The following is a 1153433-nucleotide window of genomic DNA, read 5'->3' as shown; positions in this document are numbered from 1 at the left end:
ATGGGCATCCCCTGCCCTAAAGCTATTCGTTATTACATGCAATTAGTTGCTCACAGAAAGAGAGGGATCTCGGGGCCACTATTTACTTATTTTCATACCCCAGGATGGTCTTGAAATTTGCTACATGCCACAGAGCCTTGGAACCAGCCAGGCTAGAAATGTAAACAAACAAACAACCTTTTCTGGGTCTCAGACTTCCCACGGCCAAGCTTCAGCCCATTATGATTTTTATATATATATATATATATATATAAAGAACTGTTACATTATAAATTGCTTAAAAATGAGCTTTATGGTGAAAATGGTGACAGACTTTACTATGGCAGCAGCAGCAGGCGCCAGTCTAATTACAGTCTTCTCAAGACATAACTTATTACAGGCTCCGCAGCAGAGCCCGCGACTTTGTGTTTTAATTCAGAAACCTGGATTTTGTTTGTCATAATTGACTATTATGCTGCCCCCTTTTGCCAGGACGCTCTTGTAAAAAAGAAAAAAAGAAAAAAAGAAACTCTTGCCTTAAGTGGTCATTCCTGCTTAGACATTTTGAGCAAACTGAGCTTTTGGAGAGCCTCTCACAGCTAATTATCAGCTGTCCTTTTCACATATGTCATTTGCCCAACATTTCCCTCAGCTGAGGTTCATATTACTCTGCTAATATATGTAGCTAATAGATAATTTGATCTATTCCTTTTTCAGGGCATCACATGCTTTCGGAGGATATATGATCTATTCCTTTTTCAGGGCATTGCGTGCTTTCGGAGGATATATGATCTATTCCTTTTTCAGGGCATCGCACGCTTTCGGAGGATATATGACAGAGGCAAATGCATCACTGAGAAACAGGAAGCTGCTTTGTGGCAAATTTGCATATGTTCATTTGTATGTGTAGATGTAAATTAAGAAATAATAATTTAAATAGAAATACAATATAGCTCACCGTTGGGTGGGCGATGGTGACCAGGAAACCTGTGGAGAAGCCTAACCAGATTATATCTTACGTCTGCTGTCCAGCTGCTAACTGTTGGTGGGCAAAGTGGTCACAGTCCCTGCTTTCCCTCGTTGTGGCACTTTGTTTTTGAACTGGACTTGGGCCAAGCAACCCTTCTAATAGAGGGCATCTTACAATGTAAAGGACTGTCTCTCAGACAACCCTCCACTAGAGGACAATGCTCCATATTTTAAAAATGACACAGGGCCGCCCGATTGCATTCAATTTGAATAAAAATCACCAAATGCGTTTGGAGTCATATATAACAGGAATCATTGACAATATTGCATGGAATGCTGCCACCTTTTGGTTTTACAAATTATTTGCATGGGGCATAACTGCTGTATTTTGTGATTTCTGCAATGACTAATTTCAAGAGCACACACTTAACCATATCATTGATCCATTTCCATTGGACTTATGTTCACATAACTCCTATGTTCACATACAGAATACAGAGTTTGTTAAAATAGTATGTTCTCATTTCTACTCGGACAGGGTATATAGTCGATCTTTATCTACATCCTTCTCTTCTGTTGCACTAATATGTCTGTTCTCTCAGGAAAAGGATTTCTGCTTGCCAGATAACATGATCTCCTTTCTCCTCCCCCTGCATGCTGTTCTGGGGGAAAGCAGCTCTCCAAACCTCAGACCATTTAGCAGGGGCACACAGTGGAAGAAAGGGGGAGTTGTTGTGCTGGTTCCTGCCAGCACAACTCATGCTTACTGACGCCCTGCCCCATGCCCAACCAGTTCAACAGTGGCAGATACAATTACTTAAAGAAACATTCGATATGCAAAGGGGTCTTGAATAAGCTGATGATATTGCATAATAGGCAATAAGTTAATATACGTAATCATTTTTTTCAAGCCTCAACAGGCAAAATAAGCCCACTAGTAAACTTACTGTTAAAGGTACCAACTGATAGTACCCCTAGTCAAATACAGTGGTACCTCAGGTTAAGAACTTAATTCGTTCCGGAGGTCTGTTCTTAACCTGAAACTGTTCTTAACCTGAAGCACCACTTTAGCTAATGGGGCCTCCCACTGTCGCTGCGCCTCTGCTGCACAATTTCTGTTCTCATTCTGAAACAAAGTTCTTAACCCGAGGTAATATTTCTGGGTTAGTGGACTCTGTAACCTGAAGCATATGTAACCCTAGGTACCACTGTAGTGCTTCCAAGTATATATTCGGGTATATTTTAACTAGAGTCACATATCACTGAAACAACATTTTAAACAGAGCCCTTTTAAAGTTGAAGCTACAGGCAACCCCCTGCTTGCACAAGGGTTGTGCTCTGCGTTATCATGAGCATTGGTGGAGTGTGCATAAGCCCATCCCACTCCATTCTGCCCACTTCCAGAACAAAAAATGGCATGCACATCAGTGGTCACGCCAATCGAATGCATGAAAAACGGTTGGTACCTGCATTGTGCATCAGTCTGGCTCCTTGCGGCAGATGTGGATATGTAGCCAGATACTGTGGAAGGAAAAGTCCTACAGAAGGCGATAGTAACAAATTGCAACCATAACCATAAGGGCATTCTCTGTGGCAGCCCCTAAGCTGTGGAATTCCCTCCCCACAGAAGTGGGTCCGGCATCTTCACAACAGAGCTTTTGGTGAATGCTGAAGATGTTTCTCTTCACCCTGATCTTTGACTTTTGAGGCATGTGCTTTTCAGGACCCACCCTATTCCCGTGCCTGTAATTTCTTTTAATTGTTTCTAATTTACGGATTTTAAATTGTTATAACCCGTCTTAGGACCTCCCGGTGAAGGGCAGGAAACAACAACGACAAATGCAGGTTTGCCACAAAAATGTCCAGTACACTCAATGGGGAGCTTCAGATCTACTTAGCAGCATGTGAGTTATCAGAAACCAAAGTACTTTAATTCAGAACAGAAAATAAAAGTGTAGATGAACAGTTAATATTACTAGCAATTCAACAGCCTAATTACAGGGGGTTTTTCAGGCTTCTCCTAAGCTTGGACTCAGCAGTGACTCCTTCTAAAGTTAGATGCTTAGAACAGGCCTACGAAATATATGTATATAAGCTGAAACCCCTCCTTTTGGATGCTTTACCCAAGAGAAAAGACATGTTTAGGTGAGATTTGAAATGTGGAAGTGACTCACTCATTCAGACAGTTCCTGACAGATGATGCAATGTAAGTGAAAGACCACAACCAACCAAGGGGGAGATCTCCAGGAAGAGAAGAGAAGATTGGAAGAACAGAGAAAGCAAGCTGACGGAGGAAGTAAATATAAGGTCAAAAAGAGAGGGCGGAGTAAAACCCATGGAGATTTTTGCAAGCCAGGACTACAGTGAGGCAACTGTTTGGGAGACTGGCAGTGCAGAACTATAATGACACAAGGACTGTAGGTCTCGGCTTAATAAAGACTTATTGCAGGCTACCCACACAAAAACTGTTCCTCAAAGAATGCAGCGTCACTAAGCTAGTACCAGACTGCTTGCCTTAGAAACCCACACCCAGACCTTTAAAACTGGCCTAGGATTCACCAAGTCACCTGTATTTTTAGCATAGGGGAAATGCAGAATTGAAGGAAGCTATTATTTACTGCTGCTGGCATCTTTCCCTGTTCCACTGTATTATGGGTTTTAGTGTGAGATCCAATGAAGTACAAGCCAAAGTCCATTCATGCTTCCTTTTCTTCAGTCCTGCAGCTCCTGCAGCAACCCCTCAGTCCTGCAGCAACCCCTCTGGAGTAGATCTGGGGGAAGCACAGGAGGCTGGAGAGGAGAGGAACCAGAAGTCCAAAGGGCAAGTGAGAAAACCGACACTCATACCTCCCACAATCTTATCTGTGTTTTTAAACTAAAACAGAACCCTAAGGTCTGACATGAAAATGCAACAGGCATTTCTACCGGTCCTGCACAAACAGTGGTTGCAACGTTAGACTGAACCCATGTAATTTTAGGGAGAAATGTTTAGCAAATTGATCACAGCCGTCCGAGAAGGAATGTAATAATCCCTGTAACCATATGAAAAAGCTAATGCTAAGCCCCTAGACAACACTTTGCTGACGCAATGCAAAAGGCAAATGTCCACCACTGTGGACTTTAAGCTGTGTTTAGTTGGACTCTGCTTAAGTCTTCTGCCAGTTGTGCTTAAGCTATCTTCCTTTGTAACATTATTGCCCTTGATAAACAATGAAGAAACCAGGGAGGGAGCGTTGGAAGAGTAATTATATCAAGAGGCTGCAACAGTCAGTTTCAGCAACCAAGTGAAAATGGCTGATATGTCCTCCATGACATTTTGGGAAATCAACTAGATACATTAGGTTCCAGGGATGTGTTGTTTAACCTGCTCTCATGACCTCTAAAGCTCTCATGACCTTTGCCTTGACCAAGTAATCATCTTCCCACAGCAATGGCAAAAAAACCACACAAAATACCACCCAAATTAAGATTGCAAACATGCAAAACTTCAGGCTGAACCCATCAGTATATGTGGGATCATGGACCAAGGGGGGAAACTTCAGACTTGTCATGGAAGCTATGCAGCCTTGAGCTGTATCTGACAAGGCAAGTTCATGGATGGGTGAAAACAGCCAAACATAGCACACGAAACAATGTTATTTAGTCCCCAAATATATACGCAGTAAATTTGCATTACCATCGTTTTTAGAAGCTGCTCCCATGACAGCTTGACTATTTAGATAGAATGGCTTTAAAACACAACAGATGGCTACAATTACATGCTGGGAATTACACTTCTGGGTCTAGAATAACGGAACAAAGCACAATAAAATAAACACACTAATTCCAACTGGATTGCCCACGGTTTTTGAAAACGTATACACTGACATATACAATAAATCTTGTCACCAAGAGAGGCACGCTTCAAAAAATCTAGAGAGCCTGGAGTCATTGCATGGAAGGTGGCTGTGTGTCCCGCTTTGCATAGGACTTCTGTTTGCAGCAGCCCTCAATTTGAAGGGCTGACTAATCCAAGTCTGCTTTCAAAATAAAGAACAGTAAGGAGGCGGAATGGTGGGAGCAGTTGAAGTTGCCCATCAACAGTTAGCACCTGGAAAGGAAACTGAGCAGGCACACAGTGCTGGAATGCTTACTTGAAATCTGATAATGCCACTCAATTGCCTAGACAAAGGACAGGAAAGGGTATCAAAAATATCAAAAATAGGCTACGTTCTATATGTAAAATGTGCATGTGTTGCTCCACCCAGCCGCCAATGGCATGTGGCCCCTGTTAGGTTGGCCAGAAGGCAATGTGGCCCTTGGGATGAAAAAGATCCTGCACCCCGCACTACGACAAGAGTTGAGCTTAGGTGGGAGCCAGCCGCTTCCTCCTACTGAGTCATAATAGCTTTTCCTCCACTTGCTCAAGCGCGCTTTGGGGAAAGGAGATTAGTTTAGCTTTATTTAGCCAGCTAAATTGAGCTTTATTATTGGAAACAACTCTGAGCTTTTCAGTTCCCCCTAATAAAGTCAAAAGGCCGGCGGATGTTCTCACCTGAGACCACTGTAATGTTTTATTTGGATTAAATCTTCCGACTTGGCAGCTTTGTGCCGCCTCCATAGACACGATTCATTTTAGCTTTATATCCTCCCAGGTGGTTGATTACTTATTAGCAAGAGGACTTTCTCTCTCGTCGTAAATGTAGTTGTGAACTCGTTCCCAGCATTGTCATGAAATGCTAAGCAGGCAGGCAAGCAGGTTGTTCTAACTCCGTTTGTTTTGCTATCCAGTCCAGTCCGGTAAATACACTTGAATCATTAGATCAGATTTGATCAAGATGCCTTAATTTGTTGAGCGTCTTTAGTTCCTGGCTTCACTAAAGCAGAGAATAAAAGTGCAACTCTAACCATATCTCTTCAGAAGTTCCAGTGAGTTAAACTGAACTTAACCCTCATCTGCACAGTATAGCATCGTGCTTCTTTAAACAGCCATGGCTTCCCACAAATAACCCTGGGAAGTACAGTCTGGGTGCGGAGAGTTGTCTGGAGACTCCCTATTTCTCAGAGAGCTACAATTCCCAGAGTTCCCTGGGAAGAGGGGTTCGTAGAATCAGAGAGTTGGAAGGGACTCCAAGCGTCATCGAGTCCAGCTCCCTGCAATGCAGGAATCTCAACCAAAGCATCCATGACAAATGGCCATCCAACCTCTGCTTAGAAACCTCCAAGAAAGGAGAGTCCACACCTCCTGAGGGAGTCCATTCCTCTGTTAAACAGCTCTTACTGTCAGAAAGTTCTTCGTGTCAGAAAGGGTTCATTGTTAAATGAAGCCTTTCATTTAACAATGAAGCCTTTCATTTAACAATGAAAGTGGGTAACAGAAACCTATACTGCAGGGATGGGAAGCTTCGGCCCCTGGGGCCAAATGCAGCCCTCCAGGAGGGCTTTGTATCTGGCCCTCAGAAGCTTCCTGAGGCCACACCCCTCTCTGCCTCTGCATTGCAGCCGCCTCAGTTTTTTGCCTGGCTGGCATGTGTCCTTGAACCCTGCCTTTTTGCTGGATGGACAATCGAGAAGAGAGAGAGAGAATGAGTGTGTGTTTGTGTGTGTGTGTGTGTGTGTGTGTGTGTGTGTGTGTGCAGAAACTAGCCTACTGTGGAAGGCTAACATTTACATTCCTTTTGCCTCCATTTACTTTTGCCTCTGGTTCCAACCACAGCTGTCAACTTTTCCCTTTTCTTGCAAGGAATCCTATTCGGAATAAGGGAATTTCCCTTTAAAAAAGGGGGAAAGTTGACAGCTATGGCCCCAGCCTCCACAGAAGGTGGCCCAGAGGCGAATGCAGGCTTTCGCCTGAAAGAGGTTCCCTACTCCCGCCATGCAGTATAAACCTGGACGAATTGGTGCACCATCAGTTGACGCTGAAAGCTTAAGGAAGTCTGTGCCAGCTTTACTTTGGAGGTGAGGACATTTCAAAGAGTGGAAATTAGGAAATTCCTTTCTCCCCCACCTCTCTCTCTTCTGCCCTGGTTCACACGCTGGGGAGATTCTCTTTGGTATTGCAGAGAGCAAGAATAGCCACATCGTCCCGAGTCTGTTAGCATCATTGCCACATGGAGGGGAAATAGCACCTCCATGTCTGTGACATGATGTCTCAAGGCCACACTGGCAATTTGCCTCTTGGTTACATGGTAGAAAAATAACTCGCTGGGTTTTAATTTCCTCATCAGCCTCCAATAAGGCAATAGCACTTCAGAGGTTTTAAACCCTTGCCTCTGTGTTTCTAACCATTTGCTTTTAAGCATACTTGCTTCGCTATCACACACAAATGCAGGGCAGCATAATTTCTCACTTGCAACTCTCACATTTTAATGCTGTATTCTGCAAGGGGCATTTTAAAAAGTAATGCCAACATAGCGAGATGTCCCAATAATTAGTTGAGCTAAACAGGGCGGGGGGGGGGGTGTTGAGGGGCTGATTTGTTTTCCTGTTTCTATTTTGCTCTTGTGTAAAATGTATGTAAAATTCAATGTATGTAAGTCAATGATTCAAACACACACACACACACACACAGCACAAATGGCCTCATGAACTTGTCTGCAGTATTTGTGAGCAGAGTACGGTAATTGTGTGAACCGTGCCAATGAATTTATTGAGCAGGAGGAGAAATTATTTCAACAGGCTATCAGGACTGAAGCAGTGGCAGGAAGAAGAAGAAGAGTTTGGATTTGATATCCCGCTTTATCACTACCCAAAGGAGTCTCAAAGCGGCTAACATTCTCCTTTCCCTTCCTCCCCCACAACAAACACTCTGTGAGGTGAGTGGGGCTGAGAGACTTCAGAGAAGTGTGACTGCCCAAGATCACCCAGCAGCTGCATGCGGAGGCGCAGGGAAGCAAACCCTGTTCACCATATTACGAGTCTACCACTCTTAACCACTACACCACACTGGCTCATTTCCCCTTTGCCTAAGATTCTATGCCCACGACAAGTCACACACAGTGGTGCAATCCAGTCACCATTTGGCATCCTTCACAGCATCCTAGACCAGAGATGGGGGAGTCACGTTTCCTCATCACCTTCCAAGGGCTACAAGCACAGGTGGATTTAGGGCAGTGCAACTGATTCTGCTGTACTGGGCACTAAGCCTAGGCATCACAACAATGACATTTTGAATTCAGCAGAATGGAGGGTGAGACGTGGTGGGGAGCGAGCACCAAAGTTTGGCCTCACAGAGGGCACCGCTGAAACTTGAAAGACCAAAGTCCACCCCTGACATACGCCAGCGACGGTCAGAATAAAAAGTGGCCAGAGGAACCATTGCGACTTTCACTTTTGCACAGCGACTTTTACTTTTGCACAGAAAACCTCTTCTAGACAAGCAGGAGGGATGGTGGCTGTTCCATGACACTTTCCTGTCAGGGAAATGTGCTCAGGAAGAACACCAAGCAGGATGTTGTGGGTCTAGTGGAGGGTTTGCCTCAGGCTGCATTTTGACCTGAACTTTTGGACATATTGCCATTGGGTGGCAATGGTATATTGATCCGATTTATTTATTTTTAGCTGCTGTTTTTATTGTCATGATTTTGCTGTTTACCTTTTTTAAATCAGGGGTGGGTGTCCTGCTGGCTGGAGACGGTGCCAAGATTTATTTATGTGGCATTTCCTGCCCTCACCCTTAGTGCTGCTATTTTGCACTTTTGCTTCTGGCTACTAAACAAGATGTCCTCTAAGAGTCTAAGGGACTGAGGAACTGAAGCTTCCTCTCCCTGTGATGGAGGAGGTCATCCCTTGCTGGCCGTTGCCAGTCAACAGCTCCCCCTGCTGGTCCCATGAAGCAAAGGAGTTGAGCTGAGTGCCCAGACCTCATTCATATAGGATGGGTTGGGGTGGGGTGAGGAGTTAGCTTTTTTCCTCTTTGATGGCCAGTGTAACTGCTAAAGAGGCAAATGATGGGGCAGCTAGGCAAATCACAGCTAAAAACTGGGGAAAGAAATCTAGATTTGGATCACAAAACGATAACATGTAGAATGGTGCTCTAGCAGAAAAGCTGAGAAAAAGCCTTTAAGAGCTACAGAGTGATGAGCAAATTCTGATGATTTGAGTGCTTTATAGCATATGGATTTTTTATATATATAAAAAGAAACCTGGGCAAATCAAACCTCCAGTCACACATGGCAAGCTATGAACAGACATCTTGGCATAGTGCGACTGGAAGATAATGTATACATGTTTCCTGCCCATGCCCACCAATTGGCTCTGGGGGAAGATTGTTCTGTCCGGCCAACAGAAACATTCTGCTGACAGAACTACCACAATAGTACAACACTGAGTTCCTCCTGATATTGCAACATATGATACAGACTCTCCATATTCTAGACAAAGTTGGTCACGACTCAAGCCCCATCCATTCAGAATTACCTTCACTGGGCAACTGGTATGGGAAGTGGGATGAGGCTTGTTGGCATCACTGCTAATGATTCAGGATTGCCAACTGCATCAAAGTCTCTATGTATGTACAAGGGAACTGTACAGGGGTTGTTTATGCATGGAGTTTGGGGTGGGAGAAGCAGGCTCATGGGTGCCGGGGGAGGGGCCAATGGGTGCCACCTTGTACATACCCCATGCATTCAGGGAACAGGCGGACATAAGGCAGCTGTGCTCTTACTGAAATCAGTGGAGCAAGTTAGCCACTGCTGCTTTCATTCCATTCATCGTTTTGAATGGGACATAAACCCCCTGCTTTTGTGTTGAGGCAATCCATTCACTCTCCAAATATTACTGGACACAATAATTGTTGGACTGCAATTCCCTATTAGCCTCAGCCAGCATGACTAACAGTCAGGGATTATGGGAGTTGTAGTGCAGCATCATTTGAAAAACCGCAAACTCACCCCTGCCCTGCTGTACAGTAATGTGTTCCAAACCCTACGTTAAGGTCTGAAATTGCCATGCATGCATATTCTCAGCACCCGAATAAGACAGGATCATAAGGATAAACAGCTCACATAATGCTTGTTTAAGGGATTGAGATGGGAGTTAAGGCAGCCAGTTGCACTACGCTGTATTATTTATCATTCGTTTATAAGATTTATAGCAGCTCGCTTGTCCCCCCCCCCGTAAGCATTTTCTCCCTTGCTTAAACACTGTGCGTCTGTTGCCTATCTGCTGAGCTCTATCTAATCCCGAAGCGGAGACAAAGACCAGACCAGCACTTGAAACGAATGTTGCTGAGTGTCTGTCTTGCTGCTGCAACACACGTCACAGCTGCTGTTTCCTGGAGCAGTCAGGTTTCAAACAACCCCTTGAGGTTACTGTCAGGTGAGCATTCTGCACAGCTATCCTGAGAGATATCTGGTTACTATCTGCCTTTGAAAGCAGGCAGCTGAAATTGAAAGGGCTTAGATGGTAGTTTGGAGAAGGGTGGGGGGGCAGGTAGGTGGGCACTATTTGTGACAAAGGAGGAAAGCGAGAAAGACTATCTTATCAGGGAATATCAGCAATCTGAGTTTTTCTCCTCCAAACAGCAGGCTTCACCTCAAAGCACAGGGACCAGGCCTCATCAGGCCTGCTGTGTCATTCAAGATGTTTCTTTGCAGGTTTCTCTGAATGTTTTCAAACTGCTTTCAAACATTTTCATTTAAAGCAAAGATAAAAACAGCTCCATACAGTCAGAGAATCATCTCTGAACATTCCACGGCAACAAACACTAATACGTATTAACCTCCATCACTTGAAATTGTTGCCCACAGCTAAAAAGATTCGGCACACCCCGCCATTTTTACACCCGAAAAACAGGACGTGTCAGGAATTTCTCTCATGTATGGCAAGCCTAAACAAGATGGAAACACCTATCACTGGCTCTGGCTCCTCCTCCTCCTGCTGTTGTCCTCCTTTTCTTCTGCCCTACCATTCTCAATGTGCATCACCCACCATGGAAACTACATGCCGCAAGGAAGCATGGGGAATGGTTCCTCTAGTTATGAACTTAATTCATTCTGGAGATCCATTCTTAACCTGAAACTGTTCTTAACCTGAGGTACCACTTTAGCTAATGGGACCTCCTGCCGCCGCCGCACCACCACCACCGTGCGATTTCTGTTCTCATCCTGAGGTAAAGTTCTTAACCCAAGGTACTATTTCTGGGTTAGCGGAGTCAGTAACCTGAAGCGTCAGTAACCCGAGGTACCACTGTATTCAACAGGGAAGGTATTCTTCCTTTCAGGAGTAAAACAGAAGCGTTAAACCAAGTTTGAACACTAGAGGGCAGTGCTTTCTTTACAATACTGTATTTAGCAGAAGTCAGTTTCAGGGGTGAAAGAAATGTCTCACTTTGCACTAAACATGAGAGCCATTGGGCATTTTCATGGGCGCTGTTATTTATTTCTAGATAAACGATCTGCACAGCAGATGACTCCTGGTATGATTTTTCAGATAATGTGACTGGCGGAGTTACTGAAGGATAACACCAGTCGCCCCACCCCTGAGCTCCCATTTCCCAATCTGCCTTGTAGTTTATCTGCTAGCCATTGACCTAAGACCTGGAAGGTACCTGAAAGCCCAACCCTTTGCTGGTGCAGGAGGCCCACTCCTACCACCAGCCAACCTTTGCTTAGAAACCTTCAAAGTATAAGAACCCATCACCCACCAAGGTTGTCTGTACAAGGTTGCCTGCAATTAATCTGATTTGAACTGATTTTATAATGAAATTATTTTAGAATGTTGTATCATTTTTACTGTTGTTAGCCGCTCTGAGCCCAGCTTCGGCTGGGGAGGGCGGGATATAAATAAAAATTATTATTATTATTATTATTATTATTATTATTATTATTATTATTATTATTATACAAGGTTTGTACCATCAGAAAGTTCTTCCTAATATTCACTCAAATTTTTATGGTTTTCAATTTGAAGCCTTTGGTTCAAGTTCTGCCCTATGGGGCAAGAGAAAACAAATTTGCTCCAACAACAGCAGCCTTTGAAATGTCTGGAGATTGCTGTCGTATTGCCTCTTAATTGTCTCTTCTTTAGACTAAACATAGCCACCTCTTTTGTTCATAGTCTTAACACTTTTTCCAGCGTCCTTCCAGCCTCTTCGGTTTATCTGCACAACTCTCCTTGCCAGCCTCCCACATAGTCGACTGAATAAGAAAGATCCCACACTGCCTCTCTCAGCACTGCCAAGGGCTTTCCTTAGCAGCTACAGTTAAATTTCCATCCTTCTTGCCATTAACACCTCCAGTGTTTGTTCCGCCTTCCCACTTTGGTTTTGATCTTCAGCTTTTGACACCCCCTCCCAAAACAGCTCAGTCACCTAAGGACACAGGAACCGACTCATGAAAATCCACAAGAGGGAGATATAAGTTCTTCCAACTTCCTAAACATCTCTGTGTATCTGTTACCTGTCCCATTATTTATGAGAAGGGTGTCGATAATGACTGACATTTGCCTTTATTCAGCAGATAAGCAAAAGCACAAAAAAATATACTAAGATGCAAGGCTTGGTGATAAGTTTCATTATACAAAGCAATTTCCATTGTAAGTGGCCTTTGCTCGGATGATTAGCAGGGCAGCTCAGGTCTTTCGTTGGGGTTTTGTTGTTGATACTGATATTAATCTTTGTATTTCTTTTATATCTTATGACTTACGTGGAAATTTTTCAGTTTGGTTGTGTACTTTTCAATGTGTTTTGTTTCTTATGATTCCTGCATTGCAGGGGGTTGGACTAGATGACCGTTGGGGTCCCACCCAACTCGACTTCTGTTATGTCTGTAATTTTGTAAATGTAAATTATACGCAGCTTTGTAAACCGCCTTCACCATGGTTTTAACTATGAAAAGGCAGCATACAAATAAAATAATGATGGTGGTGGCAACAACAGTGGGATGGAGAATTTGTTTAAGGTTTTGCTGATATATATATTTTGGGGGGGGGTAACAAAAGCAAATTAACTTTAGAATTAGCTGAAATTTAATTCACTTAAACTTGGAATTAACTTTAAATACAGTTCAGCCCCAGTTCTGTTTGGGTGAATTAAACTCATCCAAACATTGGCATAAAGGGGAAGCTGAGGTCGAGAACATCTCCTGCACAAGGCCTCATTGAAACCAATACCAGTGGGGTGGGGGAAGAGGAATATGCCTAGCACACACCAACTTACAGCTCCAGTTCTTTCCCCCTGCCCCACCAGGTACTGTGCAGAGGTGAAAACACCATCTAGAACAAAGTGCTTTGTCAACCTTCTCTAGCAAGCTTCAGCACTGCCAATATTGTTGTTACACTCAGCGCGCATGGTGCTTTTGCAGAGCACAATAGGTTAGGTCTGTGCCCCATGGAGCTTACAGTTCAAAGGTGGGAAACAGCAGAGGAAGGGGAGGTGGGATATAGAGGTGTACTGAACCCCTGGCCTACCTGGTGACAAGCCAAGTCCCAGGTCCAGGATCGATCCATGTGTCCAAACTGAAGCATGGTCCCACAGAGATCCTACAGCATCCAAGCTGAGCTCCATCAACATTGGCAGTTGAGCTCTGCTTCCCTTTTGTACTTTGCCTGCTGATGGCAGCACCTGGGCTTGATGAGGCATATGACCCTCACCTGTTCCAAGCCTACTCCAGCTGAGGAATCACACCCCTCCTCCCAGAGCTAGCGAGCCCCACCTGGCCAGCTAGGGAGATGGGCTGTGGGCCTTTGTCTGCCTCAGTCTCCTAGAGTACCACTCCTGCTGCTCCCTGTGCCTCAGAGCCCACCATGTTTGTGGAGACAGGGGCCTCTCTGGCTCTGGTGACTGGTCCTGCTGCTCTGGGTCCTGATCGTCATCCTCTGTCACTCTGTGAGTACTTCCTACAACAGCCTCTCCGCATCCTCTGCTTGCCCTGGTGTGTCCCTGTCCCAGCTACACCCCTCGCCAGAATCCCCTTCCTCCTTCCCATTGTCCTGCCAGTTCATGACAACCAGGCAGCCTCCAAATTCCATGCAATGTAGCCTCCGTGGAATATTCCACAGAATTCTCTTGGATGGCTTCGCCCGTCTCCAATTTCATCTTGACATCTCCACTACTTCTGTGGTTTCTTTTCTTCCTAATTGTTCAAACATATTGATAAAAAGCTAGAAAGTTGCTCGAACGTATATTGTTCCAAGAACGTTAAATTCCAGGAATCAACTCCTATTCTGCCAAATTATTTGTGCAGTGTGTTGAATTGGAAAAAGGAAAAAAACCGTGCAGCTGAGGCAAAATTAAACAGCTTCTGTGTGCGGCTGATGTTGAAGGAGTCTGTCTTGAAACCTCCACACTTTAATAGAACTGCCACATGTCCTGGCTGCCCAAAGGCATCTTCTTGCTTGTTGCTAAGGCCCTTGCTTTTGGAAACTTACTTCTTCTGCCTAATGTTAAAACACGACACTGTGCTGTAAACAGGCAAAGCAAAATGGGAAACTCCTTTGCTAGGAGCCATTGTTATACCTTTAAGGCAGTGCTTTTTTCAGGGTACGCAGTAACTGCACATTTTTTGTTGTTGTTAAAAAGTGTGGCACTTGCTGTAACTACTTCATGGTGAGTACTGGCACCTATTTTTCTAGAAAAAAAACAAGCACTGCTTTAGGGTATATATTAAAGATATGCTTCAGCTTGGATATACAGGGCAAGCTTTTTAATTAGAACCAAGTATGCTGCCATACGGGTCATTCCAGAGAAAACTTGAGTTGGTTGAAATATTTTCATCTGCAGAATATTATTTTCTGTGAATTCTGTACTCTGACCTTTCAAAGGCTTTAAGCTGAGCATTTGCATGATGCAATAGGCAGTGATTTGGATGCCCTGTCAAATTCTTATTAGAACTGGAAAGGCAAAGTAATGCTATTAGGTGTTATTGTACAGGACTGTGGAGAGGAATACTGTAATTGAACAGAAAGCTCTGCATTTATCAGGCTCTTTTGACAATGCAGGGCAGCGGGGTGGGACAGGGTACAAGTTCCCGAGCATCCAAATGTTTTTTTAAAAAATGTTGCCTCTGTTGCTTCTACAAGCTGAGGTGTGTTTAGTACACAGTAGCATACTATGTGCTGAAACGAGTGCATAGGAAGCAAAGTCATTGTTGCCTTCCTTGCCTGATCTACTACATTGGTACCTAAGGTTACATACGCTTCAGGTTACACACTCCACTAACCCAGAAATAGTGCTTCAGGTTAAGAAGTTTGCTTCAGGATGAGAACAGAAATCGTGCTCTGGCGGTGCGGCGGCAGCAGGAGGCCCCATTAGCTAAAGTGGTGCTTCAGGTTAAGAACAGTTTCAGGTTAAGAACGGACCTCCGGAACGAATTAAGTACTTAACCTGAGGTACCACTGTACTTCCATTTAAGGCTCTCAAGCAAACCAAAGAGCTCTGAATCTGAATGGCTCTTCTTTGGACTGTAAAACTACTTGATATGTACCAAAATGGAAAGGATGTATAATTCATCAACGATGTTTTGAGGCATCCCTGAATGCAAACATGGAAATTACTGCTTGTTTCATTGACAGAGATGTTTAAGAAATCATGTGCAAGGTTTCTTGGCTTTCAGATGGGGACAGGACAAGGGACGTTTCCTAGCTAGGACATCAGTTCTCTGCTCTAGGGATGGGAGCCTATGGTCCTCCAGATCTTCTTGCTTTTCAACTAACATCATCCAGGCCAGTTTGGCCATTAGAGATGATAGAAGTTGGATTTTGTTGTTTAGTCGTTTAGTCGTGTCCGACTCTTCGTGACCCCATGGACCAGAGCACGCCTATCTTCCACTGCCTCCCGCACCTTGGTCAGACTCATGTTTGTCGCTTCAAGAACACTGTCCAGCCATCTCGTCCTCTGTCGTCCCCTTCTCCTTGTGCCTTCCATTTTTCCCAACATCTGGGTTTTTTCCAGGGAGTCTTCTCTTCTCATGAGGTGGCCAAAGTATTGGAGCCTCAGCTTCACGATCTGTCCTTCCAGTGAGCACTCATGGCTAATTTCCTTAAGAATGGATGCGTTTGATCTTCTTGCAGTCCATGGGACTCTCAAGAGTCTCCTCCAGCACCATAATTCAAAAGCATCAATTCTTCGGCGATCAGCCTTCTTTATGGTCCAGCTCTTCTGAAGTTTACTATACAGCGGAAAGGAGCAGCCAAGCATACTAGGACTCAATTTCTTGACTTTAAGAAAGCCGACTTCATAAAACTTAGGGAAGTGCTGGGTGAAATCCCATGGACAGTAATACTAAAAGGAAAGGGAGTTCATGATGGCTGGGAGTTTGTTAAGAGGGAGATAGTAAAAGCAAACTTCAGGCAATACCAATGAGACGGAAACATGGAAGGTGCCTAAAGAAGCCAGGGTGGCTATCTAAAGAACTTTTAACTGCTCCAGGTGGATCACGTTTGGTCAAAACTCTCCACTATGACCTGTCCATCTTGGGTGGCCCTGCACGGCATAGCTCATAGCTTCTCTGAGTTATCCAAGCCCCTTCGCCACGGCAAGGCAGTGATCCATGAAGGGGAGAAGTTGGATAGTGGTTCCCTATCCCTGTTGTAAACACTTGCCTGGGAGTAAATCCCAGTGAGCTCAGTGGTGCTTATTTCTGCTTAGGGTAGACATACATAGCATCGCAGTATAAATGTCAGTGGGCAGTTAAAGGGGCAATTGCTACTCTCACATTTGTGCAGCTGTCAGTTCCATTCAGGTTTCCTGACTATAGAAAATCTGCTCTTGCCACACGACTAGCCACGAATCGTGGCACAGAAGGAAGGTGCCATTGGATGAGATCTTCCACACATTCTATTACAGGTTTGGACCTGGTTTGGGGGTTGAATTGGCCTTGGTCACCCTGATGGAAGATCTTTATTGGGAAAAGTATAGGGGGAGTGCAACCCTGTTACTGTTGCTTGATCTCTCAGTGGTTATTTACCACATTCGTCCTCCCGTCAATAATGAGGGCAGCATTCGCAGGATGGTCTTATTACATGTTATCATTGTAACCACTGCCCTATGAGGTTATGTCAGCCTAGGAGATTATGAATTTCCTATTTAAAAATACTAACCATGCAGCTCTATGTGTGGCTATTGAGAAGTATACATTACAGTGGGACCTCGGGTTACATACGCTTCAGGTTACAGACTCCGCTAACCCAGAGATAGTACCTCGGGTTAAGAACTTTGCTTCAGGATGAGAACAGAAATCGTGCTCTGGTGGTGCGGCGGCAGCAGGAGGCCCCATTAGCTAAAGTGATGCTTCAGGTTAAGAACAGTTTCAGGTTAAAAACAGACCTCCAGAACGAGTTAAGTTCTTAACCCAAGGTACCACTGTATTGGATTCAATAGACTTACTCCCACTATCTTCTCAAAGTATTTATAGAAGAAGTGCCTCAGATGATGATCGCAAGGTCCAGGTTGGTTCATATGGGGAGAGGCAGTCCTTGAGGTATGGCGGTCCTGAGCTGTTTAAGGCTTTATAGGTCAAAACCATATAGGATGCATAACTGTTTACGTAGAGAACAAACCATGTAGCAGATTTCTCCTTATAATGCAGAACTGAAACTAAGCACACCCTGCCAAACAGGTAATTCAGCAGTCCCATGTATGGAAAGCCAGGAGGGGGCAATACACTACAATAGAGGACCCCTATAGTAGTCTCTGTGTGATTTAATTGACTTTCATTCATTTATGGGCTTTTCATTACACAGATCATAACCTTCTGCTGAAAAGCGGATTCACAATAATCCAAATACTTTCATTTAATTCCGAAACAGACTGTAACATTTACCATCAGCAGTAAACCTTTTGGCATCTCGCACTACTCAGAGATGCCAATGATTTCTTATTCCCCCTCCTGTTCCTTGTTTTGCACTAGGGTGGTATGAAAAGCAGTAAACTGGGAGGTTTGCAATAGGGTAATAAGAATGTCAACAACAATTAAAACGAAGCTTCTAGCCTTGACAGCTATAAAGAAAAACCTGGATAAAACATTAAGCCTCTGTAAACAATTAGATGTCATATAAAAAAGGGGTTGTGTAACTGAAAACATCCAGGTATGCATGGGAGAAAACTGTGGGTTTTATTAAGGGCCTTTGGGGCATATATAGTGTTTATCCTGATTGGCCAAGGATCAGAATAGCCAATGGCCTTTGACAGCCAGCCATTATTTGTGGCCACCATTTCCCAGCGTCCTCTGGCAAACACAGAAGACAATGGAATGAGGGAGGGGGCAGCCCCTCACTTCTCACTAGGCTTTGCATGCACACTGAAGTACCAAGATATTATTCTGCTTTGAATGTCTACAAAGCCCAGCCTGCTGAGAAGCTGATTCTTCCTCTCCGCCAAGTCCTCTGCCAGAAGATTCAGGAAAGTGATGGGAACTGTCTTTTCCACCTGACGTGAGGTAAAAGACCTAATCTGAGATGCCTTGAAATAATGTGTGAGGGACTTGGGGGAGGGTGTCCATAGGAGCATAGGAAGCTGCTTCACACTGGGTCAGGCCACTGATGCATCTAGCATTGCCCGCACTGATTGGCAGAAGCTCTCCAGGGTTTCAGGCAGAAGTCTCTCTCAGCTCCATCTGGAGATGCTGGAATTGAATTTTGGACCTTCAGCATGCAAGCAGATGCTCTACTGCTGATCTACAGCCCATCCCAGTGTGGTGCAGGCAGACAAGGGAAGGGTCAATGGCATTCACATGGTGTACTTGGACTTTCAAAACAGCGTTCAGCATGGTACTTCACTGAAGGCTCCTGTGCAAGCATAGCAGTCATGGAATAAGAGGCAAGGTCCTCATGTAGCCAGTAAAGAAACAGGAGGCAGGTGGAAGAATTAAATGAGCAGTTCTCCCGATGGAGGGAGGCTGAAAGAAGTGTCCGCCAAGGATCAGCCTTGGGGCCTGGGCTTTAAAACCTGTTCATAAATGACCTAGAGTTAGGGATGAACACATCCAATGTGTTCCAATCTTCAGTGAAGATCATGCCACTCTGCCTGGTTGCTAAGCAACACCTCCACCCATTCCTCTTCTGGCTTTAACACAATTAACCCTTAAATCGCACATAGAATGATCTCTGCTGTTGCACTTCCGTGTATGTTCTTAAATCTGAGCCTGGAATCCTGCATCCCAAATCTTAGTTTAGAGTGTAATCAGAATCCCCCAGAAGTTAATAGCTGGGTGTTCTGTACTGAGCTTGGATCCTAGAACAATAGGCAGGTAGGATCCTAGAAGGCAGCAACTTGATTGGTCTGCAGGAGCCGCCCAATCCAGCTCCAGGAGGAAGTGAATCAGCAACCTGATTGGCCTGCAGGAGTAGGCCAATCAGGCTCCAGGAGGGGAATTGAATCAGTCAATCATGCGGGACCCATTGTGTAAATAATGTATATACTCTATAGCCAGAGGTTTTTTTTTTGGGGGGGGGAACTCACTCACTCACTGATGACCATGAGCTGAAATCAACACTCAACTCTGAGTATATTTCACTGGGGGAGATTAGGATTTTAGGGTTGCCTTTCCATTGAGTTCAATCCCATCTTCCAGAGCTAGCAGTTCCTACGATGATGCCACCACTCTGTTTTTCCCCAGCCACAAGCTAGGGTCGCTTTGCCAGCTGTAGAATGTGAGTGACCTTAGGTCAAAAATCCCTTTGTTGCCATCTGTAATAAAGATGGGGATGCATGGTCCTCTGAACATTGTTGGATTCCAACTCCCATCAGACCCAGCTCCCATGGCCAATTGTCAGGAATTGTGGAAGCTGCAGTCCAACAAGATATGAAGAGACATAGGCTAACCACCCCAATCTATAACATGAAGATAAAACTAACCTTCCTTGGCGCGGTTGTTAAGAATTTCTGAATGAAAATCTTGTTTTAAGAATTTCAGACCGTTTGCATGTTTTTTTTAAAAAAAGAGGGCTATAGAATCACCGTATTGGAACGGACACCAAGGTCACCCTGGAATCTCAATGCAGTGGTACTTCGGGTTACATACGCTTCAGGTTACAGACTCCACTAACCCAGAAATAGTACCTCGGGTTAAGAACTTTGCTTCAGGATGAGAACAGAAATCGCGCGGCGGCAGTGAGAGGCCCCACAAGCTAAAGTGGTACCTCAGGTTAAGAACAGTTTCAGGTTAAGAACGGACCTCCAGAACGAATTAAGTACTTAACCTGAGGTACCACTGTATGCTGTTCCCCATCCAATTTGAAACCATACTGGACCCTGCTTAGCTTTGCAAATGTACTAGCAATTTTATTGCTGCAGCACTATATACCAAGGCTTTGTGTTGAAGTTAATAAACTTTATCTTCAAATCTTTGAATTATACGATTAGTCCAGAATGGATACGATTAGTCCAGATGGTGTTTGGAAGTGAAGTTAACAGTCTCTATATTGAAATAACTCCAATGTTCCTCCTGTAAAGATGTTTTGTGTTATTTATTCCTGCTGGAGTTATTGTTGCTCCCTGCTGAAAAAGAGTAAACAACGTTTTCTCCATGGAACACTTGGAAACTCCTGTGTTCCGCAAATTCACATCAAGTGTAAAATACTAGTATTATCCTCCAAGTTCTCCTTAAAAGTCTAAAAGAGAACATCTTTAAGCAATAAATCTATCCCCCCCCCCCCCGCTTCATTGTGGTCCATGAATATTTTCCATAGATGACTTTAGCAATGTCATAAATTGAAGACACTTCACATTTTATCTCTTAACAGTAAATGTGCTAACAGTTTGTCTAATTGCATTAGGCACATCAAAAACACAGGATGACATCTAGGCTATGATTGTTTCATTTTTATTACTTACTCATTTCAGAAGCACCAGCTAATCCTGGCCAGTGGCCGCTCCCCTGCCCCTGAAGCCAGCTGTGGTTTCCAAAATGGTGCAATGTGTAATTGAAATATATGATTTGGCGTAAGCAGTAAATTATTTGTTTTCTTGCCTTCCTGCCTTCCCCACCCCCTTCCCTGAAAACTCCTGCCATGCCATTGTATCCCATCAGAGATGTCGCAAATGGTAAAGCACTTTGCAAACCTAAAACTGTTACATAAATATTGCTCCTGTTTTGATAAATGTGAGATGAGAAATGTGAGAAAGCCAATAAACAGTATTGCATTAACCTTCAGAGGAAAGCTAGATAGACTCCTGTCTCACAACTTAAGAACCTCACACATGAAATTGTTTTTTCTTATGGGCACATTGAAACATCACCAGTTCCCAGAAAATAATTCCTGCCATCATAACAACTAGGCAAAATATATTTTAATTTGTCAACGCTTTATGCCTTACTGTCCCCAGGATCCCATAACTGATAATGATTTGTTGAAATGTTTGTTTAAAGCATTGTGCATGGAAGAACATTTTGTTACGCTTTCATAAACTGTAGCAGATCCAAATATTTCTCCTGGAAATTGAAGCCAAGTTTCTTCCAGTCCCGAAATTTCTTTACCTGACAAATTGGCAGTTCAGCTGATGTGCACTTTCTGCTACCAGCGAACATTTGCCGTCAATGTTTGAGATTTGGGAACTAATATTCTAGTAGATTTCAGGTGAGACTTAAAGGAATTTTGCAGCACATTCCATATATCTGGTGGAAGGAGAGGGGGCAATTTTTTAAACCCCTCCCATTTCTTCCCCATCTCCTTTGGAGGGTCCCCAACCCTTTGAAGTAGGTTGGGGAGATCACCTCACCAAAATATGCCTCCTTCACAGTTCCTTCTCTTAGCAGAGGGATGTCAGTTGAATACCATCCATTATCTATTTGTCTGAGCCTTAGTTCAAAAGAAGCCCATTGCAATTATTTTCTCTCTAGAGTGAAGTGTACATCTTGGGACCTGAAACGTTCAGAAAACAAGGTGCGCCATACTGGCAGAATTGATTGCCACCCACATACTGGCAATGAATGGCGAAGAAAGTTTAGCTAAACAAGAAAACTATAGGGAGGGATCTAGGTAAATGCAAGAGCAGACTTCCACTCACACAATAACACTTCCCCTTCCTTGCCTATCTGCTGAAACCTTCTGTGCCCCTCAGTTCTGCTTCAGAGTGTCTCCCAATCTGGAGAAGATTGGAGGTCCATGTGGTTGGCTGTAGGTAGGGAGAAGAATGGAAGGAGAAGGGGAGGACCACAAACCTGTACTGTACTGTAAGCAAAAGTCCATGCTGTTCACAGAGAGACCCATTTGGACGTTACCCTCTGCGTACAGGTATGCTGTATTGTAACCAAAAAAGGAATCATTTCCGTTGTCTGAAAAATGAGAAATAAAGTCCTGGTCTCCACACGCTGTAAGGCAGAGCACAAGAAATGAAACAATAACATAATGATGCGGTAGAAATACATGGCATCATTTCAGACTATAGGTGGTGGTGGGAAAACACCTAATGCTGATCTTTATTTTTGTTGAAAATGAACCTCTCCACCAGCTACAAAACTAGCACCGCAAGGAGTGTGATGGGCTAAAATCTCTCTCCATCTAAAGCTTTGTTTTACCTAGCAGAGAATTTTGGCTGGGAGTGAACATTTAAAAGTGGCACCTCTATCTGCAAGCTGACTTGGGACAACCCAATCTGCCATTTTAGAATGGTACGTTGCTTTGATCAGGCCCAAGACGAGCTCAGAGAAGTGAATTCTTGGCAAGATGGGTCCTGAGAATTTGCTCAACACCGAAGTCTCTTAGAAACTAGAATACTCTATTGAAGCATCCCTAGGGACAGCTCTTAAGAGGAAAACACACACAAACAAACATATATTGTATTGGCCCGAATATAAGCCACACCTTTAAAATTGGAGGAGGGGGAAGGAAAAAAAGAAAAAATATCCGAATATAAGCCACTCCATTCCTCACTGCTCCTGGCTGCATACTGGGTGGGGGAGGGGCTGCACTGCGTTGCCGGAGGCCTTTCCTTGCTCTCTCCCTTCCCGGCCTTGGTGGAGAGGCGGGCACCGCTTTGCCATGCTCCTAGCACTATTTGCCCCACACTCCTGGCTGCACTTTAACTTTTCACGGTCAGAATTTGGGGGGAAAGTGAGGCTTCTATTCAGACCAATACGGTATTTGAACATGTTTTCTTTCAAAGCACACAATTGTCAATGTCTTTTGAGGCTTTTTAAAGCTCATAACTATGTCACAACATTCAGAGAATTGCATAATTTGAATCCACCTACCAGGTGGGGCAGTTCAGGTCAGTGTGTATCATAATTCACAAAATAAAATCTCACAAGCATTCCTACATCAGCAATCATTACTGTAGTTTGTATGTCCTTGATCCTATTTTTAGATACAGTGGTACCACGGGTTAAGTACTTAATTCGTTCCGGAGGTCCGTTCTTAACCTGAAACTGTTCTTAACCTGAAGCACCACTTTAGCTAGTGGGGCCTCCTGCTGCCGCCACGCCGCCAGAGCACGATTTCTGTTCTCATCCTGAAGCAAAGTTCTTAACCTGAAGCACTATTTCTGGGTTAGCGGAGTCTGTAACCTGAAACATATGTAACCCGAGGTACCACTGTACGTTAGCTTAATATTTGGTTTCTAGTCTAAATAATATACTTATATTCATATTTTTGCAGTGGTTTGGTTCTATGTTTTATGGCTGGCTTTCACTCTTGCTACAGTCAGTGGCTTGTAGACTACATTAATTTGCTCTTGTGCAAGTTGCCCATAAAAGCTTATCATCATAAGGTTAATAGAGTCATTAAGCAGCATCAGTTTTGCTACAGTAAAGGATCAAGTAAGGTGATCTTTTTCAAAAAGCGAGAATGTGGAAATGTGAAAGCAGTCTGTTTCACATTTGATGTAAGTTTTGAGCATTTATCACCATGCCACTATACTTTTTATCATCTTCTCAATGATTGCCCTCTCCCATTTTCAGATAAATAAATGTGAAACTACTGGAAGGATGTATAAAAAGTCATAGTTGGCTTTTCTAAAAAAGCAAACACTACTTAGGAACTTTTTGTTTTTACTGCCAGTTTCCAACCAAGATATTAGATAGTGTTGCGCAGGGATCCTTCTGATTTCTTGCCCGATTGTCCAGACCCTGTTCCTAGATGCCAGTTATTTCCTAGCACTCAGTAGAGTTATTTTCCTTCAGCCTTTGCTATCTAAGGGGCCAAGTTCTTCAGGCCAAGTGAATGACTACTCTCTTCACAAATTAATACTTATGTGTTTATTTAAAATTTAGGAAAGCCCCAAAGCAAAACTGGTGCCACATTGCTACCGGTGGAAAAGATGGTGAAACCTACAAAGGGGTTTGTTGGTTTGGTTTGGTTTGGTTTGTTGTTGTTTTTGGTAGAATTAAGAGCATGTTCCTACTGTTGGAAAGGATTTGACTCAAATCTCCATGTCTGCAAATACCAATTCCAGATGGTATTTACCTCACAGGATTCCTATCCTCATTAAAATACAGTGGTACCTCGGGTTACATACGCTTCAGGTTACATACGTTTCAGGTTACAGACTCTGCTAACCCAGAAATAGTGCTTCAGGTTAATAACTTTGCTTCAGAATGAGAACAGAAATCGTGCTCCGGCGGTACGGCAGCAGCAGGAGGCCCCATTAGCTAAAGTGGTGCTTCAGGTTAAGAACAGTTTCAGGTTAAGAACAGACCTCCGGAATGAATTAAGTACTTCACCCGAGGTACCACTGTAATCCTCACAATACTTTGCTTTTTTTTCATACATTGGAACACTCTTATTCCGAGTCAGACCATTGGTCAGTATTGTCTACACTGGCTCAAGGATGCTTCAGATCTCTTAGAAAGTGGTATAACTGCCCTCTACTGGTAGAGGCAAAGGTCCCTTTGGTAAGACAACACATACAGAACTGAAGGTCTCCCAGGACAGCTTTGAGAAGCTTCCATGCTGTAGATGTCCTGTGAGATATTCCACTGGTGATGGTGGGCTTTGGGCTGTCGTCAACAAAGTTGTGGCATTAATGCAAGGACTTTTGTTTGCATGGCAGGGCTTTCTCTCCCCACCCATCCTCCATCCCAATTTTCCACTGAAATCTCTTCTGGGGTTTTTCATTTAATAATAATAATAATAATAATAATAATAATAATAATAATAATAATAATATATATTATTATTTATAACCTACCAATCTGGCTGAGTTTTCCCAGCCACTCTGGGTGGCTCCCAACAGAAGTAAAAGCACAATAAAACATCAGACATTAAAAACTTCCCTAAACAGGGCTGGCTTCAGATGTCTTCTAAAAGTCAGATACCCAGCCAGATGGGCAGGATGTAAGTAATAAATTGTTGTTGTTATTTATTTCCTTAATATCTTATGGGAGGGAATTCCACAGGGTGGGTGCCACTACTGAGAAGGCCCTCTGCCACAGCTCTCTGGAACAGATGGGGGTCAGGTGGCTTGCAAAGAGAGGACTGGGGAGGGGGGAGTTCCACTGTGCAAGTGGAAGACTTTGCTCAGACGGAATGACATCACTGGATACAACCTTTTTTTTTTTTTGCATCTGATATTTTATATATTTCTTATTGTGAGTTATGTTGGTCCTTACATTGCAACCCACCCTGTAAAAGGTAGGCTTATAAACTATAGAAAATAAAAAACCATGAGATATTCTCTGAAAAAGACCATCGGCGCACGCATGGAATGAATTCTCAAATCTGGCACTGAGAAACAGATTTCCAGGCTGAGCCACACTGAGCTGTCACTCAGCTTAAGCTCTGCCAGCATCATGTACACAAAGACGTATGTCTACAGGCTGCCAGTTAATCTCTGCATCAGAATCCTATTCCAGAACCTGTCCAAGGGCATACTGAAGACAAAACTCCCAGCTCCTTAGTATTATAATGTTCAAGCTTGACCTTAGTTCCTCCTCTACATAGTCCCTTGGGCAAAGAACGCAGCTCAGTGACAGACCATGTTTTGCCTACAGAAGGTCTCAGGTTCAATCCCCACCGTGAGCAGGGCTGGACTTCATATGTTCCAATTTTATTTTCAAGGGGAATAAATGTGCTTAAGTTCTACTTGAGAAGCATCTAGTGCTTGAAGGGGGGCAGGCAATATTTTTTTCCTGATTTCTCCCCCCCCCCCTTAAGTCCCCAGCACCACCTCCCATCTGAACCCTTTGGCTCAGATTTTTAGTGGACATAACAACCTATTGTGAAGTGGGGAATAGATATCAAAATTGCTTTCTTCCACTGTTTTGCAGGCAAGATTTCTCAATGAGACTTACTACCAAGTAAATGTGTAATGGATTGCACCTAAAACTGCTTAACTTTGGCTGCTGTGTGCTGTGATATGTAAAATAACCATAAGCTTTTGGTTACATCAGAAATCTTTGGTCCAAACATATGAATAAAAATTGAACCTTCATTCAAATCTTTACTTTTGCATAAAATTTATGTGGTTTAAGCTAAACGGCAAAAAGCACAATACTGTTTCTGAATTTATGGTTTTGCTGTGGTTGCCATTGGAATGTTCCTTTTGGAGTCCAGAAATGATGGACATAAATAGAACTTTTAGTTATTTGGTGTTTCTTTGTTTTGTACTGATCTTTTTAAAGGATGTTTTGCTTCAGAATATTAAAATCCAAGGCAATTACGGGTTGAAGCATTCCAGATAAATGCTTTGAAATTTAATGAAATAAATACTTTTTAGAAGTACAGAGGGAAAAATTATACATAAAGAGTGGTGTTCCACATTAATTATACTCAAGATCAGGCCAGTGAAATCAATCAACTTAAATTACTAGTTTGTTTATTTCATTGGGTCTACTACCCACAGTATGATTTACATTGATAATAGTCAAATAAATGTCAGCAAACGGACATCTCTTCTATTGAAATGTCACTGCTTCTAACTCAATACCACACTCCCTGAAGGCTTGCAATTACCCACCAAATACAGGAAAAACCAATTCCTCATGAACTCTACAGTGAGGAAAGCAAGCTTAATGACTGATATTGCTACGCAGAAGAGCTTTCTGCCAGGAAAGAAAACCCTACATTGCTAAGCAGTGGAAAGATCAGTCTGTGTAATTATTAGGACATTTGTAATTGTAATTAGTCCACAATTACAATTGTCAGTTCAACAGCCCATATTAAGTTGCAACTCAGACATTACGAAAGCCAAGAAATAGTTGGCATGTACAAAGCTAGCACAATTTGCAACGTTAACATTCCTTTGCATGTCTTTTTTGTTGTGGTTTGTATTGGCTCGTTGAGCGATTGGCTCGTATGGATTGCGTTTTACACAGCCTGAGTGATGTTTTTAGTGATCGTCATGGAATGCTGGTATCTGTGCAACAATATTATGCTACAACTGGCCTTACACATTGTGTTTTTGTGTAGTGAGGTTGATAGTATGGCAAGAAGAAGGATAGGCTTCATTATTCGTGGACTGATTGCTGCAAGTTTGCAATCATGCAGTTCTGTTTAATGGATATGCCCGTCTGCACACAAATAAGATCACCAAGACCAACCCATTTTTGTTATGATTAGCACACCTATATTAAAAATGGCAGGCTATTCAGAGGGGAAAGAGCAAGTTAGCTGCAAGGCCCCAATCTGGTATGTGCTCGTAAACTGGATCAGAGCCTGTATCAGTTTCCTCTCCAAAATCCCCCGACTGCTATTATTGGGAACAACTGACCACAATCTGTGCCACAGGGCTTTGTTTTGCTGCCATCTGCTGGATATCACATATGAAGGAGCACAAAGGATCTATGCCAAGTACCTTTTATACTCTGGTCAGAAAAAGAAAAACGCATCCAGACACTGACATTTGAAAATGTAGGATTTACATTTTAAGAAACAGAATTGAGAAAAGCATAATATCTGGACAGCTCCAGAGCTGGATTCAACTGGATTCTTCACTGCGTATTCTATAAATTTGCATTCGAAGTGGCAAACAATTACAATGAAAAATTAAAAAATAATTATGCATTTTTAACCAAACTAACTGCACCAATAACATTCTCAATCAGTATTAAATAGCACCTGTCAGAAACCCATTTAAAAATATTAATTGGACTGAATAATCGTACTTTCAGTGTTTGACAAATCTGTAATTACAGACTTGAAGCCCACAGACAAAATGGTCCCCTGGTTCTATGGAAACAGCTCCTTTGCAGCAATCAGTCTTCCATTGCCTGTGCAGCTTTTTCTTGCTCATAGCGTATTTCTACTCCTGTTTCTAGGCTATGTGCAGTTTATCTACAACTCCCCTTTCTCTTTGGTTCCTCTCTTCTTCAATTCCCCCCACCATCTGCCCATTTTCTTTAAAGGACTCTCCCCACTTCACACAACCTTTCTCTGTATTTCTGCAGACTTACTACCTGCTTTGTCAAGGGGGTCTGTGGGATTTTGGAGCAGCATTTTGTATATTGTGTCCCTCTAGTGTCGGGAGGTTTTCAAAGGTGGTCAAGAGCCTAGTGGCTGCTGATTTTACTGATGGATTGTTTAAGAAGGCATGTAGTTGATGATGTGTTAGCCAAGGTATTTGGGTGTCCCGTTTGTTGTGTGTTTCTTGTGTTGGTATGGGTTTGTTGTTTTTGTAGCAGTCTTTTAGACAGTGTAGACCAGCGGTCAGAAACCTAAGGTCCATGGGCCAGAAGCGGCCGGCAGAGGTCATTTGACCGGCCCACGAACCGCCCCCGAACAGACCTGCCCGCCCACATACTGCGCTAAAGCAGCTCAGCGTGGGGACTCGCTTCCGTGGCGCCGAAAATCGCATCTGAAAATCGGGGGGGTGCGCGATCCAGCCCACAGAGGGATCTCTGTGGGACCGATCTGACCCAGGCAAGATAAACCTTGGTGACCCCTGGTGTAGACCTTTGGTTTGCCAGGTTTTTATCTGGAGGTTTTGTGCTGCATGTTGGAATAGTGGGAGATAGGCCAGGGGGGTTAGTGGGGATGGGGATGGGATAGCCATAGCAATAATTTGCCTACTTTTCCCTTCCATGATTTAAGCATGGACTGTGTGAACCTGTTCAGTGTTGTGGGGATTTTCTTTAGTTTGTTCTAGAGAAATGGGTATGCTGTTGTGGGGATGTTCAGGTGGGTTGCGGGAGGTGTACAGATTGGAGTAAAATTCAGCAAATTCTGAGGTTATTTATTTTGGCAGAGAATGTTACGTTACGGTCTTTTTTTAGTGACGCAATGTATTCTTGTTTTGAGTTATTTTTTTCCTGCATCTGTTTGCTAATAGACTGGAGTTCTTCCCTCCATATTCGTAAAAGTGTTGTTTAGAGTATAGGATGTTAATCATTGTTCGAGAGAGTCAATTTCCCTTCTTTTTCGTTCTATGAGTTTAAGTAGGTTTTTGGCTCCTGTTTGTAGTTTGATGAGAGGGTTGTAATTTGTTGTTCTAATTTACCCATTTTTGAGGAGCTTTGTTTTTAAGGGATGCCCTCTCCTTTATGCAGGTTTGTCTGATTATGGCTTTCATTGTGTCCCGGGGGATGGGGTGAGTTATGTCACCCACATCATTGTCCATACAGTAGCTTTGAAGAGACTCTTTTTAGCTAGTTGGTTTGTGATTAGGATGGGGCTAAAGGACCATGATGGGGGTAATTTGTGCTTCCTCTCCTGAGGGTAGCGTCTACCGGGGCGTGGTCTGTGATTTTAATGTTACCAATGTTTGTTGTTTCTACCAGGGGGGATCAGGCCTTGTAAGCAGAATGCTGTCCAGTCTGGACATTGTTGCCTTTATCTTGTTGGTATGCAGTTGGGCGAATAATGTTCTGTAGAACATAATTCACGTGATTAATAAAAACTCAGCTCAACAAGTGAAAAAATTGCTTTTATTACCACAAAATCTTAAAAAAACTTTTTACCTTGAATGTCAAGCATATTACTTATGACAGAAAACAACAACAACAAAAGGCCAGTTATAAAGCTTTGCGTAGGTGCAATAAAAGACTTTTTGCATTAAAGCTTAAAATAGCGTCAACTATTGAAATTGTACAACTGAATTTATTAGGATGCAAGCAGTGCTTCTTGATTGTATCTTGTTTTACAAAATAAACACAGAAATGCCTTAATTAAAATGTACAAAGAAGCAGCATAAAGAACACTGTAGTTAGGTAGTAAGCATAAAGCACAGCTTGTAAACTTTTGTTCGACAACCGCAGTCCTATGGAGCATAGCAAAAAGACCCAGTTCTATAGTCAGCTGAAAAAAATTAAATATGGTTAAGCTTGGTTGTGCAACAGTATGATAAAAAAAATGTCCAGAATATAATTAGAAACCTTTTTTATGTTAAAAAATGCATTTTTAAGTTTTTAAAGGTGCCTCTAGAGGTTTCTTTACTTGTAGATGGAAATGTAAAATTGGATAGTCGCATGGTTGTTTTGAGGACAACATGGGGGTGTTGTTTTTTATATATATAAAAAGACTTGGATTCATACATTTTTCAAAAGAAAACCATTAACCAGAAAAATATGAAACATACACAAATGGATGAAATCGACAAACGAAATAAAAATCAGCCATGTGCCATTAAAATTCAGATGCTGCATATTTAGGCTGGATAAAAAATACTTCACAGTGGTATACAGCTGATCATGAAACATTGAGGACCCAATCCGGCTTCCAGCAGTGTTGCCAATGGACTTCAACAGTATCATTCAGTTAAAATTCACTCTCCAATCCAGATAAAGTTAGTCATGACTGATAGCAATGGGATTTAAATAAATGACAACTATGTGGTTTCATTGTTTTTAAATGTACAGTGATAACTAAGTTTAACTGGATCGGGGAGCATGTTATTTGATAGGCCCAATACATATTTAGATTCTTAAATTTAATATGGAATATTTTACCATATTACATTACACATCAGAGGTACTTTAGTTTATGGGAAAGAGGATTATTGCCAGTCATCTTCCTGAGACTTGAAAGATTGTTGAAGACAAGCACCAGGTCTAGTCTGCCACTAACACATCCCAAATTAATAGTTTGGTCCTTTTCTAAATGGATCTCTTCCTACAATTACACTAAAGCATAAAGACGGGTCACAGATGCCAGGTGGTCCAGTTTGTCCAGGATTTCCAGGATTTCCACGGTCTCCATCTTTACCTGGCTTCCCGGGTTCTCCACGATATCCTTCTTTACTTATCCCAGGTGGACCTTCAGGACCTTAACAATATATGAAATATATACACGGAGTGTGTTTAGTGCTGGTAAGGTATTACAATTTGTTAAAGATTTCTAGCATGATCCACCCTGCCTGATTAAGTATTTACTTTTTTAGGTTTAAAGGCGCTGACGTGAATAACACATGAAAGTGTCTTGGTTGCTGCAGTAAGAGAGGAGTCTGTGCCACCCAGGCAGCCCTAGTAGTGGCACAGGAGCATCTTCCAGAAAGCTGATGTCCGTCATCCCTGAGCAAAAAGAACTGGACCTCTGCTAAGGTGCAGCAGTGGACTTGATGTGCATCAATAAAGTGAGATGGAAGCCTGGTAAGACAATGTTTGTGAGCAGTTCCCAGATCAGATAAATAGACCAGCTGCCTGCCCTGGGTGGGGTTACACTGCTCCTTGAGGAGCAGATATGTAGCTTGGGAATGCTCCTGGTTTCCTCTTTGTCACCGGAGGCCCAGGTAGCTTCATTGTGCATTCTGCAAGCTTTGACCATTGTGGCAGCTCTGGTTGTTTCTGAATTGGGATAGTTTAGCTTTGGTGGTTGAGGCACTGTTTTTTTACTGGATTGCTGCAATGCAACCTTATGTGGAACTTTCCTCAAGGTTAGCCTGGGCACTGTACCTAGTACAGAATGCTGCAGGAAGAAGGGATTGCCCTGCTGACAGTACATAAAACCTGTGCTGAAAGAGCAGCACTGGTTGCCAACAAGCACTGCAGGGGTTTTGATGAGATGACCAACCCTTGGGGTCCCTTTCCAACTCTACAGTGCTATGCTTCTAGGTGGAGACCTGTCCAACTTGGGACACAGTCACCTCTGGAAGCACCTTAACTTGTTTACTCCAGCCTAGTCACTTTGATCCTCAGGATACCTTTCATAGTGCCATGTGCTTCTAAGGTTTGCCTTGTGCCCACTAAGACCAGGGCCTTTAATGTGGCAGCACCTGCCCCCTGGATTACCCTCCCAATGATAACCAGGAAGGCAGTTACGATACTGGTACTAAGGTGCCTACTTAAAATTCACCTGTCCACCCAGCTTTTCCCTGAGGAACAACCAACTATGTAGATGCATTAAGATGATCTACTGATTTGATTTTTAAATTCCAAGCCGCAGTACTGATGGCTGGTTCTGTGGAAAAGTCCCACTAAAGCCAACATAAGTGACTCTTTGAAAGGGTCAGCTAAGTAGTGCAATCTTAGAGCACGTTAACTCCAAAGCTTTCTGGCTTCTCCAAACAATACCTGGAGGTCCTGGAGGTCCTTGCATCCCAGGGACTCCAACTCCTTGGCTTCCTTTAGCTCCATTTTTTCCAGGTAGTCCTGTAAAGTGCCAGACATAATATGCATATTGTCAGTAGTTCCCAAAGTGTGCACTAAGACATACCAGTGTACTGAGAGTAAAAATGAATTCCCATAAGCTCAGAGTTCCTATTTTGGCATGGCTGAACACTATCACCCTGCCTCCATCTAATTAGGTTCTGAAGGGGAGGGGAGGAATTCTGCTGCTTTTCTGCATTGGGTGTGATTTGACCATTGAACCACTTTGCATGCAAACATGCATCAGAATTCTGCAGCCTCAGAGGAGGCTGTCCATAGGTCTGCCTGAGTCACTGTTCTGGTGTCACCTCTTGCCAATCAGAGATGTGCCAAAATCAGTAATTTCTGCAGTGATGGGCTTTTCTGAGTGCTGGTAAGTTTCACATTATAAAAATATCCTTTGTAAAAATCAAGTGTACCTCCAATTTTAATTCAGGAACAAAGTGTGTCAACATGTATCAGGAGTATATGGTACTATTTTTTTAAGGATAGAAAGGCAGAATTAGAGAGGCGACATATGATATAATTTTGCCCTAGGACTCATCCCAACTGGAAGCTCAATGGGTGACCCTGGGCTCACACTCAGTCGTAACCTGCCTCACAGTATTGTTGTGAGGATCAAATGAAGGAAACAGTTCTGAGAGAGCAGAATATAAACACAATAAATAAAATAACTATCATGATGAAAGAGGCTAAGATCATAAGTGGTGTGACAATATTTCACATGCATTGAAGACAGATGATCATCAGATAAAAATTCTGAAATGTGAAACAGACAAAATTGTATCCACACTGCACATTGTAATTACTGTTTATGTCTTCAGACCACATACTTCAATTAACGATTTGCTTAAAATGATCTAGTGGTTCATGGATATATTACATTTTAAAAACTGTAAAAGTAGAGAAGAAAGGCAACAATAATAACTGAAAAAGTACTCAGTTCATGTAATGACCATTGGAGAAGAAGGTTCAAGTTTTAAGAACACAATTAGCACATTGGTACATAACACTTTGAGAAAAATGACAGCTACTGAATAAGAACATTGTTACATAAAAATCTCAGTACTCTTGGGGAATATTTCATATAAAAGGTAAGTAGGCCTCTACTAGAATCTAATATAATATACAGGCTGTAACCCTACACCAGGCAGCCCCAAACTCGGCCCTCCAGATGTTTTGAGACTACAATTCCCATCATCCCTGACCACTGGTCCTGTTAGCTAGGGATGATGGAAGTTATAGTTCCAAAATATCTGGAGGGCCAAGTTTGGGGATGCCTGCCCTACACCCACTTGCTTCAGAGTAAGCCCCACTGCACTCTGGGGTTTAATTCTGAGTAGACATATGTAAAAATTTGTTCCTTGATAGGGTAGGGCTGTTTTAATGGTGTTGGGTTTTGTTTTTGGTTGTTCGTGGTTTGGTTTGGTTTGGTTTTACTGTTATTCTTGTAACTGAAGTCCAGAAGTTTATACAGTGGTGCCCCGCAAGACGAATGCCTCGCAAGACGAAAGGGTTTTTTGGTTTTTGCGTCGCTTCACTAGACGATTTTCCCTATGGGCTTGCTTCGCAAGAAGAAAGCCCATAGGGAAATCTCCGGGGACCTCTTTTAAATGCTGGCGGTGGGGAGCAAAGCCTCCCCCCCTCCGGCCTTCAGAAGAGGTCCAGGAAGGCCGGCGGGGGGCAAAAGTTTTTGCTCCCCACCGCCAGCATTTTAAAAGCGGTCCGGGATAGCAGGGAAGCGCTTCCCGCTATCCCGGATGGCTTTTGAAGGCAGACGGGGGGAAGCAAAAACTTTTGCCCCCCGCCGGCCTTCAGAAGAGGTCCAGGACCTCTTCTGAAGGCCGGCGGGGGACGAAAGTCTTTGCTCCCCCTGCCTGCCTTCCCGGGAGAGCGGAGAAACGCGCTGCCTTCAGAAGAGGTCCTGGACCTCTTCTGAAGGCCGGCGGGGGGCAAAAGTTTTTGCTCCCCCCCCCCCCCGTCTGCCTTCCCGGGAGCTTTAAAATCGCCCCGGGACAGTCCTCCGCTGTCCCGGGGCGATTTTAAAATGCTGGCGGGCGGCAGCGCTGCCGCCCGCCAGCATTTTAAGATCACCCGGGACAGCGGAGAAGTCTCCGCTGTCCCGGGAAGGCAGGCGGGGTGGAAGCAAAGACTTTCGCCCCCCGCCGGCCTTCAGAAGAGGTCGGGGGACAGACTGTCCCCGGACCTGGTCTGAAGGCGGTTTCCATAGGAACGCATTGATTGATTTTCAATGCATTCCTATGGGAAACCGTGCTTCGCAAGACGGAAAACTCGCAAGACGAAAAGACTTGCGGATCGAATTAACTTCGTCTTGCGAGGCACCACTGTAGTACCTCTTTAAACAGATTAAAAATATAGGTTCTGGCGGTTTTGCTTTCATCAAAAATATTTTCCACATAATTGCTCCCTCTTGGCTAAAGAGCTCTCATGGGGTAAGTGGCAAATTTCCCAGGCTTTCCAGCTTAAAACATATGCACCCAATTCCTCAAGTAGTTGGAATAAAAATTAACAGGGTGGGGGGGAGAATGAATCTGTCCCCAAATTTCCAATAGAACCCCCTCATCCAGCCTACCAAAGCATTTTTTCCTCTTCCTCCCCTGATCCCACCAAATTTGGTGGCAATAGCAACAAATAATTACATATAGATATATTTAAAACAGACACAACACTGGGGTATGTACAGTCCAGCACCCTGATGGGGATACAAATCACCACCTCCCCAGTCATCTTATTGATGTGATAAATAGAGGGGAGTGATACATCCCTCGTTCTCAGCTGATTAGCACAAAGGACTGGCTGCCTAGCTGGGTGTGCATGTGTTCAAGTAGGAGCGTGGGGTGTGGTCACACCTACATTCAGCCACACTCATTGCTGCCATCTGACCCTCAGAAGGAGTGCATGTGTTCCCTGAGCCAAAACAAGTTTAGCCACCAATGTCCTAGAAAAACTGTACATATGAAACTGTACAATTCAAATGAATACACACACAACAGCAGACAATGCCTAAAGCAATGTTACAGAAGCACTATTTCTTTATTTGATCAATTCGCCTGTCAATAGAATGGGCAAAAGCATGTGTTTAACGAACAAAGCCCAAGCTGTGACAGTTTAAAAGATAGTAGCACTTTCATTTCTCTTGATTTAGACCTTCCTCCTAGTATCCTAATGGATATGATAGGATTGAACCATGAAAGGAACAGGATTCAGAAATGTAAACTTTCATGCACTTCAAATTAAAGTGTTAATGTAATCCTCCTACTAATGGTAAGCAGAGCTATGTGCAACCATTTCACCACAATTTTTGATTCATGGAACATATTTTGGGGGAGGGGCAAATAATATAATCTACATTTTTTTTAGTAGTTGGTTAGGTGGAGGGTAAGATATTCCTTCACTAAAATAGAACCCCGTCTTTAGTAAAAGACTGTCTTAAAAAACAGACAATCAGAATGTTTAAAGCAGCAGCTCTGTAGAAACTTGCTGGTCCATTGTGCCTGATGTGAAGACAGTATGGTGAAGATTATAATTCAAAGGCCCTAAATCCCTCTGCAGGTAGCTTTCCAAATATGCATACTTATTTGAGTTTCAGCTCCACTGAGACAGCGAGATATACTTCCAAGCATAGGATCAAGCTATAGAATAGCAATCGTATTACAGACTTATTCCATGGTTAGTTCCATTGAAGTGTGGGCAATAACTAAAAATTCTCCTTCTGAAACCCTAGAGAGCCACTGCCCACCAGTGTAGACCACACTGAGTTAGATGAACTTAGTATAAGGCAGCTTCAATCCCTTTGAGTTTTTTAATAAGAGAAGAAGAGGAGCCAGATTGAGAATGGAGAGATAATGAAACCTGGAGGCTCTATGGATTGCCTGTGGCTAAGCATGTTGCCCTGGCTGACTGACAATGTGCAAGCTCAAGTTTTTCACACTCTCCAGTTCAATGCCTATTCAGTACAGATCTCTAGGCTGGAAAGAGAATTTTGTTTCAAGAGGCATACAGACAATTACCTTTTGGTCCACGCGATCCGTGACGCCCAGGAGCTCCTGTCAGGCCCGGAACACCATCATTTCCTGGCAAGCCAGGAAATCCTCGAGGACCTTCTTGGCCAGGTGGGCCTGGTGGACCAGGAGGCCCTGGGGAAGGGCCACGAGACTGGCAATGATCACAGTGTTGTAGCCTCCCATTCTGAAGTATTGTAGGCAACTGGGCTAAGGGGAATGCAGATAAAAATGCTTAGACCAAAGGGAGCATATCCTCACCATCAATACACAAAGTTAACCAAACACCAAACCAAATCAAATTGTCTGAAAATATTGCATCTTGGTCAAATTTAGATCTAGTTATGCCAAGTAATTAAAAAAGCTCCACTGATTATAGTGGGAGATTTATGCACATGCTCACCCCTTGAGATCAGTCAGATTTAAATTTCCTTAGTTGTGACTGTGTCATGCCCACCATGTATTCCCTCCCTTTAAACCTCTGCACACTGTAGAGCAGAGGTGGAGAACCTCCAGTTCACAGGCCAGATTTGGCCAACCTGGTCTCCCTACTTGGCCTGCAAGGCTCTTCCAGGCAAGCCACGCTCACCTGCCCTATCCCTGAAGTCATATATGATGAATGCAGGGCTTGAACAAAAGGGGATTTGCAGGAACTGCCAAACCCTGCTTCCCAAACCCTTGCTACCCCTACACTTGGCAGTTGCACGCAGGGCTTCCCAAACACTCATCAGCTGGTTTTCAGGCATCTGAGAATCCTTCTGCACAGGGCTGAGCAAGCCCTTTCAACTATCTCCCCTTAGCCTACAGATCAACTTTGATAGGTGTCAAGCACCTGTCAAGATTGGCCCGCAAGGGTGGTATGCAGGGAGATAAAGATCTGGCTCACTGGGCCAGAAAGGTTCTCCACCTGATTGTAGGAAATTTAGGCACATGTCCTAAAGCTCACACAGGTACATCCCAGCAAGGTGACTACAGTGCAGCACCGTGAATCAATAGGGGGACTCACTTCTCAGCACGTCTGCACAAACTTGCCGAATAAATTCTTCAGAAAAGCCTCTTCCCTAAATTGAACAGAGAAGCATTAAAAAGGTGACATGGGCTCGAATTTGAAAAGAAATTGGTCAGCATGAAAAAAGTCATCTCAGGCAGCATACATACAGGTTTTCCATCTGCCCCTGGAGTTCCTGGAGATCCCCTCTCTCCTTGTCCTCCTCTTGGGCCTGGTGGGCCAATCAAACCAGTAACTCCTGGTTCTCCCTTCTGCCCAGTAAAGCCACTCATGCCAGGATCTCCTTTCTCGCCTTTCTGAAATCAAAGGTAATAACTGCAATAGCCAACACCTGACAACTCACGGAGAGCTTGTTTTCATTTTTTTTATGAAAAATATGCATACTATAATATGCATGAACAAAAAAAAAAGAAAATATTTTTATTAGCAAGTTTCACTCTCTAATTGTGTATGCGGTAACATCTAAATCCCAATGAAACCATTTCATATACTAGTCCAGCCTTCCCGTAGCCTTGTTCCTTCTAGATGTTTTGGGCTACCATTGCCAACATTCCTGTCCAATGGGATATGAAGGGGGTGACTGACAGGAGTTGAGAGTCCAACAACAGCTGGAAGGCACCAGGTTGAGGAAGGGTACATTAAGTCAACGTTAAACATTCCTGAATGGTGCAAGAACAAGAAAATGGATTGTTTTCTCTACAATCCCTGTGGACTCTTTTCATGATGTGCCAATTAAAGTAACCACAGGAGACCACCTAGCCTTCATGGAAGCTGGGAAAGATTAAAACCCAGAGGCACAGGTGCTGTGAAAGGAAAACCACTGAGATAATTAATCGTGTCCAGGGGACATTACTAAATGAAGTTATGTTAATAAAGGGGGAATAATTAAAGCCACAAAACCTCATCAAAGTGAGTTGCCTGTGTTTAAGCTCATTGTTTTTCCACAGGCTCAAAATGTGCTTAACTTCTATGCTGGACTGTGACCTACAATGAGTTCTACAATTTTTAAAAATAAAGCCAAAGCCACTTCATTCACAATGGATTAGATTCTATAATCATTACAACATTCCCAACCTCTGTATTTTGTTTTGCTATGGCTTTTTATAGCTTTTATATTATTCAAATATATCTTATTAGCTGGGTATAATAACCCCATTTCAATTTTCTAGCCAAATGGAATAATGCAAAGCCACAGATGTGCCAGGAATAGGTTGGCAGACCTTATACAGACTTTTTGCTTATAAGACACCTGGTGGTTATTTGAAGAGCATCTTAGGAGACATTAAGAACATTTTTTAAAAAGCTCTGAGGAAGAGGTACTTGTACACAGTGGACTAATTTGCTTACAATGCTAAGTCATGGTTAACGTAAGCCAAGGTTTATTAACCAAAAACAAATAATCGTTTATGAGTGTGGTTTGTCATGGCTACTATACTAAACCACAGCAAAGCTGCTGGGCTAGGTTCAGATGTTCAAATTAATCTTTGGTCTTCAGCTAGTAGGTCGAGAACACTGCAGGGTCATAGTCTAATCTGAAGTGGGTGACAATAGCAGCACTACCACCATACAATTGTATGGTAAAAAAGAAGATATGGGTCCCCAGATGCAAATTTGGGTTAAAGGCGGTTCAGTAAACCACAGATAAGAGTAATGTGAGAACCAGGCCAGTGTAGCCCCTTACAGATTAGTTAGTTTAGCCTCCTTGGCACTGACTGTTTATCAAATGGATGTAAGCCATGCAAATGTATGTATACACAAGTGGTGCCTGCATTCAAAAAATGTTTTGGTATGTTCTTCCTTCTACAAGGAGTGCTTCTGTTCAGGGTTCCAGTCGGTCATTCCCTGAAAACAAGCAATTCTACTCTTCCAACCCCTCACATTCTCTGTTTCCCCATATATGCCACTGTTACTGAGCATGCTCGGGTCTTCATTAGACTCTTGTTTCTGTTTCTGGGTTTTTTTGTGTGCTTTTTTGGAAAAAAGCTTCCTTGTACTTTTGCAAGTTTTTCTGAACATGCCGATTCATCCCAAGTCTCCCACTTTGTTTGCAATCCTGTCAGCACTCACCATCTGTGTTTGCTATTAAAATGAGTGCTATTTATTTATGGAGGCAATTTATACCCTGACTGTCAGCGTTTTGGTCCCCTGTGCAGCATCCATAAATAACAAAGGGCAAAACAAATTTAACACAGTTTAAACCTTTCTGCAGAAACAAAAACCACAGTAATAATAACAGATTCTGTTATCTTTCTGGTACTGGCCAACAGTCTTTGTCCTATTTACTGTTCATTTGCCAGTGTGGAAAAGTCTTAGAACTACTGTATTTATATCCAAAAAGAAGAGTTTTTACTGTGAGGCTTGTGAATGAAAACTAACAGCTTGTAGAATTTGCCAAGAAGCTTGCTGAAAGTATATTTTTCAGAAGCGTTTATTTGGCTTTTAATAGCTAGCAACATCCTGTTTGTGACCTTTCTTAGCGACCCTTTACCATTTGGCCAAGACAAAAAGAGATGCATTTTTTTAAAATGCTAAAATTGTTACTGATTTGAAAACAAAACAAAACTGTGTGTTAAAAGATTCCTGCATATTTAAAAAGTTGCAAGAAAAAATATTGCCATAAAATCTGAAAATAAAACCATAACTTAATAATGCACAGGATATATTTATTTAAGAGCATACACAGCATCAGACTAAGTTTAAAGCCTACTATGACATTCCCTAGATGTCCGGTGCTGTCTCTCAGCCTAGCCTGCATTGCAAGGCTGCTGTGAACTTAAAAGAAAGGGGGAGGCAATTGCCACGAATGGCAGCTCCAGTCACGGAAGGTGTCTCCAGCTGATATTGGAAGAATCCCTTTCCAATCCCCAGCAGCACAAACCACCCATTCAAGAGGGTCCTCTGACTCTCAGTGGAGTATTTTCAGAGGCCAGGAAAGCTTTTGTGGGGAGCATAGGAAAAGGGAAATCAGCTTCCACCAGCCCCATTACATGCGCTTAACTCCAACCTTACAGAAAATAACGAACATGGACTTAACCACATAGAGTTCAATAGATCTACTCTGAGTATGACTTAGTTGGATATCACCATTAACGTTAGGTGCTGACTAACTTCCAGCTACAAGGATTGTTAGTAAAGTTGTTGAAATCTAGTATTTTTCACTTACTTTCTGCTATGTCTACAATGTCCCACTATCAGGAATGTGTTTCTCTACTTTTAAATGTGAACTTTCTGCAATCAATTGGAAGCCAGCATGCTTGGCACATAGCTGAACATTTTTTTCCTTTCCATTCTACCTGATGAATTCTATAAAATGTTAAAGCTTCCCTCGCCCTACACATCCTTAAGTTGATTAAAAAAAAAATTAAAAATCCCTTTTGTTTTGAACATATTTCTGAGGGCAGATTAAACAAATGCAAAACACAGAGCACATGTGAATTATGCCATCTGAAACAACCTTCAGATATATTATATTCACTTACACAGCATACAAATGATAAATTATCAAAAACTATTCAAAATCATCGTAAATAACAATCAAATAATAATACTGAAAAGTAGAGGTTGTGACCTGGCAACATATTTATTATTTACTGAAAGCATGTATCTTGCTTTTTTATTGGCTTTAAAAAAAAACAGCACTCAAAAGTATTTTTAACAACGAAATTAAAACCAACAGCCAGCACAAAATGTATGCTAAAATGAAGCAGTCAAAGAGACAGGGAGAGCAGATGTCGGGGCATATAAAACAGCAACACAAACACATACCTGTCCTTCAGCTCCAGTTAATCCTGTGTCGCCCTTTAGGAATCACAATTTCAGAAGATATTAATAAACGGATGCTGAGTTATTGCTATGTTGTTTCAAATCTACAAACATAAGGCTAAACTATATTTATTAAAAAATAAATATTGTATTAAAATGTCATATGCTAGAGAAATACCCTCCAAAACACAGCTTCATGCTAGCCAAGCATCTAGTGATATGTAATATTTATTGACGCTGTTATCTAAGGGCTCAAAACATTTTCCCCAAACTCACTCTGTAATTTTAAAGGAAGAGGAAAGAAGGGCAGCCTATTTCAGAGATATGTGCCCTGTTTGGCTCCAGATCTATTAGTATTACTCTGCTCAGAAGGTGCTTTTGCTAATGAGGCAATTTTTGTCAATTCTTTTCAAAAGGAAAAAAGTTTTACCTTCTGGCCTGCAGTACCTGATCTGCCACTTTCTCCCTTCTGACCCTTTAAAAAAGAGGCATTACAAAATAATTATTTTAATTATATGAAAAAAGTGTGTTGTTTGCATTTATTAACATGCCCCTTCCCCCAATACTTCAAAACAGCTGGCAATTGACAAGCCAAAATCATACAATACATCCACTATCTGTAGAAAACAACAACCAACACATCAGAAATGTAAAGGTGCTATCATCTCCAAGGAGATGTATCACCACCACAAAAAAGTCTCTTTCTTTTTTCCACAAACCTCACTGCCAAAGGTGGAAAGACTGGTAAAATACTCTCTGATACCATCAAGCAGATAGGCAGAGTAATCTTGGGGCAAACATCCTTCAGATGTCCGGGAACTAGGCTTTAGTGCTTTAGAGATGAAAACCAGTTGTTTGAATTGCAAACTGAAGATGTGTGTGGCTTTTTTTTCAGGGGGAACTCACAGGAACTCAGTTCCTGTACCTCTCAGGTGGGCTCCATTGCTATTATAAGAGAACAAGGGAGGTGTTCATGGTGAGTTCTGGCACCTCTTTTCCTAGAAAAATAGCTCAGTATATGACATATTTTGGTCTTGAAAGGCAGCACCACATACAAAACATTACATTGATCAAGAATTGGCATGTCCTTCAGTCAATCTTCTGTTATTTGACAATGGTCAAATATTCCATGAAGGTGAAGATAAATTGCCTGTTTTACCCAACTGCCTTTAGGAACTAAATTTTGTTTTGAGTAGTAGCGGCTTAATTTCTCCTTTAGAAATCAACCCAAACCTAGCTGGGTTATTAAAGTATTATGTCTCCGTCCATTTTTTAAGTTAAAAAATATTACTGTAATAAGATCGTAACTTTTCATTTTCAGATTGATATGGTTAATCCTTTAGATCAGGCTTTGGACTACTTATATCTAGGTTTATTCAAACACCATGACTGCACCGTGATGCTGAGGAAAATTCAGCATGCTTGATGTGATCTGTGGCAGGAGTACCAAACATGCTGGCCTCCAGATGTTGCTGAAGCACAACTCCCATCATCCCTCACTATTGGTCATTATAGCTGAGGAGCTGATGAGAGTTTGAATCCAAGAACATATGGAGGACACCACATTGGCTACTGCTTGGTCTGTGGGACATACCATTCTCTGACATTTTTTTAAGAGTAATTATTTTCATTTAAAAATACTAATGCCATATAGAGTGAACTATCTACAGCGAGCAGGCATTCCAAGTTATTTTAACTGTTGAAAAGTTTATACCTGGATGCCTCTTTCCCCAATGTTTCCTTTATCTCCCTGAAAATAAGAGAAAAAACAACTTCTATTGAAATGTAAGTTACAATGATTATGCACACAGGTGAAATAAAAGCAACACACAAGTATAATATATAAGTAATAATATATGTAACTACACTAGAGTCACAAAACATCAAACTGTCAGCCACAGAGGCTTTTTCCAACTACACAAGATCCCTGTGATAGAAAATGAGAACAGAAATCTTAATGTAAGTGTGTTTCTGTTTGTGGCAAGGCACTGTGCAATCTCATGCACATAATGGCCACTAGAAGTCTCACTAATCCAACTGTCCAAGAATGGACAACTTTCATCTAGAATCTCAGTCAGTAATTTCCCCTCTATCTGTTTCTTTGTAATAAAATAATAATCAATTGTGCTTCTCTTTGATCCTTGTCCTCTTAATGCACTGATTTGTATGGCTCAATATTTTTTTAAAACGTATGAATAAGACACAAAATGTCAGTAATATTGTTGATAGTAAAACACATGTATCATTTATAAAATTGGGGGGAAAGCATAATGCTGTCATCGTCCTCCCCCCCAAAAAAGTTATGTTTTCTAAATATGTCATTTAATTTTACTAGCTGTTATATAATAAAGAAAAACTTTTAATTTAATTGTCTGTGGTCTATTTCATTGTCTATTTCATTTCTTTAGCACAGATAAACTTAAATTAATTTGAATGAAAATCATTATTGTTTAGACAAGTCTACCCAGATGCTTAGAATGTTGAGGTAATTTTAATCTGTTTTAGTATTTTGTATCTTTTGAACTATGGTTGTAAATTTTCCTTGATTTTACTGCTTTACCTTTTGTAAACGGCTTTGAGGGTCGTCCCCCCACAATCAAGCAGTGTATAAATTTTATGAAATAAATCTATAATAAAATAAACTGTGAAAATTAACCCATTGGCATGTATCTCACAGTCTTTGATTATAAACCATATATAATCCAGTCCTTGATTTTTCTTGTATCTTCTTTTGAAAGAACTGACAGGAACTAAGGAAGTGTATTGCCAGCGAGTAAGAGGTATAGTTAGGATTGTGTCTATTTTTCATTAATACAAGTTAGCAGAACAAGCATGGAAACTGGCAACAGACTCAGAAATTGTGATCCTGAATGGGGGTGATTGTTATCTAGTTCTCATAGTTAATGGTAATTACCATGCATTACTCTTATCAGGGTGCTTGTAAAACATAAACCACTTAGCAGTTATTCCATATATCACAGTGTTTTAAACAGCAGCAGACATACCTTTAAACCCCATGTGCCAGGTATCCCGGGATAGCCTGGTTCACCTGAAGTACCTGGTCTCCCTTGTTCTCCCTGAATAATACAACAGCTCTATAAATCTGAGATTATATAATGAATGATTAAAGTATGCATTGCTTTAACCATCCTATATGTACCAAAGAAAAATCACCAATATTTTGCTTTGCTGTTAAGCTTTTCTTAAGCCACTGAAAATACTAATCTAAATTAAGAAAAACATTGAACTATTTTACAAAGACATTGAACTATTTTACATAATCCAGTTATGAGCAGCTCTGCCCATTGGTGAGCGAAGGAAGGGTTCTGTACCTCCTTCGTCTTCTTATTCTCCCCTACGTATTAACTCCAGCCTCCACATTTGGGATGTCTCAGCAAAGAGTGGTTTGGAAATACACATTTGTAAAGATAACTTGTTTTGCAATCTTTCTTTTTTTAAAAAACAACAACACAGACAACCATGTTGATTGACTGAAGAGGTGTTTATACATGTCAGAACAAAGGACTGTTAAGACATAGACCCAGTTCACACATAATGCTAACCCAAACCATGTATTGGCACAAGCAAGCAAATATGTGGGTTGCTGGAGAAAAGATCACAGCCACTTTGTTACTCCTCTGTTCCTGCTGCTACCATGCCGTTTGTGAGCTAAGCTATGGTTTGGCTTAATATTATGTCTGAACCAAGGCTCATGGATTGTCTCATTCCATGAGGTCAGGTTGAGATGTAATGCTAAACCAGGGGTCTGCAACCTTTAAGACAAAAAGAGCCTCTTGGACCGAAGAAAAAAAAACTGGGATCCGCAAAACCATTATGACATTTAAAACAGTGGGGAGTGTCAGGGCACACAATGTGCCTCCACAATGTGCCTCCTCCCCTCGCTAGTATCTGCCCCGGAGCCGCGGCAAAGGTGTAAAAGAGCCACATGCGGCTCCGGAGCCACGGGTTGCTGACCCCTGTGCTAAACCAAACAATGGCTGATCTCAACAGCAGCAGTCTGGAGGAAGAGCAAAACAGAGGTGATCTTTTCTCCAACAACCCACACATTTGTTTGTTTGGCTTACAGTTAAATGTGAAATGGACCAAGGCAGGAAACCATGGTTTCTGGCTTTGAGCACAAGCTACACCATACCGTGGGTTCCTGTGCTCTCCCCTCCTCCTCTTTCATGCCTGGAAGGATAAGCCACTGGATCACAATCATAGTGTAATCCATGGATCAAGTTCCCAACTACTACATGAAAGTTAGTTCATCAACTAATCTGGGCAGGCTTATATTGTGATTTAGACCAAGAATGTTAATTTTTCTATTAGTCACTAGTTGAGTTTTCGTACGGAACAACATTATATTGATGCTCTCAACACAAAGATGATATCATTACAAATTGAAACTTAGCCACATTTACCTTAATACCTGACACTCCTGATTTCCCTTGCGGCCCTTGTTCACCTTTGCCACCCTGTGAATATAATGATTTTGACAGGTTGATGAAGCAATCATTAAAGTCACTTGGGAAGAGAACCACCTACATAAACAGTTAACTTACAAGAAAAAAAATACCTGTCAAACTGTGGCTGAAACTAGGCAGAAATTTGAAGGTTTTGAATTCTGAACTGTAAGTAGTTCTACTTCCCCCACATATAATAAGGCTGAACAGTGACACAATTCATTTTAACATGGTTGTGGAGCTAGGTCCTTTTGGAAATCTCCAACAGCAAAAAATGTAGCAAAATGGTGAGAAATGAGTGGTTTGAATATGTGTGACTGAGTACATTTGTGTGTGAGAGAATGAAGAATGAATAGCCAAAGTTCACACATTAATTAATAAAAGGGGGCTCACATACAGTACTGTGAGAGTCAGCAAGCCCTATGCCATGACCCAAAGTCATGTGGTTTCCTAGTCCCACCCACTATCCAGTTCTGTGGGAGTTTGAGGCTCGCAAGGGATATAGGCAATGTCATGTTAAACTAGCCAACTAAATAGTAAATAGAACTGTTTTGTTTTAATTCTGGGGATTTCTCTTATGTGTTGGTAATTCATTATTTGTAGTCTTTTGTTTTAAAAAGTTATTAACTTTTCTTTTCAGAAAGAATAGGAAGGAGGGGGAAATAGAGGACAGAGAATATCAGGATCTTGAAGAGCTCAAAGAGCTACCTGGTGGCTGAAATATTCTCTTCCTCAGCAGGGAGCCAGACAAAATTGAAGCCTTATATAGGTCGACAAGACCTGGAATGTGGTAGAGGCTGTCTGTCTACCTGGAGGAACTGCCTATAGGTTAATGGGCCCTTGCCTCATTTTTCAGTCCTTGACACTATGAGGCTAGGGAGACAAAAGTACTACAGAGAATTTATCATCTGAGCAGAGGATGATGGCAGGGTTTTGTCTTCTGATCAGAAGGACCTCTAAAATGTACTTGGTGGTTCTTCCCCTGAGAAAACAGCCTGAATTTTGTTCTCATCAGAATCTTCCGCCATGTCATCATTCCTGGGTCATCATGGCCAGTAGTGGCTAGCAAGGTGGGGCTGCTCATCTGGCTTCCCAACACCGAGTGTCACTGCCAGTTAGGGAGACAAGCAACTGAGGTGATGGGGAGCTCAGAAGAATGTAAGCAAAGTGTTTAAGCCAATCTGTTTTTTTTTTTTATAAAAATTTTTATTAAGATTTTTTACAGATACATATTTAACAAACAGAATAGGTTTCATAACATCCTTTCATTCTATTGCGGACTCCCTCACGTCTCCCGCTTCCACTTTCATCATTAAAAACGAATTTTTCCAAGCAAATTATCATCTTGTTTATGCTCTTAAGTGCAATATTTAGGTTAAACTCAAATAAAAAATTATAATTTAATGGTAGACAGTTATTTCTACTCTGGCTTCCTTGTTAGGATTCAACCAAATTACAATACTTTTGTAAATAAATCTTAAATTTCTTCCAGTCTTCTTCAACCCTCTCCTCTCCCAGGTCGCGGATTCTGCCAGTCATCTCAGCCAGTTGCATATAGTCCATCAGCTGCATCTGCCATTCTTCCAGCGTGGGTAGATCTTGGGTTTTCCAGCTCTTAGCAATAAGTATCCTTGCCGCCGTTGTAGCGTACATAAAAAATGTTCTGTCCTTCTTTAACACGTTCTGGCCGACCATGCCCAGAAGGAAGGCCTCTGGTTTCTTGGTGAAGGTATACTTAAATACCTTTTTTAACTCATTGTATATCATTTCCCAAAAGGCCTTCACTTTAGGGCAGGTCCACCAGAGGTGAAAGAATGTTCCTTCATTTTCCTTACATTTCCAACATTTGTTATCAGACGAATGGTATATTTTAGCCAATTTCACTGGGGTCATGTACCATCTATATATCATTTTCATTACATTTTCCTTCAGAGCATTACATGCTGTGAAGTTCAGCCCGGTGGTCCATAACCTTTCCCAGTCCTCAAACATAATGTTGTGCCCAATATCCTGGGCCCACTTTATCATAGCCGATTTAACCAATTCGTCTTGTGTGTTCCATTTCAGCAGCAAGTTATACATTTTTGAAAGTACCTTGGTCTTAGGTTCTAGCAGTTCTGTCTCCAGTTTCGATTTCTCCACCTGGAATCCTAACTTTTTATCAATCTTAAACACTTCCTTAATCTGAGCATAGTGTAACCAGTCTCGCACTTTATCTTTCATTTTCTCTAAACTCTGCAGTTTCCAATTGTCTCCATCCCTTTCTAGTATTTCCCAATATTTTGGCCAATTGGCCTCCATATTGGGTCTTTTTCGGGCCTTAGCCTCCAAAGGTGACAGCCACCTCGGTGTTTTGTTTTCTAATGTTTAAGCCAATCTGTTGCCTCCCTGCCACCTCTTCTCGAGTGCTCTCAGTAACCGGCAGCAAAGCTCAGCACTGGGAAGCCAGGTGAGCAATGGTACGCCAACCATCCCACCAACTGCTACTGGTCATGGAAATGAACATAGATGCTGATTTGGGAAAACCACAGACGGCCCAGGAGCTGGTACCCTGATCAGACAAGCTTCCCTGTGCAGATTATGTCACCTGGGCTGTACATGATTAATATGTGGACATCAGGAGGCAGCACCAAGGAGTCATGTGACCTCAAGGGTATGGCTAGAAGTTAGGCCTCGCAACCCCTTTTTGTGCATGGAGCCCTTCATGCAATTAATGTGGGAAGGATTTTTCTATTGTTTCCACCGTAAGCTACAATAAAGTGTCCAAAGAAGCATTCGTTTCTCACATTAATTTACTGATGTCACCACGTTTTCCAGAACTTTGTTCCCAAATGCTTATACAGCATATAGAGCTCCTTATATGTTTTAATTCCCTCTCACTTTCTTAAAATTGATGTCTGCAAAAGCTAAAATCCCAAGGCATTAAACATTCAGCCTAGAGGCATACAGCATACCTTCGGCCCAGGCCCTCCAGGTAAACCCAATGATCCTTCAGGTCCAGGAAGACCCTAAGAAACAGAAATAAAAGTCTCCAGTAAATATCAGAGGGAGAGCCTGCCCAGTCAAATCTTAATAGATATGCAAGCTGTGTCTTGATCTTAAAATTTAGGGACAGAATTAAGCATATACTTCATAGAATCATAGAATTGTAGAGGCAGAATAGAGAGGTGCTTCCCTTGACTGGAACACTTGGCTTCTGTTGATGCAGCCTAGAACAGTGTTAGCTTTTTTAGCTGCTGCATCACACTGTTGACTCGTGTTAAGCTTCTGGTCCACTAAGACCCCTAGGTCTTTTCCACATGTACTACTAGTAAGCCAGGTGTCCCTCATCTTATATTTGTGCAGCTGGTTCTTTCTGCCTAAATGCAGGATCTAACATTTGTCTTTATTGTATTTCATTCTGTTAGTTTGGCCCCAGTTCTGCAATCTGTTAAGGTAATTTTGAATCTCGATTCTATCTTCTACCCCTCCCAGTTTGGTGTCATTTGCAAATTTGATGTACATCATCTCAATTCCTTCATTCAAGCTGTTTATAAAGACAATGAACAACAATGGGCCCAGGGCAGAACCCTGCAGCACCCTACTTGTCCCCTTTTTCCAGGATGATGAGGAACCATTAGTAAGCACACTCTGGGTTCGGTCAGTCAACCATCTACAAATCCACCTAACGGTTACCTCATACAGCTCACATTTTACCCACTTACTCGCAAGCATATCATGCGGGATTTTGTCAAAAGCCTCACAGAAATCAATATACACTACATCCACAGCATTCCCCTGATCCAGCAAGTTTGTAACTCTATCGGGGGGGGATGAGTTTCGTCTCACATGACTTGTTTTTGAGTAACACATGCTCACAGATTGTTCAATTTGTTCCAGAACCTTTCCTGGTATTAATGTCAAGCTGACTGGTCTGAAGTTACCTGGGTCTTCTCCCCTCCCCCCCTACTTTTTTTTGAAAAGATGGAGACAATATGTGCACACCTCCAGTCTGCAGGGACCTCTCAAAGATTATAGAAAGAGGCTCTGAGATTACATCTGCAAGCTCCTTTAGTATCTTTGGGTGCAGCTCATCAGTCCCTGGAGATATGAGTTTTGTTTAAAGTAGCTAGGTGTTCCTTTACCACCTCTTGCTATCTTGGGCTGCAGTTCCCTCCTTGCATCATTTATTCTGTTATCCCCAGGCTGGGCACTACTTTCCTTTTGGGTCAAGACAGTGGCTAAGTAGGTGTTGAGCACTTCTGCCTTCTATCACACAACTGAAGTACAAGGAATTGAAATAAGGATCTCCCTGTGAGTTTTGCAAGTTCATAAGAGGTAGCTCTCTATACTTTTTAAAGAGAAAGTTCTACTTTACTAAAAACCTTTTACTTGCAGAGTATGTGGAAACCTTACATATGAAATCTTAAGTGATGAAACAACAATTTAATAAATAAGATAAAATGTATTAAATTGTTGTTTCATCACTTAATAGATTTCATATGTAAGGCTTCCACTTGAGTAAAAACAAAATAATTTAGCCATCACTGCTTCCTTTTCCAATATTGTGGCAGATAAATCAATAAATTATTGAAACTGGCAACCATAATGAGGATAATTGTTACTTAATAATAATTTATTACTGAATTTCCCTAATGTATTACATATAAACTGTCAACAGGATTTCCATCTGTTCTTTTCTGGAACAAACTGTGTGACTAATAGAAGGAAAAACCAACTCTATATTTTGGTCAATTTTCCTTTGTGGCACTCACAATATTCAAATATTCCATGCATTGAGAGTACATCTATGTTTAAAAGGGAAATAGAGACAGAATAAAATGGGAATAAACTGGTAATTAAATGAAATGGTTCAGTAATTAAATTGGTAATAAAAATAGTAATGAATCCTCCAGGAAATGAATCCCACAAAATTATAGGAACCAGAATAGCTGTCAGTTAAGACATTAGGAAAATAGAAATTATATTGGAACAAAACAGCACAGGGCAGATCAAAGCTTTCAGACAGCAATTACTAACAATAAAAAAATAATATAAAACTTGTGGGATATTTAAGGTCCATGTTGCATGCTACCCCAATCTCCAAGCACTGTGAGATTCCAGGGATTGTTTCCAGCAGCTTACCCAGGGTTTGTGTTTCCTTTGGGAATAAGGCATGGCAGAGTGTCTCTATGATATTTGGCTTATTTATGCATTAATACAACCTGAGCCTGCGATGGAGGGGTTCACAGCATCTCCCACTGCCACAGCCTTGGATTCAAACAGACATCAAACATTGCTCTCTGACTTTACTGCCTTTCCACTGGCTCACATCACTGCTACTTTAAATTTTGCAGCTGACTTCATCTGTTGAGGAAAGGGCCCCCACGCATCTCCCTTCTTGCACCAAGCCCCTTAATCCCCCATCACCTCACCAGGAAGCTAGCTTGGCTATTTCCCAGAATTAGAAGTCTTGATTAGCTTTTAACCTTTGTTGGATCCAGAGATTAGAGGGGTCTGCCACCCTCCACCAACTCATAACAGCCTACATACATGACTTCAACGTTATTTACTACTGAAAACTGTTCCTATTTTTCTCCAGGAAAATAAAGGTTGACAGGCAAGTTGCTGCAACATGCATGGACAATGTTATATGGAAAGAGTTGCAGGATGAATGGATGGATGGATAAATTTGCAAGCCTTGGGTTGTTTCTCATAGCTTTCCACACTTGTGAGCAGAATTTAATTCCAATCCACGTGTGAACTAATTTTGTCATTCTGATGCAAAGTTCCTGTTTGTGCTCCAGAGCACACACAATAGCCTACACTCCATTTGGCTTCCTTATTGGCTTGGTGCAGAGTTAATGCTAGCAACCTGAGGAGATTAGGAGCATGCCACAAGCTCACAAGCTTGCTCTCCTGCCCCTCTTCTTTCATGAATTTTCTCCTCCTTACATCTACACCAGCTCCAACCCACAATTACCTTTTAAAACTAAAGGATATAAAGTAGACAGCATCCCCGGTGAGAGCTAGGAGCAGTGCAAATATAATGCATAACAATATACCGTATTTTTTGCTCTATAAGACTCACTTTTTCCCTCCTAAAAAGTAAGGGGAAATGTGTGTGCGTCTTATGGAGCGAATGCAGGCTGTGCAGCTATCCCAGAAGCCAGAACAGCAAGAAGGATTGCTGCTTTCACTGCGCAGCAATCCCTCTTGCTGTTCTGGCTTCTGAGATGCAGAATATATTTTTTCTTGTTTTCCTCCTCCAAAAACTAGGTGCGTCTTGTGGTCTGGTGCATCTTATAGAGCGAAAAATACGGTAACTCTAAGCAAAGAAGACTTGGAGTGATTTTCAAGCGGAAGAGAGAGCATATAAACACACACACAGCACGCTTCCCAGCTCCATCTGCTGACCAAGGCTGGGAGGTGGCCAGCAAGATGTCTGCGCCAGGCCACTGTCTCCAATACTCGCAACAGCAATCTCTTAGTGCCATATTATATATATCAAGGTTTCAGCTGATTAAGTCTCTCGTATGAGTAATTCAAACAGAAGTCATATTCACAAGTTGTAAAGCTGACTAAAGCTCCAGCTCCTCCAAAACCATCTCCACCAACAAAATGAAAGATGCACCACTTGCCATCAGTTCTGAACTATACTGATGAGGCCTAGCATCTGCTGAAAATTAATACCATCCACTCTGGAAAAGAGATCATTTGTGGAAGTTATTACCAGATCAGAACAGAGGCGCCTCGTAGTTATAAAAGAGCTTAATAAACTGGAAACAATCGCTTTCAAGTTCCCAAATAAATGGGTGACATTTGTCCTCTTGAAAGCTCACACGCAAGCCTTTCAAAGGATCTTTGGGATACCAGACAGCTTACCCTTTTTAGGGGAAGTTTACACACAATACTCACCGTAAATTTAATACAATTCAGAATGGTGTGCTTACAGTATTGACCTAAAGTTTCTAATTCTTGAGGCTTGATTTAGTGCAGTTATATTCAATGGACTGTAACACTTGACTTTTTTTTTTAACAAACTGAATATTGTTTGTATTTTCTGCAGTAATAATACGATCAACAAAGTCGATTTAATTATCAAGTCCATACTGTACATTTGTCCCTTTGCTTAATTCAGTCTTATGAACTTATTGATTCCATAATTCTATTTTTTAATTTAAAAAAAACTGTTAAAATACAATACCACAGACATACAGGTGTCCCTGGTGATCCTTTAGTTCCTTCATGTCCTGGTGGTCCAATTTCACCCTAAAATGCAAGAACAAATTTCAAATAAATTCAGTATTTGTAATATGAATTCCAAAGAATACCCCATTTTACATCTACACCAGTGACAACCCATGATTACCTTTTAAAACTAAAGGATATAAACTAGACTGCATCCCTGGTAAGAGCTAGAATTCAGACTGTTATATCAGCACAATCTCTCCTCCCCCCAACACCTTGCCTGCTGTTTCAGGGATCTCGCCCTCCCCATCCATTGACAGATGTCTTCCATCAGTGAAAGGGGCATCAGGGACCCCACCCAAAGAGTTTATGCAGTCACAGAATATATGTGTGTTTGTGTGCGTGTGTGTGTGTAAAAATTGCTGTATTATAATTTTATATCTTTATGAATACCTTTTCTCCCTTTATTCCTTGAACTCCAGGGATCCCAGGCATTCCCTTGAAAAGAAGTTGAAACATTTTGAAAGTTAATGAAGCAACATTATTTAAGGTTGTCACTTAGGGCTGCTTACACATTTACTGTGCAGGGTTCCCATAGATACGGGTATGGAAACAGGCAAGCACGTACCTTCCAACATGCATATGAGGCAACATGAGGTGCAAGATACATTTGTGTGTGTATGCACCCCAAAATTTGCTTAGTCCATCACAATTTTCAAGCAGAAAAATCACACTTGATCATAAACTTGTGCATCCTGACAACTTTGCACATTGCTCCTTATGATGAGAAGGCAGGTTACACACTCACTCAATGAATTGACAAGATTCTTGAACTGTGTACATACGAAGCAGCCCAGAATGATTGACAATGCATATAGAATATAGCATTTGAAATCTCTAATTTCCACATCACCAACTTCAGGTGTATTAATATTCTTGCCTGGACTTTACTTTGCTGAACAGTTTGTATCTTCTGCTTCTAATCTATCAAGTTGTACTACCCACTTTAAAATTGGTTCAGTCCTTTGGCATTAAATATCACTTCTATCAAATGCTATATTGGATTTTATTTTATGAAATGTTTTATCTCTGTGTATATGGCATTTTGTTTGTTTTCTTGGTTTCAGAAAGCCCACTACTAGTAAGCTCCTTGTTTTTCTGTATGAAACTTCCTTTTCATTTTTTGAAATACTGGCCTGGAGGAGAATATATTTTTTAAAAAAATAAATCTAAAAAACAGCTGGTTTATCTGTGGCTAGGTTAGTCATCTTTTACTTTTCTATTTGGAAAATTTCTGAGAAACAAGACAGTTATTCCTGTCTTGTTCCTGTGAGGATTTTCATTTTCATTCCCATTTCCCACCCCCACTGTAGCTGGGGGATGCGTTGTGACCCTTCCCTCCTACACCAAGGAACACTGGCAGGGGAATACTGAGAAAAGTACTCAGTGTCTCTACTACCTGATTATAATGCTTCTTTTTGGTTTGGCAATATTGCCCTGAACTATCTCCCCACACTCTATTTCTAGTGACTCATTCAAATGACCACCAAGACACATGGCAGCTACCATAATTTGGATCAGGCCACAAGTGAGCCGGTCACATGGCTTGTTTTATATCTCCTTGCAGACACAGATAAGTATGTGACCTGGTGTGTAACACTCTTTGCAACTGCCGCTAGGAAAATTAGAGCAAATTATATAGCCAAGGTAGCCACCAACTGTAAAGGAGATGAATTTATTTGACCCTATCTACATCAAGCTATATTCTAGCTTTATCACCAAACTCTGAATATAATTGTACATTGTATTAATTAACACTATTTTTTAATATATTAGCAGCCATGTGATAATTTTAGCCTATAAATTTTATTGTTTATTGTCTTAACCTGTATATTAAGGTACTTTTATAGCTCTGTTTAGAGTAGGTAACGTCTTGATAATATAAATGTTTTAAGTTTTCTGTATCAATCCAGTAGATTTTCTTTTAATTGTTGGATGATTCCATGTACATTGTGGCAGCCTTTGGCTATGTGCAATAAAACTGACTGACTGACAAGCGGAAGCTGCCATCATTAGCGCAAAGCCCTGTTGAAATGACAACACGCAAAACTGATCCTGCTTGTTGTGAACGTGTCACGTGACCTGCTTGCCAAGAATTGTCCTGTACTGGAAGGGATCTTGTGACCTGGACATAGCCTATCCCATTAGGTGGTAATTATAAAAACACTGAGGGAAATGGCTTTTCAAATGTCTGTAATTTTAAGTTACAGATAGGTAGCCGTGTTGGTCTGCTATAGTCAAAACAAAACAAATTTCCTTCCAGTAGCACCTTAAAGACCAACTAAGTTAGTTCTTGGTATGAGCTTTCGTGTGCATGAAGTGTGCATGCACACGAAAGCTCATACCAAGAACTAACTTAGTTGGTCTTTAAGGTGCTACTGGAAGGAAATTTGTTTTGTAATTTTAAGCACACTGAAGAGGGAGCAAGCCTCACCAACCTCAGCAGCAAGAAGCACTGTATTCAGAAGTTAGTAGCAAGACCTAACAGGATTGGAATGACGCTACTAGTGAGAGTTTTGACATTTGGCTATGGAACAACATGAGCAAAGACCTACACCGTCAACAGCACAACTTTTTTTTGGGGGGGGGGAGGTTCAAATATCTGTGTTGTTATATATTGGCAACATGGATAGAATGCTACAAGCATTGAGAATCGTTTCTAGAGCAAATTTGCAAAGCATTTCCCAGTTTCTATTGTGTTGACCCTCACAACCCTGTGAGGCAGGTCACTACTGTGTCTATTGTATGGATGGAAACTAAACCAGAGTGATTAACATACACATACCCTAGTGCTGAGTTGTGGACTTTTCAGCATGTCAAGCACAGTAATGTATACGAAGGTTCAATCTGGAATGGCAAACTGGTTCTTTGAACAGGCTATCCTTTCTGGACTGGACCCAAATGCAAAAGGCAGAGTTTGACCTAAGCAGCCCATCAGCAGAAGCCCTGTGCATGGACCTCTGGGTCCCGTCCCCCCCCCAAATTGGCTTTTTTGAGAGCACCCCCCAGAACATAGTGGGGGAAGGAGAGCTATCATTCCATCTGGCAAGCTAGAATGTTTGCACAGGTGTAACGAATGGAACAGTGCAACACTGAATTCCACCCGAAATGTTGCAGGCTAAATATAAACAAACAAACCAATTACTGCAGAGAGGTGCTGCAAAGCATTATATGAAACTATGAGTTCGAAATATAAATTGAAGCTGGGAACTCCAGCAATTCAAGAAATCTCGGCGTGGTGCAGAATTTCTTGATGTTGACTCTTCCAAATACAATAGCAACTGGGCTTCATGCCCATGAATTGAGCTAAGTAAGGTGAAAACACATTTTGTCTAGCTGCCTTTGCCAGGGAAAGAAAAGAAAACTAAAATGCACTTCAGACCAAAGTAAAAAATAAAAAGTAAAAAGTAAACAAAAATCAACAAAAGCCATGTGGCACATTAAAGGCTAACAAACTGTATTATGGAACAAGCTTTCATGGACTAGAGTCCACTTCATCAGTTGTAGGAACGTGGTGGTAATATTGGGGGGGGTGTATGGTAAGCAAACACAGAATCAATGCTACAGCAATTATTCTTACAGAGAGCATGACTGATACAGTACAAATAAACATGACCAACAACAGTACATCAACAGGCCCATCTGCATGTTATACTGAAGGGCCCAGGACTCTCCATTTCTCCCCCATTGTACATTTTTAATTTATATTTTTCTTCAACAAAATATATCCTGCCTTTCAGCCCTCCATAGGGCCCCAAAGCACCTCATAACCAAGTTTAAAAATGTAACACAATGTGAAAATAATAAACAGAAACAGACCTTTAAACCAAAAACAACTAAAAATAACTAACAGTAGCCGTGGATGAAAATCTTAAACCAACCCAAGGCTTGGCAAAAATGAAAAACAAGTTCTTAACATAATCGCAAAAAGCCAATCAGGACCTGCTGAGGTAAGGACAACAGTGGACAGTGGGGTGGAACTGTGCTGCCCATCTGACTGTCCTCTGGCTAATTCACTGCAGCATACCAGGCAGAGGGCAGAGGGCAGAGGCAATGGCAAGGCTGGCACAGTGCAAAACTGCCAATCAAGCCAACTCAGTGCTCCTGCCAGATGCAGCAGTGACTGTGCCAGAGGGAGGTCAGGAGAGCAGCACAGCTCCACCATGCCATCTGCTCCTGGGCAAGAAGATCCACAATCTGGGTTCCACAACCAAAAATTCTCTGTTCTGCATTTTAAGAGACCAGGTTTCTGGTGGCAAAGGAGCAGGCAGGGTCTTGGCAGGCTCATGAGGAAAAAGGAGTTCCTTCAAAAAAAGCTTGGACTCAAACCAGAGCATTAAATTTAAAAGCCAGTGCCATGAACTGAATTCACAAATTATCTGGTAGCCAGTGAAGACTGAACAAACCCAAGTGAGATGTTCTAAAAAATGAGGCCCAGGCAACACTTTGTAAATTAATCCATAAGTATTTTCTGGCTGATTCACCACTACATGGACAAAAAGAGCAACAACAGAGATTTTTCATTTTCTTAATTCAAGGTTTTTCATAGTTCCAACATTCTCCCAAAATTGATCCTGTAATCCATGAACACCACAACATGGTATTAAACGTGACTTACATTATTTTGATTTTAGGTGGGGTCATAGCCAATAGGCTTAAACCCAAGTGTTTTTCATTCATTCATTAGCTTTAGTTTTCTGAGGAATTATTGTAATTCTGATAGCTGGTTTTGGATAAATGCGGGGTCACCAGCAGCAACAGCAAAATAGTGAAATTAACCTTCAAAAAGTGAGGTAACACACACACCGCGAAACAAGTTGTCCTTTTTGAATCTTCTATGTAGCCCACTTAAGGAAGTATCCAAGTGGAGAAGTAAAGACATGAAGAGACTCACCAGGGACAATACCTCTGACCCCTCCATCCCACTTTCATAATTCCAGTTTGTGGAATGTTCCAAAATGTGTAGGAATCTTCCATGGATACAACCAGCTCCCCGCCTGCCTATAGTTACGTATCTTCCATGATTCAGTAACTAACAAAGATGCAAGGTGGAAGGGGGCAAAACCAATATGTTTGTTCCCACTGCCCTCCTCAATATCCCCATTTGGATAATGCGCAAAGAAGGCTGATGCTGTTGGTATAAACATTTGTATGAAGAACAAGTGATGGAAGAATCAGTCATCATCTGGATGGATTTTATTAACAGGCCAGACACATTTACTTTTTCCTTCAAAATTAAATTTCCTAGTTACACAATATCTCTTCCTTGATACACAGAAGGCTGGCAGGAGAATAACCAGACTATGGAACATTTGGCAAGATGATCAACAATGAAAGTTTCAAACATAGCATGAGCTCTCAAACTGTGGGGTGAGCCTTAAACGGGTTGTGAAAGACACTGAGAAAATGGGTAGAGAGATCCAGTGATGGACATGATCCTGCAACAGGGGGCTCTTCCCTCTTCCTACCCCGCCTCCCACCTAAAACTGTGTAGGTTAAATGAATAATCCCTATGTAGTATTGGATATTTGACTGGCCCATTATCAAATAATGAACCAGTATTTTTAAAGCATGAACATTACAAGAATAAAACAAGCAGAGATACTTCAACCACCAACAGTTTTTATACTGATGCTATTTTTTAAAAAAATCTAATTAGCAGCTACTGTGAAACGATGAAACCAAGTTTCGAAAAAATCAGAATGAATTACTAGAAATGTTAGGTAAATGTTTCTGTAAATACAAACAGTGTACTCAACAGCTGCTCTATTTGACTTTTATTGAGGAATATCCAGGTCAGCCTATAGTTACAACTGTTTATTTTAAAGAAGAACTTTAAACAGAAATAAAACTAGGGATAACAGTTATTTAAATAAATAGAAGTCAGATTCAAAACAGTATGGGTGGCCCTTGCGAGTGTGACCTTTCCAGTGGTGACTGTTTCTGTGCTTGTTTGTGGAGATGCCTGAGGTAAAAGCAAAGCCCCAGTAGAACCTTTGCCATGCTGCCATGCTTGGTATGGCACCACCAGCCACAGTTCCTGGACACAAACTAGTCTCACTCCTGCCCTTGCTAACTAATGACACCATAGAGATGCTTGTGAAAGCTAGTCCACCACCACCTACACATAGTATTCTTGGCTTCATTGAATTCTTAACAGTGGGTGGCCACAGCCAAATTATATTTGACAGGTCAACTGACTGGTGTGCCAACTCTACCCCTAGTAAAGGATCGTCATTTATCTATATTGTAGTTGTTGAAATTATTGGTACCTAATAATTTTAGGAGCAGGTCAGAAATGTCTTGTTCTGTTCCACTTCTAATATCAGTGTTTGATCAGTGTCCTAAATCCACAGATTTGTGCGTGCAGGTGGCACATGGGCCGCCTGTGGGAATTTGAGAAATAGCTCTATTGGAGGCCTGACAAAGGTTGCCTTAGAGAGGGGATTATCTCCTGAAGGGAGTTTCACATGGGCACAAGGCAAGGCATTCAGTCACTCGTTCTTGAACAATACACATCTGGCATTTGTTCTGAAGCCAATATGGCGCCCCTCCAGATGGTAGGAAACTACAACCACTGCCAACATTGGTTGTGGCAGATTGTAGTCCAACATCTGGAGGGCACCAACTTGACTATCTCTGATAAGGGCAAATAAGATGGCAAGAAGGCAGAATGAAGCAAGCCCTGGAAACGAGCAGAAGAAATGCTGCAGCCTACTATCACCTATGGGAATTAGGCTTTATCCTAAGTTTTTTTGGCAGAGCAGCCCCAGTTAGAGAGGTATCTGGATCAAGCCTCTCTGAATTCAGCCACTTTCCTATGACTCACCAATAAATGACACATCTGGAATATCTGGGTGAATCTCCGAAGCAAGCATAGTAAAGTTAATGATTAATATATGGAACATTGAGAAATGCCCTGCACAATTTAGAGGCTGCTAAAATAAAAGTAGTTTCCCATCAGCCTTGTTTTCCTATTCAAATACCACTTACCAGCAGCTGCAAAGGCTACTTAATGTCTGTTCAACCCCAGAAGGGCCTACAAAATTGGGATTTTCCTTTGCTTTCCGGGTATAGTTTACTCTCTTTCCTAACTTGCATTCATTTTAAGTGACAGGGCTGGCTTGGGCCCAAAGGAAGATGTTCAAGAAAGGCATTCAAAACCCCTTTTAAGAGTTTGCTTCACACTTAAACCATCCTGAGTTCTGGAATTGTTTTAGAAAGCCACTAAACGAATTCTTTACATGCAACACACAGATTCATAGCCCAAGTAAGTTAACAGCCAATGTACTGTATGCGGTTGATTGGAAAGGCAGACGTTACCTTAATTGTCAGGGTAATATTTCTGGGTGATCAAAAGATCAGGCCTATCTTTTAGGCCTTGCCACAAAACTTGTTAAATTCAATCCGTGTCATTAAAAAATACAAATTTTGCAAGGGTTGCATTAACTGAAATGATAAGGAATGCCTGTCTCTAATCAAACGCTAATACAAAACAGATTTTTCATGCAATTGTTAAACCACCAAGGGAAACAGGATCTTTGGAAGCACTACAAATGGGAAAAGTGCCACTCTCTGGGAGTGTTAGAATAAATTGTATGGAATAATTCATGATTCACTGGCTTAAGGGGAAAATAGCCATTGGGGAAGTCCTTTGTAGAATTAACCCTATTCAACAGGACACACATCTCCAATATATCTTTCTTTTCTCTGTACAGAAGTTTTCTGCAAGAGCAACAGGGATAAACACTACTTTTAAACAGAAACTCAAACGTGCCATTTTATGTATCTGATCTCTGTTCAAAACTTAAAGAGTCTTCGGAGAAAATAAATATCCTTAAAATCTTTCCTTGGCTAGTACTCAGACCACCATACCTGCTCTTGTTGTTAGCTATATCTTAACACCAATCCCTTCATCTGCTATCACTACTATTGATGACATGTCTAGTCTACTGCTCTTCAAACTTTCTTACTCAATTCTCTTCTGCATTGGAAGAATTAGCCATTAAAAAAACTTGGGCACAGTCCAACCAATGGCCCAGCAGTCTTAGCATTGTATCCAATGGAATTCCATTCGCACTTCTGGACTTCCTCTTCCTCTCCTACCCCCATGCCCTCCCTATAAGCCCCCCCCCCCAACATCTGCTTTAGATGATTGGGGGACACATCGGAGCAGATTCACAGAGAATGGATGGTGCAGAAGACAGGAGAGCCCCATTCATGAGTGGAACAAGACACTGGATTCAATTCTGAAGAGTTACCCTCAGGTAACATGCTTTTAATTCCACCATATGGCTTTAAATGTGGCTACCATTAGCCACACTGTGCTGTCTGCAATTATGAGCAGATTTGTGCATAGGAAAGAGAGGCATATAGTGTTTAGTGGAGGCTTCGTCCCTCTGTGCGTATGTGCATACACATACACACATTTGCAATTTAAACCCCACACAGGAGCAGGAGGACCACTGAGAAAACAAAGAGAAGCTAATGTAATGGGAAAGGCCAGAGAGAAGATTGAAGGAAGGATGCAGAAAAGGCAAGAGAAGGAGCAAGTGAAGTTAGGGTAGGCTTGAGGAAAAAGACAAAGGAGGCAGGAAGCTGAGACAAGACAGAAGTAGCTGGAAAGCATTCCAAAGAAACCATGCAGTGCTTTGGCTGAGTGGGCTTCTATTCCTCATTTATGGCTAGACTGCATCATTCTCAAACATCTTATACATGTGGAAACAACTAGGAACGTAAAAGAAAAGAGAAGAAAGTCAAGTAAAATTATGCAATGCCTGGCTAGATAAAACATTTGACTACAGTAAAATAATCACAAATAGAATTAGAAGTGCATTCAAAAAGGAAATTAAGTGAGAAGAAACCAGATTTTAAAAGAAGCCCACAGCATGCATTACGTATTTTTAAAATATAAAATTGTGTAAAAAAGTTATATTCTCTTTCATCTCCATTTGCTTCCTGAAAACCAGACACAGCACCTTTTCTTTCTCTTCCTTTCTTTCTCTCCCTATAAATTATTCCAGTGCATAGGAAGTTCAGAGCTACATATATGTTGTAAAACAAATTCCTTGCCAAAAGAATTACGAAATACATTCCTAGTGTAACAGAATAACTGAGCACAATCAATGAGATTAGGAGCTCCTAACTCTCTGTTGAATTCATAGCCATTAGGTTTGTCTGAAAAATGAAAACATTAATCATTCCAAATGATCACAGCTAAGATTGTTTAAGTATTTGTTGCAATCACCCTTTAAATTAAAAAAAAAAAAAAACGCTCATCAAGCTTATACTCTGGGTCTGGGCAAATATCAAGGAATTAGCTTCCCTAAAGGCTGCACTCATGGAGGAAAAAGGATTCACCATGTTGAGAGACCCAGTGCATGCTGGCTCCACCCGTGCATTCATGTGTAGAGCAGGAAGGTTTGAAAAGGGAATCTAGGTGCATTCAGCTGAATACATTTAGATATCCCTTCATGGTTTGGAACCCTGGGTGGTTGGGGGTAAAGCTGCTGTAACCAAAGAAGTTGGAGATTGGACTCTCTGTACAAGTCCATGCAAAAATGCATGAACAGGGTTTCAGTGAACATGCAAAAAGATACCCAGGTTGCTCCTCTACAGAACTCCTCCAAGGGGTATATCAATCCAAGAAAGCTACCATGGGATACAATTTTCTCAAGGAATTCACAGTAACTCAAGGTAGCGAAACATCACCCGCTACTTTTAAGCCATCTTTGTAGAGTAGCCCTACATTCTTGAGGACAGCTAGAATGATATAAGGATGGATGTCTCTTCTTTTTAACATCTGCCACCCTTTCTAAATAGAATTTACGAGGTTCCCGATCCAGAACAAGTGCTGCACCCATTCTGACTTCAGTTGAATGAGATGGCTAGACTCAATGACAAGCTGTAATCAGTCTTGTCTTAATAAGGTAATGTCTTTGGCTAACACTGAACAGCTGAAATTAATGAATATTTATTAGGAATTATGTGAGGGTTTGTGTTGTTTTAAAAAAAGCTCATCGATTCATGGGAAAACAAGAATTGAGTTATCAATGAACATACATGAAACTGAAATGGATCAGAAATAGATAACCTGTCCATTTCTAACCATATGCAAAGCATATTTCCCTAGAGAAACTCTCAGCAGATCAAGTGATTAATGGACTGAATGTATCATGGGATATCCCGTGGGCCTTAAAATTCCAAAGTCTGCCTCTGGATATATTTTGAGGTTTACTTGATTAAAAAATATACTGTGTGACCCACTCAAATGCATATCCTTGGTTGTTGGGCTTTACCATCATATTCCGGAACACTAATTTCTGTCCAGATCACACACATCACTGTTTCTCAGATTACTAAAATATTTAGTCTTTTACCATCAAGCATAATAATGAACAAATCACAGGCCCAGTTCAGACATAATGGAAAGCAATGGTTAGGTCCAGGCTTGTTCTCATTAACCACAGTTCAGTTTTAGATGTCACAGAGAACTGTGGAAATGAAAGCCTCTGGTCTCCGCCTTGCATGCATCCAAGAGGAGGAATGCACATTCATGTAGTGAGAAACCATAGTTTCCACTTACGAGAAATTGTATTCCAATGCATCTGTTATTTTGCAAGTTCAAATATAAGAAAGAAGATCTGAAAATCACATGGCAACTTACCTACCTGGTTATATTTTTGGATTTGTATTCTACCTTTTAACAGACTCAAAGGGACTAGTGGATAATAAAACACAGACCTAAATTTTAAGAAGGACTTAAACAATTTGCATCCAAATTTCACTGGCAGAAGAATAACATTGTTTGTTTATAGGGAATACAAACACTGATTTTCCTGGCACCAAACATGGCTGAAGTCAGCACAATGAACAAAAATGCAGACAGCGGTCCAGGCATGTTCCTCAAGCATCTCCTACTAGCAGAGATTTTGGACATGGAAAGGTATCATATGTTTCTACTGACCCAGTTTTTATCCTCACTGTACACTAGTTTCAGACCACTGTAACTACATAATAATTTCTCTGATGTTCATTCCCAAGAATAACTGTAAATCTAAGTGTTTGAAACAACCTAACATTTAAACACATATATCATTTTGAATTATAGGCGGAGTGGGCAATACAGTTAATTCAACTTTTTTGTTATATATTTAGTAGTCATTATCTAGGACACAGAGACTGCTGATCAGAAGAAGCAATTCCAGTTCTCTTGCTCATCCAATGTTTATGCATCCTAGTAACTATGAAGTCACTCACATTGGCAGAATCTTAATTTGAAGTGCAGCCTCAGAATTTATTTTTCCCCAAGTGCAGGTGCACTCTGGTTATGTATGTCAGCAAGTGAATTCAGAGAACCACTTTCTCTTATCACTAGGAATGGGGGGCGGATTCAATTCAGTTCACATTTAAAGCTGAATCTATTGAATTTGTACTTTCCAGAATAATATGAATTTGAATTTGAATAAATTTGAATATATTAGCGAAAATAATATAAAAAAAATGAATTGTATTAGGAGAAATTGCTTGCAAAAATACAAAACTGCATGAAAATGTGCTTGTTAAAATAAATTCACACAAAAATGCTGGTGGGGGGGTTAAAAAATATGTATTTTTGCAAATTGCTACCAAAATATGGAGAACTGAATTTAAGATTGCAAAAATGAGAAATGGAGAGAACCAAAAATGACAGATCCCTTCCATCTCTGCTCATCACACTGTGAGATCCTTACACTGAGGTCTACATAGAAATGCAATGCAAACCTCTGTTTATTTACTCAGAAGTAGGTCCCACTGTTCCCTGATTCTAAGCATGTATGTATGCCTGTGAGCCACTATTTTGAGGAGGTCTGGTTCATGGGTAAGCCTGATCTACTCATCAGTATAATAGAGCAAACTGGACTCAAACTTCCTTGACACCAGACCTCTAAAAACATATATTTCCAAGAAAAATGTTGAACCCCTGCAAAACTGTAACAAAATATCAGTGCAAAATATAACTAAAGTATAAAACATTGGGGTGGACTTACAGGCTCTCCCCGTCGTCCTTCTAGTCCTGCAGAACCTGGTTGTCCGGCTTCTCCCTTAATATTGATGACAAACAGTTAAAATTAGTTCAAAATATTAATTGGTTAAAACGTTTGCCTTTCGGTGCAGGGCTTTATTTCATAAAATGACATGCACTTTCTTCAGCCATTATAGAGGAAATGAGCAAAATCTGCTGGAAAAGTATTACATCACCATGAATAGCTATGACATTTCTTCCCACTGCCCCAAGCCATTGTTTTGGTTATCCTCCGGCACTCATCTGAGTTGCAGACATTGCACGAGATCCAAAGAGGTGTCTTCAGACTACTAGTCATATCTTAAAGCTCCTCCCTACTACAGCCTCTCATCCTCCCCACCCTGAAGAGCTGCTCCTGAATGTCAGAGAACCCTCTGGAAATGGCATCCAATGCAGTCCAAGTGGCTGCTTTACTCAAATTTCAGAAACACACATATGCAGACATGGTCCTTTAGATGTAAACCCTCATTATTTTTTGGAATTGTGACTGCACCAGTCACTATTTTTCTTTGAACAAGAGAACGAAGGAAGAAGGTTGCCTTGCTCGTACTTCGGCATATTTATTCAAATCTAAACAAACTGATTTGAAAGGCTGACTTGGCAGCCTTGGCAGTAAAACTAACTCTGGGCATAATGCTGCCAAACCTCTTCTTTTCAGGGAACCTGTTAAAAGCCTGGCTGTCTTTCTGTCTGCTAGCTGTGATGGTTCATTAGCTGTGATGGTTCATACTGCAGAGCCCTTAAGTCACTGATATCCATTGTAAGGGAGACTGGGGTACAGTGGTTAGGTTGTCGGACAAGGGCTGAGGAGACCCATGCTAAAATCCCCACTCAGCGACAAAGCTGAGAGTGGATCAGTCACCATCTCTCACACTAAACATAACTGACAGGGTTGTGAGGATAAAACTGAATTGTGGCTTGAATTTAAGGAAAAGTGTAGCCCCAGCTTGAATTACCAAGTGAGATCCTTCCTTTGCAACCACAGCTTGACTCACCTCTGAACAAGAAGGGATGGTGCAAATTAACAGTGACTCCCTGACAATTAAGAAACCAGGAGCCAGTCTCAGAAATGCTGTGATCTGCCCTCACCCATCCCCAAAGTAAATACACTCCTCCCCCTTAAACCATGGTTAAGCACTGTCAGTGCCAACATTAAGGCTGTACGGTTCCCTTTCACCCAGAATTCAAATCTGCAGTTTAAATTACATTGCAGGTACTACTGTGAGGGGAAATCCTAGCTAGCTTTAACCATGGTTAGCACTGGTGCTGAATGACTAATTGCTTAGCTGTGGTTAAGGACTGGATGTGTTCTTCCTTCTGCAAGAGGAAGGAGCTGCGGAATGGGAGTGCATGATCTCAATTGTGGTTCATAATTTGTTAACTATAGTTACCAAAGAGCCAGCATGATAAAAATAGAGCACTTGTTGTCATAAGAAGCATAGCAGTTATGGGGAAACTATAGGGAACATCTTGATTTAGCTATAGCTTTGAAACTCGGCAACCATGATTCAGAGATTTGCAAATCATGCCTGATGTGGATCTGTCTGCAGTAAGAAGGGTGAGGCTGGTTGAATCTATTTTTTTTTGCAGCATTTCTAGAATCAATGGAAAGAGACAGGGGAGAAAAACTCACCCATTTCACAAAGAAGGGTTGCATTTTGGATCATTCCACAGAAGAGGATCCCCATGTGTGTGACCACACAGAGGCCAAATTGTAGAAAGGATGGGTTTGGTGTGCAGCAAAGTATTTCTTACTGTTTCCAAGAATAAATCTGTTTCTGAATTTTTCTAAGAAAATAAGGAAGGCTCCAGCAGAAATCTCCAAAGATGCTTGTAAAAATCCTCTGATTTTGATTACAATAAAGCCCAAAGTAAAGTGGTGTTTTATGGAGAGCAGATGTTCAAAGGCAAGCTGACAACATTTTACTCCAGCAGAAATAAGAGACTACTGCTTTTATAGCTTAAAGAAAATGAGCAGCAAACTCTTCCTTTTCTGTATCTACCTGTTATCAAAGAGTGACTCGAGAATGTAATGCTTCTCAAACATAAAGACATACAGTTTTAAAAGAATGCACTGAGCCCACATCACCAGCAGGAAAAACCATTCAGATGACAATCCAATACATTCTCCCTATTCCCTCTATTTCTCATCTTCAGCTACTGAGTGCTGTTGGTTATGCAGCCAAACCAGCACCACCCATGAAGAAAAAGCATCCATGAGGACTGTACATGTGTTGAGTTTACAGGAACAGGGGTAACTACAAGAGCCTGTGCTGCAGCAACAAAGAAAGCTTTGGTACGGGGGCAGCACCAATGTCAGCATTTAAAAGGTAAATGAAATGCAAGTAACTGCATATGACTTCAGTCCTCCTCACATACATTTCATTATTATTAGTTATTAATTACCTTCCACAGAGGGACATGGGTGGCACTGTGCGTTAAACCACAGAGCCTAGGATTTGCCGATCAGAAGGTCGGTGGTTCGAATCCCCGTGACGGGGTGAGCTCCCGTTGCTCGGTTCCTGCTCCTGCCAACCTAGCAGTTCGAAAGCACGTCAAAGTGCAAATAGATAAATAGGTACCACTCCAGCGGGAAGGTAAACAAAGTTTCTGTGTGCTACTCTGGTTCGCCAGAAGCAGCTTAGTCATGCGGGACACATGACCCGGAAGCTGTATGCCGGCTCCCTCGACCAATAAAGTGAGATGAGCGCCGCAACCCCAGAATCGGTCACAACTGGACCTAAAGGTCAGGGGTCCCTTTACCTTTACCTTACCTTCCACATATATGTCTCAAGGCAATGTATGCAATATAAAAACAGCATAAAAATAGTTAAAAACAGCACAGATAATGTCTTCAATTGTTTCCAGGAAGTGCAAACAGAGGGTGTTTGCCATCGCCTGACCAGAAAGTTCAATAGTGAGTGCCTGTCATATCTTAACCAGAATGCTGTTCCACGAAACGGGGGCAGCCACCCTGAAAATTCTCCAAGTTACTATGCAGGGGCCTCTGATCTCTTTGGAACTAGCAGGGGAAGCTTTCCTGCAGAACACAGTGTCCTACTGTGTATTCAAGGGATGAGGCAGCCTCTCAAGTAACCTGGTCCTGAGTTGTATTGCTCTTTGGTTAGGCTGCAGCTTCAACAGGGTAACCACTGAAACACAGGCATGCACACACACCCTCAAATAAATACAAGCTCCCTTCCCTCCCCCACATACAACCTGTAGGATCATTCTACTTGCTTTCTCTCATGGGTGCAAGCTGTCTCAAGAGAACTAATGAGCTGGGCATGCAGGAGTTAACAGGACCCAGCAAGTTTCACAAATGTTTTGCATCTATCCCCTTCCCTAATATAACATCTGGCTACAGGCAATGAAACAACCAGGCTGCTTTATGCAAAAAACCATGCCTGCCTGCAATCAATTTCCTCCCCAACTCCAGGGAGGCTACTCCATTAAGGCTTTCCTTAGCAAGGGAGATCCCAGACAACCTCTCCTGGGACTAAGTAAATACTGTGCTTCCTTTCTTCTTTTCTTTTTTTTTGTGGTAGACATCTTTGCTAGCTCTTTGCATGGGGCATGTGTGCTAAATCTTTTCATCCTCTCCTCTGCCAATTGCCTTGGGGTTGCAGAAGTGAAGAGAAGGGGACTTTGGCCAAAAGACTAAACGCTGGGGGTAGCTGCTGGGGGTAGCTGCGTTGCTTCTATCCAAACCAGAACACCAGCAGAGGAAGAATATGAATGACTATAGGGAATGTGAATAGGAATGACTGCTTGAAAAGCAAATGCATTCCAGCACTGCCAAATTTACCTCCCTCCTCTGTCTTTCCCCACTAACTCCCCTTCCCTTATTTGCCTTGTCTTTTTAGTCTGTAAGCCTGTTTGACTGATGAGAGCTCTTTTGGGAGAAAATATGCACCTGAAAAATGGGATAAAAATCGTAATAAACAAATAATAAAACACAGGGAGCTCAAGCATAAGCTCATAGACTCTTAACGCAAGTTCATTCTCAGTACAAGATATTTGTCCTATTGCATTTAAATAGATTCAATATTTCAAATACCTTAAAACCTGGATTTCCAGGTAGGCCGTCTTTCCCGCTGCTCCCAGGATTTCCCTGTGACAATATAGTGAAGATGCTATTATTCACATTATGTAATGGGAGAGAACAGTCAAAAGGAAAAGGGAAAGCAACAACATGAAACTTACAGGCCTCCCAGGCATTCCAGGAAACCCTGCTGTACCCCTTTCTCCTTTTGCACCCTGTCAAAAGAATAAAAGAAGGCAATAAGCAAGGCAACTGTATTGTTTAAGCAAAGTAAGCCAGTGTGTCATCACGACCTGAGGCAATTCCAGAGTGATTAATCCATGACACAACATCCATACACATGCAGTGAGGGGAAGTCAGCTCATCAGTTCCTAGAATGACCCTGGCAGGATAGATTATTGTCCCATTGTTCATAAACCTGGAGCACTTACACTCTACAGCTGAATGGCATGTAGAGTGTGTTTGGTGTATAGAATATCTGGAGTGATTTTAGGCATGGCAGCCTTTCACTGGAGACTACAGAGCTCCTGCCAAGGCTGAGGTGGGAGTCACCAGGGAGAAAAGGTGAAAGGAACACATCATTGCACACTCTGCCCTCCATCACAAGAGAAAGGACCATCATCCTGCTAATTCCAGAGCAATCACAAAAATGAGAGATTTAAACATGCCACAAGTACTCCAGGCGTAGGACAGTAACAGAGAAGGAGGTTGTTTGAAAGGCACAGGGAGGTATTTTATCAACTTTTTGTGCTGGTACAAGAGTAAGCCCTAACACAAAAGAATTTCCAACCTCTTTCCCCATACACACCCCACACCTCCCTAAATCTGCTCTGGGTGGGTTGTGGGAAGAGATTTAGCAGGCACGTGAAACAAGGAGAGAGGGGAAAATCCTTGCACTGACAGGACTGTGGCATTACGACTACACTGAACACAACCACTGCAGGGGAAAGAAAGCCTCAGGCAACGTCTTCTAGACCAAGGTCTGGCCAAAATGGTGCCTTCCAAATCCTCCTGGACTCCTATTACCCCTAAATATTGGTGATGTTGGCTGAGGCTGATAGGAGTTTATTTCATTTCATTTCACAAAGTTTATACATTGTTTGATTGTAACAACAACAACCCCCGAAACCTCAAAGTGGCCCACAAAAAGGTACAAGAATAAAAGCAAGAAAAAATTACAACCATTCTTAAAAACATACAAAAGTTGAAATACTAAAGCAGATTAAAATTACCTCAACTTTCTAAGCATTTGGGTGGATGCCACATTTGCAACCATTGTTCTAAAGCAAAGACCAGGAGAGAACACAGCACAGCAGGGCACCAGGGTGAAGTCCTGCTAGCCATGAAGAGATGCAGCCAGAGCACTGGGGTAGGGGGACAGAACTTCCCTCTCCCTATGCAAAGCACAGAAGGAAGGAACATGTTGCGAAGATTGTGGGGCTAGTTGGGGTGGGGTTAAGGAGAGCTGGCAGGGCAGGTGGGAGGAAGGAATTTGGGAGCTAGTGACATTCAGCTCTCCTTTGGAAGCCTTCCTGAACCCCAAAGCTTGTATGCAATGCTGAGCTCAGGGAACTTTGCCTGCATCTCTACCAGCAATACAATTTTAAATATTAAATTTATACTTGCCTTTTTCCCATAAATTCCTGGTAGCCCTTGGTCTCCTTTAGGTCCCCTGTCACCCTGGATTAAAGAATGTGCATACAGAAATCATTTTGATTTAAGAAAACAACTTATATTGTTCAGGACAGGATGTCCCACATATTGGGAATCAGTGAGATAGGCAACAATTTAAGTGATTTGGATGTGGTTTGAATACACATTTGCTGTCCTGGAAACCAGCGCCTAAGACTGCAGCAAATATATGTTCAAGCCACCACCTTATAGAATGCAAGTCTGCCTTCACCACCTTGGAGTCAGAATGGCCACATGATGGGACGGTGCCACACAGCTGCCCTCTAAAATACCAACATCACTGCTGCTTGGTGGGATAAGGTCAGGGTGGCAGCTAGGTTAGAGCTGCTCAGGCATACCAGCAGAACCAATCTGGCATTGCTGCTGGTGCACTCAACACAGCCCCAACCTTGCTACAACCCTACTCTGTCCCTATACTGCCCCAGTAAACAGCAGCAATGCCTGGTACTGGGGAAGCAGCTCTGCACCTCAACCAAATAACTGAATGGCAGGGAGAAATGAAAACCCATGGTCTTTCACTGTATGAAAATCCATTGGTAACAATTTATAGCAAGTTCAATATAGAAAAGCTAAATTTCAAACAAATGCCTAAGCAAAATTTCAAACAATTGCATGTCATAGGTTATCAGAAGTATACTAAAGTACAAGGCTATCTGAGGAATATATAACAAAAGACAGGTTTTGAACTGACATTGGGCAACATATGTACATGTTACACTAAACCATGGTTCTGTGGACAAGCCCAAGCAAAACATCAAGCCCCTGCACTCCTCTTTTCTCTCTTCTTCCTGTGTGGCCAGGAAACCAACTTTGTTAGCCTCTACCTTCAGTTTCACAGGACATCAGTTTGTCATTATGTTCCAGCAAAGGGTCCTGGTTTCAAATGAAGTGTGGTTAGTTTAACAAGACCGCTTTGTAAACCATGGTTTGGAGCTGATGTGCTATAAAACTTACCAGAGTTCTTTTTAAAACAAAACCCCTGGTTCAAATCTAACATTAATCCAGTGAATCTAAATATCACTAAATCATCCTTCTGGTTACAAAGAAGGAAAAGAGGGGCAGGAGACTACAGTGTTGCTCATTCACATGACACTAAACTATAGATTAGCATTGCATGTGCTCACAGCCATAGTTTTTCATATGCCATCTATTATTATTTTCAATTTATTACCTTTTCTGCAACATAAGGTCCCAGAGCAGGTTAAAACTATTTAAATTACAGTATTTAAAAAATAGTTTAAAACATTCTAGATAAATTAAATGAGAATGCCAGTTTCCTTGGCCAGGGTGGGGTGTATACTAAAGAATTGTCTGCTTAGCACCGTGTCACGGCCCCTGTGATAGAAAAGAGTAGATAAAAGATGATCATCCTAAGTAGGTATAGCTGCCTGCCTACACTAATTGAAAATAAATGAAGCTAAAAGTTCTTGGATGAAGTAATTGCACCATTTACATTTTCATTGAACAAGCTACTAGGCACCATTTTTTGCTTTTCAACATCCCTTGATACTTTTTAACATCCTACCAATTTTTACAAGAAGCATTTGGTTTGAACCTTAGATGCTGGCATCCCATGCAATCCAGGGAAACCTGGAAGTCCACGTTCACCCTAGAAAAAGGAGGTAAAAGGAACCATGAGACAAGATAAGGAAAAGAGCAGAAGAACATAAGCCACCCAAAGGCACCACACCTTGAGCAAGAAGAGAAGAAGAAGAAGAAGAGTTTGGATTTGATATCCCGCCTTTCACTCCCCTTCAGGAGTCTCAAAGCGGCTAACATTCTCCTTTCCCTTCCTCCCCCACAACAAACACTCTGTGAGGTGAGAAGAGGACCTTTGCTCCATTGAATTCAGTGGGTAGAGAATTGCAGCCTGAATCTGGTAGCAACCAGAGATGTATGCAAATTCTCCTCTTAAAATCCTGTGCTCCATTTGTGGATATAGAAATTGAAGGGATCATTTCACTAAACTTCACTGAGGAAGAAGTTCTCCCAACAGTTGCTCCCACTCATTGGATTAAGGATATGAGGTTCAACTCAGGAAACCTGACTTCAAGTTTCAGTTCAGACATGAATTTTACAGGTGTTATTGAGCTAAATCATAATGGCAGCCTACCTCACATGGAATGAAGAATTTAAGCATCTGATTTAAAGGCTCATGGCACAGCTAGAAGCACTAATATTTAGGAAGGAGCCCAAACACTCATGGGTTCCCTCATTTGCCCCAAATGTTAGGAGACATTTCCAAGCATACCTCTTCACTATGCATGCTAAGTTCCCTTTAACATTATAGAGAATCATGTGATCATTGGGAGCTCTATGTGCACACTGAAGAGCTCACTGGAATTTGGTTCAGTCAATGATTTTTTACATACTTCTGTAGATGAACAAGAACTATATAAAAGGATGGTTAGAAGGATTCCATGTCATACAAAGTATGCTACATTTCCAGGAAAAAGACATGTCAGAAAGTTGAAGCATCTGAATTTTCCACACATGTAGAATTATGTTTATAAAAAAAAGAGCTGAAATCTAGCCAATAAAATCACACCCACTTTGGCATGAGCGCAGCTACACCCAGAAGCCTCACACACCAAGATCGTAACTTTTTAGTACGCCAAGCTTTTAGAAACATTGCTTACTAATTAAATGCATTCAAAAATACATCTAAGCATACAGATGTAATGAAAGTTCCATGTGTGATTGGCTGAATATCCTGTGAACCCATGGAAATTTGGAACATAGGAAAAAAACAAAGCAAATCAAGCAAGGGTGGAAGATGGAACTGATTTGAAAAGAAATGCAGAATAATTTTTTAGCAAACGCACAATTCTTCCAGAAGTATTATTATCTACACAAAGGCATATATGAATAGTCATGTAAGTAGTTATAATGTGGCAGCTGTAAGTTCATCTTTGGAACATTCTAAATATATAGTTCTTCATAAAGGTGTTGTGTTAATGTACAGAAACTACAGCTATCAAAACTTGGCTTACCTTTGCCCCATCTGACCCAGCTTCACCTTTCACACCTGGAAGGCCTCGAGGCCCCTAGTAAGGAACAATTACATATTACTAATGTTATTTATAGTTATAATTCATTTAACCTCTTTATAAGGACTTCACTTTAGAACTATGAAAAGATGCCGTGAACTTACTTGAATCCCTGGGGATCCTGGAATCCCTGGAGTCCCTGTTACTCCTTGGTAGCCCTAAGAAGAGAAACCCAAACATTACACCAAAATGTACTTTAAAAGCAATACTTCTGCAGTTCAGATGTAAAACCCGTTGCAACTGGATTAAGTGGTTAGGACTTGAGCGGGCCAAGCTTGCTGACAATACTAAAGCATTCAGTTGTTAAAATACAAAGAGATTGCAAAGAGCTTCAAAACAACCTCTCCAAATTTTGTGAATGGGTAGTAAAATGGCAAATGTAATGCAGTGCAAAACTATGATTTTTTTTGGGGGGGGGTCTGAATTTCACATCTACATTCATGGAGTCTGAACTGGAGGTGACAGATCTAGAACAAGACCTTGGGGTTGTTGTGGTAAATAGCTCAAGGAAGACGTCAAGCCAGTATGAGGCAGCAGCTGTGAAAAAGGTAAATTCCATGCTACGGATGATTAGGAAATAGAAAATAAAACTGCCAATATCACAATACCATACAAGTCTATTACATAACTGCATTTGGAATACTGTATAAAGTTCTGGTCCCCTCATCTCAAAGAGTTGCCCATCCCCACTGTAGAAACTGTGGCAACACTGGTGTAGAAGGCTGCCACAAATATCTCTTTGGTGACCAAACTTATTATTACCAATTATCTGTAGCAAATTTTCATTCGTATCTTAATTAGTATACAGAACATGCCACAATCCATACTTAATTCATCCTTGCAGCAGCTGTTTGTAATTGTATGTATATGGCATTATTGGTCTCATTTTTCCAGAGAAATAAGGAGCGTTAATGGATTTGCCAAAGGCATTTCAGTAGCTTCATGGTCACTGAATGTAGAAACCTGCAGTGCAAGCCTAACTATCTCTCCTCAAAAGCAAGTCCCATTGCAAAATGCCTGGTTTAAATCATTATTTCAACTGTTTAATTGATTGTATTTTATTTCTTGTAATGGCTTCAGCTACTCAAATAATCAATATTCAAGTCCCAATGAATTCAATATACTTACTCCTAAGTAAATGTGGGGTTAGAACTGCAGTCTTGATGTTTTTGCTACTGCTATCAGAACCTGTTTTGAAAATGGTTTGTTGTTCACTACTATCCTTTGGAAACTGATGAATATTGTCAAGAAACTAAGTTATAACAGGCCAGTGACAGAAATGTCCACATTCAACAAATAAGCAAACAAACAACAAACAACCACACAGAACAAGCATTAGACATAAGAGCTCCATTCACCATGTGGCCCAAAATGTCTGACAAGACAGAAAAGATCTAGCTAAAAAATGGCTGGTAATCCCTTTCAGTTTTCAACCTAAAGCAGAGGTGTGCAGGAGCCTGTGGCCACTCCTGATTTTGAATTCCAACTTCCATCAGTCCCAGCCAGCATGGTCAGTGTAAGGGATGATGGGTGTTATAGTCTGGTGACAACTGAAGAGCCACAGTTACCCACTCCTGGCCAAAATGAAGGGTCACTGCCACCACCTGTCCAAGCTTGACCTGTACAAGTAAAGATCACATGGTGCCACAGAGACCAGGTACTGGTTAATGCCTATAATTCTTGCAACAAAATGTAGGAAATCCGTACCCAGTACTAACTAATTTAATGAAGATGTAGAGGGCCATCATTCTCTGAATGAATTCCTTGCTTGTAAAATTTGTAGAAGGAATGCCTCCATAAGGCACTCAAGGAATTCTCTTTGGGCTATCTCAGACAGCATCTAAGTGGGATCCTAAAACACAGCCAATAGTGGTGTGCTAAGATGTACAGAAGACAATGAAGATAAGATGAGGGTTTATTTGTGGGTTTTTTAAGCCTTAAAATGGTGTTAATGTATCTGGCTTTTATACAAAGTACACAGTGTGAAAAAGATTCCTCTTTAGGTCCTTAACAGGGAGAGAAGCACAAAATTGCTGGACAGAAAGTCAGTAACAATATCCTGCAGCTCTTTGTTCAAGGAAATGCTGGCACCACCAAAAGAAAAAAAAGTACTTTATTAGGTGAGACATTTGATATTCTTTTAAGAAGGTCAGCAACAATGCTCCACGTGTAGAGTCTGCATCTGGATATCTCAGTAAAGCTAGCTCTGCCAGGTCAGTTTTAAGTTGCATAGCACTTAACTGGACACTATGAAGGAAGAATAAATATTATAATAAAATTCCAGAAAAGGATGCAATATGGGATGTTGGTGCACATCTCTTCCGGAGGACAAATTCTTCTCATTTCCCCCCTCTCAGTTTGGATACCTTATTTTCCAGTAGGCATGCCAATAATAATTTTCCCTGTGCTTCCTCCATATAAGAGCAGCAACAGAATATACTGGTTTTGTATTTTAAAAAAACAACAACACTGTCCTTTTTTTCCATTGACCATATCACACTTTCTGTCTGACATACTTAAGCAAGCTGTGGAACAGGAAACAGGTTTGCTACAGCAAGGAACCTAAGCAGGACCAATAAATAAATGAAACTCTTATTTATATTGAAACGCCTAACATATTTTTATGCTGATGGCACTATTCTGATAAATAAGGCATATTTGCTTATTTACAACATTTACACCCAACCTTTAAAGTATATGACTTTCAAGATAGCCTTAAATTTTAGATGAAAAGCTAATGTGTGTTGGAAATGTAAGGAAAAGGAAGGTACTTTTTACCACATGTGGTGGTCCTGTAGAAAAGTAAAAGACTTCTGGGAAATGATATATAATCAATTGAAAAAGATGTTTAAGATAACTTTCCCTAAAAAAACCAAAAACCTTTTTACTTGGACTAACAGGGGTTGGAAAAACTAGGGACCTAAAAAGGTTATTTATGTGACAACAGCCACAAGGATGTTGCTGGCCCTGAATTGGAAACAGGAGAAGATACCAACAAAAGAAGAATGGATAATTAAGATGATGGACTATGCCGAAATGGCAAAGATGACGGCAAAGATCAGAGATCAGCATGAGAAAAAGTTTGAGCAGCAATGGAAGAGATTTATAGATTATAAAATACCACTGTAAATACCGGTATATTAAAGCGTTAGCAGGTCTGATATAACATTTATGTAATCTAATAATTGGAAACTAAGATAAGAGGAGAAAACAAAGAATTTTGAGATAAAATGAGATGCAAGAAATTTTGTGGGAAAAGATTGGAAACCGGGGGGGGAGGGGGTCTACGTTGTTCATTTGTTTTTTGTTCTTGATTGGAAAAACATTGAATTTATGAACTCTTGTGATTATAACATTTGAAAATTAAATATTTTTTTAAAAAAAATAGATGAAAAGATAAGTACTTCCTATTTCTGCCATTTTTTTAAAAAATCACTTGAATTTCTACATTCAGTCACTGCAAAACCAATGGTCATAATCGTAATATAATTATGGACAATTCAGTGAAACATGGCAAATCAGATATATCAGGCAATTCCCTAATCAGATCTCCCGTGGGAGGTTTTTTAGGTGGTGGTGGGAGTTAGACTGGGACTTCATTGCTTAGTCCTACCCCCATTTCCAGTACCATTTCCTTGATTCAAACTGCACATAGTTAAGGTATGGTATTCACTTCCAAATAGTGGGTGACAGCAGCCAACTCAGATGACTTTAAACAGGGAAAAATCCACTAAGGCTAAGGCTATTAATGGCAACTGGTCGTGACGGCTATCTGCTGATTCCAGGGACAGGGACACCATGGCTCTGAACACCAGTTACTGGGGAACAACAGTGAAAAATGACCTGCTTTGAGGGCTTCCCAAAAACATATGGTTGACCACAATGGAAAATAAGCTGCTGGAATAGACAGGCTTTTGGTATGAGATCCAGCATATATTTTGCTTTTGCTTATATTCTTGGCTACTGACATGGGAAATCAATGTACACAAGAAAAGGAATGCACAGTTGAGTCCACGTGATGTCCTGAGTTCCACATTACCAAAATCTGAGTACAAGTACTATACATTTTCCCCTCCACACCAGTCTTCTCCACACAAAGTCTCACATTGGGAATTGCTGCTGATTACATCCATGGTTTGCCAGTCACATGTCTCTCTGAGCATACATTACCCATGGAAAGTTGGGTCTGCATGCATGAAAGGAAAATGACTCTAATTCAGTGGAATATTCCATCATATTTAAAGTTTTATGGGACATGGCCTGTATGCTTTTATTAGAACTTCTGTAAAGCCTCATCAGGAGAGGCATCTAACATCATACAGCTTAAGGGTAGGGGGATTTTTATTGCTACATTTTAGCCCTTTCATATAGACCTTTCTATTCTGGCTATGTGATCTACTCAGAGGAGTGATCTATGTTTTACAGCCCCAATTATTCAAAAAATAATAATACTTAAAAGTAAATTCCACTGAGTTCAGTGTGTGCTTGGGACTACAGCCTGCGAGTCATGACTCATGGGATCAGCGAGTTCATTGTGCCTAAGTTTGTTTAGGATTTCAGCCTACATGTAATGAATGACTCATAGAAAGGTCTTTCTTAAAAAAAAAAAAAGTTCAATGAAATCAGTTCACTGAAACCAGTTCACTGAAATCAGCCTAAACAAACTTAGGCACAATGAACTCGATGAACAGTGCAATCTTCTAACCATGTTTCCTCAAAGCACTGAGGTCAGTGGCACTTACACCCTAGTAAGTGAACATAATATTGCAGCCTGAAGTGTAACTGTATGGGCATGTGGCAATCCACTAAGCCTGGCAGCACAAGCCTATGCTTGTACCGCTCTATAAGCAGATGCCAATATCTTGTGCATGAACTTGCGCACAACCAGTGCTACTGGCTCTCTTTTTCTCTACCTATGCAGCAAACTTCTCTGTGCAATTACAAACTACCTGAACTTTATTTATATATTTTTCCTGACTGTAGGGATTTGATTTTAAAATTAGCAAAGAACAGGATTTGAAAGGCTGCACTTCAGATGTTGCTTGGCTCTTCCACCATTAAACCATTTGCTGATTGAGAAGAGGTTCTTAGAGTGCAGAATGTTGATCTGAACACGCAACACTAACTTTCCAGTTCCTTTCTTAATCTTCAAGGGAGCTAGTGCATTATGTTGTGTTAAATGTTCATATTTGAAACAAGAGATATAGCATTGTCCCGTATTTTGCAAAATGTGTCTGGAGACCAAGATGGTATTAGAACTGGGCCCCAAACATGTGTACCAAATTTCACTCCAATATGTGTGTGCTGCAAACAAATTGACAAAAGCAGAAATTTGTATATGGAAAGTTGGCTGGGAAAGAGTGAAATGAAGACTTCACTCTCCTCAGCCTATCATGATCAAACACAAGCTAAGAAATCTAGGTTTGAACTTGACTTCAAGTTCACCAGTTACTCCCAACTAAAACCAGGAAACTCAGTAGTGGTACTTGTACCAGTGGAGCTCAGAGGATAGCCCCAAAATGGGGTGTTTCAAAGGTGTGGAGGGGCTGAGCCAGTCCAGGATCCCAGCCAGCCTCACAGTCATCACAGGCCAGCACCAGGCTCAATCCAGACTCCATTGTTATGCCAACCAGCAGCTGGTGCAGTGATGAGCTTGATCATCCTTCCACCATCATCTTCTGCTGTGGCCACCATGAGCAGATGGGTTGTGGATGCAGTGGTGGTTCTGCAAAGCCCTGCAGTTGAGGAGGTAAGGATTGCACCTCAGTCATCACTAACTTTAGATAGATCAAGGCAATATTTGAGTGTTCTGACATTTCCATTGCTATTTCTTACTACCCTCACTTTCTATCATTTTCCCTAAAACTTTTCTACACTTGGGAAAACGACCAACTTGACATCTGAGGAAGATATATATAGATATATATATCTGGCACATTACAAGACTACAAAACTGATTTATTTTTCCTCCATGGTTCATTATGCTATTATTTATATCAGTACTGGGAATATATGTCACAAGCTAGAATCAAAAGCTACAGCAAAGATGTGGATTTCCTCTTTTAAAAATGTGGGCTGTCACCACTGATAGCAGAAGGCTGTCTTATCACGTCTGAGATACAGTATTAAATTATGGAAGTTTTTGTTAGCAGTATCTTTTCTCAGTTAGTGAGGAGGAAAAGAGACTGAATGGAAGTAGGTAGTTGCATACAGCAATGTATACATGAAGAAGCGGCTCCACCCCCATTGTTCTGCCCGGACACTGAGGTTCAGTGCCGAGAGCCTTCTGGCAGTTCCCTCGCGAGAAACCAAGTTACAGGGAACCAGGCAGAGGGTTTTCTCGGTAGTGGCACCCGCCCTGTGGAATGCCCTCCCACCAGATGTCAAAGAGAAAAACAACTACCAGACTTTTAGAAGACATCTGAAGGCAGCCCCTGTTTAGGGAAGCTTTTAATGTTTAATGGGTTATTGTATTTTAATATTCTGTTGGAAGCCGCCCAGAGTGGCTGGGGAAACCCAGCCAGATGGGCGGACTATAAATTATAAATAATAAATTATTATTATTATTATTATTATTATTATTATTATTATTATTATTATTATTATGATGTTTGATGATGATTAATCATACAAAACCTAAAATATAGCTTATATTTGCTTGATGAAGAACACAACAATCCTGAGAAGTACAAAAAACTTGGTAACACAATGAAAAGGGGAGTTTTACAAATCCAAACCTGCTGCAAGCAGCTTGTTTTGTTGTGGGAAAATAAATTTCCTTCCTGGTATAGTGGCCAGATAAATTCAATTGCAAAAGGAGAAGCCTACGTAAAATAGACAGGAAGTCTATTTGCATAAGTGCAATGAAATTGTTCATAATGTCCACACTTGGATGTCATGCTAATCCACATTTTAGTGCACTGAGCCGCAGGATTAGGTACTTACCTCTCCAGCACAACAAGAGATCACTGAAAACCAGATACAATGCATTGTGGAAAGAAGAAGAAGAAGAGTTTGGATTTGATATCCCGCCTTTCACTCCCCTTCAGAAGTCTCAAAGCGGCTAACATTCTCCTTTCCCTTCCTCCCCCACAACAAACACTCTGTGAGGTGAGTGGGGCTGAGAGACTTCAAAGAAGTGTGACTGGCCCAAGGTCACCCAGCAGCTGCAGGTGGAGGAGTGGAGACGCGAACCCGGTTCCCCAGATAACGAGTCCACCGCTCTTAACCACTACACCACACTGGCCTGGACAATGTTCTTCTTACAGTATATGGTACAGAGAAGACATCAAAATTGGCAACACCCAAGTTTCTCTAGAGAGTGCACTTCATGTACAGGGTATCACAACCAAAAAAGCTATGTTGCTGGTCACCACCTGCCTAACTCCTGAAGGCAAAGGAAACTCAAAGGATGGCCTCCATTCAACACACTATCTATCTCATGTGTTAGTCAGGAATATGTGGCTAGATGTTAGCTAGCTGGCACAGCTCCACTCATGTACAATAGAGGGCTCCAATGCTGTGTGTATGTGTGTGTGTGTGTGTGTGTGTGTGTGTGTGTGTGTGTGTGTGTTTCCAATTACCCTTGCTTGCGTGGTCATAATTATCAAGGGATTACTTGATAATTAACTACGAAAGGGATTGCTGCAAAGAGTAAGAAATAATTTGTGCTACATTAGAAGTTGCTTCTTCCTTTTGTTTTAGAGCATTTCAGCATTTTGATGAAATGGTAGACTTATAATTTATCTGAAGGGTTCAAAATGAACCCTTGAAATGAGTTCTTTAAATTGATCCCAGGTTCTGCAACTAGGAGTTCTCTTTGAACATGGCTACAGTATTGCTTATTGAAATTATTGGACTCTTCCCTAATATAATCTTCCAGTATGTGGAAAGAAGTGTATTTTTGGTAGTACTGCTCTTCATACTAGCATTGTGTCAGCATCCAAAGGGAACCACCACAATAATCTCAACCATCTGTTATACCTACGAACATGGCCAAAATGTAACTAAGCAACCAAAATAAGAAATTTGGACATTTCATAAAGTGCAACATGGAGTTCTCCAAGTAATTGGCAATGCTCCTCAGATTTACAGAGTTTCCAGCAAGGATTTGTTTAAGATTTTCCATACAGAGCTGATACAGAAAACCAAATATACAACCACCACCATCAAAAGACTCCTTACCAGAAATAGAACGTGAAATGCAAAAATAAAATAAAATAAAATAAATCACAGCCCTCATACATTCTGGGCAAGAACCAAATGCCTTAAGTGGCATTAACAATAATAAAGGCCACATTGCTTAACTTGGAGCTCATTTTCTTGAGATTTCTGGAAACCTTCTAAAGGCCCATAAGAATTAAAACCAAATTCTTTGAATTCATTATTACCAAAGTCAAAAGGAGATGAATGGTTTTGGGAAAAGACCCAAACTTCTGCTTCAACATTTTAATTTGCCCTTACTTTAATTGCCTGGTAGAGTAACTGAACTCATTTGAACCTTTTAAAGCCTGCCTTCTAACACTTTCACAGCACAGTACTATAAATGTCTATTCAGAAGTTATGTGCAGAGAAGCTTATTCCCAGGGTGAGTATGGGCACTGCAGACTCATTCGCAGTATTAATGATAACCATCCATCCACATTTTTGCAAGAACTAAAAGGAACAAGATATTACATTTCTTATTTCTTTTTGGGTGGGATACAGTTACATATTGTTTTACCCCAAGGAGGAAGCCATTAGACTAGCTAGTGAGCAATTAGCTGCATTTTTCTTCCTTCTATGCTTTCTTAACAAAAATCAGCCATGTGAACGAGGGCTCGCTACAGCTTGCTCTCATAATGCTGATGTGAAGATATCACATCAGAACTGAGCGAGCACAGCATCCAGAACTCATTTTTTTGTTTTTTAATGGCTGAAACTATTTTAAAGAAAAGACAAAACTAATCCTAACTTGCCATCATTTCAGTTTCTGAAACTTGGATTATATATCCTTGTTGACATTCTATGCCCCTTCCGCAATAACAGTTAACTATTTATGACGCCCGACTGTAAGATTAGAAATAGCTGCACAAAAAAACCCAGTAAATTATAAATTTAAAGGAAAGGGTAGCATTTACATATTACTTCTGTGGCTTTTTCAATAAAAGGTATGGATCTTCCCTGAATCTTCCTTGATTGGGAATTCCAACTGTCACCCCTTACTCGTGATCCTGATGCTAATAATGAGCATTTGCCACCCTTAATAATGTTCTGATACAATTCTAATGTCAGTTTTGCATTAAAATTACTATAGATGACTAAGTTTTTAGTACTCACAGGCTTACCATCTCGACCAGGTTCCCCAGGATAGCCATGATTCCCAGGTTGTCCAGGATCCCCCTAGGGAGAAAGCAAACATATTAGAACAGAACTGAGTAGGTTGCAGCAACTAAATGTTGCAGAATACCCCCACCTCTAACAGATGCTACTCAGAGTTTCAATCAACCTAAACAGGAGCCTTGTACAGGGCTCCTGAAATGAAGGAGGTGGTTTCAGATGCGGACAAAGGAATTGAAGTGGGTGCCCCCTCCCCCCCCCCAGCTCTTCTGAAACCTTCACACACTGCCCTATAAAGTGGTAAAGGGCTCGTGGTTCAGGGCTAGTTGTCAGCCCTGAAACTAAACTCTTTATTGCTTCCACAGATGGAAGGAGTGGGTGTTTCTCCTGGGAAAGTTATAGAAAATATATCTTTTCCACTCCTGAAATCTTCTGAAATAACATGGAGAAGAGGAGTTTAACATTATAGTACCTATCTCCCTAACCCTTCCAGGGTTTATATATAAATATGGGGGAGGTTTCTGGAGAGTGTGAAGGGAAATATGTCCATTTTCCTCTTCTCCCTTCTGAAACCCCCTCAAAAATAGTGCAGGGAGGAAAGGTTGTTTTGCCTCACTCTATTCTGACATAGTAAATTCTGACGCACAAATTTTCTGTGTTAAGCTCACAACCCATAGATCTGCACAGAAACTACAGCGGAATTGGTGTGGCCATCTTGCCTTCTCTGTGCATGTGTGTGTTTCCCCAAAAGGTTACCTCATCTAACATCAGCCACACATGCTTTTTCTGGAAAATGAAATAAACCTGTCATTCTAACCCATTCATTTGCCTGGTGCAGCTTAGGCAGGTATAACCCCTAACCAACCACTTCCTATCTCCCTCTGTTGTTCATTCATGGAGGGCCAAGCTAATGTTCATTGTAGTTAATGTTAATTGTGTGGATTAAATTCATCTGCACATTTTTTCAAACTATTAATTACCACTGCAGAGGGGCCCAGGCAGCAGAAAGACCACAGGATATGGGTAGGGGGAGTTTAACACATCCCATTATGGCCCCAACATAAATCACCCCTGAAGGTGCTATTTACATTGGTGCCAATGGAGACTTCCTTGGTAATGTAAATATAAACTGGGGGTGGGGTGGTGGAATTGATTGGGACAATGGCAAGCCTGAGCCTCCCTGAGGCTGACATTTACATTTGTAAACATTTGCACATTAACTGTACCCACATGACTAACACCATGTCTAATATTTCCCACAGGGGCCTTTCAGCCACAAGAGAAGTGATTTTCTGTCACCTGATCGCATGTTGCCAAGTTGGGGTAGTGGGTTGCAAGTGAATGCAACCATTTGCTGTTCATCCATATTCTGACACTTCAGGAAATTATACTTTTAAAGTCTTAAAAATATGGAGGAAAGCCCAGAAATATTTCATGTAACAGTTGGTCTTTATAATACAGTCCTTAATCTCTCAGCGCGATACATCCAAACTGGTTGTGGTTCTGTTTTCACAAGATATGCACTTCTGCTTCATATTTAAGATGTTACAGACTTTTATAACATGCATAACTACATAAACATGTTCTGAAGAGAAGATGTTCAAGTGGAGACTCAGGGAGTTGGCTGAGTTGAGATCATTGTCTTCTAGAGTATTTGAGAGTGTCAGAACATCCATTACAAGAGAACATTGGGTGAAAAACTGAAGATGGTGGGGTCTGCCAGGGGCCATGTCTTCAGCTACAACTGTGTGGTCCAAAACCTGGGCAAAGTTGCTTGGCCTTAATTTTGCAGCTGCATTAAGTCTTAGTACTATGCAGAAAACAAATAACGAGGTAATTGCTACATTCTAATCCAACATTATTATAATAACCCATTACATTTTAAAGCTATACTTAAGATCTCTGTCTAGCTGACGATGGCCCAAATGAAGCATGCCTCAGTTCATTTTACAGTGGTACCTCTGGTTATGTACTTAATTTGTTCCAGAGGTCCATTCTTAACCTGAAACTGTTCTTAACTTGAAGCACCACTTTAGCTAATGGGGCCTCCCGCTGCTGCCACGCAATTTCTGTTCTCATCCTGAAGCAAAGTTCTTAACCCAAGGTATTACTTCTGGGTTAGCGGAGTCTGTACCCTGAAGCGTATGTAACCTGAAGCGTATGTAACCCGAGGTACCACTGTATTCTCCCACCTCCACTCCTAATACACACTTATATTCCAGAAACTGTAACAAATTTTATTCTAGGGAAAGTCAACAAGCTGCCCCTCCAGATGTTGTAGAACTCCAGCTCCAACCAAGCTCAGCCAGCATGGCCAATGGTCAAGGGTACAAGCACTCTCACCAACTGAGCCCTAGCTAAGAGGAACTGATAGCAACAGTAACAGCTTCTTCTAAACAGCCATTCTCTTTCCCATTCTATTCTAACTTCTTTTTAACTTGACACTTATTGTTGTAATGATCTTATGTAAACAGATTTGTAAGGTCAACCTGAAAAGCAGTATATAAAACTGTAAACTAATAAATAATAAATAAATTTTTCGCTTTGGGCCTTTAAACTAGAAGAGTGCATATAAATAAGGCATTATCATCATAATTTGTGTTATGGCCACAGATTTAAACATAACAAAAGCACCTATACATTACGTAAAGCTCCACTCACTTTGGGGCCTGGTGATCCTTGTTTTCCTGGAGGGCATATACAAGGAGGTGGTGTAGATCCTACATCGCTTGGTCCATTCATGCACTACCAAAAACCAAAAACAATTTTCAACCGTGCACACCAAACCAACTTTATGCTTATTAACAACCTACTCCACAAAGTCCTTCACCCCTGAAATCCCTGCTGAAATCTACCATGTTGGCTTGACAGTGATTTCATGATACCAATGTATGATGAGGAAATCAGAGAGTGGCCCAGTTCACAGGTAATGCTAAGCTGAACTATTCCATAGTCTGAACAAGCAAATGTTCAGGCTCCCGGAGAGGGGAATGTGACTGCTTTTCTCCTCCCTCACCATTTTGCTGCTGGAATAGCATGCCATCTGAACCTGGGCTCGTGGTCTAGCTCTCTAAGTGCATATATTTTCTTAAATTTTAAGCATATTCCTTCTATGACAAAGCAGACTACATGAGAGCGATTCAACAATGTGAGAACTACCGGTAAATGCCACTACCCATGTAAAAAATAGTTTAATTCTGAATGAAAGCATATAATTTGCATGCCAAATTCAGTCCAAAATAATATAACACCCCCGCACAGAAAAAAGGTGAACATATTCTTCACTGAGCACCGAAGCTGAAAATTGAGAAAAAAATGTTTACAAAAATATCCTCACTATCCCAGACAAACAGCATGCTCTTACCTGGTGATATATTAACAAAGGAAATGGGGGGGGGGGTTGATACTAAATACTACCTTATATTCCATATGAATAGGCATGTTTTTGCCTACCTCTCCATTCTGGAATAAATAAATAAATAAAATCAGTTCAAGACTTTAGAAAGCCTGCAGAAATTGTTAAAATCAAAGCATATATAGTTGTAAAGGTAAAGGGACCCCTGATCGTTAGGTCCAGTCGCGGATGACTCTGGCATTGCAGCACTCATCTCGCTTTACTGGCTGAGGGAGCCGGGTCATGTGCATATAGCTTCCGGGTCATGTGGTCAGCATGACTAAGCATGACTAGGTTGGCAGGAGCTGGGACACAGCAAATGGGAGCTCACCCCGTTGAGGGGATTTGAACCACTGACCTTCTGATCGGCAAGCCCTAGGCTCTGTGGTTTAACCCACAGCGCCACCCACATCCCATATAGTTGTAGGTATGTGTAAATATGAACCTTTTAATTACACTATGTCACATGTTACCAGTGTCTCCCTGGCATAGAGAGACTTCTGTAACAACCTCTAATGGTAAACAACAATTTCTCCAAAACACATTTTGCAGAAAATTCTGTCCTGAAGGAACTTGAAGACTGACAGATAGCAGCGTTAAATAATAATAATAATCCTAGACAGATAACACAATTATAGCACAAGCGTTCTTTCTTTCTTTTTTTGGTTTTTTTCTTTTTATTTCTTTTTGAGAGAGAGAGAACTCTCTTAATAGAACTGTCCTCCCCACTATGATATGGTTTTGTTTGTTTTTTTATGAAAATGAAAAACAAGCTTTACCAAAAATAAATAAATCCTATCATACTCACAAATCCAGGGATCTCACAGGCTGTTTCTCGGTTATTTTGTTCTGGGTCACAGTAGATCCTTAGCTTTTGGACATCAAACTGTAACATGAAGATTATGAACTCATTAGATACCCATTTTTGATGCTTTTAATTAAAAATAACAGATTTCTGCAGAAATGGGGAGAACTGGATTTAAGAGTGGAAAAATGAGAAACAGATAGAACCGAAATTGACAGAACCCTCCATTCATTCTCATGAGCACTCCAAGCAAGTATCTTGAGCCTCAGGTGGTCCAAGGGGAAACAACTCATTCTGTCTTACTCATATTGATTTACAGCACTATTTTACAAGTTAGAAACCTATAAAGGTCTTTCATAATCAGAATAACATCCATAATCCCTTGGAACATCTTATATTCTAAAGTCCATTTCATAACAGCTAAGGAATTACTTGTAAAAGGGCAGGTTATGCTTATATTTGTGTAGCAGAATGCAAATGTGGGCAGAAAGTGCTGAAAGTTCCTTAAAAACAGTTCAGACTCACACATTGGTAGTTTATGCATTTACTTATTGTACACCAAGTCCTCTGTAATGACATTCAAGGTCAATGAATGCAAAAGGGAAACAGCTGCTTACAACTCTTATATTCCCCTTTTGCAAACAATTCACACTGGGTATTCTGTTCTTAAAAAAAATATTCAAGGCAAATACTGGTTTGGTCCTGACATCTCACTAAATAATGACCGCTCCCCGCATAAAACGGGGGGCGACCTTTGTGTGGACGCGCGCAGCCCCTGGATCTGGAGCGGCTCCATCAGGATAGGTTTGGCTTCGCCTTCCCTCAGGTGGGATACCTGGAGGTCTCCGCCTACCCCAGTCAGCTGTCCAATCCCAGCTGGGGGAAGCGTTGCCAAGGAGATCAGGCCAGGTAGGGGAGGGATTATCTGCCCACACAATAGAGGAAGGATCTTACCTGGGAATCCTCACTTGGCTCCAGAGTTTCTCCCACCCTACCCACCCTCAGTTAATGCATTATTTTGCAGGTTAACGTTTCTTCATAGGTTTTGCAGGTTAACTTTTCTTCACAGGTATGCGGGCGCTGCTACGTTAAGGTCGCTGTCAAAGGGCCGGAAAGGAATTTCCCTGCATTGGCAGGTTTCGCCTTTCCCGTAGCAAAACGTCACAACTTTGGCGGTATCAGGCCTTGGGCGGAATCCTTTTGTCCATCTTCCTCTTTGCAGTGGCAATACCAGGGTTCCCCGTTAAAGGGGTTTCTGAAGGGAGGCTTTGACCGTACGCCAAAAGGTCGTCATTGCTCTCCCCTGCGGTGGCGACGTAACAGGGGCAGCTATCTCTGCTTGAACATATGTTCTCCAGAGCCGGCCCATCCCCCCCCACACACACACTGGATAATCCTGATGCTCTCTAGGTCCCTGGCTGGGGACTGGGGAGGCAGAACGCCCAATGCCTGAGCCAAGGTCTACCCACATTTGAAATTTAATAAAGTTGTGGCCAATTTAATCCCATAGCACGTTGTCTTGAGTCATTATTCCACATGACAGGGGGACCGCTCGGGATCGGGGGACTCCACCTGTCCACGCAATGGTTTATGCTAACCATAGTTAAGAATCCACACCATGGTTTGAGCTACCAAACATACAACAGGCTTATTGTTTGTTGATGTCAATCTGCTTTTGTTTTCCATCTGTTCACCCTTATTCACTAAACTTAATTGAACTTGTTTCAAATAATCATGCTTAGGATCAGGCTTAAATCTAAACATTGGGTAGATGTAACTGCATTCCACAAATGTAGTATTCTGAGCATACATACCTGTACAGTCTCCTCTTTCCCAGAATATTTTCCAATTTGAGTTACTCCACTGATATAGATCCCTAAAACAGGACGCAATGGCTTTATTTCAGTTTCTTGGTCATCTATATACAACGTAACATCTGCTTCTGTTACTAAAAGACGGATTTGATGCCAGCCTTCATCAAACAATGTCTAGAAAAAAGTGAGAGAATTGTAAATATATACAGTATTCAACATTCATGTCCCTAAAGACATAAACTAATACAAGTTTCAAAACTTGCTACCACCAGTCTGAATAAAGGGCTCAACCACTAAGGTGCATTATCTACTATAACAACTTAAAGAAATGGGCTAATAATTATATCAGACTGGAAAAAACCCAAAATTCTTTTTGGATTTTCCCATTATTACATGTAGGTGAGTTATAACCATGCCAAGCTTCATCTGTCCAGCTTGTGCTTCTCTAGAAGATAGCTAGGCATAACATTGATCTCCATCTTCTTTATAGAGATTACGTATCTATTTTTGTATTTCTATCATACTTTCCTATACCAAAGGCATAGAAAGGGGTGTATCTTTGGCAATCACTCATAGCCGAGTAAGATTGTCTTCCATAAGCATGGTTTTAACAATGAGTCCGTAAGTGAATAACAAAATAGAATAACAAAATAGAAGAGCAACCTCTGTGTGTGTTTGCTTGTGTAATACACATGCACACACACACGCACACTTTGCAGATGGCATCTATAAATCGATCTATATATAAACACTAATTGCTTAATTTGGTTTGTGTGGGAAAGATAACGGCACAGCTAGTACTGCACCATTTCAGATTCCAGGTTTTCCCAAACAGTGCTACGATGGAATCACATTGTACAACATGAGCAGGGACGTGCCACCAAAAGGTGGTTTCTGGGTCTACTTCTTAAGTTTTCTAAAGGAACACGGGCCACATTTTATGTGGCATGCCGTTCAGACGTGACAAAGAGGAATGAACGTTTTGTCCTCAGAGATCCGTATTCAAGCACTAACTTCAAAAAATGAGAATCATCTCTGATGCTTTGTTATAACGAACAGTGAAACACTGGATCACTTCACGTTCAAAATCACAATATGGATAACAGATATATCAACACATGAGTGATGTCTTCTTTACCTTCACACGGGGTGCAGTAAAAGTAACAACCTGCGTATCATTTACTAGGCTTGTTGTAGTAAATGACAGCGTTCTGTCTTCTCCATTTACAGTAACAGCTATTTGTGGCCTTCCATCCAGGCTTAAAATCCTCCACAAATCCCATGTTTTTCTGACTTTAAACCTCTGAGTGGATACAAACACATATGATGGAGGAAGGCCTTCTGGAAAGACATTCCTAGAAAGCAATTTTTTAAAAAAATTAGCAGAACATAACTCTGAATTCCTAATTCTCAAACATTTATCTATTCCATTAAAAGGAAGTCTTATTTTAATTAAAAAGGATATAAACTTTAAAAAACCCAAAACTGTACCTTGTCAATTCTGACAAGTCAATACGCGAGGTTACTTCATAAGCTTTCGCACTGGTAGATAGAATCTGGATTCTCTTTTTCACCTTTTTCTTCACACCTAAACCTAGAAGTATATCAAATCCTTTTTCATCTCGTGATGCCACAGGAATTCTTGTTGGGCAAACTGATTCTGAAAAGCAACCAAAATACACACAATGTGTATTTGAAAGCATAAGGTGCAATTTTATACCATTAGGCTGGTGCACAAGTACTGTAATTAAATTATTTTGTTGTTTGAACTGAGAGTCCAGCTCAAAGCATCCTTTGGAAAACTTAATAAGAAGCTGACCATTGACTTTAGTGTGCTACGTAAATCTGAGATAATGAACCCATTTTCAACCTTCAAGGAAGCACCCCAGTGATGGGTGTGACACCAGTAGATGTAGACAGATACCACTCTCCATGCAAGGAAGATGTAGAATCACAGTTCAAGAGGACATTTCTAGCCAGCTAAAATCACAACAGAAGGGCACCCTGAGAGATCTGGTCTGGGAGGATGTGGCTTGGGTCGAGTCCTGTGGACCAGATAGAAGGGTGTGGAGGCTCATATTCAACCCTTCGACCTAAAGTTTCCCACCTCTGACATAAATGTGAACTATGGTTATTTGATCATATTTTTCCTATGTGAAATATCAGGACTTTTGGACTGTGATTGTCAGTGACCACCCCTGTATAGTTTTGATGCTCAAAAGCATTTTACGCTACTCTTAAGTTTTCATATATGCAGCCACACATGTGGGCAGCTACCTGCACCACAACTATCTGAGAGAAGTTCTGTGTGAGTGTGCAAGGGGCCACCAACATGGAGGGGTATCAAGATAGTGCAACAGTTTGTTTCAGCAGGAGGCCAATTTGTGCTGGTGTGATTAAGATCTGTGAGCCACACGTTGCCAAATGGAGAATTTATCTTCTTGCACTGGGAGGGTGCAAGCATTAAACAAGCTAATCCTACACAATGCTGCCATGTTGTCACATAAACTGGTCAGGTTAAAAGCAGAAAGCCACCTGCTTTAAAATTTAAATTAAGAGTGTGAAAGACATACTTTGCTGCTATGAAGGGACTGAGAAACACAACGTCATTAAATTTGAAATGCACCAAACCTTGCTTTAGCTTTATGAGCTGTGGTGAGCCTCAAGTCTATGCACTTCTTCCTCTGCTCGTAGAGGACACTAAAAACTTCCACTTTTGTTTTATAATAAACTGCAGTCTTATGTAATGTCCAAATTCAGGAATCTGTAGTTTAATCTTAATATGCTTCATTGACAAACTTGGATTCCTCAGTTTGTAGGTAATACCGTAAAAATTTCAGTCTGCTCTGCTTATACATGAAGGTGGAAAGGAGAATGGAGGGTAGTGTGCATAAATCCAAAGCTTGCCACAGCTCACTCTCATAACAGGAAACCATGGTTTGATACAATATAACTGAACTAGACCACTGTTTACACTTTCCCTTCTAGAGCTATTGGCAAGCCAAAAAATGGCAGACCTTGTGCCAGACACTACTAACTCCTCTCTGTTGCTCCTATCCTAAGGATCCATTCTAACCTTTTGTGCTGGTAGCCCTTCATTCTACAGGCCCTCCTAGTATAATAAAGATCAAAAGAAATCCACTGAAGCCCCATTCTGCAGACCCTACAAAAAAACAAGGGCCAGACCCAGTCAAGCAAACTACAAACTACATGCATTAAACAAGTTGCGTTTTGACTTCTTTGCATTCACCAAGACTGCTACAGACTGGAAATGAATTTCATTCTAAAAGAATGTGATATGAAAAAAAATTGTAGCTGGCTGAATGCTACTTAAAAAATAACCCAAAATACAATACTGGGCACTTAACGTACGATGTTAAAAAGGAATTTTAAAAAGTAGGAATGTACCAACTTTTCTTTGCACTGACACAGAATTTATGGGGAAAGCTCTGTTGTTAAGACTTTAGGGGATGGAGAAATGAAGATGTGGAACTAATGATGGATTTTGTGGCATGCTTTGCTAAGATGCAAACATTCAAAGCACTGCATAAAATGGGTCTTGTGTCAGATACAAAAATAGGCAACCCACTCTTTTGCTGTGAGTTGACCAGCCACCCATTTTCACAATCAATCCAGAATGGTAGTTGCTGTTCATACTGGAAGCCACTGGTGCCATGAGTGCAAGCAATCACATGAGAACTGGGAATGCATTCAGAACTGAGTTTTGGCATGCCCCTGTCAGGAAATACTAAACCCACCTACCCCTCACCCTAAATATCTGCATATATGCCATTATCAAACTCCTTCTCCTCATGGTAATGACAATTCAGCAGTCAGCAAGACCAACAATCATATCTCTGGAACTGGTTGGGGAAATGGATTTTTAATCTCAATTCCTGTTGAGAGACATTAATTTAAGAGCAGATAATCTGTTCCCAAATATGTCATTGTACAGTAATGTATTAGGCAATGACAATGGAATGCTTACAATTATACATGAAAGCAAACATCTACTTAAAACAGAAAGTAGAAATAATCATTATAAGGTATCTGATTAATAAAGACACCAGTACAGTTTATACACCGCAAACCATTTTTTTAACATCAGAACACAGCTGCAAGGTTTAGAATGTAGTTCTGCTATTACTTAAGAATCTTGATATTTTATTTTCATCTTAAAGGTAAAGGGTAAAGGGACCCCTGACCATTAGGTCCAGTCATGGCCGACTCTGGGGTTGTGGCGCTCATCTCGCTTTACTGGCCGAGGGAGCCGGCGTACAGCTTCCCGGTCATGTGGCCAGCATGACTAAGCCGCTTCTGGCGAACCAGACCAGCACACGGAAACGCTATTTACCTTCCCGCCGGAGCAGTACCTATTTATCTACTTGCACTTTGACATGCTTTCGAACTGCTAGGTGGGCAGGAGCAGGGACCGAGCAACGGGAGCTCACCCCATGGCGGGGATTCGAACCGCCGACCTTCTGATTGGCAAGTCCTAGGCTCTGTGGTTTAACCCACAGCGCCATCTTACTAAGTCCTTTAAAACAAATCTAGTTTTTACATTCAATCACAATGGAAGTAGCAAGTCACATGCAGATTAACAGAAGGCATACATGGGTTTGATGGTTGTTAGTTCCTGACCCATAAATAAAAGAAATATTATAAAATTGTTATTATTACTATTATCTTTATAATTATCATCATCATCATCATAGAACAACAAATGATTGCACCATCCATATTCATGGTTCTTTAAAAAGTGAAAGAAGCAAGAAATATGTGGAGAAGAAGCCCTGACCTAAAGAGTTGACACTGAGGCACAACTAGATACAAAGATGAGGAGGGACTTGATGAGATCTGCTGTAGCGTATGCTCCTAGGATAAGTGTAGCTAGGAAGTGGAATTCAGATCAGAGCTGGGGAAGGAAGCCACACTGTACATATCTATTTTGCCCCACAAGGCAAACAGCAGTTCTGGGAAAGTGTGACTCTGATCAGAAAACAGCAGATAAGGAAAAGGGTTAACCGAGGGGTAGGTAATGGTATGTCCTCTCCATTGGCCATGCTAGCTAGAGCTGGGAGTTGTAGTGTAGTTGGACTACATCTGGAGAGCATCACTTGGCTACCACTAGGTTAATCCCTTTCCACCACAGCCCAGTCCAAGCTGGGCCCTCTCTATGGCTCATTTCACCCTTTTAAAAGGCTCGGTTTACCCTTAAAAGAACAAACAAACGGTGTGTCCATCATGGATGAACAGCTGCCTTGACTCATCTTGTTCCTTTCTGGCAATGCTGGAGAGAATTGCAGTCATGGATTTATTTCTGTTAAGTGTGCAAAGTGCCAGCACCTTTAGGAACAGCACTGTTTCTGACTTGTTTAAAGGATTTTTAAAAATTACAATAAATATTCAGAGAACCTTCTGAAATCTTATGCATTGCAGTGGGTACATTACATGTCAAGGGTCTGGATCCAAAGGCGACTTTCAAGTCACAGAAGACTCTTTCCATGAATGGAATAGAACCTTTGGATCCTGCCCAGGATCTTCTCTTTTCAAAACATAGAAAGAGAGCAGACTTCAAGTGCTAGGGCTTAAATTTCATCTCACATCAAGCCTGAAACACAGCTATGTCATATAGTTTATTTTAAAATCCCAGAGGGCAGTCTCTGCATTGCCAGGGATAGCTGCAGCACATTATGTGGGGAATATTTTGAATGTCTCTGAAACAACCCCAAGTATCCTTTGCCAGCAAACCTTTGAAGCATAGGGAAAGAGCAAGAGGTGTGGGCATGAAAGGTTCTGAGGAACATTGCAAAAACAACTTTGTGGTAGAGCAGCTACACACAACCTCCCTGCAAAGAGAGAGTACGTGGAGGGAGAGAAAGATTTTTCAGTAGCACGACTGGATGAGAAACCCATGAGCCTTTGGGTGTTGTTGGACTCCAACTCTCATCAGCCCCAGCCTGCATGGCTTATAGTCAGGAATGATAGAAGCTGTGGTCCAACAACATCAGGAGAGGCACAGGTTCCTCATCCCTGATTCAGCCATTCCACTGGCAGAGTCAAAAAACAGTCAAGCCCTGCAGTTGCTTTCTGCTGATGCATGCTACTACAAAAGCATGGGAAGCTAGACTAAAACAAAACCATGGCAAGGTAAGTAGGCACACAACCCTACCACAAGCACAGGTAGATTCTGCTTAGGATGAGGAACATTGTGTTGTGTTGATGAGGGCTTGCTCCCATCTCAGCCTTTTCAGTTTCTGAATCAACGGAAGACCATAGTTTCTGACCATACCAGTGGTTTCAACACTCAGTCAAGTAACCAGTCCCTCTTGGGCCTCTCCACTCACAATGGCTGAGCCATATTATTTATTTAGTATTTTTATTTATTGAATTTATATACTGCCCTATAACCTGGAGGACTCAGGGCAGTTCACAGAACAATATCAAAATATAAAACCACAACAAATATAGTCAATATAAAATCAACCCAATAACCCCCCATAGTCATCAGTTCACCGCTAAGGCTGCTGCAAAGTCTTGGGAAAGGTCAGCCAGCAAAAGTTTCATATTCTTAACCACTAGTCTAGACTTGGGAATTGCCAGATGCGATGATTACAAAGTCTGCCTTGGCAGTGAGCTTCATTTCCTCACTTCTCATGCAAACGCGTTTCTCTTTCATACCAAACCTATGTGTCCTTCTGCTGTACACAATGGTTCCTTGTTCAGATCTACTGAGTGGCATTAATTAAATTATATCTGCCCTTTAATTTGTCAGAAATAAAACTAAACAAAAAAATTCAGATCCATAAACCAACTTCTTCTCTAAGACTAACAGAGTTCTTATTTTTAACAGACAGCTCGCAGACCATCAATAATCCTGTACAAAAAATGGGGCAGCAGGCACATCCATACATCTCCCACTGAGTGGAAGGATATACGTAAATCCTAGAAAAGGCCCATTTCTGAAACCCTGGAGAGCTCCTGGCAGTCAGTGGAGAGAAAGTAGGGGTAGGGAACTGGATCCAGCTGTTGGGTCAGTATATCACCCCCACCCCATCAATCACATGATGTCATAATGATGTCAGGTGACTCAGTTTTGCTCACACATGGGCAAAGGGCTCTATAGATGCCACCAAGCCACTAACTGATAGTGTCTGCAAACCTCCTTTCAGCCCAGTTGCATCTTTACCTGACAACAGCTATACAACTGGTGGGTGTGGCTTGGCTAAAATGGCCTCCTGAGTCAAATGGGGAGGTCTGGTGGCCTAATTACACCCAAGGGCCAGAGATGCCCCACCCCTGAGCTAGAGGGAGTGATGGCCTGCCTGATGGTGTGGCAGCTTCCTATACAACCAAGTACTAAAATAAGTGAGGCCAGCATACCACTACAGCACATCATACTCCTTAAAGGAAAAAGAGGTTAATGACTCTGCAGAAAGGCATCAATATTTACCTTCACAGAGTTTCTGCTTTATGACTTCTCTTATTCTGGATATTGCAATATAATCTTCAACATAGAACACATATGTTGACGAGGGCTTGTTGGCAATGGCTCTTAGTTCATCCTCTTCGGTTTCTGACCCAACTCCAATGGCAAACAGAGTGATCTTGTTTTTTCTTGCTTCAGCTGCCACTTCTTTGACGTCATCTTGTGACTTTCCATCGGTAAGTACCACTGCGATTTTTGTAAGGAACCTTGCGGATTTGGCAAATAGGTGATCGATTGCAAACTGAATGGCTTTCCCTGTTCTTGTATTTCCACCCAAGTACTGTATGTATTCCATTCCTCTGACAAGGTTTTCATTTGAATCATGAGACCCAAGTGGGATTTCAAGCACAGGATAATCACTGTACTGAACTACTCCAACTTGAATGAACTTTGGTCCAATGTCAAAGTTACTTGTAATATTGACAAGCCACCTTTTGACTATTTCAAAGTTTTCTGGGCCAACACTCCAGGAGCCATCCAATATGAACACTAGATCTGTTGGGGCAGTTCGACAACCTTAAAAATTGAGAGAGAGGAGAGAGAGAAAAAAACAGAAATCAAATTCAGTAATCTTTATTGAATGTAATCTCAGTGTTCTATCTTCAATGGTCAAAGGCCTGATATTTTTGCAAACATTTATGCCATGATTGGGTGGGATCAAAACAAAGGTAATTGAAGTTAGGTTCCACTTAAATCAGTGGGGGAAAGTTATACATGACTTAAGCTCCACTGATTTCAGTGGGTACTGAATTCAACTAATCAGCAGAGAAATCCTAAATAGGGCGAGCTGTCATAAATTACGTTGTCTTAAAATAAACTGGTGAACAGTGGTGTAGCATGGGTTGTCAGCACCCGGGGCAAGGCAAGTAATTTGCGCCCCCTAACCCGTGGATTTGCGCCCCCTAACCCGTGGATTTGCACCCCCTAACCCTAACCCTAACCCCCTGCACCCCCCACGCTACGCCACTGCTGGTGAAGTATGCTAGATCCAAACTCTGTTCATTTTTTTTTTTAATTTATTTTTTTAAATAATTTTTTATTGGTTTTAACAACATAAGGAGTTACAACATAACCAAAAAAAGACAAAGAAAAGACAATAGAAAAAACATACAAAGAAATATAAACGACTTCCCCAAACCTTCCCCTCGCTGCACCCTTATTTTTGAGATAACTTTTAGCAATCCTTCTTTCAATTTTACTAAAACAATTTTCTTTAAATTTTCCTGAATTAAAACTTTTAAAACTATAAATCTCTGATTTCATAACCCTGGACATCTTAACATTCCGAAATTTTGCAAAAGTTCTTAAGATAAACTTTAAATTTTTCCCAGTCCACTTCCACCGTCTCTCTCCTCTGGTCACGGATTCTGCCGGTCATCTCTGCTAGTCCCATGAATTCAATCACCTTGGTCTGCCATTCTTCCAGAGTAGGTAATTCTTGAGTCTTCCAATACTTTGCTAGAAGAATTCTTGCTGCCGTGGTTGCATACATAAAAAAGGTTCTATCTTTCTTTGGAATCGTTTGGTCGACCATGCCCAGAAGAAAGGCCTCCGGCTTCTTTACAAATGTCCACTTAAGGACTTTCTTAATTTCATTATAGATCATTTCCCAGTAGGCCTTAATTCTTGGGTAGGTCCACCAGAGATGATAGAATGTTCCTTCACATTCATTACATTTCCAGCACTTGCTATTGGGCAGGTGATATATCTTTGCAAGCTTGACTGGGGTCATGTACCACCTGTAGATCATTTTCATTATATTCTCTTTTAAGGCACTACATGCCGTGAATTTAATACCTGTGGTCCACAACCGTTCCCAGTCCGCAAACATAATATCATGTCCAATATCTTGTGCCCACTTAATCATTGCTGACTTTACTGTTTCATCTTGAGTGTTCCATTTCAGCAGCAAATTATACATTCTAGACAGATTCTTAGTATTGGGTTCCAATAACTCTGTTTCTAACTTTGACCTCTCCTTCTGAAATCCTAGTTTCCTGTCGATCCAAACTCTGTTCAGGAGCCCCAGGGAGGGGTAAACACCAGATAAACTAGCTCCAGCCCAGCAGAGAGAAAAGGAGTCAGCAAAACACAGGGACAGCTCAGCCAGCATTACTATGGGAACTGCAGCCACCTTTTTGGTGCACAGAGGAGAGTCCACAAGTGCTCTTAGCAGGTGTATACGGACTGCGATAATGCTCAAAGACAGCTCATAGGAAGCAGCTCAAAAGTGCAAGTGTAGGCAAGCAGATAAACAGGGGACAGAGTGCACGTGGCATCCCTATAGACACTCACTACAGCAGCCAGACAGCAGGCACTGCATGCCACGCGCCGGAAGGCATGCTCACCACACCGACTGCAGGAACAGCGCAACACAGCACAACCAGATAGACAAACACATGTGAAGCACACCCTGCACCCAACATCGCACCACTGACAATCAAACAGCCGCACAGGCTGCTGCCACCAGCCACACCCCCCTAAAGAATGGCACACGCAGGGAGATGCCAAAGGACAGTTCACTGAAAGCACCCTACGAGATGCTCAGGGCTAAAGACCAGAAATGGCAGGGAATACATGTACTCCACTCCTAAAGCCCCAGAAGACGCCCCTGAGGCAGCTGTAGTGTGGAAAACCCTGGGCAGAGGCAACAAATGCCTCCCCCACAGCCCCAATGCAGTTAACATGCACAGGATTGTGCTGCATTTCTCACCAAAATTAACAGGCCTTACGTATTTCATGACTACAAAAGGTTCAGCCAGATTTAAGGAAAACCAGCTTTCTTTGAGCTGGAGCCTGTGATTCCTGTTTGTGGTCTCATCACCTGAGTATTATGAGCTTTTCCGAAAGATGTGCATTGAGCTAATATTTTCCCATTTCCATCTAGTGATTTTCCAATGGATTTGGGCTCCAATTTTTTTTTTTGCAATGAGTTTGGCAGGGAATAGGAAAGAAACAGTAGCCTAAAAACGGATGATAGAGCCACCTGCAAGTTTCTGTGTCGATAGGTATTTTCTGCTTGCAAGCCATGCCTCAGGTGGTTGGATTTTGTGTGTGTGTGTGTTTTACTAGACCTTCGTTGTTTTTTAATTGTTGGTATATAATGAGTGCTGCAACCCCAGAGTCGGTCACGACTGGACCTAATGGTCAGGGGTCCCTTTACCTTTATATAATTTGTCAGATACATTTACAATTTTCTGATGTGGTATATATTGCTGGGCTATTACATTGAGAAACGAGAACTTTCAAACAGATGTGGTAGTCATTTGAGTGAGGACAAAACACAGCAGTACGCATTGCTTTTCCATCGTACATAGGGAGTGCTTTAAACCATTCAAAACTTTGCAGAGTGGTTTGTGGTTATCATAATGCACTGGAGAGAAACCACAAGCTCTCAGACATCATCCGTAAATGGTCACACCTAACCACATCTGGTTGTGTCTAACCGCACAGTATTTAACTAAATTCAAAAGTGCACCAGATTAACACACATCCTAAAAATATATTTCCTGTGCCTCCATTTGTTATTGTACCCACTACACTGATTACTTAGTTGATTGCTTCACCTGAATTAAGTCAAAAGACATGGCCAGTGAGTCAGACACTGGTACCTATGTGGGTTTTCTTGCTTTTCTTCTGTCCATGGAAAACATTCTTCACATGCAAAGAAATTTCCCATCTAGATTTTGAGGGTGTCTCAAGAGCTGCTGGACAGCAGCCAATGTGCAGCAGAGTGGACTACAACTCCTATCAACACTGGTCATTGACCATGCTGGCTGAAGCGAATGGAATATGTAGTCCAAAGTACCTGGATTTTGCTACCTATGCACTAAAGTCATATTTGGATGTCCTTCTTCACGAACATATTGTGTATAAGGTGAAGCAAGTGACAATGGGGGTGGGGCTTAATTAGTGGTAGCATCTTGCTTGTGAATGTTCTCCACAGGGAGACTTGCATAGTACCCATTCCGACATCTCATAGATGCTAAGCAAATACTTTTTAAAAAATTTTCAGACTTTTCCATTTTTGCAATGTTCTTATCTGCTATTCTTTTATTTTACTTTGGCCGTATACATCTAATTTTTTTTAAAAAACTTGTAAGCTACTTTGGAAATATTTACATTAAAGGGTGGTCTATAGATCTTTTTAAATCAATCAACCATTTGTCTGTCTGAGGTTTAAATCTTTTGAGCGACTGTAAAGAAAAAAAATCCTACAGGGAGCTACAGACCTATCCCTTGAAGATAACTAACTAGTGAACCTGAATTCCACAATTTTTATTGCTGGCTTCAACCAGTTATAATGTATAAAACAGAGCACAACTTAGCTTCAATGTACTGTTAAATAACCTCAAGCCTGCCACATCGCTTCCCCACAGCATCATTCAATATAATTTTCTCTGAGATGATTTAGAGTTCATTGAGGGTAGCTAAAATAAAAATAAAAAGGGCTGCATATTGCTCAGCAAAAAAAAACACACACACACAACAAAAAATACTTTAGCTCTGTCACAAAGCACACAAAGCCAAGGCCATCCAAGGTCAATTCCAGACCTCAAAACAGTACTACCTAAACACAAGGAGGACGTATAAGCATGCTTGGAGGATTTGAAGAAATACAAAAAATTATTTAGGGTGGGAAACAAAAGCGGGGGACCCAAAACAGTCCCATGAACAATGCTCATTTGCCACAGACTTCCGAGTGACATTTAAGGCAGAAAATAACTTACAGGGGAAGGAATAGATTATCGTGGAAAGGGAAACAGCTGATTGGCCAGAACACAAAACAGAAACACTGAGCACTGTAACATTTTTGTTGCAGATCCCATTTGTGATACATATATTTTAGAACACCTGCTTGGTGCACTTGATATTTACATTTTAGGTGTACGCTCTTTTTAAATAAAAGGTTAAATTACACATAGTAAAGGTAAAGGGACCCCTGACCATTAGGTCCAGTCGTGACCAACTCTGGGGTTGCGGTGCTCATCTCGCTTTATTGGCCGAGGGAGCCGGCGTACAGCTTCCGGATCTTGTGGCCAGCATGACTAAGCCGCCTCTGGCTAACCAGAGCAGCGCACGGAAACACCGTTTACCTTCCCGTTGGAGCAGTACCTATTTATCTACTTGCACTTTGATGTGCTTTCGAACTGCTAGGTTGGCAGGAGCAGGGACTAAGAAATGGGAGCTCACCCCGTTGCGGAGATTTGAACCACCGATCTTCTGATCAGCAAGTCCTAGGCTCTGTGGTTTAACCCACAGCGCCACCCGCGTCCCTTAAATTACACATAAAACAACATAAAGACTTGATTCAGGTGCCATAGTCCTGCCATGCGCCCAAATACTCTCTCCCCTTTCCTCCTCTCTTCACACACCCATAAGCTTTCCCGGCTTGTTGCAATTCAGTTTACCATGATGTCCAAACTAGGAAACTGTGGTGTAAATACTGTCCACAAACCACGTTTTCCAACATGAATTGCAACGTGGCTTGTTTGAAGCACACAAAGAAATTTCCTGGATCAGATGTTACTGCAAACTGTAGTTTTAAAACAAACAAACAGGAAGGTTTGATTTATCCAGGTATATGAGGGAAGGTGGACGGGAGAGGAAGGAGGGAGACTACATAGGCACATTGTGCATTCCCAGTCCAACAGACTGTGGTTTGTTGAACAGGGAAGATGATGTCTAAACTAGACCAAGTGTAAAAAGGACCCAAGATATAACAGTACAGCAGACCCAGGGAAAGACTGTAATATTGTTCTAGGGCCAGAGAAGCTAGGGAATTAATGTAAGGACTTATTTGCACTATACATTTTAAACTGCATCAAGCCACTTTGGTCCTCCCCCCCCCCCCGGGCAAAGAATCATATTGCCCACACAATAGCTACAATTTCCAGAGTGGTTTAACAATAAACTCCCTATTCCCTGGGAACTCTGAGAATTGTAGCTCTGTGAAAGGAATAGCACACTATGCTTCTCATGATTCTTTCAGCGAAGCCACAACTGTTTTAAGTAGTATGATACTGCTTTAAATATACAGTATAATGCAGATGGACCTTAAGTTTGTAAAAATCTCTGATCCAAGCTGTACAAAACCAACATTACCTTCCTGTGGAAAAAGTCTGAACTTGTGACTTTTGAACTGTCATGCTACGTAGCTTAAATATGGTACCTTAATATAGTCCCTAAAAGTACATTTATAAGGTATGCAAATCTATCTCCAAATATATTATCAAGCGTATTAAAATATTTTAAATGAAACATTACAATGAAAAATTGCTTACACATTATTTTAAGGAAAGAAGGAACCTCATGGAGGAGAGAAAATGGGGACCATTAGAGATGCCTCCACAATTTATTAAACAGCCATGGTTAGCAAATAAAGTTGATTCTTACTTGATCTTACATCACCGTCTTCAGCCGATATGTAATCACGCAGCAACAACATAAAAAATGCCTGAAGAAACTTTATGTTCTTTGCCATGTATACAGTATTTCCAGCACTTCAAATCCTAAAATAAACTGGGAAAAGAAAAGTTACCTTATTACAATGCATTAAAATACAGATGCAACATATCTGAAGTGCTTTGGCTTTCTATAGGGTCTAGCCTAACTAGTCCTACTGTGTGCATTTCATGACTTTAATGTCGTTGAGCAAAATGAACAGCGCTAAAACGTATAATACATTTCTGAGAGTTCAAAATTATTTATTTTAATTATTTCTAAGATTTATATACAGCCATTCATCATAAGATCTCAGGACAGTTCTCTGAATAAAATGTTGGATAAAAACAAGTAAATAAGTAAAACAAAACTGCAAAACAATAACGCTCCCCTCCCACAGGCACATTTAAAAGGATGCAGAATATTAACCAGCCAAAAACCTGGTTGAAGAGGAACATTTTAGCCTGGTGCCTAAAAGTTTGTAATGAAGAGTTTGGAGAGAGCATTCAACAAATGGGGAGCCACTCTAGAGAAGGCCCATTCTTGTGTTGCCAACCTCCAGACTTCATGTGAAGGAGGCACATGAAGGAGCTCAGACGTGGGGTCTGGGATGGCTTACCTGGGGAGAGGCAGTCCTTCAAACATTATAGTACTGAGCCATTTAAGGCTTTATAGGTCAAAACCAGCACTAAAGTGTACATCAGGGATGGGGCAGCTGGGCCCCTCCAGATGTTTTTGGTCACCAACACTCATCTGCTCCAGCCACCATAGCCAATGGTCAGGTGTGATGGGAGGTGCAAGTCAACAACCTCTGGAGGCCCACAGATTCACCATATCTGGCCCACATGGCTTCTCTGCCACTGGGGATATAAGAGTCAGAAATTCACTACAGTGGGTTCAGTCTACTAGAGCAGTGTTTCCCAACCGGTGTTCCGCGGCACACTAGTGTGCCGCGAGAGGTTGCCTGGTGTGCCGTGGGAGGGAGGCGGGCGAGTCGGGCGGCACACGCGGGGCGGCGAGCGAGCTCCCTCCCACATCCCATCGCCGGCTCTGCACCAGGCGGTAGAGCTCGGCGAAGTCGCCACGCTGGAAGGCCAGCAGCGCGCGCGCCTTGGCCAGGCTCTCGCCTGCCTGCGCCTCCAGGCACGGCGCCTCGGCATCAGGCGGCAGCGAGCCCAGGAAGCGGCCCAGCCGGCCGGGGTCGCCCGCCTGCAGCAGCGCCTCGCACACGCACGAGACCTGCTCCGCCGAGAAGCGCGGCGACTGCGGAGGATCGGGCGCGGCGGAGGCCAGCCCCGCGCTTGGAGAGGACGCAGCAGCTGTCGCCAAACCCGATCCTCCTCCTCCTGCTCCGCCGCCGTCCTCTGGCTCTCGGCCGGGAGGAGCCTGCGGCGACGGGGCGGGCGCATAGGCGCCGACACCATGGGGCCTGAGGGGGCCTGAGCCCCCTCAAAAATTTTATTGGGGGGGCTCTGCCCCCCAATAATTAAAAAAATTATCGCGCGCCTTGGCTCCCTCGTCGCGCGCCTTGGCTCCCGCGGCCGGCGAGGGGAGCCCGGGCCGCGCGCAGCAGCTGCCGCCGCCGCCGCCTCTCCTGGGGGCGCCGCCTCCCCGGGCGGGAACGCTGCGGGTGCGCGAGGGAGGAGGGCGGCCCCCGGGGGCTGGGAGAGCCGGGCTGCCGTGGCCGAGAGGGCTGCTCTGCCGGGCGCCGCTGACATAATTTAAGAAAATTATCGCGCGCCTTGGCTCCCTCGTCGCGCGCCTTGGCTCCCGCGGGCGGCGAGGGGAGCCTGGGCCGCGCGCGGCTGCTGCTGCCGCCGCCGTTTGTGGTCATGGCGGAGCTGCCGCCTAGGGAGGAGGGGAGAGGGGGCTGGCGGGGGGGGGCAGGCGGTGAAGGGGGCTTGGCTGCCCCTTGCAGGCTCAGGTGTGCACAGGTGGGTCCCTGGCCACCTGCATCTCTGTGTGTTGATCAACTGGAGGGGGGAAGGCAGGTAGAATTTGCAGCCTCTCAGGCCAGGAAGGGGGAAAGATTTGGGGTCTGGTGAATGTCTGGTGCGGTTCTTGTGACGCTCTGGCCATCCTGGGGTGTCCCCGGAGAAGAACTCAGAAAGGCCTGTGGGAAAGATCTGAGCCCTAAACTGGCTTTTCTGGTTCCTGGAGGGAGGCGAGAGCTGAGCTGCCGGTTCTTAGGAATGTCCTCCTCTCTCTCTCTCTCTCTCTCTCTCTCTCTCTGGCTCTTCCCGCCCAGGGCTTGTGGGCATCTGCTCTGAGAGGAAGATGGAGGTGACTTCACTTAAAGGTCATGGAATCATAGAGGTGGAAGGAACCCAAAGGTCATCCAGTCCAACCCCCAGCAATTCAGGACTCACAGCTAAAGCATCCCTGGCAGATGCCCCCCCCCCGACCTCTCCCTAAAAGCCCCTTCCCCTGTCTGACTGCTCTCACCACCAGAAAGGCCTTCCTAATGTTTTGTGGGAATCTCCTTTCTTGTTTCCTTATATTTTATTGAGAGTATTACAAGGAGTTAAATTGGCGGGGGGGGGGAGGGGGAATAAAAAGGTTACACGCACTAAAAATAAATAGAAGCAGAGTAAACGAGCAATAACAAAATAGCAATGGAATATAATTAAGCCTACAGAGCTATATATGCAAATGGATCTACTTATTCTTTCCCTTGAAGATACATTGATTCGTTTGTTACTGTGGTTTCGATCAATACTTTCCAAAGATCTTTACATTTGTCCATGCATGATCTTTGTCTGAAAGCTCATGGGTTGCAGGAGTTGTCATAGGAGGTTATATTTTTGACCTTCCAACTGTTATGGAAATTACAGGGGGGGCACATATTTAAAGTTGTTAAATGTTGCAAATATTATGCCTGAATGTACCCTTTCAACTTGACAGCTCAGGGAAGTTACCTAGATAAAATCCTGTAACACAATGTATCAGCCTTAATCATTTTGCAGATGTTAAGGGGGGGGGCAGAGCCTGCAGCCACCATCCCTTTCCAGTGGGGAGGGGGCAGAGGAAAGACAGGAAGCTTTTCCCTGCAGAGTTAGACCCCTTGGCTGCGTGGCCCTCGGGTCCCTTCAAACTCCTGGGCGTTTTGCTGGTGGGGGGCTGCGTGGGGGCCTGGGCGATGTCAGAAGAGGAAGCTTGCAGGCCTGGTTGTCTGTTGGGGGCAGCCGGGGGGCTCGGCGGGGCCCGCGGGGAAGGGGGCCATGTTCGCGGCGCGCGGGATCGCGGCCCCCCTCGCCCGCCTCCGGCCCGCTCCCCTCCCCCTGCGCGCTGCCCTAGCCGTGCGGGTCTCCTCCCCCTGCGCCGCCGTCCCCTTTCCACATCCTAGGAGCCGCGGTCCGCCTACCGCCCCCGGGCTGCGGCGCGGCTCCCAGCCCGGGCTGGCCTCCGCCTCCTGGGACGCGCGCCCACCCCCGCGGCCCCCCAAACTTCGGAGCAACTGAATGCTTTCCCATGTAGAACAACTCCCTGCAAATAAAAACCTAGCATATTTGGAAGAGGGATGCTAGCCTAACCATTACCTTCTATGCTGTTACTATTTTTTTTATTTTTTTTTACATAAGTAAAAAGTGACCTTTCCCCATCTGGCATGGTGGTGTGCCTCGAGATTTTTTTCATGAAACAAGTGTGCCTTTGCCCAAAAAAGGTTGGGAAACACTGTACTAGAGTATTGTGCTAGGGCTCCCCCACTGAGTCTTCAGCCCTGGCAAAGTCCCAAAGTATACCCAGATGGCACACTCAAGCTGCATGGAAGAGGGGATAAAACTGCTTGCAAGGAGCAGCATGCTTATGGCTCCTCGTCTTCCTCCTTAAAATAGAAACACTGCTCTATGATGAATTCCTACTGGGTTTTCCAGAAAGACGTAACAGTCCATACAGAGACTGCTGCGCAAGTGGCATGCCGGTGACCTGTTATGAAACTTCTCAAAGAGCTGCATAAAACCTGAGAACCTGCTTCAAAGATGCCAAGCTCTAGTCTAGCATTTGCAAGCATCCTCGGGGCTGCAAGTCTATGGAAACCAATAGCTATTTCCTTTGCAAAGAGCAGCCAGGGAAGTACAATGAAAAGAATGCCATTGATTTGCCATTAACATACATACAGCCATCCAGCAGATGGAAACCTCAACTTCAACAAGCCCTTGGCTTTACAAACGCCAGCACAACGGTTGCCAGGGTTTTATTAGAACAGTGAGCAAAATAAAGTTTTATAGAGCACAGGGAAGGAAAACAGAAGGTGCAAATACAGTAAACAATGGTTAAGGCTCTGCTCCAACTCTCCTCCTTAATGGAGGTACACTACGCCCCTACAAATGAGGGGGCCTTCTCTGTGCTGGCACCCCAGAGTGGCACAGCTAGCACCAGCATTACAAGATTTTCAGGTGAAGCTTTTCCTATTTGTGCAAACATTACAGATTGGGAATATGATTTTGGGAACTATATTTGATTCTGCTTTTAGCTGCCTGGGTTGTTGTTTTTGTCATGCATATATTTTGTTATGCTTATTTGTTGGTTTTAACATGTTGTGTGCATGAGTCTCATGTTTCTGTACACCTCTGTGAATTTAACAGGTATTATACAGAACAACATTCTAAATAAATAAAATGTGCCAAATTGGGGGGTGGGGGTTCAACTTGCATATTTGGGGCCAACTAAGATCCCTGGATGTACAGGCTTTGGCACTTGTGGTATGGTTTATTTAAAGTTTCCTGTTACATCCAAACTGGGAAAGTGTGATTTAATCTCAGTCTTGTGCTGATTCCATATCCTAGTTTGTAAGTCAATGTTTGCAAAGCAATCCAGCCCTTACACCCTGCTCAGCTCTGCCAGTCAAACTGGCTTCCAGCCAGCCATCAAACTTGAAAGTGAATAGGAGGCCCACTAGTCAGAATGGGCGCTCCAAGGGAGAGGGCAGGGCTTCACTGTCCTGGGATCTGCAGGATCTCAAGATGGTCTCAGCCATGGACAGTCAACATCAGGCTCTTTCCAGTCCCAATTGCTGTGCCAAACCGGAGCTGGAGCAAGAATCAGGGCCTTCAACCTGCTCCCACCACAGCACCACTAAGTTTAGATTGCATCCTTAACCCATTTTTGTTGTTGTTGTTGTTCAAATATAATTTAAACAAAGGAAAATAGAAGTGCTAAAGCTAATGTGTGAATAAAAGAGTGCTGGGACTTAGAGCAAGATTCTCAATAAGCCATGGTCATTGTTATTTGAACCAGGCCTTAGCGTGCAATTCCGCACAAACTTGCATTGTTTTACTCCCAGACTTTAATGAGATTTAAGCAGCCTAAACTTCATACAGGATTATAGCCTTAGCCAGTTTGGGCGTGCAAAGGGGACTGCATTTTGTTGTTTGTTTAACTTGCACATTTAGGCTCCAATCCTGCACACAGTCTCTGATAGCAAGCCAACATATATTTATTTTGGATTTTCACTAGTAGTGTTACATTTGTATACAATTATATGAAATCCATCATGGTCCAACTTTTAAAAAAACTTCTCTCTATGAACAACTTTTGGATATTTCACTGCTGACTTGGGACTCTATGAAGGGAATAGTAACAAAACCTACATGCAACGTTTATTTCCACTCAAACCAATTTCCTGCTATTTATGTAACAAGAGAGAGCTCTAAAGAAATTATACCTGTAACATTTTAAAACATGAGGCCAGAGAAGCTTGATCAGCATTTTGTTTCTTTACTTTAAAGCAGCTGACAGGACTGCTGCAGTTTTGAGTGGACGAGGGATACCATCCAATCTGACCCAAACCCATATCTGAGTTCACTCTCAACCCTATGAGCTGCTATTAGCAGACTGACTGAAGAAGAAGACAGGCTTGCTGGGGGTATTTATATTATTTTTCTCTGTTGGGGAAAACAGCACTGCAGGCATGTGGGTTAGAAAGGAAAAATAGCACAGAATAAGGAGTTAAAATGCCACTTACCCCAGGGCCTATGTTCCATTTAGAAAATTATGATACCAAAATTTATATACTCCTAAACTAAGGAGTCATTTAGACCACTCTTCCTTTACTTTCTTCTAAATCAGACTTTCTCAACCTGTGGGTCCCCAGATGTTGACGGACCACAACTCCCATCACCCCTAGCTAGCAAGGCTCTGGAATGATGGGAGTTGGAATCCGACAACATCTGGGGACCCACAGGTTGAGAACCGCTGTTCTAAATGTTCCCAACTGCAACAACCATCATCCCTGACTATCGGCCATGCTGGCTGTGGTTGAGGAGATTTGCAATTCATAATCCATGGTCAGCACCAGTTTGTGGGAGGCTGGTTTAGACCCATCTAAGGTTATAATCTGAAGCACAGCTAATACGATGAGTTCAATAGGACTGTTCCAAGTGAACTTGCTAATGATCGCACTGTAAGTGTGAATTGGGATTCAGTAAGGGCTGCAGCAGCACAGCAGCCTAACTCAGTAAAACCTATGACAACAGCATCATGATTATCAGAACACCAGTTTTGCTGATAGTTAAAATGGGGGGTGACAGCGGAGAGAGGACTGTTGAGGAAATCTGCTCTTGCATTTGTTCTTACAGCCATCATGCTTTGCCCTATGATTCTAAGACACCTCTCACACGAGAAACCTATTTAAAAATGAGCGTTCTAGATGAAGCATCTCCCAGAAGACAATACAGTGGTACCTCGAGTTACATACGTTTCAGGTTACAGACTCCACTAACCCAGAAATGGTACCTCGTTTTAAGAACTTTGTTCAGAATGAGAACAGAAATCGTGTGGCAGCAGCGCAGCAGCAGCAGCAGCGGGAGGCCCCATTAGCTAAAGTGGTGCTTCAGATTAAGAACAGTTTCAGGTTAAGAAAGGACCTCTGGAACGAATTAAGTACGTAACCAGAGGTAGCACTGTACAGGTAGTTCTTTCTAAAGGTAGTTCTTTCTAAAGTTAGGTTATCAGACAACCAGTCAAACTGAAGGAGTTTTAGATCTGGATAGGAAGGGACCACATCAAACATTTGCAGCAAGAAGTAATCAAGATAATACACTAAAGAAGATACTCACCAAACTAAAGACTGCTTTGTCAGGTCATGGAATTCATAATGATCCACCCAAGAGGGTCACCAAGAAAAAGGCTTAATATTAAATAACTTCTATCTTTGGGGCACTTGATCTTCTGAATGCTATCTGTGCATGCATAGCTCTCATGTAACATTCCAAACTGGATAAAACTTCTGGAGGAATGCCAGTCAATTTGCAAAACACTTGAGCATTATGACCTGGATAAATCCATAGACTGAACCAGCTGATTAAAATTTCAGCACCATCACTACACTAAATTGTCCTGACAGAAGCATAAACATTACAGCAAGAAGTTCCTCCAAGAATAGGACATCCAATCAATCACCCTCCTCCCAAATCCTGGTGCACATCTAAGTATCAGCAGAAGAAAACTATGTGGAGCTTGCAAGAACATTGAGGGTAAATCTGCCCTAACATACAAACGCCCCTGAAACAAAACAGAAACCACAGAAAACTTCCCCCAGTTATGAATAATGGAACTCAAAAGAGCCCACATCCATGAAACACGTAGTAAAACCAGAGTCTCTTCTTGGCTTCCACATGATGTCTAATTCACTCCTTCCAGCTTGAGCCTTTTGTATCCAACTGGTTCACGGGAGCTTTAAAAAGTATTGTACTTCAGTTCCTTAGTGTCCTTTTGCTAAATAATCTTCCCAAGTTTAATGCCGAAGCAGCATGATCTCAACCTTTTTCCAGTCTTCCAAAAACATGTTAAAGGTCATTTAGATTAGCCTGTGTCCCAAGAGAAACTTAACACTTTTCTCATGTTGCACTGTGACATGAAAAGCTCTCACAATCAGGCCATTACATTTGGCTTAAACACAAAAACCTAAAAATGACTGCAATAGAAAATGAAAGGAAGAAACAGACCTAGAATTATCTTATTTCTGATGTACTGCCTAGGACCTTCATACACAATGCCCAATCTTGCGCCACAGAGAGCTCACTTTGGTGCTGCTAAGACAGCAAAAACAACATGGGAGGCAGCAGTTACAAGTTACCAGTCTCTGCAGCCACAGCAGGCGCTGTGATTCTCTAGCGGTTTGACTTCACTCTCCGAGGCACACTCCATTGCCTCTTGAGATAGTCTGATGCCAACAACTTTGTTCACCTCATTGGACAATAAAAACCTATGCATATTTACAGCATAAGGAACACACACACACACTTACACAGAGCACTGTCTAATTTTGGCACCCAGCACATAGAGATACATCTATTTATGGTGATGTGCAAAAAGAAAAAGCAAGAAATCAAAATAGCAATGAGTGAACAAATACTGGAACAACAGAACTCATACCAGCACCCCTTCAATTAGTACCATAGTCATAGTGTTGCTTCAGGTTTGATACAGGAATACTGATAAGTCATAGTTTTGCATACATCTTCAGGGATAGCTGCATTCCATTGCATAAGACAAAGTGTATGGATGAGTTGGTAGTAACGTTTTGGATTGGTGGAACCATTCATTGATTTTTTTTTTTAAAAAAAAACCTCTTGGAGAGACAGAGCTGATTTTTGATATGATTCAGTCGAGGCCACTGAACACACAGACTCCTTGTCTACAACAGAGGAAGTTATTGTTGTGCACTAGTGTTTGAAGCAACACAGAAGGTCTGTCCTGCTAAACGCAGTTTGTTCTGGCAAGTGATCCCGCCTGCTAAAGTCGACCCATTTTAAGATTACATTGTGCTAGAATGAAATTAGTCATTAGTCATTAAGAGGGTGGAAAGGGGGCCGGGGGGGGGGGAATCTTAACCACAACATAGGAGATCCTTGACTTGATATGCTTGATTTACTGAAAAACATGTACGCTGTAGGGTGAATGAATTGCGTAACATGCCAGAATTGCAAGCTCAGGATGTTGGCTGTTAACAACCAGTTAAGTCAATGGTTTTCCCTGGAAACCATGATTTCATACAGCCTATGAAAAAGAGAACATAGATGTTATTTTTTTCTCTGTCAAGGAACGTGAGATTCCACAGCGCTCTTCCTTCATAAATTAATCTAACAAAAATAAAACATGGTAATCAATGAGAGGGAATGGGCACAGATTCAAGAGAGCTGAAAATACACTTTCTTCACACTGTGGGCATTGTTTTAAGCAAGAGGCATGCTTAGAAATGGCTGCCTTCAACACAAAAGCACACTAAAATTGAAGTGTATGCATTTTGTTTAGAGGAGGGAGAAGCAAAGCTCAATGGCAGAGTATATACTTTGCATGACAAAGGTACCAAGTTCAATCCCTGGAAGCTCCGGTTGAATATAAGCAGCATTGGAAAGACCCCAAACCTTAGGGATACATACTGGAAAGTTGGAAGTTGCCACAAAACAGAGAAAGGAGAAGCAGAACTAAGATGGGAGGCGCATGGCAGAAAGACAGCTGGAGAAAGGAACATGGGGCTAAAACTCAATCCTGAACATTTAAGGCCACATTTCCATATACCGGGTAGTACATTCCTGCCATCTGATAAGCATTAGGCCAGTATCCCTAGCTAGCAGGACCAGTGGTCAGGGATGATGGGAATTGTAGTCTCAAAACATCTGGAGGGCCGAGGTTGAGGAAGCCTGACATACTAGTATAGCTAGTATGGAGGGTTCAAAAGCTGTTGAGGGGTAAATTTGCAAGAAACAACCAACGAATAAGAGAAGCACCTGTCACCATTTCTCCCCAACAAGTGACCCTCTGCTTCAACTTTAGGGCTTTGAAGCCCCCTGTCTGAGTAGACCTAGTTAGCATTGTGCCTTCAAATGGCTTACTCACTAAAAGGGGCTGTCGCTACTTTCAGTCACACTGACGGAAGCTCTCAAGAACAAAGTAAAGCTTATTACATTGCATGTTGGGTAATCCGATAGTGGGTGGGCCCTGCATATGGGAACTGTGAGGCTCCCATTTAAAAGTTCTAGCTACTACTCCAGAGACCTAGAAGGGAGGAGTGCAGACGGGTGAGTGGCCGGCACATTAGAGCCAGGTGGCTGCATTACCCCATGGGTTTCATGCTGCCTTTGAGTCCCAGGGACAGCCTCAATGGATGCTCTCAGTCTGTGGAAAGAAGAGGCTGGCACAGCAGCAGTTCCTGCCTGCTGGCCCAATGCATACAGTTGGGGTCCTGAAGGTGAAGGCTGCTAGTGGACCACTTGCAGTGCCTGTGCCCTCAGCTGGCCCCTCCACGGCTCTGGGCCTGTACAGAGATGCAGTGACTCCTCATGTAAATCCCTAACTTTCTACAGTGTTAGAATGACAGCTTTGTGACTGCGAATACACAATGTTCTGGAAACCTGAGAGGAACAGAGAACACTTGTCATGCCAGAAATCTGACATTACTAAAGGTGGCAAGTGCATTTTCATACACATTTTTGGAGCTCATTTAAATTCTGCTGAGAGAGGAAAAAAATGGGTGGAGTTCCTTATTAAAACCGCAGGAGGCACATATATTACATTGGAATCTATGGTGCCAACTCGTACTAATTTATGTAAAAGACCAAAATATCTTGCAACTTTCAAACAGCTTTTCACTTTCCTTCAGTGCTAATTCTAGACACGATTCTCTGCAACTGCAGGAGGATGGATGGTGGCTAACAGATTGAGGTTGAATCCTGACAAGGAAGAAGTACTGTTTTTGGGGGGGACAGGAGGCGGGCTGGTGTGGAGGACTCCCTGGTCTTGAATGGGGTAACTGTGCTCCTGAAGGACCAGGTGCGCAGCCTGGGAGTCATTTTGGACTCACAGCTGTCCATGGAGGCACAGGTCAATTCTGTGTCCAGGGCAGCTGTTTACCAGCTCCATCTGGTACGCAGACTGAGACCCTACCTGCCTGCGGACTGCCTTGCCAGAGTGGTGCATGTTCTGGTTATCTCCCGCTTGGACTACTGCAATGCGCTCTACATGGGGCTATCTTTGAAGGTGACCCGGAAACTACAACTAATCCAGAACGCGGCAGCTAGACTGGTGACTGGGAGCGGCCACTGAGACCACATAACACCAGTCTTGAAAGACCTACATTGGCTCCCAGTACGTTTCCGAGCACAATTCAAAGTGTTGGTGCTGACCTTTAAAGCCCTAAACGGCCTCAGTCCAGTATATCTGAAGGAGCATCTCCACCCCCATCGTTCTACCCAGACACTGAGGTCCAGCACCGAGTGCCTTCTGGCAGTTCCCTCACTGCAAGAAGCCAAGTTACAGGGAACCAGGCAGAGGGCCTTCTCGGTATGGCGCCCTCCCTGTAGAACGCCCTCCCACCAGATGTCAAAGAGAACAAGAACTACCAGACTTTTAGAAAGCATCTGAAAGCAGCCCTGTTTAGGGAAGCTTTTAATGTTTGATGTATTACAGTATTCCTTTTTTTTTTTTTTTGAAAGCTGCCCAGAGTCGCTGGGGAAGCCCAGCCAGATGGGCAGGGTATAAATAATAAATTATTATTACTATTACTATTATTACTATTATTATTACTACTACTATTATGGCTTGGTCAACTTCCTGGGGAAAGCAACTTCAGCGTGAGTACATGGTCACTTCTACTGCCATCAAGTGCCCTACATCTGCAAGAAACTGATGGGTGAATGGTTTCAGATTATATAGTCAATGGCAATGTCTACATTTTCTTTGCTAAGACAAGGTAAATTTATGTTCAGTGGCTGCTTTCTGCAGGCCATTGAGGTTGCAGTCCTGGAAACAAGCCCATCCAAGAAAGTATGACTTGCATCTGAGTCTAACTGTAAGAGTACATCACAAAGCTCATTGTGTGTATCTCCATGGAACCTAAAACATCATTGCTATTTACGAATCGTAGTAGAGCGCCACAACTAAGAATATGAAAATGAATGGTAAATGTAGTTAGAATTTCATGACCAAAAAATGGCTGTTCTGTCTTGGAAAATAAGTTATAATAGGCCTATAAGAAGCCGGTGTTCTTCCAAATCTGTTTTTTAAGGAAGTCATGAGCAAAGGAAATACAAGTTAACATCAACTGCCAAATATGTGCAACATGACAGCAACATATGTGGATGCCTGGTATTAAGAAACTCTATTCTTATGCATCATTTGCTCTGCAATAGTTTTTATACTATTTGTGAACCAAATTGGAATGTTTCTTGTAAGATGTCCAAAACAAAAAAGACTTTTCATGAAGTCTTTGATCTTACGGTACTAAAGCTTTATAATTTGGTACTCTGCATGCAGCTACAGAAAATCATGCCTGGCCAGCTTTATATTATTACTTTTCCTTCTTTTGTCTTCTACGTTCACTAAGTGAAGCTAAACATTGCACCCAGTTCCATGATTTCCCTTTCCCCCTTCTTTGGGTTTTTTTTAAAGCACACAATGAAGCTGCTGGTGCATCAGATTTGAAGGTGGCCTAAGTGGTAGACCCTTTTCCTTCACATCATTTTCCAAATAAGAATCACTCCCCCCCCCACTTTCAGCTATTTCACCCCTACAAAGGAAAATATACCAGTTTATACAATCCAGATTTGTAGAGCTAGAAAATATTTAGAAGCAATTTAGCACATTCTCTCCCTTGTTCCATTAGCAGATTGCTTCCATCACAGGGCAAACATCATTGGATGCTACCCACAGAAATTCTAAAGAAAAAAAAATCACAACTTACTTTGTATTAACCAATATTATATTAACCAATATTTAATACCAACATAGTTTGCATTAACCAATAACTCAATAATAATAATAATAATAATAATAATAATAATAATAATAATTTATTATTTATAGCCCGCCCATCTGGCTGGGTTTCCCCAGCCACTCTGCTAGGGTTACCAGACATCCCCGGTTCCCGGGGACAGTCCCCAGATTTGCAAATCTGTCCCCAGAAAACGTGGCAGCGGTAGCCTCAGCAGCTCAGAGCCAGCCTGGTAGCACAGTTGGCTCTGGTTGGCTTCAGGAGCTGCTCGCTGCCTGCTGCCATGGCACCCGCCATTTTTCCTCTCCAGAAGTCCCTATATGATGTGTCTTGTGTGCAACACATCATATGGGGACTTCTGGAGAGGAAAAATGGCGGGCACCACGGCAGCGAGCAGGAGCCAGCCAGAGCCAACTGCGCTACCAGGCTGACTCTGGGCTGCTGACTGCCGCCGCCACTGCCGAAGGGGAACCGGGGATGTCCGGTGGTACAGATCTCCTTCCCCCTTTGTTTTGATTGATCAGGAGAGGCTTGGGAGTCGTGGGCGGGTGGCCGTTGCCCAGTTGTTTTTTTAAAAAAAACTATGCATTTTTGTTTCACAGGGTGCAAAAGAAGGGCTTTGTACCTTGCCTGGCAGAGAAACCACGTGCCTTCCGCCCCTCTTGGGCAACAGCCGCCCACCCGTGACTCCCGAGCCTCCCGTGATCTGTCAAAACAAAGGGGGAAGGGGACAGGAGATTGGGCAAGGATCGGGAGTCACGGGCGGGCAGCGCACCATTGCCCAGTTTTTTAAAAACTCTACGCGGCAACCACCAGGTTCCCTGTTGAAGTACTATTGCGGCCCACGTGGTATAAAAAGTTGGACCATCCTGTTCCATACTGTTAAGAGTTTTTGGAAATGTTGGCTGTGTGCCTAAACCCTGGATCCAGCGAGTGTTAAAATCTAAGCAAGGATTCAAATTCCTGGAATAGCCAGGCTAAGTGTGGGTTTTTAAGGTAACTAAGGGAGTGACTCTGCGCCAGAAGCCAAAAAACTCCAGGATGAAATATTCATCCATAGCCCACAATGAATTTTATTTCATAGAGGCATAGAATTGTAGAGTTGGAAGGGACCACAAGAGGCATCTAGTCCAACCCCCTGCATTGCAGGAATCACTTGCCCAGCAGAGATATTAAAAAAGGTAAAGGGACCCCTGACCATTAGGTAAAAGTCACAAACAACTCTGGCGTTGCGGCACTCATCTCACTTTACTGGCCGAGGGAGCCGGCATACAGCTTCCGGGTCATGTGGCCAGCATGACTGAGCCAGAGCAGTGCACGGAAATGCCATTTACCTTCCCGCCGGAGCGGTACCTATTTATCTACTTGCACTTTGATGTGCTTTCGAACTGCTAGGTTGGCAGGTTGTTTTACAGCATGAAAACTTTCAATAACTTTCTTGTTTTTAAACATCTTGCAATCCAAGATCTTAGGGCACAATTTTGAAACAAACCCATTAGGTCATCTTGCCCCGACCCTGCCAATACAATTTTCCTCTGAACGCTATAGCCGTAAGTGTCCTGCTCAGTCCAAATCTACATGTTACAAAACTGCATACAAGTTTGCCAGGATTCCATATACTTTTGCAAGGCAAGCAGCCAAGGGAACTCCTGAGCCAGGATTTTCCAGATGGTGCAGAAATATGCTGTTGACCCAGCAGAGTTATCCAGTGACCTTTTTTCATTCCATGGTTGAGTTTCAGTCATTTTTTACAACCATATTTGAGATCTAGGAACTAGGTTTAAAGTCTGGTAGCGGTCAGGGCAGGAAGCACCACTAGGGGATAGGCTACAACTCCCATCATCCTTGACAACTGGCCAAGCTGGGAAGAGCTGATGAAAGATGTAGTCCAAAACATCTGGAATGCACCAGATTGGCAAAGACTGGTGTATGTGATGGAGAGAAGAAACAAGTTCCTGGCTTTCTCCATGTCCATCAAATTTCACTATGTTCTTTTGATCTTTCTCTCTGCTGAAAATGTCAGCTCATCCTCTGCTTCAGTTCCTCCTCTTTGCCAGGATGCCTGGTTCCAACACAAACACACTGATAATCATCAGATGTACAACCTCCAGCACTCTACAACATAGGGGGTTTGGCTCAAGGTTTGAAGGGGCCCCCAACACAATGCATTCCATGGGCCCCTTCCTACATCATTAATGCCAACCTGGCTGCAAGCTTACCTGTCATATGTTTACAAATTGTCATTTAAGATTCTCACAATACACTGCAGTAATGTTTCATTAGGGACTCCAGGGCACCAGGGTAAATTTAAAATGATGGTTCATAGCTGCCTAGGGCAGAGATCAGCAGCACTAGCAGGCCCTGATGTATATCATTTTATACAGCTCTCCCAGTGTTGATGTCAGTTCTGGGAGAGTGATTCGTGCACAACTATAGGGGCTTTATAAATTGATACACGTGCATTTCCCCTGCATGCCATTATGACTCTTTTCTGAGGAATGGTGTCACCAGTGGTGCCAAACCTGTATAGCCTTATGAATGCTGGCATTTTTGAACTGCATAATAACCATCACCGCTGTATTTAAAGGTAAAGTAGATACCCAGTCACAACCCGTAAGGTAAAAGTAAAGGACCCTGGATGGTTAAGTCCAGTCAAAGATAACTATGGGGTGCAGCGCTCATCTCTCTTTTCAGGCCAGGGGAGCCAGCATTTGTCTACAGACAGCTTTCTGGGTCATGTAACCAGCATAAATAAACCGCTTCTGGTGTACGAAGGACCATGATGAGTGCCAGAGCACACGGAAACACCACTTAACTTCCTGCCGCAGCGGTACCTATTTATCTACTCGTGCTGGTGTGCTTTCGAACTGCTAGGTTGGCAGGAGCTGGGAAAGAACAACAGGAGCTCACCCTGTTGCACAGATTTGAACTGCCAACCTTCCAATCGGCAAGCCCAAGAGGCTCAATGGTTTAGACCACAGCACCACCTGCATCCCACAAAACTTGTAAGATTCAACATGTGACCATCCACAGACATGGTTTGAGGTTTCCGCATAGTCTGGGGACACCCTGAGAGACAGAAAGGCACACCCACACATGGAGTACTATGCACAAATCTGCTTGCCAACTGTAGACGTCATAAGAACTGGAAAGGGCACAGAAAAGGATAAGCAAAATTATCAGGGGGGGGAGCAGCTCCCTGTTTGTTCATTTGATTGATTATATTTATATCCCACCATTTCTCCAAGCGGCTCAAAGTTGTAGCATACATGGTTCTCTTCCTCCCAATTTCCCCTTACAACCAATCCGTGAAGCAGGTGTGGATCAGCCAATTTGGATGGCTTTAAAATGGGTTTCAACAAATTAACGCAGGTTAATTTGCCTCTGAATACTAGTGGATGGAGAATAAGGGTGGAACAGGTAGTTACCCTCGTGTCCTGATTTTGAGATCCCCAAAGCATCTGGTTGGCCACTGTGTGAAACAAGAAGCTGGACCAGATAGGCCTTTGGTCTGATCCACAAGGGCTCTTCTTGAAGATACTGTACCATTTTGCCTTGATAAGAGGAGAGAGAAGCAGCCCATTGATCTGCCCAGTGGCTCACCAAGGCAGTGCAGGAAGAAAATGTACCTGCCCTCAACTCCACACACACTTTTCAGATTGGTTGGAACTGGGAGCTGACTGTACAGCCTAGGACTCAGTCTGTTTTTACAGTTCCCCCTAGTCTAATGCTTCAGTGCTATATAGGACTGGATATAATAGTATGGGGGTGGGAATTGTTTAAAATACCCACAGCCGCACAAACACCACCCATTACCATGTTGTATCTGCAATGATCCTTCCACCACCATTGCTCCCTCAACCAATAATCATCTTCAGAAGAAAGCTACTCTCAGCTTGCTAGATTTACAATTTGCAAAGTACCTGAGAAAAACCCAAGCACTGTATCAAGGGACTACATTCTAGTTTAGAATACAGGAATAAATCAGCCATCCAGCCAAGACTGGTCTCCTTACCCCCATGAAAACAACTCTCCTTACATCGTTGGGATCAGAGGAACACAGAAGTCTTTTTTTGGTCTTCCAAAAGCCTGTTAGTCTATACATCAACCTAAGCAATGCAGCATTGCAGGGGAGGTCTCTTGAAATCCAAACCACATGGACACTGATTTGTGCGACAATCTATATAACCACAAATTGCACAGATCTGATAATTTGCCACCACAAATCATTTTTGACAGTCTACAGTGGGATGGCAAAATCCACAGGGCAAACATCCACCTGGCATGCTGCCACACACAAATGGCTTCCCACGTGAATCAGTTGCCATAAAGTTTGGATTTCAAACCTCAAGCAATCACTTATGTGGCTGCTTGTTTGTGTTAATCAGGCACTTGTGCCAATGAGCTGGGAAACTTTTTCATATTTTGGCAAACAAAATTCATATTAAGAACACACCATGATATATGGATTTCAGTAACTCATTGTGTTCCCACTGTGTTCACTGTTTGAAAATGAATACCATTGCCAAGAGTTCTTCAAGTTTCACACATATTGGTCAGCTCTGTTTAAACACTACCCTTCAACTTTGCCTCAGTATCCCCTCTGTTAGGAGATAAACAGGTGAACATTTAAGGCTTCAGTGATTTCCCCACATAATAGGCAAGATGTCAGCCTTGAAATACAGAAAGGTACTTTTCCCATCACCCTGTAGACTGCTATGCAGTCTGTAGACCCTGTAGACTGCTATGCTATGCAGTAACTATTTATATATCTCAGGTTTGAGCAAAGTTGCACTCATTCATCTTTAAAACAGCCTTTTGAGTAAAGTCCCTACGTTTTACAAACAAGAAGCAAGGGGCAGAGAGTGACTTCTCTACCCAGAAATCTTCGGCATTGGGTCGCCAGATGTTTGTTGGACTACGAGTCCCATCAACCCTGAACGCTGGATAGGATAGCGTGAGGTGATGGGAGTTGTAGTCCAACAACATTTGGGGACTCTTAAGGTTACTTGAGCAAAAGCCTTACTGAGCACAAGGGTCTTGGGAAACATGCACAAGAGCTGGTTGCACAGTGACTAGAACAAGGCTTGCCCGGGGGCGGGGGGGGGGTGCTGATGGCAGAGAATCCGTGGAAGCGCAAAGTGTTCCAAATTTCAGCTTTCACCGAACGCTCTTATTGCATTCCTGCGTTTTGTTAGTCTAAAGCACGCACCAGAGAGTTCAAAGAAACTCGTTATCACTGACATACCCACCCAAACACAGTTCCCGGTCTGAAAACACAGATACAGCAGAGGCTTCACTCGTTTGCGCAATTACAGTACTTAGGAATAAATGCCCCATCCAAAGGAAAAAAAGAACATAGGAAAGAAAGGAAACAAGATTCCAAGAGGAGGAAAATATGTGATGTTTGTCTTTTTCTGGAAAGGCAACAAACTTTGCTATTCTACTTCAGCAACATTCTCCTAGCATGCAGTTTGCAGTATTTACATTTAACTGATTAGGCAAATGAATAAAAAGGGCACCTTTAATTTCACAGCTTGCAAAAAACCCAGGCTGCAAGGGATCTCCTACCTGCTTTAGAGTGCACAGAATAGCGGCTGATGCAGCTGCGGACTGCAAAGAGTTTGCTGATAGATCCAAGCTGAGATAAGAATGATGTATTATGTGCACAAAGGCAAAAAGAAAGCAGTTCAAGTGGGAGCCTTCTCTTCCAAAATAAAAGGGGGGGGGGAGTCCAGATAACGTGTTTCTTTCTTTTTGCCCCTTGTGTATCCAACAGCTACAGCTTGCTGAGCCTCTCTGCAACTTCACACAGAAATTTTCTTGCTAGGCACTTCGCAGGAGGTGGGTGGGGGCGGAGCCTGGGAGATAAGGAGCCCTAGAGGGAGGGGGAGAGGGAGGAGGCTTTTCTCACATCTACGCTGCGCCTCCACGTGGAGAAACTGTAATATGAAGAAAGTAGCCGGGCAGGAGGGAGAAAAGGATGCGAGAGAATGTTGGTAAAACTGCGGACGGAGCACTTGTGAAGAATGCATTTCATGCAGATAAGTTGCTGGCTGGGTGGATAGGGCCATTGGCTTTATTAGTTATTCTGCAATGCTTCGCTAATTATTCCACAACATTGATGCTTTCCAGAGGGGCAGTATCGCAAAACAAGACCAAAAAACAACAACAGCGCGCGCGCACACACACACACACACACACAAAATCTGGGTTATGAAAAGTTACGGAATAACAGCAGGAAGTTGTAGGATATGCACTGATTGGAAATGAAGCAGTATGACCAACCCAAAACTTGCAGGTGCAAACAGCATTGAAAGTCGGATCATGTATGACCACCCTGATAACATAATGAGCAAACGTTAGCATGAATGCGCAGTAAAAAGGACATGACAGGAGGGGTCCCAAGTATGCCTGTACGCAGGTAAACTCATTAAGGAAGAGGTGAGAGATGGTGGAGATTCCATGCAGTTGGCCAGTTCATTGTCCAAACTAGCCCTTAGATGCTAGTTCCACTGATATAAGCTTGAAACTTCCACATAACTTTGCCCATGCCAATGCACTCAGCGATGGGGAACCTCTGGCCCTCTGTTGCTGGACTACAACTCCCATAAACCTTGGGCTGATGGGACTTAGGCAGATGTTATTGGAGGGCCTCCAGTTTAAATGAAGAATAAAAATCTGATTACAATACTTGTTAAACTGGTTTATTTGTCAGTGTTCAGGATTCGCCTCAGCAAGCCCAGTTGACATATCATATTTAATTATTTTACTTGGGTATGGAAATTGTATTTCTTCCTCTAAGTTAAAAGTTTTGTGGCTAGATGGAAAGTTTCTGGTGATTCAACAAATGCTTTTGGTTGATGGCCAAACGTATTTGGACAGAAAACTCTTGTGGAAGAAGCTGTAATGTAAAATTAAATTGCTATCATCTAAAAATAAAGCTGGGCGTCTGATTCAGATTTAAAACAGTACATAAAGGCTGCAATTCTATACATGCTTTCTAGGGAGCAGGTCTGCAATCCAAAGGCCCAGTCTGCTGTGCTAGGGCAAGGTGGTTGGACAGGACATTGTTTGCCCTACATCCAACCTAAAGCAGCTCTGGTGGCATCCGTTCCTAGAGTAATGCATTCCTCTAGCCTGGAACTCCCTATTCCACCCGTCAGATGGGCAGGCAAGCCAAAATGCCACCTTTGGAATTTCCAGTACTGATAGCCTGCAGGAAGACCTAAATGAAGGTGTTCACAAATGAGGTTCACAGCATTTATACCCCAAGAAGGTCCTACTTTTTTGAATGCCGCAGCCTAGGATTCAAGCCATTTTTCTAGAGAAGAGGGTTTGCCCATGTGTCCTAGAGAGGCCCCTTTCTGTGGCTGCAATCCTGCATACATTTAGGCTGCCTGTATCCCACCGACATCAGTAAAAGTTCAGCATCCAAACTGATTTGCATCCAAGGTCAGTGCAATGTGCATTAAGAGAAAACAAAGCATAAACACTGAGGCAAATTCCTTGCTGCATCAACTTTTTATGACGTAGGACAGATGCAAGCAAAAGCTAAGCTCCATTATTTCTCTATGAGCATTTATTACTCAAGACACATTATTCAATCCTAGGGATTTACTGGATAGTGTTCGAATTGGAAATCTGAGAGAGTACTTAGATCCAACTACAAGGATTGAATCATTGCCAACCAAATCATATCTCATGTGCTGGCTGATGTGCCAGGGGGAATTTTAGACTGCCAATATTTGCAAATTACATTTTAACAGTCAATTCTCTTTATATCTACTCAGAAAGAAGCCCCACTGAATTGAACAGTGCTGAGTCCCAAGTAAGAGTAAAATAAAGGATTGAAACACATATGTCAACATCTTAATGCCACATTAAGTTTTTGAAAATCAATTGATTTTGAGAAACATTAGGAATTCAGTGACTGGGGGTATCATTGTCCAGAATCTACAAAAATGCCATTAAGTTTGCAGAATGTAGAAGATTCATATAAAAAGAAATCATCTGGAAAATGGAAATTCCAGGTGTTTTAACCTTGGGGATATAAAAAGATGAGACATAGGTTCGCACACTGTATGACTCTAAAGTAAAATGGTTTTATAGGCACTTATATGGAAGATTTGATGCAGAGCTTGTAAAGATAGAGAAGGTGACTAACTGCTCACCTGCAAGAGGGGTGTTTAAAAAGGCAGGCAGGGAATTCAGTGGGGAAACTCAGTGTGAATAGTCAAAAGAGCTGCGGGGCCCCCATGAAGCTCAAGCTAAAAAGTTACCTTGCATGGCAGAACCACAAACCAAGCTCGGATTCACACATCACGACAAAACAACAACATGGGGCTTCTGGACATAGTCACTCAATACAACAGCAGCCAATCCCAGCTCTTAAATGAACACAGCTTTATGAACACAATTTTTTTCTGACACATTTGTCACAGTCACTTTACATTTTGTGCTCTTTAAAAAGGAGGGGGTGCATCTAAAAACATGGTGCATGAAAGAGTGGGAAGTTGTGGGGAAACAATCTGAAATAGTAGGAGAAGGGAAAGACTTACAGAATGGAAAGAAGGTTTGGGGAGGAGCATGGGTATGGAGATTCCTGAAGGATCACATTTGGCCCCTGAGCCTGAGGTTCCCCATCCCTGCTATAGTCCAAGGACAGAGTAAGTATCTTGCAAGAGAGAGCATATTCTCCCTGTAAATCTATGAACTACCATCACATATACCTGCCTTTACAAACAACGGAGCAATTGAATTTTCGGAAGAATTTGCAAATAGATGACCTAGTCGGTTTGTTATAATCAATTTCGGTAACACAAACACAGAGCAAGGCAAGGCTAAGAACCCAAGTTGGGTGCTAAATAATGACATGCATCCATTACTTGGGTTTCATAGAACCATCCACACAGAGGTTCTGCACTTTTGAAAGCTGCAATGCACAAACACAACAGTGATGGTAATGGGTTGGCCCAGTCCTGTATAAGCATCTTGGCTCTCCCAACCATTGCATTGCATACACAGCCAGGTATCAGCACTGCCCATGCCATCTACATAACTGTGTGTTTTGAAAGAATGAGTTTTTCCCCTGTATGCATTCTGGATTTCCAGTTTAGAACGACTGTACAGTGCTAAATCAATAGCCTGAAAGCTGCTGCACTGATGCTGCCTTGAGGACCACAGATAGTGTTAATGCATTATTCAGGATTCCCATAATTAAAAAAGACAATCCACACACACCATACCACATGAAATCATTAGGCCCCATTCCACTATGAAGGGCATCAGAGAGCTGGAACTTTGCCACATTTTTGTCTGTCTGTCCTATATTTCTTTGTCAAATTTCACTGTTGGAATGCAGGAGAGCTGAGAAGTTAGATCTGCAATATGATGGATGCAGCAGGATCTGGGAGCCAACATTTCAGGAGCAAACAACTAGAGAAGGCTACTTGAATCCTAGGATTACCAAAACAAAGTTTGGTAACCTCTGTCCAGCTCAGGAATGCATTTGCCCAGTCGCTGAGCCAGAGTTAAAAGACACTCAAAAATAAATGATAGCATATTGAATTTTTTGACCCAAAGAGCTGGTGGAACTAATAACTATAGGAGAGAGATAGCATGTCCATGGCTACACTTAAAGGACCACATTATGATATTAGCATTATAAAGTATAATTATTATGAAGTCTGTCAAATGGTTAATTCTGTGTAGGAACATATTCTGCTTTCCTATTGTTCTAATTGTTCATTGGAATATTCTTGCTGCTTAGTTAGCAGACGGTGCCTTCCTTTCTTTTTATTTCCCTTTTTTAAAAAAATAATTTTTATTAATTTTCTTTTCTCAAAACAAATATCCAGTATTATTGTTAAACATGCATTTTCCAATTTCCCCCCTCCCTGTTGACTTCCCTCAACTACCATTTCTGGTTTATTACATCAGATGATACATTTCTGCTGTTTATATACAATATTATGTTATCACATTGTTATACTTCTTGTTCTCTGTAAATAAAATTGTAAATGTTTATTTAAATCCTGCCAGCAAGACCATTTCTTTCTGTTGTTTCTGCAAATATATTGTAAAGAGTTCCCATTACTTTTCAAATTCACTATTGTCCTTTTCATGCAGTTTGTCCGTTAACTTTGCTAACTCTGCATAATTCATCAACTGTTCTTGCCATTGTGCTTTTGATGGAATCTTCCAATTTTGAGCTATTAAGATTCTTGCCGCTGTTGTAGCATACATGAATAATGTCCTTTTTTTCTTTCGACAACTCTTGTCCTAAAATACCTAAAGGTTTTTTTAGTTCATTGTAGATCATTTCCCAATTTTTTAAAATAATCTTACAACCCCACCACATATGATAAAATGTACCTTCCCCTTCTTTACACTTCCAACAATTCTTTTGTTCTGTTCTATACATTTTGCCACTTTCTTTTTATTTCCTAGGCCTTAAATATAGCAGTCCTGGTAGTTACTTGCCATAAAGAAACCACAAAATTGCCATAATTCTAGTGGGAAATGATTGCTGCTATTTGAATTTGGTTCTTTAATGTCTGTGGATCCACATGCTCCTTTTTATCCTGTTTAATTGAAACTGGACCTTTCATCACCACTGTTTGGACAGATGATGAGCAGTATTTGCCCCATTGTTCTGTCCTTCACTGATGGCATGGACACAAATCCCATTGGGAGAAAGTGGTGGCGAGGTCTTCTTTCACTTCTTGAAATAACAACATGGTTTCAACTGTCTTCACTTGCTGTATATGGAAAGAGGAGGGGGAAATAGCTGCAGAAACGTTTCTCACTGCAGAACTCTTTCCTAACGAAAAACTGGCTTTCCACACCAATTATTACTTGCAGCTTGTGTGCAATTACTGTAATAGTAAGAAACAATATCTAACCATGTGATCGTTTTTAAATCCAACAGGCTGTTCCACCTACCACTAGCCAAATGGCCTAAATCCAGAAAAGTTACAACTGTTCCCAGGCTCTCTCTTGTTTTATTTATCCATTTAAAGGCTTTTAAGGCCCTTTGGAACTTATTGTTTCCTTTGCCCTGAAGAGTATCCCCTTTCACTTTAGAGAAAATGGCTTTACTGCTAAAGAAACATTGAGAAGATTAGTCTAGTGGTCTGATCCTGTGACCTGCTGTGCTGGCAAATGCATCTGCTGGTTAGATGCAAGTGCAAGGAACAGAAATTAAAATAGAAGATCAAAATTTGTTCATGTATGCTACAGCTGCCGCGAGGACCCTTCTGGCCCAAAGATGGAAAGTACAAGATATACCAACTATTCAGGAGTGGCAGGCGAAGTTGACAGAATATGCAGAACTTGCCAAACTGTCAGGGAGGATCCGGGACCAGGGAGATCAAAGATACCAAAATAACTGGAGTAAATTTATTGAATATTTAAAGAAGAATTGTAAAGAGGTCAAGACACTAGCAGGATTGACATAATACCTCCAATGTATAATAGTACTAATATGAGAATGATGTGCGTGGTGGAAAGAGGATAAATATACCAGTTGTGGGGAGGGAGGGAGGGGGGTCGCGACTCGGCAGAGTCAAAGGGAATGTATGGTGCTATTACAATTTGTTGGAAAAGAATATGTAAGGAAAACAATAAAAATTCACTTAGAAGAAGAAAGAAAGATGCAAGTGCTTCTGCCTCTCTGGACTGCAGCGCCAGCACAATCTCACAACTTGTGGTGTTCTGCCGATGTCTTGCCATATTTCAAAAAGTGAAAATCTGGAGTTGAGCTTTCCCCCCCCCCTTCTCTCCAAAGTTTCTAAGCTATTTTTAATGAAAATCACCAAAATCTACACTACCGACATGGCTGCCATACGTCCAGATTTTCCCAGATGCTTCTTAGGGGGGCTGAATACCAGCAATGTCAGGAAAGTTCTGGATGTATGGCAACCCTACTTAGGTTGGGTTCACATCATCATCATCATAAATTATTTCATCTGACTGGGTTGCCCCAGGCACTATGGGCAGCTTCCAGCAAATTAAGACATCACACACAGTAAAACATCAAACATTTAAAACGTCTCTATAAAGGGCTGCCTTTAGATGCTCTGACCCTGCAGGACTTGATCTCCTTCCACAGACTGATCCTAAGGGTTTGCTAGCCCCTATTAGCATGCAACTCAACTCAATGCCTGTTTGTACAAACAGAAGAATCAAGTAGTGAATCTTTTCCTTGACAGCACCCAGCCAGGCTGCATGTTGAATTTGTATGGTTGAGTTTGGGGGGAAACCACCTTGTGTGCAGAAAAATAGCAGAAGGGGTTCAGGCTAGCCTTTCCCCTGACATTCCATTTTTCTATGTGCAGGGAGATATCCCTTCTGCTGTTAGGAAGAATATCCAAATATTCAGTCACCTAATCTTCTACCTCAATGTTTTCTGCCTAGGGGAAAACATTACCACTTGACCAGTTTGATTCTCCTGACCATATGAACTGGGCTTCAACTTGCTTAACAGTGCAATTCCAAACACACTTATCTTAATAAGTCCTACTGAACTCTGTGGAACTTAACTTTAGGCTATGTATATGTCACATGTCACATGCTTCAGGACCAATTTTGCATGTCCAGCTATGTGGCAAGCAATTTTTTGGTGGTCTTTGTCTGATTCAGTGATATTTCCATGATAAAAGGAGATTTCCACAATAAAATTATAACTGCACAAAATAAGCAGTTATAATGCGACTGGAGCTGAAAAGAGGGATAGTGCAGGAGGCCTCCCCTGCACTATACTGCTTTTTTATTTTAAAAAATAAATAAATAAATATGAAGAGACAATTTTGAAGAAGTATATGCCTTTGTTAAATTGATCAATCTTCCGGGGGGGGGGGGGGGAATTATTTGGGAACATTTCTGGTGGGAATAAATCAAAGCTATCCTGTCCATTAGCCCATGGCCCTATAAAGGCATGTGGAACAACTAGTTCCACATCTCAGGCAAACTTTTATGGAAACCTTGGCAGAGACCTGCAAATCTAAATAAAGGTCAGTTTCCTCTCTCAGATTGGATTGATCTCCCCAGTGAAACTGGGTTGGGTCTGGCCTCATTCAGATGCTTCCTCTTTAAACCGTGGTAAACAGAAAGGCTGAGCCAGGGAGAAAGCAGCACTTTATCTTTTCCCATTCTACTGCTGGATCAAATCTGCCACACAACCCAGAGGCTGTGGCATTTTTGGAAGCTGCACACTTAGATTGCACTGTGGGTACTAATTTAACCATATGCAGCACCTGTTTGCATCACATATGGACTTGAAGCGTTCTTCACTTAGTGCAAAAGTGTATGCATGTAGTGTATATGCTCATCTATAAACAAAAGGTAAAGGTAAAGAGACCCCTGACCATTAGGTCGAGTCGCAGACGACTCTGGGGTTGCGGCGCTCATCTTGCTTTATTGGCCGAGGGAGCCGGCGTACAGCATCTGGGTCATGTGGCCAGCATGACTAAGCCGCTTCTGGCGAACCAGAGCAGCACACAGAAACACCGTTTACCTTCCCGCCAGAGTGGTACCTATTTATCTACTTGTACTTTGACGTGCTTTCGAACTGCTAGGTTGGCAGGATCAGGGGCCGAGCAATGGGAGCTCACCCCGTCACGGGGATTCAAACTGCCAACCTTCTGATCAGCAAGTCCACAGCGCCATCCACCTTAAAAGCTTTTTTCCTCCCTTCCATGCAGCCTTCTCTCTTATCTCTGCCCTACCCACTTACGGCTAAAGCATTTGGGCATTGCAGGGGTGGAGAAATGACACTGTGGGAGAGAGCTCTGATAAAGGCTTGTAAAAATCACCAAATGATGTGATGAAATCAGATGAAGATAAATTCTCTCTCCTTCTCCCAGAGCTTTGGGTCTTCCAGCTAATTTGACTGGCAGTAGTTCCAGGGCAGACAAAATAAACAACTTTTACACACGATGCATAATTAACTTATGGTCACTGTTGGAGACAGGCGGCGGGACTAACTGGGCCCTTGGCTGGATCCAGCCCGCCTCTCCTTATTTGCTTATGTGTTGTTCTGCCAAGCAAAGAAACCTACGTTTTGATCCTGCTGCCTACAAAACTTGACATTTTCTCCAAATGTTTCCATTGAATATAATTAACATCTGGAGAAAATGACAACGTTTGGCAACATACACATTAAGTTTAAATTGTATTAAAATGTTAACTGTGGAAAGGGCATAGAGCTGGGGGCGGGGAGCACCACCCAGCAGGATTAGAACCCCCAGTCCGTAATGTTCCAAACCACTGTGCTACTGCTCCAGAAGAGAAAACTGCTGCTTTTAATTTAGCCCTATAATATTTTTCCCATAATGAAAACTTAAGCAAACAAAAGGGAAATTTATGCTTATCTCTTATATTTTATTTTGTTGCTAGGAAATGCAGTGCGGTGTAGTGATTAGAGTGCTGAAGCAGGACTGGGAAGATCCAGTTTCAAATCGCCACTCAGCCGCAAAGCCTACATGGTAGCCTTGAGTCAATCACCCATCTCTCAACTTATCCTATCCACACAGGGTTATGAGGTTTAAAAATGGAGGCAGGGTGGATCATCACATATCCCTCCATGAGCTCCTTGGAAGAAAAGGAGCATAAGAATCAGGTAAAGAGCGCTACTGTTTAGCACAGCCTTCTCCCAACCTGGTGTATGTCAGATGTTTTGGCCTATAACTAGAACCAGCTCTTGCAAAGCATGGCCAGTGGTCAAGGATTATGGGATCTGTAGCCAGCTTCAGTGTCAAATCTACACATTTTGCCCTAGGAGGCAAAGATCTGCACTTCTGCACCCTACCCTGCCGATGCCAAGAGCAGCTCTAGCAGGGGGAAATGTAAGCTTCTGTAGAAAGACCTGCTTCTTTGCCCACCCCAGGAAGAGGAAAGCCAATGGTGGCCTTTGTTGCCATCCCACCACCACTGGACCTCAGTTTCTCTCCTTTAGCTCTAAACAATTCAGAACAAAACAGCTGGGCTGGTAAAAACCTAAACCAGGCAGGAGCAAAAGGCATGAAGGTATTGGGCTACGGGAGATTTTTGCAACCCAGGTGCATGAAGAGGCCTGGTGCATGATGTCAACGTGTACATGCCTGGTGTGTGTGTGTAGGGGGCATAGATTAATGGTGGGAGCACAGTTGCTACTGAAGTTCTAGATTGTTTACACTTCTCCCTAATGAAAACAAAGGCACTTTCAAAATGTTATGAAACACCCTTCTTTATTACATCTCAAGGTTAAGTTCTGGTACTAAATGCAGGTTCAGGAGCTAAGCCTTAGTAAGCCTAGCACAACCTTAAGTTTGACAGAGACAGTACGGACTGGGGATAATTGCTGTCCCCCATCATGCCTGGATATAGGAAGGAAAAGGTTAATCCTTTTCCTGCTAGGAATTCAACTTTTCATTTAAGGCAACAACAACAGAAGCTTTTAAATGCTAATTGATTCACAATTAATCCAAGTGTGGGTAAGAATTCCAATAGGAATTCAGCCAAGTGAAACCACCTCTCAGAGTGCAAGGCCAGTGTGTTGGGAGGTGAGAAATAGCTGTGAAAATAAAGGGGAATTCTTTCCATCCCTAGTATTTTTTGCTCACATTAACTCCCTTGAGCTTGTTTGTTTGTTTCTTGGCCAGTCACTCCACCAACACATGTTGCTCCTTATATGTAACAAAGCCAGCGCTAGCCACCATTTTCCAAGATCAGCTCAAGATGTTCTAAGAAACTGGAAAGTATTATACACTTGCCCAAAGTGGCCTACTACCATTCTACATGTCACAAAAAACCCTCATTCAAAGATTGAACAGAGGAACCTTAATCATATTTTAAATCAAAGCAGAATGTCTGAACACCTGTGGGGTGTTCATCAGTCTTAAAATCTACCAATGGACACTTAAAAAAACAACAACAACCAATGGTCCCAACTGTGCATTGGCTCTTTGAACAAGAGATTAGAGGAGATACATCTAAACCATCATGATACATATTTTTTTTACAATGTTCATTGTAGCGAAAAGCAGATAGCTTCACACTGGGCTCTGCCCCAGCTGTCCTCTAGCAAGAATTAAGAATTTTGGAATGCTATTAATGGGGGGGGGGGAGGAATTCCAGGAGAAAAACATGGTCACTCCTTTGAGTCTTTTTTGTTTAATGCTGCAGTATAGCAGCACTCAAGCAAGGTGTTTAAATTCTGAAACGTTCAAATGAAGTGTAAACATTTCTTACAGAGAATTGGGGTCTGTGTTAGAACACTGATGCTTGCCTGCAGATAGGCAACTCTGAAATAAATAACTTAAGGAGATTGGAATTTTAAAATATACATTTCAGATTTGTTTTGTTTATTTTTTAACTACAGCTAGAGCACTAGAGAACTCCAGGCATAACATTTAAAAAACAAATAACACATTAAAAATAATCTAAAACGTAAGACTGAATTAAAGAAAACATGCAAGAGAAGGTCTCCCAAGGGCTGTAAAATACATCCTATCATCTTTTCTAAGGTTCACATGAGAGCTCCAATTTGCAAGGAGATGATCCAATATTGGGACACACACATACACACCCCTAACTGAGCAACTTCCACAGCCCTGGCGCTACCAAAGTCAGAGCTCCGACATCAATAGGGTCAAAGGAAGGGGGGTCAGAGTGGTTGCAGGGGTGTTGGAGGATCCAGTACCTTTACAATCACCCAAAATGCCCCCAATTGTGGGAGAAGTTGTACCAGCTCTAGACATGAATTTCTCCCTCCTATTTCCTTCTCATTACTCCCAACAAGGAGGAAAGAGTAATAATAATAATAAAACCTTCTGCCCTCACTTCTGTGCTGCCAGCAAATGTCCAGGAAGACTTTGGATTTCCTCCTGCCAAGCCTTCTGCAGGTAAAACAAGACCTACTTCGCTGAAAGAAAGACATGCTTGTTCCTTTGAGTGACTAAAATGTGCATGCTTTCAAAGGAAGAAAAAGAGTTGCATTTCTAGCGGCAGATGCCAACTTTCTGCTTTCTAGTAATTCTAAACAAACATCCATGGAGAAATTTAGGAGGAGATAATTCCATAAGTGGAAAAAGGGGAAGGAAGAGATTATGGGGAAGCCAAAAAGTGCCCCCAAACGCTTCCCCTTTTCAGTACAGCTCACCGATATTAGCAGAGCTAAACCACTGATACTTCTGCACTTTTTTTTTAATTTAAAGGTGGTTCTTTCTAGGTTATCAGACACCCAGTCAAACTTGGCTACCTACTGATACCACTACAGTGGTACCTTGGGTTAAGAACTTAATTAACTCAATTGGTTCTGGAGGTCCATTCTTAACCTGAAACTGTTCTTAACCTGAGGTACAACTTTAGTAAATGGGGCCTCCCACAGCCGTGCAATTTCTGTTCTCATCCTGAAGCAAAGTTCTTAATCTGAGGTACTATTTCTGGGTTAGTGGAGTCTGTATCCTGAAGCGTCTGTAACCCGAGGTACCACTGTATAGGTAAACAAAGCTGTTCAGAGTTAGGGTGTTTGAACAAGATAGCAAGGAGAAGGGGCTGCTGAATTTCAGAGGCTGTCTAAGTTGAGGTGCAATGCTGAGCACTGCCCTCTAAATCACTGTCTCAAATATCAGATTCCTAATCAGTAACATGCCATTGGGGGAAAGGCGGGGACGGGTAATGATTAAAGCTCAGTTTGAGTGTGCGTGCTTATTGTAGATTGAGAGAACTCCAGCTAGCACTACCCAACAACAGATTTCTGTGTTTTGATAAGTAATAACAAAAACATGTTTGGCCCATCTGATATTGGGTCACTAATTACACTAATTGATTATTTTAGAGCCTATTTGGTTGCATCTTCCCATAATACAAAATTCAACAGCAGCAATGAATAATGTGGGAATTGCAGTCAAGTGCCCATTTGGAAAAAGGAAAGAGGAATGGAGAATTAAAACTTTGCATGCCTATTGAATAGACAAACTTGCATAGTTTTAATAATAGCTTGATAAATGTTTGCACATGTTACACTAACTTACCACAGTATCAAGGGCTGTTAATTTCATAAGCTTTTCACAGATACATAAATGAAGGGGTTCTATTTTGGTGTGTCTCTGTGCTATGAAGGAGAAGGAATACTTAGAAAAACTCAGGGAAAATACTGCTACTGCTGCAGCATTTATAATCTTGTGCTGCCCCACAGTGGATAGGTTCATATGGAGAGCTGTATCTCAGTATCCTTTTCTTCCCATTTGAAAATTCTAGGATGGAATTAGCTAAGAATTCCTTGATGTTGTTACAGTACCCTGAAGAAAAGTGCTCTTCACAAAACATTTACATTATTTAACTGCTTTCACCTTGTTAGCTGACTTCTAGCTCCTTCCCTTGTATCTCACAATGATGGCCAGGGAATATGGCCATGCTGCTGGGATCTTCTACCAAGGCACACAGCTGGCCCTGAATGTCCACATGTGTTTGCATGGATGTCTGCTGTGGAAAAGCCTAAGCATGATTGTGCAGCGCCCAAACTGTATGAAAGCCCATGCACAAACCTCTGTTCATGGATAGGCTGCTTCTTCACTGCAGACATCCATGGCAGGGCCAGCTGTGTGAAAGGGGGTGGGGCCAGTAGTGCCTGCTTGCTCTGCTTTAATCACATGATGCCTCTGTCATACAATGAACACACCAAGCAGGCTTACACACTACCTGTGAAGTCAGGCTGATCCAGCATAAACATAAATATGAGCTGCCTCAGCAAATGCGTCAAGGACCTGAGGTCTTGCCAAGGTTATCAAACATAGTGTTGTCAAAACAAAAAAAAATTCCTTCCAGTAGCACCTTAAAGACCAACTAAGTTAGTTCTTGGTATGAGCTTTCGTGTGCATGCACACTTCTTCAGATACATACTGTGTATCTGAAGAAGTGTGCATGCACACAAAAGCTCATACCAAGAACTAACTTAGTTGGTCTTTAAGGTGCTACTGGAAGGAATTTTTTTTGTTTTGACTATGGCAGACCAACACGGCTACCTATCTGTAACTGGAACTATAGTGTTGTCAAGCATTGTCTAGCGAAAAAAATCAGTGAAGCCATATAATCACAAAGAGGTAATAAGTAGAGGGCTAATGAGGGCTAATCTGCCACACAACAAGATCAAAACGGCCTGTTTAACTCTAGTGCTCCTGGACTTTGTGGGGTGCGGTGGCGTAAGAGTGCCTTTCAGATGACAAAGGGATCAAGGTTCCCTGCACCTATCTGATCCGCTTTGTTTGTTTTATTCACTGTTTATGTATATAGTGCTTTACAGAGTAATACAGGAAAAGCAGGTTCCTGCCATGAGGAACTCGAAAATTTAGCATTCTGCAGAGGGAGAAACAACAGAGGAGAAAAGACAGACACAAGGGAACAAGAAAAATAAATGCAGCCATTCTTTGGACAGGAAAAGGTTAAGTGAAAAGACTGTGCCTAATATGCTTATATGGTGTCAAATACAAGTTAGTATTTTGAAACAATAGAGCTGTCAAAAATTATACCAACCTGTAGTTTTTCCACCTGTCAAGCTCTCTTATAAGACCTTGGATGGTTAAAAAAAAGTTGTTTGAAACTAAAGTATAATTCTTCTTACGCTTGCACTTTAACTGAACGTGTTCACTATAACTGCACGAGAAGCCTTAGTGACCACGTTGTCACGTGAAATCCCTTGTCATGGGTGAGACAGGGAGTGAGAGCCTTTTAATCATGTACAGATTTCCACAAGCTGTTGCAGGAAGCTAAATTACTTCCAAATTAAAGAGTGGCATGCAACTGTATTACAAGGATTTTCACATTAAAAGGAAACAGGGCACATTCTTCTTCTGTGAAAATCTCCAGCCTCTCCCCAACCATGCACATCAAAGGCAGCCATGAGACTAGCTCTTCCAAAGCTATAACAAATTTTTAGTCATCACTAGGAAAGAACTGAGTGAACAACCTGTTGTGCAGAAACCTGGAGTTCCTCTAGTTTCCAAGTACCTTCTTAAGTCTGGCCTAGAAAACATGGGACAAGCAGAAAACCGTTCAGACATTTGCTCTCTGGGCACAGGATAAGCGGAAGTGTGGACAAGACCTTTGTTCTGCTTAAGCCTTCCATTCTGAAGCCCAAACTAAAATGCATTCATTAAAGTTTTTTCACATAACTTAAATCCAGCATATCCAAGTAGCCCTATAAAGGTAAAGGGACCCCTGACCTTTAGGTCCAGTCGTGACCGACTCTGGGGTTGTGACGCTCATCTTGCTTTATTGGCCAAGGGAGCCGGCGTACAGCTTCCAGGTCATGGTGAACCAGAGCAGCGCACGGAAACGCCATTTACCTTCCCTCCGGAGTGGTACCTATTTATCTACTTGCACTTTGACGTGCTTTCGAACTGCTAGGTTGGCAGGAGCAGCGACTGAGCAATGGGAGCTCTCCCAATCACTGGGATTCGAACCGCCGACCTTCCAATTGGCAAGTCCTAGGCTCTGTGGTTTAACCCACAGCATCACCGGCATCCCTAAGTAGCCCTATATGGCCCTGTAAAAGGAAGTTTTGATTCTTAGTATACTTGCTACTTACCGTATTTTTTGCCCTATAGGACACACTTTTTCCCCTCCAAAAATGAAGGGGAAATGTGTGTGCGTCCTATGGGGTGAATGCAGGCTTTCGCTGAAGCCTGGAGAGCGAGAGGCATCGGTGCGCACCGACCCCTCTCGCTCTCCAGGCTTCAGGAAGCTATCCGCAAGCCTTGCGAGCCCGGGGGAGTTCCCGCGGGCTCGCAAGGCTTGCGGGCAGCAGCCTGCAGCCCGGAGCACGGGGCGCCCTCCGGAGAACGCCCCGTGCTTCGGGAAGGTGTCCGCAAGCTTCCCGCGCCTGGTGGGAGGTCTCGCCGGGCGCGCGAGGCTTGGGGCGGCAGTCTGCATCCCGAAGCATGGTGCGCCCTCCAGAGGACGCCCCATGCTTCGGGAAGGTGTCTGCAAGCCTCACACGCCTGGCAGGAGGTCCCGCCGGGCTCGCAAGGCTTGCAGACAGCAGCCTGTTCTGGGGGCTGGGGTCGGGGGAAGCTCGGGCTGGGGAAAAAAATTCTTTATTCCCCCCCCACCCAAAAAATTCTTTATTCCCCCCCCCACCCAAAAAAACCCTAGATGCGTCCTATGGGACGGTGCGAAAAATACGGTAATTGCTCATTTAAAAAATAGAATAAATGGTCAATATGGTTTTGTGCACTGCGCAAGGACTTCTGCCTGCAAAATGGTGCTTTTCCCTCTCTTCCCCACATTCTGTCCCTGCATCCCCAAAATTGGCAGGGGGGGTTGGAGAGAACTCCTAAGACAGCATAGAGGAGGAGGAGAGGTGGATCATTCCCTCTGTCAAGCTGAAATGCTTGCTCTGACAGAACAATCAGAAAAGTGATGTTGAATTCCTCCCACCCAAAATGTTTTATTGAATTTTTCTGTATCAACAACAATAGCCAGTTCAAACAAAGCACGCATGATACAATTATGGCCGTTGGCCATTCAAAATAAAATCGCTCCAATAAACACATTTTGCTATATTTCATTGGTTTCTGGTTGTCTCTTTATGCGACCTAGAACATTGCACTTAATAACAGTAAAATCCAGCTAACAATAAAAGTGCACTAAAAGAGCACAACATGGATTTAAAACAGCAGTAAAACCACAAGAGTCACCAAAAGACACCAAGAAGCCATGAAAAGCCTGGACAAATGAGATGTTTTTTACCTGGGACCTAAAAGCCAGCAGATTCAGTGCGAGATAAAGAAAAGGAAAGGGTTCAACAAATGAGGGACTGCTGAGATGGTTCCTTCTCTGATAGCCACCCACTTTGCCTAAGAAAATGAAGCACGCAGAGGCAGGCTTCCATGTGAACATTCCAGCAGATTGTTATGGGAGTAGGTGTCGTTCAGGTACTGTTCTACTTTACAGCTACCCAAATAAAACTGATTGGGAACCTGTGGCCCTCTAAATGTTGTTGGACTCCAACTCAAATGAGCCCCAGCCAACATGGCCAGCAGTCAGGGGTGTTTGGAGCTGTAGTGCAGTAAAATCAAGTCTTGAATGCCAGATCATGACAAATTTGATCAATCCCACCCATCTCAACGAATTGCTAGAAATGGCAAATACTTAGCTTATAGAAAGCATTTCAAAAATAACATTTTGCCAGTACAGTCAAACCTCGGTTGTCGAATGTAATCCATTCCGGAAGACTGTTCGACTTCCGAAACATTCGACAACCGAAAACTGAAAGTGGAAGCCCCAATACAACAGGGAAACTCAAAACGGAAGCCGCATAGCACATTTGGCTTCTGAAAATCATTCAAAACCCAGAGCAGTTACTTCCAGGTTTTCAGCGTTCGGGAACCGAACACACCCGGTCTGCAAAGTTTCTTTTGAAACTGCGAGCACAGAAAACAATCTTAACTACTGACATGATGTAGCAGAATAAATATTGAGTATTATTTTTTCATATCTGTGGAGCATTTGGAACAAAGAACATCTGTAAAAAGTGTCTCTCAGGGATGCATTGTACTTTGTTTGAAGGCAGTTTAAAATGACTTTGCATGGTTCTCTTCAAAGTTAAGAGATCTTGGAATTGCATAACAATGTTGGTAAACAGACATACACATCCCAATGCTGCACACTTCATTTCAATTAGGCTGCTGTGGGAGGCACTAGTGGATTCCATGACTGCTTATTAGGGCTGGGGTCAAGAATAAAATGCTTAGCAGATACTGCTTTTTGTTGTTGTGAATTATCTGTACAGTGCTCTCTCTCTCTCTCTCTCTCTCTCTCTCTCTCTCTCTCTCTCTCTCTCTCTCTCTTTCTTACACACATGCATCCATGTGATCTTGAGCACTACATGATCACTGTTGAGCACATACACATAGGTCTCCCAGCTGAAGATATCTGGGCTCAGCACATGTACATTGGCTGAAAAGACAGTTTTGTAATGTTGGGGACAGGGACAGGAGGAGCAGTCCCACTCCCCATCCTATCCATGCCCCATTTTCACATGAGTAATGTCTGAAGGAACCTAAAGTGTTTGAGTAGATCATGAGATGTGGCTTCTGGATGAGTTAAGGTAGAGACAGTTGATAATAGATATGCGTAAGACCCCAAGAAAGTGGTTTTGGAGGCAAGAAGGTGCAGAGGACTAGACAAAGGAATAGGGGTGATAGGAAAAGGGCTGTTCAAAATGTGCAGGGAGGGGAGGGAAATAGTACAAAGTGTTCTGCTTACAAATACTACTTTGTGAAGCTCACACGTTTAGCAACCACAACACCCTTTCCCCCTTACAATATCAGAAAGCTCACTGCATTCTTCTGAGTAAGCTTTATCTGGCTCATCATACATCCAGTTCAAGCTGTCATAAGCTCACCTGCTTTGGGCAGTTTCCCAGAAACGAGATGCATTTGGCTTATTTTCAGCAATTATGGTTTACTGTCCTTAATTCTAAGGGTGGAATTCAATGTTCAGGTAAATATTCTCCTTGTGCAATGAAACGTTCTCCCCCTCTCCTCCACCTGTGCATCCCTTAAATCTGTTATAGTATTACCCCAACCCTGCAGAGCATATCTGGGGGTGATAAGGGGTGCATGAGGGGAACAGAGAGAATAAATAATAAGCAAGTATCTCACTACATGCCTTTGAATCCAAGGAGAGGGAAAGCAGCACTGAATACAATGCAGGCTTTCTCCAACCCACCCCCTGCTGCTGATTGTCCAGTGGGCTCCAGATATTCCCAGAAAAATCTGAGAATAGACTGCAAACAATAGATGTTTGGAAAGTCCCCAAAGAAGCACAAAATAGTCAGTTGTTGTTTAGTCGTTTAGTTGTGTCCGACTCTTCGTGACCCCAGGGACCAGAGCACGCCAGGCACTCCTGTCTTCCACTGCCTCCCGCAGTTTGGTCAAACTCATGCTGGTAGCTTCAACAATACTGTCCAACCATCTCGTCCTCTGTTGTCCCCTTCTCCTTGTGCCCACAATCTTTACCAACATCAGGGTCTTTCCAGGGAGTCTTCTCTTCTCATGAGGTGGCCAGAGTACTGGAGCCTCAGCTTCACGATCTGTCCTTCCAGTGAGCACTCAGGGCTGATTTCCTTAAGAATGGATAGGTTTGATCTTCTTGCAGTCCATGGGACTCTCAAGAGTCTCCTTCAGCACCATAATTCAAAAGCATCAATTCTTCGGCGATCAGCCTTCTTTATGGTCCAGCTCTCACTTCCATACATCACTACTGGGAAAACCATAGCTTTAACTATATGGACCTTTGTCAGCAAGGTGATGTCTCTGCTTTTTAAGATGCTGTCTAGGTTTGTCATTGCTTTTCTCCCAAGAAGCAGGTGTCTTTTATGACTGCTGTCACCATCTGCAGTGATCATGGAGCCCCAGAAAGTAAAATCCCTCTCTGCCTCCTTTTCTTCCCCTTCTATTTGCCAGGAGGTGATGGCCATGATCTTAGTTTTTTTGATGTTGAGCTTCAGACCATATTTTGTGTTCTCTTTCACCCTCATTAAAAGGTTTTTTAATTCCTCCTCATTTTCTGCCATCAAGGTTGTGCCATCTGCATATCTGAGGTTGTTGCCATTTCTTCCAGCAATCTTAATTCTAGTTTGGGATTCATCCAGCCCAGCCTTTAATAATAATAATAATAATAATAATAATAATAATAATAATAATAATTTATTATTTATACCCCGCCCATCTGGCTGGGCCTCCCCAGCCACTCTGGGCGGCTTCCATAAAAACCAAAAATACAGTAAAATCACATGTTAAAAACTTCCCTGAACAGGGCTGCCTTAAGATGTCTTCTGAATGTCAGGTAGTTGTTTATTGCTTTGACATCTGCTGGAAGGGCGTTCCACAGGGTGGGTGCCACTACCGAGAAGGCCCTCTGCCTGGTTCCCTGTAGCTTTGCTTCTCGCAATGAGGGAACTGCCAGAAGGCCCTTGGCGCTGGACCTCAGCGTCCGGGCAGAATGATGGGGGTGGAGACGCTCCTTCAGGTATACTGGACCGAGGCCGTTTAGGGGTTTAAAGGTCAGCACCAACACTTTGAATTGTGCTCGGAAACATACTGGGAGCCAATGTAGGTCTTTCAAGACCGGTGTTATATGGTCTCGGCGGCCGCTCCCAGTCACCAGTCTAGCTGCCGCATTCTGGATTTTGCATGATGAATTCTGAATATAAGTTAAACAAGCAGGGAGACAATATACAGGCTTGTCGTACTCCTTCTCCAATTTTGAACCAATCAGTTGTTCCATATCCAGTTCTAACTGTAGCTTCAGTTCCCACAGTCAGTAGGGGGCCCTAATCAGTCCTCATGCTTACTCTATGCAAGCCAGACCTAAATATTTCTCATCAAGGTTTTTAGAGCTGTATTATCACCACAAGAGGGGGCTCCAATTCAGTAAGATAACGAGGGCTGAGACTGTTCTCTTTTAGCTACAGATTGTAGCATAAAGGATAGCTAACGAACAAGAAACACCCTCCTGAGAAAGATCACAGCATAAAACACTTAGGGAAATTAATAATGCAATAGGAATGGGCTCGTCTATGCCACATTTTACAAAGCATAAATAATATGTGGGTGGGATGGATTCCCAAAGATAGCAAGAGCTGCAGCTGTAAACCTATTAAGAAAACTGATTAAAAGAAAATCTATAAACTCTATCAAGGTGTGCTAGCCTTCCCAGATGGCTTTTCCCCCACCCCCAAGAGATGATTATATTAACAATTACTTGAACTCAAAAACCCTACTTAGCAAAATGTCAGATTCATCAATGGACCTTTCTCCAAGAGAAGAGTATCCATTTCAGTAAACACCGGCCTCTTCCTTCCCTGGAATTGGCACCAGTCTCATGACAATCAATAACTGCACATTATCTTCAGCAGTCACACTAAAAGCCTATTTGTGCCAAGAACTTCTGAAAATCTGGCCAATGTTGGTGAACTGCTATCAAGCAAGGAGGCATACAGAGCATCCAGGGTTTTCTTATGTTCTGGAAAACGAATGCTTATTTTGGCATCACTTTCAGAGTCATTAACTTACCACCAGTGCCATAGGTTGCGTGTGCGTCTGTGTGCTGACATCTTAAAGGTAATTATGATGGAACATTCTGAAGGAATACCACCTGAATAAATTCCATCTGGATGAAAGGAACTACAGTACAAATTCTTAAAATCGCCATTAGTTTAGTAAATGAGACTCAAGTTTGCTTTTGTTAAAAGTAAGGGGTCTTCAGGCAGTGGAGGACAGAGGTGCCTGGCGTTCTCTGGTCCATGGGGTCCCGAAGAGTCGGACATGACTAAACGACTAAACAACAACAACAAAGGGGTCTTCACAAATAGTGTACAGTCCATGTACCGGTGTAACCTGTGCATGCAATAGCTAAGCAGAAGGAAAAAAATCAACTTGTGTACACTCACAAAAAACCCACTTGCACAGTATATTTGTAGAGACTGCTTGTACCCGTCTTCACTGTGACATGTGAACATAATCAATAATCCATTCAAGTTATATCAATATACTTTATCAGAAATACTTTATCAATACATTCAAGTTATATCTGTATAATGTTTTGGTAACTTGGCTGTGTAAGTGGGAACATTTCTTTCCAGGTAGGGTACACATTAACCACTTTGGACCACTGGTTTGCCTCTGAAAGGCAGACTTTCTCTCAGGGTCACACATACACACACATGGTCTTTATTACTTTTTATTCATGTTTCATACTGCAAAGCGACATGTTATGGAAAGTACAGGGTTGCCTCCCAAACCAGCACCCCCTGTTGAGTTCTCCAAATCCCCTCTATAAATGTACTAATCCTGATTCTTATGTGAATCCTTTCTCCCTTCATCAGCAGCCTATTATGTAGAGCAAGTATGAAGAAACACACAGTGCAGTGAGGTCACAAGTTAATGGCAGTTAAGTATTACTGCTTTTTATGGGGGGCAGGATTTTGGCACAGGAATGCTAATTTCTGCAGCAACCCTGTAATTTTTCATGACATGTATGTCTCTGTACTGTGTACTATCTGGCCAGGGTTATATTTGCCAAGTCCAGTGAATATCAGTAAAGGTTTTCACACTCAACAGTTTGACATTCATTGGCTGGATAATGTATTATGTACGTGCTATCTGGAGTTGTTCACTATGGACCATATCAGAAACACAAAAAGCAATTACAGTGGTCCAATAATAGATGCAGGCATTAATATACATTCCCACACATATGTAGATCTTCAAAACATACCCACACTTTTAAAGCATACACGCCATCCATTTAAAGCCCATTACTTTCCCCAAAGAATTCTAGGAACTGTAGTTTAAGGCTCCAGAGAAATGTAGCTCTGTGGAGGTAAATTACAGTTCCTATGATTCTCTTGGGTGGGTGGGATGTGCTTTAAATGGAAGGTGTGTATGCAGTTGACGCAGGTGGCGCTGTGGATTAAACCACAGAGCCTAGGGCTTGCCGATCAGAAGGTCGGCAGTTTGAATCCCCACGATGGGGTGAGCTCCCGTTACTCGGTCCCTGCTCCTGCCAACCTAGCAGTTTGAAAGCATGTCAAAGTGCAAGTAGATAAATAGGTACCACTCCGGCGGGAAGATAAATGGTGTTTCCGTGCGCTGCTCTGGTTCGCCATGACCTGGAAGTTGTACGCCGGCTCCCTCGGCCAATAAAGCGAGATGAGCGCCGCAACCCCAGAGTCGGTCACGGGGTCAGGGGTCCCCTTTACCTTTTTATGCAGTTGAAACAAAATAAAAAATTAAAAAATTCTTTCCAGTAGCACACGAAAGCTCATACCTATTACAAACTTAGTTGGTCTCTAAGGTGCTACTGGAAGGATTTTTTTATTTTTTATTTTATTTCTACTACGGCAGACCAACACGGCTACCTTCCTTTAACTAGAACTATGCAGTCTAAGTTTTTCCTCATACACCATTCTCTCCAACCCCTCTATCCAATAACAGTACAATGGAGCAAGGGATAAACTCTCACCATGTTCCTTAGAAACCTCACACCTGATTTATACAGACCTTACTATTCTGCCATGCCACTAAAAACAAGTGTAGGACCAAATATATATGGTCTATGGGATGATGGCAAAAGGCTAGGCAGAAATACAAATCCCCTTAACCAGCAAAAGTATTTGGAATCTTAGCCAAAGAAAAACAGAAACCAGGGTTTGAGGGGGAAAGGAGATGGGGAGAGAGATCCCCCCCCCATTTTGTAGCTGCAAACCAGACCTGCCTATCTCCTGTCATAAATGAAGATGAGGACAAAAATCCTCATACTTGTGGTAGAATGCAGCCATGCAGTGAATGGGTTGATCCACAGAAGACTCCATTAATGAAGTTGCAAACTAATAGCCCCAGACAGACAGCGGACAAGCTTCTCATAGATGGACTAATTGTGAATTTTGTATTCATGCACACTAAAAGTCTACTGATAAATAATGGGTGTTTTGCATGAGTGAGACGGATCAGGCTCAATGATCATCAGATGGTGCAGATGGAAAACTTTAATTAACAGATGTGTGACCCTGTGGCTCTGTTGTAAGTTATCAGGACATTTATTGGACTGCAGTAAAGGGAACACACGTGTGCACAACATGGGCACCATTTATCATTCCCCCCTCTCCCAGTTCTAGTCTGCTTTCCCTTTTGCTCAAATAAAGCCACTTCAAGTCATAAGTGCAAGGAAAGACTGGTAATTTAAACAATGCTGTGAGCGAGGAAAGGCTGAGCACTAAGTCAAGATTACCATTCATTTGACAGTGAATCCCTGTTTTACAAAAAGGCCCTGAAACTGGTATAATTTTAAGAGTTGATAACACCCAACTTCAGATCCTCTAATATAGCACTTGTAAGGTTCCCAGCTTGTGTACAAGTTGTGCTGAGTCCTGAAGGAAGGGAGTGGATAAACCAAAACACAGCACCAAATTCTTGCTCACTTTTCTGGGCGGGTTTAATGCAGAACAGCATGTACTTCTTCCAGTGCATCTCTTCAAAGCCCATACTTTCTCCCTTGCAAAGCAGGGGGGTAGAGGGAATAGCTTTCAGTGGATAAGCAGTGGGGGGAAAGGAGAGTGCTTAATCGAGGGGTGGGGAACTCCTGGCTGTTCAGATATTGTTAGAATATAGCCCCTAGCACTCCTGACTATTGTCCTTGCTAGCTGGGGCCAATGCGATTTGGAATCCAACAAGATCTGAAGGGCAACAGGTTCCTTATCCCTCAGCCATTCCCTTCTGTCTCTTTCTGTCACTCCCAGAAGATTTTCCCCAGCCCCAGTTAACAGATTCAGGAGACAGGGAAAGAGAAAAATTACTAGCATGGGGGAATTAGGAGGGAGTGGTGGGTGTGGAAAGGTGGAAGGATTCCCTTCCCCATAGGAGTTAATTCCTATGGGCTCTACTCTCCCCATAAAATATTTGAGGGGGCCAAGGCCCCCGAAGTTGATGGGCATGCCCCCCAATATTTTATTCAAGTTGATACCCCCGCCCCTCCCATCTGCTGGTCTCTGCTGGGAACTGTTCCTACCTACCACCCTTTTTGCAAAGAAAAAGCAGCAGCTGGACTTTGAAGTTACACAGTAGAGACAGGATATGTAGTCCACCCTAAATGCCTCTCCACACAATGTTTCTTTAGGTGCACACTTAGGATGTTATATCTGTGCACCTAATAATGTAGAGTGTGAATACAGCAAGTTGTGTTGGAACTGACAGTGCTGAGCTAACTGGCAGGTTTACATGCACATAGAGCACTTATGAGTACACAGAACTCCAGACCAGAACACTCTGGACTTTTTAAGAAGGAATCTACGAAACTTAATTGAAGCCATACCATGCAGCCTTCAAACCTTGGACCAGATTCAACTAAATAGGTGCATTAGCGTAAGCTAGCGCCAGGACACCCACTACTGCAATGGGGCTTTCCCCACTCTCCTCAATTTGCTCCAGGCATCAGGAGAAACCTCCAGACCACCACATATGTGAGGAGGAAGGGGGCATCTTTCCATCAGGCAAGCCCTCCAGCTCTTGATTTTTTTTATATGGGTCAATGAGGACCAAGAACCTTAGTCTTCTGTTCTAAACCCAGTGAAATAAAATTCTGACTCATGACACTGACCTGTATTCAGGCCTAATGAATGAGATGTGTTTTGAGCACTGTAGAACTAAATGAAAGCTCCAGTTTTCTTTCACTTCCCCCACTATGCATCAGGACATCTCTCAGAAGCGAGTTGCTGCTCAAGAAGAACGCCAGCTGTTTTTAATTTTGGGAGCTCAGATGCAAACTGGATCCACAGCAAGAAGTCATCAAAGGACAGGTTAAAAAAATACTTGGAGCAGACAAAAGCTGGTTTGCAATTATTATGTTTCTCCAGTAGAGGATATCCACATACCTTCTTGAGACAATGAAGCACTGTAGAGACTCAGAGGAACAAGGACTGGAACTTCCATTGTTTAACACTGAAAAGATGCACCTAAAAGGAGATTCAATGCATAGTTAATAATACTGGTCGGTATTGATGCCATTAATCAACAACTGGACCCAAATTTCAGTTAGTTTGTGGACGCTCCTGGAAGACATGTTTCTCATCCTCACCCCTGCAAGTCACATGCAACTTCCAAAAAGAATCCTCTGAGAGGTTAAGAGGAGATGGGGCATGGTGGGCTGGTGGGACTTCCCCAAATCAGGCTGTGGTTCTAAAAATAACCCAGGAAGGTAGATTATTTCTTCTTGGAAGTCACATAGAGCCCTTCTCCAAACTGGATTACCACAGGGAGTGAGGGAATAGGTATTAAAACTATGTCACTGAGTTGGCATTCAGGGTGTTAGTCCAGCTCTGTAACATCTGCAAGATGAAGTGTGGCAAGCACTTGATTAATGAGGCTATCAAGAGGCCATGGCTGACATTCCGAGATTTCAAGTTACACACAAGCTCTCTCTTGGGACAGAGCAGTAAAAAGCGGCAGGGGGAATACTCACTTTGGAAACAAACAAAAATGAGTAATATATTCTTGTTCTCCACCACTATCCTGATCTTTGAGGATCCTTGTAAAGTCGGGGGGAGGGTAATTTTTGAAATCTATATAATTACTGCCTTACAATGGATACTAAAAATGTTCTGTTTCGTTATCATGCCAGGTAATGATACAGAAGTTGCTGGTCTTGTTTGGAACAAGGCTAGACTTGCACAATTACAGCATCACTGAAGCGTAAAACATGAAACTGATTAACTTGTGTGGTAGATTAACTAATAAATCAGAATTAAATTGTGTTTTCTGAAACACTTTTCTGGGTCAGTTGCATAGCTGTTTAGGGTGGAGTCTGCCATAAGTCACAATGAATTAGGGCAACACAGCAGCATCACAGGATTTCTACACTGGGGCCTTGAGCCAATATTGATATACCAGCATAAATTCTTATCAACAGTGACAATTGATGTATATTTAGTTTGATATTAATCTGTGCTTTTTTTAAAAAAAGTGTTCACTATTAAACATAATTTTCAATCAATGTCTGATCTAATTTGACTGAGAAAGTAGTTGCAGTCCAAAACTCCACAACAATGCAAGGCAATGCATGTTGGATTGTGTAGAGGCTAAAAACCTCATGCAATTAGGGGATTTGATGCAATAAGTCAACATTTGGGAGAAGCTATCCATTGTCATCCCCTTTGCATGTAGCAGTGTGATGTTCTGTTCAATATGGTGCTGTGGTCTAAACCACTGAACCTCTTGGGCTTGGCAATTGGAAGGTCGGCAGTTCAAATCACTGAATGGAGTGATCTCCCATTGCTGTGTTCCAGCTCCTGCCAACCTAGCAGTTCAAAAGCACACCACTGCATGTAGATAAGTAAGTACTGCTGTGGCAGGAAGATACACGGTGTTTCCGTGCGCTCTGGTTTCTGTCACTGTGTTCTGTTGTGCCAGAAGCGGTTTAGTCATGCTGGCCACATGACCCAGAAAGTTGTCTGTAGACAAACACCAGCTCCCTCAGCCTGAAAGCGAGATGAGCGCCGCACCCCCATAGTCACCTTTGACTGGGCTTAACCATCCAGGGATCCTTTACCTTTTACCTTTATTCCAGTCAACGAGCCATGCCCATTTCCAGAATACTCTATTCCATTTCCCCTTCTCCCCCTTAGTAGTCCATTCTCCTCCTCAATCAGGGATACAATATTTCACGGACTTATTTGAATGTGATTTTTTGTGGGGGTTTTTGCCACATTAGGTTCTGGTTTTCCTTTTTTTTAAATGTACTTCAGCATTGCAGGGAGTTGAACTAAATGAACTAAATGTTGCTGAATTTAAGATGACCCTCTAAAATCAAACATTGTATTAGAGCAGCACCTTTTTTCATGCTACCTTTTTTAGTAAATACTTGTACAATGCTGTGATATGAGTGTGTTTCTTTTATATTTCGTTGTGCAATTAAACTAATTAGTTGCTTAAAATCAAGACATCTAATCAGCCCAGTGTTATCATCCAGCACTCTGCAGGCTAGCATATATATAAATATGCTGACTGAGCTGGTTTTTGACTTGCTCTATTAAAAAAAGTCAGTAGGCAATTCTAAGTGAAACACGCTTCAATAGGTCATTCCACCTCCTACTGTTGCTGTCTTTGAAATTAATTAAGGATTAATCCTAGATCAATAGTTAACCTCACTGCAAAATTTTATAAGAAACATTGATTCTTTACACACATGTCAATAGAGCAATTTCTTAAAGAGGAGACATATTGCAGAGATTATAAATTTAAGAATATATCAGCAGTGAAAATACAAGATGCATAATGATTTAAATAAGTGTTCCATTTGGTCTTGTATTGAAGGATAATGTTTCAAGCAGCAATACTTTTGAAGGTAGCAAACATTTAAAACCAAAAAAAATAGGGGAGGGGGACCATACCCAGCAGAAGCAAAAGCAGAACTGGCCCAGTAGAAATATCAGAAACATTCAGGTGGGCTATCAGACCATGTCTGCATAGGCGCTGGGCATAAATTAGAGCCACAGCTGGCCTGAGGTAGTTCACTGTTCAGGCTCATTCAGAAAACTTTTTTGCTCTACGTGTGCTACAATTCAGCCCCAGTTGGAAGAAATGCTTCCCAAATAAAGTGTCTAGGAAGTCCTTGCTGAGAGCCATGCATTGCCAATATCCCTTCCCCATGAACTCTTTCTTCCATACAGATGTGACATCTTTGTTACAAGGATGGGCAAACAGGTAATTTAAAGAGCTTCTGATACAACCACTCACTTTAACAACACCAAAAATAAAATTAGTCACTCACTCTCTCTGACTTTGCTGTTTACCTCAGGCAAAGCCAAACAATTTCCGTGTGTCCAAGGGACTGGAACTCTGCATTCTTTGGTAGTTCTAGGGATACAAAAATCCATCTGTTTGCCTAGGTATATAGGTAAAACACAGCTATGGTGCAAGGCTGGACTTGGCCATGTTTCTCTGGCAATAGGCCCAAAAGCCTAAAGTCTGAGCTAACTGTCACAGGTAGACACATGTAGGTGTACAATGTTATTTAAATGATAATGCACCCCTGAAAAAGCCTGGTTGAATAATTGTTCAGAACCCCTGACCTACCTAGCAGCAAGTCAGTATGTCAAGTCCAACATCTGGGGGTCAAGCCACACAAGCAAAGTCCAAAGGCCAGGAGACAAAGTCCAGGGTCAATTCAAGTAATCAAGTCTGAAGTCCAGCAGTCAGAACACAGTCCAGAATCAAACCAAAAGCAGTCCTGTAGAGGTTCTAGCACATTCTTATCAAGTCAAGGTCCATCAATATGGGCAGTTGAGCTCTACTTTCCTTTTGGACTTTGCCTGCTGATGGCAGCACCTGGGCTTGATGAGGCATGTGACCCTCACCTGTTTCAAGCCTATTCCAGCTGAGGAATCACACCCCTCCACCCAGAGCTAGCGAGCCCCACCTGGCCAGCTAGGGAGATGGGCTGTGGGCCTTTGTCTGCCTCAGCCTCCTAGAACTCTTGCTACTCCCTATGCCTCAGAGTCCACCATGTTGGTAGAGACAGGGGCCCCTCTGGTGATGGGTCCTACTGCTCTGGTTCCTGTGCACTGACCTCCATCCCCTCGCCATCCTCCATGACCCTGTGAGTACTTCAACATCTTTATCAACGACTTGGATGATGGACTCAAGGGCATCCTGATCAAATTTGCAGATTATTCAACATCTTTATCAACGACTTGGATGATGGACTCAAGGGCATCCTGATCAAATTTGCAGATGACACCAAACTGGGAGGGGTGGCTAACACCCCAGAGGATAGGATCACACTTCAAAACGACCTTGACAGATTAGAGAACTGGGCCAAAATGAACAAGATGAATTTTAACAGGGAGAAATGTAAAGTATTGCACTTGGGGAAAAATAATGAGAGGCACAATTACAAGATGGGTGACACCTGGCTTGAGAGCAGTACATGTGAAAAGGATCTAGGAGTCTTGGTTGACCACAAACTTGACATGAGCCAACAGTGTGACACGGCAGCTAAAAAAGCCAATGCAATTCTGGGCTGCATCAATAGGAGTATAGCATCTAGATCAAGGGAAGTAATAGTGCCACTGTATTCTGCTCTGGTCAGACCTCACCTGGAGTACTGTGTCCAGTTCTGGTCACCACAGTTCAAGAAGGACACTGACAAACTGGAACGTGTCCAGAGGAGGGCAACCAAAATGGTCAAAGGCCTGGAAACAATGCCTTATGAGGAACGGCTAAGGGAGCTGGGCATGTTTAGCCTGGAGAAGAGGTTAAGGGGTGATATGATAGCCATGTTCAAATATATAAAAGGATGTCACATAGAGGAGGGAGAAAGGTTGTTTTCTGCTGCTCCAGAGAAGCGGACACGGAGCAATGGATCCAAACTACAAGAAAGAAGATTCCACCTAAACATTAGGAAGAACTTCCTGACAGTAAGAGCTGTTCAACAGTGGAATTTGCTGCCAAGGAGTGTGGTGGAGTCTACTTCTTTGGAGGTCTTTAAGCAGAGGCTTGACAACCATATGTCAGGAGTGCTCTGATGGTGTTTCCTGCTTAGCAGGGGGTTGGACTCGATGGCCCTTGTGGTCTCTTCCAACTCTATGATTCTATGACTTCCTGCTCCATCCTAACATTGTGCAAGCCTAGTAAATGAAACAATAGATGTGTAAATTAATATGAAGGATCCAAATTAATTGGTCTTATGCTAGCTAACTTGGAACTAAAGTGTGCTAGGGATGGAGAAGAAATTCAATTCAGTTCATATTTAAAGGTGAAGCAGCTTTATTTGTCCTTCCTGAAACCATATGCAAAATGAAACTTAGGCATTCTTCAAAATGTGCACTTCTCTGAATTATGCAATGCAGTTCTCCAGCAAAGTAATGTGTACAAAAAATGCATATATTAATGAAAATAACATACAAACATGCATCATGTAAGGCATAATTGCATATCAAAATGAAGATATTAGGAGAAATTTGTGTGAATTTGCAGATTAATTTTTATGATTGGGAAATGGTTTGACACTAGCAGTCAATGTTGAGCCCAAACTTGTGTGAAAATTTCAGTTTCATCCACAAAGTAAACCCCTGTTACAGCAAAGGGCTGTGAGTGAAAGAATGTTAGAAGTGATAAGCACTCACTAGGTCCAAGATAACGATCCCATGGTAGGAGGGAAGGCACTCCAGGCACAGTGCAACTTTTGTGCAGTTCCTCAGAGATAGCATCCTATGCTGTGTGAGATAAAATGTGCTCATTTTCACTGTTCTGAGTGTGTGTGTGTGTGTGTGTGTGTGTGTGTGTAATAGCAAGAGAATTGCAAATGGCAGCCACTGATAACTTGTGGAGACCCTCAGAGTAACTGATGATATGCTGCCTTGTGGGCAACTTTTAAAGACCCCCCCCCAGGTTTGGTTCTAAGCTCAAACTGTTAGACTCCCCTTTGGATTAAGGGTTTGCAGCTTTAATCACAAGTAGAAAACATCTGATCTCAATACCTGAAAAGATGAAGGCATCTCCCTTTCATCCATTGTTCAAAAGTTGAAAAGCCCCAGTAGTCCACCACATGTAAGAGTAGCTGCTGCCAGACATCCCTGGGAGCACTGTGATAAACAACTCTCTTTTATTCCATGCAACCCTGTTCAAAACAGTCCCATTCCACAACACGTCACTTTCTACCATTACTGCTTTATCAACCCCCTTTGTTTCATCAATCACCACCAGCCACTTTGACCCATAATCAATGAAAGGAGGCCTCTGTATTCCCAATGACACTTTGCCTTTCTTAAGCCCTTCATTACGAGCGAGTATCTTTGTCTAGAAAAATATAATGTCTTCTGAACGCCTCTGACCAAACATACCAACTTGATACGATCTCAGTCTTATTATTAAGAGTTATCTGCAGCTGAATCAGAGAAGAATGAAATGGAGAAGCTATGGTAAACAGAATAACGGCTTGGTCCAGAGATATGTACACTTGAAAACAATCTTAATACAACCAGTATTTCCTGCAGCCATTTGACGGCAATGCACATTTGAAGAGAATTATTTATGCTTGAGAGCTGACACTTGCAGGCTGGAGTGGCATCCTCTTTGCCTGGATGATTCAGAACTCTGCATAGCTTACACACATACCCACACAAAAGTAGAAACAGTTTGTTTTTTACACATACACAAAGGCATGTTTCTGCCGACATGGGAGAGGACAGAGCTGAGCTTGTGAAACAACTTTTCCATGTATGCACACTGTTAAAGAAAGTTGCCTGGACACCACAGGGTTTTTGTTTTGTTTTGTTTAAAAAAAGTCAGATGATTTTTTCCCCCCAGGATGCTTTTTAATAGTAGCCCATTAGAGGGCATCAAAGTATTACATATTTGCAGAAAGACTATATTGGGATAATGGGCAATGGATTCATTAATAGGGGTGTTATTGAACCCGAACCCATCTCATTAATTTATATTGGAATGTTAAGTGTGTGCTTAAATTTGTCCCACTGAAATTAATGGCATTGCAACATGTTTAAATGTAGCTGGCTTTCCCTTGAGTCCCAACTCCTTTGGAGGTGTCACAGAAAGAGAGTAGGAGGCATTCTAAGAATTTGTATTGGAGGGTCCCAGTGGGCTGCAGGTTGATGATTCCAGGTCTCAAGAGGTGTCTGATTCCCCAGGAGGGAACCACGCTTCTGGCAGGGGGTAAGGGTGAAGAGTTAGACCCCAGGGAAGGCTCAAGTGAGCTAGCAGAAGAGGGTCCCAGCACTCTCCTTCCAAATACGCCTTTTGTTTGCCTTTTGTGCTGCCTCCTGTCACTCACAAGCCTTCTCACTCTGGAGAGGTGGTTGAGAGTAACCCTGCCTCCATCTCCATGGAGATGCCAGCACCAGAGCAATCAAATTCAGCATAGCCCACCCACTCAAAAGGATGCCTTTTTTTGCCCAGTCTCAGGACTTCAGCTGCCCACCCTGGGCAGCCTTCCTTCCTTCAAAAGTAAACTGCAGAGTGGCGCTTGTTGGCTCAACGTCTGAGCTCGCACCTAGCCCTCCATTTAGTCTGTCATAAACCTGCTTACCCTTGTAAATTGTAGCTTGCCTTATCCACACATTAAAGCCTTTGGCAGAAATAGGGTTGTGAGTTCAAGTTCTCCATCAGACGGGGAGGGCCAGGACACAAACACAGTCAGATTGGAACAATTTATTCTGGTTTGTGGTGTTCCTAAACTGGTTGTAATGATAAAAGTAGAGATTTCCCCTTATAAACTGCAATGGTTTCTGTGCAAATAGTTCTGCAGTGAGACTTGTGGCATTCTTTATAAGTGACATCAATATTTCATTTGTGGCAGGGTATAGGAGCATCCAAATGCTAATTTTAAAAATGCTCTCTTGAGGAAATCTTGCTGCTCACTCAGCAGGGGTTTATATCCATTGCTGAGCAATCTTGCCGGCACAGCATGACTTTGATTCCTTATTCCTCAGATAAGGAGAAGAAAAGACTTGATCCTTGGTGCTGGGAGTTAGACAAGAGTGTTTGCCCCATGCTTCCTGGCAGCCTGAGACCTAAACGAAGAGAACAATGTCAGCTTCCCTCCTGAGGCAAATTGCAGCAAGGAGGGTAGTTTTCACTGGGACCAGAGCAGAGTGGAAAGGATCAAACTCTTCTCTGTGGCCCTGATCCTTCCCCCTAGCTGTTGAAAGAAAATACAACTGCCGAACTACATGTTCAGTATAAATGTGTGGTTTTGACTCTCATCCTTGGCTAACACCCCTCCCCTCAGGGTACATTTCCTTTGTGTTGTTTCAGCCTGGGCTCTAGAGGAGGATGTGTTTGGGATGTGTGCATGCACATTCATGCACATGGGCTCCCAGAGAACACATTTCCTCAGAGGTCATTATCCTCATCTATCAATGTTCTCTCCTCCCCCGCTGCCCATGAGATCTCACTTGTTCTTAAAGTGAGGGAAATGAGGTCCAACCAAAAGCTTGCCACATGTTTTATAGCCTTTTTTTTAAAAAAAAGACTCCTTGTCAAACATGTTTTTTCCCTACTGTCCAGGAAACAAGATTTCCAGCAGATTTCTGTGGGGACAGTAAAGCATAATGTAGTAGGAAATTATACAAAAGTAATGACATAAAGTAGTCAGGGAAGGTGGAAAATCGTTAGGCCGTGCTCCAGCTGGGCTGATCCCGCCCCTCCCCCCACCCAGGGCCAACTGTCATTAACTGCCCTGAAGGAAGGAACAGTGTGGCTGTTTTTTGAACTCCCAGTCCTTGGTGCATCTCTTGAGTTTTATAAACGTCATTAGCTGCCTTGAGGACTTCAGCTAGCTGTAAAGCGGAGTAAAAAATCTAAATAAATCGAATATGCATAAATAAAGGAAGTTTGCATTATTGCCCCCTGCCCTGCCTGTTCATTCTATGCACTGAAACTGTTTCTCATCACCAAATTCACCCTTGGCAACGCAGTGGGGAGACAGATGCTTGGTTCCCACCAATTTTTGGAAATGAAGCCCCCACTGCTCGACTGCGAATCGCCACTGAAAGAAACAGAGGAACTCCATGCAAATGTGAAAAGTTTCTGGGGAAGCAAAAGAACAGCAACCCACCTCAAAAAATAATGTGAAAACACCAAAGCACTTTTTTTTGGGGGGGGGGGAGTCACAAAGAGAAGAGACTCTTTGGTGTGAATTGTTTGTAAGGTTTTGCCAAGTAGTACTCATTCAATGGACTATGTGCTAGGAATATCATACTATAACAAAACATTCTAGAGGGTTCCTTCCAGCTTTACAATTCTACGATTCTATGTACCTTAACAGTGAGAACTATATGAATTGGTTCTCTCACATAGTAGGTGAGATTGAGTTGGGAGCTAAATGCTCCCCCCAAACAAAAAAATTTTTTGCCCTGATATACTGCTTTTCTATGGCCTGTTTTCAGATCATGCTAAGCCATGGTTTAGCCCGATGTACAAAAGCAGGAATATGCCTCTCCCTTCCTCCTCAGCTCTCCTCCTGCATGGTCATGAGGAAGATTTTGAAAGGATTTGGTTTTCCTTTTCCTTAATGTCAGCTTGCCATGTCATGGGCACCAGGTTTTGTGCTTAAGTGCTAACTGTGGTCTGTTTAAGCTAGTCAGATTCATTTGAAGTGGCTTTAAAAGCACAGGACGTAAAGATTTGGCAAATTAAAGCAGAGGTCCCTGTCAGCTATGCTGCCTGAGAGCCTTTTAAGTTGAGATGCCATGAGTTGCACCAAATACATTTGCCATACTCTACCAGGCTTCAGCTATTTCATCTTAAAAAGGTATGGGTCACAGCCTTCATAGTTAACAACTGTAGGTTTACTGGTGCACGCTAGAAACAGCCGACATACAGGAGAATGCCGCCTGGACAAAACCCAGCGTTCTAACGGAGAAGACCTCAATTGCCAAATATTTGTACGCCAGCTGCTATTTTAGTCTACGACCAAGTCAACAAAACCTCCAAATAGAACCCCAGAAATTGCAGGCAGGTCAAACTGCCCACAAATCTTCATCTCAAAAGCAGCTCCAGGCAGTAGGTTTTAAATCTAATTCTTTTCAGCATTAGGTGGAGCCTCTTCTGTTCTGAGATGCGCAGGGATGTGGGGGGAGATATTTCCCCTTGCCTTCTCACTACCATCAATAAAAAAGGCTCTAGATGAATAATCTTAGAGTAAACACCAACCAGCTTCTATATTCAGAGGGCAAGCAGCCTCTCTGCTTTGTGACTCGAACAACCCATTTCAGGGAATAACTACACCCGAGTAAAGGATTATGAAACTGTATAACAGCCTTTAGCTAAGAGTTTTTGCAAGACAGCATTGCAAGGAACACTCTTGTCCTTGTTGGCACAATATTGCAGTGGGATATATTTTCTTATTAAGCAGTGGAAGTCTCTTATGCACAGCTGCTCATCAATTCCCAGCATATTATTTTCAAAATACACTCTCAAAATATGAACAGCTCTATGGCCAGCAACTTTTCAATTAGCAATTATCTTGGGCTTGATATAGCATCAAACCCAGTTATCAGAGTCCTTTGCCAAAGCCTACAAACTCTTTTTTTTTTCCTTCCCTCTTCTGGCACAGCTATGCCTCAGGCTCTCACATGATTCATCTCGCATTTCCTCATATAAAGGCTGGATTTAATTTCAGCTAGGGGACTTGTCTATCAAACGAACACTTTACCTGAGAGGAAATACCATTGAACTCAATGAGACTTGGTTCCAGGTGGGCATACATAGGACTGGACAGTAAAATAAAGTGCAGGGAAAAAGGGCACTTTTAAGTTTCTTTTCTCCTTGAAATGGGCCACAATGACCTCACTGAACCAGGCCCAAAGGCAGAAAATTTGCTGTGAGGGGGCTTAAGCAGGGACCAGGGAGAATTTCAATTCAGTTTGCCAAAGGCAAACCTCCCAAAAATGCAAACCAAAATGCTATCATCCTTTCAGCCAAAAACAAAATCAGAATCAATAGTGGGCTCTCTTCAGCCAAAACTTCTGAGGAAATTTGAGGGATCATAAGGTACATCATTAAGACTATTAACTGATAGTTTATATAGTGTCAGCAACACATTTCGTTCTAGGGAGCCAATAGAAAACACACCAAGATCTGTTCTTAGACCACTGTTACCATTTGTTGTGCAACATAGCAGTCATGGTGTGTGTGTGTGTGTGTGTGTGTGTGTGTGTGTGTGTGTGTGTGTGTGACAAATCAACTGAAGAACACCAGAGTCTTTTGAGATTTGCCATTCCTTTATTGAATTTGTGTCAAAAGGGTATTTTACAAGGTGACCTGCAAATCAAGTCTGGCATATCTGGCAATATACCTGGCTGTAATGTCTCTTTTGGAAAGATCTTTATGACATATACTTTCCTCAGTGTGATCTTAGATATGATGAAACCCTGTAAATGTGTAATTGCTCTCTTGGAACTCAGAACACATATGAGATATTGTTTGGTTTATTGGTTACAAATGTAGTTCTTTTTATTTCTTGAAGATCTTTGAGAAGGACAAGATATTGTGAGAGAAGACAATAAAAGTGCTTTAAAACAGACAAGCTGTTAACATATCTTCATAGGTTTTCCTATTCACTCCTTGGCAATTCCATGGGGTGAGAATGTGCTTCTCTATCTTAAACCTGTAGGGGAAAAGTCACATGCAGAGCATGGAGGAAATACTTTTGTTCAATTTAGGCTACAAGTTTCAAAAAAGTAGTAAGCAATTGCTATATGCCAGCAACTGTTCTTCTAACTCCTTTTCACAACAAGCGGCTTACTCTCCAGGCAGACACTAATGAGATTTTTTTGTTAAAGTCTAGGAGGAGGGAGGGAAATATCATCACTAAAATTGGGCATGGCAGCTGAATGTTGGAGGTGCTAACAATAGCAAGTCTTGGATCTCTTGGAGATGAGGATGCCTGTGATTAGTAAAGAAATCCAGCCAATGGCTCATGTGATTTCTTCATTTTTCAAATGCCTTGACTAGAACCTTGTCAAAATAAAGGGTGGATTTGTGCTTATATGGCAAGGCTGATCCACAACGATACTATCACAGAGCTGTAAAGCAGAAAATCTTGTGGTTCCTGCCAAAGCATGAATCAGTTGCAAAATAATGGTTTGAGGTATGCTTCTTTTTTCCATTCTCTAATATTTCTTTGCAGAACAACCCAAACAATTGCTCATAATTAAGCTGATTGGAGAAGCAGACGCTGGAAGGAAATATTCTGCTGGCTCTGATCCCAATGCACTTCATTGTACTAGATGTAGCACCATTACATCAGTTTCTTCCATTGCACAAAGAAAAGGTCATATTCACAGGACAAAAAAAAATATACTACTCAAGCAGAAAAATGATCCTTGCCTTTTCATTCTCAAAGCTCTGTTGTATCCTGAATAATTTTCAACATGGAAGTGGGAACATAAACAGCACACACACAATGGCTTCAGCATCCCAAGAATTTCATTTCCCTTTTTTAAAAAATGAAGTTCCTATTCCTTATTACTGCAAAGATATATGTGAAAATGCATGGCAGTGACTGCTGTATTTAACCAGGCAATCTAGTATTTAGAGAGGCTACTGGGCAGCAGAAGTAGAATTGTGCAGTATAAGAGTATTCAGCATTCTTTTCAATGCAAAATCTGGATTAGTTGGATGGGCAATATTCAAAACACCAAATGTAGCTGCAGTCAGCAATTCTTTTGTATCTAGAAGAGCCCAAATAAGAATGTGCATCCATATTCAAATAGTGATGTTGTGTGTGGATTGTACTAGATTCCTTTCATCCCCATATGCACCCATAAGTGATTGTCTATGCATGGTCCCAAATCAGCTAAGGCAATACATGAGCAGGAGACTCCTGTACTGTGTGGCTATTCCTTTAGAGAGAAAGCATGCATGTTCCTTCTAATAAACCATCATTTAAGGCAGTGGCAAAACATTTGTAGAGCAGCTGACAGGCCAGTGGGAAAGTTAAAAGAAGGATGGTCCATACAGAATGCTTGCAACAAGCTGAATACATTTCAAAACAGTGCTTGACATTTGTAAGGTTTTCTTCCACATCTATTGAATAGGAATAGTGTAATTTTTTCCCATGGCAAAGCATCTATAAAGCTGCCAATGAAAATAAAAATTGGAACTGAAAGGAGCAGCAAATACTGTATTGTAGCTTTGCTTTGTTCACATTGAGTGAGGTTGCTCTGGAACACACAATGTGGAGGACCATGCTGAACTCAGGGGAAATTTGCCCTAAAATGCTGGTGAATGTTCATGAGGACTTGTTTTTAAAAAAAACATATTTCAAACTCATGAAGAATTATGGAAACCTAAAGACTGGAAAAATGAGAAATAGAGAAACCAAAATCCATGGATTCATCTGTCCCAAACTTATGTGCATCTCCTCAGATGCATGCATCACATTAAATGGGAACCAGATGAGTATCATTGGCTGCACAAGTAAATAATTCCTTCTCTGTGTTTATTTCCCTCATACTATCAATATTATCATACATGTGAAATCTATCTCCTCCTATGCTGTGCATGAGGTTCTGCAGGGGAGGTCCTACTTGTGATTCCACCAACAGGGGTGTGTGACAGTACATGAAAGAGCCTTCTTTGCAATGCTGCTCCATCCTTGGAATGACCTTGTGTGTGCCCATATCTTTGGGGCTCTAATTCACTTGCATTTGTATAGTGTTTTAATGATTATTTTAATTTTATATTTATATAATATTGATTTAGTGTCATTTGTTCTTGTTTTTACAATACAGTGGTACCTCGGGTTAAGTACTTAATTCGTTCCAGAGGTTCGTTCTTATCCTGAAACTGTTCTTAACCTGAAGCATCACTTTAGCTAATGGGGCCTCCTGCTGCCGCCGCACTGCTGGAGTACGATTTCTGTTCTCATCCTGAAGCAAAGTTCTTAATCCGAGGTACTATTTCTGGGTTAGCGGAGTCTGTAATCTAAAGTGTATGTAACCTGAAGAATATGTAACCTGAGGTACCTAAACCATAAGGTTAAGTGGCATAAGGTAAAGGTAAAGGGACCCCTGACGATGAGATCCAGTCATGGCCGACTCTGGGGTTGCGGTGCTCATCTCGCTTTATTGGCCAAGGGAGCTGGCGTACAGCTTCCGGGTCATGTGGCCAGCATGACTAAGCCGCTTCTGGAGAACCAGAGCAGTGCACAGAAACACAGTGTACCTTCCCGCCAGAGCGGTACCTATTTATCTACTTGCACTTTGATGAGCTTTCGAACTGCTAGGTTGGCAGGATAAGTGGGATAGAAATGCCATAAAAGCAAACATGTAAATGAACAAGCAAAAACGGCAACTCAAAAATATATTCTGTTCTAACGCTTAAATGTACATAGTGACTGATCTAAGGTAGAGTATACCAGCCATTTCATTGTACAAAGAAAGCTAGATTCCTGCACACCCTTTTCTTTCACCTTTTCTGGATGAATCTGGTGTCTAGCTCTCCTTTGTATCTAATACTGGAATTCTGACCAAGGCCCTGAAGTCCCCACTTCTGACTATTCTGCTTTTCACCTAATTCTCCAAAATGACTTTCCAGAACCTTTGTTATTATTATCCTTGGCTTATTTAACTCTATTTGTTTGTTCCAGAGCAAGCTTCTGATTTATATCTTTTCCCTTTGATGCACAAACTTCTCTTCATGTTTCTATAGATTACCCCACATTACATTTCAGATTTTCGGTTGCGGGCTGTGCCAAAATTTTTCCATCTTACCTTATATGGATGTGACTTTTCTCATCCTTGTGCTAAATGCTAGATTTCTGAATTAGAGGAGCAGAAGGCAGAGGGAGATATCTTCCTCTCTCTTTGTCTCTTTATGTCAGTGCTATGGAGACAGCTATAACATGTTCTTTGTCTGCATATTTTGTTGTCGTTGTTCTAATAAGTAGAAGAGAAAACAGGAGGTGCCATTAATTTAGCTACTCTAACTTGTTCCTTGTAACTCAAGGCTCAGAGAGGCCAATGTTTTCCTTGGCAGGGAAAAGCAAGATGTCAGATTGAGCATGACTGTCCTGAACAGAGGAATTCCATCATGGCAGACAACAAGAATCTTCTTTGCTGTAGTGTCAGCTGTTCCTCCCCTCATGTGTGGACTGGTTCACATGTTACACCAGGCCGGCAACATCCTGACTCATGAAACCAACCAGCCCATTGTACACATACAACAGTCCCACCATAGGCTCAATTAGTCTCTTGTTGTGGCTATTTGGCCCTAGGACTTTTGGGGTGCCACTTAAGATCTACCCATAAATTAAATCACTTTAAATATAAGCACTTTAAAATTATAAGCACTTTAGATCTTAGCACTTTTTGTTGTTGTTTGTTTATTGGCATCCCTTAACTGCAGTGTTCAACATTTTTTCCTCTCCTATTTGATTTTGTTTTTGTATTCTGTGCACTTAGTCCCCAATGGGTAGGTGTTCTGTATAGAACAGAAATGATGTTTTTGGTACAGAGGAAGACAGGTGCTGGTGGACAATTATTTCCATGGTGACAGGAAAAGGAAGGTGTTCCACTGGTGGGCAGAGTGTTGCAGAGAGTAGAAGGAGGGCGAGTTATATTTGAGCACTCCCAGCCTCTGGTTTCCCCATTGATAGTCAGAATTTAGTGGAGCCTGTCAGTCAGCGCTTTGGTCTGTTGGTCAATGGCAGGTTGGTGCAGAGTAAGTTAGAAATCACCCTCAATTTAGATGTGGCATTGGCATGCAAAACTGAGACTTGCGTAGAGGCACTGGAAGGCTCTGTTTACCCAGTTTTATCTTCCATGCACTCAGTGGGCATTATTGAAAGATGGAGATGTCTATAATTTTCCTGCTAAGGGTGGCAGCAGCAGCAGCGGGGGTGGGGAATCAGTTAATGAACAGGATCGCTATAATATAATAATAATAATTTATTATTTATACCCCATCCATCTGGCTGAGTTTCCCCAGCCACTCCAGCAGCTCCCAATCGAGTATTAAAAACAATACAGCATTAAATATTTAAAAATTCCCTAAACTTCCCTATGATATCCTGAGGTGAGTGCTGTAATCAGAGGGCCTAGGATTCTCTTGGAAAAAAGAATCTGGATGCATAATGATCTGAAGAGACTTACAATGTTTGGGTTTATTTCCAACTCCTATTCTAAACACCAGCTTGTCCTCCCAGCCTAGTATAAGACCTGGCATAGGCTTATCAGTGGCTAAACCAGGGGAATTCTGAAATATTGGCTGGGTCAGAACAATGAATCTGTCACCAACATCACAGGGAGTTGACATCTTGGGTGTGAAAGATACCTTAACCCCAGACCAAATACTGCAAAAATATAATGTGTCCACCCAACATGAACCAAGTGACTAATTCTAATCCTGTTCCACTGTCGAAATGCTAGCCAGGGTTCCTGAAAAACAATCATAAGCACTTTGCAACAGAATGCCTTGTGGGTTGGGGTAACTTACCTTTACACAAAATCCCTTAACTATGGGAAAACTGTCCAACTCCCTAAAGGTTAACCAAACAAAATTGAACATTGTGTCCAAACAAACGTGGCTAACAAAATGCCATCTGGTGCACTCCGGGGAATTATGGTTATGCAAATGACATTGTCAGCAGATGGTGTCTCCAGCTTTTTTCCCATAGGGAGAACCTAAAAGAAGCTTTCCCTCTGGGCCTCCGAAAGTCATGTCCTTTTATTCAGGCAACCCTGATGAGATTTATCACTTGTGCAACACAGCTTCTTTCTTCCACCATATATATTCCTGTGCATCATGAAATTTGGAAAGGAACCTCAGTCCATGCAGTCATTTCTGCTGAACTTTTTCCCGAGTTGATGAGCAAAACTTCATCTAAGCACTGCTCTTTTTCTAGCAGAGATTGGCCAAACCCAATAAAAACAAAACAAACTGTAAAAACCAAGGAGGAAATAAAAATGGACTTGAATGGGCTGCGTTTCTTTGGTGCTCAGTGTTCTGATGAGGGTTTTTTCTCCTTCGCTATCATCAGACTGCTGAACGCCAAGTATAAAACAAATTCATGTGCCAGCTATTTATAGCTCTGATGGGAAAAAGCAGAGTTCTGAATGTTTAGACTTTCAGCCAGACGCATGCTGAGGTTTCATGCTGAAAAACAGCATGTTGATAGACTATGGCATTGGCTACGTACACATTAGCAGTTTAAAACTCAGCACAGTTGTTTCTCTCTCACTGCATTTCAGGTTGCATTTTTACATTGCTGTACACACCAGGGAGGGAGCGGAATGTCTTCCCCTGATGAGCATTACCTGTTTGGTTTCTCCACATCTGCAACCCCTCCAAACCCTTGTTCAGTTAAGCTGTCGTCTGCACATGTGCTATCATTTGCACATGCACAACATGTGTCTCTAATGCACACAGCTCAGCTTTACTGCAGCTTACCTTTTCAAATCAGATGGAAGCTAGTTTGGGGGAAAGTGCAATGAACAGCAAGATATCTCAAGAAACTTCAGGATAGATATGGACTGTGGCTAATGTACGTGCTTGGCTTCAAATATCAGCACTGAGAGTGCCTTGGAGCCACAGTAAACGGTAATGTGTACACAGCTTATGTGTTAACTACAGTGGTACCTTGGTACTCAAATGGCTTGGCTCCCGAACAAATCGGCTCCCAAACACCACAAACCAGGAAGTAAATGTTCTGGTTTGCAAACGTTTTTCAGAAGCCGAATGTCCAATGCAGCTTCCATGGCTTCCAATTGAGTGCAGGAAGCTTCTACAGCCAATCGGCAGCCGCGTCTTGGTTTTTGAACCGTTTCAGGAGTCGAATGGACTCCTGGAACGGATTACGTTCGAGAACCAAGGTACCACTGTTCTTTGAAGTAGTTTAGTACAAAGAGTAAAAGGCTCTTTACATAAGCTTACAACAAACAAAAGTGAGGCCAATCCAAATGGCAACCAGCTATTCTCACACACAAAAATAATAATTAAAGGGCACGATGAGGGAATAGATTTCTGCAGTCATTTGGATTATCATGAAAGGAGGCTGAATTGGAGTGCCATGCTAAGCAATGTTAGAAACCGGGCGGGGGGGGGGGAGAGATCATTTAAATCAGAGATGGGAAACATCCAGCCCTTTGCCCCCAAGGTCACACTCCACCTTTCTTCCTGAGATTCACCAGGCATCACTCAATACACTGGACAGGCACTCATCACTGGAGTCAGAGCAGATCCATATGTACATGGCAGATTCACTTTATGGCACAGCTCAGATTTTAAAATAGGCCTTTCTGTGTTAGGCATTGGCAGGTTATGATATTCAACCAACCTTTGGATAGGGAGGATGAATTCAAATTATTTCATGCATTAAAAAGAAAAAAATACAATTGGCAGTTTCTCCCAACTTAAAAACACGTCACATGCACTTTTGAAATGACTGCCTAGCCAGCATCTATGTTGCCAGAGCTCCTGGAAGATCTGACTGGGTTACTGTACTCAGCAGGGCCAGCAGCCTGTTTATATCAGTGGTTCTTCTCCATGAATGCCTCCTTTGAACTAAGGGTATGTCTCATCAAGGAAAAAACTAGTATTCCAGACTTACTGGAGACCACAGAGGCTCTGCTGCGAATAGTTATATCCAACCCCCAGGTGACAGCATGCGAGACAGAAATCAGGTCCCCTTGCCATGTAATGTGGAGCTGCCCAGCTGTAAGCCCCCTTTTGGATGAAGTCCTGATATTAATTTAGAGCTACAATTCCCCATAGCAGTTTAACAATCCACACTTCTTCTATGGAAACTCTGTAAATTGTAGCTCTGTAAAGGGAACAGGGGGATCTCCCAGCACCCTTTATGAATGATAGCTCACAGAATTCTTTGGGGAAGCCAAGACTGTTTAAAGTGGGGTCAGAGTGCTTTAAACGTATCGTGTGAATATGTCTTGAGTACTAGAAACCTCTCTACAATTGGTTGAATTATGTTCCCCCTACTCAAAATTCACCATTGGGTCATGCATGCATGATGGATAGACAAATGCACGGTGCTTCAACAATGGAAGGAGCAGCCATCACCTTCCATACAAAACTGAGAACATTTGAGCACCTGCTATTGTGTTCTATGCATCACAACTGACAGTTTGGCATATTCATATTTCCAACAACTTATACAGTGGTACCTCGGGTTACAGACGCTTCAGGTTACAGACTATGCTAACCCATAAATTGTACCTCAGGTTAAGAACTTTGCTTCAGGATAAGAACAGAAATCGCACGGCGGCAGCGGGAGGCCCCATTAGCTAAAGTGGTATCTCAGGTTAAGAACAGTTTCAAGTTAAGAACGGACCTCCAGAACGAATTAAGTTCTTAACCTGAGGTACCACTGTATGATGAAAACACTTTAATCCATCTCCCTCATATCCTTCCCTATTTTAACTCCTTTTTTAAAAAAAATATTTTATTGAATTTTGACATAAATATATTTCACAGACGTACAAAAGACAAAATGAAAAAGAAAAAACAGAGAAAAGGATAAAAAGAGGGAAAAAAGGAAAAAAGAAAAACACGAAAAACATACAACTTTAAAAGACATTGATCGACTTCCCCTTATCTCGATTTCGGAAAATATTACCTTGTTTATCTATCTGCTGTGTATTTGCTGTGTATTTTAACTCCTTCTATAGATTGTGTTTTGCTCAAAAGCTGCAATAAACATTTAGTCTAAAGAAAGGGGTGGCTTTGGGGTCTCGACACGCAAACAGTTATTTAGTCTAAAGAAAATTTTTCCCATTAATATCACAATTTTTGGCTTGTGAGAAAGCTAGAGAGGGGAAGTACAATGTGATCTCCGCATTCCAAGATCACCTCAGTTTAGAAGTATGGGCTGCACAAGTGCTTCTCTTTGGTTTGAAGAGGCTTGATTAACGTATATTTATTTTTGCTTCTTCACTTGTCACTTCACTTCTTGCATTTACTCATGACAATACACAGAAGCCTCTGAAAATTCATATCTAAGGCTATTTCTGCCTCAGCCAGGATCAAAGATGGAATAAGAAAACCTGAACTCTTCTTAACGATTGTAAAAAAAAAAATGCTGACGTTTCAAAATGCCCTATTTGCCATTCATTTCTCAACATACAACCTGCAGCAGGATTTAGTGAAAATGGCCAGACGTAAGGATGAGGCATTACAAATGAAAATCAAATTTGGGACATTTCCACCATGAAAGGCATGAAAACAGAATCGTGTTTGTTATAGTCGTTTGCTGGAAGCGCAAAAAATCATCAAAGCATTTCTGAGGTAAACCGAGGCTGACTAGGAGGGCACCACATTCAGAGGCCTACAGTTTTCTGGTGATTTGCCAGGCCACACTCTGAAATAGTCAGGGATCATATTGGTGAAACTGCTTTGCATTTTCAGTCTTGGACTGTGTCAAATAAATATTAGAAGCAGAAATAATGTCCAGCATTGTAAAGGTCAAATTTAATGCTAGTTAGTTTCTTATCACTGCACTTCATTGTTTCTCTGTAAAATAAAGGCTCTCTCCGGTCAGGCATTCTTTTGACCGCCATGTTAGAATAAAGCAAACTATGTTGAAAAGATACAGTGTTAATGTAAGCACCTTAAATAAAGAGAACAGAATAATTTACCAGCTAGCACAATGAACGAATGACTGAGTGGTGCAGATGTAACTTCTTTTGACTTAAAGGCAGCCAGTAATTTCAGTTCTAATGCAGCTGCTCTTGAGGATTGGGTGGGACTTTTAAAAAGGCAAGCAGATCAATTGTGTGCTTCATTATAAACAACATACTGGCACGTAGAAAATCTCTGGATATGAAAGCACATTTTCACTGCAATGTGCAAAAGTGGGCTGCAAGTGTTTTTCATAATACAAGTTCCCTGATTTGCCTGGAATAACATGATCTCTATTACAGTAAATTGTAATGTGTTAAGTGGTTCAGATCTCCACATTAAATGGGAACAGTATACAAATATGATCAAACTGAGGTACTCCCCTCCCCTTTGTTGCATATCCTTGCCTGCAATATGAGCAAAGGTGACACCAGTATTTCACAGACCACTATATTGTAAAAAGAAACTGTATAGGCCCTGCCATGCATGCTTCAGTAAGAACTGAGTAAGGGACCTTGTAGACTATTTTATTGCGGGCTTATTCTGCAACATGGTCTTGGCACTGTAATAGAGCATTAGAGGTGAATTTATTCTGCTTTAGTTTGGTTCTGCAATGCTGCTCCAATGCTACCACATTATTACTGTCTGGAAGAGCTATAGCACGACAAAAAATAAACCAGAATATCTGTGGTAGAGAAAGTTACAGGATTTTAGCAGGAAGTTAAGGGATATACACTGATTGGAAATGGAAAGCATAACTGCCTCCAAACCCTTGCAGGTGCAAACAGTATCGAAAGTGGGACTGTGTATGACTGCTCTTATAACATAATGGCCACATATCACAATGAATGCACCACCATAAAATGTACTTCTGCAAGGGCCCCCGAAAACCAATCCATTGAACTAGTCAAACCCACAAGTTGTAGTCAAACTATGAATCCTTCAGAGGATTATTAGAATAAAGAATAATTAGTATCTCACAAATGAGCAGCTCTCATGCTTTGCCAGTACTGGAATTGTGGGCAGCTGCTCAGACTAACTTTGACAAGGAAAACAAAGCCATTTAAAGCTTACCAAGTTCATCAGTAGTTCAGGAACCACAAGTAACCATCTGTTTAGTGGCAAGTATGGCTTGTTATTTTGCTGCTAGGCAAAATCCAAATGGAGTATTAAATCTCTAATTTAAACACATATGCTCCAAAGAAGTAAAAGGCACACAAAAATAATGAGAATGTATCCAAAACCAAAAATAGGCATTTCTGCTGAGGAAAGCATTGTGTTCTGGTGTTAGAAGCAAATATTCCCAGAGGTATTAATTGTAATATAGAATGATCGCACCTAATTTTTACCACCTGGATACTCTCTGTGCCCTGCTGCAATATTGCTGGGAGTTCCTGGGACCAAGATGAAGAACTTGGATCCAGGAAGGCTGAGTTAAAGTCCCTCTGCCATAATGGTTGTGTGATCTTGAACAAATCAGCCTCACTCTCCCATGTATAAATGGGAAACAACAGCAAGAGCAACCTAACTTACAACCCAACTTTAAATCTAAATCTTTAAAGATTTTGAAAGCACTTTAAAAATAAAAGTACAGTGGTAATGCTTAGCAGCGGGAGTCCATAAGGCTTTGTCATTTCATGAGTGTAAGGGAAATATGTAATATAATAAAAGCAGAGGGGAAAGTGGGTCAACACTGAGGAGTAAAAGTATCTTTTTTAAACCTGTAATAAAAATAATCAAGAACTGTTTTTTACCCCTTCACAATATAAATCATCTGTGATCCTGTTTGACCTTGCATTCCTTGCAGTGGTTGTTGATCCAGCCTATGTGGTTAAATAAGCAAACACATACATTTTTATCTCTGATGTTTCCTCCAAGGAACCCAGGGTGGTGCACATGTTTCTCTGTTCCCCTATTTTATCACCACTACCTGGTAAGCTGGGCTGAGAGAAATGGATTGGCCCAAGATCTCCCAGTTAGCTTCATGGCTGAGTGGAGAATTGAACCTGGGACTTCCAGGTCCCAGTCTGACTCTAACTGCAACACTACACTGCAGTAGTACCTTGGTTCCCAAACGCCGAAAACCTGGAAGTGTTCTGGTTTCCAAACATTTTTCGGAAGCCGAACATCCAATGTGGTTGTCGGCTATTGTTTCTGGGGTGCCTGCACCCATCAGAAGCCGCGCCTTGGTTTTTGAACATTTTGGAAGTCAAATGGACTTCCAGAACGGATTAAGTTTGGCACTTTTGGTTTTGCTATTTATTTTGCATTTTTTGTTTTGGAGGGGTTTTTTTGTTAATTTGTTTTTGTGACTGTGTGGAACCCAGTTCTGCTACTGATTGATTGTGTGACTGTGGAAATGGATAAAAGCACCCTCCCCTTCCAAACAATGACTATCATCAGTGCAGGTAAGAAAAAAAAATTTAATTTTTATCATCTACAATACTGTCTTATTTATTTTATAGTACAGTACATTCATTATTGCTTTCATTTTATGGATCAGTGGTCTCGTTAGATAGTAAAATTCATGTTGAATTGCCGTTTGAGGGGTTGTTTTTAAAAGTCTGGAATGGATTAATCTGTTTTGCATTGCTTTCTATGGGAAAGCGCACCTTGGTTTTGGAACGCTTTGGTTTTGGAATGGACTTCTGGAATGGATTAAGTTTGAGAACCAAGGTACCACTGTATGGGATTGCTCTACTTGGGACCCACTCCTGCACCACTGGATGTGTGTGTGAAATGGGAGCTTAACTCTCACAGCTTTTCCCTCAAAAGCATGGAAACATACCATTTTTTAAAGACTGGAGATTTGTAGTCTCTTGAAGAGATACAATTACCAGAATTCCATGGAAGAAAGCCTTGACAATTGGTTTACGTTAAAATGTAGATGTTTCCTAGTGCATTATTTCTGCTTGCAAACGAAACCATGCTCTGCCTCAATTCATCTGACCTCTTCCTAGTCTTTCTCCACACTGATTCACTCAGTATTATTTTATTCACTGGTCAACAGTATGGAATTCTTGTTGAAGGCATGAATGGTGTATTGTGCCTTATGACGTGCAAAAATTGATATACTGAAGGAATCCAATGATTGCATGAAATGTGATGGAGAAATGGGAAAAAATAAGGGTTGTTCTGAAAGTAATGATCTGAATCTTTCAAATCATGTACGATGTAAAGTTGACACAGAACACACACCTCCATGGGATATAAGGAATACAGTAGCAACAAAGAGAAGGGACAAGCTTTATTTCATATTTTTTTTCCTTTTCTTTCTGCAAGCAAAACTGCTTTGATATAAAATGAGTCCAATGATGCAGTGCTATCATCCACTCAAGCAAAAGAAAACCTCACGCTGACGTGAATGCAGATTATACTGGCATTCTGATACAAGTGTAATAATTCTAGATTCCAGATGGTGTCTGGCCTTTAAAGCAATGGCACAGAAAATGCTGCAAAATATTGGAGTACTGAAGTACTGGCAAGTGCTCTTTAAGTAACTCTCTCTGTGAATTCTCTGTAGGATAATGTTTGATTAACTGCAGTATGAACTGTGTCTTCTGTTTCTTAGTATCCCTGCCACATGCCTCTTCGAGTCCACTGCATTAGTTCAAAATGCATAATGTTGACTGTTGTCTTTTTCATCTGTATTAAGACAAAGTTATGAGGTATCCTTTACTGTTAATCTAATAATGAAGTGACAGGCCTTGTTGACTTAGGACGCAAAGACAATTGTACATTCAGTAATTGCTTTTAGTGATCTCTCTACACATTACTGCAAACAACCGTTAGTTACATTGAAAAAAAACTTTCTCCTTTTCACATATGATATGGCATAAACGAAACAAAATTTGACAAAAATCATACACATAAAATAAACAAGACAAATACACAAATAAGGCCATCTGCAAAATTAAAAATCCAACTCTCGTAATATTTCACAATAATTTCTACAGAATATTTTACATCTTAAAAACTTAAATATTTAATGCACAGGAAAAAGGTGGTCTTGACAGAGCCAACCACACTATCTCTTGGAGGACTTGTCTAATTTGCTGGCCGGCGACTTTCTTTGCGGAGTTGGAATTTTGGAAGGTTTTCCAGATGCTGAGCGAGAATTGGGTCGGGGCGTTGGCCTAATTGGGGTATGAACAGTCTCCGATACATCCGAGCACACAGACTGAATTTCTGAAATGTCAAAATCCGATGCGTCACTGCCCCGGCGGCTGCTTGCTCTACTGCCAGCCTTGCTTCCTGCTCGACTTCCAGGTCTGCTTGGTGTTTTTCTGGTGTCTGCATGAGGAGGAGAAATGCACCCATTGCAATTAGAGTGAGCAGGGATAACGAAGGCTGATTTTATACTGGCATCATCAAGAGCTTCATGGTGCTCCATTATGAGCATCCAGAAGTCTACTCAAGCGGAGTGCTGCTCTTTCATTACAAACCAGACGATAAAACTGTGGCTACTAGTCATTGCAGCTTCTATCTAGTGGTTGGGTTTCACTGGTAAGGAGGCTGCTGCTACACTCACATCCTGATTGTGGGCTAACCATCCTGATTGGCCATCGTGAAAACATGATGCTAGACTGGATGGGCCTTTCGTCACATTCAGCAGGGATGTTCTGGATGCTACCCACTGGGCACATCAAGTATACCCTGTTTGAATCCTACATGGGTACATCAGAGCCCCTCTGTTATGTGCAGCTGGTGGATACGAGTCAGAGCAATCTACTGTTTTCAATGCTAATTATTTCCCCTTTAAAGTGCTTTGCATCACAAGTGGAACTTTTCACTCTAGCTCCTTCTGCTCTGGTATCATGAAACTCACAAGTTAGACATGATATAAATATGCAGTTCCAATTTTACATCCCAGCTTCAGTGGACCAGAATTTCATCAGGACCAAGGCCTTGATTCAAAGCAGGATGATCTACCACATTTCAGCCTCCCAAAGAAGCAGATCCCACTCAATGTGTGTACATGCAGTAGTCTACTTTTTACTCTTTGTATTAGGTACTAGCATCCCAGAGACATTTATTCCAAGCTCTCCAGTGCTCACCTGCAAAATGTGCCCTGACTCTTGTTGCTGCTGTTGAAATGAGGCTGCTGTCTTCTCCAGAATGGAAACCCTTTCCAGACAGATATCCTGGCAATCTAAGTTTACTCCCTTGTATTGGAGTCCCCTGTAGGACACAATGAAAACTGAATGAAACAAACCCATTATGTTCTGCAACAAACAAGAGCTGAATTTAGGACTCCATCCATATCACCTTCTTCGGAACATGCATGGCAAAGAAAAAGCTATTCCAAAAAGTGATGACATAGGAATATTTAGTTAATGAGTTGGAAAGGGAACCAAATGGTAATAATATCTAGTATGTAAAGCACTTTACCTGTCACTGTATCTCTTCCTTCCCTCCCTCAATGTTTCCCAGTTATCAATTTTTAGTTTATAAGCTTCTTGAGAGCAAGAACCTGGTTTTGCTTACATAACTTGGTAAGGTGCTTTGTACACTGATGACATTGTATAAATGAACATACAAACAAACAAAAAGAATGGCTTTTTATATTTACATGTCAAGATGTAATATACCTGCCAACTTAGGATCACACTTCATGTATCTGATGAAGTCAACTCTAAACTACAAAATCATGAGTTTACTCTACGACAAGACATTTTGCTATTTTTTCTGCAACAATGTGTAACGTGTCTATGTTTCTGAAAAATGCACCACTGTGTGACTAGACTGAAGGATCACTGTTTAGTCATCAAGGCAATATGGAATTATTTCTGACCAGGGAGGACTATTAAATTGCTGCGCTGACACTTCTTTGGTTTGCTAGTAATAGCTAAATGCAAATAGGAAGTTTACACTGAGGCTATGCTATTTGCTGAAGTATGGAGAAAAAGAAAGCATAATATTAGAAACTGTCAGCAATTCATATTCTGTATTGTGTTTTAAATCCTATGGATATTTAGGAGTAATAATTCTGTACATGTAATAAATGTATTTTATGGGAAGGATAGCTAAGGAGGTGTTTCGCTACCTAGTAAGCAAAGCCATACAAAAATCTCAGAAGTTAGTTGTAGAAAAAGCTGGAGGGAAAGTAGCAGAAGTGGTAGCCGCCACAAGCAAAAGCAGTGATAACACATTCTTCTCAGCACTAACCATTGATGTATTGCATACTCTAATATAATTTTGTATTATGCGAGAAGACAGCAGTATTATGTCAGCAGGAGACAGTCTACTGATTTAATCTTTGGCTCCTTAATCAACAGTAGACTCTTTCAATCTTTTATGTATTTCAGTTCTCAATATTCCCTTGTTCTAAACAAGCAAGGCTATCAACCATTTCCCTATGAGAACTGAGAAATTATAGCATGGGTTGTTTCCCCAGGGTTGGCACTTAAAGATACTTTGGATCCTAAATATTTTGGTGGCTGCCACCTACCCAGTGTTCCACAATCACCAGATAATTAATCTTAATGCACGTTTGTACCATGAGGGCACGAAGTGAGGCGTTATTGGCGGCTCCTTGAGATATATGGAGGACCAAGCCAGATGCACTGTAAGATATTTTTATTTTCACTCATTTTTAATGGCCAGGGTAAAGCAGATATGGGATATATGCAATGCAATCTCATCTTTTTATCTAGTTTCCTAAGCATAGTATTTATAGTTTCTATTTCTTGCTCTGAGCTGTTGGGATGGGATGGGCTAGAAATTAAACTCAGGCCATAGTTCAACATGGAATAGAAAGTGTTTTAGTTTATTGATTTTGGTGTGCTTAGCTCTGAGGCAGACTGAGGCCTAAGTAATAAATGGGGTCAAACACAGCCAGAACACCAATGGCATACTATTAGGTAAAATAATATTGGACTGACTTAATGTTAGTGCAGGAATCTGAAACTTCTTGCATTTCACATAACTTTTCATTAGGCAGAATGGTAATGCACCAGGATCTCCTATTTATCTAACTGCTTATCTAGAGCAAACTAGATGATTTCAGTTATAAATATCTTAGACTCCACATATAAAGAGCTGATTCCTAGTTTGACCATAGTTATATAGAATTTAAAGACATGCTCATCAAGACCCAAACAAACTCAAATGACTGATCAACTTATAGATTTAAAAAGAGAGAAAGTAAAATTGCTGCATAGAAGATTGAAAACAAACAGAGTGCATTAATATGTAAGGAAGGTACAGCATAGCTGGGCAAGGAACTGTAGTGAATGTTAGCTAAAAGGATAGTTTTAGTGAATGTTAGACTAGAATATCCATCCATTACTGTACCTCTGTGGATGACACTTGATATTCAGAGCACTCTGGAGGTTTACAAGGAGATGATGTTTTGCTGTTTATCAACCATGGTTTACCATAGTTGCGTGTTAAATGATGGGGTGTCTGTATGGAACAATGGCAAATCACAAGGGTGAAGAACAGGCGATGGAAAACAATGTCATGGAGAGGAATATTCAGATTATGAATACTGAATTTCACAGTAAAAGTCAAAAACAAAATGACACCAAAACAAAGCAGGAACAGTTGACAAGCATTCTATACGAAAGAGAATGTATGTGTGCTTTTTAAAATGCAATGGTGGGTTAATGGTTTTTTCATTGTTGTTGTTTTTTTCCACTTTTCTAATTAGCTTACATGTTTTTTCCCAGGCTTGCACGACCGCTGCAATTGTAAGGGAGGAAACAATAAAAAACTTTTGTTAGCTTTCTTTGAAAAATAAAATAACCAGAATCTCCCCTATTTGTTTTAGGGTAGCATTATGGTGAACTGTAGCAAGCTTGGCCTGATTTTATTAACTGCATTAAATTTCATCTGCACCACTCCAGTCATACCTTGGGTGTGCTGGCAGCAAGAGCTGATGTTGGAGTTCCTTGAGCAGGTGGATTTGACACAGACATGGATCTGTTGGGTGAAGCACCCCTTGAAGAAGGTCGTGATCTGCGTCCCCTTTGTCGGAAGGCAGCCATGCTTTGGCTAGCTCCGTCTGCCAAAATGAATTTCTCACGTAGCTCCATGTTCGTCCTCCCTTTAGCTAGAGGATGCGAAAGAGAGAAATTGAGAAGTCTGATTATTTCCCCAGCTGCCTGTCCATATCGCTGGCTTTGCTAGAGCTAAACAAACAGGCCAAACAATTCAAACACATTAGTGAGTAATGCATTTGTTTGAGACAAAAAAAGTTCATTTGCAGAATATGCGCATCTAACATTTTACGCTAGCGGAGATGAACTGCTGTCAACATAAATCAGCATGATAATGGAATGGCTCAACATGCTATTTGGTTACCAATGCACAGACTCAACCTGAAGACCCATTTGACTAATGCTACCACTGTTTGGATGATTCAGAAACAGATGCTGGCTACGATGAGTAAACATGGAGAGAAAAGCATAAAAACCATATTAGTTCTAAGCTATATAGTAATGCAGTTGGGCAACATGCAGTGACAAACAGAAACTCCCAAACTGTGAAGAAGTGATGGGATGCTGGGCACAGACAAACGCAGGTATAGAGGCAAAGGTGAGAACTTCCCACAAGGTTCAGATGCGTAAACAGGTTAGCATTTGGTTTTCTCTGTCTTAATGGCAATTGCTTTTGAAACACTCTTTCCGAGCATATCAAAGGAAATTTAGAAGCAAGCTCTCAAGCACCAGCCAGTGCAATAAGTGTTAAGGCTAAAAAATGTGAAACGTGAAGCGTTGTGTTAAATATATATTTGTATATATCAAAGCAGAGTGGGTAGGAAATGGAAAAGAACATTAAGAACAGGAGAGACAAAGAGAGGGGTTTGCCAACCTATAGTAGGCTGAGTGGTAATTGAAGAGTTTGATTCCGAACGTAACATTTTACTCCCATGATGATGAACTAGAAAAAATGACACAGGATATGGGTCATATTAAAAGAAAATTGTTAGCAGGAGAAGAAATCAATTACAGCAGTTGCATATGCAAGAAGATTCAAAGCTGCAGGCCAAGGACAGATCTTAAGTGATTAAAAGTTCTCGCTAAGTGTTCCTAAGCAAGGTCGTGGAGTTTTCTTCAGCAAAAGAAACCACTCTTGGTGTAAGCTCAGCTGCAGACAGTCCCAATGTCATCATGTAGGTAAAAAAAAGAAAGTAAGTAGTTTCTTTGCCATCTTCAAAAAGGGATGTTCTATCTTCATACTTCTTAAGGTTGCATGAAATGAGGACACAACATATCACACAGTGCTTTAATAGAATGAAACCTAGTCACCATTAAGACACCCAACAGGTTTGCATATGATTTAGTTTCCACATAAGAGCTAGTGTTTCCATGGCAAATTTGATGAAGAATGCAATCTTACGTTCCATCCTTTTGAGACAGGTTTATCTCTGAAATTATGTTGCCCTTTGAAAGGGATTTTGTGGGTGAAGTACCCCACAAATTGAAAACAAAAAAATTCAGACTCATATTCAGTAATACTGAAAATCACAAATGAACTATCCTTGCTGAAAACCTTTTCAGAAAAAAATAATCTCTCCATATTGATTCAATTTACACAGAACGCTGAACCATGGTTTATGTTAGTGATGAGCTGTAGTGAGCTCTGGACTTCTCCCCTGCCTTGTCCTCCTCTGGTGTGGCCGTGAGAAAGGATAAGAAGCTTCTGCTTCCACTTTAAGCAACTACAGTTTTGCATGATGTCCAAACCTAGATGTCCAAATTAACCTTAACTATGGTTTATTGAAACAAGTCATCTTCTTAAACTATGGTCTGAAGTTGGCTTGTTTAAATAAGTGGTTAAGATTAACCACATTTTGTCCAAATCCAGATGATAAAAAGCTGTGGTTAATTTAAAACAGAAGTTAATGCTTCTCGTGGTTGTGCGGGAGGAGGAAGGGAAAGGCATAAACTACAGTAGCAGCCATCACATCTTCCATATTTGTATACACTGGTGTTGAAGAACCCAATTCCTGTAACGGGAAGTTTGGTGATTATCAGCTGGAGATACCAGCTGTTGTTGTTTTTTAAAAGCAGCAACAATAAATATGTCAAATCAAGTACCGTTCACCTGACTTAGGTGGAACATGGGTGGATTGTAGGCATCTCACAATGTAGGAATAAAATAGCACATGTAATGTGTTATTATAGGAGTCAATTATATTCAGTCAGAATGCTACATTCCACTTTTGTCCTGTTAAGTTTCTTCAGAGTATGAAATGGGATGATGGAATCAGGTGGATCAATGTAGGCTGTGTAATTATCTCATTTATTCCTGTACAGCAGGAATGTAAAATGTGACTCAAGCATAACGTAATTAAAACAGAATTGAAGCAAGTTTTCCACCTGAGGCACAGTTCACTCTTTTTCTCAACACTACAGGTAACATCCAGTCATATGATCCTTTACTAAACAGAAAGAATTTTAAGTTGTAGTTTCAATTGTATCTGATAAAATGGTGGCTGGATAAGTAAGAATTAGGAAAAAGAAATATATAGCCCAAAGAAGCATGTATACCACCACAATGTTTACTTTTCAGGCTGAACTTGCAGCATTACGTATAGAATTCACAGTTTTAACTACAGAGAAAAATAATCTAATATATGCCCAATAATGTTTTCTGTAGCTACTTTTCATTTTTGAGAAATACAACACTACATTCACCACCCCATCTTAACATTCCTTTTGTACATTCACAACATAAAACTGGGTGATGCCCTTTATATTATTCCCTCTGGGATTAGCAAGTAGTTACTATTTTACTTACCATTTCCACTGAACTTCTGGAATTTTGCCCCCCAAAGTGATTGCTTCACTTCACCTCTTGGTGAGCCTAGCCCAACCAATCCCATGCCTACTGCATTCTATCAACACACACAGCAGGCAGACCTAGGACCCAGAAATGATTTCAACCAAACCCAGGCTACCCTCTTCTGTGAATCAGGTTTTAGGCTTATAAGGCTGTTAAGATGCTACAGTGAAATCTGCTTACAAATCTGGGCTCAATAGATTAGAATCCTTGGAAGATCTAGGCCACAAACCAGTGAGCCATTTTCCCCTTCAGCTGTTCACCATGAGCCAGGCTACATGTTACACTCACCATAAGAGTGGTCCCACCACAGTTTCTGCTCTTCCCCCCTCCCAACTCTGAGGGAAAATTAGCTAACAACAGAGAAAAGGGGAGATAACCAATGGACAGGAAAGGGAAACCAGCACTTCCTCCTTTCCTGTATGTGTGGTTTCTGTGTTCCTGACAGCTTTTCATTCTGTTGGTGTGAGAGAGCCAAAGAAATTCCTTGCAAGTCAAGCTCTCACATGGTGAATGCAATGCATAGCCAGAGTATACAGCAGCGCTTTCCAAACTTTTCATGTTGGTGAGACACTTTTTAAACATGCATCGTTTCGGGACAGTAATTCAGTTTTGCATCATTCCACGACACAGTAATTCGGTTTTACTAGCAAACCAGAGGTTAAACTAACCCCTTTCCAGCTCTGGGAGGAGCGTGGGGAGCGTTTGTGTGACACACCTACACACTGCAGCCAACACATTAACGTGTCGCGACAAAGAGTTTGGAAAGCTCTGGTCTACAGTATCTTCAGTAGGTAGTCCTTAAAAATAGCAAGATGTATATAAGTAGGGCATGTGAATCAGTGTTTAACTAAACCAGGGATTTATACAGTTTACATTTCATCCTTCTAACCTCTTCTACCCTAGTTAATCCATGACAGCAGTTGTATATACACTATTAATGGGTTTAATAGTCATATGTAAAGAAGTCTTCCTACATACCTCTGCAAGGATCATTTTTCACTAAGAACTCATCAAGTGCCATCCATCCGCCTCCAACTCGAACCATAACTGTGCTCCGCAGAATGCGGACAAGACGGAGTTGCTGGGAGTCACCAAACTGTGCAGGAAGACAGGAAATCAAGCTCAAGGTTTCCTACAAGTTCTAAACAGCACAGTGCGCTCCAAGCCAAGAGGGTTAAAATTAGCCACGCACAATAAGCTCCTAAATCATTAGTAGAAAAATCACCAAAGAGTTTTGCATTATGCATATGGTAAAGGTTGTTTTCAAGTTGAATGCAACTGCATTAACCCAAAAGGTAGCAATGAGATTGGTGGGGGAGGGGAGGGAGGCAGAGCACAAGGGTATAATGCTGCTAGGTTTGATTGCCCCTCCCCCCTTGATTCTTGAGAGCCACATGGATGTTTCTCAGATCTTTTCAAAGGAGAAAAATTAGTCATGTAATACAGGAAGCTATTGTATCATGGAATTGTACTGTCAATACTGAAACCTTCACTGATCTCTCCTTGAAAAAATGATAAGAATATTTCCACCGAAATATGGATTAGAACTCATTATGAGGACACTGATCTACAGAACAAATATTACAGTGATGACCACTGAATAAGTCAGAAAAAACAAACTTTTATTGTTATTTCAAAAAATAACAGCCTTCTGGAAAGCTGCCCCTTAGAATAGCCACTAAAGGGCTTTTCTAGGCAAGTGTTGTATCATGTAACAAATAGAGTTTTTGTGAGGGATCCAGTTATCTTTCTTCAGGGATGCCCTTCTTCAAGGGGTGCTATTTTTTTTAGCATTTTGTGACCATTCTCCCACACATTATGTGTATTTCTATAGCCAGTGTGAGAAGAAAGAAAAAATAAGCTGGATTAGGGCAATGGCCCATCTAGGCCATCCTGCTCTTACAGTGGCCAAACCAGGTGCTTGTGAGAAACCCACAAGCAGGATTCAAGTACAAGAGCACTCTCCCCTCCTGTGGTTTGCAGCAACTGGTTTTCATAATCATTAGTGCCTCCAACTGTGGAGGCAGGACACAGCCATCATGGCTAGCAGTCTTAAACAGCCCTCTCTCCATGAATTTGTCCAATCCTCTTTTAAATTAATTTAGGTTGATAAACTATTGCTGCCTCCTGTGGGAGTAAGTTCCACAGTTTATGAGCTGCATGAAGAAGTAACTTTCTTTTATCAGCCCTGAATCTTCCAACATTCAGCCTCATTGGATGGCCAAGGTTTTGAGTGTCATTAATTAGGTAGCTATTGAATCATTGGTGGCATGTCTCCACTTTTCTAGTAAATGTTTTTACTGTCTATTTTATTCTTTTAAGTTTCATTTTTATGAATGCTGGCTGAACTCCATTATACTACCCCAACACGCAACAATAACAGGCCAGCACCAGCAAGACTATCCTTTGAACTCAAAGTAATAATGCTGCAATTCTGTGAATACTTTATATTTATAAAAAAAACCTAAAGAAACAACAGCTTGAAGGCTGCAGACTCCCTCTCCCCAATGCTAGAGCTCACATCTCCTTCCAGAAGGATAGTCTCCCCAACTTTAATGATGTGGTAATTTTCAGTTGCAAATACGCAGCTTCACTAGCACAAGTATCAGTTTAGAGTTGGGGGGGGGGCCAAAAAAAACACCCTCACATGGTAGGGGCAGGAGCTCCAAGGATCTAAGGCAGTGGTGGCGAACCTTTTAGAGACTGAGTGCCCAAACTGCAACCCAAAACCCACTTATTTAGTGCCAACACGGCAATTTAATATGGGATAATAATGATTGTCTGCATGCACGCATACAAATAGATATAAATTAATTAATAAACCCAGCCAGATGGATGGGGTATTATTATTATTTGCTCTTTTTGTTACTGGCAACCCAGCAGCCGCAGCACTTGTGTGTGTTGCGAAGCAGGCCGTTAGGCAGAGCGCACTCAGGATACTTTCCCTGCATGTGGGTGTGTGGATGTGTATAGATGTCTGTCTGTTTCTCTCTCTCTCTGTGGCCCCTTTGGCGCTTCTCTCCCGAGCATCGGAGAACAAGAGAGAAGCAGAAAGGAAACAGAGAGACAGAGACAGACAGAGGATTCAGCGTGGGACTTGGGGAAACCCGCAGCTGGCAAGCGACTGACCCTTTCATCAGGGAAGCCGGAGTTGCTATGTTGGGTTGGGCTTTGGGTGGGCAGGAAGGAGAACTGAGGCTCATTGGCTTCACAGCGTGCAGGCAGCAAGGTCTCCTGTTGTGAGGTGTCTTCAAGGAGCAGCTCGCCTCCACCCCTTCACTTCTCTCAGCCCCTCTTCATAACACTCACTCCTTCTACACCTCGCCCACCCTCTCACTGGCTCTCCCTCTTCCCCACCCGGTCTGCGCTCTCCAGAACAGGAGAAAGAGCAACCTCCTTCTGAGTTCAAAAAAAGGAGGAGGGAAAGGCAGGGAAATCAGGCTTAGGCAAAAGCCAGGCAGAAGCATCCCGATGTGGCACATTGCAAAGCTGCCCCCTCTTCTGTGTGTTTTCCTTTGCAAAAGCGTGGCCCAGCGTAGCGCTCCCCTCCCTGGCATGGGAGGGCAGGCTCCTTCTACACCCCCACCCCGCTCTGCATCTTGGATCTTGAAAACAGCAGCACAGCCCGAGCCTGCTGTTTGTCCTCAAGGGTAAGAGACAGACCCTTCTGTTAATCGATGGCTAGCTGAGCTGTCGCTCCCCACCAAAATAAAAATCCAAACCCACACCATCACAACCCACTGTCTCCATGCTTCCTTGCCCAGCGCCCTGTCTGTCTTAAATTGCAGCGTTTTTTTGGGGGGGGGAGCTGGTTGGCCAGCACACAACTCTCCCCTCTCCCCACGCTACTGCGGGCAGCATGCACTCTAGGGAGCATTTCCTGCCTACATTGGCGGGGGGGGGGGGAGCTGCACATCTGCCAACCACCTTAGGGAGCGTTTCCCACCCGCAATGGCATGGGGGGAGCGGCTGTCCCTTTGCCAGCCCCCAGTAATGGCCCTGCATGCCATCTTGTGCGCATGCTATCAGAGAGGGTTTTGAGTGCCCACTCTGGCACGCGTGCCATAGGTTCGCCACCACTGGTCTAAGGAGAACAAGTGTGCAAAATTGTACTTCTGCTGTACTTTGTCAAAAGCAAAGTTTTAGGAAGTACATAAATGCTGGTCCTTCAATTTAGTGATCTGGAAATGCTGCAAAATCCCTTAGGTCTCTTATAGCCTGTCCACATGTTCTTATGCAAGTAGTTTGAAAGCATAGCTCCGCTCTTTGAATGTAACATGCATTCCAGACATACTTCCTTTTAACACATATTTCCTCTCTCCATATTGGTTTTATAACTGGTTTTGGTTTTAAAGCATTAATGTGCCAGTTATGCAGAAAGTACCTGAAAAGGGGTGCTCAAACAACATTCTTGCGCACACACCACACACCAAGTCTGAGGGCCCTTTAATATGTACAAGTAAACAATCACTTACTGAAATGTGAAATAAAGAAAGAAAAACAACTGATTCCCCTCCCAAATATTCTGTAGCCTTAGCAAAATTTGTTGGTGAACTAAAGGACTCATTACACTCTGTTGCTTCGTATATTAGTATACATGGTGAAAATCTCTGCACCATTATAGCATAATTTTCAGGCTCATTCAAGTGGCTTAAAGCCTACTTCTCCCAATCCATGAATGTAAACACATGTTTGCATTTAGGGCAACATGTTTAGCCTTAATCTGAGATATGAATGAGCCTTCTGGCAGAGCGCACAGACTCTTCCCTCTTTAAAATACTGCAATAAGCCAATAAGTCTTCAATTCACCATAATTTCCTGTTATGGTTAACAATGTTCAGAACAACCCAGGATCTTAAACCATGGTCTGAAGTTGGTTTAAGATTCTAGCTTGTTCTGAACACTGCAGCCATAGCTTCCCAGTTTGGATGTAGTGGGAAAGTATGTTTAATTGAAGGATTATTGCAGCATGCAGGGAAGAGAGGAGGGAAGAGCAATGTGAGGACAGGGTGTATGGGCAACAAGGCTCATGCATACTTTAGTTCAATAAGCTGCTATAGAATTATCTGACCCAGGCCAATAGGGAACTAAAATGTGGTATAAGGATGGCCGCCTGAGTTTCTCCTTCACTCTTTATATGCACATTTCAAATCTCCTTTCCATGACATTCGTGTCAAATCACTAATACATAAAGTGTCTCCAATAATTCCAGTGGAAGCCTTACACTACCATTGCAAAACACTATGAATCGTAGCTGATGTTGTCAGACTGTAACTGAGAGACCTGACTCAGCTGGCAGTAAGGATTCCATCAGCAGAATGAGGAGAGAAGCAGGTTTGGGATATTCCCCCCTTCCCCGCTGCAGACCCCCCCCCCCAGTCTCACTAAATCTGCCATGGAGGGTCCAACCCTGTGTAGCAGATTTAAAGGAGGGTTGGCTGCAGGGGGGAAGGGGGAAATATCCCAAACCTGCTTCTCTCCTCATTTACATTTCCCACTGTAATAGGAACGTGTTCTGCTCTTTTCTTTTCCTGCCATTGGGATTCACCCCAAACTGCTGCACAGCACACCTGCAGGCCTGACCATTGCAGCAAGTGGAGGAAGGGAAGGACAACAGGACCAGGGGAGAAAGGGCGGGACAAGCCATGGCTGCCTCACTTCTAACTGTACTGTGCAATCTGAAAAGTGCACTAGCAGACTGCAGGGTTACAACCTTTAAATCCCAACCAATGCAAAAGACCTCACTCTTCCATATTATCAATCCAACACATCCAAATATCTTGTCCACCTCCAACTAATCCTCCATTACAGGTAGGATCTCAGAGCCACTCTGTTGCCTGGAAGAAAAAAATAGTCACGAGGGATTCAGCACTTCTTAGCTCAGATTACTGTGATATGTAAGACCAGATTCTTCATGTGGGTACCTATGGGGAGTTCTTCCCAAAGATCACACTAGAAAAAAATGCCGGATTTCATCCTTGGAAAAAAGCTAAGGTAAGCACTACTTGTTTTACAGCCAAATCATGTAACTGAGTTTAATTTTTCATGTACCTTACTGAAACACAGCTTAAGCAAAGGGAGAAAGGCATGTTACTTTTGGGAACCAAACAAGAGGAAAGCATATAAAGTTAACAAATCGAAAATACATAAAGTAATTAGTGGCTGAAGATTTTCTTTCTTTCTTTTTTTTACTCACAAGATTTTATGCTGCATCAACTGTATTTTCTGATGGTCCTTTGGGGGTGGGGGGTGGGAATGCGTTCCATTGTATATGGCAGCTCCTGAATAAGTCTGGGGAGATTTCCTGGGAAATCTTGTTTTGGGAAACCCCATCTGTAACCATTATGATATTTTGGGGCGCTTACCATTCCCCCCTCCAGTTCTTCTTTCCCTGAGCCCATTTAGGTAATTAACTTCTACTACTGTTGTGCCAAATGATCCCTAATCTCAGGTGTCACTCTGCTGCGGTCAGGAGTAAGCAACCTGCCCCAGTCCCCCAACTCCCATTTGGGAGTGGAACATTTCTCTCCCCATTTTCCAGACGGCACAATGCTTCAACATTGCCACTTGCAGCTCCAGTGCTTCCTGTCTCATTCATTTAATGGTGCTGAGGCAAAGCCACACCCACCCTCCTGAAGAAAGCAGGAGAACAAACCCCCTTCACTACATCATCTAGGAAATCAAGAACATCGTATCATGCAAAATGGGAGTGGCTTTAGAATTGGGAGCAAAGTGGGCTAAACAAAGGGAAAAGTTAAGATTATATAATGTATTAGCATGGATGGCATGAGAAGGAAAATTTAGCTTATTGTACTCATGTCAGAGTAGGTGAAACTTTAAATCACAAATGGGATTTTTTTACACTGCATAATGTTGAGTAATCTCATTCTAAAAATCTATATAATCTTCCTTTACTATTAGGTTTCATAGGGAATAGATTCTAAGAAAGGAAGATACAGCGGAACCTCCGTTTTTGAACATAATCCGTTCCAGAAGACTGTTCGATGTCCGAAATGTTCGAAAACCGAACCCTCAATACAATAGGGAAACTCAAAATGGAAGCCGCTGTAGTACGTTCAGCTTCCGAAAATCGTTCGAAAACCGGAGCAGTTACTTCCAGGTTTTCGGCGTTCGGAAGCAGAAATGTATGACAACGGGGGCATTCAACAACCGAGGTTCCACTGTACTAACATCTAAGAAGCAAGAAGAATGATGGACTGCACACTAAACAAAACAGAAATAGGCAGTCTTTACCTGGGATGCAGTCTGCATGGTGCCCAATTTGCAGTGATGGTATTTATGGAAATGCAATTTCCCTATTCAATTTCTAATTGAATGTCCCTTTTTGTTTTTGGCAAAAGCTTTTAAAAGTGCAAGGTCCTGGATCATCTTACAGTGGAATGCAGCATGGAAATTTAAAGGATACTCCATATATGAATCACAGTAAAATCTTAACAGCAATTCCAGTGTGTAAACCACAGGAAGAATGCCCAAAGGCATTTGCACTAACAATTAATGCAGTCTATTATCTGGTTCCCTTAAAAGTAATCTCATTAATGAGGCAGCAGCAGGCAAAAAGGCAATTCCCAAAACAAGGAAACCAGTTAAGCACTTCCAGAGAGGCATCGTAGCTGACCAACAATGAATTAGCTTAGGGTGAAAGGGGAGGGGAGGACAAACCACTGCAAGCTGAAATGATTAAAAGAATATTAAGAACTCCATAACACATTCCACTGTTTATACCTGATTTCCCAGGAAGAACTGACAAGAGATGGAAAATGGGAGAAAGACATAATTAGTGCAACAGGAAATCCTCTAGAACACACTCTAACAGCACATACACATTCTAAATCTTCCAATTTAGTATGTAGCTTAGAGATGTGCTGATAACATCAGCTGTCTGGGCTGTTAATGCTGTCAGACCTGACTCCTATGACACCTATCTATTGCTTGCTGTATAATCTGATTTCCTTCCACCAAATTCTCCATGGAAAATGATATTGCTGAATTGAAATGAAAGAAGGGGGCGACAATTTGGTAGATCCCCCCTTGATATCTACTTGCTGGTTTTTCTGGCACATTTTCTATCTAGAGAAAGGAAAGCATGCTTCAATGAAATCAAAATCAAACAAAAAGAAAAGACAGGATGGTGATGACAGAGTACAACTTTATTCAAATATGTTTGGAAGGCTAATACACTCCCAACTGTTTGCTCTGTTGGAAAAATAATAATAATTCTAATTCAGAAGTTAATGAATGTTCCACTATAAAACCTTGAAAGCTGTAGGTATAACTTGGTGCACGCATGGAATATTTGTAACAGGCATTAAGCTCTATTACTTGGAAGTTTCATCAAAACCCAGGCTCCTTTGGAAAGTTATTTACAATTCCAATGCAAGAAAAGATTTATTGTGACTTCGGCGGTATAATAGTAGCTTTTCTTCTTCAATCACAAGCTAAAAGATCAGATGGGGTGATTAAAGAACAGCTGTGGTGCATGAGGTGGGGTCCTGCCACTGCGGGACCCTGTTGGCTGCAGTGGTGCTGCCGCTTGCTGGGATGCAATGGGGGGCCAGAGAAGAGATGAGGGCAGGAGACCACTGGGTTGACAGCAGTGGTGGCCACAGGGGCTCAATCATCTGCACCTACCACGACTACTCTGTTGCCACCTCACCCCAGAGAGCGATAGCACCTGTAACCAAGAGGGTGACGCAACAGCAGCATCTCACTTTATGCACTGTGGCTGGTGAAAAATGCAATAGGGTCCAAAATGATGATAATGATGATGATGGTGTTGTTTTTTAAAAAGAGAAAATACATCAAATTTCACACTATATTATTAATTTAGTTAAATTACTCCTTTGCAGAATAGGTGAGTCTAAATCCAACAGATAACATGACTGTTTTCTATACTTACTCTGTACTTGTTATCACCAATCTGCTCCACTTGGAATCGCTTTGCGCATTTACATTTTGCTACCTGCCTTGTCACCTGTCAAAACGACAATCAGAAGCAAATTATATTAATTGCCATTTATGGTAAATTGTGCAATCAGGTCAAGAAAACAATGGGACTACAGTGGTACCTCGGTTTACGAACTTAATCCGTTCCTGAAGTCCATTCTTAAACCAAATCTGTTCTTAAACTGAGGTGCGCTTTCCCTAATAAGGCCTCCCACTGCCAGTGCCCTTCCACTGTTCGGCTTCCGTTTGTAGACTGAGGTAAAGTTCACACACTACTTCTGGTTTTGCAGAGTTCGTAAACTGAATAGTTCATAAACAGGGCTGTTCGTAAACCGAGGTACCACTGTATAAGTTCAACATGCAATTCCAGAGAAAGATACTTTAAGAAAGAGGCTGAGGGGCGGGGAGGGGGAGGGGGGAAGGGAGAAGAGCACCTCATCTTCAATTTTGTCAGCATCTGTCAGAGGCTTGTATGCATCTTTGTTCGGATGAAGTGCTGCTACAAACTCATAGTAGTCAATATAGCCATCACCATCTCTGTCAAAGATATCCGCTACTGCACTCATTTCCAATCGACTAGTAGGAAATTCTGCAGATGAAAATAACAGTTCAAGTTAAAATGAACAACTCTTACCAATAACCTTTCGGGAAACTGATGACTTACTAGCATTCCAAAACTCTGAGGAATTAAATTTAATATGCAAATGATCGAACTTTGCTTCAAAACTTACTTGAAGAAAGAATCCCATCAATAAATTCCTGTCTGGTTATCTTTCCATCCTGATCTTTATCTATCCTCCTAAAGAAGTCCATGACTCGAGATTTCTTATGGTTCATCCAACGCATATACTTCTTCCGCCAAATATCAAAATCAAAGTTGGCAAATTCTTTCAGCTTGAGACAAAAGGAAAAATGGGAAAAAAAGAGGTGAACTGTCTTGTGAGATATACATATAATCATGATGCTAAAGTTCAGAGCAGATGTCAATGTGCAAACTGGAAGTCAACCTTAGGAGTCTTTCCCTTGCCCTCCCCAAAACCCCATTCCCCTTTTTTGAAACTAAAGTATGAAGGGGGCTTACAAATCTTTAATCATCACTATGATCACCATTCAAGTAACTCTAAACCATGGCAAACTCTAACAAGGAAAGTGGTGAATTTGTTCTGAAGGGAGTAGAGGGAAAGCAGAAGGAGCATACATCCCAATATTATGTCTACACAACACCAATGGCACTCCATGCTGATGTCTGCTTATGTGATATATCTCTGTCACAAAAAAGCAAGGGAGAAATTAACATAATTAATGTAAATTGCTTTAAATATAGTTAATGTAAATCACTTTGAATTACCTTTGTAATAAAAGTGAATAATAATAATAATGGTGCACAAGCAGGGCTTTCACATAATTGGGTGTTGGTACGCACTGACCAACACATAAGCTACTTCTGCCTGTCAAAGGAAGGGTATCTTCCTGGTCCTCCACCACATGAAGAGGAGTGGCCAATAAGACATGAACCAAGGCTTAGTTATAGCAAACACATTTGCTGTTTACTGACCTCCTCTAATCGGTCTAAAGCATCATTAAGTTTCCTTCTTCTTTCCAGAGCCAGAAGCCAGACTTGCTGCCATTTGCTGACCAAGAGGTTCACCCGTGGATTCTTGGTTTCAATCTGAGCCTGTGCACCAGAGGGATACATGCTTGGTGTTGGGGAACGCTTTCCTGTTAAAATACAGAAAAATGTACTGTACTTCTGCTTCTCAAGGCAGTGTAAACAAAAGGTAACCCAGCATACATGCCTGTTTCTATAGGAAGAAGGGAGAGGCCTAACATGCCTGTGATTCCAGGTGGCATCTAACAGAAAGGTAGGTTTGGCTTTAGGGCCACAGGTTCCTGACCCTGTAGACAATCCTGTCCACTTCATAAATTAGAAATAGTAAGTTAAATTCTGACAGCTTTTAAATAATCAGTTAATGACTAAAGGCAATGATATATGTGATACCACATATGTATATGTGAGATCATTACTTACTTCCTCCTCTTCCTTTATCCAGTACAGGAATATGAGAATGAATTGGACCAGATTCAGCTGCTTTCCTTTTATGCGTCTTAGTAACCTTATCCACATCAGGCTGTTTTCTAGTCATTTCCTCCATGAATGTCTGCAATTAAAGGGCGGTTGCTTTGGCTAACAATGCACAACAATATTTTGCAACATACCCTGTTTGGGGGTACAAAGGTTCTGATCCAGATGTCTGTGGGATCTCCCATGTATGCACAGAACTCCTACTTCACATGCTGATTTCTCTCATATCTAGATTAGCATCTACATTGGATACAGCATCTCCTTGCTAACACCTGAATGCCTACACAACTACCTTGTCTGCCATGAGCACATGAATGAGAACAATATGGGCTGTGGCTTTTTGAGCTACATGCTCAGATTAAAAGAAAGCACTTCCACCAACATCTAAGTGTTCCAAAGTGCATGTTTCTCCCACAATAAGGATATTGATCTCATGTCGCAAATAGTAATGACAAAGTTCTCCTAACTGGCTTACTGACAAGGAAAATACTCAACTTTGACTTTATGAAGGAACTATGTGGTCCCAGAACAATTCTAAGGCATATTGTAGAATGTAAAGTTGAAAACAAGCAATACAGTATTATCTTACAGTCCAGCTTATTTATTGTTTTCAATTTCTTTTTCTTTGCTGTCCTGTCTCTTTATTCTAAAGGAGAAATCAATTGCACGGTGAATTGGTGCACTGGTTTAGTGTGTCCAAGAACAGAGCAGTTTTCCTTAATATTGCCTTTCTTCACCTTTTACCAGAACAATGCTGTTCAATACAATAAAACAACATAAATAAAAACAGAAGGCTACGTGAACCAGAACCCTTGGCCAAAGCATTTTTTTTAATTGTTTATTTAAAAACCTCTGTTCCACCTGAACTTCCAAAATATGCATATGCACATAAGTACATTGAAGCTGACTAGTTTGATCATAATCATAGCAACGGCCCTCTTACCTGATGCTCAGCTATGAGTGCCTTAACATCATCAATCTCCTGGGGAATGACTTCCTTGTCTTTTTCACTAAGTGTTGTCTCTGCCCATTGCAACCAGGTCAATAATGCTTCCAACAGCTCTTGATTAGCGATAAGTGCAGCCAGGGCCCCTGCCAATCTCTGCTGATGTTGCTTTGCCCATGCTAACACCTTGAAAAGAAAAGTATGCATGATATTCACATTCACACAACCCAGGGCTTTGGGTGCTCCATTACTTTCACATGAACAAATCTGGCTGAATTATCAAAGGATTGCTGAGCAACCACATTAGTGAGCTCTGTGAGTAGAAGCTGAAACTCTTTGCACCCCATGAAGAGAAGTACAAAAAGAAAAGTCACTGCCTTTTTACTGTGATCCAAAGGTATCTAGCAGCACAGAAGTGTTGGAAAGCACTGCTGTGTTTAACGATTGGGTATTTAGTATGTGGTAACATTTTGAGAATTATCACACAATACTCCTTAATCCTTGGCAAATGGCCATAGTGGTTGGTGCTGATGGGAGTTGGAGTCCAACAATGTCTGTAGAACCACAGGTTCCCTATCCCTTTCTCAAAGCTTAACTTCTAATTCATTGTGGTTATCTTTGAACATGAACTGATCTGGGGAGTGTTTTACTTCTTCCTCAAGAGACATTTGCAAAGGAAGAGCCAAAACCAGCCTATTACACATGACAGCACGAGTATGTTAAACATTTTGCTCTCGACAGCTGGATCGTTTCCTCACAATATAAGTGCCTTGCTAATTGTCAGTTGTGTTCCAAGCTATCAAAGACTGATTATTATTACCAGAGAGAACCTGCTAGAGATAGACTGACCTCTTCAAACCTTGCTCTGATGATTGTTATCCAGTGCTTAATGGTAGTGATGGAGTCTGGGTGGCAGATAGCCAGGATGGCTTCTCCCATACCTGTGGCTTTCGTTAGCTCAGCCTTTTTTTCTTCCAGTTTTCTCATGAATTCCTAAGGCAAAAACAGTGATTTCAATTAGGTGCTGGCAGTGGTTCAAAGGTAAAATCCAAGTGATTTCAGACTTTGCTGGTTTAGCCAAAAAGAGCAGATGCCTACACTGAATCACTCGGCATCTGAATTGATCCAGTGGCAGGGAAGGAAAAAGAGAAGCAAAGCATGAGGAAAGTGATTCACTTATTAAGAATATTTTAAGATCCACTGTAGACTAAGGGCTAATTGAAGAGACAAAATGCATGCTGGAGTCTGCAATTCAATACTGCAATATTTATGCACACACACACACACACAACTTTGTGAGACAGCACTACTTAGATGTCATAGCAAGTTAATTACTTTTGGACATGTTTCAGGAAACCCAGAGGATTGATTATTTAATCAAACCACACTCTCTACTCAGAGCACCTCTGCTCAGTTGTATAACTGGGCCAGCATATATTTATGCAGACTTCTAGGGACCATTCACTGAATTCTTGGACTACAGGATGCTAACATGTCGACTGCAGAAGCAACCGACCTACTGAGCGATCTAAACCTCCTTTAGGCCAGACTGTGTGATCCTGGCTGAGACAGCCTCCTGCTGCCTGCTGAATCATCCCGGGACAGAGGGGATCCTGATGGAGGGAGTGGGCAGGGCTGTGCTGACTTGAGATTCACTGGATCCCAAGCCAGTTCCACTGCTATTGTGTGACATCATCAGGTCAGGACTGGACCCGAACATCCTTTACCCTCCACGCATCTTCCATTATCGTCACCCTGAGTAGCAGGACTTACGGATATGGCAGTGGCCTTGCTGCTCCACAAAGCCCCACATGTGGGAGGATGGCGCCCTGAACCAGGAAGAAATCAGGACCTATCTAACTGGGTTACGAACTACTGCCAACTTCCCTGCTGCACTTGCTTCCTGCTTCCTGTGGATAAGGAACAGGGGATGCAAGCGTCTGAGGCCCACTTTCACTGGGGTTCAGATAACAAAAGAACAGTCATCTTCTTGAGAATTTTGCTTTTTGTTTGAAATGCTCATCTCAAAGATGCCTGAGAATTCAGATCTCCCACAAATGCCCTTCTATTTGTAAGGTGACAAAACACAATACAGCCTTTACTGTGATGGTCCCTACCCCCAAAACTCCTCCACTGTGATAAGCAAAGTTATTATTTTCCCCTTTTAATCAGGTTTTGAGCCCTCCTGGATATTTTGGCTGCTGTGTTCTCTGCTGTTGTTTTAGACTATCTTCTATATTTTATTGTTTTTTTACTGTCCACATTGTAAGTTATAGGCCCTAAGTCATCCTATGCTGATATGGAAAATCAGAAAGTGAATTAAGGATATATAGCATTTTTACAAGAGAAAAGATTCATGAGACGTTTGAGTGGTGTAGGAGGTGGACTAGGGTAGAGAGAGCAAGAGCATAAATGTCTTTCCCTTCATACCTAGTTTAATGCATTTACCCACTGTGCCTATTGGCCCCAAAGCCCACAAGGAGAGGTAAAATCTGAATTATTTAGGAGACCTAACCTCTATTAAACCAAGTGCAATTTTTTTTAAAGGGTAATTGGTTGTGAAACTGAGCTTTTCAATATAAAATAAAGGGCTGAAATGCCTTCCTTGATAGACCGGCAGTCAAGTAACCCCACCAGAGTAGGGTAAGAATTTTAAAATGTTGCTACACAAAAAGATTCCTATTAGACATTTCCTTCACAAAAACAAAGGGGAAAGCAGCAGAACTAAAGTATGTGATATATTTAGGTTTAGATAAAAGTATGTTTGAAGATACTCCAAACTTCACATTGTGTTAAAATGCGTCTTCACTCACAACTTCTACAGCTTGTAAATTTTTAAAGCGTGGTTTACATTTTAGCTGCCGTTATTGTATGTTGTTATCCTGTGTTTACGTATTGCTTGCTTTGCCTAGAGAACTGTGCGTGTGAGGAAAGAGAGAGAGAGAAAGAGAGAAAGAGAGAAAGAGAGAGAGAGAGAGAGAGAGAGAGAGAGAGAGAGAGAGAGAGAGAGAATTTGCCTTTTCTTTGGTGAGAGAAAATCCAAAGAGAACCATCTGGAGCCTGTTCAGAGGGAATGACAGTAAACAAGATATTCTCTTCTTCATTACCAATATAGCGTCTGGCAGCCTTTCAATGATCTCATTGTATGGTAACAGATACATAAAGACTAGCCAGGAAAAAAATGGTGGAGCTGGAGGAGTAGCTGCACAAATGGCCTGACTCATAGCATAGACCATTACCAAAAGAAAAGAAAAGAGAAAAAAAGGTGGGAGGAGAGAAAGTGGGGTGGGAGTGGGGAATGACAATCCAACTGAAAGCTATAAAACTATGGGAAGAACTACATGTTACAAGAGACAAAAGCAGCAGCTACACATCTCCTCAAAAATACATAGTAAAACAGACCACATGACGTGATGATGTTGTTGCATTGCAAATTTCCCCACTCCACTTCATTTACCATAATCACAATCTTCCTTAGCATGCAGATCTGTCCTAGACTAGTCTAAACAAGTAATGATCTGCACCTTCTGCATGTCTTGCTCTTATCCACTATAAATGAACTGCCAGTGGTATGCTAGCCTGGTGGGTCATAAATTTTGCAGGCCTTGTTCAACAGAGGGGTATAATGGCTTCATTCTTACCACCTGACTTCTATGAAGGGCACTATAAATATTTAGCCAATTATCCACCTTCTTATGCTTTTGTCCTGAAGTCTTTCCTGCTAGCTTTTTTTTCTGGAAGAGAAGGCTCAACCCACTGGGAAAGTGGCCTACAAAGTATATATGTAAAGACTGGGAGTAATAGGAAGAGAATGAATTTGCTACTAGAATTCTGCTGAATCTGACTTCTTGCGATAGAGAGGATTGATGGCCTGGGACATGGTCTATGCCAGACTTCAAGGGGTAGGAGAGGTTCTACTGCAGTTTAATAACTGTGTTGCTATGAATATCAAGAATTTTATTATGGTTTGGGAAGGAAACATTTAAAGTAAGTATACTGATTTTAAGGTGCTTTAGCTGATTGAGTTATCAATCACCCATCAAAAGTTTTCCACGAGCCCTTATTTCTAGGAAAGAAACTAATTTTCATTGCCAGATACAAATAAGTCATAAATAGTTTTATTTTATTCCGACCTTTTCATAAATCTAGTCAAGAGCCAGCACTGTCTCAATTATCTCACTCACCCGATGCTGATCTATTAGAGTACGCAGAGACTCTTCATCATCTGGGAGATTGCCATGGAAACGAAGGGCCTGTTCAGCCTCAGCCAGCCATTCCAGAAGAACGTGCACAACTGAGTGGAATTCTTCCGCCTGTATAAATGAAAGTGGAAAAGAAAGTGGGGGCGGGGGGGGGGGAAGAATGCTGTAAAAGGGATCTGGACTGAAAGAGTACAATGTTGGATTCCTCCCATGAACAATGAACCTGTGCCCAGATTGGTGGAATCATTTATCATTCAGCAATGGAGGTACATTAACTTTCCATTAAGGAATCTGACATACAGCACTCTGATATCATGGCTGTAAAAATGTCACATGCTTTTAAAAAAGGATTTAATAAAGCCCATAGGCCTGTTTGTGCATGCTTTTAAATATATGATTGATAGCATATGTGAAAGTGGAATTCAGAACAACCTGCCTTCACTCTGACAAATTATCAGGTGGAGTCCTGCTAGTGAATGATGTTAATTACTTTGTGGAGTGGGGGGAGCTAACCGAGGCTGTATATAGAAGAGCCGAAAGCAGTATCACTATAGAGTTGTAGCTGCCAGTTACAGCCTTTGCATGTTCAGTGTGTGTGTGTGTGTGTGTGTGTCTTGCAATGGTCTTTGGTCAAAATGGTTTTTCAGATTTTGGTAGTGCTTTAAGAAGTGTCAGAAAAAGGCTGAGCCCCCAGCTTCAAGTGGTGCAACATGAGTTAGTGCAGTATCTGTGTGTGCACTTACTGCAGATACCTTAAGAACAATGCCCATAACCACATTACTCTCCCTCAGGAGTGTCTGGAGGAGTTTGGGAATTGTTCTGAAATTATTTTCCCGATATTTTTAGTATATGAAAGCAGCAAGGCTTCTGCACATGTAACATTAGCACCGGCCTATCTTTCTCCTCATGATTCAATAGCTTTTTAAAAGGTTTCCTGCAGGGCAGGCTATTTGCAATTCAGTCTAGTCAAGAGCACCACTCCATTGACATGGCCTGGTGAAATAGCTGCAATTAGCAATCAGGACTCCTGTTTCAACTTTAATGTCTTTTGCATAAGCTGCTTTGTGCTTATCTATCCATGGCTTCACCGTGGACTCCTTAACTTATGCAGAACCTGGTGGCACAGGCATGGCACAGATGAGGCCCTCCTTGTTTCGTCGCTTCCTATGCGGCAATGATACCCAATGAATGCATTCCCAACCCATGCATAGGCTGCATCTGATTGAAATAAGTGTAAGTGGTTCATTCTTCACCTGTTGGAGGGCTTGTTCCAGTCGTGTTTGCTTGGAGACGGACAATGCACACACCGTCTCCCACCGAGTGCCCAGCTCCTGCATTTGGACCTTAACCCAGGAGGAATCATCACGACTACCTTCTATCAGTTCACGAGCAGAGCGTTTCAGTGCCTGGACGCTGCCTGTCCTTTTCCCCAGTTCCTTCTGGAAGGCCTAAGAAAAGGAAATAAATGGTTCCTTCTATTATCTCCCCAGATAATAGAGTAACACAGCTATCACAACTATGGATAAAGTTCATTATTATAGACTTAATTTTTAAAGAAATTAAACTTAACTGAACATTATTTTGTTTTGTAATGTGAGTCCCGTAAATATTTTCATCCCCCTGTCTGGCTTTGTTTTATTCAATCCTTGCTACTCTGCCGTATCTGAATGTCCCCCTCACTTCTTACAAATCAGTAGTTCTACATATATTCCGAAAGAAACCATTAGGTCAACAATATCTTCCTTATGCAATGTGGGATCACGTGAACACTGCCAATTAAAAAAGAAGACAACATATTGAAAACCCCTGAAACTTTCACTAGGAATCTCTAGGCACACAAGGAACTGAAAACTAATGGAAGCTTTGATAACGTGGGGCTCCTTCGCTCTCCCTGCCTCTCTTATACTCCTACACTCTGCCACAGGGCTCCACATCTTCTGCAATATTTTGCTGAGACGGTTTCTGTTTGTCTCAGCAGTTCTATATGTGCAAAAGCATGTGCCCACAAATCTCTTGCTTCCTTTAAAAGACAAGGGGCAGCCCTTGCAGATGGTGGAACATGTGAGCAGCAGAGTCCCTGCACCTCTTATAAATGGATTGGACTAAAAAGCTAAGGCTGATAATGCTATTACCCACTGCTTCTGAGAAACTTTCAAGAGCGTTTTTAGTTCTAATAATCCGAATTAAAATCTGCATGAAGAAAAATGTAGCAGATCAACTTTAGCACTGAAGGCAAGTTTCAGATAAATCTTGTTCGTTGCGGTCAGCAAGCTCTTTTCCCTTTCCAGCCAGTTTTTATACCACAGGCCAAGGTTTTTAACCTATTGAACGGGCTCATCAATCTTTCTTAAAAGTTACAAATTGACCCAACAGGCATTTACTCAAAATGCTTTGAACAGCTTGATTCAAAATAATATGAAAATGACTGTAATTTTGTGGCCATTACTTTGTGATTATCTATTAAGTTCATCACTAAATCAATGTCTCCGTGCACAGGCTGATCTTCGGCCAGCTGCGGTTCCACTTTGTACAGCCAATCTATGAGAGCTTGAAGAGCATCAGTAAATTGCCCAGAAAACAGCAGCGCTTCTTCCAGTTTGTTTTGTCTGAAGTGGGAAAACAAGACAGACACAGTGAAAAAAATGGAGGGGGGGAGTGATTGCAGATCTACAGGCACCCTATGCCCACGCACTCAGCAATATGACTCTAACACCATAAATCTAGGTCTTTTAGGATTCATCCTACCTCCTGCAGCTTCCTTCATTTACAGCCTCTCCACAGTGACGACATTTCTGCTTCTATCTTGCCAACTACTAGTTCCTACTTCCTAGACCCCTCACCCTGCCTCCAATCAGTCGCTATTCCAGGGGCTACATGCTCTTCCAGTTTTACCACCACCCCTTCCTCTCTTCCAACTGGGCTGGCGGAGTTTTCAGAGGTAACAATAAACAAAACAAAATGTTCTGGCTTTACACACCTCTCTATCAAGACCAAGTGGAGGAGCCATATGAATATATTGTTCATATATTCAGGAGACAAGATTTGAGCTCAAACCTAGAACTAAAGGAATATACAACATAAAGAAAAGTGCGTAGGAGTTGGACCATGCACTTCCCATTTCACAGGACTCTTCTGAAATGGAGCTCTAAACCATCCCAGAGACTTTGGCTGAATATGAAATGGGTCTCCTCTGCCTCCAGCCACCCTTGGAAGAACAAACCAATACCTATTCTGCAGCTGGCTTATTCTGAGATTTTGGCTCCCATTTACTCTTCATCCAGTGCATTTCCAATGCTGGTTTGAGAAACAGTGTACACATGATGCTAGAGATAATCCACACCTATCCTTTATCTAGCCTGTCATTCCTTATTAAATGCTGCATTTCTGATGCCTTCTCCCCTTCCCAATCAGCTTAATCTTAAGCAAATAATGTGTACACAGTCTTAAACACTCTAAGGGATGGGGAAGTGGAGCCAAGAACCTACATCCTCTGCTCAAAGTGAGACTCTCATAATTTTATTCTGACCAGGGACATTCACTGAAGACCAGCTGGTGAAAGGAAAATGGGATGATAAGGAGACAGTGACCTAGCTACTGCTTTACAGAGCCTCTTTTAAGTAAGATGCAAAGCTTTTTTGTCTTACCTTTCTACAGATTTCCCACATACTGTATCCCATTTGTCTCTGAGTTCACTCAGCATATCATCCAGTTTCAGATTGTCATCAGCTAGGGAAGTTTTTTCTTTCAAAGCACGTCCACTTCTATTTGTGGTGTCATACACAGAATGTTTAGCTCCAAGAGCCTTCTGGAACTCCTGTTCAAAAAAGAGACTCAATATGAAGCACACAACACACATAATCTACACAACGTATTTTGTGCCGTTTGGAGACGAAGACCACACTCACACATCATGGTAATCCATAAAGCATGGCTTATAATGCATGGATGAATTATGCCCACTTCACTCTTCCCATCTCATGTGCAGAGGAAATGAATCAGCTACGATCCCTGGCTTAGCGTTACATCTGAACCAGGGATCGTGGTTTGTTTCTCTCCCAACAAACCACAATTTCTAGCAAAGCTCCGCTTTTGGCATAGCAGTCATGGCTTGTTGACAGTGAAATAAAGCATGATCCCAAAGCAAAGGATCAGGGTTTGAGTCTTCTGTGTATTAGTAGGGAGGAAATAAACAGCCCAGCTAGGCATGTTCATGGTCAATCATTATCTATGATTTATCAGATGTGTGAACAGGGCCAAACACAATGAATGAGATTTTCATACAAACTACATTTAGCAAGGAAATATCATGAAATGTCACCGGGATATTTAGATTCCAGAACCCGCTGGCATTTATTCCAGAATATACCTCGTGTCCCTGGGATCAATAAGACTATCAGTCAAATGACTTTAATTGAGCAATTAAAATAAGTTATGCAAGAGAAATGGTAGCAAGGCATTGGTGCTCAGCTTGAAGTGATAGTCCACAAGTTTGGACTGTCTTCACCAAATCACTAGCATTCAAATCATTGTAGAAGTCCATGTTAAATCATCTGAAACCCAATACCTTAGGTTTACTGACTTATGGACTAGAATAAAGAAGCTACACTGGAAAATATTATTCCATTCTTTACCATTAAAAAAGGAACATGACAAACCTTAGGTTAACTTGCATTCAGTACACTACTTAACAAAGTATTAAATGCTAAATACTACAGAGAGTGAGTGCCCCCCATGTAAACAATAAAATGCTTGATTATTTCTGTATTGCTATCTTCTCTGGAGTAGGGCTGTGCTAAGATTATCAAGATGTACATCTATCATGCTTTTGCAAGAAGGCACAAATAAGGAATCCGCCAAAGAAATGTTGGTCAGTAGAAACGCAAGACTCAATTTTGTGAATTCTTTGGTGGCTATATCATTTACACATATATTCTAGAATGAAACTCACAAGCAATTACAGTCATTGAATAAAAAAGATTTATCCTACCAATGTCACTTCTGTAAAGTAAATGGAGGTTGACTCGTAATGAGGTGCATATTAACCTAAAAATGGGGAGGGGGTAGCTGATGTGGTGACCTAAATATGATTTGAACCTCCAATAGCCCCAGCCAACATGACAAATGGTCAGGGATGATGGGTGTTGTAGTCCAGCAATTTTTTGAAGGATACCCCTGCCTTAAAATATATCAATATTCTTTAAAAAAAAATCCTTGAAAAAGGGATTAAGACAAACTACACGGCCCATTCTTTCTTCACTGACTTCTAAATATAACATGCAAAGAGCTTGGTGGTGGTTGGGGACTGATAAAAAGCCAATGAATACTCCTTCAAATCTTTGGCAATATGTAACAAATATGAGACAGCTCATTTTTAGAATCTTCATTTCTTGAAAACTCCCAAAGAACGAAGCCAAGTTATTCCATATATCAAATAGAGCCTAGTCTACAGTCTTTAGCCTTAGATACTAAAAGCATTAAAACCTTCAACAATGGCTCAATGGTTTACTTTATAAAAGGAAGATTGAAAACATACAGCAACCAAAGGCATGCAACATACAAATATTTGCTAAGAGGAGTAGCTAGGATTTTTTGAGGCTGTTTTATGACTGTCCATGTATCGGGGGAATGAGAGGTTAATAGAGGTGGACAAGTCAGTAAGTTTCCAGTGTGTGTCAGTTTACCAAATGTGCATTCATAAATCCATTCCACTCCTTTTCTGAATTAATCTGCATTTTTGAATTTAAAAACATGAAAATTTGAATTTCTTTTTTTAAAAAAAAAAATTCTAAAAATATTTTCCCACAAAAGACCCATTTCTAAACATACTAGTTGCCAGCTGAGTGTAAAAATCCAGTCCCAGAAGTAGACTGGTAGCCATTCTGAGCTCTTTTAAAACTCAAAATCCTTCCAGAATGCACATACTGATGGGATTATCATCTGATCAGGGGCGAGGTCTGTAGATCAGTGGTAAGACCCATCCTATGCATATAGAAGGTTCAGTTCCTGACACCTCCAGGTATAGAATATTCCTGTGTGAAATCTGTGTGAAATCACATCCAGTTTGGTATAAGGCAGCTTCTGGTGTTCAGAAAAGGCAATGGAAGTCATAATTAAGCAGAGCTGCTGGTTGATATGAATCTACTTGCGCGTTATCTTTTATTTATAGTAATGATCTTACCCATTCATCTAGTCAAGAAAAGTTTTAACACCCTGTACATCCATATAGAGTCTTTGACACTAGGACTCAGTAAACTGTGTATAATGAAGGGGAAAGTGCTGAAAGCTAATTCAAAGGCCTCAACAGTCAATTTTATTCACACACTGTTTGATTGTAATAAAACAAGGAATATTAAAAGTATCAATAAAAACAGCTAAAACAATAAATAAGAATTAAAGGTAAAAGGACCCCTGACCATTAGGTCTAGTCGTGGATGACTCTGGGGTTGCGGCGCTCATCTCGCTTTACTGGCCGAGGGAGCCGGCGTACAGCTTCTGGGTCATGTGGCCAGCATGACTAAGCCGTTTCTGGTGAACCAGAGCAGCGCATGGAAACACCGTTTACCTTCCCACCAGAGCAGTACCTATTTATCTACTTGCACTTTGACGTGCTTTTGAACTGCTAGGTTGGCAGGAGCAGGGACTGAGCAATGGGAGCTCACTCCGTCGCTGGGATTCGAACTGCCGACCCTCTGATCGGCAAGCCCTAGGCTCTGTGGTTTAACCCACAGCGCCACCGCGTCCCAATTAAGAATTAGAGATAGGTAAAAGCGGCTAAAACACACATCTACCTTTCTGGATAGGCTTGCCTAAACAAAAATGTTTTAAGGCAGGCTTCCTTAAACTCCAGATGTTTTGAGACTACAATTCCCATCATCCCTGGCCACTGGTCCTGCTAGCTAAGGATCATGGGAGTTGTAGGCCAAAAACATCTGGGAGGGCCGAGTTTGAGGAAGCCCGTTTTAAGGGATGGCAGAAAGAGTACAGTAAAGGTACCTGCCTGATGCAGACAGACAGGGAGTTTGAAAGTGTAGATGCTGCCACATGGAAACAATGGTTTCTTACAAAAGGATCAAACCTCCTAACAAGAAACACAGTGGAAGGCAAAACAACAACGACAAAAACTAGCAGTGGATGTGCAAAGCAAACAAAGCATTAAGAAAGAGTGTTTTGCTTTTTTAAGAGTAAGGTGCTAAAATTTGATTGACAACCAAGATATTGAGAGTGCTAGGCAGACCAAAGTAACAGTAATTCTTGAACTTCAGCATACAAGTAGTTTTGCGGAGCATATAATCCCTGTGCACAGCGTGTCCCTTTCCCTATATCCATTCAGAAGAGGCCCAGATTTTAAAGATTACTTTTCATCTGCATATCACCAGATTTATGTAAAGGCGCTTGACAGATGTGGACCCTTAACAGAAAAACTCTCTTTTTTCCTTCTGCAACGTTCATTTGTGTTGTTGACAGCCCCACTGCATCTAAAGCATTTCCAAGTGGTGGGGGGGGGGAATTGTTTCACTAAAGCGATTAAGGATTTGTCCATCAAACTGTACTTTGCTTATTTTGTTGAGATAAGCTGGCTTGTTTTTTGTTTTGTTTTTTTTAAAAAAAAATCTTACAAATGGTGATCCACACAATCTCTGAGCCCGTCTTGAGTGTAGTTAAACTCTAGCAGATCCTATTGTCCTATAACATTGCACACAGGAAAAAATAGCATAGTCCCCGTTATCTTGTTCCTATGATTCTTTACTATTGTGCTTTTCCTTTCCACATGTAGTTTCAGAAGATGGAATCCTGCAGAGAAACCTCCCAGCTTCTATTTATTTTACAAGCTGGAAAACTGCCAGTGTTTGAATTTGATGGTGGCAAACATTCCAACCTAGTGACCAATAAATCTCCCTCCTCCTACTAATTACACAGTGCTTGGTTCACTGGCTTTCCTGCCATCTGATTGGACAGCCTCTACATTCCATTACCAGTGACTCACCTTATGCTGGGCAAGCTGCATCTTAATTTTGTCTGGATCATTTGCAATTTCAAGCTCTGCATCCAGAGTCTTTTCTGAATCATCCAGCCATTCAGTAAGTTTGTTCCAGGCTTCATGGAACTGTAAGCAAGATTTTCAATTACATACATTGATAGGCATAGATTATGCATTCAAAACATTCAACGCACATTTAGCTTTGAAAAAATATTAAGGGTTGCATTCAGTTAGGTTTCACTCAGAGTGTATGCACTGAAATTAATGGGTCTAAGTCAGTCATGTCTACTAATTTAAATGGGGAGGGTGCAGGGTAGGCGAGGACGGGAAGCCAAGTTGCATTGGCAGAACTCAGGGTGCTGGCTTCCAGTGGTGCAACAACTTAGTTGAATCAGGCCCACAATATTAAAAGCCAGGCAATCCAGACTGGACTCACACAAATAAATGTTGGACCAAAGGACTATTTCCCTTTTAGAGTGATGCAAATTATTTGAAATTTCTCTGGGATTGCTCAGTCAGCAGAGTATAAGGTTTAAGCCCCATGCTGGGAAAATCCAAGACTCCCAACCTCTATTGACACAGTGACATATCTACTTGACCAGGAGTGGCCCTTTCTGGCCCGAGGGCCATTCTGAGGGTTGCTGAACCCTTCAAGGGCCACATACGCTCAGCACAAATGCAAATAACATGCTGCCACCCATGCACCCACCACATGTAGAAACATACACTATACATACACACAACATACCTAGAGGTCAATAGAACATGCATACTGTTTTTCTGCCAACATCAGTGCTGGACTAGGAAGAGGGGATCCTTTCCTCCTAGCCCAGGGCTGGAATGAGAACAAGAGGCCCCCAGTTACCCGGCCAATGTGCCTCTTCTCCTTTTGGCAAGGAAACATTGAAAGCAGGACCTGGAGCTCAGGAAACAGAAGGAAGTGCTTCTGTGTCTCTTGAGTTCAGTGTCCTACCTCTGGCATCACAGCAGAAGGAGAAGAGGCACCTTTGCTATTAAGTGGAGGAAGAGGTCCCAAATTTTCTGGGGGCAAGTAAGTTGCCTGACATAGCCTCATGGGTCCCATGTGATCCATGGGTTTGCCACTCTTTCCTTAGACATACTATCTTGTTGGGATGATTCACACATATGATAAAGTGTTGTTTTGAGGGTATTGCAATCATGCAGAGACAGTACTTCTTTATTTTTTATATGGGATGTTGTTTTGTTTAAAGATAGCCCACATGACAACTGCAGCCCACATGAAAAACTAACACACATAATCAAAAGTTTGAGTGAGTTGCCTGCCTCATGTAGCCATCTCTCTGTCCACCAAAATATGGGCTCTGATTTTCATCCACCTCCTCTACACATACATAAAACCCTGAAATGACATGATCCCTATACAGTCATATCCCTTTGATAATGAGCCTCAGCCTAAGTTGACACTACAAAAATGTTGAGAAGGCTAGAAGCACCCATGTAGAGAGGTTGCAATTTGTTTCAGAAAATGGTGGATTAATGAAGATGATTGTGAAAAATAAAATAAGGATGAACTTCCCATGCAAAACAGGAACACTACATCCATATACCACTCTGTTGCTTGGTTGGAAAGTAAAGATTCTACTTTCACTTTTGGTGTCTGGCCTGAAGAAACAGCCATTCTGGTTCCCACTACTTGCCAAACCTGTTGATCTAATATTCCAGTTTCCTTCAGATGACTTAAAGTCATCACACTGTTCATTTAAACATGGGTTTAGTTACAGCAAGGTTACGCTCAAATTGTTATGGAAGACTTGCCACATTACCTGCTTGGCACGCTTCCTTGCATCGTCTAAAGCTCTTCCTCTTTCCACTAAGCGCTGAACTACTTTTTCCCATCTACTCTGGACACTGATCAGCAGATTTTTAATGAGGACAACGTCCTGTTTCTGGCTGAAGTATTTCAAATGTGTTCCAGTTTTGTCCAGCTCAATAATCTGGTCACGGTGGGCATTCACTTCATTGGCAAAGACCTTGTGAAAGAAAGAAAAAAGATAGTATTTGAAAAGCTTCAGAGTCTTCTAGCATGCAGATATATACCTAAGAACTGATGGTGTTATGCACTGCTTTATTGGTCAGAGACACTATAAAATGTCACTTTAAAAAACTGTAAAACGTCTTTGGATTTTAATGGTGCTGGCTTGTTTTAAACATTAATACAAGCCAGCCAGCCTGTGGGTCCACGGAACGGGAAGAAGAAAGTTGCACATCTGTTTTTGTTTCTGTACATACCTTGTGTTCATCAATTTGAAATAAGACAGTATCCAAGATAAGACTTGGCCGAGAAGCTACTGTCAAGGTTTGCTCAGCTTGAGTAAGCCAGTTGATGAAGTCCTGCAGTGAGTTGTGGAACTCCATTGCCAAATTGAGAGCTTCTTCCAGTTTGATCTGTAAGAACACACCATAAATTAGCAGCAGTGGACAGTTTATACTAGAAACCATATAAACTTTATAGAGAAATAAACCAAATCATGTCTGAATGTAATTTGGAAAAAGGCCACTGTTGTCCTCTTGCCTACTCCCCCCCCCCCCCAGTTTAATACTGGTATGCTCTGAATATTTAAACGGCATACAAGGAAAGATATTTCTAAAAATATTTCAGCAGAAACTGACAAAACAGAGAACCTACAAGGACTGAGCAGGCAGAAGAGCATCCAATGCCCCATACAGATTTCTGCCACAGTGCTAAATGATGAGCCTTACAAGTATTCAGACAGTAATCCAGGAACATCGTTTCAGCTTTGATTCTGCTTGCATGAAAAGGGGATAATATGCGGTTGCATTGCATGAAGGATTAGGAAGATAAAGTTGGGAATTTGCACTGTGGAGACTATCCTTTTTTGCCGAATGCAGGTCTAATTCAGACAACTTTGGGGCTGGCAAGTCTTTGTGCAGAACAGAAGCTACCCCCCTCTCTTCCACCATATAGACTACTGCTGTTTCAGATGTTATGAGAGTAAGTCTTAAGCTCCTGTCCTCCCCACTATGGCACAGTCAGAAGGAGAAATTCAATAGGTTTCATTTTTATTTATTAACTATAGCCTTTCATAGCATCCAAACCCATGTGTTTAATCTTAACTATGGCTTGCCGAAATGAAGGGGGGGAAATCCATAGTTTAAGAAGCTGTCTTGTTTATGCAGTTTATGGTTCAGATGCAGTGCTAAACAGTGGTTTATCCAAAACAGAAGTGGAAGCTTTCGATCTTCCCCTTGGGGCTGCACTGGAGGAGAGGGGAGTGAACAAGGACTCAGCTAGATTGTATATGTGATATAACAGTGTCTACCAGATGGTGCTGTGGAGTCCCGTTTTTCTCTACCTGTTTCCCCTGTTTAAATTTACAACACATTTAACTGAAACACTTCTTTGATGTGTCTAGAGGCTAGTCTGAGGCTAGGTGTGACTTATCCCCCAATGCTAAACAATGGTTTAGTGATATAATGTGAACTGAGCCCCTTTCTCATACAGCTGAAGAATATAATGTGTTGGGTGTCAACATGGTTTGTCCACAATATCATATGTAACCGTACTGACTACCCAAAGGTTTTGCTGGCCCAGGCCATCTAATACAATTGAAACAATCCTTTAAATTTACATTATATGAGAATGCAAATACTCCTTTTTCCAAGAATGGCTTCATTTGTTTGTTTAATCATTTCTGTTTCTTATGAACACATTTGTATTTCAGCTGTTTCAAGATGTAATTTATAGTCTGGCTCAGAGTAAACTGTTTATCTATGTTTGGAGTATTTTTTTATTTTTATTTTTTTTACAAAAGAATGTCCACCCCATGGAAAACCATAGCTATGAGTAAGATGCTTATCCAGGAATATGAGGTCGCCTCCCAGAGGGCATGAGAGAAGCCTCATCACTTAAAACTTTTAAGAACTGCTATGTTCAAATGCCAGCAATAAAATTAAAGCATCAGTTCCAAGCTGACAGGATGATGGACTGGGTGGGTAGAAAGGATTTATTCATTCCTTAGGTCTGCGACCTATAGACTACAATAGGGGGTGTTTTCATTTACAAACATTGGTCTGCTGCCATGTAATTTATTGATCAGCTTTTCCAGATGAATCATGGTGTGTGACATCATTTACAGGTTTAATTGCATGGATCCCTAGCGCCTGCTAAAAGGAAAATTCTGTATTTGCAATATTCTAATATTAAGACACATTTCAGAGAATTTCCCCATGTTCGATATGCAACATACTTTTCTTTCACTCAGCTTTGTTTCCACCGATTCCCATTTCTCTTTAAGATTATTTATGTCCTGCTCAACATTTGTTTCAATAGTCTCTAGGCATCTTGCAAGCATCTGTAGGCCCTTTTGCATCAGACACTTGTATGTTTCTTCTTTAGCTTCAAAGGCAGCACAGAGTTCCTAAACAAAGAGGGAAAGTATTGCAAATCGTTAATGCATAAACATTTATTCGAAAATGTTACCCCCTTAAAAGTTTCACATATTACTTTAAACATGCTAGCTATATTTTGGGGAGTTAATGTGAGTTGAACAAAGGAGGTGCCACTGTGCATTTCCAAACCTGGGCAGTCTGCAGCCCACAACTTATTTCCAGGGGCATGGATATGCCACTTCTCCCTTCCCTCTCCAGGTTCAAAAGAGAGGCTAAAACAAGGGCTGTTCAGAACACAAGAAATAGCCCAGTAAAATCTGATTTACTACTTGTGTGTGTGACAGTCATAAGCTTTGGCCTGCACCCTTAAATTTCTGCGTGAAATGAACCATCTTACCAGGCCATGGTGATCAAAGCTGATCGAAAACAAAGGCATAACCACAGAAGATTGTGAAGCTGCTTACAGAAAAACCCATCAGCTACGCTTTGCACCTCCGTCAAATATGTACTTATCGTCTAAGTTAGCTTTTCTAAGAAATATACACCAAGGCTGGGGTGCAAAGAAAGGCAGTTTTGTGTGCCTTGTTTGCCTGGGGCTGGCTGTTCTATTTAAAAGCTGTTTCATTAAAAAAGGAAGTAGAAAAGCTCTCTCCCACACGTGAGTGCCATTTCTTTACATTCCAGATCTTGGTTGCAATGCTGCACATGCTTGCAGCACCACTGAATGATAACCTAAATCTGAACCTAGTTGCAGTTAAGAACTTAATCTTATATTCTAAGTAGAAGAGGGCAGGCAACTGTTAATGAGGTTTTGGCTCTGAACTACTTCATTCAGACACTGAAAAGAAGAATACCATTGTGCTGTCTGGAGTACAGTCTTTGCCTCTGTGTACTGGTAACATGAGTTGTATTGATGAGGCAGGAAATAATAAATGGAGAATGTTCTGCAATCATTGGCTAGCTTTTTAAAAAATGTTCTAACAAAAGCTAAGGAACAATAGAATAAGCTCTCAAATTTGAGACTGCAAGTAAATTCAAAAACAATCTGGTTTAAAGAAGAGGATATACAGAAAAGGAAAAAAGAAAAACTCAACTGTCTGAGCAGTTCTCAGCATTATTTTACAGGGAAGAAAAAGACTTTAAGGGTATTCTTGATGACTCTAGTACTCAGCTAAACTTTATAGCTGAGTAACAGAGTCATCAACGATACCCTTAAAGTCTTTTTCTTCCCCGTAAAATAATGCTGAGAACTGCTCAGACATACACATGTACTGCTCAATCAGTTTTGCTACTTAGTAAATTACAAAAAAAAAAAAAAAAAATAAGAGAGTGTTCTCATTAAACCTTACAGGCATTTCACTTTGCAAATGTTTCACTACAAACGGCCACAAAAGTTTAGCTTCCAAATTGGGACCATCTGCAATATTGAGATCCTTACCATATGGATATTAAGCTGTTCTCTTGCAGTCTCTGGTAAACCACCAACTGGTTTCGATGCCAAAAGCTGACGCTCCGTTTCTGTCAGCCATTGTTGCAGATCTTCAACTTCACCATGGAAACCTTGGGCCTAAGTGATACATCACCACAGCATTTCAGAACATATTTCAATAACCTAACATGCTACATCAGCTAAGGGGTTGTAAATGTTGAGCCTATGAAATCAGACTTAAGGGGAAAAAACTCTAAAAAGAAATGCTACTAAACCAGAGATATCCTCTGGAGTAAAAACTGCAAATTGTTGTCCGTATAATGAAACAGGGTAAAATGTGAAAGAAAGAAGAAAGGAAGGAAGGAAGGAAGGAAGGAAGGAAGGAAGGAAGGAAGGAAGGAAGGAAGGAAGGAAGGAAGGAAAGAAAGAAAGGCCCACAAACATTACATCAATTGTATGAAACTTTTATTGGAGATATATAGATGTGGGTGTTATATTTCAAATAATTCCAATTGGAAATGCATTTTTTAAAATCCATACAGTAAATATGACTGCAAATATTAATTACAGTACAGTTAGGCACAGACAGAGAAAAACTGCTGTGCAAATGGGTACTTAAGCACACAAACTCAGGCTCAGTGATAGTTATGATCTATAGCTTGATACTTCAAATTATTGCTAGTTCTCCAAGGGCACAATCCAGCCGAAATTATCCATTTCTGAGTCCTACAATTTCAATGACAGAAAGCTAACTAACTGGGTTCCCAATTCTCCTGTGGAAATCAGTAGGACTGTAAAAGAACCTAACATTGGCTGAAATGTGCTCAAATATATTAATTTGATGCAAGTTTATTTCCCTTTTGTTCAGTTTCTCATACACACCTGGATCAAAGCACTGTCCAGCTGCAGCTTCCTCTTTTCTGTTTTTTCCAAGACATTTTGCCATCGCTGATTCAGAAGTTCCAGCTTGCTTTGCAGATTGCTCGCTTCTTCAACAGCACTTGACTGAATAAGGTCATTTCCTGCTTTCTTAACTGTTTCCACAGTGGACTGGTGAGCCAAGACATCATTTTGCAGCACCTGCAGTTACAAACATGTCATGCCTCGCCGTATTTTAAAAACGCTAATTTCACTCAGTTGTACTAAAGTAGCAACATAATAATATCAGTAAAAAACTTTGCGGACAGTATTTAAGAATAGCACATACAGGATTCAGAGTCTGCCTAAGGGAATGGGACTATCATTAATAGTTTACAATTATCCCTGACCTAACAGCATTATCTTTACTACCAAAAAATCATTACATATTTTAGTGTGCTCTATTTATAAAAGAAGCTATGACCATTTTTCTTTACTATCATATTTTTCTTTACTATCATAACTGTTTATACTCTACTAATAGGAAAGTATTTCTTACAACATTACTGTAATGGTTGATACAAAGGGAATCCAGACATGATAGCATCCCATTAACTTAACTAGGAGGCATGGGCATTCACAAGAATTATTTTTTTGTGGGCATCTAGTCCAGCATCCTGTTTTCACAGTGGCCAACCAAATGCTTCTGGGAAATGCAAAAGCAGCACTTGAGCACAAGAACACTCCCAATCTCCTGGGCTTTCCAGCAACTGGTCTTCCGAAGCACTGATGACTCCAATTGTGCAGGCATATTGTTCATGGTTAGTAGCAATCGATAGGCCTCTTCTCCATGCATTTTTTTTCTAATCCGATTTTAAAGCCATCTTGGTTGGTAGCCAACAATGAAGGTGGGGGAGCAGCCTAATTTCTCTCCATGTAGTAGAATACTGTCCACATATTTCATCTCCTATTATGCTCCTCCTATTATCCTATTCATTATAGAAACCTGCTATTTAAAAAAATGAAAGCTCTGAGTTTGAGGATTATGGTTCAGTCAAGAGAGAGGTGCAATTGCCTGTCCCCATGGATAGCTCCTCCTATTTAGGACTTCTAAGGATGGCTAAGTGGCCAAAGCATGGGGAGTGCATCAAGGCTCAAAGTATATGGGTTCAGGGGTGTTATGTAACATTCTGCTAATTTCTTCATAAAGTTATGCCAAGCTATCCAAATCTTCCTATATGCCGAACCCTGTGAGAATGGACATTGCATCCCAGGGATGGCTGCCAAATCAAGAGAAACATTTTTAGGGAGTTTGAAGAAAATGGTATTTAAGTCAATGGGCAAATAAAGAAAATTTGCCATATGAAAATAACGGAAATGGATGTTTGTTGCAGAAATCATTAAGTGGATTGATCCTATGTGTAACATTCAGATTTGGGGTAAGAGAAATGAAATTATATCACCGTAATGGTCTTCATAGTGCAGGAAAGGGAAACTTACTGTGTATGATGTGATTTAGTGAAGTGAGAACTATGTTTGAATACACTCTCACTTCTGTGTTACAAGTCGAACATGGAAAAAGATTTATTATTCATTGTTTTAAATAAATGTCCATCAATTTGAAAAAGTCAAACTTCTATTACAGAAACAGGTGCCACTTTTTCTCCCCTCCACTCTTTTAGGACAATGGCAACTGCTTGCCAAGTTCCTGAATTTTTTGATGATCAAAGAGGAAGTACTCTCTAGCATGGAAGACTTAAATGAGCAGGAAGTACCTAAGAGTGAGTGTTTGCTGAACCCTTTCTGTACCTGCAATTCATTTATTAAGCCACGACAGGTATGTGATGCTTTGCCAAGAATACATTGTTGTTTTTACCAATGAGATGTTCTGAACCATCCATGACTGGGAAACGTAAAAAAGGGAGGAAACAGCAATATCTGTATGTTAGCAATTAAGTTTTGTAATACAAATTTATCTTTGGGCTTGCATCCTTTGAAATCATGATTTGGTGATGTCCGAAAATGCTCTTTGCAAATGTTGCCATAAAAAGGATCCAGATATATCTAAAACAGTGAATCTCAGAATTCTCAGTTACGTACATGATGTTTGGCCAGCTCAATTTCAATAGCCTTGGGGTCACCACCCACAGGTTTCTGTTCATTCAGCAGGTCCTCTGTATGGGTGAGCCATGCGAGCAACTCATCCAGGGCATGTTGGAACTGCCCCAAAGCCAACAAAGCACCTTCCAGCTTATGCTGTAAAAAAAGGGGGAATGGATGGAATTATTACTTTATGTTAAGGCCGCAAGCGACTTAAAATGTCCTTAGTTGCATCAAACCTCAAATGAATGATTGCAATAAGGCAAGAGTGGTCAGCAAGGAGGTGCGTCACCATGCACCTGGCCTCCTGGCAGTGGAGTCGCTGTCAACTATTGAGAGGTGAGGCAGCCAGCAGTTTGACACTGTGCAGGTTGAACAGCAGAGCCTATCTAGCACTCCCACCAACATGTCCACCCAACACTCAACCTCCCCACCACCTTGTCCTGCACCCTCTTGGTGAGCAGCAGTGACCCCACTCCCAGGATGCCAAAGGCAAAGCGCCGCCCCCTCCCCCTTGTCACCAACTGCTCCTGGAATAAGAGATGCCATCTAAATTTTGTGTAATGCGCTTGAAAGCAGCAACATTATCTGCAAACAATTCTAGGCAGATGGCACAAAGCTAAAGTTCTTTTGCAATTATTTATTTTTAGAAATCCATCCCAGGATGAGCTGTGATATAAAAGGCATCATTTTATCATCCAAGGAACTTGGATAGTTAGTCAAAGAGACAGAGTTGATCAACACCAACTACTGAGCTTCGTGTTTGGGTCAGAATTTGAAGATGGAGCTCCACCATCGAAACCCAACCATCTCTCCCCATGTACCTCATATGTCTGATGTAATATTGTGGTGTAGCAACTTACAATAAACCACTGACCCTAAACACACTGGAATATGTTCTCCTGCCATCTGCTTGGGGCAGGGACTAGCATATTTTTTTCTAATGCACTTTGGTGAACCCATAGAAATAAATAAAAATAACTATGGTGTACAGCTTCTAGCTTCATAGCTACAACAACAACAGCCTGATTTGCAGGAAACATCTGCTGCCCGGAAGCTTATTGGAAACTACTCCGTGTGGCAGCTGTCTCCTTGTGTCAAATTGCCTTGTAGTGGCTCAATTTGTGGATCGTAAGATTTTGACCATACTACCCTAAAATATAGCTCAATTTAAAGTTTGCATTGCATTTCCATAGCACTGCAGAAAATCCCCTAAGCTCAGGGTTTCCAAACTCCTTTCCCCCCCATGGCCACTAAAAAATGTTGATGGTCTTGGTGGGCCATTCCATGATTTTTCTGTCTGTTGTAGCAACTGTAATGTAACGTGCTAGATGCTTTATGATTTTAAGTGATATTTTTATTGCTGTAGAGGTGGAAGGGACCCTGAGGGTCATCTAGTCCAACCTCCTGCAAATCAGGAATCTCAGCTAAAGCATCCATGACAGATGGCCATCCAACCTCTGCTTAAAAACCTCCAAGGAAGGAGAGTCCACCACCTTCTGAGGGAGTCCGTTTCACTGTCGAAGAGCTCTTACTGTCAGAAAGTTATTTCCAGTGTATTGTATTTTGCTGTAGCACAATTTGCATTCCAATCAATTCAAATTGTACTACACTAAAAATACGATGCAATATGTTAACTGAAAATAATAAATAAAAAAACTGTTAAAAAGTAATATGAGTATTTGATGCCGACCTGCTATGGATTACCTGAATGGCCACAATTTTGAGAACTCCCTCCCTAGGTCACGTAATAAACTTTGACACACAAGTGAGTTTCCATGTAGAAACTGTTGCTATTGAAATTTCAGAGCACGAGTGTCAGAGAACATGCATTTCATGGCAACATAAGGCAGAATATTACCCTTTCAGTTTCCATTTACCTGGCGGCTAACAATTTTATCCTCCAGACTTTCCCACAACAGCTTAAGTTCAGACAAGGGGTCTTGTACGGTGTGCTTATCACTCTCCTCTGTCACCTTCTTCAACAACAGCTCTGCTTGGTGGTTCAGCCGTTCCATTTCAATCTGCTGCTGATAGGCTTCTTTCTTAAATTGCTGTGGAAACCAAGGAAGACAATAGTCAACAATGAATATCACCTAGAGAAGAGTGCTTAGTAGGATGCTCTGTCCTTATTTCAAAATTGCCAAATAGGTCACACCGGATATTTCTGCCCCTGGATTTCCAATAACCAAGGCATGTGTTTTCTCCAAATTAACACAGAAGGCACGCTTCACTCCTGCACCGGAAAAGAAAACGCATCCAGCATGCAAAAGCAGGAACTTTTAAAACAAATTTAAAAATCAGTTTGTGTGTGCGCGCACGTGAATGCAGTAGCAGCTGCTGCACCTGAGTGTTTGTTTCCTGTCTTCCCAATGCCATCCATTGCTGCTGCTTACCAAGAGGGACAGTAGCAGAGCCAAGGCAACAGGTGTGGGTACAGAAGTGGGAGCATCTGTACCCACACCTGCACCACGTTGAGCTCTTGTTGCATTCACCCTGCCCCTCTTGGTAAGCAGCATGGCATTGGAAAGAGAGGTGAGAAACATAGCTTGTTGGCTGTGACAATGCGCGCGTGCACGCACACACACACACACACACACACACAGATATTAATGTCAGCATTCATTGAGGGTTAGAATATAGCTTTACCTGTACAACAATATTTTGTGGCTCTCTCTTGTTCGTTGTTATATTTCCATGACTGTTGACCAAGTCTGCTCTGACATGGCTGTTGTTTTCTACATTTTTTAGCGGTGTTATTTCACGTTTTATTGGATTTATACTTTAAATTATTTTAATTGTTTGACACTCCTTTGATTATGGAGTAACTAAGCAATGTAATAAATAAATTAGCTGAATCCAGAAGAGTCTACCCCTTGTATTTTTACATGAGTCGCAGTTCTGGGCATGCCTTTTGTTAACATCTTTACATTTCTGAATTAGATGTGATTATAAATAAATATAGAGATGTGGAAGAACGGCACTTCAGCAACCAATCACCAATGTGAGAATATGCTCAAGGCTTTAGCGACATTAGTTTCCCCACCAACTGCATGACTTATGGGATTTCTGTTGCTAGAGGAATGTTGCTAGCCTTAGAGGAAATGGCAACAGCCATTCCAGGGGTCATATCCCAGTTTCCAAATGCACACAGCAGCATGGAGCTCAAGGCAGATGGCCATGTGGATATGTCCATAATACATCCTTATTCAAAATATCCCTACAGTGTTTGCAAAAGGCATGGAGGAAGGAAAACCACCCAACGGAGAATTTTTTTCATCTGATATTAATTTTGGTTGTGGAAAGGACAAACTCTATATCATGAGTTTTGAATGTCAGTGGTTGATGTTAACAAATGCTTTCTCTTTTGTCAAAAGGCATTTCTTCAGAGCTTTAAAAACATGCTTATTGAGAAGGCTGTTAAACCTGTTAAGTACAGGGACCCACAGACCAAGAGCAGCTATGCAAAACCAGATGAGCCAGGCACAGAAGAGGAAGGGAATCCTTTGCACACCCGAAGCTTGTTGAAGATCCAAGGAAGAAGGTTTCATCATTGACTTCTTTCAGCCCTCAGCACACTCTGCAAGTCATTGGGCGGCCAGCCAACACTCCCTGAAGCCTCCCTGATGTGACCCATTCACAAAATCCTATTCCTTATCCAGCCTAACATCTTTTACCAAAGATACACACTGATTCAATAAGAGAGAAGCTTCCCCTTCACCCCTGTTACTATATACCCCTGGGTCAAGGTGATGCATCACTATCACCACTCTGCCCTGTTTTGATAATCTCTTAATCCCTGCTTTCATTTTTAGAAGTAATTTCTTAACCCTAATTTTCAATCTTCAACCCCTGCTGAGAGACAGGGCTTAAATATTGGCGGTTAAATTTCCTGTTTAATTTCCCAACATATTCAAGCCCTGCTTTGCACATACAATAATAACAGGGCTGGAGTGGATTCATCCAGTCTAATCCTGTGCCCTAAAACAGGATATCCTATACCATCTCTGCTTCCTGTGCAAAGCACACAGCAGCATCCAGGTATTATGAAAAGAATGAGTCATATTTCCATTCCAAATATTGCTTTTAGAGTTGGCTGGGGATTTTGCTTTATAGTCCAGTGGGCTGCGGTGGAAATGAAGAGATCTATGAATGTTTAGGACTAATCCATGGTATGAAGAATGACAGGCTTTGCAGGAACTTGTGCACATTCTAAAAGGGAAGCTGGGTGTCATAAAAGTAATTGATGCAGTGATGGAAAAATAACCGCTCTTGAAAAAAATCCACAATTAACTCAGAGAGGAAACTGATGTCATATTACTTTCAGACTCAGAAAGGCTGTAGATTTTTAAACAACATGCCCATACGAAAATAATTTACTTTTTGTTACAGACTGAATGCAAAGCGATTTGGAACACTAACACTAACAGAAAGATGTACATTCATAAGAAGTTACTGTTTCATACCTTCATTTCTTCTGTCTGTTGTTTTACTGTTTCTAGGTCTGTTCCAACTGGTGACATCGCAGCTAATTTACTGCCAGCGATATCCACCCAGTCAAATATGGCCTGTAAACATATTGAATAAGAATAAGAAAATCAGGTAAAATAGTAGTCCAAGTAATGCTATAGCATAGCCTCATAGTAGGTGCAAGCAACATAATAATAATTGATCTGTGAATGCCAATAAGTACTGTATATTTGCTACTGAATAAAACTGTATTACAGGCAATAACTGTTTCATGCTTGTCTAATATGTGCATAACTGTGAACATGCGCATCACCACAACCTGGACATGACCTGAAAGGGGGGGGCAGAGGCATAAAGGGGCAGAGTGGGCTTATGCACACTCCACTGATGCGCACGGGGGGTCAGGAACATAACCCCCCCCCCAAAAAAAACAGTTGTTGCCTGTTCAAAGAATTTAGAATTTTCTTCTGGGTTTTTCAACTGTGACAACTTTTTGTGCACTTCTTTTCTGAATATAAGAGTTGCCAAATATTTTAATCCCCAGAAAACCTACAATTGGCACATCAATGGAGAATCTTGTGGCGTCTTATGAACCAACCAAATTATTGTCACGTATTTGTTGCAATCCTCTAATACCTACCTGCGAATAAGTTTCATTGGGTCATGCCTAGTATTGAACTTTAAAGTGCCACAAATCTCTTTGTTGGTTTTGAGGTAACAGATAGTGTGATCTGGCTGTCCTTCTGGAATGTATGAGTCAAATCATTTATTAAAATTCTCAAGATATCTGAAGGTCTTTAGAGGAAGCTCAGAGGGTGATATTCTCCCGGTGCCATATCTATGACTCAAGATGGGTAAAAATGCAGCAGAGGGAGCCAGATTTTCATAACATTCAAGGACATTGCATAACACTGGATAGCAAAGGCCACTTCACTCCCCATTAATGAGGTGTGAACTACTACCGGGGATCATACATCAGCTGTGCCTGAGCAGTTGTGTTCACACTTCACCTCCAACTTGGCAGCAGGTATTCCATTTAAGAGCATGCATACATGTGCATGTCAATATATCAAAGAGCACCTCTCCTACCCCAATAAAATCTAGGAACTAGCCTGCTTAGTTCCATTTGGTGGGAAAGATCCACATCTTTTTGGAGTACGCACTGCTTCTGCAAGTGTCTTCCAGACATAATGTCATACTGGAGACAATGCAGGATAAAGACTAAGAAACTGGTGGCTTTTAGGTTAGGAATTAAAGCCAAGAAAGCTGAAATATAGAAATAAGCATGTTGCTGGGACCCTCTGGTCTTTTTAAAAAACAAAAACCAGAGTCTAAAAAGTAATTGGGCATAAGGTTACGATGTTCTCCTGCCTCTTAACATTTTACCATGGTCCCACGTGCAATGCAGTTTCTAATGCAGAGATGGGGAACCCTTTTTCCAGACTGTAGTCCACAATAGTGAGCAAGCCCAGAGGCAAAAGTGGGTAAAGCAACTACAGTTTACCTTCATATAGCAGGCTTGATTCTACACACACTTACACACTCCACTCCATACTCTCATCCAGGTTACTAAGAGGCACTATCAGAGTTCAAGAACACAATCCAGCCAGGCAAAAACACTCAAAGTGGGTATAAAGTAAGGCTGACTGTGACCTGGGGGAAGGGGGTGCAGTTGAAGGTGGGTGTCCTGGGGTGAGTGCAAAAGGCCAGGCAGAGAGGGCTGGAGGGCTGCTTTGGTTTTCCCCGCCCAGGACTGAGGGTCCTCATCCTTGTTCCAACAGGTAGTTAGTTATTCTGTCTTTACAAGCAATGTATGTGATCCAAAGCAGTGAAACGGGAACCTCATTTACAATTTACAAATGATCCAAAGTTCTGCTGAGCAGATAAAATTTAGCAAGGCCAGTCATTAAATATGATAATTTTGGAATATGTGGGATGTTGCTCACTGAATAGAATCAAATCACCATCAGATGTTATGGATGGCAACATGAGAACAGGCCTTCTCTGCAGTGGCACCACGTCTGTGGAATGCTCTCCCCAGGGAGGTTCGCCTGGCGCCTTCATTATACACATTTTAGGTGCCAGACAGAAACGTTCCTTTTTAACCAGGCCTTTGGTTGATTTAATCCTATGCCCTTTTAAAATGTGGTTCTTTTTTTTGGGGGGGGGGTATTGGGTTGTTATTTTGATTATATATTTTGTGGTTTTATATTTTGATTTTGTTCTGTGAACTGCCCTGAGATCTATAGGTATGGGGCGGTTCATAAATTCTAACAACAACAACAAATCAATAGGAATATGTTCAGATTAAAACCTGGTTATAGGATCAGTTACAATCACATAGGTAAATGCTATAAAACTGACCTTCAAACCTTGTGATATGGAAAAGCTATCTTTATTGAAATAAGCAATTAGTAATCTTTCTAGAATTGAGCTGTTGATCAAAAAGCGACATGTAATGCTTATAATGTACAGTGGTGAGGGGAGGGGGAAAGAGATGTTAAAAATTGAGATAAACTACTTTTAACATTTCTGTTCTTAGCACTGTTTAACCAATTCTTTTTTTAAAAAATGTGCTTGAAAAATCATCAGCTAAGTTTAGCACTCCTATTACACACCCAGTGTACCTGAACTATAACCTGAACCTTATCAATAGATGGTTAGGAAGCTAGCAGCCATAAAATGTGAAGATATTCAATTATAGACATGCTTCTATTGGAGACAAATTTCATGTCAACTACCATGACATACCAGCAAATTAAAATGTATAGAATCTACCAAGTGAATCTTTTGTCCAAACTACAAAGGACCTTGCCAAAAAAAGCTTAGCCCCCCCCCCTTTGGTTTGAATGTCACCATCTCCCATTTTGTCTGAGCTAAATGTATCATCGTGACCAAACTCTTTCAGCGGAGGGTCTCTTGATCTACTGATGCATCCTCAATTTACTGGCATATAGGTCTTGAACAGATGCAATAAAAAGTCATGGTTTTTCATTATGTGAATGACCAGCAGCAAGTCTCAGGATCATGTGCTCCTCATCTCCTTTCCCCCACTTCAAACATGAAGTGGTAGAAATGTGAAGCTTCATTACTGGTTTGTAACAAACGATAGTTTCCTGTTCCATCAAAATCTGAGCACGTGAGGCATCTAAACCAGCATTTGATAATTTGCTCTAACCCGTTTGTATGGGACACGGGTGGCGCTGTGGGTAAAACCTCAGTGCCTAGGACTTGCCGATCGTATGGTCGGTGGTTCGAATCCCCACAGTGGGGTGAGCTCCCGTCTTTTGGTCCCAGCTCCTGCCCACCTAGCAGTTCAAAAGCACCCCTAAGTGCAAGTAGATAAATAGGTACCGCTTTATAGCGGGAAGGGAAACAGCGTTTCCGTGTGCTGCGCTGGTGCTGGCTCGCCAGAGCAACTTCGTCACGCTGGCCACGTGACCCGGAAGTGTCTCCGGACAGCGCTGGCCCCCGGCCTCTTAAGTGAGATGGGCGCACAACCCTAGAGTCAGACACGACTGGCCCGTACGGGCAGGGGTACCTTTACCTTTACCTTACCGTTTGTTACAAACCACAACTAAAGCTTTACATTTGTTCCTCCAATGCATAAAGGGGAGTGAAAGGGAAGAGGGGAAAACATGTGAGTTTGATGATTGCCCTGGTTTGTACAAGTAACAGCAAACCAAGATTTGTCTCTACATCTGAACTAGTCACAAGGAAAAATACCTATGCATAGGTCAGTATCGTGCCCCTATGATTTTCCTTCTACAGCAGCTCAGGGTGGAAAGAAAAAAAGGGGGGGGGTTAATTTTTAAAATGTCCCCTGTACTATGATTCTCTCTCTCACACACACACACATCTCCAATGTAGCACATTGTATGACCCATAACATGCATTTAACTTTGGATGGTTCATGCTCTAGTATACATATTTATTAATTGTTCATTTAGAAATTTAGCTGCCCCACCCTGTGTTTTAGGGGAGAGATGGAGAACCTGGGGCCCTCCAGGTGTTGCTGGGACTACAGTTTTCATAATCCTTGAGTGTTGGCTATGTGGGCTGGCACTGATGAGAACTGAAGTTCAACAACATCTGGAGGACCACAGGTTTCCCCAACCTCTTGTTTTAGGGGAATGCAACACTATTATAAAATCAGGATCAGTAAAACCAACAGAATATCCATTAACATCAAATTAAAATACCCAATTCCACCAAAAGCCAGCCCGAACAACCAGGTTGTCTTGTGCTGCCAGAAAGAAGAACATAGGCTTGCATTTTGCCTGAGAATTCTTCATCATACAAACTTGGTATAGTAATAGAAAAATTTGGGGTGCTGTTCCCAAGCAAATTCAAAAGCTGACGATCTAAGAACTTGCAGGAGGATGAAGATGAGGTCATAATAGTATACAACCATTAAGTGCTTTATAGGTTAAGTGAAAACCAACATTTTCAATTGTTCTGAACCAACAATTCAGAATCAAATCAGGGGCTGATTAAAAATGTTATCCTTAAAAAAGAAAAAAAAATATTAGATAATGCTTGTAAATTTTAAAGATTAAAATAACCTTACCTGCAATCCATCTTGATACTGAACAGCCGCTTGCATTGCTTCCTCAAGTTTGTCAACACGTTCTTTCCATGCTTTATTTAAAGCATCCCAAGCAGAATTTAGCTGCATTTTAAATGGAGATTCAGTTGATTAAAAACCTGGAAGGCAATGTCTATAACCTATATGTTAAAACTTAGGATTGAAATTAGATTAAAGTTTCTCTATCTGCAATATAAAAATTATGCAAGAGCTTCCCTAACATTATAATAAGAGCAAGGAACATCACTAAATCTAGGTGGATATGTCTCTGTCAAGGACCAGGATCCCCTCCACCCAAGTTTTTGGTGACTTATTACCCTACCATAGTTAAATATGTGGATGATTCCACATATCAGTGCAAGTTAAACTATGAGCTTCATAGGTTTATTTCAGTTCTGCAAAGTGCCTTGAAGGTTTCAAAATCAAACCAGAAGCCAGTGTGGTGAATTTTACTTTTGACTCCCCAAAGAACCCTGTTTGTTTGCCAAGTATTTAAATTAGGCACCATACATCAACTTAAAAAAAGAAACACCTTTCTATCCATTTCATATGGGCATAAAATGCCAAACAATTCCATGACTCATACCTCATCTATGCTCTTGTTGACTAATGGTTTGTCAGGTTCTCCACATGCTGCTATCAGTTCAGAGCCAAGGCTTACCACTACATCTAAGTCTTCTTGTAACCCATCTATCTCTTCTTTAATAGTCTAAAAGAGAAACAAAATGTTAAACTTTCCATATTATTAAATTTAATATTTAAGATTCATTCAGAGTGGCAAACATTATTTGCTATCCATGAGTATTTAACTAGCATAGCATAAGACCATGCTGACCTTAATTTTTTAAAAAATATATTGATATATAAGGAAGATGACAACATGAAGGAGGTAGTTTAAGAGCAGATTTTTCTTCACCCATTGGACAGAAGGTTGTTGTGGCAGGAGTTTAACAATTCCTCTGTACCCAGAACATTACAGGGACCGACATATCCACCTGCTTAGAAAAACAGCTTTCAAATTCAATAGGCTAACATTGTAGCCATACAGTATGGGAAAATGACACCATAATGCTAAGAAAATAAGGTGAATATTAGCCTCCTTTTAAACAAATTAGTAGGTCTTGCTTATGAATATTATCAAATAAAAGTGCAATGTCTCAATGTCACATGGTCTCAGGCTGGTATTATTTCCCTGTAATGAATGTTTATGACTTTTGTGAATAAAGGTTGGAAACCAGAGCTGTTTTAGGCATGTCCAATGGCAGTGAGATTATTTTATTCCCTCTCTTCCACTTTATCCCACACACATCCTACCACAGCAAATCACAAATGGCTTAGGAAAGTCCTCTCACTTCAACAGACAATACTGGGGAGGGGAGTGGCTATCAGAAACGTAACCAAAAGACCAAACTTGTGCAGTCATTTGAACACCAAGTTGGGAGGAAGATTGGCCTGGGTGAGAATGGATAGTCTTCTAAAGGTGATTAATGCATGAATTTTCCCCCACTCAGTGGGTGGAATTCAACATCACACTATGCCAATATTCCACCAGCAAAGGCATTTCTGCTTGTCAGATGCAACCATCTCCCTTTTCCTCCCTTTCCATGCTGTTCTGGGGGTTCCCCTGACCCTCCAGAGCAGATTTTTGGGAGGTGAAGGGGGAGAAGAGGGGTGAATCTCTATTGAGCGAGTAGAAGTTCTTGTGCTGGCTTCCATTAGCAAACTGGGTTAACTGAATCCGGCCCAATGCTTGAATCATCATTAGATGCCTTATAAGGACACAATAGTCATCAGAAAGAACGCTGAGTCCTGCTGGGTTGAGGCCAAAGGCTTATCTAGTCCAGCATCATGTTCTCACAGTGGTCAACCAGATACCCACAAGCAGGACCTGTGCACAACAGCACTTGTGAATCCCAGGAGCTGATATTCAGAGGCAAACTGCCTTTGACATTGGAGGTAGAACACAGCCATCACCTTTCATTATTACTTCAAATGCATTTTCCCCCATGCAAGTCTTTTCATTCAGCAATGCATAGACTCTGAAGAGAAAAAAGGGCATTACTGACTAGTGCAGGAAGGCAAAAAAATGCAGGCCATGATTACCTGTAGCTATGCATTTGTTACACACAGGGATTTTTGTTTCTTAAAGCAGCAAAATAAATCCACACAGATGGTGCTGGACTCTATATCTAGTCCTGTCCATATAGAATGGGTAATTAGGAGTTCCCACAGTGTGAATGAGCTGTGGAGAACCTTGCGCTGGAGACAGGAGGAGGTGGTTCAGTGTGGCTCATTCACATAGCTGGAAACAATGGTTTCCTGTTACATCTGAACCAGCCATGATGATTTGTAAAGGAATTTCCACTAAACATAGCATAACAATATAGTCCAAACTACTAACACGCTTATACATGATTGCTAAGAAATATATGGGAACAGGACAGTAGTCTAAGCCCAACAGTTACACTTCACCTACCTCTGCTGCTTCTTGCTGTTGCTTTACCACTGAAGGATCAATTCCAGCTCCTTCTAGTTCTCTGATAAAATCCTGTGTATCCTTAATAGTGGCTATGAGAGCCATGTGATCACACCAGAACTTCTCTGCTAATTCCATTGCATCAAGCAATTTGGCCTCCCTTTCTTCAGCCAGGGTATGGATGTCTTCCCACATAAAGACCATTTGATCCAACTTATCCTGAACCACTAGGAAGCAAAAGATACACGGGCAGGTATATAAAGTTCTGCTTGTGGAAACTTGTTCATGCATTTATTTTGAAATGTAAAATTCTGAAGTCTACCTTTAGCAGAGATGTCCTTATCAGCGCCTTCTGAACGGGCAATCATCTCCTCCCCACGCTGCTTGAGGGTTTCATAGACTGGCTGAAGTTTTTCAAGGTCGACAGACACATTCTTATTTTCACTGATCTGTTCTTTAATCTTCTCAACCTCAGCTGAGATGGAAGGCGGTTGCCTCAAACGTTCCACAATGCGTTCTAGGCTCTCAGTGGTCGAATCTATCTTGTCATGGAACTATGCAGACAAATGGGGAGGAGGGAGAGAAGACTGGGTGAGTGACAGATTATTAGCAACATTTAAAAGGAATTGGGTCAAACCAGAAAAAACCCAGTTATAGCTGAATGAACATGCTTAAAGCATCCTTAACTATTTTTGTGACTTTTTTTGTCTTTCTCAACAGATTTATGATCTTAGTTTAAGCAAAATTTATGCTTCCCAATCAAGGTGTCCAAATCATATCTGCTTGTTAGTGAACTAGGCAGCTTCACAGTACAGACCAATTGTTATCTGTCTCATCATCACCATGTATTAATACTATGTATTAACAGTTTCCTGAACATGGTTTTATAACACAGAGGGAATAACACATTTTTTCTTTCACCTATCCTTAGCCACAATGTGTTGTGTCATTTAAAAAATATCAGCAATTCACATCATTAATAAGTTTTATCTAATAAATATCTTACTGCATTGGTTAATTACTGTTAACATTATGTGGCAGTGATTTATAGACATGGTATGAACATAAGCATCTAGTTCCTAGGTAGGTAGGGTCAGAAAACTATAATGCAGCAGCATTATGTTGGAAAGTTGGAAGTTGCTTCATGCCAAGTCTGACCAAGAGTCAGTCACTGTCCCACCACCACTATTTTTGGCAAAGACACCAGGAGAAACCTTGGGCTGTCTTGACACCAATTAGCCTCTTTGACTGTGTGCATGCATGAACAAATCACTATTATGTAGGATACTGGCTTTATTATTCAGGGAAAAACAATTTTGTAATTCCCAAATAGGATAAGAATATTTCCATTTTTTTAATTATGCCTTTCCTTGGCATAATGGCACATGGGGAAGATTTGATTCACCAAAATACAATGCCCTTAATTCTTTAACAGATAGGAAGAGCAAATTTATGTGCAATGATGGGAGTATTCACATATTTGATGACGTAGTGTCTTGGCAAGTCCACTATGTACCTAAAGTCTATTGATTTAAGATAACAACATCCTGCAGATGGAATCTAATTGTTACCTGGGTAGACTGAGATATGGCTTCGTCCAATGTCTGAGCTCGCTTTTTGACATCTTCTTTAATTTGACTATAAAGGGCATCAGCTGCTACATACTTCTCTTGGATTGAAAAACCTTCTCGTGGGCTCAGTTCCAGAAGCTGAGGTCCGGTTTTATTCATCTTATCTATATGAGGCTTGTGTTCAGCAATCAACTCTCGCAGTTGCTATAGCAAAGCAAAACACTTATCAGTATCTATCCCTTACATCGCCACATTCCAGCTGTCTTTGCGTCCAACACGTTCAGCTGGCAAGGTGGTCTAAATAAACAATCCCATCTGCATGCTAAGACAAAGTATAACTCATACTGGATATATCCATTTAGCCTTATTGTTGTGTTTTCAGCTCTAAGCATATGACGTTTCCTTTATACTAGAAAAACAGCATTTTAGTCAACCAAGATATTTAAAAGAACAGAATCTGGGAAGCAAAACAATATAACTAGTCAAAAGTATTCAGCCAGTTGTCCGGCACTCTAAATGATTTATTAAGTAATGGCATTCCAGAAGATGCCAAATTGTTTAAATATGATTATAAATAGCTCTCTAGTGCTCTAGTGCTGTAACAAAAGCAAGCAAATCAAACCTCCAAGGTTACATCAAGGAATCATATTAAGATCATCCAATATTTTTGAGACTCAGAGAAAATGCTGTGCTTTAAAATGGAAGCAACACACTGTTGCAATTTGTTCAGCTCCTTTTAAAGCGTAACTTAACGGAACAAACTGTTATAGTTTTAAAGTTCACTTTAGAAGGTGCTTCTGGGTACTTTTTCTTTTGTTTGTCTCTAGTTTCTGTTGCATTCAGTGTGCCTTCACTACTACTCAATGAGGCTTTAGCTCATTTTTCTACCCAGAACACTCTCTATAATTAATCTCCAACCTTGCTAATATGAAGACAGCCATGTTTCTCGTTATTGCTGCACTCTGCCTAGTCAGGAACCTCTGTCTTTTGTTAAGGCTGGAGGCAGAACTGAGTAACTGCTGGACTTTTTGTTTCCAAAATTGGGGGTCAGCCATCACTTCTTTCCCCAAAATCCTGGGTACAGACTGAGTCTGTAGCACCTAGTCCAATCCAGCCTGCAATCTCTCTTAAAACTGAATCTAAATGCAGACGTAGTGGCCACAACCATTTTTGTTGTTTGTTGCTGTCCCCCACCCCCTTTTCCCTATCCTCTGCTTGGCATAACATCCTGACTAAGAGTTCTGGAGAACTCAAAAGAATGTGATACTTTGGCTGGTTCAAATTAAGGTGTTTCCCAACTTTGGATTTTTGATTTTTTTTTCCTTAGGGAACACCACAGCTTGCTTTGCATTCCAACTATTTTGGATACTGTTGAACATTTTCATTCCTTAAAAAAAATATGTAAATAATTTGTTCAGAGTTAGGCCACTAATTCACTAATCCACTTTTCACAATGATTGCTCTGCCTTGAGAATAATCTCAAACTTGTGGTTATATTAAAATAGAAAATTTTTATTTCATAAGAAAATGGATTTTGGGTTGTTGTTTTTAACAGAGAGTAAAAAAATATGTAAAATCTGATAAGTATTGGTTGGTTTGGTAAATGCGACATGCTAAAGAGAGGGCTGCACTTCTTTTGACCTTTGGAATTAACAGCATTTTGTAAGGCGACTTCAAACTTACCCGGTGCTCTTCTTGTTGTTGCTTTAGGGTTTCATATTCAAGAGCTGGTGCTGGAAGCTGTGATATTACTGTTTTTGTTTCCGTTAGCCACGGCCAAATCTCTTCATAAGTCTCCCAGAACTGACTGGCTAGAGACTGAGCTCTTTCTAGCTGCAGGTTCCTCTTAGAGTTCATTTGACAGAGTATATTATACTTCTGCAAGAGGTCTTCCAGCTTCTTCTATTAAAGAAATTACCAACAAACACCAGCATTTATATTTTGGTTGGAGACATTTACAAGATTACCACTGTGGCAGGTGACTATTCTTGATATAACGGGGTGGGCAATCTTTTAGTCCTTTAGGAGGCAAGTAGGCAGGTGCTTAGGGGAGGCATATCCACCAAGGAGTTCTGGATTCAGCATTCTGGGTCCAATTCTATGGAACTCCCCCCGGTTGATATCAGGCAGGCCCTCTTTCCTGTTGAATTTCGAGTGTCTACTGAAGGCCTTTTAAAAGGCATTTCAAGTAAGTTTTAAGAACATAAGATGAACCTGCTGGATCAGGCCAATGGTCCATCTAGTCCCCCATCCTGTTCTCACAATGACCTGTGGAAAACCAGCATGCAAGATTCAAGCACAAGAGCACTTTCCCCTCCTCTGGTTTCCAGCAACTGGTATTCAGAAGCATCGCTGCCTACAACTGTGCAGAGAATAGCCATTATGGCTAAAAGCCACTGATAGCTTTATCCTCTATGAATTTGTCTAATCCTCTTTTAAAGCCATGCAAGTTAGAGGCCTTCACTGCCTCCTGCAAGTTCCATAGTTTAACCACGCGCTGCATGATGCAGCCAACTTGAGGCAGCTTAAGCTTTCAAGGCACATTTCAGCCCCCCTTACATAATCTTAGTGGGCTCCAGCGACATGGCTTGGGAATCCCTTATGCATGCAGATTTTCAAAGTTATTGGTAAGCAAGTGCAAATCATGCTCCATTACCTTCATGGTTTGTTTGTCCTCTTCCGTGCATGTCTTCATAATCTCATCCCCAGATGCAACAAGCTCTTCTATTGTATCCTTGTGTTTCAAAATCTCCATGGTAAATGCCTAATTACATAATACAATACTCTGGTATTAGGAATATGAGGACATAGAGCAAAAGCCTGCACTATAATGGTTTGAAAATTAAATCATGGCAGAAAAAGTAATGGCCATTAATTATTGCATTACAGATGGAATCACATTTGTTCACCTTTTGAACTTGTAGCTGAGCAATGGTCTGGTCACGTTCAAGCCTAATGTCACCCAGAGACATCAATTTATTTTCTGTTTCCTCAACCCAGGCTAATTCAGTGTCGGCTGCTTGATCAAACTAAAGAAAACACAAAAAAATAAAATAGCAATTCATAAAAAAACCTCCAACTTGATGGGTAGAGGGTTTAAATGGAAAAGATATTTCAGAAAAGACATGTGATAAGACTGAGAGGTGGGGATCATAGCTCAGTGGTAAGACTGCACTGGTTACATTTACACAGCCTCAAGTTTATGAGAACCTGTTTATATTTTAGATATCAGAACCAGTAAAACCCTAAATTGCAAAGCTGCCTCTAGGTCAGTTCTAAAATGGTGGGTATTTTAAGCTGCAATTCTAAGGGAGTTGCACATAGCTAAGAAAGTGTGTTGCAACACCTTCGGGAGGGGATAGAGGATGAAGCGATCAAGGTGTCAATGGCAACAAGATAGTGCCTGTTAACTTTTCTGCTAGACCATAAGCTTTCCACAGTTTGTGCATTTAGACCTGGAAGAGGAGAAGTGGTCTCTTCACTTCAGAGATATGATGGAGGATGAGAGAAATCTGGGTATTTTTAAAGGGACAGGAAAGGCAAGGCAGAATAGTGCAACATGATTCAGTGGCATTTGTCAAACACATAGAGTCAGAAAGGTAAAGATTGTAAGCAGTGGGCCAAATATCTTTGAAAGGCAAGTGTGATGCCTCTGTGCAAAGCTCAAAAGTATACGAAATAAACACAGTGATCATTCACACATTATATGCAACGATATAATTTTCCTCCCTATGCTGTGATAATTTAAGGTAATAGGAGAAAAAAACTTGAAATTGAAACAAGTAGCTTCAAGCTTGCTGATAAATTTTTGTTCAGCAGCTGCTTGCTAAAGTTTCCCTTTGAAGTTATTTTGTTGAAGAATAATGACTTTCAGGTCAGCAGCACAGCATCCTGGAATCAGTGCTAGTGGTTAAGAGTGTGAGGCTAGGTGTCTCGTTGCTGTGATTGAATATAATGCAGCTTCTTATAATACCCACACAGTTTATTCTTATTTTAATAAATTCTAGGGCTCTCTGTGACACTGAGGAGTATATCAAAATCAGCTTATTTCAGAAGTGTTACAAAGAGGAAGCAGGAAATGTCAGAGCCACATTATACTTTATACTTCAACCGGAATTCTCTGTCAAAATTCTCACAAACATCAAAGGTAATATTAATACTTGCTTTTCTTTAAACATCTTTTGCTCTTGTCCATCTTTAAGATTATTTCCCTGCCTCAATAGAGAGATTATTTTTTAGTTAGGCTAGATCAATGGCATTAAAATCAATGGGCAGCAAAATAGGAATTGCTACTTGGTAGAAGTTGACAGTCCAGTTGTCCGACCGCAAATCATGAGTATCTATAGCATACACATATTTCCCCCCCCCCCCGAAAATCTTATCCGTTCAGAGACCACTAGTGGATTTCTTTCAAATGTCATTTTCCAAACATGCATGGGAAAATAGAGCAAGTTCGTGCCCACTGAGCTTCCCCCCACCATGACAATACTACTGGCGGTACCCTGACTTCCACACTCTGGGGGAAGGTTCTAAAGAAGGGAGAGCCTACACACAAAGCAGACTCCTCATTTCAGACCTTCCCCTTCAATATGCAGATGGCGCAGGGGAAGGCAAGCCAGGGTCTGTTATCCCACTAGGCACTGCTGTCATATGCAAATGTTCCATCCTCAACTTTGTTTCTTCCCCTGGGCTCACCAGACCAGTTCTCAACTGAACTTGAGAGCTTTGGAGAACTTTGAGAGCCTTCCCCATCCTGGTTCTTTCCAAATGCTTTGAAATACAGTTTCCATCACTGGCCATACTGACTGGGGCTGCTGCGATCTGGAGTCCAAATTATATTGAGGGCACCAAGTTAGAGAAGTCTACTGTAGCACAATCCCTGAATGGTCCAGTTTAAACAGACAAATAAATATACACAACAAGTTTCAATGTGAATCATGTTCCTAAAAGAAAGAGGTAGAGAAACTGATATGGTGGATAACTTTTATTGGACCCACTCATGATGGTGGGAGCACATGCGACCTTTAGAGGTCATCAGAATTCTTCATTATGTCTGATGCTTTCAACATATGCTGGTTGAACAAGAAATAATCCTATTAAGCTGCTTGAGAAAGTTGATAATTTACATGTTTGTGGTGACAGAGTCACTTCCAACTGAAGGTGAAATTTAATGGATAAGCTGTCATATCTTATTCTTTAATTATGAATCATGACTGAAAAGCAAATTACGTGGGCTGAGGTTTCTCCATGTTTTTCATGAGTAATTCTTTATCACACTGTTTAATCTATTTGAAACAAGCCACAAACATTTGCTGTCATCTCACATTTATAATCAGAGAAGGTACTTTTGGCCTGAACATTCTGTTTTGAAAGAGAGGCATATAAACTGAGTCATACTAAATTAAAGGGCCAACAAATTAGAAGCTCTAACAAAGAAAAAGAAAACCTTCGAACAAAACACTGATGTGTATATTAAGCCCATTTTAATGCTGCCCACAACTGCAAATAATGTTTATATTTCCTGCAAAACTGCATCCACTGGCTACTGTACACATCTTTACTTCAACCATTCATTTACACAAGCTGATATATGACCTACATAGCAGCATAAATAATAAGTTACAGGGTTTGAGTTTACAATTCTTTCTGTACTGAAATTCCCACTGAGATCACTGCATGATGCCACTCGTAATGCCTCTCAGTATGAGACTGATCTGTAATTTCTGTGTCAACTAGAAGACAGATGGCTACAACAATGACTGGATTTGCTTTGGTCTAGGACTCATGTCTGACAACTATGACCAAGCTCTTTTCAAGTTTGGCCCCAGTTCTTGCAAAGACGTAGCATGCATGTGCCAATAATATGAACAGCAGCCTTTTCTTTTGGTAGGGATTCCCAGATATACACCTGGATGTATTCCTAGAACAGATAAATATACATATTTTTTCCCCCTATCACACATAGACTGAAATGAGAATTAGGGACATTTTTACCTGCTGCGATCTGAAAATGGCAGCATCAATTTCTTCCACCTTCTGAGTTATAGTGTCGCTCACTAATCTGTACCGTTCGTTGTCTTCTGTGATCATTTTGTCTATCCCTTCCCTTGCTCTCCATGGCACCAGTTCAAGCAAAGCACTGCTGACTTCGTTAAGAGTGTCCAGTAAACTTTTATTATCTTTTGCTTCTTTTTGCAGTGCCTAAAAAGGAATATTTAAGGTAAACAAATTAAAAATAACGCATTGGCGCAGAAACAAAATCTGCATAGCTCAAAGGTTCCACCCAAGGGGCTTTTTTGGTTTTCTCCTTCTCCCATCTTCAGTTTTTTTTATTTAGTTTAAGAGTACATAGTTGAAATGCTACTGCTGCAAGCCAAAGCTATAAATATCGCTCTTTTCAACTTGGCTACCTTTGCTTTTGTTACAATCACGCTTGGGACCCCCTAACCTCTCACACTATCAATATAAATAAATAAACAAAGGACCTACCTACATGATGCTGACACAAACCTCTAAACTAATAAAAGGTGATAGTGCAAAAGAACAATACCCCATCTCTCTCTCTCCACCTCCCTCCCCTACTCTGAAATGCATTCTTGAAATATGATAATGCTTCTTGCTTAGCTGGTGAAGGGATGTGCATGAGGTGTAAATAAATGCAAAAATGTCCCAACTTCCGTGTAGCTTTACAAAGGGAAGTGTCCCGCTTGTTGCTCCACCCACTGGCATGTGGCCCCCGGAAGGCTGTCCACAAGCAAACACAGCATTTTACGCTCACCTTTTGTCTTTCTTGCGCTTGACTTAACTCTTCACCTTTGGGGACCTGCGCTTCATACGACTGTAATTCCACCTCAACTTTATCCAGCCAAGTGCAGAGTTTCTCATGAGCTGACTGCAGCTGACCAGAAAGCTGTAGAGCCTGTTCTAAAGTCTTGGACACATCAGAACTCAGCTTAGTTATGTCCTTGTACCTTGTTTTAATGCCTTCCAATTTATCTTGAATTATGACAACTTCATCACCTGCAATGCGAGAGGGGTATTTAACACACTAATCATCTAAAGCGACCAGGATGTTTTTAGTGTTTAAGTCCACAGGTGAAAACAGAACAAATATTTCATCCTGATCAAGCTAGTTTTTCTTCTAAGCATGGAAGCTTCGCTGTGCACATGCAACTTTAGCCCACCCCACCCCATCCCTGTCTTATTTTAGATTGGGCTCCACCAAATAAATCTAGGTCAAGCCTCAGCCAATCAGGATTCTCTAGATCAGGGATGAGGAACCTGTGGCCATCCAGATGTTGTTGGACTACAACTCCCATTTTCGCATGATTATTGGCCGGCTCTGATGGGAGATGGAGTCCAACAACATCTGGACTCCCTATCCCTGTTATATGCACTGGCTCACGCCAATTAAATCATCAGTACAAGCTGGGAGGCCTATTGATTTCTGAGTAGGTGACAGGCAGTATGGTAGGCAGAGCTCAGTATTCATGGCTCAGGGTGTTGCCTGCTCTGAAGTTCAGAATCAGTCTCTCTGAATATGGGAATAACGTGATAGCATTCCAAGCTAAGGAGCAGATGGATGGCCTTTCCTTCTAACACCGCATGGCAACTTTATTTGACTATATCTTTAAAACAACAACCAACTATGTCTTTTCTCCAATATACATGAAATTACACAAATATTGAGATTTTGTGGTATGTACAGTAATTAAATTTAATCAATTAAAATAAGGCAGGTAATGAATCAACTGAGAGCGCTAATTACAATTAAGAACATTTTCCTCTTTGAGTGGCTATGTCCATGCAACTGCTGTTATACAGAGAGTAAAAGTCAGAATTGAAACTGCAGTGTTCGTTATACTATATGTTTACCTTTCAGTGAACAATTCAGCTTCTAATTCTCTAATTCATCTCCTTCTCTCCTCCCTCCCTTCTTCCCAGCCCCAAACTATGTATATCTTGGAGAGTTCATGGAGTTAGAGACTGGAAAATTTAGAAGATGTTGGTCTACAAGCCAGAAATGCTGTGTGCAATTGGAATGCAACTTTCCCACAGTACTAGGTCCACTGTAGGGGAAGCAGCCTCTCTCACAGCAATAGGTAGACTAATTACTCAGTCCATTTTTTTAAAAAAACTCCTTTTTTTGCATTTACTACAACATTCTTCTATAAAGCTCTTTAAGCAGTCTATTTACTCCTTCCTTACATCTACTGGCTGAAATCCAAATGGACATGCATCATGATACCACACACTGCAAACTGCTTTAAAATGCTGAAGTGCTACTCAAAAATCATAAAATAAAGAACTATTCAAACTAAAATCAAATTCTTCCAGAACCATGCATATTCAAGTTACAGGTGAGTGATCACACTCTTGTTTGCTCCAAAAGGTGTCCAAACTTTTCAAGAGTTTCAACTGAATACTGTACTATAAAAAAGTCTCAAGCCGCTTTTAGTATTAAGCTCAAAAATTTACGAAGCTTCTTGGCCACCCTCCACTGTATTTCATTTACAAATCCCTGAACCCTAAGACTCCCCAAAATTTGGGGGTCTTGTCCCTAGCAGAACAACATTTCGTGATGAGACCTTTAATGCGAATAAGAGAAATAATTTCCAGAGGCAAAGAAATGATCTATATGCTATTTCCATAAAGGATAAGGCCTTCCCTCTCCCTGACAGAAACGACACATGGAAAGTTAGTTTCCTGTCAGACATTCTGGGATTTGTAGTCACTATTTTCAGCAGGAAAATATGCTCTGTCAAGGGCTGGTAGCATTTTTTCACTGTCTCTCCCTTTCCCAAATTGAAGTCTCTGTTCAATGGGACAACAACTCTTACCTTCGCTGCGGGATCACTAGCCATAGTCCTGAGCTCATTCAAAGAAACACTGGGTCAGTACCTGCAGTATTGCCCCGGGATTCTGAATACGCTCCACTCCAGAACAGTAGCAGCTAACCACTTGTGCTGGCTCATAACATCACCTTACCCCATGGCCTCTTGGCTGATCAAGGAAGCAATGGACTAAGAGAGGAGAATGGGAAGGAGCAGAGGCCAAGTCTATTGTTCCCCACAACAATATTAAAGCTGGATCCAGTGTGTGCTCAAAATTCACAGAGGGTGAAATCGAGAAGGCTATTTTACCATATATTCCCCAGCAGTAGAGTGAAATTTTCCAACTGTTCAAACATCTGTTAAGAAATTCTCTTCTGAGAAAATTCCTATCAGCCCTAAATTTTCCTAATAGCCCTGCACAGTAGACCAGTAGAATATTACAGCAGGAAGAATGAGGCTGAGTTAATGGTTTGCTTAATGTCACCTAGGAAGTTCATGGCTGTGGTTAAATTTGAACTGAGGACTCCCAGATCATGCTCTCAATCACTATGCTACACCAACTCTCATTACTGCTTTCTTACCTGGGAGTAAGCTCTGCTGAGCTCAGTCAGGCTTACCTCTGAGTGGACAGGTATAGTATTACATTGTGAAACTTTATTACACACTACAACCATAATTTTAAACTTATCCCATTACTTATGAACAAAAAGGTTTTTTTAAAAAAATGAGCTTTAAAAAGGTTCCAGTAGGAGTCAGTGAGCCCCCCAAAGTTTCTACTTTACTTGTCTTCGTTGTCATAAATCATTAATTTCCTCATGGCTTTCTCACCTGTTGTTTGTTTGAGAAGCTCCAAACCATTTTGTATAGCCTGATCAACATTTTGCTTTCTGAGCAGAATCTCTTCTTGGAGAGCCTAGGAAATTTTAGAATGCTTTTATCATCAGAGAAGTCATCATTTAAAATCTATAAAACTGTAAGTCTATAAGCAGCCACTTATTCTCTCAGAGTGAGAATTGGAGCTGGGTGTGGGGAGGATAAAGGCTTAAAAATAAATGAATAGGATACAGAATTAAACGACTATAACAATACAAAAAAAAATGAGAAGTAATATGAAATAGTGCTTAAAATGGTAAAATAAAATCAACAGAAAATAAATGGAAATACCAGCATTTCAGTTTGTTGTTTCACAAGCAAGTCAGTATTGTAGTCTTGGACTGCCAGTTTGCTCAGTTTCTCATGTACTTCATTCAGCCAATTCATCAATTCAACTTCATCCTCTCCAAAAATCTGAGCATTGCAATAGGCTTGCTGTAGAAGCTGAGCCCTACTGCCACTTTTCTCTCGAATCTCAGTGTATTGGGCTTCTGAAGAATCTAGTTTCTCCTGCACCATTTCCTTGTCTTCCTTGGAGCTCAATGCCTTTAAAGCCTGACCAATATTAATAGCTTGCTCCAAATTTTTGTTGCGAGTGGCGATCTCTTCCTCAAAGGCCTAAATGAAGTTTTCAAAGTAGTAAGAAAAAGAAAAGAAAAACAAGCAAACAAAAGAAACCATAAAACCAAATATGAAAACAACTCAAGAACAACCAAAAGAATATAACTTTGATGGTAAAAGAAGAATATAAACAAATTAATAAAAAAATGTGTTGGGGGGAATACTCCACTTTTGATTTACAAATCATAAAATAATTGCCGCAATGAAAGGCACATTAAGATCTTACTTTATGTTGAGAAATCTGCTGTTGTAGTTTGGAAGCCTGTGTTCCAATGGGTTCTGAATTTGAAAGCCTCTTTTCAGTGATGGTTAGCCACTCAACCAGTGGCTCTAAAGTTTCATGGAATTGCTGTGCTACAGCTGAGATACCTTCCAACTGACGATTCCTACAATATGTGAAAACAAAGCACATTTTGTGGGATGAGGGATGTATGAAATACTAAAAAGTTAAAACCAGCGCTTGGAAAGAACTACTTCAGTTTTATTATGTTCAATGAATTACTTTGAAAATCTCTGAACTACACCTAAAAGTAGTTCCCATAAATGGAAGATTATGGGAGAGATCCACTTTACTACAAGAACGGGTGATTATGTGATACTGATTTCCCCATACTATTTCACTGAAATTTCTAAAAATAAAACTTATAATATACTCAGAGATATTTTCTCATTTAGCTTCAAATGTGAATCTTACAGTTAACTGGATGAAAATGTTGCTACAGTTTCAAATTAGTTTCTAATGCTGTATCAAGGAGTACACCCTACTGCAGTGTTTCCCAACCTTTTTTGGGCAAAGGCACACTTGTTTCATGAAAAAAATCTTGAGGCACACCACCATTAGAAAATGTTTAAAAAATTAACTGTGTGCCTATATTGACTATATATAAAGTAACTCTCTTTAATAGGCATCAAATAAACACAAAGAAAGTATTTTATAATTACTTTATTATGAAATAGGACGCACCTACTTTTTTGGGGGGGGAAATAAAGGAAATTTTGTTTTCCTTTATTTCCCCCCCCCCCAAACCAGGTCGGGGAACAGTGGGATGGCGGTGCTGCGCCTCCCCGCTGTCCCCCGAGCTTGTGGGGCTGGCCCATGTCTGCCTGGCGCGAGGGGCGCTCTGCTTCAGGGCGCCCCGCGCGTCGGGCGGCAGGCTACAGTCCGCAGCATGGGGAACCCTCTGTTTCAGGGTGCCCCACGCGCCCCCCGGGTGCGCAAGGCTTGCCAACACGAGTGCGGAGCACGGGGCGTCCTCCGAAGGGCGCCCCGTGCTCCGCGCTGCCAGCTGCCGCCCGCAAGCCTTGCGCTCTCGGGGGGAGATCCCCCGGGTGCGCAAGGCTGGCCAACAGCAGCGCGGAGCACGGGGCGTCCTCCAAAGGGCGCCCCGTGCTCCCGGCTTCTGCCCACAAACCTTGCGCTCTCGGGGGGAGATCCCCCGGGTGCGCAAGGCTTGCCGACACCAGCGCGGAGCACGGGGCGTCCTCCGAAGGGCACCCCGTGCTCCGCGCTGCCAGCTGCCGCCCGCAAGCCTTGCGCTCTCGGGGGGAGATCCCCCGGGTGTGCAAGGCTTGTCGACACCAGCGCGGAGCACGGGGCGTCCTCCGAAGGGCGCCCCGTGCTCCGCGCTGCCAGCTGCCGCCCGCAAGCCTTGCGCTCTCGGGGGGAGATCCCCCGGGTGCGCAAGGCTGGCCAACAGCAGCGCGGAGCACGGGGCGTCCTCCAAAGGGCGCCCCGTGCTCCCGGCTTCTGCCCACAAACCTTGCGCTCTCGGGGGGAGATCCCCCGGGTGCGCAAGGCTTGCCGACACCAGCGCGGAGCACGGGGCGTCCTCCGAAGGGCACCCCGTGCTCCGCGCTGCCAGCTGCCGCCCGCAAGCCTTGCGCTCTCGGGGGGAGATCCCCCGGGTGTGCAAGGCTTGTCGACACCAGCGCGGAGCACGGGGCGTCCTCCGAAGGGCGCCCCGTGCTCCGCGCTGCCAGCTGCCGCCCGCAAGCCTTGCTCCCGCCGCCCGACTCGCCCGCCTCCCTCCCACGGCACACCAGGCAACGTCTCGCGGCACACTAGTGTGCCCCGGAACACCGGTTGGGAAACACTGCCCTACTGTACCCCTAAGTGAATGCAAACATTTCAGGTACCTTGTTTCTGCTTTATCAAGCAGTGCATCCCATCTGCTATCCAGGAGGCTCAGCTGTTTCAAGATCTTCTCTTTATCAGCGGGCTCTGCTGACTCTGCAATTTTCTCCCCTTCACGCTTGATTAGTTCAACAGTGGGTCTGCGGTCATCCAGCAATCTCTGGAGAAGCTGGAGACAAAATAATCAAAAATCAAATTGCCAGGAAATGACTGTTCACTACAAGGCTGTAAAAAGATTAAGAGGCAGATTCTTCAAGGTCTTGTTTACTGGCAAAAAGAGGCAGGCTTAAGGGAACAATTTTCTGAGATGGCAGGAAATTGTGAGGGTGCCTGCAGTCTTACAATGCAAGTGCCATAAATTGCATAAATAAGTAATTTCATTATGAGAGCGAGCAAACTGTGCCAATCTTAGCATCGGTTGTAAAGGTCTAGCATCCTTCCAAATGTTTTCATTCAGATTTCTTTTCAATGCTATCCTGGAAGCTCTGGAAGGGCTACAGATATATATGTCTTATATGAGGTATGATGTTGACACGTGCAGGAAGAGGGGGGAATCACAGTGGGACATTTTATAACACATGACAGTGCTGGGAACTTTTGGGGAAGCTTTTCCATTTTGGAAAAAGAAAAGATGGGAAATTTTCCACTTCACATAAGAACCCTCCCCATCTTTTCAATACCCTGGTGATGTTTGCAACTATCCACTGCAATCCAGAGAAATATCTGTTTGTTTATATAGTGCTCACCTTTCAAAACACTTGTGGCCGCATTCAATAAGATGAACACAATTCAGGGCTTAATGATGCGCCTAAGACCAAATTATTTTAATAGGGAATCAAACATGTTATAACATTCTCTGGATTCTGTCCCAAATTTTCAGTACAAACATATGATCATTTTGGAGATTATTATGTTGCGCGCAGCTGCAACTTTGGATACTCACTTTGGCCAGACAACCTGAGGACTTGATTCACTAAGCTTCATGCAGTGCTCTTCCCTGAGGGTTGCCTTCTATGTTTCAGCCAACCCCCCCCCCTTCTCTCTCCTACTGCCTTTTGTTAAGACTGCTCAGAGAGCACAACGTCTCTCTGATGCTGTGCATGCTGTGACCTGCTCTTCCCTTGCTCATACATTTATTTTGAACAGGAAAGTAATTATGGATCTGGTTACAGAGTTTGATGTGCTGTATTTACTCCACAACTGCCAATTCAATATTTAATATGAACCTTCTCTCCCCCCCCCCTTTTAAGTGAGGGTCTAACAATCCATCAGCAACCGTGTTACAAACAATTGTTGAACAATTTGAAGCAGGGGTGTTTGACATTATTAACTGAAGATACAGGCACACCAAGATGTTACCCTAAATCAAAACAGATTCTACAAAACTCTAGAGACGGAAGTCAGGAAGTAAGGGGTGGAGCAGAAGCTGACACCAGGCACAGATTTCATCCCTTGCTAACCCATATGTATAGGCAACTCGTATAAGTCCACACTGAATGGCCTATATGGGAAAAAGAGATTAGCTGAGAAGGGGTGGGGTGGAGGGTTGTCAAAATGATGAAGGAGGATTGAAGCCCTGACAAAATTTTGAACTTTATTTCAACTTAAGGGAGTAGCTCTACAATGTTCTTCCCCCTGCCCCTTTTCATAATATCAGTGATGTCTTTTCAAACATCAGATTGCTTTTGATCCTTGAAATAATTGTTTTTGATGTGCATCCAGTGAAATGTACATGTGCATGAAATGATGCCAAGAACCAGCACAGATATCCCAGAGTTTTCCTTGCAATATATACAGAAAACTGGTCCAATGAAATGATTGTTTGTGCTATACATGGCCTCTGTCCCTCCCAGTCTGCACCAGCTCCCTGCATTTCCCAAAGAAGTGAAGAAATCCACATTTCCCCGGACAAAGGATGCAATCAATGCCTGGATGGGAGGCTGCCTGGGAACGCCATTGAGTTCCATGGTGAAAGAAGAGCTGGATATAAATTTACATACCAACTATTTGTTATATTTCTTGGTCACTTTTCTCATTGAATGAACCAAAGCAATTTAGGGCTCATCCCACACTTCCGCTTGCCTAGCCACTTTCCCCCAGGAAAACCCGCTGTCTACCACTGAATCCGAGCCATACAAGTAAAAGGCAGGACTAACAGATCCTGTCCCACTAATATGCTACAGTCTGGATGCCTCTGTTAAAATGAGTGGAGAATTCCAAAATGAAAGTATCAAAGGGCAAATCTTTAAAGAGAATTTCACAGATTGGGTTGAGAAAATTTGCCCTTCCCCTGAAAAAAGCCAAACACATCCCCCACAGAAGCATCCATGACAACCATCCTAAGTGATGGGATGACAGAGACTATGGAAAGGTATTTTTTTCAGGTTCTTTTGCAACTGCACCTCTTATAGCGCACGTCTAATACACACTCAGCCACACTGTTATCCAGGCCGTCACATGTTATTACTGTTATTAATTACCCACTATTCATCCTAAGGCCCCGGGTGGGTTACAACATTAACACACAGCTTTAAAAACAGTTTAAAATACCCCACTGAGCAGGTGACAGAGAAAATATAATTAATCTAAAGATAGATAACTAACTTCCACTCACTTTCTGTTCCTGTATTTGGGCCTTCACAACTTTGAACTCAGCAGATGGAGGCTTCTGATTAGCCACAAGGTCTTCTGTGTCAATAAGCCAGCTAAGGATAGATTCGACAGCATCTTGAAACCTCCCACAGTGGAGCAGTGCCTCTTGCAACTGGGCTGCTCTTTGAGCAACCTAACAAACAAAACAAAACAAAACAAAACATTGTAAATATTATCCTCTTCCCACAATACCTCTTTCCATCTTTCCAGTCAATCAAACAACCCCTAGGGAAAATAAGAACAATTTAAGGCTAGCAACTCCTAAACTATGAAGCTCTTCACTGACTTGAGTGACATTCTGTGCACTTCGGCAAATAATTAAAATTGTCTTAATACAGGTATGAACAATACAACATTTTGTAGCAGTAGGTCATAGGTGAACAAAGTGTGAGGTAGACCTGTCTAGGGATAATCCCCAGGGAAGCCTAAGTACTTCATGTGCCTCTTGAATGCATGCATCTTTATTTGGACATAATATAATATAATATAATATAATATAATATAATATAATATAATATAATATAATATAATATAATATAATATAATATAATTTTAATTTATATCCCACCCATCTGGCTGGGTTTCCCCAGCCACTCTGGGCAGCTTCCAACGAAAGATTAAAAATACATTAAAACATCAGTTATTAAAAACTTCCCTAAACAGGGCTGAAGACAGTTGAGTAGGCATTTTGCTTCAATCAGCATGACACAGAAACACCATGAATTATGTTTTGCAATCCTCTATTTCCTTTAGGCTTTTGACTTTCTACAGGTTTCTTTCCATAGACATTAAAATGACAGGGTACCCATGTGACAAAGGGTAGTCTGCTTCTGTAGGAGCTCTACATAAGAACCAGAGCACACATGGAGTTCTGGACTGGGGATTTTGTGCATTTTATTATGCAGTCTACTACAATAATGTATAGTACTACTTTGTAGTGAAAATCAGTAATAAGAGCAAAACAAAAACAACAGCAAACTAAAAAGGTAAACAACAGTGCAAATACAACTAACATACCTTTTTGTTGAGAGTTTTCCATCTTGTGTTAACATCCTCAAGATCACGCTCAAGGTTATCAGTACTAGCATTTTTAGCAGCACTCTGAATAAGGCCTTGACCCAACCAATTTACCTCCTGTTGCTTAACCTGCAGTGGTTCAATCTTTTCCTTCTCGAATACCTTCAGATCAAAAGGAAAAGAAAGAAAAAAAGAAAGAAAGGCAAAGGCACATTTAGATTATTAAGTCTGGAACATGCTGAGCATAAGTAACGACCAGAGCAGATATCAGTAGTAAAATCACACAGCATGTCATGAACATAGTGTTGAAAGACAGTATTTAGCTACAGAGTGTACATATAAAATTAAATTATATACACATTAACCCAAACAGGAGTTAAGAAACTGCTATTACATAAAAAAACACGCACTGTATTTAAAAGGAAGAGACAAACATAGTGCCCCATACTGAATCTTCCTAATACAGATGCTCAAACAATATTTAAAGCAAAAGGTACACGTTGTGGACACCTATGTCAAACTAAAGAGGATGACATATTGTGGGTAGTAATTGTTCAGATATCTGTTCACAATAGCCCATTCTTCTTGGGGCTATGCAACTCTGTGCAAACAGTTATCCTTTGTGCATGGCCAGCAGACACAAATAGCCCATAAAAACGTAAGAGCCCTGATGGATCATGCCAAATGCCCATCTAGACCAACATCTTGTTCTCACAGTGGCCAACCAGATGCCTGTGGGAAGCTTGAAAGCAGGACTTGAGTGCAAAAAGGACTTGTGACTCTGGTGTACAGAAGCATACTTCCTCCAACAGAGAGCATAGCCATCATAGCTAGCAGCCTTTGACAGCTCTATCTTCGGTGAATTTGTCTAATTCTTTTTTGAAGCCAGTCACTGTAATGGTAACCACTACTTCTTTGTCAAAGTTAAAACTATTCACTGGGAGGAGCTGGAGTTGGACAGTGTGGCCGCTACAGACCAAGGGAGCATAGGCGCCGACTCCATGGGGCTTGAGGGGGCCCGAGCCCCCTCAAAAAATCGTTTGGGGGGGCTCGGCCCCCCCAATAATCTCCGGCGCCCCTCCAGCAGAGCGCCATCGCCGCCCCTCCCCCAGCCCAAAATGCACAGGGAGGGGCGGGCTGCATGCCTCCTGCCCTCCCTCCCGAGCAAAAGCTCCACCCAATTTCCTTTGGAGCTGATTAATAGGCGCAGCACGCTCTCCCCTATTCGCTCACGAGGAGGCGGCGCCACTTTATTTGCATATTCATGAGCTTATTTATTATTCATGAGCTTTCCCGGGCCCCCCCAATATTTTTTATAAGTCTGCGTCCCTGCAAGGGAGCAATGAGATGCTGGGCACATGCAGGAAGGGACCTGCCCCAGTCCTGAACAGTGGAGAAATGCAAGCGCTATCCAATGATTTGGGGACCACTATAGCATGGTGAGCCTGGACCTCAGGAATGGCCTGGGAGAATGAGCTGATCATGTGACTAAGGAACTACACCAGCATTCACCTTCTAGATAAGACTAGTAATGATCATATTGTTTTAGAAGATACTGAAAAACAGTGGGGACCATGTCCCTTTATTTCCCAGATGGTCTTCATTGGCAAGAAATTCAGGGACGCTTCACACAATGATATCCTAATGCAGGTTAACTCAACCCATCAACCTAAGTGATGTTCACTTGAGGACTTGCAATGGCTAGTGACAGAAAATATTCCACAGGCATCAAATGCTGTTGGTGGTATTATGAACCCAGGCTATACAAACTGTGGTCTTAAAGCTTCTTACCTTTGAAGTAGTCCCTCCCCCCCCCCAATCTTCTTTTTCTTTTTCTTCTTCTACTACTACAGACACTGTCCCTTGGCAGCAATTTCACTATAGTCAGCAAAATATTGTGAAGACATTGTATTGCAATACTGTACTGAGCTTTATTATTATAGCTTTACTAGCAAATATAGCTCACATCCTGAATATATATTTCAGCTGCCACTAGTAACATCATTCCCTGAATATAAACAATGTTATGGGGATACTACAAGTGTACCTCAGTATGGCTAAAGTTATTTCTCAGAACCTATGAAGCCTAGACTCTCAGGTAGCCCAGGACACCCAAATTCCTAGAACAGTCTGAAAATAAAGCATGTTTACAGTAGATGTACTTCAACATCAGTCCTAAGTATTTTTATGCTCACATAATTGAAAACAAAAATAATAAGAAGCCTCCCCAAGATAGGATACATAAATTGTACACCAAAATGGTCAAGCAAGATACTAATAGGAAAGCAGAAACTTGCTATGTACATAGTGTAAGAAACCCAGATTTTCTAGGACAGTCTGCAAACAGCACATTTTCACACCTAAGTTTACGTCATAACAGCAGCCAGCACTTCAACACACAGCAAGCACATTTGACACACAGGACAGTGTGTGACCCATCTCTCCTCAAGGCCTTGAATTCACACAAATAACCGGGAGAATGGGGTTTTGCAGAGGCAGCGAGGAAGTTAAGTCCGAACATGGACAGCTCACACACGTTTGAGACTACATGCAATAATCCTCAGACACGGTGGTGTGTTACATAGTAGCAACCAGGAACACACACACACACACACACACACACACATTCTCTCTCTCTCTCTCTCTCTCTCTCTCTCTCTCTCTCTCTCTCTCATAAGGCTGTTTTTGCTGCACTCAATAGCACTACCTATTTGCAGGACATTGTGGGATTTGTTAGGGGGGCCATTATAAAGCAGAGTTCTGAGGAACCAAGTAGTTGAAAACAGCAAACAGGTCTTACCTTTCCCACAAAAAAATATATAATATGGGCAAGTTCTCTTTACTTTAGAGAAATAAACAAGGGCTGGGATGCAAAAGCTAATTTACACATACCCAAGTGTTAGCTCAGTAGTATCTTTGGCAATCAAACAGGCAGGCACATGTACACACCCCAGTTCCATAAACTACTTTTGAAATTCCCCCCTCTTTCAAAAGAAGCTTCCTGTATTTGAGGTTGCTGTGTAAGAAACACAAGTCCTGCTCCAGTTTAGGCCCATGGAACTAGTAACGCAGTCCTTCAATCCAACTCTCTTCTATTTCAGATGTTCATATATTTTTAAGACAATTCCATAACAATCCAAACCTAGTTGTTCCCCTTGATTTGTTATTTAAATATACATACCCACTCACAAAAGTAGGACTTGAGGCTAGAGTTTGCCAGAACAGCTTAGCAACAAGTCCTAAAATAACTCAAGACACAACCAGATCAGAGTGACCAAAAACAAAAAGAACAAAATTAAATTAAAGACTTCACAAGCTCCCCATGCTTATTACAAAGCTGTTTTCTACTTCCTTACTTCATTCACCGCTCAGTAAATGTTACAAGATCTCTTGTAAAAAATCCCCTACAACTTTAGGACTACTTTTTGGCATGAAGATGCAAGGAAATAATTTCGGTACGTGCAACAAGCCTTTAATCTGTGTACTTTGGAAACCGCAGCAATCTGAGCATCGTTGTATATACCTTTATGATGAACAGTGCAATCCTATACGTGCCAGCTCAGAAGAAGCATGCCCATTGGGTTTAATGGGCCTTACTCCCATGAAAGTGTGTACAGTATATGGCTGCAGCTGAAATCTGGTTAAATCTGAATAGGGAAGGCCTATCTGCCCTTGAATGGCATTGCCTGCTTGAAACATAATTTGAGAGGAGGGGAGGAGGGGGTGCTGAACATCAATGCCTAGTGGACGCATTCCAAATAAAGGGTAACAGGCACCATCTGGGCAATAAATAGCCATGCAACCAAACAGCTGGAAGCAATCAACCCTGTCACAAACTGCCCTTAATCAATTTACTGAAGTGACCATCTCGCCAATTTCTGCCTTCTAATAACTTGTTGGGCAAATGATTCTAAAGGAACTCTTTGGGTAGATTAGCAAAATCTAAACATAAGCATTCATGATGCAATTACAGAAGAAAAATAATAAAAAATAACCCACCCTGCAGCATGAAAAGAATGCATTTAAGTTTGGAATTACCTTATAAGACAACATGCCATTGCAAACTGTATCCAAGGTTTGTTCTATTTGCATGCCTGTAGTCCAAAAGCTGAATTCAGCGCTGATTGGATTTGCTTTTTGACAGCATGTGGTATTATTAGCCTCTAAAGCCTGACAGGACAATTCTATTGCACTTGTATGGGCCATATTACTTTCCTCAGTTTCATGCAAAATCACATATTTTACTAAGTCCTTATCACTAGCATGTAAAGCTGCTGCATCATCATCATAAATATCTATATCCTGAGTTGAAATATCCAGGAGGTCCTTTTCAATCATCCTGTCTTGGGTGTCTAATGGCTCATTGGCTTCAGCGCTGTTCCTCACTTCCTCTTTGTCTAAAGTGAAATCATGTTCCCTCTCACCATCCTGGAGCCATTGGGGTAGTGCTAAGAGGTCTTCTTTCAAATATGTCAGTGGACTGCAATGTCCATCTCCTTCCCCTTGGTTGCCCTTATAGTTCCAGAAAGGTTCTTGCTCTATATGTAAAGCATTCTGCAATTTTACTCGACAGTGTCCACTGGTAGGGGCACTTCTGGAGGTAAGCAATGAAATTTGATGTTCACTACTAGAAATGGTAGGAGAAAATGATCCAAATTTACCTACAAACTGATTATCGTCTATGGAAGATATGCTCCTAAATTGAGTTTGTTCCCCTTCTAGCACATCTTGTTTTTCTTCTCTTTCTGCTGGAGGACTGCACAGACCAGAGTCGTCTTCTTCGGAAGTTAGAGAACTAGTCCCACATTTGACCTGGCCTGTTGCTGCTAAGTCGGACACATCAACAGTCCCAGCAAGTGAGCACTCACTTTTATTTCCATAGTCTGCAAAATTTGGTGGGACAAGCATCCTCCAGGATCTCCTATGTTCTTTCTTTTCTGTGTGATACTTTGCTTTGGGCAAGCCAGCTGTTCGAATGATGTCACTGTTCAGCTTAAGGGCATCAAAGATCATTTTTTCATCTAGCTTATTGGCTTCCCGTCCTCTGAGTTCAAAGACACTAGAGGAGGAGAGGGCACCATTGGAGCACAATGTACTAAGGTCCAGTGTTCTATGACTATACGGCAAAGTCCGATCTGAGAAATGCCTGGAAGAGAGGCTGCCTTTAGAACCTGAGTCAATCTGTTCATTCAGCCGCACTGTGTCATAGATTGACCTCTGGGGAACATAACAGTCCTCAATATTTATATCCTCTTCTTCTTCATCACCTTTTCCTACACAAGGAGGATTCTGGCGTAAACAGTCTGGCCTGCTCAGCGGCTTCCCCATTTCTGCAGGAATTAACAGGTCTAGCACTGCTGCTAGGCTATCTTATTGGAGACACGCAACACACATAAAGTAAAAATTAAAATAAAGTAATAGAAAAGCAGTTTTTAAAAAGTACAGTAAATGCAGAAAGATGCTTACATACTAAAACACAGGAAATAATTTATGAGGCGGTTAAGGTCGTAATCAGTGCATCTGTGTAAGTTTACCTGGCTGTGATTTAAAACATTTCTCCCCCTGCCCCTAAAATATAAAGTGCTTGAGCTTAAGGGGGTGGGGAGAGGGGAAACAAAAAAACCCCACACCTTTTAATATTTTAAAATACTAACTCAATGCACAAAGACACCAACAAAATGTACAAACCCCCAAACCCCAGGAAAATCTTTAAGTGGCTCAAAAGACTCAGAACTTCCCACATAGCATTCCATTTCAATTTTTAGGTCAAAATGTGTGTCTTAAATCTCCAGATTAAGTCTTCAAAATGAATCAGCATTATAGCAGGCAGCACGCTATATTCAGGAGGTGACAGATTAACTGTAATCCATTTAAATGGCTTGCAGAATTCCATCTCCTTTATAAATAAGCCATGTTGTGGACGCTTTTGAAGAAAAAGAAACCAGAAGAGCTGTGGACTGTGGAGACCAAGGCACAGAGAAAGGCTTCAGGAAAAACAAAGGTATATCCAGAGTTGTAATAATAATAATAATAAAAGAAGAAGCTTTCTCCCCCTTTTTTGGCAGCAGCTATAAATAACCTCGATTCAAAAGGCAGTTTATTCCTTGCTTCCTTAAAGCTTCTCTGTGTCGCGTTCAGAAGTTCCATGGGAAACACAACAGTTTTCTGAGGAGCCAGACCAATGAAATAATAATACAAAAAAGCAACGGAACAGAATGAGTAGAAAAAGAAACTTTCCCCCCAGTTTCACTCGCAGAACACATTCCTTGAAAGTTGTTGTCCTGTTTTAAGGCAACACAGCAGGAAACTACAGCGTTTCTTCCTCCACTCCGGCACAAAGGCACAACAGATTCACATTCTGTTTAAATTCAGCAGGCCTTTTTTTTTTTTTGGCATAAACGGTGGCTAAAAGAGCGTGGTCACTGTTTTCATCTCCGTCTTGAAGCGCAGCTGTAGCGAAGAAGGCATGAAAAAGAGCTCACAACAATAAACGCTCACATGTCCTGCCCAGCGCAGCTGATAAGCTTTCCGGCTCTCCCTGGTTTCTTATGGTCTGACAGGCATCCCTCCCAATAGTGAGCTTAAAAGAAACGCCCTTTGCTATTCTTTAGGCAACATCTGCTCCTATCGCATTCGTTCCCTGAGTATTATTCCAACCGAGCATTAGGAGGTGCCTGACCTCTTAGCTCTTCCCCCTTACGCTTCCTGCCCCACATGACTTTACTTAGCCATCTTTCACTTTTACTGTTTGTCTTGTCTCTGAACGAGGCTGAGCCTTTTCAGGGGGAGGTGCACAAAGGAGCAAGTTCCTGTCTGCAGCACTCCTGCATATCGGAGTCTGTGCTCTGTAATTCTGGAGGAAAAGAGGGTGGGTGGGTGGTGGCTCACAAGCAGAATGGAAAAACCGGTGCTAATTAGTTCAAAATGTCAAAAATTTACTACATGTTGCTTAACCAGGTAACCTGACACCATACAAATATGGACCAGACTACCCAGGACCCTTCTAAAACACTGACAAACTGCACTTATTCTGCTTCATAACAAAAATAATAATCCAGTACTTACAAATTATGCAGATTAACAGGAATCTGAATATAGTGGATGGTCACTTTTAATGGTATGTAGCATTATAAACTAAACTAACCAGCTGTATAATAAGAATTCAATCAAATTGAATTACTTTCCACCATCACCATAAATCAATTTTAATTAACAGCCAGATCTTACTTCTGAGCAAGCCCCATGAAAAATCTCCATAGGATTGCATCCTTTGCTCTATATTTGTAACACATGTACATTATATTCTATAATTAGGGATTTAGCCGGCAAATTGGTCTCTCTGAATGACTACAGAATGCATTCTTCATTCACAATCCAGTTAATCCAATGAAAAGGGATTTGCTTGATATTTTTTTACACTTCCTGGCTCTCAGACAACTGCAAATCCCAACATGCAAAGAAGTGCTGCAACTTTTCAAAAATCTCACCCAGTACAGTACTCCTAAAAACCACACTATATTGAGTTAATAGCATGACTAGTTTTACTTATTTGTTTCTGGATCTATTTAGATGGAAGGCATATTATATTTTTAATAAAATAAATAGCTAAAGCACTAAAAAGAGTAAAAATAATACAGAGCAAGGAGAGCAGCTCATTTCTAAAGGCTGGTGGATTGTTAATTTATTTGCCATATGTATACCAGCATATCTACATATAAAAATGCCCACGTTGTTAACAACAATCATGTCCCACTAAAAAGACAATGTTTCATACCACAAGCTGCAGTCACAACAAACCATACACAAAAACTACAGCAGAAAAAGTTCCCCTCCCTTGGGAAGGCAGCACTATAAGAAGGGATAGTCGCAGACAGGAATGAAGTTTCTGGCAGTCCATTGCCATACATATTCACTACTCCAAACTAAATCTTATTGTGTGCCACAAAGGATATTCCCAAATAAAGTGCAGCAAGTGTTTTCAAAACAGTGGCCCTGGATGGGGGGCAGGAGACACTATTTGGGCTCTGCTTCAAGCAGCAAAATGGGTCAGTACTGGAATGACAATCAATCTTAAGACCCTCCTTTGAAGGAAGTCTGTCACTCCCAACCCAGAATGTATTTATAGTCAGCTGAGCATGGATTTGTTGAACAGGCACTGTACATGTCCAAGGCAGCACCTGAACTGACACACGCAGCTACTCCTTCCATTTAAATGAATGGGGAAGACCATCTGTAAAGGAGCTCCATGTGAGCATTAGAATATACAGAGGGCTCTGGACAAAGGATAAGGTCTGTATGCAGACAGCCACCCCAAATGTATGTCGAGTTTTTTCTTTAATGTAGTGATAATAAATTATTATTCTTTTTTTCATTTTATATTTAAGCTGCAAAACAGATGCAAATATTGAAGTTGATGCAGCAAGAAAATATAATTTTACTTTTGAAGGCGCCTGTGAAAAGAAACCATGTACTTCAGGGAAGAGTTAACACATTGCACTGATTCAATCAACAAGGTAAGAGGCCACCATCTACGACACCGACCTAAACCAATTTAAATATTAGTTCAAGCTCATCAACTGGAATATTCATCCGGGCCCAGATCTCCTATGAAGCGCAATTAGAAGGCACCTCTTGACATATATCTGAACACTGGAAATATACTGAAACGACCCTTTCCGCATCTAGTAATGGTCTAAATGGGGGAGGGGATTTAATGAGCCATTCAGTGATAGAAACTGACATAAATCCATGTGCTTTAATAAATAAAAGAATAAATAAAGAGTGTGGCAGGTTTATGGCTGAAATATTTTGCAGACATTTCAAGGATTGTAATTACGTGGCAGAGATTGAACGCTGCTTCCCCACAACCCCACCCTAGCATGAAGTAGCTCATTAAAATGTTCAGCAAAATACAAACTAAACAAGGGCTTTTGTTTTTCAGGATCATCTTAGCTGGTTGGCTCTTTGTGAGGAAATGGGCATGGTGTAACCCAAGTAAAGCAAGTTCATCTGCTGAATTTTTCTTTTGCCCACGTTCATTCAATGCGTACTTTCTTTAAAGCACAAAGGTCTACAATAAAACTGAATGAAAGTGAGAGAATGAAAGAGAAACACCATGAAATACAATATGCCAGCTACTGTAAGTAACTGAAAATGGAAACACTGGAAGATTTGTTCTTGGGTAGGATTTCTGAATACAAAACAAAATCCTCTTTTCTCTATGTAAATACCGATAGATAAGATATAAGAACTACAAGCAGACAATCTTCTTCTCAGCTACCCAAAAGCAATACTTGTTAAAAGTGGACTGACTACTGTTAATTGTAAAAATATATGCCTATGGACCACCGTTCTTGTTAATGATTTCAAAGCAGAGTCACTAGTCGCAATTCCAATTTGCTATTCCCTTCCTCCAATGAGCTTGGGACTACCACTTGACCTTTATTACTTTACTATTACTTAGTGGTCTGCTTTGCACGTCATGTATATTTGTTTGTTTATTTCACAACATTTATATACCACTGATTATAATAAAACCTCAGAGCGGTTTACAAAAAGAATAAACCAGTAACAATAACAGTAAAAAAAATCACTAAAAACAAGTATTTATAACATTCAAAACAAGTAAAGACATCAATAAGCTAAAACTGGGTCCAGGCACTGTTCCAAGGCATGCGCAACTGCTCCTAATTCAGATGTTATGGCTGAGTGACACCAGCATACTTATGGTACCTGGCCACAAAACTTCTAATGGCAACTGCCAGTCAGGAAATTGTTGCTACCAATCTAAACTATACCAGGAAATGATCGGACCATGACAAAGCAGTGCACTTCCACACCCAACCTCAGTCCATCCCTCAGGTCATTTGGGGCAAAGACTACCATCAAATCTTAAATCCTTAAATCTTGAGCTCAGCCAATACAGTGGCAGCCTCTAATGGATATTGAAGTAGTCCAGAGACTACCTTGACTAGCTTGATCAAGCATGCTGCTGGGCAACAGGGTAGTTGATAGACCAGCAGCATCCCAGTCTGCTTCTTTGGCCAAGCACCAGGTACAGACCCTCTGATAGCGTGTCCCAGGAGATGGTGCATTTATGGACAACAGCAATACACATACCCTCAACCCCTCACTGGAGACTACTGCTAAAACAAGGAATGGAGACCAAAAAGCTAGGTCTCTGCCTCAAATGGTGGTCGTCCACAGGAAACACCTTGGTTACAGATCATGATTATGCTGGAGAGAGACATGCCACAAGCCCAAATTAAGATGACAGGCCAAGTCAAACCATGGCTTAGCTCAGTCTGGTGCAGCAGCAAAACAACTGTGGAGCAGCAAGATGACCATTATCTCCTCTCCAGGAGCTGCACACTTGCACTAAGACATGGTTTGTCTTAGTGTGGCGTGAAAACCATGTCACTGTCTGAAAGAAGCCCGCACTTTTGTGGTTGACTGTTGGCTTATTAATGGATAAAGTGGATAATGTGAACCACTTTTCATATTCTTATTTGTAAATGAAGCATGGTTTAAAACTCATTTAAATATATAAAAATAGATAATACAGATTATTAGGAATAATATAATTAATTAATTAATTAAACAAACGCCCTATACCCACAGGTCTCAGGGCGGTTCACAGGATAAAATCACAATATAAAAACACAAAATGCATAATCAAAATAAACACAAGAACCCCCCCCCCCCCAAATAATCAGAGAGGGGAAACAAAATTTAAAACACACAGTATTTGTAATAAAACATATAAAAATACCCATCAGGTATCGTCAAGGAGTGGATTAAAAGATCAATTTAGCTATCTTTCAAATCAAAACATTTTAGCCCTTGTTCGTTCCCCCCCCCCATTGTAACCATTCATAGAATGGTTCATAGAAATAATAATACAAAGCTGTCTTTCTTCTTTTTGCAAACATAGGTGCATATCTTCAAGAAATAGAGAGGTCCTTCTGAAAGGACCTTCAGAAGTGTGCTATTAAACCCATTCAAGTTGCCCTCACATAACCTGAATCGGATGCTAAAGACAAAGAAAGAGACTAATCTTTGTAGTCCAACAACAGGGATTTGTGAAGCTCTGTGTGCAACTGTTGCCAAAATGCATTGTTGCATGTGATGAACACATTCTGCCAAGCAAATTGGATCCAGACTTAGTCGTGCTTACGAGTAGATCCATTGAAATCAACAGGGCTTTAGAACTGATTTAAGTCCCGTTCGCTTCCAGTGGGTCTACTCTAAGCATGACTAAGTGAATACAACCCAAAGATGTTCTAGATAAAATGTACATGGAATGAACATGCTGAGTGTTTTCATAAATAAACAAATAAATCAGAGTGTCATGCTAGGCCATGGGAGAACAAGCTTCAAATCCCCACTTGGTCATGAAGCTCACTGGGTGACCTTGGGCTAGTCACCAATTCTCAGGCTAGCCTACAGGACTGTTGTGAGGGTAATGGAGAGGGGGGGAGCTTTATGCTGCCTTGATCTCTTTGGAGGCAAGGTGGGATATACAATGTAATAATAAATAAATAAATAAATATACAGTACCCCAATACAAGGGATGCGGGTGGCACTGTGGGTTAAACCACAGAGCCTAGGACTTGCCGATCAGAAGGTCGGCGGTTCGAATCCCCGTGACAGGGTGAGCTCCCATTGCTCGGTCCCTGCTCCTGCCAACTTAGTAGTTCGAAAGCACGTCAAAAATGCAAGTAGATAAATAGGTACCACTCCGGTGGGAAGGTAAACGGTGTTTCCGTGCACTGCTCTGGTTCGCCAGAAGCGGCTTAGTCATGCTGGCCACATGTCCCGGAAGCTGTACGCCAGCTCCCTCGGCCAATAAAGCGAGATGAGCGCCACAACCCCAGAGTCGGCCACAACTGGACCTAATGGTCAGGGGTCCCTTTACCTTTACTGTTATCCCAATACACACGCACGTATTGAAACACCAGTTCTCCAAGTCAGAAGTTCCCCAAACACAATCAGACACAGAAAGAGCTTGTTGCAGTCTAAACCCATAAAGTGCAGCGTTTACTTGCGACATTAAGAAAAAATTGTGAAAACTGTCAGAGAGAAAGAAGGCTTAACTTAATACAAACTGGATTTATTTTAATTAAATTTATAGTTTTATTTTTAAAAGAACATGTAAAAACACAAGCTCTAAGACAAGGGTCTTAGAGCTTGTGTTTTTACCTGTTCTTTTAAAAATAAAACTATGAATTTAATTAAAACACCATCTGAAAAATTATTAAGCACAATGGGTAGAGGGGAGAAAAGATTAGTTTCTAAACTGTACTCTACGTTGCTCAATGTAACTTATGGATCTATGCCACCCCTTAACAAGATATGGGAACTGGATATTGGCACACAAATTATTCCCAAGGACTGGAATAAAACCTGGGCATCATGACCCTAAAAATCTGTTTCTGGTTTCCTTAGGGAAAACTTTAAAATGTTACACAGATGGTGTTGCAAGCCTTTGCAAATGTCAAAAATATTTTATTCTATATCACCTGACTGTTAGAGGGTTTGCAATAAACTTGCCACATATTATTATTTATAGTGGGAATGTCAGTTGGTGCAAAATTTAATTTAATTTTGAGAGAAATGATAAATATCACTAAAGAAAATATTGTTTGTTGTCCAAAATTAATGTTACTGAATATTTTTGATGATACCAATGTAAATATATATTGTCAAAAGAACTAGTCTTATATATGATCTTGACAGAATGAATAGTAATTGCAACTCAAGAGAAAACAGCCCAAATCTTACACTTTTGATGTGATTTGGCATTGGTTTATGACATATACCGCGGCACCATAATTTTCAAGACAACCTTTGTCACATGCCTGGCAAATCTGTAACTATAGATGATCTGGTAAAGTTGAAAGTCTTTACTTTGTTATTTTAACTCATTCTACATTCCTATTTTATAGTTTTGTTTTTCATCTTTTATTTTTTGTCTCTTGTTCTAACTGTTCCATATACATTATAAAATGAAGTAAGAATTACAAACTTTACCCAAAGAGGTAACATAATTGTTCCAATTCTTACTGCAAATTACAAAAAGAAAGCCTGAACAGGCCAGTAGATTGCATAGACTACAGCTCCTCAGGGATATCATTGATCCCCTTTCAAGGATGTGGTGGAGAAAGACAGGGGAAATTCTCAAACGTCTGCTCATCCCATATTTATCTGGGGGATACCTTGCATTGTTATATGGCAAGGAAAGCCATAAAAGAAAAGAAAAGCCAGTAAAACAATACAGAAAAACAAATGGTAGTAGCACAACCACTATCATCACAGTAGCAGAGAGATCTGCTAAGAGCCATCAAAGGGTTTGCAAAAGAGCTCTTAAAGAGCTTGTGAAATGTACGCAATGGTGGGTCCAGACATGCATTCCTGGGGAGGGCAGTCCAGAGCACTGGTGCCGTAACTGATATTGCCCTGTTCATTGTTCTCACCCATTGCATATCTGCTGTTGGGGAGATGCAAAGCAAGACCTCTGACGTTGCTTGGTCACACTGAAGGAAATACATAGGAAAAAGCAATCCTTTAAGTACTTTTTATGACTTTCAAGTTTAAAAAACCCATCTTGGAAGCAAGTGTACCTTAAAAAGTGGTTTCTTCCACTGCCCACTGTTATATCTCTTCAGGTCCTATTGTTTGATAACCTGAAAGAGGGCTTTTTCATCAGGGGAGCTCTATCTTTGGCTCAGAAGGGCTCCTTCTGTTATTTTTTGTATGCCAGGTAAATGATGTCTCATTTGCTCAGGCCTTTATATGCCTTTATTCTACTGATTCTGGTGTTGAGCAGGCAAGAGGACCTAGTGTTGTGCTTCCCTTCTGTGCCATCTTAGGAAATGAAAGTTCATTATGGCATGGAAGTTAACACCTAGTGCCCAAGGCTGGGTTGTTGTTTTTTTGCTTTCAGCCACTGAGTTTATCTTAGGCACACTGGATATTAAAATAATTTCTGCCAGACAGCTTTCTTGGATGAGGGCCGGGGTTACAAGACAGAAACCAGAACTATGCTTCAGCAGAACAAATGCACAGCCAGTGGCCTGTTGCCCTTGCCTTAGCTCACTTCCACACTTCTTTGTTTTGCCCTGACTGATTGATCAGTACTTTTCTTGATCCTGGGAACCAGGTTTGGATGAAACCTCTTGACTGCATAATGCCTGGCATGATCCCAGGTCATGACTCTTGGGACAACCCCCAGGAATGAAAGCTAATCTCAGCCTTTTTGGACCTCGCCCAGGACTCTGCTTGACCTCACCTTCACTCTGTCACAGGAGGGCTGGCTCTTCATATGGTACGCATAGTAAATGAAATAAATATCTGCCGCTAATACATATATAAGCACCAGCTGTCAGAGAAGACAGTTGAATTGCAGCTTCTTCAGTTCCTCTCCCCATTGTCTTTTATTTGGAATTGTTTGATATAAACACACTACTCAGAGCAGGATCTATTTCTTCCTGCATGCCTGTGCAATGCCTCTGGGGCGTGGGATGCTGGAGGCTGTGTTCATTGTGCTTTGTCTTGCTCTCTGGGAAAGATTATGGCTATATTCTGAATGGGTGTGGAGGTGGGGAAAGTTCAGGGCTGCTCCTGCCCTCATTCTATCCCATCATTCAGCAATCTGTTCACTGAGAAGGCTCTCCTGCCACAGAAGCGCTGAGCTTCCTCAGCCGGGCAGTATAGTAACAATGGGAAGCAAAGGAAATATAAAGATTCTTAAAGAATCCCAACTTTTAAAGTAAATTGAACTGTGTTAGTTAAGCTCTAGGGCAGTGTTTCCCAAACTTGGGTCTCTAACTGTTGTTGGACTATAATTCCCATCATCTCTAGCTAGCAGGATTGGTGGTCAGGGATGATAGGAATTGTAGTTTAACAATAGCTGGAGATCCAAGTTTGGAAAGCCTTGCTCTAGAATAACAAAAGCTGCAGTTGACAACCCTTCTGCGTGCTTGAATGGAACCATGATTTAGTGTATTTGCACCCAGCCAGTTTTTAAATTACCATTAATCATGTCAGCTGTGGGAGAGGGGAGGAGAGGAGAACACAAGAAGCTCAGCTTTGCTGGAGATCTTCAAAGCAAAATGCAGGACATTTTGTTTTAAAACAACTTAAGAATGCTTCTCTAATAACTTTTGACCAAAGAGAAGACCATCTTCTCAGTTTCTAAATTGCTTCATGAGAACACTGAGCTGAGAACACTTCATACAACTTCAGACCACAACCCTCAAATTACTTGTAAATTCCAAGGACCCCCAAACCAAAGGAGCATGTGATATCACTTCCTGTTGGACAACTTAAGTCTTATTCATTACAAGGCAAATAAAAATGTTATGATGTAACTATTTTGCAGCAATTATGTTTATCCGTTGAAATTAGAGGAAGCATTTGAATTCATAAACAAACAAACAAAACTTGCTTATTAATAAAGCTTTAGATCTCAAGACGGGAATGCATTGGGTGGGATGTATGTTATGTTAGATCTCACTCGTCTTAAAATAGGCAAAAAGCACCCTCTGTTGGGAAACATGAAAAATGACTTTGAACGCAATTCTTAAGAAATTGACTGGCTTACAACACATGATCTATAAGCTGAAAAAGGAGGGCCAACCCAATCACTTTTCCTTGGGGGTCTAGACTACTAAGGAGCTCGCGTCACAATATTCTTACAGTTTTCATTTTACAATACAGAATTCTAAAAACTTAGAAAGGTCCTTCTTACCTTAAATACGTTCAGCTGCTGATTTATCGTCTCAATTTCCATTCCAACAGACCCCTGGGACTCTTCATGCTCTTCAACTTCCCCAAGCAGTTTAGAAAACCCCTTTAGTTTACTGTAGAACTCTTCAACGCGGCTAATAGTCCCTTCAATCTGTTCATCTCTGGCTTTTGCTCTATCTAGCAACTTGTTGCACTGCTTATTTAAAGCCTCCAAGTCCCTTTTTATACCTGCAAGATCTGGAGAAGCTTCAGCTTCATTTGCTAGCATCATTTTGCAGGTATTATTTGCATTTTCATTACTGGTTATGAGTTCCTCCAACTTTTTCAGGAAAGTTTTTATATCCTTTCGCTGTGACTGCAGTGTGACAAGATCCCTACCCACAGAATCCATGCTGTCCAATTCATCGTCGAACTCTGCAAACTGAGAAAACATCTCTCGGATGCTGTTTTGGAAATGGCCAATTCCCTGGAGTTTAGTCTCCAGGAATGAACATTTATCTTCAACCTGCTGACTGATGGTGCTGAATTCTTCTTCTAATGTTTCTGCCTGCAACAAGAGGTCAGAGACACCTGATGAATCTGAAGCATCTGCCACCAGTTCTTGGGCCAGCTTTTTTGTAAGGTCCACTTGAGCCTTCACGGCCTGGAGTGTTTTCTGCTGAGCCTGCATAATCGTCAAGTGTTTGTTACTGTAAGTCTGGGGTTTGAGAGAATCGTGTGTTTCCAGCTGTTCTCTGGCATTCTTCAGCTGCTCTTCAACGTCCTTTGATGACTCTTGAAACTCTTTCAGTCTCTGAGACATCTTTTCCAGACCATCTCTTTTAGCATGCAGTTGTTCTGTGACTATATCCATGTTCTGGATCAGCAGTGTCTTCTCCTCTTCAATAATGTCTTTGTCTGTCTGACAGGCACTGAGTAATGCCTCAGCTGCATTACTTAATAGCTCCACCAACCCTTGGTGTTTGTCTAGGTCCTTCTGCCAGCTCTTCACCTGAGCGATGGAATTCTCTAGCCGAGCAGGATCTATGCTCATTTCTATTTGAGAGATATTGCTTTGGCATTTCGCTATCCAGGGTTGTAGGTTTTCTACATGCTCTCTGTATCTAAGGGCTTTTTCCAAACAATCGTTTAATTTATCTTGCCTTTCTTTAACTTGCTTGTTCATTTCATCCCAGTTAACTCTGAGCAAGTTCAGCTGGGCCTGCAGCTCAGCCTTCTCTGCTCCCTGAGTCTTTTGGAGTAAACTTTCGCCTTCTGTGATGATTTTTTCATAAGAACCAGTCTGGTCAGACAAGGCAGCCTTGAACTCTTTCTGATCATCAATTAATGTCCACAGAGACTCCAGCTTGGTAGAGATGGGACAAGGCTGATTCTGTTCTTCCTTCTTTTTGTCCAACCAGGCCTGAAAGTCCTTAGACATTTGCTGGAACTGATGAGAACTAACGTAAGTTGACTGAAGTTGCTCAATGTGATTGCCTGCAGAAGACAAACAAACAAACAAACAAACAAACAGAAGTTCTTAAAATCCGTGTCTTTGAGTGGCTTCTAACTAAGATTTTGGTTGATGTTATTTCAATCAAGGAGAAACATTATGTTATAGGAAAATGCACCCTATTGCAATTTGAGATGTTTTATTAAACATTATTCTTCATTGGAGCTTGTTAGCTGATGACCACCAGCTTGGAAAATAATAGTATTGCGGCCTAAATTATAACCCCTTGATAATAATAATCATCCCTTGACAACAAGGGATTCTTGAGGGTGGGGAACTAATCAGGTAACCAGGATAGTATGATCACTAGTGCCACTATAAACATCACAAACATAAATGACATGCACTATGAACAGTAAAGCTTGAAGTAGTCCCTCAACAGTCATTGAGATAAAATGCTTCCAAAGATCACTGCCAGTCCTGTTGCAACTTTACAGAACTCCTGTTGGGACTCCCTTGTTGAGTCTGAAACACCCCCTACCCAAATTAAGGGCTCATCCATACTTGTCCTGTGCCTAGAAAGCACAGGTCCAAGCTAATTCAGTTTCCATGCCTGGAAAGCATGGATCCAAGCAGCTTTGCCCTGGTCACTTTCCCCTGGAAAACCCGCCCTTTAGTGCTAAACAGAACAAATGGCAATCAGGTTTTGCCATTTGTTCTGTTTCAGCACTAAACCGCCAATTTCTCCAGGGGAAAGCAGCAGGGCATATAGAAGGGTGGATGAACCCTAAGCCTGTCTGAAACTGTGGCACGGTCAAGAAAAAATACACAAAGGTTGGAGAAATATATGTACTTTCCCTACATAAACTTCACACAGAAGCATTAATTTACAATGTGTGAATCACTCACTGGTAAACACATATACAATCTACTGTCAATCACATGGCATTTGATATCTTAAAAAATTCTAATAACTGGCATAGTCTATAAATATGCAGCTATTCTCACCCACCCATTCATAGAATCTAGGCCCTCAATATCATCTCATCTCATTTGATGTGGTTTATTTATTGTTTATGACTTTTGTAATTATGTAAATCTTGTCATGCTGTAAGCCGCCTTGAGCATTGGTTTTTTAACTGTGGAAAGGTGGCATACAAATAAAAAATGATGATGACGATGATGATGAAGTTAACGAACCTGCTTTTTGTTCCATATCGTGAAAGGGTTTTAAGATGCCATCCAATTGCCTAGCTAGTTCAGCTTTCAAGTAATCTTCTGCTACCAGTGAGGACAATTCCTCGCACAGAGCTTGAGCAGCCTTTCTCTTTGGCATTTCCCGTTCAATTTCTTCTTTCACTTCTCTGGCCACTTCCAGTTGCCGTTTCACAGAATCAGGGTCTGTACTTATAGCCAGGCTGCTGTTGAGTTTATCATCCAAGACACTAAGCTTCTCAGAAAGGCTTTTCAGGCAGCTTTGATATTCTGTGCTTTTCACAATGGCTTGATCGATTCGGTTGCATCGGTCACTCAGCTGTCCGGTTAAGCCATCCCATTTCTGCGCCACAGCAGCCAGTTGCTGCTTCACCATTTCGTGAGAAGGTGGGTGTTCACCTGGTCTCTTCATTATCGCTTGTCCTGCTGTATTCAGCTGCTCATATTGGGGTTTTCGAGTGTCAAACTCATTGAGCAGAATCTGATGAGAGAAAGTAATTTCAGGAAAGTGTAAGGAAAAACAGATATCACAAACTGTACTAGCCGTTTACCTAGTGTAGCATCCTGGGCTGATGAGTATATGAAATAGCTCTTGGTCGTAAAAATAAAAGGCATTCTGCCAGTATCGCTTTAAGGTAGGTTAATATATTCATATTTATCCCTTACGTCTGGTTCAGACAACCTGCTGATCCAGTACTGCAACCCATGATGTGGAAGAGCAGGTGCACCCTGCGTCAACTCCACCATGCATATACTTTCACTAAGGATAAAGAGGCACCTTGGAAAACACCTGATTTGCATGACCTAGTCTCCTGCTTTGAGACACGTGTTAAATGAATCAACCTGAGCATTGACCCGTGTGGATGAAGCAGGCACCACAGATCAAATACTGTGGTTTTTATCTCATCGGACATCACTCACTCCTGATTTTGGAAGCCAGTGTGTGTGCTGAAGGGGGAAATTATACACTTACATGGGAGTATTTGGAAGGAAGGATCAGTGAGTGGGCAAGAGATTAAGCACCTCCTTCTGCACTTCCAAGTGTCATCACATACCATGCAACAGCATTAGGAGGGAAAGAAGACAGTGAGACCCCATATTTCTTTTCCAATATCTATACTGGTTGTGAATGTGGAATATTTTGTAATTCACGTGTGATTGATACTTGCTTATATATGCACAGGGTCATAGAAGAAAGGCGCTGCCATTCATTTTCCCTTGCTCAAAACTTTAACCTCTAGCTGCACTTCTCTCGCCACATAGAAGCCCTTTTTTGTCATTATTAACATTATTAGTTCCATATTTTTTTTTAGGAAACTGATTGTTGTTTGGTGCCTTCATATTTGTTTTCAGAACTACACTCCGCCAAAAAAAAAGGATAAACCACATTGGTCATGGGTCCACAATAGCAGTGTTTTCAATCCAGGAAGCACAAGCATCTTTCTACAAATAATATGCAATGAGACCAAATGCTCACCTGAACTTGCTGCTTCTGCGTGTTCAACATATTTGGGTCAATTGACAGTGGTCCAAGCACGCTGACCATTAATTCTTTTTCTACCAGCCACTGTTTTAACTGAGCCTCGGTTGCCTGGAACTGGGTCAGGTAATTTGATGACTCTTCCAGTTTTTTCTGTCTGTCAGCTGTTACCTGGCTGAGCTCCCTCCATTTGGAATCTGTGAAAAAATGAATGGAATATTTCGTAAAATTGCATGATAATTGTAGTAATTTTATATGAAATAGTCAAACAAATAAACAATGGCAGTGGTTTGCTGTGGACATGCAGATGGTTCCCGCTGCACTTCTCTACTAGAACAAGGGGGAGGAACAAACCATGATCCCTGGGCTTAGCTTTACATCCAACCTGGGGGTCTTGGTTTGGTTTGCTCACACAGGCAACAATCAAGAAACCAAGAACAAGCTTTGGCAAACGAAAAGCGGGGCTTGTTTTCAAATGCCAAGCTGGGGATTCTGATTTTGCAAGTGGGAGGAACAAACCACAAGCCCTGGCTTAGTATTATATAAAAACAAGGGACGGTGCGTTTGTTTCAGTCCAAACAAACCACAATGAAAAGCCAAGGTTTATGCTTGACTTCCGAACTGTGGTTTGTTTGAGTTAAGCAAACCAAGATCCCTGGTTTGGACGCAACGTTAAGCCATGGACGATAGTTTACAGTTCCCATGAGCTGTTTTATCCTGACATGTGGCTGTGGCCAGTGCCTTTTAAAATATAAGATCTGATAGGATAGACCAAACCTCATAAGCCAGTAGTCATGTATGAACAAAAGCATGTCCAGAAGAGGTTTCTAGTATGTCATGTGGATGAGGTGCAATCCTTCTCTCCAAAGCTCACAGACATTCAATCTGTGGTTTGTTTTGCCAAATGTTAGATCGTTGTCCTTCTCCTACACTGCAAAATAAAACTTGCCATACCTATTTTATCCAACATCTGTTTCCATTTCGGTGCCTCAGGAGAGTCTGGGTTCTTCTCCAATAGCTCTGTCACTCTATCCTTCAGTTCTTGCACTTTATTCTCATTCTGTTTCAATTCTGTTTCAAATAGCTATGAAGAATGAACATGTTAGGCTTGAGAATACATAAAAACCAAAGTGTTTGGCAGAAGCGGTGATTCATTGAGATGATCTCTTAATCTGTTTAGGCAGCTCTGATACATTTTATCACAGGTATGCAATCTGACTTCTGATCCTATGCCTGATAAGACGTTTTTTATGGTTATCCATAAGGCGTCAGTACAAAGTGCTAATATATGGTTGTACTGTTACATACATTATTAAACAGACCCTGTCCATTAATATGAACAGGAAGCTCACTTTAAAAATTAATTATGCTTAATTGATAGTTTTGAACAGAGGGGGAGACAGAAACTACCTTGTGTTGATCGACTTGCTCTTTAACAGCCTCACTGTCAATAAGAGTTGCTTCCCATTTGGCTGCAGCAGTGTCCATATTCTGTAACCATTCCATCATTGAATTTGATTCTCTTTGAATGTTTTGCATATTTGAAAGAGTGGATTCCAGTTCTGATCTTTTTTCCTTCAGTACAGCTCCCAAATCATCATAACTATGGCTTACAGTTGACATGTTGTGTTGGACAGTGGTCACTTCTGCAAGAGAGGTGGACATACATTTTTATTCTAGTCATGACAGCAAGAAAGGATGCAAATATTATACATTAAAAGTTTTTAATCCTTCCATGAAATAATAACTAGAATAATTGGTTACAGTCATTTCTTTCCTACAAAGTTGATACCCCAATATTAGTAGATTAAGAAAGAATGAACCAGTCACCAGGCTGATGACAGTGGATTTTTTTTTTTTGTACAGAAATATTGTATTGTATAAGGACTTCTGAAAGAAAATCTTGCATGAAGACAAGCATTATTTTGGTTTCTAATTTGAGGGTTTTGGAACACAGCTAGTTATCACCATCCTAATTTCAACATCTGATTTCTTAGGAAAACCGAGGTGTTCCAGAGCCTGTTATAGTACGATGTGTGCATGCTAATTTTTGATTAAAACAAACCTTAAAAACCATGCCTGTTAATTTAAAATATATACTTCCGCTGTTTTCTGTTAACACATGCAAAAGATTCAAGAATGAGGCTCAGGATGATAACAGCTAGGCAGGCCAAACACAATAATATAAGAGGATAGTCTGGGGCCTTTCTGAATTCCACCCCTATTTAGATGGTTCCAATGTTCTAACTCAAGGCCAAAGTAGAGGCAAAATGGGAGATACATGGAGTGTCTTCTGATTATATTTTCCCCTTGAGGGCAGCTGTGGAACTCCAAATTGGATTGGAATAGTTAGTGGGAAAGGGGGAATCTGTCCTTTTTCAATGAACATCACCCCCCCCGCCCCAGTTGCTTCCCCCCTCCCTTTACTTCAACTGTTCAAATGAATGGTGTGAGAGACTCCATGTATCTCCAATGTCACATCTACTTGGGCTCTCCAGTATAAGCAGCTTCTTATATTCATATGTTATCTTGGGTCACTTGATAGTCAAGTCACTTCTTAAAAACAGTGAACTCCACCTGCTAGAGATAACAACCTTGCTACTGTTGCTACTCATGATTACTTCTTAATGGATTAAAAAGCCAGGAAATAACTCCTTATCTTGTCTTGGCTCTCAATTAACCACAATCATTGGTTCACCCACTGAAACCAGACAGAAGTTGAATTAACCGGATGCATGCATATACATAGACATAGACATATACATATATATGTTGAAGTGTAGAAGACCCCAGCTAAATAGGGGGTCTTGACTGTTATTTAGAAAATTCTATTAAAATGGGACAAATTATAAACATCTTATGCTTGCTTATAAGATTTATGTATTTAAGTGAGCCATTATTAGTCACCTTTGTTTGTTAGGAATCCCTGGGTACCTGTAGCTGCTCCTTCACCATTTAATACTGTTCCGCTTACAGCTGAAAGAGAGATTAGAGATTTAGAGCAAGATTCAACTAATGAATTCAGTCAGCAGAAGCCCTGAGCAAGGACTTCCACTTGTACTATGCAGTCTCCCCTACACATGTTCCCCAACTGGCTCAGGGCAGGTCAAGAGTACCCCTGGAACAGCAAGCAGGGGAGAGGAGGGATCATTCCATCTGGCAAGCTTGCCCTGATGGAACAATCATCATAATGCAATGTTGGGTTCTTCCTTCGTTGTTCAGACACTATGGAAGTATTTGATCCCTTTCCAAACCAATTTAAGGGCCAAACTAGATATGGCATAGGCAGGTGAACAGCTCTCCCACTGCATTTTAGAAGAACAGCCTTGGAGATGTGTGTGTCTGACTGGAATCATGGTGCTACGAAGTAATGGTTTAACCCTTTCCCCAGTGCCATTTTCCCCATGAAAATCACCCCCATCGAAGCTGCTATTTGCTCCATGGGGGGTAATGTTCAGATACCATCACCCATAGTTAATGCTAACCAAATGTTTTGGTTCAGACAATACAATAAATTGTGGGGAAAGGGGAGCATGTGAGAACAAGGCTCACCTAGGCTCATTTATGTTATGGTAAATTATGGTTTAGTGTGACATGTGAATGCAGTCACAGCATGACTTGCCTAAAGCACCCAGTGAGTCAATGGATGAGCAGTGTGTTGAAGCCAATTCTTTCTTTTATTCTTATTTATAAAAATATTTGTATCCTGCATATTGAGAGAGAGAGATTTTCAACAATAATGTAAAACCAAGGTCTAAGACTATTATGTGCGTCACACTGGTCTTAGTGGTTTAAGAGTAGACTAGTTGTAAGTGGGATCTTCATAACAACCAAATTTTTAGGATATTTTTACAAAATCAGTCCCAAATCAGCTCAGCCCAAGTGCTGTCATAACTGTAAACACAAAGATACATGCTAATATCATCATGACATTATAACTTTGGCAGAAATACTTGTGTACAAAGCTTTCTGTGAGAAGCTGCCCTAAGCATAAAATAACACTGCTGCAGACTAACTATGAAAGGCACATGTATCCATTATTTGCAGCTTGGAATTTGGAGCCCGATCACTCTCTGATTGCAGATTGCTCGTACTAAACATTTTAAAGCAAAATATAATGCATATTTGTGCCCAGCATAACTGAATTGGTATATACAGAACTTGTTCTGAGCTGTTATCAGTACCTATGTCTAAAATCTTGAATGAAACATGCCTTAAGTCAGCAGCTCAAAATATTCCATGTAGTTGCAGTTCTGTGATTCCATGCATTGTGGAACAAAGACCCCAAAACATTTGCGGTACACTGATTTAGAACAGACAAAATGCAGAATGAGAGGGTTCCCAAAGTTAAATTTTGGTGTAAAACTTTGTTTTGTGTTTACAGATTTTCCACACTGTGAAATCAACTTCAGAAACCCTGCCCCCCTTTTAGCTGTTCCACAGGCAATTTCATGAGTACCCATTATTTATGAAGGGAATAAGAGCGCTAAGTAGAATCTACTGTATGTCTATGTAAGTAGAGAGCCTGAAGATGATTATTTAATGGAGTAGAATTAATGGTTGCCTTGGAGAAGGCCAAGCATTCACCCCTCACCACCAGCTGGAAAGTGAGTGTTAGCCTAATGGCAGCTGGGAAATGGTGAGAGCAAGTAAGTCAGCCAAGTAAGTGAGATGTTCACATACTAAGATATTGAGACTTTTCTATATTTCCCATGAGGGAAACATTTATCATTGGCACAAAACTCAGGGTACTTGCACTCACTCATAATGAAACCAATAAAGAAATGATTAACACATTTAGTAAGCAAATTCTGAACAGATATTTCACCCTTTTAAAATAACATTATTTCAAGTACACAAAGTTCTGTTGGTACGAATACTAAAAATTATTGTCTGCGGCTTAACAACTTGGGACCAGTATACTTAAAGATTTGCCCTACCCCAAATGTGCCTATTTGCTTACTTCACATTTACAAGTGCCACACAATGTTCATTTGACATTTGAAAGAAGTCATTCCTTTTGCACAGCAGCACCTGTCTTCTGAAACTCCCTGTCTGCTGGCATTAAGCAGGTTCCTTCACAGTACTGCTTTATATACCTACTGAAAACTTTTCTGTTGTAGCAAGGCTCTCCAGACACATGATTTGCTTTTTTATTTCTTTGAACAAGCAGCATATAAATTTTCTAAATTAGAGCAGTACTTGCTCTGAAGTTACTTGCCCTTTACTGCTGGATTCATTAGTCCATACTAAAAAATGGAAATTGCTCTGATTTAGGAGGATAAGCTACACTTCTTTTTGAAAAAGAGGATCTGATCTCCAAAGTGCACACAAACCGAGGTTTTCAGTCTACGCTGTTCCGATAACCCATACAGCTGGCAGGAAGTGGCACAACCTGCATGGGTCATATGGTACTCATGCTACCTGCATTTTCACAGGACACTGCCTGAACTCTGAACTGTGCATTGAGACCTGAGTCAGGAGCATGGAAAGCTAGCATCTGGGAACACTCCAAGAAGGGACTGGAGGCAAAATTTTAATCATAAGATGAAGAGGTTTGGAAATTCTCAGCCAGAGGAGCAAGTACAGTGGTTGCAGACTTCCGAACACACTGAGATGGTAGTAGAAGTTACAGCGTACAAAACAATTCATGCTCCTCCCCAAAGAAGAGGGAGATGTGTGGTGGCAGCAGGTGACTCTCTACAGAGGACAGAGGCAGCAGTGTGCCAAAAAATGGCTCATGGTTTCAGATGTCTCTATACAAATGCACAGAGTACGGAAACAAGCAAGAAAAACATGAGCTCTGAATACAGGATGGCAAATATTATCTAATAGGCATTACTGGAACCTGGTGGGATGAGACTAGAATGAGACTGGAATGAAGGAATTGAGGGGTATGACTCATTCAAAAGGAATAGATCAAACAGGAAGGGGGGAGAAATAACATTGCATGTAAAAGATGTGTACACTTGTGAAGAGATCCATGAGATTATATGGGTAAAAATGGTAGGAGAAGGAACTACAGTGACCTTGGACTGAAGACTTGGATGATGCCTTCCTAGAGCAGATTACCAAACATTCAAAAAGGAAAGATATAGTAGTCATGGGAGACTTCAACTACTCCAATATCTGTTGGAACTCAAACTCTGCCAAGAATTTAAGGTCCAACTAATCCCACAATTGGCTCTCTGGTAATTTCATTTCCCAAAAGGTAGAAGAATCAACAAGGGGGTCATATATATTGGACCTGGTCCTCACCAACAGGGAGGAACTGATCGACAAGGTTTCATGATACAAGGTTTCGACCTCCTGGTTTCATGATACAGAGGAGAAGGGAAAGCTGAGTGTAGTCAAGAGATGCACTCTGGACTTTAAGAAGCTCAATTCCTAAAAGTTTAAGGAGCTACTGGGAGAAATCCCATGGTCAGAAATACTCAAAAGCTAAGTGAGCCCCAGATAGATGGGAGTTTATTATAGGTGAAATATTAAAGGCCCAAATGCCAACAATTCCAACAAGAAAGAAAAGCAGGAGGTAGCTAAAGAAACTGGTGTGGCTGCATAAGGAGCTGATGGATTAGCTGAGATGTAGGAAGGGAATGTATTATAAATGGAAGAGAGGAGAAATCACAAAGGAAGGGTAGATACAAGTATCCAACCATTGCAAGGAGAAGGTCAGGCAGGCCAAAGCTCAGAATGAAGTCAGCTTTGCAAGAGAGGTTAAAAATAACTTTAAAAGCTTATTCAGCTATGTTCGAAGCAAGAAGAACAATCAAGTAATAGGGTCCTTGTGTGAAGAAGACAGAAAAATGCTATTAAGTGACAGAGAGAAGTATTTTTCTAAACTGAAATAGCTCAGTCGGTACAGCATGAAACGCTGAATCTCAGGGTCATGGGTTCAAGCTGTGTACCAATGGTTCAGGCTTTTCTTATACCACCTGTGACCTAATGTACCTTAAAATTCATGTCTATCAAGCAATCTGGCATAAAATTTCCCCAACCACACAGGATTGATCTAGGGAGCTAATAAAGACATCATATATGTGTGTGTGTGTGTGTGTGTATTCTGTGTTAGCTATTTAATTTCATTCACGTGTACTTTTAAATACGTAGAAATGTCCATTGAACATACCTGATTTTACTCCCCTTGACCTTACAGGGGAAGTCACAACACTAATTAGGTTGCATAATGCTGTTCCTCTGCTAATCATTTTCTGAATGTCAGGTGCCTTTGAACTCCATTCCTCCTCCAAATTCTAAGAAATGAACAAGATGTTATTTTCAACTACTGACTATATTTGTAAGTGTGTCAAAAAGCATTCCACTCTAGAGGGGCTGGACATGGCCAGAAATTATCTCATCATGTCACACATCCCACTTGCTCTATCATCAAACTGTGCCCTGCCATTTCTCATTTATGACCCAAAAACTGGAGTGAACATTTTTTAAAAAGTGAGATAGCAGAACTCTCAAATGAAATAGGGCTGGGAAGATGTACTGGTACCAAAATACTGCAAGTACTTTACTCATATTTAAACCATGCCCAGTTTCTTATTATAAAAATGAATCATATACAGCAATAGTTTGTGTTGAAACATAGCTAAAAATGGGACAAAAGGTGTCTGTCTCAGTCTAGCAATTAGTTGCAAGCCAAGTTCTCCACACTTGCAAGAATTTCCCTATTCACTGTGTGCAGCTGCACAACGTACATCCTTTTGCACACACAGAGGTGTCTTTTGCTTTGAAGTGAGCTGGTAAGTTCTTGCAAGTGCATCGTCTGTCCCTTGGAGCTGTGTCATTATGGTCAGTAGTCAACTAAGTCTTACTAGGTGTACACCCATTGAAATAACGGTCCTAACTTAGTCATTAATTTCCATGGATCTACACTGAGTAAAACCCAGTTGAATACCAATGAAAAGATCTACAGCGTTCCTACTTAATTCTTTGAAACCAAAAGGACACCATCAGTTGACAAATCAACTGACATACAAATCCAATTACAGTAGTACCTCGGGTTACTTACGCTTCAGGTTACAGACTCCACTAACCCAGAAATATTACCTTGGGTTAAGAACTTTGCTTCAGGATGAGAACAGAAATTTTGTAGCGGCGGCACAGCGGCAGCATTGGCTAAAGTGGTGCTTCAGCTTAAGAACAGTTTCAGGTTAAGAACAGACCTCCAGAACGAATTAAGTTCTTAACCTGAGGTACCACTGTAATGAAATTATTGTCAGAAATGATAAGAAGTCTCTCACCTTGGTGTTCTGCAAATGTTTGTTTAAATTCTCCACATTCAAAGAGGGCTGGGTAGCTGGGATTCTTTCCGTCATCTCATCTACCCATTTCTTCAAAGATTCTACATGAAGATTGAACTCATCCATCTGCTTCTGGCAAGAGGACACATCCTCTTCTCTGCACAATTGAAAACAAGGAAGGGATACGGGAGAGATAGTCTCCTTGTTCTCGGGATAATGTAGGCAAATCCTTCTTCTAGGTAAAACTATAATATGGGCTGTATTAACAACCAGTATGTATAGCCGGGACTGAAAGCACTCCTATTTATGCACAGAAGGGTTGCAAGTGTTCCTTTCAGACTACAGACCCTCATACCACATCTCACATTTCAAATGCTGCTCCAAAGTGAGTGTCTTGATGGACTAACAGGGGCTTGTCACAATGTACATGCAAACCATCACACCAGGCCCTTTAGATCTCAGCCCAACTAGTGGCATTTCCTTATATATTATTACTGTATTTTTACTGTTGTCTGGTTGGTGCACACAAGTTCCTGGAGATGAAATCCCAGCCATTTCACTCCTCCCTGTGCCATGCTGAGCTAAGCCATTATTTGCTTATCATGTCATTTAGAATTGGACTCATGATTTAGTTTTCTCCAGAAAACATGCCGCACCAAACTATGGCTCAGCTCAGCATTTCTAGTTCTTTTGCTGCTTGAACCATGCTGAGCCACATATTTGCTTATCATATTGTGCGGACTCCTAGAGAAGAGAACCCATACCCTTGTGCATCTATGCAAAGCTATGGTTTGGCTTAGCATGACGAGTGTTTCTTAATTCTGCAATATTGTTACAAGCCAGTAACTTTTCCTTCACTTTATGAAACTGCAAAACACACCACAACCGTCTTACAGGTCTGTGCATCACATTATTTGGAACTCTTACTTTTATAGTTGCAACATTTAATATTTGTAATTGGTAACCCTTTAGTTGGTTGGTTGGTTGGTTGGTTGACTGATGAACTGGCAAGATTACAAGTTCAAGGCATGCTTTGCTGAGCCTATTTTGATTCTGCTGTACACTATGGGGGGCATATTAAAGATTAACTTCTAGTATTGAGTGGGATATTTTATTTATCAAATTCTAAGTTACCTCAAAAAGGCACCTATAATGAAGTGTTTGAAATATGCACATGGAAATTATTGTAATTAGGTAAAAATAAATCAGTCACAAGACAGATAATCAGCAGGAATTATTTACTCATTGACAACCCTGATTATTTTCATCACCACCACCACCATCAGCACACTATTCTAAAATTTGATTATTGTACTCACTTTTCTCGTATAGTCTCTTCCATTTCCTTGAATTTCTTTGACAAGGCATTTACTTTTTCTAACACTAATGACCTGTCTCCAGGAAGAGCATGAGGAGAGAGTTCTTCAATGAGGTGTTGCAAATTTTCAAGATCTTTTTTCTGCTCCATCAGTTCAGTGTTGGTTTCCTTTAAAATGGACAAGAAAGTAATTGCTTCACACCTGAACACACTGCACGGTGTTCAAAATTTATTCCTTGGACTCAGCAGGTTCTCTTATAATTGTGGGTGGCATAGTTACGCCAGCCAGTGTACTGCTCAGTAAGGGGCAATGTAGGGCTCACAAAAGTAAAAATCTACAGTACCTGCACATATAAGGACATCTCAGTAACATCTTTTCCTGGGATGTCAGCCTCGCCAAGAGCCTGAGTTTTCTTGTCCAAGAATGACTGGAGTTTATCAGTGAGGCACTCAAACAGCTCCACTTTGGTCTTCAATCCCTCCAACTTTTCAAGTTTTTTCCTGTGTTTATTATTTGCTTCACAAAACCGCTGAGAAAGTTCGTTCATTTTAGCTTGTAAAGAGGACGCAGTGGATGGGTCTGTTGTTTCCATGAATTTGTTCAACTTTTCTTTCATGGCATTTAGGCTACTTTGCCGACCCACAATGTCTTGTTCTAGAGCCTGGGATAAATAGATAAGTCTGAGAAGACAGCCATAGTCATGGGTGCATCTCTATGTGAATGAAGTGACTGCAAGCTGATGTAAATAACTGCACTTCCTGTAGTCAGTTTCTAAAGCAATGGAATCCACAAACAAGAAGTAGCAATGAGGAGAACCCCAAAGATAAAGATGCGGAAGAAATTTGAAGTGCATTTAAAGGTGAGCATGAAAGAATATGTGAAGCAAAAGCACAGCTATCCTTTGCACGTCTCCAAATTTACCAATGCAGTTCTCAAACTAAAAAAATCTATACACAACTGTGTATATTAGCATGAAATATTTATAAAAATTCAATGAATGTAGCACACAAAACTGCATAACAGGCAAAAATTGTTGCAAAAATGTGTATATCGGGGGAAATTGCACACATCTATGTGTACATTTAGGAGAAAGGCACACAAAAATGCTAATGAATTGTTGTGATGACTTCTTTAAAAAAAAATGAACTGATGCAGAAATGTGGCAAACAAAACTTAAGACTGGAAAAAGAAGAAACTAAAAGAGACAGATTTGTTTATTGCTACTTTTAGAAAAGGTAGTCATTACTCAATAGCTGCAGACGTGGCGACCAATGGTTTTGTGCAGCCCCCTGTGCTGACCCTGGTAGTATATTTGGATTTGTGGCAGTCTGCACAGAGACTGGGACAGCTGACATGCACTTTCAGGTTGTCTGGCACACTAACATACAATATTAGCATGCATCTCACCCACAAATGCACTATGCGCACTAGAGAAAGTCACCGTCTAGATGCACTCTAATGAAACACTGTTTTAAGACTGAATTTTCTTCAGATACCTGAATGTATGAATGAAAACTTATTTTCAGTATCTTGATTTCCCCCGCCCCCACTTTGAGCTTTAAGTTCCTGGCATTAGTAGGAAAATTTGCTCTGCTAAAAACTAACTCACCATACTTTTACTAATGACATCCTGAATTACAGAAGAATTCAAAGGCACTTGACCTTGCTCCTCAAGACTCTTCTCAACACCATTCATCCAATCAAGCATTTCATCCAATCCATCCTGGACGCTTAATGAACGTGTCAGAGTGATCTGAAGTTTCTCATTCCGGTCATTCACTGCTTTGGATAAGTGATTATACTTATCCACAATAGTATCTGAAAGAAACAAGTAGATAAAGGATAGTTTATAAGTTCATAACCATTTTAGAATACAAGCAACTGCCTTTGGCAGAGTTATGCTAATAGTCCAGCTAAATAAGGGATGGGGAACCCATAGCCACCCAGATGTGGTTGGACAACAATTCCTATCACCCTGGTACCATTGGCCACGGGGGCTGAAATTGGAATCGAACAACATCTGGAGGGCCATAGGTTCACTACCCCAGGGCTATCACAACATAATTTACTGCAATTGGAAACAGCACTTTGGGGTCTCAGGCACAAGTGTTTGCCAATCCTGCTCCCTAACACCCTATGACTGGAGTCGATGGAATTGAACCTCAAATTTTGTAATACATCAAAGATAGCTCCTGTACCTTAAACAAGTTATTGGGGAAGAAGAGAAGTTAATCTGTAAAGTGTAGCTTGCCTTGGCACACTGCGGCAGGAGTTTGAAAAGCTGCACCTGACATTATTCTCTTATCTACGCAAGTGTCAATTTTACAAGAGCCTTAACACTGAAAGGTTAGCCAAAAATACCAGCAAAGCAATACTTTGCATGTAAAACACACATTCAAAGTATTGCTGGGTCGCTATTTTCGGCCAAGCTTCTTTCAACCATGCACAAGATAGAGAGTTGAAAACATAATCCCTTTGAAAACAGGCGGGAGAAATTTCCCCTAAGTTTTGGAGCAGGACAGGCAACTAGACAAAGTGGTGGGGGTGTCTCCCCCCCTCCCGGTTTCAACTTTTTTAAAATAATCCCTGTAGCTGCCTGTATCCCACAGTTCTGGAACACTCATGGGAAATAACACACTCTCTCTCCTCTTAAAGAACAGTCCCCACTCCCAAAAAAATTCTTCTAACTCACTTTCCCAATCCACACCTAAAGATTTGCCTAAGGAGTATTCTTAAGAATTTAGTATTTGCAAACAGCTAGCCAATATGACCAATAATTAGCTGTGACAAGGAGCATACCACATGATATAGGAAAGAGGCCAGTTAACACAAGCCGCACACAGTAGCGAACAATGCTTGGCTCTCAGAGTAGCCCCAGAAGGATGCAGAATTTTCTACTTGAGGTTCTCTCAAGTGAAACTGTACCTTAAAAATTCACAGCATAGGGGACCCATAGATAAAAGTTATTTTTTTCTGAGAGCGTACTATGGATTCTTCATCAGTACGCTGACTGGAGTCAGACATATTTGACTCTGAGAACAACAAAGGGTTGGAACACGTGATTCCCTTTTACAAGGGAGCTGGGAACATGTGATTCCTTCTATGCCTGAAGTGCATGCCCACAGAAGACGGCCTTGTAGATAAAACAGTTGGATAGAACAGTTAATCGATTCAGGTGGCTTGACACAGGTTTTAAAAAGACAAATTGCAAAATATCTAAAAGAAAGAGGTTATATAAAAAGCAAATGTCCCCAAAGACTGCTGAGGCCCGAAGTCAAAGGGCAATATTCTACAAAAGAAGGATTTCATCTGTTCTTCCTGCTGATTGATTTTAGGAACTGATATCACTGTCTCATAAAGGGGACAATTCTATCAGTTGCTCAGAACTAGCCTACATCTCCAAGCCAGGTAAATACAACCTGGCTTCTATTCTTTACAGCAGGAATGGGGAACCCTTTTCAGCCTGTGGGTAGCATTATTTTCTGGGCAAGTTTCCAGGGACAACATGCCAGTGGTGCGCTGTAACAGAGGCAAAAGCAAACAGAGTAATGAATGTAAATTTTGTCTTTGTACAATAGGCTAGTCTCTATACACACTCCCATACTCTTTTCTATCCTCAAGAAGGGTGCAAAGCGAAGAACGGGTGTAGCTGGTGAGGGGATCTGAAATGGGGGGGGGGGGTTTCCCCAGAAATTCTGTAGTGTCGGGTTTCCCGCTTTTTTTTGACACATTCTTTATTCATCAAATATCAAACACAAATAGCTAGAAAAGCAGCTAGAAAAATATCAGATGGAGCACTGAAAAACAAACCACCAAAAATTTAGCAGGTTAAGCAGTGCCAGGCATGAGTATGAAAAGAGGTATTGCAATATTTTAATACATTAACTTGTAACAGCAGGATGTTAAACAGATGGACTTCGCATACTTGACGGTTGGAACCAGGGAATTAAAGGCTTAAGTCTGCATAGCCAGCTTTCTCTTGCAGGCCTTTATACATATTCCAGTAATCTCATATGGCTGCTAGGGCAGAACAGTTATAATTTTAAAATAAACCTCAATCAGCTCAGATATCCTCTTCTCGAGACTCTTAGGATGTGTGTCTTTTTAACTCACTGAAACCACAAGATCACCCCTGAATCCAAAGTTTAGTTTAACCCGTCATTACCTCTGCACTTCTTGGTAACAGTTTTTCTGTTTCAGCATATTTGATTATTATTACAAGTAGAAATATCACTGAACTGTGTGTCATTTCCCCTAATTCTTTTCCGGCTTGAAACAGGGAAACAGATTCTGAACATGCACAGTTAATGCCAATGCTGGCCTTTGAATAATAGATAGTTGATGGCCTCTGATCTTAACTTTTTAGTGTGTGTGTGTGTATAGAGAGAGAGTAAACTAATTTGATTTTTAAAAAAATGGTATAATGGTAAATAAATATTTGTATAAAGAAATATAGATGTGATGAACTAGAAAGCGATACTACTCTTCTTAACTATAAATGTTTACATATGATTAGCACTAAGGTAGTTATGTTGAAACTTCTTTCAACAATGACAAGGTGACTTTTTGCCTTGGAGCAACAGGACACACTACCACCGGCACCAACACTATGACTTGTCACTAATGGATTTGGAAGGTTCTGCAAGTTTCAAAAGCCATTCGTCGTGTGGTCTGAGTTCTGACCAAAGTGCTTCATAAACGTCCTAGAACAGACATGGGGAACCCGTGGTCCTCCAAATGTTGCTGGACAACAATGCCCATCATCCCTGACCACTGGGTGGGACTGATGGGAGCTGGAATTCGATGGCACCTGGGGGGGGCAGGTACCCCAATGCTGCCCTAGGATCCCCTGAAGCTATTGAAGCTAAGCAGGTGGAAACCTGATCAGTGCCTCACAGGAAGGCTACTGGGAGTCTCACATAAGCAACTTCAACACATCTCCCCTCCACTCTTTTGCCCTTGAAAATGGCTCTCTCATCCCATTTGTAACATGCGACTGGAGCAGACCTGCATTTAGACACGGGCCTGTCACTGTCACGTATGGTTCAGCGCTGCATTATAGGGACATGACCCAGTCAAACCTGAGCACTACTAAGTCCTGCTGGTTTTCATGGGCTGAGAGCTAAACAACTGCTCCGCCTGATTCAGTGAATTATGCCCTTTGCCTTAAAAAATAATAAAGGTAAAAATAGCTGAGTTGTAGGAGGCCAGGAGGCAACCACCACTTAGTATCTTCTCCAGTCTACAAATATGAGCAATGGAAGAAGGAAATGGAGAAGACAGCTACTCATCTTACCCAGGGTATTCTGGATTTCATCTTTGTCTGGCAGTAATTCTCCCCTGGTGTCAAAAAGCACTTCGGCAGCTTTTTTCAGTTTCTCTACAGCAACCTGGTGACCGGACACCTGCCCTTGAAGCACCTGTAAAAATGTACAATTTTTCAATTCTACTGCTTGCTAACGTGTGTTTATGTACACACAGGCACACAATAACAGTAAGATAGGTTTGGTAGACACCATTAAACATCATACAGATGACAATACACATCTTGCTCTACTGGGCAGAATCCAGTCAGCTACTCGGGATGATAGAAAGCTGCACTAAATGAAACCATGAGCTGATCCAGAACAGGCACTTCTTATCTTGACTTGGGCAAGTGCAATTTGCAGCCCAAGATATTTTGCTTACTGCCCTTTTTTTGCATAGCTCCCATTTACTACAATGGGACTTACGCAATAACTATGCTTTTCATGCTATACATTAAAATTGCAACTTAGCTACCACTATGATAAGCATTTCATTTTTTTAAAAAAGGCTCTCCTAACCAACTGCCATAAACAGAGCTTTTCTGTCACATAAAAGCAGTTACCCATCCATGGGAAGAGAGTTTTGTTATTAAAAACGCAATCTGTGATGTCAGTCGGCCTTTGGGATGGGCAGTCAGTGGGAAGCTGCAGATGGAGAGCCCTCTCTGTTCTGCCTATAGCGCTACTTCTGCTTTATGTCACAAGAGATAACATTTGTCGGGAACCAGGAGGATTTGGAGGAAAGAACTCCAGATAAAGAGAATGTTTCATCTACCTTAATCCAGTTCTCTTTAAAAAAAAAAAAACTTCTTATGAAGTGTCCATATTGTTGTTGTTGTTTCCTCTCTCCACACAAATACAGTGGTACCTCTGGTTAAGAACTCAATCGGTTCTGGAGGTCCGTTCTTAACCTGAAACCATTCTTAACCTGAGGTACCACTTTAGCTAATGGGGCCTCCTGCTGCCGCCGCCGCACGATTTCTGTTCTCATCCTGCAGTAAAGTTCTTAACCTGAGGTACTACTTCTGGGTTAGCGGAGTCTGTAACCCAAAGTGTTTGTAATCCGAGGTACCACTATACTTGAATTTTGATTCACCCCCCCCCCCCGTTGCCAGTGTGATGCAGTGACTCCAGGTAGGAGTACTGGGCTTGGACCAAGGAGACTGAGGTCAAATCCCTTCTAAACTAGGACATATTTTTTTCTGTCAGAACGTTCTGGAACGCTGTTCCGGCACCTCTCAACTGGGCCCAGGAAGTGCGGAGAGAACCCGACCCACCTCAGCAAAGCCCCACTGCACCTCTAGCTCATTAGGAGACTCTCCCCAGAGCCCAAAAGGAGACATCCGCTTCATGCTCTGGAGAGGGTTTCCTGGTGAGCTGGAGGCACAGAGGCGCTTTGCTGAGTCTCTTTCCCCTGCCAGCTAACACGTGGGAAAGCCGCGCCTCAGCTGAGCAAGCCCCATTGCTCATGAGAGCCAGAGAGGTGGGGACGGGGACTCATTAAGCTGCTCAGCTGAGGCGAGGAAGACTCACCTCCAATAAGCATCCTCAACAAGCCTCTGGCTCATGAGGAGGCACCCCCCACAAGTCCAAAGAGATTCTTTGGGGCTCTGGGGTGGGCCTTCTGAGGGAGGTGTGTTCTGACAGCTTTTTGTCTAGAAAAAAAGCCCTGTGCTAAACTATGATATCCTCTAGGTTATATTAAGTCACTTGTTATCTCTCAATATAATCTACCTTGTAGGGGTGTGGTGAGGATAAAAAGGAGAAAAAACATATACACTGTCCTGATTCTACTTCTGGTTCTCTTAGACAGACACTGTTGGTCCCTGATGAGGCCACTTGCCCTTTCAATGTCCTTTCTGAATTTACTGGGTTTTGTTTTGTTGAGAGGGTTTTTTTGGGGGTGGGGTATTGCTTACACTTTTTGTCCGTTTTATTTGTGTGGTGGTTGGATCAGATCCAAGTGTGAGTGGTGGGTCCCGTCCCCCCCCCCGGCACCATGTGAGATGGATGTTTTGGCCCACAACTGTTCCTTAGCTTTCCAAATGTGCACCCAGGCTCAAAAAGGTTCGGGACCCCTGACATATAGCCACAATGTTCAATAAGCACTTGGGGTCCCATGAACAAGCCAAAAAGATAATGATCAAAAAAGTGTCATTGACAGGACACTTCCAGGTTTCCCTTGTAACAATCAGCATTATTTTTTTCTATATCTGACATGTTCAACTAATGTACCCCCTCTCCAAACACACATACACCAAAGGGGAACATGGCCTTCTTTTATTATATAAACTGCTTTTTCTTAAAATACAACAGCTCTGGATATTTTTTCACTTGGTTTACCTTGGTTTCTTCCAGTTGTCTCTGGAGATTTTTTGGATCTACAGCAACTGCCTCAGACAACTGTTTATTCACAGCTTCTTCAGAGGCCTGAAGTCCTGTCAGAAGCCCAGATGAGGTGTCCTCATAATTCTGGTATTTATCTACCAGATCTTTGAGGTTATTTCCAAGGATACTGCACTAGAAGTGCACAGAGAGAAAACGGTGTTCAAGAATGGAAATATATTTTAAAGCATTTGTATATAATATTACTAACTAAAAGCTTTAGGTGATTTGAAAACATCTTGTAACGGTAATTCAAATACTCTGCTTAGCTCGTACTACAAGATATTTATGCAGTGATAACAATGCCTTTTCATAGTGCTCCAGTAACGGCTGAACATGGAAAGCACACACAAGCCTGCTTTGTCTGACACCCTAAACCAAACCCTTTTCCTGCCGCACTGCATCAAGCAAAGCAAAGGTTTGGCTTAGAGTGTGTTGCGCGAATCAAGGCTTTTGTTTAAATTTCCCTCCTCACTAACTTCTGACATTCATGTGAAAGGTTTTTATTGCAACTGGCTCCATCTAGTGGTCAAATTTGAAAAGCCAGACAAGTAGGATTTGCAGACAAAATCATAACCTGGAAGTTTGTATATCCTGAGAAAACCTCAGTTTTAGAAGTTTGAGTTAAATGAACAAAATAAGTGGGAGCTACCTGACTTGTGGCAAGAGCTGAACCTGTGGCTACGTGGTAATCTTATGGCATCACCCAGATTTCTGATTACCACACCACCACAGAATGTCACCTGAGTGGCAAAGCTTTGATTTGTGCTTTGGGCACATAGTGAAGCAATCAGACTCCTGCCTTAGGGGTGTTCAGGCATTCACCTGAACATGTGGACTGTTAAAAGTGTGGACAAGGGTGCACACACAAGCCCCACTCCCCAATGTCCTCACATACATCACACTACTGCAGTCCCCAGCCTTCCACATTGCACAGAGGAAGTGTGCCAGGGGCTTCTACTTCTGCTCACTTGACCACGAAAAGACTCCTCCATGCAACTGAGGACACTGCTTTATCAGAGTTCAACTCTTTATAAGAGTTCTACTTGGATTCTAGTGAACATGAGTAGAAGTCACCTGCAGAATGCTTATTAGCACATCACAGGAAAGCTCAACAACTGAGGACATTGGGGATGGAGTGTGTGTTTGTGTGTCCCTGCTCCCACCCACTTTCTGTATTCATGTGTTCAGGCACTTAAAGATACTCTTTTTAACACACTAAAAGGGCTGTTTAAATGGCTACAGAGACCAAATTCGGTTCTAAGTTGTCTCAGAGTACACGTTTAAAAGCCTCGGAGTAAATGGTAAGAAAACAAATGGGATTCCCCGAGAAGATCAAATATTGTACAATACAGAAAAATAAATAGACTAGGGCAATTTAGTATTTCACATAACACCACCCCCACTATATATCATTAAATAAAGCCAGTACACTAACATTAAAGCTGCAATCCTAAGCAAACTTACTAGGGAGCAAGTTCCGTTAAACACAGCGAGACTTACCTCTGTAGAAACATGCAATGAATTGTGATGCAAGATTTAAACATGGTTTAGGGATGATGAGGAATACTTTCAAGCCTAATTAACATAACAGCAGTTATGCTCACAAACTACTGGTAATTGTGAGAACCCTGATTATATCCACGTTTTGAATGTGATTTTAGGATCATATCTGGTTCCACTGTAAATTGGTTTGGCAATGCTCCCAAGTGATGCACGGGAATGTCAGGCTAGGACAGGAGACAATCTGGCTGAAATCCCTGCTTAGCCATGAAGCTCAGTGGGTGACCCTGGGCCAGTCCCACTAACTTACAGCCTAACCTACTTTACAGCTTGTGAGAATAAACTGAGGTGGGGTGTGGCTGGAGACTATGCTTGCCACCCTGAGCTCATGGAGAAAGCGTAAGATAAAAATGGAGTAACAACGAAAAGTGGAAACAAGAGATTGTAGAAACTCACAAACTAAGAGTGAAAGGGAGAAACCTAAACCCTAATTCTGCTTCCCCAATTCAGTTATACATTTTGCATGATACAGCGAAAACATTAGATACAGAGAGATGCAGCACAGAAAGCACTGCTTTTAATTTCATGTAACAATTTGGTGAACTAAAAGGTTTATCTCATTGATACACATTCCACATGAATTCACACACAATTTACCTTAGAGTAGAGAGATTTGAAGCGACCAGTTGCACTATCCAGTTTATTCTGTACCTCAACGTAAGTTGAAGAAGTATCAATACCTTCCTTGTCATATTTGACACCTTCTCTTTTATTACACGATTTAGCAGCATCCAATACTCTCTGTCCAGAAATAGTGATGTACCGCAAGTCCCCTTTGTGAGAAATGACATCTTCCGAAAAACTCTTCTGCCTTTTCAGTTTGATGATAATCCCATTAAAGTCAGATGCACCTGTCTCCAGGTTATCAAGTTCTTGCTCTCCCTGCTGGAGCCAGCTTTCAAACTCGCCATAGTCCGCATCAAACTTCTCAAGCTCCTCCTGCAAAGAGCGGGTCAACTTCAGCTTCTGCTCCGACTCCGCTAAGGCAGTTTCATACTGCACCTTCAGTTCCTTCATATTCCTTTGAATCTTCTCCTTTTCCTCTGGAGAAAGATGGTGTCCTTGCTTCTCAAGCAGGGCTTGGGTTGACTGTGTAGCTATTATGACAGCTTGCTGCTGGGAAATAATTTTCTCATGCTGAGCCTGGGTGGGGAAGGCGGCAGGGAATCAAAACGTACATATATAATTAGCAATGTAATCTGTAATGTGTCCAATTCTTAGGAAATGTGCTTAATGATGGTTCAGAAACATTAAACAAATCAAAATGCTATGTGCTGCAGATGTACCAACCAACTATATTCCTACTTCCCAATCGCAAGAACAAATCACCAGCATTAAAATATCCCTATACACACACACATTAGGGGTAGTTCCATTTATGCACTGATGTGCCTGCATAGAGCTACCCATAACAGTGAGGCTTTTGAGAGAGACCTTGTGCTTAAAGGGAGCTGTGTGCGGCCACTGGCATTCCGATGGATGTAAGATGTGCTAAGGCTGGGCTGTTTGGGTGTGCTTCTCAATACTTCCCACTTTGGCCTGCCTTTATTTTCCACAGCTTTGAGCACTTTCAACACAGAAGCTAGAGATGAAAATGTTCTATTGGTTCATTAGATAAGAGCTAGGAAATAAATATGCTCTGAGGCTTGTAGTGCAGTGAGAGGTGGTGAAATCACCTCCCACGAAATCATTCTAGAGATTCCTTGCTATGAAAAGCAGAGATCTGGAGGTGGACCAGATTATGTCTCCTGGCTGCACTAGGCTTTTGCTTTGTACCTTTTCAAGGCCACCACAACAGCTGGCAATGCTGGCTCCACAGCACATGAGGTGGGTTTATATCAACCCTCATTTCTTTTCCAGGACAAGCGTGAATTGATAAAGCAATTAGTATTATACACGTGTAGTACCTTGGCTTTCTGATACTGCATGTTGAGATTATCTTCTGAGGGCTTCAGTTGTCCATCCACGTGAGTTTCATTCTGTTGTTCAATTTCCATCAAGTTGCCATTGACTTCATCGTCTTCTCCAGCCAACTCTTCCACCTCTCCTTCTTGGAAATGGTTGCCATTCTGTTTAATTGCTGGCTTGTCTTTCTTGCCCCCATGTTCAGCATCCTTGTCAACCTTTGACAACCAGTCCAGAAGGTTCTCTATTGTGCTTTTACTCTCCTCTAGCTGTTCTCTAGCTGCAACCTGCACAAGTAAAGTTCAAGCTCGAATCTTATGCAGTCATGAAAAGTTCAAATGCAGATATTTGTGATATTGCAAACAAGGGTATACTAACACATTTTTTTTGGGGGGGGGAGGGAATTAGTGGGACTTTTTCTCCTACTGCTCATGTGCAAACATCTGCAGAATGATGCAATGTCCCTGCACTTCTGTATGCTGAGGAAAAACTAAAATGAATTATTATTCCGTGGCATGGCTATTGTTTAAAGGCTCCTCTCTTGGGAGGAAAGACTCCTGGAACCATTTAATGTCTACAGGCCACATTCACATTAGTGAAAGTCTGCACAAGGATTTTAGCTAGTGCAATGGGACTTTCCTTCTCTGCACTCTGCCCCCCAAAAAAGAAAAAAAAAATGGCTAGGGGCAGCTGGGAGAACCCTCAGAACAGAATACAGGGGGAGACATCTGGCAAGCAGAACTGTTTATGCTGAAGCAACTATCTCCTGAGTGCTACACTGAATTCCTCCGTATGTTCCTTTCTTTTGGGAAGCGAATACTGACAATTCCAGATGCATTTGGTGAATGTCTGAAAATAGATAGATGCATTTCCCTACATTTAATACACCCAGTAAGATAAAATATAATATAATAATAATAATAATAATAATAATAATAATAATAATAATAATAATACTGACAATCAATTCCTTGAGTTTTCAGACATTCACAAACATTGTCAGACATTCAGACATTGTCTGGGATGGTCAGCATTCACATGCAAGGAAAAATAATAGCAATGAGCTATTTTAAAATAAATATTAAATGGTTGCCAAAGAACCTTTTCTGTTTCTTGCTTAATAGCTGTTGTCACGGCTTTATCCAGCTGTTTCCTGGACTCCTCTGCCTTCTGACTAAGCAACAAACACTTGGTCTTGGCTTCATTAAGCTTCTTTTCAAGAGCAGTCTTGTCTTCTTGTCGCAGCTTTTCTCCATTTTCTTTCAAAAACATCTCCGTATTTTTCACAATTTCTGCCAGCGCCTGTGTATTTGCTTGCATATCTTTCTGTAGCTCCTAGAAAAGGGGGGGGGATCAACAATAAAAAAATCAGAAGGAAGAGTTATCCATTTATTTTTCACTTCGAAAGCCCCTTTTCTAAGGTACACCCTGGATTTGCCTTCACATTTCATGAAAAGGGCAACAAGAGAGTAATGGTTGCTAAATTTCTACAAGCCTGAGATCGAGACCTCTGCTCTATACTGGAAAAGCGTGGAATTTCCTGAAACACAACTTCTTCCCTGATAATTAGAAGCTAACATGGTAGGGGCCAACCCTACCATGAGGCAATGTGAGGCAGTCGCATCAAGCAGCAGATGCAGGAGGTAGAGTTTTCATATCACACAATATCATTCCATTTGAGCCACTCAGGCATCCCCCTCTGTGGGAGGACAAGGTTGCATGTGCTACAGGGCCTGCCCTGTATCCCCAAGCTAGCTTGCTGACCTTAGGTATGGTGGAGATGTTAGGAAAACATTCTTTAAGAAACATATAAAAGTTCCTGGAAATTTTAAAGAGGGTTCCAGAATTTACTTTAGTGTGTAGGAGTGGCACTCTAGGCATGACTGGTGTCAGCTGGAGGTGCAAATAAAGGAAGTTGCAGACTGCAATTTCAGCCTGACAAAAGCAGACATACACACATGCTGTCAGCACGCAAGCTGACAACAAGGTTGGAAGTAAGACGATGTGTGCTGCTGATACTGTGAGTTTGGCTGTGTCGGGATTGTTAATTACTGGACTGAGATTATAACGTGCTGGAGAGATAAAGGAGGAATGTAAATAGCTTGTATATAATAGTAACAGAAATGCTTGTGCAACCAGTCAAGCAATAAAAAGCTCTTGACTGTGAATTTGAGTATGACTCCTGTTCTTGTCCTTTGCCTCCAGGGAAAACTCTGCTACAAACAGTAAGAAGTCGTTTTACCGAGGTGCCACTACACTAGCACAGTGCAAGTGTGTGAGCAGTAACCTCTAATAGGAGAATGCCATCTCACTGGAACAGTTGAAGTAAGATTCAACTGCTAATCTGGTTGGCATCTGTACATGGAATGGTGTGTGTGTGTGTGTGTGTGTGTGTGTGTGTTTATGTTTGCTATCTTGTCCTTTGCCTCCAGCAGCCAAGAATACTAGATGGCCCTGCCACCACTGCACAAGCCATCAACTTTAACTTTTTGGAATTATTCAGAAATAATTTTGTTTACTAACATCTTGCACTGCAAAAAGCTAATATACACAATTCTCTGCATTTTTTAGAAATCTAATGGGCCGGTCAAATTGACACATGCATTACAGCTAACTGCATGTGTCACGTGATCACAAGATGCCCTGGGAAGTCAAGGTAAACACACTCTGGCCTTTGCCACTGACCAGGGAACAAAGGGCTTCTGGAAGCCTTCATCTCCTGCCTTCCGCCACAGAAGGGACACCACCACAAGGGAAGTCCACCCTGACATTATGCAAAAGCCTGAAATGGGGCAGCTGTGGGGTGTTTGCTTCTTCCTCTCCCTGCAAGAAAGAACACTTGGCTCCAACTGCTTATTATCCAGGAACTTCAGGTCAGAAAGGAAGCAAACTCTGACTCCATCCAAGGGACATGAAGCTGACGGGTTGTGTAAGGAGTTGTTATTTCAATCACTTGCAAGCTTGCCGTGATGGTTGTTTAACTGAGAGGGCAAATAAATAAATAAATAAATAAATAAATAAATAAATAAATAAATAAATAAATCCAAATAAATAAGTAACTAACTAAATGAATCAACTGACTTAGCTCCTTGTATCTATTAAGCAGTGTACATTCGACTGAACCGTTTACTGGCATAAACAAAAAACTGCATGAATTGGAGCAATTGGAAGCCAAACGCAAAGAGCTACTTCTTTACAGAGGCTGAGAATATTGACTGGAACTACCTGTTTATGTTTTTTAAGTATTCTTTTTTTAATACCCCAAAACTGTTTCACATCCTTCCGCTCCAAAAAGGATTCACTTAAAGAAGTTAATAAAATGTATAGAAACAGACACAAAGGGTTTTTTAAAAAAAACAATCCATGAAGAATACCTGTTTTAAAGCCGCTGGCTGTATTTTGATAAATTTGGTGTCGATTTGTTTTTAAAGTTTGATTTTGTCAGTATGTTTTAATTAATGTTTTTTTGTGAGCCACTTAGGAGATTTTTGCTGATAAAGTGGTATAGAAATCTTGTTAAATAAATAAAAACGAATAAATAAAATTGTAGGGTTTTTGCAGTAACATTTTTTTGTTTTTTGGGTGATTTTAACTCATTTATACTGCTTTGGAATTGAAGAAATGAAGGGCGATATCTAACAATTTTGCATAAGCATACTAACAAACCTCTAAACTAGGGATGATTTTAGCTCTCCTCTTCTACCGCATTGCTGTTCAGTGGATTCATTTTACCCCACATTCTTGAGAGCCATTCCAAGATGTTTGTGCAGGCTACATAAGGGGCACTGCTGGAAGGGTACACAAGGGATATTGCTAGCACCTCATTGATGACCTACCAACTTTCACACTATAAACTCAACTGGACTTCGGGTGAGGTGCAAACAGCTAGTCCAAAATATATTTACAGGGCTTGCAAAATGCTCCCAAGCGCAATTTACTCAGAAATATTTACAAGTAACTCCAATGTGATTTGTAAGGATTGCAGCCTGGCTCTGCTGCTGCCAATTAGTCAAGCATTGTACCTCCTGTTTGATCTGGTATTGCTGCAACTCTGCCTTGGTATCTTCAATAGCAAGTGCTTCTTTGTGGCCGATCAGCTGGTTTTCCGTCTGTGTGAGAAGGTCGCATATATCCTGTAATTTTTCTGTGAAATCCTGGTGCTGGTCTGCCAAGTCCTAATTTAGAATAAGAAGAAACCTGAATAGAAATGCTCAGAGGCTCTCATAGAGGTTAATGTTCAAACAACCAAATTTCAAAGCTTTCACCAGACACTATTTCTGAGAGTATGCTGTAAACATGATAGCAGCTGCACACAGTTTAAAGAAGCTGAATATAGAAGGTATGAGATAAACCTCACAAATGCTGTAAGTAAAGAGACCAGGTTTTGGATGGAACCGCCCAGCAGAAGTCTGGCCATGCATTATGCGTGTGAAAATCCAAATCTCTGAATGGCTTGAAACCTGTAACAGACAGGTATTAATTCTGAAAAGGGGATGGCAAAACAAAGGTTAGTCGAAAACCATGTGTTAGATCAGTTGGTACATGTAATATTACCCGCATATAAAATGCTATTGTGTTTTAAGCAATACAGAAGCAGACATGCAATGGCACTCATTGTTCTTAACGGTACTTTCATCCCTATTAAGCATATTTTTTAAATCCTGCATTTCCTGGCCTGAAGACTCTCCCTTCTTCCTCAACTGATTAAAAAAGAAATTGTCCTTCAAAGTTAATCTTGTTTGGTGCTTGCAGACTAATAAAATCATAGAGTTTGGAAGGGACCACAAGGGACATCTAGTCTACCCCCTGCCCCTGCAGGAATCTCAACTAAAGTGCCCAGGACAGATAGCCAATCAACCTCTGTTTAAAAACCTCCAAGGAAGGAGAGTCCACAACCTCCCAAGGAGTTTGTTCCACTGTCAAACAGCTCTTGCTGTAGAACTCTGCTTCTTCTTTTTCCCTGTTAGCCCTACTGATGACAAATTCCCAATGCTCTTGAGTACATTACCTTCCATACACTAGAGGAGATGTGGGGAACCTTTGGCCCTCCAGATGTTGCTGGACTCCAGCAGTTTTAGTTCATCAATATCTGGAGGCCAAAGGTTCCCCACACCTGTGCTAGAGTGATCAGACCTCTTAGAAGGCCCTCAAGAGGAAGAACAAGCACCTGTGGCTATTTCACCTACAAAAGGGCAGCATGCAAGTCGCAGAGTGATTTCCCCAAATCACAGAGGCATCCATTGTTGCTTCCTGGGACAGGGAGCTGGTTAGATTCCTGAACTAGATGGCAAAGCATCCTTCTTCAACAGACACCCAAAGTCTAATGTGAAGTCCTAGGTCTGCTGCCTCAGCTTTATTAGTTTGTTTATGACTCAGCTTTAAAGTCAAAGTCAAATCATTACCCACTGTTGGGTAAAGCATTTTATCATTTCTATATATTGCTGTTGAAACAAAACTTGCTGTTGAAGGAAGCACACAACTGGTCCCTCAAACATTTATCATGTGGCTCTAGAATTCTGAAGGATAGGCACACCATATTCTTTTGCTTTCGATCTCAGCTAGAGTACAGTTTCTGCACTTCAACATTTTGTCACGTCTCCACTTGGGTTCAGTGTCATGCTAAGCACACAATCACACACAGAAGCAAACCTTCTGGTCAACAAGAACTTGTTCTGTCTGTAAGAGAGTTTCAAAATGGTTGACTTGGGATCTTATTGTCTCTTGCATTTCCTGGAAGCGCTTCTGTGTGGTATTCAAGAGCCTCAAGAGCTGCTTGCTCTGGTTTGGGGAAAGATCTTGAGCATGCTCAGAAATGAAGAACTGAATATCAAGTGCTGTGGATTCCAACTGCATTTTTGTACATTCAAACTCTTTCTCCAGGTCCTGCAAATTAAGTAATAAAAATAGTTAGCACAAAAAACCCTGCAACAGCTTTTCCCAACCTGATGCTCTCAAGATGTTTTGGCATGCAGCTTCCATAAGCCTCAGTCAGCATGGTTATTGGGCCAATAGGAATTGTTACAAATCATCTAGAGGCCACCAGATTGAGGAAGCCTGCCCTATCATTTGATAAAAGGTTAAGCTCACTCACTGATTTTTTTTAAATCATTCAGATATCTGATCTGGAATTCACTCTGTATCAGTTCATAATCCAGAATCTATTAAAGAATATTACTAGACGTTTAGGTTTGTTGAGCCTTCCTCAAATTCATTGACTCGCAACATCAGATCTACATAATGTTAAGTGTAATGTTGGGGAGGAGAGGGGGGAAACCCCATTGCATCAGCAGAAGTTGTTGTTCAAGTCTTCTGCTGACTCCACCCTTTATTTTTGAATCATTGCACTGAAGGGAATTACACTGAGGCTGTGTTTGCTACAGTCTTGGTGGACATATGTGCAAAATATGTGACTGATAATGAGTTAAATCATAAACTTACTGACAGCATTTTCTGATGTTGAGCCTAGCACCAACCTCAAGGAAGAATTATTTTCTACTATTGAGATTCAGAACTTCTGTAAGCATTCTGTTAAAACTATAGGAGTGTTACTTGCACAAAACCTGACTGCCTATCCGAACTAACAATGATCACCCAAACTATCACTACTTTTGAACATGTAGGTTATCAGTAACTAGTACTGAATCAGAGTGGACATCAGCTACAAAACATCATATCTAGAAGTTAACAGTCACTGACAGATTAGGCACCAAGTGATACATGCCTTGAGTAACTGAAACCTTTGCTTCACATCTTCTATATCACATGTATCCACTTTGAGATTATTCATTATTTCACTCTTCTCCTCAATCCAACCTGTAAACTCCTGCAGCTTGACTAGATGTTTCTGATGAAGCACTGAAAGTTTAGCCTGGAAAAGAAGTTCAAATAAGATATTTATCCGACAACAGACCTAAACCAAACTAAAATGAAAACCAAACCAAAAGATTTCAGTTAGATGACAGCGAAACAAAGCTACTGACATAATCGGTAAAATAAGGAGATATTTTTTCCACTATATACATGTGGCATATTTTAGATCTACAAGAACACTTTGCTGATGATACCATTTGCATACGCAAAGTCTATTTAATTCTGACACTTCAACAATGGGCAAAAGGTTTATATCACTTATCTAACAAAAAATCTTTAGGAGACAGCAAATTCTTTCCAATCCCAGTTACCATTTCACGATAATGGAACTCCTTTTCTTTCAAAACTCACTAAATAATGAGACTAAGAACAAACTCATGTACACATGCTTATCAATTTAGGTTGGTATTTTTGTAACGTGCTCTGAGACTATTTAGTGCAGGGTGGGTTATAAGTCTACTACTACCGCCGCCACCACCACAATCAATGGATACACAACTGAACATGAAAACATTAAAATGAATTGTTTGAGAAAGCTCTTGTCTGCGGTGCTGATCTATGATCACTGAATCACACATGCACATCATCATTTGATGTTCAAGTAATCAATGGATGCACAAGTTTTTGTATTCGCTGTGATTCAGAAGGAATGCATCTGCAATCCTACACACACTTTCCTACAAATAAGCCCCAATGAACACAGAGGCACGCACAGGATTGTGCTGCAAGTGATCATTCATTGTGAACAAACTTTTAGAGCATGGGTTCCAGCTAGCTAGTATCAGGCAATAAATTTGTCACCACGTATGCAAAACCATTTTACAATACTTATTTGAATTTTACACTTGGTTTTGTTTAAAATGGTTGAACTAAATCTAAGTTTGGAGTTGGATAGGTTAAAAATCTATAGAAGTAAAATAGATGTGGGCTATGAACCTACCATTTCAGAGTCTACTGCCAAGACTATTTGCTTTGCTCGATTTGAAGACATTTCGCAGACCCCAAAGAAATCCTTCTCCAAACATTCATAGCTTTCTTTTAGATCCACAAGCTGTGCTCTGGGAACATCCTTGTGCTGAAATTTTAGAAACTCTTCTGCTAACTTCATATCTTTTCGCAGAGTAACAGCAAAGCCAGCAAGCCCTGATTCAAATGACTACAAAAATAAATAAATACAGATGAGGTGCATTAAGGTCTTGCCTAAAATTAGTAGCACTGCGTGCAAGACAGAAGAAGAAACTTCTGCATTTTAGGGAGAAGTACCATTAGTCCTAGAGATGGCTGGGAGACCTGAAATCCCCACCCAGTCATGATGTTCATGGGCACTCAGCAAGTCACTAGCCACCTCACAGGGCTGATGCAAGAATAAAATGGGGTCACCCCACCTAAAATTGCCCTGGGAAGCTTGGGAAATGGCCACACAAATGAGATAAATTGACCCTAGAACCCAAGATACACATCTCTTTATTTTGCTATCTCTCATTCCCCACTCACCTGCCACACTGCTCATATCATTTTTTATACTATGGCAATAGCTCTTCCTCCAACCACTGCTGCACCACCCCTTTCCTTCATCTCAGCATCCATCTACCCAGGGATACCTTAACTTTAGATATTGTGGCCAGGCTCACCATGCTCTCTTCTCTCTTCCTCCTACAAATTAGCAGGAATGGACTACAAAATGCATGCACCATAGAGAGAGAATCACCCATGGAGAGAGTGTAATGTGTAGCCCAAGCCCGTAAATGGGATCGGTGGGGAAAGGACTCAAGAGTGTGCTGTTCCATTGTTTTGTATTAGATGACAAATGGGTGCACATTTCTGTGCCTTTGGGTGAGAGAAATGTGGGGTGATGATCACTGGCTAATGTTAAGTATATTTTTTATGATTTGTCAAATAGATTTAGCATATTTATGACAGATAATACATATTTAACTATACTCTTATTCTGATGACTTGTGTTTTGAGGGTCTTATGAGCTACTTTGAATATATTATTTTGCATGGAAAATCAGCATATAGAGACTTAGTACTAATGACATCTGACCTCACTATTTAACCTCGCTTTCTCTCTCTCTACAGATAAGAAGCTTACCTCTAACTGCTCAAGTTGTATTTTTAGGTCTTCCAGGTCATTGCTGATGGGCTGCAGGTCATCCAAGAGAAATTTCATATCTTGAACCACTGTCAAATGTCTCCTCATATTCTCTAAGTACCAAGAGCATTGCTGCTGAAAATATTATTGTCATTTTAGTGTAACTAGAACTTATCAACACAGTAGCAGGAAATCACTTTTAAAAACAAAAAGGACGATGTGTGGGGTTTTTTTTTTTTAAAAAAAAAAAGCCTGGAGATGCAATTTAAATGTTCATCTGTGATTCTACTATGATGTTAACCAGAGGACATTCAATTCCTTGCGATAGGTGATTCAGTGCATACTGGTAATATAGGTGCCATGTTTTGATTATGCTAACAAGCAAAAGCACCAAAATGAACTAAATAAATTTTTCATTTGTTTTACGTGTCTTTACTTAAGACAAAAATTGTAAGTTGCTACTCACCATGCTCTTTGAATCAGGTCTTGGTCCAGAGTCCTCTGTTTCCAAGGTTTCAGAGAAGCTTTTTGGTTGCTGGTATGGCTTCTCGGGCTGAGGGTATCCTTTCGAACCAAGAGCCTTACTGAATGCTTCAGTACTCTCTCCAGCAGTTTCTGCTTTTAATCCTGATGAACTTGTAGTTTCTCTTGAGATGGGAAAGGCATGGTCATGCTGAGAAGCGTTTTTCTGCTGCTCTCTTTCTGTCTGGGCCTTCATGTCCCTTGTCTCACGGGTGTTCTCATTTCTTTGACTGCAGCGGTCTTGTTTCAGTATATCGAGGAGGAGATCAGGACTTCTATTATCAAGCCAAATAGGTGGGTTAGAATTAGGTTCGTTTGCATGTATGCACAACGAAGCAGCCATTGAGGCACTTCTAGTATCCTCACTTCTATGTTGGACAGCAGATTTGGCAGGGTCCTCGTTTTCCCAGTGTGTGCTATCAACCATTTTAAGTAAATTTTGCATTAAAGCTTTTGTGCAAATATAACTTAAAGGTTCCTCTTCCTGCTTGCAGTAAACATCTTTTATATTTCCTTTAAGTATTTTTGTTAAGCTTTTAGGTAATATGGGAGGCACTTCAGGAAAAACAACTTCCTGATCATTGACTGGGGCAGAATTAGAAAGCATCACATCTTTTAGTGATTGCTGCATTTTTATCTGGATGCCATTTTGAGAGAAAGTAGGCTCATGGTCTAGAATGTCATCTTCAGTAGGCTTCCCCAAACTACTGTTTTGAGTGACCTCTGCTTCATGTGCTTTCTGCTCATAGCTATTCTGGCTATCATCTCTGGTGTCTAAAGTACTATAAGAAGATCCAATTACACATGTATCTTCTCCAGAAGCTGTTTCATCAACCTTGCTCCCTACTTTTCCAATAGCTTCAACACGCTCCATATTGTTGAAATCACATTTGTAGCTTTCATCATGATACACCTTGGAATGAGCACTAGCCTCTCTGCTAACTTTATCTCTTGTGGGTTCTGATACAACTGATGAAGGAAACAGCTGTTGTTTGGGGTGCAATTCTTTTAGGTGCTGTTTTCCCTCGCAGTTTCCACTTCCTGATACCACTAGCTCCTCTCTATTCTCTTCACTGTCTCTTTCACCTTCCTTTAGGTAAGATGAACCATTCTCTCTCATTGCTAAGATATCCTTGGCCATTATATCTTTCGCACTTTGTTTTAAATAAGTAGAGAGGTCAAACCCCTCTACATAGTGCACTGATTCATCTTTAGCAATGCCATTGGAGTCTGTAACCAATGTGGGCTTATTTGAAGTTTGAGCAATACTTATTTTTTCATCATATGAGGCAGTAATTTCATAACCATTTTTAATAACTGATGAATAAGGCTCCCTAAGGCTTCCACTTGATTCCTGGATATGATCTTCCTTCAGAATGCACACTCCATTTTTATTTTGTTTCAGCGCACCAATTTCTACTTGACTATGTGGCATACTGGTAGATGCTTGTTTTCCATTATCTACTTCTTGTCTTTTCTCACAATTCAAACATGGCATTGATATATCATCAAGAATTTTAGCTTCCCTGTGTTCAGCGTGTAAGTTTCTTTGAGAAGGTATATCAGACTTGGCACTAATATTTTCTGTTCCAATTGCGTCTTCTGATGTTGCACCATTGCTTATGCTTAATTGGGAGGTTTGACTGTTCTGTAATGCAAGGTTGTCTTGCATGAAAGGGTCAGAAGCCTGTTCTGTTTCTTGCTGGCTTCCCTCTTTACTTTTACATGGTAGGTCCTGAATGTTTTCTTTAACAACATCAGCTAAATTTTGATATTCATTAGCACTGTAGCTTTCAGGGCACTGTAAACCATTGTTTCCTGTTGCCTCTGAAAGTGCAGACACCTGGACCCCAATGTTTTTATCATGGCACTGAGAGTAATGCATTTCCAATACCTCTTCATCTTCATAATCTGTCTCATCATAAGTATCATAATCAAAATCCACATAATCATAACCTTCAAAATCATCCCCACTGTCACCATTATCGCTACTGCCATTATCATCACTATTGCCACTGCCATCATCATCACTGTCATCCATACATATGCTTTCATGTTCACTCTCAGAGTCATCTTCTTTCATTTTAATGCCCTTGTGCTCACCTCTTTGCATTTTAGCTTCATCCAACTTTTCCAGGGAGCTGTCAATCTCTTTACTTTCTTCCCTTTCTTTTTTCTGACCATTATCTTCTATATCTCTACTGCTTTCTGCCTTGTCTTCTAGAATTGTGCCTAGTAGCCTTGCATTGAATGCTGCCATATTTATAATTTCAAGTGTATCAGAGTCACTTGTTTCACTAAAGCACAGAATGCATTCTTCTTCCTTACTTAGGTTGCCCGTGGAAGATTTTGCTTTTTCTTGCAACTCGTCTGCTACTCCATTGATGGCTACTGCACTGTGGACGAGCTCTGGAGTAGCATCTTCTTTAACAACAGAGGAGTCACCTTTGTTTATTCTGTCTGAGCTACATACTGTACCATTGTTATGATCAATTTGCAGAGCATCACAGGTTTCACTGCGATCTTTATGTTGAGTTGGATCACAAGGATCTTCTGACTGAGTACTATGTTCTCTTTTATGCAACAGCTCAGATTGCTTGCTGTTATTGCCTTCCAGAACTAGCGAGCCACATTCAAATGTTGACTTGCTGTCATTCACAGGTGGTTCATCATGCTTCATACTAGCACTGACTTCCAGAGGTGATGTGGACTCACTATCAGTATTGATTTTAATGGATGACCCATCGAGAGTGTCAGTAGTGACTTTTACTGGGAGCCCAGCATTTGTATCAATGGAATCCTTGAGTGGACATCCAGCATGAGTAATAGCACCGTTTCTCTGAATTGGTCCAATATATTTATCTACAGTATGATATTCCAACAGTGCAATGCCATCAGAACTGGTATGGTCATCAAGCAAAGATACACTACATATATTAGCCTTATCTATGGGTTGTTCTCCATCACTGATATTCATCTGATTTTCTACAGGTTGCCCACTTTCAGTCTGTTCTTCCTGTAATAATCCATGGATCAAATTTACAGTGTCTTCCAGGAGGGAATCACCATTAGAAGTATTTTCTAGGACTGACATGCTATAGTTATTGGTGCAATCTTCCAGTAACTGACTGTCATGTGTATGCACTCTAGTTTCCAATGGTAATGCATCTTGTATGCTGGTGTAGTTTTCCAATAGACAGCCAGCAAATTTATTAGCATGGTCTTCCAATTGTGAATTGCCATAGCTATCTGTAATGTCTTCTCGTGGTGGCCTATCATTCATATGAAGACATGCACCATGCATTATAGAGTGGTCTTCTAATGGCAACTTGCCATTCCTATCATCAATGTTATGCAATATTGGGGTGACATTCGTTTCCGCTTGCAATACTCCACTCTCATTACAAGTCTCTAATTCTTTCTTAGTGCGTTCATTTAAACATTTTTGGTCAGGTTCTATACTAGTGTATAAACTATCCTGAAAGTCATCTTTTACCTCATCTTTCACATTGTTCTTCATTAGCATAATGCCTTCTTCAATCTGCAAAACCTGAGGCATGCATTTTTGCGGGCTGTTGTCCATGAGATGTGAAACGTTAGTGCTTGCTTGAGCTTTCTCATCTTTCTTAATAGCTGAAGAATAATTTGCATCCAAAACACTACTGAAGATGCCTGGGGAGTCGTTTTCACTCCCCTTAATGTTCTCCCCCTCTACTATGCAAATGTTATCTTCATTTACTATTGGAGGAAGGTGTCCTTGTGAACAGTTTGAAACAGATGTTTTCATTTCAGCATTTTCAGCGTTTGCTTGGTCAGTTAAATTTTCATACCCTTCCACTGGCATTTGTTCTGGAAGTTTCAGTAAACTTCCAAGTGCATTTTCTTTTTCAAGATTTTGACCTGGATTGATTTCCTTTCCAGATCTATTCGTGACACATTCTGACTGCTCTGAAGCACGAGCCACAATATGAAAACCATTTCTCCCTGAGACTATGTCATTCTGGTGATCTTTACAAAATGCCTCCCTCTTATTGCTGCTGGATATATTTTGAATACTTGTATCTTGTTCTGAAACATTGCTAGTGAGATCACTAAACATTGCCCCTTTGGGCTGTTGCTCAATATGTTGTGCTTTTGTGTTTAAACACAATTGCCCCTCAGTCTCATTTGTATTATTTTCAGAACGACTGCCACCCATTAACAGGCTGACTGTTTCATTTAAGTCACCACAATGCAACAAAAGCCTCTGACCGGTGTTCGCATCCATACAACTATTTATCATTAGGTAAGACATGAATAGCTTTTGAGTTTGTTCCGAGTGGCAAGGTATGGGCTCACTGGTGTCAGAAGTGTTTACATCCTTCCCATCAGCATGTTGGTTGGATGCCTGGAGTTCACAAGACGAGAGCCATCTTGCCGCTTTTTTCAAAGGCAACGGTATATCTTCCACATTAGGCATTTCATCAGGTAGGGTAACACTGTTCAAAATTGATGAAGCGTTGCTTTCTATGACTCCCTGCTGGGCTGCATCATCCAGGCTGATCACTTCACAAGTTTCTGGAATATAGAGTGCTGCGATTTTTTGCCGCCCCTTTAGAATTTTGCAGGCCTGCTCATTAGTGATCATGCCTTGATGCAAAGATGTAGATACAGGAAATATTTCCCCACTATGTGGCCAGATGAGTCCAATGAAGCCTCGTTGTGCCTGTAGTACCAGCAAAGCACTACTAGAAGAGATCAGGTTGCACTGCACAGCTTCATCTACAGACAAACGTTTTGATGAATTTGGACACAAGATCCCACCTGTCTGAAGCTGATGAGTCAAAATAGCACAAGCAGCATCCTGGTCAATAACCCCTTCTCTCATTGCTTCTTCAACAGTCATTCTGTGTCCTGTATCAGGATGAATTATGCCGCCAGAAAGCAGCTGGGCACCTAAGAGCCTGAACATGGTCTCCCTCTCTATGAGTCCTTCATGAGCTGCTCTCAGAATAGTTATCTTCCTTCCACATTTTAGTGTTATTTTGCCTCTTTCTTGAGGGGTCACAGGCAAGAGCCTCAAGCCTGTTTCTCTATGTACTACAGTTCTTTCAAGCAATTCCTCAAGGGTTATCTTCTCTGCAGTGTTGGGGTCAATAAGGTCTTTGCTCATGTCACGTCTTTCCAGGAGTTTAGTGTATAATGCTGCAGAGATCAGATTCTTCTGAAAAGCTCTGTGCAAAGTCAGCTGTTCTCCCGTGGCTGGTATCATTAGGTGTCCTCTGGAAAGCTGAATCTCAAGAATTTTAATAGCAAGAGGTTCTGAAATTAAACCCTGTTCCAAAGCAGCTACAACTGGGAGTGCTGCTGATTGCAGTTCTGAAATGACCATTTTAGCATTCTGTAAACCTTGTAGTTGCAATACAGCTTGGTCATCAACAAGTTCATGGGCTTTGGCTTCTTCAAGGTCAAAACTTCTTCCCAGGGCTGGTGAAATTATATCTGATAAAATGAGCTGGCTCTGAAGCAACTGAATTCCGGTGTCATAGTCAATAAGGCCTTTATAAATTGACTGCAAGACTGAAAACATATCTCCAGTTGTTTGATCAATAATGCCAGCTATAACTTTATCCTCCTAAAAGTGAGTATAAAAATATGAATTGTCAGCATTTTATGAATGGTAAATGATTAATACTTTGAATTTTAATATGATATATGTACAATATAAAGTCACTTACTTACCAGAGTTCCACCCAAACTGTGAATGTTAGCAGTTCAATGCAGAAGTGATGTCAGTGATTCAACAGCACACGGTGTGATAAAAGATTGAAACACAACATGCATCGGTACACCAAAAGCCTATGCTCTGCATACACCAAGAGGGTTAGTGGAAGATAAAATAGTAGATGATTGCATAGTGAGCAAAAAAGACACGTACCTGAAAGGCAAACTGTCATGCTATCTATGTGCTTTGTGAGAAGTTAGCATATATTGAGGAAACAGTATGTGGTACAAAAACACACATGCTATTCATGTTTACAGCATACAGCACTTTTACATAGACACCCAAACACATAAGGATCAAGTATTGTAGCTACTTAAATGCACTGCAACTGTGTTGTATTAAAAGTCATCCATTAGGAACAACATTTAAGAAGTATGTGCAGAATAGTCTTCCTTTGCATATACTCTCAGGCATTTTGTAATGCCTTCCAAAGGCAGTGTCAAATGTAATAGATCTTAAAGTATTATCTCATAGTTAATGTGACTATAAACTCCAAACGATGTACCCAGTTGAAATTTAATGGCATACTTCCTGAAATACTTATCAGAGAGCATATAGAAGAGTAGAGAGGCTATGGAACTTCCACGTGGTGTCATGTTTCTGAAGTACAGACGTTTGTCAGAATTCAAAGTATGGCTTTTAAAAAGAAGGGTTAAGTGATGTATGATTCTATGCTCTTAGTTCATGCAAGACACAAGGTATAAAAGCCTGTTCATATACAACTTTCCACTTGTCCATTTATAGACACTCAGCTATAATTCTAATTCCACAAACCGATCGAAAGCTGTCATTCATTTAGTTCTGATTTTGTTTGTGTGATACACACAATTCGGTGCAGGTTTTTGTTTTTAGTATTCATACAGAATTCCAAAACCATGCAATGGATCAGATTCAGAAAAGCATATATACTACAGCCAGCAACATAACTCAAACTGTTGACTACCTTTTCATCCACATTTTCATTATCTGCATCTTGTTCCTGCTGCAACTGCTTCAAATCTTCATTGGACAACAGTTTATAACCTTCTTGCAGGGACCTCACGTGGTTTTCCATTTCATTTTTCTCTTCATCTGTCATTCTTTTGGGAGGGGGAATAGAAGATGTGAATGGAAGTGCTAGCAATTTCTAAACATTAGTTGTTCTCTCAAGAAATAAACATACAGGGTGGAATTCAACATCATGCTATGAGGACATGTTCCAGCAGACCTGGAGACAAGGTTTGCTTTGTAAGCTGATAACTTGGCAGTGGTGGCGGGTCATATGGGCAGTTATTCCCAGGGATACACTGGTAACAAGCAGTGCAATTATTAGTACCACCATTAATTAATGCAAACTGCTTTAGTTCAATTAAGTAAGGTGCCATTTATAAGGTAGAAGGGGCAGTACCTACCCACACCCCATTGTTTCAGATTTCATATAAGAACTCCTGAAACTAGAGGATATCTGCTGCCTGCACACTGATTTTATATAAGAAATGGCTGAAACTCGTCCTCAACACAAATTCTGAAAGGGCACGACTAATTTTAAAGTGCAATAATCACAATGAACCTACTTATCACCATGTTTTGCTAAAAACGTCTGCGTTGTTTGCAAAGCTTCTGATATCTGTTCTTTCTTGGTTAACAATTCGTCAGAAGATATCTGAAAAAAGGAGGAAAATATGTTCACAACTCCATTCTAGAAATAAATTTAAAAAGGGGGCGGGGGTAAAGCAAAAAGGTGAGAAAGGAGTGAGCATTTCAGGAACATTATCAAGGGCATAATGGGTGGTATCCAGAGATGTATGAACAGTGTTCTGCTTGTGCAAGGAGACTTCCCCTTCCTCACCTTGCATGGTCCCCCAACCCTCTGAAACAGATTTTGTGGGTGCACAGGGAGTTGCAGGGGAGAGGGGGTGGCAAGACTATTCTTTTGTATACCACCCTTCATCCACAGATATCCGGGCAGTTCACAGTATGAAAATACAAGATAAAAACACAAAATAGCCTATTGTACGAAGGGAAGTCTTTTGAGCATGTGTGACAGCAGCATCAGGTACAACCCAATGTATCTTTAATAACAGCAATAGCCTATATTGCAAATCCATTTTTAGCCAACTTGTCCCTTATTAATGAGCCATAAATACATGCTTGGTTATGAAACACTAAGGTTGTGTTTATAGATTACTGGGAACACGAGAACCATAATTAATTTCAGGTATAAATACGGACACCCACTATTAAAAACATTTGTTAGGTGACCTTCTTCAAAACTTTTGTCTAAACTGTTCTGGTCTTTGCTTCCAACGAGATGTTGCTGCACTACAACTCCCATCAGCTCCAGTAGGAATGGCTAATGGCCAGGGATACTGGAGGTTGTATTTCAGGAACATATGGAGGACCAAATGCTCCCCACGTTGTTTTAGACAGTTTGTAAATAATCAACTACTAGATTAAGAACAGCCTTGATGTGTGAAGTCAAATACTCTGACATTACTCCCTCCCAGGATGTCTTGCAACCAAAGAGGTCTATGCAATTTCAAAGCTATCGTTTTCAGTATTTTAATAAGTTAAATCAACTACTTCACTTAACTTCCTTTGTGGATTTTGTGTGAATGGTATAGTTACCCAGGATACTGATCTTTTATTCTCAAGTATTTCCAAACCAGGAGTTCTCAAACAATATTAAATGCAACTCTCCATAAATCAAGGATAAAAGTTATAGATTGCCAACTCTAACCAGAGCTGAAAATGTGGATGAGCCTTATACACACACACACCTTTTCAACCATGAGGGTTCCCAATTCTTAAGTGTATCCCTGCTTTCTCTTATCCCATAGAACTGACAGAAGTGAATCTAATCAGATTAATTCTGGTCTAGTCTATTTCAGATTTCTTTTTTGAAAGTGCTACATGGGGTACATAGTATATGGATACAGGGCATGGAACCATGCTTTGATATACTAAACTAAAATGCATCACCTTGTTGTAATAGTTCCAAAATTGTTCTGAGTACCGGAAGAAGTCTTACTCATTGTGAGCACCACCCAATAATTGCTCACAGAAGTCACGTGAAAATGTTCTGCTGGTGCACACAATCTCTGCACCTTGGAGCTACTCTATACTACGATGGATACAGATAATCAAGATAGCCCCCTTACAAATGCTATTTAGCATACTGGGTAAGCCACAATTTACAGGAACTAGACAGAAAGAAAAAGATTGCCGTGTGATACAGGTGGCCCATTTTAACCTCATGGTGAAGAGGGAATGCAAACCCTGGGGTTTAAAACTGCTTCTTAGTCACTGTACGTTATGACGATGAGGCGGATTTCAGTAAGTGGCTTTTTTGTATCTATAAAAAACTGCAAGCAAGGGCTTTTCTAATGAAAATATAAAAGTGTTTCGTTATTTGGTGCTAATTTTCTCTGGAAATCATACAATTAAATGCACCAAAAGATACGTGTCAATTTACCAGGCAGTTTGTACTTGTCTGCAAGCTTTTTCTTTCACAAATTGCCAGGACAGGAAGCCCAATTCAGAATGGGACCGTGGTGAGATGGATGGGGGGGAGGAGCAGTATTTAACCTTTTGCCTCATGCTGGGACCATGATTTGGATCTCACCATGTGTCTGCAATTTGCAGAGTGGGGGAACATCTGTCCGTAACAATGGGAGATCTTTTCCTCCAATGCAAATTCCACATACTGGGGGTCCCCCAAGATCAGGAACATAGGAGGGGCAACAGGTTAAACTCCACCCACAGCCAGGGTTCCAGATCTAGATTGCCCACCGATTGTCCTGGCATTTTTTGGAAGCAGCAGCTTGCACTCAAGGACAAACTACGCTGAGTAATGTCATGTGTAGCATTTTCTCCATGTGTTTAATATGCATGTGGACACATGCATGTCCAGTTATATTAGGCACAAGTATGAAAGACTGAAGAGTTTCTCGGCATCATGCAATGGGACCAGTAAAATATTGTATCATTTAAGTTCTTCAAATTACTTGCTGGTACAGGACTGACTGCAGATTTCAAGGGTTTGGTTCGGAGGTTAACTCTTACACGCTTGGCAGATGTGAGATTTCAGGTTCTACTCAGCCTCCAATATCCCCCCCCACCTCTTATTTGAATACAGTGTAACATTTGGAAATGGGGTGTGTGTGTGTAGCGTAAAATATAATAAACTTAAATTGTGTGATTGATACTCCCTAATAAATTGGGGAAAGCAATGTGATTTGGGCCTATAATCATTGGGTTTTATGAGGTCCCTGGAGTTTCCAAGGTAGTGGTGGCCTTGAGAATGCCCCCTTGTGCCCATGAAGAATTTGATACACACCCTGTCTCACTGCCCCCTTCATCATGAGGTTCCCTCTTGAAACATCAATGGAGTTGAAGGAGGAAACAAGAAGAGTCATTCTCTTTCCCATTTCCTCTGTTAGTTCTACAGGTTCAATTCAGCACCTGGTTAGGTGGGAAATGGGGATGACTGAAAGGAAGAAAATGGGAGTGGCCAGTGGGAGAAAATGGGGAGGCTACAGGAGTCAGGAAGTGGGGGAAATGATCCTTTCCAAACTGTTTTTTTATTTTCTCCTACCTAACCACCATCAAATCACATGTCACATCTGTTGCCACTGTCTAAACCATGAAAATCATGGATCTGGTGCCAGCTTTGTGGCTGTTGACTGCAGGAGATCCCTGCAAAACCATAACTAAATCGTGTGCCACCTCTTCGTCTACTCTGATAGTTTTGCTGTGATCCTCTGTAAAAACTGTGAAAATATATGAAGAGCAGTGCTTTGGATCCAGATTTCTGTGATACTAGCAAACGCCAGATTTGTGATTTTTAATATAGCCTATTACTGTAAGCTTTAATCTGATAGGTTTTTGTGGGCAGCATCCCATGTAAACTCATGCAAATTCAGGAGGATTGTTTCTATTCTACCAGACAAGCTTTTACCTAGAACCCATGTAAAAGAACTTTGGGGGGGGTTAGCATGTGCTGACCTGGAAGAGATTAAAAAAACAAATGGATCATGCCCATAGTACACACTCTATGAATTCTGAATGGGCCTCAAAGGTTGACAACTCCTGTAACTTATAAAAAAATTACACCTCCATATTAACACCCAAAGGACTAGCCAGGAACACCTGGTGGGAAAGGAATGAAGGTATTATCATTTCCCGTCATAAGTAGGGAATATTATTGTCCAAACACTGTTTCTCCTTTTTGTCTTGAATGTAGTCTTTCAGGAAAAAACACCCATGTATTAGTTATGTAGTCTGGTGAATTTAAATAAAAACGCTAGTATGTAAATTATATTTGTTCTTAAGCACTTTAAAGTGAAGGTTGTATCCAATGCCAGCCCTACTCAGAGCAGACCCATTGATATCAATAGGCGTGACTAACTTAGGTCCAGGAAGTTCAATGGGTTTTCTTTGAGTAAAATATAAGCTGAATACAATGAAATGTTCTTGTGCCACATTTGGCACTTTAAAGATAAAACAACACTGTGTCATGCATCTGGTAGCATCTATTCTCAAGCAGTGTTTTAATACCTGTTTCTTAGGAGAATCTGCTTTTTCAGACTTTTCTCCTCCGCCTTTGCCGAGGCTCTTGGTGATGTTTGAAACCCATTTCAGTAAGTCCCCAGCTTTTTCGACGTGTTCTTTCTTCTCCTCTTCCACTGACTTCTGATGAACAATGTGCATTGCAAATATATATATATATATATTTAAAATTGTAGGTATATTAAGGTTACAGCCAACCCGAAAAACAGTTACACCGTCAAAAATTTTATTGTGGAAGATGCCAGATAATGAGCTTTATTTCTACTTTCTTTCTTTTTTATCCCCATTACCACAGTCATTCTTATGCATGCTTTTTTTAAAAAAAGGTAAACAATAATAAAAAAGTAATTGAAGTAATTAATTCAAAACATCTGAAAAAACTAAGATAGCCATTATGATACATATAAACACATTCATATACATAGATGATGGAACTCACATTACAGAAACCTCCCAGCCACCACTGCACAAGCCAAATCTAAGCAAGGGTTTGCCAGGAAAAACACTCTAAATCTCAGCCTTTGCATTAGATGTACACCCAGTTCTGGATTATTATGTTGTTGAAGAAGACAATGAAATTCAATAACATACTTCAATCCTGTGCAATTAACATAGCATCTTACATGTTTCTCCTGAGAAGGAAAATTACTAATTTTGTAGCCAACTTTATTGCCGATTTCAGGTTTAAGTTTAATATGGGTTTTTTTTTTAATGTAAAGAATCATGTAGTAGAAGGAAAACCAGAAAAATAATAATCATGTAACAGAAGTCTATCATTTTCTCTGAAATTTCCAGTGTCACTGAGAATCTTATCTCCATGTAACTTGGGCTGCAATACTATCCCCACTTAAGGACTACAACCCATTAAATTCAGCAGGACTTTCTTCTGAGTAGACATGGGGTGCACTGTGCTGTTACAAAGGCGTAACCGCCACCTAACACAGAGAGGCTTGCTTCCATGTAAACATGCCGTTAGAAGAATATCCAGTCTTTATGACAGAACCCACACCACAGTAAACTTTGCACCGGCAAACAAGTATCCTGTCAAATCTATTTATGATATTGCATATTAGGTTCTACACAAATATTCAAGTGCCATTGACTTCAATGGGAGGGTTTCCATACTTAGCTCCCTGTTTAACTTTGGCTGAATCAATGGAGATAGCGCAGTCAGTGGAGCATGAGACTCTTAACCTCAGGGTCATGGGTCTGAGCCCCACGTTGGGCAAAATATTCCTGCATTGCAGGGGGTTCGACTAGATGACACTTGTGGTCCCTTCCAACTCTAGATTTTTTTTAATTTTGCAGGATAGTATTGCATCATACACTGATATAAATGCAACAGAGCATATTGTTTCACTTCTGAAAATTTCCCAAGAGCAGCTGGAATAGCAAAAACAACAACAACTCTGCAACACATTGCTACCACAATGATCCCAGTTAGCAAGCTGCTACTACCATTTATACAACATAGAGGATCAATTCAGGGATAGTTTTAAGTACATTCAGGTCCTAATGATTTCAAGGAGAACTAAAGCATTAGCTTAAAGTTCCACCAAAATCAATGGGGCATAGAAGTGCTTAACTCTTATCAAATTGTGCATCATAATTACAAGCATGGAGCAACGTTAAATCTACTGTACGCTGAAAACTATACATAAGCAAACTCAAAATGCTTTGTTCTGCTTAGAAATCAGCCAGGAACCCTATTTCACAACCCAATTAAATCATAGGGAATCATTTCCATGAGCCAGATGGTTTAAATTACTGCAGGCCAATTTAATAACTTCCATTGTTAAATTAAGACTGTGAGGAAAAATACAGACTAGAAATTCCTGAGGAAATGAGCTCAGCTGCTTCTAGCAATCGTAGCCCTGTGTGGCAGTCAAAAACTGCATTATCAAGGGCTTCTTTATACGTCAATTTCTTCTTTGTCTTGGGACACGTAATACCTTTTAAGTAGAATTTGTCATTTTTCATCTTTGTAGCAGTGACGGCATCAATAATGCCCCTTTTAATAGCTTCTTCCATCGATAATCTGCAATGAGACTTGGGATCTATCAATCCACCAGTCAGATGTTGATACTCTAGGCAGCGAGTGCCCATTTCTTTCTCTAGGACATTTGTGTTCATTGCTTCAACGGCTGACAGAACACTCTTTGTTACAGGGTGAATAATCCCAGTAAAGACCAGTTCACACTGCTGGACGTGCTTAGCAGACGCCTCATCAATCAGCTCCCTTTGCAAGGCCTCTGCCACACTATATCTCTTCCCAGTAAAGGGATCAATTATACCTCCCGTACTTGCTTGTGCTTCAAGGCACCTCAGTGCCGTGGTTCTCTCCACTAGGTTTTTGCGAGCAGCTTTCAGAAGAGGCATTCTCTCATTTGTCTCGGGCAGCCAGACACCAGCAATGGGGCTGTTGACATCTGTGCGTGGTTTAGAATTGCTCAACAAAACATCCGCAAGCTCGCTGGCTGTGATTTGCCCTTCCTTGTATTGACTGACCAGCATTCTATCAACTTTGCCATCAGTTAATGCCTCGTCAATGTTGAACTGCATCCCAGTTTTTAGATCTGTCAGCACAAGGTAAGAATTTCCATGGTGATCAAAGCATGTAGATTCTTTCCACTGAAATTCTTGCCCTGACAGCTGGAGGTAGGTACTTTTGTCTATCAGGGACTTTTTATAAGCCTCGTAGGAGGTCATTTCTGCTCCAGTTGTAATATCTACCACAGATATTTTATGAATTTTTTCTGCAGACGGAGTGGTTATTTTTCTCTCCCCAACAGGGAGCAGGAAGCATTTGCTTCCGATATCAAGTAAACACAGCTTCAGCAAATCATTATAATACATGGCTTGCCTATTATTTGGATTCTGGAAGACTTTTTTATTACTGGAATGTTCATATATAAATTTCAGAACGGTGTTGTTCAGCAAGCCCAGTTGGACCGCAACTTCAGGACGCACACGGACACTTCTCACAGGATCAATAATACCTCCACTTGCTATCTGAGCTTCAATAAAACTTTTGCCTTTCTGCCTTTCAAGGATTCTGGTTTCAATTGCTTGATAAACAGACAGCTTTTTCCCAGAAAATAGATATCCTAAAACTGCCTTTTCTGCCTCGAGAAGCCTGCTTTTGTATTCATGATCTACAAGTCCCTTGGCAACTGAATCATCAACCGAGTATTTCTGACCTGCTGTGGGGTCAATGATAAAACCAGTGGCGGCCTGGGCTTCAAGCAGTGCTAACACAGATGCTTTTTCAATTATTCTCTGCTTAGCTGCAGAAGCAAATGAGACCTTCCCTTTACTAGATTCAATATACAACCCAGCTATTGCAGTAGGCTTAGTCAAAAAATTCTCAAGATTTTTTTGAACCTCAGCAATGGCCTTCTTTCCTGAATGAAGCTGTTCAGCTGTGCTCAGGTCTAGAAGTTTAACTTCAATCAACTGCTTGGCAGTTACATCATGCCGGAGACCTTGAAATTTGATATTATCATATTCAGAGGGGATCAGAGCAACCTCCTTGGCTTGCTTTTCCTCTAAGATGGCACTGATCTTTGATAAATCTTCATTTTGGAGATTCTGTAAATAGGAATTGTTTGACATAATGAAGGATACTGTACTTAGAAAATAGCATCAAGTTATTAATCTAGCCCATAAACAGGGAGAGGGGGAGAGATGCAGAATATGAACAGCAAACACTAAGAATCAGCAAACTTTATTAACCCTGGCAATATGGAATTTGGTTTGAGAAGGAAAGTGGGATGGAATGACAGCAAAGTGTAAAAAGAGAAACTATCTCTTAGCAATATCATCACCCTTCTAATTGCAAACTCAGGTGGTGAATGAAGGCAGGAAATCCCCAAGATTCACAGAAGCACTATATATTAAAACCTAAGGGGGCAAAACCAAACAAACACTCAAAGGAGACAATGCTCAGAGCATGCTCAGTAGCTATGGAATACAGAGTGCAGCTGGAAAAGAAAAACAAAACACAGCATGGGAAGAGTGGAATGGCCAGTTTGGAGGGAGCTGCTGAGAGAACCCTGAACAGGGTCACTCCTTTGGGCGAAATGAGAGACTGCACCTTTTTGGTCCAAGTACCACTTTAAAAAATCTAATGCGGATGTGAACAACTTGGATTTGTGAATTTCTTTCTTCATTCTAGGAAGCCAGGCCTGTTGTATGTGCAGTACAATACTTAAGAGAGATCTTGGACTTCTGTAGGCCACAAAAAAATCATTCGGCAGTTGGATGGGGAGCTTTTAAGGTTAGAAGTATACTTTTTGCCTCCACCTCATGTCTTGTTGAAATCATAGGGTGTGGGGACAACTGTGGGCAGAGAACGGTGTAAAGACACATCATTCTGCCTGCTCTTTTATCCGGCAAACACCATTTTGCAGAGAAGTGTGCTCTTCGGTATGTAGGGCCCCCTCTTTTAAACAAATGGGGAACCTTTTGGTGGGTGTTGGTGAGTGAAATTTTTGCTTCCACACATGCAAGCAACTTCTGCATCTGCACAAATGTCTTGGGGTTATAATGCGGATTGATGCGTGCCAGATGTAAGAAAGTGTTCGATATCAGATAAGATGAAAACATAGAAATAGAACAGAAAAGCAATGAAGATTACAGGAGAACAGAAAGTTGTAACAACAACACCCAAGCAATATCAAACGCCATCAAATGTGCCATGTACCTCCAATGGATGCAGGCGCTTCCCTAAGCCCACTTCATAACTCTCTTCAAGCCTGGAACTGAGGAGTTTGCCGTCTCTCAATTTATCTATTTCTGAAATTCTTGTGATAGGGTTGCTCTTATCAACCGTTATCTCAAACTCTGTGCTTGTCTGGGAAACATATTCGGCATAGGACTGTTGACTTATTCCATTTTCCAGTTGGTGGGTTACTCCGGACAACTGGAACGGCTTCTCTCGTTGCAATGAATCAGTGGCAACTGTTTGCAACTTCTGTGCAACCAGCGGTTCAGATTTGCAACTTGAGCCACTTAGGTGTCTCCTTCTTAATAAAGGAGATGTGGTCGTACAGAGGTTAATATGTTCAAAATCTCTTGGGGAGGTGTCTCCCAAGTAACTAAAGCCATTTCCCTTCCACCCAAAGTCTAACTGGATGTTCCTTTTGTTGATCTCATTCTGAAACCAACGCAGCTGATTGCCGTGATCTCTTTTCTGCAGGTCTATTTGGTGCTTCAAGTTCTCTACTGTCCGCCTCTGCATTTGTAACTCTTCTTCCATTTTGCGGTATTTCTGCACATACTCCATTTCTGCATGCTTGCCTTGCTGAAGCTGCTCACGGGATTTCTGAAGTCTGTCTTGCAGGTCTTCAATTTGAAGTTTATACATTCTAATGTTGTCTTGAGCCATGTGGTTTTCTTGCTGCAGGGTGATGCATTCCATCCTGATACCAGATATGTCATTTTCCGCTATGTTGTGAGTTTCCAAGAGTTTTTCAAATTTCTTCCTAAACTCTTCTGCAGAATGCTTGAACGCAATTGATTCTTCCTGAAGTAAAGCCACATTTTGGCGTGCCATTTGTTCCTCCAAGGTCTTCTGATGCAAGTCATCTTGCAGCTTCTTCATCTTGCTATTGAGCTCATGGATATGGGACTGCTGCTGCTGGACCTTCTGCTCGTTCATCTTCATTTCCATAGTGAATGTGCTCATCTGAGTACGTAGGTTTCTTATTTCCATCTCTGCATTCATGTTATAAGCATTGTCCCTGTCACATTTCTGCTTAAATTCACCGGCTAATTCTTTTGCTTTTATTAGCTCATCTTCTAATCTCTTGATGTGATCCAAGTGCTCCTGCTCAAGTATTATCTGTTTGTGCAGTTGTTCGTTTGTGATACGTAGTTGCTCTTTGAAACCTTCAGCCAGGGCTTTTAATTCATCATTTTTTCTGTCAATAATTTGTCTTTCAAGAATTATCTTCTCTGAATCAGTCCGGACTTCAGTCATCATTATTTTGGTCTCACTGTTCCATCTAGAAAGCTCCTCAACCTTCTGTTTTAACTTTTCCACTAAGTGATTGCTATCTGCTAAATCATCTTTCAGTCTTTGAATTTTCAGATGGTTTTCTTTTTCTTCTCTTGTCTTTTGAAGGAATTGTTCCTGCATTTTTTTTAACTGTTCTTGTAGGCTGGTTGCTTCCCCTCTGCTTGAAACAGTTCTCTGTTCAGCTGCCATTTTTTCTTGCTGAAGAGAAGTGATTTGGGAATGCAATTGCTGAATAGTAATTCCAGTGTTTGTGTGTGTCCTAGCCAACTCTTCCAGCTCCATCTTTAACAGTGCCTTCTCCTTCTGAAGTGACCTCAGCTCTTCTTGATACTTCATATTTATTTTCTTCAGATCCATGGCTTCTTGCATTACCTCTTCAGCTTTGCCTGTGGTTTTCTGCAGCTGCCTGTCAAGCTCCTTCAGCTGCTCCAAGTATCCTTGCTCTACCAGCTCTTTCTGATCCAGCTCTACTTTAAGGCACCTGAGAGAATTATTGGCATCATCCAGTTTTTCTTTTAGTAAGCGAGCCTTTTCTTCAGCAGACGCATTCTGCAGTTCAAGTTCACATAGTTCGTATTTTAGGTCTTTGATGGTTTTCTCGGACTTTTTGTTGGCAAATGTTAGCTCATCCACCAGTTGCTGGAATTCCTCTATGTTTTTCAGTTCTTGCTTTTCTCTGAAAAAGTCTGAACCTGTTGGCAACAGAGTTTCTTGTCCTATTATAGTAATTTGCCTTCTGACTTCGGTTATTTCCTTTTCTCTGCACTTGCTTTTCACTAGACTACCTTGAAACTCCATGTCTTGTTCCATTTCCTTAATGAGTTTCACAAGCTTCTCTTCTTCAGCAGTCTTCTTCCTCAGCTCCTCCATCAGTGCTTTCTTTTGCTGCTCTAAATCTTGAAGATTGGTGTCCTTCCTTCTTAACTTATCTTCAAGAGCATCTCTAGCCACAGCAGTTTCCTCTAGCTGCATTCTGAAAGCTCTGAACTTTTCCTCAACCATACTTCTCTGAGCCTCAGTCTTCAAAGCGAGCTGCTTCACACGCTCCAACTCCTGCTCTGCGTCTTCTTTCTCTTTAAGAGCATCCTCTAGTTCCATGCGATAGCGCTTTGCTTCTTGCTCAGCCTTGGCTTTCTGGAGAGAAATCTCCTCCATTTTGGTCTGCTGCTTCTTCATTTCTTTCTCTGCATCGGCCTTTGCTTTTGGAAGTTCTACTTCCAACTGGAACTTCTGTTTCCTCAACTCATCCAACATCTCCTCAAGCTCATTTATCCTCTCCATAAGTTTTCTGTTCTCACTCATTACTTCTTTTTGCTGCTGCTCCAGATCAGAATATTCACCACGTACTAATGCCTCCTTATTCTTCAGGATCTGCCAAAAAAAATAAGGCAACAAGAAACATTGAAATCCATTCTTTTAAAACATTAGGTAATGTTGTAATGTTAAAATGCACAGTTGCAAATACTTACAAACTTCAACTACAGCATGTCAGCAGCACAGACTGAGGGATTCCCACCACCACTGTCACCATCAGAAAGGGACCATTAGTTAGAGTAAAGAGAAAGCTGCATGAAGGAATCCACCAGCTGAAGTCCTCAAGAAGAATCCCTTTGCTTTCAGGATAAGAGTTGTTTCATAGGTTGAAGGTGATGCCCAGAACCTCACTTGCATGAGTCCTTGCTTAAAAGCTACAGAGCAACTTCTCAGCAAAACACACCATGCAAGAAAAAAGCACTTCCTCATTTGATGGTTAGTTGAATAAGAAGAGGAGGGTGTTTTAGTGTAAAACATGATACAATTAGCAAGAAACCACATTTAATTAGCCATGTCCTTCAACAATAGTTATTTAGGCTCTGAACATAATGCTCTTTCTTTTAACAAAAGGTTAGCACAACGTTACAGTATCATTAACTCACCAAGACATACTAATGCAAAGGCAGCTCTATTTCCTTCTGGATTGAATTTAATTCTTTCTAACTATTGCTGTTAAATGAGATTTTATTTTCCAGTAGATGTCCCATTACACCAATAAATGTGACATCTACTGGTATATAACACAAACCACAAGATACTTGGAAACGCCAATGCTAAAGATCATTAAAATGTAATAATTTAATTATCTCCCCGCCCACTAATCCTGATCAGCAAAACAAGTTGTCAGCTGGGAGGTTTTTGTAGCTGATCTTGCTATATAAATGAATAAAAGGAATGATTATGCAAATCAACAGCTTAGTAGTTTGTTTAAATATTGCAACTCCATTGAATCAATTTTAAATCAATTTTCGCACCACACAAAGACATTTAAGTTTCAAGTGATGATTGGGAATGATTTTGAAGTTGTATTTACTTCTATAATACTATTATATTCATTATGATTGCCTCTGATTTTCAATACAACTATGTACCTCTTTCTTTTTTATTTCTTCCTTTTGGCCTATGCTTTCTCTGCACATTCTCGATTCAAAAACTGGCTGTTCGTTTCCTGTGTTTCCATACTTTGCTCTCCTGACATCCTCTCTCAGTTTATGATTTTTGTCTTCTTCGAGTAGCTTTGAATGGTCATGTACATCTTTATGCAGCACTGACTCAGCTAGAAAAAATCCTTCCTTTTTTAAAAAAACATATCCACTTCCATCTCTACATTTTCTTTGTGAACACCAGCGAATAGAGTGGTCAAAGCACAGACAACATTCTGTGTCAAACTCTCAGCATTTGAAGATTGCAAGAAAGGGTATCTTCAAATTTTTCCTTTCTTGGTTCATGTCCAAATTACCCTTCCTCAAAATTATTTTGCTTTGGGAACTGGCCAGCACTACATCACTATTTATTTGAATAACATAACAATACTGAATTCATATTTTGGTTGATGTTGCTTTGCATCATTCCACAATTTAGTTTATACACTTTTAGACTATGCTGTATAACTGTGTTTTCTACTGTGTAAACCTTTGAAACAGCACAGAAACAAGTTGTGCTTCCTTGGCCTTCAACACTTATTTTCTTTGGAATTTGTACAGTCTTTCTTGTGGGGTAGCTGTTCTAAAATTGCTGCTATCTAGAGACATATTATGTAATGTATTTGTAGTATTCACCTGTCAGAAGGACACGTGTCTTAATTGTTGCTGCATTGTCTTACTGATTCCTTCCTTGGTTTTAAATTGCTTAGGGCAGTTTTGCAACAATGGCTAACAATTCACCTGTTTGAATATTCTCTTCCACCTTTATCAGTACACTGTGAGAATATTTTTCAAAGTCTTTATTCAGGTTCTCAGGGTGCAACCTTTCTGAAAGGCAAGTGGGTTGTTGAATTGGGCTGATTCCCATGGGATAATGCCCTGCCTTCAGACTTCTATTCTTTATTCTCATCACAGGCTCAGAATTAGTTTTCCCATGTACTCTTGCTCTCTCCTTCAGTGAAATAGACCATTTAAATTTCTCCTCCCTTTCATCAGCAACATGCACTGCCTCCACTGGCAGCTTTGTCTGCCTGCCATTTTTATTTGCAGACTGAATAGAAAACTCTTTTCTGAATTGGCCTTGTTCAATACTATACATCACAGGAACTATTGAGATATCTTTGCTTGCATGCAGATGCCTCCCTTTGCCATACTTCCCAACCCTGTCCATCCTGTCATCACTACTTAGACTACTATCAAATCCAGCTGCTAAGTTGAAAGCACGGCAGTGTGAGAGAGCTTATAAGCCAATAAATATAAAGGTATTTTACAAGTTTCTCAGTACCTTAGGGAAATTCTCTTATAGAACCAATATCCTGCAATAGAATTTTAGCAAACTAAAGTAGTAAAAATAGTAAGGACAATGAGAGCGGATAATTTCAGGTCAGTCTTGGTGTTCACTAGATATGTGATGTCAACCTTCATTTTATATCTAGAGAGTACGTAAGGAGTTCACATCATCTATCCTTATACTTAAAAAAAAATAGCTGTCTTAGTGGTTTTACCATCCCTTTGAAAGTTATCTGCTGACTTACCTCTTCCTCCTCCAGCCTTTTGAGAGAGTCACCAGCAAACTTTATATACTGAGTCATCAAGGTCACCAAAGCTGTGTAGCGTGTTCGTAAGTCCATAAACTGTAATGAAACAGAGGAACGGTACTGATTAATGCTGAAATGGAGTGTCTTAAATTTATTTACTTTTATATAGAACAAATAAGGTTACAAGATGATTTCTGAAATAAAAATGAACTGCGTCTTCCTAAATCATAATATACAAAACACATTAGAAAGATTACCCTGAGTCCAACAGATTCTTAGAAGAATCAGTGTAACAAACAGAGTGTTGAGAGGAGTTGACTTCTGTCTGCTTTGGGGGTAGCAGGTGTGGAGGTGCTCTTAAGAATGAAAGATGAAGGACCAAATTCATCATGGGATTAACCTCCTAACCCCTCACGCCTTAAATCATTTATTTTATGAATTATTGAATGCAATGAATCCCAACACATTTTTCTGTATGAAGCAGAGACATCATTCAATATGTTGTATTAGAAAAGGATGCTTCAGGGTCCCGAAACACATGAGGGTTACAGACATATACAGGAACATAATCTTTCATAAATCATTCTGTAACTCTTTGTATTCTGGCTATCATTCACAGAGTCTGTGATTATATTCAGTCTCGATTGCACTTAATCTCTATCTTGCTGATGGGTGAGCTTGCAAACTCTGGAACAAAGAAATGTCTCTTCGCAGCCAGGGATAGGTTCCAAACGTCAGTTTGTTGTACTTTTACTCTATGGTCACCAGTATCCACATTTTAATCTAGGTTCTTTAGATCCTTTAACTCTAAAGAACTCCCTACCTACACTGAACTTCTAAATTTTGGGGTTTTCGTTTACAAATCCTCATTAACTCTTTTGGACACATTAATCTACCTTATACCAAATCAGACCAACTGTTCCATCCAGTTTGGTACTATCTATGCTGATGTGTAAAAGCTCTCCAAGGTATCATCCACCAGATGTTCCTTGTCATGCAACCTGTGATTCCTCTTGCTAGAGATGCCAGTCGTTGAACCTGGAACCTTCTTCATGCAAATCATGTATTCTACCTCTGAGCAACCACCTCTCTTCAGAATCACGAGCACTGGCCACAGTCCATTCCACAACTGTACATTTGCACATTACACTGAAGTTGATGATATGGAAACTGGTGAAAGTGTACCCTGGAATAATGTGATAAACTAATCTATGTAACACTGGCAACTTCAGGTGACCACATCGTGCTCTCTGACTGGATATATTGTCCAAGTAGCTGTAGCTAGACTAGCCGCACCCAAAATGAAGCAGCAGGGTGTAACATGATCAATTACTAGCTTTGTATATTTATACTGCAAGTATTTCATGAACGTGGCTCAAAAGCTTTCGCAATGCAGAAGTGGAATGTGGGCCATTATAAAGCATTATATATTAAGGCACGTCCAACTACCTCTTGGATAATGAAATCAGAGGAGCTCTGCATTCTTCGGCGTTTCACTGGAGATTTTTGCTGGGAGTCAACCATGGCTCTGTATGTCATCGTTTGCAACTCATAGTCCTGCATAAAATAAATGGAAATAGGTAAACCTGTAAGCTACTTGTTCCATACTAGGAGTCCTTCAAGTGCTACATGAATTCATCTGAAGACTATGGGTGATATCCAATGGCGAATGGTCTGCTGACAGAAGGGAATCTGTCAGGAGAACTGGGAAGGAGGCAATTTTAGGCAATCCCTCTATAGCATACAATCTGGACAGTTCTAGATGCCCCTCAAGATCTGGACAGTTGGAAGGTGGGGAACACCTTCCAGAACAGATTTTGAGGGGGAGGGGATGCAAGGTATTGGAAGGGAAAGATTACCTCCTGTCAGCTGACAGTCACCAGAAGATATCCTGGATATTCTGTGACACTAGGGCAGTGAAGCTGGAGTGTAAAAGAAGACAATGCAGCTGCTGTGGAACTCACATTATAACTGGGCTGGGAAACAGCAACTTCCCTCAGCTCAACCGGTAGGTTTCATTGATAGTTTTCCATACAAAACCTGTCACTCTGGAAACAGAGGTAGAGATAGGAAGAATGCCTGCACACAGCTGAACAGGACCATTGGAGGTTTCTCTTGGCTTTTCTCTGTTGCTTTGGTGACAGGCAAAGCTGCCACTCAAGTGGGTAGGTTGGATTGTCTGATTACAGACCACACCCAGCAGCACAGGAGAGGGTGACACAGTGGGGTGGCACTGTTTGCCTGATCTCTGGTCCGTGATGCTGCTGCAGTTTAAGATAAAAAAGGTAAAGGACCCCATGATGGTTAAGTCCAATCAAAGGCGACTATGGGGTGCAGTGCTCATCTCACTTTCAGGCCGAGGGAGCCGGTGTTTGTCCACAGACAGCTTTTCCAGGTCATGTGGCTAGCATGACTAAACAGCTTCTGGCGCAATGGAACATTGTGATGGAAACCAGAGCGCACAGAAATGCCATTTACCTTCCCACCGCAGAGGTACCTATTTATCTACTTGCAGTGGCATGCTTTCGAACTGCTAGGTTGGCAGGAGCTGGAACAGAGCAATGGGAGCTCACCCTGTCACGGGGATTCAAACCACTGACCTTCTGATCGGCAAGCCCAAGAGGCTCAGTGGTTTAGACCACAGTGCCACTATGAGGTATAGGGGCAAGGTGAGACAGCAGCAAGGTCAGCATTTTGCAAATGCACTGGAAGGAGCACCGGATTGCCTATGCTAGAGTTCGGCTGAGAGCCACCACCCCAGCCCACTACGGCTGCCAGCACCCACTGATACAATGCAGCCTAACAATGTGGATTGGAGCAGCAGCTGTGGCAGTAACAGCAACATGTGAAGCAATGTTGTAAAGTGTATCTCTCAGAAGACACGGCAGCTTCCACATTTCCACACCCAGACTTCCAGGTGCAGGAATAGCAGCATCACTGTTGTCATTCTGGATGCTGAGCAATGCTCACATTTCCACAAAGAATTAAAAAATAATAATAACTGTGCAGAGAAGTTATAGCTTTACCTTTACTGCAGCTGAATACTGCTCTGAGTGCTTCTGGCATTCATCTAGCTTGTTTTGTTTCGTCTCTATTTCTGACACTAGCATCTGTAAAACAAACAAGAGAATTTTAGTATGTAACAGTATCAACCTATGCAACTTTCCCCATCCTAAAGGCTGGTGTTCTACTTGTTTTTAAAACATACTAGACTGAAAACGTGAAAGTTGTGTTTATGTATAAAAACTTAGCATGAAAGGCTGTTTCCCTGTGGTCCTCTTTATAAATTACCTTTGGCTCTACAAGAAAAATGGAAGGGGGGGACATTGCCCCTCAACCAACATATGCAGAAACACACTAGATTATTAATAATGTAAGATACAGAGGTATATCCAGTACGCTGCTTAAAAGGGGAAATTTCTTATTAGCTGAACTGAAACTGGCTGTCTTTAGCTTAGTTATTAATTCTTTACATCTAAACCCTAGAACAAAACCTGCATGTTATAAGTGGATATTTTTTATCAGCTCACTACAGAAAGGTGGCATATAAACAAATTAAATCAATCAATCAAGCTTTTACCTTTTGCTGGTTTAGCTGTTTGGCCAGAGCTTTACTGTTCTGAGGTGGATTTTCCTGGAATCTCTGCTGAGTTTCTTCGACTTGCTTGATCCAGTTATCCAGTGCACCATATGTATCCCTGTAGTACTTTAGGGATTTATTGATAGCTTCTAAGTCACGCAACCTGGTTGAGTGAAAAGCAAGCTGTTTCAGTGAGGAAGAACAAACTAGTAGCAATGACAATAAAGAACTAGCCATCATCACCACCAGCAACCTTACAATAACCTTGTATGGGCAAGTCAGTATTATTATTCCCCGCATAATAAAGATCTTTGGGGTGGGTGCTAAGTCTGAAACAGAACAGAGATTGCCTAAGGCTACACAGTAAGTTCAGGGCAAAGGTGAAATTAGAAATTCCTGGTTTGTAGCTCAGCGCTAGGCTAGGTAAAGGTAAAGGTACCCCTGCCCGTACGGGCCAGTCTTGACAGACTCTGGGGTTGTGCGCCCATCTCACTTAAGAGGCCAGGGGCCAGCGCTGTCCGGAGACACTTCCGGGTCACGTGGCCAGCGTGACATCGCTGCTCTGGCGAGCCAGAGCCGCACACGGAAACGCCGTTTACCTTCCCGCTGGTAAGCAGTCCCTATTTATCTACTTGCACCCGGAGGTGCTTTCGAACTGCTAGGTTGGCAGGCGCTGGGATGAACAGCGGGAGCGCACCCCGCCGCAGGGATTCGAACCGCTAGGCTACACCACTTCATAAACAGCTGGCTGTCAGAAGCCATCATTCGGTTAGAAGTCCTTTTCTCAGGATTTCTACTGCAAACCTTCAGAATGAAAGGCTTTGCCAATTTCATAAAAAAACCCTCTCTGGGTTCTTTTTAATTTCCATGCCTTTTTTGAGGAGCTCACAGTTATCAAGAAATGTATTAGTTCTGAGGAATACATGCCAAAGAACATACATTCCTGGGTTCATAAAGCTCCAGGCAACCTTCTATCTCTCTATCAAACATCCCTTCATCTTTATAGGAAGCCAGATGTCTCTCCCTGTGTTCCTTATTTCAAAGGGCTTTGTCTTTCTCTGTCTCTATCTACAAGTTCCTCATTTCAAATGCCAGGCATTGAAAAATAAGTGAATCCCCTGCCATGATAACCTCCAGATTCAGACAAGGATGCTTACATGTACCAGTGTATTTTAGACATAAAAAGCTACTCAGGGTGACCACTAGAGGGAAGTTATGTAGAATTCAGCAGCAGCTTCAAAAATAAAAGGAAAAAAACGGAGCAGTCACGTTCCATGTCCTGCAACAGTATTCCTCAGTTGCAAAACTTCAGGATTAGAATGTGGAGAAAAGACTCACTTTAGAATAAATTCCTAGTTCTTCATATGCTGACTAAATCCATGGTTGTTAGGGAAAAACAGGTACATAGTCTATTACAAAAGTCTTTACAGAAAAGGGCCTTGCAATCTACAGGAATAATAATAGAAATAATAAAAATAAGGAACTTTTTTCCCTGCAGTTTTCAAGTTTGAGGCAGAAAGAGAAGAAGGAAAGCGAAACATTATGTGGTAATTCCGATAACTACAATCCTAAAAACTGACCTGTGGTGCTGGAGGGGGTTAAGATTGAAGGGATTCCCCTGTCCACTGTTGTCTACCACTTGGGACACCCCCACAGAAAGCTGAAACTGTGGAAAGTGAGGCAGTGGAAATACTGTTGTTATCAGTGCTCCCAACAGCAGTACGCAGTGTAAGACACTGAAACAGAGCATTTTGAGAGCTGGGGCCAGGGACCTGCTCAGTCCCACCTCAGTCCATTTCCCCAGCCTGATACTGGTGCAGCAGGAAGAAGAAAAGGAAAAGGAAAAAGCAAACGCTCCTTCACCAACCTTCCAGCTTCCAACCCCCACCTCCATACCTCTCTATGGCCCCTCTTGTTCTGTGAGTAGCCATTAGTAAATAATGTGGGCAATAGTTAAAATGGCTAAGTTTTATACAGCTGAAGAAAAATTATACTGATAACTAGCCAGGTTTTATTTTTTTATTTTTATTTTATATATATATATATATATATATATGCTTTCGTAGATTTTCACGGGTACAGGAATGCAGGTTTTGGTGTCCTCGGGTGTCTTCCCGTGTAAAAGTTGGGGTGTCTAGGCGACGTTTCGACGAGGTCTCACTCGTCATCTTCAATATATATATATCTTTATATATATATATATATATATATATATATATATATATATATATATATAAATAAAAACAGGAGGGTGAACATTTGTAGGGAACAGTCTGTTTACAGTTACAAGCGGCAGTCGACACAAAATCTGTTACCTCTCCCGCTCAGAGTGCCTAAGTGTTGATGGTGAACTGCCAGCACAGCCAATTAAGCTGTCCGAGAGAGGCAGCATTTGCTTCATGTTTATTTCACAAGCAAGCAGGAGCATTCTCATTTGCCATAAATAAGAGTACCTTAAACTGTCAGGACAGAAGACTACCCACACAGTGCCGCCTATTGCGAACCCAGAACTCAGTGCTTCTAAGACAGGCATGCTTTCCTGAAGAAAGCAAGGATTGAACCAAGGGAATCACAGACGTGCAGTATGTATCTTGCAGAAGCCACAGTGTGGAAGTTGCTTCCCTGTGACTTCTTTCCACATTGCTGCAGTAACATGTGTGCAGGGTCATTGAGGGCGCCACATGAAGGTGACAGCCCTGGGTTTAGTTGGCCCTGCAGCTTCTCGCCCACCGGACAAATCTTTCCATCTCCTTCGCTCTTAGAAAAAAGCAGGGAGGTGGAGGCAAAGAATCCCAGTGCCAATACTAAAGACGCAGCAAAAGAAAGAAAAAATTAAGCCAGAGGGAAAGAAAGGGGAGGAGAGACTGTTGCCACTAACAGAAGCTGCAAAAAAAAAAAAAAAAAAGCAAGCCTTAGCAGGAGGTGCAGAGAAATGTGTTTACTGAAGGTTTTCTTCATATGCAATGTGTAAGTTTACTGTCAATACACTGGTAGCAGTTGGATGGATTTGTACAATGGTGGAATTCAGTGTAAAAAGGGAACACTTCCACACGCTTGGTGAATCAGCAGCTGGTTTCCCACATATTAAGTGGTGACTCTCCACAGGGAGACTGAAGAGGAGCCATGGCCACCACTGGGCCAGGCAAGGGGTAGGTGAAGGCAACAAGGAGCCCAAACAGTAAGATTTGTCCAGCTCCACACACTTCCCTAGGGACGGCCTTGCGTGTGCTTGAAGGAACCATATTCACTGCTCAGTGTTCCTTCATATATATGTTATAGGAGCTGTCTCAAGAAAGCAGCTCCCGCCCTCCTGTCAAAATGGGCATGACCAAACCAGAGAAGTTTTGTCTTCTTTATTTATTTCTCTCCTCAGTTATGCTGTGCATGATGCAAGGTTTCACTCTGAAGTTTCTGAAAAGAAAGTAGGAGTACTAACCTGTTCTCAATCTGAGAATGAACATTCTGCCATCTCTCAGTCAGCTGATCTGCTTTCTCTTTGTGCCAGTCGAAGTCGAGATCACGTTCCTTGTGTGTTTTAAACATCTGATCACTAATTGCTTTAGCTTTCTGGAGTTCGTCTTCTAGAGCATGGAATACTTCTCTTTTTACATCAACCTCTGATCTCCATTGCTGGTGCACAAAACATGTGACATCTCAATACGGATCATAATGCTGCTGTTTCAAATCAATATGCATCATTACTAACTAATGCATCATATTACTAACTAGTCATAGGGTATCCATGTGGGAAACAAACAAAGCACCCAAATTTTCAGTGAAATGCTATAAAAAATGGTTTTGTATTTGCACCATTACTGCTTCTGTAACTATAATGAAGAGGAATACTTTGCTAATTATAGGCATACCTAAGTTTATCTCTCATGTGGCTAATCTTCCCTGGTCTTCCACTTCTCAGCAGTTAAGGAAAATTAGCTGCATAAGAAGGAAGGGAAAAGGCTGCATTCTTTCCTGGTATAATTTGGCTGTGTTTTTCTTTTCTGAAGAACCATATGGGAAGGAAAGGGACCAGTGACTGCTTCAAGTTCCTCCATCTTTTGTTGCCTATAACAGGGATACAGAACCTCCAAATGTTGTTGGACTACAACACCCATCATCCCTGACCATTGGCCATGCTGGCTGAGGAGAGTTAGAGTCCAGCAACATCTGGAGGAGGACAGGTTCCTAATCCCTGCCCTATAGGGATGAGAGGAAAACCTCAGGATTCTAAACTTCTGGTCTTCTTTTCACAAGATGGTGTAATATGCAGCTCAGCTCTTAGCTAAGTGTTACTGGGAAATGATGTAATAATCAGCATTCATTCCTAATTCACAATATTTGACCAGTCAACTGGCTACATCTCAATGCCACTCATGTTACTTCGTTTCCATTCTTCTAAAGGCCAAACAGAAAGCAGGTGATTCAAGACAGATAAAATAAAGTACTTATTTCCACCGTACATTGTTAAACTATGGAATTTGCTCCTACAGGAAGCAATGAGGGCCACCCACTTGGATATAGGAAGTTTAGACAAATTCATGGAAGAGAGGGCTTTTGATGGCTATGCTCTGTCTCCAAGGTCTGAGACAGTAACACCTCTGAATACCAGTTTCTGAAAACCACAGGAGAGTGTGTGCTCTTGCGCTCAGTCCTGTTGCAAATTTCCCACAGGCATCTGGCTGGCCATTGAGAGAAGAGGATGCTAATGTTCTTACATTTGTATGACAGTACGGTATATATCAATCTCCTTTACTTCTTTATATCACTTAAAAGCACACCTATTTCTCATTATTATTTTTCTGTACATCATAAGAATACCTTCAACGTAGCCATAAGGTTCTCAATATTGCTCTTGTCAGCAGTTAATGGTTCTTCCTCACATAGTTTAGTCTCATAGAGTTTTACCAGTGCTTCGGCTCCTTGGGTGTTTTTCAGCACCAAATTTATAGTTTTTAACCTGAAACAAAAGGGATCACTTGTCATTCATAATTTCCAAATAGTTCTAAATAGTTCTTGTTTTAGTATATGATGACTATACGACTAAGATCATTCTTCTATTTGTTTGTTTAATTTTATTTCTGGCCTTTCAACTTTATAAACACTTTCAAGGTGGCCATATGAAATTCTGTATCTATTATTCAATTCCACAAAATATATTCAAAACTGTGAATATACTCAGCTTCCCCTCCAAGCACACACTACATCATCCTATCAAATGATGATGATGAAAAAGTGTTACAAAATGTGAATGACTTGATGGCTTACTTACTTTTCTATGTAAATGGAAGACATGGAGTAAACCTGATTCATATTTTGAATTACTAAGTTAAGCTCCGACCGCAGAGTAGGAACTGAGGGCGAACCAGCAGCTTGACTGAAAAAATCATCGCATTTGTCTGTGATTGTTTCCAAGTCCTCCTTGAGTCGATCCAGATCCTTCTTCAGTTTCTACAGAACCAAAGATGAAATGTTTTTCCCCCTATAGCAAGGAGCAGTTCTCAAACAATCATAATAAGCATCCTTAGGTCAAGAGTCACTAATACTATAGAAGATAATATGAGCAAAGGGTTATAGGACCCTTTGGAGCAGCGTGAGAGGCTACAGGGGAAAGAGGAAATCACAAAAAAAACTGCCCTGCCTTTGTACCCCTGTGGGGAACCTCCACTGAATCTCAGTTCCTTCTGAACATAGCTATCAACGTTTCCAAATAGGATTCCTTACAAGAAAAGGGAAAAGTTGACAGTTATGCTTTTGAAATTGAAATGAGCCCTTCCATTTTTCTAAATTACTTTTTATCGGGGTTTTGTGTTACAAAGCAAACAGATAAACAGTGAACGGTGCATCTACTGTCTCCACTTTCAATTCATTGTCTTTTTCACAGTTTGTTTACATTTGGTGAGAGACATTTTTGTCATAGACATCTTGCAGTTGGGGGAAAGGGAAGGTGGGGAGAGAGATGAGGATATCATTCTTTCGTTCTATTGCCTATTCTTAGTGTAGGATGGTTGTGTCCTTCCATTGTTTGTTTGCCCTTCCATTTGTTGAGGACTAGTGAAATATACTCAGAATCAAGACAACTAGCTAGGGTTCAGGCCAGTAGAAGCAAAACTAGTTAATCCGAGCTAGAACTCAAAAGTCGTAACCACTGCCACACAAAAACCAAAAGACTTCTTGGATAAGATCTTTGCTCACTTTTATCTTCAAAGAACCAGTAAAGCTTACCTGCTCGGTTTGGGAATTCCAAAATGAAGGCATTTGTAAACAGACTGCCCCAAAACCAACTGGTGGCTCAAATGTTTACTTCACTTTAATTAGCTCTACAAGTGAACATTACTCGTTTTAATTTGTAGATGCAGCCATGCAGATAATTGTAGCAGTCCCTTCTGAATAAGCTCTTTATGGGCTCATTATTACACGACTGTTACATTTCATGAGCTTTGGAGAGCCCACAGAGAAGCTCAGAAGACTCACCTCTTGTTCAGAGATCCGAAATACACTTTCATGTAAGTCATCTCTCTCCAGTGGGGTTCGAATCTGCCTAATCAAACGATCTTCACAATTCTCCAAACGAAGTCTCATGTTTCGAACTTCTGAGATGTATAGGTTGTAAATGGATTCTTCATGCTCCTCTGTTGGAAGGAAATGGAAGAATGCAAGTAAAACCAAGTATATTTAATGTTCTTCTGCCGCCACACAACAGATATTCTAAAGTCACAGTGCTATAACCTTGTCTGCAGTGCCTCTGCTTCATCTAAAGGAAATGTGCAATTAACTTTAATGGGAAGTGGTCAAGAGGAGAAAGGGATGTGCTAACAATGTAGGGAGAAGAGGAAGCATGTCTTCAAATTCTTGTTTCCATGGTTCTCCATCTCTCTTTTTTAAAAAGCTAATATGATTGCTACAACTATTAAAATATACAGAAACTGAAACTTACACCCCACTTATACTGAGACCTGCAGGTGTAGGGCAGTATATAAATTCAATAAATAAATAATATAAAAACCACCTTTCCATAAAATAATATACATTTTAAACAGACAGAATATTGCCCACTCTGTGGAGTTTCACCATTCAAATTGGTCAAAAGCCAGTAAAGAATGTTCTTTACCACAAAAAAAAAATCTATTTTAGTAACAGGTTTGAATGCATTTGAAAATTTTCAGATTGCTGTTACTTTAGACCCACAATTTCCCCAGCCAACCATATTTCAAAGGTACCTCTGTACATTTGCAATAACAAGCATAAACAAATCTAGCAAACTCCCCCCTCATTCCAACAGATTTTCTCCCCAAGGGGAAATGTGGAAGTTCACAAATTGGGGTCACCTTGAGCATCTTCTCAAGTGGAGAAATGCAAACATCATAACAGCAGGACACAAAATCAACTTCTTGCTTGCCATACATTATCATCATCATGTCTAAATATGGGCATCCCCCAAAAAACTAATATGCACATCACTTTAGTCATAGGTATTATCATCCCATTTGTGTATGCACAGTGATTAATTGGATTGTTTATGGTTTGTCCAGAGATGATTTCATAATAAGATGGTATTAAATCTATAGAAATGAATCCCTTATCATTTTCTCCAGATACACAGTCGAGCACAGTATATCTCTGCTCTGTACTTATATATTTACTTTAATCAGCTTTCATCTGTTATTGCATTCCTTTCTATATCAGCATCAGCCTGAATGCATAATATAATATATCTATTCAGCTTTATGGAAGCATATAAGGCTCAGTGATATCATATATTTTCAGAATGGAGATGGCATATTTACAACAGCAAGGAAGAACTTCAAAGACTTTTTTAAAGCAATACTCTTACTGTTTTTCCAAAGGATATAGGGTCCATTTATGACATACTTGCAGATTTATTTATTTTTTAAGGAGAGTAAGTAAACAAATGTAAGTGATGTGGTATGATACTCCTGGTATTTTATTTTGAGAGGAAAAATATGTTCCTTGTACATTTGTGTGTAACAGTAACAGATGTTCTTCCTCTTATTGTGCAACCTGCCAAAATAATTGTTCTATTTACTCACACAAATTATTACCAGCTCATTTTAGGAACCCAATTGAGATCTCAGATTGTGTGCCAGTAAAAGGCATATTACATTTTCAGCAAATATGCAGGGGCACAAGTTCTTTTATCTGCAATATAACATTTCAATATTTGAATCAGTTCTCTGTGTTATGAACAACAAAACAAACAGAAGGAGAATCATGGGAAGATCAGCTCTTCTTTTTTCTTCCCGTTTCATAAGTGATTTTCTCAGGAGCATCTGTGTTAATGACAGCTCACTGATTTCAAACAGACACAAAACAAGTATAGAGAGTTACAGTCAACTGACCTATACCATGTGGGATGCAGGACACAGAATATCACACTTCTTCTTCTGCTATTTGATAAAAGGTAAAGGTAAAGGTACCCCTGCCCGTACGGGCCAGTCTTGACAGACTCTGGGGTTGTGCGCCCATCTCACTTAAGAGGCCAGGGGCCAGCGCTGTCCGGAGACACTTCCGGGTCACGTGGCCAGTGTGACATTGCTGCTCTGGCGAGCCAGAGCCGCACACGGAAACGCCGTTTACCTTCCCGCTGGTAAGCGGTCCCTATTTATCTACTTGCACCTGGAGGTGCTTTCGAACTGCTAGGTTGGCAGGCGCTGGGACCGAGCAGCGGGAGCGCACCCCGCCGCAGGGATTCGAACCGCTGACCTTTCGATCGGCAAGTCCTAGGCGCTGAGGCTTTATCCCACAGCGCCACCTGCGTCCCGCTATTTGATAAGCAACATCTTAATGTCTGAACTGGCTCTGAGTGCTCACTGTTAGACCTATGTAATTGCTTATGTGCTGTGGGTTAAACCACAGAGCCTAGGACTTGCTGATCAGAAGGTCAGCGGTTCGAATCCCCGAGACGGGGTGAGCTCCCATTGTTCGGTCCCAGCTCTTGCCAACCTAGCAGTTCAAAAGCACGTCAAAGTGCAAGTAGATAAATAGGTACTGCTCTGGCAGAAAGGTAAACGGTGTTTCCGTGCGCTGCTCTGGTTTGTCATGCTGGCCACATGACCCGAAAGCTGTATGCCGGCTCCCTCAGCCAATAAAGCAAGATGAGCACCGCAACCCCAGAGTCAGTCACGACTGGACCTAATGGCCAGGGGTCCCATTACCTTTTTACTACATATGCATGCCAAAAGCATGCATGCCAAAGTGTATGTCTGATTTGACAACAGTGCAGCAGCAACTGTAAAAAAAATAACAAATACTCATGCAAGCTGCTCATTTTTTCCATTTGACACTGTAAAAAAGAATGGGCCTTTGGACTTTACCAACTCACGTCTTCCACTGATATCTATTTCCCTCTCTGCTTCTGAAATGAGCACCACTGTGAAAGAGCCACAGCAGTATAGTTCACATATGTAACATTGAAAGGGTAGTCAATACCATAAGCATCTTGTATGGGAGACTTCTGCACAGTTGATGTGCTATATTTACCTCTCTCTGCAGACTTAAGGAGCTCTTGGTAGTACTGCTTGCACACATTCACCTCCCTCTCCAGCTGAGCAATGTCAGCAACTGAAAAGGCTTTGGACTCCTGGCTGTCTTCAAGGAAGTCATCAAAGCGGGACTGCAAGTTGCTTAAAACCTGCTGGTGTTCACCTGGCAAGAGTGTCTTTATCTAGGAAATAATCAAGAGGGGTAATTAAAGTCTTTCTAATGTTGGGCGCCATTTTATAAACCACATACTTTGTCAGTTTCTTAAGGCAGTATTTTAATGTTCCAAAAAGGTAGTACACATGTTGCTCTGTGAGGGCAGCACATCGGAAGATGCCTGTAGAGGAACTGCTCTTTAGAAACTAGAAGAAAAGTCAATTGTGATGACTCATTTCAATGAAATGCATACAGCAACTTTCAAATACATACAAGTTAAAAACCCGTATAAATGTCCTGGACACTCCAATGAGACCGGACAACATGCGCTGGGTATTTACAGACACTGACATATGCACATTTTAAGTGCTTAGTATAAGAAATACCAATACAACACTGACATATTGTCAGCAATGATGCCCACTATGGAAAACATGGGGCTTCCCACAATCTTAGCCTATCATGATATAAAGGGAGGTTGTAGCTTCTGGATGCAACCAGCAGACTGTTGTTGCACAGAAATAACACAGGAATACAGTACATTACAGAACCAAATATTCAGGAACTGTGTGTGGCTATAGATAACTGCTTCCGAATCATGGAAAATTAGACTAGGTATGTTTTGTTATGAGTGCTGGAACAGGCACAGAACTTACCGAAGCAACATTACTGGCTCGAACAGTTTCAATTTCATTTGTCAGATAGTGCCAGGAGACCACACTCTTCATGTTTACATGTGATTCATGCCACAGGGCCAGGACATTCTGATATTGCTGTTCAATTCTGAAATGCACAAAGAGGGGGTGGGGAATGACCGAGTCTAAATTAATGATTTGTCAAGTGGCAGTCGAAAGGGTACATGTTATAAATTTCCTGTATGCTGTGCACAGAAGAGCTCCTGGAAGGCAAATAAGATCAATAAGGACTTCCATGTTGTGTGCACGCTATGCCAGCACTTACCTGTTTGCAGTGTCTATTGCTTCTTTGTTGGGTGGAGGAACAGTAAAACAGACGGAGGGAACCATGGCCTCATTACCGCTTGGACTAATCACTTTCCATTTTGCCCGATGGGAGTTGCTTGCCAGTACACATTCATCATCTCTGTAAATGGTTATCTGGTTTTCAACAGAAAGATCAGAAAATCTGAATCAGCGCAATATTCTTATATTGTTCTTCCAGCACACTCCCTTGAACATGTGCCACTAGGAAAGTGACAGGGGAGCAAAATTGGGGGCTGGGGGGTGGGCAGGGCCCAACAACTTAAGCCCCAATTGGGAAGGCAGGGACTTGTTTCGTTTGATTTGGAGGAGAATTCCAAGAACATGCCATTAACTGTCTTCATTAACTGCCCATAATTGATTTGAAGAAATCTAAGGTTCCAACCTCAATTTGTCTATAGTCACAGATGGCTTTTATTGGGATGGATGTTTTCAGTGGATTATCTGGATTCCTCGGCTTCAGCTGAACTATTGTCTTTGCTCTCCCCACAAGGCCAGCCACTGTGTTCTTGTACTGCAGGAGCTGTTCTTTCTCTTCCTAAAAGCCAATTTATAAAGAAAACAAGAGGAGGGGAAACATTAGAAGCAGCTGCAAATTAAATGTGTTCTTCTTTGAAACTTAAAATATATTTTCTGCTGTTTGTGGTATCGTACAAAGCATTGTTCACATAAACCAGAATGGTATCTATGGTGCTATTAGTACTCTCTAACCACCACTGTTTATTAGGTCAACAGCCCTAGACGGCGATGGTCCATTTGTGTAATTCACCACGAAATAGTTGGGGGCAGCCATTTATGTACCATTTTCAATAGTAAGGGCTATGAGGGGCAGAGCTTAATTCCTGTGCACTGCTTACCAATCACATTGAGAAACAGTGGTAAAAATTCATGTCCCTGACCTAAGATTCTGTTTGTGAAGAGGATTACATTTTTATTTTATGTAACTTCATGCTCTGCAAGCTGAAGATGTTCCCTGGCTGTTAGCCAGTGGCTAATAATAATAATAAAAAGAACAGGATAGTTTCTATATCTTGCCATGTCCTAATCAGTTTACTGGCTTGTGGCCACTGTGCAATCTGTTGACACTAAAAGCCAGTCTATAGGTTGTCCAAAAGCCCAAAATCAGTCAAGAGCTGCAATTACTGCTCTTCTTCAGTGGTGGAAACAGAAAGGTACAGAATACTGCCAAAAATGGTCATCAGGAATTATGAGAAACATCTCATCCATATATTTCACTGACATTGTTTAAGATAATGAGCTTCTTGAATTATTATTTTTGAAGCTAGAATTGTGAAAACAATGGTGATAAGATTAGTTCCCCTTAAGAAAGAACAATTTGTGATGAGACTTCCTTTACTTTTGGGTTCACTTTCTACCTTTAGTACTCTGCTAGCACAGCACAAATGGCTTTAGCTGAGTATGTATGGATGATACCTACCATCGACTCTTGGATCAGATCTTCCAGTTTATGAATACTGCTGGACCTATCACAGCTGTATTTTCGATGAACAGCATCTCTTAAATTCTTCAAGTAATCTATGGCCTCTTTGGCGTCATTGAAAAACTAGAATGAAAAAAAACACCTTTTGATTTAAGCAAGCTCTGTCCTCAAGCGAGTAGTCAGTACAGCAGTCTGAAGCCCAGGCTGATAATCCAAGAATGTGGTATACTTTATTAGATAAAGGAGACATAAGTTTCTAAAATCAATTAGAAAACTAAATGAGCCCGTTCACCCCAAGGTCTCCAGTACCAAAGGGGATAAAACCAAAAGTCCTCTCTACCCACTGGGCTGCAAAGTTAACAACTCTCTCTGCCTTCAAACGTGCTGCTTACAACAGTCTGCAATGCCTAGATACTTATGAAGTTAACTGGGTACCCTTTTAATGATCTGTATATGCATTACTTCTTTGCAGTTGGGAAAAATAATAATTCCTGTACAGGGACTTTCTTTCCAGCGCAACCTGGGTAAGTTTCTTCTTCCCCTTCCTGTCCCTCTCCCGCCACTCAGATGTTTTTCCTCATTGATGATTGTGGTGTGGTTTGTATTGATTGAATAGAGAATTCAGAACATGCAGCAAAATAATAATTGCTTCTAAAATCAAGTGGGAAAGGTTACTCAATTTCTTGGCCCATTTGAACCAGATGAAAATACTGGTGTGTGAAAAAGTAGCTTAATCCCTTTAGTTTACATCCACTCTGAAAAAATACGCAACAAAACTCATAATAAAAACAGAACAGCACTTTTTACAGACATCTGCAGCAGTAAAATGTGAAAATTCCTGTGAAATGTGAAAATTCTGGTTTAGATTTATTGCAGGGTCAATATACTATTATTTGGCATAAAAAAGCATTTAAAATCTTTTTCTTCTTGCTGCTGTTAAGAGTTAAATCTGTGGTTACTCTACAATAATACCCATGTGTTACGTACCTCAAAATATGCAGTGTTTTCTCTCAGATGCTGTTCAACACATTGGCAAAGCTGCAAAATCCAACTCCACTGTGTTTGCATTGCAGCTCGGTAGGCCTTAGGGATACAAGCAGAGGAAAGAAGTCATGTTTTGCTGTGCAACAGAAGCAATTCAATTGAAGAAGGGGAGAGATTTGAGGAATTGAAGCCCCTGCCCTGCCCAATTTTCCTACTCAAATGCCTTCAACTTGTTGTAACAGTAGGAAAAGAAATCACACCAGCCTCTGAAAATATCAAGTGCATTTCTCTACAAAAAGCAATAAAATTCTCTGAACAATTTACTTATTAGAATAACTGTCATTTATAACTTGAATTTCTTGAATGCATTATTTGCTCTATCCCTGCTATGGTAGAACAGTAATACTGTTGGCCAGCAGAGGCTGCTCTAAATACTGTAGATTTAGAATTCTCCTCAAGCATCTCCCATGGAAACCAGTGGGTGCCTTGTTCTCTGTTAGAAGACGAATTTCAACTCAATTTGCTAAATACCCTACAGATAGTGAAATTGATCTGTTCTATCATTATGGAAACAAGCCACAGTAAAGACTCAGACTCACATGCTTCCCCCCCCCCCTCTGCTGCACCTGCAATAAGATTTCTGAAAGCTTTCGCTTCTTTTTTTTGATTACTTGCAGCTTGTCGTTCCACCTGGAGCTAACCTTTCCTATGGCTTGTTTGAAACAAGTTGAGCACAAACCACGGAGTCATCAAGCTAGCTTATTTCATCAAACCATAGTTAAAAGTTAACTTCCGTCTAGGGCTCAGGCATCAGATTAAATTGTGGTTAATCAAAAGAGAAAGTTTCCAATCTCCTCACAGCTGCACCAGAGGTGGAAGAGGAAGTGTGTGGGTCCAAGATTTGTTCCAGCTAGTTCCTTCTCTAGATAAATGATGGTGCATTGTGATATCTGAATGCAGTCTGAATTAGTCTATAAATACAAACTTTTTAGGAGATACCAATAGGATATATCTCCTATACAGCCCGAACAGTACTGCTTAATAGCCTGGAAATATCATAGAGCTTATCTTCTTGCATAAAAGCCTTATTGCTTCAGAGCACAAACCCTGCATGACTATCTGCTTTGTACACAACCTAGTTTCCTAACTGACAATCGCATGATCACATTTGGAAGTCTGAAGGCACCTGTAGTAGTTAGCATGCATTTTAAAACCAAAACAGAAGCACTCATAAATTTCCAGGTGTTGTTTGGACGTTAGATGCATTTTGGACTAGAATCAAGTCACACATTGTAAGCACACGACATGATGCCAGTCTGAAATAAATTCAATGTCCAAACAATATCTGGAGTTTATGAGCAACAGCAAGTGCCTGAACTTCACACCTTAAATGGAAGCAATGTAATGAAACCTCTGCACGTAAGAAAGGCCCAGAAGTTCCCTGTCAAATGAAAACACAGAACCACTGCCCTGTCACAGGTTACAAAACTCAGCCGCACTGGAATATTGATGGGAACTGATGTAACATAGCTCTCAGTAAAGTGTCTAAGGCTGAGCGTCTGATGGACAAAAGCATTAACAACAGAAATCTGGGATGGGGCCAAGGAGGAGAATGATAGGAATGGAAAGAAATGGAGTATCTCGCAACAGGGTATGGTTGACTGGCTGGACATGGGAACTGGCAAGAATGTATGGCTGGCCAGCCCTTGGAACAGCAGTCCTCCACAAATGCTACATTTTGTTGTGGTTCCATTTATTTCATGTCATCGACATGTCATGTCAAAATTAAGTGTATGCTGTTGCACTTTAAAGATAGGCTTTTGTGAACTACAATACACTGCAACAAATGCACATCGGGATTGATGAATCTGTCTGTTTCAGTTTCTCTAAATTTATCATTTTTCCAGTATTATTATTACTATTAACGTTGCACAGTATACCACCCTTCAATATAAAAGCACAAAATACATTATCAAAAACAAGAGCAAAGCCAACCAACCAATAACCCCCTCCCCACTGTACAGTTGGGGCAGTGGGTTTATGACATGTCTATGTAGAGCCTGACTGAAATCAAAAAGTCTTATTTTACTGAACATTTTCTGGAAATGAAGCATGGGGACTACAGACTGCACCCAGAAAACAAGTCTATATTCTGTTTCAGCAGCCCATAAAAAGAGCCTTGAGAGCCTCTGTTTCTATTCCTAAGTTATGCTTAACAACCTACCTCAATAGTTAGCCTTGCAGGGTGGTTTTCAAATAGCAATTGTTCTGCTATTTCCTGAACAGATTTGATAATTTCTTCCTTCTGATCAAGTTCTCTCATCAGTTCCTTCCAAATAAAAAGACAATTAGCTTTAGAAGCCAGGAGCAAATAAAAAAAGAGAGGTCACATTCAATACTTATTTTTGACTATTTAAACAATGCTTACTGCATGGTAGTCCTTTTTCCGTGCTATATTTGTATTTCTTTCACTCCAGTCATATGCAACCTCCTCCTCTTCTTTCTCATTCAACCATATGAGTTCTCTGGTAGCTCGAGATACAAAATTGTGAAGGGTATCAAGGTGTCTTTCCTGATTTCTTGAGGTGTTCTTGAAAAAGATAGTAAAAGAAATCCATTTTTTTTACTTTAAACCTTTTGTCATCAAAATGGCATCCAAATAAAAGGCGGGACTGCCAATCAGCAATCTTACCAAGAGTTTTGCATATTGGCTCTCCAGTTTGTGCAATTTGTCTGCATAGCTGAGTTTAAGGGGAGCAGTCATCTGGATCTGTAAAGAACAAATTGGTTCAAATAATAATAATAATAATAATTATATATATATATATATATATATATATATATATATATATATATATATATATATATATATATATATATATATATATATATATATATATATATGAGAAGCACATTGCACACATGTGTATATGTGGGGTATATTCCTAATTTTTATATGCTGCTTAATATACAAAATCCCTGCACACTTAATATAACCACAACACTCCCCCCCCCCCCGAAAGCTGTACCTCACTGATTTTTGCTTCTTTAAGGCTTGACTCAAATTCTTCAATAGCTTTGTGGACATTCTTGTGATTTTCTAAATGGCTTTCAACACTTGGCAAATCCGAACCCCATTCAGCTCGATCAAGTTGCACCTTGAAAGCAGAAATTGAAAATTAAAGTCGAGCCCTCAAGCGGGTGAGAAAAATGATAAGGCACAGACTGAAAATTTTAAAAAAATGTACATGTAAAGATGTTACCTGCATTTCATCTACCCATCTGAGAAGATCCTGAACAAACTTCATGTTGACTTCCTCCTCTGTTAAATTCTGATCGATAAATGCCGATTTCATCAGAGGTTTTCGGATCTGCATCAATTTGAGTGTTTGCAGTGCACCAGTGTCAACTCCTGTTATGTAGCTTTGAATTAACCGTGGTGGGAAACCTGGGGTGTAAGCTGGGGTGATGGCTGGAGTCATTCTTGAAGAAAGACCCGATGATAAACCTGATGTTAGACTCGATGATGTCAAGGAGGGTGATAAGCCCTGGCTCAGTCCAGAGTTTAAGCTGGGGCTGAAGTTTGGTGCAAATCCTGAGTTTAAGCTTTGTGTTATTCCTGATATCATCATCTTGGTCTGTTCTGTAGTCAGTGTCCTCCCCTTGCTGTAGATTGAGGAGCACTCTGCTCTTAAGGCCATAAGGTCATCTCGCAGTTTTGCAACCCTGTTTCAAAAACCAGAAAAGAAGTGAAAAGATCTGGATATCGTCTCGGGATTTTCATGAATTCTCATCATTTCAAAAACAAAGAATAATGAAACTATCTTGTATTTTGTGTAAAATAAAAAAGGAGAGGGTTGTTATTAAGAGTTCAATCCACACATTCCGGTAAAACTTGATGATAAACTGATAGATATATTAGGAATTTTAAAGTGCAATGGAGCTAGATGGTAATGTGCCAAGTAATAGTGTGTGTCTGGGCATAATAAAGCCATCATAATGAAAAGTAGTGCCTCTGGGAAAGGCAGAGACAGGATCAAACTCATCCTCCTCTTTAAGAATAGAATGTAAAGATTAAAGTAATATACAGTACTGTTGTAACAACTGTAGCCTCAAACACAACTATTATAAGGTAAGAGAAAATTGAAGGGATCCATTTTGTCTCTGTGTGATGCTTCCCAAGCATCTCTTTAAACGTAGGCACAAAAAGAATATCTATTGTGAACTGGATTCTCTGTGGATCCTCCTCAATCAGTAGTGATTTCCACAATCAAGATGGAAAGTGTTTAGTCTATTACAGTAGCAAGACTCTCCCCAGAGAAGCTGTGGGGGTCAGGGCTGACCCAGGAGGTATTGGTGCTTGAGGCAAAAAAACCTCCAAACAAACAACCACCACCCCTCAACCTCCTCTGCCATGGGCATGCCATGCCCCCTCCTCTTCCTCCATGGACATGCCACGCTGCTGTCACACACCCCACTGCTGGGCATGCCCTATACTGCTGCCACTGTTGCCAAGTTAGGCCCTTTGCTCTAAGTGCACCCACTTCACAGCAACCTTAACAAACAGCAGCAGGAAAGACAGCCACTGCAGCAGCACGCACCAGCCGTAGGGGCGTGGCAGTGGTGGAGGCAGGGGCACAGCGCACTCCTCAGGCCCCAGATCTGCCACCTGATCTGCAACTGCCTCACCTCAGCTCATGGGCTGTATCTTTGGAGAATGCAGTTTCTACAATACATTTTTGCATGTGAATGTGGGAGCAGATGGACCAAAGAAGTGTGAAAACTTGCTCGATCACATTGAGCTCAATGGGACAAATTTAGAGAAAATTCAGCTTTGGAAAAGTTTTTCTGTGCATTAGCAAGAAGAAGAAGAAGAAGAAGAAGAGGAAGAGGAGGAGGAGGAGTTTGAATTTGATATCCTGCTTTATGACTACCCGAAGGAGTCTCAAAGCGGCTAACATTCTCCTTTCCCTTCCTCCCCCACAACAAACACTCTGTGAGGTGAGTGGGGCTGAGAGACTTCAGAGAAGTGTGACTGGCCCAAGGTCACCCAGCAGCTGCATGTGGAGGAGTGGGGAAGTGAACCCGGTTCACCAGATTACAAGTCTACCGCTCTTAACCACTACACCACTTTAAAGAGACAGATACTTAAATGCCTGGGTTTGACAATCATTTATGGGCATAGATATTACTGTGGGGTGTGGGGAGAACAACTGGCAATATTTCAAAGCATCAGCACTGTATAAATATAGCCAAGGATATAGGATATAGGAGATCATGCTAGTGCACTAAGAAGTTGCATACTATGGCTATATTGAAATGGGCTGATGTTCCATGACAACAAGGCTAGCCTCCACCTGGGCTTATGCACTCTCCCTTTTCTCTCTTCTTTCTAGCTTGGTCATGCATGGCAGACCAGAAGCTTCCACTTCCAGTTTTGGATTAACTGCAGTTTAGTGTGTAACCAAACTGTGGTTAATCTTAACTATGGTTAGTGGGAAAAATGTGTGGTTTGAAATTGGCTTGTTTCCACTAGCTGGATTTCAGCTTAGCCGCAGTTCAGGTTAGACAACATGGCAAGCTACGGTTAAGCTAAAATGAAAATAAAGCTTAGACATAAACTACAAGTCAGAGATGCTTGCAAAATCCAATAAGCCGTTTAGTCTAAGGATCCAGGTAGCCAAGCCACAATCTACAGAGGAAAAAGGTTTTGCCATATTGCCATGCCATTTAAGTTATCTAGTTCAGGACCATTTTAGTTACATCTGGGAGACTGAAATTTCTGGTGTATGTGGGCATCCTTTTACTTTTAGTGTGTTTCTGTTAAAATTGCAGATATTACCAGCTGCAGCCTTCATCATGCTTTTGCATAGCTACTGATAGGACATAAGATGAATGCACCTATTTCTTTCTTTTTACATGTTATTTAATTTATCAATAGCATAATAACATCATCTCATTAATTTTCAATTCTGAAAAGGAACCCCCCCAAAAAAAATAAACTAGTAAAAGAAAAGAAAAATATGTAACTCAGGTGAGGGTAGAGCTTGTTACAACTAAGTATTGTCATTTGTCTACACAGCTTACTCTGCATCAAAAAAAGAAAGAAAAGGGGCTTTCACAGGCTAGAGAATAAATTCTTAAGCATATATTCACATAAGCTCATACATAAATGCACAAACCTCTGGACCAGCTGATCTGCCTGATAATATTTTCCATCAATAAGAATCTGGGCATCCAAGACTTGTTGACGCAGCAGATTCTCACATTCAAGTAGATAACCTGCAATCTCAGCTTCATTCTGGAACTGCAGACCTGATTCTAATCGCTTTGCATCCTGTGTTAAAAATACAAATTGAATTTAATCATGCATTTAACTGGAGAAGAAACTTTATATAAAATACATGGCATATTTTGTACCATTATCATATTCTGAAAATTACAACAGTTACAATAGTTTACAATAGTTATCTTTATTCAGACATGCTTTACAATGTTTATCTGTGGATTAACGTACATGGTAACCCAAGGTGAAAGTCACATTATCACGGTGATGACCAACTAAATCATATTCCAAATAAACTCATTAAGATCAGCGGACTTAAGTTAGTCCATTGTTTCAATCGATCTAATCTGAGTCAGATACCTCCCAGATACTTGGGGTTTTTTTGGCTACCAATCCACATTTTTATATATCCATAAAACAGCATGCTTCATCCAGTGTGTGCAGCAAAATAAGGTGACAATGATATTTAGACAGCTAAACCAATGTTCATGTGTAAAAACCCATAATGTGCCACTTCCTTAACCCATTACGTGCACACTCTTTCTCTCTCTCTCTCTCTCTCTCTCTCTCTCTCTCTCTCTCTGTGTGTGTGTGTGTGTGTGAAGATTGTGACACTTAAAATATTAAACATTTTAGCTTTTGCTTTCATCAGTAACAACACTAGATTTCAAGTCAGTCATTGGAAACTAAGGTGATAGTCTTAAGAATGATGAGAATCGAGAGAGTTTACAGCAAAGTGAAAGACTTCAAGCGTCCCAGGATCAGACTTTTTTCTGTTGGAAAAATTCCCCATTCTGAGTGGTTTCAACTTACTACATTAAAATGCCTTCCACAAGGTTGATTAAGCTTTCTCTTTGTTATGGCTGAAGTGCTTTCAAAAATGTGATGAATATAGCAACTGCAGGGAGGGAGGGAAGTCAAGACTTGGCAGAGTCAAAGGGAATATATGGTGATAATAAGGATTGTTGGGGAAAGACTTGCAAAGTCTTGCAGGCGATATTCTTTTTACTGAACAGATTTGCCAGACAGTCTGTTTTTGCTGATGGCATTTGCCCTAAGATAACTACAGCTGATGCAATGGTTGGAGTCACAATAATGTAACAAAGGACTGATAGCATTTTGTAGGTTTGGAGGCTGGAGGAAAGCAGTGATAGGAGATTTGCTGGTGGCTTTTAAATGGTATTATAACTTGGCTATCGAGAGGTAGATGTCTTTAACTGCAAGGTGGTAGCTAGATAAAATTATATCATGACAGGGTTGTGGAGTTCCTTTTTAGTATCCTCAAGGGTCTAAGCCATAGGCAGTATTGTTAGGGACATAACCTTTGCACCCATTCTAGGAATTGTAAGTCATCCTCCACCACAACCACAAGCTTTATTAATGCCGCATGACATTTCCATGCAGACGACCACATTCTTACAAACTCATTAATATTTTTATTTTAAAAAACCATCCAATTCTTGGATACTATAAGGAACAGAAAACTCCTGGATTTATAGACTGACCCCTCTAAAACCTAGGACTTGGAGAATATTGCCTAAAAGCATACATGCACTTTTAATCATTTTCACAAACCTTGCTTGCAAAATTATAGCACCTGTCTTCTTCCTAAGAATTGTCTCCACCCTTAGTATTCGCAGGGTGGAAACAGATGTTATTCTCAAGTGAGGCTGTGAACATACATTCTCCACCCTAAAAACAAATCACCTTGGAACCCAACAAGTGTATGAATTTAAAACATTTAACATTCTTTAAGCCTGTCCACTTTGTCTGCCACTTATTAACATCAGCGTCCACCTCCATTTCACACGACTGATGAAATAAGTTGCATGCTTTTCTAGGATGTCCCAGTACAGTGGTACCTCGGGTTAAGTACTTAATTCGTTCCAGAGGTCCGTACTTAACCTGAAACTGTTCTTAACCTGAAGCACCACTTTAGCTAATGGGGCCTCCTGGTGCTCCCGTGCCACCGGAGCATGATTTCTGTTCTTATCCTGAAGCAAAGTTCTTAACCTGAAGCACTATTTCTGGGTTAGGTCTGTAACCTGAAGCGTATGTAACCCGAGGTACCACTGTATGTTCAAGCGCCTGCCAACCATCAAAGAGGTATTCTTCTCATCCTCACAACTCCAAGAGATGTTGTGGAAATTCCAATTATACAAACAGAAGACCTCAAGCCAACAGATGGTGATTTGGTACTGGTCACCTAGTAAGTACGTTTCTGTGCAAGGATATTAATCCAGATTTTACAACTCCAGGTCCACCCCTTTATCCAGTGGTCTATGCTGGGGCTTTTTTATACAGAAATTAGCTATCCAAATAGACTTACTGATTGCACAGCATTTCGAGCAAGCATTAGTTTGTCTTCGCAGCCCAGGCTGTCTCGCTGAATTCTGTTTGCAATCTGCTGCAGCATTTCTAACCTAAAAGAAGTCAGAAGTTAAGACAAATCACATGGGGCTGGTCATTAACATCTCGATTCTGCTACCAGATAAAAAGGCACCACATTCTGCAGAATAATACCAGCACTTACCTGGTTCCTTCCTTGGTACCATTGCCAAAGCTTATACAAGAATTAACAAGGGTAGGACCACAGTTAACAGACAAGAAGTTTTCATTGGAATCAATGCTGGTCCGGGTGCTAGTGCTGTTACTAAATACAGAGTCACTGCTGTGGTAGCCGTAACTGTTGGCATTCATTTTTTTACAGCCAGAAAGCTATCCCGCTGGTCATTTAAAAAGTTGAGAAGACAAAATGCCTGCAAAAACATACAGCTTCCAGGGACTAGATGGCTTTAAGGACAAAAACCAAGCTCTGCATCCTTAAATAGGTCTCAGCATGCATATTCAAAGCCCTGCAAGTAACATTCTCATTCCTCTTCAGAAGACTTCGCCTTCAGCTATATATGCCAATGTGGGCTTGGCTTCTGTAGCTTGAATTGCCTGTGCAAGTATGGACTAATCAGAATGATTAGGGTGTTCACTCGGAAAGAGGGATGCCAAATATCTTATGTAAGTCTCATCCAATTTCAACAAACTAAACGATTCGAGGAGTGGGGAGGGAACTCCCCTTCAACAGTTTCACAACCTTTAGTCTCCCTACACTTAGCATAGGTTTTTCAGTAGTTTCTCATCCAGGTCCATGCCCACTTTGCTTCAGAAATGTTGCTTCAGAAATACTGCTCCCAAAACATCCATTGGCCCCATATACAGCAGTCTAGACATTTGCTATAAACAGTATTAAAGCTTATGTTCTGGCTATGTCCCTCTTAAAACTATACATAGCCTTTGTTGGAAAGAACTAAAATTAAGTATGTGTGGTTTGTTCACTTTAAGTACATACAACATGCATTTATTTTTTTAAAATATCAGATCAAAATATTAAGATTAATCTTTATCTTTTAAACAGGAAAATTAGTGCCTGCCTTGCCATATTGATGCCACTTTGTTGAATTTAATGGAGATACTGTGGTTTAAAATGTGACAGTGAATCAATTATTTGGACTGCTTCATCACTATGGGCTGTGTGTGTGTGTAATTCAGAATGTTTGCCAAAGTTGGTATATGTATTTTACCTCCTCCTGGCAATCAGTAATCATGTTAATGTCAAAAATGAAATCCAATGGCATTCTTTAGCTTTCAGCTCACAGAAAATCTCAATTCTTATTCATGTTTCAAATGGTAAATGAGCAGCTGGGATCTTCCTCTGTTAACCCTCAAGGATGATGCCTGCACACTATCTTCTCTTACTCCTATTATTCAATCATTTCATGTTCTATAAAACCCCACCCATATCACGCCATTGCTGCTTGAAGCTATAAACAAGTTGAGCTTTTCCTTAAAAGACTGTGCTGGCTTGCTATTTGGCCCTTGCATGCTTGGCGGAAAAAAATCATACTGACTGCTGAATAGCATGTAAGTACACGTGTTAACTCCGGGTGCATGGTTGCCTGTGATCCATGTCTGCATTAAAGTATACTACAAACTTATTGCTATATGATCCTGTGACATGTCAGCTCCCTATCTATTGACTTCAGCACCACTTTTGTTAGGTCAAGAAGATTTGTGAAAGAGACCTAATATTTACCGGTATATAATGTGAAAACTATTGTGTTCCAGTCACAATGAAAGGGCTTTATCACAATGAAAAAACATTTGGAAAATGGGATCCCAAACTGCTTATATGAACAATGGGAAGCAATTGATCATTTGGGAAGCCCATTTTATATTGAAATTGACTTAGCAAGTATAGCCTACATGCACATCCTCCATCATTTATAAGACTAGATTTACTCTTAGGGACTGGCATTTTCTCCTCTCCCACACACTAAGGCAAATACAGTTCTCTTAATACACAGCCTCAACTTTCTTAAGTACAAGTCCTTCTTCCCTCCATCACCACTGAAACCTCTGTAAAGCAAGTAGAGGATGAAAGCTGCAACTGAGAAGAGATGGGAAGGGCTTAGTTCTTTCATTCCCATGCTGCTTTTACCCCTTGCACAGCAAATCCTCGTGAGCAAAGCCCTGCTTGTCTCCTACTACAAAACTTGCTTTACTTAAACTTCTACTATAGTTTAAATCAGGCATAGGCAAACTCAGCCCTCCAGCTGTTTTGGGACTACAACTCCCATCATCCCTAGCTAACAGGACCAGTGGTCAAGGATGATGGGAACTGTAGTCTCAAAAACATCTGTAGGGCCGAGTTTGCCTATACCTGGTTTAAATCCACAATTGTCATCTCAGTGTCTCTCCACAACCACTTTACTCAAACCTCTATGGTTGTTAGAATAGAGCGAGAAGGTTACTGAAAGGGAGGGAAAAGAACTTTCAACCTTCTCCCTCTTCCATTCCTCCATTGCCTCATGTGATAGATTAGATGATAGATGATAGATAGATAGATAGATAGATAGATAGATAGATAGATAGATGATAGAGATGATGATGATAGATAGATAGATAGATAGATAGATAGATAGATAGATAGGATGCGGAACCCTCAAATATTACAAGGTGCGATCTCACGGTCATGCATTTCACTCCTGCAACCACGTTATCCTTAACATGAAGTTCCAGATTTAATGTAGTAATTAAGAAATGCTTTTTATTTCCAGAAAACACACACATATATACAACACCCACCAGCTGAACTTAACATCCTCTAACTCAGCCTTTCTCAACTTTCGGTCCTCAGATGTTCTTGAACTACAACTACCATCATCCCTGAACACTGCTCATGATGGCTAGGAATGATGGGAGTTGTCGTCCAACAATGTCTAGAGACCTAAGGCTGAGAAAGGCTGCCTAACGAAACAAGTTAATTAATTTATTTAATTTCATAAACTGTATACACTGCTTGATTGTGAAAAGCCTCAAAACGGTTTACAAAAATATAAAACAAGAAAATCGAAACTCACACCCAAACTTTAAAACATACAAAATACTAAAACGGATTAAAATCCCCTCAACTTTCTAAGCATCTGGGTAAGCTTGTCTAAACAACCATGTTTTTAGCAGGCGCATGTTTTTAGCAGGCGCACCTGCTTGATCTCAATAGTTGACAGGATTGCTCTTATTAATCATCTTAAAGATACAGTAACATATATCATGATGGGTTGTGTGTGCAAAAGGGGCTGCTAAATAGGAGAGGAAGAGACACGGAAAGAGAGGTGGTCTGTGTGCAAGTAAGAGTTGAAAAAAGAATGGAGGAAAAAGAAGGTGAAGGTGAAAGTGGTGTGGGTATATGCAAAGGGGCTGCAGAACAGAAATTCAGAGAAGGCATGGCTATGTTGGGGGGGGGGGGAGAAAAAAGCAGAGTGAAGGTGAAAATGGGAATGCACAAGGGGCTGCTAAAAAAGAAGGGAGTAGGAGGCATCAGAATGGGGGCAAAGAGGTAAACAGGGGCATGAAAGAATCTGCAGAGCAGGAGAGGACAGTGGCTTCATAGTTGGCCGGAAGGTGGAAAGGGTGCTTAGAAGTAATGTGTGGGAAGAGGAAATGCAGGAGATTATCACGGGGGTACTTTGTGTGCAAGGGGGCTTGCACAAAAGGGTGAGAGGAGACATGGGCATGGGGGCAAAGGTGAAAACAGGAGTGCAAAGAGGGACTGCAGAACAGAAGAAAGAAGTGGCTTCAGAAATGGGGTTGGGAAGGTGAATAGTAAGCTTAGCAGCTGTGAGGATTGGGAAGTTAAGGTGGGGAGAAGTGGCAGGGGGGTTGGCAAGCAGAGCAAGCGGGGGTGCAGACCCTAGTAATAAAATTAAGCTTAGGTTTGGATGGATTTCTTATAATAAACGGTTGAGCCTATCAAATAAGATTCTAACTTGCCAATGTACCTAAAGTTGATTTTAAGTATTCTAATAAAAGTGCCCTTGTCTGTTTTGCAAAATACCGCACTGGCCATTTTCAAACGAGCAGGCAGAGAAGCAAGCTTGTAAAACAAAAATACCAACATACCTTTCAACTTCTGGTCGAAGTGTTTTTTCTCTTTCCAACATAGCAATAATTAGCTTCCCCCACTCTTTCTCTATGTCATTGGGGTGGTAACCTTGAGGAAGCTTGATACGCCCAAATTCTATCCAAACCTTCAAAACAAGGAATGATTACATAAAGCCAAGATAAAAAGAAACAAGACCAGCATTCGAAAATCCATTTAAAAAAAAATGGCTTACCTCCAGTAATTTATATAGGTGTTTGATTTTTGATTTCTCTATCTCCTTTGGTGGAATTTCTGTTTCTTTAAATTGTAAATATTGGTTATAAAGTGCCTAAAGAAAAACAAACAAGCATTGCTGTCATGTCAGAATTGTTGGTCTACTGAAGCTTTTGAAAATCTTTTCATGCCCATAAGCGTGAAACGAGTTTGTGTGGGTTTACTCACTATCCTAACCAAACCCCTTCTTAGATTTACAGTAGGAAGAGGAGAATTAAACTGTCAAGTGCCTAATTCAACCCTGACTTGGCATCCCCATGCCTTAAATTCAAATGTAATACTGACTATTCCGAGCACTGGCATTCATTGTTTCAATCCAGAAAACAGCAGTTGGCAAAGAATTCTGTTCAATTTCTTTCTTCAGAATGTGACTTGACAGTCCATACCCCAAACTTTGAGTTAGATGGGGCAATGGTTCACGCAGCCTCAGTTAAAATTTCATCCCAGTGCCTCCAAGCCAGGGGAATCCCCTGTGCTTCTCAATACTGACATGGAAGCTGTACAACTTTACTGTGTCTTCTTCCCAAATTTCTAGGAGCCCAAAGGCCACAATGTGTAACTAGCAAAGAAAGACCTGGTAAGCTTTTTACCTGCATGGGGTGATTGAGGGTCAAAATCTACAAGGTCAGAAGATAGCTGTATCGCTGACTACCCATTGTGTAAAAACTAAGTTTATGGCAAACTTTATTTGAGCTCCTCTGGGAGGAAGGGGGATATGTGCATTTAATTAATAAAACTAACATGACCAATAGAAGGCGTAGCCTTCTCTCTGACATGCTAGCTTCCCTTCAACAGAATGTTTTTATTCTGGGAAGCATTCAATTATGCAACTTGCACTACCACCCACACTCCCAGGAAAGCCCTACCAATGCTTTTCTTCTGAATTCATGGATTGTTTCCTGGCTATAAGTGAGGTTGGACTAAGAATCAGTGCTCTAGCTGGACAGGAGAGAGGCTGCATCTGAGGGAAAGAGCTGAGAATTTTTGAGCCCAATATTGTGTACTCCAGCAGTGGCACGCAAGGGAATATAAGTAGGCTGTTACTAATTTGTATAGGAGTTTGTAATCATGCTCTAAATAGGTAGGTGATCCCTCTAAAAGAATTAATACAGAATGCACTTTATTCTGTATCTTGGTAATGTAAACATTACCTTGAGTTCCACAGGATTGTTTGGAAACGCTCTGTCAGTCATCATCGTGGCATGGTGCCTGATCCACTGGATGAGGTAGTTCACCATATTCTGGTATTCAACCCACTTGACTTCAACATCCTAGCAAGTAAGTAGGAATAAAGTTCTATCAAAGCATTTTGTAGCACTGGAAGCCTACAGCAACAGATCTGACGGGCCGCTACGCCAACTCAGAATAGGATAGTGAGTCCTATAGCCATCTCTCTCTCTTGGCCCTTCGTGCTCCTACTGAGTTCCCTGGTCATAATGCTGCAGTGATGGAAGAAGCCCACAATTCAAAACTAGCGCAATCCACTTTCTATGCAACTCTTAGTATTCAGATTCTACATCAGCCATATGCTTCTTTAGCTCTTCGTCCCACAACCCCCAGTTCTTCATATCTCCCTTATCTGTATATCCATCTCCTTCCCATCGCTGCACTGAATACGATGTTTAGGCCCAGCCATAATTTCTCCTTTGCTTCTATTCATTTCATGCCCCTACCAACCATGTATTATGAGCTGGCACCTATGTTATGGGGTCAATAAACTGTGCTTTGGGTGTGTAGGTCTCATGTCTAAGAGATGGGACAACATGCTCGTTCTGGACAGAGTCACACTCCCTCTAAAGGAGAAAGTGAATAGGTACTCCTAGATAGATCTCTATCACTAGAAACACAAGTGTCCCATGTGACTAGGTGTGCCTTTTACCATAGAATGAAAAGGTCAGCTATTCCAACTCCTTGCGATACAGGAATCCGGCCCACAGCTGTCCCTGGGTAGGCTCAAACCACCAACCGGTGGTTTAACAGCTGGATACACTGACCCACTGCAACACCTTAGCTTTATCACATCAACCAGTTATGGCGGTTCCTAGCCTGGGATAGTTTGACCACTGTAGTCTATGTACTTGGTAACCTCAGGGCGCGATTGCAATGAAGTCTATGTAGGGCTTCCCTTGAGCCTGGTTTTGGAGCTCCAGCTGGTGCAGAATGTGGTGGTCAGATTTCTGATGGAGGCACATGACCGACAAAAGGTGACACAATTGTAAAATCAGCTGCAGACTACTCACATACTACCAAGCCAGATTCGAATGTCCAAATCCCAACAATCAGATAATATCCTCTTTTCTTTTCAATTGCCAGTGAAATTAACCCTTCTCCATGACAAGCTTGTTTTGTATGTTAACATAGTTTATAATTGCTAATATCTTGCTTACATGTGCACTGATGCCTTCACCACCTTCTGGTACTTTGGGAAATGCATCATAAAGTGATGACACATAAGTGATTACTGACTTCTCATCAGGCGAGGAGACATCAACATCTAAAAAAAAGACATGACACAGCTAATGTCTACCATACATACATTAGAGTGTTACAATTCCAATGCAGTCTGATGCTACGATCTACTAAGGATCCCATTCACTAACTCACCTTCGGGGTCCAGAAGTCTGGCAACACCAAGTTTTTCTGCTACAAAAAAAGCATGCTCTAAATTTGCAAGGTTGCTTTGAACAGCAACGGTATTCATGTCTATCAGGTCCGGCCTGCAAGACAAAAACAATCATTTAAGTTTGATTTTGGAAAATATTGTGGTAGGTAAGATCTTCATTAATTTCAATGGATGCATTTATGAAGGATATGACTCTTTCGTTGAGTTAGAAGAGGGGTTTTTCTTCCATACCTGGGATGCAACCCGTTTCAATATTCAGCTTAATAATAACATAAGAGAAGGCTGCTGGATCATGCCAATGACCCATCTAGTCCAGCAGCTTACTTCCACGAGGTCTGTATAACGCTGGACCAAAAGTTAAATTATTCCTTAGATCTTACATTATCTGGTCTTCACACAGTCTCTTTTTAACATTCACGATTAGAGGAACATCTCTTCTAGAGGTCCACATACTGTCTGCATCTCTCAATTTTGACAAGGTCCATTAATACCACCTCTCAATCAGTTATTCCATCAATAGCACTATAAGGCTTTAAATTCTTTAAAGGCTGGTGTCTGGCTAGACTGACTCAGCAAAGCCCATCCCCAGTGGTATAAGTAGCATAGCAGCAGCAGCCAGGAAATTAAGAAAAACCTAAGGATGTATAGTGTCTCCAGTGAGCACCTAGTAGACCCTGCAAAGCAGAAGTAGATGCAGTACTCTATCTGAATGAAAATGTGACCCATAATTCAATCATTACCTAAGAGATGGTGCATCAGTGTAGATGATATTATATACAATTACTTTTTAAGCGGCAAAATAAAGGAGTTGATGTTAAGAAAGAGAAGTGACCATAAAAAGAGGTAAGTAAACAGTGGAAATTTCAGGGAACAACAGGGGACAAAAGGACTTATTCATTTCCCTGCTGACAGAATTAATGAGATACGGTACAAATTCTAGGGACCATTGAAATCATTCACAGAGTAAACCTGAATTTATTTCGCTCCCCAATTTTGGGTTCACGTTTTGGCAAGTTTCCCTTTGTGTAGAAGACCTATTCCAATTCCTTAAAACAGAAGAGGGATTTTAAGCAAAAGATGCAACAAAAACTCAGGACTTTAATATCGATAAGCTATTCCCCATGACTTCAGTCTAAAGTTATTGTCTAAAGTGAAATTAATTCTTTCAACTGAAAAGGAAAAACAGTAACATTTTCTACAGATTTAATATGCACATAAAGAACTACAAAGAATTGTTAGAAGAGTGAACTTGAAAAGCACTAATATTTTATGTCACAGTAATGCAGAGGAAAGATTAAGGAGGATTTCACATCATAGCATATACTAAGTGAATTGGAAAAACAACAACATTTATAACTGAAAGCATATGTCTGCTGTTTTCATTTTGCTGATATCCACGACATTTCACACATGCCGATAGTAATGAAGCAAAACGTGAGATGAAAAACACAAAATGATGCCTGCTCAGCTGCTGACTTGTCAGGACAAGAAAGGGCAAGTTGTTATGCAAGCCTTGCCTGTTCATGGGAAAAGAAAAAACAACAAAACAGAAGCAACGATTATCTGGCTGAAAACGGGCAGCTAAGAAAGTTTTCATCCAAGAGGGGGCAAGATTGGATTTTCTTCACAACAAAATAATCCTATTAACTGCAAAGGTACCGTTAAGTACTTGTCACAGATTTCAAACTAATATTTCTTACTCATGGTGCAGCATTGCATGTATACCAGAGGTAACCACTCTCAGTAAAAGTTGGTTAAAGCAATTCTCAAAAATGCTTTCCCAACCAGCTTTTAACATAGTTCTTAAACAAGAGATTGAAACCAAGCTATCACTGGCACTATGTCTGCACCAAGCCTGAGTGACGTATGTGTATGTATATATATCCCCATATTCAACGTTTACAGAAAAATGCTACCTTGTGCAAATTCTAAAATCTTTCAAATTGTGACATCATGCATACAATAGGAATATTATACTCAACAGTGTGCCTCAAGGGATAAATGACCCAGCCTTTAGTCATAACACTGTGAGTCATTCTATGGCAGGGATTTCAGAGAAGCTGGGTATTTGCCACCGAAGGAAACACACAAATAACTCAGAAAGAGAGAGAATAATTCACTTGAAAAAATCCCAGCACTACATGCGCCACACCCAAAATAAACCGCTCACTTTCCAAATACATGATGTGTTTTCTTTCCTTTTTACTTCTGAAAAGGACCTTCTTCTGTCAGACCTCTAAACAATATGGAGATAATGTGTTAATTAATTTAATTATGATGGGCAGCACAGAAAACTCTTTCAGATATTCTGCGAGATTTTTTAGGCTGCTTTCCATAATCACCCTTGTTCTCCCCACTCCATAAAGCCACCCCTGACGTTTGGGGGGCCTTCCGTAGTGGAATCTAATGGAGCAGAAGGGGATGGAAATGAAACTGGCCAACAACATTTCAATGCACAGAAGTTTGTATGCATGAGCTATAGAAGATCCAGGGACAAAAACAGAGGATATAATGCAACTTTAAGACAGACACCAGAGAACAGAGCTGCACAAATCAGTGGTGCTGCCTAAATATATTTTGTTCTTACAAGATTTTGCTTAGAATGTGCTACAAAGGAGGGGGGAAAGGCTGTAAAAACTGCAACACATCTAAGAATAAAATAAAACCATGGTCTTGCGGCAGAACCAAGCTAGAGGTTGCTGTACAAAGGATGCACAAAATTTCTTATGCACATAAGCAAGCAAACTTAAGGCCCTGTTTCTATAAATATATAACATGTTCCTTCTGGTCTTGTGGTTAAGGAAGAGAAAAGCTTAACTCTTGTCTGGGATCGGAAAACATGCCTCAGCTGCTGTGCTACACCAAGCTAAAAGGAAAAGCAATGCAACTGCAAGTTCTTCTCCAGGAGTAACCTATTTTTGTACAGTTCCGGTAAACTGTGCTTTGACTTATTATGATGTGCAAACCACGCTAGGAAATTCTCATGTTTTTCATTCCCCCACCCTGAAGTGCAGCTTCTCCCAAACCTGGGTGCTACTTCTAAACTCCCTCAAATTTAATAAGCCATTTACAATAAAGCACTGTAAGAGGGAGTTGTTCAGAAAGAAAGGTACATGTTCTGTGCATATACAAACCCAAATTCACATAAAAAATAAGGGATAATTACAACAGATTAACTGCTGGATCACAAATCTAAGGACAAATTCACAGCAAACACAGGACAACCACAGCAGAAAAAAGCTGGGGATGTTTACAGAGTTTGACCATCACAGATTTGCTGGCATATAACCCCAGAATATTCTCAAGCATCCCAACCTGTTTAAATTAGGGTTGCGACTGGGTTTGCAAACCAGCTGGTATTTTATTGCTCTGACCATTATTTTCTACCAGGTAACCTGTACTAGCTGCTAGAAAAAACCATCAACCTCATAACCAGACAGTGATTCCACCCAGACAATGCCCTTTGGCTGTACACTTTACCTTACTGATTCCATTCTGTATCTACCTCAAAGCTAAACCTCTTCAGGTTCTGCCCTGGTTCCACCTGCTGCTATCAAACTATTTTTTGGTTAACAACCCTAGTTGTGCCTATGGGGTTATGGTATCTGGGCAGGGTGATTATGACCTCATCTCACACTTGGTGGATGCTTGGACGTGACAATCATCAGACCAAAAGGGGGGGATAATTCATACAACCATATAGAAATAATAACCAATACGTGGTACTGGCCACAAGCTTAGATGGTTTTTGAATGAGATGCTAGCCATGATGGCAATATGGAACTCCCAAGTTCTTAGGCAGTGGGCTACAGAAAACCAGTTGCTGGTGAGCAACAGAGGTTATTGTCTTCAAGCTATGCTCTGACCTTCCTAGGTGTGTTTTGTTGGCCACTGTAGGAAGCAGAATGGTGCTGCTATGTCTCCTCTTATCTTCTTATAACTTCCATTAAAGCAGAGCTTTCCAAACTGTGAGTCACGACATGTTATTGTGTTGGCTGTGGTGTGTAGGTGTGTCACGCAACGTGTGTCCATATATATTATAAGGGGTTAGTTTAGCCTCCGGTTTGCTAGTAAAACTGAATTACCATTTTGCAAAGTGATGCATGTCTAAAAAGTGCAACACCAACATGAAAAGTTTAGAAAGCTCTGAACTAAAGTTTCACCATCACAGATTTGCAGGCATATAGTCCAGAATATTCAGAAGCAGCACTTCAAAACAATGCACCCCACAAAGTATGTCTTAATTGCTTAAATGGAGGGTTTAAGGGGTATAACAAACCGCCTTAAAAGTAAAATTATGCTGCTGCAGGTCACTGTTAATTAATTCTTGAAAAGCGAGTAAACTCAAGATTGGATTTGGGGAACCTGTGGCCCTCTAGATGCTGTTGTATAATATTCCTGTAATCCTTGAACACTGGCCATGCTGGGGGGGGGGCGGCGGAGGGATTTGGGAGTACAACAACTGGATTGCCACATATTCCCCATACCTGCCCTAGATTCTGTCAGACTCAATCCAATCACTTGCTAGATTCACCCAGAAAATGCTCTACAACGTACCTTCGCGATTCCATCTTCTCTACCCCAAACCGCTAGACTTCTCTAGGTTATACTCTGCTCCACTTCCTGGCCCCACAGTATTTTTCAAACCAAATGTATACAACTCTAGTTGTAACCAGGGGATTATGATACCTGGTCAGGGTGATTATGATGACATAATAACCTTATCTAGACTTGGGCATGACTACCAAGCAGGCAAAAATAAAGGCCAATTCATACAGCCATATGAATTGGCCTCACATTTGCTTGCCAACAGCTAGATCCAAGGAATTGTACAATAAACACATGAGCAACAATGCATGACTGATGCTATTCAAAAGCTGCCTTTAAGCAGTAAATATGCACAAGCGTTTTCGGGACAGGCAATTAGCCAAAACAGTTTTAATCTCCCAAGAAGCAGGTTTAATGCTGTGCTTAGAATGCTGTGTGATTAATCTTTGACTGAAGAAAAACAAATGGTATAGTGATATTTGTTAGTCCACATAAAGGTAGGTCTCATATTCTGTGAGTATTACTATCTATCAGCAGAGGAGCCAGGGCTGGAAGTGTAAAATGAAGTGAACACCCAAGTATAATCTTGTTTGTTTTTTTAATTGCTGTAATTAGGTAATGCATGCACATATGAAAAATTCCTAGCCTCCATACTCATAAAGGATAATAATGGACAGGTGCGTGAGACAGCCATACATTTCTCTGCACGAGGGAATTGCTAAAAGCCATCATAGACCATGCCAGGACATGTGCTGCTCATTAAAAATAATGCACGTGACTGAAGAAGGAAAGATTTCTGATTTAGACAACGCCTGTCACACCTTCTCATTGAAGAGGCTTCACTTACAGAAACTGTTGTGATTCCATTAGACCATATTCAGTCTAAAACGAAATAAATTATGCAAAAGTCAGGTTGACATATTAAATGCTTTAGATGCAAGTTTAGCTCAATTTGGTGTGCACCTTTGCATTTTGACGTATTACCTCACTTCCACAACCCACCTTTAGCCTTATTAGTGACTATACCTCATTCATGAGGAAATAAGAGTGCATTTCAATTATTCAAAGCCAAGTGCATACATTTACTCAGTAACCCTTTAAACATTAACTGTAAGTTAGGCCTGCTTGATCATTGCCATAATGCAGACTGGGGTTGTGGGTGGAGCTGAGCAAACTTTGGCCTGCCTGAAGTCAGCTAGCCTACTGATAAACAAGAAGATCTGAACAGAATAAATTTCAGACCCTTCATTCACACTCTTAGCTATTATTTCACAGCAGTGGTGGCTTCTTCCTCCATCTAGCACAGGGGTCCCCAACCTGCGGCCCATGGACCGGAAGGGGCCCACGGAGACTGTTTAACCAGCCCACGAGCCGCCCCCAAACCGAGCCACCTGCTTGGTGAGTCCCCGCGCGCTGCGCTAAACCGGCGTGGCGCAGCACAGTGCCTCTCTTCCATGGCTCCGGAAATCGCTTCTGTACATGCCCAGATGCCGGAAATTGCGGCTGCGCAAGTCTGTGGCGCTTCTGCGCAGGTGCGATTTTCGGCATCTGGGCATGTGCAAAAGAGATTTCCAGTTCCACAGACGCACAGATGCAATTTCCGGCGTTGCGCTGCGCCAGCCCGACCCACGGAGGATCTCCGCAGGAGTGATCCGGCCTATGCCCGGTAAGCCTTGCTGACCCCTGATCTAGCAGAAGGACTTTCTCCTTCATATCTTCACATTCACTAAACACAACGGGAAAGATCCAGCTAATCCGTTCTCTAGAAAATATTTTTATGTACAGGATTCACCTAATGAGCCCCATCAACAGAAGCCCTGTGCAAGGACTTCCACTTGAACAATGGGGCTTTCCCCCTCCTCTCCCCCCAAATTGGCGGGGACGTGCGTGGTGGAGGCAGAATAATCCCTAGAAAAACACAGGGGGAGAGAAGAGAGGGGAATGTTCCATTTGGCAAGCTCAAATGCTTGCTCAGAGAGAATAACTGGAAGAGCGTGATAAAGAATTCCATCCATATAATCCATCCACGTTGCCTTGGAAGCAGAGTTGAATGGGAAGCACATTCCAGCCTCTACTACCTGCTTGGAAACTAAGGGCCACTGGGAGGCTGCATCCATAGCCTTGTAGAAATAACACTGCAGCAAGTGCAAGGCCAACCTGGCCCCATCCATCCAGCAGAGAAAGGAGCAGCTTCTCCCTCCCTGCCTGTTGCTCTGGGGCTGCAGAACCAAAGAAAGACTATGCTCTAAGGTAAAGGTAAAGGGACCCAACTCTGGGGTTGCGGTGCTCATCTCGCTTTATTGGCCAAGGGAGCCGGCGTACAGCTTCCAGGTCATGTGGCCAGCATGTGGTTCATGTGGTGAACCAGAGCAGTGCATGGAAATGCCGTTTGCCTTCCCGCCGGAGCGGTACCTATTTATCTACTTGCACTTTGACGTGCTTTCGAACTGCTAGGTTGGCAGGAGCTGGGACCGAGCAACAGGAGCTCACCCCGTCACAGGGATTCGAACTGCCGACCTTCTGATCGGCAAGTCCTAGGCTCTGTGGTTTAACCCATATCGCCACCCGCGTCCCATGCTCTAGCAAAGCTATATAGGCCAAAGGACTAAGGACTGATGCTACTGCTTATGCTCTCTCTCTCTCTGTATGTGTGTAAAGAAACAGTTTTGGCTTTGTTTTTGTATTATTACAACCTGCTGTTTGTACTGTAATTCACATTGAGAATCATTTGATTGATTGGCAGGGTATATTTACTCAGAGTAAGTAAATAAGTAATGAAAAATCTTATCAACAAAATCCTCTCAAAATTCTAACCCCCAGTTTAGATCTCTCACCAACTGTTCACACATACAGCAACATAAGGGATGGAAGATGGTGACAAAGTAAGTTTGCTTAAGATGGTAGTAAAGAAATCTCAGCACTCTTCAAATTCAAATTTTTGCCCTGATGGGCACAGTATTTTATTACTGTGAAGTTAAAAAACCACTTGGACAATTAGGCAATGACTGCCTTGAAAAGGAAATATAGCACAGCTTTCCCATGCTAAGAAAAGGGAGTCATGCAATCAAAGAGCTGAATGAACTTTTTTTTTTTTAAGTAACACTGGAACTGAAGGAATGTAACCACCAGGATTTATTCCTTCTAAGCCTTGTCCCCAGCTAGGGATGAATGAATAAATTAACATTTGTGGAGAAGTAAAATTAATTAATAACTTCCAACAGGTATTGGCAGAATAAAATGATGGATTTTTCGGAGCTGGCCAATCTGACCGGAAGAGACCGTGACCAGAAGGAGGAGGAGTACCAGGAAGAATGGACGAAATTTAAAGACTATTTAGTTAAATATGTTAAGTTAAATTAATTGGAGATGTTTACAAAAAACAGATAGGCTTAGGATTGAAATAGGTAATATGATGAATTAATATGTTTAATGCGGAATTTGAAAGAAAGAAAGATCTTAAGTGATTAAGTTAATTTTATAAGAATATTGGTTTTGGAAAACCGTTAGAATGATATCGACTGAAATTCAACTATTGAAAAAAACAACTTCCAACAGGTATCTGAGCTATACAGCTACTGCGCTTTAAGAAAAGGGGATGTCTCAAAATGTTCTCCATCTAAAGTGAAGTGGGCATCTTCCCAAAATTCCACAATGCAGCACCAGAAGGAAAGAGCTGCCACTTTGGCAAGGCAATGCACCCTAATCCCTCTTCAAAGTACTAAATGAACCTAGCTTAATAAGATCTGAAAGAATCAGAGGCATGGCACAGGCCACCCTAATATAATATTTTGCTTGTGCTTAAGCCTAAGAAACATTAGAATGAAACGGCCTGCACAATTATTAATAAAGTTGCAGACACCTTAGCATTCTGAAATGTGGCATGATCCAACAGATGTTAAACATGCGTAGCGACTGCTGGCTTATGCTCCATTTCTTTAAGTGTAAATATATAAAACGATTTAGTGCTAAGATCCACTATGGAAAAGTGTGCCTGTAGAGTAAATTAAAGACATTTGACTCAACCTGGAAGCTTAGTTCCCTTTCTCAGTCTGAAAATCCTTAGTCTTGAGGGCTCCATTGTAGCCAAGACATGCAGGGTCCTCATAAAACGTCTCTATTCAATAAAATGAGGCTTACCACATTCCTTCCTTCTCCCCCCTCTTAGTAGAGCTTTTATTTTCCCTTCAAAAGATAAGGCAATGGTAAGCTATTCTTTAGAAAATGGCAAGCAGAAACTAGAATTGCAAAAAAATAAAATAAAAAATCTTTTGTCTTCCTTTCAAACGTATCTCATAGCAATCCAAGGCTTGACACTTAGTAATGTTTTGTTTCTTTCTGATTTGTAGCTGGAGGCAGTCAACAAGTTGTGGCAGATGTTGGCATCACTGCTTCTCCTATCCTCAAGGAATGTACTCAAGTTAGATCCTGATCGCCCGCAACATGTTTGAACATCACTATGGTACAGCGTGTGCCAGCATTTGTCCTGCAGCCTAGCATGAAACAGAAGTTCCAAACCAAAGCTCCGCTGCGTATGACTGGTTTGCCTTGAAGGAGGGTTCAGACTTTTGAAAACTTTCCCCACCTAGAATTCTTTTCCTGTTCTTCTGCCATATTTGTAAACATCTGGCATTTCACATGGCTGTGTCTGCTGCATGAAATCATCTACAGGGCAAAATTTCTGCTTCTGCATGTGGCCTTTGGTTGGCTTCTCTTCCTGTTCTTTGTAGGGAGGGCTACTGTTCCACACCTCCCCATACCGCTAAAGCTTTTAAATAGCCCATTCAAGTCAAAGGAAGCCTTCCCAGCACTTTCAAAAGGCACTGAATTGGGCTCTTAACATTCCCTTTCTAATGTAATAGTAAACCTATCCTGGCATCTGTTCAGAGATGCAGCCAGTAAATATCTTTACCATTTATTTGCCCTTCTGGGTAATAATTCCCAACCTTTTCACTATCCTTCCTATAATGTTGTGCCAAGAACAGTACACAATAGTCCAGGTGTGCTCTTCACTAATGTCTCTGTTATAGGGACGATTTTCCTATGCACACCTCCTCCCCAAGTTTCTGTCCTCCTGGCTGCTACCAGATAATCCAATTTATTGGCATTCACCAGATTGTATGAAATGAGTGAGCAGTAAGAAAATAAAGTGGGGAAATGCATGTTGATTGAACAAGACAAAGGACCCTTTTATAATTACCGTATTTTTCGCACCATAGGGCGCACCGGACCATAGGGCGCACCCAGTTTTTTTGGGGGGAAATAAAGGGGAAAAAATTATTTCCCCCCCAGGTGCGGGGCTGGGGCGGGGGAAGCTAGAGCTTCCCCCGACCCCAGCCCTCAAACAGGCAGCTCTCCGCAAGCAGCGGGAGCGTTCCCGCTGCTTGCGGAGAGGTCCGCGAAGCCTGGACGCGCTGAGCTCAGCGCGCCCAGGCTTCGGCATGCAGGCACCTCTCCGCAAGCAGCGGGAACGCTCCCGCTGCTTGCGGAGAGGTCCGCGAAGCCTGGACGCGCTGAGCTCAGCGCGCCCAGGCTTCGGCATGCAGGCACCTCTCCGCAAGCAGCGGGAGCGCTCCCGCTGCTTGCGGAGAGGTCCGCGAAGCCTGGACGCGCTGAGCTCAGCGCGCCCAGGCTTCGGCATGCAGGCACCTCTCCGCAAGCAGCGGGAACGCTCCCGCTGCTTGCGGAGAGGTCCGCGAAGCCTGGACGCGCTGAGCTCAGCGCGCCCAGGCTTCGGCATGCAGGCACCTCTCCGCAAGCAGCGGGAACGCTCCCGCTGCTTGCGGAGAGGTCCGCGAAGCCTGGACGCGCTGAGCTCAGCGCGCCCAGGCTTCGGCATGCAGGCACCTCTCCGCAAGCAGCGGGAACGCTCCCGCTGCTTGCGGAGAGGTCCGCGAAGCGCGCTGAGCTCAGCGCGCCCAGGCTTCGGCATGCAGGCACCTCTCCGCAAGCAGCGGGAACGCTCCCGCTGCTTGCGGAGAGGTCCGCGAAGCCTGGACGCGCTGAGCTCAGCGCGCCCAGGCTTCGGCATGCAGGCACCTCTCCGCAAGCAGCGGGAGCCCAGCGCTGGGCTCCTGCTGCTTGCGGAGAGGTGTGCGAAGCCTGGAGAGCATGAGGGGTTGGTGCGCACCGACCCCTCTCACTCTCCAGGCTTCAGCGAAAGCCTGCATTCGCACCATAGGACGCACACACATTTCCCCTTCATTTTTGGAGGGGAAAAAGTGCGTCCTATGGTGCGAAAAATACGGTACATCTCACATATGCACCTTTGCAATGTACACAAAACATCTTGACCTCTGCTGCACAAGGACTCCTTAGTGCCCATGCACAATTTAAATGAAGTCTAAATATGCATTTGCTTGCGTTGTGCCCTCCCTAGCCTTGCCTCTCCCCATCTCTTCCCTCTCTCTGCTGGCTTATGTCTCTCACTGTGACCTTCTCACTCACCTTCTGATGTGTTTGCCCTGCCTTAATGTACGTTATAGGCATGGCTGTTTGAGATCCATGTGAATCCCCATCACAAGGCAACTGCTCAGTTACCTGGGGTGGTGAAATGAGCATGAGCTAACACAAGAGGGAGACAGCACTTAGAAAGCAAATACAGATTATTTATTCCTATGTGCAGTTAGTGGAAAGAAAGCAACAAAAAGCAAACATTCTCCCAGATCTTCTTAAGAAGCATATGTCATGAAGACCCCAAAAAGATATACAGAGAGCAGTTCTACTTCAGACACATGGAACAGGCAGACACAATTCTTGTTGTACAATGTTGTTGAAGAATTACATAATAAAGAGCCATTATTTTATTAGTCAATAATCCTTATAACACGTGAACAACAAAAAAACTCGTAGGTCTTTAAACAGCTGAGAAGCCTCTCCATCTTTGTCCTTTTCTCTCATTCTCACACTACTTTTTCGAATTCCTCTCCCAAAGCAAACCTCTCTGATTCACTGACTTGGAATGCTGCTGTCTATTACATGCAGCTTCCTCCCCAACACGCCAAAAAGGCTAAGTAATGCATTATACATGAAAACAAGGAGGGGCTGAAAGATCTGTCTCTGGCGCCTATTGTCTGGGAACCAGAGGCCTAACACATTTACACATGGATATTCTAGGGCTGCAAATTCTAACAGCACCACTGTGTCCCACTATCCCAGAGATAGATCTCAATGTCCCTAATTACTATGACACTTGTTCCAGTTGGCTGCCACATCTTGTAGCTCCTTTGAAGAAGGAAAACCAGCCAAGAATTACAGAACTCGGGGACTTGGAGTTCATCACATGTCACACAGGCTAAGACACCTCTCTCAGTCTCTCAAAGTATAGCTAGAGTTTACTGTACAATCACTCTCCCTGCTTCACTCCCTGGTTCTAACACAGGGATCAGCAATCTTTTTCAGCCATGGGCCGGTCCACTGTCCCTCAGACCATGTGGTGGGCCAGACTATATTTTGAAAAAAATAATGAACCAATTCCTATGCCCCACAAATAACCCAGAGATGCATTTTAAATAAAGGGACACATTCTACTCACGTAAAAACACGCTGCTTCCCGGACCATCCGTGGGCATGATTGATTGAGAAGGCATAAACATCCCCAAGCAACCTCAACTGTTTTCCTCGTGGTGACTTCCCATTGTTGGCAATCCAGCCCACGAGCCTTAGGTTGCCTACCCCTGTTCTAACACCATTTCTGATTGGCTGCTACATACCTCAAAAGACCTTGCAAGATCAGGACTGGAATACTAGTGTGCATAAACATCCCCAAGCAACCTCAACTGTTTTCCTCGTGGTGACTTCCCATTGTTGGCAACCCAGTTCCAACATTGCTGGGTCCAACATATATTTCATTTAATACTTATGTAACCCAAATGTAGCTCTTTTTCATAGTCTATACAGTGGTACCTCAGGTTAAGTATTTAATTCATTCTGGAGGTCCGTTCTTAACCTGAAACTGTTCTTAACCTGAAGCACCACTTTAGCTAATGGGGCCTCCTGCTGCTGCCACACCGCAGGAGCACAATTTCTGTTCTTACCCTGAAGCAAAGTTCTTAACCTGAAGCACTATTTCTGGGTTAGCGGAGTCTGTAACCTGAAGTGTATGTAACCTGAAGCATATGTAACCTGAGGTACCACTGTAGTTCAAATCCATCTATAATTAAGTGTCCTGTTTCTAGAGCAGCAGAGTATGGAAGTCTTGCAGTTCTCCAAACCACTATGTTCCACTGCCGTGTTTACAAGAGGCAGACAGGAAGTAACATAGGCATCTACACAAGCTGACACCTTTAACCTATCCTGCTCCTTCTACACATGATAGCAACATAAAGCACATACTCATTCAGTTCCTCATGCTGGGCAGGCTACCGGTATCTTAAAATTTCTCTCTTCTGGGAACATGATCTCTGTTAGATCCTGTCATCTGATGAGGAAACAGCAACTAAGTTCAGCGCTGCAAGGGAATGTTCTTTTCCCATAAGCTGTGTGTTATTCCTGTCTCTCTCATATATATAGAAAGAGAGAGCGCATCTAAGCAACCCAAATTCTGTGCTGAGAAAAACAAAATCTCTGATAAGAGAAAGCGTATTAGATAATTTCTCTTCATGACTGATTTTTCATTTCACATAATTTGCCTTGGCTTTGCTAGATCAGGAGCGGCAAGGAACTTTCCAGTGCACATATGACCCGTTGTACCCAACTATGGACCATACTCTCAGTCTGTTTTCTGGATTCCAAGTTTTCAGCAGATATTTAACAAGCATTTTCAAGCATATCTTCAAAGGGCAGAAAGTTTTTAAAAATAAAAACTGAGTTTTTTGAGAAATAAACTTCTGTGCCCAATTCCATATTATGTTGTTGCTTTCCTGCAGTCCCTACAGAAATGAAATCTTGTATCTATTCCCTGGCTATTGTAAAGCTACATGAGTGCTCTTTTTGACAGCAGTTTGGACAACTATATCAAGGCCCAGGAAGTCTGATTTCCCAGGCAGTCTGAGTCTCCAATGCTTAAGAAGCTGACCATCCCTGGTTTAGAAGGAACAGCATCATCCAATCAGCTGTGAAGCAAGCAGTCAAAAAACTGTAGGACTCCGAGACTTCCGGTCGGCGCCAGCGTTAATGGCGGTCCTTGCTTCGAGCTCCGAAGCAGGACTGCTCCGTGAGTTCGGGTCTGACCCGCTACGGCGAGCGGGGCACCCCTAAAATCACAGGCGCTGAAGCCTGTGAACAAGGAGATTCGGTGGGCACCTTTGCGCCCCCCGGTATCGCGAAAGAGCCTTTTTAAAGGCTCCGGAGCGGCATCGGGTGTGAGCGCGGTGCTGAGGATCGCAACCCAGCTCACGGAGCGAAGCCGCGTCGCCATTGACGGAGAGCGCCGATTCCTTCCTGAAACTACCGATTGGAAACAACACCCGTGAGTAAGAACAGCAAATAAAGGGAACGGGACTTTAAAATTTAAGAAGATTCGGCTGAAAACGGGAGAGGCAAAAATTAAGGAAGTCTGCCCCCCGGAACTGCATGATTGACTGAGCAACGAAAAGAGTAAGCTGTGCTTAAAGGGGACGTTTTTATGCTTTTTAACTCTGTTAAACCTGACATCGGAAGAGGACCTCCCCCCCCCAACGAGCAGGAGAGGGGGGGAAGAAATTTGACTTAATTTTATCTGCTTAAGAAAGGAGTTTTGAACGGGAAACCTTCCACTGCCGATACCTCTGGCCAGGCTGCCGGAGCAGTGAGCGCCTGAAGTGAGCTGTCAAACTTGACTGAGGATACAAAGTAAGATTTATCTGATATAAAATAACGGGACTTTAGTGGACAAAAACTGTAACATTTTAAATTGCAACAAAGTAGGGTTTTTACTTGGACTTTCGCTTTTGGAACTTTGTATGGCTATTTCTTTCCCTGTTTCTTTGTCTTCGCACTGGATACAATGTACTCCCTCTAGAGGCTTAAAAGAGAGACTGCTGCATTGAGATAGAAACAGTGGGATTTTCCAACTGCAACGACCTTGAGATATGAGCGGCCCACTGGATGAAATATCAACAAGATCCAAAGCAAAACAGGCTCAGGCTCAAAAGAAAAGAGGCTCCTTGACAGGAGCAACAGCAACACAGGAAAGAACAACAACGGTATCAATGGATTCCATGACACAGGCTCTACTCAGGATAAATGAATCTTTAGAATCACTTACTAGGCAAACTACAGAGAACTCCAAGAAACTGACTGAATTGACAACAAGATTGGATTTGAACACGACAATAATATCGACTAATACAGATTCTATAAACCGTCTAATTCAGGAAAGTACAGAGACGAGGAAAATAGCTGAAAGCGCGAGGACCACGGCCGAGGAAACCAAAGGGAAATTTGTTCCTATTGCAAAGAAGGTACATGAGCATGATGAAGCCCTGGCCCTCATGGAATTGGAGAGGAAAGGCAAGAATTTGAAATTGAGACTGGTACCTGAGGAGGAGGAGGACAAGCTCGGGGAATTTCTTACAGACAAGTTCCAAGAATTTTGGAGTGAAGAGTTGGGGGAAGAGGAAGAGGATTTTACAATAACTACAGCCTTCCAGATTGGCAGAAAGCAAGGTAAGAAGCCAAGGGATTGTTTAATAACTCTCAGATCCAAGGAAGAAAGAGATAAAATATTGAACCTACACTTCCAGAGGGCATTGGTTATCAAAAATTCCCAAATACAGATCTTCAAAGATATCCCTAGATACTTTTTGGAGGTGAGAACACAATTTAAAGACCTAGTCGACCTATTAAAACAAAACAACATTCAATTCAGGTGGGAATTCCCACAAGGGTTGTCCTTCAACTTCAAAGGGAAGAAAATCAAAATAAAAACAATTCAAGACAAAGAACACTTTTTGGAGAGAAACTTTGAGGACTTTCAGAAAGGAACTGTAGAGAGGGAAACACTGGATATTACAAACCTATCGTTTGGATTGAACCCAGCACCGACCGACGAGGAACAAGAACTTGGAGCAGTGGGTGGGAAAAATACCCAATAACAAAAATGTCCCTGCAACTTCTGAGTTGGAACTGTAATGGTCTAAACCATCCCCGAAAAAGAGATCAAGTTTTCCACATACTAAAGAAAGAACAGCTAGATATAATTTGCTTGCAAGAAACCCATATTGCCAGGATACACAGGAAACTTTTGATAAATAAGAGATTAGGACTGGAATTTGTTTCCTCAGACAAAGTCAAGAAAAGAGGGGTGGTGATTTATGCCAAGGAAAAATGGGAACCAAAAATGATCTTCAAAGATGATGAAGGAAGATACCTGGCAGTATAAATTCAAATTCAAGGAGAAAAGATCTTAATTGTTGGAGTTTATGCACCCAATGAGGGGAAGGCAGAGTTCTTCAAGAAGTTGCATGAGACCTTAATGGACTTTATGGACTTTAAAATTATAATGATGGGAGATTTCAACGGAGTTGTCTCCACAAACATGGACAAGGCACAAAGACAAGTAATATCTAAGGATGGGAGACTACCAAAGACCTTTTTCGAACTCACTGACACCATGGACTTGATCGACATCTGGAGAACTAGGAACCCTCTGGAAAGAGAGGGAACCTTTTTCTCGGAAGCAAAAATGACCTGGACTAGAATTGATCAAATTTGGATTTCTAGCAGTCTGGCACCTAGAGTGAAAAAAACAGAAATCTGCACAAAAACCTGCTCCGACCATAATGCAGTCAAGATGGAAATGAAATTAACAACGGCTGGAACCTTCAGATGGAGAATGAATGACACCCTATTTAGAGATGAAGAAATTTATCATAAGGCCCAAAAAATATTGAAGGATTACTTTGAGATAAATTTGAGAACGGAGGTGGAAAAAAGAATAGTATGGGACGCAAGTAAGGCCGTGATGCGTGGATTCCTAATTCAGCAAAATTCTATAAAAAGGAAGAAACAAAATGAGAGGAAGGAAAAGATTTTGAACCAGATAAAGGAAGGAGAAAAGAAACTGAGATCTAAGCCGAAGTCTCATGAGATCTTAAGAGAAATAAAGTACCATCAGACGCAATACATGGAATTGATGAATCAGGAAATAGAATGGAAGATAAAGCAAATGAGACAAAGGACATATGAATCGGCAGATAAATGCGGGAAACTGCTGTCATGGCAACTGAAAAAGAGGCAAAAGTTAAACACGGTGACATCCCTGGAAATAGATGGGAAAATTATCAACAAACCAAATGAAATAAGTAACTGTTTTCAAAGTTTCTTCAAAAAACTTTACGCACAAGGGCCTACAAATGAACAAGAAATAGAAGAATTCGTTAAAAAATATGGACTATCAAAGATTTCAGAACAAAATAAAAGGATTTTGAATGAAAAAATTACAGAACAAGAAATAGAGGGTGCCATCCAGAATACGAAATTGGGGAAATCACCAGGACCAGATGGCTTGACTGCAAAATACTACAAAGATCTTAAAGAATGGCTAATACAGCCATTGAAGGAAGTATGCAACCAGATATTAGAGGGGAAAAAGGCTCCCGAATCGTGGAAAGACGCATTTATCTCACTTATACCGAAGACAGAAACTGAGAAACATCAAGTTAAAAACTACCGCCCTATATCACTCTTGAATGTGGATTATAAAATTTTTGCAGACGTTTTAGCAAAAAGATTTAAGAGAGTTTTGATGGAGGAGATTCATAAGAACCAAACAGGCTTTCTCCCAGGGAGACATATGTCAGAAAATGTGAGGAACATTATAGACATTTTGGAGATGCTAGAGGTGGACATTAATAGGAAGGCAGTTTTGATCTTTGTGGACGCGGAGAAGGCCTTTGACAACATTTCTTGGAAATTTATGAAGAAGAATCTCCATGGGATGGGGGTAGGCCAAGGGTTTGAGAACGGTATAGGTGCAATATATTCTGAACAAAGAGCGAAACTAATTGTGAACAATGTGGTAATGGATGAAATACCAATAGAGAAAGGTACACGACAGGGATGCCCTATATCCCCTTTACTGTTTATATCGGTCCTGGAGGTTTTATTAAACATGATTAGGAAGGACCAGCTGGTAAAAGGAATACAGGTCGGATCCAAACAATATAAGTTAAGGGCATTTGCAGATGATTTAGTGCTAACTTTGCAACAGCCAGAAGCTAGTACCAAAAGAGTTTTAGAATTAATGGAGATATTCGGCCAGGTCGCAGGATTTAAATTGAACAAACAGAAAACAAAGGTGCTGGAAAAAAATCTAACAAAAGAGGAGAAAGATAGGTTTCAAAGTGAAACTGGGTTGGAAATAGAAAAAAAGGTTAAGTACCTGGGGGTAAATCTGACATCAAAAAATGTGAATTTATTTAAATGAAACTATGAAAAATGTTGGACAGAAGTTAAGAAAGATCTAGACATATGGTCTAGGCTGAAACTTTCCTTGTTAGGCCGAATTGCTGTTATCAAGATGAATGTATTGCCAAGAATGTTGTTTTTATTTCAGACGTTGCAGATTCTAGACAAAATGGACTGTTTCAAGAGGTGGCAGAAAGACATATCTAAATTTGTCTGGCAGGGCAAAAAGCCCAGAATAAAATTTAAGATCTTAACTGATGCAAAAGATAGAGGGGGCTTTGCCCTGCCAGACTTAAGACTTTATTATGAATCAGCAGCTTTTTGCTGGTTGAAGCAATGGCTACTTCTTGAAGACACAGACATTCTTGATCTGGAAGGATATGACAATAGTTTTGGTTGGCATGCATATCTGTGGTATGACAAGGTAAAGGTGTATAAAAGTTTTAAGAACCATATTGTCAGGAAAGCATTGTACAATGTTTGGAATAGATATAAGGATTTATTGGAAAGTAAAACCCCTAGGTGGTTGTCACCAATGGAAGCGAAAGCAGTGAAAAAAATTAACATGGACTCTAATTGGCCTAAGTATTGTGAAATTTTAGAATATGATGGCGAAAGACTGAAGCTACAAAGTTTTGAGAAGCTAAAGCATAAAGTTCGAGACTGGTTACACTACCGTCAGATAAATGAGATGTTTAAGCAGGACAGGAAACTTGGTTTTCAGAAGGAGAGGTCAAAGTTAGAAACAGAATTGTTAGAATCCAATACTAAAAACTTATCTAAAATGTATAATTTGCTGCTGAAATGGAATACACAGGATGAAACAGTGAAATCAGCTATGATTAAATAAGCACTCTTTACAAAATCTCAACAAGTGTGTGCTTACCTGTATTTATGAATGATGGCATTAAATAATTTCCCATCTCGCCAGCAGGTAGTGAAATTTTCACAACGAATACCAGCATAACCCTCAGTTGTCTGCTGTGTCCACAGGAGCAATCTCTCTTTAGCAGACATGTCCTCTGACTCTCCAGTAACATGGATGTCAGAAATCTGTATCAAAATAAAATAAAAACAGCCAAATTAAAATAGATTAAGATCACTATTAAGAATGTCATCAAATATCAGTAGCGCCTCAAACCCTCCCCCACCCCATCTCATTATGGTCCATCATTATTATGGGGTGGGGTGGGGGGTAGGGAGCTTAATCACAGCCCTGGCTCTTTTGGGCAAAGTCCCAAAGTGGCACGGATAACTTGGCATGAATCCCAGCTCCACTAATTCAAGCATGTCCCTGGGTGGCCTCTCCCATCACGAGTGCACGGAACCGAGTCTGACGCCTCCACACAGGAAGTACAGGACATTACAGAGTGGTGGGGGGGCACAATAAAATCCTTCTCCAAGGATCCTAAATTTAAAAGAGGGCAATGAAGAGAAACGAAACAGAGCATAATAGCAAACAATGGATGGCCAACGGAAGAAGATAACAAGGGACGCACTCAGCAAGTGATCCTGTATGAGGCAATGGGAATAGAAATAGTGACAACTTCATCAATAAGTAAAAAGGAAATGTCTGATCAAGCTAGGGAGCAATTTTCTTGAAGTCTTCTGTTTAAGAAACTAGAATCGGCCAGTGCCACCATCAAGGTTTTCACTGAACCTTCAGAGGGCAGCTGGGAAAATCCCATTAATTTCTAGATGGTTGGAACTCTGGAACCAGTGATACTCAGATACACAGCTGAGTGCAAATAATGCACATGGGGATTGCTTGTTTGAAAATGAAAGCACATCAAAGTATTTCTGTAAGTAGATGGCCAACAGGTTGGGGGGGTAGCATAAGCACCTTCTCTCTGATGCGTTGTCTTTACAAATGCATAGAAAATTTAAATTAGATGGCTGCTTGTTCATGAGAAATGCCTTCCCGCACTCCCTGCTTCCCCTCACAAATTGTATTTTGAAGTGCACAGTACACAGAAGAACTGTCAGGAACAGCACATTTGGACCTGGCTGTAGGTCTGGAAGCCAGTTTTTCACACTCCTAGCAAGGCCCCATTCAAAGGAAGACAGCTATGCAGACTGCAAGGCCTATGCTGGTCTCATGCCTGGCCCTCTCAGCCACGTGAACCACTGGAAACTGAAACATCAATCCCAACTCCCCAAATTAGAGGCGTGTCGACATGATCTCTCTCCCTTAAGAAGCTACTTTGTTCTGGTACATTTAAGGGCAATTATGCCAAGTATCTTTCCTAGTCATCTCAGTTTCTATGCATGACAAAATATCCAGACCCATCATACACAGCAAATAAAACATGTGCCATGTTATTTGGGAGAGTTTATTAAAATGCTGGTGTCAACCAGAAGGGCCAGGTGTGCATTTTGGTGGGGAGGAGAATCACCCTAAATTTTCTTCTGTTAATTTTTCTTTATTTTCTTTAAATTATGCTTCCCTCCCCTGCACCCCACTTAAAATGTTATAGATTATTTCAAGCATGGAAGGAAGTGCAGAGTAATTTTTACAGCACAGGAGATTCCAAGTGGACTCTAGACCTTTAGCCCACAGTTTCAACAACTGTGTATATCGGAAACAGCACTTCAGATTCCATTTCCCATAAGTGACTATTTGCAGGCAGCAGAACAATCTCCAAGTGTCAGTTATATCCATGATGACTCATGCAAATGGCATGTACCAGCTAGGATACAAAACCAAGAACAAAGTCCTATTTTAAACTGCAGTTGCTAAATGCTCTTGTTTTCAGCTCAACTGAAGATCTGAAATGTGAGTTACAATTGTTCTCACTTATATACCAACATATCGCAAAACACCATTTGCAGAAGTATTGATATAGTCAAGAAAATGACTTAAAAATAAAATAAAATCCTGGTTTAATGAATAAACTAAGGGGTATTTTTTTTTTATTTGACAACTCTAGAGCCCCAACCTTCCTTCAAGCCCTTTCTCCACAGTTTTAGCAACATATAGAGAAGAAAATCGGATAAATGTAAATGGTCCACCAGAAATTCTGTGTGGTGTTAGGGTCTCAGACTGGGCGACTATGAAGGCAGGCTCAGACATTTTATTCCCTGATACTATCAAGGCACTTTGCAGGCAGAGGAAAACTGCCAGCCTAATCTCTGCTTCCCTAAAGTGCCACCTCTGCAGATGGCGAGCAGGATCAGATGACATGAGGCATCAATAAGCTCCCACCTGGCCTCAGATTATAGCTGTTGTCTCTAGCCTGGGTCCTCAGCAATTTGTCTGAGCAACTTATCACTCAGTGCAGCTTGAGATGCTACAGAGTGCCTAGGAGCATTGCCTGAGTCTGTCTGACAACCTTACAATGTGGCTCAAATGAAAGTGGAAGACAGGGAGTGGTGTGAATAATGAAATATCATGAATTAGAAATGCTGTTTTAGAAACTTTCAGGATCAGAAAACCAAATTTCAAAGAATTACTCGTTTATATTAATGGGCCCATTTAAGATAAAAACGATAATTTCAAAAGCTAGATGCACATCACTACAGTTAGAAAAAGAAAATAACTATTGTTAACTCATTAAAACCAATAATTGCTATTCATAGCTTTAAAGCAGGTACCGTATTTTTCGCCACATAGGACGCACTTCTTCCCCTCCAAAAATGAAGGGGAAATGTGTGTGTGTCCTATGGGGCGAATGCAGGCTTTCGCTGAAGCCTGGAGAGAGAGAGAGAGGGGTCGGTGCGCACCGACCCCCTCGCTCTCCAGGCTTCAGGAAGCTCTCCGCAAGCCTTGGGAGCCCGCGGCAGTTCCTGTTGGGCTCCCTAGGCTTGCAGATAGCAGCCTGCATCTCGAAGCCTGGGGCGCGCTGACCTGGTTTGGAGGCTGGCGGAGGGGAGAAGTGCGCTTCTCCCTGCCGCCAGCCCCACAAGCTCGGGGGACAGCGGGGAGGCTGAATGCCGCCATCCTGCTGTCCCCCGACCTGGTTTGGGCTTCAGGCAGATATCCGCAAGGCGTGGGAGCCCGGCGGGAAGTTGCGCCGGTCTCCCAAGGCTTGCGGAGAGCTGCCTGTTCTGGGGGCTGGGGAAGCTCGGGCTTCCCCTGTCCCAGCCCGGGGGGGAAATAATTTTTTTTCTTTATTCCCCCCCCCCCCAAAAAAACCTAGGTGCGTCCTATGGGGCAAAAAATACGGTAATCCCTTGCAACTCACTAATTAGTAATTATCACATAGAGATTCAGTAATAAGCATTAGTTCATTCTCTTTATATAGAACTGAAGTGAAAAGATTATTGAAAAGAACCAAAAAGTATACAGCAAAATCATTATTTCTCAAACTTTAAGGCTGCAATCCTATATCCACTGATCCAGCAGCCATCCCTATTGAACACAGAGGAATTTAACTTCTGAGTAAATAAATCGTGCTGCAGGATCAGGACCTCTTCTAATTCCCATTAAATTCAATGAACATGACATTTCCCATTGAAACCAAAAGTGAAACATTTTATTACCTGTGTGGCTACAGATTTATTAATGGACCCTTAGCCTCCAAAAGTGGACACAGATTTGCATATGACACAAAGCACATGGACATGTTATGCAAATCCGTGACCACTTTTGAGAGTTGGCAGGAGGGCCCAATCCTCAAGACAGTGGAGTGAGCCCTAAAAATCCTGAGGAAACCTGCTTCTGGGTTGCGCGCGCGCACACACACACACACCCTTTTCTACACAAAGACCTCAGGGGAAACATTTCTACCCCAGTCTTCTTCCTGACACCTGAGAATTTCTTTTCTCTTCTTGCTGGACAAAGAAACATGTAACCCTGTGAAGCCCAAACAGCCAGACACAGGTTTTCTACCTCAGTGAGGCAACAGAGCAGATGCAAAATGGGGGAAGACCCACACTACACCAGGTTGAGGGAAGCTATGACCCTTTCCCTTCTCCATCTTATTTATTTGCGCTAGGCTCCAGGCCAAGCTTGGAAGTGTTGTGGAGAAGAGAAAAAATGGGCATGTCTTTTTTGCTTCCTTTCTGATTCCTGACACCAGAACAAAATTCACAGTGGAAGGGAAAGGAGGGAAGCAAATCTGTCCATCAAGGATTTAACAGACATTGGTTAGTCACACTATAACCTTTTTTTAAAAAAAAAAAAAGTCCCTACTTTTGGTCTGATGAATAGTACTGCCTGAGCTAAATCCCTCCCCTCTCCAACTCCTTAAATTCAAAAGTAATAATAAAATTGTAAATTAATTCTGCTGTTGATGTGATCCTTTTTTCTTTCTTTTTTGCCTCATTCTTTATTCATTCAGATTACCAGACGCCTAACGTACTCAGCAGCTTGGCCTAACAGCAAATTGAAAAGGAAACCAGCTTGTCTGTAATAGTATAATGCCTTATAAGCTACTTCAAGTAATCAGACTTTTCACATGGAAATCTAGAGTGCATGTGACTATATGTGTGATCATGAGGCTAGTGCATACAACCCAAAGGTTTGCATGAAGGCTCTCTTCAGAAGTGCCACATCTTACACCTTATATCAACAGCAATAATCAGCCAATTTTATACTCTGCCCTGGATTATGTATTCTGAGGCAGGAGGGCAAACAGAGACACCCTTTCCACATTTGCAATAAAGTGCTGTGTATGCTGATAACAGAAGCTGACGTGATTGTACAATCACTCAGAGATAGTCTGAATATATGTTAAGCCGGGCAATAAATGTATGAGAACCAACCTGGATGTTATAAAAGAGGCACTGGTTGCTACTGCAAACCCTAGCTAGAATTTGAGCCAGGGTTCAGCTCCAACTGGAACCTGCTGACAATGCTAATGGTTCATGCCTGGTGAAGCTCTGCATGCTTCTGATCAATGTACAGTGGTATCTCAAGTTACAAACGCCTCAGGTTACAAACGCTTCAGGTTACAAACTCCACTAACCTGGAAGAGTTACCTCGAATTGAGAACTTTGCCCCAGGATGAGAACGGAAATCGTGTGCCAGCGGCGCAGCAGCAGCAAGAGGCGCCATTAGCAAAAGCACGCCTCTAGTTAAGAACAGTTTCAGGTTAAGAACGGACCTCCGGAACAAATTAAATTTGTAACTAGAGGTACCACTGTACACAATGCATTCCCCTTGCCACTTCACACAAAATACTAAGCCATGGCTACCTAAACTATAGCTTATTAAACCATGGCTTAGTGTTATGTATAAACTCTTCCCACTGGCTTCACTATGGCTTGTTTACTGCCAACAAACCATGATTTGAAGCCATGGTTCAAACTTCAGAGAAACAAGCCATGGTTTGTGTAATCTGTGGGACTACTTGGAATAATTTAAGATTTGCTAAAACAAATCACAACTTATGTGTGAACCAGACCACTGAATTATTATGGCCCGGTCACAAATGCCTGGGACTAAGAGGTAGAGTTTTCTATATCAGAGGACTCAGGACAGCTGCAAATTGAGCAGTTCTTCTATTTAATAAATAAATAAAACAAGATCGTGTTTGCTAAGATCAGCTCTCCTACAAAAACAATAAGACAAAAGCCTTTTCGAAGAGTGGAAACACCCAGCAGGATAAGTGGGTCCATGAGCTTTCAGCAAAGAAAGAATCAGAGCTGCAGAAAGCTGGGAACTTGAATGGGAGCAAACAGTGGAACTGAGGCAGGAGGCCCAAAAGCCATGAACTCCACCACTGTGTCCACACATTCCCAAACTCACTGCCATCTTGTCCCTACCCCTCCTAGTATGTGGCACCAACACCACATTTGGGAGGCTATTGCTGTGGTTCCGCCCCAGTGGGTGAGCAGCTCTTGCCAAGGGCAGGGTGGATTCAAGAAAGAAGACAGCACCAGCAGTGGGCTAAGGTGCCAGAATCTAAGGATGAAGGTGTAAGAGAAATGAAGGAATCAGAGTTAGGGAAGGAGGAGAAAAGGAGCTGAAAATGAAAAGTGTCAAGGGGGGAAAGGGGGCAAGCTGGGGGTGGGTGTGACACATCCATGACCTTGGTAAAGGAAAAGTTATACAGTATGAGCAAGGGAGAAATTGATATCCAAGTGAAATTTGGAGAAGTAAGGAATGGATCATGGATCAAAAATCCAAGGCAACATGGAGGATAATACAGGTGTAGACAGAGGATTTCACAAACCAAACTGAATGAATCAGACACCTTATGTGGCTAAACATCTCTCATTTTAAATTAAGAAAGATTTATGCCTTTATGAATACATAGGTCCTAGTGATTTTGAAAAACAATACAGAAAATAATAATTATTAATAATGGGTTTAGGTAGATCGTATCTTACAAAAAAATAATGTATACATCAGTGTGTACCTTAACCAGCGACAGAGACAGCTTGTTTCTCAGTTCAAGAACTGGGGGAATTTCACTCATTCAAATCATATACTGTACAATTGAATGGTTGCATGTTGTATCCTTAACACAGCATTCCATGTGGAAGCAAGAAGCGCAGTAACGTAAAAAGTGGCAAGTTCCCACCTTAGATATCTGAGCCATGCATTGAATGTATCTCTTAGATCCCGCCTACTTACGATAGCAAGCCCTGCCCATTATCACTATCGCTAGGGCTAGCTTTATGGAAATGATGACAGCAACATACGTCTGCGGATACACACTAGAGAATGGCCATATGTTGGAACTTATTTGGCGCCTTACTCAAAATGTTATATCCAGTAGACAAACTGGACGGCAAAAATTAACTGAAACACATGCTAGGTACAACGGGTACAAACATTTTAAAATTAACTCTTCTGAAAAATCATTAATTTGGGGGGGGGTCTGTGTTTTTTATTTTAATTTATAAAGTTATTTTTCAATGCAAGAGCAGCTAACCTCAAAACCAACAGGAGTTCAGCAACAGTTATTGAAGTAGTTATGAAATACCCAGCATGCAAAAATCAAATATTGCTCAAGGGTTTTAATATAAATATATTTTGGAAAACTATATACTATTCTAGCACTACAGTATATTTACCTTGCTCCTGTTTGGTAAAATGCTATGCGCTTCATTTTCCTGGGAAAGAGGCAGAGACACAGATTTCGGAAATCCTTGCTGCAGGTGGGTTTGATTTTGAAGTTTAGCCGGATGCCGGTTATAACTGTTTTCCCATTTGGGGGAATCATCAGTGATTCCAGAAAGAGCCTTGGATAGTGCATTTTCTTCACACTGCTTGTTTAGCACACAATTTGAGCCAGATTCCTTTTCAAAATTTACTCCCCTGTTTTTCTGGAATGTGAATTCTCCTTGGATCCCGTTGTGAGAAGATTTCTTGTCCTGTGTGCTGCAACTGGGCTTGCGTTTTTTGGGACTCTTTTCCAGATCTTCAGTTAACAGTCTCTCTTTTTCTTCAGACTTAGTAGCTCTTCTGCCTTTAGCACAAGCACCATTCCCACTGCTTGAATCACAGCTTGCCCCACTCACCAGTTTTGCTTTAACAAGATCAGTGTTAACATCGGTACTCACAATCAGATCAGTTCTGTCCAGCAGAGCCTTCTGTATAACGGACTCATGAATTGCCAGCTCCCCGGGATGAGTTGCTGTTGCTGTCTCTTTGAATTTCTCTTTGAACTGAATTTTCCCCTCACTTTCCTTAATCTTCTCTGGCTCTCTCTCATCTTCAGCTTGTTTCCTTCTTGATTTCCTCCTGAAGTATTTTCTTCCTGGGGAATGTTTTGCAGGACTTAAGGGAGCTCTGGCTGGATCCAAGCACTGTTCGTCTTTGTCAGCCCTCACACATCCACAGACATTCCCCATTTGGCTCAGAGTGTCTCAAAGCCACACAGACTCTGTAATTTTACTAAGTTTACATGAGCAGAAATCATTTTCAGATTGAGCTAAAACCTCCAGCTTATATCCCTAATATCTTTCAGGCTGAACTCCCGGTCCTCAGGACGTGGCCATTTTGCTTATGAGAAATGCATACGCAATAAATGTTGTGGCATTGTGCCCAGGCTGGGCCTGTGTCTGATTAGACACTGAGGCTTATTTCTGGACACCAATCCTCTTAAGCAAACATCACTGCCTCAGCATTAAACTGTAATGCCGATGGCCTTTTTGCACCAATGACATAGCATCTATCAGAAACAGAAAAGCCTCGTGCAGATGTGACTTTATATGCCTGACAACTGAAAGAGAAAGTAATACAATAAAACAAAGCCCTAAACCAGCACTACAGATACAGAGCCAACACCAACAAGGCAAGAAATATGCTCCTTTCAAAGTCAGTTTTTAAAAATCTTTGTTACGAATAATACACAGGAAAATATAAGATTATTCTTTCCAGGTCAATGCTCCAGACTAACTACTAAGAAAATACCAGAAATTCATAGACTTAAACATTTGACCATGGTCCAAGCACCTGCAAGTGAGAGCAACATGTCCCATAAATTGATATTTAGCTGGAGATCTTTGAATAGCAGGAAGAGCGAAGAAAACACAGTGGGTGAATTTATGTAGAAAGCTATGAATAAAATTCTTGCAAACTGGGGATTACTTGGTACTAGGGTATAATCTTATAAGCTTCTTTGGTTTCAGCAGGAAAGTTTTTGTTTTCTCTCCTCCAGTGAGTCTATATATTTATATTTTTTTACAATTCTACCTAGAATTACAAAGCAACCCTAACCATGCCTACTCAGAAGTAAGACCTACAGAATTCATTGGGGCTTTCTCTGAGATGAGTGGGGTCAGAACCGCAGCCTTAATTATCGGCAGCAGGAATTAAGATGTGCCACACATTGTTGCAGCAAACAAGTCCCTACAGTGGTACCTCGGGTTAAGTATTTAATTCGTTCCGGAGGTCCGTACTTAACCTGAAACTGTTCTTAACCTGAAGCACCACTTTAGCTAATGGGGCCTCCTGCTGCTGCCACGCCGCCGGAGCACAATTTCTGTTCTCATCCTGAAGCAAAGTTCTTAACCTGAAGCACTATTTCTGGGTTAGCGGAGTCTGTAACCTGAAGCGTATGTAACCTGAAGTGTATGTAACCTGAGGTACCACTGTATATGGAATACCATGTGAATCCTGAGTGGCCATTGCTAGCCATCTGATTTGGGGCTTACACCACAAAGTCCTCCTCTTTGGACTGAACAGTGGTGTTCCAAACCACAAGCCGTGCTCACTGTGGATTTTTGGGTCAATTTAATTTGCCACAGATACAGGCAGGAAAAGCTAGAGGTAGCAATGTGGCATTGGCCACAGTACCTTTAGGTCAGGTATGAGGTACCTTTAGTCCTCCAGATGTTGCTGAACTAAAACTCCCACCATCTCTGGCCATTGGTCATCTTGCCGGAGCTGATAGCACTTGTAGCTCAGTAACTTCTGCAGAGTCAAAGGTCTCCACAGCTCCTTCGGGCAAACAAACATGGTATCCCAGGTGCTACTTAAAGTTTGCTGCATGACTGCTTCCTTCCTGTGGTGAGCCAATCATGGACAGGCACTCACTGCCAGGTGTAACTCTCACTTGCCCCATGTCTTGCCTTATAACTTAAGTGTGTTCTCTGAGCAAGTCTCTCTCCATGCTACCAGTATTTTGTACCGGGAAATGCAATTTCCCACTATCATGTAAGGAAGAAGGCTTCCAAGTTTCACCATCACCTAGCCTGTGTCATTTTATCAGTCCACGTCAGGGGAAAAGTGAAGGCCCAGAACAAACGCTGGCTTGAGGCCTTCCTGGGCACGTCGGCTATTCCATCTAAAATCATTAATGCGAGGTGACATCATGATGCGGTAAAGACAAGTCTGCCAGAAACACTCAGTTATCTCCTACGGTGTGCCATTACATCATTTTGCAATCATTCCACAAGGGAAACGGGAAAAGATTTAATACTATGGCAGGCCCCACACACTACGCACTTTCTTAAGCAGGTAAGCAGAAGAGCTTATTTTTTTGCATTTATATCCCACCTTTTTCTCCAAGGAGTACGTGGTTCACCCTTCCCCTCCTTAGTTAATCCCTACAATAACCTTGATAGGTTAAGAGGATGTGACTGGCCCAAGGTCACTCAGTGAGCTTCATGAATGAGTGGGGATTGGTCTGATTGGTCCTGGTCTGATAATACACCACACAGGCTTCCTCTGGCTCACACAGAAATTTGCTATAGTTTTTTATCACAGGCTCCTGCATGTGCTTCAGCAGCAGAAGTATTGATAGGATGGAGCTGCTTGCCAGGTATGTACTTTCATTAACTGCTGCACATGCAGTTAACCCAATCTTAACCTGGCTGTGAAATTCAGCTGAAAAGACCAAGTCCTAACATTTTATCTACAACGAGGGGGCATATCAGACAAAGTAACCAAAATTTATTTTTTAAAAAAATTGGATATATATATAAAAGAGAGAGCATGGCCTTTAAAAGCTGTCTTATTAAAAATGACAATCCATGATATATCTAATCGGAACCATGAAGAAAACGGTAACTGTTCACCTCCTATAGCTACAGATTAAATTGCAGACATTAAATAACTCTGTGTTTAGATCTCCGAGAGGATCAGTCATTGACCTCTTGCCTGCCGGTTTTAAATCATGAGCAGATTAAAAGTGGATCTGTGGAGAAAGGTTTCAATGTCTGGAGACAGTCCAGAGGTATGCTTCAGAGGAAGATGTTTCTGCCTAACCACATGCTGCTACACAGCCAGTAGCAGGCCCTAACAAGAGAATAAGCTTTTAAGAGCCCTGCTGCACTCATGGTGTGGTACCCCTTTCCCTGTCTCAACATCTTTGTATTCCCAAGATAAAACAACTCACTTAATGTGCAGAAAAGCCAGCCGGTTCTGCTTCAAGGGATTAATTCCCGCAGCATCAAGCATTTACAGGTGAAAAATGTCTCTCTCCACTGCAGGGGGGCTCCAAGAACATTTTACTGAGATGAAATATTTACATCTTGAGCATGTGGTAGCTTGTACACATGCTCTCTTGGGGAAATAAACAGAAGGCTACCCTTGAAAAGACACATTGCTTCTCAAAAGCAACTAAATGAAATTTGTAGTGGACTTTGTGCTCAAAAGAAGGTTTGAGTACCCCACATTACAGCATGAACTTAGTTTTGTGATGTCAGTGGTTGTGTGGGCAAAGCTACACCTTAACTGTTGTGATGTGGGCTTGGCTCAAAAAACAAAAACACCTCGATATTTTGTTAGTGACTTCTGTCAAGTATCAAGTTTATTAAATTTGTGAGGTCCATGCCTTTACACAAAATACCATAAAACATTATTAAAAGATAAACAATAAAATTATAAAAATAAGCTAAAATTCAAGCCATGCTGTCCCAGCAAGGAAGGAAGGAAGGACTTCTGCAATAAATAAATAACTGCATAAGTATATTATGGTGATTTGGAAAGGAGGGAACAAAACAGGGCTATGTTTCACCACATACAACTTGAGTAGATAATGGATCAAAATAACGTTTATCCTAATTCACTATTCTGTTATTATTATTATTAATTGCTCTGCAGATGTAGCTTCTTCAACTTAGGACAAATACCTACATACATTAAAAAACAACAACAACCAGTTTTAACTCCATTTTGGTTCATTACAAAATAAGTAAACAAAAGAAAAAATAAAATAAAATGAACATGACAGCCTAAACCCCCCCCAAAAAAACTAATTCCAGTTTATAAAGCCAAATGCTTGCTGAAACAAAGGGTGTGGGGGTTGTTTGTTATGTTTTTGTCACCTGACAGGTTTTTGCCACAAAAACCAAGGGAGCCAAATGGACCTTGCCTCCCTTCAGAAGAGATCCTATAGCCTAGGACAGCTTTCTCCAGTCTGATGCCCTGTAGATGCCTTGAACTAAAACTCCCATCAGCCCCAGCCTGCATGGCCACATGGTCAAGGATTGTGGGAGTTGTAGTTCAAGCATGTGGAGGAGATCAGGTTGGGGAATGCTGAATTTGGATTTAAAACATCAATAATACAAGAGAAGGTTCTAATACTGCAGGGAAAGCAGAAACACAATTCAATCTGTTGTAATTAAATGAGGCTTTCAGATTGCAAAGGTCATTTAGGGTGTGTGACATCCAAAAGTCCATATATACATTATCAGAGAAGCATCATTGAAAGCAAAAGTACTACTTAACTCTCATGCAATATTTGAATGAGCTCATGCATAGTAACACTGTTTTTCAATCATAAGCAACTGTAACTAGGAAGGATGTACTTTAGTGGCTTTGCTAGCTTGCTGAAAACACACACAAGTTGGCTTACTGATAGTAAAATAATTCATAACCTGCTCATGAGTGAGTGGAATCCAGGTGGGAATTAGAATCATCATTTAAAATCCAAATGGTCCCCGAAAGCAGCAATGATACAGGAACAATCGCTCAGGATAAATTCATGCACTTCATACCGATTTCTGTTCCATAAACCTTTCACTATTTGCACATCTAACTATTCCTGCTTAGATTTTGTAATCAGGAATATATGTAAGTTCTCCAACTAGGTACTGCTTTTGAGATTTCTAAATCGAAGTACAAATAAATGCGAACAGCATAGCTTTAAATGCTCTGCCTATTCTTAAATGGCAGATAACATTTAAAATTCTGCACCACAGTTCCTAACGACATGGTATTTATGGTAAATGGTGATTAAGAATCACATGGGCCACAGAATTTACAAACAAAATGCAACTCTCAGGCACTGAAGTCGAGAAACAACAATACCAGTGTTGTATACCGTAAGAACCAGAAGGATACATTACAGAAATTCTTTAAGTACAGTCAGTGCCATAATTCTAGTGCCATCTAGCGTGATCAGCCATAACCAACACACTCAACATTTACAAGAAGAAATAACAGCTCTTTTATAAACAACAACAACTGCTGAGCACACTTGTAATATGCTGTAGAAGGTATTAAAAGTTCAAATAAAGACAGAATAACTAGATGTAAGACAAACTGCTTAAAATAAACTGCATGAAATAAAGCTGGACAGGACTTTATTGGCTTAAGTACAAGAGCTCTAGCTGAAAAGGCTTCAGGGTTTTCAAAGAAACACTTCACAGCCATTCAGAAAAATCTTATTTCACTTCCTTATAGGAGATGAGTTGCCAAATTAAACAAACTTTGTAATCAACAGAGTTCAACTTGATAAATACCCAATATTCCAGCACATTCTATTCTTTTTTTAAAAGTTTCTTTTTATTATTGATTTTTATTTTTAAAAAATATTGTTTGACAAAAAGGCAGTAATAACGCCTCCACTTTCAACTCATAGTGTTCTTCATAGACATTATGCAGTTGGAGGGAAAGGGAGGGGAGGGGAGAGAGAGGGTAGCGATCTCTCATTCTATTGCATAGAATTTGTGGAGGGTTCTATGTTTTGACAACACAAATAATTTACTGTATATCCTTTCAACGATCACAAGAAGCAAGTACAGGAGAGGGACTTTCTTTGGGGTGTTTCTAGGACGAAGGTGAAACTGTAAAGCTCCCTTGTTATTTTTGTTATTGTTATGTTGTTATATTATATTGTTATTTGTTATATTTATAGTTCTGAAATGTTGCAATTTTATATGTTGTTATAGTTGCTACTATGTAGTTTTGCTACGTTCTTAGGAAATTCTTTTTGCACTGTTGGATTTTGAAATACCGTATTTTTTCCTAAATTTTTGAAGTTTAAAATAAGGGGTCGTCTTATACACAGATAGTGCATAGTGCATTTTTTTTATTTTGAATCCCAAAAAATAGGGGGCGTCTTATACACGGGGGTGTCTTATACATGGAAAAATACGGTATATTGCTTCCTTTGTCGCAAACTGCTTTAAACATGATTTGTATGGGAAAGCGGCATACAAATAAAATGAATGGCCTATGATAGCAATGTCTTACAGCAAATGCAACTGACCTGTAGAAAGGACACTGTGAACTGAAAACAGATACATTAAATTTTCAAACACATGATGGAAATGACATCCACAATGGGGAAGGGTGCTCCAGAAGGATCTAGGGCAGACATAGGCAAACTTGGCCCTCCAAATTTTGGGGGGACTACAATTCCCATCATCCCTGACCACTGGCCCTGTTAGCTAGGGATCATGGGAGTTGTAGTCCCAAAAACATCTTGAGGGCCAAGTTTGCCTATGCCTAGTCTAGCGCAGAGCTTTCCAAACTTTTCATGTTGGTGACACACTTTTTAGACATGCATCATATCATGATACAGTAATTTGGTTACTAGCAAACAGGTGGTTAAACTTACTAACCCCTTTTCAACCCTGGGAGTAGTGTGGGGAGCATTCGTGCGACACGCCTGCACACTGCAACCGACACACTAACATGCCGTGACACAGAGTTTGGAAAGCTCTGGTCTCCTAGGGAATAGACCCCACTACTGCCTGTTTCTTCCTGGGGCTTCAAGGTAAGTTACTGAAGGAGACAACAGTAGTAGCACCCACGGAATTGCACCCATTTAAATGCTGCCAGAACCCCTATCCAATCACATCTGACAAGGGCCAGCAGGGGTGGAGTTTCAAATTGGAAGTGCACTGAAACTGACTAGTCATCTTACCTGAAAGTGCAAAATTATGGTCCATATCAATCCCAAAGTCAATTTGGGATTCCCGTCCGTAATGTCATCGTTCCTAATGTTCACCAGTTTCACCTGTCAGAGAGGAGGAAAAGAACTATAAGAACATAGAATGAGCCTGCTGGATGAGATCTAGGGCCCATCTAGTCCCACATTCTGTTTTCATAGGGGCCAACCAGATGGAAAACAGGCAAGCAGGACTTGAGTGCAAGAGCACGCTTAATTCCTAAGGTTTCCAGAAACCTTTGCTGTGGAGGCAGAACATAGTTCTTACTGCTAGTAGATAGTTAAACAACTGGAGATGAAAACAATCCTTCTGATTCTTCTGCGTGATCGCAATAAAGAATACTTGCATTCTCAATAACTTTAATAATAAACACAGTGGGCTGCATTTCCAATTTTGGTTTCTCCTCTTGATGCTTTTCAGGCAAAGCAAAAGATTGCCTCTCTGTGGCTGAGTACAGGAGGAAACACTCTTCTGCCAATTTCGGTTCAAGCTTAGATGGCTAAGAAGGAATGGACAGTCTTCCTAACACAAAAGCATGGGGAAATAGCAAAGAGAAAACATGGAGGATCTTGGATTCTGTCCAGGATCACATCACATTAGGCTTTCCTGGGCTACAGCTCCTTCCCCTACTCTATACTGGGAAGTGTATAAAAAAGCCTGTAAGGGAGAGCCTGGCCAATTAAAACAAAAGAAAGCAAATTGCATTAATATTTACATTAGTAGCACCAGCAGCAGCAGTAATCTTTTTATTATCCTAACAGCTCTTCAACTATTCAAAAAGCAGCACACACACTTACTATTTAACAATATTATAGTCCTGCAGTTTTGGAATAAACTTCAGTTGCATTTGCGACTTCTATATCTCCTAATTTATGCAATACTTTCAATGTATTTTGGGAGCCCTATTATAATGCTGCTGTCAAACAATTATTTGCTTATTATGTTGGAATAAGAATACTCTGATTAAAAAGAGGTATGGGGTGCTTATCCTGATAAAAACATATTTGGGGATATTGTTTGGCAGCCAATTAAACTCAAGTATCCTGTTGTTTTCCGACCTGTTCATATTATTAAAACTACATTTCACAAAAAATATACAGTACTCTACACTTAAAGCAATTAAGAAAGATGGAAAGCCTAATTATAAATCTCCAAGATGTAAAAGAAGTTGTTCTTTTCTAACAAAATGGCATAATATATTTTGCTATGGGGTTTTCTACCTAAAGAAAAGGGGAGGGAGGCTGCAGTACATGAAATGAAGAGAAGAGAAAACCTCAAAGGTCGCTAGAAATTAATAGGTCTATAAAGGTATAGATACGATTTAAGTAAATTTTAAAAAGCCAAATAATTACTTAGCACAAACATATGGGTTCCTGGAAAGAAAACTGAGGCCTCTTCACTCCTCCTCCAGTCCTGCTGCTGCTGTACTGTTATGAGTTAAGGCTCAGGCATCCCCATACTCGGCCCTCAAGATGTTTTGGGACTACAACTCCCATCATCCCTAGCTAACAGGACCAGTGGTCAGAGATGATGGGAACTGTAGTCCCAAAACAGCTGGAGGGCCAAGTTTGGGGATTCTTGAGTTAAGCCATGGTTTGGCTTAGTAGTACATCAAATCCTGGCTTGTGGTTTATCTTGCTCTAGAGAAATCACAAGCTGAAGCCAAAGTTTTCTAGGGTAGGTTTGAGGAACCTTTGGTCCTCCAGATGTTGCTACAACACCCATCATCCATGCCCATGAGCCAAGACTGTTGGGGCTGATGGGAGTTGAAGTTCAGTAACATCTGGAGGGCTACAGGTTCCTCACAACTGTTCTAGGATTCATAGCAGAGTGGCAGCAGCAGAACCAGAGGAAAAAGCACATTTGGAGCAGGTAACAAACAAATTGTGTATCCAATTTTTTGTAGCCAAATAAGATCAGATGCTAGCTAGCGGTTGATGGATCAGCTTATAGCCAGCCTGTGTCAAGTAATGCATGTATTCATTCATAAATCCATTCTATCCCAATTCTACATTAATAATAATTAATCTGCAGATTTAAAAAAATATTGCATGAAAATTCACCGAAACATTAAATATTATTTTTTCACAAATTACAGATTCATAAAAGTAATTTATTTTAAAATATGTTTTTTAAATTCACATTTTTGGTGCATTTTTTGAGCTGAGAGCCACAGAATAAAACGTATAGTGAAAAATCAAAGCAAGAACTCCATTCTGATGCACACATTAGTCTGGGAGATGCCAATCAGGTCAGCTCACATTATTTTGCCAATAATGAATTCCTTAAGCCTCCCTAGATGTAGCCCTAACATGTAAGAATGCAGCTGCTTAAATCTTCTATATCACAAATGCAGGACCCAGATCCTAACTGTTTACATTACTGGAAGCAGTCCCTATTGCTGGCCCATTTATTCCATCTGGTTTTGACCTTCATCGGTCCCCATCAGAGCTGCCAGAGCACAGGTAGTAATGGGTTGCAATGGGGAAAGATGTGGATGAAATGAATACATAGCAAGACTCGTCTGTAGGCTGTATTCTAGCACAAATGGTGCAATCCACTGGGAACGATGCATGGACATGTCTCATCTTTCTGCCTCGAGATCTGATGGCCACAAGTATGCTAAATCAATCAGAATGCTGGTGTTCTGATACACTTTCTCTCTTTCGCCCCAGGGGACATGCAATGCAGAAACATTAGCAGTTTTTATTTTATTTTGCTTTGGCAGAGGGGAAAAAATGGAAAACCAGGTGAGTGTATCTGTTGACTGAGAGAGATGAATACTGTAGTTCATGAGAATTTTTTTTTTATTAAGATGTATACTCTTCTATTTCTTAGGATCTGCCAATGAGGGTATCAATCAACCTCACTTCTCTGGTTCAGTCCAAATATCATTGCTAAAAAATATTTTTGTTTTAAAATCAACAAACAGCATAAAAATACAAACTGTAATTTTTCCTTTGTCAATAATGAGTATGTTTTCATAGAATCATAGAATTGCAGAGCTGAAAGGGACCACAAGGGTCATCTAGTCTAACCCCCTGCAATTTTATCCTATGTGAGGCACAAACCCACTACACTGAGATTATTAATGTTTCTCATGTTTTACCGACTGAGCTATCCCACCTTTCTAACTTTTAACTAGGTTAGTTAGTTGTGGTATCTTACCTGCCGTCTTTTCAAATAATCAAGTGCAATTTGTACATTCTGCAGTCTGTGAAAACGCATCCGACCTTTCTCTCTGGGCTAAAAACAGAAAATGAAGACTGTGAGGCTTTCTATACAACAAATGTGACTTAGAAGGCAAATTAATACTCCTTTAGAATGATCAACATTTTTAAAAAGTTCTAAAACATTCATGTCAGAATATTTGGGGGGTATGTGAAAAGGTTTATTTAAAACCTAATGACTCTGGAGAAAGCCACACTGCTTTAAATGTTAAAGAGGCCCTGTCTTGACCCCTGTGGTCTCTTTTTGTTCATTTGGACACAATACAGTAGGCTGTACTGTAGTACCCATATGTGAACATCTCATCAGCACAAGGATTTCCATTTGCGCAATGGAGCATTCTAATCCCTTCTTCATTGCATGCCCTCTAAATCTGATCACCCAACCCTATGGAGCATACTTGGGGATGTTGTGGGATGCATGTGGAGGGTTATTTATTTAGAAGATAACATCACAATGCTACTGTAAAACTTACCTTGTGGAACAGGTGTGATCTACTTTTGGGCACAGTTTAGCCAAAGTGAAGCACTGTAAAGGCCCCTTAATGACAACAGGAGAGTTAAACTTCTTTCCCATGGAAATCAATGGTACTTAACAATGCTTCACTTGGGCTGGATGCATGCCTTCTATTAACTGTTAAAAAGCACAAATTAGGATCCAGATGACATGTACCCACCATCCACATTCTCGCCAGTGTTCTGTGACAAGGTTTTAGAACATGGGTGACTAACTTCCAGTTGTTGCTGTGCTGTACTACAACTCCTATCATCCCAGACCACTTGCTGCACTGGCTCAGGCTGATGGGAGTTGGGAACCCAGCAATAACTGGAGGGATAAAAGCTAGCCCCAAAGGATAGCATCAGAATTTAGCAAGTGATTTCAACTGTAACATACATCTCTGGATCACACCCTTTTGTGAGCAATTGTCCAAATGCTTCTGCTATGACATCACTGAAATGAATGGAGTTTAAAGGAACCGTAGTGCTTGCTAGGATGCACCAGGAATGTAGCAAGGGGCACATTCTTGATTAATAGAGTGCATTTTACTAATCGCCAGTAGAATATACCATGTATTTTATTTGCAATGCATCCTTTTATTTATTTTTCGTCCAAATAACGCACAGAGTAAAGCCTAAGAATCATTTCACACATTATGCAGAATCAGATCCAATACAGCTGACAAGTGTACCAGTTTGATCTGTAAAGACATGTTTTGCCACATTCACATTTTGCATTTTGAGGTGTACACTTAAAACATACATGATGTGTGAAGTGGTCCACATGGTCAGTTTCTAGGAAATATTCGTGCAAAAAAAGTGTTGCATCAGAACTAGAAAAGCACATCAATTTTTCAAGAAAGGTATACAATCTGCATACTGTCTATATTAGCAGCAAGTACACACTGGAGTAAGTTCTTTAAAAATGATCCCCATCCTTTTTTCTCTTTTTTAGTAGAATTTCAAGGGTTATCTCAGAAAATTACAAACTATTCCTTAGAAATGCTTACAAAACGCAACATGCATGGATAAAGCTACACAAGTTACCAAGGAAAACAAATTATATATAGCAGATTGATGATAATATGGCAGAAGGCAAGCAGTTAGTGTAAAATCACAAAGAGGAAGAATTACACCAGAAAAGGCATCATTCGCTAGCTATCAAGGAACAGCTATGGGGTGGAGGGAAGTAAACATTTATGTGACTGTATAATCAAAAAAATAATAATGCCCTTCTTCCTGACTTTAGATTTTCCACAAACCTTTGCAGTAATGGACTGAAGCATGCTACACCACAGCAACGTCTACAGCTCAGCAATGAGTATTTCCTCAGCCAAGAAAACAAGGACTTATCTGCATATATGACTGCAAGAGCCCTCAAGCTGCTTTCTACCCAAGGCAATAACAAGCTCCTCTCCCTGCTACTGAGCACTGGCAGTTGCTCCCCAATACCCACAGCCCAAGAGGACCAGCTATTTGCTTCTCATGGGCTTTCAGAAAGACCAAGAACCAATCCGTCCTCCTTTTCATGGAGCTTTGGGCTCTGTCCTATGGCTCTGGGTATTGAGAGCCATTCCCCCATAAGCCACAGCCCAGTAAATGGTCTGGAGACACACATACGCTGTTGGTAAAACCAAGCAAAAAGGAAAAAAAGACGGAAGACCAATGATAAGCCAACAGCAACCTTCATTTCTAGGGAGTCTCTTGTTTGTAGTCAGTAGCGGACAGAATAGTAGAGCAGAACGAAGGCGAGGTGAGGTTGGCCATCCTTGCCACCACCTGCCCCTACTCATCCACCTCCCAGCAAGCAGCAGTGAGGCAAACAACCAGAGGTCAGGTAAATCATAGAGTTCCACCATGCTGTCCACTACTGCTGATGGTGCATCTGTTTAGTCAGAGAGTTGCAGTGAAGCATTTCACTGCTGTTATGGGTTTGCCTGGGGCTTGAATCTGGTTTGAGGAGCCCCTAAGCAAAAGTTTACTTTGTAGGGGATGTCCTTCTCTTGGGAGCTGCTCTGGGGCAAATCTGGGGGTGACAGGCAGCAACTGCATGCCAAGCAGTGCTCCAAGGAGCATGGGCATATGGGTCAAGGTGCCGTTTTAACTTCCCACGTAAAGGTGTTTTAGAAGGGCATTGTGGGAAATGAAAATGAATACACCCAGACATGTGGTGCTCCTCTTAAAAATGTTTAAAGGGAAGGGGTGTTAAAGGCATCAGCAATGGACCCTGGCAACTGTCCAATGATACCAAGTGCTGAGGCAGGCCCTAGATTTGCCCAAGCCCCCAAATTTCAGTGCCTTCATGGCACTGGTGGAAGGCAAATTTTCATGGACTCTGTGCTCATGTTATACCAGAAGTGCAGGAGCTGCTTCAAGGCAGTTTGTTCTCACCTAATGAGAGATACCCTGGGCCACATGGGGAAAGCTCACAGTTCCTCCCCGTAGTGATTTTACCTCTACTACCAGAAGCAGCAGCATTAAAAAGGAACTCCTGCACCACTGGCATAGTAAAGAGTTTGAGACCTGGCTTCCCAGCAGAAGGCATAAACCAACTGAAATGCCTGGACTTTCATGTTCTGGACTTTACATTAACTGAGCATTGTAGCTGGAGAGCCGTAACATCTGTAAGGCACAAACGTGCATAACTCCATTGATTCCTGTGGCTTGGAGCCTACGTATCCCTTTTGCGAATCGAAGGTTTTCAATCAAGTGGGAAATTCCACTGGCAAGTTTTCACCAATACCCCCTCCCCCTGCAACCCTCCCTCCCTCCCACTACTCTGGACTATCAGGGTACACAAGGAGTTGCAGGTGAGGGATCAGTAACTGTTGCCCCCACCCAACCCCATCTGTTCTGCTGCCAGGATCATCCAATGAATAGAATTCTGTTCATAAGACACTCTCATCAGCAGAAGAAAACTCAGCATCCAAGCCTATCAACCAAATCATTATGTGGTTAGCATTATGTGGTGCTATCCAAAAGTATTCATCCTGGGGATGTAGAAAGTGAAGCACTGCCAAAGGCAGCATTCCTTACAAGAAGCTATTCTGGAGTAAGTGCTCCAAGGATGCTGCCCAAATCTGCCCTTTTAAAGTATGAGAATTAAACTTCGCTGAGTTTAGTGGGACTTAGCCTCAGGTAAGCATAGGATTGCAGCCTTAAGTGCTAATGAATGGAACGCGCGCGCGCACGCACACACACACACACACACACACACACACACAGAATTTGGGAAATGGTTTGAATGCAGAATATAAAATAGCCAAATAAATAAATCTAAGCTTTTCAGAAAGTGAAAGAACGAAATATATTTCCCTTGTAATATCTCAACACATAATAAAGCCAGGATGGTTTTGAGATTTTTTTCCCCCCGGACCCTTGGTAAAATACCCAAAAGTTTCATAAGTATGGAACATGGGCAACACATCTGTGCATCTAGGAACAGAAGTGATCTCAAAAGGACCTTGACTTTAGTATAATTTTAAAAAATGCCAGTTTCTTTCTTGTAAAAATGACGCAACCCCTTTGAGACAAATCAATACTTAGTGCATGGCCGTACTGTTTATAAGTAGATTATTTCGCATCTGGAAGACAAAAAGCATCATTAAAAATGCTACCTCAGCATTTGCTGCTATAAAAAATAAATCCTGTGAAAAGGGAACATATTTACTTAGTGAAGCATCATTCAACTATCTTTCAGCTATTTCTATACTACATCTATTTGGGAAAAGTTATTACATATTCAGCCAATGAGTTAAGCAATCCACAAAACCAACTGAACTCCTCCGGACTAACTGCATTTGATCACATTCCCCCCTTGATTTATTTCTCTCTCTCTGTTCCCTCCCCTTCTATTGGTTGTCTCCCCAACTCTGACAATTTTATTGAAAGCTCCTTGGGACGTGGAACATTTATTGTTCCAGCTTCAAAGGGCTGCAGATCAGGTTGCCAGTCATGTAACACAACCACGTTGCCATACACAATTACGAATTGCTTCACTAAATGCGTGGCATCGTTCGAGCCTCTTTAAGAGCATTTAGCTGCATAGTTGTAGCATAAATGATTATCGCTGCAGGGAAAGAAACAAAATACATCAAATTGCTGCCATTTTGAGCCGGAATGATAAAAAAGGAAAACCCACCAGCAGCAGAAAGGGAGCTGTGCAAAAGGCTTTCTGTTAACTTTTGCAGTCGTTTCAGAGGGTCCTGATGGATTGCCCAAAATCATTAGCACTGCCAGTATAATTCTACATTAGACACATTCCCCACAATTCCAGTTTCCCAATCAATTCTTTCTAATAAAACTACTGCACAGCACCAAACTAACAAGTTACTTCCAAGTTAGCAGTCACCACTCTTCAAATACTACATTAGTAGAGTTATGGGGGTCGGCACCTACCCCCTTATCCTCATCCTCCTCATCCTCATGCTGTTCATACGCGCATGCTTCTGTTGAACTCACCAACCGTAAGGTCTTCAAAAAATCTCGCTCCCTTGGCTAATGAATATAACAGGAGACAGGACAGCAAAGACAGACCACAAATGAAGAGTAGAATATGAACAGAAGAATATAATGAAGGGAACAAGTGCCGAGCAAGGGAAGTAATGCTCACGACAAAAGGAAATGACACCAGAAGGAAATGTTAGACAATTACAGGTGGGAACGTTCTGCCCCATTATTACTTGCAGATTGCGGTATAAAAATGAGAAATAATATTTAACACCCAACATTTGCCAGATTGCTTTTATTAAACGTGAAGATAGAAAAGAAAAGGGAATAATAAGAAGTCTTACAATAGCAAACAATATTGCTAAGCTATTCAGAACTGTTCAGTAGGCAGTTCTGAAACTTGCTCTTAGTTCCCCCACTTATAGAAACAATGAATTAAGAGAGAAACCCCAACAACAAAGGTCAATTGAATCTGCAGCTGTATTGAGGCCTAAGGCTGTTGATAAAGATTTGAAAGCTTACCAAGGTGTCTCCTGAAAGAACTTCTAAAAGAGAAATCAAGTTATGTCCATCTCTCAGGTCTTCATAGAGGTCATTCACATGCTTGCGGACCTAAAGGAGAAAAATGAAATACAGAAGTTAAGATGCTGTCTCTTTCAAGCAGAGGTGCAGCCGAAACCTATGCATATTTACTGCAAAGCAAGTTCCATCGAGTTAAATGGGGCTTATGCCCTGATAAGAATACATCGAAGTTTGCAGCCTCAGGCTTAGCCACCTCTGTCTCAGGTGCTGCAATGGGAAGGGCAGAGAATTTCTGAACCCTCACCTGGCAATCCACTGCTATTTACCTCGCTGGGGCTTCTGCCACTGCTTTGCCACTGCAGCAATGAGGTCAGCAGCACTCCCACTGGGCTCTCTGGTGGCCATGCCATGACGCCTTGCTCTGAGAAAGTTCTTGCCTTGGAGCAAGGCATTCTGGGTAAGGCAGCCTTGAAGAGCACCTTGCTGTTTTGCTTCACCAAACGAGTTCAAATTTAACTGGAGCAAATTGTGGAACTTTAAAATCTAAAATCCTAATTACTACTCTCCAACTTCAAAACGTATCTGTTGCCAGCGTGGCAAAGTAGCTCTGCAACCTCAACTTCAATGTCTCACTCTGGAAGGGACCTGTGTTTCAGAGGCTCCTTCCTCAAAATGAGGCATTGTTACATAGGAGGTCCTGGAGAATCTCAGCACATGTGCGCAGGAAGAGGAAGAGGAGGTGGTCAGTGCATGTGGGTGATGCATGGGGATGTGATGGTGGCTTTGTTTCAGCCAGCAGTATGTCTTGCACTGACCCTGAGAGTGATAAATTAATAAGGCTGTTCAGCAGAGTACATAAATGCTTAGTGAGCTCAACTCCAGTCCACCGGGGGGGGGGGGGGTTAGCAGAAATACAGTGGTACCTTGGGTTACAAGATGAGAATAGAAATCACGTGGCGGCAGCGGGAGGCCCCATTAGCTAAAGTGGTACCTCAGGTTAAGAACAGTTTCAGGTTAAGAACGGACCTCCAGAACGAACCTGAGGTACTACTGTATCTCTCCATCATCACCCATAATCTGGCAATTTGTTCCACAAAGACTTTAAGAGGTGTGCATACCCCTAAAAAAATTTTGAATCTAAGTTTGGCCTCATTGAGGGGCAGTATTTCAATATGATTAGGAAAATGAGAGTACCTCTAAACATTTTTTAAGAAACAAAAGCACTGTATATAATGCCAAAATCGGCCATGTTGGCCAGGGCTGGTGGAAACTGAAGCCTAAAACATCTGGGGGACACTAGTTGGAGGAAGGCTGGTCTAATTCAGTGAGAACCACATCCTTGAAACATGGCCCTGTGAATCATCCAACACACACGGTCCATTTAACGCAACATGCATCAGTAACCAGTGTACCGCAGAAGTGAAACCCATATATGAATCTGGTTGAATAATGATTATTATTATTATTATATAAACAGTAGCTCTGAATATTCTGATTTGTGGTATCTAAAATAAATAGCTCTATACTTCGTAGGTGGTGTGGAAATGTATATTTTTAAAATTGCCTAAATTGCTACTGCTTTCCCATTAAAAGGGGACATCTGCCAGCAAATGCCATAATTGTTAAAATGTCTGTACATTAATAGATATAAGTATGCTGAAAGTAGGGAGGACCCTCCAAAGCAGCTGCTCAAATCTGCCAAGATGTGGTTTTGTACTGCATATTTGGAATGGAAGGGGAGATTCTCAAGTGTGCATTTCCAAAAATAGAGAGAGCGAACCATCTCCCAAGACAGCTTGGAAGCACACCACCTCTGCACAAAGGTGTGTTCTTTTAATGATTATGTGAGGTTGTAAACGATGTTACAAACCGAGTTAGCATTTTAACAGGGAATAATAGTATCAGAAGTAAATTATGATTGTGTTGATAATAAATCAGAACAAGCTCCCTAATTACCCCTGACAATAATTTCTACAGCTCCCTCAACCACCGGGCTCTTATAGTAAATGCAAATTAGTATTATTTAATTTCTTGTCCTTCTGTTTACGTTTATTGTGGGTTCCAGAAGAAGCTGCGTTTCAAAGGAACTGCCCCCCAAAATACCTGTGTTAAATTAAAAGGGAATGAAGGAGCATCACAGAGCTGGCATGCTGTCTACGCTTGCTGCGTAGGTTAACTGACAGAGGCAGTTTTGGCTGGGGTCATCTATATTTTGGAGCCAAGGGGTCGTCTGTATATTGATACCACCCATCAATCTCTCTTTCTCTCATTTTTATCTGATCCTAAGGAGGCAGTGGAAACCCTGAACCATTATCTGGAGACTGTGAAAAGGAAAACACACTGAAATTTAATCCAGACAAAGCATAAATTCTATTGGTTGGGGAAACTGCAGATTGGGCTCAGAGTTAGAGATTATATTGAATTAAAACTCTGTGCATAACATTTAAAACCAATTTATTATAGGCCGGCAAGCTAAAATATGTTTTCTATTTGCATTTTTTTTTACTAAAAAAATGAGGAGTGGGATATCTTAAATTAACTGTGACAACCCCTTGGCAATTTGAATCTCATTGAATAATGATTACTCCTGATAATAACCTAATGAATATGCAGTATCTATCCACCCAAACCAAACAGCTACCAATTTTGATAATTTCCTACAAAGCAATCTTATTTTCCAGATAATTATACTGTGCATACTGAAGCATTATCAAGTATAGTTTGGAATTGTTTGTCTAATTGCCCTAATAGTTTACAGTTTTGAGTTGGAGCTGTTTATTTTTTCAGGTAACTATGTGATGCGGGGGGGGGGGGGGTTGATATTCTCCAAGTGTGTCTTTTGGCTTCTAAATTGTCAGAATTCAAAGAGGGTTGTGAAAAGATGATGTTTTAGATGCTACACACCAAGCAATAATTGAAGGCCAAAGTAACAAAGATGTTTATCAATAGGAGCTGTTTTTTTAAATAATCAACACCCAAAGACAAGTGCCAGTCTAGTCCAGGCTCTCGGCAGACAGCTAAAAGGGGGAGGGGGCATATCAAGTGTGCAAATCAAAGAAGCAGTATACATTATAGACCAGGGGTCAGCAAACTTTTTCAGCAGGGGGCCGGTCCACTGTCCCTCAGACCTTGTGGGGGGCCGGACTATATTTTGAAAAATAATAATGAACAAATTCCTATGCCCCACAATTAACCTATAGATGCTTTTTAAATAAAAGCACACATTCTACTCATGTAAAAGCACGCTGATTCCCAGACCATCCGTGGGCCAGATTGAGAAGGCGACTGGGCCGGATCCAGCCCCCGGGCCTTAGTTTGTGTACCCATGTTATAGACCTATGTGGAGGAGGGACCAGTTTGTAAAACTGCTCCCTCTACACAACCCCAAATCAGCTTACAAGCCTGTTTGCAGCCCCACACACTGCCATGGATGATCCAGACCACTGAAAACAGAAAGACCACCAGGAAAGACCAATCACAGTAAAGTCAGGCCCCAGGAAGTTGGCCCTAGCAGCTGCCCAGGTTCTGTGACCTCCCTGAGGCCCATTCATGTTGGATGTCAAAACCACAAAATGAAAAGCCCACTCAGCATGCACTCCCTTTCATACTGAGATGTCAAGGACAAATCTATCAAATCTAAAAGTGGGCAGGCTACACAACAGAAAAGGTGTGCGTGCTAGAAATGGAGCTAAAGGGCTGGGGGAAAAGAGCCAAAATATACCAAGTACACTTTGCCCCATTTGCAAATGAGTAAAGTCAAAGCATATTTGGAATGTGGGTCTTCCCCTCGCAATTAATGATGCCTCACCCCCTCTGTGGCTTTCCTCTCTGGCAATTTCCTGGGCAAGAAAAGATTGGCAATCCTTTGCTTTCTCTCATACTTCAGATAAATTCCTCTCTTGGTTTTCTCTTCAAGTTTTCCAAAATGTGAACAGAAGTTTTCTTGCCACCCAAATACAGATGAATAATTTGGTTTTAAAGGCGACTAAATCGATAATGCGTATTCATATGCTAATGCCTACTGGACGCATATGTGCAAAAATACTTGATTGCTGCTTCTTAACGTTTCGTTTCAGACTCAGCATGCATACTGATTTGAACTGGAAGGCAAAGCAAGCTTGGCAACTAAGCTGCCAGTGAAATCCCTGGGATCTCCAGGGCAGGCTGCGGGAATTTGTTAGATCCTCCACGATTTACTGTGAGAATCTGGGAACTAAGCTATGTGCTGCCTCAGGCAGGCAGACTTGGGCAACATTCATAGCACAGCTGGGTGTGGGAGGCTTGGCAGCTTAGCTGGAACAAGAATGCCAGCCAGCCTTGGGGAAGGAGAGAAGAGAGAGACTGTCATTTAATTCCATAACTGGAGGAAAGGCAAAAAGAGTGTTTGCCAAGATTAAAGCAGAAGCATTTAACCAGCTAAAATGGTACATAAAACAATAATGGCAATTCACAGAATTGGGTGAGTTCACTAAGCAAGAAATATAGTTTTGGAGCATACTGGGGGGGGGGGGGTGTTTCTTCTCCCTTCCCCACCCATCTTTTCCACCGAGTAAATTAGATGTAGATTGATCAATTACACTTATATACCATCTTTTCTGACGCGGGTGGCGCTGTGGGTTAAACCACAGCCTAGGAGTTGCTGATCAGAAGGTCGGCAGTTCGAATCCCCGCGACGGGGTGAGCTCCTGTTGCTCGGTCCCTGCTCCTGCCAACCTAGCAGTTCAAAAGCACGTCAAAGTGCAAGTAGATAAATAGGTACCGCTCTGGCGGGAAGGTAAACGGTGTTTCCGTGTGTTGCTCTGGTTTGCCTGAAGCGGCTTAGTCATGCTGGCCACATGACCCGGAAGCTGTATGCCGGCTCCCTTGGCCAATAAAGCAAGATGAGCGCCACAACCCCAGAGTCGTCTGTGACTGGACCTAATGGTCAGGGATCCCTTTACCTTTACCATCTTTTCTACAAGGAGCTCGTGGTGGAATACATGTTTCTCTGCACCTCTCTCCACTGTTTCATCTCAATGACTCTATGATGTATGGTGTATGGTGCCTGGCCCAAGGCAGTAGTAGTAACAACAACAACAACAACAACAACAACCCAAGGTAACCCAGTGAACTTCACGGCTAAGTGGGGATTTTAACTCTGGTGTCCTAGGACCTAACCAAACACTTTAACCACTACACCATACTACAGTGGTACCTCGGGTTACAGATGCTTTGGGTTACAGATGCTTCAGGTTACAGACTCTGCTAACCCAAAAATAGTACCTTGGGTTAAGAACTTTGCTTCAGCACGAGAACAGAAATTGTGTGGCAGCAGCAGGAGGCCCCATTAGCTAAAGTGGTACCTCAGGTTAAGAACAGTTTCAGGTTAAGAACAGACCTCCAGAATGAATTAAGTTCTTAACCCGAGGTACCACTGTATTTGTTTCAAATACTTCACACCTAGTTTACCCTACACAACATTTTATAAAAAATAATCTGGATTTAGTGTGATATACCAATTGAAAAACAAAGCAACACCCCCACCCGGAATGCCATCATTCCTATATTGTTCACCTCTAAATAATCTTGCTCCCAATGTCCACTTTGCACACTGTAAATATAGACTCTGCCTGCCCATGTGCTTATATGGCTCCTGGCATGCTTCTGTCTGTTCACTGACCTCACTATTCTTCTGCCTTGGCCAGTTTCAATGACACTTGAGCTGACCACAGCATAACTGAGATTTCTAAAAAAAGAAGAAACATCTGAATGTGGTTGGTGCAGGTGCCGTATACATTTTCTTCATCCTCAGGCATTTGTGTGAAGACCAAAACTGGTCCTAGAGACCTGGGCCGAGTACTGGAGAGGTCTGTTGGCGGCTCCTCGGAGAGATAATGATTGCCTAGCCTGCCCCGTCTCCAATTTCCAGGAAAGCAATGGCTTGAATTGCTGGCTTATAAGCAGTATTCATTGGAGATTCCTGGTATACCTCAGGAGTTCTCAGGAATTCCTCAATGGTAAAGCTGGTAATGCACAAACCAAGAACACATCCCAGAACCCTTTGCAATGTCAAGGAATTCCATGGTCAACATGCAGAGCGCCCCAAAAGGCAAAGCCATTTAGAAAAGTCTCCCTAAAATAGAAAGTGCTTATATGATCGGTTTACATATATGAATGCATGTAAGCATGTACATGCATACATCTTATGCACCAGTTATCAGCAGGATTCTGATTATTATTTCTATAGCGCCAACCAGGACAATATCCTTTCTCAACTGACTGTAAGTGGCTCTGCCTGTACAGAAGTTATGCTGAAGGAGTATGAAAATCTTTTACATCTATTTTGTCACTAGATAAAATTCTGTTGAGGAGTAAGAAGCGTCCCTATAGCATAGAAGCTGTGTCGCTCCAGATGTTGCTGGACTCCAAATCCATCATCCCTGACCACTGGACCACTGCTTCCAACATCTGGAAAGCCATAGAGTTCCCTCTTATAGGAATGAGGACTGTCCCTCTCTTCTCTTTCACAGATTTTATAATGTGGGGTGTCAACATTTTCCGGACTTTGATTGTCAGTAAGCACTGGAAATGGAAAAGAGAGCCTGAGTGCATTATTAATATATACCCATAGGAGGAGAGGGATCGCACATGATAAGGAAAACACAGCAACTCCTCCCCTGTTTTCTTCTTTCTATAACATATCCTTCTGGGTGCCAGATAAATACTAACTTGTAGCTCCAGCTGGTGTGTGCCTATACACATGAAAGGCTTCCCAAAGCACCTTTTAGCTTCCATTTTAATTGAGTGATACCACATCTGGGGTCCCTGCTGTGTTCTGTTGCTATCTAAGACCCGAGGCAAGCACAAGCCACAGCAGGAGGGCACATGGCCGTGTCCTCCCTGCCTTGGCAGTGTTTCCTTTGATCCTTTCTGAAACTCTCAATATATGTTGCCTCTTGGAAGGATGCTGCTGCATTTTAAAACACTGCATATTTTTATTCAGATTTGTCTTCTTGTTTGCAAGGTAAATCTTTCTGACTCCTCCTACCCCAAAGAAAATTTGCTTCTGAGTAAGGTGCTAAGCGACTCCTATGGCAACATACCCAAACTGTGCATGGTTCCCCAAGAATTACATTGTTAGTCTGTGTAATAGCAGCTACATGATACAAGGACCTTTGTGCAGATGGCGCTATTCCCTCACTCTTGTTCAGTCTTCTTGTCAAAAGCAGTTAGGTGCTAAAACAGGCATCAATTCTGTTTCTCAACAAAAGAGGCAGAAAAGTTGGGAAGCTAAACACAATGAGGCTGTTCTTTTTTCACAGTATCTTTTAACATCTATTCACTTTCTTTTTCTTTTTCTTGTCAACTTCTTCCAGAGTACAAAAAAATGGCAACCAGCACTGTGCAGAGAGGAATGTCTATATGAGAATAGAGGAGCTACACACAGACCTCCCACCCCACAAAGGCCTGTTTGTCCTGTGTTGCAGATGGGAATCTCACCATGAAGGTGTCATGGACTTTGAAGACGCTTCAACTCAGGACAAAAGGGAGAAACGTGCTAAGAGGAGGGCACATTTGGCAAACCTTCACCTTGATCAATTCCCGCACGGAAACCTATGCCCTCACAGTGGAAGGTCGTGTGGATCCAGAATTGGCCTCCACAGTCACTTACAAACTCACTGTTAAGACCCTGTTCATGAAAGACAATCTTACTTGGCTACAAGTGATCACAGAGGAAGAAGAAGAGGAAGAGGAAGAAGAAGAGGAAGAAGAAGAAGAAGAAGAAGCTGCCCAGTGGCAAGATTAAATTCTGCCCATCATATGTAGGACTACAGCCCCTGGTTTAAGTTAATAATATCTATTGCTACCTCAAAGATGTTTGACAAATGTTCTCTTCTAAATGATTCCTACAAATTCAGTTGCTTTGAAATTACATTGTAGTAGAAAGTTCCCGATTGTAAGGATCTTTCAACAACAATATATTTTAAACCACCTTTCAACCAAAGTTCCCGAATAAAACTTATTTGGCATTTGCATATCACCCAGATCATAGTTAGTGCTGACAGTTCAATGCTCTTCTTTCTTACTGACCTCTAAAACCTGTCACTGTGCTGTCTGAAATTATAATTCCATTTCACTTGTTTACCTGGGTTTGTCACTTCCAGTAACACTCCCTTTCCCCCCTCCTCATCCATCACAAACACTCTTCTGTCATGCCATATAAAGTATCCGTAAAGGAATTATGTGGTGTTTATCACCATACATCTGAGTTTGCAGCACAGACCTTTTAATGTTTTGTACTACATCCCCCAGGTGACACATTAAGTGCAAAATCATCTGCATTATTTCCAAGCATGCTGACAGCACTGTTTATTTCTTTTGTACATATTTTGGCACAATAGTCCAAAGTCTCATGCATTCCTATTCCTTTCTGTAGATGAGATGGAGTAGTTCCATTGGTGCCTAATTATTAAATAACCATGGGCTTACATTCACTCCCATCTCCAAGGATATTTTATTAAATATTTTATTTAACAGAATCATAATCATCTTATATACAGTGCATACAACCTCATTTCAACCAATAATAGTAATTTCTAGCCAGCACAGATGTGTGCCTTAACTGCCTGTATATTTCATAAATGCCCCCCAATTCCCTTAGTCATGCATAATTAGCGTACTGAATAGCTGAAGACATCAGCAACTGTAGGGAATGTGATACCATCATCGGGTTCAAAGGCAGGCTTGTGGAACTGATTTTACTGCTCTGAAACGGTCTTATTCCAAAATGCTAGAAATGAGTAGATAAATAAATAAATCTAGAATGCACATTAAAAAGGCTTTCATGTTTTATTCTGGCTTCAGGCACACACAATAATTAAGATTGGAACAGGTTTTTTTAAAAAACAACAACCAAAAACCTCGCCACAGAAAAGAGCACACTGATTAAAGGAATCCTAGAAGCATAAAATAGCTACGGTAAGTCAAAAAGAGCCTCCAAGTGTCATTTCCACTCTCTGTACCAGGCCTCCTAGAAGTAATACAGCTTACAATCAAATTAATGGAGAAGGACGCCTCAGAGTATAGGGGAGAATTTTGGTGTAGGAAAAAGCTGCTGGTGTGCCTGCCCCCCCCCCGGCTTTTATTTTATTTATTTTTTTCAAAACACAGGAAGGTGCACTTTGCTTCAGGAAGATAAAACTTCATTTTTTATGATGTGGGGGATTATTTTGAGGCAAAGGCCCAGCTTTTGCCTTACCCCCTTTTAAAGGACTACAGAAGTGCTGAAGAGGTACACTTCTTACTCCTGAAATAACATTTGCAACAACCAAAATTTCAACAACTGTGTGAGACTGTGGATTGTGTCTGATGTTTCTCTGGTCGGTGGTAGTACACCCCAGATGGCCATGGAATCACACTGGGTCATGACTAACTTTAAGTCCCTTGATTTCAGTAGGTCTACACTGGATATGAGGGACATGGGTGGTGCTGTGAGTTAAACCACAGAGACTAGGGTTTGCCGATCAGAAGGTCGGCGGTTCGAATCCCTGCAATGGGGTGAGCTCCCATTGCTCGGTCCCAGCTCCTGCCAACCTAGCAGTTCAAAAGCACGAAGTGCAAGTAGATAAAGAGGTACCGCTCCGGCGGGAGGGTAAACGGCATTTCCGTGCGCTGCTCTGGTTCACCGGAAGCAGCTTAGTCATGCTGGCCACATGACCCGGAAGCTGTTCGCTGGCTCCCTCAGCCAGTAAAGCGAGATGAGTGCCGCAACCCCAGAGTCGTCTGCAACTGGACCTAATGTTCAGGGGTCCCTTTACCTTTTTACACTGGATATGACTGAGTTGGATAAAATCCACAGCCAAGAGAGAATCAGATATAAATACTGGCTTTGAACTCCAACCTGGGTACTGGGAAAACAGCAATGGAGGACAGGTTTTGCCTTGGAAGACTCAAGAAGCAGAACCATAAAGAGACAGCTATCATAGCTGGATGTGGATTTCTTTACCTCATTGGACCTTGGGTGAGATCCTGCGACAGAATGCAATGGAAGGAAGGGGGATGCCAGGTTGAGAAATAACCCTCATATATTTGTGCAGCACGTCCATGAGTGCTGCATGTCAGTTTTAGCCTCATGAGGAGTGGTCAAAATATTTCTTATAACATGACAGAATGAAACTGTAAGTAATCTACTGCATGGTGAGAGAGCTTACTTCATGGTAGTTTGGGCATCTGTATTGATTCATCTCTGGATGACAAGGCACAAAATAGCCCCAAATAATAGCCTTAAACTCTGTACTGAAATGATGGATCAATGACCCAATTCAGTGGTAACACTGCGTGATGCAGCAATGGTTAGGAGATTGGGAGGGCTTCATGGGCTCATGAGCACCTCCCTCTTCCTTCCGCAGTTAGCATTAACTTTGGTATCACTTTACATTTCTGTCAGTGTGTAACCATAGACTGCTTTGAGGTCTAAGCTACATATTGCATAGGCAATCTGTAACATTATTTTTGCTTAAAAGCAGTGAAGGCTTCAAATTTGATTTTTAAAAGCTCGACAGTATTTTTGGGTTGTTGTTTTCTTTTAAAAAAACAACAGAACTCATTATCTCTTTATGGAAGCTGTACTTTCACGATTGCTGCTACATATTACTGTTAGAGCAAGCATTGTTAAAGATCAAAACTTATATACAAATAAAAAAATTGGTGGCTTGTTTACTTGGACACCTTTTTTGTCCTCATATGCAAAAAGTCACAACTGTAACCACAAATTATAAATGAGGGGAAATGTATGTGGCATAATAAATACTAGCCAATCTCTTCAATTTTCTGCATGTGGGATAGTCTAAGATCCAACCATTCCCCTCAGGATAAATGGCACAGTTCACAATTGAAGCGGGGAACAAGCCAATATTTTTTCAAACTCTAATCTGCATACAGCAATATTGTACAGATAACAAGAAACAGCTTGCTGAATAATGTATCAATTAATTTTAAATCCTTCAGCTGGTTTTAGCTGGTAAAATAACCCTGCATGTTAATACCTTGCAAGGACAAATAATAAAATATTAATCAAAGTTTATGCTAATCAAGTGTTAATTGCAAACAATCCATACCAAAGAGAATGAATTAATATATTAACAATATTAGCCTGCTAAGTTATTAATCCGGAGGAATAATTAATTTACTTTAGCATCATTAATTTGAATACTACCAAGGAGGCTAATGGCTGTGCATGTTTATAGTTATATTTATTTTATATATATATGTGTGTGTGTGTGTGTGTGTGTATATATAGTTTTCTGTCTTACTCATTGACCCACAGTTTTGGGGCGTGGAATACCATTTCACCTCTAGAAACCATAAAACGGGAATGGAATCCTTCCAGGGATCACTGCTCTCTAGCGCAAGCACACTTAGGCTGCAATCTTACCTCCCCAGTGAAATTAACAGGACTTAATTCTCAGTGGACATGGTTGGGACCATGCTATTATGTTGCAATCATCTACATACTTACTGTATATACTCAAGCATAAACTGACCCGAATATAAGCTGAGGCACCTAATTTTACCAAAAAAAAACCCTGGGAAAACTTATTGACTCGAGTATAAGCCGGTTCACCACACCACAAACCTCCTGGTGGGCCGGAGTGCATGTGTGTGTGCGCACATGCGCACATAGCGAAGGGGGCTTCTCTCTCCCCACCCAGCCCCTCCCGTCCCCCTGCCTACCTAGGGTGCTGCGGAGAGGCAGAGGCTGGTGGCGGCATGTATGGAGGAAGAACAAGCAGCCCAAAATGGCTGCTTTTGAGCTGCTCCTTCCTCCTCCTCCGCCGACAGCAGCCTCTTACACCCTCACTTGAGTATAAGCCGAGGGGGGCTTTTTCAGCATAAAAAATGTGCTGAAAAAGTCAGCTTATACACAAGTATATACGGTACCTAGGAGTAAGTCCCAATGAACCAAGTATGACTTACTTCTGAGTAGGCATGTATAACATTGCACTGTGAAGCTTGTGTTTTTCTGTTTCCTAAAAATATGTTAGCATGCTACAACAGAAAAGGATATTTGGCTTTATCTAATTCTTACTCTGTGCTTGCTGTTGCTCCACCCCCACCCTCATTACTGTCTTGTTCTCTTATTATAGAGTGAAGACCCTGCATATACTGCTTACACTGTTTGTACTAGGGTCCTCGGAGAACCCTACCAATTATTGTGCCTCAAAAATTCAGGCAGAAACATCTAATATCAACCCACACTCTGCTCCAACAGCTGGGGGTTCCAGGGCAGAGTACCCCAGCCAAGTAAGCAGGGGAAGAGTGGCCAAATAATATATATGTGAATAATGTGCACTGTCTGAACCGTATTGCTCTAACACCCTTCCTTCCCCGTAGTGTGGAGCAGTACCCTCCACAGAAACAAGGGAGGCACTTATCCACACACAAAAGTAAGCTTTGTGTTTGCAAAGGCCAGGCAAACCACTGCAGCCATTGCAACAGCTGCCTAAAAACCTATGAGCACGTTTTGCTTGAAGAATCACAATTCAGATTTAAGGAACATAATAAACTGTCACCAGACATGGTGCCTACTGCACTTCTCAATGCAGTCTAAGGCTAAGACATCAGCTCTGGAGGAGCATTCAGGTGGTGATATCTCTTCTTCTCCCCTTGGACTACCTCACACTGTCACGGCCCCGAAACAGGAATCTTTAGATGCAAAGTCTTCATATAAACAGTGGCCCCAATAAGGAAGCATGGTAGCCCCAGAGAGTGCTTCAAATGAAACAGTTCTCTTCTTCTCTGATGTTAAAACAAATCACCTACAATGTATCTCATACAGTGGTGCCTCGTGTTGTGTACTGCTCCCCTTACGAATGCTTCGGGTTACGCACTCCGCTAACCCGGAAGTAGATGCCCCTTGTTGCAAACTTTGCCCCGGGATGTGAGTGGAAGCCATGCTCCAGCAGCGTGGCAGCAGCAGGAGGCGTCATTAGTGAAAGAGCACCTCATGTTATGAGCGGTTTCCGGTTATGAACGGACCTCTGGAACGGATTAAGTTCGTAACTGTAATTTGGTTTAAATTTGATTTACAAACTTAATCCGTTCTGGAAGTCCGTTCTTAAACCAAAGTGTTCTTAAACCAAGGCATGCTTTCCCATAGCAGCAGGGGACTCAATTTATAAATGGAACACACACAACAGGAAGCAGAACATGTTCTTATTCCAAGGCAAAGTTCAGAAACCAAAACACCTACTCCTGGGTTTGCAGCAGTCTTAATCCAAGTTGTTCGTAAATTGGGCTGTTCTTAAACCAAGGTACCACTGTATTCACACACTTAGGTCTGGAAACCTAAAAATACTTATGAAGAGGTAAATCCTACTAACGAAATCAGTGGGATTTGCTTCCAAGTAAACATGCTTAGGATTGGACCGCTATAGATTAAGACCGTTCGTCCATTAGCACCAACAAATAGTTGCAGACACAAAGCATGACTATTCTATCATCTAAAGAAAAACAAACAAACAAACAAACAAACAAGGGAAATGTCTATAGGATATTCAGTGGAAAACCATGCCAAGTTTACACTCACAGGATTGCTACGCAGCTACACAGATATTATGATCCCATTAAGCATGCTTGTGAACTGACCTTCATAAGGTGCTGGTTTATCCATTTTGTGAATGTTTTCTTTTGTACTTTGTCCCGCTCATCTGAGGAGGAAAAAAAAAAGATTGCATTAATTCTAAAAATAGTACTTACTAAGGTCTGGGAGTGTTAGGTTAAAAATTTTCACACTACTTGAAAAGATAAGGTGACGATTCAATTAATCATCGCACGCTGGTTTGAAACATCTGTTACAACAAACTATGAGAGAGCCACTTACAAAGTCGAACAGGAGAGAGGAGGTGAAATTAAGAACCAAAAATGCTGAAAACTAATTTAAACAGATTTTTTTAATAAAAAAAAAGTTGATTAAGAAGAAGAAGAAGAGTTTGGATTTGATATCCCGCTTTATCACTATCCGAAGGAGTCTCAAAGCGGCTAACATTCTCCTTTCCCTTCCTCCCCCACAACAAACAATCTGTGAGGTGAGTGGGGCTGAGAGACTTCAGAGAAGTGTGACTGGCCCAAGGTCACCCAGCAGCTGCATGTGGAGGAGAGGAGACACGAACCAGGTCCCCCAGATTACGAGACTACCACTCTTAATCACTACACCACACTGGCTCAGAAAGTAGGGAGGGGCACTGTTTTCTACAGAGAAGGATGCCAACAAATACACATTCCAGATTATTTATTTCAGGGCTTGTCAACATGCTACATTCAAGATATTGTTTGACTCCAAATCCCAGCAACCCTAAGTTAGCACAGTCAATGGTTAGAGATGATGCGGCCTGTAGTTTAACAACATCTGAAGAGTACCACAGTGGCTATCCCTGATTTGTATATTATTAAAATAATGTCTATGCTTTTCTATCACTTCGGATGCTCAAGGCGGCAAACAACATAAACAATAAAATACAAAAAAAAAAAAAACTTCCCACCTCCCCAAAAAAACATTGTTGAGATACTTTTGCAACACTGCCAGCTTGCAACCATCAACAAAATGGTCTTAGCCATATGCTGAAACGGGCTTGGTAATCCGCCTTGGTGCCCTACAGATGAAGTGCTGATGAGACTGAATGGAACACGCCTGTTGGGAGAAGTATGGGAGACTGCGGTCAAAAAAGGAAAAAGACTATTAGTGAAGGCTGGTATTGCTTTTTTGCATATATTAGCAGGACTGATTGGTTGCATCTACTGTCATATGCCCATGGAACATTATGGTGAGGACTTATAATCTGAAAAAAGAGGACATTAGAAAAGAGTCAATATTTTATATTGCCATTTGTTGTGCAGTTCTGGGGTGGGTGGGTGAATTTGTCTGATATGCATGTCCATGTTTCAAAAATGAAAAAATGCATAATTCTTTTAAAAGTCCAATCTCACATACCCATCTAACAAACCAACAGAGGGTGAACAGACACAAAGCAGGACCTCTGCTAAGGAACAAAATGTGCACGTTCACATAGGGAACAGGGTGGGTCACCTTCACTTAAGGTAACCTCTCCTGAGGCTACTTGTGGCTTAAAGGTAAAGGTACCCCTGCCCGTACGGGCCAGTCGTGTCCAACTCTAGGGTTGTGCGCCCATCTCACTTAAGAGGCCGGGGGCCAGTGCTGTCCGGAGACACTTCCGGGTCACATGGCCAGCGTGACGAAGCTGCTTTGGCGAGCCAGCACCAGCGCAGCACACGGAAACGCCGTTTCCCTTCCCGCTATAAAGCGGTACCTATTTATCTACTTGCACTTAGGAGTGCTTTCGAACTGCTGGGTGGGCAGGAGCTGGGACCGAACGACGGGAGCTCACCCCGCCGCAGGGATTCGAACCGCCGACCATACGATCGACAAGTCCTAGGCGCTGAGGTTTTACCCACAGCGCCACCCGCATCCCTTGTGGCTTAGGAGATCAGAAATTGAACTCTGACTACAACTTCGCTTCTCAGCCCAATTAAACACAAATGAAATATTGCAATGATAGTCTCCATCCACCCAGCTCCTGTCAAAAGCTTAGGACATTATACCACAAACACAAGTGCACAAAACTCTCTAAGCTGCTAATCACCGGTCCAAATTTCACACCTGGTCCCAAGCTCACTTTATTGCTCTTTCCTACTTGCTGTCTGTTAAGCAGTGTCCACTCTTTCTTTAGGTGCTTACAGGATACCAGAGGTTACTTTTCTGGACAGTTTCAGCACTCGGGTCCACTTGCAGCACTTGCTGCCCCCTCCCTCTAAAACACTGGCTTTCAGTTGGTGGGTTGGGACCCACTACCAAGTCACAGCCTGATCTCAGGTGGGTCACAACAGCAGAATTACTGAAAAACAACTACAGTGGTACCTCGGGTTACATATGCTTCAGGTTACAGACTCCGCTAACCCAGAAATAGTGCTTCAGGTTAAGAACTTTGCTTCAGGGTGAGAACAGAAATCGTGCTCCAGTGGCATGGCAGCAGCAGGAGGCCCCATTAGCTAAAGTGGTGCTTCAGGTTAAGAACAGTTTCAGGTTAAGAACAGACTTCCCGAACGAATTAAGTACTTAACCTGAGGTACCACTGTATATGGTTAAGAAAAGAAAGTGGGTCCCTAAACAAATGTTTGGGCTAAAGGTGTGTCCTGGGATTGAAAGTGGAAGACTACAGCTCCAAAGTGAATGGGATCAGTTGCCAGAACAGACAGCCATAACACACCTCCACATATCCCTTAAATACGGAGCAGTTCTGTGAATTTTAATTCTATGCAACTTCGGCAACCAATCAACATCTCCAGTAGGGCTGTCAGGCTGTAACCCAAAGATTCCCCTCTTCTTTTAAACCTGCTGATCAAATGGGAGAGGAGGTGGTCGGTCGTAACCTCCTGCCCTTCTAAATCCTATTATCTTCCTCCTTCAGCTTGCTGTAACAAGCAGGATTTCAGAGCTGGAGTGGACTCTGGGAGGACAAAGGGAGAGGGACAAGTGGGAGTTGCCTCATCTGCTGATTCCCCATTTCCTGGATTTGCTAACAGAGTAAGACTTAATTGATGCTAACCTTTAAGGTATGCAATGTCTCTCTGGACATAACGAAGACAAAGAAGCAAAGGAGTAGGTTTTTTCCATTTTAATTAAGATGCAACACATGTATCAATTATTCCTCATGTACTCTATTTCACAACGTAAGCAAGCACTGCTGTGTTGGGAAAGGCAATGCGCAGGATGGCAGAATAACTCAAGAACGAAGGGAAAGCAAAAGTATTTTTTAGAACAGAGCTGAAATGCCTGTGAAAATCAGGTACTGAATTTGTATTTTTGAAACTCCTCCAGGGGGAAAAGGTGGGTTTTTTTTTAACAGAATATCTGCAAACATTCTCAGTAGTGGTACTATTATTATCTGGTAGAAGCAGCTATTCCCCTCCTCCACTTGGCCCTGGAATTATGCAATGTATGGGTCATTGTGGTGGATAAAAATTGGCGGCTAGGCCGCCAACAAAGGAAGTCTGCTATATTGCCACCGTTGTTGCTTGCTACTGCAGCAAAAACCAAAAGCAAGTGGAAAGAGCCCGTGCTGCTAGCATTTCTAATATTAAGTCCCTTTCTCAATATTTTGTTGGAGAATTTCATCAACTTCACACTGGAGAAAAGTCTGTAAAAAAAATCTTCCCATTACACTACCCTCAAACAAAGAAAAGAGAAAAGAAGAGCCATTTTCACCCAGTCCTCAAATGTTTTTGATATTAGAGGTCATATTAACATTTGCTGTAAAAATAAACTTTGATTCTTCCAGCTTATGCCATTTATTCCAAATTCAGTTTTAATATATGTCTCCGTCTTGAACTTGCTAGATGCAGATGAGTGATAGGAGGCACCAGCTGGGGAACCCCCAAGGGAAGAAGGACCAGAGCCAGGGGATTGGTAGTGGGACAACAATGAGTGGTCAGAGGGAGAAGAGGAAGTAGACTGGGAGGAGGAGGTATCAGAAGCTGAAGAGGTAACAGGGCTTAGTGAGCAGGAAGGTTCTGTGGCAGAGAGTGGCCCAGAATCAGAGGCAGAAGCAGAGGCTGGAGAGGCCTTGGCAGAGATGGGTGAAGAAGCCAGGGTGTTTCCCCTTCCTGCTGTGACTAGCTCCCCTCCCATTTGGTCTTCCAGAACCAGATGGGGTATAAAGAGAGTGGAGCAAAGACAGGCAAGACAACAGAGTCTCAGATTGCTTGGGAAGGAACCAGGGGAGGAGGAGACTTAGGGAGCTGAGGGAAAGCGGAGACCTTCAGTCTTCACAACTGCCTCATAGGGTCAAGTTTTACCAGGAAGAGTTGATGTGCTCTCTAGGCCTGGCCTCCTGAGCTGTCTTGCTTCTTTGAATAAAGAGTTAATTTCACTGAATTCTTTTTGAGTTATTGATGACCGGCTCCTAGCACCCACTCCTGTAAGCCTCTTACTGCAATTGTGTTATACTTAGAACAGCACTGCCATGACAACAGTAAAAAGCTAATTGTGATAGTCACAGAATAGATCCACAGAAATAAATGAACTTGAAGTTTTACAGTTTTTTTGTTTAATTTATATACCACCCTTCATCCAAGGATCATCAGGCGTCTTACAATATAACAACACAGAAATACAAAACACAATAACACAATAACAAACACAATAACAAGCAAAACAAAACACTGCAGCATTTTTTATTTATTAAATAATGTTGGATACCAGCCAAAGACATTATTTTGGGTCTTTGGAGCATGCTAGGACACTTTGGGCTGTAAATCCTAGGCACACACTTATTTAGAGGAAGCTTCACTGAACACAGTGGGACTTACTTCCATGTATGCATGTAAAGGATTGCTCTGTTAACCAAATGTATACTTACTACCATAATTCCAACTAAAGCCCTACCAGAAAATATTGCCAGAATGCAAAAAGACTGGATCTCATGATATATAATATCCTTACTTTGGGAGAATACTGGAACTTGGAAGGTAACCATGCATTAATGCTTCGCAAATTTACTATGATTACAAGCAGTAAAAGGGAGTAAAGTCAGATGTAGACACATAAAAACCAAGTTGTAAACATATAACTTTGACAGTGTCCAGCACATTCACAAATAACAGGACTAAAGTTCAGAGCCTTTTACAGCAAGTCTTTCAAACCAGAAGCTCTGGAAAACAAAGTAAAAAAAAAACACACAACACCTCGGATAACTGAACTAATCCACAAGAAAGCAAAATATGTTTGCAATTCCAAAGACTACTTTTGCACATTTTTTTTCCAAAGCAAAACTGGTAAAACAAACATAAAACATGGCAGAGTTTGTACTAACCCGTACAGCACATTAGTTCCACCAATTTTGTATTCCATTCCTGCTTACATCTAGGGGGCTGTCCTATCATTCCAGGGGAGTGAGGTGCTGTTAATTTTCTTAAACTCTTCAACTTCAGACTATAAACTAGTTTTTCCGTGTGTGTGTGTGTGTGTGTGTAGAAAACGAAATACCTTTGCTGACAGAATGGCGCCTTCTGATAGAAGGGAAAAAAGTAGGAACTCCCCCTTTTAAGTAAACATTAGCAATCACATGCCTGCTACAGCCAGCCAGATAATGGTCTTTTACATTGTATTTCAAAACACAACTGTTGCAAGAGGTACAATTTTTTAGTTTTATCTTTATATAGACTGGGTACTTTTTCTGGTATATCCTCATTACAGTCATACTGAAAGATTTGCCCTACCTAATTAAAAGGGTGGGGGAATGTGCAGACTACCAGCTAGGATTGTCATATTTCCCTTGTTTCCAACCTAATGTGTAATATAGACCCAACATACTAATACTGGTTTTTATCCTCAGCAGACATTTGCCCATTATATCTTTCAATGGACATTCACTGCCCCTCCTTTAAGTGATTTCACTCAAGCTAAAACTATACATGCAACCGACTGAGGTGGTATGAAAGACTGTAGCACTTTGGAGTACAGGGAGAGCATATTACTTTTGATTTCTCTCTCGTCCCCAAAAGAAAAGCGAAAAGTTGTCTGCAGAAAACTAGCTAATCGTGGAGAAAAGTTCCAGCCCACCCCCTTAACTGTTGTGTTGGCTTTCTTTTTAGCAGAGTGCTAAAAGTAAGTATTAAAAATGTGAGATTCTGATGCTCTCCATTCTACCATCTCATTTGCTTCATGGGAAGACCAGGCCTCAGTTCTGGTAGTTCTAAAATGTAGGGGTGGGTGATTTTTCCTAATCATTCTAACACCTTCCCTATTATAAGTCATAGGGCACACTGTAGCCTTTTCTCCTGCTCAACATCTTTATCAGACTTCCACAACCTGGTGCCCTTCAGATTGCTTGGAATACAAGTCCCATCAGCCCCAACCAGCATGACAAATAGACAATGATGACAGAAAGCGTAGTCTGGTCGAATAAGAAAGAAAAAAGCAACTAGGTCACAGATTACTCTGATTTGCGAAATGTCTAAAATGACAGCTGATAACATTAAAAGTGTGCACTGGATTAAGAACATTCACTGGGAAGTAGAAAGACTAACTAAAGTAACAAAAACCACAAATATCTACCCTTTCTATTTAAACATATGGGCTCCTCTCAAATTACAGCCTAACCTCAACTCAAGCACCAGAGTCAACTGCTACCAACATAAACAGGGCTTATTTGGCAAATGCCAGGAGCCGGCATATGCTCTTCCAAGAAAGGTATTTCAGGCATGTATTTTCTCCGCTACTAAGTGGGCACCAGCCCTCTCTACAGCTGTGTTTTAAAAAGTTTCTTCCGGCATTATTCTGAACAGTCGCATAGAGAAGGGCAGTCATGCTATATTCACTGTTCTAATCTTTGAGACTGTCTACAGGGTTTCAAGAGGTGAAGTCTACAGTTAGGCTGTTTAAAGCCTAACGAAAGGACTGATTGCCTAAAGCTGAACATATACAACCATATTTTACAGGAGAACCAAGCATTTCCCCATCCCCTGCCATTTCCACATGGAGCTTTGTTTTGAAAGCACCTCAATAATGAGTTTCCTCTTTTCTGCCAACAAAAGCTGCACATCAAGCAAAATTATTAAATTCCATATTGAGGCTGTATCCCTGCTCACACAACAGACTTCTGTGTATGCAACAGAATGTCTCCTTGCTTTCCGACTGCATGGAGTTAATAAGGCTTCCATATCTTTCCTGCATCAAGGTGTTCAGAAGGCAAGGGTACATCTCCGGATTGTACGCTGGGAATGCAAGGAGGGGGAGCAATGTGTATTTGCATGCATACTGAACAGAATTGTACTACAGACTACATACACCCTTACCACCATAACAATGAACATTTTCTGTGCCTTGTAGCCCTTTTCAGAAAATTTCATTAGAAGAGAAAAGAGATTACCACACCCAAATTCAACATTTCCTTTAAAATTTCCATGACAAAACCCAGAAATGGTCTGGCTTCATACTACCATGCAACAAGAATCCACCTGCCTCTGCAACCTGTTGTGATATGTGAGGCCTGTTGTAATATGTGTTTGTTATGTACCACAACAAACGAAGGAAGTGTATGGACTGCCAAATCACTGCATCTGAAAGAAGGAGAAAGGCAGTACTATTGTGCTTCTCAAGATCAGGAACTGCAACCCTAGCGATAAGATAAGTCGAATGTTAAACCGCAATCCATATACCAGCCTCTCAAACCAAACAAGTTGTTTCTCTTGAAGTTTGAGCAGTATTTTAAAAGAGTGGGTGAATGAAAGCTTGCTGTCCACCCACTGGGGTTTAGGTGCAGTGCTTAGAAAACAGAATTCAAGGAGAATGTGTGGGCTGAAAGAAAAAGGAAAAAAAGGTTCTGGTTGAATCATTCTGTATTATGTTTTCTATTCTGCTGCCCTTCCTTTTGTTGGACCTTTCAATGAGATCAACTGGAATGAAACAGCTGCAGAAAATCACTAGAGGTCTTAGCCTTGCAGCAATCTTTTATTTAGGGTCTGCATTCTCTTCTTCCTTTCTGGAGCATAATGACTGCATTCAGTAGCTTCTGGCAAAGCAAGTGCAGCCATGAAAGTTCTGACGGCTTACTTTGCAAGACAACATATCTAACCACTTAGTTATTTTACAATTCTTACTTATTTTTGGCAGATGTAACTGATTTGCCTCTGTCAATGGCTCCACAATCCCATGGATCAATTCAGCACTGAAATACAGAAGTGGCAAATACTGAAGGGTTCTGTACAAATTTGCATCTCTATAGAGTGAAGCATCCTATATATTGTCAGTGGTGCAAAAGGAATGGATTTGTACCACGTGAATCTAGCTATTATCATCCTCTAGACTATTGCCTGTTAGTAATATAACACTTATTTTTTCTAGAGAGACAATTCACATGTGAACAAGACACTTATTTTCTTCACACACCCCTCCTTGTGTATGGGAATATAACTCCCAGTAGACATTTTGGATAATGAAGTGGGTGAAAATAATGCTACTAGTGACTGAAATTGTTCTGGCTACTGCTTACAGAAGAGTCTACATATTGAAAATAAGCTGCAAATTCACCTGTATGAGCCAGACATTACTGCCAAAAGTGGTGTTCTACAAAGTAAATATCTTAAAGCTTTAAGACTTACGAGAAGCTACATGATGAGGGGTAAATAAAATTAGGATAAACTGGTATCATAACAGGGAAGAGAAAGAAACATAGGATAAATAGGAATTAGGGGCGGCTATCTGGCAACTTGTCTCTCTTTCATTTCTTGGAAATGCTAAAGATTACTTGGAACAGATGTTACCAATGACTAAGCAGCATAGTTATAATAAACCATATTACTGTCCTGTCCTGCAGAGGCATTACATCAAAACAATTGTTTAATGTGTAGGTAGGTTTCTCGGGATCAACGAGATTAGGCTTCTGTAGTGAATAAAAGGCCCACGACTAAAAAGATCTTTTGTATCCACTGGCAACATTGGAAAAAACCTGTGAGGATGACAACTCCCACACCAACCATAATGGGGAATATTTGCAGCTTTGCTTTAATTGCCTTCTTTGTAGTTTTAGGCAAATAAATACTAATTGTGCTGAAATAGTAAAAGCCGTTTTATCTCTGCCCTAAATGATCTTTACACAGTATATTAATGGTGGAAACACCTGAGATGATGATTATGTCTACTTGGATTTTATGCCTTGTTGTGCATTTTTATTCTATATATATATTTAAACCTAATGTGCAATGCCTAGAGAATGTGTTAATAGAGGTCTAACAAGTGACATAAAATAGACTGTAGGGGTATTTGGTAAGTTATTTTAAAACAACCGATTGATAGTTTTTCAGCTTTAAATTCCTGTAATGAACTTCTGACACTGGCAAGCTCCTCCTCCTACATAACTCTTATATGACTACAATATTCTCTAAACAAAATTCCTCAAGTGCAATAACCCTCAATGGCATCCTCTTGTATTTGTTCACATCCTTCTTTCCTTGATACAATCAGATCTGCTCTCTTCCCTCCTGTTACCAAAGGCTTGCGGCAGCCATGGACTTGAAAGAGTCAGAGAAGTGTAAATATCAGAGGAACACAGGGGCTTTGAAAACAAGAGTCGGAAAGCAATCCTCTTATTTTCAATTGAATATCTCAGCTTGTTAGATCTGGTTCTTACCGCACAAGAGAGACATCAAGTGATTCAACAACTTTCTGATTAAAAACCGCAACAGTTGTTTGCAGCCAAATTATAGCTCTTTGAAACTTTTTGTGTGCATGTGTGGGTCTCCCCACATGTGATTCTCTGAGCGCAGAATCTTCCCGACTGCATCCCTATCTTCTTGCCAATTCATTACAAAAGATGTTGAATCTCATAAGATGGAAAATGGAGGTATGGTTCGATGTACAAATGTGGATGCTCTCACTGTTAAGTTTGCCACGTTCTCCTTGAACATCACTAAGGGCCTTTTGTTGGCTTGCTTGAGGTTTGAAATGACTATCTTTCCAGGAAAAAAAATACTAAAGGTATGTGTGCTTTTCCATACATCAGTCAGAAAGTACAGGCAGTAAAACCTGGCTTAGTTACTGTGGTGAAAGTTTCTAAATTATTGGTAAAGGAACACAAGAAAGGCTTGTTAGAGCCATGTGGTCTAAGCTGCAGCAACCCGCTCAGAACCTTGTCACATGTTGAGCTTCTCTGGTAGACTGAAGGTGAACAACGGCCTTGATTAACTTCCTCTCAAGGTAAGTCTCTCAAGCCTAGGTCTGGCAGCACAGCTTACTCTATGGCATTAACCCCTTCACAGAATCATAGAGTTGATTGGAAGGGACCCTGAAGGTCTAGCCCAACTCCCTGCAATGCAGGAATCTCAGCACATGGCTCCCCATCCAATCTGAAACCATAGTGGACACTGTTTAGCTTTAGAAATGTGCTAGCAATTTTATTGCTGCACCACTAATTAGACTTAAGGTTATTGGTTATATGAAGCTAGTTATCCCACATATCCCATTTTTTTGTTCCATGACAGAAGGAAATACATAAATACAATATATCTAAGTAGTCAAATATTTCAAGTAAATAACACTGAGTGAAAAGACCATAATACTACCACTCTGTATTTATAATGAATCAGTAAGTCAATAATTTTTCTTTGCCTGGTCTCCTATATGCCAATATGCAAAAAGGCAAGTTTAACTACTCCTAAGGGAGTAGTTAAACAAACCAATAGTGAATTAAGTCAAAAGTCCCAGTCACTGGACATAGAAACACATCAGCTGATGTTTACACCACAAACACACATTTTATTATTCCTTTTTTCATTAATATCCAACAAACACACTGTCATCCTTTGTTGGTGAAGTTGGAAGAAGAACAATCAAAAGATTCTGCTCAGCAACAAAGAAATGTAGAAAAATAAACAAAAGGACTTTCTGGATGTCAAACTGATACAAAGAGCACATACAGACGGAAACTGCTACAGCCTAAAACCATGTTAAATCTTTGGATTTAATTTATTTTGGTTCACACTGAAAGTATTCTTGTCCTACACAACTATGGTGTCTGCCGACAAAACATAAATAAATGGGACCTCAGGAAGCTAACTTAGGCTATATTGTGCTCTAAGAAGCATTACTGTCTTGATCCAACACAATTTTAGTCATACTTAAGCTTATTTATTTCCATCAGTATCTAAATCAGTGCTGGATGCTGGCCTATAACCGGAAACCACACTGAGTCCTCTTACTTTTCTGATGATCAGAGGACAGTAGAATACAGAACTGAGACAGCTATGCAAAGATTTGCACTAAATTTTAACTGGGAGGAATAACTATATGCCAGGATACCACTCCAAATTTCATCATGTGAAATTACAACACAAAACTCCTGTGATGCTCTGTGTTAACAGGGTTACAATTTTTCTTTTCTAGACACATGGGAAATAGCACTAAATACTATCTAGATTTGATGAGTGGAGACAAGTGAGTGAATTGTGTCACCATCAGTCATATGGGGCAGGATTTTTTTCTATTTCATCTTTCATGGAAGAATTTCGTATGTTCATTAGTGACAATGAATGGATGACAATTGTAAACACATATTATGCACCCTTGGCATTATTTAGCTTTGTTTACCAAACACAAGTAAAGGGTACCAGAACTGCTGTTAAGGAGCCTTTACTATTAAAAGCCCATACTATTAGGACCTACTGTCTTCCCTAACATATGCCCTTGATTCTACTTTCTAAACTGGCTTTAACTCAGTGGGACATGTTCCACATTATTAAGACCTATTGTATTACCTAGGGTATGTCATTGAGTCAACTTTCTAAATTGGCTATAACTGAGCGGGTCCTGCTTACAGAATCAGTGACACCCAGTTTAGTTGCTACCCCTGTAAATCAATGCCACTTGTTTGTGCAGGCAACAAGTCCCAGGATAACTCTTCTGGGGCATTTTTAGGTCACACTCAGGTCACTGTGTGCTCAAACTGAGAACTCAATACAGTTCTGCACATACCCAAAAACAACTATGCTGCTGGGGTTTGGAGTTGTAGTGTGGGTGTCATTTGTGTTTGTCTAGGCGTTTTCCATTCTTTTTTAGTGGAGCAACGAGTGTACAACCCTCTCTTTCCATTTTTGCCATTACTTGATCAGTCAATTATCCCCAAAAGAAAAAGCAAACAAGTGCTCCTAAATGTCAATTTTCTTCCCTTCTTTCAGATAAATTGACCTTGTCTTTGTGCTTTGATTATACAACCGATCTGACAAATGGATTTTATTGTTGTTTCAGAAGAACTAATAATATAAGCAAGGCATATGTTACTCTTAATATTTTAATGTTTCAGTAGGGGCATAAACTGCATATAATAATCTTCCGTTTCTACAAACTTAAAACTTAAACCATTATGGGAAAGGCGAAGGAAATAAAATATTTACATTCATTTTATTGTAAAATATGAATTATTCCACCACAGTAAAATTATAGTAAGAAAAGATGAATGTTATGCATTTCAAATATTTAAAGCTTCCATAAATAAAATTTCTAGTGTTCAAAACAAAGTAGCCTTGAGCCAAATTTTAGATATGGTGACGTGTGGCTGACAATAACATGATTTTAAAAAGTGTGTGAATTGTAGGATTGCAAACTTCTGAACTACTCAACGCTGCTGCATCTTTTACCATTCTTTATACAAACATCAGCTAGTAATTATTTTATCTCCATGCTATATCAGCTCCTGATTTTTGTACATCAAGCTACTATCAGGATTTTTCAGAAGAATCCTATATACATTTATACTCAGAATTATGTCTCAATGAGTATGGTGGGACTAACACCCATTCAGGATTCCAACCTTACTCACCTGCCAAAGTGACTTCAGCTGCCAACAATGCCCTATATAGGACAAAGAAATCAGTCTCCAAGCAGGAGAATAAATGGGGGCAGGAATTTCTGATTTTAAAAACCAGCAACATTCAGATCCCACTGAGATAGTATTTCAATCTCTAAGAACACTCTCCTCCTGCTGACCTCCATATCACTATACTTAAAAATAAAAAAGCAAAAACACCAACCTTAAACAGAAGCTGCAGTGTTGAACTGCCAATTCAGAATTTATCAGCAAGTTTGATTCTATTCATTTTAAATTTAATCAGGATCATGGGCTCCTTTCCTGCTCCAGGTATTAAATCGGCACATCATCAGTTAATGATTCTGTGTACATTTTGGCTTTGCATAGAAGTATCACAGACCTAGTTCTGTAGGTTTCATTGCATGGCCTTTGGGCCACACTGTTTACACACACACACATCCTGCCACTGTATTTGGGTGTGCACATGGCATGTCAACTGCAGGTAGCACTTCATGCGTCTTGACAGAGCGGGCCCTAGTCTATGTAAGAATACACCACAATCATTAATCTGTTGTGTGAATATGAAACATGGCCCTTCTAAACCATGCCTCAACAGCACGTAGAGACTGTGATGGAGACAGACTAAAAGTCACAGGTTCAGATTCGCTCACATCAAGCAAGTAATCTATTTCAGGCACAGGGATTGATTACTAGAGGCATGGCTGCCAACTTTTCTTCTTTTCTTTTTTTAAAAATGAATCCCTGTCCAAGCAAAGAGTATATTTTTAGCTGACGCAAATACAAGTGCACTGCCACATTGAACTGACAGAGTCACTTATGTGGACTTAAGGAAAACTTTGATAAACACAGGTCATACTTCCACTGAAAGCATGGCAAACTGCCCATGGAATTCCAGTGGGAATGGGATTAACGTTAGGCTACAGCCTAAAGGAATTTTCATTAGTTGAATAATCCATGGTAATCCAACACTGATTCTGTTTACAAAACACATTTTAAAAATTCTTCCTTAGCACAACAGAAACAAATATTATTCTTATTTAGCTAGTGCAAGTATTTATCAACCCTGTGGATTTAACATTCAAATTTTATATGGCACTCTAACAAATAGTATTCAATATCACTGCTTAAATATGCTTGGGTTCATATTAATTTACACCATGTATATTTATTGTAATAATTTTTCACTGTTATTTACCTAACTTGTAGGTCAAACCTAGAACTAGGTTAAAGGTAAAGGTAAAGGGACCCCTGACCTTTAGGTCCAGTTGTGGACAACTCTGGGGTTGCAGCGCTCATCTCACTTTATTGGCCGAGGGAGCCGGCATACAGCTTCCGGGTCATGTGGCCAGCATGACTAAGCCGCTTCTGGCAAACCAGAGCAGCACACGGAAACGCCGTTTACCTTCCTGCCGGAGCGGTACCTATTTATCTACTTGCACTTTGACGTGCTTTCGAACTGCTAGGTTGGCAGAAGCAGGGACCGAGCAACGGGAGCTCACCCCGTCGCGGAGATTCGAACCGCCAACCTTCTGATCAGCAAGTCCTAGGCTCTGTGGTTTAACCCACAGTGCCACCTGCATCCCTATTAGGGTAGAGCTACACAAAGCAGAAAACATGGGGCAATCAAAGAAAATGGCACAGCCCTATCTTGATTTCTGCATGTTGTCAACCAGATGCATGCAGGAAACTTACAAGCAGGGTTTGAGCACAAGAGCACTCTCCCCTCCTGCGTTTTCTTTCATGTGGTTTTCAGAAGCATTACTGCATCCAAATGTTGTGGCCTTCAACCACCCTCTCCTCCTTGAATTTGTTCAATCCTCTTTTAAAGCCATCTATGTTGGTGGCCATCACTACCTGTGAGAGGTAGTTTAACTATACACTGCGTGAAGAAGCACTTTCATTTTTCTGTCCTGGATCTTCCAACCTTCAGCTTCATTGGATGTTCACGTGTTTTAGTATTATGGGGGGGGGGGGATGGGACACTTTTCCCTATCCACTTTCTCCATGCATAATTTTATAAACTTCTATCATTTCATTTCTTGCTCACCTTTTCTCTACACTAAAAAAAAATCCCTAATACTGCAACTTTCTCCATTCCCTTGATCATTTTGGTTGCCCTTTTCTCAATCTTTTCCAACTCTACAATATTCTTTCTGTGATGCAGCAACCAGAACTGTATACAGTATTCCAAATGCAGTTTGCTCCATAGATTTGTATAATGGCATTATGATGCTGGCAGTTTTATTTTCAATTCCTTTCCTAACGATCCCTAGTATGGAATCTGCCTTTTCCCACAGCTGCCACAAACTGGGTTGACATCTTCAGCATGCTATCTCTGCTATGACCCCCAGGTCTCATTCCTGTTCAGTCACCACCAGTTCAGAACGCATGAGTGTGTGTATGTGAAATTAAGATTGTTTTGCCCTGACATGCATCACTTTACACTTGCTTACACAGAATTGCTTTTTCCATCTCACCACCCATTCACTAAGTTTGGAGAGGTCCTTTCAGAGCTCTTCACAATCTCTTTTTCTGTTAATGACCCGGAACAATTTAGTATCATCAGCAAACTTGGGACATCTCAAGCTCAAGATCGTTTATCAGTAAGTTGAAAAGCACAGGTCCCAAAACTGGTCCTTAGAGGACTTCACTTTCTACATCATACTATGATCTATGATCTCTCCATTCAGAGAACTGTCCATTTATTTCTACCCTTTGCTTTCTGCAACATACAACAATTTGTGGTCCGTAAGAGTTCTCTTATTCCTTGACTGCTAAGATTGCTCAGGAGTCTTTGGTGAGATACTTTGTCAAAAGCACAGTAAGTCAACCGCATCATCTCTATGTATATGCTTGTTGACACTCTCACAAAACTCATGAGACAGGACTCAACCAGCTACCAGTACGAAAAACTTAGCATCTCCCAAAAGAGCCTGAAGGAATCTAAGCAACTACAAGTAGCTTTGCAGTCAAGGACATATATTTGTACTGTTTATTACACTCGGGTATTCCTGGTTTTCTGGGACATGTGGTCCCTGATGATGTGATGGATATCGTCTCCCCAAATCCCACACATAACAGCTGCATGAAGTCTACTTATGTGAGCCTTAAACAGCAATCACGTCTGCTACTTAATACTAAAAGCTAATATTAATGCTCCAATTGCAACCAAATAAAATTAGGTAATGTGTAAAAATATTCAAAAAGTACATCTTTGGAAATGGGAATAAATGCATGCATTTTTCAGTCTGAAACCTAATTAAACTATTGAAGTAAGCCCAATGTTTTCCACATTCATTTATTTCTGGGGACTTACTGTATGTCAGTGACGGTCTCAAACAATACTGATAATCTGAGAGAGGGATGATCAAAGTATCTGAAAACACATTTCCACACAAATTTAGTTTATAATTACATCCGACTTTTCTATTAAAATCTTATAATCAAAATGGCTTACAATAAAATAATCCAAAATACAGTAAGATCAAAACAATAAAATCACAAATCAGTTAAAACCTAAACATGTTCTGGCTTTCAGGGAAATTCAGAAAAATGATCTCCTTGCTTGGGAATTGACTTCTGTGCCTGGGGGAGTAAGGATGGTAGCTTACTCCTAATCTCACTGGATGTAGAGATGAGGGCTCATTATTTGTATTGCATTATTTGTATTGTTGCTCATACCAGTCACCTCTGAAAAAGTGTGTGTGCAGTATATGATGATGATGATGATAGATAGATAGATAGATAGATAGATATAGATATTTGCAGGTTTCCATTAACAAATATGGTCATTCATTAATAACAATCCAGAACCCAAAGCACCATAGTACAATACCAGTTTTATGCATTTTTAGGTATTTTTAAGTCAAAAAATAGTGAGAAAGCATTTGAGTTCTAGAACTCTTAATCACGCAGGAAGTTAAACAAAATTCAAAGGAAAGATGAAAAAGGGTGAGACTGAGAGTAGTGCAGTTGCTCATAAGGTCTGCAGTTTATAATATCTTAAGATAGAATTCAGGAGTTTTGCAAACAACAACATCAAACACCACTCCCGGTGAATACTGAAAGAATTCCAAAATTAAACACAGCAAGGATAACGAGAAAGAAGAGTTCACTATGGTATATACTTTAGCATTTACTCAAATATAAGCTGTCCGTATCCCTTTGGGGAAAAAGCCTAGAATGAAGAGAATAGTTTTTATACCATAGTCTGAAGGTCAAACAACCCTGGATCTCTTAATACAGGAAGCCAAGCCAGATCCAAAATTCAGCAGCAATGTCCAGCTAACAACCCCCAGACATTCCAGAGTAAGTGTGCTCATTACTATCTCCTCCTCCGAACTCTTTCATTGTGATGGGAAGGGATGGAGGACAGCATTTCATAGGCAACTATAAAAATCCATACTTGCATATCCATGTGATAATACAAAGCTGATAGTATATAAGATATAGCCAGCTGTGTGACCTTAAGGATGGAGTACGGTAATTGTTTGGGACCTAGGATACTCAAATCCCAGCTTCACCACAGAGCTAGTAGGCAACCTTTTCTGATCTTTAGAAACAAACGAAAACACATTGTTTCACAGGTAGGCATCAAAATTTGTACCAACGTATCCCTATGCATTCATTTATCCCCTGTAAAATGGTAGTGATACCTGCCTCACCAGTTGTAGTCAAAAACATTTGGAGAGCACCAGGCTAGGGAAGGCTGCTTCTGGGTGACTCCCACCAATAGCTTTAAGTTTGTGTTTCCAGTCTGTCCCCCACAACTGCATGGGGTCGGCCACCGCAGCACTGAGATGGGGAGATTATCTCTCTAAAAGAGCAAGCAGAGAGCTTTATCTCTAAACAGCAGGCAGGGGCTTTATCTTCCCATCTCAGCACTGAGCACCACAGTACTGAGATTGGAAGATAATGTTGCACAGTGCATCTGCAGTTGTTAAAAATAGAGCAATAATGAAAATGGCTATTGATTCTATAGGACTTTCATTACTGCACCATAGATGGAGCATAAATCAGCTACCAGAGATGGGACCTGTTGTAATAAGCTGTATATGAATTTCCAGATGTCATGACTTTCCCCTGTCTTGCATCAATTTAAGCCTAGGACATCTTCCAAGAATACTAGATGAGCTCATTCCTACCTGCAAGCAGCTTCCCTGGGTTGATTTTAAAATGCTCCAGGGCCAGTCTGCACACTGTAATTGCCATATGGAAGCTCCTTGAAAACCATATCCGCACAGAGATGTCTTCATCAGGTATAAAATGTAGAACAACTTAGTTCAAAGAAAAAACAAAAACAGGAATCATGTCTATATTCCTGCCACACACACCCCCAACTGCCCCATACTTCTGTGCCTGGGCACAGACTTGCTAATCCATATCTCAACCACCCCTTGAAGCAGAGCAGCGGAACATTTGCCCCTTCAGATGAATGTTGGACTCAAACTCCCATCATTCTCTGTTGGTATGTCCAATGCTCAGGGATTATGGGAGCTCCAGTCCCATATGGCGGACAACAGAGTCCCCAGCCCTGCTTTGTAATGAAGCATGAATTAATGTAATTTTTTTCATATTGCCAGCTGGAAAAGCTATAGTGTGAGCACCTCTGGTGGAAAGCTACAGTGGAGGCATCTTTAGTCCCAGAACAAGTGTTGAAGTCAACGGGAGTACACTACAATACAGTACTCTGCTGAGTGTGCTTACTTCTTGTTCCTCTTATCAAGTATATGATGTTTATTTCCCAGCAGCTACGTCTCTAGCCAGAGTTATTTGAACAAAATAACTATTTCTCAGTGTAATCCCAATGTCTTTTTTTCTTTTTGCAATGCTCAAGACATACATTTTACTTCTCTCCCTATGCCCTTATTTTTATTTCTTTTGGTCTGCCTGTTCACTGCTCCTCTTAGACTGCTTTTTTTTCACAGTACGTCCTAAACCTAGATTCTAAACATCAAAATGCTTCCCCACCCCCAATGAGAGAAGCTTGCTGTATATGAATAAAGAAAACACAAGAGCTTCATATCAGTATTTGATACTGGGATTGTACAGTGAGGTTAGCCACATCATAAAATAAAATAAAATAAAAATAAAACATTTCATTTGTTTGTATTTTGATGTGTTGTAAATTTCATTTTACATTAGTGTTGTATATCACATCGGGACTTTCTGTGTAAGACTACTAATAAATAATATTGGGTTGCATTCAAAATACACCCATTGAAATCAATGGACTTTAACTATCCCCCAAAAGGCAGTGATCTGCTATGGACAGGTATCAAAAACAGGGTTTCTGAGTATACATGTATAGGATTGTGCGCTGAGGAGATCAGCAACCAACTGGGCTCCTGCAATAGCAAAGTAAGGTTAAAACAAAGTACCTTGCATCCTCCATTTAATGGTGCCTTTAAAAGGTACATAGCTCTGGGTCAGCCATCAAGAAGGTCCCTTTGAGAATGGTGGGATGCTCACCTGCTACCAACTCCTATGAACTACCAGATTAAATCCTACTGCCACCATTCTCTCCTCATGCCTCCCTGGGGTGGAAGTGAGGTAGGAGGAGCTATTTGGTGCTTTTCAGGAAGCTTGGCTTACTCTTAAGGTGTCCAGTTGCTGATCCCTAATGCAAGAGCTCTGACATAACTGATTGGTGTCAAAACTACACATAGGGCTGCAATCCTAAACAAACTAAGCAGAGAATAATCTCCAATGTACTGAGTGGGGCTTACTCGTGAGTTGATATGCTTAGGACTGTGCTGCATGTGTCACAGTTTGAAACCTGAAGGTTGTTAAGGCTTAAGTGGAGGTGACTCGGGGTGTGGTATTTGTCATTTCTTCAACTTCTCCCCCTGCTCCAGCCTCCTCTCTCATGAGATACATCTACACATACATGCAGAAACAAGAATCAGCTCCTGCTTTCAATGGCTTTACAGAAAGCAAGCAAGGCCATTCCCAACCTAAAAATACGATGACCATCAGGCACTCACTGTCTATTAAGTGATGTGTTGCATCTTCAACGCTGCCAGTAATGCCTCTGTGGTTGTTCTGCCAGTAACTTGGTGCAATCTAACACAGTCTAGCACTGCAGCCTTTCAGCAACATTTTTATAGGCAATATTTAAGTAAATATTTGGCTTCTAATTTTACACAAAACAGAGTCTGACCATTTGCTTCTTTCATTTCTCCAGAATTCCAAAAGGGAGTTTATTCATTGGGGTGCGTGCCTGTCACTGTCAAGCAGACACTTCAGATATATAAACAGTGTGAGAGCTGCTGCTGACAACTTTTAATTGAACTGCTTATAATAATAGCAATAATACGTTTAAAAAATGAATGCCAGCTACCAGCTCGAACTGGAGCCAAGTACAGGCCACATTACTGCTTGCTTGCTTGCTTGATTGCTGACTGAGCGTCATCTTAAATTACACATGACAGGGTGCTAAAAGGTCTACTGCAGTTTAGCAAGTCAGAAACCATGAGCAAGTGTCTGAGCAATGTCACTCACACTGTAGTTTCCCATGGCAGTCCATTTTCAAAACCCTGTGCAGTTTCCCCATTTTATTTTATTTTTGCCCTTTTACTAGATTATCTTAAATTAGCCTTCCTCGATACCTCCCAGATGTTTTGGGCTACAACTCCCATTACCCCCAGCCAGCACTGCTAGAGCACAACAGGCTGAAGAAGTCTGTTAAACGATACCAGGCAGTCTATTGTCCTTGTATTTTGCATACGCACGACAATTTGCATGATTTATTTATTTTTAAAACACACCATATTGTTGTAAATGCCTCCGGGGCAAATTGTGGAAATAAAAAACCAGCCATTGCTGCAGGGTTGCAACCTGGAGTTCTTAGTTAATTTTATAATGAATGATTTTAGAGTGTTGTTTGTGCTGTACTTTTGTACTGTTTTATAGTTGTTAGCTGCCCTGAGCCCGGCTTCGGCTGGGGAGGGCGGGATATAAATAAAATTTATTATTTATTATTATTATTATTCTGCTCGCTAAAGATAGGGTAGCTAACTATATAAATAAAATTAAAATTCTGATATCGAGTTGGAGCTGAGGTTGAGGTTCAGCATTTATTTATTTCAGGTCTGCTGAAATGTTTATTTATTATTTATTATTTATTGTTTGTGTGTTTGTGTGTTTGTTTGTTTGTTTGTTTTTATTTATTTATTGTTTCCTACTTCTCGCTTTAACAAAAATAGGGAACTGGCCTCTCTGTGTGTGTTTTGGGAGAGGGCGGAGAACATGCTCTACATGCAAAAGGTCCAGGTGCAATCCCCACATCTGCAGGTAGGGCTGTGAAAGACTCCTGCCTAACACCCAAGAGAGCAACTGCTAGCCAGCAAAGGCAATGCTGAGCATGCAGCACTGATGGTCCTCACTCAACAGAAGACCACTTCCTACATCCCTAAATAGCCCCAAAGCCAGACAGCAAACCTCCAGCCAATCTGGTTTCTTCTGTTCTATTGACAATTCTAACCACAGCAGGGTGGAAGATGGGAAGATTGGACCCCCAGGGCAAGTAAAATGGGAAGGCTGTGGCTGCCTCACCTTCTACTAAATTGGGGGATTTAGCATGTCTAAATTCTAACTGCTTGTGCAAAAGCAGCACTGTGTAAAGTATGGGCAATGCACATTACATGGTCCATGGCAGTGTAAATGAGTGGGAATACGCTAGGGAGAATGCATATGCATCAGGCGCAACCACACACAAACACAAAAAGGGAGAAGTAAGAAGGGCCACCTCTTATCTGCTATCTTGCACATGGCATTCCATGGGTACATGGCTAATAGCAGTGAATATCTGACTTACTGCAGAGAGGTTGTTTATAAGGAACTAAAATGGATAATACTGTATAATGATGAGAATAGGAAACCTAATTCAGGAGGATGGGATATGTTCCAAAGGAGAGAATCTGACGTAGCCAGAAAGATTTATACCTCTTTTCTAACTTTTCCAAATAGCAATGAGAAAGCGGGGGGGGGGGGGGTGAAATAATAACACTTTTGTGTGCATCCTGGCTGACTGCCTGACAACCTATAGGATCATCTGCCAGAAACCAAATCTAAGGAAAAAATGAAGGCGTTTGAAGCAGGCTGTGCAAAGATGATGGACAATTAAACAGCAACTATAAAAGCAAATGAGAAAATGGAAACTACTGACTAGTTCCCCTTTGGAAGAAGATCCAAAAGATCATTTTCTGAGGTTTCAAGAGCAGAGGCCAGGTGTTCAAATGATGATGACGACCATTTGCTTCCTCTTATATACAATATTTCTGTAATAAATAACTAGATGCTTAATGGACATCTGCTACTTCTTCAGCTCTAAATTTATCATCCCGTCTCTGGAGTCCGACTCTTTAGATTCCTGAATCTGGGGTGATGAATTGTGTAGACATCTGGTCTCTATCTATTCTACTGTTCCATGACCGCCATCCTGTGAGCTAAATACTATTAAGTAGCACATGATACCATTTGCTCCAAATACATTCTGCTCCCTTTCTTTCCAAGGCATCACAACTGGAGAGATGCTAAGATTTTCACCAGCCCTTAAACTGGTGAGAGCCGGTGAGTAATGCAATATAGTGCTGCTCAAAGCAAATTAAGAGAGACAGTTCCATTCTGTGTGGTAAAGGGGATTTCAGCAGTGCAGATTGGTGTACAGAAAGAAGGAGGGGGGAAATATTATGCTTATTAGAATCCCCTCATCTGTACAACTAAAATTTCTACAACTAAGTTTCAGAGTGATCTAGAGTTCCAGAATTACCAAAGAACTAGAAACACACACCCTAGCCTGCATCTCCTTTAACAGCAGCACGCTTTTCAGATATCAGACAAAACTATTCACAGCATGAAGTACCATCTCCTATTATCTGCAGAGCAAGTTGCTATTGAAGGCACAGCAGCAGACTAGGCAAGTAACGCTGGCTGCTTTACTTGTTTATTGTAAACACAGATAGGCAACCACCACATAATGCTGAACACAGGGAAAGGAGTAGCAGCAAGCACAGAATGCTCTCTGTAAACCCTGATTAAACCCTAATTAATCCTCTCTGTAAACCCTAACATGAAACATACTCAAATATGGTCTGCCTTCCTTTCCTGAGGCATGGCACTTTAAGCTCAGGTGTAATGCATCACGTTTTTTATTTGCATCTCTGTTTTACTAGCCATCTAACATGCATTCTTCTCTTTTGAACCTCTGCTTCCATGTACAGTGGTACCTTGCTTTGCAACTCTTTTGGATTACAAACCCGTGCCCTTTTTTGGATTACAACCCATATTTATTTTTGGAGGCCCCATTGGCAAAAGTGCACCTTGGGTTACAACCTGTTTTGGTTTACAACTGGACCTCCAGAACAGATTATGGTTGTAAACCAAGGTACCACTGTATATATCTTCCAAAAGTGTAGCACTGCATCTATTTAGAACTACAGTGATACCTCAGGTTACATACGCTTCAGATTACATATGCTTCAGGTTACAGACTCTACTAACCCAGAAATAGTGCTTTAGGTTAAGAACTTTGCTTCAGGATGAGAAAAGAAATCGTGCTCCAGTGGCAACAGGAGGCCCCATTAGCTAAAGTAGTGCTTCAGGTTAAGAACAGTTTCAGGTTAAGAACGGACCTCCGGAACGAATTAAGTACTTAACCCGAGGTATATCTTTCACTCAAACAAATTTCATCCGTGCTCTTTCACACATCTTATTCTACCGCTTCAAGTGTCATTTAATCAAGTCCAAAGATGCTAAGATTAAGGAAGATAACCAAGTCATCTCTTGTGTTTCCCAAGCTCCTTGTTATGACTGGATATGTGTGTTTTATTTTATCTAGTTACCCTGTTACCTCTCATTTAACAAATATGCCCAAATTAATTATAGAGCTTATCTTATGGAACACTTGTGATGTACATTTAAAATGGCTGTTGGGGGTACATAGCTGGATGATGCGGATCTTACTTCTGTGTCCCAAATTAAGTTACTACCATAAAGAGTTACCATATATAAGCTACATGTCATTAGACCCAAACTGTGAGCAGTTACTTCTCTCACACTTGCTGTCCACTGACTCCTCAAGCAGCTTCTGCATCAGATGTAAAGCAATCCAACAACTGACACATGATACTTTCACAGCTTGCAACATTCATTCAGTTGCTTCTGCCTCAAATGCTTGTTGGTGCATAATCAAAGTATACAGCAAATGCATTATTGCTATTTTATTTATTTTACTGATTTTGTTCCGCAGACCCTGACAGATGCCCAAGCTACAGCAATATCTAATGCACAGAAATGCAGCATGTGAAGCTTTTCTGGCATGAAGGTGAAGTGATGAGCAACGCTTCATACCTTTAAAGACAAAAGAGCAGAGGCAAAAAAAAAAATAATGCAGTAACATTTAATGATTTTTTTAAAAATTTACATTTAAAAATGTTTTCAAAGTTTTCTTGTTATTGTTAATCGCATTGCTTTGCCACTTGCCTTGTTGGCTCCCTGGGAGGAAGGGTTGAATAGAAATTTAGTATATATACTAACTTTATCAATGTTTTAACAGCGCTTTGACCCTTTCCCCTCTCATCAGAACTATAGTTCTTGTTAAGACATGCATAATTCAAGTGGAAATACGAAATGTCAGACATATTTTATTTCAATGTCCATTAGATGCTTCAGGAATCCTTGCAGTTCCCATTGTCGCTAATTTTTACCAATAACTAGCATATGGCAGATTGAAATCATTTGTCTCAATGCCCGCACTACAGCAGCTGGGAAATGTTTAAATATTGATGATGAGGGCTTCCAGGATTACAGGCTGAACACAGTGGGTTGTGTTCAATGGTGGCTTTGGCTTAGAACATGGGTAGGCAAACTAAGGCCCAGGGGCTGGATCCGGCTCAATCACCTTCTAAATCTGGCCCGTGGACGGTCTGGGAATCAGCGTGTTTTTACATGAGTAGAATGTGTGCTTTTATTTAAAATGCATCTCTGGGTTATTTGTGGGGCATAGGAATTCGTTCATTTCCCCTCCCCAAAATATAGTCCGGCCCTCAACAAGGTCTGAGGGACAGTGGACCGGCCCCCTGCTGAAAAAGTTTGCTGACCCCTGCCTTAGAAGCAAGCACTTCCACTTGCACCTGGTTCCCACTTATCCTTCTTACTCACTTAAGCTCCCTGCTTTAGAGGATCGCAAGGGAGGGCCTTCCACAGCACACAGAATTTCAGTAGTTACGAAGGATTGGCAAAAAAATGGTGCCCTGACTTTTGATAAAAGAATCATTTTATGCCTCCCTTGGATACGACCCAGTGATGTGCAACAGAAAATTGCAGTGTCCATTTTTCAAAATGCATTCTTTTATAAAACTAATTAGTAACTTCCAATGGATTAACACAATGCAATACAAATTCAGAAACTGGAAACTGAATAAAGACAAGTGCTAGTTAAATCTAGCAAAACTGGAATTACCTTTTTTCAGATGACTTAGGAAGCAAAAACACTTCCAACACATTAGTATGCTAACAGTTTTCAGTGCCTTCATTCCCTCTTTAATTTAAATAGTGTAAGGAAAAAGTATACTACTGAACAAACAAATCTTAAAACAATCATATAAGCATTCCCAATAAAATAACTTCCACATAAAGCTTTGTATTTGTTTGAGTATAAAACATTTAACCACCCCAAGTGCATGTTGTTCTTATTGTTTTTTCACTTTATCCAAATATTTCAGTTAAGTTATTTATTGGGAAAATGTTATATACGCTTATATAACAGGTAAAGCAACAACAACCATTATACGCTTTGTTTACTAAATGTAAATCAAATAAACATGATAATCTACTCTCTATTGCTTTAGAGTAGCAGAAACATTTTCGGAAAATCCTCCAAGTCAACATCACTGGTTAGAAGGTTTCTAATTACCCTGTCTAGGACGTGGGTGTTGCTGTGGTCTAAACCACTGAGCCCCTTGGGCTTGCTGATCAGATTCAGCGGTTCAAATCCCCATGAAGGGATGAGCTCCCGTTGCTCGGTCCCTGCTCCTGCCAACCTAGCAGTTCAAAAGCACGTCAAAGTGCAAGTAGATAAATAGCTACTGCTCCGGCGGGAAGGTAAACAGCGTTTCCGTGCGCTGCTCTGGTTTCGCCAGAAGCAGCTTAGTCATGCTGGCCACATGACCCAGAAAAACTGTCTGCGGACAAACGCCAGCTCCCTCGGCCAGTAAAGTGAGATGAGCACCGAACCCCAGAGTCATCCACAACTGGACTTAACTGTCACGGGTCCCTCTACCTTTAATTACCCTGTACTAATGACTAACAGGCGGAGACAACTATATATTCACCGTGCCTTTTTCATCAGCTTGGATCATGAACATTACTGACAGAATGTTGGACTGCATGGACCTGTTATTTGATCTCGCATGGCAATCTATTATTTCATTAGCGTAATTTATACCCCCCACATTTTGGCTTGGAATCAAACTCTTGTGGCAGCTTATTAACATAAAACACATCTAAAGCAAATACTGAATACCAAAATCCTAAAAGCAAGCACTGCCCCCAAAAGGTTATAAGCAATTATGCTAATCAAATGCATTTTATAAAGGATAATCATATCATATGATTGAAAGACCTGGTGGCCTTCCTTGAGGAACCCTTGAGGAACAGAGGCACCCACAGAGTTTCTGTGTAAATAATGGAACAACAAGGTCCCATTGTTGGAAAGGAAATACAATGTAAGTCAGGGATGGGGAACCTGTGGTCCTCCAAGTGCTGTTGAACTACAATTCCCATCATCCCTGACTATCATCCACGCTGGCTGGTGCTGATGGGAGCCAGAGTCTAACAATTTCTGGAGGGCCATGGGTTGCCCGTCTCTGATGTTAACAAAATTAATTATACATTTATTCTGCATTCTGAATAATTTCACAAACAACACAGGCCTCTCCATCAGTACTTCTCCTAGTTAAGGGCTTCAGAGCTCTTGCACAGGGCTGGAAAGCCTACCGAATACAAAGCAGAACACAACTGGGAAATATCCTTTTTAATTAGAGGGATAGGTCTATGACAGTTCTAATGCTACAGAGGTAGTGCTTTTAGCAATTAGCACTTCCTTATTACTTGCAAATTGCTACCTCTCCTTGAGCTTCCAAGTGGATCAGAGAGCTGCAGTTACCTACAGACTTCATTTATTCAACTGCTCTTTGCTTAAGTGCTCTTGTATCAACTTCAGATTTCTGGCCTCCTATTATTTAAAGAGCTTTTCCCGCTACTGCAGCAGTTCTTGATGTTGTTGACTTTGGAAGAGCTGACTCATCTTGGGAAGATGTTTTGCTTAACAATTCTATGAACGGCCAGGGATCAACTTCTTTCTCATCCTGCATGCTATTGTTCCAAGCCTCTCTGGCCAGGTGAACAAATTCAACAGTCTTGCTAACGCCTTCCTAGCCTGGTTAAAGTAGCCAGTTAACCTAAAAGAGGTTCTGCAGTCCAGTATGGGGAAAAATAAATCATTTTAGATTGTTGACAAGTATATGTTGCAAAGTGCAATAGGCGTGTTAAATAGATGCACCATTTTCTGCCACTGCAGATGCATGCTAGAATAAGGTGCATTTGTTAAAAGTCTCCTGGGTTCAAATTTTTGCCTAGCACAGAAGGACCTCTTACAGGAAAGATGATGGCAATCCTAAGAGCCGGAGGACTACAGCCAACTTTTAAAATTTTGGGTTATGTATAAGGAGTATGATTTAAGCTAGATGAACTTAGTGAATGCGTCAATTCATGCTCCCAACTTTAATGATTGGTAGGAAATTTCAGAAAGAGCCGCTTACAGCTTCAGGTTCTTTTGGAGGAAAAAGTGGACATTTATGGTGCTCTTATCATATGTTTATTTGCAAATATATACACAGAGTATTGAAGAGCAGGCAGGAGAATGTGCTAATATAGTTACAACCTTTTTCTAATACTTCAATTTCTTCCTTAAAGCTCACTGTTACTATGATGAGCTTCCTTAAGGGCCTATGAGTTGTAGCAAACCAAGTAAGTCATCCTGTTCATATATGAACTTTCACTTGTGCAGCTGAAGTTTCCCTCTTTCTACTTTCCCCATGTACACACCCCAAATCTGCTCTGGAGTTTCCCTCAACCTTCCAGAGCAAATCTGGGGTGAGTGGTGGGTTTGCAAGGCAAGGTAAGTGAGAGGAAATTCCATTGTGCAAACTGAAGTCCTTGCATGAATGTGACAGCTTCACTGGGTACAACCGTATGCATACACAACTTAAATACACGCAGGCTCTGTGACTACAGAGCTGATCAAAGTGTGCAGATTAAGGATGGAGACTGCTACCTCAATTCCAATCCCCCCTGCCGCCAACAAGTGTTGATTCTATGGAGATTATAAAGACTGAAAAGGTCCTGAGTTAGGAAAAAGGACAGGAGTGTAGAAAGCGTATCCATGCTCTGCTTGTTGGAGCTGTTTTTACAACTCATGAGAGAAAAAACACACAAGCAGCCTTACAACTGTCTGCCTGGAGACCCATGTGGACCCTGTTCATTCTGTGCTATTCCATCCGTCCTATTCCATATTTTAGGGCCATACTAAGATTAATGGGTGAGTGAAAGTCATTCTGGGCAAGTCACTACTTTCCAGATGCAAATGGGATTAGACATTCAACTGTCCAAAGCAACAGTATTAAATTATCCACCAGTGTCAATGTACAGTATAGAGTCAGAAAGCCTGCAGATTTTAAGATTGATTCCTACATTGTTTAATTTCACCAAGGAAGGATCAGTTAAATTCTGGTGTAATTATACCATCTTAAGTCTCCTCACTTGTTCTGCATGCAAAAAGGCTCCAGGTTCATTCCTTAGCATGTCCTGTTAGAGCTGGGAATGTCCCCTGTCCAAAATGACCCCTCTGATTCAAAATGGCTTTCCAGGATTTCATTGTCAACAATACTGAGTTAAATGGCCAACTGGCCACTCCAGTTCACAGAAAAGAGAGGAAAGAGGTTGTTGTGGATTTATGCAGAATTTAGTTTGCAAGAAGAGAGTCTACCCCTCCACCCAAATGTTTTAAATACAATGCTCAAAACCAGGCATGTCTGTCTCTAAAGCTTACACTATAGTAGCATTTTTAATAATAATTCCACCAAATCCAGACAGCTGAATCCTGCTGCTTTTCTTGTAAATCTCACATCTGGATTTTGACAGCAAATCAATATAAAAAACAAGGAGAGAGAAAGAGAGCTACTCCCTATTTCAAAAAAATGCATTTCGTATGCACCCTTGGGCATTACATGGTTACTATTTTTAAAAAAAACAAAACAAAACCACAGCTTCACACTCTAAATGTCAAAACATAAGCTACGCATTGTTTCAACATGCTAATGTAGTCTTTAAAAATGCATGAAGAGGGTCTCAATACATAAAGTAACTATTAACTATTCAGCTGAATTGCAATCCCACAGTCCCTGTGACCCAGAACGCAGCATGCACACAGGACTCCCACTATCTGCTATGGCATGCGAGGCCGTGGGGGCTCTTTTTCCTGCCACAGCTAGCAATGCGGAAACACCATTCGCATGTGTGAGGCTACCACACTAGAACATTGCAACTGGCTTCAGTCCTCTCCCTTTGCACTTAAACCATCACAAAAACAAGACAGCATGCCAACACCTCTGACTTGATGCAAGGGCCAGGTTGGAATGGAATATTTCAGAATCACTATGCTTGAGGCTGCCAAGAATCTAACGTCAATGTAAACAAAGCACTGGAATGTAGAGGCACACTAGAAATACATACAAGCAAGCCAGGCAAAAGCAGGGGTCGATAGCCAAAGCTTCTACATGAGCTCAGATGGCAAAAGTATAGATGAGGCAAAAGATGGATAGACGTGATGCTGTGGGGAAGCAGAAATAGCCAAATGCCCCTGTTTTGTCCTGATCAACTTAAATGTGCTACTTGACAGTTTTATAGCAACGATTTACTGCCTATCACAGAGGCAATAAGGTAGGATTTAGCATCCCTAATCCAGGGCCTTCAGGGTTGCAGTTTTATTTCACTTGCAAGAGTAGCTCATTGCCAATACAGAAAAATATTTCCTGCCTTCAAAGCCAACAAATCGGTTAGAAGTCTACATCTTAATTGCAAGGGATTGCTATCTACGCTCATCTGACAGAGATTTCAGCAACAGATCTAACTCTCCCAGCCAGCCTCAACTCCATCTGAAGTGACTGATGCACAAAAGGGAGCTGCTTCTAGGCACTGGGAATTTAGGGAGCGTTTGAATGCTATCTATTGATTCCACCCATCTGCTGCAGTTGTCGTGGCAATGGAGATCCTCAAGGTCTTTATGATTCATGATATAACAACCATACACTCACTTGAAATTGCCAAATGGGAGTCTGTATCCTTAGATGCCTCAAGCAAAACCCAAGGAAGCTGGTGATCGTCACAAGAGACACTGCAAAAGGGCATATGGAGCTCTAGAAAGAGTGTGAGTTTGAATTTATACCAGAAACATCTTGCATCCATGATTGTATTTTGCTGCAATGAAAGCTGCATTGAGTCTACCTAAGGGTTCTCCCCCTCCCTAAATAAATGTCCATTATGGTCAAAGCTAGGCGAGAAACCCAGGAAAGGGGCTAGTGCAGGGAAAGGGGACAAAGCAGGGGGGTATGGCAGAAAGCAAGTTCCTGAACCTTGAACTGACTCCAAAACCTGAACAACCAGGTCAGTGAGTTCAGTGCACGTATAGTGCACAGTCTCTCAGTGGTCTGGTTCTCACATAACACTATGATGCCATGGGTTTGCATGATGCCAGGCATTTGGCCATTGGAATATATGCAGTACTCTGTGACTTATTAATGCAACAAGTTTCCCACCTTTAAAAAAAATCATTTTTTATTTTATAAGAATACCAAACTGAACAAAAAATAAAATGTTTAGTACAAACAAAAAATTACTAAATATACCCATTAGAGACAGAGTGCATACTGCTGTACTCCACAGTACCCAATCATGTCTTTACTATTTGACAAGTATAGTAGGGGGAATGAAATATGAAAATAGAAATTACTGACATTGTGGTAAACATAAAAGGAACAATGTGGGCTTAGAAACAGATTATAAACTGCATTTTATCAAGCTGAAACAAAAGAAACTTTTTTTAAAAGAGGAAAACCTCTCAATTTGGGTGGATGTGGTGGAAGAAGAACCCTATCATTTTGACACCAAATGTATTTTATTTGAGGGCAGTGAGGGTGGTTTTTCCAGTATTTTCCCTAAGTTACAATGTGCCATAATCAAATATTAGTGAGTGGCTGTGGAAAATGAGAAAAACTTTTTAAATATTTTCCCTCTGTGCGTGCGTGTGTCCCTGCACCCCCAAACAAGGAATTCTCATCTCTAATCCCACCAAGTATCTTCAGACAGATGAAGCTGTACTAAGCTTTCTAAATTTTAGCATGGTGAATCGCTTTATCTCTCGTATGAAATTGTTTAACAACAGAGGAATCTGAACACTAATCCTGCAGTCCTATCTTGCGGTTACCATCACTGAAGTCTGTGGGCGCTCTGCCTGAAAATAGACCCATCTAACATTTGTTTTGCTACGATTGTCACAGGAGATCTTTACGGGGTGGATTATTATTCTCAGGGCTGTGTCTGCTATGGGCATTTGTCATCATTTTAGCTATTTTTACTCTACAGAGTGATCATCACGAGGGGCTATGATGACAGTGCAGAACAGAGCAAAGGTAATGAAAGTCTCCTCACTTCTATTGTAGTTCTATACATTATTTTCTTACACTTTGTAGGGCTATAGAAATTATTGTCAATAATAATAATGGTTACACAATGCTTTCACTCCTTTAGTCATTTGTGTATGAGTTTCAATTTTGTATGGTTTGTATACCATAAAACCACACACAGAGAGAGAGACACCCTGACACACATACCTCTGCCGGCTCCTGATAGGGAAGCAGAACACGACTAATTTTAGTTCCAGTGGTAAAAAATATTGGAATCGACAGATAACTCAGTACTGTACTGCTAGTTCAACTCAGAGCAAAGAAGCTTCTGTCCCATGTAATGAACTGATATGTGAAACTTGAGATGTAGGTCTCAAGGTCTAGGCTTGCTTGTTTTGACTCACTGTACATTTGAATCAGCAGTTTTGTCCATGTTATGTTCCATGAATATCTTGTGCAGTCCAGTCCACATTTAAGATTATGTTCCAGATCATAGTTCTACTTACAGTTTTTTTGCACTTTAAAGTACCTCAGTAATGAGAAATTTACTTTTCCTGGAAGCATACTAATGAAGTATAAACAGATATAGCAGGGATCATTGTCCTGCTGCTAAGTTCGCTGCTGCAAATGGCAGAAGGGTGTTTATTACCCATGTGTAAATCAAGTTCCAGACATGTACCTCAATATCTTGTTTCAAGCAGCAAAATATCTATGAGCAGATTCAGTCCATGCATGCATCTCTTTGCAAACTGGGAGCTGTGTTGCACACTGGAATAAATCTCAAGAAGACAAGGCCTCTCTGCATGCTCACTTGGCTTGCAAGTATTCACTGAATCAAGCCCATTTTGATTGTAACAACATCACCCACTACAGATCTGGTGTTTATTGATTTAAAAAGCTTAATATTAAGCTCTCCAAGATGAGAGCTCATTCAAGAAGGGAGGAGCCCTTATCCTAGAAGATTATTCACTATGCATCATTGGACTGGATAGTCTGAAAGGATTCTTGGGTGCAGATATTGTACATGGTATGCCACAATCCAACCTCAGCGATATTGGTATCCCAAAACTTTATGCGTATGAAGTTTACATACATAATTTTACTTGTACAACAGCAACACTATATCTCATTTGACAGCATGAAAATGCAGGGTGAGGACACTTTAAAATCACTTCTTCAATATTTTAACTTACTTTAAAATGCACAAGTATTATTATCCTTTTGAAATTTGATTGTGATAATTCATCACATGGAATATTTACTTGAATGTCAGAAAATCAAGGCGTTGTCTTTCAAGAAATATTTTAGGCATGCAATAAGGCTGCATTCGTATCTGACATTTACAGAATGTTCTTCTGAACAGCAGTTCTTAAAAGCACACTTAGCTCCAAGTACATTAAAGGTATTATAGGTACAGGTCTTGCTTTAAGCAAACAGGAATAACTGCTATATGGGAAGGTTAAGCCTTTTTATGTCCCATTGATTTAAGGGAAGAGGGTTAAACACATTCTTCATTCTCCCATTGATTTCAACTGGTCTTAACTACAATTAAGTTAAGTGCTTAATTCTAGCTAAATCATGATGCACATTTTTAACTTTCAATGTAACATTTTATTTCTAAGCGGTTACTTAATCCTATAGTTCTTCCTTAAAGACTGAAAGTTAGGCAAACTAAAAACTGATCATTCCAATACAGTCATACCTCGGGTTGAAGTAGCTTCAGGATAAGTATTTTCGGGTTGCGCGGTGCGGCGACCCGGAAGTAACGGAGCGCGTTACTTCTGGGTTTCGCTGCTTGCGCATGTGCAGACAGTCAAAATGACGTCACGGGCATGCGTGGAAGCAGCGAATCGCAACCCCCACGCGCACAAATGCACAAATGTGGGTTGTGTTCGCTTCTGGATGCGAACGGGGCTCCGGAATGGATCCCATTTGCATCCAGAGGTACCACTGTATAGTGCAGGGATAATGGGCAGATTTTTTTGCATAATAACAATTATGCTTTAGCACTAGGAAAGCAAGCTGCAGCAAACGTTGCACTCATTTTGCAGACTCAGTAACACTGAGCCTGAGGTCGCTGGGATAAGGGCACAGGAAACAATAAATGACATGACAACACTCTGGGCTCGAAATGGCCACATTTTTTATTACAGCTGTCAGTAGGTATTGGCATAGGCATTGGCTATGTATTTTGAATCAACCAGGCCGATTGCTGGCTGATGTATTTCATAAGGGTCAACCCTGGGTTAAGGATCCCCATATGATGCACATCAAATACAGGTGACCCCTCTAGGACGCCACCTGGGGAGTTCTATGCCTGTTAGCTCCCATCTGGGGATATGCACAGGATCCCTTCCCTTGGACCTCTTTATTGGGGTACCCTGATACTTTCATCTGGAGGGGTGGGTAAGGCTCCTCCCTACCCCATCTGACCACACTAAGGATCCAACCCAATGCCTTTTACTGCCACCAAGTTGTGACAATTGCTGTGAGGTAGGCAAAACCTACAAACCAGCCCAATGTGTCTGTGGGCAAATTCCACCCTGGCTGCAAATACGGCAACCAGGTAACTCCACAGCCTGGTCCTACACATGTACTGCCTATTTACTTTTGGGTAGGGCCAAAACATGCAGGGTAAGTAGAATGTATGTTCTTGACTACACAGTGGGAAGCAGGCGCAGCCAGTTTGAATGGGTTGGAGACAAAATCCATTATTAAGGTAATTCTTTTATTAAGCCAACAGAAATTATCAGAAAATGCCACGAAAGATTGGTTGCTATGCAGCAATCTGGTTGTACCAAGACCAATTTGAAAGAGGAAAGATGACAATAGCAGATAGCTTTTGTATTTCCAGAGCTACAATGTTACCCAGGTCTATCTACATCACTAGGTGAAGCACACAGATTCCTTGATAGGTGGAGAAAGTAGGCAGCCTTAATACTAAGGAAGATTGGAATTAATTTTAACTGGTGTGCTAATGAATAAATAAATAAGTAAATGCCCAATTAATTGATTTTTTCCCCATTTTCGAAAGCTAAAGAGTATCACAACATGTACAGAGTTCCAGCTGAACACAGCTTATGGGTAACAGCGCAACTGCTACTTTCGCCAGGGAAACGGCACATTGCAAGGTTGAAATCATGTTTAAGATGTGTCTTCGTACCTGTCGTGAGAGGTGGCACCAGTTACCAGCTTTTTCTTTCAGTAGTACTGACTGAAAAGTGATGTCCAAAAGCTGTCCTTTTCTGGCTCATCATAAAACTAATGTAAACAATGTTTTATATTACATTAATTACCTAACAATTATGGAATGAAATCCAGCTTTGGCAAAAGAATGACGGGCTTTCTGAACTTGTTCTTTTCTGTCTCTAATGCCTTGTGATTCTGTGACTTTAAGAACATATCTATTTTGGCAGGGGGGATGAAAAGGGACATACAAGATACACTTCTGCACTCTTTGGGCTGTGGCTAAGCTATACAGATGACAGCATGAGACTGCTTTTTCCTGCCTCACTTGGCATTGTAACTATGCACAAATTTAACCTGGCTGCTGGCATTTTAGATATGGGCGCATGTCCAAATCAGTGATAGGTAAACCTATCCATTCTTAAGGAAATCAGCCCTGAGTGCTCACTGGAAGGACAGATCCTGAAGCTGAGACTCCAATACTTTGGCCACCTCATGAGAAGAGAAGACTCCCTGGAAAAGACCCTGATGTTGGGAAAGATTGAGGGCACAAGGAGAAGGGGACAGCAGAGGATGCGATGGTTGGACAGTGTTCTCGAAGCTACCAGAATGAGTTTGACCCAACTGCGGGAGGCAGTGGAAGACAGGAGTGCCTGGCGTATTCTGGTCCATGGGGTCACGAAGAGTCAGACATGAGTAAACAACAACAACAACAACAACCTAGTGTTACCCTTATAGTAAATTTTAACAAACCGTTTAAGTAATGAGAAAATGATTTGGAAGTGGGAGATCAAATACCGGTAGCTATCTTAATGATCAGTATTTATGTCACTTTTAATCTATATAAGCCAGAAAGGTATGCATTTCAATTAAATACTATGGTTCACTGCACAATACACATTTAAAATCAGTACAATTAGGATTGACTTAAAAATCATTATTCAAATAATTACATATGCAGTGCTTTTCCTAACACTCAAAGCAATGGAAAAGCATCTGAGTAATCCTCATAACGACCATATAAGAGAGGCCAATATGATCATGCTGTTACTGCAAATGGAGATGAGGAGTTGAGGGATCAAGCAGTTGCAGCTGAGCTATAATTTGAACCCAGGGTTTGCCAAATTTATTTATTATATGAAACTACATCTACCTAGTACAAAATATCAACCATCTTTAGATCCATGAAGGAGGGGGACAATGTCTTTTAAGGGTACTTAAAGGAACATATACTTGAGCAAGCAAAAATTGTTCATTGGAAGGAACAGCTATCTTTAACTTGTACATCAATATAATACTTAAAAAGTATGAAAGGCTTTAGGAACCTCTGCTTCTTTGAAAACTCCAGGTACTAATGGAGGATAAATCCAGCAATTAAAGTTTTAGTCACTACGTTGTGACAATTAATATTAAAGCTTGCAGACCAATGTATAATTTATGCATTAAATTTTTAACCAGATGTTTTGCTTTATTATTATTATTAAAATAAAATGAATTTAAGAGGTTAGGATATTTCTAGTCACTGAATTAATTCTGAGTGTCCCTTTATTAGAATTCAAGTTAACCACCTGTGAGGAATAAAATAGAGCTGAAAAGTGCAGTGATTCAGCAGAAGTCAGCTGTGACCTGCTGTCCCACCTAAAACAATGAAATGCATTTTTGTCACAACTAAAATTTGCTAGTCTGTGAGCAGAACGATTTATAAAGCAATTTGGGGGGGAAATAACCAATAAACCAGAAAAATCTGCACTGCCAATTACACTTTTCCCATTATCTAAAAAAATGTTATTATGATTGAAATGACACAGTAGCTAAGACTAAGATCATAAACACATTTCGGACCATGGATGTCAATGTAGTGTCAAATTCAAGGACAGAATACATGTATTTGCACAAAAATAGCCATTGGTTGAGAGGCGGTGATGTCATGGAACTTTCTCACAAACATTCTAACAGTTAGCAAGTTAAAGCACCCAACAAAAACTCTAGAGCAGAAAGGCTTGTATGCTACTTGCAGAATAGAGTGCAGAAAAGTGAATAAATGGCCTGTCAAACTCCATGAGTCATGATTTCATGAGATTCATTTAAAAGGTCTTTACCTAGCTCATTCACAGGCACCATTAGCAAGCAAGTGTAGCTTCTTTCTATGGTTTACTTCCTGGGAATGCACATGAAAGTGGTAAGTTACAAGTAAAAATAACAACATTGGGCATGTGGGTTGATACAGCTTACCTATACAGTTGTACCTTGGTTCTCAAATGGAATCCATTCTGGAAGTTCGTTCAACTTCCAAAAACGTTCGAAAACCAAGGCACAGCTTCCAGCTGGCTGCAGGAGCTTCCTGCACTCAGTCGGAAGCCGCATAGGACATTCGGCTCCAAAGAAAGTTTGCAAACTGGAACACTTCCGGGTTTGCGGCTTTTGGGAGCCGAAACGTACGAGCACACCAAGGCGTTCAAGAGCCAACGTATGACAGTACCATGTATTTCACGCACACAAAAACTACTCTGATGGTGTGCATATAGTAAGGCGTATATATAGTAAGACAGTATGAATGGGAATTGGGTACAGCAAATGCATTATATTTATTCTTTTAAAAAATGCATGTCTACTCATTTTCACAGGAGTATACTTCCCAAATAGGATTTGCCAACGGTCTTCTATTAGCTGAGATCAATGGGATACTAAGTGAAATGTATTCCAACATTATTTTGTTACATTGTGTTGGCTGGTATTCAGCTAAGTTTTACTCAAGAGTATTACAGTATCTGAAATCAATGAACATGACAAAGCTAAGTCCATTAATTTCAATAAGTTTACTTTGAGTAAGACTTTGTTGAACACCACAAAGTATGTATAGTCTTGGCCAGTGACTTTCATGTTAGATCACAAACAAAATTAAAGTCACAGATTTATAATATAAAAGACATTTCATCGCACAGAAAGCAGCTCAGTGGATCATTTCTGAAGGAGCAAAAACAACAACAAAGAAGCGATTTTCATCCATGAATAAGTGGTTGCATTCATAATTATTTCTGTATCAGCTGAGTTAGTGCATTTGAGAGCTTTAGAAATTTTCTGTGTACAGTATGGAAGTTTCAAAAGGATCAAGACAATAATCAAAAACAAATAGCTCAGTCTTATGCACAAATTAGAACACATCTCTCTTCTCCAGTAGCTCACAACTCTTCTGTGCTCTCATATTTGCTGAGCAGTTGCCATTTCTTTATTTATGGTCACAGCTAGAGATATGCTTAACAGGCATGTGTTTGCACACAGTGGGTGCCTCTTAAACTAAGTTGCTGATCCAAAATCTTATTTGCCTGCCTTGGTAAAATATTGATCTAATTTATACTTTTTTAATATACAAGTTTTTAAATAAAACACTTGTGATCTACTAATCATACATAGCATCATGTGATTCCCACCCACAAGCCCGGCAATGAATTTTCTACAGCTGACTCTGCTAGTTACAGTATTCAACAGCTGGGCCATAGATAACTTGGCACCCTGATAATAACCAAGAGTGTTTTGTAACCAAGGGGGAAATGTTGGAATTTAGAAAACTGATTACATCTTGCAATGCAGAAGCTGCATATAATATTTGATGAGGAAAGTTAGCACAAGCGTGGCTTTATTCCCTAGCTATGCAAAATGTCACTCCCTATTCCCCGCATATATTGTAGTCATTCTTTTCAGATTAGATCAGCTCCCATAAACAAGTCATCAGGCTAAGCCACTGTAGTGAAGTCATACTACTGATATTCTGATGGGAAAGCTTAACTGGCTTAAGGACATATTATTCTGCAATGAATTTGCCAGTTTTCCATACTCTGTGACAAGTCCAAAAGGTTGTTTCTTTTCCCAGCGACTGGATATAACACTTCAGAAGTCCTCAAATAAAGTAATTGAAGAGCTATGCAGGCCAGGCATAAGGAAAAAGAAACTGAATGTGATATACTGAGATTTGGATTAGATACTTCTTGTTCTTTCCAATGCTATAACTATAAAACTTCTGTTGTATTTCACATTTCAGACTTAATGCACCTAGTCCAAGTACCCCTTGGACATCGCAACACCTTCAGACCACATCCAGATAAATAAAAGCAGGTAATTTTCAAATCTAAGAGCAACTTCACAGTGTACAAACTGGGTACACTAGGTTGGACCCAGTGCAAGTGAACATCTGGAGCCCAGACCACCAAATCCAGTGTGACTGTGCATTGGGGTACGTATAACCAACTACACTGTAATACTCACCCAGTTCCTATTGAACTGGTTGGATGTGCCTTTTGATATTAATTATAATGTGTATTTAGGGTCAGCAAAGCAGGGTTACAGCGTGACTGGTTTGCTATGACTACAGCTGCATCAGGACCAGCAAGCTCCAGCAATGTTTCTCATAGTAAACATGAAGAAAAAATGTGCATTTCTAGACATGTAGTGGATATGTGCCAAGAGCTTGTGTCCACTATGGTGTCTTGGCGTATGTTCAAGTCTCAGTTTCAAGCTTTCCAAGACTGGGGGGTTTAAAGGCTACTCCACATTTCCATAGGACTATGATTACACAACCAAGACTGGAATCCTATACAAATTTACGTATCTGGCAATAGGTCTCATTGAAAACAACGAATCCTTACTTCTGAGTAAACATGCAAATGAACATGGTTAGACTACACAGGGTGTCAATCCTGTCAACACAGGTCCTAAAAACATAAACCTAGAAAAATTAGAATAACTGAAAAGAGGTCACGCATGGAGTCTTTTTATGAATTTGGGCATTACTGAAAATTGGTTGGAGTTGGAAGGAAACCTTAAAAAATAAGCAAGCGTAGTAATGTAAGTTTAGAAGAAATAGGTAATGCAGAGCAGGTTTGATTTAAAGCTTCATCCCAGCAGTCTTAAAAATAGCCAATAATTTTATTTTAAAAGTACTTGTAATGAAGTGCCACAACAATAGAATTGCTCTTCTTCCTTTCTATAAGCATCTTTAAGGCAGCCTACCAGTTCTCAGCTAATAGTTGCCTAATGCTTTTTAACTGCTGGGACATTGCACATGCTCCATAGCTGCACTTATGCAATTGGCTATTGACACAAAAGAATCATTAAATTCCTTTTAATGATACATAAATTATAAGCAAGGCAGATTCAGTGCAAGCTACAATAACTGGGTAAGACAGAATCTGCAATATCACATTGCAAGGTATTTTTCTGTAACGCCAAAGGTGGAAATGAATGAGATTATTAAATAAAAAGAATTGTAACTATGCCATCCCTATTAAAACCCAGGTACAGATCAGCTAAAACCTTGTCAACTCTGGGACATGTTATCACTTCAAATATTTAAATCAAATAATTATGCAAATAAGACCAACACTAATTCATAACATCCTCTTGTTCCTCAAACAACAGTAAGTGGCAAACATGCAACATATATTTAGTGGCCAAACTGTTGGATTTCACAGTAAAAACCAAGCTATAGCTACAAATACATTCAATAGTTACTAACTGCTGTAGTCATTACTAGGAAGAAATCCTTATTCCAAATGGATGCCTAATCTGATTTAGGTACATTTCCATATCACCCACGATAAGATAATAATAAAACTTATTTTTAATGTGATAAAAGAAGCCACTGGGATTTTATGGAGGCTAGAAACTTCTGTCTCGATTGAGTAAATAGAGGTAAAGGCCTCATACTGTTCTCCTAGCCTAGATGCAAAGTCATCCTCCTAACAGCAGTTGACAGAGAGACGTAACAGGATGGAATTCTCAGCACAGATATATACTGCAAAGGAAATAGTTTTGATGCGTCTTTTTTTATTTTTGCGCTGCTATTTGAAACAAAATATTCCAAGCCATATTTTGCTGTCGTTTCTTAGCGATCCAGAATGTAGCCCCATGCCGCAAAATGAAGAGTGAAACATCTTGCCCTACACAAAAACATCAGGCAGCAGCGTCTTAGAATACAGTAATCTCATTGAGGTATCAGCAGCATTCTCACACCCAGAGAGGAAAGCGCTTTAACGGGAGGGAGAGAAAGAAAGCCTTGCTTCAGGATAAGTGCCCCCCCCCCATGATACAACGGACTTCAATGCGTTCCTATACCCTCCCCTGTCAGCATACTGTCTTTTAACAGCCCCATTTAATGGGCTTGAATAGCCAAACGTCTTAGGGACCTGATTCTGCCACCTGTTCCACCGCAGCCACCAGTAGCTATTTTAAGGCAAAGCTCCAGATCATCAGCACTGCAACCGGTAAATCCCTCTCCCGGGTTACCCCGGGGCACAACTTAAGCTTCACTGTACCTTTGTATCTCTCCAGCACATCTTCATAAGCCTGCAGGTACTCCTGTTCCTCCGTATAGAAGTGAGCAGCAGGGGAGAGATAACCAGCCATGGTTGAAGTTTTTGACACTGCCTTGATCAGTTCCCTCCAAGGAGCCGGGCAGCGAGGCAGCCTTGGGGAGCGGCACAAAAAGGCTGGAGGGAGGGAGGGGGCTGTTGCCGTGCAAGCTGTCCGAGGAAACGCCCATGCCCCCTCCCCGAGCGGTGTGGGAGCACGTGTGTCCCTCCAATAGAAAGGGCTTCCTCCCTCTCGGATTTCATTAGCAGCAAATCTCTGCGCTCCCAGCTAGCAGCCGGAGAAAGAGAACCGGAGGAAGGAGGCGAGGCATGGATGCCACAGACCCGGCCCTGGAGGTGACCTCCGGCGCCGGCTGCTTTTCTTTCCTCCCCTCCCTTAGGACGGGCTCCTGGGTCTTCGCGCCCACCCCCTTCCCAAATTCTCCTTTCAGTCGCGGGACCTTTTCGCCTCCTTCCCTCCTGCTTTTTTCAGGCAATCCTATGCACCCAACGGAGAGCGAGCCAACTGGGAGAATTGCATTTCTGAGCAAACGACGCGTAGAGTTGCGCTGTAAATCGTTTGTCTACCTCAACTGCCGGGAACACACTCTTTTCCTGGGGGCGGGGGAAATCACAGTGCCACCATACGCGTGCCTACTCACAAGTAAGTGCCATGGACTTCAATGGGGCTTGCTCTCAAGTCAGTGTGCGCAAGATCGATGTAACCTTTTAAAAAGTAAGGGGCTTTGCGGAGCTCGCCCTTTGAAGTCCCCCTTTATAGTAAGTCCTATCAAAAGGCACTCCTGAAATCAGCGCCATCCCTTCGCTGCGGTTCTTATGTTTCGAGAGTTTCTGCTAGTCTGGAGTGAAAACTCACGAAAAATACTACAATCGCTATCGACCCGGCTTCATCGTGTTATGCAGGGCTGCAATCTAGCGGTTCCCAGCTAGCTCGTGGCTGTGTTGGTGAGCTTTATTAACCTGCGTTGCTCCCTCTCTCCATGCGGTTCAAGTGTTTGGCACCAGGTTCTTGGCTTGGGGGGGGGGGGGAGCTTTTGTAAACCTTTACCGTTTACCCTTCTTCTCCTCCTCCACCCCCAATAAACTGCCCCACACATTTTAGACAGACCGCGCTTTCGAAATCGGGCCCCCTCTCTCATTTTCAAAGGCTACAACTTCATTGGAAGGAGGGGAGTGGGAAGAAGGTACAGCACTCTCTGTTCTCCTTCTGGACCGAGCTTTCAGCCCTCGAAATCTGACTTTTCAAGGTGCCACAAGTCCCTTTGTTGCTGCTTCTGCAGCAACAACGGACCCTTACAACGCGGCTGCTCGCGCTCTGGAGGTTGTCTCCTTGTTGGAGGGGAGGCTTCCGCCCCAGCACTTGGTCTGGTGACCTTCCTGAATAGCCTTCCCTGCCTGCGCTCCCCACTCCCTGCTCGGCTTTGTCTGCACAATAAAGCAAGGAGGCTGCTTGGCCGCGGTTTCGTCTCAAAGGGGCATTCGCCCACATCGCCGGCCAGCCGGCGCTTTCCGAGCCCAGACAGCCTCATTGCAGCAGCAGCGGGATCACCTGCGAGAGGAGAGCCGCCTCCTCCCCCCCCCCACTCACAGCGCCGCCCTCTCCCTCCCGCTCTGCAGACGCGCATTGCACGTTGCCATTGCCGCTAGGAATAGCTCTTGGCTTCCCAAGGAAGGGCCACCTCTCCTCCTATCCCTCCCCATCCCAGAAAGAAGGCTCCTGGAGTGTCCACCAGCGGTGCCCCATTCCTCCTGCCCTTCGGCGCGCTTTCGGCTGCCTGGCGAAGGGCAACAAGAGTCAACTGCGCCAGAGCTGGGGGGTGGCGAGAGGCCAAGGGGCGGCGCTCCGTCGCTGCAGGTGTCACCGCCGGTCACCCTGTTTTTGTTGCCGCCGGCAGCCATCGCTGCGCGTGCGCGCCAGGCGTGTATATGTATGTGTGTGTTTTGTTCCCCGCTCCGCTTGCTCGCCGACCCAGCCTTTTCATTCCGGTCTCGCAGCAGACCGGGATGGGTCCTTCCTGCCTCGCCCCACACCCTCTCTCCCTGAGTAGTGTCTTGGAGATGAACCAAGTGGGGCTTTTCCATGCCCCCACCCCGTCTCTCCCAGCACCAAAACAGGCGACATGCAGCAAAAAAAAAAAGGGGGGGGGAGCTGAACGGGAGGAAACGGCGCAATCACTTCCGACCGGGGGCACGTGGCGTGGCCGGTCTCGGGTTCTGCTCCCCGTTGTCATTCTGAACCATCCCACCCTCCGCGCCCCGCACGGCGTAACTGAGAATCTAACGGGGAAGGGTTCGGCTCGATTGCCATGGGAATAGGATTCGATCTGCATCATGCGGCGATTCCCTTAGCGCCAGCTGCAACCAGGCACCAAACACGCACGAACACAAACAGCAGAGGCGCACAACTCTCGGGCGAAAACCCGGCTCCCGCGATCGCCAAGGCAGGAGGAGCGAGGAAAGAGGGCTCCAAAAAGCGCCACCGCGTCCCCGCCGGTTTCGTCCAGTCATCGTGGCAAGCACCGGAAGCGTTTCCCAAAGCTCAGCCCTAGACAGTGGAAGGACGCGTGTGCATGTGCAAAGTGCATTTTGCTCACTCCACATACAGGCTCAGGCCACCCATAAATCTCGGGCTAAGACAGCAGAACTTCCCGGATGGGGCTTCCACATTGGTGTGAGCCCGGTCCCCTCCCTTTTCTGACAAATAAAATAGCCAGTCTGAAGTGGCCCCTTCCACCAAGCTTTTCCCAGCGCACCCCATTAGCGAGTGCTGCAAAGTAGATTTGTCTTTGCAAAACAACTGCTCTGTATCTGCATGCACGAGCTGTGTGCTTTCATTCCTGTGAGAGGTTTTACGAATAGCACGGACACAACACGCACCGCGTTTTCGCTCCCGGATCATATTACTCTTCCTTCTCAATTTACAGCCGGGTTGGCCAAGCAAACTCCCTGACCTATTTCAAAACCAATGAAGATCAAATGCTCTTCTGTCTTATACAGAGCATCCAGCAGGGCCTCTCCTATATTATTCAGGAGCCCGGTGACCCCTGCTAGCGTCAAACACAACAAGACCAGTCAGAAACTCAACTTCTGGTGATCCCACATCAGTTCAGCAACTTTCAAGCAAACCCACCCATTATAAAAACAAACAAACAAACCTAGAAGTACTCTGTAAACCAGCCCTCTGTAAGTTTACTCAGAAGTAAGTCTGCATTTACTGCTGGGTACAGAGGATGGTACCCTTCCTAAAGCATGCTTCAAATTCCTGTATCTCACCAGCAGCCTTGCTATGCTACACACACCATACGAAATGGTCATATTCTTCACTCTTATGCAACCCTCCAATGCAATTTTAACACCCGCACCTGCACGTATTGCAGCTGCATTTTCTTCCATACACATGCAGTCATCCACCCAGCCAGGAAAAAAACACCAAGGCCAAAAAGCTTAGTCACTACCAACACTAGAAAATACAGCATGGAGGACCATGAGTTTTGAGTGTGTGATTTTAAAAACGCAAATAACAGAAGCAATAAACAAAGCTCTCAGTTTATACTCTCTGTAATACACAAATAAACCCACAATAATATGGACACGTGAGCACAGTTACTGTACTATGCAAGTCTCTCTCTCTCCCCCTCCCTCCCTCTCCTCCCCCATCTCCCATGTATTTCCATCCTGGTCTTACCGGCGATTCTGAGCACAGCTCTCTCAGCTGGATCCAACACAGAGCCTCCTTGAATTTTCCTCTTGGATCTCTCGTGTTTAGGTAGGTTCCAGGGCAGGGTGTCACCCGGAGCCGGGGACAGGGAACCAGATTTCTGGCTGAAATCATCGTCGTCTGAAAAATCCGCAGAGGATGACATGGAGCATCTGTAGGAAGCGTTTCCTGAGCTCTAGAGAAGGGTGGGGGGAAGAAGATTAAAAGCAAAATAAAAACCTGAGACGAGAGAATCAATTTTTGCTCTCAAAATAAAAGCAATACATCCTTTTGCTGTTTATATCGCCCTCTAGGAAAATCAGTCAGAAACAGATGGAACTGAAACCTCCCTCCCTCCCACCCCACCGCTCATTCGATATATCTATATTTTTAATACACGAATGAATAGATTGCTCACCATTGTTGTCTATATTGCTGCTCATGTATTTAAATCTCACAGACAGCGGCAACACACAGGTAGATCTGGAGAGGTGGCTTAGTGAAAACCTATATGTGGAAAGATTCAGGCAGGGAGACGAGTGGCCTGGCGTTCTGGCAACCAGCTTACAATGCTCCTCTGGAGTTGCCCAACAATAAAGCCAGAAAGGAGGGGGGAGCAGGGAAGAGATGGATTTTGAAAAAAAAAGAGCACGCTTCCTGGCTACAAATCAATAGCATTTGGCTCCCCCGCCCGGCAAAAGAAAAGATGTACCACCCCTAGGCTGCTAGTTCAATCATTAATGTGGGGTGAGGAAAATTCAACCCCCATCGCAAGCCCAGGATGCTGGGGCTTTGCTGTTGCGCTCATATTCCTGAAACCACGCCCTGGTAAGTCTCTCTTTCTTTTTCCTTCTTCCTTCCTTGTGTGGTGGATCAACTTCTTTCCGGAGCTCCCCAGTTTTGTTTGGAGGGCTCCCGGCTTCCTAAAGCGCGCTGACTTTGGGAGACAGGAAATGTAGATTTGCTCTTTTCCTCAAGGGAAAGCACAAAGGGCGGGTTGCACAAGCTCACTGGGCGAGAGGCCGCTTCAGTAAACACACTGTCCTTAAAGGCTGGACGAGAGACTTTCCAGTCGCCACAGAGCAGGTAGCAGCAGCTGCCCATGGGCTCCAAACCAGCCAGCCAGGAATGTAAACAAGAAATGATGCAGTGCAGGCACAAAGAACTGGGGAAATGAGGGGGGGGGGGAGAGATATACTGGCCTCCTCAGCCCTCTTGAAACACAAGGCTGAGAGACAAACTGATTTTTTTTATTTGGGGATCAGTTTCAAAACAAGTGACTATGAGGCGCTGATATGTGTTTGTCACCTGATCAGCAAACAATGCCTACATTTGCCGATCAAAGAGAGGCTACTTCCAGGTCCCCTGTGCTGTGTCATCTTGGCGGCAGCTGCTGTGTCATCTTAGAAGTACCAAGCTTGAGATGTATGATTACTGACCCTGTGTTGTTCTTCCCAGTATGGTTTGCAATATAAATTCTCTAAATTGCAGCCATTTCTTAAATGGCTAGAAAATGTCTATCACATCTATGTATTTCCCCTTTCAAACAGCTTTTGCAGCATGACGGCTTACCCTGACATCATCATAAAATGATGACCTAATAGGAAGCCACAACAGAAATTATACAGTGCAATAAAGCCAATTAAAAGGGCTAAAACAATATTTACCATACAGGTTCACCTTCTCTCGTATTATACCTAGCTCTACCTTTCATTTAAATCAGAACCAGTGAAGGCAGTGAATGTCCTGTGTGAGTGCCTGGAGGCGGCTGGAGGATGGTTGGTGACTAATGAATTGAGGTTTAATCCTAATGAGACAGAAGTACTGTTTGGGGGGGGGACTGGGGGTGGGGTGAGCATGTGGGGGGACCCCCTGGTCCTGAATGTGTAACTGTGCCCCTGAAGGACCAGGTGCGCAGCCTGGGAGTCATTTTGGACTCACAGCTGTCCATGGAGGCACAGGTCAATTCTGTGTGCTAGGATGCAGTCTAGCAGGTCCATCTGGTATGCCAGATGAGGCCATACTTGCCTGCAGACTGTCTCACCTGAGTGGTGCATGCTCTGGTTATCTCCTGCTTGGACTAATCTACATGCAACTCGCTCTACGTGGGGCTACCTTTGAAGGTGACTTGGAAACTACAACTAATCCAGAATGAGGCAGCTAGACTGGTGACTGGGAGTGGCTGCCGAGACCATATAACACTGGTCCTGAAAGACCTACATTGGCTTCCAGTACGTTTCTGAGCACAATTCAAAGTGTTGGTACTGATCTTTAAAGCCCTAAAGGCCCTCAGCCCAGTATACATGAAGGAGCGTCTCCACCCCCATTGCTCAGCCCGAACACTGAGGTCTTCCTCCTAGGGTCTTCTGGTGGTTCCCTTACTGCATGCCCTCCAACATTTCTCTGATGAAAATAGGGACATCACATTCCATAATGATGATTTTGCAATTTATACCCCACACATCTTACTGGGTTGTTCCAGCCACTCTGGGCAGCTTCCAACAAATATATATAAACATCATAAAACATTAAACATTTTTAAAAAGCAACCCTTCCATATACAGGATTGCCTTCAGACAGCTCAGGAGTCAAATAACTCCATACCCTCCAACATTTCTCCAATGAAAATAGGGACATCCTAAGGAAAAGCAGGACATTTTGAGACTGAATCAGAAACCGGGACAGCTCCTCTAAATCAGGGACACTTGGAGAGTTTGTCACTGTAAGAAGTGAAGTTATAGGGAACCAGGTAGAGGGCCTTCTTGGCAGTGGTGTCCTCCCTATGGAACACCCTCCCCATCAGATGTCAAGGAAATAAAGAACTACACAACTTTTAGAAGACATCTGAAGGCAGCCCTGTATCAGGTAGTTTTAATGTTTGGCGTTTTATTATGTTTGAAAGGTACTGGAAGCTATCCAGAGTGGCTGGGAAAACCCAGCCAGATGGGTGGGATATAAATAATAAAATTATTATTATTGTCTTCAGAAGATCTGCTTTCAAATCTTAGGTGGCTGAAAACTAGAACTAATGCCTTTTTCCATGATCATGCCCTAATCACAAAACAGAACATGCAATCTAGAAATATTTGTTCGACACCCACAAATTAGAGGTCAATTTATGACAGTTTTGCTTGGCCAGGCTTTTGATGAACAAAGTTACTCTCTCTTTTTTAAAATTAGTTTCAGCAGTGGCTTTATGGGATTTTATTGTTTTAAATTTAGTAAGCTGCATTTCTAATCTGTTATGACTGCATCATGGGCTGTAGAAATTTGTAATATTGAGTGAGGAACCAGTGACCCTCTAGATGATATTGGACTCCAGTTCCGTTCCCAACAGCCCCAGCTAGCATTGCCAAGTCAGAGATGACAGTAGATGTGGTCCAACAACATACTGATGGCCACAGGTGTGTCTCCCACACTTAAAATTAAATAAATAAATCAGAAGTAGTAATAGTCTTAGTAATCATTAAATGCCATACAAGAAATAAATGGAATTTATGCTTTATTCTGTGATACTATTAGGCCATCTTGCATGGGGTTTCAGTATTCAAAATGTAACATAGGAATTAGATGACTTAGGAATTTCCTTTCCTGGCTCATATGCAAGGAAACTAAAGGAACTTGTCTGCCAAACAACCTCTAGGGAAGGGAGGGGAAAGGCAAGTTATATTGAGATGGCTCCATAGAAACCCATTAATAGATTTAGTTTGATGTTCCTAAAAACAAACTGGAGAGCCTCTACCAATAACCTTTTCCTCTAAAATGAAATAGAAAACATGGTGGGAGAAACCACAGCATGGGAGGATCCATATTATTTTTAGAAGCTATTAATGCTCTAATAATGATAGGAACAAATTTGTATTTTTATAAATATTCCTGGTATTTACAGACTATTAAGACTATTGTACTGTATATAGTTCCACTATCCTTTTTTTAATTATATGGATTGTTAAAATAAAATACCTTATCATCTTGGTAGACCTTGTGTAGATGTTTTCTTTTTGTAGTTCTTTCCCTCTGCATATTCCTTTCTATTTCGTTGTCAGATTTATTAAGCATTTTCAGCTGAGTTTTGGCACGCATGTATGTGTGTTTGTGTATTAGGTTTAGGATTTTAAGGGCTCAGCTGTAAATGTCGCTTATTTCCTATACTAATCTTAAATATTCATTTCCATTCCCTAATCATAATATTGTACATTTTCATCATTTCAGGGCAAAATAAAGATAGCATCACAGCTTTGATCATGGCACCACGGGGCTTATTTTCAGACTCAGCAATAAATCATTCAGACAAGAGGAATACATGAAAAGATTAAAGAAATCCAGGAATGAACAGAACTGATAGTATATTGCAGTAGCTGGTGTACCACTTCCCTCTACTGGATATATCTGACCTCAGCTATTTATTCTTTAGTACAAACAACATCCTCTGGTGGCTAGAAAGCTGAACAGAGAAATAAAAGACTATAGTAAAACAGCTGTTAAGCTACAGAAGCCTAGAGTCATGTCTGCATAAAATACTTTTCATTGAATATTTATTTATTGGATCATTATGCAAATAGCTGGTCCAGCTCATTCCATAATTCTTCATCTGAAAAGAGTTAGCACCCCAGTGAAGGAGTAGTAAGTGTAGTATCTCTCATGTTATATTTTTAATAACTATCACTGAATGTCTCTTACATTTAAATACAGTGAGGGGGGAAAGTACTGTATTTGATCCCCTGCTAAATTTGCCTGTTTGCCCTCTGACGAAGAAATGACCAATCTGTCATTAATGTAGCTTAATGTAGCTGTGAGAGACAGAACGATGACAGGAAAACCCCCAGAAACCCAGAAGACAAAAGCCAGGTAGCATAACAACCACTGATTTTCAGTGGAATCACTGTTATTTGTTTTCCTGTTTTGTTACTAAGTTGAGCTAGTTTGCTTTCAGAAAGAAAGAAGTTGAGGGATCAGTCAGGTTTTCAGAAGTTAATAAGTAATCTAATGTCTACATCAGTGATATTTCCAAGTATAAGAGAGAGAGAGATATCTGAAAGTATCCTCCTAACTGTATATGAAGCAAACCTTCTCATAACCCCTTATTTTGAATACAGGAGGGAAACAAATAAATTGTTTTTCTCCAGTTATTCTCCATTCTCCTAAAAAGAAATATTTATTATGTAGGGTTCTATAGTTGAATGTTTCAGGAAGCAAAATGTATTTATCATTTACTGATTTTTAGTAACATCATTTTCATTGCTCAATACTCCAAAGTACATGCTAAAGACTTTCCTGAAAACTGGGCTTCACAGATTTAATCTTGATTTCCCCACCACCACCACTTTTTAAATTTGTTACAAAATATGAAATTAGTCCTGAAAACATTTCCATTTGTTGAATAATAATAGTTCAAAGTTCAACACTGAGAAAGAACATTTCCAACAATTAGGCCCTAGAGTATTTTTGTCTGTAAAATCATTTATATGCATGGTTACTGTATATTGTGACTAAATATAAAGGGCTCCTCTTCCTGTTTTGGTAGAAACTGTTTACGTGACATAATAGAATATTATACTATCCACTGATTACTTCAAGGAGTTATACAGGAAAGGGAAACATCTGTGATTGCGTTCCAAGTTTTTTGCATTTATGAGACAAAGACTTGTTGAGTATGTGATGAAGAATCATAATAACAGTAGGCGCTTAGCTGATGTTTGATTTTTGTACTGTGCTGTTCCTACACTACTGGAAAGTATCTGCTACTCATGGAGGAACAGAGGGAGTTGCCTTATATAAAGTCAGACAGTCGATCTGGCTCAGCACTGCCTACACCATTGGTCTTCAACTGGTGGTCTGGTGTGTGGCGTAGTGGTTAAGAGCGGTAGACTTGTAATCTGGTGAACCGGGTTCGCGTCTCCGCTCCTCCACATGCAGCTGCTGGGTGACCTTGGGCTAGTCCCACTTCTCTGAAGTCTCTCAGACCCACTCACCTCACAGAGTGTTTGTTGTGGGGAAGGAAGGGAAAGGAGAATGTTAGCCGCTTTGAGACTCCTTCAGGTAGTGATAAAGCGGGATATCAAATCTAAACCCTTCTGGGAGCCACCAGATGATCATGGCCTGATCTAAGGAGGATCACAACAGGAGCACTACCACCTGCAGATATTTCACAACCTGCACACACATTCTGCAGACAGAATAGAGAGCTCTTTGCTGGCAGAGGCTGAGAGGGCTGGGTGAAAGGACACTGCCACCCAGTCCAACTCCCCCCTCCAAAACCTAGTGCAAAAGGGATTTGGATTGCAACCTACATAAATGTTGATATAAGGATAGGTGTGTGGTGGGGAGGCAAGGGATAACTGATTTGTTCTTGTAAAACAGCAAATTTAGCTAGATGTTGTTTTCAATATAGGTGTTATAAAGTAAAGGAGTTTCTAAATCCTACATTTTAAAAACTACACCTCCCCCCCCCCACAAAAAAGGAGTACTAAATTAAAATAAAACGAATGAAAATTCAGACTGAATCTCAAGGTTTTTTATATATTTCTTATACCACATGCACAATGCATGGCCTTCGGGAAGCAAGGTTTCGGCACATGGAATTTGGGAAGCAAGATTCTGGCCCAATTTAAAGGAGTTTATGATATTTAAAAAATTGCTGGTTGCTGCAGCAGTCCCACACACAAAAATATAATTTGAGGCATTTGACAATGTCCAAGGACCCTGCTCTCATAAACCAGGTCTTAACAGCATGTTTTACTGAAAGTGTCAAGGAAGGATGACTAAAAAGCACTGCTGTACACAATAAGATTACCACCTGCCTGTTTCATTTCACTGTTGTGCTCCTTCAGTCACAAGCTGTGCAGCACTGGAGTGACTCAGCTGACCCTTGTCTATAGCGCATGAAAGCTATTTGTGCAGATTTTATATTGTTAGACCCTTCATTCAACATCTCAGTTTACTTTGCTCCTTGTGCTGGCAATCAGGGGTAGCTAATCAATAGTTCTTTCCATGCAAGGTCAGGGTTTCTTTATCCCCAGTAGAGGCCAGTGGGATGAGAACAGAATTTTTTTAAGGGATATTGAAAAATGGATAAGAAACAAAATAGAGCATCTAGCTGGCTTGCCCCTGTGGGGAACAGAATACTTAACTAGTCTAGCAGATCCTATTCACAGCAGGTAAGGAGGTGAGTGGCTCTTTACAAGCCTTCATAAAAACATCCTTTCTTTCTCGAAAGTTTATATTTTTTTTATTTTGAATTCATAATCTCAATTTGAAAATGAAACTAAACTGCTAATCCAGTGCAGTGTAACGCCTAGAGCTCAGCTAAAAGAACCCCCAAGACCTCTTTGTTTTGTTTTCACTTTTATCATTCTTGAAAAATGCCTCCATTTTTTGGGTCTGCCTTCCCCCAGCAAGTGTAGAGCTAGGTGGACTGAGCGTCTGACTCAATCTAAGGCAGCTTCCTAAGTCTATACATGCACAGCCTGGCTTTTATACAGGGGACTGGGGGGCACCTGTTTATCCTGGAAAGCACCTCTCTGATGCCTCCCCTTTTTCATTGACCTACTCTGCTGCCACAAGGACTTAGCTGTAGGGTTCCAAGGCTGCATGTTGCTGGGAAGAGGATCCGACCTGAGATGCTATCAGTTTTAGGGCTTCTTATTCCTGCACTGCCTAAATCTGGCAGATCCAGGCTAACTGCAGTCTACACAATGTATTTTGAAGATCACTGCACTGAGAACGGAAAGAAAACTTACTGGCTTTCGTGTTGGTGTGACTTGAACAGAATGGTAGAATTCTGGCTGGACTCTGCTGCTTTTCTTGATCTTCCTTTTCTTAACCGATGTTTCCTGCTCACTCAGCTGATGCACTTCTACCAGGGGCTGCGTTTCTTCAAGGCGAGGCACGACACGTCTTCTAATGTGGCGGGGACTTGGTCTAAAACCCTGTGGAAAAAAACCATGAAAGTTAATAGGGTGTGTGATGCTTCTTCTCCTCTTCTATGTCACAGAAATATTATTTATACAAGGCAGAACTATTGGTTCTATCAGCATTTTAAATATTGGCAAATTACTGACAAGTATTCTCATTAAACCCTTCATTTCCCCCTTTTCATGCTGTTTCTTTTCATGTACAGTCATATTTTGGTTGTCGAACGGAATCCTTTCCGGAAGTCCACCTGACTTCCAAAAACGTCTGAAAACCAAGGCACGGCTTCTGATTGGCTGTAGGAGCTTCCTGCACTCAATCGGAAGCCATGGAAGCCGCATCGGGCGTTCGGCTTCCGAAGAACGTTCGCTAACTGGAACACTTTGCGGCGTTCAGGAGCCAAAACAGAAAAGTACCAAGGCGTTTGACAACCAAGGTACGACTGTAATTGAATTATTTATTTTTAAGCATCATTTCACTCGGATGAATGTTAGTAAGGAAATTCCTAATGGGAAAGAAAAGTAAAGGGACACATTCCTTTCTAGACAACCTTCCAAACCACATGCCATAGGTAGGCAAAAATGGGCACAGCAACAAATATACATTATACCTTGTCACTACTGAGTAGTTGAGCCTGAGTATACTCAGACACCCCTCTATATCCTACATCCAGACAAGCAAAAAGCATTATTCCAGCCAGGCAAAAACACTCACTCAGGGTGCAAAGAAGGGCTAGAGGGGGTAGATGGCCATATTTGGCATTTGGACCTGAGGTTCCCTACCCCTGAGATAGAACATCAGAGCATCTGTAAGAAGTTAAGCAGCTCTCAAAGTGCTTAGAGATACGTGCCAAAGAGGGATTTAAGTGTGTGGATGAATCTTTAAGGAATAATTTAGCCTCCAAGTTTTCAGGCTAAAATTTTACTATTTTCATTTTTTAAAATGAATGGATGTCCCTCAGAAAATAATTGGCAAAGTACTGTGCTTAAATACTGTAGCACAGAAAATTATACAGGTGTGGACTTCCCATTTCTTAGTGGACAAAAAATATATGACAACGGGTAAGATCGTTGTAGCTTTAAGACTTCATCTGCCTCTAATGCTGACTCTTGCTCTTCACTCAAAGTCATAATCTTCTACTTATGACTTCACAATTGGATAGGATTATGATGTGCTACGAGGAATAAGGTCCTGGTTTCAAGTGAGTAGTACACATGAGGATGAAGCAAGCTAACAGCATAATGCAATTGACTTTAGCCTACTTACAGGACAACCCTGTACATGTTTACACAAACCTAAGGCCCATTCAGTTTAATGGGGTTTATTCCCAGCAAACTCAGTACAATATATTGCATCCTAAATGTTTATGCCCTGACTCATTTGTGTAGTGAATTTTCTGCCTGAATGGAAAACAATGGCTTCAGCAATACGTTTGAGATGATGCAGACATAGAAATGGCCTGTAATTGCATCAGAAAAACACAGGATCCAAATGCTAGTACAGCAGGCTGCTCAATGTTGTCTAGCAGCCGCTGAGTTAGGACAGCAGCAGACATCAAAGCTAATATGCCAGCACTCTTGATGAAGCCTTTGAGCATTGGTGGCTCTGGATGCCCATCTCTCAAGGACTGCCTCTCCTCACATGAACCAACCTAGACCCTGAATTCAGTATCTGAGAACCTTCTTTGTATGTCCCCATGAGAACAGACCTTTTCAGTGGTAGCAACCCACATATAAAATGCTGTCCCCAGAGAAGCATGCCTGATACCTTCACTATCTACTTGTAGGCACCAGGCAAAAACATTTCTTTTTGCCCAGGATTTTGGCCCTTCATTTGGAGAATTTTAGATATCTGTGGCCTCTTTCTACGGGTAGGATGTGCTAGATCTTCCTGTTCTTCATGTGTTTATTTTGTTTTAGCTTTATACTGGTTCTAATATTTGTACTATTTTGTAAATCACTTGGAGTTGCTTCTTTTTTTAAAAAAAAAAGCAACTAATAAGTGCAATAAATAATAACAATTTTTTTTAATGCAAGATGATTTGGGTGTGCATGTATATGTCTGAAGAGGGGGAAAGAGCTGTCATATCCTAAGAACAATTACACTGGCACTGTGTCTCTAAAACCACATTATGTTGGTGATTTACAGCAGCAAGGATGGTTAGGGCTTGGTATAGGCAAGTATAACAACAATATGTGCCATGTACTCAACAATATAGGATACTTTTCTCACCAGTTACAGCATGTACTGCAGAACCCTAAATAGTAAAATTTTAAGATATGCAGAATTATGGCTGCAGTCCTAAGCGCACTTGCCTGGCAGAAGGTTGCCTTAACCTCTGTGGAGCTTATTTCTGTATCAACCTGTGCTGCAAAACTATTAATTTACACAGACATGCCTGTACATAATTATCCATAATTAGTGCCTGTAATCAGTGTAGCATAGGTGGTACACCAATCTGTAGGGTGTAGCCTTGAGGTATCATATGTCAAATCTCCCCATAGCAGTAGCCACAAACCCGGAAGCAAAACGGGAAAAACCACACAGCGGAGCTTTAATACAATGGTTGCTGTCCCCTGACATGGGTGCTGATCCAGCTAGTAACTTTTTGACTAGCAGTAATTCACACAGGGGTTGGCACAGCTGTCATCCAGCATGTGAATACTTGCATATCAGAATGTCAGTTACCTACAAAAGCACTACTGTAGTTGGGAAAAGCAGATGTCTTGAAACACCCTTAAGTCATATATACATGCATAGGAGACCTATCTGCACAAAAAGAGCTTTTTGAAAAACATGTTTTTAGTACTCCAACTACTAAAAGGACAAGTTGCTTTTTGAGCTAAGTAAAAATTCGCCTCTTTGGCACTAGGAAACATCAAAAGGAAGCTCTGACCTCCTGTAAGGGATTTTCTCTTGCACAACACAAACTACTTAAACCACAGCCTGAAATAGCAAGAGATACGTGATGTTTGATTCAACTGAATAAAATGCAGAACATGAAGCTGTGCAAGTACCCACAAAAGAGAAATTTTCCTGGAAGCAAATTCTACATATGTAAAATGCTGTGTTTGCATTCTGCTGCAATGTACCAAAAATTCACATAAAATTATGACAGGATCCAATTAAACTAACTCTTTGAACCTTTGAATAGCAGCTCAGCTACCTTGCTCCCATGCTACATAGCAAACTGCTTTGAACCTGAGACCAGGTACCAAAGTACTTGCCATGTGGAACAAGGACCAGCTGTTCCAAGAAAAAGAATCACACTGGGCTCATGAAAGCCCCTACCATGAACCTAAGGTTTCAATCCTAGGCATCCTTATTCAGCAATAAGTATCACTGAGCATAATGGGACTTATTTCTGAGTAATCATGTATAGGATTGCACTGCAAGAGTTTAAAATAGGGACACCAATCTTTATGCTTCTATTTTTAAAATACCTATTTACATATTAAAAGCAACATCTATAACCAAGGCCCAAACTAACATCAGTATAAAGCTAAATTTCTAACATTTCCATCCATGGGCATAGCCACAATTTTTTTAGGGCGCAGGCTTTTGTTTTTGGGGGGCAGAACCTCTGATTTGTATTTATTTTTACTTATTTAGGGGGAGCTGCCCCCCTACACTCATGTTTCCACCTGCTATTTATATGGAAACAAAACTGATCTTAGTTCCTGGCTCAGTTCAAGAAAATACACATTCTATCCTTGAGAATTTGAGTATGAGATTATCATAGTGCCAGATGCCAGTGTATTTCCATCTTAACTATAAAGCCAATATCTTTTCCAACACAACCTTTCCTGCATTTTAGAAATATCGTGAGGGTTGCTTCTAATCAAATTAGGCTGCAACTAGAGATTTTAAGGGCTGGCTGCAAGACTGGAAATGATTACTAATTTCTCTAAGTTTTGATTTTCAAAAACTACAGTGCATATCTATATTGCCTCAAGTTTTAGGAAGTGGAGCTTGATTTCACTGTCTGAAAGAATCCCAGCCTCTTTGAACTGAATTAATGTTACCTTAACACAGAATAATTTAAATTTGAGGATCATGCATTATTTCAGTCACTGGCTTTGGCAAGGTGTAAGCCTAGGTGGAAAACGTTATATTTAAAGTCAATACAGGGTCTGAATAATTCTGCAGAATGCTTGCTAATATAGTTTAGTTTAAATGGTCTGCTTCCAACCCAAAGCTGCCTTACTTTATTATGGTTTTTCAACATGAAGAGTTCTGATGCCACCCTTTCGGTTTTTCTAAAGCATGCTGAGTCATGTTACTCTACTCTAGAATATCCCAGCATTTTGAAAACAAAAATGAGGTTTTGGTACAGCCAATTTGTTCCCCCACATGGTTTCTAGTCATTCTAGTCAGAAAAAGAGGTATGCTGGTCATAGGTGTGGACAGCACATTTCTCTAGGATGTGTACCCAGGGATTTTTTAAAAGGTGGACATGTATTGAATACATACATAAATGACATTATGCCCAGTTCTTATTTCTAAACTTTTTTTCTTATTTTACTTCTACAAACCTTGGGGCTCCCCAAACCTGCTGATACCTCTCTCTTCTGCAGGAATGGTGCTGTTTTGTCTCCATAAGGACCGCCATCAACCAAAAGGAGTACTGTATTAGGTGCAGCATCTGCCTACTGGAAACTAGAAACTCAGCAATCACACATATCCAGAAGTAAGCAAACCTCCTACAGTTTTATATGGGAAGAGTCCCATGGATAGAAACTACAGCTGAGAAGATTCTAAATATATGAACTAGCAAAACAATATAATGTAATGTAAGATTACATTATAATAAACACCTACTAGTTTTATACTAGTTTACCTGTCATGGTGTCTGCCAAATAATCCTGGGAATTGTGGTTTAGTGAGGGTGGTGAAAATAATTTGTTAGAAATTTCTAGCTCGCCCACCAGAGAACTATATCTCCACAGGTTCCCCAGGGAAATTCTGTCATGTAGATAAGGTAAGCGAAGTGTATTGTTTGCACAAATGATACCACTTGCAAGTAAACCTAGTCCCAAGTCCCCACACTGTGAGTGAATCAAAGGAAAAGGAAATATTTTTGAAATGCCTCTTTTTCAAAAGGCAGCATAGGGGGGAAATGTCTAACTTAATATTCTCTAAAACTGGTATTCTCCACATGAATTATTTCTGACCAACAGACAGAGAACAGGCACCATGTCTTTTGTTTCTCTCATGCACACATTTTTCTTTCCAAATATATTATTCCAATTCTTCCAAAAGAAGCAAAATAAAAAATATTAGCAAGTTACCAGTTATTGTATAGCCTGTTCCTCTAACATAATATTTTTCTTTTTCAACTCTACCTCAGATTACCCAGTCTAGCAGGTAAAAGTCGCATATGATTCTAAGCATTGCAACAATTTTTCTGTTGTTTTAAACACAATTTTGGAAGACACAATAGTTCATTGTTTCTTTTTTTAAAGGTTATTGACAATGCCTGTGCATATTTATATATAGTACGCAAACTGCAAGGGCCTTCATTTACTGACTACTAAAAGAGTATTTGAATTATTACAGAATTGCTATTAAAATAATTAAAGAACCAAAGCTCAAACTTTATAGACAGCAAAATAACAATGCTTCATTTTTTCCATAAATGCAAAGTTGGACTAATCCTAAAACTGTCACACGTAACACTTTAATAAAAAGACAACTTTTCTACAAAATTAAGTTAGATTACATCTAAAACATGCTTTTGACAACCTTGATAATATCTGAAGAGTTACCTTTTTTATAGCTCGTATTACAGGCCAAAGTTAAGGTTGTCTGAGTGGCTTTTTAAGCAAGGATTTTGGCTGTCTCCCATTTTGAGGATTTGTAATATTAACGTCTGATTAACACTTTTAAAAATTCATTAACAAAGTTTTCACTACTGAGTATACATACATTACTGGAGAATATACCTGCAAAGGAGTGCAGGAAGCACTAAAAATTTGAGACAGCTAAAAATGACTGAGGTCTTCTAGTCAAAAATGGTGGCAGATGGAGGCAGAGTTTGGCATAATTACTTGGAAATTCCTGATAACATTTTCTGCTGACCTCTAACCCATCTCTAGTTGCTAAATTCTGTGCCACAGTGTTTTCCTTGTGGCAAGGAGTTCCATAGCTCATCATTCCTCAGGCTGGGGATTTTGTGATTTTAATAGCTGTATAGAAAGGAGAATGTTGGCAACTGCAGGTTCTCCCAGCACAGTGCTGTTGGAAGGGGATTAGCTCCTCCTGCACAAAGGTTAGCCCTTTGGTTCCACGGTTAATCACATCCTAACCCTGCCCTATACTAAATTCAGCAAATATAACTGGCATTCCCAATCCAACTTAATTAAGCCTCTGCTTCCACTTATAGCCAAAAGAGATAAGAATGGGGACAGTAGAGTCTTGAGGTGCTAGAACAGACTGTATGCTCCCTCTGTGACTGGCTTTTGCTCTCCAGATGTTGCTGAATGGCCAGTGGTTGGGGATGATGGGAATTGTGCAACATCTGGAGGGCCAAAGGTTTCCCACCACTGCTCTGTATGAAAAACCACCTCTTCCCTGATACAGACTGCTTAATGCAACATCATATGGCAGAAGTAGTGAACCAAAGCCTGAGGACCACATTTACCCTTGGCCAATCCTCCTGGGACCTCATGCCATTGGTGACTGTGGCTATAAAGTGTGGGATGTGATCCGCAGGTAGCAGACAAGTACAACATTCCTTGTAATGCTAGAGTGGACATGCAAGGGAATGTTTGGTCCGACTCCAGCCAGTCGAAACCTCCTGTTCCTCCTGGCCTGGAGCATCCTTCCCCTTGCATGTGACCAGAGGTGGGCGTGACCTTACCTGCCCAGGTAACAAAAGGACGGGTCACGCAGCACTCCCTCCCTTTTTTCTCTTTCTCCTTTCATCTACTTCCAGCAAGGACTGCTCTGTTGGCTTGCAGTCAACAGCAGCACAGGGATTGCCCCCATATGGGGTAAATCCACATGTTGCTATTTGCAACTTTAAGTCTTTAAGCCTGCCTTCAGGATTGATACTGTGTGCTGCCTTAACGTGAGTAAACTTACTTTTTGTTGACTATGAATAGGATTGTGGTGTTTTTATTCTTTTAAGAGGGATTCAAGTGAATTTACCAGGAACGTACAATTCAATCTGAGGCAGACTGAAATGCATAATAGTAAGAGGTTCTAACGAGCCTGCAACCAGCTTTCTACTGTGTGTGAGAAGGGGAATGTAACTCTGCTACATAAGGAACTTGCTAGTGCAAGTTAGGAAGGATATTAATAAACAAAATATCCTCTCCTGCCACCCTGAACATTCCCACATAAAGGGGTATGCCTATCTCGTACACTCTCTCTCTCACACACACAAACACACACACATACAGGAGACATGCACAAACCTCTCTGTGCACTATAGTGCTATGTTTTAAATTTATTTTTCTCCCTTTTTTGCCACCATTGCATAAATCAGTGCAGCTGGGTGGAGGGAGAACAGTCTTGCTAAGGGTCCTGACTGGGCTACCTCTGCCATATAGCAATCTTATCGTTCTTCCGGGAGCAACCCGTGCCAACTTCAAGAGAAAGGGAAAGCAAAGATTCAGCATCTCATAACAAAAGATGGTTGAGATTCAGATATAACCCGCTAGGGGATATACGCTCTTCCAGCGCCCATTAGCCAAGGCCAAAGCATCAGTGACATAATGCATTAATTGAACTATGATTCAACATTGTTTCCCCATTAGTGCTCTGCTCTCGGTGGATTTCACTGTGAGGACGTCAGGGTCACAAGGTCTGATGAGAAAACCATTTCAAAGGAGGTACACGGCTTCCCAGCACTGTACTATATTGTAGCTGTCTGAATGAACAGCTGTCTGAATGATTGTTGATACAATCATTGCAGCACCTAAAGAAGATGAACACTATTGGGTATTAGTTCTGTTTTGTAGATTGGTTTTCCTTTGACTCGGCATGCATCATAAATACGGCTAGGAGTTTCCCCCCCAATAAGAGTAGCATAGTGCCATGTCTCAGGAGCACAGTGTTCTATTAGTAAAAGAGTACTAGATTAGGATTAGTAAAGGTAAAGGGAGCCCTGACCATTAGGTCCAGTCGTGGCCGACTCTGGGTTTGCGGCGCTCATCTCGCTTTATTGGCCAGCTTCCGGGTCATGTGGCCAGCATGACTAAGCCGCTTGTGGTGAACCAGAGCAGCGCACGGAAATGCCGTTTACCTTCCCGCCAAAGCGGTACCTATTTATCTACTTTCACTCTGACATGCTTTCGAACTTCTGATCGGCAAGTCCTAGGCTCTGTGGTTTAACTCACAGTGCCCCTGGCATCCCTTCAGATTAGGATTAAGCAGACCCAAATTCCAATTCCCCCCTCTTATCCAGGAAGCCCACTGGATGACCTTCAGTCAGTACCTTACTCTCTACTTTACCTCACAGAGTTGTTGATTTGGGGTGGGGGGAGATATAGGATTGCAGCCTTGCTCACTCTACTATACCAGATCTCCAACAATCATCTGTTTGAATGTTTTCTCTGTCCCCTGCTCAATCATTGCCAAGGGAGGCCAGCTTTGTTTAATATTTTCTGCCTTTATCCAGACAGTAATTGTGAAGATAACTGCTGTGTGTAAGTAGAGACTGTGCTGGAGTGATAAACCAAGACAGACAGAGGCGCAATTTGCGGGGGGGGGGGGGGATAGAGTATCTGTCTGTTGTGTCAGTTTTAGGCAGTTCCTGTAGCATGGAAGGCATTTAGTTAGCACTTGAGTCATTACTCCCCTTCAGTTCACAGATCCTTAAAAACATTTGTGTCAAGTTTCTGGATTATGCCATCTGCACAAAAAGTGAACTCCCCTATCTGCAGAGGCAGGCAATCTTTGTTCACAAAAGATACACTAAGCCTATATCATCACTGCATATAAGCTTGCAGAGCTATAAAAAGGTACCCCCCCCCATTTAGCTTCATTTGGGAGAAAGAAGCACCATTCTCTGCGCAATTTTGTGCATGTCCCCACCAACTGCTTACCAGATGGTCTGACTGGTCTTCAATGCAGGCTAAGTTCCTAGTGAAAAGTTTTTGTAATGTAAGGAACACACTTTCTCTATATCTATCTAGTTCTCTCTCTCATATATATTTTTATACATTTCTATCTATCAGTCCTTTACTATTTCCATCTCCCTTTTTATTTGTTTCTAACTCTCTCTGTCTCACTCTCTCCCTCCCTTGCTAGCCGTTTCCAATCACATCTACCATAAGAGCTAAAGTGAATGACCAATTGACAAAACAATTATTTCTTGTATTTTAAATTTAATCCATGTGTCAGGATGGGGAACCTGTGAACCTCTAGATACTGCTGGACAACAGCTCCCATCACCCCTGACCATTAGTCAAAGTGGCTGGGTGTTAAAATTCCAGAAACATCTCCAAGTTCACAGATTCCCCACTCCATCTTGGTATCTTGCTAGCCATTTGCACAGCATCGCTAGCTGAAATTATGTCCATCATAAGAGATAAAACTTTACGTGGGACTGAGAATACAGTACTTCTCTATATTACACATTAATTCCTCCCTACAGCAGGATTTATTCTAATTATTGCAGGGAAACCTTTTATTTTCATATTCAAAAACATTTCCTCCCTTGACCTTGTTTCTTGAACCTTCCGTGCTTAATGGAATGCATTTCCAACACCCTAAGGCAAAAATGTGTCCAAATACAATTGATTCCATCTACTGAAAAAATAAATCCTTTGAATAGACAGAAGCTTGCATTTGTCTGGGTCTCTCCTTGAATGCACTTTCCCCAAATCAGACACAGAACTATAAATTCAGCTTAGAGGCTTTTCTGATTTTCCTTTTCATCTGAGTTAGTCGTACACTCAGCAGCTTATAAATAACCCTGGGATTCTTCTACTGAATTATAGCAGAAGACTTCCAAGGCTATTCATTATCATTCTATAGTGGCAACAAGAATGATATTTTTAGCTGGTTGTCCCGTTAAGCAGAAAGTGGGTTGACTGTGATAATGGGTCACACACGGAAGATGGCTTTTTTTGTATGAGGCAAGAAGGAAATGTTTGTCAAAAATGACAAGGTTGTGGGGAAGACTATACTGAGCTAAACATTCAGCAGTTGGAGTTTTCTGTTATCAACATTACCAATAGGATTTTTTTTATTTCCGTTTGCTTCCCTGGGTGACCTATTTTTTGCACCAGACATGCATAAGCATCTTATCTACATGACAACTGAATACATAAATGTCATCTCCTGTAGTGACAGTAACTTTTCAGCAGGCTAAGCAGCAGATGTAAAGTCTGTGAAATGCAAATGCTACCAAAATGCATTTCTTCAGTATAAAACTAAATATGCGCAGTCATCTCCCTGCAACCAGGATAATAACAAATACAAATTTGGTTCCATTACGCAGGGAGCAAAATCCTGTCACTAGCAATTCTGCTAAATCAAAAAGCCCTTAAGTGACAGCTGAACCAGGTCAATTGCCACAAATAACTCATCTTGGGCACTGCTATATGGTACAAAATGTTTAAGGCTACAACACTAACACTTCTCTCCCTTTGAATAATAAATCCAATTGAAATGCATGGGCTATAGGATCAGATCTTCTATGGCTTGATCTGAGTTTATTAAAAAGCCTGTTTTCGCACATCATCACCCCACATGTTCACTGAGAGATTAATGGCTGTCTAGTGACCTATGAACTGGGATCACACTTTAGAAGTTAATTTGGTTCCCAAAGAGGTTAACGGCTCCAGAAGAGTTTTTCACTATGGATATAATCAAGTACTGGTAACTTCCAAAGCAATTCAAATAGATAATATATATTTGTAGGGCAGTCACTTTAAGAATACTAATACTTAATTTATAACACAACATCCTTACAATACTTTTCAAGTGTATGTTACATGAATTCACACCCAAATCCTAATTTCTAAAAGGGGAGGTGCTGTGGCTCAATCCTGCATGGAAACTGTTTTTCCTCCAAGCCAAAGGTAGGGGATCTGGTTCTGACTTCTCCTTGGGGAAAGACATACAACGTAAGATCATAGAAATTATGGTGGTTGTCACTAATGATGATGATGATAATGATAATAATAATATCACCACCACCACCATCATACTATATATCCACCGTGAAATCAGTTCTTCAAAATGGCATCAACAGGCTTTGGGAGAACCACAAAGTTTACAGAGGTACCAAAAATATTTTTGGAAAAATAACACTTGGGACTCAATCCAGATTCAGCCAGCGGGCCTTTGCAGAGTGGCAGAGCCAGGCAGTAATAGCAGAGGTTTGGTAGGGGCATGATCAGGACAGATGCTGTTGCTCGACAGCAATGGGACCAGACCTGTTCAGCTCCTCCTTGCCTCCAGAATTCCCCATTTTGGGGGCCCTGGTGCCTGTTGTCAATGGGCATCCCATCACTGGCACACTCACCTAGCTGAGGGGCCATGCCAGCAGAGAGATGCTTAGCCAGCAGAGCTCAGCAGAGGGACACCTCCACCCAATTCATACCCACCCATTAAGGGAGGGTTTAACTGCTCTTGCAGGAGGTGGAACCCCAAAGCAGCTCAGTGAGGAATGAGTGTGATGAGAGGCCACTGAATGCTTGATTGAAAGTGTCTGTTGTGAAGGGAGGGGAATGGAAATCCTGAACAGGAACACTCTGCACTGTAATATTTTGTTTCAGGTTCCACTTGTTACTGTTTTAAAGCTCAGGCACTAAACCATGCACCCAAACCAAGCAACTCTGATGTTCCCAGGCTCATGGCTAATACCTATCGATTGCATCATTTTGCTAATTGTGTAACATAGAAGACCATTTGAATTTAGTCCCAGTATATATAGGGGCTTTGGTGGTAATAAAAAATTGGCCAATTTAGTTTGATGAATTGTGTTTGCATTGTGCTATATTATACTAATGATTAGATGTATGATAAGCAGTATCATGGACACTGATAAAGTCAGCAGTGCCAGGACCTTGTCTGAAGAATAAATTTGCACACAAGCTTCTTTGTCCTGCTGCTGTTTGAGTCCATGGATTGCTGACTTTAACAGAGCAGACGCTGATTAAGTTAGGATAATGCTTATGCAGTATTACAATGCACTCAAGGTTTGTGATACCAGATCTCTGGTTGCCCTCCACACCTTATCACTGTCAGAGCCGTGCACCAGATTCAGCCAAGGCCAAATCAGACATATTAAGAGGACTTTGGGTTAGTCAGGTAGGGACAGGCACAAGCCACTGAGAGTCAGGTTGGAGAGGCCCAGAACGATCTGTGGCTGTCAGGGGGCGGGAGAGAAAGGAGAGGAGGGCAAGGTGGGAAAACCACAGGAAAAGGGTCAAGTCCTACCCAACTGGTGGGTGCCTCTTCCCAAGAGGAGGCAGACCCAACACCGTGGCTTTCACCCTACCCCACAAGATCAATGCCTGCACTCCACATCAATCTTGCAGGTGTAGGTGCTGCTTTGTAAGGGGCTTTCATGCAGAAATGCCACTTGTGAAGCAGTACCTCACAGGATCAAACCCTCCTGCTGACCACTTGATAGACAGGAGAATCTGAGCCTCTGCAGTGTGCTGGGTCCTCCTCCTTCACAAGTGTTTTCCTTCGTGTGCAGGGAAACCACTAGCAATGGAGCAGTGACCAGAACTCAACAGGAATGCGTCCTTCCACTTAACAGCTGGTAAGGTCCAATCCTGCAGAGTACTGGTACAACTCCTTGGCCCTTTTCAAAACCAAATGTGTTAAAATAGGATGTTAAAATTACCTTGGGGATGGATTCAGGCGTACCAACCCCCAAAGTTGGACCAAAGTTGTTGAGCTTTGTTTAGGGCAGCTACCGATTTAAGCTGTGCCCCCCCCAAAATGCCCAGGAACCACCTTGCTGACCGCAAGCACCCCTGCTGCCCAGAATTACAACCCCCAAAACACAACAGCCAGTGTGCTGCACTGTAGAGTCTCGTGCTGTCCCTAAAGATACCTATGGTGCCCTATGCCCTCCCTCCTGGTGCGGACCGCCCCCACCGTGCCCAGCTACCTCCGCTACTGAATTAGGACATCACAGGATGAAATCTAACCAATCTGGGCCACAGGGTGGATCGGGGGTCTGTGCACACCCCTAATCATTGACTACATTCAACAGGTTTATTTGACTGAGAGCCAGAAGTGTACAATAGAAAACCATGGCAGGCTATAAATGACCTAGAGGCCTTTTACTGGTTTCCCTTAGCCATTTCATTTGCTCCTCATAGTCAATTCAAAACAAGCACACCTCCATGCAATCTTGGATTGATGAGTGCCATCTTCTTGATATCATCTTGAATACTCCGTGGTATGATATATGGTGCTAGGGGATGTTTAATCACTTCACTGGACATGTGTGTGTGTGTTTAAACAGCAGTATGTGTTCTGCTGCATCCATGTTCAAACCAGCATCATGGGCAACTCTTATCTCCACAGGGAGCCTCAGAATTTTGCGCTGGATATTGAGTTCTAATTATGTTTACACAGATGCATACATTTCAACCATTGTAAAAGCTGGAGGAGGGGGAGTTGGCCTCATTTTCAATTCTTTCCTTTGAAAAATCTATTTCCCAAGGCACTTAGGAAGCTAAGTCTCATTGAAAGTCAATGGGACTTGTACTCCCAACCGCCTACAGCTGCCCTCCAATACACAATTCGACTGCTTTTAAATCCCACTGAAGTCAATGGGATTTGAGCAGCCCTGTGTGCAGCATTATAGCCTAAGGCTGCAATCTTCAAGCAGCTTACCTTTCCTGAGAATTGTGCTGCTGCAGCAGTTTCAAAGTTTAGCTTATAAGTTTAAGGAAAATCATAACTAGACATCAAAGAAAGTCATGGCTGGTGCCCTGTCCTTCTAAAAAGATCACATCCCACTGAAATTACCAGATCTTGTAATACCTGATATTTGGAAACTATAGGCTAAAGCAGAAACCCCAAGCAAATTTATCAGGAAGTAACATAGGCGCCGACTCCATGGGGCTTGAGGGGGCCCGAGCCCCCTCAAAAATTCGTTTGGGGGGGCTCCGCCCCCCCAATAATCTCCGGCGCCCCTCCAGCAGAGCGCCATCGCCGCCCCTCCCCCAGCCCAAAATGCACAGGGAGGGGCGGGCTGCATGCCTCCTGCCCTCCCTCCCGAGCAAAAGCTCCACCCAATTTCCTTTGGAGCTGATTAATAGGCGCAGCACGCTCTCCCCTATTCGCTCACGAGGAGGCGGCGCCACTTTATTTGCATATTCATGAGCTTATTTATTATTCATGAGCTTTCCCGGGCCCCCCCAATATTTTTTATAAGTCCGCGTCCCTGGGAAGTAAGTTCCACTAAAAAAGAAACCAGCGCTAACTGACTCACTCACAATTGACTACAGTACATCAAACATCATGTAGAGTACAATTCTGACTGTGGTTATTTGGCTGTAAGTGACAGGACACACATTATGATCTTGGCCAGCAACTAGCTTTCCTTAAAAAAGCCACTTGGATAAGCAAGGAAGGCCTGGAGATCCAACATCTTAACCCATGCCTCACTAAAATAGATTTTCCAGCCTGTTCTGCTGCCTCCCGGTGCCAGCAGGAAAGGGGAGGAAGTTCATAATTTCAAAATTGTGGCCTCCAGGTGACATCATAACCTATGAGGTCATAAAGGGTGTGGTGCCCAGTTCACTTATTCCACTGAAAGGAATGGACTTTGGACTGTAATACTGATTTTCTTATTATAACAAAACACCCATCATTCAACATTTACCAGTAGTTTTGTAATATTGATTATTATCCTTTGGAGATGAGAATCCATTAAATATATGCATGTGATACATGATACAATTCAAATGATTAATAGTTAATGCTCAAAACCACCATGTTGTTTCCTAGATACTCTGCTTTTTTGAGGAACTTCCCACGCAAACCAGCTTATAATCGCCAATAAAAACCAACACTTGACAATAAAATATAAAAATGCAGACTATGGTACAGCTAAACAATAGAACAGCAGAAATACTGACGTACGGATATAGAATATCTGTGTGTGGTTGCAAAATTATTAATTTTAAATAAAGAAGGTGGTGACAGGATTAGTAAAAATTGAATGTGCTTTTTTGTTGAAAGGGTTTTTTAAAAAAGCTGCTCAATTATTCAAGGACTTTCAATGTAGGAAAATAATGTTATGCACACTTTAAAGTAAAGCAATTAAACATTAAATAAACCCACTCCTTAGAAGTGTCAATGTGGAAGGCTCTGTGTTCCAAGTCAGTTAATTTGAGATAAGGCAGAATCAGCCTGACTTTTGATTTAATAATATAAATTAGCAATGCCGTAAGTTACCATGCCCTTTTGTTAGCGTATCCCTAGCAGTCCAATTCTGAAACATGAGTGGGGAACCTCAGGGTGAATGCGGCCCTCCTGACCTCTCCATCAGGCCCCCAGAATGCTCCCCAAGCCACACCCCTCACTGGTCCTGCTTCACACACACCCCACTGTTTTCTCCTGGCTGGAATGGGTCCTTGAACTCTGATAATGCCTCTTGCTTGCCTGGATGGAGAATATAAGGGGGGAGGTTCTGAGTGTGTGTGGAATCCAGCCTACCTGTATAAAGGTCAAAAATTGCTGTTCTGCCCATAGAAGGTTGTCCAGAAAGGAATGGGGCCCTTGGGCTGGAAAAAAAGCCCTTGCTATAAAAATTTAAGCAAAAGTAAGTCACTGAGTTCTGTGAGGACTTAGTTATAAGTAGCTGTGCATAGAACAGTATCCTCTACATACAACAAATTACATATGGAAATGTAAGGTTCAGCAAAGCAGGGCAAGACGTCCTCTGGAAATTCGCAGGTTAGACGTCGCCTCTCCAGAAGTGGCTTGTGAGGAGGGGCAGATGAAACAAGCTAGCTTCCTGGCAGGTGGGTGGCGCCAGCCTAGGCGCCTGAGGCAAAGGACAAAATGGTGCCACCCACCTCACCACCCGGGGAGAAGGGGTGAGTGAAGATCTACATCAGGGACAAGGGGGTGGGAATGAAGATCTACAGTACATTGGGAACAAGGGTGGGAGAAGAGCACCAGCCTCTCCTATTCGCCAACTGGTTGCCAGGAGGCGGCAGATCCGGCCTCCAAGGAGCACACCACAGCTGCTGCATTCCTTGGAGGCTGGATCTGCTGCCCCTGTGGATCTTGCCACCTGAGGCAGTTGTCTCACACTGTCTCGTGGGTGGGCTGCCCTGCAGGTGGGTGGCTTGGGGGCAGTAAGGTCAGCGCAGTCCAGCACCTCTGAACGTTTCACATCACTTATTGATCATTAGTGATCAATAGGACTACATCAAATTTCTGGTACTAAGACCCAGCCAGTCAAAACACATTTCATTCTCATTGATTTCAATGGGGAAAATTCCCTCAGTTGCTTAGCTCTACTACTGAAATGAATGGGATTTGTGCTTAACTTTTAGTAGACTGATCCTGTTCAGCCCAATCCTATGTATGCTTACTCAGGCATAAGTCCAACAGACCTTGCTCCCAAGGAAGTGTGGCTAAGATGGCATGTTAAGTAGGTAAGGCTGCAAGTGTAGCCACACTTGAATGGGACTAAATCCCATTTAAAGCAGAGGGTTAATGTGCTTATTATCACAGGCTGCGAGGCTAGTGCATTTACCAGGAAGTAAGAATGCACTGGAATTTACTTCTGAGTAAACATGCTTAGGACAGGGCTGCATGAAAGAAATGAGTTGTTATTTAACTATTAATAATTGAACTGAAAATGTTAAATGAAGCCCCAACTCAAATCTCCAGATTTAGCTTTAGATATGCAAATCAGTCACTTTACGCAGAGGGGAAAAGTTACTTGATAAATGTTTTGAATTTTCCAGTGGGATTTGGAGGCAATTTTAATAGAGAATCAATTGTCCTTGAACATTCTTGTATAAGAAAGGGGCAGTTCTACAAAGGAGAGGTCCCTCTAGAATAGGATCCCCCAGCAAATTGCTTTGAAAGGATGTTCTTAAATGTACAAATGCAAAAAGAAAAAGAAATCACTGGAAAAAAGAATTATTAAGTGCCAGAAGCACCAAATAACCTTGAGAGGTTGTGAGAAGATTAGATGTGCTCTGCTTCCTTAAATATGTAGCAGGAAGCCAGGAATGCCTGACTGATTAAGTTTTATTTTATTTTATTTTTAATACAAGAAGTATTAACAGAAAATGAACAAAGGAGACAGACTGTGGAATGGTCTCCATTCCTTGCTCCTCCTTCGCAAAGGAAAAAAAAAACTTTCTGAAATCAAGTGGTCATTGAAAGCTTGGAGACCCTCTATAATTTTGGCATGATGGCAGCCATAAATTGAAAGGCTACCAATCCTCTTTCCTACAAACAGTACTAGTTCCTTAAACATTTTCAGTGCTCCTTTTACTTGAGTTTTCACATGAAGTTTGAAACTCAAAACTGTAGGGTGGCAATATATAGCTAATGACTGATGATGAAGCAAGCAAAAGCTGATTTAGGCATGGATCTGATGCCAACACTTTTGCCTCCATGTTGCTACTATTAATAGCTGCATTTATTGAATTATCTTCTAATATAAAGCCATTCTTACAGGCACAGGTACTGAAAGAATCAATATACTGTATTAGTTAACAAGAAAACAGCATTAAACAAATGCATTAGGCTATGCAACCATTTAAGTGAAATGGTATGTTCAATGAATACAAAACATTGCAAAACTTTTATTTTAAAGCGGCAAGTGCTCTTATATATAGACAGATATTCAGTGATTTATATTTTGGTAACAAAACTTGTTCTGACCTTTAGATTGCGCGCTAAATAAATTACCTCGGAGCGAAAGTGGTGGCTTCTCATTGCAGCATCTGGAAATGAAAAGGAGAATTGTGTGTTGTTGTTTTTTAAAAAGGCAGAACTGCATCTGTCTGCACTTCAAAGTAATTTAAGTTCTTGTACACGTCTGCCTGCTCAGTGTTCCTATTCTTGCTAATCCTCATCGCTACAGTCACCACTGAAATGATGTGAAGTCTCTGTGCTGAGCAGCCATCATGTATATCTTAATTCTCCCTCCTCCTCTCTAGAAGTTGGATGGGAAAGTTCTAACGTACTTGAGCAGCGAGAGAGGGGTTCCCACCCAGCATCTTATGATCTCGTTAAGGGATGGGGTGGAGACTAGGCTGCCGCAGTCTCTTAAAAGCCCTTTCCCCCCAAATAATCCGGGGAGATCCGGAGAGTGGGCGAGCTCTCCCATTAGCAGCAAGTCGTTAACTATCACAGCTTGGGCAGGCGACGGGGGATTCCCTTTCCCTCCCCATGCTCCCTCCTTCCCTCTGAAGAAGCTGGATTCCTCCGTCCCCCTTTGGCAAAAGGCTGCCAGCCAGGCAGGCACTGCGTCTCTTACCTCGGCTCCTTGAGCGCCCGGAAAAGACCGATTTGATCGGATGCCTCCCTTTCTGGAGCTTGCGGTGCCAGCAGCAGAAGAATAAAATCGTGGCGACGGTGCCCAGCAGCAGAAGCAGCAAGAAGAGGGCACATTGGATGCTGTAAGGTCTCAGCAGAACTAAAAAAGCGGCGGCGATCATGGTTCAAGAGTATGTTGGGGGGTTGCTTTCTTTTCCAGGGAGAATTTGAGGTGGGGGGGGAGTGTTGTTAAGGAAAAGCTGCTGAGGACGAATGAGCCTGGAGGAAGGACAGGAGCCTTGGCGAGAAAGCGCTGCAAAGGGCAAGCTTGCCTATGTAGACGGCTGGAGCAGGAGGAGGAGGAGCATCATCCTGGCTTGGTCCTTGTGGCCCCGGAATCAGGGCTCCTCAATGGCTGCAGCAGACCCAGTTCTGAGACGTGTCAGTGATTTCCGCGAGGAGAGAGGGACCCTCAATCCATGACTCAGCAGACAAGAAGGCGGCAGCAACAGCAGCAGCTCACACAGCAGGGGATTTTTTCCCTCTGGCTTTGCTTTGCTTTTTTTTCCTTCCACGCGTGAGGGAGAGGGGGAGAGAGAGAGAGAGGGAGAGAGCAAGTGCAGATGGATCAGCAGCAGCAGCAGCAGCAGCAACACCTAAGCTGCAGTCCTGCCTGGAGACAGGGAGAGGGCACCCCTCCGGAGCTGATTTTGCAGCCCGGTATTGCTGCTGTGCGCCTCCAGCTCTTGCATCTCAGCCATGCCCTGTAGCAAGAACGCTGCTGAGGCGGAGGATAGATGGCTGCCGCCGCCGCCGCTGCCCATCAGGAAACCGATTTGCAGAAGGGGAGGGAGGAGAGAAAGAAAGGGGCGATTCCTAAAGTTTGCTGCCGCCACCGCCGCTCCTGCTGCTGCTGCTGTTACTACTGGCTGTTCACGAGTGAGGGGGATTTGTGGGGGGAGTGTTGCGGTGCTGGGGGGGGGGAGCAGAACTTGGCTGCTCGGGGGTTGATGACATCACAGGCTGCTGCAGAGTGAAAAATGGCTGCTTTAAGGTGCGAGCAAGGGGGGAGGCAGCCTTGCTGCTGGAGGAGAGGATCACTGCTGGGTCTTGAGAGGAAGGCATCATCCACCGCAGCAGGCGAGCGAGCAGACTTGGCGAGAGGCTGAGCTGGGCAGGCACGTCATCGCATACATCCTGATCCGCTGCCCTCCCCGGTTTGCTGCCGTTCACTTCTTCGAGGATTAAGAGAGGCGATTCCCTCCCCCCCTTGCAGATCTTGCGGCTTCTGAAAAGGAGGCAACGGCGGCGAGGAGCTGGGAAGCAAGGGCAAGCGGAGAGTCAGGCAGGGGAAGAATCAGGTGGACATTTCCTCCCTTCAAGTTCAGTGATTTGGCAAATGAACGTCATGCTTTTTTGCACCCCCGGGCTCTAAACGTTGCACGTGTGGAGAGGCAGGCAGGCGTCTCTTCTCTTAGGATGCATTTGGAAGTCGAGCTGATTTTTAGCCTGTGATCCTTCCAGAATTCCGAGGATAAATTGAGTTGAAGGGAACGTGCTTCTGGGTAGGCGTGCGCCGTTAAAAACGCAGTGCCTATATGCTTGAGCCTGTTTGTGGATTTGGCAGCGCAATCTCGCGTAAGCCCCACTATGATTCAGAGGGGCTTGCTTCCCTTGCAAGGGCACCAAGCTGTCAGTTTATTAAGGAATGGCTCTTCCTTATATAATGGCTCTTCGTGATCGTGCCAGTTAACAGGATTTTGGCCTGCAAGCCTGCTTTTACAGCTCAAAAGCAGGACATACTATTTAAGACCCAGTTTCGTGAAGAGGTGATTTGGGTTATGGCACATCATGAGCAAAGTGTTTGTCAGGCACTGTTTCTTTTGGCTTCAGGCTCAGGTTGCAGCTTCCTGTCAAAAAGCTCTGGGCGCAAAAGAGCCTTTATAGGTGTCCCTAGCAAAGAATTGTTCCTCCTGTTTCTGAGGTTCAGGTGTGGACTGCTACTGCTTATGTAGTTGAAACAGCACCACCCATGCTCAAGGAGTTACTAGCAGGCTTGAAGGAACTCCCAAGATCTGCAGAAGTGCAAAAAAACCAAGAAAAAACAAACACCACACACACACACACACACACACACACACACACACACACACGGAGGGAACACTGCAACAGCCCAATGAGGATTAAGCATGCTCATTGGCCTTGAAATACTATCAGAAAGGGGGAAGAACAGAAAGGAATGGAATGGAACAGCAGAATTTAAAGCTGCAACATTTTGTTGCAGGACCCATTTATGTTACAGTATTTCCACATAGTGACACACGCTGCATACTTGATAAAGATCAGTAATATTCATATTTAGGCAATTTTAAATACCGTACTGACAAGGGAAGTTCCTAGTTCTCCCTTGTTGCTGCAGCAACATCAGACATGTTACGCTTTATCTTGCTCCTACACTATCATCCTGTAGTGAACTGCAACTTCCTGAATCTACTAGCAGCTGCCATCACCCTTGAATGGGTCATATGTGATGGAATATTTATGATGCAATTATGCATTCCTGATAAGTTTCTCAACAGCAAATATATTTTAGATATTACAGATTTTGCCATATCCTTGCTGACAAGAAAATGCAACACAGAAATATATATATATTTTGTCCATTTGATCCCTACTTTGTGGTTTGATAATCAGGGTTGGGTTTTTCACTGACTTCGTGGCCACATATACATAGGGAAGCATCTATTTGTAAGTCCTTAGAAATAATAAAACCTGCTGTGCAACCCCAGTTTCATTTTTTTATCTGATAGGGACAGAGCAAATACAAAGTGTGTTTATGCTGCAGACAGTACATATTTATAGCACATAACTCCTTATCAAAGTAGATTAGGAAACAGTATTACATACAATAGCAATCAAGTACATTTGGATTAAAATGCTAGAGCTAAATAACTCTTCTTGTTGGTGGTACCTGCATTGCACCCTGTTCCTGTGCACATTTACGGAGAAGTTACATGTTACATTGCTCAGTGGAAGTTCATTGTAAGTTAGTGGAGGGGGGAGAGACTGTAGCATTTGATACAATTCAGTGCACTTTTGCACAGAATTGAGGTCCACTATGTTTAGTAGGGTTCACTCCTTTATAAGTGTATTTAAGATTGCAGCCTTAGCAATCTTACTCCTACACCTACCTGCAGGTAAGCCCCTTTGAATTCAGTTGCACCTGCTTCTGAGTAGACATGTACAGAATAGTGCTGTTCAGTCACCTAGCATTTCACACAACTCGGCTGTTTCACCTAGTATGTTGCAGCAAGATTGTATTATAAATGGTCACTGGTATATCTCACATTGTGGGTTTATGGCTTGGTTTCTGAAGATACATTAAGGGTACATTGCATGATGTGACAAATACAAGGTTTCTGAACACCGCAGCATACTGCAGTCACTCTCTGTGAATGTGTGAATATCCCTCTGAGATGGTTAATACGATTGCCATTACTTCAAGGTGAGGCAGATTATGTCTGCCTCCTGTACTCTGCCTTCCTGCAGTGCTTTGCTGCAATATATTGCAGGATCAAGTAACTTTTCCGTTCTCTTTCTCTCCCATCTTTGATTATATTGGAAGATGAGAAGTTGTAAAAGATTTACCTGCATACAATTGGTATTTATACTAATTTTTTGGAATGATGAGTTGTGTCAACTGAAACATGTATTTCAGAGAAGGAAGGTAAATGGCTGCGGTGGGTGGGGCCAGCTGCAAAATTGGGCACAGCAATTAATGTGAATTTTACTTTTGTACAGTATGTTTGTACAGTGTGTTTGTACATGCACACACCCCATATAACTTCTATCTGGGCATGAAAGGCACATTTTAAGAGTTCAATGACATATTCTAGCCAGGCACAAAAATTCAAGGAAGGTGCAAAGCAGTGAGGGGTATGGCATGAGGGCAAGGAGTGTGGCCTGGGGAGAGTTATGAATGCCTGATAGAGAAGAATGGAGGTCTGTGTTTGGCCTGTGTTTCCCCCTCCTCCCTGTTTTAAAAAGTGGATTGTGTTTTATTACTTATTAAACTTACTGGGTTAACTTAATAGGTTTTTGTGGGTCCCCGCCACCCAAAAAGTAACTCAAAGCAACTTATTTACATTAAAGCTGACATAAAACAAAACAAAAAAAACAAACTAAGGCATATATTCATTTTAAAATTGTATACCCGCACCATTCTTGTCTGAGGACACTCCAGAGTGGCTAACTATCCATAGGTTAAAAAATAATACATTTTATCAAACAAAATTTGAACCAACTTACCAGTACATATAAAATCAACAAATATAAACAATTGACAAGGATTCAGCAATCAAGAGTGTGGAGCCAGAAAATTAAAAGCGCCAGGCAATAACTGCACCAGCTCATCAACTAGGTTAGCTAAAAAGAAAAGTTTTTTGTGTGCTGTTTATAGCTACAGGGCATTCGAGTACTGCAATACAGAGGCCACTCCCACAAAGGGTCTGTCTGTTGCGCTTCTTTTGGCAGAGGCACCTGAAGCAACACCTGATGGTGAATGGAGTGCCAAGGAGAGTACATATGGGTGGGATGGGGGAGAGGTAGTGTCTCACATATCCAGGTCTCAAGCCTTTAAAGGTTTTAAAGCAACATATCAAGTTTGAGACTGGAAACACATAGGTAGATCACATTAAGCCAAGGTAATGCGTCCCTAAGGTGGTTCTGTGGTTGTAGTGCACTTTTTGACTCTGATCCTTAATCAAATAACTCTCAAAGCAGTATACAACAAAACTTGTAGCTAAGATACATGAAACATAAATATACACACACACATATGCACACAAAACTAATCTATTGAAATAAAACACTAATCTATGACAGAAAGTGATAGTGTAAAACACCTATTTTGCAGAAGTTTCATAAAAAACATCTGCAAGGCCCTCATGTGCACAGAGGTTTTTTGCCTTTTTATGATGGTATAAGAAATCCCTCTCTTTTATTTGTTTTGGAAAAGAACATAATCCAATATAGAGATACAGAAACCCTTCAGGTGCTCTTTGGTCAGTTTCCATTCCTATCTGTGTATGTGTGAAGGATGGGCTGGCTTGACAGGCAATGCTTCCCAGCTTGTCCTTTTCCTGCATCTCAGACATTTTGTTCCATCCTTCCATCTCTTTTAAATCACTCACTAGGGAAGATTCCATAAGACAGGTAGGTATTATCCTAAGGGCCAGTGGTTTGTCACAATAGATTACAGGGAACGGAGCACCAATAGAAGTGAGGGGAAAGCCAAAGTCATTCATAATGGGAAACACATAAGAAGGAAAGAAAGGCGTGTACCCGTTTCATTCCACATCCTTGATTTTGCTTCCATTTTATTCCACGTCCTTGATTTTGCATCCATTTTATTCCACGTCTTCAATCTGGCAAAGAGAGAGAGAGAGAGAGCAAAAGCTGTTCTAAGCCTTCAGAAGCATTGCTGTCCCATTGCCAGCACTGCTTTTCACCTCAGCCTCCGCACAAGCAGCAGGTTCATTGGCACCATACAAACACCCATAGAGCAGCCATGTAGGTTCTTGACTTCTGTCCAGAAGCACAGAGAGGTTGTTGCAGTTTGCATAGCATACTATTATCACTGCATGTTCCTTGGTAATTAAGCACTGCCTTCCGCTGAACTTCCCCCCCCCCCCAAACAGGCTGAGTACAAGATTCTGAACCAAAGAGACTTAGGCGTTGAGTGTCTACACCAATTTCTCCTGGCTAATCTTTTTAGAAACTCAAAAACTGGTTGGCAATTGATTCGACATGGGGAATTTTATTGCAGATAGACTATTTAATGGTTGGGTTTTAATTGGTGTGTGCAGTGGGCCAGGGATACTTTAACAAGCACTATATTAAGGATTCACTTGATACATAAAATGAAAGGAAAAAGTACATCAAGTTGATTCTCATAACATTATCTATTTTGCATATTCCAAAAGGTCCGTAAGCATTGGAGTGAAGGCTCAAATCAAGCTCTTTTGTTATGAGGTTGAATAGAATTAAGGTTTCACCTCAACTGCTCATGGGTGTGTCATATCATATAGAAATCAAATCTAATATTGCCAGGAAGCATCACATGTCTTCTATGGCTTCAAATCAAAGTGAATATATATCATGCTAACTCTAGTCATCACAAGGTTACAAGTCCTTTTAAATGTAGTATTATGTATAAATCTAAAGTGGAAGTTGCCATCAGTCAAGTGCACAAATAAAGCGTCACAAGTGATGCACCCTTCATTGGGTTGCATGCTTTAAAAATTAAACTCCTTCTTCACTTTATCTCCATAAAGGCGGGAAAGCTACTTATATAGAAGGAACAGAAACACTGGTATTTCCTTGATTGTATGAAGTGTGTGCTATGCAGGTGTGAAATCCCAACAGATGAAGAAGGTAGCGCCCCCCCCCCATAATATAGACAACCAACTAATTATATCAAATTGTGGCTCCTTGCAGATTATTAATAAGCATGCTGGACAAAGTGCAAGCTAAACAAACATGCAACAAAAACAATCTCAGACATTCTAGAGTCTGCTGTAGTCCATTTAATGTTCTGTGTGTATGCATGTGTGATATTTATATATATTTTAAGTGAAAAATAATTTTCTAAATGTTTATTCTTTTGTTGTTGTTGCTAACACAAATAAAGGACAATATACCTTTAGGTTCTAAATAGGGTGCGGATTGATGGAATAATGCCTGTAAAGTGTAAATTGCTATGGTGGGAAGGAAAATACAATTAAAAACAAAATAGTATTAAGAAAGGCCATAAATGAATGGGATTTTGGTTTGGGGTGTGGGATCTGCTATCTGATGCACTTTTACCTGGGAGTAATCCCAATCAACATAGAGGTTTGTTTCTGAGCAAACATGTATAGGATTGCACTGTGAAAATGTGATGAATTGCCCTAAAATGTAATTAAGCTTCAGTGCTGTGAAACCTGAATTAAGAGCAAGTTATAAAACGGTTTTCTGGTTTATTTATCAGTTGTGTTCTTTTAGTGCTCAGAACACTTTTATCTACTCCTCTGAGAAGCCCAGAAAACTAGCAACAAGATGAGGAGTCACCAGATCCCCACCCAGCACATTATGTGCACATGGCTATGACTCCTTCTAGAATAAGGTCACAGTCATTTGTGGGCAAGCAAGCAGATGTCAACTGGATTTCAATATACGTATATACATTCCCATTTCTAGGAGACAAAAAACATTTGTTTATATAGCAGAGAAACATATTTATGTTCAATATTGGGTTTAAAAATAAAATTCCAAAAGGGTTATTAGAGTCTACAAACTGGAACTTTACCCTGGAACAAGGAAGGAAGGAGAACAGTAATGAGTGCTTGCATGAATGTGTATTGCTCTGGTGCAAGACAGAAGAAAATTGCTCAGCTTTACAGATGAGCAATTCACATCTGCTTCTGTGACCACATTCCACATGGGTGCACTTGCACAAGTATGAAAATGAATAGCAATTTTGCCTATTCTCTTCCTCTTACAGCAGACAGTGGTCTTCTAGACCACAAGTGGGAAACTTCAAGTCAAGGGGCTATATGTGGTCCTCCAGCCACCCTATCTGGCCAGTGGGAACTCCCTAGGCCATGTCCCCTCTCCAAACCATCACACTAATGCTTGATCACACTGAGGTGCTTTCCACATTATTTCAGTCCTCCTTTTCAACACAGAGATTGTTAGAAGAAACCAGCTGTTTACTCCAACACCTGGAATGCCAGATGCTCCTAGAAGCCCACACACAGGGCATGAAGGAGACAGCCCTCCAGCAGCAACTGGTTACTCAGAGGTGAACTGGCTTTTGTGTAGAAGCTCTACCTCACATATAGTGAAGGTGCAACATGGTTGTCTGGTCCTCAACTACCAAAGTCACTGCCAAAAATGTGTGAGTGGAATAGACCGAGGGATGATTAAGCTAACTTGGAAATGATTTTAAGGACAGGTTTACAGTGGTACCTTGGGTTACAGACGCTTCAGGTTACTGACTCCGCTAGCACAGAAATAGTACCTCGGGTTATGAACTTTGCTTCAGGATGAGAACGGAAATCGTGCGGTGGCAGGGGGAGGCCCCATTAGCTAAAGTGGTATCTCAGCTTAAGAACAGTTTTAGATTAAGAACGAACCTCCAGAACAAATTAAGTTCTTAACCCGAGATACCACTGTACATATCTGCAAGCATGGCCAGTGGTCAGGGTGTATGGAACCTCTAGTTCAAGAGTATATGGAGCCACAAGTTCCCCTTATCCTACCTAAAACATCACTGATATTGTCTTGAATGCCTCTTTGAGGAAGATTGTTCCGTAACTTACCTAGCCTTAGGCATCTTTAGAAAATATAAATGATTTGGAATTGCCAGGGGATATAGAAATGAAAACTCATTTGTTGGCAGCCACATAGATGGATTATGAGAATGTGAAAAGTAGGAAATATGGTTAAATTAATATAATCAGGGTGAGGGAAAGCAGGCAATTTAATAGTGAATTATTTATGGGAAATGGAAGGCGTTTATTGTAATAACATAAAAGATAATATTCAATCTTGTATAGGTTTGTTAAATATTGGATTGGACTATTTAAATGAACAATAAATACTTAAATGCATTTTTGTTCTCGCTTTCTCTTCTCTTCCTTTTTATTTACTAATTAATTCTTTCCATTACTATTATAATTATCATTAGCTGCATGTGGTTATTTGCTTATGCTATTTTTTAATTAATTCTGCAATTTACTATAGATATTAAACTAAAATGTTATTAAAAGGCTGGAAAAAAAAATTTGAGTCTGTATTTCTTGAGTCTATGTTCACAGGCTGTTTAAAAGAAGCCAAAATAGAGCAAACCTGCCAACAGAACAATGGTGACAGCAACAATAAGGAGCTGTTGGCAATGTCCAGTGGAGGAATCTAAATCCTCAGAGTGTCTCTTGGTTGAGAAATTAACTCTATGACAAAGTGGCGTGATTCAAGCATTTCTAGGATTCACCTACATTGTTGAAGGCACAAGCACACCTTTCTGTGGGTGGTGTCATAGGAAATTTAAGAGGGTATACAAGTTAGGCAAGAACTTTGGCCTCAACAAGAACAGAGTAGCAAAATTAAGTGCAGGGCCACCTAATGACTAATCTAGATAATGACACCAACCAGAAAAGTAGGGATGCAGAATTTGCATTTTAACATTTTTATGTATTAAGGTCAAAAATATTTTTGAGTACAGTACGTACTGTATTTCAAGTGTAACAAAAACTGAACTTTAATCCCCAGCAGTTGAAAAATAGCAACACATTCCCACAACATGCAGGATTTTATTCTTGCCTCTGAAGCATTGCAAATTGAAGTATGGTTATGTGTTGCTTTACTGGACAGTGTTCATGACACAGATAATGATTATACTTGTGTGGTTTTCCACATACACTGTTGGCTGATGTTTTTCTCAGCATGGAGGTAAAGTAATCTGAGCATGTTTAGTCTGTGAAATTAAAGGACAGCAAAAAAAAAAAAAAGACATATCCATTGCTCCATAACTACACCAGTTCATTATTTTCTTTCAGTATGCATGCATAACTATCCTAGAAAGAATAATTGATAATCTCTAGTGAAGCCCTTGGGTCCAGCTGTGTCTTATGATCTTCCAATTTCACCAAACATGACTTGGTGAACTGAATTTTCAAAACGTATCATTCATTGCTTTTTGTATTTTTCCATCAGAAGTACAGTATGTTACAAAAGCAAAGCCTTCTGACAATTAGAAGTAAATTACATAGTCCAGCAAGCAATGCCAACCCAGTTATTTACTTTGTAAAAACATAGCAAAAGACTAGAAGCCATGAATCTATGAAACAATTTTAATATACCTCAGTAAAGGGCTGTTCTGGAATAGGCAGTTTTTTCAAACAAACAAACAAACACTTTTATATTCCTTTCTACAATCCACATTGATGTGACAACTGTTTCAGCAATTCAACTTATGACCGTAATGCATTGGAATAACTGGAACTTACAAACAATGGTTTTAAATTAAAATATGACTATATGAAACTACTGTACCTAATACTGAAGCCACTACCTTAAACAGAACAAGGTGATTACTCCATTTAGCTCAGTACTGCCTGGCATTGACTCCCCAAGATTCATGTCTTTCTGGCTATAATATCTGTGAGGGTTTTTTTAACTGAAAGTCAATCTGAAGTACAGGATAAGAGTCAAACTATGGCCAACTCAGTCATAAACCCCACTAGATGATTTTGGATTACTCACTACATCTCACCCTGAAGTTCCTCACAATGTATTAGGGCCTAATGTGAGGAGAACATACCTTCCAAGTGTCCCAATTTTTGAGGGACAGTCCAGAATTACAGCAGCCATCCCGGTTTCTGATTTGATCCTAGAATGCCCTGGTGTTTTTTTTTCCTCCCCTCCACGTCTCATAGAACAATTAAAAGTGGTGGAGAGATCAGACCTCTCCTCCTTCAGCCCTTTTTGGAAACAGGAACTATTCCCCTCTCTGTCGGTCTCTTTCTCTGTGTATAGGTACAAAGATGGAGTCCTGTTTATACTGAAAATAAAATACCTGCACCAAATGAAGGAAGTGAAGCTGACATACCAAGCCCTTCCTATAATGCTGAAGGGAAATGCAACCAATCCACTATTATAGGAAACGTGTAGTGTGTTTACTCCTTTATTGTAAACTGAGCCTTACTGTAGCACCTCTGCTTGTGGTTAACGCTTAGCTGGAATGAAATATTCAACGCAGCAATAGAGAAATTAAAATAATAATTTATTTGTCAGACAAATAAATGAGAGGCACAGTGGTATATGGTTACCAAGCTCTGGCCTGGCCTCCTGCCATCCTGGCCAGCACTTATATTCCCTTAATCCAGCCCCCTTTGCTCCTCCTGTGGCTGCCTCTGTCCAATCAGCCTGGTTGGAATTCCTATTGGCTGTTTGGTAGAACCAATCACAAAAGATACACCCACAAAAGATACACCCATTTCCTTGCCCTTATAAGGGAGACAAAGAGCTATATATATGACAAATAAGTAATAATATATCTTACATGGAATCTTAATTACCAGCTCACCTCTTGCCCTCCTTGCCCTATTGCCTTCTAAAACAAATGTTTAATCTTACATTTTTATGTTCAACAGATGTCAAGGATCTTGAGTTCACATCAACATTGAAAGATTTCCTTCATTTAAGGTTTCTAAACAAATGCCTGACAACTATATATCAAGAGTGCTTGGATGGCGTCCTCTGTCTGGCAGGGGGGCTAGGCTGGTGGCTGACTTAATTTCAGGATAAATACAACTCTTACAACCATATGAAATAAGAATCTAGCATTCCTTAAATCCTTTGCATAATTACATTTAAGCCAATATATTTAAGCTATTATATTTCATACATTATCATAGGTAGCCTCTTAAAAGAATAAAGCTTCTCAAAGTAGAAAGGAAGGAACTCAGTAAAACACAGCCTTTAAAAGAAGCCTCTTTAGTTTACACCCCTCCTTTCACCCCCCTTTCCAGCCTAAAAATAAAGTAGAAAGAAGCTTCTTCTCCAGCCAAGCCAGTTGCCTTTCCCCAACATTTATTGCCCTTTTTAACTCTCTCAGTTTAAGAAAGAAACAGCTTTAGAAGATTTCCTAAAAATGTTCTCTTTTTTCTGTCAGCTAAATGTTTTTCCCATTTGCTTCTGGCCTTAGAAAATTCAGCTCAAGGTTTAACATGAGGCCCATTGGTATCATTTTACTTATTTACCCATTCCTAATTGTGTTTTTTCAGCCTGTAAGGGCAGCATATGTAATTTCCCCTTTTTATGACTTTGAGAATTGTTTTTTCTACTATAAATCAATGGGGCCCTCTTGTCTTAGGAGAAAAGCCAAGGTTTTTTCTCTGCCTGGCATGGAACATTTGAAAATCCTTTTTTTTAAAGCTCATTTTTAAATACAAGCAAGCCTTAATAAAATATATAAGCTTTGATAAAAATGCAGGCTTATCATTAGATGCCTCATTACTCTGCAAGCCATTATGTGTCTACTCAGACTTAAGTCTTGTTGTATTTAAAGGACCTTACTACACAGCCTTACACTGCAATCCTAAGCATTTTTACTCAGTAGCAAGTCCTACTGATTTCAATACGATTTACTCTCAGATCATTCTCTAATGTATTTTTATTTATTATTATTATTATTAACCTCCACCTTTTCCTCTGACAGGGATTCAATGCAGCTTACAGCCACATTTTTATTTTGCTCCATTTATCTCTTGAAGGGTTTGTACATGATCCCTTCCCTCACACATTTGTCTCCAATCTTTCTAGCCTGAAAGGCAAGATGGCCAGGGAAGATTCTCAGCAGGGCAGCCTACTCACTGTTCTATTATAGTATATAAATTCTAATTACAAAGGTTCACAGGTGTTTGTTTTTTTAATATGCTCCTTCCTTCCTTCCTCCTTGTGGATTTGAAAGACCCCAATATACCATAACTACAACTTGGGGTGGGTAGGGTTCATTCTTTAAAATAATGAGGTAGGCCGGGCTAGGCCTGTACTCCAGTCCTGCAGCTGTTAGTCAAGATGGCTTCCAAAACCCAGAAAGAAAGGGGAAAAAACCTTCTTAGTCTGCCCTTCTCCTCAGCCCAGTCTGCAGAGAAGAGCTTGAAAACTTAAATGAATCTCCTTACAGAAACAAGTCTAATCAAGGAGTTACTCAGGCACAGGTTTCCTTAAAAGATGAAAAATCCTAAATGGCAGTGTCTAGCAAATAACTGGAACAGGGTCTCAATCTTCGTGTTTTGTTTGTTTTACATTTAGTGAAATAATAATAATAATAATAATAATGGCCAAACAGAATTAAAAGGGCACTTGCTGAAATCACAGGGTGGGGAAGATTCATGATTGGGGGGGGGGGGAATTCCCCCATACTTTATATGTTTAAAAATGTCCCGTAGTGGATAGAAGTCTTCCTTTACTGGTTTCCATTTTGCCTAAAGCTTGCTAAGTACACAAATATCCACACATGTCACAAAAATGATGGCACTGAATTCAGTTTCCAGAAAGACAGTAGTTTCAGTCAGTAAGAGCAAAAATATGGAAGTTTGAGGAACCTTAAACACTTATTCAATGATGCATTAACTACAGGGCAGCAAATAAACCCATAGTCTTTAGTTTTCCACTTCTGCCACAAGGCTTCTTACAAGGTTGTTGTTATGAGGATATTCATTCATTTAAGAGACTCCTCTATCACTTTTTAGGACAATTGCCTCACCAAGCAGTGTATAAATAAAACACATCAAAAGAATTAACATGACAATAAAAACACCATTCCATTTAAATTCCATTTTAGTAAGTCAAAACTTACTAAAACCAGCCCTGGGCAAATTGCTCGCAGTATCCAGCATCACAATTAAAACTCCAAATATATGCCTTCAAAATTTGTTTGAGATCAGAGAGAGCATCTGCATAACTTTTCCCATGACTGAATTGCGTAAGCAGGAGAGGCAACTGCAGAGAAAACCCCATTTTTTTGTACCCAGCAGCCTAATAGGTTTCCTCGTGGGCACCTCAACTGGGTCTTCAACGTAGATCTTAGGGTATTGCAAACCTGCTATGGATGCAAGCAATCTTTAAGATAACCTGGTCCCAAACCCTTTAATAAGGAGAGGTGCAGGAAGGAAATTCTTTCTATGTGCGCCATCTTGAGCCCCTTGAAGGAATGACATTTTGAAGAAATGACATTTTTTTCAGCACTGTAGTAGTCAAAGCCAGAAAAAAGGCTATCTGTGCGCGCGCGCACATGAATATAGTGAGATATTTTTGTTTGCGGATTTTATCTTCTCATACACTTGTTTAAATTCTAACAATCTGAGGACTTTCCGATTTTTAGTTGCATGGCACACACACACAAACCCCAATGCAAATATGCAGACATGCTATTATTATTTAATCCATTCCCGCCCCTTTCCTCCAAGGAGCTCAAATGGTTCCCCTCTTCATTACAACTTCACCACAACCCTGCGAGGTAGGTTAGGCTTAGAGACTGTGACTAGCCCAAGGTTATGAATTCCTATTAGCCTTAGGTCCTTAACCCGAGCCTGTATCAGAAATTTATTACAGCACGGCAAACTTTCGCAAACTCATCGAGTCCACTTCGTCAGGTGAAGCGCCACCCTACTTTTCCTGCCGCTTCGTGCACCGGCTTTGATGACCGCACTTAAAAGCTCATGCCCATAAGCAGTGGCGTTGCGTCGGGGTGCAGGGGGGCCGGCCACACCGGGCGCAACATCTGGGGGTTAGGGTTAGGGGGCGCAAATCCACGGGTTAGGGAGCGCAAATTACTTGCCTTGCCCCGGGTGCTGACAACCCATGCTACGCCACTGCCCATAAGAAATCCCTTAGTTCAAGATTCAAGATGGCAAGCCTCCTTTATGCTTTAGGGCGATTAGTAGGCGCTTCCTTCAGGGGAGGGAAACGCTGCTATTGCAACAGCAGAGGAAACCATTCATTTTTTATTTTTTTAAAAAGATTTTTATTGATACAGCAAGGGGGAAAAAAAACACAAATACCAAATTACACACAGGAATAACCATAGACACATAATTTTCTTGGCAAACAATAAAACATATATTGGTCTTAACACTAAAGACCCGACCTCCTGTCTATTCCATATTTCGATTTGATATTACTTTTATCCAATACACACTTTTATCATAGTTAAACTTTTTCTTAATATATCTAATTTATTATATCTAGCTTGCAACTATTACTGAAGTTCCCCGAATGCTGCAACAGAATTTAAACTACTATATTTATTTTTCAGATATTCTTTGAAAACCTCCCATTTTGAAACAAATTCCTGTTTTGATTTATTCTTTATTTTTTCTGATAGACCATCTAATTCGGCATATTCTGTCAGCTTTTGGATCCAATCTTGTATAGAGGGGATTTCATTACTCTTCCATTTTGCCGTGATCAGAACTCTTGCTACTGCGGTCACATATAAAAATATACGCTTCCTCTTTTGCGGAATATCCAAATCTGTTATTCCCAGGAGGTAGGCCTCTGGTTTTTTATTGAAAGAGATCTTTAGCATTTTTTTCAGTTCTGCATGGATACTCTCCCACAATATCTGTATTTTCCAGAGTCAAAACAAAAAAAAAATTCCTTCCAGTAGCACCTTAAAGACCAACTAAGTTAGTTCTTGGTATGAGCTTTCGTGTGCATGCACACTTCTTCAGATACACAGTGTGCATGCACACGAAAGCTCATACCAAGAACTAACTTAGTTGGTCTTTAAGGTGCTACTGGAAGGATTTTTTTTTTGTTTTGACTATGGCAGACCAACACGGCTACCTATCTGTAACTGTATTTTCCAGACGAAACCATTCCAAGCGTCACGTCGTCAGCTGATCCTCAGAGTCTGCACCCAACCAGCACCAGCGGACTACAATTCCCAGCAGCCCTTTCGCGACCCAGCCACGCACCGCACCCCCCCAGCAAAAGTTTGAAGCCGGGAGGAAGGGTGTGCGCGATGGTCTAGTTCCCGCGCGGATGCTCGGTTGGAGAGCGCGAGGCGGCGTTCGCGGGGCTGCCTCTCGTCTGCCGAGGATCTCCGAAGCGCCTGCCCTCTTCCTCCAAGTCGCTTGCCTGGGCATGCCCGGACGTGCAAGGTAGGCGTCGCCGGCGTCATCGCGTGCCCTGATGGTGAGCATTGCGCGCACTGGGGCTGCCCCTCGGTAACCCGCCCCTCCTGCTACCTCTCCGGCCTGTTCCCTCTCCTGCAAATCGCCTCTTCCCCACACTTGCATCGTCGGCTTTCGTTGCATTGAATGGAGGCCTTTTGCATAGCCAGCCACCCTAGTACCGCGGTTCTTTCAGTGAGCCCTCGCGGGTAAGAAAATGCTAGTCCCGAAAACGTGGTGTTTTCCTGACTAACCGTTTCCTTGGTTCGCTGATATTCTTGCTACTCGGATAACTCCCCACTTGGAGCATTTCCTTGGGTCACCGCTGCTACTCCCTCCCCCAGTCAGATAATGTATTTTTTTTAGCGTCCCCTCTAGATGTCCTTTTCTAAATGGCACGTTGGTGGTTTGTGCTTCCTGGTTCATGCTTCCCGCGCTGTGCCATAGATGAGCCCGCTTTTAGTACTGTTCGCTCATGCAAAGGTTTCGTGGTGGTCTGCTTCAGGTGCAATCGGTGCATATATCCCGTTCTGTTCAGATGTGTTTTATTTGCATCTAGTCTTCAGACCCTGCTGCAAGGCGAATGTTTGACCTCAGTAGAAGTTTAATTCTTGAGTTAAAGATAAGTTACATCATAAACAAGCTTACAATGCTAAAATTGCTTGTTGGGTCATAGCGTGGCCCTTTTAAAAGGTCGAGGAAAACTTCCTTTAACAAATACCCTTTAACAAATACTAAAATGCAACGCTAACATGAATATATCTGAATAAAACTATGTAAAACCTAACTGAATGGAAATGTAACACAAACATAAAATTCTGTATCTCCACGATTCTACGGCACAGCATGCCCTTTTACCAATTTTATCCTCATGAGTTACTGCAAATATATACAATGGTCAAGACTGCACATTTTATATCTTCTCAACCCAGTACATAAGTTGCAGACTCATGGGCAGGCCTCTCCCTAAAATTAAGTATTGTCCTCTATATGCCGTATATAAGGTACATAATATGTGAGATCTTCAACCTGGTTTAAACCACAGGGACAGGTGTTTTCAGAGTATGGCATATTTCTGAACCTTCCTAAAACAGCTGAAGGCATTAGATTTAATTGGACTCCAGTAAAGGCCATCCTTTCACTCTGCAGATCTTTAAAATAGCAAGGTAGTGTAGATAGCGTGTATAGAAGATTCTTATACAATGGTGCAATTTCAGAGATTGATGCAGTTGCTCTGTCTAAAACTTTTTACAAATAGAGTCAGAAAGGGCCACAGGGGTCATCTAATCGAACCCTTCAATTCTGGAATGTTTTGCCCAATGTAGGGCTCGAACCCACCACTCTGAGAATAAGAGTCTTATGCTAGTTCAGAAAAGCCTAATGTCGCCCATAGGAATGAAACTAATCGTGTCCATTTTCCGCTTAGCAAACTCTACAAGGAAGGTGTGTCCCGTTTTCTGTTTGAGAAAGCGGCACCACCAAATATCTGAAACAGAGTACAGTGGTACCTTGGGTTAAGTACTTAATTTGTTCCGGAGGTCCGTTCTTAACCTGAAACTGTTCTTAACATGAAGCACCACTTTAGCTAATGGGGCCTCCTGCTGCTGCCGCGCCGCTGGAGGACAATTTCTGTTCTCATCCTGAAACAAAGTTCTTAACCCGAGGTACTATTTCTGGGTTAGCGGAGTCTGTAACCTGAAGCGTATGTAACCTGAAGCGTATGTAACCTGAGGTACCACTGTACTGTGCAGTACTTGCTCAATTTTCACCTCATCTAACGGCTGCATATGTTTGTGAGGTCAATCAGTTTGGTCTTTTGATAGGCTGCAGATCTTCATTTTTACAGTAATTACCAAAAGGCTGAAGGAGACATGACCCAGTCAGGGTTAAAGACATCAGTATTGTGTCCCCTGTGTATATAAGGGGTGACATATTTTTTATCACACACAGTACCCTTTTTCCAGAGGCAACAGTGAAAGCCAGACAGTTGTGCAACCACATCATTTATATATAAGTTGAAAAGCAGAGATGCCAGGATGCATCATTGATGGATACCCTTTGTGGCTTTGCTAAAATCAGAGCTCCCCATGGACATCATCCAGATTTTTTAAATGAAACGTTCATATAGAGAGCCTGTATACAATATAGAAGACGTTTATTAGCAGCCCCTCTGTTCCCCCCCTCCCCCCAAAAATGGTATAATACAAAAGACATACCTGAGATTGAGAAAAGTTACATACAAAGTTTGAGAGCTATTTACAGTATATTTTTGTACTGGGTAATTTAAAAGGAGGCAGTGATCATTTATGGCTATCACAGCTTGAAAGCCTGCTTATTCATAAATTTGTATATTATTGGTTACTACCAATAATAACTCATCTAAGAGAGATCTAGCAGAGATTTTTCCAATCACGTCGAGTAATTTAATTGCAACCTGTTGGATTTTGTCTTCCACCTTTTTTTGGGGGGTGGTGGCATCTAAGGGCTATTCAGTTGGAACCTTCCCAGACGTATCAATGTAGATAAAGGGTGAGGCCAATATTTGTGTTGGGTGAGATAAAAAATTTCCCTTAGAGTTGTGTTTATTTTAGTTTGTGCAAGTAGTTGACTATATTTCATTCCTTGTCCCAGGTGGCCATTTGGCAACAGGTTCTAATGGTAGACAGGATGGGTCAGCTCATTCAGAATAATTGAATACTTTTTAAAAAAAATCCTCTCCTATAGTTCTTATGACACTCAAATTTTGAAGAAGAGCAACCTTCCATATTAGACACCAACATGAGCAAATATAGAATACAATTAAGAAAGTAACCCTTTTCCCCCTCTATCGATTGCGTTTAATAAATTTTTCAGATTATGTTAAGGGTCTCAGAATTTGTTTTTCCATGTTCTTTAATAATAAAACTGAATTTGATTAAAATAAACCTGTTTGTGTTAAGATTCGACAAAGTTAATTTTATTTGCTTAACAATCCAGATTATTGTTGACTTCTTTTCCCCCACATTTAAAATTTAAGATGGTTCCTTTCCATTATTCCTTTTCTGGAGTATGGTGTGGCCCAAAACTTTTCGCTGCAGGGCAAGAGCCCTTTGACTCACATCTTTGGCCATGTAACTGGCTTTTGAAGTTACTGGGAGGGGAGGGTAAATTAAGGACCCCAGGAATCTGAGGTGGATAACAGATTCCCAGCAAGCTTCTTCCCCGGCCAATTCTAGAATAGCTGCACTATAGTCCCCCTGAACAGAAATAATGTTAAAGTATTGGGGAAGCATCACAGAACAACTAACAAAGCAGAATAAATCTACTACTAACGCACTATTATTCTTTCAAGAACTTGTTGCAAAATATGCCTGTAATCTTCAAAACCAAAATATGTTTGCAGCGTTTACTTGTTGCAGCTTGTTGCCCTTAGTTATGATAGAGACTTTGATAATTAGGTAGCATATAAGTAACTTATCATTTTATTTTAGTTCTCTGCTCAAAATACAGGCTATTGATATAAAGCAAAATATTGATATTAAACCTTTTAATAAATTATTTGTACTCTGTTTCTTATCATCATGTATATGAGATTCTCTACAGTCACTATTAATAATAAAGTGTCAAAGCGATGGGTCTGATTTATTGCATCATTATGCAAATTGCTGACATGTAAAGGTGTTTTCCTCTCCCTTCCCTTTTCAGATAATGGAGTGTCTTGTGTCTTCAAAAAGAGCTGAGAATGCATCGTCTGAACAAGAGGAAAGTGAAGATGACGTTGAGTTTGTTGGGGTATGTAAACAGTATCAATCAATCATTCATTATATTTGACTAAAAGCCATTACAAACCTAGTTACAAAACCGGCATGTAAACAATATCTATTTTAAATCTATAAGCAACACCATAGTTCCCTCTAATAGCAAACTTGGGCAATTGAGTGCATATCATTTTGGAAACTAAACGGATAGTGGTTTCTACAGACACAGGCAACTCCTTGGATGTGCATTGTATAAGCTTGTAAATTAAAATACTTTTTTTCAACCATTGAAATGCCCAACAAGGAGATAAGGAATGCTGGTGGCAATTGAACTCATAGAGGGAACTCAAGAGGGAAATGGTGTAAAGAAACGTCAGGCGGACAGAAGAAGTTATTCAGTTAAATCCATAACTCAAAGCAGTTGAGATAATGGCCTGAGATAATGAGATAATTAAGGCAAGCCAAACTATGGCTTATTGGGACCATGCAAATATTTCCAGCCCACAATATCTGGAGAGCACATTGTTGGCTACTCCAGCCTGATCCTGGAGATCTGTGTCTGAAAAGTGGTCTATAATTAGTAAATATGTAAAATAATAAATCAAAATGTGTTGTGATACCTTCTATGAAGAATGCTATTGTGAGGGAAACCAATGTAGCCCCAGGCATTGGCCAAAGCAGCAGAGAACTTGCTTGCCCCCTCCCTACCAGGCAGAACATTCTGCTCCAACTGTCAGTGGCCTGGGACTGCAGAGTACAAGCAGACCAAAGAACAGGCTGGCCTTTAACACCGGCCAGAGGGCTGCTAGGTATAGTGATATAAGGCTTTTATCTGTTCTGAATCGTCTTGGAGGTAATTTGATAGGTAGGGTGTGAATCTTTAAAATAAAGTACAAAGGATTTGAAACTAAACTTTTTTTTTAGCACACTGTCCACATATCCGAGGAATGTGGGGGAAAATGAGCTGTCCTTATAAATCTGTTTCATGTGTCTCATTTTATAGTTAACCTGAATTATGTGGCAGTGCATTGATTCCTTCAGTGCCCAAATACAGATAAATTTATTATTGTGACCCATGTCAATATGCGTTGTTTTTTCCATTAGAAAAACATGAGGAATTCTGAAAAAGTGGGTGGCATGTGTTCCTTCTTGTACAAAGGCTAAGCAATTTATAAAGTTCCCTTCTGTTAGTACTTTAATTTTAAGTTTTTATTTTGCTTTCCCCCGCTTAAATCTGTGTAGCAACCTTATGAGATGCACTAGAGCAGTGTTTCCCAACCTTGTGCCTCCAGCTGTTTTTGAACTACAACTCCCATCATCCCTGACTACCAAGACCAGTGGCAAGGGATGATGGGAATTGTAGTCCAAAAACAGCTGGAGGCACAAGGTTGGGAAACACTGCACTAGAGCTTAGATAGTGACTGGTCTAAGATCACCTGGGGAGCTTAGTTATTAAGTGGGAATTTTAACCTGGGTCTCCCCAGTCATAGTCCAGATCTGTTACACCAAATTGGCTCTTCATGTAAAAAGCCACGGAGGGAAGGCTTACCGGTGAGAGCCATTACTGTTAGGAGTTCAGCCTATACTCGAGTAGGACCCTGGCAGAGACACATGCCCAATTGGCATGTTCCCTCCCTCCTGGTCGATCGTTCGGGAGCTTTATAAGCTTTCTTCAGCCCGAACATCACAGTGACCAATGCCAACAGACATTGGCACACTTAAGGATCCACAGAGTTTGCGCAACTTGCGTAACAGACCTCAGCAACTCAGCATTTTGGCTAACCTATTTACATCTAAACACACACGGAGCCCTGCAACAGGGCTCCCTCTCTCTAGCATCAGACAGCAAAAAGAACAAAGGACTATAATCCCACTTCACAGAACACAGTAACACAAACATCCTTCCTCCATCACTTCCCACTCTGTGGAGTCAAAACATACACCGTCACGTGATAGACAACAATCCCATGACTGCAATTACGGAGCAGGAATTCTAACAATTACATGAAAATAATTTCTCTTATCTCTCTTGGTGGTTCAGCCTCCCCCCTGCCCAAAGCAAAAATGTTAATATTGGTGGAAGTGTTGGTAATGTTGTTCTGTGACACACTTCAGTTTGACTAGCTGAACACTAGCCATCACGCAATGGATCACCTGGGGTGATTGGTTATCTGTAAATGCATATAATTAATAAATGTCATTTGCCCCATTCCTTCCTTCCCTCTTTTGTTTTCCCCACTGCTTGTTTTGAATTGGCAGTTCCTAGAGATAAAGGACTTGTTGCCTGGGTCCTTCTCTGAAGGTGGGCTTCCATCAACAGAAGAGCTTTACTGGATTGTTGGATGTTTCGCCACCGTCTGTTAGTAGGCAGTCTGTTTTAGAGCTGGACTCTGTTCAATTGTGTATGGCAACAAATGGTAATCTGAATTGGGCAAGAATGATAATACTTATAAACGCAATGCTTCTGAATATACAATCAATTTGTTGTGTTCCTAGATCTTGTAACTTTTGCAGACTTGTGTAGAAGGGCGGGGGGGGGGACTGTTAAAGGTAAACACATTATCTTCAGTGGGTCTGGCTGTTAACCAGAAGGTTGGTGGTTCAAGCCCATCCAGGGATAGCTGTGGGCAAGATTCCTGCATTGCAGTGGGTTGGACTAGATGACCCTCTAGGTCCCTTCCACCTTATAATTCTGTGATTCTGTGTTTTCTCTTCCATAGGAAGCTGTGTTGAGACCAGTCTTGGACTGCATTGAACTTAGCAGCGGTGACGAAGACGGTAGCAGTTCTTCTAATGTGAGTGTTCCCTGCCATTTAAAATTGTTGGACAAGAGTTTTCTTTGGAATTACTCCATTCTGTCTGTCTAAGTTTGTATCACTTGAAGGGGAGTACATATGTGTCAGGGAACTGCCATCTAAAGCGCCGGGGGCGCAAAGGCTCACTGAGGTTGAGAGAGGAGTAGCAGCGGAAGAGGGAACCAGTAGAGGGCGAGCAAGAACTCCAAGGGAAAGTGAGTCGGAGGGATGGCTCAGAGACGCTTCCAGCGAAAACAGTGGGGAGGTCTCAGGACCTCCTATAGGGACACCCACACCTCGCCGGAAACTGTCACGCCGAGAGGCCAGACGACGTGTTTCCGTTAAAGAGCTTTTATGTTGGAAACGATTCCGAAAGCAGCCACTTTCGGATTCTACTAGTGATTGACGCAGCCATGCTGGAGGGGCTCCGTCACAGGCAGAGGTTTGAAAACCTGATCAAACTCTGAGGGACTTGCATTTTACGCACAAGCAGCTCATCGTCCCATCACAATATGGTTCAAATATATTCTTATTTTATCTATAAAAAGAGCTCTTGAGATGATTTTATTATTCTTTACCTGTTATATTTGTATACTGCACATTTAACCAATTCTCTGGGGAGTTTACAGAAGCAATGAAACACAAACTTAAACTTGAAGTAAAAACACTAAAAGCTAAATAACTTACAAAAGTGAAAGCCCAACAACACAAAAACAACCTCTATGTAAGATCAGAATGGAACACAACAGCTGTAACAGTTAAAACCAGCATAAACCACAGCAAGGGAAAAAATTGATGGAAAAACTGAAGCATCCAGTAGATTGCGATAAGAAGGCTTGAGACAACAGGGAAATCTACCTGTTGCATAAATGATCATTGTGTAGGTGCCAGGTAAGGTTGTCCGGGAAGGTATTCTGTAAGCAGGGGGCCGTCTCCAAAAAGACTTTCTTGCTGGTAGCTAGCTGCTCACTTAGAAGATTTGAAGCGAAGGCTTGGAAAAAATGTTCCTTTATCACCACTGCAAATATTTTATATGTCTGTATCGTATCCAGTTTTTAAACAGTATTTAAATTCAAGCTGCAGATCCTGAGGAAACTAAGAGCAGCTTCTTGCATTCTCTGTGCTTTTTGTTTTTATACGTTTATTCCATGTGGGTCTTTGATGGCTTGTATTGAACCCTTGTGAATGGATTTTTATCCTTGTGAATGTTTTTATCCTTGGCAACCTTCTGCTAAAGAATTATTCTCCCCTCCCCCGGTACATTGTTTGGGGGTTCTCCAGACCCCTGGAAAAAACTAGGGATGAGCGAGTAGAAAGCCTACACTTTCTACTGACAGGACTCATTAGCTGAATCCCAACCATGATGCCTAATTCGGTACTGAACCTGTGCCAGCAGCGTCACCGGCAACTGGTGTTGTGAAGTACACTTAGTGGCTGTTGTTAAATCAGGGATAATGCTGTGCAGTTTACATTGCATCGTACTTGAGCCTTCTGACACATAGCAACTAAGTTGAGTATGACATCCTTAACCTCCTCAACATCTGAGGGAACAAAGCATTAAGCAACAGCTTTTGTGAGGTAAGGGTAAGTTGTCATCTGCCTAGGAGTAAAACCTCAGAAGCTGGGGAAGCCCAAGTAAAGAAGGGCTGAAGGAAAACAGCGGGCTTCCTTCAGATGGCAGATGTAAGTTTCTGAGAGACAGATGATCACTTTGAGAATTTATTAGGCTGGGCCTGGATCAGCTAGATTTATTCTGACTAAAGAAAAACTGAGGATGGAACTGGATATTTATGCCCAGTGTGTTATTAATACCTTTCAGAGGAAGGGAGCCAGTGTCTTGAGTTGGTGTAAAAGGCTGTCCTCTGCAAAGGTCTTACCAGAAGATCACGACTCGTGTGGATTTTAATAGTTGGTTAAACTGTCCAAGCAGCCAAGAATACAACCAGAGGAGTTTTAGGGATTGTCCTCAGTAATAGTACTGGGTTGTGAGAGCATTTGGCTGGGGTGGAAGTTTAGGCAATTTGGCTTGAGGTTAAAGCCAATTAGAAGCTGATGTCAGCAAAGGTGTTTGTTGAATCTTCAGAAATTGTCAACAAACACTGTTAAGATCCCAATATTTCTCTCTCTCTCTGTATGTGTGTACACACACACATACACACACTCTAATAAATCAGCTGTCTTAATTAAATGGTCATACTGTCTCTAATGCTTGCATCCATCTTACACCTAAACCGACTATAACAGCTGCTAGGAGGTTTTCGAAAGCATTGTGACTTAATTAATGGCACCTGAAAGTTAAAGAAGCATAGATACCTTAAACCTGTGTTTGTATAAACCTCACTTTATATAGAGGTTGAAGAAACCAGTATTCCTGACAGGTGCCATGTGAACAGTACAGAACACAGCATATAAATACTTTTAAAAAACTAGTGCAATGAGAGTTTTTTTAAAAAATAATAATATCTGAACCCATTTTTGCGTCTGTTAGAAGATGGTGTAGCAATGGTCTTAAAGTATGCATCCTCTTACTGAGGGCTTTGAAGAGTTCTCTTGACTGGTGTCTAGAAAATGCCTCTGAGCCTCATGCTTTTAAGCATGCATTTCCCCCAAGAAACTTATCCCAAGCTCCAAATGGTGGCAGACTGAAATAATTGCCCCACCCCCAGCCCTTTGTAGTGGATGAAAAGATGTTGCTATTGAATTGTCTGGCAGTTTGTGGCAGATGGTAATATGGGAGAACTTCTCTTCATTTGTAGGTAAATGCAAAACGCAAAGACTACGTTGATTATCAGAAGGAAAAGGTTGCTTCCACACTAGACCGCTTGGCACGTCATGTAGAGGTAGAGAAACAACTGAAAGAAGAGAAAAATAAAGCTTTCAAGGTATGATTTTTATTTTTACAAAAAACAACGAGGGATTATCATCTAGGTTTTAAACCACTGTTTGGCTTCAGCTGTTATTTCCAAAGCAGAGCTTGTTTGTTTTTAAAAAAAGATTAAATGGCCTATGTTGGGTAATGTTTCCAGCTAGATTTTTCTCTTCTGGTTCCAAAATATCTTGGTAAGCACCGTTCCTCATTAATCCTTGAACCTGGTTTCATGCTGCCATTGTGTCCAGTCTAGAACATTGTGTCCACCGGTACTCATTAGTCCTTCCCATGAGTTCAGCCTCTCAGTAACTACTGTACATTTGTTTATGTAGTACATTGCCAGGTTGTGCTCTTCCACGTTTCCCTCAGTGCTCTACTCTTTCTGAAACTTTATAGTCACTTGGATCTGTTGCTGTTTTTTATTATTTTAATGACCACATGCTATGGTTCATGTGCTTTCGTGATGGCTGTGGCAGAAAGCGCTAATGAGGGTGGACCTTGTGGTCCTGTTTTCCAGCATTTCCTCTGCACCTATGAAGCCTGAGGCTTTAAAGATAGGAAGTTGGCATGCTTAGGAATATATGACTGTATCCGTTTGCCTCGGGTAAATCTGTCCATGTTTTTTGCTGTTAATCATTGTGTTAAATATAGCATGCAGGCTTCCTAGCCTGTTAAGGTAGCCTTTTCCAAATGACTTTGTGTTCTAGGGTCAGGTTCTGGCAAACAAGTGTTGACCGCTCTCTAACAATTGAAATTCAGCCAGCACAGGCTATTGGGGATTCTGCAAAGAGATAGTGGTTATAATACGTAAAACTACTCATCTCACGAATAACTGCAGAGGTCAAACTGTGATTTGAAGCCTGGACCAATGAAGTAGTTCAGTTCAATTTAGTATACTGTGTTTTAGCAAACAGCCATTACACTAATAATAATAATAATAATAATAATAATAATAATAATAATGCTACTACTCCCCAACCTTTAGAGGACAAATTATTTCCCATGCCCTCCTTCAGATTTTGTTACGTGTGTTTGTTGAGCCATAGTAAGAAATGTGGGTGTTCTGAAGGATATATACTTCTTTACATCAGACAAAAGAAAACAGGTCTTTGCAAGAGACGGCCTTCCCTTCTGTGATCTTAACAATGGGTGGGTGTAGTTGTTTCTAAGATTGTTACAAAAAGGGCATTCAAGGAGTACGAAAAATACCATAGTTTTTCGTGTATAAGATGCTGGTTTTTAAAAAATTTTTAAAATAATGTTCCAAATTGGGGGTTGTCTTATACATGGATAGTGCAGAGGGGGGACGAGCGTTTGATTGCAGCCACGAGCAGGAGATTGTAAGCGGTGATTTGGAGGGTGATTGGTGGCTGCGTCAAGGGCTGCTGTTGATTGGCTGCCGCTGCATCAATATGGTGGGCAATTGGCGGCGAGCAGGCAGACAATTGTTGGCTTTGTCGATGTGTGTGACTGGCAGCGTTGGTGTCAGGTGGGGGAGCGATTATCACAAACCACCCCCCAAAAAAAGCTCAACAACTGTGGGCCCCCATTTTCTTAATTTGGAGTCCCCCCAAAATAGGGGTTGTCTTATACACGGGGGCATGTTATACACAGAAAAATACAGTACCTTGTTGAGGAACTGGCAACGCTGTAGTTCAGTGGTGGATCTGCTTTCCATGCAGAAAGTGCCAGATACAGTCTTGGGCATCTCTAAGTGGGGTTGAGAGAGGCACCTTGTCTGAAACTCTGGAGAGTTGCTGCCAGTCAGTACAGCGAATGCTTTGAGCTTGTATGTGTATAAATGCTTTTTGTATTGGCGGTAAATCAGTGCAACTAATTGCACTCGCTGTCTTCCGGCTGCTGGTACCATTAGGAAAAACTGGATTTGCAACATGCTCACGGACTGCAAGAGCTGGAATTTATCCAGGGACATAGTGACACAGAAGCAGCAAGGCAGTGCGTGAACCAGTGGCTGAAAATGCCAGGTAATGTATTGGTACCGTTGTTTCACCATTCAGAGGGATGCACAGTTCTTCCGGGTGAATAGTTCTACCTTAGTTACAGTCGGTCGCTTCTCCCTTTCAGACACATGTAGAGGAGTAAGCAAGGTACAGGTAGCCTTCACAGGAGAAACATGGGAGGTGTTTGAGCTTCATCCTTTTCTTCCATACAGTGATGGGGAAGTTTTGGCTCTCTAGCTGTTGCTAGACTGCAGCTCCCATTGTCTCCCTGACTGTTGGCTATTCTGGCTGGGGATAGCGGAAGTTATTGCCCAACAACTGGAGATTTGCAAGTTCCCCGTCACTGCTTTAAGGAGATGCTGTAACTTAGTACATTTGATATATTAAGAAGTACCGGTATTTCCTATCTTTCCTCCTAGAAGAGCCTGGGGCAGCTAAATGCTTACATAGCACTTTCTGGATGTGCAAAGCACTGCAGATGAGGAGCCCAAGCTCCACTCACTGTGCCTTCGGCTAAAGAATTGTTAGCAGCAGGGCTGAGGGGTGTGTGTGTGTGTGTGTGTGTGTGTTTTGGCAGGCTTGTTCTTCAGAGCCTCTTTCCCCTGTGTAGTCCTGCCTACCCACCCTAGTCTGTCTTAGCTCTGGTAAGTTTCATCATGTGGAACAAGCCAAGCTAAGAATACAGAATTACTTCACTTGCTGTGACCGGGCTCTCCAGGATGTCATCATGAGGCATTCATAGCCACGTCTTACGTGAACCACTCAGCCACCGCTCACTTCATTCATCTGTGCCAGCAGATTCCCTTGGATTGGGGTGGCAGGCCTCCTGTTAGCCCAGTGTCAAGAATGGGTGTGTTGCTGTGTTCTTTCCTTGAGGTTCACATATTCACAAGTCGAGTTTTGTGCTGGATGAGAAACGAGGGAAAGCTTTAGTGAGGGCAGTATAGTCAGTCTCATGCGTTTTAAACCAAAGAAGCGGTGTGACAAATACATCTATTTTCTAACCTGTCATCGAGCATCAATTACATGATGTATTAAGTATTTTTGTTTTAACTTATAGGTCTCAAGCCAGGCACTGTAAACTCTGGAAGGAGAGCATTACCTCAAAGATCAGACCAAATACAATCTGACAGTAAATCCATTTTATGCCCAATAATGCATTGCTACAGAAAATTTGACAACAGGCATCTTCTCCTGGGCCACCTTCAGAGGTACGTGTTTTTTAGTTTGATCAGGAAATAGGTTGCTAGACTGCCTGAACATGGGTCACGGAATCTTACAGGTAGTCTCAAATGTGCAGTGCACTGATAGTTGCTCTGCAGAAATTTTGTGCTTTTAGATCCCAGGAAATGTTCAGTTTTGCAAGTATATTCAGACTTCACATATGTTTTAGTAAACATGTTTTTTTCCCTAAACCTGTTGTTGTAATGGGCAACCTCTAAAGGTTTTCTTATCGTTCATATCTATTATTTAATCCTGCAAATTTATTTCCTTAGGTTTGATCATTCTCCATGCGATCCATCAATTACACTACATGGATGTCCAGCTGATGCATTTGCCTGCATAGTCTGCAATAGAAGATTCCCCACGTCTCAACTATATAATGAGCACGTTTCTTCTAAGGCAAGAATTTAAGGAAATGCATGTTTTCACAAAAGTAGCAGGGAAAAAAATCTCCCCTCAGAAGAGTCCCATTTCATAAACTCGTACGCGAATCTTTGCAGGGATTTTACTGCTCAGGGTTGGCTTTTGATAATTTTTCAAATCCAGAGCGGAAAAAATCTGCTTCTTGTAGGTGGTTGTGGCTCATAAATGGAGCAGGTTGATATATTTTGAGATATGCTTCTAGTATTAAGATCAAATTTCCATAGAATCTTATAGAAAATGTTCTTCATAATGTTGGAAAACAAATGTTCTCCGTTTGTCTAAAATTGAGTTATTGTTTTGTTTCTTCTCACCCCCTCAAGGCAAGGGAAAGTGATGGCCATGAAAAGAAATACCCTCCTCAGCATATTCAGTGCTTTGCATGTCCATGTTGCTTTCTCCTTTTTAGCATGAGAGATGAGTGTCTGCAGCATATGTCTGAAAAGAATCACTTCTCTCAGGCTTTTAAACTCAGTGGTATGTCTCCTTTGAAATGTATATATTTTTCCATCTGAAATTACTGGATACTGCATGATTTGAGGGGGAATGTGGTAAAAAAACATTGAAACTTACATCACTTCCTTAAAGTAACATTACCATCTTGATCAAGATGATAATGTTACTTTAAGGAAGTGTCCTTAGCTCCATGCTAAGTATGCTGAATCTGCTTTCTAGAATGCCTTCATTCCCCACTTCCTTGTGCATTGCCACCGATGCAAATTCTTCCCAGACTCTGTAACCTAAGATGGGTTTTATCCTTCCTGAACAAACAATTTCCTGTGTAGCTCATGCAAGGTAAAACATAATGTAGCTTATGTTGGACAGAAAAGAACCTGAAGCTAATATATAGAACAGCACAATTTGATTTAGCTACTTTTGCTAGTCAGATAAAACAAGGACATATATATAGAGAGAGAGAATGTTGCCAGGGAAGGTTTTTTTCCCAGAGCAATGACTGTCCTCTATAGTGTGGCTGAGGTGTATGGTATTGTTCCCTCTAGTATGCAAGGTCCATAAAATATATATGGTACTGCTTAAAATTTAGGATATTTCTGGGTACAGCCATATGATGGGTGCCTTTCTGTAATTTGGTTTCTCAGGTTATATCAAAGTAGATTAGTTTTGCCCTTCTTCCTGGCAGCTAATAAATTCTGAAACGAGTGCAAAGTAACTAAACAGCTTTAAAAAACCCTGTTCCTGCACTCCTGTCCTGACCAGTCTAAACATAGTAGGACCAAAAAATCACTCTTGCAACACTTCTGAAAAATGCTCAGATTTGACTCTTGATTGTGTGACATTTCTCAGGAACCAAGTGATGTTTGTTAGCTCGTTCTTAACTGCCTGGTCTTGGTGCATTGTTGACATGATTCTCTTACTTGAATCATTTGTAACCTTTGATTCTTCTCCTTTACCACCTAGTTGTTCCTCGAAGTAAGTTTTGCATGTTGACTGACTGGAAATGGACAACAGGTTGCAACAAACCCTTAAGTCAAGGGACGGGGAACCTGTGGCCATCTAGAGTCTATGTTGTTGGATTCCCAACTCTGGTCTGCAGATGGTTAGGATTGGTGGAGCATCACTGCTCTAGTGTTATGTGGCCTAGATGCCACCGGGCCATGCTTGCTGTGCGCCACCCTTCTCTGGTGCTGCACTCGTGTCTACGTTGGAGGAGGGGGACACCAGCATGTGGGTGGCCTTCCTTTGGGAAGTCAATAATGTCTGGTCCTTTCTGACTCAGTGATACAAATAACTCTGTGCATTCCGTTGCAGATAAAGCAACACAACCACAACCTTTGCCATTCCCAACTTATGCAAAGAATCTTCTGATCTCCTTGTGCAAAGAAATCCCGTTCCAAGTGAAGTGCACATCCTGCCATCAGGTGCTGCGTTCTCATGTGGAGCTAACAGCACACTTCAGGTCTGTTGAGAGCCTTCCTGCTTGTAGAATGCGACTCCTTTCTCTGTTTCTCCTTTAAACATTTGTTGGGCAACAAGCCTACTTTCAGTTCTGACATGTATGCGCTCTTTCTCCATGCATGTTAAACATGGGAACGAAGACTAAAAAAGTGGCCTCAGTGGCCCAGAGTCCCTTCCATCAACTTTGGCTGATGGCCCAGCTGGACAGGGACAGCCTAACTACTGTTGCCTATGCTCTGGTAACCTCCAGGTTAGATCACTGCACCATGTCATATGTAGGGCTGCCTCTGAAGATGGTTGGGAAACTTCAGCCGGTGCAGAATTTGGCGGCCAGGTTGCTCACTGGTTTGAGCACATTACACCAGCCCTGGCATGACTGCACCGGCTGCCATTAGTTTCTGGGCCCAATTCAGAGTGCTGGTTTTGACATATAAAGCCTTAAATGGCTCAAGACCTCAAGGACCATCTTTCTCCATATGAGCCTACCCAGACCCTGAGGTCATCATCTGAGGCCCTTCTTTGTGTGCCTCCTCAGTGAGAGGTCTGGGGAGCAGCAACATAAAAACAGGCCTTTCTACTGTGGCTTCCCTCTTGTAGAATGCGCTCCCCAGGGAGTGTTGCCTGGTGCCTTCATTACATATCTTTAGGCATCAGGCAAAAAATATTTCTCTTCTCCCAGGCCTTTGGCTGATTGATATCTGATTCCCTTCTGACTGTGTTGTGGGAGAGGATGTTATTGGTTTGCTTTTTGTTTTGCGTGTGTGTGTATACACACACACACACACACACACATATATGTGTACACACACACACACACACACACACACACACACATATATATATATATATATTTGCTTTCGTAGATTTTCACGGGTACAGGAATGCAGGTTTTGGTGTCCTCGGGTGTCTTCCCGTGTAAAAGTTGGGGTGTCTAGGCGACGTTTCGACGAGGTCTCACTCGTCATCTTCAGGCTGGTGCTTTCGGCTTCTTGTTACTGGAACAGAGCAGGATCTCAGTGTTTGAGTTCCTATAAATACTGTTGAGGGGGTGTGGTGTATAGCCTCCAATGTTCTGGGCAGAGAGGAAGTTCCCAGGCTAGTGTGCCTTTTCTTCTTTTGTTCCTTAATTACTTGAGGGATATCTTGAGTGATTTCTTGAGTGATATCCTGAGTGAACTTCCTCTCTGCCCAGAACATTGGAGGCTATACACCACACCCCCTCAACAGTATTTATAGGAACTCAAACACTGAGATCCTGCTCTGTTCCAGTAACAAGAAGCCGAAAGCACCAGCCTGAAGATGACGAGTGAGACCTCGTCGAAACGTCGCCTAGACACCCCAACTTTTACACGGGAAGACACCCGAGGACACCAAAACCTGCATATATATATATATATATACACACACACACACATATATATATAGTATTTTTATGTTGCGAACCATCCCTGAGATCTACAGGTGAAGGACGGCACACAAATTTAATAAATAAGATAAATAATGTTAACTGTAGTGCTGAACTGTCTTCGCTGCTGGGAAAATAGCAATGTCCCTAAGTTGTTGTCTGCACATTCCTGTTCTTAAAGGCCTAGAAAAGAGGTAGGGAATCTTTCAGCCCAAGAGCAACCTTCCCTTCTCGAGGCAACATGCCAGTAGCAAGTGGAGCCAGAGGCAAAAGTGAGCAGAGGAATGGATATCAAGCATTACGCTTGAACAGTGAACTTGTTCCTGCCCACGCTCACACATCCTTCTCTAGCCAGGCAACCAAGAGGCCTGATCAAAGTTCAATGACACATTCAAGCGGGGCAAAAACACCCCAGTAGGGTCTGAAGCACTACTGGCCAGGCATGTGGCCTGGGGAGAGTCCCAGGGGCCAGGTAGTGAAGCCTGGAGGGCCTAAGATACCTTACCCCTGGGCTGAGAAGACAGAATCCTGTGCTTCTACCAGCTGCCAGCCTTGGTTTTAAAGGGCTCTGTCTGGTATCTGGGGCATTGCCACTGCAGAAGAGGCAGATTTAGGACGCAGTGACTGGCAGTGGCCTAGTGTCATTCATCCCGTTTGTTTGGAAGGCTGCTAACCTTGGAAACTTATCTGGGCCCAACTAAGCAAATATCCAAAAATAATGTTCAGCGTGTGAATGGTGTTTTTTAGACCATACTGATTTTTTGATTTTTGGTAATGCACAGCTAAGTAGGTATTACAATGTCCTTTCCCATTTTAGAACTCGTTGTCGTGATGCTGGCCCAGTGACTCTGTCAAAGAAGCGCATCTGCCAAGTCGCCGAAGTATTTAAAGCCAAAGGTTTCTGTCACACCTGTAGCGAGCTGTTTATCAATGACACCCATATCCGTCAGCATATTTCCAAAACCCTACACAAGGTTAAAGTATTCACCACGATGGAAGAATCCATCTTGACAGTATGCCATGTCAACGAAAGGAATAAAAGTGCCTCTCATCTACAGAAAAATAGCAGCTTTTTAAAATCTTCTCCTCTGAAGAGACCTTCGGACTCGATTGAATCCGTTGGTGATGAGAGGAAAACAGTTTCAAAACGAATAAAGGATTTGGAAGGCAGAAGCCAAGAGGTTAGCAGTGCTCCAGCCGTCAAAACCTGGGTGTGTCAGTGCGAGCTGGCATTTCCTTCTGAGGAGCTGGTAGAAAACCACATTTTTTCCGAGAACAGAATCTGCCGCAAATGTGCAGTGTGCGGCAAGCTTGCGGAAAATGCAAGCGTCATCCGTTTGCACATGAGCCGGTTCCATGGAGGAGCTCACTTGACTAATTTCGTCTTCTGGTGTCAGGTCTGCAGTGTAGCTCTTCAGAAAGTAGATGACGTTAAGGCCCATGTGACAGAATATCATGGTGTGCACAGCTTTTACCGAGAGGATGCTGCTGCTGAGGATGCTACAGCTGAGGATGCTACAGCATCTTCTGGTGCACTGTACGGTAGTTCACTTGAACAGAAAGACCGAACTCCTAGCCCTATGGAGCAGTCTCCACCTTTGAGCCCCATGGATGTGTCAGTGTCTCACCAATGGCAGTGCTGCATGTGCGAGGAGCTCTTTGACTCTGAAGACAGCGTGAAGCAGCACTGTGTGTCATTAGAGAACCACCACTTCCACAGGTACAGCTGTGACTTGTGCAAAATGACATTCCGGAAGAACGAAACTTTCCACCGACACTGTCAGGATAAGCATAACGGTGTCATAAAGGTCAAATACTTCTGTAGCTTTTGTGGCGACCTGTTTTTTGACGCCGAGGAGGAGTTCTTGCTTCACTTCAAGGGCTTCCATAGCACAGATTACATATGCGTGTCTGAGGAAGCGGGGACATCGATCAAGAGTACCGAAATAGTAGAAGAGAGCAATCGTCTGAACTGTGGTTGTCGGGAGAAATACTTTAGCAAAGAGAACAGGAAGGCAGATTACAAGAGGTGTCAGAAGGCCTTGCTGGAGAAGGGCAACTTGTGGTTCCGTTGCACCTTGTGCTCCTCAACAGCGCAGAGCTTTCCTGACGTGATGGCTCATCTCATGACACACTCGGAGCAAAAACCTGACCAAGAATTGTACATTGTGAGGTGTGGAGCATGCAACAAAAACTTCAACGATATTGGAGTTGCCCACCAGCACTTTCACAGCAAGCACTGCTTCCCACAAAAGCCCCAGCTAGCCCCAACTCAAGCAGGAAGTGACGTCTTCCAGATTTCCCCTGGTGGATCCTGTGTAGACAAAAAGCCTGAAAACCCAATGCTTTCGGAAGACAAGACTGCAGCAAGTGCTTCAGAGAAGAGGTGGCCAGGAGAGCTACCCAAGGAGCAAGTTAAGAAGCCACATTCTGAAGGGTTTGGCGTAGGTAGGTAGAAACCATGGTATACTTTGGATGCCCAAACAAATATGGCTGCCCAAACAAATATGGCTGCTGAGAGAACCTTGCAGAACAGCTGGGGCTTGTCAACACTTTGCTTGCCCTGTGCCTGGAAAGCACCTGAGAGCCCTTCTGTATTTGTCTGTATTCCTCCTCACTGTTTATAATTACATTTGGGCAAGTAATCATCTAAATCCAAATGCAAGCTGTATAAAAACAAGCAGAACCTCATAATGAAAAATGTTGAAGTTAGTATAAATTTGCTGAAGGTGGTACCCTATTGAGTATGTATGAATTACTTAAATTGCAATGATTTTTTAAAGAATTTGATGTGCTTTGTTTTGAATTTTTCTGAAGTATAGATTTCTACAGCTGAGGAATCCGTATAATGTTTGTTATGCTTCCTTCTTCTTCCCTTCCACCCGACTATCTAGATGACAGAGATCTACCTGATCTTGATTACTTGTGTACCATGACTCATATTATTATGATGGATTTGGATAACTGGGGAAACCTTTTCCATCAGTTGCCTGCTACCCTTAACCAAGGAACTTTTATCTGGGGTTTTCAAGGTAAGGAACTCGGCAGTGCAAACTTTCCCTTGATGAATACTGTATATCACATGTAAGTCAGGTAATCTACAAATGTAGCAGCATACATTTACACAAGTTCATGGCATATAGCATTCCTAATTCAGGCAAGATGTGCTAATACTGGGGTATTAAGCCCTGAAGGACATAGTTGACAAGTACTTGAAGTGCTTCCCCCAGAATCGGTCAAACCCAAGTTCTTGAGATCTGTGGCGGAGGCCCTGTTTGCTATAACCCCCCCAATGCGTATGATTCAAGAGGTCCCTACACACAGCAGGGCACCTTAATAGCAGCACCTTGTCTGTTGAACCACTTCCCAGCACAGATCCAATGCTCCCACATTGTGTTAATTTAGGTATCAGTTTAACACCCACCAGATGCTGCATTTGTCTGCATTTACAGTGGTACCTTGGGATGCAAACGGGATCCATTCCGGAGCCCCATTCGCATCCCGAAGCAAACGTAACCTGTGTCTGCGTGTGTGCAGGTCACGTTTTGGCGCTTCTGCGCATGCACGTGACGTCATTTTGATGGTCTGCGTGCGCGGCAAAACCCAGAAGTAACGCGCTCCGTTACTTCTGGGTCACCGCAGAGTGCAACCCGAAAATGCTTAAACCAAAGCGTATTCATCCCAAGGTACAACTGTAGTAAAAATGTTGTAAGTGATGTCTACCTGAAAACAGTTGGAATGAGGATCGACCACCTTTTATGATGTTAGGCGTAGCTCAGTCCTTTTCCCATTACTATGGGAGCATGTTTTGCCGCACAAATTAGCAAAAGTTACAAAGCTGGAGCATGTATAGTACATTGCATATATCAACCATGTGCAATTTAGATTACCCGCTTCTCAGAAACATAATTAGTATTTCACAGGGTTTGTGTTTTTTACATACACACACACACACACACACACTTTTAAAAAGTAACTGTCTATTCCCTTGTCTAGTCCCTCAAATCTCTTAACAGTGGCTGTCTTCTGGTTTACTGCTTAGGTGGGCACAACAACTGGAAGCCACCTGTGAACTGCAAGATTTTTAACTACCTTAACAAGATCGGGTGTTTCTTCCTCCATCCACACTGTGGTACAAGGAGAGAGGCTGCTGACTTTGCAATCTGTGTGCATGTAAGTTTTCACGCACCTGTGCTGTGATAAGATGCAAAGGAAATATTTTGTGTTAGGGTGTCAGTTGCTGGCATTCACCGAGAATCCTATCACAGTGCAAATATATTAAAAAATTATTTCATAAAACGTATATACCTCTTGGTTGTAAAAAAACACATACACAACAATGTGTTTTACAATGTTTGGGCTAAAGAATGTTCAATCTTGTCTACCTACACAATCTGAAATCCTCTCACTAAAGAAATTGTATGCCCATTGTCTCTCTGCCTCGCATAATTCATGTTTTGTTCCATAGGTGGGCCGCCTGGATGAGCATCTACCAAAGCATATTCCTTTCACTATTCTTTCGGGAGACAAAAGCTTTCTAGAGCTTGAGGATCAGCTTAAGATGACTCAGCGGACAACTCGCATTCTAGATCCTCATAAGATTGATGCCGATATGATGTATGCCTTATTGAACAGCATTTCTGATACAGCCAAAGGTATCCTTTCTAATACATTTATATATACAGCCTAGGCATGCATTGCCTGGTGGAAGCTACTTCCAGGATTGAGGTGAGGAGAGGCAACCTGTTTACTTACTGTACTGCTTTAGGAATAATTCCTCATCAATAGATCACATAATTAAAAAAATTATTTATATTCCGCCCTCCCCAGCCAAAGCCGAGCTCAGAGCGGCTAAAAACAGTAAAATAATACAACATTCTAAAATCATTCTAAAGTCCACTTGTAACTTAGTTTAGTTGAACTAGTTTGCAGGGGCTCTACAGTATGGGCCAGCCACTAGGAAGCAAAAGAGTAATGGAGGCAAAATAAAGAATATAAAGCCCGTTAGTGAGCAATGTGTTTATGCTGTGTGTAAGGAACAGCCTATGACAGGGATGGGGAAGGCTTTTGACCCAGCAGGCCAGATTTTTTATCTTGCCCCACTACTGGCGAGCCAGCATGGACAGGTGTACTGGACCCCTCACCTGCCAGTCAAATCATGTGACACGATGACGTCCTGTGATTGGCACCCGTCACAGTGCAGTGCTTCCCAAATATTCGACAAACATCATGTTGCCATTGCTGTAGAAGGCACGGCACAAGGGCTTTGAAAGCCCTCTACTTGGCACTTGGAAAGTTCTGAGCACAGGACTTTCAGTGTACTTTGCACAGCACTTCTGAAGCACCAGGTGGTTGTTGGGCTTTGGGTATTGCTATGCAGAGCAAACCAATGCAGAGTTCACAATTTGTTACATAACGCGTAAGATTTTGGCTCATATTTTACTCTGAGAAATGGTTCCTGAGGTCGGGGTAAATTTAGGAGCTAGAGCTAATCCCAGTCCTCTCTCCCGCTTCTTCCTACAATGGCTTACTGTGCAAAATAAGTCACTTGCCTCATTTTAGATTTGAAGCAGTGGCACACCAACCTCAACATTGTCTTTGATGCTCCTTATTATTTAATCACTTGTTCTGAAGCAGTTTTGTCTTGGAAGATCAGTGGAAAGTCAAGACAGTTGCATCCCCCTGTTGCAGCATGGAAGTTGCTGCAGCATAGCTCATTTCTAACCTGCAAAGGAAAAGTCTAAAGGTGTGCACTGCAAGATCTTATGTTTAGGGATTTAGTTCTGTTTCACAGAAAGCCAACAGGAGTTTCATGTAAACAATTTTTTTGAGTTCAGGTGCAGCACTCTGGAGATCAAATTATGCTAGTTCTGACTGTACAGAATATATTGAATTGAGATTTTAGAGGGTTCAGGGGTCTCTTTATGATATACATCTCTGTTGTTGATGTACTTTGTAAAAATGCATCACTGTTTTTGAAAAGCTTATAATTTGAGTCTTCCCTGTTTGCCGTTCTGTGCAATTGTTATGGGGGTTAAAGTATGAAAGCCACATGCCGGTTTCATCTATTTTGTTTCATGTTCAGCTCTGTAAAATAATATGAACTTGCAGTTGAGTGTTTGCATGGATCTCATGTTCTTTTCCTACATGGAAATCAAGTTGAAGGGTGGCTTTCAAAGGACTTTGCACTAATGGGAATGCATTCCCAATTTCTTTACCATCCATCTTGCTAAGCTAGCTCGGTGTGGGTGTGAAGATAAACCTCTGTTTTGGTTATATGTTGCACACTGTTTGAGGGTACTGGGTTTTGAAGCGAGGAAGGAAAAGTTATGACAGCCAGGTTTTACCAATCAACAAAACTCTGAAGAGGAAAGCTAGTTGTGAGAGCTGTGGTATTGCATAGTTAGTTCTGTGTGTGTCTTTTTACAGAAACTGAAGTGGTAGATACTCGAATGGCAGTGGAGCAGGTTTCAGAAGTAACAAAGGACCAAAATGGTATGTTAATTTCGCTACAAGATGCTTATTCAAGAGATGAAATGGCCGTAGAAAATTAGATTTGGCAATATTATCAAACAAGAAAGAGCCTAGAAAGCATTTCCCCCCACCATATGTGCATATTCCTCTACAGGCACCGTGACAGAGAAAAGTGGCTATAGCAAGAGAAAGGACTATCTATAAAATGGGCCTTTGCTTACCATTTGAGACATGGATTTAGGTCCAGTTAATACAGTGCTTGTATGTTGGCCTTCAGAGGAGTGAGCCGGGTTGTTGGCAGAGTCATGATACAATCGAGGATCTTATGGAGGCAATGGTTGTATGAACCAGCACCTTTGTGGGGGGCATATATGTGACCCCCGCAATTGTGTGAGCTGTCTTTCTACAGCTGTTGGGATCGTGCACATTGTGACAGCCTTGTGTATAGTTCCTAGAGGAGGAGATAACTGTTTTATACAGGTTGTATAAACCATTTGCGCCTGCTAGCCATCCCGCATACCCCCAGAGGCTAACAACTGGTAGCTGCCAGCTACATGAACAAACATTTTAAAAAGCTAGAACTTGCTTTAGGAAGGAGCATAGCTTGGTGGTGTCTGAGATTTACATGGCGGCATACAAATTTAATAAATAAATAAACAAATAAAAGTGGTAGAGCACTTGGTTTGCTTGCAAAAGTTTCCAGGTTCAGTCGCTGGCTTCTCAGCGTAAATTTGAGACTCCTTTGTGAAGAAGAAGAGTTTGGATTTGATATCCCGCTTTATCACTACCTGAAGGAGTCTCAAAGCGGCTAACATTCTCCTTTCCCTTTCTCCCCCACAACAAACACTCTGTGAGGTGAGTGGGGCTGAGAGACTTCAGAGAAATGTGACTGGCCCAAGGTCACCCAGCAGCTGCATGTGGAGGAGCGGGGAAGCAAACCCGGTTCACCAGATTACAAGTCCACCATTCTTAACCACTACACCACACTGGCTCTCTCTCCAGGTGAAACCCTAGAGGAGCTACTGCCAGTCAGCGTAGCCACAACTGAGCTAGATGGACCCAGGGGTCTGACCTTTCTGCAACCACTGATTAGGAAGCGGTAGCCATTTCTTGCTTGAGTCAGTATTTCGCTATGCATTTGTTTTGCAATTTTAAGTCCTGCTTCTTTAATGCAGATGCAGAGGAAGATGCAGCTTTTCAAGAGGCCATCAAGCGAAGCATGGAAGAGATGTGAAGATGGCTTGGCATCAGTGCACGAAAAAACATCTAAGCTGGCTCCCAAGTAGTTGAAATTTGTTCGTTCTATTACAACGATTAAAAAAAAAGAGTAGAGGTTAACATTTCACAGTCTCAATGCACTTTAAGAACTGAGCTCTACTGACACATCTAAGCATCATAAACTGCAGTGGAACTTGAGTACCCTTAACTGGATTTCAATTATCCCACATATTTGTATCGGTGATATGCAGTATACAGGAGTGGTATGGAACAGCATATTTAAGAGGCTCAAAAACGTAGTTCCACTGCGTGACAGGATGGCTTAAGCTTTAGTTTCTTAAAACTATCTGGTTTGTAAACTAGGCTTGCCTTTTTTGTTTTATTCTTTCTCTTCCTCTCCCTGGCTTTCATTTTTGGATGTTAATGTTTCTTTCCTGTTGTACATGCATTTCTAGCATAAACATTGCAACAGATACGTACTGATTCCTCATTTTCTTGTACTGTCTTACCTTAAGGGGGGAAATTAAGTAGTACTGCAATCTCCAGTGCTCTGGCAAACTTGTGATGGGTCTCCACTGTGACTTTAAGAAGTGAAACAAAACTTTGAGGACCTAGTTGTTTTCTTTCACCTTTATCTTTGTATGTACTTTCTATGTTTTGAGAGCGAACATGGCACCAAACTGACTGGGCTATAGGTGTATATTATGCTTCCTGCCTTACTAATAGTACAGCAAATTATTTTCTTCCCCCCTCATGTTTTAAATCATCTTAATTCAGAAAGGCAAACCCTTTCGACATTCCTACATCGTTAATTTATTGTGGTTATTTTTTTGGAACATAATTTTGCATTTGTGCATAATTAAAATATTGGTTACTTTTTGCAGTATGTCCTCATTTCAGTCAAATGCCATTTGACTCATTCATAGACGTGTTGAATGCAAAAGGTGGTAATTTTAAATCACTGTTTCTAGTGCAGGCTTCTTGAAGGACTGCTTTGAGTGACCATGAATACAATTAAAAAATGTCAGGAACCTTTAGTAAATTATCCTGATTGGGAAGGCCCACCCTTGCTAACAACGGTATTCTATATAGAGGCACACTGTTTTCATTGGTTTTCTAGGCTCCCACCTAAAAAAAAGTGACCTACCTTTAGAAGTATGTAACCTACACTCTGTAGGGGACGCGGGTGGTGCTGTGGTCTAAACCACCGAGCCTTGGGCTTGCTGATCAAAAGGTTGGCGGTTTGAATCCCCGCGATGGGGTGAGCTCCCATTGCTCGGTCCCAGCTCCTGCCAACCTAGCAGTTTGAAGGCACGCCAAATACTGCAAATAGATTAATAGGTACCTCTCCGACGGGAAGATAAAGAGTGTTTCCATGCGCTGTTCTGGTGTCGGTGTTCTGTTGCACCAGAAGCGGATTAGTCATTCTGGCCACATGACCCGGAAAAACTGTGGAGCGGACAAATGTCGGGTCCCTCGGCCTGTAAAGTGAGATGAGCGCCACAACCCCAGAGTCGTTCGCGACTGCACTTAACTGTCAGGGGTCCCTTTACCTTTAACCTACACTCTAATGTGAAAACTTGAACATTTATTAATGGAGGTGCTCAGAATGTCTCATAACAGTTTCCTTTCTCTTTAAGGTTGAAAGGGTTATGCCTTGGCCTAGTAAGGATCACTTTTCTGGGCTGTTGGATCTGGAACAGTACAGTGGTACCTCGGGTTATGTACTTAATTCGTTCCGGAGGTCCGTTTTTAACCTGAAACTGTTCTTAACCTTAAGCACCACTTTAGCTAATGGGGCCTCCTGCTGCTGTCGCGCCGCCAGAGCACGATTTCTGTTCTCATCCTGAAGCAAAGTTCTTAACCTGAAGCACTATTTCTGGGTTAGCGGAGTCTGTAACCTGAAGCATATGTAACCCGAGGTACCACTGTAGTAGCTTGTACTATTCCTGGCAAATAACTTTCCCTGTTCCCATGTCTGCATTCCTCTGTAGCTAGCCAGTTAGCTACGGGCTCCCTCGATAAGCAGCAGGCCATGCGGCCACCAAGCTGATGTACTAGACTGCCAGTCGGATCCTGTTATGAAACTTTATTAGGAGAATGGGTTGTAATACAACTTTCTTCAAAAATCACAACATACAATTTTTGCTCCTAATCTGTTGGCGAGAATATTGGCATGTTTATTGGAGTCCACACTGGTTAGAGCAGAAACAGCTCTTGGATACTGTATATAACTTCCATGACAATGGCACTTCAGTAAAGTTTGGTGGTCGCCTCCCAGCCAGAGGTTGGTGGGCTGCAATTCTTGTATGCATGCTGGCTATCTGTTCTTCAGGAAGAGTTCAAATGCACTTGATGTGCTTAACACACTTTTCATCCTCAGAATTCTAAGGCGAAACAAAAAACCCTCATTTCAAAGGAGCAGCCCAAAGTACGAAGAATCTGTTGCTTGTCTATGGTATTCATGCATTAGAGGGAGAGGCAGCATGATTCTCATTTCCCACCTTTTGACTCCAGTGCAGAACGCTCTGCTGCATTCCAAAAGCAAGGAAGGATTGGACTCTGATTAATAAAATACACACAAGGCTTGACCAGCAAGACTCCAGGAGGCAATGCGAAGAATAATAATACTGTCCACCCCTTGGCCCAGGTCGTTTTATTCACAAAAGAACTTTTACACAGTGTTCGTAAGAGCCAATCAGATTTCCTCTGAGCATTTCAAAAAACCCCACATAGGGACAAAGTTAAAGTTAAAACTACAAAGTAACTATTTCCTACTTGAGCATGCATACATAGTTCAGAGTAAATAAAATAGGAATCAAGGAGGAATGCTTTTAGCAAACTCCAGAGGTCATAAACAGCAGTAAACAGGAGAGGAAGGACAGGTAGTATTTACCATCTTGTGAACTGGCCCTTAAGATTAACAAAATCAAGGAAAGGTATATCAAAGAAGCTACCTACTATCTTTATGACGCAGGATGCCTGGTGAAGCAACCAGCAACTGGTCTGTGTTTAGAAAGCTTATAAGAGCCTGTCAGGCGCAGAGAAAGCAAATAGCAGAGGTGCAGAGGCTTGTGGGATTTGATCAGAAATTATTGTCAATGAATCAAAAACCCAGTCAACGCAATGCTTTCATTGCTGACACAATGGCTTGCTCCATATTTCATAATTCCTCATAGTAATCCCACCTGATCACTACACGTTCTTAGCAAACTTGCAACGTACTATATTGTATGAACAGCAAAGATCTGGTTTAGTAATCAGTTCTATGATAATGAACAAATCTGTTTTAAATCCTGCAATATATTCTAAACTTGGTATGGCAGCCTTTTCACATGGTGACTGAGGAGCAGCCCCAGTGGTGGATATCTTCAGCAAAGAAACCTATGCAAGCCTCTCCAAAGATGCTGAGGCTCTACCAAAGGTGCAGATCATCACATGAAGTCTCCTTCATATGTACTGATGCACATACGGGGTGTGAATCTGTACATAAGATAAGGCTGTACAGAGTTACTCGTCAAGTTGTCGGAGTAAAAGATTTCTCAAAGCAAACCAGGAAGTTTTGCAAACATTGGTCTGTTTCGTTCAGTTATCGGCCCCAAAATTAATGACAAGACATGATTAGAAATTTAGGCTCAGGGCGGGGAGTGATCTTGTAGCTTCTGTAGGATGAATTGCAAGGTTGATATGCAGCAAGGGCACATTCATATCTCAAAACGTTTCTGATGAGCGCAATATGCAGGATGGTCACCCAGTTCACTTAGTTGCTGCTAGCTTGCTTTCTGTTCATTTCACACCAGCCCAAACCGAGTACGTTGGCATGTTTTTTTTATACCTTCTCTTACACAAGTACACTTCTCAGGAAACATTCAATGTTACTCAGAGTAACCAAAATAAAAACAGCCAAGAACCATATCAAGGTTGCAGGTTCAATCCCTGTATGTTTGTCATCATTTTGAAACTACAAGAGGTTAGCTAAATTTGCCTGGATTTCTTCTTGTTCTGCTATAGTTCCTTTATCAGAAAGAATCCTACCATTGCCAGTCAACTCCTGCACCCCCTTCCACTACCTTTTTGTTACTCGTGGAGTTACTCACACTAAGTAATGCTTAGTATTGTTTTCTGCCATCTTGCAGGAGCCGCTTCATGTTTAAGAGGTAGGTTGATAAATAAAAGGAACATTTTGAAAGCAGATTCATCTTAATGAAATTTGTCCTAACCAGGAGATAGAGATGAGACCAACAGTTCCACGGTTAATCTATTTTGTGGTTTCACTTAATTGTGGTTATGATGTATCCACATTTTAATGCCGAGTTATTTAATCAGTTGATCTTTTTAAAGATTCAAATATCCTTTTGCAGATTTATGCTAAGCCACTCAGGTACAGTGTAATTTACTTTGTACCCTGAAACTATACAGACTTTTATCTGTGGCCTTGCCTTTGGGTCCTTTTCATTGTGTCATGTGTTTTTAAGGTTTTGTGTTTTATATGTTCTAAATAATATTTGTTTAAAATACTTAAAATAAATTGCTTTGTTCCTGCTGAAGTTTGTAATAAATCCTCAGTGGGTTCTCCGCCCCCCCCCCCCAGGTGATTTGCCTTTTTTTAAGGAAGAGGAGGGAAAAGAATTGAGAACAACTGCAGTGCAGTTAATGGGAGTAAAGCTTCTATCAAACTTTTGGCTCCAGCTCAAGAGACTGCAGGGATTGCAGTGCCCCCCCTTAAAAAAAAACCTACAGCCTCTCCACTTTAGGATATGCGTCAGGATGATGGAGAGAAAAAAGGTTAGCCAATTTCTCAGCAAGAGGGACACGTTTAGCTGAGCTGCGAAAGGAAAGCACCAAGAAGCATGTCCTTAATGGGAAGCAGGGATGGCGCCCTATGACGCTCCCAGTGCAAGGCGCGAAAGAGGGCGGGAAGGAAGGAGGAGGGTTGCTGATCCAACACAAGGCCCCTTTGCCCATTACGAAGACAAATGGCCCTTCTTCTAAGGCATTCATTTGGAGCCACCTCTCACACCAAGGCTGGAATCAGCTTTAAAGGGCTTCATTTAAACAAATACGAATGACACACCGCTGGGCTCCCCTCACACCTAGGGCGCAACTTAAGCCACAGACCCCGTTTCCAGTGCGGCGACCAGCAAGCAAGGATAGAACGCGATGGGTTCCGGGAGGCGGCAGCGCCTCTGAACATGTGCAGAGCGCTTCCTGCGGACAGGAGCGGGGTGGGCCCCTCTTCTCCTAAGGGAGGGGGCGGCTCGTCTCCTTCTTTGGCGGCGCGTCGGGTGTCAGCCCTGCTGCAGTCGCTGCCTGCCTGCCTGCGGGGACGCTCTCCGGGCAAGCGGCGGGCGGGGAAGCAGCAGCACCGGGCGGTGGAGGCAGCGACGTCTTGGCTCTCGCGGCCCGCCATGGCCCAGGCCAAGATCAGCAGCTCCAGAAGCAGCTCCAGCGTCGCCGAAGCCGGCGGCCAGCAGCAAGCGGGTGGGGGGCAGCTGCGGGGCCGCTTCTTCCGCTCCACCTCCATGGCGGACCGATCCAGCCGCCTGCTCGAGTGCCTGGACCAGCTGGAGAGGAGGTAACACCCGCCGGGCTCGGCTAGGGAACGGGGCGGACAGTGGTCTGGCTTGGCTTGGCTTGATATATATATAGAGAGAGATGGAGTTTAGCAGCTCTGCAAAAAGTAGGCAGAGAGAGAGAGCTGCTCTCCTGCAATGGGCATTAAAAAGCAGAGTCAAATCATAATATGACTTCTTCTCCCCGTTGGGGTTCTTCCTTTTGAAGGGTTTCCGTATGGGGCTGGCTTTTGTTGCTTGCCAGGCACCCTGTTAAGCCCCGTGCGAGGGATGTTGACTAATCTTATCTTTCTAATAATCCCCTGATTAGAATCGCTCTGCAAACTTGCAAAGTGCTGCTTTGCCCCTCCGGGTGTCTCAGCCCCCGCGGCCAGTTTTTCTTTTGTTGTTCAGGTATGGTTTCAGTGGTGTCAGGCATGGGAAAACAGCGATTATTGCTTCGCAATCCAAAGTGATGTCTGAAATCCTAGCACTTTTCACATATTAACTAGAATGAGGGGGGCACAGGATCGTGTGTGCCATCCTTATTGCTAGCCATTATGTCTTTAGATCCTATGCACATAGGATTATTTTTTAATTGGTTTTTTCCTCTGCAGTTGGAAAAGCAAGATTCACGTTGGGGTCGGGGGAAAGAGGAGACTATTTGTTCTCTTTGAGCTGAATTTATGAAAGTTGAGGTGAGATGGATCACCCAGTCCTGCTCTCCCACTTTCAGCCTAATATGTGAAGGGTGCTTCTGTCGCCAAGCTTCTTGTGTGCATTTTAATATCTGTGTATTGTGTCAAGAGACATGTTAAGTTTAATGCAGGCATCAGCACCTGACACCCTGGGGCAGCTGTCAGGGCTCACCCAGCATGTCACTGCAAGCCACCATTTATATTTTCCAGAGTGACATGAGTTTGGCACTGGGGCACTGTGAAGAATTAAAATGCCATCTCTCAGCCCCCCCCCCCATGCACAACTGCTGCCACTACTGGATATGCCTGAGGGGACCTATCTGTGTAAGACAGGGTCCACCAGAAGGCACTTTGACCTTTGTCATTACTATTTGGGGAGAGGTACTGTAGTTGCTAATACACACATACAAGGTATTTTCCTACTTTAAAAACAAGGCCTTGTTCCTTAAATGGAAGCCAGTGTTTTGAAATCAGTGCTCTTGACGGGGTGATATACCTATTACCCCCCATCCTGGCCAGTAGTCAGGATGTAAAATAACAGAGGTTGATTGGAAGTGATTTGCTGGAAGCTTTTGCAGGGAATTGTTAGCTGAGTTGCCATTTGAATCTAAGGACTCATTGACATCTGATGATGAGAGTTGGTTAGGTCAGATAGGAGGCTGCGGAAGATATGGGTCTTCTGCTGCCATATACCGTATCAAAGGGGATGGAGGTGATAACATATTACTGCAACTTACTGCAAGGTGCTCACTGTCCGTGGGGCTGTTAACAGAAGTTAATACAGTTAATAATAGAACATTAAGTGAAACTGGATGTATAGAAACACATTTCCCCTGGTCCTTTCAGGCTTCGGTTTTAAAGTTTAAATAACTTGGGATCAGGGTATCTTGAAAACCACAAATACATCCTTGTTTATTAATATCTTCCCTTGAGTCCTCATCACTGAGTCCCCTTTGTATGTAGAAGTGAGGTGGACTGTGATGGAGCCTTTTCATTTGCATCACCCCAACTTTGGAATGCTCTTTCTCTTTCTAATGTCATTTCAGCAACAGATTAAAAAAATGCTATTTTTATTCTTATTTATTTATGATTATTACTTTGTCAGAATAAAATAAGCAAATAAAATAAATAAAAGTTGCTTAGGCTGTTTTCTTCTGTTTTTTTCTCATCTGTTTTAGTTCAGTGTGACCTTTGTTATTCTCTGTTGTTCTTTTTTTATTGAGTTTTACAGATATGATTGATGGCTGATTTGAATATTTAAATGTTTGTTTTAAATATTTGTTCGCTGTTCCTGGTGGTTTTTATCTGAATAGTGCCATATGATTGGATATGTGTGCATGCATGTTTATTTTTAAATGGCTTTCCCCCCCTCACGCAAGCAATTATTTTATGCTTCAGTAACTGAGTGTGTGTAGCTCCAAGAGCTACAACCTCGTGCAGGATGTTGGGGCATTTTAACTTCATAGCCGGTTGCAGCTGCCTCACACTTTCCCTCAGTATCTGTGTAAGAATGAGGAAGAAATTTGCTGCTGCAAGATGGTCCAGCTTTATGAGTGACGTACACAGGTGCCATGGTGGGAGAGGCCTATATATAGTTCCAAACTAGGAGGGACCTGGGAGCCCCAGCTGTCATTCCACAAACCATATGGAGTCTGAGCACCTTTTTTTTGTTGGCAATGCCTGGGCCCTAAGGATTCTAGGCCCCACTTGACTCAATGGGATTTGCTCAGTGCTTAGGGTTTTACTTTTAATTTGTCAGGAATATGTGATTCAAAATGGGAACCTTTCATTCCAGCTCCACTTCCTTAAGGGAGGGAAATCTTTATATCAGAAACATTATCAATCCTTTTCCATTTCCCAGAGCTTAAGCCACACAGTTGAGTTGCCTGACTGCTAAATCCAGGTGTGTGCATAGGTAAGGTAAAGGTACCCCTGCCCGTAGGGGCCAGTAGTGTCCAACTCTAGGGTTGTGTGCTCACCTCGCTCTATAGGCCGTGAGCCAGCGCCATCCGAATACACTTCTGGGTCACATGGCCAGCGTGACGAAGCTGCAGCTGGCGAGCCAGCACCAGCGCAGCACATGGAAACGCCGTTTACCTTCCCGCTATAAAGTGGTACCTATTTATCTACTTGCACTTAAGAGTGCTTTCGAACTGCTAGGTGGGCAGGAGCTGGGACCGAACAACGGGAGCTCACCCCGCTGTGGGGATTCGAATCGCTGACCATACGATCAGCAAGTCCTAGGCACTGAGGTTTTACCCACAGCGCCACCCGCGTCCCTAGTTTAAAAATAGACTCTACAAAATAAAACCTGGGAACAAACGAGGGCACACAATTAAGCCTCCCCCCTCCCCGCCCCAGCTGTCCTATTTCGGGCCTTAAAAAGAGTGTGACCTGAAGGAACTTAGCCAAGGAACCTTTTCCTGTGATAAAGTGAAGGGTTCACATACTTAATTTTTGCATCGTTAGCTTGCTGCTAAAGGCACTGGTAGCAAACAAACAAACCCCGCCAGAGCTGTAACCTGTTGAATAAGAGACAATGCTACAGTACCAGTTTCCTGCTTAGTAGAAATAGAAAACTATCTTACAGTACATTAGAGCATTAAAGCTATCTCCTTCAAATCCTGCTGAAGCTGAAATACCTTGCTGCTCCTGCTGCTGCCTTTCATAACATATATTTCCATCTCCAAAAAAGGAAGCTAGAGAGCTTAGAAAAATAAGAGAGGATATCCTAGAACTGGACTGGGCCGAGGTGAACAGTTTGGCTGTGGAAGTTCAGCTAGTTGATGGAGGCCTAGCGTTCAACGAGGTGGCTGCACGCTTGATAAAACACTCTTCCTGACAGAACAAACCCTGCACACAGAGCTAGAGATCTGAGAGAAGGAGTTCTAGCCTAATTTTCTCTCCACCTTGCTAATTTTCTGTGAGCAGAAAGCAGCTCACTAGGTCCCTTGGACCAGTCAGTGTCTCTCAGTCTAACCTACCTCACAGGGTAGTTGTGAGCATAAAATGGGTTGGAGAGGAATCTTGAGCTCTTTGGAGGGAAGGGATATAATGTAATACAGTATATCTCTTTGGGATATAAATGTAATATTATTAATTAATGAATAATTGTTTTGTACGGGAAAAGCACCCCATCACGTGCACACCCATCAGCAGTTTGAAAGGCAAACACAGAACTAAGCTCAAGGCTTTTCTGTTACCTTAGCTTCATGAATATTTTTCTTAACTGTTTGGAAAAAGACAGGTGTAAAACAATACGGACTTCTCTGTTTTCAAACATAAAACTCCACTGAGATAACACAACCATACTGTCGGTGTAGAATGAATGTAGGCTATCAACAAGATAGTGAAATTAATTTTAACTCCAACATAACAAGTTACTTCTGTGGAAGAGGAAGACCACACTTTTAGGAATTCTAGTCCTGCTGGTAAGGTTAGCTTTGAATATTTTAATGGTATTTCTAATGAGATATGTGAATGAATGTAACAGTGGGCATGACAGTTGAACACACACACACACACACACACACACACACACACACACACACACACACACACACAGCAAGCACAGCATTGATTTGACCCATAAAAGCCTCTTCATACATTGTAGTAGTAGAAGAGACCCATTAAATCTTTCAGGAGCAGGGAACACAGTTCTCATAACACTGTGAGTTTTTCTAGCGCAAATGTCTTTCTGTAGACATTCATGACTGAATACATCACTTCTCCTGAAGCTGAAACAGAGGATCAAACAGGCATGACTCAGCAGATCCATGAGCAGCAGTCTCAAAGGTTTTTATAAAAGAACCATGCCATGTTTAAACCCCTTCCCCGCATCACTTTTCTGAGAGAGATTACCCCAATTGGCCCTCGTTCGACAATAAAGCGAACCCCAAAGCAATTTCAATAAAATGTTTTTAAACCTTCCTGCAGGAACACAATCGCAGGTGTGTGTGTGTGAATAGTTGAATTTCATTCAAAAAGGCCAAAGCAGCAATTTCCACAAGTGGATCAATCTCTTCACTGTGCCATTTTCTCAGTAGCAATGGCCTTCTTCCGCCCTTATTTGCATGGTAGGAAAAAATATGGGCAGCACAAGTAATTTAGTTATCTACTCTAAATGTACAGTGGTACCTCGGGTTACATACGCTTCAGGTTACAGACTCTGCTAACCCAGAAATAGTGCTTCAGGTTAAGAACTTTGCTTCAGGATAAGAACAGAAATCGTGCTCCGGCGGCACGGTGGCAGCGGGAGGCCCCAATAGCTAAAGTGGTGCCTCAGGTTAAGAACAGTTTCAGGTTAAGAACAGACCTCCGGAACGAATTAAGTACTTAACCCGAGGTACCACTGTAAAATGAATTGGTACTGCCATGAATGAGCAATTATTTTCAGTTATTTGCTAGAGAACGTCACTAGGGGTAACATTTGATTGTTTACAAACTCTCTTCCTATTTGGTTTTTCCTCTTCCCAGGGTTGAAGCTTTGCGTGATACAGCATCTTCAATGGAGCAGGAAAAGGAATCACTTCTAGAAATGATTCATGGCATACAAAACAGCCAGGATATGAGGAACATTAGTGAAGGTAAGACTCCAGCAGTTCTTGAATCACTCACTCACTTTGGGCAAATGAAAAAAAAGATATACCGTATAGGGTAGTAGCCAATTGGTGGAAGGAGGCTATTTTTGCAATTTCCCTTATTCCCTGTAGCTCCCAAAATTCACTCCAAAGTGCCATGGGCATGTGGATATCCCAGTCCTATTGGGGTGAATAATAGAAGGTTGCAGTGAGGCAGGAGAAATCACCCAAAATTATTCCCTTCACTGTTGTTAATGGGTGTCTTCCATCTGTGGAGCGACACCAGTTGTATACCATTCATAAAACTCATAATTTCATATTCTTGGAAAACACACCATACAATGTTTGAGCCCCTTCGCCTGATAGGTGAAACACTTGTTATTTTGCTTGGATAGCTGCAATATTGGCCAAGTCAAAATCCTCTCCTAAGAGAGAAAATTTCTCTGCAAGCCCACTAGAACTATGATTGCACTCCCAGCTTCTATGTTGTGTGGTAGAAGAGGCAATTATACAAATACTACTACTAGTTTAGCTTGACTTTTCTAACTTTGGTTTGATGTAAAGCTTTAAATCCAAAACGTTTTCACTTTCAAAATGCAGGTGAAAGAGAAGAACTCAGTCTGACTGCTAAACGTTTGATGGGCAGAACCCTCACGGTGGAGGTTTCAGTAGAAACCATTCGAAATCCCCAGCAGCAAGAGTCCCTATTACATGCCACACGGATGATCGATGAAATAGTTGGCAAACTATTGGATGATTTGGAAGACTCCAAGAGCCGCTTAATGTCGCTTTATGGTGCTTGTACATCTGAGGTGCCTGCTGGACCTGTTAACCAAAAATTCCAGTCTGTTGTAATTGGATGTGCGATAGAAGATCAGAAGAAAATCAAAAGACGGCTAGAGACTCTTCTCAGAAACATAGAAAACTCTGAAAAATCCATCATGCTACTGGAGCACCAGAAATCCACCGCAAGGCACCTCTGCAACAACGGGAAAGATTAAAAGCGAAATCAAATAAATCAAAGAATTGCTGCTTCCCTGGAATTTGAAGAAGAAGAAAAAAGCAACACCAGAGGACCTTGCATGTCTATGTAGCCCTTAAACCAACTCTTGGGCGTTCAGAGCACAGAGGCATAGCTAAAAGGGAAGAAGCTTGGCAAAATTCCTTTACTTTACCCTCAGTGAGAAGACTACCAATTAAAAAATGGACTCATATGAAGCGCTTCCTCACTCTGCGGCAGATACAGGATTAAGCAGCTATAGGACTGTAGAAGCACATGACCATCCAGCAGTTTTCAATCCATTGCTTTTCTTCCCCCAGAGTTATCCAGCCTATTTTACTCTGTGTGGGGAATAGTAGCGTCCTGGATATATTAAAATAGGTAGCTATAGCCATATTTGATATCAGTATTAAAATGTAGGCATCTGATGATGTGCCAATGATTTAACTTTTCATAAGCTGTATTTGGTTTGCTCCCGTACAGTTAACTGTTTTAGTATTTTGATACTTCTGTTATAAAAAATATCCGCTGCTGAATTCCAGAAGCTCCTCAAGCCGTTTTGCTTTGTTCTCTAGAAAGCTTCAGTGTCTACCATCATCTGCAAAAATGTCACATCGCACACTTCCTTTTCGCTCTCTCTCTCTCTCTCACACACACACACACACGGCAGGTAAATGAACATTGCATAGGGAGAGGATTCTGGGGTAAGCGGATTGCTGCAGTACTGTAGATGCAAAGAAAACGATGTGCACTTTTTTCTTGCTGAAAATTAATAAAAGTAGATTGCACTCTACATTGTAAACACTTCCATAGCCTTTTTTTTTTTTTTTGGTAAAGGTTATATTATTTTTTTTATCACCAGTTGCTACATCTCTGTTATGGCTGTGGAAATTGCTCCCCAGTTTTCTGCAACGCTCTGGGTAGTGAGGAAGGTCAAATGATAGGTGGTGCACAAATGGAGTTAAGACTCGCTGTGAAGCTGACCAAACATGTGCTGTGCACCCTGTTGTTGTGGAAGCAATGAAGGTTGCATAGTCGCCTCCAATGCATCTTTGACCTGCCCATCCAGTGGGGTTTATTGGCATCTACCACTGCAAATGAGATGGTGGAACTCTCAGAAACCTGCTGTGACAATGCTAGGTGCATATGGCTTGCCTTCATAGGAACTTGAGTCCTGCCATTATTTCCAGGTCCAGGTGAGGTGTCCAATGCCTAGCTTGGTGGCAGCAGTTTCAGTTTTGTTCATCCTACAAACATGGACAAGATGCTTGTGTAGTCCAATCACAATATGTTTTTTTGACCATTATTCACCATGGCTCATTCAAGCCAGATGCCTAGGGTTATGCAGGTGGGTCTGGGGGGAGGTTGATGTATCATTATGTGAGAGAAGTACCATTAAAGGGCTATGCTATGACCAGTGGAACTCCACCTGGGAACAACAGAGGCAGGCCCCTTAGAACAAGCTCCCCTCTGCAATATAGCAGGCACAATTGTTTCAAATGTTTATTTAAAACATACTTCCTCACTTAGACATTTCCCTTGTCCACTGATGCTGATTTAATAATTCCAGCACTGCAATGATATTTTGCTGTTTGAGGGATGTTTATTACTTCATTAGCATAGTTTTTACTACTGTAAACAGCTCTGGAGGTTTTCTGTTTTTTTAAAAAATGAAAATCTGCCTACAACTTATTAATAAATGCAGTAAACAGACAGAATACCAGTCACTTTTGTTATCCTACAATAGTTAAGACTTGAAACGTAACTCAGAATCAGGCACACTACAACATAACTGGCACCTTTAAAAATTTGAGAATAGGTGAATGCCTGGCAGACACTGCATTGTATCCAAGGCATATTATGATTTAAGAAAAGAATGTTAGTAAATACCAGTTGACTGCATGCCAGTTTTATGGAAAATCAGCTTTCGGTTAAAATCCTTAAGTTCCAATTCACCTAAGGGGCACAGGGGTATGGAAATAGGCTTTGGCACACAGACAATACCAATGGAGTCTATTTTGTGCATATAAAGGAACAAGCAGAGAGAGATACACTTCCAGTATCCAGCGCTGCATGAAAAATGATGTTTTCTAGCCTGGGACTGTAGACAAAGAGCAAGGTAGATAGCTGGTTAACAGCGCAACTTCCCTCCTTCAAAATGGGCCAGCTATCACAACTATCAAAGCTGGCAGCGTTACCCATGCATTTAGCAACATATGCAGAGTTGTTGTTTTTTGCATGAAAAGTCTTCTCGCTTAGACATCTAGCAATGACTTTCAATTAACGCAGTCGCTCATTAGGCAGGAATTCAACACTGACTGATCCCTCAGTGCAAGTATTTTGGCTTGCCAGATGGAACAATTCCTTCTCTTACGTGCTGCTCTGGGGTGCATGCGGGGAGGAAAAGTGGGGGAACCCCCTTGTGCAAACAGAAACCCTGGTGCAGGGCTTCTGCCAACAGGACACATAGCTGAACATGATACAAAAATGACTGGTAGTGCATCTTCCTTCTATACTTGATACATCTACATTGGAAATGCATTACAGATGACTTCTGTAATAATTTTCTGGCGTTAAGAAAAGATATCCTAGAGATATCTAGGATGGTCAGTTATCAATCTTTAGCCTACTAAAGGCACTCAACTCAAGCTTTAAATTCTGAAAACAGTATGCGCTCAAACCTCAACGTACAGCAGCACAAGTACATGTTATAAACACACATTACATTTGCACTATTTTATACAAAGGCAAACAAGTAAAAAAATCACTGAGATCAGATTCCTTCTGTTCACAAGTACAAAACATGTAAGGCTACTAGTTTAATGTAAAAATTTTCATATAAAAATAATGTGCACACAGAGCCATAGATACTTAAGTAAGATTGAGTTTACAGTGGACAATTGGTAACTTGTTGATATGCTCTTGCATTTGTCAAAACAAAGCAAGACTTAATACAGTTTGGACCCATACATCTACAGCCATCCAGTGAGTAAATGCACTTGTTTAAAAAATAAGGTACTTAATCCAACAATTCATAATGAAGTAAGGGATTGATTACTGCAATGCCCAACGCATTGCCAGCAATGGGAATGGTTATGAAAGCAAAAGGAATCCTATGCTATTCATTATGTATGTATAACTATATACTTTTCATTCCATGTTACTCGATACAGACTCCCATCGAAGAAAAAAGTATGTTAGTTTTAGCATATGCATGTTCATGGAATTTCAGAAGCCCTCTCTCAAAATATAACACTTACTGTGGGATGTTCTCTTAGGACGGACAATGCAATATTTCAAGGTTGATGGATATAGTTTTAAATTTATCGGGTAGCTGAAAAGTAACATTCATGAAACAAGATCAATATTCAAAAGAACTGTACAATTCAGCTGCCAGAGCTCCAGGTCATGTTATTCACCCTTGGATATAATTACGTTCCTCAGCTACTAATATCCAAAGTTTAGAATCAGAGTAATTTGGTAGTGACAGAACTTAGTTACAGAAATACTGTAGAAATATTAAACAACATGTAAACAGAAAGCAATCTTATAAATGCATGCTTCAACAAAGAAAACTAGGGTTAAAGTTTTACCAATGATCTTGCAGCTTGAGATTTTTTGAAAACAACTAATGCCCTCAATCCAAGTGCCCTGAAAATGCTGCCATCCTGATGAATGGGGTGGGCTGTGACATAGGAGTGCTGAGGGAGAATTCAGAGAGAGAGCCTTCATAACCCTATCACATTCAGCCTCCAAAAAGTTAGTGGACCATGTTCAGGGGGGTTGTTGCGGAGAGGAAGGGATGTGGAAGTCAGTTTTCCCCAAGTCCCAATATGTACCCTTAGCTCTGGCTCCAACCCACTTTACTGGGGTACACCATTAATGGGCCAACAATCTAATCCTATGCATGTTTATTTAAAGCATGTCCCATGAACCTGGAAGGTCTTGCTCTAAGACTATGCATAAGAGCCACAACGGCATGATTAAGAACAAGTGTGCATTTAAAGTAACAAAAAAAAGAGGGGGGGGGGCTTATTACCCTGAACCTGGGATGCTCAATAGATATTACAACAAGCACTAGAAAAAGTCCTCAAAAGCACTTTGATAAAAAATCTCTATATTTTGCCATGTTTTTCCATTAATATATAAGCTATATGGTTCTATTTTTTCAAAAACAGAGCTGATTGAAAATAGAACTACCAGGCTGTACCATTTATCACCTGCTTGCCTCATTACAATTTAGAATATATATGTATATACATATGACACTAAATTAACTAAAACATCTAGGTGTAGCAGCAGAAGTATTTGCCTTTGGCACCGTACCATTTTTTAAAAGAAAAGTTAAGGCCCACAGAGTAGGGAGAATGTAAGCATGCACAACACCATTTGGGAAAGGTTTGTTCCAATTTTTTTTTAAATGAAAGTCATCTTTAGGATGCCAGTTCAGAAATTATCAGGAACCTATCATTGGGCCCAGTACCTGATTTATTATCCTGAATCTCTGACCAAGTTTTTATATACACACATTGCAGCTAGAATTCATAAGCTATATAAATATTGCACCGCCAATATTGCCAGAATGTGCATAGGGTAGTTTAACAAACTATTAATCCCAACTGAGCTATGTGGTCAAATAAGTAGGAAAAGGCATTTTTTCTTGAACGGTACCAATACTTAAGCATTTCAGCTGAACTTTTTCTTTTTAATAAAGTGAAACCTATTGTACACTTTAATACAACGCATCTTTCGCCTGGAAAGTTGTCCTATAGAATGTAAAACAAATGCATGGGGGCAACGGTTCTATTTTTGTGCTGCCGGGGGTCTCATTATGTACTGATAATAATTCATTGCAACAGGAATATCCACTATCAATGCAAGATCCAATGCGTGCAACATCTGCTAAAGCACTGGTAAAACACCTCTACAGCCAGTTGTGTCCCTTATGGGTTTCAGCCGAGCAGCTGTGTCAGACCATCTTTTCTTCTCTATGCGGGAGTGTTAGGGAATGCTGCAGTTGCTAAAAGGGCTTCTGTTTTTCTTGGTCCTTTGTTTGTTTGGCCTTAGGTTGATGACATCACCACCATTAAGCAAGTTAGAATTCTGCCCAGAATGACTTCCACCTGCTGTGTTGAAAACACCTATTTGAAATCAAGCACAGGCACAAAAACGGAGTTACATATATGCAAACTGACCATCTTTGAAATATATGAGACATTTTAAAATTTTAATTGTAAGCATCTTGAACATTGTGAGATGTGTCCTATATACAGATAGATAGATGATAGATAGATAGATAGATAGATAGATAGATAGATAGATAGATAGATAGATGATAGATAGATAGATAGATAGATAGATAGATAGATAGAAATACAACTTAATGTAAAAGCATGGATAATGCAAAATTTATCCTTAGTTTTTCCATTTTAGAAATGTGTGCCTGATCAAATAATGACTTCATAAGCCGAGATCCCAGAGACAATTAAATAAAATTAATGTATGCTACTGTCAATTCTTTAATATATCTTTTTGCAAAAAAGAAAAGGGAAAAAAAAAAGACGAAACCTAAGGGCAGGATTCAACTAAGTTGTTGCTTGGAATGAGATCTGCTCATGCAATGGAATTTCCTTCCCTTCTCTTCTCCCCTTAAAGGATCAGGGGAAGCCCCAAGTTTAGGGGGTGCAGGGCCGGGAGTCCTGCTGCGCGAGGAAAGCTCGTTTCTCACATACTCCAGTTAACGCTATGTTGAATTTCACCCTCCGTTATTGGACATTGGCACTCACACTCATCACTTGGCAAACTAAAGCACAGCAGAGACATAACCCTGCGCCAACAAATCTTACTTTTAGACACAAGAAATGGCAATGGGTGGTGGGGAGAGCAGACTGTGAAATACTTTAAAGAAGAGCCACATACAAAAGTTCAGTGTCTATATACAAAAGACAGTTTACAAAGCTATTTTCATCAGGTGCCAGTTTTTTCTTTAAAAAACAACAAAACAAAAACAGCCATCTCTTGTACATCTTCGCTGGCATAATTACCATTAATGGCAGCTATATATTCTCAAACATTGCCAATATGCAGGGAATTCTGCACTGTCCATTCTTTGCATAACTTCAGTGCACAAAATTTTAAGAAAAGTGGCTGACATGTCCTCGTGTCATTAGTACCATAGTTTGACATTCTAGAATAAAAATCATAGCCACAAACACAGAGCACATTTTCCCTAGAGCTATTTGGCAAATTAAGTGTTTTTTTATTTCACTTTCATTGAAATGCACTAGGAACAGAACAGGCACCCCATAGTTAACAGTACATTTTATCAGCAGGCAATACTGTCTGGCGGCATACATACCAATTTTGTTACTACTTGTGTGTACTACTTCTGGATCTTCAACTATTCTTTGTTTGAGTTTTTGAAGATACTTCTCAGCCAAATACTTAAAAACTGCAGAATATATATAAAAAAACTTTCAGGCATTTAGAAAAAGAGACAAGCACAGTTTTACATATTCAAGCTACTAATCCAGGTCCGATTTCAAAGTAACAAAACTCCTACCGACCATAGAAAAAGAAAAATCCAACCACATAAATGTCTCAGAAGGTGGTCACATGCAAGATAAGACACATATTGCAGGTCAGGATGAATCACATGTATACCTGAAGGAGCGTCTCTACCCCAATCGTTCTACCCGGACACTGAGGTCCAGTGCCAAGGGCCTTCTGGCGGTTCCCTCACTGTGAGAAGTCAAGTTACAGGGAACCAGGCAGAGGGCTTATCGGTAGTGGTGCCTGCCCTGTGGAACGCCCTCCCATCAGATGTCAAAGAAATAAACAACTATTGGACTTTTATAAAACAACTGAAGGCAGCCCTGTTTAGGGAAGCTTTTAATATTTGATGAATCATTTTATTTTAATATTCTGCTGGAAGCCGCCCAGAGTGGCTAGGGAAACCCAGCCCAATGGGTTGGGTATAAATAAATTATTATTAAAACCATTTCAGAACAATTTGGACAACCAACACCTGGTATATTTATAAGAATGACCTACAGCTAAATATGTACACCCAGTTTGTTCTGTGCTGAACAAGCTGCCCAACCCTGCTTTACGACATTAAAACCAATCTCTTTTTCATCATGATTATAGGAATGTAAATAGCTGCCTTTTATCAAGTCACACCTATGGTGTCAAGACAGGAGTCTTTCCTACATTTACCTGGCAATATCAGGGACCCTCTGCCTGCATAGCCCGTGCTCTACTACCAAGGTATGGTTGCTCCCATACATCTCTGCTGCCAGCCTTAGAGCTCTTAGTTTTTCAATCATTCCCTTTGAATTTAGCTTGAGAAGTTACTTTACTTGGGCCTAGCTCTCACTGAAGTGGTAAACACTGGGATGTACCACTTTAGACTGCAAATGGAGATTTGCATGACCAAATGCTCTTCAGTCCATCCACAAGAGATTCCCTGTATGTTAAACATTAGGTGTTGCAGACAAGCATTGATACAGGTTGATCACTTCAGTGAGAACTAGGCTTGACATTAGTGTTGGAAAATAAGAAAATAAGCCAGTGGTGGCCAAACTTGGCCCTCTGACTGCAACTCCCATCATCCCTAGCTAACAGGATCAGTGGTCAGGGATGATGGGAATTGTAGTCCCAAAACAGTTGGAGGGCCAAATTTGGCTATCACTTAAATAAGCAGACAACATTTGAAATTCCCTTCTGGAAAAGTTACAGCGAACTCTTACCTTCTGTTACGTTTAGGTCCTCCTTTACAGATGCTCGGTAGAATCTTAATTTTAGCTTTTTTGCCAACGCTTCTGCTTCTTCACTGTTTACCGGAGCAGAAAATTGTTTCAGACACTGGTTCTTTCCACACACACCCGCCCCCCAGTACAACAGACACAATTAATTTAGATTATATTTAATCAATAGTGGATTAGATTACTGAAAGGTAACTGTATGCAAGAGCAGCAGATGATTGCTGTTGACAATATTGTAGCTTTAGGTTTATTTGCCACAAGGACTGAAGAGGTGGAGCTAACAGATGGTGGGCGGGCAAACGTAACTAAAAATACAGTCATACCTCAGGTTACAGACACTTTGGATTGCGCACCATGCCGAACCCGGAAGTACCAGAATTGGTTACTTCTGGGTTTTGGTGCTTGCGCGTGCGCAGAAGCACTAAATCGCGCTTTGCACATGCACAGAAGCGCCAAATCACATGCGCACATGCGGTGCTGCGGGTTGTGAATGCTGCGGGTTGCAAATGTGCTTCCCACACAGATCATGTTCGCAACCTGAGCGTCCACTGTATATACAGTAGTCTGTTATAAACCATCACAGCACCTTATGAAATATATGCAATCAATCAAGATATTCAGAGTTCATCTGTTATCTGCCATAACAGGGAAAACATAATTCTTGCATACATAAACCAGGTTAAACTAAATCTCCTTCATTCGTTTATTAAATTTATATTCCATCTTTCATCCAAGGAGCTCAGAGGGGCACTCCCCATGTTATCCTCAAAATAAGCCTGTGAAATGGGTTTGGCTAAGAGACAGTGAATGTCCCAAAGTCACTCAGTGAGCTTCATGGTTGAGTGGGGATTTTCAACCCTCATCATCCAAGCCCTTGTCTGACACTCTAACCCCTACACCACCCAAGTTTAATAGGTATTCCGGACTTAAAAGTCACTGCTTGGAAACGATCCATTCATTTCAATACAGCCTGTGGCCAAACCTTACCCTAGAGTGCCAGGCCCATGACGTGAGACACAGGTCTTTCCTACCAGTGTGTGAACTGGAGAATGGGGCACGAATTATTTTAAAGTGGAATTGGGAATGGACTAGAGGTGCTGAGCTACTCCTCTTAACCCCCCCAGGCTGCCCAAGCCACGCTCACTTCCAGTACAAGAAAAATAACCACTGGAGTTAGAACAGGAGCGATAAGATTGCAGGGGCCAGTGGGATGGGGAGAGTTAACCAACACCTAACTATACACCTCATTTGCATTTGTACTCACTACATACTCTCTAAATCCTGCTTGAATTATTATGTTGTTTTAATGGGCTTGTTTATTATACATTTTAATTATTGATGCTTTGTTGTTTGGATGAGATTGTTTTACTATGTATTTTAGTTACATGTAGCTATATTTGTTTAGTTTGTGGCCTGCATGCTGGTAGCTAGCCACAACGGACCATATATATCCATGCCCATTATCAAACCAAATACTTGCTGCTTCTTTGAATTGTTTGCATTTTTGTGTGACCGTTACAAAGTCATTTAAGCGATTTGAAAACTGATTTCACGAAGCATGGCAACAGCACTTACTTCTTTATACAAGATTCATCTAGGAGGTCAATTTTATTCTGAACAAGCACTGTAGGGATGTCTCCGACTTCAGATACTACTTTCTCCTTCCAAGTAGGGATTGCTTCAAAAGACTCTCTGTCAACAGTCGAAAACACAAGCACGCACGCTTGGGCTCCTAAAAGTCACAATTAAGCACCAGTTTTTTTTGATAAATTTGGTTAACCATATCAAACCTATTAAGAAGCTGGAACAGGACTGTTTTTTCGTACTTTATTCAAATAAAGCAAGCATTTTCCAGCTAGTTTGTGTTGAGCACAGTGGGACTTATACCAGAGTAAACATGGCTTATTGTCCCAAAGACTTTGTTCTTACATTTGACTCAGGTCTTAAGGGCTGCACAGTAAACAGGTGTCTTAGTTGTCAAAATCTCTCCTTAGGGTTGTTTATACTACACTTTAAAGAGAACCATGTAATGAGCCCCTTATCTGGAGTCAAATACTTGGATCTGAACAAAAAAACACCACTGCTTGTTATTATAAGAACAAGTTACTCATGATATTCTATCTAGCTCCCCACTGCCAACAGTGAAAGGAAGGTAATAGTATATACACTGGCAAGCATTTTACCTGAATTCTGAGCAGTCACTCCTGTACTGTAAGCAGTACGAAACCTTGTGTACTTAATGAAACCCAATAGTCTATGCCTTAGCCAAAGTTCTTTGAGCTGGGGTTGTAGAGAATACCTGCAGTTATAGAGTATTGTTTTATATTGTATATTTTAATTTTAATTAATCCCTGTCAAACTTTGGAGAGGTAGAATACAAAAGAAATAAAATAGGTGTGGATGAACAAAATAGGTGTGCAGAAGGAACTAGACGAGTGGTTCTTAAATTTTGTTTCATTAAGGGCTGCCTTCAATACACCAGACTTTCTTTATGGCTACCATGTGGAAAGCCACCTTAAAAAGCTTTGCAATTAAAACTGATCATCTCCTCTTATCCTCTCTGGCTGGAATCTAACAATGCACATTGTTTAGGAGACATCAAAAGTAACACAGCCTAGAACCATTGCCAGTTTCCTATATGACATGTCAGTATGCTAGTAATTCTATTTACCTCTGTAATAAGCTTTCGTAATTGCATCAAATTCTTCTTGACCTGCTGTGTCCCACAGCATCAGTCGGACATCTTCATTGTTGACTCTTAAAAAAAACAAAAACAGCATACATTCTCAATATTTAATCATACTATAAAAAGCAAAATAAATTTCTTATTTAAAGTACATTTGTGGCAGTAGCGTTTATACCCCACATCTTTTCAGGAACACCTAAATCTATCCTACTTCCTTGTAAATTATTTATGCCTTTTCTAAAAAAAAAAATCATTTTTTTTATCACGATAGCTCTTGCCCCTTGCCTTTTATCTCACAACTCTGCATGGTATGTGAGAATGAAAAGAGTGTGACTGGCCAAAGGTAACCTAGTAGGCTTCATGGCTGAATGGAGATTGAGCCCAGGTTTCCTGAGTTCTAATCCAACACAGCCTGTCAAACCTTAGGTCCCCAGATTCTGGTTTGACCACAATCACCATTGTTGCCAAGCAGAATGGCTGATTATTAAGGATGACAGGAGCCGTAGTTTATCATTATATGGAGACCCAAGGCTGTGGGACTACAACTTCCCTCACCCCACAACGATCAACCATGCTGACTACGGATGATGGGAACAGCAGTTTAACAGCATATGGGGACCTAAGGTTGAGAAATAACTGCATTAACTGCTACACAATACTGGCTTGATTTCAACTGAAAACCATCCTGCATCTTACTTTCCCCCTCTTACTTTGTGAAAATGACTTCACTACTGTGTGTCAGTGAAATTTTAAAATTCCAGCTTACTTTTACTGTAATGTTCTTGTCCCCTATATAACATACTGCTATTCCCTGTCAGAAATGTTCCCCACTTTTTCACTCATTCACACAACCTTTCTATCTCATCTGACAAATGAGACCTTTCCTTAAAAGGGCTGGTCTTTTACACAGTCTGTGTGCATTTTTTTGCATTTATTATTCAAGTCTGCAAATGTGGCACTTCTATGGAAAGTCTGCAGAATACAATTAGCATATAAATGCCTTACTTTCAGCTCTGTTAAAGAAAGGAAGAATAATGTCACAACACTTCTCTCCAAGAAAACATTAGCTCAGCCCTTACAAAAAGCATCACACACAGGGAGGGAGGGAGAGAGACCTACAAAGAGTGGCAAGAAGGAACTGTGCCCCAATATGTTAAAACACATACTGCATTTCTCTTTCCAGGAAATCAACTCCAATAGTTTTCTTGTAATCTTTCGTGAAAATTCCTTTGCAATATCTCTGGATCATACTGGACTTCCCAACAGCTCCGTTTCCAACCACCACCACTTTGATGGCCACTTCCAGATCTTCCTCCAACATCTTGGCAAATCCCCAAAGTCTGCAACTACTTCACAGTCGTAGCTAGATCTTCCCCGTATCTGAAGAGAAAGAGTAAAAATACTATTAAAGATAGTGCTATTAAAGATTCTAGCTTCTATGATCTACAGTGTATATGGGAGATAAGTGGCTTGTAGACCCTGTCTTTGTCTTTCCCCCAAGGCATAATATCTCACTGTACAGCTGAATGCCCTCAAGTTGACTATTCAGTGTCAGCACATACACCTTGAACCCAAGGACAACTAGGATAGTCAGGGTCAATTGCATCAGATACTAACACACGCCCAAAGATCCTGCTGCAGAATTTTGCTGCCTGAGGAGGAAGATGCATACAGAATGTCTGTTCTTTCTAGCTCATTGCTCTAACCAAGCTGCATCAAGCTAACACCATCATTAACTCTCAAATTCCAAGGCGAACAGTACTGTACTATAAAAAAAATGAAAGCGAAAGTTTAAAAAATACCTATTTGAATTGTAACAAGTTACGACAAGTGCTCTTTTCAGTAGGGTGGCTTGTTTTCTTACCAGGCATGCACAACAGAAATTTATTCTCTTAACAGTGCCCCATAAAGTATTTGTTTATTATTTGAAAAGAGGGTAAAATCAAGATTGGTTAAGTAGCCCATACAAATACAACAACTGAAAGAGAGTTACTCTAAATGTTTCAGAATTACAATGTCTGCGGCAATACATATCTTACGTCTGCACATTATCACACTACAGTCCCTTCACGTCTTAATTCCTACCCGAGGCTGCTGTTTCCGAGGCATTTCATGTCTACACCAGCGCCTTTCCGAAGATACACACACCCAGGTTTAAGTCAGATGTCAGTGTGCAAACTCCCTGAGGATTTAGCCTCATTCCATTTAGTATGATCTGTTGCTTGTTTCCTTCCCCACCCTGTGTAATGTTCCTTCCAGCCACAAGTTCATCTCATAAATCTCCAACACACACAGAGAAAAAACTACACACAAAAAACTATTCAGCTCCTTCCTACATCATACACATTGGCTGCCATGGGAAGCAGCCTCCCAGGTCAAATTCTACTCCTAATATAATTAGAGTATCTGTTCTCTGGGTTGGCCTTATCCAAGTTCCCTAGGTGAGCAACTATTCTGACATTACACTGTTAATTAGAGGCCATAATTAGAGGGGGGGAGAGGAACAATGGGACCCCAAGACATTTCCAAGGGTGGTAGCTCCACCTGGGGCTGTGATCTAGCATTCACCAGAGCATGTCTTCATTGTGTTTCTGAAGCCCCCTAACTCACCACCAGGAATGTGCAATACTAGTATGACGCTACATGCAGTATGTGGGGCTCGGGCTCAACTGGCCAATGGTGCAGTATACAATAGTCACTGCTTGAGGAAGTCACCTGGTGAAGAATTTGTAAACTGACTAAGACCGGAGGTCACTTCTGGAGGATTTTGTAAATTTGCACACCTGAATTCTGCAAGGCCCTCCAAGACATACAGCCACTGCAGCAGACTAAGCATGTACGGTGGTACCTCGGGTTACACACGCTTCAGGTTACAGACTCCGCTAACCCAGAAATATTACCTCGGGTTAAGAACTTTGCTTCAGGATGAGAACAGAAATCATGTTCCGGCGGCGCGGCAGTGGCAGGAGGCCCCATTAGTTAAAGTGGTGCTTCAGGTTAAAAACAGTTTCAGGTTAAGAATGGACCTCTGGAACGAATTAAGTACTTAACCCGAGGTACCACAGGACCCCTAAACTTGTTGGTACCTCCACCTTGAGTTACCACTCCCCCAAGCAACATTTACATATTAGATTCAGGGAAACTCATTTTTACAGACCTGTTCACATGGCTTTTAGTATTCTTCAAAAAAAGAAGCCATCCTGACACTTAACAAATATATCAGACAAGTGGTTTTCATAGGACATCATTTTGTATGTAGCAAGTCTCACCCTAAACGTAACTAACAGAGCAGCTAGCTATTCAGACAAAATGCACAGCATCACCATCTAAGATAAGGAGTATACTAGGCCTGCCAAGTGACAGGTACACGAAGGCAGGCAAATAAGTGCAGAACCTCAACCAATATAACTGCAAGGGCCTGCTTCGTAATGCAGGACACCCCGTGGTTGCAAAATCTCCGCAATATGGAAGGACAAAGTATAAATCTGACTGAGAACTCTGTCTTGGACCATCGGAGAGCAATAAAAATATCAGAAACCCAGAGTACGTACTGAGTGCCGTGTCATCACAACTCTCTGAAATGTGAGCTCATAGCCAAGGATTTTGAAGCCGGTTTCAGCTTCTCCACCATCTGAGAATGGTATACCAATTTAATAAATAATTGTGATAACCTTTTATAGGGTAGGTACCCAGCTGAATCCTGCCAACCTAGCAGTTCGAAAGCACATCAAAGTGCAAGTAGATAAATAGGTAACACTCTGGCGGGAAGGTAAACGGCGTTTCTGTGTGCTGCTCTGGTTCGCCAGAAGCGGCTTAGTGATGCTGGCCACATGACCTGGAAAAATGTCTGTGGACATATGTTGGCTCCCATATGTAAAGCACTGCAACCCCAGAATCGTCTGCGACTGGACCTACCGGTCAGGGGTCCCTTTACCTTTACCCAGCTGAAAGAACATTGTTTCTGTTAAGGGAAGTGGGTGTAGTGGAGTCAGACTACCTGAATCCCGGGCAGGGCGAGAGACGATCCTCACTCCGTCATGAAGCTCACCTTTCTTGGTCAGTCCCCGTCTCCTAGCCCAAACCTACCCCACAGGTTTGTTGTGACGGTTAAAATGGGGAAAAGGATAACCAAGATTTGCCATCCTGAGCTCTCTGGAGGAAATGTACACAAATGTAAAAAATAATAATAATAGAGGGAGGAGAGTTCAGGCAGGGAGAAAGGCTCGCTCGGAGACTCGGACCGGGGTGGGGGGACGGGACATTTTTGCAATTCCAACCACACACGCGCGCACATTACGCACAGGCTGCGCGCCTCGGCCGCTCCACCTCTCTCCCTGCAGCCTCCCAAGTCGCCTGCACAGGCCGTTCCCTCCACGACCTTACCAGCACCTCCAGGCAGCCCCGGTGGCGGAGGCGCCCGGCTCCCGCCTTCCCACAGCAGCCAACCCGCTTCACAGCTTCCCGCCCGGGGCCGCGCCGGGCTGCAGGCTCTGGCCGGCCGGCCGGCTCCCCGATGCCACCCCAGCAGCGGCGCCTCGCTAACCGGCGGCAGCGCGCGTGGAAGGCGCCTCCACGGCGACGGGCAGCCGGGAGAAGCGGAGGGCCGGCCCTTCCCAGCAGCTTACGCCCATCACCATCATCCCGGCTTCTGCCCGCCACCCGCCACCTCCTCCCAATGGCAAACACATCCCGGGCCGCCGCCCTTCCCGGGCTCCGCTTTCCTCCAGAGGCGAGAGGCGCTTACCGCCCCGAGCAAGCGCCGAGTCCCCCGGCTCCGCCGCCCGCTTCTGCTCTCGGTGGGCGGGAACAGCCTCGCTGGCCCGGGTGGGAGATTGCAAGAGGAGGAGGAAAGGAGGAGGAGGAGGAGAAACGCCACATGCGACGAGGAGCAGCAGCCCCTTCGGCTCTGGGAGGCGCCGGATCGGCCACCAGCAGCTCGGCCCGGGCGAAGCAGGCGAAGCGCCCTGGCCTGGCGGCTCTCCGTCCTGGATGTGCAACCAGATCCTTATGCAAGCCCAGGCTGACGTAGGAAAAAAACCCCGCGGAGATGAACGGGGTATTATTGCTCCTAAACAAGCGCGGTTGGCGCCTAGGTAGCAGCAAGCCCTTGCATGGTGGTGCTTTCGCTTGCTACAGCGCCCAGGGCGCCAATAACTCTCCCCTCCGCCCATCCTAATAAGGATCAAGGGTTTTACAGTGCAATTCTGTGCACGCCTACCGAGGTGTAAGTCCACCAGGACTTACTCCCAGGTAAGTGTGTATAGGGTTGCGGGTTTTAGGGCAATAGAAGGGTTAAGGCAAGAATGAAGTATCTGTGGGTCCTAACCAGGGGCCGGGCATCCCCACTGGGTTAAAGCGTTGTTACTTCAGCCAAGAAGATGAGAGTTCAAATCCTCACTTAGCTGGACTTCTGAAAACATCATGCTTTTGGGGTGAAAGATTACGGAGTTCAGTGTGACTGACTTCCATTACAGATTAGTTGTCAGAGGTAAGGGGGGGCGTTGTTTGGAGGAGCAAGCAATTCATTGCAGGTACAGTATTGTTATATGCATTTACAGGTCTCCTATTACACACCTTGTCCTTTGGCCTAACTATGGTGTCCTGCAGGGTTTGACCTTGTGCCCAATGCTATCTGCATGAAGCTGCTAGGAAAGTATGGGGGTGCAGAGGTGGTTGTCATTGGTTATGTGCTCTATTTCTCCTTACCCTCACAAATTGGGAAGGGGGGGGAGAGATTCTGAATAGAGGTCTGGGGTCAATGATGGACTGGATGGAGGTAAACAAACTGAAATTAATTCCTGGAAAGACAGAAGGGTTGAACTAGGTATAGTGTGTTAGCATACCGTATATGGATTTAGTTGCATTCCCTTTGAAAATCAGATTCACAGTTTGGAGTTGCTGGAGTTACGCAGCTGTTACATAACTGGTAGATATTATGTCAGAAGTTTGTTCGAGGAACTTGGGGAAGCATATGCACGCAATGTATAAAGGCATTGCCTGGTAACCATGTATGCCAGGATTCAAATCCAGTGGCAGGTCACACAAAGAAATAAAAAAGCTTCTCATGTTGCATTCAAACTGAAACATATCTGGGCATTTTTGTGAAAGTCAAATATAGTAGCAAAAATGAAAAAAAAAATGCAGATAACATTCCTTCCATCCAAATTGTGGCATTCATTCTCTGTTGACCACAACACTGGTTTATCAAAATTTATTTAGCTTCTAATGCCATTGCAGAATAACCATTTCAGGTGTCAACTGATATAGTAGGTTCCTTTTTACATTATCAAAGCACTATTGTGTTCAATATGTGCCCTCCTACATAAAAAGACAACAAAAAATTACCTTCCCTTTTCAAAGAAGAAAAGACAACATAAGAGAACTTAGGTAGATGTGCAAATTTTTGCCAGCTGCAGTGTTGCTTCAGCTTAAAGCAGCGCACAGCTGAAGTAACTCACCGTGCCTAGAAATGAAGGGGCTGCTGTAGCCATTTTTTAATGCCATTGATTATTATTTTTAATGCCATAGATGCAGTTGTGGGTTCCTGTGGGAGATGCTCAGAATTCCTCCTAGCCTCAAAACGTAGGCAACAGCTGGCCTTTGAGGGGCTACGAGTGGTTGGAGTTCCTGCCATGAAGTAGGCCAGGGTCCATGCACTGTGTCCTCCCAGCTGAGTTCAAACTTGGTGCCTTATTCATGCTGGAACACTGTAGTAGCCACCATGTGTGAAGGGAGCAGATGGCAAAGGAAGCCAAGAACAAGAAATGGGCTGAGGGCGAAGCCAGAGAACTGCTTCCACCTCTGATATCCCCTTCTCCTAGGGCAGCAAGGACATGATGGAGACTCGGCAAACTGGGGTTGTGGTTAGACCACCAAGGTTCACTGCTGTGTGGAACAAACTTGAATGCCACTGTGATGGAGCTCCAGAGACTCTGCCTACTTACAGCCAATTTCACTGTATGTCCCAGGACCTACACGGAGTTTGGCAATAAGAATTGGTAAGGAAGCCACACTAGTATGGAGAGGGCAGCACCGTTGTGTTTTGATATATAATTATCATAATAAAAAGCATTATTCAAAATTACTGTATGAGAACTTCATGGTACACAGTTGCCACAGAAGAGGACTAATTCTAATTCTGAAGCGGGGTCATTAGCGTTGGGGGGGGGGAGATAACTTTTTGTCTGGACCTGTACGAAAAAGCGTTTGATCTATTTATTTCATGATAAAAGATCTTTGTACAATCACACATGGCGCTATTTATTAAAAATGAATACATTTGCTATTATTACAATTGGAAAAAGGTCATTAGTGTTAACCTAGCTTTGTGCAAGTGCAATTACTTTAAACAGTAATTATTGAGCTTGTGCACTGGAGAGTACTTCCATGACTCATATGCAATATCAGTTATATGATGGGAATTCCAGAGAGAACAGGACTTGCTTAATTTTTTTAGCAGTAGTAATTAACTTCTGCATATCCAGTGTAATTATTTCTATTGATTGAAGCAGAGAAGATATTTTCCTATCTAAAGACAATAATCTCAGGTTACAGTATGTGCCTGTTCCCAAAATACTATTTCAAGCAGTGAGTAGAACTGTAATTTGTCAAGCAGCCTGATTTTCACCAGAGTTTTCTGCTGCTACAGCAGAGTAAAAACTGTTACACAGCCATAGGAGTCTCTTGATTACTGGGAGAGGAGGAAAGGTAACAAGCTGAAAATGAGAATAGTGCTCCTCCCCCTTTGTGTTAAAACCCATTAAATGCACATCTAAATAAAAATCAACAAGGATACACTCGCTAAAAATTTGCAAAGTATAATACCAGATGGCATTATGCACTGAACAACCTTGTGCCTACATTCCCGCATTAAGAATACAGCCTACCTACACTGTATACAAGAAGATGTTCAAAATGCAGTTAAACACTTTAGTTAATGATTTATTAAAGACCATCTGTCAGTATGAATCTTCTGTTCCCAGTTCTATTAATTCAGAAATTAACGCTCGCTCAGTCTCTTCCCCCATCCTTCTGCCAGTTCCAATTTCATATAATCCTGAAGGTACAGTATTATGGGCCTTTTGTCAGCATCTTAAATATAGTGATTTGAGTCAGATGCACTGACCATCAGGGGTTGAAACAAAAAAATTCCTTCCAGTAGCACCTTAAAGACCAACTAAGTTAGTTCTTGGTATGAGCTTTCGTGTGCATGCACACTTCAGATACCAAGCTCATACCAAGAACTAACTTAGTTGGTCTTTAAGGTGCTACTGGAAGGAATTTTTTTGTTTTGACTATGGCAGACCAACACGGCTACCTATCTGCATCAGGGGTTGGTAATGGGATGGGAGCATTCCCTCTCTCTTGCATGCTTGTTTTCACTTGCAGTAGTTACAGACATGGGCTTTTTTTTTTTAATGAGGTGGAGGGGTCCCTCCACTGGATCTTGAACCTGCCTGGCTGCTATCCATGAAGATAATGGATTCAATCCAGACAAATCCAATCCAAATGCTGGAAAGAGGATTTTTTCTTCCCCAGTGCAAGCAGTGGGACTGTGGATGTTGCAGAAGCCATACCACTCATACGTCTGGCTTCTCGCTTGCTTATCTAATTTCTGTACTGCCTAAGGCATAAAAAATATTGCTAAGCTGCCTACAAAAAACCGAAGCAACAACTTTCATGTTAAGCAATATTTTGTTTGACAGTTTAAACAAAATATTACAAAAATTCAGTTACCTATAAAAATGTTACATGAATACAACATATATTGTCATATTTTATTGGACTTATTTATATCCCGCCTTTTCCCCCTAACTGGACTCGAGGCGGCTTACAACTAAAATGGAAACAGCTAAAGACGCATAAAATTTGGATGCTGGAAAGGAGCAATGTCTCTGCAGCCTCTTTTAAGTGACTTCGGAGGACTCAAGCCCTTTAAGGAGATGTCAAAGGTGATACTCTTGGCTAATAATTAACATCCCCCCCCCTTCTCCCCGTCTCTCTCCGCACGCAAAAAGACAAGAAATCGGAGCACAAGCTTGCATTTTTTTCGGGTCGGGGAAAGGGCAGGCAGGAGAGAGAGACGGGGGGAAATGGTCACGGAACGCGGGCCGAATTGTGCCGGAAGTGACCATGCCACCCCCACATCTTCAGACGCCGGAGCTGTGGCGCTAGGAAACCGGACTTCGGTAGCTGCGCTTGGACTCTCGCGTTTGCTTTATCTCTACGGCTTTGGCCGAATAAGGGGTTGAAAGACAGGGTAGAGCGGCCTTCTCTTCGCTGGACGGAGATGTGCTCCTCCTACTTCCGGCCCCGGAAATGAAGGCCTAAAAAAAAAAGGCGGGGCGTCGCCGCCTCCATGGCAACCACGGGAAGCCGGCGGAAGGAGCCGAGCTCAGAGGGGCGGTGTCAGAACGAGCGGAAGAAGCGAGGCGGTGACGTCACGGCGGGGGGCGTGGCGAGCGTTACTTTTCGCGCGGGAAATTGGGTTCTGCAGATTGTTCATCTGAAGGGGCCGCGCGGTCAGTGGCAGGTGGCTTTGGAGGATCGGGTTTCTGGTATGTATGTGTGTGAGAGGATTATTTATCTCTTTCGCTCCCCTTCTTCGATTTTTTTTCCCGCCCAATGTCCCCAGGCCCCAACAGTTCACTCTTGAGCGCATTTACTCAGAAGTAAGCCTGGGATGTAGCTATTAATGATAAATTAACATGTGCTATTAAGGTAAGGCGGGGGATATGCAGGGGAAATGGTTTTGAGGAGATAGGGAAGTTGTTTGTAGAATTTGAACTGTTAAAACATAAAAGGGGTCAAACCATCGCAAGAAGTGTTGAATTTTTGGGAGGTCAAACCATCGCAATAAGTGTTGAAATTTTGTGAGGTTGGATTAGTTACAGTGGAATGGTATCGGGGGTGGGGTGCACGTTTTTATTCTTATTTATTTACGATTGTTACTTTTTCAAAATAAAAAAATAAAATTATAAAAAAGGAAGTAAGCCACATTGACTTCTTTGTGGGATTTTCTCTGAGGCAGGTATGCATAAGGACCGCAGTCTAAATCCAGTCCATGGTCCTCCTCCCTCCGATCTACAGTGGTACCTCGGGTTACATACGCTTCAGGTTACACAGGCTTCAGGTTACAGACTCCGCTAACCCAGAAATAGTGCTTCTGGTTAAGAACTTTGCTTCAGGATGAGAACAGAAATTGTGCACAGCAGGAGGCCCCATTAGCTAAAGTGGTGCTTCAGGTTAAGAACAGTTTCAGGTTAAGTACAGACCTTCGGAAAGAATTAAGTACTTAACCTGAGGTACTACTGTATATGTTAATCTTGCTTCCGCCTCTCCCACCACAACCTGCAATCTGTGCACGTGATGCAGCTAATACATCTTTAAAAAATGAATCTTGAAATTCTTCTGACTTTGTCTATAGACCTAAAATAAATAAAGTATTTTTTTAGTGTACCATTGGAATCTATGTTCTGAAGTGGGATTAACATTTGGACCAGCTTTTATTACTGTTTAGTTATATCCTAAACTGTTGTGATTCTGTTTGTCCTCTTACAGGTTTACAGGGAGAAAATGCAGTTTTCTGGAGGCAGCAGACGGAAGTTGTTGAAGGTGGTGGCTGATAGACAGGATCAATACCCTCTTAGCCTTCAGTTCTACCTGCAGCCTCCCACTGAAAATATATCTCTAATAGAATTTGAAAGTTTTGCTGTTGACAGACTCAAATGTGAGTAAACGTGTAGACTAGAACAATCCTTGAATTTTCAGAATGATTGATTATGTGTTTTCGTGAAAAAAATTATGTGACGCTTACTCACCCTCAACATTTTCAGAATCATAGAGTTAAGACATTAAAGAGTTATTTTCAGTATAGCTATGAGTTATACTTTTATGTAAGTTTGCTATAATAAGTTGAAAATTATTTTCCCCCAACCATTTTTCAGATATGTATTTTCAGACACATCTTAGATGTGCTACATTTCAAATCTGTCGTTGTCTTGTTCTTTGCAGTACTCAAAGTAGTAGAGAACTTGGGTGTCAGTTATGTGAAAGGTTCAGATGATTATAATAGAAAGCTGGCATCCGAAATTCGGGCTCTTAAATTTCCGTACAAGGTAAGTAAAACTGAATAAATAACACTGAGTATAAACTTCATATTTCTGTGTAGTTGTGGCCACTGGAAGAAATAATTTTAGAGATATAGTAGTGTTGGTAGATTAAAATGGTTGCACTAGGTCTTTCAGGGGCCCCTTGCCCATGACATGTATGATGGTGGTGATGATGATGATGATAATATTAATTACTATTATTTTATTATTTATGCCCTGCCCATCAGATTTGGTTTCCCTAGCCACTCTGGATAGCTTACAACACATAAAAAATTGTAAAACATTACACATAAAAAAATTCCTGATACAGGGTTGCCTTCAGATGTCTTCTAAAAGTCAGATAGTTGCTTATTTCCTTGACATCTGATGGGAGGGCATTCCACAGGGCAGGCACCACTACCGAGAAGACCCTCAGCCTGGTTCCCTGTAACCTCACTTCTTGCAGTGAGGGAACCACCAGAAGGCCCTCGGCGCTGGACCTCAGTGTCCAGGCTGAACGATGGGGGTGGAGATGCTCTTGATGTTCAGTATAGGCTTTCCTGTATAAAAGACCGCCAAAGGTGTCTAATAACTTGCATATAAAAAGTGATAACATAGAAAGAACATACCAAATAAAATGAAATGGGTAGAGTGACAGATAAAAACTGTCAGATGGAAAAAAGAAAATCAAATGTTGAAAAAGCCAGATAGTATCAAACAGATGAAATGCCTACTGAAATTCAAGTGACAAAGTACTACCAGAAAGGTGAAGGAATAAATCTTTCTGGGCAAAGCATTCCAAAGCTATGTCCCATAATGAAGAATGCATTGTATGCTTTCCTGTAATTTTGCATCTGGCCATGATTTTGTCCCTGATCAAGTTGATGGATCTTGGTTGGTAGTAAAAAACCCCAGCATAGATTCCGGAAGCCTGCAATGTGCCTACTACTGACCTGTAGAATTGCGGCAGCAATCCTTCTATGCCTGGATGTAAACTCAGTGGACTTAGTTCTAAGTAGATATGCATAAGATTGTGCTGCAAGTCTTTTATAAGTTAATTGTCAGAGCCACCCGTTTGGTCCCAGCTCACAAGAGACCCAACTCCGATCTGGTTTATTTACAGAAAGTCTTTATTGAAGATCATGGTTGCGTTTACATTCCATCTTTGTGACTCTACGTCTGTAACGTTAGACCGCCGAAGTCCCCTCTGAATCCGTACCGCCTCGGCACCAATTTAAGAGGCTTGTGCTGGACCACCTCTTCCTCTCCTTCCTTTTCCGCAGGGTCTTTCTGCCCCCCTGGGTTCCCCCTCGCCGGGACTCGCCCGAGGCTGAATCCTCTGACGCCTCTGCCCCCCTCCTTCTCGCTTTGGGGCTGGGCTCCTCCCCAGGGCTCTCCTCACTTCCGCGCGCCTCTACATTTGAACTTGGCGCGCGTACGTTGCTTCTGACCTTTCTCTCGACCGCTACACTGCTCCCGGTGCTGCTTTCCACCCCTTCCGGCTGAGCGCCCTGCTCCGATCTCCTTCCCCTGTCTCCTTCTTGCTCTGCTCCCTCTGACACACTGGTAACTCCACCCCCTTCACTCCGTTCCGGCTGAGAAGCCGGCTCCTGTGTCCAACTCCCACTGGGGTTTCTCCCTTCGCTCCCCTGCTCCTCACTGCTTCCCCCTTGGCCCCCCTTTGGTCTGACCAGGGGGGCCCCCTTTTGGGAGTCCTCTGACTCACTGGTCAGACTCATGGACGACCTTTGGGCATCGTCATCCTCCTCCTCATCTCTCTGGGATTCTTCCCCCTCGCTCTCTGTCTCCTCCCCCATCTGCTCTTCTCTCCCTGAAACCCTGACATTAATTATAATAAAGTATTTTTTGTGGTTGTTACAGTATATTATATGATTGTTCTTAACATGCTTTTTTGTAATTTAGGCTTTGGCTGAAGAGGATTATGATGCAAGAAGAAAAGATCACATTTCTCATTTCATATTGCGCCTTGCCTACTGCCAATCGTAGGTATTGTTTGTCCAGTTGCTGTTTAATTGCATGTAACAAACATCATGTTGTGGATTTTAAGATTTGAGAAAGTGTATTTTTAACCATTTGTTGATCCACATTCCAAGATCTTTTAGGATTAATCTTAATTGGGAAACACTGCCAATTTCAGAATGAAAATCATAATGGCCGAGTTGAAACATCCCATCCAATTATTGTTACAAATGATTCACAATGGTTTGGCATGTTGTCCAAATTAACAAGCTATAATTAAAACTATCACTTCATCTCCGGAGGCAGGTGCACCATGGAGAAGGGAGTAAGCTTAGGAACCTGAACTTTAAAAGACTGGAAGACCAAGCAGATAAGCAAATCCAAACCATGGTTTTCTTGTTCATTTGGAAGTTCACACCATGAGTTGGGTTCTAAATTATTGTTAGCGAAAGCCATGACTTGTTGAGCTGTCTGAATTGAGCCTGTTTCTCGGCATTGCTTGTGGGGAGAGGTAAGTGTAAATTGCAGTGTGTTAAAAAGGACATATATTTGTATAGTGTTGTGTGTGTGCCTTTTAAGGAAAAAAACAGCAACACAACTTATCAATAAAATAAACTTACCCGTTAATATGGTGTTACAATTAAATACTGAAAACTATTATAAAGAGGGAGGCATTCAGACTTCTTAAAGAGACTCTTTCTAGGAAACGGGTAACCATTTCCAGTTTAATCAGTGACCATCTAGGTCTTTTAAGATGCAAGTTTATTATATTTCAATTGATGTTAGCTGCATTAGCCTTGGACTTTTCTGCAAAAGTTTGAAGTCTTTATTTAAAAGCATTAAAATGATCTTTATTTTAAAAGCCACATATACTGTCTCATCCTGTGTCAACTTGGTGGGGTAACTTTGGACATTATTTTTCAGTGAATCTGGTGGCATGATGGCAATGAAAAATAAAGCTGGATTTTAGTAGTCCAATAGTGCCACCAAGAGGCAAAAGCTTGCATTGTCACTGCTTTTATTCACAAATATTTTCCAGGGTTTTTCTCTCCCCCGCCCCTCACTATTTTCCAGTTTTCTAAACGGTACAGTTCTCAACATATCAAAGTTGGCATGAGCCAAGGGCATCTGAACAACAGGAGAGCTGAGAAGAGAAGCGTTGCTGATGTCTTTTTATCTCTATTATCTCTTATCTCTTGGCTCTGTCAGAACACATTGCCCTCTTACGTTTTTCAGAACCCATGGAGTCCTTGCTAAATTTTCACACACGCTGCTTAAACACCCCCCCTCTCAACCCAGACACAGCTATGCAGTATTTTTTCTGCTGCCACCATTGATGCAGGAATAACAGCAGTACTTCCTTCCTTCCTAGAACAGAATTTTAGTGGTGGGTGGACACTGGTGCCACTTTTGAATAGGAACAAACCATATAACCTTGGTGGTTGCTGCTGTATTAATTTACCCAAATTGTGTGCGCATTCTTTCTCTCTATATATATTCAGTATATATGAATATGCTATTTAAAAGCTGCACCAGCACCCAACCAGTGTAGCAATGGTTAACCCAGGGGTCCATTGTGGAAGTCAGTGAGCAGTAATGCAGCTGGGTCAGGCTAGTGAGGAACTCTCATGAACATCCATGGATCCCTCAGCCAGTGCCTGACCTGGCCAACCATTGCCACAAGACTTTTTAATAAACACACACACTCTGCCACCATTCTAAATGAACATGCACCTGGATATTCTCAAATGTTGTAGGAGCCACTCATTATGGAGTGGAAGAGACTCCTTTTGTCCAGGTAGAAGAACGTAAGAGAAGCAAATAGCATAATAAAGAGCAATGAAAACTATTTCCTTAAAAATAAATTATATAGGAAATGCTGATCCAGAAGTAGAAACTGGAATGTTGTAGGAAGATTTCAGGTTACATTTTTGTTCATTTGACTTTCAAAGGAAAACTATGTAGAGAACTGTGGTTATGTGTTTTTAAAAAATAACTAAGCATATTTCAGCATGTGTTTCATGTTCCATCGCAGGGAGGAGCTTAGGCGGTGGTTTATCCAGCAAGAAATGGATCTTTTCCGCTACAGATTCACTCAGCTAAGTGGAGAATTGACTAAAAAGTTCCTTGAAAATGTCAGCTTGTCATATGATGTTGTAAGTTTTACAACTTTGAATTACAGTGTATGTGGTAGTATTGCAATGCTTAATATCTGAATGGAAGACTGAACAAAATTTGTAATCTCTCTCCTGCGTCCCGTCCCCCGCCATTCCCTTTTGACCATAATTCATGTTTGGGCTGCTGTGCTTGTTAGTAGAAAGCCACTTGGTCTGCAGCCATACCTCATAATCTTCTATTGCTTTTCTGAGGATCTTGAGTATGGTTCTTCCTGGTACGACAGCAGGAAAGATGTGACTATGTAGTACGCGGACCAAATGCTATAGAGCTGTCCAAATCCATATTCTAGCTCTGAGTTTTACAAATTGATGTTCCCTCTGTGAAGATGCATCCCAAACAGATTGACTCATTTCTACGGGCAAGCGATGCACACTGACAACAGCTTTATCTGGGGTTTTTGAATTTTCTAGATGTATTTTTCTTAAGATGTAATGCTCTCACTGAAAAATCTGCGCTAATAGGCGACACCTATGAAGGGAATGGTAGAGATGATATACCTAATTCATAATCTTAACCTGTGAAGGGAATGATAGAGATGATGCACCTAATTAATTAATTTTACTGATTAGTGTGTGTACCACATTGACAGGCTGCCATCATTTTACAGGAGTGATGGGTGTCTTGGAGATAGTTTAGATTAGGGGTGGGGACCTCTGGCCTTATGGACTTGACTGGATTCCAGCTTCCAGCATCTCCAGCCATCATGACCAGTGGTCAAGAGTTGATGGCAGTTTGGAGTGGCAGATGAAGATGATGGACTATGCGGAGTTAGCCAAATTGACTGTTAGGATCCGGAACCAGGGCGACCAGAAATTCCAAAGAGAATGGAGTAAATTTATTGAGTATTTGAAAGGTCAATGTAAAAATGCGAAGACTGAAATAAATCTTGTAACGTAATGTAAAAATGGTATCTGACTATGGACAAAAAGGGACTTGATATAAATAGAAAGACAGAAACTGACAGTTAAAATACACATACAATTTACTAGAAATTGGAAAACCAGTTGAAGGGATGGAGGGAAGTCATGAGCTTGGTGGAGCAAATGTATTTGATATGTATGTGAAAAGTTACTATATTTTGTGTTTTAAAAATAAAACCAATAAAAAATTATTATTTTTTTAAAAATAGTTGATGGCAGTTGGGTCCAGCCATATTGCACAGCTTGTACTCAGTGAGGAGAGAGCTTATCCACAAGCCCCAGTTGGGATGTCACACTAAGCCAAACCTTGGCTTAGCTCAGCGTGGCACGATAGCAAAAAAGGACTGGGGAGGAGCAAAGTGGCTGCAGCCTGTATGGTCATGTATTAGCACCAGGCCACGGTTTGTCTTAGTGTGATGTGTGAATTAGCCCAGTGTACGCTAACACCTGATCCTTGCATACTAAGGGTGAGATTCAGCTCATGTGTCCTATCAGTGGAAGCCTGAACAAGGACTTCAGCTTGTTCAGTGGGGCTCCTCTTCCTGTAAGCCCAATTGGTTCAGGGTGTGTGTCAGCAGAGCCCGCAGAGCAGCATGCAGGGAGACTGATAGAATGGTCAACAAAGCAAGCCGTCGAATTCCTCCCCAAGTAGAAATCACCCCCCCAAAAGCACTTGAGAAAGGTTTTGTGAAGGGGATGGGTTAAAATGAAGTTTGAGGTCAGTTTGGCTGACAAAAGTTGCTACAGAATTGTACAAGAAAATGGTGAAGGCTAACAAGATCTGTACAAAGGTTTCTCTCTGGTTATACTTGTATTTCTTAAGGAAAGGTTAACCCTCCCAACAGCAACCAACCCAATAAACAATATGTGAGAGCCTTCAGTTCAAATCCTTTGAGAAATGGCAGAATACATTTTTTTAAAGAAACCCTCTGGGGTAGTAGAAACCGTGTTGCGGTCTATCTTTTTGAGTTGCAGCACTCATCCTGGGAAGCTGGAACAGTATTTGCAGTATCGCTGTTTCCAGAGCAACCCAGACAAGGTGCTCTCTAAGGGCCTACCCGGACTTAAGTAAGAAATGGAGGGAAAATGGGCCCCTTTCACTCAACAGAAGAGAGACTAATTCCCCCTCTGTTTTTACCAGACAATGGGGAAGGGATCCTTCCCATTTTCTAACCTTTCTTTTAAACTTTTTAGAGACTTGTTCAAGAAAGGTTAGAAAAGGGGAAGGAAGCCACCAAGCCTAAATGCACAAGGTGTCAAAGGGTTATTTTGCTCCTTTTTCAACCTTTTTCCCAATCCACTTTCAGTTTCTAGAAGTGCTTCAGAGTGTTTCAGCACTCCAGGAAGGCTGTTGGATGCTTGTGGAATTACTGACCCTAGACCATTAACTAGACTTAAAAAACATTATTTTTGTTGTTGTTAAACATGGATACTTCTTTTTATTTTTAAAACTTTTGCAGTTGTGATTGTAGCCAGTGAAAATGGCAAGGTACAGTACAATTGAAGTTTATAGTTCTGTTGGTACTAATATTGTTTCTGAGATATTATTGACTGGATGTCTTCCATAAGGCAGTCTACTGCTTGAATTTTAGTGACTCCTGAATTTGTATTTAAATACACCTGTATTATACGCGCGTGCACACACACACAATTTTATTTTGTTGAGAGTACATTGCAGTGCGCTATCGAGGGAGGAAAAATGGTGTCCTGGAATAGTCAGATGGAGGAGCTAATGCTCTACAATGCAGTTACTGGCCGGCTGTGCCAAAAAATAAGGGTGGGTAGCAGAAGTCAGTAAAGTTCAGTTTTTCCCCAGGTAGCTGCTCTTTGATTTTGTTGTGATTTTCAACAAAAAGTCTTTGGAGAGGTTTGTTAAGTAGTGCAAATGGCAGTGCTTCAGTTTCCTGTTTTTATCACTGAATAGTTCTGAAAAGAGCAGGCATCTTTCATTTTATTTCACTTCCAAGCCTTTCTAATTGAGCAGTAGAGGGATATAAGTGCACACTGATAATTCAGCATCTCAGTGAATGGAATGTTCTTGACTTTCTGTGAAAGCAACAAAAGGGTAACTGTGCTTTGACAGCAGTTAATTAAAAGCTTAAAGTGCCTGGTATCTCCTGTGCTTTGATTTGCCTAGCTGAAGCATGACTTCTAACCTATTTGAATTCCAGTAGTTGGATCAAAACCACTTGGTTTTTATGATGGAGGGGTTTTTTTGCTTTTGTTTTGGAGATTAGTGTCTACACAATACATTTCTAAAAAAGGCAGGTGTTAGTATTCACTTCCAGCAATTCAGTGGGAACTTGAGCTAGAAAACCTTATTTTCAGCAAGATGCCCTACCCATATTTTTTTGGCCAGGTGGTGCAGACAGGTTGGGCAAGCCCAGCCAGAGGCATAGAAAAGGAGTTGCCTTAACCCTCTTGTGGTGAACCAGTTCCCGGCCCAGAAACAGAATTTGGTTCTATTGATTCCCTTGGGAATCTTCTCTATTGGTTTTGGAAAGCACGTAAGTACAAATAAGTAATGTAAATGTCTGACATGAAAACATAGGCCAGAAAACCAAAGAAGAAAAGCGTTTGATCTTAATAATAATAATAATAATAAAAATAAATAAATAAATAAATAAATAAATAAATACCCTGCCCATCTGGCTGGGTTTCCCCAGCCACTCTGCACAGCTTACAGCATATCTTGAAGATGGAGTCCAGGTAAAAAAGAATCACACAGAATCACAAAATTGTAAGTTGGAAGGGACCCAAAAACTGGTCCTGCTCCCTGCAATGCAAAAATCCTACCCGCATCTCTGCCCTGCATGGGCTTAAGCTACCAACCTTCTGGAAGCAATCTTAGTGGTCTAGGTTTTGCAATGCTTCATCTTATCTTTATTACTCTCTGCTGACTAAGCAAGGGCCATAAGATTCATTAAGGGCCATTGGACTTCACTTTTTAATTCATCAGCAGTGGCAGTTGCAACCTGCCCAGCATCCTGCAGCCATGTCTTCATTCGCTTTTGGCTTGTTTCTCTTAAAAAGCAAGCAAACAGGCAGGGCTTGAAAGGAGTGACAATCACCTTCCCCTTGTTTGCCACCCGCTGCAGCCCAATACGCAGCTTCATTTGTGAGCTGCCTAGCAACCTTCCATTTGAACTCTGCTCACCAACAGTGGTGGCTGCTAGCACGCCATTCCTCTCGGGGCTCCTCTCTGTAAGCATTCACCAACCCCCAGTGAATTTTAAAGGATGGGGAAAATAAATGTTAATTAGAAGGAAGACGAATGATAAAGAGTAATAGTGACAGTTGTCCAAGCAGCCCTAGAAATGTCATGGGCAATAAAGAGAGGCCCTGAAGTACTATAATTAACATCCCCATTGAATGATGGTGAGAAATGTCTAATCCTAGATTAATGGTTTAGTAGTAGTCTGCACCAATTAGTTGATTTAAGCTTGCAGCCCTACAAAAATGGAAATGTGATTAGAAAACAAAATTATGAGTTTGATTACAAGAATTGTTATTAGGATTTTAGACACCAGGTTCTTGAAATTTGTTGGTACATTTAAAAAGAAAGTTGGTGTCCATGCTAGTTTCTTTTTTTCTTTGGAAAGAGTTTCATTTCAAAATAACTTATCCAACTATCAAGATGCTATAGAAGGCAGTTTAAAACTAGTATCGATGGTCAGGCAATGCTTGAGTGAAAAGCTGAGTTTTAATAAATGATGGAAACCTCACCTGCAGGTATTGGCGGTGGGGGTGAGGGGAATTTATTCCACGAAAAAAAGATGCCATTGTACAGAATGTTCACCTCTGTGCTATCACAATGTAGAGTTCCTTAGGCTGCAGCACAGTCAACAGAGTATCGCCTGAAGATCTTAAACATATCTTCTCATGATGTTGGGTTGGTTGAAGTGATTTTGGGGTGATGGCAGGACTGCTAATTGTGGAATATCCAGGAGCCTTGGAAAACAGCTATGGAAGAACTTCTAAAGGCCTTCCTTATGCGGCTCTATTCCATTCCAGCTTGCTTAATGGTGCATAAGGCTCCTTATTGTAAAACCATGGGAACCATGGGAAGGTAGACTCCGTTTCTGCTTTTACTACTCAAAGGCTTAGTTTTGAGGATGGAGGATGTTGAAGGGGGGAGGGAAATAGAACACAACTTCTTAATGCTAGTTCCATTTTTGTTTCTTAACACTTCATAGTTCATTTACCTAATTCAAATAGTTACTACCTCATTCGGATGAGTCTTCCTTTGTCATTCTTTTGTATTCCATTTCCTTTATTAGTACAGCTGAGTTCCACATTTTTGCAAGGCTTAGCTTAGATGTCTCATTTATTTTAACATTGTAACATTATGTTTTCAGTGATTTTCAAAGTCAATGACTTTTGTTTTAGATTCCAAAATCCGAAAAGGTGAACATTGGAGAGAAGCTGCGAAACTCAACTCCTGGTTTGGGTGGCGTTAAAATAGAAGAGTTTGTCTTTTATAAGGTAAGTGAGCAGGCTGAGGTGGTGGCAGCATTTTGTATAAATCAAAAAATCTGTACAGTGGTACCTCGGGTTAAGAACTTAATTCGTTCTTAACCTGAAACTGTTCTTAACCTGAGGTACCACTTTAGCTAATGGGGCCGCCGCGCCGTCGTGCGATTTCTGTTCTCATCCTGAAGCAAAGTTTTCAACCCCAAGTACTATTTCTGGGTTAGCGGAGTCTGTAACCTGAAGCGTCTGTAACCCAAGGTACCACTATATTTTCATTCTCATAACCTCAATTTCCCAACCCATTTGGGCGAATAGTGTTACTACTTCATTTTCTAATTGCTTCTGCCTACAGTTCTTATGTATATGACTTGCCTTAAAGGAAATGATTTGCCAATGTATATAGTAATCCTACACTGCAAATATCTATGCAGTTAAGCAGATGATGTATTTCCCTGGGTGGAAGTTGGGTAAAACAAATACTGGGCTGCATTCGACTACGCTGTTCTCTTAGTAGAAGCTGGCACAAGGGTTCCTCCTAATGCAATGAGTCTTTCCTCCTGTGCCCCTCGTACTTCCCTCAGATCCACTCTAGAGGCTTGAGAGAACTTCCAGAACAACATGTGGATCGGGAGGAAGAAGGCAAGCAATCTCCTTAGTGCTAAGTTGAATTCCACCCATTATACCCAGAAGGAAAGTAATTTCTGTGAAATGATTGCTAAAGAAATCTTCCCAAATTTAGACTTGGAAGCACTGTTGTTTCACCTTAGGCTTCTGAGGACCAGTGAGTGTGCTCAGAAAAAAAAATAGAGGTGTTTATCAAAAATGGCCTAGCCTGTCCCTTTCAGAGAATACACCTGCCATTTCTGTCTTTCAGGTTCCTTTCTGTGATGCTGTGGATTTAGTCCGTGTGAGAAAAGTTTACCTGCATGGCGGCTATGCCTATGTACCTCAGCAAGATTTTGTTACCATTGTTCTGAACAATTACAGAACCAAACTGTCAAAAGCCCTGGCAGTAAGTATTTTTCTTCCTAATTTGCTCTGTGTTTTACACTCCCTTTTCGGTTTTCATTTTTATAAATGGTAACATTCCATTCAGCCTGCGAAAGGTGATTGGGATAGGGCATGGGGATTTGTCTTTCAGGATTTGAGAAGTACTTCAACTGCTTCGGCTTTATCTTTTTTCTTTTTTTTAAAAGCTTCTTATTCTCATTATGTAAGACTTCACCTTACTGTACATTGTAAAATTGGAGCCTTTCTGCTTGAGATGGCATTAGTAATACACAGTGGTTTTATACGGCAGTTCTTATTGACAAGCAGTTTTCCGCTCGCTCCATTTCAGCAAATTTCAGAATAATATTAGGAAGAGGTAGAGGAACAGGGGCAGAAATATATATTTTTTATATTGTAATTTTATTCTGTGAACCACCCTGAGACTCGCAGGTATAGGGCGGTATACAAATTTAATAAATAACAATACAGTGGTACTTCGGGTTACAGAAACCTCGGGTTGCAGGTACTTCAGGTTACAGACTCCGCTAACCCGGAAGTAGTATCTCGGGTTTAGAACGGAAATCACGTGGCGGTGGTGGGAGGCCCCATTAGCTAAAGTGGTACCTCAGGTTAAGAACAGTTTCAGGTTAAGAACGGTCCTCCGAAACGAATTAAGTTCTTAACCTGAGGTACCAATGTAATACTAAATAGTGATGCTTGTTTTTCAACTTGCTTGCTATTCAGTCAGCTGTATTACTCTTAGAGACAGAGTGAATATTGTTGCTTGGGGAAAGATTTGTTGCCAACACACTCTTAAAAACAAAAAAAAATCCGTATAGTTCTCATCTGGACAAGTCACTTTAGTGCTGCTGATGCAGCTGTTTGACTTTATCCCCAGAGGCTCATTCCATCGTCTCTCGAGACAGACGGATGCCAACAACAACTTATTAATGCAATCCTGAAATGTAGTGTCCAGAACTTCAAACCAAGGTTGGAGTGATGCTGAGTATAACTGTTTTTTGTGTGTGTCTTGAAAACATGGTTGTTACTACAAGTAAAAAAAATGAAATCTGCTATTTCTGTGACACATCAGTGTTGACTCTTGCTTAGTTTGCCATTCTCAAAAGTGTTGGCTATCTGGTCATTAATTCTGTAATCTTCATGTAGGAGAGAGTTGCAGTCCACAGTTTGTCCAGAGTTTTCATTTTGCCATTATCCTAGTTGTCCAATTTTCAGCTGGTCCTTCCCATCTTTCTATCATCTGCAAATTTGACTGCTTCTGTCTTTTTTTAAGTGCAGTTTTTCAAGCCATCATATATTAATGATTGCTAGCATTTAACCTTTAAAAAAGTAGTTTCTGCAGCTTAGCCACTTTCTTGCTTGTTCATCATGTATTAATAGCTTTTAAAAAAGAAATTCCAAACACTGTAAGAAGTAGGTGAGATAGTTTCTGAAACATAAGGAGCTATAGTGGAAAGTTCAAATCAATATAACGGTTCTCCTGTGTCTGCATTAATGGAAGTGGCTTTGAAGAGGATCTTATTCTTTGTTTCTCTGCTCATGGCCAAGGTTTCTTTGTGCTTCAGAATTAACTCGTTCCTTCAGGCATAAGACTTGATGTTTTTTACAGCGCTAGTGTATCACAGCGACTTAAAAGGCTGAGATGTGAACTGGGAAGGTTTTTACAAGGTTATTTGTACAGATAACATGCAAATGGTTTGGGTCCGTTGGTGCTGCTGCACAGATAGCATTTCCACTGACCCCTCCAGTTTTTGTTAAATAGCACCATTCTGCTCCAGCTTATTTTGTGATCAAACTGAATTACCTTTCTTCAGTGTTGCATTACCTGTTTGGGGGAGGTCTGTTGCTTGGTGGTAGAGCATCTACTCAGTAAGCAAGTAAGCAGGAGGCCCCAAGTTCAGTCCTCTGAATTTCCTTCTAGGTTTGTGTATGTTCCCAGCCTGAAACCTTGGAGAGCTGTTGCTAGTCAGTGTTGAGAATATGGCGATAGATGGACCAGTGGTCTGATTTGGTGTAAGACAGCTTCTTAGGTTCCTAATAAAAAGACTAGCATTGCTATTTTATTTATAGCTGGAAGCTTCTTGCTGCGCATACCATTGCTCTGCTTGACACATGACTGCCCCAAAACACAACAGATTTTATACAAATGGCCTACTTGTGATGAGAAGACATCAGCAGATCCTAGTTGCTAGGAGACAGCAGAACACTGAAATAGCTTCTTCCGTACTTGTAAAGGTTTGTTGGGTTTTTTTTTTTGCAGTTTTGTATAATAAAACTGTTCTTGGAGACTACAGAAATCTTTATGAACTTTCACTTTAAGATTTTGCAGCGTAACCTGCAATCATTATTTTGAATGTTTATTTATTTAGGTTTGGGAAACATTCCACGGTAGCTGAAGTTTGGATAGTTTGGTTTTAAAGTTGCTTTTATCAGATGCAACTAAATGCGGATAAACTCCAATTAAGAAGCTTTTTAATATATTGATAAAACGATTGCTCAGTGTGCTAAACTGAGGCCACAGGGTGCTATGTGTTTCTGACCACCAAGCCTATGCTACAAAAGGTAAAGGTAAAGGACCCCTGGACGGTTAAGTCCAGTCAAAAGTGTTAAGTTCTGAGTGAACATAGCAGACGACACAGCGATTCTTCAAACAGCTCTTGTTTATTCACAGGCCAGAACTGAACTGAACTGAAGGGTTCAGCCAGCCTGCTTATATAGACCTCCACTACAACACAACAGTAACCACTTTCTGTAACTATCCAATCAATGAATGTCACTTTCAATCCCTTATTTGCATATGTGGACCTGAGTGAAAACTATCTACAGTATCCCCCTGCTGGCCCAGGGTGAGAACTTCAGTACATAACAAAAGGTGACTATGGGGTTGCGGCGCTCATTTCACTTTCAGGCCAAGGGAGCCTGTGTTTGTCCACAGACAAATTTCAGGGTCATGTGACCAGCATGACTAAACCGCTTCTGGCGCAACCATGATAATGCACCATGCAGACTAAGTGTGAAGGGATATTTTAAATTCATGGGTCCACAGTTCTGCTCACCACAGCTGAAATTACAAGTTCTCTGGCCATCTTCTGTGGAGTGTGGCCAGCTGCAGGGGAGGAGTTTTCCTACAGTTGAGAAGAAGCCTTAAACCAAAGAGGTTTTAGCACCTCTTTTGCTGTTGGGGGCACTTGGAGCACCTGTTCAGTGCAGAGCCAAATCAAGAACCAAATCTTCTTCCCCATTGCACTCTGACTTGGGCTGGGGAGAGGAAGGTGCGATGACTTGACTTCATGCTTGCTGGTGTTTGCCCTCCCTGGAGGGGTGAGCAGAGGCCTGTTTCCACATTACGTGAAATGGAATCTTGCCTTCCCTTTCCCAAGCATGGAGATGGGGAGGATAGCAGAAAGTTGTCCTGCACCTAATGCTGCATTTTGGAGGTACAGTGGAAGGTCAGGAACAAGAATTGGGTCATGGGGAAAGGTGGCATAGTCATGGAAAGCATAGGTTTTTTGGGGAGGGGCACCAAAGTCTTGGGTAAACCCCTGGTGAAAATCCATAGTTAAGCTGGGCTCTGATTCAAAAAGTTGTTGAAATACTATTTTGAAAAGGTCTTTTTCAGGATCAGAAATCATATCTAGGGGTTGTCGTAAGTTGTACAGATCTGTTCTGGTACCATAGCTTTCCTAGTCCCTCAAAGGTATTGTTGTTTTTGTTGGCATCCGTCAATGTCTCGAGAGGCAAGAAAAAGAAGTTCAAGAAAACACTTCCCACTTCTTTCTAGATACACTGCCCAATCTGACCTTGCATTTATTTACACCATTGCTCTACATATTTACATTGGCAGATAATTTGAAGTATTGGGCGAAGTGGGCAGGAAGGGCAAGGTTGGGTCTCTCATGCCCGGAACAGTGAAAGACCCCTTTCCTTTCTCATTGGGATCTTGAAGATAAGACAATATCTTTGTTTTAAGAATGGGTGTGTATCATCCACAGGGAGGGACAGTTACCACTGGTTAACATGTATGTGTTCATTCCAGAAAGCTTCATAGCCTGCATTATGCAAAAATATTTTGATGTATAATATATACTTCTAGAATGTTTGGGTTTAAATTCCAGAATAGATTTCAGTTTGGTTGGCACTCTCGCTTCCTGATGATAACATGGAACTGGGAGCTGATTAACTCATTGAGTGGTTGTTCTGATCCATCCAGACAAAGTGATTCAAAAGTCTCTGGATGAGCTCCATTACGCAAGCAGAGCAGGTGTCTGTTCAGTGGGGCTTCTCTTTCTTCTCTACTTTGCAGCTTCAGTTTCCCTGCCCCACCTTCTAAAAAATAAATGTGCTCTGGAAGGTTGGAGACCCATCCAGAACAGACTTTGAGGGCGTGTGATGGGGCTGGAGATATTGACAAGTGTATTTCTGTTGCGCCTGTAGGGATCAGATGGGATTACCATGAGGAATTATAAAATATACATCAAGCCATCGTGTCCACGATGAAGACATTGTGTTGACTCGGTTTGATATGTTGATGATAATTTCTGATTAAATCCCATAAGATTCTACATTCATGCCCTTTTGATGCCCTTTTGCCTCTACTGCCCATTTCTCTCTCCTCACATGTCACGTACACAGCAGTACACAGCCCAGTTGCTTCGCCAGGCAGGCATCTTGGGCCATAAAGATAGTGGGCAAGCTTCTTTGAAGTAGGTTCTTATATATTAATGGTAGGATGTTAATCTTAGAGCCAGGAAACAGATCTCACATTAAGGGGATAATGGTCACTGTCCTCCTGGCCATCCTTCTTATCATGTGTACTGATTGTTTATGACCTCCGAGGTTGCCAGATGCTCTTCTTTGTAGTTCTCATCTTATTTACCCCAAAATATATGCATGTTAATTAGTGTTGTAGTGTAACTTTTTCCCCACGTGGGGTTTGATGAAATGCTCAGAGGAAATATGATTGGTTCTTATGAGCACTGTGTAAAAGATTCTTTTGCTAATAAAATGGCCTGGTGAGGGGTGTGGTTTACGCACTTTCTCCAAGAGCCTTGCTGGTCAAAGCCTCGTGTCTTGTTTTTAATCAGGGTCCAATCCTTCCTTTACTTTGCGAACGCAACAGCGCCAAGTGGGAAGGCATCAGCCTTCTAGCTTTGGAGCTTAGAGGTGGAAATGCTACATATGGAACCATGCTTCTTTACACCTTTTGGTCATGGATTCACCTTTCCTCCACTACTCAAATCTGTAAACACCATTTTTCATGTAGCTCCTAGCAGTAATTTCTGTTTGGGAATGAGAGAGGGAGTATGCAATTTGATACAGATGGTGTTCAATAATATTTGATCACCTGAAGTTTCAAACTGTGAAGAAGAAGGCTTTGTGTTGTGGCATTAATATCAGAAAATTATGATTAATGAAGGTCTTGTCACTTGAGATTCGTTTCAGGTATTGAGTTTTGAGTGTTAACCCAAAGTAATTCACTGTAACATAAATGGATGATTTTTATAATATGCATATACAAGGTTAGTAAGGTAATAACTTTGACAGTGCAGTATAAAACATGATTAAAATGACTTTGTCCTCTGGATGCTTCGTGCTGAAGTGCAGCAGAAAAGTGCTTTCATTTTAGTATAATTTCGTTTAATGCCTTTCTATTATTTCTGTGCCATTTATTATTTTTTCCCCATTTGTGATACTACAGAGCAGTTAGAAGATGTCTTGCATTGCTTGTGAGTTCAAGGTACTTGCAATATTTTCCTGAAATATTTTTTAACAGTTTCAGTCACTGCGCAGTGAAGTGCATAAATATTATTTCTTGCAAGGCCATTGTCTGAGGTAGGCTTCTGCCAGTGAATAAGTCAAAACAAAGTCAAAATAGGTTTAGAGGAGAATTGTTGTTTTTACAGAGAAGGCGCTCAAAGATGGACCGAAATTACACATAAGCATTTGTGGTCATTTCTACCCAGACTTTCCCCTTCTCCTGGATTCCTTCACTTGGAACCAGCTGTGGTTCTGGCCCACATCTGGAAATTATGGGTGGCCCTCCCCTCTGATTGAGAGTGCTTTAAGTACAATCTGCATATTCATAATTCAGGCTGTTGTGTCTCTGATGCCTTATCGCTTTGTGTTGAACTCCAGTAAGGTTTTAGTGTGCTGTCTTTCACATAGTGATGCTGTTAGAATCCAGTAGAAGTGAGAATCAATTGCATGCTGGCTGGGAATGTATGGGAATTGTTTGAAGGAAAGTAATGTTTATCTCATTATGGTGTGTTTTGAGTTTCAAGGGTTTGGCCCAGGAACTCAAGTAGACCGAGAATCCCACAAGTTTATCTTCATCACCGCCGTGAACCGAGAATTCAGGGCTTATATGGATCCCTGTAGTATTTCAGTGCATAGGAATTGAGCTGGAAAATGGAAGGTATAGTTTCATTTGATCTTGATTGCTAGCTATAGTATATCAGTTTGCATTTACTTCTCCTGGCAGATGACAGCATGCAATTAGCCTTAATGATACATTAATAAAGCTGATGTATATTTTGCTCTCGGAGGCTTAGTTTGGTTAGAATCAAGTATACGCTTCCAGAGTTAACGCTAAATACATTACTTCTGGTAAATGAGCCACCATAGCCACTAGAGGGCTCTGAGAATTTGTGTCCTGGACTTTTTACACTTATCTATCCATCTACTGTGGGTTAAGCCACAGAGCCTAGGACTTGCCGATCAGAAGGTTGGCGGTTCAAATCCCCGCGACGGGGTGAGCTCCCGTTACTCGGTCCCTGCTCCTGCCAACCTAGCAGTTTGAAAACACATCAAAGTGCAAGTAAATAAATAGGTACCGCTCCAGCGGGAAGGTAAATGGCGTTTCTGTGCGCTGTTCTGGTTCACCAGAAGCAGCTTAGTCATGCTGGCCACATGACCCAGAAGCTGTACACCGGCTCCCTCGGCCAATAAAGCGAGATGAGCGCCGCGACCCCAGAGTCAGTCACGACTGGACCTAATTGTCAGGGGTCCCATCTAATATCTGAAACTGGCATTGGTTGCCAGATGTGATTGCCGCCCCCCCTGCCCCCGCTCTCCTATCCCAATACTAGTAAACTCACAATTTCATCCTTCTTCAGCATCCTGTACATTTCTTTTCAGGGGACTTCTCTCCTATGGCAACCCCTTTAGTTTCCACAAGGCATGGAGAAGGGATGGATCCCTCCAATCCTCTTCTACCAGCTCACTCACTTGCCTGTGTGCAATTCTTTGATGCCAGTGAGTGCATAAATACAAGGCCAGTTTTGTGACCTTATTGGTGTTGCATATTTCTTTAAGTTTTATCAGAGATACTGATGCATCTCTCACTCTTATTTCAAAATTTACCTGTTAGCAAATATGGGATAAGTAATAGGTCTCCTGGTACTAGATTTTTGCTAAAGTGAAAAGGTGGTTTATTTTAAGATTCATGCACATGCAACCAATTCCTTCTGGTGCCAAGCCCCTACTCAGGGACGCTTACAGCCATTGAAATTGAATACAATACAATAAAATATATTGAAATACATATATAAATATATTAAAATGCAATGCATTTAAAAATCAAAGATGAAGATCAGATAAAATGACCTTCACACACACAAAAAAATCAGCAGTATTTTATCTCCTGTGCTGCAGCAGTAGAAATGGTGCTTTATGTCTTTTGTAAAACACACATTCAAGTTGCTGAAGCACAGCCTTTTGTGACATCCTAAAGGCTGCAACCATATGTTCTAGATTCTCATTGCCTTCGGGCTTCCCATCCCTCGCCCTCCTGGTGGTTAAAGAGCTAATATAGCAATGATGGGGTGTTTCAGATATTTTGTTGGACTATAGGCACAAGAAACAACTAAGAAGAAGCTGTAACAAATATGTTCCCCAGAACTGTTGTATAAACAAGCCATCTGTTGTGCACAAACGTATTCCAATTCCAATGGATTCATTTGAGTTAACCATCTATTTTTAACTGGTAAAAATGTTCACAGATGGCAAGTTGTTAAAAAGGACAAAGTACTTTTGTTTGCCGCATAACTCTTCGGGCTTTTTTATTGTCTCAGTTATAGCTTCGTACTGGTTCAGTTTCAAAATCTGAACTTAGTGGTAAAGTTTTGACGATTTACTGAAGTGAAACCACTGAAAGAAGGGGTCGGAACTGGAGTTGTGGGGAGGGGGTTGCCATAACGTCGCGGCAATATACATAGGCACTTCATTATTTTTCATTTCAAGGTAAGATAGAAAAGTTAGAAGGAAAATAAACACTCCATGCAGGGATAGTAAAAGTGGTGCCCTGTAGATGTTGTAGTGGGAATCTTGTTAGTGGAACAGACTCTCATGAGAGGTGGTGGACTCTCCTTCCTGAGAGGTTTTTAAGCAGAGGTTGGATGGTCATTTGTCATGGATGCTTTAGCTGAGATTCCTGCATTGCAGGGGGTTGGACTAGATGACCCTGGGGGTCCCTTCCAACTCTTAAGTTTCTATGATTCTAACACTCAGCCAACATGGCCAATGACGATGGAGTTCAACATTTGGAGGGCAGCACATTTGCTATAAAAGCATGTCTAAAGTGGGGGGGGGGGGACTTTGTTTGGGGTTATATTAAGATGTGCTTTGACATTCTGAGAAGCAGGAACATGTAATTCCCAAAGGGTAAAATCAAGCAAAAATAGCCCTTAGAGTTCTGGGTGGAAGGTTCTAGATCCCTTTGTACCAATCTTTAGAAGACTTTGTGAACTAGGCAATATTCACACTTGGTATAAATGTGTCACTATGAAAAGAGTGTCTTGTTAGGGAAGAAACACATTTTAGCATTAATTCATACATCTTGAATAATTCATACAACTTGAAAATAAAAAGAGCAGTTCAGTGTTTCAGTTTTCCTATAGTGTTAGTTTGCTTTGGTTTCAAAAGCGGAGATTAATTACCATCCTGAATAGCAAAAGAGGCTCTTGTTAAGTACCACAAACAAAAATCCATCAAATGTTCAAAATAGACCCGTTGAAATTTATAAACCTAAGATAGCCATGTTCCTTAATTTCGGTGGATTTACTCTGAGTAAGGCAGAAAACTGTATACAAGCCTGCACCTACTTACCTGGAAGTAAGCTGATTGAACTAAATAGGACTTAAAGTAGGTGTATATAGGATTGTGTTGTAAAATTGGCTATTGAATGTCTTCAGGCCCCTCAGCCACACAATACTTTTTGAGCTTGTAGTAAGTAGCCTGCTACTTGTGCCATTCCACAAATTGGTTTTAGGGAAATGGTCTTTTATTCAAGGCTCTGCAGCAATAACTTTGATGAGGTTCTAGAATCTAGAGGCTCATCACAGTTACTGCTGCTGCTACAACTTCCTTTGTCTATCTGCAGTAGCTCTCAATTTCAAAACTTTTTCTCCCCTTGCCATTATCTCTTCAACTTTTCCAAGATCATGTTCCTTAGGTTAATTTTGCAATTGCTTCTAGCATACAGATATTATTAAAATCCTGACATGAAACTGTCAGTTAAGCACCTTTCAAGAGAGATCAAAGAGAGCAGGTAAATGGCTTTGTGAAATGAAACCAGAATTCTTATATTGTGGGGGGGGGGGGACTATTTTCTTTAGCCAAGTCAATTTTGTTCTAAATCATACTCTGCTTAAAGAATTGATGTTTGTACACTTTTATATCATCCTATTTCCATTCTAATGTCATGTAAATGGAAGTACCTTGGTTATATTTTACACTACATTGGTTCAGTGATTTACTAGTGCTTTGTGTATTTGATGTTACTGAATGCAAAAAAAAAAATATATTAGAGCCAATATGGGAGGTGTGCAAGTGATTTCTCCTCTCATTTTCAAGGCTTTCCTATTATTGAGAAACAGCCATGCTATTGAAAGAGGCTTTATAGAAGGCTTTGTATGTAATATTGCACGAGTGGATTCTGCTACTTAAAGCTTTACTGCTTGAGAGCTACTTTGTTCTAAAGGTGAACCTGCAGCATAGCAATTTTAAAACGTTAAATTAATTTCTGTTTTGCAGCATGCCTCTGTTCCTCCTGCCCCCACTTCCTCCTCTAACCTTAGTTATGCAGAATGACAATGAGAAGCATATTTTCAATTTTGTTAAGTTTCTTTATTACTAGATGCAAACTATTACTGGGAAGAGAAGCTTTACTTGTCTGCCAGAACTCAGTGGCTGATCTGCTGTTGGTTCAGTAACGTAAACTTAGGGATATAAACTGGCTTCTTCATCCCATCATTGAAGATTGTATTATGTGCATATGGGTAGAGTGGCTGTCAACCAAAGTGTACCTTTAATGGTATGCAAAGACCGGGGTTGGGTATCCACAGAGCTTTTGACTCCATTTTGCCTAGCAGTGACTCTTTGCACCGTACTGTGAAAGCTATTAGGAAATTTCATTATAGTTTCAAAAATAGTTTGTCAAGTGGTACATGGAGTTCCTGTTAGGGGCTTTTCTTTAAAAAGGCAGAAAATATCTCTGTGCAGTCCCTTGGACTATTAGTACAGTGATAACCTCGGGTTACATACGCTTTAGGTTACATACGCTTCAGGTTACAGACTCTGCTAACGCAGAAATAGTACCTTGGGTTAAGAACTTTGCTTCAGGATGAGAACAGAAATCGTGCTCCGGCAGCGCGGCGGCAGCAGGAGGCCCCATTAGCTAAAGTGGTGCTTCAGGTTAAGAACAGTTTCAGGTTAAGAACGGACCTCCGGAATGAATTAAGTACTTAACCCAAGGTACCACTGTAGTTGTTCTTGCCTTGTATTTGCTGGATGCTGATCTGGGAATCCAGGTCTCTGCTGAACAACAAAAACAAGTATTTTTCACTCGGTCTGGGAATTCTTTACTTGAGGTAGTTGCTTGAATTAGACTGCAGGCCTGAATATTCCCAATAGGTGAGAAATCTCTCCTGATTTTGCAATGGAGTGATGTGTCCCATTGGATTTCTCTTAAGAGTGCTGCCAACATACAATCTCTCTCAAGTCTCCCGGGTGTGGTATAAACATTCCATTTATTCCTTTTGCCTGGACATTTCTCAATATCCATGTTTTCATGTAACAGTGAAGCATGATTTAACACTGTCAGAATAACCCCAAGTGTTTAACTCTCCTCCTCCCCGTTGCCTGGAGGAAGACTTAGGCAGAGTGGCTTTGTGTCATGTCTAGCCCACATGGAGTCTTCAGATGATGAACCAGGCACCCTATAGGTTGGAGACCTTGAAGCAGGCAGCGTTCCCTGGAACCGGTGCTGAGGATCCCTTGCAGGGGGAGACCTGCTAAAGAACCCTTGGAGCTGTCCGGGCTGAAAAGTTACAACATCTAACATACCCAGATTCTTCGCAAAGGTCATGAGTAAGGGGTTGTTGTGAGTTAACAATCTCTGAAAGTCCTTCACTACCGTAGCTGTGGTTTAAGTATAGTCTAGGAGGCAAACGTATCCTGAACCGCCTGGTTGATGGAAACAACACAGGTTTCTGGCTCCTTGTTCTCCCTCCTTTCTATGTTGTACAGTGGTACCTCAGGTTACAGACATTTCAGGTTACAGGCGCTTCAGGTTACAGACTCCACTAACCCAGAAATAGTACCTCGGGTTAAGAACTTTGAGAATAGAAATCGCGCGGTGGGAGGCCTCATTAGCTAAAGTGGTACCTGAGGTTAAGAACGGACCTCCAGAACAAATTAAGTTCTTAACCCGATGTACCACTGTACCTTGTCTGAGCTCCCTGTCATACTGACCTTGGACTGTTTGTCTCTGGATCACACTTTAGAGCTAGACTGATTCTCCATGCTTGAACATGGTTTGTTTTGATGGTGCTGCACCTGTAACCCTGCCCTGTTTGGTGAGTGTTTTGCTAAGAGGCTTAAACCTCCTTAGGATTTGGGGTTCTAGCCTCTCAGGAGACTCACTGGAGCATGATACTTGGTTTAAAACAAACTCAAGTGTTCATAGTAAGCCAGCTTATAAAAACGAGTTTGTTTTAAATCAGGATCCCTGGTTGGTTCAAATGCAACAGTAAATTGGGATTCTGTAAAAGTGAAATTAAACTCTGACTTTCTCCTAGGTTGTGTGGGAGGGGGGAATGTGTGACCCCCCCCAATGCTTCTCTCAGGCTCATATAGGCATGCCTATGCAGTGCTAAACCCTGGTTTGGTGTTACATGTGAATGTAGCCATTGTCTCTTGTATTTCCCCCTGTATTTTAACTTGACTATTTCGGAGGTTTCTAGACACTCAAATTAAAAGGACTTTATGGAGTGGCTAGAGAATGTTTTAAATAATATTTTGAAGGCTGCCATCATATGCACCTTTGTGGGACTTCTGAGTAAATAGGCATAGGATTGTGCTGCACAGTTTGCATGGACACGACTGGGTTACGGTAAATTACTTAGTAAAGACTTTGCAAATATCAAAAGTACACATCTGCTATACTGTAACGAGTGACTTAATTTCTTTGGATCAGTGATATAAGATGTTATAAAACCAATAATCTTTTAATGTTCCTCATGACAAATTACTCTAATGTCTATTCTAAATATCTCTTTTCTGGTGTTTAATTTAAAAAGTCCATTCCTTGAAGCAGATTATAAATGAAATTAAGAGGACTGGCAATCCTTGTCTTTTCTGGCCTTTTTAAAAAATATATACAAGAGAAATGGCCTTATTGCATCCTACTGCAAAGAGACAAATTACTTACTGGGTTGTAATAATCATTTCTTGAACTATATCAAGTGAGTTAGCACCTTGGTTAGTCTCATAACTTACGCACAGAGACAGAATTAATTCTGTGATTTCCAAGAATATGTCTAATTTGTAGCTCTAGCATAATTTAAGCTTACCTTTCTATGTGAGGGAACTTTTTAGGTCTAGAAAGTTGAAATAAATGGCTCTTGGCTTTGTTCTTCAGACTGTTTAGCAAGCTCTTTTTATTCAACACTGGTACAGTGGGTTTTCAGTCATCAGGAAAAAATGATTTAAGATCTCTGACATGTTTGGAAGATCTTTTTATTGTCATGCTTATGGAAAATGTGAATATGAAGCTGTACAAAAATTGTGTACCTTTTGTTTGTCTGAGATGGTCCTTCCATCTGGGTCATGGGCCATCTTACATTTTCCTGCATCCACGGAGTTGACAGCTCCTGTCACGCCTCCTTTTTCAGCATCTCCCCAGAACTACATTTTGCTCTCATAACTTCTAAAACACAAGCCTGTTATTCATATACCTCTTACATTATTGAAGCTGCTTCCTTGTTTGTCTTCCATGGCTGACATCCATTGTTGTGTGAGCAGGCTTCGCTTTCCCTCCACTGTAGCTCCCCTGCAAACATGCTCTTCCAAGTGTCCCTCAGAGCAGATTAGGGCTGTGTGTGCGGCAGTGTTAAATATTAGCCAGGTGCCAGGCTCATTTTGCACCTTGCTTTTGACTACTTGCAACCAGGTGAAGATGCCTGGTGCCAGGATGGCTCCTGAGATCTCCAGCATATGGAGGTGCATGCCTGAAGAAGATCATTGGATCTGGACTGTTTTCACACACTAAGACACCATCCTGTAGAATTCCACCAGTTATATTTTATCAGAATGAATTTCTGAAGTCGGAATGAATTTCTGAAACCAAAATGCTTTTTCTGTGCAGCCTGAGCAGGAGTAGTCAGCATTAAGAAAAAGAGGTCAGAATAGGCCAATATATATGTGGACTGTCCCTGGATCAAGTGACTTTCCTTATTTAAGTTGTCAAAGCTCTTAACCTATCTCAAGATTGCCGTTTAACTGAGAATCAATCACAGTCAGCCCACCATTTGAAAAATAAGTCTTTAGAGCTGCCTTGCCCAAAAATGTCAACTAGACATTCCGTTTTGGCGACTGTAACCCTAATTTAAGGTGCCATTAGGTACCTAGCTTATATCCCTGAGTTTCTACTATTGGTGTAGGGAACTGTGGGATGAGGGGAAGAGCCCATTCTCTTAATGGTGTTCATTCCATTAGCAGACATTGCTGGATTTAATTCTGTATTGTTACATCTCCTGTAAGGAAACTTACTTACCGGTAACTAGTTTCATGTTACTTGTGTTCTGCTTTTCTACATAAAAATGCAAAGCAGCATAGAGTAAAAACAGGAGTGCAAATACAAAAAAAGTAAGAAAACGAATAAAAGCAAAGCAGCAGTAAAGCAAAATAATAATAATAATAATAATAATAATAATAAATGAAGTTAGGAGAGAGAACATGAATCAAACGCAGGCCTGAGAAGAAAAGTCTTTACAGTGTGTCTAAAACTTGGAAGGGAAGGTGCCTATCAGGCCTTCCCCATGAGGGCATTCCATAACTACCGCCAAAAAAGGGCTTTATTTGGTACATATCAGCTGTATCTCTGGTGGAAACTTATCAGTGGAAAAGAACAGTAGATTTTTTTTGGGGGGGGGAGCGATAAAGACAAAGAGGAGGAGAAAAAGAAGATGCATCCTTGGGTCGTTTTTCATCCAACTGTAGGATTTGGAAAGCGTATCACATTGTGAGGTAGTGGATCTGGTGAGAGGATAATGCTGTGAAAACCCTAGACCTTTAAAATAAGTTCAGTTTTATCCTTCTTTAACAATAACTCAAGAGCCAATAGGTACTTTGGGTGATATATTTACTCTGTCAATGTCACCAAAGTTAGAAAAAGTTTAGAGTATCAACAAAGGATCTAGGGCCATATTGGGTTAGCTAATGGTTCTGAAGTATAAGAGTGTAATATCTGTGTCTTATTACAGTACTTATAGTCTTCTTTATTAGTAATCTGGTCAACGTGCATTTTGGTACTTCTATTCTTTTTTTACATTGCTACCACTAAGCAAAGGAATGCTACTGATTGAATGTATTGTAAACCAGGCATGCAATTGGTATCTTTTATCTGATGTTTAATGGAAAGAAAATGTTAATTTAGGGTAATGAAATAGGCCTCCAAGTATGGTGGGTGAATAGACCATTAGGTTAATTAAAACGAGGATATGTATCACTGCTGTAGTGGAACTATCATTTTGAAGGAGACAGTTTCATTTAGTGCTTGAATAGTGAAATTCAGAATGTCTCTCTCCCAAACTGGATTTACGATACATAAGACCAAGATAAATGGCAAGGGCAATTCAGACTTCTGTTCATTTACTTTTACCTGCCTACCATCACTTGTCAGTCTTGACTGCTTGTCACATAAAGGTGAAGATTTATTCAGCTTTATTTAAATCAATTAAATGGAAATTGTGTTGCTTCACTGTCCATCACGCAAGTGGTGCGTTTAGTACAAAAAGCGCTAAAAAGTTGTGACAAACTGCACTCAGAAAAGCTTTCAAACACGCTTTAATGAGTACAGTCACCATCTATGGATTTCAATTCTTGTTTAGTTTTTAAATATCACAACATTTTTAAAAGGCTTCTGGAAGAGGAGGGAGTTGTGTTGCTACATTGTTTATACATGTTTGGAAGTCACTTAGGATTGCTGCAACTGAAGAGGAAAAATTGGTGGTGTAGATAACAATTGAGGGGGAAAGAGGACATTATAATAGGAAGAGTCACAGAAGCAAATTGGTTTTCTTTAATATAATGGTACCTTGGTACTCAAATGGCTTGGCTCCCAAACAAATCGGCTCCAGAATGCTGCAAACCCAGAAGTAAGTGTTCCGGTTTGCAAACGTTTTTCACAAGCCGAACGTCTGACACAGCTTCCACAGCTTCTGATTGAGTGCAGGAAGCTCCTGCAGCTAATCGGAAGCTGGGCCTTGGGTTTTCGAACCATTTTGGGTGTCAAGCAGACTCCCAGAACAGATTAAATTCAAGAACCAAGGTGGTTACAGGGCCATTCTGGACCATCAATAAGCCTTCAGGTGGCAAAGGACTTCAGGTGACTGCAGCACCTACACAACTGTGTAACATTTTTTTCCAGCTGTTGTAGCCACTAAGAAGGGATGCGGGTGGCGCTATGGGTTAAACCACAGCCTAGGACTTGCTGATCAGAAGGTCGGCAGTTCGAATCCCCGCGACGGGGTGAGCTCCTGTTGTTCGGTCCCTGCTCCTGCCAACCTAGCAGTTCAAAAGCACATCAAAGTGCAAGTAGATAAATAGGTACTGCTCCAGCGGGAAGGTAAACAGCGTTTCCGTGCGCTGCTCTGGTTCGCCAGAAGCGGCTTAGTCATGCTGGCCACATGACCTGGAAACTGTACGCCAGCTCCCTTGGCCAATAAAGCGAGATTAGCGCCCCAACCCCAGAGTCGGCCACTACTGGACCTAACGGTCAGGGGTGCCCTTACCTTTACCTAGCCACTAAGAGAGCTTTGTTTAGCCTTCCCTCTCTGCTATCGCCGACCCAGTCATCCTATTCAGCTCGGTTTTCAGTAGCAGCTGTGTCCTAGTGCAGAGTAAGATGTAGCAGAAAACCCCTTACATGAGTGAAATGTGCTTCCACTGAAGCAAAGAGAGGCCCACCCAGTTTCCACCAGTTCAACCTGCCATCTTGCCTGCTCCTCCATAGTCTACACTGTTGCAGACGGCCTGAAATATTTAGGAGTGACCGTGGGGGGAGGGGGAACTAAGGGCTGCAACAGCATGCATTGAACTGTGCCCACTGCTCTTTCAGTTCCTCCCACTGGAGCTGAGAATTTTAAAACTGCTAAGGTTGTATATAATAGCACACCACTGTTTAAATTCTGGAAGACCTTGAGCTATAATTTTGTCATAATATGGCACCAAGGCCCAAAGGGTTGTGCTGTATCTTCTAGCCATGCCAGTCAGTGAAAGACTGGTTGAGATGCACATTTTAAGGTAACTTGTGCTTCCCACTCCTCACTTTAGGAATATGACAGTCATATAAAGATCTGGTAAGAGGGGAGTGTTCCTGCACATTTCTCTTTAGGTTAAAATAGTTTAAAGAATCAACACTTTAAAGAACTGTCCTGACTAAAAACTACCAGATTGAAATGTTAAATTGCAAAGTAAATCAAGGGCACATGCAAGCATGCACATGGAGTGATGATGTGGGTTAGAGAGCTCCCTGAGAGAGAAAGAATGTCGTAAACAACAACCCCTCCCCCAAAAGCCTTTGGGGACTGCAGGCCAATGTTGAAGATTTCCTGATTGGCAAGGAGGTAAAGTAGAGGCTTGTAAGTTGAATTAAAAGAAGGCCTAGATTCTGAAAGCCCGAACATAACGTGGGTCAACTCAACACAGAACTCCCACTTAGTTCAGTGTGACCTGAAAATGTGTGTGAGATTATGACCCGAGGGAAAACTGAAATAGCTTCTTTTATTGATTTATTTCATGAATCATCATTGAACAGTGAAGTGGAATGTTTTACATCCAAACTTAAACGCTTTAGCATTTGGATTAACAGTTGATGCAGTCAGGCTTAATATCAAATGTGCAACCTAAACCTACCCATGTTTACCTGGAAATAAGACCTACTCTGCATGGGGGTTGCATCCTAAATCAAAGTATTCTTGACTTATAACCTGCTTAGTGTATCACACTGCCCATTCTATATATTCAAGGGCATACAGATTACTCCTTTCTAATGCTAGCACCTTTCCCTTCTCTGGCATCTCCCAACAAACCCCCTTCCCTTTTTCATCTAACACACCATGGCCAGCTGACCTAGCAATGGGGAGAAACCTTTGCTATCAGATATGCTACAGTTGTGCTCATCCACTTGAGAATCCACCATAACATTTTGTTGCGTGCCCTATTTGTCTCTCAAATGTTAAGCTATGAGATGATTCTCTTGCGGAGAGCATTTTCCATCTAATGATAGTAACCTACTAGAAATGGCCCAACCCCTTGGTGCTCAATGTATGAAGTACTGTGCAAGTCCGTTGTGTTGAAACAAATGAGACATGGGATTTGCAAAAGATATCAAGTGATTAATTTTCCCAACGTAATGGGGGAGATCAAAGAAGGGGCACATGTAAAGGTAAAGGTAAAGGGACCCCTGAACATTAGTTCCAGTCGTGACCGACTCTGGGATTGCGGCGCTCATCTCGCTTTACTGGCCGAGGGAGCCGGCGTACAGCTTCCGGGTCATGTGGCCAGCATGACTAAGCCGCTTCTGGCGAACAAGAGCAGCGCACGGAAACACTGTTTACCTTCCCGCCGGAGGGGTACCTATTTATCTACTTGTACTTTGACGTGCTTTCGAACTGCTAGGTTCGCAGGAGCTGGGACCGAGCAACGGGAGCTCACCCCGTCGCAGGGATTTGAACTGCCAACCTTCTGATCGGCAAGTTCTAGGCTCTGTGGTTTAACCCACAGCGCCACCCGCGTCCCCAAGGGGCACATGTCGGCAGGATCAAACAATATGTGGAGACAGAGCTTTGCTTTCTAAACAGTGCCATGAAGCAGTGTGGCAAAAAACAGCAAGCAAAGCTACTGTTATATGCTCATTCCTATTTGTAAGAATGTTTCTTCTTTGGCTCATGGCCTCTCCTCTCTTAAACTGTTGAAGCTTTGTGGTGTGTAGGTTGGGATGGGGGAGCTCAAGGTCCTTTCTGTGGCTTTCCTTGGTTGACCTCTTTGTGTGCAGTGGTACCTCGGGTTAAGTATTTAATTTGTTCCGGAGGTCCGTTCTTAACCTGAAACTGTTCTTAACCTGAAGCACCACTTTAGCTAATGGGGCCTCCTGCTGCCGCCGCGCCACCAGAGCACAATTTCTGTTCTCATCCTGAAGCAAAGTTCTTAACCCGAGGTAATATTTCTGGGTTAGCGGAGTGTGTAACCTGAAGCGTATGTAACCCGAGGTACCACTGTATTGCTCTTTATTACTTGCTTTGATTTTTTTCTATGGAAAAGGGCAGGCTCCAAATACAAGAAATCTATCACAAACTGTTTTCTTGCAAACCCCCCACCCCCCAGGGATAGAAATCCATGGGATTACTCAGTGGTAAGCAACCACCTGATATACCGGTATTTTAACGTGAAGAAATGCTGGATAGCTGTTAATGGGGTGGGGGAGCTAATTCTTCACATGAAATTAGTGCTTTTGATAGGGTTTTTTTTTTTTTTTAGTGTCTCTGGATGTCCATAGTGCTAAAATATAATAACTACATCTTTGCTAAGATTGCATACTTTGAGTATTTCTTCAGAATTGCAATGTGTTAAAGGTTAAAACCAAACTTTTTTCAAAATTGATCAGCATTGAAATGTCAGCTGTCTAGTTGTGGCAACATACCAGCATGCAAACACTGGTCTAATATTGATTTCCCTGGCTGCATAACATTTGCATTGTGACATTTTGCTGCAACATTAGCGAAGTGGTTGTTTCTTGATCAATCGCTTTCGGTAGTACACACCATACAGCTGTACTCAACGTGACCTATTTGGAATTACATATTAACAACCCAGCAAAAGTATGGGTATGTGTGCATATAAATGTAAGCCCGGAGCAGGAATTGTGCTGTGTTAAAAGAGATGCTGTTTGCAAGCATAGTTCTTACATTATATAAAACTGCTGTTATGTTAACTACCAAATACAGTACCTAGGCAAAGCATCATTGACAGTGCAATCCTATATATTGAATGAAATCCTGTTTATTGCATTCAGTATATATATAATATTGTTATACTGTTACAGTATATTGTTTTGTCTGATGATACATTATGTATTTTTGTGTTTTTATACTGTAAACTGCCCTATGACCCTCTCATGAAGGGCAGTATATAAATTTAATTAATAAATAAATAAAATAAAATTGTGTGTGCTGTATTAGAGATTCAGTATATTGGTCCTTTTTTATTGATTTTTTTTGCCTCTCCTACCCCCGATCTAACATATTGTGTAAAACAAGACTTACCAGTAACTTGCCCGTTAGACTTTCTGATATGAGGAATAAGTAGACATTACACACACACACACACACACACACACACACACCATTGTTCCTCCCAGGAGTTCAGACAGGTGTATGTGATTGTTTTCCTTCCCACTGTTTAATTCTTGCAACAATCCTGCAGTTTACATGAGACTTGAGATAATGACTGGGCCAGTGTCTCTCAATAAGAGTCCTGGTTGAATCTGTATCTCCCCAGTTTAAGGTCCAAACTAGCCTAGTAGCAGCCTTTGACCTCAAACATGGATCTGTTCCAATTATAGAGGTGTTCACATGTTACATTCAACAAGATGCTGCTATTTGGTGATGATAAGGTGAAACTCTGTGACCCTTATAATTCAGACGAGTATTCTCTTGGTATGAACAATGAAAAATTTGTGGAATGTTGTTACAACATACTACGTTTTTGCTTCTCTTTGGAACAAAATCCATAATAAAGCATAGAATTGTCAATCGTAAAAGATGGTGACCGCTGCTTTAAGCTTGTACGTTGCTTGTCTGGTTATTAATCAAACCAGACTTTTTGGTGCTATCACTGCACCAAAAAGCATGAAATACTTACATTGAAAGCCAATCAATCAAATGCATGTCCCAGATCTATCTTTAGAGCAGCGATGAGTTGGAAGGAGCTCCTAATAGATATGCAATTATGTGCCAATATCTAAGCATGAGTACCTGTGTTATTTTCTTACAAAAGGATATTGCATGGAAATAAAGATGTGATTGTTAAAAACAATATACATTTTCTTCATCTTTTTGGTGGCACACAGATTTAACCGTATCATTTATGGTTTTGCTGATTATAATCTCTATTTTGGAATCTTATCTATTATAGAACCCTAAAAGTCATGGAACTGCAAAGGACCTCAAAGATTGTCTAGTCCAGCCCTCTGCTAATGCAGGAAATGGACTACTATAGCATCCCTGACAGCCGTCAAGCTAGTTTCTGATCAAGTTTAAAGTAGCTGCCTAGGTATTTTTCACAGCTGTAGAAATCCCTCTTTCCCTCCCAGTTCTCTGTACATATGGGATGACCAAAACATAGGCGTAGGACGCATGCTTTGCATGCATAACGTAAGGTCCTCAGTCCAGTACCTGGCATTTCTGTTTAAAAGATCTTTGGGCAGCAGACTGGGAAAGAAAGCTCTTCTTCATACCTTAGGGAGCTGCTGACAGTCGGACTAGACAGTCCAGAGCTGGATGTACAAATTATTTGACTCCCTAGAAGGTAGCTTCATGTTTCTGTATGTGGTTCAAACGTCCTGTGTTGCTTCCCTGCTCTCATACTTTGACAACTGAATCATCATACTTGTCTAGGGAGCAATATCCAGAGATGGGCTTAGCGTATGATCTGGAGAATGAAACAGTATGAATGGGAGGCGGTTGTTAGCTTTTCCAAACACAGTGAAGTAGAATTCCCTGCTCCGTCCTTTCCTGCTTGTTATGGCTAACAATGGCAACAATTTGCACAATGAACTGAAAGATGGGTGAATAACTGAGATTAGTGTAATAATGCTTAACGCTTAGAATGTTCACTTATATATAGTGATATCAATATTTGCTTTCAAAATCAATAAAAGGACCAAGTTCCACTACAAATATTTCCATACATTGTCCTCCAGTGCTTAGAATGTAGCAGCCCTTTAAGGTAGGTAGATACTGTTAGGTCCGTATTACAGGTGGTCCAGCAAGACTTGAGTCTGAAAATGGCTTATCTAAAGCCATTTGTTGATTTTAGTGGCAGAAACAAACACACTTCATTGGATACCATGCACACGAAAGCTCATACCAATAACAAACTTAGTTGGTCTCTAAGGTGCTACTGGAAGGATTTTTTTAATATTTTGTTTCAACTATGGCAGACCAACACAGCTACCTATCTGTATTTAGTGGCAGAAGTTAGGTTTGAACTGGGCACTTCCTTGATCCATGGCTAAACCTTAGCTAATATGCTTCAGCAGCACAGAAAAAAAAAGATGTTCATCTAAGGAAACAACTGTAATTGATGGAAAGGAATCTGTTTTGTAAGACTTAACTATACGGAGATCTCATAGTAGAGCCTTCTGTGGAAACAGTTACTGAAACATTGATTTCCTCCGCTCTTCATCAGGAGTGGATTTGGCAGAGGAGTGGATTAATGCTACTTCCCATCAACAGAACTTAAGTAGTTTAAATGCAATGGTTAATGGGTCTGGAGAAGAACTTGTTGAAATAACGACATTGCGTTGATCTAATAATAGATTCAATCGATAGATTTAAAGCTTATGTGGAAGGCTGATAAAATTATAAGCTTAATAGGAAGAGGTAGAAAGATGATAAGCAAATGGACATCTTTGAAAAAGCTGAAAGAAGAGTTGTTGATTTCTGCTTCTGGAGATTTGACTCAACAAGAGAGAGTGATTGTGTGAGAGACAACAAACGTTCCAGTGGTTTTTTTTGAAGAATATGTTTTTGGGTGAATAAGTTAATTTTATTTGCATTATTAGTAACTGTAGTTTGTACTTAAAAAAAAAAGAGAGAGCAGCATTTCATTGGCTCTTTGTGGCTTGTTTCCCCATCCCTCCCCAATTCCTTTTAGCTCACAGCACGGTCATTGCCCATTGTACAAACAGATGAGAGACTCCAGCCTCTGCTCAGTCATCTCAGGTAATGTATCAGTATATTTTTCCTATAATAGTTCTCGGGGAGCAGTATTACTGGGTGGTCCAGTGAGCAGCAGGAAATGGTTGCAGATGGTGAATAGGTATGGAACATCCCCCTGAGGTGTGCCCAGGCAGCTGCTACTGCAGCCTACAACAAGCAACTCGTTGAGATTTGCCTTAATTGGCCCCGGTATGGCGAAGCTCCTAAGCAGTGCTACATTGCAGGTGGGACCAATGGCATTCTGACTGCTAACTTGTGGACCTGTCTGTGCCAGAAGAAAAAAAGTAAAAGGGCCCAACCAGCCCATTGAGGGGCTGTTCCTTGCACTTCACCAGAGATTTGAACAGGAGAGCCATGTGGACCCTCCCTTCTCAAACTCAGCTTCTTTCACTGCAGATGGTAGGTTCAAGTGGGTAGTAGAGAGCTGCTGTTCTTGCCATGATTTCACCTGCACCATCTCAGTCAACACATCAAGCTCATCCCTTAGGTTAGATTTCAAACAAACAAACATGTTTTGTCCTTTGGGGGGAAAAAGAGCCCATCTACAGTGGTACCTCTGGTTGCGAACGGGATCCGTTCCAGAGGCCCGTTTGCAACATGAAAAGAGCGCAACCCGCAGCGGCGCGTCTGCACACGTGTAGGTTGCAATTTGACGCTTCTGCGCATGCGCATGATGTCATTTTGCACTTTTGTGCATGCGCAAGTGATAAAACCCAGAAGTAACTTCCGGGTCGTCGTGGGACGTACCGTATTTTTCGCACCATAGGACACACTTTTTCCCCTCCAAAAATGAAGGGGAAATGTGTGTGCGTCCTATGGTGCGAATGCAGGCTTTCGCTGAAGCCTGGAGAGTGAGAGGGGTCGGTGCGCACCAACCCCTCATGTTCTCCAGGCTTCGCACACCTCTCCGCAAGCAGCAGGAGCCCAGCGCTGGGCTCCCGCTGCTTGCGGAGAGGTGCCTGCATGCCGAAGCCTGGGCGCGCTGAGCTCAGCGCGTCCAGGCTTCGCGGACCTCTCCGCAAGCAGCGGGAGCGTTCCCGCTGCTTGCGGAGAGGTGCCTGCATGCCGAAGCCTGGGCGCGCTGAGCTCAGCGCGTCCAGGCTTCGCGGACCTCTCCGCAAGCAGCGGGAGCGCTCCCGCTGCTTGCGGAGAGCTGCCTGTTTGAGGGCTGGGGTCGGGGGAAGCTCTAGCTTCCCCCGCCCCAGCCCCGCACCTGGGGGGGAAATAATTTTTTCCCCTTTATTTCCCCCCCAAAAAACTGGGTGCGCCCTATGGTCCGGTGTGCCCTATGGTGCGAAAAATACGGTAACCTGAAAGAGCATAACATGAAGCGACTTAACATGAGGTATGACTGCACTTGAAATTCATGCAGAATATTCTCCTTCCCTCAGACCCTTTTTAAAACCACAATCATGATTTTATTACTTTCTGGGGTTGTCTCCTCATGGAGCTCTGTAGTATTTCAATAGAAATGTTGTCTCAATTTTCTGATAAATTTTAAGAAGACACACTTTTACTAGCAGTTCCTTTAATGTGAAAAATATAAAGGATCTATAACTGAAGTCTAGAACTACTTTCTTTGGGCAGCTGCTTTGACAAGTTTCAGGTATTTTGCTCATACTTGGAACATAATGTTCATCCCAAACTATGATTCTGATCTTGTTTCTCAGGAAGAAATGCCACAAAATAAATCTGTCAAGGTGCTCGTGTGGTGAAATGTCAGAACTGTGTTGGATAAAAAAAAGTTTCAAAGTGCTTTAGTGTATTCAAGTCATATTTGCTGAATTGTTACATTGGAATGATTTCCTCCTAAAATCCATAAAAACAATTGTGTATTTAAGTTCCCATTGTAACAAGAAGTGAATTGTTGGAAGATTTCATATACCATAAAAAACTTTCTTTCGTCTCTACCCCACAGTCATGCATATGTTGGTCCAGATTACAGCATTGAAAGAAACATTGGGAAAATTTCATTAGAACAGATTGACACTGTGAGTATTTTATGCTTTTAAACTGTACCCCGTATTGCCCTTGTCCAGCATGCAGTTTGTGTGAAGAAACTGACTGCCCTTTACGTATAATAACAGGTTGGATCCAGAGGAAGTTGGCCATGCATTAGTCCTGTTGAAATCAATGAGACAAGGTTATGACTAACATGAAATCAGTGATGCACTAATGCACAACTAACCTCATTTGAATCCGTTCCAATATATTTATCCTCAAGGAAACCAGTGGCATAGAAGTCCTATTTGTTGTTTAAAAGTGATATAAAGGAGTCAGTCTAGAAGTTTGCTGTAACTATTAACACCTTATTGTTAACCAAATACGGTAGCTTAATACAGGCAATGACCATTTTAGGGGGGGGGGGCTCTGTTCCTGGCCCCCCCACACGTATAAGCCTGCCCTGTTCTGTCCCAATTCTGTCCTCTTCCGGGTCTAAAATGACCCGCACTTCCATGCCCACATGTCAGTTAGATGTTGGCAAAATGGTCACTGCCTGTACTGCTGATTATGATTATTATTATAGCGGGCATATCGTATCTAAGAAATGAAAGCAAGTAATAGTTGGGAAAATAAACTTAATTAAAGTGCATCCAGCAATGTATCTGAAAATATTTAAGTCTGTTTTAAATGCATTATCTGACCCCCGCTCTGCTGTTTTTCTGTATCTGTTAATGCACCAGCCTTCCCCGGCACAGTGCCCTCCAGATCGCTTGCGCTGCAATTCCCATCAGCTCCAACCAGCATAGCCAGTTGTCAGGAATGATGGGAGTTGTAGTTCAACAGCACCAGGTTGGGTAAGCCTGTTATACACTGACCTAAATTGTGATAGGATGAAGGGCAGTATAAAATGTTTTAAACAAATTCAAGGTAAACCTATAAATGATATCAATGCCATCAAGTAGAGTATACTTTTTTGGGAGGGTGGTGAGAACAAAACCACTAACAATCAGAATCCATATTTTAAACTGGTAACTAATTAACCATACTGATTAATGCTTTTGGCTAGAATTAGTAAAGACCATTTCTTTTTTTAATAACTGTATTTCTGTGCTGCATTTATTCTTTTCTCTTGTATAGAACAAAATATTAGATTCAAATGCTTACAGGCATATTGAAGTCGTAAAATAGATTTACGCATAGTCCCTATAGCCCCTGCATATCCTTCTCTCCTCAAGCTGTTCACCTTTCTAAATAGATTTAATTGGTGATCAAAATGCAGCCTGTAAGTCAATCTATTCAATAATATGTTTTCCTGTTGCAGCTTTCTGTTAAATCATTTCCTCCCTGCATGCGCCAACTGCACAAAGCTCTGCGTGATAACCATCATCTCCGTCATGGAGGCCGTATGCAATATGGTTTGTTCCTAAAAGGCATCGGTTTAACACTAGAACAAGCTCTACAGTTCTGGAAATCTGAATTCATCAGAGGAAAAGTGGATGCAGACAAGGTAAATTACTTGTTTGGAGCACTATTCAGTTCTTAATAGTTCTCTTTGAACATTTGCGAAGTCTGTAGACGTCCATGTGCACTGTGGACAGCTGCTTAGACTAAAACAAGTCTAACATAAATAGCAATAGCAAAAAACACCTGCTTTCCCTTCCTTTCCTCACAGCGGATATACATCTCAATTCTGCTCTCAGCATAAATTTATATTGCCTAACTTTGTTGTTTGCAGAAATCACAGAAGGAAGTCAGAAAACTTACTTACAATATTGATAAACACTTATATATAGTGATATCAATATTTGCTTTCAAAATCAATAAAAGGACCAAGTTCCACTACAAATATTTCCATACATTGTCCTCCAGTGCTTAACCTTAATATTTTCCAAACTACTGATCCATTTCTGTTTAGAGGATGGCTGAATGAAGTCCTTGTTCTGTCTCCTTGCCAACTGAAAGGTAGCCAACATAACACTAATTTTAAAAGAGGGATTGATGGGGACCCCAGGGAGGGAGGAAAGGCCATATAGGCCTGTCTGTGCTTCGTAATTGGGTAGAAAGTCTGTTTAAACTTACATACCCACTTTGGGCATTATAAAATGTGTGCTTGGAAAGGGGTGTAGAACCATGCAAGCAGGCCCTGTCATTCCCAAGTTGCGTGGGAAAGCCAGGTTGGAGTGGTCAGAGCTGACTTTCACAGTCCTGAGGCCCCTGCACAGATACCAGTGGTCCCTAAAGGACTACTGTACTGAATAAAAAGTTATGCAGAACAACAATTTGCCACCAAGAAGAGCAGATTCTTTGGAGTTCTTGAGAGTGCTGAGAAGCATGTAAAACAGGGGAAATCCGACAGGCATTCAAAGTCCTTTGCAAAAGGCTTCCAAGTATATGTAGAAGCCATGGGATAAGAGAACAGATCATCTTGCTGTTTCTCTGAGCCTTGATGCTAATGCCAGAAAGGCATAGAAGGAGGTCTTCTACACAAATGCTATATTGTGGTGCAGTAGCATCTGCATGCCAATGTGCACCGGTTTTTCTTTTACATTTAGTGCTTCCTAAAGGCATGCTTTAAGCCGGTGCCAAAAATAGACAGGGACTTCCAAAGTTTAAATGCTGCCATGCTTAGAAAACAACGCAGAATGAGCGTTACCTGGTGTCTATAATAGTGCTGTTCTCCAACACCATGCCATAGACCACTCCAGCCAGCTTGGCCAGGGATGCTGCTGGTCAGCAGAGTGGTCAATAAACCAGCAGCATCATCAGTTTGTCTCTTTGGCCGAACACCAGGTGCGGGATTGGCTTCTAAGAGACTTCCGAAAGAATGGGAGGTTTGAAACTGGAAGCTGCTTTCTTTCTCCTTAAGCTTTTAAATGTACTGCATATCCAAAGTGCTAATTTTTATTACTGTGAAATTTGTGGAAAGAGGAAGAATAATCCACAATACCCTAGAATGGCAATTAGTATTTAAATTTCGCTGGAACAGATCGTTCCTCTTTGCACAAGTCGCCAAGGGTCTAGAAAGTCATGTGTTTGATTAAAGCATCGGTTTGATTAAATTATGTTTCAGATAGGTCAGTTGTTAAAATGAAATGGTTGCCTCTGATTATATACATTAGTTTAAGTAGAAATATTGTTTGTTGTATTTTATTTTTGGCATATTCCATACCGAGGTTTTTGATAAATATTTTTCAGCTTTGGGAAAGAATTTTGATGGTGCGGAATAAGTGTTCCTCATTCACCATGTCACTTTTCTGCTGCAGCCATTCATAAATACCCCGAGGGTCATGCAGTCCACAAGACAAGTGATCCACCCCTGTTCAAAAAGGCTTCCTATTACAACATAGCTTTCAGTTTGGTAGAAGCTTTCAATTAACTCTGGGAGCAAGCTTAGTAAGTGGAGGTTATTTCCCTTGATTCCAGATACCAGGGAGTAGGTCAAGTGAGTGTAGCTCTAATCATGTTTCACATTAAGAGCCTCATACCGCAGATGGTGGAATTGGTCATAGCAGTTTTTAGTCTGTAGGCATTTGACTCAAAAGACACCTCCCTTTGTCTTTGTATTGCATACTTACTCTCAGGACAATGCAGTAATTAATATGAAGGATTGTTTTGTACTGTTGGAACTAGAACATCCATCTGTTAACGGAATTAAGAGCCAAGTTGCTGGTTAAAGAAAATTATTTTGAATAAATATTGCAGTTCTATTACCATGAAATAATGCATAAATTAATAAAGCTAGTCAGTTTGCTTCATATATTCAGAATTAGCCCTGATCATTAATCAGTGATTGATTTCAGCTTTTTTTAAAACCAGGTTTCGGCTACTTGATTATTTTTTTATGGATGTCTGGGAATTCTTGTGTTCACAATAATAATGCATAGATGATAAAGGCCAGCCTCACCACTTTGCATCAGCCGTTTTATTTTCAACATTATATTATCACGTTTAAAATAAAGAAGTCTGACCTTGCAGACCTGAGGCCTCTTCTGGTTTAGCTGCAAAGCAGGAGATACTAATGAGAATGTCTTTGGGATATAATTATGTAGATTTAAAGAAGTGATGTACTTTTAATTATGCCCTGTAGCTAATGTAGATGCATATTAAACTAAATCATGCCTCTCTGCATTTCCCTCTGAAATTTCTTTTTTTTCTCAGGTCTTAAATTAGTTATCAGCTCGTTGGTGCACACCAAGGTTAAGTAAACTAGAGGAATAGTGGCAGATCAGATTTTATGTTGTGTTTCTAAGATGTCCTATCAGTTGGTGAACTTAATGGTCTTGGCGGAACACAGTTTTGAATAAAGCTTAGTTCCCCCAGGCAATTATATGATGTCAGCACAATACACTTCTGTAGAATATGAAAATACTGGATTATTTAAATGCCTTATTGAGGTATGTAACTTCAAATAAATGAAATGCAGGGTTTTCTCTCAGGTGCAAGTCATTTGTTACAAAATTTAGTTGTGCTAAAATTAATACAGACTGCAGTCTTTCTTTTTCTGCTTTAACTGTTGGTTTCATAGTACCAAAGAGCAAGATAGGAAACTTCCTTGTTTTTTCTTTGTATTTCATTTTGAGATGTCAGCCTACATTGATGTATCCATTTGACTCTGCCCTTAATACTCTTATCATTCCATTGGAGTCTTATCCTTTTCAAGATCTTTGGCTAATTAGTCTGTCAGCCTCTTGTCCAGTCTTGAACTCACACTTTTGCAAACTTAAAGTATTTCCAGAAAATATCAAATTTGATTTAAGCACAAATGTGTGTCAAAAGCTATTCATAATGTTATGTATTTCCTGAAATGTAACATTTTCATACCCTTAATCTAGAATGCCAACTTTTATTGCTGCTAGATATCTGAAATATTACATAGATTCCATTATAATTTTTATTAATGCCTGTTTTGCAAGCTTATAATTGTGTCATTGTAGCCTGAGTTCAATTACTTTAAAGAAAAAGTGTCTGTTATGAAAATATCAGTTTTCCTTGTCTTACATAACAAAGCACACTGCTGTATGTTCCCTTCTGAATAGTTCGTAACAAACATTGCATGTATCCGAATGTGTGTTTGAATGCACACTGTGGAAACTGCCATTTCAAGCAATAAAGCATTTCCATCAGAATTAATTTGAATTTTCTGCCATGTGTATCTGATATTCATCTGATTTAAGGTAGTGAGAGGCACCACTGTTCTGTTGATTAAGTGCTTGAGAGGTATAATTTTCATTTCCAAAATTTGAATAGTTGATCTCTGTAAGAACTAGGCTGTGAGGCAGTCTACAAAGTATTTTAATGCAAGTACCATGGTTTTTAGAAAACTCTGTGTGATTTGTTCACTCTATTCTCCCACTGTTTTGCTTAGAAAGAACATGTATTGTAAAATATGCCATTACATATAAAAGTCATTACATCATTTTCACCTCTTAGTTAACTATAGAATAAAGCAAAGTTCTTTAGAACACTCCATCTTCTGCCTCATGTAAAACCTCTGTATCATGGAAATGCAGTCGAAAAATAGGTGCTGGTGTAGCAAGGTTTGAGTAGCTGGTTTGTGTCATGGGCTGTTAGTATTTTGAGATGTCCTGTCTGTCAGTTTGATAGACAGGTTCATTAACTGCATGATTGACGTAGCAGCCAATCTGATCCTTGAAGGGCCTGTTCTCTCTTCCTTGGACTGAACTGTTGTGCTGGTAGGAAAGAATAATGAGAGTTGGAACAAGATGGCAAAACCCTTTCTTTATATTTTTAGGAGAGGCAGTGGGGATTTATTTTACTTTCAGAATTGGATTGATAGTGGCATGTGCTTAATTATTGAAGGATAATATCCTTTTGGTTCATGCATTGTTGCTGGGAGTGTTAATTGGGTAGCTTTGCATTAAGATGCTAATCAAACCAAATTCCTCTCCTATCTCTAGTGGCAAGCAGAAGGTGTCCAAAATGTCTGACACTAGCTGCTAAAAATAGGCTATGTGGTCCTTTACCCAATCTCTCCTGTGATTGGCTTTTGATGTGGATGTGACAGGAGTCAATCATGTCTATGGCATATGCTTTTTTATTATTTAAAAAGCACCAATCTTCTGACCTGTTTTCTTGTTCAGTGTGACTGATGCAGACTTACATTGATTATCCCATAGCCCACCATTGCTCAACAATTATTTGTTTGCTTTGCATTAAAATATTTGTGTACTTTTAGGTTGGAGTTCATACCTGCCTCTCTGTTGCAACAGTCATTTTGGTACAGCGGTCCTTCTGGATTGCCCTGAGCTTAGACTTTAAAAACTCACACTTTGTGAGTAAGAGTTATAATGTTTTAAAAGCTTGTTCTCAAATTGGCTGTCAGTTTAGCTTTGATTAATTTGATTATTTTTAATAAGCCCAGCAGAAGAGGTAATTATTGTAGAAAATTGAGGAATAAATCTGCAAGACCAACTTGCCATACTCAGAAATGATTTCCAAGTCCTATCGTGCCATGAAAAGAGTCTTCTGTAACTGCTACAACATGGCTGGCTGATAACATCGTTTCAATTTTAACTTTAAAATAGCTTAGCAAGGAGATATAATCAAATACAACCACTCAAAATCCCATTGTTTCATCCTTTGTAGTAGCTGAAATCTCTTGACACCACCCAATTTTTATTTCTATTTAGTTTGACAAAGGATATGCTTACAGCATCCGACATTCCTATGGAAAAGAAGGCAAGAGAACTGACTATACTCCATTCAGCTGCATGAAAATTATAATGTCCAACCCACCAGGCCAAGGGGATTATCACGGTAAGTGCTTGCACCTGACATGTTCACAATGCATGGGAACCCAAACTGCTTTGGAAGCCAGCTGATTGGCTGGCTGTATTACTGGCAGAAGCTAGTTTTCTGTGGCTTATGGCAGTCATCACTGTCAAGCCTAGTGTGCGGTTAGTCTTCTGGTGATTTGTCTTATTACAGAACTAGGTCAAGCAAGAGAGATTCATTCAGCAGGGTTTCAACATGAAATCCACCAAGCTGTTTAGTTTTTTATTTCTCTTCTTGGTTCTGCTGCTGCTTTTCTATTCCCCAGCCCCCCAAAAAACATGTCTCTCGACAAACAACAAAGTTCCTCAGTGCTTTTGCTTTGCTTGCAATCAATGCTCTTGCTTTGCTCTAAAACAGTAATAAATCATAGGCTTTTTCTAATAGCTTAACACTCTCTGGGATAGTATGAAATATTTCAAATCTTATGATCTCCCTAGAATAAAACACTAATTGGGTAAGCAACATATTTCTATGACTTGTCTAAAAGTTACTTGGCATTGAAGCAGGTTTCTTTACACATATTCCACTTTCCCTCTTAAGCAGGAATCAAAAGTAATGTAACAGCAAAGTAATGTTCCACAGAAACCTTTGGTTTCGTTTAAAAATAATAATGTTGCCCCCAGTCTCTGCACACACAAAGGTCTCTGGGACTCTTTTGGAGGAATGGGACCTTAAAATTGGTAGACAAGGTCAAATTAAGAGACATCCCCCCTTCCCCACTCCTGGACAGTGGCTGGTGGGGAATCTGCTCCAAGAGAAGTCACCAGCCAATTACGGAAACTTGTTTACTCTCACCTCCAATTATTCCCAATCAATTAAGTACAATACCCTAAGGTATGGATCTTCTGTGTGGAAGGTTCCTTGTTAATTGTTTTAAAGTGAAGGTGTGTGTGTGTGTGTGTGTGTGTGTGTGTGTGTGTGAGAGAGAGAGAGAGAGAGAGAGAGAGAGAGAGAGAGAGAGAGAGCGCACTTTCTGTGTGGTAAAGAAGGTAAATAAACAATTCCCTAGCTCCATCTTAATTTCAATGCATATTCTGCAATGCCATTTATGTTGGAATGCGCAGCTTGGACACCTCCAGACAGAGTATTGCATTGTTCAGGAGACAATTCTTTTGAAAAACTAAGGACATGCAATAAAAATGAGGACGTATAATAGGAGTTTGATCTCTTTACACACTAATGATTATGCATTTACTTAAAATGTACCTGGTGATTTAACCACCAGTAATTTAACTGTGGCTGTTATTTCATATACTAGCTAAGCTACGATACTTGGGTATTAAACCACTGTAGTTAGGCCCAGTGAAATCAATGAAATAAAATACACTTAGATACAAACACTACAGCATAATTATTTTCGTAAGCAGCATTTCTCTCCCTCCCTGCCCCCCCCCCAAATTGACCCTCAAGTTGACGTTCTCATGCTGTTTAATAATATAGCTCACATGTTATCTGTGGGTTTTTAAAAATTAATTATTACAGCTAAACTCCTGTAGCTTTTTCTGTTTGTATTATAGCTATACTATAATATCTGGGTGAATTTTCAAACTCATTTAGTGTGGAACCTAATTAAAGCAGTTTTCTGTTCAAGTGAATAAGAATCTTGGCCTACTTTTCTGTAACACATTATATAACTTTTGTGCCTATTAGTGCTATGATACCATACAGTGAACTAGCCGTTTGGAAGAAGCGTAAAGCTATTGCACACATGGGCAATTAGCTTTTGTATTAATAAGCTGCTGCTAGACAATTAAGGACTGCTTAGCCAGGCTCTCAAGTGTGCTGTTGTACTAACTTCTGAGTAAATAGTCTGGTTTGTGTGCTTGCCTCTCTTCTTTGTTGTTAGGGTGCCCATTCCGTCACAGTGACCCTGAGCTGCTGAAGCAGAAGCTGCAGTCATATAAAATCCCTCCCTCTGGGATTGCTCAGGTAGGGAATATTTTCTTCAGTTACAGCAGCAATGTGGCACCGGGTATTTCCTTTCAGTTTAGTTTAATACCGATGTATAATATGTGACTGACAATGCCTTTTAAATCAGGTTGTAGTATTTGCTTCAATGATGTTCTCCCCCACCCCCAAAGTGTTCTTTTCACAATGCTGACAAGCAGATGGATAGTTTTGTTTTTCATTACTGTAATCCATCCCGCCCCCCCCCCTGTATTTTATCAAGGACGTTGAGCAGTCTGGTTTACTGCAGCTTAGAGCCATAGAATAGTAGTAGAGTTGGAATTGACCCTAAGGATCATCTAGTCCAACCCCCTGCAATGCAGGAATCTCAACTAAAGCATCCATGACAGATGGCCATCCAATCTCTGCTTAAAAACCTCCAAGGAAGGAGACTCCACCACCTTCTGAGGGAGTCCATTTCCCTGTCAGACAACTCTTACTGCCAGAAAGTTCTTCCTGATGTTTAGTCGGAATCTCCTTTCTTGTAACTTGTATTCGTTGGTTCGGTTACTAGCATTTTTATGTGTTGTAAGCCGCCCAGAGCAGACAGATGGGTGGGGTATACATAAATTATTATTATTATTATTATTATTATTATTATTATTATTATTAGCTTCCAGAGCAGGAGAAAACAAGTTTGCTACATTCTCCATGTAATGACAGCTCTTTAGTTATTTGAAGATGGATAGCATATCTTCTCTTAGTCTCCTCTTTATCAGGCTAAACATACCAAACTTCCTCAACTGTTCCTCATGGGGCTTGGTTCCCTTGATCATCTTGGTTGGCCTCTTTTGCACACGTTCCAGCTTGTCAATATCCTTCTTAAATTGTGGCACCCAGAATTGGGTGCAGTACTCCAGTTGTGGTCTGACCAAGTCAGAATAGAGCGGGACCATTACTGCTATTGCTTCTTACAGCCGTGCAAGCCTTTGGGAGGTAGAGACACAAGAGGGCATCAGAGGAGGGAGGGAGGGAAGGAAAGAAGGACAGAGGCCAGTGTTGCCCGTGGCACCCCTGACCATCACGACACACTGGTTGAAAACCACTGCCCTAAACCATGCTTAATTCAAGGAGCTCTTGTTTCATTTTAAAATTGCAGTGTTGATCTAATTTCCAGTAGCACCCAGTCATGCAAACCCAGAAGGCTGTGAGATTCATCAGTATACATCTCTAATGCTTGCCATCAGGGTGTTCTGATTCTCACAACTGCTGCAACCTTTCCTAAAGTATATTGCTTCTGTATGTATTAGAAGCAAAATGCTGATATCACAGTGCGGGAAAATCTGACACTTTGGATTTTTTGCCCCAAAACTTTGCATTAAACTCTGGACCAGCTGCTTTCATCCAGAGGAAATACTTTGTTTTAACTATTCAATTCAGTACAGTAGGAAATTAGGGTCAGGGATTCCCCTGTTGAATATGTTCATAGTTTTGTGAGCTAACTTGGATATGCCTTTTGTTTATTATATCGTATAGCTGCTTTTCAGCCAAAACTCTTGGCTCCTGTAAGTGGCTGTCAGTACTTCAGATCCCAATGCAAACAGCAATTAAAATGCAAAACAATCAGAATGCTTCTAAGGAGTGAATCCTCAGCTGAAGATAGATGAGGGTGTGATGGAGAGATGCCTGGCTGCTACCTTCACTTCCTCTGAGGACCTTGGCTACAGCCCATGGTGGCTGAAAGAATTGAATCTAGGCATGATCATTGGGGTGGGTTACTTTTCAGATCTTTTCCCAAGTATGTAAATGTTCCTGGGGATAAAGTGATGAAGCTCATGTTCCTTTGCAGCTTTAGCTTATAAACTAATAATTTCTCGTTCTTTTTACACAGTAGTTGCATATAAGAAATGTAAATTGCTTTAAAGTGAGTGGGTGGCCTGTTTGTCTTTTGACTTAATGCCAAGTGCCACAATTTGTCAGGAAAGCATTTCTGCATGAAACATTTAAGACGTTTAAATGTTTTAAGTTCTCTCACACTGGCAGTGATAGCAATTTGCTTGCATCCTGCCCATTTTCATGCTAGGTTTCTCCAGGATATAGACAATTTGGCTTGACAAGTATTTTACTGAGATTCCACGTTGTAGGCTAAGTTTCATCACAGTAAGCAACAGTTGTAGTTTGAGAGAAGATAATTTCTAGTAGTCAAATAAAAATCTCCAGTGTTGGTGTATATCTAGTTCTTTTGGGTGGTTCAAGTCATTAACTACGGTGGTTGGCATTAACAGCTGCTAAGGAAATGCTAGAATAATCTAGCATTCTGTAGAAAACCTTCAAATTTATTCCCTTCCAAATGAACCCAGTTAGGTTAGCTGAAACTTCTTCAAGGTAACCATAACACATCAGAAAAAAGTGCAGCCCCCTAAACTAAGCACAAGAAAGCTACACTCATAGATTCAGTTAATTAGTCCCGCTAAAGGTAAAGTGACCCCTGACCATTAGGTCCAGTAGTTACCGACTCTGGGGTTGTGGCGCTCATCTCGCTTTATTGGCCGGGGGACCCGGCGTACAGCTTCCGGGTCATGTGGCCAGCATGACTAAGCCACTTCTGGTGAACCAGAGCAGCGCATGGAAACTCCATTTACTTTCCCGCCGGAGTGATACCTATTTATCTACTTGCACTTTGACGTGCCATTGAACTGCTATATTGGCAGGAGCTGGGACTGAGCAACAGGAGCTCACCCCATCACAGGGATTCAAACCGCCAACCTTCTGATTGGCAAGCCCTAGGCTCTGTGGTTTAACCCACAGCGCCACCTGTGTCCCTTAATTAGTCCTGCTAATAATTGCTAATGTAACAGGGCTTGCCCCCTAAATACAGGTTTGGTGTTTGCGCTGACAGAACAATTGTCATAGTGCTACATTGAATTCCCATACATTGGAATATAGGTCACCTTGCTTCAACATACCTCCAAAAAATAATGTTGACTCATATTTCTCTGCTACTATTGCTTTGAATTACTGACTGACTCTTTTTCTGCAGCATTCTTATAGAAAGTTCTATACCTGTCAGCAAGTCTCCTTGTTCATTTTCTCTATATGTCTTTATAAAAAATATTTATACATGACAAGCTTATTGTATACCAACTTGATAATATGTAATATGTGCATATTGCATATAAGTAATATATGTATGTATAATATATACAAGTGTACATATAATGTAATATTTGTAATATAAATATAAATTGTACATATAATACGTGCAAGTACTGTGTGTGCGATGCAAAGCAAGTGTGCATACTTAGACTTTCAACAGGCATAATAATTCTGTGTTAACTAATGCTGGTTATGGGCCTCCTAAAAGTGCCTTATAGCAGGCATAGGACCACTGGTCCTGTTAGCTAGGGATGATGGGAGTTGTAGTCCCAAAACATCTGGAGGGATGAGTTTGCCTTATAGGAAGCAAGTCTGATTGAACACATTGAGGTTTCTAAGTAAATATAATTACCCAGACTTTATTAATTCAGTCCATATAAGAAGCTATGATAGTTTCTTTACATTTCATTGACCTCATGATTCTTGCTGCCAGAAGGAGCTTGAAAAGCAGGTCTTTGGGGGTTGGGTAAGATTACAGGTTTATTTGCAGGAGAGCTATTTTAGGATCTTTGACTATGGAGTAATGTAGTATTTCACAACACTTGCTCCAAAACTAAGCTCCAAAACTTCGATTCCCTTTATGTACCTTAGGAGTGTGAAGCCAGGCATGTATAAATTCTGTTCAGCCCCATGCTGGCCAAAAATGAGTCTATTTTGGTGTGGGTTTTTTTTTTTTTGTAAAAAATTGAGTTGAATCCCTATAGGCTATCAAAAGTGGAGCTCCTGTAGATTTTTCATGTTAAATCTTAGAAATAAAATGCACAAAGAAAGACACTAGCGGTTTGCTTCACATAAGCAAATAAATGAAGGTTTTTGCAAAGCCCTAAGAGAACAAGCTTGAGGTGTTGCGGAATTGACCTGGAACTAGGGGAATATTGCTAAGCATGTTCCAGTAGCTGCACCTCAATCACATTTTAAGTCACCTTTGAAATAAAAATGAAGGTTAGAAATAGATAAAATGCAACAAATTCTTTGCTGGAAAGATTGAGTCTTTTAAGAACAGAAGTAACTATTTTATTTGAAAATGGCTTCAAACTGACCTTGCGTACCTGAAAATATCTGTGATTAGGAAGGTGAAGCCAATTAACTATTTTAAGCTTGTGTGTGACAGCAGTGCCCCATCATCTGATCTCAATATCTTTTGAGTTACAGTGCTAAGAAATTGTTTAATAGTCTCTCAAGTAATGGAAAGGTGAGGGTTCCAGCACTTCTGTTAGCTTTTTAGAAGAGACAATTTTAGTACGTGTATCTTTTCTCCTTCCTTGACAAGATGCACTTGCCAAATTTCTCAGCAGTTGTTAAAGGTACAGAAGCCTTGGCTTCCTTTGCTACAAGAGAAATAATATGCAATGCTTCAGAAAGTAAAGGGATGGGGTGGGTAGGATTTATAGCATTATTTTCATTTGGCCACAAAATAGTGGTTTTATATTTGCTTGGGTACAGACAGTTTCCTTGTGCTAGAGTGCATCATGCAGTAATTAAAAAAAAATGTATTCTCCTTGGCAGTGCTGGGAAGGCAACATTTAACAGGTCAGCTGTCAAATCTTTTTTGGAGGATTGAGGAGCAATTTGTTTTTTGTTTTTTAAATATTTATTAAGAATTTTTTCAATAGATTATAAAGAACAAACAAAATAACATATACTTTTACAATAACATATTTTCTTCACTTCTTTGGACTTCCTCACATCTCTCGTTTCTGCGTTCCAAATTTCTCAAGCTTTACCCAGCAAATTGTTAGCTTGTATCAACTCTTATATTAAAGTTTCCCAATGTTATATCCCTAATTTCAGAGATTGAGGACCAGTTTGTTCCATCCTGCAGTGTGGATATCTGTCACCACACTTCCTACACCTGGGGATTCCCAGAATCATAGCTGCCATCGCAACAAAATTGGGCCATTGGATTAGGTACATTTCAAAGCATTGCTGCTCAGTGTTAATTATGGAAAGCACATGAACCTTGGTGGGATTCAGGGTTGTTGCATAGCTAAGCCAATAATCACAAAAGTTTTGTTTGGCTAGAGAGGTTTCCAATTTCATGGTAAAATCTGTCACAGGGAACTCGGCCTATGCTGTGATGCTTACTAAGGGGACTGGGGAAACCTGGCAATCATTTTGCACTGAGGATGGTGTCCCAGGCTGCTAGGCAAAGAACCCTTTAAGGATTTGGACATGCAAAGCAGAATCCTGTATTCTTTTCTCTCTCTTTTTTTGGAGGGGTGGGGGGGATTTCCTAACAGTGGCCTCCCAGGCTGGTTTTTATATTTTAAATTATCTTGAGCATCTGAGTTGGCCTCTAAAGCAGATGGAAGGGAGTAAGTGAGCTGCTCTTGGTAAAAAACAACAACCGTACTACATGTAAAACAAGCCCCATGCCACTTGGGACTATAGCTTAAATTTCGTATCACCTGTGTGACTTCATCCCAATGCTGCCAGGATTGTGACAAGAGAGGAACCCTCATACATTCATGGTGTGAGTTTGGGCACAGTATTTTTGGTATAGTTTCTAATATTATTGGTCAACCATTGAACCCAATCCCTGCTTTGGCCCTTAAGTCAATAGACACCAATCTAGACCCTCTCCTTATACAGAATGGCCCAACTGTCCTGCTGTTTATGAACCTACCCGGACCCTACAATCATCCTCTCAGGCCCTTCTTAATGTGCCTCCTCCATGAGAGGTCCGGCAACACGAGAACAAGCCTTTTCTGCAGTGGCTCCCCATTTGTGGAATGCTCTCCCTAGGGAGGCTTGCCTGGAGTCTTCATTATACACCTTTAGGTGCCAGGCAGAAATGTTCCGCTTCATCCAGGCCTTTGGCTGATTGACATCCAATGCCCTTTTAAATGTGTTGTGGGAGGGGGGATTATTGGTTTGTTTTCGTTCTTATTTTTACTATGTATGCTGTGTGGTGTTTTTTAATATTGTAATTTTATGTTGCGCACCAGCCTGAGATCTACAGGTGAAGGGGAGCATACAAATTTAATAAATAGAAATAATGGATACTATGATCACCAGCAGTGCTTTCTTCTGTGGGTACTCAAAGGTAGGCACCTTTTCTTCTAGGAGAAAAGCGCTGGTTTTAAGTGTGGCACTTACTGTAACAACTTCATGCTGAGTGCCAGCACCTTTCTTTCCTAGAAGATAAGCACTGATCACCACCTGTTTAATAATAATAATAATAATGATGATGATAATGATAATGATAATTTATTATTTATACCCTGCCCATCTGGCTGGGTTTCCCCAGCCACTCTGGGTGGCTTCCAACAGAATATTAAAATACAATAGTCTATTAAACATTAAAAGCTTCCCTGAACAGGGCTGCCTTCAGATGTCTTCTAAAAGTCTGGTAGTTGTTTTTCTTTTTGACATCTGGTGGGAGGGCTTTCCACAGGGCGGGCACCACTACCAAGAAGGCCTTCTGCCTTGTTCCCTGTAACTTGGCATCTTGCAATGAGGGAACAGCCAGAAGGCCCTTGGCGCTGGACCTCAGTGTCCGAGAGAACGATGGGGATGGAGACTCTCCTTCAGGTATAGGGCTTCAGTTTAGGGCTTTAAAGGTCAGCACCAAAACTTTAAATTGTGCTCGGAAACGTACTGGGAGCCAGTGTAGGTCTTTCAAGACTGGTATTATCTGGTCTCAGCGGCTGCTCCCAGTCACCAGTCTAGCTGCTGCATTCTGGATGTAGTTTCCGGGTCACCTTCAAAGGTAGCCCCACATAGAGTGCATTGCAGTAGTCCAAGCGAGAGATAACTAGAGCATGCCCCACTCTGGCGAGACAGGTACAGCTGTAATGGGATGGTTTGGGGTCTGGCTTTTTCTGGGTATCTGCGGCAACAAGAAGGGTTGTTCAGATGCCAAGCTTGGCATGATCGTTTTGACAAGGTATGGTCCCCATATATCAGCTATGAAAATAGAAGTACAGTCGTACTTTGGTTTTCGAACAGCTTAGTTCTTGAACATTTTGGCTCCCGAATGCCACAAACCCGGAAGTGACTGTTCCGGTTTGCGAACTATTTTTGGAAGCCGAATGTCCGACGGGGCTTCCGATTGGCTGCAGCACAAAGCCGCACTTTGGTTTCTGAACATTTTGGAAGTCGAACTGACTTCCAGAACAGATTCCATTCAACTTCCAAGGTACGACTGTAGTGTTAATGTTAGACCTCCAGACACCCGTGCTTACAGAGAGGCTGTGTCACAGATATTTGAAGCTTTGGCAGTGCATTCAATGATTCAGTTATTTGACAGCATCCCTGCTCAGTTTTTCTTCTCAGATGTAACTGATGTAAGCATGCAACACTCTACAAGTTTTATTGGAATTGATCAGTGTTATTTTAATACAATATTCCACAAAAAGAAAAAGGTGCTGTTCCATCCATCCATCCTTTAGCCAAAATAAGTTTTTTACATCATCAAATGTACTACATAAACTTGATGCACTGATACAATATGTTCTGCTGCTGGGTACCATTTCAGTATCATTCGAAGCAGCATTAACACTTTTAATTAGCAAAGCCAAGTTTTTTATATATTACATTTTATTATCTGTTCCATTTCAAAAGCACATAGACGGTGCCAGACTTTAGCCTCTTCTGGCAAGTTGATTTGTTTTTCCCAAGATATGTAACAGGATGTGACAAGAAAGGCAGACATTTAATCAGTTGCACTTGTAGCAGCAAAACAAACCCAGTAAGCACTTCTTTGGCAGCATTGTAGCTTGATATATTCAGCAAATATTTGTACATCTGTCAATAACTATAAGGCATCCTCCAATAATGAGGGCAGTAGGGATTTGTGCCGGAGTTTATTTCTGTGCTTGACATGGAAAGGTCAGCCTTTTGAAAAGGAGTGTGAATTTGCATTTCTCAAGAATTTTCTCTCGGCTGAGGCTATCTCTCAGTTCCAGCGGTTTCCTGAGCTTGATAAGCAGGGAATATACAGTTTAATTATATAGCAGCAGAGGGGGGAAATGACAGACAACTTAAATTTTCAAATGGCGTTGCATTCTGCTGATAAGAATGAATGTTTTATGCAGGACAGAAGAGATTACATGAGGTAGAATTGGAAAGCAAATTGTATTTACAAGAGATAGAGAGATGTTTCTAATAGGAATTCAAAACAGATGATTTCCCTTTCATGTTCTGAGGAGCATTGCTAGAAACAACTTAACTTTGAGAGCTGATCTTAGAGAGGGTAGAAATGTAGTGCCTTCTGCAACTTCTTTTCTGGATTACTTCCACCACAATTTGTAGTTGGGAGCACAGTTGTATTATGTTGCATACTTGATTAGTTCATATTTCACTTGCTCAAATGGTAGATACTTATTCGAAATAATGCAAGATATTTTGCAGCGCAATATGTTCTGACAGTACACATCTTTCCTCATTTTTCTATGTCATTTGTGAAGTAAAACTGTTGATTTCTGGTTGTGAAGGCAGAACCTCTTCTCTGTCTATGGATAATCTGACTTCAATTCTAAGTGGGAGGAAAATGTCAGCAGCATTGTATCTTATAAGACTACAGATTCTTGTATTATGTCAAACCCTGCCATAAATTGTAAAGGTCATATGTTCAGATTGCAGAACATTTCAGCTGTTTTAAAGACCCTTTAAATATATTGATCACTTTCCTTTTTCTAGATTTTGGAACTGGTGAAGGGCATGCACTATCAGCTGGCCTGTCAGAAATACTTTGAGCTGACCCATGACGTAAGTGGTGCTTATTTATCAGGCGATAATGTGTCTCATTATTGGAAAGACTGGTGGCAGAAACCCTGTGCGAAACTTCAGACATTCTGTTCACATTCACCACGTGCCACCATCCTTGTTAATTACGCTGAGTTAATGAGTATATAGCAGATGTCTTTCATTTCATGTATGGATCGACACTCCGCATTTGCTAACTGTTTAGTGCATACATAATCAACAAATATGTTATGAGGTTATGCTGTTTTATTTTGTAGCAAAACTGTTTACATTTATGGAGTGGTGTTTCACTGGTCCTAGCAAACGAAATGTAGATAAAGCAATAACACTTGATTTCTACATTTTTTCCTTCCAGTTTTCCCCTCTTACAGGATGGAAGAAGACACAGTTCCAAGTTGCATTTAAAAAAGTACATAAAGATTGATTAAATATATTGCTAACAGAAAACCTTTCTCCCCCCCCCCGCACCCGAACTCCACCTTTGTCCAAAGACACCATCAATCCATATGTCTTAATTCCAGTTCTTGTATATTTAGAGTGGTTTGCATTATTCCACATAGACTGAAGAAAAAAAACCATATCTATTTGCATATTACATATCTGTTTACATATTTTAAAAGTCATACACCTCCTCTCAAATGTCCATAGTGGTGTTTCCAATTTGCCTGACCATAACCAAGGGGAGTTATTTGTAATTTGCACCTCTCTTCCTATTTCTATTGAAGGACAAGAAGCAAGGGCCCATCTCCAACTAAGGAGTGAAAACCCTGCACACCTTTTCCCTGCTTTTGATTGGATAGTTCTCTCTGCCCCTTTCCCATCAATTGGGAGAAACTATAAAATGGGATGATTTCACGTGTTTGTCTGTCTCCATTTGCCCTGGGGGCAAGGGCCTTTGAATATATTGCTGAACATGGATGATCAGTTTATTTCTGTATGTAAAAGATGCAGAACATATTGTGAAAAACATAATAACTTCTCCATCTTGCTGGGCAATACCAAAGATTTATATAATCCTACATCCTGTTCTCCAGAGTGGCTTACAAGCTGTTTCTTAGGAAGCTCACAAACAGAGCATAATGGCAATCGTCCTCCCACAGCAACTGGTATTCAGAGGCTTCCTGTATCTGAACCTGGAGGGTACCATATAGCCATCATGACTTGTAATCACTAATAGCCTTGTCCACAATGAAAGGGTGGTGTGTGTGTGTGTGTGTTAGTCCCCCCCCCCCAGTAGCTATCTCAATAATAGTGCTGTCCTTGTTAGCAAACATTTTGGAGGCCATTTTGGATTTAGGTTTGCTGCCTTTCTTGGTAGGTTTTGCATTTGCCTTTGAACCATGGTCAGTTCATCCACGTAGAGCAGTTGTAGGGAACCTCTAGTCCATGGGCCTGATTAGACCTGCTATTTTTGGTCTTACTGAAAAGGAAGACATTCTAAACATGCTGCTACATCTTCCTGTCCACTGGATGCCAGAATTTGATGGCTTTTTCTGTTGCCCTGTCCCACAAAAACCAATCAGTCATATGTCGCCCTTGGTGATGAATGAAAATATTTATGAATACAGTAAGAGGAAAAAATGAATTTAAATATAGAAGAATGCTGAGCAAAGTATTGAAATTCAAGGTTACGCTTTCTAATGTAGAATATATTCTTTGTTACTTGCATATTATTATTTTACTTAGAAATGTATCGAGAAATTGGGAGTGTTGGTGCCACATTGAACTTCAAGTTTTATTTAAATATAATGAAATTACTTCTGGTGCCAAAATCTTAAAATTGAGCCCCAAAAGTCAGACTGTAAGGAAAAATACTTAAGTTATCACTTGTATTGTTACAGCTATAATAATATGGTGTTCTTAAAAGGAGACAGAACAATTATATAACCAACACAAAATATAAGTGATTAAATTTATAGCTTAATCCATGGTTAAGGAAAAGATATTGGTGGCATTGCAATTCTAGTGCCCTCTGAGTCACAGAGACCAAAAGATTCATAGTTTTCATAGGGGCAAATGGAGGGAATGAATTGTTATTCTTACTTATGGCAAACTGCAGGAATTGTTCCCATTCAGGTTTTGTTTGTTTGTGTGTCAATTATTTCTTTGTCCTAACTAATAAACTGGCGCCTTTTTATATCTAAATAAATGTGCTCTTTGTGCTTTGATAGCTATAAATGTTTTGCTATCATGAGTGATTTGGCTGAGCCAATATTATTAATAAGGATAATAAAACAGATGTGCTGAAGCATTTTTTTTTACTAAGCTGTCAAGCTCATTTGGTTGCAAGCAATATAATTAGAGCGGCTCTGTTTAAATGGGCAATGCTTATATCCCTGGCTAAAAGGAAACTGCCACTTGCAAATGTAGCTTTGCAAAGACCAATGCGTTTGATATTGTGGTTATTGTTGTCTTTCTAATGGCTTTCCTTTTCCAGGAAATACGCATCTTGTTTATGTTTATAGACAAAAGGATTGATTTGCTTTTTTGATTTCTTGGTGGTCAAAATTTAGTTAAGAGCAAGTTATTAGAGAGAAAGCGTGTAAATAGCAAGGCAGCATACAGTATCTGAAATATTTCCATATGGCTTTGTATTTTTTGTGTTGTGCTTTTTTTTGTTATAGCAGCTTGCCTCATTATCACTTGCTACTTTGTAGCTTCTTGATTAAAACCCCAAGAACACACAGGTTCAACACCATTGCTTCAGATCCTTAGTAAAACCACACAATACGACACCAAAAGGAACCCAGGCTTTGTGTTATGGAAGGACACTGCTTAGAATGAACAGAATCTGAGAAAAGCTTTGAGGCCTTAGTAGATGAAATACAGAGCAGATGAAATAGAGAGACTTGTTTTTAAATCCAGTGTCCTTTACCTCATGTCAGTTTAGATTACAAGCTTTGCTGTGTTTTTTGTGTTTTTTTTACAGGGCACGATAAATGATGTGGGGCCTCCCTCCCTCCTACCTCAGCTAGACTCGGGCAGGGGGAAGGAGCCATTTAAAACTAAATGTCTTTTCAGGTTTTTCTTTTGAGAGGAATTAAGGTCAAAATGTTTTTGAAAAGTATGTAGGATACATTAGCAAACTTTGTTCCCCCACCAAACCCCTCCCCAAGCACCCGTCATCTTTAAAGTAGAGCTTTTACTTAATATCTTAGCACTAATGCTTTATGCAGCATGTTATAAACAGAAGTTTATTTTTATTGCTACTTGTTAAATCACCAAGAGGTTTCAAAGGAAGCTATTCGGAAATGCAGTGATTTTTTTTTTTTAATGTTTTGAAAATACGTTCTCCACAGAGGAAGTAGCCTTATCTGAATAAAACAGCCTTTAATGATAGCTAATTTAATCATAGTTTGAATGTGTGTGTTTTTGTGTGTGTGTAAAATCTGTTCTGAAGATAGATTTATTTCCGTGAGATTTTGGTGGCTCTGATGTTTGCAATGGCTTCCACATTTGACTTGTTGGTAAGAATTTTCTGTTTTGATCTGTAAAACTATCAGCGATTTACTTGTCTCCTCACACAGAAGTGTAGAATTTGAACCTGGACATGCTCAAATACAATTGAGTAGAAAGAAGATGCAAGCCTAACACTGAGAGCAGTTGTTCTTTTAACGGGCCATTTTCTGGATGTGCCACTCTACAACCTTATATCCACTTACCTGGGAGTAGGACACATTGATTCCAGTGGGACTTACTTTTGAGTAGACATGCATAGGCTTATGCTGTGAGTGTGCAGTTAGGACTTTTCCTTTTTCTTTCATTGGTGTGCTACTTCACCTGAGCAAATACTTGTTGTTGTTTTATTTACAGCTGGAATGAATGTTTGTGGCTCCCATAGCCAAAAAGCTAAGTGAAACTTCAGCATTACCTGCAGTTTATTATGCAATTGCCCCTTCGGATTGTGACCTGTGTATTTGTCTCTTAAAAAACAACAACAAACAAACCTGTCCTCTTAGGTTGCTGTTGCAACAAGACAGGGAAACTGAGTATCAAAACATGTTTTGGCTCTTAGCAGCTTTTATCGAGCAATGTTTCACGGAGGCTGAACTAATGTATAGCTTTCCTCTCAACGCTGGCTATCTCAAAGCTTGAACAAAGTGAAAATTTTAGTGTGCATTTCAACTCAAGGGTGTGTGAAGTACAGTGAAAGAACATGTTTTTCCCTTCTTCTTTTTTGTGCAGGTCAATGATACTGGGTTTTCTTTGAACCACCCAAATCAGTATTTTGCAGAGAGTCAGCAGCTACTCGGTGGCATCAAGGATATCAAGAAAGAACAAAGGCAGCCCGAAAGCTCCCAACCAAAGCACAGCAACCAGACAAGTATAAATAAAACCTCCACTTCCTCTTCTGTAAATGCAACAGAGGAAATGGAACTGGAGGGACTCGATGACTACTTTGCTGAAGATTAAGAAGCATCTGTTTCCATTTTGCAACATACTTTTTACCATCTCTGTATTTTGAAGTAGCTCTTTTGAGGGTCAGGAACTGGCATCATGGTGTACATAGGCCTCCTGAATGCTGCCTTAAACAGAAAAAGGAAAACACATTGTCAAGCATCCAGCTTGTGCATCAGTTTTGAAAAGAAAACGGCAACGTCGTTGGCAAGATCGAACGACGGTGCATTTCCATTTCTGTGAGCAAAGCCCTCTGTGTTGCTAAACCTCCCACCTCCTCCCTGGGCTCTCTGTTACCGTGCAGCTTATTTCCTTCTCTATTTTTCTTAATAAAGCGGATGCTGAAATGTAGATGAATGGATGCATTGCTTGCGGTTTTTAGGTGATAACTGCTAGATAGCATTACATGCAATTCATAACAGCTTATGAATGGCTTGTAGAAATATACAAAAGCTGTCTTGCTGTGATCTGAAGTAGCAAAGACTGCTGTTTGAAAAAGAAACTAGGTTTTAACTGCATGATGCCAAATATATTTACACTTAAATGGGTGGATTGGTCATAGCCACCATAATTAAAATGAAGAGCTTCACATCCATTCACATCATGGGCTTCCATCGCCTCTCAGCTTCATGGAGGGACAATTTCTGTGTCTGTGTATTTTGACAGAACAAATTGTTTAATAAAAAATCAGAGAGTGTAAAAAGAGAACTGAATTTGAGCCAGAGCGCTTTCTTTTTTTTTTTGCTTTCATCTCCGTTATTGAAATTCATTAATAGCATTACAAATTTAACTTCACACATAGACATAAATACAAAGAAAAAAATTATTAAGTTGAATTTCTATAAGATGTTAATTTGAACTTCAAATTCTGCTTAGATTTCAGCTAAGTTAAAATAAAATAATATTACATAAAATAAAATAACATATATCAAAATAAAATAAAATGACAAAATAATTGTGGATTTCCCATCATTTCCCCATATAGTTGACATTTATGATTTTGAATGTACTTATAATTATTACCTTACTTTTAACGTGCTTTCTAATACTTTCTTACAACATATCGTACAGATTTTTCTTTGTCTCTTAATGCAAAATTTGGCTTATTTTGCTTATTTATAGAACTCATTAGGCCTGTTATGTTTTGATACTGCTGTTATTTTTCAGTTCTCATATCCGCTACTACCTGGGCCCAACATAGGTAGGCTGGGTGAAGTCCTGGTTTAAGCTGCAGTTGTTACTGCCACTCAGAAAAGACAGGAACCACGGTAAGAGGACTCATCATGTACAGCAACTCCAAAGTCTACTGCAGCTCACTTGGGCTGGTAGTCAAGCTCAGGGATGTGTGATCTTCTATTAGGGATGATCAAATCCACCAATGTTGGCTTCTTCTGTTTCCATTCTTAAGTTTAGTTAGAATGGTTTTGTTTCCTACATTTTGTATGTTGCTTTCACTAATGTGTTCATTTTTTATACACACTTTTCCCAGGTTAAATGTGTTTGTGTGCACATTATTCGGCTGGAGAACTGCATTGCTAAATTTGGATTCTAAATTTGGATTCTGAAGGATGGCTGTGTTCACGAATTGCTTCAGAAAGTGTGGATTTGGTAGACAAACTTAATAGAATTAACCCCCTTCTGTGTACCCTCTACCTGAGTCCTTTATCATTCTGCTTTTAGTTACCCTTTCCCTTTAGCGTAATAGGGTGGCGCTGTGGGTTAAACCACAGAGCCTAGGACTTGCTGATCAGAAGGTTGGCGGTTCGAATTCCCGCAACGGGGTGAGCTCCTGTTGCTTGGTCCCTGCTCCTGCCAACCTAGCAGTTCAAAAGCACGTCAAAGTGCAAGTAGATAAATAGGTACCGCTCTGGTTGGAAGGTAATCGGCGTTTTCGTGCGCTGCTCTGGTTCACCAGAAGCGGCTTAGTCATGCTGGCCACATGACCCGGAAGCTGTACGCCTGCTCCCTCGGCCAATAAAACAAGATGAGCGCCGCAACCTCAGAGTCGGTCATGACTGGACCTAATGGTCAGGGGTCCCTTTACCTTTACCTTTTACCCTTTAGCGTAAAGTACACACATCTTAAGAAAATCTATTAATTTGGACTGCAATCCTTCAGTTAGGGATGTCCCCATATTGTCCTTGGCCCCATTATGCTAGTTGGTCACTTGCAACACTGCAGTGTTGGTGAAACTCCCATTGGTATCGTTTATACTTGAAGCACCAAAGGGGGAAAGGTCACTCCAGGTACCAGTTGCTGGAAACCATAAGAGAGTGCTCTTGTACTCAGGTTCTGCTTGCAGGATTCCCACAGGCATCTGGTTGGCTACTGTGAGAACAGGATGCTGGACTAGATGGGCCAATGGCCTGATCTATCAGGCTATTCTTATGTTCACAGAACACAATGACACTCACAACTACAAGGGCAACACCTCTGACTCCCACCAATCATAAGGCAGCACAATGATGATGCTTCCCTAAAAGCAACGGAAGCCACAAATACACTTATGGCAACGGGGAGGTGCAGATGAAGGTGTATCTCATTGCTCAGGCCTTTCAGGAAAGGTAAGATGTATAGAGGATCTTGTATGTTTTGGTTGCTGTCAATGTCTTAAGGTTTTAAGCTGTTTATGGTTAAGTTTGATTTTGAAGCTTATTTCTGCCATGGGATGCCCTACTGTCGAATTCTACAGTGTAAGTTCTTTGGGGCAGGGGCCTGTCCTCTTTCATTTGTGTAAGAACTACTTTTCTTGCAGTACCACACTGCATTTAACGCTTGCCATATTTATTTCAATGCCATGTTAAGGAAGTCCAATTCTTCAAAGTGTTGGCTTTCTGTTTCTCATCCCCTGGTCCCTGTAAAATCAAAACCCCTACGTCTCCAGATGCTTGACAGAATTTCTAATTTTAGAGAACGGTTTGGGCTGCCTGGCTGTCTCTTCGAGTAGTTAGCTCACTTGTTCCTCATCCTCGATGCCTATGTAGTAGGAAAACAGTGGGGTGATAAGGCTTGTCGTGTTTTCAGCTTTTCTGTTGACGAGCTGCCTTAGGAGCATCTTTTGTCTTTGGCTGTACTTCAGCCGGGCAGCTGAAGAGGAAATACTATGGTTACGCTGGAAATGGCATTACCTTTTGTCTGGGCTCTTAACATTTCATGCTTGTGCAGCCATTAGCTGAAGGAGAGATGCTAGAAGAACAGTGTTTGGGGAAATAGAAGAGCCTGAGGTTAATTGCTCCCGAGAGAAGGCTTGCTTGGCACTTCTTACCTACAGCAGAATGACGATCGGTTGATAGGTAAGTCTGGGCTGCAACTCTGGAGCGTTGACCGATCCTCTGAGGCTGTCACTCCCCATCCAGCTCCACCCCCTGCCTTGAAGACAAAAGTTCCACCTGGAATTTATTTCTGCTGCTTATAAGCCAAGATATAACAAGGATGGGTGTGTTGACATTAGGCTGTTGCATGCTCTCTCTCTCTCTCTCTCTCTCTCTCTCTCTCTCTCTCTCTCTCGTTCTGGGTTGTAGACAACAACAAAAACAATTATAACACACCACAACTTAACAAACTGCAGCATTATAGTCCTGGTTAATTGTCAGTTGAATGCTATTTTTAACAATAACTTTTTAAAAAAGTTATTAAAAATTGCCTTTCAAGCACGTTTCCCACAGTGCTCTGCGCCCCTTCTGCAAAGTCAAAACAGAATAAAAATAGCTGAACTTTTCAAACATGTAAAAAGCAGTATCAAAACCACAAGCTAGGATTCAGTTGATTAAAGGCGGGGGAAGCTCAGGCTGCAGAGCCAAATGTGACCCTTTAGGGTTCTCTGGCCCCTGGAATGCTCCCCAGGCCCCATGCTTCCCTCAAATTGTCTCAGACCACCAGCATTTTTGCTTAGCTGGAATGAGTCTTTGAATTCTGATAATGCCTCTTGCTTCTTCAAGAGGGAGAATAAAAGATTCAGGGGGATGTGGGATTGTGTGTTATTTTGCTCCTTTACCTCTGGCCACACACACTACTGACATGTGGCCCTCAGAAGATCACCCAGAAAGGAATGGAACTCTTGGGCTGGAAAAAAAAGATTGCCACACAAAATGGTGGCAGAATCTTGCTCTACAACAGGGGTGGAGAACCTCTGGCCCGAGGACCAATCTTGGCCCACCAAGAGGTCCAACTTGGCCCATGAGGCTGTTTTCCCCCAAACTATAAACACCTGTAAATAAGTTGGCATCATGTGTGATGTCAGCTGATGGGTGGGAGGGCACATATCAGTTTTACTTTGGCCGTACTTGCCTATTCCCATGAGGGAGCTGGTGCTTGCAGCCAAAACAGGATTTTAACTCCTGCTTTTCATCTGATGAGTGTGTGCATGTATGAAATCCAGTTCAGTTTTGACTTCCAAGTGCAAGAGCATGCAGCCAAAGCAAGTACCCCAAGGTGTTTTGTTTTTTTGCAAACATCAGTTACAAGTGGGTTCCTCCCATTCACAACCAAATGCTTGGAAAACACAGGCTTCTTTCTCCCTTTCCCACCAGCTGATTCGGGGTGGTGTGGTGGTGGAAGAAGAATTACTTTTCCAGTCCTGTGTTTGACCCCTTGCTCTGTGGTTCCCAAGTGGCTGCAGGTTGCTTGGGAACCCTACACAAAGGATTATGACAGGTCAGTGGGGACAGTGAACCTGCCAGTCAAGTGACACCTTAATGATTGCATGTGATTGGCAGGTGGGTGGTCCTCTCACCCTGCCAGAGCTAACCCACAAGGTGCCAATAGAGGTTCCCTATCCCTGCTCTGTTATGTAGAGTCTAAGAAGTTGCCCAGGCAGCTCTACAAGCTATACAACAGAAGTTCAACATTGTTGGATTTAGCACAGATCCATAGGGAAAGGCTAGCTCTAAACTTCTGAGTGTAGTTAATTGCATCAAGTATGCCTCTCAGCGCTTCAGCGGCAGAATATTCATAATGGGTGCTATCCAGAAATGGCTGTGAACTTAAATCCCAGTGCATTCTGTGCCTAACTTTCCCTGATCAGTCCCCCATGTGTACTGTAATTATTGGAACTGGAAAAGGTCCCCCTCCCTTTAAACATATCTTGCATTTCCCTATGAAGTCAGCACAGATCCGTCTGGTGGAAAGGGCCTGAACAGCACGTAATGGGTTTGCACAACATTCATCATCATCCATCTTTTCCTAATGGAAAACTACAGGAGCTTTGATGAATGGGGAGTGCGATTTGGCCAATTTCGCCTGAGCTCCTTAAAGTGTTTGGTGTGCACTCCCCGCTACAATTATGCTATTTTGAAACTTCTGATAGCAACAACTTTTCAGCCTTGCCCTGAAATTGCCGATTGTACCGCTCCAAACAGCTGCTGTGATCCTGGAGGGATTGTTGTTCTGCTGTGATACATCTAATCGTGCCAAACTAGTGAGAACAAAGCACACATCCAGGAGTGCAGGAAGCGCCCCTGGAAAAGGCAAGGCTCTATTTTGCTGGGGACATCAGCGGGCTGAAACTGACATGTTAGCCATATAGAATGTGCTCTTCGTTGTAAATGGTGTTCTTCGGGCGTTCTCGATTTTTAATAACTTTTTTAAAAAGATTGGCATTCTCTGTCAATTGTATGGGTGGCTAGGGAACCACCATCGGCTGAAACACCCTTGACATTTGTAGAAGATAAAGGAAAGCAGTCCATCTCAACCTCTTAAATTAGAACTGTTACATCAGTGCAGGAACTGGGGTACTTCCAGCAGCTTAAGTGCAATTTCTCCTCTTTGTTCTTTTGTGCTGCAAATGGTTTCTCCTTTTGGAGGCTGAGCCCAGTTGCAGCAGCTTGCAGTCACCTCTGCAGTTTACTGAGAGATTACAATAGAATTTTCTCCATTATTGTTAGAGGGACATGTTTTTAGAGGAGGAAATTAATTGCCCCTCCTGGAAGAACAAAGCTCAGTATTGACATTTTGGTTCTTCTCCTAACTTGCACATCTCGTTGCTGGCTGATTTATTTTTTTCATTTAGATTTTAGTTAAAAATCAGAATGTGCTTAAATGGACTCTTGGTTCACAAGCTGCTTCATCCTCTGCAGTGCTTAGTTTGGATGGCGCAGGCAAGCTTTCTAAGAAGAAATTTGCTGCCAGGCACTTGGGGCATTCATCCTGATTTGCTTGCACACAAAGTTTACATGGAGGTGAGATTCTAGCTAGCTGAGCATTCTTACTGATTGATTGTGGGGAGCTTACAGGACAGTGGCCATGTGTCCTGATTTGCTTGAGGGGCATTTGTACATTTTCCAGTTAGTCATTTGTCCACCTCTTGTTTCCCCCACAGATTTCCCTGTCAGTTAACCAAACCGCAAAGAAAGTCTGATCTTTTGGAATTTGTTGTGTTGGGGCAACCAAGTGCTTTGATCCATTATAATTGCTGAAACCTACCGTATTTTTTGCTCTATAAGACGCACCAGACCACAAGAGACACTAGTTTTTGGAGGAGGAAAACAAGAAGAAAAATATTCTGAATCTCAGAAGCCAGAACAGCAAGAGGGATCACTACGCAGTGAAAGCAGCAATCCCTCTTGCTGTTCTGGCTTCTGGGATAGCTGCACAGCCTGCATTCGCTCCATAAGACACACACACATTTCCCCTTACTTTTTAGGAGGGAAAAAGTGAGTCTTATAGAGCAAAAAATACGGTAAATGTTCCTTCTGCATTTGAATCCGTCCCTCAGAATATAGTCTGGAGCTTCCCTTGGATTCTGTGGTATTCTCGTCTGTGGGAGGGCTGATGGAAATGAATGCCTCTGAAGCAGGGGAGGCCCCTCTTTCAGGCAAAGTGTCACCCAAGTGACCATCTAGGTGCCACCGGCCTCCACTGCCCTCAAGGCTGGCACCACCCATTAGGAACAGTACCATGTTAGGCCTTCCCTCATGGTTTTATTTTACCATGGAAAGTAACTGGATGGGTTCAGGTTGAGCTGAAGACTTGGTGTGTGTGGATGAAAGAGACTATTTAACCCATTTCTTTCCACACACCCCCCCCCAAAGCTGCTTTCTTCCTTGAGAATAAAAGATATTGGCCCCTTTGTCTTTTATCGATTGGGGAGAAAAGTAGCTTGGAGTCAGCAATTTTGAGCAGCCAGCCGCCTGTGAATGGTTTGAAGATGCCAAGCTGCAGTTTAGTGGAATGTGTCATCTTGGATTGGCCACCAAGGGGGCGAAATCCTGTACTGTATTATAGATGTAAACCAGCCGCTGTAATTAGAAACGTGAGCACAGCACAGGCTCCCTCCGACTGAAGAAAGTGTGTTTAATTCCTCCTGGCCTGCATGCTGCAAGAAGCAGCTTTTCCTCTTGAATAAGATGAATGAACAATCCCTACTGACTACATTTTATTAGGTACCAAAATGAAGAAATCCGGAACCAGCTTTGAGCCATATTTTTGTTTTTGTTTTTAGTTTAATACTCAGGGGGAAAAGAAGAAGAAACGCTTGAAAACTGCACTTAAAACCTGAAAAAGTTAGAATCTGTGTTTTCTTGAGCACGTTCATTGATTGCGGTGGTATGACACAGGGGAAATTACTGCATTTGGAATGCTTCTCTAATGCCTGCAATTCCCCACACAGTAATGTACACAGTCATCATTTGGTGGTGGTTTTTTGTTTTGGTCTCAGTGGAACATTAATGCACATGGAAGAGGCTGCTGGGAGGACGAACAGGGATTCCTTGCCTGCTCTTTGCTTTTGGGTCAATTGTTGTCTTGCCTTGGCTGTCCAGTGACTTGCTCTGCCCTCTCCCTTCTGGATTCTGTGTCTGTCTTGCAATCAGTTTGCCCATCATTCTCACAACCTTGCTTGAACCTTTCTGAACGAGCTCCGCTCCGCTCATCCCCCCAATCCCAAACTGCCAATGACATTAGTCCAGTAAAATATATGTTATGCTTCTACGCTCTTCACCCTGAACTCCTCCTCAGAGGATGTGAAATGTTAAAAGTATTCCCAGCCAGTTTGTCATCCCTAAGAGAAGCTGAGCTTCGCGGCTTGTATTCGACAGGCTCCCAATATGCTGTACTGTAGCCTTATTGGAGTTCACCGATTGGGTCTGCGTTGCTCCGGGACAGGAAGAAGGAAGTCAAAATGACACTGAGGTTGCTTCAAAGAAAGAGTTTATTCTGCTCTCCGGATAGCAGAAGGCACCTGTGTGGTGAGTCCACAGCAAGTACAAAGAAATGACAAGTTTCATGCAGTATATATATCCTCCAGGCATCCTCTCCCCCTTCCCCAGCCACGTCAACTAGTATACACAGGTTGACATCACATATGTTCCTGCTCTGCGACTCTCAACCATAAAAGGATCTTCCTTCCTGTACTTCTGACCATAAAAGGATCCTCCTCTTTCTACTCTTATCTGGGAAGACGTCATAATCTCCAGGAACACGCTTTTGGCGGTTTCCCCGGACATTGGTCTTGCGCATATTTTGTGGTCAGCACATAAGATAAAGTTCTGATGTGTTTTCGTTGTTCCCCTGAGGAGCCAAGGCCATCCCTTGCCTGTCCAAGTTTTATGCATTTAAAAGTGCTCTCTTTTGAAAGAACAAAGGGGGGGGGGGTTGAGTCAGTTTTAAACTTGCTGCACAGAAACCCATTCCTTCAGTACTGCTTCTCCCTTTCTGCATTTGGCAGACTTTCTACCTTGTGAAACGAAGCCGACATTCTTAAAGCAACATACATTTGTTTATGTGCCTATTTATGCTTTGCCTTACCCTATCCCCACCCCTAATGCACACACACCAACTGCAAAATTGCTGGGGGTGGAAGGGAGGGAGAAAATGAGTGTTGATGATCACACAGGCACTCTAGGAGATACCAATCTTTTTGGGTTCAGGGGCACCATTGGAATTGGAGTGCTGTGGGCACCACTCACAAAATGGCTGCTTCAGGGGGTGTGGTGTAACACAAAAAGGCATCTACATCAGCCACTGCCGTGTTTGCTCAAAGAGGGCAGCTCTTTGCTCCTCTCCTCGGCTCAGAATTGAAGGGAGGGTGGCTGCCCAATCCTGGCATCCAATGAAATGTGTGTATGTTTTAAGGGGCATATTCAGTATCGGTGAGGCTGAACCAATGCAAACAGGAACTAAGCAGAAAGATCAAAGAGTCTATCATGCATTGTCAATTTTGTAGGATATTTATGCAAACATTTTGGGGACACCGGGGGTGAGGTGCACACTGATGCCTGTGCACATTGGCTTGGTGCACTGTAGCCAATATGTGTCCTTCACAGCTGAAGCTTCTCTGTTCAAGTAGACAAAAACCTACAGAACTGGATGACTATATATATATATATATCCCCATATCCACTTGTGGTGGAGTTCACTCAATCCCTCACGATGACTACAGTCTCCTGTGTCCTCCAAAAGCCACTGCTGAGGACCAAAGGACCCTTTGAAACGAGATGGGGAAACTGGAAGAATGTGATATGGTTGCCTGCACTAGAGGAACAGCCTTTCTGCTCATGCAAAACACTTTTGGATCCAAGTCTATGCTTTCAACTTCAGAGAACTGTCATATGATTCCCACCCAGAAAGCTTTACAGAGTCAGACCTTCTTACCTTCAGCAACAGAACCATGTTGTGCATTTAATGAAAATCTTCTACCTCCACTGTTGGGAGCAGTATGTCTCAGGATACCAGCTGCTGAGTATCACAAGTGAGGAGAGCAGTGTTGCATTTTCAGGTCCTGCTTGTGGCTTACCACTATGAGAACAGCATGCTGGACTTTGGTGTGATCCAGAAGGGCTCTAATGTTCTTGGGGCCATGTCTGCGCCATATTACTAGGTCAAAATGTTAGACGGATGCATCCAACGTTGGCCCAAGGGGATGCACCTCTGAGGTCTTTTGCATTATACTCAGTTGTGCTTCATTAAGACATCTGCCTCCCACCGAACAGTTTAATTCCCAGAGCCCATGATGAACCACCTGTTCTAGGAATCCCGCAAGATGTTGGTATGCATGTAAGACAGAAAAATCGACCAAGCTGAAGGATATCAGGTGCTGCCCTTCTGAAGTTCAGTGGGCTGTTCTCTCTGAAGAGCAATTATTCCTTATGGCCAGCCCTCCCTCCCCCCACCGCTTTCAAATGCAAACAAATCTTTTTACAAATGTCGTAGATGGGTCATGACACTCCAGTGCATACACAATGAACACCTTAACTTTATTGCAAAGACTGTGTATGTTTAAAAAAAGGAACATATTGTGCTGACATTGTAAGGAAGCCCTTGACGTCTGATAGTTTAACTGAGTCTCTTAATGTTTGACAAATGATTCCAGTTCAGCATCTGCCTTTGAAAGCAGGAGATAATATGGGACTGGCTCAATGTTAAACACTTTTTCTAGGGCAGCATGCAATTTGATGGGCTGCAGGGAAAGCTAACAGCTTTATACAATGGCCCGCTTCCAAATGGCCACACAATTCTTTTCCTTACGTCGAAATTACAGTGTTTTACAAAAGGGGAAAAAGGCAGGGGGGATTTCTTAGCTGCGATGTTCTTTATTTATTGAAGATGTGAAAGCTTCAAGTGCAAGTGAAATGCAATGTCTAATATTTGCAAATTGTTCCAGAATGAAAGTGAAGCAATTGGCCTCTGCTCTCTGTAATATTTCTGTATTGCTATCATTAAGCCCCATTGGGTTGATGCTTTGATAAGTGGTGGTCAGATGCTGGCCTTCAAGATTGCTATATGCAAGCTCCCCACTCCCTTTTTTTTCTTTTGGTGTATGTATGTGTTCCTATCCCTTTTGTTTTGTATTCAGCAATACTGGATGCTATATAATGGGAAGTGAAATAGAAATCTTAAATTTGAACGCAGAGGAAAAGCTGAGCAAGGAAATGTTTCTCCGCTGTGATTTGCTCTCTTGCAGGAACCTCATTTTCTTTAAAATTGTATGCTAAACATATCCTGTAAACTTGTCGTCCGGGTGCGTAAAATCCATGTTAATTGCCAAAATGAGAGGTAGTGGGAGGACTCAGGTCTGCCTGGAAGGTGTCCATTGTCAAGGAAGGCAACTCTGAACATACTCAGGGGCACACACATTTTAATTACCGGTATTCCTTCTCATGTTCTCTACATTGCAGAGAGAGAGAGAAACTTTAACAATGAAGTCAAAGGGAAAAGAAACAAGAAATTGATTTTCCCCACCCCCTGAACTGAAAAGTCCCAAATATTGCAACCTTTCCCCATAGGGGAGTTGCAACCCCTTTATCATTTCAGTTGCCTTTATTTCTGCACCATTTGCAGCTCAGTAGTATCCTTTTTGGAGGTGCAGCAACCAGAAACTGTACACAGTATCCAAGTGTGGATGCACCATTTATTTGTATAACAGAATGTGGTTCTGGCAGTTTTATTTTCAATCCCTCTCCTAATTATCTCTAACATGGGATTCATTCTTTTTTCAGCTACCAAACACTGCGCCAACATCCACCAGATTCCTGCCATTTCAAATCCCATTGGCACATATGTCATTAATATTTTTGCTGCAAGTGCCTCACTTTACACTTCTTTACATCATTGAATTGCATTTTCCAGTTTTAGGCTTTCCATACGTCAGGAAAATTCCTGACATGTCCTGGTTTTGGGGAAAACCTGGATGTATGTCAATGCGGCGGAAACAGCTCCAAAAGCTTAACATCACTATTTTGGGTTTTCCTCCCAAACAATTTGGGTTTGTTGCACCAAAAAAGCTCAACAATTTTGGCGGTTTCCTTAAAAAGAAGCTCAAAAAGCTCACTCTTTGTGGGTGTCAGGAATCTTACCTTTTGAAATATGGCAACCCTACCAGTTTTAGGGTAAGCTCATTTTATAGCTTCTCACAAGCTTCTTACATTTTTACCACTTTAAACAATTTGATGTCATCAACAAATTTGGCAAAGTCACTGCTCACCCCTATTTCTAGATTGTTTAGGAAGAACTTTAAAAGCACAGGTCCCACTACAGATACATTCTGATACTTACCGTAGATCTGTGAGGTTTGCAGCCAAAATCACAAACACGTGTTTTGCTTAGCTAAGAGCCAGACTAGTACACAGAGAGTTCTTGAACTTCCTAGAGAGGACTCTGTGAGGTCACTTCTTTTGCCATCTCTAGTCAGGAACTGTGTAATATATAAGTCCTGCCTGTGAGGAAGGCACTCTTCACCATGGTCTTCAGCCATGTTAGCTAAGACTACCAACTTTTATTTTACTGTAACTTGGAAGTATTTTTATGCACACTACCTTGCTATATTTGCTTCCTGCCTCAAAACGTAAGCAAACTCCCCTCCCCCCTTCGTTTATTTCACTAAAAGCGTGTAGTTCGTTCTCTGCACTGGGGGTGAAGAGGGGGGAGGTCAGTGGGCCACAAATGAAAGGGGTAGAAGGTTGCAATTGCCTAATTCCTTACCTTTAATAAGCTGCAAAACTTGTAATCGCTTTACTCTGCTAAAAAGGCTTCACAGTCTGATTACTTTTGTATCTCTCCCACACAATGTGGGGTAGGAGGTTTAGAGCTAAATCTACAAATTTAATCCTCAAATCCATCTTCCACAGGATCAACCTCAAGCATGCATGTACGTATGCAATTGGGTGTGCATTAGGGCCACTGGGAGCTGCAAGCTTAAGAAGTAGTAAAGTAAAAAAAGGTAAAGGACCCCTGGATGGTTAAGTCCAGTCAAAGGCGACTATGGGGTGTGGTGCTCATCACCACTTTCAGGCCGAGGGAGCTGGCGTTTGTCTGCAGACAGCTTTCAGGGGCATGTGGCCAGCATGACTAAACCGCTGCGGGACACAGTGGCGGAAACCAGAGCGTGCAGAAACGCCGTTTACCTTCCTGCCCCAGCAGTACTTATTTTATCTACTTGTACTGGCGTTCTTTTGAACTGCTAGGTTGGCAGGAAGTAGTACAGGGGCAGTGAGGCACCAAAAGTGGTGCCAGATGTCGGTGGGTGAGCCCCAAACTAAGATAAATGTGTCATTTTACCTCAGAATACTTCTGGGAACCACTGTCTTGAGAGAAGGAACACTATTCCCATACTCTTTTTGCCGTTTGTTTCACCTACCAAATCCCATGTAAAACAATGCAGATTCTTTACTGTTTTGTTCTATATTATTTGCTACCTTAATAATGAACCATTCAAGGTTTCTTAGTGACTCTGTCCAATAAAGGATCAAACCAATGGTAAATTATCCCCGAGTATTGTATTCAACTCTTTGTTGGATACTCAGGAGGCCTCTGCCTGCCGCCTTGGCTGGGTTGGAAATTCACTGTCAGAAAACTCAGAAACCTAGGGATTTTAGCAGAGTTCCAGAAATGTGCTCTCTTAGCAATTGTTGTGGTGAAAAAAGATAGTTTGGGGCCATTTATCTTTTAGTTGTCCTGTGGGTAAGCAGAGCCTTGACACTAGGCCGCCATTACACTCTCAGGCAAACCATGCCCCATCCTCCTCCCCCCTTTAAAATAAGGTGGGTGTTGTGGTGAACTGTGAGGCTTGGGACATAAAATGTGTTAACAGAGGTGTAAGCGAAGGAGCGATGGCAGGGCTGGCAAGCAGAGCAGGCGGGTGGGGGACAGCCTCTAAACTAATAAACAAATAGATAGGCCCTTGGTATGCTTGTTTTGAAATGCAGCTCTCAGATCTTAGCTATCTAGCTCTTTTTAGGTGATGAGAACTATTATGGCTAATTGCAGAGAGCTTTCTCTCTGCCTGTGTGGGTTTTTTTAAATTAAAAAACAACAACACAGCAGGCTTTGACTTGGATTGCCAAAAGAAGTACTGTATCTGGAATATGGGTTGGGTGGGTGGCATGGTAAAACGCGATTGTGAAGTGATACGTTGCCACCATATCACAGTGTGCCGGGAGGTGGGAGCGGAGAAATCTCTAAATGGCATTTGATCAGTGCACTTATCACCACCTAAAATGGTTCATGTGACCCTCTTAGAGGAAGGTTGAAGTACTCTCTAGCTAGTATCCAGGCTACATCCAGATACAGTATGCTGTTTCCAGGTGAGCTGCTTTAATATTGCTGCCCTATATTTTCCAGAACAATGCAGTTTTGACTCTGCAGGATAGCAATTCCTGTGCACACTGGCAAACTTTTGTGTGAGCATCAATGATCTCCTTTGACAGCGTCTTCTTTCGTTCCAAAACAGATTCTCAGCTGGAGGAGATGGAGGTAAAAAAAAGTCACCTTTTTCCGTCTTACATTGAGAGTGTTATTACTTATTTATTTTAAAGTCCTTGCATAGAATTAAATGTCCTATCTTGAACAGAATCATTTTCTATCCTGCCTAGAGAGGATGTACAATTTAGAATCTGGGTCACTTGTTCTAGGCAAGGTGTTCAGTAATATACTAAATGCTGAGGACCCCAGTCGATTGTGGCATGTACAAGTTTGTGCTTGGTTTATGTTGAATCTGCTAGCATTTTGCCTCACCACCAGCAGGCATGCCATATTACATTTTTTTGGGCTATTGCAACATGAACATTTTTGGGGGCATATCTAGGGAAGGGTCATAGCTCATTGGCAGAACATCTGCTTTGCATGCACAAGATGTTGGGTATTGCTGCCAGTCAATACTGAACTAGATAACTAATGGTTTAACTCGGTATAAGGCAGCATAACAATAACAACAACAACAAATATTTGTACCCCGCTCATCTGACTGGGTTGCCCCAGCTACTCTGGGTGGCTTCCAGCACATATAAAAACACAATAAAGCATTGCACATTTAAAAACTACCTGATACAGGGCTGCCTTCAGATGTCTTCTAAAGGTTGTATAGTTATTTATCTCCTTGACATCTGATGGGAGGGCATTCTACAGGGTGGGTAGCACTACCAAGGAGGCCCTCTGCCAGGTTCCCTGTAACCACTTCTTGCAGTGAGGGTAATGCTAGAAGGCCCTCAGAGCTAGCTCTTGTGCATCTATATTTATTTTCTGGGAGAGGGTGATGTGCACTAGCATGATCTTGCAGCCAGAGATGCCACATTGGACTAGTGAAAGATTTGGATAACCATCTCTATTTGGACAGTGACATCAGGTTGCTTTATCACTTCAGACCACAGATGGAAGCTCATAAGCTGAAATGCTTCCTCACAAAAACATACATATATACAGAAAATGAATGCTTTGGAGAAGAGGTCTAATTTGCAGTCTAAAGTACAGTCCACATACAAATTTACTACCTCGGTGAGCAGTAAACACCAGCCTCGCCTCCCATCTGAATTGGTACAGTCTTAGGAAAAGAAACTTGATGCTGTTTGCATCCAAAAACTATAAAGGGTAAAGAGAAACTGCAATATATTTCAGTGAGTTAAGAAATTACAGTGGCTTTGTTCTGCTTATCCAAGTTTTTGATATGACATTTGATGCAACAGGAAAAAGAGATCAGCCTTTCAGACTGTAACAGAATAAATTCAGATACTTGCCAATGATCTGCAAATCTCTGCCTTTTTTAGAAAATGCAGGATCAAAGATGTGGGAATTAATTAGCAAAGTAAAATGGTTTCAAAGAGAATTACTTTACATGCATTGCTTCTGTTCCTTTGTCATAATAAGAGAGTCACTATTTCATAGCATATTACCATTGCAGTGTTAAAAAAAAGGTGTTTACATGTCATTAGTTTATGGCTGACTACATATGCAGAGCACACCTTTCCTTAACAACAAAGACCATCTCAGTCAATTACTTTAAATCAATTTATGGCTTTGAGACATATACAGTCTCTCTCTCTCTGTGTGTGTGTGTCTGTATTCCAAAGCTTGCACAGGAAAAATGTCACTTGCTATCCAACCAAGGGCAAGCCTGAAACATATGGTTACAATATCTGTGCCTTCATTGGGCTCCTGGGAGTATTCAGTGACAAATCAATGAAAATCTCTTGTACATGGGCTAGTGCAAAGTGGTGTGCATTGAAGGTGATAATGGAGCCGCCCTGTGCTATGATATTGGTAGCTGTGCTGCTTCCTTCACCCGCTCCCTTGCGCGGATGCATTTTAAGCAAAGCATGAGAAGCTATTATTCCTTTGTGAATAAGAATTACAACAGTTTAACTTAAAATGAACAGAGAAACAGAAAACAGGTCGGGCTTTCCACTTACACACCAGAGAGGAGAATGTCCCGTAAATCTGTCAGATGAATGACTCCCTAAGCTGTATTCCTTCGTCTGTCTATGAACAATATTGGATGATTCACAAGAAAATCTCCCAGACATGAAAGGGTAATTATGATGTGGTCCATCAGTCATTCCCAGGGTTTGGCTGCACCAGCGCTCCTTCCTGCAAGTCTTACATATGTGTGCCTACCCTCAAGTGAGCCCCACTGAATATGTGTGTGTGGGATTACAGCTTTTTGTGTGTGTCAAGGTGTTACTGTTTGTACGTTTCTTACATTCCCCCCGGGGGGGGGCTGTGTGGGAATCTCTTCATATTGTGTTTTTATTATTTTAAAAACAGTGCTGAATTAGGGCACAGATCAAATGAATAGCATTGTCAGCAGCCACTCTTAAGAATTCCAAAGCAGCTAATCTCTAGAATTTGTGATTAGGAAACCTTCCACAAGGATATTCCACTTTTTCCTCTCTGTCCAAGGGTTTATCAGTTCCCTCATTCCTCTGAGGCTTTTAATCACAATTTAGAAACAATAGGGCTTTCACATTCCCTAAGCAAAGTAGTTCAAAATTGAAAAAGAGAGTGCTTTATGGCTCGGTTTATTTATATTTATATTAAATTAGGATTTTCAGTATGCCTAATTAGTATGATTAATCAAGGTTCCCTTGAATATTCTCTACAGCTATTCTGTGACCTTTCTAGTTTGAGTAGTGGGTTGCAACATCGCTCTTCCACTGATATCCACTGTTCTATAGTTAACTTATTTGATGCTGTAAAATGTCACACTCCCCCCCTTTACAGTTTCTCCCCTTTTTATTGTTCAGTTGAATATTGATCTGTATTGAGTGCAAGTTATCCTTTCTTCTTCCCAGAGCACTGGCCTTATGCTGTGCTGTACAAAAAGATCAGCTCCATCTGTACTTTTATTGTTTTGAAAAGTTAAACACTTCAAGGTGAAATTTAGGTGATAAAACCTACTCTTTTCCCTCAAGCTGACATCTTTTCCGATGCTTAGCTATACCAGTCTACATTTGGAACTGGCTGTAAGGTTAAAGGATCGGCAAAACCCCACTAAAGCATGGGCAGCGAACCTGCGACCCTCCATATGTTGTTGGAATCCAAGTCCCCTTAACTATAGCCAGCATGACTCAGTGGTCAGGGGATGATGGGAGCAGTAGTCCAGCAAAATCTAGAGGGTCACAGAGCCCCCGTCGTGCGATAAACCCTGGGCAAGGCATACCGTTTTCACTGTTGCCAACCATCCAGAAAAACCCTGGCATAGATGGAAAGCACCGTCTTAAAAGGCGTTACCCTTTCTGTCTCATACAGGAAGGAATGTCTCTTATTTGAGGGTGCCCTGTTATAATGCATGCAAGCATCATCTATGCTTTGTTTTGTTTTCCTTTAGAGCTGTTGTTTTTACTCGCATGAAAATATATTCAAATTACGGTGATTACAAGCAACAAACACAATTAAGTTTTTTGTTTTGTTTTTTAAGAACAGCATGTCAATTCATAATACTCACAGAGGCACGAGGCTCAAGAGCTCAGGGCTGGCCATACTTTCTCAGACTTTGCTACTGGATTGCCCTTCATTGATGTTCGATGGATGGATTGGACTGGTCCCTCTTGAGTCGGAGCCTAGACTGTTACTCAGGACAGTGTCCTTGACACTGATTTGTCTACAGTGCTCCTGGGCTGATGGATCCAGCCTGCTCATCTCACTCCTTGATCTTGGTCAGAAGCATATTTTATTTTACTAATTCCATTGAAAGTGTGCTCAAATTCTGCGTTGTATGCACTTTTATTAGGCACATATTATTATCAGTATAACATCATATGCACATTTATCCATATTAGATGCATATACACACCAGATTTCTTACACAGATATTTATATAGTTCTGCTGCAGAAATATAGTACCACATGGTGTACACTCTTTTTATATGTACAACACGTGTATATTTCTGCATGCAGTTTTGCATATGATTAGTCAGGCTTAAAACAAACAAACCAAAATCCCAGAGCGTTCAAGCAGCTTGGATGTAAACAGGTGCTTGATGCGAGACATGCCAGTAAAGTTTTGATTTGGTTGGAACAATTACATTCTGTGTATAAAACCTCACAATCTGTGATTTTAAGGTTTTTAAACTGTTTTCAATATTGTGTTTTGATGTTGTGACCTTCTCTGGGACCTTAGGGTGAAGGGCTGGTTAATGATGACGATGATGATAATTTCCATAGCTGGAGATTCAAATGTAGAATTCTGTCAACGGAAGCTTTGTGCAAATATTGCTGCTTGTGCAACAGGGCTCCCCCACCCCCAGACCCCTAAAATTGGCTGTGGAGGGGATCAGGAGGACATCCCCTCCATAGTGCATTGGGGGGGGGGGAGTGAAGGAGGGCACGCTGCCAGGCAAGTCAAGACACTTGCCCTCTTGGAACAATCAGAAGAGTGTGATGTTGAATTCCTCCCCTGTTGATTCTTTCCGGAAATTGAATCCTACAACAGAAAGGGGAATGCCAGGTTCATTCACACAAGAGTGACTTAGAATACATAGACGGGGCTTTGCCCAGAAAGGCCATGTTGTTGAAGCCCTCATTTTTAGGAAATACCATTTGATCAGAATTAAGTGTTCAAACTGTGGGGGAGACATACATCTTTTTTATAATATGACTGCCTGCGCTTTTTGATTATTTCTAGCACTGCATTTAGGTGTGAAAACGGGAGAGCAACACCATAGGCAGCTTTATTCCTGGTGAACTAAGAGACCACCGGATTTATTCATGCCCCCAGGGACGAGGGATCCTTGACAGCTTGTGTTGCAGCTTAATATTGTAATTGATCTCATTTGCTGGCCTTTTGCACTGCTCCCCTTTCAGTCTTGTATGCTAAATAATTCAGACCTCTTATTTTCCCACAGCAAAAGAGACTCTGACTTCAATCATGCTTTTTACTGTTGCAGGAGCCTGTGGATCAAAAGTAGTAGTAATAGAAGGCCCCTGTGACGTAGATCACTTAACGTGACAGCTTTTTATTCATGCTGTGAGGATGTTCACTATCTGGTTATTTGATTAAAGTATTGTCTCATTTGTGTGTGTGTGTGTGTGTGTGTGTGTGTGTGTGTATATATAATAGAACCCCCACTACAAAATGTTTCCTTTTTTATGGGTAAATCTGTAGCCATGAAAGATGCATTGAATTGTTTGGGGCAATGTGGCCACATTGGTGCCATGTCTATTAACCAATGAGGCAGGTTTCAGGTAATCTTTATGGCTCAAAACACAGGTAATTAAGCAGGGGCCAAGTAAATGATTTGCAGAAAACGTAGGTAACATAGCAGTTTAACTTGTATAGGACTCAAATGGTGGCTGCAAAGCAGAAGGACTCAAATGGTGTCATGCATAGAGGGTCCCCTACCCAACTCAAATGGCATCAGGTAGTAAATGCAAGCGACTTGGTTAATAGCAGACAATCACTGTTGGAAATAAATTAATCTGATTGGTCAGACACTGATTACCAGTAAACTGACAGCGGAGGCAGTCAGAGTTAATTGAGCTCCAATCAGGGTTCAAGCAAAGCAGGCTCAACAAGGGAAAGAAACATAATAAAACTAGCTATAGAGGCACATCCGTGTTGGTATCACCCACGTAGGACCACCTCCAGCTTAAGCGAAGGCTTTTGGAAAGGTGTTTGCACCTTGGCTAGAGATGGGATTAAGAATGGTTTGAGAACTATGGATTGGTTTGAAGCTGTCTTGAGAAACAGTTCATTAAATTCTATTTTTTAAAACGTATAAAACACAGGTCTCTAAAACTACTTCTTCATCTGGGGCCAGCATTTGTTGATTTCCAGTCAAACTAGTTTAGCAGCATAAGAGAGTTTATTTTTCATCTCGCTCCTGTTTAGAGTTAACTTCAGATGGAATGGTGAACTAATCTAAAAATGATCTGAAATGGATTTTTGGTGGGATACCTAAAATGTCACGGTTTTATGGTCCAATATCTTTGCCCTTTGTACAAGTGGAAGCAAACATCTTAGTGTTTCCCTTTTGGAAGCAGGTGATTTTTCCTCCCGAGTTGATAAAGCATTTCTGCTTCAGAGCCTCCCAAGTGGTACTGATTATCGGACATTTTGATTATTGGTTTCATAGGCCAGAACTGACTCGTAACATGTATTTTAGAATGTTTATGGGGAAAATAAAGTTTTAAAGTCTACTCTAGTGTTGGTGGCAAGGAGGTTACTTTTTTGCCTCCACCATTGCATCCCTGCAGTGTTGTCCACCAGAGCTTCTCCAGGTAAAGAAAAGGTTGTTGCATCCACTCATTTCAGAAGGAGATGTTCCTCCTGGGGTCAGCTCTGCCTAGTGGCCTGTGGTCAGTTGCTATGCATGCACATTCACTACCCAACTTACATTCTCATATTCTTGTTATAAGAATGTATGCAGGAAAGCCTGCTGGTAAAGAAATGAATTTGAACATCTGGCTCCCTGGATGTTAAATAGAAACAATTATTATTTTAATATTGTTGTCATGATTTCTGAGTATAAAAATGTTTGATTTCAATATATGTTTATATATCAGTCTTCAATCATGTTTCTATTACTTCCACACACAGTGGTAGGATATTTTACATTGATGCCTTTTGTACTGAATATAACCAAGGAAGTATTATGAAAGGCTTTTATTTGCTGATTTTCCAAGGTTTGAGGTGTCTTGAGTTAATGCTTCAAAACAAAACTTAAATAATACAGAAAACACAGATTTAATAGCACCAGGAACACCCAGATATACTAACCAGCCAAGCCAAAAACTCATGTTTTGCTGTTTTGTTTTTAATTATTTAATTGTTTTTAATCCTGTATTTGGGGTGGCGCTGTGGGTTAAACCATAGAGCCTAGGACTTGCTGATCAGAAGCTCAGCGGTTCGAATCCCCGTGATGGAGTGAGCTCTCATTGCTCGGTCCCAGCTTCCAACCTAGCAGTTTGAAAGCACACCAGTGCAAGTAGATAAATAGGTACCGTTTCTGCGGGAAGGTAAACTGCATTTCTGTGCGTTGCTCTGGTTCGCCAGAAGTGGCTTAGTCATGCTGGCCACATGACCCAGAAGCTGTACGCCAGCTCCCTCGGCCAATAAAGCGAGATGTGTGCCGCAACCCTAGAGTCGGTCACGACTGGACCTAATGGTCAGGGGTCCCTTTACCTTTTTATTTATTCTGTGAACTACCCTGAGATCTTAAGATGAGAGGCGGTGTATAAATCTAATAAATTAAAATAAAATAAATTAACAGTGTAAGTTGAAATACTTGTGTGTGTGCAGGACACTTAAATCAGAAAGGAATTTTATTTGCTTTCCAGAACAGTAGGTGTATTGGTCTGTTGTACTAAAGAAAAAGAAAAAGTCCTCTTTGTTGGAGCTTACTTCAGAGTAGTCGTGCATAGGGCTGGGATATTCTAATCCCAAGGTCGATATGTTGAAGACTGAAACAAGACAGACTTTATTCTGAAATATTAAGTCCCCAATACTTCTACCTCTAGTTCTTCCCACTGCCGGTGTAAATGCCCCCAAGAGAAAAATGGTTTCCCACCCTGGTCTCAGGGCCGATCCACCCATGAGACAAGTGAGACGACTGCCTCAGGCACCACAGTCCAGCGAGGCAGCAGATCCCCATGCTGATCTTTGTCCCCCCCTTTGTTCCTGATGTAGATCTTCCCTTACCCCGTCTTCCCTGGTGGGGAGGGAGGATGCCATTTTGGTGTCCTCTTCAGGTGCCAAAATGTCTTGGGCCAGCCCCTACATCAGACACAGACTGAGCCTCATCATCCGTCTACTTCACAACAATCTAGCTTGGGGAACCGCTGAGGTAATACTCGCAAAACATGACTATAACAGTGCTCTGGCTGTTATGCAGGCAAAAAAATACTTCAGTCCTTGTCGGAACATTTTTTATTTATTTATCACAACTCAAAAATCCCATTAAGATGTCTTCACAGAGAACAAACAATTTATGACAAGTAACTAGCAACAACTGTTCAGAAGGTTGGGAAGGCAATTACTTTATTAAAAAAGAGACACAATTGGCTTCTTCACCACTTATCCAAATAGATTTTCAGCTGGGTTCAATAAAGCAAAAAAAGAAAGATAGAAATTTGCCTTGGGTTTCTGCAGCCTTTTAAGATTTTCTTTGTTTTATTATGGAACAAAGAAGTGTTTGTTAAGAATTTCTTCACACTTAGTACTGCAGGGGGTGGGAATTCTGCTAGACTTCAAAACATATATCTGTCTCTCCCTGTACATTCAAAAAACTCATTATTAAGTTTTTAATGACTCTTCTAAAACTAGAAGTTTCCTTCTGAGACATGAAAGTTAATATTTCCCCCAAGAAAAAGTACAGTATTTGAGTTTTTCTTTCTCCTGCTATTTGGGGGCTCTAGCATTACATACAACGATAGGTTTATCTTGCCAATGCCCCTTTCTTCCTGGGTGCTAAAAAGTATTTTGAAAATGTGCCAGGCAAAATGAACAAAAAAAATGTAGCTGTCTTCACCTTGTCTTACATGTATTTGCCTTGATCAGCTTTATAGTATAGGGGTGACCAAACTGTGCCTTCAGACCCTTTTGCAATATGACTCTAGGGCAGTTTAAGCCAGCCAGGTGTCTTTAGAAGCTCATAAACAAGGGACAAAGGTTCTGGGCATTCTTTGTTTATCATACAGTATAACTTAGATGCACTTACTACAATGGAAAATCTCTGTAGTTGATTTCCAGCATTTGGTCTTCAGAGGGGTATTGCTTCTGTACAGAAAGGTTTAATTCAACTATCATGACTAATATTTGATGACAGGCAAGTCATGAAACTAATTTCTCTTTAAAATAGGGTTGGGGAGTCTGTATTGCTGGACTGCAACTGTTTGTGTAATGCCAATAACTCGAATGTTGTGAAGTGGCACTGTTTGTGCATGTGTGGACATGCAACTAGCATTTTCAAACCTTTCTCCGTATGGGGGAAAAAAACCTAATCGATTTTTTAAAAACGTGGAAGCTTATTTCCATTACAGTAGTTTCTAGATCTGTAAAACAAGCACCAAAACAACACAAATTATTAATAAGCTGCTATGAGTGTTGACACTTTGCCTGTTCACCAAGTCAGTGAGTCCCTGGAATTCTGTCTCCAGAATGGATCTATGTCCTCTCCTGGCCTGGAAGTGAGGAACAAAGACTTGCTGGCTGCTTATGGGTCTTGTATCACAAGCTGATGGCCGCAGTGCACTGTGGGACAAAGCAAAGGAGAATCTGAACTTCCTAAGTTAAGTGCAGTCACTTTGGCATGCTGGCTACTGTTTTCTAAAAATAGAATCTCTTTGCTTTTCATTCATGTTTTATCGGACCACTCATCACTGTGTGCCAATGTAGAAGTAGCATTTATTCTCTTATTTACCGTTCCCTCTTTTTCTTCAATAGTGAGAATGAATAGGAAATCAATGCTATTAGAGGGAAGAATGACGAGTTCATCCCCAGGAAGCTGTGTGCTCATATATTTAGCCCCACACCCCACCTGCATCTTTTAGCAAACCTGGTATATAGGATGGAACTACAGTGGTACCTCGGGTTAAGAACTTAATTCGTTCTGGAGGTCCGTTCTTAACCTGAAACTGTCTTAACCTGAGGTACCACTTTAGCTGATGGGGCCTCCTGCGCTGCTGCATGATTTCTGTTCTCATCCTGAGGTAAAGTTCTTAACCTGAGGTACTATTTCTGGGTTAGTGGAGTGTGTAACCTGAAGCGTATGTAACCTGAGGTACCATTGTATAAGAAAAACATGTCAGCAAAGAAGCATAGCATTGCAAGGAGACCCCAAAGGTCCTCTAATGTAACCTCCTGTGATGCAGGAATAGGATAAACCCAATACTACACCATCCCTGAGAGGTGACTGTCCAGTCTCCAGATGTTGCTGGACTCCAGCTCTGATCATCTCTGACTATTGCCCATTTTGACTGGGGATGGTGGAAGCTGGAATCCAGAAAACACCTGGAGGGCCGCAGGTTCCCCACCCCTCCTTTAGGTAACCATTGCTTGCACCTTCCACGTAGTCTGTGGAATATTCACGGATTTGCTTTGCTAAAGACTTTAGACTTTCTAACAGTGAACAAATGCCTGAAGGGGCTCTCTCAACTAGCAAAGACATAGTCCAGTTTCTCATAGACAATGTGGCCTCTCCCCACACAACTCCCTGCTGAGCAGATGTATAATATATGACATGATAAATTTGGGTCTAAATAGTAGGAGGAGAAAGTGCTCCACCAGTAGAGACAAATCCTAGATGGGATTTATATGCATTCATAAAGTACTAGAGTACGTAGTATTGTTTTGCAAAGTAAGGGCATATAGCAGGATAAGCTGACTAGAAGATTACTAACACATGAAATAAAAAAAAAATGTTGGTAGGTGAGCAGAGTTCTGTGATTTTCTAGGAGGTTCAGAACCTAGCACAAAAGCGTGTTTATTCACCTAAGCTGCATAGTGTTGCATCTTCTTTTTAAGTCCTTTGGCATTAAGCAAAAGCACTTACATATTTTATCAGCCCCCTCCTCCTGCCCCCAGATCATAACACAATCTGGTCCACAACTCTGCTACAATCAGAAAGATAGAACTAGAAGTCCGCATAGAGCAAATAGCTCAAGAAAATGAACCATGCTGTAGGCTGCAGGGCAAGACTCACAGACACATGCAGTGTATGGTAAAGGAATTACATATACAGTGGTACCTCGAGTTACATATGCTTAAGGTTACATATGCTTCAGGTTACAGACTCCACTAACCCAGAAATACTACCTCGGGTTATGTACTTTGCTCAGGGGCGCCGACTTATAAAAAATATTGGGGGGGGCCATACCGGGGTCCTGCCCCAGGAAGTTTTCTAAGTTCCAATGTCAGCGGCGCCCAGCAGAGCAGCCCTCTCGGCCACGGCAGCCCGGCTCTCCCAGCCCCCGGGGGCCGCCCTCCTCCCTCGCGCACCCGCAGCGTTCCCGCCCGGGGAGGTGGCGCCCCCAAGGACTCAGGTTCGGTTGTACCTGAGAAGCCGAGCACCTTGGCTCCCAAACAAATCGGCTTCTGAACAATCGAAACCCGGAAGTGAGTGTTCTGGTTTTCAAATGATTTTTGGAGGGCGAACATCCGGTGCGGCTTCCGATTGGCTGCAGGGGGCTCCTCTGGCAGAAGCCGCACTCTGGTTTTCAAATGGTTCCGGGAGTCGAATGGACTCCCGGAACGCATTCTGTTCGAGAACCAAGGTACAGTGGACGCTCGGGTTGCGAACGTGATCCATGTGGGAGGCACGTTCGCAACCCGCAGTGTTCGCAACTCACATTGCTGCGTCTGCGCACACACAGGTTGTGATTTAGCGCTTCTGCGCATGCACAAGTGCCGAAACCTGGAAGTAACCCATTCCGGTACTTCTGGGTTTCAGTGCATCCATAACCTGAAAATGCTTAAGCTGAAGCATCTGTAACCCGAGGTATGACTGTATGTACCAGTCCTAAGGAACTGGCCAAGTAAGGCAATCAGCATCTGCAGGTCCCTTGACAGACAGGAGAGAAGCCACACTCTTGGATTTCTGTTGGTAGATGCCTCTTCCTGAGATGCTTGTATTATGCTAATCATAGAATCATAGAGACAGAAGGGACCCCAAGGTCATCTAGTCCAACCCCCTGCAATGCAGGAACCTTAGCTCAAGCATCCCTGACAGATGGCCACCTAGCTTCTCCCAGGGAGCAGAGACCGTCTGAACAGCTCTTATTGTCAGAAAGCTCTTCCTGATGTTGAGCCGGAAAAGTCTTTCAAAGCTGCTGCACACCTTTGTTTGGGGTCCTCCCCTCCTTGCAAATGTCAGTGGGAAGGAGGGCTCTGTTTCAACAGAAAAATAAAGATTCCCCCTTTCTTCCAGCTTCCACTCATTCGTCTCCGACTGATAATGGACTTGGGAGGCTTTGAGCCCCTTGGGGAGCTGAGCTGTAAAGGACAACCTCCAATGTTCATGCATCAGAAGGAGCCCAGGAGCCCCATCGGGGCTTACCCTGCGCAGGCTGGTTCCCCACACACACAAACACACACACTGGGTTGCAATTTTGTGGGTCAGCTTTGGCTGGGAGAGGCAGCCCCCCGTTAAGTCTCTGCCAGCCCAATAGCACAGCCCCCCCCCCCGCCAAGTCCATGGCAAGAGACAGGCAGCAGCACCCAAACCCCAGAGGCTGCCCTTGGGACTGGCGTTCCCACACTGCCACCTCCGCAACAAAGGCCAGCGGCCAAGTCCCCCCCCCCCCAGCCGCTTCCTTGGTCCCACAGGAAAGCCAGGCAGGGGCTGCACATCCTGCCCTCCGCCTCTTCCTGCTGCCCCCAACAGACAACCAGGCCTGCAAGCTTCCTCTTCTGACATCGCCCAGGCCCCCACGCAGCCCCCCACCAGCAAAACGCCCAGGAGTTTGAAGGGACCCGAGGGCCACGCAGCCAAGGGGTCTAACTCTGCAGGGAAAAGCTTCCTGTCTTTCCTCTGCCCCCTCCCCACCGGAAAGGGATGGTGGCTGCAGGCTCTGCCCCCCCCCTTAACATCTGCAAAATGATTAAGGCTGATACATTGTGTTACAGGATTTTATCTAGGTAACTTCCCTGATCTGTCAAGTTGAAAGGGTACATTCAGGCATAATATTTGCAACATTTAACAACTTTAAAGATGTGCCCCCCCTGTAATTTCCATAACAGTTGGAAGGACAAAAATATAACCTCCTATGACAACTCCTGCAACCCATGAACTTTAAGGCAAAGATCATGCATGGACAAATGTAAAGATCTTTGGAAAGTATTGATCGAAACCACAGTAACAAACGAATCAATGTATCTTCAAGGGAAAGAATAAGTAGATTCATTTGCATATATAGCTCTGTAGGCTTAATGAGATTCCCACAAAACATTAGGAAGGCCTTTCTGGTGGTGAGAGCAGTCAGACAGGGGAAGGGGCTTTTAGGGAGAGGTCTGGGGGAGGGCATCTGCCAGGGATGCTTTAGCTGTGAGTCCTGAATTGCTGGGGGTTGGACTGGATGACCTTTGGGTCCCTTCCACCTCTATGATTCCATGACCTTTAAGGGAAGTCACCTCCATCTTCCTCTCAGAGCAGATGCCCACAAGCCCTGGGCGGGAAGAGCCCGAGAGAGAGAGAGAGCGAGAGAGAGAGAGCCCGAGAGAGAGAGTGAGAGAGAGAGCCCGAGAGAGAGAGAGAGCCCGAGAGAGAGAGAGAGCCCGAGAGAGCGAGAGAGAGCAGCCAAGCCCCCTTCACCGCCTGCCCCCCCCGCCAGCCCCCTCTCCCCTCCTCCCTAGGCGGCAGCTCCGCCATGACCACAAACGGCGGCGGCAGCAGCAGCCGCGCGCGGCCCGGGCTCCCCTCGCCGGCCGCGGGAGCCAAGGCGCGCGACAAGGGAGCCAAGGCGCGCGAAAAAAATTTTAATTATTGGGGGGGCAGAGCCCCCCCAATAAAATTTTTGAGGGGGCTCAGGCCCCCTCAGGCCCCATGGAGTCGGCGCCTATGACTTTGCTTCAGGATGAGAACAGAAATCGTGCTCCGGCGGAATGGCAGCAGCAGGAGGCCCCATTAGCTAAAGTGGTGCTTCAGGTTAAGAACAATTTCAGGTTAAGAACACATCTCCAGAATGAATTAAGTACTTAACCTGAGGGACCACTGTAAAATACATTTGAACCATTTTAGAGGTTGAAGGAAAATCAACAGACCTCAAACGCAAATGTAAAGCCCTCCTTTCTCAACGTTAGTCTGCTTTTGCATAAACTCTTTCTCCCTACTCCAAACACAGACTGACATCAGAAATATAGAATGACAAATCAGGGGTAAAGGTTTTTTGTTTTGTTTTTGCCTTTGCTTTGTGCAGGGACCATTTGAAGAGGAACAGTTTATCTGGAGAGTGAGAGGACTTTCTGAATTTAAGTAGCAGAGTCCTGAAAGGGTTATACCCAACTCTCTCTAGTTTTAACATGGTGTGTACGCTAAAGAGTCTGGATAGCTCAGTTGGTTAGAGCGTGGTTCTGATAACACCAAGGTTGCAGGTTTGATCCCTGTAAGGGACAGCTGCATATTCCTGCATTGCAGGGAGTTGGGCCAGGTGATCTTTGGGGTCTGTTCCAGCTCTATAATTCTATGATTCTATATACAAGTGAGTAGGTGAGGTATTGGGAGCTCAGAGCCGCAGCGTATGAACGCGCCGCCATCTTTGGGAGGTTTGCTTCCCGACCCTGCATAGAAATGGCTGTTATGACACTGGCAAAGCATTTTGTGTGTGTGTTTGTGTGTGTGTGTGATTTCAAGCTTTCAGGCTGCACAAATCACCACTGGGTGTTCTTCAATAACGGAGCATAACATTAGGTATTTCGTAGCATTGTCTGGCTGGTTGGACGGTGTTCTTGAAGCTACAAACATGAATCTTACCAAACTGCGGGAGGCAGTGGAAGACAGGAGTGCCTGACGTGCTCTGGTCCATGGGGTCACAAAGAGTCGGACACGACTAACTGGCTAAACAACAACAAGCATTGTCAGGAGCCAGCAATCCAACGACACCTGCAAGGCTGAAGATTCCCAACCCCTGACAAAGAGAAAATCAGTGAAAAGAAACTTCTAATCACCTGACAGCTTAGAATTATTATTTTTTTAATTATTGTTGGTTCTTGAAATCTTCAGTGCTTTTCCACAGTAGTACACTAGATGGCAATGCAGAGGCAAATAAAATCCTCTGTGCAGTGCTTTGAATTTGCCAGGCTGTATTTGATGGGTTCTTTATTACAGTGGTGGAGGGATTAAGTGTCTCGCTTCACAAAACTGGGCAGTGGAGCTGGCATTAGAGCAGAAGTGCTGGATCTGTTTGCAGGGATGGGATCTGAGGACAAAGAAGCCCAGCCTTTCGGGGAAGAGCAGCCAGCATGGGAGGGTGGCTGCCTCATTCACTGCAGCGCAGCTGGCTGGGTAGCAGAGAACTCTGTTATGTTCTTAAAACCTAACAGCCATTTTTTGTTTTCTGGTGCCTCTTAACTGTGCTCAGTACAGACTTTAACCTAATTCATTGGCAGGCGATACAGGAATTTCTTTATTGCTCTGTTGAACTAGGGCTGGTACTTAGTTCTGGGAGCAGCAATGCTTTTTCCCACTCTGCATTTACCAAATCTGCTCTTAAGGGCATGTCTACATAAAAAACTTTATTGCTGAAACACATGACCAGCAAACTAATTTGATAGGACTATGCTATTTGTGAGAGCAGGTTGGGAAGTTTTAATATTTGAATACTTTGTTCCGTAGTTTGTGTGTGTGTGTGTTTTAAGCAAGCCCCTCTGCACACAGAAAAATTAACATGCCAGGAGAAGGCTACCCTAGAACCTTCCTCTTGGTGTGCTAATATTATATGTATAGGGAGTGTTTTAAATAAGGTGGCCTATTCAGCCAGCTGGCTGAAGTGTTAGTCCAGTAATTAAACCCAGATCTCCCAGGTCCTAGTCTGACCCTAAACCAGGCTTCCTCAACCTCGGCCCTCTAGATGTTTTGAAACCACAATTCCCATCATCCCTGACCACTGGTCCTGCTACCTAGGGATCATGGGAGTTGTAGGCCAAAAACATCTGGAGGGCCGAGGTTGAGGAAGCCTGCTCTAACCACTGCACCACACTGTCTTCCTCCTGCTATGGGGCAGCAATATAAATCAAGTTTTATCTCATGTTTCAATGTGTCGTAAACCACTTTGCGAAATGAAAGGAGTATTTTGGCACCAAAGGTGCGGTGGGAGCTTGGCAATATAATATTGCAGATCCAGGGTAACAGAGTTTAGGAGTGCAAGGGCACCCATAACTGCTAAAGTTGGGGAATGTTAAAAATGAATAAATGGTAGAATTTAGATAGTATTTGAAGTATTGAAGGAAAGATGCAAGGCGTTAGATTTAAAATGCAGGCTAAAGCAGGAAATCGCCTGGAGAGGCGGGCCACCATGGTGTAATTACCGGACAATGGCCAGTTGTTGACACTCTGCCTAAGCACGGGGTAAATAGAAGAGTTGGGAAGGGGATGTCACAGGAGCCATGATGTCACACAGGGGGGAAATGTATCCTTTGGAAATTTAGAAGTTGGGGAAGGAGGGGGAGAATCTAATGCTGGGCTGCTGTGAAGGATGGGCTCCCTCTGAGATGTGAATGCTGTGAAAATTGATATGTGTAAATAAATCATATTTCAAAGACACTGCATACTCCACTGTGCCTTGTGTTCCCCCAAAGGAACACAGACCCTAGTTAAGTGCCAAGACCCCTTGCAATCTCGTGCACCACTCAGTAGAGGTGGGTTGGTCAGTAACAATATATATATATATATATATATATATATATATATATATGGCATTTACCAGAGGTTTTGTTTATCAATTATATAATATATCACTTGTGTTCTGCATCTTTTCCATCCAGTTAGAGTGGCTTACAGATCTAAATAGAAGAAACACCGACATCTTAACACAACGAAATAATATTATGCATACAACAGACAGCATTAAAATTTTAAGGAAGGGAGGGGGAGACATGTTGTGAAATGCACGGTTTAATTGTATAAGAGTGACATCATTTCAAGAACTTGTCCTTTGTAAAAGGATCACCTGTGCGTATGAGAATCGTGTATAGATCAAACTACTGAATAAATGGTTGTACTTAACCGTAGCGAAGCTGCAGTTTCCCCACTTAACCTTATAATAAAAATAGGAGCTTAAATTGAAGTTGTTACTGTGTGAGTAATTTTGATGGTTGGCATTAGGGAGGTCTTTGGTCTGCGGATACCTTCTACTGACAGCTATAAAGGACCCTGTGAACCTGGACATCTGTGTGATGGGAATGTTTTCCGCTTTATTGATTAAGTTTCTAGCTCATTCTTTGATGCTTGTTCAATGTGGTATGAAGCATAGTAAGAACACAATTTTCAATAATAAAACATACAATGTAAGTGTATGCGTGTAATTAGCAAATGGACAAAAGCTACATTCGTTCTAAAAACCTTTCTACCTCAGCAATTTGAAAAGCAAAGGCTTAGGCTGGCTCCATAACTGGACCTTTTAGCACTGAAAATAAATTCCTGTCCCACAATGTGTTGGAAACTGAATTAAAATGATGGTCCCACACAATATGGACTAAAAGCACTATTTTCTGCATTAAATCTAAAATGCCACAAAGGGTGTGTGTGTGTGTAAGTTCCTTGCTTTTGAAAAGAAATTGGGAGAGAAACCACTTTCTAATAATTATTTTTATTTTAGTTCTCACAATTCCACTCTAATGCAATATCAACAGGCAGTGGAAGGATATATCAGATAGTTACGTGTCACCCACTGTGGAGCTGATACAGCCCTTTGTGGTAGCATCAACTTTCATTTTCCTTTCTCTTCTCCTACTCGTGTTCAGAAGTGGATATAGGGGAGAGTGACCGGTTCACCAGCACTGGGTGTTGTAATTGCAGACTCCTGTACACAGCGGAAGGATGAGCAGTACATGCCACATGCTTTACTTTACTTTATTTACACTTCAATGCTGAGAGATTACAAGCAGGCATCTTGCTTCTGCGAGAGCAGAGAAGCAACTCCACTCTCCTCGGAAACAAAGAACTCTGAGAGAACTGTGAGAAACAGGAAACCAGTGTACGTCACATCCAGTCTCCCATTCCCGTGGGAAACCCAACAGTACTTTGACTGTGGAATGCAAAACATTGTCCCGTGACAAGCACTTTGCTGCACAGTGAAGGAAGCAGAAACCAACACTGGGAACCGAGTCAAGAAGGCATTGCAGGGGATGGTGCAACAATGACAAACAATGGAAGGTGAGAGGTTGGCAGCCAATTTTGGCTTTGCACAGGGCACTGCTGAATTTTTAAAGCCCGAAGTTTGCCACTGTTTGTGCTAAATGCTTTCTTCCTCCTCCTCCTCGCCTCTCCTCTGACTTGCTATGGATACCTTCATATTTCTCCATCTGGATCTTAACTCAGTGACTCTAACCCTCCACGTAATAAACCTGGGAGAGTCATCAGTTTTGTAAAGTCTCTTACAGGCAGAATGAGAGAGTCCTCAGAACTGGTGACCAATGGAGTCCACAGGTTAAAAATAGGTTTACAAAATGGGATAGTGGAGAGATTAAAAAACACGCTGTTATTAAGGCCTAAAAGATATTGAGCAAATAAAGAGAGAGTGAGGGGGGAAATATGAATTTGGAATGCTGGAGAAAAGAAAAGTTACTGAGGCACACAAAAGTAGATTGATTACATAGGAGGACTTTAATGCAGGCTCAGCAAAACACAAGTTTCCCTACTTCACATTCTTTATTTAAGCTCTGGCTGCTCAAATGCACCACGGTAAGAAAAATGCAAAGGTTGCTGCAGCCAGCTTATGATTGCAAAGTTCAGATAGCACAGGAAGGGGGAAGGCCTCCCACTGTTGCTGAGATTGACACTGATTGGTGAGGGAAACCAAATGAACAAATCCTCAAATACAGGAGCAGTTAAGAGTTCAGACCCTTCCTTCCAACATTACATAAGCAGAATCTCCATTGTTAATGAGTCATGAAGCTCCTCCCACAATGCGTTATTGCTATTCTGAAGCTGTAATTAGCATTTTGGTTTGCTCACAGTGATGAAAGTTTTGAACTTGAAGTACCCCTGGATTTTTTTTTAGCAAGAAGTTGGGTAAAAGTATAGATTTCACCACCAGTTCTACAAATCTGTTGTTTTCTGTAGTGGACAGGGTGTCAGAATACGACCTGAGAGACCAGGGTTCAGATTCCCACTCATTTGGGCCGGTCACTCACATTCTTACTTAATCTATTTCTCTTTTGGGAACTCATGTGGCACATAGGTTGCCTACCCAGAAATGCGTTTTGCCCCCTCTGTGTCTGCACCCTACAAATTTCTAGTGCTACTGGCAGTTAAACTGGCCACTAAGCAAATATGCATCTTGCACCTGGCCGCAGTCTATTTACAATTTTCCACAAGTATGTTCCATTTTGGGGAAGGGGAACTATGTACCACATCCACAACACTTTGTTGTAAACATTTATTTATTTATTTATTTATTCACACACACACACACACACACACACACACACACACTTTAATTACCAAAGTGGCTTCTATGTTGCTTACCGAGTGTAAAATCAATTACTGTAAGCACACATAATTAAAATACACAATTCCTTCCAGGGTCAACATGCCAGTTAAGATAAAGTTAATATAATATATGTATTAGGCATTTTTTTAAAAAAACTGATCTACAGTACTTAATTTAGCTATAATTTTCTCAATGGGTGAAGGAAGGAAGGAGTTGATAGGAAAGACCTGCAAAGGGATGTTTCAGCAACTGGTGGTATCAGCTTGCAAGTTTGGCATTTCCCTTGCTTCCTCCCTCAGCCACAGTAGATTGTGATTCAACAGCATCAAATCTTTTGCTGCCTGCAGCAGCCAAGCAGCTGGCCCAGAGGTCCTTTCAATTCAGGGGTTTTAAAGTTTTCTTTTTCTTTTTTAATCCTCAGGAGAATGGTTAGTGTTCTATTCCTTTACAAAGACAAGAAGTCTCCCTGCTGTAAAGCGTCATGTGTACTAGTGATACTACCCGTTTAGATAGAAGAACTGAGTGATATAAAATGGGAGCAGTGAACCTGTCACTGTGGCAGAACAGATGCTTTGCATACAATAATAAAATTTTAAAAATCTGGTTTAATCCTAGGCATCTCCAGGTACACCAGGGAAAACAGATCTGTCCAAAATTCTGGAGAGGCAGCTAGCCTAGGCAATAATGAACTAGAATATGGACCAAATAAAATAAGCTTCCATAGCAGTGCTCATCTAAATGCTATGAAGCATTAAACAACATAACACAAATGCAATTCAGCATGCACAAACACTTCAACGAGTAGTAAGGCAGACGTGTATTTTCACTCTGTGTGAAAACTTGTGGCAAGGAATAAGGGCCACAATGCACATAGCTGCCTCTTAGATGGCAATGGAATTATTTTTTGCCTTTCTGTCACCCGTGACCTCACCTAAAAGCTGGTGGCATTATCCACTTTGCATCTCTTCCTGAATGGCTTTATTCATTGCTGCTATGTTGTTTCTGCTTCTCCTTGTGCTTGCAGATAATAGGGGGAGATGAACAGTAAGCTTATTGCTGCTGTGTGCTCCAGCAGTACATTCTCGGTAATCTGATTTGTCTCTACACAAGGATTTCAGAGATATACTTCAAGTCATTTATGCCACTGGATGACAGCAGGGCTAAGTTCTAGGAGGATTTAAGAATGTAGATGTCGTACAGTGCTGGTTGTTGGCTAGCTAGCTGTTTCCCAATCCGTCTTGGCTTTAATGCGATTTCTCTACATTGCTTAAGGTTTTTCCTTCTACTGTGTGCTGCTTTGAGTTAGGACTGACAGTGGTCTGTTCCATGGCAAGGGGGGAAAATACTTAATGTTTTTTCTTCTCCTTCAGCACTGCAAATATTTATGAATATATGTTTTGATTTTGGAAAGGATTATTCACAAGTAAAGGGTTTGTGAATCATAGTCATTGCTCTACACTATGAATAGAATTCATATAAGATGAGCTGCTAGATCCCAAGAGGCAAGGCGTGCTAGATTTGTGATTGCAGGGGAAACTGCTCCCCATCGGATCTGTTCAGACAACCAGCTTCAGCTTCTATGTGGACCTTGTTACATGTGAAATAAAGAGATACAAAATTGTTTGGACTGATTCCCAATAACCTTTTAAGTAGGAGACTGCCTAACAAAATTCAATGGTGACACACCCTCTACCATATTTGTGTGTGTGTGTGTGTGTGTGTGTGCATGTGTGTATGTACTGTAATGAGTTGCTCAGTTTGAAATGGTTCGTCATCTGCTGATCTTGTGTGTCTTAAGGATATTTTATGTTGTCATTGTTATTGTTTTATTGGCTTGTTGCTTTAATGAAGGGTAGCCGTAGAGGTAGAACCCCATGACACATGCCCTATTTATTTGGAATTTCAGGAATTTCAGGTGAGATACCCACACAGTGGAAATTGCTCTCAGTACCAGTCACCACATGGAAGCAAAGAAAGGTTCAGATAGTTGACTGTTGCAGAAGATAAAGTTCAGTAAAGCAGTTCTCAATGTAGATATATACAGCTTGCAGGCTTTTGCATATACTGATATACATTGGAACCTTGGTTGTTGAACACCTCCATAGTCATATGTTTTGGCTTTTGAATGCCGAAAACCCGGAAGTAACTGCTCCGGTTTTTGAACAATTTTTGGAAGTCAAACATGCTACATGGCTTCTGTTTTGAGTTTCCCTATTGTATTGAGGCTTCCACTTTCAGTTTTCGGTTTTTGAACAGTCTTTCGAACAGAATACGTTCAAAAACCAAGGTTCCACTGTATTCTGATACTTACAAGTACATTGCTGCTCTAAATAAGTTCAGCAATTCAAGATATAACACTGGACAAGTAGCACTGAATGGCTAACTGACATACTAACTGCAGGCTAACAGTCACTCACCCTGAGCGGACTTGCTTGAATCACAGATATAGTCGGGGCACAAGGTTGTTACCATAGCAACTGGCTTGGCTGAATTGCACTTGCAATTAGTTCATCCACGGGGTGATTTACACTCATGAAGGAAATTAACCCCTTTTCATGTCCGGTTACTGCAACACTATCATACTGAGTTATGATTGACTGTGAGGAGTTTATATACTGGTGGTGGTGTGTGGTGAGTGAGGTGTTGAATTACATTTTGTCTGATGCCCTGTCATGGTGACGTGGGTGGAGAGGTTGTTGATGTAATCCCCTCCTTTAGCTGAAGTTATTTAGGGAGAAATTTATTGTGTTGGGTTTGGCTCTGGTATAAAGTTGCACAGCCTTAGACATAGTCAAAATCAGGGATTGGATAGTATATAATGTGAAAGACTGTGCCTGAGAAAGCCTACAGCATGAGAGGGAAACCTGTGGCTCTTCACATGTTGAACTACAACTCCCATCAGCCCAGCCCACGTGATCAGGGGTCAGGGGTGATGGGAGTTGTAGTCCATTAACATCTGGAGGGTATCATGTTGGCCATCCCCAGTCGTGAACAGCAAGGGATGTACTAGGTGTGCCCCTCACCTCTTCTGCCCACAACTCCACCCTGTTTTAGCCGCCCCACCAGTGTCCCTTTCTTAGTGGAGGCGTATCCTGCATTATGCCAATGTAGCATGCCTTCTGCCAAATCCTACATCCTCTTAATAAGCAAGTGGATCTTGAGTTCAGTATTGTGACCAGAGCCGGGTTTAGAAAATGCAGTTTCATCCCCTTCTCTTGCCTCACTAATCCCATCAGGTAGCAGTGGTCCCGTCATCAAAGAGATTGATTCTAGCCACATTTTCTTTATGAAAGTCTCACAATACCACACATCTGCCATATATTACGACCTGCCTTTAATGGAAGAAAATGTAGGATGTTGGAAAGAAAAATGGGCAGAAACTAGGAAGGTTTAAACAGTGCCAAAAATAACAATCCTTTGAGTTCACATTTAATATAGATAAGTTACTCAATCTACAGTAGGGTAGTGTGTTGAGGCTATTTATGCATAAATCACTTAGTTCAGCCTGGATCCAACACTGATAGGACATAATTGATCTTTAAAAGTTTCATGAAGGAATCACAGACTGTGAAATTAAAGGAGGGTTCTGTTGTTTAACTTTGCATTTCTATCAGTTGATAGGAATAGAACAGGCAATGGAAAGATGCCTCTTTTATTTGTAGGAAGAATATTTTACAGATAGCATTGCAGTGTTAATTTGGTAACCCCAGTGTCTGCAAAAGTTAAAGTGACATTAACTTTCAGAGAGCACAGAAGCGTGGCCTCTACTGCCTCAGAGTAAAAGGCCATCTTAATCCAACATCCTGTTTTCCAGCAGTCGCCGGACACATTACAGTGGTACCTCGCGTTACATACACTTCAGGTTACAGACTCCTCTAACCCAGAAATATTACCTCGGGTTAAGAACTTTGCTTCAGGATGAGAACAGAAATCGTGCAGCAGTGGCACAGCGGCAGCAGGAGGTCCCATTAGCTAAAGTGGTGCTTCAGGTTAAGAACAGTTTCAGGTCAAGAACGGACCTCAGGAACGAATAAAGTACTTAACCCGAGGTACCACTGTATTCTGGCAGCAACCAAGACATGAAGGCAATAGCCCTCCCCTCATTTTTGTCCCTCATTAGTGTTCACTGATATATTCCCTTTGATAATGGAGATTCATAAGTTGAATGTGTCCACCTTCACATTTGTTTTTGGAACTGGCTCAATAACTAGATCGCTAAGTATAGTTCCACAGAAGAATGCAACTGAGTAGGAAGTTACTTCTCACTCGATGTTCCCCCTCTGAGTGGTGGCCTCCTGTTTATGGAATGCTCTCCCCAGAGAGGCACCATTGTGAGGCAAAAACAATATTATTCACCTAAGCCTTTGGAACATAAATTTAGCAAGGTGGGGAAGAGTTGGGTCTATATTAATTTTTTGAAAAATTGTATATTTTTGTGTTTTATCCTTGTTAATGTTCATTTGTTGTAAGTTACTCTGAGTTTCATTTTTTGGGGGGGGGGGGAAACGAACAAAAACAAATAATGGGAGGAGGGGAGAATGTGGTTCTGGTGGCACTGTGAGACCACATGCATTTTTATTTACTTACAAATGGCATTTGTTACTTTGATGGATGAAGTGGCCAGTCAACAAGGTTCATCACAAGTACTATACCACAACTGCTCCTGAGTTGTTCAAAGCAGCATTTTATTTGCATGCGCCTGGAAACGTATGAGGTAACCCACTGCTCTAAATGTTATTTGTTCTAATATCCTTTGCTTACTTTGATTTTATATAATCCCTTGATTATTCCTTTCAGCTTATTTTTAAATATATCTTTCACAAACTTCCTCTCAGACACTAATTGTCTCACGTTGGAATGAAGACAGAGAGCTACAATTATATAAAGTTTTATAATTATACAATTATATATAGCTGGAAGGTGATGCCACAGTTCTTACTGAGGTGATGCGGGAAAAGCGGTCATTCTAAATTTAGTTGTATTCCAGGCTACTGGGTTGGTGGTGGTTTTTTTCTTTCTTTCTTTCTTTCTTTCTTTTTTTTTTGAGTTCCTTGTTCTTTGTACATCCCTATATTTCTTACTTTGTGCCAACTGGTAGGCCACTTGACTTACAACTTAACTCTGGTGTAGCTGTTTTCGGTATGAATTTGTGATTTGAAGTAAGAAAAGAGAAACCATTGTTCGGGAGTATTGACACACTGTGCAGAATGTATCAGTAGTATGAAATAAGCTAGCAACACTTTCCTTTTGCTTGTGCAGTGCAAAAAAACCCCAAAAAACCATTGAGGTTTGCTTCTGCTCTGGGAAAGACTTTATGCATCTATTATTGTGGTGGTCTTCAAAGTGTCCTGTGAATGCAATTGACTATATGACCTATTTGTTTCTACTGTGTTAGGTTTCAGCTGGTAGTAGAAGACAGGATGGCATGCATGTAATAGCAATAGTAGTAATAGCAATAAAAATAAATAAATAAATAAATAATCCTGCTGTGAAATGCCACTAGCTTTTTCTCACACTTACCGCTTTTCTCTACCCTTTAAACCAGAGTTTTCCACATGATGCTTTTCGGTTTTGGTTGTTCCAGAATAATTTCTCAGCAAGGGCAGGTGGTGTTTAGAGAAGCTAATGAGAAGAATGACTTGGCTCCGAAGGGCATAACTGGAACGCATATCACAGCTGGGCTCTCTCAAAGGAGACTATGAATGAGTCAGGCATTTTCAATTACTATCTAGGGTTGAGGTCCCAGTAATACCTTCTCACCAGTGACATGCTCCAAGCAATAATCATGCACACCCGTTATCTGCTTCAAGTGAGTACTTTAGCATGCAGGAGGCTGGGTATTGTCTTGCAAATTCATTTTGCTCCAGTTGCAGGCCCTATCACATTTTTGTTGTTGTTGCTGTTGTTATTGGTGCTACAGCTGTATCAGCTAAAACACTGTACACTTTGATGGAGTGGTTCAACTGTTATTTGTTTCGTTTCTTGGTAATCGTAATCTGTACCACTCCATAAAAAAGGAAGGTTGCTTGCTGATAGTAAGCAGAAAGCACAAGTAAGATAGATGGGACATTGATACTGCTTATGGGGTTGATAATATGTAAGCATTTGTAAGCATTCTTCATTGAGCATGTGCTCAGAAGTGGGATCATTCAGTACAGAGAATGATAATACGTTAACCTCAGTTAGCGTATTAATTATAGGTTAGCTGAATTCTTGAATGGGGATTAACTTTTGGCAGTGAACAGTGGGGCGGGGGGAAGCCTTTTGCTATGAAATCAGAATCCTTTCCTTCTCTGGGTTTCCAGTCACCAGTGGAGGCTTCCTTCTTGAGGCAAACAGCAGTCAGGGGAGGGATTTTCATTGGGACCCTGGAGAGTGGTGGTGGGGAAATATTAAATTTTCTCTCCTCACTCGTTGTGGTCCCAATGCTATTCAGGCTCCCCCATGGCTATTTAAGCAACAACAACAACAACAAATGCCTGTCAATTGCATTACCACAGCCAGTTTATTATTGCTGCCAAGAATCACCGAGAAGAGAGAAGCTAGAGCTGAGTGCTACTCCACTGATACAATATAGAAAACTGGGGAGGGAGATAATTCCTGTACTTCTCTGGACGGTAAATTAAATGTAATTTAGTAAATTGTTCTCATATTCCTATCACGTGAAAAAATGTCCCTTTCAGTTTATATCCTCTTTAGCACAGACCCTCCTTCAATCATGGTTTGAAAGTTAAGTGAATAAGCAACATGCATCTGGACAGATGAGGCACTAATTTCTAATGTCTATGTTTCAATTATTGTTGTGGCTATCCTTCTTAATTTTAAGAAGATGTTGTTGTCTTTTCTAAGTTCAAAGGTGTGTGTGTACTGAAATTAATAAATTAGTATGCCGTTGGATGATGTCTGTACAGACTGTCAGAAGATGCTTAGTTGCTCTACACAACATGAATGCAGGCTCCAGTTAATTTATTGCAATATTCCTGAGAAGCATGTCTAATTAGTTTCATCTCGCAGCTGAGTGAACAATGCCAAAAGGGTGGGATAATGCGTATTAGATTCCATGTAGAATCAGTAGCTTGAGAGAAAGCATAGGTATGATAAATGTAATAATATTATGCGTTAATTTTATAGAAAATGTGTATTCTTCCTAGGGATAGGGTGAGGTTTTAGCTCATCTAGGATCTGGGACAGAATTATGGGTTCTAATCAGGGGGGAAGCAGTTCTGGAATGGGCTCAGGGCTTGTTCAGTTTGGATGGGTTCTGGGACCTGTTGCAGAAGGAAAAAAGAAAGTTGGCATAGCACAACTGGTGGTATTCCTGGACTGCACTGCACCCATCTCCCATGTTCAGCTTCCTCTGATACAATGAGCAGAGTTCATTGTAGCAGTACTCTAGTTCAATAATAGCAGTACGTACTCCTTTGGTATGTTGCAGGCCTGGGAGCACATGAGTGAGGCTAACCACAGCATGATGATGCTCTCCCAGCTGCACTAAGTCTTGTCTTGTACACAAAAGGACTTCTGGTATAGTGAGGGAGAGGTGATGTCCTTATTCTCTATGATTCTCTCTCTCATTCTCATTACAGTACTAGGAAAAAACAAAAAACATATCCCAAAGTTCAGTGCAGAAATGGACACCTCCATGCAGAATTATTATTTGTGGTACTGTAGTGCTTGTGTAAAGCCAATTGTTTTCAATTTCATGTATTAATTCTGTGCTAGCTATTTTGCTCACTGGAAAGGATGCCTGCTGTTGCAAGTGTACTTTATCAAATTAAAGCACCCACTCCTGTTTCATGTAGCATATTGCATTATTTGCTACACTTCACTTCCTGGCATTCTTTCATCCCAAGGAAATACTGAACAGGGTATTGCATCAGTTAATATATGTCATGCACTGTCTGGGATTTGTTTGTCTTTGTATTATTATTTTTTTATACTTAACCTTATGGCTCAGGAATCGTTATGTGCTCAATTAACTATGGCTTATGTGCTCTTTGCACTTAAAGACTATATTGCTCTTTCTGTAGGAAAACACACACACACACACACACTGATTGTTTTGTGCACAACGGACCCAAGTAGCCTGGTGGTGCATTATTTCATGATGGGTCAAAAGAGAACAGCTGTAGCTACAGAATATAGGGTCGAAAGGGGACATACTCTGTTACTGATTGTATTTGTTCTGTACCCGCTCTCAGCGCTGAATCATCCACTGGAATGTTGCAAGGGGACTTTAAAAATTATGAAATAATCCATATTATTTTGGCCTAACCACCTGCAGCAATTGTAGCGTTCTATTAAAAGCTCTCAGGAAATTCATAATGTTGAACACCACTAATTTATTTTCAACAAGGATTGCTATTCCAATTTACAGAATAATGAACAGTATGGAAAGTTGCAACAGAAAGCCTCAATTTGATCCTTCCTTCCTTCCTAATGAGTTTATCAGCAGAAAAGTAAAATGAATACAAAAGAAACAAGGAGTCAGCATAATTCCCATATAAGCTCCTACTCTGCAGAGTTATATTTAAGAGCTGGAGTTTACTATGGAATATGCTACTGGGACCATGAAGTGTAAATTACATTTGATCTAATAACTAAAAATATCTGGGATACAGTCGTACCTTGGAAGTTGAACAGAATCCATTCCGTTAGTCCATTTGACTTTGAAAACGTTCAAAAACCAAAGCACGGCTTCTGATTGGCTGCAGGAAGGTCCTGCAGCCAATCGGAAGCCGCGGAAGCCCCAATGGATGTTCAGCTTCCAAAAATTGTTTGCAAACCATAACAGTCACTTCTGGGACTGTTCGAGAGCCAAAACATTCGAGAAGTAGGCTGTTTGACTTCCAAGGTACAACTGTATTTGTAAACCCATGCATCACAATGGAAGAACTAAGACTGACAAAGTTTCCTTACCACAGTATATATACTATAGATGGGAGTCCAGTCAGCATGCAGGCTTTGCATAATAATATAATTTAATCAGCTTTTATTGCTGAAAGAAACCATTAGATTATGCCCCTGCAGTGAAAAGTGCAACTATAAATGACAAGCAGGGCAGTGATGTTTTGCTCTGTCCTGTTTGCAAGAAAATGTCTGCTGGTCCCAGCTCTGGATCCAGTGTATAGCTTGCTAAGATGCCATACCGGGCTGTGCTGCTGACTCTCCCCCACAATACACGCTTCGAAAACTACAACTCTGTAGTTCCCTTGACAGCATGGAAGACAGTTTCACATGTTGCAATCCAAAGTGGCCACAGGAAGAAATACTGAAAATACATGGGTGGGGACAACTAGACACAGCCACATGTATTCTCACAGCTACCACTGTTGCATAGGGAAAGGCTCCTATGAGACTCATGTGTGTGTGGCCTAGTTGAAAAACATTGGTCCAACAGTGTTTATGCCTATTGTTGCACCAAATTTGGGGTGGTGAGATTGAGTCGCAGTGCTTGTGTGTGTGTGTGTGTGTGTGTGTGAGAGAGAGAGAGAGAGAGAGAGAGAGAGAGAGAGAGAGAGAGAGAGAGAGAGAGAGAAAATAAGTTGAGGCAGCAACAATGGTCCCCTATGGGAATCTCATTTATGCTACTTCATAGTAAAGTTATCCCTAACCGGTAGCTTGTAGATTGCTGCCATAAAATCCAGTTTCCAAGAGCTGACGTAGGATTATAAAATAAACCACACAAAATTTTAATTCCTCTCTTTCTTGGCTAAGTCTCTAAGAGGAATAAACTGAAATGCCAATTCTTACTAGGTGCATATATTTACCATTGCAGAATAACCAGACAGCACGGAGCAAAGCAACCTCGATGTTCTTGACAAGAAAAGTCACACTATAATCACAGCAAGTCAATACACCCCCCCTCAGGCTTATGTCCAAAATGGGTAGGTATTGACTGCCCCACCAATCCTACCAGTTTTGAGGGTAATAAGAATATTGCAGTGTACTCTTTGCTAGGAATAGCCAGCAGGCAAACTTTTTGAGTTATGCAAAGACAACTGAAGCATTTCACATATGACAGCATGCACCATGGGTAAAGCTGTGATCTCAGGCAAATAGCCTGCAATCTAAACAGTCATTTAAAGGCCAATTCTGCTGCCCGAAATGTCCTTGAAAGCACTGAGGGTGCAGCATGATTGTGCGTGTTGAAAGAATAACTGCACTATATCAGGAAAGGACCATTGTGAAGAGTGGATAATGTTATATATATTGGCCATTTCAGTTTCCCTGGTTTTGAGTAAAAAAGGACTAAGGGGATATGAAATACAGTGGCAGGATGGTTTGGATTTCAGAAGTTGGTTAAAACAGCCTTTACCAGGAAGGCTTTCCCTGAAGTGTGACCCAGGCATTTTATAGAATAATAACTCTATAATTGTAGCAATTGTTTTATTGTCTTTAGTTTACTGAGTTTGTAATTTTTTTGTATTTTATATTTGATCTTACTTCATTTTATTGCTTTGGAAGCTTTCTGTTGTAAATCTGCAAACAAATGAATAAACCACACACCAGGAAATGCATGTTTATGTGCTAAACCCTCCAAGGATTAAGATTATGCAGCCCACATATTTAATGTTGATACTTATCCTATTTGATATGATATTTATCATATTTCATATATGCACAAAAAATCATTGTTATGATAAATAATATATCTCACTACATGAAAGGTGAGTTACTTTTAAAACTATTTTTCTCCTCTGCAGAAAATTCTTGATTTCTTAGGGTGGGACTATGCTTTACTTGAGAAAGTTTGAATTCCCAGATGTAGGAAGACAGTGATTTCTGTTTCAACTTTTATTCATTACAATCAGTGCTGGTTCTATTCTTCTGCAGTTCTGTTCATACCAAATACTATGTCACCTGTCCTGCTGTCCAATATTCCATAGAAACCTCTATCTTCTCAGTGGGGCTCCAGGTGGTTTGGCCAACTTGCTGTGTAAAGTAGAGTCTCTGTCTTAAAATATGCCTCTGAATCTTCTGTGACTCACAGAGGATCTGTGGAAAGGATCCCCTGGAGATAAAATGTTTGAAAACCTCTGCCTGAATCAGGCCTGCACAGTTTGTATCCCAGTAAGCTGAGCACAACAGCAATATATTCTGACTTGCGCAAAGCTTGACAGCTCACCTGGTTTTGTAGTCACAGAAAGGTAGCAAAGCCAGGATATTTGGTGATATTTAGCTAATGGCTTGCATTTGTCTTGGTGGGTCAAAAGAGGTGCAGGATTGTTCTAGAGAAAATTCAGTTTTGAATAATAAGTTTTGACAGTCTTTGAAAAACTGCCTAATAAGAAATTTAACTAAAGCATTCATTAAAAAACACACCACACAAATTGTAAATAAACAACCAGAGTGCATATTGTGAGAATCTAGCAGTTTAAGACGGCTTGTGTGATTCACTTAGGAATTGCCTGTTAGTTGTATAAAGGCTTTCAGACTGAACCTAAGAGCATAAGTTCCTTTGAAACTCAGCTGAGATTGTCTGCCTGAAGTGTCTGCTCAATGTCTTATTTCTGCAACAGCTATGTATTTATCTTGACACCAAATTTTCTGTTATGACCCTGGGAAGCTGAGGCTTTTTCTGCTACCAAGCCTGAGACTAAACACCGATTTCTGTGCTCATGTGAGAAATACCGTCTTGTAAGTAAAGGCCTCAGAAAACACTGATGTCCAGCAAGTAACATATCAATCTGGTTTTTATGTCCACTTGAAGTTACTGCAGATCAATGCAGCTGTAATACAGGAGCAACTGGCTGGGAGGAGTCCCCCTAGCACTGTTCATGTATGACTGAACAGAGTATGGACCACTCTGGGATGCAGGAATAAGTTTGAGAGGCCAATCCATGTTGGACTAAATTTACTGATTTTTCTACCCTAGTAGAGTACTTTGGACACAGATCTGACACTGCGCCCTCTTCTTCTTACTTGCCTCCTCTCTCCTTCCCTCCCCCCCCACCCCAAAGTGGCTAGAATGATAAAAGCCTTTAATGATAGGGAGGGAGCTCCTTCCCTCTGTTGGATGCCTCAGCGTCTTCCTTCCCTGGCTGTCTTTTCTGGCTCCCCCGCTGCACATCACAGTGTAATACGCTTCTGCACAGGTTTTACAGTGTGCCCAGCCTCCTAGTAGCACAGCTGGTGACCCAGTCAATTTTAAAATGCTGTGTCATTCTGGTTACTTGTGCAGCTTAAGGCCCTGCAGCGCAGTCAACTGGCTTTGTTTGAACGTCTCATTGATGTGTTAAATTTCTGTGGCACTTTTGGACCAAACTGGTCCTTAAGGCAATGTGGGGGGAAATAAACAGTGCAATAAAAAAACCACACAATTTAAACAACGACAAATGGTAGGGAAATACAATAAATCTAAACCACAATTAAAATACAGCAGGTGGTCAATATTATTTTTAAAGCATTTACCTATTTTCCACCTCAAAACCTTGAGGAATAATAATAATAATAATAATAATAATAATAATAATAATAATAATAATACAGTGGTACCTTGTTTTACAAACTTAATTCGTTCCGGAAGTCCATTCTTAAACCAAAGCATCCTTAAACCAAGGCATGCTTTCCCATTGCATCAGAGGACTCAATTTACAAATGGAACACACTCAACAGGAAGCGGAACATGTTCTTATTCCAAGACAAAGTTCACAAACCAAAACACCTACTTCTGGGTTTGCAGCATTCTTAATCCAAGTTGTTCATAAACGAAGCTGTTCTTAAGCCAAGGTACCACTGTAATAATATAGCTTTGGTCAGCTTGCTGAAACATTGAAAAGTTGAGGAGCCTTTTTGGGAATGAGGTTCCGTAACAAGGGTACTTCTGTTGAAAAAAATAAGAGGATGGTGTTCAACTAAGTTTTACTTAAAGTAGACCTGTTGACATTAACAGACCTAACTTGGTCATGTTTCTTAACTTCAATGGATTTATTCTGAAAAAATTGCTGATTGGAAGGTCACCAGTTTGAATCCCTGAAACGGAGTAAGCTCTCGTTGCTCTGTCCCAGCTCCTGCCAACCTAGCAGTTCACAAGCATACCAGCGCTAGTAGATAAATAGGTACCACTGTGGCAGGAAGGTAAACAGTGTTTCCTTGCGCTCTGGCTTCCATCACGGTGTTCTTTTGCACCAGAAGCGGTTTAGTCATGCTGGCCACAAGAATCGGAAAGCTGTCAGTGGACAAATGCCGGCTCCCTCAGCCTGAAAGCAAGATGAGCGCCACAACCCATAGTTGCCTTTGACTGGACTTAACCGTCATGGGGTCCTTTACATTTTTTACTATTATTTAGCTGGACACTAGAGAGATGAACATTTAAAAAGCTGTCTCTGGCCTTAGGTGTGTTTTTGTGTGCTGTTCAATGCAGCACTTTTTTCTTTTAGTGCTCGCTGTGAGAAAGACAATAAAAAAACCTATTAAAATCAGCATTTAAGGACAACAGTGACAGGAAGAAGGAATAGCTGCTTTTTTCCTGGGTACTTTTCTAGGGAAGTATATTATAGGTGCCAATGTTTTTCTTTCTCTTATCTGTTTCCTTTCACAGTTTTTATATGAGCTTGTACAATTTGTTTCAGCATACAATTACCTGAGAGAGATGGTGAATATGAAAGTATGGGATTGGTTGACATGCCCTGTGGTGCCTTCAGTTGAAATGTTTTGTTTTGGCCTGAGGTAAAAGCAGCTTAGATGTCCTCCTAATCTTTCTCATAGGAGTAACATTTTGTTTGCTAGGTTTCCCCTGGGCTTTTTCTACATAGAAGCTTTCCATACATCTGATTCATTACTGTAGTTCAATATTAAACAGGTAGTCCATTTGCCTCTTCGTTGCTCAGACTATATGGTTCACATATCTACCTGGGCTTCTCACGCCCTTCCTCATCCCTTCCTACAATTCCTAGCGTGGTATAACAGTCAATCCCTCTTTATAGGTGGCTCTGAGAATTGTAGCTGTAGGAGGGGAATAAGGGGCTCCTAACAATGCTCAGCACCTTTAACAAACTACAGTTCCCAGAATCCTTTGAGGAAGGTCATGGCTTTTTAAAGTAGAATCATAGTGCTTTAACTGTGTGGTGTGAATGTGGCCTTATTTTGTTCAATGGGACTTGGCTCCAAGTGGATGTATATCAGGTATTACATCCTATGTAGATACCAGTGCATTTCTTCATCATCATCCCTTGTTTTCCTCATGCTTCCTCTGCTTTTCCATGTTGAAGTTTGGATTGTAAAGCCGCTCAGGAGAGTAATGTAATCTTTTTGATTGCTACACTGCATGGCAAGCACTGGGGATACTGATGGCACTGTCAGGAGCTCGTCCTACACTTGAGTAGGACCCTGGCAGAGACACATGCCTGACTGGCATGTTCTCTCCCTCCTGGTTGTTCATTCGGGAGTTTCAAAAGCTTTCTTCTGCCCGAACATCACAGCGACCGATGCTAACAGACTTTGGCACACTTCGGCCAACAGACATCGGCAGAGTCTTCACAGCTTGCGTAACAGACCTCAGCAGCTCAGCATTTTGGCTAATCTTTTTTTTTTTTTTACATATAAACACACACAGAGCACTGTAACATGGCTCCCTCTCTCTAGCATCAGACAGCAAAGAGAAAAAGAACAAAGGACAATCCCACTTCACAGAACACAGTAACACAAACATCCTGTCTCCGTCACTTCCCACTCTGTGGAGTCAAAAAATACATTGTCATGTGATAGACAAAAATCCCATGACTGTAATCATGGAGCAGGAATTCTAACAGGCACTATATACAGAAATAATAAAACCAGATAGGCAAGAGGCTGTTGTTGGCTAGTATCATTTAGAGGCTGAAAGCACTAAATGAGCACATCTGATTGTTAAAATGGGCATTTCTGGAGATCCATCAGTGATTATCCCAATCATTGATTATCCAAATGATTATCCCAATCATCACATGGGTATATTTTCCTTTGGTCTGAAGACTTAATTTCTCCTCTGTGTCAAATGCAATAAGATATGGAGAGGCAAGACTTGTCCAGTTGTTTTGACATTGGCACAATCTTATGTGTGTAAGTCTTCTGCCAGCTGGTTCCTCCCCCCTCCCCAGCTTCCATGCCTTTTCTCTTTTGTGTCACTGAAGAAAGAGAATGGGGCTTCTGGGCTTTCTGGTACCACCCTGTGTGTATTTCTACCATGGTGCAAAAATGAAAAGACTGAACTGCCATGGCAAGGTTTCTTCCTGCTATTTCTGTCAACGTCTTCAAGCTTGCCTTTATTTAACTCCACAGATGTGTTGAAAAATCAGACTTCTTTGTCTTTCCTTTTTCTGATAACTCTTCCCTCCAGTCTCCACGATACTGGCGTGTGGGAGGGGGAATGGAGAGATGTACGAAAGATAAAACAACACTTTTAAGTTTTAAGGGCCTTCCCACTTCTCAAAAGATCTGAGAGACTGAAAAGACAGCCATGGGTGGGTTCTTGTTTTTTTAAAAAAAGATTTATTTCCCATTTGATCAGGCTAAAATCAATAGGGGTGAGCAAAAGACTTTTGTGTGTGGTAAAACAAAAGTTTAAGTTTACTTTTATGTGCCCTCTTCTCCTCTCTTCTCTCCAGATTACATTTGATCTATAGTACAAATTACTTATAGAGTTGTCATCTAAAAAAATAATAATAATCAAATTCCTGTGGTTTGATGTTTAAAGGGTATGAAGTGGGAGTAGGAATCAGTGAATATATAAATTTATTTCTCTCCATTTCTTATTTTTCTAATGTTAAATCTAGTTCCCTACATTTCCATGGCAATTTTTTAAAAGGTCCCCATGAAAATTACTCACCATTTAAATGGCAAATTCCTAATATAGTATTTTTGTATGCAATTTTTGCCTAATTTACAAATTTTTACAAAGCAATATCCCCATATATAATGCATTTTGCACATTATTTTCACTAATATACATATTTTTATGCACACTACTTGGCTAGAAAATTGCATTGCAAAATTCAGAGAAGCATAAATTTTAAATGATGGTTGTGTTTTGTTTCAAGTATAGGTAGATTCGCCTTTAATTTTCCCTTATCCCCAATTTAGAATATTTAATAAGCCATAAAAGTGTAAAGTTGCACATACATGTTCTTTCACTAACAGTCAAGAATTAATGACTTTCCTGTGTGACTACCCTTAATCAATAAGTATTGCTTTCAGATCCTGGGGGACTCATTAGAAATAATGTTGAAGTTCCAAGCAGAAAACAAAAGTATAGGGTGGAGAAAGTTCCAGGTCTGTTTTTTGAAGGTTGCTAACTCTAACTCTTGGTTGATTTAAATTTGTAGGATTTTTGGTGTATGTTTTGGTGGAGGCATGTAATATGTAATCTGCAAATCCAAAGCTCAAATCTCACTTTAGGCATAGAGTAGTGATCCTTAAAGAGCATGTCACCTCTGCTGTCAGCAGCTTTTCTCCACCATGTCCACCTTATCTTGTGCATCGGCTGATCAGAAGAAATCTTTCAGGTCTTTAAAGGTAAAGGGACCCCTGACAGTTAAGTCCAGTTGCGAACAACTCTGGGGTTGTGGCGCTCATCTTGCTTTACTCGCTGAGGGAGCCTATGTTTGCTCGCAGACAGTTTTTCTGGGTCATGTGGCCAGCATGACTAAGTCACTTCTGGCGAAACCAGAGCAGTGCACGGAAACGCCGTTTACCTTCCTGCCGGAGTGGTACCTATTTATCTACTTGCACTTTGACGTGCTTTCGAACTGCTAGGTTGGCAGGAGCTAGGGCTAAGCAACGGGAGCTCACCCCGTCACAGGGATTCGAACCTCTGACCTTTTGATCGTCAAGCCCAAGGCTCAGTGGTTTAGACCACAACGCCACCCGTGTCCAGGTCTTTAACTGGGACTGAATGTCACCCCTTTTGCTCATAATTGTCAAGCCTTTATTATTATGCAAGGGGTTTTTTTTGTGTGTGTGTGTGTGTGTTTTAAATTCTCACTCCTTTGTAATCATTGTAATCCCGGCATCTATTTGGTCAAACTGTTCCTTCCCTGAGAGCAGCTGAGAGCACATGTCCCATTGTTCAGGACCTTTCGGGAAGGCGGTGGAACCTTGTGGTCTTTCTTTTTATTAATCTGGTAGCACTTGTTCAGGCAAGGCTGCCATTAGATACGATCTTTGCTTTTTTGTAGGCAGGCATGGTTAGTCTGAATTTAGGAAAGCCTCCAATGACAAATTCAAAATAAACTAATTCCTCCCAGTCAGATTAATTCATATCCAGGAGTGGAATACGGGAAGACCGTGGCTAGTCTGCCACCATCCCACTTAAACAGTACTGGAGTATTTATACCTCCGTATGCCCATGCACAATTCATTGTGCTTATGTCAGCAGCAGCAGCAGTGTTATGCCATCTGGCCACCTGAGTGATTGCTATCCGAAGCAGAGAGCCATGGCACCATGAGCTAAATGATCACTGCCCTCCCACCATTTTGCCACATGCTTTTGTTTACTGTTTAATGATTGATTAATAATCTCTTTAAAATATTGTGGGCTGGTGACAAGCAAAGTGGATCACAGGGAGCAGATGCTCCCAGTCCTTTCAAACACAGAAAAGTGCTTTTGATAAACAGACAAGACGAACGGCTAAAGAATTGGTTTAGGTATTGTACTGAGGGTGAGTGAATAAGGTGGACTAAGGGCTACACCATGTAATAATTTTGTTGCACAGTAATGTGCTGTTCTTGCTCAGTTGTTGCAAGGGATTCTGTTCTGTGAAATACATGATTGTGCACTCTCTTATTTAAAAGCACTTATGCACCGCTTAATATTTCAAAAATCTCTAAGCACGGTATGCTCCCTGAGATTCCATCCATGGAAGTTGCTGAGCAACCGTAGAAGACAAGTGAGGCTGAGACCCAAAGTGGCTGCCCTCCTCCTGTACATACGTATCTCCACATATCCTGCAGCTTCAAGGACATCCTATAACTCAACTGTGGGTGATTTCCATAAACTTTACACAGATTGCTACAAAGGTGAACTCATTTACATAATTACTATGGAAATGAAGGGTACTCCATTGTGTTTGCCGTTGAATAATGGATCTAGCAATGCAATTCATAGACGCCTTGGAAGATACTATGTGTTTCTGTTTGTAAATGTGTGTGTGTGCATTTATTTAGGCTAATCGTGATGCTGAGATATCCATACATGGCAGTAGCAATACTAGTATTAGGCCTGTAAGGGGCAGAGAAGGGCCATTTTGAACAAGCAAAGTTTCAGAGACAGCAGGAAGCAACAATTTGCCAGAAGTGGTGACAGTTGTGATGGGACATCAGCAGAAACGGAGCAGTTGCAAATAGTCAAATGTATGTTAATGTACTTACAGAACCACAGCATCCCTGCTGATGAGATGCTAGCTGCCTCTTCCAGAGTGCTAGCCCAAAGCATCATAGCACCCTATAGCTAGATAGATATGTACTGTTCATATCTGTTCCCTTATTCAGGTGCTGTGTTTGACTAGAGTATGTAAGTAGGGCTATATGTAAGTGTCTGCATGCCGGTTACACCTCCAGCATACCTTTGCACACCCAGTTTCCCACGTGCTCTACCATGGCCTTTCCACATTGAGTAGGAAGGTCAAAGGAAGCTTTTAAATGTTTTCACCCAAGTGCATTTAGAAGATCCCTTGGGACCTTTCTTGCTCGATGCAAGAAGCTCAAGGGTGAAGTGCAAAAAGGCCATTGCGTGTGGGGACTTGGGGAGAGGGCTTGCATGCACAGAATGTCACTCTACACCCTTCCTTGTGTTTACATTTCCTGTTCAAGCCTAATGCCTGAATAGAGCTTGTGTTTAGTTTTGGTGTCTCTGTACTGAATTGATTGGTGAGATACGGAACTAGTGTGTGTAAGATGCAACTGTCACATGGTCGGTGTGTGGCATGTGTGCCATAAGTAGCACAGCTGGGCAGCAGCACCAGGGTCATAAGATGGTTTACCCTTCAGCTGTCCTGATTAACTGGACTAACCAGTTAATCAGGAGTATTGTTGTTAATTTCAGTGAATACTATTGCCTGTCTGCATATCACACACTTGCATTGCTGCTTGCCTCCCCAATCTTTGAACAGTGTGAGATTCCAGGGTTTCACATATACACAACCTGAGTCTACAATGAAGGGAGGGGATTCACAGCATTAACACCCCAAGAGGATTTTCCTTCTCCTATAGCCACAGCTTTGGATTCCAACAGAAATCAGGCATTGTGCTGTCTCCAGCTGCCCAGCACGCAGCTTCTAGCTCACATAACTCACCTCTCAACTCTGGCCTTTGTCTTTCTAACTACCAGTGAGTTGATTTTACATCTGGCACAGAGCCACTTCCTTTGTTACCTGAATGGCCCTTTCTTAGAGGGCTATTACCTCACCAGAAAGCTAGCCTGGCTATTTCAGGAATTGAATCTGTGCTGGATCCAGGAATTAGAAGGGGTCTCACATACACAGTTTAACCATCCTAACTCGTAGCACTATGATTGGATGAAATGACTTCCAGGCATTGAGACTGGGGATTCAAAGTCTTTCTGCCTGGGGACTCAAGTCAAAACAGAGTAAAAGAAGGAAAATAGCTCATAGACTTGGGATTCCAGAATGCAGTGGGCAGCACAATATCCTTGGCACCCTGTTCCTCCCTATTTATATATTCATTTTAATTCAGGGTGGGGTGTTTTGTTGTGCAGGTTGTCTATTTTGGGGGTGGATGGTGTTTAGATGTGCTATCTATTTAGGACTTAGGGTTCTGAGCATTGCCAGTTTTTTCTCCTGTGTTTTGGGCGCTTTGAAGCTGGACTTTGGTTCTAACTCAAGAGCTGCATTTATATATGTTACATGTCTCTGTTCTTGGTGGTATGTCTCACAAGCATTTCTTACCTAGAGGCCTGAGCTTGCCTGCAGTTTTAATATATACTTTTTGCTTCTGGTTCATTTGAGTCTGGATTGTGTGGACCCACCATTAGGCAACAGGCTTTCCACTGGACTGCTAGACTCTGTTCCTAGACTCAGGCACAGAGATACTCCTGTTTTCATCTGTCAAATGTTGGAATGCATGCACTTAATTAAAGCATATCTTCAGGGGCACCCTTCTGCTTGCACTCCATGCCACAAATCTGTCTACTCTTGGGCTTAGCAGGCTGGAAGCAAAACTACATGTAGGCACCGGTTTCTCTCTTTCTCTGTAGCATAAGTGCACACTACAGTGGCACAATTTTTGGATTTTACGTGCAGCACACTTGTTGGGAAATTTGGCTATTATTGTTTGGTTGCTTGTGAAATTTGTCTGCTGTGTTTCCACCAAATGGTGCTCAAGGCTACTGATTTAACTCCAACAATAATTATTTGCAATGATTCTATGAATATGCACACACAGACTATCTGTTCTTGTAACTTGCCAGGCATAATCCTATGAGCAAGCGCCAACAAGAAACTAAAATATTGCTTTTTAAGCCACCCCCCCCCCAGAAAAGCTTAATCTATCTCAGGGTCATCTTTTCACCTATATGTTCTCGTGGGATTGCTTCATAAATTCACCGCATACACTTCTCATATTATGTTGGAATTGGTTCTAAGAAGGTATCCCATCCTACTCCGTGCAATAGCAGATGGCAAGACTTCAATTAACAGTGAATTCAAACAATGTGATTCGCTGGTAATTGCTGGCTCTAGTAACAGGACTTTGTTGCTTATGTTTAAAGAAATAATGATATAGCCACTTGCCAACTTGCCAGCAATTGAGAAGCACAACAAATTAGAGTGAAGGAGAGCCTATAATTCAGAGGGCAAAGCAGCCTGAATGAATCTTATTCTGAAAATACATGATGTTAGGAATTGTGAATACCACTATGCTGGGTAGCCTTCATTTCCTCCCCAACTCATAGCACATCACTATCCATAGAGGTTGTAAGGGACACAGTTGGCACTGTGGTCTAAACCACTGAGCCTCTTGGGCCTGCTAGTCGGAAGGTTGGCAGTTTGAATCCCCATGACGGGGTGAGCTCCCATTGCTCTGTCCCAGCTTCTGCCAACCTAGCCATTAGAAAGCTACCAGTGCAAGTAGATAAATAGGTTGAACGTAACAAAATGCAATATTCTTCTTACTTTATTTATTTGGTTTGAGGAGGGAGAGACAAAGCAACCCAGCTACAGGTTTGCTTTATCCTGCTTTAACTGTCTAGTTAACTTACTATAACAGGAAGAGTAAAGTGAAAGAGTGCTGCTTGGTGAATCAAGAACACAGAGAGAATGCTTTCAGCTTAGAGCAAAGGTGCATCGGGGATTCTTTCTGAGGATGCTGTAGACATGGACTTCCTGCGTTGGCAAGAGGATGGCCAGATTACCTCTGAAGTCCAGCCCAACTCTATGATTCTATAATCAAGCCTGGCATTCTGTGGCCATCAGTGACCAGAAGAGTAAAAGGAGATGCCAGCCTCATGTTGGTTCCTGAAAGTAGCAACTTATCATCTGAAGACTGCCCTGTGAGTTTCGGTCAAAAGTCTTTCCTTAGCACCTTCATATGTCTTATTTTGGTACTCCAGTTGGAACAAGTCACTGGAACATATACTTTCTCTTCTACTAACAGATGCCTCTGCCAGGATACTTGCTTTTGCCCAGATTTCTTAAGTCTTTCTGAAATGGAATCTTCTAAGATGCTATAGAATCCCACCTTATCTAAAAGAGAATGTGCTGGCATTCATCCCGTCCTTCGTTCCGACTCTGCAGTGGAGGTTGTTCTTTGTTTCAAGAACAAAATGCCCCTGCCACACTCCTGCCTATTTGTGTACTCTTAATGCACAATTAACATCCTGTTAAACTCTGCACACATGGCGAATCTACCCTGGTCTCTTTGTACTGTGGCTTTCAACCTCCTGCTACCCTTAAATTACGCCATCGCTCTCACTTTCATGCCAGGAGGAGCTTTTTCAATTTACCACACTGTCAGTATTTACTTGTTAGCCTGCCAATAGCGCTAACACTTTTAATTGATTTACTACTGATTCCCAACCCCCTTCATTGCCAGGAGAGTGATAAAAAGATCACATGTTGCACAAATGTGAAGGCCTGCCCTTATAATGCAGCCTGTAGGCACTCCGCTGCTCCTCAGCAGGTCTGTGGCATGCCTTGTTTTTATACCCTGCAATTAGGACAAGAGTCATGCTAATAATAAAACCTGGGGATATGGCATGAAAGCACCCGCTTTCGAAAGTACCTGTACATTTGTTAGAATTTACTTACATCTTCTGTCTAAATTACTTGATGTACCTGGGGAGTTGAATGCGTTATGCGAGAAACTCCCCAAATAAAATTACATTGGATTTTCTTCCTGAATGTCACATTTGTCTTTCTAAATTCCCTTGTTGGCTTTTAGATTTCACATGAACAGGGAATAATAACAAATGGAGCTGCATTGTAATAACAAGGGGAAGCCTCTGTTTACCGCAAGAGCTGTGAAAAGAATATTCAAGAGTGTCCTTCAGGTTTGGTGTCTACAATTATAGAGGACTTGTGTGAGAATTATACATAATAAGGTGGTTTTGATTCCTACTTGTTGCTCTGTTGTTGTTGGTTTGGTTTATCCCCCCCCCCCATTATTTTGCTGTTGCATTACATTCGTAAACCATTTCAAATTCAGCATGGAGACACCTGCTAGCTGTGAAGTGAATCAGGAACAAGCAAAATCCAAATACACTGGAAAACAGGCTAGCAGTATTTTTTTGTTGGTGCTTTAGGCCAGTGTTTCCCAACCTTTGGTCTCCAGCTGTTTTTGGACTACAACTCCCATCATCCCTAGCTAGCAAGACCAGTGGTCAGGGATGATGGGAATTGTAGTCTAAAAACAGCTGGAGACCAAAGATTGGGAAACACTGCTTTAGGCAATACATGGACTGTCCAGTACCTAGTTATGATATTACAGTATATTGTGTGGTGTTGCAGAAGTGGAGTAATGTGTATTGAGTATCACAAAGAGGAAGCCAGACAGAGGTGCGTTGCATACCCAACTGGCAACTTTATTGAATGTGAAACTTACAGAGGAAACTGGCTGGCTGGCTATACAAGGGGTGCTCCTGGCTGTGTATACACCATACATTTAAATTACATCCACCCACTCAAAAATCCTGCAGACCAACATTCATTGCTAGTGAGATGATGCTCAGTTTCGTGTGTCAAAAATTGCCACAGACCAAGGCCATGTGATTGCATATTTAAACAAAACATCAGTCAGTCACCTTGAAGTCCTTGACGTGTCCTTATGCCACATGCACCTTTCATCTGTTGCAACTGTTATGTCGACCCCTCAAAATACTGCCATGGGCAATCACGGCAGGGTGCCAGCCTAGTCAAGCATGCCGGTGTTGTACAACTTCATCAACATCAGTCTGCCATATGAACTGGCAAGAGATTATCAACCTCTCTCTGTGTTGGAGACTGGATACTCTGGTTTAGCATACCTGAACCCTACAAATCTTTTTAAATAACTAAAGTCCTTACTTGAGGTGTTAGTTTTAATCAGTGATGCTTTACACAACTTGGGATTCCGGCCATCTCTTCCCATGTGAGCCTACCTGGGCCGTCTGTGCACCATAAAGGCCTTTCTCTGTGTGGAGAGTGGAGAGATGGCCTTTTCAGCAGTAGCTCCATGTTTCTGGAATGCTGTCCCCAAAGGGGCTTGCCTGATGCCAACTTTAATATAGTTCAGTGCCAGGCAGATGCCTTTATTTTCTCCCAAGTATTTAAATATGTTTAACATATTCTATTAGTTAATGATAGTCAGGGATGCGGGTGGTGCTGTGGGTTAAACCACAGAGCCTAGGGCTTGCCGATCAGAAGGTCAGCGGTTTGAATCCCCTTGATGGGGTGAGCTCCTGTTGCTCGGTCCCTGCTCCTGCCCACCTAGCAGTTCGAAAGCATGTCAAAGTGCAAGTAGATAGATAGGTACTGCTCCAACGGGAAGATAAACGGCGTTTCCGTGCGCTGCTCTGGTTCGCCAGACGCGGCTTAGTCATGCTGGCCACATGACCTGGAAGCTGTATGCCGGCTCCCTTAGCCAATAAAGCGAGATGAGCTCCGCAACCCCAGAGTCGGTCACGGGAGGAAGCTGCCCGGCAAAACTGCCCAGCAATGGTAAGCCGGCTACATATTCCAGCTTTGCCGTACCAAATACAAGCGTGCCAACCACATTTGACATCGTGGCCCTCCAAATCTAGTCACTGTTTCCCCCCCCCCCTAGCAATACCCAGTATTTTATCCAACAAACAAGCACCTTCGAAATACAATTCTAAGTCAGGGAGTCCAAAACCTCCTCTATCTTTTATATCAATGAGAATCTTGTGTTTTATCCTAGGTTTCTTCCCTCTTCAAATATAAATAGACAGATCTTTTCGCCAATCTTTCAGACATCATGTATCATTAAGTATTGGGATCGTTTGGAATAAAAATAGCGTTTTGGGGGATATAGTCATTTTTTATCGCCGAGATTCTCCCTATTAGTGATAATTGCATTCTGCTATATTCAGGGTTAGTTCAGAATAGTTCTGAATAGTTCAATCTGGTTCTTCCATTGGTGAGCTATCGCTAATCATGCAGTCAGTCAGAAGCCTACTAGTTCTCTGTGGTGCAGGGTGGGGCCTAATTCTATGTCCAAAGATAAGGCAGGATTTGGAGAAAGGAGATGGATTGTAATTGCAGATATAATGGAAAATACTCTATTCCAAAAGTGGTGTGTGTGTGTTTTTTTTTAAATATATTCTGGTATTATTAGGTTTAATGTTAAGTGATAGCATGAATGTTATTTTGGTAATCACGGCTGGGGTTTTTTCCCTCCTGTGGAGTGGAGAGCACAATCCTAACTCTGTTATCAGAGTTCCACTTATTTTTTGTGGGTTAAGTCCACATCTATTTATTATCTATCTATCTATCCATCCATCCATCAGACAATTCAGTCTCTGGAGGTTGCATCCCTGTTTGCTCATTATTTCTTTTCTTGGCATGTTCACATTGGTAAAGCAGAAGTGAAGTATGCATATGAGCCATCGCCTTACAGAAACACAAGTGATTGATATTGTGGGTGTTAACCCTTCTTGTTTCAATTTTTATGCAGGCCAATGACATTTAGCTAACTGAGCTGTCAGTGTACAAAATTGCATGCCACATCTCATCAACAGAGAAGATAAATTACAGTGAGATTTGACACCTTCTATATACAGTTATACACCTGCGCAGGCCAGCCTGTAAACACCTCATTACACTGTAGTGCGTAATGAATAAAGTAGTATCTTGGACCTAAGCTACTGGTAGTTCCTGTTTCCAATAAACAATGTGCATTTGCCATATTCCTATTTTTTTAATTTTTATTTTACAAATGCAATATATTTGTCTGTCCAGCCATACTTGGTGTTACTGGGCAATAAGCACTTGCTACTTACCAGCCTGCCTTGGTGGCATAACTATTAGTGAATAATGGATGGTAAAGGATGGGCCCGATATGTGCTGCTGTGTAGTATATAATCCCTGTCTATGTTGCTTTATTCGTTGCAGAATCTTTGGAAACCTAGGAAGCACTAGCTGCTATGTCAAAGCAAAGGAATTACATCAGATTTAACGAGAGAGAGTGCGTTTTATTTTGACTCCTGCATTGCATATTTGTTTCCCCCTCCCACAACAACACAAAATGCTATGAGTAGAAGTAAATGAAATACGCTGACACTGCCAAAGAAACAGATAATAGTTAAAGGAACACTTTTCCAAACTACAAGTAAACCACAAACCCTATTTGCTGGCAGTTAAGCACAGAAAACATGCCATCCAAGAAGACTGTATAGAACCAGTCTGTGTTTCTGATGTCTGAGCCAAGGAAGGGGAATCTTATGGGACTTCCAGCTCCCACCAGACCTAGCTAGAATGGCCAATTTTTATAGTATAATCATTATGTTTTAGAGGTCTCAGGCAGATGTCTTGTAATAGTTGCTTTTTCCTTATTCCGTAGTTTCCAGTGTGATGCAGCTCATAGCATCACAGTCACAAAGCTGAAAGCAACCCATGCCTCAGCATTAACAATCTGCCCTAATGTAAGGCCATATGCCTATTCAGTCACATCTTTGTGATGACTGATGGACTGATTAATTGCCATATAGAGATCAACCAATGCTATTTTGATAAGTGTACATTACATGCCTACATGTGGTGCTTACAATATGAAACCATAAAAACTCACTATCCCATGTATGTTTGAAATTTGGTTGTGTGCTCTCTTTCCCTAAGATAGTTTAAAATGAAAACGGCTAACCTTCAAAATAAATAATATCTAGAAACATAAGATGCAAATCACTCAATCTTGAATGATATATGAAATTGATAAATGAAATCAGATCCACTTTTCATTCAAAGGTAACCAACCCCAGAAATGTCCTTCTGAAATCAAGTCGAGCAGCGGTTTGAAGTGGAAATTTGGTCTATTTTCTGATGAGTACGTTATCAGAAAAACAAGCTAAGTATATCTTGTTTCCCCCCAAAAAATAACATATCAAGAAAACTTAACCAATAAGGGTTTGATACAAGGACTGCAGAGGTCATTCTGAAACCTGCACTAATGTAGGAACATAGGAAGCTGCCTTATACTGACTCTGACCCTTGGTCCATCTAATTCACTATTTTCTGCACTGACTGGCAGCAGCTCCCCAGGATTTCAGACAGACAGGGGGTCTCTCCCAGCCTCTGCAGCTTTCTGCAGGCTCATGGAGAAGGCAGAAATGAAGTTTGATCCTCTTTATCCACCCTTGCGAAGGGGAATTAAATGAAGCATATGGCCCCTGGCATGCCCTTGTAAGGACCATAGGATTGCAACCTTTGTCACTTTAAAAATCATGTTCGTCTAAGGAAACCGAAGCAATTGTAGCAGTTCTGATTTTGAACATATGAAATTTCTTTATGTATATTTTTAGCTTGATGCTACCTCTTCTGACTTGATGTAGCTACTCTCCATGATCTCAGCAAGGGTCTTCTGTCTGCTTTTATCTAGGGAAAGAACATTGCTTTAATAAAGAACAGATTTCCTGTTCAAAAATACTCTCTGAGTCTCAATATTTTTATGATTTATGCAGTAAATCATATATAATTGATGATTTGTACTTCTTCCATTAGTATGGACACAACATTGATGTATTGATACAGGTTTCTTAAGATGCGTTCAGGGTAAAGAGGTTTGTACTGAACAGCTGTGCTTTGCTATGTAAATTACCCAAGATTCTCAAAAAGAGAGAAATTGGTTCATTCTCTTTACCCCCTCTAGTCCCATCTCTGCAGAAGTTTTGCAAAACTGTTTTAGGCAGGGCTTGCATCTTTTTGAGGTTACTTATTGTTCTAATTTATATGTGCTTTTTGAACTAGAAGGAACCTCAAGTCAGCTCACATGAAATAATAAAATGCAATGACCTTGGCGTTACATCTACCCTCTCTCACAAATGACATGGCCTGGCTTTGGAGTAACATTGTTAGTCCATGGACTCCTCATGTTGAACCAATCTAGAACTTGTTCTACATCACATAAAAGTAACATGCAAAATATATTTAAATGATCCATGGCAGTATGGTATTGAACACCAACTGCTAGGAACCACAGTGGCTTAGGGGTGGTATAGTTTGGTACAATGAAAATGAGCCCTATGCCTGCCTCTTATCCTATGTTCTGCTTCAGTTAGTTGCATCCAAACAGATGAACTCTGGTTTGCACTTGGCCTCTAAACCTAGGTTTGCAAAGCAGCTTCAATCTTTGACTATGGTTTGATCAAGTGGTTCGTTCTGAACCAAGCTGCTATGTCTTAATTTAATTAAAGAGAGTTGGTAAACACAGAAGTTTTCCTTTTTTATTTGAATGACCTGAATACAGTGGTACCTTGGGTTACAAACACCTCAGGTTACAAACACCTCGGGTTACAGACTCTGCTAACCCGGAAGTAGTACCTTGGATTAAGAACTTTGCCCCAAGATGAGAACAGAAATCGCGTGCCGGCGGAATGGCAGCAGCAGGAGGCCCCATTAGCTAAAGTGGTACCTCAGGTTAAGAACGGTTTCAGGTTAAGAACGGACCTCCGGAACAAATTAAGTTCATAACCAGAGGTACCACTGTACTGAATAATGAATAAATACCCTGTCTTGCATTTATGTTCTCATATAAACGCTTGGTATTTTCAGATTACTTCAAACCAAATGCATGCAAAAAGCTTTAGGCAATTGCTATAATCAAGAACCGACTAGGCAAAGCACTCTATAAGATTCTGAATTGCTTGGGTGATCAGCTTCTAAATAGTTTTGGTGAGCCTTGCCTGCATACCTCCAGGAATCAGCAAAGCAGAAAAATGTACCAAGGGCAACTCTCAGTCATCCAACGGTGAGTTGCAGTTGGCATCATTAACAAGTCCTCCATCTGCTCCAGCACTGTAGGTGACTAATGTCAGAGAGGACCACACGGCTCACCCACATGCACACTCTAGATGTTGTTGGACTCAATCTCCTATTAGCCACAGCCAATTGGCCATTAGCCACAACATGACCTATGATTGGGGATGAAGGGACTTGTAGTCCAACAATATCTGGAGGCCACCACATTGGCTCCCCCTGGTATAAATGTTTTATCATGTTGAATGTTCCCCAGTTATTCTATTGTCTCTTCCTACCTCGGAACACCTGCCTACTACAGTATTTTGCATCTATTCAGTGCCTGCATTTATTGCAAGCACACAGAAAAGAATTGTTGTTCAGAGCTCCCGGCTGGCTTTTCTTTATATTCCTAAATGTCTTGGGATTATGCCAACATTGATAGGAAAAGGGCACTTGCTGATGTATCTATTATTTTACAAAGTTGATAGTTAAATCCATGAATGTGAAAGTGGGTACTCAGGAGAAAAACAAGAGCTGAAGGACAGAGCTTTGTAGGATTACTAGAAAATGGTAGAAATAAAGAGAAGCTAGATAGTCGGAAAAGAGGATGGTGTCAATTAAAGCCCAAAGAGAAGAGGGAGTTGAGGAGCTCCAAATGATTGACAGCACTGAAGGCTCAGGCTGACGGAGTAGAAAGACAATGTCAAATAGGACCTTAGATTTAGCTCCAGAAAGGTCAAGTAACATTAGCAGAAAGTAGGATAGAAATGTTAAGCAAGTCTTTGTTCAGCTTGAGCTCCATGTTGTTTGACAAGGCCACGAAGAACCCAATTTCCTTTGCATATATAAAATGCTTTCTAGAAATCAGGCTATCATACAAGTCTCTCCATATACGAAATGACTTATTAATAGGGAGGAAAATGCCAGCAATGTAGAAAATCCACAGAAGGAATTGGATTCAGCAGAGGATGCTTGGCATGTGACAAATATGTTCTGCGAGTATGCTGTAGAAGTGGGGGGAAGTAGGCAGAAGAAAATAAGCTGAACTCGTCCATAAATGACAAAACGAGAGAAGATGGCTACACCATGTTTTAACAAGCAGTTCAAAATGATAAGTGCAGTGAAAGCCTAAGCTTGCTTACTCAGAGGTAAGCCTCACTAAGCTCATTGGAGGTTGCTCTCTGGTAAGTGAGCTTAGGATTTCACTGTTAATGTGCCTCTATTTCACGGACAGGAAAAAGAACAGCCAATGAATACTGTATAATTTGTCCAATTGGAATGAATCGTAATCAGCAGGATTTGATGCATCACACCCACAGGTGCTAAAGAATTCAGGAGTCAATGACTACAGAATGCAGAAACATGGGGCTTATTGAGAGCGAGGACAATAGGGATCAGGGTAATAAGGCCAAATTAGTGTGACCTTGTTATCTGGGAAAACCATTCGTATTTTATGGTTGCTGATTTTTATTTTTATTTTCCTTTCCATATCAGAAAAGTTTTGCGATAAGTTGTGATTGCACATTGAATTATTTTTGATTATAAAGTAGAGAAATGTTGACTGGTGGGTATATTTTTGGTGAAAAACCCCCAGATACTCAGATTGCCTCAAAGAAGATGGAGAATAATTGCTCTCTATAGCTTCTACAGCAGCCGACAAGAAGGAAGCCGTAGTTTTTCCCTGCTGGAAGGCAGATTTAGATTAGATTATATAAGAAATTCTCAGCAGTGATACAAGTTGACCAATGGGACAAGCTTACCTGGAGAATTTTAAAATCAGCTTTTGATGTTTTTAAGATGAGCCTGAACATCACTGGCTGACATGGTTTAGCTACAGTGGACCCTGCAATGATTCATATGATTGGGCTAAATGACTTTTCAGTATACTTTTAGGACTGTGGTTTGGCAATCTGAGAAGAAAAGAAAAAATGTGTGTTGGTTTATTGACTATGCAGATGGACACTTGCACAACTATTATGCAGGAACAATGAAAGCATATCTATGATGGAAAAACAGCTAGATACAGTAATCTAAGGCATCTGCCTGTGGCTTCTTGTGAAAGGAAGACAGTTTTTTGAAAGTCTGGTCTTAGGTTTCACCCTTATAGACAGTGAACTTTACATGCAAATGATTCACTATGTTGCTGATAACAGAATATGGTGACACACCTCTAATTAATATACTATATAATTTAGAATATGTTTCCTTAAACTCTTTTACACTGGGAAATATAGAAGCAACTACACGCAGGTACCGGGTGGCACTGTGGTCTAAAGCACTGAGCCTCTTGGGCTTGCCAATCAGAAGGTCAGTGGTTTGAATCCACAGACGGGGTGAGCTCCCATTGCTCTGTCCCAGCTCCTGCCAACCTAGCAGTTCGAAAGCATACCAGCGCTGGTAGATAAATAGGTACTGCTGTGGTGGGAAGGTAAACAGCATTTCCGTGCGCTCTGGCTTCCATCACGGTGTTCCTTTGCACCAGAAGCGGTTTATTCATGCTGGCCACATCACCCAGAAAGCTGTCTGTGGACAAACAGCTGGCTCCCTCGGCCTGAAGCAACATGAGGGCCGCACCCCATAGTTGCCTTGGACTGGACGTAACCACCTGTTATCCTTTTCCCCCCACTGTAATCAAGTAAGCAACCTTAAACAAGCCTTGCTTTTTGTGTTTTGTTGGTCAGCGGCAGCCGCTTTTCTGAAAACCATGGTAGGAAGCAGCTGGAAGGAAGAGGGAGAGATTGGACAAATAGAGAACCTTTTTTCCTTTATTTATTTGCTTTTGCAAGCTTTCATTTCCTGGGTTCTCCCGGGTTTTTCCATTGTTTTGGAGTCAAAATTCCATGGTCGCAAACACATTTGAAATTCGTAGGAATCACTGGAAATTGCTGATTTGCTATGTGAATGCTTAACTAATAAATGATTTCCTGAGAATTCATTGTGTTTGGATAACAGAACCTGCATGTTTTTTTAAAAAAAAAAAATTGAAAAAACTATCTTTGAAGCGTATTTCAGTCATAAGACTTCAAGTGCCAGCTATCCCTCTGCTTTTTTGTTTGCTGGGTCACACGACAGCTGATGAAAATGGAAATTAATAGTACGTATTTTACAACATTCAACCCGAAGTTCTTAGTGGCTAGAGGTAAAGTCTTTCATCTTGATCAAAAGAAGTCAAACTGATATAGACTCCTTGTGCAGAATGCTTTGCTCCGAGAAGCCTTTGGCCTCCATGCAAGGCAGCATGGAGATGGACAGTGGAGGTGGATGGTTACATGACATCTGTGGGTGGAGGTTGAGTTGGACTTCCAAATGGTACCCACACATCATCACCCAGGCCAGGTGGTGAGTAAACAGGCAGATCAGGCAAATGAAGGGCCCTTCTGGACCTGAGGCCCTCAGTAGTGCCCGATCTGACTTACCACTGGTGCCAGACATGCCTATCTTTCACCAACTTTAGATATTCTAGTTTGTCAGGGTGACATTTTCTCAACTGAAAGAAAGATGCCCAGTGCTCTCCTAGATTGCCAAAAGTCCATAGGTTGCCTAAGTGTGGTTATTAGATATAGTAACACCCATAAACAATAGCATTGGAACACTTCTTGCTGAGAGATAAAGTATGACAGACAGCACAGGAAACAGGAACGGGATGGAATTTGGCCTTACTGAGTGATGCAGTAGTTGTGCATGTTTTCATTATAAAGATAAATCTTGTTAGATTTAACTTGTGACTCAGTTGCCTGACACAGTTATTGACACCTGTGATATTGATATGTCAACATTTTATATCTCCTGTTTGTATAGGTGAAATTGCTGTGTATAGGTCACCTGGCCTTCCTTGGTTAGAGTTAGAAAACACATTTGAAGGAGAGAATGAAACCAGCAAGCAGAAGTTATTAAAAGGACAGAGCCCCCCCCCCCAAGAGATGAATGCTTCTGTGAAATCACATACACACACACAAACACAGAAAATTTCAACAGGCTAGGATTTTGGATTCAAAGCAGGATAATGTTTATAGGCACCTCTAAATATCCCAAATGTGGCAAAATATAAGATGGATATAGCTTTCCCAGCCCATTACCTCCTTGATCTTGACATCCACCTTCCTACCCTGCTTGTTCTTTATATACCTGGAGGAGCTCTGACCATTTGCATCAGATTGTGGGATGTTAGATGACTGAGATAGGGATGGGGGAATGGACAGGAACATATGCAGCTGCTTAATTTCCTCTCAGAAGCTGTGTTTTCCCATTTTGAACCTGGCATTGGTAAACTTCCCAAAATAGGGATGGGAATCTGGACAACAGCTCCGATCATCCCTCCACTGGCTCCTGTTAATAATGGGTGTTTCTGGTCCGCAACATAACTAAGGGGTTATTCTAGTTGTTTTAAATATAGATTTGCTAAATATAAGGATTTTCTATCACATGGGATCATTTTATTATATGATCAGATAGGTGAAAAAACACAACCATTAAGTCTTCCCCCGCCATATATACAAATTAGAAGTTATATATAGTATATATAGCTTGTCAGAAATATTTTTTTATGGTGGCAGTCCCAGTGCCCTGGACTGTTCAATGCCTGCTAAACACTGAATTGTTTCAGCAAACGTTCCTAGCCAGCCATATTTTAAATTTCGCTGATTTTATCTGTATTCTGATTGTTTTATTATGTCTACTTGTTTGTTGTGTGTTTTTTTGTATTTTTGAGTAAGTATTTTATAGTGTTTTAGGTAAACTTAGATTTAGAATAAATAAATAGCCTATAAATTGTGTTAAATAAAAAAAATGTCACAAGATAAGTCGAGATCTAACAATATGTGAAAGTTTTTTCTTTTTCTTTTCTTTTTCTATTTGGACAAAAGGATCTGATCTCCAAAGTATATAAAATCTTGGTGGAGAAATGCACAAACATATATAGCCAATTAAAAGAAAACTGGGAGAAGGAATTTAAGATGGAGATCAGTGATGAAAAGTGAGTTTGTAAAAATCAACCAAGAGAATTGTTATAAAAATATTATATGAATGATATCATACTAAATTATTGACCTTAATTTCTGGCATGTGCTTGAATTCCTACCACAGAGAGGTCTGGAATTACCATTGTAATTAGAGTTGGTGTTATGTACTAAGCTTGGAGCCTATAACAATAGGCAGGTAGGATCCTAGAATGCAGCAACTGATTGGCTTGCAGGAGAAGACCAATCAGGCTCTAGGAGGAAGTTAATCAGCCTATTAGGCTGGTAGGATCGTAGAATGCTACAACTGATTGGCTTGCAGGAGAAGACCAATCAGGCTCTAGGAGGAATCAGCCTATTAGGCTGGTAGGATCGTAGAATGCTACAACTGATTGGCCTGCAGGAGAAGACCAATCAGGCTCCAGGAGGGAAGCTGAATCAGCCAATCAGATGGGACTCATTGTGTAAATAATGTATATAAAAGCCTGAGGTTTTTTGGGGAAATTCAATCACTGTTTTACAAGCTGCAATAAAAAGCATGAAATCACTGCGGGACTCGGAGTATATTTCATTTGGCAAAGATGCAGTGTGTCTTGTGGGGTGGGGGCAGAAACAATAAGCTGGTCTTACCTCTTCTTTCCACAGGTAGATAAGGAATTTGGCCCAGTTCTTCCTGCATAGGCCGTTTTTATACCATTAAAGAATAAAGAATTATGTTTGTTTAAGTAAAAAAAAAAAAAAAAACTCTACTACCTCAGAAGTTGTTTTGTAGTGCAACCAGAGGCTGAAGGATGAAAAAAAGTATAGGTTTACTCACAAATGCATTATTTTATAATTTGCTGAGGCTCGCCTAATAGCATGATTTTTCAAAACTGTATACCTTCCAGGCCTTGTTATATTTGATTCACCCAGTATTAAAACTGCATTTTGCTTTGGTTAGCATTTTGTGGTTGCCACAAAAGCCTCATAGCAATGAAAAGTAGAGACTGAAATGAAAATCTGAAATGAAAATCATTAGTCTGCCTGAGATATCTCAAAGGGAACAAACCCAGTGATACTTTGGACTGCAATATGTTATTCTCCAAATTATAACATTTGTGCCCAACAGAGGAGCAATAAGTCCCATTTACAGCCAAGGGAGTTAATCAAATAAAAGTTATTGAATGCACAGTAATCGTTAGATAGCTGATGGTAGAAATCTTCCATATATTGTGTAATTAGTATTAAGTGATGGATTCCCTCCTGCTCTATGTAAGCATGCTTGCACAGTTACATAGAGCCCAATAATAGAAAATATATATAGCATGGAATAGAACTTTGAAGTGTATCTGTTATCTCTCTGGTAACACAAATATTCTTAGTAGGCTTTTTAGTTTTTATCTAAATAGCTCTTTCATGTTCTTTGCTCTGCTGAAGGTGAGAATAAATAAAAGCTTTTATTTTTGGTGCAAATGCATTGGAATAGTGCTGTGGGTGTTCAGGAACAAATCTCAAGCAGAGAAGAACGAGGGAATTCACTTATTTTGAACTCAAGGGAAGCAGAAGAGTTTCTGCTTTTTGCTCTCATACTCTATGCTCCTTGACACAGAGCTGCTGAGTTTCGATCTTCCTTTTGGCTCATGTCACAGAATGCAACAATGGAGAGAAGAATGAATATTGTCGCATGTGCTCTGAAAAGGAATGAAACAATATCTAAACACTTATAGTTAATATGGATTTGAAGTAGGAGGTTGTTTAAATGGCGAGAAAGTGAGCCGGGCGGAAGCATAACACGGTTGCTGAAATTCCTTTGGTTTTGCATTGCAATTAATCTGGGCCTGTCAAATTATTTTGCTACATGTTTGGCTACTAATCTGAGGTTACATCTACACCATACTTTAAAAGCACATCTAATGAACATTTAAAGGCATATGATTATAGCATTAGCATTTTTTTTTTTTGCTGCAACAGTGTGATGAAACTGCAATAGAAAGCTAATGCTATTCTAGGCTACATCAGCAGAAGCATGGTGTCCAGCTCAAAGGAAGTAATAGTCCCATTCTAGTCTGCCTTGGCCAGACCACACCTGGACTACTGTGTCCAGTTCTGGGTGCCACGGTTTAAGAAGTATATTGACAAGCTGGAAAATGTGTAGAGGATGGTGACCAGGATGACTAAGGGTCTGGGAACCAAGCCTTCTGAGGAACAGTTGAGGGAGTTGGGCATGTTTAGCTGGGATAAGAGGAAACTGAGAGAAGATACAATAGCCATTTTCCAATATCTAAAGGGCTGTCACATGGAAGATGGAGCAAGCTTGTTTTCTTCTGCACTGAAAGGTGCAGGAGACCTGATTCAAGTTATAAGAAAGAAGATTCCTATTGAACATTTGGAAGAACTTTCTGACAGTAAGAGCAGTTCGACAGTGGAACAGACTCCCTTAGAAGGTGGTAGACTTTCCCTCAATGGAGGTTTTTAAGCAGAAGTTGGATGGCCATGCTTTATTGGAGATTCCTGCATTGCTGGGGGTTGGACCAGATGACCCTCAGGGTTCCTTCCATCTCTATGATTCCATGGTTTTCCCCATGGAAGTCTGGGAACTGCCATTAACCCCTCATGTAACTAGAATTCCCAATACCCTTAACAAACCACAGTTACCAGGATTTTTTGTAGAAAGGCATGTACTTTTGAATGTGTGTTAAATGTGCTTTAAACGTATGTGTGGATGTGACCTGAGAAGAGGACTAGGCCATAAATCCAATGGTTATCGTGGAAAAGCTGAACTGTAGCCTAGCAAGGCCTGTCTGTGAACTAATCCTACAGAAGAGGGGATACTCTTTCTACATTTGTGGGATATTTATGGCACAGACCTCATAAAACAAGAAGGCTGCTAGGGAACTGACAGTCAGCTCCACATAAGAGTTTCCTGCAGCGCACAATGGGGGGAAAATGCATTGTAAAAACATTTGAAGTATATACCTCTCCCCCCTCCAATGCCAGAATGGAAAACTTATTTTCAGTGAAAAATTAACAGGTGAAAAAAACCTACTGGTTTAATGCATGCCCTTGATGAAATCAGACAGAGACTTCTGTGAATGGAGCTTTAAATAATATCTCAGTGGTCTTTGGTCATTTTCATATGTTGCACTTTTTATCTCCTGTGGCAGCAGTCTTGTTGACCCCTTCGAATGCTGCCCTAGTCAATCACTGTAGGGCGCCAGCCTCATCATGCAATGACATTTTAACATCAGTTGTTTAAGACATTGGGAAAAGCCTTCATTTTTATATTCCTCCTTCATAAGACATATGAAAAGTACTGCAGTTCCTACTTAGGCTGATTGTTTGGGAATATTCAATTTTGCTAAACTGTCTAAAATTATATTTGGACAACTTCAGACCTGTCAATACCCTAGAAGAATTTTGAAACCATGTATAAGGTTAGGAGGATGGAACGGAAAAATAGTTTAAACCTAAGAGGTGGGGAACAGTGAGAACCTTGGAAGTTGGTGCCATTGACTTTTGACAGTTATAATGGCCCAATACAGGGAGCCATACTTAAACACTGGAAGTACTGGCAGACATACCTGGATGTAGAGCAAAACATTATATATTATCTCTGTAATTTAAGAATGTGTATTTTTATTTCTTGTGTGGGATTGATAGAACCCTGCATCTGGATGAGTTTCATTCATGGCATAGTTAGGAATTTATTACTCAAAAGCCTAAGGGCGGGTGTTACTATCATACAGTAATTTACAGATTTATAGATAGTTTTCCCCCTATCAGAGGTACTAACCATTATTACTTTTATTAATTTTAATTTTGTAGTAGATCATCTACACTTGGCCACTGATGAAGGCTAAAAGCTGAAACAAGTCTGGCCAAGGAGCACCTGTTTTCAATTGGCATATGTTTTATAAATAGAGTGTAGGAATGCTTTATTAATATGTGTTTGTAGTTTGGATTTTATTGAATATTAAATATCTATTGCTATGTTTGTAACTTCTTATTGAGCATTTTACCCTTATTTTTGTTTATTCTGTGATTGTTGTTGTTTTGCTAAGGAAAGCACAGCTTATTTCCTTGTGGCTATATGATACATTACCAGAGGAGAAATGACTGCTACGAAGGAGTGCAGAGAGAATAAACGCCATGGTGTATCTGCTGCAGCATAACTGGATGCCTTCATCTGCCCCAGCTGCAACAAAACATGTCTCTCCCATATCAGTCTCTACAGTCAGAGCAGGTACTATAACTCTCCGACAGATGAAATTTACCCCAAAAGGCACACTGCTCCATCATCTCCCGAGACAGACGGATGCCAACAACAATACAGTACAATTTGCTGCATCTTGTGGATTCTACAGCAGCCTGACATTCTTAAAGTTGGCATTTTTTATATGACCAGTACAGTACTTCTGCTCTGATCTCCTCGTGCTCAGTATCTGGAGGGGAACAAAAGGGAAATATGTGAAATTTTGAAAGGCAGTTTGTATTTGCTGAGAGTGAATTATCTGGCAGCTTACCTGAAATGCAGGCTTCATTTAAGTCAATTAGAGTTTTGGGTTGACTAAAGTAATGTGATGGGATACATCTAGTACAGACCACAGAACGTAACGTTTCAGATGTCTCTATATTAGCCTTTAAAACAATAACAACATAAGGCTCTTCCTTTCCCCTGCTCGTTCTCACTTTATCAACTGGCAGATGGGTGATTTTTACTTGTTAAGGTGAATTGACTTCTTACAAAGGCTTTCCCACTGCACTGCCATAAATCAGTTGGAAAAGATGGCTGTGAGAACAGTAAATCAGCACCCTGGGCCTTGTCATTTTACCATCCAGCCTGCATGCTGGGAGCCGACATTTGTTCCCAGCAACCGCTCAAGTGAAAAGGTGTTTTAAAAATACTATATATATATATATATATATATATATATATATATATATATATATATAAAATTTGCACTTCTTTGAAACTTTGGAAAGGTGTTGGCATTGGGCTGTATTTTGCTTGAATAAAAGGGAGCTGCAGCAGCCTGCAGAGACATATTTATTTGAAACTAAGGGCGAAATCAGATGGGAGGTCTCAACCTTGAACATACTGATGTGCAGGAAACACTCCATGAGGAAGGTATGTAAGCCTGTGTAGAACTGGAGGTTTACTATTGCAGCATAGCTTTAGTCATGCACAGATTTAACTCGCCCAATGTTGTGAGAATGCTCTACCGCAGGGATGGGGAATCTCACATCTGGTGGGGAGATGTGGCCCTCCAGACCCCTCTATCTGAACCTCAGATCTGTCCCCAGGCCACGTCCATTCTCCACAAGCCACACCCCCACAGGCCCTGCTCCTCGTCCTCCTGGAGTGTTTTTGCCAGTCTGGAATGAATGTGCCCTGGAACTCTGATAATGCTTCCTGCTTCTGTGGGTGGAGGAATAGACTGGGGCATGTGTAGAAACTACCCTACTGTAACATTTATGTCATTTGCTCTGCTCACTTCTCTTCCTGCCCGCCATTGGCACATGGCTCAAGGATTACATTTCTTGCATGTTGTTAAATTGTGGGTGAACATATCAGACGACACAGCGATTCTTCAATCAGCTCTTGTTTATTCACAGGCCAGAACAGAACTGAACTGAAGGGCTACTTATATAGAGCTCCACTAGAACGCAACAGTAACCATTTTCTGTAACTATCCAATCACTGAACGTCACTTTCAATCCCTTATTTGCATATGTGGACCTGAGTGAAAACTATCTACAGTATCCCCCTGCTGGCCCAGGATGAGAACTTCAGTACATAACACATGTCACAGTTCCTGATATGAATCTAATTGCCTCTAATCCCACATGCATATTTCCAATGCAGAGATGGACTGTAGCGCAGCACCAGAGCATATGCTTTTCATGAAAAAATGGGTTCCACGTTTAGCCCCAGGCATCTCAAGATAATGGCTAAGAAAAAATTCCTGTCTGAAACCCTGTAGTCGGTGTCAACAATATTTTAGGTATGGAAAAGGTTTAGGCAGCTTCTCAAGTTTTTATATGGATATACAGTGGTGAGAGAAAACGAGTTCTGCATTTGTTCAAAGGTTCACTTTCCAATATAATAATTATATATGTTTCCCACACATATAGTCTATATCACATATTCCATGGTTGAAGCTTGGCATTCAAAATAGGTTTGATCAGTTGAAGCCCAGCTGAAATTGTGGCTTGATAGCGAAACTGGACATCAGAGGTTCTGAAAGAGACTAGATGTCTGATAACTTCAACTTGGGTTTTCAACTTGCACTTAGAGAATTGCACTATATATTTGAATCTTTCTGAGGCTCAGAAGTCGCCTTCTTCCAAATATGTATTTATTTATCTGTCAAAATGCATATCCTAACTTTATACAAAAGATTAATGGCAGTTTACAACCCAGAAAGATAAGACAATGCACATCGATGCAAACATATTAGAATTCCTGCTTAAAGGCAGAAGCAGCATGAAATTAACTTTTTAAGAAATTTCTGCAAAGTCTCACTGAAACAAAACATTATTAATTGCCAATCTGAAAGCAAGCAAGAAGAGGACCTTCCTGATGAGACTATTCTAAATATTGAGGCTCAAAGCAGAATAAGCCCTGTTTCAGGCATCTGCTTGTCAGGGTTCAGCCATGCCCAGATCTGGAACCAGGGGTCTCTTTGGAGATCTCCAACTCTGCCAGCAGCTCTGAATAGCCAGTTTAGTGTAGTGTTTAGAGTGTTGGACTGTGACCTGGGAGACCAGGGTTTGCATCCTCACTCAGCCATGAGACTTACTGGCTAACCTTGGGCTAGTCACTGTCTCTTAACCTAACATAGCTTACAGGGTTGTTTTGATGGTAATATATGGAGAAGGAGGAGGGGGATAACTATGGATGCCACCTTGAGCTCTTTAAAGGAAAGGTGCCCTCATAATCACCATCTCTCCTGCTGAATCAGAGGTCTCTACATATTACCTGGATTCCTGTCTGACACGTCCCCCTGTCTCTCCCATCACCTCCAGGACCACAGGAACAGAAGGGATGGTGAGCCACACAGAAGCTCCAGGGCCACCAGTGAAATACCCAGTTGCTGCATGTGCAGCTATTCGGAACATGGGAGAGGCACATGTAAGCACCTGCCTTTATCAAGGCCCTGCAGAGAACCAGGAAGGAAACCTCCAGCTTCCATTATAAACTCTCAGTCTGAGCTGCTTTGTTGCAAAGTATCGATTCTCCATTGCAAAGCTTTCTTATATTAGGGAAATGGACACTAATTCCAGGTTGGGGGACTGAAACGGACTCAAAGAGAAATAACCTTCATTTCCCTGGTAAATATCAACCCAGCTGATGAACGGCCAACCTGCTTCTGCTTCTTCCCCAAAGTGGTTTGCTACCCAAGAGATTTGTATAGCTAAGGAATGCACTCAGTATCTCCTCTGGGCCAGCCCTGGTTGGTAGGTTTGAAACTATGTTTTAGTTTACTTTATTTATTTTCTCTCAGTCAACTAACTTTTGCTCCATCTCTTTCCATTTAGAAAATGTTGTTGGTTTCCAAAATCTCTCCGGATGTCAGCCAGATATGCCTTACGCGTTGTAAAACCTACCCATGTCTACTGCTGTTGAGTTCAATGGCGCCTGCTCCCAGGTGAGTGGGCATAAGATTGATGTCTTGACAATGACATCTCTGTGAAACTGAGGGAACTTTGCTTGCAGTGACTGTAAGATCAAACCTTGACAGCGGTAAGAATGCTGAGATAAAAGGTCACTGAAGTCTTTGAAAGGTTTCAGAAAAAAAGTTGCTTAAAGTGTGACCTTCCTTTATTCCAGATCTTTGATATCCTATCAAATAATTATCATGCAGAATTCCTCAGAAGGATAATTTACTCAGATGGCTTTGGTTCCACAAAGGAGAATTATGAACCGTAATATTAAAAAAAAAAAAAAAGACGACTCATGCCAGAAACAGCCCTTTTTTGGCCAATGCTGAGTAAGTATTATCTCACTATTTAGCCAAGTCAATTGCTTTTGTTGTTAAAAAGGTCCCCCTCTTGGATCTGAGCTGCTGGATAGGCTTTTGTGGTGGGTGGGTTGCAATTTTAGCTAATGAGCCAGGCAGTGCAGTCTCAGTGCTTTGTAATGGCTTTAGTCGCATTTGACTTCATGCACGAATAGTCAGAAACCAGCCAAAAGGAAGGTCAGGCAACATGCTGATAAGGAAATAATCCTAAATCTCCATTTGGGGTGATTTCATTGCAAAAATGCTTACTCTTGTGACAAGGTCACATTAGAATTTGAATCATCGCCTTTCCTTTTGGCTTTGTTCAACACTACTTTGAACAGCTTCTTCCTGTTGCGACTTCCTTTCAGCTATTCATGTCAAGTGCCGCTGAAAACCTGTGTTGACTTCCTGTTGTTGTTGTTTTCCCCCCTATGGAGTAACTCCTGCTTTGATTACTAAACAAAACTTTGCACAGCTGATTGGCATGTGGGGCCTTCAGGTGTTATAACTGGACAACAGACCTGTCTGGTTCCCAGGTACATGAACTGCCCATAGCAAAGGATATGTGATATGAGTGTGGACAGAATTTATTTACTTATTGCTTTAGAAAGTGATTTAGTGTTACAGACAAGGAGATGCTTGATTCCAAACACTTTGGATTAGACTTCACATCTAAAGTGGGGCCTTGGTTCACTTTTCTGAAGTTTCGTATGGCCCCTCCTTGACTGTAATGTGGATCAATGGGTATCTAATTCCATCCATCCACACACACACACACACCCAATCCACAGCACGAGTTTCACATTCCTGCTGCGTTCTTGATGGAGTGTAGACAACATTTTATTTATAAAAATTTGGAAGTGTGCACTAAAGTAGTACTTGGACCAATATACAGAATAGCTCTATATTATTAATTGAGACACAGACCAACAAAATATTCAACACTGAACTTAAATGCAAGTAGGGGCAGGGTTTGGTGGTGCCACTGCTGCATCTGCTGCTCGTGGCAGCTGTGGCGAAAGGCGTGGGATAGGGCAGGTGCCCCATTCAGACCCGGATCGGGCCCAATGCCATTATGTGACAGCTTGGAATTCAGAAGATGCCAGGCCAACTCAGCAAAGCAACCTCCCTGCCGTGCAAACACCCTGTTTGGGGACCTTCTGCTGCCTGCTGCCAACAGGTAGTCCATCACAGACACACCTGCTCATTTGTACATTTGGCAGCCAGTGAGGGGCTGGCTCAGTCAGGAGAACTGAGTGGAAGGATACAAATACCCTTCCAAAATGTCCATGATGCTTTGGAGCAGCTTGCTTTGTTTTGGACCACTTTGGACAAATCCCACTTCATTTTGGAGCAAGTCTGATTACTTCCAAAGTGGCCCACTTTGGTTCAGTATCCAGCTATTTTCTGAAGTGGATGCACACTAGGTAAGCTCTTTTGATTGCCTCATTGTGTGGCGAGATTTAATTGCCGGTCAGTAATGACCATATTGTAGTAGTGACATTTACAAAAAAAAGAAAGAAGGGGAACAGCTCATCATACTTGGCCGAATGTGGCCACATGTCTTGATCTCGGACACACAAAGCCTCTGTATTTGTTTTTCAAATTCTTATTTATGGAAGTGTCCAAGTATAACAGTCAACTTGTAAAGGGACCATCAGTGGTCTGAGAGAACTGTAGGGGTAGCTCCTCACCCATCTTCCCTGAAACTTCTCTGAGGAAAGATGGAAGAGAACAAATCCAGGCCAGGGATCAGAGCCATCAATTCCGGAGTTAGCCTGAATATTTTGTACCATTTGTTTGTGTGAAGATTTTAAACCGTAAACCACCTTGGTGGCTGGACCTGATGTTGGTGTATCGCCTTTTTTTGTATTTTGCCCTGTTCACAGCATAGCCTGTAGGCACCAGCACCCTGTAGTTCCCTATCTTCTTCAACCCTGAAAGGATACTATGTGAGATAATTGGTCATACTTTATGGGTTTGGTGAACCACTGTAGGCCACCTGCCTTTATTCTTTAAAAATTCCAGAGGGTCATTTCTGCCCCCAAGTTATTTGTAATGCTTTGTTGAAATCAAAGGTTTCCACCCCCCCCCTCCGTCTCTGGATGGTTTCTTTCATTCATAGGCTTTCTCCCATGAGATTTGAATTGTAGATGATTCTGTACATTTATATTTAATACTGGAGAACTAACCAGCCATGTAGGTATTTATATGGCTCCAAAGTCATATGAAAATGCTTTGTACTGCTGAAATTGGTGTTTATGCTTTCGCTGTCAGATACTGCATTTTCATTGTTGTTTGTTAAAATGTCTGTGTGTGTGTGTGTGTGTTTCTCCTCATGCCTGTGGAGAAATATAACCCATTTGGATTTGCCTAAGGATGAATTAACTGGTGTGTTTTTCATTAAACTGCTGTAGACTTCTGATTCATGTAATCACATGTTTGTCACATACACACCATATGTTTTAAACACATGACTTCCTCCAAAGAATGCTGGGAACTGTAGTTTGTTAAGGTGCTGGGAGTTGTAGATCTGTGAAGCGTAAACTACTGTTGTCAAGATTCTTTGGAGAGGAAAAAGATGGTTAATGCACTTCAATTGTATAGTGTGGAAGTGACCTTTGATTAAGGATGTAGTAGGTATAAAATTGGGATGCGGGTGGCGCTGTGGGTTAAACCACAGAGCCTAGGGCTTGCCGATCAGAAGGTCGGTGGTTCGAATCCCTGCCACAGGGTGAGCTCCCGTTGCTCGGTCCCTGCTCCTGCCAACCTAGCAGTTCGAAAGCATGTCAAAGTGCAAATAGATAAATAGGTACCGCTCCGGCGGGAAGGTAAACAGCGTTTCCATGCGCTGCTCTGGTTCGCCAGAAGTGGCTTAGTCATGCTGGCCACATGACCCGGAAGCTGTATGTCAGCTCCCTCGGCCAATAAAGCAAGATGAGCGCCGCAACCCCAGAGTCGGTCACGACTGGACCTAACGGTCAGGGGTCCCATTACCTTTTAGGTATAAAATTGTGGGTTAAAGAACAACATAACTTGATTAAAAATTGCTGTGTGTCCCCCCCCCTTTTTAAAGGAGCTTCCTATCTGTGCCTCATTACTTTTCAGTGGAGGACCTAGCCAGCTTTCTCCCACTTGCCATTATGATTTGCTTTATGTTGAATATAGTATGATTTCTGGTCACAGGATGGTCATAGAAAGGAGAATGATGATCTTGTGAAAGGGCAGGCAACTGTGGGAAGAGTATGGATAACTGACTAGAGCAGGGGTAGCTAATAGAGTCCTTTCCAGATGTTTTGAACTGTAACGTCCAACAGCCCCAGGCAATCCATGACAATGATAGAGTCCACAGTGTTTGGAGGATGCCATGTTGGTGCCCTCACAAGGAGAGCCACCTCTCCAACCTTCCAGATGTTTGGGCTTCCAAATACCACCATCCTTGACCATTGGGCATGCTCATAGTGGCCGATGGGAGTTGTAACCCAAACATCTGGAGGGACCTGGGTGGGAGTATCAGGATAGAGATGGCTGACCAAAAATAGTAGTTATTATATTTTTATGCATGGTTTTTAGTGATAAATGCAAGCATTGCTTTGTTTCTTGGGAACAAGGCAGATGAATATGTGAACATTCCAGCTATTTTACTGAAGCCATACTCCGCTAGTTTCCTTTTACTTGTTTTTCCAATTAGGTGTTTTCATCCTTTGGTTCTCACATGCTATCATCACTGAAAATAAAAATAAATAAAAATCAGCACCTGACTTTTTCCTTGCCCCTCCCCCCCAGAGGAAGCATTTCACATTGGCACCATAGCCATCAAAGCTGCGAAGGCACAGAGGCAAATCATCACCTTGGAAGAAAACATCCTCCTCCGTTTTTGTTTCCTTTTCTGCACAAAAAAAGTATTTTGAGACATTTTGCAGATGAAAGGTAGGATGCTAGACAGGAACTCCTTTGAGCTTTGCCTTTGCATTCAGACAAAAATCACTTAGCAGGTTTTGATGCATGCAAACTGGGAGGGGCAGGAGTGGGGGTGGAGAGAATGGGCAGCCACATCACGATCAACCAGGCATTGTAAAGAGCATTAAATTTGCTTCTCGTTAAGAAAGAGTAAATTCAATTAGAGAGCCCTGTGGAGAGACAGCAGTGAAAGGATAAGACCTGAGCTTTACTGCAGAAACAAAGGCCTTGATTCGATGCACAGTTAGAATTGCTTAATTGGATATTCCATCATAGGATGCTATCAGATTTTGTTACTTATAATGCATTCTTCCACACACACACACACCTATCCAGACCTGGTAGAATTTGATTTCTCACTGACTGTTCTCAATGTACACCTTCAAAGTAAAAATAAATTACTTGGATTTGGAGAATATTATCAATCATCTTCTCTTCAGAGGTAAGTAGTGATGTGTGTAAAAAAAAATCCCAGCAGCCACTGGCTCCATTTCCCATATTCACCCTTTTATGTCTTCATTGTAGAAGAGTCTTTCAAATTTTACTTCAGCACTTTTGCACAAAATCCAACTCTCAAAGCTGAACAGACTGAAAGCGCTATTTTTTTTTTCAGGGGTTGGGGGCGGTGTCACACAAAGATCTTTACCCTCTACATCCTTATAGCTGTGAGCTATTAAATTGGCTGAACATAGTTTAACTACAGTTTTTGTAGAGTCAATTATTAATGAATATTTCATTCTATACACGGCATTGCTTTGCCAAATGGCAACTGCTGTGAACTTAATTACTTTGCAGTTAGGTTTTAAGGTGAAAATCAAAAGGAGCTAGGGCTTTTTCTTTTCTTTTCTTTTTGCTGCAAAATTCATCCGCAGAATCAGTTGTGTCATTGCAAAAGGATGCTAACGGTATGTTTTCACAAGCAAGCAAAGCAGGCAAGAGTCATCTTTGTTATGAGCATGGCTGATAAAGCATTCACAAAGCCATGGTTCTGGCAAAGAATGCATCCTACAGCTTTGTAGCTGCATGGCAGATGGATTCTCAGACTTCTCAAAGCATTGGGCGCGCAGATATCTATCTATCTATCTATCTTTAGTTTTCAACCCATTGAGCTCCCAACATTCAGCCAAGTAGAAATGCTTTTCACAGATAAAGATGCTCTGAAAATACAGATGTACAAACTGCAAAGGGGAAACTTCCCTGTTGTGTCCAGTTACTACTTTGTGTAGTTACTCTGCGGATATTTTGGCTCTCCCTGGGTGTCAGAAAGAATCAGGAAGTGGCAAGATAGCAAAAAATTTAAAAGGCTTCCTGTGATGAGCCACTTCTTATTTTCACACTCAAGTGGGACATATGACTAAACTTGTTAACTCATCCAGACTTGAAAATGGGGACTCTTTTTTGTGGAATTTGGAAACTAGCACTTTGTTTTCTTAAAAGGTGCACTATTTATTTGCTACCCTTGAACAATTACTAGATGCTATGGCCCAAATCCAGAGCAGAAGTTAGGACTCAGTTATGGAACAGGGGCAGTCTCAAATGTACAATTTTGGGGCACGGTGATTGAAAAGTGTTGACCTCAGATCTCCCAATACATCTGGATGATACTGATTATTGGAACCCATTTCATTTAGGTTTCTGGCCAGGGCACGTGACTTAGTTTGCTTTGGTCACCTTGGTCAATGTCTATGCCAGGAACTGGAGCAGATCAGTGCAATCCTATTAGTTCTGAACATATTGGCAGCTGGTGATGCCATTAACCATGGTATTCTTCTGCACCACCTTGTAGGATTGAACCTTGGGAGTACTATAAACAGCTCTGAATGCATGCATTATTGCAAAGGAACAGTTGTAAGTACACTCTAAACTGTGCACTCCTGATTATTCCTTGGAAGCTGTGGCCAGAGCCGTCTTTCCCATAGGGCTTAGAGGTTCATCACGCTAGGGTGTCAGCCTCTCAGGGGCACCCCAGCAAGTGGGGGAGCTGCGCAGCTTTGCTGGAGGCCTCCCCTTTCCCTGCACACCTGCCAGCTGTGCCCCGCCAAACATAAGGCTGGTGGTCGTGCAGCATTCCTCCCAAGCCTCCTCGGGAGGAGAGTGATCCCCGCAGAGGCTTAGGATGGAAGCTGCACCCCGCCAACTATATGACTAGCTGGCACACAGCTTCCCTCCCAAGCCTCTGCGGCGACCACTCTCCTCCCACAGAGGCTTGGGAGGGGTGCAACTTCACTCCCAGGCCTCTGTGGGGATCGCTCTCCCACAGCGGCATGGGGGAGAGTTGCACCCTCCCGGATGGCTGGCATTGTGCAGCTATGGCCACCCCAACATTATCCATGGTAATTTGGGGGTGCTGGGCAGATATTTGCACCCCGGCACCACATCTGCTAAAGACGGCCCTGGCTGTGGCTGTCTGAAACAGGCTTTAGCTGGCCCACACCTAACATCACATGTCAGGTGAGTGATAGGTGGGCATGGCTGACCAAAAACAGCCATATGGACCAACTGGATGGCCTGGTGGTTCCTTACCCTTGATATTGGCTCGTTTATCCAGTTTAAGTCACTGACTTTGACACTGAGACCGCTTCAGTTGCTGTGAGAATCTATACCAGAAGCTTGATAGTGGGAGTACATCTCTGTTGGTTTTTCTGGACCTCTTAGCAGAATTCATTGCCATCAACCATTCATTACCATTACCATCCTGGACAATCTGGTAGGAATGGGATTAGTAGAGGACCATATTAAGATGCTTCCAGTCCTTCTTGGGAGTTGGTTTCAGAAGCGGAAGTTGGGGGGGATTTTCGTTCTTCCCCAGGTCCATTGCTTATGATATTTCTCTGGGTTCAGTCTTGTGTCCCATGTTATTTAAAATCTACAGGAAAAAACTGAGAAAGACTGTCCAAGGATTGTGATGTGCTATTTTCATCTACTAGCTGTTGGTGTTCTGAATTGGTGCCTGAACGTGGTAGTGGGCTAGATGAGAACTAATAAATTGAAACCTAATCCAGACAAGATAGAGGTGCTTCTTGCCTAGAAACAGATGGACTCTGGAACAGGGATCCTTGAAGAAATAGGTTCACAGTTTGGGGATGTTTCTGAACTCAGCTTTTCACCTGGAAGCTGCAGTCAGGTGTGCCTTTGCCCATTTTAATCTGATGCATCAAGTATCCATTCTTGATTAGGTGTACCATGCAGACAAACTATGTAAGCTAGGATTTAAGGGAGCTTGGTTTCATGGACATCAGAGAAAGTAAAATGGCTTGTGGGGACACAGCAAAAGATTGCTAAGATCAGCTTGTGAGCAAACCAGCAGCAGAAAATGTATTTGTGTGGGGGAAATATTCATTGTGAATTGTTTTGCTCAGCTCCATCTGTTACAGTGAGATGCTTTATCCAGATTTGTGCAGCTGTATTATTTCTAGGAAAAATGAAATGTCTGGATGTGTGTGGATGTGCATGCACATGTAAAGCACAATTTATTTGAAAGAAATTTATATTATTTCAGGTTGGTTGTTGGATCTGCGCTTGGCAGACAGGCAGCAGAGGTCATAAATGGGAGAATGTTGTTCAGTTGTTCCTTCAAAGTCAGCTTATTGTAGCAGGATAATGAGCCGCTGAATTCAGACCTTTTCTGATTGAAGTAAGGAGTTAGGCAGTTGGAACTACCGGTAAAGTGATTCACAAGTTATTCCGTTGTCTCAGCATAGTGGTTGGTGTTCAGTTCAGCGTTACTCAGAGTAGACCCATTTGTGGACATGACTAATGGACTTACGCTGAGTAAAACTTAATTGAATATGCCTAGTATCTCAACAGTCTCATCCTACACTGCAAGGGTTTGGACTAGATGACCCTTCGAGTCTCTTCCAACACTACAAATTTGTGATTCTTACCCATGTGCTTGTAAATTCTAAGCAGATAATTTCTCCTTTATTGTCACTATCCCTTTCCCAAGCTGTTGGCATATCTGAATGCCTTATTTTTGCACAAAACACACTGAATTGTCTAGGACCTGGAAGTCATATACTAGTAGCTGTGCTCTCGGCCTATCTGCGAACAGTCAAAAAAAATCAATGCTTTCCAATTACAAGGTGATGATGGACGTGGACTCCTCCTCTTCAGACTTTGCCTGTGGTTCCATCCTTCCCTTCTTCTATTCCACTTGTTGAAATTGTCTCAAGAGTATTCTATTACTTATCTAGTTACTTTATAATGACTGTGAAGAAGGGGCATGCTGGTGGGTAAAGATAGTTTGCTCTGTTGGAGATACAGTAGCCACGGATTATTTGGCCAAAGTGTGAAATCATACAATTATTGTAGGGATTATTTTCTGGAAATAACTTTTTGTAATACTAGCAATAGGTCATCTCTTGGGATATATTATAGCAGGGGCAGCCAACACAGTGCCCTTATCATATTACAACTTCTACCATCCCTGACAATTGGTTATTCTGTTCGGCACTGGACTCAGACAACATCTGAACAACACCATGTATTCCTGACAAATACAGCGTTTTCCAACAACATTTCCAGCAAAAAAGCCCCACAACACACATTAGGGTTCTAGCTACAGAAGAATGTATTTACCAAGGAGGGAAACTAATTAGCTGTCTTTTTTAAATGCACATGATCATGAAAACAGCAGTTTGAAGCATGAGTTTATTATTATGTTTTATATATTCTGTAAGCTGCACAGAGTGGCTGGGGAAGCCTAGCCAGATGGGTGTGGTGGTATAATAATAATAATAATAATAATAATAATAATAATAATAATAATAATTTTTATCTTGGGCATGTTGACAGCGTTTCTTCTGAGCATGCCTGCCCTTTAGAACTATACCATGGAACATGTTGCCGCATTACATAAAATCTTATATAATATACTGTTATTCCCTCACAGCCAGCCTACTTTCAGGCAGGTAGCCGTGTTGGTCTGACGAAGTCGAAATAATTTAAAAAGTTAAAATAATAGTAGTAGTAATAATAATAATAATAATAATAATAATAATAATAATAATAATAATAATATAGTCTAGTAGCACCTTAGAGACCAACTAAGTTTATTCAGAAGAATTAATTAGCCAATCTACTGGTACTGTTTGCAGAAATATGCAGCCTTGGTTCCAAAAGAACATGCCAAAGCTTTGTCTGAGGTTTGGGCTTGTTTTTAGATTACGTGGTGAAGTTGAATGGCAATGAGCAGCAATACGGTGCAATGGTTAGTGTGTATGATTTGGACCAAGAAAACTGTGTTTGAAGCCCCATTCATAATGAAGACCACTCAGGGATTGGGGTGGATGAGAGGGCAGTTACACAGCCAGCTCACAGCTTTGTTGTGAAGATAAAATATGATAACCCCTATGTATCTGCCTTACAGTGAGTCAGACAGATGGTCTGACTCAATATAAGGCAGCTTCCTATGTTACTGTCTAAGCCCATTAGAGATTATTTGTGTGATATCAGCACCATAAATGACTTCTGGTGTGTCGTCTCTCACTGGGGGAAATGAAACAGCGGAGGTGAGAGAGGAAAGAATCTAGGCAGCCCTGATGCACGATATCCCACATGCCAGTCTGACGCCATGCCTTTTGGGAAGCAGGGCGGCTGGGGGGAGTTGAGAAGAGGCTCCTATTATCACATGCAAGCGAAAGAGAACATAGATTGTGGTTCTGTAAGTGTGAAGAACATTTATCTATGTGCCACAAGGTGGATCAAACACAAAGTATTATACTTGATCACATTTGTGGAGCTCTTGAAGGATAAAGGCAGAACGTTGCCCTTTTCAAGAGCACAGCACTAAATGACTCTCTACAGCTATCTTTGCCTTTTTAATCCCCCACCTTCACTTTTTTATGGAAAACATTGGAACAACAGGAGGCAAAGCGGGACCGCAGAGTAAAATTGTAGCAGTAAATCTATCGAAGTTACCCAAGTTATTTTGAAGCTAATTATGACTGTGTGCAAAGCAAATGAAGTGAGAAGAACTGAATTAATGAAGACCGGCTACCTCCCACAAGCTAATGAGGCGTACTTTATACCAATAGCTCTTCAAATTGAAAAATTAAACTGCTTGGGAAAGGGGGGGGTGAGGAATATGCCGGGAAGTTTTGTTAAGGCTAGCACAGAAGGTAAAAAAAATAAAAATCACACAGTGGGATTTATGCTCTCCAGTTGTTTAAAACCTCAGCATGACATAGTTACTTTAATGTGACACAATTCTTCCTTCAAAATCAGGCTACTTTCCATCCCCCACCCCCCACCGATCCTCATTAGGCACTGCATTCAGCGATACTAGACCAAATCTAACAACAGGGCCTTATTGAATTATGTCCATCTTTGTTGGGAGAATTAATCCTTAAGCTTATTAATGTTGGACTACTACTTATTTCTCAAAAGTTGTGACATACTCATTTCAGTTTTTAAGTAAAATAGCCACCTCTTTATCCTTCTGCACATCAGAAAGCACGGTTTGCTTTCTGGAAACCTTTTGTTACTCCTGCCTCTGTTCTATGGTCCACGTATGTTAAAATGTGTATTCTGTTCTGCAATTTTACTTTGATCTCAACCCGCCCCCCCCCAATTGTTCAGTGAAGGATCTGTCATGCAGGATGTAAAGGCAGCACCCTACCTGAATAATTGCTGGAAGATAGACTGGTGCAATGACAGACTTCCATAACCATTAGTGTGAGCAAGTGGACAATATGTTCAGTACAAATGTGCGTTCAGTTTAGGCTTCTGGACCCACAGCAGAACCAGCTCTTTAGCTATGAATTATCTGTACTAATTATCCGTTTTTATACAACTAACTTGTGGATTAGAATAGCAAGCCACCTATACTTGCCTGCTCTATTTAATCTTTTTTTTTGGGGGGGGGGAATTATTTGCCTAAAGAATTTGGTATCATTTTGGACCTGGATGGAAAGGATGAGCCGAGCCACTAAAAGGTGTGAAAATGACCAAACTACTTCCAGATGTTTGTCTGAGATGAGTCCTTGTAATTGAATCATGTCTTTCCATGGTCCATGATTGCATTACTGTTGAATTCATGCATAATGACATTACTCTCAATAAGGTTAACAGCCAACACACTTTTCAATTTCGATTCTTTTAGTATTTCTTTCTCCTTACGCTACAGTGAGTCTATATTCCCAAGAAAGACCCTGTCCTGTGCTCATCTCTATGGCAGGGGTAGCCAACATGGTGCTCTACAAATGTTATTTGGCTCCAATTCCCATCAGCCTCAGTTAGCATGGCCCAAGTGTCAGGGATGACGTAATCCAACAACACCTGGAGAACACCACATTGGCTACCCCTTCTCAATGGGGATAGAATTTTTATGACCCTATGAGGGCTTCCCCATTCATTTCACAAGAGAGTTCAGACCCATTTGAACTGCTTTGTGGGTTCAGATTGCATGCACGTTTTCATGGAAACAAGCACGATTATGCATGGATCTCAGAATAGGGAATAAGTTCATATTGTGTCAGAGATACTTTGACATCCTTTATAGAGTTTCAGTAAGGTTGCCAACAGATTTTTTTAAAAATCCAGCGTGATCTGCTGTTGAGACTTGAATAAGCTTCAGCTCTTTGAATTCAGTAGGCAAACCTTTTATATATGTAACACATGCACAAGTATTTTTATTGGCTCATGCCTGGAACAGCTGTCAAAGGCCCAGGAGGGCATGGTGAAATGTTTTTGGGCAGCTCTGGTTTTGTAGTTCAGTGTTTAATCCACAGATGAAGACATTATAACAGATATTGAATCATCATACAGTTCTCTATTACCAGTAGGTTAATGCATGCTGGTTGTTTTGGCACAATGTATTCATTTCTGTAAATGCAGGGGTTCTCCGACTTTCTGCCCCCTGGCCCACTTGAGAAAGGTGAAATAATAATAATTACTATTTTATAAATTTGTAATTCACTTTATATTGCAAATTACAACCAAAAACAGACAAACAGCTCTTCTGCCATAGATACATTAAAACTAGGAGGAAAAAGAAATATATGAAAAACATCCCACCCACTTCTAAAATGCACAAATAGTTAAAGGCCTTGATGCAGATGAAAGTTTTTGCTTGGTGCCTAAAGTTATCTAATGATGGCGCCATGCAAGACTTCCTGGGGAAAGCATTCCCTAAATGAGGAGCAATGGCAGAAAAGGCCCACAGAAAACTACTGCAATCTACCAGTACATAATGGTGGTGTGCATGCAGAACCAGTCACAAAATAGTTGCAGATGGAGGCTTGGTTTGGCATAAACAGTTGGCAAAAACTGACACCATGTAACCAATCCATCTTTGGAAATAGCTAAATTCTCTGCCACAGTGTTTTCCTCATGGCGAGGGGTTCCACAGCTGAGCTTTCCTCAAATTAAGTACAGACATTTGCTGTGGAGGTATTGTGACTCACCTTCCCCATTGCAGGCAGAATTGACTGTTTCACACTCTAAAACATTTTCTCATATGTGTGTGTGTATTTCTTACATATATTTCTTATATATTTTTTCTCATCTATCTATCTATCATCTATCTATCTATCTATCTTTATATATTTTTGGTTCCTAGTTTCTTGTTCCCATTCTCCTTTCATACTGAACTTTTACCTTATCCCCACACTGCCAAATGCCAATTTTGTTTCGTTTTTCTCATCCCTACTCCCCGTTCCTTTAAAAACCACTGTATCAAATTTCCTCTCTCATCTGCAGTATTTCAGCATTTATTTCAGTAAAGAAAGAAATAATGAACCTTTTCTCTCAGGTTCTGATTTCCTTCAACATCTGCTCTGGCCATTTCCCTCTCAGAGGAGGGAGACCTTCCTACTCCTTCCTCTGAGCTGTTTTGCCTCCTGGCTACCTGTACTCAGCATCCATGGGGTTGCTGGCACTGGCATCAGTCCAATCAAGAAACTAGGGCACAGCTTTGGGGGTGAGGTGAGGTGGGGAAGTAAGAAGGCACCGGGCAGGCAGTGGCACTGAGGCCCACTTGAAAGTGGCTCAAGGCCCAGTGTTTGAGAAACAATGTGACAGTGAAAACTAGACGTTGGAAGAAGGTATGCGTTTCAAACCTATGTCGGGCCCATATAAGGAATCCCCTGTACCTAATTTGTTGTGGAGCCACCATGACAACAAGCACAATGGGGCAAAGCTTGTGAATGAGTTAGGAGCAAAGCAGCTGGTTTTCTTCTCACATTCCCCACTCCACTTGAATTTTATCAGCCAAAAATACAAATCCACATATTGCAGCTGTTTTACTCTAAAGAAGGAAAATACATGAAAAAAGAAACACTCCCCAATGCTCAGTTCAAAGTGAGCCAGGGTTTGAGCTAGAGATTTGGAGGGATAAATTATTTTCCCTCTGGAAGGTTCTATGGCTGAAAGTAGGATTTTGGCTACCAGAATGAGGGCCATAAAAATGCTTGAGCTTCATTAGGTGCAGCATTGTAGTTTGGATTAGAATATGTCTGGCTGGTTTCTACACACACACACACACACACACACACACACACACACTACAGGTTCTCACTTCTGTGTGCCAAGTTGATGATTTAAAATGATGGATGTCAATTAGCCCTGTTTGTCAGGAACAGTCTCTGCTTCCCAGTACCTGTGCACAGTAAATTATCACACTAGTTTTTGCCATTTCTTTAGCATGGGTTCCTACTAGAGTTGTCAGTCTTCAGGGTTTGTGTTCCAACTCCCTCACCTGTTCCTATGGATTTCTAAACCTTAATTCCTGAATCTGGTGCCCTTCAGCCCAGGCTAGCTGTGGCCGATTAGAATTGTAGCCCAAAACATAAGGAGGGCATCAGGTTGAAGAAGGCTGGTCTAGAAGTTAAATCTTGGCAGTGAGGAGCAGACACACCATCTTTAATGTTCACTGATGAACTATGATGGCCTGTGCAGGGCAGAACCTCCCGTTTTACACAGAGACAGGTTCCATCTGCACTATATATTTAAAGCAGTATTATATCAGTCATGGCTCACACCCAAAGAATCATGGGAAATGTAGTTTGTTAAGAAGAATTGGGAGCAGGGCTTTTTTCAGTCGGAACTCTCTGGAACTCAATTCTAGCAGCTCTCAGGTGGGCACCATTGCCATGGTTCTAAGAGAACGAGGGAGGTGTTCATGGTGAATTCCGGCACCTTTTTTCTGGTTAGGAGACACCTTATTTATTTATTTATTTATTTATTTAGTCACAGCAACTCTCAGCACTCATAACAAACTACAGGATTCTTGAGGGGAAGCCATGGCTGTTAAAGTGGTATGATACTACTTTAAATGTCTAGTGCAGCTGAGGGCACAGTTGCTGAGGTATATTTTGAACAACGGACAGATGTGTTTTTCTATTTTATCTTTACCCAAATGAGTAATTCTCCTTCTAGCTTTTAAAGGGGTGAAACACAGGGGTGCAGAATAAAAACACAGTATCTAAAATGTTGTGTAGAGCCTTCAGCGATGTCGTGTTGTGGAGAGGCTTGGACAGTGATTCATAGTTCGGGAACTGAGGTGTTACAAGTCGTTTATCTATAATCTATCTATCTATCTATCTATCTATCTGTGAATTGTTGAAAAATATGATATATGAAGATGTCTGTTAGAGCAGACCAGCAAGAACTGTTGAGTTGACAGGTGGGAATAGGTGGCTATGAAATGGATTAGATTAAATATTAAAGTGTGAATGTGCTTGTTATATGGTTCACCCATAAGGAAAGATAATTGCTGTTGTTTAGAATGTAGTACAATTTATAATTTTGTGCAGGAGGTGGAAGGAATTGTGCAACATAATACCTATGCACCGGCCTGAAGGCATAGTTTGATCAAAATAGGTGTAGTCCATAAATTGGAATTAGCCTTTTCAACAACCTCAAGTTAGACAAATAAATCACTTTGACTAGCCCATTTCAATTTTTTTTAAAGAAAACAACCACCCTGAAGGAAATGAACTATGGATCATCCATTTGTGCTGCTGACTCACTTTGGCTGAGGTAGTTCATTATTATCAATTAACACACTCTCGTAAAGCCTGGCAACAATTATACTGCCTTTTGCAAAGTCCATTTGATCTCATTAGTTGCCACTCTAACTCATAGGTTGCAATCCTATTTGATATGCCCACTTACCTGGGAGCAACCCTCATTGAACTCAATGAGATTTACTCCCAGGTAGACATCTACAGGACTGTGCTGTAGCTGACATAATAATCTATTAGTGTACAGTTGCGTAGAGTAGGAAGCATGCCCTCTCCTTATTTGTTTTAAGAAGAAAATGCTGCAATATTTAATAAGAGAGAGGGAGCAGCCATTTTGAAGGTACAAATGCAGCTCCTATTCCATGCATTATGCTATGCTAAATTATTATTATTATTATTATTATTATTATTATTATTATTATCTGATATACACAATCCACAAGTTATGGCATTATTTTGTTTAAGGATAATATTTCAATAGGGTCAAATTAAAACCACCACATGCTTTTTCTAAAACCATTTTCTAACTAAGGTATAGAGCTAACTCCCACTGCCCCTGCGGCTGCCCCAAATTCTTAATTTAATAAGTGTTTTTCAACAGACTCATCCATAACATAGGGCCACACTTGTGGCCCAATAATATGCTTGAATACAGTCAGCTCTTGCATATGGAACAAAGTGAGAGGAAGGATGCATATACTGTAGTTTGGAGCAGTGAGGTGCTGGGAGGACAAAGTGTTAAGCATTTCCACACCTCTCATTTATCCAGATCACCTGCTCCAAAGTAGCTATAAAATTCATTACACACATTTGCATGTAATGTGTGGTTTGTTTATTCATTTCTGTCTCACCAGTATATATCCAGATAGCCCCCAAGAAAAAGCTCGCAGCAGATAACAGATCGATGGGGCTTCAGTTTCTACTACTTTGCTGATACTCACAATCTCTTTAACTGATCTGATTTTTCTCCTAATGTTTTACTCAACTTTTTTTTTTTTGCTTCTCACCTTTTTGAACTATTTTCTTTTTTAAAAAACTTTTGAGGATTGCATTAATAATTACCAGGGAGCATCCAGTTGACTGGAAGAGAAATCTTTACTTTCAGCAACTCACCTCTGCTGCTCTCTGTTGTGGTGGTGACTTCTAGTAGGTGTAAGCGTGTTGAAGACTCACAAAGGAATAAGGTTACAGTGAAGAGATATATCTTGTTCTGTTTTGTTACTAAAGGGCCTGAGGAGCATAGCTGTCAACGTTTCCCTTTTTTAAAGGGAAATTCCCTTATTCCGAATAGGATTCCTCGCAAGAAAAGGGAAAAGTTGACAGCTATGCTGAGGGGAAATGGAAAAGTGTATGTGCACATGCATTTTGGGGTCTGATTTTGTAGGGAGGAGAATATAACCAGAATGTATATGTAAGAAGGAAACACATGAAACCTAGCTTTAAATTGCAATGCCAAGCAATCTGAATTTTTATTAGGAGGAAAATAGATCATTTAACATTTAGGGTATATTACTGGGACCATTAATTTTTCATATAGAACCTGAAAAGTGGTTCTGATCACCCTTCTACCAGAAATAACTGCATGTAAAATGCTAGCAGCACAATATCCCCCCATCCCCCATTTTAGGTGGATTGAGCAAAGGTGGTTCTATGTGACTGTTTCTCCTCCGTTGATAAACCTAATGTTTTATTCTCTCCCTCAATATTAAATTATTCAAATTACAGGATTTCAGCAGAGGCAGGATAGCTGCACCATCAAGTTTATAGACTACAGCCAATGTGGTGCAGTGGTTAAAGTGCTCAATTAGCATATGGTGGATCAGGATTCAAATCTGTGGCTAGTTGCTATCTCTCAGCCTCACCTCATAGGGTTGTTGTGAGGATAAAATATGGGAGGCAGAAGTGTGTATGTCACCTTGAGCTCTTTGGAGAAAACATGATTGTTGTTGTTTAGTTGTGTCTGACTCTTCATGACCCCATGAACCAGAGCACGCCAGGCACTCCTGTCTTCCACTGGTCCTGCAGTTTGGTCAAACTCATGCTGGTAGCTTTGAGAACACTGTCCGACCATCTCTTCCTGTGTTGTCCCCTTCTCCTTGTGCCCTCAATCTTTCCCAGCATCAGGGTCTTTTCCAGGGAGTCTTCTCTTCTCATGAGGTGGCCAAAGTATTGAAGCCTCAGCTTCAGGATCTGTCATTCCAGTGAGCACTCAGAGCTGATTTCCTTGTAGTCCATGAGTCTCCTCCAGCACCATAATTCAAAAGCATCAATTCTTCGGCGATCAGCCTTCTTTATGGTCCAGCTCTCACTTCCATACATCACTACTGGGAAAACCATAGCTTTAACTATACGAACCTTTGTCGGCAAGGTAATGTCTCTGCTTTTTAAGATGCTGTCCAGAGATATAACAACATCCAAAATACTTTCATAGTCCTAGTATCATTTAAAACATCCAAGTCCTCTCAGGGGTTTTGGTACATTTAATTTTGTTTTAAAATGTAATTGTCAACCTGCAGATTTTATAGAATCAAAGTAAGGAACATGTTTACACTAATAAACAGTGAGTTAATATGAAGCTTGTGTGGACTTGCCAAGAAGTCCTACCCCCACAATCTTGTCTTTGTCCATGGAGTTTTCTTGGCAGGGATACTGGAGTGGCTTTCCAGTTCCTGCTCCAGGTGGATCACTCTCCACTATGACATATCCATCTTGGGTGGTGCTGCACGGCATAGCTCATAGCTTCTCTGAGTTATTCAAGCCCCTTCGCCATGACAAAGCAGTGATCCATGAAGGGTATATAAATGTAATTATGACAGCTACTTCCCAGACACCCTTGGTCTTGTGCCGTCTGCAGGGAAGGTTTCCCAGCTAACAGACTGTACCCCTCTGCTCAGCCCCCTCTCCCTCTGTAAAGAACTGTTGTAACCAGACAAGGGGCTAATTATTTCCATGAGGTTGCCCAGTGCTGTTTTTATAGAAAAAGAGGTGCCCAAACTCATCATGAACACCTCCCTCATTCCCTTATAATGGCAATGGAACCCATCTGAGAGGTGTTGGAACTGAGTCCCGGTGAGTTCTGGCTGAGAAAAAGCCCTGAGATAGCCCCTTTTCAGTCAGTCTCTAAATGTCCCCAGGAGTCTCCCTGAAGCTTCTTAATGTAGTGTGGAGCTATAGCTTCTAATATGTTTTAGTCTACAACTCCCATCAGCTCCAGTCATATTGACTTTTGATGGCTGGGGCTTATGGACAGGGTCACCAAGAGTCAAGAACAGTGTGTACTGAGGCATTAGACCCACAACAAAGCAAGGGCCTCATGTATTTCCTCACGAAGAGCTGGTGCAGTTAGGCAAATCCCACTTTTGAAACTGGGCAGCAGTTTGAAAAAATAAAAATGGAAAAAAAATTGGCAAGGCATAAAAAAAATAATTATGGATGTTGCCATCCTCTGGGGCCTTCAGTAGAATATGGCCAAACAGTTCCTTGTAATTTATTGGGGTTTTGGAATTGGTGTATGAAGAAAGGAAAAGTCAAACCAGATTCTGTAAACAATAGCAAAAATGTTCCTTAAATCGACCTAATCAGTGCTATTCTATCAGCCAAGGTAAGTGTGACACTTGTGGGGTTTTTGTAGGGGAAAAGTTATTGGCGGAGCCAAAATGATTATTATTTTTTAGCTAATCATAGATGCATAGACAAATAATGATTCACTTAGTGCAGACTAAACAAGTGATGATAAAATATCAAGACCAGAATTGTTCTGAATATAGCAAATTTTCGTGGAACAAAACAAGAATATACTTATATCCTTTGGCAGAGCACCAAAGGCATGTGTGTGCTTTGAAAGAACCCAAGGTTAATTTGAACTAGGCTTTTGAGAGATGCTGTCAGTTTGTATTTAACTGGGGGGTTTCTGGCAGCTTTGCTTATTATATGTGCTTGTCAAATAATTTACACAGTCATCAGTTCATCACAAACATAAATGAGCATAGTAGCAATTTGCTAATTTAAGTTTTCTTAGAAAATCTTTGAGGTTGTATTTAACTTCCATTTAAAATTATTAGTCTGAATGGGTCCAAGAAAAAAGAAAGGAGGGGGAACTAGAAAGAAGTGACATTTTCTTGAAAATACAGGACAGCATGATTCCCTTTAAGTCTAGTAGAAATTTATGTTAATTCTGGATTTGCATATTTGCTATGATTCCTAGTTTACATAATACTGCGTTTTTGTGTTTGTTGTGATCATTAGAAACCTGACTAAAAGAAAATTACAGTGGTACCTCGGGTTACATATGCTTCAGGTTACATACGCTTCAGGTTACAGACTCCGCTAACCCAGAAATAGCACCTCAGGTTAAGAACCTTGCTTCAGGATAAGAACAGAAATTGTGCAGCGGCGGCGCAGCGGCAGCAGGAGGCCCCATTAGCTAAAGTGGTGCTTCAGGTTAAGAACAGTTTCAGGTTAAGAACAGACCTCCAGAACAAATTAAGTACTTAACCCGAGGTACCACTGTATGGGGGAAATGCAACTCATGAGTCTTCCAGTGATAGGGGGGAACTACAAAAAAAGGTGGTAAATGTGTCAAGAAAAATGATAATAAAGGCTGTTAGATTTTGCTAAATAGAACACAGGAATCCACAGGAAAACCTGTTTAACTCAGTGTAACTGAATATCTAAAATGTACCTTACTCCCTATTCCTATTCCAATACTACTACCCTGCTTGTTCACTTCTTTCCTTGTCAGCCCCCATCAACTGCTTTGCTGCTGCTAATGTGGTCAGAGGTTTAGCTATGCTTTGGTTTTCCTTTCCCCTTCTCTTCTGTTGGTGGTGGCTTCAGAGCAAGGCATTCTGGGCAAGATGGAGGAATAGTTTAATTGTTAAACTATTTTAAAAACAAAAAAGACCACACCATTTCTAGTGGTGGCATTAATGAGTGAGCTGGAACTGCGGGGTGAGAGAAAGGAGTGGAAATAGGGATTTTTGTTTAAGGAGAAGTGAGATTTCTAAGGAAACACCCAGCATAGTATAGCCTGGTGTTTTGCTAGCTGGAAATGAGCTGGAAAGGAGTGTCATGCTAGCTAGACTGCTATATAGACCGAGAGAGAGAGAGAGAGAGAGAGAGAGAGAGAGAGAGAGAGAGAGAGAGAGAGAGAGAGAGAGAGAGAGTGCAGAGTGCAGAGTGCAGACTGCAGACTGCAGACTGCAGACTGCTGTAGCTGCTAATTGGCATCCTGCCAGAGAGCCAAAAAGCCAGCACTGCTGAGTTTTGCCTTTGCCAGGGAGATGCTGCAGATTGACACTTCTGTGTTTCTATGCACATTTGTGCTTAGTGGGTGACTGCAGTGTCTTGGTCACTGCTGCACTCTGGATCATGACACCTCCCTCCATAAAGTAATCTGTCCAGCATCTGAATACCAGAACCACACCGACGTCTCTTAGAATCCATGTACTTGATGGCCATTATAATTATTTCATAATGTATATGGAGAAAGGGTTGGATAAAACCTCTTCTTTATAGTATCTCCAATAGCTCCCAGCTGCAAGAAATACCAGGTGAATGGAACATTTCTCTAAAAATGTATTTTTACTATCTGCATCTTTGCTAATGTAAAGACTGCATTATTCTTTTTTTAAGGAAACAAAGTTATTTTCTTTTTAAGTCATTGGAACCTTTTCCTTTATTTTACAGCCAGCAGATGGAAACTTGTTTGCTGGAACTTCAGAAACTCTGTGAGTAAAATCTTCACTTATTTGCAAAGCTAAGTGTCTGTGATTTATTCTAACCTAATTTTTTTATGGGGAACATTTGTTCAAGGGTGGATGCTATAAAATCTGACCAAAATTTAATGTGCTTTGTAGCAATCACCATTGTGCTAATTCTGCTAGGAGATTCCCCGCCCCCAGCCTCTCCAACAATTATTGCACAGACCCATAGTTTTTCTTTATTCATTCCTTAAGTGAGGATATAATTTCCCAGTCCTTCCCCATTTCAGTACTTTTCTTTTTGCTAGGTGGGGCAGGGAAAGCAATTTGGATCACTTAACATCAGACTAATAAAAGACAACAACATAGAAGCTATGTGGCCTAACCTTTAATGGGAACTCTTATTGACAGATGCAGAGCATTTTCATTATAAAAACACACCACAGTAGTGGTAATTTGGTTTACAACATAGCTTCTAAATCAAGCAGCACATGTACTAAAGTCTCATGCAGCTATCATTTTTGACAGCTGCTACAGGTAGCTGTAGCTAGAGAATGCCTCCCAGTGTTTTCTGTTCCTCACGCTCCCAGACAGAACAGTATTAAGGTCAGTCTATGACAAATATGAATTCATATTGTGAGCCTGTACATTTCTGAAGCAAAGATTGCACCGAAATTCACTAGCTACGCTTGGACCTCTTCAACATGCAGGGCTCATGGATGTAGAAGACAACCCCATTACTTGCTACATTGCTTTACTAGCAGCACCTCAGCCTCCTTCTGACTGAGTGAATAAATTGTGCTCAGTACAAGGTAGCTTTGACGTGTTAGTGGCTTGTTTTCATTCAGGATTGCTTCCAGAGAAGAGGCGGAAGAGCCACCACTTGTGCAATGACTTTAACTATGTGCATAATTAGCCTATAAAATGGCACTCATCCCTACATTTAGCCCTACATTACATGCCCAAGGGTATGTTTGTATAAATGCCAAATAATGTGGGTAATAGAATGGAACCTTGATGGATGCCAGTTTCAACTTAACTTAAAGATGATACATAACTTGTCCACCATTACCAGGTGACTTCACTTTTATGACTGAGATGACCAGTTTGGCAGTTCTTGACACAGCAGAAGCAACAACCAGCTGCCTAACCAGCCTCCTATAGTCAATTGTATCAAATGCTGCTATACAAGTCCAAAGTGACTAAAACAACCAGCGGTCCTAGATCTAACATCAGTTTATCATCCATCATTCTGACAACTGTGTTGTCTATTCCAAAGGTCATTGGAACCTCATCTGGAATTTCTCAGTACTGATATTACATTCCAAATATATTTGCAGCTGAACTGCCACAGCCTTTAAATTTCCTTCCTTTTTTAGTGGATAGCAGAGTTTGAAAGTGGAAAACCATTTCTGATTAGGATATACACTGTTCCATACGAAAATACTCCTACTAGAATAAGTTTTAGGCTGAGCAAACTGCTTTCATATTAGGAGTTGCAGTAGGAACTCAAGTGTTTTCTCGATAGTTGAAAAACCTCAGATGTTACTACTATAAGTTATTGTATTTTTCCGTGTGTAAGACGATTTTTTTGCTATTAAAAAAGGCAAAAATTGGGGGTCGTCTTATACACAGATAGTGAATGCAGAGGGGGCGGTGGGGCTGTGGTGAGTGGGTGGGTGATTGGCAGCAGTGGGCGGGTGGGCGATTGGTTGCGACCTCCTTCCAGAAAGCTCAATAACTTTGGCTAACTTCCCTCTCAAAACCTCAACAATTGAAGACTGACCTCTGCAAAAAAAAAGCAAATAATACTCATAATAAGCTCAACAACTCAAGAAATATTGATTTCTTAATTTTGGGTTCAGAAACATAGGGGTCGTCTTATACATGGGGACGTCTTATACACGGGAAAAAATATGGTAAATAAACACTTGGTGGAGCAGTGGGGATGAGCACACAAGCTCTACCCTTTGATAGGGTGATCTTTCTGCGCTCAAGGAGTTTCCTTGAACATTTTAGAATCCTGGTTTCCCAGGATTCTAAAACATGTAGGAAGTCTCCCTTAGGACAGAAGTCTTTTTGCTTCAGAAGATCAGTCTCTATAATTTGGAGGATGATGGGAACAACCATGTGAGGACAAAGTTGACATGCTTACCCCATGTTAAATACTTACCCCATGTTAAATGTGTTTATTTAACTTCTAATTATACCACTTGATGATGGCTAACAAGGCACCAATCCCCATGAAAACTAAAATGGCTAATGTAGTTTTAGAAAGAATGGTTGCATTTTAATTTCTTTGCTATGCTATAAAACTTCTACTAAATCTAAAAATGCCATCAGTCATTTTAGATGGAGATAACAGGGAAGAAGTCACTCAAATTAAATTTGCTTCCTTAGGCTTAGCAAGAGAAGAAAAGATCTTTAGGAATAATTGACAGATAAGAGATGACGGAGATAAAAAGAAATGGACTGGGAAGTATTTAATGGCTGTTTATGGCATTACACATGTTATGGTTTAGTGGTACATTGAAATTTCATTATTTTCATAGTTCTTGTTTCCCATTTCGCTTTTCCTGTCCACTTCGTTCTGCTAATTTTACTGAGTAAATACAGTGTGGATAATGGACAGCTATTGTGCCAAAAGACATTTAAAGGACTTATTCAAAAGGAATAATTTGTCCACCAAGGTGACCACAGCTGTCTCTTTTCCATAACATGAACTAATAAAGATGTATTAAAATTACCTACATCATCTGGGAATGCTAATTTTTTTTTTATCACAGTCCAAGGAAGTTGTAGTGTTTCTAAAACAATGCCTGGAATTGGTATGGGGTGGATAAACTGAAGCTTAATCCAGACAATAAAAAGATGTTCCTAGTCAGAAGATCAGGTAATAGGAAATATACCTGTTTTTGGTCTCAGATTTTAGTGTACATGGCAATAGAGCTCAAAAATATGGAAGTAAAAGGAGGAGGCCACACAAGCCCCACCTCTTGACTCTCACCAATTTTAGTTTATCTTTCACTTTTGGTCCACATCTAATTTAAAGAATTGTAGGAAGGTAAAGCAGGGGCCTTGAAGTTTCCCAGCTACAGTACGCAGCTGGATTGAACAGGTCATCTGACCCCAGAGTTCTCTACCATAGTGAGATGCTTGGTAATTTTATTTAAATTATAGCAATTATTTCTGAACACGCATATAGATCAGCACATGGAAATTTTATGCAAATCCATATAATATTGTCTTTTTCAGAGGTGCCCAACTCTCCTCTCTTTCCCCCCACTGCCTATAATTTGAGCATTGTGTAGCCTGCCCATGCTGGAAAACTGTGTCTTGGCTATTTCCATGCTGGTGTAGCATTACTTCTAAGTAGGCTTCTAGAACTCCATGGTAACAAGGGAGGAGTCCATACCATAGCTCCTTGCCTTCTTCCCATGCCAACCTCTGCTCTCTTGCAGACTTGTTCAATGCAGTGGCCATTGGCCATAGCTTCCACATTATGAGTACTAATGATTTTAGCCTGTTCACATCAGTTTTGGTGTGTGACAACGTTCAATTTAAAGATGGTATAGCTACATTTGGACAATGGAGTTGATCTGTTCTCCACCTGGGCTTTTGAAACCTATTCTGTCTGGCCAGCTGTATTTCAAAGAAGGGACAGTTAGGTTTTCAAGCTACAGGTTAGGTTAATATTTTCTTTCTGATGGTGACCAGGAGACTCAACAGCTCCTGTGAACACTGAGCTGTTGTGGGCCAATTCTCCTATTCAAATACTCAAATATTTGACTTCACATATTTCCATTTATTTTACTATGCATGTTGATCCATAGGAATCCTTACAATGCACAGGCCATGTGCTGCCTATTGCATGACAGTTCTTTTGTTGATGTATATCTGAATTATCACAAGCTATCAGGCATTTGTTTTTTCCACAACTAGAGATTCTCAGAAGGAGCATTTCATGTTGCCCTTTTGCTCAGCAGGAAGACGACGCTGGCAGTAGAGACAATATAATGATTTGGGCTACAGTTGTGAAGGGCTGTTATACTATAATGGGTCACATCCTCTGCTTTCCTAACATAAGGTGGGGGGGGGGAGTTGCTGTCAGGCTTTGCTAGCTATAGTTTGTTTTGACATCTTTGTGTTACCAAATGTGCTGGCTGTCAGAATCTTCTATATCCCAAATCTGCTGGCCCAATTAGTTGTAAAAACAGGAGCCTCTTGTCAGAAACGCTGCCTCTCCCTTCTCTGCATACTGCAGCCCAAAAGGTTTTTGAACTCTATAATTAGAGCAGGGAATGCAAGGCATTGTGGTCCCACTTAAATACAGATGTTCAGTGCTACAAGTGGTGGGGTAACTGCAAATATGATGGGCACAGCAGTGCCTGAATATAGGAGTTCTAAGCATGATCTCATAAAGTGTGTGCATGCGCATGGATTTCTCTGGGATAGTGGTGTTGGTGCTTCATAATCCTATGCATATATTCAGAAGCAAGTCCACTGTGTGCAATTGAGCTTACTCACTAGTCCTGACCTTCAGTTGTATTCCTACAGTTACCTGAGAGTAAGGCCCATTGAACACATCAGAATTTATTTCTGAACAGACATGCATGAAATGTAATTCATTTTTTTTAATGAGTAGATAATTGTTAAGAGGCATTTTTGATGTGTTGCTGGATTTGTGGGTTTAAAAGAAGCAAATCCTAGTATGCTTTCATTTACTGCATATGCAGTCCATTTCCTCCAAGGTTCTTAGGATAGCTCATGGGCTTATTCCATTGTATCCCATTGTTCTCCCATTGTATAATGGGTGTGTTAGTGGTTCTTGGCCAGCCATCTGAAGACCTTGGGTTTCTTTTTCCTTCCCCTTCCCATCAAAAGAGGAGGGATATGTCACAAAATCAAGGGGTGTGGAGTATTCCCTAACCATCAAAGGGAGACCACTAAGCATTAAAATGGGCACAGGATTTCACAGGGCAGCTAAAGGATTCCTTGCTATTTGTTTAAAGCAAATAATATTTCCTTCCCTTCCCACCTCCAAATCAAGGGTGATGTGATAAAAGAATTCAGTTCTGACAGAGTGCTTCCATGACCTTTTATACTCTTCAAGTCCTTAAACCCCTCACACAAATTTATGAGTTGTCTCCCATCTTTACCAAGTCACAGGGATGTAAGATAGCAACATTATAGTGGAGAAATGCCAGTCTGATTTTTCAAGTAGGCAATGCTTTTATCTTTTTCCTCCACTTGATAAAAAAAAGCTCTTTCTTTCTTTTTTTTTGCCAGTATGAAGTATGTTCTGTTCCATGGCATGCAACTGACAGATTGCCATTTTAAATAATGGCTTGGGTTCAGTCCACTTAATAACAACCTTGTGCCCTGAGGCCAGATAATCTGAGATACACAGTATCCCTGGCAAAGACCTGTCCATCATTTTCTCGGGAACCTCTGTGTAGCCCTTGCCCTTGAAATCTTTTCCCGCTGTTAAATTGGGAGTGGGGGCTTAATTAAGAAATAGGTATAGTGCATAAGACTGAGTGGAAATGAACTGACTTGTTTTCATATAGACTGAAAGCTTTGCACATCTTAAACATTCCTTTTATTGTCTCTCTCCAATTTGCTTCCCTTGTGCACACCCCCATTGGATTTAGAGCTTGACTAAGCACTTAGGTCCCATCCATACTATGCATTTAAGGTAGTGTTATACCGCTCTGAACAATCATGCCCCCCCTCAAAGAATCCCGGGAAATGCAGCTTTTTAAAGGAATTGACAGGTGTTGAGAGACCCCTATCCCTTCCCCCCAAACTACAGTTCCCAGTGTTTCCTGGGAAGAGGCATTGATTTTTAAAGCACTCTGTTCATAACTCTTTGAAGGTCAGCCAAGTTCTTTGGTCACCTGAGGCCCTCCCATAAGTTGTTGGGACTACAACTCCCATCATCCCTGACCATTGGCCATGGTGTCTAGGGTTTGATGGGAACAGGACTCCAACAACACTTGGAGGGCCACAGGTTTCTCATCTGTTGCATAAATTAATTATGCATTATGTGCAGTAGTGCTTTTATTCTGACCATCATGGATATATAGTCAACCAAAACCATTGGGGCTTTCAATCAGACAATCCCCTACCTGCATTCTGGAGTGGTTCCAGCAAGGCTGTGTGTCACTGTATTCTGAAATGTGTAGTTTTCCATTTGGGATTGCAGAGAAATGATGGGCACCTCACCTTTCAGAGATGCTTATCCACCACCACTGATCTTGTCATTGAGGAACTCCTGATGAGCTACCAAGACACCCCAGAATTCTTCAGAACATATTTGAAAATAACTTCTTTATCATTAACCTTGGTTTTCTGCTTTAGCATTCTGTAATACAAGGATAACATTTGCCGATAAGTGCAAGTGAAGCAGCTATATTTAAATAGAGTGTGGGGATGTTATATATTTGCTTTAACATCATGGAACTAAGGTAAAGCATAAATGTTCAGCTCTGCTTTGATCAATGTGGGTTTTCTCTCATAAAAATGATCCTGCTACGTCCTTCTTATATTCTTTCCACCAGAGTTCAGCAAGGGCAGGCTGAAGATTAAAATCTCTTTCTGTGCAGAAGGCTTGCAATACTTCTGATTTTTGAAGTGATTAGAATTTCATTTCTCACTGTAATCTCCCCACCCCCCTTTTCCTTTCTTTCTTTTTTATTAGAGCCACTCGCCCTATACATAACAACTATGGATGAGGAGAAAATGGATCAGGAGAAGGAGACATTCATTAGAAAGTAAGTGTGTGGGGATTAGAAAAGTCTGTCTGACTCACAAAGTAGAAATGGCATTTAGTATCCTAGTCCCCTTCTAGACAAAATAAGCAAATGCTGCCATGAAGTTTAAAGCCTGCTGGTCGCAAAATTGGAAATTGGTTTCCTGGGGCTCTCTGTAAACTCTTCATTACTTTACTCAATCATGCTTCATTAGAAAGTTAACAGACAGAATACCAGTGCACATTGGGATACGTTCAAGCGCCAGCCCTTCCGTCTCCTTGAACGTCACTTAAAACTTGAATGTCACAGCAGATTAGACATTGTGTCAAATTGCATCTTCTCGTCAGGCTGCGGCATGGGCAGCTTGCAGATCATAGCTACTTAACCTCTTGAAAATTGCCAGGTGCTTTTTAGCCTGTTTTGCAATGGGTAAAAGGAGGGTTTAATTCAAAGTGATTCTGATGGAACTAACACACAATTTCCAAAGGCATCCGGAAGGAAAACAAGCTGATGAAAGGAACAAACTAAAGACATGCACACGATGTCTCACATGAGCTTTCAACTCTTATTTTCTGGAAAGAAAATAAAATAGTTAAAAACTGCTATGTGGTTTTTTCCAACTTCATCCCAATTAATATGAACTCTTAGCTGAATCTTACTCATCCAAATCCAGGTTTCAAGTTCTATTTTTTCATGCTGGCAGTATAGCAGTAGTTGTGGTTTGCAATTTTTGTTACTGTTGTTGTTCTTCAGTGATACAGTTCTTTGAATCTTAATGTGCTTTTTTATAACAAGGAGCCAAGCATGTTTTGTTGTCAATAGCTATTTTTTGACAGGAGCTACTGCTAAAGAACCAGCTTTTACACATACAGACTTAAACAAGCAATAGGTATTCAGTCATTCATCATCATCATCATCATCATCATTTATTGAATTTATATACCTCCCTATAACTGGAGGTCTCAGATTCTAACTAATCTGGTATGATCTGCTGACTTACTGAAATAAGTGCTACCTGTATTGCCTTTAAATTGAACCAGTAATGAGTCATCAAGTAGAAGTGGCAATTGTATCTATTTAGCCCCAATTGTGATTTATAAATCAATAGTTGAACATTCTTTGTAGCTGGTACAATACATTGTTTCTGTTATTTTTACATCTTTTCCGTAGGGCTGGCTCTACCATTTGGCAGAGCAAGGTGGCTTCTTCAGGTAGCAGATCTTTGGTGTCATGGACTAAATAGCACATTCTTCATTATTTATTATTATATTGTATTTTTGCTGCCAGAGAGGGGGGGGGGAAGTGCTTTTGTCACCAAAGAACATTCCTGATCTTGGATCCTATGTATCATGAATGCTAGGAAAGCACCAACTAGGGGATGCTGTTGTATTTCTGCTGTTATATGTAATGCAGCAAAATATACTGGGCCAGCCCTACTTCTCTGGGTGTCTGTAAACCTTCTTAAATAATAGGAGGTGTATGTTTGAAATAACAAAACAAAACAAACCCCACAGCCCTATATTTACAAGGAGAAAATTGCATGCAGTGATTACTTCCTCTCTTAAAAAAAAATCATGCAAACCTGTCTATTTCACATTTACCTGGAGTAATTCCATTCTTAGAGCAATTGGTCCTTTTCCTCTTCCTCCCTAGGTTTACCTGAGCTTGTAACCATGCTGCATTTTTATTGCCAGCAGTGAAAAATTTTTTTGTTTTGCTGTTAATAATTGTAACTTGAATTCAATTAAGTTTGATAAAACACACTTGTCACCTTCCTGTCCAGAAGAGTGATTTCTTTCATTCTTCCAGGATAGGGCTACAGTTTGTGCCACGTCTTATTTTTGTTGCTGTTACTAATGTTATCAAAATGTATACTCCCAGTCATATTTGGTGAGGGCTTCCAAAGAATTACAGCCCAATTGTAAACTGATGGGCTTGATAAATCAACTTGTCCCAAAGACTTGTCACAGAAAAAAAGGCTCTCCTGGAGTATACCATTTTTAGTGCAAAGACATGAGGCAAACCTAGATTTTCACCTTTTGTGGTATTTTTTCCCAAGTCCGCTTACCTTTGACGGTTAGGTGACATTGTGGCCTGGCCACGACCTTGTCTGCCATCTGGGGATGTCGACTGGTGGGGATTACGGCCTGCCTGCGGATTGACCAATTGTAGGCAGGATCAGGCACAGGATGTCCTCAGGGGGTGGGCCAAATTGCCCAATAGCCATTGCTTGGGTCCACTCCCGGGGGATAAATCGAGGCCTGTCCAGGCCCCCTTCCCAGTTTGTTGCCGGATCTCTTTGGATCAAGTTCCCCATCACCACCACCAAATCTGTAAATAAAACTGTAAGATGAGATTTCACAACAAGTGCCAACATACGGTTTTTATGTTGTTATGAGGTGCATGATGAGCTTGAATTTTGCATTGAAGTGGTTATCTCTTTGATTCCAATTGTCAGTAAGCCTGTGATAAGGCAAGTGAGTTTGTGCTAAAATGCCAAGCACTATAGGGCATGTTTCACATCTTAGCTGAAGGGTTATTGTGACACTTAATAGAACTTCTGCTGCTTCAGTACAGCCAACTGAGTTCCTGGCCTCCCCTTGGGAAATTCTGACGTTGCAAAGCATATGCACCTCAATCATGGTCAGATTAACATCAGTTGGGCTTTGTGTGCTACCTAAGTGGTTTTACTTGTAATAAAAGCTCATTTCCAGACCTTCAAAACCAGGTAAGGTCAGCATGTGGAAGTGCTAACTGTTCTCCAATGGCGACCTATGTTCAGATGCTAAGAGGGACATCAGTGAACCTGGGTTGTTTTTTTAAAGAAGTCATCACTTTTCAATTGTATACAATTCTGAGGCAGTATGCAGTTTGTAAGGGAGAAAATAAATGCAAACAAGGCTGCTGTCTTCTATACACTCACCTGAAAGTAAGTCTCATGGAATGTCTGAGTAAGATATGGGTTGGATTGCATTGTAAGATGCATTTAAAAATGTTAAAATAGCAGAGCAGCTTAAATTGCAATCAGCAAATAGAATCATGGGTCAATCTAGACATAATGCTGTCAGTCTGTATGTGTGTGCACATTTACAAAAGGGGCATGTCGGTAAGAGGTCTGAAAACTTTCCTCATGTCTAGGGTCCCTTCTGGCATTGGAATGTGACTCAGGGAAAAGTGACACTGGAAGATTTATTGTAGGAGGATAAGCCTTGTTTTATGTTAGCTTATACTGAATGTTTTTGACCCGTGGTTTTTGAGATGTTGTTTTATAAGTGTGATTTTAAATGGTTTGATGTTTTAAACGTATCTTATTTTTGTTGCAAGAGCTATGCCCTAAAAGGTGACCTATAAATATTCAAATGAATAAATAAATAAGTAGTTATGGGTGAGAGAGGGTCTAGCACCCCTCACCCGCTCTCCCACTTTTCTCTTAAGGCGAAACCCTCCAATGCCACCAGTTTATATTTGACTGGGGAAGTTCCTCATTTAAAAAGATGCACTTGCCACTATCACATGCTTTTTGACCCTATCTGAGTAAGCATATCCAAATATCATCCAAAAATTGCTTTTTCGTTCAGCTGCAACAACAACAAAAAAGGTGATGGCTTTTTATTTTGATATATTTTTTGGAGGTTAAAAGAATGAACTGGGGAGGATAACCTCACATATATTATTTTCATAGTGATGTGTGGGAATCATTTGGCTTAAGCCTCAACAGAACACTGAAAGCCTACCCAACTACACTGTGAAATTATAGCAGCTATTACTCATAAGCTACATTTATTGCATTTTGAATGGAGAATTAGCTGCATGGCTCCAATGGTGATTAATGATTTTTATGCAGCTAAACCCTATCCAGTGTACTGAAAACGCTCTTTCTAAGGGAGTTTGGGGGTTATAAATGTGCATGTGCTAATCAAATATTAAAGGTAGATTTGCTGACTATTGCCAAGTATTGTGAAGGTATGTTGAAACAGATTTTGTAGTCCAAATCATTGTATACAGTCTGCTAGTACAGTTTTGCTATATTACTGTATAAAACAGAATGATTTGTTTAAAATTCTGGTTCTGGTTTAATTAAGAAAAAAAAAGACACCCACTAGGCTGTCACCATGAACATAACTTAGTATATCACATTAGATATAGTTCCAATCTATTTAGCGTATCTAAAATACTACTTGGAAGAAAAGTCAGGGCTATTTCTGATTATTTTAGAGGGACAAAGACAGCAATTATATTTTACAGAACTCTGAAAATGTCATGGTTGGTTCAATATCACACCAGGCTTTCTAGCTTGTAATATTAGCAATGGCTCATTTTCTGTAATGAGAGACTCTGTGATTAATGAAAGTGTAAAACCATATCTTAATAGATATTAGTTCCACTGCAAGATGTAATATTACTTTTCCTATAGAATTTAATGGGCTTGTGTCGAAGGTGGAGAATGATAGACGAAACATGGCCTGTTTTTCACATGAGCAGGAAACAGGGAACTGCTCTAATCCACAACAGAAAAAAGAGGCAAATATCCTATCCAAAAGACGCTGTAGAATATTAGTTTTATTTTATGAAATAGTTCAATGCATTTCATGTTGTACAGTTACTTTTCAAGGGAACTTTTTCTCAGTTCTTTCAATAAATTGTAGGAATTTATTTTCACCAACTTTCTGATTTTCTAAGGATTGTGCATTAGAAGTACCGTGTGCATACAATGGCTGTGTGAAATGCCACTGTGGGTACTAAATATCAGGGCCTGCCAACTCCCACAACTGAAGTCAGGCCCATTCAGAGGACCCACCATGAACCCAGGACCAGGGGCAAGATAGGGCACCTAAAAACGACCCCTTAAATCATATCCCAGGATAACAACCTAACCTGAAGAACCAGATAACCTACAAGCACCATGGGATCATCATTGGGAATAGAGATGCCAGTGAGCACAAAGCAAAGTTTGGTCCTGAAAGCACTCACTTGGCAACATGAAGCAACTTGTGTTGGAGTCAGGATCAGATCCCCACTGGTATTTCAGGGAGAGTGGGGCAGCCAGGCCAAGTTCTTAAATCCTCAGTTGCTGCTTAGAAGCTGCTGAAGCAAAAGCTTCTGCAGGCATCTCCCAGTTTAGTGCTGATTCTGCCCTGCAGCACACCCTCTGACTGCTGGTGGTGCTGGACAGCTTCTCTATCCAGCTCAAAAGGCTCACCCAGAGTAGCCCTGTTCAGGTCTTACGCCTGAACAGGAATGCAGACATGAGTAGGGAGCACGCGGATGTACATGGCACCCCCCCCAACATACCCAGCCCTACATGTTCCACTTCTGCCTCCCCATACGTCTGAACGTTCTGATACGTTCAGAAACGTCTGAACAGTATGTTATTAGACATTTTGATTTTGAGCAAGCTTCTAATAAGCTTTTTAACTGAACATGCTTAGAATCTCACTTCAGTCCTTCCAACTCAACACAGGAAGGTTGGGAGTGGGCAGGGAATGTTGAGGGCAGGGCCATCATATGTGGTGGCCCCCATGACACCTTTTCTAGAGGAGGGAAGGACCGTAGCTCAGTGGTTCAGCATCTGCTCTGCATGGAGATGGTCTCAGGTTCAATCCTTGCCATCTCCTGGTAGGACTAGGAGGAACCCTGGTCTGAAGTTCTAGAGAACCTCTGCAGGTCAGGCAATATTGAGCCAGATGGAACAATGGGCTGACTCAGTGTAAGGGAGCTTCCTATGTTCCTTTCAGGAATAATGCCTGAATGAAGTGTGTGTGTGTTTATGTGTGTGGGGGGGTGTCTTATGCAACTATGTATCTGAAGGTGGGGAGGGGGCATGGTGCGAATTGTGTCTCAGGAAAAAACTGTTGGGTAAAACAGGCCAAGATGATGGGGAAAAGTTACTTGCTAGTTAAAATGAATCAATTTCCTCCAAGGAGGCAAGTACAAGATTTAATCTTCACACGAAGATCTAACCTACTGTTTTGGTAATACAGTAAAATAACGAGGAGGAATTAGGCTTGATTGAAATATGCTTCCTTGCATGCATTAAAGCGAGGTCTATTTTTTGTAATGTTAGGCATACTGTGGCATATAAAGAAAAATATGCTTAATGTTTTGACCTCCTGTAATCTTGGCTGAGGTTCTGTACTTCAGCTAATGCCAGCACAGATTAATCAGTGCTAATACAAATGTTCTTGGCTGCAGATGAGAAGTTGGGCTGATGAGTGATTACTTTAACCGCCTGCACTATAGAGATGGTGTGCAATTTATTTCTGTGGGAAACACTCGTTCTGCGAAGCTCAAAGACATTAAAGTCGACATCAGAAAAAAAGAAAGGTGTTAACATTGATATTTGGAGAGCAATGATTGTTTAACCCCAGAACTCTGTACCCTTTTCATCATGGCACCTGTTTCAACCTGATCTCATAATTCTGAATAGCTTGCATTTAAACATCAGGGATCAAGAAGTAATTTTTAACCTTTGTATATCAGAGAAACTGGAGCCGGGTGGGTCATTGCAAAAATGATAGGATGTCATTTTGACCATTTGCACAGTCTGCTTGTTGCTTCATCTCTCCTCCTCCTTCCTCCTTTTCCCAACTTGAGGAATGCTTGAGATGCGTCAACTCATCACTGCTGGCAGGAGAGAGATGGCCCCTTTTATTGGGGTTTGAGGAGTCGAACTACATAGATCTCAGCTGAAGGCTTTGCTGAACTTATTTTCATTTACCTGTCTGCTTGAGAATGACAGCGGCTTTATCTGTCATTGGTGGGAGAGACTCCCGCAACCCAGTATTGATTAATGGTCCTGTTGGGCTGCCACAGGACCCAGTTGAGGCTTGTTGTAGCTAATATTGCTAAGTTGTAACCTGGGGTTTTGGGTTCTTGGGTGCAGATATGTGTCTGGGATGGGATCAGTTGGTGAGAACATTGTTGTCGTTTAGTCGTGTCCGACTCTTCGTGACCCCATGGACCAGAGCACGCCAGGCACTCCTGTCTTCCACTGCCTCCTGCAGTTTGGTCAAACTCATGCTGGTAGCTTCGCCAGCGTCATAACTTTTATATGCCTGTTGTCTTTGTCCATGGAGTTTTCTTGGCAGGGATACTGGAGTGGCTTGCCAGTTCCTGCTCCAGGTGGAGCACGTTTGGTCAAAACTCTCCAGTATGACCTGTTCATCTTGGGTGGCCCTGCATGGCATAGCTCATAGCTTCTCTGAGTTATTCAAGCCCCTTCCCCACAGCAAGGCAGTGATCCATGAAGGGGGGGGGTGAGAACATTATGGGTCCCTATTGTAATGATCCTATGGTGTGAGAGGAGGGGAAAACCACATAACACATGACACAGACAGTTGGTGGCAGTGCCACATGCCAGCTCCTCTAGCCAGTGTGCATTTCAAACAATGACACTGTTTCATTTCTCATTTTGTTTCATAAAATTTGAATTAGTTAGGTTAGCCTTTAAATGTAAGGGGAATTTAATATCCCACACTCTCTGCTCCTCTGATTGAACAATTGCAGATTTTAGTCTTTGTCATAGCGCTGTTTTTCACATCATGATTCATATATCTATATGGCAGTGCCGGGAAGCTGTTAAAATACATGCAGCTAGATACACACTCTGCATCCCAGCTGAACATCAGACAAGTGGCATTCCCCCCCCCCAATGGCAAGTAGCCCAACATGGTGTGGTTTGTTATCTATTTTTTGAGTCATTCAGCGTGATGCAGCAGTTTCACCCTCAAACTTTAGTATTAAAGTAGACTCCTTACACAAGACTTGAAGATGAATCTTTACTTGTCAGGATGGCCAATAATTTAACAAGCTGTATTATTTATATTTATCGAATTCAATACAATTTGTTTATCTCCCTTGAGCCTAAGAGAGGGTTTGGTCTTCTTGCTCCAAAACACCCACATAAATGCATAAATAATGCATAAATAAAAAATTAGTCCATAGCTTGCCTGTCTTCATAAACTCTTCCAGACAGAGCCTCCTTGAAGTCTTCACACTCCCATGTTCTCAGTCAACAAAGCAATGGCAGGACAACCAGCCAACCCCCAGCTCCCTCACTCTGTTCTAAGACACACACACACACACACACACACACACACACACACACACTCTTAAAGGCAGTAAACATGGCAATGATCCAGCATTTCTGCGACCTTGATTGGAGTTATTGCAGCTGTTACATTACATATGTTTTCTTTTCCCCAGTGCAACTGTAAAATGCATTTTGTAACAAACACAGTACAAATACTAACATGGTTTTCATAAGTAACAGGGGATGTGTTTATTTATTTTGGTGGTGGTGGGAATACTAACAAACACAGCCCTGAATTTACAGTGCAAAAAGTAGGGCTAGCTTAAGGATTGAGGGACAAGGGGTAGAAAAGGATGGAGGGAGGAAAGTGTGTCTACATGGGGAATCTTTTTACTGTTAAGGGCAGCATACCCTTCACAGGTAATCTGGGGGGCTGCATGCTGGCGCTGAGGGGGACCAGAGGAAAATTTGGTCAGGGCCCCCCTTTCTCTAGTCTAGTTTAGTTAAGAGAAAAGCAAAAACAAAATTTTGAAGAACAAAAAAAATCCTTCCAGTAGCACCTTAAAGACCAACTAAGTTAGTTCTTGGTATGAGCTTTCGTGTGCATGCACACTTCTTCAGATTCAGTGTATCTGAAGAAGTGTGCATGCACACGAAAGCTCATACCAAGAACTAACTTAGTTGGTCTTTAAGGTGCTACTGGAAGGATTTTTTTTGTTTTGACTATGGCAGACCAACACGGCTACCTATCTGTAACTAAAATTTTGAAGGTTTGTTATACCAGCTTTTTAGGATCAAACTGCTCATTATTTTAAATGCCTCATCACTATTAACACTGCATATTAGAAAAACCAGATGGGAGAGGGAATCCGAATTGGGATTGGCTGCATGGAAGAGGTGCTCTATGTGATACTGCCTTTGATGTTGGTCTGGAAGCTGCAACTAGCTAACACCTGGACAGCAGACTGAACAGGTATTCAGGCAACCCAACCCCAGTCTCCCCCACCATGAGCAAACTTTTTTCCATTAAAATTATAGTATAGTAATTTATATGCAGGTAACCTGGAGATCCCAACAATAGCTCAATTCCTCCAGGATGATGTTAGCCACAGTTAGTCTATTCTTAATCATAGTGAGCCTCCTTAAATTAAGAAATAACCATTTAGACATGAAGAATCTGTGCCTCAAAGGCTTGATTGTTAAGGAAATAGCTGATGATTTGCTTTTAACTTTTGTTCTTATCAGTATTGAACTAATTTAAAAGACTCTGTAACAAGCTGAATTAGAGCTAAGCCAAGGGTCTTTTAACAGAGCTGAATTCCTGCTAGTGTGGCAGGAGAAAATTGCAACACTCAAGAATGGTAAAAATATGCACTGTTGTGTTTTGTTTGACTGCAGCTGACCTTTCATTAATAATATGAATAAATGGATCTCAAATACAACTTTGCAGAGCAGTGGAGTTTTCTCGTTCTTTCTGTGTTGGCATAGCAGTGCGTGTACTTGCAGCATTGCTGAAGTTTTAAAACTGATTCTTTTAAAAGTTGTGAAGGAAAGACTGTGGCATAGGCCAGTATTGGATAAAAGATCACATTTTATGTTTTATTCAGTTAATTAGAGGTAGTTCACACTGGATGTATTTCACTTCATTCCTCTTTTCACAGTCATGTTGGCATTGGTCCTTAAACTTGGTAAAAAGTCTCATTTTCCCCCTCCCTTTTTTTTAAAAAAAAAACCTGTACAGCATATATGTAAGTTAGAGAAATTTTAAACACCTTTCTCCAATGCCTTTTGAAGTCCCATTGGAAACTTTTTTGAGAGAGATTACCCATAAAACCACCACAAGAAAATAGATGGTCAATCCCCACCCCTGCTCCATACCCTGAGTTTGCTATCCTGAGTTGCAAACATTATTTCCCCAAGACCTCTAAATAACAAACTAGGGTATCATAGGACACTGGCAGCAGCTGTAAATTATAGAATTATAGAGTTGGAAGGGACCCTGAGTCCAACCCCTGCAATGCAGGTATATCAACTAAAGCATCCATTCTTTGGGTTCATAGAATCATAGAATTGTAGAGTTGGAAGGGACCCTGTGGATCATCAAGGACAACCCCCTTCAATGCAGGAATATGCAGCTGTTCCATACAGGGATTGAACATGCAACCTTGGTGTTATCAGCACCACACTGGAGCTATCCAGTCATTCCGTTACTACAAGGACTTCTGCCTGTGGATCAAGACTTCTTCTCCTCTCCTCTGTGCATCCCCACACTCCTCCAAATCTTTGGTAGAAGGCTGCAGGAACCTTAAGAACATGTTTTTTTGGGGGGGGAGGCAAGGGGTGTAATTTGCTCAATAAGTTGCTGAGCAAGAGAAACAATCTAGACTAAAATGTGACTAGATGAAGCAAATCCGAAAAAGCAATGGCTTCATAACCTAGTATTTCAGAAAACTCGCAGATCTCACAAGTATATATACTTTTGGGTATAAGGTATGATAGTGTGCTTATGTCCTGCTTTCCGGCTTCCTATGGGCGCCTGGATTGCTATTGTGAGAACAGAATGCTGGAGTAGATGAGTCTTTGACTTGGTCCAGCAGGGCTCTTATTATATTCTTATGGACAGGTAAAACAACTTGTTGATTGGCTGAAGCTGGATAATCATCCTGTTGACATTTCCATTCCACCTTAAGGAACACGCATGTGGAATTGTTGTGTATCACATGTCTGTTTACATTCTAGCACAGTATGCTGGGAACTTCCATTTGTGTATAGCTTTTGCTTTTGCTGTTCTCTCTGAGATGACATGAGAGAGAGACATGTTTCTTTGTTCTGATTTATGATTAATAAATCTGTAGCTATAGCATGACTTCACAAGCCTCACGCCTATTCTGTGTGCTCAGTACACTCTGCTAATAGCGTGCCCTGGCTTCTTAAGTCCGGGTCACTGATTTATGTCGGAGCATAGGCCGATGGAAGGAGACGTCCGAGCTGGGGCTTGCCAGCTGGCCTCCCAGCACTCCGCATGTCAACACATCCTGGGTTCTGCTGCTAAAGCCATTCCATGCTGCCACTCATTGGGTGATCTATTGAATTTTCTGATGGCACCTTTGATCTAGACAACTTTTTTCTGAATTGAGGGGCAGAGAGATGGGGGAAAGGTCATAGTGATGTGGAAGGATGGGTTTGGACATTATTATTAATGACATGATGGCCAATTCTAGAAGGGTGGTTGCAAGTGGAAGGGGCAGCAATGAGGGAGGTCACAATGCAGTTAGGGGGCTGAGAAATGACGGTATGTCTCATTCAGGGCCGAGAGAGAGATGGAAGCCCTGAGCTAGTCCTCATCCATTGTGCCCTACTGTGTAGGAGTAGGCCTTTAGTTATGGTCAGTAAGGGTGTGTGGAGAAGCATTTTTTCAATATATGCAGGATGTGGTTTTGGTGTGTGATCATACACAGAAATTCATGCAGTAAATGTTTGTGCTGACTTCTTTATTCCAATACTTTGGTATCCTGGACATGCTTTTATCTTTCTTGCTGTTTCCATAGCTATATGATTTATTTATGTCTCTGCTGTGGGCATTCTACTGTTTTGAGTGTATTTCCTGTTCCTTGCAAAATCTTGATATACTTATCATCATGTCTAGCATTTGATTCAGCAGCTGATGGTAGTGAAATGAGTAAACAAGCAAGGCATATAATGAGATGAGTAAACCAGAGTCTGTAGGAGTCGGAGTTTGGAAGCTATATGAGAGCTAGTTGGCAAAGTCTTGTTAGCTCACTGTGGAATGCAACCAAATGAATTTCCTTGATTAGGATAACTATCATTAGGAGCTGCAGTCCATAATTTTAAGAGTTTAATTAAATCTGAGGTTGCTACTCACTGCTCATTTAGCAGCCATGGCTGAAAAAGCCATTTTCTCTCCATCTGAGCTTGGCAAGTATTCTAGCATATTAAATGAGTGTCTGAGATCGAGACATAGCATTAGTATTCTTTTGCAAGACCTAACTAACTACCGGTTAGGATGGTAGATACCTTTTTGAGGATTAATATGTTATTGTGTGACAGACACCCTGAACCTAATAATACTGGGGAAGAATGTATTTCGTATTCAGTCTCAATAATTGTATGCTTTCCTTTATCCAAGTGGCTGATTAAGAGTACTGTATTTATTTTAAAATCAGTTCGAACAGTTCTGCAATTATTAAAATACAAAGTAAGCTTAAATCTTCCCACCATCAACACATGGTGGCCCATCAAGAGCTTGAGAAACATTTTAATTCCTTAGACTACAAGAACAGGGAGATGTTGCAAGCTTGTTTTCTCCTGCTCCGAAGGATAGCACCCAAACCATTCAAGTTAAAAGAAAGGAGATACCAGCTAGACACCAGGAAGAACTTTCTGACAGTCAAAGCTGTTCAGCATTGAAGCAGACTCCCATGAAAAGTGGTGGAGTCTTTCCTTCCTTTGAGGTTTTTAAGCAGAGGTTGGATGGCCATCTGTCATGGATGCTTTAGTTGAGATTCCTACATTGCAAGGAGTTGGACTAAATGTCCCTCAGGATCCCTTCCAATTCTACAATTCTATGATTCTAAGTAACACAATCCATTAGAACGATAAAATCTGCCTTTAGGTTAAGAGAAACTGACATGGTTCCTTCTCAGGAGGACAGAAGAAAGACAGAAGCACAGTTGCTTAGCACTTCCAGCTGAGCCGTGAAACCTGACTAACTCTGGGTAAAGCGTAGACCTACTCATGCCTGGTATTTTTTTTATAAAAATGCTGCATCCTCACAAGTCAGGGTATTTATCCTTCACATTTTAGGGCTCTGGGTGCCTCCTGCCCTGTTACACAATTCTTTTTATGAGTCACTGTACCTAGCTGCCTCTGAGAAGGCAGTGGGAGAAATTACGTTGTTTCCTCTATCTATATACTATCATCAATATAAGCTGTGCTGTGTGGGCAGTTTCAGAAATAGTTGTCTTGGATGGAGACTTTGGAAATGTTTGTCAATTCTCTGCGTGCTTGTGGATTTCATTAAAAGTCAAAATTGACCTATGCTAGATAAATCGATTTTGATTTTAGTGGAATAGAGTTCCCTGTAGTAAGTAATATAGTTAAAAGATGGATTTTCTCCCCCACTTAAAAGCCTGGTAAATAGAATTCTTAAAGTTCTTAGAGGGAAAGTGCTTAGAGGAAAAGGGAGCAAACTGTAAACATTAAAAAAAACACCTCCAGCAATAAACAACTTGTTGATTGCAATTTGATAAAAAGGAGCTCAGGTTCAGTGAAGTGTCCAGGCAATGGTATCTGAAAAATAGCCCCATTAGTATAGATTTGATTTTATAAGATGGCATTGGCCAACAGATGCAGGATACTGCTAAGTACTGGCAAGCTGCATTAAGCACACTGTTTACCCACCACATACATAAAGAAGCTGATTATATCAGCAATGGCATTACACAAGGTGCAGATTAAATGGGGACAGGGACTTGGTCTGCTTATCTCAGTTCTCCCTATACAAAGAGGGTCACCTTTCTACAACAAGCAAACCAAAAAGGACTAAACATTCCTTATTGTCATTCATTATCTATTTCTTTTTGGCCTATTATTAGGCGACATGGTTGTGATTTTCTAATCTGCTTTACAGAGGGTTTTATTTTTACATCAGCATGCTTAATATTTCTTTACTGTGCTAAATATGTCAGTGGTCTGTGTACTGTTTCTACGCACCTACCGAGCTAGAAATCTCTATATCTGTATCTCTGTATCTATAGATATTATAATAGAAGCTTGGCTGCTCCTGTTAACACGTTTCTCCCTCCAAGGGAGGGAGCATGTAAGGTTCTCCTGCTTGCTCCCCATTTCCTCTTCAAAGCACCCCCTGGGGTATATTCATGCCTCATGCAGAACAATCAACTCTCCCTCCCTGCAAAGTCAAATGCATAGTACCTGGGGCAGAAAATCCCACAAGTGATGTAAAAAAGAAGAATAAATTAGAATAAATAACAATTTGTTGCCCAAAATCAGTTGCCTGAAGCAGTCACCTCACTGTGCCAAATGGTAGAGGCCACCATGCATCAACCATACAGGAGCTTGAACAGGAGAGTACAGTCCTGTTGCCTAGAAAGAAGCACTGCATTCACAGGTTGGAGGAAACCCACCCACCTCAAAGGACCGTGTCAAAATGCTCCCCCCAAAAAAGCTCAACAACTTTCATCAATCTAATGGGTAGATCACTGCCAGTTCTTTTTAATAGTGGGAGTAGATCGTCGTCTCTTGGGAGTTGGACTTGCCTGCTGTAAAGCAAGAGAGAGTGCTACACCTTGTCTTTAAAAGCTTGGTTGGTGAGGCACAGAAACTTGTTTGACTGTTCTCGTTGCTTCTGTCCAGTTCTTAACTTCCTGCCCTGTGCTTGAACTCCTGAACCATGACTCCAGGGCTGCTGACTGTTATTTCCCTGACTAAAGATCTCTCTCTCTCTCTTTTTTTACTTGCAAGCAAGAGCCTCTGCTTGTGTGTTTTGGGATGCGAGCCAGGAGAATTGCTTTGTAATTTGCAAATGATCATTGGCTGTCCTATGGTTACCTCTGCTTGGGTAGGCCTTGGGAAGATATTGTGCAGTTGGTTGGTTTGGACTCTAACTTCCCATAAAAAAAAAAGTCAGTAAAACTTTGATTGTTCCCCCCTCCCCACCCTACAGGAGGTGGTGGGAAGGATGTGTCTGTATAGACAAATTAGAAATTGTATTTATGTGTGTTTGAGTTTGAGTTTGACCAAACTGCGGGAGGCAGTGGAAGACAGGAGTGCCTGGCGTGCTCTGGTCCATGAGGTCACGAAGAGTCGGACACGACTAAACGACTAAACAACAACAACAACAACAAATTTATGTGTGTGAGAGATCTACATAATCCTCACATTGTTAAGTGACTAAACAAAATCACATGACCAGACCAAGTATATCCAAAGGAGACACTTTCTGGCGTTAGGTATGCAGTGACTCAAAAAACTGCAATTTTGTGCTGTTAAAGACAAATGCTATAGCCAGTGGTATAAATAAATACTACATGGCCTTGGCCCTGTATACCTGAAGGAGAATCTCCACCCCCATCATTCAGCCCGGACACTGAGATCCAGCGCCGAGGGCCTTCTGGCGGTTCCCTCATTGCGAGAAGTGAGGTTACAGGGAACCTTCTACAGAGGGCCTTCTCTGTAGTGGCGCCCACCCTGTGGAACACCCTCCCTTCAGATGTGAAGGAAATAAGCAGCTATCCTATCTTAAAAAGACATCTGAAGGCAGCCCTGTTCAGGGAAGTTTTTAATATTTAATGCTGTACTGTTTTTAACACTTGGTTGGGAGCCGCCCAGAGTGGCTGGGGAAACTCAGCCAGATGGGCGGGGTATAAATAATAAATTATTATTATTATTATTTATTACACTTGCTCCCTTCTCCATGGATGGACATGAGAGTTTTACCAGAGCTTGTACAGTTTGTCTTGCCTCTAAGTTCTCTTTAAAAACACAGGTAGCTGTGTACAGAATACAAACAACTTTCATTTTTTCAAGTGGAGCAATTAGAGCATTGCCTCCCTTATTGCTTGCTCTACAGCACCAGCTCCAATTCTGCTTTGATAATAGTCAAGTTGTGTGGAAAGAGAGAGGAAGCTTTGCTTCAGGACGGATTGCCTTCCATTCGAGGGGGGTGGGAATCTCTACTGTATTTCAACTACCCAAACAAAAATAATTCCAGGAGATACTTCTGACCAAAGATAAAACAGATGTTAAGAAACAAAAAGATATTATGGAAATGGCCAGGAATTGCTATGAGAGCCTCTGTATTTGTGCACTGTTTTAAAGTTGGGCTGAGTAACTTTTTTAAAAAGTTGAGGGCCATGTTTAATAATAATAATAATAATAATAATAATAATAATAATAATAATAATAAATGAGAGGGGGGAGAGCTAGAACAAGGAAGTGCATTCATAAGTGCGAGGCATTGACCACAGAGGCTACTGCATCTTTCCAGCCCCCAGATAGAGCACCTCTGACCTTGGGCATCCATCTGTCTACAACGGTCTCTCTTTCTCCATCTTGTTCTTCTGATGGCTGTATCTGAATTATAGAGAGCAGAGAGTCATACAGACTCCTAAATGTTATGTATGCTTTTCATAATATAGGTCTAACAAAAGCAATCCTAGCCCCGGTGGACTAAACTGGGGCCATTCTTGTAGCTGTAGCTTTGGTACTGGGAAGAATCAGATGAACGTGTTCTCTAGCCAAACATGTCTTCCTCCTGTCTGAATTTCAGAATGTACACCAAGCTGTTGTATTGTTTCTGAATGGCAAGATGACCCATGGGATATTTCTATACCTTTACAACACCTGTATTTAAAAAACCCCAAACAAAACCCAAAGGTTTCCAAAGAAGGAAAGAAATCTAGTGGAATGAACATTTTAGTGTTTTGGAAGATGCATATGTTTGACTTCAGGTGTAAATGGAACATTGCTTTTTGTCACTGCCATGAATACACAGCTGGATTTTACAGTGTGGAATTCTAGTGGTATACTTTCTTTCCTTTCAACTGCTAATATATGGGAACACAGTGCAGGTGCATTTTGATTTATTTGGAAACAATCCCAGGGATTTCTGTTTGCTGTCTGTTTGGCAGCAACTACTTATAGGAAGGTCCAAATCCCTTCAGAAAGCCACACAAGGAATATAAAATGCTCCAAGAAACCTGTAAGAAAGGGGAGGGGAATAAACTATAATAACTATGTTTATACAATTATAGACATTGATTAGATTTATACCCAAAAGTGAACTCAAACACTATAACTGAGCCTCAAACATAGTGTGAAGGAAATATGGTGAGGTGGAGACTGCTACTCAACACATCTGTTGACATAAATGTATAACCAATAGTGATATTTTGTTCTGCCGATTCCCAGTAACCCAGGCAGCCAAACTCCTATTTAGTTATTTGTGCCTTATGTTTCCTTGTTATTCCAGCAATGGCTTTGCAAATGGGTTAGCCTATCCAGGTCCTGAATGCTGAAAAGATATAAAGTGAAGCCTTTAAAGACACAACTGCTTGGCATACATTCATTAAATCAATTGTAATCTTCTGCCGTTGCATCTGAATATAATTTTCAAATGGTAGAAATCCTATTTATTGCAGTACACTTTGCCACTGCAGAACACTCAAAGGGAACAGAATGCAAAACAAAGGAGAGATTCTTTGGGTTCCATGTTGATGCGACATATTAAATCAAGGAGTCGTGCTGTGTTATTTCAAACCTGGGGCAGTCTCCCATGGACTAGAGCTTTGAATGCTTTCTTATTATTATAAAATCTATGTTTATTGGATTGCAGCAACAAGCTTTGAATGCTTGAAGTATCGATCAGTTTTCATCTTGGCTTGAAGACATTATGTGAACCTTAGAGACTGAAGGAGAAAAGCAAGGTGACCACAAGCAGGGCAGATAAGATTAACTGCAGTATATTATCTCTGAACTAGAATCCATGGGCAACTGATAAGATTAGGTGGCTGATGACTTGTTGAACACCAGGGCCATGTTGACTACTCATCATGCACCTCCTTTGTGTTTTGAATGCTGGTCTAAATGCAGTAGGACTCTCTGTGCAGAATCATAAGTGGGGTGCCTCACATCCTCTTCCTCTCATTTGCCTTTTATTGTCATCCTTTTTTTTAGTCTTATCTTACTACTGAAAGACTAAATATTCAATAATCCCACAAATACTGCAATGACTGGGATATAATTTAATTATTAGAAGCCTCTTTGGTTTCCAACAGGTTTCATTTTCACTGTATTTTATAGTATCTCTAAAAACGTTTTAAAGTTTCTGTTTTGCCTTTTGTTACAACAGAAATGAAAGAGAAAGGTTGGGGCCCAATGCAGCCTTTGCATTCCATTTGCTTTGGACTACAACTCCCATCAACCTCAGCCAGCATTATTGCAGTGTTTGTCAACATGGGGCCCTCCAGGTGTTGCTGGATTACCAACACTTATCACCCCCAGTCATGCTGGTTGAGGCTGATGGGAATTGCCCAAAATATCTGGAGGGCACCAGGTTGCTGAAGTCTGGTCTGTTGTTCAAAAAAAATCATAAAATCCATTCATTGAGTGTAGTGGTGCCAAGCCTCTAGAACTCCCTCCCCAACCAAGTTTAGCCAGGTACCCTCCTTGCTAAACTTCAGGTGCATGGCTTTGTTCTAGCAGGCATTTTAAGCTAGTGTTTGTTGTCCCATTTTCTGTGTATTGGTTTGTTTGTTTTTTATGTAAGTGGTACATAAATGTCTTAAATAACTGATCTATAAATCTGACTCTCCACCACATATATACAAATGGGGATTATGCATGTATACACTTTTGCAATTTGGCAGTTCTATTCTTGACTAACACAGAGGGTATCAGATCTATGTAAATATGAAGTGTAAAATGAGAAGTATCCCATTCAATGCAGCTCCCCTGTCGTTTCCGTGTTACATTCTTTTTCAAGCTGGGACAGGGAGGTCTAAATCCAAGATGGAGTTAAGCATGCTCAAGCCCTTTGATTGCAATGGGTTTAAGCAAGACTAACCCTCTGCTGGGTTTGGACCAGAATTTTTAATATGAAACTCTCAAATCCATTAGTTTATTTAATATCTAGGTTAGATGCTGTTGAAATATCTCAAAACTGGAAATGAAATAGAACTTGCTTCCCCTTCCAATAAAGGGGAATCATTTGTTGCAGAAAGGGGTGGGTGGGGTCAGAATTAATCTATGTTACAATAAAGAATAAACCTTCACAAATGATTTATTAGGAAATATTCATCCATTTTCTGGATTCTCCTCTCCAAGCTAAAGCTGATCATTCCTAGAAAGCTGTCTAGTTCCCCCAGCCCCCCTTTCCAATTTGAACTTCAGTATCTGGCTCCCAAATATCAGGCACAGCAGATATTTTCAAAATAGCTTGAGACATTTGTGGCTTCAGCAGATTCAGTGTACTTTAAAAGCTGGCAGGTTTCTTTGTACTTCATGTTTCCTGGAGATAAAATTATCATGCCTCTATTCACTGGGATAAAGGCTCTCTCTACTGCTTTCATTGAAAGACGTCTTCAGGTACAGATATGTGCTTTTTAAACAACAACAACAACAACAACAACAATTCGACCACCAGTATTTTTAGATCAGCTTTAGCGGAGAACAGGACAGCAAAATGCAGTGCAAAACAAAGGGCTATTCACCCTTTTTCAGTTATCCTGGACCACACAAGAGTCATTATTAGAGCCCTGCTGGATCACACCAATGGCAAGTATCCTCTTTCTAATCCAGCACCCTACCCTCTTTCCTACAGCAGCCAACCAGATGCCTCTGGAAAGCCCAGAAGCATGGCATGAGGGCAATAGCCCTTACCCACAGTCATTCCTCAGCAACTGGTACAGTATTATCTGATTCAGGCCTCCTGAATCTGGACCTGGAGGTAGCATATAGCCATCAGGACCAGCAGACAATAATAGTATTATCCTTTGTGAATTTTTAATATTCACCCAGCTTGACCTGAAAATGCCCAATGTTTTTTAAAATATATTGCATGGGTCCTGTTAGAGCAGAAAGGACATTCTTCCCCAATTTGTCTTCTGGAAAAGTTGATAGGGATTATTTTCTAAATATTCTGGGCTGGTTCCATGGGTGGCTATTAGAGAGAGAGCCTTCCCTGTGGTGAACACAAACTGTGGATAACTCCTCCCAAAGGATGGTTTTGGAAACCTGGTTGAAGTCCTTCTTCTCATGAGTTTTTAATAGTGTTTAGATGCTTTTATGCTTTTGGTTTGGAGAAAGCTTCAACTCCTGGGTCTGGTTGGTTTTGTTATGTGGCATGGGGAGGTTCCACCTTATCTTTTGTGGCAGCAAAACTTCTTGGACCAGCCCAGATGAGAGTAGAAGAAAAATGGGAAGCCTTTTGCCCATCAGTGCCTTAAGTTCTGGCTTCCTTTTTTTCATAGACAGCATTGGTAGGAGGAATTACTCAAGATAATTTTTCTTTTCTCAATGGTTTCTGTCCCCCCCCCCCAAATGACGACAATGGTTTGTCTACCCTACACCAGAATTGGAAGGGTTTAGCCACAATTTTAAACTAATCTCAGTTTTAAAATCCCTTTGCATCCCCACTATTAATGGCTAATGCTCTGTGATTTGTAAGGGGATTGCTTTATAGAAATATATCAGAAACATCACTGTACATGTTCTAAGACTGATGACCCTTGTAGTAAAAGCCTTAATAGCCCTGCGATAATATAATGGGGGAGGATTAAAGATGAAATCTTGAGAAGAGAAACAAGATACATTTTTCGCCCTGAAAGATGTATGAGGGGGGAAATACAGAACTGTTTTAACGTACTGCCATTTCTGTACAACTCACTGTAGCAGTGCCAGTGACACATTATTATAGCTTTTGTACATGCCTCTGGAAGGAAGACAAGAGATGCTGGTGGGATTAAGGCCATTGCTTTAACAGTCTTACATGTCTGCATTGGGCCAGGACAGACACAGTAAGCTCAAGCAGAAAGAAATATAAGGAAACTTAGCCAGAATCTTTTCCTAGCCAACATTCCTCTTGGGTGGGTTGGCTGTTTATGACTTGTGTTACAAAAATGCATGTCATTCCTGTCTTCTATCAATGGAATGTACAGTTCCTATTTCAAAAGGGGAAAAAATGGGTTCATTTATCCACAAAGGACATAATCTGATAAATCTTAGCTGCAGCCAGATACCTTGGAAATGGAAGTAGGAACATACTGGCACGGGGCAGGGAACTCATCTCTCTCTCTCTCTCTCTCTTTCTCTCTCTCTCTCTCTCTCTCTCTCTCTCTCTCTCTCTCTGTCTCTCTCTCTCACACAGACACATCACACTTTATAGTGAGGTAATATGATGCCATGCAGGGTACTGGATAATGGGCTGCAGTTGGATGTGGGAAACCTGAGTTTAAACTCCTGGTTTGACCTTGGATTTGTTAGGTGCTCTTAGGCAATTCCCTGTATCTCAACTATCACTTTATAAACTGCAGATAAGAGCCACCTTTCTCATAGCATTGTTGAGTTGGCATATCCTAAGGGTTGCTTGTCCAACACGAAACCTGGTACAGATGTCTGCACTGTGAATTGAAAATCAAAGGACACAAGAAGAGCCCCTTGGGCCAGGCCAAGTACCCATCTAGTCTTGCACTCTGTCCTCTCAGTGGCCAACCAGATGCCCACAACAAGCAGGACAAGGGCCCAATAGCATTCTCCCTTTACGGCAGGTGTGGAGAACCTTTGTCCTTCCAGATGTTCCTGAACTGCAGCTTCCACCGTCCGTGGCCATTGGCTGGGGCTGATGAGAGCTGTCTGGAGAACAACAGTTCCTCATGCCTGCTTTAGGCCTTCTGCTTGTGGAGAAAATTATGGGACTGTCTTTCCATATCCCTCTTTCCTCTTCTCCCTAGCAAAATAATACATTTGAAAAAAATGAATATAAAACTTCAAATTAACCGAAGTGTGCACCTTTATATAAAGACCCAGAACTGTGTATCTTTTAAAATACCTGCCATTTTTCATTAAGGTCTCATATGTTATATAGAATTGCTTCTGGATTACATTTCCACTGTCGGAGGTGGTCTTTCTCTGAATACCAGCTGCTGGGAAATGGCAGGTGGGGAAAGTGCTGGTGTGCTCTGGTTCTGCTTTGTGGGCTTCCCACTGGTATCTGCTTCGCAACTGTGAGAACAGAGTCCTCCTCTCCCCTCACCCCATCCTTGGAATGGAGTGGGGAACTACACAAGCCTGGAGCTTCCATTGGTTCCAATGGAAGGAGAAACCCTTATTTGAATAAGCTTCCGAAAGGGGGAGAAACAAAACAGGGAATGGCACTCCCTTCCAATCTGTTGCCCGGCGAATGCAAGCCTAGGAGCACTGGTGGACGAAGGTGGGATCGGGGGGCAGGGCGGTCCGCCCCAGGTGACATCCTGGGGGGTGACATCACCACTGCCCCCACCCCTGGGACGCTTACCTCGCACCCCCCAATGTGCACCACGCCCCATGTGGGCGGCGTGCCATGCCGTCTGGGACACGTGCCAGCCATGCCCCTGATGTACGCCACTCCCAGTGCTGGAGCAAGTAGCCCCGCCGCTGCCTAAGAGGACTTTGGATTTGATTCTCCCTCCCCTCACTGAGTAGAATTGTTCTGCCTGGCACAGAAGTGAGTTTGGGGTACAACACTCCCCCATTTCTTAAACGTGTATGTGAGAAACAGCAGCTCTTTGATTCCCAAGTGCCTGTCTACTTTCCTTCTGCAAGTAGACTGGGTACGTTGAAAAATCCCCAGAGCTGTTTTACCAATATTCCTGACGGATTTCTTTTTATTAGGCTTCCTCAGCTAGTTTTTCCGACACTGCATCTTAAACAACATCAACATGCACGCACATGGTTAGAGCATCTTTTCCCTCCTGCGGTTTATAAGCAGCATGGGTAGGAGACATACTTAAGCAGCACATGGGAGATAAAGGAACTGGATTCCCCAGCTTGCTTCTCTGTGGTGATTAGCTCTCATAAACACCAAGTCAGCCATCACTTACTCACATATAACTGTTACATTTTTCAGATGCTGAACCCTCCACCAAAGGTGGTACCTAATTATTATTATTTAATTAAAAACAAACCCAGCAGCGACATTCAAACTATTTTATTAGCTTTTTTATACTATTTTTTAAAATGTGTGCCCCACTTTTCAAAATAAGAACATAAGATGAGTGTGCTGGATCAGGCCAATCACCCATCTAGCCCAGTATCCTGTTCTTGCAATGGCCAGCCATATGCCCACGGAAATCCTGAAAGCAAGATTTGAGAGTAACAGCACTCTATCCACTTGTGATCCCAAGTGACTGGCATTCAGTCAAAGGAATGCTGTCTCCGGCGGTGGAAGGGGAACATGGCAATCTTCAAAGTGGTCCACAACACTTTTGAATTAATGTGACAAACTTCTATGTTGGAATAGCACATTTGATTATGGGGAATTCTAGTTCATTTCTACCAGCCGGTCACCAAAAACCTGGAAGTAGATGTGTCTCTTTCAGGCCATTATAAATGTTAGAAAGGTGTTACCAAATATTGGAGAACGTGCTGAGAACAGTAGGATGTTGTTCCAAAGGCCAGGAGGTTGTAACCCTCAGATCCCCTCGCCAATTCAGAGCCAGGGTTTTTCCCCCAACAGGAATTTGGGGGAACTCAGTTCCGGCACCTTTTGCGTGGGTGCCATTGCCATTCTATGAGAACCAGGGAGGCGTTCGTGGTGAGTTCTGGCACCTCTTTTTCTAGAAAAATAGCACTGTTCAGAATTTTTTTCCTATGGAGCTAAAAGAAAGAAAATGTGAAAGTTCTGGCTCTGTGACTCCCTCTACAAGTTGTATGACTTGTATTATTCCTGAACAAGAAAATGTCAAATTATTTGCAAGGATGGCAATGTGTATTATGTTCTCAGGAGCACTCTGAAGGTGACGCAAGCCGTTGCTTCTGGATATGTAGTCACATAGGGCCACTTAGATAGATAGGGCAGATAGATAGAAGGCTAGTCCCTGTTGGAATTCTGGCCCGTCTCAGAGGTATGTGCCTATCTGTTCAGGCACCGGCTGAATTCCTTAGACCTCCCTCCGGCGACTCTCGGCAGGAATAAACATACGCGAGGTCCGTTCCGGCGATTTTCCTCAGGCTGTGAGGAAAACACACCAACTGCTTCTCCTCCTTCTCCTCCTCCCTGCATATCACCAGGGAGGGGAATCAGACACATATAGAAACGTATCTACATGTCTTTATTTGTGTCTTTTAGCAGTCATACAGTAAAGATGTCTGCTCTCTTCAACAAACAGAGAGAAACTCCACCCATGCACTTCCAGCACAGGTCATATGACAAACCCACTGAGCTAACATCCGGTGCTCAGTACAGAATGGACTGCCCTTTGTTCCCATGGCAACAGTCACAAACTTCCTGTTTGGCTTTCCAGCCACAAGCAGCAGTCTTGGCTGCTATAGCCTTTGCTTGCTGCCGCATTGCTGCTTTAGAATAACATACTCCCCCTAAAGTATCAATGCGTGCTGCGAGCAAAGCGTCATCCAGAGAAGAAAACAAACAGTTGTTATACTTATAACATTCCCCTGTTGTTTCAGTTCCACCCTTGGAACTACCCGCCACTGGTTTTACCAATGTACCTCTCTGGTTGTGTGACTTCCAAGGAATGAGTGCTTCTGCATTACCTTGGTTAGCAACTCTCTGTTGTGCCTTTGTCTCTGACTCAGACACAGCTTCAATTTGACCTTGGTCGTTTACAACAGCAACACATAAGTTAGCAAACTCTTGCGAATACCTCTTGGGTGGTACACCCTTCGTTGCTCTCTCAGACCTACGTAAGAGGTGCTGCTCTTCCTTGATTTCTGGTTCAGCCTCTGAACTCTCTGGAGAACCAGTACTAATTGTAAACAGTGGTTCATCCTTCTCTTCTGAGGGTCTAGTCATTACGTGAGATTTCCTCTCAATGACTGTGACAACTGAGCCGTCTGAGCTATCGCTGTCATCATCAGTACTACTGAACTCAATAAGATCAAACTCATCATCATCATCTCCTGTGGGAAATGTGTGAACAATCACTCTCTCCTGTTCAAGAGCACTCTCTAGAAATTTTGTGAGAATCACCTTTCCAGATTCAGACAAAATTACTCTGTAGAGACCCTTTTCATAACCCACAAAAATGCCTCTGGCATTCTTTACTCCACCTGGAGCTTCTGTTCTCACATGAGACCCAAAAACCTTGAAATGGGCAACAGAAGGTTTTCTGTGGAACAGTTTCTCAAAAGGAGAACTTCCCAACTCTTTTGAAAACTTTCTCAACCACGTGTAACAATATGACATTAGCGATTCAGCCCAGTACTCATGTGGCAGATGTGAACTTAGCAATTGCGCATGCATTCCCTTTTGCAATTCTTTGTTCACCCTACTACAGACACATTTGTTCCAAGCTTCTTCGGAACTAGCAATTTTGTGTCTTATCCCTTTCTTCTTCAGGAACCTCTGGAACTCCTGTAAAAGAAAAAATGGCTTCTCATCTGTGCAAAGACAATCTATGTCAGCATCATGCATATTTTTAACCTTGTCACAAAACTCTTTAAACCTTTCTAAGGCTTCTTTCGGTCTCTCCAAAAGATAAAGCCAGACAAAACCTGTAAAAGAATCAACACATATTAGGTAATACTTTGCATTGCCTCTAGAGGGTGCTAGAGGACCAATCACATCAGCATACACCCGCTGAAATGCCCTGTTGACCCTCGAGGTGACCTGCTTGGCGTTCTTCTTGGCTACACCTGTAAAAGAGATCATGTTAGAATCACAAGAATTACATTCCATGTAATCACTTTGATCAAAAGTCAACAAATACAGTCCATCTTTCTCTTTGGCAGAAAGATACAACTCTCCATCTTTGTAGATCTCGCAGTTCTGATCATCATAGGACAGTTTTAGTCCCTTCTTGGCAATCTGTGAAACGCTGAGCAGATTAAACTTCAAATCTGGAACCAAGTAAACATTGCTTATAGTCAAGTTCAGACTTTCAAGATACACAGTCCCAATTCCGGTCGCTTCCAGCTTTTGACCGTTGGCTAGTTGCACCATGAAGCTTTGCTTCTCAAACGTAGAAAATAGTCCTCTGTGTCGACACATATGCTGCGTGCATCCGGTGTCTAGGATAAAGAAGTTTCCCACCTCTGGTGTGGCTTTTAGCGACATCAAAGCCTTTGCAGTCTTTGCCTTTGGCTTGGTGTGACCTTTGTCTGACGCCTCAGACTTTGTGGAGCTCGCCTTAGCTCCTCTGTTCTTACGTGGCTTCTTGCAGTACCGCTGAAGATGCCCAGTCTGGTCACAATTGTAGCATCGGACAACGTTTAAAGCTACAGCGTCTCCTCCAGTAGCTTCAGCAGTGGGGGCGTTAGAACTCCGTTCTTGGCTCCCCTTGTTCTTGACTTCCAGGGCGGCAAGTCTGTCATGTTCATTCAGAACCACGGCAAAGACCCTCTCCGAAGTGAGATCCGCTGCTGGGAGAGACCCCAGCTGACTGGCAACTGTTTTGTAAGTCCGATTCAGGCTGTTGATCACCATGAAGCAAAACACTTCCTCCTGCAGACGGAAATTGCGTTCCACCATCTGTTGACGCAGAAATTTCATTTCCGTCAGGTGCGCTTGAACATCTCCATCAGGCGCAAGCCTCAGGTTGGTCAGCTTCTCAAAATACAGCAACGCTGAAGAACCTGCATCTCTCTGATGTGTCCTTCTCAGCGTGTCCCAAACATGTTTCGCGTGGTCTAAATCTTGTATGTGGATCAACTGCGAATCTGACACGCACAGAAGTATAGCAGTTCTGGCCTTCACATCCTGTGACTCCCAAGCACGCGTTGGTGCTGCTGGAATGGGGTTTTCAATCACCCCAAACAGTCTCTGATTCTGCAGCAAGGCCTTCATCTTAATAGACCAAGATGCATAATTGTCACTGGTCAGGAGGTCTGGAGTAGGCAGGCCTCCCCCCCTCTTGGCATCCATTTCGAGGCCTTGCATTGACTCTCAAACACAAGCCTCTAAAATCCAATAGCTGGCTTGTTTACACTCTGTGCCACCTGGCAGCTCTCAACGCTAGCTGCGTTGGAATTTTCCAAGAGCTCTTCAGACTGTGTAGTCAAAACATTCCATTTTAACTTTCACTTCTCCTCCCTGAGGCATGGCCTTCGTTGCTAAGCAACAGCATTCCTTTTCCTTGAACAGGATTAACCACAGGAATGTCTGGAATGCGGTTTCTCTTTTGACTGGAGCTGTTTTACCCAAACGCTGCTCCCCGTGAAGCAGAGAACAACTCAATCTGCTTTCACTCTTCTAAGCCCGAAAATCTCATACCTGGGCTCCGTTGCTTGGCTTTCAGATTCTTCTGGTCAGCTTCTGGCTGCAGAGAATCAGCCTTCTCACCTCAGGCTTCCATGGAGGCCACTTCTTGATGCAGAGGTCGATGAAAACAGCAACCATCCTCTGCTACCACTGTTGGAATTCTGGCCCGTCTCAGAGGTATGTGCCTATCTGTTCAGGCACCGGCTGAATTCCTTAGACCTCCCTCCGGCGACTCCCGGCAGGAATAAACATACGCGAGGTCCGTTCCGGCGATTTTCCTCAGGCTGTGAGGAAAACACACCAACTGCTTCTCCTCCTTCTCCTCCTCCCTGCATATCCCCAGGGAGGGGAATCAGACACATATAGAAACGTATCTACATGTCTTTATTTGTGTCTTTAAGCAGTCATACAGTAAACATGTCTGCTCTCTTCAACAAACAGAGAGAAACTCCACCCATGCACTTCCAGCACAGGTCATATGACAAACCCACTGAGCTAACATCCGGTGCTCAGTACAGAATGGACTGCCCCTTTGTTCCCATGGCAACAGTCACAAACTTCCTGTTTGGCTTTCCAGCCACAAGCAGCAGTCTTGGCTGCTATAGCCTTTGCTTGCTGCCGCATTGCTGCTTTAGAATAACAGTCCCTTCTCAAGGAAGAAGTGGCTTAGGGTAAAGGAGCCAGGCCAGAACTGGAGGCCCTATAACAGGAATGGAGAACCTTTAGCCCTCCAGATTTTGCTGAACTACAACTCCCATCAGCCCCAGGAAGTACTTGGTGATGGGATTGTCTTTCAGGAACATTGGTTGGGTAAAGGATTCCCACATTTGTTTTATAGGATGAGGTCTTTCCTGATTGGCCCTTTATGTCACCAAGCTGGTAGTTGCAGTACCGCCCTCTGGTCTGGTGGTACTGAAGTACCACAGAGAACAGACTGTCACCTCCCTCCTTTCACAATCATGGTGATGCAGAAAGTACAGCAACTACATCAGTTTGCCAGAATCCCAGATCTCTGGTATTCAAAGGGATCCACTGTTTCCTTGAAAGCTTGCCTCATGTTGTTTTCTACCTCCTTTTGTAAATGGAAAACAACAACAACAACAACAACAACAACAACAAGACCCCACATCCCACAAGGATTAGAGCCCTTGTATTCTCATGGGAGGTTGTATTTATCACTTTCGATGGACATCACTGATCACTAGGAAGGTACACTTGCCACTGGCATGATAATGAGAGGCTTTTGTAGCCTAACAAAAGTCAGTACCTTTCAATTTACTCCAGTCGCGTACAGCTCATGGCTTTTGATGTCTGTAAGCCACAGTAGACTAGCCTTTAATCTCTACACATGTAGCTTTAGCAGCAGTTCTTAGGGGAACATAAATTGAAAAAGGAGGAATGCAACACGGAGGAGGGGGAAATATTCAGTTCATGATTTACAGGGTCTCTGGAGCCCAAAAGCACTAAACAGGTTGTTTTACATGGAGAAACAGACCATGGAAGTGACTACCCCATTAAAGGGAGATTCAAGATAAGAATTACAACATGGGCAGAAACCTGGTTTCAGTGTAGTAAAATGATACCATCAGGATGTTACAGAATGAAAAGCAATCACTTTCAATTATTATTGCACATGTCAGCCCAGTAAACTAACTCAGCTGGTATTTTAAGTAGCAATTCACAAGCATCTGCAGGCTAAACTATTTTGTGCATGGACAGAAATTCAATGTGTATAGGCATTCTGAGAAAGGGGAATCTGTTTGCTTTTCAGTAGTAAATAAATGTTGGGGGCTAAGTATATTCTCAATAGGGATGAACAAATTTGTCCATTTTGGTTTCCTTCCGTTTCTCTTCTTTTTTCTTCTTCTAATCTTAGGCTCATTTTTTTCCAAATAAAGCAAGAAACTCGTCAGCACTTGAGTGTGCATTCTTCCTCCTAACACAACACTTTTTTGGTATGCAGTGTTGCCTAATATACATATTTTTGCAATCAATTTCCCCAAATATATTGCATTTGCGTGTGTTATTTTCAATTATGTAGTCATTTTTATGCATGCTTTCCCTCCATATGCCATTTTTGGGGTACACATTTTGGGTGGGGTACAAAATTTGGAGAAGTGTGAATTTTGAATGATAGCTGGTCTCAGTGCATGTGTTGTTTTTGGGAAATGCAAATTAGGTAGATTCACATTAAAATGAGAACTGAACTGAATTTCTTCCCCATGCATGTCTGCATGTGAACACCTTCCCCTTCAACACATGTGGAGAAATTCCCTGAAACTAGACATAGGAATTTATTATAATTATATCTCAACCTTCCTCAGGAATTCTGGTTGGCATGGGCAATGTTATCCCATTTTTCCTAATAACAACATTGTAGTGTTGGGTAGGGCAAAAATTTAGTATCTTCTAGATCATGTGAATAGAACCATAGCCCAGTGGTAAAACATCTGCTTTGTTTGCCAAAGGTTGCAGGTTCAATCCCCGGTGTCTCCAGGTATGGCTGAAAAAATACTTCTGTGTAAGACCCTCGAGAGCCTTAGCCAATCAGTGCGGGCAGTACTGAGTTAAATGATCCAATATTATGACTCATTATAAGGCCACTTACTATATCAGGAAGAGCCATACGATGTATGATATGGCCCACTTGTTTGCTGGTAGACAAAGGATTAGAGAGAGTTTGGTGTACCAACTCCAAATTCTCCCAATCCTTTCTGAAACTAAACTAAATTTCGATATTATAGTTTAACATCTGGAGATATTTAATTTCAGCATGTCATATATTACTTTGAAATCTGACAGCTTTTGATAGCAGAGATGAGATCATATTTGGTATTTGCCAGCTGTTGGATCTCTGACAGCATTTGACAGTGGACAGCTATGGCATTTGACATTTGATACAATATCAAACAGTAGGCGATTAACGCATGATAGTATTTGAGAACTGACTTCCGATATTTCGCCCTGTGAATATTTGCTCTTCTATAAATATTTGATTCGCTACGTGCTTGCTCTCAGTGTCTTAAACCACATTTTTAAATAGTCAATATCAGAGGGCAGTATGTGCTTTCTCAAAACAAAGGTGGTAGAGTTGAAGCTTTCTTGAAAAACACTCTTGTTGACTGCAAGTCCTGACTCCTAAATCTCAGGTGCATGAAGGTGGCTGCACTGTGGCAGAAATGTACACTGAACATGAGTGTGCAATTTTGGCCTACACACATTGGGTTCTGTATGCATAGGGTGCATTTACAGGAGTCATCCCTGCAGGGGGAGCTAGCTGTGTACCAGATGAATGAGATGGCTGATACATGCTGGCATTTGGGTATGGATTCCTGGTGATTTTGTGGACCACCATGGACAGAAGGCACTCATTTGCATCACCTAACCCTATTCCGTTATCACCTTACCCACCCGTGTGGGACGCGGGTGGCGCTGTGGGTAAAACCTCAGCGCCTAGGACTTGCTGATTGTATGGTCGGCGGTTTGAATCCCTGCGGCGGGGTGAGCTCCTGTCATTCGGTCCCAGCTCCTGCCCACCTAGCAGTTTGAAAGCACTCTTAAGTGCAAGTAGATAAATAGGCACCACTTTATAGCGGGAAGGTAAACGGCGTTTCCGTGTGCTGCGCTGGTGCAGGCTCGCCAGAACAGCTTTGTCACGCTGGCCACGTGACCCGGAAGTGTCTCCGGACAGCATTGGCCCTCGGCCTCTTAAGCGAGATGGGCGCGCAACCCCAGAGTAGGTCACGACTGGCCCGTACGGACAGGGGTACCTTTACCTTTACTTTTTAACCCTATTCCATGTCCTACATTTAGTAGTGATACAACATTATCAGGACTCTATCAGAAAATTCATGGTAATAAAAGCAATTAATTTATTGAGAAACAACCACCCGACTGTATTTGTAATGTTTAGAAGCCTACTGCTTATTTTTCTAGGAGTTATGAGATATCAGAATCCACTTAGGGTTATATTCAGGTTATTCTAAAACTGCACCCCAGACAATCTGAGTGATTAAACAAGAACAAAACTTGACTACATAACAGTCCATGGCTTGTTGGAAGCAAAATAAGCCAAGCTCAGAATTGCACCTAAGCTGCTAAGCTGAGCCGTGGCTTGGATCTAGGAATCTGGCAGCTGCAGGACCAGGAGGTGGGGGGAACAGTTACAATTTTTGCTCTGGGTACTTACACACTTGCTCATTCTCACTAAGTCGTAAGTTGACTTAGCATTACATGCAAACCAGGCCAATGAATAAAACATACAATCAATAAATTACAAAAAAGCAATTATAATAGAATTGGAAAATAGTAATTTATTTACGTTAATGACACATCTCTAGGAAATTACCCTGCAGGGAGCCCAGATTGCTGCCTCGCCAAATTCTTGATATTGCACCTGAAGTCGGTCAAAAATCCAAATAATTACTGCAACAGAAAATGACTAAAGAAACAGAGATATGGGGTGCCTTGTCTTTAAAGTATGTCTGCCAAAAGGTTGTCCCAAAATGGACAGTTTGGGAGATGCTGTCACAGAATCCATTTCCAAACAGTTAACAAGTTTTGCCAGTGAGAGTCGATACTTCACCCACAATGCTGATTTGTATATGTAGCAGTGTATTAAAAAGCTAACACTAATGACACAAACTTATGCCTGTGAATGCTCTGAATGCTCCTTAGCATGTTTAATATACTAAGAGTGAAATGTCTTGATGTAAGAACAGAATATGACAGTTGATTGGTACTGAGACAGTAGGAGAACTGCCTTATGGCTGGATGACATATGATGCGATAAGGAGAGACATTGACTCGGATAAAACAAGGACAGTTTGAAACAGAATGGGCCTACTGTGATTAGGCTGGTGGACTTGAAATTCATTATAAAGCAGAATCAGTTATGTGAGAGCTGGGAGACCTTTTTGTGTGTGTGTGCAAACATTCTCATCACTTTAGCTGTCTTGATTTCTTGCCATTCATCACTGTCTCCCTGTCCAGTTTCATAAAGGATTTCTTGCTCTTTCTTGACACCTTACACTCCTCGCAACTTACTGTAATCTTGTAGAGGACAAATTTGTTCTAAGGACGAGTGAATGGTAAAAGCAAGCTGTGTTTGCCGTTTTCACCTCTTTGACTTAAACAACGAGACTAATTCCTTTAAAGCTTATCGTATAAAGGTATCATAGCCTATTTCTCGCTGAGGTGGTAAAGCCATGTCTGGGCTTGGATAACTCATCCATCCCCCACCAAATTTCCTGCACATAGAAAGCTAGCATTTCAAGAAGAAGGACTTGTCTAGCTTTCTCTTTAACATGCTCATTTTCTGTGTGCTGTTCCCATCCCCAAAGCATAATAATCAAAGAGCTTACCTGTATGTCCTCTTTTGTATATCAATTTAATTGACAGGGGGGTAAATGGGATTGAAAAGTGAGCACCAAAGACATGAGATTACAAAATGGGATTAAAAAATATTGTTCAAAAGTTGAACAAATGGAAAGGAGCACCAAAGATGGTCCTTGCCCAGGGAAGCATGTGGTCCACAATGACCTTGAGAGGGTGTTTCAGCACAGTAGTTCCTTGTGTACTTGGGATCTCTGATGTGCCACTGGAGTTTGCTGCTTCCAAGCACAGCCCCATTCATGTATACCTATCCTTTGCATGCACAGATGTGCTCACTCTGTTGAAATTAATAGGATAGCTCATGCTTATAAGACCTAATTAAGCTGTTCATGGGGCTCTGGTTTAGGATGTGTGCATAAGGGGGGGGGGAGAAAAAACACATTGGCTTTAAAAACTCAATTTGGTAATGAGCGGAGTCTGTTTGAATTAACTGTTTCTGAAACACTCAATTAAGTGAATGCAAGTAGTATTGCTTTCTGTACATGCAATTACATTTGACACTTTCACAGAAATTGCATTATTTTATTTAGGTAGAGAATTGTGTTAGAAACACTTCAGTTAAATTCTTAGGGATTTTAAAAGAATGCAGTGAGCGAATAAGGAATTCATCTAAGGACATTTCTTGAATAATGAATTTTATTGTAATTGCCCACTGTTTCATTCTTGATTTGCAAGCTGCACAACTGTTTGGCTTCAAACATGCAAATTCAATGTTATCTTGTTCCAGTAAACAGATTGCTGTGATGATATACAGTAGTAGTTAAGCTATCTGCTTTGTTTACCAATTTCATTGCATGCTCCATTGCCTCTCTCTTGCAGCATCTCCCAGCACATGATGGAGGAGGCTCAGATATGCAGCCTATAGCACTTAGAAGTACTCTGTTGGCCTGGATCCAAACAGCCCCATGCCTGTGCCTTCTGGCACTTCCATGTTGTACTTCTAACTGGAGCCACTCCTATTGCTTTGGTTACATAAGAACATAGGAAGCTGCTGAGTCAGACCATTGGTCCATCAAGCTCAGTATTGCCTACAGTGGCTTTCAGGCAGGGGACATTCTAAGCCCTACCCAGAGATGGTGGGGATGGAACTCTGGGACCTCTGGCATGCAAGGTGGATTCCCTTCCATTGAGCTTTTCAGGGTATTCTACAGGCTTTTGCATAAAGTGAGTGATGGTGACAGTCTCAAGTTACATTTGAATCCTTCCCATTATTTATAAAGGTATTTAGATGACGTATTAAATGGCATGTTGGCCCCTTTTATAAATCCACTGGGAGCTATTGCAATTTTCTTATTGGTGGCCCCATCTAAATCCACCGCATTGTTCTCACATTCAAAGATGCCATGGCAAAGGGCAGCATCCGATGCCCTCGTTCAGTTGGTGCAAGGGTTTACGCTTGCGCAAGCGAACTTCCTTTCCCTGTGCATGTCCCACGCTTTCCTCACATTGGCTTCAAAGTATCAGAACAGATTTAAGGGTGCGTGGGCAGCAGAGAGGGGCAAAATGCTCCATCATTGAAGCAGAAATTCTTGAGCGGGTGGCACATTCATGTAGGACTATAGGCAACTCCCCATTTGTGTGAGGGTCGCGTTCCAGATCATTGCCCGTATCAGTGCTCATGTATAGGCCTGTTCCATTCCCGATCCCATTCCACCCGCTTGGGGGAGTGAGAATGTGCTTTAAATGTATGGTGTGTATATATATACCCTAGGGGTGTTTTAGAGGTTCATTTTTGTGAAGATGAAGTTTTGTTCCCTACCTCACCCCCCCACCCAATTATATCTTCTTGCTCAGATATTGGGCATATGTGGTCATTTCCAATTTTCGATGAATAAATAAAAATGGCTGGTTAATTTGAAGTTTTTATGTAATTTCCTAAATCAGTCTCTCTTACAAATTGCGGCAAGTTTTTGCAATCCTGACTGCTGCAGCTGGGGTGCAGGGGAGGGGGGTTTTTTTTTATTGAATCTATGTTACATGGTGCCAAAGGATGTGATGTGAGGGAAGGGTTGCCTAGTAGCAGTTTCTGAAAATGCTGATTATTTTGTTTGTTCATTTATTTTAATTTGGTTGGTAATCACTTTGAATTGGGCGCACACTGAGAGTTGCTCTTGCAGCCTCCAGGAAGGCATTTATCTATCTGTCAGCGAGTAGTTTAGTAAGGAGCCTGCTTTCAGACCAAAAGACCAAAGCGCATGGTGACCTCTCAGCCAGTGCCTAGTTCCCAGCTTCCAAAATGGCTTGCTGGCATAGAAGTATAGAGTTGGAAGGGGCCATGAGGACCATCTAGTCTAACCCCCTGCAGTACAGAAATCTTTCATCCAATGTGGGGATCGAAACCCATGACCCTGATATTAAGAGTCTCATGCTCTACTGACTAGGCAGTCGACAGCAAAATAAATTAAAATAAAATTTCCTATTTTGGGTCTTGGTCTAGGTAACTTTAAAGGGCAGAGGGCACCTCTTGGGCTAGCTTTGATTCATGGACCTCCAGTTGTTGTTCCCAAATCAGTGTAATGTAGCATTTATAAATATACTCCATCTTAGACAATGTCTCTCACAGGGCTAGCTTTAGGTGTGATGGGTCTGGCAAAATGCTTTCTATGGGTACCCTCAAGCACCACCACCATCATGCTCTGTGACAGGTACCTGTGACTATTCTAATTATCTAATTATTCTGATAATGGCCCAATGTAACATCCTTCCAGGGCACACTGTGGTGAGTTTAAAATGGTGGCAGTCCAGCTGCCCACCACTCCATTCTGACTCTTGAGGTATAAGAGCCCAGAAAAGGCATCTGCCTAGGTAGGTTTTGCCTGGTGCTTAGGCTCTGACTGTTTCTTAAGGAGACCAGGTGCTGAAATGGGGACTTGTTGCTTGAAGAACAAAAACCTTTTGTATCTGTGAAGCTGCCTCCTCCTTGTTTTCCTGTAACATGGCAACGGTGTTGCAGAGGGATGCTTTGCGGCTCACAGGCATAATGCGAATTCTCCCCCCTACAGAGCCAATAGCAATTACAGTTGCTCTTTGTATTGAAAAGGACATTCAATATGGTAACTGCACTGCTCTCCGAATGTCCTTTGGCGATTGACCTTTGAGATGTGGTGTCCATAAATTGGTTAGGATCCTGCTGGGATTTTAAGAGGATTTGTCACTTTGTAATCAATGGAAGCAAGCACTTTCACCCGGTATGATAGGATGAGCTTTTTATCAGTCTAATCTCAACATTACCTTTAAAACAAAACAACAACAAAAATCTTGATTTTGTGTGTTTAAGAAATATTAATGTCAGTTTTGCCTTCCACACTGAAACTGAGAACAGGTTGGTAGGTAGGTAGGTAGGTATATAGATTGATAAAGACTATGTGGGTTGTGACAACATCCTAGACTGCATAATGCAAGTTCTTTGACTGATGTTCACTTTTGGTGATCTGTGTTCTCCTTCACTTTAAAGGCTGCACATACCCACAGCGTTTTATACCATAGAAGTAAATGGTCACCATTCACTATTTTGTTGCCTGTTAATTACTCATTCGTACCCCAAGTAGGGGTTGGTAACATAGAAAAAGTTTTTAAAAAATAAAAAATAAAAATGGTCTGTGTATGTGTGCATACTTTTTAAAAACAACAACTCCTTGACAGGAATCTAAAGCAAAAGGGCAGCAGAACTCCGCAGGAATAGAGAGAAGTGGGTAGCCCCAAGTCCATGTTGTTCTGCACAGTTAATGCATCATGCCTGAATGCAACATAAACGTCTCTTGGAGACACTGTTGATGTTGGAATAAAATTTCTTCACAGCACCTCCAAAGCAGAAAGTAAAGGTCATGGTATTTATGAGATTGGTTGGCCCAATAAATGTTGGTGCCTGAGGAGGCATAATGGGGAAGGCTGCCACTGCCATGGCACTTGCCACCTAACACAGTTGCCTCCCTTTGTCCCATGGTAGGACTGGCCCTTTTCCTGAGGTAGAAGTAAAACCTGCTCCAGCTATTGGGTTATCTAGTCCCTATAGGCAGGGTCCTACAGAAATGTTATTTATTTATTTTATTTCCATTATAAGCTACTTTTCCTTTGTTCCTAGGCATGTGGTTCTTTGGTAGTCTCTCATCCAGGCATTGACCAGACCCAGACCAGCTTAGCTTCAGCAAAGTGGTAGCTTCATGTGCCTTCAGGCACATACCCAGTGAAAGATACTGTCTCCCATAGGATTTTCTCTGTGCTACATTCCACAAGCCCTCTCTCTACTTCTCCTATTTATGTATGCCAAATATTTTTATAGTACCCTTCCTACAAATCCCAAGACAACAGCAAAACACAACTTAAGAAAACAATACAGTGGTACCTCGGGTTACATACGCTTCAGGTTACAGACTCCGCTAACCCAGAAATATTACCTCGGGTTAAGAACTTTGCTTCAGGATGAGAACAGAAATCGTGCAGTGGTGGCACAGTGGCAGCAGGAGGTCCCATTAGCTAAAGTGGTGCTTTAGGTTAAGAACAGTTCTGGGTTAAGAACGGACTTCCGGAACGAATTAAGTACTTAACCCGAGGTACCACTGTATATTAAAACAACATGATAAATAAAAGCATTATAACAAAAAAACAGACAGACTTTTTATATTATTACTAACAGTTTGTTCAAGAGGGAGCTGCAATAAAATGTTGTCCTCCTGTCTAAAAGTAGTGCTGCTGCTCAAGGATCAATTCCCTCCAGGCTTGGCTTTCCGTCCTCCCATCCTGCTGTGTTTTTCTTCTTCTTCCTTTTCCAACTGTTATGCTGTTATGCATTGCTAGTCCTAATTGGGCTGCTGTTGTTTTTTAATTCTCATCATCTCCTCCTCCTCCTCCTCCTCCTCCAGTATCTCACATTCATCTTTGGATATACGCCTCTTCAGGTTCTTTCCAACGTTCTCTGTTCTTTGCTGTCTGCATCCATATAAGCCCTGCTGTTAATTTTAGATCATACACCTACCAAGTTTGTCCCCTTAGGTTAAAAAAATATATTTTTGCACTACCTTTAAATCTTGGGGTGGCCCCATTTTGGCTACAATCCGAGTGGCACTCACTGCCTGAGCTTGCGATTGAAAAACAAACAAACCATCTTTGTAGCACTGTAGAGTAGATTGTTCATTAATTGGTTGCAGCGGATGGCGGAGAACTCTGATTCAGGTTGCATTTACAAGCAAACCTACCTGCTCTGCACTTTCTGAAACAATATGCAAACTCAAATGTCTTGAAATGTCATCCTTGAATCTTCATACTTCTCCAGATGTTGCAGAGCAGTTATGCAGCCACGTTATGTATATAAATGCATATAGCAGAGTGATGCATGCATATATTGGTGAAAATGCATTATATAGGGGAAATTGCTTTGCAAAAATGTCTATATTAAGCAAAACTGAATACAAAATGTGTCTATTAGGAGAAATTCACACTAAAACGTGGATGATGTTTCATTAGGATATTTTTCATACACAAACACACACACACCTCCCCAAAAACCCACAAACCCAGATTCCCCCATTCCTAGCTGTAGCTGACCTGGGTTCTGGTTGCCTGGTCTTTTGCCTAGCAATTTTTCTGGTCAAAACTTCTCATAGCCTGAAAGTTTTGAGTTTTATTCTCTCCCTTTCTCAGGAAAGAAAATAAAATAGTTTTATTGTATGTGTCTCATTTTCTCATCCTCTCTCAATAAATGTCTGGGCTTTATGTACTTTGCCAAGATCTGGCTACCCTCCATCGGAAGTGTGTGTGAAATCTGCACATGAATGAAACATGGGCAAGAACCTTGTTTATATTGTTATCCATGTGGAAGGTGAGCTTTGAGTCTTTGTTTGCTGCCTAAGCTATCAGTCATCAGTAAAACCAAGAGCGACCATGTGTTATTGGTCTTAGAGGAGGGAAATCTTTACCTACACCATGGTATTATGAGCTGCATAATCTGTAACTCTCTTCTTGGGCAATATAATTACAACTGTGAAATATTCCAAACAAAATCCTCTTGTCATGGAATCCTCTTTGCACCCTCTACCTCCCCCCCCCTTTTAGTAAAAGAACCAACAAAATCACATGAAGACCAATGACCTATGGAATCTTTGTGGTGGTTTTGACACCTGTGGCAGCTGTCTCCTTTGCCTTCAGGAAGTCATATATATCAGAACAGTATAAATAGCTGTAGGGGGAGATGCAGCCTGAACTACAAAAGACTAGTTGAGCCAGGGAACGGAGCAGTTTCCAGAAATAGCTAATCCCTTGTCGCGAAAGTAATGTGCGAGGCAGAGGACATATACTTCATCTGGAGAAAGAGAGTGAGCCGTAAATGCAGAGATGAGTTGGAACAGCTCTATCTAGGACAAAAATTACCACAATCTGTAACAATGAAAACATGGACAAAACAGACAGGGTGTTATATATAATTTTGTAACAGAGCACAGTAGCAACTTGATCATGACCAATGCAGCTGACTTGTAGAGCACAAAGGAAGCACAAAGAATCGGGGGAGGGGGGAATGATGATAAGAATGTAAGATAATGAACAGTACCTGTATCTAAGTAAAACCAAGGGTTAAGGACAAAGGAGCCAGTCAGATTATCTGTCTACAGAGCAATGGTCAAATGCCTTGAGAGTGTTGAAAGAAAAGGCTTGTGTCATGAGCATTGTTGGGGCTGTGCTTGGGTTGGCAGACATTGATGCACAAGGTGGAAAAGGAAGAATCGGATCGAGTTATGGGAACCTAAGTTGGAGGAGCAAGGAATTCTCCCTTTCCACACTAACTTCAGCTGCTTTGGAAGGAGAAGAAGGGACAATGGCTCTCTTCTCCAATCTTCTGCAGAGTGGAGAGCCTCGGTGGAGGCTGGAGAGAATTTTGTTCAGCCAATGGGGCCAGGGAGGCTGACTAGCAGTGGCAGGTAGGTAGTAGCAATGACGGAAGAGGAGGGTGTAGCCTTGTTGCCTAGAATGAGGATCTACCTTTGTGGATAGAAGCAGACCTACCCACCTGGTCAGAGATTTGCACCTGCAGTCTTGACATTCCCAAGAGAGTCTTGCAAATGAGCATGCCACACTTCATATTTAAAAGCTGGTGGGAGAGGTGGGGAAACTTGTTGGGATGTCTTCATGGCTTCCATCTAGTTCTCAGCTTCTTGCCCTGCTTTTGAACTCCTGAACATTGAGTCTGCTGCCATGACTGTACTTGCCCTGCTTTTGAACTCCTGAACATTGAGTCTGCTGCCATGACTGTACTTGCCTGAATAAAGATCACTTCCTTACTTACAAGTAGGAGCCTCTGTCTGCATGTGTTGGGTGGGAGACAGGACAGGTTGCTCTTCTCCGCCTGCAGTAATGGCTACCAGAGACTTTTGACCTCTTTGATATTTTTTCCCTGATAGAAGACGACAGCTGTAAACTGAACAGTTAAAAAACAATCACAATGTTAAAGCACGGCTAGACTGACATCCTTCATTGTAGGGCAAAGAGAGTAAGACGGCAGTAAATGCTGGGATTTTAAAAATCGTGTACGGCAGCCAGTTGGCTTTCCTTCCTGTGACCTGCCAGTCATCGCACGGAACTGGCTGGGGATTTGGAGCATTTGGCAACAAATGAATGGGGAAATTGGCTGGATCCTTCCTCCAAAAGTGACAGCTGTTTTCAAGCAGCCCCGCAGGTTAGACATGCCACTAAATCTGGAACTCAACCACAATTTTCCATATCATAGGCAATTAGTAGTTTATTAAAATATCACTGACCACCCCCATTTGAACTTTCTGGAGGTTCCCATAGCTTATTCTGAGACTACTTATTTCCCTGACAGCATATGTACCTCATCATGCATTTGTATTCCATATGCTTGTTGCTTTGCCATCAGTGCACATCGCGCCTTACATTGTATCCAAATTCATTTTGTGTGTGTGTGTGTGTGTGTGAATTGCTATTCACAACTCCTCCAAATGTGTGTGCCTTCATTTCTTCACATACTGTTTATGACCATCTCACCTTTCTGCCATGCATTCTTGCCACTGGAGCAGAGGCAACCCAAGACCTTCTAGTGATATCTTTTGGCCCCTGGATGCCAAGGTAGCAGACCAACCACTAGTGAACAAAATCACAAGGAGGAGCATCAGCTTTGATGATGCAACGTAACCCATGAATGATGGTCATTACCGAGGCAGTGTGAATGAGCAGCTGGAGTTGGTCCAGGAGAGCATGCTCTTAAACCCCATTCGTTGCTAAACCAGAACACAGGAAACCTCACAGAAGCTGCTGCAGCTTCCCAGACTATTTCAACATACAGGCATGTTCTGGCTATGTTTACATACACACAGACTCAATGGAAACATACCCAGAACCATCAGCAGCTGGAAAATGTTAAAGCCCAGAGTCTCCAGTGAGCACTGTTGATTATAAGACCATGAACCACAGAGTTATCAAGGAGGGGTGTGTCATAGTGCATAAGACAATCTGCTATGATAGCTGAAGGTTGTTTGTCTGAGTAACAACAATGAGCATTGCTTCAAAAAGACACCCTCAATATACCATAAGATAGACCAGCAAATCCCTCAACACCTTTCCATGACAGCATCATAGGAAACTAATTTCTACTATTTGTCGGTTTTGACAGTGGTTCTCTAAGGTCTTAGACAGATTTTTCACATCACCTATTATCTGATCCTTTTAACTAGAGATGCTGCGAGGGATTAAACATGGAACCTTCTGCATGAATGTATATACTGAGCTGTGGGTCTTTCGTGATCTGCTTCAACATAAATACTAATGCAAATGTTACTAGGCAATGAGTTCTTTGTTGCCAAGCTAGACTGGCCTTATGCTCCCAAAAGATGGGGGAATATTCCTAAGCTGTTTTTCCACCAAGAAATAGATCAAGATGTGGGCAAGTTGGTTGTTAGGCATCTCTTTGAATGAGCTTATTGGAATGAACAGTAGTTGTTTGCTAGTTAGAGCCAGTGGTTGCAACAATGCAAATATATGTGGGAAGAAGGAAGTGACTGGTTTGGAAGATGTTGTGCTCACAAAAACAGTCAACTTTGTATTGGACAACCTTGCTGTGATCCCCGCCACCCTGTATTGTTCCCAGTGGAAACAAAATAGTGGGACTTTCTCCCAGGAGAAACATTGCAGGTTTTCCCAACATATACTGTTATTTCCCTCACCCTCTGAACTTTCTGATGGGAGCCCTCATTGCTGAAATGGTGAATTGCTTCAACTATCCAACTTCTGAACTGAAAACATTATATAGAAAGGTTCTGTGTGTCTGTTTCTGGAATTCTATGAATCCCCCATTTTATGTTATTTTGTCATGTTAGGTCAAAAGGGGTTTGTGGTTGTGTGTGTCGGGGGGGGGGGGGGAGAGAGAGGACAACATATTTGTAGACACGGACTTAGCAGCCTGACTTCAAATCCCACTTAGCTTTAGACTTCCTGACAGGCCTTGGGCAAATTACTCTCCCAGGCTCAGTTCCACATGTGTTCAATTGAAACTTCAAGCATATTGCTTTGAGGGTACATTGGAGAGGCGTGTAAAGGACCTTGCGTCTCATATACCACGAATAACAGTTGAGTAACTTTGTGCCCATTGCCTTTGATTCCGACTGATCTTTAACTTTGGTTCTCTCCTGCCTGTTCTTTTGAACTTTCTCTTCCTCCCTTAGGTAGTTGCTGCAAAATATTTGTGAGCAGCCTTTTACACAGCACCACATAACTCAGCTTGAGTGCCCTGGCTATACACAAACCATCTGCAAAAACAGACTGTAAAATGTACACCGAAAATAATGACCCAAGCAAGCAAAGAGACACTACACTCATAAATAAAAGACAGATTCAGACACCCTCCAAAGATATATTGCAGGGTTTCCTTGTGAACTGAACATCTGCAGGTGTCTCTTGGATTAACTGCCATTCTTTTCAACATGGCATGGTTAGTGACTGCTGTTTATTCTGTGGGCCAGGTATATGGCACAGGCATCCAGCTAAAAAGAAAAGAAAGATTGTTTTCTTTCTTTCTTTTTACTGTTTGCATCAGGGAGGTGAATGATCAGGCAGTATTTCTGCCTGAGGTGTTGGCACTTCTGTTACACCATAACACAAGCACCAGAGAAATGGAGCCTATGAAAGGGTCTTGCAACAAGAGTTATCTTTGCTGATCCTTCCTGTGTTGGGTGGATTGCTGGTTAACAGCCCAGGGTGGAGAGTTAATGCTTCATCACTAATTGTTAGGCTACTACTGGCTGGGGAATCTCTCTTTGCTTTTGAATTAGATACCCCTGACAGCTTGGGAAAGGTGAAGTCATGGAGAAGAGAGACATTAGAAGAAAAGGAAGAGAAGGGAGCTGAACATTTTAAGCTGGAGTTAGAGGGAAGCAAGAGGTGCAGCCTAGAGAATTGCATCTTGGGACCTGCCTTGTCAGAGTGCCTGTTTGGTTATAGCAGAGTTGGGGAACCTCAGGCTCCTGGGAGTTGAATGCAGCCCCCCAGGCCTCTTCCTAAGTCAGTGGTGGCCAAACTTGGCCCTCCAGATGTTTGGGGACTACAGTTCCCATCATCCCTGACCAGTGGTCCTGTTAGCTAGGGATGATGGGAGTTGTAGTCCAAAAACAGCTGGAGGGCCAAATTTGGCCACCACTGTGATTCTCTCCTCTTCAGGCCACACCCCGTCCTGTAGGATAATACCTATTGCTTGTTAGGATAAAGATTGGGGATGCAGGAACATTTGACCTTCTTATAGATGGAATGTGGTCTACTGTACAGAGGTCCACCCATTGTTCCCTTGCTCCACCCATCGCTTGTTCCGTTATTATTTTTTTGACTCTGGTCCCATTCATTTTGCCTTTGTCTCTAGCTGGTATGGAGTCCATATAGAATGGGGGGGGGGAGATTCCCCCACCCCCGCTTACAGTATTGCACAGTTGCATTAAGTCTCTAGTGCCCCCAAAGCTGGCAGTGCTGCTGTCCCCAGAACCCAAGGCAGTGGGGAGTAGGGTATCCAAGTTTTTAAAAAATGGACAAGGGCTTCTGCATCCTTGATAGTAGAAGAGGGCAGCACTCCTGTACCTTTAATAGTTAGAAAAAGAAGGGATTTCAGTAGGTATGGCTTGTTATGAAGGTGGTGGTAGTGGTGGGATTCCCCCCTCCCCCAGCACCTGAGATGCCTTGGGCCACCCCTGCAACTGCTTGCCACAAATACCCCTCTTCAGTGCTAAAACAACACAGGACGCGCCTATGTCCTACATGAGCCCTTTGACTGAAATTGTAGAACTTTTGCCCTCTTTTATGTAGAACAGTGTGCTCCTCAGAACTACTTCTTTTTATTTGTTTGACCTTCCTAATGAGAACAAGTTGATACAGCTATGGTTAATGAGCCAATTATTCTTTTTCTTCAGAATAGCATCCATGAAAGCATTCCACCACCACCCCTCAAGTTTACGGTGGGAATCAATTAAAACCTATCCTATTATTTATATTTTATTACTGTTTGCATTTGGTAAGCCTTCCTCAATGAGATAATTAATTGGTCAAGAATAAAACTGCCCCTGAAGCCCATAGAGATTCCTGAACAGGCAATTCCAGCTTTGCAGTTAATTTCACAAACTTAATTTCCTGAGGATGACTAGACCTGGCTTGTTGCTCTCGTTGCAACGGAAGGGAGCAAAATCTCATGAAATTACATTCTGCAGTGGATTCAAAGTTAAACCTAAGATAACCAATGACTCCAAACTATTATCTCCAGTACCAGAGGCAGCAGCTCAGGGTGGGACATCTCCTTTGCATGCAGAAGGTCCTATCTTTGGTCCATGGGATCTCCAGGAGGAGTAAGAGAGGCTCCTGTCTTGCCTTTTGAATATCTGTTTGCCAAACAACTATTAAAGGCACTGGAGCACAATTCATGACCAAGGGCCGTAATGCTAATGGTATCTGGCAATAGCATTGGGGAGTTTTAAAATAAATACTGTATTAGAATAAAAATAGGTGACGCTTGTTCTTTTATCAAAATATGTTCTATGTTGCCACCAGGGTTTTTTGTGTTTATATTTTTTACAAATGTGAAGGCGTTTTAGTTACCCTGTAGAATATTTCAAAAGGCCACTTAAAGCCAAACTCAGTGTTACACTGTGAGTGGACCTGATGTTACCAACATTGCAATAGTGTATGTGTTTAATGATGAAAGCTGGAAGTTTGAGAGGAGAAACAATAGCAGTTGGGGCATGCAGGTGTGTTGTTTAACCCTTTCTTCTCTGACCCCCCCTTTCAGAATCATGCTTTCACCTGCTTTCCAGTCCTTGAAAAACCAGCAGTACAAATTAAAAGCAACCAACGGAAATGGAACAGAGTCCACAGGGCCACTCATCAGCCATAGGAAGTTTCTTCTGGACAAGGTAGGATGCTGCATCTTATTTGGAAAGCCCCAGAGACAAGGACTGCTCCAACTCACAATATCAGCAAGGTGGAGCAATTGCTCATTGGCACAGGTGTTTCCAATTCAGATGCTGAGAGCATGTGGAGCAGTGATCACAGTGCAAGAAGTTTCAGGCTACATCCACACAATGTATTCAAAGCACTATTATAATAGCACTTTAACAATTATGGCTTCCTCCCAAAAAAACCAGGAACCCTAATTTGTTAAGGGTGTTGAGAGTTGTTAAGAGACCCCCTATTCCCCTCACATACTTACAATTAGCAGAGGGGGGGTTTAACAATCAATCCCTCTTCCTAGGGAACTCTGTGAATTGTAGCTCTGTGTCTCAACAACTCCCAGCACCCTTAACAAGCTACACTTCCCAGGATTCTTTGGGGTATGAGTGTGTGTAATATTTATGGTGCAGGTGTGGCCTAAGCAGTGGTTGGGCTTGTATGGGGAGAAGCTGAACTTAGCTGCTAATCTACACTGACCTAGTCAATGTGGCACAAGGACTTTTGAATGGACTGTGAGTGCTCTGCTGATTTCATTGCCTCAAGTAGCCCCATGTTTCCTCTGGCCACCTCTGTGCTATAAGGTGGATGGATAGTCCTTAGTTGGCCTCTAGTGGGCCTCATAATAGGGCTTCTCTAACAGGGCTAGGTGTGGTTGCTTCTGGCAGCAGGTTCTTGAGAGTGAGCAACAATTGTAAATTAATAAAAGAAAAGAGTGAGCAGCAACTGCAGCAAGATGTTGGAATACAGAGCTACGTGTGTCACATTGTGTGCCTGAAGTAGCCTATGTCCTCAGGTGTGGTAGTGGATGCTGTTTCCCCCTCTGCCCTCTGGTGTCGAAGCAAGATTCAGTCAGCTTCTATGCGTGGAATGGGAGATGCCACCTTGTCCCTTACCTCAGACTGCGAAATGTCGTGGGTTGGCTCTGGACTCGGGCTTTGGGGTAAGTAGTTGGTATGAAACTTTAGGCAGCTACACTTACTGCACCTTCCTGCTGTGTTCCTAGTTTATAAGTGCATAGAAGGAAGCCCTCAGGCACCTTGTGAATCTAAGTTTCATTTTAGGTTTGTTTTGGGTTTGCTGTTTTGACATTGTGAGGTACAGAGTAATCTGTGTTTGCATGTAAAAGCACTACACGTTGCTTGATGCTGGAGACCTTTGGAGCTCTTGCTTTTTTCCAAGTTCCCTAAAAATGCACGAAAATGGATTTTATTTTTTTTAAGGATTGCTATGCCAGATGTAGTGCTTTTGTAGCCAGCCTAACAGCTTGGATGGAAGTGCATTATCTTCCACCGCCAAACGCAAGAGGCAAACATTGTGGAGCAATTTTCAGTCTCTTCTGGAAGTGATGTGAAGGCAATCCTTTTAGGGTTTTATTCCCCAGTGCTTGCAATGAACAATTGAAGCTGCACTATTACTTGAATCCTCTGTGAAATTGGAGAAGCAAATTAGCTGTGAAAAATGCAAGAATTTCCGAAATACGGGGGACTAATGTGACAACTGAGTATTATGGCATAATTGAATTAGTTCTGTGGTACGGATTTTAAATAAGGGTAACAGAATAGAGCAGGGCTTTTGTTCCCAAATGAAAGAATGGATTTAACATTCCGGGGCTCAAGAGCCGCAGTTCAGAGTAAGAGAAAGTAAGTGTCAGAGGGCTTTTTGCCACCTAAATGTGAATATTTGTCAAAGCTAAAGGCTTGCAGTAAAATACTCTGGTATAAACTAGAGAAGTCTTTTGAGGTGGCTCTAATTTATTTATGGATGCACCACACAGGCTGTTTATTATCAGCTCTGTTTCCCCAAATGCTTGTTGTTTTTAATGAATGCAAACGAGAGCCATGATTACACTGTCTCCTTTTTGACTCCCGTAGTCCTAGCCCCAAACTGTGTATTCGTTGGATGTAATGTGTGAACAGCTCTTTTCCCATCATGCCCATTAGGGATGGAAAGGTCAACCTATTTCTGTTCTCTGGGTCAGTTCTTTGTGTGCTCAGTGATCCTAGTTTCTCCATTTTAAACATGTGTGCCTGCACGCACGCACGCACACGCGCGCGCGCACACACACACACACAATTTGCATATAAATTAAACCAATTTTGTGTGACCCCCCCCAAAAAGAACACCACACCATCCAACTGTATTCCTAATTTTGATCAGGATACAGAATAGGGGATGGCAAATATTCTATGTGCATGGTTCCTCCTCTCGTTTCCTTTCCTTAATGGAGGAACGTTCAGTTATGTGACGTTGGTAGTCTTTAGTGATGCAGTTGAGACACAAGTTTATGCCGTCGCCTTCTCTTTGTGAGACCTATGCCTAACAGTGCAATTCTAAAAAATATAATCTGGGAGGTTTTTAGCTCCCCCCTGCTCACTTTGCAAAAAAACCCCTAAAATGAAACTTCTTTTATGACAAAGAATTTATGACACTATATGTGCCTATCAGACAAAATGAGTTATCAAAGGAAGTATGCCAAGCATGAAATCCACTATTCTGTGATTTGCTGTAGACACAGTGGTTCAGGTCTCCTGACCACAGAGGCTACCTCCTTCACTTCAGTGAAAGAAGATTGTGCTTTCCTTTGTAATCACAGAATGAATCCTCCCATATACTGAGGCGAATGGGATATCTAAAGGATTTAGGGAAGTGTACATGGGAGTCTCTGGATGGCTGTATCTTTTTCCTACCCCCCTCTTTCCATATTTGTATGGCTGAGAAGTTCCTGGATTATTCCTATTGTTTGAGATTGTCCAGCTGAGCCAACTTCAGTCCTTTTCCAAATAGCTCAGGCTGCAGCAGTCTTAACTATACTATTTACTCAGAAGTAAATCCTATTGAATTAAGTGGAGCTTACTCCCAGGTAACTGGAGTTAGGTCTGCGGTTTTAGTGTGACTCATGTGGTGCAGTTATACTACCCGCCAATCTGTGATTTTAAGATTACCTAGCACTCCATCATGGATAAGCAAAGAAGTCACATCAAGGTTACTGATTAAGCCTGCCTAGTAGGAAGATGGGGAAATCTAGTGGCAATTTCCATCCAAGACAGCCATCTCCCTCTGCCCCAGGAGGCACCTACCGTCTCCCTAGCACCCCCATGGCTCTAACTGACTAGAAACGGTCAAATTCTAACTTGGGTCCCAAACTCTTAAAAATGGACTGTAGCCATGCAGTTCTTTGTCCCTTATGAACCTCTCAACCTGCAACTGATACCTGAACCAGAGGTGACCTTGGAGAGTACGTTTGCTTGGATTAAGTGTAGGGTTAGGGTTGTCCAACCAATATTTTGCTAGTGTTGTATTTCAGTTTTGAGCTGCATACTTACTATTCCCTCATATTTTGCCTACATATATTCCTTTTGAATGAACCACTTAATTGGATTTCTGGGCTGTCCAGGTTGTCAAAGGGCCTGGGAAAAGGACAGGGTGAAGCTGCCAAGCTGGAGACTTGGTATTCATCCAGATCTTCCCCTACTCCCAAGGAGACCACCATAAGGCAGTGGGAATCCTGTACCCTTGTCTCTAGGTGACACAGAAGTGGGTGGTGGCAGCAGAGATAAAGAACTAGGACAGGTTGCCCAAAGACATTAACCTGCTGCATTGTCGTTTTCTGTAATGATAAAACTACCAAGGTTTGTCCTGTCCTAAACATTGTAAATCCCTTGTTCATTTATTGTTACTACCATGACTAACACATTTTGCCATTGAAACTTTCAGCCCAGTTCCTGTATTCTTTCCCTTTCTTCCCTTGAGTGAAGAACTGCACATTTTACAAACGTGACTTATCGCTCCTTTTGGACTCCTTCGTTCAAAACAAGAATAATGTTTTCCTGCTGTGCAACTGTTCAAGCATAAGGGTACTTAGCTCAACAGGGAGCCATTTGCAGCTCAAGAACCTTCCACACAGAGCTGTTTCAGATGTACTGCTGTTGTGCAGGAACAGGATGTGAACATTCCATGTGCTTCCACCACAATGTTGTTGCATGTCTCAAGGCCTGCAGCAGATGCTGAAGGTGCTTTCATGTTCGGGAGATGCAAATGCTATATTTCAGACATGACATTCTGGAATGGGAAGCAGGAGGATCTTGATATCAGTCACAGTTAAGCTTCTATTTTTAAATTTTCATGACTAGAAAAGCCATTAAGTACCTATCTTTGTTCTTAGTGCAGTTTCCAGATCTGAAATAGAAAGTCTTCCAGTTTGGATCCAGTTTGGATCCAATTTGAATTCAAATAAAGAGCCACATTAAGAATGCTGATGTTAGAATAATATTTTTTTAAATGATGCCCATCTTCATAATTTCATCACATCTCTGACTGCAACCCTTCCAACAGCTTGGGGACTTTGTATCTATTATTGGCGTTAATCTCACTGAGTACCAACTAATGGACTATTTTTGAAATCTGTTTATTTATTTTTGACTATTTAAAATGTATTTTTTCCTGATATACCAGCATTTTTACCTTCCAGGTGCTACCTCATTGAGCGGTTGGAATTTCTTCCCCTAAACCCTGATTTCTTCCCAAACCACCCTGCAACTGACAATCTTTTCCATGTTATCTTTTGTTAATGTATAGTATGTCTTTGAATCAGACTCATCTGCCACACCCAAAACCTCCAAAGGTGTGAGAACCCTAACAGTTTCCTCAAATATTTCTTTGTTAGAAATAAAATAGATAGGATGGATATTAAACCATTTGACTTGAATCTTGGTTAGTAAGTCTCCCAGTTGTTCTTTTCATAAGTGGATATAAAAGTCCCTAAACTGGTATAGTTACTCACCTCCCTTACCAGTCCTTTATTCATCTGCAATGTTGAAGGAGGGATAATTTAATATAGGCATCAAGGGGAGCCTACTTGGGATTCATTTAGATTGTCATGCTTTCTGCCTTATCTTCTGTTGTTTATGTATGAACACACCGCAAGATTAATTGTCAATTGTAAATTGTGTGTTTTCTTGATGAGGTCTGGGAGCCCGCTCAGAGTACAAACTAAGCTTCATCAGCCAGGCCACACCTCCGCTGACCTCCTGGGTCACAGCTATTTCTCTTAAAGGGGGCTTGTGTACAGTATTTAGTTGATAATGTATACATTACGTTTTCCATACCATAAATGTGCACCTTGTGAATGCAACACAAACTATTGCAGACGTATGAGAGCTTGTTGGAAGGCTGCACCAGCAGAGGGACGTCCTTTGATTCTGACAGTTCCATCTCACCCAAAGTTGGTCTTGCCACTGAATTTACTGGTGCAACTGGACCCTGTCAAGTAGACCCCTCTTGGACCAGATTTGTACACTGCTTGCAGGCAAATACCATATTTTTTGCTCTATAAGACTCACTTTTTCCCTCCTAAAAAGTAAGGGGAAATGTGTGTGCATCTGATGGAGCGAATGCAGGCTACGCTGCTATCCTAGAAGCCAGAACAGCAAGAGGGATTGTTGCTTTCGCTGTGCAGCAATCCCTCTTGTTGTTCTGACTTCTGAAATTAAGATTTTTTTTTTCTTGTTTTCCTCCTCCAAAAACTAGGTGTGTCTTAAGGTTTGGTGCGTCTTATAGAGCGAAAAATACGGTAAGTATTTACTACCACTCAAGCAGCAAAATTTGTTCTGCCAAACAACCTACAGGGGTGCGTGAGAGGTGCTTTCCCCCTCCCATATTTTTAACACTTAACATAGCTTACTGTGGAAGGGCAATGCAGGATTTATATCTGAAGGAGAGGAAGCATCATTTTTTGTCTGTTTCTCCTTGTATGCCTGTTCGTTGAATATGTTAAATTGATGGTTTGCAGTATTTAAATTGTGGCGGCCCGTGGCTTTAAACAATAAAGTTTTATTCTGTTCTAACTGGTGCAACAGAAAAGCTTCATAATATATTTTCCGTTTTGGAATTCCTTACTCGCATTGTATAATAAATCACATCCAAGTCTTTTATTCTCATATTCTGGGGGAAAAGAGTTATTAATGGAAGGCCTGCCATTTCCCAAGCAGTTTTCCTGGAATTAAAACGTGAAGCACCTGAAACATAAACAATAGTCAGGGGAGGATTGGCAATGTTTGTTGCTGCTGTTCTGTCTAACTGGGAGAACTTTAAGCTCCTTTGGCTTTTACTTACTTTCCTAACGCTTTTGGCCACTGGGCATAGGCTTATAGCAGGTGTGGCTGATAGAGAACTTTGGGCTCTCAAACTTCCCTGACTCCCTGTGTAACACTAAAATCTCTCCCCCACCGGCCTCTCAAGCTCTGTTCAACAGCATTATTGTGGTGCCCTCTGCAGTGTAATTTCCAGCGCAACTGCACTGGTTGTGCCACCCTGAAACTGCCTCTGATGTGGCTAACCTTTTTTTGACCTGAGCGCAGCATTATGAATTGGTTCCTTCTCCAAGGGCCAAATGCCCCTGCTCTGTGCCACACCCAATTAGAACATCATGGAGTGCTTGGCAGGGGGTGTGAGGATGGCTTTGTTGCTGTGTTCTTTCTTTCTTTGCCAGTTTGGAATATGTACTCTTTTTTGCATTGTTGTTTCTCATTCTGTGTGCTTCCTTGGCAGGGTAAGGGTGTGCACGGTGCAGGGGTGCCATTGGGGAGACGGCAGGCTAAGGGGATATTGGTGCAGTTGCGTTGCTGCCACCACCAAATGTGTATATTTATGGTGCCACTGGTGGGGATGTTTGGCATACATTTGGGTGCCGTGGTGGAAAGGTGTGGCTGTACACACTGGGGGAGCTATATGTGGATTGGGTACTCTTGGTGATAGTGCTATGGATGGTATGGGAATGTCTGCATTCCTTCCACTGTGATGGTTTCCCTTTTCCCTGCACTACGCCATCTCAACCACCCACACGGGTTAGGATGGGTCAGAATTTGCGTCCAGTGCATCTATCCTGTGTTGGATATGCTCCCTCATAATTGTTCTCCTCATCAGCACAATTAGGGATTAGTATCAGAATATGTTTTGTGCTTAGGTTGTTGAGAGTATCCAATCTAATGGACACCCGAACTTCAGTGCAGTTGTAGGTCCACTAGTGTATTAATCTACCTAGAATTTTATCTTCCCAAGCTATTAGGGCTGGTTATACACCACTTTAAAGCAACTGCATTGTTCTTGGACTGCTTCCCCCCACCCACCATTGAAGGACACCCCCTCCCCTGCACACTTAATAAATATAAAGTGTGTCTGTGCTGGGCGGGGGAGTTCACTTTCTAAATACTATTTAACTTCTTTATCTAATTGTTTTGACACAAACAGGATGTAAATGGCTTTCTCTTTCTAAAAACTCTAAACAATTTCAGTTTTTACATCAAATTAAAGTAGCTTTGAAAGGAAATAATGCATCTACAGATGGTGCTGAATTGCATAAAATTAATTACTACATGTGCAAGTTCTCAGTAATTAATTCCATTGAGGCTTGTAAAATCCATTGCAAGCACAATTAGATGTTTTTAGCCTTCCTTTTGTACCTGAACATTTTACTATCTTATGGCATACCATGTTGCAATGACAAGGAAAAATTCTGTACTGTTGCCCAGGGAAGGAGGACCTCATTTTCTACTTCCGTGAATCTGAAACAAATGGCCACATCCTGAAAATTAATTTCGATTAAAAAGCAGCAGAAGCCCAGTGCCTTTTCTTCCTGAGTTCAACAATAACATTTCAAACAGGGGTAGCCAACACAACAACATTATTTGCACCCCACCCATCTGACTGGGTTGCCCCAGCTACTCCAGCATATTGTCCTCGAGTTGTTTGGGACTACCACTCCCATCCTCCTTTCACCCTTGGCCATTCTCATTGAGGCTACCATTGCATTACAGGTTTGTAAGGAGAGTGTAAGGGACGTGTGTGGCACTGTGGGTTAAACCACAGAGCCTAAGGCTTGCCGATCACCCCCGCGATGGGGTGAGCTCCTGTTGCTTGGTCCCTGTTCCTGCCAACCTAGCAGTTCGAAAGCACGTCAAAGTGCAAGTAGATAAATAGAAACCTTCTCAGCTTTTCTACTCCATGCCTTCCTTGAGGGGTTGTGCCTGACTGGAATGCATTCTTGAGCTGTGATCATGGTTCTTGCTTGCGTGGATGGAGGTGTGTGTGTGTTTAGAAACCTCTGACTTATCTTTGGCTAGAACATAGCCTGCTGTGTAAAAGGAAGACTCACACACATTCTTCCATTCACTTTTGCCTCTGGCCACATACTCCCCTGGCAATGCAGTCCTCAGAAACTTGCCTATAATGGGAAACAGCCCTCTCCTGCTGAAAAACGTCCCCTGCCCATACTCTAAATGATGCCAAAGCTGTGATTAAACCCCAACTGAGCAGTGATTGTGCTAACTTCCACTAAGATAAAGGTATGAACTTTTAAGTTTCGCAGCACCTTTCTCCAGGATGAACAGAAGGGCAAAAAGTGCTTCATGAGGGAAGAAATAATTTATATCCTCTCAGGAGGTGAGTTTGGGAGTATTGTTAGGCCACGTTCCAGTAGTAGTTGGCAGTGTAGTGAGTGGAACTCATCTGACCACCTGCCACCAGCATTGCTGTGGCTTAATGGGAGAGGAAAGGTGGCAGTGAGATTGGTATGGTGTTGAGACACTAATGGGAGAACCAGACTGGATAGGCCAGTGTGTTTTCACTGACCTTGCCCCCCAGCGACACCCTTGATGAGAGGTTGGGTAAGTGCCTTTGCCCTAATAGCTGCTACTGGCTTGGTCAAAGCAAGCTTGGACACCCAAGGGTTGGTCTTGTGGTAGGAAAAACACTCTTGTGAGCCTTCACAGCAAGCACTCTGCAAATCAAAGGTATCTTATAGGTACAAAGAGGTGAGGCATCCAGTTTTAAGGATTTGTTTTGTATTCTGATACAAACTGACCTGATCTGGACTAGCCCAGCTAATGTGTGGACTGGGATGCATCTCTCCTTCATTGAATGATAGAACTTTAGAGTTGGAAGGGACTCTGAGGGTCACCTAGTACAATCCCCTGCTATGCATGAATTTCAGCTAAAGCAGTCATGAGAGATGGCTATCCAGCATCTGCTTTAAAAACCGCCAGTAATGGAGAGTCCACCAACTCCAGAGGGAGTTTGCTACAGTGCGGATCAGCTCTTAACTGTCATAAACAGGCATAGGCAAACTTGGCCCTCCAGATGTTTTTGGCCTACAACTCCCATGATCCCTAGCTAGCAGGACCAATGTTCAGGGGTGATGGGAACTGTAGTCCCAAAACATCTGGAGGGCCGAGTCTGCCTGTGCCTGGTCATAAAGTTTTTCCTGATGTTTAGCTGGAATCTCCTCTCTTGTAAGGTTTTCTGCATCGCTGAATTCTGTGGTGCAGTTCTCAGCTCAAAAACCATTGGAATGTATTGATTAATTTATATTTTGAGAGGAAATATGTATTGAAATGCAGGTTTCCATGAAAAAAAAGTTTCAAAAAGAGATTTCAATCAAATTTTTCATGCATCTTTTAATTTTAAAAAATCAGATTAATGTAGAAATGGGACGGAATAGTGTTATGAATTAACACATTCAAAGGTGACATGGACTGGAAACTAATTGGTCTGTCCATACCAACCTATCAGAGCTGGAGCTTGCTTTTGCTGCCAGTCATGCTTTCTCCTGAATCCCTTCTTCAATGTATGCAGCTTGTGTGCGAGAAGAGTTGTCCTGTGCTTGATGATTGAATTGGCAATGCAGGAGAGAAAATGGCTCTGGGGAAGAGAGATATAACAAGGTACTGATAACTAGGCTGCCAAAAAGAAAGAAAGAAAGAGTGAATGAGAGTCTGGAGGGGAGAAGAAGGCTGAAGAAGTAATAGGGAGCTGTGGCGCATGTGTGAAAGAGAGGAGGGGAAGAATAAAAACTAATGAACACTAATGTTTCAGGCATTAGCTATGACAGGAGTGCATTTGCTCTTATTTTTCTGCACGGATAAAAGTGGGAAGGGGGGGGGGCAGAACAGCACATGTGAAATAGAGACAGACAGACCGACAGACTGCTTTCTGTTTATATCCGCAACTGGAAAATGCAAGTCCTCATTGGAGAATTTATTACTAAAACTTCAAAGAAATGCTCCACACATTCCATTTTAATAGCTGCAAGTAGACATTATTATGGATTTCAAGAAAACTGTAGCATGTGCATCTGGCAAATGCATATTTCTAGGTGCTGTGTGAATCTTTCGTGCAGGTGTGTGTGCCCCAGAGAACTGGCATTGGCTGTGTGGATCAGGGAGGAATTCAGTGCCGTGCTTTCATAATAGTTCCGCCAATGCAACCCAATTATGGGGGGGGGGGAGAGAGAGAGAGAGAGAGAGAGAGAGAGACAGACATATTTTGCTATTGGGACCTGTTGCATTGCCTCCTTCTAGTGCAACACTTTTATTGAATCCAGCCCTATGTATCTTCCTTCTCTGTTGCTTAGCAGAATTTGCAAAGACTTGAGGGTCCTTTCTTTTTTAAACACCTTTGGCACCTCTTTGAGATAATACAGTATGTACATGCCAGACTTTCAAATGCTTAGGTTCTATGAAGCTGCAGTCCCATTTGCTTAAGCCCATAGATTTGCATGTACTGTACATCCAATTGCATGTACAGCAAAATGGGGGTGGGAGGAAGGTCTGATTTTTCAAGACAAAGTGTTGATGCTAGTAAGTGGAGTAGACCTTTACCCACACGTTCTGATTACAGCCCTGCAAACACTTCTTCAAGTCACTTTTCTGTAGGGTAACCAGCATCATATAACAAGTATCCTTGAGTCTACTTAGTGCATGAATGAGTTAAAACCATAGAGTAAGCTGTCCTGCCAGGCTTAGCCTATGTCACTTCCCCTCACCTTGGGAGGAAATGGGTAACCAAATATTTGCTACCTCACTCTACATGTGAATTCAGTATGTAAGGAGTTCTGAGCTGGTCACTCCAGCCAACCACATGACTTTAGCTAGCCTCTTTTGCTTCAGACCAGAATAGTCTTAAACTAGCATCTTCCTATACCAATAGTTTACAAACTTATACCTGATTGCTGTATGGAAAATCATATGAATTTGACCTTTGAAGAGTTTTGTAAGTAAAACCATTTTATGACTTGCCAAATGTGTGGTTTATCTCTCTGCTAGGGAGAGAACTTATTCCTATACCATACTGGAGAGAACTTTTAAATGGGTACTTTTTGGGGGCTCACTGGAAGGGCACATTTTAAAGCTTTTACAGCCTATATTTCCATGCTTTCCTTTGCTGTGATACAAAATGTCTGCTGGGGTTCTCTTCCCAAAGGGTACTTGCCCCAAACGTGGATCTCGATTTCCAGGATTCCAGCATGTTCTTCATGCTGGGCTGTACTCATCTCACCCTTGTTGCTGCTGCTGCCCATTTGCTTGCCCTGTGCCCTCTGGGCCTAGTCTGCACCATCTCCAGAGGCAGAGGGCAAGGAGAACAGATAATGTTGTTAGTTTCCATAGCTGGTCACTCACATGGCAAGGATGGGTAAACAGACAGCAACTGGAAGGAGAAAGGGCTGGGGATCTCTGGTGTGGTTGGCAGTGGGTCCCTTGTTGTGGCATTGGCCTCACCCCATGCCTAACAATTAGGGATGGACAAATCTGTCCATTTTTGGTTCCTCTTGGTGTCTCGTTTTTCCAATCTTAAATTTAGTTCTTCTCATCAGTTTGCTTTTGAATGTTTGTATGTGCATTTTTTGCCCATTTCTCTTTAATATATGCATTTGTGTACATCTGTTCTTGTTCTTCCTATTGTTGTTGTTAGAGAACTGAATCACAAAATTTGGGGAACTCTGAGTTTGAAAAGTTGGCTGGGTTTCAGTTTAAATATTTTTTGGGGAAGTGCAAACCGGACCAAATTTATTCCCTCAGTGATGCCAGTCCCTGTTGCTGGTCCTGATTGGAGTTCAGCTGGGGATGGACTGGCATCATTAGAGAGGCTACATGGGGGAATAAGCCAATGATGTGACTTACATTTGCTTGTAATAATTTATTTCCCAGCGTACGCATGATTGGGGGATTCCTGAGTTTAAGCAGATGGGTCTGCTGTTACTATCTCCTGTAGCCTGAGATCCATTTAGACCTTAGAGAATTGTGTGTCTCCTTTGCCCATCGTTGATATGGTAAAGAAGCTATTTTACAAGAAAAATAAAAACAAGTCAAAAGAAACTGAAAACTGAGCAACAATTATTATAAGGCCATATGGGGGGTTTAGGTTTTGGTATTGATGATAGAATTTCTTGCATATCATAACATTTAAGATCAGTGCATGGCTTAAGAATAAATAGCAATTTTGGGAGGGGAAACACTAATCCAAGCAATTGTTCTTATTTAACAGATTGAAAAAGATTCCAGGCTTCAATCCAGCTTTCTGTCCTTTTCGTATTTTATGCTAACAAGCTAAGAGAGGGCCTGGTTTTCCATTTGGCATGCTTAGCAAATATAGTAAGAAGCAATCTCCTATATTAGGATTCCTTTAATCTGGTGCCCCCCCAAAAAAAAATATTTGGGACTGTAATTCCCATCACCCTTGATCATTGGTGCTGTTGGCTGGGATTGACAGGAATTGTAATTCAAAACATCTGGGGGGGTACCATGTTTGGGAATGCTGTCTTTCTATCAAGGAATTTGTCTCTTCATCACTTCGAATTTCCAGGGCAAATATCACCAAGAGATGGTGGCCACTGTCACCATGTGTATGGTGTGCCATACACATGCTGAAGCAGATTACCTCCAGGGTCCATAGTTGGCCACCCTACAAAGCAAAATGCCTTCTTCCCTCAGCAGCTGGGTTGATCAGTATCCGGATTTCACCCATTGAATTGCATGACTCCATACAGTTCTGTAGGAAAAATTAAAGGGTTGTGGGTGGGTGACAGGAAAGTGATGAATACCCAGTGTCAGATGATTAGAGCCAATTTGGCTCCCATCCCAACATTATCTCCCAAGTGTAGTCTTTATTTTATTCCATAAACCTCTGTTACTATGAGAAATGTCAGATCAGGCTCAGGCCATGGGCAGCTATTCCAATATTTAGACATGGAGGGTGTCTTCTCCAGCACAGAGCCTGCCAGATGTTGTAGGACACCACCTACCACCAGCTCCCGCCAGCATGGCCAGAAGTAAGTGATGCAACATCTGGAAGGTACCAGGTTGTAAAGGCTGAACTGGAAGAGGAAAGAGGGACTTCTGCAATTAGAAGGTACCACCCTGTTGACCATGCAAAGGTTCCTGACAGTTGAGTGGGCTGATGTTGCATACCTCTGGTTTGCCACTGTGAAAATAGGATGCTGGACTAGATGGGCCATTGGCCTGATCCAGCACACTGTTCCTGTGTTTCTTATATTTTGGGAGAGGGAGGACAAATCTGGGAGAGGGGGGAAGAGAAGTGACCAGGAAGGTACCCTGCTATAAACATTTATTTTTAATGTTGTTGGAATCAACCCAGAAGCATTTGAGGGGGAAATTAATGAAACCATCAGTTTCCTCATGCGCAGTGACCTTTGACTAGCATTCTCATTTGGGAAGTAACCAGAAGAAGAAAATAGCATTTTCTGTACTTCACATTCTCTAAATTCCAGACTCGTGGATGGCCTTGCTGTGTTCACAGAGGTGAGGGGTGCTTGTGCGTATTTTCTGTAACCTTTCATACCAGACAGCCACTGGATAAATGCCAAGGAAAGCCTGATCTGATTTCTAATCAGTGGACAGGCTGGTTCATGAACTCAGTGAGCGAAAAAGAGAAAGCAATTTTTTACTTCTGTAATCCCAAAGTTGCGCTTGTAACAATGGACAGAATAGTGATTCAGGGCTGGGATTTCCCCCCGTGCACAACAAAATACAGTGCTGCCTGAAACCATATATTTCTTTTTAACCCTTTCGGATTGAAACACCTTCTGGCAAACACTTATTAGAATGAAGGGTGGAAAATAGAAAGCAGCTTGTACAACTGCTTAGCATTTTGCTAAATATAGCTGAGCTGTGAAACTGTTTAAAAGACCCGCCTTAATTTGGTGATTGTAAGTTTTTTAAAAACTGTTCTTAATATTGTGTTTTAATGTTGTAACTCGCCCTGGGACATCAGGGTGAAGGGACTGTAATAATAATAATTAATAATAAACTTTAAACTAATTTACATTTGCCATGTTTGGGATGCAGAATAACTTAGGAAAACACTATTGCATGTTATTTGGCAGTACGTTCTCCTTGATTCCCTTTATTTAGGGAAATGGTTACAACACAATACAACCACTACGTTACTTCTGGAACTTCTGATATTTACCTTTAAAAGCTGACATGGGCTAGAACTAGAGTACCTGCAGGAATGGCTTCTCCTATAGCAATCTGCCTGTGAGCTGTGTGAACTGATTCAGAGGCTCAGCTCTCCACCTTGTTTTTGAGAGTATACTTATGTATATTTATGATTATGTAATTAGGAAGGGCCATAGCTCAGTAGTAGGGCGCCTACCTGCCTTGCATGCAGAAAGTTGCTGGCTGGGAAAGATCCCTGGCCAGTTAATGTAGACAATAGTGTCCTAAGTGGCCACATTAGTAGAATGGAGGTGCATGTTAACCTGACCTGCAAGGTTGCATGAATTCTAGAAACACCTTGCATGAATTATTGTTATAATTTATTGAATTAGTATACCATTCTTAATCTGCAGATCACAATATAAAAACTGCAAAATACATAGTAAAAATAAGAGCAACAACAAACCAATTGTCTGTCCATGGAGGCTCCTGATGTGATTGAGAATCAGGGTTCTTAATCGCACATGGAGCATCTATGGCTAAATAAGGGCCTCAACTGCAGAAGAGTACCTTCCCATGAGTTGTGTGGCTAAAGCTGCATCTCACTCTACCTGTGTTGTCCCTTCTGGGGATACTGCTGCCTGAAGAGAACAATTGTCAATGGTTCTCATCATTTCTGTTGAAGCTCAGTATGAAGTTTATGGCTCACATAAATAAATAACCAAAACAGAGCTAGGGACATAGTTGGGGGAGGGCAGAAAGGGGGGGTGTAGTCTTTCTCTACTGTCTTTCAAATTTTAGGTGACAGAGTGTTGCACTAGGACCGGGGAGACCAAATCCTTGCCATAATGCTCATTGGGTGACCTTGGGCCAGTTGTCACCTCTCAGTTTACTGTACAGTGGTACCTTGGGTTACATACGTTTCAGGTTACATATGCTTCACGTTACAGACTCCGCTAACCCAGAAATAGTGCTTCAGGTTAAGCACTTTGCTTCAGGATGAGAACAGAAATTGTGCTTTGGTGGTGCGGTGGCAGCGGGAGGCCCTATTAGCTAAAGTGGTGCTTCAGGTTAAGAACAGTTTCAGGTTAAGTACGGACCTCCAGAACGAATTAAGTACTTAACCCGAGGTACCACTGTACTTCCCACAGTTGTTGTGATGATAAAATGGGGAAAATATGTCTATGCCACCTTGAACAACTTTGAGGAAAAGTGGGGAAAATGTGGTGGTGATTATTCTCCAGTGTATATCTCTCACTGGTTCTACACACTTGCCACAAGCAAGCACAGCATCCGTCTTCTTTCTTTGTCTTACACATGTTTTCTTGGACTTCAGTTTTTTTTTTCTAAACTGTGACCCATCAGTGGCTTTGTTAAGCGTGGAATTCAGAACCAACACCCACCCTCTCCACATAAAAACCTATGGGATAAAGTGGGGAGAGTGAGAACTCAGCACACAGGCATCTGATTGGGGCTGGCAGCAAGCTATGACGTACACTACAGAAGCCTGAGCCAGCCATTCCCTTTCTTCATTTCTTCAGAAATGCCTCTGAGACCATGTATGATGCAGCAATTGCAATGGGGGAAGTGGGGTGGAGGGTGAAGCAGCAGTCAGGGGACCCACATGCTTAAAAAAACACAAAAAACCCACACACATTTGTGTAGATAGCTCTACTCTAGTGACCCACCTGAGGTCAGGCTTCGACCAAGTAGTGTTTGCAAGGCCGAACGTGAATGAAGGCTATATTAATATGTATCAATGCACCAATGTCTTCAAATTTCAACCACATTTTCTTTATGTAGACAAAAGGAACTTTTATTTTGTCTGTCTGCCTGTCTGCAGGGGGAGATTGCACTGTCTAGCGGCTGCTGTTAATGCACTACCATCAATGTGTAACGATGCTTTAGGGAGTTCCACGAACAAAAAAGGCAGATGCCTGCCCCAAGGAGTTTACAGTCTAAATTATATATAATACGTTATAGATATAATTACTCACCCAGTACTACTACTACGTTGACAGGCCCACTCAGTCTTCTAGCACCCCCAGTAGGACTATTAATAAGCTCTTGATGCAAAGCTTTCAGAAATACCCAGTCAATCATTACAACAGCATGATTAAAGATTCTTCACAATAATAAACTAATCTTCAAGGGTTTTTACTTTAATACCCCAAAGAGCTTTTGGATAGGATAAATCACAACTTAAGGAAGAGTGAGTAAGACCTGCAATTTTTGGGATAGGGCTTTGAAATTTCTAGGGGAAACAGCTCGTTGTGTTTGTGACCTTGAGACATGTCATCTATGCTTCCTTTGCATAGGTTGTTGTCCAAGAGTTAAAGATGCCAATAAGTCCTTCTTATCTTGCTGACATACTTGATTTGCTTAGTTAATGCCCAAATCATGCTTTGGGATCTCCTGTTTGGAAAGTGGTGATGGAAGCACAAATGCCTTTCTGATGCTATCGGCCTAATCTGTTTGTTTTTTTTTACTAGGATCGCACAGATGCAGCTAGGAGATAGATGCCTATACCTGCCTGTGTAATAAGGACTGTGCTCTCGGGGGAGCAAGTTAGCATTCTTTTCTGAGAGGGCTGATCTGCTCCGTAGATTAGATAATCAAACACACCGAGACACATTATGCTGACAAGGTGCTTCAAAGGAGAATCTTGACTGGAAAAAAAATACTGCTACCTTTTGGTCAGCCCGGCTGCATCAGCCTGGCACAGGGAAGGGCTAAATAAAATTGAGGATTAAAGTTAATGGCATTTCAAGAAGAATAGCAAGGCAAAAATAAATCCATTCTGATCTTACATACACATGTGTAAAGCCAGAATAACTCCCATGAAAACAAGAGGATTAGGTATGGAAGAACCCTTTGCTGCCAGAGCCACGTGTGTCTTACAGATGATATTACTCTTATTTCTTCTCCAGTATCCAGAGGATTTGGATCAGAACCTTATAATGCAGGTGAGTACACACTTCAATAATCAAGTCCTTAAATACAGTATGCAGCAGTAATGCTATATTTCCTTCCTCACTGCCCTGGAGTTGCGTTCCTTGAAGGTGAACATTCTGAGTTACTGAATTTTCAGGTGTGACAATATACTGTTTTTAATTAAGTGAGGCAGGACCAGAAAACAGTAAGCTGTCTGAATGTCTTTTTTTTTCTCTTGACATGACGGTCCTGATTTTTTTTCTTTAATGTTATTATTACATATACTTCCCACATTTTTTTTTTCCAGAGGGCACCGAGTTTGGTGTGCATGGTTCTTCCCCCTCCCCATTTTATCATCACAACAACCGTTTGAGGTAGGCTTGGCTGAGAGACAGTGATGGGCCCAAAGTCCACCTAGTGAGCTTCAGGGCCGAGTGGGGTTTTGAACCCTGGTCCCCCAAACCACACCAACCTGTCCGTCCAGCTTGCATTCCCAAGGTGAACACACTGGCAAGGCAGACACCTGCACCCTGTGGGATTGAGCCACCCTGGGCACCTTGGGTGGAAGTGCAGGATATAGATCAAATAAATAACCCTCCATTCATCAGCTGATTAGTGGAGGGTTCAATCCTGCTGTATTCTGCTTCCCCAAGGCTGAACCCTCTCCCGCCCCCAGTTTTGCAGGGGGGGCGGGACTGCCATCTTACCTGTCACATGATGTCATCGTGATGTCAGGTGATTGGCAGAGTTGCACAACTATGTTGAAACTAAGTATCGGTATGAAAACCAGGCCAGACAGGCCATGTCAAAGAGAGGCAGAGTAGCCCTGCCACAGGACTAGTGTCCTGTTGTGCTGCCTTCTCTAAACATTTCAGTTTCCTTCCAGCAGGGGGAGCTAGAAAATAAGATTCAGCAAAGAGCCCATTTACGAACTATTTCTAACTTTGTGACCCCAAAGACCAGCATTGTGCCTGATTTTCTTAATGCACCCACTACACATTTCCCTAATATGGCTGTGAAAGTGATGTAGCATAGCAGCAACATCTTCTCTTGGCAGAGAGAGCTTTTTAAATTACTGTAGCATATTCCCAGCAGGAAGTATTTATTGTGGTGACTGACAGATTCCTGACAGCGGTCCTGATTCTGGAAGCTGTTAGAAAAAGTTCCCCACTCTGTGGTGAGTCTTGCAGACAAGCAGCTAGCTGGATTGAGGCAGCTGACATGGGGAGACATATGAAGCAGCCATTAGTATTAGATGCTCAGTGTGCATTATGAAACACTAGGGATATGCACTCATGACCTTGTTCTCCACCCCTATTTTCCTTGAGGGCCTCCCACAAGCCAAAATTACATCCAGAAGGACTGAAGAATGCAATTTAAGGAGGAAACTGACTGTCCATGTGTACTGAATAGTAATTTAGTATTCAGATTTGCAGTATTTTGGCATGCGCATATATATATCACACACCCCTTCCCAAACCCAAAACAATAGAAAATATGCCCTCTAAGGTGTCGCCTAGACACCCCAACTTTTACACGGGAAGACACCCGAGGACACCAAAACCTGCATATATATATATATATATATATATATATATATATATATATATAGTGTGTGTGTGTGTGATCTATTTCAGAATATGTTAGCGCAATTTATTTGTTTGGTGCTTGGCCTATCATTACAATCATAAGGCTAAACGACCTTTAGAAATCCCAACCTAGGGATGCTTCCATAATTCTCATCAACTTCCTCCATGTATTTTAGAGCTTCAGATTACTTGGCCTTCTTTTTGCAAATTACCCTTTCTTGTTTCTGAAGTATAAGTAATTCATTAGGGGTTCTTTGCTGCCCCCCATGCCCTGCCTTCTTTATCAGCAGTGTACATGCATTCATTTATAGAGCAGTGCCCCCCCATGCAATCTTGATGTCAACATACATGTGATTGCATCAATATATTTGCATATGTTACATTTATGCATTCATGTCATGGTACCCAAAAAAGGTAGCTGTGACTGTACATTAATCAGGATTCTTTTGTGTGGTGGTTTACCCATGTGTACCATTAAAACAGAAAGCTGCCCCTACCATTAGGTGGCATGAGGCAGCTGCCTTAGGGGGCAGGGTATTAAAGGCAAGGTATTGGGAGGACAGAGTTGCATGTTTTATCCAGCCTACAGTATGCCCCCTAAGCTGGCCTAAGGTCCCATGGAGGATGCTATCCTATTACCAGTGTTTGAGTAAAATTCAGCCACCCACCAGTCCAGTTGGCTTTAATACCTGGAAGAGGAGTAGAGTACCATCTTGCCCTTTGCCACAGGCAGGACAAATCCTTAGGTTGGCCCTGGTTAAACACCACATAAGGGAAACCTTGATGCAGTCATCTAGATGATCACAATCATATTGTGACCCCTCCAAAAATATTTTAATCAGTGTACAAATGTTCATTGGTAAAAACATGTAAATGAAAAAATGAATTTGAAACTTGCAACCACCATGCTCCAATTCCTGAATTAAATTTTTAAAATTATCCTAATAAACCAGAATTCAGGAGGGGTAGGATTGCAAGGCAGAGTGAATCAGAGAAACAATATGGATGGGGAATCTGTGGCTTTCAACCCCCATCGTTTGGAGGCCCACTGGTCCCCCATCTGCATTGTGGGATGGAATGTCCTAAAACAATAGCAGATATTAAAGTGTGCTGAGAACATGCTGTTTTACTAACAATGAAATGCTATTAATAGTTTCAGCGCACCTTAGAGGGCATATTTTCTATTGTTTTGGGTTTGGGAAGGGGTGTGTGTGTGTGTGTGTGTGTGTGTTACTGGTGCTTGTCTACAATGCTGTACACACATACCTGGGAATGGGTCCCTTTCTGCTCAGCTGGGCTTCCCTTGGAGTAGAGATGCAGAGAATTGTTCTGCAAAGCCAAGTGAATTCTATGGGGCTCACTTTGGAGTAGAACTGTGGGAGCAGGCAACACTATTTCATTTTGGGGTGGGGAAGACATTTTAATGAAGTTGTTGGAAATGCAGTTTTGTCATTTAATAAAATTTACATAATGAGATGTAGGAATATTACATGGATATTTTATGTTGATCTTTTTTTTTCTTTTTGGGGAGGTGGGGGTGTCTTTTTCTAGATTCTCCTACTAGGCTTAAACCAATTATAGTTTGCCCAAAGAATCCATTCTCCCTTCCCGTATTCTGGCTGTCACTTCCTCCCAGGAGAAGCCCTAATTAGACAGTATGGCTCCCCCTCCCCCCCACCGACTTGGATCATTAAATAAACTGTTGACTGTATGGGGGGGGGAGACTTGCAGCACTAGAGAAAACTGGCATTAAAACAAATGCCCAGGGCAAAATGCTGTTGGTCTTTAAGACTAATTTCCCCCCATTTTCAGGGACTGTGGGGAATCTTTCCACAGAAAAGCAAATAATAGCAGCAGGCCCAAATCAGGATGGGAGGGAGAATCATAAAAGCATAAAATTGTAGAGTTAGAAGGGACCCCAAGGGTCATGTACTCAAACTCCCTCCAGTGCAGGAATCTCAACTAAAGAAGCATCGCAGCATAATGAAAGGAGTGTGTGTGTGTGTGTGTGTTTGTGTTTGAAGGGGAGGAGAGTCAATAGTTATTCTGCAGGAAATTGGCAAACTCATCCCCCATGGAATGTGGGGTGGTGACTTTTAACACACACACACACACACACACACACACACACACACTTAAAAAAGGCAGTTCTTTTATGGGTTCTTTTAAAATTGGAGCAGTAGAAAGTTAATTAGCAGGAAGATATGATTTACCCCCAGCATACTCTGCCTTCCTGAGGCGAACTCTGAAGAAAGATTTTGTGGCTACTCCCCAGGATCTTGAGATGATTTTGAGTGGGGTACCCAGTGCCATTGGGGTGTCAGAACTCACCATGAGCACCTCCCTTGGTCTCTTATAATGGCAATGGTTCCAGAACTGACTTCTGGCAAGTTCTGGTTGGAAAAAAAACCCTGCGGGTACCAAGTATCTCCTTCCCTAGCAGCTACAACTGAAATCCCATGTCCCTGAAGTGATAGAAAAGCTAAGGCTGTGTACGGTACCTTACGTTTAAAGCACTTTAAAAGTACACAACTACCGTCAAAGAATCCTTGGAACAGTAGTTTGTACAGGGTGCTAGGAATCAGTCGCTGACGGTGCAAGTACAGTTCCCAGGATTCTTTGGGGGGTGTCATGTACTTTAGTGTGTACGCAGTTGTAGTCTGAAGACGCTGTTGTCATGGGCAGAAGCAGACCTGGCCTTTCAACGCTGTGTAGACGAGCACATTCATCATTGTAACGCTCACTCAGTACTTCATGTCACATTTTTGAGCATTGAAAGCGCTTCCCATACATTATCTCAGTCATTTTACAACTGTGAAAGATAGCCGGGTATCACTGTTCCACACAGTGTAAGGATGTACATTTTGAATTGGGGGCTTACCAACCTGAGTTTCGCACATGCGCACCAGAATCCTACGTAGGTTTACGCAGAGGCCAGCCCAAACAATTTCAATGGATCTCACCCACCCACTGTTTACTTAATTTAAAGTTATTGGTGTTTTGTTTTTGTTTTTAAAGAAAAGAACAGAGGCCTGCTGGTTCAGGCATGCACAGTAGGGCTTTCCCCCCCCTCTCCCCATGCCCCTAAAAGTGACTCTGGTGGTGGTAGTGGTCAGGAGAACCTCATAAAAGCACATGGAAGCAGGGGTAATCTGTCTGGCCAGCTGAAATGTTTGCCATAGCGCAACCTTGAATTGCACTCTATATGTTATACATATCTTAGATTCCCTGTTTTCACTGGTGTTTTTTAGGCCTCCCCCAGAAGTCCTCATGTTGATTTGTGCTTATGATGGCATCAGGGCAGTTATAGGTGGTCCCACCTTCAATACTGTTTGCACCTGGAAAAGTTTTGGGGTGGATATACAGCTTCATTCCAGTTTTATTTTTGTCCCTCTAGTGTTGCTCTGTATAGCACCTATCTAGATGGCAATAATGTACTCATGCTGGGGAAGCATCAGAGAGCTAATAAAGTGGAATGTGTGGATGGCTCAGTATAAATCCATGACTAATGCACTTTTATTGTGGCAATGACACCCACAAAAGCACACACACCAGTCTGTAAGGGCCCTGATGAATGGAATGAAAATAACATTTCCAGTTACCTACAAGGAGTCTTGCTTACAGTGGTGGTGAGATCTGAGACACAGGCAATTTATTTTATTCGTTTCGCTAAATAATTTATTTGCTCCACAAATATGATGAGATGCCTTAACTTGTGTGCAGGTTGTACATAAAAGACCACAGAATCTTCTGCCTATCCCTTCTCCAGACATGTTTCTAGTTATTATTCTAAATGGAAATTTCAGAGGGCAAAGAACATAAATTGGCAATAGCATCTGAAAGAAGCATGAACTTTTTTTTTTTTAAGTGGTAGCAGTCACAACTCTATCACACATTGTGAAAATAGAATCCCAGGACAGCGGCATTCAGTGTGAAATGCTGTTCAGAATCTCATCACTTCTGATTTTTTTTAAAAAAAAAAAGAAAGGAAAGGAAAAGGAAGTCACATTGGAAGAGTCTTGACAATTCAAGGGAGGATTGAATCTGGGATCGTTTCCCTCAATGAAATTATCATTAAAATAGCCTGGGGAAATGCATCTGTCAAAGTGACAGCTTACATATGGCTGGTGAGTTATGAAATTCTTGCCGGTTTCATAGATCTCCATGTTGATATTCCAATAAGCAAAGGCCAAGCATAACAACACACAGCAGCTCATCTGCTAAAAAAGAGAATTAAGAAGTAATCCTGGGAAAGATACTACATGTTTTAAAATTACAGTGCTGCGTCTGAATATGGGACAAATACATACCCTTTGTTTATGTGTGTTAGAATTTTCAGCCGCCATCTTAGTTTGGAGTTCCTCATTCATATTTTCCGAGTTATTAATCATGATTACACACTAAACAAAATTGGTCGGTTTGTTTCAGCCTGGCATCTATGTTTGAAGCTAGCCAAGGGACAGTATGGCTGTTTGGGGGCACCTTGGGGCAAGGAAGAGGCAAATATTGACTGCAATCCCAACAAATACAGGAACACATCATATAATGTTTCTCCTCTGGAGATTCAATGTTTGTTGGGTTGGGGCAGCCAAAGAGAGATATTTGAGGGCTGGGTCACCCTATCATAATACTGTTACTGTTCTTAACTATTTTCTATGAGTTTTGGCTATGTCATCCTGCTGTTTCCTGTCCTGTAGAACTCTATATTTTCCTATACGTGTCTGGTTTGTCTAGGTTTTTTAGGCTATCTAAAACGTTTCCCGTGGAGCATGGAATTGCTTGGGGTTGTTGTTGTTAAAGCCCAGCAGTAGAGGGTTAAGAGAGAGAGATTAAGGTTTTTTTGTGTTTTTAAAAAAGCTTACATTGCTTTAATAAAAAACCAAAACCAAAGCTAGAGCTCATCAGAAGCAGAAGCAGTGTTCTAGAAAGCCTCACATTGTAATGCTTAGCAGAGTCATGTAAGGCCTAGATTGGAAACCACTGCAGTGTGTGCAGACCCACCCACGTTGTCCTTGGATAAAAAGTGGTTTGTAGTCATGGTGCGAGGGAGACGCCAAATTCACATATACAGTGGTACCTCGGGTTACATACGCTTCAGGTTACATACATTTCAGGTTACAGACTCCGCTAACCCAGAAATAGTACCTCGGGTTAAGAACTTTGCTTCAGGATGAGGACAGAAATTGTGCTCCGGCGGCAGTGGGAGGCCCCATTAGCTAAAGTGGTGCTTCAGGTTAAGAACAGTTTCAGGTTAAGAATGGACCTCCGGAACGAATTAAGTACTTAACCCGAGGTACCACTGTAAGTGGAACAGTATGTGCATAGTTACTTTCTTTCCAATGTGAGGAGCTAGAGGATGAGTGATTGAATTTGAGCGTGGCACACAGGGTGAGGAGAGAAAGGACGTTCCAGTGCACTGGTAGTGGGAGTCCTTGCACTGGTTTCCTCTAGCGTGCTCGTTCAGTTGAATCCAAGCCTCCGTATTTAACTACAAATCCGTTAAAATCTTTAGGTATGGTTAACCATGATATGTACTATTACTGCCAGTTGTGTGACTGGACAGTAAGGAGAGGCGCAACATGTGTGTTTGAATGTAGACTGCCATGATATTCAACATTGCTTCACACAGAAACTTTGAAAAGAATCATGGCTTTTCCAGATAAGTAAATTTTAGCAGAATAAGTGCTAAATTGCTCCTGCTCAATCATTCAAGGAGATCCAGCTGTTTACCCCATGAACCTTTTTTTTTTTTACCATAAGGACATTTGTTGTTGTTGTTTAGTCGTTTAGTCGTGTCCGACTCTTCGTGACCCCATGGACCAGAGAACGCCAGGCACCTCTGTCCTCTACTGCCTCCCGCAGTAGAAGGACATACCAGCACCTAAATAAAAAAATAAATCTATGTCTGGGGAAATGTGGTTCTTTTTGCTAATGTATCTTTTGCTCTTGCAGATGCAAAATGGAACAGTGTTCCATGGATATCACTTGCACCTATTCATTGTGTCTGTGGTAGTCATGGCTGATGACTGAATCTCTGCTTTGAGCTCCATACTTTATAAACAAGGTTTAATTTATGCCCCCCCCTTTTAACATTTTGTTTTAAAGAGAGAGACAGGACAGTTCCTTAGTATAAGCACGCTAATCCCTTCCCAAAAAACTCACCCTCCCCAGACTAAACAGAACAAGCATTGAATACCAGAAAGGTTACCCCTTTCTGACAATAAGACTTAGTTCTTTCAAAGATGGTTGCTTCTCCTATCTCCTATTATTCCCTTGCAGCAAGGCTATCTTCCCAGGAACAAGGCTGCTCTCCATGCACTATGGCAGTGAGGTTGTTCTGTGGCCCCTTACAGAGTTTGCTGGACTACAGCTCCAAACATCCCTTAGCACTAGCTTAGGGCTGGTGGAAGTTGGTATCCAACAATGTCTGCAGAGCCAAATGTTCCCCACCCCTGCTATAAACTCACTGGTTCTTATTGCTCATTTACACAGTAAAGAAAAGATACCCATGTTTTAGAGATATAAATAGCAAAGGTGTACACACTGGGGTCTCCTGGAGGTGAGGGGGAAGGTTAAAGAAAAGGTAAGGTAAAAGTAAGGTGACATCAGGCTGAGCGATGTTTCCAGCATAGGATTGCAAGACTTCTGCATGCTTTACCAATGCTCATGCTGTATGTTTCATCTATATTTTACCAAGGAGGAGTAAGAACTCTGCTGAACTCTCATTACGCGTGCAGTGATTTAGAAATCAGCCCCTGTGGCTGCATTTGATATTCAGTTGCTGAACTGTGGCACTCTGTTTCATTACTCATAGCAGGTTGGTTTGGAAATGTGTCCTATGAACCTATAAATTATGCAAATTTCACTGTAGATGTGTAGCAGCATGATGGGAGGGTGGGTGTGTTTTTCTTTTTAGCTTTTAATTTTTTAACAGAAAAAAATCATATTTTTTTTTAAAGGAAAGAAGTACAAGAACAGGAGCCCCAATAAAAAACACGAACATCAAACAAACACACACAAATTGGTAAATCCAAGCCCATACCGATGCTTCCTTTTGCTTTAAAAAGCCTATTTTGTTGATCAACTTTTTAATTATACAAAACCAAGAAGTATGTAAAACAAAGCAGTGGTATGTACCTTGTTACAAGGAAATGAAGAATAATTGCTTAATAGAACATTTACAGTCAGCAAATTGGTCTGTTAGGGTAGGGAACTCCCCTAAACTGACCCGTACTCACAGATCCTCATCGCAGCTCATAGAATCAATGGTTCACCCACACAAGCAATAAAATTACAATTGGTGGGTAAATTTGCATGGTTGGAGAGATGGTAGTCTCACATTCTCCGTACATGTAGATCTTGAATGAACTGAGCTTGGGGGATTGTGGTGCCTTGGGGTGTATGCGGTACTAGGGCAGGGGTAGTACATCTGGTGGGGGACACGCCGTGCTCCTTTATAGATATTTAGAACTGGGCACACCCCTTTTCTCCCATTGTAATTCATGCGGAGCTTGCACCAAAAATTATTTTGAACAGGCCTGCACATTAGCATATCCATATTCATGGAAGAGAATAAAGACACATCAATGAACTGATGTTGGTCACCCTTGATGGCCTCAAAACAGTTTGGGAGTGTTTGCCATTTGTCAATTAAATACTAAGTCCTCATAGTCAGTACAGTGGTGGACTTTGGGCTCTCAAATTTCAGTGATGCCCTGTGCAGTGCTAAGATTTGGCACCCTCTACCTCTCATGTTCTGTTCTACAGCATTGAATTGGTGACCCCCGCAAAGCAACACACGGTGTGACTGCACCATTTATGCCACCCTAAAACTGCCTCTGGTCAGCAGCCTCTAAATTAAATGACGTACTGCTAGATGTTCAGAGTCATAGAATCATAGAGTTGCAAGGGACCATGTGGATCACCTTTAACCCTCTGCAATGCAGGAATATGCACCTGTCCCCCGTATGGTAATTGAACCTGCAACTTTGGCGTTATCAGCACCAAGCTCTAACCAGCTGAGCTATCCAGGCTGACTTAAGAGAACCCACTCATTTTATATACAAATAATTTAACAGTTGCCCACTTAACTTTGTATCATATATACTTCAACAGAATATCAAGGTACTTTAACATGCAGTGGAAATCCCTTCACTGCCTCTTGTCAGGCTTAGCCGTATATATTTCATTATACAATAATTTAGTGTACCAAATGCCTGTGTGTTGCCTTGCATATTAATCTGGTTATAAGTGCTATATTGAAGCTTAAATTAAGTTACTTTTGTCACAGTACTTTTAGCAGACCTGATGTGTTGCTATGGAGATTTCGGGTTTCTGCAGCATGACATCCTCTGGCAAATCAACTGAGCCAGCATCATTGGTTCTTTTGTATATTATTATCCAGAGCAACTTCACATCATTTGCAGGCTTATTCAACTGAGCAGTAATGCACAGACCTGAAGACTGACCTTATTTGTTCATTCCAAAATGAAGATGATAAAGGTCACCAGGGAAAATGATGAGCTCCCTTCTGGCTTGTTGTTTGTCGTAACAGCCAAATAAAGGGTGTCAGGAAGCAAAAGGGAAAGGAAAGTTAGAGCCTCTTGAAATTAATGCAACTAAACTGATTTAACTACATTGGACATTGACAAATTGGCCCCAATTCAGCTATAGGTGCTATAACAACCGATGGCATCTCCAATGACATTTTAAAAGCATGCACTCAGGCAGCAAATAGGCCACAGATAGGGATGTGCATCTAGATCAGGGTGACTTTTGCCAGATCAGGGAGACTGTGTTTAACTTTGCACAGTACTAAGGGACACTTTGCCTGACCAAAGTGTGCCCCAACAATATTTTGCCTTCGCATGAGGCACACATAGCAATTGAGTGCACTATTCCTGGATCTCTCGTGCTTTTCCAGGCAGAAAGCATTACAGTCTGAAAGCTGGAGGAATTCAAATGTAATATCCTTGCACCAGAAATGTAACCTTTGAGAGAACTGGGAAAGGGCTCAGTAATGAACAAGAAGCGGTGCTCATTTATTGAACACATGCACACACAGCGACTTGATTGTGCAGAAAGGGCTTGCCCTAGGCATGACCTATATTGTGAGCAACCATCAAAGCATGACAGGAACTGGTCCCTGTTTTCAAAGAAGCACTTGTGTTGTTCAACATGCTGAGTTTGTTTTGCAGGTATTGGTTATAAGGAAAACACTGGGGTGGAATCCAAAGTTATGGAAGCAGGCATCTATTTATTCAATGGGTTTCCCCCCTATCTCTTTCTCACTGCAGCTTCCTGTTCTCCGTGAAAGCCTTTATTGCTGATCAGAAGGTCGGCGGTTCAAATCCCCATGACGGGCTGAGCTCCCCTTGCTTGGTCCCTGCTCCTGCCAACCTAGCAGTTCGAAAGCACGTCAAAGTGCAAGTAGATAAATCTGGCGGGAAGGTAAATGGCGTTTCCGTGCGCTGCTCTGGTTCGCCAGAAGCGGCTTAGTCATGCTGGCCACATGACCCAGAAGCTGTACGCCGGCTCCCTCGGCCAATAAAGCGAGATGAGCGCCGCAACCCCAGAGTTGGTCACGACTGGACCTAATGGTCAGGGGTCCCTTTACCCTTTACCTTTTTATGCCTCCATTAAGGGGAGGACCACAGCTTAGTGTTTTAGCACCAGATTAGCATGCAGAAGACTCCTGGTTCAATCCTTAGCACCTCTAGGTTGGGCTGGGAAATATTTTTGTTTGAAATCCAAGAGGAGTTGTTGCCAGTCAGTGTAGGTCATACTGAAATAGATAGACCAATGGCCTGATATCTTCCTCTTTTTCTGTTTTCTTTGCTCACTTGGACTGAAGTTTTTCAATCATATGAAGACCAACTTCTGGGCAGTAATCCTATGCACAGGCTATTTAAATCCCACTGAAGGGATTTAAGCACTCTGAATGCAGATTTGGAGACTACAGGTTGTGGCCGAAATCCAGAGTAATCCCTACCCAAAGACATCTGAAATCAATGGGACAAGTTAGTGACCACTGTCAAGCCCTTTTGGTTTCATCAATATGTAGGTCACATTACTAAATTTATCATGGCTTCAGTCTATGTCATCAATTTTTAATAATAATAATAATAATAATAATAATAATAATAATAATAATAATAATATAAAAAATGTGGCTTTTCTTACTCAAACTGGCAATGCAAAGCCACCAATGAAACTATGAATGAAGAAGGAAATAAAGAATGCTGGTTTACTGTTAAATTCCCCATTAATACTTCCACCTACAGATGGGAGAGAAATTTGGTTTGGTCCATACTTCCTGGAACAAAAATGCAGCTCTCCTTCAAAATTCATGCTTCTTGAGATTTTATGATGCAATTTGCCAACCCAAAAATGCATACATTAGGGCTAAATACATTTTACAAACTTGCAAACTGATATGGAAATGTGAAAAAATTGTGAAACTGAGAGAAACCAACACTGGCAGATGCATCCATTCCTACCGTCATTCATCCCTTAACATTTAGTAGGGTATAAACCAGGGATAGCCAACATTTCTCTCTCCAGATGTTTTTGGACTACAATTCCCATTTTCCAAGACTGCTGGCATGCTGGCAAGGGCTAATGGGAGTTGTAGTCCAACAAGATCTGGGGGGCACCATGTTGGGTATCTCTGATGTTTTAAGATCACAGACCCAATGAAAACAATCTCAATTTCGGTGGACTTTTTCAGGCAGGGATCTTTGAAAACTGGAACTATCCTCCAGCGACAATCCAATGGATTCTGAGGAAGAACCAATTTATATAGAATCTTGTAATTCTCTGCACAAGCACATTAACACTGGTTAATTCCTGCCTTCGGATGGTACTGTTATTCAGTGAACTCAGATGTTAATTCAATCAACTTTATGTTAAGCTGTCACATAAGTCTAGCAAGTGTTTGATAATAACTCTTGTCTTACAGCATCTATGATGATAAGCCTGGTATAATTGTGCTATCAGTTTCTGACTGTTTGGCCCAGTGAGCATTGAAGTCAATGGGAGTTTTCCCCCAGGGTTCAGGATCACTCTTTGCTACCATAGGCATCATTCTGAAATTCTTTCTCAAAGGTGTGGTCCCCCCCCCCATTTTTGTTTTAAAGATCACTAGTACAAATGGTGGATAGAGTAAGTTCTACTGATTTGTAGGCAGTGCATAATTTTGCCGAAGAAGGTGGCTAGCAGAAGCACTCCCAGGTCTGCTAAGCTAAATCCACCTTCGAATTCACATTCAAATCCATGAGTTACGTTTTAGAAGTGCCGTCTTTGTCTGCTGTGATAGGGGAGGTTGAATAGCCTATGAGTGCATTACCCTTTTTGAGTATGCAAGCAACATTTTCTTGTTCATAAGAAGAATGAAGTAAACCTGATTAGATTTGTTCTCCATCTGGGATCAGGAAATTAACTTTGGAAAAGATTTAAATCTCTTGCCCAGGAAGGGACTTTTCCGACTCCCTAGTTCAGTTTGACAGGCACTTCTGCCTTCGAATGGATATTGCAAGGTGAAAGGGATGAAACTAAAACAAATGCAGTGGGTGTTGTCTCAGTCCTTAGAATGGGCTCACTGACTATTCTTCAAGTGGAGCCAAATCCAGCTGTCTAGGTCTCTTTTTGGCCCACAAAACTCTTCCTGAGCTCTACCTCTCATCGGCCCTTCTTTGCACACATTTTGTTTGGCTGGAAAATTTCTGCAAACTCTGATAATGCCTTTCACTTTTCTGGATGTAGGACAGATCAGGTGTGTGTTTGTGTGTAGCAAAACAAAACAAATTTGGCTTCTATAGTGTCAGTTTTCCAGGTCACCCAATACGCCTTTTGGGAATTCGTCCCCCAGGTCTAGCTTGTAATGTGTGAACTAGGAAATCATGGGTATAATCAGGAGCAACTTCCAGAGTTATGGTGGGTTTCTCTTCCGACTCTGGTTAACCTGTGCATGGAAATCGCTGCAGACCCTAGTTAAGATTACCAGTTTTCACACTTTGCTTGCCCAGGCCAAGCCAGGACAGCTTGCAGAGGTGAAAAAATATATTGTGTGAACCAGCCCTTGGATATTGCAAAACTAGCTTCTGCTTTAAAGGAGAAGCTATTTTGTGAAAGCATAGAGAACAAAGCAGCTGCAGGGAAAAAGTGATGATAGGCTACAGTGTAATTCTGGTTGACTTGGGCTTAGAATATTTAGACTGCTGTTGGTAGCTGCTCCCTTTGGGTTCTTTGTTTATCAAGGTGGTTGAATTTATATGTGCTGGCAGGGCATTGCTGGGCTAAAGAAGAAGAGATATGCAGAACCCCAGGCATGGCTGGAAAATATGCAAAGGGGATTGTCATACTTTATCCTGTTAAAGTTGTGTCTTTCCCTAGAAGGATGACTTGTGCTACCTTTCCCCTACAGAAGGTATTTAGGGCATGTTCTTTTCAAAGGAAAGGTGCAGAGGGAAGGGAAGGATTTAACATTTCAGTAGAACGAAGGCTGACCTCTTGCTCTCTGAGTCACGCAGTGGGAGGGTTGGCTTAACACTTTTGCCAAAGGGAACTGCCAGGCTGATGTGCCAGGGGACACCCCCTGTCACATATTCCTGTAAAGACTATTAAAGGGAGGAGGCTGGCTTTGACTTGGCCTGGGGCAGGCGGTAAGGAAAAAGAGATTGCTATTCACAATACTTTTTGACCACTGTGGGAGGTTCACAGTACTTCCTTGCTGGTGCCCACTCCAGGCAATGGCAGCCCCCCCCCACTGGGCCACTCTCAGGTGAGAGATGGGATAGGAGTATTAGATAATCCAGTAGATGTGGGGCAATGAGCCTATTAATGCTTCGGAGATGTATCTTGCATGGTTGTGCTTCATTGTGGGTTGTATAGGTGGTTTATGTATGAGAGTTTGGTTGGTTAACGTAGATAATGTTTGAGGTAGTGAATTATTGTAGTGGTTGTGCAGAATGGTTGGCAAGTTAGACTGCCTATGTGGTTGTATGAATAACATGTGCTATGTTGCTTAAAAAAGTTTACATTATACTGCTTTGTTGTGTTGTGTATTTTGATATCGTTTATATATTTGTTTTATTTTTTATGTAAATATTTGGTATGGTTTTTAATTGTACTTATTATGCTTATATATATTAGAAACTGCTTTGAGATCTTTGGATAGCAAGCAGTGTATAAATGGAAATAATAATAAAACAATTGTGTGAGGGTTACTAAAGAAGAAGAAAAGGATTATACATCTACTTGAGATGCCTTGAAGGGCCCTTCATTATATACTTTTTTTCTCCTCAGTCACGAAACCCCCTGCAAGTATCCCAAAGGAGTTCTTTAGGGTCGAAACCTATTCAACCCTAACAATTTTTTTATTCAAAAGTCTATTCTTGGAGTTGCTATATAAGTTTCTTTATGCAAGAGAGGGAAATATTCTGCTGCTCCTGTACCGCCCCCCCCCTCAACAATTGCAGTCACCTCTTCAGTTTAAATGAATAATAAATGTCCCAATGTGATTACACTAAAATTTCCAAGAGTCAGAAAAATCCTAATGAAATAATGGGATTTGAGAGCCCTTTTATTTATTATAACTAAAAGGAAAGGGAAAAAGGGAACAACTAAATCTGACATTTGAACTAATGTCATTTAGCATAGCAGAGAAAAGCACAGAAAGCTCTAGTTTTGGAAAACTGATTTCACCTTCTATACTTATAAATTGAAAAGTTGTAATAACTGTATTGTCATAATTGTACTATTTTATTAGTGACTAACACAGAGATCTAGTGTGTGTTTAGGCTGCATTGTCCTTCCCCTACCAGTTTGCCTCCAGATGTTGTTGGGCCCCAGTTCCCTTCAGCCCCAGCCAGTATGGCCAACGCTTTGGGATGATGGGAGTCAGAGTCCAAAACATCTGGAGGGCATGGGGTTTACATGGACTTGCTCTGATTTTCATAAAGATCTCAGTAAGATTTAGGGTGGTTTTAACCCTAGTACACAAAAAAATGTATTTGCAGATGGGAATTGGAGAGCATAACTCCTAATATGTGCATACAAAGAGACTTTTGCATTCAGATTATGCTTTGCAATACTCCCCAGTACAGGAATAAGAGTGTTTTGTAAAGTAACCCAGGTTCCACTGCTCCCACCCCCTACTAAAGTTATGATTCAAACTGTGGTTGGCTCAGATATGGTCAAACTTTGGTAGCGTACAGAATGACTGATTCCCAGAATTCATTTTCCCTCTCCAACACACAACCACCATAGCTCTGGCCTCTAGTTGGCAGGGAAGAACTTCACATTCAGAATGTCAGGACAATTGTCTTTTTTTTTTTTAATAATTTTTATTCATTTTTCAAACACATAATAAAAAACAAACACAACACAAAACGAAAACATACAAAACATTAAACATATATAATTTCATAACCTTAATTTCATACACCTTCTTTCCTCCGACTTCCCCATACCTCCCTTTCGCTGCATCCTTATTCTGCAATTCTTTAGCAACCCTTTAGTCAATTTGTCTATTAGTTCCCTTTCATTAAATTTCCTTAAACTTATTAGTTACAGCTGTAATTCTCTACTTCTTACCCCTTGACATCTTAAAACTCCTCAATTTTACAACAGTTTTTGAGATATATTTTGAATTTCTTCCAATCCTCTTCCACTGTCTCTTTCCCCTGGTCTCGGATTCTGCCGGTCATCTCTGCCAGTCCCATGAAGTCTGTCACCTTTGTTTGCCATTCTTCCAGAGTAGGTAGTTCTTGCATCTTCCAATACTTTGCCAGAAGAATTCTTGCTGCTGTGGTAGCGTACATAAAAAAAGCCCTATCCTTCTTTGGCACCAATTGGCCAACCATGCCCAGGAGAAAAGCCTCAGGTTTCTTAGGAAAAGTCCACTTAAGGACCTTCTTAATTTCATTATAGATCATCTCCCAAAAGGCTTTAATCTTTGGGCAGGTCCACCAAAGGTGGTAGAAAGTACCTTCAGTCTCATTACATTTCCAGCATTTATTATTGGGCGCAAGCTTGACTGGGGTCATGTACCACCTGTAAATCATTTTCATTACGTTTTCTTTTAAGGCATTACATGCCGTAAATTTAACACCAGTGGTCCATAACTGTTCCCAGTCAGCAAACATAATATCATGACCGATGTCTTGTGCCCATTTAATCATAGCTGATTTCACTGTTTCATCCTGTGTATTCCATTTCAACAGCAAGTTATACACAGAATGTCAGGACAATTGTCCACTGAGTGCAGAGATACCTGAAATGGGGCCAAAGTTATTTAGCACTGTAGTAATGCAATCTAAATACTAAATACTAGTGCTGTGCCAAAATGTATCCTTCAATTTCTTGAAAGCCGAATAATACGCAAAATACGTTTCTGGTTGTTGTTTTCTGCCTCATTTGTGGAGCACTTCAGAATTTCTGTAGGATTCTGGTAGATATAGGACTGAGCTTGCTTTATTGTTGCCAGCTGGTCATGGGTGGCATGCATTTTTCTTCCCCAAGCACTTATCCAGCAGCCTCCCTGGCTGCCTGTGCTTCCTGATCTGAAGAGGTCCCATAGGAGGAGCGACCTCACAATGTCTTCCTTATGGAAAGCTCTTTCTTTCTTAAATTAATAACAAAAAACTAACTGTCATATTGTAGGCAGCCTCCTTGCACTTACAGGAAAGCCCAGCCTAGAATACCATGGGGTTTTAATGAAGCATGGGCACCTGGGAAGGCTGCAGGGTGCAAATATGATGATGTTTTATAGAAGGAAAGAAATGACACAAACACTGGCATTTTTCGCTTTTGTTGGATGCAATTCTTTTTTTTTTTGTTAATTGATAGAGGATGCTTGGGGGGGGATTGCCGGAGATATCTCTAGTAGTTAGTAGTCAGTAAAAATCCCTGTTCATGCCAGAAAATCCAGGAAGTGATAAATGCAGTCCTCAAGCAAGAAGAGCGTGTACCTGCAGCCGGAGTAACAGGAGTACCTCTATTTTCCTTTGTTAGTATCACATATTATTTAAAGCCAAGATAGCATAAGAGTAGGCCTACTGCACAGCCCTATTGCACACTTCCCTGACGGGAAGCCCCATTGAGCACAGAGGGACTACATCCGATAGCAAGATTGCACCGACAGATTGGAGGAACCTATGTTCATTCTCTTCTGAGCCATGAAACTCTGGGAGCCTTTGAACCTACTGCTATCTTCTCACTAACTCATGTCACATACACGGTTGTTAAAAGGAAGAAATAGGATAACTCCAGCCTTGAGCTCCTTGAAGAAAGAGTGAGATGCAAATGGGATAAATGAATAGATTTCGGATACGGCGTGAAAAGTGGAAATGGGAAGTGTTCTGGTGCATCTGTTAGTTCTGCAGCGTTCCCTCTTTGAACTTTTCTGTTACTGTGACAATTAAACCATGTTATTGCTCCACTTACATATGACTGAGAATGCAGCTGTGTAGCAGTAAAATCTTATTCCTTCCAGAAGGCGGTTGCCAAAGAACAAATTAGATTATTCAGTACATTTCCAATTTTAAAAGGACAACTCCAACAACATCTGCTACTACATTTCATTCAAAGTGCAGATGCAATGAAGATCTTCTGAAATTTGTTTTGGGTTACTCATCAGAGATGTGATGATCTCCCCTCATGACATCAAGTTGAAAACCCAGGGCGTTTCTGCACTTACCATTTGTATTGGTAGAGTTTCTGAGGTTTTTCTTTCTCTTGTTTGAAGCTTTCGGCATGCTGCCACAAGGCAGCAAAAATTTTCCAGCTGGTATTCCAGAAAAAATGTACTCAAACCCCCAACTTTTCTTCTGCTGCAAATATCCAACTTTTGTGAAAGATCTGGAAAGGATCTTTGATCATTTCCATTTGTGTGACATGTGTGCAAACATCGTCCCATTTTCTGTGTGGAGGAGGTATGGTTGATAGGTGTAGTTAGGGAGGCAATTATTTTACACCATTTCCCTCTGACCAGTGGGAGGAGAGATGTGGTACAGAAATACAATGGTTCTGAGTCAAAGTACTGCATGTGACAGCAGTCATTACCCGCAAACAAAATTCCGTCACAATAGCCAGGTTTGTCATAGCTCAGGCAGACTCGTAGTTCCTCTTTTGATATCCTATTCCCCCACTTGATTAGAATTCTGAAGTAGAAAAAAAGCTACATAAGAGCGATCTCTCTGCACATGCTCATAACTCTGGCATTTATTGGTTGGAGAGACATGAGAATAAGAGCTGTAACTAACAGCCACAGAACTTTCCTCAGTTTGGGCACAACCCACCATTAGTGTGGAAATGAAAACCCTGCACTCACTTCCTAATAACATGTGATCATAGGTGGAGAGCCAGGCATAGGCAAACTCCAGCCCTCCAGAAGTTTGGGACTACAATTCCCATCATCCCTAGCTAACAGGACCAGTGGTCAGGGATGATGGGAATTGTAGTCCCAAACTTCTGTAGGGCTGGAGTTTGCCTATGCCTGGTGGAGACAATCAGCTTCAAATTTACCCTTATAAAGATTGGCAGAAGACACAGACCCCACTCTTCAGAACTTGCCTCTACATACTTTTAACCCTTGTCTGTCCCGACAAATGGTTTTCATCTTCACTTTTAGGAGGCTGCCACCTGTACTTGAGGGAGGAGGAAGGGCAGCAACTCTGCAGACAGTGGCTGACTGAAAACAGCATATTGAAATTCTTCATTGTATTTGTGGGTGGTGGAATGGAGGTGGGGAGGCATGTCACCAAATATTTTCCAGCGTGGGATGAAATTCTCCAAGTTTCATGGAGGAGGGGGCTCAGCCCACCACCATGGTTCCTTACTTTTCTACCAGGTTTGTTTTATGCTCTTTCTGCTCCTGCAGAACTCCTGAGTTGGCAGCCTGGCTGCTAATTTATATGCTCCACTAGAAATGGCTCCCCTAGTTGGATGGAGCCACAATACGAGTCTCCCAGCAACAGGGAGCTGCCGCTTACAGGGAGAGCGAGGGGTGAGTTAGTGGGGAAGGTTGGTGTAGTACGGGCACACTACTGGAAGAACCAGATTGGCTCCCCTGGTGTAACCCGCAACCACACGCCCGCTTTGACCCTCTCCCCCGTAGTAAGTGGAATCATTAAGTGTACTTAAGTGGAGTCTGCATTACATGTGGTCATACTGCAGCTTCTAATAGAGCCTGTTGTTCCCTAAAACAGCGCTGAGGAGAGCATATTGATGATTCCCTCCTAATGAAATAGAATGAAATGCTGGAAGCCAATTCCAACCTGCTACTCCTCCCAGTACTCGCACTTGAGCTGTTATTCCAAAAGTTGCTTCACCTAAGCAAAATAATAATAATTAAAAAGCCAAGATTATTCTTCAGGGGGCATAATTGCTGCAGTTGCACGATATTCTGGAGCTTGCATTTCAGATGTAAGCATTATCACCATCTTTAGAAGAAACAAAGCAAAGTTTTGCTCACTGGTGAGCTAGGAAAAGTATGAATTTGTCAGTTACATTATCCTTCATGCTGTATCCCCAATGTAAAAGAAAACCATTAGCTGATCCCTGAAGTGCACATATCTATCTATTTGCTACATAGCTGTGTGTTTTGTAAACACATTCTGAGTCTCTTAAAATAACCGTGATGCCAAAACACTAGCTGACTGCTTTGTGAAAACATGGGCCATTTCCTGCTGGAGTAGGAATTTAATTTGTTCTGAAATTCAATAAAGCTGAGGAGGGTGTAATGCTCCAGGTTTGATATTAGGAAGGAGGACATTAGATAGATAAGAAAAAAAGGAGTAACGATTTAACCGCATCACTTAAGTGTTTATTTGCAAGTATGCATATGAGGAATTTCATGTGTGTATCGTGTTTACAGGAGAGGTTTCCACACATTACATTCAATGTGTGCATTGTGCAGTCTTTGTTTTCAGTAGTTGATCTATACAAATGAACAGGTGCACACTCTTCCGCACAAACACTTGTACATGTGTAGAGAGAAAGTGTGTACCCGCGTTCAGTGTAATGTGTGAAGACACCTGCATTCTAGTCCTATTCCTCTTGCTCTGGTGATTCTTTCCCATGTGATAAGGGCATTGCATATGCAAAACAAGCCATGCTGATTCTAGATGGAGTTGCACTCCCCCTGAAAGACCAGATGCATTGTCTGGGAGCGGTCCTTGGTCCAGATTTGTATCTTTGAGACCCAAATGGTCTTAGTGGTGGTTGTTGGCATCTGTCTGTCTTGACCTTTGTGGTAAGGTTTGCCCATTTCCAGCTCTTGCTACTTCACCAGCTATGGTGGTTGCTGGACAATGAAAGCTTTGGCCACAGTTTTGCATGCGCTCTAGTAACCTCCTGTCTAGATTACTGTAACATGCTCTGTGTAGTGCATACCTTGAGGATGAACCAGTGGCCCATCTAGTTTAGCATCCAATTCTCACAGTGGTCACCCAGATGCCTGTGGAAAACGGCCAAGCAGGAAAAGCAGAAAGGCTATGTTCAGAGGTTTGTTTGTTTGCGTGTGTGTGTGTGTGGATTGTTTTGTAATGCAGTATTGATTTTTATTGGTGTTGTCATTGAAATTGTTGATGCTTTTAATTGCATAGTAAGAATTATAATGATATTACACACACACACACACACACACACACACACACTGCTTTGTGGGCACCTGTGATGAAAAGCAGTATATAAGAAAATAAATAAACTCAAAATTACTTGGGGCCGTTTCCAAAGTGAAACTGATGCATTTGGAACCTTCCATCAATCCATTTTGTATTTCTGAATTTAATGCAGAGCACCACGCATAACACAATTTGTCACAGCTTTCCAATGCTTTCATTTCTTTTGCATCTCCCCCCTCCTTTACATTAATGATGTATACATGTGAGCACTGATAAAACACGAAGGGGGGGGCAAAACATTCAGGATTTCTTTTTGATTGGTGTTTTATCAATGGACACATGCGCATCAGTAATGCAGCATGGATAAAAGATGCAAATAAAAGGAAGGCGCCAAAAGTTGCGGTAAACTCTGTATGCTCCCTTTCTAGACAACTGAAATTCTGCTAGTTAAGCCAAAACCCAGGAGGAGTGGAATGCAGAACAGGCCACCACTCAGAAGTCTCTGTCTCTTGTGCCAGACACCCTTGGAGATCTTACTGTCTGGCGCATGAGTAGGGCCTCAGATGCAGGTCTTAATGAATGTGTAGGAATCAGGTTAAACCCAGGCCTTTGAATTGACTGCGTGCTATGCACATAATACTTTTGGGCTGTTTTTAAAAGAGACAAATTGAAATCCACCGATTTTATTGCTTTTTTTGGAAAAAAATTAAACACCAACACAACACTTTTGGATCAAATGTACGTTTGCTACATATTGTACTGTAGAAGACCAGTGTCCCCCACTTTTTTGTCTCTCAAGAGGATGCACTGAAGGTCACTGCTATGCAAATGGTGGTTGGTACAGGAAGCTTTGATGATCAGTCCACTTGTTTCAGGGCCCAGATATGAAAGAAAATAGCCTTTCCTTGGGTTTCCAAGTGTGAAAGCTTTGGAATGGACAAATTGAATAAGTTGCTGAGGGCACACTTTACAAGCCATGAAGGGGATCCAGCCTGTTTTCAATAGGAGCAATAATGTCAGATAAACTTGCCAGGGCACAAAATATGGGTCACATGGCATAAAGTTTTATTGTGGATGCAGACATTAAATTACCCTGTGCTCTTCTGAGTGTGCTGCCTTATCTATATTATGCATATTGTGGTGATAGGATGTGTAGTGTGGGCTGCCTTTGGCCACAGAATTATTTGAGAGTGACTTGCCTTTGCTCATTGCAGTAGCTTTTTTAACTTGATGTCTTTTAAAACCTGGATTATACCTATATGAATAAGGGGAATGAATAGAGGCTATCATTTAACATCCCTCCCATCTCCATGGCTGCTTGAGGATTTTGTCAGGCCACAATAAGATACAAATCAAGCTATTTTACTAAGTGATATGCTAAATAAATATAATCTTCCCCTTGCTGAGGGTCACCACTCATGTACATCTGGGAATATCAAGAGCAGAAATGTTAGGTTATCATGTTTGCTACGCTACACATCCTTTTGACTGACACCCAGAAGCAGGCCTCCTACTTTGTGTATGACAGAATCAGTGTGCAAACTGATTTCTCCTGGCGGACACCTCTTCAGTGAAGGAATCCCATGAGTTAGTCATTTCAGGATTGTGGGCCATTTGCACAACAACGTCAGCCTTCCCTGGAGTCTTTTTTAATGCTGGTCTGGGAAAGCCATTTACCTTTCTGATAAATGACATACCCATAGGATTGCTTTGTTATTTTGCTGTGATTACTGTGTGGCTCCTGCAGGTTTGTGAGCAGGGTATAAGACTGAGTTGGTAGGCAATGAGTGGGCAATGGCAGGTGCTCCACAGCTGGTTCCCAGCTGAACTGGCTGGCTGATGGCCGGGTGCTCCAAAGCCAGCAGCCATCTGGACCAGCAACCATGGCTGGCTATTTTCTTTTGGGTGAGCAGGTAGTGGCTTCCTATTCTGCCACTTTCCCAATTTGCTGCCTGATCCATGAGGCTCACCTTGCCTCAAGGTCAGGCTGGCTCTCTACAAGATCCCCTGAAATCATTAATATTCACTCTTCCTCCATCCGAATCTAATCAAAGCAGCACTATTATCACCTATCAATTTTATATGGACAGCTGTGAGATGTTGAGTGTCCTTTATAAGAAGTACATTTAAATTCCTCCTAAAGCGTAGACTCCCCTCCTTTGATAAGCACGAACAAGGGAAACATTCCTTTTTTGTGCACCTGGAAATTGCTCTTATAGGAGCACTGTACATTTTGGTAATCAAAGGCTACAGCCGCCCTAGAACTCCTGAACTGAATGACTCTCCTTCCTTGAATTTCTTCTGTGTGTCCTCCTTGAGTTTTGCCAGCAGACACTTCGTCTTTGCTTTGGTTTGGTGTCTGTTCTTACAGTGCTGAAAACTTGAACTCCAGGCAGTCCCAGGTAAGAGTTTTGCTGGAAAACATGAAGCCTGACTTAGTTTGAACCCCGGTTCTGAGAGTCCCCCCCCCATGCACTTCCCCTTCTAGTGAACTCCACCTGCTGATGCTTTTCTGCACTGAGGAAAGTTCTTCCTTTTCTTCCCTCCTTTTCGTATTCACCCCGATGTCCCCTATGTTCTCTCTCTGCATACAGCCAGAGTATAAGAAATGAATAATTTTGTCTTTCAACAGTGTTTACATTCTCACTATAGTTCCTCCCTTTCTCAGAAGGCACACTATCATCACACAACCCCTGTGGCTGGCAGATAAAAACAGAAACAAAATACAAAATATTTATTACTTAGCGAAAGACGATGGTGTAGTAAATAGCAGAATATTAATGGATGGCAGCCATCACATTATTGCTCTTCTCCCCCCTGTGCACTATTGACAGCCTTTGTAGTTATCATATTGCCATTTTGCTTAATTAACTTAATTCGTTCTGGAGGTCCGTTCTTAACCTGAAACTGTTCTTAACCTGAAGCACCACTTTAGCTAATGGGGCATCCCACTGACGCTGTGCCGCCGCTGCATGATTTCTGTTCTCATCCTGAAGCAAAGTTCTTAACCTGAGGTACTATTTTCGGTTAGCAGAGTCTGTAACCTGAAGCGTCTGTAACCTGAAGCGTCTGTAACCCAAGGTACCACTGTAAAGCCAGGGGTCGGCAAGGTTTACCAGCCATGGGCCAGATCACTCTCACAGAGATTGTCCGTGGGCCGGACTCGCGCAGCATGATGCCAGAAATCGCGTCTACGCATGTCGGTGGTGCCTGAAGTCGCTTCTGAGCATGCCCAGATGCTGAAAATCATGCATGCGCAGAAGCGATTTTTGGCGTTTGGACATTCACAGAGGCAATTTCCAGCGCCCCTTGGCGAGTCCCTGTGCCGCACTGCGCTGGTTTAGTACAGTGTGCGGGGGACTCACTGAGTGGGTGGCTCAGTTTGTGGGGGGCTCATGGGCTGGTAAAATGGTCTTCATAGCCACATCCGGCCCATGGACCGCACGTTGCCGACCCCTGCTCTAATCCTATCTTTGCTGTTGCCCCAAGTACTTTATAAAGACACTTGACTACCTTGACTAAACACACTAAAGTTACTGACATTCAGGATTCATTCACATTTCTGCCTGTCCTGCCACTTCCTCCCAGAAAAAACCCCCGCTCTTTACTTCTGAATTGGAGCATATGTAAATTGCTTTGATTCAGTGGTAAAGAGCTGGTTTTCCTGGGCAAATTGGTGGGGCAAATGGAAAACCACTCGGAAGGCAAGCAGAAAACTGCTCAGACCTGTGCTTCCTAGATTACGAGATAAGTGGAAGTGTGAACGAGCCCTCTGTTCCTGTGTATTTGGAAAATGTGCTGGTTTCTGAGCCAGCTCCACTGGGTGGGCAGCAATCAGTCTTCTGGCAGAAGAGAGTCAGGATCACAATGGGAAATGGTCCCCTTAGGACATTTGAGCTAAACACATATTCCCCCTCTGGGTATTTTGTGTTTCAAAAGGGTTTATTAGTCCCTTGTTTGCATACACATATAGAGACACTTGTCCTAATTAAGTGTGTAAAGAAAATAATTGCTTTAGATATTTCAGGGCTTAACTGTAGCCTAGAACCAGGGTAGCCAGTGAGCCCTGTAGATATTGTTGGGCTACAACTCTCATTAGCCCCTGCCAGTATAGTCAATAGCCTGGCATGATGGGTGCTGCAGTATAACACCATCTGAAGGGCACCACTGGCTCCCCCTGGTATAGAAAAAAGGTTGTGGGGTGAAACCTTGTTAGGCGAGACTCAAATTAAGCAGTAGGTTTTCTTATAAAAGAAAATATGCAGCAGTCCCTTAAAAAAAGAAGAAATACATGTTTTGAATAGCGTTCTACATTCTTTTCTGCTGAACACGCTTGACATTTTTCACTGAAGTACTTTAATAACATAGGGGATTACATATACTAGATGCAAAGCAGTTTCCTTTCCGGTATGTAAAAAGAAATTGCTTTGTTTAATGTTCAGGACAGCTCCAAATTATCAATCCCATCGGAAAAAATAGCCGGAATGACCTTTTTTGTGTTAACTTAATGAAAGTGGATTTGGATGGGTTTCTTTGAAACTGAACATGGTAATAAAGTTTTACTGATCCATGGTAGAGAAGGAGAGAGAGAGAGAAAGAGAGAGCATCAGTTTGGAGGATATGGATTCTGCTGATCACAGCAGCCGCCATTTATTTAATATAGGCTCATGGCTAAGAGGAAACAGAATTGTAATACTCCTCTGGATTCCTTAAGGGGCTGTTGAGAATGCAATTTATATAACTTGCATAGCATACTATGCCGAGGAAGGGCAAAACTAGCTACAATGTTAAGTGAAGATTATTTCACTTCCATATGTTGGCTGATTTGTTACGAAAGCTTTTTTTTAAAAAAAGCTATTAAAAGCAGAAAGTTCTGAAGCAAATGATTTAGGGAGTGAAGGGAGGGGTCCCCCCCTCCATCTTTCAGGTCACAGGGGATTATTCCTCAGGAACATCTATATATCTCTAGTTATTATGAGGCATAAAAAAGTAACTACAATAAATACTGTTAGAATAAACTGTGGTTTGGGATTGTTGTTCTTTTTTGCAATCTCATCTTGAATAAATTCTTGAACACATTCAAGAGCAGGGCTTTGGACTTCTTAATGATGAATCTTTGTCCTCTCTTTCCAGTAAAACCTAAAAATGGTGCCCCTAGTGTACATTACTTGCTGTGCCATGGGGGGATATCCAAAACAAACACAGTGGTGCATCTAGTCTTCTGTTATTGGGCTATATTTGTACCTACCAACTGTGACAGGCAGAGAATGGAGGAGCAGGGCAGCATTCCACATGGTGAGCCCCTAGTTTCCCCTCCCACACTCTACAGATTCCTTAGATTTGTTAAACAGTTCGGTGACAGGGCTAGATGTTGACATTTGTGTTCGGAGGATTTGCAGGAAAGTATGCAGCTCTTAGGAATATATTTGTGGTTTCAAAGGGCTGGTCTTGTCTGGCTAATAACTTTTGTAAACGCCAGTGCAACAATAACACCCATGCCTTTCATTCTCTTCTAGAAATGAGTGTGGAAGGGAAATTTGGTCAAGAGTACAACTGGGAAAACCTTCTTCCCCCTCACAAACCTTCATCTGCCACACACACAGCTTCATTTCTAGGGACACTTCTGGCTCCCATTTCTAAAGCACCCCTTGATGGCAGCAAAATTGCCAGCTGCTCTTTGCTGCTGCATGGAGAATTGTGTGGCTTCTGTGCAGTCAAGTTTTTTTTAAACCACCCTCAGCCACCTTGTAAGCATTTACGCTTGATTTAACACTGCGCATAATGTTTGAATCTTCTCTCCCAATCTCCCGCCCCCCCCCAAGCTCCAAATTTGAGCCAAAACTTTGATCCTGGCCCTTGTCAGGGCTAAGCTGTAGGCAGAAAGCTGGGGTAAGGAACAGGGCATCAGAGTCAAGGAACGAAGCCAGCACCAGAAAGCAAGTTAGGTTGGAAGGTCCCTTCCAGCTCTTCTATGATTCCAATGGCAAGCCAGAAGAGCAAGACGAGGGGCAGTATCAAAGAGCGATGAAAGAATACAGGAATACAGAAAAGGTCAGAAAGACAATGTTATTCAGGTAAAGCACACCTAGAGCAGGAAGCCATCTTTTACTTCTTCCTGCCTCAGAGGGTTCATTGGGAAGCCTTGGTAGATGAAGCCAGCCCAGGGCCTGAGGGTAACTCACTGCTCAGGTAGAAACTGTAACCTGAAATATGGTGGTATATCACACTGGGTAGCTGTGCACATACATTGGTACCTCAGGCCTAGCTGTCAACATTTTCCTTTTTTAAGGGAATTTTCCGAATGCCAAATAGGATTCCTCGGAAGAAAAGGAAAAAGTTGACAGCTACGACCTCGGGTTACAAACACTTCGGGTTACAGACTCCACTAACCCGGAAGTAGTACCTCGGGTTAAGAACTTTACCTCAGGATGAGAACAGAAATCGTGCAGCGGTAGCGGAAGGCCCCATTAGCTAAAGTGGTACCTCAGGTTAAGAATGGTTTCAGGTTAAGAATAACCTCTGGAACGAATTAAGTATGTAACCAGAGGTACCACTGTATTCAAAGATTCTAAATTAGAGTCCTGGTAGTGCCTGCAAACAGAGCTGTCTTCAGGTTGTTGGGGTGTGTGTGTGTGTTTAATATTTTGGCAATGTAGTAGTGGGCTCAGGGGCATACAAAAAAACTGTGCCATGAGACCCCGAGGCCATTCCTCCCCTTGGTAATATAATGTGCTGGCTAGGTTAGAGGTAACACATGCTGTTGTGTGCACAGTCTTGTGGCACAGGCCCAGCAAGTCAGTTTCTGTTTGAATTGACAGAATGCCTAGCTGCTCTGCATGCAGATGTTTGTTTTCACATTGTGCAAGGAACCCTCCCTCTTGAAAGGTACACTTGTTCAGTGACCACCTGTACTCCTAATCATGGTAGGCTGAGTCATTTGTTAGATAGTACTTTGACATCTTTATGTGATCATCGCAACAGCCAACCTGATGTGATTGGTCATTGTTTGCTTTCTTAGACTTGAATGAATTCGTTCCCAAAAAATTCTGTTCGTTTTTGTGTCTGAATATATTCACCAGGTGTGTTCCGCCTGCTCTGATATTTGCTGAATATTCTCTAGATACTTGATACCTGTATTTGACACCCAGTGATGCTGGATTTCAGTATTTTATTTGCCAGGGGAGAGTTTGCATAATTAATCAATGGTCTTCAGTACATGACAGTACTGATAGCTGAAATTGGAATTCAAGATGGCCTTAGCAGATGGGAGAACTGGGCCCAAACAAACAAAATGAATTTCAATAGGGACAAATATAAAGTTCTACACTTACGCAGGAAGAACCAGTTGTACAAATCTAAGATGGGTGACACTTGGATAGCCAGTGGTACATGTGAAAGGGGTCTAGGGGTCTTAGTAGACCACAAGTTTCACATGAGCCAACAATGTGATACAGCAGCAGCAAAAAAGGAAAGGAAAGGAAAGCTAATACTATTCTAGGCTGCATCAACAGAAGTATAGTGTCCCGATCAAGGGAGATAATAGCAAAGCTCTAATGACCCGGAAGGTGCACGCTGGCTCCCTCAGCCAATAAAGCGAGATGAGCGCCACAACCCCAGAGTCGGCCATGACTGGACCTAATAGTCAGGGGTCCCTTTACCTTTACCTTTCATTTGCCTTGGTCAGACCACACCTGGATGACTGTGTCCAGTTATGGTTGCCACAATTTTAAAAGGATATTGACAAATTGGAATGTGTGCCGAGGAGGGCAACCAATATGATCAAGGGTCTGGAAACCAAGCCTTAGAATAATATTTGAGGGACTTTTGTATGTTTAGCCTGCAAAAGAGGAGACTGAGGAGGGGATATGATAGCTATCTTCAAATAACTAAGGGTCTGTAACATGGAAGATACATAGAGCAAGCTTGTTTTCTTCTGCGTCAGAGGTGAGGATCCGAACCAATGGATTCATGTTACAAGAAAGGAGGTTCCAAGTAAACACCAGGAAGAACTTTCTGATAGCAAGACCTGTTTGTCAGCGGAACAGACTTTCTAGGGAGGTGGTGGACACTCTTTTCTTGAATTTTTAAAAGCAGAGATTGGATGGCTATTTTGTTGGTTTCTGCTTTCTTCTCTGTGCAGCGAAGTGCTTGTCACGAGACAGGTTGTTTACATTCCACAGAGTCTGTACTGTTGGGTTCCCACGGGAACGGGAGACTGGATGTGACGTACACTGGTTTCCTGTTTTTTGTCACTGTTCTTTGCAGTTTCAGTTTGTGATTCTCTCTGTGCTTTAGAGGAGAGATGATGCATTTCTCTGCTCCGGCAGAGGGAAAATGTTTTTCTGTAACTTACCAGCTTTGAACTGTAAATAAAGTAGTATAGAGCATGTTGGCTCATACTTCTCATCATTCCGCTGTGCACTGGACACTGCTTATCAACAACATTTGGTTTCGGGCCCAGAAAAATGCGGTGTTTTGAGATTGGTCTTCAGAAGTCGGGCTCCTGGCAAAGGAATAAAGGAGCAAAGAGGATCGGAACAGCGGCAGAGGCACGGATCGCAAGGTATCTGCTCTGCGCGTCAAAATGATTGATGAAGGTATGTGCTACTGCTCCGGGCAGCCTGCCAGCTTCTAATTAATGGCTTTATGGCTGGACTTTGAACTTTTAATAGCCGGTTTTGCCGCGGCACAGGCAAATGGCTCAAAGGGACGCTATGCTGGGGGAAAACGAAAGTAAAGTGCTGTTGTTTCAAAGCAGCTGCAAATGTGACGCAGCAAAAATTAAAGGGCAACATTGAGAAAGCACTTGGGGACTATCACTTTTGAGCTTGCTTTTGGAATGCAGTTTGAAACAGCTGCAGATAAGCAACGCAGCATACAGAGCGGCACAGGCTCAAAGGCAGAGGCTGTTTTGAAATTGCCTTTGGATTGAAGCAGCTGTACACAGAAGCAGCATGTATACAGCAGCTTGATTTAAAGCAGCAGTGATGATGCAGGAGGCAAATGCCAAAGGTCATGATGGCTAGCTGCAGAAGGCTGGATGAAGCAAGTGGGGAATTTGATACCACTGATCAGCCAAATGCTCAACTCACAGTAGCCTGTGAAACTGCCATGATTCAGAATGGAGCAGATCGGCGGGGTGCTGGCTGCATGGGAAATGGGGAGTCTTCACAGACGTCATCCCATAGTGCAGTGGAACCACCAGATGGCGCCAAAGCTTTGAAGGCAGTGAAATGCTACTTGTGTGGACGTCTAGGCCATATGAAGAGGGAATGCAAATATCCCAAGGCCAAGACAGAGCAGCGCAGCGAAAGCTCATCGCGTGGAAAAGGCCAGAGCAAAGGCAAAGGTCCGGTGTCCAGGACAACGCAGCACAAGGCAATGGTCTCACGCTTCACTCCAAATGTTGCAGAGGTCCAGAAGACGTCTAGATCTTTCTTCGTTGTTGATTCAGCTGCAACGCACCACATGTGCAACGATAAGCGACTGTTCGTGTCTTTTACACCGCAGGAAGGTGCGATTCACCAGGCAGATGGCCACACGATCCCCAGTAAAGGCTACGGAACTGTTGTTCTTCACAGTTTGGACCTATCGATACAGGATGTTCTTTATGTGCCGGACGCGAAACATAATCTGCTTAGCGTTGGACAGCTGATGGAGCGGAAAATAGACGTTTCCTTTAAGAACAATAAGTGCATCATCACAAAGAAAAATGATTATCAATTGTATGCTGAATTTGTTGATCGTTTGTTTGTTTTGTATTATGATGATGTTGTGCAGGATGACACTTGTTGCATTGCAGGTTCTAACAAAAGTTTGCATGCAGAATGTATTCACGATTTTCACAGGAAATTTGGTCATTTGCATTTTGAGGCAGTATCTAAAATGCCTGCCTTGGTTGAAGGTATGACTATTAAACCCTGCAGGTACCACATGAAGTGCAAGGCATGCGCAGCAAACAAGGTGAAAATGGCTGCGAAAGGTAAGGTGTCTAGTAGGCAAGCTACAGAACCATACCAGGTTGTTCATGCTGATTTGGTTGGACCACTAGCGCCCTCTTTGGGTGGGAATAGGTACTTCATGGTTCTTGTTGATGCATTTTCCAGGTATATTTTTGTGTATAATCTCAAGCAGAAATCAGAGGCTTTTCCTAGGTTCAAGGAATTCTGTGCTTGGTTGGGAAATGTGCATGGTAAGAAGATTAAGATTCTTTTCACCGACCGGGGGGGGAGAGTTCACTTCTCAGCAGTTTGAAGCTTTTCTGGCTGAGAAAGGAATTCAACACGATTTGTCTAGTCCTCGCTCGCCATGGCAGAATGGGTTTGCGGAACGAGCAAATCAAACATTGCTTCAAGGGTTAAAAACCTTGCTGCATGATGCAAATCTTCCAGAGAGTTATTGGGCCGAAGCTCTCTCATGTTTCACTTACAGTTATAATCGCAGGTTATCTTCAGCGATTGGTTGTACCCCCTATGAGAAGATGTTTGGCAAGAAGCCATACATCAAACACATGAAAATTTTTGGTTCTGACATGTGGGTTCACTCACCACAAAACTCCAAGTTAGACAAGCGTGGATTGCATGGTATCTTTCTAGGTTATCAGAAAGGGTCTTACAGAATAATGATGACTGACTCTAAGGAAATTAAGCTCACAAGAAGTGTTGAGTACAATGCCAAGTGGGGGGAGAATGTGGGAATTTTCCAATGTTATCCTGATGACAGTGATGAGACTGAGGATAGTCAAAAGCAACCACAACAACCCACACCCACTGATGAAGGTTCTGATTCTGAGTCTGAAACTGAATCAGATGATTCAGAGGATTTCAAGAGTGCGAAAGCCTCTATGCGACCCTCTGAAAGCTCTGATCAGGAATTGGAGGAACCATTGTTCACAATAGGTCACTTTTCTCCTAAGAAGGAAGAGGAGAGTGTTGAAGACCTAAGGCTAATTCGTAGGTCACAGAGAGCCACAAAAGGCAGACCTCCAAAGAGATTTGCTGATGAATATGCTAAGATAGCAGTAACAGCTGTTAAAAGCTCCAAGAAGGTTTTTGAACCTTCAAGTTTCCAAGAAATCCAGGATTTGGATTCAAAAGAAGCTGAGCCATGGTTAAATGCCATGAAGGCTGAGCTTGATTCCTTGGAAAGGAACAAAACATGGGAACTTGTTCCAGTAGTTCCAGGAATGAAATTGCTTGGAAGCAAATGGGTCTTCAAAGCGAAGACTGATCAAAATGGCAAGATAGTCAGACACAAAGCCAGATTGGTAGCCAGAGGATTTGCACAGGTACCAGGTGAAGACTATCACGAGACCTACTCACCTACAGTGAGGTATGAGAGCATTAGGCTTATGCTCAAGCTAGCTGCAGAGGAAAATCTACACATTAGTCACCATGATGTAAATACAGCTTTTCTGTACGGATCTCTAGGTGAATCACTTTATATGCTTCCACCTGATGGCGTACAGGTAAAACAGGGATTTGTTTGTGCTCTGAAAAAGTCAATTTATGGTCTCAAACAAAGTGCACGGTGTTGGCACACAAAACTCACTGAAGTATTGTTTTCTCTAGGTTTTAAGCAAGGGAAAGCTGATCCATGTGTATTTGTCAAAGAGGAGGGGCAAGAGAAACTGTATTGTTTGTTTTATGTTGATGATCTTTTATTCTTTTGGAAAGATGTCACAATGTACAATAACGCCCTAGCTCAACTGAAAGAGCACTTTGACATGAAAGATCTTGGTGAGGTAAACAACTACCTATCTCTGGAAATAGAGAGAGATCAAGATGGTAACATTCTAGTACACCAGTCACGGAAAATTGCTGATGTGTTAAGCAAACTAAACCTGATGGATGCTAACCCTGTGGACACACCGATGACAACAGGTTATCAGGTAGATGACACTGAAGAAGCATTTTCTGACACTACACTGTACAGAAGTGTGCTAGGCAAGCTAAACTTCATTGCCAGATGTTCAAGACCAGACATTGCTGTTAGCTGTAATTTGCTAAGCAGACAAGTCAACAATCCTACTGTTAAGGATTGGAAAGCTCTGAAACGCATAGCGCGGTATTTGAAAGGCACTATGCATTACAGACTGAGATTTAACAATCAGAAGTCTGGTGGTCTTGAGATATTTGCAGATGCAAGTTTTGGGAGTGACACTACAGACAGGAAAAGTACGTCTGGAGTTTGCTATAAGTACAATCAGGGTCTATTTGATTGGTCATGCAAGAAGCAAACAACAGTTAGCTTAAGTACTTGTGAAGCTGAACTGAATGCACTGTCTTATTCACTTAAAGATTGTGAATGGTTGTTACAATTGTGCAAAGACATGAAAATTCCTGTCAAATGTCCAATCCAGGTTTACCAGGACAACAAAGCATGTTTGGCTTTGCTAAATTCTGAAGGTTGTAAGCAAAGCACGAAGCACTTGCAATTGAAGTTGCAACATGCTAGGGAACGTATTCAGAAGGGACTCGTAACGGTGTCCTATATGCCAGGTAATGAAATTCCTGCTGATGTATTGTCCAAGATTGTATCGAGGGATCAACACTGTACCTATGTGCAGAAGTTGGGTTTGTACTGATATTGTACGAACACGCTGCCCAGAGATGTTCACAGAAAGGGGGAGGATGTTGGTTTCTGCTTTCTTCTCTGTGCAGCGAAGTGCTTGTCACGAGACAGGTTGTTTACATTCCACAGAGTCTGTACTGTTGGGTTCCCACGGGAACGGGAGACTGGATGTGACGTACACTGGTTTCCTGTTTTTTGTCACTGTTCTTTGCAGTTTCAGTTTGTGATTCTCTCTGTGCTTTAGAGGAGAGATGATGCATTTCTCTGCTCCGGCAGAGGGAAAATGTTTTTCTGTAACTTACCAGCTTTGAACTGTAAATAAAGTAGTATAGAGCATGTTGGCTCATACTTCTCATCATTCCGCTGTGCACTGGACACTGCTTATCAACAACATATTTGCCATGTATTCTTTAGTTGAGATTTCTGTGTTGCAGGGGTTGGACTAGATTACTCTTGGGGTCCCTTCCAACTCTACAATTCTATGTAAACTACATTAGTAGCACTAGCCTATACATATTTACTCAGGAGTAAATTTCACTAAGTTTAATGTGGCTCACATCCATCTAAATTATACAATTGCAGCCTGAGCTCAAGGTGATTTAATTTTAAGTAGACCTGTATACAGTTGCATTGTAAGGGGATTTTATTGAATTGTTAGCTTCCAAAGAGCCCCAGGCTTCCCCTAAAACTATTTGACAGTTATTTGGCATATAATATTTGACTATTTCTGTTGGTTGTCAAGCAATGTTATTTAATATTTAATAGTTCTAACAGTTACGTAATGGTAGTTTTTTTACATCTAACATGCAGTGATGTTTAACAGTATTTGACAGTCTGAAGCTTATCATTACATATTTGAAGTGTGCCAAAATCAAACAACCAATAAGTCTAAACCATTTGAATCTTTATTTTGAATTTTTTTCTTTTCTAAAAAGATTAGATTGAAAAGGTGAATATTGAATCCAAAATATGAATGAAAGTGAGAAATTTTGAATATTTTCAGGTATTCATCTCCAATGAATATATTGGGATCTTAAATATTCAAAATAAGCCATTGTGGTTCGAAGACCCGACCCCCGCAAAGTGGAATGAATACACAAGGACACGTGACATAAGGTTAATGGGCAAGAAAAGGCCACAACTTTATTAATTACAGCAAGTGAAAAGGTATTGGTTTAGGCATTGGATTATGTCAGCTGACTCCACCCCCTCAGAGGGGGGGGGTGAGTCTAAAACGGGGGTTTATTCACCAGTAGGTGGAGCCTGTTGATGCTAATCCAACTATAAGCTCTCCCCTGATGTCACCGAGGGTCGTGCTATGGCCTCCCGCCACGCAGGCATCGGACAGAATACACGACCGCTGGATTCCTTTAACGGAATACCCAAAAATTAAAGGCATAGGTGACTGCCACACCTAGCCCTTCAACACACCACAACACATTATTCCAATGCCTAACCTACCCACCAATATGACGAAAGTTGTGATGATTGCTACGAGGTAGGCGAAAAAACCAAAAAGCCTAATGCCAAATGGAAAAATTCCTACCAGGCCCCCTGGACAACCAGGGCGACCAACCTAAGGTCCATAGCAAGGCCAAAGAAAACTGAAACCCTGAGCTCAAAGGGAGTGGAGGGTGGGTGACTCGCGACGGGACGACGAAGAGTGAGGCAGGGGGGGGCTGGCGCCGCAGCAATTTAGGCTGCTGTACACGCCCCCTCGGAGGCACCTGGTTGGGTGCCTGCCGGTGGGCATGGGCGCCAGCCAGGTGACTGGGAGGCAGGGGGCTAACGCCCCCTGCTTGAGGCGGAGCTCGGCTCCCGCCCACAACCACTCCCCTCTCTTCCAGGAGGAGAGTCTTTACAGAAGGCAAGCAAAATAACTGTAAAAGACAGGAACATCAATAACTTAGCACAAAATACAGCTGCTACGATGTGCCCCCCCCCCAAAAAGGCTCAAAAGCTCAACAACTTTGGTGTCCAGATTTTCACTTTTTAAAATATGGCAACCCTAATCTATGGCCATGCAGATAGAGCTGGACTACAACTTCCATGATCCATGACCATTGGCCCTGCTGGCTGTGGCTGATGGAAGCTGTTCAACAACCTCTGAAGTCGACAATCCTCTCCTTTTTTCATAATCCCTACGTGTCTCACCACCATCTGAGGTTGGGTAGGAGGGGATAGGAGAAAGTGTCTTTTCAATCATCGTGCCTCACATTAGGAATGTCCTTCCAAGAGAACCATCTCCAATATCTTTTTTTAAAAATTGGATCATGCATTACAGCAAGTTGAACCACTGATTTCCACTGTTTTATGATTCATGTGGTCTATGGAATGACTGATGACATTGCTGGGCTCTGTGCTTCATATTGTTTTGTTGCTGAATGTTGCTGTATTGTTTTGCTCTTTAAGCTGTACACTGCCCTGAGAGCTTGTGCTGAATGGCGGCTCATAAATTCTGGACGTAAATTAAATTAATAAAGAAGTGAAACCCTCTGGAAGACATATTGTCGAAGGAGCTGACAAAGTAAGCCACACTGAACTATAAGAGAAATAAAATAGGACAAACAAGTAGTAGATTCACTGTGTGATGCAAGAACATGGGGTCATGATGAAGGATACCACTGACAGATGAGTGAGATCTCAGAGGAAATCTCAGGGACAACGAAACCATATTATTTCAATAAAAACTGGGTACCATGGGAATACAGCCCCTGCGTTGTTTAATTATACATGGTGATATGGGCTTTGTGTTCATTTTAATAGATTCTTAAGCTCAGCATGGAAGCATTATTAACAAAAGAGCTTTGTTGTTAAATGTCCCCGAAACATGACATTTTACAGGATAGAATTTGTAAGCAAACATTTCACACAGTTCCATTTACAGAGAAGTTATAGCTCCCCAAATAGCCAACTTTATTGTTAAATCAAATGGAGCTTAGTACCCAGTCCTTGTAAATGTCTGGAGCAATGTTTTTATTTCAGGACATGTGTTTCGGTGTGTGGACATGGGGAGAAAAATTGACTAACAAGCCAAGAGATTCTTAGGTTCTCAGTGGTCCATATGTAAAAAAAAGAAGTCAATATTTGTTACTCTTAACCAACTGACAAGCTCTACAGTCTTTCAGGATCAGTGGCAGATTTTCAATTGCTCTGTATATACTGAAGGTATTTGTAGCAAAGTTACTGTTTTCCTCACCTTAAGATCATGAAATGGTCTCCCAAGTCACCACCAGATGCAGATTTTTTTTTTTTCTGGGAGGGATTCTGCCGCAAACTGGAAAGTTAGGTTTGCAGGTTGGAAAGTGGTAGGGAAATGCACTAACAAGTGCAGAATAAATGACAAATTAATGGGAATAAGTTTAACTTCTGTGCAAACAAATCAGGATGGAATATCCCCTGAATATGATTGCTGCTCATTTTGATCAAAGCACTTCTAAAAGGTCATGAGGTCATATTAACTCCTCCTGTTTTTAACAGCAACAGTAACAATGGAAAAATGCATACGGTAAGAAATGGAAGTCATAAGCATGTCACAGCAATTCTGTGCATGTCTACTGAGACACAAGCCCCACTGGTGCTTATTCCCAGTTAAGTGTGCATAGGATTGTAGTAAAGGAGCCAAATGGAGACAACCATTTGTCTCAGGGCCTACTAAGGCATCGGGATATCATAGTCCTACTAGGATCGTGCCTCTTCACCATGCAGGCGGTGTTGGTGATTGGATCCCTCAATCTAATGGTGTCACACATTTACATATATATTTGTGATTGTGCATATGCTCCTCATGAGTCAGTCTGTCTCAGAGGAATTTTGGACCTCCAGAGCAAAGCAGATCTCCTCTGAAGAGGACTGAAGCTAAGCATTCTGGTCCTGAAGCTGCAGATCCATTTTGGAGGTTCATGGGGGCTGCCGTCAATGGTGCTACTCTAAAGGTGATATCAGGGCAGCTGTCAAAGGAGGAAAAGAACGACTGCATTCCCAAATGGTGAGTGAGTGATGGCAGTGGCGTAGTGTGGGTTGTCAGCACCCAGGGCAAGGCAAGTAATTTGCACCCCCTAACCCGTGGATTTGCGCCCCCTAACCCTAACCCCCAGATGTTGCGCCCGGTGCGGCCGGCCCCCCTGCACCCCCCACGCTACGCCACTGAGTGATGGGAGGGGAAGCTGGCCTCTAAGCAAGGACCCTTCTCCCCTGCCAGCTTTTTCCAGGGTTCAGCCTTTATTATTCACCTATGCAAATCTATGGAGACAACACGTGTGTGTGTGTGTGTGTGAGAGAGAGAGAGAGAGAGAGAGAGAGAGAGAGAAACCATACCTGAAAACCTTCAGCCAAAGATCCTTGGGGCAATAGGGTCCTTGCTGGGTGGAGGGGGGTTTCCCCTCACCACTAGGATTGTGAGCAGCCTTTCTTTGATGGCTTCCCTGAAGCTTCATGCAACAAGTGATATCCCTGAATTGATGCTAATCACACTTTCTAACAATAGATCCCATGCCACACAGTTCTGGAGGATGCCCTGATCCTCAGGAGTTACTGTAGAGATATGTGCTAGGCTGTTGTATGAATAGAGTTCCATTCACACTTCTCTGGGTCCAATCCATTGTGCATTCTCCCATCCCTTCCTTCAAGCCTCCACTGTTTAATCTAGGAGACAGCTGCGGAGAGGAAGGTGTGAGTGGTGGTCCTGCTTTTCTGAGTAGAGGGTTGATATTTCTCTTGTTCAGTTCCACACATAGCAGGTCAAATCTGGGAGCTTTCATGTTACTCTCTGAATGAGAGTCATGGCAAGAATCGTGGCAGTGCCTAATTTTGGGGTCCACTCATACCACTACCTTGTTCATTGCCAACGCATCTCTTTTATCTATTATGCAGGTACAGATATGGTCATGGTTCATAGGCTGTCTGAATTGTTCCTCTGGAGCAGCAGATCCCATTTTGCATGACGCATCCAAAGCGTGTTGATAGCAGGTATGCACAGATGTGGCCTGTGAATGATTTAGGCAACCCATATACCACCCGGCTGGTTAAAAATGTGCAGGGGGTTGGGGCAAGCAAAGCCAACACTACCTGGCCAGTGAAATTATATGAAAGGATCTTACGAGGCAGGTCTGAAAGATTGCAAAGTATACCTCCTTATTATGTTGTTGGCTTTGTTGGCTTTCTGGAGATTTGTTGCTATGATCCAGTAAGTCCATGAAGGTGCAAATGCACAGCATGGCTTTTCAACTTCAGCCAACCTTCCTCCCATCCCAGGTGTCCCTGCCAGCTGCTTCTCTAGGGGATGGGCAACTAGCAACACAGGAAGCTGCATTATAATGAGTCAGACACAATGGTCCATCTAGCTTCAGTGTTGCCGACACTGATTGAAAGTGGCTCTGCAAGGTTTGAGGCAGGGAATGTTTCTCAGCCCTACTTGGAGATGCAGGGGGTTAAATTGGGGACCTTCCGCTTCCACAGCAGATGCTCTACCAATGAGCTTTGGCCCTTCCCACGCGGGTGGTGCTGTGGGTTAAACCACAAAGCCTAGGACTTGCCGATCAGAAGGTCGGCGGTTCAAATCCCCGCAACGGGGTGAGCTCCCGTTTCTCAGTCCCTGCTCCTGCCAACCTAGCAGTTCAAAAGCACGTCAAAGTGCAAGTAGATAAATAGGTACCACTCCGGTGGGAAGGTAAACGGCGTTTCCGTGCGCCAGAAGCGGCTTTGTCATGCTGGCCACATGACCCGGAAACTGTACGCCGGCTCCCTCAGCCAATAAAGCGAGATGAGCGCCGCAACTCCAGAGTCAGCCACGACTGGACCTAATGGTCAGGGGTCCCACTTACCTTTATCTTTATGTTGCTGTTTCAAAAATAGAGAAGACGATGCAGAGGCTCAATTGTGCATGCAGATATAGTGCCATGCACTTCTCTGGATATGTGTGCATGTATCCAAAATGAGGAACATTCTGGATGCTGTACAAAACCATCCATTTCTGTCTTATCCATCCTAATCCTGGATGTCTACCAACCCTAATTTTACCCTTTAAAGTATTATCTTTGCCGCCTCTTTCAGTTCCGCCTAATGAGAATGCCCTTATAACGAAAGGCTAGAAGGTGTTACGACAAAACAGAATTGTTCTTCTCTCTCTCTCAGACTATCAGGAAAACATTTAACAATGTTTCTCCCTTTCTCCTCATTAGACTAACAATGAGCAATGACAATTGCTTGTTCCAATATGTCTCTGGGAACACAGCCTAGCAGCTCATTATTAGCTGAAGCTGCGGAGACGGCATGGCCCAGATTGTCATTTCATGCACACTGATGTAATTCGGCACCAGCTGAGCTACAATGGCAAGCAACAGTGGTTATAAGTGGCCTCCATTTCTCTCTTTCTCCTGCCATTACAAGCATGTGGTATCTACCACATACATGCCAATGAATGGAAAGAGCTACATACCAATAATTGCCAGCCTTTGTATTGCCTTCACTGTCCAGAACTCTGAGCAGAGTCATTATCCCAGATATGCATGGGGAGAGTTACGTTTGGGCACAAGGGAGATCATGGGTACCACAAAATACCAGGAGGTCACTTGTTATACTTCCAGGTAATGCTGAAATTCAAAAAATTGATTTTTTCCCCCAGATTGTAATTCTGAGGACGGGGATCAGTGCACACAGATCCAGAAACCATAAATGATATGAACGAGCAAAAAATATTTCTGTGTGTCCCCACCTGAGTGATGGTCCAGTGGTGCTAGTGGTCAGGTAGATTCCTCCCAGGTGCAGCACAATGCTCATTAGGGCAGGGATGGGGCAGGGATTAGGCAGCATCCGTGAGGTTGCAGGAGCTCCAGGTTGGTGGCAGAGGCCCTGCAGGTGTGCACATGCCTGTAGAGTTACTGCTGCTGCAGCAAAGCTTCCCTGACATCCCCACTGCTGCCTTCCATGTTGGCAGACATCCTTTGGGAGGATGTCGCAGACATAACAGGGAAGGTCTGCAGCTCAGTTACAGAGCCCCTGCTTTGCAAGCAGAAGGTTCTGTCCCCAGCATCCTCAGGTGGCACTGGGAGAGAACCTTGGCTGAAGCCCTGGAGAATTGCTGTCAGTCAGTGTTGACAATACTGAACTGGATGGACCAAAGGGTCTGACTCAGTGTAAGGCTGCTTCCTTTGTTCCTGTGTCCCTCCCCAGCCCAGCCCTCCATGAACCGCCAGTGCTGCCTTGCCACCTAACAGAGACAAGACAATTCAAAGTTCCAGCCAGCCATGCCGTCCTCCATAATACTCAATTCTACCCACCACTTCGTTTTTCTGCTTGATCCTTGATATATTATGAACACTGTTTTGGGGCATTGCACAGAGCCTGTAGCATTTATCTGTATTTCTGGTTTCCCCCCTCCCCCTGCCAGTGTGTGTGTGTGTGTGTGTGTGTGTGTGTGTGTGTGTGGCCTCCCCTGCCCCCCCTTTTAAGATATTATCTACTAACTTAAATCTCAGGGATTCTCTGAGCAGGCTAGTCTCTCCCTCTTGTTTCTCTATGGCTCCGTTTTGGCTCTATTTCTGCTACTGCCTGAATGTTCATTATTTTAAGGACTGTTTTAAGGAAAAAATTCATCCACACAAAACTGGTATGTCAGGTGAAAATACTAAGCTCACCATTTGTTGTTGCTGTTTATATTTTGCTGTGGCCTTTGGCCTATCATGGGAAAACGTCTGTTTTGTTGGGGTTCAGGGGCATTGGGATTCTAGTCAGAAGTGGGGAACTACAAGGGGCCAATCAGGCTGAAAAGCACTAACTTAACTCATTAGTATCCCTGGTTTATTAACCTTCTCCCTCACTAGACTGCTGTATAAGACTATTGTGACGTGAAGAGGCTTTCAAAAGCCAAACATATGTTTATGATAGGTGAAAGACACCATGCTGTATGATGTGCTGAGCATTTGTGGCTCTTTGTGATGGCTTTGGTGGACTCACACAGGGCTGCTGTTGGTTGCAGCATATTGAGCTTTTGGTGCTGCTTTTTTGAGGTACTATGCACACCTATTAGCCACCAAGCCAATTTTAATATTCTGCTACTTACATACAGAACACTATAGAATTCTGGACCAGGCAACCTGAAAAACCTGCTTGAGTCCTAAAAGAGCTGCTCCTTGCCTTGCAGGCCTTTCCGCACCTGGCCTGGGAGGGCGGGACCCTACCTGTCCCCACCTACAAAAGCTGAGGCTGCAGAACAGACTCTTGAGCTGGGGGAGTTGGAAGGCAGGGAAGTTGTTGCTGGTACTGATATTATTTTTAATATTTATTTTAGATCTTACGATTTATGTGGAAATTGTTTAATTTGGTTGTGTACTTTTTGATGTTTTTTGTTGCTTACCTCCACTGTTCATGCTTGAAAAAGGAGAATTACCTCAGAGATAGATCTGATAGTGTCTGTCAGGGCCAGTCCTACCATTAGGCGCATTGAGACAGCTGCCTCAGGTAGCAGTGTGGTGTAATGGGTAGTGTTGGAGTAAGACCTGGCAGATCAGGATTCAAATCCCCACTCAGCCAGAACGTTTACTGGGTGACCTTGAGCCAGCCACCCTCTCTCATCCTAACCTAACTCACAGGATAGTTGTGAGGATAAAATGAGGAGTTGGAGAACAATATATGCCACCTTAAGTTCCTTGGAGGAAAAGTAGAACCTAAATGCAGTGAAATCTATCTATCATCTAATCAGGTTTGGCAATGGTGACAGCCCCCTACCATTCTCCTAGAACACCCTGAAACCAAGCCTATATGCTGGTCTTGTCAGCAGTGTTGCTGTAAGATTCAGTTGCCAGTTGTGTTGATGTATGGCTCCAATTGCCATATGGGATGCAGGGGTGCAATCTTGCCATTCACCACAAAGAGCAAAATGTATTAGGAAAGCTTAAGCACCTGTATTACTTTTACACGAATATCCTGTTCATGTGCATTTTACAAGGCTGTTTAAGGAAATTTACATTTAGTGATTAATTAGTTCTCGTGATCCTCAGGAACAATGCTGATAGATGTCGGACTATATAGCTCCATAAAACTGCTGCTGTTTTTATTTGTATAGTTTGATTAACAGTAAATAGACATAGTAAATCAATAAGCTAGAGATGTTGCATTTGAAATTGTGTATGTGTGGCCTAGAGGACTAGCAGGTGACTAACAAGGAAGTTATTGAACCGATCCTTTTGCTAAACGATTTTATGCAAGGAAGGTTAGCATGCTCGAATGCCTGGAAGTTAAAGTATGTTATTTATCCCCTGGACAGATATAGGACATGACCATCACAGTGCAAGCTTCCATTTACTGCCCATTCCAAACCTAAGGCATTTCCTTCAGACTGAAAGGTTTTGCAGTCCATCAACTTTCTTCCTGATTGTACAGTCCTAAAGCCAACCTCTTCTGTAAGAAATAACCAAGAATGGATTCTGGACATTTCCCATTTGTGTTGGCTTCTGGACTGTGCTCCCCCCCCCCATACAATTGCAAAATAATGGCTGTTTCACAAATTCCGTATTTGTATCACACCCTACTTCCACAACCCTACCAAGTAGTTTAGGCAGCAAAATGTCTATCGCTCCTTTCAGATCCAAAGGTAAGGAAGATTCAAAACAATGACATTCTGAGTCATAAAAAGCAAATCCAAGAGCACCATATTTTAACTGCATAAATCAGAAACAGCATTCTTGCCTAAAGTATGAGGCTATCCTGTGACTTTCCCTTGGATGGCCTGAGGGTCCAAGGACATGTTACATTAAAGTATGCTGCTTTTTAAAAAATAAGTATTTAGCATTGCCCATTTTCCTTTCTCTCTCTCTCTCTCTCTCTCTCTCTCTCTCTCTCTCTCTCTCTCTCTCTGTCACACACACACACACACACACACACACACACACACACAAACACACACACACACACACACACACAGCAGCAGCAGCAGCAGCAGTTTGGGCCTTTGATCCAGAGTGGCACAATGTAGTACAGGGAGGCAGCCTGACATTTCCTCCCTGTACCATTTTACACTGAAAACTGCTTCTCTCTGCTGCTATTTTTCCAGATATCAGAGAGAAAACAGCACAGAGAGGAAAATGCCAACCTCATCCCCTTGCCCTGAGATTCTGATCCAGACTATGGCCCTACATTTCTAAAAATAGAAAGTGGAGAGCGCTAAGCATGGTTTAGGGCTTGCTAATCAGGTATTGGTTGGCACTGTGGTCTAAACCACTGAGCCTAGGGCTTGCCGATTGGAAGGTCGGCGGTTTGAATCCCTGCGACAGGGTGAGCTCCTGTTGCTCGGTCCCAGCTCCTGCCAACCTAGCAGTTCGAAAGCACGTCAAAGTAGATAAATAGGTACCGCTCCGGCGGGAAGGTAAACACCGTTTCCGTGTGCTGATCAGATTCGCCAGAAATGTGCTGGCCACATGATCCAGAAACGTTGGCTCCCTCGGCCAGTAAAGCAAGATGAGCGCTGCAACCCCAGAGTCGTTTGCGACTGGACTTAACTGTCAGGGGTCCTTTACCTTTTTAACCAGGTAAATAGATATTATCTTTTTAACCAGCCATTCACCATTATACTCATCCATAAACCAATGAGTACAAGGCAGTTCTGTATGTTCTTATATGATTACCCTTCCGACTGATGAAAATAATTTGGCTATTCTATACAACTACATAGATATTTTAAAGACCTAAGCCAGTGGTTTTCAACCAGTGTGCTGTGGCACCCTGGGGAGCCTTGAATGGTGGTCAGGGGTGTCGTGGGCAACACTGACCTCTGTCCCTCTTCCCTTTCCTCCCTCCTCTGATGACCTCTTATGTCTCTGCCTCCCAAAGGCTTGTGCAGCTGTTTGTTGCAGCAGCTCTGGCTACAATGCAGACGAATGGTGCCTCTGGGGATGGCTAGGTGGTGCTGCTGCCAGGAGCTGAGGCAGCCTCAGAGTAAACAAGAGAGTGGGCAAGGAAGCCCAGTCTGCCAGCCCTTGCTGTTGGGAATGGACAGACAGGTCCCAGGCCCCTGTGGGGCACTGTGAGGAGGCACCTCTTTCTGGGGCAGGGGGCAGCTCAGAGACCAGGGGCGGCAGCAGTGGCTGCCCAGAGGACTCCCAAGGAGAGGGGGGATGAGAGGAGGCTGAGGGAACATGCCACAAGGGAGAGTGTTCAAAAAAGGCTGCCAGCTCTGCAGGAAAAGGGTGACATAACTGGGCTTCTGAGCCCCACAGGGGTGTCACAGAAAGAATGTAGTTGGTCAAGGCAGCCATGGACTCAAAAAGGTTGAAAACCTATGACATAAGCCCTGATGTAGGGTTGAAAACTTTCTGATATACAGTGGTACCTTGGCTGTTGAACATAATCCATTCTGGAAGACAGTTTGACTTCTGAATTGTTTGACAACTGCGGCGCAATGGGCAGTTAGCAAACTCAACTGAGAAAACTGAGAAACATGCCTCAGAAGCCGTTTGACTTCTGAGGTGCATACAAAAACAGAAGCATTTCCAGGTTTTCGCCGTTCGAAAACTGAAACGTTCGCCTTCCAAAGTGTTCGACAACTGAGGTACCACTGTATATTTTTCAATGGGAAATGTACAGTTTCTTTTAAAAATCATTGTTCCATAAAATTTACTAGTAGCATAATGAATGGATACAATACAGATCAAATAGGCAGCTTCAGAGTTGTAGTACTAATTAACTTTTTCATGTGACTATTCCTGGGAAGCATGAATGAATGTACTGTATAATAAATATAAATGCATTGATCTTTGGTCAGGCTAAAATGACTATATTAACTGTTTTCCATGCTTTGATTCCACACCCCCACTTAAAAATGTGAACAATTTAGTTATTAAACTGTCATATCTTCAAATATTTAAAAGTATTCCGGTAACATTACTTCCAAATAAAGCTTTGACTTGGTTTGAATATAACATGTGGCCACCTGTCATGGTCATGGATACTTTAGTTGAGATTCCTGCATTGCAGGGGTTGGACTAGATGACCATTGGGGCCTTTCCAACTCTATGATTCTGTGATTCTATGTACACCACATTAGTAGCACTGGCCTATACATGTTTACTCGGGAGTAAGTCCTACTCAGTTTAATGTGGCTTGCACTCATGTAAATGAGTATACAATTGCAGCCTGAGCTCAAGGTGATTTTTTTTAAAAGTAGACATGTATACAATTGCATTGTAAGGGGTTTTTATTGAATTGTTTTCCCTAATCAAGTATCTGCCAGATTGCTAAGAGCTAATTAGAGCTTAAATGCAAATCATAATATTTCTCCTCCTGTATTTCTACTGACTGATTTTTTGAAAAAACTCTTGAGAATCTAGACCTGTTTTACCATCCTGTAGAACTAATGTTGTTAAGAAAGCGTTTTAATCAGGTCTGAATGCATTTGAAATATTTTGCCAGAATATTATTGTTGTTGGCTGCCTTTGGCACCAGATTTTTGTTGGGAAAGCAGGATATAAATTATATTGATCTGATCTTAATAAATGAATCTGTTTCAACACTGCTTTTTAAGGGTCAGTTTACATGATTTGATGAATATAATAACAAGAGAAGAGGTGAATTGGGGGGGGGGGAACCACTATGGGTGAATCGCCATAGGTAAAGCTGTAATTAAAAATGTTCTCTGTGGCCCATTTAAAAATGTACTGAACATCTGGGAAAATAAGGGCCTACATTCTCACTACCAAATGGGCCAGGAATTGCAGCCTGCAGGGATCCCAAAAGAAAACATAGAAGAACCTCCAAAGAAACTAGCTCAAGAATTAAAAACAGGCAAAACACTTCACCTCCAACACGATACCCTAAAAAGGTGGCAACATGCGCCCTTAAAAGCATCCCAGGAAAAATAGTCACACACTTGCTCACCCTTCCACCAAACTTACCAGACAGCAATTGGGGCGCCTTTTCTTCCTACTTTTCTAAAGACTTTTGAAGGGCGGCTGGAAGACTAGGCCCAACCACTTTCTTTCTCTTCTAGAGATCTGGGTAGCGGGAGGCCTGCATTTGTCTCATCAGCCAGCCCTGCCACTGCCCAACATACAAAAAAATAAAATATAAACCAGGAGGGGCAGAGACCTTAGTGGGCACTAAAGTGTTGAGTGCTTCATGGCATACAGCAGGCATAGACAAACTAGGCCCTCCAGATGTTTTGGGACTACAACTCCCATCACCCCTAGGTAACAGGACCAGTGGTCAGGGATGATGGGAGTTGTAGTCCCGAAACCTTTGGAGGGCCGCGTTTGCCTATGCCTGGCATACAGGATGTGAAGTTCACACTGTTCCTCGGTTTGTCCCCAGCACCTGTCTTTTAGGCATAAATATGTTTTTTCAATATACTTAAAAAATATTTTTTCTCTAGTTTTAATCATCTTGCAGTGCAATTATTAAACGGAGGTAATATCATGTGACTATGGCCTGTGATGTGTTTAACTGATAACCTTGTCCCATGTGGAAGGGTACTTTTAATCCTTGCAATACAATTAAACTAATGTAATTAGTAGCATTCCTACAAAATGTAAGATATAGCACCACTCAAGTAAAACACATTATGGTCCTGGGCGATCGGATGCCTTCCCCACTAAGAGTAATGCACACAGACTTCATTTTTCACAACATTTGTAAAATATTTATTTGTTATTCTCTTTTTCCCACTTTGTTACAGTTTTTGTCTTTATCTTCCCCCCTGCTCCTTGGGGTAGAAGGATGTCAAAAGGTTCCAGTCATTCCTCCTTGGAATGCTAAAGAGGCGAAGATAATCTTGACCTTTTCCAAACACAGTGTTTTGATTTGTTGGGCACTGCATTTCTTTCTGGTTTACACCTGTCACTAGCCTGTGGAAACAGTGGAATTAGATTCAGTCAGTCATTAATTATAGACGACACAGTGAAAACGCCAGCATACCTGTGCAGTTCAATACAAACAAGATATACAAATGTTTTTGATATTCCATCACCACGGCCTAATGGGGATGACAAAGCACTCCAGATTCAGTTCACTAGTGTGCAAATGCAGATGCCTTAATATTTAAATATTCTGTGCCCCCCCCCCTGTCATGCTTCAGTGTTTATCTGTGCTCAGTGACGGAGGTCAGTGATTGATGTGGCTCTCCAAATGTTCTTGGATTCCAGCTCTCATCAGTCCCAGTCAACACGGCCAAAGGTCAGGGTTGATGGAAGTTGTAATCCAACCACATCTGTAGCGTCACAGGTTCCCTATCTCTGGTTCCGATGCTACAAATACAGCCATTTATAGGTGGTGTTACGAGAAACTAAACATATTCAAGGAGGCAAATAATAATATTATAATACTAGCAAGTATTTAATAGAGGGGTATTTAAGCCTATTATCTCATGCCAAAGTTGTCTTTTAAATCATTGTATACTGAAAAGCATAGCAATTAGCAAAACACTTGATAGTACTTCTGGCAGTTTTAGGTTTTCTCTTGCAATACTATACACATTTCCCTGGGAGTTAGTCCCACATTGCGGCTTATTTATAAGGATGTATACAATTGCACAGTAAACAGAAGCACATGAAATCTGGGCTTGGGGGGCAGGGACATAGATGCAACCCCACCCTCAACATCCCTGTTCATGACAACCCATCTGCTCAGTCCCCAGCCATCCCCATGTTGAGGATGGAAGGTCTGCAGAGGGCTCCCACTTGTGTTTGCTTGAAAGCGAACAAAACCCTTTATGTGATCAGGTACCCTGATAATGCGGGTGGCACTGTGGGTTAAACCACAGTGTCTAGGACTTGCCGATCAGAAGGTTGGCGGTTCGAATCCCCGTGACGGGTGAGCTCCCGTTGATCGGTCCCTGCTCCTGCCAACCTAGCAGTTCAAAAGCACGTCAAAGTGCAAGTAGATAAATAGGTACCACTCCGGCGGGAAGGTAAACGGCGTTTCCGTGCGCTGCTCTGGTTCACCAGAAGCGGCTTAGTCATGCTGGCCACATGACCCAGAAACTGTACGCCAGCTCCCTCGGCCAGTAAAGCGAGATGAGCGCCGCAACCCCAGATTCGACCACAACTGGACCTAATGATCAGGGGTCCCTTTACCTTTACCCTGATAAAACAAAAGGGTGAATACTTTGAGTGTTCACATGGTCGGACAAATGCTGTCAGAAATACTGAGAAATATACCCCTCCGATCTTGTAACGGTGCATTTTTTGGGATGTTGTTATCATAATCATTATTATGATTAAACAATGGCTAACAGAAGCGTGACCTTTGCCTTTAAAAATGATTCAAAGCTGGAGGAGTGAATCTTGATCCTGTGGGAAGCTTTCTCCTCCCCTTTTGGATTGCTGTGATGGAGAAGTTCCCTGAGTACAGTTGATTTCCCAGTTATATTTATGTAAAATAAATTTATTGTTAATAGGCTCAAAATATCAGGTAAAAGCAAAGCAGATTAATTCTATAGTTGTCATGCATAGTTTGGTTGCAGGTGTCATATTGATGGATCACTTGTTAATTTCTAGCCCACCCTTCAACAGTTTCCCATGGCGGCTTACATGCAGGCCTTGGGAACATCTGCTTGTCAGCTCTTCCCATCTTTCTCCCTTGAAAGTTTCATCTCTGTCTCCTAGAAAGAGATTTAAGAAGGAATAAAGCCTGAGAAATTAATCTATACTCATTTTCGAGTTTCAGGTGTTACTATAGCCTGTACTATTAGTGTTCAACATCAAATATTACTTTTACCCAAAAGTCATGTTAAAGGAAAAATGACATTTATGATGCCTGTACACCCTCAAATTCCAGAATTAATATTAGATACTTCTCTAAACTGAGATTCAAGCAGAGAGAAATGCCCATTAAGGAACAAACTGGGAAATTTATTCATCTCCAGAAGCTGTTGGCTAAAATGATCGAAAACATATATTTGGGCATAGCTATGCTTTTAGAATTGAAAATTAGGAAAGAGCATTAACAATGCAAGCCTAATTATAATGTTGAGGAACAGATTATGCCTAGGCATCAATGGATGCAATTACATTAGGAGTTTAGTAATATATGAATCCTAGGCTTGGTCAGATTTCATTATGTATACTAACTAACTGATTATAGAAGAGAAGGATAGTCCTAGATCCTTTTTAACCTTTGTAAACAGTACTTGTTCTTATCTGACAATGAGGAGCACTATGATCATTTGTGTAGACAAAGATGGATTCAGAGGCCAATTCATCAATAGTCTACCAATAGCTATTACCCATTACGCTTATATGGAATCTCCAAGTTCACAGATAGTATGCCACTTCATATCAGTTGCTTGGAACAACTGTGGGAGAAGGCTAGTAGTGGCAATTTCCCCATGTAAGGGTAGTGGACCTGTTCAAATGGCCCACCCTTGGAGACTGATGGAAACTGAGGAGTTCCTGAATGTTCTGGGTGATCTTCTAGCAGAGATAGCTGGCAATACTATCAAAGCTTTGGTCTAGCTATGGAATAGTAAGATGAAACGAGCCATTGACACGATCGTTTCCAAGTGTCCTGTATGGTGTTGTGGAGCCTGAGTGGCTCCTTCTTATTCTGGAGAGTGGTGGACTATGAAGCAAGCCAAGCAAATGGTTGTTTTTGTTTGAGTAAGTGGCTCAAGTCTTGTTCCGAAGCTGACTGAACCCTGGTTAGTGCACATAATCATGCAGGCTACGAAGAAGGCTCATTTCTGTTTGCTTTGCATCCTCTAGTAGTTGATAGATGGAGTTATTTCAGGTGGTCCAGAGCTTACTGATTCCCACTGTGGATGAGGGACCAACTGGCTACACAGTTTCAGGATAAAGTTGCTTGACTTTGGAGTGACTTTGACTCTGCAGTTATTACATTCCCAATGCCATAGGCAGTGATAGGAGTGCCAACTTGAGTAGCAAATAAATGAGGGCAGGTAAGCTATACGCCGGCTCCCTCAGCCAATAAAGCGAGATGAGCACCGCAACCCCAGAGTTGGTCACGACTGGACCTAATGGTCAAGGGTCCCTTTACCTTTACCTTTTTAAGCCCCACCCCACATAATCAAACTCAAATTGTGGCACAAACAGCACATTTGAATGGCAGTGTTCATTAACTCAGGGGGGGGTGAGCCCCCTAAAAATATTTTATTGGGTGTGTGTGAAGGGACCTTGGCCCATAGGAGTTGGCTCCTATGGGCAGTGATAGGTTATGGGGTTAGTGTCAGCTTATGCAGTCAGGTGATATGAACAAGGTGCCTATTCCATACTCATGTCTTGTTCAAATAAAGGGGGGGGGGTGTTCCTTCCCCAGATTGAGACATTCTGGGTAAGGTGACCTTGCAGAGTGCCTGCATGGTCACCACTTTCTGTAGGCTAGAAAGTATTTTTTTTTAATGAGTTAAACATTTAAAGTTGCTAAAGTAAATTTAAACTTGTAACTATGATCCCCCCAATTTGAATTTCTAGCTGTCAGGAAATGTACCCTTCTGAGCCTCCTCGTCCTGAATGTCTTGGCCTGAGAGTAGAGTGCCTAGATGTAATAAGGCATTGGGTATATATGATCGCAACACATGCTTTAAAACTTGTGCTGGGAAAGGGAATGCATGAAGCTCCTAAAAAATACTCCATGCCTGCTTAAATATCACAAACAGTTTCCTTAAACCTGCTATAAAACCAGCCAGTCATATAATGGATCCATATGGCTCTTGCTGATTGGAATGAAACTTCAGCCACTTAGTACATTTACAAAGTGTTACATAGGAGATGCGTAAACACATTTCAGCAACAACAGGTAGGTAGCCCCTGGGTGGTTTTTTGTGGGGGGTTTTGCCTAATTTCATTCATTCATTTCTGTGTGTGTGGTTAGTTTTGAGTTCTGAGCAAGAGGAAGGAAGGAGGAAGGAAAAGAAATACACGGAGAACAAGTTCTATGATAAAGAGATCAGGAAAGGGGAGAAAACATAACTGAATGCAAACATATGTATTTTCTATGCATAATATCCCAACTGTACAAAAATAACTGTAAATAAATAACTCCTATTTCCAAATCAAAATAAATTTGGCTTCACCAAACCAAAATAAATTCACCTACACTGGGGGATGTTATGGTGGTAGATGCACACAACCAAATACTCAAATACCTCTCATATACGTTGTGGCCTTTGGTTCATTCTGGAGCAGGTGGTTACTTCAAAAGCAAAGAGAACAGTCTACTTTTACAGTGAGAAGAAAATATAAACAACAAAAAAGATTCCCATTTCCCTCTGGTTTGTGATTTGTCCATTTACCATCTGCATATCCATTTCAAATTATTTGGTTCTCATATAGGGCTTGGATATTGTTAAAGCTAGCTGGAATTTAATACCTGAGGACTTAACGGTAGTATGTTCCCAATGGCAATCTACTGTAGGAAAAGGTAATATATGGCTCACACAATTGATATCTAAAGGTCAACTACAAACTACTTATTTTGCTGGTTTTTATTTTATTTACTCAACCAAAGACTCATGTTTCTTATTTCTTATTTCTTTAAAGCTAAACAAGGGGATTGTGGCTCAGGTGGATGCAAACTGTTCAAATATTCTTTTGCCTTCAACATATGAATAACACCAACAACACCAACAATATTTTTTCATGAATGATTTAAAATTGTATTAATGCAAGTTTCACTGCACATATCTTACCGATATACAAGGTGTGAAGTGAACATGGAATACCTACCCATGGTTGATGTTCTCCTAAAATTGGGATGTCTCCTAAAACAAGTGGGGATATAGTTGAATATGAAAATGCATATCCATGTCAACAAACCTTCATGAAACCTTCATGGAAACCAGTAATCCACTAACACTTTTCCCCCCCAGACTTTGGTGTATTTTGGGAGATCTATGTGCAATTATTGTGAATATATTTCCTCCTAATTTTATCATCTAGAGTAGCACTTTATTCCTCCATGTCTAGCTCTCAGTGAAGTTTAGAAGAAATATAGAAGTTGTCAGCACATAAGAGTCAACACATTACTGCTGTACTGCAGCCATTTATAATGAAACCAAAATGAGCACTCACTTGTTTGGCATTAATTTAATGTCCCACTTAGCTCCTATCAGATGCAAATAGCTGCCTCATCCGTTTAAGGGTTTCTGAGCGTGCATATAATGAAGTGCTCTGTACCTGTCAAGTAAGCAGAATTCATAACCGAAATCAGAAATGGATGAGGAAATTCAGTGTCCTTGTTAAAAAAAAGAAATTGAAACTTCAGACATGGCAATGTCAAATTTATACTTCATGTTGATTTTCCGCTGCACGTTTCACCTATATTACCCCCTGGGCTGAGCTTTCCAGGACAGAATGTCCAAGGATACATATAAATATACCACATTCCTAAACGCAAAGTCAGCAGGTGGCAAAGTAACAGCTGCAGTTGTCAAACACACTCAAAACAAAATAAATTGGTCAGCCAACCTCTTGTATTTAAGTCATTTTTACATCCTGTATTTTAGAGGAGGAAATAGTTTAATTTTAAACAGTATTCTAGTTATGATCAGTCTCCCCGGAGAAAGATTTTTATGAGTATAAATGGAGATAATGACTATCATTAGTCACTGCCATTAGCATAAAGCATTAGAAACTCTTATTCCATTCATAACAGACTTTGACATGACAGTAAAAATATGACTTCCTATCACTTCTGCACGCTTTCTGACTGCAGCTGTTTGCTATTCTTGCACAGCTAAACTGATATCAAAAGGGTGGTAAGAGTGGTATTTAACAGCACCTTCATCATCACATCTAATTGTTTTCCACCACAGGGTGTGAAGCTTTATGTTCTCTATCAACCAAAAACAAACAACCATCCTGCTTAATGGCTGCTCAATTAATGTTTATGGTGCTACTTTTATACCATGAGTTATTTGACAAATAAACTCCAAGAAGCAATTTAAGAACCTCTGAAGCTTAATGATAACCCAGCTGATATTTTAAAAAGAGCTAGGGGGCGGGGGGAGGAATCCGTAAATAATTTCTTACTTGCAGGCTCCCTATGAGATTCACTCTCCACCTCCTGACATTTTGAGGGATGTTTGTTGGCCATAGGGGGATGGGCTTTTTTTTTTTACACCTTGCCCCACCCTCCAGCCTTAGGAGCCCTCAGAAAAAAACAACTGTGTGCAGTAAGAGCCTTCAGAGGGGAGCTATTTCCATAGCAAGAATTGTGAGCAGAGAGCACCTGTGATTTACCATCAGGGATGGTTGGTTTCACCTGTGTTGCCCCACCTTCCAGCTCTAGGAGCCATCAGAAGTGAGTTGCTTAGTGGTTACTTGGCCTGTTGGTAAGCTGCAGCCTTCCTTAGTGTTTTATGTGTATCTAATGAAATCTTAATTGGTAATTGCTGATCATTATTTTTTAGTGTTGTGCTGCAGTAATATTGTATCTTACTAGGCATTGTTTTTGTTTTTATTGTGTGGCAGTGTTTAGACTTTGATTTTGGGGTGAACTGCTCTGAACACAGGTTCACTTGTGGGAAATGAGGTATATAAATAAACTGAGAATGGCAGTGGTTGTAGTATTAATTGTCAAAATGGAATGAAGATGAGATCTAGAGAGAGACAAAAGGTCTGCCTGTCTTCTTTATAGCCTTGCTTGAAATTATTGTTAAGTAAAATAGAGATGAGTTGGGCATCCCAAGTCATACAAAGGTGACACTAAGTTCACCACACTGCTGAGTCTTATCCCTGTGATGTCAAGTTGCCCTTTATAACATAGAGATGATCTATCCCTTATCATAATTCTTCCTCCATCTATGCAGAAGTGGTTACACTGATTAAAAATGAGAGTTCAAAGACAGACTTTCTGCTATTGCTTTGGTGCCTATTAATTAAACACCTTCTCTTTTGTATGAAGCCCTAGTAGGCTGTGTAAAATTAACATAAATAATATGCTTTCAATGAAGAGGTGCCACTGCAGGTTCTGAACGCAAATGATTTCGAGCCGCTGTTGTTAACTGCATATAGCAGTAATATATTCATCCAAGATTTTTTCATTTTGTCTTCCTGATCTCTAGTTTCTAATGATATATTACAAGCCTGTGCTTTTCCAGCGCCAAGGCAATTAATCATTAATATTCTTGTGTACCCCAAAGTAACTGGACAAAATTAGACAAGAAAAGAACCAGACTTGAAGGCTGACAAAAAATTCTTATCGGAAATTACATGTATTTTTATATCATTAATGCTCCTTGATAGACACACAGTAAATCTGTCTTAATGGCACCACTATAATAATATAGTAGTCTTTCTTCCTAATCTCCTAGAGACACCAATAGATCACAGGGTCTGTTCCTCAACAGAGACAAATGAGTTGGCGTGTTTTAAAAGCTGTCAGGCCTTTCTGACAACTTCCATCTGAGAAGGCGGCAGAGCAATGACAAAGTTATCACCTGACTGGCTGATGTTTGATGCTGACTGCCTTTGATTAAGAGGCAATGAGCCATTTTGGAGTTCTTTTTGCTGCTCCTAAGCACCTCTTCATCGAAAATTATGCAGTTGGACTGATTTGTATTTGATTAGTTTAACATCACAGTTTTATTACGTGTAATAAATAAAGTCAGATTTTATGGGGTTGCTGCACATTAAAAGAACCATTGAGGAGGGTGCAAAACATATTTTTATTTCCTGGGTTATTTGCCTGACATTAAAAAAAAACCCACCCTATATGCATGTCATATTTAAGCAATGTCACTGCTTAAACACTGGTTGCTTTCATAGCCTGGTATTTTACTACTTTTCTTGTACGTATTATGAAAGCACAATGCTGTTTGCATTCTAAAACAGGCTAAATAAATTTTAACCACAAAAGCAAATACAGCCCACCTTACTTGTATTGTGGCCTGCTGGAGGGTGAAGAACTTCACCTGTTGTTTGCAATAAAAACAGGAAGTTTGGGGTGGGGAGCTGCCATGCATGGCTGATGGATTTTTGCAAACTGATATCTGTGTTAGGAAATAAGTCGCTTGTAAATATGGTGGTGTCCCTGTACATAAACTGCCCTGTATTCAGAAGTAAATGGATCAAATTACTAATTCTTCCCACATTGCACTGTGTAAAAAGTCCAAGCTGTGGTAGAGGACAAATCCCAGGCTGAATCCCTGGCATGCCTCCTCTTAAAGAATTCCCAGTAGCAGGCTGGGATAAACCAGCAGGTTAAGTAGTCTTACTTAGTATAATGTTGTTGCTTATACTTTAATTTACAGTGGTACCTCGGGTTAAGTACTTAATTTGTTCTGGAGGTCCATTCTTAACCTGAAACTGTTCTTAACCTGAAGCACCACTTTAGCTAATGGGGCCTCCTGCTGCCGCCGTGCCGCCGGAGCACGATTTCTTGTCTCATCCTGAAGCAAACTTCTTAACCCAAGGTACTATTTCTGGGTTAGCGGAGTCTGTAACCTGAAGCGTATGTAACCTGAAGCATATGTAACCCGAGGTACCACTGTATTGTGTATTCAAACTGAAATAGAGGTCGCATCTTTATAATAATACACAATCTGCAATGAAGGTTTCAAATGAGAGAAGATTTGTCATGGCATACTTGGAAGCCAAGGGTTTTCCCTAGAATGAAGCAGCTTATGTTTAATTAGATGAAAAACACCATCATTGCAAATTTTAACAGATATAGGTCCTGATCTGAACATGGCTGTGCAGAATCTGTCTCCATTAAACAGTTCTTCTGAGCTATATCTTATTGTGTTTGTTTTCTTGTTGGAGAAAAGCAAATGCGTTTCCTTCTCTTAAGCTTCTAGTTAATGCATGGTTAAACCACATGACAGCACTGTAGCCAGCACTTGCTTATAGGTTCTGTCTTAAGTCCACCCCTAAAAGCTGAGCCATTTTGTTTGTTGTTCTTTCCCAATTTGTTGTGACAAGATGTTTCTTATCTCCTTTCATCCTTTAAATAGATCCTGCATGAATAAAGCCTTTGAACTCCAGAAACTGTTATTACTTCCATCTAATTCACCCAAGCTGCAAGATCTGCTATCAGTTCTTTGTGTAACTGAACAAAGCTAGATGCTGTTGTAAGGTAAGAACAAATGTTTTATTGCATTTTAATATGAGAGCCTTCCATCTTGGTTACCCTTCCAGCTTGTTTTGTTCTATTCCATCTTCAACAGCTGCTGCCCAGTAAGCTCGTCCTCAAACTCAGAACTTCAAAAATAATAAAGGGAGTTCTGCTGGAAAGCTGTAACAGCACTGAACAAAACTTGTAGAGAGGCACCACAAGCACAATAGAAGACATGTACTCCAAACTCTCCTTAGTGTCCCTATTATCCTTAGGGAACTAGCAAAATGCCTAGCATAACAACAGGTGTGTATGTGTGGAGGGAGGGTATTTATAGTGTAAGGATCACTAGGAGGAGGAGGAGGCCTCTGTGCATTTGCTGTCACTGTGTGAGGATAGGGAAGTCACCTAATTTCATTAGTGTAGGGCCGGTTACTTTTGTCCCTTGTACAAGTGTCCCTGGTATTTTAGCCCATTAAAGTGAGCTGCAATTATTTACTCATGAAGGAGACATTAAAGGATCCCAAAGTCCTGGTACCTAAGACAAGGGTTTGAAGGGAGGGACAGGCACAATCTTTATTCAACTGTATGCTTTACTGTAGAATTCTATTCAGAGACTTAACTGGAGCTATAGAGCAAAGCCTGCTCCTGACAGCAGGCTCTCCCCAACCTTTCATCTACGTAGAACTATCTTTTTATCTGTTTCTTTGTCACAATAGAGGGTGAAGGAACATTGGAAATTAATGTTCATGCATATAGCTAAAGTGTGTTCATAGAAAACACTTCTATTGAGTGCCTGTTCAGAGATTTACTGCAGAAGCTACAATACACACACCTCTCAGTTCCTCCACCACTATAATGCTTCCATTCACTTTGAAAGAGAACTTGGATCTGTCCAGCTCCGTTGATGTGAAATTGAGAAACAGATTTGGTGGGCATTGTATGAAACTTGTTCTAGATAACGTTGGTGGTTTCCCTACTTCATAGCACAATATGGTATTCAGATTATGCAATGTATGGTACTACAAAAAAATTATTTTTTATTTTACAAAAATAATTACCATAGCACTAAAGTGATATTTTGGGAGTAAATGCAGATTTGATCTGCCTGTCTAGCATGGAATATAACATTTTGTTTTCTGAAATAAATCCTACTGTTCTAGTATCATACTTACAGAGAAAATGAAGCTGATTTTAAGCACTATGGCAGCACATAGAGAAAATAAAACCCCAGTCTCTCTCACCACATCCTATATGGTGTTCCGAATTCTGGCAGCCCCACTTTTCCAATCTCTCTTGGACACTAAGCTTGATAAACTTCATTTTTTTTTTCATTTCTGTAGTTTCTCTCAGTAAACTCTTTGAAAACACTTCTGAAGCCTCGTTTATTAGAATTTGGGTTAGAATTCTTAAAACTTCTCTCAAAAATTCCTAGAGAGGCTTCAGCTAATGTCTGTCTGATATCATGGACTGGATAACTTGACCCTTGACTTGGGTCTGACAACCCATTTCACTGTTTCATGGTTTGTTGGATTTTATTGGACTTGCTATGAATTTTTGGTTCTGCGCATGAATGAAATAGCAAAAGAACACAATGAGGTTCAATCTAAAAGCACAAAGACAGCACCCAAAAGAGCAGGATATATTTTAATACGAATAATTCAAATGCAATCCTTTTCTCTTACTTGGGAGTAGCTTCAATTGTACTCAGTGGTTATTACTTCTGAATCGACGTATTTAGTACTATTGCTTACAAAGCTGAAAAATTTGGTTGTAGTAGCTTGCTTCTACTTCATTGATCACCTCTGATGTTAGCTTTTTATTTTAATGTGTTTTTAATAAAGTCTAAATCAAAAGACAAATAGTATTGCATTAGAAGGGGAGTATTGACAAAAATATATCTGGACATTTGTATTTCCATTCTGCCGAGTGTTTTCTTGGAAAAGAAAAGGAAAACATTTAAGTGTAAGTTGAGTTCTAAGCATTGCAAAGAGGAGGGAGATGAGAGCTCATCTAATTGAGATTCTCTCAGCACCCAGAAGTATTCTGGGCTTGAAAGACAAGAAATATTTCTTGGTGTTTTGAATATGTCTTACTGTTCTGTTCCAGAACCTTTTGTAGGCTTGGACTTGCCCATCAGCAGTGAAAAGGTGATCCCACTTTCCAGAAATGATTGTAGAATGAGTGAGGGTTTTTTGCAGGGATAGATGCCAGTAGAAGATTAATTAAAAGTACAGCTTACTGATGTTAAGTGCTGAGGAACTGAATGGCTCAGTAATGAGGGTTTATATAATCCCAGTTTGCATAACATTTTGATGCTATAATAATGCTTTCTCAGTAAGAGAGGCTATGAAAAGTGCACAGGTAATATAAATCACATAAGAAACTCAACCTGAATTTCAATCTTATTCCTACTGAGGGCTAGTTCATATGTTACTTTAACTGTAAACCACACAGAAGCTCAAGTACCTCATATTCCAGATTCCCCTCAATTACAGTAATGCTAATTTAAGTGCATTAGAATTAGAATCAAGTGGTACTCATGATCTGGCAAACCGCACAATTAATACAATGCATGAACCCCCTCTTACATAATAATTTCCAGAGGGGTAGCTATGTTAGGCTGTTACAGCAAAAGCAACAGGTAGTGTTGCAGTATGGTAAAGATTTGCCAGATCAATTTGTTGGTCCTTAAGATGGTATTTAGGAATGCGGGTGGCGCTGTGGTCTAAACCACTGAGCCTAGGGCTTGCCAATCGGAAGGTAGGTGGTTCAAATCCCTGCGACGGGATGAGCTCCCGTTGCTCTGTCCCAGCTCCTGCCAACCTAGCAGTTCAAAAGCACATCAAGGTGCAAATAGATAAATAGGTACTGCTCCGGCGGGAAGGTAAACGGCGTTTCCGTGCGCTGCTCGGGTTTTGCCAGAAGTGGCTTAGTCATGCTGGCCACATGACCTGGAAAAACTGTCTGCGGACAAATGCTGGCTCCCTCGGCCAGTAAAGTGAGATGAGCGCCGCAACCCCAGAGTCGTTCGTGACTGGACTTAACTGTCAGGGGTCCTTTACCTTTTTTAAGATGGCATGTTTATTTCTTAGCTAATGGGCATTCTGTTGTGATGAGGGTTTGGTAGGTAAGATGTACACCAAAAATTGCTCGGGGTCTCATATTTACACCCAAGTCATATAGGTTCAGAACAGACTTCCACTTGAGCAGTGGATTTCTGTTCATACAATGGGACCTGCCCTTCCTCATCTTTTCCCTGTAACCCCCCCACACTCTGAAACCCTGTTCTGAAGTGTTCAGGGACACTCCAGAGTTGATTTTAGGGGTTCAGGGGGAGGAGAGGATACATTACATGCTGGCATTTGCCCACTTGGAATGTAATTCTTGAGTGTGGAATACAGGGCACCAGTGATCAATGCTGACTCACCAGTAATTGATGTTAAGGAATAAAATGATAGTTTCAGCTACTGCACTGCAATTCAATTATGCAATGTGTGAACATGATCTCAGAAGTCTTGTTTACTGTGCATTATCTTTGTTTTGTTTCATATGCTGGCAGATGATTTTATCAATACCATCTGTATTGCACACAGATGTGCTCCATTATTTTTCTAGTTATTTGTTGGTTCTATCATTAAGTACTTGTTCACCAAGGGCAATAACTGTAGTTTTATATCGCAGATGCAAAAATATAATATAAAGATATGCCATCTAGTAAGGGATTAAGGATTCCTTTAGGAGGCACCAACATGCAATATTCTTTGGTCAGTGTTCAAGCTATAAAATTGGCTTGCCCTACACCTCTCTGATTCATCTGGCCAAACATTTGCATGACTGCTTATATGCATGAGTTACTATTATCCACTGAGAATATAATTCGTGAGTAAGCAGATGTTCTTCCTGCTATATAATGAGACTTGTGGAGTCTTGCTTGATTAGTATAAAAGATAGAAATATCACCAGCAAATGAAAGGAATGAGTCTCCTTGACAATATAATCACTGAACATTGCAGATATGATAAAGACTTATACACACAGTTAATTGTCATAGTGTATATGGGTAGCCTAAAAATTAAGGTAATGACATACATTACCTTGTGCTTCCTTGCCCCATGCCTTCCTGCCTTCTGTAAAGTAGCATTGGAGATACATATTCTTCCTGTTATGCATCTGAGCTTGGATTAACTCATGCCTTTTTTTTAATGCACACAACATCCTGAATGTAGTGATGCCTGTCAATCTCCAAGACAACTTATAACAAATATGTGTGTAATAGTATCTCATAAGCTCCATCTTACCCAGTTTTGTAAGCTCTTAATTGGTGTACTCTTAGTGGCTTAGATTTTCCTGCACAGAAGGGTACTTTCTTCTGCTGAGTTGCCAGTTATCATGTTAAGAATCATTGTTATCTGGATGAGGGATGTCCATGTTTGATATCATTATAATTGAATCACATGATTTGCCTCTGGCACTGGAGGTGTGGACATCTGGTATGGTTATTCATAGGGGAAGCTTTGGGTTGAAATTTGAGCACTATTAGGGATATTTGTGAAAGAACTTGACTAATGCTTTCCTAACAGCCACATGGAGTTGTTGGAACAGTCTCAAAGAATGAGGTGTCCAGAAACATGTGGCTAATGCTATCTTCAATTCCTTGAAACGTGGTTTAAAGATAGGGATTTGGAACCTGTATATCTACTAGCTCTGATTATTAGCACCAACTAAGCCAAGTAGCAAAGTAATAACATAGCTTATGTAATTCAGCATTTTGTTTTCTTTTAATGCTATGACCTGAATGCTCTCCCTTATTAAGAATGCTCTGTTGAACTGCACATGATTTTTACTGAGGTTTAAGATGGCTGGACTACGTATCTTGCAAGGTGCCATATTGCTAGATAATCCAAGGAGAAGCTGGAATTCAAGGTGGCTTCCCCTTACTGTCTCAGGCAATCAAGAAGCTCTTCCCAAAGCTTATGCTTGTTTCAGATGTTTCAGCAGAGGTTACTGTAAACTAGGGAAGACCATCATGTCCTTAGCTTGGATTATAAATACCAGTAAATCATTCCGGTTGTCTATAAATTATATTTGCAGGCAGATTAAGACTCTGAACAGGCTTAGACTGAGGGCTAACTAGATGGGACATTGGAGACTCATGTCTTTTTCCCCTTTGTTGTTGTTTGCTTGTCTTCCCCACTTGCATATAAAGCAGAGTGTGTATGTGGGAAACCTACATTTTGGGGGCCCTGAAGCTTGAACAGTTATGGAGGCCTCTTCACAACCAGCCATGAGCTCTGGATAACCACTTTCATCTTCTTCAGTGGGATTGTTCCACAACAGATCACCACAAATTTTCCACTAGTTTGTGTTTTTTGGTATCCACTTAAGTACTTTTATGAATACATTGTTACTCCTCGAGGGTCATGACCTCTGTTAAAAAGTGGGGGAAATTCAGAACAGCCATCTTGCTGTAACGCTCCACCTTTACAACGTCTATGCTACTGACTCTCAAACATTAGGATTGTTGAAATATATACAACAACAAAAATCTATTTGAGTCGTGGAAAAACGAACCATGGGAATGTAAGATGAGGGGCAGGCCAATGTTTGGTTTCCTTTCCTGTGAGCTCCTATTATTTATAATGTTATTTTTAACCTTGAGGAATTTGAAGCAAATTCCATTAAGAACTGGTTTGATCCAAACCTCTTGGAATAATATGCCGAGTGGAAAGAAGTTCTCCCTCGGATTCTACAATTCTCCAAATCTTGCAATATAGTTCTCTGTTCAGAAACATGCCAAAATGCACAGCCTCAGGTTAATATGCTAAGATATGCATGCCTTGAGAGAAAATATATAGATTTTTGGTGTGTGTGTGTTTTTTAGCAAATATGTTAAAAGATAGAGAGTGTTCTCAGTAGTAGCACCACAATTTTGGCATGCCCTCCCTTCTCATATTCAATCAGTGCTGACCCTGATGGGTTTTAGGCACCTTTTAAGGACACATGCATTTACTTAGGCAGTTGGTTAATTTAGCTGGAAGGAAGGGGGGGAGTCCACTTAGGCTGATGTTGATTGTTTGTGATTGTTTTGATTAGGTTTTTGATGATTTTCCTTGTTGAATATGTATTAAGAGTTACCTGTTGTAACCCGCTCTGGGATTGATTTTAATAAAGAGTGGGCTAAAAGTGCCTCAAATGAATATACTTACTGTTTTTCATCCACACTAAGATTATTATTTAAATATCTAGATTATTGTGGAAATAGGATGGAATGGGTTTTTGAATCAACACATGCCAAACTCGACACACTCTTGTCACTTGTAAATGGTATCCCAAAGGAAGGCCAATATTGAGGCATGACTTTTGACCACTTGAGTTTGTTCTATCTGTATGTTCAACGTGCAGGTTTAAAACTGAACTCTAAATCTGTGATTACAAAATAGTCTTTGCTAAAACAGAGTAAAACATAATGTAATATTCTTCTGATTACATGTTTACATTGTGCCTTCTCATATGGTGATTAAACATCCTTAGAAAGTGTCAAACAGGATTTTGAAAACAACCACTTTAAAACACTATTAGCAAACCATCTTATCAGGGCTCATCATTTGAATGAGAATGTCCTTGGCTATATTTGGCAGCTAGCATGTGTCAAAGAATGTTCTCCCATATGTGAAGCATAACAAAAGTGGGGTGGGAACCCTTCTAATTGGTTTACCCATTTGACAAGGGAAGGTTATTGGAAAGGTCAAGGAAAAATCCCCAAACATGACAAGCTACAGGTAATAGGAAATAAAATATTTATAAATGAAAATGCAAATTCCAGAATCTATACAGTACTTAATTACCTGTTTTTTCCAATCTATTCCTAAATGCATTTATCAGAAATCAGTCTCGCTGGAACCAGTGAAGACTGGCATAATTAGGATGTGTTACACCTCAGTTTACAGCCCACTAATGCTAGAGATTCCTATTGAGTCTGATTCATACATGTATGTACATCACCCTGTTTCATCACTTGCTGTTTGGCTTAGTCAATAAAGGCAGCAGGATAAGGTCGTAGACACAGAACACTAAAATGTTAAAGGTGGAGGAAATACAATTTTGAATGCTTCCCTATGTTTCTTACTGAAACATAGCTGCATGGCAGGAGGGAACCAACAACCCAAGGTCTACTTCAGGAAACAAAACACACAATATATAAAACCACGGTCAAGATTTCTGTAAGTCTTACGTAGCCTTGCATTAAAATTATTGTGAACTGCTCTGACCATATATTTGTATGGCAGTTGGTATAACACCATAAACAAACCAACAGTAAAATGGGAATCCTCCTCTAATTCCCTTAGAGGCCTATTTAAATATTCAAATGGTTTCATAAGACAATAACCATCCTCTGACAGGACATAAAGTATATTGGCAACTTCGTTCTGGATAGGTAAGGTTTTGATGTCCAATCAACTTTTCACTCCATTTGATCGCTTAGTCTAGTGCATGAATGCATGCTGTATATTTTGCTTGCTTAGGTCTAAAATTGGCCTTTGTTCTATAAACCTCCGTTGTGATTTACAGATTAAAGAGCCAAAGCCGGAAAGTGCCTTCATGCTTTCTGAATCTGAAGCATGGTGCTTTCCTCGTGACAAGATTAAATGTTAGATGCCAAAGGTGATTCAGTTTTTCTTTCCTACAAGCAGTAAAGGGGCCCTTTTCACAAGATTTGTGTAACCAAAATAAAACCTTCAAACTAATAAATATCAAGGATTATGAATTGAATTGGAATTGCTGTAATATTTTTTTTTACCTTTATGAAAGTGAGCTTTCTTATACACACACACATACTTATATTTGCTTATCTGCTTACCTTGAAGCCTTGAGTTTTGGTTTAGTTGGTTGGGAGAGGGAAGGCTTCTTACACTGTCAGCTACTCCCTTATCTGAGAGATGGGAGAGTTGGAAAGGGGCCTCTAAGCCAGGGGTGATTTAACTGGGCTATGGTTGCCTAACATATTTCAGCATCCATCCTATGTCTGTAACAGCAGCAAGGCTTTGCAGGGTTTTGTAAGCTTGCACTTTCTTCTAATAAAGCACTGGAACTGATCAATGCGGCATTTTTTGCATCCTTGCATCAAACCACTCACGCAGACCCTCCTCTGGGCCTGCAGATCAGGACACACAGTAAAGTTTCAGTGCAATTAGGGCAGTGAACCCACCAGTGGAGTAACTGAGTTGCTTTTAGCTAAGGTCTCAACTCTTAAATGGCTCCAACATAGCACCCAATTTATTTAAAGCATTAAAGAAAGATGGGAAATAATTGGTTTGGGAAATCATCTCAAATGCCTTGGCTTAATCAACTTTGTGTACAGCAGTACCACCAAACCCAATTTACTGATGAATAATTTCAATCCTAATTCTAAAATATTTATATAGGCAACAAGCAAATTGGTAAAAGTTTTTAAACCTTAATGAAATTCCCCATTCTTCTAGGCAGGAAGGCTGTCCTACCTTGCTTCGTTCCTTGTAATGCGTTAAATGTCAGCTCTTTGTTTAGAACACAGACCATTCCAAAGCCCATGCACTTGAAACAATAATGATCCTATGAATGAAATGAGACAATAACTCAATGAATTTTAGGTGCAAAAGAGATTAAAGTACCTGTTACATTACTTCCTTGTCTCAACTATAAATAAGCTTCTGATAATCATGATTGACTTTGGCCTTGTCAATATATTTATTAGACTTATGTCCTGCTCCTCTTCCATAAAACCAAGAGCACTTTATATGTGATCTCCAGGTTCTTCCATCCAACCACTTTACAAAGCCAGCTTAGTTTGAGCAGTAGAGCAATGCCATATCACAGTAGTCAACATGGTGTCATCCTGATGTTTTGGACTGCATCTCCCATCAGCACTAGCCAACACCACCAATGCTCAAGGATAATGGGAACTGTAGTCCACCACATACTCTACATATGCCTTTGGACTTTGGGGGATCCACATTTTCTTGGAACTCATTTACAAACTCTACTTTTACCTCCTAGACTTCTTCCCAGCCTACAGCAATGTACATGCCATCAGTTAAGGGGAACATTGTTCCCAGACATGAACGAGACTTGGGGAAATGAATTCCTGCAAATATGCTTGTTTGGGGGAGGAAATGCCCAGGACATCCTGAGAAACATTTAGCAAAAGTTGTTAGTTTTTTAACACGTGGCCCTGCCAGAAATATAGGAGCTGGCATCTACCAGTTGAGCAGGAGAGAGAGACGCTGCACTTATGATGGGAGGAGGACCAGAAGCAGCAAAAGGGGAAAAAAACACATTTCTGAGCTACTTGGTAATGTTGGTTGTAGCTTACTTTTCCTCACAACAAGCCTGTATTATTGCTTAATTGAGAAACAATGCCATCGGTCCTTGACTGAGTGCAGAATAGACACTATTCAAGAAGCTAGATGCTGCGATTTGTCCTTTGAAGCTGGTCATGTAGTATTTGCTTTAAGTCAAAACAACGGTTTCAAACTGCACTCCTGGGAACCCTGTGTTTTCTCAGAAGCTTCTAAGAGATCAGTTGTGTAAGCTTGTCCACCACTATTAGTCTGCAAATTGTTAGATGTATTCTCAGTTTAAGTACAGCAATGACAATACCCACCTGATTTGTCAGGGATTTGTGTAAATTGTCTGTGCAGCCTAGAAAACAACCTAGAATCTTCTGCAATAAACTAAGGTTCTATAGTAGATGTAAAAAGATTTTTCAACCATGGAAGCTATGTGAAAAGAAAAGTCCTGGAAGAAGAAGTAAACCACTGTCTAAACCAGGGGTGGGATCTTCAAGATGTTGCTGGTAGCTTAGCCACAGTTTGCATGGCCAATAGTCAGGGGTGATGGGAGTTGTAGTCCAACAGTATCTGCAGGCCACAAGTTCCCCATCCCTGCTGTAAAGCTAGGACCTGGACCACTCTTTCTGAAGTTAACTTCCTATAATGGTCAATCTGAAAATCACCATCTATTAACTCAGTGCTCATGATGTGAGCTTGGATGAGACTCTTTACGACTAAGCCATGAATTGGGGGAAAACCAAAAACAATAGCCCCACTTTCATGAGAGATATTCTGTAAAGTTGACTTCTATTGTTATTGCAAGGCCATGTGTTATTTAGAAATCTTTATGCACAAACCTTTGTGTTGAAGTAATAATCTTCCTAATTTACTGCAGTACAGCAAAGTTTCAGTTCTACAAGGTTCTAGTAATCCAAACTTTGCCCTCAGGTATATTACGAGGAAGAGGAAGAAAGACTCTAAGTTCGACACCTTTCCTAGGCCAATTCCAGTGTAATTTTTCCTCACTGGAGGAATACCTGTGGAGGAACACATGTACAAAAAGTCACGCCAGGAATGCAAAATCTGTCAGTAGGTATAGGGGACCAATCAGTTCTCCTGGCATGAACTGGTATCATGCCAATTTGAGATGAATTCACCTGCAAAGTGGAATAAAGAGAAATCAAAAAGATGAAAGAGAGCTATTGCGATGATTCTACCACATATAAATCTAACACAAAAATGAACAAACATAACCAATAATAAAATCCACAAACCTGTCTGTTCTGGGGGAAAAAAGTATATTTAATGCATTTCTGCTCACAATGGATAGTTTATTTACAAAAATTATATGATGGTTTTTTAAATAAAGGGCTCCTGCTTCTAAAAGAAAAGAATTCAATGCATCATGTTCGCAACTACTGTAAACATTGTTAGAAATTGTTTACTGGGCAGTTCGACACACAACTCAACACTTGCTTCTGCTTCTCTCCCCCCCCCCCCCAACACAGCTTTTTCTTGTCAAGCAGAAGTCTACTGTGGCGCATATTAGAGACCATCAGTATTTAATATGTGAACGCACATTTGCAGCATGATCCTGACCATCTTTACTCGGAAGTAAATCCAATGGGACTTATTTCCAGTTAAGTGTGCACAGGACTGTGGTGTTGGGGAACTGAATAAACCGAAAACAAATGGTTATTTACGGGGAACAGTTCCAGGGATTGAAAAGAAGAAGAAAAACCAATTACCCTGAGGTGTGTGTGTGTGTGTGTGTGTGCACGTGCAGATGAAGAACTGTATTCATTGCTTACCTGAGCACTACGTAACTGTGCTGGTTTGCTGTCCACTGTGTTTGGGTCCCTGAAACAGTGAGACAGAACATTCAGTGTGACAGCTGTACAGCTAGCTAAGTTAACTTCAATAAACACAAAAGAATCAACTGACAAGACATATGTTTCAAAGACTACTCAAGAAAGTTAGCATGCAACTCCAGCTGCAAGAGATTTTTTTTTTTTAACAAAATGAACAGCAACCGGCCTATGTTCTGTTCTCATCAAAAAAGTAAACCAATCACATTGACAAAAAGCCACCAGAAACAAAAAATTGTAGTTAAAAGATTTCACAGTTTTGGTATCCCTACTATAAAGTCTTCCTTTTTTGTCATAAAAAATTTAGGTTATATATTCACCGTTAGCAAGAGTTGCATTACTATTATTGTTAATTTTAGTTCTGTTTATTGCCTCGAGGGTTATATATTGTAAAATAATTTTGTTGCCGCTAGTTAATGTTAATTAGTTGTTTTAATAGCCTATAATACCTATTTGTTATGTTTTGGCAGGTTTACTTTTTTAACTATCAGTAACTTAATCACTTGGAATATTTAACATTGCTGTTGCATACTCAAAATTACAGAGTTACTATTAATGTTACCTGTTTAACGTTTAGTCATCCTTTGAGTCCTGCGACATATTTCCTTAATAATCATCAGCCATCAAGTCTGATATTCTCAAAAGAAATAACAGCCCTCTAAACTGCCTTCAAGGGAGGTGATAATTAGCACTGAAAATTACAAATAAAGTTTTTGAAGTTGAAGAGCAACAATTGGGCAGTGACACTGATGATTGGTTTGTCAAGACAAATTATTAGATAACTACGCAAATGCAGTCAACACACTCCTCGGAGTGAAAACAATAAGGTGAGTCTATGCAATGCTTACATGTTGAATGGGATATTTAATGTGCGGGGAAACTCAAAGGTTGAAGAACTAGCATTTAGACAGTCTAACACTGGTAAGCCGTAATCTTACCTCTTTAAACTCCATTACATTCTCACGAGAGACATGCTAATACAAACAAGTCAATCAGAGTGTGTGTTTAGCAAGATCAAGCTTAGAGGATCGTTTAAAAATCCATTTATTGTTCTAAAGCCACCTCTTTTTCCTCTCTCATTAACATGTTATACATTAGTCTCTGCTATCCATGATTCATGTCACAGTTTAGTTTGCTAGCTTTTAAATTATTTAACAACCATAAGCTATTAATACAACTTTTAAAGTGTTGCACATATTCTTAAAACAAACTTGGGTTCATTTATGTATTTTGTTTTTGAAAAAAAGTTTTTATATCGAAAACATTTTAGGCATCTCTTGAAGAAGAAATCAAGCAGGCATTTAAAGCTAAACACACGTAATTCCAAATTTAGTTTCTTACAAAAGGTTTCAGCTTTATTGACAAATTATGGCAAACATATTTGACAAAATTATGGTTTCCTATTTAGAGAAGCTTTACACATGGAACTTTATGTGATTTTTTAAAAATAAAAAAGCAAAACAAATACAGGTTAAAACACTGGACAAATTCAGTTAGCTACATACATACAGTAGCCGCTTGTTGTCAACCCCATTAAAACAGCATTTAAAATGAAATTTACAAACTTAATATTGAACATCTTAAATCTAACTAACATATATTAAAAAGACAGGTTAAAACATCTTATCTACATCTTGATTATCATCTGGTTCAAAAAAGTCATATTACATTTTTAGCAACCCTAAATAAAAAAATTGATCATTGTTGTACCGGGCAGGGGGGAGGGGTGTGGAGGGGAATAGATGCAGCTTCATGCTTATTTGTCCTGTTTTGCTTTAAAATTACACACAACAATGAGAACAACCAAGAAAACATCATCTTGCTGAATGGTTTAGCCAATGCTTGCCAACGGTCTTTTATAGTCCATGTTATAAAATAGTACTAATGCCAGTGTCACTCCATTGTGTAAACACAAGAAGTATATAGAGTAATCATAAGCAGTAATTCCTAGGATAGAAAAGAAATGGGCTATTACTTGTCTTGTTGCCGTTTATGTGGAGATCACGGGTTATTAATTGTCTTTAAGGTTGAGGTCACAGATGAGGAGGACCTTCAATATCTACCATAGGGGTGTTCCCTGTAACCCCCTCTGCTTGACCTGGAAGGTGGCGCCTTTAGGCTGGGACGGCTTATGGCCCACTCTTCTTGTGCTAAAACAGACAAAATAAGAAGAAAGAATTTACTTTATTTTAGTAGGCATGTGCGTGTGTAAAAGATCGAGCTGTTCCCCGTTGTGCAATTTAGCAAACCAAATATAAGGACAGTTTTGGGATCCATTTCTGTGTCCTCTCTAAAATCACACTTATAAGATTTCGCTGCCAGCCAAGACAGCTTTCAGTAAAGAGCAACAGACCTCTTTCCCTTATTTGATGCAAGATATGAATATCCAATTTACTGGTAACACAATCAGTCATAAGAAAACGGTTGCTTTAAGTTTGCCTGCTCTCCAAATCCCATGCCATAACTGAGTTTCTAACACGCTATGCTAAAGCATGGAGGTGGATATCGTTTTCTGCAGCTGGTACATTAACTGGATCAGGAGTTGAATCAAAAGTGGGTAATTGAAATGTGTTTTCTGCTTCCATATTCAGCTAAAAAAAGAAAACAGTAGAATGGAAACTACTTGGAACTAAAGTAGCGTTAGGACAGAATTTTCCAGAGTGTGCAGATAATTCTCAATATACATGAAATATTAGTTTTACACACACACACACACACACACACACACTAATCACCCAGTAACAATAATGTATTGATACAGACTCCATTAGTTGGAGTCTTAAGTGAACTCATGGTCATTTTTCTGAATTACACCAGCATGTGATATTCTCAGCTTAGCTCTGTGTAGTGGTGGATGAGTAATTTTCATCAGCTCATTATCTTACTGAAGCAGTATTCAATGTTCAGGCCCTGTAGTACAAACATCTCTGCTGATTCCCACCACCCCACACACCCTGCCCATGCCCCACAGCAACCAGGCAGTTTCTGTCCTGAAACCAGATTGACAGCTAGCCTGGATGGGACCCAAATAATCAGTATCCTCCAAGACAGTCTGGATGACATTCTAAATCATGCAGATAAATTCTTACATTCAAAGGGCTAGGACAGTGTTTCCCAAAGTGGCCGATACTGCCCCCTGGGGGGTGCTGAAACAATCCAGGGGGTGGTAGTCACCTCGGGTGCAGTTGGGAGATATTGAATAAAATAAGGGGTGGTAGAAGCATAAAGAAAGAAAATTTTAATTTGAAAAACCATTCATACCTGTTTCATTTGTTGTGCAATAATCTGGCATTTGTGCTGGAGGTGAGGGGTTTCCCCGGACCAGGGTGAGCCCTTTTTGGCTTCACTCAGGCCCAGGAAGTGAATTGCAGCTTGCCTAGCTTATTTGTCCAATGGCAGGCAGGCTATGGTGCTAGCCCAACCCTGGGGCAGATCAGCCGGCAGGCTTCACTTGGGTCTGCCCCATGGGTTTTTAATCCTGCGGCCAAGTCCATCTCCTTGTCCAATTTTGGAAAACATTTGTACATATTTCATTTGTTGTGTAATGACACCTACGTAACATAGAGTTATAATCATGGTGATTACTTTATTGTCCAAATTTGTCACTACACCCTTCTGTTGTTTCACTTAAAGATATTTAAGTGAATATTTAAGGTAATTATTTTTTTTCTGCAAAAGGGGCGGTAGGCCAAATAAATTAGGAGACCTCTAGGCTATGATATAACTTGGGAGTATTATTATTTACTTATTTCCCCCGGAGCCAAATTTCAGGTACTTAACGAGTTCCTGCCTGGGTCATTTCATTCCTAAGCTCTGTGCTTTAAACTATGTCTCTTTAATTTTTTTCCTGAGATATTACTACAGCGCATTATATATAAAGAGCAAGTGTAAGCTTAGCAGTTAATGAAGTGGGGTGAGTGGGTTGTTGTTTAATATTAGGTCACTGTGACCATTTACAACATCAATGACTAGCCGTTCAGCATTTTTCTAGGGAAATCTCTGTTGGTCACAACATCCTGGTGAGAGTTAGACAGCTTGTGATTAGTAAGCTCTGGAAGTAAAATATGCACAATTATGTCTGCAAACTCATTCCCAAATGAATCAAATCAATGATCTAAGTTGTGCACCTGCACGAACAAACTAGCAAGCAGCCTACGGTCAAGACACCAATTAGACAACAAGAGCGTGCGTGATGTCTGTTCACATGGGTCAGTGGCAAATAACAGACCTGCTAGGGTTCTGCTTGAGAAACGCAGCAGATTGCATAGGTCGTGTAGAAATGTAAGGGCACACAAGACAGATTAGTTATCCTCTAGCATGGCAAAGTTTTGTCAGCATTTCAAGCAGATTAAACTCATACTTTGTCACCATGGCATATTCAAAGAATCACTTCCATTATCCTCTTCCTCCTCCAGACTACACTAACTCCTGCACGACTTGGATCAGGTATTTGGGGAGTGGATAGGTCTAAAAAACCAGACACAATGTAGAACAAAATCAGTGTGTGACAGCTCAAACTCTGAATGAGGTCCTCTGAATGAGGGGAACATTCAGACACAGCAAGCTCCTGGCTTGGTTTGAAAAGCTGTTAAATGTAGCAGTTTCTAGTTTCACATGTAATGGGAAGCAATGGCTAAAGGCTGAATCTTGGTGTGTTTTGCTGCTTGCACAATGGGAAGAGCAAGAAAGTAGGAAAAAGGCTGCCTATGCTCACACATCTAGATCTTCAGCTTAATGTTATGTATGTATGTCACCAGCAGTGCCATGTGTGATGCTAAAATTTGGCACACACCCCTACCTATCACGCTCTGTTCTACAGCATTGTTTTGCAACCCCCCTGCAGCATGGCACCCAATGCCACCCTAAAACCGCCTCTGCTCTTATTGTTTCTCATCAAGCCATTGACTGACTGTTCTTGCCAGAGGCCTTATGAACCCCTGTGACTATGAATCTAGACCTTTCCTTCCTTGCTGTGGATGAACTTTTTCAAAAATACTCCTTGCCTCGAGTGTTTCAAATATCTGCTCCCTTTTCTCCTGCAGGGCACTTTTATTGCAGATTCATCTTTGCCCAATCGCCTAATAGAGGCTGTTTGCTTTCCTGAACAACCAGAACACTTTGCTTCTACTTATCATGATTACTGTGCTATCCTATGCATGTCTACTCAAAAGGAAATCCCATTGTGTTCTGAAAAGTGGATATTGGATTGCCATAGGCTCCTCCCTTAAAAAAATAATCTTGCATTTATCGATTTGAATTGGAAAAAGAAGAAGGGAGAAGAAAGTTAAAAGTAGCTTGAAAGAGAACTGCTTACGAATGAAATCATTTCAGGAGGGCTGCAGGAACTGGAAAGAAAGGGCTAAGGACATGAGTAATCATGGCTACAAGTTAATCAAGAGTTATGGGATTTTGTTTTAAAGCCACAAGTATTAAATGCATGAGCAGAAACCTTTTATTAATGTGGATACTTCCAATTTGCTGTGTTTTCACTGAATCAATACAGCAACCCACCATTAAATGGGGAATAGGAAGTTAATTGCTATTATCACTAGCTGCCAGCCTCCTTGGTTTGTGATCAATTGACAGTTACTTATTATTATTTCAGCAGTCTTACTTAAAATTCACATTGGCTCTTTGCCATTACTTTCACTGGGCTTTCAGTAAACTTCCTGTATGTGCTGGGAGCATTGCTTTATTGATGCATTATCTGCACACGTTTAAAGAGGATGTTGAGACCATGCACTAATATATATCTCCTATGACAAATGTTCTGTCTGCACAAGCATTTCAGCTTGCCAGACAACATGATCCTTCTTCTCCCTCTCCTGCAAGCTGGTCTGGGGGGGGGTTCTTCTGACCCCCCCTAGACCCAATTTTGGAGGGTGCAGGGGAGAAGGAGAGGTGAAGAGCCCTGTTGCACAAGGAGAAGTCCCTGTGGACGGCTTCCACTGACAGGGCTCATTAGGAATTCTATCCTTTGTATATGTTAATTTTACATTCCTATTTCCAAGAGGATCTCCCACTTACTTACTTGCATTGATATGAACGTGTGCTTTCTAGACACTTGATTGAGGCTTCACTCCAATATACACTTACCTGGGCAGAAGTCCCATTGAACTCACCATGACTTACATCTGAATAGACATGTATAGGATTCCACTATGACTATCTTAAGGAAAAACTGCATTGACTTACTTACACTTGGTGGCAGTTCTTAACTCAAGGAAATGGTAAGACTCACTTCAGTGGGTCAGCCTGAACTTTTTATATATATATAAAATACAAAAAAATCCTTTCTGCTTTTATTTATTGCAAAAAATTTAATCACCTTTTAATGAATTAAAATTATCTTTCTTTCATCACATAGTGGATTGCTATCACATATTCTGACTGTGGGACAAACCTGTGTTCAGAAGTCTTCATTATAATTCAAAAGGTTGTGATACCCACCAGGACCAAATCCCCTTAAAGAGTGAGCTAAGTGGATGAGCCACAGCCTCTCCCCCAAATATGCCCCCTTTTTTGTGCCAAACTAATTTGATTAAGTGATGGCTGTTCATTTCAGACTAGAACACAAACTAGGAAACCAGGCAAGAGAAGCCTTGCATCTTAAATTTTAAGCCTTCCACTGTGCAACACTAACATTCCGTAGTCACTATTCTAAAAGGTAGAGGAGCTGGAGGGAAAAATGCAAAGTTGTGTGTATATATAGTAGTACCTCAGGTTAAGATCTTAATTCGTTCTGGAGGTCTGTTCTTAACCTGAAACTGTTCTTAACTTGAAGCACCACTTTAGCTAATGGGGCCTCCTGCTGCCGCTGCTGCACGATTTCTGTTCTCATCCTGAAGCAAAGTTCTTAACCCGAGGTAATATTTCTGGGTTAGTGGAGTCTGTAACCTGAAGCGTATGTAACCTGAAGTGTATGTAACCCGAGGTACCACTGTAGTCGTGTGTATAGATGGCTGATCAACATCAAAAACTCGTTTGATCATCCACCAAGTTACACTTTTAAAATTAAAACCTGATAGTTCATAAAACGTTGTACGAGTAGCTATAGGTGTTCTTTCTAAGACTGGAATTACAAAATGCCAATAATCACAGTCCTGAATTCTTCAAAATTCTGATTAACCTCAGACAATCATAGATCCTTATCTATGGGCAATAAATAGAGTACAGAATCTACTGTTGTCTGTAGAAATTATTCACCTTCCCCCCACTGCAACCATGTGTCAAAGGGAAGATGCTGAAGGATTTAACACACCGTACTTTGGGTATATCTTTGGAGAAAAGTAGTTTTAATTGGCCTTTAGGGAGGCTACAAACTCAAACACTAAAAAAGAGGGTTCATTTCTTAAGAAGACTAAGAGAAATGGAAGAAAGGATGAGAGAGAGGGCAAGAGTGAGAAAAAGGACAAGTTTTCCATGGGGTGTTATGTAAAACCCAAGATCAAATGAAAACTTTAGCTATATCACTAAGAACTGCATTCAGTTACTCATTGCACTTTTAAAGACAGTAGTTACAAGCAAGGTTCCAGAACAGTACATTTCTGGGCACAATTTAAAGTCTTGGTGCTGACCTTTAAAGACCTTAACAGCCTCAGCCAAGTATGCCTGAAGTAGTGTCTCCACCCACATTGTTCAGAGGTCTTCCTCCAAGGGTATTATGGCAGTTCCCTCACTACAAGCAGTGAAGCTACAGGGAACCAGGCAGAGGCCTTCTCAGCAGTGATGCCCTCCCCGTGGAAAGCCCTCCCATCAGCTCTCAAGGGGAAAAAGAACTACACAACTTTTAGAAGACATCTGAAGGCAGCCCTGTACCGGGAAGTTTTTAATGTTTGATGTTTTACTATGTTTTTATATGCAATGTAAGCCACCCAGAGTGGCTGGGGAAACCCAGTCAAATGGGGCAGGGTACAAATAATAGTTATTATTATTATTATTATTATTATTATTATTATTAGCAGCAGCAGCAGCAGCAGCAGCAGCAGCATTCTTGGCATATAATCCCTGTAGAATAATACATCCTTTAAAAATCTAACAGTGCATGGTTAGGAAGCCTACTTTGTTTTCATTAATTTATTCATTAATTTTTTTCATTAATACTTCCCCCCATCCCATGTAACCAACAACATTTATCTAAGGACTGCATGGATAACTAAAAAGACTAATCAGCTTTGAAGAATTTGGTATATGTAAATAGCAATGATGGTGCAGATGAATGAGATGACCAGATTGATCAGCCATAAGCAGAAAAGTAGGCCAATAGTTTCTGTAATTATATATTGCATACTACCAGGGGCAGCGCAGGATAATCACCCCTTTAAAAATCTTTACATCTTTTTGGTGCAAATGAAACAAAACACAAGTAAGGATTTTTGAGTTTCTCAAGTTTTTTGCATGTAATACTGAAATTAGGACCATGAAATTGTAAAACATGAAGTTAATATATCTACTTCTAGGTCTGCACAATCCTAAGCACATTTTCTCAGAAGTAAATCCTATTGGTTTCATTGGGATTTTATTAGAATCACACTCATGCACTGCCATGCAAATCATGTTTACTCCAAAGTAAATCTCAATGGGACTTACTTGCAAATAAGTGTTGTGAGGAATTCAAGTAACAATGCATGAGCCTCTCTAAAATCAAATCACTTAATATCCAGTGGAATTTATATGAGTTTAATATTCTCTTTTGACTGCATCCAGTGGTAACAGCAAATACAGTAAGAAAAAAAAAGCACATTCATACAAATGTGTTCTCATCAATGGTAGTTTTAACACCTTCAATATACTTCACAGAAAACCAAATAATTCTCATTGGGCGGAAGTCAATTGGTACTATGCCACTCATGGAAGGACTTTTGATCCCAGGGAAGTCCTTGGTCATGAAAGGGGAGGAGTGGTTTTGGCAAATCCCATATCCCTCCCTGCAGCTACCTATACCACCTTTCACCCTGTTCTAGAGGGTTGCCCAGGAAAAGATTCTCTTGGAGAACCATGAACTGCAGGGTGGATGAGGAAGAAATTGGCTCCTGTCCTCTTCTGTTAATGAATGCCTCTTCTGGATCAAAACCCCACTATGAGTAGAAAGGCACCAATTGGATCCATGACTTATACAACAATGCACTACACATCTGTCATTCCATCTCTGCCTTCTTCTGAAATGCTTTGCTGACATAGGTGAGAGATGCACCACCTGAAAGCTCTGAGACTGGCTATGCTGGGGGAAGCTACAATTGTTGACTTGGGAAAGAAGTCCCTTTTGCCCGAGAACAAGCATATGAGAATTGCCTTGCCTTTGTGTCAGCAACTTCGCAACATCAAACATCTTCACTCACAACCTCATCTCCTTTGTATGCTTACTAGGAGCCAACACACTACACACTAACCTTTGGTGCCTAAAGAAAAGGAGTTTTGGAGGCAAAGGTGTATGGACATATAACTAGCACAGCTGCTGTCTGGAAAAGTGCAATGGAGTTATAGTATAATGTTGGGGGAAACATTAAAAGATGCCAAGATGTGGGGCAAACAAAAAATCAAATCCCGCTCTATTTGCAAGTACTCACCTATCCTGGTGTGCATTTTTCTAACATGGCCACAGGGTTGGACCAAAGATGAACATGAATGAAATGAAGAGGAGGAGAAGCTGGGGCAGATGAGGCAATGGATGTGGGTGAGCATCTCAATGGAGAGAGAGAGGAAGAGAGCAAAAGCCCAGGAAAAGGAAAGCAAGACAAAACCAGGTAGGGTGAGAAGCTGAGGCTGGCATGCTACACAGCTCATCCAATCAAGTTATATAGCCCAATCTTTCTGGCCCCATATCCTTACACACTTAGTGAACACTAACTGTGGAAATAATGCCATTTTCTATTTGCTAGCATCATTGTTTGACATTGTCCTATTAGGAAATCATTATTTTAAACCAAGCATGAAGGAACTGAAACTTTGCAGTGCACTAATATATTCTCAACAGCTGAACAAATACAATTATTTTTGAAACTGTCAACTTGCATAAACTTCTATTCTTCCTATGCATCTTTTACCTCTTTTTTTGCAATTTCTAGTTATTCTTGCTGGATGGATGGGTTATTCTTTCACATTTTGTTTGCTTCAACAGAATGAATCCAAACTTATACCTTCTGGTGATTTTAGAAAGCTTTCAAGGCCAAATTAACTTTTTTTTTTAAATGTTCTCTAAAATCAAAGCAGAGGGTTTAGATGTTCTGGGAAGGACAGGTAGCAGGTCAGGTTCTGAGGTCAGAATTTTGTCTGTGTAAAGGGACTATTCCTGGTAGATATCTGTTGCTTAGATTATCCCTAACACCCGATGGCCATAGCACATTCAAAATTAAGCACTATTAACAGTGCAATCCTATACGAGTCAACTCAGAAGTAAGCCCCAGTGAGTTCAGTGGGGCTTATTCCCATGAAAGTAGGCATAGGATGACAGGCTGAGTGTTGATTTCAGTCAAGCACATTCTGAAATTCATTCTATTGCAATCAATTGAAAGAGCTTAATCTCAACTGGGTCATATGCCCTATAGTATATACACAATTCTAGTATACAGAACTTCCAGTTTCTCTTCATATCTGTGGGCGTGAGTATATAATGTGTGCGTGTACATTTCTGTTATGTGGCTGAATGCCAGTCACAGCCTGCACACTGAAGGAAAAGATAAACCTTGTAGAGAACATCTATTTTTTATTTCTCATATGCTCTCTACGGAGGGGAAGTGGCCTTGCTTTTGTGGTAACTTTTCCCAAAACAACAAGACCCCAACCCTGTTGGTCTGCCCACCCCTTGCCCATCAGTTGGCAACCCTATATGAGCAATCAGTTGCTGGTTAGAGACTGACAGGTTTGTCATGAACTTTAGGCAAGATTTGACCTACTGGAAACTATACATGCAATACTTTTTTAAAAAATGCATTTTAATTAAAGTAGCATATACTTGCTCTCCAACAAGAACAAAGCATTTGAGGCATTGCATGCTTCTTTTTGTTTTCCTGTATTTGAGACAGCATATATGTAAAACAAGGTGACACCAGTAAGACAGACGACCATCACCATGAAATAGATTTGGGCCCTAATCAGCATTTTCACCACTGCTTTTTAAAAACTGATCTACAAGTGTGATGAATGTCTTTGAAATTCTGATGAAAACGAATCTGCTCAGTTTCCTGGCTTCAGTCCCACAAGTCACATTTTACCTCAGAATGACATAAATCAGCCTAGTCTGGCCTCTATAAAAGCAGGAGAGGGAGAATGTACAAGTAATTTTAGGTTGTCACTGAGTGATTGGTTTTCTGACTTCACACTTTTACCAAAAATAGAACAGGCCTTACCGTAGCTGTCATAAGCATCTTCACTTGTTCCATGACCATAGTCATAATATTCAGGCAGACTGCAATAGATTGACAGCAAGTAAAGTTATTGGCACAGGAAAGCTTCAAACACAAGAAAATATGTCTGTTATGCTGGTCCTTTTAAAAAAAATAAAAAATAAATCTAGACAAGCAACCGCTAACTCAATATTTAAGGAGGAAAACCTGAAAGGAAAAATCAGTGAAGGAAAAAGGCAACATACAGTAGAATGCATTGTTCATTTTAAACCCCGATAAAAGTTACCCTGAATGGCAGTGGTTTTGAAGATTTGACTGTGAACGTGTAGAAGGAATTACAGCTTGCTATAAAAAATGCCTATGCGACCAGTTCTTTGATCACAGTTAACTAGAACTAAACATTTTAATGATACACCTCCCACATTTAAAACATTGTGGTTATTGGAATGAACCAGCAGGAATTTTTGTTTTGACTTGCAGTGGCTTCAGCTCTGTTCTTGTCAAAACGTATGTATGTGCTGTCATTGGGAAGAGGCAGGTTAGATCCCCAAATGATAAGAGACAGAGGAGAAACAAAACTCACTCAGTCCATTTCCTTGTGCTGCAGCAGTAACATCATAACCACGTTTTCCTAACAAAGCATCCTTCATGCTTTGGAAAGACCAGTAACATCATGCCAGAACAGATGTGTCAACACGGCCAATGATAATTTTAGAGGGAGGAAAAAAAGCCTCTGGTATCACATCTGCGGGAAAGCAGGAAACCAGCAGGCCAGTGTCATGGGCAACATGAATCTCCCAACACTGGCATCGCTGCAGCTTACCTGGATATGGCCAGGGCAGGGCAGTGTTGAGGTCAGGGCTGCATGGACACACCAATGGGAACACACAGATCTGCACAGCTCTGACCTTGCCACTGCACTGCCCCAGGACCATTTAGGTAAGCTGCAACAAATCTAAAGTTGAGGGGCCTTTTCTGCTGCCTGCTGCCAGTAGGAGAACTGCTTGGGTGGAGCTGGGACTTGCATCACAAGGCAGGCCTCCCCTCCCCAACCTGTGGTGCTCCTTTCTGCTAATGGAGGTTGGTGGAGAGGATATTACACACCATCTAAGCCCCACTCTCAGCTATCCACACAGTGGGGTTGGGATTTCAATTTCTCATGTCATTCTGACTCTTGGCTAATCCACCATTTTAAGACTTGCCTCTTCAAAAACAAACCAACCACTATGGCAGGCATAGACAAACTCGGCCCTCCAGATGTTTGAGACTACAATTCCCATCATCCCTGGCCACCAGTCCTGTTAGCTAGGGATGATGGGAGTTGTAGTCTCAAAGCATCTGGAGGGCCAAGTTTGCCTATGCCTGCACTATGGGTTCTAGTAACAAACGAGTTCTCCTCCAGAATTCACTGCTGGAATCTGAGCATTTCCAGAATATGGAGGCAACTGTTCATTAATGCATGCCACTTTAAATACAGCTGAATATATGCAGCTATCTATTACTTATATTTATTCGAATAATATTCTTGTCTAATTTCTTGGACAAGAGCTTTGATAAGTGAATTGCATTTCAAGCATCTTGAGCCAGCACAGATGGTTTCTATGACTGTTTTAAGGTGGCATCAGAAAACAAATCTCAACTCAATTCATGTTTTATACAAGTGTAGTACATCTCAGCAATTATCAAAAGAAATCAGCATAAGCAAATCTTTCCTGTTTATAAATTTTAATTTTTATCCTATAATTTCGCAAGTTTTGTGTTCATGCATCCAAGAAAGCCAGGTTTCCTTGGCAGTTGGGAAGCAAGGCACTGTTCTCTATGATTAGCATTCATTAGCCTGAAAATAAAGTAAAGCACATTTTTGAGAGCTCAGGTTCCTAGCCTGAAAGCACATATAAGATGAACTCATTATCAGCCAGGTGCATTTCCCCTAGCATACACTACATTATACTTTAGCCTTTAGCTTCAGGGCAGCCTGATCTTGTATTGCCAGCAATGGCTGTCTCCGCATCTGTACATTAACTCCAACATCACATTGTTGTTTAGAGAGGGAAAGCTGCCTGGGGGGGGGGACCAAACACTCCTGCAAAGCCCATACTTTCATTCTGATCCCAGATTGAGGGTAGCTAGAATGGGGCAACCTGTCTCTGATGCCTCCACTTATTCCAAAACCACGAGGAAGAAAAATGCTAATGCCCACTGGTAAGATGAAGGTTGCTGGAGGGATTCCTCACCTCCCCATCTGAGGCTGGAGAACATATTTAGTAGTGGTGAATTTAGAGAAAAACCAAGCAGTAGGGCTATGGAGTTGGGGAAATAAATACAATTCCCCATTGGCGTGCCCTGCAGCCTATAAAGCACAACTGGTCTTGGGCTAGCTGTGTAATAAAAACTGTGGTGTATAAAAAGTATTCTTACAAGATCCCTCTAGTCCAGAAAGTGTTAGAATTTGAACAGAGCTTCTAATTTTTGGAGTAGTCTCCTGGAGATTCAGGGGGATTAAGGGGCTTAGTGCAATCTGGTAAATGTGTGGGGCCTCTTCTCTCAATAGGCAAACCCAGAGTTTGGAGTAGAGTTTATTTGCTGTGATGACCTAGAAGTAAAGCCAGCAAGCTGGAGGGAGAGTCAGAGCGGTGTTTGAGAGCAACGTTTGATTTCTATTTGAATCCAAGGCTGTGGCAATGGGAGAAACAAAACCCTTTGGGGGCACTGATGCTGTGAACCCCTCCATCACAGGCTCAGGTTGTATATATGTGCAAATATACAATATATATCACATATATCCTAAAGACACCACAGTCTCTGCTGTGCCGCATTTCCAAAAGTAAACACAAACGCTGGGGAAGTGCTTGAAATCTCGCACCGATTGGAGGGGCGTGCAACAGTGTTTTGGGACTACAACTCCCACCATCCCTAGCTAACAGGACCCAGGGATGATGGGACTTGTAGTCCCAAAACAGCTGGAGGGCCAAGTTTGGCCATGCCTGATTTAGGTGCTTTTTTGCAGTCCTCAAATGGGTTAGCTGCAGGGCTTTTTTTCCAGAGGTAACTCACAAGAACTCAATTCTGGCACCTCTCAAGTGGGCACCATTGTCATTCTAAGAGAATGAGGGAGGTGCTCATGGTGAGTTCCAACACTTCTTTTTCTAGAAAAATATCATTAGCTTAGCTGTAACACATAGTTGTTGCAGAATGAAAGGATGGGGTGGCTGTTATGATGGTGGTGGTGGTGGTGGTGGTGGTGGTGGTGGTGTATATATAGCACTTCATCAGGGTGGTCCCATACATGTTATTTTATGAGTTTTTATTTATTACTAATACAGCTATTGCTACACCTTATACATTACAACCAATCAGCTGTTCTGTGCTGTGCTGTTAAAATAAATTGGGAATGTGTTTAGTATACAAAAACTGTGTTTCGTAAGCAAGCGGCAGCTGGGGGAGGGGATTAGGATCTTAAAGTAGAGCTTCAATAAATCTTGTATGAACTGTCAGAGTTAAAAATGCATTTCACGTAAGACACTTCCAATAGTCAAAGAGCAACCGTTCTTCAAGAAAGATTGGATTTATGATTAGCAAAAATGTTTGGCTTAGGAACTCTGATGTGCATTTTTACAGTGATTAGAATGTGGCTTCTAAGATAAAACTTGGGATTCTATCTTATGCTAGTTTTAAAGAATGAATTAATAAATAATAATAATAATTCAGGAATATTCCGTTCCTGCTGCAGGAGAGATATAAGGCTGAGTATCTCCCTTACTGCCATTATTTACTGGCTCATAATCTGAGACCTTCTTTGGAAGCAATAATTATTTGCCCTTATTATTTTGGTTGCATTCACTGCTTCACCTTTAGTAAGGGAATCTTAGAACAGGATACTCATAATATGTTGGAATCAATATTAATTATGAAAACGAAAGCTCTCTTAGCTGCTAATAGGCCTGCCTTATCTCAGCAAAACATGAGCTTCCACTTTTTAGAAAGTCTTACATACCTACAGTATTATGGGGGATTTGTATGTAAATGTGAATAGGCTACAATGCCCTCAGGTAATCCTCTAGTGAGCACTCTTTAATTAACTTTCCATGGAAATGTTGCCTCAAGGGATTCAAATGCTTGGAGACACAAATCTCACCCAATTGAGATAAATGTATTTGGCTAACCTTCAAATTTTCAAATGGTATATCAATTATAATGATAGCTGTTTGCCCAGTTAAATATTCTTATTGGAAAATGTTCAAATCTCGGCTAAAAAAATGAAATCTCTGAGCTAGAGTTTATACCCCGCAATCTTCTAGAATGGTGTAATTTACCACAACCTAGCTAAGCTGATTTGATAAATGTAAACGTTTTGTTGTTGTAGGGCTCCTTACAAGTGCGTCCTCCTACCTCTACCTTGCAATCAGAGAAGTTGGCTCAATTCCTGTTGCCTGAACAAGCTGGCTTGCTTCCAGAATGAGCTACATGGATACCTATTTGTGCACAAAGCCATGTTTGTCACTCCTGCAAGGTTTGGTTTCAACCAAGAAAGTGCAATATCCATGTGCAAAGTGGCTTTCCATCACCAATGAACAACCACAGCCAAACACACCTGGGATTAGGAAGGGGGGTTTCCAGTTCACTGTGTGTGAGAGGCTGTCTAGACCAGCAAAACTACTATTGGGCTATATATTTCAGACTGGTGCTCATTATTCGCATCACTGCTCTTTTGGTCCTCCCCAATTTCACCATTCTTGAATTTTGGGTGCAGATGTGGGTCCAGTTTTAATGTTGTTTTGTGCTATTTTAAAATAATTGGCAGAAGCAATGGGTTTGGCTGTACTTCGTCCAGCCTTTAAACCCGCTGATTCCTTCATGCACCAATATGAAAGGGAGATCCTCCCCTCAATCATATTTGGTAAAATAGTCTCCCCCCCACCCATCCCTAAATAGCATGGATAATTGGGAAGCATTCCCCGTCAGCCATAAAAAGCATCTATGAGGAGAGAGAACTGGGAGAAAAACAAAAAGCACATTGTCACTTCAGTTCTCCTCCCATGAGCACCACATCTGCTTTAAAATTCAGGTTCTACCACCTCATACTTTATATGAATTAGCTGCAGACCTAGGTTTAAAGCAGGGGTTGTTTCAGGATTCTAGGTGGGTGGTAGGGGGTTCTATGGCACAAGCTGAATCCACCTTCCATCAAACACTGGTGGGCAGTAAGGAAATTCTACCATCAAGAAAGATGGTCAGAAAGGTTGACTACCCCTGGTTTAAAGAAATGGTCTTCCACCATCACGTCATTTGAGGCATAACGTCATGGAGAAAGGTTCTAGCATAGCCTTCTTCAACGCATGCTACTTTAGATGTGCAAGATTTCCCCACCCTTTGGGAGAGCATTCAAACATGTGCTAATTCACCTGCAGTGGAGATGTTATGTTCCAAAATCACAATTTCCTGGAAATCATATGGAATCGGCCTTGAGTTCCATGATGGAAGAAAGGCAGGATGTAAAATATATTTAAATAAATCCCTGCTACTGGATTATTGCTTGACAAGAGAGGCTCTGAACTCCTGCTCAAACCTGAGTCTCAGCATTTCTCATTTTAAAGTAATAATAAAGTACTGTTTGTATCTTCTACCTTGTCTGATGGGCATTTTCTTTCCCCCTGTACCTGCATCATCAGGGTAACATTATCTAGAGAAATGGGGCCTTGTTTTTACTTTTAATTATTCTTCAGCAGAATCCTATGCCTCTTTGCTATGGCAAGGGCCATTGAGCTCCATGGGACTTACTCCAGGTACATGTGCACAGGATTGCAGTCTTAATATAGCAAGATACAGAGAGGCCTGTGTGCTTGCTAAATCACAAATGGACATATACATACTTCAAAGCCACATGAAATGGATAGGTGTAATAAGCCATCTGCTCAGAAAAGGGCCAAAAGCCACAGAGAGAGGAGGAAGCTGATGGAATGCAATGGAACGGAATTACAGAACAGGAGAAAATACTTAAGATATTCTCTTTTTGAGGCTATCAGAAATAACACTGGAGATCCATAGTGGAAATAAGTATTTCAAGAACCTTAGAGGGCATAAGTGATTTATAGGAGAGAAAAAACTTTCTTATCTACTTCAGGGGTAGTGTATTTGATACACACTTGTGCTCATTGAATCAAATAAATGAGAGGTGGCATTTCAAAACAGTTTTGGGTGATGAATGCTGTAAGTGGATTGCTGTGAAGACCCATAAAATGTCATCTTTTAGGCCTGCTAACTTGATTCATTCAATAGTCTCAAAATAAAATATGAGGGAATCTTTATTTATGAACACTGAGATATGAGCACAAAACCCAAAATGAAATACAGCTGTGTGCAAATACTGTGCATATAGCTCTAAACTGGGGAAGTATACAATAGAGAAAAATATCAGGAAGGGTGGTGTGTTACCAGACTATATAGTGATTGTTCCATCTATTGCCTATGTACAAGTTTTGAAATCTTAAAATATTAGGCTTAAAACTATCACCTCTCTGTTGCCTTTGAAACCCAGCCTAGTCTTTGGCTGAGCAGCTATAACATCATCCTGCAATCGAGTCAGGATATTGTGATGGCAGCTAGGTTTGCCATCCTGTGCACATTTATGAGAAAGCAAGTCCCTTTACCTGGGCCCACAATGTCTTATTGCTGGGGAAGAAGAGAAGAGTTTGGATTTGATATCCCACTTTACCACTACCCTAAGGAGTCACAAAGCGGCTAACAATCTCCTTTCCCTTCCTCCCCCACAACAAACACTCTGTGAGGTGAGTGGGGGTGAGAGACTTCAAAGAAGTGTGACTAGCCCAAGGTCACCCAGCAGCTGCATGTGGAGGAGCAGGGACGCGAACCCGGTTCCCCAGATTACGAGACTACTGCTCTTCACTACACCACACTAGCTCTCTGGGGAATGAGAATGGGTCAAGAATGAGAGATGCTTTTGCAGAATCCAGAGCTGAGATGCTGAAGGAAGAAGGGACAGAGAAGGCAAGAAGCTGAGAAGTGGAGAGATGGAGAAACGATGGGGTAGCAAATACATTTCCCCTGAGCTGGTTTGATCACACCGGGGGCAGAGCACTGCAGCAGGTGCCACAACTACAGCATCCAAAAGGAAAGCGAGGGGCAGGGGGCGGGACTTTGACATCACGTGTGGCGCCACTGAATTGTGAGACGCCACTGCCATGAGGGAAAAAGCATGGCAGAGAAACATGGGGATGAGGAAAGGAGATGTCCAAGTGGAAGGAAGTGGTGTTTGTGAGAAGGAAGTGGAAAAGCGAGGCACTTCTTAAGACTGGGGAACGTGAAGCCAAAGCAGCAGGGAGAAGTTATAGAGACGGTAAGCGCCAGAATGGATTTTAAATCCTGATTTGATTTCAGCATCCTGAAACCAATTTTTAAAATACATTTATTGGACTAATGGTAGAATTAGGTAATACTGTACTACACTTTTGCTAGAATAGCTCATTTTGCCTCTGTTTATTTAAATGTATTCAAGGAATTGTATATCTTAAGGTTACCAGATATTTTTCAATGAATCCGGGGACACTTTTCAACTTCAATGCATTTTATATGGGGACTGATTTGTAAATTTAGTGTAAGAGAGGAAATGTATTGTGTGCTAGTTACAGATAATATACAACTTGCTGTTAAGGAAGTTCACTTGCAAATGTTACTGTGAAAGTATAAATGACAACGTGCTTCTTTTTGATTGCTCAGGAGATGTCATACTAACAAATTAAATCTCTCTTAGTCTTCTGTGCCATTTGCCTAATAAGCTTGGCTTCCAGTTTAAGAATTGGTATAACAATAAGGACTGCAACATCTCCAGAAAGAAAATTATATGAAAATTAAAGCTGACATTTTAAAATGTTATAAAGTCTTGAGTAATGTTTAGCTGATTTATGAAGTCAGTTCAGCCATTACTACTAATAGTCATAGCATATTCTTATGGTAGGCTTTTTACGTGTGAAAATTCCAGCCATTCCAAATGCCCCAAATAATGCAAATGAATCTGATATTCACTGCTGCTGAACGGATTCCCCAGGACCCTCTGAGAGGAGTAAAACACAGCTATGTTGTCTGCTTAAAGAACAAAGGTGTTTAGGAACAACACTTTCATTAACCAGATTCTAAGGGTTGCATTCAATGTATAGGGAAGCTGATTGTTCCATCACGCAAAGGATTTCTCTTTGCAGAACAGAACAATTTCCTTTCCTCCTCCCCCTAAATATGTTTTGAGGGTTCAACAAACCTCCTAAAGCAGATTGAGGGATGGTACATGGTGTTCATGGGGGAGGGAGGAGGAGATCCCCTTTACTAGCGCTAATCTTTGCGTTAGCAGAAAAAAATTGTTGAATACCACCCAGGATCCTGATCACAAAAGGGCTTACACTAAACTGGAAGCTGAGCTTATTGGACCAAGAGGGATTTAACTTATTAGCATGACTTCTCTAGAGCGATCTAAAAGACAAAGGCTGCATTCAGACAGCACTTCACTCCATTTTCCATACATTTCCTTAACCTGATAATTTCCCATGTATTTTCCATACATTTCCTTAACCTGATAATTTCCCATGTTTTACGTAATCTTTCATATGATGTAAAAGTCACTTCTGGAAATGTAGCAGACTCTAGTGGAAGTTTAGTGCTCATTTCCATGTTAATTGCTTCCATTTGCAACCCTGTTAACCTGGAAAACTGCAGGAGTTTTGCACTGTAATTTCCCTGAAGGTTTCATGCCGTTGCTGCTCACTTGATGAAATTTGGGGCGGTCTCCTGGCATTTTTTTGGGGTGGTGCATATCACAGGGGGAACAGAAGCACATATGTGGATAGAGAGTGGTGGTGTTGGCATGTCCAGTGACACCCACTGGGGTGAATAAAAGTTAGTGTGACATGGTGGGGTAGCAATTAAGAAAACCACACAGTGTCACAATACAACAGGAACTGCAGTGTAAAAGGGATGTCAGAAACCAGGAACGTAAGTGCTAGCATTAAAAGGAGAATTAATGTCATAATCCCAACATCTGAATGAACCCAAAGATGCATGTTGCCATTAATGCTGTCACAGAAGCAAGATGACATTGCCACGAATACTTTCGCAGGAGCAGGAACTTTCTCAGTACCAAGTTGTAGATTATCTGTAACTATACACAATACAATCTGATCCCTTCCCTGGCACAAAACTCTGTAGATATAAGATGCCCTGCATATGTCTGAATAAAGAGGCAAAGTCAAACATTCTTGCTAAAGAATGTACCATCTCATTCTACAATTAGTCTACTTTTTTTAAACACACATGCTTTATTTTATTTTTTTTAAAGGAGCACAAAAATCGCATTTACAAATAGAAGAAATAATGTAGCAAGGTTAATATACAAATAACTTATTCATTTACCCAGGTATTTTGGGTTATGTCCAATGAAATTGTACTATTCACGTTGGGATTTCTGCTTGCACAATAGAACTCCCCTTTCCTCTCTTCTTCCACATACATGTTGCAGGGTGTTGGGGGAAACCCAGAACAGATTTGGTGGGAGGGTTGGGGAACGAAGGAGAGGGAGTGGAATTTCCGTTGTACAAGAAGAAGAGCTTGCATGAACGGAACACTCTTGTTGAATACAACTCTGTACCTTGGGGTTTTTTTATCTATTGCTGTGATAATGATTGTTTTAATTGCTCTGTATTTCGCTTGGTTTCTATTTTAATTGTACTTTTGTAAGCCACCCTGGAATCTTGTTCTTATGAGGGGTGTTTAATGACAAACAAACAAATCCTGCCATGCTGTTATCATATCAGAAAAAATTGCACCTGCCAAAATTCTCCTTTCTGCACAACTCTAAAAGCCCATGTTTCATTCTAAATCTGGCAATCCTAGTTAATTCTAGAAGCAATTTTGTTGTGGATTGAAATGAAAGTTACTTTGGACTTCAGATGAACAAAGCAGTGAGTGAAAGATTCCTGTTGTCTCAGTAAAGGCTTTAAACCTCTTAAGAAATGAAGACATGCAGCATAACAATCTAGTAGATGGCAGGGAAATAATAACAGGATAGAAGTAGAATAACTAGGGAGAAAATCCCTTCAACTCAATAACTGATTGTAAATTCAATCTCAATGGATGGCTGCTGTCTTGAGTCTTCCAATAAAACTGAATTATTAAATCAACATGATTCAGTTTTGCTGAGAATATTACTGCAAGCATTATACAGCAAGCTATTACATAGTTTTTAATATGTGATTTTGAGAACTACTGGAGAGAGAGCATTCCATATGAGCAGGAACCTGAGGCTAGAAGTTAATGGAATAAACAGGTAGCAATATGCCATTGATATTGGGGGACCAGCCACACAATCATTCAAGGGAATGATTGTGCAGACAGCTTGCCAGGCTTGAAATCCCTATTCCTATTTCAACATACAATCTTGGGTTCCTTTGTTTCTTCCAGCGCAATCAGTATGTTGTGAACCGCCCTGTGATCTTCAGATAAAGGGTGGTATTATTATTATTATTATTATTATTATTATTATTATTATTATTATTATTACTTGGCTTTGGCCTTCCTCCCTTCCTTCAGCTCCTCACCCCCTTCTCTTTTATTGTGTCATAAAATCAGTAGCAGTTTTTTTTAAGGCGTTTTATGCTCTGATGAGTAGGCAGTCACTGTGCTGAACAGCTGATGTCAGGATTCAGTTCCTGCAGCTGCTTCTGCAATTATCTCTTCAGCCATCCTAGCATCTGATCTGAGCTAGGTTTCAGAGCATTTGGTGGGAGTTGCAGTTGTGGGCTAGACCCCAAAGCTTCTCTGCTTTAAGACCTTCCTTTTGGAACACAGTGTGTGGAGCAGCATTTACCATGTTTTGGGACTGCTGACTCCTCTAGGAAGCTATGCCTCACCGCCTCACCTCGGTTTGCCTTGTAAGCAAGCTATGTCTTGGTTTCTTGGTTATTTCTTAACTTTGCAGTTGATTCTCAGCTAGCTTTAGGGCAGAGTTTTCCAAAACCAACATGATGACTCAAAACACATGGAGGGCTAACTTTTTAGATCTTACACAACAGAGGTGGTTTCACAGTTCAAAGAGAAAAAGAGGCATAGCTGACAAAATGACCTGTGACCCTATTATTCTTGTGCACACTTTACATCTTCTGCCTTTATTTCCATAAAAGAGGGGAATGCAATACACAAAAGCAATTATTCAACCCATCCTTTTCAGGAGCCTAGAAAGCCTTTGGCTTTTGGATTCATCCTTGAGTGGTGAACTCACAGGTTCAGCCTCTCTACCTCCTTCAACTCTGACTTGACTCATCAACTCATGACATTTGCTTGCCTTGCTTTGTTCCAGACCCAGAGTCCTGGTTCAGAGTTTTTATTCCATGTGCCACCTTGAGCCTTTGTCTTAGAACTGATTCTCATTGTATTATTGATCCTGATCTTATTTGTGATCTTTGAGTGTTTTCCTGTACTAGAAATTGAGCCCTGGGCATGATGCTGTGTATCTGCCATGGTTTAGGTCCATAGTTTGGAACACATATTGATTAGGCACAGTATCTATGTACTTCATGTTAAATCATTATTGCTCTTAGTTTTTCCTTGAGGCTAGACTGGTGCCATCCAGAAGAAATATTAGATGGGATGGGATTGTGAGTCGGGGGCACAGGGAAGGAGAGGAACACTTGAGAAAGAGAACTTCCCTCCACTTTCGTTTTGGGGGGTGATTCTGCTGTTCAATCTCCACCTTCATTACACTACTCACTGGGTAACAGTCTGTATACCTGGTAAATTTAACATTCCTTGAGGATCTTTTATGGTGTTTTTAGACACCATACATTGAGATGTGGTTTTAGCAGTAGCTCCTGGCAGAGTTAGGGATTAGAACAGATATTAAAGGAAATCTATAAGTAGTTTATCTATAAATTAGTTTGTTGGTGCTTACCTCTGTGTTTGTGTGGTATAGCTATTATCATAAGCCTCATAAATTGGTTCGTCGTATTCACCCCCATATCCATCATCATATCCCTATAATAAAACACAAATTTGTAATTTAGAAGGTCAGTAAGTTATAAATAGTATTAGCCTGAAACAGAATTTTTAGAATATTATATACCTAACAGGCAGCACATTACACACACACACACACACACACACTTGCAAGAAACCTGAAAGAGTGTGTGTGGTATATATGCATGAATATATATATATGAATGAATAATTTCAGCCCTGTTTTTATTTATCACCATAATGAAGTTTGCACTGTAAGAAAAAGGTGCTAATGAAACTCATTGTTTTCTTTGGAATTCAATATACAAATGCTTTTCTAAATATCTGCTAGTGAATAATAGCCACAGAAATGAACAAATGATTGCAAGACTATATTGATCTCCTTACCCCATTAAGAAGGTCATTATGGAGCATAAAACATACCATTCAGTTCTTTTTCAGAAAATGTGGTTTAACTTTAAGGAGAAAGCCACAGATAATAATTATAAATAACTGTTGTAATGAATGCCTTTTAACTTCCTTGAGCATTCATTCATTCATTTATTCATCCATCCATCCCTGCTTCGATCTCCTCTGCCACAGCAACTAGCAGTGTGCATGGAAACACAGTGAAGGCATGATAAAATGACCCTTTCAAAGCAGCTATTCACCAGCCAGGTGAGATCAGATAAAGGAGCTGCTTTAGTAGCAAATTACTGAACACGATTTGTACTTTCAGGGTTCAGCTCTGCCTAGACCTAGGGTTTTCCTCGAAAAGGAGTAGGGGGAGCAGGACCCTCCAGCAGATCTCTGCACAGGAGCAGCTGGTGGGGAGAAGTGGTAGCATGCACCTGGCCTCCCAGCAGCAGCAGCAGCATTGCTACCACTTACCAGAAGGGAGAGGCAATGGGGAGGTTGGTGCTGTGTGGCTATGTCAGCAGGAGCAAGTGGGTTGGCTCCACCAGTGCACCTACACAGCACTGGCCTGCCTGCCATCTCACCCCTCTCAGTAAGAGGTAGCAGCAGCAGGGCTGGGAGATCAGCTGTGAGCTGCTGCCCCTCTCCACTGGGCATTCCTGGCTCCAGCCATCCTCATCCCGGAACTGGCAGCTTCTATCTAAGTTGCTTGTCTCTTGAGCTTCCTGTCACCAGGGTCACAACAGCAGAGGGCATGGCAAGACGGATGGGAATTTCAAGGCTGCCAGCAAAGTGCCCAGCTAGCTGCATGTAAGGCTGCCCAGGAGGGGAGAAAATCCTGAATTAACAGCCTGGCTGATAGCCCAGAATAGGTGAACCTTCAGCTCCTATATAAGCTCTCAGTCTGAGCTGTTTCAACAACTTCCTTAGAGTTCCAAGTTTCACACTCCAGTGCAAAAATGGGGAAAATACCTAGATTTCAATGAAATGAGCACCAAATTTCAGAAGAGAATTCTGGTTGGGGGTGTGTGAGCTATCTATTTGGATTGGTTCCAGAATTATCCCAGGAAAAATATATTTAAAAAATCATTAAAATGTCCTGAGCTAGCGTGAGGTGTTTGCCTTGAGCCATTTGGGATTGTTCACATGTGGAAATGAGACTTGGAGAAAAAAACACAGAAGAGATACCTCATGAACCGCCCATTAGATAGAATGCAATTAAACACACAGAGACTTTAATTTTTAACCATTGACTTTTTGAGTACTATTGTACAAGGATGAAATGTGTGGCATTTGAGAATACAAGATCATTTAGTGATATTTTGCAGAAAGCACTGGAAGAGAAGCACATTAAAAAGGTCAGGAAAATTAAACGCTTATTTCTAACAGCTCTGGAATGGTAAAATACCTTCCTATTAACTTTCCTATTGCAAGTGTCTACTTCTGCAAGTTGCTATGCTTTCATATGAGCATCATAGATGAGGTGCAGAAACAAGTTCAATGTGGGAAAGCACTGAGAGTTCATGACAAAAAAAGTTTCTTGAAATTAAAGCCTGTATATTATTACTATATTACGACTATTTTCACTTCTATGCTAACAGATGCCAGCATTGCAAAATATAGCAACTGGCAAATGGGCATCACACAAAAATGGGTTTCTTCCCCAGACTCTGCATTCCACTCTACTTGCCTTCCTATTTTAACATTAAGAAATTCTAAAACAAATTTCATAATTTAGATATATTGCATATTTTTTGACCCTGAAAGCACTTATTGCGAAACTGGTTTCACTCCCAAAAATGAAACCTCAATGCAGATTGATTCTGCATTACTCCATAGTGTGTCAATTTGAAAACAGATTAAAGTAGATGTTGTCGGCAGTGGTACACCAAGATTGCAAGCACAATTTCCTCCTTCATTCACCTGGGGAGGGAGGCGGCGGCAAGGGCAGCCTAACCAAGGGGAGGGTTATCAAATGTGTATCAAGTCACCACACACACCCGTGTGAATGTCAGGATCTAGATTTAATCTAAATTGAAAGCAGCATGTTGAGGATGAGCATATATGATTCCAGATTGAGAGGGCAGGGGGGAAGTGCTATGAACGGGTTAGTATGCAGCCAAGATTTAGCCAAGATTTTGCACAATGTCTGATCAATACATGCCACTGCTCATACATATCAACAATATGAACTGGGAGGGGGGAAAAAGAGGTGAACAAATGGAAAGAAGTAAAACCTACAGCAAACTGTGTGTGCACAGCCAGTAGAACAAAATGCAGAAGTTAAAAACAGAATGGCAAACTATTAGCCCACAGTGTTACTCTGTGATAGAGAGCAAGTCATTCAGAAGCCCCAAATCCAAGGAGAAATCAAATGGGGACAGGGGGATGGGGATCAGCTTTTCTAAAAGCAGCTAGATAATGCATATTTTTTTGGTTTGGCTTATGCTGGGATGGCAAGAAAAACAACGTAACCTTCACACCATCCTAAAGGATATATACTCTTGCACAAAACCACCTTCATTTGAGTGTCCACTGTAATGGACTTGCATGAAGCTTTATTCACGTGATGTACAAAGGCTATAGATACATGTAGCTGTAGCTGTATCAGTAGATGGGTTTGGACATCTATAGCATCAGGGCCATGAGACTTAAACCTCCCACATTCCATTTCCATTTATGTTTCAGTCTTTCTAAACTGTACCATCTCAATATGCTATTTTCCAAACTTTAATGTTTGCAATAAATATGCCTTCATTTCCACTCAAGCCCCATGTAAATGAAAGGTGATTGCATATGAACAGTGTTTATTATGCTTGAGACTTTTTAAAAGTGTGTTTTCCTAACTAATGAGAGTCTACAGATTTCAAAGTGAAGCTCCGCTGCTGCCATGCATCATTTATGTGATTCCCCCCAACCCATTTTTAACTGACTAATAATCTCTCTGGCTAAACCTGTAGCTTTGAATGCTGGCAGAACTTGTCCCATTTATTCAGAGATGGTATTATTTTCCTTTAGGAATTGTGCATGAACTCTAGTGACTATGCAGAGTAAATCAAGAATGCTTACTCCCTTCAGGCCAACCTGAACTCTGCAAGTTACTATCAATAAATTGTGGAGCAAGTAATAAGAAATAAAGATTATGAACCTGTAAGGTTGATATTTTAACACTTCCTCACTTACACAGGCAACTAAAAATTAGAGGCTGTGGCTAGAAGCTGCTGTCCAGTCAGAATCAAGCCAGAATCCCATATCTTTTACCTCCTCAACTCAAAATAATCTGTCTGTCTTGGAATGTATGATGCTATTACAACTTGTTGGAAAAGAATATGTAAGGAAAACAATAAAAATTCGTTGTCAAAAAACAAACAAACAAAATAATCTGTCTGTCTTACTGCATTTGTAATACTGACCAGTACAGATGTAACACTGCCTCTCCTTTTCAGTTTAAGAGCTGACATTGGCTGTATAAACACCAGGGTCCCCCCCCCCCAGCCAGAATTCACCAGAAGTCGGTTCCAGCACCTCTCAGATGGGCACCATTGCCATTATAAGAGAACAAGGGAGGCGTTCACAGTGAGTTCTGGGACCTCATTTTCTATAAAAATAGCACCGCACTATAACTTTAAAGCACATTTGAAGCACATCCTTTTCCTCAAAGGATTCTGAGAACTGTAGCAACCCTTAAGTACAGTGGCCAGAATTCTTTGAGGAGGGGAATGTGATTCATATATGCTTTAAATTACTGGTTATCAAGCAGTGTGCCATGGCACCCTGGGGTGCTTTGAATGATGTCAGGGGTGCCACGGGCAACATTGGCCTCTGTCCCTCCCTACCTCAACTGAAGCCCTCTCGTGTCTCTGCCTCCCAAAGGCTTGCACAGCTGTTTATTGCAGCAGCCCTGGCTATAAGCTCCACAGACGAATGGTGCCTCAGTTTTACAGCACCTCTCTTTGTGCAGGGGGAGGAGATCAGAGACCTGGGGCACTGGCTGCCCAGAGGACTCTCAAGGAGAGGGGAGAGGAGAGGAAGCTGAGGGAACACTTCACAAGGGACGGTGTTGAAAAAAGGGTGAGAGGTTGCCAGCTCTGCAGGTGGGGGAGGGGGGACATAACTGGGCTCCTGAGCCCTACGGGGTGCTGCAGGGAGCCTTGGACTCAAAAAGCTTGGAAACCTCTGCTTGAAAGGAATAGCATGCACACCACTGCACTTGCGAACCCACAGCCCTGTGATTAAGAGTCTCATGCTCTACCTACTGAGCTGTTCTGTTTGCCGATGCTTCTGTGTTGCTATTGTCTGTGGTGCAACAACAGACAAGAAACCCCACAACATATTTGGCATGAAAAGTTACGGGATTCCAGCCGGAAGTTAGAGGATATGCACTAATTGGAAAGGAAGCAATGTGCGACTGTCCCAAAACTTTTGCTGATGCAAATAGTATTGAAAGTAGGATTGCATACGGCTTCTCCAACAGCATCATGAGTGCAAATAATCATGAATAAGCAATAAAGAGGACTCCTGCAGGTAACACTACAATGTCCCCACCCCATCTTCCATGTGATGCCAATGAACCAGTAGCCACAAGGAGGTTGCTTGACATCGCTTTCAATAGAGGCTGCTGCACACAGTAGAGTGTTTATGGCAAAACAGCAGCTCACCACAAAACCTGTCAACTCGAACTGCAGTTAATTTGTCAATGTAACATGTTCTGTGATTGCTCCAGCACAGTAAGGGCCAATTCCAAAGTAACACAGATTTATATTTTGAAAGCTATTACATGAGAAACTACCCACGGAGCTGTACAGGAGCGTAATTCCTCTGAATGGAATTATTAGCAGAAGCTTTGATTTCTGTCTGTTGTTGCAGAAAAGTTGAATGAATAACAATTTCCCATGTAATCGCTTAGAAATCAGATCACTGGTTTTGTTGAATTGGAATATAATTGCTGAGTAACAAATGTGACTTTCTATATGCAAAAATAATAGTAAAACATTATTACAAAAAAAATCAAATCCCTTAATGCAAAGGTGGTGTTTCAGCTGTTGATGGACAGCAATTCTCTGCTGCACTTCCGGGATAGCGCGAACGGCTAATGGCGGATTCCCTCCGAGCTCCGGAGGGAATCGGCTCTGCTGAGGACGGGTCTTGCCGTGCCGGCGACACGGGGACCCTCAGAAACCGCAGGCGCGGAAGCCTGCGGACTTGGTGACTCGGTGGGCACCTCAAGCGCCCTCCCCGACCCCCGAAGAGCCTTTTTAAAGGCTACGGAGAGGACCGGAGAGTGGCGTGGTGCTGAGAGTAGATCGCTACCTCAGCGGAGCGAAGCCGCGAGCCATGGCCGGAGAGCGCTGTCTTCCTTCCTGAAATTTGGACTGAAACAAAGAACCCGTGAGTAAAATGAAATTTCGACACTAAAATTTTACCACTGATTGGAGTACGATCGGGGGATGTGTTAAAAGGAAGTCCACACTCCCGCCCCCACAAAAAGATTTAAAGCAAGGAGAGGAGCACTAAGGTGGAAAGACTTTTGTGCTTAGACACTCAACTTGCACGAATTGGACTAAAAAGTTATTGTGCTGGAGAGGAGAGAGGAATTTTAGAAGCTTTTGTGCAACCCCCCCCTTTTTTGGACCCGGGAGCGCCCTGCGTGTGAGCCCGAGGAAAAAGAGCAAAAAGTTTGACAGCTGTCAAAAGAGCTGTCAAACGGGCAGTTAAAGTCTGGAACTGTGATATTTAATATCTTTTCTGGATTAAAGGTGGTATATTGAAACTGAACTGATTGGAAACAAAGTAATTTTGAACAACAAAGTAACGGATTGTTGGAAAAGAACTATTGGACTGGTAATCCCCCTGGAGGGAACAAAAGATACTGCAATGGCTGCAGAAGGAAAATTACTGGCAGAGATAGAAAGGATGTTCTTTCTCGTGGGAATCTTACAAGAGCAGAGTGCAGATATGAACAAACAACTTGTGACCCTGAATTTTAAATTGAGCAACTCTGCTGATGACACAAAGTGGGTGGAAAAAAACCCGGCAGCTGAAACAGAAGAGACAGCTTTGGAAATGGGGGGAAAAGAAGAAGAAGGAGAGGAAGTTCAGATGGAAAGTATTAATCAAAAGCCTGCAGCTTCAGGAAACAAAGGAATTAAAGAAGACGACCAGTGGATTATAAATCTGCAAAAGGAGAGAATGACAGAGGAAGAAGCCCCTGGAATATCTGAAATACTGGATTACAAAAGAACAAACAAGCATGATTGGGACTTCTTCTTTAAGTTTGAGTATGGGAGACTGGCAGATCCTTGGCAGCAATTGCTACTGACTGGTTTGGTGGAAGGAAAGAATAGGGAGCTTGGGACACAACCTCCTCGAGAATTGAAGGTCAACAAGCAACAAAACCGACGGAGAGAGACTAACTGGGGCCTAAGAGCCTCGGATGTCAGAAATCCGGGCTGAAACTGTCTTTCTAGGATATTGATTTGGGAAGGGACAGAAACCAGGTCAGGGAGGGAGGGGGAGAGTAGAATAGTAAAAATTTATGATTTATGATTTTTCAATTTGGATATGTTTTTGTTTAATATAAAAAGGGAGGAATTCGTGGGAGAGAATCTAGGTTGACCTTAGAGAAAGGAGCTAATGTGTAAAAATTGGATAAGTAAAATTGAGCCTAATAAAAAGTGTTAAATATTAAGAACAGATAATAATAATATAATAGAGAGAAGAGGAAATAACTTGCTGAATTAACTATTGAAATTGGGATGTGGGAAGGGGAGATGTGGGGAAGTCAATGAAAGAGGGTAAAGAAAGCAAGAGATGAAATTATATATGTTTTGTTTTGTGTTTGTGTGTGTGTTTGTCTATAAAAATGTGAAAACTCAATAAAAATTTTATATAAAAAAAAAAGCAATTCTCTGCTGCAGCCTGTGTAGCCAATGGTTAAGGATGATGGGGGCTATAGTCCAACAACATCTGGAGGGCCATATAGGTTAGCCATCCCTGCCCTAATGCAAAACTTAGCTTTTCCCCAATAATTTCCTATTTAGTATTTTATTGTTCTTTGATGAATACCATCTCTTCTTGGTTTTATTACTGTAGTTTTTTTTGTTTTTTTAAGCTATTCTCCATTCTGTCACACAGCTTTAGATCTTTAGCATCTCTCCAATATAATTCTCCATGAGGAATTCAGTTTGCTTTTTGGTGCAACGTCTTTGTACGTATGGAATGCTCCTTTTACTAACTGGTGTGTCACCAACTCTGTTGTGTATATAAGAGGGTTCCTACTTCTCAGGCATCTTTGTATACCAGGTGTAGCCAATATGGTGACCTCCAGATGGTGCAGGACTACAACTCCCGCCATTCTTGACCACTGGCCATGCTGGCTGGGGCTGACATGCCATTGATGGGTTGGGCACAGAAGAATGGTGGGAGGAACCAACTCTACCACCAAGAGAAAAAGGCTCAGAGCCTGGGGCACGTTGGTGGGACAATTATGTGTAGTCAGAGGGAGAAGACTGGGAGGAGGTAATCACATGCTGAAGAGGCAACAGGGCTAAGTGAGTTGGGAGAATTGGTGGCAGAAAGAAGACCAGCAGCAGAAGCAGAACTGAAGCAGGTGAATGGGCGGAGGAAGACCAAGAGGCAGAGATGAGTCAGGCTGGTGAAGAGTCACAGGTGTCTCCCCCTCGTGCTGTTACAAGCTTCCTCTCAACCTTCTTTCACAGAACAAGATGAGAACTGAAATGGGCAAAACAGTGGAAGGCTGCACACAGGCGCAGTCTTCAACTGCCTGGAAAAAGCCCTGGAGAAGAAGGGACTTGGATGGTTGTGGGGAGACAGGAACGTTCAACTGATTCATGGGTTAAGACCTACTGGGGATGAGCTGCTGTGTTCATTAGGCATGGCACTCAGCCAAATCTGTGAAGCTCCTGTTTTTGCTAATAAAGAGTTAACTTCAACTTTGAACGGTGAGATTTACTACCCGCTCGCTCTTTGACATGACGTGAGTTGTGGTCTAGCAACAACTGGAGGGCACCATGTTGGCTATCCCTGTTTTACACGATGTGTCCAACTCAGCCAAAGCTAAGCACATTTTGGGAGGGCTGCACTGAATATTCAGTAAATGTTATATTTGCTTTGAAATTAGCTTATTCAGTGCATCTGAAGTAATTACTGGAAAAAATATCTCAGTGAACATTTCCATTCTTCTAGTGTTGTCTGGCAGGTTTTTGTTCTATCCAGCTACTGTTGTTTCACAGATCTTGTTCCCAGAAGATCTGCTGCTGCTTGCTTATCACACCTTTCTCCTTCTTTGCATAGGCATCCATGACATCATTATGTCAGCCACAACAGTGTGATATCAAAACCACATGGTACTACTGTAACCAATCCATTCAATAAGAACAAATGAAGCTAAGAAGTGGATCATGTTCAATACAAGTGTAGAATATTTCTTTAAAAACTGCAGGTGCTATTCATGAAAATGGATCCAAAACAAGGATACAAGTAATTCTGGCTAAGCCCTAAGTCAAGCAAGTTAAGCATGTGCGTAACACTCTTCCCTTAACTCACTGGAACATAAAAAAAGGGTTTGATTGCATTATGTTAAATATTTTCCCAGTATTTACCCAGCTGCTTATCAGGATCCTCAGACATTGTACATTTAAGAATGCAGACCTGTTGTGCATTTAATCACTTGAAAAGTAATTCCCGTTTTTGACAGATGATCCCCAACCTCCTAGTCTTGTGAACCATATTATTCAGCCTTACTGGCATTATATTAGCTCTCTTCTTATATGGGATTTCATTCTGAGATAGTGTCATTCCATCTCTAATATTTCTAAGCCTTTTAGCAACCTTTTCCACGTACACCCTGCAAGTGCCCTTTTATAGAGTGGCTGCCCTTTTAAAAGTCAGATATTCCTTCTTTTCCTGTCCTATTCTGCTACTAAGATTTAAAATTCCAGCTCCTTTATGATCAGTATTTCTTAGCATCTCAGCACTTTTCCTTAAAGTTAATTTCACTAAAATTAAGGATTGCCTCTCCTTTTATGGATCCCAGAAATAAATGTCCCAGAAAGCCATCATGATATCTAGACATTTCTTCTCTGTTCCATAATCTGTTACGTACTTCACAAAACCATTGTAAGACAAATGCAAGCAACCCACTATTACTTTGTGTATTTGCCATCAGACAGACATTGGTCAGGCAGCTCGCAATATATCTTTCACCTTACTCATAAAGATCTTAATAAAGCTGTGTTCGATCGAACATATTTGTGACAATAATAGGATAGTTCTGGACTGTGCTGTGAATTTTATAAACTATATCTGCTACATATTTACATGTGATGTCAACATGGCAATGAAAGTTGCACAAGTATACCAAACCTCTTATATCTATGTGTCTAGGATTTCTTGTAAATGGGAACTTATTGGATCTGACCCACCAGCCAAAACAGGTTCCTCATGCCTGGCCTACAAGGAGAGGAAAATGTCCCCAGCAGGACCTTCGGACATGGAGGCTGAAGCCAGATTTCTCAGCTACAGGCAACAGACCTTGGAAACCTTTGAGTCTTCAGGGAGTGCCCCTGAGATAATTTGTGAGTTAGGATGATAGCAACTGGGTAATGGAATTGGTTAAACAAGCACTGATGACTACAACATAGTTTGCTACTCAATGTGCAAAGTATTTATTTTATACTGAAAACAAGTTTTCAGTAAATATGTTTAGTTCAACGTTAAAATAAATATCCTGGTCTGACTTCTCTCATACCTATACAGTGGTACCTCGGGTTACATACGCTTCAGGTTACAGACTCCACTAACCCAGAAATAGTACCTTGGGTTAAGAACTTTGCTTCAGGATGAGAACAGAAATCATGCTCCGGCGGCGCGGCAGCAGCAGGAGGCCCCATTAGCTAAAGTGGTGCTTCAGGTTAAGAACAGTTTCAGGTTAAGAACGGACCTCCGTAACGAATTAAGTACTTAACCGGAGGTACCACTGTAGTCTAACTCAGCTATTGTGTGTTCTAAGAGGAATAAGAGACACTACCAGAAAGGGTTGGTGGCAGTGGAAGATACAGGGTAGACAATGTGGTACACTCTGGATAGACAGGTATAATGGGAAGTGTAGTACAATATCTGGATGGCACCATGCTGGCTATTCTGGAAAAAGAGTCTAGGAGACCAGGGTTCGAATTTCCACTCAGTCATGAAGCTCATTGGGTGTCATCAGGTTTCAGTCTGACCTACTTCACATGGTTTCTTTGAGAATAAAATAAAGGATCTTTCAAACCATGCACACTACTTTATAGGGAAAAAATTGGGGATATAATTGCAGTGAATGCAATACATAAATAAAAAAGGTAATTTTGGTATGGTGCAATCTCCCACAAATAGGTAGTTGCAGGAATGATCCTACATGTAAGGGTAGTGGAAAGAAAGCAAATCTTCCCTATTTGGTGGATAAATCAATAAGATGAATAGATCTTTGATAGTCAGTGTCAGGAAGGTAGGGTTTTTCACAGGAGGTGGAATGATCTTTCACATTTGGTAGCAACTGGTGAGATTTAAAGACCTAAGAGTCACAAAGTGAAGGCAGAACAATAGGACTGGAAAAGGGAATCTACCACCTCAGCATAACAACCAAATGCACAAATAATGTCAAATAAATGAACATATAACAACACTTGATCCTTAAGATATGATGCCAGAGTGGTGGGATGTTATGAAGGTTCAAAACTTGCACATTTACAGGTGAGGTTAGGTGCATAGAGTAATAAAATCATTCACAGGATAAAAGAATAAATGTAAGGTAAAAAGGTAAAGGTAAAGGACCCCTGGAGGGTTAGGTCCAGTCAAAGGAGGCTATGGGGTGCGGCACTCATCTCGCTTTTCAGGCCGAGGGAGCCAGCATCTGTCCACAGACAGCTTTCTGGGTCATGGGGCCAGCATGACTAAATTGCTACTGGTGCACAGAGGACCATGACAAGTGCCAAAGCACATGGAAACACCATTTACCTTCCTGCCACAGGGTACCTATTTATCTACTTGAACTGACGTGCTTTTGAACTGTTAGGTTGGCAGAAGCGGGGACAGAGCAATGGGACTCACCCCATCACACAGATTCGAACTGCTGACCTTTTGATGAGCAAGCCCAAGAGGCTGAGTGGTTTAGACCATAGCGCCACTCGCATCCCTGAATAAATGTAGCACCATTGGTGCTAGCAGTGGGATAAAAGAATAGCTTCATCATGGCCAACCTTCCTGTAAGGGGCTTAGGATAGCACATATGGTTCTTCTCCACTTCCTACTTTATCTTCACAACAACCCTTTGGAGTAGCTGAGGCTGAGAAAGGGTCTGGCCCACGGTCACCCAGTAAGCTACATAAAGGTAAAGGGACCCCTGACCATTAGGTCCAGTCATGACCTACTCTGGGGTTGCAGTGCTCATCTTGCTTTATTGGCTGAGGGAGCTGGCGTACAGCTTCCAGGTCATGTGGCTAGCATGACTAAGCCGCTTCTGGCGAACCAGACCAGCACATGGAAATGCCATTTACCTTCCCGCCGGAGTGGTACCCATTTATCTACTTGCACTTTGACGTGCTTTCGAACTGCTAGGTTGGCAGGAGCAGGGACCGAGCAACGAGGGCTCACCCCTTTGCAGGGATTTGAACCACTGACCTTCTGATCGCCAAGTCCTAGGTTTAACCCACGGTGCCACCCATGTCCCTAGTAAGCTACATAACTGGGTGCAAAAGCAGAGAGCTAACAAGGCCGACCACATTCTTTGCAGTCCAATTAAATGCACTTTAAAAATGTCTACTGTCCTATCTGTACTTCGGAAGAAAAAGGAATATGCACAACATATATACTGGAACAGACATAGACATGTGATAATTAGAAAAGATATTTTGGGTGTGATAGATTGTTCTATATTAAGCTATGGCCAAGCATTAGGCCTAGTACAGAACTTTTTTCTTGGCTTTAAAAGATATGCATGAGTAATGAGTCTAGAGACAAAGATTTTTCATTCTTTTACAGAAGCTATTGCCAAAAGGTCATGTATAATTAAAAGTTACACATGGAAGGGGTGGGAAAGACTTGTGGCTGGGACTGAAATGGAGTGCCAATCAAACGGCTACAAAAAGGTAGCAATTTGATTAATGAAATAAAATCAATATAGGTAATGGTTATTACCTATAATTTAAGTATTTTAATTAAAGACCCATAGCAATTCAAGATAAAAATAATAATTACATCTATTCTGATGCCTCTGGAAGGCGAGATGGTTTCCTTCAGACTCTTTCCCGTTGCTATTTTTAAGCTTAGCTGCAAAATCTACATTCATTTTCGTCATTTAAAGCATTTGCATCCTGCTCTTTCAACTGAAAAGGCTTGCCAATTATTTATTTCTCTTCTTCTGGGAGACTGCATCCTAGAGCATGGTTCAGCAGATGCTAAGCACTTTTAAGTTTCCCCAACTTCCAAGCTTTTGCTCCTATTGCTGCTCTGTCCCACCCCCAGCCTATCAGTGTGCAACTGGGAGGGAGGGATTGAGTTTGACCATGGTGGACCAGAGCGCACACCCTTTCTTGCTGATCCTGTTTGGAGAGATAAGGGCAGGGCCTACACATCTACAAAATCAATCAGCAGCCAAACCATTTCCATAGGTGTGCAGTTAGGGTAGTGATGGCCTAAACAGGCTGATGATTTAATCCTGCACTGACTCCTGCACTGCAGGCGGTTGGACTAGATGATCCTCGATTCTACGAGGGCTCTTTTAATGTTTCTTATACTCTCACCAGCATTTAGGCCATCAGCTGTTTCTAGCAAGCATACACAGTGCCAGAGAAGTGCTTTGTGTACTTCTTGAACAGAATTTTAAAAGCTTTTGCCTCCACTTTGCCTGTCTCTGTTATCATGAAAACATGTGTACCTTGAAAGCAAGACAAACTGTATAGAAAAAATAATGAGTTGGTCGTCTTGTATGAAGCAGATTTCTCGCATCCTAGCGTTTATGTAGCACAAGAGTGGATACTTCTAACGTGTTCCTATCTTGCTCTTGTGTAATTGCTGGGCTTTTATTCCTTTAAGATATCCATGCTGCATGGCTGCAGATAATTTTGAGGCTGTTGATGACAATGCTGTCTACAACGGATAGGCACTGGAAAGGGATGTTCATCATAATTCAAATCTTTGGTGAGACATCCTTTGTAGTTCTCCTTTTCAACAGCGGTATTAAATAAATAGTGTCAAATGTGACAGTCTGAAAACCTTTTGAAAACTAACAGTATTTTCTTTCCCTTTTTTATCAAAAAAAGGAAAAACAGGACTTCACAATAGGTGCTGAAGTACAACACAGCATGCAGGGCTGATTTTATTTTTATTGATGTGCTTGTGATCTACTTCAGCATAATCACATTGGAGTGTACCCACTATTGCTTCTGCAAGAGACCTGACCTGGGCCCGGTTTTCTTTAACTGTCTATTCACCTTTAAAGGTGTGCAAGTGCATGTAGTGTGTGAGAGAGAGAAAGGCAGAGAGAGAGAGAAAAAAACAACAACAACCCAGAGAGATAGATATGTCAGTGCTATTGGGCACACAATCTATCCTCTCGCATCCTCAGACCATAAATGTTTAAACAATTAATATATACATGCACAGTTGACACGGAAAAGAATGGCTAAACACATAGGTAGTACCAGGAGAGCAGAGTATTATTGCATCATGCTCACTAGCAGACCTTTATATGTGCAACAGAAGCATTTTGCTGCAGAGATGGTGGGTGATAACGTTTAAAGAGGGCAACACAATAAATTATTGCAGAGAACGGAAGGGCAGTGTCCTCCTTTTATATCTCTATGCCCTCTTCTTCCTCTAAGCAGTGATGTTATGCATGTTCTTGAACTCAAATAACCTGGATAGTCCTGGACAGAGATACAGGTGGCGTGTGTGTAGACTCAGGAGACTTCATGTGTTGCTTACATGCACAACATGGTCTGCACTGAGGTTGAAAAATGAGCAAGATAGGGTTGCCCAAGAGTTTTTATCAAAAGCGTTTTAACCCCACCTTTCTTCGCATACTTAACGGTGGCTAACAGAAGACAAGAGCAAGAGGATAATGCAACACTACCTTAGGAAGAAAACAAAATAGAGAAAAAACTGTCCAATTTAAATGCTTTCCAGCAGAGTTTAAACACTAAAGTTTAAAAACTACAGAAGGACTAAATAGGAAGGGGCTATCCTAGTCCCTGCCTGGTCTATCTCCTAGCAAGCCAAGAGTGTGTGTGTTGCTTGCCCGTGTCAGTTTTCTTGTCCAGTAAGAGATCTACCTGCAGGAAAGAGTGTGCTGTTTAGTGTGTTGGGGTTGGACTGCTGGCTAAATGAGTCTAGTCTAGAGCCTACCTTACTATAACAACAGGCCCTGCTATAGGCAGAGATGGCATCTCAAAGGGGTTAACCTGCCCTCCTTGGTCAGTCAGGGCATAGAATTGTAAGCCAGGCACTGTCAGAAAAGGCCCATGACCCTCACCCAGGGGGAAAGCCTGGTTCATGGGAAGTTTGGTTTGGTGCGGTTCCCTCTGAGTGAGAGGCATGGGGAGGAGTGTAGTTGTGGACTTGCCATCTTTCTCCTGACATGTGAGATGTGCATACTACTTGGCCTTAAATTGACATTCTGTGGTCTAATCTCCCAGTTGTATGTAGTGATGGATAACGGTCCTCAAATATGTCTGGGAGGGCAGGTAGAAGGACTTGTGAAAATACTGCCCCAATCTCATTGGTTGTGGGCAGAGGGGAGTCTAGATTCAGATTGTAGGGGCTGACTACCATCTGGGGTGGAAGCCTAGATGTTTGGTCTCTGTTCCTCATTCCAGTCCTCTCACCCATCAAGAAGGTGCTGGTAGCATATCCACCGAGCTTTCCGGTTTGGTGTTGTTGTTGCTGACTGCCAGATAAGTCCATAATAAGCCCATGCTCACCCACAATTTTATTGTGCATGGAAGGGCTGACTCTTGGCTGTGCTGTATAGAGCTCGTGAGAGTCGCAGTGCAACAATATCTGGAAGATCTCATGTTCCTCCCCTCTTTTATATATCTTGCAGCATAAGTCAGTCAGGGCATCTATTGCATTTCTCCTTCTAATTGGTAATTGCATGTGATTGGAATGTATTCAAATTTGTCAGTTAGCTGGTTTAAGCAAATGCATGCTTCAGGGCAAAAGTAGCTGTGTTTAGACCAATTATTTAGTGCAATAAATGCAATTTCTCCAGGAAGAAATATGTAGCAAATAATTAGGGAACTTACTTGAGAAGTTCAAAAATTGTTATATTTGAGGGGAAATCCACTTTTTTATTAATTTAGACAGAACAACACAATTTTGTGACATAAAGCTCTTATAAACAATGATTGTTTAAAATGTCATTTGAGTGAGTATGGTGAGTAATATGGTAAATCAATGGTGAAAGCTGATTATTGAAAATACAACTGTTGTATTAAATCACTGGGAAAGGAGGGGCATGCTTAATTTTATACCAAAGCAAGGATGGCTAGTTGCAGTGGCAAGGTGCAGGGCACAAAGCAATAAGGGCAGATTAGGGGTGCAACAGGACTGTGGGTTTTTTTACTGTATGAATGAATGAATGAATTGGTGTGAAGATATTTAAAATATCTCATATCTAGATAGAATGAAGATGCCCTTCACATTGTAAGAAGCTGTAGAAGAATACTTGTCCTAGGAGTCCATACTGCGTCATTGCCATAACATTTAAAGAACTACAGCTACATGAACCAGTCCCAAAGCACCTGGGAATCAGCAGCAATTGAAATTAGCACCTGGCGGGAGGGTAGGGAGGCACACATTTCTAAATAGGGACATGATGATAAGACTCTGTCTGGGATTTGTTTCAGGTTAAAAAGGGCGATGGAGAAAGATCTTTCAGACATGCAACAAAATCCTAAAGTCGTTTCCTCAAAAGAAAATTCCATGGGATTTAGTAGGGCATGAGTAGGCACACAGAGGATTATGCTGGTAATAGGAACTCTGCTTTGTGTTATAACAAAATTATGCTGGTGCAAAGAAACAATATATGTGCTCTCCTTGAAAGTACCCTTAAGCAGAGGGTATTTTCTTTGTTAGATCAGGACATCCAGATTTCTTGTAAGGCAGGTTTTTTTTAACGCAGCAGTTTTTAAATTGGCTTTTATTTCCAGTTATGCAGTACATTATGACATAGCCATAGCAAGGCAGCTAGATAGATAAGGCTTCACTTAACTTTCCATAGTTTCTATTTAGAGGTTTTTTAGAAAGATACCGCAAAGGAATATAGATATTTTCATAGAATATAAGAATTAACAACTTTCTTTTAAAAATGGCTACTTTTCCCCTGGAGACACAGCCTTGCCTGGAAATCGACCTCTTTCACCCAAAGCAAGAAGCACACCTACCCTTAGACCAACAAATCAGAACTAAAAAACAAAAAAGCAGTTTGATTTAATGTTCCTTTTTTTTTGCCGATTCCTCCCCATGTTTGCTGCTCCTTTGACAATGTTTCACACACACACACACACACACACACACACACACACACAACATGTCCACACCTTTTGGTTGCTACTTGTCTATCTGGAGTCACTACACAGATGGCACCAACTAACAGTAGCATCAGGATGCCACGTAGCCAGATTTGGCTGTGTGACAACTTTGCTAAGGGCTCGGTAAGGAAAGAAGAAAAGAAGAAAAGCAGTCTATGTGCATGAGCAGGAAGACACACACACACACACAAACAAACACGTGCCAATAATAGTCAAAACAGCATGGAGTATTTTCAACACTGCTGAAAATGTACGTGAAAATCTGATAGTAGTTCAATCTAGAAATAACCTGCTGCAAAGTCTGTTTCATGACTTTCTTTTTTGGTAAAAGGTTGCAAGATAATTGCTTTGAATTGGGCTGTATTCAGTGTAGTGCTAAGAGGAACACCCCATCAGCACAAGGATCTCTCTTTGTGTAATGCAACATTTTCTCCCCTCTGCAACTCCTAAATTTGTTCTGGGGATGACCCCACCCTTCTGGAGCAGTTTTCGGAATAGTATGGGGCATGCACAGTGGGCAGAGAAAAGAGTAAATCCTATTGGGCTAGCACAACTATTTAGTTGAATATTGCTCCATTGTTTATATATGGAATTATTTGATTTTATGGGAAGCAAATCATACATATATCTATGTCTTAAAGCACCTCATCACATTCCACAGCTGCCATCTTTTACGATGGAGCCAGCCAAAGCAAAAGTAAACACTGAATCACCTTTACTGTAATGGTTGCTTTTCTTTTTTTACCATGACTTTTAACAGAAGTTTTTGTTTTTAAAGTCTGGAAATATAATGGTTAGAGTTATGCTAGTTCACCTGGAGAGAGAGAGAGAGAGAGAGAGAGAGAGAGAGAGAGAGAGAGAGAGAGAGAGAGAGAGAGAGGACCATTTGTGGTAGAAATCTGATCATAAAGGTTTTTGAACTAAACATTTTTTTTTTACACAGTTCCTTTTCCAAAACTTGCAATAATTCCCCCTGTCATACACTTGTCCTTGGCACTGATTTGCTCCTTGGCATTCTTGTTTTTCTCAAATCATTAATTTGGGGAAAACCAAGGCACTTAGTGACTGCAGACTTCTCATCTAAAGCCGCAGTTTAACATTCTCATTTTTCAGTGCATTGTTCAAGCAGAGATTTTCCATATTGGATATGGCCCACGGGGGCTTAATAAATTAACTCAGATTTCAAGCTGTAAGCCTTTGGGAATGAATAGAGGAAGAGTTAGTATTATCAAAAGGAGACTAAAAGGGACACACACAACCTCTCAGAGTAAGCCTAAAGAATGCTACATTTGTAAGTCCAGTTAGAAGTATGACGGAGAGAAATAAACTCCAGAGCACTATTACCCATAAAAAGCAGCAACAACAGGTTCACAAGAGTCCATAATCAGTAGGAAGGTGTAACCAATCCCAGCTCTGTATCTGCACATCACGCATCCACACTTTAGGGGCAGGTGCACTGGTGCAGGGCTACACTGTGACCCTCTTCACATGAGCATTGCTGCTTCACATGAACACTGCTGCAGCTTGCATGGTTTTTGAACAATGTGATCCACTTTCTTGCCCCAGCTAATGGTCATTTTGCATGCAAATACATCAGCTGAAATGTGCCTTCCAAGGGTAGTTTGAGTCTTACCTTTTTAAAAGCCGACCTATTGACTGTATGCGCTGTATTCATGTGAGCAATGCATGTTTAGTTCAGGAACCATCCCTTGTGCAGAGGTCATGAATTTTTAATTCACCCCAAGATTCGCGTTTTGTTTTTTTTAAGGAACGACAGCAACAACAAAAACTGAAAGCAGCTTAACAAAAATGAAAATTTGGCAGCTGTTTAATCTGAACATTTTAAGTGGTATATTAATTTTTTATTCCACTAAAGATGTCAAAACATCCCCAACATTTAAAAACAAAGGAACAAAAAAAAATGGTGTGTATCAGAAACACCAAAAAGGAACATTCCCAGCTGTCAGCTTTCGTTAGCGACAATAGTTTTAAAGCGCGCTGTGGCTTCTTTCCTATAAGATCTGCCAGAAGATGTACAGCTCATCATTATATGTAGTCATTGTTATGGCACAGGTCAAACTGCCAGGGCCGGCCCTACCAGTAGACAGGTGAATTTTTGTACTATAAAATGGTAGCCTATTGTTATTTTTGTTGTTGTTGTATTTTTACTTACAGGGAAGGATGCTTATGTAATTTTCTACTTTAGGTGCCAGAATAACTTACAACAGTCTTTAACTAGCACCCATTGCTAATTAAAGTAAAGGGAAGAAAAAACCAATAGGCTCATGAGTGTTTTCCCAGGGTGAAGCTTATGTTAAAATTGGTGTCTTGGCTATACAAAACTAGGTGTCCCATTTGCCCCACAATTGGTACAGTACAGTAGTAGAAAGCACCCACTCTGACTTGCTGGATGAGAATACAGGCTGTTTCAGTAACCATCTAATTAACAGTCCTGAGACCAAGCAGCACATCACATCATGAAGTTTTATATATGCAGTTACGCTGCTCTGAGGTTATTACACTGGTTATAAAATAATACAATAGGTCAAAATAGTTGTCCCTGTGCATCCAGCAATCTTCCCCCAAGCTACTCATCTGAATAATTCCCACAGATGATGTATTCTGGTAGAAAGGAAAAATACGGTTAACAAACAGGAGAAAAAAACCTTACAACTGTGCTGTCCTATGCAGAGCATTGTGTGCTGCTATCAGTTTAACCTCTTATACTTTGCAAATTCCCAGAAGCACTTGGCGCATTGCTGATGAGTTATGACTTTCTAAAGGTCTAGGTGCTTCTGAGTAATAGTGACATCTTTAAGAGGTCTACTGTCCAGCTACTGCAAAATATATTTTGTGGTGAAGGAGACAATTAAACTCCAATTTACAATGGCTAATATATTGCTGCAGCTGCACCACTTTGTTCCTGTACTAGGAATATTCACAGTGGCCTTATGGCATTGAAGTGGAACAGCCCAATTCTTGAATTTTTACAGTGGTAGCATTCCTACAATTACTGGCGCTCCACACCTGTAAAGACACTTGCACCATAGGAGAATGGGTAGTCCATTGTAACTGAAATGTAACATTAATTTAGTAATTCAAAATTTACTAGGGCAGCAGGACAGAATGAGGTTGCCACTTATCTTAATCCACCTTGTGATGTGACCAAAGGTTTTCCATTTTCTAACTTGAAAAGCGAAGCTACTCATTGTGGTGGAAAGCTCTCTCCACAGCTTACGGCACCTGCTCATCCCAGAGAGCCTTGGGAACAATACCGCATATTTGCACAACATAGCTCCCAATGGATTCTCGGAAATCCAGTTGGTGTCATACAATGCTAGACCCTTGTCACTGCTGCCTGATGCCTGCATTTCATCACGAGACGCATTAAGGTAAGTGGCAATCACCAACTGAAAATGTCAAAGAAATTCTTCTCCCCCTGCCAAGGAAGCAGAAGAAAATTGCCCCCTATTTTCATAGGGAGACCCTCCCCCCCAAAAAACCTGGAGGAATGATTTCAGCCCAGTCTTAGAACCTGGGGCTGAAAGTTCTCAACCAAGTTTTACTCAGAGTAGACCCACTGTAGTTAGCATGGCTAAGTGGGGAGCCAATGATTTTAATGGGTCTACCTGAACATCAAATATGTCATTGGCGCTCTTGTTTGATCTCTGGGGCCATGTCCATGGGCAAACTGCTTGAATGGAAATAAATACATGCTGGAGAAACGGTCTCAGGCCACACTGGGTCTGAAGGCACATGAGGCTACTGCTTTGCAGGAGCTAAGCAGGCTTGGGTCAGCTCAGTGTCTGGACAGATGGCTGCCTGAGAGCCATATGTTTGCCTACACCTTGGATTGCATGATGGAAATTGGGATATAAATACATACATAAATACAATAGGAGCATAGGAAGTTACATTATACTGAGTGTGACTGTTCCTGTACACACTGAATGGCACTTGCTCTCTATGGTTTCAAGCAGGGGTCTCTCACAGCCCTACCTGGAGATGCCAGGGGTTGAACATGGGACCTTTTGCATGCAAATCATGTTCTCTACCACTGAGCCCTTCCTAATTCTCACCATCTAGAGTTATTTGCTTGAGCTCTGGATCTCCTAATGAGTTGCCATTTATAGGAAGAAACTGTCAGTGCTACATTTCAACACTATTGTTGAGCGTGAGGCTGCCTGTATGATTATTCAGATACTTCAAATAAGCCTATGCAAAAAATATGGATGTATGTTTACTCTGTTTGCATGCACCTGACATTTAATTGCATGATATTTATGTAAAGTATCAAAATTTCCTCTATTTTGTTTCTGCAAAATGCATATTGCATATTTTATGCAAATATAATGTTCTCTTAATTTCAAAGATAGACAGCCAAAGATCTAATTAAGCTAGATTTGCTCATCTAATAAAACGAAACAAATTCACATTAGCCTGTTTCAGTTGCTTTTTTACTGTAGAATGAGACTGCTAGTGGGGGAAGTCCAATTTCAATCTTTTGAGGCAAAAAACACCTAAGTTATTTTTATTCCTCTCCAAATAAAACAGTCTTCCACCGACAGAGCATGAGACTGGCCATGAGTATATCTGACCATATCTTGTATGTGGAATGGAAATGGAATTCAGTGAGGTTTGCCCTGCTTCTTTATGTCCAGACACATTGCAGATATGAAGCAGAGATGGGGAATCTGTGGCTCTCCAGATGTTGAACTCCCAGCTACCATCCGTCCCAGTTAGCAGAGTCAATGGTCAGGGATGATGGGCACTGTAGTGCAACAACATCTGGAGAGTCACAGATTCTTCAGCCCTGGTGGGGAAAAAGGCTGGGGGGGGGATTCTTTGTCCAAAAGACCAGAGAGACATAGGACTAAGTCTCAAATTCAAGCAAGTCACTTCCAGAACTGGGAGGGAGGTAAGAGAAGCCACCACTGTAATCTCAAGGGGAAGGTGGGGGAATGCAAATGCTCTTGTTTCTAGAAACTGTAGTAGATTGTATATAATTTTAATCCATCCCCAAAATGTGCCTATTTTGAATGTTCAAAGTCATGGGCAACAAGCAACCCATGTTTTGTCGAAGAAAGAAGACAGGTTTCTCCACACTAGTCATATGGAATGTGAAGCTTTAAACGAACAAGTACAATTTGACAGCCCAAACAGATTCTCTTGAATTGTACTTATGTATTGTAGAGCTTAAGTACTAACACTGAAAATAGAATAGTGAAATATTTTAAGCAGAAAGTCTGGCACCCAGTAGAGCGGCAGAATAAAAAGGCTGTTCATTAGATTGTCCTTGTGGTTATTTGTGAAATATTCTTATTCTTATTCTTTATTAAATTTATATAGTGCCCTTCCCCTGAAGGTCCCAGGGCAGTCTACAGCATAAAAATACAAAATGAAAACACAAAATACATATAATAAAAAAAAAAACCAGTAACCTCCTCCCACAAACACATTTAAAAGGCATTAGATTGCTTAATTAGCCAAAGGCCTGGGAAAAGAGGTACTGAACTTTTCCTGTAAGCCAAGACTCTCAGCTTTCAGTCTACATAACTGAGGCGTCACAAATATCTAGTATTTGATATGTCATAAGAATCTGGCATTTCCTTGACAATGACATTGGGTGGAATTCAGAGTCACGCAAAAAACAATTGTTCCATCAGTGCAAGTACTTCTGCTTGTAACATGAAATGATCTCTCATCTTGTATGCCCTACACACTGCTCTGGGAGTTCTCATGACCCTCCAGAGCAGATTTGGGGGAGGCATGAGGGCAGAGAAGAAGGGGGGAAATGCCCTATTGCACAACAGTGCAGTTCTGTTCTCCTGACTTTAAGTAGAGAACTTACTGAATGAAATCATTCTCAAAACTCCAGACTCAATTGTGGGAACACAATTCACTCCAGACATATGCAAAGAAGTCTAGGACTTCAAAAGGACACCAAAGCAGTGAAGGGAGTTTTAAGTTTTCAGCTCCCCCTTTTAGGAGGGGCTGCTTTGTGGGCGGGAATCTGGGTCATCGCAGTGACCCTGGAGTGGGCGGAGGAACGCCTCCCATGTCACCAGGAACCCTGGCAGCGGCATGCCCCTGGGCAGCCAATCAGGGTTGCCTGGGGGTGTAGCTATGCCTGTTTAAATAGTGGTGCAGCCGGGGAAGCAGTGTCCTTTTGCCTCAGTTTGTGGGATCTCCCAGCCCACCCACCCTCTTTTCTTGCATGGTTTAACTATGGCCTTGCTAAGACTTATGTCGGTTGCCTGGTTGTTGGGGTCGGGTAGGAATTTTTCCACTAGGCAAAACTGGCATTAGCCATGTGGTTTTCGCCTACCTAGAAGCAATCATCACAACTTTGTAAGGTTAGGCATTACATAAGCCTTATTATGGGAGGGGAGGTTGTGCCTCCGCCTGCCCCTCCACGTTAAGGGTATCCTGTTAAAGGGATCTGGGGTGGTTCCTGTCTGAAGCCTGGGCGTGGGCTAGGACCATGCCATGACCCCAACGGTGACCCTGGGGGTGCTCAATTGATGTATATCATAGAGCTCCCCCTTCCGGTGGCTGACCCTTAAGAGACTTCCTACAGTCAGGCAGGAGTCAGGATATAGTCTTGCTTCACCCAATTGCATAAGCCTAACCACTCACATCTCTAACCAATAAAGTTGTGGCCTTTTTATCCCATTAACCCAATATACTTGTGTTGGTGTATTTATTTTGGGGGGAGCTAGGAGGTCCGGGGCCTTGCCATGCAATTAAGGTTAATTTAAAACAAATATGTCACACCTCTTCTTATTAGCCTCCTAAGCTCTAATACAGCTGTGATTTAAAATAACAACGCCAACAACCACCATTACAAAAGCAACCAACACCTTCCGGCACACCTCGTCTTGCGGGATTCATGAAAGTGGTAAATACTTGCTTCACAATACTTTTGTAGCTCTTGCAACTCATTTTTATTCCAAACTTTAGTAAAGTTGTCATTGGCCTGATCAAGCAGACATGTTGGAAAAGCCTAGTCTTTACAGCTATGACTACCTTCAGGGATTCAGTAATCTAATGACACTCTCAACAGCTGGCAAATGCAGGGATCCAGATTCAATTTTCATTGTGGAATAGCACGTTTTGTCAAAAGGTTGGCTGGTGAAAGAATGACACAACAAACTCAGGACATGACATTCAACTTATAATCGAAGGCACTTCACAAGAACAAAGGAAGTAAACTTATATGAACACAGGGAACTCTTATAACAAGCCAAGCCATTGTTCCATCTAGCTCAATATTTTTCACACTGACTAGCAGTGAATCTCCAGGAGTCTTTTTTCCTAGGCATCCCTGGAAATGCAGACAATGAGCCTGAGACCTTCAGTATCCAAAGTATGTGCTCTACCACTGAGCTATGGCAAAACCACTGGCGGGATGGGATATTGGGGGAACATTTCCAGTAGAAGCCAGAAACATCAATACTCACAGGACACAAGCTGTATGTATTAGTTATGCTATATAAATTATTAGTAGTATAACAACAAAGGGTCACCACTGCAGCACTTTCAGGCACCAGCGTGCCCACTCTACTTCCAATGGCACCCACAAAAAAGTCTCTGTAAACATCTCCTCAAAAATTCACAATGCACAACAGTTTGGCTCTTCCTGCCCAAGTTCTGTTTGTACTTGCTTAGCTTCTCCTACACTGAATATGGCACCTTAAACGTGCCCACATTTCACTGGATGCCAGGATTAGACACCCTCTCTTCCATCCTGAACAGGGAGGTGTAAAGAGTTTTTCTCTGTGAATGAGTGCAGCAGTAGCAAAGACAGGTGCCTTTCCCCCCTTAATGGAGAGCATGCCCACTCCATTTTGTGGTCCTGCCTCTTTTCCTGCTCTTTATGTAGTAGCAGTCATTTTGTGTTATGCCACGCTTCCTCTATGGCAGCCATTTTGTGACTTGTGCCCACAGCTCTTTCTCAATATTCCAATGTGCCCACTAGCCCCTAAAAGGTTGGTGACCCCTGGCCTGTTAACTTTTTTTTTTAACCCAGCACAAATTTCCCACAGATGTTGTTCTTCTTCCACCCCTTTCAAGTCAATATGTTGTCTTGGGTTAAGTCAAATCCCACTAGTGTGCATCCTAGTGTGCTACAGTGCCAAAGTGGGAATAGGGAAGTGACGATACACCCTGATAAATAATAAGGATACCTATAAATAGCTGAGCATCCTTAGAAGAGGAAGAGGAAGAATTTAGTTGTGTTAACAGAGCTTTACAGCTCCAGTTTGAAATCTCTAACATTCGCCCCCTAAGGATCTCTTCTTTGGAATAACTGAGAAGTTTTAATCCTGCCATTACTGTGTCATATTTTCCAGGCATTTTCTGCCACTAATTGACACATTGATCCTTAAGGATAGAAACAATTCTTTGGAACAGTTGTTTGAGGACCAGCATTTTATCTTCAGTGAATAAAAGTTTCCATTCACATACATACATATATGGAATTAGTTATGTTTCCTTTTACGACAGCTTCAGGATGCTGAGCCATTATGAATCAATGCTAAATATTCTGCACTCGGTAACTTATCATCCCGGCAGGTGTCCTGTTCAAAGAGAATTTTTGTCTAGTGTAGTTTTTTGATAACTTTTATTTCCCCTCTTCAAATCTGAGGCAAAAAAAAGTGGGGGTTGATGTCGCACAAATACCGTTAGACATAGGGAAACGTCAACTCTAAAAGTGAAGTTATGAACTTAAAAGAAGTATGTGTAGTGATGCAGGTGAATTTCAGGAAGAAAGCTTTAAGCGCCAGAAAAGAGGCCATCTATAATGTATAAGGAAGCACCCTCCTGAAACTTGCATCATTTTACATTCTATTCCACATTGACAGGAAACTTTTTCTTTCAGATCTGCATGATTGATCTCAGTTCAGATGGTCTGGTCTCCTTCAATATGCAGAACACCCACAGATATCAATGGGAGCTCTATATAAAGAGTCAGAAAGAATATCAAAGATGAAATTCATTATGACCTAATTTAAGGACCCTCCCTTCAGTACCAGTGGAAAACTACTGCAAAAAAAGGGGGGGGGAACGCATGGATACCAGAGCACAGGAGGTATACTAACTATTGCGAGAAGTTTCTCAAAGTAAAAATGCACAGAATCAATGGAGATATTAACTTTTGTTTAAGAAAAAAAAAGGTATCTGACATTTCAGTCTGGCTCAGTGTCATTTCTTGCTTTGATTAAACATTCTTCCATATGAAGTGGGAGTAGATGGAGAAAAGGAGATAGATTTTATATGGAACATTTCTTCATTAACTATCTTCTAGATATTTAGCAGTTGCTTCAATACTTGGCTTCTGGTCCGAATTAAAGAAATTTCTCACTACTTAAAACAGGACTACTTTTTAGGGAAGGCCTTCCCTTCTAATGTTTCAGGCCACATATTATACGCATTAGAAGCATCTATATTTCTGGTCAGTTCATTGGTTCTAAACACTTAAGTTATTAGGAACTCTAGGTAACTAAACCCATTTAAATAAAAGATAAGCTCCAGAACTTGAATGCCCTGACAACTCCTGGATGTTCTAAACTAGACGTTGTCTTTCTATCTGTTGGGCATGCTCCTTGGGCTGATGGGAACAATTTTTATTTATTTAATGCTGTTTAACAGGACCCTCGTACCTACGGTACCACCTCTCCTGGTATGCCCTACGGAGGACCGTAAGGTCCATAAATAGCAACACTCTAGAGGTCCTGGGCCCTGAGGAAATCAGATTAGCCTCAACCAGGGTCAGGGCCTTTTCAACACTGGCTCCGGCCTGGTGGAACGCTCTGTCTCATGAGACCAGGGCCCTGCGGGATCTGATTTCTTACCTATAAGACAGAGTTGTTCCACCTGGCCTTTGGCTTGGATCCAGCCTGATCCCCTCCTCCTCCTCTTTCCTTCTGTGATGGAACCCCTATTTGGGGACTTCCCTGGCTTTTCTGACCCACGTAGGACCAGTCTGGATAGTTGGCCTTGGTGAAGATTTGACGTTTTCTCCCCCCAAACAGTTTTTGATCTGGGCTTGTTTTTGTACCTGATGTTAGCCACCCTGAGCCCAGTCTTGGGCAGGGTATAAATAAAAATAAAATAAAATAAAATAAAATAAAATAAATAAAAGTGTGTGTGTGTGTGTGTGTGTGTGTATGTATATATATATATATATATATATATATATATATATATATATAACGCAAAACACCTTTTCTTTGTAGAAATAAATAAATAAAAACTAAGATTCATGCATGCTCATATTTTATTTAACTTGGTAACATAATAAGGGAATAAAGTTGTAAAATCAGAGCAGAGAGATTTCCAGCACTATAAAAAATTGACAAGAATTTACAAAGGGATGAAAGAATGCTGTCACACCAGTGAGACAAAGGGCTCCCTTTTCCATCCCCTTTCAAAATTAAAAGAATGCATCAAGTGTTATTCCGCATTTATTTAAGCCAAAGAAAGAAAGAAAGAAAGAAAGAAAGAAAGAAAGAAAGAAAGAAAGAAAGAAAGAAAGAAAGTAAGTAGCAGATCCTCTCAATACCTATTTTATCATCATCCTCCTCCCTACTGGTCTCCATATTGGTGGTTCTGCCCTATGTTCTTTGTGTTACTTTCGCATAGTTTCAGAAAGAATAGCACCTCACCTGATGCTGCTGTTTGTTTTCAAAGAAAACACGCTGAGTAAATACCAAGCATGTTGTGCAGTTTATTCTTATTGCTGCCTTGATGGAGTTGGGAAGTCAACATGCACTAACATCAGACAAATGTTCTGCAGTCTTTTCATGTCGGCAACAGCAGCCCAGGCATAATAAATCACTAGAACAAATTGTCAGGCTAGTAATGTGGCTTGTGCTGTGCTGCTTCTCATTAAAGGTAGTTGCAGTTGAAGAAAAGCCCCTGCGTGCTGAACCCAGCATTCTTAATGAGATATGTTACCACAATTAGTTTGCTGCCCAAGTATGCACTCTGTCATTTGGTTTGCCCAAAATGGGGCATGATGTGACAGAAGAACTTTAACAAGTCTCTGGCAAGGTGAAGCATGCTGACATGTTTCTAAAATATGCTTTTCCAATGTAATTTCAGGTGACCTTCACAATATGGCCAGGCTTTGGGTAAGTCATTTGTTAATCAATAATAAAGCCCAAAGTGACTATTTTATTGATACTTAAACCAACGCAGCTGATAAATCTTTTCATTGTACTACACGAACGGGTGCATGTCCAAGAGGAATGCTTCACGGTTGCTAGACTAATAACTGTGACAAAAACTTGATAAAGCATATTTGACATGCCAGAGTCAAAATTCTCTTATGGCATGCAGCACCCCTCAGTCATTTCAAGGTTGGAAGTAAATATCCTGGGTTATCATCATCCCATAATGTGGTTTAAATTACACAAAAGGAAAAGCCTGGCAGAGTCATGCATTACGAGTCATTCATTAGACAAGTGCACAAGGCTGATTAACCATTGAACTAAGTATATTACACAGTGGCCCCAGGCAAACTAATGTCCTTTACTGTACTGTAAAAGAGCCCACTCTCTCTATAAAGCAACACACTCCAATAATTGCAATTCTTGAAGAGCATTTTTTATACAGATAGTAAATGGCTGTTTCCTTATCAAACAAAGAAGTAACTTAGTTCTTTGAGATAGTTTGGATAGGGTGTAAACGGAATGGCTATGCATATTTAGTAGGGCTAGATGTTCCCCTAAATGGGAGAGCTTATAGGGACATTCCATGGACGTAGAATAGAATGTCCCTATTTTCTGAGGAATGTTGAAGGGTGGTATGCCAGTTCTGGGAATATATTGGAGTTTCTACACCCAGAACACATCTCTAGAATGGGAAGATTTTAGTTTGCAGAATGTTACATCCAGGTGCACATGTAATTGAGAATGAACAGCGTACATACCCAGAAATTAATTGCACTAAATATTTTTAGTTCATCTTGAGAGAGAAATAAGAGGTGAAGGGAAAACGCACCAGCAATGAGAAGTTAACATTTTATCTGTTATTTGTAAGCAAAGCAGACTAGTGCAAGACTGTGGTTTGTTAGAGAAAGCCCGGAAATCTCACCCCAGTAACCTTTACATGGACTTACAACTCAGTGGTGCATATTAAGTACAGCCTCCACTTAATGAAGCTGGATCTTTATATTTTAGCACTCATTTGGAAAACCAATTAACTCTGGCTCTATTGAACAAACTCAAACAGGAAATAAATCAAGTGTTAAAACATTGGTGAAGAGCCAGACTTTATGTAATTAGGGTACTGATGTGCCCAGGGCTGACTAGTGGTACTGAGTGTTATAGATTGACAACTTCCACTTTCCAAAGCAATTAGAATTTTTAATGCCCCCTTACTATACAGGTTGAAGTCTAGCAAAATCACAGCAGTATTTTGATCTTAGGGAATCAGATGGTTTCGTTTATACTGGAAATACCAGTTCTTCACTCACAGAAGATGTTCTTTCGGTTTATTATATTAGTGAGGTCACTTTTTACAATCCCCCCACTCAATCTGCCAATACATGTATCTGCATCTGATTAAGCGAACTATAGTTCATAAAAGTTAATGCCATAAATGTGTTCACAAGTCTCTTTGCTCTGTACACCTCTGTTCACCCTGATATACAGTCTGCAAAGGCTGAAAACTATGTTCACAGAGAAATATTAATAGGTTCAAATGACTGAACAATTCTTTCAAAGTTCTGAACCCACTTTTTACAACTGAATTTTACTCACTTTTATTGATTGTGTTCTTATTTGGTTCAAATTCAGCAGGGGAAGAGGCACACTCGTGGATATGCACACTGTTGCCCAACATGTAATAGAGTCAAGTGAGAAATCTAGGATTATCTTTCACAATTTAAAATCCAAATGATCTCAAGTTAATAGATGGCATTATGAACCAGCTTCCTGATGTTCTTTTTGGTTTTGCTTTGGGCATCCCATTCTTCAATTTACATTCCTAGAAAATATATGTATTATAGTTACATATTTCAAAGAGGTTTTTGCATGGCTAAGTTTCACTCACCTGCCTACCTTCCAACAAATTTATTAACAGTTCAATCTGCCCTTCTGATTCTAAAAAATTAGATAGGCATTGCTGATTAGTCAAGCTTGGCTAAAGAAAAAAGAAAAAAGGATGCATATGTTTCCATTTTAATACTAGCTAGAAAACTTAACTTAAGGGTAATGAAGATTCTGTCTGTTAATAAATTCCAAGTCAATGTTCATATGGTAGTGAAGTTGGGATCCAGGGAACAGTATGAATCTAAATTCTACTCTTAATGAAGATGTAGTGGCTGCATAGGAAATTTAAAGCTTCAGAGCTAGATGGAAGAGTGAAATTAAATTCTTCATATTAAATGTAGTTGAAATATATATTATGAATTACACCTATTAAAATTTAGAACCACCTTGCAAACACTTCTAGCTGTGTAAGTGGGCTCAAATTCGTATTTCACAAGGAATAGGCACATTTAGAAGTTAACAATTTCCTTAGGATCCCTTCCATCAAAATAACCACACTCTCCTGTATGAACCTACTTTGTCAGCCGAGGTGAACAACCTGGGTTGTGGTTGGTGGTGACTTGGGACAGGGCCTTTTCAGTTGTGGAGCACAGGCTATGTAATCCCTTTTTTTGGAAGTTTATACAACCCCTACAACACAGACATTTGTCTTGGGCTGAAGGACCATTTTATGCCACCACACCTTTGGTCTCACGTGACTTTGTGTTGTCCTGGCTCTTTATTATACTGCTATATTTGTTGCCATTTTCCTAATACTCTTACATTTATATATTTTTATTTGATATTTTAATAATGTGGTTGTTGGCCTTATTTGCTTTTATTATGTAAGTTACAATGACGGTCTCTTAGTAGGAAAGTGACCTATAAATAGGAATGAATGAGAGCATAAATAAATAATTTCCAGACTGGTTAGATGGCTTTAAAATAATTACAACAATATCTTAATTGCTGGGTAATATATCCGTGTCATTCTATCTGTCTATAACGCACAACACAGACATACAACAAAGCACAATATCATGATGAAATATTAGACCATTCTCTGCCATAAAAGGTTAAAAATGGTAGACTTTAAAACACAGTTAAGGAAAGGATATATGAAGGTTAAAAGAAAATAAACCAATATATGTGAAGCTATATCATTTATCAATATTAGGTATGCTGATCATTATTAATAGATGGGAAAAGGTCAAGAGGCATACTAAAGAGAAACAGAGATGAATGATCAGGAATGTAATAGCAGTGGAAAAGGAGAGAGAGATTTCCATGTTCAGAAAGTGTTACTATTACTGTATGTCATCAACTGGAGTGCTCCCCAAACAGTTCCTCTCCCAAAGGGCCCTCTCTCTTTAGCCAGGCTTTTCCCCTGGCAGGTCTTGCTTGCTTAGTTTCTTCATTCTGTTAAATTGGCAGCCCAATGACTGACAGTTGTGTCATCAGGGCTCACCTGACGTTGTTGTTGTTGCATTAGGCAGACATTAGGCGGGCTGAAAAAGCTGCCTCAAGTGGCAGATACTGGAGGGGAGCAGCTTTTGGCTGCCTTTAAGAAGACCGGCATAATTCCACCATCTGGTTCTTTTTCTTTGGTCTTTGTGGGAGATAACTATGGGGTTGTCATGATAAGCTTCTGCACCTCTAGATTTACCACTAGGAATGATAAACAGCTAGCAGAAGGTTTTGGGGTTTTATTTTGGAAATAACCACTGAGGGTAGGTAAATATTAGCATCTCACTATATAGCATCATTTCATATAGATTAGGGTTTTGAATTTATGATGGGTTCCACCTAGAACAAGCCATCTTCCCACTTCCTAGACCTTCCACCCACAGTGCTTCCAACTTGTCAGGATTCAAGCTGAGTTTACTGGCCATCTTCTAGCCCATTATTGCATCCAAGCATGGACAAACACTTGCACAGCCTCAGATAATTCAGATGGTATGGAGAGGTAAAGCTGGGTATCTTCTAAAAATGGGTGGCACCCTGCTTCAAACCCTTAGATTACCTCTCCCAGTGGATTCATATAGACAGATGCTAAAAAGCAGAGGGACAAGATGGAACTCTGCAGGACCCCACAGTACAACCACCAAGGTGAAAGCAGCTCTTGCCCCAGTGCTGATCAATGGTAATAGTCCTGCAGGTTGAAGCAGAACCACTGTAATATGATGCCTCCAATTTCTAACCCACAGAGCTGCTCCAGGAGAATACCATGGTTGAGCTTTCAACACCGTCCCTCACCAAAGATTCTAAATAAAATTTTGCTGTCATTGGATTAAAGGTTTCTTATTGATTGGTTAGCCGCTGGGGGGGGGGGAGAAAAAGCAATATGGCTAGTTCTCACAATAGAAGGAAAACAAATAAAGAAGTCCTGCAGGGACTGATATTGGGACCGGTGCTATTTAACTTACACAAGACAATAGAGGCCTCAAGTTTCATGTTATATCTGTTTCTTGAAATTGGAAATTATTTCTGAGCTGCTCTGTGCAGGTTCACTTTGAGCTATAATTTAAATTCCAAGCCACTCTGCATAAAATGAAGTGTAAATGGCTATAAAAATTTCCCCCTTTGGTCAAAGTGGATGACATTTACAGGCGGAGAAGCCACTCCAGAACCAGATTAAGCCTGACAAATTGCAGATGAATAGGTCCAGGGGCTTTTTTTGTAAAAGGGAAGTAAAAGGTTTTCACTTTCCACAATAATCCCTTTTGTGGAGGAGCAGGGGTCCATGTCTTGTTCTTTCTTATATTAAAACAATGAGGTGGTAACTAAGTGGTGTGTATTCTTGCTTGTACGTTTTTTAAAACTTTGCCACTTACACTTGCCTTTCCTTTCTACAGGCCTCCAATAGACCTCTCAATGGACTATAGAGTTTTGCAGAGCTCTGTCAAACTTTGCCCAAATGGGAATTTAGGAATCTAGCCTGCTGGCTGTATCAAGTTCCCTACTCCTGCAGCAAATCTATGAGCAGAAATGATATGAACCAGAAATAAACTGATTCATCCACAATATCCTATGAATATTAAAATATTCTGGAACATGTAACATGCATTTTTGAACTTCACAGAGGCATTTGGCTGACTGCATGAATTCTGGAAGAGATGGACCACTGTCTGATCTTGTAAGGCAGTTCTTAGATTTGTAATCCACTCAGGTAATCTTGCTGGAACATAATAAGCATACCAAGTGGTAACTATCACCCCAGCTGGTCATTTGAATTCACCACTATTCTGTCATACAGTCAACTGAAGTAATAACAAACATCTGATAGATTATCATTTTCCAGCTTGCTTTTGGTCGCCTTGATAAGCAATCTGTGATAGCTTATCAGTGTTAACAGGCTCACATGCTCATCCTGAACAGAGAATGCAACTGCAGTCACCAGAAGAAGAAAAATGTATCACATTCATGTGAGCCTTATAAATGAGAATAAGGAATTTCAATATCAGTAGAAAGCACAAAGGCAGAAGAAGCAGTAGCAAGGTAATCAAGGAGGTGGACAACAAAGCCAAAGCTGCTCAAATATTTATTAATAGGATTAGCAAACTAAATCCAATTTGGGTGCACAGTATTTTTCTAAAACAGCATAATTAAAACCTTGTACTAGAAGTATATTATCCATAATACATGCTGCAAAAGATTATTAATCCCCGGTACGTTTAATGTAATAGTATAAAACAATACTCTTAAGAGCATAAAAAGGCAGTATGCAATATGTACATACTGCTAGATTTGCCATCTTTCAGCATGCTAGCTTTTACTTCCTTGGGTTCCCAGTGAACCCAGTTAATACCCAGTTTCATACCGAATGAACAAATGTGTTATCTGTACCACCCTGCAATATATATACACAAGTCAAGATGTGTCTAGGTGAAACTGCCTTATACACAGCCAGACCATTGATCCAACAAGCTCAGTACTATCTAGTCTAATTGGCACTGATTTCCCAAGGTGCTGCTAATGAGATCCCATGCACGGCCCTCAGTTCAGCTTGCTGAGATCTTTTAAAACTGGAGATTCTGAGCACTGAGCTGCAGAATGTCAGCACGCAGGACATGCGCTCTAACCATGAAGCTTGATTTTGACACCGTCCTCCTGGGTACCTAAATCACATACACTTAGATGCACACATATGTTTTATATGACATAAGTAAAGGTAAAGGTACCCCTGCCCGTACGGGCCAGTCTTGCCAGACTCTAGGGTTGTGCGCTCATCTCACTCTATAGGCCGGGAGCCAGCGCTGTCCGCAGACACTTCCGGGTCACGTGGCCAGCGTGACAAGCTGCATCTGGCGAGCCAGCGCAGCACACGGAACGCCGTTTACCTTCCCGCTGGTAAGCGGTCCCTATTTATCTACTTGCACCCGGAGGTGCTTTCAAACTGCTAGGTTGGCAGGTGCTGGGACCGAATGATGGGAGCACACCCCGCCGTGGGGATTCGAACCGCCGACCATTCGATCGGCAAGTCCTAGGCGCTGAGGTTCTACCCACAGCGCCACCTTATATGACATATTTTGGGTCAAAAACACATTCAAATATTGAACAAGATCATATCCTATTGCAGAAACATATTTCCCTTGCAATGCCTTATTATGAAGGGATAAATAAAATTTATGTTAATCCATGGTTTTATAAGGGGACGACAGAGGACGAGATGGTTGGACAGTGTTCTTGAAGCTACTAACACAAGTTTGACCAAACTGCAGGACGCAGTGGAAGACAGGAGTGCCTGGCATGCTCTGGTCCATGGGGTCACGAAGAGTCGGACACGACTAAACGAATAAACAACAACAATGGTTTTATATCATTAATCCATTTTTTTTTTTACATTGCCTTATGGCCTTCCTTGAGCATAGTATTCCCTGGGTTTGCTGGACTTCTATGTAATGAAACAAGAAGGATGATGGCTAGGATAAGACATCTTTCAGAATCTATGAAATTACCATCTTTATGTTCATTGCTTCATACCCTAGTGAGTGATGACTTTTGACAAATATATAGCAATTTGTTAGCCTTGCTTGCTAACCTGAATGACACTCATGGAATACCCTTGCATTTTGTCCTATTGTCTTCTGAAGGCCATAGCTGCTGATTAAATTCTAGGAAAGGCAACAGAAGTAGCCTCTAACATTTAATATATTTGAAAATTGCTTTGAAGATGTTACTTTATTCAGGCATACTAAAAAAATGTAATACTTGCTCAAGTTTTAGCTTGTATGCTCTGATCTTGAAAGCCCCCTTTTTTAATTAAAAACAAATCCTAATATTCTTCAGCATCAATCAATATGCTTATTTGCATGATGGAAGGTCACTTGGTGTATATTATGCTATCCCAACACAAATTAAACTAAACTCAAGCATATACTCCTCCATCATTAATCACTCAAGGCTACTGAGCAAGGCAGCTAATAACAATTCCAAGCTACAAGAACAGAAATGGATTTGGGACTATATATTGAACCTTATAGACAGCATCTTAAAAAGCAGAGACATCACGTTGCCAACAAAGGTCCGTATAGTTAAATGGTTTTCCCAGTAGTGATGTATGGAAGTGAGAGCTGGACCATAAAAAAGGCTGATCGCCGAAGAATTAATGCTTTTGAATTATGGTGCTGGAGGAGACTCTTGAGAGTCCCATGGACTGCAAGAAGATCAAACCTATCCACTCTTAAGGAAATCAGCCCTGAGTGCTCACTGGAAGGACAGATCGTGAAGCTGAGGCTCCAATACTTTGGCCACCTCATGAGAAGAGAAGACTACCTGGAAAAGACCCTGATGTTGGGAAAGATTGAGGGCACAAGGAGAAGGGGACGACTGAGGACGAGATGGTTGGACAGTGTTCTCGAAGTTACCAGCATGAGTTTGACCAAACTGCGAGAGGCAGTGGAACACAGGAGAGCCTAGCGTGCTCTGGTCCATGGGGTCATGAAGAGTCGAACACAACTAAACAACAATACAGTAAATTGAACCTTATGAATGTTGCAAATCTACTTCCTGCCTCCTTTTTGAAACATTTTCAAGATAACCTGTGTAGAACTCTTTGCCTACTTCTCTATAGAAACCCAGTAGTATAAGCATGGAGCTTCGCGTATTGTTATCACTCCATCAACCACTGATTTATAGGGACAGAGGTGAATTTTGTGATACAATTCTCACCTCAAAAGTATGAAAGTGCAATAAAGTACATATTTTAAGATGGAGAAAACATGGGACTCTGAATGGAATTAAAATCAATATCATGCAATATGAAGTATCCCCCCAAAGAAGCTTTACTATCTGTTGTACTAACTACGACAAGATGAGGCATGACCATTCACGCAAAGCCATCAGCTCTCGAATCCACATGATGAAGCTTAATTCCTTTTAATGGCTTTAGGACTGAAGCGTTAGATGAGCAATTCCAGAGAGCACACATATAATCATGGTTATTGCCACTGTTTTCTATTTGTGGCGCCTTTTATTCTTGTTCTTACTTTTTAAATGCAAGAAGATACCATGGCTGATCAAGGCAAATGCCTCTCATTTATCAGTACTCTTCCTAAATTACCAAGTCTTAATTTGAACGGGACTTATTGAATGCTTAAAAGTCGTTCAGGGTATTTGGGAAGCTTTTGGAAACACATAATGAAGTGGTACTTGTCCATATCGGCTAAAGAATTGGGACACTGAAACCAATCTCACCCCATTTGCTCTCAACCTGTAGTTCAATGTGAATTGTTTGCATGAAAGATTTGAAAGTGCAATGGGTGGTGGCAACTCTCCCTACAAAACAGATAAAAAACAGAGTTTCCACTACGTATTGCCTTCCCAATAACTGATAAAGTAGATGGTTTTGGTTTTTTACAGCAGTATAAAAGAAGCAATTTATTCATCTTCCCACCCCCTGCAGCCCTAGGGGCACCCACTTATAACCAATCAAATTAGTGTTGCATTCTATAGTTTATAAGGGATCAAAGTGACAAAAGCACATTTTCTCATGTCCCTGTTTTGCTTAAAATAGATGTTCAGCTAATCTGTATTTATACCAGAGAATAAAATCACATTTCTCAAGACATGATACTATAATTAACTTATTTGCACACTGCATATAGTCAACTCTCATTAACTAATGAAATGCATTGGATATGTTTGCACTGTATGAATACGTTCCTGTGAAATTTTAAGTAACCCTTTGGAAGCCAGTTGCCACTGAGTCACAATGGGCAATAAAGGATTTGTGCAAGAATGGTAAAGGTAAAGAGACCCCTGACCATTAGTTCCAGTTGTGGCCGACTCTGGGGTTGCAGCGCTCATCTCACTTTATTGGCTGAGGGAGCCGGCGTACAGCTTCCGGGTCATGTGGCAGCATGACTAAGCTGCTTCTGGCGAACCAGAGCAGCACATGGAAACGCTGTTTACCTTCCCGCCAGAGCAGTACCTATTTATCTTCTTGCACTTTGATGTGCTTTCGAACTGCTAGGTTGGCAGGAGCAGGGACCGAGCAACGGGAGCTCACCCCGTCGCGGGGATTTGAACCGCCGACATTCTGATTGGCAAGTGCTAGGCTCTGTGGTTTAACCCACAGCGCCACCCGCGTCCCTTGCAAGAATGGTACCATTGACCTAATCACTAATGGGGCTTCCGGATAGCAGCTCAGTGGTAGAACACATGCAGAATGTCCCATGTTTGGTCCCCAGCATCTCTAGGCATGGCTGGGAAAGACCCCTGTCTAAAATCCTGGAGGGACTCTACTAGTCAATGTAGGAAAGCTTATGATTGTAAGGGCAGCAATAACAAGACCGGGATGATTCAATGGGTATAGATTTTTAACATAAAAGCTCAAAAGTTTTACTATTTTATACAGCACTAATTTGTACCAGGGGATCATGCTGTATGAATTCATGCCTGCACATTGCTAAAAGCTACGAGTTATTTTTATGAGCCTGGACATGTCCTGGAGTTATTCTGTATTGATTGTTTTTACCAGTTCCTCAGAGAAGATTCAAGGAAAGGCACAAAAATCTCCCTCACTTGAAAAACAGCATTTCCCTCACTTGAAAAACAGCAATAAAAGATATAAATGTTACTGCTGATTAGGGACATATGGGCCAACATGTCTCCATGTTTGCAAAACCAGCTCCATTTTGCCCTGTTTGTGGGCGAACACTTTGCTGGCTGGAGCTGATGCAAATTGTAGTCTGAAACATATGGAGGGCACCAGGTTGAGGACAGCTGCTCTTGTGTGGCAGGCTTTCAGATACCCAAATAATAAGCTAGGTTTCTTTTGTGCAGTTAACATGCTTGCCGCTGTGACTGCTGTAGCTCTATGGTATGATATATGTGTTATCCATAATGGCAAGCTTCCCTGGGTGTTTTTGTATATGTAGAACTCCCCCTTTCATGGAAAAAACAAACATACTGCAAGAGCAGCTTTAAAATTCATAGCTGAAGTTGCCCTCACAACAAAAACCAAAGATTATAATTCTTTAGAGGACGTGATGCATTGGTAACACCAACAAACTGATTTTCTATGTAGCTATGTGCATCGCGTTGCATTCAGGAGGCTAAGGTTCTTTTAAAATCCACCCACACGAATCATTATGCACTGTATTATATTAAATTATATTGATTCATGAAGCTATATCTGTGGTGCAACTTGCTGGAAGGGATATGTGCAGGTAATTTTTCTCCTGGTCTATACTGTAGAATTATGAGCATGAAAGATTGGAGGGAAGATTACTTTCTATTTATATACCATCGCTATTAATGACTATTTTTCACCTTTTGCAAGTTTTCTTTAAAAAACAACAACTAAAGATACAACAAGCTACACTTCTCTCACAATAAGCTCTCCTCCTTCCTTGAACCACTTTTGCTTCTGCAGGGTTCCAGGGTTCAAATTTGTGAGGTAAACGTGGATCTGCAACACCAGCAGGGCTATAAACAAGCAACAAGGATGGGAATATGTTTGGTGGAAGTGACTGACAAGGACTGGTACCCTTTCAGGGCTGTGTATCAGTCGGGGGAGGGGAGGAGTATGTTCTTACCTCCTTAATAAGGAAGATGCTCTGTCTCTTTCTACATCTTGGTAAGTGGCTGGGCCAACTACAGGTTAGTCAGTTTACCCGTCTGGCAGGTGAAATTGTTTTGTTTACAGTTAGTATTTATTTATATGCCACATTTCGGCCAAAAAAAGGGGGGGGGCTCCAAGGCAGCTCAGCAAGAATAAGCACACAGATGCAAATAAAAATTCAAAACAAAATGTAAACTCACCCATGCAAATTGTACATGCCAGAGACCTTCTCCCAGCCTTCACCTGATGTGGAGGATTCTCAGCTGCCAGCTAACCTGTTTACTACATTGCAGCTCTTGTTGGGAGGTGTGTCTCGCTGGCTGGGAGAGCATTGGCCACACATGTGCCCTTGCAGCTGGCTAGGCATAAAAGTCAGAAGCACTGTCCTGCCTCAGTGCACTGACTTGGGCTGTATACATTATTTAAGCATACTGCTTCCCCCACACTGGTATACCCCTCACAGAGTTACAATTATCAGCCAACCTAACAAGCTACAGTTCCCAGGATTCATTGGGGGAAGTCATGTAATCTAAATGTATTTTAAATGTGCAGTGTATACAGCTTTAGGGCTTCTGTTCCATTTAAGTCAGTGTGGTGTGATGGTCTCGGCAGCATTTAAAGGATGCTAGTGGCCTTTTCTGTAGTGGCTCCCCAAGTGTGGATGCTATCCCCAGAGAAGCTCACTTGGCACCATTATTACATGTTTTGCACCAGGCAAAAACATCCCTCTTTATCCAGGCCTATGGCTATTAAATAATCTATAGCCTGCAAAAGTGTATGGGGAGAGGACTGTTATTGTGATTCTTATTTTAATAGTAGGCTGTCTGTCAGTATGCTTTTTACTTTGTTTTTATTATGTTTTTATCATTGATGTTCTGTAATGTGTTTTTAATGCTGTACACTGCTAGGATCTTTTGATAAAGGGTGGCATTTAAATCAAATCAAATAATAATAATAATACCAACATTTAGTTATACAAATCTGAAAGGCAGCAAATTAGAATGTGTCGATATCTATAAATGGACACCTTCCCAGTTTCAGTGCTATTGATATTTGCTCTGATACTTCCACGGTACACTTTTTGCATAGTTGGTTATTTACAAGGACATTGTTAAATACTGTGGCTCTTGATGTTGTAACAACAAAAAAGAGAGACTGCTATAAAAGAGATATTTGGGGGTTTTCTTTTCCTGACAACATCTCTTCACATATTTCCCAAGTTGCTACTATATCACACTGCACATTACCTTGGCTGACAGCTTGGGAGGTTGTGTTTTATTAAAACGCTAACATACCAGCAATTTCTTCCACCTCCCCCATAAAATACATTTGAGTATATGTTCTGCAAGTGTTCTGTAGAAAATGTATTCGGGGGCCCGAGAATAACACTTGGTAGCCCTTTGCCCAAATCCAGCACTTGCCTCCTTTCCCCTACCAAACTGTTAGTGGAGAAAAGAAAGGGGGCGGCGCTACAGTGAACTCCTTCTATCAATGGGAATGAGCCTCTGTGGGTCTAGCACCACACATTCAGCTCACTGTTCTGCTCATGGATCTCTCGGCTCCAACACCATATTTTCCCTTATATACTTGATCCTGGGCATCATCCACCCACATTCCACACACCAAACTCTTTAGTGTGCTGCGTAGCAGATCTGTTTATACACACAGATTGTCACTGAACTGGGGATCCGCTCTCCAAAGTGAGAGTCAAGTATGCTTAACTCTGAGGTCTTGGGCTGTGTGCACACTATACATTTAAAGCACATTTAGGTCTATTCACTGCATACTGTTTCTGCATTTATCTGTGATTTTTTTTTTAAAAAAAGCTATGCATAAAAAAATGCATTTTAAGTAATATTTAACCATGCCTTTTATCACAAAATATGTAATAAAATATACATTTTATCTCTAGCTTTATTATTCTGAAAAATGTATGAATGGCTTAACAATTAACAAAATTTACAAAGCACTGTATAAAAGATAAGAACAGTGCTTCATAAAACAGCAGAATACAATAATTTCACATTCCCTTAACCAGCAGTACACTTGACTCACACCCTAATCTGGAAAAGCCTGGGTAGAAAAAAGAGATTTTAGCATCTTTCAAAAGCACATAATCACTGGTGCATGTCTGATTTTTTAGGGAAGAATTTTCCACACAGCAGGAATCTAAAATACCTACTTAATGCACGCTGATGTGTTTTTTGATCTGAGTAATTTCACATAAAATTTGGAGAAGAGAGAAAATCCTAGGATTAATTATGTTCTGATCTGTCCATTAGTCATAGAGGTGTGGCATGGGTGAGTCTGCATCAAATTCAAAGAAATTTGGCCAGGTAAGGTAAGGTAAAGGTAAGTCCAGCCAAACTTGACTATGGGATGGAGTGCTCATCTTGCTTCAGGCCGACGGAGCCGGTGTTTGTCCACAGACAACTTTCCGGGTCATGTGGCCAGCATGACTAAACCTCTTCTGGTGCAACAGGACACTGTGACAGAAGCCAGAACACACAGAAATGCCATTTACCTTCCCTCTGCAGCAGTACCTGTTTATCTACTTGCACTGGAGTGCTTTTGCACTGCTAGGTTGGCAGGAGCTGGGACAGAGCAATGTCGGATTCAAACTGCCGACCTTCTGATCAGCAAGCCCAAGAGGCTCAGTGGTTTAGACCACAGCGCCAGCCACATCCCTTGTATTTGGTCAGGTATCCCTATTCAAAACACAGGATTATATTCTTGGTTGACTCCTTGTCTTCATGGAATAACACACAAGATATTATAGTGACTGATTCCATCACAAGGAGAAAGTGAGATCAAATGTTGGGATGCCACTTTGCCACAACCAGTCTTCAACTAAGGATGAGAAGATCTCCTCTATTCCATTCCTATATTGTTCCGTGGGTTTGCTCTGCTTTAGGTCCCTCATCTCCTGAATTCTCTAGTTTAACTCTGTCTTCTAAATGAATTCCAGAATCCAATCATGTAAAGTCATCATATTTGCCCCCCTTCTGTACTATCAATATGAAAGAACAGATGAATGAAGCACTGCACTAAATACATACAAAAATTATGATGTTTTACACATGAGCTTCTTTGTGTTTGTAAAACACACACACACACACACACACACACACACACACACACATAACCCCACCAGAATCTTGATACAGTCATTTCAATAATCTCGTCAAGATTGCTCCCCCCCCCCCAGGTGGTTTTTTAATCAATACACACAAGTTCATGCATGCAGTTTTAGAAAACACCCTGGCAGTGTGGTGGGGAGAATCTTGAAGCATTAATACATAAAATCACATCAAGACTCCTTTTTAGCAGTGTTTGGTATACACACACATGAACATTGTTAATGTAGAGCAGGAGAAAAGATACATGGGAAAGGCAGGAGCTGAAAGCTGTGGCAAACTGTGAATGCACTGTGTACTCTGGGAAATTTTTTGAAATACTGTACAACACAAAACAGTGCGGGACTCCTAAGACACCAATTCTGCTTGGGCAACCTGACGAAATCATTTCAAAGTCAAAAATCGGTAGGGTTAGAAGTAGAAGATAGTATATTTTATAAGTGATAAAATGTGAAGTTTTTTATGGTTAAAGTAAGTGATATATGTAGAATGCTAAAGATGAAGTAAAATGAAAATCAGATAGGTGGGATTTGGGGAAGCGCACTTAACAATGTTTAGAAAAATAAGGATATGACAAGAATTTGTTTATATTGTTTGTCTTTTCTGTTTGTGTTTTTTATTTGTGTTATAAAATGAATAAAAAAATTGGGGGGGGGAATCTTAAGATGGAAGTCAGGCAAGGAAAATTTCAGAAGTATCTTCATCCTTATGCAGTCAGAGACTGCAATGCCCTGGCCAGTAACATGTACTTAGATCCCACTGGATTTGAGCAGCACCTGTGCCCATACTTCTGGACATAGGAAATTGCCCACAGACATCAGCAAAGTCACTGCAAATTTGCTGTGCTGTCAGAGTGGATCAATCTGTACTTAAACATAAATAAATTAAAAAGTCAATAAAATCAATAGTGTCATTTTTGTTTTGTAGAAGGGTGTCACGTCACTTGTAGACAGCATACCTAGAGGCCTTGTCTTCCTGTCACTGGCATTCGTTATTGCATTTAACATCTACAAGTCACATCCATCACTTCAAAACCACATTCCAAAACTCCAACTAGGAAATTCCAACCAGGTCTGTGCTTAGGTAGAATTCAATGCAGCCAGTGAAATGTACATGCTTTTCTTGGTATCCAGAATTACAGTGCATCTATCTCTTTGGGTTATATGTCTTCCAAACATATCCTTTTAACAGAATAGACTCAATCTGTCCTTTGTGCACAGACTTCAGACCTATCATCCGCTCACCTATATATATTAGCCAACTCTTTCCTGATCTTCAAGGTCAAAACAAAGACAGGGAGCATTCTTACTAGTATTTTCTTATGCAAAAGGGTTACATTGCAATAATAATAATAATAATAATAATAATAATAATAATAATAATTTATTTGTTATTTAACCCCGCCCATCTGACTGGGTTTCCCCAGCCACTCTGGGCGGCTTCAAACAAAAGATTAAAAATACATTAGAACATTTATTAAAAACTTCCTAAACATTGCTAGAATATCACATGCATCATCGTATATTATTTGCGACTAGTGACCACCACTGACCCATCTCCTTTGAGTGCCAAAGAATTAGGTGGAGGGTAGTTTGTTTTGCTTCAAGCTAGGCTTGTCAAAAAGCAGACAAACACTGCTTTTTTCCTTCTGCAAAACTTGAAGTGAGAGAAAAGACTTTGTCCCTTCCTCCAAGTCTTCAGTGCTTGACAAAGAACTTGGAGGGGGGGGGGGAGCTTTAAAGCCTGGATAGCTCAGTTGGATAGAGCGTGGTGCTGACAACACCAAGCTTGCATGTTCAATCCCTGTATGGTAAGGTTACCAGATTTTTTTCAATGAATCCGGTGACACTTTTCAACTTCAATGGATTTTGTATGGGGACTGATTTGTAAACCCGGGGACTGTCCCTGGGAAACAGGGACGTATGGTAACCTTACTGTATGGGGCAACTGCATATTCCTGCATTGCAGGGGGTTGGGCTAGAATGATTATCCTCAGGGTCCCTTCCAAGACAACTTTTTGATTCACTTTGTCCTGGGGTCTTCCAGAGCTAGAAGCAGCCTGTCTGCATTTGAAAGATCTCAGCGGAGGGGCAGTCACTAAAGGAGGAGAGGCAACCCAGGGAGTGGGCCATTCCAGTCGTTAAAGTACAGTGTTACCTCATGTTAGTGGAGTTTGTAACCTGAAGCATCTGTAACCCGAGGTACCACTGTATACACATTATTGGTGCTGCTGCTGTGGAAACTGCTTTCACCGTTTGAAGGCAAACTACAGATATGAGGATGGCAACCATTCCTCATAGTATTACTTTTCAATAATGTCCATGTGGAAAAAGGAAATGAATTAATTCACATCCACATGAGCCACTGGAAACAATTCACTCTTAAGTGCCAGTTAGTAGGAAGCAAGCTTCCTTGGATGCAACTTGGTTTAGTTTGTTATCACGGCACAGTCCTTCATAATGCCAACTTTTTAAAAAGATGGAATTTTAATTCCTCCTCCCAGTTGCTGCAAAGTGTGATGCTTGAGTGCCCTTCCTCATTTGTTTTTCATCATGTATCACTGCCTAGAAGCAATCATTAGCTAATTTGCTGATTTATAGCTGTAGCTTATGAGTTTTAAAACAGCGCTAAACCACAAAGGTTTCTTTCTCAATGTTACAACAATAGCAGAATGCTGCCACTAGTATACAAAGTTGCATACATCAAGAAAATGTACATGGAAGCGCTTTCCCTGTAGGAAACACATAATGTTTGCAGCAGCCCTTAGCTCCAATGACATCCCAAACTGCTCTCTTATTACTTTCCTGATTTCTTCCAGAGCTATGCCTTGGACTGTCACCTATTTGTTGCACAGAAAGCACAGCTGGGTAGGAAAAAGCATGAAAGCTGTCACCTATCAGAACAAGGTCACAAAACAACTTTAGTGTGTGAACACAATTGCTATTATTTGTGCTGGCTCCCAGTGGCATACATCGTGAAAAACAAATTGCTTTTTGTTTTTGTTCCCCCATCTTTTTGACAGAGCCCAGGATCCAAAGTATAGTAGAGTTTGTTTCATATTTGATTCCCCACCCCTCTGCATCTATAAAGCACAAAGGCCCGTATTGAAAAGTTCCCTCATGCTGTGAACAGGATCATTTACCCTGGGCTTAATAAAAAGCTGGTAAAACCTCTCCTTTAATTTGCTTCTTTCTACTTTTACCCAACTCTCATGCTAGCCTGGATTCCCAAGAAAAGGTTTGTTGTAAAGGCTCAGTGATATTTAAGGATGGGCAAATATGTCAGTTTTTGTTTCCCTTTGTTTTTCATTTTTTCCCTTCTCAAGCTCGGTTCTCCACATCAGTTTGCGCTTTTTTAAAAAAAGAAAAAAAAGTCCTAATGAAAACACATCAGTTTTTTAGTGCATTTCTCCCAATATATACATTTGTGAACATGGGAAGCTGTTTTACATCAAGTCAGATCATTGATCAGCCTAGCTCAATTTTGTCTGCAGTGACTAGTTGCAATTTTGCAAAGTTTCAGGCAGGATTGTCTCCCAGCTGTAGCTCAAGATGCTGGGGGGTGAACCTGGGACCCTCTGTAGGCAAAGCAGATGCTCTCCCATTGAGCTATAGCCCTCCCCCATATGCAAATCTGCCTAACATGCACATTTCTGCAAGTAATTTCCCCTGCTATAAAGCACTTCGTATGTTTCTTCCATGCATTTTAATGCACACTTTGCCCTAATAGTTTAGTTAGCTTTTCCTACACACAGTGGCGTAGCGTGGGGGGTGCCAGGGGTGCCGGCCGCACCGGGCGCAACATCGGGGGGGGCGCGAGTCCAGAGGGAAGGGACAAGTTCCTTCCTCCGCCGGGCTCCCCGCCGCCGCCGCCGCTGCGCCCACTCACTGCTCGCAGGAGGAGCAGCCGCTGCAGCAGCGCCGACGCCGCCACCGACGCCTGGCCGGGCACGGGCAGCCTCCCCCCCCGCCGTCGCCGCCATCCCCTCGGCCCAGCCACAGGCGGCGGCTGCTTCTGCCGACGGGGAGGGAGGAGAGCTCCGAGGGGCCTCGCCGCGCCCTGCGCTCCCCAAAACCCTCCGAGAGGAAGCCGGCGGGCGGGCGAGGGTCTCCCGGCGGAAGGGGGCGCCGCTGGCTCCGGCTCTCAGCGCAAGTCTCAGCCGCGGGGGGGGGCGAGGACGGAGCGCGGCTGGAAGCCCCAGGACCCGGCCGGGAGGAGGCGAGGCGCTCTCCAAGCCCGGATCTGGAGCGCCTTGGAGCGCGGACTCCACCTACAGCCCAAGGAGAGGAGGAGCCGGGGAGGCGCCCGAGGGGAGGGGGCTTCGGCTGCATCGGCTCGCGGGGGCTCCGCAAATAATAAATTTAATAAATTCCTGCTGAGCCTTAAGGGGGGGGTCCTTGGCTCCTTCGCTCGCCCCCAGCCCCAGTGGCGTAGTGTGGGGGGGTGCAGGAGGGCTGGCCACAACATCTGGGGGGGGCGCTCGCACTGGAGTGCTAAAATCCACGGGTTTGGGGGCGCAAATTACTTGCCTTGCCTCGGGTGCTGACAACCCACGCTACGCCACTGCCTACACATTATTTGTTGGAGAACGGCATCACAAAATTTGGAGAGCTTCAAATTTGAAAGGACAGCTGCATTTTGGTTCACGTGTTTCAGGACGGGAAGATTAAGTAGATTCGCATTAAAATGCAAACGGAACCCAGTTTATTCCACATCTCTCCTGATGTTAGTCAGTAAAGATGTTTCTACTACTACTACTAGGAAAATAAGCTCAGGACATAACTGTTCATGTAAATGGGGTCTTTTCATGTAAGACTGCAAAAAGCAAATTCATACAACAAGGGGATTTCTCTTCCATTCTGCAGCAGTAAGTCAATTATGCATTTCCAAAGTGCTTTCTTTTTCCCCTAGTCTTTTCCTATTCCTCCAATCATTTTCATAAATTTTTACATGAGTTCACTCTTTTGACATTATATGGGTAGTCACACCAATAGGCTCCTCACTGGAACATTGATTTGGGATGCATGCTTCAGCTGAAGTAACATCTCCCTCATTTCTCTGATTTTTTGTGGGATACATAGAGGTTATTTTGCTGGAAATTTCTGCATCAAGGCTTAAACGCGTTAAGCACTTCTGAATTTGACCTTTATAGGTCTATTACATCGGAAGAGGAGAAAAAATACTGAGTATGAATTTCCTTATACAATAATTCATTTTTATTAGCCCATGCTTTTTTTAAACAAAAAACAAAACCTATACAAAATTTAGTATATTTTTCAACAGTTTTACTAAAGCATACAGCCTTTAAGGGGTTTAGGATAATTGGAACACACTTCTTTATTGGGCTTTAAAACTGCTTTTAAAAAATGCTCTCACCCTAACTGCCTAGCAGCTTGACAGCTCACCAATCATCTAACAATGTTTATACATTAATTTTATCATATATATTTCACCATGAGTCGATCCTGGCAAACAATTGATTCAAGACTTTGAAAATTCTGAAACTTGATTCTGGAACAGAAATTAAATTTACAAAAGAATAATTAACAGTGCCACCTTATACATGTCTACTCAGAAGTAAGTCTCAATGAGTTCAATAGGATTTGCTCCCTGGTAAGTGAATACATGAGTGCAGCCTCCTATGCACTCCTATGCATTTGGAGCTAAGCTTCATTAAGCCTAACGGGACTTTCTGCTAAGTAAGCATGCAAAGTGTTCAACTGCATTTGTGTACACTTCTATATAGCAGTGGGGCACAAGGAGGATGGGATGAATGGGCTATATATATAATATATATATATATATATTAAACTTGGTGCCCTTCACATGTTTTGAAGTACAATTCCCATCGGGCCAGAGATTATGAGAGTTTTAGTCCAAAACATGGAGGGAACCAGATTGAAGAAGGGAAATAGGAAGTGGGATTCATTCATCCTCTCCTTAAACAGCTGACTAGCAGTATCACCAGTGTTCTGCCAAAGCTGTGTGTGTTCAAAAGGCTGCAATTGCAGACCTTTCAACAGGTTATATTTGGATTGGGGCACTGAACTTTGAAAGACAGTTAAATTACCGTATTTTTCTGTGTATAACACGCCCCCGTTTATAAGACGCCCCCTATTTTGGGGGACTCAAAATTAAGAAAATGGGGGGAGATTGCCCCCGTGTATAAGACTAACCCCTTTAATTATTATTTTAGTTAAAAAAACCCCCTAGTCTTATACACGGAAAAGTACGGTACTTTTGCTGCCTGAATTTTTCTGTAAACCACTGGTTCCATAATGTCCCATTGATACCCACACATATCCAATAATAGCTTTGTGCTTCTGAACATTTGAACAGTAATTAGAAATCTGCAAAACATGTAGTAAACACATGCATTTTCAAATTAGAAAAAAAATGTGAGATACATGAGTGGGATCCATATATCATAGGTTTTTGTTATTCTAAGAAAAAGACACTTAGGAGTAAAATTGCTCCATGCATTTTTACAAGTGCTGACTCTAAAAATGGCAAATGACAGAATTCAAACTGAATAGCAATGTTTCCACAACCTTAAATATTACTGCAAATATTCTGTAGCATTACTAACACCCAGAGTGCCTTGGTTTTGACTTGCTGTTGAATTCTACTAAAAGTGGACTGTGGAATTTGGTTTGACATTGTCAGTCCTTTTAAAGAAGAGTAATATTCAAAAGTAGTCTGCAAACCCTATTAATACATAACAAAAATGGGGAGGTTGCCATGGATATGTAGGGGGGGAGCATGCTAGCATGCCTCCCTCTGTCCCCATTTTCATTGCCTTCCACTACTTTGAAGGCAAATATCTGCAGCCAGCAGGGAGCATCTTTGTAGATGGGGATATACAATTGTCAATTAAATCTGAAGCATGTTCGTTTATCTAAGAAGAGCTATACTGTTTTCAGCACCATAGAAAGAACAATGGAGATTTAAGACTGGAACATTGTGGACAATGGAGTGGGTACATCTCTCGTCAGCTGACACAGGCAGGAACAAAGATCCATGGGAAGTAGGCCCGGCTTCCTCATAGATAATACTTTATTCGGCTATAAGCCCACAAGGTAAAACAAATCAATAGATAAAATAGCATTTTACAATCTAAAATATCAACTAAAATATTTCAACGCATAATCTCCTTCACATTACTTAAAATCTCTAGATGTACCATGTTATGGCCTTGAAGATAAAGATGGTGCATAGAGTTTACTGGATTTTTAATAGTCATGCAGCATTCCATGAAGTCTTTTGTATGAAGGAACTGAAATCAGGAATCTAGCCACCTGTAATGTTCTATAAGAGCCGGCTTCCTCAGTTTTTCGGATTCGCCAAGCAGCCAAGTACTGATGGAGTCACTGAAAAAAACAACAATCCTATCTGCCTATTTCCCCCTCCCCGGCTCAGGAAGAAACACTGAATAATATGAAATACCCTATAAATGTGTGCCGTCTTCAGTCATCAATGCTGCCTCACCTTGGCTGCCAGGGGACACTACAACTAAGCAAAGTTATTCCAGGTGTGACCTTACTAGTGCATTAAAAAAAGATAATAATTAATAGGTCTGTTTTCACATTCTGAGAGGCTCAGGAGCAGAATATGTCATCATCATTTGTTCTCGCTGAGTTTACTGTGTGTGTGGCCCCTTAGATGTGTAAGGCCAGCATACTTAACCCTGCTACCTTCTTCTCAAAGGGCCTGAGGATTACTACTGCTTTTCTATTAAAAATGACACTCCTGACATTCAGCCCCCTTATTACTGGCTTGTAGTCGTTTTATGATTACCATATCCAGACATGAGAGTGTGTCCCCCTTGCTCCGCATGTACCCTCACTTCAATCAAGAAGACAATTCCCACTGTTTTTAGGACTGGCCTCGTTTTCCTGGCTGCACATGTGGACGTTTCATCTGCCCAAGCAACTGGCTGTGATTTGCATGTCCAGCTTAATGTTTGCATCTCAAAATTGCAACTCGCAACACAATAGCTATAATTCAAAACCAAGTTCATGATATAAATGGAAATGCCTGGGCTTTGTAAAGTGCGTCTGATTTCTCAAGTGATTGACATGAAAACTCATTTGGAGTTCCCATTTATTATTTAAAACGCACACGCACGGGAAGGGTGATCTAGAGGGCGATTTGCTCTCACAGCAAAATATGTACAAGAGCAATCAGTATGAAAAATGATGGAATCATAAATCAGAAATGTTCACAAGTATGCACATTATGACTTTACCTCATTTCCCTTAAATACTGTTTTCATAAAACCCTAATGGCCAGATTCAAAGAACTGCTGCACCAGCAAGTAAGGACCCAGGTTGGGAGATACCAGTTGCTGTGTTCACAAAATGCCATAAATGAAGATAAAGCAGGTTACTGGGTGTGCAGAGAATTTATGCTGGCGATAAAGAAATGGTGTGGATGTGGGTTCTTTCTAAGTGTCAAGACAGTTCCATTTTCCTTATACAGATTATTTTCAAAACTCAAAGCTGACTCAGAAAACATTAACTTGTGGGTACTAATACTGTGGGCAACGCTGTGTTTTTCTGCATGATTATTCTGGGCTGGGGGGAGGGAAATAACAATGCATTAACTCTGCACCATTTTACGTTGCCAATCTGTCTGCATAAACTTGGCCAGCCTTCCAGAAACCTGGTACCCTACAGAGGTTTTGGACTACAACTCCCATCACTATTGACAATGCTAGCTGGGGTTGACGGGAGCTGTAGTCCAGGAGGGCACCAGGTTAGAGGTGGTTGTGTCCTGTGTCCTGTGGAAGTGTCGAAAATTATGGGCTTGACGCATCTGGCTCACTCTGCCATCCCTGGACATGCAGAAGAACACATAACACATATATGAATAGTAGAATCAAGTTTGTGGCAATCACCAAGTCAACATTTCTGTACTTTTAGCATAGGAGGAAAACCAGTATAAAATAAGAGAAATAAATTTTGAATATAAAATGTTAAGAATAATCAATTACAAATTCAAATTGAACTTCTTTTTTTTTAAAAAAAAACCTCTGTAATTATAGGCTACAAGGGAAGAATGCAAAAGTTCTGTTTTTTTATTTATAAAGTTGAATTTAAACTATAACTTAAATATGAAATGTATTGTGGCAAGTAAGCAGAGCCAGTCAAATTTGAAAATTCACACTTTAAATTACTATAAATTTAATATATGCTGACGGCTTGAATGGATTCACTGTTGCGTAACTCTGAAAAACAATTCTTTCCTGACAACTAAAATGTATTACATTTAATGTCAGTCCATGTGGGATGAGGCCAAATGCAACAGATTTATTTCCTGACTTTTAAATGTTTTATTTGTACAATAAATGTGGAAAAAAATGCATTGACCCTTTCAGTTAGATATGGGCTAACATTTGGCTGTCTATAAAACAAATACTGTGTGATATCCAGTAGCAAATACTGTGTGAGTCCCACAGACTCATGACAGGGAAAAGGAAACCCACATATTCCTTTATAATCTAAGATAGGCTTCCTCAGCCTTGGCCCTCCAGATGTTTTGAGATAGCAATTCCCATCATCCCTGACCACTGGTCCTGCTAGCTAGGGATCATGGGAGTTGTAGGCCAAAAACCTGCAGGGCCGAGGTTGAGGAAGCCTGAACTAAGACATTGTTCTTCTGCTGGTGGATTCACTACTTTCTCATGGCCTGATCTAAGGTGGGTTGCAATAGGAACACTGCCACCATACAAATAAAAGGTAAAGCAATTAAGAACTAGGTCTCCAAATGCATGTTAGGCTTAAAAGTGGGCCCCAGATCTGAAAGCAAGTCTTACCATTCAAGTTTATTCCCCCCCTATTTCTTTTAAACATAAGAATCTCAGAGTAGAGACACTTGAGGAATTTTATAATTGATGATTTTTATAGTAAGTGACCTCTTGCGCTGCATTCAGACATGGGGTTTATTGCATTTGTTTTACTGGTTATAATGCTAGCAATTTCTGTCCTGATTTCTAACATTCTTTTTACACTGTCATAAAAGGTAAAGGTAGCCCTGACCATTAGGTCCAGTTGTGGACAACTCTAAAGTTGCGCGCTCATCTCGCTCTATAGGCCGAGGCAGCCGGCGTTTGTCCGCAGACAGCTTGTGGGTCATGTGGCCAGCATGACTAAGCCGCTTCTGGCGAACCAGAGCAGCGCATGGAAACCTTCCTGCTGGAGTGGTACCTATTTATCTACTTGCACTTTGACGTGCTTTTGAACTGCTAGGTTGGCAGGAGCTGGGACCGAGCAACGGGCGCTCACCCCATCGCAGGGATTTGAACTGCAGACCTTCTGATCGGCAAGCCCTAGGCTCTGTGGTTTAATTCCTGAGGCATTATGGGACTCTGGGTTTTTAAAAATGTTATTATTATTGATATACATCCATGACGTACTAAATTTCATTCACACCAGTGGGAATGGTGTCACAACAATAAACACCATTAGACATGTTGCCATTCCCTCCCCCCTTTCCACTCATGTGTGCTTCTGTTTTCCCATGATCCATCGTGCGCGATGTCAAAATACTAGCCAAAGTTGCATTGCGTGAGTGGTGGTGCATAATCTATGAAATCCAGTGAGAAACTTACAACACAACACTCCTGCAATATTATGGAATTCCAGATTTTGGGGGGGGGGGCGGTTCTGGAAACAATTAACATGGAAATGAGTGCTAAATTTCTGGTAGATTTGTAGATTTCCAGAAGTGGCTTTTACATCATGTGAAAGACCCCATAAAACATTAAAATTAACAGCCATGAAAATGTCAGGAAGCCAGAACAGAATGCTGTCTGAATACAGCCTTGGACTAATGTGCAGACTAGACTTAAGCTAACCACTGATTTTGTGGTCTTATTGGAACACCAACGGGAAGCAAAATAGAAAGAGCAGAAGTGGGTTCAGTGGGGAGTGAAATTCTGGGGTGTGGGGAAGTGATGGAGACAGAGACAAAAATGGATTGTGGTGTCGGTGAGGAAGGAAGAAGCCGCAAGAAATTGGAGGGTGGGTGGGAATGCAATCAATCAGGAATGCAGGGCTTCGGCTTGTGACTCTTGAACATATGAAGAATTTTATATGTGACTCTTAGGATAAATAACTTGCTTCCCTGTTATAGAAGATTAATAACATTATTTGTCATACACCCCAAAGCATGACATTTTAAATCTCTTTGCCATTTCATAGTCAAGCAAAGAAATCATTGCCACATCATGGTGCTATTATAATTTTGAGGCTGAGGCTGTTATCTATATAGGTTAACTTTATAGCTTCCAGAATTGACATAATATCATTTTATGAATTTCATGCAAGGCATGTAGCTGGAGTAGTAAATCAAAACAGCAACTCCTGTTTACTAGGCCTGTTTCGAACAATCTCTAAATTCATGTTGGATTCAATAAACTTCTTGCTTGAAATATTATGTATAATGTGATCCCACCAACTCTCTCCTCCCCACCTTTGTGTAATAGAGTTCCTGCATATTTAACCCCTTTAAGTTCTTGTTTACTTAACCCCTACAAGCTGTTTACTGAAATGTAACAACACATTTTCATGCATTATACACACCTCTATTTCCTCAAGGGCCATGAAGGACAAGCAGTCCTGTTGATCAACTGACTCTGGCAGCTTTGGTTCTGTTCTGTCAATTTTAACTTTCAGAAATGCTAAGGAAAGCCATGTAGAATTGTATATAAATCAGGATGCCTACACATTGTGTTTTTCTGTTTTGCTATATTTTTGAGGCCAGGTCAGGGGTGGCTTAATATAGACCTGAATATGTACTCTCCAATCCAGAATCTTTGTGATCTGGGGATGACCTGGGGATAAGCATATTCAGAATTGCAGCTTTAATCTGATAATCTTAGAAACACACCAAGTGTAGATCATCTACTTAATACAGCTGGCTTCTAATGCATGCTACATGTACACCAAAATCCTATGTAATGTTATGGAGAGTTCTGTGTTACATTCTCAGTTTGGCAAATACTGTATTTTTTGCTCTATAAGACTCACTTTTTCCCTCCTAAAAAGTAAGGGGAAATGTGTGTGCGTCTTATGGAGTGAATGCAGGCTGCGCAGCTATCCCAGAAGCCAGAACAGCAAGAGGGATTGCTGCTTTCACTGCGTAGTGATCCCTCTTGCTGTTCTGGCTTCTGAGATTCAGAATATTTTTCTTCTTGTTTTCCCTCCTCCAAAAACTAGGTGCGTCTTGTGGTCTGATGTGTCTTATAGAGCGAAAAATACGGTAGGTCTCTTTTTCTGAAAGCAGCACACTTGCCTGGGTCCTTTTTCCAGTGCAAACTGACACCAACCCTCAGAATTGGGGTGATGTGTACTTGACTCTAATAAATAAATATTAAAATTCTTCACCCAAGAGATCCCAATACTATGTCAAAAAGTTACAACCTGCATAAATTATGCAGATATAACATATTTACATAATTTATCTGCTCTGCATAATTTATTCATTCTCCATGATTTTGCACGAATTATTCTGGTTCTGCTACTCAAGAAGCTATTTAGGGCACTGACACCTCACCCACCATCACTGGGAATCTTATTTTAATTCAGCCACGTCTCTTGGCTCTTGACATTTGTGCAGGCATTGCCCACACACTGTGTGTCCGTATGGGCTAGAATTATAAATGGTAGTTTCTCAGGACTCTCTATTTCATATCCAATATTGCATTCTTTACTTCTGTTGTGCTCCTTCAGGATTCATCGCATGCATGCAGTCCTGTCCAGAATCCTTGGTGACACTGTTGGGCATTTGGGGCCACTGTCTCAGTTTGCATTGCTCCACCTTACCTTTGGCAGCTAAACATGTCAGCAATGGCATTAACCAATCAGAAGTGAGAGTAAGTTAAGTCCTAAGCATGGGCAGCCCAAGTTGTCAACTACCAGGTTAGGTTGCAGTCCTAGATTATGTCCCTGGGAGTACGCCCCATTGAACATAGTGGGGATTTACAACCTTATGCATGGTTACCCATATATAGAACTGCACTGCACAGAATAATTTAGCTTGGTGTGATGTCATGGAAAATAATCAGTCTGAATTCTGAACTATAGTATGCTTCATTTATTCTACCTTTCCTACCACACCGGCTTTTTTTTTAAAAAAAAACAACACACCTCCAAATTAAAACAGGTCTCATTCCTCACTGACAGCTTGAGAAAAGTGATTTTTTTTTTCTATTTCCTTTGTTTCCTCTGCCTATTTCATCACCCTGATGTATTCTTTCATTACTGAAGCTGTATCCTATTGCTAAGAAATGCTTTGTTAATGTATTCTTCAGAGGTTTTTTTCTTATTGAATAAAGAATTTATAAAGACATTATACATCAATGTGACTCAATTAAGCAGGTATCCTAAAATGCACAGGATGTTAGAAGACACTCAACGCTTACAAGTTACAGTCCACCGTAGTATAATAATAGCATAATTTGTCATTCTCATACAAAGTCAATATAATCTAATGAGAGGAGAAAAATTTGTATCATTAAATATGTACTCTAATAGCAAAACAACTTCTGCGCTTTTAAATCAATAACAGTTCTGCAAGAAGCAGATTAATGAGCATACAGTGATGTGTCTGAATGGTTAAACTGCAATGCCTTGCCTATTATGTATGTGTGTTTGGGTGTATGTGGGGTGATTCCGGCTGCGTTTTTGCTCTTTAAGGTTCATTTGTGAAGATTCCCAGGTGCTGAGAAGAGAATAAGGTGATGATGTCATCTGCCTGCACTGGCTACTAGGATCCTCTACCCAGGGGATTGTGGCAGTACATGAACAGCATGAATCAGACCTCACCATCTGCTTGGGTGCAACCAATAAATGCACAGTTCCAGTGTTGGCTCTGGGTTCTGGAGTGTCCTTAATGGTCTCCTCCTGGAGTAGCTCCACCTCCTCCTGATCATTGCTGCAACTTCCCATTCACTTGCCCTGTTCCTCTGTGCTCAATAGGCAAGGGCAGGCAGGCAAATGGAATGTTGTTCCTTCTCCTTATTCTGTCACCACTCACTTGCTCAGAGAGGGCAGGTAAACAGGCAGCGACAGAAGGAAGGGGCAGCTGGCAGTAGATCCCCTCTGCTGATACCCAGCAATGCAACCCCCTGGTGTTAGTCCGGCACATGATCTCCTTGGTTGCTATTCAGCAGCAGCCTCCAAATGCAATGTACTCTCTGTATCCCTCTCTGCATTTGCACCCTGGTTCATGCAAAAGGCAACGAGAACAGCAAAATGATACATATGGTACTTGTTGATTATACTGGTTTTCTGCAGCATCTTACCCATTTTATCTCTCTCATTTAACACCTTCTAACTGCCAAAGATACTCCCGTTTTTTAAAAAAACTACACCCACTCAATTTCTAATTTCTGCTATATAAGGCAGTACTTACTGCCCCTTTGGATAGAAAATTTGTAACAAGGATACATTATGTCAAAGAATGTCTCGTTACTAAATGCAAAGGGGAATAAAAGCTCATCTAATTTAAAAGGAAAACAGCCACAAAAGTTGACGGTATGTATATAATGTCTTTTTTTCAGTCCTTAAGAATGACCTCTGTTAAATACGAGCAATGTACTCTGGCATAATGCCTCTGGGTCCTCATCCCAGTTTTCAATCTTATAGTGATTGCTCAAAGTGGACCAGGTCAAATCTAAGGCATTACACTTTTGAATAAGGTCAGTCCCCACATCATTGCTATTGCAATTTAAAGAGCTGAACTACGCTTGCACTTCTGATCAAATGTAAGAAAAGGGGATCTATTAGGAAGGAGCACACTTCAGAACCACATGAAACAATTTATCTGAGATTAGGTACAGAACATTACCAAGAGAGGGATGCTACAATGCTAATGCGACCTCTCCCAAAGTGGTGCCTTCCAGATGTTTTGGACTACAAGTCCTGTCAGTCCCTAGCCAGTTAAGTGTCAGAAAAGCAGCCAAAAGAGCTGAACATATTTGAAACTGGAAAAAGATCTTTTAATTTCCTGGGTTCATCTCTATAACAATGAACACAGGCTATTTGATTGAGGGGTAGATGGAGCTTGTCAACCTGGCAAGGTAGGCCATTTTGGAGAAGGAAAACTCTTCTCCTAAACTTCTGTTGCCTTGCAGCCATACTCATTCATGAGTAAGCCCCGAGGAAAAATCTGTACCCGCTGCCTTGTGGGACATCTTTGGGAAGTTAAGTAAACATCACACAAATCGGGGGGGGGGGGGGAGTCCCTAAGACAGTTGGATGGCACCTTGCATGCTTTCTTCCAGCAACTCCTGCAGCCAAGCTGGTGCCAAACATATTGCTCTGCTTTCCTTTGACTGAGAGAGAAGCCCAGGATCGCCATATGCATTGCCCTGGCTTGCGCCCTGGAGAGGTCACTTCCGTGCTGCTAATGCAGTGGTTTGACTGCACCCCTAGAGGTGCATTTCATTGTCTCTTTAGATGGACAGGTGACAACAACACTATGGGTTATGGTGACTTTTCTTTTTTTAAGCCAATAACGCACCATATGAAAAGATTCCTACAGAATATATTTGACTCGATGAGCTGTCATAACACTTTGCCCAAATTTCCTGCATTCTGACTTGATCCAATTATTCATTCCTGAAATATAATTATATTACTATTTTGTATTATTGAATAATATTAGACACTAAGGCAGGTAGGTTTGGAAGAGGCTGTTAATATTTCACAAACCCACATCACCATTAGGAAGAGAGCTCATTAATCATTTAGCAAGACATCACCTTACATAGGGCCCCTGTCAGCCGAAACGGAACGCTGCTGTTTGAAAAATCACATTTTTTTATTATTATCCACCTGCTGCTATGCCCAATTTAGCACCGAGCTCTACCACGTGCTCACCTTGCAATTAAGAAGGCATGTGGGTTTTAAAATTAAAATAACCTCTTTCAAACCATCAGAAGTGATCGGAGTTGGATGACAGAACAATCTAAATACCCCATGCTTTCAAAGAGTGGCTGGGTGGTGGCATCTGAATTGCCACCTCACAGGCTAATTGCCTTGGTAATATGCCAGCCCTGTGTGAGGCCAACATTTGATGCCCTCCCCCTAGCCCTGGTGGCACAGGCTTAAGCTGGGTTTGGGGAAGGAGGCGTGAGGCTCTGACAAGGTCCTAGAGACCTCCCACCACTTCCCCAAAGACCAGTAAGTGCATGCCTGGTTTTGGGAAGGAGGCAAGACGACTGGTCCATCTAGCACAGTACTCTCTATGACTGGCAGTGCCTCACCAGGGTTTCAGACCCCCTACCCAGAGATGCTGGGGATCGAACCTGGGACCTTCTGCATGCACAGCAGATGCTCTCCCATTGCCAGAACGTGCCCCACCCCCGTCATGGAATTCTACTCAATACTGATCCAGAGTAGATTCCAGTGTATAGTTAGCCGAGTAAAAACATAAACACTTTGCAGGACTCCCCCAAAATAGACCAGAGGCTATTGTAGTTCATCCAGCAGAGCTTTACTGCTACTGAAGGCAAATGAGCATAATGGTAACAATCAGGATTGGCACTGTCCATAAGAAATCCAGTTGCAGCAGACTTAACTTAAACTTACAATAACTTATAATAACTTACAATAACTTATAATAAGACTGAACCTTGACACTAGGCATACTATGTACAGAACACCACACCAGAAGGAAAAGAGATAGAAAGAGAAAGTGAAACCCAGGCTCCTTTTGGCCTACTATTATAGTCAGCATAACCCTCACAGAAAGAGACAACAGAACCAGTTTAAGCCAGCTGTACTCAGCTTCTCTGAAGGAATAACCCAAACAACATGAATCTTCTGCTGATTTCTTTCACACAGAGCTTTCAGAACCCTCTCGAATTAAGTAGAATAGGAAAGATCTCCACACATCAATACTTTCTGCACTAAGAAATGCAAACTGACACCCACAAGAGTGGGTCCGCACTGCACTGCCTGCCTGCCAACACAACTCTTGGCAGGAAAATTTCCCCAACATCTGCAGAGAGGAGCTCTGGGCTGGGCCATGCTGGGGTCACCCCTTGCCCGTCTCCCTCTGTCCAAGCCCACTCATCATGGGTCTGAGTTGCTCTGCCACCTTTGCCAAGGCAGGGCAGGGATTGCCATAGAAGCCGAACCTGAATGGGGGAACCTGATTGCACCCCCTCAGAATGCTGCGTCTGGGGCAGTGGCCCCCATGGCCTCCCCCCCACGCTACACAAACTGGCTCTACCACTGAGCTGAGCCCTTCCCAAGTCAAACGAACCATAGTGAACAGTCTAGATGAGCATCCCAGTGGATATTTGAGCTGAACAAGTGGGTGCTCACTCACTCCTACCAGTTACTCATGAAAGGCATTGAGATATCACCCCTCACACGGGCAGTTTTACAAGTGCATAGGGAGATCACTAAATCTCTCTCTCTCTCTCTCTCTCTCTCTCTCTCTCTCTCTCTCTCTCTCACACACACACACACACACACACACACACACACACAGCCTCTAGCACTCTATGAACAGAAGATCCCTGTTGCTGGATTGCTGACACCATTTCCTCCCAATCAGCCTAGGATATTAACAGCACCTATTTTTTATTTATTCTTTTCACTGTACACCTGGTGAATAATGCGTAGCTTGAAAAGCTTTCTTGCTATATTACAGATGACCGATTGGTCCAGCAGAAGGTTATCATCTCTAGGTTTCTCTTTCCACAAGACCAGCTTGGCTGCTTTAAATTACAGAGTTATGATTTTGGCCCAGAAAGTCCTCCTTGCAGGAGAGAAAAAGGAATGCTTTCTTCAAATAAAAACAAATCATTCCTTGGCAATTCACACAGAGCTAAAAACTGAACGGAAAATATGGTTCGGCTAGTTCACAGATTATTTCTGGTTGAAATGACGCCTAGTTTACATTTTCAGATATAACTGAAATCGGCACATGTTATGGATGCAGATCTTAAAGCCAGAACCCGTGAAATGGAGTGAAGCAGCTGTGTCAGGTGACAGAAGCCCCCCAGAGAAACACACTCATGGGTGCTCCACCGCCTCCAGTGCTGGCAGAGAAGTGGTACAGGTATCGGTGCAGTTATCTGACAAGATGCTGGTGGCAGAGAACTGGGAAGTGCCATGAAATGGGACACGGCAACCCTTCTCAAAGCTCCATACAGTGGTACCTCAGGTTAAGTACTTAATTCGTTCCGGAGGTCCGTACTTAACCTGAAACTGATCTTAACCTGAAGCACCACTTTAGCTAATGGGGCCTCCTGCTGCCGCCGCACCGCTGGAGCACAATTTCTGTTCTCATCCTGAAGCAAAGTTCTTAACCGAGGTACTATTTCTGGGTTAGCGGAGTCTGTAACCTGATGCGTATGTAACCTGAGGTACCGCTGTACTAACATAATTCTGGAAGGTTATGCTAGGGTTAAGAGCACAGAGGTAGTCAATCTATTAGACAACTGGGATATGTCAAGAGTTCTAGTCAGCCAGTCACACCCTTCTGTTTTCCCTTCCCTCTTTAGTTTTCTCAACTCTCACCCCACAACAGCCAATCGATATTCCATGCTCACTGGGCATGCTCAGTCCTCATTAAGGTAGTTCTTTCCCCATAAATATTTTTATACCTATGTAAACCTTGGGGTTCCCTAGAGCTTGCTGAAAATTTCTCTCCCTCTTGTTGAATGGGTTGTGCCCTTTTGGCTACGTAAGGATCTACACTTAAGAGAATGAGTTTGCTATATTAGCATGATCAATTGAAACTGATTCAGGTCCCACCTGTCCTGCACATTAAAAGTAGTATAATACCACTTTAAACTCTGGAAACTGTAACTCTGTGAGGGTAACAGGGGTCTCCTCAAAAAAAATTTATTCCATTTTTAAAAATCCCTCCAACTGACTTCAGCAGTAGGGAGCAACAGCAACATTGTTGTAGGAAAATTAGTAAGCCAGTTCTAAATGTAGTTTTGGATGCTTTTCAGCAGAACAAGATGCCTAAGAATCCTATGGGTTCTTGACTACCTCTGACAACTCCCATAGCTCATTTCAGCCCCTACCTTCAGCAGGAAATCTTTCTATGGGGTGATTTTGGCAGTGTAAGTACAATCCTATAGGCAGACCCCTCCTTCAGCTCCTTAGCTGGCAAAACCTTCCTGGGTTTATCTATTGTGTTTTAACTGGGTAGCCTCTGAATTGGGTCCATCTTAATTGATTGATTGCTTGATAATAAAACAACAACAGTATCCTCATCATCATGCTTTTAAGGTTACAAAATCCTTCAAGGCAGCCTGCAAGTAAAAATCAAAATACTTTTAAACAAAATTACAGTGATGCAATATCAAGACATGGCAACTCAACCAGAAACTTCTCTGCCAGGCAGCTGGCTTGGGCTTGGAAGGAGGAGAATGTAATGTTTGCAGTTTGCGGGTCCTTATTGAGATAGGAAGTGTGCTTAGGAAGCTTATGCAATTAATGGCTTTTTAATAGTTAGCTTTAATGAAGAACTTAGTTGGGCTGCAGAAAAGAAGCCTTGGGTTGGGGGAGGGGCTCTTGCTATTGTGCAGTATTTTAGGATTTATAAAAAACATCTCTGCTAAAAGGGATAGGCAATATGAATATTTAAGGGCCAAGCGAAGGCCAAATATTCCCCTGGCTGTTACCCTTCACTTAGATTACTATATATCTATATGAATATTTATTAGGCTGCGGTTGTATTAGCATCAAACATAGCAACATTGCACTTTAGGCTGCATCAGCGCTTCTTTTCAACTCCATCTGGCAATGAATAGCAACCCTTTAAAGTTGGAACGTATCATTGAATATTTCAGTCAAGAGAGGCGCCCTCTTTGCAAAATTACATTGTTTCTCTTTTACAAACAATCCTTAGAGACTCAGTATCAGACCAAGAGCCTGACCTAACAAAAACACCAAAATGCTTTGTGGTGCATTACGTGCTAAACAGCTTCAAATGTGGAAACTATGGGCATCACTATAGTCTCCTGCCTCAGAAATGTTGCTCTTCTATTGCTGTTTGGAACCTGTCCTGAATGATCCCAAAGTACAAAGTGGTACATATCAGAGCCAGCTCCCTTCATCGTCCCCCATAAAATTTTTGAAGACCCCCCCAAGTTGATAGGTACTACCATTCAAATAGTGTGGGTGCACCCTGTCATGTGACCAATTATGGGGGCGGGGCTTACCTTGGCCCCTCAATATTTTATTCAAGTTGGCACCCCTGGTAGTGCTGAACTGTACCACTAGGATCATATAAGGAGGAGACTATGGGCATATCCATACCTTGGCTTAATGTGGATTGTGAAACCCCTTTGGGCCTCCTTTAATTCCCTCTCATGATGAGGCATTCTCCTCCAATGCTGCTGTCTCACACTTTCTCCTTCCTAAATCCGGAGACTTCCTGTGCAATCAATGTAGCATCAATATATACAATCGATATAGCTCTCCTGTTCAGATTTTCAAAGAATATTACTAGTAGTAGTACCAATACTTCTGTTCCAGTCTTCAGTATAGAAGTGGAAGTAGGAGAAAGTGACACCAAATCAGCGGAGGAAAAAACTAAAAAGGAAAGGTTTCTTGTTTGGTTCTTGCTGCTGTCTTTCATGGGGCAAGCTAGGAATGGGGAACATTTTTCACCTTGCAGGTCACATTCCCTTATGAGCAGTTTTCTGGGAACTGCATGCTAGTGATGGGTAAGGCCAAAGACAAAATTGGGCAAAGCAGCAGGCTGGTTTCTTCACATTCAACACTCTCTCTATCCTCCCATCTAGGCAACTAAGGAGCATTTATCAGAGTTCAAGGACATCCGGTAAAATGGATGCAGGGCTGGTGAGGGGTGTGGCACAGGAAGGGATGTGGTCTAGAGAGAATTATGGGGGTCAGCGAAAGAAGTCTAGAGGGCTGCATTTGACCCCCAAGGTCTGAGATTCTCTATCCCTGGGATACATCATCACCAGCTCTGATCCAAGACTGTGCAACAGCTAGGTGCGCACACACTTAGCTCTAGAAGGAAACTAGAATTGTAGTGAACAGAAATACTGCTGGAAGGGAAAAGCAGGAGGGAATTAATCTACCCCTTCCAAACAGTTGACTTCTGGGATTCCAGTTTCTTTTAAAGGAATACATATGTGCAGCCCCAGCAGCTGGATATATTGTGGTACAGATTTCAGCAGCCAGGCTGCTTACCAGGGCAGGACAGTCTGAACATGTAACATTGATTCTGGTACTGCAGGATGGGTTACTTAGTAGTTTCTGAGCACAATTCAAAGTGCTGGTTTTGACATAAAAAACCTTATGCATCTCAAGACCTCTCCCCACATGAAGCAACCCATGCCCTGTATTCTTCATCCGAGGGAGGTGTAGAGGATGGTGAAACAAGAAGTGGCTTCTCAGTGGTGGCTCGCCATTTATGGAATGCTCTCCCCAGGAAGGAATGCCTAGTACCATCACAATCTGTTTTCATGTGCCAGGCAAAAACATTCTTATTCAACCAGGTCTTTGGATCTAATTTTCTGCTTATTTTATTAGCAAGGTTGGGGGAGTTGGATATATGTATCTGGTGTATTTCAAGTTGTTTATATTTTGTTTGTAATACTTATTTCCAATGTTCCATTTTGTAAGTCACTTCGAGCTTCTTTTTCTTTAAAGTAACTAATAAATATGAAGAACAACAACAAGAAAATATTTGTCTGTGCAGTTAGGCATATGCTCACAGAAGCCTACTTTTAGGCACGTAAGACCCCATAACTGGATTGACATGGCCATGATTTCCTTTTTGCACCTTCTTCGAAATGAATAAAGGTCAAGCCACAATGCCAATGCCCAGCAAAATGCTCACCACAGTTGATGGCATCTATGCAAGCACATACATGGTATGACATTTCAATTGACCTTGCACACAACACCCTCCTGCAGATTAAGTCATTATTCTTTCAGAATGCTTGAGGCTGTCAACTCCACTAAATAGAAAACCATCTTTTAATTTTCAAGTACAAACTCCCTTTTGTGATTCCTAAAAAAACTGCTGTCAATTTGGGCACAATTATTTTAAAGAAATTTGCCAAAGCAAAGAGTGGTGCTTTTGTTGTGGTGGTTGTTTTAAAAGGCATTGAGAGAAGCAGAGCACAAATTCTACCTCCCTCTTTCATTCTCTATGTTATATTATTATTCATAATATTCTGCTAAAACCCCTAATATAGTCTTCATAATAATATATAATCAATCTACTGTTTATTGTCATTAGAGTAAAAAATTGCAATCTGAGTTTTCAAGACACAGCAAATATTAGTGAAACATCATTTAGCCTTTTATCTAAGTGCCTTAGGCATAAAAAACAATCCATCACTTTAAATCAATATTCTATTCAGTCTGGCAAGTTCCACTGTCTGTAATGTCAGGTTGTTCCCATCGTCTTTGTTCTATGTGTGTTTTTCAACACTTTATTCACTGTGCATAGTGGCAATCAGTGCAATATCGAAAGAATTATGAATAAAAATACATTTTCGAACTACAGAGATAGGCATATTATGTTTGACAAATAAATTGTTAGGTATATACACTTGCTTTCAGTACTTTTCAACGCAATTAAATATGCTCACCTAGAAATATCTAATTATATTGGATCTTCCTCCCACTTAAATCAATAGAATATGTTCAATCATGGAATGATTAAGCATCTAACTCTCAGCTTAGAGAGCTAGCACTAACTTCCAAAACCCAGTGGAAAGGAGAGTCAACCTATAATAATCCACCACATGGGGAAGCTCAACAGCATCCAAAGTCTTGTGCAAGGCTGGTCATAGGTCAAGTTCTGATGACCCACTTGGAAGTAGTCCTGTGCAGACAGCTCATTTTTAATATTCACCATGCTTATGCAAATAATTGCCAGTAAATGACACCTATTGTGCTGGTTCTGGGTGTCAGGTCAGGTGTTCTTTCTCAGTGAATTTATATCTCGGCTAGAGATGTCCTAACCAGGAGATAGCACTGGATGGCATATGAGCCCCTCTCTAACTCTATGAACTTTCACATTCCTGTTTCGTGAGGTGTCACTCCTGACACGGATTGCTTACCCCTGGCCCCACCTCCCATCTTACCTTAGTTTTGCAGTTGCTGCTTCACCCAGAAATTGCACACGCACTATTCTATATAGGAAGCCATTCATATGAAGAAACCAAGGATGGATTTATCCGTTTCAATCACACAAACACCTCCCAAAAAGAGATTTGATCACAAAATAGTACAGTGTTGATGAAAATTGTACCTCTGCCTTAGACGTGGGCTTTCCAAGTACTGTATTTGCCACCATTTCCACAGTTGTATTGTCCACTAATCTCTTCTCAAGTGAATGCACTTTTGTCACTATTTTATCTGCATCTCGAATCATCTCAGCCCCAGCTCACACATCCCAATGAAGTGCCTTCGCTCACCTACTCTTATTTCATAGTGCCTTGGGCACAACCGACTACTTGCCTATTTCCTCCCTCATTATCTTTGTAGGAATGCATTTAGGCACTAGGAAAGGATATACAGTGGTACCTCGCAAGACGAATGCCTCGCAAGACAAAAAACTCGCTAGACGAAAGGTTTTTCCGTTTTCGATTTGCCTCGCAAGACGAATTTCCCCTATGGGCTTGCTTCGCAAGACGAAAACGTCTCGCGACGTCTAAAAACAAAGACATGTTTTGTTTATAAAGTTAATTTATTTTCCCTTCAGTTTTTGAACTGCTCTTTACAGTATGTGTGACTTTAAAGAGCAGTTAATAAACTGTTGTTGTACCAAATTTGGCTTTGTTTAGACCTTTTTTGACCATAGGAACGCATTAATTGATTTTCAATGCATTCCTATGGGATTTCGTGCTTCGCAAGACGAAAAATTCGCTAGACGACAAAAATTGCGGAACGAATTAATTTCGTCTTGCGGGGCACCACTGTATTGTTTACTTATTATCCTTCCTTGCTCATATGGGTAAGCTCAGCAGAGTACAATCCTGTGCAGCTTTAAACTTGGAAGCTAAGATAAGGTTGATCTAACCTTCTAGAAACAATAAACCAGGATGAAATAAGGACAGCTGGAATTTCTCTGGTATTACACCTTTTATCCCCCTTAAAGATAACAATACACAGTATAGGTAAAGAAGTAAAAGTAGTAGTTATTTGCACAACCTAGGTCTTGAAGCAGCAGTTACAGTAGCAAAATGTAGGCGGGTTTATGACTACTTTCTAAGTTACAAAGGTATAAAATCTAAGTTCAAAATGGTGTCTGAGCTGCAGAGCTCAGGCATGCACATGTGGTCAGCTTGGAAGCATGATAAAGAGAGAGAGAGATGCCTAGGAAGGAAGGCCCTATGCAGTGTTACAGCTTCCTGCCAAGGCAGACAAAGGAAGTGATCTCACACAGTTATCACTAGCAAATCTTACAGGAAAGCTCTATGAGACTCATATAGAGTTAGCTTGGTTGCAGTCATTCGTGGTAAACTCACAACCGGAATGCGCTCTATCTGGGGTGCAAATGAGCTCAATTTTGTCGGCATATTTGCATGCCCAGGGTAGATGATCACCTCAGAAGCTGTGGAATGGAAGAAAACTTTGGTCACGATGAAAATAGGCCTGAATGCCTGGATTAAGGGCAGAAATGTTTTTCTGTCTGAAGTGTGGAGAAATTCTGACAAGGTCTTAGTTAAGCTAAGAAAATGTACCAGTGTGAAGATGGTGCAATATTTGCTACTCTGTGTGATTAGCAGTACTGGGTGACCTTTGCGAGTTTCTCTGTACCCTAATTAAGCTTTGAGGGAAATGTTTCTGCAGGTGTTTGTCTTGTAATCTGTTGTTTACCAACACAGAAACCAATTTTAGTTGCTAGCAATGGGGGAACTGAAAAAGAACCAGTCTGCAGGAAATGGTTCCTGGAGTGTTGGGAAACAAAGTGTACAACAGAGGCAAATGTAGGAAGTTTACAACCCATGAGTGGTGATCCTTCTTTTTCAAATAGATGAGTTGTTTTCTCGCTTCTCCAAAATGGTGCCAAAATCACCCATAAGAAACAGTTCTGGATACTTTTATCTTATAAAGTGTCCTTTTCTCCCTTTAACACACCACTTGTAGTATATGTTATAGGAAAAATTTCAACGTTAAAGAAAAGCATTCCCTACTGCTGTGAAGCCACTGTAACATATTCATAAACACAACGGTTCTGTGCAGAAAGACTAAAATGTGACAAAATGTCTCCTCTTGTAATGCTTGTCATTGTCCATGAATCCACTGGATAAGTGCAGTTGTTCCAACTTGCCTAAAACCCACTGAAAAATGTAAATGGCCAATGGAGCTTAAATAGTTGAATGTGACATTAGCTTTCATTTTCAATCATTTGTATTGCAGCTTGAAAAACAGCACAGAGAAGAAACTACATGGCATTAAAAACAGTATGCTTCATTTTGCATTCCAGTTTGCTTTGTCTTTTATATATACATTTATTTATATATCTAAAAGAGCTGTCTAAAATTATGATCTGTCATACTACTCGTACATTAGATGTTCTCATGGGACACAGACTCAGAGCTATTTGTGGCTCTCCTTAGGTTTTACAGGGGGAGGGGAGAAAGACCATTTACAATTATATCATTTGAATGCAGGAGGATTTTATTTCACCAGGAGGCAGTTGTGTGCTTCAGCCTTTGTGCATCTGGATCAAGAAGCAGAGAACATTCATGTATACCTAAGGGTGGGTAACCTACAGGTTATTGTGGGGGTGGGGAAGCTTCTGATGTGTGTAGTGGAAAAAGCTATACCCTTTTTATTAACTTTACTGCGGTAAAGGACATTCCCATAAGTGATGGGTGCTGCACCTATCACAGATTTCACATAGCCTTTTATACTCTTTTACATGTTGTTGTTGTTTAGTCATTTAGTCGTATCTGACTCTTCGTGACCTCATGGACCAGAGCATGCCAGGCACTCCTGTCTTCCACTGCCTCCCACAGTTTGGTCAAACTCATGCTGGTAGCTTCGAGAACACTATCCAACCATCTCATCCTCTGTCGTCCCCTTCTCCTTGTGCCCTTAATCTTTCCCAACATCAGGGTCTTTTTCAGGGAGTCTTCTCTTCTCATGAGGTGGCCAAAGTATTGGAGACTCAGCTTCAGGATCTTTCCTTCCAGTGAGCACTCAGGGCTGATTTCCTTAAGAATGGATAGGTTTGATCTTCACTAGTTTACTGCAGTTACTAGTTAATAAAGGATATTGTCTTGCTGGAATCCTTGGTTTTGTTCTTTTATTGAATTCCCCACGTGGAACGAACCTGAGGAGTCATTTTAGCTACTCCCTTGACAATAGGAAGATATGTAAACATACTACATGGCAATCAGGTTGAATGCAGGAAAAATACTCTGCGTTTATATCAGCACCCCATAAACAAATCAAAACAAATGCCCAGTAAAACTGGACATAGTCCAACCACCGGGTAAACTTCGTGCAAGCATATCAGGATGAATCAGGCCATCTGGAGGAGCTCAAATAACAGGCTCCCCAGTCCTGATTTTCAGGGGCTCAAACCACAGTCAATAATTCTTTTTTTCCAGTGAAAATAACTCCCACAGCCTTTCACAGACGTAAAGTGACATATATGCTGCTGACACTTTAAACTGTTTATATTACAAGCACAAATTCACATAAAATTATGGTGCCCTACAGATATATCACACAGCAATTAAGATTCTAAACTAGATGCCTTTTACATGTTTCACAAAAATACAGTGCTCACTTTTGTCTCACTGTGGTTTGGGGACTTCTCTGTGATTTTAGAAAGTATGTAGTCAATGGATGGGTATTCCATCAATGCTAATTGCCTCAGTGTGAGGAAAAGTGATAATCAACCATCCTGCCGAGTAAACCCAGGAATGTATTCCCACCCACCCACCCAACAGATGTGTTGATGCAATATAGAACAAGAAACTCATCAAAGAGCTCATTTATGTTCCCCCATACCTTAACAGCACACATTAATAAATAAGGTCTCTCAAATTAAATGTGGTTCTCTGTGGTTCGTGTTCATGTGCTCAAGTCCCTCTTGATTAAAATGTGGGTTTAAAAAGATGCAATTAAGATGCGGCTCACCGCTATCCTCACTCTGAATACTTTTCGTCCAATATCCATGTACAATGTTATTTCAATTTACCAAATACATGTATTGGTATTTTCAATTCACCAAATACATTATTCACCTTTCTCATTAGTTATAACTGCAACTTATTGGCATTTCCCAGTCCATATAGTCATCTGTTTCATCAGATTTTGGAACGCCCCAGTAACAATAAATGAGGCAGTCAAAAGCCCACTTTGGCAGAAGCACTGATGGTCTAAATGGCCCCCACCAAGGTTATTTTCTATCTTCTTTTTTGAATTAAAATTTTGTAATTATTTTTATTTAGATCATGGAATGCTTTGTAATTATAGATCACACAGCCTTTTCCTCTTGGTTGTTTTTATTATGGACTTAATAGATTGCATAGCTATATCCTATACTTCTTTATTGGCAATTGTGATTTAAAAACAAAACAAAACACCTTTTTTTCTGGAACCTGTTTTTTTGTTACTAAAATTCAATTAAAATATGGGGGGGGATTACACAGCCCTTTTAGCACCTTGAGATGGCCAGTGTAATTTCTTAACTAAAATTACCTGGGGAAAATATGAGCATGCTGGAGTTTTCCTGTAAATGTACAGCTTATGTCATCATTTGGACATCTATCTACAAAGCAGCAACAACATCTGCATCTGAGAAACTATCAAACACTGTGGCAACAAATATGCTCTCAAAACCACAACCCAAGTGATATAAGTCAGGCCTCATGAATAGTTCAGTTAGAGGGAACTTCATTTTAAGAAGCTGCCAATATGCTTAAGGCACATATTGTGACCCATGAAGCTGACTGCCAACCATGCACTGCAGCTTTTAATAGACAAAACGTGTTAATACATCTTTGATACTTAAGCAGACATTTAATTCTGTAGCAGTTAAGAGGGCAGAAAACACGTGGTTGCCTCACTCATGACTGCAATCTTAAGCACATTTATATAGCAGAAATACCCCACTGAGCACATTGATAACTAATTCAGAGTCAACACATATAGGATTGCATTGCCAAAATTCGTACTTTCTCAACAGCATATTGACATTAGGATAGCTCATTCTAAATAGGAATACAATTTTGGACAACCAATTCCAAACATCAATGTTGTATTTTGATTACTGAAATATGTATTTTGGCTCCTGGACTGGTATGAGAATGAAAAATGCCTTGTTAGATTATTAAAAGGTTTCACTATCCCAACACCCAGGATATTTGGGTGACATTCAGCAAAGTCTTTTCTGCTGGTTTAGCATTACTCACTGGGATGCAAAGTTAAATCTAAATTTACAGAGGCAATGAGAATTACATTCTCCACATGATAACCTACCAGCCAGAGCCTTGGCTAGGGGATCTTGCACCCCTGGCAGAACTGTCCAGATTGCACCCGCTACCCACGGACAAATTAGCCTCTTCTCCAACCCCAACCCCCACACATTCAATTCTTCAAGCACTTCACCTTGTAATGAATTCTTTCACAGAAAATCCAATATTTATTTTTTATGGACATATTTTAAAGCTGATTTTGCACCCCTCCCTCGCCTGTGCCTCTGGCGGGGGCCTTCCTCACCAGCCCCTGGCTACAGCCCTGCTCCCAGCATTGGACACTGTTGATGAGTTCATTACTGGGGAGCAAGGCCCATTAAAATCAACAGGGCATCCTGAGCTCTACAAAAATAAGGGCACCATCCAGCCTAAGTTAAGCACACGAAGTCCTATTGATTTCTGTTGGAAAGCTAAGCATGTGCTTAATTATAACTCTAATGGAAATCAATTGAACTTTAAAGTGTTTCGCTATGGTTGGATTGTATAAAAATATAAGGGATAAGCAGCTATTATGTTGGCAGGCTTTAAAACACATTGGTACCTTTGGTTTAAAACAAGAAAACAAACTGCTTCTACCAAGGAACTTCATGAAAAGCCTGCCTGACTAGGCAAAACTGGTTCAAGAGTTCCACTATGTTAGATAGATCTGATTCATCATATTCCAGATACTCAGAGCTACCTATTGTCCATTAGAATCCACTGTCCCTCATATTAGGCTACTATATCAAGCCCAAGGTGAAAAAATCTCAATGATTTGTTTTTCAAAAGCCTGCAAGTCTCATACAGTGGTACCTCAGGTTACAAACGCTTAGGGATACAAACACTTTGGGTTACAAATTCCGCTAACCCAGAAGTAGAACCTTGGGTTGTGAAATTTGCCCCAGGATGAGAATGGAAATTGTACGCCGGCAGCGTGGTAGCAGCGGGAGGCCCCATTAGCGAAAGCGGGCCTCAGGTTAAGAACGGACCTCCGGAATGAATTAAGTTTGTAACCCAAGGTACCACTTTACACATTTTTCCTTCCTTTGAAAATTTATATGCTGCCTCTCAGTCTTGAAGATGTTCAGAGCTTACTTAAAAGCTTCGTAACTATTTCATTGTCTATTTCTAAACACTGCCACAACATAAAACAAAAATGTGAATTCTTAAAAAAAAAAAACTTTGAAAAGTTGTTCTATTTGAGAGGGTGCTGAGAAAACTGAGGAGTATTTATAATGTTAGACGAGCAATAGCAAAGAACTCATCCTTTCTAATTCTGGTTTTGGCAGAAATTATTTAAGACGACACCACAAACCTGTTTGTTTGTTTTTAAGGATATGCTTTCCCCATCATGGGTTATCTATGCTGAAATTTGACAAGGTAGCACAGAAAAATAAAGACAAATGGAATAGTTCAACTGGGTGAACAATGAACTGCAGCCACTGATAAATCCTATTCTTTCATATATCAATTCACCATAGTTAATTTGCTTAACGCAGAATGCAGTCTATAATACCAAGAATCACCCCAAGGGGATCAGAACAGACAAACCTCACGTGGTGTCTGTACACCTGGAAGTGACATTGGCATAGGACAAAACAGTTCACAACAGAATATACCTGTTTAAAATGAGAGGATACACTTGGGGATGGCCCAGTGCCACAATGATTGTCAAGATCATACTGTGCAAAAACTAGTACTGAAATCATACCACCAAATCCATCTCCATGGTACAAATGATACACTTCACATGCTTGTTTGTGTATCTGATGTGCAATTAACTTGCGAATCAGTGATTGTGAAGACATCAAATATAGCCAACATTAAAAAAAAAATGTATTTCATTTTGTTCATTTGTTGTTATCAATAAAACAGGTACTTACATATTCTTCATAGGGTTCATGTGCTGGTGGAGGGGGTGGCCTATAACCTGGTACTGCTGGAACTCCTCTTGCTCGAGGGGCTGGGACCCCCCTGGCTACAGGGGGGACTGGGAGTACTCCACGCGTCGCAGGTGTTCCTCTTGGTACTTGAGCTCCTCGTCCAGGTGGTGGTGGAGGAGGAATTGCACTCCCACGACCCCTGAGAAGGAATAGAGAAATCTCATTAATGTGAAGACAAGCCCTTAATGCAAAGCTATAAAACAAGCATGGGGAACCTGTGGCCCTCCATATGTTGCTAGACTATGGCTTCCATCATGCTAGCAAGAGGTGATAAGGGTTGGAGTTTAACAACTCCACCCAGAGAGCCATAGGCTGACCACACCTGAAACGAAATCTATCACACATTTTTAGGATAAGCGTTAATCAACTTATATATGATGCAACAGATTACAGAAAATGAATTTGACAACCCCCCTCCCCCAAGCACTCGTATCATCATTAAATTTTCAGCGCTGCTCGCATACTTGGTATTTGTTCGAATAGTGCCAAATGAAAGGTTTCGTGGAATAAAGGCAGTTCAGCTGGGCTATGTTTAGATAGATGGGGAGTGAACAAAGGAGGTGGTGTTTGGAAGGAACATTGGTAGGTGACAGATATTAGCTGTTGGACAAGACCTTTCATCAACTATTTCCTCAAAGAATAACCTACATAATCTCTATATTATTGTCTTTGCTCGGCTGTGGTTTGTATGCCAGTTGTATCCCTTTTCAGGATCAAGTAGATCAAAAGCAGAATCCAGATTGTCTAATGCCCTCCCCAAAGAGGTTCAGTCAGCTCCCTTTCTCTTGACTTTTCCAGCAGTCTTTTATTTCCATTTGGTTTTTGATCTGTGTTAACCTCCTGCTGGAGCAATGTATTTTTAATCTGACCCAGTTGCTTTATGCCCAACTCATGCTGTTGTTTTAACCATTTAATTGGCAGGTTACACTTGCTTTTATTTTGTTTTCTTTGTTTTCAATTTACAAGACTCCCAAAAGTCATTTTGGGGGCCAGAAAATAGAGAAGAAAATTTCTAAAATAAATAAATTGCAGTGTATTGTGAGAAGAAAGTAAGGAAAGAATGCATCATATCAAAGTAATTGTAGAATGACCAGTTCATTTCAGATTCAGGTAGGTAGCCGTGTTGGTCTGATGCAGTCAAAATATATTTAAAAAATTTTAAAAAATGTCCAGTAGCACCTTAGAGACCAACTAAGTTTGTTATTGCTATAAGCTTTCATGTACATGCACACGTCTTCAGATACACTGAAACAGAATTCACCAGACCCTTATATATAGTGGGAGGCTGAGAAAAACCCTACCCCACCCTCCCACTATATATAAGGGTCTGGTGACTTCTGTTTCAGTGTATCTGAAGAAGCGTGCATGCACACGAAAGCTTATACTTAAACTAAGAACAAACTTAGTTGGTCTCTAAGGTGCTACTGGACAATTTCTTTATTTTTTATATATTCCAGTTCATTTCAATATAGGAGAAGGATAAACTAATATATAGGGGGCATGTAGCACTCTGGTGTGAGCTTAGTTACACCAAATTAGTAGAGGAGAATCAGGTTCAAATTTCCCACTCAACCACGAACCTCAGTGGATGATCCTTGGGCCAGTCACCAACCCACCTCCCAGGCTTCGTGTGATGATAAAATTGGGACGAGGGGAAAAGAATCATATAAGCCAATCTGAGCTCCTACCAGGAAAGGTAGGACACTAGGACCCAGATGTCATAAACAGAACATTCCCTTTGTAAGCAATGCTTCAATAATGAAAGAACATTTCTAAAACTTTTGTCATGTCATTAATAGTGACATTTCACCTCTGTGAGCTTTGACCTATTGGAAATATGGTCATAGCTGTCTGTCTGTTCCTTTTGATTTCCCACATATTGGGATATCCTCAACCCAATACTGTTTTATAAAATAAAAGTCAATATTGTTTTGGTTCTCTTTACTTGCTAGTGTAGGTCAGTCTATCTGCTGGGTTTATTTTTAAAAGGAATTATACTACAAGCAGGATTTGATAGGTTATTTTAATAATAATAATGTAGCAAAATCTAATGCCTTTATAAATACAGAGATAAAGTAGTCGAACTAGCCAAGGAAGGGTTTGTTTTGTAGGAACTCGATTTCAAACCACAGTGGGACTGAAGAATACAATTTAAGGAGACTAGATTCAAACAACCTGATTTGCTCATTCCAGCATTAATGAAAACTGACAGAGAATATTATTTTTCTCTATATAAATAGATCACTGGGAGGCAGAGTGATATCAGAGAGACAGGAGAATTAGGTAATCTCTAAAACAAAGAGAAATGAATTGCATTTAGATAGAACAACAGTAGACGATTATTAACAACCATAGAAGTAATAAGATGGGTTAAGTAACATAACAAAATTTCAAATGAAAGTTCCTGGTTTTATTGAGAGGATTGTGCTTCCTATTCTTGCCATAATGAAGGGCTGAACTTAATAGGTCTATGTAGTTATGTACATGTAGGGAAGGATTGTGATCATACCTGTTAGCCTCACCTCCTGGTCATTCCCACTGCCCATACATTGGACACCAGATCTACACATCTAAGGATTTTCACGTGTAGTATAAACTGAACCATCTAAACCCTGCAAAACTGAAAGTAGAGACTGTATAGTTTATGCCTACATGTATTGAAATTTATGCATATAGGCTTCTGCACAGATGTGATAACCAAAGCATGTGCCATGGGAGCAGGACTGGCAGCTGCAGTCACAATTGTTTATAAAGGTAAATGTCTACAAAGGGCTATCTCATGATGGTTGAAAAGGCAACCATCTGAACCTACAACTTAAAAAAACATGCAACCAGGATTCTTCTCATTCAATCTTTTAAAGCACTCGACCAAGAGCTTAAAATTACTTTGAGGTAATAGAAATAACGACAGAAGGACAAACACTTACGGGGGCTTGCAAAACGTAAACTAAAGGTAATGAGTCAGTCTACCGCACACTGCTGCTTTATAAACTCAAGAGATCCATTTGTTAGCCCTGAACGTCTCCTATTAAAATGCACCAGCAGTCAGTTAAGTCCTTCTATGGCAAATGGAATGACTCCTAAATTAATGTAACATGACATAAAAGTATTTTGTGAAATTGTAACTGGGCCTAGGCAAGGTTCCTTGAATTGCTTCTGATTTTGAGTACGACGTTCGTAACTTATTTAAGGACCTAATGTAACAAAGCAGTTCTTTAAAGTCTCTGTGAAAAGCAAGCCCCTACCAAACAGAAAGGTTTTAAGTTGTATGGATTTAGCCAGGGGTACTCAGTTTTGTTTACATATGGACCCCCAATCTGTCACTTAAAATCCTGGGACTTAAGCCATAATTAACTTTCATATTGGTCTGGAATTTAGTTGCAACAGTCATTAGTTCACTCTCAAACCTATTTTAAATTCCCTTGTATTTCAACCGCAGTTAAAAGTTCAGTGAGAAAATTTGTTTGAAAGAAAACATAGAAAATATCCATATTTTTCTTCTGTCAGTCTTTCTGACTGAGGAGTGGGGAACTTTGCATTTCCTTGTGGGCAACATTCCAGCGACATATACTAGTGATGTGTGGTGCCAGATGTAAAAGTGGACAAAAGAATGGACATGAATCTTACCTTTGCAGGGGAGGCTACATTCCAGCCATGCAAAAGCCATCCGAAAACCTCCACCCTCCTTGAAGGAAGAAAGAGGCAATGTGTGTTCCAGAACACATTCCAGACAGGCAGAAGCACTTAAGGATATGTGGCCCATGAAGGTCAATTTGGTCCCCAAGTCTGAGATTCTGCAGCTTATCCAAATTGTGGTTGATTTAAAAAACACCATCTGTACCTAGAGTCGCAGCTACTGTTTACCTGTTAGCGTGGTTGTAAAGAAGAGCAAACACAACTGACCTTGAAGGGGCTGCAGGAGGAACCCGGATTCCTCTTCCCCGCATCGCTCGTCCACGAACTGACTCTTCTGAACCATTTAGATATGATAATTCTCTCAACTGCTCTTGACGGATTTCATCATTATAGTCCTGGAAAAGAGTAGGCAGAAGAACATCCTGTCATCTGTATAACTTGGGTCACTTTTGATTTCAAAATAATTGGAGATACATACATACATACATATATAGGCTTAAATGAATCTTTTTTTAATAAGTAGAGTGTTTGTTTTGTTCTTGGGGGGGGGAACCCTAAATATTTTACATGGATACATTATTCAAATATATGCAGTGCACTATGAACCAATAAAAGTTATTGCTTATCCCATTATACCAAGCACATTCACACCCATATATGTTCAGTTGAGCTGAATACACCTTGCTCCTTCGCCAGTGTGCTTAAGATTTCAGCCTTAAACCCGCATATGGAAACCATGTGCAGACACCCAGTATAGACAGTCATCTAGTTGAGAAAACAATCCATGGAGAATAGGATGGAACTGTATTCACTGATTCTACCTTTGACCTCCACATGTTCAAGGTCATGATTGCCAAGGGGGCTATGCTTATACACCCAAATCCAAGTAATCAATCCTTTGTGCAATCAACATCCTACAAAAATGGAGTGTACAAAAATGGAGAGTACGGATCATACCAAGGAGCTTATACACATTTAGAGTATGCACATATGCCTCAGTGCAAATAGGAACTTCTATGTGCAAAGGCTGGTAGTGGACGTAGTGTCAGTAGGCATGATCCTATGCCTCCCCTTCTCCTTTAGAACACTCCTTTACGAAGCTGTCACTTGGACCTAGGAGAAAGCCTAATCTATACTGTGAAAGAACTAACAGGATATTTTAGTAGCAATGAACCTAATGATCTTTGACCATTTGTGTCTTCAAATAATCGCCTTCATCACAGAGCCGCAAATGTCTTCAAAATGGGAGTTTCTGCCTTCAAGCCTTAAAAACTGCATTAATTTGGAAAATATTACACAGTGAAGTCGCATGAGGCACAGGTTTCCAAATAAAATCTCAGTGCACTAATTCCAGAGCACTCTGTGTGCTTCTTCTGAACCAGTAAGCAGAAGACTGAACCAATGTTTCTTCTGAATCTGATAACAGAATTACATAAGAAGCCCACCAGAGAAAATGTGTAGTAATTCTACAGCAGTCATTTTAAAAAAATGTGCATTAGCACCACTCTCTTATGTCTGCTGCTGTACTGTAAAGACTCTAATGCATTTGGTGGCTTTCAGGTAGGAAAACAGCACACCAGATTAATTAAGCCTTCCAAAAAGGAGGAGGGGGGGGGAATTCCTCTTTGCAACCTCTAAGTAATGACAAAGAAAGCAAAAAGAGAGAATGCTCCAGTGGCAGAAAGACCAGTCTGGTTTCAAAAGCGACACCTTTGTTGCATTAAGAAAAAAAAAGCACCAGTCATTTGTTTACACAGCACTGTGGCTTACAGTGACAGTTTGCTATAGATTTGTAATAGCAGTACCTACACAGTTATAAAAAAAGGAGAAAAATGTATATCAAAGTGGTTTCATTTTGCCGTAATCACAAAAAGACAGGGGAATATTCTCTGATGTATTGAGCCCCAAGGCATGCTACTAGAAAGGCATCCCAAAGGGCTTTTTAGCTTATATATGATGTTTCTGCACACAGAATTCTTCCTTTGAGCTATCATTCCCCATGGGTTTTATCCCATGTTATTTGTTCTTCATAATTAGGAGAGGTTTAATTCTAATATCAAACTAAGAGCTGGCCTGCACATTTTGCTTATCAAAGAGAAATGCCTTCGCATTAGTTCCCATTCCTGCCTATAGCTGCAGTAAACAAATCTTCTGTCCTATGAAATGGGGAATCTGATGAAGAGCTGGCATGGAGATATCCAATGCTGTGAGGGAACAAAATGAAGTACCACAGAAATCAAGAAGTACAGTTGACAATAGGCTTCTCTCAGTCCACAGACGTAGAGGTGTCATTGAGAAACTTGGTATTTCTGGATGTTTTATGTGAGGCTCTGCGATAATGAGATCTAGTAACACCAAATAAGAAGACAGAAAGCATGCCACCTATAATAGTTATGGAACATTGTCTCTGTTGGGAACTTATTTAGGGACCAAGCCATTTAGAATTCAGGTCACTGAATATGTGACGTCTGATCTCCTTGATGAAGAATTGAAAGAAGTCAGTGGACCAGCCTTCCACTGGAAAACTAGATTGCCTCCAGCTTCCAGAGAAGGTTGAGGGGTTGTTTTTAAGAAAACAAACAAGTCAGTCTTAACAAGGAGAAATATCAGAGACAGGTACAACACAAAAGCTAACGCCCCAAAACCTAACATAGCAGAGCCTTTCCAAACTCCCTTCTCGCTGTACTCAAACCTTGCTTTAAACTGCCTTTCTCCCCCACTCCAGTGCCATTGCTAGATTTACCACATGTTGCATAAGATTAGTTTTGAGGATCTGATCAAAGACTTAGCAATTAGAAAAAGTAGGATATTATTTTTCAAATATAAATAAAGTGGAAGTATACAAAAATAAACATTATTTTCCATCTTACTGTAGGTTTTTATTTCATCTTGAAAAATATTTTTTTAATGATTTATTATTCTTTATATTTTGAATTACATATTTGGGGGCCTCAAAATCTTTTAAGTGCTTAGGGCTTCTAAAGCTCTTAATTTGGCCCAACTCCCACCCACAACCTCCTACCGAAAGGACGATATCTCTCCCACCCCCACCTTGTTTTTCTTTCTTTGTCTCACCTGCCAGAAAAAGTGCCCCCCCCCCTCAGTGCCAGGGAGAAGAAGGACCCCCAGCAAGTTATGCCCTCTACTATTGCCCTTCTCTCAGGGTGACCCATTTGGCTCTGAGGTGAATTCCTGCAAGGGTCAGCTATCAAGTCTCAGCCCAGTCCACGTGTCTCTTGCACTCCCAGTGACTCTGTCAGTATAGTATGACAACAGATCAGTGTAACTATTATATAGTGAGAAATGCATTTTATGATTTATTTATTTTTACTTTTATAAGCTTTGGTATCTTTGAGTGTACTGGTTTAGGTTTTTTTAGTTTTTAGAAATATATAATTAGGGTTTTACAATTTGCGACCCAACAAGAGAATACAGGCCAATATCAATGCATTGTGTCAGCAATTTTATCCTGCCCTTCATGCTTTTAGTAACTCCCAGAAAGCAGCAAAAATGGATGAAACTGAGAGAGTTCCCTGCATGCTGGTAGGATAACAAGGTCTTATTTAAAAATAACTGGTTAAATACACTATTTGAACTGTCAATCTATTTATAGTGGGAATAACAAAGAAAGACAACTGTATGCAAACAGAGAAAGAGAAAAAGAGAGAGAGTGTTTCTAGTTATGGAGTTGAAATATTTCATTTTTATAATTGCAAACATTTATCATATGTGCTCTATTTGGCATGTAATGAAACTGCAATCTTCTAAACCTGAAGTCTGCAATTTTAGATTACAAAGCTCACTCCAACTCTTTCATTAATCTGGAAGGCAACATTAAATGAATCTTTCATAACTATTACGAGTCATACTAGAAATGGAGCTGCATTTCTGAAGGCAGCTGAATGCAGAGCCTTGCACTGGAGCTGGATGCGGTGCTCCTAAGACTTCCAATAACACAGAGATTGCAAGTCTGATGGAAGCTACACAGGAATAGCAATGAAGAAAGACAGAAAATGTGCCATAGAATTTGGTATGAGCAAACACTGGGTCGTTTGCACAAGCTCAAAAACAAGCTTCTTTCTCTAATGTGTTAAGCTACATCTTCAAAGCGATCAATTATGGACAGTTCAAGTTAACGAACAGTAGTTAGTTCGCTGGGTAGAAAGAAGAAGACAGCACAGTTTTCAAGGGTGCACTTTACAGCAGTCGGTGCTCCTACGCAGTCTCTTTCCATGGGTTTCTGCCGGACTTGCCCATTCTTGCCCATACAGTGGTACCTCGGGTAAAGAACTTAATTCATTCCGGAGGTCCATTCTTAACCTGAAACTGTTCTTAACCTGAGGTACCACTTTAGCTAATGGGGCCTCCCGCTGCCACCGCGCGATTTCTGTTCTCATCCTGAGGTAAAGTTCTTAACCTGAGGTACTATTTCTGGGTTAGCAGAGTCTGTAACCTGAAGCATCTGTAACCTGAGGTACCACTGTACAGTTGCTCCCAGTGAGTTTTTTTCCTATAAAAATAGGTGCCGGTACTCACCATGAAGTTGTTACAGTAAGTGCCACAGTTTTCAACAACCAAAAAGGGGGTGCCGGTACTGCATACCCTTGAGTACTCCCAGAAAAAAACAACAACTGGTTGCTCCCTTGTATTCTTATGCATAGAAAGGAAAATACACACACACACACACACACACACACACATACACACACACACACACACACACACACACACACACACACACACTGAATCAAGTGAGACTCAAGCATATTACCGTAATTGGAGAGGGTGTCTGTGAGAACCACTTATAATGCTCAAACCACACACACACCTGTTAGTCTTTAAAGTGCCACATGACAGAGGTGTGCAGGCAATTAGGTTCAGGGTTTCTTTGCTGACTAAGTAAAATGGATTCACTTTCCTCTTTGGAGGAGGCTGTCCCTTGCACTTTCTTACCTTAAGAGATGATCCAGTGGTTTGTATTATTGTACATTTTCTAAAAACTCTGTCACTTCACAGTTTCCGCTGCCCTGTGCCAGCCCTTACAAGCCATTTTTATGGGCCACAAGCCTCCAAAATCAGCCTTATGTTACAATGCTGCATAGTAGAATGTTGCCTGTGAAGTTTCGAACGGCTCTGCTTTGTTGGTTTAAGTAGAGCCACATAGGGTTTTTTTAAAATGTAATTTATTTATTTTTTTTTAAATCCTGCACTGCAAAGCTAAGTGAACATGAAAATTCATAGATCTTCAGTGCTTTGAAGCCTGATCTCTTGCAGAGCCCCTGGACCTTAAGAAACATGCATATACAGCTATTCTGTACAAAAAGTATAGAAAAAACAGCAACAGAGCGCTCTGTGACTTTATAAGGGTCCTGCTTGCAATTGGGATAGCAACAAAATATAAAATGGAAAGTAGACCAAGACATTCAGTAGTAGAAATGGGCTTCACATTTTGCTAGTTCCACATACTGTTCCCTTTGTGCTGTTGGGGTTTCAATACTTTTCCTGCTCCTTTTTTCCTATTGCTTGTGGTGGATGTTTTACTTTGGTTGCTTTTAATTGTTTTATTTTGCTATAAACTGCCCCATATACAATTGTAGGTGCTGATGACTATGTCATCAAAAAAGGCCCTGCTGTCAGTGCACCGTTTTTAAATTTTTAAATTGAAAGTATCTCTGAAATTGTAAGTGGCTGAGTGGAATCATCCACATTTTCAAAGCTCAAGGCACAGAGAAGGGATCTAAGCAAGTCTGTTCTTTGCTGTGATTCAGCTGAATGCATGTCAGATTTGAAATGCAAGTTCAAGTGCATCTCCTCTTGAAAGCGATACCGTGCAGATAAACATCTTATCAGAATTTGCATTAAAACATTGATGTTATTTACCTGTAGTGTATTGCTTTGAAAGGGAAACATTATGGAATGTACAGTTCAATGCAATTGCATTGATTGGAGGTTTTGTGAATCATCAAAAGGTTGAGGCTAGAACCCTTCTTCCTCCCCCCTGCCCTCAGTTTTTATAATGGTAACATTTTCAAGTTTCATTGAAACCTCCCAATGGAAAAGAGAGAGGGAGGTCTGGGACAATGCAAACCTTGATGCTTTAATGCTAAACACTGTGTGGGTGTTGTTTTTTGAGACTGTGATCATGCACACAAGCAGCTCAATGTTCCATTTAGATAATGAAAAGCATACATAAGCATAAGTGGATACCTATGTTTAGAGCCTCACTTAACTTCCTGCTCATGCGTATTTATGCTTCTGTTATCTAAACTTTAGATTCTAACTGAAACATTGAGAGAGCCATGCTCATTAACACATCCAATTCTGGAGTTTCTTGCACACAATGAACTTGCACATAAGCATAGCTGGAAGCAAAAAAGATTCACGAGAATTGCAGAGATGGAAAGCTCTGGCAAGAACAAGTTGTGCATATACACGGTTATTCCTAAAGTATGGCTATCCAAACCAGAGGAATGGCAGAGAGGCAAATGCATAGACCCGGCTCTGTAACATGGACAAGATATATCAAGTACAGATGGAAATTTGGAGAAGACATTTGAAAGTATCTCTACATGTGAATACTTTTTTATTAACATATACTGTACATTCTCCTTAAAATGAAACAGTTATTTTGCTAAAAACTGTTTTAAAATTATGGATATAATATATGATATCAATCCTATGCACGAATACTCAGAATGAAATCCTGCTGTGTTCAGTTGAGTTTACTCCCAAGTAAGGTAGAGGGAGAAGGTTAAGGTAAAATAAGGTAAGTGTATTTACATGCATGTATGTGTGTGTGTGTGTGTGTGTGTGTGTGTTTGAAAATGGACACTTCACTAGTCACTGCACACATGAAAATTAATTTCCTTCATTCAAATCCACTGCTTAAGTATGAATTATTGACTGCTGCAGTGTTAAACCCAGCAGTCTCTCATGTAGTAGCTGCAGAATGAATGAACTTTGCATGCATGCCAGTGAAGAAAAAATGATTTGACAAAACTGAACTTCATTTTCACATTTCAAACAGTTAAGACAATCAATCTAACTAGAACAAGCAATGAAAAGTTTGACCATCCTGTTACCCTTTTTTTTTTTTGACCGGGATGTGTGTGTGTGTTTACCTACTTGTAGTCATTTCTTTCACCATAGAGATTAATAGGGCCATTCTGAATCAGTGCTATAGTGATAAGTTAAAATTCCAGGTGCTGCAATTTTAATAGCTACAGAGGGTTTATAGTATAAAATGGTAAGTACCCAGATACCTGGGATGTATGGGGAATATGGGGAGGTATATTACCTCTGGTGGGGGACATGTCATGTTCCTCCTGGGGTAGTTTGCCCAGCTTTGGTCCTGTCCCCCCTGCACTCAGCTCTCGCCTGTGGGTCCTAGAAGCGTGTGACAATGCCACATTCTGAGAAAAGGCTTCAACTGGCAGGCTAAATAAACTAGGCGAGGGTAGCCAATGGGTCTCAAAGCCTCAGTGAGTTAAGAACTTTTATGTGAAGACTGGGTCTGGTGGATTGAGTGGACAAGACTAGTAGTGGGTAAAATGGTCAAAAAGGTGTTTTCTGCATGTGCTGTAAGGGGAAGTGAGGGGCAGATGGGGAGCATCCAGAGATCTGCTGTTAGTCTGTGTGCAGTATACTGAGACAGGTGGACGAATGGTCTTATTCAGTACAAGGCAGAGTCTAGAAGAAGAAGAAGAGTTTGGATTTGATATCCCGCCTTTCACTCCCCTTCAGGAGTCTCAAAGCGGTTAACATTCTCCTTTCCCTTCCTCCCCCACAACAAACACTCTGTGAGGTGAGTGGGGCTGAGAGACTTCAAAGAAGTGTGACTAGCCCAAGGTCACCCAGCAGCTGCATGTGGAGGAGCGGAGACGCGAACCCGGTTCCCCAGATTACAAGTCTATCGCTCTTAACCACTACACCACACTGGCTCCCAGTCTAGTGTTCATACTGTAAATATGTTCATTTATGTGTTGGTAGAGCTAAAGAAGTCTGGATGGAATGGTTCAGTGAAGTGGCAGGAACTGTAAGACCACCACTTCCTAGAGGCGAAAGTGCCACTGCTGACAAACTCAGTTAGCGGTGAGGAGGAGGAGGAGCAGCCTGATAGTAGAATCAGAGTTGGTTATCTAGTCCAACTTCCTGCTGGTGGAGGAAACAGACTGCTACAGCATACTGATAGATGATAACCCAACTCTGCTTAAATCTTCTAACAAAGGATAGTTCAGCACCTTTGAAAGCTGTCTGTTCCACTGTCAAACAGCTCGTACATTCAGAAAGTTCTTCCTATTTTGTTTACTTAGAATATAAATAGATAACTTATATACTACTTGACTTTTTAGAGATAAATCTCTAAGCAGCTTACAAGTATCACAAAATATTACAAATAAAAATCAGAATAACAAATACACTATTAAAAAGGAAACCACCCGTAAGTTAAAACAACACAATTGACAGCTGAATAGTATAATCCCCCTAAACCTCAAAAAAGGACAGAAGCGGGGGAGGGGGGAGAGATCAAATTGATAGAGCCTGCTGAATCACTTTTGGGAAGGTATTACAAAAAAATTAATCTAAACACATTTGGGTCTGGCCCTACCTTCTAGAGCAAGAGAAAACAAATCTGGTCCATAATTGATGTGACAGCCTTTCAAACATTTGAGGATGGCTATCCTATGACCACAATATATCTAAATGAGTACCCGAGAGTGGGGGGCAGTTGCTGTGTGTTGATTCCAAGCAGTTTACAAGCAGGTGACATCCCAGTGCAATAAATAGAGCCCTCTTTGCTGTACATCTTAAGGAAAACCAGTATCTCGTTTTTATTTTGTTTATTGTTGGCAGCACAATAAATCTAAAATGTGCAAGAAAGGCAACAATACATGCCCATTATCTCTAGGCAGTTTGCAGGCTGAATGAGAATGTCTTCCAGGTAACAGAAGCCCAGAAATGTCTACTGGCAGAGTGCAGAGAGGCATAAACCATGATCATGAATACCTCCTTCTGAGGTTAAATGACAGCTGAGGGAAATCTGTCAGTGTGCCATGGACAAGGCTAGCCAAATATAGATGTCATTTTTCTCTTTCAATGTGCTCAATTAAATCTGTCTGGCATCATCGGCTGGGGGTGGAGGGTAGGGTGGAGGGTGCTGAAGTTTCCAATACACCGGGCAGAGAGGGGGGGAAAGGTCTCACTCCCTAATAGCTAAAGAGGGCTTACTGCATCGTGTTTCTGAACACTGCTGCATTGTACTGACAGCCAGAAAGTCTAATTCATGTGTGTGTGTGTGTGTGTGTGTGTGTAATGAAAAATAGTTTTATAACCTGTTCTGTCCAGATGGTATCTTATGATGGATAAATTAAATAGGATTCATTTTTTTAAAAATGGAAATGCCACTTCTCTAGATTGTGATTGTTGTTCGAGCTCCAAACGATCACCAGCACTACATAAGCACTGTTTTGTGCACTTCATGCAGAATAAATAGCATTTAATTAAATGAGGCTTACTTTTGAGTAAACAACTCATAGAATCAGGCTACCCACATGCGGGATCAAAATTAGATGAATAGGAGAGAAACTGCTGGGTTCCATCAGAATATTGATGGAAACATATTCTAGTTTCTGCAATCTATCCGTAGCCTTATATATACACATACTGGGATCTGGTTTAGGGTGAGGGGAGAGGAATGGACAAATGAGATGAGTTAGTATTCAAAAAAATGAAGAAATACACTAGGGAAAATCCTTTGTTCATGAATAAGTAATGCATTCATTGTGCTTTGATGACAATTGGTATACTAATTTAACTGTTTTATGAGGGAACTTGCTGCTTTGTTCCAGTCTATCTCCCCCTCTTGTATACTGTATAGCGCTGTGATCTAAATTGCTAAGCCATTTAACAGCAAGTGCTGATGTGGAAAATTTAATATATTACTCTGATGGAAACTATGGCATGGGCACCCTTTTGGATATTGCAAACTGTCTCCTAAAACAGATGTTGGGCAATGAATTTCCTGGATTAAGGCAGCCAACTGTTGAAACACTTATAGTAAGTTAGTTTAGTAGGTGTAAATGTTGATAACCTACATTATTTATATTTAAGATGCTATTCTCAAGAAGTTTTTAAAAACCTGGAGCCACAGCAACACATTCCACTAGTGTAATGGGGTATTTTGCTGCTTTTTCCTTCCATGTGCCACCCCAATAAAGACTAGGGGGTCAGGATAACCCCATAACAGTGTGGCAGAGAGGAGAAATAATTCCATCTGGCAAGCAAGAATGTTAGTACTGATTAAACTACTGCATTAGTGTGACATTAAATTCCAGCCAATGTATGAACTCTTGTTTCCAAATTCGGGTAAGGTGTACATTTTCAGCCCTGAAGAAAGAACTTTATAGCTTCGTAAAGTTCAGTAGTTCCCTCCCAGCTACTTCCTTCAACAAATCAAGCAGGCCCAATGTTTAAATAAAAGATTGTTTATAAAGAGAGTGCCAAATGTTAGATAGCTATCAAAGCCTCTAAAAATTCCAGAGCACGAAATAAACCTTTCAACATAATAAAAAAGCAGAAAACACATCACTTTTGGAGGAAGGGGGGGGAGATGCGGTGCTGTCCCTTAAGTTGGTATAGCTTGAATAATACAACATTCATTTTTCTTAGAGCGTCATGTGTAGTGAAAGATAAATTAGTTCGAGGAGTTCAAGGTGCTACAGCAGCCTTTAAGCTTCGATGCCTTTAGGCAAACTTAAATGCCAGATGATTTCTTTAGAAGAAAGTTAAGAGTCACAGCAGCACATTTTTTATATATCTTTATAAATGCACTTCTATATTAAAGGTTTTTCCAGCTATACTTACAAAATGCTAATTTTAGGACCACAACTGCAACAGTAACTTGCTGATTATCAGAAATTGACATTGTTGCTCCATATGACTATAAAGAGACTGGACCTATGTCCTCAAGGCAATCCATTTAGGTGTAAACTTTCATAGGCTGAATAATTTATTTATTATTTTGACAGCTTTGTATACTGCTTAATTACAGTTGTCTCTAGAGACTTCCTACAAGGAAATAATGAGTTAAAACAATAAACAAATAATTCAATTAAAAAAGAATTTTAAAAGTCTTCAGCATTTGCTGGAAGCTCAACTGGGAGGGGGACTGTCTGACCTCAACTGGAAAGGCGTTCCATAAAATTTGGCCTACGATACTGAATGCACAGCTCCTGGTGCACCACTAATACTGACTCCCCTGAAGACCACAGTGATCAGATATATGAGAGAGCAGTGATTTAAGGTATCAGGTGGTTCCTGAAGTATTCCAAATCCAAGTTGTTAAGGGCACTGAATAATCAATGCAAGAACTTTTAACCTGGCCCAATAGTGTATAGGCTGCCAGTACAAGCTTTAGAGTGCTGAAGCTATGTGCTAGTGAAATTCTGTCCACATCCACAGAATAGCCACAGCATTTTGCTGTGGCATTTTGCACCAGCTGGAGTCTCCAGATCTGGTCGCATGGTAGCTCCACATAGAGTTAATAGCAACAATCAAGAGTGTTTGCACTTTGGTAGCTTTAGCAGAGGGCAGTTCAAAATGGTAGTAATGTATGTACAATTTGTCACAGCTTTCAGCCCCGCCCCCCGCAACTCTCTATCCCTGATGTATGCTAGTCTGCATTGATAAAATATTGCAGATATGTAGGATTGCCTCACAATTCTTCTGCAGTATTCTACTGATGTGCACATTTAAAACACCTCATAAAGAGAATATTGATAGTTCTTGTAGAGTTATATCAAATTTGCTTGTTTATCATGCTTTACCATTTCAGACAAGTGCATCAGTAAAACACTGCAGAACAAGAATCATGAAGCAATAATACATACCCAGTTACTTTTACAGTGTTTCATCAGTAACAGAGAAAAAGAAGACATAAATGAACATAAAGTTCCATCATTGTGTGTTTGTCCAACATTTGGAAATTAAAAAAGAACAATGGATAATTCCTGATGCATTGGTTCTACTTCAGAAACAAGCCTAGGTAATTCAGTATTCTAAAATTCAGATGAAGAGAATTTCAGAACCATGACTATTCAAGATAAGCAGTTTGTCCATGGAATACTTCATTTGTTTTTCTCAGTTTTCTTCTTCCTCCTCCTCCCCCTCCTCCCCCTCCTCCTCCTCCTCCTCCTCTTCTTCTTCTTCTTCTTCTTCTTCTTCTTCTTCTTCTTCTTCTTCTTCTTCTTCTTCTTCTTAGTATTAGTATTAAAACAAACTTCCTAAGTTACCAGCCAGTAACTGGACTAAGGCTGCAATACCCAGTGACCTGTAAGTCAATCCTTTTGAGCACAAAAGAGCTAAGATTTGAGGAGGCATGTACAGTGGAACCTCAGGTTAAGGACGTAATCTGTGACAGAGGCACGTCTGCAACCCACAGAGTTCGCATCCTGAAGCGCCGTGTATGCACAGGCGCGATCCAGTGCTTCTGCACATGCATAAAGCTTCTGCGCATGCGGCGAAACCCGGAAGTAACCCATTCCGGTACTTCTGGGTTTCCCGCAGTCCGTAACCCGAAAACACGTAACCTGAAGTGTCCGTAACATGAGGTGCGACTGTATAGCAGCATACTGTAACACTATAAAGCAAAGATATTGATTCGGCTCTTCATTCAAACATCAACTGTACAGAAAATCTTTCCTAGAATATCATTGATTAGCTAGCATAAAAGTAAATGGTGCTTGGGGCACAGGCAGTGTATGTTAAATAGAGGATACAATTCCAAACTTCTGATATTTTAGTCTGGCATCTCGATTCTATAAATTGCTGTAAACTGTAGTGACATTTTTATTGATTTTATAAATTAAAACAAATATATCTATTCTGCCCACGGATAGAATAGTAATCTGCATAGCTGCCACTGAACAGCCTTTTTGTGTCTGTCTCAGGAAACATCTATGTCTTTACAAGGGAAGAAAAGTATCTTCCCTCCCATTGCAGTTGCTGTTGCCATTGCTGTGGCTCTTGTTGGGTGCAAAGTTTCTTTATGGGATGCTGAGTAAGATAAGGCAAATACGGTATATCTCGCCTCTTTACAGCTGGACCACATTTCATAACTGCCTTGCTTCATACAACTTCCATGCTTTGGTGAGGAGAAAGGGAAATAAAAACAAGTGCTGGAGCAAGATTCCTAGGGTCCAGACTCGTTCTGCTATTCTGCATGTGTACACGGACTATGTGCTTGTCAAGAAATGGGAAAACTACATATGAGAGCTGACTGAACTGAAACGCACCTTTGGTCTTAAGCAGACCACTTTGAGTTTTTTCCCCACAATCAAGAAGTATAAATGAATAAATATGATGGTTGCATTTTGTGGGAAGGAGAATCATGTATATTGGTAACCGCTTTGAGGTTGCAGGGTGGTTTTGTTTTGTTTTTTTACAATCAAGAGGTATGTAAGTTTTATGAAATAAATAAATATGTTCTTGGTAGGCTTGTAACCCATATGAGAGTGTACATTCTGGTGTGGTTGATTTTGAGGGTACCTATTCTCACCGAATAACTCATATTTCTAGAGGTAATAGGATTATTTTGAAGCTCTCATACAGGAAATTTTAAAAGTTGTAACCCTGGGTAATGAAGCCTTAAGAGAGAGTATCATGACCACTTACTGTGTGGTGCCATATTTCCTCTACCAAGCACTAACCATATTGCATGCTGCTCATTCCAATGCTAGGTTATACTCCTGGAACCATTTGGGCATACAATGAAGCGGAGGAGGAGATAGTAGTTGCATGGTTGGAGTCAGGAGGCTAAAAATGAATGGCACTTCAGCTTGTTACAAGTGCCATGGAGAGGTTTCCATGGCCTAACAGCAAATCAATGTGGAAATCTACTCGTAGCTGAATCCCCAAAGAAACCTAGGTTTCGGTGGGGAAACATTTAAGAGTTACAGTGGTACCTCAGGTTAAGTACTTAATTCGTTCCAGAGGTCCGTTCTTTACCTGAAACTGTTCTTAACCTGAAGCACCACTTTAGCTCCTGCTGCCGCCACCCTGCTGGAGCATGATTTCTATTCTCATCCTGAAACAAAGTTCTTAACCCAAGGTACTATTTCTGGGTTAGCGGAGTCTGTAACCTGAAGCGTATGTAACCCGAGGTACCGCTGTATATGTGGTATTATGGTTAGAATGATGGACTGGGAACTAGAAGCCCAGAGTTCAAATCCCCACTCAGCCATGAAACTCACTGGGTGACCTTGGGCCAATCACTGTCGCTTAGCCTAACATATGTACTTCACTTGTAACTTCACTGTTGCAAGGATAAAAGGGGGAGAAAGAGCAAAGAGCTCACTCGACAAAAGTTCAGATACAAGCACAATAAACATGATTTTTGAAAAATAATTCAGCAGCCTACAATTGCAGAGTCATTTCTACATTGCAAAGGTTCGTTCTGATATGATAAATGAGACTAGTATTGATTATTGTTCCCTATCCTAACAACTTGAATACTCAGTCACCCCCATGTTAAATATATATTAGCTTTACAGGAAACAGATACCTGGAAGCTTTCAAAGGGCAAATTACTACAGTTCAAATGAAGTAAATGACTGGGCACTTCTATACTGCCTGTGTTTGTTGGGCAGTGGCCATAAAGTGACCTTGGCAGAGCTATTTACAGCCGTTTTTTAAATGCACCATTTAACCTGCAGCAAATAAAAACATGTTTATCATATCACCTTTAGAATTAAGTAATAATTCACTCTTGTTTTCTTTCCATTGTTTTGGCACTCTGTCAGGAAAGTTCACAAAATCATCACAAAAAGGTTCTTTAATTCATTATTTAATTGTAGATCAAACAGGCTTGCTAAATTGGATAAAATGCTATCTTTACAATCACAAATGTATTCTTTTCAGTTGAAGAAGGAAATTGCCTACCTTAAAGAATTCCAATATTTCCCAATAAACTTCATACAAATACTGCTACTGCATATCTGAATTTGCAAAAAGGCCAACAAAGGTCCGTATAGTTAAAGCTATGGTTTTCCCTATAGTGGTATACAAAAGTGAGAGCTGGACCATAAAGAAGGCTGATCGCCGAAGAATTGATGCTTTTGAATTATGGTGCTGGAGGAGACTCCTGAGAGTCCCATGGACTGCAAGAAGATCAAACCTATCCATTCTTAAGGAAATCAGCCCTGAGTGCTCACTGGAAGGACAGGTCCTGAAGCTGAGGCTCCAATACTTTGGCCACCTCATGAGAAGAGAAGACTCCCTGGAAAAGACCCTGATGTTGGGAAAGATTGAGGGCACAAGGAGAAGGGGACGACAGAGGATGAGATGGTTGGACAGTGTTCTCGAAGCTACCAGCATGAGTTTGACCAAACTGCGGGAGGCAGTGGAAGACAGAAGTGCCTGGCGTGCTCTGGTCCATGGGGTCATGAAGAGTCGGACACGACTAAATGACTAAACAACAACAACAACATATTTATTTATTTGATGTTTCCCCTGATTTATGTTCTTGAAAATCTGAGGCCACTTCAGCCATAACCCTGTTGCCTCTAAACATGGGTATACCCTCTTCTTACACCTGAAGAGGGCTACAATGTGAACCCAATTTTTAACCACGTCTGTGTTGACAGCCCAGTGACACCATTAAAATTCCGTAATTTTCAATATATGTTTAAATTCCTTGATTGACTGGGGATGACCCACCGCTTACAGCAAGCTCATCTATACGCTCTGGACTTGACATGTTGCAACCTTAGTACCAGAAGATGACTCCTTGGTGTTCCAGAGCTCAGCTAACCAGACTTAGTCATGTCTTCCCTCTGCCAGATTTGTAAAACAGTTGTAATAAATCAACATCTGGAGTTCTCTAGGGTTGGGGAGGGCAAATGTTCTCAGCTTTGTATTATTCCGTCCCTAAAGCCCTCTCTGCCCACTTGCTTTGACAGTTCTCGCTGTCCTTCTTTAGAGACGAAAGCTTGATTCTTCTCCGTACATTGCATAATTGTTCTTCCAAATTGCTTGGTACTTTAGCCAACCTGGACTACAATTGCTTTCCTCATCCCTCTAGAGGTCACCATTAATGTCAAGACAAAACCAGAGCAGTGGTTTGGAATTTCACATTAATGTTCCTTCAGAACTCTTGAATAAATGCAACCTAACCCTGAAGGCTTACCACTGTCTAATCTATCAATTTATTCTAAAGCCTCTTCAGTGGATGCTTCAATTTGTGACATCTCTTCAAATTTATCACCTGAAATGAATAGCTGCCAAACAAGTGAATGGTATGCAAATAATTCATTTTGCTTCCTTACAAAACCACCACTAACTCTTATACCTGAGTGGTGCAGTGCCCTATTGATTTTCTACAATACATCCTACATCTAAGGCATTGTTCCTTTTCAAAAAAGCACTGGTCTTGATTATATATTTAGCTTCTCAGATTTATTTCTTAGCATGGAGATAAACATACGAGATATAGGGAGCTCAGAGCACATTCTTCACTCTAAGACCACCTTCAAACATGGACTGTCAAATGACTGAGCCCTTCAATCTTGCCTCTCCCCGCTAGCTGACTACTGCTGGTGCTCCCCCAACTAGGAAAGGCTATCCAATCCCTCACAGCTGGAGATGGAAGCAGAAGTAGTGGACAGAAGGTACAGATGTGGGGGAAATTATGTTCAGGGTTCACATTTTAGTGTGAACCTATCTGCTTCACGCTTCCCAAAAAAACACACAAAGTGAAATGCAGCTATTCATTGACATCCAACACTTTTCTGAATTGTGCAATGCATTGCTTCAACCAAATACCTGTCAAACATAACTGCAAAAAGCATTAGGGGAAGGTTTGCACAAAAATGCATGAAAACTGTCTGCAAAAATGTGTATACTATGCAAAAAATGTAAAACGTGTATTTTCAGAGAAATTTGCACCACAGTGATGCCAAGTTTTCACGAGGATTGCAGACTGATTTGGAAATGTGGAGAACTGGAGTCTGGAAAAATGGGAAACTCAGAGAGCAAGCAATCTTTTTATCTTGCATCTCCACCCTTGCTTTTCTAAGTACTCCTTGCTTGCCAGTCTTTAAGATGTTGAACTACCAAACTGAATTAAACCTTCACCTCTGCACTTTTTAATGAAGTTCATAGGATTCAGGGCCGGCCGAAGACCTGAGGTGAACCACAAAATAGCACCCTCTCCCTAAGAGGGAACGAGAGGTGAGTGAAGATCTACAAAAGGAGAATAAAGAACTACATTAGGAACTGTTGTTCCTGTGGATCCTGTCACCTGAGGTGGTTGCTTCACCTTGCCTCATGGGTGGGCCAGCCCAAGTAGGTTTTAGTTTTAAAGCAAAACACACTACCATCTCTTTGCCCTTGCAGCCATGTGTCCTTCTGCATGTTGGGATGTGACAGTTAAGGGACTATTTTGAATGCTTGAGTCAGGATCAAAACAGTTACTCTGTATTAAGGAAGCTAGAGAAATTGGTTCTCTGTGAATTCTAATAGAAAATGACGAAACTGGAATGCAGTTATAATTTGCAATCCTTTCACACTTCTCCACATGTAGTGATGCAGTCCTTAACTCAAAAATGTATAAAATTATGTATAAAAATGTGTAAGGGTAAACTAGAACTGCACTCTAAAAATATTATTTAAATGCAAATTCATGTACACACACACACACACAGAGAGAGAGAGAGAGAGAGAGAGAGAGAGAGAGAGAGAGAGTGAGTGTTGGGAGTAAATCCTATTGAGCACAGGGATCCTAACGCCTGGGTAAATTTGCGTGGGATTGGGCTGCACATCTCAAAAACAAAAGTTAGAGGGAGAACCATTTTGAGGCGATAAATACTAAACAAGCATCCATCACCAAATGGGTAACTCCTCAGTGAACCATAATAATATTATAATCATAATAAATCAGAGATTTGAAAATAAACTGAAGTTATTAGATTTATGAACACATCAATAATACAATTCACTCCTTCCCAATGCACAATGGCAGTGGACTGAATGATGGGGAATCTAGTGGAGATTTGCTGTCTGAGGGGATATAATATGTGATGGGCCCTGTTGGTTTGATGGTTTTAGTTATCTAGCTTTTTACAGATACACAGTTCAACATAGGATGCAAGCCCATAGGCTTAAGTTTACTTTCCTCTGCTGTGGCAACTATTGTAGACAGAAAAATCACCAGGTATTGGATTCCTTTAAACAATCTATTGGCACTGAGAGGTATAAGATAGAACCAACCCTCACAGTGAATTCTCCAGACTCCCTTTAAAAAAGAAAGAGTTCTTATCAACATCATACAGTACATTATCAGAATTTGCTGACAATAATGTACAATTTCAATACAAATAATAAATAAAGGCAAAGGTACCCCTGCCCGTACGGGCCAGTCGTGTCCGACTCTAGGGTTGTGCGCCCATCTCACTTAAGAGGCTGAGGGCCAGCGCTGTCTGGAGACACTTCCGGGTCACGTGGCCAGCGTGACGAAGCTGCTCTGGCGAGCCAGCACCAGCGCAGCACACGGAAAAGCCGCCGCAGGGATTCGAACCGCCGACCATGCGATCGGCAAGCCCTAGGCACTGAGGTTTTACCCACAGCGCCATCCGCGTCCCTAATAAATAAATTATACCAAAATTTTAAAAAGGAACTACTTTAACATAATACAGTACTGTAAGGTGTCCAGTACTGGGCACCACAATTTAGGAAGAACATTGAGAAGCTGCAACATGTGCAGAGGAGGGCAAACAAGATGATGACCAAGGGTCTGGAAACCAAGCCTTATGAGGAACAGTGGATGGAACTGGGTATGGTAAAGAGAAGGCCATGAGGAGATTTGATAGGAAAATTCAACTATCTAAAGGGTTGTCACATGGAAGATAGAGCAAGCTTGTTTTCTCCTGCTGCGGGGGCTAATTAATACCCCATACATCATATATCGGGACACAGGTGGCACTGTTGGTTAAATCACAGAGCGTAGGACTTGCTGATCAGACTTGCTGATCAGAAGGTCAGCGGTTCGAATCCCCGCGACGGGGTGAGCTCCCGTTGCTCAGTCCCTACTCCTGCCAATCTAGCAGTTCGAAGGCACGTCAAATTGCAAGTAGATAAATAGGTACTGCTCCGGCGGGAAGGTAAACGGTGTTTCCATGCACTGCTCTGGTTCACCAGAAGAGGCTTAGTCATGCTGGCCACATGACCCCAGCGTTGGCCACGACTGGACCTAACCATCAGGGGTCCCTTTACCTCTACCTTTACATCATATATCGTCTCAAGTTCTGGCTCCAAGTTTGAGCAGAGATTGTTTTGAATGTAGGGTTGTTCCACAAGGATAGCGTCTGTCTTCATTTTCACATTCAAGTTCTTTCACCCATATAGATGATAGTTTATGTGTTGTGCCTATGTCCAATAGAATTTGACATAATAAAATACTTAGTAAGGTAAAGGTACCCCTGCCCGTACGGGCCAGTCTTGACAGACTCTGGGGTTGTGCGCCCATCTCACTTAAGAGGCCAGGGGCCAGCGCTGTCCGGAGACACTTCCGGGTCATGTGGCCAGCATGACATCGCTGCTCTGGCGAGCCAGAGCCGCACACGGAAACGCCGTTTACCTTCCCGCTGGTAAGCGGTCCCTATTTATCTACTTGCACCCGGAGGTGCTTTCGAACTGCTAGGTTGGCAGGCGCTGGGACCGAGCAGCGGGAGCGCACCCCGCCGCAGGGATTCGAACCGCCAACCTTTCGATCGGCAAGTCCTAGGCGCTGAGGCTTTAACCCACAGTGCCACCTGCGTGTTAGGTCCATGAAAGCCATCTGTTTAATATGACACTTGCTCAGGAAAGAGGTGAGCTGTCTCCATAGCAGCCAAGGTACGGGGACAAATTGTAATTGTGCTCTCATTTCTGGTTCTGTAAGTGGTCTGTCGCCTTTTTAAAAAATCTTTTAATCTAAATAAGCCTTTGCATCTCCAGCCCTCTAAATCACATACACAGCATGTATTTTTAAAAGCTGTGTGGTACTTCAGATGTGTTAAATGGAATAGTGCAGGTTTTCTTTTTATCCATATTTTAACATATATATATATATATTGAAAATAAAAAGTTTCCACCTTATATAAGCAATTGAGTCTGGATTTTTAAAAAGGGATAAACAGAGAGTAAGAAGCTGTGCACCACTTGTTTTTCTAATTGGATCCACAGGGTGTTTTCATCCTCTTGGATAAAAATGCCAGGTGTCACAACTGATGCACTTCATAATAAGTTATTAAATTTGGTATTCCCCAGCCCCCTTCCTTTAACTGCTTACAGAGCATCTTTTTGCCTAACCTTAATGTCTTTGATTCTAATATAAATAATTCAGTCTTATTTTGCTCATTTTTAATTGTTTCTCTGGGTTCCAAATTGGGAGTTTTTGGAATAGGTATGCCACTTTTTGTAATACGTATTCTATACATTAACATTTAGTTTATTTTTTCCATATAGCTCCTTCTGTAGTAATGTGTTGCCAAACTGTGCCATAATTATATTGATATAGCTTATTCAACTTTTGGTTATGTATACACTTAAATATCTGATATTTTTTGTTATAAGATAGTGGAATTTGTAATGACTGAGAGAATTATTATCATTTACTGTATTTTGGAAGCTAAATGGGCTTTATCAATGTTGAGCGCTAAAATTGCCCAATGGTATCCATTAATTGCAATGGTAATTTAAAATATTTTTAAAAATTATGGGTCCCTTATCTGGCATTGGGGAACAAAGCCTGAGAAAATAAGAGGGGCAGATATAGTGTCGGTCTACTGAGAGCTTGGGAGAGGTCTATTGAAGACATCACAACAAGCAGCCAATCAGAGCCATGCACAGGATCACACTGTAAAAAAGTTTTATGTGTCTTCAGCTAATGATGCAGTGACTACTTCTTAACTAAAAACATTATTGAACTTTGATGGGGGGGGTAGAAATGCATGAATCTACCTTATTGGGTATCCATCTAATCTACATACTGGTTCCTTTGGAAGCTCAGTATTTTTTGTACTTATCTAAAGCTTTGAATTAAGGCTTATATGTGATGAGGAACCCAAAATGTGTCCAATCTAGAGGAAAGAATAGACATAAGAAGAGCATGGCTGGATCAAAAGCAAGGTCCATCTGAGAAGCATCCTATTGCCCAGTGTGTCCATTCAACCAGAACCCTCAGGGAACTCCACAAGCAGAACAAAGGGACAATGCCCATCTCTCTGTTGCCCCTGCAACTGATATTCAGTGACACATGGCCTCTGAATCTAGAGGTTTCACATATGCATTGACTCACATCCTCAAGCTATAGCTGTCAATTTTTCTATCAAGCAACACTGAGGTTATTTAGCATTTACAGAAGCTGCAAGGCCAAACCACTTGTCAAATATCTTCTTCAGGAAACTTTTTTTTTTAGTCGCCTCTGTTGCTAAAGAGAAAGAAGAATACAAAACAGAAATTGTGCCCTGAAGGCACAATCTATCTTGCTAAATGTTATCTTGCTAACATTGGGATAAAACATATCCTATGTCTGCTGTTCTCTCCATGCTTAAGGTAAAGCAACAACCACAACCCCGTAGGCTGCACATCATATTTCACTCTGAAAAGTAGCAAGAATATTAAAAAGGCTTGATCTTGAAGGGCATTTCTCGGAGGGGTGGAATAGGGCGAAACCACATATTCTGAAGTCCACTTGTGTAGTTTTCATGTGTTCAGAAACGCACAAGATTGGTTAAAAAAAAAATCGACGCAAAACTGGTACAGCGGTACCTCAGGTTAAGAACTTAATTTGTTCTGGAGGTCCATTCTTAACCTGAAACAGTTCTTAACGTGAGGTACCACTTTAGCTAAAGCGGCCTCCTGCTGCCGCTGCGCCGCCACCACACGATTTCTATTATCATCCTGAAGCAAAGTTCTTAACCCGAGGTACTATTTCTGGGTTAACGGAGTCTGTAACCTGAATTGTCTGTAACCTGAAGCGTCTGTAACCAGAGGTACCACTGTATATCAACATGAAAGGTAAATCTATTTATTGGTTTAATTTGTATCCATCCATCCTCCATAAAGGTCAGCATTCTTGGGCTAGCCCGTTTTATAATCACATCAACCCTGTGAAGTTGAGAGTAGTCTGAGAAACAGGGGTTCACTGGAGACTGCCCAGTATGCCTTAAAGCTCAACAGAAACTTGAACTGAAGGGCCTGATCTAAGCCAAACACTTTATCCACATGGCCAAACTGACCCCTGTATAAGTGAACAAATTGTAATTTCCCAGGAAATTTTAATCCATATTATCAATTATACTTGCTGTGAATTTAAATTACTAGTAATAAATGTGCATCAATAGATAATGATTTTTTCCCCAGACTTCATATTTCCTGGCTTAATGATAGTTATATGAGCATTGTGAGCTACTAAAATTCCTAACATGAAACGAGCATTATGTCCTCCTACGTTCTTCTCTGACATTGTCAGCACCTTGGTTTGGCTTTGGGATTAGTATAAATCAAGTTATTTTCTGAGTTTCAGGGAAAACAGCTTGGCTCTCTGAGCTGACCAAGGAAGTTTGTCCTATAACTGCTGGTGGAGATAATAGTGTTTAGTTTATTATTATTATTATTATTTAAATATTTCCTTCCCAAATGTTTCTATTTAGCTAGGCAATTCATTAAGGGGGACGTTTTAGTTATAGCAGTAATGTTCCAAAACAGAGAGAGTTCTACAAGTTATGGTTTAAAAACAAAATGCCATAATACAATGGAACTGAAAATGGAGAGCTGGTGGGTGAAGATGCAGAGAGGAAGAACAGATGGTGTTCAAACTATTATGGAGCAAATAAACAAGACATAAGGAACAAAGTTGCTACAAATTCAAGAGCTGTCAAGCAAGTAGCAACAGCATCAAAGAGTATGATGTACTCTGGCAGTTACAGACTCCACAGGCATCTTATAGTGCCACTAGGCATATTACTGAGAAACACACTATGTCAGGATGTCGTTGTTGTATAATGACTCCAACAACATCTGCCGTATTCAATTCTTTCCAGCAGCTCTGTCCTATTGCCAATCTCATTGGTGGCAATAGGTCCCCTGTAGTTCCATCTCTATGCTTTGTGAGTTCATCGTTTTAAGGTTTTGGCCTCCTATAGCCAAGTCTAACTTATGGGACTAGACCTTCGCATCTGTTCAGCTGCTACTATTTGGAATGAATGTTTGGAAAGCAGGCAACTGTAGGCACGGTAAGTTATCCTTCAGTCATCTCCCATGTACAGTACAGCACTATTCGATATATAAGCATAATTTTGCCTTTAATGTTTGGTGGAAGCAAGCAAACAAACACGAAACAAGCAAATGCCAACTTTTTCTGATTGCTTTTGAGTCTGGTATGTGGTATCTGCTAACCTCTGGTATTTTCTGGGTGATTTGTTTTGTGTGTGCTTTCCTTCAGAGTTTCTTCTGCTAATTCATTTGGATCAACATAAAGGTGGAGTGCTGATTTTACTTTATTTTTTATAACCTACCCTTTACCCTAGGGGAGGGGTATAACAAATGTTTTTAAATCGCAATAAGCAATATATAAAAACAAAGCAAAACAGTTGAGAGACAAGATTATTTCCCTAAGCATGCAACTGCTTTGGGCCTGTGTATTCCCATTATCTGCAATGTTTCCTTCCCTCCATTGACATTGTCTTATTGTTGGCTGTAATCAGTCAGCCTTGGAGCCCTGTTTCCTCTCCACAAGATAGTGAAGAATCTGAGTACTTGAATTCATCCCAGCACCTAAAAACGCATAAACAAGATGTCCATGAGCTCAATCCACATCAGGACCATTCAGATAAATGTAAGTATTTCCATTATAATGGTTTCTAGGTTGGAACCATTTTCTGGTTTGTGGGTATTGCCCACAATCAAGTTTTTTAACTTATTTAAAACACTGCATCGATTTAGCATGATAATCCCTTCAATTTCTCCCAGTGTTTGCTTCAGGATTTGCATCAAACGGCACTTCACACAAGCTTGCTCTAGATCCCTTTTGGGATTTGGCTAAGAACTAACATAATATATACATTACCGTGTTTAACAAAAGAGGGATTTGATTTATGTGGGGAAATGTTTCAGCTTCTACCTTCATCAACAGACAAATTAGTAACACATATACCGTATTTTTCGCCCTATAAGACGCACCGGCCCATAGGACGCACCTAGATTGGGGGAGGGGGGAAATAAAGGGGGAAAAATTATTCCCCCCCCCCAGGCATGGGGCTGGGGTGGGGGAAGCCCGAGCTTCCCCTGACCCCAGCCCCCAGAACAGGCTTGCAGACATCTGCCCGAAGCACGGGGCATGCTCCGCAGCTCCTGTCAGGCTCCCAAGGCTTGCGGATAGCTTGCTGAAGCCTGGAGAGCGAGAGGGGTCGGTGCGCACCGACGCCTCTCGCTCTCCAGGCTTCAGCGAAAGCCTGCATTCGCCCCATAGGACGCACACACATTTCCCCTTCATTTTTGGAGGGGAAAAAGTGCGTCCTATAGGGCGAAAAATACGGTATATTCTAATGTGTGTGTGTTGAAACTTAGTATCAGTGACTCTTCACCAATTCTTGATTTTTGTAATCTTTCAAGTTTTTGTATGCCTCAGAAACACTCCTTTTAATAATAAATTTAATCATTTACTGTGGAATAATATAAGGTTTCACGTCTGCTCTTTTTAACTCAGAGAGCCTTGAAGAATAACTCAGGGGTATACAAACAAAATGCCAGTATAGCCGGCACATAATTCCCAATTAATTCACAAGTAAACTCCCTCATAATGATAAAAAATGGACAGGTTGTGAGCTGAGCCTATTCCATTTCTTTCCTCCTCCTTCCTATTGTTGAAACATAACTAGTTTGGAAATCTCATGCATCTGAATTTCCAGGCCAATACATGTCAACTATATCAAAGAGTCACCAAAGAATTCCCTACCCATCCATCCATATAGATCAAGTTGTGATGCTATGTGAAAAAGGCATTTTCATTAAAGAAAAATAAATGATGCTGAGAAACTTGCAACAAAGATTATTAATAAAACAAGATATTGGATTGCCAGGCTTTAGAAATGCTGCCCTTTAAATATGGTTCTGTGTAGACAGGACTTGTTCAGAGCTGTAATTATTCAGAGCTATGTTTAGTGAGAAGATGTGTTGATTATATAAAGTGAGTGAGATTTTCAGAAAATCTTCCTGGGGAATTGTATGCTCTCAGAATCTTGTACAAGATATTATCTCCATGTGCATCCTCAATATATTAGATTATATCATGCCCATTTTGTGTTATGAGGTTTTGGAGAGGTTTGCTGATCAGCGTAAAGACCCACCTAGAATCCAGCTCATTAGGGTGAAGAATACTATGGCAAATGCCACAGGCTTTCTACATACTGTCAGGATTTTGTTGCCACAACTTGGGCCCCAACCACACCATACATTTAAAAGCACTCTTACACCTCTTTAAACACTTTTACAGTCATGGCTTCCCCCAAAGAATCCTGGGAACTGTAGTCAAGAGTACTGAGAGTTGCTAGGAATCTACTTACAGAGTTGTAATTCCCAGCACCCTTAACAAACTACCATGCCCAAAATTCTTTGGGGGAAGCCATGATTGTTAAGGTGGCATGAGAGTGTTTAAATATATGGGGTGGATGCGACTTTGGTGTTCTAGACAGTGGTGTAGCGTGGGGGGTGCGGGGGGGCTGGCCGCACCGGGCGCAAATCCACGGGTTAGGGGGCACAAATCCACGGGTTAGGGGGCGCAAATCCACGGGTTAGGGGGCACAAATTACTTGCCTTGCCCCGGGTGCTGACAACCCACGCTATGCCACTGGTTCTAGAAACCCAACTTTCAATTGGTGCTTTGCTAGTTCCTTCAAAGGTTTCACAGTCAAGGCACCACTACCTACACTTATATCACAAAGCAAGGAGTACAAAGTGTCCTGTGATCTGTACCCTTCTATCAAAAATATAGTACAGTGGGTGTTATACAATGAATTATATACCTTAAACATGTCTTAATTAAGAAAAACAGAAAACAACAAACTAATTGTATACTATCTGTACTACACCAAATTCTGATCATTGCCCTAAAAGTACGGTATGCTAAAGTTTTAATATTATTTTGTTGTTACATTCCCATGTTCCAGCCTTCCAAAGAGGTCATCATAAACTTAAGCAGCAAGGCACCTAGAGTAAATTAAGCCTTTCGGAATATTCTTTCTTTCCCTCCCATCTTTCATGTTGTAATACATCTTCTGATTTAGCCCTTCAAAACTACAGGAGATTCAACCCTTTTTGAACCTATATTAGCGATTTGGGTTGTATGTTGTGACTGCTTCCTCAAATAATAGCCACTGGCAACTGACAGGGGAGAGATAAGAGTTAATTGCTAAACAAGTTTATCTGGCAAGTATCAATAGAACACTTATATTTTTTTTCCTGCTACAGAGGGAAAGCTGTCAAGCAGCCATTGTTTAATTACATTCACTAGCTGAATCTCATTAGTTGTTTGTTTCCAGGGCCTAAACCATCATTGCTGGCAGCACTACTAACCTCAAAACAAGAATCATGAATCAGAACAATGTGAACATTACTAGACATTATATCTGATCAGCATGGTTGAATCTGCAGGCATTACAATGCAATAATTTTACTTATCCTGAAGCTACTTCTTCGGCTTCAAACATAACTATGCCCTTGACCAGATTTCTGTTCAGGAACACCATTTTTTTGGGGCTCACTGTTTCTGTGGCCCATTGGGCACTGTAGCATGTCAAATACACCTCAAAAGATGAAATGACCACAGCTATGACAAAGGGTGAGTGATGACTGGTTCATGAATGATTTTTGCCGTATCTGCTTTGCATATACTCTAGACTGGTGGTTTTCAGTGACTGTTGGGGATCAATAATGATAGACAAGCTTCCCTTAAAGTCGGCTTCAAACACACATATGCAGGGGGATGTTGGTGTAAAGGATATACACTCAATTTATGGCGAAGTAGCAGTGATGCTCAACTGGCCTAGCCACTGCTCCCATGAACTGTGTACATGTTCAATAATTCCCCCTAGAAACTTCCCCAAGATACAGTGGTTCCGAGAGAGAGAGAGAGAGAGAGAGAGAGAGAGAGAGAGAGAGAGAGAGAGAGGAGTTCTCTGCAGATAAGCTGATGTAGAAAGAGCTCCACAAAGATATAAAGTTTAAAAACCATTGCCTCCTACAATGCTTAAAGTTCACAGTAATTGCTCAAAATACCAGATACTTATGTAGCATCCGAAATACTTCTAAATGGACCACAAAACAATAACTATTTGATGTCATCATCACAACATATAATTATTATTTGTAGGTTTCCTCCTGAAAGCCTGTGTTCTGTAGATTCATAGGTAGATTCTGCAAATTAAAAAGGAGCAATAAATAAAGCCTGATAATCTTTCGGAAAACATTTTTTATGCCAGATTTCTTTGGGCAGGAACATGTAGGAAAATTATATGCCATAATGTATGCCAAGCTGCTTTCTACACAAATTCCAAAATGTGATTTGGAGTTTACAATAGCCATCTGCTGAGATCTCTGCCCCCCCCCTCCTTTCCATATGACATTATAATACTAATGGAAGCAGCTTTGTTATATCCAAGAATGGTAAACAAATTAATACCATGATCCTATATACATAAATTTAGAAGCAATTCCTATTGATTTAGTGGAAATGTCCATGTGATGTGTTTAGAATAAAATAATTAAAATCAATGGTGCCATCAATTCATCTAAAGTTTCTAAAGCACTCAAGTGCTGGGTGAGATAAAATGAAAAACAGACATATACATATCTACTTTGAAGTAAAAAGGTAAAGGTAAGTAAATGACTCCTGGATGGTTAGGTCCAGTCAAAGGCAACTATGGGGTGTGGCACTCATCTTGCTTCAGGCCGAAGGAGCTGGCATTTATCCACAGACAGCTTTCTGCGTCATGTGGCCAGCATGACTAAACTTCTGGAGCAATGGGACACCGTGACGAGTGCCAGAGTGCACAAAAACGCCACTTACCTTCCTCCCACAGTGGTGCCTATTTATCTACTTGCACTGGTATGCTTTTGAACTGCGAGGTTGGCAGAAGCTGAAGTAGCCAGTTATTGACATGAAAATGAAAAAAGGATGGTTTCTAGTATATAGAAGCCTCCTGCTGTCACTGTTCCTTGCCCAGGCTGCTGGCAGAGATGGGCTTTGGTCTTTCAAATTTCAGCGACATCCTGAACAAGGCCAAAATTTGACACCCACCAGTATCTCGCCTTCAATTCTGCTCAATTCAAGTCATAGTTGTGGCACCCCCTAGACTTGACACCCAATTGTGTGTTAGGATTCTTGCTCCATGCTTGCAGTCATGGGATTGTTTTATGTCACATGACAGTGTATGTTTTCATTCCACATAGTGGGAAGTGACGGAGACAGGGTGTCTGGGTTACTGCGTTTCCATGATGTGGGACTATTGTCCTTTGTTCTTTCTCTTTGCTGTCTGATGAGAAAGAGGAAGGAGCTGAGTCAGAATGCTCCGAGTGTGTTATATGTAAATAAAGTAGTTGAGCCAAATTGCTGCGCTGCTGAGTCTGTTACGTGAACTCCTAATACCCTGCAGGATCCCTAAGTGTGCTGATGCCTCTTGGTATCAGTCGCTGTGATGTTCAGGCTAGAGGAAGCTTTTGAAGCTCCTGAGCGACTGACCAGGAGGGAGAGAACATGCCAGTCAGGCATGTGTCTCTATTGGGTTCCTACTTGTGCGTAGGACGACCCTAACATTGTGTTGCCCTAAATCTGCTTCTGCTGCTGCTACAGTTGAGAGCTGCCAGGGAAAGATGGGCCACAGGCTATGTGAGGCTCATGACTCTGAGGCTTGTGAACTGAGCCTGCAGCTGGAGCTTCTGCAGTTGGAGCATTGAGTTGGTTGAGTTTGCTTAAGCTGGATGACAGCATCAGAGTCAAAGAGCAGAGCATCCTTCTGTGGAGCCCTTGCCTCTCACTAAGCCAGAAGCTATTAACTGACAAGGAGCACAACAAACTTATCTGGTGACAGATAGTGGGCTATACCAGGTGCAGATCCCATGGGAGCAGAACTGAATATGTCACTTCTTTCATCAGAGTTTTGCTCAGTACTTAACAAGGATTCTGCTTCTCAGCCTGTGTAGAGTGCAGCCCAGCACCTTGGACCAACCTCACCTCATTACCAGGACATCCACAAATGGATGAACTGTCTGCTCCCATATACACCTGCCCAGATTTTACAGTCAGGTAGGAAAAGGCCCTTAACAGTGCTGACTGAATTTGCCAATTGTGCCATATGAGGCAACATGCGAGAGGGCATTTTCAGCATCAGCACCCTGATTGGGAAATGCCTTCTGCTCACAGTTTTGACTGGCACAGACCCTGATGGGATTTTGATGCCAGGTTAAAACACATCTATCTATCAAGGCCTTCAGCCAAACTGAATACCAAGTTCGGTAGCTTGCTGCCCTCGACTTGTTGAATTGTTATATGTGATGACATATTGGTTTTATGTCCTTGGATATTGTGTAGAATGTGCTTATATTGTATACTGAAACCTGCTTTGGGATTATTTTTAATGAGGAGTGGGCTAAGAATTCCCTAAATAAATTAATACACAAATGAATATTAATGCAGCCTTTTCCATTGTGTCTTACTCTTATGGAATTTTTTTTATTACATTTGACCTGTATTTTATTGTGTTGCTTTTATATTTTAATTAATTCACAGTGCCCTGTTGCCTTATTGGTGAAGGGTAGTGTATAAGACTGATAAATAATAAATAAAAAACAGAAAAGTGAGCTATAAATAATAATGTAAAGCAAAGGAGGAACATGATGCCTTTGAAGGAAACCCTCTGTTCTGTCACTCTATAGGAGACACAGGAAGCTGTCTTATACCAAGCCTGGCCACTGTAGTCATAGACTGCCCTAGACTTCCTGGCAACAACTCTCAATGGAGGTAGACCGGAGTCTTTCTCAGCCCTATCTGAAAATTAAATAGGAGACTTGCTCGATGGGCCTTATCATTGCTGTTTGGCTGCACACTGTCACACTGATGCAAGGAATCTTGCGCCATAGTAGAAGAACATGTTATTACCAGGGTTAAAACAATCTGAATTAAAATCATCACGAAATATAAGAAAATCTAGTGTGAAGTGAATACACCAAGGTTTACATGACTCTCAAAAATTAATGGCTAGAGATATTCCAGAATCATTGTTAGCATCACATTCGATAAGAAATGTATGCCAAGGGCATCTGCCTTGGAACTCAGTATATAAGAGCTATAAAAACAAATTTAATTCAGGGTTTTCATTTGAGAAAGGCAGTCAAACTTATTCATTTCCCAGCTGACTCGATACAATTAGAAATATGGTTGTGATACAGTCTATTGTTATATTAATATGTGTTTTACAAAGTGAAAACTCTGAAAACAGCAATGCCATTCAATTTTATCTTTCCTACTTCACATTTTATAAATGTAAATCTGATTAAATGTCTAAATATAGACACATGCACTATCCAGAAACAAGCTATTGTTCCCTTTGTCTCCAATTTATTTCCCATTGGTTCTCATAATTATTTATTTAGGGTACTGCCATTCAAATGTTTGAAGTGGGACTTTGAAAAAAACAAAACACTATCTTTGTAAGGATAAATTTAAATGTTAGAAGATCGCTCTGCTATACACACAATTTAGATTTTAAATTTTTAACCAAGAAGCGAGGAAACTGGCTGCCTACTTCTAACAAGCTAAATACTTTCTATTAGGATTCAGTGATTTGTCTCCAAAGGAGGAGGTTTTAATTATGACAGCTGGCAGCAGACCTCAGCTTTTATGCAACTCAGTAGGCAACAGGTCAGGTCAAGTTGTTGTTAATTATTATGTGTTTTAATTTTGAGAATGCAATCTGTTTGTACAAACATTCAGCAATACGTACATTACCTTGCAGGGATCTTCATGCACCCCATGTATGAGCAGCAGGCATTTTTATCCATGGTACTATACCATATGCCACTCCCAGAGTATAAAACCTGTGTCATATATAAAAGTTGCTTTAAACAGATGCAACAATTCATTTTTGCCAAGGCAGTTTTGGTGCTGTTTTGACTGTAAAAATCAATGGTCAAGAGCCGATTCCTCCTGACGCTTTTGGATGCAATAGGCAAATGGGTAAATTCCAAGACCTGGCGACTTTTGAATAATTTCTGAATTGGTATGTAGCTGGCTGCAGGTCTGAGTACCTTGATTTTGCAGACATTTAGGCACCCCAGTATTGATGGATGCAGCAGAGGCACAAGTAATTCAGACCACTAATACCAGCAATTTTGAAGGGAAAGCACTTCACAAAACAGATTTCCACGTATTTCGTGCGCAGACCTCCACTCATAGAAAAGGCCAACCACAGATGTGCATAGGTTTTTGTTGGTTTTGCTACTTTTCCTCCAAGGAGCTCAAGTTCTCCTCCTCCCCATTTTATCCTCACAACAACGCTGTGAGGTAGGTTAGGCTGAGAGTAAGGTTGAGCTTTATGGCTGAGGGGGGATTTTCACTCTGGTCTCATAGCTTCTAGTCCAACACTCTAACCACTACATCACAATGGATCCTTCCACTTTCAGTCCGTTGAGTGACCTGAAAACATTCTCCAGAGGGTTGGGAGCCCGTTTGGAACAGCAAGAGAGGTAGCACAAGAGACTGTAATGGGGAAGGATAAACCAGGAAAAAATTCCTTCACTCCAGGATACTCCACTGGTTCTTAGTCCTTTCCATGAATAAAAAGTCTGCCACCATTTGTGGTTGTGCTGTGGTTAGAGAGTAGCAGAGAATCAAAAGTGAAATCCTGTTACCACTACTATTACAATCACCAATATTACTAACATACATATAACTGCCAAGATTACGCAAGTCACAAAAGTGGTTCTGTACATACACAGACCAAAATATACATATTCCCGTCCCCAAAGCTCATCCTCCATTCCATAGTTCTGTTTCATTGCATATCTCTGTTTCATTGTATGTATTATCATATTTCCTTTGTTTACATTTTTTCATATACATATTCTATTAAATGTAACAACCACTGCATACTGTACAAATCCCAATGCCACTTTGGGTAATTATGAACTGGTTTTAGTTGCAACCGTGCTTAAAGCCTAGCTGTTATGATCTTGGACAGGTTATATTCTCTCTCTCCCTCAGTTTCCTAGCAATATGAATGACGCCCCTCGGACAGGACTTTTCTGAGAAAACAAAGAATGTAGAGGGAGAAAAAAAGACACATTGCACAATGGCAGAGCAGCTGTAAACGTTTGGCACTGTAAGTCCCATTGTATCTAATGGATTTATTCTTAAATAAGAATGCCTAAAAGTCATCTGGATAGATGATAGCAAACATTGCTGGATGTCCACACATTAGTAGAAATCTAATGATGTATCCTCAGTGTTGGCCAATGGATCAGCCGATCTATCTGAAGGCTCACACAAATCCTGGCCTTCTACACTCATGGTTCACTACTGGTGTGCAGAGCCAGGAGAAACAAGATTCTCTAGGATAAAAGTAGGTAGTACCCCCCCCCCGCAATAATTTTTCCCCACTGTGAAAGGAAGCCCAACCTGACCTTTATATGTTACTGTGAGCTAAATAGATTGGCAGGGGAACACAGCAGTGGAATAAGAGCAACAATACACAGCAGTTCATAAAAATTATTTCAGTATTGAGAACAAGACTATAAGGTAGGTCAATAGTATTATCCCCATGTTACAGAGTAGGAGGATGAGGCTGAAAAATAGTCAAACCTCGCTTCTCAAACGGCTCTGTTGATTAACATTTCGGTTCCCGAATGCCAAAAAGCCAGAAGTAAGTGTTCTGGTTTTCAAACATTTTTCGGAAACTGCTCTTGCAACCAATGAGAAGCTGCACCTCGGTTGTCAAATGTTTCGTAACCGAACGGGCTTCCGGAAAGGATGACATTTGACAACTGAGGTCTGACAAAGGCTGAAAAATAGTCAAACCTCGCTTCTCAAACGGCTCTGTTGATTAACATTTCGGTTCCCGAATGCCAAAAAGCCATGGTTACCAAACCAGCCCATCAGATGTCTGCTTACAGCAGTTTACAACTCATGCGGTGAGCCCCCATGCCAGTAATTTACGTACCTGCACTGTGGGACACAGAAGTCCTGGAATAGTTGGCCTTAGTCCCCTAAACTACAGCTGTCTGTATTGGCCCTGAGTGTCCTTAATATTAATCTGCCACATGCCATTTCTGTGATCTGCAATGTCTGCTGATATAATGAATTCATATGGGATAGGGCGTAAAACACAATCACACAGCACAAAGATATCAGGCTTCTAAAAGAAAACCTCTTCACCTCTGACTTTTCCCTTAGAAGTGAAATTTCATTTTCATGTTTCAGTGGATCTGATGTGAAGCTTGAGGGTCACAGAACAAGGCAGGCATTGCAGCATCATACTTATTCCCAGGTTGAAGTCACAGCAAACATCTCAATGGAGTTGTGTCATTGAACTAAACTGTGCCTTTGAGCTAACTGCAAAGTGAGTAAGGGCAATCTGTCATCTAAATGCGTGCTAAATGTTTGTCAGGGTGGCTTTGCACTAGGGACGTCATTTCAGGGTGTGCAAATTCTTTCGGGGGGCGGGGGCGGCAGCAGCAAGACAGCAAGCTTTAACAAAGCAAATATTTTAAGAGGAAATGCATATATTTCTTATACCTTATCATAGTCTCAGTAACATTAGCAACAGAGTTACACCTTATTTTTAAGCAATGTAGTTTTGGACATTTGGAACACATAGTAAAGCAAAACAAAGCAAAAGCCCATATAGGGTGCAATCTTATTATTGAGTTGCAGCAGCTGACTAAATGGTTGGTTCCAGAAGACTTGCTGGGATTCCCACTCAGCCACTGAGTCAGATCCTGAGCTCCCTCTCACTCTCCCATGAGCTATTTTTACATAGGCTGCCCACCTATCAATCACCATGATGCCAGGTGACCGATTTCAAAGCGCTCCCAATTTGTTCTTCTTTTCTAGGTACAGGTTCAAAACATGCCTGCAAATGAACATTTTCCTTTCTGAACGTAAGGCTTACAATTTGGCACCAAACAGTGTTTGCCTGCAAGGCCTGCTGTGGACAGTGATTCACTTTCATTTTAAATAATGGATATAGAATTATCTGGATTAGGATAGTTTAGCTCTATGCATTTCAGTTCATTAACTGGCCTTATCAATGTACGTTGTTGAGTAAGGCAAAGGAAGAAGAAACCTCTATTTTGAAAGGTTACAGTGAAATGATCTCTCTGGATGGATAAGCATGTAAGGAAATTGGGGGGGGGGGGAGATGGCAGCAGTCCTTTCTGGCAACACAAATAATGTCAACGTACTTGACTTAACCAGGATGTGATTAATTAGGAAATCTATTTAACTGGGACATTTCCCAGGGAATAAAATTAAACCAAATGAGATTTAACTGGCAAGGGGCAGTGGTTAATTGGGATGATAATTCTACTTCATTTGGATGCCTACATGCAGTTAAGTGATACGCAGATATATAGTCTCCTATATTTAGTACTTTACCGCTCCCTCCCCCCAAAATAAACTAGTTGCCAGTGCAAGATCAGAATCCCACTGTCACTATCTGGGCCAATGCTTAGTGGTGACTCCTGCCACTCACAGATGCTTTGTCTCCTATACCAGGCTTCCTCAACCTCGGCCCTCCAGATGTTTTTGGCCTACAACTCCCATGATCCCTAGCTAGCAGGACCAGTGGTCAGGGATGATGGGAACTATAGTCTCAAAACATCTGGAGGGCCGAGTTTGAGGAAGCCTGTCCTATACTATAGCTAAACAAGGAAAAAAAGGATGTGCTGAAAGACTAGTGAACATTTGCTACTGATGAGCAATTTTATCCCCTTTTAGAATAGGGGAGGGGGGAAAACGCCCCACTCAAGTGGGCTTCTTCAACTGCCAGACATTTACACTAAGGAATTCGAAAAGGCCTGCCCAAATGCATGACAAGACAAAACAATTCTCTCTCTGATTCATATTACTGTTGAGCTCATCACTCAAGACTCGCCCACCCTCATCACTGCTACTCACTCTAGATGACAGACCAAGAACCAGAAATATATGCAAGAGTAGCCTAGTTCCCAATAGTAATTGCACCATGAACATCTCCCAATATTTGGCCTTTCTCTCAACTGAGAAAATAATTTCAATAGGTATGAACTTTATTTTTTATTTTTTTTTAAAAAAAGCTTTATTGCCTTCAGTATTATCTTGAAGTTGCAAATCATTGGTTGGCTTTGCTTTCCAGATCACATGTTCTCTCTCTTTGTTAATGGACAATGTCGGCCACATTCAATGTGATGATCCATTTTGTATAAGTATTACTCAACCAAGATATGATTCCCATTGCAAGTTTTTGAACCTTGCAGCAATGTCACAAATCTCTTCCCATCTATTAGGCACAGTTCTTTAATAATAAAATGTCACAAACGAAAGAATCAAAGAAACCATTTCAGAATCAAAAGTAACAAAACAAAACCAGACAATCTGAATCAACAAAATGTAGCAAATGAGAAGAATTGGCCTAGCACAGGTGCATATGTGTCCGATGTCAGTCATCCATCATATACATGCACTCTTTACGTTGTTTTTAATTTTTTTTTTACTTTCTGCTATTAATATATCTTATTTTATTTCCCAGTGTTTTTTAATTCCTTTAAAATTTCAATAAAATACAGTTTAAAAATTGAATCAAGTACTGTAATAATAATAATAATAATAATAATAATAATAATAATTTCATAGAAAATTACATGAAAATAGAAAATGTTTTGACCAGAATGTTCAAGACTGGCCCAATACTTTTTGCTGCCTGAGGCAAATGACAAAATGGCACATTCACACCCCCATTCCACATATGCTCCTCATTTCTACCTCAGTAATAGCAATGAGGTTCTGCACTGCCCCTAAAGGTCATCAAGACACTTATAAGTGTGGAGGAGAAACTGCATGACACACAGTTCTCCTCTCCAACAGAAGGATCTGGTTGGGAAGCTCAAGGGGAAGAAGTGAGAGGTACTACCACCTCCCAGCATATGCTGCCCGAGGCAGTTGCATCACTCTGCCTAATAGTAGGACCATCCCTATGATTGTTCTGCTTCAGTGGTATCACAAAACAACTACAAAAATCCTAGCCTCTCCATCTAGCTCATTTGCAGACAATAAAGGTTCGCTGAAAAATATAACCTCTATGCCTTCACAATCTGTAAAAATGGGCTCAGAGGCATAAAGAATGATTGAGCATTGATTAGGGATGGACAGATCACTCTATTAACTATCACATATCCTCATTCCATTCCATCACATTTCTGCATTAATGGGGGGAAGGGGTTATGTGCATGAACATTTGCATTTCAATACATACTTAAATACGTATTTTTGAACATACCTCTATCTCAAAGCACTAATTTCTAACTGTGTTTCTGTCTCAAATAACACACATTTTAAATGCATTAAACTACTTTTCTGACCTGAGATCTGTCTCAGTCCATATGAAGAAATGTAAAATGTGATGGATACCTATGCTTTAATCCATACATCAATGGAGAAGGTGGCATCATATCGGTAGTACCAAATTATCAATTTCCTCAGGCATCCCTCCCATTGGTGTGATGTGTACTTTAGATAGAAACAACAACAACAAAATAATAACCTGAGAAGCTTAATTATTTTCCAGTACCACAATGCTTGGCAAGAAAGGGGAAAACTTCACTCAGTCCCATAGGCAATAATACCCCCCCCTCTCTCTTTTTACTACATAGAAAGGAACTTGCAGACAAGTGGAAAATGCTGAGAAATAATGATGCACCTTGCTGGTATCTCTGTGTAAAGTCAATGCATAAGAGAGGCTGAATCTTGGTATGTTGGGAAGCTTGGTCGAAGGTAGCTCAGAAACTAACTTCTTGGATTCTTAAAAGGTTGTCTGTCTGTCTGTCTGTCTGTCTGTCTGTCTGTCTGTCTCGTTTTCACACACACTTCTGCAGCTTGGATATTTCTGCTGGAAAATAGCTTCTGACTTTCGTCCCTCTCCTATTACAGCTACTCCTCAAACACTGTTCCCCTCCTTCTCTTTTCCTTACCTTCAGGTGGAGAATAGGGAAGGAAATAGCAGTCACAGAAATGGGAATGCAGAAAAGGGATTTGGTGCTGTTCTAACTGTCCTCCCTACTCCTTGCTTGAAGTTAAAGGAAACACAAAGTTCTTTGGAGGCAGGAGGGTGGCAGAGATAGCTTTGCAATGGGGATGTATGAAGCTATCAAGTTCTGTTTCTCTCGTTTTCCCAATCATAAGTTAAGTTCACCACATTTCCACACTGCTATCCCATTCAGCTGCTTTGTTAACTCTGCCCATTGGTTAATTTTGAGGTTTTGTCTTATGATTGTTAATGTAATTTCTACCTATTTCAATTGTGATATTTTTGTAATCTGCCCTGGGAGCACTTGGTGAAACATAAGGAATACATAAAGATAAAACATTTTTGTAAAGTCCTACAGGATATTACCAAGACTGCAGTGTACATTTCTCTAATATACATATTTTTGCAAGCAATTTTCCCCAATATAATGCATTTGTGTATGTTATTTTCATTAATATATTCATTTTAATGCATACGTCGCTGAATATATGCATTTTTGTACACTTTCAGCAAGGGTGTTAGAAAACTGGATCACAAGATTTATAAAAAGCTAAGTTTCAAAGGGTAGCTATGCTTTGGTTTGTGAATTGTTTCGGGAAACTAAATTAAACAGGTTTACATTAAAATGCAAACCAAACAGAAGTATCTCTTTTCAGGGAAGGAGACATGGGCGGTGAGGGAGGGAAAGAGGTGACTCTTCTGAGTCACTCAAATAGGGATCTTGGATAATTCCAATGAAAGCAGCAACAGAAAATGCTTATGTTCACTTATTCATACCATGTCAGCAATAGAAATCAATCCAGTGGATATGTTTATTATTCATGGTTGTTGTTGCTTTCAGTTTACAAACAAAAAGAAATTGATTATGTTTATCCCCATTTGCATTGCATTTCTTATGCATGAAATGAATGGGGTGGAATAATGTAACAACAGCTTACATTTTACATTACATAAACCTAGCACAGCAGATAGTTAATGTAGTTTATGGTGGAAGATGAACTGCAGCAGAATGGAAACAGTACCACATGTGGCAAATACAGGGTGGAGTGGAAAACAATGTCTTCTTACACATCTACACTCAGATAGCTCTGGACATTTTGTGTCCCCCCCCCCCACCCCTGAAATCTTTTCAGGAGGAAGGACTTGGAGAAGTGCCAATCTGAAAAGAGCCTCAGATTATTTGCTCATCCCTAGTCCAACATATTTCTGGTTTGTTTGTAAAGGTGATGGGAAACTAGCACAAAAATAAAAACCAAGAAACATGCTAGCTAGCTCCATCTTATTTATATGCTTGTTGAAAATGCCAGTAATAACTTGGTTGGCACATAATGTCCCCAAACCATCAGAAAAAGGAAGAAGGGGTGAGGTATTGGCTGAGTATAAAATATACACAGTATGACAACTGGGTCAGGATCATTTGTTGTTTTCTCCGATAAGACACAGCAGAGCAGTACAGGCAACAGGCACACAGCATCAAAGAAACCAGCATGTCTGAGATGAAAACAACAAGGTTTCAGGTCATGAAAAGAGATGAGCTCCTTGGGATAACTGATTAGCCATGTGAAAACAAGGCTACCTTTAAACAAACTTAATACACCCGCTGTGGCTCAGAAACAGATGGAACCTGTTAAGCTAAAGTTCTCATGCAGGTAGAGAAACAGCATAACAGGGACCCATACAATTTTATAATCTGCATCATAGCAGCACATTCAAAATGCTGCAGCAAAATGGTCTGTCAGATTTGCGACTGCAGAAAACAATTTTCAGAGGCTTATATTATCACTGCTATTAACTGTACCTGTCTTCAGCTTGGCTCGCAAGCTGTTACCTTGTATATTCTTCTCTTAAGATTTCACAATAAATACCTTCCACCAAAGCCAAACACTTAAAATATTAAAAGAACAAACAAACCCCGGAACAAACGGCATCCAAGGTGCCTCCTGTGTCCAAGCTGCGAGGATGGGAACAATTTCAGGGAGAATAAGATTTAGCATAAATCATAGCAAAAAAATAATAATCACAACCCGCATCAAGCCAAAACCTGGCATATTTTGTTCTCTCCTACTGACACCTGCAGATGTGCTATGTATGGCTAGTTCTCAAAGGTGTTCCTGTCTCTCATGGGCCAAAAATTATCTCCAGACTTTCCGAATATAAGGATCCCTTGAGATTGCTTTTCTTCTGACTTTTAACATAGGTGTCTCTAGGCAGAAAATTTTGATCTATGATTCATCAGTCCTATGAAAGCAGTCTACCACTTTCTCCCTACGCGCCTGCCAAGAGTATCAGCAGGAGAATCTTCCTTTATCTGCAAGCGGATTTTATTTTATTTTTATTTTTTGCACTTTCTACAGAAATAGACCCTGCAGAGACATAGAAACCTGTGCTGCCATTAATGTAAGAAAGCTGGAGATGCTGCGAGCACACAAAGGCCCCTCTTTAAAAATGGAAATGCGGATGACAACCCTCTATAGAGAGAAGCACAGGCAAAAATAAATAAATCTTATAGCGTGTTGTGGAGTGGCGGGGGTACCATGGCTGACAAGATGAGGAGGACCTGGAGGATGGCAGCAGCAGCAACTGGGGATCCTGCTTCCCCACAGCTCTACAAATCAGGGTGCATTTACTACATGCAGCAACAGCAACCATACAATTGCAGGGGACTGAACTAGGGTCCCTTCCAACTCTATGATTCTAAAAGAAGTCTAATAAAAGCAGGGCCAGATTTAGGTTTGATGAGGCCCTAAGCTACTGAAGGTAATGGGGCCCTTTATACGTCCAGCTGTCCTTTCAACAACAAATTGTTGCTGGTTTTTGTGTTGAATATATGCTATATTGAAGGGACGCAGGTGGCGCTGTGGTCTAAACCATTGAACCTAGGGTTGCCGATCGGAAGGTTGGTGGTTCAAATCCCCACGACGGGGTGAGCTCCCGTTGCTCGGTCCCAGCTCCTGCCAACCTAGCAGTTTGAAAGCACGTCAAAGTGCAAGTAGATTAATAGGTACCGAACCACTTTGAAGGTAAATGGTGTTTCCATACACTGCTCTGGTTTCTCCAGAAGTGGCTTAGTCATGCTGGCCACATGACCCGGAAAAACTGTCTGCGGACAAACGCCAGCTCCCTCTGCCAGTAAAGCAAGATGAGTGCCACAACCCCAGAGTCGTTCCCAACTGGACTTAACTGTCAGGGGTCCTTTACCTTTTTTATATGCTATATGGTAATTTATGGACCTAATAGGTATCTAAAACCATTTGCACATAACAAAATGTGTATTTTAATATTAGTTAACAGGTACAACAGCTTGACCTACATTCAACTGTGCTGCACTGCAGTCTGCAGCTGTATGCTACATGTTGCCATGCAACTAGTCCATGCAGAATGTAGGCACCCTATACAGCGGTACCTCAGTTTAAGAACAGTCCCAAAGGCTTCTCAGCACAGGTTTGAAAATCAGCTCACATCTGCCTTACCTAATACATGATTCTCACAGTAGCCTTCAAGCTTGTACCTGCTAATCTTGGTGAAGGATATCCAGAAACCTTGGGCACAGAAAACCCATTTACTGCAAACTACTGAAGTGGTCCTATACCTCTTGGTCTAACTTCAACAGATATACCCTGAGCACTAGGTGTGCTCCAATCCCTACATAACAAGCAAACTTATTTATCATGACATATAACCTCCATATACTGTATGTACAGTTGGTGACACAAGTTGTATCATTTTTAACTTCATACATACAAATTCATATATACATATATACAGATTCCTGTTCTTCATCTAAGGAGATCAGGGCAGCGTACATGGTACTTCCCCTGCCTTTTATCCTCAAAACAACCTGTGAGCTAGATTAGACTAAGACGCAGTACTTGGCTAAAGGTTACCCAATGACTTTCACAACTGAGTAGAGATTTGAACCCAGCTTGCTCAGTCTTAGTCCAGTGCTCTCACCACCATGTCATACTGGCTTTCAAAGTTCCTACGAACTTCTCCATACATTCATTGAAACCATGATGGCCAAACCCCAATGCTGATGTGCCTGGTGTCCAATTGGGATTCTTCATAACACCAAGGGGCTAATACATGTATATGCCCCCATTCTCCCTAACAATGAATATTCAGCCACTAATTGGGGGAGGGGGAGGGAGAAAGTAGCCAATTGGCACAATTTTACTTATTAAATCTATATACTACCCTTCATCAAAAGATCTCAGGGTGGTTTTGTTTCCTCTCAGAAATTAACTGAATGGTTGAGAGAGGTTGTATGAACACCTATTTAGTGGTTTCCTGACACATACACCTGAAGCAAAGTAAAGTTTGTGCTACCATTTATACATTGCAAGCTGTTTCTATCATTTGAGGGGAGGAGGAAAAATCACCTTGGAGAAGTAATCCTATTCCTGTCTTGACCCTCTCTTCATTTCATAGAGGAACAAAAATAATTTTACGAACTTGCTGCAGATGAAGCAGTGAAACTATGATAAAATGTCTGAGGCATCTGACACTCATATCCAAACGTAGTTACCTGTATCCATATAGCACACAGAATTTATCTATGCTAGATTAATCTTTTTCACCCTGAAGTAAACTGACATTTGGCCATGTACTGAACTGGTCTTCTACTTGAGTGTTTTCCCAATGCTTTATGTACAAAGAAAGAATGCAAAACCCTCTGTTATGTAGCACTGATGCATTCCCTTTCATCATGCCAGATAAGCAGTCAACACTTCTGGGGATGAAAGTGGCCAGAGATATAGAAGAATGAAATTCGGAAACAAAAGGCCAGCTGTTGTGGGGAGGTTTTGTTCATCCCCAGAAGCTGAAGGCAATTTCTTTCCACAACCTGCAATTTAGGCTTAGCTGTTTTCACTGTGGAGAAACCACAAGCATTACCTAGGGATTCATACAACAATACGTGTTTCTCGTCATCCACATTCAATTGCAGTGCCCTTGCTCTGTCATCTGATGGGAAACCTACACCTTATGATGAGCTGTGCATTAGATAAACCTTTTTTAAAAAGACATTTCCCTAATGCTGAGTCTCCAGACTAGCTGGCAAATATTTCATAAAATTTCAGCTGTGATTCAATTTTTCATTCAGGCTCAATATGTCATACCCTCACTGCCCCCACACCAACAACCAACTGCAAATATATTTTCAGTCAGACATAATAGGTAAACAATAGACCGACTCTAATAATAATGATTTCCCTCTAAAAGGGATTCCTCAGAGTATTTGGAATGGCTTATTAACGGATTGCTTTCATTGGCTAAATATGCTCCCAAAAAGGCCTTAATCCACTTAAATACCAGCATATCAGTTCCCATAATGAGTGTGCAAATGTGAAGGAGTGATATCACATTGAAGCAGCTGTTCAGCTAATCCCAGGCCAAGGGTATTTGCTTGTATGTTCTGCAAACAATCACCTGATCATGATGTGGACAATAGAAGATTAAAAAAGCAGGGCAGGTGATACCCTTTTTTCAAGGCCAAAATATGTTGCCAAGGCTCCCTCAGCTCTTGGTATTCAGAAAGCTTCTTTTAAAGCACACCAAGGAAAAAAATATTCTCAACTGTGTAGTTTTTGAAAGGATTGGTTCTAACTTTCTCCCTTGAAATGTTAGGAATATATTGAGGGTCCCCCCCCCCCCAATGCATGGAACATGCAATAACAGGGAACAGCTGTGATGAGCTTAACTCCCAGTGAAGTTTTTCCAGTTTGATAGGAAGGGCTACAGGTCAGCCGTAGACCATGTGCTTTCAATACAGAAGGTCCCAGATTCAGGAGCAGAGCAGCTGGCATGGTATGTGTGTCGGATGCAGTTACTGCAAGGGGGCAGGGGGATGGGGGTGAGGTTGGGGCTGTGCAAGCACACTGGCAAAGCCAATCCAGCACTCCTGCTGGTGCACCTCTGCATCCCTGACTTCACCCCTGCACCACCCCAATAAGCAGCAGCAGCACTGCTGTCAGGAAGGCAGAAGTGTGATACTTCTCCAACTGTTCCTGTCCTGGTTCAATCCCTGAGGCTGGGAATGTCCCCTGTCTGAAGCCTCGGAGGGACACTTAAATTCAGTGTTGACAATAATGAGCTAGAGAAACTGATGGTCTGACTTGGTATAAGACAGCTTCTCATGTTTCTATGCCTGTGTGATACTTATAGCCAGGAAAAAAATAAGGGTTGATCCACTGACTTCAAGCACTGTAATTTGAAATGTGTATGGCTGTGGCAGGAAAAGAGATGCAGGTATATGCATTCAGCTGACCGAGAGACAAGAAAAGAAGTTAATACTCTGTATTAAGTTCCATATGGAAATTCCGTCTTAAAACATGAGAAAGATGAAAATATAGCTTTGTAGGGGTCAGGAACGATATAAAACATGCCCACAAGTTATTGTAGGGTTTTAAAAAGGCCAGGAAGCGCCCCTCATTGGTGTTATATAGCCATTTGTTGGCATCGGTGTGCTGCAAAATGAGGAAAGAAAACGACCCTTCAACTACAAGGCCATAATTTACAATATATATCAAGCAGTACTTCTTTGACAAATTTGCCCATATCTAATACAGTGGCAGAATTCCTAATTCAAAAGGTCCAAAGACACCACCAAGATAGTGCTCTTTGAGCAGCAATTAACCTCTGAACCACTTGGTTCCTCCCCATGGGGAAGGGGGGGGGGAATTGCCCAGTTATCATTACAATGTCTGAGCTAAAGGCAAAAAGAGAACTACTAGAAACGAAGAAACACTTGCTTTTGACTTCTTGTTCAGTTTGCATCTCCAAGGAAGTAACAAAAGGGCCCAGACAGAAGTACTTCCAAAAACACTCTGAGGGAATGCTGTCACTGTCGTGGTTTGTTTATCTATAAAAGTTTTGATATACCACCCACTCACATATCAAGACAGTGCACAACCTAAAATATCGTAAAAAAATACAATAACCACAATATAATACAATAACCACAATAATGGCTGGCTCATTTTTTAAAAAAGAAATTAACCACTGAAAATGCTTACAACATAAAAAAAAGTCTTCAAGAGACATCTGAAGGTTAGCAGTGAGGATGCCTGGTGAAAAAGTGCTCCATAGTGTGGGTAGGATGACACCAAATGTGCAATTTCCAGCTCAGCTTCTGAGACATGGGGAGGAGCAAGTAACACTGCTCCTCTAGATCAGGCTTCCTCAAACTAGGCCCTCCAGATGTTTTGAGACTACAATTCCCATCATCCCTGACCACTGGGTCCTGCTAACTAGGGATTATAGGAGTTGTAGGCCAAAAACATCTGGAGGGCCGAGTTTGCCTATGCCTGCTCTAGATGATCCCAGTGGCTAAGCTGGGATACAGAATAAGGGCTCTGGCAGCTCTGAAGGTATCCTGGATCTAAGTTGTTTAGGGCTTTGTACAGCTTAAGAACAGCCGGTGCAGATGTTTTAGCAAAGGCTGTCACATGCTGCCAGCCATATGGCCCCATCATTAGTTTAGCTGCTGCATTCTGCACCAGGTGGAGCTACTAGACCAGGGCCAAAGGCATCCTCACATAGAGTGCACTGCAGTAATCCATTCTCGAGGTTCCTCTCCCATTCCTGGTCTGCTCCACAGAAGATGAGCAACCCAACATGATCCCCAGGCAAGCAGGTTTCCATGCCCTGCTAAAGGCAGCCAGTGAAGTGGAAGAGGGCAATAGGAAACTAAAGATAACATCACTGCACATTTTTGTATACTCTGTGTCCAGGTAGCTGGATGTTACTAGTCTCCAGCTCTCATCAGCCCCAGTGAACATGAGCAATGGTCAGGAAGGATGGAAGTTGTAGTCCAAGAACATCTTGAGGACACCTCATTGGCAGGGACGGAGGAAGGGGGTGTGTTGGGTGCAGTGCGCCCCAGGTATCACCATTGAGGGGGGTGACAAAATGCCAGGTGGCACTCACTGCGTGGCCTGCAGCATGCCCAAGCCATGCATCTCTCCTGGGAGAGACACGGTGGCTTGGATGCACGCAGGCTCTGCGCTGGCCAAGTGGTCCACCCACCCGTAGGGCAGCTGAGTGGGAGGAGACAGGCAGACTCTGGAGGCCTCACGGTACCCCCTGCCCTTATGGGTGGCTCGCGCTGCCTCAGGCGCCCGAGCAGCTTCCTCCACCGCTGCACACTGGCTACCTCTGCTTTATATCACACTGGAGAATAGAGGAGAAAAATAAGGGGTGTCTTTTTTTTAATGACAGCCACACACCTCCCAGAATGTGTTGTTTGGGCAGGAAAGTTTCCTGCAGCAAAGCAGCTCTCACCTACACAGTACATAAAAAAGTTAATTTCTCATTCTTTCAGCTTAGTAACAGAAGGCAACCTATTTGCTACCACAATAAATATAATGTGTATAACAAAAAACAACAATAACAACCACAACCTCATAAAACAAATTAAAGATATATTTTGTCAAAGGGGGATAAAAGGCCTAATAGTCTAGTGTAAGCCTCTGCGGAATAAACCCTTTGGCATACACTTTAACAAGCCAGTTAATAACAGCTTTGTTAGCTATATTATACATCTGAAATAAAGCATTGAGGGATAAAGCTAGAAAACAAGCCATAAAATATAGTTTTTGTTTGTTCCAGGTCATTACTGCTGCTGTAAACCAAATCCTAAACCTTATAACAATTTGTGGATACTTTACAATGCAGCAAAGATGATAAAGTGGAAGGTTGTTGTTTTAATAAAAAGGCACCATGCTCAAATCAAATGATAAACAAATCATAGATCACAAAAGCCTGGATATTATATCCTATTTATAAAGGGGAGAAACAAATTGGAAAAATGCTAGGTTTTGGTCAAATATTTTTTTTTATTAGTTCAAGGGAATGTCTAGATTTTTATTTTTCCTTATGCTTCTAGAAATGGGGTTTCTCTGCCAACAAATAGAGTGATGAATTTTGAGAGGTCACTTGCTATGGATATGCAATGACCAAATGTTTTGGGTCAGGTTCTAATGTTGTACTTCCGAAAACAGTCTGCCTCAGTTCAAAGTGCTTCATATGCTGCCCAATTTGGCTCAAGATCCACCCTGAATGAGAAAATTGCCAAATGGAAAATATGTCCAGGGATGGAAGAACGGAGGATGAAATTAATGGACTATGCAGAATTGGACAAACTAACAGGAAGGATCCAAAACTGGCGAGACCAGAAGTTTACAGAAGACTGGAGTGAATTTACGGACTATTTGAAAAGTATTTGTGATGATCAGATGACGTTTGTAGGTTTGCAAGAAGTTCTGTGAGGAGTAATATTAGAAATATTGTAAAAATGGAAAAAGAGAGATGATATGTTAAATGATTTAATGGCAATATTAAGTTAAGAAAGGCATAAGAAGTGATTAAGACGGAGGATTATCAGAGGTGCTGAAGGAAGTCCAAATAAGAATGTATCTGTGATAAAGTGTGAGGTATGTTTTATAATTTTGTAAGCTAAAAACCATATATATATATATATATATATATATATATATATATATATATATATATGAGAAAGTATGTCCAGGAGCTTTTGTGCTAGGCACACTTGAAGTTGATTTGGGGTATGCATGAGAAGTAAAAGAGATTGGCTTTCCAGGTGAGCTCATTCCCTCTGAGTACAAGCTTATTCATCACAATGGAGATCTCCCTCCAACCTCTCTTCCTCCACCTGCTGCTATGCCTTATATAGTAAATGTAAGCGTTATTATTTTCACGTTTAGATGCTAGTGTGCAGCATGTTTCTGACATTCGGATCGCTGAGGCAGTATGAAACATTTCAGAGGTTGGTGCTTTGACTTGTGCAGCCTTGTGCTTCATCTCTGACAAGCTCCTAATCCCCCCGAGGCATCCTACTTCAGCTCAGGATTTAGTATTCCTCTGAATCTGATTACATGCCTACCATTTGCAGAAAGCCCCAGCACCTGGTAGATGACTGTCCCCTTTCCCCTTTACTGTGGGGAATTAAATAAGAATCCCTGTGGACCCACGTGTGTGGGTGAACAACAAAAGAATCAGCGGGTTGCCTGGATTCAAAACGCTGGGCTAGCACACAGAAAGCAGAGTATTAAATTCACAAAAATAAGCAGCAGAGTAAAGCATTAGGAATATAGGTTGTTAGGCCTTTTAATCCCTTTCAGCTGCACACAGCTGACCTCTTTCTATCTCTCTTGCATGAACAGACCACACACTGTTAAATAAGTTTAAAATGCTTTACTTACAGATTCGAGGTCTCAGTCATGCATTGTTCCATGTAGCAGAAATACTCTTGGGTAAAAAATACAGAATATATTTCCAAACATGTGCTGTAAGCTCAGAAGCAAGCTTACACACACACACACACACACACACACACACACACACACACACACACACCAACCATTGTTGGTTATAGGATGCAGATTAGATAGATAGATAGATAGATGATAGATAGATGCGCATGCGCGTGCACACACACACACAGTATAAAGGAAGTAGAAAGGGTTCACTTCCCCTCCAGAGAAGAGGGGGTGTGACCTAACTGAGTCTAGCAATACAACTCTGTGGTCCTTAACCCCTTCATGCACTAACAAACAGTCGTGCATAGTTATGTTTGACTGCAAACTCCCACATTTAGAAATGTGCTATAAAAAAATGTTGTTCTCAAAATTGCTATAGCTGCTAGACTTGTTCAGCTCCTTTTGTCTCTAAAACTTAAATCCCTAAGTAGCCTGTGCTTGCATCTCATCTCTAGTGCACCCCTATGTAAAGGCATTCACACAACTGCTAAAGCATCACAGACTGCCACTGCACCTAGTGCACCTGCTGCAGTACATTTAGAACAAGTTATTACACATTGTAATATAATTATGTTTTCTTTTTTCAAAAATATTTTTAAGCAAAAGAATAAACAGTATTTTAGATTCTATATCAAGACTACTGCAGTGTAAACAAACACAGCATGCAACAGAGAAAGTCGAGTCTTCCACAATGCAGTGTTCCTGTATGTGTTTGTGTGTTTAGGTGCTTAGGCAGTGTAAGAATAGGAGTGTTACAACTGTGCCCGTTATCATCTGTGAAATGCTGAAGGATCTCATTCTCCTTTTCTGTGAATGGAAGTAAAAAGGTAAAGGTAAAGGGACCCCTGACCGTTAGGGCCAGTCACAGACGACTCTGGGGTTGCAGTGCTCATCTCGCTTTACTGGTTGAGGGAGCCGGCGTACAGCTTCTGGGTCATGTGGCCAGCATGACTAAGCCGCTTCTGGTGAACCAGAGCAGCACACAGAAATGCCGTTTACCTTCCCGCCGGAGCAGTACCTATTTATCTACTTGCACTTGACGTGATTTCAAACTGCTAGGTTGGCAGGAACAGGGACAGAGCAATGGGAGCTCACCCCGTCGTGGGGATATGAACCACCGACCTTCTGATCGGTTTGTTGATTTGCCCTTGCACCTGCAAACCCCACCTCCTGCAGATCACCAATCAGTTCTGGAGGGGCTTGCAGTGGTGCTGGGAAAATGAGCTCCCATTCTCTTCTGTTAGCAGAAATGTTTGCTAGATGAAAAGCCCTTCCAGGAATGGGAAGGCATAATTAGATTTATTCCAGGAATTAGGGGTTTTGTATTGAGAGGAGAGAAAAGGGACTAAAAAACTTCTCTCATGTGTACTGGCTCTTAGCCTGTGGTTCTACCCCAGGATTGCTATGCTTGTGTAACAGACAATACCTGGTCTGTGACAACAATATGAAATATATACATTAGAAGAAAATTGGTATTAGCATGAGATTACCATCCTACATGAAGTAATGTTTTTTTTTATGGTACAGTCAATAAGTGTCCATAAATGAATATACTCTGTATATTAAGACTTGCTACTATATGTATAAATTCTGAATTCTAATTTGTATTGATTTAATGGGCTCATCCTGGGACTTTTATACGAGGGCCCATAATTAAAGTGTTCTGCTTTGACAAAGTCAATAATTCCATTTCCCCCCTGAGGCTCCTCATTCTGCTGTAGCATTCTTTATGAATTGAAGAGGCATGAGATTTAAACTTTGGTTAAGTGTGCAGTTTCTAGCAATGCCGCATGTGGCGCACGCTGCACTACTCAGCCACCAACTCAGGGTAGCAGCTGAATGAAGAAGGGCTAAAACACACAAATGCATCAGGCACCACACCAAAAGATGCTGGCTAAAAACAACTCAGTTTATACAGCACAAGCTGTTAACGCCATGCCCACAATTCTTTTTAACTATATTGTGCTGTGGTTATTTGCACGTTATGTCCTTGGTGGTTGTGCAATCTCTTGATTTGTCACAATGCAAGAGTGCTGCAGATAGTACTGAAAAGGATGAACATGTAAATTTCCTTCTCTGCTTGACATTTCAAGTACTTCATGGAAGGGAAAAAATTGTTTCCAAAAGCACACCTTTCCAGCTTGGTTCCAACCCTCCTAGCTCTCAAAAAACCAAGCTTATAAGCAGGTCCAGGGCTTTTTCTTCAGCCACAACTCAGTTCCAACACCTCTCAATGGGCGCCATTGGCATTCTAAGAGAATGAGGGAGCTGTTCATGGAGAGTTCTGGCATGTCTTTTTCTAGAAAAATAGCACTGACCAGGTCTATCCACTTTTCAGCATTATTCAGTACATGGGGGGCACATTAAGAATATAAGAAACCTGCTGGAACAAAGTCATCATGGCTAGTAGCCATTGATAACCTTATTCTCCAAGAACTTGTCTAATCTTCTTTTAAAGCTACCCAAGTTAGTAGACCTTACTATATATTCACCCCCAAATCATCATTCACAATTCAATTTGCCAATAAATTCTTGGGATAGCAAGTTCTGGATATCTATATTTCCTCAGTTTCTGAAAGGGTAGCTATGTTAGTCTGCTGTAGCAAAAACAACTGAGAGTGTTGTGGCACCTCAAGGCTTAACAAAATTATTACTGCATTAACTTTTGTGGCCTTCATCAGATGCATCTGATGAAGAGGGCTGTAGCCCATGAAACCTTGTGCGATAATAAGTTGGTCGTGCCACAATCCTCTCGGTTTTTGTACATTTTCTCAGTTCTGATTGGACATGATCAATTTTTTAACCACAGCCTTTTATTTTTGTTCATGCCCTCTTTATTCCAGAATGGCACACCAGAACACAGTGAAGCTCTTAATCTAAAAATGGCATTGAAAAAGCTGATAACTTTTAAACAGCTGGGAAAAGGTGGCTGGATAGACAGTAAAGATAAATCCTTTTTAGACATCTTTCCTTGCCTGATGTCTGTGACAAGATCATTAGCCATAACAGCTGTGTTAAAGTGAGAAAAGTGGGGGGGGGTGTCCAATATGTTTCAACAGGAAATTACATAATTATTTAGGAAATAGTGGAACTGCAAAACCATTTACCCTACCGTGGGCACATAAAAGGTCACACTGTGTGTGCTCCCTAGCCATGTACAGTTTGGATGGATACCTGGGAAAGCATGCAGTGTAGTAACGCAATGTTTACATTGCTACCAATGAACAATACTCCATGTGGACAGCACTAAAACTAAGCAAATACAGGGGGTGGGGTATTTCAGACAAGAAACACTCATTTCTTCAAAATGCACCTCTCTGAGGTGACATTGCCCTGGAACAATGCACTCTTTGGCCACAGTACTGAATCTGTTCCTTAAATATCTCTGGATCTGGGTCATTTGTAATTTCAAATAGATCACTCGGAAGTTCATAAAGGAAAATTTAAATGCAGAATGATCAAGGATTGCTGGAATATGTTATATTGTTTAATTTGCAGCCATGACAGTGCCATGGGGAAGGAGGAGAAACACACGAGTAATGGTGGCTCTGATTTTCAAGTATTGCTCTTAATGCATTTGAACTAATGGCATAATACACACACACATTTGCAACAGTGCTACAAGCAACTTACTGGAACGAGGAATTTTTTAATTTCTTCCAAGGCGTGACTCATCCGCGAATAAGCTTCCCCGGGTGGGGCAAACACTTCAATTAATACATGTAGTTCATCACTCAAGTGTGCGTATTTGGCTTCCCCACTCTTCCTTAGTTCTTCTTCCTGTGGAAGAGGGTATTTTTAGAAATAGAAATCTATTCACTTTGCATTGATTTAGCATTTACAGAGAACACGACAAAAGGGCATAATCTAGGCAGGCTTTCAACAAAATGAGGCCCTCCGAGAAACAAAAATACCTGGTATAAATTACTTGATCTGAAAATCACTTTTGAGTGTGTGAGTGGTAAAAAAAGAAGAAGAAAACCTGGCATAATTAACATCTACAAAGAAAGACTTGCTAAATACTTTACAGGAATGTGTTAAAATTTAATGATGAATGCAATTAAAAGACAGAGTCTTTGCAGATTAGGTTTTCCGGAGCATCTTATACTAAGGACACAATTAAATATGTACTAAAATATGGTGAATCCAGAAAGTCAAAGAAAAAAAAGGCATCTAAACATCCTGCATGAAGAAAAATCAGACTTTTGTAGTGTTTGGGGTGGACCAAAGCATACAGTTTTAGTGTGTACTGTACAAGGATGAGTCGGCTTAGGTAAGCTACAGTAGGAAACTTGCCCCAAGATGTTTCTTCTCAACCTGGTCCTTACTGTCCACTAGTGGGCGTTTCAGGATTCTAGGTGGGTGGTAGGGGGTTCTACGGCACAAGTTGAATCCTCCTTCCATTGAGCACTGGTGGGCGGTAAGGAAATTTTACCAGCAACAAAGATGCATTAGTGGGCGGTAGGTATAAAAAGGTTGACTACCCCTGATCTAAAGTTTATGCATAGAAAAAAAAATTGGTGTGCAGCTCACTTTTCTGCACTTAGCTTTTCCTATGGCAGTTGTCAAGTCTCTCTATTTGGGTGGAATGATTTGAACAGTGTTTTTCCTTTCCTTATAAACAGATGACTAGCACTCTGCTATCAATAACAGTTTTCAACAGAGAAAATTCCCTACACATGAAATCTTGCACGTGGCCTATTACACATGGATCTTGGTCTGTTATAGAGACAACATGCAATTCCTGCAAGGTTTTTTCAGTTTTAGTCAGATATTGTGCAGTTTTAGCAATGATCTATGCTCTGTATCTAAAACCAAGCTTTGAAAAAAGGAAGACCAGGCATTTTTTCACTACAACGTTACAGTTTTATTGGCTATCTCCAGCAACTGCTCTAGAGAAAGCGGTTTAAAATTATACACTAAAAAAATCTGAATAATTCACAACGAATTGTTCTTTCTATAAAGCAGAGAGTGATGCGCCTTCCTTACATATCATGGGAACACTTCATAATGATTCCCTGTTATATGAATGCAGTTGAGAACCTCAGGTTTTGAGCAACTCGGGTATTGATCTCTTCAAATGGACTTTGCCCTGAAACATTTTTAGTAACAGATAAATGATGGCAAAGCCCAGCACCTATTGACTGACATTCACGTCATGTGGCTTCCCCTCTCCCTCACAACAGAGGTTTTCCAGGGGGAAGGGTACTAGCGCATAGCTGTCAACTTTCAGATTTGAAAATAAAGGAAAAGCAGCCTAGAAAATAAGGGATCAGCAGCCTCACCTGTCCCGGGGACAGTCTACGGGTTATCTAGCAATCCGGGATAGCAGCGGGAAGCAGTGGGAAACGAAACAGCGCTGGAATAAGGGAATTTCCCGCAGAAAAAGGGAAGGTTGACAGCTATGTACTAGGGTATGTCCTTTTATTTCTTTAACCTTTCATCAATTAAAAATCTAAAGTATCAATCCGGTACTGGGGTTCAACGTATCCCAGTTCAAGACAGACATACAAATAAAATACCTAGTAGAAGTTAATGGGCACAACACCATTTGCAATTTAAAAGTAATAATCATGCCTTCACTGAGTATTTCTCTAAACCAGTAAAACAATGCAGGTCAACTGTGGAAAAGGAAACTACAAAAATAATATGTGGAATGCTGCGGCCCAGGTATCCTGTAAACTCAACGCCTATTCACCTATTACCTTAATGCTGTAGAGATGTTTTTCCTATTATATCGTCAATATGTTGTAGAAATCAGTATTTCCCCCCCCTGTTAGATGCTAACCTCCACATAACATTTTGTTTCCTGGTTGGCGAGCGTATCCCCTCCTCCCCCACTTTATCTCTGCTGCCGCCATATAGATCAAAGCTGTTATGTTTTCTTATACCAGTTAAACTTTCAATAGTGTGGTTTGTTCATGGCTGCAGCTCATGGTTAGTGAGGAAGGAGCTTGGATGACATGCTAAGTCAAACCATGGCTTAGCTCAGCATGGTGTGGGAGTAAAAATGACTGGGAAAGACCAAAGTGGCTGCGAGCTCTGCTTCAGGGGGGAGCCCACATGTCCTCGTGGTCCCAGTAAGAAGAAGAGAAGAAGAGGAGGAGTTTGGATTTGATATCCCGCCTTTCACTCCCCTTCAGGAGTCTCAAAGCGGCTAACATTCTCCTTTCCCTTCCTCCCCCACAACAAACACTCTGTGAGGTGAGTGGGGCTGAGAGACTTCAAAGAAGTGTGACTGGCCCAAGGTCACCCAGCAGCTGCATGTGGAGGAGCGGAGACCCGAACCCTGTTCCCCAGATTACGAGACTACCGCTCTTAACCACTACACCACACTGGGTTTGGGTTACGATGTCGTGCAAATGCAGCCAATGTCTAAACCTACATTATGCCTGTGTTAGTACCAGAACATGCCTTTTGGGGAACAAGGAATTAGTCAAACTCTAGTTTGAAAACAATGAGTTATCATAAATTCACTGGTAAATTTTTAACCAAGTCTTTAACCAGTTAAAGATGCCTCATTAAAAAGTTGATTTATTTGAACGGGTCTCCTTTGAGTATGACTAACGTTGGATATCACCTTTATTTTATTTAAAATATTTATTATGTGCTTTTCAATACAATAGCATCCCAGAGTGAGTCATATAAACTGTTGAAATTTAACATGTACGATAAAACAACAGGTATATTTCACATCAATCTCAACAACAAGAAGAATACATCAGCGATAGCAAAACAGGCACTAACATATAGCAAATAGCTGATGTAGTGTATCTCAGATAGCTGCAGAATATAGCAAAAACATCACCGAGATAAACTGTCAAAATTCTGAGCATTTTGCAATAAACTGCATTAAAGTAAAAAGAACAACTGGAGCGGTATTAGTACAGCATGACCAAAATGTTCATATTGCACATACATTTAAGTGCCATAATGTATTCATAAAAATGTCTTTACAGAATTCCAAAATGTATTCCTTCTTAATAATGCCTTTGTGATTCTTGAAATGTATTGGTAACAGCTGCAATATAGATGGGATTCATCTGATGCCAAAGAAACTTCAAGGCAACACTCAATCACTTGAGTCATTGCAATTGCTCATTCTGTTCATGGATGAGACAATGCATTGCCAGGCCGGGGGGAGGGGGGGCTTTGCAGAAAATGTCCAAAAGGTTGATGTTTCTAGTTATAAACTCAGGAATAACAACTATTGCTGTGTACAGAGGAGAGTGAGAGAGAGAAAACATTGCCCAGAGCTATGCTTATTGCTTCTCGTCTTTTGTGTCAGTTGTTCTTCTGCTAGCCTTCATGTGTGAATGAGCTTTCTGAATGATAATGTTATGGTGTGTGTCTGATGAGCCACGTAAAAATTGCGAGTCCTTCAGTCAAGGATCTAGGAACAGTGTAAGAAACTAGATGCTACTATTTAACTCATCTGTGGGGAACTTCTGCTTCTCTCCCCCCTACCACAGATGTTGCTGAACTACAACTCCCATCAGCCCCAGCAAGTATTGTCAATGGCTAGGGATTATGGGAGCTGTAGTTCAGCAACATCTGGAGGTCCAAATGGCCAAAGGTTTAACTCTTTGTTACTTCAGAAGAGGCCTATTGTTGTATTGTTTGACCACTAGCAGAAAAGTCCTATTTATTCTGTGATATTCTCACACAGAAATCGATAGCTTCAGTTATATACTTCTTAAGTAGCTCCTTTCAGAATAATGAAATGAATCTCAGAGACTTTGATATTGTGTGTGTGTGTAATTTTAGAGAGCCCTTTTTCATTTTTATCTTTAGACCCAGTGGGAGCTTTCCTGCTTGCAGCGGGGTAGAATTTTGATATAAACAGTGGGGGAGGGAATGGGTTAAAGCCCCCACCCCACATACTATGGTCCCACTCTAAGTTACCCATAGTTATTTCATGGTTATACCTATGGTTATTTCATAGAAATATCAGTCACACAAGGTTAAACACGATGACAAATGTCACATCTAGCTTGGCTCTTTGAAGCTCCAGATTTGAAGCAGAGACTACTCTAGCAGTCAGGGCTTTGTATAAAAAAAGATTGATAAAACTACTTAACCACTATATATATATTCAGTATCACAAAATATTCTCAGATTCCGTCTTTTAGACAAACGCTAGTGGCAGTCTGCAAACCATAAAACATTAACAGACACTTGTGGTGACAAAATATTTTGAATTCATATTTTGAAGCATGAAACAATATTAGTAAAAATGCCTAAGACTTGTCAAAGAAAAATCTACCTCTTGTTGGGGAAATGCCTTTGCTGTAATCTAAAACATGCATATGCTGTGCTATCTGGGTAATGTACAGAAGAGGAAAAAAAATTGAATACCAATATGTTACATGACTAGTGTTTCCATACTAATCATATTGGCTTTTACCTGCAGTGTCACAAAACACCAGCATCATAAGCACTTAGGCACTTGCATAGCAAGCCATAAGATGAGGCTGAAATTGCTTTTCAAATACCTTTCAACTTCCAGCCACAATTACTTTTAAATGAAGTGATGGTCCCATCACTGCAAATCAAATCAAACAAAATTTTGTTTATCTTCGCAGTAGTGCTCTGGAGAACCTTTACTTCTCTTTTCACCTTACTTTAACTTAAATCAAATGAATATAAACTGACTTTTCACAATGTTTAAAATACAATTTATCTTTAAAAACAAAATAGCAACTCATATCTTCATAATTAATAGTAAGCCAGATGTTGTATCATTCCCATTGTTTTAATATTTTCAGCTACCCCAGACTGAATTTCATTTGGATTACTTTCACTAAATATGGTCAGCATTAAAAAGAAAAATGCATATATAATTTAACATTATTAATATTTGTGCATCTGTTTCTCATGCTTTCTTGTAAAGAAATGAATAGTCTATCCACTGAAAAAGAAACTTTGTCTCCATTATATATCTCTTAATTGGTTTCTATCTTTTTTTCTTAAGTAGTTATGTAGATATTCAGACTACAAAATAATGGTAAAATATCTGTCTGTGGCTTTGGAAACTATGCTATTTCCCTTTTTAGAGGCAATTGGTAAAAATAAATAAATCTTCAAAGCAAAGGTTGCATATCATCTTGCTTTTAAAAAAAGAAAGTCTAGATCCTACAACTAAAGCAGAAAATATCTGCACTACAAATGAATGAACATGGAAAATTCCAACTGCATTAGTCTTCCTAATACATTTATACTAATACCCAATTCATCATAAATTCCATTGTGCAATTACTTTATCAGAATAGTGCAAATTACTGCATATGAAAAATTGAAGTTCCCATCCTGTTCAGATAAAATTATACAGTCTTTATAAATAACTGTATAAATTTTAAAGGTGCTATTTCCACATGTCCTTTGAGGCAAACTTTAAATAGCATAATAAATTCTACTTCCTTGCTTAAGTCTCCCCAAACATTTAGTGCAACACTATTTCTTCTACTTTTCTCTGTGGAGCTGGAGGCATCTCTTCCACAGTGCTCTCTATGGCAACTAAACATGAGAGGAGTATCTCAGAAAGAGAGAATGGCAGGCGATGATGAGAACTATTTTCCAATGGCCACGTCCTTAGAGGGCTGTGGTCTTCATTAGAGAGAGAAAATGTAGCCCAAGATACTTTGTGAAAGTGCCAGGACTCAGTGGTAGAACACACACTGAAGGTTTGATCCCTGGGATCTCCTAGTACAGCTGTAGAAGACTCCTCTCTGAAACCATGGAGAGATGCTGCCAGTCAGTGCAGGGACAAACGAAGGCTAACTGGCACCCGGGGCGGGACAAACCACCGGCTGCGCACGCGTTGCGCCACTACGTACGATGCATGCATGGTGTCACTACGTAGGGCGCATGTGCGGCATTGCTATGTACAGTGTATGCATTGTATGTAACAGTTTGCCACCGGCGCTGCCTGAGCACCGTATGGACGGTGGTGGAATCGTCCACATGCAGCTGCGGCGGCGCGGTGGCTGGTCACGCCGCCACGCCCAGGGTTGGTGGGGCAAGCACCCCTCCAGCCCAGGGCTCACTGCCCCCCCTTGCGACACCACTGAGTCAGTGTAGACAGTACTGAGCTACCAAGGATCTGACTATACTGAAGCAGCTTCCTATGTTAGTGGATCCCTAGGTAAAGTCTCAGGCCTGGGAAACAAGTGACGCCTTTATTCTGACCTAAATAAAAATGCCAACTCCTAGTGTAAGCTTTATTTTGGTATTCCACCCTGCCAAAGTAGGACAATGCTATGCTACCACTTTCAGGATTTTTCTTTTTCTTGATCCAAGGTGGCTGTCTGAGAGACCATAACAGCCTCCAATAGTCCAACTCCTGCTCTCACAGTGGCCAACCACATGCCTATGAGAAACCCACAATCAGGACCCAAAAGTCTGTGTGCATGTGTATGTAAGTCATTATGGGTATAGAGATCAGACACACTTACATTTTATGAAGCTGGTGAAAATGGGACAGAGATGAGAGGAATCTAATTAATTTATGTTCTAAGTAGGTATCACAGCTTTGCAGGTTCCAGTGCCATGTAGAAATGATTCAGCTTTATAATATTGAGCACTCTTCAACACAGTTCCAGTTCCAAGGTATTTTAGAGTCCTGGGCTGCCAGGAGGGGCCCTCCTTAAGTAGCCCCAAATCACCCTCATTGCTGTTAACTCTGCCAATTTCCTTGCTCCTGTCCCTCTGGGCCCAGACGAAGAAGTCAAGATTAGTGGAAGTTGCTGGTCATTCTCTTTGCTCCTGTAACTGCTTGCTTGGGTGGGTGAGCAGGCAGCCACAGCAAAGTAGTCACAGGTCAGAAAGCTCTGGGGGTTATCAACCCCGATGTTATATTATCCCAGTGGCAAGGGTGATGTGTGCCCCTTATCAAAAAGAAGACAAACTGGGAACTAACCCGTCTATCTCACAACCTACACAAGGTTCACAAATGTTTTTTGGAGCATATTCTTTCTGCACCCAGGGCCAGTTCCAGAGAGCATTAAGAGTAAACATTTGCCCAGACCTCAAAACTGGCAAAGGACCCACCACCCCAACATTGCTGCTATTCTTTTTTTGCATAAAGAACTCAAGAAGGTCAAGATAAAGCATTCTAGGTCCTGCCTCTTCCAGGTTAAGGAGGCCCACTGTGGATGCCATGTCCAATAGCCCTCACATCCTCAGCCAGCTCTGTCTCCATTCTTTTCCAGCCATGCTTCAAAGGTATGGTGGATGGGCGGAGCAAAGAGTACTCTGCGCAATGATGCCACATTGGCAATGCTATTCTTCTAAGTTAAGACTGTCATGCTGTCAGGCTGCTGCCAGCGACTCCCAGCTGGTTGCCCAGGAACGTACAAAGACAAGGAAATGTTTCTTACCGTCCACTTTTTATTCAGTATTTACAGAGATACTGTACTCTTGGATAATGGTGTTGTCCCAAGTGAATCTCCAACCCCTGTCTCTCCCACTTCCTCATCTGTCAATCTCATCGTCTCTCCTATGGGTGCTGCTACACGACCTCTATCTTTGAGCTCTTTGCTCTCCTACTTTCAAGGCTTGCCAGGTTCTGGGAGTGGAGGGGGGGTCTGGAATGCTTTCTAAAGACACTGTGTCCTTCAGCTGTCACCCCCTGGTGCTTCCTCCCCCTCCTCCCCCATTATTTTCTAACTTTCCCCCTCATCTGCCTCTGAGTTGTGACCTTCCTCAAACCACTGTTGCAAATCTAAACTGTCTTCCTCTTTCTCCTCCCTGGAAGGATCAAGCTGGGGAGGCGGTCTCCACCATTCCTCCTCCTCTCCCCAGTCCCTAACACATGTGCAGGAAACTACTGAATATATCATGCACTCTTTATGGGGAACTTGCATAGAGAACATACCAGTGAGGCCCCAGAGAGCTGCCATAAGTTAGAGCTGGCAATACTGGACTAAATGGGCAGATAGTGTGACCTGTTGGAAGGCAGCTGCCTCTGAACAGTTAGTTCTGCTGCAATAGCCCAAAGAGAAATGAAAATGTTCTGAGCTTAAAAGGCAAATATATGACCTTTGCCTTTTGTACCATGTAATCTAGAATCTCCTTTGCACTATATAGATGGAGGGAGTAAAATACCACGAAGACACATATAAGATGTCTCTTTGTGTTTTTAAAGGCTGGAAGTGTCATGATTAATATAGGTTTTTTTTCCTTCCTAAAGGTGAGCCCACCAATACTGAGAGTTAGCCTTTTGAAAATAATGTAATTTTTATTTTTTTTTTAAAAAAAGGAGCACTATTCAAGCATTCACAATTGTCCAGTCTATCAATTGATGAGAAGGTCACGACCATTTAAATACATAAAGGTTAAAAGAAAGGGGGGAGGAGAGAGAAACCTTTAAACAACTAATATTGCCTGTTAGCAATTTGATCAGAGGAAGTACTTGAAAAGAAAGAACCAATAAGCTGCAGCAGGAAGGGAGAAGAAACTACACTGCCCACTTTTAGACCACTCTGTGCTACAGGAATAAAAGTCGAGAAAGTGCTGTGTGTAGATTATCAAGATTAAATTCCCTTTCACAGTAACAACAGTTATTGCTGGATGAAGGAACATTATTTCCATAATTATTACAAAATAAAAAACTTTTGGCCCCAATCCAGAGTTCCCCAGGTACAACAACAGGCTGCTAATGCTACCTCCAAAAGAAGAAGAAGGAAGGCAAAACCTCAAAAAAATTGCAAGCAGAGCAACTTCTATGAAGAGTAATAGTCTTAATTGGGGGGGGGGAACGCCCCTAAGCATGTTTTAGTTGATAATCTTCCTCAAAGGCAGAAGATTAAGATTATTCTATCAAGGCAACATCTGTCCTTTAAGACAGTACCTTGAGTAGTTGTTTAGTCATTTAGTTGTGTCCGACTCTTTTTGACCCCATGGACCAGAGCACGCCAGGCACTCCTGTCTTCCACTGCCTCCCGCAGTTTGGTCAAACTCCTTCATGGATCACTGCCTTGTCATGGCGAAGGGGCTTGAATAACTCAGAGAAGCTATGAGCTATGCTGTGCAGGGCCACCCAAGACGGACAGTTCAAGGTGGAGAGTTTTGACCAAACGTGATTCACCTGGAGCAGGAACTTGCAAGCCACTCCAGTATCCCTGCCAAGAAAACTCCATGGACAAAAACAACAGTGCCTTGAGAGAGGAACCTTAATCTTGTGCCCCTAATGAAAGTTGCAACCAACAAAAATGCATTTTTAATTCAGTAAAGTCCCTTCATTCAGTATGGCACCCATGTTCGTTTGCCCAAAGAGTGCTGTTGTCAGTAGTGTCTGAGCCTTTCCACAACGTTTCTGTCACAAGCGACATTAGTGTGTCGGGCTGCTCGGTGTTTCCTCCCTTCCACGTAGAACAAGATGGGGAGCAATAATGAGTGAAGTGGGCTTGTAACTTTTACTGTTCAAAGAATTCATCTTTTTGATGTTTTGCATCCTTTTGGTCTTTTGTTGCTGCTCCTTTTTGTCCTTCCAAAGTTAGTTCCAAACCCTGATGAGTTGGGAAGAAAAGGGAGAGATTCCAGGCAGTTTCTTCCCTCTGGCAATGCTAATAATCTGTTGAGAACAAGGGAACACCACCATGCATTTGTGATTCTTTCTCTTCCCTATCACTGCTCTCCCCACACACTTTATAAACAGGTGATTTGGCAATCATCCATCTGAAGCACATGCACGGAGTTCAGGAATCATGGACACCCACTCACATACCAGCCATGCTTCAATATTGGTCTCCTATGGAGGGCTTCTCAATGCCCAAGGCACGTTGAATCGAGACCTGAAAGTGATGCCTTTACAACTGAAATTGGTAGGAGGCGTGTTTCATGAAAAGTTCCACACCGATCCATCCTTGAAATGCACCCCCTCCAGTTTTAGTAATTGTTCAGGATGGGGAAAATGGAGCAAAAGTATTTGCCCACTCAGAAAGGTGGCTCCATAACATCTGGTTGTATGGATCGTGTAGACATACCCACTTCTCTTAATGGCACCAAAGCAGCTGCTGAAGAGGCCAGTGAACAGGAATGAACAAAAAGAGGTAAGTTTTCCAGGGTTTGCTGTCTCCTGAAAATGCTCAAACCAATGTTCACCCATGAAAACTGTTGTTGCTACAACTTTATTGAGTCTGATCATATGGTTAAGACTGCTTAATGGAGAAGAGGTTTCATGACTGGCTTAATAGCCAGTGACCAGAGGTGGCTTCCATTGCCAGTTGCTTGAGAGCTTGACCTTGAAGAGGAAGTACTCCATTTGAATTGAAGGAGGCAAGGGTGATTCGAGACAAGCCCAGCTGCAATACAGAGGTTGCAAGTGTTGCAACCTTATTACTATTTATAGCTCTAATATCACTGATGTGGAAAAAGGAGTAAGAGATTATCTAACAGACCAAATTAATTTGAAATGTGGCCTGTGAATGTTATTAAATCCAAGACAGCTTTTTTGCAAGAAATTGACTGTTTAACATTTTTTGATATAAAAAGACTGAAACTTGAAATAAAAACCACTTGTCAGCTCCTTATGAATCATTTAGTGATACCCAGCTTCTATTAAGTGAAAATTAATGTTATGCCTCATATTAGTTCCCCCTTTGTGAAGAGAAGTCTCCTTTGTATGGTTAGTTACACCGACATAGATTGCCAAAATAGAGCCCTAGGCAAACAGTTTGATGAGAAATTAGTGCACATGTGTAACAAATTAAGATGCAGTTTATCCTGGAATGTTTAATAGCAGTCTGTTTGAAATCAAAGCATGCCTCCTGCAAATGTCCAGTTCTTGTTTTGGGGCTATGGGTGGGAGTTGTTGCCATTTAATAGCTGTTCTGATTATATTTTGTTTTGATATGCTGTAACCTTCCTTGGGACCATTGGATGAAGGGAATGTAAGAAATACAGGAAGTAAATAAACAGACAGACAGTAGTGATGTAACTGATGCTCCGTATATGGATCTGTCCGGCTCACATTATTCAACCGCCTTATGAATCAAGTGCTGTTTCCTCAGACTTCTGCAGCTTGGGATGTTAAATGAGATTCTATGCATGGGCAGGCAGTGTTCAAAAGACACTCCCCACCCCACCCCCCTGCAAGCTACTTTGCAGGCACTTGCAAAGTGTTCTATTTTTTAATGCCAAGTCCTTACTTCTGAGGAATCTTTCATTAATTTCTGTGAAACTATTTGAGGTCCCCCCCCCCCCTCCCATGAACAATATACTATGCTGCACACATATCATAAGCTGGTGGAGTTGCACAAGCCATGCATGGGACCCCAGACAAAACTATAATTCTGAGGGGTAAATGTGATAATATGCACCTGTGCACATGCATCAAAATTACAAAGTTGAATAAAAGTCTCAGAAAACAGATGAACTTTTTTCAGAAACATTGCTGAGAAAATTCAAAAATAACAAGCTGATTCTCAATTGAGCCTTGGGCATTTTGCTACATGCACACAAAGAGACTGAAAGGAGCACTAGAAATTCTTCAAATCATTGTGGAATTCAAATACAAAAACCATGTTCTTCACTTATCCCGAACTGCAAAAGTTGGGATGAATTCTGCATAGAGACATTTTAGTACAGGACCTCACCTCTACTTTGTTTCTAAGCTTCAGCTGCACTCTACATCATTGCTAGCTAGTTTTAGCCAAGACTGAAGGCAGACATCTTGCTTCCTTACTACTTTTTATTACTTTCCCCTTGAAATACTTGGTAGGAATCAGAACCAAATGTTCTGCAGGGGTCTACAAATGAATATCCCTGACATGTTGAAAGGGGGTTGGGGCCATGCCCATCAATGCCCAGATCTCCCTTCATGTGGCAGATATCTGTGTGCTTACACCAATACATGTGTATGACCCCTTAAACCTGCCAGTGTGGGCTGTGGCCACCCCACAAATCAGTATTGGGGGTAAAGAGAGGTTGCACAGCCCCACAGTGCCATTACACATGCTTTGAATGTGTGGCTTGGATTGCCTGAACCCCTACCCTACAGTACTGTGTAAACCGTCACATGTGGATTAGAGCCACGTGAATGAGATAGATTTGTCAGGTTTCTGTTGCACCTGACAGCTAGGGACACATCTGAGCGCAATTTTCCTTGAACTCATGAGAAATAGCTAAGGTGAGAAATGGTTTGAGAGGGAACTGTCATGGCAAAGTCTTCCTCTAACAGCAGCCACAAAAAGAAGGTGGGTTCTCTCCCTGGGAGTCAGATTGTGGGTGGAGCTTTGCTTGTTATTTTGCTACTACAGTGGTACCCCGGTTTACAGACGCTTCAGGTTACAGATGCTTCAGGTTACAGATTCTGCTAACCCAGAAATAGTACCTCAGGTTAAGAACTTTGCTTCAGGATGAGAACAGAAATCAAGCGGCAGCAGCAGAAGGCCCCATTAGCTAAAGTGGTACCTCAGGTTAAGAACAGTTTCAGGTTAAGAATGGACCTCCATAACGAATTAAGTTATTAACCTGAGGTACCACTGTATTAAAATGGCTGAATGTACTGTAGTTGGGAGTTCTAGGTCTAAGATGTGTTTGAATCCTAAAGCAGTTTTAAGTTCATTTTTTTAGAAGCAGTGTCTATGTTTATTGAATCTCTATTAGAACTGAGTCCTAGTACTATCCTTTTACAAAAATGAATCACTGTGTATTAGTTATACAAGAAAGAGATTGGATGAATTTTGCATACCTTAATCTCTCCCATGTTCTCTGAAGCGAAATGATAACTCACAGACAAATTTCCTGAGAAAGATGCTCATGCCCAAGCATATGTACAACTAATGCTTCATTTTTTCCCCAGACAAGATGCAAGGGAAGTTAATTTCCCCCCTCCTTGTTATAAATGGCTACAAGCTGAAGTAACAGACTGTGCACATTTTCTTTGAAACTGTTATCGAGGAACCACAAATTACTGCTGATTGTACCATAACTGTGCCAAGATGAAGTTCTAACTATAAAGTGATATTGATCTTGGTTAGATATATGAAGAAGGGATGTTGCAGTACAACAGTAATCAATCAGAAAAATAATCTAGAGGCTAATCAATGTCTCTGAATAAGGGAGCATTAATCCCTGATGGAGATATTACAAATACAATCATATCTAACTTAGTTATCTAAATTCCACTCACCATCTTCCCTTATTATGTTGATCAAGGAATTGAATCACAGAAGGCTGCAACTAGCTGTTCTTCCAAGCCTGATACCCCTTTCCCACTATTCTATTTAATTGTCTGCACTGTAATTTAATGTAATGCTGTCTCAGTAGTGGCAAGCACAAGAATTTCTTGTAACAGTAACCCATTAAGGCATATTAAAAGTATTTATCATGGTTCTCAGGAGTACAGATAAACACAGCACAGGGGGAACTGGGATTTAACATAATTGCTGCAAATATTTCAAAATGGGCTCTTCAGCATTTATCTATATGTAAAACACTGAAAATAACAATAATAAAGCAAAGCACAACAGTATCAAAATCCAGAGTTAATGGAGCTCCATGAAAACAAATAAAACATTTTAGACTATAAATCATTGCTCTACAGAAATGCAGATGGGCAAGGCCTTCAAGGAAAATGAACTATGCTTCTCAAAAGACCCATAATATGCCAGCATCATAATATGTCAGTTGTTTATTTCACATTTTTGTTTCTAGTATTATCATTCCATTTTTATCTAAACTTCCTATTTTTTCAAATATTTGTTGAAAGTTTCATTGTGCTGTTCTTCAAAGAAGACTTGATGAAGGAAACCGGGCAATTGACTAGCCCCTTTAAGGTTTGACTTCTCCCCATCCATACTTCAAGGCATTTGGTTCAATTACCTTCCATGAAAACTGTGTCCATACTATAATTGGCCGCAAAGCCTTTCTTTAGAGTTCCTACAATGACCCCATTCTCATTACAGATAACACTTCATCCACAACAATCTGCAGTATCTAACCAACTCTTTGGCATCTATGTTGTGACACAAATGGATCAGTTAAACAATTCTGTCTCAGATTCTGTCCAATGTAAGGAAATAAAACCTTTTTGCAAAATTAGGCAGCTTTGCATCAACTTGCAATTCACTTATTCCAGAACTTTACTTCTTTACAAAATACAAACAGGCTGCGGGACTAAAAACAAGCACAACATACATGCAAGTAGTTCTCTTTGCTCTGAACCACTTTCTCTTCATATCTAACATACCAAAGGAAATTTAACCTGCATCTGCAGTGGCCATACTTCTTTATTAATTAATACTTTGCATGCTAAATCCTGGTAGTGAAAACAAATCTTGTGGCAGATCCTTAGTTTGCTTGTAAATATTACACGAGTAGTAGTATGAAGAAATACAAAAGTCTGTTCTAACATCAGATTTGAAGCAGGCGTTAGATGCTTTAGTTATCACCACTGTGTCACACAAGTAATAACATGAGGCTCTCTTTCAAAGCATCTGTTCCAGGGCTGCTGCAATTATTTGCCAAGTGTTCCCTTAGAACAATGTAATATTTTTTAAAAAAGGAACTCGCCCTGGAGTATGCAATTCCTCAGAGAAGGTTAAATTGCCCTCTTGGTTATTCAGTTTTGAAAATGCCACCACTAATTGCACTCAAATATTATACCACTTCATGAATCATTTCAGCAGGAAACATTTAAAGTGAAGCAGATGGCTTAATCTCTACTACAAATCCAGTATCATCCAGCCCTGCAGCCAGGCCCAGGAGTGAACAACTACACAACAGGGACTGCAGGCTCCCAGAGCTAATAGGCAAAATGGGTAGTTTGCACTTGACCTTCATTCACCCACGCAAGCGACTAGGAACATCTATTATAACAAATTATTTCTGTAGTCAAGGGAGACCATGACTAAACACGAACCTTGCTTCAATATAACACAAACAACATGGGTACAGAAACACATGTACAAAGCCCTGTATTTTCTAATCCCCAACTAGAGACAACACATCTCGAGGAGTGAAAAAACACCTGCTCCCATAAACACCGGGAGGAATCCTTTAATTCATTTATTGAATCCATTTATCCATTTATTTTTCACCAGCCTCATAAAAGAAGTAAAGCCTGTTTTGAACTGGAAGCACAAAAGTTGATATCCAAAAATCAACTCAGTTCAACATGCCCAAGGTTGAGGCTCTGGCATAGGGTTATCTCAGCCACACATGCCTTTACAACAGCAAATTTTCATGCCTTTACAGCTGAAAGGGATTTCAACAAGGGTGTGATATGCAGGGATGCAGTGAGCATTCATTGTCTAAAACAAATCAACAGAGACTGTACAGTGGTACCTCAGGTTAAGTAGTTAATTTGTTCCGGAGGTCCGTTCTTAACCTGAAACTGTTCTTAACCTGAAGCACCACTTTTGCTAATGGGGCCTCCTGCTGCTGCCACACCGCCAGAGCACAATTTCTGTTCTCATCCTGAAGCAAAGTTATTAACCCAAGGTACGATTTCTGGGTTAGCGGAGTCTGTAACCTGAAGCATATGTAACCCGAGGTACCACTGTAGTCCTATTTGGTTGTTCAGAACAATGGGTAGTATCTGAGTTCTACTGCAAAAATAAAGAGATGGCATAAGGGCTAACAGCAATGTACTGCTGAAGACCCATGGGGGTAAAAGGATCTTCAGCCGTGGGTCATTGACTCCCTCCAGCTATTTTGTGGCATGGAACCTGCTTAAATCTGCATTTTAAAATCAGCGAAGATGGCCATGTCCCTACTGATTTCAAGAAGCACACCTGGTTCTTGAGAATACGCCGCCCCAGTACAAGATCTCAAGTTTTTTTAAGTGCTCAAAGGAAATATGCGCTCTCTCTCTCTCTCTCTCTCTCTCTCTCACACACACACACACAGAGAGAGAGAGAGAGAGAGAGAATATTTGTGCATCCCTGGTGATATGGCATCATAAAAGTCTGCTGTTCAAAGCGCAAAAAAAGCCAAATACATCATGTTCAAGCCTATTGGGGATGTCTAAAGTAGCTTTTTGGATCCTGGCCAAAAAGAGGTGTGATTAACTCATCCCCTTTCTTTCGGCACATCCAGATAATGTTTTATGCTATTCCTGTTCCCATTTTTGTCACTTGCTCATTTACGTGTGCTTTCATAACAGCCAATTATTTTGAAGGAAAGTACACTATGGTCTTTGCTCATGTTTGACTCTATTTTCTACATGGGGAAAGGCATTCCAGATAACTGTTTCCATATAATACGTTCATTTTATTTAAATCTCTGATTTTCCTTTCCTTTACAAGCTGATATCTGCTTAGACAAGCTGATATTTTTAATTGTGCTTACTAATTTCACAAGGGTTTTAAAAGGGATGTTTATTTCAATTATGCATAAAATATAAAAACACAAGAAAAATAAAAACAAAGGGATGCTTTATTGTGTTTTTATATGGGCTGGAAGCTACCCAGAGTGGCTGGGGCAACCCAGTCAGATGGGTGGGAAATAAATAAATAAATAAATACATGAATATATTATTATTATTATTATTATTATTATTATTATTATTATTATTATTATTCCCTTGATGCCTATATTTGCCATGTGGGAAAGCCACACAGTATGAAAGTGTTCTGGATCTTCCCAATCTTTGAAGACTTTTACATTATGCATTATACTTTCTGCAATCAACGGGGTCCTTACATTAGTATATCATAAAGATATCTGTAGATCCTGCAGCGTTTTCCATGCATATAGATATCTTAGCTGCTGCCAACAGCCATGTTATAAATTCTTTGGATTGCAGTTGTTGAGTATGATTGTCCCATATATTCAAGAGTGACAGCTGCAGAGTCATTTGTATAGAAGTATTTAGAATAAGAGAAAGCTCCTGATACACACGACATCAAAAGTTTGGTTGTTTTTTGGTTTAATGAGTGGGCACTCCCATCGCAGGTGAAAGAAATGTTCCTCCTGCCCCACAACCGTGCCAACAACATTTCTATGCCATCTTGGAACCTATATGGGGCAACACTGTCAGAGTTCAATGCCACCTAAGTGGAAGTTCTAGTCAACATTCTTCTATATATATTCAGACACAGATTTATATGGCTTAGAAGATCACATATTGTTCTATTTGCTCTCCACTATAGCAATCTACTATACTATACTATACTATACTATACTATACTATACTATACTATACGTACCATACTATACTATAATATACTATAGCAATATATCGCGGGTGGCGCTGTGAGTTAAACCACAGAACCTGGGACTTGCCGATCAGAAGGTCGGCGGTTTGAATCCCCGCAACGGGGTGAGCTCCTGTTGTTCGGTCCCAGCTCCTGCCAACCTAGCAGTTCGAAAGCACGTCAAAGTGCAAGTAGATAAATAGGTACCGCTCCAGCGGGAAGGTAAACGGCATTTCTGTGTGCTGCTCTGGTTCGCCAGAAGCGGCTTAGTCATGCTGGCCACATGACCCGGAAGCTGTCTGCGGACAAACGCCGGCTCCCTTGGCCAGTAAAGTGAGATGAGCGCTGCAACCCCAGAGTCGGTCATGACTGGACCTAATGGTCAGAGGTCCCTTTACCTATAGCAATATATATACTTGTTTCCAAAAGTTTTCAGACCCGTCAGGAATGCAACTAATAAATCAAGAAATTCCCTGTATATAATAGAAACTACCCAATTTCCAGAAGCACCCTAGTTTAACAATAAAAGTTCAAATTTATTAAGTTCACTATTGGCCTGAGTCTTCAAATGTGATTCACCGATAAAGATTTAAATCGGAGAGCCTGTAGCTAATTAAGGTTTGGGTTGCCAGCTATGACCCTACGTTGTTCCAAAGTAATAGGGTTTTTAATACTGTATAAATTCTGCGATCTAAACCTGTCTTTCTTTTTCCATTTTAGTATCATGCTGTGTAACACCATATCCTTAACTTTGAATGGGATCCCAGTGGAAATAAAGGGAAGCAGATAGGTGGTATGTGGCATTGCCAATTTCCCTATGTGTTCAGCATGCACAATGTAAATAGATTATGATTTTTTTTCGTAATAAAAATGTATTTAAATGATAAATTGGAAGGACCCACATAAGTGTTTGATGTAAAATTTCTTGTTCTAGATTCATCCATTTATTACACACTTTTGAAATAATAAAACATAGCTGCTTCAATTGAAATACCTGATAACAGAGGCCCAGCTGTGACAGGCCTCTGCCTACCTCCATACTGTTTTCTATAGTAATTTTTCTTAACCAATCAATTTATTTCCCCTTGAAAATCGTATTTATTTATTAATTTTTGCCAAGATTTAAATGTATTTGGGCAGAGATACATGGAACGCATTAGAAAAAGATACCCAGTGGCGTAGCGTGGGTTGTCAGCACCCGGGGCAAGGCAAGTAATTTGCGCCCCCTAACCCGTGGATTTGCGTCCCCTAACCCGTGGATTTGTGCCCCCTAACCCTAACCACCAGATGTTGCGCCCGGTGTGGCCGGCCCCCCCTGCACCCCCACGCTACACCACTGAAGATACCCCAAAAAAGCAATACCACCATCTGCATGGCAGATATTCTGCATAACATTGAGAGGTTCAGTTTGGTCCATTTGCGTTTCCTTTTTAATCTTCTTGATCAGGGGAGCGGAATTCAGACAATATAATTTATTTAGGCTTTTATGAGCATGCACTCATGGATATTTAAACCCTTTGTTACATATAGAGATACTCGCCTGTTTTTACAACTCCAGTTAGGCTTAAAGCTAAAATACATGATCATTGATATATTTATATTACTGCATAATACAAAAACTCCTTCAAAATCAGGTAATTTCCTGTGCTGAGGCCAGTAAGGATTTGTGTGAAGCACTCAATTAAGATAAAACTGAGCAGCACACTCAAGTTAGCCTTAGGTAAAGGTAAAGGTACCCCTGCCCGTACGGGCCAGTCTTGACAGACTCTAGGGTTGTGCGCTCATCTCACTCTAGAGGCAGGGAGCCGGCACCTTCCGTAGACACTTCCGGGTCACGTGGCCAGTGTGACATTGCTGCTCTGGCGAGCCTGCACCAGCACAGCACACGGAACACCGTTTACCTTCCCGCTATAAAGCGGTACCTATTTATCTACTTGAACTTTAAGGGTGCTTTCGAACTGCTAGGTGGGCAGGAGCTGGGACCGAAAGACGGGAGCTCACCCCGCTGCGGGGATTCGAACCGCCAACCATACGATCGGCAAGTCCTAGGCACTGAGGTTTTACCCACAGCCTCACTGAAATTGATGGCATAGAATTCGTGGTGACAGCCAACGTGATCCACCACCACCTTACACCAAGCTCGGGGTGTGTGTGTGGATTTAGAATCTGCAGCCACGACATTCTTGATGGCCATAGCAGAAGGTGGTGCATCAGGGCAACCCAGCCTGATCCCTGAACCAACTTTTTGTGCTGGACAGCGCGGGAAGCTCCCTGTGCCAGTCAGCTCTGGCTGTGAGACCACTGGATCCCAAGGCCACTCAGCCCTTCCCCACCCTTTCAATGACCTGTTTTGGGGGCTTCTGCTGGCCTCCTCTGGCAGGGGGAGACACTGTCAGCAGGCTTCTCACCCTAAGGCCCATGCAGAAAGGGGGGCAGCCAAGGTACACTTGCTCCAGGCCTCAGAGGGCTAGGTTAGCTGCCGGGTGGGGGGGCTGCCAGGGACCAGCTCCTTTTTTGTTTGAGTTTTTAATAACTTTATTCTAACAAGACTCCTGCCCCGAACCTCAGTGGAGCTCTGTACATTTAGCAGCCAGTGGAACACTACCTCAACCAGCAGAGCTGAGCAGAGAAAGACAACTCTGCCCACTCAATCTTTTTTTTTTTTTAAATAGTTTTTATTGTGTTTTTTCAGACATAGACAGAAAAAAGAAGAAAAAAGAGGAAAAAAACAAAAAATAGGCAAAAAGAAGATAAAAAATTCATAACCCTTCCACAACTTATTTCAACTTTCTATCGAACTTCCCCGCATCTCCCGCACAATGCATTCTTAACAATAAATTTATCAGCAAATTATAACCTTGTTTCATGTGTTTCTTTTGTACTTTCAATTGCAGTTTAAGTTTAAATCCCTTATTGCTCATTTACTCTAAAAACAAAACGTATTATCATTTTTAACATTTAAACTTTGATTCTTTCAATAATGTTATCCAATTTCATAAATGTTACACACTCATTGCTGGGGCTAGCATTTCAAATTATGCGTCATTTTAAAGTTCATATAGCTTATAAAATTTTTGCAGATAGTTCTTAAATTTTTTCCAGTCCTCCTCCATTGCTTCTTCTCCCAGGTCTCGGATCCACTCAATCTAAATCCTCTTCAGTCCAGCATTAAGGAGTAGCGGTGAATTGCTCTGTAACTTAAGCATGTGTGAATATCTGCCTAGATCCAACAAAGTGCCAAATATCATGTTTTCCTATACCATATAGCAATGATACCTGTAGGGGAAAAAATTAAAACTCTGCAGAGAGAAGTTACACAGGAGTTGGGTTTCTATCAAACTACTATATTAAAGTTGCTCGATTGCAAGTGAATTCTTTGTTCAAAATCCACTAAAGGAAAATACTGATAGGGTTTTAAGCGAAAGGGCTTTGAGGGGAATCTATTTCAGTACAGTACAGCCCAGGAAATGTTCAGTCCAACTAAGCCATGTTTTAGGGCTTATGGAATGTACTACTTATTATTGTGTCATGTTTTTGATGAACTCTGAGTTAAAAGTCCCTGCAAACATAAAATATTTTCAAAAATGTTTTCAAATGTGTTTTCAAAAATGTAATTGATTTTAAGTCTATATATAGTGTCATTTCCTGTGTTTTTATTGTGCAATATCTTTCAATGCGTTCAGAATACAAATGATCAGACTTGTGTGGTGAGCGTGCCTCCATGCGACTACATTCTGGACACAAATGCTTAAGAAAAGTGAAATTATCATTGGCCGTTCACCAGTCCTAGACTCTTCCACCTATTTTCTCAAGACTTAATGCTGACCTGCCTTTAAAACCTTTCGTAATTTTCATTGTAGCTGCAGCTAGACTGGTTCTGACACAGGGATGGAAGGGTGTTTCTGTTATTAATGGGAACTGCTGGTATAAGAAAGCCACCTCAGAAAAACCTCCTATCATCTTAAGCTTTTGAAGGGGACTGCTAAACCAATGGCTTTGCTGCCACTTGGTGGACCTTTGTGACGTACATGAGCAAACAACATATGAAGCCATTTAGCCCAGTGAATTATTACTTTATTTGGCAATGCCTATGACATATGACTCTTTGACTGATTGGTCCGAACCATGCCCCCGCTTTCACCAGACTGTACTTAACAAGATTATGTCCCTCCTTTTCATTTATGCATAAGGCGTCTCCCTCTCTGCTTTGGACTTAACTTGGTTTTCTATGAACCATTTTTGTTTAGTATGTTCAGTGTTATTGTATTTTTTATGTCTTAATAATGAAAGGTATTTAAAAATAAAGTCCCTGCAGACACAGAATAGATAATATGTTTTTTTTCAAAATGATAAAATTTTAAGTCTTTATATGGTCTTATTTGCTGCGCTTTTATTGAGCAATATCTTTCAATAATCAAAATGAACAATTTAATGTTATTAAAACATTAGCTTTCATTATGAGACTGGAAGGTAAGCACAACTATATTTAATACAATGCTGCTAACATCTTCTGTTCCATGGGGCTCAAATAGACACTACTACCCTGTTAATGGTGGCCACTGTTTTTGCCCTAGGACAGCTCATGGCAAATGGAACACCTGTGATTTAGCAAGCCACCTCAAACATCCTCAGTATTACTTGAGGGAAAGCATATAATTTTTTAATCTAAATTCACAAACTACTTCACTCAAAGCTGATGGGTTTTAGTAACACAAGAGGTCATGATTAATGTGAGCACCTAGACATACTGTAAAATATATCAATGTTAGAAGAAACAAATAAGAGGTCTTGAGGTCTCAGAATGTGAGTGTGTGTGTGCTGTTAGAAAGCTAATGTAGCCATGTTGAGCCATAAGGAAAAATCTCCAAAGCCTGTAGTTGGATAACACCTTTATTAAGACCCACCAGTGTCAGGAGCATCCTACATGCGAGTAGGGCTCTGATAGAGACACGTGCCTGACTGGCATGTTCTCTCCCTTCTGGTCGTTCGTTCGTTCGGGAGCTTCAAAAGCATTCTCCAGCCCGAAGATCACAGTGACTGATACCTCTGAGAGGCATCAGCACACTTCAGGATTCTGCAGAGTATTGGCAGTTCGCGTGACAGGCTCAGCAGTACAGCATTTTGGGTAAACTACTTTATTTACAGATAATACATTCGGAGCATTCTGACTTAGCTCCTTCCTCCTTCTCTTTAGACAGCAAAGAGAAAGAACAAAGGACAATAATCCTACAGTAATACAAACATCCTGTCTCCGTCACCTCCCACTATGTTAAGGTTACCAGACGTCCCCGTTTCCCGGGGACAGTCCCCGGATTTACAAATCAGCCCCCATACAAAATCCATTTAAGTTGAAAAGTGTCCCCGGATTCATTGAAAAAAATCTAGTAACCTTACACTATGTGGAATGAAAACATATACCATCATGTGATAAAAAACAATCCCATGACTGCAAGCACGGGACAAGAATCCTAACATCCTCCCCTGATTCATGTACCGAGTTGTAGTCATCAGTGTAACCGCAACAAAAATACAGATGTTATACACACAGTATACCCCTGTATATCCATGATGCCTGATGAAGAGTTCCTGAGAGTTTCCCACTTTTTCTTTTTACTTTTTGATTGGTTCTAATAAAAGTGTTACTCAAATGTGGGCTTTGAGGCTTTTTGCTGCTGTAACACAGGGACAACCAAAGTGGGGCCTTCCAGATGTTATTGGACTCCAACTCCCAACAACCTCAGAGACCAGGCACAAAGGTCAGGGATGAGTCTACTAACATCTGGAGGAAACCATGTTGGCTACCCCTGCTATAAATGAATAAAATATGTTGTGCCCCTTGTGCTGCTGCTTCTGATTTCCCTAAATCTGATAATTCAACACCAGGGAAACAATACTTTGGTGTGCAGGCCCTGTTGGCTGTGCCATCTGTAGCATAAGATAGGGAGGTGGTAACACAATAAGGGCCTTTTTGGTGGAAATGCACCAATTACAGAACTCTCTCCTGAGGAATATCAAGTCTATCTTCACAGTTGATATTCTGAAGTCCAGGCATTTGGATAATTAAAGCTGTAGGATTTGGGGGTTGTGGTTATGTGGGCTGCTGTTGCTGGATTTTATCTGGATTATTATTTGTGAATATATAATGGCTTTGGTCTTTATGTTATGCCATCCTATGTTCCAGATTGGAGGAAAGATGGGATATAAACACAGTAAACAAATAAGCAAGCAAGCAAACATAATGTGATATGAAACACAATGGCTACTTTTCTTGGCCTCCCTAAATGTCTCCATTCATCAATGTCCAACTAGCACAGCTATTCCTATTAGAAGATAGTGTATGTATAGTATGTTGAGAAGTATAGCTAGCAAACATGATCAGGACAGTATAGGCGGTAGCCACCTCATTTACTTCAAGTTTATAAAAACAACTCTGTCTGCATACAAAAGTAAGTATTTAATCACACATAATTAGTAAGCAAAGATGTATCTTAGGAGAGGTAGCCACAAATATAATTACTAGTGATTGTTACCTTGGAAAACATGTATACCACATATGCAATTTCAGTGAATTGATGCCTATATATAAGTCCACTTGTAATCAGATTTCACTTGTCTATAGGTTTTTAATTGTTCTCTTTCATCATTTTCTTCCAGACTGCTTGAAATTGTTTTATGATGTGATAAGAACACAAGGTGGGGAGTAGAAGGGGGGTGGGGTGGATTGTAAGCCTGAATGTTTAAAATCTTCTCATTTTTAACACTCAAAGAAGAGACGACTTACAGGTTTGTAATGCAAGCACAGGAATGACAAGCTTTAAAGGCATCATATGAGACAGAATGGTAATCATAGTTCTCTAGTTGGAGGGCCTGTTATTTCCACCTGTCATAGGAACTCAATGGAAATTGGTTGTTATCTTATGATGGGCACAATTCCCTTCTGTATTCATCACATTAAGCAGCTTATATCTGATTTTTTTAAAACAAGCAAACCATACTTGGCAATTTAGGCACTAAAAGTTTTGAAATTTGGTGCTGTAGCAGGAGTGGAGGGGGGGAGCCAATAGGTGAATCAATGAGAAAAAAATATTTATTTCTCTCCCAAAACTTCACCCATCATCTCTTTTATTGTTTTAAATCATGCAGATTGTGGTTGATGGTTCTTGCAGACCAAAACATCTGGAGGGTACAAGGTTGGGAGTCTTAGACAATTCTTCTCAGATCCATGCTGTTCTACAAGATCACAGCTTTAGAGTGAGCATGCATCTTGAATTGATATAAAACTGGTGATGGGTAACTGGAGTTTTAGGATTAGGTGGAGGGTTCTCTTAATCACAGTAGAGTTTTTGTGCAGCTCCCATTCTTTTATAAATGGATCTTAGCACCAAAGTTTCTTCAAGAATTCAGTGATGGGAATTCCTATCTTCCTTCTTTCTCACAAAGTAGCAGTGTATGTTTGCGGGAGAAGTTGGTCCACGTGGTCAGAGTATGTGTGCTGGATTCTACCCTTTGTACTACAATGCAACCAAAATTCAAACATTCCCCCAAAGTTGGATTCAGCCATGGAGGGAAAAGCCTATAGGCCCATTTTCATGGAGCTCACACATAACATCTAGTTTGGTCCTAAAGATGCAGGAACTTCCCAGTGAGTTGTGCCCATAACGAAGTATCAAGTAGCTTCTCTTTGCTAGGCTCTATGCTAGCACCAACATCTGCAATATACTCTAGAAACATTATCTGGGTGAATTAATCATTCCTGGAATCTTTGCACCAATGAACAAACATGTCCATTCATACTAACAGCATCATATTTAATGTCCCATTTATTTTAATCATATACTGTAACTTTTAAAAATATGTTGGTTTTTCTTTGCGCAAACTGGCAACAAGAGATAATAATATAGCATTAAACAGACTGATGAAAGTGGAATCTTAATGATCCCCCCCTCTCTTAAACTCATTGTTTCTCTTCTATTGTGTTGAAATGAATGACGGGAGTAACTGAAAAGTAGAAGCAAACCAGGATTTCTGAAAGCAGTGTCAGAAATAACTGAGTGGAACTGCTACAACATGCCAGGCCTGGGACACAACAATACAGGAGAGTGATTGGAATCACTAAATGCAGGCACTGTGCCTGCTTCAAGAAATGTTGCCTTCATTTATACCTGATCATCTTAAGGCAGAAACGGGAAACCTCTGACCCTCCAGATGTTCCATCATCCCTGACTGTAGCATTGGCAGCAGGAGCACCTGGAGGGCCAGGGAAAGCAAAATAAAGGACATCTGCAACCAGCAGCCCTTTTGCTGACACCACCTTTCAAGGGAGCAGAACAAAAACCACAGCAATCACGTCAGACTGGATGAGGAAGCCAGCTGCCACAAAGACTGAAAATATCTAGCTGCTAAGCATATGCCTGGAAGCCTATCTCAGGAGTGTGTGTTTGTGTGTGTGTGTGAATTCTCTGTGGCCATTGCTGCAGAGCTGGTCAAAGAGGAATATAGGCATGGGGATTGGGCAGTGTTTGAGAGTTATAAAAGCCCGGGAGCCAATGATACCACCTGACTAGAACAGAAGCAGGAATACCTGTTGAACTGGGGCCAGCACTCTGAAGGACATTTGCTTCCCAGGATCTCCCTTAGCTGCCACAAGCATCAGGGCTGGGGAGAGGATTTCAGCTGTCACTGGTCATCCATTAGCTGCTATCCATCTAATAACTGGGAATCATGGCTAGTCCAGTTCCCTGACCAGCAATGGCGGTAGTATTGTCAGCAAAAATACGGTACTTGGTAGACTGGGGTGACAAGTTAGAAGAACATCTGCCGCTAGGACAAACCACCTTTCAGGGGAGCAGAGCCAAGGGTCCTATGGTATCAATGATAATGCTTAATATTCCAGGTCTCTTATTGTCAGGCCAATATGATATGCTTATAAATCTGATTGTGAACTGCTTTGAGAGCCATTGTAACTGAAAAGTGGCATGCAAGTATTGCAAAGCAAAGAAATATCTGATCATTGGCCATACTAGCTGGGGCTTATGGAAGCCAAGAGATGTCTAACAACACCTAGAAGGCCAGGGGCTCCCCACCCCTGCCTTAAGAAGGAGGGAAAGGGAAAGGGAAAGGGAAAGGGAAAGGGAAAGGGAAAGGGTGTGATTAATCAACCAGATGATAATTACGATGCAGTCCAAGTTTCAAGATGTTGTCAACTCAGTTCCAAGTTCTCTTTCATGTAACACAAATTCTAGGAACATGCATAGCAATCATGTTATACACCGTACCCAGTTATAAAAGATTCACATGGATCCTTAATCACTGCAGAGAATATTTTTAAGTTGCAATGATGCACATTATCTCCGTAAAATATGTGGAGGTCTAGACTTCAGGGTGATTCCACCCACACCCCCAGTAATGTTCTTTCTCCTCAAAAAGTATAACATTATACAGATTTTTCCCCCTGCAATGTTAGATCACCATAACCATTTAAATACTCAGCAAATGACATATTACAATGACTTTGTCTACAGTTGATATAGCTAAAAATCAAGAGTTGGGTACAGTACCTTGGCTTTGTCTCTCATAGAACCCTTCCCCAGGATTGACATTTTTGCACCTGTTTCCTCTTGTAACCTTTTCAAGGAATTTCCTCTTGGTCCAAGCAATTTGCCCACAAAATTAAACTAAAAAATAAAACAGAATAGGGAGGGATGGAAGTTAGAAAACGTTGGTTTCTGGAAGTGCAGTACACATTGAGAAGCAATATATTGTAGATGGTATACTATTGAGAACAGAACAGCATCCTCAGCTTGCAAAGCACTTGCAATTCCATGGATGTGCAAAGTGGCAAGAAGGATTATAATGTTTCCTCCCCAAGTCTGTTTTTCCCTCTTCAACTCCATATTCCAACTGCATTTCCCTACTTGATCACCAAAACCATTGCAGAACCATGATAAGGGCAAAAGCAGTGTTGAGGGTTTCAGGGAATGTAAGATGTCATGGACCGGCTGGATGAAGAGGAGGCACCAGCTGGGAACCCCCCGGGAACCCCCCCCCCCAGGAGAAGAATGCTCTATCTTTCATATGTTGCAGAATATCTTCTAAACTGGTCTCATAAATTTGTTGAGTAGATATTAGCTTGTACAAGGGGAAGAACAAAATTAGATAGATCACCAGTACAAAATGATTATCATCCTAGATCTATGGTCAAACAGCTGCTAAATCAGTCACTTTACTATTTTTGTAAAAAAAATTATGGTAAATGCATTGCTGTTATAAATGTAATCCCTTTAATCCTACAAAAGCTAGAAGCCTGTCTTTAGGAACACAGGAAGCTTCCTTATACCAAGTCAGTACAGCATTGTCTGTACTGATTGGCAGTAGCTCTCCTGGCTTTCAGGCAAAGGCCTCTCACAGCTCTACCTGGAGATACCAAGAAAAAGCATGTGCTCCATCACTGAGCCACAACCCTTCTCTTGAAGAGACTGGTGCAATATTTGACTATTTGACTATATCAACCACCAAGTGTTCTAGAGACAAACACAGACGCAGAAAGCCCATATGCTGGCCCAGTTCCATCAAACAGATGGCCAATGACTCTAAGCAAACATCTTTCAGAGTGCAAGACCATACAGATATAACAAGCTATTCCCTCTGTTTTCAGTCTAGTAATTTTCCATTGGAATTTGGTAACATGTGGCATGTAAATAAAGGAATTTAAAGAAATGTAATATTTTTTTCCCTGGTTAAATAATAATATTAATTGTGCTCCATTTTCAGTGCAGGGGAATATAATGAAGGCCTCCGGTGGGGGGTATGACTGCAACGTCTTTTCCTCTCTTACATATATTTATTATTCTCTAAGTTTTAAAACAACAACAACAACAATGTTGCATTGTATAATTTTTGTGTGTGTGTTTATCTAGACAGATTGTAATCAGCTTTTGAAAAGCAACCAATTATGTGGCTGAGTGCATCTCTCAGGAGAGACACTCCACATCGATATGGAAACTTAGGTCCTCCTCCTGGTAGATGCCATTATTGCATCACTTAAAAATGGCATTTTGAGCAGGATCTCCCCAGAATATTTAAAATATAGAGGGAAAAGATGCTTCATGTGATATTCTGGACCCAAACCATTTGCTTACAGAATGGACTTACTGAATAGATTACTGATGGTAGAGCGTCCCAACCTAGCTGATTAAAAAAGAAAGACAGACTGGCAAATATTCACATATGTTACATCTCCAAGAAGCCAAATTATGGTTGTTGTTGTTGTTAAAGTTGAACTGAGTTTTCACGAGTTTCCATTTTCACATCAGAACTTGCCCTTTGGCATTGTAGAACCTTTTGTACGATCAGTGGGCAAATTATGCAAAAGGAAAAGAAGGGGGGAGCAGCGTATTAAGAAGCTGTTTATGCAAATGTCGTTCAGTCTCTAAGCTAGTTTCAAAGGTCTAAGCCCAGGGATTCTCCAGATATTACACAGCTCTTTTGAAAACATAACCAGCAGCTTCCAAGCCCTGTGCAGATACATTTGTTTTACATACATCCAAAAAAGGACAGTGAAACTGTTTTGTGTACTTTTCATTCAGTTGCACTTTTCCATATGTAAATTCCTATTAAATTTTATCCAGTAATATTTCAATATAATTTATATACAGAAATGCACTCCATATTTAGCAAACATACTAGAAAATTCTTTTGTGAATTCAGACATCAATCACATTGCCATATTGGAGATTGATTCACCAATGAAAGAAAACAGCACCATTCTATTTTAAGTCAAAGGAGATTGTTATGCTGCAAGGTCTATCAATGGTTTCATGAAACGTTCTTAATTACATGATCAGTCTGTATTATGTATTATATATAACCTGGCCAACATCCAAGTTGGAGGAGACTTAATTATTTCAGAAATTGTATATCAAAATCTAATTAAAGGATGCATTATAATTCACTGGAATTTTGATTTCATCATTAATAGCAATTATAATTAAGGCAGCACTTACATAGTAATTTGCATGTTCATAACGTAGTGCAAACATTAATTTTCTTATTCAAGTCATGTTCATATTCAAAGGAAAGTAGTTATTTTAATGTGACTGATGTGCCCATACTCATTAACATAGCTTTAAAGAGACAGCATTTATTTAAAAGCAGTTCTGTTTAATCTCAAGGCAATGTACAAAGTTACATTTGCATGCCAAAGTCCCATGACCCCACAGTTTCCTAGTGAAAAAATAAAGCACCCGACAAGGGGATTTTCACTAATGTTGCAGGGAAATGACCAGAAAATGGGCAAAGTCTGTTCAAATATATCCCACTTTCTGCTCAAATGTATCCTGCTCCATCTCCAGATTTGCTCTGTAGAGTTGGGGGACACCCCCCCAGAACACATTTAAGGGCATATGGGAAAGAAGAGAGGGATATTGTTCCACTGCATGAGGAGAAAACAATTTGCTTAGTACTATATGGTGTGCAACTCTATATACATAATTCATTTTTATTTTTTATTTAAATAAATTTATACATCACTTACTCAAACAAAAGACCTATATGCAGTTTACAAAAGTCCCTTAAGTAGCTTCTAAGTTAGAAGTTATAAATTAGCACCTGCAAATTCTTTGTACAGTGGTACCTCGGGTTACAAATGCATCGGGTTACAAACGCTTCGGGTTACAAACTCCGCTAACCCAAAGTAGTTATCTCGGGTTGCGAACTTTCCCCCAGGATGAGAACAGAAATCGTGTTCCAGCAGCACGGCAGCAGTGGGAGGCAGTATGCAAAAGCACACCTCAGGTTAAGAACGGTTTCGGGTTAAGAACGGACCTCCGGAACAAATTAAGTTTGTAACCTGAGGTACCACTGTAAATGGGTTCTCTTGTGTCCTCCTTTTTTGGAGATATGCAAGTGGCCACACTTCCAAATAGAAAAGCTCAGATAAAGCCAAAGTATTTTCCAAAATGGGGAAATAACTTGACTTAAATGGAGTCAACGTGAATCAGTTCTGTCCACGTCACACTCACAACTGAACTACAGTGCGTAGGTTCATTGGCATGTGGTGTAGTCATTAGCACCAGAACAGGTGCAAAAAAGAGAAGAGGCTTCCCCCTTGCCACTCCAGTCCTCACCATAGTGCAGGTCAACAGGTAGGAAGGGAGAGAGGCTGGAAGAGTGAAGGTTTATCAGCAAGTGAATGGAAAAGGGGCAGAGAAGAATGGGGCTTGAGAGGGTGGAAAAATTCTTCTGTGGTTAAGGCAAGTGATTAAATCTCATGGGACTTGTATTTCTGAACCAGGAAATATGAGACTCATTGACCATTCTCCTACAGATATGATTGTGTTGAGTGCATGTGTGTAGCATGGGATAAGTAATAAGGGAAACAAATTGGGCTGTAGAGGAAAACAGAATATAAGAATAAGAAGCAGAAGATAATAATGTTCATGAAAATAGATGAATATGTGTGTGTATGTGTTTATGGTCTGTGTTCCTGTTTCCCGTAAGTCGATTCTGCCCTGTTCATACATTAATCTGTATATTGCTATTTTTTAACAAATGTTTGCCAAAATTATGCATTTAAATGTGAATTTCTCAATATACAGTACTTCCTTTCAAAATGTGCCTTATTAGGTATACTTTGATAGATTTGAGCCAAGTACTGCATTTGAACATTTGGAAAGTATGTGGATAATTAAGTTCTGATAGGCACATTAGTCTGGGAAGTGTGGACTGACTGGGTTGATTTGTCTGGAATTTGCAAAGATTGAATTCCTCAAGCATATATAGTATGAATTTAAAAGGTAAAGGTAAAGGTACCCCTGCCCGTACGGGCCAGTCTTGACAGACTCTGGGGTTGTGCGCCCATCTCACTTAAGAGGCCAGGGGCCAGCGCTGTCCGGAGACACTTCCGGGTCACATGGCCAGTGTGACATCGCTGCTCTGGTGAGCCAGAGCTGCACACGGAAACGCCGTTTACCTTCCCGCTGGTAAGCGGTCCCTATTTATCTACTTGCACCCGGAGGTGCTTTCGAACTGCTAGGTTGGCAGGCGCTGGGACCGAGCAGCGGGAGCGCACCCCGCAGCAGGGATTCGAACCGCCGACCTTTCGATCAGCAAGTCCTAGGCGCTGAGGCTTTAACCCACAGCGCCACCTGTGTCCCAGTATGAATTTACACATATGTTAATATTTCTTAATGATTGTGTACTTGCTTATTTTTAGTCTGTCTGATGTATCAGTGGGCAGCTGTGAAGGGTGATCTATGGACAACTGGTCTGACCTCAGAAATATTTATTTATTTTTACCGCATTTGTTGGATGTGTTGCTGTTCATTTGTGGGGAAATACCACATACTGATGACTTAACACCACATACGTACAACAGGAAAAGCCCCGGTGCAAAAACTGAAATACTGTTAACTATTAATAGGCTATAACTGATTAATAACATCCAACATAACCTAGCACATTTCACTTGTAACTTTTATCAAAGGACAGGATTTGGCTTTCAGTTTCTAAGAGGATTATATGGTTAATACTCCATTGGCTTCTAAAATAACATTACAGGGAGCTTCACTTCCATTGCATAACAATCCTCTTTTTGCCTTAATATTTATACTTGATAAGACAGTATTTAGCAAACTGTACATACTAGGACCAACTCAGTGACAGAGGTACCCAGATCTTACATCAACAAAAAGGGATAATGAATTAAAGAGGTTATATTAGCGTTTCCTGAAAGCCTACCATTTCCTTTAGCTTTAAGCTTCAAAACCTAAACCTACAAAAACATGTGTTTGAAAGGAATTCAGGAACCTTTCTACTCACATAACAGTGAATGTAGTGAGGGAATAAAGCAGGCTTACTAGAGACGTTCAGCTAGTCTGTTACATTCCATTAAAACTGGATGGGATTGATTTCCCTGAGTGAAAATGCAGCATGATTTAGAATGGCATCAAGGTAACACTCTCAATTAGTCTACCACAAGAGCGGGGAGCTACAGGGCTGAGGGCTGAAAGTGGAAGCCCCAGGCCTTTCTGTCCAGCCCACAGGGCTCTCACTAGGCCATGCCCTTAAGTTTGTTTATTTACTGTATTAACTTTCATTAAAGATGTCTGGAATACTTTTTTTTAATGCCAACAATTAAAAAATAAATAAATAAATTACAAAGCTAGGTTCTGGAATACACAACTAGTGACACTTGCTTTAAAGAAATAGTAAGGCGTGTTCATATACCGTATTTTTCTGTGTATAAGACTAGGTTTTTCCCCTAATAAATTATGTCAAAAATTAGGGGGTGTCTTTTACACAGATAATGCTGAGGCTGTTTACTTAAATCTGAGTCCCCCAAAATAGGGGGGAATCTTATACATGGGGGCGTCTTATAGAAGGAAAAATACGATAAGTAGCATAGCTTCCTTCTTCCTTTTTGTTCAATGGAACTAGAATCTTGTTTACAAGTCTTCATTAATATTTGTGCATGCAAATGAATAGTGCATCGGTGTTACGCTAGTTTATGCAGTATCATCTTAGTAACCTGAAACAGGAGTAGTTTCTTTGCCATTTTCCTCAACATTCCCTGGTGTTTTTGTTTCTTTAAAAAAAGGTTTTGCATTAAAAGCTTGCATTGGTAAATTAAATAAATAAAAGGTTTGTTTACTTACTTACTAAATTTCTATACCGTCCTTCATCCGAAAATCACAGGGCAGTTTACAATATAAAAGCACAAAAACACGAAACATAGTAATGAACACACACACACACATATACAGGCCACAGATTGTTTAATTAACCGAAGGCCCAGGAGAAGGGTTGAATATGTCTTCAAATGGTGATAATGCTTGCTTTCCTTTATGGAAAGATGGAGAGGTACGGGTGAGGTAGAAACATCTGGTTTTTCTATGACTGGCTTGTAGCTTGTTGCACAAAGGTAAGACATACTCCTTGTTCTGCCCATTTTTTATTCTGGTCCTGCTCACCATTCCTGTGTAGTTTGCAGGTGGTTGCCAGTGAGGGAATATGGTTTATCCACTGTAAACTACTGAGCACTCAAAATGTAGTGGGAGAGCTTTTTTTTTTTTTAATGCCATCACTGCCATCCTTGTAGTCAACTAGGTTTTACACCTTTCTTTGTGGGCTTCCTGTAAAAGCGACTCAGAATGTGTGAAACCTTCCCCCCTTCACTCTCCTGCAAATAAATTTTATCCTACCTAATGGTTTTAGCATCCTTTAAAATTCCTCAGATGTTTTGCCCCAGTAGGAACCACCAAATTAATCTCAGATTTCACTCAAGACAGAATTCAGTGGCAACAACTGAGATGAGAATATCTTCCCATAGAAATTTCACTGGTATTATTAAAACCTGTTTCAGTCTCTGCTGAAATTCAGCAGGAGCTTTACCTAAAGGGAAACCCTCAGATTTATCCCAAATTCTGAGTCAATTCTAGTTAAACATATACAACAACCATTCTGAAAGTCACAAAGGGGGTTTTAAATAAATAAATGAATAAAATTCAGCCTAATAATGAAAAATACCATGGCAGAATAACCCACAGGAATCACTGCACTAAGCAGTACTGACAGCCATATCTCAAATTCACTTACACAAGAACTAACATCATATTGATTTACATGGGACTTACTTCCACTTAAGTATGCTTAGGATTGCATCTTATTGAGACAGGTGCATTATTATTTCCTTGGTACTGTTTCCTGATGGTCAGGGACCCCTAGGCTCTCATTTGAAAGCAGCAATTTGTTCACTTTCATATTTCATAACTTTAAGCTTATAAAAACAGTTAAAAGGTTTTGCCTTACTGAAAAAAAAGGGCTTATACGCATTCCTGTCTGCTTACTCCCAAACATGAAAACCTCCAGACTAAGACCTTGTGATCAGTGAAAAGACTGCTGCCAAACCCTGAGCTAAGACATAGTTGCCTTTACAGCAAACTCTGCTTACTTTCTGACATGATGTGCCTTTTAATCTGCCATCTGGTCCTATAGCAGCCAAATTATTATTATTTTCTTGCTGGAAATCAGTGTGTTGTAAGCATTCCATATGGAGCCTTCAAATGATCAAACCTGTCGTTTTATACGTTCAGCCTAAGCAACGAGTCCCTGGAATGGTACTTTACATTCAGCTGACTTCAGGGGACACATCATCTGCCAACGCCTACCACAAAATAATTGTCTTTGTTTAAAAAAATTGGCAACATACACATTTGGTTTCCTTTGTGAAGCAAACTGGGATTCAGAGGGGAAAAATGTCACCAAGTAGCCCTTATGCTGATTCTGTTGCAACACTAGCTTCTTTAGGGCTTATTCACATCAAGCACAGGCCTGTGGATTAAATTGTGCTTAAATTTAAGATCCATTCATTCACACCCCAAAAGCTAATTTATGAGCTGCTGCTCTGTATTGCAGCTCCATAAAGCTAAGGGCTGTGCGTGTGGAAGATGCAACTATGTGCTCCACATGCTCTGCCCTAGGTGTTGAACAGCTTCCATGCAGCTGCAGGTGCACAAGAAGGGGACTGGAATAAATGTTCTATGCATGGCGAAATGGTCCTTTGATCAGAATAACAGTTTTTATGATTCCCAGAAGCCAACATCATTGTTTATTGCATTTTATACATATCTCTAATTTACACTGAACTGACTCCTGGGGCTCGTCCACATTTGAGCATTATTTAGTGGTTAATCCACTTTCCCCCCATTCAAATTGGACCAGAGTAGTCCACACCTGCGCATATGAATTTGCACATGTGGAGTCCATTTAATAATATTCATATCACTATTCATACATTCATATCACTATTATCCACTTTACCTCCCTGGCTTTTTAGAGCCTATCAACTTCCTTTCCTTCCGCCTCATGGCTTTCAAAATTAACCTTTATATCATTGCGTTTTGTATGTTTTCCCATTCTAATTACACTCATTACAAAATAGTTCAAAATTTAAATAAATATAGAAAGGTAGAAAACTTCTCATTACAAGTCTTCTTATAACCCTGCTAGTGATGTTAATTGCTTACAATAATCTTTCAGGTATCGTATAAATTTTCTATTCTTTTTGGAATACTTGATCATGCTGGTTTCGGATTTTTCCTGTCAGCTTCACCAGTTCTGCGAAGTCCATCATCTTCATCTGCCACTCTTCTTTCGTCGGTACTTCTTGTTGGCCTTTTCCATTCAAACCAATAGGCACCCCCTTTTGTGCTTCACCCCATCCTCTAATTTGTTGATTCTATTAAGCTAATTAATAGAGCATGCAGTTGCTGAGCTTTGTGAAAATCTGAGGGATGATGTCATTTGTTGTCGGCATCTATCTGTCTCGAGAGACAATGGAATGAGCTTCTGGGGGTGAAGTCAAACCACTGGAGAAAGTTGTGGCTGCAGAGGCTGGTAAATCTTAACTGCTGGTTCCTGTGTTCTTGCTGCATTAGCAACACCAAAGGGACCTCTCCGTGGTGCAAGCCTGGGCAGTGTGTATGGAAGTTCTAGGTTGTCCAGACGACAAGACCTACCCCCTGGGCCTCACTGATGTTCTCCAAAGGAGAGCAGAGCAATAGATTTGGCACCAGCTTGGCTATAGGAGCTATTGGGGATTGACAGAAGGAGGCATACAAGATGCCATCCAATCGTCTTAGGAACTCCACTTCAGATTTGTGTAGGGTTTACTCTTTTGCCTTTTCTTCTCCTCAAGATCTCCTGCGAGGCAGCATGTACTCCAGAGCCTTTCCCATGAATGAGTATAGCTTCAAGGCAGAGGTGGTTTAGGATCAGAGATTTCCTTCTCCTAAGCTAACTTCCCAGTTTGACAAGCCCCATTATTTCCCTCTACAGCATGTCTTCTTGACCACTGAACCTACTATTGGCCTCATCCACTCAATCCACCAGTGCCTACCTTCGCATGCATGGGAAGTGCCTAACTCATCAAGGGTTTGAGGGTTGATGTCATGTGAACTATGCATATTAAATGGAAGCACGAACTGCTGCAAACACAAGGTAATGTTGGTGTGGACAAGCTTAATAATAAAACTCTACCATATCTCTTTTGCATGCAATGTATTGTTCTGCTCAGTCTCCTTCAAACGAAGTCACATTCACAACCGTCTCATATTTTCATTACTAGGCTCAGACAAAACCCAGTCTTTATAAAGCAGACTGTTTTACTTAAATGTCACACAACATAAATTTATTCCAAGCTTCATTTGAAGCATTTAAATGCACAGGCATTTGTCTCAGATAATAACTTTAATAATCTTCCTCATGTCTTTTCTTATGAAGCATAATTACATCCCTTACTTTGCTAGTATTTTTGCTTATGCGACTGAAATGATATATGCAAGAGCAAGCTTCAAAGGAACATTTCTCACATAGCTATAGATGAAGAACATAATGGCTTCCCATTCATTTTTATACCAATTTCAAGACTCGAACGATGACCCTGACCTCTAATGGTTAGATTTTTAAAGGATGCCCTTCTCTGTTTTGAAGGTATGTTTAAGAAACCCATGCTGGTCTGTTTGGCTATGCAGTAGATGGAAGTCTGGAGTAGGGGTGGTATTGAAATTTGTTAAAAGCCAGCCAAAGAGCGAGTGTTACCAAAGCTCAGGCACAATTCAAAGTGTTGCTGCTGATCTTTGCAGCCCTAAGCAGTCTCTGCCCTGTATACCTGAAGGAGCGTCTTCACCCCATCATTCAGTCCAGAAACTGAGGTCCAGCTCCGAGGGCCTTCTGGCAGTTTCCTCACTACGAGACGTGAAGTTACAGGGAACCAGACAGAGGGTCTTCTTGGCAGTAGCACCCTCCCTGTGGAACACCCTCCCATCAGATGTCAAGGAGATAAATAACTATACAACTTCTGGAGAAGACACCTGAAGGTAGCACTGTATCAGAAGGATTTTAATGCCTGGTATTTTATTATGTTTTTATATGTGTTGGAAGCCACTCCGTATGGTTGAGGCAACCCAGTATGATGATGATGATGATGATGATGATGATGATGAAGGAACCTGGCCTACAAGCAAGAGCTCACAACCAGCTTTTGATAGTAATCTTTTGATAACATTTTCACCCCTAATTTTTCATTGTTGGTCTTGATCTCCAAGCTAGCGTGTAACTCTGCTTGGCTTGCTGTCATTGTTTTTGCTTCTTGGAACTGTCTGTGCACCCTGCATTGCCATTACACACCTTTTTATTTTTGTTTTTAAATGCAGATTTTCTCCACTCTTGTGCAACCATCAGCATTTATTGCCAAAAGCAGAAAATAGAGGGATAAATAAATCTTTATCTGCACTTAGGAAACATGTAAATACCTTTTTTGTATTGGCTTCTGGCCAAAAGTTGTATGACATTTTTACAGTGCTTTTTTAAACTGCTGTAATGACATTGTTTTAAATTGCTCTTAGGTATTATTATTATTATTGTGTGCCATCCTGTGCTCCCTTCAGAAGGAAGGGTACATTATAAATTCAAATAATGAATAGCTAAGTTGATAAATGTTTTGGGGGAAGTGTCTTTATAGTAGGATTTTCCTCTATAAAAGAAAAATACAATCTTGAGTAACTGTGTCAGAAAAATACAACAGATTCAAGATTAAACGTCTATCTCTGGACAGGAGGAGTGGTTTAGAAACTTTAGGAAATCCTTTCAGTGAAAAGGCAAACCTGAGGGACAATTAATGTTGTTTGTTTAGATGATGTGTGCCCAAATCTCCATTAGAGTTGAAACCAGTCACAACACTGTTTAGCTAGAGATCAACATTTTCATCTGGACAGGCTGAAAATCAACAGCAGGGTCGAGCTTAGAGAGAATATACCCGCTATGGGCCAAGCCTGTACAGTACTACTAAAGCAAACTAAGTATCTGCACAAACCAAGTCAAAGTAAACAAAAGACAAAAAACAAAACTGCCTCAAAGCTCCAGAAGGCAGGGCCTAGGTGCCACCTCATAGCAGGCTAACGGCATCTGATACGCAAAATTGAGGTTGCTGCTCTCTGATCTCTCCTAAGCAAACGTGGCACAGTGCTCTAAATCAGAAGATTCCATACAGCAGCTCCACGAGGTGGCACTGACAAGAACATCTGTGGATATAGCACATGCCACTTTAATCTACAAAGCTGTTTTAGTTACTGTCCACCATTTATTTGGGTAAAAAACCCTTTTAGTTGCTATTATTCTGATATTTGTCTGTTCTTCTTAATTCCTCCCCCCATTAAGCAAGAATGTATTGGTACTGGTAAATAACTAATTGCCCTACAGATCCCCTAAAACTGCAAATCCATGAATATACATGTAACTTGTGTATTTACCTGCACATGTGAATAGAACATAAGCTGATCCCTTAACAAGGGGCTCACAGAATCAACTACCTGGCTGCACTTTGTTGACAGATCACTAACACTGGGGCTCTCTCCTATGCTTTTTAGTGTCTGGAATGTGATTCTTTCCTCTCTGGGCCAGGATCAAGGACAGAAAATGCCTCCAGTGGGGAAAGTTAGTTCTGTGCTCTCCTCTCACTGGGCTTCATGGATGGGTGGACAGATGAGATGGTGCTAGTAGTGACTAGGGAGCATCCACAGCAGTTGCAGAATAACCTCATTGACACATCCATCTGTGCCATGCATTTCAGGCGGGGAGTAAACAACTGACTCTCCAATTTTGCTCCTTCTCCTTGGAATTGCTTTCTCCCTGGTCCACCAAGCTTTGGCAAAGAGCAGCAGCAGCAGCAGCAGCATGGGACAGCTCCTGATCATTGTTTCCTCTGTTTACAAGCAGGCTAGCATTACAAGGTCAAGGTGTTCCCATTCACTGCCTCCTACACTGATTTTTAGGTTTCATCTAGGGATGCAACAATATTCTCTGATATCCAGTCCCACAGCAAAATAACATCAACAAGAACAAGCCGCACATATACTCCAGGTCATTATGGCCCTGAGTATTCTTCAGTACAGGAAAATATGCTTGCTGGTTTTATGGTATCCTAATTTGATCAAAAAAGGAGATCCAACCTGAAATGAAAAAACTGCATACAGAGGTGGGGCGTGTGTGTGTGTATGCAGGGAGAATCAGTGAAGTCTTTAACAGAGGGCAAATTCTTGTTCTGCACTGACAATGTACTCAGTTCACTTAACAGGTGTGAACGAAACACTACTGTGAACCATTGCTTGCGTAAGGACATAAGAACCTGGTGGATCAGGCCACTAGCCATCTAGTGCAGCATTCTGTTCTCACAGTGACCATGCAAGAGCCTATGGAACACAAGCATGCATATCCATGGGCATTTTGTGAACATCTTGTGAGAAGCTGGAAATATCCACAGTTTTGCAGATTTCCAACATATCTTCTTTATGTAAACGGGCAGCAGAGTGCTTACTTTCCCATGCATTTCCTTTTTATGAAGGCAAGGTTTGACAGGTGAGCTATGATGAGCTTTGGGTGAATTTTGCAAGGTATGCAGCAATGCGGCACTCGTGGCAGGAAAAATATATAAGGAACTCCCTAGTCCTCCCTCCGGTGGAGATTTCACTACTGGATGCTAAGCAACAAAAATAAGAAAGCTAGCCTGGCCAAATGATGCAGTTATGGACCTCAGTAGGAGGCACAGAACAAAGGAGAGAAAAGAGTAGTTACTTTTTTTGGCTATCCTCTCTTTATGATCTTTATGTTTCCTATATTTCATTCATTGATATTCAGATGTTTTGTATATACATACATAAACCCACATTTTTTAAGGACAGAAAGAGCCTGGAAACCTCACATTTTTCTTCCTAAATAAGTTTTTGTGTGTGTACTGTAATTGAATTAATCTGGGTTGCCCCCAGATTTCTTACAGCCCTCCCAACAAATCTGCATTCATTCCCACAACTGAATTGAAATAAATGATTCATTATGGAAATGGCTTTTCCCAGCTAGAAACACTATTTACCACGTTTCATTATTATTCTGCCATTAAGGAAGCATCATGCACACTCAGAACAAAACTCATTCAGTAAAAGGTTAGAGAGGGGAATAATGCATGCTTTTTTGAATGCGTAGCTATTTAATAGACTTCTTGGCCATTTTTCTTATCATTATAAGCTTTGGGGACACAGTCATCTGCTTCAAGCTTGAGCTAGCTGGGGAATGCCTTAGTGATCACTTTTTTCTGGGCAATAGTCCTACTCTGATGAATAACTGATTATTGCACTAAAAAGCAGCCTAATTTGTTCCCATATAATATTAGACGGGGGGGGGGGAGGAAGCTCTGAGAGGCGGCAGCAAAGAAATAATGACAGGTTCATGATTGTTTGTAGCTAGAGATTCACAAGAAGAATGCAAGAAAAATTATACGACAACAATTTTGTCATAAACACAATGGAACTGCTGTAACTATTCTTCATTTGCATAATTATAGTTGTCTATATATTCTGAAAAGATGTATGTCGTGGGAGGAGTGAAATCCATTTACAATGACACTGATGAAAATTTCAAATTGATGAAAGTACATACATACACACACGCATGCATGCATGCATGCATACATACATACATACATACATACATAATTTTATTAGTATGCCTCCTTTCAAACCATGCTCAAGGCAACTTACAAGAAGGGAAAAAAAATACAACATAACAAAAGTTCAGCCTAGCCTTACTACAAATCATTCAGTAGTTTATATTAAGATTAGGTTTAAAGTAACTTTCACCAGCTTGAAAATTTAGTCAGATATTGGCAGGACAGAGTTGGTCAGGAATAAGAAGAAAGGGAGTTGCCTTATACTGAGTCAGACAATGGGTCCATCTAGGTCGGTACTGTCTATAATGACAGGCAGTGACTCTCTTGGGTTACAGGCACGTATTTTCCAACCCTACCTGGAGACATCATGGATTGAACCTGTGACCTTCTACATGAAAGGCAGATCCTCTATCATTCAGCTATGTTCCTTCCCATCTTTCATATTTTTGGAGGCACGTGACTTGTGGGGAGGACAAACAGCTCATTAGAACTTATTTTGGCTGGAGGCCACCATTTTGTGTTTCCTGAATTCCCTAGGGAAGAAATTGCATTGTCAGAAATTACCCCCTATTCTGGAAGATAAAATGGTAGTCGCAAAGAGCTCTACCAATGCCCCCAGCTACTGAAAATTGTCAAAATGTAGCTTAAATTGGGCTACAATTTTGGCCCAGCTCTATAATCCATCATTGCAAAAACAGGTAATCATTTATGCTGTAATTCAGAACCATTAATATTAAGCAGGTACCTTCGCTATATTGCATTTTGCACCTGCTAAAACTGTGTTTCAGCAAGCCTACCAAGGCATGTAATTTTAACATATAATTTAATTACTTATGACTGCTTTAAATTGCTAGTTTTGTTTATATTTAGTGTTAAATTTTTATGTTTGCCTTAATATATATTTTAATGAATATTTTGGATTGCTCTTTGTAAACTGCTTAGAGGTCTTATGACAAGTAAGTAATATATAAATCTTGTTAAATAAAACAAATAAAACTACTTTCCTGATTAACAGCTTGTTGTTGATGTTGTTAATTAACCACTTAAAATGCTAATCAGCACTGTACAAAGAATAGAGCAGACAGGTCCACCAGAATGGATTACAGTGCAATAGACACAACATCAGGAAGAAACAACAGTAGAGGTGAAAGGAAAACAAGCAAATTCATATTTCCGGAATGCTCATTTTAAAAAATGACCAAGAGGATTAGACAAATTCATGAAGGATAGTTCTATCTAGAGTTGAGCTGCAATTTTTCTGAATGCATTTTCTCATTATTTCTCACCGCCTTAGAAAAAGAAGGCAATTCAAGACTTTTCTCAAAATATATTCTCATCTTTTTCTTATTTTTAGAGGGGAGGCTACCATTTCCACACATACACACAGTCCCAGAATGATGCTAGGAGCAGGGCATTGTGGTTGGTGCAAAATAGTGCCTGGGCTGTCGACACAGGAGCTGCTGTTGCCACTTGCAATGGCAGCACTGGGAAATAATAATAAAAAAAAAACTTGGGAAGAGGAAAGGAAACAAGGTGTGCCACTGCCATGGATAATGGTGAACTCTGCGCCCAAGAAATGGCTAGAGAATTTCTCCTTTCCCTGGAGAAATCCACTGAAATAGTCTTACTACTTTCTCTGGACATGGTGAGCCACTGTCATTCACCAATTGGCAGTTATATACTCACAACTCATTGCATCTTTTCTGTGACTCGGCCATAACAAAACAGGTTGCAAGTTTCCTCAAATGGAATCTTTTTAAAGTGCCCCAATGAAATGTGCCAAATTACATACTTGTGAAGCAATCAATACATTTCCTTTTTCCTCATCTGCTACTGAAAGGCAACATGCTTGCATGTCATTGCCCATTGGTAAGTAAGTTGTGTGCACTTTAAAATGATCCCTCAATCACTGAAAGCTTTACTGGAATTTCTTATTTCTCTGTAAGCAGAACATAGTCCCTGCTGACCTGCAAATGAAAGGTAATCAATGTTCCAATGTCTCCTAGCAGAATTTAGTGCTGCATATCTGAAAACAAATACTGTAAATCAGAGACTAAGCAGGAAAAATAATTTATTACAAGTCATAAATATATGTCTACTGTACATAAAATGGGTGCCTATAACTCTATCCATCCGTTCCCGCTTCTGGAATATTAAAAACAAAAAACACAGAAATGGAAGTGTTACATTTTAATACTTGCAGTGTAACACTTAATAGGGCTCTTTTCAAGCCACCCCCAAATTAAATAGGCAATTCACATTATCCACTTTTGAATTTGTAGTATATAATTAACAGCTGTAGCCCAATAAGGCAGTAACTCTGAGTGGCCACTTTTTTTGGTGACGTGAGAATGCTGAGCTAATCGGCTCAGTGACATTTCAGTTCTGTCTTTAAATATAATCCCATTATGGACTTTCAGAAACTATTCTTGGTGATCTGTTATGTAGAAAATATACAGATGGCTTTTTTACAGGACTACACTGGATCAAAGTGCCACAGATATGTCTTGTTTAGAAGCTTATTTCTCCTACCCTTCTGGCACAGAACTGCCCTTTTCTAGTTTTTATGCACTGTTCGACATAAATTTATTAACGTAAGTAACATACAGAAATTCTATAAATGAGGCCCGGCAACATCAAAAGTTACTGAGTTCTCAGTGGGATTTAATTTGTGCCAGAGTTCACTAGGATTCGCCTTGGCATTTGTTTTCAAATTGCATGGGGAATTACCACCTCATAAGTTTACCTTCCAAATCATGGGCAGCTGAGGAAAAGGAGAAGGGTGTGTGCTAAAGTGGATGGGGCACAGCAGAGCACACCCACCCCCTTTCTCTAGCACAATTTTTATCATACGTAAAAGCTGGACACCTGGATCAGGTGTGAACAAGCTTGTTGTGCATGCTTGTTGTGCAATGTTACGACGTTGCATTGAATCAGCTACATTATTGAAAATGACTTCACTCTCAAAAACTTTCAGTTCATGAAAACTGCAATCCAATTTAAATAAAGGCATCTGAATATTTTTGGGTGGGGGGGTGGGGGAGAGAAGTGGTAGCTTGCCTTTAAAAAAATCTTCCAAACTAGTGATGCTGACATGATGTCAAAAAATAAATACGAACAGCTGCTGCCAGAGCTGGGAGAAACTTGAGAAATTAAATTGTAATAAATCACTAAACCCACAGGATACTTTCATCCAAGAGTTCTGGGAGAGATGAAGAATGAAAGGAGTCAAGCGATAAACAAAAAAACATGTTTGTCATTAGTAGTATGCAGAACTGGAAATGGCCATTGTGCATGAGAGGCAAGTCAAAGGAAAATTGAGGAATGCTATGGATGAGCAAATTTACCACAGGGAAATTTTGTGAATTAGAAATGGAAAGTTAAGGTGGTGGTTTTTTGACTGAGTTGGGAAAAGGGCATCACATTTTTCAGGGTTATAGAGCAGCTTTCATGCAAGGAGAGGCTAAAATGAATTTAGTGGATCAACTTAAAAAAAACCAAAAACAGAACCTGAAGGAAAGATGCACAAATAATCAGTGCTACCATGGAAGGCTAATATATTTTCTGTTCTAGGATTGTGTGGTATATTTGCTGTCTCCACTTACTATAGATGGACAGAGAACACTAATACAGGTTTGTTTCTATTTCACGTGTGTTTACTGGTTAATCCATTCCATCCACTTTCCATGCAGATTTTAAATGGGAAATCTTTTTTTAAAAATCTGCAAGCATTTTGTCTTTTTTAAAAACTGAAAGTGCTATAGAGGTGAAACTACTACCACTAGTCGCGGGCAATAGTTGTAGGGATGGGTGACTATGCAATTGTCAGTTTCTGTCAGTGTCTCGTTTTTTGAACCTTGAAAAATGGCTCAATCCCCTGCAAGCCTCCATTTTCTCCTGTGTCACCGCCTCTTCCCACCTCTTCCTTTCTCTTTCCCTCTCCTGGTTCCCACTCCGTTTGCCAACCTTCCAGCAGCTCCAGTCCTTTCTGCTTCCCTCTCCTGCCTGCAAGATGACGCAGGGTTTTTTTCCCTGAAGACCCTGCCCTCCACTAGACTTTATGATGAGTCCTGCAAACCTTAGCCTACAGTCCCTGAAAGTTGCCCTGCAGTACTTCTTCTTTGCTGACACAAAAAGAAGCAGCTCATTTTGTTTACCAACGAGGGTGGGCTGAGTCAAAAAGCAACTTTCACCTTGCATTCTATTGACCAGGATGTGGTTGATGGTGTCACATCAGCAGACACAACTAGTGACTAGCTACACTTATAAATGTTAAGTCCCCAGTTTCTAACCCTCCACCTTGATCCCACAAATCACTGGCTGGCTTAGCCACTGCTACTGCCTTTGCCACCCATCTGTCAGCTTTGCTTTCAATGCATATGTGCAGTACAGCCAGCACAAAGTACAATAGCAGAGTGATTTCGACTGTCATGAAAATGCTCCTGCAAGTCTATGCATGCTCTTTCCAGGTCGCCACCTATTCTGTTATATAGGCATGCATAACAGAAGCATGCACAAAGTACATGAGGAAGGGGGGGAAAGTTAATTAATGGAAAAACCAGAGAGTGGTGGGGAAACTAGCTTTCCTCTCCTGCGTTTGCTAGAGAGAAAGATGCCAGCTGCCCTAAACCTGCCCAGTTGGCAATCCTACTCTTATACGCAAACTTTGCAGAAATTTGAGGCATACTTGACTGATAATAACAACATTGGTCTCAGAGGCCTGATTCTGTAACATTCTGAATGCCTCTAAGGAACAACACCTATTCATTACAGCTAAAAGGTAGCATTTTTAGAAACTGCTCATTATATTGCAACCCTAAGCCTTCAGTCAGTGCTTACAGGCGAAAGGGCGGGAAGCAATCACAAAGATGAAATGTTTGGGATTTTTCGCTCCTGAAGTGAATGTCTTGGACAACTATGAAGGTTAAAGTAATTTGCAGTCTTAGCTATGGCTTCCCCCTCTCTAATACTTGCCAGGACTTGCAACTTCAATTATATAACCCCATGTTATCTCCTTCCAAGATGCTTCCCTGCAAAAAATGAGTATTTGATTGGAATAGTACACATGGGTTGAGTATCGGCAATGGCAGTATTTAACAAAAAGCTTATTTTAGTGTTTCAAATTAACATAAAGGAATAGTAATGCTGCAGCAGAAACCCAAACTTATTGTGTGTGGATTTCTAACAGATTTAATGTGGTTTCTAAGGAGCAGAATTTATTTTTATTAAATAGTCTTCATGGAACAGTGTCTGGATTTACAACTATGATATCTTAAGCTTATCAAAATATTCCTTGTCTATCTCCAACAGAACACAGCCTATTAAATACCTCATTAAATTCATTCCATCTATTACTGAAACATGAGTTTCATGACAAATCAAATTATTACAAATGTTTGCTTTCCCTTTCAAGGGAAGGTAGGAAGTTAACAGATTTTCTTACAAAAAAAATCATACCCTGTGTGTATATTAATAAAGACAGAAAATGAAGGATCGCTTTAAAGCCGGAATCCAGACGGAATGCAACTTCTTTGACCTAGAGTAAGATTAAGAGTAACTAATTCCTACAACGCAACTGCTGAACACTGACCCGCACACACAGAATCACAATTAACATTTGACTCTTTCACATATTCCCTCCATACATGGTAGTAAATGTGTGAAGCAAGACTACAACTACTGGTCCCACTATCAACATCACCGCACCATTCTAGACTCACCCTTGGCCTCTGTGCATAAAGCCAAAGGTCTGCATAGGGATGCCTATGCACTTATAGATGAACATAGATTGGTGCTCCGGTCGATCTGGAGCCCTGGTGCAATCAGTGTTTGTGATCACGTTCACATATATCTGTATATATATTACTACTACTAGCCTTTATTGGCATAAATTAAAACAGTAAAATCATACAAAGTCATTCAAATACATTGATAATCCAAACACATGCAATGTATAAAAGACTAGATAGCCACCATTGAATAAATCAGGCAACTTTAGATTTAGTTTTAAGGATTTCCACTAAGTACCCCAAAACAATCTTGGTATATACATTTGTATATACGTAGGTTAGCTTTTCTGGACGAGAGTCCACTCCATTAGAAACATGAAGCGTAATCTTGAGTTGCAGACACAAACACACAAAGTCACTCACACACAAACAGATACACTCGTCTACACAATCTTATGCCATAAGAACGATGTGTTAATCTTCAAGGAGTCACAAGACTTTTGTAAGTGCCATAAGACTTTCCCCTAAAAATCCTAAGACTAATTGCTGTTGCTTTTTCTTGGGCTCAAACTTTGACCTAGAGTCAGAAGTATATATCCACTGCAAGCTTTCAACAGGATATGCATAAGAAACTCAGGATCCTATCTTTCAATTCATGCAATATTCCATATTCCACAAAGCAAAGTTAGGCTGAAATCCCATATACCTATCTGGAAGTAAGTCTGATGAAACTCAATAGGGCTGACTTTCTGGCTGGCTGGCTGGTTGGCTTATTGTTTGTTTGTTTGGTTGGTTGGTTGGTTGTATTGCATTGCATTTATATCCCGCCTTTTTCTCCAAGGAGTCCAAGGTGGCACACTTGGGTTTTCCCCTTCTCATTTAATCTGCACAACAACCTTGTGAGGTAGGCTAAGCTGAAAGTCAGTAACTGGCCCAAGATCACCCAGTGAGATTCATGGTCAAGTGAAGAGTTGAACCCTGGTGCAACACATTAACTACTACACAACACTGAGTAGACGTGTAAAGAATTGCATTACTAGTTCACCATGAGAAGTCCCTAAAATGATCTCCCTTATCAGCACTGTAGGCCATTGTTATGGATGCTTTGACCAATTTCATTTGGTAAACATGGAAAAAGATAGTAATCAGATGGTGCCAGCATCTAGGCTTCTGCTGATTGCAGCCATGTGCATCTCCCTTTCCATTCAGGCAAAATAAATTATAGTTATTAGCACAGTCCTCCAGTGGAAATACATTTTTCTATCATGCAAGGCAGCCTGAAAATGGAAAGATTTTCATCTAGGGAATGAGGCAGGCAATGGAGTAATAGAAATCTTACTCAGGTAGACCCAGCACACATTTTGTAAGGAAAAAAACTCCACTAATTCATTGCTATCATAGTTGCTGGATAAAGTCAATATTTTTACATTCTTCTAGGAAATTACCCAAACTTTTTTTTAATGCCCTCCGGAAGTTACTGAATAGTGCCAAACTCTGTGACAGATTTTAGAGGTTGGAGCTTTTCTGGAATATTTTATTTATTTTTATTTATATACTGCCCTATACCTGGAAGTGTCAAGGTGGTTCACAGAACAAAATCAAAATATATCACAATATGTAAAATCAAAGTAAAAAACACCCCCCCCAAAAGAACCACATTTTAAAAGGGCATAGGATGCCAATCGAATCAACCGAAGGCCTGGTTAAAAATGAACGTTTATGCCTAGCACCAGGCAAACTTCCCTAGGGAGAGCATTCCACAGACAGGGAGCCACTGCAGAGAAGACCCGTTCTCGTTTTTCCATCCTCCTGACCTCTCAAGGAGGAGACACATCAAGAAGGGCCTCAGAAGATGATCTCAAGGTCCGGGTAGGTGCTAATTCATCTCCAAACAAGTAGCAGATTATAGGAGGAATTCAATGTTGCATTCTTCTTATTGTTCCACTAGCCCAAGCATTCCTGCTTGCCAGTTAGAATACTCCTCTCCCTTTCCTCCCACCCCGCGCTGTTCTGCGGGATTTGGAGGGTGTGTAGAAAGCAAGAGGAAAGTCTTGTAGCTATATTACAGGCAGATGTAGACACAAGACAAGTTCATAATGAAGGCTGGGTAGCTTATATAAACATAATTCATATGGTCTGGTTTGAATGCTGAGTTCAAATTTGGGATTTATCACTTAAGGTCAAAGAGTTATTTAAAGAATAATGCGATATGTAACGGTACTATTCAAGGTCGGAATTCTATCTGACGTTTGCCATTCAAATATGAGTGTATTCAAATTTTTGCTCACCAGTTAATTGTCAATCAAATATTGGTGAGTTAATTTTGTATAAAAAATATGTAAACTAAAAAAAAGATGGTGTGTGTGTTTGTGACAATAAGTTACTAGTAAATTTCACAGTTGAATGGTTAAGATTTTGGACTAAGAAAATGTTCTCTACGTTTAAATCTTAAGAGCTAAATTTAGCAACAAGGTATGTTTTCAGAAATATATTGTTAATATTAAGTCTATTTTATAATTTGATATAGCTATGTTTTATTTGAAAAAAGTTCATTAATACAAATGAAAATTTAATTCAGAAATTTCCTATACTAAATCTTTTGTATACAAAACCAAGATTGAAACTAACAAAAAATTTAGAAGTCTGCTTTGCTGAATTGTACTGTATTATGAGCTTCAGGTGACTTAGAAGCCCAGAGCTCCCTAAATAAATTAATAACACTAGGAAAGTCTAACATTTTTTCAGAGGTGGCATCTTGGCTGTGAAATTCCTTCCTCTTGTCTATTTAAATAGGGTTTTAATGAGGTTAGCGGCCTCTTGAGTATGTTTCTACTGCAACTGGTTCGAAAGGTTTCAAATGTTCTTGAGGATTGTTTTAATTCTGGCTTGTTTGGTTTTTTGCTGCTATTCTGCTTGTTTGTAGTTTAAACTGTATTTGTTATTACTATTTTAACTATGGTGTAAATCAAAGACAACTTCAATAGTAATGAGCTAAAATAAAATACAAACCTTCCAATATAGCTACAAGATTAATAAAACTATCCTCTTTTAAAGCCACCCAAGTTGGGTGGCGATTACTGCTTCCAATAGTTTAACCATGCACTGTGTGAACTTTCTTTTTCCTGCCCTGACTCTTGCAACATTCAGCTTCATAAAATTAAGCTGTGAAACTTATCAAATGCCCAAAAGTTACGCAGTGTCTAAATCTGAGGGCCCCTTTCAGTTGAAGGCTCAGGACAAATTGCCCTCCTTCCCCTCTCTGACAGACTTGCCAACAGAAATAGTTTCCAGGGCAAAGTATGTAGAATGCAGAGCCCTTTCCAGGTGAGATGGTAAGTCATTTGCTTCCTGTTAAAAAGTCTACTTTCTCTTAGAAATATCTGACATTATCAGTATGGTCTAATAAGAGCTAGTTTTCAACTCTGTTGAGCACAAATCAACAGACAGTGATTAGTCGTCCTGCCACCTTGAAAGGGACTAAAAAGATTTAGTGTGTCATTAGTTTAATCTAACTTTGAACAGCCAAGGTCACATCAAGGGTATTTGGTTATTACTGTCGTAAAGTACTTTTGATTACTTAAGGATATGTAAGCAAAAGAAATTATAGCAAGAGAAACATAATTAACCTATTTTTACGGTTCTATGATTACTTTTTTAAAAAACACACCACCTCATACAACCAGGGGACGCTCCATAGACCACAGCATCAACTTCTAAATGCAACGCACTGACCCATCTCAGTATCAAGATCTTGAAAGAAAGTAATGTTGTTTCACCTACAAATAGCTGTGCCTTTCATTGTTGCTGAAATCCAGGAAATGTATTATAGTGAATTCAGTATCCTTTAGAGAATATCAGTCTTACATGATGGAGGCTCAAGTATACTATAAGTAAGTGTCATTGCACAAAACAATTGTTTAAATGTAGTTCTCTTTTAGCAACTGAGAAAATGAATGAAATAAAGGTATCAGGTGCTGATTTTAAACAATTTAAGGATAAGAGGCTGCCAGTCAGGTTATGCTGTTTTTGCTACAAACTGTTTTTACTTTGTTCATGCAATTGTTGGACTCCCTCAACTCTGTGGAAAGACAGCACCGAAGAGCTGAGCTTGGTGTACATGTAGTATTCCCCAAGATTCAAGAACCAGGAGCAGCTTGAAGGATCAACATTGCACCCTGCTTCTGTAGCACTCCCAATGACCTTGGCCTTCCTAGCTTGACTTAATCAGTGGTGTGGCAATAGATAACCTGACTTATAATAAATCCTGGGATGTTCCTAAGCTCCTTCTCAGAGCTAGGCTTGTCTTAAAGTGAAATTTAAGTGCATCCCCTTGTTGATATTTACTAGGATTAACAAAGGTCATACATCTTACACCAAACCTCAGAAGAAAAGGTGGGAGGAGGGGCTGCTGAATTCTGAAATCCATTGACAATTCCTTCACTCTGGGCAATGTTACGATGACTCTTTAACTCTGGGCCTTAAACTGCCTAACCTATAGAAACATAAGGATTAACTCATAAGGATTCATGTATACAGTGGTACCTCGGGTTAAGTACTTAATTCGTTCCGGAGGTCCGTTCTTAACCTGAAACTGTTCTTAACCTGAAGCACCACTTTAGCTAATGGGGTCTCCTGCTGCCACTGCGCTGCCGGAGCACAATTTCTGTTCTCATCCTGAAGCAAAGTTCTTAACCTAAGGTACTATTTATGGGTTAACGGAGTCTGTAACCTGAAGCGTATGTAAGCTGAAGTGTATGTAATCCGAGGTACCACTGTACTGACAATATAATGGCAACAGTATCAGTAATTGTGATGGGATGATGAGCTGCTTGTGCGTAAAATGCAAGTCCCTCAGAGTTTGATCAGGTTTTCAAACCTCTGCCTGTGACGGAGCCCCTCCAGCATGGCTGCGTCAATCGCTAGTAGAATCCGAAAGTGGTTGCTTTCGGAATCGTTTCCAACATAAAAGCTCTTTAACGGAAACACGTCTTCTGGACTCTCGGCGTGACAGTTTCCGGCGAGGAGTGGGTGTCCCTATAGGAGGTCCTGAGACCTCCCCACTGTTTTCGCTGGAAGCGTCTCTGAGCCATCCCTCCGACTCACTTTCCCTTGGAGTTCTTGCTCGCCCTCTACTGGTTCCCTCTTCCGCTGCTACTTCTCTCTCAACCTCAATGAGCCTTTGCACCTCCGGTTCTTTGGATGGCAGTTCCCTGACATCCACCTCCCCTCCAGGGCCCCCTTCACCCCCTCCCGTCTCCTCCCCTACGGGCGGTGAGGAGGTAAAACCCCTGAAAGAACCTTCCTCATCTTCCGAAGTCTCGAACACTTCCCTCCACTTGTTGCTGTCCCTGGTCTCTCGGTACTCTTCGTCATCGGAGTCCACTCCCTCTTCCAACTCTGACTCCGCGAACCCTTCCAGTTCCTCTTCCTCATCGGTGGTGCCGAAATACTCCCTCCTAAACCTTGCTACTGGCTGAGGTTTCCTCGGGAATCTTTGGTGGAACGTTTCTGTTAAAACCTCGTCATTGACTTCCTCTGCAATCACCCAGGTGTTTTCTGAATCCGGTTCCCCTTCCCACGCCACCAAATACTCCACCTGATTTCCCTTCCACCTGGAATCGAGGATTTCCGCTACATGGTTGCGGCGTTCCCTCTCTTCCAAGGCTGGTCCCCTGACATGCTCCCCTTCACGTCCCCCCCTGTATGGTGACAGTAACGACCTGTGGAACACTGGGTGCAATTTCATGTGGTTGGGTAACCGGAGTTTGAAAGCCACCGGGTTGACCTGCTGAATGACCTCAAAGGGTCCCAATCTTCTGGGCCTCAATTTCTTACAACCCCCTTTGAACGGCAACCCTTGGGTTGACAGCCACACTTGATCCCCCACCCTTATGGTTTCACCTTCCCTTCTGTTCTTGTCTGCCTGCTTCTTATATTGTGCCTTGGCCCTTTCTAAGTTGAGCTGGAGCTGATGATGGATCGCTTCCATCTCTTCTACAAAATGTTCAGCCGCTGGGACGCTCCATCTCTCCCCTCCTTCCCCTGGAAATGCCCTGGGGTGACACCCGTAATTAGCCAAAAAGGGGCTCATCCCTGTGGACACATTCTCCGCATTATTGTAGGCAAATTCTGCCAGCGCCAACTTTTTGACCCAATCGTTCTCTCTGTCATTGACATAACACCTCAGATATTGTTGAAGAATGCCATTTGCTCTTTCCGCCTGCCCGTTGGTTTCAGGGTGCCGGGCAGTTGAAAAATTGACTTCCACGTGCAGCAAGCTCATGAGCTTCCTCCAGAACCTGGAAGTAAATTGTTTGCCGCGGTCTGAGATCACCCTCAAGGGAGCCCCGTGCAACCTAAAGATGTGTTCTACAAACAACTTCGCTGTTTCTTCCGCTGTGACTGCATGTGAGCATGCTACAAAGTGGCACATCTTAGTTAACAGGTCTACTACTACCATGATGGCTGTTTTCCCCTTGGACTTCGGCAGATCCGTCATAAAATCTATTGATACCGCTTCCCAAGGCCGTTCTGGTGTGGGTAATGGTTCTAATAACCCTGCCGGCGCCCTTCTTTCCCCTTTGGCTCGCTGACATTGGTCACACCCTCTTACATACTCCCTTACATCTTCCCTCACCTTGGGCCACCAAAATTCCCTGGTAACCAACCACATGGTCTTGTGTTGCCCAAAATGTCCCGCCGTGGGTTTATCGTGCAACTGCTTGAGTACTCTCCCCCTCAATTCACCTTCGGGTATATACAGTGCCCCTTTGTAATACAATGCCCCATTTCTTTCCTCAAAACCTCCGGGGCTCTCGCCCTCCCCCCTGAGACCTCTGAGCTTATCCTGGGCATATTCATCATTTTCCGTTTCCTCTACCAGTTCTCGTTGCCCCACCAGCGCCGCCCCACACACCCAGCGGTCCTCAGGGATGACATGTCTCTCTTCGATCGCCCCCTCCCCTTCCCAATACTCTGGTTTGCGTGAGAGCGCGTCCGCCCTGACGTTTTCTGGGCCTGGCACATAACAAATTTTGAAGTTGAATTTGGAGAATTCCTGTGCCCATCTCACTTGTCGTTGGTTGAGCACTCGAGCTGTTCTCCAATACTCTAAATTCTTGTGGTCGGTGCACACTTGCACCTTGTGTTGTGCCCCAATTAATAAATGTCTCCACCTCCGGAACGCTTCGTGAATGGCAAGTAGTTCCCTGTCATACACCGTGTAGTTCCTCTCGGATTTATTCAGCTTCCGCGAGAAGAAGGCACACGGTCTCCACTCCGACGTACTCCTCCCCGGTTGAAGAAGTACCGCCCCTACCGCCCGGTCGGATGCATCGGTTTCCACTCTCATGGGTTTTCGTAAATCCACATGCAGAAGTTGTTCTTCCGAGGCGAAAGCCCTTTTCAGTTCTTCAAATGCTCGCTCCGCCTCTGCCGTCCAAACAAATTTCTTCTTGCTGCTGAGGCAGTCGGTGATGGGCGCCGTCAAGTGGGCAAAGTTCTTGATGAACTTCCGATAAAAGTTCCCAAACCCCAAGAATCTTTGCACATCCTTCTTGGTCTTCGGTGTCTTCCATTCCAGTACCGCTTGGACCTTGCCTGGATCCATGGCCAATCCCTTGTCTGACAAGCGGTACCCCAGGAATTCCACCTCCTTGGTATGAAACTGGCACTTCTCCAGTTTCACCCACAGCTGGTTGGCTTGCAGCCTGCCCAACACTTCTCGAACGTCCCTCACATGCTGCTCCTCATCTTCCGAATACACCAACACGTCGTCTAAAAAGGCCACACAATTCTTGTAGAGCAAAGGTCCCAGAACGTGGTTTATAAAAGCTTGAAAGCACGCGGAGCCTCCTTGTAGACCGAAGGGCATAACGAGGTATTCAAAGGCTCCCAAAGGGGTGAACATGGTGGTCTTCCATTCATCCCCCTTCCTTATGCGTATCAGATTGTACGCCCCCCGCAGGTCCAGCTTTGTAAAAATCTTTCCCTTCCTTACCCTGGTCAAAATGTCATCAATTCGGGGCATAGGGAAAGCCAGGGGTTCCGACACTGCATTCAGGGCCCTAAAGTCACACACAAGTCTCGGCTTATCTGTGTTTTTTTTGTCCACAAAAAACACTGGGCTGCCCCCCACCGCTCGGGACTCTCTGATGAAACCTCGCTTCAGGTTTTTGTCAATGAACTCCCTCAGCTCCTGCATCTCCCTGTCTGACATGGCGTACAGCTTGCCCACTGGGAGTTGGGCCCCAGGGAGTAGGTTGATTTGACAGTCAAAGGGTCTATGCGGTGGCAGTTTGTCTGCTTCCCTTTCGCTGAATACGTTGCTCAGATCTGCGTATTGCGGGGGCACCTTCCCTTTGTCCATTACTTCCATCCCGGCTAGGGTGACTCTGGCTCCTCCCGGAACCTTCCCCTCCTTGCAGTGTTCTAGGCAATGCGCTGACCCAAAGGAGACCACCCTCTGATGCCAGCCCACTAGCGGATCGTGTAGCGCCAGCCAGCTCATCCCCAAAATGATGGGAGCTCCTCCCAAGGTGGCCACATTAAACGCTATCCGTTCGGTGTGCCTTGCCACCCTCATTATCATCGGGACAGTCTGTTGGCTAACTTCTCCCCCCAACAGCTCTCTGCCGTCAATCGTAGTCACCTGCAAGGGGTTACTTAAAGGGATGGTCTGTATCTGGTGCTCAGCTGCAAACTCCTTACTCATGAAATTACAGGAGCTGCCTGAATCCAAAAGCGCCTTGATCTTTAGTGGGTGTCCGTTTGGCAGTTCTAGTAACACCTCTATCACTAAAGCAGGTCTGGGAGGTTCCGGCGTGGGCACTTTCACTGCTCTTTGGCCTGGCTGCTGTGCCCCGACGGTGGCAGCCAGGCGTTGGCTTTTACTTGCTCCTTGCTTTCCTCTTCCTTTTCCCCAACAGCTCCTGCCATCCCTTGCCATTCCTTTCTTTGTGGGCAGACTCTGGCAAAGTGCCCTGGCTGTTGGCAGAGATAACATCTCTTGGCGCTCTTTCCCTCCTTCTTCCGCCCTTCACTGGGATTTGAAACTGCGCGCGCCCGCGCTGTTCCAACTTCCATCGGCTCTGCCGGCGGGAAAGGTGGCTCTGGAATGTCTGGAATGCGGAGCTCCCTCCAACGGTCTCCTTTCCCTTCCCGCTTTTCCAAAGCCCTCGCCTCCTGGCGCGCTCCTATGGACAGCGCAGATTTGGTCAGCTGATCCATAGATTCCGCCCTGGGCCCCTGAGAAAGTTCATCTTTGACGGCCGAAGAAAGCCCCTCTTCGAAAAGCATCTGGATGGGTTCCGCCGATAGGTCCCACCCCAATTTATGAATCAGCATAGTAAACTCAGTCCAGTACTCACGGACAGATCGGCTTCCCTGCTGGCAAGCCATTAACTGCCTTCGCACCACCCCCTGCTCAATGTCGCTGGAAAACATCAGGTCCATGGCACGAAAAAACTTCCTCGTGTCCTTTAGGATCTCATTATTCGCTGCCATCAGGGGTCTAACCCAGTCCTTCGCCCCCGATTCGAGATGGCCAATTACAAAAGCCACTCGCGATTCCTCGTCGGGGAAGTCATCAAACTGCAGGTTGAGAGCGTATTGCATCTCTGTTCTAAAGGCATGATAGTTCCTGGGATCCCCCCCGAATTTCTGCACCAATCCTGGCACCTTTCTGGCGAGCGGGGTGGTTTTCTCCTTTCCCTTTTCTGCATCCTGAGCCCTCCTCTCCTCAAGCCTCGCCGTTTGCAGCGCCAGCTGGATCTCCAACGCCCTGTACCTTTCTTCCAGGCTTGGACCCCCTCCAGCTGCTCCTGCTCCTCCGGTTCCGGCTGGGTTGCTCATGATGCCTCTCCCTGCACAAGCTGGCTTTCGGAGACTTTCAGATTGCTGTGATGGGATGATGAGCTGCTTGTGCGTAAAATGCAAGTCCCTCAGAGTTTGATCAGGTTTTCAAACCTCTGCCTGTGACGGAGCCCCTCCAGCATGGCTGCGTCAATCGCTAGTAGAATCCGAAAGTGGTTGCTTTCGGAATCGTTTCCAACATAAAAGCTCTTTAACGGAAACACGTCTTCTGGACTCTCGGCGTGACAGTTTCCGGCGAGGAGTGGGTGTCCCTATAGGAGGTCCTGAGACCTCCCCACTGTTTTCGCTGGAAGCGTCTCTGAGCCATCCCTCCGACTCACTTTCCCTTGGAGTTCTTGCTCGCCCTCTACTGGTTCCCTCTTCCGCTGCTACTTCTCTCTCAACCTCAATGAGCCTTTGCACCTCCGGTTCTTTGGATGGCAGTTCCCTGACAGTAATGAAATAGTTTGGCTACACCTTTGCGCAAATTCATCCTCCTCCTATTATTATTATTATTATTATTATTATTATTATTTAGAACAAGCTATACTTTCAGAAAGTTTATGAACTGTTCACAATACAACTACAGGTATTTGTTACAAACCTTCAAAGGTTGACACACACTCCATCTTGATTCAATGATGCTGTTCTATTATGTATTTTATGATTTTAAGATGCTTGAATGGTTTTATTGTACACAAACATGATTTTGAAAGAGTTGGTGGTATATTATTACTATTCATAAATAAAATGTACATTTTCTATAGGCTGCACAACTGCTTTGCCACAACATCAGGCAAAAATGCTGCCAGCCATTTTACACAAAACATAACAAGCTTCCTGAAGATGAGTGAAGTGGCCCTACAGAATCTCATTATGCTGACACTCAAACCTGGCTGTTGATTGCTGCCAAGTCTACTGTTGCTAGGGCTCAATATCTGGATATGAAGAAAGCCAATTTTCCAGTTTGCCCAGAACAGAAAATAGATCTAATAGGCAACAAATCCACCACTGGCTCAGTAACCTAAGATTAGGGATTTACTTTGCAAGATCAATTGGTCTTTTTACAAGATGTAATTTCTGAACAGTGTGGAGTAGGTCATTTATCCTGTGAACAAATTGCAAACCTTCAGGTAATGTGAAATCTCCATCTCATAATGTGGGAGCACTCCTCTGCACACTCACCTTGTACACATAAAAGGCAAAGGTTTGTGATCTGCTCAGGAACAACTATGCACAACCACTGAAGGAGAGGTTCCTCATGCAACACAGACATTGTTTTGCTGATGTTGCCTCGATGAGAAGATAGGGCTGGAATGAGCACAATAGTGTACTTAAAAGAGCTAGGATGTAGGCTACAGCCACAGGGCCAGCAGACTCGTGGTTTTGCTGAAGCTGGTCTGCAGGCTGAGTACTATATACACTTCTCTATAGTCAGAGTGTATTTTGTCCATATAGCTGACATGCGTCAGTTCTTAGAGCTGCAGTGTTCCTGCTAGGAGGTAAAAACAAACACTCGAAACAAGCTGTTTCAAAAACTCTGGAGGTTTGCTGACAGACTCCAGCAGAAAAAAAGGATGTGCCAGCTATAAACTGGCTGCAGGGTTCAATCCCTCTATATCTTCTTCATGAGGATGTGAGCATGATGTCTGAACGCAATGGCATCAGTGAAGCATGAGTTCTTTGATGGTTGAAAGATAGAGTATACATGTTAGAAAATGATTTGAGGTTATTTTTTTACTAGTACTTGACAATGTATGGTTTTTTATTGCTTTTTTAACATCCTATGCCCTTTTAAAATGTGGGGTTGGGGGGTTATTGGATTGTTGTTTTTATTTTGATTATATGTTTTGTGGTTTTATATTTTGATTTTGTTCCGTGAACCGCCCTGAGACCTCCAGGTATAGGGTGGTATATAAATTCAATATAAAAATAAATAAATGTGTTTTTGATGATGTGATAATGTATGAATATTCTCAACATTCTATGACATTGGGGATTGTACATTAAAAAACATGTGAAAATGATTTAATTCTATCTTTCCAGTGTAGGCAATTACTGTCTGCCTCGGAAATCCACTGTCCTTTCATTCTTCTTTTTATTCCAGACAGGAGCTTCCTCGGGAATCTGAAATACAGGGACACCCCCCCGCCGCCAATAGTGCCGTTCTCGAAACAGAATAACTATGTTTGTTCAAAGAAAATAAATGAGCCAAGAATAGAAAACCCCCTTTTTTTTGTCCCCTTATATTTCTCTGCGTGGAATAATTGCCAAAGAATTGCTCGAATTTTTGTGAAGATTGCCTCTGTAATGTTTCCCAGGTCAATGTCAGGTTGGATTACCAGGCACACGGCACCAGTGCCAGCTGCACAAATTAAAGCAGAGGACAAACGAGACCTCTCACATGCTTTATTATTATGGCTATTATTTCCATACTAAGGATCTCATGTTGTGCAGGCTCTTCCTTCATCCAGGGAAATTTCTAGCAGGGCGGATGCCAAGATTCTATTTTTAAACATCTTATACTCAATTATTAGCTTCCCCAAGATGAATGTGGTGTCTTTTTTGGCGTTGGGGGGGGGGGAAGGAGGAAAGGACTGCTGGGGAAAACAAAGGAGATTTTTTTTTTTAATGAAGCAAACCTTTATTATTATTATTTTCCTTTACCAGAGAGAAAGAGAGGGAGAGGGAGGGAGAAAGGGAAGAGAGAGTTAACAGCAGGTAACAGCAAATTGACAGGATGAAGAATGTACCCACTACAAGGGAATTTACATATCCCTAGCTCATGCATCACCACAGCTTACCCAAGTTTAATGACTCTTCTGAACTGACAAGATGATGATGCTCCCACTCTGTGGGACTAATCAGAACCAGTAAAATGCTTCAGTGACCAAAATTGGAGTGAAACTTGCATAAGTGGTTATCTTGCCTTAAAGACAAATGGGATAGTAGGGGTTCATTTAGTTTCCTTCAATTACAATAGCCATTGAAATAGAAATCCCTCTTATAGGAAGGATGTAGAATTCAACTGTAATCGGAGGAAGGGGAAACTAATTTAAGTTTATGAGACAGTGAGGAGAGAGATAAATAGTATAAAAATAAAAGATGACACATATTGACAATCTATATGGCACAGAAATCCTCCTGCACTGATCATCCCGCCTTTGTTCACTTCCTATTAACAAACAATGTACAGGATCAGCCAACACGGGCTTGTGTAGGAATGAAAATCACGACAGAAAGAGAAAGAGAACTTCCCTTTAGGCTTGTAGCACATCCAGTGCTTGCTGATTATGTAGTGGTGGCAATGCAGCAAAGCCCTAATGTGCGAGAGTTTTGGGTTCACATAAGCGTGCCTTTCCAGTACATCCCTGTTTTTACAGAATCACAAATGCTTACATTAATGGTTTGTCTTTTACAATTAATTTAAGTTGGTAAAAATGAAAGGGGGAATACTTTATTGCAAGCATCACAACAGTTTATAAAGCAGTGCATGTATGGAGGTGGATGATGTGAATGGGGTGGGGGGTGCTTCCCAAACTTGGGTCTCCAGTCAGTTTTGGACTACAACTCCCATCTTCCCTAGCTAGCAGGACCGGTGGTCCAGGTATGGTGAGAACTGTAGTCCAAAAACTGGTGGGAAACATTGGCCTATATGAAGCGCTGGTCAAGCCAAGGTTCATATCCACAAACCAGACAGGAATCCATTCTTTTAAGCATGCAGTTAAACTCCTACATAGCACTGATTGCAAAATAAATGTGCACCAACACATATGCACAATATTGTTGTGGTTCATTGCTGACACTTGTGTCTTCACACTATAGGGAATGTTATTGACTATAGAGATGTGATAGGGAGAGTACACATGCAAAATCCAGAAAGAAATGAATGAAAATGTATGTATTTCTGCAACGTGAACACTTTTTTTTTGATGTTTTACAGTAGTAGGAGCAAGCAGCTATAAGCCACATTAATAGAAAAGGCAGAGACACCTAGGAAAGTATTCACATTCTTCAGATACATGGCTACAAACTTGTCTCACCAGCTAATAGGAGAATAGCATCCCTAACTTTCTGTAAATTTAAAAATTGCCAGCAAAGACCTATGTAATCGCTGGAATGAAGCAATTACTACTACTTCTTTTTACAGAACTGGGGAACATGTTATACAATGTATAACAGGACAGAAAGAAGAACAGATTAAAAGAAGAGATAGATTTTTTAGCACAAGAGGTGACTATTTCTTGCAGTTGAGTCTGACACACTGTACAATCTTTCTGAAAGTATGCATTTAACTGGATTTAAAAGTATTCTCTATCTGCAGAGGTACAAATGAGTCAAAAAGGTAGCTCAAAACCTTTGCAAGCAAAGCAGAAAATGTGAAACAGAGATATAACAGCCCCGGGGGCTAGAAAATCAAGAATGTTTCTGGGAAATAGGGGGCTGTTGGTGGTAAGGTAAAGGTAAAGGTAAAGGATCCCTGGATGGTCAAGTCCAGTCGAATTCGACTATGGGGGTGTGATGCTCATCTCCGCTTTCATGCTGAGGGAGCTGGTATTTGTCTGCAGACAAGCTTTCTGGGTCATGTGGCCAGCAAGGCTAAACAATTTCTGGTGCATGGAGGACCGTGATGGGTGCCAGAGCGCACGGAAATGCCATTTACCTTCCTGCCACAGTGGTACCTATTTATCTACTTGCACTGCTAGGTTGGCAGTCGTTGATGAGCTACGTGCAAAGCCGCTCTACATATTCCAATATGTATAGCAATCATCACATGAATGCAATTTCATGTTGATTTCACACAGGACCAGGATATCAAATCCAAACTCGTCTTCGAAAAGGATATTCTGTAAGGCCATTCCTTACTCAAACCTACAGGATAAGAGAAAGATATTTCTGTCTACATTAACTACGCAGAATGATCTAGCGCAAAAGATTACTGTTTGTGTAATGGAACCCTTCCCCTCCTCTACTCTGCAGCTCATAACCACATTTTCCCTTTCGTGTGCCTACAAACTTATTGTAATCTCTACAAATTTCTCAGGCAATTTCCATTGCTCAAGGCATATACAGGAAGGAAACATTTCCCAAGCACTCCTTTGGTTTAAATGTACAGTGGTACCTCGGGTTAAGAACTTAATTCGTTCTGGAGGTCCGTTCTTAACCTGAAACTGTTCTTAACCTGAGGTACCACTTTAGCTAATGTGCCCTCCCGCTGCTGCCGCGCCACCGCAGCACGATTTCTGTTCCTGAAGCAAAGTTCTTAACCCGAGGTACTGTTTCTGGGTTAGCGGAGTCTGTAACCTGAAGCGTCTGTAACCCGAGGTACTACTGTAATATGTTTAAAGTTTTACCCATTTTTAATTAATATTTATTTGTAAATTCAACAAAGAAAAGGAAGATGGAAGACCAATAATAATAATAATAATAATACTAAAGATAATACAAGAAAAAATAATATCTAAATAATACTGACAGTAACAAAAAGTCATGGTTATTTCACACTGCAGATACAACAACCATAAGCACATGTGCATTAAACTAAATATGTAAGTTAAACATATAAGCCCTTCAGATGTCCATCCAAGTAACTACACAGAACTGACGTCTAATCTTGCCTAAATTTTCAGTCAACTTGCAGTCAAACATTCAGGGCCAAATATGTAAGCATGGAAGTGCTCGGGGGCTGATCATGCAAGAACCCGGGCATGAACAGGTGGCTACACCTGCGTCACCTTTAGAGACATTACTTGTATATCTCTGAAAAGAAAGCTTATTTAATGGTGAACATCAACAAATAATGTAATGTGCCATGATATGCTTCGATGGCGGATGCATTAGTGACAACTGCACTCTTCTAACTATGGGAGAATGAAGCGAGAGATCCCTAATGTTTCTCTTAGCACAGCATGGCTGAATTATAAATTCAGACACACTTCACATTCTAACAGATGGCCCCAGCTATCTTGAAGAGCGAGATTGTTTATTATTGGATAATAACAGTGTCCTTGTTTAATAATGGCCATTGAGAGATGTGCTGATGCACAGTTTCCATGGAGATATGGAAGTGTCACTGCACAGTGTGCGCTAAGCTGTTCATATACCTCCTCCACTGTGGACAATCAGTAATGGACAAGCTCAAGCCTCACACTTCATCAAGGGGATGCTGCAGCAGGAATGGTGGCGAGTGTAAATTTTCCTCACTTCTGCCGGCTTGTTCTCATTGATTTCCCTTCTTGAATATGTATTGGTGGGCAACTAGGTGATTTAGCAGAAACACTGAATTTCAGTTATTTCCCAAAGGCAAAACCACAACAGGGTCATAGCGAACAATTCAACCTTCGGTATGCTCAGAATGGATATGCATACATACAGAAGGGGAAGTACAAATTAAAATTAAACCATACGTCTATGGAGCTGCTCATATTCCTCATCTACTTATAAGTTTCAATAAAGAGGTTCCTTTTCTAAAATGCGTTTTACCTCCTCTGGTAAACAGTTGCATAGTGGGATATAGAAGTGGGACCTCCAACTAAGAGTTTGGGGTATAGAGTACCCCAGCTTAAAGTTCCAGCCAGCCAGCCTCTCCTCCAGGATACTCCATTCCATTCCTCTCCTACCTGTTTTTCCATCTCCTGCATCCAACATTCTGCAAATATTCTGTAGCTACTGAACATCCTATCTCTGAGCTATTTTCCAGGTATTTACTGATTCCGCCCCCTCCCAATATACACATATTTATACTTCTGCCAACCTTGGAATTCTGCCAAGCTTGTTTCTGTGCATGAGCTGTGCCTAATTTGGCTAGAAAGGATCCACACTAGCCTCTGAACCTCAGAAATATTTGGATGCACAACTACAGTCCCCTGATGAAATGCTTATGACCTCTGTTCCTTAGGCCTGCCTTAGGGTTCTATCCCTTTGTGTCAGTTTAAGAAGCAATAGTAAAAGGAGTCGTATATGCTCTGTTGTGCAGGATAGCGCAACAGCAGGCAATGATCAACCTGGCTTTTCAGACACAATAGTATTTTGTTGGTACTAATTAACATCTTTGGATGATGCCTATTACCTTGCTAAAAACTATAGAAGCTCAATATGTTCAAAAACAATGACTTTTGAACCACAGCACCCTCTGGCTTGTTGATGGCAAGGAAAAATTGGTGTAAAAAAAATAAAAATCCCTAGACACCAAGATCTAAGTTTGAGACAAGAATACTTTGGTGAGAGAGCCCCAACAAAGATTTTAAATCACAAAATATGCAGCAAAGTAAAGTGTGGAAATATAGACTGCTAGACCTTAAAATATGCCCTTGTAAGTTCCAAAATTTCCCTCCTCCCTTAGCACAGAAAAGACCACATGTTTGGTAAGTTTAAAAATGTTTTACTTACGAACTCTCCAAAGGTCAGGTTCATGTGCTTTTTCATACAGCAATCAGTAAAGCTTGGCTTAGTTACAGCGATGAAAGTTCCTAAATTATTGGTATAGGAACTCAAGAGAGGCTTGTTAGAGCCATGTAGTCTGAGTTTAGAGCAACCAGCTCAGACCTCTTTACACACTGAGGTTCTCAGGTAGACAGAGATACAATAAGCTTGATTACCTTCCTCCCAAGGTGAGGGTGTGTGACCTAGGACACCTTACTCTATGGCATTAACCCCTTCATGCATTAATTAGACTTAGTCATGGTTACGAAGAGTCGGACACGACTAAACGACTAAACAACAACAAATGCTAGTTATATGAGGCTGGTTATCCCACATGACCTACATAGCATACTTTTGCAGATGAAACATGAATCAATTTCAATTCAGCGAGACACAAAGCTGTCTGCATTGGTCTTGCTTGCTAGGAACCCCATTGCATATTTGCCCTCTACGTAACTGTGAGCCACTAAACATGCTGCCCTGCAGCAAGTGGTGAAAGCATAAAATCTCAAGTGATACGGTTGTTTGTACTCATGAGCTGAGGGGTCAAGCTTTAATACATATATTAAGAACTGGGTCCTATTTATGATTTTCTGTAATATCCATCAGTTACATCCCTTCATTATATAATGTTTCATAATGTTATGAAATCAAAACCAAGTCAAAAACTCTTTAACTATAAACTTTCATGGAAGAAAATATATGCAAATGGGAAAAGAGAGAGAATAATACTGAACACACTGCATTCCTAATTAGGAGAGGTGCTTCAAAGCTGCCTCTCTGAAAATAACTAAGCGGCATATCCACAAACTGGTTACATGAGAGTTCTTCAATTGAAATAGATTGAACTCAGTGAAGTGAATCAACCCACAGAACTATAAGAAGAGACACGGGAAACATTCCACAACATGCTGTTGTTGATGCTATTTGTCTGTGATAATATCACATCTCAGGTGTCTCAAGTCAGTCCCCACTGTGTCCAACATTTCTATAATACCCTGTGGTTTTTAAAGATTCTTCATGTTTTTCTTCCCTTCCTGGGTGCCACCAAGTGTGATGATATCACCAAGTCAAATTTTCCTTCCAAATCATTCATAGAGTCAAACTGTTTCCATTTCTGCATGCTGAAAAGCCGCCCCAAGGTTTTTTTTTAGCACACACATTGTTCATAATGTTTACCAGCTCTGACTGGTATATCAGCTGCAATTGTTTCTGGTTGCAGCAGTTGTCCATGCATGGGTAAACTCAAGGCTTGATTACTGTGAACACAACAATGCTGCTGCCCTCACATCTGGCCTGGGACTTCAATTAGTGCAGCATGCAGTGGCCAGAGTGCACACAGGGTGCAGATTACTGGCAACATGCAACTGCACTACTGAGAGCGCTTCGCTGGTTGCCAATTTGCTACCAGGGCAGCTTCAAGCTACTTGTGTTAATTCACAATGCCCTAAACAGCTTGCGCCTAAAGTACCTTAAGGACTGTCTGATTCCTTATGCATCACTTCACCCACCAAGATCCTTTGATGGGGCACTTCTGGTGGTTCCCCATTCCCTTAAGGTTCAGTTGGTCTACTAGGAACTGAGCCTTCAGTGTGGCAGACCAGCAGATGTTCAGCAGGAACAACCCTCACTTCTTTCTCATGACTTTTGAAAATGATATTGTTTAGACCAATGTTTCCCAAACTTGGGACTCCAGCTGTTGTTGGACTACAGTTCCCATAATCCCTGACCACTGGTCTTTCTAGTTAGGGATATCAGGAGTTATAGTCCAAAAACTGCTGAAGACCCAAGTTTGGGAAACACTGGTTTAGACAGACTATCTGAATTTACCATTTTTTAAACAAGCTAGCATTTATCGACATTTTACTGATGTTTTTAATGATTCGCCCCACCATTCAGCCCACATAAAGAGGGTTAGCAGTTTTACAAAGGGCACCTTGAGGGACGAGGGAAAGCTCCAGTCGGTAATGTAAATTGCTGCTCCCAGTCCCTTTCCCATTTCTTTCTACAGTAGATAAATGCTGGTAAAACACTAATACTCAGATTACACAATAAACATTTCAGAAGAAATTAGAATAAGCATATTTTAGTTACCGTAGATGAAGGTACGAGGGGGAAAGAATGCATGCCAGATATTTCAGGCTATAGTCAGGAAGAACAGAGAGCAGAAATACTTGAAAATGTCTCTTTAGCATCTGACATACATCTGACATACATCTTTAGATACTGCCCTTTGTCTGCTGACACTGTAAGGAGCAAGAGCCTTTTATCCTGGCTTGCTGAAGATTCCGCAAGTAAGCAGGCAGAAGCAAAAAGCAGCAAATAGATGCTGTCTCTTAGTTTATGTTCTTTGGTGGAATTAAAAACCAAGGCCAATTTGTTGTTGAAAGTTATGTGAACTGCTGTAATTCATATAGTTTCAAAAAACACAAAGACCTTTTGTGCATCCCAAAAATCTGCTCCAGAGGGCCCCCCCCAAAAAAACCATCTGAGGTTTTGAGGGCGTGCAAGTGACCGCATGGGGGAAGAGAGGATAGTAATGCCCCATTGTACTATCAGAAGCTCATTCTGCTCACGTGTAGGAGGTGTTGGATACAATATCAAGAAGTCATGCATCATTACATAATATCAATCAATCTCCTTGCTGCAATTCCATGTTCAGTGGCAGCGGCTGCGTATCACCCTTGTTGCAGACAAACCACTCTGAGTGTATTTATGGAGGTCATTGCCAAAGACAGAGGTGGAATCAGCAATGGTGACCTTGGTGATTCCATCTCCAGCACCTGCAGTGCCTATTTATTGCTTACCATTCTTGACCACAGCTAGGGGGTCTTCATTTCAACCTTGGTCAGCCTTAACGTTACTAAAAGCAAAAGTAGTATTCAAAGCACTGGACAATTAATTCGTTCAGAAAAAAATCACACACATTCTGCTCCCTAAAGAGCAAATTTTGACTTAAAAACAGAACTAAACCAATAGTGAGTGCAAAACTCTATTATTCACTGAGGCTAAATTATTCACAGATACATGCTTTCTTTGTTTCTGAATTACAAATAGATAGCTCAATACTATTGCTGTACAGTTGGGAAAGGGTGCAGCAACTCAGCACCATGTACATAAAAACAGATCCTCCCTGTAACATTGGTTAAATGGGAGGATCCAATCCTGTGTGGTGCTGCTCCTTCATGAGGAGCTTTTGTGCACACAAGGGAAGCACTCACAAAGGAATTGTTTTCAGGGAATCTGCTCAGTGCAGGATCAGTTCCACTTAATTACTGTTAAGTGGGATGATCTGATTCTTTGCAGTGCTGCTTCAGGGGGTAGCCAGGAGGAGAGACCTGCTGGGAAAGAGGAAAGGCCTGGTGGGAAAGACATCCCCCCCCCCGCACCTTCTCACCCAAAGGTGTTAGCTGCGCAGTAGGTCTATCCTTCCTGCCTGATGTCCAAGCTTCTGACAGCCCTGGAAGGCTCTGGGCCACATAAAATTGCCTGTTGTGATGTGGGGCTGTCTCAATGCACTTTGAGCAAAGCCCAAATCCTTCCAAGCCCAGTTTTGCTTCCAATTTGGACCTTGGCTGAACTCGGTGCACAGCCCCACTCAACAAACCATGTACATTCAAAGCAAGAATCTATCCTGGCCCTGATTTTGTACTTCTAAAATGCTTTAAGAAATTACTAATTTTCTACCAAGAAACCACTTCGAAAAGGATTCAAGAATGGGTCCCAACTTACACACAAGCCGTATATCTTCATTCTTATATCTGAAGCATTTTATGGTCTTAGATTATCTTTTGGGATGCGTATGGGCTACCTGAATAGCAACAACCGTCAACAGTAAAATGGTGATCACTTTTTAGGACTGCCTTATTAGCTTATTTGTGTTGTATAATGAATATCCACCAGCTCAAAATGTTATTAACAGAAGACAGCTTGCTCACTCACAAACACAAGGCATGTGACTCTATCAAGTCATGATTAATAGCTCCTTTTTTATTCATGAAGTTAGATGTCAGGCTTGACTGAAAAATGTGCATAATCTGAAATGTATTTATTCCAAAGCGGTAAAATTGCACTTTGTTGCTACAGATGGGTACAATAACAAACACATTTTACTGTTTTACAGATTAAAATACAATGCATGTCAAATGATGACCTTATACCTCCTGTGTTGAAAATTTCATTTAAAAGTTGCCAAACAGACTCACTTTCAGGGTAATCCATTACAAAGGATTCGTGTACACAGAGCTATAGCTTCACCAGGCCACAGTGTCAAACATAAATAAACCCAAGCACTTTATCATGGTAACTTTGCTTTGAGATAGACAACAGCCCAGGCTTTGCGAAGAATCTGGTTTGTATGCTATTTCTGCAAATAAGCTTATAAAATTATAAATCATTTAAAAAATAAATCTTTTAAAATCATATCTGTTTTCAGTTTAATTTTACCGTGCAAGTAATGTAGCCTTAATGTGAAAGGCCTATTCAGAAATCCATGAAGTGAAATGAGAAATATCTGCTGAGAGACTTGTGAAGAACAGATGCAACACCATGGTGTGAATCCATTTATATACCAGCAAATTAAGAAAAGATGGTGAGTGAACCAGTCTTCAAGCAGACAATATTATATGTAAAAAATGATGATGATAGGGTGTCTTCAATTCCCTTTCAGAGCAAAGGCGTGGGGTTATTTTTCAAAGCCTACCTTCCTTTCTCAAAGCCTACCTTGTCTGTAAAGCTTTTACCATATTTTTCACTCTATAAGACGCACCAGACCATAAGACGCACCTAGTTTTTGGAGGAGGAAAACAAGAAGAAAAAAAATCTGAATCCCAGAAGCCAGAACAGCAAGAGGGATCACTGCACAGCGAAAGCAGCGATCCCTCTTGCTGTTCTGGCTCCTGGGATAGCTGCGCAGCCTGCATTTGCTCCATAAGACGCACACACATTTCCCCTTACTTTTTAGGAGGGAAAAAGTGAGTCTTATAGAGCAAAAAATACGGTACTTTAATCCATTAGTGAAAGCCTAGATTTGAATTTGCTCATAGTCAATCCTTCTTACCTTAGCCACTCCTTCGCCTCTATTCTTTTTGACTCCTCTTTTGAAAAGCTGATTGTAATTTCCTCAGGGGCAGGGACCTCTTTATTGGTTACACCACTCTATAAAGCACCATGCATAGTGACAGGGCTATAACTCTTAACTACATAGATGTATAGTGAAGAAATATGAAATAAGTAACAGCATTTACTCAAGTTTCTCCAAATGCAGTTAAGAGAATAACAAGGCGATCCAATCCTTGGCTGGGCAATGATGGCGTGTCAAGCTGCTGCCACATCTTCAGCCCTATTGGTCAGGCCGGCCAGAACAGGTTAGGGGGGAACAGCCAAATTGTTGAGTCAGTTTAGAGTGATCAGGCTCAGACACATGCCCTTTCCCGATATGTCTGAAATGGGCCATTGTGTGGCTATAGTAGCTACAGAGGAGAAGAAAAATATGCACCAAAACTGGTGTGGAAAGGAGGCCAAGGTGCTTTATGAAGCACAGGGAAATAACAATGTTAAGAAATTATCAACTGAAGATGCCACAGATTTTCAGCTGAGTGAAAACACTACTCATTTCACTATGGCCTCCCAGGTACTCTCCACATGCTCATATATCTTAGAATCCATTAAGCTGCCTGATAAATTCCTCCACTTTAACTTCCAATCCAATGAGTCATTGTAAGGCTATCACACCTTTCTTAAAAAGTATCATTAGAACCCATGGGCCATGAAATCAAGGGGATTAAATGAGGGAAAATTTACAGTAATGTAGTAGTAAATCAGGCCGCTTACTTGCGCCTGACAACCAATGACCGTAGGAAAGATCTGAAGGTTCCTATATCAAACGTTAAGCCAACCTTCGCTAAAAATCAAGTCTCAAAGTGCACACATTTGGAAGGGGTGAAAGAACTGACATGATTACTCCCCACTTAAAGAGATAAGCAAGTGGAAGCCAGTGTGCCATACAGCATGGTGAACTGGGCTGTGGAAGCCTGAGTTCCAATAGCTTATTACCTATGAATAAGCCTTGGGACAGCTGCTATGAGGCCAACTTCTCTCATGATGGTGGTTGTGAGGATCAACCACATACTGTACATGCCATTCTAAGGTACAAACTGAATGATATGATGTGAATTTGTGAAACTAGGTCAACATACACACTTGTTAAGAATGAATAAACTGCAGTGCAAGGAAGCCCAATCAGGATCAAGACCCTGAAATATGGGAAGAGAAGATGGCACCACAGCCCCTAATGAAAGCACTTTCCTCCTGCCACCCCCCACCCCACCAACCAAGCCTGGGAACTTCGGTCCTAGGGAAAATAACAACTTTTACCACCACTGGTATGTGGTCCCAAAAGGTCATCCAGAAAGGAATGTGATCTTTGGGCTAGAAAAGTTCCCCCACTCTTGTTTCCCCATCTGCTTCCTATGTGCCATGAGCTTAAAGAAAGAAAAAAAACCCTACATAAAATAAATTCATACATTTAACATATTGTCTACATAGGCTGACTTCATTAAATTTATTTATTGTCTCATTTGACCCTAAGCTCCTGGAGGGAAGGCAAGATGGACATATGATTAAAAATAATTTTTAAACTATTTGTAACTTAATCTGCAACTGGACAATCCAATGTATCCAATCCCAGTTTGGCTTTGATTGTAATGGGTCAAACACTTAGGTTCAGTACCACAGCCTAAATTTCCCACTGACTTTAATGGAGACAGGTCACCCACACCAGCTTTCAACACTTGTATCCTTTGTGCTTGGGACCCAGCTATGAAGTGCACACATAGTTAAGAATACTTACTATTTGTTGCTGCTACTCCTATTACTACCTATCCAACTTGCTCTGTAAAGAGCTTTGTACCCTGAAGTTTTTGGACCATTCCTCCATGGGAAATAAAATCTGATCTAAGAGAGCTCCTATTTATATCCTTGCTTCTGAAGAGAAGATACTGCCGACAATTTCAGGACCATTTGTGGAGGGGGCGGGATGGGAGTATCAATGTTATTGTGTGGTCGGAATGTTAGGTGAGATAATCATTCAGGAAAGCAGAAGAGTGAAGTCAGGTATATCTTGAAGAGAGAATAGGAGAACTGAATCAATCCCCAGTTCAGGCCAAATAAAATAAAGAAGAGTTTGTGTTGTCGAAGAGACAAGAGGAGATCAAACATTCTTAGGTACTGCACTACTGGCTGAAGCATTTCTGCAGCCGGAATACACACTGCGTATGAACTCTATCCACTGGGCTCAGTGGGGCTGAAGTGTGTGTTGATGCTGCCAATTTTGCAAAACAGGAAGCAAATTCGCCTTTCTCATCTCAGTAAAGATTAAGCCAGCAATACAAGATGCTCTCCCCCTTCATTAGGGGAAATCCACCTTTAGTTATTGGGGGTGGGGAGCAGTAAGAAGAGTAGAATTACCTATGCTTTTTCTGCTTAATTTTAAAATTGATGTTGCCAGTTCATACTATAATTGAAGTACAGCCATGCGAATATTGAGCCAAATTTCTCCTTGTGGAGACATTTCATAGGAAACGCTCATTTCCATATCTGCAATGGTGATAGTTTTATGACAGTTTTATGACAGTTCAGGCCAAATCTAGGTTGTCTCTCATAAGTCAAACCTACCATGGACTCAGCATTTACCTTAATTGTCATTTATGATTATTACTTATAATCTCTACAACACTTTTTTTTAAGTGTGAAAAGGGCTTTGCAACATGTATCTCATTATTCTTTGCAATGTGGTAGCACCCATTATAATTCCCAGGAAATTGTGGCTGAATAAAAGGGGTCACCTACTGACATGCAACAAGCTTATTTCGCTGTGGGAGCACATGAACATATAAATTTCAAGGCTAATATGCTATCCATTGGGATATTCTGGTTTTAATCAATTATAAGGCATGAAATAATAAATACTTAACATGCACATGCACACGCACAAATGCAGGACAAGAGCTTTTAAAGCAAAAACATTTGGGGGGGGTAGCAAGGCACCTATTTATTATTAAGTTTTTAGCCTATTTGTCCTTGAGTTATCTCAGCTTCTCCTCCTACAGTGTAGTGTGTGGCAGCTGTTGAGAAGGCAAATCCCATGGTAGGGATCATTTAGGGAAGAAACTGAAAATAAAACTGCCAGTATTATACTGCTGTTATACAAATCTCTGGTGTGACCGCATTTGGAATACCATGTACAGTTCTAATCGCTTCACCTAAAAATAAAATAAAATACAGAGTTGGAAAAGTTTGAGAAAAAGGCAACCAAAATGATAAAGGAAATTGAGCAACTCCCCTATGAGGAAAGGTTGCAACATTTGGGACTTTTTAGTTGAGAGAAAAGGTGAATAAGAGGTGACATGGCACAAGTGTTTAAAATTATGCATGCCATGGAGAAAGTGGACAGAGAAAAGTTTATTTCGCTCTCTCTTTCATAATACTATAAATTGTGGACATAAAAAAAAAGTTGAATGTTTGGAGGATTCACGACAGACCTAGGAATGCACTTCACACTGCACAATAGTTAACATGCAAAATTCACTCCACAGGGGGCAGTGATGGCTACCACTGGTATGGTTTAAAATGTGACTACACAATGATCTGCCTCCATGGTTGGAAGCAGTAATACTTCTGAATACCAGTTACTGGAAACCACATGAGGGAACAAGCTCAGGTCCTGCTTGTTGGTTCCCCACAGGCATCTGGTAGGCAACTGCAAGTACAGGATGCTAGATGAGATGAGCCATTGGCCTGATCCAGCAGTCTCTTGTTCTGTTCTCGGTCAACTCCATTGGGCCACCCTACCCCAATGATTGCATTTGCACATGCTGCAAGTGGTGAGCATTTGTTGACTTGCGAGCAGGCCTCTGGAGAAAGCAGTAGCCCAGTGCCCTGTTAACAACTTCCAGATCTCACTGTAGTCTATGAGTTGGGTCCAACAAGCCACAAACCTAAGGGAAATAGTTACTAGAAATGTTCCACAAATACTTGCCCAAGGGCTTCACCAGGAGTTCACACAAGGATACAACAGGATAGTTCTGTAGCAGTTCTCATAGTTTGTGCAGCATCTTGTGCTAGATTTTACACAAACAGAGAACATCGGGCAATATAGTTTCACTTTTCTTTCACAAGGGATAAAACAGCAATTCCATGAGTAAAGAAAGCCTTATTTCAATCCAACCCAGTATGTGCCTCTGGGCCTTAGTGACCACACATGTAACTCAAACAGATAAGAGGATATCATTATTGCATTTGGTAACTGTTTTGCTATTCTCATCACTGGAAGGTTTTTCAGAGATCTTCTCCAAGTTGCCTTATTTAGAAAGATATATTCATGGTATGTCTCTGCATTCAAACTCTTCAGCTAACTCCACCAGGTACTGTCAACATGGAACAGCATAAAATATGCAATTAAATTACCGTCTTGAGACTAGAAGGAAGCAATGAACTCCAGAGAAAATCTGTCCTGACATTCTACTGTTGTTGAGTTTTTAGCTTTATCTGAAGTAGTGGTTAATTCATTTGTGGTTTTAATAGTACGAAATGAACTGTGAAAATGGACAGAAGAAACAAAACCATTCCATGTTGTTCTTTAAAAAAAACCAAACCTCTTTCTTGTGTGCATTAACTCTCACACTTTTGTGGTGCTGATAAAGTCTGCAACCAGCTATACAAAAAATTGTTGCCTATAACAGCCTTTAAATTGAAATCTGTACATTCAATGCAGCACTAAGGCTAAAGTTCCATCACTATGGTTCCATCTCTCCCTCTCCTGCCCCTCATAAATCTGTTCTGAGGGTTCCCTAAACTCACCAGAGCAAATTTTGGGGATGGCACAGGGTGTGCTTGGGCTAAGGACAGGGCAATTGCCATTGCGCTAGTGGGAAACCTTGAACTGGCTTCTGCAATGATTTAGTTAAATATACCGGTAGGCCCAATGTCATGTAAGAGTGTAAGTTTTTCAACTCAACCAGAAAATGGATAACAACCCTACCTTATAAAAATTCACCAGGATTTTAGTGCAAATTTATACTATATCCATGTTTGTATGTAATGTTGCCTCATTTACACATTTTTTCATAGCAATTTTTCTAATAATTTTAATGTAGTATTTTTCACTAATATATAATATTGTTGTATGCTAGCTTTTGGACACATTACATTGCTGGAGAACTGCACTGTAAAATTCAGAGAAATGTGAATTTTGAAAGATGGCTGTGTTTTGGTCTGCACATTGTTTAAGAATGTGTGAATTAGATAAAATGTGGATTGAATTTAATTTCTCCTGCATTCCCAAGATAGAACACCAAAAGGAATACTGGGATCTGTGCTGCTTCTCCTAACAAATGAACGCTCAGATGAAGGTGAATACACAGACATATATGCTTACCATGTATTTAAATTTGTAAGACATGATAAAGACATATGACATACAGTGGTACCTCTGGTTAGGAACATAATTAATTCTGGAGGTCCGTTCTTAACGTGAAACTGTTCTTAACATGAGGTACCACTTTAGCTAATGGGGCCTCCTGCTGCCGCTGCGCTGCCGCTGTGTGATTTCTGTTCTCATCCTGAAGCAAAGTTTTTAACCCGAGGTTTTATTTCTGGGTTAGCGGAGTCTGTAACCTGAAGTGTCTGTAACCTGAAGCATCTGTAACCCGAGGTACCACTGTACTATATATTAGGGCAGAATGCACTGGCTCTGTATAGATGCTGAAACAAGTTGAATTCAGGAGTCTTCCTCCCCACCACCGAACTGAAGTATACATCAACACCACCCCGAAGTTGAACCCCTCACCAAAACCCTCATGTCATTTGACTATTCTTTTTTCTCCCTGTATAGCTCATTTATTTACCTGTATCTACCGTATTTTTCCATGTTTAAGACTAGGGTTTTTTAAACGAAAAAATTAGGTTTAAAATTGGGGCTCATATTATACATGGGTAGTGCTGAGGGGTGTTTTCTTAATTTGGAATCCCCCAAAATAAGGGGTGTCTTATACATGGGGGCATCTTATATAGGGAAAATACAGTATGTTTCCATAACTCTCTGGGCTTTGCAAAATGTGAGGCTATCCAACATGTCACCTGCAGATCACCAAAGACATCTGGATTGTTTTTAATATTATAATTAAAACAGGGAAACCGATGGTTTAAAAAATAAAAATGTAATGCAAGGGGGTTTTTTTGTTTCAGTTTGAAACTTGTTGTCCTGGTTTAACTAACTAACTAACTAACTAACTAACTAACTAATAACCTTTGGAACAAAGAGATATACAAGGAAAATACAAATCATTTGGCCAACTCTTAATTATTTTAAGGTAAGACAGAGAATCCTCACTTCTGCCCCCTTCAAAAATATCAAACTAATATGAAGTTTTGAGTTTTAATGGAGTAAAGTATATTCTTTTACTTCCCTGCTACACATCCCAAGACCTATCTGGCAGGTTTAATTCACTCTGAAGATGTTCATGTGCCTTCAAATTTCATCCACTTCAGCCAAAAAGGGGGTGGGGAATTAAAGCCATTATTAGATTCCTCATTTTTGTGAATAGGGAACATAAAGCTTCATTTAAGACAGAGCAACTTGGAACTGCAAAAAGAGATCAAAACAGAAAGATCACAGAACAACTGAGGAACAGTTTTATTTTTTAAAAAAACACACAAATACAAGGCAAATATTTGGTCTCTCTCATATCTAGTATCTATATCTAGTAATTTCCAACTCTGGCTATGATTCTAACCATATCTACTTGGAAGTAATTCAGCGAGACTAACTCCCAGGGTGAGGACAGAAGTTTAGAGTAGACCCACTGAAAGTTATCGACTTAAATTACTTAAGCTCATTAATTTCAATGGGTCAACTCTGAATTCAATATGACCAATGTTGGTTATCACCTATATAGATATATTTAAAATGGGATCTATTTTACATTCTAAATCCTTATATCTTCAGGCTCCCTCCTGTATCTAAATGATTCTATAGTATGCTTATGATATTTTTTTCCTGGTAATGTTCAATAACTCCAGCCAGATTTAAGAGCAACTCATCACACTTTATCTGGCTGAGGCTTTAGGGAAAATATCATTTCAGAAAGGAGTTTGTTATTCTCTTATTATCCTCAGCCCAACTTGACAACTGCAAACAGCTATTGCGTTTGCAAAGATCTTTTGTTAGCTTTTCAATGATTGATCACTTTCTTCAGTGCTAAATTTTAAAAAAGTCACACTGATATGACTGGAAGTGTTTTCAGCTCCTCTCCCTTTCCACAAAATAGCTCCCAGCATATCCTAGTTAATACATCCCCTGTGATCCTATTTACGATAGTGAGCCTCTTATAGATGCTACATGTTATTAGCATTCATTTTCTTGTTTGACTAAATAGGCATTTTGAGGTTGCACTGCTCAGACTGCAGCAGCAATATAAATAAAAAAGGCAATGCATTATTAAAGCACATATTCTTGTTACTCGGTTGCAAAGGGACCTGTGTGATGAAAGGTGATTTGTTTGGAGTGTCTTCCTTGCCAGCTGGAGTGTGAAAGTAACCAACCCTCTGTAAATATATGGTTTTCCAGAAGTTGGGCTCACAGCACTAATGGAGCAATACTGTTCCAAGTTACTGTTTGTGCTGAAAACAAAAGAGCTGACGATATCATTCTACTACTTCCCATTGTTTCTAACGCTTTGGAGCTCAGGGATGCTCCATATGTTACCTCTTTTCCATATACAGAAAGTGTCTATATAGTGAACAATATGAGTTGGGGCTTAATCATGTGAGCAACATGGGGACTTCTGTTCTCAGAGGGTTTTTCCAGCTTAAAAGGAAGTAGGGGAATGCAACATTAGCCCCCACAGTTGACAAGTAGCATGAAGCCCAGGATTGGTCAGGGCTGGTATAAATACTAAAACTGCCTGTTCAACACAGCAGGTTTTATTTTCTGCCTGCTTAAGTTGTTGTTGTTTTGTTTTCGTTTTGGTCCTTTCTGATAATATGCACAGTATCTGCAGGTTTTGGAAGCAAACCCAAACCGCGCAAAATTGGTTTGTGAAATGGAAGCAATGGCTGGGTGGGATAGGGTGGCAGGAACAGCCAACAGATGGAAAGAGCCACAGATCTAATATGAAGGTTCAATACCAATAGCTTCTCTTTCAGAAAGACAAGTGTCCATGAAATGCTCCATTCTGCCCCCTGTAGTTTTCAGTTTTACTTTCCCGACTCTCAGTCAATGCTCAGTGCTTGCTGAGCAAACCCAGTCTTCACTGGCCTGGATTTTGGGAGGAGGGGCTGTCCCCGTAGGCTTAAATTTTTTTTTCTGTACTTCTGTAGACACGGGTGGCGCTGTGGGTTAAACCACAGAGCCCAGGGCTTGCCAATCAGAAGGTCGGCAGTTCAAATCCCCACAACGGAGTGAGCTCCCGTTGTTTGGTCCCTGCTCCTGCCAACCTAGCACTTCGAAAGCATGAAGTACAAGTAGATAAATAGGTACTGCTCCAACGGGAAGGTAAACGGCGTTTCTGTGTGCTGCTCTGGTTCACCAGAAGCAGCTTAGTCATGCTGGCCACATGACCCGGAAGCTGTATGCCGGCTCCCTCAGCCAGTAAAGCAAGATGAGCGCTGCAACCCCAGAGCTGTCCGCAACTGGACCTAACGGTCAGGGGTCCCTTTACCTTTAGACATAGGAAGCTGCCTTATACTGAGTAAGACCATTGGCCCAGCTAGCTGATATGTGTCCCATTAAACTTTAATTAGTTTAATGTAAATGCCCAGTGCACTTCCTTCTTTAAAAGTCTTACTACGGCAGAGGATTTCGCGCAGCAGCTAAGAAGGGCAGGAGAGGCAGCATCTTCCCAAAAAAGAGTCCTGGAGCATGCGGTTTGTAAATCAAAAATAAGGTTTATTTACAAAACACCAAAAACAACCCTGGCGACGAATCACACATCTCAGCAAAAACACACACCCAAAAGGGAGAAGGGGAAGAACAAACAAACAGGGGGACTATTTATACAGACTCATGTTCCTGGAAGCCTAATGACCTCCAGCTGCTCAGTGATTAGAGCGTTTCTGCTACTCTTTTAACCCTTTGATAGCAACACCCCCTCTCGCTCGTAACACTGAGCTGTACCAACCTTAATACAAATTTAAACCTGAACAGAAACATTTATGAGATTGCGGACTCAAAGCTTTTGTAAAACCGTCTGCGAAATTTTCTTGGCTTGGACAATACTTTAGTTCAATTAAACCTTGTTTTACACTTTGGCATACATTTTGATAACGGATATCCAAGTGTTTTGTGTGCGCCTTGAATTGACCTGATTTAGCTAGTTTAATACAAGGTTGATTGTCTTCCCACACTCTGATAGGTAGGGAACATTCTCCAAACAATTCTTGTACCAGTTGCTTATAAAATTCCAGTTCTCTACATATATCTGATAACGCATTGAACTCAGATTCAGTTGAACTTAAAGCTATAAGTGATTGTTTTCTTGATCTCCAACCAATTAGTGCATTTCCAAATTTTATCGCTATTCCTGACACTGATTTTCTATCTGGTCCAGCATCTGCCCAACTGCTGTCGGCCCAACATTCAAGTTGTGTGCTGCCCTCTGCTGATAGTTTTAAGCGAAAGCTTTTGGTAGTTTGGAGATACCTTAAAACTCTTTTTACTCCTTGCCAAGCATGCATTGATGGTTTTTCAGCTTGTCTACACAGCATGTTGACAGCATATGTTATATCGGGCCGAGTCCACTGTGCAATGTGGAGTAGACTGCCTATCGCTGACTGGTAAACCCCGGGATTACAGAACTCTGCCTTTTGCTCAGTTTGAGCATCTTTTGTGTAACTTAACTCCATTGGGGTTTTAACACCAGCACAGTTGTTCATTTTAAACCTTTCCAGCAACTGCTGGATTTTAGCTTCTTGGCTAAGCCAATAGTTACCATTTTCATCTTGCTGAATTTTAACTCCTAGATAAACAGATACATTGCCTAGTGATTTTAACTGAAACCTTTCTCCAAGCTTTGTGGCAAATTGTTGTGCAAGTTTATCATCCTTTCCACTGTATAATAAATCGTCAACAAATATCAAAACTGCTTCTTGTTCACATCCCGAGCCTTTTAGATAAAGACACGCATCTGCTGCGCTCTTTCTGAACCCCATGCTCTCTAGAGCATCGTTTAAGCAGGAATTCCAATTACGGGCGGACTGTTTCAACCCATAAATGGATTTGTGTAGGCGCCAGACCTGGTTTGGCTTGTCTCCTTCAAAACCTGGTGGTGGTGTCATATAGACTTCCTCCTGTAAGTCTGCATTTAAATAAGCCACATTGACATCAAAATGAAACAGCTTATTACCCTTCTTAGCTGAAGAGGCTAGAAGCATTCTTAATGACTCCGATCTTGAAGTAGGGGCATAGATTTGAGAATAGTGAACACCTTTGCGCTGCGAAAACCCTTTTGCAACTAGCCGGGCTTTATATTGCAACTCTTCAGTAGTTGTGGGCTTTAAACGATATACCCATCGACAACCTACAGCTTGTTGCCCTTTCGGAAGCTCTGTACTTGTAAACACACCGAGAGACTTCATTGAAGCCATCTCTTTTTCCATTGCTTCCTGCCACTTTACGGCTTCTGAGCTTGGAAGCTGTTGTACTTCCATATAGCTTTCTGGCTCACACTGTGCCATATTTACGTATACACTTGTCACCTTAAACCGCTCTGGCGGCTTGCCCTTCGTTGCACGACTTGACCTGCGCAATTGCTCCTCTTGTGCCCCCTCTGACCGTTGGCTGTCAGAATCTGTCTCAGACTTTATGTCTGGACGCGCCCCTAGGGATAAAGACCTCCGTTTAGATACCTCCCTTGGGCTTGGTGTTGCAGGTGACCTGCTTTGCTTTTGCTGTCTGCTAGGCCTACTGACTGGCGAAGTTGGGTCACTCCGAGATTCTGGCTTTTCTACCTTAGGAGAAGAACCTCGTGCGTGATCAGAATCTGCATCTGAACCGTGTGCACCATCCCCTTCTGGCTCATCACTCTCTGGACTTTCTTTCTCAGCATGAATGCCTAAATCATCTCTCAAAATGTCAGGGTTAGCGTGTAAGTGAGTCCATCCGGACTGCTCACAAAAATCAGCGCTCCTACTGAGGACCACTCTTGTAGTATCCCCACCTGGGTCCACAAACCTCCAAGATTTGGCATGTGGTTCGTACCCGCAAAAGATGAGTTTCCTAGCCCTTGGACTTCCCTTTTTCCTTAACGCTTTTGGGATAAGTACATAGGCTTGAGATCCAAACACCCGAAAGTAATTAACTTTGGGCTTCTTCCCATATAGAGCAAAATAAGGCGTAGTATCAATTACCGAATTATATACTCGGTTCAGAATATGAGTAGCCGCCTGCCAGGCTTCCGCCCAGTAACTCTGAGGAAGTTTAGCATCAAACAACATAGAGTTTGCCAACTCTTGCAGAACCCTATTTTTACGTTCGGCCACGCCTCCTTCTTGGGGGGAATAAGGTGTAGACAGACGATGCTTAATTCCCTTTTTCTTAAAGAAATTCTGCAACACAGACCCAGTAAATTCTGACCCTCTGTCTGTCTGAAAAGCAAGTACTCTAGTACCGAATTCAAGTTCTACCGCATGAACCCAATTTTTAACTGTTTCTGCAGTATCTGCTTTTGTTTTGAGAGGAAAAAACCATGTAACCTTTGTTTTGTCATCCGAGAGACACAGTGCATACTTTGAACCTCCCATGCTAGCAACAGGCATTGGGCCACATAGGTCCATATGCACAAGTTGGAATACTTTGTCAGATTTCCTATCTGAACTGGGATAGCTGCATCTATGAACCTTCGCACTTTTGCATGCAGTACAATCCAAATACTTATTACATTTGTTCAATTTGCACCCTTCTGATAATTCAGGTTGCCTTTTAACATACTGAAAATTAATATGCCCTAAACGGCGGTGCCATAAATGAACACAAGAATTATGGGTAGGCGTGTTCACACAACCAGCATGAACCTGTTCAACTTCATCTGGACTTGTCTCAAAATAATATAACCCATTTCTGCATTCCACCTGCAAAAGAGATACGTTATTCTTTGAAATAGTGCAAACCCCATTTTCAAACACAGTTTTAAACCCATTTCTATCAAGTTCTGACACAGACAAAATACACCCCTTCAGTCCCTTTAGCACATAGGCATCAATTTCTGTTTGCAAACAATTCAAGAACACTGTGCCTACAGTCTCTAAGGAACGTTTAGTTGAATCTGCCATTGTCACAACTTTAGGGGTTAGCAAATGTCTGCAATTCTGCAAACGTACACTAGATGGCGCCACCAGGTGGTGAGATGCACCACTGTCGATCAACCAGCGTAGATTGCTGCCTTGGCCACGCCCTTGCATCAACGCCATTGCTGAAGCCATGTGCTGTGTGCTGTGGGAGTAGCCACGACCTCCTCCTCTTCTTCGACGTCCCCTGGAACTCCTTGTCTGGTAACTAGGGGTAACGGCCTTGTTGCTGTCTTGACCAGGTTCACGTGTGCAATTCCTGATTAGATGGGAAGGGGAACCACAGCGAAAACAGTGTCTAGCTGCAAAAGCATTTACTGTGTGCTCAAACTCAGCATCAACACTCTTAGGCACAGCATAACTCCCCTTTAAAGACAAACCTCTTTCTCTTTGCCTTTTATCCTGTTCATCCGCAAGCCGAGAAGAAATGTATTCAAGGGTTAATTCAGTTGAAGGCATAGCTTCCAAAGTTAGAGCTAGAGTCTCATAGCTTTTATCAAGAGAAGACAACAATATGTATGACTGCTGCTCCATAGAAAAAGGAATGCCCAGCTGCCTTAGTTGATTAAAGGCAGACACCATTTTGGCAATATGTTCTTTCACACACGCTCCCGGTTGGAGACGTAAATCAAACAAACATCTTGTAGCATGGATCTTGGCCCCCACAGTGTTTCTGGAATTTAACCGCTGCAGAACCGTCCAGACCTCATGCGTGTTCTTTAACTCAGAAACATAAGGCATTTGCTCTGGTCCCACTGCCAAAACTAGTAGACCTTGGGCTTTCCTGTCGCGTTTCTGTGAAGCTGCTGCTGCTGCTTTGGCTTCTGCAGACGCGTCTGCAGCTGCCTGTAAAGGCGGTGCTTCAGTACAGCTCCACAACTCTTTTGCTTGCAACCAAACCCTTACTCTAGCCTTCCAATCTTGCCAATTTTTCCCATTGAGTCGCGTAAACGGGACAGTAAAACTTTCCTGGGACTCTGCCATCCTCCCTGGGGCTTAGGAACGATACTCACACACCTGTAGACCGTCTCCCAGCTGCTGAGGTGGCTCCTTGAGGAATCAGACGTCTTCCAGCGAGTACAAACTTCGCAGTGCCTCTTTAAAACTTTTCTAGGCACGTTGCAGGACTCAAGCTGCTTTGGAGGCTTTCGTTGTCGGCAACCGCTTCTGTCTTCACTCCAGTCCTTGCATAAATCACTCTGAACTGCTCTCCTTATCTCCTTCTTGACGTACAAACCTCCATAACCTGTCCCATTAAACTTTAATTAGTTTAATGTAAATGCCCAGTGCACTTCCTTCTTTAAAAGTCTTACTACGGCAGAGGATTTCGCGCAGCAGCTAAGAAGGGCAGGAGAGGCAGCATCTTCCCAAAAAAGAGTCCTGGAGCATGCGGTTTGTAAATCAAAAATAAGGTTTATTTACAAAACACCAAAAACAACCCTGGCGACGAATCACACATCTCAGCAAAAACACACACCCAAAAGGGAGAAGGGGAAGAACAAACAAACAGGGGGACTATTTATACAGACTCATGTTCCTGGAAGCCTAATGACCTCCAGCTGCTCAGTGATTAGAGCGTTTCTGCTACTCTTTTAACCCTTTGATAGCAACAATATGTCTACTACACTGACTGGCTGCCCAGGGTTTCTTTCCTAGTCCAACCCAGAGATCTGGAGATTGAACCTGAGATTTTCTGCATGCAAAGCAGATGCTCTCTCACTTAGCTGCAACCCTTTCCCTGAGACCTCTTGAAGCGCTTATAGACTTTGGGGTTTCCAAGCTGATACCTCCTTTTTGCCTTTCAGTGGCTCTGCTTTGGCTCCATTTCTGCAGGCACACTTTGTCCAAGTTTGCTATTAGAGTGATGAGCTCAGGGAAGCTGCTGGTGACAATGACATGTCCTGCTGACCCCGACAAGGGGAACCCAAAAAGCAATGTGGAAAAGGAAATCCCGTGCAAATTGTTCAGTTATGTTTGATTTATACAAATCACATTACGCACATACGCATCTGTTACTTGGGGAAAGAAATATATAAATTGCCAAAGTATTTTCAAACATTCTTTCCCACATCATGTTCACTGTTGACCCCACAGTTTAAGTTATCCACTGATGGGAAATCAAGAGCAGAAAATAAATGAGAAGGAAAAGCACAGTTTTCTGCTTTCCATGCTATCATCAGTCATCTCATCCCTCTAATCATATTACGAAAAGCATTTACATGATCTGCTCTGAAAGTCATATTGCCTCTTTGTGCTAGCATGCTTTTTTGCATTTCCAAAATACGTGACAAATGTAATTATGCCTGAAATAAGTAAAGCTTCTCCTTTGGCAGAAGCAGAAAGAATACTAAAAAAAAAAAAATCTGTGCTATGCTACATCTAACCTAATTATAGTGACACCATTCATGGCTTTAGTGTTCTGTTGATGTCAGCATTTACATTGTGAGTGAGCCCTTAATTTCAGGACATTATTGCTTTGTTCTTCATAACGTGGCTCCTTTAATGGAAATTTGCAGCAGAGCAGTAGGAGGCTTCTCTAACTGTTTTCTTTTAAAGTTTCTTGATTTCTAATGTGACCTTAGGCCACTTCAAACCACATTAGGTGTGCTTACTGAATGTAAAAACTACACAGCAGGGTCGCGGTGGTGGGCCTAACCCCTGACCTACATCACTCAGCAGCCTGCTTGAACAGGCCCTATGCATGTACAAATAGCAAGAACACAGCCTTGTTCATTCAGTCAAAAAAAGAAGGGCTTTTCTCATAGTTTCTGATCATAGGAATAGCTCAGGAGGGCTGGGGAGCCTTTGGTCTGGGGGCCAAATGTGGCCTTCCAGAGCTCTCTCTGGCCCCATTAGTGCTCCCTCAAAGCCATATCCCTTAGTGGACCTGCTTCTAATTTTCCTTAGGTGTCTTTTCCTGGATGGAAATGTGTCCCCGAACTCTGATAATACCTCCTGTTTGCCTGGATGGAAGATAGAGAGTGGTAGCCTACTATACAAAGGCAAAATTCACATTTGTTACTTGGCCCACTTTTGCCTCTGGTTTCACTCACCACTGCCCACTGCCAGAAGGGAATATAGTCCTCAGCCTGAAAAAGTTTCCCTCAACCCCTTAGACTTAGGGTCTATGGTAGACAAATCACACTGAATGTCAGTTGCTCAAAAGGGGGCCTTCTACTACTTTCCTGCACCTGCTTCCATGAAGAATCAGCCACACTCACTTGTGTTGTCTAAGGAGGGTTACTATATATTGCATTCATTAGGTCAGGGTTTCCCAAACTTGGGTGTTCAGCTGTTATTGGACCACATCTCCCATCATCCCTAGCTAGCAGGACCAGTGATCAGAGATCATGGGAATTTTACTACAAAAACAGCTGGAGACACAAGTTTGGGAAACCCTGGTCTAGCGTGTGTCTTGATTTTTCCCTTCCAAACAAATTCAAGGTTGGAATTCATGTTCCAATCATATTTGTATACACATTTTATAGTTCCTATTCCTCAGAAAATGTCACTTCATTTTAAATATTTTCCTCTTCTTCCCTGAAGTAGAGTTGGAAGAGTAGATTTAATACTGATTTGAGTGTGAATATTTTAACTGAAGTCATTATATTTAGTGCTGATTGATACTGAGGATATTTTACTCCTTCAAGAGCACCACAAGAGATTGCTTCATTCCATCCATTGTGCACAGCACAACACAGAGACCCTTGAATGCAACTGCATACATGAAATATATGACTAATGATTGTTTTAGTGCCATACTGAGGATATTTTACCATATCTGAGCATAGATTGAGAGTTCAACCAATGGACTGACATTAGGTTTATCTGGGTCCAGCTTCCATATGAATTCCAAACTGCGTAAAATGCCCAGGCTTAGCCCTTCTCTGGATCAGAAAAATATTCAGGTGAGAGAAGGGCCCATTGCAGTTTCTCTTGGAGTGACAAAGAAAAAGATGGGGAAGGGGCTTTGAGTCCCCTTCATTTCATGAACTCCCAGGAATAACTAAAAAAAAACAAGGTTATTCCCTCCCATTTTTGGTCTGGGGTGGGGAACCTGGAAGAGTTCTTTTGACAAAATGTTTTTTTGTTTTGTTTTTTGTCATCCTCAACTTCCCACCTGCAACAAAGGAGCACTGAAAATGCATTTTTCCTTGAAGAATTGGGGATGGTAGGTTGGAATAACCCAGTGTTTGTAATTACAGAGCTTATGACAAACTGCCCATGTTGCCTTCAAGCCATAATATATAATGAAATTATCTCTTTATTTGTCTGAGCTTTGGTGAGCAAGCAGGAAACAATGCGGCAAAAGGATGTGGCAGATTCTTGGTACTACAAAATGCAATAGAAAAGGAAGCCAAATATACACTGGAAAGCAAGTGTCAGGCCCAACTTTGAAAACAAATGTTCCCTTGCTGCCAACTATACAGAGCCATCCTTAGACCAAAATACAGGTGGATTTTTAGTAACAGCCATGACACAGCAAAGAGGAACGGAGGGGTAACATGGCCCTAACCAACTAAAAATAGCAACCAAGTTTAATAATGCCTAACAAAGCAACAGTACAGTGAAATTAATCTGGAGACAAGAATGATCTGCCATGGTAAATGACCACCATTGACTGATCAAGCTGATCAAGGAGACAAGCTGTCAATGTCCTTCATATACAGTCTTTTGAGAAACACTTCAAAAGGTGGATTGCTAACACCAGTACTTTCCTCTCTTTTAAAAATTTTAATAGAATTATTCTTAATTCGTTTCTGATTGCCTGGAATCTTGCCAAGGCTGACTGACAGATGAAAACAAACTGTAGCATCTGCACAATTCAGCAAGGGCCTTATTTAATGGTTGACAACAGAAAGCTTGCAATGCAAGCCTGGCTAGCTGCACTAAATTCTGACAGCAGGACTTCTCTTTCCTTGGCACATCCAATCTCCCAAAGCCAAACCTATGATGTTACCACTGCCTATTTTTCTCTTCACAAAGACTCACTTAAAAATGCTCCTAAGCTCACAAAGCATTCCAAATGCACTTCCAGGGGGTGATAAATATGCCTCAAAAGCTCCGCTCATATATTATGAAAGAGAATGAAAGTTTATTGTCTCCCCTCATTTCTGTCTCCTCCCCACTCCCTCCCTCACTTCTCTTTCCCCCTCAGCCACATATTACCCATAACAATCATGTCTCAAACTGAATGCAACTGATTTGCATGAAGGACTCTATGATTTGAAAACAGAGATGCTGAAGGTACTTTTTGTTAGTCATGAAAAAATACTTTAATAAAACACATTTAAGCAAGTGCTGTGAAATCCTGACTGTCAGGATTAGAGAGAGGAGACATCTAAAAGAGAAGAAATGATTGGGGGTGGGGTTCAGCACCATCACTAGCTGAGCTGCTCTGGAATGACAGAACACGGACAGTAAAATCCAGAGTTTTAAATCAGATATATGATGTGATTATTCTTTACATGGATTTGCAAGCTTAGAAATGAGAAAGAGGATGCTCCTTCCACCCAAAACCACATTCTGATTATTATTTCGCCTTCAGTATTGTAATGGAAGAGACGCAGGAGATAAAATGTAATACAGTGGTACCTCGGGTTAAGTACTTAATTTGTTCCGGAGGTCCGTTCTTAACCTGAAACTGTTCTTAACCTGAATCACCACTTTAGTTAATGGGGCCTCCTGCTGCGTATGTAACCTGAAGCGTATGTAACCCAAGGCACCACTGTAAACACATATCAGTTGAATGTAAGAAGTCTCAGGATTCTGAACACATCACCTCTTCACTCTCAATTTAGGCCACAATCCTAATTCCTAAGACTCATTCAATTTAATAGGTCTCACTACTTAGTAGAAATGGTTAGGATTTAACTGTCATAATCTTCCAGGCCACTTGAACTGAACACCACTTCTTTGATAACTGAGTACACGGAAATCCTTGCATTTAATTATGTGCATGTGCTTTGCTAGTTGTAAGGGCAATAGGATAGGAAATCTTTCTATAGCACAAAAGGAGAAAGTTGTTGTAGATAGGTAGCTCCTTCATCATCTGAGGCCCTTCTTCATATGTCTCCTCCATGAGAGGTCCGTAGGGTGCCAACATGAGAAAAGACATTTTCTGCGGTGGCTCCCTGCTTGTGGAATGCTCTCCCCCGGGAGGCTCACCTGGTATCTTTGTTATGTATCTTTAGTTGCCAGGCAAAAACATCCCTCTTCCCCCAGGCCTTTGGTTAATTACCGGTAAACAATCTATGGCCTTTTAAACTGTGGGAGGGGTATTGTTTTTGTTTGCTGCTGTTATGTGTTGTGTTTTTCTATTGTAAACCTCCCTGTGCTCTTTGGTTGAAGGGCAGTAGAGAAATTTAATAAACATAATCATAATCTATTATGAAGAATATTTGTATATTGTCCCATGACTGGTATTATATGAAACATATGGGATGTGCTGCCAGTAGCACCTTTGATTCCCAAAACAGGCACAGGGCAGAGAAGCAGTGATGCTATAGAACATTACCAATTTAGGAACAGTGCAACATCTTAACAAGGCAATAACAAGCCGTCCTCTAGCAATGCCTATTTCTTGTGCCTTTTACCATTTTGATGATTATTTTACATCAATTTTATATTCACAATTCAGGAGGTAAATGCCATCTTGGAATCAATGCACCTCTCCTTCTCTCTCTTTTTTTATACACACCTCTCATTTGGGTCGATATGCTTTTTTACCCACTGTAATTTATTGCTATTGCTGATGAAAGAATAAAGTGAAAAGTGGAGAGTGTAATCAAAGCTAATAGTGAGGCCAAATACCATGTGACAATAAATCAGCAGGAAAAATTGCACTAGAGATAAATGGGGGTGTTTACCATTTCAGTTTGAATACTGCCAGGACAACAACTATTTGTGTAAAATACAAGGCCGCACAGGGGAAAGCAGCATTCCTTTACTTCATCATCATATATATATATAAACGCACACACATACACACACATATTACTACCTCCTGCCTGGATATTTGTTATGCAGATCTGTGTTGAGGAATTTTGGTTTGCAGAAGTGGCACCTTCCAAATTTGCTCAGAATAATACTGGCTTCCTTTGAGATGTAAATTTTTCTTTACTTCAAGGCAAGTAAGTGGGAAGAAACCAAATTATCATATGAGAGGATTTTTTCAGAGGAGTGTCTAGTAAGTTTCTTATTTTCCTTTCAACCAGTGCTTTTCAAACAGAGAACCAGGACCCACCAGTAAAACCTGGGCCACTTTCATGTGGGCCTCAGTGCCACAGCCTGCCCAGTACTTCCTCACTTGCCAGCCACGCCATAGCCTTTTGGCTAGACCAATCCCAGCACCATTAACTCCTTACATGATGAGTAAAGGTAGCCAAGATGTGGGGGGTAGGAGGACAGTAAAGGGGTACAATCCACCCTGAGTTGTAGTCGAAGTCAAAACTCCTATTGAATTTAATGGAGTTGGTCTGAACTCTATGTGTATTCCCTCAAAATCCAATCTGAAATATTGATCCAACACTTATTAGAAACAATAAAGAGGCATGAATACATTTTAATTCTCTTTTTATACTGCCCTGACTTAGCACTTTGAGCACAGCATTTAATTATAACCATAACCACAATCATCTATCAAAATAGCACAGTCTGTCTTATATTATATAGGTATTACAATACCTTTGGATACTGTTTGACAGGAATCAATACTCTTTCTGACAGCTTTATATTTTTGTTGCTGATGACATCGAGGTATTTTTTCTCTTCATCCTCCTTTTTCTCATCAGAACTCTGGAACTTTTCAATTTCTAGGAAGGGTGAACAAAAAAAAAGAATGTATAATTAGATGGCTGTTATGCTTTGATGCAGGATTATTTTCTTATTTGGAAGTTATATGAGTAACCACATAGACTCAGGCAAAAGAATGAGTAGTGCTAAGGAGAAAATTCTGTCCATGCAAGAGTGAATATTCTCCCCCATCTTCCCTACCATGCAACCCATAAATCTGTTCTGAGGGCCTCCACCAACCCTCTGGAGAACATTTGGAGATGGCATGTGGCACACATGGAGGATAGGAGGAGTAAATCCTATTGTGCTAGTGGCAAATATCCTTGTACTAGCACAACTATTTGGTTGAATACCACCCAACATACTATACAACTTAAGCTGCAGCTGACATTTCAACGGAACCTATGATGCAATCATAGCAGTCAGCTTTATGACAGCAGTCAGCAGGACACTCAGCATTAGCTGGGTTCTGCTATGGAAGTTGAGAGCTAGAGTGAAGCATACAGAAACTATTGCAATTAGGCAAGAGAAGAAGGCCAGACTCAAGACATTTATATCAGGCCTGGCCAATCCGGAAGTTTTATACCGCCGGCAAATCATGGGAGCCCAATGTTGCACCACCCTGTTCTTGTATGCTCCTGAAGGGTGACCACAAACAGACCCAGGTACCAGTGGCGTAGCATGGGTTGTCAGCACCCGGGGCAAGGCAAGTAATTTGCACCCCCTAACCCGTGGATTTGTGCCCCCTAACCCGTGGATTTGTGCCCCCTAACCCTAGCCCCCAGATGTTGCGCCCGGTGCGGCCGGCCCCCCCTGCACCCCCCCACGCTACGCCACTGCCAGGTACTTCACTAAAATAATTCCCAAACCACAATGTTCCCATTTTAAGCTCTCAAGTCTCTAATGAGCAGCCTCTTCCCTCTCCCTCAAGTTTGTTGCAGAATTTCAACAAGGAATTGTTAAGAGAAAGCTCCAGTTAACAAAAATTTTGCAAGCAAAGGATCTTGAACAATCCCAATTTCCTTCAAATCTTGAAACATTCAGAAAGCATGGATAACTAAGCCTAACCATGTCTACTCAGAAGTAAGTCTTATTGAGTTTCCATGGTAACTGAGTGGGATTAGGATTGCAGGCTAAATTCTGAATGACAGATGTTAGCATGGTCCCACCCACCTTGTATCAAAAGTTACAAGGATCAATTCCTCAACTATCTCTACCCTTCATTAAAATGTTATTCCTTCAGTACATGTTTTCCTGCGCTGAAGAGCCATTGGCTTGCCTCAGCTCTTGTGCTAGGAGCTGTGCTTTGAGCTCCTGTCTGCCAATCATTCCTAAATATTTTATTGTATCTTTCTCTTCTTTTTGTACAACACTCAGAGAAGTGATTTTATGAGGGGGTATCATAAGTTAAATAAATAAGTAAAGTGTCTGTTGAGTACTGCCTGGAAGATGTTTCTTTCGCAAGAAAAGAAGGGAGTGTGTTTCACCCGTGATGATAGCTGCTCACTGCTGTTAATATCCTATGCCTTTTTAGGGGGCATCATGAGGAACAATCGGGTCAATGGCATTTTCAGTCCCATCATACATGATGTGGAGACTGGGCTCCTCTAAACCAGATGGAAGCCATTGTGTCTTGGTGCAGGTCAATCCAGCACTGATTTGCACTTTTGGACTGACATCTTTGCAGACCTGCATTCCTCTCATCTAGTGTTTCTGACACTGGATCAATATTGTAAAATAGGGGTACATGCTTGGGAAAACAAGAATTGTTTATTTATGAGCGGAAGAAATATGCAGTTGAAGTTTTTATTCTGCATGTGAGGCCCATTAATAAGAGGAGGTAAGCTCAGGAAAACCATAGGGATTTCCTCATCTGAAGGAAAGCCATGCTGCCAATTAACAACGGCATTCTCCTTTATTATAGTGTTGGCTGTTTCAGGCCTCAGCACTAACACTGAAAATGGCTAGTCCTTTGATCAGGTTGAAGCTTCCCAGTGCTTTCCCCCCTTAAAATAAAATGTTTAGGGGTACTCTCATTTGCCTACTAATATTGAAATACTGCCCCTCAATGAGGCCAAACCTAGATTCACAAAATGTTTAGGGGTATGCGTACCCCTGCGTCCCCGCCAGAAAAAAAGCACTGAAGCTTCCTACAAAAATACCACGATTATACAAAAACAAGATGTTCTATTACCCTATTTTTTGCTATTTCATATGAAATAGTGAACTAGAAATCCGGAATATAATTAAGGAACTGTTGAGGCAAACAAATAATAATTTCTCTCAGTTAAGGGCTTGTGACTCCCTTGAGCATATTTGTTTGGCCTTACAGCAGCCTTATAAGTTGCCTGTCTTAAGAGTAGGATTTGCTTCCTCTACCAAGTGAGGGTGTTGTGGCTTTTTCCTTTTCTCCTCTTCAACCAACATGTTGTTGCTGAACTTGCTGCTTGAGCCCCTGGTAATGACACTTCTCGGCAAACAGAAACCTGCTAATGAGCCTGGCCCTGCTGAGCCAGGAATGTGTGCACAGCAGGAACTTTCTGGAAAAGTTGAAGAGCTGCTTTAAAGAAGATAAAATGTGGATAACCTAAAATAGTGCTTTCTCTCTCTCTCTCTCTCTCTCTCTCTCTCTCTCTGTGTGTGTGTGCGCGCACACACACGTGAATGAGAGATTCATTCTCCCTGATCGTCAGAAATCACAGGGTGCATTTGCATTTTGCTCTGAGGAAAGCGTATTGGTGACTTTGTCCTGTTCATGTAATATCATCTGTTTTACTTACAAATATTATATATATATATATATATATATATATATATATATATATATATATATATATATATATAGCTGGCCTGAGGTTATTTATTTATTTATTTATATCTGGCCTGTCAGAAACACACAACCACCATTTTCTCTTTGTAGCAACTTTAGTTCAGCCTTCCAGCACCTTCTTTACAAGGTGCTCTATCGCCCCCTTTGGTAGCCCAGAATAATGCATTTCTTGCTTGTTCCATAGTGACTCCAGAAACACCAATTCATGAAAGCAAAGGAATGGCAAAGACCATGCAGTGCTTTTTTTCTAAAAAAAAAAATGTTTAGGGGCACTGTCATTTTGACTCAAGAAAATCACCATTTTATAGTTTAAATTGGGAAAAATGAATACAGTAAATGGACAAAAGTACAAAGATTCACAAAATGTTTAGGGGTATGCATACCCCTGAGTGTCGTCCCTCCTGAAAAAAGCACTGCATACATGCACACATACTTTTATTTGTATGCTGCCTTCCCACAGTTCAAACCATGGTCAAGGCTCCTTACAACATGAAAAATACATAACAAAAACATAAAAAGTAGGCATATATAATAAATCAAACATTAAAAAAATACAAAACCAATCTGGACAATTTCCACATGAATAACTGCAAACTCCAGAATAAAGATACAAAAAACCAACAGCAAACAACACACACTTACACATTTAACAAAAAACCCAAACAATACCTCAGCCCAAAATGTCTGGGCTGAACATCATCTGCAGCAATCCTATGCATACTTCCTTCGTGGGCTGTACCACCGGTCAAACGCAATGGGTCTTACTTCAGAGTAACAGCTATACAGCTCACTTTGATAGGCTTACAAAACCACTTCAGAACAATAACAGATTTGTTTGGGTGTAATTGCGATGCATGGATGAAATAGGCCTCACCGCTTCATCCTAAAATCCAGTGTCCTGCAACTAGAGCATCTATTGGAGTGCTATTTTTCTAGAAAAAGAGGTGCCAGAACTCACTGTGAGCACTTCCCTTGTTCTCTTATAATGGCAATGGTGCCCACCTGAGAGATGCCAGAACTGAGTTTCAGCTGGGGAAAAAACAAAACCCTGATCAGGCAGAATGATGAAGGTACATAGAAACCTGCCTTACACCAAGTCAAGCCATTGGATTGCAGTCAGGCCAGTTAGATTGCAAAGTCTAAGGTTTATTATATCTGAAGGCCTGGACTGCTTCTGTAGGAGAAAGTGGTGGCGGAATAATACAGGAATTTATCACAGACCCTCTCTTTGGTTCTACAGAAAGTATTTTTTAAAAAATGTTCCCTCCTATAACAACCTTCACTGAATTAACAAACAAACAAACAAACAAACAAAGCTACTGTGCTAGCTTTTGGTTAATATTGAACTTTCTATGTAGGAGCATATGCAAAAGGCGACAAACATAAACACATGCCATTTGCAGCCTGCAGTGCCACAGTTCACTCTATCAGCTTAGGCCTCTATTTTCTCATTTCCACCAGGCCAAAGAGTTAGACCAGGTCAAAGAGATAAGGTGATGCCTGGCAGTTCACAAGGGCTAGTATAGAGAGCCTAGTAGGACAAAGATGGCGCTTAGTGTCACATGGTAGGAGCAGAAGATGCCCGCTGGAAGGCCAGGGGGAAGGACCTCAGGGGTGGAGTTCAATGGATATGGAGGCAGAGGTAATAACAGAAATCAAGCCAAGATAAAGAAATAAAGCCAAGATAAAGAAATCAAGCCAAGATAAAGCTGCCTGCCCATTCTATTCTGATTCCTCATTCTGAGATTTTACTCCTTCCTCTGGAGACTCCCAAAAGGAGACTGATATCATGAAACTTCAGACCAAGGAGAGAGAGCTGACAAGCCTAATCACCATGTGGAGCTGGTCACTGAATGTATCAACATGAGCCCCAGGAGGCCTTGCCTTGAAAATGAAATTTCTGGCTGTGATGAAGCATACACAGAAAGCAGCAGCAATTGGGCATCAAAGCAGCATAGGCGGGAGGAGGGGGGGCTATATTGGAGCAAGTAAGCTTCTAACGGAGCAACCTTCCCTCAAACCCCTGCTGCCCATGTACTGATCAAGCATCATCGCACCTTTCAATAGTTTCCCAAGCACAGATTTGCAGAAATCTACACTGTTCTGGCAAAAAGAAACTCAGTAAAGAATGTGTGTGCGTCTTACTCCCCCACCCCACCCCCCATGCCAATAAAAGGAAGTTAATTATACTTCTCTTCACTATACTTGACATCTGTTACAAAACTCTCGTCATGAATATAGTATTTCCATTTTCAAAAAGGCACCCCCCCAGCAGAAACATCCCTTTGCTACATTCTGAAGCATGTCAAAACTCATCAAATAACAAATGTTCTTCTCGTCAGCCTCTCCAACCTACCATAAAATGGAATATACACCTTCCAAAGCTGTCAGTATTTGGTTCCCCTTCAGAAGAGTAATGTTAGTGTTTGCTTAGTTTTTCTCTGGGCAGCTGTTTTGTGTGTGTGTGTGTGTGTGTGTGTGTGTGTGTGTGTAATTATTTGATTGTAAGTATTAATGATGTCAGCTACATGGTTTTCAAGAATCCTGCACCTCCATCATAAGATTGATTTTCCTTTCACCTGAGAATTTTGTGGCCTGGTTCTTATACAAACAGCCTATAAAGCTATACCCAAAGTGACGCATATGCAGAATTAGGTGTTTCAAAGCATAACTGCATAGAAAACAATCACGGTCCCCCCCCTCCCAAAACAGCTAAAGGAACTATAGTATGGTGTTAAGAGGGCTCAATCTAGCATCCACCCATCCACACAACAGTAAAGATATCTGAGCACAGAATACACAGATATTTTGGAATACATAGAGGATAAACCATGCACAATACTGCTTAGAAGGGTGTATTAATATTCTGGCTACATGGGAAGTGTAGATCATTTTTTCCACCCAATTGGCACCCTCCCTCCTGACAGTGCTCATATGCCGTGATTTAAGATATCTAGCATTATAGTGCAAATGAATGCTTGATGCTGTGGTTTATTTATATTTCCACTTCCAGTAAGCAACAGAAAATATGACAATCAATATTGTGTTTTGAGCCAATCAAAAGATTCCAGAACATGAGACTCCCCCTTAGGTCCCAAGGAATTTTGCAGTTGGCACAGACCTCTAATAATGACAGTCAGCTAATTGCCCTTCAGATTATGGTAATATGAGCAGCACATAAAATTGGCCATTAGGGTTAGTCTAACAATTTCATAGCACATTATACAAAGACATAAATCTTGAAAGCACTTTTCCTTGGGGGAAGTAGGACATATATGTTACCATTTTCCACAGTGCCAAGTGTCACATACCAAAAAGTACTTCCAGTTATAGGCACAATAATCAGCAGGAAAAAAATGTTTGTTGGGTAAATGAGGATTAAAAAACCCTCTAGAGTTCACACCAGGTGAAAAGCAGTCTACACATTGGATTAATCACACCCCAGAGCCAGGAGTTTGTAAAAACCAATGGGAGCTTCCGCTTCCACTCTGAACTCGGTACACAAACAGGATAAACATGAAGCAAACAAGGTTACACTGAATAAGCCAGGCAATATTTCCACCACACTGAGACGACAAAAAGGGGCGAGGGTGTTGAATGAAGGAACTGATGTTGAGTTACATAAAATGGAACTAAATGACCCTGACAAGTATGTTCTTAAACCCCATTAGCTTCCTAATGGAAATAAGATGTTCTGTCAAGGAAATAAAAGGAAAGGCTGACTGGAATTTTTGAAGAAATACAAGGAATGTACTTTGAGGAACTTCAGTTCCAATCTGCTTCTAACAAAAGTAACCAATGCTAGCATGTTCTCTCCCAGCAAAAGGAGCCAGGGGTAGGAGTAGCTGCTGGCAGGCTTGTCAAATTAACTTTTGGAGAGCTTCAAAATACACCCCCCCCCTTCTCTAGGAGCTTTCTTCATCAGTATGCCTATTTGCCCAGCTGGTTGACCTTTCAATCCGTTTGCCCTGCATTGTTCAGATTGGGCAGACAAGGTGCAGGTTAGACATCCATGCTGTACCTTTAAATATCCTGATGTGGGAAGGGGTGGGAGAGAGGGCAGCCATGGCCGAATCCACAGATTCTTTTCCCAGTCCTGCCTTCCCACCTTTCTCTGCCTGCTGTATCAAATAAGGTCCCAGGTATGACATACAGGGAAGAAAAGGATACAGAGTAAACCCTACACAAATCCAGAGTGCAGTCCCTAAGACTGTTGGATGGCACCTTGTATGCCTCCTTCCAGCAACTCCTGCAGCCAAGCTGGTGCTAAATGTATTGCTCTGCTTTCCTTTGGACCACATCAGCAAGGCCAAGAGGGGAGTCTTGTCTGGGTAGCCCAGGATCTCCACACACACTACCTAGAGAGGTCACTTTGGTGCTGCTATTGCAGCAAAAACAATGCAGGAGGCAGCAGTTATGAGTTACCGGACTCTGCAACCACAGTGATTCATTCTCACTCAAAACAGATGGATACCAACATTATTGAAAATAACATTGAAAATGCATATGAAGGAAAATGCTTTGACAAAACGTGTATGTTAAGAAAAGTTGCATATAAAAATGCATTATTACAAATTTTTCATGAGAACTTAAAAGAATTATAATAATTCTCAACTTGATTTGGAAATATAGAGAAAAGAGTTTAAGACTGGAAAATGAAAACTGAAACTGACAAATTTGCCTATCCTTAACCCGGGCACAGCTCTGCTAAACCTGCCAGTCAGACTTGATTCCCTCCACACCCCTTCTTGGACTATTTCCCATTTTGACTCCCTCAAGCCTGTCCTTCAAGGTTGCTCACTTCCTCCTCCCCCTCCCAATTTAATGAGGCAGAGCCACCAATTAAATTCCAATTTGAAGTTGGTTATTGTAATCCCCATCAGATGCATACCCGGAAGATGTTCTCCAAACATCTCAGACACACACCGGATGCAGCTGCTGCACCTGTTGCAGGTTTAGTATTGTCAGATACTGTCCAGTGCTTAATTACATTTGCATGCTTTATTTAAAAGAATTAAGCAATTATACCAGCTCAGCCGTTGCAGCACGAGACTCTTAATTTCAGGGTCATTGGGCAAAAGATTCCTGCATGGCAGACAGGGGGACTAGATGACTCTCTTGGTCCCTTCCAACAATACAATTCTATTATTCCAAACGAAATTGAGGTGAAATGTTATCCAGTTCCAGACTACCAATATGAAACTGTGACCTCTAGACACAGCCCATCAAGTGGCATCCTCTCCCCTTTGTGTGCATACACTGCAACCCTGACCTTAAGTAATTTGTGGACTTGGACCCCAGGCAGGAAAACTATGGTTAGATAAGTACACAGGAAGCACACACAAGATAACACCATTCCATGCAACGTGTGTGTACGTGTGCCAAGGGCCACTTAGAAGAAGAGGAGGAGTTTGGATTTATCACTACTCGAAGGAGTCTCAAAGCGGCTAACATTCTCCTTTCCCTTCCTCCCCCACAACAAACACTCTGTGAGGTGAGTGGGGCTGAGAGACTTCAAAGAAGTGTGACTAGCCCAAGGTCACCCAGCAGCTGCATATGGAGGAGCGGAGACCCGAACCCGGTTCACCAGATTATGAGACTACCGCTCTTAACCACTACACCACACTGGCTCTTAGGGAGGGAACGGGATCCCTTTTTGCTCTATGCTGATCCTCCCCAATGGATATGGTTCTGCTCATGTAGAGATGGGATGTCTTTCTCACTTCATTTGCTTCTTCTCCACTATTTATTTATTGCACAATACAATTAACTGCAGAACGTAAGAAGTCACATTGATTTCTAAGGATTAAACAATGAAATAAATTGCAATTAAAAAAAATCTGGAAATATTTGAACCCACCAATTTGCAGATTAGATGCACACACTTACACCCTCATACACAGAAATATACTGTGGATGTTTAAGTATTACTCCCTATTAAGTATGTTCAGCATTGCAGCCTAAATTTTGAAAACAGAGTGCAATACTACAGCATGCAGGTCTGCTCAGGAGTATGTCCCATTAGGTTCAATTGAACTTACTCCCAGGTAAGTAGTATAGGATTGCAGTGCCAGAGGAAAAATACTTCAGTGTTATCTATTATAATGCAATGAATATTCTAGCAAATAATCCAATTAAATCATTACTTCGACATCATTTCATTATTCTGCCCTCTGGGTTAATGTTATTGGTTTGGTGATTTCCCATGTCATTAGAAATAGTTCTTCAATCAAAGGTTTCCATGCTTTTCCAATTTCTACTCTTGCTCCTGAAAAATTTGCTACTAGATTAAGTCTCATGGTGATACTACTGTGACCTCTGAGTGAAGAAATACACAGTTCTAGAAATTCATTATTCAGCTAGGATATCACACAGTTTTTCATTATAAAGAGAAAAGTCTGTTTTGTTTTTATTAGGATTTATAGTTTACCTTGCCCTTCCATTATAATAAATTTTAATTTAACCTTTTTAACTTTAAGCAATGCTCAAAGTGTGACAGCTGAGCAAATGCCCTTTGGATTAATCGATCTGGACATTTGGGGAGCAGACATATTCCACACACCAGAAAGGACTATAAAATGCATCTGTGCCATTTATGGCCCTCAGCTCTGCAATAAACAAACAAACATTCTGTTCCATGTGGATTTCCATTTTCGAATCTATGCAGCAGGATATGCTAAAGGGACATATGCCTTCCTGCTCTGCCTGCTAAATGGTGCGAAATCGTGAATGGAGCAATGCGATATTTAGCCCACAAAGCTATAAAAGTATAGATTTCTTCAGAATGTCAGTTCATGGTTTGTAGTACCCTGAAGCAATTAAGGAGAATGAGAACCTCAGCACTAGGGGCCATATCTACCATAAAGATGGCTTTTGGTTGCAAGAATGTCATAAAAGATAAAGGAATCTGTACTTTTTCCATCCCTTAATATGTACAAATACTTTCTCCCTCACTGCCCCAGTGATAAATGGCACACCTGCACCCTTATATCCCAGTGCTTTCACTGAGATCATCCAGAGAAGTGCTGTGAGTTGCTCCCATGTTACAAAGTCCCGAATGGCCTCGGCTACCAGCCAACCATTTAGCACTGCAATCCCAATGCTGTGGAACACTCTTCCAGCAGAGGTTCAGAAGGCATCCTCACTTTTCACTTTCAGATGTCTCTTGAAGACTTGTTTTTTATGCTGACATGTCTATGCAGCTGTTTGAAGATTGTTTGACTGCCCAATCATTTCTGTTCTGTTTTTAATGATACCTTATATCTGTACACCACCCTGATGTTTCAGTATATAAATGGTGGCATATAAATACTTATCTAAATAAATAAATGCCTGGAGCACATGTACCTTACTAGCCACATATGACAGTCTGTCAGGACCTAAATAACAATGTACAGTGGTACCTCAGGTTAAGAACCTAATTCGTTTCAGAGGTCCATTCTTAACCTGAAACTGTTCTTAACCTGAAGCACCACTTTAGCCAATGGGGCCTCCCACTGCTGCCGCACCACCGGAGAACGATTTCTGTTCTCATCCTGAAGCAAAGTTCTTAACTCGAGGTACTATTTCTGGGTTAGCGGAGTCTGTAACCTGAAGCGTATGCAACCCAAGGTACCAATGTACATCCTGATAAGTTGTGCGTAGTGTTAGTAAAGGTAAAGGGACCCATGACCATTAGGTCCAGTCATGACCGACTCTGGGGTTGCGGCGCTCATCTCGCTTTATTGGCCAAGGGAGTTGGCGTACAGCTTCCGGGTCATGTGGCCAGCATGACTAAGTTGCTTCTGGCAAACCAGAGCAGCACATGGAAACGCTGTTTACCTTCCCGCTGGAGCGGTCCCTATTTATCTACTTGCACTTTGTGCTTTCAGACTGCTAGACAGGCAGGAGCGGGGACCGAGCAACGGGAGCTCACCCTGTCATGGGGATTCGAACTGCCGACGTTCCGATTGGCAAGCCCTAGGCTCTGTGGTTTAACCCACAGCGCCACCGTGTCCCGTGCGTAGTGTTAGTCATGACTAATTTAAGTTACACTGATTACATTGGCAGTCCTTTCCACACTTACTTAAGAGTAACTCCCAGGGCTGGTCTGTCCATGCGGCAGACTGAGACAGACGCCTTAGGCAGTGGAATCCAAGGGGCGCCTCCACAGGACTGCCCACACAAAACAGAAGCAGCAAGGAGAAGCAGCTGCAGCAGCTACTGGCGAGAGCCCTGCAAAATTGCACAGAACCTTCCCAAGACCCAGTAAGTGAGGCTGGGGCAAGGTTGAGTGCACGCATATGACAGCACCTTCCCATTTTTGCCTCAGGTGGCAAAATGGTCCAGGCAGCCTGTGGTAAGTCCCATTGACCATGGTGGAGCTTCATTCCAAGTAAACATGCATGGGAGGAGATTGTTAAGCTGCAATCCTAAGAAACCATTCTTGGCTGTGAGTCCTGGAGGACCTGCTCCCTGCCTTGCAGGCCCTTTCCCACCTGGTCTAGGAGAGCGGGGCCCTGATCAACTCTAGCTAAAAAGGCTGATACTGCTGAAAAGGCCAGATTCCATCTTGGCTGTCTCTTAGCGTAGACCCAGTATGTTTCCAAGCACATCAGATGTCAAGGCAATAAGCAAGTATCTTACTTTTAAAAGACATCTGAAGGCAGCCCTGTTTAGGGAGGTTTTTAATATTTGGTTGGGAACCACCCAGAGTGGCTAGGGAAACCCAGCCAAATGGGCAGGGTATAAATAAATTATTATTATTATTATTATTATTATTATTATTATTATTATTATTAAGCCTGAGCTGTTTTTGGGGGACAGGAGGCGGGCAGGTGTGGAGGATTCCCTGGTCCTGAATGGGGTAACTGTGCCCCTGAAGGACCAGGTGCGCAGCCTGGGAGTCATTTTGGACTCACAGCTGTCCATGGAGGCGCAGATTAACTCTGTGTCCAGGGCAGCTGTCTACCAGCTCCACCTGGTACGCAGGCTTAGACCCTACCTCCCCGCAGACTGTCTCGCCAGAGTGGTGCATGCTCTAGTTATCTCCCGCTTGGACTACTGCAATGCACTCTACGTGGGGCTACCTTTGAAGGTGACCCGGAAACTGCAATTAATCCAGAATGCGGCAGCTAGACTGGTAACTGGGAGTGGCCGCCGGGACCACATAACACCGGTTCTGAGAGATCTGCATTGGCTCCCAGTACGTTTCCGAGCACAATTCAAAGTGTTGGTGCTGACCTTTAAAGCCCTAAACGGCCTCGGTCCTGTATACCTGAAGGAGCGTCTCCACCCCCATCGTTCAGCCCGGACACTGAGATCCAGCGCCGAGGGCCTTCTGGCGGTTCCCTCATTGCGAGAAGTGAGGTTACAGGGAACCAGACAGAGGGCCTTCTCGGTAGTGGCGCCCGCCCTGTGGAACGCCCTCCCATCAGATGTCAAAGAGATAAAGAATTACCTGACGTTCAGAAGACATCTTAAGGCAGCCCTGTTTAGGGATGTTTTTAATATGTAATGCTGTATTGTTTTTAATACTGATTGGGAGCCGCCCAGAGTGGCTGGGGAAACTCAGCCAGATGGGCGGGGTATAAATAATAAATTATTATTATTATTATTATTATGAGCTTCCACAGCTGTTGCCCACCATGAACCACCATCGGCAGGACTAGCAGCAACAGCAGCAGATAAGGTCCATGCTTATGATAATATGTTATTCTCTTGTTAATTATGCTGTTTAAAATGTGCATTTTATATTTGATTTCCTTTAGTAATATTTTGTTTTGAAATGTTCAAGATAATATTTCAGTTTCCTTTTGCTTTCAATGTATACTTTATATTTGACTTTCTTCAGTAATGCTTCATTCTGGATTGTTTTATTTTATGTTTTAATGTATTGTAAAGCATTTTGAGATTTTTTCCTTAAAATTACAAAGTGGTATAGAAATGACATAATAATAATTAATAATAATAACAATAATAATAATACAGTAATCCTAAGCATGTATTCTTGGTGGTAAACGCCACCTGAATTATCTGGCATGGTTTCCAAATATACTAGATTTGAATTAGGCTGCAAATTGGGAGTTGCATTTGCTGGCAAGTTTATTTTATTATTCAACATACATGGAAATACATAAGGCACTCATAAAAAAAGAAAGTCACAACCAAATTGTTCAGATTGCCTGCATTTCATTTCTTAAACAAACTGCCTTTTATCTGGCTCACATCTGTCACAGCAAATCTCAGCAGCTGGTCAAAAGGAACATCTGTCAATCTCTTGCTACCTCTAAGAATGTTCATTACAGAAGAGAAACTTGTGCAAACCCGTTATTGATTCAAGGATGCTGTCAGCTGCCTTGATAAGCAGTAGAAGTAGCCTCTTGGGCTTACATAACACCAAAGGTTCATTGCTGATGAGGAACATTTCCAAGAAGACAGTGCTTTGTTACAAGTGGGTAACTTCGACTTCTGTTTCTATACTCTCAAAGCACTAAACTTTTTACTATTGTGCAAAGTTTTGCAAGAAAAGCTTTCAGCACTTTTTAGAATGTCTCCATCTCAGGCTGGAATGCTTAAGATGAAAAAGCATTTTCCATAAGCACTCTCAAGACACATGCAGTGTGCCTCTCTTTTTGGAATGAAATCTGCTAGTATTGCCAGTTCAAGAGCCATAGGCTGCCTGTGATGGAAAGCAGAGTATTTCACCTTGCCTGAAGGCATGTCCACATAGTACCATCTCAGCCTCTGGGGTGTAGCACTGTAGTGTAAATTAGTAGCACACAAAATCCTTTGGAAAAGGTTGTTTCTTTTCCCTTGGCCACTCCTCACTCAAAGCAAGAATACCAGCCTAGGATAATCCATAATTTAGGTAATGTAAAGGTAAAGCCTTTTTTTAACCCTGTGCCTTCTCTCATTCTTATTCTTTGGCCTGTTTTAAACAATCCCCCAGTACCTCTTCCCAAAACAGTGGAAACTCCCATCTTGGTCAGCAGATAATGCACCAGAAAATGTTGACTACTACAATCCAAACCAATAGGCTACAGCCCAACATCAAAGGAAACAGCTACTGGTGTTAGTGTGAAGAAACATTCATTTCTTTCATCTGACCCACACTGTTTCTTATTATGCTCATTGAAACAAGTGGTGAAACTGAGACCCTCCAGATGTTGCTGGACTCCAGGGGTTTTTTTCAGCCGGAACTCAGTTCCGACACATCTCAGGTGGGCGCCATTGCCATTATGGGACAATAAGGGAGGTGTGCATGATGAATTCCAGCACCTCTTTTTCTAGAAAAATAGCACTGTGTGGACACCAACTCCCATTCAGCCCCAGCCAACATGGTGAATAGTCAGGGGTGATGGAAGTTATAGTTCAGCAACATCTGGAGAGACACAAATCCCCGATCCCTAAAGTAACTGTGGCTGAAAGTACATTATGGGTGCCGCCATTTTAAATACCTCTGGATCTGACTAGTTATGGGGATTCTTGTAATGTTATTCACAAAAGGGGGGGTTGATGGTCTAGCATTGTCCACCAACAATTCTTGCCCACTGAAAATGTATTTTGTGATAATAGAAAATTGCCAAATTTCTTTGCTCCAAGAGTTGTATATATCTTCAACTTATGCTAGTATATTGGTCAGGAGTGAAAAATAATAGTATCATAGTAAGTAATTCCATATCTACCCAGAGGTAAGCACTACTGAGTTCAGTGGGGCTTTATTCCAAGTAAACAGGAACTGTATCCTAAAGTAGCTACTAATGATAATGACTAGCAAAGAACATTATAAAAGAATTTGCTCTATAGAGTGGGTGTATCAACTACCACTGCTATAAATACTACTTTATTCCAGAATGCATTAAAATCATGAAAGGTTAAAGAAAACTTGATTATCTCACCAGTACAGTTGTTATGCTTTCATTTCAAGTACATACTCGATTTTGCAATTAAAGTAATGATTAAAAAAAAAAAAAACCTTTTTTGTACCATGGCTAATTAATTCAAGATTCAGAAGAGTGACACATTTGATTTAAGACTGCAAATCTTAGAAGTGGAGGTTTGTACAGTTTGGAACAAAAATACTAAGGGTTCGGTAGTGATTTTTGAAACACGTCTCTGTTTACATAGTGTTGTATCTAGTGTGGTTTTGTGTTAGCAGAGAGCACTTCTATTGGTGCAAGGTAAGGTGTCTGACCTCTGCTGATCACCCACCCCTTAGAGCCCTCCCTGCCATGGGTTGTATCCAGCAAAGTCCAAGTGAGAGTATCTCCACTTCAGGGAGTACTGACTAGCTTCAGTCTCCCTGATTCCGATGGGCCCACTTAGTCAGATACAACCCCATATCCCTGAGGACCTGCATACATTCAAAAGCAGCTTTCATATAAACAGAATCACAGAATTGTAGAGTTGGAAGGGATCCTGAGCATCACCTAGTCCAAACCCCTGAAATGCAGAAATCACAACTAAAGCACCCCTGACAGATGGCCATCCAACCTTTCCTTAATAACCTCCAATGAAGGCCTACCACCTTCTGAGGGCCTCCATTCCACTAGAATTCCTATGAGAACAGCTTTCTAATACATTCTCATGTCCACGCCACCACCCTTTCCGCACAGAAAATTTCACCCCCTTTTCCCTACAGTCCCAACTGGAGATGTCTGCTGTGGTAAATTATTCTGTATAGGTGAACCCTATTCTGAGCAGGACCAGAACTTGGAGTCACCTGTTGTGTCTGGGGCTGTGGTTTTCTGAACTGGGAGAGTTTGTATTCCAAATTACCCAGTACCAATTTCCCACTTATCACGAGTTCCAGAAGCGTTGCTAGATAGTAGCCTCTGGGGTTTATCTCAGATTTCCAACATTGTAAAATGAAATGCAGTGTTGTAAGCTGCTCTCACATGCCAGCTAAGAGGCCCGACAGAGAATGGTTCAGCACGATTCAGTACATAAATTTGAGTTGAAAGAGTTATTGCTGTACAGGGAATAGTGAGGACTTTGGGGAATCAAAGCCGAGGCAACAGGATAGAAAGCTTCAGAAAACCTTAGACTTTAAATAATGCTAAGAGTCTGTAGCCCTCTTCCTGTTAATTGCTCTCATGAAAGGGCAACAAAGGTGCTGTGGGCCTGTAGCTTTAGCTGCACATCCATTCTTAATGTGTCTCTTCTTGGCTTCCCACTTGTTCAGAGGAAACATTTGCAGTATAAAGTGTAAGGCAAGTGTGGCACCTTGTGGCCCTGACATACCTGACTATGGGCCATGTTGGCTTGGGAGGATGGAAGTTGGAGTCCAACAACATGCAGAGGGCCATAAGTTAGCATCCCCTGGTTTAGCTAAGCAATGAACAAGCTTACAGAATTTCAGGTTATACCAAGTGAGAGGGTGCTTTCTGAATTCCAAAACTACTCACATGCAGACTTGTTTCTTTTTCAGTTCATCAGGGCGGGCAAAATTTTTTAAAAAATATTTTGCTGTCAGATATCAGGATGGTTGCAGTTCAAGCGAGGAAGCTGCTTCTGTGACTTTGTGCATTTCATTTCTGTTTACATGGTCTGGAAAAGCCAAATTATATTTGCATCCTGCTTTTACTCCCAGAAGCTCAAGGCTGTGCATATTGTTCTCCCCTGCTCTCTTTATTTTTGCAGCAATATTGTGAGGTAGGTTAGCGGTTGAGTTTTTCCCCCTATTAGGTGGTATTATTAAAAGTTTTCTATATTTATGTAGCAGCGAGGGTGGGATATAAGAACAGAGAGCTCACCCAGACTGGTCTGTAGTTATTTTAACATTCTTACTCAGAAAAGACGAACCTGTCAGAGAAAAATATAACTGCCCCTATAGTCCAATTTCTACAGCTTGTGCCCTCATCCTGAAGAAGCTGGAGTACATGGCTGGGCAGGGCCAGATGATAGAGTGTACGCCAAAAAAAGTTAGGCACACCTGAACTGAAACAACCAGAAGCAAAATGATACAATGGGGCACTTTTTATTGCAAATAAGAATTTTGTAAGCACTGAGGAAAAGGGTAAGAGTTCAGACCCACTGACCACAACCACTTGGTGGATCTTTGCTAATAGACCAATATGGTCTATTTCAAGGGGGGTGGGAATCAAAGGTTTATTGAACTCCAGCCCTGGATTAAATAAAAATTGTGGTAGAATATGAATTGGTCCCAAAACATGTGAGCCATTCACAAGGTGCATCGCCTAACTGGTGTAGAGCAGTGGCTGAGTGATTCTTGATATCTCTAGTTCAAATCATTTCCCCCCCCCCCATTGTCACATGATAGGCTTATGAATGTTGCACTCTGGTTGGCCCCTCCCATCAGCAAAGCTGCACCACTTCTTAGGGGAAACCAGACCTGGGCACAGCCTTTTAAGTCCTTGTAGTGTCCAGAATGGATTCATGTTTAGAAGCTTTGGTTGGTTCAGAATAATGCTGTGCCAATATCTTCAGCCATTCTTTTCATGTTGGGGATGGAACCACCCATAAAAAAGGAGTAGGCAGTGAAAACGTCTGTGAAATCTTTGTGAGGAGGGAGTGCAGGAGTTTGCAGTTCTTCTTACCTTGAAAACATTATGAGACCACCACGTGCTACATTCTGTTTTTTTGACATCAGGGGTAGATTAGTCAGATGGGCGTCATTTCAGGGAAATGGCCTTGTAGGGCAAATTAGGATCCCAACTGGGCATAACTGGACACACAGGCCAAAGGTTTTCCCACCCTACTCTAATGTGAGTCTTCTGACCAATGCACTAAGTCTTGGGGGGGGGGGGGACCACAATTATTCATTCATTTAACTGAAACCCTCAGAACATAATGGGCTAGAACTGAGTGATTGATTCCACACTAGACAGCTGCCAAGTGAACATGAGAAATGGACAGATTTCCCCCCAAAGAAACGTTCTGAAATTTTGGATCTAAGCTTTCTGTGGATCTTTTGTTTCTGATGCTATGAACAACTAAATTTTGAGGAAGGGGAAACAAAGTCCAGCACGGATGCAAACAGTCCTTGAGCATCACGGTTATTCTGCCAACAAAACCATCTCTCTCTCTCTCTCTCTCTCTCTCTCTCTCTCTCTCTCTCTCTCTCTCGTGTGTGTGTTGAATTGGAGTCTGAAGGATTGATGGGAATAAATCATGCTTCAGCTTGACAGCTGGGCTTTCAATAAAGCAAAGGAAATTTCATGCAAGGCAGTTAATCAGTTTTGAGACTGTTTCATGCATATCTTAGCCGTAAATTAGGGAGGCAGAAGATTGGACACGATTTCCTGTATGCTGTTCTCTCTCCAATTCTGCCTCCATCACACACACACACACACACACACACACACAGAGAGAGAGAGAGAGAGAGAGAGAGAGAGAGAGAGAGAGAAAGCAGAAGAAAATTGCCACTGAAAACATGGCAATAGTGGGACAAAGGGTGTCAAACCAGAACAAGGAATCCAGTTGGCATCTATGCTGGCCCCTGCTTCAGTTGTGGAGTAGTCTGTACTGCACCCACAACTTATATTGCTGTATATAAACTGGAAAGGTCAATGAGAAACAGAAATAATGAATTCATGAATAATATCAACTATTTTGAACCACATTTCAGCCACTTTTCAGAAACAGCCATTCGCTGGTATCATCTTAACAATATTTTCATATTTCTGCAGGGATCATTGGTGAATGCAAATTAGTGTTTATAATTGAGGAGGTTTCCGTTTCTGTTTTTCTTTTCACAACTACCTTCTAAGATTTTTTTTTATTAAATTATGCCGTGCGCGCGCACACATGAAATTATTCTGAATGTACCTTCACTGGAAACAAACGGCAGAAAAAGTAGTCAAGTTATAATTGTCTTGAGATGAGTAGCACTCAAAGATGAAATAAAGCAAATGAAGGAGAAAGAGGAAAGTATGTGACGAAGTCCATAGGTCCACAAGGATCTGCAATGGGGGAAAGGAACACCTGCCTACCCCTTTCATCACTTTTGACCAGGAGGAAACTACAAAGATCTCCACAGGGGTAGCACAACCTTACTCATATATACATGGATGCCTGATCAAACATTTGAGTGAACACTAAGCTAGCTTTGAGGATCTTATTCATGAGCAACAAAGCCTCGGGGTATGATGTGAAGGCATATGGTCAGTGATGGTCGGTGGAGCAGGGCAGTGGCACTCACTTGACCTCCATCTATTGGCATCACTGCAGCTTATCAGGATGGGAAGGGGCAATGCAACAGCAAGGCTGGCATGGTGCAAACACACAATCAGGAGACCCATATTGGTTTCTACCATTTGCACTGTGCTGTACTTGCCATCACCTCAGCCCCTCCATCCTGGTAAGTCACAGCGATGTCACTACTTAACATGATGCAGTAAGAAAGCTGGTTGAAGCTGAGCAGCTCTTGGTCAGTTCTTGGGGGGGGGGGGAGAATCTTGAATTCCATCATGGAAGAAAAGAACTGCCTCGTCCTGTGTGTATATCCTTGCCTGATAACTATTCTCTTCAGATAGAGCACTGCTGAAAGTACCACATGCCTCAGAGTTGCACTTAGTATGAACTAGAAGCCAAGCTCCAATACTCCGGAATCAGTTACTAACTGAAATTAGGCAAGTGCTTACATCTGGATATTTAGGCACCTTTCAATGCATTTTTTATTTATTTAAGAAGGTTTCCCCTAAAGTGTGACCCAGGCATTTTATGGAATAATAATTGTGCAATAACAGAAATAATTTATTTTAGCTTACTGAGTCTGTAATCTTGTTGTAGTTTATTTTATCTTTATTATACACCACTATGGTCACTTTTGGTTGTGAGGTACAGGCGCCCATTTACACAATTTTGACCCGTGCGACCATGTATATGCACAGCACCAGAAAATAAAAAATCAACTTAAACTTCAGAAAGGCATGGAAAGGGCAGAGACGGCCAGGAAAGAGTGGGAAAACTGCCGAAATGGCCGGGAAACAGCTAGTACTCCCATAAGCCTTTGCCCTGACCTTTGAAGCCTGTGGAGAGTTGGGAGTTGGAGAAAGGAGTTTTAAAGGGATTGACTGTGGTGGAGTTTGGTGGAATTTTGCTGGAGGGTGTTTACAGGCTTTGAAAATGGTTTTCCCCACTGTATCCAATTTCATGTATACATGCGGTACCCAGGAACATAATCCATGCATAAATGGGGAGGTGCCTGTAGTTTATAAATCTACAAATAAATAAGGGCATAAACGAAAATAAATTAATAATGCTAGCACAGGATGTGTCTGATCCATATGGATATCTTCCATCCCACCCCCCTTTCTGGACTGGGTTATCTGTCTACAGTGCTAGTGACGAGCCTTACATTTTCCAGTACGTTATGTTTGCCCCTTTGCCTTTTGGCCAAAGCCCTGGGGGGAAAAATCAAAGGAAGTTAAAGGCAGAAACGAAGCAACCAAGCTGTGGCAGACGCACGCCATCTTGCTAAACAAACATTCCTTCTTGCAAAGAAAGCCTGGTATCCCGTGGCAAGAGGACACCCTGAATAGGACAGATGGCAGCTGATTATAAAAGTCAAACTGAATATTCTACCAATGATCATTCACCCGGCACTTGTAATTTGCTAAGCCTTTTATCATTTTGTTGTGTTTGTTTTAAACAGTCCTCAGAGATGGATCACTGTTTCCCCAATATTTCAACACATATGTGGCCATGCTTACTCTGCAGCCACTACCACCGCTACCCCCTGAACACAGAGATGGAAATTGTGCTGGCATTGTTGTTTCTTTTTTAATGGGAAAGCAATCATGAGAAGCAGAAAATGAATCTTTTTTTTTTTTTTTTTTTTTGCTTCAAGGTTCATAACACATAAGCTCCATGTGTACAACTGAGCCATTATCTTATTAAAGGCATTTACAAGCTTATCTGACAAAGCAACTATAAGCTTAGGAAGCCTCTTTGGAGCAAAGGATGGATCTTGCAGCAAGCTACTTATCGCTTCAGCAAGGGGCTTTGCACTGACACATGAGCTCTTTAAGCACATTAAGGCCAAGGCAAGGACTCTCAGGCTCGGTGGGTGGCTTGTACCGAAAGTAGATATTCCCTTTGTCTATTTAAGAAGGAACGCATTCACAATGTAAAAATAAATAAATAAATCCACTATTCTGCACATTGTAATTATTTTTTATGCAGCAATTCTGTGTCTACTCAGATGTACATCCCATTGAGTTCTATACTATATACTTCTAGGTAATAATAGGGTATAGGATTGCATTGTAAATCTTGTAGATGGCACTTTGCATACAGGACCCAAATTTTGAAGAACTGCAATTGTACTGTCCTAGGAGTAAATCCTGTTGCAATTTTTAAGCAGACATACCAGGTAGTAAGTCCCAGTGAACTAAGTGGGGCTTACTTCTGGGCAGATAAATATGTATAAGGTTGCAATGTAAATCTTTTCACACAGGGTTTAATTTTTGAAGCGCTAGAATAAATTAGCATTTAAAAAAACCAACAGTGGAAAAGCTGAGCACCAACCAAATAACAAACTCGTAGGAGAAAGTCAGTAGGAGCTTCTCTGCTTTTCTGACTGCATATTGTTGGAATTTCCCATTTCACTGATACACTTTCAATTATGTCTTGCTATTTCACCCCATACCCTTCAAAAACAACAAAAACACATTCTTTTGAGCATGCACACACTAATATTTCAAATTGCTTCATAGCTGCATGAGTAATCTCCATTTCACAAAGGAAAAAAGACAAGGATCTGCTGCATTAAAAAAAAAAAAAAAAACTTTCACCAGCTGTTCCATTAGGACTTACTTGCAGAGATTCTTCTATGCCAAGGCTCCGTTCCAGATGAACTGAAATGGAGTGTGTACACTTTCCATAAAATTCTCTCTGCTGAAACTCTTTTTTGGGTGATTTGGGGACTTCCTGTGCAAGGAAGGTGCTGCAGAGGGAAGGTGCCCCCCTCATATTTGGGATTCTCCCTTGTGCCTCTTGGCAACTCCAGTGAGCCTTTTGAAGCCCAGTTGACCTGCAGCTTTAGGACAAGGAATAAATATCCCTGTATGCTACCATAATTTCCTTGGAGTCCAGATGCAGACAAGGAAGAAAGGAAGGAAGGACATTAGGAAGTTAGGAAAGGGAATGAGGAAGAGAAATGTTGAAGGGAACCATTATTCCACTACCCTGGACCAAAGTTGTAAATAAGGTCCAGGAAAAGGGGTCACATGCACACCCAACCATGGTTCTCCTGTTTTACAAACCATATTCCTTTGAACCTCACAAGTCAATGGAATGGAAGACTTCTGGGGGAGGAAAATGGCAGATTAGTCATTGACTCCTGACACTCTTGTGTTATCTTGAATTAATGAAGATACACACAGGAAGGAAATGGATGGAAGATGAAGGGCCCTGTGTGAGGGGCATGGTAGAGTGGATCATCCAGGGTAAGAGGCTGGAGGAAGAGGGGGAAACTCCCAGGTGAGAGCTGGGAGGGTTCAGTTTTCTCTGTGGAATAAGGGTAAAATATAATTGCGATGTGGAATAAAAGCCCCTCTTTCTCTTTTTCTCTTCTTTATTTTCTTCCTTTTCTTATTCTTGCATTTTTCTTTTTTTTCTTCTCTATATTAGTTTGGCTTTTATTGTATTCTATGTTGAAAACTTTCAATAAAAATATTTTTAAAATATATCAATGGAATGGCATCCATAACCAGAGAGGGGAGAAGAGGCACAACTATTCACTACCTTACATGTTTTATATATGTTTTATATATATATAAAACCAATGACTACTTTGCTAATAATTACATTGAAGACTTTCAACACATTTTCCATTCATGCAAAGTCTGTGGGTAGAATTATGAATTTGATAGTAAAACACAAGCAAGTCTACACTCATCCAATTCTAACAATCCTTAGCGTCAGACACAGGTCCCACCTTTTATTTTTACATATGCTTTGGCGAGATCTGTTTTCTGAACTGTGCACTTTCCTTTAGTTGCTCACTGACCAGACACTGAAGATTTCAGCCATATTTCACACACTGTCATCAGAGGAGTTGTCTACTTCAGCTGTTAAAATACTGTTTCTGGCTGCTTTAGACCAGTTGTACTTAAAACTTCCTCTCTATGGATTCGAGCCCTTTCTTATATCCTAAAGATGAAGTCTACGATTGCATTGTTCTGTCTGGACCTCAGAGGGCAGATGAGAAAAATGAACTACCTAGGACCATTTTGGCAGAACAAAGATAAATAAACCTTATGTAATAAATGTAGGAGGGTTGTCTTATACCAAGTTAGACCATTGGTCTATCTAGCTCAATACCGTCAACAACAGCTCTCCAGGGTTTCAGACAAGGTCTCTCTCAGCCCTACCTGGAGATGCCAGTTATTCAATCTGAGGCCTTCTGCATGAAAAGCAGATGCTGTACCTCTGAGATACAGCACCCCACCTTTGCAGAAGAAATAGGCATAAAAACCAGAGTGCCAGAATGCATTATCATGTTTCACAGAAAAAATCCATCATGTGAAGTTGACAGAGTTCCATCCTATCTTACAAAACTCCTCCCCACCCCGACCCAACAAAGATTATTTGGCAGTGTAATGTAAGACATTGTCCATGTGTATTTATTCCATTCACAGGTACTTTTCCAAGGGGACAAAGTAACATATCAGAAGGAGCACTAGGGTGCTTCCAAAAGAATTGCTTCTCCTCTTTCAAATGCACTAACTAAATGTGTGCATTTTATTTTATTCGTTTATTCACATGCATCAGAACTGCATACTAAAACTAGATTGTTCAGCGAGTTATGTAGCCATATAAATGGCTAGTCAAAATGCCTTTCATTGTAAGCCACAATACCTTACAACAAAAGTAAGATATTCATTACCATTTTTATATTCTTATGTTTTAAGACAGTGGAGTTCCCAGCTGACAAGATGGCTATTCCTGAGGGCAATCCCATTATGATGTTACTGGTGCAGCTACAATATAAGTGCTACATATTGCATAGTTATTTTCAGTGGCAGGGAAATCTGGACACCCTGCCCCTTTCTAATAGCATTTCTTCTGTCATCATATCAAAACTATTTTAAAAGATGTTTGACAATCTGTTCTCTTCTTAAAATACAAAAATACAAAACTACAATTTGCACACAAATTCCAGGTCCTGATAGGCTCTTAATATTAAACAAATCAACATATGCAAAGACCAGTTGTATCTGCAGTACATGTTCCCGGGGGGGGGGGAGTGTTGGTTTTTTTAAATGGGAGGTGGGTGGCACGGTCAGATCCTAGTTGTGGCTATCTAGATGCCTTTTCCAAAACCTCTTTTAATCCACAATGTAAAGCAATGCATCGTAACTGCAAACCAGCATAAGGAAGGCAGCTAGGGATTCACTCTGTGAAGAATTGTCTAGATTGGCAAGCAAGCTAAATAGCCAAGCAGTGGTCAACAGTTGCCTAGACCAGGTGAGAAGTAGAAACATACATGCAAGTAGGGTGTTTTGCATCAGTGCTGTGCTGAAAAAGTCTCCAGCATTTTTCCAGCCATTTCCCTTCTGTCAATGCAAGAATAATATTTATCCAAAACTATCCAATACAATAGAAAATGTCAATGAAATAGTCATGGGTTGGGTATAAGGGTTCTGTTGTGTTTACCTTACTCTTGAAGTGCCGGGGTCGGAGGGCTGTGAGTGTCCTTTCGTTAATTCTGCAAGTCATCTTTCCAGTGGTCTGCACTCAGCAGCTTTCCCAGGTGCTCATGCTTCAGTTAAAGACCAAGGGAAGGTGTAATTAGGAAACCCCTCCCATGTGGCTTTTGCAGATCAGATCAGGAAGCATGGGCAGCTGTGGAGACTGCAGAATTCTGGAGTAATGTTTACTGGAAAACACCTGTGGCCACTTTGCAATGATGAGGCAAACCCTGAGCTGGGGGGAAAAAAGAATCTACAAGCACTGTAAAGAAATTATCAAGTTGCTTCACAAGGAGTTAGAAAAATGGGTGCCTCTTTTGCAACAGAAGAAAACTTTCAAGAAATTGGATGACAGATTTTGGCACATCACACAGCTCCACTGCATTAGAGCAATGATACCTAATAGGGTTTCCATGTATCATCTGTTCAAGATGAGTTGTACCTGGATAACCCACCATATTAGTTTAGCTCTCTTAAGGTATCCAGCTGCTTACCTGAATGAAGATTAGAATATTTGCAACTGGGCTGTTTATACAAATTGGCAAAAGCAGGGCAAATATGAAGCAATGAGGATGAGCCAGCCACAGCCACACACTTTTATATTAGTTGATTTCAAATCTGCCATTGATTTCAGGGGCAAAAGATTTAAATACATGCATAACTCTTGTCACTGAATCAATGGGATTTGAAAGCCATTCAGTTTTGCTTGATTGTGCTCAATAATTTTTATTGACCAGCAAGTCAATAATCATAATATTGTGATGGCTTTGTTTTTCTATTTGATGATTTACTGATTAGTTACATTATAATTTTTTTTAAAAAAAACACGTTTATTTAAAAATGTGTGCTTACCAAAAAAAATCTTTACAGCATTCCCCTGTAAAGAATTCTTCGGGAAGCAATCAAGAGAGAGTAGCTCAAAGATACAGTATGATTTATTTCAACCTTATTACAAATAAACAAAGTAAATGAATTTTTAATAAAGTGTATATATCTTCTGCAATCTCTAAAGGGGAAAAACACACAGTTGTTAAATTACATTGTTTGAACTATTTCTGTCTGTTAATCAGAACTGATAAGAAAATCAGGAAGTGATCAAAGGGATAGATTCAAATTGTGAAGCATGCACAAACAGTCTCTTAATGGTTTCTGTTCTGTTATTTAAGAGATGATACAGTTAAGATGCTTGGAAGATGCATGCATAATTTATGTAGCAAGATGAAGTGAGCTTTGCTTAAGCCACTAAGTAGATATTTCTTGTTCATCCTTTGATAATAGTGTTTTTTTATACATATATAAAACAAAACCCAAACTTTTTTTGATGTAAATTAAGCAGGCTTGTTTTAAACAGGAGGCTAATTCATCTTTTTTGTGCTAGCATCTAAGTTCACAACACAATCATGTTCTAACTGCAGGATGTTCTAACTGTTTGATCACTGGAGGATTTGAAATTCTTTCTAAAAAGAGGAGGATCATCATGATTCAGCCACAGTTAAGCCTGGTGACATCCCTTTTATTTTTCCTTAAAATACTTTTATGTTAATTGTGCGTGCAAATAAGAACAGATAAAAACCAGGCTTTGCTACAAATTAATTAAATGTATAATGAGAAATAAAAGATTAATTAAAAAGCATACAGTATTGCTTCAGGTACAGGTAGCTGTTCATTTGGATGAGGAATCTCTCTCACACACAAAAGGATATACAGTGGTACCTCGGGTTACAGACGTTTCAGGTTACAGACTCCACTAACCCAGAAATAGTACCTCGGGTTAAGAACTTTACCTCAGGATGAGAACAGAAATCGCGTGGTGGCGGCGTGGCGGCAGCGGGGGCCCCCATTAGCTAAAGTGGTACCTCAGGTTAAGAACAGTTTTAGGTTAAGAATGGACCTCTGAAACGAATGAACCCAAGGTACCAATGTATATGCACAGCTAGATCTCAAGTCCCATTGCTATTTATGCTCCTCTTCCCCTCAGCAGGGATGGGGACAGTTTATGCCTGCTCTCAGAGCAAAGCATACTAGGAAGTGCAGACACACATAGCATCCTTGCATCAATAGGATGCTCTATAAGCCAGCACCACTCAGGCTACTCCTTCTGTGTAATGAATCACCCTTCTGCCCTACAGGTAGCAATATAGGTAAGTGTGGCTGCTTTGGGGCAGAGTATGAATTGTTTTGCCTGGCATCTTGATAGGGTATAGGCAATGGGTTCCCTTCCTCTCCACCATCTGCTCCATACTATGCCTGTGGAAAGGATGGGGACAACAGGCAGGTGTGCTGCCAGTTAGGTTTATCTAACATTAGTGATAGGCACCGTAGAAAAAAGAGTGGCAGCAGAGTCACTGTGGAATGCCCTTTATGGTGACTGAGGATTCCATAGATGGGTTGTTTAGCAAATGGATTATTTTGGTACTTAACCAAAATCCTTAGACCTTTGGTTCAGGGTGGAAACTGAGCTCAGACAGCCTCAGAGAGCATCTAAGGCCTTGCTAATAGAAAGCAGGTCAGTGATTTGGTCCATTTAATTGACATTGGCGGAAGAAGTTGGCAAGCGACTTATACCTCAGGAAACATTTCTTGCACAGCTATAAAACTGCATTTCTCCTTTGCTCCATGGCCCTATGTACCCAACACAGGAAGCCACCTTATGCAGAGACAGACCATTGATGCATCTATCTCAGTGTTGTCTACATTGACTGGCAGCAGATGTCCAGGACTTCAGACAGGGGTCTCTCCCAGCCCTTCCTAGGACCTTCTGCATGCAGGACAGATTCTCTACCACTGAGCTATGGTCCTCCCTCCTATCATGCCTCTTTCTTCCAGGTGTGCACATGAGCCAGCTGAACTACATTCACACTAGTCAACTGTTCAGGACAATTGTGGGAGGATGGATGTAGTCCCCCACTCATCCTCCCCTTCTCGCTCAAGCATGATTTTAGCTTTCTTGCTTCTACAAATGAACAGCATTGGAAAGGATACTGTGGTGCGAAATTTAAGCATGTCCTCCATATTTCCCATTCACTGAAATTAATGGGACTTCAGGGCACCCATTTTCCCATTGCATCGTGCCCACATTTTGCACCGAATGTTCTTTGCATTTATTTCACTAGGCAGGCTTTCTTTTCTGCCAACAAGTTAAAACCTTACTCAGAGGCAAGATATGCACCTGGATCAAATTATTTGACTTACAATTCCCAATAAATAATGGGAAACAAAACATTTCCCCCCAAGGATACTAAAGGATCGCCATGACCAGGTCTTAGTGTTTGCTGATTTGCACGCTTTAGATTGTATGCCCTTCGTGGTAATTATTGTGAAAAGTGCCATGCACATTGATGATGCTAGATGGCAACATAATCAGGAATAGCTCAAGATTCTTGCCACACAAGGTGGAGCAGGCTGAGTGTGTCTCTTCACAGAGCACAACAGCTTTGCAGCTCCTGTTGCAGGTTGTAGAGGATTCTTGGGTTTACTCTCAGCTTGGATGAGTCTGTCATTTGCCTGAAACGGAGGCCAAATGTGTCCATTGCTTCCAGTATGATGTGAGCCTCTTGAATTATAACACTCACTGCAAGATTAGCTAACCTAAACTACCAAGGATGAAGAAACTCTGACCTAATCTAGATGTTTGTTGGACTACAACTCCCATCATCCCTGACCATTGGCCATGCTGGCTGGGGCTGATGGGAGTTGGAGTCCAGCAACATCTGGCCAAATGTTCCCTTTCCCTGGTGTATATAATTGGGCCACCCCTGCTTATGATTCAGAGATGGCTAAATTACCTGGGGAGGGAAATGAGCTAGCAAAAGTGCTCCGGATTGGAGCGGTGGGGCACTGCATATTTAAAATGCTTACACTGAATATTAGAAAGGTGATGTGGGGAAGGAAGGCAATAAAAAGAAAATGGTTAAAACTAACCAGACACATAAATTATGTACGGGGCTTAGCCCACAATAAATACAGTAATGGGTTTTAAGAAATTGCTCAGGTGCCAATACATAATGAAAATCACCTAGGGTTAGCCCTAGACATGTTTCCACAAGCTTCTAGCATTGTAAAAGTTAAAAACAATCACGGCAGCATTGTAAAAGAAGCCTGAAGATCAAGCATTATAAATCCAGGGAATTGATAGATGCAGTTAAACTTTTAAGCATTCTATAAAACTGAGAAGATGTTCAGGGCACCCTTTTGACTCTCCATAATGATATCGCTCTATAACCACGAGGATAATCACTTCAATACAGTGACAAGCATGTGGAACCATCTTACTCACAAGAGCTTCACTTCTCATTTCACTGGTGGGAACAGCTCGGTTTTCACCATGGGAGGCACCCGTAAAGCTGTCCCTTAATGGAAGTGGCAAATATCATGAATGTGATAATAACCAGATCCCAGAATAGCTGGACCTTTGGACATAACCACTAAGGCTGCATATACACCACACAAATAAAACAAATTTATAAAGCAGATGGCTTCTCCCAAATAATTCCTGGAGCTCTAGTTTTGTTAAGGGTGCTGGGAAATGTAGCTATTTTTTGGGGGGGGGACTACAGTTGGGGGGAGTCATACACTTTATATGTGCTTTAAGTGTATGGTGTGTACACATACACAATGTGTGGGGGGAGAGGAGGGAGGAAGATTTAATTTATTTGGCTATGTTTTCTGCAGCTAAATACATTTGTTTAACCTTTCTTGGGTCACATGCCAGAATACAGGTGTACATGGTACTTAACGTATCAGGGGATGTGGCGAAAGCAAGGAGAGGGAGTAACTAGGAACAGAACTCAATCATGTTGACAAGAAGCTGCTTTAAGGAGGAAATGGCCTTGCCCAGCCTAGGGGCCTTTTCATATATCCCAGGGCAGGGAAGCCATTTTGTTTTTATTGATGGATAGATTTTTTAAAATTGTAATGTAATAGTAAGGTCTTATCTAAACAAACAACAAACAAAACAGAAGAAGAAGCAACAGCATACAAAGTCCTCTTTCACATGTATGGCAAATCTTGACCAACACAAAGGTGAACCCTCCCAGCTCTCACCCGGGAGCTTGCATTTCTTCTCCCAAACTCCCACCCTGGGAGTCCTAGGCAGGGAAGCCATTTTGTCAGCAAGCGTCCCCTTCACTGGAAGCCATGCCTAAGCCTGATTCCATGAGACGTGTACCCTTATGACAGCATTTCCCAACCTGGTGCCCTCCTGGTGAGTTAGACTGCAACCACCATCAGCCTCAGGCAACATGTACCAGGCTGGCGGAGGCTGCTTCACGAACATTTGTTGCGAACAGATGTTTGCAAACATCTGTTTGGTGCATTCACATTACTAGAGATAGCAAATTTCCAAAGCTCTAGGCCTTTACAGGAAGATTCTCCATGAAAAGAGAAACAAACTATGCAAAATGCGTAAGGAGCTTGTCTAGGATTCAACTGTTCATGTTTCTTTAAACACCCTTTCTTCTTCCCCCTCGGGGTGTTACAATAAGATTGTGTTCAAGTTGTTTGGGATTGCATGTCAGTATTTCCCAGAAGAATGAAAGCTAGACAGCTGGGGAATAGTAAATGTGTGTATGAGGGGGTTTCTTGGGGAAAGTGATGGCACAATGGAGAAAGGCAGGTTGACAAGAAAATTAAAAAGGGGGAAGTGTGGAAGAAACGCGAGCAAGGCAGAACTTCAGAGAGGGGTGGACTCTTGTGAGATCTCAAGCAGCCCTGCGTGCTCTCATGAGAGCCTCCCTGAACTCGCAAGAGGGCTTTAAAAGGTCTTGGGAGTGCGGGGGTAAGATCCATTTGGTGTGTCAGCTCCAGAAGATAAGATGGCTCGTGAAAACACGGTTCCAATGATTTGTTTGGACTATGCATTATTTTGGTTTTACGTGCTACCCCTGAAACATAAACCCTGCCAAAGATGTGAGTGATCCGAACCAACAATATTTGGGGTTGGAAAAGAACTTGTTGCTCAAAGAAAGAAAAGGTAACGTATGTGCTTTATAATTAAGGCAGTCCTCAGAAGGATTCAGTGCCTCCCTACTGTGGCTTTGCAGTGACTCATTATTTCACAGAGAAAACAATTTTAAAAGAAGATGGCAATATTCCCCTTCCATATTATTGCTCTCCTTCCCTTGCTTTGCACCATAACATTAGAACAGAGACTAGATTCTTACACAGGAAGAGTTGCCTTATAGCAGGTCAGACCACAGGTCCATCCAGTTCAGTATTATCAACACAGACTGGCAGAAACTGTCCATTATTCGGACAAGAGTCTTTCCCAGCCCTACCTAAAAAAAAAGTGGTTGAACCTGGGAGTTTTTGCATTCAAAGCAGGTACTCTGTCACTGAGCTACCATAATTGAATAGGCCATTGGCCAGGAGTCCATGCAGATATAATTACCTCATAAGGTACAGTAGGGTTATTTTTGCTAAATAGCACGGGGCTGAAACACAATGGGGCTTTTACCACAAAATTAAGGGCTACATACCCTGTGCAAGAAAAAGCCCTCTTATTTTGATGGTCCTGATTGGCTTCAGGTAGAAATTGGCCATTGAATGTCACCGGTCCTATGCTATGGAACACTCTTCCAGAAGAAATTCGACAGGTATCCTTGCTATTGATTTTCAGGCATCACTTAAAGAACTTTTATGCTGATGGGCCTATGCAGCTGTTTAAGTATTCTTGACCAGTCATTGCTATATTGTTTTTACTGGGGGCTTTGGGGGGGTATATAATGGTGTGGTATTAAACTGTTATTCCGAGTAGACCCACTGAAATCAATGGACCTAACTTAGTCATGTTCATTCATTCAAATGCGTCTATTCTGAGTAAAGTTTACTGCATTGATATTTTTTGATTAGCAGTATATAAATACATACATATATATATATATATATATATATATATATATATATGGTGAACATGGGTGAAAATGTACCAGCTGCACTTGTCGGGAGAGGGAGAAGAGAGGTCACCTCCTTTAAAGTACTCTCAAATGGCCCCTCTTGGTCAACCATAGAAAATCTGAATCCAAGCTGCTTAGTGCTTCATTAAATCCAATATGATCCCCCATTCACTCTAATAAAGAGATATGTTTGCTCCCTTGGTGGAAATTGAGCGGCTCCCTCCACTGAACTGAAACGTGCCGTCCCCTCAATGCTGTGGCAGCCAGTCACTCATAAGGCTGGCAGTTTTGGCGATGTGCTGCATTTTGTAAGGAGTTTAAATAGCCAAATGGCCTGTATTTTTTCAGGTTGTTATCAAGATGATCTTTACTGTTGTCTCTTTAAATACTGTTTCAATTGTCTGGGTTAGGAATTGTTTTATGCTGCTTTTTTCTAGTTGTTGTTTTTAAGATACTGGTTTTAAAATATTTTTATGATATCGTTCTGTTTTGAAAGGCAACACACAGCTCCTTAAATAAATCAAAATAAAATTATTCTGGATACACGGAATGTCCTTCGACAGCTATTTCTGTGGGGCCTAAAATGCTCTCTGAAAGACCACGAAAACATTTCTTTTCTTGTTCACTGGTCCTCAAAGCACTTGCTTCAGCACCATCTATTTGTTTTATTTCTCCATTAGGCTGCTTCCTTCTTCAGAAAACGATCCCATCCCATCAAGATTGCGTCATATTACCAATGATGTCACAATGCTGCAATAGTCTGTCAGATTTGGCATCACAATAACATGAGATGACAAGGGGAAATTAAGCCAATTCAGAGTGAGGCTAATTCTTCCTGTGTCACATTGCCTTCACTCTGGGTTGACTGAGAGAGTGCAGCCACATGTGAATGTGGGATGAGGAAGGGTAGTGCAGTTGCCATTGCCAGGCAAAAACATTCCTCTTTACCTCTTTATTATTATTACAGCCACTGCCAGGTTCCTGTAACCACTATCAGGAATGCTAGCACTGCTGGAGTCATTGCACTTCCAGAAATGCTATAGCTACCAGACAACACAGGTGTTCTTTGAGTTCCTGCTCCGTGGTTGCAGTCATGGGATTTTTGTCTTTCACATGACGGTGTATGTTTGGACTCCACAGAGTGGGAAGTGACAGATACAGGATGCTTGTGTTACTGTGTTCCGTGAAGTGGGACTATTGTCCTTTGTTCTTCTTTCTCTTTGCTGTCTGATGCTAGAAAGAGAGGGAGCCATGTTGCAGTGCTCCATGTGTGTTTATATGTAAATAAACATAGATTAGCCAAAATGCTGAGTTGCTGAGGTCTGTTACGTGAACTGCGAAGACTCTGCGGATCCTTAAGTGTGCCGATGTCTGTTGGCATCGGTCGCTGTGATGTTCAGGCTGAAGAAAGCTTCCGAATGAATGACCAGAAAGGAGAGAACATGCCAGTCAGGCATGTGTCTCTACCAGGGTCCTACTCGAGTGTAGGACGAGCTCCGGACAGGTGTATCCCTGCCTGTCGCATGTGTTCTACTACTTGGTTAGATGGACAAACATGTTATTCCTGGGCATTGCCTTTACCCATTGCTGAAACATCCATTGCTTCAAAGTCAGGGGTTCATTTTGGCTCAGCCCTGTAATGATCCCAGCCTGGGCTCATGTTCCCCAAGAAAGAAAAAGTAAAAGCTAGCTCAAGGAAAAAGCGATTTTCACCTCTTGTTGGTAGAATGGAAGCACAGCAACCTCCTTGGATGAGAAGTCATTAGACAGATGGTGCGTGTAGGTATTTTAATGTGCATAGCAGCTAACAAAAGTCTCCCAGTGCAAACGTTATCCATCAAGTAAATTGTGTGGCTCTATGGTGATCCTAGGAGGATATTAATTCTATTAAATCAATTGGTGCTTTGTGATGTATGTAATTCTATGTCCATACGTTTCTTGCAATTCATAACGAAACGATGCAATTTCCCCCCCCCCCCCAAAGATAAGTGGTTTTAGCTGGAATTCAATAAAAATATAATCAGAAATGTATGGGCTAGGTATCTGACATCATCCTTTGAAAGGTCTGGCATCCAAAATGAATCATAGCTTTTTGGATACTCAGCAGTAGTTTGACAGATGCAACCACTTAGTAGCCCATTGTATAAAGGAGGCCAATCATGACGTAATAATTTATTGCATTTTTATCCAAATCCAAAATGCTCAGGGGGGGGGGATACATAGTTCCCATCCCTCCATTTTATCCTCTCAACATTGTGATATAGGTTAGTGGGGGGGGGCTTTGTAGCTCAAGGGCCACATCCCCTCTTGGGCAACTTTCCAGGGGCCACATACCAGTGGTGGTTTGGACCAGAAACAAAAGTGGGTGGAGCCATTGATGTGAGTCTTCTAGTGGGTACCATTTCGGCAATGCAAAAGCCAGAAGTTTCTGTACAGATCTTTCTGTACACACACACATATTTCTCCATTCAGCCATGCATTCTGGCCAGTCAAATGCACTTGCATAGGGGTGGTGAGAGTCCAGAGGACCAGACAGGAAGGGCTGGACCATGACATTTGGACCCTGGGACTGATACCCCCCACCCCTATGTCTAACTGAATGACCTTTGAGACGGGTTGAAAATTTGAACTCAGAGCCACCCTTTGGGTTTCTGATACTTTGTCTACTACACAACACCCACGGCCACATCTTTCACTAAGCTGTTATATGCTTAGATTTAATCTGTTGTGAGGAATTTTAGTATGCTTACTGATGTTTATCTTTGGCTGGCTTCATCATGTTTTCATCTTTATGATAGCAAGCCATTCTGAGATTTCTTTTGAGAGTGGGAAAGAAATATGTTTAAATAAGCCACAGTTTGCCTTCTTTGGGTGGAGTTGCACTCCTGATTAAGCAACAGGGTCATCATTGTTGGAAGAGACCCAAGTGGATTTTGTGGCAAGGAGCAACTTTTACCAGATTTGGCTACAGTTATTCCTGGACAGGGATAGCTTGGCCACACTGACCCACTCAGTAATGCACTCTAAGTGGGGCTAGACTTATGTCAGATCTGGAAGCTGCAGCTAGTGCAACATGAAGTGGGTAGTTGGATGTGTGATGTTCATGGTCCTTTGCCATGTAACACCTTTGCTGAAAGAACTGCACTGGTTTGCTACCAGGTTTTGGAATCAACCTATAAAGACCTGAACACTATAATCATCATCAGAAGCCCTCCTAGTTGTAGGTATGTGCCCATCTGTTAAGGACCAGAGGGGAGCCTTTTCTGTGATGGCACCAATACTCTGGAATAGTCTCCCCTCAGAAATGAAGCATGTGGAAAACTCTAATGCAGTGTAGAAGCATGCTGAAAATCTTGTTCTCCTTGGCATTTGATTGTTTGGGACACCAGCCACTATGGTTTTAAGCTCTTACCTGCTCTTTCTGTTATATTTCATTTTTAGTATAGTACATGTGATACTGCTGTATTATTGTATACTGCCTTTATATGTTTTACATGGCAGGTGTATTTTTATTTTATTTTTTAAAAAATGATTAAATGAAAAATTCATTGGCTTCCTTCTAACCTGAAAGTTCAATAATGTATTTATTAAATTCATATCCTGCCATTCCTCCCAAAGAAGCCCAGAGCAGCAAATGCAGAAAAGTCTGAACAACGCAATTAAAAGTAAAATAAAAACACAATTTATACAATTAAAGAGAATTTAAAATTAGTATCGTCTAAAACAATCAAATACATTCACAGCTAACAATTTCAAGTTTGCCAGGAGCAGTATATTTCAGACATCTAACGCCTGGGCAAACAAAAACAAAACAAAAAAATCCTTTGAAAGTTAGCAGTCAGGGAGGCAGCTGTACCTCACCAAGGAGAGAATTCCACAAACAGGGAACTACTACTAAGAAGGCTGTGTCACGGGTCAGTGCTGCTACCAACAGGGCCTCCCCTGCCAATTGTATGGAACGATATGGTTAATGGATATTGTTGTTGTTTTATTCTTAGTTGTTACTGTGGATTATTAAAACCAGTGTGTATGGCTAACAAAAAGGCCCTTAGCATTCCTTCCCATTTCCTTCTTTCTTTCCTCAGCCGAGGAAACCTCATCTCTCCTAGATCACATGGCATTCATTTGCAGCTCTTTCAGTGCTTGCAGAAAGAAGCTATTTCTTATCAAAATGCCCCTCACCCTTTTGTGAAGTAGTGAGGTGGGGGAAATAGCTTTTGGGAGCTAAAAGGCCTTTGTGCTTCATGTTGGTCACTTCCCTTCATTATTCCCCAGTCACCTTTGAGAAGTCATTCGTTGCCAGAATATTCCATCCCACGTACAAATTATCTTAATAACAGAACAACAAAGGCTATAATTAACATTCATTAAAACCTCACGTATAAGCTGCATTAGAAGAAATGAAGTAGTAATTAACCTATACACTTCTACTGATTGTTGTATCTAGCTATTAGAGCTTAATGAGGATAGACAGCGCTGGGTCAAAAAGCTTATACTTCTTTTCGGGGGGAAACATAAGACAGCAGCTGTCACTCAATTAATTCTGAGCCACCATCTCATTTTAATCCTTTCCTCCAGTTCACTCTTGTGCCCTTCTTTTCATTATAGCCTCATCTCTCCTTCTCTTTGTCTCCCTGCAGTGCTATGTTATATCTTTAGTAGTAAAAGCAGAGGATGTAATGAGGGGTCAGGATGGTGGAAAATGAACAGCATGGTGAAAAATCACAAACTAAAAGATGTTGTAGACTCCACAGTGCACAGCCTGGTTCTTTTGTTCTTGGCCACAGGAGACTCAGCATTGCCAGACAATTAAATACTTCTGGCAATTAGCTGTTTTATGGTTTATGGTTAACCAGTCACAGACATATTTGAAAAATCTTGAGGTAGTCAGTGAATCACGAAAGTTGTTTCTTCAGCAAACAGGTAGATCAACTGAAAGGTGCTTGCTGAAGTGTTGTTCCAAATTATCTGGCAGGATCCTACGTCACTGCCATGAAGCAGAGTTATGGTACCTTATGCTTTCTTTTAAGTGTTCACCTAAAATGTTTAAGTGCATGGGTGAAAGTGAAAAGTCTGAATGTGACAGATATGTGTTTGAATCCAGGGAGGACCCGGGATGATGAACTGCAACTGAAACCCTTTACAGATGTTGTAAGCAGTGGCGTAGCGTGGGTTGCTTGTACCTGGGGATGTGCAGAGGGAGTGCATGGGAGAGAAACAAGTGGAGTATGTATGCATGCACATTCAGTGCTCACTTCGGCAGCACATATATACGCATGAACATTCAACTGCCTAATGGTGTCTGTGTCACCCAGGAGATCTCAGCCACAGAATTAAGAAAAGAAGAGTAGTTCCGTTGTCTGGAGAGGTCGCTTCCTGGTCTGCATGGAGAAGCTGTTTTCAATGGAGCCCAGCGACAGAAGCACACAGCTGTATTGAGCCAGCACCAGGTGTTGACATTTTGTGCCCCTAACCATTTTGCACCTGGGGCAACCACCCCTGTGCACCCCCACACACTACGCCACTGGCTGTAAGTACACAGAATGATTGTCCGAAAGTCCAATAATAATTATGCTATATAGTTCTCCAGTTATCTCTGCAAGAGGTGTACATGTATATATAATTTTGCTAATTCAAACATACATAATGATGTGGCTAGACAGAATTTACAATTTAGACATCACAACTATTTGTCAGAATATGGATTATGCTGTCAGAATTTCCGCCTTCTGAGTTCAAGCACTGATCATTTAGTAAGGAGAAATGGGGCAGATGGATGGATGGATAAATGACAGGGTTAAAGTCAAATGCAAGCTATGTAATCTTTTAAACACCATTCAACTGTCTTTGAACAAAAGAATGTTAGATTTTAGTGTGTGTGTGTTTTGGAGGGGGGCATTCTTACATGGTGAAGGTTGCATTCAAAAAACAACATGCTGAGTAGGGAAGAAAGAACAAATTGCTGAGCACAAAGCCATGATTTGGTAGACGTTGGATAAGAGTCAGAAATAATCCAGCTAGGACTTCTGGCTTTGATAATGTTTAAACTAAACCCAAGTCTCAGCCTCGCCACTGGCTTTCTAAGCATAGCGGGGTCCCTGCTCCAATTACAACTTTGCAGCAAGTGCAATAAAGTGACACAAATCCCTGAAGTCAACATATTAGAGCTAAATACCCAGAAGGAGAGGATAACCTCTCAAAAACAACAACAACAGCAAGCCACCCATTAAGCACAAAATTAACTAAGAGCCACTTCATGCTTGCAGCTCCACAGCACCGGCTGAGATTTCAGCAACTGTTATTCAGCCTGCCAGTATGTTTATTGAGGGGGTGGGTTGGGTTTATTGGGAGGGGGTTGATCTTGTTTTTGTTATGTATTTTGTTTTCATCTTGTATTTTTATGTTGTGAACTGCCCTGAGATCGAGGAATGAAGGGCTGTATACAAATTTGATAAAATATTTTTTTAAAGAATCTTGTTGGAGTAAGAATGTCTTCATCAGCCAGCGAAAGACTGTTCACCCATGCAGCTGCACCGAGAAGGCCCCATTTCTTGTCCCCATTAATCATGACTTTGTCCTAGTTGGGAGAAAGAGATAGACTTCTCTTTCTCAAGGAGTAGGCAGTCTCTCAGGTATCCAGGACTTAAACCATTCAGAGCATAAAAGGAAATCACCAACAACTTGAATTGTGCCTAGAAGCAAATTGACAGCCAGTGAAGATGATGCATGCAGAATAGGTTCTGGACCTGATGTGGCCTTCAGAGATATATTTTTTTCAAAGTTTGCCCCATGTCACTACTAACAGGCTTAGCATTCTGTATATTTTTAGATTAGGTTACTTGGACAAGCCTAGATTCAGCTGATGCTAAAATGCCCACAAGGTGCCTCGGCACTGCTAAGGCACAGCCTGCAATTCTATCTGCATAGATAGATCCAAATTACAAGTTAATGGCTTTCCTCTTATAATTACCACAAACCTTTCATATATAGAACTTATGAATATTGTCCTCCTCCCACTGACACACACAAACAAGACAGAAATTGTTTTCATTCTGTGTACTCCCGCACTGAAAAACAAAACAAAACACCAAAACAAAAAAAGCAGAAATAATATGGCACACAGTGAGAACATTGCTCTTCAGTAGCCTCTGCCGAACGATCATTAGAGTAGAGCTTTCTTTGCTCAGCACATTAGAGAAAGGACACCTATAGAGTATAATGAACAGCCTGGTCTTTTCAAGTTTGCTTGCTGCTGCAGCTCAAAGAGAAAGGTTCTTGCTACATGCAAGCATAGCAGACTGAGGCAAGCCTGTCTGCTGTGATTTTTTTTAAAGTCTTTCAAAATGGGAGGAGCCATCTCTTTATGTCAAAAGTCCTGCTTTGCATGCAGAAAGTCCCATATTGAATCTCTGGGCAATTCTCATTCTGGGGTCTCAGGCAACACATCTGAGGGGAAAGGGCCCTGCCTAAAATCCTGGAGAGCCACCAGATGTTGTTGGACCACAGCTCCCATCCAGGGGTGTACGAAGTGGGGGGCAGAGGGGGCAGGCCGCCCTGAGTGCCACTCTGGTGTGTGTGTGACAAGATGGCCAAGAGGGGCCAAGGGCCGCTCTTGCACAGTGAACATACAGGCTGCCGCTCTCTCATGCTGTCCATACGGGCATCTGTATGGGCTGCCATGTGTGTGCACTCAGTATGGGATGCCACACATGCACAGTCCGTAGGGACAGGGCGTGAGTGGCAGCCCGTACAGACGCCACGCAAGCACCACTGGGTGGTTCGTCCCGCCCCGGGTGCCAGAGAGGGTTCCTCCGCCATTGCTCCCACCATCCCTGATCATTGGCTGTGTTGACTGGGTGTGATGGGAGATGGAGCACAACACCTGGAGGGCCACAGCTTCCTCACACCAGGGTAGACCAATAATCTGTATAATAAGAGAGCTTCATGTGCTCTTGCTTCTATGCTAGCACTAACCTGCACTAGTCTCAGCGGTACCAGATTATTCCCATGGCATTTTACTGTGCAAATCTGACTGTATTTATTCCAAAGCAAGTTCACTAAATTCAATGGGATTTTCTCCCTGGTGAATGCTGCTTGGAATGACAACTGTGGAATGCTGCACTAACTTGCACCCCTTTCCATTTGCTTCTCAACCCGTGAAGAGCTCCCAGTCCATAAGGAAATGACATCTGCAGAAACAATTTCAGAGTGCTACAGCAGAATAGCTCAGTAAGGCCAAAGAAAACTCATGCTTTGAAGTCATTTTGGCAAAAAAGCAGTGTGTGTGTGTGTGTGTGTGTGTGTGTGTGTATAAAAAAAACTGAATGACCCTTGGTGCTACAAGCTCTATTTTAACTGGCAGTGCTTATTTGTAATATACATACATGCAGAATTGGTCAGTCTTAGCCCTCCCTGAGTAGAGCACAGAAGTGATATGTGATGCAGTTGTGATGTATATTTCCTGGGTGGCTTGGAAATCCAAGGGGAGTGTGGCAAACATACTTCTCTGCTGCTGCCATTCAGAAATATCATAAATATGTGAATGAGGTCTCCACCCCACGCCACTGGTGGTGTGTCTTCTCAGGTGAAATCTGGGTCTCTTGGTTTCTCATTTTTCCATCCTAATTATTTCCATTTTCTGCATTTCCACATCAGTTTGCAATATCATCACCATCATCATTAGCAGATGTCCTCATTCATCAGAGATTTTGTGCAAATTTATTCCAATATACATGTTTGTATGCAATTTGGTCTAATATTCACATTCTAGCAAAGCAATTTCACCAAACAACACATTTTTGTATGTTAGTTTCACCAATATATGCATTTTATGCACACTTGACCCTAGTACGTGCACAGTTTACTAGGCTGGATAGTTGCAAAGTTTGGAGAAATACAAATTTCAGAGAACGGCCGTGTTTTGGTTTGCACATTGTTTCAGAAAGTGCGCATTAGACAGATTTGCCTTTACATGCGCACTGAACTGATTTCCACCCACATCCCGACCCTCCACTCCAATGCCATTAAGACATTATAAAACCTATTCAGAGCCTGCCAGCACCTTGTGTAAGAGAGAGAACCAAGCCTCTTTTGCATGCAATGTCAGCTGCCAAATAAAGAGAGGGGGAAGAGAGGAGAACTGATTGAACCTGCTTCTGTTGTTTACAAGGCCCAGTTCTCTTGGGACTTTGGGTTAACCTCAAGGTGTATAGGCTAAACAGCATATGACTGTCAAAAGCAAAGCAGCGAAGCTAAATGCACAGAGTAGGCCACAGCAAAACAAGCTTGGACATTTAAACAGCACAAGCTTTTACAGCTTCCCAGCCTTTGTGATGAATATGTACTTCAGCCGTCATTTTTGATAACAGTATCTCAACAAATGATGGGTGGATCTTTTAAAGGGTGCATGATCTCTAGTGGAGTCAGCTAAAGGCTGACTGGGGCTACTGCATTATAAAGTCGACACCACCACCAATCTACCTTCAAACATTATCCTGCGGTGTGTGCATGCCTTTGTGCATGCAGCAAACACAGGGATCACTGGATGCCTCATACTAAAGCAGCACCTAGTACAATACTGTCTGCACTGACTGGCAATGCCTTTCTGAGGTTTCAAACAAGGATATTTCCCACCCCCACCTGGAGATGTCAGGGTCTGAAACTGAAAGGCACGTGCTCTAACACAGAGATGCCAAATTAGTTACATCTCTGAAATAAATTCACATTATCTTCCTGTCCTAGTCTCCTTGACTAAAATACCATCATTTTCTTTGTAATTGATGAAGCTGCACATGGGATTACTTTTTTAAAAAAATCTATCACCTTCCACCTTCCTATGAAATATGGACCATAAAGAAGGCTGATCGCCGAAGAATTGATGCTTTTGAATTATGGTGCTGGAGGAGACTCTTGAGAGTCCCATGGACTGCAAAAAGATCAAACCTCTCCATTCTTAAGGAAATCAGCCCCGAGTGCTCACTGAGCTGAGGCTCCAATACTTTGGCCACCTCATGAGAAGAGAAGACTCCCTGGAAAAGACCCTGATGCTGGGAAAGATGGAGGGCACAAGGAGAAGGGGATGACAGAGGACGAGATGGTTGGATAGTGTTCTCAAAGCTACCAGCATGAGTTTGACCAAACTGTGGGAAGCAGTGGAAGACAGAAGTGCCTGGTGTGGTTTGGTCCATGGGGTGACGAAAAATCTGACACGACTAAATGACTAAACAACAACAACATCACCTTCCACACATATCTCGAAGTTGTACAAAGTGCAATAAAAACCACTTTAAACACAGTTGAAAGCCACCTAAAAAATATCAGTAGATGAATTTAAAAAGAATACCAAATATACACCCACTGCAGAAGTCTACTCATCCAACAGGAGAAGCTTGTCCAGAAAAAAAGGCTTCAGTTGTTTCCATAACCTGCAGATAGCAGGCACCTGTTGTATCTCAACAGGAATGCTATTTCACAGACAAGGGGGTATCACACTGTGATTTATTGTGGAGTGGGCTTCTGAGATCTCTGGAACACGCAGGAGCAGCTCTCTTGCAGACCCCAGTGTAAGCGAATTATGTAAAGGATAAGACAGTCTCTCCAGGAACCTGGTCATAAGAACATAAGAGCCTGTTGGATCAGGCCAATGGCCCATCTAGTCTAACATCCTGTTATCAGATCGGCCAACCAAACACCTGTGGGAATCCTGCAAGCAGGACCTGAACACAAGAGCACGCTACTGTTTCCATTACTGCTTCTGACTATGGGGGCTGAGCATGGTCATCATGGCTAGTAGCCATTGACAGCCATCCAGCCTGGCGGCCATCACTGCCTCCTGTGGGAGCAAGTTCCGTATTTTAACTGAACGAAGTACTTTCTTTATCTATCCTGTGTCCTGAGTTGCACAGGGCATTTATGTTAGTATGGAAACCATGAGCTTGGCCTGGTAGCAGATTGGCAGCCAGTGCAAATCCCGAAAGCAAGATGCTAAATGTTGGCACAAGTTTGTCCCCGTAAGTACCGTAACTTAGCCACTATGTTTTGTACCAGTTGCAATCTCTGGACCAACCTCAAGGTATCTCTGGATAGAGTGCATTGCAATAATCCAATTCTTAGGGTAGTTGGGGAACGGATGGACACCAGAACGTTTTCACATTTTTCTGTTGGTTCAGCAATGTGATGAATTTTTTCCTTTTTCTTTTTCAGAAGAACAAAAGAATCTTATTGGGAAGATGAATAAAGAGGGATGGCCTGAAGGCATAATCCAAAAGCTGCTCTTTTGTAGTCCTGTCTCCCTAGAACCTCAGACCTAACTCCTACCCTAGTTTTTCCTGTGTATATCTGAGACACCAAGGGAATTAGGTTAAGATCCACAGCACTATTTAAGGCTTTTACCATATGTGGGCAGAAGGTTAGAGATCTTCACACACACACACATACACACACACACACACACACACACACACACGTATGACTGCTATAATAATCTACACTGCCTCAATATGCCAGTACAACACTGGTGGTGCTATAGTAATAAACATTATTTGTCTGCTGAGTATTTTTCCTAATCAACACAGATGACCTTCACATTGACTATGTATATTTATTCCTGATAATATTGGATGGCCTGTACTCTCTAGAGTTCTTTCCCAAGGGCAGGACTTTATCCATATAGTTTTTTTTCCACAAACACATTTTATATTTAAAAAGTATGATTGGCTGCAGGCATAGTTTGAAATGTCATTCACCAAGTCACATTTATGATCATCATACATTGAGGCTGTCAGACCATATAATCATTGCTAGAATTGTTTCCAATCCACAAAGGAAATAAAGTGTCACTATCTTTAGGGCACTACGAAATGGGAGTTAACGAACTGGAGCTTTCAGTCCGCACAACCTGAAGTCCAAATTCCTTAATTGTAGGTTACAGTATTTAAACAACCGTCAACCTTAGCAATAGATGTAGCTGTCCTCCTCCCTATGGACCACCTTAGTTATTAATATTGGTAGAAATGGTTTCAGAAGCTCAGGAGTGGTGGTCTGGGAGACAGCATTCTCTGTGGCAACTTCTAAATTGTGGAACTCCCTCTCCACAAAGGTGTGTCTGGCATTCATTGCGTGGACAGGCGGAGTCCCCAGATCTTGCGTGGTCCCCCCATCATGTGGAATAACGACTCAAGACAACGTGCTATGGGATTAAATTGGCCACAACTTTATTAAATTTCAAATGTGGGTAGACCTTGGCTCAGGCATTGGGCGTTCTCCCTCGCCAGTCCTCAGCCGGCGACCTAGGGAGCATCAGGGTTATCCAGTGTGTGGGGGGGGGATGGGCCGGCTCTGGAGAACATATGTTCAAGCAGAGATAGCCGCCCCCGTAACGCCGCCGCCGCAGGGGAGAGCAATGACGACCTTCCGGCGTACGGTCAAAGCCTCCCTTCAGAAACCCCTTTAACGGGGAACCCTGGTATCGCCGCCGCAAAGAGGAAGATGGACAAAAGGATTCCGCCCAAGGCCTGATACCGCCAAAGTTGTGACGTTTTGCTACGGGAAAGGCGAAACCTGCCAATGCAGGGAAATTCCTTTCCGGCCCTTTAACAGCGACCTTAACGTAGCAGCGCCCGCATACCTGAGAAGAAAAGTTAACCTGCAAAACCTGTGAGGAAAATTAGCCTGCAACATAAGACATTGACTGATGGTGGGTAGGGTGGGAGAAGCTCTGGAGCCAAGTGAGAATTCCCAGGTAAGATCCTCCCTCCTTTGTGTGGGCAGGTAATCCCTCCCCTACCTGGCCTGGTCTCCTTGGCAACTCTTCCCCCAGGTGGGATTGGACAACTGACTGAGGTAGGCGGAGACCTCCAGGTATCCCACCTGAGGGAAGGCAAAGCCTAGCCTATGCTGTTGGAGCCGCTCCAGATCTAGGGGCTGCACGCGTCCACGCATAGGGCGCCCCCCGTTTTAAGCGGGGAGCGGTCATTGTACAGTTTCTGGCGAATACTGAAGACCCACCTCTTTACCCTGCCTTTTGAGACTTCAGATGTATATTTTTAGAATCCACCTTATTCCTATGGTTACAAGTGGTTTTTAACTGCTTTTATTGTGTTTTTAACAGTTGTAATCTGCCCTGGGATCTTATGGTGGGTAATACATTATGACAACAACAAGCTAGATTTATTTGCTTGTCTGCTCAATTATTCCAATTGATGATGTAACAGTAAATGATTTATGTATAACAATCCTTCAACTGCCATTATGTTTTGTTTATTGTTTTGTATTGAACAAAATGATTCTTTTTTACATTTTAAGGTTTTCTTTAAAATTAATTCAATTTTAAATTCTTTTAAAAATAAAGTCTATTAATTTTAATGGGTGTACTCTGCATATCTAACACTCGAGACAGCCCACTGGGCTTCAGACACATCACCATTTTAGGAAGTTGCTGAAATGGTTTTAAAGACCAAATCAAAAACAGTGATCTTGTGGTGGGGTTGTGGATGTGGTTGGGGAAATGTGTCTCCACCATAACTGTTTACTTATTCTGTGCATATTGAGAAATCATAAATGATTCCAGCAAGTTGTACAGCTCCAGTGTAGGGTTGGGATATATCAAAATGTTACTCAGAAATATCAAACACCCAGCAAATTTTGGATAAGACATTCTCAGGGGCAAAACTATGTCTGCTTGGAATTATTCAATCATGATTCAAACTCTGCAGCAAAAAGCCCACTGCACAAATGTTTAATTCTTACTGCAGAGTCTTGAAAGTGAGCATATTATTGTCAAGATGGTTGGATCGCTGGTTTTTATGTAAGCACTGTTTATTTCATTGTGCCACTGACTCAGTTCAGTCATATTGTTCTGGCTTCACTCAAAACCCAGTCCATTCGCTCCATCAATTGAAAATATTGCCTGGACCCTGCACATTGGCAAGATTAAGCTATACAGCAGCATCTCGTGGGAGAATCTATTGCATTCCTGGTAGCCCCATTACAACTCATGTAGCATGCTTTGCAAAAAAATATTTTAAACTCATTAGAGACTAACCATGGCCACAGTAAATGCATTTTTATTGTGAAAAGTTGAGTGTGAGGGTTCCCCCCCCCCTTTTAAGTGTTTGAAAGAGACTTGAAAATGGATGCTAACACTTACTGTGCACTATAGGGGATAAAAAGGCATACATTTTTTAAAAAGCTTAGCTTGCACATTTGGTACAAGGAAAGAAAAACTATATAATCTAAATGTAAATGGGCTGACGAGCTACATTTTGCTACTGTAGTTAAAACAACACCACAACACCCTGTAACTTTCATGGTGTATTTTCTGCATTGTTTATCTTCAGTCAGCATAAGCAAAGCTAACGTGACTGCGTGCCTCAGATAGGATGATGAAATAAAGGAGGTGAGCTACACAGAATAAATATGTATGGAATGATCAGCAGAGGAGCTTTAACCCTTTGCATTATCCCCATTATCCCCAGTGAAATTCTGCTTCTGATCAGAAAGATGGTTCATTACATGATCCAACCAAAGTGAGGCATTTTTAAATACCTTTGGTTTCAACGAGAAAAAATTAAGCACACATTTACTTCTCCCATTTAAGTTAATAGGACTCCAGTATGCTTTATTTTGATTGGATCATGTCCACTGATAGACACTTATAAGTGTCTGCAGTGTCCTTAGTGATTTATGGGGAAAGGACCAGCAATTATTGGATGAAAATTCGTGTAATTACTCCCTGCAAAGGCAACACTATATCTGTTCATATTAGGTGACAGAATAAGTTGTGGTTCTCAACCTCTCAGAGGAGATACGTTTGTCTGGTGCCACAGATGGCTTAAGCTGAATGGGAACTTTGAGGAACATTTGACGCTTAAGCTTGTCTGTCTTAATTTCTGTTCCTTCTGCTACCTGTCCCTTCGTGCTTAGTATATACCTATCTTACTGGAACTCTGGGGAATACTATCAACAGGTATTGGATGTCGCTGCATACAGAAGAGCTGTACCTATGTCCTGCATAAAATCTGTGATTTCCATCTGTAAAAAAGCTGTGGAATTCACACGTTTACTTCCTGAACATTCGTGTGTGCTCATCTAATCCCTCGGCCTGTAATTTCCTCTCTCCTTCTTGCAAATCCTCTTTAAAAATATTCAAAAATCTACTTTGAAGTATATGGGAGTTTTCTTCCAGAGTATTATTTATTCAAACATTTATTGCTAAATCTCTCTCTCTCTGTGTCTGTCTTGCAAACTTTCCCTCTCAAGTTGCCTAGTCACCGCTTGGAAGGATGACACTTATATGGCTGTGTTTCATGTCATGTCACCATTTTTGCATACACTTTGCAAGGATATACATAGTTTGGGCCTTGCTGTGGCTGCAGTCTTAACTCCACTTACCAGAGAGCAAGACCCATTGAATTTAATATGACTTATTACTTAGAAGACATTGTACTGAGATTCAGTCACTCATTCTTGTCCAATGTTTGTTCTTTGTTCTTTCCTTTATTATATGATATGGTAAAGCTTGGTTATGTCAATTACAGTTATTACATAACTGATTTCATGTTTAGAGTTAACCAAAACTCCATAAAAATTCATACTGAAAAAGAGTAATTTTTGGACCAAAGAATGCTTCTGTGCTAATGTGACACTTTTCTCAAAACACCCTGGGAATCCATGACAAGTGTGTTTCACATTCAATGCAGAGAAACAGACTAAGAGTCTCATTAAAGAGAGACTAGGTAAGCATATGGAAAAGTAATGTCTGACAGGGTCAAAGCAGCACATCATTTGCAAGGGGAAATTCTGCTTTTCTAGCCTAATCAAGTTCTTTGTATTAAAATAAAGCTAATCAAAGGAGATAAAGCCACATGCTGTAGTTGGGAGATTCATAAAGCTTATGATAAGGTTCTCCACAAAGGACTACAAAGAAAATGAATGCTCACAAGGTACAGGGCAAACCAGAGTCATGGATGAAAGAGTGAGGACAGGGATTAAAGTCCTTCTTTGAGAATGAGCACCTTTCTCAGGGCAGAGAGGAAGAGAATTGTTTATATCTATTTATTTGACAAAGGCTAGATCTACACTGACCCGTTTAACATTATGTCCCCCTATTGGAGCAATATTAGATATGTCATTTTAAAATGTCACAAGGCATACTTATTAATTGAAATGTTTTTAACCTTGTATGGTGTCACATTTTAATTCTTACTCCCTCCCTCTGTGTCCTTTGTTATCTGCCCCTTGTATTCCATTGGAGGGGGTGGGTGGGTCAGAGTTAGAATGCAGTAAAATAAAATAAAAAAGTAAAGCATTACATAGGGACATATGAGCAGTGTTTCACCAATATAGCAGCAAAGAACAATTAAAATTAAGTGATAAAAAAGACAAGGTAATAGGGCATTATAAACATAAAAAGTAGGATGCCATGTGCCCATCTACGTTATCAAAACCATCCCTTAACCCTTCCTTAACATTAAAAAACCATGAGTGTAGATCTGCCCGAAATGTATATGCTACTTGGTTGTCAACAGGAATGCAGAGTAGTTTGCAAAAAATAAGACAAATATTAAAATTGTCAATAAAATACAAAACTAGAAAACAGGTGTATGGGGGGAGATCAAAATAGAATTAAAACAGGTTAAGCTAAAAACAGATTAAAACACATGCCAACTTCTGCATGTCTGGATAGGCTTCCATTGAAAAAGAACAGTTTTCAGCAGACACCTACCTGATGTCAATAGGCAGGGACTCCCAAAAGACTGATTTCTTACCAGTGTGGGACTAATGTTTTGTGGCACCAATGGCAGTTCCACATTTTGAAGTGGTCAAGTGGGCATTTATGGGGTAAGGCAAACCCTCAGGCAAACTTGTCTATGGCCCAGTGTTCCACAGCGAAGAGAAGGGGCAGCAGCTAAGTGCAAGAATGGTTCATTGCACAGGAATTCTCAATTGTATGGAAGCCAACTTGCAACTGTGTGCCTGCGTATAGTATGTATCTGATATGTGGTTCTATTGCTTGCATTAAGGGGTTACCCCATCAGCAGCAGCTTTCCTTTTTAAAAAAATAAAATAAAAAATAAATACATATTAATACCTTTTTTTGAACACCATACAATATAAAATCACAAAAATCTTGTCTTACTGTGAAAATGAGAGGGGGGAAAGGAAGAAGAAATGCCTGCACTTTGGAAAGCCAAATTATGTAAGTTCACCGTAAGCAGAACAAATTATGCAAATTGCATGTATTTTTTGCTGATGCTGCTTGATTGAACAAACCAACTTTAATTAATCACAGGAACTGGTCAGAGTGAGCCAGAGTGGCAACAGCTTGCTGAAGATGGTGCCATGTACGATGAACAAGGTACTCTGGCATAAATGCAGAATAATCTATAATGGAAGGGAGAAAGGGGCACACAGATTAAAACACACGCCAACTTCCGCATGTCTGGATAGGCTTCTGTAAAGAAAAGAAGAAGAAAAAGTTTTCAGCAGACACATACTGGTGTCTGATGGGAAGCAGGGAGGAATAGTTGGAGTTGTAAGTAACTGCAGCTGCTCCTGCTCAGGGTTCCAGCCAGCCAGCTGTGCCCTTGTCCAGGATACACCATTCTATTTCCCTCCAGTTTTCCACCCCAACAGCCAGCCTACTAAGCATACTCAGTCCTCATTCACCTGTTGTCGCTGTTTTGTGTTTCGCTAAGTATCTCCTTTGTGTGTGGATGGATGTTGTTGCTGTTAAATTATATAAAGATCCACACTTGGCAGCGCTGATTACCAAATAGGCACAATGGATCAAAATAATATTGATTTGATCTTGAAAAAAATTAGAATCAGGCTTACTTAGTCCACTGTTATCCCACTATGCATGAGGGCCACCCCCAACAAAGATTTTGACTGCCTAGGGGCCTCCACAGGGTTTAATCTGGCATTGACACTTGGCAAATGAGTTTGCCATAAATAAATACATAAAATTAGAGTGGACCATGAAACTGGGGAAGGGAACTGTTAGGGTGAGTATGTCTTGAGCAGTGGAAACCCTAGTGAGAGCCCTTTCTCTTGGAGGCTGAACTGCCTCTTGCCCTGATTCTGAAACTCTAGAGGCCAGCGTAACTGGTGATGCACATGGAAAGTCCCCTGTGTGTGTACAGCCCCTTCCTCATTCATTGCAACTGAGGGGGAAGTTACACAACAGTACGGACAGGGGCTACAAGCCTCTGCAGCCTCCACTGAAAGGAGTGGAAAAGGCTCTTTGGGTTTGGGAGCTGCTGTTACGTTGAAATTGTTTTGGTTGTAAATGGTTCTGCATTTATGGTGTTTGTAATGTTGTATGAGTGTGATGTAGTAGGTTGATTATTTTGAAACTGCCTGGGGATCCTACAGGATGAAGGTGGTTTAATAAATGAAAATAGTAACTATAATTATTATTTATTTCAAAACATTTATATACCGCATGATTGCAATAAATGCTAAAAAGCAGCTTATAATAATGATGATAATAATAATAACAGCACCATTAATTGCTTTAGGGCTTCATAATTATGAGGCTTGAAAACAGGCAGAGAGGCAGCGCTTTTAAGCTGAAAGCAAAATTGTATCACTCATGATTTGATCTTAGTTATTCATCCCTCTGAATATCATCTTCTAAAACTAAGTTGGAACCTTTCCAATGAAATCAATGAGGTTTGAATCTCCCCTTAACAAAGTCTTTTTCCCATGAAAGTTTTTCAAATCCATGATGAAAAAAGACATCTTTTTTTTAGTACAGTAATTCAAATCCCATTCTAATGAAACGCATGCATTATGAGACATAATAAAAGGTTTGTCATTTCCTGCACACACTTCTAATTTGTCTCCAAACAGAGAAGTTCTTGATTTCCCCATTATCATTACACTTTTCCAGGCTAGGATCCTCTGCAAATTTTATTAATATACTTCTGTCACATTCATGGGGCTGTTAAATAAGACAGAAACACCAGTCCCTGAAGTTCATATGACCTCATATGCTGAGATGTTAATCTTGAAAGTGATTTAACATTTTTGCTATTTTATGCAAATTTCTTAGGAGAAACGGATGTTATCAACTCAATCTTTTACAACCCGCTCCCTTGAATTGCCTTTTACAAGATTCTAAAATGGTAGGATCTATTTCCTACTTCCCTATATTCTCTGCTGCTTTGGATGCTAAAGCATGTATAAGAAATAGATTGCAGCCATTCTTAAATATTCCACACAGGTTGAAACAAAATGATTGACCAGGCATATCGAAAGACTGCAAATCAATTTTTATTTTTATTTTTAGCTCTCTCTCTCTCTATTTCGTTTGAATGGTTCTCTGTCCTGCATACAGCTAACAGAGCAAAGCTGAGGTGAGTATGTTAGCACCACCAATTAATGATGCTGTGAATGATCCATTTGCTATAGGATTGTCGCTCTACTTTTTGTATTTCATAGCTATTTGGCCCCATTCTGCCTCCCTTCTCACAGCCACCCATGAGAAGTTAAATACCCGGTACGCTTCAGGTTACATACGCTTCAGGTTACAGACTCTGCTAACCCAGAAATAATACCTCGGGTTAAGAACTTTGCTTCAGGATGAGAACAGAAATCGTGCAGCAGCAGCATGGCGGCAGCAAGAGGCCCCATTAGCTAAAGTGGTGCTTCGGGTTAATAACAGTTTCAGGTTAAGAACAGACCTCCGGAACGAATTAAGTATGTAACCAGAGGTACCACTGTATCTGGTGAAGTTGCCACTGTTTTTTTTCTACAACAGACTAACATGGCTACCTCTTTGAAAGTTGCTACAAAGAAAGGGTCACCAAGAAAGACATGGGCATATTTAATACAACTTTATGAGAAAGAGTAATGCTGGTCTGGGTTTCTTGTGTGATGATGGCCATATACAGATGGTGCATTAGTGATCAGGATTCCCCTAAATCTACCTGTCATTGTCTTTTGTATATGTGGCCAGAATTATACTCTTTTAAGGGTTACTATCAAATTTCAACTGAAATGGAATTTGGGTTAAATTGCATAGTTCTATTATTGCAGATAAGTGGCCAAAATCTGAATTGTGTGGGCTTTGTTAATTTGGAAGCTGTTCTGTATATAGGAGTACAGGAAGCTGTCCTTATGGAATCACCCCTACTATCCATTTAACTTAGTACTGTCTACACTGACTGGCAGAAGCTCTCCAGAGTTTCAGGCAGTGATTTCCTAGCCATACCTAAACTACAGCCCTTCCCTTCATCTCAGGCAGGACCTTTTAAATCTCTAAAAGAACCAATTGCTCATTGGATGGGCCCCCTTTCTTCTTAATGGATATGTGTCAATGTCATTTTTTTTCAGCTGAAGTAAAATTATTTGACAATGTTGATGTTGCAACCTCCATATGTGAGGCCCCCACTGCTCCTTCCCAAAATTAAAGAGGACTATATATGTGCCACGTTTTATGGACCTTTAGGACTGCAACCCTCATGATGTCCTGTCAGCAAAACAGTCATGAAAATAATTGGTTGATTAAGAGTGATCCAATACACTTTGCTGCCTGAGGTGGAGCAGCAAATAAACACACACACACACGGCAAGGTGCATAGCATCTAAGGTGGATTATGTTATTTTGGTACCCAAGGCAGAAAACTCCTCAAGTGGCTCTTTCCTGCCCCGGCAGAAAAACTGCAAAAATAAGTGACACCCCAAATCAACTCCCCGAGGCAGCAACCTCCCCCTGCCTCATGAAAGGGCTGGTCCTGTCCATAGTATTAGAAATTGGGGGGGGGAAAACCAAGACTCTGCATCAGGAACAATGAAGTGTACGATCACAGAAAGTATGGCCTCACAAATGCAAAGCTGGGGAGACATATGAATGAGAAGTCTGGCTTAAATAAAATGCACACAATACCTCATTAAAAGTGTACTTGCACAGTTCAGGGAATGGCAGTGTATTTTATTGTTCTGTTGAAGTGTTTGATTCTACAGCTGCGATGACAAGCTTTAGCCTTGACAGCATGTTTTTGTGGGCAGGTCTTTTGTCCTGCTTTGCTTCAGCCTCTTCTTTCCTTTCTTTCCGGAATCATGCAGCTCAAGGTTAAATGAAGATTGGAAGGCCCAATATAATCAAAAGAAGGGAACCCGAGAGAGTAAGTTAATGCGCCAGCACACTCCATTCGGATGCCGTTCCCACAGTGCTCCCCAGGCCCTGTCAAATGAACCGAATCTCAAGCTGGAGGTAGAGGATTCCTGCTGCCCTTCTGCTTTGAGTTTGGAGATCAACAGGGTGTGCTAATAAAACACCATTTCACAAAGATCAATTCTGTCCTGCTGGCGAGCTGGAGAGAGAAAGAGAGGGAGACAGAGGGAGAAGGGCTGCCCCTGACTCAACTCCTTCGCTGAAAGAGCAGCCCAATTTTATAGCAGCAAGAAGAATCAGGAGCAGGTGTCACACATGCAGAGAGAGGACTATGAAACGTACCCTTGACAATCCCCTTTTCCCGTTATGTAGAAGGTGAATGAATCAGGAATGATTCACAGCCAGTGGGGTAAGGGATAATGAGATTGTACTAACTGCAGTTGAATCTTTTGTGAGAGAAACATGACCTCAACCACTGCAGCTACCTGGCGCCAGCATACAATATAACCCTCTATTTATTATTATTCCTGTCCCATAGATATGTCCACGTAGAATGAAAGCAACGGGGGAGGCAGGTGTTGCAGCAGCAACAGCAGACCTCGACATCTCCATCTCAACTTCTGCACAGAGTGTATGTGCATGAAGGTTGGAGGACAGGGATGGGGGACCTGACCCAGTTGGTGGAACAGACAGTGATCGGGTGATGATCATTAGGACTTCAAAGCACCATGCAGGTTTTGCAAAGGGCTCTGCATGATTCTTTGAAGAGCTGCTGATGAGCAGTCTTGAAGTCTGTGCCTATCAGCTCATTGGGTGGCGATTTCAAGCCCACTTTCTGCTAGGGATCGGCTGTGCACCTGAATTCCCTGGTGGCCAAATTAGGCACCATGCTGCGCCAAATTTCACTTCCAGGCTGGAGGTTTTCCCTTTCTTCTGATGTAGAGGAAGGACCCTATCTCAGTGGGAATGGCCATTTTGTTTATGTTACTCTGTCAAGCACCTTGTATTTTGATAGGATTATATATACTCAGCAAATGGTAACTTTGTTTTCTGCCATTTCTGATCCCTTTTCCTCACGTTTTTAGGCACATTGCCACCTTTTTTCTTTTACTTCATAGTGTCTCCATAAGCAGAGGCAAAGTTGCTTTGTTGATTACACCACACAGTTTTTAAAATCAAATTTCACATTTTTCTCATGTTAACCTTCAGCTCTGCATTCACAAATGTCTTGCAGAAAGATCCAATTTCCCCCATGTCAGCTCTATGAGAGGCATCTTGCCTGTGTCTGAAGGGTATCATTTACCTTACCTATTTCAACTTCTCCCCTCCTGTTCAGTGGCCTGAGCACCAAGCATCCCTGCTTTTTAAAAAATTCAAATCCCACAGTGACTTGAGAAAAAAGACACCCCATGACATTACTTTGAAACTCAAGCTTCTCTCTTTGAAGTTTTAAATAAGTACGTTTTAAGAGCAGCTGGAATGCTGTATCATAACCCAGTTTGAAAGTATATAAAAACCTGTTCAGCATCTTCAAAAGAATGAAAATGAGAGAAGTATAATCCTGGAATTAATATACTTCCTGTCATAAGCCACTTATGCGAGTTTTCACTCATACAGATTAATGTTTTTTACTGGTATAATTTGGCCACTGTTCAAGAATCTTATACCTTAGACCAGTAGCCTTCAACCTTTACCCCAAACATACATTTGGGGACCCATTTCTTAAGCATTTTTTTACCATATATTACCATGGTGTCAGTGCTGCTCTTGTCACCCTCTTTAGATAAGGCTGGAACCCAACACTGTGTCCTGACGCAGCAGTTGTAGACGAATAGCAACACACAAAACAGACACAACTGTATGCTCCCCCAACAAACACAAACATATTTGCTGCCCTGTTCATATGGCCACCATACAAGGCTCTCATACCTCAGACTAGATTGCAACACCACAAACACACACAGCCGCAACAGACACAGATGCATTTGGTCTCTTGCACAAGTTTTAATCTATGTAAACAATAAGTACCATTGTGCTATACAAATAACATGGGAAACATAGAGTGTTTCTGCTAAACAAGTGTCATTGCGAGGGCTGCTGTATCATATGATAAAATTGATTATAAAATTTAAAAATCCAGGGACAGTCAGGTCTCCATCATGTGACCAGTTACTATGTGCACGAACTGCTTGCCACACAGATGCAGTCAGTGAAAATTCACAATACACGAGAGACATTTCATGTTTGCACTGGCTTACAGTAGCCTCTTTGACATTGAACATGCCCCCTTAAATATCCCTACATTTCAGGACTTGACAAGCACTTTCCCTTCACTTCTGAACAGGGGAGAGGGGCAAATAGCTTCTGCCAGTGAGCAAGGTGGTGGCTGATGTAGGTGCCATTTTTAATTTAGCTGGTGAGTATACCTGTCCCATGATGGATTCCACAAACCATAGGCATAAAACAAAATCTGTGAACTCTTGTACGAAAAGCTAGTGGATAGCTTCTCACAGTGCAGCAACATAATGTGTTATGGGGTTATGTGGCCATCAGAGAAGCATATTGAATAGGACTGTAGCAAATAAAGAGCAGAGAGCTTGAAAAGAGCTTGTGCAAAGTCTTTCAGACCAATTGAAAACTTACTCTGGATTTGGAATCACCTCTCTAACCCCAAATATCCCTTCTTTGAGCAAAAGAGTGTTTTGTATTTATAATGAAAAATCATGGTGATTTTGAGAAGCTTTGGGAGTTCTTACACTGGAACCTCGCCTTACACTGGGACCTCTAAATGGTTGTTATGTTTCTATCTTGTTGTTCTATGGGATATATTATGATCTCACTGTTGATCATATACTAGGGTGATACCATATGGGAATTTTAATCTATAGATAAGCCTTATTAGTGTCCCATCTGTTGCTGACAAGGTTCCCAACAACCAAAGGACAGGACATAAGTCAACTGTAATGCTTTGTAGTTTTTTGTTTTGGCTATTAAATAAAAATTTAGTCATCACTGTGTTCCAGATCAAAAACGAAGCTCCGCCCCATGGAAGAACAAAGGGGCTTTATGCTAGTGGAAAGGCACCTTTAGATAGAAGCTGTTGAGTGAAAAGTGTCAAAGCTTGACAAAGATACACTGATTTTGCTTCTCCCAACCATTAACTTAATTGTACTATCAGAAGCTGATGTCTTAGACATTGTCTTCACATTTTTATGCCTCAGATTGCTTGATGACTTTGCCCTGGCATCCTCCAAACTGTTAATTTGCTTGGGATGCTCTGGGGAAATGAGACAGACCATCTCAATGTCTCCAGAATGGATGGCTGACGTGGCAACTGCCCTCAGAATACAATCCAAGAAGCAGCATATACAAACGAAGGTGTTTATCTTTGGGCTTTTAAGGAAGAAATTAGTGTCAGGTTTCTCGAAAGACTGGGACAGCACAGATATCAATGGGGGGATGAATACATGAAGGTTCAGACTATCAGTAGCTGCTAGCCATGAGGCTATCTTCTACCTGCACTGTCAAAGGCAATGTGCATTTGAATACTTGTTGCTAGAGAGCAGAAATGGGGAGAGTTCTACTGTGCTCATGTCCCACTTGCGGGCTTCCCATGGGTATCAGGTTAAGCACTGTGTCAACAGGATACTGGATTAGATAGGTCTTTCACCTGATCCAGCATGGCTCTTCTTATGTTCTTAGATATAGACTCTATATTCTGTTTAGATTTCATTTTGGGGGGTGGAGGGGATCCTAAAAAATCTCAGTATTGTCATCTGGTGAGAATTCTCATGAGCCACGATTAAAACTTTTTCTTTCTTTTTTTGGCATCTCTTACTCGTTGGCAGTTTACCCAATATTTTGCAAATACGCAGATAAAGAGCTCATATAGAGCTCACTGATGTGGAAGGCACACCAGCTGACATAAGAAAGAAATGGAAGGTAGGCAAGGGCATTTTGTTCTATGACACCAGAAGGAAAAAAAGACTAGGTTATAGAGCACCTAAGGCCACCAGGACTTCTGGGTTAGCGCCTCCGGTAATGGCGGAATTCCTCTGATCGGGAGGAATCCGCTCCTTGGAAATTTGGGTCTGGCCGCCACGGCGAAGGCGGAGACCCACAAAAACCACAGGCGGAGAAGCCTGTGGACGTGGGATTCGGCTGGCACCTTTTGCACCACCCCTACTCATGGGGAAACCCGATTTCGGGGATCCGGAGCAACGTGGGGTGAGCGGCGCGGTGCTTCGAATTGACTGCTTCTTTCACGGAGTGAAGCCGCATTGCTGTTGCCGGAGAGCACTGACTTTTTCCTGTGGTCAATTGGACTTTAAACAACTACCCGTGAGTAGAACGGAAAATTGGATCTTTAAACACCTTAATTTGGCACCGAAAGGGGAAGGTTTCAAACAGGAAGTCCGCCTTCCTCTTTTGTAAATAGATTGAAGCAAAGACGCTGCAAGCTAAAGTCCTGGAAAGCCTTTTGTAAAGGATTAAATTTCCATCAGTTAAAATCATTAAACCCCCCTTGGAAGCAGGAGAAGAGGGGGAAAATTTTGGACTTAGTAGACCTGTAGGAGAGAGTGGTGAAAATCAAATTACCACCGCTCTGAACCTGGAAACGGGCTGCTAGTAAGATTGACATTTTTGAGAAAGTTCATTGACTGTGAATAGAACGTATGTTGACAGCTAGTTAAATAAGAGAAATATATTGTTTCCATTGTCTTCTTCTGCGCTTAAAAAGGAGGAAAAGTAACTGAAAACTGAAACTAACTTTATTGCTTGAACTGTGTTTAAAAGGATTGATACAAATAGAAACAATTTCCCTCTAGAGGGAGCCTTTGAAACTGTTACAGGAGTTGAGCTGGGGGAATCTCCAGCTGCAAGATAAGAAACTGTGAGAATCAGGGATTGACCTTGGATCACTTAAGAATGTCGACAGAAGAAGCTTTAGTGATTGCATTATGCAAGATAAATCATTCGTTGGAACAGCTCCACAAGAAGACGGATGTTATGACTACTAAAATTGATAACTTGGGACAAAAAGTGACAAATCTGGGACAAAAAGTGAACATCAATACAGAAATTATTCAGGATATGATACAGGAATCTACTTCGACACGGCAAATAATGGAGAAAGCGAAGGAAAAAGTTGTTGTTGTTGTTGAACCTAAAGTAATACAAGTGGGAGCCCCAGCCTTACAGAGGCAAATTGAGGACTATAAATTGAGGCCTTTTATGATTGAATCTAGAAAAAGTCAGATTTTGAGGATCAGAGCCCTTCTTGGACTGGAGAAGGAGAGTTGGATAGACCCCCTCATGCAGGGATCTACTGACCTTTGGGACCTGGACTTGGGTCAGGAGGAGACTGGAGTTGTGGGGGTCTTTAGAGTTGGAGGAACTTTGAAACATGTCCTGAAATACCTTTTGGATTTCAGACTCAACTATGGAAATTTGGCTGACCTGCCGAGAAGGAATAAAAGCATTGCTAGGTGGGAGCTTCCCCAAGACTTACTCCTTAGCATCAAAGGAAGGAAAATAAGAACAAGATCAGTAGAAGACAAAGTAAAATGCATGTATAAATATGGAGAAGACCTGCAGAAGGGACTTGGAAAAGAGTTAAGAGCCTCGGACAGAAGATCACCAGGTTGATGGACTATATGGAATCACCAGGTTGATGGACTATATGGACGGAAATGACTGGCAGAATCCAAGACCAGGGAGCAGAGACAGTGGAAGAAGATTGGAAAAAGTTTAAAGTTTATTCATAGAAATATTGTAAAATTAATGAGTGTTAGAAAAATGTTGGAATGAAATTGTATGGCTTTAGTATAAATGTTAAAAGGAGTTAAGCATAATTAAGTATTATGGTATTAATGGAAAATAAGGTTAAAAATATGTTAAGATAGTTATATGACAAAAAATAGAGAAAGATGGAAAGGAATTGCTGAAACTATTAATGGAAGTAGAATACAAAAAGGGAGGTGAGAGGAGGTCGATGAAACAAGGGAATGAAAGATAGGGTATTGAAATGGCATGATGTATGTTTTTAAATTGTTTTTGTTTTGCTTTGTTTAGCTTAACGTGTTAAGGTTGTGTTTTGTATTGTTTATATATTGTATTGTATCTTTTTATTCTTCTTTTTCTCTCTCTCTCTTTTTTGCCTTTTTTCTTTGTCTTTTCTTATCTCTTTCTTGTTCTTTTTGTAAGTTTCAAAAGTAATAAATATTTTTTTTAAAAAAAAGAACACCTAAGGCCATCAATGGCAATGAGAAGAGGGAGCCATGGGTATAATTCATAGTAATAATTCTTTTTACTGCCATAATAATAATTCTTTTTACTGCCATAATAATAATTTCTTTTTTTGCATTGGATGGTTCACTGCTTAAGGCATTTTATATGGAAAATGAAGTTTATACATATTGTTTGCGGGGGTGGGGATGGGAGACGAAAGAAACAAACATAGTGAACATAGAGAATCTGTTCCACATGCAAAAGGTCCCAAATTTAATCTCCAACATCTCAGGTGAGGCTTGGAAAAAGTCCATGTCTAGAAACCCCTCAGGCCACTGCCAGTCAGGGTAGACAATGCATAGCTACGTGCAGCAATGATCTGTGGTTCCTATGCCTAGGGTAAAGAGCAGTGCAGCAATGTTTGAATTGAACACGCTCTCCTCTTGACCATGGAGGGTGCTTCCACATGGGTGCTTATTGTGCAATTATTGTGCTCTTCATGCATGCAAGATTATTATTTTTTTAACATTTGCACAATGTCATTGACATCAGAATGCCAGTCCATATCTCCCACCCCTTTAATCCGAATTTATCCTTTCTAGGGAAAACCTGAAAAGGAAGATCCTAGTTGCCCATTTTTGAATTTACTCTTCATCTGGAATCACCCAGAGTTAAATGCAGCACTTACCTGGCACCCCACTGCTGAAATCCATGGATAGTTAAAGAACCATAGAATTGGACCTTATCTTCCAGCATCTTCCAGCAATCATGGGCACCATTTTGCAAGCTTTTGAGTAACTCTCCTATGGCTCCCATTTGTTTAAATCAGTGATGAAACATGCTTCCTGATCATTATATTCATCACTGAACAGGATGTCCTGCTACTTGCCTGAACATTTTGCTACAACTTCCCAATCACAGCCTGATGGGAGCCGAACTGATTTAGCACCATGAATAAACTTGAGGAGCATCAAATAAACAAAGCCTTCTATATGTTTTTTGCATAAAACATAAATCCAAACAAGAAAAGAAACTGCAATCAGGGATTTGGTGGAATCCAGGGCACATCTCTGACTTTGGCATAACCAAAAAGTAGATACTCAAATTGAGGAAAATATATATTTACTTTTCCAAACAGGATGCTCCATATTGTAAATCGATTGCAGCTTGTTCAAGCCTACATTGAAATGTTCCAGTATTTCCACCCACACATCCCCCAAACTATTCCAAAGCACATTAGAAAAGCCTACTAAGCATTCTTGCTTAGCATCATAAACTCTACCACAGCACTGCAAAATCATCTTATGTCTATGCACAGATGTTGAAATGAGAGTAGGCAATTATGCACTTCATGGTAGATTTGATCATAGCTGGGTATGTGTCTGAATTCAGCTGTTCCAGATGACTGGGTCAAAAATGTACTACTTCTTGCGTATGTAACAATCAGGAGAAGGAGCTTTATTGAAAGCATATTTTCTTTGATACAGTTTTTTAAGAGTTTTATTCATTCCTTTATAGCTCTGTTTGGAGCTTTATTTCTTTGATCCAATTTCAGAGGCCTTCGATGACACACCTAATTCACATCCCTAGATTTGTCATATGATCACTGCAGCTACCACATGATCAAATGATAATACTAATTGGACTTCAGTTCACAGATTTCTTGCCATACCACCCTAAAATGTTTGGGGCAGAATTCAATTACATTTTTGTACCAGCACAAGGATTAACAATAGTGCATATAAATTTCCCAACAATATTCCTAATGTAGGAATCTTCGGGGATGTTGCTGGAAACCATAATGGTGGCTTCAAAACCAAATCATAGAGGGATCAGGGCAGGTACTGGTGGTGGCCTCTGCAGAATGGCTACAGGGACACTTCCCAGGAACGCCCAACATGCCCTCAGGGATGTGTTTTTGGCAAACACCAAAGCAAGGATTTCATTTTCTCATAAATATCTAACGTTAATTCCCTAAACTTGAGTGCACAATACTCTCTTCAGCTGCATTGTGCATTTTATTTTTGAACCTCTTCCTTCAAAGCCTTCAAAACAAGGTCCATTCTATTGTGCAGTTCAAAGAAACACTGAAATGCTGGAGTAATAAATTTAACCAAGAAGGATAAGGGACCTGACGGACACAGCAAAGGAAAATTTAATAATGGGTGATGTATCTTCACTGCAATCAATATTATTTAGATGGCTCTGTATTATAGCATCATGTTTCCCCTGGTGACTTGCATCTGAGCACTCAGCAGTATTGTTAGCTTTATGGTGTTTTGGATGCTGTCGCTTTTGTTGTAAATTTGTAGTAGTCACCTACCAGTAATCCAAGCTTATTCATTCAGTGATTCCTAGATTTGGTATCTGACAGAGGGGAATGGAGGGGGGGGGGAGAGAAAGGAAGTTGTTTTGAATAAATGAGAAATACATATAATCTCCTTTCATGGCCTTTTGTTTTGTTTTGTTTTCCCCTATTACCTCCATTTGCTTAATGGATACATTTTTTATTTGACGCAAAACAAGATCATTGGACACAGTAGGCCGAGTTTGCATGACGCTATGATCAACCTATTATAGTATTGTTAGACCCACTGATTTTAATTTAAGAACTTTGCTGATTGAGTAAGAATGAATATTTTGAAGGAAATTCTCTATCTGTATCAGGGATAGGGAACCTGTGGCCCTCTAAATGTTGCTGGATAACTCGCATCATCCCTTACCATTTACCCTGGTGACAACAACACCTTAAGGGCTACAGTTTCCCTTTCCTTGACTGTTACTGTGGATGCACCTTGGCATTTCAAACAGATTTTAGGGCTGAGTCCTGAATTAAAATTACACATTTTATGCAGGCCACTTAAGCTTGAACCCAAAGACAACTCTGGTCACATGCAAAAGATGCTACTTAACCAATGAAGAGTTGTGTCAGAATATGGACAGAGGTATGTATCTGAAAGCACACCCTATCGAAAATAATATTATGCAGCTATATGGCATCTACATTCAGACACACATTCAGCTGGGATCTCAGTGCATGTCCAGCAGATGCTCAGAGTTCCTGCTAGGGTAAGTGATACATGCATGGATGCCAGATTTCATTCATGGATCTCCTTATTTGGATCAGGTTAAAGGTGCACACTAGGGATGCAGGTGGCGCTGCGATCTAAACCGAAGAGCCTAGGGCTTGCCGATCAGAAGGTCAGTTCGAATCCCTGTGACGGGGTGAGCTCCTGTACTTCGGTCCCTGCTCCTGCCAACCTAGCAGTTCAAAAGAAATGCAAGTAGATAAATAGGTACCGCTCTGGCGGGAAGGTAAACAGTGTTTCTGTGTGCTGCTCTGGTTCGCCAGAAGTGGCTTTGTCATGCTGGCCACATGACCCGGGAGCTGTATGCTGGCTCCCTCGGCCAGTAAAGCGAGATGCGCACTGCAACCCCAGAGTCGGCCACGACTGAACCTAATGGTCAGGGGTCCCTTTACTTTACCCTTTAAAGATGCACACTAAGCTTTAAGATCTTCCTTCCTTCTTTAGTATTCTGCCCTTTTGTTCACACAAAGCGACTGATAGCAATAAGAAATAACATGCAGTTAGGCTTGGAGATGTTAGTAGGCTGGGTTTCATGTTAACAGCTATACTGAACAAAACACAAGATGCACTCAAGCTAGGGAGGAGAAAACGCATTGGGCTGTGAGCTGGCTAAAATTAGGGTGTATGTCTTGTGCTGCTGTCATCATGGGTTGTAACCAGTGGTGGCTTTGTGCCAGGGGAAAGCACTTCTGCTTGTGTAAGGTGAAGCACCCTAGTTTTGCCTCTCCCTCCCTGAACCCCCACCCCAAAAAAGCTGTTCCTGAAGGTTGAGGAATCTTCTGGAACCGAACAGTACTGTACATGGTGTGAAGGGCTGTGGTAGGTAGGAGTGACACGGGTAAATCAGGTGCCCTGACTTACATTAAGGGAAGTGCTTTCTGCTAAGGCAAAGCTATCATTGGATACAGCCAGTGCTGTTTTTTTCAGGCAGAACTCACCGGAACTCAGTTCCAGCACCTCTCAGGTGGGCACCATTGCCATTCTAAGAGAACGAGAGAGGTGTTCATGGTGAATTCTGGCACCTCTTTTTCTATAAAAACAGCGCTGGATCCAGCCCTATCCTTAGGTGATAATAGCAAGAGGCAAACAAAATATGAAGTATTTATTTACCATTATCTGTTACTAATTCCTGTTTCTACTTTGTGCTGAATAACTCATGAGCTACACACACACACACACAGCGCCATGTCTCTTTGAAGCACTATCACTTACAAGACAGAATGCAAGGCAACGCTTTGAAATATGCGCTAGTAATTTGAAGTACATAAAATCTCAGCAAAAGGAGAATTGAGACGTTTCTGCTAGGCCAGGGAGATTGTAAAATAATATCATCTTGTACACAGCAGCTTGGTGCTGACCATGTTAGCCTAGAAATTGGCCTCATCCATTTCTGTAGGACCTACTCCAGCGGTAGTTTGTTTAGGGTTGCATCCTTAACCATTTTTACTGTTAACTAAAGAGCAGGCATCCTGCAGTGAGAGAAGAAAGAGAAGCCTAATTAGAGAAAACAAAGAAAAATCAGCTTGCATTACACCCTATGGCCCTGGATTTGCTGTGATGGTTGAGGCATGCTGAAGCACAGAAAATTTTTAGAACTGGAGATGTGAAGTAATTAAAAATTAGCAGCAATGCTCAGCTGTTTCTTTCTCTTCTTGCTCTAATCAGCCATCTCCTTATTTCTCCAGTTCTTTTGTTCGTTCTGGGAGATATCTCATTAACCGACTGCAATAAGCATCCATAAAGAAACAGTGGAGGAAATTAGGAGAGGCAAAAAGAGAAATGCGCCGAGGAGGAAACGCGAGAGCAATGGAGTGATAGAGGCAGACGAGGGAGAAGAGTTCAGTGCAATGGCAAATGGAATGGAGATGATGAGCAGAAAAGTTCTAAATGAAAATCAAATGGAAAAGTGAGGAAAGTTATAAAAATGCAAATGTAAGAGGTTTGGGGGGCCCCCACTCATTCCTAAAGCAAGAAACTCTCAAATATATATATATATAAAATTTTGACTTCTACATTATGGTGGCCCCCCCCCCAAAGCTTAATAGGCAACTCCAGAAGATTTCCATTACATTTTGATTAATTAAATATAATAGATAAAAGCAGCTGCCAATAAGAATTTTAAATGACCTGCCAGTTAATTCCTTTAATTTCAGATGATGGAAGCAGGTTTCATTTAACATTTCTAACCTTTGACGGAAGCTATAGCTGCAAATGATTTCTATTACTGCGGCGCTAACCTCTCCGGCACAGTGTGTGCTTTATGCATGCATATATTTTGCACAAAAATAATCACAACGGCAATTCCTATCAGACAGATGCTGCCAAAGATACAAATCAGGGCTGAAATTATAGTCCTTTTGAAACATTGTGATTAGACTGGTGACATTAAGTGCTTTTGAGCATTCTATTTTAAGAGGTAAAAGTAAATTACTTTTTCCTTTAAATTCCTTTAATGTGTAAATTAAAGGTTATTAATCCTTCTTTATTTAGCTATTAGCTATATACCTTCGGGTCCCTTTTTTTATAAAAAAATGAAACCTTTGAAAATTGCACAGAAATATATTGGTCTGATGAACATTGAATTTGAAAGGCTCAATTTTCTACATCTTAATTGTATCTGCTAGTCTGCTAGTCTGGTGGGGGAACCATGTGCAGCAGCTTGACCTCCTTGGAGGAAAATGGGATATATATGCAATAGTAATAAATAATAAGGAGCAAAAAACTGAGTGTACTCATGAACATGCGGACAATGTGAGCTAATTTTGGCTCAGTCCTAATCAGCTCCAAGTCACCCAGTGAGGCAGAACTGCAACATTATCTCTCTCTGCTTACTGGGAGACAGATGGGGAGGGGGCAAGCAGTAGGAAGGTCAGTGTGATGTGGACTTTCCAGCAGAACAAATCTAATGCTCCTGCCATTGCGTCTGCACCTTGCTGACCTCCCAACTGCCACTTCTCTCCTTCTCTCCACTCTAGTTAAGAGACAGTAACGCCACTCCTGGAAAACTAGCACTCTGTTTCCATTCCATATGGACAACCTACTTCTGGTCTTAATATACGTATGTAGTTGAAATACTGAAGTTTCATTGGGCTATGCCTTGTGTTAATCCATAAAATACATCTTCCTGCAACAATAATTTACATTTTGTATGAACACTCAGCTAAAAGTGAATAAAATCACCCTGTATGAAATGACAGCGGTGTTGGGGGGTGGGAGAAATCCAACATTTTTCTTCTTTCAAATTAACTACTGATAGTTTGACATTTTATAAGCATTTGCCAAAGGAACCCTTCACTAAGGTTGCCATATTTCACTAGGGTTGCCGTATTTGGAAATTTGCCAAAACCTTGACTTCTGACATGGGTTGCCATGCATCCAGATTCTGACTGCCACTTGGCAGGCTTACTTTCACACTCTGTCATCAAATAGCTACTATCTAGGAGAATAAATCACTTCCATCTAGTCAAGTGCAACTTCTGTGCTAATAATGAATCAGGGAGATCCCTTTTTTATGATGTCGTAACAAAATAGAGTCCCTCCCCGGTTAATTGTTGTTTTAAGAGAACTTATCTGTACCCAGATAGGTATCTGCAGAATTCATCATGCGAAATGCTGGGCTGGATGAATCCCTAGCCGGAATTAAGATCGACGGAAGAAATATCAACAACCTCATATATGCAGATGACACAACCTTGATGGCAGAAAGTGAGGAGGAATTAAAGACCCTTTTATTGAGGGTGAAAGAGGAGCGCGCAAAATATGGTCTGAAGTTCAACATCAAAAAAACGAAGATCATAGCCACTGGTCCCATCACCTCCTGGCAAATAGAAGGGGAAGAAATGGAGGCAGTGAGAGATTTTACTTTCTTGGGCTCCATGATCACTGCAGATGGTGACAGCAGCCATGAAATTAAAAGACGCCTGCTTCTTGGGAGAAAAGCAATGACAAACCTAGACAGCATCTTTAAAAGTAGAGACATCACCTTGCCAACAAAGATCCGTATAGTAAAAGCTACGGTTTTCCAAGTAGTGATGTATGGAAGTGAAACCTGGACCATCAAGAAGGCTGATCGCTGAAGAATTGATGCTTTTGCATTATGGTGCTGGAGGAGACTCTTGAGAGTCCCATGGACTGCAAACGTATCCATTCTTAAGGAAATCAGCCCTGAGTGCTCACTGGAAGGACTAATCGTGAAGCTGAGGCTCCAATACTTTGGCCACCTCATGAGAAGAAAAGACGCCCTGGAAAAGACCCTGATTTGGGAAAGATGGAGGGCACAAGTAGAAGGGGACGACAGAGGACGAGATGGCTGGATAGTGTTCTTGAAGCTACCAGCATGAGTTTGACCAAACTGCGGGAGGCAGTGGAAGACAGGAGTGCCTGGTGTGCTCTGGTCCATGGGGTCACAAAGAGTCGGACACGACTAAACGACTAAACAACATCTGTACCCAGAGTCTATCCATACCTTTATCCAGCAGAGAGCAATTTATGTCCAAAACATCTCCCTCACATTAATAAGAGATGTTGGGGATACTCCAATTCCTTCTCTTTGATTTAAATGGCAGGGACTAATGGCACATTCCCTCTCTAGGTGATGAGTCACAGGTGTTGTCCCAAGTGGTTTACTCTTCACTGATTGGTTGGTTCCTGCCACTCTCTCCCCAAACCTTAACACTTCCTGGGACCCAACATGAAAACAGCTAGATTTGGGGGAAATCACTGTATCCATTTTTGCTGGCCCAAGGAACTCTTCCCTCTTCCCTGATGATACCTAGACCATGCCTGCAAGCCGGAATATTTTGTTGCGTACACCTAAGTAGCTACTTTAGGAATTACAGTGGTACCTTGGCCAAAGTGTTCATAATTCTTGTAACAGAAGAGTATCACAGGGTCAAGTAGTCCAACAGGTAGTGACTAGTGAACTTAAGGAGTCCACTTTTCTACTCGCAAGGGATCCCCACAGCTCTGCAGTGAGCCCAGCTCAGAATTAGGGAATAAGTGGTCTAAACCACTGAGCCTCTTGGGCTTGCCAATCAGAAGGTCGGCGGTTCGAATCTCCATGACAGGATGAGCTCTCATCGCTCTGTCCCAGCTCCAACCTAGCAGTTCGAAAGCACACTAGTGCAAGTAGATAAATAGGTACCGCTGAAGTGGGAAGGTAACCAGCGTTTCCGTGCGCTCTGGTTTCCATCACAGTGTTCCGTTTAGTCATGCTGGCCACATGACCCGGAAAGCTGTCTGTGGACAAATGTCGGCTTCCTCGGCCTGAAAGCGAGATGAGCACTGCAACCCCATAGTCACATTTGACTGGACTTAACTGTCCAGGGGTCCTTTACCTTTACTTTACTCCTGTATAAGTAAAAAGCAGTGTGTTTAGTTCCAGCTGGTTCTTCAGACAGTGCAGTACATATCTGATATATCATGTTTGTCTTCTTCAGTGTATGAGGGACACTGATACCAAAACTGACTCACTTTTTAGCAGTACCACCTGGGGAATTCATAATCTAGGAAGGTTAACTTTCAGTGTATATTTTTGGATCCTTGCATCCATACACATATACTGTGGTACCTTGGTTTAAGGACAGCCCTGTTTACGAACAATTCAGTTTATGAGCTCCACAAACCTGGAAATAGTGTCCTGGTTTGTGAACTTTACCTTGGTCTAAGAACAGAGTAGATTTGGGAGGCCTCATTAGTGAAAGCGTGCCTCGGTTTAAAAACGGTTTTGGTTTAAGAATGGACTTCCAGAATGGATTAAATTTGTAAACCGAGGTACCACTGTAGAATAAATGAATGAAAGAAAGAAAGACCAGTCCATTCCATTCTGAAAAATTAAAGACCAGAGATAATTTCTTAATATACAAATTAAAAGTGTGAAGAGTTATAGGTAACATGAGTGCTACTTAGAACAGCCCCAAGGGGAATGATTTAACCAGTACGTCCCATCAGCAGAAACCCTCACCAAGGACTTCTGCTTGCATGATGGGGTGTTCCCCCTCTCCTCCCCTGTGTGTCCTCATGCACACACACACACCCAGAACAGTGCATGGGGTGGGGAAGGGGGAGAGTTCAATCTGGGAAGCCAAAATGCTTGCACTGATGGAACGATCAGAAGACTGCAACATTGAATTACCTCCATTGAAATTAATGGACCTAATGGACTTAAGTTCATTAATTTAAATGGCTCTACTCTAAGTATAACTACCCACTAAACCACATGACCCTAACTGGAGAGGACAAAAACTGTGCTTTAAATTATCTTTCAAAAAAATTCTTAAACTCTCAATATCACCTTGAGGAGCTCTCCATTCTTTGAACAATTGCCTGGCTTTCCAGGTTGAGAGACAGTGTTAATAATGAAAGTGGAAACTGAATTGTAAAAGTACTTTCACATCAGACTGAAATTTGACACATATGCCTAATCATATGTAGAATCATAGCGTTGGAAGGGACCCTAAGTATCATCTAGTCCAATCGCCTGCAATGCAGGATCCATACGGGATCGAACCTGCAACCTTTGCATTATCAGCACCATGCTCTAAGTGTAGTTACAAAAAATTTTCTGAACAGTAAGAGATTTTAGACCTTTGACTTGACATTAACTTCATAACACATTCCAACACAGAACAACCAAAGAAACAGAATGTGGGACTGTGGGAAACTTACACTGGTGGGAGGGGAAGTTTGCAGCGGCAGCCAGGAATGTATCTTTCTATATTTGCAGAGTGTGCGCTGGATTTCCTAGTTAATGTGTGCTTTTCTGTTATTCATTTTATGAAACATTTCAGATGACACATTCAATGACAGGAATCCTCTATATGCACAAATTTTACACAAAAAAGAAAAGGAAAAGGAAAATACCTGTAAGAAATACTAAGTTCCGAATGCATTTTGAGATAGCACCTTAATTGAGGGAAAATGCTCATCTTGTGATTTTGTGAAAATCGCTCAACAAAAAATACAAAAGTTTTATTGAGATTACTGCAGGATGCTGATTTTTGTTGAGCCATTTTCATGGAAAGAGTAACATGAATATTTTCCTTTACAAAGATACTATCTATCCACACTGGGAACTCACATGTCAGCTGTGTGTGTATATGTGTACATTTCCACAATGTTTTCTCTTTCCCACCAGTCTGACCTCCTTTTTTTGTTTGCAAAACGTTTACTTGCTTTGTTTTGGGGCTGGACCGGTTATTAATTTACAGTATCCTTTTTAAAGATTACATAACTTGCTGCGGAAAGGGGTTTATTCATTAAACTATAAAAGTAGATCAGCAACAAATGTCACCATGTGGAGGGCTCATGTTCAGGTTGCCAACCAACCAACCAACCAACCAACCAACCAACCAACCAACCAACCAGCTAGTCATACTTCCAGGATATTCCTCAACACGAATTGTTTTTCTAGACTATTTATATGTGTGAGTTTTATTCCTGCAGACCTTGGAGTCCTCCCAAGCCTGTCCACACCCCCTTCTTGTTCTTAGATGCTGCTGTTTTGCCTGCACAAGGAACATCACTCAGGGACCGATTTCACTAATTAGTATAGAGGATTTCTGAGAAACTGCTTGAAGGTTTGGCATTTATAAGTGGCATTATACATTATTAGTTAAACAAGGGCAAAGAAACGTTAAGAGGTAATAAGGTAGCTCAAGGTCTTCAAATGATGGTAAGGAAAATATTAAGGGAACCCTTGATTCCCAGAACAACTAGTTATAAAGTTCTTGGTCCAGGCAGCAACATCCCCTGCACAGCCTTGAGGATGTGCAATGTGTAGTATTTATTCATACAATGCCCACACCTGGCATTTCAATGCCTGAAAGTTCTTGCAGAATAGCAGGGGGTAATATTCTAGGCTGAAATAATGATGGCAGAGATGCAGCAGAGTCCTTCCTTGTACTGCACAGTTCAGTGCCTTTCTCTCTCTGTCAGTGCCTCCCATGCTGCAAAGCCCTGTGATTTATGCAGCTTGCCAAGGAGTGCACTGTAGCATCACTTCCACTCCTGAGGGACTGAAGCACGTTCCTCACCCGGGAAGTTATACCCCCTCCCATGCCCTTGCATGGCCCACTAGTAGCTCTGACAAGATGTATCATGTCAGTTCAAGAATTTCAGGGATTCAGTTTGGTGAAGGGATGGAAGGAATACACACACACACACACACACACAGAGAGAGAGAGAGAGAGAGAGAGAGAGAGAGAGAGAGAGAGAGAGGCAAACACTTTGAAATGTAGCTCTGATCATTTCCCCCCTCTCATGCTTCTTCATAGGTGAAGGAAGAATGTCTTCTCAAAAGAGGAGTGTGCTATATAATTTAGTAGGTGTGGGTGTGTGTTGTCCTTCTGCAATCTCCCATTTATTACTCTTTTGCCAAAGTAGCAAATTGATTCCAGTCATAACATTTATTTGACTTTCTCTGTAGTAAGTAGTTTCAGAACAACATTAATACTGAAATCTTTGGCTAAAGGCCTAGTGAGGGGAAACCAGACAGTATAACCAGCAATTGCTCAAGTTGTTATGGTTAGCTTGAGAACAGAAATGTTGCAAGAGATAAAAGGTGCAAATGCACAACAGCTGCAAACGTTGGGCATTCACAGGCTCATCTGCTTATTAAATTTCCCCACTAGAAATACCGTATCTTTCGCCCTATAGGAAAATGGAGGGGGAATGTGTGTGCGTCCTATAGGGCGAATGCAGGCTTTCGCTGAAGCCTGGAGAGAGAGGGGGGTCAGTGCGCACCGACCCCTCTCGCTCTCCAGGCTTCAGGAAGCTCTGCGCAGCCCTCGGGAGCACGGCGACTTCATGCTGGGCTCCGGAGCGCTGGCAGAGCTGCCTGCAGCCCCGGGCTTCGCGTGGCTCTGCGCAAGCCTGGGGAGACCGGCACGACTCCATGCCGGGCTCCCTAGGCTTGCGGACAGAAGGCTGTTCTGGGGGCTGGGGTCAGGGGAAGCTCGGGCTTCGCCCGCGCCAGCCCCATGCCTGGGGGGGAAAATAAATTTTTTTCTTTATTCCCCCCCCCCAAAAAACTAGGTGCGTCCTATGGGGCGAAAAATACGGTACATAGACCTAACTATTGCAGGGCTATACAAACAGCCACCCCAACCCAAAGCTCTGTGGATCTCCAAGACCTCCAAAGCTCTGCAAGCAAGGGCTGCTCCAAGTCACTTTATTCTTGGATACAGCTACAACACTTGAATTTAAAGTGGTCATTATTAGCATCCAGGAATCTGTGTTTACTCTGTGCCTATAAATATATATATCTTAAACTCAGTCCAGAAACAACTGTGCCACCTCCTAATAAAATATGGCCAGTTTAATTGTAGATGCTATGAAAACTTTAATCAAAATTTACTCTAGATCAGAAGTAGCCAATGTGTGGATTACAACTTCCATCATCCCCAATGGATGGCTATGTTGGCTGAGGGTGATTGGAGTTGTAGTCCAAAACATCTGGAGGGCCGGCTGTGATCTATATATTCTTTTCTTGTTATCACCTTCCTTGCAGTTTAGCTTTTTATGTAACTCACAAATCAATATGCAAATGCAGAAGGTCACTTGAATTGTTCCATAAAATGCAACAATTACATAACTCGCTATAGGTGAGAAAGTATAATGCATTGGTTTTCAAACTTCAAGCATCGGAAGCTTCACAGGAGTTCCTTGATAGATGAAAAAGCATTTTGAATGACATTGCCAGAGTAGTGGTGGTCAGTCTACTGTACAGCCACAGTAGTGTTGGGCATGTTTTAGGCTACACACACAGCTTGGTTGGGCTGATGGCAAAGCTTTCTAGACGTTTCTAGGGCTCCATGCAAACTGAAAAAACACCCCAGAGTGAGTCCCAGACACCAATGAGTTCTAACAGCAGACTGAAAGAGTAGGTATTTTGAAAACCACCACCATTGCTAGGTAAGCCAGGCAAGTCTATTCAGCTAAACAGAATATCACTTGACCTCATACTTTCCTCTCTGCCATATAGTACAGGAAGGGTAACAAATGTGGTACCCTCCAGATATTGTTTGACAATTGTCAGGGGAAGATGGGATCTGGAATTCAGCAAGATCTGATAGGTAAGACATTCGCTACCCCTAAAGTACAGCAATACCCAGTGGCTGCAAAATCCTGTCAGAATAACTTGACACACTAGCTCTGCTTCTGTGCGAGGAATTCTGAACTGTTCCACCTGCTTTCATGATCTCACTTTGATGATGCACTTTCATGATGCCCTTTGTGTGGATGGCGGCTTTCCTTGCATAGCAGCTGCTGCTATTCTGGAACAATATCCTTGGTTAACTGCTGGCACTAGGGAACCAACACTGCAAGCTGTGGCATTGATGCAGCTGCCCTTTTAACTGTAGAAAACATATTATGACCTGAGTTGATAAGTCAGATCAGGGCCAGCCCTGCCACACAACAAGGTAAAGGAATCTGCTTCAGGGGGTGAGATGAGAGAAGCACTAAATCAGCAGGGAGGAACCTCTGCCCAATGGGCTCAATCAGACCCAGTAGACCTTACCATTCAGTCCTAGAGGCCATTATGGCCAAGTGACTCTTGCCTGCCCTACACCATACATCATATATGATGTCAGATGTAGGGCAAGTAAAAACATGGCTCCCTGCCTTTGCCCGCATGGTTTGACTCCATAGTGCTTTCCAGTGAATGGCAGGTGGGCAGCCCTACCTACCAGTCAAGATATCCTGCAGGGCTTGAGGGATTGAAGCATCCATCCTGCTGCCTTGAAATGGTTCTCCAGCCCTGTGCTAGTTGAAGGCAAGACTTGGCGTCTGAATGGTGTAGCAAGTGTTTAATATGTTAATCCTAACCAGGCAATGGAGAAGCACTCTCAGGCAACAAAATGTATCGCTTTCTGGAGTATGTACACTGACTTAAACGATGCATGCAATTATCATGGCAAAATAAGTAACAATAGGATTTACTATCAGATTTCTTCCCATTTCTTCCAATGAAATAAATGAGACTGTTTTACAAGTGTGTACTGTATAAGATTAGGGATGGGGTCCACTGTTGGTTCAACACTTTCCAATTTCTGGTGGACCATCTAATGCCTGATGTTGGTTGGGATTCTTTCAAATGATACTGCGTTAGATGGATATAGCAAGGCACTTCTTATGTTTTCAAGACAGAGTGCATAGTCCAGATCACTGAACACTGAGTCATTAAGTGAACCTGAATATACATGCTTGCTTTGTATATTTTAAACACATCATTGCACTGCAGGGACCAATGTTAAACCACAAAGCCAGCAAGTCTGAACTTAGGGTATAACTAGTTTACAACAGCAAAAGTTTTTCTATGCGAGGAGCAAACCTTTCCCTATTAAAATGCATGGTCCAAAAGGAACACAGGAAGCTGCCTTGTACCCAGCTGGCATTTTTCTGCCAAGCCCAGTATCATCTTCTCTAACTAGCAACAGCTCTCCAAGGGCTACTACCTGATCCTTTTTTTAAAAAAAAAACCTGGGTTTAAATATCTGAGCTGCTCTCCTTGCAATCTACTGTGGCATGGAGCTGTACAAAACACTCTGTCCTTTTTGCTGCAACTGCATAACCCAGATCTGCTCCTAGAATTTGTCCCCAGTCAATAATTAATCAAGAATGAAATCCCATATTCATACTTATCATTCTTTGTTGCTTTTGATTTCATAGAAACTTAAGCAGAACTAAAAGATTCAAGATGTTGGTGCATTATTTAAGTCATCTGTTATAAAGTATTAGGACTAGTTTATACATATGTGTTCTTCCATCACTTGAAGAAACAAAAAGCAATCATTTGCATGAATGAGTACATTACCACCAAGAAGTACCCCAATCCTAAGCAAGACGGCTAGCTATTTATTGAAGCAAGATCCCACCCTGTCTGTAACACATGAAAAAGAGCAAAAACTCAGAAATCCACTTACACTGAATTAATGTCATCAACAGTTAATGAATTATAAAGTAAACTTACATTACAATAAGTTGATCTTTGTTCCAAGCCCTGCACAGACAATATCAGTTAATAAATTATCCTTGCAGCCAAGGCTAAAGATAATTATAACCATCCACAAATAAATAGAAAGTGCCTGAATGGCAGTGGGTCACTGGATTAAGCAATAACCTTTCTCTTTGAGAAGAAAGGCATACTCTTCATAACAGTGTACCTTGCAGTTGAAAATAATTTGCATGCAGTGACCTTATCACAGCCTCTTGATTCCCAGCAGAAGTATATATGAATGAGTCAAGCAAACTTTATATGGCATGCAATTCTCTAGCTCTGAGTACTGTAATAGAATTATATTCAAGAAGAAAGAATTATTTTCAAGAAGAAAATAATGTTAAAAATTGTTGCTTTTTTTAAATTTCACATCTAGGGCAAAAGTGGGCAATGTTTTGAAGTTTTCAGGACCTCATTCCCTCAGGAGAACATGATCAAAAGCTTGCATACCAATGGTAGGGAGGGCTAGAGCTGGTGATGGGCAGTGCTAAACCAAAAAACGAGTGGGGCCTTATCCACACACCTACCCTACAACCATGCATGCATGTCCAGTCACACCTTCCATCCATTCATCACTGTTGCTTTGTCTCTTTCATACCTCCATCCATCCATTCACACAAAAACACATAAACATGCACCACATTCATTCATTCATCAACCAACCATTCATTCTTCATAGGGCTTGTATTGTACAGTTGTAACAAGGCTGTGAAACTAAGAAAACATGGGTGCAGAAGAGCTGGCTTTTGTTATATATGTTCATTTCAAGCCTGGAAAGGTATTTATAAGCATAAGCTCACGTGAAGATCCATTAGGACTTTTGATAAGCCTAAAGAAATGGATGTAAATATCTGCAGGAAGATTGTTTTTCGCAATTACTGCATTGGGCGTCCACTGTAAAGGCAAGGGGGAAAGCATGAACAGAGTGCAAAGGGAACACGTGGATAGCAAAGATGCATATTCTCTTCCTGCAGTAAGAGAAATGAGGGCGGGGTGTGTGTGTATATATATATTTCATCCAGCTTCAGCTTTGACTTGGAAGCATGAAGTGATGAATCACTCACACTTCCTGTTGCTTTGCAAAGGTGGAATCTGATCTCAAATAATAACACCCAAGCTTCTTTGTCTAAATATGACCTTCTCTATGGCTTTAGTCAAAAAGGAAGGAATTTAACATCACACTAATGTGATTGCTCCACGAGGGCAAGCATTATGGCTTGCTGAACGGAGCGATTCATCCTCTCCTCCCCTTTCTTTTCCCTGATCCTCCTACAGCCAAGGAGGGGGGAGGGTTGCGTGGGTGGAGAAAAGGTGGGGAACATCCCATGCAGAAGCAGAAGTCATTGTACTTTCACTGACGTGACTCATTAGTTTAATCCCACCCCTGAACTCAACATGGCATCCATAAGATTCCCAGGTGGTCTCATATCTATATGCACTAGACCCGGACCTACATTTCCATTTGCCTAAAGCTGTAATACAGAAGGGTCCCTTCGGTGTGCTAAAGAGCTACCTGTGTGATGAAAGGGATATTTGACTTTTCTTCTCTGAGCAGAAGCTCCCATGTTGCATCACACACACTGTTACTGATATGCCTGAGTTTTAAAATCAGCTGGCCATGCACACAGAAAAACAAGTGAAAGGGGATTGGTAAAGAGAGGGGGGGAGGGAGAGGGAGAGGGAGAGGGAGAGGGAGAGGGAGAGGGAGAGAGAGAGAGAGAGAGAGAGAGAGAGAGAGAGAGAGAGAGAGAGAGAGAGAGAGAGAAGGAGTACCAGGAGGAGAGAAAGAGAGTGACCCTATACATCTTTGGCTCTGCTCACATGGACCTTGAGGTCCAGCCTCACCCACATTTGACACCACCAGTATGCTGCCCCTGGCGATTACCTTAAAGGACTACAGTGCTAAACATTCAAAAGTTTGCTCAACCCTGTCCAAAACATGGCTTGTTCCTTTTGAGCACAGCTGCTCACTGAGAGGATATTATCTGCAAATTCTTCATGAGTATTCAGATCTCTTTCTTTCAGAGCCACAGCACATCTAATTTAGAATCCAGCAGTGACCACGGAGAGATCAAATTCCCCCCCACCCCCACCCTGCAATCTGCATCACTTTGCATTTTCAGCTGTGTTTTCTAATCATGGTAAATTGTGATGTAAAAACACAATTAAAATAGAGAAGGCAAACCACAAACAATAGAAAGTGGAACTGCAGATTCCAGTGAGTCATGCGGACAGTGTCACACATGTCAGGAATCACCAAGCTGTTTTTTCTTTTTTCATTCATGTTTTCAGATTGGTCCCTCCCACTTTGCTTACTTGCGTTCGCTCAAAAATGACATAATGTTTGCCCTACAGTGCCCAACATAAAAATCTGAATTAGTTGCCCCAAGTTCTACGGTAATAATAATAAAATATGGCACATAAAATAAGCAGTTTAAATATCCCATTGCTGGGTATTTAAATATCTTTATAGCCACTGGAAACTACGTGGGTGAATGATGTACAATGATCTCTTACCTGCCACCTAGAAAGGTTAACGGCAAAATACTGTACAGTTAATTCTGGTAACAATGAACTTAGAAGGATCAGTAATTATGCTGCCTGTTGCAACAGGTGGCCGCATAATGTGATCCAATTAGTATGGAAAAATTCTCTTTTAGGATTTGAGATTTTACAGCGTCTGAATATTTCCCCTGCTTCTGCCCATCTGTAATCACATATAAAGGATTTAAGATGATACTGATACAGGGAAGAAAAAACAGGCTCTAGGAAGTTTGCTTTTGTGGTGAGACCATTAGACCCTGGGCTTGCCCATATAATGTATGAAAGCTAAGATACAAACATACAGTATGACTGTACAGAATTCCAAAGGGGCATGTATGCAGCTAATAGTGCAATCCTATACATGTCTCCTCAGGAGCAAGCCCCACTGAATTCAATGGGATTTACACCTAAGTAAGTGTGAATAGGGCTGTAGAATTAACATTTCACAGTATATTTGGTTTCAATAGGAACCAGGACTGCATACTTTGGTTACAGAACAAAGTGGATAAATCAACATTCAGTACACTTTCTACTGAGACTACAACTGCTCAGTTGAGTGGATGCTTAGTCCAAAGTTACTGAGCTGCAGCATCTAGATTCAATGGAAAGCACTCCCAAGAAAGTGTATGGGATTGCAGTCTTATGTCTTTGCACTGTCTGATGCAGGGCCATTCCAAACTTCATAAATTACAAATGATGTTAAATATTTCTGTATGTTGGGTCCTTACCATTAACATAACTGAACTAGAGCTCAGTATTATTGATGCTGGTTTACTTATAAGTGCACCTTTCCTTATTGAAATATAAGTATTAAGGAGGGTGTTAGAACTAGCCATTACAAAAATACAGTAAGTTATGCATACTGGACAAGGCATACTAATAGTCATTCCTAGGCTCGGAAGATCTAGCCCAGGGGTCTGCAAGCTTTAAGACAAAAAGAGCCACTTGGACCCATTTCCGAAGAAAAAAAAAACTGGGAGCTGCAAAACTCGTCATTATAAAAATAACTTTTTTGTCACTTTTTAATTATTTCTTTGTTTGACCCCTCAGAATTACTCCTCCTCATAGAAATAAACGTTAAATTAACAAGTTACCTTTTTTGTGTGTGTGTTCTTCACTCCCCTTCAAAACAGTGACCAGCGTACATGCCCCTTACAACGTAGCGGGCGGGCGGGCGGGAAGGTGACGTCGGGACGGTGCATGACCAACGCACGCACTGCCCCCATGCGACGTCACAGCCAGTACAGCACCTGCCACAGTGGGGAGTGTCGGGGCGCACAATGCGCCTCCTCCCCTCGCTAGTATCCGCCCTGGAGCTGCGGCAAAGGTGTAAAAGAGCCACATGCGGCTCCGGAGCTGCGGGTTGCAGACCCCTGATCTAGCCCCTAAGATAATGCAGAAGTTCTTCCTAATTTAATCAGATATCCTTAACCTAAACTCTCTTTACACATATCCCTAAGAGTTCTGCTTGAGCTTGTCTGACTTTAACCCCCAAGCATTAGCAAGTGACATGAAGAATCACTTTCAAGTTTAAGCTCTGAAACACAAAGAGGGCCTTACTTGTGCATGTAATTGAAATACATTACTAGTAAAAAGACTTCCTAAGTTGTGATTTAAAAGGCTATCCCTCTATTAGCAAATAATAGCCAATATAGCAGATAGCAATATTATAGTTCCGGTAAAGATGTCATTTTAAAGGCTAGTAATGTTATGAGGGTTTTGAGGGGTGAGGTGGGGGTGGGGAGTAGGCTGTATGTGAGATCCTTCTAACCCCTGAATCCAGAAAGTGTTAAAACATGAGCCAAGCTAGCTTCCTGTGTTGAGGTGATCACCCAAGTGATTAAGAGAACAAAGGAAAGGGGGCTCTGCTGGCATATATCATAAAGACACCACAGTCTCTGCCCTGACTCATTCCCAAAAGGAAACACAAAACCTTGGTAAGTGCCTGGAACCCCTGGAATCTCACACCACTCAAAGATTGGGGTGGAATGCAACAGTAATATTGCTGTGTAGTCTCCTATTTGCTGGGCATTTGGATAAACAGTGGTATAATGTTTATAACCTGCTTCCCAGAAGGCTGCCTGCAAGCAATGGCATTCACCGTTATGTAGTTTGTGCTCTCCTAGGTAGATATGCTTGCTACAATGAAAGTTTAATTTCTGTAGTGTTTTCTTTAAAGGAATCTAAAACGTGGCTCTAGAAACCTTGACAGATGGTGTTTTGAGTGATAATGCCAGGTAGCTGGTGGGAATCTTACATTAGCATTCTCTGCAGCTTTCATAGGCAGTTCACCTTAGTCTCTTTTTAATATTCACATATGTTCACCTACAGCATATGGGGTGGAAATGCCTTAGCCACAGTTTACTAAAGCTTGTGAGCCGTTCTGAGTTGATTTCTAGCTTTAATAGGAAAGGCAGTTGTGAACATATATTTCATAGACTTGCTTTTATTTTGGCTTTTAAAATAGTTGTATATTTTAATTTCCCACACCCTTATTTCTCTCTCTCTCTCTCTTACCCCACCCCTCACTTCTCTTGAGACTCCCACTGTGTCTCAGTACATAGTTCCCCCTGCTGGGAAAAGAGAAAACTACACCCACAACGTTAGAGAGAAAACTTAAATTTATCCCATGGGTACCAAAGTATCTCCTGCAGAAATGGGTATGCCCCCCCCCCATAGAAGAAAAGCAGCTACTATAAGTATATTAAATCCATCATTGATTCATATCAGCATTCCCATTCTCAACAGAAGCACTGCATTATTGTGGTTTGCAAATAAATACTCTGTCATTTAAGAAGACCTGAAGATTCCTCAGCTAAGTAAACGAGTTTAGTGCTTTTAAGCATTGTGAGTTTAGTGCTTTTCAGATTATGAGTGTTTAAACATCAAATTAAGTTGGGACAGAGGCATATGTCCTTGCATGTATTCCTAAGTTTCTGTATAGTTGTTTCTATCTAAACATTATCACTAATTACGGAGCATAATCATCTTTACCTACCAGAGTTTCTTCATACTTTATATCCTCCAATAACATGTAAACAATAATAGTACAGAAATAGAGGATATAAGTAAAGTATACAAACAGTATACAAGTAAAGTGAAACAGAAGCTCAAGGGATAAGTTCAAGGGAGAGTTTTCTGGTGATGATACTTTTGTACCTCAGTTTTTTTTTTGGCACAGATTAATGTGACTAGAACAGTTAGACAAAGGCACAACTTGCAAAGTTTTATTTAGTGACTGACCAGCAATGCTGACAGCTCAAAATGGTGAATCCCACAGCACAACTCCATGATGAACAGAGTCCTGTTCCGTCTCCTAGAAAGACAGGGTGAACCCAACAAGGCAAATACGAACCAAATGAAAGTACTGCTGAATTATAGACACTGTGATGGGTTTAGCTCTTGCCATATATAGCTGAGTATGAAATTAAAAAGCACACATACACACAGCACAAGACGTAATGAGTTCAAGTGAGACAATAGCATCTTGTTCAAATGAAAGGAGGAACTGTAGCTCTGCCTGCCACAAAAACTCAACTTCAGTTGTTCACTTAATGAGGAGAGAATTCAATATTAACTAGGAGTATGAAAATAAATAAAATATTCTTGTGGAAACACATGCTTTCCATGGAAATGCAGCAGCCGTCATGGCTACAGTCCTGGTAGTTATTTATTAAGTGGAAGATACTGGCAACATTTGTATTTGGCAATGGGAATGCTCAGTATACTGAGGAGCAGAAGTTGTTTTGTATGCTAGCTCCAAAAATCTATTGCAGAGCAGAACCTCCCTAAGAGTCTGCCCTTTCTTCCCAGAACATCCGCGTCCAACACATTTCACAGCATGCCTAATTGTTGCTTATTCATTTGCACACTGGACTGACGCTAGAAGAGGGAAGTGGCTCTTCTTCCGGAGTCTTACCATGAACACAAACTGCCCTACTTGTCCTACAGCATTTCTACAGAAACCTGTCAGCATCTCTGGCTTAACCTTGCACCTTGAAGCAATGCTGCCAGCATACCGTCCCCACTGCTAAGATTACTGTTGCGCACCCGTTCGCATGTTTGTGTCAAGGCGAAGACAGTGTCGGAGGATTTCCTGCCTTTTTTCTAAAGCAAAACTCGACCCCTCTCTCTCCCCTGCACTTTCTGACTTGCCTGAGCACTGCAATCTCTAATGCGATTAAGTCGTTCCCAATCACCCGCTTCTGTCTGGGCAACCGCTGCCTGTATGTAGATCTTAGATCATATCACAGAAAGAGCCGTGCGCTCTCTCCCTCTCTCCCAACAACGGATGTGCATCTGCACGTTTCTTAACCCGTCTCAGTTTGGTTCAAGACGGCAGCGGAGATTAACAGTTCGCTGTAGGCAGCAGCAACGCAGAGAAATGAAACAAGAGAGAAGCAAGAGAGATCTCCGCGTTAAGGGGAGGCGAGCGAAGTCTTACCTTCAGCCAAAAGGCGCATCGCATGAACAAAGGAGGTATCCAAGGTATCTTTCTCTGCCATCAGCTCGGGTAAATATTTCTCCTGTTCCATAGTATGTTCGGCGGCACTTTGGACCGGCTGCCTGCCCGAGGTGGTGCTGGAAAAGGACAGTGGCAGGAGCTTCCCCGGGTGAGATTCGCCTCTCGCCCTCCCCCTTGCTCGTGGCACTTGGGATGGCTCACTTCCCCATGCACCCAAGCGGCGGCAGGTGGAGCACCCCTCGCTCAGTCCCCGCTTCAGGACCCCGGACAGCGCTCCCGCGGCCACCTCCCTCCTGCTCCCCTCCCTCCAGCAGCGCGCGCGTTTGCTCGCCCGTCTGCGTGTGTGCCTCTCCCCCCGCCACTGAGCGCCAGCCTCATACCAGAAGCTTTAACTAGGGAGGTGTGGAAAAGAAGCCTCCCACCCATCTCCCTTCCCTTCACATTGGTGGTCGCAGGATGGAAGGCGGGGATGCGCGGGGCAGCGCTGCGGTGGGATTGGCTCCCACCCAACCTCGCCGGCTGAAAGGCAGGTTGGGGAGAAGAGACAGTAGCGCTGCTGTCTGTGGGGAGGAGGGGAGGGGAAAGGACCAGGCGCTCCGCTCGCTGTCCAAGGTGCTGAAGCAGGACGAAGGACAGAGCAACCTAGACCCGGCGTCTGAAGCAGCAGCAGCAGACCCAACGCTGGGTTAGAGTCAGGGGCCGAATTCTTTCCCTTGCACCCCCCTCCCCGCCGCCGCCCTCATAAACGCCTGGCAATTCGGTTCTCAGGGAAAGCAATTAGCCCGGTCACCGCATATTTTACTGGTTTGCAGTGCTGCTTGGCTGCTTTTAATACGCACCCAGAGACTCTTTGTAACATCCTGCTAGCCAAGAAAGTTGTCACCTTTTGGAGCGTGCTGTGCTCTTAATCACCAA

The 1153433-nt window shown here is 41.6% G+C and overlaps 9 protein-coding genes and 7 long non-coding RNA genes across 43 annotated transcripts; 9 read left to right on the top strand and 7 right to left on the bottom strand.

Moving 5' to 3' along the window:
• Nucleotides 1–29649: 29649 nt before the first annotated feature.
• On the bottom strand, nucleotides 29650–154733 carry COL21A1 (collagen type XXI alpha 1 chain). Its single transcript, XM_081906704.1, has 31 exons — nucleotides 153225–154733; nucleotides 146053–146133; nucleotides 102875–103000; nucleotides 96443–96994; nucleotides 90481–90649; nucleotides 90128–90344; nucleotides 88990–89163; nucleotides 87179–87256; nucleotides 86430–86438; nucleotides 85638–85721; nucleotides 82977–83039; nucleotides 73763–73816; nucleotides 73602–73655; nucleotides 72164–72217; nucleotides 70543–70596; nucleotides 69078–69131; nucleotides 68932–68985; nucleotides 64837–64890; nucleotides 53201–53245; nucleotides 52775–52828; nucleotides 48532–48585; nucleotides 45536–45589; nucleotides 44117–44188; nucleotides 42826–42861; nucleotides 41542–41586; nucleotides 41115–41147; nucleotides 37499–37645; nucleotides 37347–37401; nucleotides 36350–36550; nucleotides 32244–32321; nucleotides 29650–30999 (listed from the first exon to the last, which is right to left on the bottom strand). Exons 3-31 carry the CDS (start codon nucleotides 102960–102962, stop codon nucleotides 30812–30814), a joined length of 2874 nt encoding a protein of 957 aa, XP_081762830.1. The 5' UTR covers nucleotides 102963–103000; nucleotides 146053–146133; nucleotides 153225–154733; the 3' UTR covers nucleotides 29650–30811.
• A 14775-nt stretch (nucleotides 154734–169508) lies between these two features.
• LOC309366917 (dystonin-like) lies at nucleotides 169509–470652 on the bottom strand. Of its 26 annotated transcripts, none has more exons than XM_081905876.1 (99): nucleotides 469762–470652; nucleotides 469164–469225; nucleotides 451148–451336; nucleotides 443397–443604; nucleotides 398669–398730; nucleotides 385043–385132; nucleotides 384470–384568; nucleotides 379515–379592; nucleotides 376322–376414; nucleotides 361714–361880; nucleotides 342935–343047; nucleotides 342718–342824; nucleotides 341482–341601; nucleotides 340290–340385; nucleotides 340075–340202; nucleotides 335951–336044; nucleotides 333518–333672; nucleotides 330599–331061; nucleotides 330365–330493; nucleotides 330028–330105; nucleotides 329764–329925; nucleotides 329560–329664; nucleotides 327339–327434; nucleotides 326349–326474; nucleotides 325296–325448; nucleotides 324873–325027; nucleotides 324569–324695; nucleotides 323757–323940; nucleotides 320730–320887; nucleotides 319528–319706; nucleotides 319077–319215; nucleotides 317698–317891; nucleotides 314262–314424; nucleotides 313708–313791; nucleotides 312131–312238; nucleotides 310679–310777; nucleotides 300654–300788; nucleotides 296669–296757; nucleotides 296059–296194; nucleotides 283888–284040; nucleotides 280967–281200; nucleotides 279868–280152; nucleotides 278558–279103; nucleotides 276356–276532; nucleotides 274003–274126; nucleotides 270316–270524; nucleotides 269050–269367; nucleotides 268707–268873; nucleotides 267388–267544; nucleotides 266265–266388; nucleotides 262043–262111; nucleotides 260546–260781; nucleotides 260090–260219; nucleotides 259133–259332; nucleotides 257641–258136; nucleotides 255010–256484; nucleotides 239259–239420; nucleotides 238204–238374; nucleotides 235592–235758; nucleotides 233682–233841; nucleotides 233126–233452; nucleotides 232790–232874; nucleotides 229906–230147; nucleotides 229122–229328; nucleotides 226037–226156; nucleotides 225784–225891; nucleotides 224811–225029; nucleotides 223128–223331; nucleotides 221879–222110; nucleotides 221557–221783; nucleotides 219667–219789; nucleotides 219063–219164; nucleotides 214489–214590; nucleotides 211903–212076; nucleotides 210023–210178; nucleotides 207947–208144; nucleotides 207074–207202; nucleotides 205494–205664; nucleotides 203515–203670; nucleotides 203049–203255; nucleotides 201250–201369; nucleotides 196910–197079; nucleotides 195712–195871; nucleotides 194519–194713; nucleotides 193248–193376; nucleotides 189913–190056; nucleotides 189061–189249; nucleotides 188064–188193; nucleotides 187590–187753; nucleotides 186766–186928; nucleotides 186469–186623; nucleotides 185988–186062; nucleotides 184814–184831; nucleotides 178049–178166; nucleotides 175094–175162; nucleotides 174133–174332; nucleotides 173936–173962; nucleotides 171334–171457; nucleotides 169509–170569 (listed from the first exon to the last, which is right to left on the bottom strand). In XM_081905876.1, exons 1-99 carry the CDS (start codon nucleotides 469940–469942, stop codon nucleotides 170304–170306), a joined length of 17169 nt encoding a protein of 5722 aa, XP_081762002.1. In that variant the 5' UTR covers nucleotides 469943–470652; the 3' UTR covers nucleotides 169509–170303. The 26 variants fall into 26 exon arrangements, with proteins under 26 accessions (XP_081762002.1, XP_081761980.1, XP_081762000.1 ...); XM_081905854.1 differs by lacking the exon at nucleotides 173936–173962 and adding an exon at nucleotides 173573–173683 and having other exon boundaries at nucleotides 469762–470651; XM_081905874.1 differs by lacking the exon at nucleotides 173936–173962 and adding an exon at nucleotides 173573–173683 and having other exon boundaries at nucleotides 384533–384568; nucleotides 469762–470651.
• On the top strand, nucleotides 244587–248819 carry LOC309367326. Its single transcript, XR_014167043.1, has 3 exons — nucleotides 244587–245259; nucleotides 247643–247771; nucleotides 248200–248819. It is a non-coding gene; the product is annotated as an uncharacterized lncRNA (long non-coding RNA).
• Nucleotides 285497–295353, bottom strand: LOC309366272 (uncharacterized protein; the record flags this gene model as incomplete). Its single annotated transcript, XM_081904725.1, has 7 exons — nucleotides 295073–295353; nucleotides 289296–294965; nucleotides 288830–288964; nucleotides 287676–287891; nucleotides 286583–286733; nucleotides 286415–286467; nucleotides 285497–285748 (listed from the first exon to the last, which is right to left on the bottom strand). The coding sequence occupies exons 2-7, from the start codon at nucleotides 294918–294920 to the stop codon at nucleotides 285497–285499; spliced, it is 6432 nt and encodes a 2143-aa protein (XP_081760851.1). The 5' UTR covers nucleotides 294921–294965; nucleotides 295073–295353.
• LOC309367034 (desmoplakin-like) lies at nucleotides 300875–305348 on the bottom strand. Its single transcript, XM_081906270.1, has one exon. It carries the CDS (start codon nucleotides 304278–304280, stop codon nucleotides 302466–302468), a length of 1815 nt encoding a protein of 604 aa, XP_081762396.1. The 5' UTR covers nucleotides 304281–305348; the 3' UTR covers nucleotides 300875–302465.
• LOC309366221 lies at nucleotides 428209–432944 on the top strand. The gene is made up of 3 exons (XR_014166588.1): nucleotides 428209–428418; nucleotides 430120–430166; nucleotides 432897–432944. It is a non-coding gene; the product is annotated as an uncharacterized lncRNA (long non-coding RNA).
• On the top strand, nucleotides 444085–459201 carry LOC309367353. Its single transcript, XR_014167073.1, has 4 exons — nucleotides 444085–444236; nucleotides 455897–456009; nucleotides 456269–456300; nucleotides 459083–459201. It is a non-coding gene; the product is annotated as an uncharacterized lncRNA (long non-coding RNA).
• An 18421-nt stretch (nucleotides 470653–489073) lies between the features above and the next one.
• Nucleotides 489074–490026, bottom strand: LOC309367327. The gene is made up of 2 exons (XR_014167044.1): nucleotides 489843–490026; nucleotides 489074–489215 (listed from the first exon to the last, which is right to left on the bottom strand). It is a non-coding gene; the product is annotated as an uncharacterized lncRNA (long non-coding RNA).
• ZNF451 (zinc finger protein 451) lies at nucleotides 489170–510384 on the top strand. The gene is made up of 14 exons (XM_081906703.1): nucleotides 489170–489256; nucleotides 491943–492017; nucleotides 494774–494899; nucleotides 496760–496871; nucleotides 497908–498058; nucleotides 498344–498470; nucleotides 498815–498968; nucleotides 500262–500409; nucleotides 502631–504261; nucleotides 504708–504845; nucleotides 505856–505986; nucleotides 506282–506468; nucleotides 508243–508308; nucleotides 509463–510384. Exons 1-14 carry the CDS (start codon nucleotides 489173–489175, stop codon nucleotides 509519–509521), a joined length of 3189 nt encoding a protein of 1062 aa, XP_081762829.1. The 5' UTR covers nucleotides 489170–489172; the 3' UTR covers nucleotides 509522–510384.
• Nucleotides 510385–514257: 3873 nt separating this feature from the next.
• Nucleotides 514258–522139, top strand: BAG2 (BAG cochaperone 2). Its single transcript, XM_081906540.1, has 3 exons — nucleotides 514258–515080; nucleotides 520232–520341; nucleotides 520936–522139. Exons 1-3 carry the CDS (start codon nucleotides 514698–514700, stop codon nucleotides 521334–521336), a joined length of 894 nt encoding a protein of 297 aa, XP_081762666.1. The 5' UTR covers nucleotides 514258–514697; the 3' UTR covers nucleotides 521337–522139.
• Nucleotides 522140–522916: 777 nt separating this feature from the next.
• Nucleotides 522917–536692, bottom strand: RAB23 (RAB23, member RAS oncogene family). Of its 2 annotated transcripts, none has more exons than XM_081906590.1 (7): nucleotides 536532–536692; nucleotides 532954–533167; nucleotides 531773–531858; nucleotides 530677–530833; nucleotides 529087–529169; nucleotides 527694–527786; nucleotides 522917–526476 (listed from the first exon to the last, which is right to left on the bottom strand). In XM_081906590.1, the coding sequence occupies exons 2-7, from the start codon at nucleotides 533106–533108 to the stop codon at nucleotides 526337–526339; spliced, it is 714 nt and encodes a 237-aa protein (XP_081762716.1). In that variant the 5' UTR covers nucleotides 533109–533167; nucleotides 536532–536692; the 3' UTR covers nucleotides 522917–526336. The 2 variants fall into 2 exon arrangements, with proteins under 2 accessions (XP_081762716.1, XP_081762717.1); XM_081906591.1 differs by lacking the exon at nucleotides 536532–536692 and adding an exon at nucleotides 536171–536262.
• PRIM2 (DNA primase subunit 2) lies at nucleotides 536256–600181 on the top strand. The gene is given in 15 exon segments (XM_081906231.1): nucleotides 536256–536634; nucleotides 536637–536812; nucleotides 542348–542516; nucleotides 542801–542904; nucleotides 544801–544880; nucleotides 546893–547013; nucleotides 552345–552440; nucleotides 553303–553440; nucleotides 575877–575944; nucleotides 577860–577932; nucleotides 579207–579392; nucleotides 584536–584662; nucleotides 586527–586609; nucleotides 595367–595435; nucleotides 599618–600181. Coding segments are annotated over 15 exon segments (2052 nt in total). The 5' UTR covers nucleotides 536256–536300; the 3' UTR covers nucleotides 599846–600181.
• Nucleotides 600182–611981: 11800 nt separating this feature from the next.
• Nucleotides 611982–678179, top strand: LOC309367311. Its single transcript, XR_014167021.1, has 7 exons — nucleotides 611982–612107; nucleotides 613883–614014; nucleotides 666357–666466; nucleotides 670490–670671; nucleotides 673971–674080; nucleotides 674263–674422; nucleotides 678126–678179. It is a non-coding gene; the product is annotated as an uncharacterized lncRNA (long non-coding RNA).
• A 14686-nt stretch (nucleotides 678180–692865) lies between these two features.
• On the top strand, nucleotides 692866–697535 carry LOC309367364. Its single transcript, XR_014167091.1, has 3 exons — nucleotides 692866–692959; nucleotides 695047–695087; nucleotides 697461–697535. It is a non-coding gene; the product is annotated as an uncharacterized lncRNA (long non-coding RNA).
• A 4226-nt stretch (nucleotides 697536–701761) lies between these two features.
• Nucleotides 701762–848705, top strand: LOC309367348. Its single transcript, XR_014167068.1, has 6 exons — nucleotides 701762–701836; nucleotides 746456–746579; nucleotides 747410–747556; nucleotides 820463–820584; nucleotides 841344–841485; nucleotides 847448–848705. It is a non-coding gene; the product is annotated as an uncharacterized lncRNA (long non-coding RNA).
• Nucleotides 811170–1152887, bottom strand: KHDRBS2 (KH RNA binding domain containing, signal transduction associated 2). Of its 2 annotated transcripts, XM_081906474.1 has the most exons (14): nucleotides 1152498–1152887; nucleotides 1071599–1071726; nucleotides 1009633–1009749; nucleotides 982566–982712; nucleotides 931616–931743; nucleotides 927653–927851; nucleotides 855032–855114; nucleotides 843088–843146; nucleotides 831686–831734; nucleotides 830732–830911; nucleotides 829065–829155; nucleotides 815605–816683; nucleotides 813081–813151; nucleotides 811170–811397 (listed from the first exon to the last, which is right to left on the bottom strand). In XM_081906474.1, the coding sequence occupies exons 1-10, from the start codon at nucleotides 1152586–1152588 to the stop codon at nucleotides 830788–830790; spliced, it is 1125 nt and encodes a 374-aa protein (XP_081762600.1). In that variant the 5' UTR covers nucleotides 1152589–1152887; the 3' UTR covers nucleotides 811170–811397; nucleotides 813081–813151; nucleotides 815605–816683; nucleotides 829065–829155; nucleotides 830732–830787. The 2 variants fall into 2 exon arrangements, with proteins under 2 accessions (XP_081762600.1, XP_081762601.1); XM_081906475.1 differs by lacking the exons at nucleotides 811170–811397; nucleotides 813081–813151; nucleotides 815605–816683; nucleotides 829065–829155 and adding an exon at nucleotides 833718–833892 and having other exon boundaries at nucleotides 830835–830911; nucleotides 1152498–1152886.
• Between the last annotated feature and the right edge of the window lie 546 nt (nucleotides 1152888–1153433).

The sequence above is a fragment of the Podarcis melisellensis genome (assembly GCF_964234715.1).
Source record: "Podarcis melisellensis genome assembly, chromosome: 3".
Taxonomy (NCBI): Eukaryota; Metazoa; Chordata; class Lepidosauria; order Squamata; family Lacertidae; genus Podarcis; species Podarcis melisellensis.
The sequence above is the reverse complement of the archived record's forward strand: the minus strand, read 5'-3'. Positions and strand labels throughout refer to the sequence as shown.

What these genes read in the sequence shown, in the direction of transcription:
- COL21A1 (XM_081906704.1), bottom strand. Translation starts at nt 102,962, where the DNA reads ATGGCAAAGAACATAAAGTTTCTTCAGGCATTTTTTATGTTGTTGCTG. An exon ending in CAGGAATTTATGGGAAAAAG is followed by an intron (nt 69,132 to 70,542) that starts GCAAGTATAAAT and finishes TTCTTTTGACAG; the next exon opens with GGTGCAAAAGGAGAAAGGGG. An exon ending in CAGGTACTGCAGGCCAGAAG is followed by an intron (nt 41,148 to 41,541) that starts GTAAAACTTTTT and finishes TGATTCCTAAAG; the next exon opens with GGCGACACAGGATTAACTGG.
- LOC309367034 (XM_081906270.1), bottom strand. Translation starts at nt 304,280, where the DNA reads ATGTCAAACAATTCCTATTTACAGAATCTCCAAAATGAAGATTTATCA.
- LOC309366917 (XM_081905854.1), bottom strand. Translation starts at nt 469,942, where the DNA reads ATGATCGCCGCCGCTTTTTTAGTTCTGCTGAGACCTTACAGCATCCAA. An exon ending in GATGGGTAGATGAAATGCAG is followed by an intron (nt 330,494 to 330,598) that starts GTAACATCTTTA and finishes TCTGCTTTCAAG; the next exon opens with GTGCAACTTGATCGAGCTGA. An exon ending in GGATAAAGGAAGAGGAGGAA is followed by an intron (nt 187,754 to 188,063) that starts GTAAGTAATGAT and finishes GTATTTTAACAG; the next exon opens with GAAAGCGTTCCCCAACACCA.
- ZNF451 (XM_081906703.1), top strand. Translation starts at nt 489,173, where the DNA reads ATGGAGTGTCTTGTGTCTTCAAAAAGAGCTGAGAATGCATCGTCTGAA. An exon ending in AGAAAAATAAAGCTTTCAAG is followed by an intron (nt 494,900 to 496,759) that starts GTATGATTTTTA and finishes TGGTACCATTAG; the next exon opens with GAAAAACTGGATTTGCAACA. An exon ending in TTCTGAAGGGTTTGGCGTAG is followed by an intron (nt 504,262 to 504,707) that starts GTAGGTAGAAAC and finishes CCGACTATCTAG; the next exon opens with ATGACAGAGATCTACCTGAT.
- BAG2 (XM_081906540.1), top strand. Translation starts at nt 514,698, where the DNA reads ATGTGCAGAGCGCTTCCTGCGGACAGGAGCGGGGTGGGCCCCTCTTCT. An exon ending in CTGGACCAGCTGGAGAGGAG is followed by an intron (nt 515,081 to 520,231) that starts GTAACACCCGCC and finishes TCCTCTTCCCAG; the next exon opens with GGTTGAAGCTTTGCGTGATA. An exon ending in TATGAGGAACATTAGTGAAG is followed by an intron (nt 520,342 to 520,935) that starts GTAAGACTCCAG and finishes TTCAAAATGCAG; the next exon opens with GTGAAAGAGAAGAACTCAGT.
- RAB23 (XM_081906590.1), bottom strand. Translation starts at nt 533,108, where the DNA reads ATGTTGGAGGAAGATCTGGAAGTGGCCATCAAAGTGGTGGTGGTTGGA. An exon ending in TACGAAAGCTTATTACAGAG is followed by an intron (nt 530,834 to 531,772) that starts GTAAATAGAATT and finishes TGTGACTTTTAG; the next exon opens with GAGCCCAAGCGTGCGTGCTT. An exon ending in CACAAGTAGTAACAAAATTG is followed by an intron (nt 526,477 to 527,693) that starts GTATGTATGCCG and finishes GATTTCAAATAG; the next exon opens with GTGTTTTCAACACAGCAGGT.
- KHDRBS2 (XM_081906474.1), bottom strand. Translation starts at nt 1,152,588, where the DNA reads ATGGAACAGGAGAAATATTTACCCGAGCTGATGGCAGAGAAAGATACC. An exon ending in TTAAAAAATTCCTCGTTCCA is followed by an intron (nt 931,744 to 982,565) that starts GTAAGTTGCTTG and finishes ACTCTTTTCCAG; the next exon opens with GACTATAATGATGAAATCCG. An exon ending in CCTCCTGCAGCCCCTTCAAG is followed by an intron (nt 927,852 to 931,615) that starts GTCAGTTGTGTT and finishes ATTCCTTCTCAG; the next exon opens with GGGTCGTGGGAGTGCAATTC.